This window comes from Scyliorhinus canicula, chromosome 1 (assembly GCF_902713615.1).
Source record: "Scyliorhinus canicula chromosome 1, sScyCan1.1, whole genome shotgun sequence".
NCBI classification, from domain to species: domain Eukaryota; kingdom Metazoa; phylum Chordata; class Chondrichthyes; order Carcharhiniformes; family Scyliorhinidae; genus Scyliorhinus; species Scyliorhinus canicula.
In genome coordinates, this window is record NC_052146.1 from 234,368,344 (window position 1) to 235,521,776 (window position 1,153,433).

General features: G+C 47.4%; 1 protein-coding gene across 2 annotated transcripts; it reads right to left on the reverse strand.

Moving 5' to 3' along the window:
* Positions 1-5,629: 5,629 nt before the first annotated feature.
* On the reverse strand, positions 5,630-948,215 carry ccdc85a (coiled-coil domain containing 85A). 2 transcript variants are annotated; one of them, XM_038809420.1, is made up of 5 exons: positions 946,987-948,215; positions 347,802-347,878; positions 35,514-35,633; positions 26,238-26,330; positions 5,630-5,761 (listed from the first exon to the last, which is right to left on the reverse strand). In XM_038809420.1, the coding sequence occupies exons 1-5, from the start codon at positions 948,008-948,010 to the stop codon at positions 5,732-5,734; spliced, it is 1,344 nt and encodes a 447-aa protein (XP_038665348.1). In that variant the 5' UTR covers positions 948,011-948,215; the 3' UTR covers positions 5,630-5,731. The 2 variants fall into 2 exon arrangements, with proteins under 2 accessions (XP_038665348.1, XP_038665339.1); XM_038809411.1 differs by lacking the exon at positions 5,630-5,761 and having other exon boundaries at positions 25,592-26,330.
* Between the last annotated feature and the right edge of the window lie 205,218 nt (positions 948,216-1,153,433).

Genomic DNA, 1,153,433 nt, shown 5'->3' on the forward strand with positions numbered 1-1,153,433 from the left:
CCACCCGGGGAAAAAGTCTCTGACTGTCTACTCTATCTATTCCCCTGATCATCTTATAAACCTCTATCAAGTCGCCCCTCATCCTTCTCCGTTCTAATGAGAAAAGGCCTAGCACCCTCAATCTTTCCTCGTATGACCTACTCTCCATTCCAGGCAACATCCTGGTAAATCTCCTTTGCACCTTTTCCAAAGCTTCCACATCCTTCCTAAAATGAGGTGACCAGAACTGCACACAGTACTCCAAATGTGGCCTGACCAAGGTTTTGTACAGCTGCATCATCACCTCACGGCTCTTAAATTCAATCCCTCTGCTAATGAACGCTAGCACACCATAGGCCTTCTTCACAGCTCTATCCACTTGAGTGGCAACTTTCAAAGAACAATGAACATAGACCCCAAGATCTCTCTGCTCCTCCACATTGCCAAGAACCCTACCATTAACCCTGTATTCCGCATTCAGATTTGTCCTTCCAAAATGGACAACCTCACACTTGTCAGGGTTAAACTCCATCTGCCACTTCTCAGCCCAGCTCTGCATTCTATCTATGTCTCTTTGAAGCCGACAACAGCCCTCCTCACTATCCACAACTCCACCAATCTTCGTATCATCTGCAAATTTACTGACCCACCCTTCAACTCCCTCATCCAAGTCGTTAATGAAAATCACAAACAGCAGAGGACCCAGAACTGATCCCTGCGGTACGCCACTGATAACTGGGCTCCAGGCTGAATATTTGCCATCCACCACAACTCTCTGTCTTCTATCGGTTAGCCAGTTTGTTATCCAACTGGCCAAATTTCCCACTATCCCATGCCTCCTTACTTTCTGCATAAGCCTACCATGGGGAACCTTATCAAATGCCTTACTAAAATCCATGTACACTACATCCACTGCTTTACCTTCATCCACATGCTTGGTCACCTCCTCAAAGAATTCAATAAGACTTGTAAGGCAAGACCTACCCCTCACAAATCCGTGCTGACTATCCCTAATCAAGCAATGCCTTTCCAGATGCTCAGAAATCCTATCCCTCAGTACCCTTTCCATTACTTTGCCTACCACCGAAGTAAGACTAACTAGCCTGTAATTCCCAGGGTTATCCCTATTCCCTTTTTTGAACAGGGGCACGACATTCGCCACTCTCCAATCCTCTGGTACCACCCCTGTTGACAGCGAGGACGAAAAGATCATTGCCAACGGCTCTGCAATTTCATTTCTTGCTTCCCATAGAATCCTTGGATATATCCCGTCAGGCCCGGGGGACTTGTCTATCCTCAAGTTTTTCAAAACGCGCAACACATCTTCCTTCCTGACAAGTATCTCCTCAAGCTTATCAGTCTGCTTCACGCTGTCCTCTCCAACAATATGGCCCCTCTCATTTGTAAATACTGAAGAAAAATACTTGTTCAAGACCTCTCCTATCTCTTCAGACTCAATACACAATCTCCCGCTACTGTCCTTAATCGGACCTAATCGGATATGGTGTGTATAGATTTCAGTAAGGCATTTGATAAGGTTCCCCATGGCAGGCTCATTCAGAAAGTTAGGGGGCATGGGATACAGGGAAATTCGGCTGTCTTGATACAGAATTGGCTGGCCAAAAGAAGACAGCGAGTGGTAGTGGATGGAAAGCGTTCCGCCTGGAGGTTGGTGACCAGTGGTGTCCCGCAAGGATCTGTTCTGGGACCTCTGCTCTTTGTGGTTTTTATAAAAGACTTGGATGAGGAAGTGGAAGGGTGCGTTAGTAAGTTTGCCGATGACACGAAGGTTGATGGAGTTGTAGATAGTGTTGAGGGTTGTTGCAGGTTACAACAGGACATTGGCAGGATGCAGAGTTGGGCTGAGAAGTGGCAGATGGAGTTCAACCTTGATAAATATGAAGTGATTCATTTTGGAAGGTCGAATTTGAATGCTGAATACAGGGTTAAAGGCAGGATTCTTGGAAGTGTGGAGGAACTTAGGGTCCACGTACATAGGTCCCTCAAAGTTGCCACCCAGGTTGATAGGGTTGTTAAGAAGATGTATGGTGTTTTGGCTTTCGTTAACAGGGGGATTGAGTTTACGAGCCGTGAGGCTGTGCTGCAGCTTTATAAAACTCTAGTTAGACCACACTTGGAATATTGTGTTTAGTTCTGGTTGCTTCATTATAGGAAGGATGTGGATGCTTTGGAGAGGGTACAGAGGAGATTTATCAGGATGCTGCCTGGACTGGAGGGCATGTCTTATGAAGAAAGGTTGAGGGAGCTAGGGCTTTTCTCACGGGAGCGAAGAAGGCAGAGAGGTGACTTGATAGAGGTATATTAGGTGATGAGTGGCGTGGATAAAGTGGATAGCCAGAGACTTTTCCCCAGGGTGGTAATGGCTGTCACGACGATACATAATTTAAAGGTGATTGGAGGAAGGTACAGGCAAGATGTCAGAGGTAGATTCTTTACACAGAGTGGTGGGTGTGTGGAATGCACTGCCAGCAGAGGTGGTGGAGTCAGAGTCATTAGGGACATTTAAATGACTCTTAGGCACATGAACAGCAGTAAATTGAAGGGGTGTAGGTTAGGTTGATCTTAGATTAGGATAAATGGTCGGCAGAACATCGTGGGCTGAAGGGCCTATACTGTGCTGTACTGTTCTATGTTCTATGAATACAAATCCATCAAAATAGTTTGTTGAATTGTATAGTCAAATGTTAAAGGGATATTGATGTATCTATATTGGCAAGATTACTTCAAACCTGTTTTTCCTGTAAAAGAGTGAACTTTACAATGCATTAAACACATTCTCAACTCACAAAAAAAAATGTCTGTTCTTGACGGGTGTAGAAAACCAAATATATCGTAGGAATCCTTTTTGTCTTGGGGAGCCACCCCTTAAATCTGTGTCAGGGTCCATAGAGACCAGGGAACCTGGAGTGCTACAGAGGGACAGCATCGTAGCAATTGCGTGGAAGTCTTGTGCATATCTGTAGAAACATCTTTGAGTGGTTGAGGTTGCAGCTGCTCATTGTTGGAGAGGAAGCTACGTGCTGCAGATGATGTCCCCTGTGGGAAGTCAGAACACAAAGCCAAGCATCCGCCCATTCCTACCTGATAGCACCGCAGCCAAAATTGGCATAAATATCAGCCCTGGCAAGCAATCCATCAGTGTTCTGGTTTGTGAGCAGCCAACAGAAAATCCTGGATATGGCTATTTCAGAACCCTGGAAGGATTCCGAGGCTAAAATGTTGATGGTAACCTTTACAGCAGCATGAAGTGCTTGGCCATCAGTTTCAGCAGCAGCTGCTGTCCTTTTCTGAGGTTGCAAATATCTGCAGCCACCTGTAGAACCATCTAATAAATTGGGACTCAGACATTTGGCAGTAAACTGAGCATCTGCCTTGAAATTCTGCCTCACGGCAGAGCCTTCTGTGCATTGCACTTCCTTGCTGATCTTCTCTGCTGCTCGCCTCACTGCTGTACAGTTACAGGTCCGTAACTCTCAGGCTACAATTACTGCTACTGGTCATCCTGATTCTCATCTGAGCTCCAATCTAAGGCAACATAAGGGGCAGCCATCCTGATGTGATAGGTGAACCCCTAAAGTGTAGAAAGCAAAAGTACTGTGCATAAAATCTTTTCTACTCAGAGTTAAGAAAGGCCCTGTCAATACAAAGTATTTATTAGCGTATTTCTCTGAGAGTGATACAGCCCCCTCAATTGCCACTGTGTACTTTCCTCACTTTCAGGAAGCCCAGGGATCCCGTGGGCTTGATGTTAAAATCAAAAGGGTATTTACTATTCTAATTAAGCAATTAATATATGTTCATTGTCAAATCTCCTCTCCAGAGTGGGTTGTATGCAAGCAGCTGAATGCATTCCAGTGAAATGAGGAGTTGGCGAGTTGGAGCTGAGTCCCCAGCATACTGTCAATTTCCTCCGTTTTGATCCCAGCTCGCACCCAAACCTTGCTCAGAAGTTTAAATTTTGCCCTGCGTGTCTCAGTGAGGATTTACCTTAGTTGGTTGAAGAAACTCACAGGTCTTTTTTTTTTTAGAATTAGAATTAGAACAGTACAGCACAGAACAGGCCCTTCGGCCCTCAATGTTGTGCCGAGCAATGATCACCCTACCCAAGCCCACGTATCTACCCTATACCAGTAACCCAACAACCCCCATTAACATTATTTTTTAGGACACTAAGGGCAATTTATCCTGGCCAATCCACCTAACCCGCACATCTTTGGACTGTGGGAGGAAACCGGAGCACCCGGAGGAAACCCACGCACACAAGGGGAGGACGTGCAGACTCCACACAGACAGTGCCCCAGCCGGGAATCGAACCTGGGACCCTGGAGCTGTGAAGCATTGATGCTAACCACCATGCTACCATGCTGCCCCATGCTACCATGCTGCCCCGCTTTTGTTCCGCTTAGGGACATCATAGACTGTGAACCATGGGTCAGGTGCCAGAATTTGAATAAGTCTGTGAACGCTTTCTGTGCAGCTGCCGATTAAGTGAGCGGCTAGTGCTGTCCCTTCACAGCTGACCACCAAATCCAAGCACGTGGCACAGCGCCCAGTGTTGTTGCCTCACAGTGCCAGGGACCCAATTCCAGCTTGGGTGACTGTCTACGTGGAGTTTGTACTTTCTCCCTGTGACTGAGTGGGTTTCCTCTGGGTGCTCCGGTTTCCTCCCACAGTCCAAAGATGTGCAGGTTGGGTGGATTGGCCATACTAAAAAATACCTCTCAGTGCCCAAAAACATGTAGGTTAGGTTAAGGGGTTACAGGTATTAGGTTTGGGCGGGTGCATGCGCTTGGGTGCAATGCTCTTTCAGAGGATCAGTGCAGACTTGATGGGCTGAATGGCCTCCTTCTGCACTCTATTGATTCTATGACTCTGAATTTCTTGTTCCACTTTGCGGCAGTTGATATCTTAAGGATGTACTTGAACTTGTTCTGAAGGTGCAATCCCACGAGAAAGTATGCAACAGATCATTTTGCCCCTTTTCCCTACCTCTCAGTGGCAAGGTTATTATGAGACATGGGGAAAATGGTAGTCGCAAACTTGTATCTCGCTAATCAATGGGACAGTTCATTGGTGGTCTGATGTGCTGAGGCATGCAGAGAAAAATCTTTATTAAATTCATTAAATACATCTTTAATATTTATTACAATTACAACAATTCCACCACCGTGTCTGTATTGACTTTATTAAAGTTATTATAGATTTAAGAGTTGGAGGCCTCAATTGAATGACGTATAGAAGACAGTCTGCAGCAACATTTTACATCCTAAAAAGAATGCAAATTTTGGCTATTGTTGCTCACTCATGGTGACCTCAGAAGAAATCATAAGGATATTGGCTTTGATCCATTGCCATCCAGTGGACACACAGACTGACAATCTGCAGTGCATGCATGAGCAACAATTCAATGAAAAGCAATCACTTTCAATTCAGTTCAGCACACCTTTGACTGTTGCAAATAGTAAATGGGTTTAAATCAGAACTCTTTTTCGGGAGCTGTTTATTTTGATAATCTGCACAAAAATAATTGTGAGGCTAATAAACTTTAAATAAAATGCACTTGTCTAAATTTTCATTGGTACTTGCTGGTAAAGACTTGTAGTGCTGCTACTGATAGTGATAATAATTAAAGCAAGGGGAATATTATCTCAGTACAAGTGTCAATCATTGGGCTCTTTAATTAGAATTCTGCCAAATGAAAGGTTAGCTGCTTGTGTTCCAGCATTGAAGGTCAGTGAACTCCAGCTTCTGTTCTTTCGAGCTTGAAAAGAAAATAGTTGTGTTCAGAGAAAAGTGAACCCAATCAATATCTCATGCTTTTTACATTTCTTCATTAAGACACATGCATTACAGTTCAGTATTTAACAAATTAAGCTGGAGAGGAATGAGCTCATACAGTAACCAGGAATGGTCTCATTTTGACGAGTATTTGCATTAATAGCTTTTAAATATCAGGAATCTGAGATGGTTTTATAGAAGCAGGCAAGGCAGAACTGACACTGATTTTCCATGACAAGTAACAAGAGAAGACATTGGGTTGTTAGTTATGGACTTCCTATGGAATCACTGATCATAAATATAACCACATCAGAAGCAGGTATCAGATGATATAAATAAGCAATAATATATAAATGCCACAGTTCTTGCATCAACCATTTAAACCCCTTTCTGATTACCAAATTTTGCTTTATTCTACATAGGGCGACCTAGTGAGAGAGTGAGAACATATTTATCATTGCAAATTATTTAGGATAATTCATTCTGTGCTTTTAGCAAAACTCTGAAGTTTAGTTTCTGTGAGATTAAGTATGGGAATGTCAGATATTCTTCCTTTACACCAAATGTCAACTTCTAACAGTCTCAAGGTAGGTGTACAATTAGACCAAGGATCTTTCACAGCCTAAGTGTAATATTTCTATTTCCTGCTCTAATGATGTTAATATTTAGTTGCAATGTGGGTGCCTAATTGTAAACCAGCTAGTCCCAAATTGAAGGCAGTTCTGTGTCCTCAGGGAATAAGAAACATTGTGAATTGATTGCAGATTAATGCGATGAGAGATTCTCAAGAATCATTGGTGCAGATTTTAAGGTTTAGGAAATGAAGCATTTTATAACCAACATTAAATAAAATAATGTGCTAAGGGACTGTGAATTAAATAGAAATTTTAAAACACACCTGGTGGAGAGCCTATATCATATCGGGAATCAAATAAGTATATAATATTTTTTAAATTTAGAGTACCCGATTCATTTTTTTTCCAATTAAGGGGCAATTTAGCGTTGCCAATCCACCTAGCTTGCACATGTGCGGGGGTTGTGGGGGGTGAAACCCACGCAAAAACAAGAATGTACAAACTCCACACAGACAGTGACCCAGAGCCGGGATTGAACCTGGGACCTCAGCGCCGTGAGGCTGCAAGGTTAACCCACTGCGCCACTGTGCTGCCCAAATAAGTGTATAATTGATATGAACACTTGACTGATCATTTGAATTTATTGTAAAATATAAACAGTTTTACTGCTGAGCTACATACGGTGACTTGGAGGGAACATGAAATAATATCAACCAAATGTTATTCCCATCTAATTATCTGCTGCATCACTATTACTAGGGGTAAACATAACCAAATTCCATTCATGTCTTATTATCTTAAACAATTTAATGTGAAATGCCAACTTTTACCCATGCAGTGTAAGATTTGCTTTAAAATTGTGAAGCTTTGAACTGAAAATATTTACACCATGCAGAGGGAATCGGTCGATCATTCATTTTGGAAGTCAATGTACACAAACTTGTGGTTCGCTTGAGTTTCCAGCAAGGGAGTAGAATCTCACAACTTAAATACCAACTGGATTTGTCTTGATGGTTGATTCCACAAGCACCTTTGGGCATCTTGGAAAGCCGGAAATGTGAGTGTTGCCATGTAAGTTGGCTGTGGGGTATCACAGCCAAACCTAATGCTGACATCAACAAATGTACATGTCCAGCCGAAGTCTGACTAACAGTCAGGAAAAAGATTGATTTATCCCTCTCCTAGCTTAGAAGTGCAAAGGCTAACTGTGCCACTCCTAATGTCACATCGACTCAGATAGATCATGACTGCCGGGTCGGAGAATCCCCAGGGGGATGCGAGAATAGCGCCCTGACGGTGGCTTCCCCATTCTCCGGCGCCTATTCTCGGGTGCCCGCAGGATTCCTGCCGCGCTGGTCGGGGGGCATTTGACAATGCCCCCCCCCAGCGATTATCCGGGCCCCAATGGGCCGAGTGGCCGACGAGGTTGACCGACTCCTGCTGGCAAGAGTTACTCAAGTCCCACACGGCAGGACCTGGAAGATGAGTCTGCGGGGGCCGTCATGGAGGGGGAGCAGGGGGATCCGAATCCGGGGGTACCCCCACGGTCGCCTGGCCCGCGATCGGGGCCTACTGATCGGTGGGCGGGCTGGTTCCGTGGGGGCCTATTTTACTCTGCGCCAGGCTCCGCCATATTGCCCGGGGGCCGGCGCGGAGAAGGGAACCCCCGCACATGCACGGAAATAAGCCGGCCGTAGCACCCATGCGTGGAAATACGCCGGCCATTCCGCGCATGCGCAAACTCGCGCAGGCTGTTCTGCACTGGCTGGAGCTGCAGGGACCACTCTGGCGCCAACCTAGCCCCCAAGGAAGGGGAGAATTCCTCACTTTCAGGGACCGTTGATGCCTTAGTGGTTGGCGCCACCTTTCACGCTGGCGTGGAGACATAGCCCTATTATTGGAGAATCCCAGCCCACATATCTTTCTGGGCTGCGTGAATCAATTCCACATTCAGCAGTGCTCTGTCCAACAGAGTTGCCAGAAGGATATGCCTCTGTGAGGATCGAATATGGGTCCAAAAGTAAGTAGGATAAAACAGGATGGTGTCGCACCACTCACCATCCACTGTGCAAAACATAACAAGTCGGGACTTCTGGTTGGTCAACAACTGCAGTGATATAATGTGGATTTCTCCACCAAAAAAAGGGGCACACAGATCCGAGACTGACATATATACATCACAACAGGAGAAGATGTAGTAAAAAAAAGACAGGGAATAAAGACAATAACAGTTCCATGTTTTATTAATGCTACATTTATGGATACATAATAGACTGTATCATGAGTGTAAAAAAATAACACAGGGCTAGATTCTCTGGTTCCCCCAGCCATGTGTTTCTGAGCAGCACGCCGTTCGCTGGCAACGGGATTCTCTCCTCCTGCCGCTTGTCAATGGTATTTCCCATTGGAACCGCCCCACGCCACCGAGACACCCGTGGGCAGGGGTGTGCTTCCGGTGGGAAAAGTGAATCGCAACAACCGGAGAATTCCAGCCACCATATCAAAAATTTCCACAAAATGTACATAGCATGTTAGTTTCAAAAGTTTTTTTAAAAATTTGAACAGCAGCGAAACACTGCAGGAACAACAACTTGGATATTGTTACAGTTTCAGAATTAATAGGCGTGCAAAGATTGTTGAATTCTTAAGGCCTGACAATGGAGTAAGAAAGAAATGATCAGAAATACATGGTCATTTACATTGGGTTCACTACTAACATCAAAATAATACTGAAGGCATATGGACTTTGTTCAGCATTCAAAGCCAGTGAATTATTTCGATAGTCTGATTGCAAAACTGTCAAAATATTTTATAAGGACAAAATTTCCCCTCAATATCATTCAATCGTTTGTACATTGTCCCCAGGTATTTATCTTAGAAGGAGAATTAATTCTATTCAATTTGTATGCCGCCGTCCACAACATGACTCAATTTAAATCATAAAGGATGTACGACCTGCCGCTGCACTTTTGCACAGTTGCAATATTCCTGCAGAATTAGCTAAGAACAGACAAGATCTTAGAAAGTTGAGTTAAGTAATGCCAACACGCTTGCTCATTCTCTCAACAATTTGCCTCAGAACTAGTGATTCACCCAAATAAAATACATTTAAGGGATGTCCCAGGAGACAAACCAATCAATTTATGGTTTGTTGCAATGCCACCCCTTTCTTAACACTGTAATAGTCCTTCTGATTATTTCCGTTGTTTCGATTTACTTGATTTTATTTTATTTTATTTCATTATTTTTGGTCCCTGGATCATAATAGGATGTGCCTTTAAGCAGAAGAGTGCTTGACAGGACAGTGTGTTCCTAGGTTTTGTATTTTGGAGAGGAGAAACCAGAATTGTCTCCACCTAGTGAGTCTCGGGAACCAGCTTTGGAGCAAGTTGGTTCAATTGATTGGCTGACTACCAGTGGGTTGTCCAGGGACAGTGTTCTGCCTGACAACAGTCAGTGATTAGTTCCTGCGTGATGCATTCTGAGAGAGCTTGGCAGAAGTGTTTAGACCATGGAAGAAGAAGAATGCGCTCTCTTTATCTTGCTGCTGAAGCACTGCTTTATTGTTCTAAAACCAGTGAGTGTCTGGAACATCTTTACTGTAAATTTGAAATGCTCCTGAATCTATGGAGAAGGAAGCAACCTTGCCAAAGAAAGCCATCTCAAGCCTTGAAGGAAGAAGTACCAAAATCAAAAGCTTGAATTTCATAAAAGCACTAACTAGAACTGGGGTTCCACAGTGCATCAAACATCCTTTATTCCCCTGGCCCTCCCCCTGGAACGTTGGCACCTTTGCACTGCCCAGCCGGCATCTTGGCACTGCCACCTTGGTATTGTCAAGGTGCCTGGATGGCACTGCAAAGCCAACAGGAACACTGTCAGTGTGACAGTACAAGGGTGCCCAGGTGCCAGGGTGGCACTGCCAAGGTTCAGGGCGGAAGGGGGCCATGCCCATGAAAAGAGGGTATGGAGGATGGGGGGGTGCAGGATAGGTAAAAAGGGCCCTCTGGGAGGTTGGGGGGGTGGGTGATAGGTGGCAGTTCTGGAAGGAGGGGGCTGTACAAGGGTGCGGGGGGTTGGGGTAGTGGCCACATGTGCAGGGGTTGGCATTGCCCATGGGTGGGGGGCTGTAAGCTCACTTAGAGTTCGGGACTCCCTTTGAAAATGGCAGCCTGGGACGGAATTCTCCGACCCCCCGCAGGGTCGGGGAATCGCCCGGGGCCGGAGTAAATCCCGCCCCCGCCGTGGCCGGAATTCTCCGCCACCTGGGAATCGGCGGGGGCGGGAATCACGCCCGCCAGTCGGCGGGCCCCCGCGCCGATCAGTGGGCCCCCTGCGGCATTTCTCCGGCCTGCGATGGCCCGAAGTCCCGCCGCTGTCAGGTCTCTCCTGCCGACGTGTTTTAAACCACCTCTGTGCCGGCAGGAGCAGTCGGCACAAGCGGGCCCCGGGGTCCTGGGGGGGGACGCGGGGCAATCGGACTCCAGGGGGTGCCCCCACGGTGGCCTGGCCCGCGCTCGGGGCCCACCGATCGGTGGGCGGGCCTGTGCCGTGGGGGCACTCTTTTTCTTCCGCCGCCGCCACGGCCTCCACCATGACGGAGGCGGAAGAGACCCCCTCCACCGCGCATGTGCCGGTGATGACGTCAGCGGCCGCTGACGCTCCGGCGCATACGCGGACACACGCCGACCGGCGAATGCCTTTCGGTAACGTTATGTGCAGGTGGCTGGGGTTCAGGGTGCGGGGTCCAATGACCAGGGCCCCCCGGTAACGTAGGCAGGTTGTGTCAGATGGCAGGGTGTGGGGTGGGCAGACGAGCGATGGGGGACATGGAGGGCCCTGGGTAGAATACACCGTTGGTTGTCAGTCTCCCAACCTCTCCCAATTCCTTCGAGATACTAACTACATGGTATGGATCCCACGGACCTTGCCATAGTGATGCTGACATGTCAGACGCAGCAGGAGACGGCAGCAGCAGCATCAACAGAGGCTTGAGGCGGCGTATGTACAGGATCCTACCCCACACCTGAAGACCCAGCTGGGGAAGGACCCAGAGGTGGAGACCGTGATGGCCCAAAGGGTACAGGTGTCGTTGGTCTTTCAAACAGATGACGGACAGCATGTGCCACAGGTGGTTCCGCCTAAACAAGGAGACATTGCTGCACCGTGCCATGTCCTTGTGGGCTTGGCACCACATGGAGGGGGAGGATACCCACTCCTGGTGGCCGTCAAGGTCACACAGCCCCGAACCTCTTCACTCAGGGACATTCTAGGGCTTGAGTGGGAACTGTGCTGCATCCCATGAGCTGCAGCCCACAGTACATCTGTGAAGTGATGGATGCTCCGTTTGCTAGGGCAGTGGACTACTTAAACTTTGATATGGATGAGGCCCAACAAGGTGCCTGGGCAGCAGGATTCTCCACCATCGACGGAGTCCAGGACCCAATAGATGTTCCCTTATGCTTAACGGGCTGCCAGGGAGTGCCCCACATCAATAGGAAGGAATGCCACTCCCTGAACATCTAGCTCATGTGCGGCACACCACATGCACATGTGTGCATGCTTACCAGAGACTGTGCATGGCAGCTATATCCTGGGGCATTTTATTCTAGCAAATCCCTCATGCTTTGTGGTAAGATTAAGTTGTTATGTCTCAGTTTTATTTGGGACTGATGATATGAATAATGCTCCCTTTAAGCTGTGCCAATGCATGGCCATTCGGCAACTGGCATGTCCCATGCAGAGAATAATCAGATTGTGCAAAAGTAATATTCCCTTTAAGATGTGCGCAAGTGGGCTATGTGCCAATCTTAAAGGGACTGTGCAATGAAAGAAACTATCCAAGTACAGTGAACAGAGGTTTGAGGGAACACTGCTTGAGAACATTTTATTTTTGAAAGTTTTGCAATAGAGTTCACTGCGACCGACAGAATCGACACTTCCACTTAAAATAATTTGACCTCAAGTTTCCTCCTTCCATTGCACCCTACTATTTACTGAAATACAGAGTAAATGCATTTTGTTTTATCAATTACATGTAAAAGCGCAAGCACCACCACAGTCTGTTACATTCAGCCATCTTGCACAGCAATTTAAAATATGCTTAACATATTCACTACTTGAAGTGATTACCAATATATTTTTTAAATGACTCAAATGTCACTAATTTGTGAGATCAGAAAAGATTGTCATTATCAAATCCTTTAAAGAACATTTGGCAGAAAACAAAGCCTAGATTTATTCTTGAGTTAGCTGTAGGGACGTTTCACCTTCCTAAGTAACTTCATCACCTTCCCATTGATTTTTGCAATGGGGCTGGGTAGGAGCATGATTGAAAGAAGGAGTGTTATTGAGTGCTGCTGCTGTATTTAATATGCTGCATTTGATCAAAGTAGGGATTGGCCTGTATTTTTAGAGAGCAGTAATGTCAATGTCAATGATTCAGTCTCAGGAAGTCAGGGAGTGAGCTGTACGATAGGAACTGCATATAGCCACATACATGCCTGGATGTTTTAATGGCTGAAATAATGTTAGAAGGGAGATAGTTTGGATAGTGAGGCAGAAAGCCCCATTATAGGTTGGCTCAATGCCTATAGATAAAGGCTGGAGATAGTTACTGCAACCTCCACTGCCCCAACATCAGCCACACTATTCAGGAAGAGAGTCAATGATCTCACAAGAGAGACAGGTAGGTCAAGGCACTGTTCCTAAGGCACCTCCCGTAGGAATAATCGAGGCATCTCTCACCCCGTTGCCATATGCACTTTCTGTGTAATCAGTTGGATGTCAAGGAAACTTTCTCACACAATGAAGAACCTTTGAAAACAAGGGGGCATCATGTTAATTCAGAAGGACTCTGAGAACTCACCTTGCTTAAGGAGTTCTGACCATTTTGAAGGATGGTTCACTTAAAAGGACAATGCACTTATATGTTTTATCATCATGGGAAACGAGTACCCATGTCGTTTTACATTCCTTTAACATTGAGTTCTCTTCTTGCAAATTGCTGCAGTAGAATCGATAACAATCAGGCTGATTACACTTCCACAAGAGCTGATTCAGACTATTTGATCTGCATGGAGTAGTATCATTCAGCCCTGCATTAATGAGCTGAACGTAGAGGCCACAGACATAACAATCACTCCAGAGATTGGAAGTATATTCACTCCTGTAGAGCAGCAGTAGGATAATAAAACAGGAAACGGACCAATATGTCAGAATTTTTAAACGATTATCAATGCAATGTTGCTTCAGCACTTAAACTTTTCAGCTCCGCTTTCATAGTCAAACTATAATTTAATAAAATATGGAAATTCACAATATTTTCATGAATAGCCATTGTATAGTAATTCAAGAGCACAGGGTAACACACCAATTTAGTAGTGGACATGTTAAGCCGCTCATTACTCAAAATAAGACATTTAAAGGCATAAACACTCAGATTGGGGTTGTTTTGAAATGTTAATACATTCAAACATACTGTATGACTAAAACAGTAGCTTACAAATGCTTCCAGGGCTTGAAGCATCTACTTATACCAATCTGCTCAAAGTGCACAGAAGATGAACACATTTTGATTAATACTGACTGATAACAATGAAGGCATTCCACCAGAAGTAAAAATAATCAGCTAAAATGAAGGTAATCTTATAATGCTCCCAGATTGCACAGCTTTATAGAGTTCCAAACATAGCATACAATAATCTGTGTGTTATTTCACACTAACATGTCAGAGATGCATTTAACCATGCATTCAGAAGGTGGAGGATTCCTTTCATTAGCCTGTACGGGCAAACCTTACAAAAATCAATTCAACACAATGTCTTCTTTAATATACCTCAGTCTCAAAATGAAATGTTTAAAACAACTATATAATTGCCATAACACAGGTGAAAATGTCCAGCCAATATTTAATCTTAAGATCTTGCAATTTAATTGTTCTAAAGCTGGAATGTGTCAAACCCGAAAAGGTAAAAATCAGAAATGAATTTACACTTATTTTGAATTCTACATTGGTATACATTGTCATTTCGAGGAATTTGTAAAACAATTCTTGCATTGTTTAAAAATATATACAAAGATGTAGGTTAAAATATTATGGACAAGACAGCTCGATGGAATCATGGATGTGAAAGTCATAGGGCGGGATTCTCCGTCCCGCTGCACCCATTTTCTAGTGCGGTGCACCCCTACCGGCAGTGGGATTCTCTATCCCGGGAGCCAGCCAATGGGGCTTCCCATTATGGGCACCTCTACGCTAATGGGAAATCAGCGGGTACGAGTGCGTTGCCGGCGAGCGGAGTATCCCACCGACCGAGAATCCAGTCCATAAAGTCTTGACTTTAGGTTATTTAACAGCTTGTGGCAAGTGTGTTTATATGCTTCAATTGCTTCAATTAGGGATGTATGAACTGATGTGATTGTTTTTCTTTAAGTTTCCAACAATTTTTTTTTTCTAGCCTGAATCACCATTAAACTATTTGGAGCATTTTGGTTTTGCCTTCTTGTGCGATTTTGCAAACCAATCAATCAAGTACTGGCTAAAATATTTTAAAAGCATCCCAGGTCAGGCACAGCAGAATTAGATGAAGAACAGACCTACCTCTACCTTGTCTATGCAAAATCTCAGAAGAACAATCCTACTGCACCTTGTGTATAATGTCACTTTTCACTTCAAACATCCTGAAGAATGGACTTTTAACAAATCCTTTGTGGTTTTTTTCTCTGTTTACTCACATCCACAAGAGAACATAGGATAGTAGTCTGTCCAAGCGCTGGAATCACTTCTGTCATTCAACTGGATTGTGGCAAATTTGAAGATTTTTCTTTGTAATTGAGATTCCACCATTAAAAAAAAAGATTCTTGGCATCTACCCTATACCCTTGGCATCTATTGCATTTATTTATAACTTTAAACATTTCAATTAGATTAACTCTTAAATGTTTATGTTTAATGGAATACAACCCATGTTTATGCAGTCTGCACTCATAACTTAGCTCCGTCACCATTCTAGTGAATCTACATTGCACCCTCTCCAAGACTAATATATCCTTTCTGAGGTGCAGTTTCCAAGATATCACAGTACTCCAGTTGCTGATCCAGTTCTCATTTAACTAAGGTATAACATCCCCCTTTGTATTCTAACCCAGTAGAGCTAATTGATTATTTTTTGTATAATCAATATGTTTTGTTAACTAGCCGTAGTGATTTCTGTACATTGACACCAAAATCCTTTTTATCTTCCATGCTTGCTTGTCGCTCACCATTAAGAAAATGTTTTGATCTGCCTCTCATAGATCCAAAGTGGCTAATTTCACATTTCCCACATCTGTTATGTTTTCCCTTTCTCTTTATCTGTATGTCTTGACTTTTAAGTTAATTAACAACCTATGGTTTATGAGAAATCTATTGATGTGCTTCAATTACTTCATCTAGGGATGTGTAAACTGATGTGACTTTTTTTCTAAATTTCCAAGAATGTTTCTTTTACATATATAGGGCCGTCCTTCCCACTGGTGGAATATTCCGGTCCCGCCAAAGGAGACCGCCCTCGGCAGGTTCCCCAGCTGCAGTATGGGCGAGCCACGTAAAACACTGTAGACACGGGTGGGGCTAAAAGAACCCATTAATGGCCAATGGTGAGACGCCTCTGCCACCAGAAAACATGCTGCCCTCTCATCTTGAATCACCATTAAACTATTTGTCGCATCTAGCTTTTTTGTGCAATTTTACAAAGCAATCAATCAAGTACTGTGCAGCCTTGTTTGGTGTCATTTTCAAATTTGCATATTAATCTCTCCATTCATCATCTAATTTGTGGATGTTTATGGTAAAATCGAGGCATAGACCACATCCTTGGGGAATACCACTTGATACATCCGCGAATCAAAGTACATTCTCTAACCTTGGGCGGGATTGTCCAAGCCTCCCTGCCGAAATCGCGGTTGGCACAGGGGTGGAGAATGGGCATCAAACCCGCGTTAGGGTCCAATGCCGCTCCCGCGATTCTCCGGTCCCTGGAGAATCGGTGGCAATTGCGCGTGCGCGGTCGACGCGCGCCGTTTGGGGGCCATTGAAAGAAGCAACCGTGACGATTCATCGAGTGGAGCTGGCCGAGTTCCCGACGGCGCGGTTCTCTCATGGTCCCACCCATTGGGAACTCAGCATGGCGGCTGCGGCTCAGTCCACAGCCGCCCTAGTGGGGGGTGGGGGGATCATTCGCCCGGGGATGGGGGGCGCTCCAGGACGGCCAGGCTATCGATCGTGGGCCACCGTTCCGCGTGTGCGCGTGATCTCGGGGGGGGGGGGGGGGGGGGGGGGGGGGGGGGGGGTCTTGGTGCTGGTCCGTGGTGTGGGTCCGTCATGTCGTGTGGGGCGGCCAACGCAGGCCCCAGCAATGTGCATGCGCGGACCCCCGGCCGGAAGTGCAGGGCCCCGTATCAGCAGCCGGAGCTGCGAGGACTACTCCAGGGCCCTGCTAGCCCCCCTCAGGGAGAGAAATCACTCTGGAAAGTCCGGAGTGATTCACCTGTGTTTTTTCGCGAGTGTGGGGACATAGCCCCATTATTGGAGAATCCCGCACCCAGTCTCCCATTTTGCAACCAGTTACCAACCTGTGTCACAAGATTACCCCCAGTTCTAAGTATTTTTACTTTTGCTAATAATGTCTTGCGTGGAACTTATATGCTGGTATATATCGAAAACATCCATAGACACTTCCCTGTTCACAAAGTGAGACCCCCTCAAAAAAATCACCTGCATTAGTTAGGCAAGGCCTAAACTTTACAAATTTATGCCGGCTGACTGGTTCATCCTTGTTTAAGTATCAGTTCTGTCGCAATGATACATTCCAGTAACTTTCCCACAAACAACAATAATGTACAGTTCTGGAGTGGGATTCTCCTTTTGCCAAAGCCGAAATCGCGGCTGCCGTCGATTTGACGCCAAATCACGATTCATCGTCACTTCGATAGTGGCGTCAATGCATTCCGGAACGCACGTACAGTAAACACTGTTTGCATATCATTAGAAGGCTCGACCCAAAATTCTCCGGGGCTTCCGCAGTTCTCCGCCTCCGATGGGCCGAGTTGCCGATGGTGCGATTCACTTGTGCTTTCAAAATACATGAAACCAGTGTGGTGGCCGCTGAGAGAGAGACATAGGAGGTAGGACAGGGAAAAGAGTGACTGCAGGCTGCCAGGACGGACACTGGCTGGGCTGACTAGAGTGGGGGTGGGGGGGGGGGGGGGGGGGGTGAGAACAGGGAGACCAGGTCGAGTGGCTGGGATTTCCCCCACGGGACTGGGTTGGTGTCCAGGCATGGACCACCAGAACAGCAGCCAACTTGCTGCGCATTCACTGACCACTCGCCTTGGCCCCTGGTTTTACAGAGTGACACCGGCCATCTGGGTGCCCCCACCCCTGCTCCCCATCGTCCACCACACATCCCTGCCACACCTGCCCCCACCCCAATCTGGCTGCTACATACCGGCAGCCCACCGAGGGTAGCACCTACAGTAGCCCCTATGCAGGCTGCGGTGCATACCACTGGCGAGGGCAGTGCCAACAAATGGTGCCCCTGGCATCAGGATTGGCCGCATAGGGACAGAGGCCCTCATGGTGTGGGCCACCGATGGGGCCAGGGGTGCGGGAATAAGGGGGGAGTGACATGCAGTGGTAGAGCCCGCAGTGCCAACCGGGCCACCATGTAGCCCGGTGGACCTGGCTGGGTAAGGAAGGTATGCAGCATGCTAACATGTTGGCCTTTCACCCCCTGCAACCACTGGATATTGGCATTCAACCAGCAATAGTGGCCTTCCTGCTGTTCGCCGCAGCCCTGGAGGATGCTCTGCAGATATACAAGCTAGCGCTGCATGAGGAGGAGGAGAAAGCTGCAGCAGCGGAGTGTGCGGCAATGGAAAGGACAGCAGCGGAGTTGGCAGCAGCGGTGCGTGCCACAGAGGTACAGATGGCAGACACCCAGGTTGGAGAGCCGGCTGCCCAAAAGGACAAGGAGGAGGAGATGCCAAGGAGGTGCGAATGAGGCCTCATGTGTACCGGCACCACCTGTCATTCAAGAACCTGCCAGACCAGGCGTGTCATCAAAGACTCAGGCTGAGCTGCGACACAGTGTGATATATCTGCCAGGTGATGGCACACCTGGCACCGCCAGGACACATGCTCCCGGTGACTGTCAAGTTGACAGTCTCTTTCAACTTTTATGCGACTGGGTCCTTCCAAGAGCCGGTGGGGACCTGTCCGGTATCTCACAGACCTCGTTTGCATTGGTGCATCCACGCTGCCATGGAGGTCCTATATGCCCAGGCATCTCAATACACCCACTTCAATGTGGACCGAGCCCACCAAGATGCCCGGGCAGCGGAGTCCACCACCATCGCCGGGATGACCTGGGTTACAGGGGGTGATCGACGGAATGCATGTCCCCCTACGAGCACCTGCAGATGACAGGCCGCTCTACACCAACCAAAAGGGATTCCACTCGATGAACGTGCATCATACACATCTGCATGATGCCCGATACCCGGAGAGTGAGCATTATGCTTTCATCCTGGCACACTCAACGATTCCTGCCATGTTTGAGACACCCCACCCGGCTGGGAGGTTAGCTCCTGGGTGGCAGGGGTTATCACTGTGATCGTGGCTGATGATGTCTATCCGGAGGCCACAGGCTGGCACGGAGACCCACTACAATGAAGCCCATGCAGCGACCAGTGGTGCATTCGAATGGTGCTTTGGCCTCCTGAAGATGCAGTTCAGGTGCCTGGAACCTGTTGCTGAGATGTTCACCCGCATTGTGGTGGCCTGCTGCATCCTCCACAACATCATACAACAGAGGGGCTATGTGATGTGAGGGAGTGTGAGGGTGAGCAGGAAATGGGGCCTACGCAGGCACAGGAGGCCACACGACGTGTGCGCCAGGGATAATCCGCACGTGACGCTCTGATTGCCTCCAGGTTCACCGAATGTGGGGCAGGGGCACAGACACCTCATCCCAATTCTACACCCCCTCACATCCTTCCCTCCGGCTACCCCCCACATGCAACCCCCTCCGTGATACATAAATGCTGTACTATGGGGCAGGGGCCCTGTGTTGACCGTAACAGTGGGTCTGGTCCATGGGATGGAGGATGATGACAACCCGCTCTGCAATGAGCGCTGGTGTTGCGTATCATATGACAACCTCTGACTCCTTCCCACGGTAGCACATTCCACCGCCAACGTGAGTGATCCCTACATGCAAGCTGGCCATTCCATCACACGGTCCCATCGGATCCCTGGGGTGGTGGTGGGGATGGTCGGGGTTGGGGTGGAGGAGGGTGGGGAGCACGGACCACCCACAGAGCCTGCCCAATCCCATCCCCAGTGTCCGCCCATTCTCCTTGCCTCCACCCCAGACCCCCAGCTAGCCCAGACCAGCCCACCCCTCACACCCATCTGAAAGTGCACTGAGGCAGGTTATAACGATGGCAACAGGTGTTTAATGTGAACGAATATATACAGATTTGTGCCCTAGCCCCTATACCTAAACTGTGCACTGCATCCTTGCCAACTTAACTGGTATATAACTTTCTGGCCTTTTGGGCCCTAACGCTACGTGTTGGTGGTTCCCCAGAAGGTACAGCAGGAGTGGAGGCAGCCTGCTGTGATTTCTGCAACTTCTGGGGTGACCCTGCCTGGATGTGCCTGCTTTCTGCTTTGGATTCCCGAGTGGCATTGTGCCATCCCCTTCTGCCCGCTGCCCACCACATCCGTCAGGAATAAGAACGGGGTGTCCGAGATGTTGAGGTGTTTCGGCACCTTCCCTACCTGAGTTACCGGCACACACCCCATTAGCTCCTCGTCCCTCAGGGTACCCGATGGCCCCCGGGCTACTCCATGGACAGGGGTGTAAGGGAAGCTATCCCCTGATTTTCCCCCGTCATATGGCACTGCCAGTCCTGGAGGCTTACTCTGGTCTTGACCAGGGTCTGCACGCTCGCGGCCATAGAGCCCAGGCAATGGACCATCGCCATCTGGCACTGCACCACATCACACTGCGACTGTACCAGCATCTTCTGGCTGTGTGTCACATCAGTCGGTGACGGCACCACCCCGCCGCCGACATTCCCAGCCATGGCCCGGTGTGACTCGGCCACGCTCATGAGCACCGCTGTGATTTCTAGGTGGCTCTGGAACATGGTCACCTGTGAGATGGCAACCCTGTCCTGGGCTCCGGCCAGGACCTGCACAGAATGCCCCAGGCCTTGGACATGCTGATCCATAGCCAAAAGCATCGCCCCCAATCCCTCAATCGCGTACTTCACCCGTGGCCTGGGTGGCACACATTGTTGGCACCACTTCCTGCCGCTGAATGTACTTGAACCCTTCCAACTGCTCCTACAGGTACTGGATGCTCGCCGATATCCCCTCATGTAGTCCCTGGCACTGCGACTGCATCTCCACTATGGTTTGTTCCAGAAGCTTGAGACTCGTCTGGACGGCAGCTACCTCCTGGGATCTTTCCACCACTTCCCTACTATTCCCCCAATATCAACATCAATTGGTGATTGAGTGGGAAGGCCATCCATGGGCCTTCCTGCCACAGACATAATTGGGATAGAGAAAAGGTGGCAGGGTCCCTTCCCGCCTGAAGAATGCTCCACCACACCAAATTCGTCCTGGTGAAAGGCATTAATTCCCCCCAATATATTTGATTTTTTTTTAGTACACAATTAGCTGTCACTCCTTTTAATTGCATTACAGGTTGAGCATCCGTTATCCAAAATGCTTGGGACTGAGTGTGTATCGGATTTCAGAATTTTTCAGATTTCAGAATATAAAGTGTATCTGTGGTGCATTGGGACCTGCACATATGTGACACATTAGGAACTGCGCATGTGTGGCGTGTTGGGAATGCGCATGTGCAGCACGCGTTGGGAACTGCGTATGTGCGGAGTATTGGGAACTGCACTTGTGCGGCGTGTAGGGAACTGCGCATGTGCGGTGTGTTGGGAACTGCGAACGTGCAACGCGATGGGACCTCGGTCAAATGCTGTCTTGACTGTTAATTTCACTTCACATGTCGGAAATTCCAGACAACTATGTTTTTGGCACACTCCCAGCACCTGCACTCCTCCCAGCCCCTTCACTCCTCCAACCACAGTAAGTCCGAATCAGAACAAACAAGGAAGTGACCACCTGACGTGAAGAGGTCCATAATTGTCCAGTGATCTGTCCAATGATCTAAAGGTCATAAAAGACCCAATAGAGTTTGAATTAAATAGGAAACCATTGATTAAAATTACACAACATTTCTCTCAATAGGAACCTGACTACTTTTATGACCACGTAGCATGGGCAGACTTGAAAAGCCATGCTCCCAATTTTCTACTAAAATCCAGTAATTTAGAATGAGATTGTTGACCAACAAGCATCAATAGAGAAACAGAAAATGCTGGAAGTACTCAGCATGTGAGACAGCATCTTTGGAAAGAGAAACTAAATGAACGTTTTACAGCACAAATTTTATAAAATGGCCCCGAGCCGGGCACATGGACCGCACGACCACCCCCTTAAAGGGGCCCAGTTAGCACACAAATTAACTTGCTGATGCTTTCCAACATGACAGTGGTGAAAACCCACTGAAAAGTATTTGGTTAGTTGTAAAACATGTTGGAATATCCTGAGATAGAGCAGTGTGTGTGACAAATGCAAGCCTTTCTTTCCAATTAACCATAAATATAAAAGGCACCAGGGTGAAACATAATGGGCGTGATTCTCCGGTCCCTGAGCTGCGTGTTTCTCGGTGGCAGGCCATTCGCTGGCAGCGGAGTTCTATCTTCCTGCTGCTTGTCAGTAGGATTTTCCATTGAAATCACCCCACGCTGCTGGGAAACCCACTGGAGTGGGTGCGCTGCCAGTCGGAAATGTGAACCGCAACGACTGGAGAATTCCAACCAATATGTTTTGTACTTACCAAAAAACCAGAGGAAGATCAATTCAATCTGAGACTACATGTGGCTCTGAGGATGAGGATACAATGTGCTGGATGGCTTTCTTAAATGTTTGCTCCAGCATTGTCCGCAACATTAACAATGGTTTTTGTCAAAGCAGTCTCTCTCTAATTCTATAAACTGACATGAATTCTTGTTCCATTATGAAAGCACGCTGTTCTCGTCCTTCAATAAGCCCGTCACACATTTTCACCCTGACGTCTATGGACAATTTTTCCACCGTGTTATCAATGTCATCTTCATCATCACTGTTATCATCACATACACCTTGATTTAGAACCAATTCAGCTGCTCACCATCAATCATTGAATGAACAACTAGCGCCTCATTATCAACGTTGAGAACTTCTTCGATGTCCACTTCCTCCAGCTTATTGACATCATCCGAGGGTGTGGCTTTTGCATATATAAGGTGGTCCAATATCATCCTTTTCTCACCTGTCATACGGGACCCGTGAAACTCGTCACTTTGTTCATCATCATCATTGAACATAATCATAGGCCACAGGTTGAGCCAGACATGCACAAGGGTGTCTTTCCTTATGGTCTTCCACGTGTTAGCAGCAGCTTGGATGGCATTCTTCACATTAACTCCTTTTGGAAATCTTCCACAACCATGGCTCTATTCAGCGCTGCCATCATGCTGTTCAAGAAACAGTCCTTATATTTATTCTTCATTGATGTAAGAATACCTTGGTCACATGGCTGAATTAATGAAGTAACATTTGAGGGAAAGTAGATGACATAAACATTATTCTTGATGAGAAGTTCCGTTGGGGGATGTGCAGAACAGTTGTCATGGAATAACAATGATGTGGAGATGCCACATTGGACTAGGGTGAGCACAGTAAGAAGTCTTACAACACCAGGATAAAGTCCAACAGGTTTGTTTTGAGTCGCCAGCATTCGGAGAACAGCTCCTTCCTCAGGTGAGTGAAGAGGTGGGTTCCACCAACTCATATACAGACAAATTCAATGATGCAAGACGATACTTTGAATGCAAATCTTTGCAGGTAATTAAGTCTTTACAGGTCCAGATGGAACAACTGGAGAGAGGGATAATCACAGATTAAAGAGGTGTGAATTGTCTCAAACCAGGACAGTTGGTAGGATTTTGCAAGCCCAGGCCAGATGATGGGGGGTGAATGTAATGCGACATGAATCCAAGGTCCCGGTTGAGGCCGTACTCATGTGTGCGGAACTTGGCTATAAGTTTCTGATCGGCGATTCTGCATTGTTGTGTGTCCTGAAGGCCGACTTGGAGAATGCTTACCCGAAGATCTCAGGTTCTCATGTCGGTGCTCGAAAAAAAATGCGGATTTTGAAATTTTCCGTTTTTCAGAATATCGGATAAGGGATGCTCAACCTGTATTAACACACTGCAATGTCCCCTTGTACACCTATGATTATGCTTTTAACTATTTTTCATACATGACAAGTCAGTTAACGCATAACTTGAGTGGCACTTTGTTTCAGATAAACTCACAGTCTAACACTGCCTCCGCAACATTAAAGATACAAGTCTTTGAATACGAACAGAGTGAATTGTATATGTAATCTCAAATGAATTTTAACAATTAATTCACAATTCTTGTTTGCAGCATCAGTAAAAAGACTAAAGGCTGTTCTGAAATAATCAACCGAATATTTGTGTGCAGTTAACCATAATCCTTCTATGAGACTTACATAACTTTTTGCAATAAATGGGGGGGGGGGGGGGGGGGGGGGGGGGGGGGACACACGACAAAGAGGGGTAATTGCTTCAGGTTAACAGATATGCAAATAAGTTCAGATTTCTTTTTAAGACAACGTGGATATTAGCTTTTAATGAAACTCATTTTTTCCCCCTTGTTTTGTTTTATTTCTTCTCCTTAGTACAGTGAGTAATAAGTGCTACATTTGTCCTCTGTACTGAATTCCTGACAGATCTTGGGCAGGATTCTCCAGTGAAGGGGCTATGTCCCCACGCCCGCGAGAAAACGTGCGCGAATCACTCCGGACTTTTTTCTAGAAAGTCCGGTGTGGTTCTCCATTTTTAAGGGGGATTGCAGGGGTCCGGAATGCTCCACGCAGCTCCGGCTGCTAGTACGGGGCCATGCACCTCCGGCCCCGTGTCCGCACATGCGTGCACTGGCCGCCTGCGGCGCCGGCCCCGCGCAACATGGCGGACCCACACAGTGGGCCGGAGCCGAAGAAGTAGGCCGCCTCCCAGATTGCACGCGCCCACTGATTGGTGGCCCTCAATTGCAGGCCTGGCCATCGTGGAGGGCCCCCCCCGGTAACGGATACCACTGCCCCCCCCCCCCACCAGGACGGCCAATGCAGCCGTCCCACCGGGTGGAACCATACGTGAACCACACCAGCGGGAACTCAGCCAGTCGTCCGTGGAGAATCGCTCTTTCAACGGCCCCTGACCTGCGCCACGCGACCGCATACGCGCAACTAGCGCCGATTCTCCGATCGCCGGAGAATTGCGTGAAGGCATTGCCGATCCAACGCCCCATTCTCCATCCCACGCGATTGCGGCGTGGAGGCGTGGAGAATCCCGGACCCTTGTCTGATTGAATCTGCTGCATCTTTCAGTTTCTGCTGAATAACCGGCAAATGGGCCCCAAAAGGAAAGAGTGGCAGTTTGATCTAATTTCCAACCATGTTGAATGGAGCCACACTAGACTTACCTCAGCGAGTGCAGAAAGTGCAAAGAATGAAAAAAGTGCGAGGAATAAAACATCAGTATGCCTTTTAGTGATCAATATCTTCCTCTCAATAAATTACAATGAAGCAATTAAAAGTTTCCCCCTTCTCATTATTTAAACGACGAGGCATGTTTACACTGATGACTTCACTACATTGTCTCTGAGCTAAAGCCTGTCTTGCATGAAAGTTAAAGGCGAAGAATATCTTCCTCACCAAGAAAAAAAAGAATAATGCATTTTGGATGCTCCGGGAAATATTTTGCTTATTCTCAGTCTTACAATTGATTCCAATATTCCGGAATGCTTGCTGGCTGTTTAGGCCTCTAATGGATGTTGCTCACTAATTTATGATAGTGCATGGAGTATTGTGTTGCATGTTTTTGGTATTTCCTGGAATGAATAACTTGCCTACCCCAACAATACAACACTTTCATTCCACTGATTGAAACAAATCCTGGGGGGGGAGAAGATGACAGTTTGAATAGTTCACTACATATCAGCACAATACTCTTGTAAAACACTGGTGATGGCACAGTGCTCACTCAATCTCTTCCTATGCAGATCTAAGTAAGTGATCTAATGATTTCACTATCCATTCACAACTTGGCCAATAAAATTGTTGAAGCTATTTCAATTTCACTAACACTTGCCTTTTGGGGCCAGGATTTGAGGTACTGAATGTTTTCCCAATTAGGAATGACTAGACTACCAGAAATATGGATGAGCTTTCTTCCACAAAGGAATTGAATTACACTCTATTCAGGGACAAGCTGTGGACTTCTAAATCCACATGATTGGTGCATAAACCCAACTCACCCATATAACCAGGTTCTACGAACTAGTAATAAATTGGCCAAAACTAGCAGCATTAAATTAAGGTGACATATTTGATGTTAAGATTAGGTTTGTATTTTTTTATTAGTATGGGAATATTAAGAGCCACACCTAAGTGTACTAATACGCCTGCTGCCTGCAATGAAAACAACAAACAAGTCCCTTTGTTTTTTTAAATCGGGCCTTTTTTTACAAAAAGTTCTTTAATAAAAGTATCACAAGTGTTTTGTTAAATTCTTATCCTTTCTTGCTTTGTCTGTTTTCCAATCTTAAGGATCCACTAAATGTGAATTGGGCGGGAGACACAGCAGGAGCTGGATGCTGTGGCACAATTTACTCACATTACACATTTCTCTGACTATTGCTTTCTCTGTTTCACTCAGGTCATTCTCGTAGTCTTCTTCTTTGTCCACTTTCTCGTGCACTTCCACGACCTAAGTTTAAAAATATTTATGAGAGATATATATATGTTATTGTTCGCAGTACGTGATTAACAAGTTAGATTAACAAGTGATCAAACAAATCCCCAGTTCCCCAGCTGCGTGTTTCACAGCGCCAGTGTGCCGTTCGCTGGCGGTGGGATTCTACCCCCCCCCCCCCCCCCCCCCCCCCCCCCCCCCCACCCATTTTTTTCCCATTGAAACCTCCCCACGCTGCTGGGAACCCACTGGCAGGGATGCGCTGCCAGCGGGAAAAATGGAATCTCAACGACCGAAGAATTCTGGCCCCCAATTTGTATGTTTGAACATCAAAAGAATGGCATTTTGGTATATTTGAAACAAAATTCACAAGACAGAGACAGATGACAAATATATTTTAGTTTTGAAGTCAACGATTGGAATGTCAAGATGAAGATTTGTTTCATATTTTATTCTATGTTACAAGCTTTAAGTATCTTTTTCCAACAGCCAAGTATGAAATAGTGAAAATCATTGGCTACTGTGTTCATCTAAGTGGTTTCATTGTCGGCTGATTGCACCAAACAGCTTGATATGAATGTGTGACTTTCCTTATTCCCTATTTCTAGCCCAAATACGCATATACTGACTGAAGCCAACAAGAGTTAAAGTGATTTGAAAGATATTGGAGAATCAATCTCTAAACTGGGAGACACCAAAGTTTGTGGGAGACTTGAACCCTGTTAAGATGTGATTATTAGTGCAAATTAACATTGTAAATAACAATCAAATAATGCTTCATTAGTTCATGAAAGCACAGTGGTGAGATACAGGTAAACATTGAACATGAACTTGCCTTAATTCCCTTTCAGTGCCTTCAAGTAAACTGATACTGGGCACGTTGAGGCTCAGTTCTTATTGTTTGTACTCTTTTCAATAAAAAAAATGATCAATAAATTAAACAAAATGACCCCTGGTTGGGCACTGTAAAAGCCAAAACATCAAAAGGGAAGTTAACTAATTCAAACAAAACCAAAGCAGAAAATACTGGGCAACATCAGCAGGTCTGACAGCATCTGTGGAGAGAGAAGACAGCTAATGCTTTGAGTCTGGATGACTCTTTGTCAAAGCTGAAGAGAATTCAACCAAAATGTCATTTTGGGGTGGTGATGATCCAACCCAGCCCCATGGTTCCCATTGGTCACTGAAGTCCTGAAGCATGCCGGTTGACACCGCATGCTCCCTCCCCAAGGCCACCCAGCCACAAACGTAGCCACAGTACAGGGGCAGACAGTGGGGCTGGGTGACCCCCTCGACCGCCCACTGCCTGGACCCGTAATGACCAACTTGGCTAGTCTTAGGAACAAGCTTACAGGGAGGTCCTTCTCCCTCCTTGGTTCTCTCTGTTTATGTGTCTTACTGTTTATATGACTCAGAGGACAAGAGGGTGTTGTGTGAACAATTCAAAACATTAACTTGTTCTGCAAATGAATCCTTTGAATGTGTCCTTTCAGTTTTCAAACTACAAGGAGAAATTGTTTTCATGCCAAGATACGCCTCTTCTTGTATTGGAAAACCAGAGTGTAATGTGTGTTCATGGTGGGCAAGGTGAGATAACTTGTCATAGATAATGGTTCAGATGTTTTACCGTAATATTTAGAGGCGGCACAGAGGCACAGAGTTTACCACTGTTCCCTCACAGTGTCAAGGACCTGGGTTCAATACCAGCCTTGGGTGAGTGCCTGTGTGAAGTTTGTATATTCTCCCTGTGTCTGCGTGGAGTTCCTCCGGGTGCTCCGGCTTCCTCCCACAGTCCAAAGACGTGCAGGTTAGACGGATTGGCCATTCTAAATTGTCCCATAATGTCCAGGGATGTGCTGATCAGGTGGGGATATTGGGATAGGGCGGGGGAAGTGGGTCGGTCTAGGTAGAGTGCTCTTTCAGAGGGTTGGTGCAGGCTTGATGGGCCGAACGGCGTCCTGATGCATTGTTGAGATTCTATGATTCTATAATATTTAAATACTCCTTCACAGTTATCATCAGCAGAATGTTGCTCTGATATACTGTATTGAAATAATGCACATCCTTCTAAACAACTGACCTGTCAGTGGCCCAGGGAAAGACCGAGCAAAATTAGCCAAATGGTACAGTTAAAAACAAACAATTGCATTTATAGGCCACCCAATTGTGCATTTCAAAAACCTCCCTAAATGCCATACATAAATGATGTCATTATGTGTAGTGTTAATAATGCAGATAACAACAGCAACCATTTTACACCTAGCAGGATCCCCAATTAGTAAATGAGGTGAATGGTTAATTAATACATTGGTGATAATTGGGAGGAATTTTAGCCAGTCATTCAGAAATTTCCTAACTTATAGCCATAGGATCATTAGCTAGTTGGCAAGTCAGGAGCTTCAATATGGAAGTGCTTTACAGTTGATCATGATCTTGACCATGAACATCTTTCCACCTGATGCTGTCGTGATATCAAACAACCACACCATCTAATTTGAAGATTTCTTTTACAAGCCTATAGCAGAGAGTATTTATTCTATTGTCTCTCATGAAGAACTTGCATTTAGCTGCAAGAGGGACTCAGCACTTGCTGTATTGAAAGGACTGACTTGCAAACAATGGGTAATTGCGAATAGCTTCTGCTTTTGATCTAGAATTACTGTTTCTAGAGGTATTGTGGTGAACTCCTGGATTTGGCAGCAAGTGTTGGTGTATCCTTACAATGAGCATCTTGAGGTGCTTGCTATTTATGTTCCCTGGTGATTTATGTTCCACCTGTGAAAGAGACTGGAGCTCATGCACTGGATGCCCAGTCACCTGGGAACCCATTTTTAGCGTGGAAGTAAATCATCCTCGACTCCGAGGGACTGCCAAAGAAGAAGGGACATTATCACTGAATCTCTCACACACACTTATAATCATCATCACTTGTCACAACCTCCACAATTCATATCTCCAGCCCTCACAAAGGTCCACTCAGCACATGGAGAAGGCAGGCATGCTCACCATCTGCATTTGGATGAGTCCTGCTCACCATTTGTCCACCTGATCATCCACAACAACAGGGAAGATCACAGACCAGAGGAGGGGGCTACCGAATCTCAGGCCATGCACCCACTTTGAGGAGCAGACATTTGAGCAGCTGGAAAGGACAGGGACCATTCATGAGCTGAATGCGAGATTGGCATATCCCAGCCAACTAGTGAGGCCCCATCCACTAGTCTTTGCCCAACCACCAAACTGTGAGTGCTCTTTGATGCAAGCGATTAGACAACCAACCATAATTATCGCTTCTCTCCATTACAGCCACCAGCAAGCAATGGAAGAGATTCACCACCAGTCAGTCCATCAACCCCAGTCCCTAAGCCACCTGGGATGAGGATCCTGAAGACTCACCAGTTGACGAGCCATCGGTCATCACCAGCGCAGACAACTCAGTGGGACCAAATTTTAGAACGGCCTTTGGGTCACCATCCAATTAGCACAGATTTGGGTCCACAGCAGGCAGAGGCAGTGACAGTAAAGGCCACCGACATATGATGACCCCTGAGGCTAGGCTCCTGCTGAGTCCAAGTCCAATGACAAGCCTCAGAGAGTTATTGGAGCACCAAAGACAGACAGGGCCATGTCAGTCTCTAACGTCCTCGCACCAACATGCCACTGCATCAAGGTCACCATTGGAAGGGTGGTGACTGCAATGGAGAGCTTTGCCCGTCGGTTTGTGCCAGGTATGCGTCAAAACTTTCAGACCATCGCCATATCCACAAATGGGATGCATCAATGACAATGAGGATCTACAGGCATTTAGACAGGCAAGGGCTAATTAGGGAAAGTCAGCATGTCTTTGTAAGGGGAAAGTCATGTCTTACGAATTTGATTGAGTTTTTTCAAGGGGTAACCAAGAAGGTAGATGAGAGCAGTGCGGGTTGACGTTTACCTACATGGACTTTAGCAAGGCCTTTGACAAGGTATCGCATCATAAGTTGTTGCAAAATGTTAAATCTCACGGAATCCAGGGGGAGGTCACCAATTGGATACAAAATTGGCTTGGCGACCGAAGCCAAAGGGTGGTTATGGAGTGTTGTTTTTCAAACTGGAGGCCTGTGACCAGCGGTGTGCCTCAGGGATCGGTGCTGGGTCCACTGTTACTTGTTATATATATTAATGATTTAGATGCGAATGTAGGAGGCATGGTTAGTAAGTTTGCAGATGACACCAAGATTGGTGGCATAGTGGATAGTGAAGAAGGTTATATAAGATTGCAACAGGATCTTGACCAATTGGGCCAGTGGGCCGATGAATAGCAGATGGAACTCAATTTGGATAAATGTGAGGTGATGCATTTTGGTAGATCAGGGCAAGACCTATTCAGTTAATGGTAGGGAGATGGGGAAAGTTACAGAACAAAGAGATCTAAGAATACAAGTTCATAGCTCCTTGATGGTGGAGTCGCAGGTGGACAGGGTGGTGAAGGAGGCATTCAGCATGCTAGGTTTTATTGGTCAGAATATTGAATACAAGAGTTGGGATGTCTTGTTGAAATTGTACAAGACATTGGTAAGACCACACATGGAATACTGTGTTCAGTTCTGGTCACCCTATTATAGAAGGATATTGTTAAACTAGAAAGAGTGCAGAAGAGATTTACAAGGGATACTACCAGGACTTGATGGTCTGAGTTATAAGCAGAGGCTGGATAGGCTGGGACTTTTTCCCTGTCGCGTAGGAGGCTTAGGGGTGATCTTATAGAGGTCTAAAATAATGAAGAGCATCAATAAGGTAGATAGTCGACATCTTTTCCCAAAGGTAGAGGAGTCTAGAACTAGAGGGCATAGGTTTAAGGTGAGAGGGGAGAGATACAAAAGTGACCAGAGGGGAAATTTCTTCACACAGAGGGTGGTGAGCATCTGGAATGGGCTGCCAGAGGCAGTGGTAGAGGCAGGTTCCATTTTAGTCCTTTAAAAAGCAGTTAGATAGTTACATGGGCAGAGTGGGTATAGAGGTACAAGGGCCAAATACAGGCAAGTGGGACTAGCTTAGTGACAGAAACTGGGCGGCATAGACAAGCTGGGCCAATTGTAAACATCTATGACTCTGACATCCTTAAATGCCCTCCATGTAATGTCTTTCAGCTTGATTGTGGGTTACATTTCAACTAGTTGTGGGGATTTTAGGCGCTCATGGCTGGCCTGTAGTGTGATATCATGACCATGCTTACAGCTAGACACTACCCTGATAGTAGTTACCATTTTCCACCTGCATGATGCAGAGTTATGGATCTAGCTGACACTTTGTGACACCTGAGATGTCTGCCAGACAACAATGGTTATATGAGATAAGAGGTATGTGTCTGGGCTCCTGATGCTGGACTATGAAATGGGTGAATGCCACTCTGGACCTGATGGTCTGACTAGCGTGGCTTGACACAATCTCAGAGCTTGATTTCCAACAGGCAAGCAGCATGTTGATCTGATCGGGACAAAGCCATCAGTGTGCCAGGTTTCTTTGTGTTCATCTGCAATTGCTGGAATGAAAATGTGGAGGCCTCAAATGGGATCAGAGTGAAGCTCGGCTACATCTTGTGTGTGCTCATTATTATCAATGATGTTAGCAAGTAATACCTAAATGCACTGTCGACATTGACTGGACTGCCTTCCGCCCAGATGCAAGGGCAACGCTGAGCAGGAACTTGGGAAGTCCATACGAAGGCTGGATCATGAGTGTTTATCAATGATAAGATGATGGTGCTGCTGAAACTCTCTCTATGACTTGACTCACAGGCTCACATCCATGATTGAGAGCAATAGACCACATCGTCCGAAAGACCAATGTCATACCAGCGACTCAGTATGAGAATGAGTCCAGAAAATTATTCTTATATAGTGGGTGGCCTGCAGAAAGATGCCGCAGTTTGGGTTCAGATCAGACCTCAGATGTTGAAGTGAAAGCAATGATAGATGATGTCTGCTTTGATGCTACTTGCAATGTTCTGGCATACTGCCACGAGGCTAACATCGGTACAGAAGTGTTGGCTCGATGCTTGAAAAGAACGCTTCATGTCAAATGTGTTCATCATGCCCCATGAGCCAGAGGCTGCATAGCCTTGCAAGGGTGAGGCCCTCATCATGCAAGATTGTAACAAAGCATTGAGACTGATGACCTTTCATTGAGATGACAAGGATAGCAAAGGAGGTGTTAATATCAAGTCAGTATGGAGGGCACAGGTGAAAGAGGCTTGTATGAGCAAGTCGTCATCGTCAACCTGAAACATTGTGGCTTTAAAGATTTCATCGGTACATATGCACATCAACCAATGCTGTGGCCTCCTCTGGAGTCTCAACATCGTCACCCTCATCCTTCTCAATGCCCTCTTCATGGGAGGAAACGTGCAGCTCCTCCATCTTTCTTTTTGGCAACTCAATCCCCTTTGGAGCACCAGGTTAACAAAGCGCAACAAGCCACAGTGATGCAGGACAGCCTCTAGGGAGTGTATTGGAGGATGTCACCTGGCCAGTCTAGATACTGGAAATGCATTTTCAGCATGCCAATAGTCTGCTCAATCAAGCAGCACGTTGCAAAATGAAGAGTGTTGTAGCTCTTCTCTGAAGCACTTTGCAGCCATCGATGGGCTTCATCATCCACCTATTTTGGGTGTAGCCTTTGTCACAGATGAGCCAACTCTGAATGCGCTGAGGGACAGCTAAGATTTGTGGAACCTGTGAGTGACTCAAGATGTAAGAGACGTGAGAGCTCCCAGGGTGTCTCACAAATATCTGCAAAATCATCTTTTGATCATAATAGGGGAAAGCTTTATCTATTCATGAATCGTAGTGACTGCAGGCAGGGAGCTCCTAAAGTGATCTGTGTACTATCGATAGAACCCTGCACCTCTGGGAAACTGTAAATCATTGCAACTCCCACTGCTCTGGAACTTGGCTTGCTTCATCCAGGGAGCAGTGAAGTCATTGGGTGGGATAAAGTGCTGACTCCAGGACAGAATTGGTGGACTTCTGTGGCAGTAAAATTGCAGCCGCTCCCGGAGCATTTATCAACCGTTAATGGGCTAGCAATGGCACCACATAGAACACAATCAATTCCAATGAGAAACGGTGTTGGATACACCGGAGTCAGGCAGCTGACAAGCTGCAGCTGTATATCAGCATTCCACTCTCCACACGCACATATCCAGTCAACAAGATAGCAGCACGAAGAACATCACCCCGGTTCCCTGAACTCGAGACCCTGCTAGACGCCGTGGAGGAGAGGAGGGCCACCCTTTACCCTGGGTGGGAGGAGGTTGCCACCCATCGTCGTACACTGCACCTGGGTGATAATGGCAGAGGCTGTGAGCGCTATGGACAACACCGCCAGGATCGGACAGCAGTGCCAGAAAAAACTGCACAACCTCCTCAGGGTGGCCAGGGTGAGCAGACAGCACTCTTTCCTGGCACGAACCACCCCCCCATATCTCTCCCCCAGCGGGAGGGCGACCAAACCTCCATCCTGCACCATGTGCCAGCACCCATACCAGCCGCCATGGCTGGGTGCCCTGGATACGAAGGCCTCCAGCTACCCACACTCTGTGCTGCATGCGTCCGACTGTCTAGCACTGTACATTTTCTGTCCATCCTCTCCCCCCAGAAGAAGGCAGCCCACAACTGCCGGGAAAGGGAAAAGACTGGAGAGGGACCGCCAGACCTGTGGCCCATCACCACAGCAGAGCAGCGGGCACTGGATCTGGTTGGGTGGACTGGAGAGAGGTGGAGGTCGGCATCGGACGAGCAAGTGAGGCCCGTGAAGTTGGGGTTCCCTGTGCCACATGTATCACCATCCCCTCCACCACCACCACCCACACAACCCTCCCCCCCCACACCCACACCATCCCCACCACCTCCCTCACATACCCACTCCACCAGCATCCACCACCCGAACCCATGATCTGATCGTGCGTCATGTCTTATGTCTTGCAGGATCTCTTGGCAATGAGGTGGGCTTTTTGGTTTCCCCCACCTCCAACCACAACCCCAAGCCCAAGCGTATAGCAGCGAGGAAGAACACATGTGCAGCAAGGGAGCCCTTGAACTGCAGCCCGAGGTGCACCAGTCCAGGGATGACACTGACTTCCCGACACATTTGTCTCCAACAACCTCCGCCATCCCAGAGACATTCACTTTGGTTGGGCACTTTAGTGAAGAGGCTCCTGGGACACTATCTGTTGTGCACCACACACGTGCTGTGGTCCATCAGATGTAGGTAGGAACCCCGAGGGGATGGACTCTTGGACTAGCTGCCGTCCAGATGGGTTTTGGGCTTCTGTAAAGGGTGGTCCCATTAATAATGGAGATGCAGTCGGAGAGCCAGGGACTTCATGAGGGTTTGTCAGCAACCATCCGGTGCCTCCAGGTGCAGTTGGAGGAGTCCAACCGCTTGCAGGAGCAGGAGTCGATGCCGACCAAGCATGCCACCCATGTCAACACAGCACGGGTGCCATTCACGGTGGAGACTTTGGGGGCGAAGGTATCGGTCACGGGTCAAGATGTCCACGGTCTGGGGCACTCTGTGCGAACGGTGGCCGAGGCCCAGAAAAGGGCTGCCCTGTCACAGGGAGCCATGTACTAGGGCCACCTGGACATTGCAGTGGGGCTCCAGAGTGAGGCCCAGTCACAGTGGGCATGGCTGAGAGCGTGGGCCTGGGCCAGGGGCTCCAGCTCACCGCTCCAGTGGCCCACCCCCATCCTTCTCCACCTCATACCCCCTGCCTCTAATGATATCTGGTAGTGCTCCATGATGGGCTAGTTGGCTGGAAGTGTGGCTATTAGATTTGGACTAGGGGTGTCATTCCAGCCAGTTGGGTTATCAATGATAATTGATGAGATGCAAAGGCACGCAATGTTCCCACAATAGAGTGATGGGCAACCTAACCCGCCATTAAACCCGAGTACAGAAAATTGTGAACCATTTTTTTATCAGTAGGAAACTAACTTCAGGCCTCATTCCGAACTTTGTGGTCGCATCCACCATGATACCTGCCCAACAATTGATTGAGGTTGCTTTGTTGCTATTGGGAGCATTCTAAGGAGCAATTTGAAATAATCCGAAGAAAATTTCATACTAGTTTTTTACCTGGGCACATTTATTTCTGATGTGTCATACTCTGCAATATTGTACCTGTTTGAACTGTTGAGGTATGACCAGTACCTTGATAGCATGAACCACAGCCTCGGGTTTCTGAGGCGGTGAGCTATATCCACATTTCCCGTCTTGAAGGCTTGCAGATGACAAAGTCCCATCAGTCCCTGACATCCGCCTAAATGGAGCCTGCAAAGAATAATTAATGCATTATGAATTTTAATGCTGATGCTTTAAAGTAGGTTATTTCAGATGGTGCATACTGAAGATATAATGAAATGCGCGTGGTCCTATGCATCACCCATATAGCATGACCAGTTATTGGCCAGCTAATATGCATTGTAATATTTTCTTCTGAAAGACGCAAGCATCTCTTATAATGGTTTACTTGTCAAAAATAATGAAAACCTTTACCATCGAAAACAGACTTAGATGGAAAATTAACAATATTTACCAAAAACACAGTTCAGCTAACTCACAGATAGACCAGACATAACGGAAGCAGAAAAGTTTCACTTGCTACCTACCTTCTGGAAGTCAATCTTGAGAGATATCAAAACATGAAAATCTATGCCTTCTGAATAGAAGTTCAAACTCAATCAATCGTCATTTATTGAACCAAGGTTTCTGGAGCATGCACAAGATGATGGTGTGACTGCTGATACCCCAGTATAAGTTCTCCAGCTGTACTTTCTCTGTCCTCCCGAACCACTAGAGTTAAATTCATGACATATTTATCCTCAAGTAATTGCCTTGAGCAATGCTCTGTTAGCACCTGATTTACAATAAAGCGAGGAAAATAGCAAATGGATTTGGACTCTTATAACTATGGAGGCGCCAATTTTTCCACAGATGTAAGAATGCAGAAACTCGCACAATGAAAAATATTTACCGCCATGTGAAATTTTGACAGAGCACGGTTTTGTTTTATTTACAGGAGTTGGAACTGAGAGTCTGTGGCTGACATTGAAAGATTTGAACAGTTTAGTGAGATTGATGCTTTGAAGCTAACTAATATAAAGAGTTTTGGAAGATGCTTGGATGGGAAGCATCAAAAGCTGGCTCTTTATGAGAATTAGTATTCTGTGAGTGCATAATGTGTCCATAAATGTGCATGCCCATGTGTGAGAAATGTATTCTTCTTTCACATGCAGGAGTTAGACCTGAGAATATTAGCATAGCAGTAATGTTACTGGACTAATAATCCAAAGGGTAAGACTAATTCTCCAGAGACAGGGGGCTGGGCTTTATCTCCAGTGAGCGTTATACAAAGGGGACCACCTGGCCTCACTTGCTCGTCCGAACCATCCTGCTCAGCATCACCTACCGCCCTCACGGCATTCCTCTATGCTGAACATCACTTTGTTCCCACTCAGTCCTGCAGCTCTGCAGTAGTTTAACATTGGTTAGTGCATAAATTACCTTGAAGTAACCAATCCGCGCCATTCTTCCCGGGGAAGATGCTGGTGTAGTGGTAATAATAATAATAATCGCTTATTGTCACAAGTAGGCTTTAATGAAGTGACTGTGAAAAGCCCCTAGTTGCCATATTCCGGAGCCTGTTCAGGGAGGCCGGTATGGGAATTGAACCCACGCTGCTGGCATTGTTCTGCATTACAAGTCAGCTCTTTAGCCCACTGTGCTAAACCAGCCCGTAATTTCTTTGTAATGTCACTGGATTAAGACCTGGGGGCTTGTGCAAAAATTGGGAGAGCGGTCCCGTAAACTAGTCAGGCAAAAGTCTGACATAATCATACTCGCAGGATCACACCCTGCAGTCAATGTCCCAGACCCCTCCAACACCATGCCAACGTGGTGATACAGTGTTACAGAGTCAGGAGTGAGTGGCCTTGTCAGTCCTCAATTTTGACTCTAGATTCCATGAAGTCTCAAGGCATCAGGTCAAACATGGGTGAGGAACCATCCTGCTCAGCATCACCTACCGCCCTCACAGCATTGTTCTATGCTGAACATCACTTAAAAGAGGGCAGCACGGTGGCCTAGTGGTTAGCACAGCTGCCTCACGGCGCTGAGGTCCCAGGTTCGATCCCGGCTCTGGGTCACTGTCCGTGTGGAGTTTGCACATTCTCCCCGTGTCTGCGTGGGTTTCGCCCTCCACAATCCAAAAATGTGCAGAGTAGGTGGATTGGCCACACTAAATTGCCCCTTAATTGGAAAAAATAATTGGATAATCTAAATTTATTTTAAAAAAATCACTTAAAAGATGCACACAGGGTAGCAAGCACACTCAGGGTAGCAAATGTACTCTCAGTAAGGGGCCACAATGTCCATCACCAAAAGTGGCTTAGTAGCATTGCAACTGATCAAGCTGGCCAAGATGTTTAAATGTCGGAAAGACCAAAGAACTGATCATTAACTTCAGCAAGCGTAGCATGACCCCCCCCCCCCCCCCCCCCCCCCCACCCCCCCCCCCCACCTGCATCAATGGCTCCGAAGTGGAGATGGTCGCGATAGCTTTAAGTTCAAACCATCACCAACAATCTGTCCTGGTCCACTCACATTGATGCAACAGTCAGGAAAGCCCAACAACGTCTCTACTTCCTCTGGAACCTAAAAAAGGTTGCCATGTCTACGTCTACATCGACTCTCTCAAACCTCTACAGATGTGCCATAGAGAACATCCTATCCAGCTGCATCACAGCTTGGTATGGAAACTGCTCGGCCCAAGATTGCAAGTTACTGCAGAGTGTGATGAACTCAGCTCAACGCATCACACAAGCTTGCCATCCTCACATTGATTCTGTATACACCTCCCGCTGCCTCAGGAAGGCAGACAGCATTATCAGAGACCCACCCCACCCAGGCTTTGCCTTCTCCCAAGCCCTTCCATCAGGCAGGAGGTACAGAAGTCTGAAGACCGCACATCCAGACACAGGAACAGCTTCTTCCCCACAGCGGCTAGACTCCTCAACAACTCTCCCTCAAACTGATCTGTTCCCTGTAACACTATTCACAACACCCTACGCTGCTCTTTCTCATGTATTTGCTTTGTTTGGCCTCTTGTTCCGCACTGTAACCAATCACTGTTTGTCAATGTACCATTTGTCAATGTACTCTATCGATAATTCTTTTTTATCTACAATGTACTCTATCGATAATTCTTTTTTATGTACGTACTGTGTACATTCCCTTGGCCGTAGAAAAATACTTTTCACTGTACTTTGGTACATGTGACAATAAATCAAATCAGATCTGAAGGATGTATCATCCAGTCAAAGATGATGAGAGAACCAACAAGAGGAAAAAGTCACCAATCTATCTTTTGCAGATGTATCTACCCATCGTGGTAGGAGTGACCACCTCACAGTCCTTGCGGAGACCTAATTCTGTCCTCACATTGAAGAACCTTCCACCATGTCGTGTGGCACTAATGATGTGCTAAAAGTTTTGTTTCTTGTGAGCCAATGGCATAGGTGGTCCGACATCTCGAGAACTTTATAAAAAGATTAAAATTAATAGATGACACAACACCTGCAAAAAGAATTGGGTAGGCAGGTGCTGAGGCTTTGGCAGTGTGCAGCTTGGCCACTTTATCAACAGGCACCAGCAGGCAAGTCCAAGGTGATTTTAACTCTCTGCCTGCTGGGCCAGTTGGGTTAAAATCTCCCTGACTGTTTCGGAGGAAAGCTTAATGCTTCGCGGTTCACTGGAACCACTGAGGGAAGGATAGGCTTTACTGTTGGCACTGCCATCTTCTGAATGGAGCAAGGGCATTCACCTTAGCAGCTGGATAACTTTTTTTAAATGGGAAGAACGTAAACCAGGGAAGTTAGGCAAAGGCCTGAATGATGGTTTTCACAGCAGGTGCTAAATAGGAGCAAGTGAAACCCGGCTAAAAGAAGCAGGTGTATGAGGAACAATCTGAAGGGCAAGGTGTGCCTCTGGACTCAAAGGGCACGTAGAGTTTATCAGGCAGACTAATATGCTGCTGAAAGGGAGGAACCGGAAATTAGTAGTCTCTTTGGATAATTCTGCAAGATAGAAAAGGGGAAATATTTGTTAAGTATATCTTAAGAAATCAATAGAAAATAAAAAAGATAGATCCACCACTCTGGGAGGTCACTTAAAAATCAATAACGAGGCCTTTGTTCTCATCATGGAGAATTCTAATTTTACTGGTTGACACTGGGACTGACGGCAGGATGGAAGGACAATCTGCACGCATGAGGAAGTTTATTGAAGTACTTCAAAACCTTTTCTTAAGCGGCATGTCAGGAAAACCCTCAAGTGGAAATGTAACAATGGATTTATTGCCAACTAATGAGGAGAGATTAATAAGCCAAATTGAATAAAGATAACAATTAAGAACTGCTAATCATCACATTGCTGCATTTAAGGTTCAAATAAGGACAGAACAAATCATAAAACCATTGGATTAAAGGATTGAAATATCATATGAAAGGTGTAAAATGGGAAGAATTTTTCAAAGAGAAAGTTATGGATGAAAAATGAGAACACTTTCAGGATTACTATCGGATGTTACAGATATTGCTTATCCCAGAAATAATTCAAGGAGAAGAGAAAGTACATCCTAAATGAAGAAAAGCAACACCAGAAAGAAAGAAAGGAGCTATGAACCTCTGCATTTACTGGGAATAATTTGGATTACAAGAAATCTAAATTCAACTGGAGGAATACAACAAATTGATCAGAGACAAAGGAGGGGGAGTTGAATATGAATAGTCACCAGGTATGGATTAATTACACATCAGTTTTGAAAACTGGGATGAAAATTGTCCCCTTTGGGCAGGTTTAGGATTAATGGTCACTTTTGAAATAACAAGGGAGGTGACAAACTGGAGAGACATACAGAAGTAGTTCCAGAGGACAGGAGCGTGGAGGTTGGAAGAAAGCCTACTGATGGAATAGAAGCTGGGAGGAGGAAGGAGAAACATGGGGCCAGATTTTCAAAGGATAGGTGGGAACTTGATACCTGGATAAATTCCAGCTCCTGACCCGATGCCTGAACTGTGACTATCGCACGATACTATCTTGCATGGTTTGATTGGGAAGGAGGTGAGCTCAATGCCCAATTAGAGGTACTGAGTGCCTCCAGGAGGCAGGAACTGACTGCCTGATGCCAGTGGCAAAAGCAAGCTGCAGCATGGTAGCACAGTTGCTTCACAGCACTCGGGTCCCAGATTTGATTTCCGGCTTGGGTCACTGTGTTGAGTCTGCACGTTCTACCTGTGTCTATGTGGGTTTCCTCCGGATGCTCTGGTTTCTTCCCACAGTTCAAAGATGTGTAGTTTAGGTGGGTTGGCCACGCTAAATTGCCCTTAGTGTCCAAAAAGGTTAGGTGGGGTTACTGGGTTACAGGGATAGGGTGGAGGTGTGGGCTTATGTAGGGTGCTCTTTCCAAGGGCCGGTGCAGACTCGATGGGCTGTGTGGCCTCCTTCTGCACTGTAACGTCTATGTCTATGTTAGGAATTAGCACTGCCTTGCTAGAGAAAAGACCAGAAGTGTAAATACCGTGCAAGGTGGCCAGGCACACCAAGTTGAGTGCTCAAGACAATGTCAGGGTGAGCCCTCAAATATCACAACAAAAAAGATGGGAAAACATTTTCTTTTGCCCCATGATGACCCCAGTAGCCGCGCACAAAAGTCTACCCGAACATTTGGCTTTGTCCTGAAAAAAAGGCTGAAAATTCCATTCTGTTCTAGACAGGCCAGTGAACAAGCTCCTGAAGGTGTCCAATAGATCTTAATTGGCACGGAGTGTGCTTCTCATTCCGTCCCTCCTACAGACCATTTGAAAATTGCAAACTGTCTGGAGGTGTCAGGATCCATGCCCACACTTACTTGACCAGCCCATGGCATCAGAACATTGCAGAAGTATTTCATTTCAGGTTTTACCAACTTGATTGCTTTCTTTGATGAAGTAAAAGAGAGGGGTGCTGAGGGGAGTTGCGGTTAATGTTCTGTATATCTACTCGCAAATGGCAATTGACAAGGTATCACACGATGGGCTGGTTAGCAAAACTAAAATAAATGGACTTTACTTTAAATGGAATTTACTGCATACCTTATACACACTGTATACTGGGTGGTCTTATGTTCCTAAGGAATGGAAAGCAGAGAGTAGTGATGAACGGCCATGATGTTTCCCAGGGGTTGGCATTAGGTCTATCAATATTTCCTCTGAGCTGTGTGTGAGTGCGGTCACGTGATCAGCTTGACTGTACTATGAACGGTATTAAAGAAACCGGTCACAACAGTAAACTAAAGCAGAGGGTGGGGCTGAGATTAAAAACCCAACTCCAAAAGCCAGAAGGAAAAAAAAAACAGTGAAACTGGGGGGAAACAAAATACTGGTCCGAACTGGTCTTGAGGATGACCCCTCAAATTTGGCTTTTGGAACACCAGTAAAATAGGAAAATAAGAATACTGGTCCGAAATGTTTTTCCATTTTAGGATGGAGAGAGGGAGTGGGAAAAACGCAGCTGCGATTGGCGAAGAAGTGAATGTGGGAGAGAGAGAATGTATGATTGGAGGAGCAATGAGCTAGGAAAAAAGAGAATCTGTGATTGGAGGAGTACCAAACACATGAGGGAGGGAATCTGTGATTGGATGAATGAGCTCCAGCGGGGGATGGAGTTCGAGCTGTCCCAAATGAAGCCTGAAAAGAGAAGAGAGGAGGCAAAGAATTGGATTATGGTTCAGAGCTCCTGGAGTGACTGGTCTGGGACTAATTGGACAGCTATGACAGAGAACGTGCACAGGTAAAATGGGCTGCATGATGCCCTTCTGTGCTGTATCCTCCATTGGTTCTATGATAAACCTGGGGAATGATGATTGCCAGTGAGGTTTGGCAAGGTAATGGGTGATACCACAGCAATGTGTGATGTTGAAGGGTGTAATAATCCACAAGAGGCAGGAGTCCCGTCATCACACCAATATTTATTGCCAATAACTATATACAAGAGCAGCTCCAACAGTGCTGCTAGCATTCCAGTCAACTTAAGACTGGATCACAAAGCCTACACAGGTGCTTATATGGGCCCCCTCAATGAGCTATCATTGAGGGAGCTCATACTCCAATTGGCCAACCAATAATGCTAATTGGAGGTCATTACATCCCCCCCCCCCCCCCCCCCCCCCCCCCCCAAGGTCCGAGGAATTCCTGCCAGCTGGCATTCCTCTGAGCTTCTTCCTGCTCCTCATGTCCGGGTCTGTCACCTCTGTGTCGTCCGCCGAGTGGTTCTCCGACATGGGCGGGGTGTACCTTATAGGTGCCCGTCTTTTTCTTGACGACCTCCTTGGAAGTTGTTCTTCCTCCTCCTCGGGGAGAGGTGTCGCGTCGACCTCGTCGAACGTGTCCATCTCTGGCTCTGACGACTGGAAGACGGGGTCTGGAGAAATTGCTCGGGGCTGGGGTGTGGGTATCTTTTCCGTCTGGGCTATCCCAGCTTGAGGCGGTCCTGCTTCGCCTACCTCCAGGTGTGGTTACTCTGCCCTTATTTGGTCTAGGTGTTTCTTCAGCACCTTACCTCCTATCGAAACTTCTTAGGATATCGGCCCTGTTTGGGACTCTACCGTGCCTTTGACCCACGTTGGCCCATTCCCATAATTCTTGACCCAAACCGGTGCCCCCACCTGGAAATGTCTCTGCTGCCGACTATTATCATGCCCCCTGCGTTGGGCCTCCTGTTGTTTCTCCACTTTCCCCGGTAATTTGGGAAAAGGAGACTCAGACTCGTTCGCAGCCGACTTCCCATTAAGAGTTCAGCTGGCGGTATGCCCGTTGTGGAATGCGGTGTGGTCCTGTAATCAAACAGCCAGCGGGAGAGCTTTGTGTCCATTGACACTGCCGGCTGCTTCTTGAGTCCCGCTTTTAGTGTCTGGACCGCTCTCTCTGCCAGGCTGTTGGACGCTGGATGGTAAGGGGCCGTTTTGATGTGGCGGACTCTGTTTTCTTTTAGGAATTTTCCAAATTCCCCACTTGTGAATGCTGTTCCGTTGTCCGACACCAATACCTCCGGAAGAACATGTGTTGCAAATGAGGCCCTGAGCTTTTCGATTGTCGTGCTGTGCTTGCCGTGTTTACCCGGTGGACGTCCAACCATTTGGAGTGGGCGTCCACTATCACCAAAAACATTGAACCCTTGAAAGGGCCGGTGTGGTCAATATGCAGGCGGGTCCATGGTCTGCCTGGCCATTCACACGGGTGCAATGGCGCAGCTGGTGGCACTCTTTGCCCCTGGCGGCACTCCTGGCACCGACGTACAAAGGCTGCTATGTCTGTGTCCAATCCTGGCCAACAAACGTAGCTTCGGGCTAGCATCTTCATTTTAGACACCCCTGGGTGTCCGTGACGTAACTCGGTTAAGATTGCCCGACGGCCCTGAGCTGGGACTATTACCCGGGCTCCCCATAATAGGATACCGTCTTCAACGGTTATTTGGTTCCTTCTGCTCCAGTATGGGTGCATCTGGGGCTCCCCTGGTCTTTCCAGTTTCCCCTGTTAGCAGTAAATGCTTCATCTTGGCTAAAACTGGGTCTTTTTGCGTCCACAACCGAATATGTTGTGCGTCCACTGGTAGGGTGTCCAAAAAATTCAGAGTCATTACTGTCTCCTCTACTTTCGGTATTAGCGGCGGGGAGTTCGGGAGGGGAAGTCTGCTCAAAGCATCTGCATGTGCTACTCGCGTTCCCGGTCTGGGCTCCAGAATGTATCTATATGCCGCCAGTAGCAACGCCCAGCGCTGGATTCTAGCTGATGCGATCGGGGGTATTGACTTGTCTTCTTTTAATAACCCTAATAACGGCTTATGGTCCATCACTATGGTGAATTTCCGCCCGTACAAATATTGGTGAAATTTCTTTACTGCAAATATCACCGCCAGTCCTTCCTTCTCGATTTGGGTGTACTTCCTCTCAGCCATCACCAAGGTCCTCGAAGCATAGGCTATTGGCCGTTTTTCCCCATTCCTTCCTCTATGTGCTAAGACGACTCCTACCCCGTAAGGGGATGCGTCACTAGTGACCACCAACTCCTTCCTTGGGTCATAATGCTCGAGGACATTTTCGGATGACAGCTGTTCCTTAATGTCCCTAAATGCTTGGTTTTGGCGGGCGGACCATTTCCATTCTTGCCCTTTTTTAGTAGCTGGTGGAGGGGTTCTAGGATGGATGCCCTATTTTCAATAGATTTGCCATAATAGGTTACCAACCCTAGAAATGGTCGTAGCTCCTGGACCGTGGTGGGAGCTGGGGCTTCTTTTATTGCCCTTACTCTGTCTTCCAATGGGTGTAAGCCCGACTTGTCTACTTTATATCCCAGGTACGTCACTTGTGGTGCCAGAAAAACACATTTTTCTCTTTTAAGCTGTATGCCTGCCTTTGCGAAACGCCTGAGCACTTCCTCCAGGTTCCTTAAGTGTTCCCTGTTCGTCCTACCCGTGATTAAGACATCGTCCAAATAAATCGCCACCTGCGGTAGTCCCTGCAGAATATTTTCCATCGTACGCGGGAATACAGCGCAGGCTGATGACACTCCGAAAGGTAGCCTAGTATAACGAAAAAGGCCCTTCAGGGTGTTGATCGTAGCGAACCTCTGGGAGTCCTTGTCCAGTTTTAACTGCAGGTAGGCGTGGCTCATGTCCAGTTTCGTGAACAAAAGCCCACCTGCCAATTTGGCATATAGGTCGTCTATTTTCGGACTCGCGTATTTGTCCAGCAGTGCGTATTTGTTTACCGTCTGTTTGAAATCTCCACAGAGACGTATCGAGCCGTCTGGCTTCAAAATTGGTACCACCGGCACTGCCCATTCCGAGAATGGTACTGGTCTGATAATGCCACCGTGCTGTAACCTTTCTATTTCAACCTCTACTTTCTTCCTTAACGCGAAAGGTACTGCCCTGGCCTTACAAAATTTCGGAAGGGCTTCTGGTTCCATGTGCAAAGTTGCTTTGGCGCCTATGATTTCCCCCAAACCTTCTTGGAAGACCTCTGGGTATTTTTAGAGTACTCCACTCAACTGCCCGCTTCCACTCTGGAAAATTTTCATCCAATCTAATTTTAGGTCTTTCAGCCAGTTCCATCCAATTAAGCTCGGTTCGGAGCCCTCTACTACCGTCAATGGTAATCTGAACAATTGTTTCTCATATTCCACGGGTACATGAGTCGTGCCTAGAACTTCCAGGGGTTCCCCCATGTAGGTTTTATGTTTCGTTGATGTTTTTGTTAGGGTTAGTGGCTGGAGTCCATCTTTGATTTTTTAAAATGCTGCCACTCCCATTACTGATACGGCCGCCCCCGTGTCTATTTCCATTATTGTCGGCCTACCGTTCACCCGTGGGGTAATCTTAATAGGTTCTGCTTTCTTCATCGCAATATTATATAATTGTTCCCCTTCGGAGGAGGATGGGGCGTCTAGGTTGTGTACTTCCCTGCGTCACACCTGCTATTCCTCTTTTGCCACCTCCTTCTAGGGTTTCTGTCGCTGTTACCCCACTCTGTCCGGTGCCAGAAACGGTCCTTCTCTGTTGGGGGAGCCTCAGCCGGAACTTCGCTTTGTCTCCAGTTAGTCCTAGCAGACTTGGGTGCAGTTCTGGGGTTTTCCTTTGGCCCTCTATTCCTCAGGCTTTTCCTGAGAGCGGCTATCTGGTAGCTGGACCTGTTGTGGTAGTCCGTCTCACAGGTATCTACCTCAATTGGCGTGCCCTGTAGTTCCTGCGCCCCACTTGCTGCCTTTTCTAGGGACAGTGCAAGCTGTAACGCATGCCTGCAGTCTAGCTGCGTTTAAATAGTCCGTCAAATTTTCCTGTTCTGCCCATGTAGATTCCCGTGGCGGCTGGGACTGGAAAACATAGCTCAATAAGTAGATCTGTAAGTTTGGAGAAAATCTTGCCTTATTTTAGTTCAAGTTGGAAATTGGCTCTCAGTTGCCACATTCCGTTTTTTGAAAATAAATTTAGAGTACCCAATTAATTATTTCCAATTAAGTAGCAATTTAGCGTGGCCAATCCACCTAACCTGCACGTCTTTGGGTTGTGAAGGCAAAACCCAATCAAACACGGGAGAATGTACAAACTCCATCTGGACAGTGCCCCAGAGCCTGGATCGGACCTGGGACCTTGGCGCCGTGAGGCAGCAGTGCTAACCACTGTGCCACCATGCTGCCCCTAGTTGCCACATTCTATTGCCAAAATGTTGCTTCCATCATCGACTTGAAATGTTTCTCGCTCCACAGATATTGCCCGACTTGCTGAGTTTGTCCAACATTCTCTCTTCCTATTTAAGCTAAACTGCGAACTCCCCTCCCCCTGCCCCCTCCCCCCATCAATGACAGACCTTCCCACCCTGAGGCCAGGTGTAGGGGAGGCGGTGGCAAAGTGGTATTATCACGGGACTAGTAACTCAGAGACCGAAAGTAATGCTCTCGGGTCACAGGTTCAAATTCCACCACTGCAGATGGTGAAATTTGAATGCAATAAAAATCTGGAATTAAAAAAATCTAACGATGACCATGTCGATTGTCGTAAAAACCCATCTGGTTCACTAATGCCCTTAAGGGAAGGAAATCTGTCACCCTTACCCGGTCTGGCCCACATCTCACTCCAGACCCACAGATGGAACTGCGGCCCCTCACCGCCACAGAGCATAGAGTGTTGGACCTGGTCGGTTGGGTTGGAGAGGAGGCACTCGCCGATGCAGGGGTTCGTATTGGAGCAACAAGTGAGCTGCAATGAATAGTGATGACCCTACGGCTCGTGTGGCACTCCTTCACCACCCACACCCAGGGACTAAGCACGCATCCTGTCTTTTGTCTTGCAGGATCACCTGGCAACGAAGCGGGTCCATCAGGTGTCCCCATCCGGCCGCCAACCCGTGACTCATTCAGCGATGAGGCAGGACCAGCTGGTGAACCGCACCCCCAGCCGTAACCCCGCGATACCCTGGAGCACACATCTGGGGACGACACTGACCTCTCAGCACTGCTGTCACCTGCACCCTCCACCATCCCAGAGACAGTCACCTCGGTTGGGCATGTTGGTGAAGTGGCTCCTGGGGCACTATCTAGGGAGCACCACACAGGAATCCCGGGGAGGCGGGGGGATGGTTGGAGGGTGGCCCACTAGCTGTTGTCCAGATGGGTCTTGGGCTTCTGAAAAGGGTGGTCCCCTCAATGCTAGAGGTGCAAATGGAGAGACGGGGACTACATGTGAGATTGTCAGCAACCATCCAGTGCCTGCAGATTCAGTAGGCGGAGGTCAACCACTGCATGCTACCCAGGTCAACATCGTCACTGAGTGACATGGCACAGACGCAGAGGCACGTGGTACAGTCCCAGAGGGATGTGGCGTAGTCCAGAAGGAATGTGGGACAGAACCCTGTGCTCCATGCCACAAGCATGGAGTCCTTGGTCGAGCTGAGCGTGGCCATCCAAGTCTGGCAGCGTCAGGTGATGGCGGTTCCCCCAGAGCTCGCTCCGGCTGCACGCCCATGCCAGGGAGTAGTCCTGGGACCATTGGGCACTCCGAGAGAGGAGGAAGTGATGGGGGCCGTGCCGGTGACCCCCACAGGGGAGGTGCTGGAACATCTCAGCCCCTCCGAATCTCCCCCACCTGTCCCTGGTGCGCCCGGTGTGCAGGGGAAGAACAGCGTGGGGCCAGGCCATTCCATTTCTTATGTATCACCTGGGGATCACCTAGACAGAGTGTTGGGGCATTTAAGGCGAGAAAGTTAGACACCAGTTAAGTTGTTACGGATGAAGTACATAGGTTAGCGTTTGGGGCTAGGGCACAAATCTTGTATATAATCACAATGAACACCTGTTCACCAATCTTCCTCCCTCAGTGCTCTGTCTGAAGGGTGTGAGGGATGAGCTCGCTGGGTGCAGAGAATGTTCCGGGTAGGGGGGTGGGAGGCCACTAGTGTGGGCGCAGACATTAGAGGTGGGCAGGGGCCAGGGCTCCCAGGGAAGTTGGAAGCCACCTCCAGAGGTGGCAGGGGATGGGGCTTGATATGTGGGGGGCCATGTGTTCGGGCCTACCAGGTGCAGGACCCATAACTTCACACCGCCCAATACCCAACCTAACCCCAGACCCTGTCCACACCCCCACCACGCCAGGGCTTCGATGATATAGAATGGCCAGCACGCAGGCAGGGATCACCCCGGCGGATGGTGGAAAGTAATACTGAGGGCAGGAGTCAGACATTGGTAAATGATGGAGGGCACCAGAACTCATTGCAGAACGGGTCATCATCATCGTCCGTCCCATGGACCTGACCACTGATACTGCTAACCCAGAGCCAGCACCATGCAGTGAAGCAAGCAGGAACCACGGACAGGGTGCATGTGGTGCGGGAGGGGGGGGGGGGGGGGTGGGATGGTGCAGGTCTGGAGGGGGGTGGTTGTAGGGAGGGTGGACAGGGAGAGTAACTGGCCAGACGGGGAGGGGAGTGGGGGGGGGGGGGTGTGGGAATGGAATGGGCGTTCAAGCTGCTGCCAGCGAGGCCCTTCTAGTCGGTGAACGTAGTGCCGCTTAGATTGTCCCGTGCGTGGTGGCCCTGACATACACGTTGTGGGCTATCTGCGTCTGTCCGGGCCCCATGATGTAACTGCAAATTGTAATGGAGGATGCAGCAGACCACCACGATATGCAAGATCTTCCCAGGGCTGTGCTCGAGGGTCCCACCAGTGCAGACCAGGCACCTGAACCGCATCTCGAGCACACCAATGCACAACTTGATCACGCTCCTGGTTGCAGTGGGTATTGGTATAACAGTTCTCTGCATTGGCCTGTGGTCTCCGGTTAGGCATCATCAGTTACAAATGCAGCGGTTAACTCCTGTCACCCTGAAGACAAACACTGACATGGGGGAACTCCTCGAAAATGTCAGGCACCATCGGGTACGAGAGGATGAAGGGATCGTGCACGCTGCCTGGATACAGGGCACAGACCAGCTGCACATTCAGCGAGTGAAACCCATTTCGGTTCGTGAAAGGCACCCCTCATGCAGTGGTGCTTGTAGTGGGAGACACATCCCGTCAATCACGCCCTGGACTTAGGCTATCTCAGCGAGGTTGGCGAATCCTGCTGCCCGGACAACTTACATCCATATGTAGGTGGATATGCTGTGCCGCCTCGACATAAGGGCCTTTGTAACAATGCGGGTTCACCTGTGCAGGGAGGTCTGGTAGATCCCAGACACGTCCCCACTTGGCACCTGAAAGGACCCCATTGCAAAAAACGTTCAGGGCGACCGTCACCTTGACAACCTCTGGGAGCAGGTGTCCTCCACCACACCTCCCGCGGCTTCTGATGCGCTAGGATAGAGAGCAGATGTTTTACGGTCTCCATGGCCAGCAGCAGTCGGCGACAACACGTTCGGTCAGGCAGGTCCTCGGACAGACTGAAGCCTGATGCAATGCCTCCTACCCACGTCCTCCTTGGCCTGTTGGGAGGCTGGCTCTCCATCATCACCGGCTGACCCCTGTTCCTCTGGGCAGGCTGCCGTTCTGCAGGGTCCTTCCCGAGTAGCTCCTGCTCACGCAGCCTCAGTGCATCCGGTAGGGCTGCGGCGGCTAGGATGATGGCAACCATTCCCAAATTTCTTTCTCTGCAGGGGGTAAAGGGCAGACATGTTGGTATGGTAAGTACTCCAATGCCCAACAGGTTCCACAGGCTACACGGTGGCCCTGGCCTGCACTGTGGCAACTGTCCTGCCCCTTGCATGTCCACACCCTCCACCCACCCCCAGTCCCACCCCCGGTAGTTTTCCCAACGATTTGCCTTCCACACAAGACCCCTGGCCCTATTGCCACCTGGCACTAGAAGGCCCCTAACCCCACCACCTGCCCCTGCTGGCAGGGTTATAGATATCTAGTGCTACCCATGCTAGTGGCACGCTCTGCGACCTCTGTCCTGTGCCTTTTATGGGGTTTACTGTGAGGGCCCATCTTGGTTGGGCTGTGTGATAACCTGCCAGCAGGGTGGGGCTAGGTTCTGGGGGTTGGGCGTAGCGCACCACCGACTGGCGCCATGCTTGGTGGCATGCATGCGCGTGAGAGTGGCTCGGCTGGGGGGTGAGCACTCATTGGGATCATATCTGTGGTGTGCTGTGGGTCCAATGTGTGGTGCACCGGTTGTACCTACTTGTCTGGTGGCAGGATGGATGGGGGCAGGGGAACAGTAGGCAGACAGAGCTTGGTGACAGCAATGGTGGTGGAGGCTGGGCTAGCTGAGGATATCTTCCCTGTGTTATGGACCAGGGTTTAGAGAACCCCAAAGTGTATCATGGAGTTCACCTGGCCCACAACTTTTACTCGACTGTGGTATGGGGAGCACACGGCCCACTCTACTGGTGTGGTCCAGCAGAAATGGAATAGTATTTTTCAAAGCAATACAATGTTTATTCTATGAACTCAAGTTAACCTTTTAAAACATACAGTAATCATCTTAGCAACCATTAATTGAAACACAATCCCCAAAGACGACAACACTAAGTAAATCTTTAAACTTTCCTTTTTAACATCCATACGACTTAAAAACAAAATCTTTATCAGAATAACATCAGGTTAAAGTCACTACTGAAAACATTTATAATTCTGAATTCACTAAATAATCAAGAGGTGGGGCGCGATTCTCCGCACTCATGACGGTGCGGAGAATAGCGGGGGTCGTAAATTTTTACGGCCACGCTAGTCCGACGCCCTCCCGCTGTTCTCCCCCCCCCTCCCCCCACGCCCGACTCCCGACACGAATCGCTGCCGCCGTTTTTTTACGGCGAGCAGCGTTTCTCAGCTGGCCGATGGGCCAAAGTCCAAGCCCTTTACGGCTGTTTTTACGAACGGCAAACACACCTGGTCTGGCTGTTCGTAAAAACGGCCGTAAAGTGCCGATTTTTAAAACCATGGCACTGATTGGCACGGCAGTACCACGGCCGTGCCAAGGGTGCCATGGGCCCGCGATCGGTGGGCACCGATCGCAGGCAGCGGGTCCGATACCCGCGCACTCTTTGTCCTTCCGCCGCCCCGCTGTATCACTTCGCGGGGCGGCTGAGAGGCATCCCGGCCCGCGCATGCGCGGGTTTCGCGCAAATGCGCGATGACATCATCCGCGCATGCGCGGGTTGGAGTCTTCCAATCCGCGCATGCGCGGCTGACGTCATGTGACGCGTCAGCCGGCGCAAACTCTGGCAAGCGGGCTTAACAAAATTCGTTAAACCCGCGATGCCGGAGTTTACGGCGGCGGCATGCTAGCCCCGACCAGGGACCAGAATTGGTTCCCGGTCGGGGAGGGGGAGGCTGGCGTCAAACCCGCCCAGATTTGACGCCAGCCTTACGATTTCTCCCTCTTTTGGAGAATCGCACCCATAGTCTTTTGATGGCAGAGAGAACAGCAGTACACCTGCTTGGTCTAGCTTCAGCTCCAACACTGAAAACAAAACTAAAAAACACCCTGCAGCCTGCTCAAAAATGAAAGTAAAAAGCTGATAGACAGCCCAGCTCCACCCACTCTCTGACATCACTGCAGTAGAAACACCCATTTCTTAAAGGTACTCTCACTACAGATATTTATATACACATCCATTTATAAACACCCATTTCTTAAAGGTACTCTCGCATGGCACCTCCCCCCAAGAAAAAAAATAAACCATCAACTTCAAGATGGTTTCATTTTTCACCTTTTTACTATCCTTTAAGAAATGCGTACAGTAAATATACTTTTTTGTTTCAAAAAACAACACACGCGAACACGTATAATAATATAGTCCATTTTGTTATTGGTTATCACAGCTTTCAGGCAGTCAAATGCCTGTTGAAAGTCCGCTGTCCATTGAAATGTTCGACGTTTTTTCAGAAAGTCTATCAGTGGAGCAATCATGCTACAAAACATTTGCACAAATGTTCGATCAAATCCACTCATGCCAAGAAATCGCATTATTTCCCTGAGTCTTGAGTGTATTGAAAACTTCTCAATAACTGTTGGTTTCACATCCCGTGTGACCATTCTACCCTGTCCAATTGAATGGCCAAGGAAAATGATTGGGCCTTTCCAAATTCAATTTTGGCTAGGTTTATCAGCAAACCCACCTTCTGAAGTTGATTGAATAACTCCATCAGATGTTTTCAATGTTTTTTCCATGTCTGGCTGAAAATTACCAGATCATCGATGTATGCCGCACAATTGGGTAATCCTGAAACGACTTTGTTAGTTAACCGTTGAAATGAGGCTGGAGCGTTTTTCATGCCAAATGGCATAACTTTGAGTTGGTATACCCATCTGGAGTCACAAAAGCTGAAATCTCCTGCGCCCTTTTGGATAAAGGTACCTGCCAGTAACCTTTAAGTAAATCCAGTTTGGAAATAAAAGCTGATTGTCCCACTTTCTCAATGCAATCCTCCAAACGTGGGATAGGGTAAGAGTCCGTTCTTGTAACTGCATTAATATTTCTATAGTCCACACACAACTGTTGAGTACCGTCCGGTTTAGGCACCATCACCATGGGTGCGCTCCATTGGCTGCAACCCACTTCTATTGTGCCATTTTTAAGCATACTCTCAATCTCTTTGTTAACCTGTGCCAATTTTAAAGGGTTAAGTCTGTATTGATGTTGTTTGATTGGAACAGCATTTCCCACATCTACATCATGAATAGCCATTTTAGTACTTCCCAATTTATCTCCACAAACTTGCCCAAGTGATATCAATAACTCTTTCAGGTCAGTCCATTTTTCCTCTGATAGGTAACTCAACAATTTATCCCAATCGTTTTCCAATTTAATTTGAGGTGTGTCAAATTCCAAGTCATCTGGAATTGTTCATCACTTTAAGTTAGAATCATTAAAACCTCCTCCTTTTTCTCTCCTTCCCTTTCAATGTACCTTTTAAGCATATTGACACACTCGGTGAGTCTTCCTTATATCTGATGTTTTTAACCACATTATTCACCTCACTTAATTTCTTTTCCATCTGATAAGGTCCACAAAACCTTGCTTTTAAAGGTTCACCTATGACTGGTAACACTAAAACTTTATCTCCACTGGCAAAACTACGAACTTTGGATTTCTTGTCCGCTACCCATTTCATCACATTATGTGCAACTTTTAAATGTTGTCCAGCCAATTTGCCTGCTCTATTTAATCATTGCCTAAAATTTGACACGTAATCCACTAATGTAAGTTGCGATTTCTCACTCACCAATTCACCCTTAATCAATTTAAGTGGTCCTCTTACCTCATGACCAAAAATTAGTTCAAAAGGACTAAATTTGGTTGATTCATTTGATGCATCCCTAATTGCAAACAGTATGAATGGAATTACTTTATCCCAATGCTCTGTATAGAACATAGAACATAGAACAGTACAGCACAGAACAGGCCCTTCGGCCCTCGATGTTGTGCCGAGCAATGATCACCCTACTTAAACCCACGTAACCCGTATACCCGTAACCCAACAATCCCCCCATTAACCTTACACTACGGGCAATTTAGCATGGCCAATCCACCTAACCCGCACATCTTTGGACTGTGGGAGGAAACCGGAGCACCCGGAGGAAACCCACGCACACACGGGGAGGACGTGCAGACTCCACACAGACAGTGACCCAGCCGGGAATCGAACCTGGGACCCTGGAGCTGTGAAGCATTGATGCTAACCACCATGCTACCGTGAGGCCCCTATAATCTTGACAATAATCCCTGAACATTGCCTTTAATGTCCGATGTCACCTTTCTAACGCTCCCTGCAATTCTGCATGGGACGCAGTTAATTTAAATTGTTTTATTCCTAAACTATCCATAACTTCTTTGAATAACCTCGAGGTAAACCTTGATCCTTGATCCGACTGTATTTCTGTGGGTAGTCCATATCTCGTAAAGAATTTAAGTAACTCCTACACAATCTTTTTAGCTGTAATATTACGTACTGGAACGACCTCTGAAAACCTAGTAGACACATCCATTATCGTCAAAAGATATTGATTCCCACTTTTTGTTTTAGGAAGCGGTCCTCAAATGCTGGAATGGGTATTAAAGGCGCTGGTTTTATCACTGCTTGAGCTTTCCCTGTCACTCGACATGTGTGACATGATTGACAAAATGTAACTACATCTTTATGTAGTCCAGGTCAATAAAAATGTTTCTGGATTTTAGCTTGAGTTTTCCTTATTCCCAAATGACCTCCCACTGGTACCTCATGTGCAACTTGCAACACTTCCTTTCTATACCCTACCGGCAATACTACTTGATGAACGTCTGCCCACTTTTCATCCGCCTGCATATGTAAAGGTCTCCGTTTTCTCATCAAGACATCACTTTTATGTTAATAACACTCTGGTATACACTCATATTCCTCTTCCGTGTATGCTTTCTGATACATCCGTTTTATTTTTGTAGTAACTCTGCCAATTTTCCTGAACTAAAAATATCCGCCTCATCCTCCAACTGTTCTTGTTCTTTTTCAACCATCTGATCAAAAATCGTTTCTGATAATTGCACTTCAACTTCATCTTCATCTTCTCTTTGATTTCTCCTCTTGTTTTAACCTGTGACTTTGCGACCTTGTTACTGCACAATCCGGAAAAATCCCAGGATATTCGTCTTTCAACACTTCAGTTGTCTGATTTTCCACTGGCTTATCAACCACAGTAGGCATCATTCCCACCTGCGATCCAGCTATATCATTACCCAAGATAAACTGTATTCCCGGACAAGATAGTTTCTCTATTACTCCTACTACCACTTCACCACTCTTCACTGGGATTTCCAACCTTACCTTATGTAATTGAACACTACCCCTCTCACCCTGAATTCCACATATTACCACCTTTTGTGGCAACATTCTTCCCAAACTATATAACTCCTCATCTCTTACCATTAAAGATTGACTAGCTCCCGTATGTCTTAAAATTGTGACTTCTTTACCTGCTCCTCCTGATACACATGAGTAAACTTTACCCAAGCAAGTAAATTCTTTAAAGAGATCTGGCACCTTCTAATCAATCACCTCTTGAGCAGGCTGTACAATCTTTTGCACCTCCTTCGCTTCATTCGGACTTTCCTATACCACTCTAACAAACCCCACTGTCTTTTCCTGTTTTACCACATCAGCCTTCCCAGTGCTTTTCTTCAACCACCAACACTGTGACTTTACATCGCCTAGTTTATTACAGTGAAAACATTTGAAACTTTTCGTTTCTCTTCCTCCCTTCTAGATTTAATTTTTAATCTGAGGTATACTCTCCTCATCTCCCATCAGATCACCTCTACTTTTACCACTTGAGTATTTCTCATGTCCCCAGTTTTTATCCCTCACAGGCTGAAACTGATGTCAGAAACCAAACTTTGATTTATGAACTAATTCATAATCATCTGCCATTTCTGCTGCTAATCTCGCAGTTTTAACCCTCTGCTCTTCCACATGAGTTCTCACTCAATCAGGAATTGAATTTTTAAACTTCTCCAAAAGTATAATTTCTCTGAGAGCTTCATACGTTTGGTCTATTTTCAAAGCCCTCATCCACCTGTCCAAATTACTCTGTTTGATCCTTTCAAACTCCATGTATGTTTGACCAAATCCTTTCCTTAACTTTCTAAACCTTTGTCTGTCGGCTTCAGGCACTAGTTCATATGCATCTAAGATGGATATTTTCACCTCCTCATACGACCCAGATACCTCCTCCAGTAGTAATGCAAACATTTCACGTGGTTAAAGGATGTTTTTTGAACTCAAAGAAGGTTTATACTGGAGTTCCCCAGATGCACTGCTCTTTCTGATATGTATGAATGACTTAGACATTGGTGCACAGGGAACAATTTCAAAATTTGAAGATGATATAAACTTGGAAGGGTTGTGAACTGTATGGAAGATGGTGTAGAACTTCAAAAGGTCATGAGAGGTTGGTGGAATGGGCGGATAAATGGCAAATGAAATGTAATATGAAAGGTGTGGGGTTATTCATTTTGGGAGGAAGAATACAGCAAGACTATATTAAATATAATGATGTGGAGATGCCGGCGTTGGACTGGGGTGAGCACAGTAAGAAGTCTTACAACACCAGGTTAAAGTCCAACAGGTTTGTTTCAAACACGAGCTTTCGGAGCACGGCTCCTTCTTCAGGTGAATGGAAAGGCTTGTTCCAGAAATGTTTATATAGACACAGTCAGAGATGCCCCGGAATGCGAGCACCTGCAGGCAATCAAATCATCAAAGATGCAGAGAGAGAGGTAACTCCAGGTTAAAGAGGTGTGAATTGTCCCAAGCCAGTTCAGTCGGTAGGCCTCTGCAAGTCCAGGCTTGTTGGTGGGGGCCGAATGTAATGCGACATGAATCCCAGATCCCGGTTGAGTCCGCATTCATGCGTGCGGAACTTAGCTATAAGTTTTTGCTCAGCAATTTTGCGTTGTCGCGTCTCCTGAAGGCCTCCTTGTAGAATGCTGACCCGGAGATCAGAGGCTGAATGTCCTTGACTGCTGAAGTGTTCCCCAACTGGAAGGGAACAGTCCTGCCTGTTGATAGTCGCACGATGCCCGTTTATTCGTTGTCGCAGTGTCTGCATGGTCTCGCCAATGTACCACGCTTCGGGACATCCTTTCCTGCAGCGTATGAGGTAGACTACATTGGTCGAGTCGCACGAGTATGCGCCGCGTACCTGGTGGGTGGTGTTTCCACGTGTAATGGTGGTGTCCATGTCGATGATCTGGCATGTCTTGCAGAGATTACCCTGGCAGGGTTTTGTGGTGTTGTGGTTGCTGTTCTGAAGGCTGGGTAATTTGCTGCAAACAATGGTTTGTTTGAGGTTGCGCGGTTGTTTGAAGGCCAGTAGTGGGGGTGTGGGGATGACCTTGGCAAGATGTCCATCCTCGCTGATGATGTGTTGGAGGCTGCGAAGAAGATGTCGTAGTTTCTCCGCCCCAGGAAAGTACTGGACGACGAAGGGTACTCTGTCAGTGGTGTCCCGTGTTTGTCTTCTGAGGAGGTCGGTGCGGTTTTTTGCTGTGGCACGGTGGAACTGTCGATCAATGAGTCGAGCGCCATATCCCGTTCGTACGAGGACATCTTTCAGCATCTGTAGGTGTCTGTTGCGCTCCTCCTTGTCTGAGCAGATCCTGTGTATACGGAGGGCTTGTCCATAGGGGATGGCTTCTTTAATGTGTTTCGGGTGAAAGCTGGAGAAGTGGAGCATCGTGAGATTATCTGTGGGCTTGCGGTAAAGCGAGGTGCTGAGGTGACCGTCCTTGATGGAGACGAGTGTGTCCAAGAATGGAACTGAATTTGGAGAATAGTCCATGGTGAGTTTGATGGTGGGATGGAACTTATTGATGTCATCGTGTAGTCGTTTCAGTGATGTCTCGCCGTGGGTCCAAAGGAAAAAAATGTCATCGATGTATCTGGTGTATAGCATCGGTTGAAAGTCCTGTGTGGTGAGGAAGTCCTGTTCAAACTTGTGCATGAAGATGTTGGCATATTGAGGTGCAAATTTGGTCCCCATGGCTGTTCCGTGCGTCTGGATGAAGAATTTGTTGTCGAAGGTGAAGACGTTGTGGTCTAGAATGAAACGGATGAGTTGCAGAATTGCGTCTGGAGATTGGCAGTTGTCGGTGTTGAGGACTGAGGCTGTTGCAGCAATGCCGTCGTCATGGGGGATGCTGGTGTAGAGTGCCGAGACATCCATTGTGACGAGGAATGTTCCTGGTTCAACTGGTCCATGGGTGCTGAGTTTCTGTAGGAAGTCCGTCGTGTCGCGACAGAAGCTGGGTGTACCTTGTACGATGGGTTTCAAGATGTTGGCCAGGCCGTCCTATCGTTTCAGGCAATGGGACCCTGTGTGAGAACCTCTCTGGCCACATCGAGGGCATCTTGAAACCCATCGTACAAGGTACACCCAGCTTCTGTCGCGACACGACGGACTTCCTACAGAAACTCAGCACCCATGGACCAGTTGAACCAGGAACATTCCTCGTCACAATGGATGTCTCGGCACTCTACACCAGCATCCCCCATGACGACGGCATTGCTGCAACAGCCTCAGTCCTCAACACCGACAACTGCCAATCTCCAGACGCAATTCTGCAACTCATCCGTTTCATTCTAGACCACAACGTCTTCACCTTCGACAACAAATTCTTCATCCAGACGCACGGAACAGCCATGGGGACCAAATTTGCACCTCAATATGCCAACATCTTCATGCACAAGTTTGAACAGGACTTCCTCACCACACAGGACTTTCAACCGATGCTATACACCAGATACATCGATGACATTTTTTTCCTTTGGACCCACGGCGAGACATCACTGAAACGACTACACGATGACATCAATAAGTTCCATCCCACCATCAAACTCACCATGGACTATTCTCCAAATTCAGTTCCATTCTTGGACACACTCGTCTCCATCAAGGACGGTCACCTCAGCACCTCGCTTTACCGCAAGCCCACAGATAATCTCACGATGCTCCACTTCTCCAGCTTTCACCCGAAACACATTAAAGAAGCCATCCCCTATGGACAAGCCCTCCGTATACACAGGATCTGCTCAGACAAGGAGGAGCGCAACAGACACCTACAGATGCTGAAAGATGCCCTCGTACGAACGGGATATGGCGCTCGACTCATTGATCGACAGTTCCACCGTGCCACAGCAAAAAACCGCACCGACCTCCTCAGAAGACAAACACGGGACACCACTGACAGAGTACCCTTCGTCGTCCAGTACTTTCCTGGGGCGGAGAAACTACGACATCTTCTTCGCAGCCTCCAACACATCATCAGCGAGGATGGACATCTTGCCAAGGTCATCCCCACACCCCCACTACTGGCCTTCAAACAACCGCGCAACCTCAAACAAACCATTGTTTGCAGCAAATTACCCAGCCTTCAGAACAGCAACCACAACACCACAAAACCCTGCCAGGGTAATCTCTGCAAGACATGCCAGATCATCGACATGGACACCACCATTACACGTGGAAACACCACCCACCAGGTACGCGGCGCATACTCGTGCGACTCGACCAATGTAGTCTACCTCATACGCTGCAGGAAAGGATGTCCCGAAGCGTGGTACATTGGCGAGACCATGCAGACACTGCGACAACGAATAAACGGGCATCGTGCGACTATCAACAGGCAGGACTGTTCCCTTCCAGTTGGGGAACACTTCAGCAGTCAAGGACATTCAGCCTCTGATCTCCGGGTCAGCATTCTACAAGGAGGCCTTCAGGAGACGCGACAACGCAAAATTGCTGAGCAAAAACTTATAGCTAAGTTCCGCACGCATGAATGCGGACTCAACCGGGATCTGGGATTCATGTCGCATTACATTCGGCCCCCACCAACAAGCCTGGACTTGCAGAGGCCTACCGACTGAACTGGCTTGGGACAATTCACACCTCTTTAACCTGGAGTTACCTCTCTCTCTGCATCTTTGATGATTTGATTGCCTGCAGGTGCTCGCATTCCGGGGCATCTCTGACTGTGTCTATATAAACATTTCTGGAACAAGCCTTTCCATTCACCTGAAGAAGGAGCCGTGCTCCGAAAGCTCGTGTTTGAAACAAACCTGTTGGACTTTAACCTGGTGTTGTAAGACTTCTTACTATATTAAATATAGGAAACAATTCGGAAGGAGATGCAGGAACAGAGGGACCTGTGCTTAGATGTATATATATAGATCATTGAAGGCAGAGGAGAGGTTGAGAAAGTGGTTAATAAAGCATGTGGCATGCTGGGTTATCAGTAGGTGCATATTGTACAAAAGCAAGCAGCTTATGTTAAACTTTGCAGGAGAACTGTGACCAGTCCTGGTCAGCAGTCATCAGGAAGGAGGTGAAGTCATTCGAGAGAGTGCAGGAAAGATTCATGACGATGGTTCCGGGGGAAGAACTTCTAGAGATGGATTCAAAAAGTTTGGACTATTCTTCTTTGAGATGAAAAGGTTGAGGGAAGATTTAGGGGAGGAATTCAAAATAATGAGCGATCTGGACAGAAATAGCTAAGGAGAAACTGTTCCCAGTGGTGGTGGGATCGAGATCCAGAGGGCACAGATTTAAGGGCCGGGATTCTCCCACCTGGGGACCAAATCCCACGCCGGCGGGAAAACCGGCGCTAGCCACTCTGGCGTCAACAGCCCCTGAAAGTGTGGAATACTCTGCATTTTCGGGGGTTAGGTGGACGCCGGAGGGGTTGGCGTCACTCCAGCCGGCGCCGAAGGGATGGCGCGAGTTCGCGCATGCGCCGAAGAGCCGCCGTGATCTTGCGCATGCACAGACCTGTCAGTGTATTTGCCGCATGCACGGGGGTTTCTCTTCTCCACACTGGCCAGGGCGGAGCCCTACAGGAGTCGGCGCAGAAGGAAGAAGTGCCCCCACGGAACAAGCCGGCCCGCAGATTGGTGTGCCCCGATCGTGGGCCAGGCCACCGTGGGGGCCCCCCGGGGTCAGATCCCTCTGCGCCCCCCTAAGAACCACCCCCGCCAACTTACCTGCCAGGTCCCACGGTACGTGAGTTGAGTGATTCACGCTGGCGGGACTGGCCAAAAATAGACGATCGCTCGGCCAATCGTGGCCCGGATAATCGCGGGGGGATTGGTGCCAACGGCCCCCGACCAGCGTGGCGGCGGGAATTCCACCCCCGCCCGAAAAATGGCGCCGGAGAATATCTGAAAAGCAAGAATGTGCAGAGCTATGGAAGGAAGTGGGCGAGTTTAGCTATAGGTGAATTGTTGTTTCAGGGAGCCTGATTCTATGAGTTAAATTTTCAGGTCAATGACCCTTACATGTTGTGGTGAATGTGATTCACACCGGATTATAACCTGTATATACATGTGTCTATATTGTAAGTGCAGTTGAACTACCTGACCTCCGGGGGAGTAGCTCTGGGAATGCTCGAGAGTTGTACGGGACTTCTCCCTTGGCTCCGCCCAGGACTCCTCCCCCAGGAGCTGCTGTATAAAGATCAGTGCCACAGGGTCAGCCGGCCAGTTCACCGAAAGTTCAACGGCTAACAGGCTGGCTCTGTTGAAAGTATATTAAAACCGCTATTCTAATCTTACAAGCACGTGTCCGTAGAATTGTTGGTTCCAACAATTTAATATACTTAGGAAACAGTCGAAGAAATCATGGAAGCAGCCCTCAAGCCCGGACGCCTAGAACGTGACCCACAGGATGCAGAGGCTAAGGAAATTTTTTCTCACTGGCTGAGATGTTTTAAAGCCTAACTGGCATAAGCCAGCACCGCCGGAACAATGGAGGAACAAAAACTCAGCCTACTGCATGCGAGGGTAGGCCACAAAATCTCCACACAGCTGAATCCGGCCAGTTCTTACACCGCAGCGCTGGCAATATTGGACAAAATGTACGTTAGGCCCATTAACGAGGTTTATGCACGCCACGTGTTTACGACTCGCCGTCAGCGGCCTACAGAAATGCTTGCCGAGTTTGTAAGGGAATTGAACAATCTTTCCAATAACTAATTATCAAGCCGTTACCGCGGCTGAACACAGGGAGCTTGCTGTGCGGGACGTTTTCATAGTGGGCCTTAGGTCTAACTATGTGTGATAAAGATTGCTAGAAAAGGGGGCCCAGGACTTAGACACTACTGTGGAGGCTGCTACCACTATGGAAGTTTCCTTCCGCAGTTTCACGTCGTTTCCCGCGGACCCCGCGACCTCATCGTGGACCCCCGACCAACAGTCCCCCCAGGCCTGTGCCGTACGGCCCCCCAGCTATCGCGCTGCCAAAGCCAGTTACTCTGCTGCCCCAGCCTATACTCAGCTGCTCCAGCCAGCTACTCAGCTGCCCCAGCCTGCCATTTCTGTGGCCAAAGCCAGCACCCGCGGCAGCACTGCCCAGCCCGATCCGCGACCTGCAGCAGCTGCGGGAAGAAAGGCCACTATGCCAGAGTGTGCCTCGCGAAACGGACCCCAGTTTTTAACTCCCCTGCAGAGTGAACAAATCGCTCCCAACACCGGCGGGCCCGCGGGGCCCGAAACGCTGTGGCCTACGCTCCGACTCCGCCCCCTCCCGCCACGTGCAATCCATGGGGGCCGCCATCTTGGCAAACCCCCACCATGCGGCCGGCCAAGTGCGATTCATGGGGGCCGCCATCTTCCTCGCCGCTCACCACGGGCCCCATCTGCATCGGCATGCTCAGAAAGCTCATCTGAAGACTACGACTTCCTCAGGCACTCACCACGCGGCCCGCAACTCAACGCAGTCACCCTGGATCAATCCCGCCCCAAGCACCTACGAAGTTCGATGGCGGAGGTCCAGATCAACGGGTACAGGACGCCATGCCTCTTTGACTCCGGGAGCACCGAGAGCTTTATACATCCAGAGCTGGTAAGACGCTGTTCGCTTTCTATTTTTCCGGTCAGCCAAACTATCGGCCTCGCTTCGGGCTCCCACTCAGTCCAAATCCAAGGACGCACCGTTGCTACGCTCACAATTCGAGGTGCTAGTTATTCTAAATTTAAACTTTATGTCCTGCCCGACCTCTGCGCGCCACTCTTATTAGGCCTGGATTTCCAGTGCAACCTCAAGAGCCTCACCCTCAGCTTCGGCGGGCCCCTGCCCCCACTCACTATCTGCAGCTTAGCCACGCTGCGCATCTCCCCCCCTCCTCTCTTCGCCAATCTCACTCCAGATTGCAAGCCAGTAGCTACTCGCAGCAGGCGATACAGCCTACAGGATAGGGTCTTTATCCGATCGGAGGTCCGACGGCTGCTCAGTGAGGGGATCATAGAGGCCAGTAATAGTCCCTGGAGAGCTCAGGTGGTGGTCGTCAAGACCGGGGAAAAATTTTGCATGGTCGTCGACTATAGCCAGACCATAAATCGCTTTACGCTCCTAGATGCGTATCCCCTCCCCAGAATTGCAGACATGGTTAATCAGATCGCCCAATATCGGCTATTTTCCACAGTGGATCTGAAGTCTGCATACCACCAGCTCCCAATCCGCCCGGAGGACCGCCACTACACGGTGTTCGAGGCCGATGGCCACCTCTTCCATTTCCTCCGGGTTCCCTTCGGCGTCACCAATGGGGTTTTGGTGTTCCAACGAGCAATGGACCAAATGGTAGACCAGTACGGGCTGCAGGCCACGTTTCTGTATCTGGACAATGTTACCATTTGCGGCTATGACCAGCAGGACCACGACGCCAACCTCCACCGTTTTCTCCAAACGGCACAGAAATTAAATCTCACTTATAACAAGGAGAAATGCGTTTTCCGCATAAACAGACTGGCCATCCTCGGCTACGTCGTGGAGAACGGAGTCTTGGGCCCAGACCCGGACCCCTCCCTCCCTCATTGCCCCAAGGCCCTCAAACGGTGCTTGGGGTTCTTTTCATACTACGCCCAGTGGGTCTCTCAATATGCGGACAAAGCCCGCCCACTCTTTAAGGCCACATAAGAACATAAGAACATAAGAACTAGGAGCAGGAGTAGGCCATCTGGCCCCTCGAGCCTGCTCCGCCATTCAATTAGATCATGGCTGATCTTTTGTGGACTCAGCTCCACTTTCCGGCCCGAACACCATAACCCTTAATCCCTTTATTCTTCAAAAAACTATCAATCTTTACCTTAAAAACATGTAATGAAGGAGCCTCAACTGCTTCACTGGGCAAGGAATTCCATAGATTCACAACCCTTTGGGTGAAGAAGTTCCTCCTAAACTCAGTTCTAAATCTACTTCCCCTTATTTTGAGGCTATGCCCCCTAGTTCTGCTGTCACCCGCCAGTGGAAACAACCTGCCCGCATCTATCCTATCTATTCCCTTCATAATTTTAAATGTTTCTATAAGATCCCCCCTCATCCTTCTAAATTCCAACGAGTACAGTCCCAGTCTACTCAACCTCTCCTCATAATCCAACTCCTTCAGCTCTGGGATTAACCTAGTGAATCTCCTCTGCACACCCTCCAGCGCCAGTACGTCCTTTCTCAAGTAAGGAGACCAAAACTGAACACAATACTCCAGGTGTGGCCGCACTAACACCTTATACAATTGCAACATAACCTCCCTAGTCTTAAACTCCATCCCTCTAGCAATGAAGGACAAAATTCCATTTGCCTTCTTAATCACCTGTTGCACTTGTAAACCAACCTTCTGTGACTCATGCACTAGCACACCCAAGTCTCTCTGAACAGGCTGATTTCCCCTGTCAGCTGAGGCGCGCCAGGCCTTCAGCTGCATCAAGGAGGACATCGCCAAAGCAGCCATGCGGGCGGTGGATGAATCCACTCCCTTTCAGGTTGAGAGCGACGCCTCAGAGGTAGCTCTAGCAGCCACTTTAAATCAGGCAGGGAGCCCATTGCATTTTTCTCCCGTACCCTATCCGCTTCAGAACTCCGACACTCCTCTGTCGAGAAGGAAGCGCAAGCCATCGTGGAGGCTGTTCGTCACTGGAGGCACTACCTCGCAGGTAGGAGGTTCACCCTCATCACCGACCAACGATCGGTTGCCTTTATGTTTGACAACTCGCAAAGGGGCAAAATAAAAAATGATAAAATCCTTCGGTGGAGGATCGAACTCTCCACCTATAGTTACGATATTAAATATTGACCGGGGAAGCTCAACGAGCCCTCGGATGCCCTATCCCGCGGGACATGCGCCAGCGCGCAGATCAGCCGTCTGAAAGTCATCCACGTGGACCTCTGCCATCCAGGGGTCACCCGGCTCGCCCACTACATCAGAGCCTGAAACCTGCCTTTCTCCAACGAGGAGGTAAAAGCGGTCACCAGGGACTGCCCGATCTGTGCAGAGTGCAAACCGCACTTCTATAGACCAGACAGGGCCCACTTGGTCAAGGCTTCTAGGCCCTTTGAACGCCTTGCGATCGATTTCAAAGGGCCACTCCCCTCCACTAACAAGAACATCTATTTCCTCAACATCATTGACGAGTTCTCCCGATTCCCTTTTGCCATTCCATGCCCTGATATGACCTCCCACACAGTCATTAGGGCCCTGCATAGTGTCTTCACCCTGTTCGGTTTCCCCAGCTACGTGCACAGCGACCGGGGTTCGTCCTTTATGAGCGACGAGCTGCATCAGTACCTGCTCGACAAGGGCATCGCCTCGAGCAGGACTACCAGCTACAACCCCAGGGGGAACGGACAGGTGGAGAGGGAGAACGCAACGGTCTGGAAGACCGTCCTACTGACCCTCCGGTCTAGAAAACTCCAAGTCTCCCAGACGCGCTCCACGCTATCAGATCCCTCCTCTGTACAGCTACAAATCAAACCCCTCACGAGCGACTCTTCATTTTTTCTACGGGCACTACCACGGGAGTCTCACTTCCGGTGTGGCTGAGGACACCAGGCCTGGTCCTCCTGAGGAAGCACGTCAGGGGGCACAAAACTGACCCCCTTGTTGAAAAGGTGCGCCTCCTCCATTCCAACCCCCAGTATGCATTCGTGGAGTTCCCGGACGGTGGCCAGGACACAGTATCCCTTCGGGACCTGGCACCCGCTGGATCCAGCCCCCCCCTACCCCCACTGAGGAACCCCTTACCCCGTTCCCTATGCTGCTGCCCCTTCGCGCCCCCGATTCCGCAAGCTCACCCCACCGGTTCCACACGCCAGAACCAGCCCGCCCCCAGCGCCCCCAGTCTCCTGTCGAGCCAGAGGTGTATAAAGTTCGGACGAGACCCGCCCCGGAGTCTGCCATCGTACCCCAGCTCTCAACACCCACCCAGCCACCGCAAGAGGCTGCAACCCCGGTGCTCCGCAGATCGAAAAGAACAATTCGTCCACCGGACAGACTAACTCTGTGAGACACCACCCCCGCTGGACTCGATTTTTTTCACAGGGGGTGAATGTGGTGAATGTGATTCACACCGGATTATAACCTGTATATACATGTGTCTATATTGTAAGTGCAGTTGCACTACCTGACCTCCAGGGGGAGTAGCTCTGGGAATGCTCGAGAGTTGTACGGGACTTCTCCCTTGGCTCCGCCCAGGACTCCTCCCCCGGGAGCTGCTGTATAAAGATCAGTGCCACAGGGTCAGCCGGCCAGTTCACCGAAAGTTCAACGGCTAACAGGCTGGCTCTGTTGTAAGTATATTAAAACCGCTATTCTAATCCTACAAGCACGTGTCCCTAGAATTGTTGGTTCCAACACATGTCTGGCTCTGCCATAGAGCAACTTGCTGCTGCTTCTGTACTGTTTTTGGGACCTCACCATGTCAGCAGGCAATATAATAGTGGCTGCAGTTCAAAAACATTACATTGCGCATAAGGCACTGCAGAATGCGCCAGTGATGTGAAAAAGCAGCTAGAGAAATCCTGAATCTTTCTGTACACTAAATAACAAAGCTTAACTTTGTCAATAACCTTATGCCATGAGACAATCAAATTCCAGTATTACATTTCACACCAGAGTTTTCATATTTTGAACGGGTTTTAATAACGTAATTATGGTCTGGAGATGCTGAGGCAATATGTTCTGCTGATTCGATTTTGCGATTAATGACAATGACTGTATTTTAAAACTGATAAAAAACAGAGATAAATAACTAGTTTCAGCACCAGTTCCTGTTTTCTATCCATTAATGAAAGGGAGTGAAATAATCAATGGCATTTCCTGGAATTTCATGTTATTTCCTGTTAAGTCCAATTAAGTTCTTGTTGGCCGTCTGCCAGTCGAAGCTTTTGCTGTTTCCGCCAATTGGGATGCATATAACCGAGTGCATTGTGTTCACCTGCTGTGCTGATCTTATTTTACCAACAGACTGTCAAAATGCTAAAATAGCAACAGGAGAATGAATTTTCAACACAAAGATGTAGGTGTGCAGAAAGGGTTCAGGGAATATACGAATAACAGAAATTTTGATATTTATTTACCTACATTAGTATCTTTGGTCACAGAAAATGCTTTCTACAAGAACACGTATTTATTAATTTTCCTACTTGTGTAATTTATTTAGTTAAAAATTGATCAAAATGTGAACATTTCTATTTTCTCCCAAAATTGTTGATTTGGTGAAAGTCACACGGTTATCTAAAAGATTTGCTTAAAAGCCAATTAGTGATATTCTATCGCCACAAATCTTCTCTTGTGCCTGTTAATCACCATGCATGAAAGAAAAGCCTCCCACAAGATATTCAACATGAGCATCACAATGCTGTATACTCCATCAGTCTCCATCAGTCAGAATGTAACAAGGTAGCAGCAAGAATAGAATATAATGCGTAATATAATCTTTATCAGGGGGTTCTGTCTTTCAGATTATCCATTAAACTAAGGCCCCGAGTGCCCCCTGGGGTGGATGTAAAAGATCCCATGGCATTATTTCAAAAGACAGCAGAGGTGTGCTCCCGGTGTCCTGCCCAATACTTATCTTTCAATCAACAGCGCAAAAACAGATTATCTGTTCGTTATGTCATTGCTGTTTGTGAGGCATGCTGTTTCCCGACATTACTACAGTGTCTATACCTCAACCATTCTTGATCGTCTGGAAAGCACCTTGGGACAGTCAGAGGCCAGGAGAGGCTGGATATAAATGCAAGTTCTAGTCTTTAAAACAGATAGTGACTTCTCGCCTTCGTCTAATTCAACCCCAATTAACAATTTCATCTGTACAGGTGAATGTTATAAAGAAAGGCTACCTTTATTATATTTATTGGTTTCTTACACATTCACTCAGCTGTGATGTGAGATTTATTCATAAAACACAATTACCTTTCTGTCAACTTTAGCTCAATGGTGCACCCTTATCTCTGAGACAGAAGGTTGTGGGTCCAGCTCCATTCCAGGATTTGAACCCATGATCTAGGCTGTATCTTAGTGCAGCACTGGGGAAGTGCTGTATTACTGGAGAAACTGTCTTTTCGGTGAGGCATCAAACAAAGGTCCTATCAGCCCTCTCAAATGGACATACAAGATGCCACTATATTTTTCAAAGAAGAGCTTGGGAGTTCTCCAGATGCCCTTGAAGCATGTACCCGCAACTGCTAGCAGCAGACGTTTACCTCGATCGTCTTTGTGGGATATTGCTGTGTGGAGATGGGTTGCTGACTCTTTGCAATGTCACTCCTTTCTGTGTCTTTCCCTGGATACCACTCCCTAAAGTCATTTACAACTGCACTTTCAAGTTCCTAATGGTCTACTATTTCGCTCTCCATTCTCCACATTTCTTCAGCTACCCATCAGCTTAATCACACCCTCATCTCCAAGTTTTGATGCTCTCTCTTACTCTGCGCATTCTCGCTGATAAAACCCACATTTCCACTCTCTTAAGTCCAAGGGATGTGTGACAACCCTCACGAGGACCACAGGCGGGGAAATCACTGGTCGATCTCCCTGTGGGCTTCATAGAAAAAGGGTTCCCGTGGTGAGCGGGCAAAGGCCTGCCCAGCTGGGGTTCATTAGTGGAATCTTTAAATGTAGCTCCCAGACCCGGACCGGTAGTTCCCAATCATCTTGGACGGAGATGTTTGTTTTGTGTTCTGTGATAGCAGCTTTATTTTCAGTTTAAAATAAATCAGTTTGGCCTTTAACTTTATGCCTCCTGGAAATATTACAGGATGCATGTTTGAATGGATAGGGCGGCAAGAAGTTTAGACACTTGTCAAATCTGGCTGGATCAGATAAAACACTATCAGATACTGCTGTCCTCTGCCAAAACTATTCCAGGATCACCCTGGAACATAAAGATACTGCTAATTTTTTTTAAAAACAAACCAATCTCACTTATCTCGACCTTTGCATCCAACAATAAGCATGAGGAGCTCATGGATTTCTTTGTCAATAAGATTTTTTTATTTTTGTTTTGTTTTGTTTTTTTATAAATTTAGAGTACCCAATTCATTTTTTCCAATTAAGGGGCAATTTAGCGTGGCCAATCCACCTAGCCTGCACATCTTTTTGGGTTGTGGGGGCGAAACTCACCCAAACACGGGGAGAATGTGCAAACTCCACATGGACAGTGACCCAGAGCCGGGATCGAACCTGGGACCTCAGCGCCATGAGGCTGCAGGGCTAACCCACTGCACCACCGTGCTGCCCTTTGTCATTAATATTGACACCACTGGGACTTCTGGTGGCTGCTCTTAAGGAGTAAGTCGCACATTTGGTAGCTTCCGCTCGGGTCGGACTTTTGGACCTTTTCCCACGATGTTCTACTGGACTTGAACTGTAAAACTGAAGACAGAGGCAATTGTGTACTGAATTCCCACATCGGTGCATGGAGAGGAGGACTAGAAGTGCTCGTAAGGGCAGAAACGGAAAGACAGAGAAGGCTTGGGCTGAAGCTGCAGTGGGAGACAGCATGGCGGATGACCGGACGCTGGTTTATCGACCCAGCGGTCAACGGAGCAGCTAATGCAAGTTATTCAGGAAGGCAAGTTATTCAGGAAGGGACAGAAAGGAGGTTGGGGCGGAGGCTACCTGGGGGCGGGCCGGTGGAGGCACGGAGCATGGGCTGGAGGCGGGCCCAAAAATGGGGATGGCTGATCAGTGAAGGGGGGGGGGGGGCAATGAGCCCCTCAACTAGGCTGATCACCTGGAATGTTCGAGGGTTGAATGGGCCGATTAAGAGGGTGCGTGTGTTCACTCATCTTAGGGGCCGGAAGGCGGATGTGGTAATGTTGCAGGAGACGCACCTTAGAGTAACTGACCAGATTAGATTGAGGAAAGGCTGGGTCAGTCAGGTCTTTCACTGGGGACTGGATTCAAAGACTAGAGGGGTCGCGATCCTGATCAATAAGCGGGTGGTGTTTGAAGCGGGTAGAATAGTCTTGGATGTGGGCGGTCGGTACATTCTGGTCAGTGGGAAACTGGAGGGGGTGAACGTAGTATTAGTAAATGTGTATGCGCTAAATTGGGATGATGTGGAGTTTATAAAGAGGATGCTGGGGAAGATACCGGACCTGGACTCGCACAGGTTGGTCATTGGAAGGATTTCAACACAATTATTGACCCTGGCTTGGACCGATCAAGCCCGAAAACAGGCAGGGTGCCAGCAATGGCAAAGGATCTAAAAGGGTTCATGGAGGAGATGGGGGTGGGGGGGGGGGGGGGGGGGGGTTTGGATCCATGGCGATTTGGGCAGCCGGGGGTGAAGGAGTTCTTCTACTCACACGTGCATAAATTGTACTCCCGGATCGATTTCTTCATTTTGAGCAGGGCCTTACTGGCAGGGGTGGTGGGCATGGGGTGCTCGGCGATCACAATCTCCGCACTGGGTTGACTGCAGGTTAGTAAAGACAGTAACCAGTGCCCGCACTGGAGGTTGGATGTGGGACTTCTGGCTGACGAAGGGGTGTGCGAGCGGCTGAGGAAATGTTTTCATAACTACCTGCAGGTCAACGACATGGGGGAAAATTCAGCAGCGATGGTCTGGGAAGCACTGAAGGCGGTGGTCAGAGGGGAGCTGATCTTGATACGGGCCCATAGGTAGCAGGTGGACAGGGCAGAGATAGACCGACTGGTTAAGGAGATACTACAGATCGATAGGAGGAATGCGAAGATCCCAGAGGCAGGGCTTTTAAGGGAATGGCGGAGGCTACAAGCGGAGTTCAGCTTATTAACCAGAGGGAGGGTGGTGGAGCAGCTGAGAAAGGCGAGGGGGGGCAATTTATGAGTATGGAGAGAAGGCCAGCAGAATGCTTGCACAGCAGGTTAGGAAGAGGGGGGAAGCTCGGGAGATACGGCAAGTAAAGGATGGAGATGGGAACCTGGTTGGTGATTCAGTAGGGATGAATAAGGCGTTTAGGGATTTCTACAGCAGGCTGTACAGGTCGGAATCCCCTACGGGACCGGAGGGGATGAGGAACGTCTTGGAGGGACTGAATTTCCCAAAGTGGACAGGGAGCTGGTAGAAGGGCTGGGGGCCCCGATCAGGTTGAAAGAGATAATTGAGGGTCTGAAGGCCATGCAGGCGGGTAAAGCCCTGGGGCCAGACAGGTACCCAGTGGAGTTTTATCAAAAGTTCTCTTGGATATTGGGGCCTGTGTTGTTGAGGATGTTCAATGAGACAAGAAAAAGAGGGGTGTTGACCCCAACGATGTCACAGGCCACGATTTTGCTGATTATGAAGCAGGACAAGAACCCGCAGCTGTGTGGGTCTGACAGGCCGATATCCCTGTTGAATGCAGATGCCAAATTGCTGGCCAAAATGTTGTCCTCCGGGATTGAGGATTGTGTTCCGGACGTTATAGTTGGGAGGGCCAGATGGGGTTTGTTAAGGGTTGGCAGTTGGTGGCCAATGTAAGATGGTTGTTTAATGTGATTGTGATGTCCCCCGGAAGGTAGGGAGGTGGAGGTAGTGATTGTAATGGATGCAGTAAAGGCTTTTGATCGGGTAGAATGGGATTATCTGTGGGACGGTTTGGATTTGGGTGGGGCTTTATTGACTGGGTTGCTATATCAGGCTCCTGTGGCAAGTGTACGGATGAATAGGACAACATTGGACTATTTTAGACTGCACCGGGGGACGAGACAGGGATGCCCCCTCTCCCCACTGTTGTTCACGCTAGCTATATAGCCGTTGGCAATTGCTCTGAGAGCCTCAAAGGGCTGGAAGGGGCTGGTCCGGACGGGGTGGGGGTGGGGGTGGGGGGGGCGGTGTGTGGAGCACAGTGTCTTGCCCTATGCAGACGACCTGCTTCTGTCTGTATCGGACCCATTAGAGGGGATGGAAGAAATCATGAGTATTCAAGGGGAATTTGGCCGGTTTCCGGGGTATAAGCTAAATATGGGGAAAAGTGAGATGTTTGCGGTCCAGGCGAGGGGACAGGAGATGTGATTGGGGGAGCTGCTGTTTAGATTAGTAGGGGGAAGCTCTAGGTACCTAGGCATTTAAGTGGCACGGGAATGGGACCAGCTGCATAAATTAAATCTGGCCCGGCTAGTGGACCAAATGAAGGACGATTTTCGAAGATGGGACACGCTCTCATTGTCATTAGCTGGGAGGGTGCAGACGGTGAAGATGATGGCCCTCCCGAGATTCCTGTTTGTGTTTCAATGTTTCACCATCTTTATTCCGTAGTCCTTTTTTAAACGGGTCAACAGAATGATCTCTGGCTTTGTTTGGGCAGGCAAGACCCTGCGGGTAAGGAAGGTAATGGTTGAGTGGAGTCAGGGAGAGGGCAGGCTGGCGCTGCCAAATTTTAGTAACTATTACTGCGCGGCGAATATAGCCATGATTAGGAAGTGGGTGGTGGGGGAGCGGTCAGCATGGGAGCGTATGGAGGCGGCTTCATGCAAGGGCACCAATTTGGGGGCGTTGGTAATTGCGCCTCTGCCGTTCCCGCCGGCACGGTACTCCACCAGTCCCGTGGTGATGGTGGCCCTGAGAGTCTGGGGGCAATGGAGGAGACATGTGGGAGCAGAGGGAGCATCAGCCTGGTCCCCAATCTGTAATAATCACCGGTTTGCCCCGGGAAGTATGGATGGAGGGGTTCCGGATATGGCAGAGAGCAGGGATTGAGAGGATGAGGGATATGTTTTTGGAGGGGAGCTTTCCGAGTATGAGGGCGCTGGAGGAGAAGTTTGGGATGGCAGGGGGAAACAAATTCAGGTATCTGCAGGTGCGGGACTTCCTACGTAAACCTTCCCGCTCCTACCGCTAAGGGGGATTCAGGACAGGCTGGTTTCCAGAGGGTGGGTAGGAGAAGGGAGTGTCTCGGACATTTACAAGGAACTTATGGGAGGTCAGAGTAGACGCAGACCGAGGAGCTGAAGCACAAGTGGGAGGAGGAGCTGGGAGGAGAGATAGAGGATGGTCTATGGGAGGACGCGTTGAGTAGAGTCAATGCGTCTGCAACATGTGCCAGGCTCAGCCTGATACAATTTAAGGTCGTTCACCGAGCTCATACGGCAGTGGCCCGGATGAGCAGATTCTTTGGGGTGGAAGACAGGTGTGCAAAATGTGCGAGAGGACCAGCAAACCATGTCCACATATTTTGGGCATGTCCAAAGCTTAGGGGATTTTGGCAGGGGTTTGCAGATGTCATGTTCACGGTGTTAAAAACAAGGGTGGCACTGAGTCCAGAGATGGCGATTTTGGGGTGTCGGAAGACCCGGGAATCCAGGAGAAAGAGGCAGACGTTCTGCTTGCTTCCCTGATAGCCCGGAGACGGATAATATTAGCTCGGAGGGACTCAAAGCCTCCGAAGTCGGAGACCTGGCTATCAGACATGGCTAGCTTTCTTTGTTTGGAGAAAATCAAGTTCGCCGTGAGAGGGTCACTGTTCGGATTTGTCCGGAGGTGGCAACCGTTCATCGACTTCTTCGTGGAAAATTAATCGTCAGCAGAAAGGAGGGGAGGTTAGTTTAGCTTAGAGTAGGGGGTTAATAAAGGTGGGACCTGTAAGGGAGAGAGACGGCTTCTGCACTATGTTTATAGTTTCATTGGTTATTGTATTGTTATAATACCAAAGAATACCTTAATAAAATGTTTATTCAAAAAAATGATTGAGACCACCATTCAGCTGCCTCTGACACTTCTCCACCATCCCTCAGAGCACTAGGTTCCTCCCTGCTCTACACCCAAACTTGCATCTTTTTCTAGTTCTGCTCCAATCTCTGCCCCTGCTGACTTCAAGCAAATCTTGTTGATGGGGCCCACCTCTTCATCCCTCAGCCTTTCTCCCACCAAGCTGCTGATCACCAAACTACCAGCCCTGGTCTGAATTTTAATATTATAATTGATTGCTTGAAAGCACTTCTTAACATTTCGGCAATTACCTCTGATCCTCACTGGGAATGCAATGAACCTTAGTGACAAACCTGTGAGTGAATGCGTGAAAATGGTAGATGTGATGGACATCTTAGCGAGATAAAGCTCCACAGATTTGAAACTGAATAAACAACTCTATATACAAAATTGGAAAGACAAGCTAACTATTATATGGCCTATAATTATTCTGGGAGGTAGAGGGATTAAAACAAAGGATTCACAGTGCACAAATCATATTATAGGTATGTCATTTACAAAAAGCGTCATAAATATTTAATAAAACTGCAAATTGCTTCAACATTTGAAGAAATTTCAATATCATAGCCCAAATGAAAATGATCTGTATCAAGTATGCTTGTCAGTTATGCATGAGCTCTGACCTAATTTAAATGCAATGTTTGTAAAAATACAGTGACTTCGGAAACACAAATTAAAGCATTTTGCTCTTCGAAAAGGTATTGATTTGACAGCATTTATGCCAATTGCAAGATTTATACTCACCTGAGAGTGAGTAGAATAGGCGTGTGTGCTGGACCATGCCAAGGACTGTGAGGCTATCCATGTGATGCATCAGCAGCTCTAACAGGATCCATGCAGGAAAGATGTTTACCTTGCTGCGGTGTCCACAATGACAGATCACAGTCCTGCACTAATACAAAGGCCATCTCCGATTCAGATTTGTAGGTGTCTCTTAGGTGCCCAGACGGTTGCTACACAATAACTCACACTACACTCTCAGTGAGTTGACTCCAAAGTAACCTCAAAACTTTTCAAGGATGATAAAGATGTCAAGGGAGTAGGGTTACTGTCGGTGAGTGTTGATCGAAGACCAGGAACACAAATGTCCCTGCATGGAGGAGCAAAGGGCCAGGGTGGTCCGCCAGGTGGTATTCTCAAGCTGCTCCTCCCTGTGCATCTTTTTCATTCTCATAAACAATGAAACACACACCCTCACCCCCATACAAAGCTGTCAGCCACCCCATGCTCAAATCCTATTATATTTCTAACTTCTCCCAGTTCTGATGAAAGGTCATTGATAAGCAGATGCTACCTGCCCTGCTGAGTATTTTCAACATTTTCTGTTTTTAATACGATGATGATCGTGGCTGATTTTGCTTCATCGTCTAACCACAATCAAACTGAGGTAATGAGAGACTGCTGCAATACAAGGTTTTCCTGCTAACAATTCCTTACTGTTGCCACATCCCATTACCCTGTGACTCACAATTCAAAATATAACTATAGATTTACTAACCAATTCCTCAGGTGCAATTTATCCTTTTTGTGTCTGCATCTATGTGGGGGAGGTAAGCAGCAAATTTCAGGTTAAGACTAACTGCTTTCCTTTTGTTGATTGACCACTACATCCATTCAGGATATCAATGCTCTTGTGGCTTCAGATGGGTATTCATTTAGAATGTAATGAAAAAAACTGTCTTCCTGATGTCCTACAAAGTGAAACTCCAGGCCCAGTTATGAACCTATTTTGTAACCTCCCATGATTGACCAAAGGTGTAAATTGGAACAAAAACCCAATTATTAGAGCGTCCACTGACTGAACGGCACATATCAAAAATTGAAAGCAAAAAAGGTCCTATTTCATTTTTCCTGCACGATTAATTTCACAACAGTGGTTAGTCTTCTGGAAACCGGTTTTCCCAAGGGTCTGGGATTTTTTACTTTCCATTTTTCTTTGATAAAAAATAATAAATAAACCTAAAGCTTACTAGCACCTCTCTCATTTAGACCGTGTAATACAGTCATTTATTTCCATTTTCCATTTCTTTCAAGGACCATAAAAGTGAAAGATGGTTGATAAAATGGATGTAAAGAATTTCTCCTAGCTCACTCCTCCGCTACTTTCTCAGAACTGACACAATTCAAGAGTAATACAATGTCGTTACGGTAGAATGCCAGCTACATATCACTGCAAGCTGCAGCATACTTGGAAACAAGTCCCAAATGCTCGGAGGCTATTGAAGTTGCCATTAAGGTATGTTTTGCTTCTACTGAAAATGAGTGATAGGATGCGCTTACTTTTAACCGAACATCCCTTGCTTGTGGTAAGCATATCTAAGGAAATACAATTCTTTTTCAAGACCATGCATTATTCCACAATAGTCCTCGCTTGAACATTGTGGAAGATATTCAATGATACTGAAATTTATGCCCCCTGGTCATTGATCACTCCAACAAGGGGAAACATTTCTTCCTGTCTACTCTATCTATGCTCCCTGATAATTTTATTCATGTCAATCATGTCCCCCTCCCCAGTCTATTCATGTGTATTCAGGTCAAAAAGCTGCACAGTCGCTTTTACAAAGAAGGTAAAAGCAGTCTGAAAAGATAGATGATGTGGGAGTCATGGCTCCATCAGTCCCACTGAAGGTAGGCAGCACATCAACATTGTGCTATTGCCTCATTTTTGTGACTGTGCAGTGCAGCCTGTGCAAATGACTGGTTGCATGCCGAAGGGTGTGTGATGCCAGCAGGTGTTCCAGATAGCCTTCAGCTCTTAAAGGCAGTCTGTACCTCTCAAAGAGAAGCTGCACGAGAGAAGTGAAGGTTGGAAAAAAAGCATAGCTGAAAATTGAAGTGAACAAAATGGAGCATCATCCGCAGGAAGGAGAAGGTCCAAAATTCAGTGATGTCACACTGGGGACACTAGTCTCTGAGGCGCATTAAAGGAGAGAGGCACTGTTACCACAGGGGTTGGAGGAGTGAATACTATCCTAGTTAATGTTATACCTGAACAGGAAGATTCCAGAATGGATTCCTGGCTAAAAAGACTGTGGGCGGGATTCTGCGGGAATTGGCGGGGCGGGCAACTCCGGCGCAAAGGAGTGGCGTGGATCACTCCGGCATCGGGCCGCCCCGAAGGTGCGGAATCCGCTGCATCTTCAGGGGTTAGGCCAGCACTAGAGTGGTTTGCACCACCCCGGCGGCTGGCACGGAAGGGGCTTGGCGCCACACCAACCGGCGACGGAGGGCCTCCACCGGCCGGCGCGAGTTGGCGCATGTGCAAGAGCGCCTATGTGTGCAGGTGTCATCCCAGCGCATACGCAGGGGGGGGTTCATCTCTGCATCAGCCATCGCGGGGGACCACAGCAGCCGACGCGGAGGAATTGAGTGCTCCCATGGCACAGGCCCGCCCGCGGATCGGTGGGCCCCGATCGCGGGCCAGGCCACCGCGGGGGCACCTCCCAGGGCCAGAACCCCCCACGCCTCCCTGAGTACCCTGGAGGCCGCCCACGCAGCCAGGTCTCGCCGGTAAGTACCTGTTGTAATTTACGCCGGCGGGACTGGCCTAAAACGGGCGGCCAGTCGGCCCATCGCGGGTCAGAGAATCTCCGGATCTCCGGGGGGTGGGGGGTGGTGGGGGGGGGGGGGGGCTGCCAGTGGCCACCGACCGGCGTGGCGCAATTCCCGCCCCCGCCAAATCCCCGGCACCGGAGAATTCGGCAGCCGGCGGGGGTGGGATTCACGCCGCCCCCCCCCGGCGATTCTCCGACCTGGCGGGTGTCGGAGAATCCCGTCCTGTAACTTTTATTTATTTTTTATAAAACGTGGAGGAACAGAGTCATAGAACCACAAATTAGTTTTAGCAATAAGAAAAAAATATTTATTAAACAAGAAAAGTTGGATTATTATACAATACTCCTTTTCTCTTCCCTTATCTTAAAAAATGTAAACAGATTTTAAAATTAACATGGATAACAAAGTACATCTACAGCCAGAATGGCCTGATTAAAATAAAAATCCCTTTCAGCACACAGATTGTCTGTGGTCAAATACACACACTCTGTTCTGAACCCAAGCTATTGTCTGTGGATTTCTATGCAGAACCTTCCAGATGATTGTCACATTGAGAGTTTCTACTCCCAAAAACACTTTAAAATCTCTCACAACAATGCTTTCCTCTCGTGGTTTGCATTTTGAAGTCCGGTCCAGCTTTTCCAAATGATGTTCCTGAACAAAGCTTCTGCATCACTTTTAACAGTGAATCCAGTCCAGGATTTAAACCACCCCCTTTCGGAATTCTTTGTCTTGACTGCTGTACACACTTGTTGTAGTGGTACCACTTTAAGGGATATGCCTTGTGTTCCATGTGATTCGCTCGGGGCATATCATATGGGATTCATGAACCCCAACCAATGATGGATCAGTTCAGGTCTTGGGGAGGGGCTCTTACCAGAGTGAACCCGGGAGCCAGAGTGTTAACACCTATATTAGAGACTCTGCACTATCTACACTCCATCTATCTGGTATTGCCGCGAGCCGCCACAAAACTGTTCACAATTGCATAACTCTCAATTCCCAGACTCGAGTAAAATGGCATCAAACTTTTTGATTTATCTCTCTGAAGTCTTCTGACTCTTTAACTCAAAACCCTTTGTTTCACTTCCTGATGTCTTCTGAACAATACCTTAGTCTCTGTTCCCTTATCTCCAGTCGTCTTAAGACCTTCTTCTTTTCCCAATTCTATGGTTATCTGGGTGTAGTACCCTCAATAACGACACAAGAGAGTAGAATGGTAAAAGAAGGCTTTAATAAGCAGAGAACTAGCCTGTTGCCGAGACGGGTGCTTACTGGGTGCCGCCTACAGGGTGGCCCCTTATTTATGACTCCCTAGTGGGTGGAGCCGGAGGAGGAGTCCCCCATGGTTCCAAGCCCGGTCTTAAAGGGGCATCACCTACATGATGGTAAGGGTACAGTAACCGTTCATCACATTCACCCCCTGTTTAAAAAAAATGGAAAGTCCATCGGGGGGTGAAGTGGAATCATATGTCTATTCTTTTCGGCGGCCTGATCATCCTTGTCGACCTCCTCAGCTCGGGCGGTGGTGCAGCGGACACAGACATCTTTGATGAGGGTACATCCGGGAGCACAGTGGTCGGAGCTTCGGTCCAGGTCGGTGTAGGGGGTCGGGACGCAGGGGGAATAGCTGGGGCTGGGAGTAGTGGTGCCGGCGCCGGTGGGGAGTGTGAAGGGGAGGTGCTGGGGGGGGGGGGGGGGGGTCGGTGTCTACCGACGGAGAGGGGGACCCGGGGGGGCATCAGTGGGTGCCAGGTCCCGCAGGGAAACCGTGAGAGGGGGAGGGGGGGTAATCTGTAGTGGGGGAACCAGCAGGTGCCAGATCCCGGAGGGAAACCGTGTCTTGTCTGCCGTCGGGGTGCTCGATGTAGGCGTATCGGGAGATCCCATGTCGTAGTCGGACCCTCCCGACCAGGGGGTCCAATTTATGGCTCATCGTGTGCCTCCAGAGAAGAACAGGTCCCGGAGTCGTCAGCCAAGGTGGAAGCGAGACCCCGGGGTGGACTTCCTGGGGAAGACAGACAAGCAGTTGTGAGGGGTCTCATTCGTGGCCGTGCAGAGGAGCGACCTAATGGAGTGGAGGGCATCAGGTAGGACCTCCTACCAGCAGATGGTTGGGGGACCTCTCGACCGCAGGGCCAGAAAGACAGCCTTCCAAACTGTCGCGTTCTCCCTCTCCAACTGCCCGTTTCCCCGCAGGTTATAACTGGTCTTTCTGTATTGCAGCTCATCGCTCATGAACGATGTACCCCGGTCACTGTGGATATAAGCGGGGAAACCAAACAGGGTGAAAATGCTGTGCAGTGCCTTTTTCATGGTGGCCGAGGTCATGTCAGGACAGGAGACGGCGAATGGGAAGCAGGAGAACTCGTTGATGACGGTTAGGAAGTAGGTATTGTGGTTGGTGGGCGGGAGGGGACCTTTGAAGTTCACGCTTAGTCGCTCAAAGGGCCCCGAAGCCTTTACGAGGCGAGCCTTGTCTGGCTGGTAGAAGTGCGGTTTGCACTCCGCGCAGATCTGGCAGCCCCAGTCATGGCCTTGACATCCTTGGTGGAATAAGGTAGGTTGCAGGACTTGATAAAGTGGGCAAGCCGGGTAACCCCAGGGTGACAGAGGTCATTGTGGATGGACGCAGGCAATCCTCCTGTGCTTTGGCGCATGTGCCGTGGGACAGGGCATCTGGGGGCTCGTTGAGCTCCCCTGGATGATACTTGATATCGTACTTGTAGGTGGAGAGTTTGATCCTCCACCTCAAGATTTTATCATTTTTAATTTTGCCCCGTTGTGCGTCATCAAACATGAAGGCTACCGACCATTGGTCAGTAACGAGGGTGAACCTCCTACTGGCTAGGTAGTGCCTCCAGTGCTGCATGGCCTCCACAATGGCTTGCGCCTCCTTTTCGACTGCAGAGTGCCAAATCTCGGAGGTGGCGAGGGTCCGGGAGAAGAATGCTACTGGCCTGCCTGCCTGGTTGAGGGTAGCAGCCAGGGCAATGTCTGACACATCGCTCTCTACCTGGAAAGGGATGGTTTGTCCACCGCCTGCATAGCGGCCTTGATGATGACGACCTTGATGCGACTAATGGCTGACCGGGCCTCAGCCGTCAGGGGAAATGTCGTGGTCTTTATGAGTGGGCGGGCTTTGTCCGCATATTTGGAGACCCACTGGATGCAATAAGAGAAAAGCCCCAAGAACCGTTTGTGGGCCTTAAGGCTACGGGGGAGGGGAAGTTCTTTAAGGGGGCACATACGATTGGCATTGGGACCTAGGACCCCGTTTTCCACAACATAGCCGAGGATGGCTAGTCGGGTTGTGTGGAAAACACATTTTTCCTTGTTGTAGGTCAGGTTGAGGAATCAGGAGGTCTGGAGGAACTTTTCGAGGTTTGCGTCATGGTCCTGCTGATCATGGCCGTAGATGGTGACGGTACAGGACACGAGTCCAAGTACAGGTATGTAGCCCGCAAGCCGTACTGGTCCACCGTTTGGTCCATCGCTCTCCGTAGGACGGAGACCCCATTTGTGATGCCGAAGGGGACCCTGAGGAAGTGGAAGAGCCGGGCGGCTGCTTCGAAGGCAGTATAGGGGCGGTCTTTCGGTCGGATAGGGAGCTGGTGGTAGGCGGATTTGAGGTCGACAGTGGAGAATACACGGTATTGAGCGATCTGATTGACCATCTCTGTTATGCGGGAAGGGGATACGCATCGAGCTGCATGAAGCGGTGTATGGTCTGGCTATAGTCCACGACCATCCGTTTCTTTTCCCCGGACCGTACTACCACCACTTGTGCTCTCCAGGGGCTGTTGCTAGCCTCGATGACGGGTACTTACTGGGTGCCACCTACAGGGTGGGCCCTTAGAAACAACTCCCTGGTAGGCGGAACTGGAGGCGGAGTCCTCCAGGGTTCCAAGCCCGGTCTTAAAGGGGCATCACCTACATGATGATAAGGGTACAGTAACCGTTCATCACACTGGGCAGTAGCTGATTCTTTCAGAAACCTGCCTCATTGCAGCTCCAATGCTGTCCAGTCTTGCTGCTGACAGAGTTGAGAGCTGTTCACTCTCCGGTGCCCTGTCTTCAACTACACACAAATTCGGCTAAAACTAAGACTGAAAAGTTTTTCTACCTTACAAGGCCCCCCAGATGCTTAGCAACCATTGCTAGTTTATTTCCTCTTCCCTCTTTAAGCACAATAGAAACACATTTGGAACTTAACCAACCCCCACACATACAAAAATCTTTGTCCAGAATGAATCTGACTATAGGTTTTGCTCTTCCGGGCACAGAAACATTAAATTAGACCCACTTCAAACTATACCTTATTTCAAATGTTTCCCAATAAAAATATAAATCCCTTAAAACAACTTTTCTTTTCCTGACAGAGGGAACAGGAGGCCCTGCCAGGACAAGGAGCAGGTTTCATTGGAGATCAATATCAATGCCTGGCATGTGACCCCAAGGACCTAGCAAAAGGGCCAAAAGATGACCTCACCATGTGATCAAGATGAATGAAGGCATCTTCATATCACCTCTATTTCCTTGCAAACTCGCAGCTTCTCATGCTGCTTAACATACTCCCCATGGGCGGGATTCTCTTTTCACGAGACTAAGTCCCCACACCGGTGGGATAACTGGCGCAAACCACTCCAGCGTCAACAGTCCCTGAAAGTGCGGAATTCTCCACACGTCCGGGAGCTAGATGGACGCTGGAGTGGTTGGTACCGCGCCAGCCGGTGTGAAGGGGACTGCGCGAGTTAGCGCATGCGCCAAAGGGCCGGCGTGATCTTGCCGTTGTGGTTCTGCGCATGCGCAGAGCGGCTGGCGTATTCTGGCGCATGTGCAGGGAGTTGTCTTCTCCATGCCAGCCATGGCGAAGCCCTGCAGGGGCCGGCGCGGAAGGAAGGAGTGCCCCCAAGGCACAGGTCCACCCGCAGATCGGTGGGCCCCCGATCGCAGGCCAGGCCACCGTGGGGGCCCCCTCCCCCCCGGGGTCGGATCCCCCCTGCACCCCCCCCCCCACCCCCCCGGAGGACCGCACCAGCCGACCATGTCTAATCCACGCCGGCGGGACTGGCCAGAAATGGACAGCCGCTCGGCCCATTGGGGCCCGGAGAATTGCCGGGAGGGGTGCTGCCAACGGCCCCCGATCGGCATGGAGTGAACTCCACCCCATCCCGAAAACCAGCGGCGGAGAATACGGCAGCCAGCGTCGGGGTGGCTGGGCGGTATTCGCTCCGCCCCCCGGGATTCTCCGACCCGGTTGGGGGGGGGGTCAGAGAATCCCGCTGCACATCACTCATCCAGCAGCTATGTTCAGGCCTCAGCACGCACATCTAATATCTGCATGTTCGACTAGATCCATATACGTCCTCCAGTGCTACCAGCTCATACCCACATTCCACTGTCTACACATAATAGTGACTTCATCGTCCACAAACCTGCTGTTCTCTGTCAGGATGATGGCATTCATGCTCCCACCACTTCCACCCTATCAGTGCCTTTGCTGTTGCCTGCAAGTTAACTAGCATAAACTGCTGCCACCCACATCCAGTGGTCCCCAGCAGCCAGCCTTATGAAGCTTGGCCCTCAATATCCAGAGTTGCTCGAGGGCATCCTGCAAAATCATCTGCCATTTCCACCAGTGGATGATCAGCATCTTCCACTGGTCATAATAATAATAATATTTATTATGGTCACAAGTAGGCTTACATTAACACTGTAATGAAGTTACTGTGAAAAGCCCCTAGTCGCCATGCTCCGGCGCTTATTCGGGTACACGGAGGAGAATTCAAAATGCCCAATTTACCTAACAAGCAGGTCTTTCGGGTCTTGTGAGAGTAAACAGGAGGAAACTCACGCATATACGGGGAGAACGTGCAGCCTCCGCACAGACAGTGACCCAAGCAGGAATCAAACCTGAGACCCTGGAGATGTGAAGCAACAGTGCTAACCACTGTGCTACCGTGTTGCTGCTGCCAGTGGAGTAGCACAGAGGCATTTGATAAGGTCCCTCATGGCAGGCTGGTGCAAAATATTACATGAGGTCAAGGGTGAACTAGCTGGATGGATCCAGAACTGGCTTGGACATAGAAGACAGAGGGTATCAGTGGAAGGGTGTTTTTCCGAATGGATCTCTGTAACTTGTGGTGTTCCGCAGGGATCAGTATTGGGACCTCTGCTCTCTGTAATATATATGAATGACTTGGAAGAAAACATAGTGGGTCTGATTAGCAAGTTTGCGGATTATACTAAGATTGCAGAAGTTGGGAATAGTGACGAAGATTGTCAGAGAATCAGTGTTGAGTGGGGTGTAACCTCACGCAGCTCCACCGTGTCATTCCCTGAATCATGTGCACCTGTTCCGGGGGCAACCATTGCCCCTGTCCATCTGCCCCACCGACCACCTGTAACCCCAACTGACTGCGGAGGCCTCTGGCGGTGCGGCTGATGGTTATTGCTGAATTGGCAATCATGGTTAAGTGAGCACTTCACACATCCCAAGTGGATACCCGGGGGTGGGCTGGCCATGTAGCAGGTGGGAGTCATTGCCTAGCATTCCAATCATACCGTGATGCTTGAACACTGCAGGAGGCAACACTACACATGTAGCAATCGAGATCCAAACCCACACAGCATGGGCCACAGCACCGAGGACATGTTCATGGCTGGAGGTGGATGAATGAAATGGGGAGGGAACCAGTGCTCGATCCAAGTAAAGCTACGTCCAGGTGTCAGGGGAACAGGGTCTGGGGTCAGTTGACGGAGGCCCGCTGCGTCCAGGTATGCATGGGCAGGGCTTGCCGGGTGAGGGGGATGGGGGAGATCAATGGGTAAATGGAGGGTCCCAGGGTGAAAGTTGTTTGGAAGTCTAACACCCTCTCCTAATTCATTACAGATATTGAACTGTCGGGGTGGAATTTTGGACCCCGCAGAACAGGCCCTAGTGGTGCTGTTGGTAAGCCGGGCGGCCAGACGCTGCAGACGGCGGTACCAGCAGAGGTCAAAGCAGCAGGCCATGTGTCGGACCCCACCACACACCCTGAGGACCCGGCCACCCATCAAGCCAGGGTGAAACCCACAAAGGGAGACCTGTACAAGCATCGCTGGTCTTTCGAACAGATGACGGACTGCAGGAAGTTCTGCCTCATCAAGGAGATAGGGAAACGCTTGTGCCCTAAGCTTTTATGCCTCGGGATCCTTCCAGGGCTCAAAAGGACACCTGTTTGGAATCTCACAGGCCACAACTCACAGGTGCATCGGCAGAAAACTACATCAACTTTGACGTGGACCGAGCACAACAAGATGTGCGGGCAGCAGGATTCTCCACCATCACCGGGATGCCCCAGTTCCAGGGACTGATAGACTGCACGCATGTCGCCTTACGTGCATCAAGCCAGCTGGGAGTGCTCTACATCAACAGGAAAGGGTTCTGTCATAATACACACCGGTATATCATGGTGCAGACACACACACTGATGGACATACAATAGGACCAATCGACATGCATAACACCGAAGCCAATCACCAGTTAGAGCACACTCACTATAAAGACAGAGGGCATCACTTTTCCTGCTCATTCGGGATGCAGCCTTTCTGAAGTACAAGAGCTTATAGTTTACAGCAGATTCTCACCATGTGCTGAGTGATCTGACTGGTTAGGACAGGCACAGGTCTTTAGTTAATCTAACATCGTGTTAACCCACAGGAAGAATATGTTCAACAGTTTATAGTTTAATAAAATAGTGTTGTACTATTTTAAGTGTCGGTGGCCTGTATGTGTTTCACGGATCCAGAGCACCCAACATATCAGGTTCCACTCCCTGCACATACAGCTCGTGTGTGACCAGAACATGCAGATCATGCAGGTGTGTACACGCTTCCCAAGGAGTGTGCACGACAGCTACATCCTGGGGCAGTCAGAGTTCCCCGGTCTCTTCGAGCACCACCGGAGAACTAAGCGGAGACCAGATATACAATGAGGCTCACGTGACCGTAAAAGGATCTGTTCACCATTTCACCTCAGTTACTGAAATTTCTAATGTAGAACAAGGGGCGCGATTCTCCGTCCGGGAAATGGGCTAGGAACGGGGCCGCGTCAATCACGTGCGCGATGACGCCGGAACGCGACGACGACATGAACACGCCCGCGTGAGGCCGCCCGACGCCGTAAAAAGGCGCGGGCGAGCACAGAAACTGTACGCCAGGATGTCGGAGCAAAGGAGAGCAGCCCCGCAATTCGTGGAGTCTGATGTCGAGACGCTGCTCGATTCAATCGAGCAGAGGAGGGGCATCATCTGCCCGCGTAGAGGGCATCGCCACGCTGCCAACGCGGTGCGCCAGGCCTGGCGTGAGGTGGCTGCTGCCGTCAGTGCTGTGGGGCAGACCCCTCGCTCTGCAGACCAATGTCGGAAGAAGATGCACGACCTCACCAGGGCTGCCAGGGTAAGTGCCCAGAGGGTGCCCCCGGGTCACAACCATCCCTTCCTCCTTTACTTAATCACCCACCTCCCCCCCCACCCCCCCCGGCACAGGGGGTGGAGGGGCATTGGGGCAGAGTGAGTTGAGCGTGGTTCACAAAGTAGTCACAGACCCAGCGCTCAGGCCCCCGTGGAGAGATGCCATGGTCTTATTAAAACTTGACCCCCAAACTGTGCCAGTATCTGAACAGACTGCTGATACCTGCCGTATTGTAATGATCTACCTATGCCCCCTCCCCCAACAGGACAAGACCGCTCACAACACTCGTGAGCGGAACAAGACTGGAGGGGGTTCGCCCATCCTGAACCCCCTCACCACATTTGAGCAGAGGGCACTGGACCTTGTTGGGGGATCTGCCACCCGGGAAATCGCGCAATGCGAGGTTGGCGGAGCTGCAACAAGTGAGACAACCCTGCATGACAGACACCCCCCCTCCCCATCCTCTGTCCCTTCACACACCCTGCCCACTGGGACACCTCCCCCATCCTCTGTCCCTTCACACCCTGCCCACTTGGACACCTCCCCCATCCTCTGTCCCTTCACACACCCTGCCCACTGGAACACCTCCCCCATCCTCTGTCCCTTCACACACCCTACCCACTGGGATACCTCCCCCAACCTCTGTCCCTTCACACACCCTGCCCACTTGGACACCTCCCCCATCCTCTGTCCCTTCACACACCCTGCCCACTGGGATACCTCCGCCATCCTCTGTCCCTTCACACGCTGCCCACTGGGACCGTCCAGCGGCCTGCCGAGCAAATCGAAATAACCCGTCTCATTCTCTTCCCTAGGACATGATGTCGAACGACCAGGGCCGTCTGGCTGCAGACGGACACAGGCATCTGCCGCCACCTCACCCGGGGCCGCACGGCAGAGGGTGCCCGATCAGCGGGGAGCCCCATCCTCCCCAACCCAATCTGCGGATCAGGATGCCCAGAGGGTGGCGAGAACACAACCCCCGGAAATGGCCAGGGATAACTCTCCGGACTCTGAGCGGCCCCACACCATTGAGGAGGGGCTAAATTGCGAAAACATCGGGCTTGCGGCACTGCTATCTCCCACAACATCCATTATCCCAGAGACACTCACCCCAGTTGGCCTATTTAGTGATGAGTCTTCTGGGTCACAGTCTGGTTTGCACATCACAGCTGAGCAGGTACAGCAGGTGGAGGTCGGAGCAACCGAGGGCCCGGACTCGCGGAGGCCAGACCAGGCCCAGCATGCAGCTGGCTCCCAGACGTTTTCCGAGTTCCTGGAGTTTCTCAACCCACCCGCACAGCCGATGCCTCAGGAAACCCAGGGAAACAACGACGGGATGAGGGCTTCCTTCCAGACTTTGCAGACGCTGTTAGAGGAGTCGAACCGCGTCCACGAGCAGCGAGTGGTGCCGCTCATGGCAGAGACCCAGTCCGACACCGCACGGGTAGCATCCGCGGTGGAGGCAATGGGTCAGGTGATGCAAGGCGTTGGGCTTAACGTGCACGCGTCATCCTCGGCCCTGGACAGGGTTGCCCTCTCACAGGCAGCAATGTGCCAGAGGCAAAACAACATTGCCGGCGCCCTGCAGGCCTTGGCCCAGTCTCACCAGGTCATTGGCCAGTCGCAGCAGTCAGTTGCCGAGAGCATCAACCGCCTGACACATGTGCTGGATGGCGTCGTGCACTCAAAGGTTGAGATCGCACAGTCCCTGGCAGGAATGTCTAACTCCCTGGACTCCGTCTCTGCAAACCTTCGGATCCTGGTGGATACCGTTGCAGGCCTCCAGGACTGGCAGCGCCAGGTGTCGGTGGTACGACGGGGCACCTCCCCGCTCGCACCTCTGTCCCAAAGTGAGGCCCGGGGGCCACCGGGCTCCCCAAGGGAGGAGGAGGTTTCGGGGCCTGTCCCATTAAGTCCATCACGGGACGTCCCGGAATTCTCGGCCTCCCCCTGTCCCATCCCTGGTGCATCGGGTGGGCAGCAGGCAGAGCAGGGTGGCACAATGTCACCCGAGACGCCCGCAGAGCAGCCTGGCCCATCAAGGCCGGGTCGCCCCAGGAAACGCTTGGCCAAGGAGAAACGAGTCGAGGGGGGTGATTCGCAGCAATCCTCCTCCACTCCTGCTGTATCATCTGGGGAGTCACTTAGACGTAGTGGTAGGGCCCGTAAGGCAACTAAGATAGACACTGAGTAAGTTGGCACGGGTGAAGGGCACAGTTTAGTTGTAGGGGCTAGGGCACCTGTAAATAATTGTTAACATTAAACGCACTGTTCCACCTTACTTGTAATACCGTGTGATTGTTCCACAGCCACAGGATTTGTGATGGTGACCGAGTGTCGCTGGGGTTGACGAGTGGTGAAACTTCGGTGCCGGGTGTGCAGTCCCTGCCCCTCCCCCCCCCTAACCCCTACCATAGCTAGCCCACGCGGGCACGTGATGGAGTGTCAGTGACGATCTCAGCGGCCACCAAGGTGGATGGTTCAGCTATTGCCATGGGTCAGACTCTCTCTAACGATTCTGAGCTCACAGCTCATCGCAGAGCGGGCTGTCATCATTCCACATGGCACTGATCACATCCGCTGAATGTGTGAACCCATCAATGTTGTGCCATACCGTCTGGACCCAGTGGTAAGGGTGATGTCGAAGTGGAGCAGGGTACACTGAGAGGGGGTGGGGGGGGTTGTGGTGGTGGAAGTTGTGTGTTGACCCTCTGCACGACTAGCGATGCAGGTGGTGGTTTGGTGTTCAGCGGGGACGTCACATGCGATGCGTGAACCGTGCTGCCACCAAGGCGTCGCGTGCCCGCCGTCCTCGCCGGGTCTGTCGTGCCGCCTCCTGGACATCACCAGCACCTGGGTCGTGTCTGCGTGCTGCGTCCGCCACTCCACCAGCCTCCTCCTCCTCCCTCTCCTCCTCCTCCTCCTCCTCCTCCTCCACTGGAACCACTGCCACTGGCTTCTCCCTCCGCCTCCTGCAGCAGGTCATCTCCCCTCTGCATCGCGATGTTGTGCAGCGCACAGCAGACCACTACAATGCGAGCGACCCTTTCGGCCTGGTACTGCAGGGCCCCTCCGGAGCGGTCCAGGCACCTGAATCTCATCTTCAGGAGGCCAAGGCAGCGCTCCACCACACCCCTGGTTGCTGCATGGGCCTCGTTGTATCGGGTTTCCGCATTGGTCTGAGGCCTCCGTATAGGCGTCATCAGCCAGGACCTCAGCGGATAACCCCTGTCGCCTAGCAACCAGCCCCTCAGCCGGGGGGGGGACGTCCCTCAAACATCGCAGGGATGAACGACTGCGCCAGTATGTAGGAGTCATGCACACTCCCTGGGAACCTTGCACAGACGTTCATGATCCTCATGTGGGGGTCGCATACCACCTGGATATTCATGAAGTATGTCCCCCTCTTGTTTGTGAACACCTCCCTGTCCCCTGCAGGCGGGCGCATGGGGACGTGAACACAATCGATTGCCCCCTGCACCCTCGGTATCCCGGCCACGCTGGGAAATCCACGAGCTCATGAGTCTTGACTTGCTTGGTCCTCGGGAAAGGTGATGTAGCGGTCCGCGATGGCATAGAGGGCGTCGGTCACATCCCGGATACACCTGTGGACCGATGACTGGGAGATCCCGGAGACGTCCCCGCTCGGAGACTGGAAGGAGCCGGTAGCATAGAAATTAAGAGCGACCGTCACCTTGATGGCAACCGGGATCGCGTGTCCTCCCCCGTTCCACGTGGGGCGAGGTGCGACAGGAGTTGGCAGATATGTATCACCGTCTGCCTACTCAGCCGGAGTCTCCTCCTGCAGATGATGTCCGTCATTGTTAGGAAACAGACCCGGACACGGTACACCCTCGGCTTTGGTCGTCGCCTCTGGCGCCGTGGCTGCACCCTCACTCTCTCCTCTTCCTCTTCCTCCTCCTCCTCCTCCTCCCCATGCTGCTCGACAACTGGCAACTCCTCGGCCCTTCCCTCTGCTGCTGCAGCTGGCCCTGCATCCACTGCGGGTTGTGGCTGTGGATGCTGCTGCATCACCAAATGCAGTGCAGCGGCCCCAACCACTGCGCAGAACATAGCCGTTCTGTTCACAGACATTGTGCTAACCTACAGAAGGGTGGTGGGGGCAGAGAAACGGGACATGTTAGACGGAGGTTAGTCAACACCTCGGCAGCTGCCTGCCACGGGATACCTGTGTGTCCCGGTGGCCTGGTCGCGCTGCTGACATGCGGGCAGCCTAACCCCTGGTCACTTTCTGCATCCAACGGCCAGTAAACTATATCCTCCTCACGGGTGCGTCAGTGGCCTGTGGCCGTAAGCCACAAGGCAACCAGCGGCCGTGTCCTCGTGACCGTCACGCCATGGCATGGTGGCAGACATTTTGTTACGGGGTTGGATGGCTCACTCGCTCACTCTCTACCTAACCCCCCCCCCACTCCCCCCCCCCCCCCGTCTCCCCCACTCCCCCCCCGTCTCCCCCACTTCCCCACTCCCCCCCCCCCGTCTCCCCCACTCCCCCCGTCTCCCCCACTCCCCCCCGTCTCCCCCACTCCCCCGTCTCCCCCACTCCCCCCCATCTCCCCCACTCCCCCCCCACTGCCCCCTCCGTCTCCCCCACTGCCCCTCCGTCTCCCCCACTGCCCCCTCCGTCTCCCCCACTGCCCCCCCCCTGTCTCCCCCACTGCCCCCCCCCCCCCCCCCGTCTCCCCCACTGCCCCCTCCGTCTCCCCCACTGCCCCCGCTCTGGACCCCCCTCCTATTCTCAGGGATGCCTTCTCCGTTGTGGCCAGACTCGAGCGGTGCGCTGAGCGGTGCGCTCACCTCCTCCAAGCTTTCGTCAGCCAGCACGACTGGTTGACGAACTTAAATAGCAGGTGTGTTTCACGCTGTGCAAACAGGGCGCGATGACGTCGGGACTTCGGCCCATCCAGGACGGTGAATAGCGGGGGGGGCTATTAGTGGTGAATCTGGTCATGTCGGGGGCGTGAAGGAGGCGTTTGTCGGGAATGGCGACTCCGAGATTTCGCGGGGTTCGGAGAATAGCGGGAGGGCGTCGGAACAGCGTCGCTGTAAAAATTTACGACCCCCGCTATTCTCCGCACCGTCGTGAGAGGGGAGAATCGCGCCCAATGTTTTTAAAATCAGAAACTTACATTCTCAGCTTGATTCAATGTCGTCACTGAATTGATCATTGCATTTTCAGTAACATCGTTAAAGCTTTTTCCTGAAGACATCAGTCCTTCCCAAAAACTAGACTGCAATGTGCTCTTGCTGTGAGTCACCTTCCTCAGCAGCACTCACCCCTCCTGGTGGGACTGCTGACTGTCCAAAAACTTGGGCAATCAGATTGGCCTCCACCTGCAGAGCACACATGCTGCCCCTAATTGGGATTCCTGGGATCAGCCTATTCATCGTCTACCTCCAGGAAGATGGGACAGACGAGCAGGATTTGGGCATCATTGGGGTCAGGGTCCACTTATGGTCCTAATTTCCAGGAATCTTCAAAGAAAAGATTTTGCCTGCGTGGGGTCCAATTTCCCAGTGTATAGCAAGGACATTTAGGTTTGTCAAATGATAAAATCCTCCTTCCTCAGTCTCTCAGAAAAAATGTGTTTGGTCAGTTCTAAGCATTATTTGAAGTATAGTTGAAGGTCAAATGGCAAAAACTTAATTCAGTTTACATCGATATTGAACATTGTTTGAAAAAAAAACAAGAGTGGTTGGCTGTAAACATGTGTGAGAGGCATCAAGAAAGAGACAGAACATAGTGCAGATTGTACTATTCTACCCATTCTTGGTTTTGCATTGTAAATTTTCCATAAACACAAGACAGTATTTGGATGCTGGGAAAGAGAGTGCAAGAGTGGCAGACCATCTTACTTTGATTTTTATTAAATTTAAAAAATGAATTAGATTTTGAAAACCACCTAGCTTTAATTTAAAACGTGTGGGTATGGAGGAGGAACTTTTATAGCCCTTCTGGCATGCGTGTCTTTGATAGGGGAAGGAGGGTATGGATAATCCACCACCTTGGCTAGGTCTCCATAATATGGGGTTGTGTGTAAGGCACCCATTGGGCTTCCTGTTCTTTGGCCTATTGAGGCCCTTGACTGACGAATTAAGTGGCAATTAAGGCCCCCAATCTGCCTCCATTGCTATAATACACTGTGATGAGCCATCAATTGCACGAGAGATGAGTTGCTATACAAAAGTTAGGCTTTAATAAGCTAGAACTTAGCCCTGCGGTTGACTACAATACAATGGACGACCGCCAGGCGTTCCGACTATTTATACCTCGGTATGGAGGCGTGGTTAACTCAGCCTCTCGACCAATCGGAGAGCCGTCACATGACTGGTCTCAACCAATCGGTCGAGAGGCACATGACCGACCAGGGCCAATGGTAAGCCGGTGTTCTGCACCAATGGCAAACAGCTATGCAAATCATACCACCACACACTGGGCAGTGGAAAGTGGGCGAGAGTGGGAAGGCTGTTTATCACCAAAGTTGGTGAAAAGGCAGGTAGGAAGGAGGATAGCCTTCTTCACCAAAGAGGGTTGTCCTGTCCAGTGTCACTGACACTTCTTCCTGGATCTCCTTGCAGTCCCACTATTCTCTTCTGTTGTTGCAGGGACTTTACGAGCTACTGACCAATCAGATTGGTGGATGTCTTAAGTGGGTCGTTGCAGACTCGATGGGCTGAATGGCCTCCTTCTGCACTGTATGTTCTATGATCTATGTTAATTCTAACAAGACTAGACAGGGTAGATGCAGGATGTTCCCAATAGTGGGAGGCAGGGGGTGCAGAACCAGGGGTCACAATCTGAGGATTTGGGTAGACCATTTAGGACAGAGACGAGGAGAAATTTCTTCACCCAGAGAGTGGTGAGCCTGTGGAATTTACTACCACAGAAAGCAGTTGAGGCCAAAACATTGTTGATGTGATCCACTGACCGTGTCCGACCATTTGGCATATTACCACTGTAATTATATGGGGTGTGGGTGTGGTGGTTGAGCTGACGTTAGGGGCTCTCTTCACGTCAGAGTTCCCAAGACCCAGGTCTTCAAAATGACCCAGCATATGGATACTGCAGGTTTGTCATTGGGAATGTCCCAAATGACCCAGCAGTAGATGTAGAATGTGAACAGATCCCTGCATAACTAAAACGTTTTTAAGAAAGGATTCCTTGACAAAAGGGAACAACCACACTTTGTTTGAAGCCACTGCACCCCTTCCCTCACTTTGCCGTCTCCTCACCGACCATGGTCACTGGATCTAGCTGCCCTCAGCCAGGCAGTCCAGAGATGTTACAATAGCAGGTAGGTCAGATACACCCTTGATGATGTGGGTGTCTACCACGTTGGAACCATCAGCTCTCTGGAGTTCAGTATGTTATAGGTTCAGGTCCCATTGGAGAGTTGAGCAGGTGAGCTAACAGTCCCAGTGCAGTCACGAGAGAGTGCTGCATTGTCTGTGGTGCCAGTTTTTAGATGAGATGTTAACCTGAGACTGCAGCATGGATTTTCTGGCCCGCCGTGGTGGGTTTTCCAGAAGCAGAGGTGGCTCGCCATTGACTCCCAGCAGGATCTCCCGGTCCCACCAAAGTCAATGGCCGTTTGTATTTCTCACCGGCCGTGCCACTGGAGAACCTGCTGTGGGGGGTCACCCTCGCCAGGACCGGACAATCCAGCTGGCAGGAAGTGCAGGAAAATCCAGGCCCTGGTCCACCATTAAAATCCTGTATTACTATTGACCAGAAACCTAACTGGACCTGTCATATAAATACTGTGGCTGCCTTAGTAAGTCGGAGCTTGGGAATTCTGCAGCAAACAACTGGCCTCATAATTCCCAAATGACTGCCCACCATTGACAAGGCACAAGTCAGGAGTGTGATAGAATACTCGGCACTTTCCCGGAAGAGTGCAGCTCCTGAGAACTGGCCACCATTTAAAACAGGTGCAATCTGTTGGCCAGGACCCTGGCATGGCCTGAAGGAAAGCAGTTTCTTTCCACTGAAGACTACAATTGGGAAAGTTAGAATAGAATAGAATAGAACTTTACAGAGCAGTACAGGCCCTTCGGCCCTCAATGTTGCACCGACCTGTAAAACCACTCTAAAGCCCATCTACACTATTCCCTTATCATCCATATGTGTATCCAATGACCATTTAATTGTCCTTAATGTTGGTGAGTCCACTACTGCTGCAGGTAGGGCATTCCACACCCTTACTACTCTCTGAGTAAAGAACCTACCTCTGACATCTGCCCTATATCTATCTCCCCTCAATTTAAAGCTAGGCCCCCTCATGCTAGGCATCACCATCCGAGGAAATAGGCTCTCATTGTCCACCCTATCTAATCCTCTGATCATCTTGTATGCCTCTATTAAGTCACCTCTTAACCTTCTTCTCTCTAACGAAAACAGCATTAAGTCTTTCAGCCTTTCCTCATAAGACTTCCCTCTATACCAGCCAAGATCCTGGTAAATCTCCTCTGCATCCTTTCCAATGCTTCCACATCCTTCCAATAATGTGGTGACCAGAACTGCACACAATACTCCAAATGCGGCCGCACCAGAGTTTTGTCCAGCTGCAACATAACCTCATGGCTCCAAAACTCAATCCCTCTACCAATAAAAGCTAACACACCGTACACCTTCTTAACAACCCTATCAACCTGGGTGGTAACTTTCAGGGATCTATGCACATGGACACCGAGACCTCTCTGCTCATCCACACTACTAATAATCTTACTATTAGCCCAGTACTCTGTATTCCTGTTACTCCTTCCAAAATGAATCACCTCACACTTTTCTGCATTAAACTCTATTTGCCACTTCTCAGCCCAGCTCTGCAGCTTATCTATGTACCTCTGTAACCTGCAACATCCTTCCGCACTTTCCACAACTCCACCGACTTTAGTGTCATCTGCAAATTTACTCACCAATCCTTTTATACACTCCTCGAGGTCATTTATAAAAATGACAAACAGCAGTGGCCCGAAAACAGATCCTTGTAATACACCACTAGTAACTGAACACCAGGCTGAACATTTCCCATCAACCACCACCCTCTGTCTTCTCACAGCTAGCCAATTTCTGATACAAACCGCTAAATCACCCTGAATCCCATGCCACCGTATTTTCTGCAATAGCCTACCGTGGGGAACCTTATCAAACGCTTTACTGAAATCCATATACACCACATCAACTGCTTTACCCTCGTCCACCTGTTTGGTCACCTTCTCAAAGAACTCAATAAGGTTTGTGAGGCACGACCTACCCTTCACAAAACCGTGTTGACTATCCCTAATCAAATTATTCCTTTCTAGATGATTATAAATCCTATCTCTTATAGTCCTTTCCAAGACTTTGCCCACAACAGAAGTAAGGCTCACTGGTCTATAGTTACCAGGGTTGTCTCTACTCCCTTCTTGAACAAGGGGACAACATTTGCTATCCTCCAGTCTTCTGGCAATATTCCTGTAGTTGTTATGGGAAAGAATCAGCAGGGCAACAAGTCCAAAAGTTTATTATTTTACTTACCTTTTAGAGATGGTAGAATTGACCAGAGTGTGAGTCCCTTGAAAGTGTCTAAGGGTCCCAAATAAATCACAGGAACCCAACTTGGGGGCTTCTCGGTTACACAGTGGTTAGCACTGCTGCCTCACAGCTCCAGGGTCCCGGGTTCAATTCCGGCCTCAGGTGACAGCCTGTGTGGAGTTTGCACTTTCTCCCCGTGTCTGCGTGGGTTTCATCAGGATGCACCGGTTTCCTCCCACAGTCCAAAGATATTCAGGTTAGGTGGGTTGGCTGTGCTAAATTGACCCTTAGTGTCCAAAATGTCAGGTAGGATTACGGGGATAGGGTGGAGGCGTGGTCTTAAGTCGGGTGCTCTTTCCCAGGGCTGGTGCAGTCTCAATGGGCTGAATGACCTCCTTCTGCACTGTAAAATCTATGATTCTATGTTTTCAGTAATGAGGTTCTGCTTGAATTAGGGACGCACAGCCAGGTACCTGCTCACGGTCCTGTCAAAGTCAATGGTCATTTGTGTTGCGCACCGGCTGCTCACTGGATATGATAGTGAAGCAGAGTAAGAGCAGGCTGGTGCATTCATTCCAACTATTTTAACTTGTCCTAATCCTATTTCCACAGGGCAAACCAAAGATTATCATTAAATTAACAAACAGAGCAATGTTATGAAGTAGGCGTACTGGCTACAGTAACTTTGTCAGCTTGAATATTTGTGTAGTCCACCCACTAAAATTGGAATTTGTTCACTTCAATTTCCCAGTATTTTTTAACAGTAAAATGTCCAAAATCATTTTGCGTCCATCAGGCCAGCAATTCACCCTGGGAAAGACAGTGGGATCTGAAATTATAATGAACCTTTTTCATTCTGAGCGGTTATTATACGTTTAGAAAACCAAGATGGAACGGTTCAATGTCCAGAATTGAATGAGTTAAACTCTCATCGTTTTCATCTGCCATCCACAAGGCATCCAATTACTCTCAGCAGAAAATTTAAAAATACAAAATCAGGTCTGAAATTGGAACCAACAAAGATTTGGATTCATCCAGGCCTATCTGATGGAGTCAGGTTCACACAGATTCAATTCTCTGCCCATTCCAAGCTTAATAGAATCTGTCTGAAAATGATGATGTGTTTAAAAATTTTTACAGCTAAGATGCCGTAGATTATGATAACCAAGGAACACCTGAGGGCACAGCATGTTAAGAAAAATAGTGTAATCTTCTCAGCCTGGTTTCCAGACATTAGTTGGTGATTCTAACTATAATGATGAATGCCCTTTTCTGTACAATTAGAATTCTAATGGTTTATCAGTTTAAAGGAAAATGTACAATAGGGAGATATTTAGAGATGTTCAAAAGGGGAACAAAGCATTTGTCTTTTCTCAAAGATTTCAATATTAGCTGAGAAAAGGGATATCACAGCTAGTAAAAGGTTAATCAGCATCTGCAGAGAGAAAAAAGATGCAGAAGTTTAATGCAGTCTCTAAAATATTAACCTGGCTCTTTTTGCCTACAAACGCTGACTAAACTGCTGTGTGCATTTTGGGCTGACTCTTCACAGCTCCATGGACATGGGGTTGAGGTGGGTTCAGTCCAGGGAAAATGGGGGGAGCCGTGTGAGGGGAGTCTGGGGCCTGGAAAAAGGGCCAGTGCAGGGTTGGTGCAGACTTGATGGGCTGAATGGCTTCCTTTTGCACTGTAGGGATTCTATAATTGGGCAAACTGCCCATTCCAAAGAGGTGGGCAACCAATTAGGATGAATAACGCCCCAGTTCGGGGCAGCATGGTAGCATGGTGGTTAGCATAAATGCTTCACAGCTCCAGGGTCCCAGGTTCGATTCCCGGCTGGGTCACTGTCTGTGTGGAGTCTGCACGTCCTCCCCGTGTGTGCGTGGGTTTCCTCCGGGTGCTCCGGTTTCCTCCCACAGTCCAAAGATGTGCGGGTTAGGTGGATTGGCCATGCTAAATTGCCCGTAGTGTCCTAATAAAAAAGTAAGGTTAAGGGGGGGTTGTTGGGTTGCAGGTATGGGGTGGATACGTGGGTTTGAGTAGGGTGATCATGGCTCGGCACAACATTGAGGGCCGAAGGGCCTGTTCTGTGCTGTACTGTTCTATGTTCTATGTTCTATTTTGAGGCAGTGCTAGTCATTTCCTACCATTGTAACACACCCCCATCGTGTGCGGAGCTCGGCACACTGATGATGGCATTGGAGAACTGGGTGGGTGACCAATGGAGCGAGAGGCTCCATGGTGGTGAAAATTCAAACTCACTCTGATACCCAGTTGCCCAGAGTGAAAATCCTGGGTCTCGCTAGTTCCAATTTAAAATTAAGCGAAAACATTCAGCAACATTTCTATTTATCCCAATGTAACTGCAATGATGCTGGGTTTCAAAAAGAACTAATTCAGTCTCTTTCTATCATTGGTCTCCCAAGCTAAATAAGCACTCAAGATGGTGCCGGAGCATGGCGACTCACTGCGAGCTCTCTCAACTAGATTCTTGGGTAGGATTCTCACAGCCCACGCCAGGCCAGGCAGGAACTGCACGACGCCGCCCCGATGCCGGTCCGCCGATTCTACGATGAGCGGCGAATCGGTGTCTCCGGTGAGCGGAGAATCGGCGTGGTGCCAGTCTCCGCGGCCTCCCCAGCGATTCTACGCACGGGATGGGCCAAGCAGCTGCAAAACAAATCTGAGTCCTGCCGGCGCCGTCCACCTGTGGTCTTACCCAGCGGGACCTCAGCATGTATCCTTTCGGGGGTGGCCTGGTTTGGGGGTGGGGGGGGGGTCCGACCTGAGGGGGGGGGGGGGGGAATGCGGTGGGGCCTCCGTTGTGGCCTGGCCCGCGATCGGGGCCTACTGATCAGCGGGTCGGCCTCTCGGGCTGGGGCCTCTTTTGCTCCGCGCCGGCCCCTGTAGCCATACGCCATGTTGCGTCAGGGCCGGCGCGGACAAGGAAGCCACCGCGCATGCGCGCAATCGCGCCAGTTACGGTGCGCATGCGTGCATTCTCACGGCATGCCTGTCGCAGCACGCATGTACAGACCCATGGCACCCATTTGAGGCTGATATTGGCAGCTGAAGCAGCGTGGTTTGCTCCAGTGCCGTGCTGGCCTACTGAGGGGCTCGGAATCGCTGCTCCTGGGGCCTGTTGATGCCGTTGTAAAATGCGACGCCGTTTACGATGGCGACAGCACTTAGCCTGAGGATCAGAGAATCCCGCCCCGTTTCTTTTATCTTTTCTCACCGTTCCACTATTTACGTGCTGTTTACGTTCCCTTGGCCGCAGAAAAATACATTTCACTATACATTGGTCACATGGTACATTGGTGACAATAAATATCAATAAATAAATAAATAAACAAACTTATTTATTTTCAATCAGTAAACAGTTTTTCCTGTGCTGGAGTAAGGTACAGACCTGAGAAAATGATAATCCAAACCCACAAAAGATTGCAATATACATTATGGTCTGCAATATACATTACAGACAATATACTATTCATCTCACAGCAGCCATTACTGATAACATTTGCAATTGTCTGTTAAGTCTAGAAAACAGCAAAAGAGCTGTGGTTCAGTGGAGAATTCTCGGTATTTAAATGAAAATTGACAGGAAATCCTTTAAAATCAATGGATTCTCATTCCATCTGTAAAGTGTAAATTAGTGAGTCTGATAAGGTCTCCAGCTACCCTCACACCAGTTCAAGTGAGACAGCTAACCTATCTGGCAGCAACTGTGGAGAGAGAAACAGAGTTAATATTTTGGGCTCAATATAACTTCCTCAGAACAGAAGAAATGTAAAAACGCTGTTGAAAAAGGTGGGAGAGGCATCAGGTGAAACCAAAGGGAAGGTTGGGAATACATGAGAGGGCAATGGAGATTAAATACCTAAAATGTCAAAGATCAAAGGCAAAGGGAGAGATAATGGTAGTAGTAAAGAAACAAAGCACGGGCCTAGGGTAAATCTTAATAGTAGAAAAAAGTTCAACTCTGAAAGCAAAAGCATGGAAGCAGGTTATACATTGGCATTTGGAGAGGGGAAAAAATCAAAATGGAGAACAGAGATCATGGTCTGAAGTTGTTGAACTCAATGTTGAGTCCAGAAGGCTGTAAACTACCTAAATAGAAGATGAGGAGCTGTCCCTCCATTTTATGTTGGGCTTCACTGGAACATTGTAGTTGGCCAAGGACAGAAAGGGGAGCATGGGAGAAATATAGTGAATTGAAATAACAAGCAATAGGAAGGTTAGGGTCATGCTTGCATGCTGAGTGAAAGTGTTTTGAAAAGCAGTCATCCAATCTGCATTTTTCTCCCCTGTGTAGAAGAGTTTACATTGTTAGCAGCGAATACAGTCAACCAAATTGAAAGCAGTGCACGTACATCACTGCTTCACCTGGAAGAACTGTTTGGGGCCTTGAACGGTAAGGAGAGAGAAGGTAAAGGGCCAGGTGTTACACCTGTGATTGCACGGGAAGGTGCCACGGGAAGGGGATGAGGTGGTAGGGTAATGGAGGAGTGGACCAGGGTGTCACAGACTGACCAGTCCTTTTAGATTGCTGTCAGGGTACGGGAGAGGAAGATGTGTTTTGTGATGGCATCATGCTGGCGGTAGCGAAAATGGTGGAGGATAATCTTCCGATTTTAGAGACTGGTGGGGTAAAGTGTCCTAATCGTGGAAGGAAGGTAGGGGTGAGGACAAAAGTCTGAGAAATGAGTCAAACACAGTTGGGGGGGGGGGGGGGGGGTGTTGAGTGGTGTGATAAAATCCTCAGTTGAGAAAAAAGGCAGACATGTTGGAAGCGCAGTTGTGGAAGTTGGCTTCATTAAAACAGATGTAATGGAGAAGGAAAGATTGGGAGAAAATAATTTTGTCCTTGCAGGAAAGTGTGAAGTCGTATAGTCATGGTATCTGCGGGGGTTGGTGGGTTTGTAATGAATATTACAAGACAGCATCGCCAAAAGTGAAGACAGTAAAGGGAAGTGTCAGAGATGGACCATTTGAAGGTGAGAGAAGGGAGGAAATTGGAAGCAAAATTGAGAACTTTGTTTCAGTTCCAATTGAGCGCATGAAATGGCACCAACACAGTCATTGATGTTACGGAAAAATAGTTGCACAAGGAGGTCTGAGTAGGACTGGAACAAGGAATATTTCACATACCCCACAAAAAAGCAGGTATAACTAGGGTATAACTAGAGTATTACTAGCCATCCAGCCAACTAAGCCAACCAGCCTCCGAGGAAGTCTGAGAACGCCTTTACTACATGTTCATGCTTTCAGACTGTGCCACCATTATTCTGCTATTAACACCTACTCAGGAGCAATGCGTTCTTTCATTACTACTGTCATTACCAGTCCCTTTGTCTTTTTTTCCAAGGCATTTTCAGTTCCAAAGAGTCATATTGGACTGGAAACATTAACTCTGTCCCTCGACAGGTGCTGTCAGATGTTTGTTTCCAGCTCTTTCTGTTTTTGTTCCAGATCCCCAGAAATCACAGAATTTTGCTTTTATAATTCGCCTATCTCATATGCACCTACTCATTAAGCTGAGTTAGCGAAACAATGCAAAAATATCTATAGGCAGGTTTGTGACAATTAATGTTACAAGCAGAATGATCTCCTTTTCTATAAAAATTGCTTTTGTTGAACTTATTTAACATTGCCACACAATGCAAATTCAATGTATTGTTACAAAGTTGTTCTGTACAGCTTCTTATTGTGAAAATACTTTAAATAAGAGTGAGGGGTCAATTATAGTGTTCCCTCTCAATAAGGCAACAACTCATGTTGCCTGCACAGGTTAGCAGGTCTTTTTCTTGAATTCTCTGCCTGAAGGCAGGTCCGGCCCACAGTTCCACAACCTTTGCCATGGAATGGAACGGAGGTTGAATTCCAGGTTGTTGGCACCAATCTGATCCACACCAGCCATCCAGCCAATTGGCCTCCGAGGAAGTTTGCGTACTCCTTGACTAGAGGCTGTACTACACGTCTTTGTGAGAGGCTGTTGTGCATGCCTTTGCTAGAGGCTGCTGTACATGTCTTTGCTAGAGGCTGCCGTACATGTCTTTGCTAGAGGCTGCCGTACATGTCTTTGCTAGAGGCTGCCGTACATGTCTTTGCTGGAGGCTGCTGTACATGTCTTTGCTAGAGGCTGCTGTACATGTCTTTGCTAGAGGCTGCCGTACATGTCTTTGCTAGAGGCTGCTGTACATGTCTTTGCTAGAGGCTGCCGTACATGTCTTTGCTAGAGGCTGCTGTACATGTCTTTGCTAGAGGCTGCCGTACATGTCTTTGCTAGAGGCTGCTGTTCAAGTCTTTTTTTAAAAGTATTTCTATTCCACATTTTCCACTTTTTACATTTTACAACAATAACAAACCCACCCTGAACATTAGTCCCCTCACCCACCCATATCTCCCACCCCTTCCCTCCCCCCCACCTATCCATACCGCACCCCCCTCCCCCCCCCCCCCCCCCCACCCCAACAACAGTCCTCAACAGCCAACGGTCGCCAACTTTCCAAAATGCAGAATTAACAAATCCCAGCTTTTGTGAAACCCAGCACTTGCCTCCACTTGGAACAAATTTCACCTTCTCCAGGGCTAAGAACTCCAGCAGGTCTCCTCCATCACACGGAGGCACAGGGTGGAATAACTGACCTCCACATCTTTGCTAGATGCTGTTGCACACATCTTCGCTAGACGCTGCTGTACATGCCTTTGTGAGATGCTGCTGTTGTACATGTCTTTGCTGGAGGCTGCTGTACAGATCTTTGTGAGAAGCTGCTCTACACGTCTTCGCTAGAAGCTGCTGTAGACGTCATTGCAAGAGGCTGCTGTATACATCTTTGCAAAAGGTTGCTGTACACGTCTTTGCAAGAGGCTGTTGAACACGTCTTTGCTGAAGCCTTCTATACACGTCTTTGCGAGAGCCTGCTATACACATCTTTGCGATAGGCTGTTGTACATATCTTTGCTGGAGGCTGTTGTACACATCTTTGCTGGAGGTTTCTGTACATGTCGTTGCAAGAGGCTGCTGTATACATCTTGGCGAGAATATACTGTACCCTTTCAGATTACTGGCTGGGGCGACTTCTTGTTTACCTAGGCCATGGGCTGGATTCTCTGGTTGCCGAAATTGCATTTGGCGCCGGGCCAGAGAATCCAAATTCCAGACAGAATTGGAGCAGCCCCGCTTTCGCGATGCTCCGCCCCTCCAAAGCGGTGTACTCGGAGAGTACGCTGTGCCATGTTGCCTGAGGCCCGCCCCTGCTGCTCCCCCCCTGACCGGCCGAGTTACCGACGGCGTAGATCACTCATGGTCACACCCGTCGGGAACTCAGTGTGGCGGCTGCGGGCTTAGTCCACCACCGCCACGATCAGGGGAGAGCCGATCCGTGGGTAGGGGGGACATTACTCGGGGCTGGGGGCACTGTGGCGGGGCGGTCCGGGGCGCACGAGCCGGCCGAAGGGGGGAACTATTTTGCGGACTGGGCCCGCGAGCGGCGTCCGCCATGAAGCACATTGTGGCCGCTGCAAGCTGTCATCGTGTGCACGCGTGTTCACGGACCTGGCAATTCTCCAGGCCATATCGGCAGTTAGAGGCAGGTACTCTATGCTGCCTCCCTTCTAGCCCCCAACAAAACGGGGAATCATTGACCGTTTTGTGCCAGTTTTCATGGCGTAAAACGCCACCGTTCCCACGCCAGTGTGGGGACATAGTCTCCAAATCGGAGAATCAAGCCCCATGTTCTAGTTGTGTAGAATTACTTGTTGTTTCTGGTTGAGGTAATGTTCTGATTTTGAGGCACTGTGATGCCATTTGGTGTTTCTAATTGATACCATCTTGGTTCTGGGCACATGGTGACGATTTCTGCTGGATTCCAGATGCCGGGTGTTTGATATTCAGGTTGGGTAATTCATAACCCATTTTTATTATGTCATTGATGGATTATGGGGAAATTGGAGAAGTAATTGATTACAATGAAGGAATAATCTCCATGATATTGACTAGGTCGGTTGAGAATTTGTCGCATGGATGGATGGGTAAGATGTGTGGAAACTCTGGTTCATTCTGGTTGCTAGACATGAATGTTTGGCATGCCTCCTCTCGTTTTCCCATGGTCTTTACAATGTCTAGGTGGAATCCTTGTCAGTAGACCATCTCTCGGGCCAATCCTCTGGTTCGATCAATTCCCATGCTGTGACAGCTATAAGATACCAGGGAGCATGGACCCTGGGCCAAGAACTTGCTTTCCTTTGAAGATGACTCCTTGAGATATTCCGAGTTCACATTTATAGGGATAGAAGGATGTTACAGCCTCTGGAACACCTGGAAGAACTCCAGCCATCCATCATGGTCTTCCATGATTGCTGTAGTACCGGATCATTCGATGTTTCCTGCCGCAGAGCTCAACATTTAGATTGGCCAAAATTTATCAGGTCAATATGCAGAATGTCATGTACTCCAATGTCTGCAAGATCTACTTGCAGATCTATTGAGATGTCTGCAGTTTTGACAGGTTAGGTAGACTGCTTAGAGTGAGGAACCACCCAACTTGTAGTGTATGTCACAATCATAGCCTTGTATTTTGACTAGGTGCTGTAATTTGGTGCCACAGATAATTTAAGGATTTGAGCCAGATCATTTCAAGCACTTATGGTCAGTTTCCACAACAAACTTATTTCTAAATAAGTAGGTCTGGAACCTGTGGATGCCCAATACCAGTGTCAGAATCTGTGTTCTAGATTTGAATAGTTAGTCTGGGCAGTGGACAAACTCCTGGAGACAAAAGCAATTGGCTACCCTTTCTGGAGAAGTCACATTCTAAGTCCTTTTTGGGATGCATCAACCAGAAGCGTAGTTTCCTCAGTTGTGCCATAAAACTGACGAGTTTACGATCCTTGGGTAATGACTTTTTAAAAAAATTTAGAGTACCCAATTAATTTTCCAAATTAAGGGGCAATTTAGCAATCCACCTAACCTGCACATCTTTGGGTTGTGGGGGCGAAACCCACGCAAACACGGGGAGAATGTACAAACTCCACACAGACAGTGACCCAGAGCTGGGACTGAACCTGGGACCTCGGCGCCGTGAGGCAACAGGGCTAACCCACTGCACCACCGTGCTGCCACGGGTAATGACTTTTTAAGGTAATTTTAAAAAGCTTTGATGGTCCTCTGCCAAACAAAAGACACTTCTTTCTTCAGAGGTTGCCAAAGAGGTGAGGTTTTCTGGACAAAGTTAAGTTTATAGCGTGAAAGGAAATCAAACAAACCAAGACAATGTTGCAGATGATTTTTATTTTACCGAGTGGGAATTGCACTGACATCTTCTAGCTTACTAGAGTCAGGCTGAAAGCCTGTGTCAGAATAGATGGATCTGAGGAAGTTGATCTGTTACTGTGCTGATGTTGCATTTCTGACTATTATAGGGACAACCTTCTCTGCGTGTAGCTTCCATCAGAAGTTTCAATCGTACTTCTGTTTTTGTTGTGCCAACAATCGCGATGTCCTCTACAATGCAGATGCATCCTGGGATCTCAAATGAGATTCTATCCATATGTTGTTGGAAAATCTCCTGGCTTTCAGAAAACATGATTGGTATCCTTTTAAAACAGTTATTCCATAAAGAGTACAGAATATCATTTGCTCATGTGATGTCTTCTGATGCACTGGCCAGTTATTATTCTTAGCACCGTGTTTCGAGAAGAACTTTCATCAGCAAACCTGGGGTTCAGCTCCTCAAGATTGGAATTTTATGAGGCATAGTTTTAGAGTTACATTTAGATCTAATGAAATGCATAGAAAAACATCTTTCTGAATGATGTTCATGATGGAGTGCACCAATATGTTTGCTGCTGGACAATTTGGGCTATGGCAGTTCTCTCCATTCATTAAGTTCAGCTCTCACCTTGTTCTGTATGTGAATGGTACACTTACGCAGCAGAATGATGGATGGAGTAACCTCTGCAGACACATGTAATACTTCATTGCCCTCAAAATGTCTAATCCTATCGAATTTGACTGGACATAGGAATGTTAGGTCAGCTACTGATTTAATCCTTGTGTTCTCATAGAATTTACAGTGCAGAAGGAGGCCATTAGGCCCATCGAGTCTGCACCAGCCCTTGGAAAAGGCACCCTACACAAGCCCACACCTCCACCCTTCCCACAACCCCATCCAACCCAACCTTTTTGAACATAAAAGGCAATTTAGCATAGCCGATCCACCTAACCTGCACATCTTTGGACTGTGAGAGGAAACCCATAACCCCTTCCAACCCAACCCTTTTTGAACACTTTAGCATGGTCAATCCACCTAACCTGCACATCTTTGGGACGTGGGAGGAAACCGGCGCACCCAGAGGAAACCCACTCAGACATGGGAGAAGGTGCAGACTCCGCACAGACAGTGACCCAAGCCGGGAATTGAACCTGGGACCCTGGAGCTGTGAAGCAACTATGCTAACCACTGTGCTACCATGCTACCCACAATTCTGTTGCCTTCTTTATCGAGTTGTGGATGAATTGCATGGTAACCAGAGTTACATCTCTGGTAGGTCTTCGAACACTGGACCCATAGTGTCTGATAGATTATTGATTTATTGATTCATTGATTTATTCATAGTTTTAGGTGCTAATTAAATGCATAGCTAAAGAGTGAAATTAGTAACAATGCCTTGTCTGTGAGAATATAGTCATTGTTTTAGATAATGAATCAACTATTGAACTCTAGTGTCTTGTCTGTGGAAATTTGCCCATTGTATTTCAGTGCATTTAGCAATAAGAATGTATCAACTAATTAGTTTCAGTAAGGACTATGGGCAGCGGTGGCGTGAGAAACCTATTTTCTTGCGACTGCTGAAATAACTTTAATAGAAACCAGTCAATTTTCAGTAATGGCCAATGTTTGATTAATAAATCATCCTCTAAGTAAGACATCGATTTGAACAAATCAGGAGGTCTCAGCTGAGAATTAGAAACCAATATGAGGAATTAAACCATAGATAAGGATTCCCTTAATAGTAAGACCTCGTGTTCAAGGTCTCATTTCTGAATTGCTGTTTTCCTGAATTCTTGAATCACCTATCCATTTGGATCTATTTAAAGTGATTTCTTTCTGCCTTTATGTTTAATGTTTTTTTTGCCATGTGCTTGACCCTTTTATGTATTGTTTGATATTTTGTTTCTAAGTTTGATTCAGTTCTTATTCAAGTGTATTCAAGTGAATAATTAGCAATAAAGTTGTATTTTTGACACCCCCAATCAACCGGACTCTCGACTCTCATCAGAAGATAAAATAAGAATCCCAACAGTGTCATTACATAAAACATCTGGGGCGTGTTGCCTCCCGACTTGGTGATGCAACAGGGTCGACGGCTCTCGCAAGAAGCCTCTCTGAGTTGCAGTACCTTTAGTGGCTACTTCCTTAGGTTACTGCTTGAATAAAGGCATGTGGATTCTGAAGATCTGAAATAAAAACAGAAAATGCTGGAAAAATGCAGCAGGTCTGGCAACATCTGTGCAAGGACAAATCGAGTTACCATTTCGAAAGCAATATGGCTCTTCTTCCGAACTGTTTGGAACTATTGACTGTGATTGTGGCATTATTTAGTTATTTCTGTATTTTTCCAGTTTAACTGTAAGCACTGTCCATAAAATAGTAATTTAGATGGAAAAATAGCTGCAGGACTTCTAAAGTGAAAGCGAGCCACGAAAAACGACTTTTTATAGGTTTCTATGAGCTCTTAGAAACTGTTATTGGACAGATTCATCTATTCTAGCCTGGTCTACAATATTTAGCCTCGATTTGTAATGAATGTTCCTCTCCATAGAATTAATAATAATAATCACTTATTGTCACAAGTAGGCTTCAACGAAGTTACTGTGAAACGCCCCTCGTCGCCACATTCCGGCGCCTGTTCAGGGAGGCCGGTAAGGGAATTGAACCCGCGTTGCTGGCCTTGTTCTGCATTACAAGCCAGCTGCTTAGCCCACTGTGCTAATCCATCCCTTAAAGTGAGACCACCTGTGGTCTGCCGTTGAATTTCTGTTCCAGCACGATTGTGTAGCAACGTTTACTCATTAAGCTCTCCCATATTTGAACAATCTTGCCGGGACCCAGTACCTGCTGGCTGGAGTGAGATGCAATTCCAGAACACAGGTAAGAGGATTGGTGAAACAATACTGTGTGTTCTTTATTTGAAGATAAGACTATCACTGTGAGCTAAGTCGAGCTGTGGGATTTTCCGTTGGCGGGATCTTCCTCCCGCCGGCAGCACACCCACACCCGCACGTTTCCCGATGGCGTGGGGTGGCCCACAAAGGGAAACCCCATTGGCCAGCTGCGGGGATAGAGAATCCCACTGCCGTCTGGGGTGTGCTACGCCGAAAAACGGGGCTGGTGGGACAGAGGGTTCTGCCCTAGGAAAACTGATTTCTACCACTGCTGCTCATAGTCTTCAAGTCATGAGACTAATACATTAAAGCTGGAATTTTCCAGAAGTTGGGATTCTCTTTTCCTACCAGCAGCACACCCCGATCCGCACCCCCCCCCCCCCCCCCACCCCCCCCCCCCCCCCCCCCCCCCCCCCCCCCCACCCCCACCACAACCCACACACGCAGGTTTCCTAGTGGCATGGGGTGGCTTCTCATTGACAAGTGGCAGGAAACGAGAATCCCGTCGCCAGCAAAATGCCCGCCACCGAGAAACACACGGCTGGGGGACTGGGGAATCCCACCCCACATCCGAATACATCATATCCTGTCAAGGTAAGTACTTCCATCTTAATGGTGTAAGATATCACATCACAACAAAAACATAACAGCCCCAATACATTATTAAAGATAGACAATCCATTAAAAGTTTAAGAGGCGATCCTAACCTTTCTGCAGAGTTGCCCTGACTGGAAGATATTTGGGATGAGCAACTAGATATGGTGCTGTACATGAAGGAAGCACTTTGTCCGAAGGACAGACTACTTTGTTCCTCTCTTGCCAATCCTGGGGATGTTCTGCATTATTGGCCTTGTGTCTCCACCTGATTTTCTCAATAATATATTTTCAATCGGAACAGGACAAAGGAAAGATATTTAATTGAGACTTCTCCCTTTCCTTGAAGACACCTGAAAGAAGTTGATGCCAATTGTTTCAGTTGCAATATTAATTTGGAGCTGCAGAAGTCAGACAGAAAAGACATTCAATCTGCTTCTGATGAGGAAGTAAATAGAAGATATCCAACAATTGATGCATTCACACCGAAAGGTCGACAAAGCCTTTCACACAAACCTTCCAGTAAACCTTTGAAGATTTAAAATAAAAATTGTTTCCCCAGTGTGTCTGTCCGGCCTCAAAGCAAAAGGTAATATCCACAATTAAGTGTCGATTTACACAGGCTGGAATGCCAAATAATAGAAATGAGATTTGATTCAAGCAGAAAGAAAGGATGTGAAATTTTAAAAATCCAAAGAAACAAGGCCATTACCTAACGCTATCAGGTTTTACCTAGTACATCAGCAGAGTATATTTCTGTAAGTTCATTATTCTACTTGCTTGAATTCTTTTCAGGGGAACTCAGCGGGCTGACTGGAAGTGTTTCCAATCGTTGATTGTTCCTTAATCCTGTAGACATGTTTCAATTTAAAGTTGTTATAACTCTCACAGAGGCCATGAGGTTTGGACTATCAGGTTCCCAGTGACCTTGACTGAATATGAACTTCTCTTAACAAGGGAAGCCTGCCGGGTATAAAAACCTCGGCACAATGTGGGCCGGGGCAGGAGACTCGTTCGGGAGTCAAGTAGGATTTGTACATATGGTTAAACATTTTTGCTTTGCCTCCAAACATTAGTTTCCTTGTGGTCACTCTGCTCGGATCCAACAGTGGCGACAAGGATGGGATCAGCGGGGCCGAAGCAGTTGGGAGCAGGTCGGCCTAGACCGGGACACGACTGTGGAGATGGTCCATGTGTCTATTGGACTCCCGGCCTTGCATCAGCACTGTATAAGAGACCAGTCTTGTCTGCTTCAGTACGATGCCTGGGATCCACGTGCCTCCGTCGCCGAAATTCCTGATGTGCGCCGTGTCATATGGCAAAAGATGGCACAGGAGTGCACGCCTGCCTGCATCTACTTTAGACTGATCCTGTCCGCTGTGGACCTTCCTGCCAATGTCCGGAAGCACCAAGCTTAAGTGTGTGTGAAGGTGTCACAACCATGAGTAGTTCCAGTGATGCAAACCTCATCATGGGGTATCGAGTGGTCAGATAACAAAAGATAAAAAGGGCCGACGCATCTCAAGGGAGCCTGTGGTCTGCTTTTGCATTCCCCGCTTAAAGGCATGGACCGCCCGTTCTGCCAACCCATCGGAAGCCAGGTGGTACGGCGCAGTTCATCGTGTCTGATCCAGTTAGTCTTCATAAAGGAGCCGAATTTGGCGCTGATAAATGCTGTCCCGTTATCGGAGAGAAGTATCTCCAGAATGCCATGCACACAAACTGCCTGGCGAAGGCCCTCAATCGGGGCCTTCGAGGTCGTCGCATGATGCGGTGGACCTCCATCCATTTGGAGTGGGTTTGCGTATATGATTAAACTTTTTCGTTTTGCCTCCAAACATTCATTTCCTTGTGGTCACTCTGCTCAGATCCAGCAAAAGTATATCTGATTAGTGCGCAAAAAGGCTTGCACTACTTTATTTAATTCTGAGGAAAAATATTTGCTGATGGGTAAACTGCATATCACACCTGGAGTTCCTCCTCTTACAGGGTAAAGAATTGACTTTTGAGTTATATGTATTATCTTTTAATAAAATAGTAATTTAGATTTTAAATTCATTTACAATTTAAAGATTTTTGCATGCTAACATTTGATAAGCTGCTGTTAATGGAATTAAAGAGTAACTGCCAACCTGAACTAATCTAGTATCCATATCCTACTTACAGAGTTTCACACTTTTAAATACTCCCATATTCTCTCCACCCACATGCATGGAAGACAGGAATAAAAAGATTCCATTTGTTGATTACAGCTATTAAGCAATTTTGTTCACGGTTTGCTACCGAGGGCCTGGTTTAGCACAGTGGGCTAAACAGCAGGCTTGTAATGTAGAACAAGACCAGCAGAGCAGGTTCACTTCCCGTACTGTCCTCCCCGAACAGGCACCAGAATGTGGTGACTAGGGGTTTTTCACATTAACTTCATTAAGGCCTACTTGTGACAATAAGCTATTATTATTTCTGCTCTGTCAGTTATCGATGTGTGAGATGAAAATAAACAAAAGTCATCAGGCACCTCATTTACATTGCACACCCACTTCCAGGATGTCTCCCTCTTGCTTGTTATTTAGTTCTTCACCACATTAAAGCAAAGTTTGTCAAATCTCTCTTCTATTCTTTTGATACCCAATTGTGACCTTCCCTTTTTAACCCCCCCAAAGCAAGTCCCAATTTAGATTACTCTCCTACCTGCTTAATGACAGCTTTAATATCTCTCCTGTTGTTTGGGCTGTTAATTGTTATTGCTTTTCTCTCTGTTACAAGTGATAAATCTTTCAGGAGGGAGTACTATGATCTGTTCCTTGTATCAGCAATAGTGGGGAGGGCATTTAATCAGGTGGGATGGTGACTTGTGAGCATCCCACTGCCATCCTGCCTTCACCAAAATTAAGTCCCAGGTGTGAAGGCCTGTAATCAGACTTCTCTCCCAGCCGACAATTGAGGCCCTTGGTTGGCCTATCAATGAACACTTAAGAGCCACACCTGACAACCACTGGTACTAAGCCAGCTGCAGGCAGGCCTATCACCATGTGGCAACCACAATAAGTAACGTGGCCTCCTGGAAGTAGCCCTTATTCAAAGGCATTCAGTGCCTGATCAAAGGACCTGCCATGGTGAATAGGGAGGCCAGCTGAAGGCCCTTGTGCCCTTGCTGCCCACCCCCTCCACAACCTCACCCTACAAAACCTCTTCTGCCATGGCTTAGAACCTTAGATTACAGGAAGTTATAGACAGGCTGGTCAGATAGGCTGATCAGTGGCAAATGGAATTCCATCTGGATAAGCGTGATGTGAGGCATTTGGGCAGGACAAACAAGGCAAGGGAATACATGATGAATGACAGGACCCTGAGAAGCACAGAGGGTCAGGTGATCAGACTTTTGGAAGTCGTGGGTCACATTTGTGTCAGATTGAGATTAACACCAAACAATTCTGGTGGAAAACAACAGCAGAGGAAAGAATCCAATGTGTCGAAGACCCAATAGATTTTTCACCACAACCAACGTACTCCCAACTGATTGATGCCTAGATTACACCAATGGACATTTGGGACTGTACCTATGACCAACTGTGATAAACACAAAAGAGATCCACTCAAGTACTATTAAATTTGTTGTATATTCTGGCTTCATTACCTCAAAAATAAATAGTACCTTGGAATTTCCATCAGATGTACTTGAAGAGATTTCTTTAAATTTCTTTAAAGTTATAACATAGTACGCAACTCTAACAAAGAACCTGGCATACTGAAGTCTGAAATACAGTATTTTGCTGATCTTCTATTACAGACAGTGACATCTGTGGAGCACCCATTTATAATTTACAGAAATCCAGTCCAATAAAAATGAAAATGAAAAAATGTAAATGAAAATCGCTTATTGTCACGAGTAGGCTTCAATTAAGTTACTTTGAAAAGCCCCTAGTCGTCACATTCCGGTGCCTGTTCGGGGAGGCTGGTACGCGAATTGAACCATGCTGCTGGCCTGCCTTGGTCTGCTTTTTAAAAGCCAGCTATTTAGCCCAGTGTGCTAAACCAGCCCCAATAAAATGTCAATAAGATTCCGACTGAAAAATCAACAAGTCAGAATGGAACCTCAGGCACCAAAACTATTCTAAAAGCCCCCCTCCCCACCCCACCCCACCATGTCCCCCCCCCCCCCCCCCCACCCGCCACAAGTCCTACCATTTCCCACCTACCCCCAACCAGTTCATTCCCTTCGAATTAAGCCTGCAGCGGTCACGCCGTACAACATGACGCCGGCCACGCGTGGACCTGACCTGCCAGATAGTGCCCCCCTGGGCACCCCAACGCCACTCCCAGGCCACCCCTCCCAGGCCACCCCACCCAGCCTTCGCCGAAGCCCCCCCGGTCAGTAACACGGCTCCCCCCCCGCCCCCAAACTGTGGCGGTGCTGGACACAGTCCACAACTGCCACGCCGGGTTCCCGAAAACACGGCCCATTGGGGGCAGAGCATTGGGGGAAGGCCTTCAGGTAACATCCTGAGGCCGTCCCAATGGCATGCGGCATACTCCACGATGGCGCCGTTTTGGATTACAAAATCGGCATCTGCAAGCGGAGAATCCCGCCCTAAATGTCACTGGATAGCAGTGGGGAACTCGCCAGCAGAGCCGGCGGAAATCTCCCTGAAAAATCTACCACAAATGAACATAGAAATTTTTCCGGGGCATCGCGCCTGATAAAACCATTTCTGATCTCAGTTAACGATGCCTTTTTTCTCGTGTGCCAAAGTTATGTGACCACCCATATTGCACGATAACTGACTTCCCAAGCTGACAATAATAATCTTTCTCCATTTCTCAAATCAAAACTGTTCATAGTTATAAAAAGGTCTATTAAATTTCCATGTAGCTTTTTCTACTTCGCAGATAATAAAACCATTATTTCATGTCTCTCTTTAGTCTCTTATCCTTACGTTATTACAGTATAGTCAATTTAACTCTTATTTTGCATGCTAACAATGAAGCATAAAAATTGTTCACAGTATTCAGTGGCCTTATTTAACAAACTCAAACCCTTTTTTCTCTTTTATTTTTGCCCTGCACTTTCATTTTGAGGGAATTAGGTATTTGAATGTCTTTGAATGTCTTTTTGAATGTCTCTTTGTCCATCTACATCTTTCAGTATTTGTCTATTAAGCTTTATGCTCCTATTCCTTGCATGACCTCCCAGAGTATATTGCATCATATGTTTCCACATGAAATTGTGTATTCCACCTGTCTATCCAGTCTGTGAATTTATCCTGAGGTATTTTTTAATTTAGCTCCCTTATTTCCGAGGACCGAATTTGTGCCATTAGAAATTTCAATATAGTGGTCCCTCTGTCCAAGTGAAAACCACATATATATCGAGAAACATTTGCAGGTTCATCGGAATGTATGTTTGTATGTATGTTCAAATATAATCATTGGGCTGCACCACCGTCAACCTTCTCTAATCATTCTGATGAGTTAAAGCAGAAAATTGGCAGGCATTCCATTCACTGTATTGCTGGTTAGCTTCTCTGCAGTTGAGGACAAGAAAACGGGAGCAGCTGAGAAGGGCACGAGGAAATGCATCAAAAAAGCATCACGCAAAAGCAGCTGGAAGAGAAAACAAGCCAGGAAGGAGAGTTACTCCATCTACATCTCCAAAGTGATGAAGCAGGTTCACCCTGACACTGGCATCTCCTCCAAGGCATTGAGTATCATGATCTCGTTCGTCATTGACATCTTCAAGCGCATTGCTGGTGAGCCTTCCTGGCTGACCCATTACAACATGTGGCACACCATCAGCTCCAAGGAGATCAAGACGGCCATGTGCGTCATACTACCTGGGGAACTGGCCCAGCATGCCGTGTTGGAGGGGACAGTGGCGGTGAGCACGTACACCAGCTCCAAGTAAAACTGTTCTGAAAAACTAATCTGGTCAAAAAGTCTCAATCATGTTTGTCGTGAAAAACAGACTTTCTGATTATACTCTCATTCTGGCCGGATTGTTCAAGTGAGATGTGGCTAACTATGACCAACGAGGCATCAGTCAGCTGCAGAACAGAAGGATTGACACTGCTATGTCCTTTGCAATTGTTTGGAATGAGTTTGAGACATACAAATTCAGGGCAAGAGTGACCAGGATTTTGGTTGTAGGTTTCCTTCCTTCGAGAAATATATCATAGTCAATTCAAGTGGGAACCAACACAAAGGGAGAGAGGGGGGTTCGATTCTCTGGTGCTGCTAGCTCCAGATGGGATTCATTAATTTGGGTGACAGGGCCAAATCAGGATTCTTGCTGGGCACCAAACCAGTTGTGTGTCTCCTGGTCCGCTGAGCCTGGCCTAATCAGGCTCTTGCCCACTGATTACAGCTGATCTACATGCGTTTAAATATAATTACTGGGTTTGAGGCAGGATGCTCTGGCCTCCTGGTATGCTCTCACCTTGTCCCAGCTGGAGGTCTGATGGGTGCCAATCTCTCCTGCTCCAGACGAATGGGGAACAGGCAATGTGGAATCCCAAGGAGGTGAGTACCTTCTTTACACTTAGTTCCAGGGTGTTGAGGCTGGTCCTTCAGGGGAGGTGGGGATCAGGGGGCTCGATCTGGGCTGGACAGGATTTTTCCCAGAATTCGGGTAAGGTGTCAACTCTCTGGTCTTTCTTGGAATCTTTTTAGAATAAAGAATCGGCCTCTTTAAAAAACTGCGATTAGAAACAACGAATGTCCAAAAGAGGAAGCACTTCAGAGTTAATGAACAGTGAAGAGTTATAGAAACAAAGAAAGTTTACCCTCCTTTGAAAGAGGCTGGACAGGTCAATCAAGAGTCTTGTAAAAGTAATGGACCATGGTATTGAATGTAAATAATGCAGTGCAAAGCTTTTAGACTTCTCAGCCTGGCCAGGGACTTGAAAAAGCTAAAGGGGAATGACATTTACTGTGACAAAAGCACTTCAAAGATTTCCAAAACACCAGAGGAAAGACTTTCATATACATCTGACAGATCTTTGCACATGACATGCTGGGAGAGGTACGAAAGGGTACCAACACATCAGAGAAGAAGACTTCTCACTACAACTTTACATGCTGAAAGACAGTTTAATGACTTCAAAGCTACAGAGGCAAGACCTGTCACACGACACTCAGTGGGGCCTGTTGTTTGGATACTACAATCACCGTTTGAATACCGAAATGGCATCCAATCCACACGCACAATCCTGTTATAAATCATGACAGACACCATGGGCTGAATTTTCAGGACCTCACCCCCACCCTGAGGCAAGATGGAAGTAGACCACTGAAAATACCATGCTAGTTGGCATGTCAGTTGCAGAATAGCATTCCTGGCACTGGACATTTTGGAGGAGATGAGTTCAAGTTTGAGGGAGGCTGCTTGGACCCATTAGTTACACAGGCAATTAGGTTCTTTCACATCCTTGTTAAATGTCAGTATAGGAGGATGACATAGATTATCCGGATGGCCTCCAGTTTCCCATCGCGATGGGGGCAGGTAAACTGCTTGGAGGTGGATGCCCAGCCACAGGCTGGGGCCAGCACCTTTGGTAGGACTACAGGCCCTCCCCTACTTGGTTGGGTAGGAGTACAGCCAAAGATCATTCTGTAGAAAGGCTCCCGAAAGTGGTGGCTTGGACATTGTGGTGACCTTTTTGAGGGACTTTCAGGATGGAAGGCGTAGTGATCACAAAGACACACAAAGCTCTTTTAAAGAACTAAACTAATTTTATTAACATTACGAAATTTGAGTTTGATACTTATTCTAAATAGTACATATTCTAATTATTCTAAACATACATATAAGAATTAAACTACACTCACTAACATAATCTCTATGTACTAGCTATAACTATAATATCTTAACTAGCTCTGCAATACAGTTTGAATCTTGTCTCCTTCAGCTCTAATCTAATCTCCTTCTGCTACCACCTTCTCTATCATCTTCTGTCCTTCTTCATCTTCCAACCCACAAGGCTCAGCGTCATCCCTTATATACTCATAGGACTAGCTCCCTCTAGTGGCTGTCATGTACACTTCATTAGCCCTTGCATTGCCTTCATATATGATAATACCACAGATATGTATTTTTTTTGTTCATTATTTACCGATTTTAGAAAGCGGCTGAGAGGGCACTTTGTATTGAAGTGCCCTCCCAGTTACTTACCTTGAGCTGCAGCCGGGCACAAGACCGTTAATTGGATGGAAAACCCGTCTCCACGCCAGTTAAGGCTTACCCACGTGAAAATATAACTTTCATCAATTCCTGCACCACTGTTACAGGCAGGTTTCTGACCTGAAAACAAACCTGGCTTCTGTTTTCCACCTCTATTGTGAAAGACCAGCCCCAATTGATGAAGGTATTAGCATCTGTGTAACTAACGTCCTGTGTAAGTATGCAGGCCAATTCTGATCTGACTTCAGTGCTGCCATTTTGAAGCTCAACTGTGCAGTTCACACCCTCTTGCAGAGCTGAATATACATTAAGCACATGAAGGACACCTCGCCAGCTCTCCTTAAAAGGATCACCAACCCTTACAGGTCAGTTACTGATTGATTTCTGCTGGCTGCTGAGTTGTTGTGACTATTCTAGAAATGTTTTCCATAATTGTTTCAAGTTGGTAAAACCGACAGGGAATGGTACGATAAATACCGAAGGCCTTTTTCCTCGCCAATTGTTTGCTGCCAGAGATGGCTGCAGGTAGTGGCGTCGCAATATTGTCACTGGACTAGTAATCTACAGACCCAGGATTATGCTCTGGGGACCTGAGTTGGAATCCCAACGTGGCAGATGGTGACATTTTCATTCAATAAAAATCTGGAATTTAAAGTCTAATGACCAGGAACCCATTGTCGTTAAAAAACCATCTGGTTCACTAATGTGCTTTAGGGAAGAAAATCTGCCATCCTTATCTGTCTACCGAAAAGTGGCTGACTACTAAGTGCCCTCTGAAATGGCCCAGCAAGCCTTTCAGTTCAAGGGCAATGAGGGATGGGCAATAAATTCTGGCCGAGCCAGCAACACCCACATCCCATGGATGATTTTTTAAAAAAAGCAATCTTTCCCTAATAGTGCACAGCCAGGAGAATGAGTGAATGTCATTCAGAGCTGCTACAAGAGGTGGAGGAGGAAGGGAGATGGAAACCTAGCCAGCCACTTTCTGCCTGGTTTCTCTGTGAAGAACTCATCCAAATGCGACACCAGTAACCACAAACCCAATTCTCTATTCACCAAGAACCCTTTGCTTTGTCACTGACTTTGTCACATCACTGCACAATGCAAAAATAAAGCTACCATAAAATCAACATTCCAAATTGAATGTATAACTCACTTTCTGCTAAATTGCATTAAATATCACCCCCAGCATTCACTTATTGCCTGTGTTTCATGCGTCCTTATCTGTGCCAGTGTTCCTTCACAGTGCTACCCCAAGGCAGTTACAAAGTGGCTGGTGGAAAGCTCAATGGAGGATACTAGAGGTGGCATTGGACAACAAGCTCGCGCAGCACTGGATTTAAAAGGCATGGCCTCAGATCTCATCATCTTGGTCTTTGCTGCATGCTACTGGCTATCGGACAGCAGCAAGGACACTGGTGAACTGGCCCTATTGGAGGCATGAATGCTATCATTGTGAGAGAGGACAACAGTTTCATATTCCATGAAGCCTCTGTCAGTGTTCCAGAGCACCAACTTAGCCATCTTAGTCATCTGATGGGAGGAGCGATTGCTGGATTGCTATGATACTCTGCAAGCCCCTTTGAATACTGGTATCCACCAGGTACCATGCTGAGCTTGCATGACTGTAAACTGACCTGCATGACTTCAGTCTCAGCTTCTCCCGGAGCACTTCGAGGTTAAGAGGCTGTGGCGTGTGGTGCAATGGAAGCTGAAAGATCGACGAACAGATGCCGCATCATGGTTGTGTTCACAATTGTCCTCATAGTGTTGCTAATCATTTCCCTGTTGGAAAGGATAGGCTCCAAGCTCGGCACAAAGCCCTGTTCTAATTTGGTGCCAGACTCCACCATTCTCCTTGACATTGACCGCAGGATTTTTGGCAACAGGTGAGATGGAGAATACGAATGTTAGGTATGGGTCTTGATTGATCAAGATTGGTGGTGAGCACTGGAGGTGTGAGGAGTTGAAGAGTGCCTGGGGCTAGTGGTCCAGTTGGTCAATGATCTTGACCACTCATTGATGAGTTGGGTATGCTGGGTCTGTGAGGACTGCGGTTACCAGAGCAGTGAGAAAGACAGGCTACCAACACTTGTAGAAGTACAACTCTATTTTATTTAACTATGAGCTGTTAAACATACTTGCACTGTGGGTTGACACTACGTTAGGTTGACTGGAGACCTGAGGCTAACCTGACCAGACTATACTGCTAGCACATGGTAGATGTGGCAGCAGGGTAGCATGGTGGTTAGCATAAATGCTTCACAGCTCCAGGGTCCCAGGTTCGATTCCCGGCTGGGTCACTGTCTGTGCGGAGTCTGCACGTCCTCCCCCTGTGTGCGTGGGTTTCCTCCGGGTGCTCCGGTTTCCTCCCACAGTCCAAAGATGTGCGGGTTAGGTGGATTGGCCATGCTAAATTGCCCGTAGTGTCCTAATAAAAGTAAGGTTAAGGGGGGGTTGTTGGGTTACGGGTATAGGGTGGATACGTGGGTTTGAGTAGGGTGAGCATGGCTCGGCACAACATTGAGGGCCGAAAGGCCTGTTCTGTGCTGTACTGTTCTATGTTCTATGTTCTATGTTCTATGTTCGTGTTGCTGATCACAGGCTCTGGCTGTCTCAGAGGCTGCATCCCGAGGGAGCAGGAAAACTAGTGCCCTCTGGCTTTATAGTGGTCATGTCCTGTCTGGTGATTGGCTGCCATGTTCTGTATGTTGATTGGTCTTTCAGTGTGTCAGTCAGTGTCTGTCTATGCACCATCATATACTTGTGTGTATATTATGACACTCATATGAGACCATATAGCTTGACTCCTGACATGGTCCTCATGGCTACCTGCTTCCCACTGCCATTGACCATGTGTCTGGAAGGTTTCTTTTCCACATCCTCCCCCTCCCCCCAAAGCCTTCTAGATACTAAATTCCTTTCCTATTTTCCATCTCAGCCAGGTTCTCCAGTGCAGCATCCGAAATTCTTGGAACCCATGCCATTCTTCAAATTTTCTATTTCAGATCTAGTGCCTTCTCCAGCCACAATTCACCTCCCCTTTTAAACATGCAGACGAGCTGTAAGTAGTGCCAGGAAGGAACTATTTGGGGCCCCCTGCTGATGTGTGCAGCCAATTAACAGTGCAGTTAGTGCTGACTGCATGCAATATCATTCTAATGAGCAGGCAGCATGAAGTTGGCATGCTGCCTACGTTTCAATCAGTGGGTACAGGTTAATTGTGTATCACGATCCCAGTAACATTTTTGTGCACTATACGATTTAACAGAGCAAGAAAAGGAAATCATAATGTCCAATAAACTCTAATATCCAGCTTCTGAATCACAGAACTGGAGTTTGCTCCATGTAACTAATTGTTATTAATATTTCTGTCTTTTTCACCTATGTTGGTAGCTCATTACTCTATTAAGATCATTCAACTGTTTAATTGCAGTTTGGTTATAATTAGATGTTAATAACACTCAGTAATGCTCTTATCGGCATTCAACATAGAAAATAACACCTTGGCACCGGAATAATCAGCTGATTAATTTATCATTGTTAATGAAAGGGGTGCAGTAATCTCCAAATAAATCAGAAGGTCTTGGCGTCTGGAGGGATTAGTAAGAAATACATGTGAACCAACAGGTTTAACTAAATAAGTATCAACAATTTAGGTGTTGAATTCAGTGATTTAGACTAGAAAATAATTTGCAAATAATTTTGCGTTCCTATACACCATTACTTAAGAAAGGGATCAGTTCAGGTCACCTCCTCAAACCTCTTTGCCTGCCTGCATATGTGATTTTCTTTCCTTCCGCGAGGACCATTCTATGAAGGCCAGGTACTTCATCAGCAAAATGGGAGACGCAGTAGACTAGAAACATGATGAACTGCGCCCATTTTCCAGGTAATAAACATGCAGATAAGTCATTAAAATGGCAGGGTCGGAAGAAAGTGTGCACTCGTTATGAGCTGGAAATGTGCTGCTAACCATATTGGTGCAGGCAATAAAATAGGTGGCCGGGAACAGTGTCGGAAATGTCAGAGACTTTGCCTGTGGCTATTTGAAGCCCCCTTTGCAAAATTGGTTTGTAATGACTGCAGCTGTCATGTGATATTGGGTATACTGTGGGCAGCAGGATGAGGAGCTGGGCGGGATTCTCCCGTACCCGGCGGGACGGGGGGTCCCGGCGGGGCGGAATGGCGTGAACCACTCCGGCGTCAGGCCTCCCCAAAGGTGCGGAATCCTCTGAACCTTCATGGGCTAGGCCGGCGCCGGAGTGGTTTGCGCCCCGCCAGCGGCTGCTGACCTCATCCCCGCGCATAATGCCCGGCTGCATAGAACCATCGGGACTTCAGGCCATCGCGGATTGGAGAATCACCGGGGAGGCCGCTGTGAGCGGCCACCGACCAGCGTGGCCTGATTCCCACCCCCACTGAATCTCCGGTGCCAGAGAATTCGGCAGCTGGCGGGGGCTGGATTCACGCCGACCGCCAGCGATTATCCGACTGGGTGGGGGGTCGGAGAATCCCGCCCAAGATCTTTGTCATGAGACCAATTCTTGCCAGTAGGATGATGTGAATCAAATTGTAGGACTGTACCTTGAGGAATTAATTTTATTAACATCCCACAGTCAGTTCTCATTCGTACAGATGAATGCCTAGAATTAAGTTGCTTACTTGTCACAGGTAGCGTCAGGGGTATCCCCTCCACACTGGTGGTATGGCTGCTTGACCTTTTTATTTTAGGTTTCTAAAGGTTGAAGACTGCTCTGGGTGGGAGTCAGTGACCCGGTTGCACCTGGTGTGGAGCCAGGCATAATGCGTGAATTGCGCAGAAACTCCAAATCAGGCTCTGTGCTGGACGCCAGGCCAATCACGACGTGCTCTGCCTGGCGCGATCTGGATCTTGTCCTTGTTGAGCAAATCTCCAGGGCCTAATAATCTTCATCCAAGAGTACTTAAGGAAGTTGCCCCAGAAATAGTAGATCCATTGGAGGTCATTTTCCAAAATTCCTTGCCCTCATAAATGATTCCTACAGATTGGAGGGGAGTGAATGTAACACCGCTATTCAAAAATGGAGGTAGAGAGAAAACAGGGAACTATAGACCAGAGAGCCTAACGTCGGTAGTGGAAGTTGCTAGAGTACATGGGCAGCACGGTGGCACAGTGGTTAGCACTGCTACCTGACGGCGCCAAGATCCCAGGTTCGATCCTGGCTCTGGGTCACTGTCTGTGTAGAGTTTGCATATTTTCCTTGTGTTTGCATGGGTTTCGCCCCATAATCCAAAAATGACAAACCTATTGCAATTTTTTAAAGATTGATCAGTAGAGTTGACCAGGGAGAACTGGTGGAGGTGGTTTATTTAGACTTTCAGAAGGCTTTTGACAAGGTCTCACATAGCAGATCACTATGTAAAGGTAAAGTGCATGGGACTGCAGGTAGTTTCTTGAGATGGATAGAAAGCTGGTTAGCAGACAGGAAGCAAAACGTTAGAATAAATGGGTCTTTTTCCAATTGGCAGGCAGTGACGAGTGAGGTACCGCAGGGATCTGTGTTGGGACCACAACTGTTAACATTATGCATTAATGATTTGGGTGTAAGAACTAAATTTAATATCCCCAAATTTGCAGATAGCACAAAGGTAGCTGGTAGGGTGAGCTGTGAGGAGGATGCAGAGGAGCTTCAGCAGGATTTGGACAAGCTGTATGAATGGGCACAGGCATGGAAGATGCAGTATAATGTGGATAAATGTGAGGTTATCCACTTTGTTCGCAAAAATAAGAAGGCATTTCTTATTATTTGAATGGGTGAAATTGTGAGATAGATACTCAGTGTGACCTTGGTGTCCTCATGAATCAGTTACTGAAAGTATGCACACAGGTGCAGCAGGCAATTGTTATGGGCCAGGGTTTAGAGAACCCCAAAGTATATCATGGAGTTCACCTGACCCACAACTTTTAATAGATTGTGGTATGGGGAGCACACGGCCCACTCAACAAGTGTGGTACAGCAGAAATGGAAAAGTATTTTTTCAAGCAAAACAATGTTTATTCTATGAACTCAAGTTAACCTTTTTAAAACATACAGTGAACATCTTTGCAACCATTAATTCAAATACCAGCCTCAAAGACTTCAACACAAAGTAAACCTATAAGCTTTCCTTTTTAACATCCATACGATTTAAAAACAAAACCTTTAAACATCAGATTAAAGTCACTACTGAAAACATTTATAATTCTGAATTCACTAAATGATCAAGAGATAGTCTTTTGATGGCAGAGAGAACAGCAGTACACCTGATTGGTCTGGCTCCAGCTCCAACACTGAAAACAAAACTAAAACACACCCTGCAGCCTGCACAAAAACAAAAGTAAAAAGCTGACAGACAGCCCAGCTCCACCCACTCTCTGACATCACTGCAGTAGTAAACACCTATTTCTTAAAAGTACTCTCACCACAGATATTTATATACACATCCATTTATAAACACCCATTTCTTGAAGGTACTCTCACATGACACAATAAAGAAGGAAAATGGTATGTTGGCCTTCATAGCCGGAGCACTTGAATATACTAATAGAGATGCAATTGTATCGGGTATTGGTGAGGCCATACCTGGAGTATTGTGTGCAGTTTTGGTGTCCGTATCTGAGGAAGATGTTCTTGCCATGGAGGGAGTGTAGTGAAGGTTTACCAGGCTTATTCCTGAGATGGTAGGACTGGCATATGAGGAGAGACTAATTCGGTTAGGATTATATTCATTGGTGTTTAGAAGAGTGAGAGGGTATCTCATAGAAACTTATAAAATTCGAACAGATTTAAACAGGGTAGTTTCAGAACTAATGTTCCCGTCAGTGGCAGTGGCAGAGATGGGTACAATTCTGTCCTTTAAAAAGCAGTTATACAGTTACATAGGCAGGGTGGGTATAGAGGGATATGGGCCAAATGCAGGCAGGTGGGACGAGCTTAGTGATAGAAACCGGGCGGCATGGTCCAGCTGGGCCGAAGGGCCTGTTTACATGCTGTAAATATTTATGACTCTATGATGGTGGAGGAGTCTAGAACTAGGGGTCATAACTTGAGGATGTGGGTAAACCTTTTAGGACTGAGCTGAGGAGAAATTTCTTCACCCACAGTGGTGATCTGTGGAATTCACTACCACAGAAAGTAGTTGAGGCCAAAACATTGTGTAATCTGAAGAAGGAATTAGATATAGCCCTTGTGGCTGAAGCGATCAAGGGATATGTGGGGGTGGGCGGCAGCGGGATCAGGGTATTGATCTTGATGATCAGTCATAATCATATTGAATGGTGGTGCAGGTTCGAAGGGTAGAAAGGCCTCGTCCTACTTCTATTTTCTATTTATGTTTCTATGTATGTCTGAGTATTTTTCATGATTCAGACTGTGAACCTGCGCCTGTGCAGAAGGGAAGAAGAACAATGTGAAAGGGCAGGACAGATGACCTGGAATGGTGTCCCAGAGATTAGGACACGGTAGTGGAACAAGGAGGGACCCCAAACCAGAGAGGGCGACAAGCAGAAATCGCAAAAGGTAATCCTAGGTAAAGAATTGGAGACTGGGGACAGACATAGGTCTGGTAAGTTAAGTGAAAAGAAATAGCCTCCAAATTAAAGCAAGAACTGCAGGGAGCAGACTTTAAGTACAATGGACATGCACATAGCCCTGAAGATCTGAGAAGGCAGCTGGAAGTTGCTGACCCCATGCTGTGGTTATTGGGCAAAGGTACCCTTTTGGAGCAGCGGTTTTCTGCTTGGCACAGCAGAAGATTTGAGTTGGTGCTTGGAAGGTGAAGCTTGAGTTTACGCAAAGGTCTGGAGAATGAATCTCAGAAAGCAACATTGAAACCCTGTGAGGTGGGCCGTTGTTGAAGCCATCTGAGTTCAAAAGACTTCTTGGAGGGAATTCTATGACGAGATCGCATGAAGTGAAAATTGGAAACCCTCATGAGAAAGAGGAAGCTCCATGGGATTGGTTGGCTCACAATGTGAGAAACCAACTGGCTGCTGAGAAATCTATGGAATTGGTTTTGTTCACATCTGTCATTTCTTGTATAGTGTGTTGTGTTCGAACATATTTGCCTGTTAATTCACTTCATTCTTACCCCGAGTCTAAGAGTGTAAGAGAGATGTTATAAATAGATTTATCTTTCTGATTCATTTCTGTTTGTTCAAAACCCATGATCTTGTGGCTGTATTCACTTCGCAAACATTTTGAATCTCAAATGTTATCTACTTTAAACAAAATGCTATTGGTCCCCAACCATATCTTTTCCCATGACCTACGATCTGACCAAAGATCATATCTGAGAGTCAGAAGGTGAGTTACTCGCTGCAGAATTCCCAACCTCTGACCCACTCTTGTAGCCATACTATTTATATGGCTAGCCTGACTCAGTTTATGGTCAGTGCTAACACCCAGAGTGCTTATAGAGGGTGATTCAGTGATAGTAATGCCAATGAATGATGGTTAGATTCTCTTTTGTTGGAGCTGGTCACTGCCTCGCATTTGTGTGGTGTGAATGTTACTTGCCACTTGTCAGCCCAAGACTGAATGTTGTCAGGTGTTGCTGTACGCAGGCATGGGCAGTTTAAATACCTGAGAAGTTGCGATTGGTACTGAACAATGTGCAATCATCAGCGAATATCCCATTCTGACCTTAGGAAAGATTATTGATGAAGCAGCTGAAGATGATTGGGCTTCGGCAACTATCCGGAGGAACCCCTGAAGCAAAGTCATGGGATGAGATGATTAGTTTCCAACAAAGACAACCATCTTCCTTTATCCTCAGACCGACTCAAACCAGTGGAGAGTCCACCACACCCCCCCCCCCCCCCCCCCCCCCCGCCAAATCCCATTGAATTCAATTTTTTTAGGATCCCTTGATGCTACATGCAATCAAATACTGCCTTATGTCAAAGGAAAGCCACTCTCAACTCAGCATGGAATTTAACTCTTTTGTTCTTGTTTGGACAAAAACTGTAATGGAACAAAGTGACCATTGTGGAGCCCAAACTGAGCATTAGTGAATAGGTTATTGATGACTAAGTGCTGCTTGATAACACTGACCCCAACGTTTTCCATCACTTTACTGTTGATTGAAGGATCAATGAGTGGCCGATTGGATTGACCTGGTATTTTGTGAACGAGACATAACTGGGAAATTTTGCACATTGTCTAATAGATGCCAGTGTTGTAGCTGTGCTGGAATAAATTGGCTACGGGTGCTCTCCTGCACTCCTCACTAAATTAAGTTTGAACATGGTTTGATGGGAATGGTGGAATGAGGGATATGCCAGACCATGAGGTTACAGACTGTGGTTGAATATAATTATGCCGCTGCTGATGATGCGCAGTCATTCATAAATGCCCAGCTGCTAGATTATACTGAATCTAGCCCATTTGTGAACATATGAACATACAAATTAAAAGCAGGAGTAGGTTATTCAGCCCTTGGAGCTTGTTCTACCATTTGTAAAGATCATGACTGATCTGATCACCCCTATTTCCTGTCTACCCCCTAAACCATATGAACCCTTGTCAGTCAAGAATCTATCCAACTCAACCTTAGAAATATTCAGTTCCCCATCTCACTGCTCTTGGCATGTTTGTAAATAAATCTTTGAAGGCAGAAGAGCAGATTAATAGGGTGGTGAAAAAGGCATATGGTACACTTGCCTTTAGCAATCATGGCATAGATTACAAAAGCAAGGAAGTCATGTTAGAGTTATATAGAACATTGGTGAGGCCACAACTGGAGTACTGTTTGCAGTTCTGATCGCCCCATTACAGGAAGTTTGTGATTGCGCTGAAGTGGGTGTTGAGGTGTTTCACCAGGATTTTGCCTGAGATGGAACATTTAAGTTATGAAGAGAGGCTGAATAGGTTTGGGTTGTTTTCGTTGGAACAGAGAATACTGAGGGGCGACCTGATCGAGGTGTACAAGATTATGAGGGGCATGAACAGGGTGGATAGGGAGGGAACAGTTGTTCCCCCTTGTTTAAGGGTCGATTACAAGGGGACACAAGTTCAAGGCGAGGGGTCAGAGGTTCAGGGGAGATATGAGGAAAAACCTTTTTACCCAGAGGGTGGTGATGGTCTGGAATGCACTGCCTGAGAGGGTGGTAGAGGCGGGTTGGCTTACATCCTTTAAAAGGTACCTGGATGAACACTTGGCATGTCTTGACATTCAAGGATATGGGCCATGTAGAATCACTACAGCAGAAGGAGGCCATTCGGCCCACCAAGTCTCACCGACCCTCTGAAGGAGCACTCTACCTAAACCCACAACCCTACCCTCTCCCTGTGCCCCAACATCCCCACCTTTGCGCGCTAACAGGCAATTTAACATGGCCAATCCACCTAATCTGCACATTGTTGAACTGTGGGAGGAAACTGGAGCACCCAGAGGAAACTCACAAAGAGGCAGGGAGAACGTACAAACTCCACAGTCAACCAAGGCCGGAACTGAACAGATACCTGATGGTGTGAGGCAGCAGTATGCCACCGTGCTGCAATGTGAAGGGAGTCATCTGGTGTTCGGAACTGATGGCATAGAGCTATGGTTCAACAGCAGGAAACTGCTGAGTCAAGTAACATAATAAAAAAATTGTGGGCAAAGAAATGTTTTAGGATGATAATTCAAATGCTCAATAAAGCGTAGAACTGAGCCTAATGGGAAATGGAAGAGGGAGGCCAATAACCGGAAAACATTCTTCTTTGCTGCATATCTCCTGAACCCAGACCATGAAATGCAAGTGTTGAAATAAAATTATGCATTTTTGAAAACATCAATTTTCCTGCTGGACTGGAGAACAGCAAGTAGAATCTTCCTCTGCACTGTGCATTGGTGATATGACTTATGGGGAACATCAAGGAAATTGCTGTTGTGAACAGCAGGGAGCAAAGCATTAAACAAGCCTGAGGCCCACCAGTGCCTGAGAACCTGCATTACAAGCTAAGATCTTTAAAACTCTGCTGTCTTGACAGAAGGTGATCAATTGCAGATGTATTTGCAGCATTGATGTTGGCACTCCTGAACGCAATGACACAACAGCTGTAAGGTTGATGCCAGCGGTTCTTTGTCAGATGCAATTTCTTTGTCTGGGTCTTCAGGTTTGAAAAATTGATCCCAGCTGCTTGATGTTGTCCTTCTGAGACATCTAATTTCAAGACTGAAAAGCCTAAGCTTCCTAACAACTAAATTGTGTGATGGCAGGTGATCGGCCTTGCAGATCTTCTCTATTATCTCTGTGGCCCTTTCCATTTTGTTTCTTCTATGTTCGATTATCAGTTCATTTATTGATCAGAGCTTCCAGAACTATTGGCAGCAAACAGCCAATCCAGGTGCGGGGGTGGGGTGGGGGGGGTATATGCGCCGAGAATGGAGGAAGCGATACCACAAGTAGAACGTCTGCTGAATCTGACAGCACTGCTGAATGCAACATGATTGACATCAGATCATTTAAAATTAACTAGACATCCTGGTGAAAAAAAATATTTTTACTTTTTTAAGATCAGAATACCAGCAAACAGTTCATTTCAGCAAAAATATTAGCAGCATATGACTAATTATTTGGCGCATGAACAGGGCACAAGCTAATTCTTATTGGCTAGAAGTTTGTAGATCATTAGACAATTAAATCTCAGTTCTCCAAGGACTCAAGTAAATTAATTGCGTTTCTAAATCCAATGGAGTTTCCTATTATTAGGAAGTTTGTTGCAAATGTCTGAACAAGCAATTTTATTTTTATCCAGAATCCGCAGTTGCAGGAGTTGAATACCTAAGGTCTTGATAATAACTTGCAAATGATAGTCAGTGCGAGTTTCAAGCTGTGCTGACTGCTGCTATTGATCTTGTGAAGAAAGAAAGCTTCAGTATGGCAATGTGGATTTTGACCTCGATGGAGGCCAAATTATCACAACTATTCTTTCGGTTCAAATAAGTGATTAATTAAATATTGAATCATTGTAATTCAACATAGGCAACTACGAACCTATTGTGACAGCTCTGAAATTGCTCCTTTTCTCTGTGCTTTGGATTATTGTTGCCTAGCTGAGAAAAGAGGACGTTGACTGCATGCAAAAGCCAAGCTTATATTGAGCACTTAACTCTTGTGCTTACTATAAACTTTTAATTCTGCACCAGATTCAGATGTAGGGACTAATGGCAATTCATTAAATTCAACTACACAGTGAATTACTAAAGTACTTTTTTTTATTTGTATGTCTAATTCAGAACATATTACTTTGTTACAGTAATGACATAATACTTGAATATTTACATCAATAAATACCCTCCCGCCAAGCTTAGAACCTCAAGCCTATATTCATTGAACACTAAGCATCGAGAGTCAAAGCATTTGCGTGGGTGAAAAAAACAAACCATCAGAAAGGGCAGAGGCGGCCCATCCTGATAATTGGCTCTCTTGGGAAGAAACGTCAAAATTGTGGGAGGACAGTTATTCCAACTTACAGATGGGGAGATTGAGGTATTTTTGCCAGCATCTTCTCAAAACACTGTTGTGCCACCAGTAAGAAAGGACACATAGTCTTACATTCAGCATTGTTTTAGCTGTGACTTCTGTACGAGATCTCAATTCGCTATTCATTCACCGAGTATGAAAGAATCTTCCCTCCGCACAGCAGAGATCTGTTTGTAGAGCACTGCATATAATTCTGAAAGAAGAGATTGTTCAAACACTTCGCAGTCTTTCACCCTTTAACAATTGTGAAGGGTTGTCTCCCACCCTCTCCTGCAGGTGGCGCCTAATTCTTTACAATTCAGTGATTAATGGCTGCTCTCTAGTAGCTTACCCAAGTGACTATTTGTGATACATCTAAGCTTCATTCTATCATCACCTTATGTTTACATATTGAATTATAAGAAAGCTATATTGAGAGGATGAGTTATTGTTTGCCCTAGGATATTGAGACAGCTGGATTACCCACCTTTGCTTTGGCTAGGATCAATTAAACAGCAGGTCAAGCACCAATCCAAATACCAAATATAATATATAGTATTAAATAAATATAAGGTATTCTGGAAATGATCAGCAGGTCAGGCAGCAACTGTGGAGAGCAAAATTGAGTTCCCAGATTTCAAATACCTTCCTGCTCTGCACAATTCAGTCATCCAGCAGCTGGGCATTTAGTCAGAGCCATTAAGGGAATCCATTTGTAGTCAAGCTATTAAAGCAGATATATATTTTTTAATTTAGAGTACCCAATTCACTTCCATTTAAAGGGTAATTTAGCGTTGCCAATCCACCTAGCCTGCACATCTTCGGGTTGTGGGGGCGAAACCCACACAAACACGGGGAGAATGTGCAAACTTCACACGGACAGTGACCCAGAGCCGGAATCGAAACTTGGACCTTGGTGCTGTGAGGCAGGAGTGCTAACCACTACACCGCCATGCTGCCCTGAAAGCAGACAGTATTTAAAGGTTATTACAGCAGGATCTTTTCCCAGCCCATAGTCTCCATTTTTATCCAATCACATTTTGAATGGACATGCGTACCTTTGGACTTTTTCAAGTACACGATCTGCTTTGCTTCCCGTGGTTCTCCTCCCTCAAACCCACCCAACAAAATTCAGCAGTTTCTCTGAGCCCCATTACCCTGTTTTACATCACTGTCACACAAACGTTTACCCCAACCATTCACATTTTCATCTCTCCATTGTGATTTCTATCTCATCATAGGGCTTCATCCTTCCTGATCAAAATGACCAGGCATGCTCTCTGTAATTATGACTGCAGTGTGCTATTCCACCTCGAGCTCGACACAGTATTTTATAGAGTTGATAATTCCATTCTTCTTCACTCTGGCTACATCACCTCGGTGCTGTCCCCTCTTTGTTCTACTCTTACTTATCCTTACACACAAAGTTAATTTAATACAAAAGGCTCTCTCGCTCATATCTGGATAGATGCCTTAAAACTTTTGATATACAGAGGCTGATACCTCTGAGCTCACACTTTCAGGTATGGCACCTTTTAGTTTCAATTATAAGACATCACAAAAATTCACAGACTATCTGCATAGTCCTGTCAACATTTCAGAGGGGGTACGGCAGAACTACTGAAGATTTGACAAGGATCCAGTAATGCTGGGTCTTGACCCAATGCCAAATCACAACCTTCACCTGCCATTTATAAGGGCATTGATATAAGGGTATATAAAGATGAGCTCTGACATTTGAAGTTCCCAGGCCATGGTTCCTCATGGAATGCCGAGGAACAGAAATGGGAACTAACTTGGAGTACTGGCCAGGATTGTGACTTGGACCACTGAAGATTGGCCTCTGAAACGTTGGAGGTTTTGAAACAGCCTCTTTGTGAGTCGGCTGCTGGGGCAACTAAAGGTTGTTCAGGAGGCAGAGGACAACATCCGCCCACCTCAACTGGGCCAGATTTCATAGCATTATTGGAAAGACCACACCAGCTCCATTTCTAGTGAACAAATACCTGCCAACGTTACTCAAATGAAGAAACCTTCCACTGACACCACAAGCTTAGGCAGGGGATTAGCAGAGGTCTGGGGTTGACTTATCACAACACGCAGTTTACTGAGGCTACAGTGCTTATTTTTCTTCAAAGAAACTCGATCACCTTTCTCTGTTGACCTATATTTTTCTTTATATCATAAACGGTCACAGGTGGTTAGCACTGTTGCTTCACAGCACCAGGGTCCCAGGTTAGATTCCCGGCTTGGTTGGGTCACTGTCTGTACGGAGTCTGCACGTTCTCCCCGTGTGTGCGTGGGTTTCCTCCAGGTCTTCTGGTTTCCTCCCACAAGTCCCAAAAGACGTGCTGTTACGTGAATTGCACATTCTGAATTCTCAATCTGTGTCCCCAAACAGGTGCCGGAATGTGACGACAAGGGGATTTTTACAGTAACAGCAGTGTTAATGTAAGCCTACTTGTGACACTAACAAAGATTATTAAATATCATAAGCTGTGTTTCATTTTAAATAACTAAAATTTAATTACAATGTTTTGGGGTTTTGATAAACAAAATGATGAGCTGGATTCTCTGCCGGCCGCAACCGGCAACAGAGTTCCCAATGCGGTGGGGAATCCAGCCAAAAAACAGGATTTTTGATGCTCCAGTCCCCTGTTGATGGCAGCACCATGCGCCAGCGGGAGGATACAAATGGGTCAAATTGACCCATTTGCATCCTATTAATGGGCTGGGCACCAGGTTCTCCAAGCCCGGTTGAATCTCTAATCCTCTGGGCCAGGATTCACGTGGACGAGAATTGGCGCAGGTATTTCCCAGCGTGGCCCTGGCACGGTGGACATCAAAGTGGGCCAAGGGGGTAACTCTTTTAGGGAGTTCCCCAAAGTCCATCAGAGGGCAGGCCTCCCCACCCCCCCCCACAAGGCAAATTCTGCCCAGTCCCCCACCAGAACCCCCTCCATCCTCCTAACAGAGACCCCATAAGAGAGACCCCCAACAGAAATGCCCCATAAGAGAAACCCCCACTAGAGACATCCACAATACTGAGACTCCTGCCTGGAAGCCCCAACAAGCGATACCCCTGACTGGAAGCCCCCCATTACAGTGGCCCCTGCCTGGAAGCCCCCTATTACAGAGACGTCTGCCTGGAAACTAGCGTGCAGTCCAGACAGAGTCGGTGAAAAAAAATTACTGCTTTAAAACTCTCAGCTCTTTTATCTACAAGACTTTCATTCACATTAATGGGAAGTTGATTTTACTAAGCTGTGATTGACAGCTTGCATGCACAGCCAGTTGTCTGGATTGTTTAACCTCATTTCTCTTTATGCTTGAGAGTGGATTTCAAGTAGCCTGCAGTGAAACTAACCACAATGTTTATAACATCTAGCTATGATTGACAACTGTTGGACCACATCAAGGACAGTTAAGTGCTCTCACTTCCTCTTTCTCTCTGCAGAAAACACTTGACTGCCAATCATAGCTGGATGTTTATAAACATTGGGGTTAGTTTCACAACTGGCTACTTGAAATCCCATATAAATATTTAATCTGTAAAAAGTCCTTAATATTACCAAATGATGACTTGTATATTTACATAAGATTAAAAAGTACACTGAAAGAATATGCAAATAAAATAACTTTCCCCCAAAACTTTGGACAATAAGTAACTCATTAGCTTGTTTTGGAATCGCTAAACACCTCAGAATCAGTGTATTGGATAGTCTTTGATTCCCCCTTGCGGTTGTCAACAACGATAAAATACAGAGACATCCCAAGGAGCCCGCAAGGTGAGACTTTTGCTGTGACTGAACGCTTAGAAACGATGGAGGCTTGTTAAAAGTTGTCGTGTTTAAATCAAGTTAGATGACCCATTGATGTGAGGAAACAAGTATGTTCTTTGCTCTTTCTCAAGAAAGAAGACAAGCCATTCTAACTGAATTAAACTATTCCAATTATGATAACTGATCTGTAAGCTTATCCGTTTGTTATTTTTTCTTGTCTTGCCAGGCATTTGCTTGGTCCACCTTCAGAGATAAGGAAAAAGCACATGTGTGAAAGGTACTCATACTTTATTCAGGCCACAAGGGAATACAATGGTTACACTTTTGCCTGTGAGTATACACAGGGCAATATGGTCAATTGCTATAAGGTAAGACTTTCAGATAACTTATGGGAGTGACACCACTGAACCCAAGAACATATCTACAACAGACCTGAATTTGTAACAACAATTAACATTCTGAACCAAACTCACCATCACACAACTCAGTGAATAACCAATAAAGATTAATGCTGTTATCTTGTTTCCATGCTTTAATTCACTGTTTGCTTCTATTTATTTATTCATGTTCTCATTAATATTGATAGCTGCAGAATGACTGAGCCACAACATATTCTGCATACAAACTTCAGTATCAGAAGGTTAAAAGTCAAAGCAATTTTATGCCTTGCTCAAGGCTACATTGAATCATCAACCTATCTCTAACTACATTAATTATTTTTCAGTCGGAGCCTTTTGGAATTTGTGAAATGGTCTCAAAAATATCTTTCTTAGATCTAGCTGGCAGCTGCTAATGGATTTTATAATATCAGATCACATTACAAATAAAGCTTTATATAATTTATTAATCTTTTCTAATGAATTACTGTATTCTTTTATTTAGCTACGGACAGAACACATATTGTATCAGAGGAGTAATTAAATGTTCATAAGAAATGCCAATGAAGATGACTGAATTACTTAATACGATTTTGATAGCTAAAGTGCAAATATTAAAGCAATCATAACTAATATTTTATTTTGACTTTGAAGTTAAAGAATATTGATGCACTTTACAAATAAACGCTAAAATGAAATCTGTCCAGGTCCAAATGTTGCCAATTCATAAATAACTAAAGTTTGCTCAGTTTAGTCTTGCTTGTCCTTTGAAATATAGCAGTCAGCGAGCATCGATGGAGGTAACTCTAACGTTAACATTTTAGGCTCCGGAGATTTTTCAGACAGACAATATTGAAAGATGAACATTTTAATAAAAAAGGTGTGGGAGGACAAAACAAGAGGTTTAAATGGACAGCTGGATAGACGGACAGACACAGACAGACACAAATAAACAGATGGATGGACGTCTAATTTTCAAACCAGAAAACAGTAAGTACATTGGAAAAACAAAATACGATGAATATCTAAGGCAGTGAGAGGCATACGCAAGGAAGAAAGAAACCCAATGGGAGAAATTAAAAGACTGTAAAAAGGTTTGAAGTTAAAACCATAAACACTGGCAAAACACAGTGAGGTCTGTTAGTTCTGAAAAGAGAATGAAAACGTATCGGACAATATCAAGGAGACAGATACCCCGCTAAAACTGTGCTGGAGGATTTTCATCAAGTATCACGGTAGCATTGTGGATAGCACAATTGCTTCACAGCTCCAGGGTCCCAAGTTCGATTTCGACTTGGGTCACTGTCTGTGTGGAGTCTGCACATCCTCCCCGTGACTGCGTGGGTTTCCTCCGGGTACTCCGGTTTCCTCCCACAGTCCAAAGATGTGCAGGTTGGGTGGATTGGCCATGACAAATTGTCCATAATTCTATGATTAACCTAGGACAAAAGTTCGGCGCAACATCGTGGGCCGAAGGGCCTGTTCTGTGCTGTATTTCTCTCTATCAAAGTTCCCTCCCCTACCCAGGAGACCACTAATGAATCTATAAAATTATACTGCACATATACATAGAGTGACAATTCAGAGCTTTGATAAGTACAAAAGATTTCCTTCCATGGTGGTTGATAATGATTCCAATAAAAGGATCCATATTAAAAATGCTTGTCGTAAAGATGGCCTTTTTAGTTTTAAAACTATTTATGTTTTATAGTGACGTGCACACTGAATGCCTTGCAGGCTACAGGCAGAGCCTTCGGCCCTTAGAAACCTATTTCTGGTATGTAAAATTAACCTTATCCCGCAGAGAATGCTACTGTCATCAATCAAGGGGAGATTGCCTCCCTACTTCTTCACCAATATTCAAACTTCAGATTTACATAATCCATATTCAGCACCCCTCAAATATGGTGTCCAACTATAGTCAAATACCTGTTTTAGCCTGGACTAACAGGGTATTAATTAAGTCTGAAAGTACTTTTTGGCCTATTGCTCCATCCTTAAAGGAAGGTTGTGACCTCTTAAATTGGAGAAAGTTAAATATTTAATGAAACAAGGGAACTGGAAGCCAACTTCCGATGCCAACACCCTATATCTACAGTATACCAATGGGAATGCAGTACACAGCATCATCAATCAAAATAATGCAAATTTCTGCCCTTGTTTCCTTCAGTCCTCAATGTACAATGTTTTTAATTAGCTTCATTGTACAAATTTAACCAGCAAAAGTCACTGAAGAGGAAAGCATCTACCAGAAAAGCGGTGCTTTCTGCATTAAGCTACAAATCAAGATGAGTCTAGAGATGGACCTGCTTGAATTGTAATAGTAAAGACGATATAAGTGAAGTTTACATTCAAAGAAAACAAACCACAGTAACCTATGCTGCCCCAAAGGATGACTAATGTCAATCAGCAGCAGAAATTCTGATTAACCAAACTAGGCTTGAGTTCTCCCTGAATCCATTCACATGCACATTCAGGCTGTCACTTCAGATCATTAGAACAAAGAGGAGGAGGAATAGATCACATGGTCCATCCAACTCGCTCTGCCATTCAACACGATCTTGGCTGATCTTGGCCGGGATTCTACCCTACCCGGCGGGGCGGGGGGGTTCCGGCGTACCGGAGTGGCGAGAACCACCCCGGCGTCGGGCCTCCTCAAAGGTGAGGAGAAGGCTAGGCCCATGCCGGAGTGGTTCGCGCCCCGCCAACAGACACGAACGGCCTTTGACGCTTCGCCAACCAGCGCCACGGCTGGCCGAAAGGCGGTCGGCGTGAGTCCATGCATGCGCCAGAGCATCAGCAGCCGCTGACGTCACCCCGGCGCATGCACGGTTGAGGAGGTCTCTTCTGCCGCCGCCATGGTAGAGGCCGTAGCGGCAGTGGAAGAAAAAGAGTGCCCCCACAGCACAGGCCCACCCGCCAATTGGTGGGCCCCGATCGTGGGCCACCCCCAGGACCCTGGGGCCCACTCGCGCCGCCTGCTCCCGCAGGCACCAGAGGTGCTTTGAACCACGTCGGCGGGAGAGGCCTGACAGCGGCGGGACTTCGACCCATCACGGATCGGTGAATCGCCGCGATTCCCGAGCCACCGATTCCCGGGTGGCAGAGAATTCCGGCCACGGCGGGGGCGGGATTTCCGCCGGCCCCGGGCGATTCTCCGCCCCTTGTCCTTCAACTCAATTTTCCCACCTGCTCTCCATATTTCTTAATTCCCTCAGGGACCAAAGATCTATCTAGCCAAGCCTCAAATGTATCTAACGATGGAACATCCACAATGCTCTGGATGGAGAATTCCAAAGATTCACAATCTTCTAAGTGAAATTTCTTCTCATTTTAGTTCTAAATGATTGTTCCCCTCTTACTCTGAGACTGTGCGCTCATGTTTTAGACTCTCCGAGCAGTGGAAACAATTTTTCAGCGTCCACCCTATAAGCTTTTTCAACATTTTGTGTGAGATCGCGTCAGCCTTAGCATGTCAACATCGGATGACCTCCTCATTCCAGCGACCAATTTAGTGAACCTTCGCTGCACTGCTACAAATGCAAGAATATTTTTTCTTAAATGTGCAGACCAAAACTACACACACTACTCCAAATGTGGCCTCACCAAATCTCTATACAACTGTAGCAAGACTTCTTTATTCTTTAATTCTAATCCTATTGCAATCAAGACCAACATACCATTTGTCTTCCTAATTGCCTGCTGCACCAGATTTGGGGGGAGACAGGAGTTACTGGAGTAATAATCCAGAGACCCAGGCTCATGCTCTGCGCAAATGGGTTCAAATCCCACCATGGCAGGTGGTAGAATTTGAAATCAGTTGGTAAATCTAGAATATAAAGCTAGCCTTAGTAATGGCAACCATGAAACTATCAAAAATTATCATAAAAACCCAGCTGGTCACTAATACCCTTTGGTGAAGGAAATCTGCCATCCTTACCTGGTCTGGACTCCAAGTGACTATAGATTCACAACATTGTTGTTGACTCTTAGCTGCCATCTGCAATGGCCTCGCAATTCATCCAGTTCAAAGGGAATTAGGGATGGGCAACAAATGCTGGCTTCACCAGCAATGTCCACATCGCATGAAAGAAATGTTAACATTCTGTGTTCCTTGTACCAGGAATAGACCACATGTAGTAGACCAACACTTACAAGTTTCTCACTTCTTTAAAAACAAATCTACTTTTTTATTCTTTTGACCAAAGTGAGTAACTTCACACTTCCCTATATTGTACTCCATCTACTATCTTATTGCCCACTCACTTTATCTGTCTATATCTTTTTACAGCTTCTCTCTATCTTACTGACAGCTTAACTTGCCACCTAGGTTGGTCTCATCAACAAAGTTAGATACATTACTCTCTGTCTCTTCATTTAAGTTATTGATGTAGATTGTGAATAGCTGTGCTCCAGCACTGATCTTTGTGGTACTCCACTATTCACTACCTGTGAACTTCAAAAAGCCCAATTTATGCTCACTTTGTTTTCTATTCATGCTGATATATTACCCCCATTTCCAAGAGCCCTTATATTGGTTGTCAACCCTTTTTGTGGAACCATATTGAATGCCTTATGGAATTCCATGTATACCACATTTACTGGTTTCCCTTTATCTACCCTGCGAATAACATTCTGAGCTGCTCACATTATTTTCACCCCTTCTTTCTTTTTAACTGATTTTCTCTTTACTACCTCCTGAAACATCTCTTATATCATCATGCTTCCTTTCATGTTTCCCTTCTCATGTACCCACTCTTCCATTATCCACTAGGTTCAGAACCAGTAACATTAGAAAGCTCAGAAAACTATCAAATTAAATAAAGATCCATTGAACAATTACTTTTTGAGCTATTGAGAAAATTGAGTTTCTTTGAAGTGGTTTCTAATGTTTGCTTGTTTACTTTGATAGTTTGATGAGCATTGCAAAGACTTCTGAGTGTTATTACTCGGGTTGTGTAAATAATGGAAGAGTGCTTCAGTAGCTCAACAGAACTCTGTATTTTAAGTCAATTTGAAAAGTGCAGCATCCAGCTGACACATTGAAGTCAGATAACAATAATGTTGAATGCAGATGAGCCCTTTATCCATTGGATAAAGTGATCTGATAAATATGGATACTCACAGTATGCTGGTTAATTTATTGGTCACTTACTTTTCAAGGACAGTGCTCTATGATCATTCACTGCATTACAATATATTCATATAGTCTTTCAACATTTAATTCTGAAAGTTGAAGTTGACAAGAAGATATTTTAAACTAACCTGTCGAAAAGTTCCTGATCCTGCAACATATTTCCCCCAAATGTTATAACTCTTCTCTACTGAGTAACACTACACTCCGTAGGCTTCGCCCAATGTCTATGACTATGTATTTACTTTGTATATTTATCGGTATGTTCTATGTCTTTCATGTATGGAACAATCTGTCTGGACTGTACAGAGAACAATACTTTTCATTGTATTTCGGTACACGTGACAATAAATCCAAATCCAAAATTCAAACCCATGAAGCAAATATCATACCAAAATGGCCCCAACTCTAAAACATAGTGGGAGGGTCACTAGATCATACCTTGGCATGAGCCTTACTCCTCTTGCATATTCTCTTCCTTTGAACATCTCACCTTGTTTCACCACTCTCACTCCTCCTTCAAAGTTATCATTCTCTACCACACCCAATTATGGAAAACAACTGAGGGTGGCATTCTCCCAACCCAGACTTGTTGTTGGGCAGGCACAAGAATCTGGCGGGAGCCAAAATCAGAAACCCTCCGACGTAAAATATGGTTGCAATTCTCCCAATGGTGGGTTAACGGAAGGTCGGTCATGCTGCTGAGAATACTATTTGATTTAATTTGCATCCCATGAATACTTATTAAAGCAATCGCACACTTGTCCTGTCAAGCCTTCCAATCTTGTGTCACGTCAGCAGGCAATCAACTCGGGGTCAGACCCGATTGCTATACAGTGAAGTGGCACTAGGTGGTCTTCAGTCGCAAGAGGCTTCAAGGTGAGTGCCACCAATCTTTCTGCCATAATGCTGCATTGTTCCTGATGTATTCTCCAGCACTCATTCGGGGCCGACTGGTTCCTGCCGTCCATCTCCATACTGAGCTGGATTCATGGTCCCTCCTGTATCTGAGGGCGGCATGGTGGCATAGTGGTTAGCACTGCTGCCTCACAGCACCAGGTACGTGGGCTCAATTCTAACCTTGGATGACTGTGTGGAGTTTGCACGTTCTCTCCGTGTCTGCATGGATTTCCTCCGGGTGCTCCGGTTTCCTCCCACAGTCCAAATATGTACAGATTAGGTGTATTGGCCATGCTAAATTGCCCCAAAGTGCGCAAAGGTAGGTGGGGTTGTGGGGATAGGGTGGGCGAGGGGGTGAGGAATGAACCTTGGTTCGCATGCTCTTTCAGAAGGTCGGTGCAGACTCGATGGGCTGAATGTCCTCCTTCTGTACTGGAGAGATTCTATGATCTAATTTCTATGATCACCCTCTCAGTTCAGTAATGCTCCTGGGGGCCTACAAGGGTCTTGTTTCCCACTGGTGATACACACCAGTGTCTATCTAGGTAGCACTAGTTGGGTGCGAGGTGAGGCTGGATGGGTGGCTTGACGAAGACAAGGGAGGAAATGTGAAAGGAGGGCTGTGCAAGAATGGGGTGGGGGCGGGTAGGGCTCACGAGCTCACAATGGCTGACAGAGGAGAAAGAAAGAAGATGAGTGCTTTCCTCCCACAGCACTGCATCGAATGACCTCTCCTCTTCAGTAAACTCTGCTTTTTCAATGTTTTCATTGAAGATTCTACATTTTATACACTGTACATTCGGAATGGCTAAATGCGTCGGTTACACTGTACAAGTGATTTTGCTCTGTGCCGATCTGTGCCGATTCACCCCCCCCCCCCCCCCCCCCCCCCCTTGATTCTCCCCCACTACTTCTTTCATTGTCTCAGGGTCCTTTCCTGGGTCCCTTACAGTACAATACAATGAGCAGTTATCTGCTATTTACATGGAGTGGTGCCCTCCCCTTCCCTCCCCCCGCCTTTGTCATTTGACCTCCCCCTCTTCCTTCTTCCCTCCCTCCATCATGTTTTCCGCATTTCCTTGTGGGGTTTCTTATGGCCTTGTTCTAGGCCCCCTGCCCTCTGAATCAGCCGTTTCCCAGCCTCCTCTTTTTTTTCTCTCATCCTCCTCCCCTCCCTTCCTTGGCTGTTCCCTGTGGTCTCATTGGCTCCTGTGCGTCCCCCCCCCCCCCCCTTTATTGGCTGTTGGCTTTGAACCTGCGCTTTCAGGTTCCCCTGGGTCACCACCAGCCTCTTGATCTCACCCTCCTGGGTGACAATTCAGTCACTCTGGTCCGTCTATATCTTTTCAAATTTCCATATAATGTTGTCCTGGGATTCCAGTCTCTTTCCCGTGCTGTTGAGCGCCATCTGCATGGCCTCACGCCTCCGCCACCTTGACTGCCACCGTTATCCCGGCCTTGATGTCAATCTTCATTGCTTTCAGTTCCCTGGTTAGGAACGTCTTCCATCCATCGCCTGGCTGGCCCGGGGGAGAGGTTGGGGGGGGGGGGGGGGGGGGGGGGGGGCACATCCCCGTCACCAGAAGTCCACTTCAGTAAACTCAACCTCAGTTCCTTATTTTCTCTCTCCTCTGAGTTCACTGGTTTCTTAGCTTCCCTAAATCTCTCACTCCATGTAAACTCAGTAAACTATATTCACAGCCAGCTCATTTATCTTGCCATTACACGATATTGAGGCTATGTCCGGAGGAAGTGTCTGGTTTTGCTACAAAACGATCGGCGAGGCCCCAGCACCGATCCTCTGACTGTTGAGGGGCTAGCAGCCTCGCCACGTAAAATGCACAGCCATCCCAATATAAGTGCCTGGAGAACTGTCGGGTATGCGGCCACGCATGCCCACAGCAGCGACCTGCAGCGGTCGAACTGTACAACATGGCGCTGGCCGCACACGGACCCGACCTATCAGATGGTGCCCCATTGGCCAACCCCTGGCCACTCCCAGGTCACCCCCGACCAGTCCCCCCCAGCCTTCGCCGAAGCCCCCGCCCAGCAGCATAGCTCCCCCCTGACTGTGGCGGTGCTGGACACAGTCTCCAGTGTTAAAAATAAAATTAAAATGAAATGAAATGAAAATCGCTTATTGTCACAAGTAGGCTTCAGATGAAGTTACTGTGTAAAGCCCCTAGTCGCCACATTCCGGCACCTGTTCTGGGAGGCTGGTACAGGAATTGAATGCTCCTAGCCTGCCTTGGTCTGCTTTAAAAGCCAGCTATTTAGCCGTGTGCTAAACCAGCCCCTGTCACACCGGATTCACGAAAACTGAGAGCACATGAGTCCCGTGCCGCCGGGAACTCGGGCCATCAGGGGCAGAGCCTTCAGGTAACGTCCCGAGTCCATCCCAACAGCGTGCAGCATACTCCTCGATGATGCCGTTTTAGAGGGGACGGAGCATCCGAAAACAGGCGCCACTCCCGATTCTGTGGTAAACAGGGATTTTCCGCCCGATCGCTGATTACGATAGTGGTGTCAGGCAATGGAGAATCCCGCCAGTGGCCTTTCTAGTCCTTATGGTAGACCATGACTTCCTTGTGTAACTTTTTTTTAAAATTAGAATATCCAATTATTTTTTTCCAATTAAGGGGCAATTTAGCATGGCCAATCACGAACCAGCACATCTTTGGGTTGTGGGGGTGAAACCCACGCAAACACGTGGAGAATGTGCAAACTCCACACAGACATTGACCCAGGGCCGGGATTCGAATCCCGGTCCTCAGCACCGTAGTCCCAGTGCTAACCACTGCGCCACCGTGCTGCCTCTCCTTGTATAACTTCAAATATTCGGATGGGAACACAATTTGCAATTTGAAATACTGCCTGTATATATCTTAAACCAAGGTTTTTACTAACATTACTGAAACAAATATAAGACATAATGGAAAAACAATGTCTTACATTCATCACATCACTCTCCACCCACGCCTGCTAGGGCCCTACTTCCTTCTTTGTCCATCCCTGGATAACCTATCCCAGAATTGCAAGTGCAGTTTTGAAATCACAACCATCTGGCATTTAGGTCTCCCTTCACCAAATCATTTAGGAAGTTGTCGATTTACCTTCAATGCGTTCATCCCCAATAAAATGATTACTCTCTCACATCTTGGTCTCTCCCTCTGGTACAGCTGTCATCTCTGCTCCCTTCAGTCTATGGGATGAGGACTTGAAAGGATATGTGGAAAGGATATGGCAACTAGTGTTGCCATCCATCACCAGATCTAGTTGGACCCCTTAAAGCACTATCAAGTCCTGCTCTCATCTGCTAAAACTGCTCAGTATTCCAAGATCATCATGGAGTGAAATGATTACCCAGGTTTTTTTCTGAACCGCGAACCATCTTCATAATCTTTTTTTCCTGTTCCCTCCATCCTCACCTCCAAGTGCTCATGGACTTCTTTGTCACTAAAATCAAGACATCAGATCAGCTGTCTCTGTTTTGATCATTCCGTCCATTAATCCATCTGGCCAAACTTGCTCAAATTCCCCCTCTCCTTTGCCCTATGCCTGAGCTCTCATATTTTTCTAGTTTCTGTCATAACTCCTCTCTTGCTCTCATCAAGCACATTTTCTCAAGAGACCCACTGCTTCCCCCATCCTATACTCATTAACTTGCTGAATATAATTAACCGTTCACTCTCATCAGGTGAATCCCGCTCTGCTTTAAATCTGCCATTGCCCCTCTCCTCAAAAAAACAATCATTGACCCTACCGTCCTTGCAAACTACCATCTTATCTTCAAACTCCTTTTCCTCCTCAAAGTCCTTGAATATGTTGTCGCCTCCCAAATCTATTCCCATCTTTCCCAGAACTCCATGTTTGAATTCCTCAAATAAGGTTTCCGCCCTACCACAGTATGAATCGGCTCTCATCAATGTCACAAATGATTTCCTATGTGGTTGTGACAAAGATAACCTTTCCCTCCTTGCCCTTTTCAACCTGACTATAGCTTTTGACACACCATACTCCTTCAACACCTCTTTACAGTGCTCCAGTTGGGTGGGACTGCTCTCACCTGATTCCATTTTTATCCATCTAATCATAGCTTGAGGATCACTTGCAATGCTTTCTCTTCCTGCTCCTACACTGTCACCTTTGGTGTTCCCCCAAAGATCTATCCTTGGCCCTCTCCTATTTCTTATCCACATCCTGCACCTTATTGACTTAATCTGAAAGCAGTTAATTTTCACGTGTATCCTGACGATGGCCAGCTCTATCTCACCACTACCTCTCACCACTCGTCTACTGTTGGTAAACTAGCAGACTGCTTGCCTGACATCACATACTGGATGAGCAGAAAGTTTGTTCAGTTAAATGCTGGGAAAACCAATGCTACCATTTTCAGTCCCAATTCCAAACTCTGTTCCCTAGCTACTAACTCAATCTCTTTGCCTGGCAGCAGGCTGAGATCAAACCAGTCTGTCTGAATCCTCTGAGTTATATTTGACCTCGTGATGACTTCTGACTTCATATTTGCGCCATCAGTAAGCCCCCCTATTTCTACCTCTATAACACTGTCTGACTTTGCCCCTTGTTCAGTTCATCTGCTGCTGAAACTCCCATTCATGACCTTTATCATAGAATTTACAGTGCAGAAGGAGGCCATTCGGCCCATCGAGTCTGCACCGGCTCTTGGAAAGAGCACCCTACCCAAGGTCAACACCTCCACCTTATCCCCATAACCCAGTAACCCCACCCAACACTAACGGCAATTTTGGACACTAAGGGCAATTTATCATGGCCAATCCACCTAACCTGCACATCTTTGGACTGTGGGAGGAAACCGGAGCACCCGGAGGAAACCCACGCACACGCGGGGAGGATGTGCAGACTCCACACAGACAGTGACCCAAGCCGGAATCGAACCTGGGGCCCTGGAGCTGTGAAGCAATTGTGCTATCCACAAGGCTACCGCGCTCCACTATCCTACATGTTTGAGGATGGTCTCCTTTGTAAATTTGAGGTTATCCCAAAATTTGCTGCCCATTGATTTACTAGCACCATGTCCCATTCCCCTCTCACCTCTGTGCTCACTGACCTACATTGGTTTGCATCAAGCAACAACTTGATTTTAAAATCCTGATCCTTGTTATCAAATCCCTTCATGGCTTTGGCCCTCCCAACCTCTGCAATCACCTCAAGCCCCACAACCCTCTGAAATATCTGCACCCCTCGAATTCTGGCAACTTGTGCACCCTCAATTTTGATTATTCCAGTATTGGTGGCTATACCTTTAGTTTATAGGTTCCAAGCTCTCAAATATCCTCCCTGCACCTCTTCACCTCTCTACCTCCTTTAAGTCATTCCTTAAAGCCCACCTTTGTGACCAACTTTCTGGTCATAAGACCGAGTATCTCTTTATCTGGCTCGGTGTCATATTCTGTTTCATGGTGCTCCTTTGAAGCATCTTGGGATATAAATTGTGTTAAAGGTGCTATATCAATGTAAGTTGTTATTGTTTTCCAGAGCAGGGTTGAATAAAGCTGTCAAGTTATGGCAAATATTTTCTGTCAAACTGCCAAATTAAAAATGTGTTGAATTTAGTAAATATCCAGACAGTTCCTGTGTCGACCAATAACCTTTGTGGGAGATATACTTAAAAACAATTTTAATGGATGAAATGCATTATATACATGCAAACCAACTTTGTTTAAAATCCAGCTATCTATTAAATTATTGTGTTTATCACGTTGAAAAGCAATTTTCATTTAAGCTTCCATTTAAGTTGAAGCATTATCAGTTTAAAGAATCATCTACTTCCTTTGATTTATGTTATTTCAGGCAACAAGTATTTATTAGAGAGGCCCGAGCAATATATATTCTATTTAATCATTTATACCTGGTGATAAATTATTGCTAGATATATGGCCATTGCACTTACTTTTTCAAATGTTAGGTGGATTTTAGTACCCTGTCAACGTACAGGATGCCAGTTATCATCTGTGTAACATCTTTTTATACTGTTTGATAACATTAAGCACTCCCAAGCCAACTATTAAACAGGTCAAACACAAAACATTCTTCCAATGTTATCTTATCCCTGAGTCAGAAGAAGGACTCTGTTATACCTGCCCAGCACTATAATTTCCTCACAGCAGCTATCATCATGGACCTTTCAGAGCATCATGGACAATTTAAAACAATTTAGACCAAGATTAAGGACAGTTTTGTTCACCAGAATTACATTTACTGGGTAATGGATTGGGAAGTCTTCCTAACATGTTCTATTGAAAATTGAATAGTGTAGGTCAGATAGACTTCAGATGGTTTCACGGGTCGGCGCAACATCGAGGGCCGAAGGGTCCGTACTGCGCTGTAATGTTCTATGTTCTATGTTCTAACATGAGAAAATTAGGAATATTTTATCCCATCAATGAGGATTTGATTCAAACTCAAGCCGAAATAAGAAATGATAATGTTTTATCTCCTCTGCCACCTTATCTCGGTATTATCACTTTTGTGCTCTGCTGTGATATTTGGACAGAAAATCCTGCATGACTTCTTGACCAATGCAACTAGAGTTCTGATCCTCACTCCTGGTGCACAAAGTTCTACACCAGGAGTGTGAACTCTTAAGATCTGTCAGCCTGGATTTCATGGTCATCAACAAAGTGATAGTGTTCACCACCGACTTAAAGAAAGCTTCCGACAAACATCTAGTGATTCCCGTGGTGTGGATTTTCTTTTCCTGATGATAGTTTTAATTAGGTTCCAAGTCAAGGTGTCCAGAAACAGTAATATCACCAACCAGCATATTGTCGTATTTTCCCAGACAACAAACCAGTGAGTAAAATTTACTGATTCTTCTTCTTTATTATTAAGTTTTATGGAGAGTGAAATGACAGGTTGGGAAATACACGTGGAGTAAGGTAGAAGATGGAATAAACAAACATTTAAAGCACACTTTGAAAATGTTAATTTTTTATCAAAATGCAGACATTTGGCATTTCACAGCTATAAAATTAGTCTTTCAAGGCTAGAGAGGTTGTGCAAGAGTAATTAAGAACTTTGTATATCATTAAAAACAGTTAGACTTCATGCCAAAAGGTATAACTTTTTAAAAGGTTTTTATAGCAAGACAAAATTATAAGTGAAAGTTTTCATCAAATCTGTGATTTCTATTTGATCGTATTATGGGAGACTTCTACAGCACAACCTGTGGAGAAGCACAGAATCAAGAACAGCAATTTTTGAATCTCTGCATTGAAGTGCTTATGTGTGGACTCCAAAGGTTGCCATCAGTTTCAAGGAAGAAATGACAATGAACGCTAACACAATCATTACTACCACACGCACTGAACCATCATTTACACTTCGCAAATATCTCAACTCAATTTAAATGAATATGTTTATTATTATGTGAATTCAAGAGTTAAAACTATGGTACGGCTGAATATGCTCAGTGAAAAGCTTTGATAATATGGACATCTCTTTTTTTTTCCACTGGAAGTGCACCACCTTGACTCAGATTGCGGCTGAATGCTCACAGCTCCTGCAATATCCCGCACGGGTGGCAATGCTTGTCTTCTCCATGCTCCTTGGAGAGTAACAGCTACCCCACTAAAGGCTGGGTAACTCAATTACCCAGTGTTTTTAAGTTCGAACAGTATGCCAACGACCATGACGAACCTGATAGGGGTCTACAGGGAAGTGTCAATATCTCGTTTGTAAATAAAACTTTGTTCTTATTTTACTCAGTGTGTACTCCCCCTCTCCTTATTAAACTGGTGATGGGGAGTAAACTAGTTTGCTGTCAATCCTGCAACGTACTCAGTTGAGCCACCTCCTGATTTTCTGGACCCAGGTTTGGATTTCTTTGATTCGCCATGCCTCTATTTCAGCGGTTAGATGCGTTTGACACTGGTATTGAAGACTGGCACGAGTACGCAGGAAGGATGCGTTATTTTTTCCAGGCAAACAATATCACAGAGAACAAGTGCCAGACGGTCATACCGTTGACGGCCTCTGAACTTCATCCTTTCAGTGTGACGCAGGGTCGCACATACCCGGCGACGCCGGATACGTGTACATTCAACCAGCTCCTGACACTTGTGGTGCAATTGTCTCATTGGGCAGACGCAGCATGGGTTCATAAAGGGCAGGTTGTGCCTAACTAATTTAGTGGAATTTTTTGAGGACATTACCAGTGCAGTAGATAACGGGGAGCCAATGGGTGTGGTATATCTGGATTTCAAGAAAGCCTTTGACAAGGTACCACACGAAAGGTTGCTGCATAAGATAAAGATGCATGGCATTAAGGGTAAAGTAGTAGCATGGATAGAGGATTGGTTAATTAATAGAAAGCAAAGAGTGGGGATTAATGGGTGTTTCTCTGGTTGGCAATCAGTAGCTAGTGGTGTCCCTCAGGGATCCGTGTTGGGCCCACAATTATTCACAATTTACATAGATGATTTGGAGTTGGGGACCAAGGGCAATGTGTCCAAGTTTGCAGATGACACTAAGATGAGTGGTAAAGCGAAAAGTGCAGAGGATACTGGAAGTCTGCAGAGGGATTTGGATAGGTTCAGTCAATGGGCTAGGGTCTGGCAGATGGAATACAATGTTGACAAATGTGAGGTTATCCATTTTGGTAGGAATAACAGCAAACGGGATTATTATTTAAATGATAAAATATTAAAGCATGCTGCTGTGCAGAGAGACCTTGGTGTGCTAGTGCTTGAGTCACAGAAAGTTGGCTTTACAGGTGCAACAGGTGATTAAGAAGGCAAATGGAATTTTGTCCTTCATTGCTAGAGGGATGGAGTTTAAGACTAGGGAGGTTATGCTGCAGTTATATAAGGTGTTAGTGAGGCCACAACTGGAGTATTGTGTTCAGTTTTGGTTACCTTACTTGAGAAAGGACGTACTGGAACTGGAGGGTGTGCAGAGGAGATTCACTGGGTTAATCCCAGAGCTGAAGGGGTTGGATTACGCGGAGAGGTTGAGTAGACTGGGACTGTACTCGTTGGAATTTTGAAGGATGAGGGGGGATCTTATAGAAACATATAAAATTATGAAGGGAATAGATAGGATAGATGCGGGCAGGTTGTTTCCACTGGCAGGTGAAAGCAGAACTAGGGGGCATAGCCTCAAAATAAGGGGAAGTAGATTTAGGACTGAGTTTAGGAGAAACTTCTTCACCCAAAGGGTTGTGAATCTATGGAATTCCTTGCACAGTGAAGCAGTTGAGGCTCCTTCATTAAATGTTTTTAAGGTAAAGATAGATAGTTTTTTGAAGAATAAAGGGATTAAGGGTTCGGGCTGGAAAGTGGAGCTGAGTCCAAAAGATCAGCCATGATCTCATTGAATGGTGGAGCAGGCTCGAGGGGCCAGATGGCCTAATCCTGCTCCTAGTTCTTATGTTCAGTTGCTGGTGCCCAAAGCTCTGGAATTCCCTCCGTGCGCCTCTCTGCCTCTCTTTCTCTACTTTAAGATCGTCTGCATTCACAGGATGTGGGCGTTGCTGGCTGGGCCAGCGTTTATTGCCCATCCCTAATTGTCCTTGAGGGGGCACTTAAGAGTCAACCACATTGCTGTGGGTATGAAGTCACATGTAGGTACCCAAGACCAGGTAAGGACAGCAGATTTCCTTCCCTAAAGGACAGTAGTGAACCAGATGGGTTTTTACGACAATTGGTAATGGCCTCATGGTCATCATTAGACTTTTAATTCCAGATTTTTTTATTGAATTTACATTCCTCCATCTGCAGTGGCAGGATTTGAACCCGGGTCCCCAGAGCATTACCTTGGGTTTCTGGTTTACGAGTCCAGTGACAATACCGCTACGCCACCGCCTCCCCCTTTCCTTCTGAAAACCTACCTGTTTGATGAATCTTTAGCTCATCTGACCTAATATTCTCATTGCAGCTTAGAGTCATACTTTGTTTTATAACGTTCCTGTGGAGCGCCGTGGAATGTTTCATTACACTAAAAATGCAATATAAATATAAGCTGTTTCTGTAGATAGTGATGCTTGATCTCTTTGTTCATGGCAAAGCTCATTTAGGCCTGTCCTGAAGGCAAATTCTGCAATGTTAATTTCTAGCCCCATTATTACTGCTTAAATTTTGCCAGCTGTATTCCCACCATATTTGGATCATATCTAATTCAGCCAAGGACCAAGGATTCCTGAATTTGTCACTACACTATCAGTTACCCTTAAGTATTCAGTTCCATTGTAAAAACAGCCTTGTGTGTGAAACTCATTAATGTAATTAGGTATTCATGAATTCAAAGGGTTCTTGGCTGCTGGCTTGCCTGAAATATTCCCACAAGGTTTGCACCATAATTAAATATGTGCAGATAAGAATGCATGTACAGCCCACGTACACATGAAGTCTTATTATTGGAAAATAGAAGTTCAATCGGTGGGTTACTAGCTTTACTTCTGAATTCCTGCGAAATATTTTACAAGTCTTTCACATGGATATGTGTTTAATTCCTAATTTGGAACACATTTTGAAATGAATTGTAAAAATATAAAGGTTTTCTACTTTACTGAGGATGAGAATTCCAGGTTCTGGTTCACACGGATGCATTTTTGACAATGGCTGATTTTCCAGTAATTTGGCTGGCTTTGGCTTTCTGCCCTGTAAATTTCGATATCTTCCTTCCACAATCCTTAACGATGCTGGATGCTAGAAGTGAATTGGCATCCCTTGTGGCCCACATTGTCACAGTACCTGTGATGGGAAGTGCATTGTATAACAAATTGCTATTATTTGAATGTAGTTAGAATATATCTACCCATATCTGGTCAAAGATACTTTACACTTAATGTGACTTAGAGACGAGAAACAGCTGAAGTATAACTCCAGAAATAAATATTGGTGCATTCTGCTGGAGTCACAACAGGGAGTTACAGTGCAGCACACCTCGGCAACTGCTGGAAATAATAGTGGACTAAACTTACCACATTGTTATAATTTACAGCAGGCATTAATCTTATCTTTGTTAAAACAGAAGATAGAGCAATATCCTGCAAATATGTTAAGCATTTGTTACTACTGTCACCTCCAGCAACTTCCAACTTCCAGTTTTGTGAGAATTCGGAACAAAATAGTTTCTCGAATTATGGTCAATTTCTTCCTGTTTACTCAGAGATCATTTCCAGGCAATGACCCTACCCTCACACAAAATGATTTTAAATGAAAAGGTTCCGAATTGGCCTTGAGGCAAGTTCGGCATCTATTTAGTGATGACTGATATGGGGAGGAGGCGGGGACTAGTTTTGGAGGGTGGTCTTAAAAGACAACTAACTGACAGCCGTGACCAAGGCTTGCCAATACCTGGACTACAGAGGAGTGTGGAGGGCCAGCAGCCTCACAGTCCAAACAAGTGAACAGGTAATCATCAAGTACTTAGCTCTCACTGCTGAAGCAATGGCAACTTTGTGCCACTGCATGAGCAAATCTGTATGACTATCCTTCTTATAGTCTTCCTCAGCAGCCGCAACTAATAATGGCTTCTCACTGTGCTCCCAACAGCTGTGCATTTATGTATCTGAGGCTATTCACTCTCCCTGTAATTAAATTTGATTCTGTCCCTCTCCAGCCTTTTGACAAGCTCTTCAAAAGGCTTAACAGTGAGTTAGTTGGAGGCACGCATTTTACTGGCTCCCTCATCCTCCTTTTAAAAATTCCATAACATGAGGAAGACATTGGAACACTGTCACGCAACCTGGGAGTGCTATTTTCAGAGCACACCTGAATGTACTTGCCCTCACCCACATGGTCAATTGAACACACAGCCCATGGAATCTCAACTATCAGCATCCCAAGGAGCAGCCTGACTTCTGATTCCATACATAAATGACTTAACTGAAAGCAAAATAAATAAACTACTGTGACGGTTGTCTAGTTTATCAATAATACTGCCTGCCTCAATTTATATGAAAGCAATATTTAAATCTGTGAAAGATTCTTTATTTGATTCTCCACAGAATATAGTTGAAGTTAGGTCACACCTCTGGGACTGTTTTCTAATTTACCTCAGATTAATGGGATAAAAGCTACTCTTTTTTGATAACTGCAAAGATTCCCACAGGGAATTACAACCCATTTCCACAGCACAAAATTAACCATATATCAACACTAATTTCCACTTAACTGACAATCTTACTCAGAGAGAAGGAAAGTATGGTGAATGTGAGACCAGCAGATGTCACGCTGGTTCTCTTGTGAGTTTACGATTAATCATCATCTGGTGCGACAGAACATAGAACATAGAACATAGAACAGTACAGCACAGAACAGGCCCTTCGGCCCTCGATGTTGTGCCGAACAATGATCACCCCACTTAAACCCACGTAACCCGTATACCCGTAACCCAACAATCCCCCCATTAACCTTACACTACGGGCAATTTAGCATGGCCAATCCACCTAACCCGCACATCTTTGGACTGTGGGAGGAAACCGGAGCACCCGGAGGAAACCCACGCGCACACGGGGAGGACGTGCAGACTCCACACAGACAGTGACCCAGCCGGGAATCGAACCTGGGACCCTGGAGCTGTGAAGCATTGATGCTAACCACCATGCTACCGTGAGGCCCCCAGGGACAGGGAACCAAAAGGCAGAAGGATAGTTCACCCGCAACTATAAACATCTCCACTTGCTCAGCATAAGACTTGACAGTAAAAAAAAGCTAATTAGAAATGCCTTTCAATTATAAACGTAGCTCTCTTGATGGTTCAATAGATTTATTTAATCAATAACAATAGCGTACAGTCGAGAAGGCCACTTGCGAAATCCCATTCCAAATTGTGCTAGCTAATCCCAGTTGAAGCAATGGCAGGGCAGTACATATGGCACTCCAGCCCTAAAGTTAGGAAGGGGGAAGTCTGTGATTGTTTCCTACTCTTGATCAAAATCTAGTGATCTCTGCTTGGATTGTAGGTATATGGTTAATGGGGCGAAGATACACCTAGGCTTGACTGCGATATTCTCGCCAGCCAAATACCCTATTAACACTGAAGACTAGGGCACGATCTACTGACTGCATTGCGCCAGAATGACAGCATGGCCGGTAGATGCCAAGAGGTCCCTCTTCCACGATCTTCCCAGCTCACCACGCCTCGCGAGATCTCATGTGATCTTGCAAGACGTCACACTTTTGTTACCTATAGTGTGTTCGGTACCACTACTGTATGTAACATGCATTACTCAATCCAGTTGCGGCAGGGGCTTTCTGCACCTTGATGAAGAAGGCTCGAAGTCATCCAGAGGTATTGAAAGGCTTATTCAGTAACAGTATTTAACAACTGCGTGAGTTCTTACTTTAAGATCAATACCAGTAGAAAGGTTACAACGTTTATATACAGTAGCTATGTCTGACCACACTAGTAGCCCTGAGCTAGATCTATGCTCCTGCTCTCATCACAGTCTAATCACCAAGAGAGGCAGAGAGCCGCTTGCGTCTGTTTTTATACCCGCCAGTGCTGCCCCCTAGTGATCTTTCAATTTCCCATTAAGCCCTTATGTACATACCCATGTAAAGATCACTACAGTCACGATCTGAATCCGCCCATTGTGGACGGGATCACTATCTGTCAAATCTGCATATTATAGCGGGACAGCTAATCTCACTCTAATATGCACTGGCTGGATCTACTGAGGCCCTGGGATCTAACCCCCTTGCCTTGGAGAACTCGGGCGAGCGCTGTTCAGTCTGGTCCCCACAAATGGGGATCAGATGGGGGAGGGGTCCTCCCACCTGGGAACCTTGGCACTGCCAGATGGCACCCTGGCAGTGACACCTGGGTGCCATTCTGACCATGCTATTGTGCCCAGGTGGCACTGCGAGCTGGCAAGGGCACTGCCAGGTTGGCAGTGTCAAGGTGCCAGATTGACATTTTTCCAGTGCTGGAGATTGGGCCTGAGAGTGCCCTGCATGTGTGAGGTGGAGTTTGTGGGGGCCTGAGAACCCTCTTACCGGTGAGTTGGGGTATGGGGGTTGTGTTGGGGGGTCCAAGTGATGGTGGCATCATTTAAAAATGGCGACCCGATCTCTTCTTGCATGATGGGTTCTGGCGAGTGGAGCTCCTCAGTGCAGGAAACAGGCCAATATGCAGCCTCGGTGCGGTATTCCCTGCTGAGGCCTCAAATTGCACAAAGTCCCGTTGGTAGCATGGTGTTTCTTGGTGCTGCAAGCCCTGGGAAACACCCAGATAAACACGGTTCAATTACCAGCTTGGTTCACTGTCAGTGCAGAGTCTGCAAGTTCTCCCCGTGTCTGCATGGGTTTCCTCCTAGTGCTCCGGTTTCCTCACACTAGCCCTGAAAGGCGTGGGGCAGGATTCTCCCCTACCCAGCGGTGAGGAGTGGCGTGAACCACTCCGGCATCGGGCAGCCCCAAAGGTGCGGAAGGGGCTTGGCGCCATGCTAACCGGCGCTGAAAGGCCTCCGCTGGCCGGCGCGAGATGGCGCGGGAGCGCCAGCATGTGCTGGCGTCATCCCAGCGCATGCGCAGAGGGGATCATCTCCATGTCGGCCATGGCGGAGGACCACACCAGCTGACGTGGAGGAATAGAATGCCCCCACGGCACAGGCCCACCCGTGGATCGGTGGTCCCCAATCGAAGGCCAGGTCACCGTGGGGGCAACACCCGGGGCCAGATCCCCCTGCGCCCCCCCCCCCCCCCCCAAGGACCCCGGAGGCCGCCCGCGCCGCCAGGTCCCGCCGGTAAGGACCTACTATTATTTACGGCAGCGGGACCGGCAAAAAAGCGGGCGGCCACTTGGCCCATCGCGGGCCGGAGAATCGCCGGGAGGGGGGGCGCTGCCAGCAGCCGCCAACCGGCGCGATTCCCCCCCCCCCCGCCACATCTCCCGTACCAGCCTCCCCGAACAGGCGCCGGAATGTGGCGACTAGGGGCTTTTCACAGTAACTTCATTGAAGCCTACTCGTGACAATAAGCGATTTTCATTTCATTTTTCTCTGGTGCCGGAGAATTTGGCAGCCGGCGGAGCGGGATTCACGCCGCCCCCTGGTGATTCTCCGACCCGGAGGGGGGGTCAGAGATTCCCGTCCGTGCTTGCTATGTGAATTGGACATTCTGAATTCTCCCTCAGTATACCTGAACAGGTGCCGGAGTGTGGCAACTAGGGCATTTTCACAGTTACTTCATTGCAGTGTCATGTAAGCCTACTTGAGACACTAATAAAGATTATTACTAAAAACCTAAACAGCATGTCTCTTTTTTTAGTAATATTCTTTCTGCACCAATGCGATATAAAGTGAAATGATGTTGGTATCTTCAAGCCATGCAGCCTTTATCCAACTATTTGGTTTTCTATTCCATAGATGTTTGAAATCATGTTGTGTGATACTGCTGTTCAAAAACTGATATGTTTGCTTGAAATTCGACCTTCTGCTGTTTTGACTGTGGTATAACCCCACTTATCTACAGCTTCACTAAAATAATGAGCAAAGCAATTCCAGATGAACATGTTCGTGTTTTCACAGCAGCATTACGAGCAGAATTTCAAAACTCTTGTCTGATCATTCAAGAAAATGTTACTTTTTTGAGAATGTGAATTTCTTCACAGCTATTTAACAGCCTGGACGACAAATAACATTGGGTGACTTGTTGACGTCTTCAGATCTAGGCAGTATTGACACTAATGATCCTGTTAACTTTAATTGCCAGAATGTGATCCGCAGCATCTTTTTGGTTGACTTGCGTGTGCAGCTTCAGTTTCAAACCATCTGTTACATCATCCCTCTTGGTACCGCTTTAACCTGCCTTTAATAATTATCTTATTCAATACTAAAAACCCACCCTGAATTTTCTGTGGGTATTACCCTGCTGGAGAGAACTTCTCCCCACACAATGAAATGAGTACTGACCCCACCTCAGTTTCTATCGTTAACTCCTTTTAGAATATTTCAAAGTGGTTTAAATTGCCAAAGTATTCTTACATGCTTTGCTTTAATATTTTGGTCAGAGGGAAAATGTGGAGAAAAAAGGGAAGCTTTTGATCCTTTGTGAACAAATCGAGCTGCACCATGGGAATCAAACACCGAGATAAGGAATGCAGATGGGGACAGGGGTCGCTGTTAAGTTTACCACATGCCCAATGAAAGATAGTGTTAAAATACTACAAAGGCATTCAGAACTATGAAAACCTGCAAAGCTACTTGATCCAAGCATTTACTGTACAATAAAGAAAACCTGTAGAACAGAAGTGGAGGCAGAACATTTTCAATAGGGTAAGCATCTCAGCAAACTCTGCGCCTATGCATATTAAATTAAAAGCAAAATACTGTGGATGGTGGAAAAAAAACTTGACGAGTCTGGCAGCGTCTATGGTCAGAGAAACAGAATTACCATTTTGAGTCCAATATGTAATATTCAAATGTAATATGTAAAATACATATATTATCTATAGCTTAATATATTATCATATATTGTCGTGTATTGGGGAAGCCTACGGTAGACAAATAATAAAAAGAATGGAACCCGCGTCCTCTAAAAGTTGGAGCACCCTCTCGGACAATTGGAAGCCCATTTGTCATTCTGGTGACCTGTGAGTTGAAGGTTAGAAGTCTGATCAACCCGAATAGGATGTTGCTGTGGAAATGGGTTGTATTAATTTATCGCCATTTAATGCAAAGCAGTGGAACAGCTGTATAAAAACAATACTGCGATGAGTCAATGTGTACTAAAATTGCTTAGAGCAACTTGGGCCTGAGCCATGCCAAGATTACTGCTGCCAGGTAAACCTTTCTTCTGAATTTACTTACAAAAAAATGCTCACGGGACTTTATCATTTGCAGAATGGGGAATAAATGAATGGGTACTGCAGCATTTCACTGCTTGGTACAGCTTAAATGGCCTGGCATCCCTCAAAGATCTTGGTGCAAAGTGTCATTCAGGTCAGCCTCAGAGTACAATTTTGGCACAGTTCAGCACTGTAGCAGATGATGGGCATCAGTAAGTTGTTTATGGCCAGTGAAGGAAAGTGACAGGAGAACAGAAATTGCTACGGCAACCATCCAACATATTCTGAATTAAATTGCCATCTTCACAACATTTTCTGCATTCTACAATTAAATGTACACCTGCTTGTAATGTCAGGTCTTTGTGCATCTAAAAGAGATAAGATGATGTTTCAGTTGAGACCCGAAATAACTAACACTTTTGTGATCAGAATTGTAGGCTTTCTTTGTCAGAGCACCTTTTTTAAACTTCAGTCGTTTGAGAGTGGTTAATTAATCCTCGTGTCTTTGCCTGCTTCCTTCCCTGCATGTGAGCTGCCAGAACCAGATCTAAATCAATGGAATGAAAATCAGATGTATTCTATATCAGCCATGCAATCCTCTCCAATGAAGTCGCAACCAGACAGTAAAGACAAAAATCTATCCTTGTTAATCAATACAAGAAGAAATAACCAGGTGATCCTAGAAAAGGAAAGTTAGTTATGTCTTACAAAAATGAATTATGTTAAACATGTCGGCCACTTACAATGCCATGCCTCTCATACAGTTTAAAAGTGCTTGATAGTTATCATTAATCCCCAGGAGGTGGCAATGCCCGTTCCACCCTCGTCTTCACCAACATAATTCTCTCACATATATTCTCTTTATGCCACATCAAGCTTTGCATGTGTAATATCCCGCACTGGACTTACGGGGTGGGACTGATTATCTTCCCCATGGTTCTAGCAGAGTACAAGCGCCCCTGGTGAGTGGCAGGGGAACTGCATTCAACTGTGTATAATAGGTCGGCCAGTAAGGCACCGACCAAGAAGAGACCTGGTAGGGATCTACTGGGAATTGCGTATAGCGTAATTGTAAATAAACCAAAGTTTGTTATTCTTACTCAGTGTGGACTCTGCGTGTCCTCAATAAACTGGCGACGAGGAGTAACTGGTTTGCTGTCAATGCTACAACCTACACAGCTGAGCCACCTCCCTGATTTTCTGGATCCAGATTGGAACCAAGTATTTTGCCATGCGTCTATTTGGGCGACTGGATGCATTTGACGCTGGTATTGAAGACGGGAACCGGTACCCAGAAAGGATTAGCTACTCCTTCCAGGCCCACAAAATCACAGAGAACGAATGCCAGATGGTCATACTGTTGATGGCCTGCTGGAGTGACTCTGGCCTCTGGATGAAGGGCCAGCCGTTGAGGTGTGGATGTCCCTGGACTTGGCTGAAGGAGATTTCACCCAGCGGCAACAGATGTACACTCATTCGACAAACTCGTGGCACAACATTTTAACCTGACTCTGTCAGTGATCATTCAAAGGTATTGTTCAAATATAGCGGAGAGGTCCCTCCGGTGAGTCCGTTACCAAGTTCATATCACTGCTACGGATTATATACAACTCCCAGTAGATCCCTACCTAGTCTGATCGGTCTAAAAGGTTGGTGCCTTGATAGTCGATCTTTTATACATAGTTGAACAGAGTTCCTCTGTCCCTCACCAGGAGAGCTCATACTCTGTGAGAACCATGGGGAAGATAATCCTGTGGAGAAGATGGAGGACGTTGGGCCCTCTTTGGCTCCAGTGAGACATCAAGCCAAATAAACCAAATAAACCAAAGCTTGTTATTCTTACTCGGTGTGGACTCCCTATGTCCTTATTAAAGCTGGACTTTGACAAGAAGGTCAGAATTGTTTGAAGACCTGTCAGTCTCGTTTTCAGTATTATGCATTCACCATTGCAAACCTGTGAACAAAACAAAAGCCATTCTGCCACCATGGATAACGTGAAGCTGGCCATTTATATCAGAAAATAAAGGTTTCTCTATCTGGACTGCTCAGTGGGAGCCTTCAGTACCCGCCATAGTGAGTTTCCAGGTTCACCGTGATCTACTGCATCCTCACTACTTTGTTTTTAGGAGAGCTCAGTCTTTGCTATCAGGCATGCAGGCACCTTAGGAGGGCGAGGAGGAAGAGAAGGAGGAATGGAGAAGATATCTGGGAGCCTTCACTCTGGACAGGATCTGGAAGAGGATAAACAGAGCCTGGTTCACCTTTGCCATATCACCACTGCCCCACTATTCCCTACCATTCACTCTCTGCTATGTATCTGAGCTGGTGGCTGTTATTGTCAGTGGTGCTTCGTCATCACAGGTCTGTTAAGCCACCCTTGAGGGTGAGGCTGCACTGGCTGGGCATGTGATGAATAATGAGTATCTGAAAGCAAAGTTTCAAAGGCAAGGGTTAGAGTAAGAGTAGGGAAATGGAGTGGAAAACAAGAGAACAAGAGCCTATCTACAGTCGCAACATCTGCAGTTCTCACTTCATGCCAGTTAGCAGGATATGGGTGAAATAAGGATTTGCAAAGGCAGCAACTTACTCTCATCCTGAATGGTTGCTAATCAGCCTGCTAATCCTTCCAACACACTGTTCACAAAAGGGGAAAAAAAAGAAGTGTGTGTGAAGACGCAAAACAAACAGACTGTCATCCTGAATTTTCTCAAAGACACAGAATGAAAGAACAGACTTTCACCTCCTCCAAAGGGCTGACGACATGCAGCTGTGATGAGCACCATCTGCCGAGCCCTGAAATGATGTGCAAAGTTGTGCTGCAAAAAAGGTGGAAGAATGTCAGTGAGTGTGTTGCAATGTATTGATATGATGCAGCACGGTAACATAGTGGTTAGCACAATTGCTTCACAGATTCGATTCCCGGCTTGGGTCATTGTCTGTGAGGAGTCTGCACGTTCTCCCCGTGTGTGCGTGAGTTTCCTCCGGGTGCTCCAGTTTCCTCCCACCGTCCAAAGATGTGCAGGTTAGGTGGATTGGCCATGCAAAATTGCGCTTAGTGTCCAAAATTACCCTTAGTGTTGGGTAGGGTTACTGGGTTATGGGGATAGGATGGAGGTGTGGGCATGGGTAGGGTGCTCTTTCCAAGAGCCGGTATAGACTTGATGGGCCAAATGGTCTCCTTCTGCACTGTAAATTTTATGATTCTATGTAGCTATAACAGCTAAATAGCTGGAGGTATAGAGAAGCAGCGAGAGATAGGTGTAAGATTAGCAGCATTGGGATGTACATGACGAGTATCTGAATTTTATGCATGAATGCCAATTGCTGATGAGTGAGTGATGGGACTGTGGTGTTTTCAGCTGCATGACATTTGGGTGCAGTGTGAATAACACATGTCATTTGAAGATGCGTTCACTGACCTTGAAAATCTGTGTGAGATCAGTAAACATTATCCATCAATGCAATCAGGACCTCAAAACTCTTGGGAATAGGCCTCTGGCCACTTGCTTCCATTATTAACACAGGATACACCTTGAGGACCTCCTGACTCCCTGTGGAAACATCAACTCTCTCCTCTTTATCATCATCTATTACTAAAACGTTCATGACTGTAGCAGGGAACCTCTCTGTGAGCTCTTTGTCTCAGTCCATCCATTTGCAGTCACCTACCTTCAAGCAAACGCTATCAGAAAAGTTCCAGCTGTAGCCTAAGTGCAGTTTTCCTTTAAGAGGGGGAGGCTCCCTTTAAGAAGTGCAGGGGGGCTGCTCATCATGCTTGTCACACATGTTCCTTGGCCCTCTGCAGACAGTCAGCAGTGGTTCCACACTGGGCTGTAGGCTGTAATCATGTGGATGAGGAGGCAGCACAAACATTGTGGACTGTCTGTCTCAATGGGGCTGGGTGCAGTATAAATGCGCATCGTGACCCTCGCGATCAGAAACTAGTCTTATCGAATTTCTCCCCTTCCCAAGGTCAAGTCCTGCCTATCTAGGGGACGGAAGCTGTCCAAGGTGTGAATGAGTGTGTGTGTCAATTAAGGCTTCATCGTTCGGTTTTTCCAATACTAATTAGCTGTCCCAGGTGTCAGTGAAGTGGCACTCAACACCCCGGCACCACAGCACATGGCTCTGGGCATTATCTTTGATGACCTTTTTCCTGCAAGTGATCACTCCCCTGGCAGATCTCATCCCGTGAGCAGCTGTAAGATCACATCTGGAAATGTATCGGCTCACTGTCTTCTACCATCACATGCCTGTGCTCTTCCTTATGCTTCCCCAGTGCCTGACGTGGAGGCCACAATGAAGCTGTGAGAAAACACGAGGATCCCTTTGATATAAAGTCAGTGCAGCTTGATATTCTTGTCAAAAGTTACTGGTAACAACACACACCGTTTATTGATCATTCTCCAGAAACGTGTTACTTCATGAAGTTGCTGCAGGCTTTTAAATCCCCACCACCAGCATCACAAATTTATTCCCACGATACTCAATTTAATTGAATTGATCGTGTACATTTCAGCAGAGTCAGCAGCACCCCAGGCTGTGGAGAGATATCCTGTCCACCCAGTACTACTGCAGCATGAATGATCCCCACAGATGTTTGGCCTCAGGGTTTATTGTATACATACATTGGCCTCAGTGTTTAAGGTATATTGTATACCTTGTGTTGCCCTATTATGTATTTTCTTTTATTCCCTTTTCTTCCCATGTACCTAATGATCTGCTGAGCTGCTCGCAGAAAAATACTTTTCACTGTACCTCGGTACACATGACAATAAATAAATCCAATCCAATCCAATATTGCTTGAGTCGAATAACTTAATGATTATGTGTATGATCTACATACTAATTACATGAAGTATAATTGTGATGTTGTTTTTTTTGCCAGAACTAAAAGGCCCTCTCCAAGCCATCTGTCCAACTTCTACATTCTCAGGGAATAGGTGACAGCAGTTGCTGGGGTTTCTGAAGCATTAACTTGACCAGAATCGAGGTACCCAGTAATACGATGAGATAAAATTCATCTCCTTGATGCAACCTTCATAAAGTCTGTCAGCTGAGCTAATAGACACAAGGTAGCTGGTAATAATGTGATTAAAACTAGAAAATAATTGTTACATTTAGATTCACAACGAAGACATTTACTTTCTTGGGAATTTATTTAATGAGCATGACAAGACTTTGTAATTATCTTTCCTTACCACTATCTACACATTACTGAATGATCTACTTGAATCACAATCTCAAAAGAATGGCAATTCAGAAATTTCGATAAGCTGAATGATGGCTTGTAACAACATGGGCCAGGTGGGAGCAAGTTCAGCATTAATACTGTAATAATCAATGGCATGCAGTGTTCCAGGGTATATGTAGATCCACAAGCCCAATGTGGATGTACACAAATAGTGTGTGTGATGAACGGTATTAATAACTGCTGTAAACGGTACCTGACCTTTAATACCTTGCCCCTTTAAGATGCTTGGAACCCTGGGGGACTCCGCCTCTGGCTATGCCCCCAGGAAACGGTATATAGGATAAGGCTCCATGTGGTGAGCACACTTCTCTCGGATGCTGTTCAGTTCTCTGTAGATTAAAGCCTTTTGATTACCGACCTCGCTCTCGCGTCGTAATTGAGGGTGTCTCAGTGTGCAACAGCTTTTGTCCAGGAGCTAGCCTTTAATACTCCGGAGGCTAAAAATCCCCTTGTGTAGCAATCCCTCTAGAGGCATGAGAGAGGCCTACTCTCTATTCTGTGCTGTGTGCCACCAGCCATTTCTAAATTCTAAATTCAGACCATGTAGATTTTATGTATGCATTCGCACACCATTCTTCAAAGAATGGGAGCACAGAGGGAGACGACAAGGCCTGAGTGCAATGAGGAACAAGTGTTAAGTTTCTTCAAACTATAATTTTGATTAACAGTTAGCGTCTTGGTTTAAAAATTAAAGCTGCAAGATCGTTGAGGCACCTAATTTAACCAAAATTGCCTGGTAATGACGGTCATCTGTTAATTACTGCAGCAGGAAACTGATTTAACTGTTGTAACATGTGTCATCAACTCGCTATAAAAGTAGACAGAACAAAGAACAATACAGCACAGGAACAGGTCCTTTGGCCCTCCAAGCCTAGATTAGGCAGATTGGTACCTGCCTAATCTAAAACCGTATGCACTTACGGAGTCCGTATCCTTCCATTCCCCCCCAGTTCATATATTTCTCTAGATGTCCTTTGTCATAATATCCACTCATGTATATAATGAGATGCAGACAGGCAGTGATTGACACATAGGATGACCAATAAGCATACAACACAGTACAGCCAATCACCAGACAGGACTCTACCACTACAAAGCCAGAGGGCACTGGATTTCCCGCTTTCTCGGGACCCAGCTACTAAGACAGTCAGAATCCAAAAGCTAGCAAGTGCAAACACCAAGTAAGTCTGGCCAGGCTACTACAAGGTCACCAGTCAGATCAGTATAGTGTCGACCCACAGCTGAATATGTATAGCAGTTCTATAGTTGAATGAAACAGTGTTTGATGTTCTCCAGTGTTAGACGTCTGTTTCTAACTTCCCTGCATCGAGTGCAGTCCACATCGAACAAACCTGCCTAACCCATCATCCCTTAAATAGTGCTATTGTACCCGCTCCCACCACTTCCCCAGGCAGTGAGTTCCATATATTTACCACCCTCTGTGGAAAAAACTTGTCTCGCACATCAGTTCTAAACTTTTCTCCACGCACTTTAAACCTATGTCCCCTAGTACTTGACTCTCCTACCCGAGGAAAGAGCATCTGACTCTCCACTCTGTCATGCCACTCATAATCCTGCAGACCTCTATCAGGTCGCCTCCCAACCTCCGAGTTTATCTAACCTCTCCTCATAGCTAACGCCCTCCAGACCAGGCAACATCCTAGTAAACTGCTTCTGTGCCCTCTCCAAAGCATCCACATCCTTCTGGTAGTGTGGCGACCAGAATTGTACACAATATTCCAAATGAGGCTTAATTAAGGTCCTGTACAGCTGCAACATGACTTGCCAATTTTTATAATCAATGCCCCGACCGATGAAGGCCAGCATGCCGTATGCCTTCTTGACCACCTTACCCACATGCGTTGCCACTTTCAGTGATCGGTGGACAAGCACGCCCAGATCTCTCTGCCTGTCAGTACTCGCAAGAGTTCTACCATTTATTGTGTAATTCCTACATGCATTGGACCTTCCAAAGTGCATTACCTCAGACTTGTCCAGATTAAACTCCATCTGCCATTTCTCCACCCAAGACTCCAACCAGTTTATATCCTCTCTATCAATCCTCTTCACTATCCGCAACTTCACCAGGTTTTGCTACCACACAGCGTGGAAGCACAGAGTGAGACAATGCGGACTGAGTGTGATGATGAACAAGTGCTAAGATGGGCATTCGGTACAGGTAGAAATTCAGTACAGAGGGAGAAAAGAGATGCTGCTCTTTATATCCTATTCACCCTCCAGTAGCTGGTGAGTGATTTTCCTCTGATTCGAAGCTAGGTGGTTAGCCAGTACTATAGCTGTGAAAATTAATAACTAATTGACTAAGTAAATAAATAAGGTTAGAGAGACACATAAGAGATGGCGGTGTGCTGTGAATGTGACTTGTAGAAATGTGTAACTTATCGGTGTCAGGCATGTATGGGGATCCAGCAGGATGTGGATCAGTCCTTGACTTTTACCAACAGGTAATCGGGCTTGGTACCTAAGGGGATGGGAAGAGGACTGCAGGATGGATGAGCAAATTGATCATGGCACCATGGTGAAGGATGCCATTCAAATGGGGGGAGAAAAAAGGAATGTGGTAGTGATAGACGACAGCATAGTCAGAGGGATAGACACTGTTCTCTGTAGCCATGACCTGGAATTCCAAAGCTTGTGTTGCCTGTCCGGTGTCAAGGTTAAGGACATCCTCCTCATGGCTGAAAATAAACTTAGAGTGGGAGGGGAAGGAACTAATATCATCGATAGAACCAGGAATGGCATTCTGTTGAGAAAGTTTGAAGAGTTGGGTCCAAATTAAAAAGCAGGACATCAAGGATAATCATCTCTTTATTGTTACCTGAGCCATGTGCCAATTGGCATAGGCACAAGCAGATTAGATAATTAAATGTGAGGCTCAAAGAGTGGTGTGGGAAGGAAAGGTCTCCATTCAAAGGGTTCTGGCACCAGCACTCAGGAAAAAGAAAACTGTTACATTGTTGTGGGCTCCATTTAAACTGGATTTGGACTAGTGTCCCAGTGAATTGTACAACTAAGACTGTGGGTCCATTCGGCCCATTGAATCTGCACCGGCTCTTGAAAAGAGCACCCTACCCAAGCCCCACCGCCACCCTATCCCCATAACCCAGTAACCCCACCTAACACTAAGGGAAAGTTTGGACACGGAGGGCAATTTAACATGGCCAATCCACCTAACCTGCACATCTTTGGACTGTGGGAGGAAACCGGAGCACCCAGAGGAAATCCACACACACGGGGAGAACATGCAGACTCCGCACAGACAGTAACCCAAGCCTGGAATCGAAAATGGGACCCTGGAGCTGTGAAGCAATTGTGCTAACCACTATGCTACCGTGCTGCCCATTGAGCCGTGTGAAAAGCTGATGTTGTGGTAGGGAGATGTCATGTGAAGAGCAAGCTTGCTGCACCATTTGTTTGTGAACAACATTCCTGGGGTCCCCTGCTGAGCGCAGAGGCAGCTAACAGCATTAGGATGAAGGCTGCAATGTAGGACACACTTGTGTGGATGATATGGGTATCACTTTGATAAGAATGGGAGGGAGTAGATCAGAAATTGTGATTCTTGCACTGAAAAAAGGGGGCAACCAAATATCTAGCACAAGATCCTCTTAGCAACACCAACAATCCATTGACCAGGTACATTTAATTCAGTATGACAGGCTGCTATTAATGTGAGGGTAAATCATTCCCTCTCAAAGAATACTCACCAATCAATTAAATGGGCCCAAATGGTCACATTCAACAGGGAACTCATTTAAATTATACAAATAATCTAAAATATTAATATATTTCTGAGCACATGGCTGATTTTGAATGTCAGTTTAGACCACTTCTAGTTATATACAGGACATATAATCATTAAGGGAAATAGTATTCAATGCCTGTCTCATTTTATTACTGCCATATTACATCTCAAAACTATCAGTTGTATATATGACAGCTATCCACAGCTATATTTCAGGGTGACCTCCTACCTATCAGCTTGCAAGTGGCACAACATTTTACATCACAGGATCACATGTGGACCAATACAAAATGCTTAATAAATCAAGACTTATTAGTCCTGGTACTGTTTGTGGTCCCATATACCATCATTCTCTCAGCCTTCAATCACTATTTACTTTGTTACACTTTCACCTCTGACATACTATGTCTCCCACAATTTTGTCATTCATTCCATTTGACCCAAAACTGAGCTTGGAACCCAATATTCTTTCCACCACAATGACCAACTCCTTCCACCTCTGTAATATCATCCGGTTCCATTATTTAAAAAAATTATTTTATTCCAAACATACTGAAAAGTACAAAAACGTGAATAAGTCAGAGAATATTCTCCACATCTCAGGATTTACAGTTTGTGCACGCTTTTACCCCTTTTCACTCCCTGCCCCCCCCCCCCCCCCCCCCCACCCCGCGACAAACAATTTCTCAAACATGGCCGTGAACAGTCCCCACAGTATCTCAAAGCCCCCCGCTGATCCCCTCAATTCAAACTTAATCTTCTACAGCCGGAAGAGGTCATACAGGTCCCCGACCCAGGCTGCCACACCCGGTGGCGTTATCGACTGTCAGTCCAGCAAAATCCTTCACCGGGCAACTAGAGAGGTGAAGGCCACCACATCGGCCTTCCTCCCCTCCACCAGCTCCAGCCTTTCCGATACCCCAGAAATCACCACCTGAGGGTCGAGCCCGGCCTCCCAACATTTTTTACGTCCCCCTGGTGCCCCCAGCGATTCTCCCCCCCCCCCCCCGAGCTCGGAAAAATCGCTGCCCATTTGGGGCATCTAGGGGCCCGCTTTGGACGGGAGCACCGCAACTGTGTTCGGGAGGGGACAGGCCCGCGATCGGTGCCCACCGATCCTCGGGCCAGCGTCCAAAACAGACGCACTCTTTCCCCACCGCCGCCCGGCAAGATCAAGCCGGCACGTCTTGCCGGGCGGCGGTGGAGAAAGACGGCACCGAGCATGCGCAGGTTCATGCTGTCTGCGCGCTGATGTCATCCGCGCATGCGTGGGCTGGAACCAGCAACCCGCGCATGCGCAGATGACATCAGAAAAGCGCCGTTTCCGCGTCATTTCCGGATTGACTAGATCGCGGCCGGGAACGACGGGGGCCCGCTCCTAGCCCCCCGGGTGGGGGTGAATTAGGTGCGTGAGCGGGCCCCGAGGCCGTCGTGAATCTTGACCGATTTCACGACGACCATCCCGAATTTTATCGGGAGCGGAGAATACCACCCATGGAATACGAATAAGAATGTTGGCAGGTCATTCATTTTCACCACTTGGACCCTCCCCACCAGGTGTAGTGTATACCATCTCCTAAAGTCCTCCTTTACCTCCTCCACCTTTACCTCCTCCACCAACTTTGTTAAGTTCCATTTGTGCATCGTCGTCCTCTCCCCCGCCACTTGGACCGCCAGATACCTAAACCTATCCCTGGCTACCCTAAATGGACACACCACTAGATTGGCTCCCTGACAATATCTCGTTCACCAGAAATACCTCGCTTTTTCCCACGTTCAGCTTATAGCCCGAGAAGGCCCAAAACCTCACTAATAAGCCCATAATTCTCCCCATACTCTCCAACGGGTCCAAAACGAACAGCAGCAAGTCATCTGCATACAGCAACACCCAGTGTTCCCTACTCCCCCTCACAATACCCTAACTCTGGTGACCTCTAAGATCCATCACCAAGGGTTCTATCGCCAGCGCAAACAGCAGCGGCAACAGAGGACACACCTGCCTCGTTCCCCTGTGCAACCCAAAGCTCCGTGAACTCATCTTGTTTCTCCGTACATTCGCCACCAGGCCACGTACAGCAGAAGCACCCACACCACAAACTTCGGCCCGAGTCTTCCCAGAACCCCGAGCAGGTGCCACCTCTCCACACAGCCAAAAGCCTTCACCGCATCCATAGATACCACAACCTCCGGTACCCATCCCCTCTACGGAGTCATGATCACATTTAGTAATCATTACAGAAGGGTTGCCTGCCCTTCATGAAACCAGTTTGGTCCTCTGCAACCACCCCCGGAATGCTTCCTTTCATCCACCCCACCACTAACTTCGCCAACACTTTCATGTCTGTATTCAACAGTGATAGGGGCCTGTATGACCCATACTCAAGCGGGTCTTTTCCTTTCTTCGGAATTAGCGTAATCATGGCCTGTGTCATGTCTCTGGCAGCTCCCCCTTCTCCAGCCCCTTGCTAAATAGTCCCAGTAAATGTGGTGCCAACTCTGTCATGAACTCCTTATAGACCTCTGCCGGGTAACCGTCAGGTCCCTAAAGACTTCATCCCTTTTATGCTTTCCATCACCTCTCTCAGCCCTAGTGGCTCCTCCACTGCTTGCCTTCTCTCCTCATCCAGCCGTGGGAAATTTTACCGCCCCCCGGATTGGCCCTATACAATTTCTCATAATGCCTTCTGAACTCCTTAGTTATCTTCCCTGGCTCCGACATTACCTCCCCTCCTTCGAGCCTTTCAGGGGTGCTACCGCCCCTTCGATGGCCTTCGATCAGTCTTCCTGCATCTCCTTTACTTGCTGGCGGAACTCCTCTCTGATGAACGCCATCAACTGCTCCATCTGGGGTTTTTCAGCATGCGACAACCCTTCCCCCTCTGCCATCTTTCCAATTGTTGCTGCGCCACAGGTCTCTTCCAGTTCCTTGGCCAGGTCTTTAAACATCTGCTGCGTCTGATAACCAGAAGACATGTCACTCCCACTGGGAACGTCTCCTCCACACCTTCAGCTACTCTTTCCCATCAAAACTCCTCCGTTTTAGGGTAAAAAGAGCTCAAATCAAGGCCTTTGAGCCGGTGCTGCCCTGTGTACGATCACTCACTCCATGGCAGATACCAGAGGTCCAATATCATCCATTTTTACCTCTGCTTCAACTGTTGAATCCCTCATATATGCCTTTGTCACATTCGGACTTGATGTATCCAGTGCTCTGCTGGCTGTCTTCCCATTTGCAAGGCTCCATAAATTTCAGTTCATCCAAATCTCTGCTAGCTGTACACACTACTGCACCAAGTCTCATTGCAGCTTACGCATATTTACAATTAGGTTCCGGCCTACCAATATCTGATTTTAAAATGCCCACTATCATGTTTAAATCACATTTCGGTCTTGTTCCTCCACATTTCTGTGTCCTCCTCCAGCATTACAATCACACAATTGCTCTGGATTCCTCCAAATCTGACCTCTTGTGAGCTCCACCATCAACAACTGTGTCTTTAGCTAATCGGCCCCATGCTCTGGAATTCACTCCCTAAATCTTTCCCTCACAAATAGCATCCATTCCTTTAAGATCCTCCTTAAAACCTGATTCAATCGGGCTCTTAATCACTCTTCCTAACATGTCCTTACATGGCTCAGCCCTGATGTTTGTCTGATTATGTTTCAGTGAAGTGTCTTGGGAAGTTTTTCAATGTTGAAGGTATCATGTAAACACAAGTTGCCGTCAAAGACAAAGAAGAAACGATAAAATATAACCTTAATTTTCTGGTGGGCAAATCAGGGACTTTATAAAATTGTAGTAGCCAACCATGTGCTGTTGTTAATTAATAATAATCTACAAGTTTTACCAGGTAGCACAGTGGTTAGCACTGCTACCTCAAAGTGGTCCGATTCCAGCCTTGGGTGACTGTGTGGAGTTTGCAAGTTCCCCCTGCGTCTGCATGGGTTTCCTCCGGGTGCCGGGTTTCCTCTCACATTCCAAAAGTGTGCAGCTCAGGTGGATTGGCCATGATCAATGCGCGAGGTCACAGGGCTAGGATGGGGAACTGGGCCTCGATCTAATGCTCTTTTGGAGGGGCGAGCTGATGCGATGGGCCGAATGGCCACCTTCTGCACTGTCGGGATTCTATGTATGATTTGCAGTGCCTGCAGATTCAGGAGTTCTTCAGTATTTAAATAGTTAAGCAAGCAAAACTGAGATGCAGCTGAAAGAATCCCGTGGCATTAAAAACCAGATGCCTGATAGAAAATAGATGTCGGAATTTAATCTGATTGATCAATAAATCAAAGGCCTGCATTTGATAGAGCAAGATTATATTTGGCAATATGTAAAAGACTGCACAGGAAGACTGAGACAAATTCAATTTACAACGTGGCATTAAAATGCTCAGTTTCAGTATTTGGACATGCAAGAGAACACCATGAACATTTATGCCACCACATGTCAGTTTCTGATAGTGCACAGTGGCAGAAGTAATCCATGGAAATGGATTACATTAAAATCCTACATCAAATTTTAGTGCCATTGCAGTTTCTCCAAATACTGATATTTTTGGCAGTGCTTCTTTGAGGGAATGGAGTATTCCCTGAGTGATTGCAGTAAGAATTTGCAATTACTCTAATTGCTTAACATGTGTGCTGTGACACAGATTTCCATATTGCAGCTTATTGTTTTTTTAGATCAAGATCTGCAAATTCAGCTACAACATATCCATTGCAAGGTCCTTCATCCAATATTATGTGCAACCTAACATTGTTCCCCTCTCTTGGAGATTAAACCAATGAATGCACTTGATCGTCCTTAAATGTTTTCTTAAGTGAACAACCAGATGAACTGTATTTGTGGTTCTGCGCCCACATTAAGTGCACTTTTTTCGATTTTCACTGACATGCTCATTCACACTGGCTACATTTAAGAAAGGGGCAGCTTCGCTATAAGTAAAAACTAACCAACCTTTAATTTGAGAAGTTCTTTAAAGTCCAATTCTGTCCTCCAACTGATCCTGGTAAATTTTTCAGGTGCAATGGAGCACATACCGGGCTGATATGTAAAGCACAAATGATGCAACATCTGAATAAATTATATGTGAATTGCAGGATTAACAAGATAAGTCAGATACTACTCGCGTGTCTTGACACCCATTTTGTCCCTATGTGTGCAGCAATGATTTGAATCCCATGAGCCCCAAAAAGTTTAGCATGACCTTGAAAACTTAAAATAATAACTTCAAACAAATGATCATGAACAGCAGATCAATTTGAAGAGGGATCAGTTGAAGCACAAGGCTGTTCAGTATCACTTGCGTACTCAGCACCAACTATTGTGACTGGGATTCGGCCAAAACCTTGGTACCATCCACAATTGCTTTCCCACACAAGCAAAAGTTAGGGGGAGAAAAAGGGAAGAATATTTATTCCTTTCAACCTTCCCTTTCCTGCATCAGTAAAGAAGAAATTAAATTTCTCAAACTTGAAGACTGTCATTCCTGTAATGAATCATCAGATGTTTATTCAACAAAAGCACCGATTTCTGTCATTCCAATTAATGGTAACAGAGTGGAATGTGTTTATGTCTCTGTGACTTGTCTGTCACAAATCCGTTCTATCTTAACAACGATTTGGCCTATTTTTCCACAGTCTTTTAGCTATCTCAGTCAATCAAAGCAGGCAATAGGAAACATTTTTAGCTGTTGCTGTACATTGCGATTGAAATTGAACCGGAAAGCTAAATACATTTTAGTTAAACAGCTGTTATTTCTATTTTATTGAAAATTAAATGCCACCATTGTTTCACATTGGATTTGTTGTTGACAAGTGAATTGTCTAACAGCTCTTATAAATAGGTGCTATTAGTAGCAATCTATCTTGATGCATTTTACAAGGCTATCTCATTTAGTATCCAGTCTGAACCCACTGAACAGATTTGGTGCATTCCCTTTATGTTGGTATGTGAAAAAAATTGGATTTGCATATAACACCTTGGGAACGATTTAATGACCTTGCAGCGCCCAACCTGGTGATGGGACGAGGCCGTTGAAGCTCGTGAGAGGCCACTCGCGAGATTCATGATGCTCAGAACGTCTTGCGAATTTCAATGGAACCTTGCGAAACGTCATGATCTGGATCTCGCCATCTGGCGTCCAATGCATAAGTGAGATCTGAAATGCTTGCCTCCATAAGGGCTCATGTCCCAGCCCAGTGGGGTCCAGGCCTGCCAAATGGAATGTAATCCCACAAAGTTAGTCTTTTTTGGATCACTTTAAATATAGCTTCTTTGCTCAAAGCAGTGACAGGATTAAGGGGCTCCCACAGGCAGGCACCTGAGTTTAGGCCACTATGAAAGCCAAGGGGGGAACCAAAAGTGGCACTTGTGACTGTCTGACCTTTGCAAACGACACCATCCATCCAGCCTGCCCTCCAACCCCACCAACCAAATCTGGCAGAATTCAATGCTGGATGCCATCAGTGGAATTACTGGAACGAAGACCATAACAGATAATATAATATATAAAACACCAATATCACTGACAGCCTTCCGTTGGGTACAATCTTTTGAGTTTTCTGCCTTGCTGTCTGTCAAAGCAAAATTACTTTTCTGTCAGTGTTACTTCTTCGCCACAAGATTTGCAGCCAATCAAAAGTGGTGGGACTTATTTTTCATCAGTAACTAAAGTTTACAATTTCACAGGAATGAAACTGTCCAGCAGCAAAAAGCATAAAAACCACAAACAGATAGAAGGAAATAAAAATGTTACGCAGCCTTGCTGTCTGTAATTGGTGCGGTTCTGGAGAGTGGTTGCACATGACAAACACATTTGCATTTGAGAATTTTTCTGAGGCATTTTCAAATACGGGTTAATCCTTTGTCTGTGCAGAAATTGAAAAAGTGCATTACCTGACCTTTGGCAGCCATCTTCACAGACTTGGTCATGTCCATTTTCAGATAAAAGGCAGTTCCAGATAAAATCTGTAGTAGCTGGCCTTTTGTTCAAATTCGAGTTACTTTGAGCTCGTGCCAATAATAAAATAATGTGTTTGCTATGTGGAAAGCAAGTTGGTAATTTAGAATGGAAGTGTACCTTATTAGAATGTATGATTATCATGTTTCATTAGTCTGTACATTCCACACTAAGAGATGTGTCTGCAGTTTTCTGTCTCGGAGATGTGAAACAGACAAAACTATATAAATAAATAAATACAACGTATCAGTTTGCATACTTTTGTGATATCCTGGTCCTGTGATGTGCATTGCAGATGACACCTTATAGCTCCAGCACAATTTATCGATAATAACCACAAAATGAAGATAAATTATTGCTGAAAAGCACAGTGAATCTCTGCCAGAAATCAATCACGTTTACATCACAAGTCATTAATCAAAGAGCGCCTCTCCTGTCGCCCACTTTCCCAGATGCATTTATTAGCGCTTCATCATTCTGTTCGCCGGCCCCTGGCTCATTGCAGGGGGACAGCTCTAGGATGGCTCACAGACACCTGAAATGCGTGACTAACAAATCCCTGCTGCTCAGCCTCTTACCCTGTCTGGAAAGATTTGACTTTAACCTCACAGTTATCAAGCCTGATCTCAAAAACACAGCCAAAGCACATCACTTGATATGTCTGCAAGGTTACTTAATACAGCGGGACACTCTCCTGTCAATAACAATCACCACCTGATAAGTAATGTGCTAGAACAAGGTTGGCTGGAATGTTAATGGGAATATCTCCCGCAGACTATGCAAAAACTTGCACCACACCATTAGACATCACAGAAATGGGCTGCCACTATTTTGTAAAAGTGTGATTAATCTTTTTTGCAAATGTTTGTTCGCTCAATGTAATATCTCTAAAGAGATGAAGCAGATAAGTCAATGACTTCTGTAAATGAGGTTGAGCATCATCAGATCCATCAAAAAAGGCAATTTATGTTGTCTTGCATATAGAATGGACAAGGCATATATTCTCATTACTCAACTTGGTCTGATTTTATCACTCAAATTGACATGTATTCCCTGAGATAGAAAAATACTAAGAACAACACATTTATTGCAGTATTCCCTCGATTTATTTTATTGCATTTTGTCCTTTCTTTATCAGTTTTACGAGCCACAGTCAGAGCTTCAGGTTTAAGCGGGATACTGGCCATTCTGCCTCTTTTCAAAGTTACCAATACGCACAGCACCTTGAATCTTCGAACAGTTAATTGAGGAATTCTACCAGCCTCCCAATAAAGTACTGTTATTCTAAATAGCATGTTGCATTAGCTATATCTTGAACAAAGTTTAAAGAATTCTTGAACATTAAGAGCATCAAGATTAGGAAAATTTGAGGTAGAAACTCCTGTGCATGTCGCCTGTCTTTCAGAAGCTGCACAGGCACAAATAACACCACAATACCAATGGGGCACAGCACTGTGACTTTAACCTACTGCTAAATGAATAGGGGTCTTTATTTTTAAGGCATCTTGGCTGCATATGCAAAATGAAAAACAGGTCCTTTAAATCTAAATTAAGAGTCTAATACCGATTGATGGACCTCCATAAAGAAACATATTGTTCATCAGCAACCCAACCTGCAGGTCCTGTCCTACACAGAACTCTTCAGTGAATCCCATGGACACCAAAAAAATGAGGGAATATTCTAGAATAGGGAGTATAGTTATGGAGCCAGAGTGCAGTGTACAATTGTTCTGTGTTTGAGTATGAGAATCTGGTAAATTATCTCAGATTGATTAAGTCCCTGTGTACTTGAGTAAGCAGTGAAGCTTCCAGAAGAAGCTGAAGAGATATTTTATGACTGCAGAGTTATTTTAAACTCTTGTAAATAAACCTGTCAGCAACCCACCATTGATTTCCTCAGTTGCACAAGATGCCTCAGTACAGGTAACTGCACGGGCAGTTCATGGCGAGTTTGCTTTTAAAAATGGAGCCCTGATCTCCAAGGCATCGGTCCGGCCAGCGTCTTTAGATCCTGCACGTCTCTTTTCCGGTGGGAATCTCCCCAACCTCCTAAAGAATGACGACATTTGGATGATTGGAATCTGCTTTGCGTTTTCCCACCCGATGGGAATGTCACTGCTTTCCTACCCGGGACAACACTTGGAAATTTTGGGGGATAATTCTGCCTGGTAAATCAAATTGAGTAACTTTAGAACCCGTGCTTAAATTGTGCATGTGTGTGTGTGAGAGAGAGACAGCAGGGGGTGTGGTTCAAGGGTGGAGATGGGGGGGGTTAGGGTAGGGGGATAATGGGGTTTGAAGGAAGAATAGAGGGGGATGGGGAGGCATATGGGGCATTGCAGGAGATTGGGGGAAGGGGTGCAGTAAGGGAAATATGGTAATTTGGGGGGAGCTTAGAGGGGTGTTTTGGAGGAAGTTGGACGCAATGTTGGGTGCGAGGTTGTGCGTGAGTGGAGAAGGTTTGTGTCATTATTGGGGATCGTCAACGGGTAGGTTGTAAGGGATTGGAGAGATTAGATGGGGATTTGGGGAAGAGGTCGGGGGACATTGAGGAGGTTGGGGAGGAGTTGGAGGTGGATATTTTTTAAAAATTCATTTACGGCTGTGGGCATCTCTGGCTAGGCCAGCATTTTATTGCCCATGCCTAGTTGCCGTTCAGAAGGAGGTGGTAAGTTTTCTTCTTGAACCGCTGCAGTCCTTGAGGTGTAGGTACACCCAATGTGCTATTAGGGAGGGGGGTTCCAAGATTTTTGCCCCAGCGACCTGGAAGGAACGGCGATATATTTCCAACTCAGAGTGGTGAGTGACTTGGAAGGGAACCTTCCAGGTATCTACTGCTCTTGTCCTTCTAGATGGTAGTGGTTGTGGGTTTGGAAGTTGCTGTCTAAGGAACCTTGGTGAGTTACTGCAGTGCATCTTGTAGATGGTACACATGGCTGCCACTGTCCATCGGTGGTGGAGGGTTTGAATGTTTGTGGTTGGAAGAGCAATTAAGCGGGCTGCTTTGTCCTGGATGATGTTGACCTTATTGAGTGTTGTTGGAGCTGAACTCATCCAGGTGCAGAGCAGGTTGGGGGAGTTTAAAAGGGTTGGAGGGGATGGAGGGAGTGTTATGGTGATGTTGGAGGGGGCTTGGGGCTGTTAAGAGGGAGTTTAAAGCTGGGTATTGAAGGAAGCATTGAGAGGGGGAGGTTGGGGTGGAATTAGCTGCAAAGTTTAATTGTTTTTTGTTCATGGCATGATTTCTTTGCAGACCCTTTCTAAAAGTCACTTGAATTCTCTGTGATTAATTATCCTTGGAGAATCAGTACTGTGCCTCCAAGTTCACCATTGCTCCAGTCACTCCCCCTAATGTAATGGAAGAAAGACAAAACCTATGTTTCTATCCCTTCTTTCACAATGTCTCAAATCACTTTTCAGCCAAAAACTGTTGTAGCCACTGGTATAATGTAGACAATGTTCTCAAATGGTAGAGCAGGCTTCAGGGGTCTAATGGTCTACTCCTGCTCTTAAGTATGTCCGTATGTCATTCTGGGGGTCAATGAGATAAACTGGGCTAGATGGCCTTTGACATTCATAATTATCTTGCCAACAGAGACTGGCATCATGGCTGGAGTTCTATTTATTTTGTTACGAATGGAAGTTTCCTGTGAGTGAGATTAACGGGGTAAGATTATCATGACAGGAGTGTGTAATGGGTTTATGGTCAATCAGTAATCTGTTTTACACTGCACATGCTTCACAAGAATCTTTTCCATTGACTCAAATAGTATCCTTTTGTGTACTTACCTATTATCCCACTCCATCCTGATGCTTTTTATGGGTTTTATGGGGTTTTGAAATGTCATGATGAAGTTGGGTTACATAGTAGATATTGAAAATATATTGCAATTAGAATCATGACTCAGTACAGTGCAAAAGAAGGACATTCGGCCCATGGAGTCTGCAGTGACCCTTTGAAAGAGCACCCCACTTGGTGCAAGCCCCAGCCTGTAACCCCACCTTACCTTTTGACACGAAAGGGCAATTTAGCATGGCTAATCCGCCTATCATGCACATCTTTGAACTGTGGGAGGAAAGCGATACATTTGGAGGAAACCCTCACAGACACTGTGAAATCTCCACAAAGACAGTCACCCAAGGCTGGAATCTAACACGGATCGCTGGCACTGTGAGGGAGCAGTGCTAACCACTGTGCCACCGTGCTGCAGCAATCAAGACTTGCTGATCAAAAAACAGATACAATTGGAACCATTCAGTCTTTGTCCTCTGGCCTCTTGAAAGTTGAGTTGTACAGAGATACCTGAATGCTCCAACACTTCTTACTGACAGTGAAGATCAATATTATTCAATCACTCGACTTGCTCAGAAGTCATTTGACCTTTTTACCATGTGTAATTAGAGATAAAATAGAACCTAATTATGCCCCTTGTAAAAAATAATTAATCTGAATAGTATCATGCATCGAGGTAGAAGTAAACCTTGACTTTGATTCTTCGTTCCTTCACGCCGGCGGGATTCTCTGTTCCCACTGCAGTGGATGGAGATTTAGCTGAGCGCAAAATGTTTCCATCCTCGCTGGCAGCAGTAGCAGTGTAGACTCGCAATGGAGAATCCCACCCCTTATTCTACTCCTACAGATTAGGAAAGATCTTAAGCAATTTATAGGAGTTGCAAGTATTGAATCTTTCCCCAAATATAAATTTTCTGTCACTGTGTCCATATGGTGCAATGTGTAGAACATATTAATGGGGCTGAAGCAGTCATCAAAATCCACGTTATTGTCTACACAGTTATAAATAACTAATGGGATAGTTTCCTGTCAAATTTACACTATTGCACAATGCTGATAAAGTAAAATTATACTTTTTGGTTTGTTTAATAGACATGATGGAATCACCTATAGGGTGCACACAAATGAAAACTACATTATAGAGTTCCTTGAATAGGATAGAGTTCATATAATGCCTACAGTGCAGAAGGAGGCCGTTTGGACTATCGAGTCTGTACTGACTCTCCAAAAGAGAAGCCCACCCTTGTCCACTCCCCCCATCCAGCCCACCCTATCCCCTACACCCCGTAACCCAACCTGCACATCCCTGGACAATAAGGGACAATTTTGCATGGCCAATCTACCTAACACACACATCTTTGGACTGTGGGAGGAAACCAGAGCACCAGGAGGAAATGCACGGTGACACAGGGAGCATGTACAAACTTGTTGTTGCTGTTTATATTAATGATCCACGCTGCATCTATAATCAGAGAATGTTTGCAGCCAAATGCCAACAATGGGTGTTATCATTTTACTAGGACCTCGCTGCAATTGTTTGATGAATTGATCAGGAATCTTGAAAGGGGGGAAATACCATCCATGAACAAAAGGAAGGGTTAAAGTGGCTGGCGGGGCAGGGAGGGTGATGGGGAGGAAATGGGGCAATAAGCAGCCCTGAAACAGGAGAAAAACCAGGACCCATGATTTCTTTGGCCCTGGCTGAAGGCCAAGCCCGTCCACTGCTTCCTCCATTCTCAACTCTGATGACTGAGGGAAGAGCTGGGGTGGGGGAGGAGAACTGAAGTGGCCCGCCTCATTAATTGGGCGATTTAACTTTATTAGGGAGCTTGTCAACAGCTAGCCTTCTGATGGCACCCTTCCCCACCATCCAAGATTTTCATGGGGGCAGGCAGCCATAAGGAGCATACTGGAGTTGATCAGATACAGCATGGTGGGAACAGGGGCAACAGTGATGAAACAGATTTTATTTGCAGCTAAATAAGTTAAAGTTTGGACAAAAAAACTACTGAGCAATAATGAGATTTAACTATTGACCCTTTTCCGGGTTCCAGCTCTCCATGTACCCTGGCCACTTTGGAGATAAATATCCCCGTTAGTTTTTAAAACATGCACAGATGGCAGCCACAACAATGAATACGAAATCAGGCCAAGTGTGGCCCACCCTTCTGGTGTCTTGCTCCCATTTCCACCCCTTGAGCCATTAAATGGGGAGCAGACCTGCAGCTCTAGTCATTAAGACTCCACTTAATCACACTAAATAGCATATTAGAGACCCCGTTACCACTTTCAACGGGAAAATCCAGCCCTATCTTTGATTGCAGTCGACGATTCAACTTCAACTTGTCCTTAGAATTGATCACTTTTTAGTGGCTTTCTTCTTAAGTTGTTATGGAACAAAATGTTCTGGGTAAACTCAACTGGTCCAGCAGCACGGTAGCACAAGTGGATAGCATTGTGGCTTCACAGCGCTAGGGTCCCAGGTTCGATTCCCGCTGGGTCACTGTCTGTGCGGAGTCGCCACGTTCTCCCCGTGTCTGCATGGGAAAATCCTATCCAATGTATTATTATCCACCTGCCTCCCGCACCTTTTTTGACGGCATAATCCCAGCACATTTCTCCTACTCTTCAGTTGCAAAGAAGAGTCATATGGACTGGAAACTTTTGGCTGGATTCTACGATTCTGGGACTGGCGTGGTGAAAAAATGGTGTAAAACGGCCACCGATTCCAAGTTTTGCTGGGGGCTAGCATGCCAGCAGCACAGAGCACACGGCTTTAGCTGCCGATACGGCCTGGAGAATTGCCCAGTCCATGGCTGCACCATGCTACATGATGGAAGCCACTCTCGGACCTGTCCTGCCAAATAGTGTCCCCCCCTTTGGCGGGCTTGCGCGCCCTGGACAACTCCAACCTCAGTGCCCCCAGCCCCTATAAAGCCCCCCCTGGCTTGCGGATTGGCCCTCCCCTGACTGCGGCGGCGCTGGACTGAGTCCGCAGTCACCACGTCAAGTTCCCGATGGATGAAACCAAACGAGACCAACGACGTCGGAAACTCAGCCAGTCGGGAGTGGAGCATCAGGCAATGTTCTTTGGAGGGGGCGGAACATTGTGAAAGCAGCGCCGCCCCTGATTTGGTTGGGAACTGTGATTCTCCGACCGATCGCCAAACGCGATTTTGGTGTCAGCTACCGGAGAATCCAGTCTGTTAACTTGGTTTCACCCCTCCACAGATGCTGCCAGACATGCTGAATTTGTCCAGCACTTTCGGTTTTTATTTCAGGTTTCTGGCATCTGGTATTTTGCTTTTATTTCCTCTCAAGCTTCCGCTTAAACTATTTTTCATGTCACCGCACAAAACATAAGCTATGAAATCGGACAGCATTTAGAGCTTGATATTTTCCTAATATTTGCATTAAGAATATCTCGACGTGTTAAAGTGTGGTAATCTGGTGCAATTTTATTTCTGCACCTTAAAATCAGTTTTTCACTAAAATAAGCATTTTCACTCAGTGTTTCGTCCACGATCTGTGAGCAGTCTGGTCTTGAATAACTGAAAATGATCAAAACACACCAAACCATTTGCTTTGATGTATTTCATAAATTTAATAACAAAATTTAAAACTTTTGAAATGTGTCTATTCATGATGTTGCACCAAGTAGAAGATACACTCTCCTTGAAGTTCCGCAAGCAAAAGGAATGTATCCAACGCAGCAATGAAAATTCAGCCCATCGATATGTCCAGTCCCTGCTTTAAAGATGCTCTTTTGACCATTCCCTGAAATGGCCTTTGAGTTCAAACCCAGGAATGTATTTTCCTTTTAATTTCGAACACAAGTGCACAAGTAAACCTCAAAATAAAAATGGAAAATACAAGGCACATCAGTCAATATCTGATCGAGAAATCTAGGTTCATGTTTTAGATCCTGTTCTTGGATTCTTGGTGAAATGTCACACCTTCCAAGTGAAATGTTGTTCTTTCTTTCAGTTAGTGAGTTGAGCTGCTGTATATTTGCAGCACTTTCTATTTCGGTTATAGACAGCCACCATTCCCAATTATTTCTTGCTAAACACCTGCAATAAAAACCTGTTTTCCGAGACATGCTAATTTTAGGTTGTTGCATCTGCAGCTTTACAAGTTGATTAATTATACATCAATAGGCAGGAAGCCATCACATACCAGTGATAACTTAACAATGTTGGACTGGTCCCAGTCACTTCCTCTTCTAAAACTCACTGACAGTCGCAAATCTAAGCAGCAAGTAGACTTCAGTCCTGTCAATCACTTAGCTACTACAACTGCAATGTGAGGACCAAGTAATTAATTGACTACCAAGCAGCAAGTGTCACCAATGTTATTCACAACATTCACAGATTTACAACTAGATTATTTTTGGCATTAAATAGGTGCAGGTTCCCTTTGAAGGCAGGTGTTATTAAATCACCCCTTGAATTTAGTGCACATTTTGAAAAAAGAATTATGGGATGTAGGCGTTGCTAGCAAGGCCAGAACTTGTTGCCCATCCCGAATTGTCTTTTGATGGCGATGACCTCTCTTCTTGAACTGTTTCAGATACACCTACAGTGCTCCTGGGAACTGAGTTACAGGAATTTGATTCCATGGCAGTGAAGGAAAGGCAATATAGTTCCAAGTAGTTAGTGGCTTGGAGGGGAACTTGCAGATGGTGGTCTTCCCATGCGACTGCTGCCCTTGTCAGGGCAGTAGAAGTCACAGGTTTAAAAGTTGCTGTCAAAGGAGATTTGGTGAGTTAATATACAAACATACAAAATATGGCCAGGAGTAGTCCACTCGGCCTCTCGAGCCTGTGCTCTGACCTAAAAGCGTGACCCCTAATTTTAAAACAATGACTTCTATTTCTGGAATCACCCACAAGAGGAACCATCTTCTCCACATCCACCTTGTCAAGACCGTTCAGGATCTTGTATATTTCAATCAAGTCACTCTTCACTCTTCGAATCTCCACTGGAAACAAGCCAAGTCCTGTCCAACCTTTCCTCATAAGACACCCCATCATTCTCGGTATCAATCCAGTAAACCTCCTCTGAACTTCCTCCAATGCATTTATAGCTTTCCTTTAATAGGGAGACCAAAACTACACACCGTATTCAAGAAGATATGGTTTCACCATTGGCCTGTATATCTGAAACATAACATCCTTACCTTTATGTTAGATTCCTCTCATAATAAAGGATAGCATTCCATTAGCCCTCTTGATTATATGCCACACTTGCACACAAGCATTTTTGTGACTCATGAGAAAACCCCTCTACCACAGAACTCTGCAGCCATTCTCCATTTAGGAAATGCTCTGCTATTTTTATTCTTCCTCCCAAAATTAACAACTTCACATTTTCCCACATTATATGCCATCTGCCAGATTTTTGTCCACTCACTCAACCTATCTGCATCCATTCTTGATCGGGATTCTCCATTCCCTGTCGTTGCGATCAGGAATCCCAATTGGGCAGAGCATGGAGCATCGCTCGAAAAACTGGACAGGTTGTAAGTGCCAGACCCATTGCCATTCTTCGCTCCCCTGCTGCAGCCGGTATGCAGTATCAGCCATATTCCGGGAAAATGCAAATTCAGAAGTGCTGCAGTGCAGGTTATTATACAAATAATCTCAGGAGATCCATGTACAGAATAATCGTTTATTAGCCAACGTGATGGGAGAGCAAAACCTCAGAGAGGAATCTCTAGAGCTGACTCCACCTCACTGAGAAATCAAGTAATATTTATACTTAGGTCATGTAGGCAAAAGCATTGGACGGTGATTCACCATTCAAAGACATCAAATTCGTAATTGGTGGTCGGGCGGAGAATCCCTTCCGATGCCCAAATCGGGGCCAGCGGCGGTTTGACGCTGGTTTTCTATTCTCCGCCCCTTCTAAAATGGCATCATCGCATCGCACGCCGTTGGAACGGCATTGGCACGCCACCTGAAGGCCCTCCCTGAAGTGCCGCCAGCAGTGGGCTGAGTTTCCGACCGCGCAGTTGACGTGTGGTCTCAGCGGTCGGGAACCTGGCGTGGCGGCTGCGGACTGTGGACATGTTGATTTTCCTTAGTTTCCTGAGGAAGTATAGGCGCTGTTGTGCTTTATTGGTGGTAGCATGGATGTGGGTGGACCAGGACAGACTTTTGTAGCTGTGTACCCCTAAGATTTTGAAACTGCTAACCATCTCCACCTTGGCCCCGTTGATGCTGACAGGGGTGTGTACAATACTTTGCTTTCTGAAGTCAATGACCAGCTCTTTAAATTTTGCTGGCATTGAGGGAGAGATTGTTGTTGTTACACCACTCCACTAGGTTCTCTATCTCCCTCCTGTATTCTGACTCGTCGTTATTCGAGATCCGGCCCACTATGGTCGTATCGTCAGCAAACTTGTAGATGGAGTTGAAACCAAATTTTGCCACGCAGGTCGTGTATGTACATGGAGTATAGTAGGGGGCTAAATATGCAGCCTTGCGTGGCCCCGGTATTGAGGATTATTGTGGAGGAGGTTGTTAATTCTTACTGATTGTGGTCTGTTAGTCAGAAAATCGAGGATCCAGTTGCAGAGTGGGGAGCCAAGTCCTATGTTTTGGAGCTTTGATATGACCTTGACTGGGATTATGGTGTTGAAGGCAGAGCTGTAGTCAATAAATAGGAGTCTGATGTAGGAGTCCTTGTTGTCGAGATGCTCCAAGGATGAGTGTCGGGCCAGGGAGATGGCGTCTGCTGTGGACCGGTTGCAATGGTATGCAAATTGCAGTGGATCTAGGTGTTCTGGGAGTATGGCGGTGATGCGCTTCATGAGCAACCTCTCAAAGAACTTTGCTACGACTGACGTCAGATATGATGGTGGTCTTCTTGAAGCAGGTGGGGACCACTGAGCGGAGTAGGGACATGTTAAAGATGTCCGCGGTAACATCTGCCAGCTGGTCCGCGCAGGCTCTGAGTGCATGACCAGTAATCCCGTCTGGATCCGTCGCCTTTCAAGGGTTCACTTTCAGGAAAACCGATCTGACTTCGGAAGCTGTGATGGTGGGTATTGGTGAGTTATGGGCTGCTGGGGCACTCGACAGTGGATTGTTGGTTTCCTTCTCAAACTGAGCGTAGAATACATTGAGTTCATCGAGGAGGGGTGTGCTGCTGCTGGAGATACTGCTTAGCTTCGCTTTGTCGCCCATTATGTTGTTTAGGCCTTGCCACAACCGCCGAGAGTCTGTAACGCTAGTCTGTGACTCTAGCTTGGTCTGATATTCTCTCTTGGCATCTCGGATGGCTCTGTGGAGGTCGTACCTGGATTTCTTGTGTAGGTCAGGGTCGCCTGACTTGAACGCCTCAGACCTGTCCTTCAGTACGAATTCAATCTCACGATTGAGCCATGGTTTCCGGTTGGGGAACATACGTACTGCTTTCTTTGGCACGCAGTCGTCCACACATTTGCTAATGAAGTCTGTGACGGTGGTGGCATACTCATCTAAGTTGGTCACTGAGTTCTTAAGTATGGACCAGTCCACTGTCTCCAAACAGTCACGTAGGAGCTCTTCTGTTTCCTCGGACCGGCACTGCACGACCTTCTTAGCTGGATTCTCCCGCTTGAGTTTCTGCTTGTACGCCAGGAGAAGGAGCACCGTCTTATGGTCTGATTTTCCAAAGTGTGGTCGGGGAATGGAACGGTAGGCGCCCTTGATTTTTGAGTAGCAGCGGTCAAGAGTGTTGTCGCCCCTGGTGGGACAGGAGATGTGCTTGTGGAATTTTGGCAGTACACTCTTGAGGTTGGCCTTGTTGAAGACCCCGGCCACGATGAACAAGGCCTCTGGTGTTCTGTTTCGTAGCTGTTTACAACTGTGTACAGTTTGTCCAGCGCCTTCTTCACTTCTGCCTGGGGTGGGATGTAGACCGCTGTGATAATGGCTGAAGTGAACTCACATGGAAGATAGTATGGGCGGCACTTCACGGTCAGGTATTCCAGGTCCAGGAAGCAGTAGGTCGCCAGGTCGCCACATCCAAGCACCAGGAGGAGTTGATGAGGAGGCAAACCCCTCCACCTTTTGCCTGATGACCCGGTGCGGTCCGCCCCGTCCGATGAATTGAGAATTCTCCAGGCTTTTATATCGTGGGAGCCAGGAGCTCTGATAATGAAGCAGTCCATGTCCAAATGCAGCAAGATCTGGACAATATCCAGGCTTGGGCTGACACGTGGCAAGTTACATTCACAGCTAGGCAATGGCCACCTCCTACAAGAGAGGATCTAACCACTGCCCCTTGACATTCCACCATCTATAAGGCACAAGTCAGGAGTGTAATGGAACACTCTCCACTTGCCTGGATGAGTGCAGCTCCAACACTCAAGACGCTCAACATCATCCAGGACAAAGCAGCCCACTTGATTGCTCCCCCTTCCACAAACATTCAAACCCTCCACCACCGACGAACAGTGGCAGCCGGGTGTACCATCTACAAGATACACAGCAATAACTCACCAAGGTTTCTCAGATAGCACCTTCCAAACCCACAACCACTTCCATCTAGAAGGCCAAGAACAGTAGATACCTGGGAACCACACCACGTGTAGTTTCCCCTCCAAGTCACCCACCACCCTGACTTGGAAATATATCGTCGTTGCTTCACTGTCGCTGGGCCATTATCCTGATACTTCTTCCCGAACAGAAAAGTGGGTGTGTCTACGCCTCAAGGACTGCTGCGGTTCAAGAAGGCAACTCACCACCACCTTCTAAAGGGCAACTAGGGATGGGCAATAAATGCTGGCCTAACCAGCGATGTCCCAAGTCCTTGGCTAGTGATTGGAACAAGCATACTACCAGAGGTGCCTTTGTGCTAGGATTGTCCATGGGTGAAGTGTCATTCTTATCCTCATCAAATTCATGCAGCCCGATGGAAACCACAAAGATATTCCCAACTTCCCAACTATGCTCAATATGCAGCAAATATAGAGAATTGAAAATTGCACTGTGTATTTTGTCCACAGAAGAACACCATACAAACATGTACCAGCAGAGGAACTCTGCAAAAGAGACAAAATGAATGCGTCTTCCTGAATATCTTAATATTCCTTCCAAGAATGTCACACTTGCAACAAGAATGGTGAAAAATAGACAACATTGCTTTCAGGTATGAAACTTTTGAAAGGTGTTTGTCTACTTTCTGTAGACAGCATTTTGAGCTGGAAAGGGGCTGCATTAGGCACACACACAGGAAACACTGTAGCTCAGGATTAACAACAGGAAAGCCGATAGAGTGTATACATACACGCACACACACCAAAAATAACCATCCAATCAAATAAAGAAAATTTCAGATAATTACAGCGTTCTCTGTGAAAAGAAAGAGACCCTGAATCCCTCACCATGCACTACCATTGCACTGCAGATAAATATAGCATTTTCTATGTCCAATCTAGTGACTTTTGATCTGCACTTGAAGTCATCATCTGTATTCCTGCATTGGCAAAAGTGGCTGCATTGTATCCAATGCTCGATAGTATGTTTGGCAATTACAGATGACAAAAGATAAAGGCCTTACTTCTTCACCATGGAGGCGAAGAATTGGAAGATATTTTTGAGACATTCACACTTGAGCAACATTTCTTTAACCCAGCAAAAACAAAATGCACTAACAACTTATTTCACCCCCCCCAAATTAATGGGGACAATTTTGCTCTGTGTTTGTCGTGAGCACAAATGGCAATATGGGTCTGAAATCTTGCCAATGAGATCTTTTTTTCTGATTTTTCCCTGCCCCTCACCGGTGACATAATGAGGTTCCTGCCCACAATAGGCAGGGACCTGATTCCCAAAAAATGCAATAAAGGGCTTCCCCACCATGTGTTCCCCATTAGACATTGAAAAACGTGAACCAGGCAAAGGAAACACGCCAAGGGTGCAAGGGTAAGTATAATTCCTGGGGTGAGAGGTACATACCCAGTCTATACCCTGGCACTGCTCCTGGCACTTCCTATAGCACTGACCATGCCGGGGACATTGCCAGGGGCCAGTGCCAAGGGGGGCCTTCTGTGGAGCTCAAAAGGTTGGGAGTTCCCCTTAAATATGTTGTGGTGGGAGTTTGTCCCAGTGCTTGCACGAGAGGATGATTTTCCTGCTGCTTGCATGGGGGAAGGTTTCCTTCAAGATGGTATGGGGGTGGGGGTTGTCGGCTGCCTGTGTGGGGGGTGGGGAGGGTTCATTTTATGCATCGGTGGGAATGGGTTGCCCCGGTGCATCTTGAGAGGGATTGGGGGAGCTCCCCATATCCGTGGGGGGGAAGGGGGAGTTTTGTTGCCTCAGCCAGCGCTCTGGGCAGCATGGAAAATTCTGCCCCTATATGAAACAATTGTCTTCTGATACTCTAAGAAAGAAGCAGATGATGCAATTCCTTAAAATGCATGTTATTGAGGAAACTACGAATGTGTAAACATATGAGTTAGGAGCAAGGGTAGACCACTCAGCCCCTCAAGTCTGCTCCACCATTCGATAAGATCATGGCGATTTGCTTGTAACTTCTGGGCGGCACAGTGGTTAGGACTGCTGCTTCACAGCACCAAGGAACGGGGTTTGATTCTGACCTTGGGTGACTGACTGCATGGAGTTTGCACATTCTCCCTGTGTCTTGTGTGGGTTGCCTCCCGCAATCCCAAAGATGTGCAGGTCAGGTGGATTGACCATGATAAATTGCTCTTTTGTGTCCAAAGATATGTCGGCGAGGTTAGCCGTTTGCTGGGATAGGGTGGGGGAGTGGGCCTGGGCAGGGTGCTCTTTCAAAGGGTCGGTGAAGACCCGATGGGCCGAATGGACTCCTTCTGCACTGTAGGAACTTTTTGACTGAACCCCACAATTTTGCTTACTTCTGACAACCTTACATCCATTTGTTAATCAAGAGTCTATCAAGCACTTTCTTAAAAATATTGAAAGATTCTTCTTCCACTCCTTTTGAAAAAGTGAGTTCAAGCAATCAAATGTCCAGCATGTCAATGGGAAATCAAAACCCAAATCATCAAGTGTTGCCTCTCCAGTCAACCACACCAAAAAGGACTCAAGGAAGGCAGAAGTCTGTCAGATTGTTGGAGCTAGCAAAATCATTCTGACTTTCAGTGTCCAGAACTATGAAGTTGAGGCTGCCAAAAGTGACCACCATGTTGCTGGTTTAACTTCAGTGAATACTGATCATTGTCTGTACTGAGGGGCAACAGCTGAGGATCTATGGTAGGAGAATTGGTTTGAGAAAACAGCCACCAGAAACTATTTTCTCATTGTAGACCTCACTGCTCATCCCACAGCGACAGTGGGTAGATCTCACGTTTAGTTTCCCACAGCGACAGTGGGTCTCTGTAAGCCACTCCTGGACTGGCCATGGCCTCTGTTCAACCTCCCAATATCAGGGGGATCGCCAGGACCATCCAGGCTGGTGCAGTGCTGCAATCCAAGCAATGACTCACATTGCCAAGGAGTGTCTGCTAACTCAACTTGAAGGCAGACTTGTTGAATGCCCTGAGCCATTGACATCGAGCTATTGCTTGATTCTGATAAGATGCACACTCTAAATAAGGATAAATAAATTTGTCACAAGCTAGGACTGGCAAAGCAACAACAGTAGTCTCACAAATAGAATTATAACTTCTCCAAAGAATGTTTCCACTGTTGGCAGTGCTTCCCCTCACTGTATAGAGTGTCCTGCTAACGATAGACAGTATGATGCTTGTGGAAAACTCAGTAATTTTGCTTGAGTTGATTGCTCACCAGTAAAATCGATTGTGAGGACTAATATCACCATTGTCATGAATTTTGCCAAGAACAGCAGTAACACAAATTTAACAAGACATAATAAGATGCAACCTGACCAGCAGCAGGTAGAAATCTGCCTAGCAGCAGCAGTACCAAGCATTCAAAAAGCTGCATGACTCTCCCAGAAATGAGATTAGTAGGCATTTAGATAGAATTTAGATGTAAATAGTTTAATAGTAAAAAACAGATTATCGGGAGATCAATGGAATATATACATGCTAATGTCTGGAGTCAAACAATTTGATAGGGGCAGACAGCCAAATATACAGAAGGCAGAATCAAAGTAGAACAAAGGCATAATTGCCAGGAACCTCAGAAGCAAGGAAGGTCAATTGACACCGAGTACCTCAAAAGCACATATGCCAGTTTCCAGCTAGCAGTTTGAAGGCCAATTTTTACTTCTAACAGCCTATGAGTCTTAGACCCAAGGCAGTGCAGAAAGACCTTCATAACAGCAGTTAAATATCTTTGCTGGACCAGGACAGATATTTCCCAGACTTGAGTATTCTCCCTGTATTGTGTGGTAATAGGAATGGCTCTTCAAATTTGTGGATTCTTTCTTTTATTCAGGAGTTTCTTCCCAGTGGTGGTTGGTTTTATTAGACGGAGTCCTATATTAGGCTCTATTCTGAATTTACCTGGTTTTAAGTTGGTTTTACCTGAATTTAAGCTGGTTTTAACTTATAGAACTATTTAGTTTAGGTGTTGTCTTGGGGTGGGGGGAGGCGGGAGCGGGGAGTCTTAAGGAGTTCAAGGATCGTTGATATATTTTGGAACAAGGGGTACGTTCTAGATAACTATGTGTTGTGTGGTTCATATACTTAATTGTCTTCGAGTTGTTTAATCCTGTTCCTATGTACTTGTCTTTAATTTAATAAATACTCTTTAATAATTGTTATGCAATGACTGAACTGATTATTCTCACTGGGGTTTCACTTGACTCTTCACACCATTCCAAAAACAAAAATATATACAATAACAAAACGGTATTCCAAGTTGGGACACCCTCGCAGATAATGTCCGTGAGGCTGATGACAGCCAAAAGAGGCAAAACATTCCACAAACTTCAGAGCTGTCCCATTTTCGGTAAATCAGGGAATACCTTTTCTCTTACAACAGTGCCAAACCACTGGAAATTCTTGTGACTTTTGAATGCCAATCTCATTCAAAGACACTCAAACAAACGCTGTATTCGATGTCACATCTGGAGGATGTGACATGTTTCTCAGTTTCCACACAGAAACAGATATGCATATGATTGTATTTCAACACCCAGGTCCGACGCATGGTAACAACATTCGAGAATTGAATGCTGATCACGCCACTGGCATTGGAAAACTGAAAGGTGTTATGATGTGCCCCAGGTTGTGCATCGATGGCGACCAATATCATTTTGGGTCAGATAGAGAAGGAACCTCAGGGCCCACTTGACCTTAGCATCTTTGAAAAAGGTAAGGTGAGCCCACCCACCTTGGGTCTCACCCACACAAGTTGTCAAGAAACTAAAATCTGCGTTGATACATGGTCACCAAACCAAGCATGACAATGGGAAGGACACTTGATACTGTCAATTGACAATATCAGAGAAAGTAAATGGTTGTTAAGCATTTAGCTAAATTTAACCTCAATGCAGGCTACCATTAAATCAAGCTTTCAGAAGCATTGAGGTATTCTCCACTCACATTGAATTTGTTAGACATAAGAAACTCACATTTGGAGTCAGTTAGTAGCTCAGTTATTTCAGCACTCGATTCAGCGTGCACTTCCAAGGACCTGAAGGCTTGCTAACAAACAGTGTTGTCAATGCCATTTATGGTTGCATTGAAAGTGAACTTGAGACATGCCTGCATGCATGCCTACAGTGTCTTAGAGAATGCAACCTCACCTTCAATGAAAGCAGAATCCAGTGCTTTGGTCATAGGATCAGAGATGAAGTATGACCTGATGCATGGAGATTTGAAACCATTGAAACACGGTGGATCTCTAAGTGTGGAGGAAGTCCAGAGTCTGCTAGAACTCATTTTGTACTGTAGTTGTTTCATTTTCCCCTGCATGATCTGGTAAAAGAGACCACCAAATGTGAGTGGGTTATAACACAGAAACAGATAAAACAATGGTTGTCAGCAAGTTTCACATATGCCTATTTCAACCCTGAGAAAACCACCCAGCTAAAATGCAAGTCCAGTCAGTTTAGTTGCAGTTCTCATAGAGAATTGCAGGACTTGTAACCCATCAATCATTGTGATGGCGAGCAAATTGCTACCACTCTAAGAACAAAGTTATTCCCGAACAGAGGGATAAGCACTCTTAATCACAAGAGGTATTTTACATTTTCATCTCTACTTGCATGGAAGCAAGTCTGATCATAGATCACTAGTAACGTAGCAAACCACCGACTTGAATAGGTCATTGTACACTCAAAATACAAGAGTACAAGTTTCATGTTGAGTATCAGCCAGGCACCCCCAAACCAGTGGACTATCTTTTTCAACATCTTTGCTGCCAGTCAGTCCTACTAATTGTGAGAAAAAGGTTACCAAACAACATCTTAACTATATAAATTTAAACGCGGTACCAAGGTCACTAACACCAGCTGACATCCAAGTTGCAAGACAAAAAGATGAGGCATTGCAATAATCTATGACAAGTTATGGAGTAACAAAACAGGGAAGATGTGATTGAGAGAGTATTTACAAATAAAATATCTCCTATACTATAACGCCTGGATCTGGTATGTCTTTCATGTGGTGACCACGAATTGGATTCAATTTGAATTAGTTTCTGGAGCAGGCAAGGAGCTGGATTAGGGGTTTGCCCCTGTCCACAGTCTGAGCTCTAGCTTTGTAACTCTGACAAAGGAATTTTAAAAAAAGGTCTTCACAGTTTGCGAAATGAGCTCACCATTACAACCACATCTGATCTTGAGTTACTCGGCAACTGCATTGTTATTCCACATGTATGAGGGAATGTGTTGTCGATATGCCATATGAAGGTCATCATGGAATTTTCAAAACAAACAATTCCTTAGGGAAAAGAATTGGTTCCCAGGAATTGGCTACATGGTAGAGTACAAAATCAATGTTTGCCATGTCAAGCAACCACAATGTCATATCTTTGTGATCCTCTCAAGGTGTCGGAGCTACCTTGAGGATGGTGGATTGAGGTTGGTGTTGGGCCTTCCCGAACAGGCGCCAGAATGTGGCGACGAGGGGCTTTTCACAGTAACTTCATTGAAGCCTACTTGTAACATTAAGTGATTTTTATTATTATTATTACTATTATGACTGCAGATTTCCAGTTGTATAAATCGTTAAGTCATCTTTACCAAAAGCAGTCATCCCAAAGCTTGACCAGACTTTCATTTTGTTTAGAGTCCCTCAAATGGTGAGAACTGACAATGCCACCCCCCATCCCCCAAGCAATAATGAAGAGTTCAGTAAATTCACAAACTACCTGGGTTTCACTGATTGAAAAATCATATCCCATTGCCAGGAGGTAGTGGGTAATTCACGAGATTCATGCGCACCTTGGAAAAAAAAAGTGATAGGTACATCTGCAGCTGAGAGCATGTTGTGGAAGCAAGAATTGCATAGTTTTCTCACAATTACAGAGCATCTCCCACTAAACCATCGGAATGCTTCCAACTACACTTATCTTTGCACACCCTATATCCTTATGTCTTCCTGAGCTACCCCGCAGAGCAACATGTACACGAACACGGTCAAGAATAGAAGGATCAAATGAAAATAAATGCACAGCAAAGCAAGAAATGTAGTGTTCGTCATTAAAGCCAAGAGATAAAATGCTGGGGAAATGTGACAGTCATGTTGGAAAGCAAGCAACCTCCTCTGACATCCAACCATTTGTTGTGGCCTGCAGAAAAGAATCATTGATCACTGCTAAGCGGTTCATAAAACATCACATAAAACGTGTCATTCTTCAAAGCATTGAAACCACCATTCATAAGCATTGAATCCAATATAGATGTCAATCTCTCTGATGAAGAAACAAAGTTAAATAAGACCACAAACTGATGTCAGATGATATCCTGCTCATGGGAAAATATCCAGCATACATAAATGATTATGTTACAAGGTGAACTATTTTCGGTTGGTGAACCAATCTTTGATCTCATTGTAAATGACTGAGCCCTTTGCTAAATGAATACAAGAGTTTTCATATGTGACTGGTGAAGTTGAATGTTCACGTTATGCATACATGAATTATTTACACTTTTGGAAAGGAATGATTGAAACACACCATGCCTCTTGTTTATTATGGAGGGGACAGATGTGGGATTCTCCGCCAACAGGATTCTCCGTTTTGCCGGCGCCAGGGGGTTTCCCGAGGGAATGGGGCTGCCCCACAATGGGAAACCCCATTGACTGGCCAGTGTAACGGAGAATCCCGCTGGCGATGTCGGGCAGTAATGTGACGGGGTGGAGAATCCAGCCCATAGTGTATTGAGAATGGCATTGTATACTTTGTCCACTGAAAGCCATTGCGCATACATGTACCACCAGAGAAAGTCTGCAAAGTGATTGAAGGAATTTAGGGCAGGATTCTCCACCAACAACCGCCGGTAGTGGAATTTGTGATGTGGCAGAGAATCCAGCGTTGGCCAAAAATGAGATTGCCGCCTGATACTCCAGTCCACTGTGGCAGCGGCATCAAGGTTCGTGCCACCCACCTTCGGGAGGATGCAAATTTTCCCATTTGCATCCTATTAATGGGCACCAAAATCTCTAAGCCCGGTGAACCTTCAGTCCTCTGGGTCAGGATTCATATGGGCAAGAATTGGTGCAGGTATTTCTGAGCGTGGCTCCGATGTGGTGGATCTCACAGTGGGTTAAGGGGGTAACTCTTTAAGGGGGTTCCCCAAAGTGCATTGAAGGGCCATCTCCCCACTGCAATGCAAATCCTTCCTGCCCAACCCCCACCAGAGACGCTCCAACCAGAGAACCCCCATAAGTGATACCACAACAGAAACCATCCTAACAGAGACCCCCACCAGAGACCACCATTACTGAGACCCCACCAGAAACTCCCTCTCAAGAGACCCTCACCAGATACACAGAGACCTCCTCCATAAGGGAGACAGCCACTAGAAGCCCCTCCCATAGAAGAGAGCCCTGCCTAGAAGCCTCCCATTACAGAGACCCCTGTCTGGAAGCCTGTAGAAGAGAGACCCCTGTCTGGGAGACTTCCATCACAAAGATCCCTTCCTGCAAGTCCCATAGAAGAGAGACCCCTGCCTGGAAGCCAACCATGACTGACACTCCTGACTGGAAACCCCTCCCCCCTCCCCATTATAGAGACCCCTGTCTGAAAGCTAGAGAGCAGTCCAGCCAGGGACATTGAAACATTTTAAAATTCACCAGTGCACTACATCTGTTGGCTCAAGCACAAAAAGCAACACCAGAAATTTCTGGAAAGTGAAAACTACATCGACTTGGTTTCTACCACCTCAGATCTTTGATCTGCAAGGCCTTCATTCATATCTTTTTGAAATTGATTTTATTAGACGGTGATTTCAGTTTCCACACACACCCTCTTAATCTCATTTCCTTCCCGCTTGAGTGGATTTCAAGGATCCAGCTGTGAAACTAACCTCAATATTTATAAACATCCAGCTATGATTGACAGCCCTTGAACCACATCAGAGACAGTTAAGTGCGCTCACATTTTCTCTGCAGAGCGGGCCGAGCCACAGCACCTCGATATCAGGCTGCCCGCTAAAAATGGCGGCCCAATAGTGGGATTTGCAAAGGAATCCCTCGCAATCCCACCATGCATAAATCTGCAAGGGTAAAGGATAGGGAATCGTCTCTGGATTGGCACTCCCAGCGCAAGTGCAATTGAGTGATGATTCATCTCCGGTGGAAGAACGTTTTTCCCAAATGAAAAATTCCGGCCCGAATGTTTCAACAGACAATTTAGTTCTGATTTTGAATGCTTCTTACTGAATACCTTACTGTTTCTTCCCAAGAAGAATCAGTAAGAGATAGGGTTAGAGATAGTATAACAGCTGCAGAAATGCAGTTCGAGGGGGATCTGCCTACTGAGGTAGTATGGGTTGAAGTCAGAAATAGGAAAGAAGCAGTCACCTTGTTGGGAGTTTTCTATAGGCCCCCCAATAGCAGCAGAGATGTGGAGGAACAGATTGGGAAACAGATTTTGGAAAGGTGCAGAAGTCACAGGGTAGTAGTCATGGGTGACTTCAACTTCCCAAACATTGAGTGGAAACTCTTCAGATCAAATAGTTTGGATGGGGTGGTGTTTGTGCAGTGTGTCCAAGAAGCTTTTCTAGAATGTAGATTGTCCGACCAGGGGGGAGGCCATATTGGATTTGGTACTTAGTAATGAAGCAGGGCAGGTGATAGATTTGTTAGTGGGGGAGCATTTTGGAGGTAGTGACCACAATTCTGTGACTTTCACTTTAGTAATGGAGAGGGATAGGTGCGTACAACAGGGCAAGGTTTACAATTGGGGGAAGGGTAAATACAATGCTGTCAGACAAGAATTGAAGTGCATAAGTTGGGAACATAGGCTGTCAGGGAAGGACACAAGTGAAATGTGGAACTTGTTCAAGGAACAGGTTCTGTGTGTCTTTGTTATGTATTTCCCTGTCAGGCAGGGAATAGATGATCGAGTGAGGGAACCATGGTTGACAAGAGAGGTTGAATGTCTTGTTAAGAGGAAGAAGGAGACTTATGTAAGGCTGAGGAAACAAGGTTCAGACAGGGCGCTGGAGGGATACAAGATAGCCAGGAGGGAACTGAAGAAAGGGATTAGGAGATTAAGAGAGGGCATGAAAAATCTTTGGCAGGAAGGATCAAGGAAAACCCCCAGGCCTTTTACACATATGTGAGAAATATGAGAATGACTAGAGCGAGGGTAGGTCCGATCAAGGACAGTAGCGGGAGATTCTGTATTGAGCCTGAAGAGATAGGAGAGGTCTTGAACAAGTACTTTTCTTCAGTATTTACAAACGAGGGGGGTCATATTGTTGGAGAGGACAGTGTGAAACAGACTGGTAAGCTCGAGGAGATACTTGTTAGGAAGGAAGATGTGTTGGGCGTTTTGAAAAACTTGAGGATAGACAAGTCCCCCGGGCCTGACGGGATATATCCAAGGATTCTATGGGAAGCAAGAAATGAAATTGCAGAGTCGTTGGCAATGATCTTTTCGTCCTCGCTGTCAACAGGGGTGGTACCAGGGGATTGGAGAGTGGCAAATGTCGTGCCCCTGTTCAAAAAAGGGAATAGGGATAACCCTGGGAATTACAGGCCAGTTAGTCTTACTTCGGTGGTAGGCAAAGTAATGGAAAGGGTACTGAGGGATAGGATTTCTGAGCATCTGGAAAGACACTGCTTGATTAGGGTAGTCAGCACGGATCTGTGAGGGGTAGGTCTTGCCTTACAAGCCTTATTGACTTCTTTGAGGAGGTGACCAAGCATGTGGATGAAGGTAAAGCAGTGAATGTCGTGTACATGGATTTTAGTAAGGCATTTGATAAGGTTCCCCATGGTAGGCTTATGCAGAAAGTAAGGAGGCATGGGATAGTGGGAAATTTGGCCAGTTGGATAACGAACTGGCGAACCGATAGAAGTCAGAGAGTGGTGGTGGATGACAAATATTCAGCCTGGAGCCCAGTTACCAGTGGCGTACCGCAGGGATCAGTTCTGGGTCCTCTGCTGTTTGTAATTTTCATTAACGACTTGGATGAGGGAGTTGAAGGGTGGGTCAGTAAATTTGCAGATGATACGAAGATTGGTGGAGTTGTGGATAGTGAGGAGGGCTGTTGTCGGCTGCAAAGAGACATAGATAGGGTGCAGAGCTGGGTTGAGAAGTGGCAGATGGAGTTTAACCCTGACAAGGGGCTGGTTTAGCTCACTGGGCTAAACCTTGATCAGGCCACATTTGGCAGTTCTGGTCGCCTCATTTTAGGAAGGATGTGGAAGCTTTGGAAAAGGTGCAAAGGAGATTTACCAGGATGTTGCCTGGAATGGAGATCTTACGAGGAAAGGTTGAGGGTGCTAGGCTTTTTCTCATTAGAACGGAGAAGGATGAGGGGCAACTTGATAGAGGTTTATAAGATGATCAGGGGAATAGATAGAGTAGACTGTCAGAGACTTTTTTCCCCGGGTGGAACAAACCATTACAAGGGGACATAGATTTAAGGTAAATGGTGGAAGATATAGGGGGGACGTCAGAGGTAGGTTCTTTACCCAGAGAGTAGTGGGGGCATGGAATGCACTGCCTGTGGAAGTAGTTGAGTCGGAAACGTTAGGGACCTTGAAGCGGCTATTCGATAGGTACCTGGATTAGGGTAGAATAATGGAATGTAGATTAATTTGTTCTTAAGGGCAGCACGGTTGCATTGTGGTTAGCACAATTGCTTCACAGCTCCAGGGTCCCAGGTTCGATTTTGGCTTGGGTCACTGTCTGTGTGGAGTCTGCACATCCTCCCCGTGTGTGCGTGGGTTTCCTCCGGGTACTCCGGTTTCCTCCCACAGTCCAAAGATGTGCAGGTTGGGTAGATTGGCCATGATAAATTGCCCTTAGTGTTCAAAATTCTATGATCTATTATTAACCTAGGACAAAAGTTCAGCACAACATTGTGGGCCGAAGGGCCTGTTCTGTGCTGTATTTCTCTATCTATCTATCTATCTATCTAAGAACAGCACAGCAGCAATCACCAAGAAAGCAGGGCAGATCAACAAAAAAGAAATACATATGCTAATATATTAATGCAAACTGCCCAGCGCAAAAATGGTACAATTTATTCACTGGACAATAGACTTGCTAAAGCTCGTCAGCTAATCAGGCATAATCCATTTTCATATGAGAGAACCAAGGAAGGAGCTTCATCCAAATTTTATGAATACAATGCAGAATCTCATTTTAGGATTTGAATTTGAAGTTTTTGCCAATGATGTTGCCTCGTCTTGTCTCCAAAGTTGGATGCATTAGGAAATGGCTGAACGAGGTGAGGCAACCTACTTTGTAATCAATACCCATCAGGTTGTATACCATCAGCAACCTTCATAACATTGTGGATTAGATGCCCAACAAAGAAATATTAATGATAATTATATTCCATTCTTCTGGGCACTAAAGTGGAGCATTTTACCAAGATTAGTGTACCGGTCCTGCCCAGGTAATCACCCCTTCTTCCTGCTTTAGGATCACTGACAGCTAAAATATAGGCCGCCCTTTAAATTAAATTAAACATAGGCCTCCACTTCCGTTTAACTTCTCCTATCGGGGCTCCCACCCATTCCATTACGCCTTGTAAATTCCAGATACCTTATCCTCACCTACTCCTGTTTTCGATACTACCTTGTCCTGTAGCCCCGGGTGGCATGTAGGGAAAGGACAGCACCTGTTTCCTCACATAATCCCGTACCTGTAAGTACCGGAATCAATTTTCACTGGGCAGCTTTAATAACCGCCTAACGTTAGCCAACAGATGCCTCACCTTTACAAACCCGGTCTGGTCCTCCCATATCACCCCGGCGAGGCCAAAATCTTTGCCAACACTTCAGCATCCACATTTATCAGCAATATCAGGCGGTCGGACCCACACTGTTCCGGGTCCTTATCCTTCTTCAAAGTTAAGGATATCAAAGTCTGCAATATTGTAGGGGGTTGTTCCCCCTTATCCCTCGTCTCTTTGTATGCCCTTACCAGCAGGGGCCCCAGATCCCCAGAAAACCTCTGATAAAATTCTACAGGAACCCATCTGGACCCAAGGCCTTCCCTGCCTGCATCACGCCAATATCCTCCATTACCTCCACCAATCCAATGGGGGACCCCAGCCGCTCTGCCAGATCTTTCTCCACCTTGGGGAACTGAACTCCAACACGTCTAGGAATCGCTGCATTCCCTCCCCGCCTCCAGCTGGGGGCACGATTCATAGAGTCACTTATAAAATTCCTCGTAAACCCCATTCATCCCCACAGGGTCCAGAACTGTTCTTCCCCTCCCATATTTCACCTTTCCGATCTCCCTTGCCGCCTCCTTCTTCCTACATTGGTGACATTGGTGAGCCAGCATCCTTCTCACCTTCTCCTCATACTCATACACTGCCTCCCTGGCCCTCCGCAACTGTCCCACTGCCCTCCCCGTTGACACTAGCCCAAACTCCATCCAGGGCTTCTGCTGCTCCTTCAACAACTCTGCCGCCGGGGCCTCCGAGTACCTCCTATCCTCCCACCAAATCTCGGCCACCAGCCTATCCGCTTCGCCCTATCCCTAGGCACCCGGATCGATATGACCCCCCCCTAACCACCACTTTAAGAGCCTCCCATAGCGTGGCGGCCGAAACCTCACCGGTGTCACTCAGCTCCACATAACCCCCAATGGAGGCCCCCGCCCGCTCGCACACCTCCTCATTTGCTAGCAACTTCACATCCAGTCTCTACTGTATTCACTGCTCCCCCCCCCCCCGTTCCGCTTGCAAGTCCACCCAGTGTGGTGCGTGGACACAGACCACATTCGGCGAGTACGCTGAGTCGACCACCTCCTCCAGCAGCGTCTTATCCATCACAAAGTAATCGAGCCACGAGTACACCCTGTGCATCTGAGAGAAGTACAAACATTTCTTTGCCCTTGGCCTCCCAAATCCCCACCGGTCTAGCTCCCCCATGCACACCATGAACCCCTTGCGATCCTTCGCCACTGCCAAAACCCTCCCCGACCACGGACTCGACTGGTCCAACCCTGTCTCAATGACCAAATTAAAGTCTCCCCCCACCCCCATAATCGACCAGTGCGAGTCCAGGTCCGGGACCTTCGCCCAACACCCTCCTTATGAATTCAATATCGTCCCAATTTGGTCCTTATGAATTCACCAAGACCACTGCCATCCACTCCAATTTGCCGCTCACTATCATAAAACTTCCCCCGAATCTGCCACTTTATTCCCCACCTCAAATACTACCCACTTATTAATCCCAGCACTGCCACCTCCCACGTCTTCATATCTCATCCGGAAAGGAAGACTTGCCCTACCCAGCTTTCCTTAACCTAGTCTGGTCCTCAGTCTTCAAATGCGTTTCTTGCAAAAAAAGCCCACGTCGGTCTTCAAGCTCCTGAGATGCGCAAACACACGCGACCGTTTGATTGGCCAATTAAGCCCTCTCACATTCCATGTGGCCAGCCTGGTTAGGGGGCACCCCACTCCTATCCCCTGCTGACCAGCCATAACCCTCCTTGGGACAGCCCCAGGCCCACTTCACGCGACCCTCCAGGCCTGCCCTCGGGCGTCCACCATCACCATCTCCTTCCCCATATGCCACAACAGCCTCACCTTTGTTAGCAGACCCCTTCTCCCCCCCTCTCCTAATCAAACAACAATCTCATTTCCCTCTAGCACTCTAACCACTTGCTCAACCTCCACTGGGCTCCTGTTAACTAGCCTGCCCAGCTAGCCTGGCAGGCCCTGCCCATGCTGCCAAATATCCTACCCCCACCACTGATGCCCCTCCACCCCGCTCGCACTCCACCACGATGCAAACAACAACAATAAAATAAGAAAAAGGAACATTCGCCCTCCCCATTCCCCGAACATCCGACCACAGAACCCCACAAAATTCCTTCAAAGAAGAGAGGTTCTCTCCTAATCATCACCCCCAAAAACAACAGAACAAAAAGGGCAGAGAGAACCAACATCTCACACATCCTCCAAAGTTCAATGACCTCACCTTCCTGCCAGTTCATTGTCTCTCAAAAACTCCGTTGCCTCCTCTGGAGTCCCAAAGTATTGCTCATAGTCATTGTAAGTCACCCAGAGGCGGGCCGGGTACAGCATCCCAAACTTCACCCCTTACTGAAGAGGGCAGCCTTGACTCGGTTAAACACTCTTGACCACTTCTGCACACAGGTCTTGGCACACCCAGCTCATTACCTTCCCAGATACATCTCCTCGTCTGCCTAGCCCATCGCAAGATCTTCTCTTTATGTAGGAACTGAAGGAGCCTCCCCATCATCCCCCTCGGTGGCTCGTTCGCCTGCGGCTTTGCTCATCAGCGCCCTGCGTGGCCGGTCAACCTCCAGGGGCCGATCGAAAGCCCCCTCCCCCATCCGCTGCTCCAGCATTTTGACTATTTCTGAGTCTGCGTCTGCTCCCTCAATGCCCTCTGGCATCGCAACAATTCTTAAATTTTGTTCATAGAATTAGAATTTACAGTGCAGAAGGAGGCCATTTAGCCCATTGAGTCTGCACCGGCCCTTGGAAAGAGCACCCCATCCCACCCAGCAACCCCACCCAACCTTTTGGACACTAAAGGCAATTTATCATGGCCAATCCACCTAATCTGCACATCTTTGGACTGTGGGAGGAAATCGGAGCACCTGGAGGAAACCCACGCAGACACGGGGAGAACGTACTGACTCTGCACAGACAGAGACCCAAGCCAAGAATCGAACCTTGGACCCGGGAGCTGAAAAGCGACAGTGCTAACCACTGTGCGACCATGCTGCCCCATGGTGGAGATTTGTGTGCGAAGTTGGATCAAAGAAATAAAGGTATTTGTGGAGAAGCAGAACTCTCGTCTCCTTTTCCCGGACGCTTAAACACAGATGAATCCCTCCTCCGCCCCTGCAAATCAAACTTGACCTTCTCCAACCACAGGAATTCTGCCAGGTAATTTACCCATATACCCTCCTTCGGCAGCTCCGAGTCCCGCCAATGCAGCAAAATCCATCTGCAGGCTATCAGGGAGACAAAGGCCAATACATCGGCCTCTCTCCCCACCTGGACTTCCGGATCTATTGACACCTCTGGACTCGGGGTTATGCCCACACCCAGAATCTCAGTCAGAATATCCGAGAACCCCTGCCAGAACCCTACTGGGAATCCATCTGGCTCCGGGGCCTTTCCTGCCTGCATCACACCCATGCTGTCCATCACTTCCCTTAACCCAATCGGTGCCCCCAGCCAGCGCCGGCCCTAGGGTTGCTGGCGCCCCGGGCAAGCTGAACTTCAGCGCCCTTCGGGGGGGGGGGTGGAGCCGGGGGGGGCGGAGCCGGGGGGAGGGGTGAGGGGGGGGGCCGAGGGGGGGGGGGGCAAAGGGGAGGGGCCGAGGGGGGTGAGGGGGGGCGGGGCCGAGGGGCGGGGGGGGCCGAGGGGCGGGTTGGGCCGAGGCGGCGGGGGGGGGGGGGGGGGTTGGGCCGAGGCAGCGGGGGGGGCGGGTCGGGCCGAGGCGGCGGGGAGGGCGGGTCGGGCCGAGGCGGCGGGGGGGGGGGGGGGCTCGGGCCGAGGCGGCGGGGGGGTGGCGGTCGGGCCGAGGCGGCGGGGGGGCGGGTCGGGCCGAGGCGGCGGGGGGTGGGGCGGGTCGGGCCGAGGCGGCGGGCGGGGCCGAGGGGCGGGCGGGGGCGGACGGAGGGGGGGGCCGCCCTGGAGGAGGGCGGCCACCGCGCATGCGCTGGTTGGCACCGGCCCAACTGTGCATGTGCGGGACCCGAGTCTTTGGCGCCCCCTAGCACATGGCGCCCCGGGCGACTGTCCGAGTTGCCGGTACCTTGGGCCGGCCCTGCCCCCAGCCCCTGCACCCTCTCCGCCCTCCACCTTAGGAAACTCCAACCCATCCAGGAACCATCTCATCCCCTGCTTCCCGGTCGGAGGCTCCGACTCATACAGCTTCCTACAGAAGGCCAATATATTTTATCATGTTGTAAACCTCAATTTAACCTCGTCTTCCATCGACTTACGGAGATCGTCGGACACAACTGCCATTGCTTCTCAAATTCTGTCGCCAAGATGCGGTAAGCATCTCACCTGTTAGTGGACTGGCAGGAGTCTCAGCAGCAGCCCTCCGCCATTTTCTCCACCGAAAAGCCTCCGGTTCCACTGAACTTCTGCCTTCAGGTTTCTTTGCACTGGTCCTTCTGGGCATTTTCTTTATGTGAGCACTTCACACTATTCATCAAGTGGGATTTTAAGCAATAATAACCCCAGAAATAGGGCAAAAAGGGCTATAAAAAAAAAAATTAGTACCCGAGCGGGAGCCACCTTGTGTAAGTCTTCCCCCTACATACCGGCACTGGAAGACCGCTAATTACCTCTTAATATCTCAAATATATTACTCCCAATCCCATGTGCTTTAATTTTGCGCAGTAACCACTTATGTGGGACTTTAATCATAGAATTTACAATGCAGAAGGAGGCCATTCAGCCCATCGAGTCTGCACCGGTTCTTGGAAAGAGCACCCTACTCAAGGTCAACACCTCCACCCTATCCCCATAACCCAGTAACCCCACCCAACACTAATGGCAATTTTGGACACTAAGGGCAAAATATCATGGCCAATCCACCTAACCTGCACATCTTTGGACTGTGGGAGGAAACCGGAGCACCCGGAGGAAACCCACGCACACACGGGGAGGATGTGCAGACTCCGCACAGACAGGGACCCAAGCCGGAATTGAACCTGGGACCCTGGAGCTGTAAAGCCATTGTGCTATCCACAATACTACCGTGCTGCCCCTTTTAAATGCTTACTTCCATTCCTAAAGTACCGTTTTCAGTAATGCAAAGCGCTTTAAAAGCTTTTTGAAAATCTAAATATAACACATCAATGGTTGACCCTTACCTATTCTCCTAGTTACATCCTCAAAAGATTGCAGTACGTTTGTCAAACATGATTGCCCTTTCATAAATCCATGTAGACTTTGTCTAACTCCATTGATATTTTCCAAGTGTACGGATATCAGATCCTTTATAACAGACTCTAGCATTTTCCCTACTACTGATGTTAGGCTAGCTAATCTGCAATTCCTTATTTTTCGTTCCCTCCATTTTTTAAATAGTGGGGTTACATTTGCCAACCTCCAGTTTAGTTGGACTGTTCCAGAATCCTCAGAATTTTGGAAAATGACAACCAACACTTCTGCCATTTCCATCATCATCTCTTTTGTACCACTGGGTGTAGATCAGCTCTGGTCCTGGGATTTAACAGCTGTCAGTCACATTAATTTCTCCAGCCCACTTTTTTTTGTAATAGTATTCTCCTTCAATCCCTCCTTCTCACTAGACCCTTTGTTCCCTAGCTTTTCTGGGGAGTACTCATGTCTTCCTCCATGATGCCAGAATTAAAATAGTTGTTTAATTGCTCTAACATTTTCTTACTCTTCATTATAAATTATCTCGATTCAGACTGTAAGAGGCCTAGCTTTGTCTTCACTAAACTTTTTCTTTTTAGATACTGAAGAAGCTTTTACAGTCTGCTTTTATGTTGCTTGCAAGTTTACTCTTATGTTCTATTTCCCCCCTCTTAATAAATCTCTTGGTCCTCGTTTGATGAATCTTGAACTGCTCCCAACCTCAAACTTGTTACTTTTTCCAGCAACTTTATACGACTCTCTTTGGATCCAATATAATCCTTAATTCATTTTATTAGCCATGGTTGGGTTGTTCTTCTTCTTGTGTTTTTGAGTCAGAAAGGAATGTAGAACTGTTGCAACGTGTGGCACTACCATAAATTAGATAGTTAGCGACATAAAACTGGGCATCCATGAGGCGCTGTGGGTCATCAGTAGTATCAGAATTGTATTACACAACAATTTCCAAATCTCATGGCCCGGCGTATCCCTTACTAAAAATACCATCAAACCAAGAGACTGAATGCTGTTCCATGAGGAGCATAGGACAGCATTCCATGAATTGTAACAGGCATACCTAAAAATGAGGTGACAACCAGATGAAGCTACAGCACATGACTATATATATATGTTAAAACCCAGGAAGCCGCAAGCTTCAGTGGTCCCCAGCATGACAGATGCCAGACTTCAGTCAAATTGATTCACTTACTGTGATCGCAACAAAGGCCGAGTGGGAATAATGATGCAGAAACCTACAACAGTGGCATTTACCTGACAAATTGGTTTGTCTCCGGGAGCGGTTCTCCAGAACCTCCACCTTCCCCTTTTGTCGCTTCTGGGTCCCCCGCATCATCCCGATCTCGGCCGCCAATGAGGTAAGCTAATCCTCGTGCTCCCCCACCGCCTTCTACACTTTTTGGATTTCCTGGCTCTCGGCCCCCAACCTCTGCTCCACCCAATCAATCCCCGCTTTTAGGGGGTCTACCACCTTCACCAGATCTTCCTGACCTTCCCTTCTCTGCTGGCTTAACTTATCATTTAAGAAGTCCACCAGCTGCTCCGTAGAACATTGGGCTGGCAGGGCCGACTATTTACCCTCTGCCAACTTCCCCTGTGTTGCACGAAGAGTTTCTTGCTCTGGCAGCTTCTTCCTTCTCAATCCACTTCTGGTCCATGAATCCATTGACCGACACCGCCAGTGGAGTATAACTTTCCTTCACCACCTCTACACCTTTTTCCACCAAAACATCCACCCAGCAAATGGGGAAAAGGACCGAAAAAACCACCTCGCTGCCAAATGTGCGACCACTTACTCCATGGCTGCCACTGGAAGTCCTGGATCTTCTGAGTGCTGGGTTAAGATGACAAATTGGGTGATTTGCCAATCCGAAGGGTGAAAGGAGTTTGAGGATCTTAGCTGGAGGCCTTGGGGGAACTAGGGGCCTGTGATTGGCGATTACAGCCTTTTAGTAGTGAGGAGGTTGAAGGCCCGGTTTGAAGGGGGTGGCCACCGGAAGCTTTATAGTGAGGTTAGAAAGCTCAGGGGGAAAGCGGAATGCAGTGGGAAGGGGGATTGTAGATGCTATTGTGAAGGCACTAACTTCCAGAATCCGCCAAGTCCTCACCTTGATTAAGCTTTCCAATCTCAGAATATCCATCTGACGACACTTAACATTGAAAAATTGAACGAAGCCTGCAGCTGTATCTAAATGTCAACCTTGGAGAGGGTTGGATGCCCACCCACTTTCTGGTCTCATTGAAAGTGAATTGTTGATGATGGGTTTAGGTCAGGAAACAGATTTCTCAGACTTTAATATGACGCCCAACCAAGGTTAAAATTCCCTCCAGAAATGTATTTCAAAGAGAATATGATTTATATTTGAAAGAATAGAACATGGTCTTCAGGGTGGGGAATGGGTTAGAGGAAAGAGAATCCATACTGGCTGACAATTGTCTCTACCTGTATTGTGATTTATATTATTCTATCAAAATTCGACTCTATGGACACGAAGCTCAGAGAATGGTTTTGAAATGTTGATGCTGAGCTTCGGATAATGTATGAATATAACCAGTAGGCAATTTTCCACTGATTCTGATTGACTCTTTTTGGCAGGGCGCCTTGATGCCACAGTCAGTCAAATGCTACCTTAGATAGAGTTTATTGAAAATCATCTTGATGGCAAATGTCAAAATGTGATGATGTAAATAAAATAAGTAATCATAATTCATGACATATTATCGACAACTATTAAAATTAAACTGAACATAAAGCATAAAATAATAGAAAGTCATTTCAGCATAAAAGTAATTACACTATGTTGCAAAGCAGTTCTTAATTTGCAGAATAGAAATAAAATGTTATTGCATGAATTTATCCATATCTTGGTGAATTTTCAAATTACTGGGAAAAGGAATAATATTGCAGAAGGTAGATCAGGTACAATTCATAGACAATGCTCACACATAGACAATGCCAACACGTTTCAGGCAGCCATAGTTTCCTATTAAGTATCAGTGCCCCAGGAGACTTCCGGTGGCAGCTATGAAGGAGTAAGTCGCACATTTAGTGGCTCCCACTCTAGTCAGACTTTTGGATCTTTCCCCCGTTTTTCTTCCGGACTTGAATTGTACAACGGATGTTAATGGCAATTGTTTACTGAATTCCCACTTCGGTGCATGGAGAAAAGGATTAGAAGTATTCGTAAGGGCAGAAGCAAAATGATAGAGAAGACTTGGGCTGTAGTTACAACAGAAGACAGCATGGCGGAGGTTCGGACCTCTGGCATGTCGACCCAGCAGTCTATGGAGCAGCTGATGCAAGTCATTCAGGAAGGCTTTGCTATGCAGAAACGGGACTGCTTGGACCAAATAAAAGAGTCGATTGAGCAGTTGGAGCATAGATTGGACGTCCAGGATTGGGCGATCCAGAAGGTGGAGAAGGCGCTGGCTGAGCAGGAGGAACATCAGACTGTGGTGGAGCTGGAGGTGGGGATGCTGAGGGACCAGCAGAAGAAGTTCCTGGAGAAGGTGGAGGACCTAGAGAAAAGGTCCCGCCGGCAGAACCTAAGAATCGTCGGGCTCCCGGAGGGGTCTGAAGGAGCGGACGCTGGGGCATACATCACAGACATGTTTGTGAAGCTGCTGGGGGATGGATCACTCTCCCGGCCCTTGGAGGTGGATAGGGCTCACAGAGCACTTGCGAGGAAGCTGCAAAAGGGAGACCCCCCCCCCCCAAAGGGCAATGGTGGTGATATTCCACAGGTTCTTGAATAAGCATTCTACAGTGGGCAAAGCAGACACGGAGCCGTAAATGGGAGAATAGCATCCTGCGGGTTTACCAGGACCTGAGTGTGGAGGTGGCCAGGAGGGGGGCAGGCTTCAACCAGATCAGGGCAATCCTTTTTAAGAAAAAGGTGAAATTTGGACTGTTATACCCAGCCCGTCTCTGGGTCACGCATGAGGATCAGCACTTCTACTTCGAGTCGCCTGAGGATGCGTTGGACTTTGCAAAAAAGAAAGGGCCGGTGAAGGATTGAGAACTTTTGAACTTGGCTGCAACGTTCATATTTTTGTTTTTTCTTTTTGTTTCTCTGTTTTTGTAAAAAGTTTCTCGTTTTGCGTTTCATGCAAGGTATTTCTGATGCCGCTTGCATTGATTTGGAACCAGCGGTAGAGCTGAGTGAGTTAAGGTTGTAACTAAGAGTGTTCATGGAGCTGAGGCGGGGGGGGGGGGGGGGGGGGGGGGGGGGTTGGATCCATGGAGATTTGGGCAGCCACAGGTGAAGGAGTTCTCCTTCTACTCACACGTGCATAAAGTGTACTCCCGGATTCATTTCTTTATTTTGAGCACGGCCTTACTGCCAGGGGTGGTGGACACAGGGTACTCGGCGATTACAATCTCAGACCATGCTCTGCACTGGGTTAACCGCACTGGAGATTGGATGTGGGACTTTTGGCGGATGAAGGGGTGTGCGAGCGGCTGAGGAAATGTATTCAGAGCTACCTGCAGGTCAATGACACGGGTGAAATTTCAGCAGCGGTGGTCTGGGAAGCATTGAAGGCGGTGGTCAGGAGGGAGCTGATCTCGATACAGGCCCACAGGGAGAAGGAGGACAGGGCAGAGATGGACCGACTGGTAAAGGAGATACTACCGATTGATAGGAGGTATGTGGAGACCCCAGAGGCAGGGCTTTTCAGGGAACGACGGAGGTTACAGGTAGAGTTCGGCTTGTTAATCACAGGGAGGGCGGTGGAGCAGCTGAGAAAGGCGAGGGGGGGGGGATCTATGAACATGGAGAGAAGGCCAGCAGAATGCTTGCACAGCAGCTTAGGAAGAGGGGGGCAGCTCGGGAGATAGGGAAAGTAAAGGATGGAGATGGAAACCTGGTTGGTGATTCAGTAGGGGTGAATAAGACGTTTCGGGATTTCTACATCAGGCTGTACAGGTCGGAACCCCCTACGGGACCGGAGGGGTTGAGGCTCTTGGAGGGGCTGAATTTCCCAAAGGTGGACGGGGAGCAGGTAGAAGGGCTGAGGGCCCCCATCGGGCTGGAAGACATAGGGGGGGGTTTGAAGGCCATGCAGGCAGGTAAGACCCCGGGTCCGGACAGGTACCCCGTGGAGTTTTATATAAAGTTCTCGGGTATATTGGGGCCAGTGTTGTTGAGGATGTTCAATGAGGCAAGGGAAAGAGGGGTGCTGCCCCCGACGAAGTCACAGGCAACGATTTCACCGATTCTTAAGCGGGTCAAGAACCCAGAGCTGTGTAGGTCCTACAGGCTGATCTCCCTGTTGAATGTAGATACCAAGTTGCTGGCCAAAATCATGTCCTCCAGGATCGAGGATTGTGTTACGGACGTTATTGGGGAGGACCAGACAGGGTTTGTTCAGGACAGGCAGTTGGTGGCCAATGTCAGAAGGCTGTTAAATGTGATTGTGACACCCCCCCGGAAGGTAGGGAGGTGGAGGTAGTGATCGCAATGGATTCAGAAAAGGCTTTTGATCGGGTAGAATGGGATTATCTGTGGCAGATACTGGGATGGTTCGGATTTGTGCTGGGCTTTATTGACTACTTTATCAGGCTCCTGTGGCAAGTGTATGGACAAATAGGACAACATCGGACTATTTTAGACTGCACCGGGGGACGAGACAGGGATGCTCCCTCTCCCCACTGTTGTTTGCGTGGCGATAGAGCCATTGGCAATTGCTCTGAGAGCCTCGAGAGCTGGAGAGGACTGGTCTGGGAGGGGGTGGAGCATAGGGTTTTTCACTCTATGCGGATGACCTGCTTCAGTACGTTTTGGACCCAATAGAGAGGATGGAAGAAATCATGAGGATTCTAGGGGAATTTGGCTTGTTTTCGGTGTATAAGCTTAATATGGGAAAGAGTGAGATGTTTGTGGTCCAGGCGAGGGGACAGGAGAGGCGACTTGGAGAGCTGCCGTTTAGGTTAGTAGAGGGAAGCTTTAGATACCTAGGTTTCCAAGTGGCGCAGGAATGGGACCGGCTGCATAAATTGAATCTGGCCCGGGTAGTGGACCAAATGAAGGACGATTTTCGGTGATGGGATGTGCTTCCGTTGTCTCTGGCTGGGAGGGTGTAAACGGTAAAGGTGACGGTCCTCCCGTGATTCCTATTTGTATTTCAGTATCTCCCCATCTTTATTCCACGGTCCTTTTTGAAGTGGGTCAACAGAGTAATCACGGGCTTCATCTGGGCGGGCAAGACCCTGCGAGTAAGGAAGGTAATGCTTGAGCTGAGTCGGGGAGAGGACTGGCTGGCGCTGCCACATTTTAGCAACTGTTATTGGGCGGCTAATATAGCCATGATCAGAAAGTGGGTGGTGGGGGAGGGGTTGGCATGGGTGCTTATAGGTTTCATGTCAGGGCACCAGTCTGGGGGTGTTGGTAACTGCTCCTCTGCCGTTCCCGCCGGCACGGTACTCCACAAGTCCAGTGGTGGTGGTGGCCCTGTGAGTTTGGGGCCAATGCAGGAGGCATGTGGGAGCAATGGGAGCATCGATCTGGGCCCCAATTTGTGATAATCACTGGTTTTCCCCTTCCGGTTATGGCGGAGAGCGGGGATTGAGAGGATGGGGGATATGTTCATAGAGGGAAGCTTTCCGTGTATGAAGGCGTTGGAGGAAACGTTTGGGTTGGCGAGGGAAACAAATTCAGGTATCTGCAAGTGCGGGACTTCCTTCGTAAACCTACCGCTGAGGGGGATTCAGGACAGGGTAGTTTCCAGAGGGTGGGTAGGAGAAGGGAGTGTCTCAGACACGCAGACCAAGGAACTGAAGCGCAAGTGGGAGGAGGTGCTGGGAGGTGAGATAGAGGATGGTCTATGGGCAGACGCGTTGAGTACAGTCAACCCGTCCGCAACATGTGCCAGGCTCAGCCTGATACAATTTAAGGTTGTTCACCGGGCTCACATGACAGTGGCACGGATGAGCAGATTCTTTTGGGTGGAGGACAGTGCGCAAAATGTGCGGGAGGACCGGCGAACTATGTCCACATGTTTTGGACATGTCCAAAGCTGAGGGGATTTTGGCAGGGGTTTGCGGACGTCATGTCCACGGTGTTAAAAACAAGGGTGGCGCTGAGTCCAGAGGTGGCGATTTTCAGGGTCTCAGAAGACCCGGGAATCCAGGAGGAGAAAGAGGCAGACGTTCTGGCCTTTGCTTCCCTGGTAGCCCGGAGACAAATACTATTAGCATGGAGCCCCCTAAGTCGGAGGTCTGGCTATCGGACATGGCTAGCTTTCTCTGTTTGGAGAAAATCAAGTTCGCCTTGAGAGGGTCAATGTTAGGGTTCACCCGGAGGTGGCATCCGTTTGTCGACTTCTTCGCAGAAAATTAATTGGCCGGGGGGGGGGGGGGGGGGGGCAGCGGTTTAGATTAGTGTAGGGGGTTAATAAGGGTGGGACCTGTACGAAAGGTAAATGGCTTTTGCACTATGTTCATGGTTTCATGTATATTGTGTATTTTGTTGTTGTTACTACACCAAAAATGCCTCAATAAAACGTTTATTAAAAAAAAAAGTATCAGTGCCCCAAAGCTACTTTGCATTTGTTTCGATAGTCATCAGGAGATGGTTTTATATAGTGGGTGCCAAATAGTCAAAGTTTCCTATTATATTCACAACAATCACACTTGCATGGCAACAGATCGTCTGATTTGTCTGACTGAATTGGACAATGTTTTCTCTGTCTACCAGGAGAACATGTCTGCAATACAAATGTAAAGATTCAGTATAGCCAGGCGCAGCAAAAATCTGAAATGTCCTCTAACAGCTGCATTACATATAGTCACACGGGATATGTCAGTAATTATTTCGAACACATTTTCCAAGTCAAGAAATAGATATTACCCCTGTGCAAGTTTACTGAACAATTACCAATAATTTTCTTGCCTGGATAATGTAATATCTGTACTTTTCAAATAACAAACCCAACAATATCATATTTCAACTTTCAAATCCTTTCAAGTGACAGGATAATGAATGGGAAATATTTTTCTCCAATCTGAATTAATTTCGTGGCAGGTACCTGTTGGCCACAGTTAGAAAGATAAATGTGTGAAAGGCTTATAAGACACTTATAAAGCGCCTTTCAGGACCTCAGAATCTCCCAAAACATTTTCCAGCTAATGAAGTACTTTCAAAGTTGTAGGAAATATGGCAGCCAATTTGCACATAAGCAAGTCCCACAAACAACAATGCCATAATGTTTTTGTGACGTTAATGGAGGGCAGAACACCAATGCCATGGGATCCTGTACGATAACATGAGAGGGCTGATGGGACCTCAGGTGAACAGCTATTCAGAAAACAGTGGCTGTATTTTCACCGAGTCAGTTCTTGTCAAATTATTCATTTATGGGATGTGGGCATCGCTGGCTGGTCCAGTATTTATTACTCATCCCTAAGTTCCCTTCAACTGAGTTGCTTACTAGGCCATTTCAGAGAGCTAATTCAGAGTCAACCACATGGCTGTGGATCTGGAGTCACATTTAGGCCAGACCAGGTAACCATGGTAGATTTCTTTCCCTGAAGGACATTAGTGAACCAGGTGGCATCCAGGAACCCTTTATAAATGCTGGATGGGTGCGGAATCTACGATTCCCAATCCTATCCCCGCGCTGTCTAATGTTTGGGACTGCCTTTAAGGGGTGCAGGCTGGTTCCTGTCAAAAGCTCAGATCTGGCACTCGCGACCCGGTCTTCCCCATTGCAAAGATAAGCATGGCCTAGTCCTCCATAATTTTCCTAGAGTTGTGCCATGTTTTTAGTGGGTCGTGACTCACAGCCAATTAGAGGAGGATGAGGGAATATTTTTAAAGGTAATTTCAGAAGGTCCCTTCATGGCACATTATGTATGCTTGGCTTGTTTACATACATAACACACGGCATACTGTCGTGTGTATTGGTTCTACAAAGTACACAGTAGGTAATGGGCATTAAAGTGCCACAGGTTTCTATGGGGGGGCTAAAGAGGCCTCAGGCCATGTGTGAAAGGGTGGAACTTTGCATAAGGGGCATGAGGAGACTGAGGAACTGGTTAACGAGTATAGCTGGGCATTAAAGGCACAACAGGCTTGAGGGGGTTAGTGGAAGAGCATAGTTTGGCTCAGGGAGACTGAGGGGGCATGGCAGTGGGTAGGGAGCATAAGGTGGCATTGATCAAGCATGGGGAGTATTTCAAGGGTGGAAGGGGTGTGAAGGCTGGAGGGTCTTTGTGTTTTTTTAAAACACGGCCGCATGGTGGGCCTTTTAAACATTGCATCACAGCCCCTCTGGCTGCCTCCAATTTTATGGGTGGATCAGCTGAACGGACTCCAACCCCCAGCAATGAAGATGCCGCCTTTGTGGTCACATTCTCCCGAGGTAGTCGGGCCAAACTTTTGAAATTTGCCATTGTTCTGATGAATGCAAGATGTAAAGCTTCAACAACAGCTGGGATTCCGCATTCACCACCGCTCCAAACAGGAATACTGACAGGGTGTAGAATGGAGTATTGACAGAGAAAAGGGCTCGGAGTCGGATGTCAGACCCGTTCCCATTCTCCGCTCCCCCGCTGCTGGCCATAGCTAAGTGGTTTCACTTCTTCTTTTCTAACAGCTGTAAACACTCAGCTATCTTGATGAAGTCAAGGGCTGTCAATCATAGCAGGAGTGTTCATAAACATTATGGTGAATATCAAAAGAAGAGTACTTAAGATGCATTCAAATGTGAAGGGAATGATTAATTAAAATAAAACCTAAGCAGTTGTGTCAGAACTATTAAGCTGTCAGTCACAGGTTTGTGAAAGGTATTGTTCTGCGAAATTAAATGGATGTTTCACATTTCAAAGGGTGTCAGGGGATTTGAAGCTATTTCAAGTGTTGTGGCTTTGGAGGAAGCCTCTGGCACATGTAAAAGCTGCTGTCTAAAGGCATTTGTCTGAGGGAGCAGATGTTAGGAAAGGGAAAGTGTTTCTGCATTGATTCTTCACTGAACCTCCTGGACTGCTCTTCAGCTGACAGGCAGAGCAGTTCAGGCTGAGAAAGCTACTTCAGAGTTTACAAAGTCAGGCCAGGAAGATGCTGTTGAACAGAAGGCCTGAGATCACCACGTCAAGGATGATCATCAAGTTGCCCAGGACTGGAGGGGCAGACCGGACATGGGACCCCCATTCCATTAATTCTGTCCTGGGATTAACCACTCACCCACAGCCCGAGCACATCAAACCCCCAAGACCCTTGGCAGATACCCCCCCCCCCCCGCAGCCTGGCAGTGGCAGAAGGGCACATTACCTATGGACTGACCCCTTTGACCTCCAAACGTCCACCATGGCAGACACATTTGTCACTGCCAGGGTGTAGGTTCCATGGTGCCATGGGCAGTGCACCATTGGCAATGTCAGAGGGCGGGGACTGAGGGGGGCGGTTTAAGTGGGGTGGCTAAAGTGGGGGCTGATAGTGCCGGAGGGCCTGAATTACCCTCGTACGTGCGGGGTGTGGGGGGGTGGGGAGTGACCTGTTCCTGTGGCTGGGGGTGGGCTGGATGTCCCTCCTTGATGAGGGGTCGGGGTGGCCTCCTTGTCAGTGGGGGATGAGGGTCAAGAGTTGCGATTGGTGAAGAGTTGGATGCTGGGATTGGGCGGCCTACTCAAAATGGCAGCCGCACTGAGATTTGGATAGAATCTGGTGTGGTCTCCACCATGTATAAATTGACATCATCAAAGACTGTGAAGCGCACCTGGGCACCGCTCCGAGCACCTGTGGAGACCAGTCCCAATTCTCCACTGGTGGGAGCAATTGGACCCCTGAACAAAGAATCCCAGCTAACATGCATCTCTCTTCAGCAATATTCAAGTTCTGTACTACCAAGCGTCTGTTTATTATACATGTTGTTTGGCAATAACTTGTTTTGCTGCCTAAAACTGTCATGATCTCGAATGTAAATGGACTGAAGGGCACATAAAGTATCTCAATAAAGCCACCTGTTCTCAATCCTTCTGTTTTAATACTGGAACGAACTTCCAATGCTCATGATTGAACGATGAAAGGAAACAGCAGCAGATACAGTCGATAATCTCAGCTACTTATCCTACACAAATCAAATAGAATGCAGTTCACACCTCTGCTAAGACTAATGGCCCATCTGTTACAAGAACTTTTATATTTCTTTTCCAAAAGACTGCCATGAAAAATCTATTCTGTAGGGAAAGATGGCCAATTTCGGTTAATTCAATTATTGACTGATGCAATGTACAAGATTAACTTCACCACAATTACATTTCTACTGCATAATTGCCAAGTAGCCTCCACAAGTGATCAGCAGGCCGTATCTTGGGAAAATGTTCTTTAGCTTCTCGATAGCTTTCCAGAGCATTAACTTTATATATTTGATAGGGTCTCCAGGTTCCCAGAATGGTGGGTTAAACCACGACCTGCCAGCTCTGAAATGAAATGAAATGAAAATCGCTTCTTGTCGCAAGTAGGCATCAAATGAAGTTACTGTGAAAAGCCCCTAGTCACCACAGTCCGGTGTCTGTTCAGGGAGGCTGGTATGGGAATTGAACCGTGCTACTGGCCTGCCTCGGCCTTCTTTCAAAGCCAGCGATTTAACCCTGAGCTAAACCAGCCCCTCATTCACTTTCAAACAGAATTTTAAATTCCAGGGAAGGGATCTTCCACTCACTTCCCCAGTCGGCAGAATGAGCTCAAGCGGCTGAATGGCCTACTGCAGTTTCCATGTTCTCTTGTCAAATGGGCATATTGGTAGAGTTACTAGCTAAAGAAGGCCCCACTGTGCTAAAAAAAAACTACCAGACCTAACAGCAGCTGGACACCACAGTCACTTTCCAATCAGAATAGTTTGACACAAGATAGGGTCGCAAAGGTCATCCGAAGTGCATAGGTCCCCACTGTTCTTTTCCAGATAACCGTACAACAGAATAGGGGCCTATCCTTTTATATATGTAGAAGCTTTTAGTTATGGACACACACATTACAAAAGTGCACCTCCCTAAACCCACAATTGCTGCTTCAATCTGCTTTTATATAAAGAGGAGCTCAAGTGAATCCCCAATTACTGATACAATTAAACACACTTAGCAACCAGCACCCTTTGATCTGGCTGGTGCTTTGCCTCCTTCTGAATCCATCACATATCCCCTCAGTCCTTCACATCAGGGTGACCCCGCCATCATTTTATCAGCCACATAATGCATTTTACTAGTTTCCTCCGGCATGTTGTCATGGGAATGTCACTTTAAGAAATTTTTGTCTGCTCATGTTACTGCAGTGGTGTCAGAGTGTGGGTGGAGCTGGGCTGTCTGTCAGTTTTTAGTTTAACTTTAAGAAAAGCTTGGGTGTGTCCGTGTTTTTTTGGTTTTGTTTCAGTGTTGGAGCTGCAGCCAGCCCAAGGAGGTGTAATGTTGTTCTCTCTGCTATGTAAAGACTATCTCTTGATCATTTGGTGAATTCAGAGTGATACGTGTTCTCAGTGGTGAATTTAAACCTGATGTGCTTCTGTTAAAAGTTTTTTTTAATGTCTTATGGATGTTGAAAGGAAAATTTAAGTATTACTTAGTGTTGTATTCTTTGGGGAGTGTATTTGAATTGATGGTTGCTAAAATGTTCACTGTATTTTTAAAAAAGTTTAACTGAGTTCATAGAATAAACATTGTTTTGCTTTAAAAATTACTTTTCAATTTCCACACCTGTAGAGTGGGCCGTGTGCTCCCCATACCACAATCTATTAAAAGTTGTGGGTCAGGTGAACTCCGTGATACACTTTGGGGTTCTCTAAACCCTGGCCCATAACAATGTCTTTCTACTAAAATGAAAAAGTTCTGTTTCTTGGATCTTCATAAGCCTGTGAAAGTGGAGAGGAAGTTAGGGAGTGCAGTATCTGGGAATTTGGAGGGAGGGATCGTTCCAACAAAATTTATAGCAGGATCTCAGAGAATAATTACCTATCTCTTCCTGCCAGGCAGCTGGCAACATGGACAAATTGGCCAGCTCCCTGATAGAATAAAGAGTGGCAGTAGGTCAGCGCTGAGGACTCCTGAGGGAGGGAACCGACTGCAGATTGGGAGTTGATTGTGGGCAGTTCAGCCATGATCGGGGTGGCAGATCAGGGTTTGGAGGGCTGTGGTCAACTGAAGGACAGCTGAATGTTTCACTGAGAGGCAAAGGGCTGGTGTGAAAATATTCCTGCTTATTTATCCATTCACAGGATGCAGGCATTGCTGGCTAGGCCAGCATTTATTTCCTAAACTTAACTGCCCTTGAGAAGATGGTTCCTTTTTTGAAAGACAGCAGTCCATGTGGTGTCCATACACCAACAATGCTGTTAGGGAGGGAGTTCCGGGATTTTGACCCAGCGACAGTGAAGGAACTGCGATATAATTCCAAGTCAGGATGGTGGGTGATGGAGGGTCGTGTTCCCAGATGTTTGCTGCCCTTGACCTTCGAGATGGTATCAATTGCCGATTCCCTGCAGTGTGCTTTGCACATGGTAAACACTGGTCCTACTGTGCATCAATGGTGGAGGGAGTCAATGTTTGTGGATGGAGTGCCAGTCAAGCGGGCTTTTATCAGAGTTGCACTCATCCAGGCAAGTGGAGAATATTCCATCACACTCCTAACTTGTGTCTTGTAGATAAACAGACTTTGGGGCGTCAGGAGGTGAGTTACTCGCCGCAATATTTTGAGCCAGACCTGATCTCGTAACCACAGCATTTATATGGCTAGTCCAGTTATTTGAAAAAATCACATCTGCCGTGGATAAAAGAAAACTGGTGGATGTATTGTACTTGGATTTCCAGAAGGCGTTTTAAAAGGCACCACAAAAAAAGTTTATTGTGTAAATTAGAAGTTAAAATAAAATAACATATTAGCCTGTACAGAAGATTGGCCAGCTCACAAGAAAAAGAGAGTTGGCACAAATGGGTCTTTTTCTGACTGGCAGGATGTGATGAGTGGCATACCACAGGGATCAGTGCTGGGGCCTCAACATTTTACTATTTATATAAATGACTTGGATGAAGACAGGGCTAGATAGATTCTTGATTAACAACAGGGTTAAAAGTTATTGTGGGTAGTCTGTGAGACAGCTTTCCCAATTTTGGCACTAGCCCCTTGATGTTCGTAGAGAGGAATTTGTCACATTGACAGGGCTGAGTTTGTCATTCCTGTTTCTGGTGCTTAGTTCAATGCTCGGTGGTCCATCCACTTTCATTGCTTTTCAAAATAGTTTTCTTCAGTAGTTTGATATACTGAGAGGCTTGTTAGATCATTTCAGAGGGCATTTAAGTGTCAGCCACATTGCTGTAGGTCTGTCATCATATGTAGGCCAGTCCAGATAACAATGTCAGAATATCTTTCTGTCATGAGAGATGGTATTATATATAACATTTTGGGATTTATTGTGTTATTCTGTGAAGTATGCGTGTGTGTGCATCTATCTGTGTCTATGTTTTAACATAATTTAATTAAGCTGAGGAGTGATTATCAACAAGGTTTAGGACATCAAAGGAATGTAGGTGTTAAAGACATGCATTTGAAGTAGGGTAGCAATTGACTTTTCTATGAGTAAATAAACAGAGGTTAGTAATTTGCTTTAGGAGATAAAGGAGAGTTTTTAGCTGTCAATTTTCAATGGAAATTGGAAGTGTTTACAACTTGAAAATAGTCGTAAATAAATAAGGCAGAGCTATTAAATTGTATTTGATTCAAAAGTGGAGGCAATAAGAAGCACATGAAAGATCTCTATATTGTGGGAATGTTAAATTTCAAAGAGGGGCTAAGAATTATGGACTTAAATATGGAAGAGAAAAATGGTACTTAAGAAGAGATGTTGAGTGCTGTGTTTGGACTGGCTATGCAGTACCTCCTGTGGTGACACTCTGTGTTGGGAAAAGATCTGTGAAAAGATAAAGTGAAATAGGCTTCCAGCCAAGACAGAAAAGTGTCTGTTTTTCAGAAGGCAGGGTTTATTTTTAAGTTTCTTGAATTTCCACAGCAGAGTTGGAATAAGTGAAAAGAATGAAATATGAAAATAAATTTTAAAAATATATATGAAACCAGTGGGTTTACTTTATGATAACATTACTGGCATGTTTCTAGTTAAACATCTGCCAGCGATTGTTGCCTTAAGGATGTTTACTTGTGGGTTTGACCAAGTAGGACATCATTTGGGGAGAAATGAAAAGTCTAATTTGCACAGAGTAAATGCAATCTTGTGTGTTGAAGTTTTCTTTGGTTAATAACTGTTTTAATATAATTTTTTACTGGAATTTGTGGCTTCTAAATTCTGTAAACTTATCTTCTCCTTGTCAGACTAGAAAAAGACAAGTTGTGATAGGTGGGCCAAGTTTTCCTATGGGAGTTTGTTTGCCTGGCAATTAACATCCACCAGATCATAACATTCTTTCAGGATATTAGTACACCAATTACTACAAAAATTGTTTCATGGTCATTATTAGATTTTTAAGGGCAGCACATGGCACAATGGTTAGCATTGCTGCCTATGGCGCTGAGGACCCGGGTTCGAATCCTGGCCCTGGGTCACTGTCTGTGTGGAGTTTGCAAATTCTCCCCGTGTCTGTGTGGGTTTCACCCCCACAACCCACAGATGTGCAGGGTAGGTGGATTGGCCATGCTTAATTGTCCCTTAATTAGAAAAAAAAAATTGGTTGCTCTAAATTTATATAAAAATATTTTTTGACTTTTAATTCCAGATTTTTATTGAATTCAGATTCCACCATTTGCCGTGATGGGATTCGAACCCACAGACACTACCCATTACGTTTGTACTGCACCGGATATACTGCTGATAATAGAAATAATGATAATAATTGCTTATTGTCACAAGTAGGCCTCAATGAAGTTACTGTGAAAAGCCCCTAGTCACCACATTCTGGCGCCTGTTTGAGGAAGCCGGTATGGGAATTGAACCCGTGCTGCTGGCCTTGATCTGCATTACAAGCCAGCTGTTTAACCCACGGTGCTAAACCATGAGGGTTTACTGATACTACTGACCAATGAGAAAATTTGAAAACATCTTCAATTCAATTTCATTGGTCGCAATAGCTTCCTGTTACCTTCATAAACTTTTAGTCATTGCGTTTTGCCCTTGCTGCCTAACCTTTGATCCCTTGTGAAACCATTCAAGAAGCTCTGGTTCACTTACTTCCAGGCTATTATGAGTACTTCCATAACAGACCTGCTCACTTCCTCCTACAGACTTATCAAATTTCCTGTTTTCTACCTGCAGCACTATTTCTGATTTTTGTTTAATCAACAGTAGGCATTTTTATCCGCTGTTCCATACTGTGAATATCTGTCACCAGATTGACATTGCCACATTTGAAATTCAAGACCATTGGTACGTTAGAAAGTCTGGATGACAAGCCTGCTTGCATCTGTGGCTTTGAAAAACAAATAGCCTCATTATTCCTAGATTAATTGCTGTAAATAGATCCTCAGGCAATAACATTGTAACTATTTGTCACCTTTGTTATTCACCTTCCTTCAGCTTCTCTTCAAAGCATTCCAGTATTTCACGTGACAGTCACTCCATCCATCAAAAATAGGTATTATGTGCCAACAATATATAGAAAACATTGAAATACTTGCCAGAATTGTGAAATTTACAGTCTAAATTAATTGTACAATCAGAGAACACTATGAAATATGCCTGGGGCTCAATGATTGAGAAGATGGTAATTACTACAACTTGTTCTCATTAGGGACCACATTTACTGTGACAATATGTCATATCTGTGCTTAACATTGACAAATGCCGTTTATGATTCACATGGATCAAGGCTTATTACCAGTGCTGTGATCAATGCCTGACGAAGTGACTGAAGAACCAGAACTAGACTTGACATGAATGAATATGGATGATCAGAGACTTTGTTTACTTCATTCCAGCACTTGATGGGCTAAGAATGCAATTTAGGAAAATAAATTTGACAATAATCTTTGCAAACGTTGATGCCAAAGTATTCAACAGGAGTCCAGAAAAACATTCTGCTGAAAAAAAGATTAAGAGAAACAACAATGAGATATGGTGGATAAGTGAGGATATTTGGGAAAAATGTGGAAAGGATAAAAGGCAGACACTAAACATATAGGAGATGTGTCAGCAGGGGAGCTGAGGAGGGACGTTAAAAAATGGGAAATACAGAATTATGTTATCATGGAACATAATACAAAAGATTAAATATTCTACAGGCATATACATTTAAAAAAAGGAACGCTAGGAAGAGAATAGGGTCACCAAGTGACGGACAGGCAGCACTAGCAAAATGGCAGTCATATGAAATGAATATTTTGTCTCGGTATTTACTAGCAAGAAACATAAGGTAGACTTTCCATCAGAAAATAAGATTAGGATTGACATAACCATTTTAAGATAAAAAGAGAATTTTAAAATAAACTTACCAAACTCAATGAAGAGATAACAGAAGCACAATTGCTTCATAATACATTGGAAAATGATGTAGTGCCAGATGATTGACAGGTGGCAAGTATTAGATCTATAATTAAAAATGGAGGTAGTGCAAGGCCAGTCAGCTTCACATCAGTCAGCTTCACATCAGTGGTTAGAAAAATAATAGAATCCTTACTAAGAAAGAAAATAGTAAAACATATAGAAAATAAAACTATAATAATGAATAGTCATCATAGATTTCAAAAGGGGCAGTCTTGCTTGAACACCCTCATTGAAATCTTCAAAAAAATAATAGAAAGTAAGCAAGGGTAATGTAGTAAATGTGGATTGAAATGCAAGCACTTCTCTTTGATGTGGTTGATGTTTGTAAACATTGGGGTTTCACCACTCATCCATGAAGAGAGCTGAATGAATCAAAGTTGCAGCTAGTTTGTGGAAGCTGTCAATTACAGCCCACTACACGAAATGAATCAATGATTTACAGCTAATGGATTTGAGGAGGCTAGACACGTGTGATAGCAGTTCACCTTCCAGGAATGGATGTGTAGACCATCCAGGTAAGTGTTACAGCTGTAGTTTTATTTCACTGCCCCTGTCTGGATGACTCTCTAGTTTCCAGACAGGTTTTTCTTTTGTTTTGGGGGAGATCTCGTATGAGGTCCCTGTGGGGGTCCCTTTAGTCAGGGGATCCCTGTGGGGGAGGGGGGGCCCTTTAGTCAAGGTGTTCCTGTTGGGGGGAGGGGGGTTTCCTTTAGTCATTGGGTGCCTGGGGGAGGTCCATTTTGTTCGAGCATCCATGTGAAGGTCCCTTTAGTCAGGGGGTCCTGTGGGGGGGGGGGGGTGATTCCTTAGTCTGGGGATCCCTGAGGGAGGTCTCTTTAGTCATGGGGTTCCGGTGGGGAGTCCTTTTAATTAGGCGGTCCCTGTGGGGGGTTCTTTTAGTCTGAGGGTCCCTGTAGTGAGTCCCTTTCATCAGGGTCTCTGTGGGGGGGGGGGTTTCCTTTAGTTAAGGGGTCCCTGGGGGAGGGGGTTCCCTGTAATTGAGGGATCCCTGTGGAAGGTCTCCCTATTACAGGGGCCCAGTGTGGGGGGATGGGGGGTCTGTTGGGGGGGTGGGCTGGTAGTGCATTGTGGGCGGGAGGGTGGCCCTCGGATAGACTTTGGAGGCAACTCCTTGACTTGCCATGAGGCCCATCGTGAGGTCCACCACAACAGGTTTGAAGAACGAAGAGCAGTGCAGCAGAGGAACAGGCCGTTCGGCCCTCCAAGCCTGCACCGATCATGATGCCTGTCTAAACTGGGGAGGATCTGTATCCCACTATTCCCATCCTATTCATGTATTTATCAAGATGCCTCTTAATATCGCCATCGTACCTGATTCCACCACCTCCCCCGGCAGCGAGTTCCAGGCACTCACCACCACTTATCTCGCAAATCTCCTCGAAACGTTACCCCTCGCACCTTAAACCTATGCGCCCTGTAATTGACTTTTTCACCCTGGGAGAAGCTTCTGACTATCAACTCTGTCCACTCATTATTTTGTAAACTTTTATCAGGTTGCCCCCTCAACCTCCATCGCTCTAATGAAAATAATCTGAGTTTATCCAACCTCTCCTCATAGCTAATCCCCTCCAGACAAGGCAACATCCTGGTAAATGTCTTCTGTACTCTCTCCAACGTTTCAACATCATTCTGGTAGTGTGGCGACTAGAATTGTGCACAGCATTCCAAGTGTGGCCGAACTAAGGTTATATACAGCTGCAGCATGACTTGCCAATTTTGTACTCAATGCCCTGACCAATGAAGGCAAGCATACTTTATGACTTCTTGACTACCTTATCCACTTTCAGTGATCAATGGACCCGTACACCCAGATCTCTCTGCCTGTCAATACTCCTAAATTGTTCTGCCCTTTACTGTATACTTCCCATCTGCATCAGACGTTCCAAAATGCATTACCTCGCATTTGTCCGGATTAAACTCCGTCTGCCATTACTCCACCCAAGTCGGCAAACAATCCATATCCTTCTGAATCCTCTGATAATCCTTATCACTATCTGCAACTCCTCCAACCTTTATGTCATCTGCAAACTTTTTTATCAGACCAGTTACATTTTCCTCCAAATCATTTATATATACTACAAACAAAAAAGGTCCCAGCACTGAGCCCTGCGGAACACAACGGGGTCAGAGCCCTCCATTCAGAAAAGCACCCTTCCACTCCCCTCCGTTGCAACCAGTCCACATCAGACGCCATTTCCCTGGCCCTACACTCATCCCGAGAGCATCTCAAAAACAAGGACTCCTACATCAGTCACCTATTTATTGACTACAGCTCCGCCTTCAACACCATAATCCCAGCTAAGCTCATATCAAAGCTCCAAAACCTAGGACTTGGCTCCTCACTCTGCAACTGGATCCTCCACTTTCTGACCCACAGACCACAATCAGTAAGAATGAACAACAACACCTCCTCCACAATAGTCCTCAATACCGGGGTCCTGCAAGGCTGCGTACTTAGCCCCCTACTCTGCTCACTGTACACACATGACTGCGTGGCAAAATTTAGTTCCAACTCCATCTACAGGTTTGCTGACGATACGACCATAGTGGGCCGGATCTCGAATAACGACGAGTCAGAATACAGGAGGGAGATAGAGAACCTAGTGGAGTGGTGTAACAACAACAATCTCTCCCTCAATGCCAGCAAAACTAAAGAGCTGGTCATTGACTTCAGGAAGCAAAGTATTGTACACACCCTTGTCAGCATCAACAGGGCCGAGGTGGAGATGAAATCAAATGAAATGAAATGAAATGAAAATCGCTTATTGTCAAGAGTAGGCTTCAGTGATGCCACATTCCGGCGCCAGTTCGGGGAGGCTGGGAAGGGAATTGAACCGTGCTGCTGGCCTGCCTTGGTCTGCTTTAAAAGCCAGCGACTTAGCCCAGTGTGCTAAACCAGCCCCAGGCTAAACCAGCCCTAGATGGTTAGCAGTTTCAAATTCCTAGTGGTGCACATCACCAAAAATCTGTCCTGGTCCACCCACGTCAACGCTACCACCAAGAAAGCACAACAGCACCTATACTTCCTCAGGAAACTAAGGAAATTCGGCATGTCCACATTAACCCTTACCAACTTTTACAGATGCACTATAGAAAGCATCCTATCGGGCTGCATCACAGTCTGGTATGGCAAGTGCTCGGCCCAGGACCGCAAGGAACTTCAGAGAGTCGTGAATACCGCCCAGTCCATCACACGAACCTGCCTCCCATCCATTGACTCCATCTACACCTCCCGCTGCCGGGGGAAAGCGGGCAGCATAATCAAGGATCCCTCCCACCCGGCTTACTCACTTTTCCAACTTCTTCCATCGGGCAGGAGATACAGAAGTCTGAGAACACGCACAAACAGATTCAAAAACAGATTCTTCCCCACTGTCACCAGACCCCTAAATGACCCTCTTATGGACTGACCTCATCAAATGAAATGAAAATTGATTATTGTCACAAGTAGGCTTCAAATGAAGTTACTGTGAAAAGCCCCTAGTCACCACATTCCAGTGCCTGTTCAGGGAGGCTGATACGGGAATCGAACCGTGCTGCTGGTCTGCCTTGGTCTGCTTTCAAAGCCAGCAATTTAGCTCTGTGCTAAACAGCCCCTAACACTACACCCTGTATGCTTCATCCAATGCCAGTGCTTATGTAGTTACATTGTATATCTTGTCTTGCCCTATTATGTATTTTCTTTTATTCCCTTTTCTTCCCATGTACTTAATGATCTGTTGAGCTGCTCGCAGAAAAATACTTTTCACTATACCTCGGTACACGTGACAATAAACAAATCCAATCCAATCCAATCCTCTGTCTTATATGACTGAATCAGTTCTGTATCCATCTTGTCAGCTCACCTCTGATGCCATATGACTTCACCTTTAGATCCAGTCTGCCATGAGGGACCTTGTCATAGACTTTACTGAAGTCCATATATATAACATCCACTGATCTTCCTTCCTCAATCATCTTTGTCACTTCCTCAAATAACTTAATCAAGTTAGTAAGGCATGTCCTTCACTTCACAAAACCATGTTGCCTCTTGCTAATAAGTCCATTTGTTTTCAAATGGGAGTAAATCCTGTCCTGAAGAATTTCTCCAATAATTTCCCGAGTACTGACCTAAGGATCACCAGCCTGTCATTTCTTGGATTATCCTTGTTACCATTCTTAAACAAAGGAACAACATTGGCTATTCTCCAGTCCTCTGGGGCGTCACCTGTAGCCAATGAAGATACAAAGATATCGGTCATGGCCCCTTCAATTTCCTCCCTTGCCTCTCTCAGTGTTTTGGGGTAGATCCCATCAGGCCCTGGGGACTTGTCTACCTTAATGTTTTTCAAGATGCCCAACAGCTCCTCCTTTTTGATATCAACATAGCCCAACCTATCTACACTCCCTTCTCTAGACTCATCATCCACCACGTCCTTCTCTTCAATGAATACTGATGCGAAGTATTCATTTAGTACATCACCCATTTCCTCTGGCTCTATATCAGACTATTCAAAATGACAGGCAGGAAGGTAAGGGACTTGGTGTAGCTCTGATATTTAAGGATGCCATCAGGGCGGTAGTGAGAGATGATAGAGGTTCTGTGGAGCAAAGGGTTGAATCCATTTGGGTGGAAATTAGAAATAGTGAGGAGAATAGGTCGCTGACAGGCATAGTCTATAGGCCACCAAATAATAACGTCATGGTCGGGCGGGCAATAAACAAAGAAATATCTAACAAAAATGGTATGACAATTGTCATGAGATTTTAATCTACATGTCAATTGGTCAAACGAGGTCAGTCAAGTAACAGGGATCTTGGATTCATGTCACATTACATCCACCCCCCACCATCTGGCCTGGACTTGCAAAATCCTACCAACTGTTCTGGCTTGAGACAATTCACACCTCTTTAACCTGTGATTATCCCTCTCCCTGGATCTGTAATGATTTGATTACCTGCAAATGCTCGCATTCCAAGCATTGTCCAGCATCTCTGACTTTGTCTATATAAATGTTTCTGGAACATACCTCTCCATTCACCTGAGGAAGGAGCTGCGCTCCGAAAGCTCGTGTTTGAAACAAACCTGTTGGACTTTAACCTGGTGTTGTAAGACTTCTTTCTGTGCTCACCCCAGTCCAACGCCGGCATCTCCACATCAGGTCAGTCAAGGCAGCCTTGAGGAGGAGTTCATAGACTGTATCTGCTCAGTTTCCTCAAACAGCATGTAAAGCAAAGGCTTTATGGTGGGACAATTGAAGAACAGTAGAGACCTTTTAAAGTGTTTTTTCACAATGCTCTTCAAAAGTATTTACCAGTGAAAAGGAAGGACTGTAGGAAAAGGGTGAATCAGCTATGGATATCAAAGGAAATAAAGGAGGGTATCAAATTGAAGGTAAAAGCATACAAAGTGGCAAAGATTAGTGGCAAACTAGAGGATTGGGAAATCTTTCAAGGTCAGCAGAAAGCCTCGAAAAATGCTATAAAGAAAAGTGAGATATATTATGAGAGTAAACTAGCTTAGAATATAAAAACAGATAGCAAAACTATCTATAAATATATAAAACGTAATAGAGTGCTACGGTAAACATTGGTCCTTTCGAGGACAAGAAGGGGGATTTAATTATGGGAAATGAGGAAATGGCCGAGGCATTGAACAGGTATTTTGTGTTGGTCTTCACAATGGAAAACACAAATAACATGCCAATGATTGATGGCAAGGAGGCTATGGCGGGTGAGGATCTAGAAATGATCATTATCACAAAGGAGGCACTATTGAGAAAGCTAATGGGGCTAAAGGGTAACAAGTCTCCTGGCCCTGATAGAAAGCATCCCAGGGTATTAAAAAACGTGGAGAGGGAAATGGCAAGTGTGCTTGTGGGAATTTACCAAAGTGTTCTGGACTCTGGGGCAATTCTGGCAGATTGGAAAACAGAAATGAGACGCCATTGTTTAAAAAAGGAGGTAGACAAAAGACAGGTAATCTTCAAGGAAGAAATAGTGAGACAACTATATAGATATTGTCCCATTGAGCAGACACAGTACGAGTTCATGAAAGGCAGGTCATGTTTAACTAATTCATTGGAATTCCGAGCGCTGTTGATAATGGGGAGCCGGTGGATGTGGTGTATCTGGATTTCCAGAGGACATTCAACAAAGTGCCACACAAAAAGCTGCGACATAGGATAAGGGTGCAGGGTGTTAAGGGAAATGTATTAGCGTGGACAGAGGATTGGTTAACTAACAGAAAGCAGAGTGGAGATAAATGGGTGCTTTTCTAGTTGGCGATCAGTGGCTAGTGGTGTGCCTCAGGGATCAGTTCTGGGACCGCAATTGTTCACAATTTACATAGATGATTTGGCATTGGGGACCAAATGTAATGTGTCAAAGTTTACAGAAGGCACTGAGGTGAGTGGTAGAGTAAAGTGTGCAGAGCACATTCAAACATGCAGAGGGATAGAGATAGTTTCAGTGAGTATGGAAGGGTTTGGCAGATGGAGTACAATGTTAGTAAAAGTGAGGTCATCCATCTTGGTAGGAATAACAGCAAAATAAAGTATTATTAAAATGGTAAAAAAGTGTAGCATGCTGCTGTGCAGAGGGGCCAGGTGTCCTTGTGCATGAATTGCAGAAAAATTGTTTTGCAGTGGGTAATTAGAAAGGCAAATGGAATTTTATCCTTCATTGCCAGAGGGATGGAGTTTAAAAACAGGCGAGATTCTCTGTTCCCCAATGTCGATTTCGTGATCAGCGAACAGACAGAGAATCCCCTATTTTGGGGCCTGTTTGACGCAGGTTTCAAATGCTCTGCCCCCTCCAAAACAGCGTCATCGCGGCACGTGCCACACGCCGTTGAGACGGTCTCAGGGCGCCACCTGAAGGCCCTCCCCCGATGCTCCGCCCCCAATGGGCCGGGTTCATGATGCCGCAGTTCTTTTCTTGTCCCAGCAGTGCGGGAACCCGGCGTGGCAGCTGCGGACTGTGTCCAGCGCCACCACAGTCAGGCAGGAGACGTGCTGCTGGCCAGGGGGTTTCCACAAGGGCTGGGGGGACTGGTGGGAGGTGGCCAGGGGAGCACTAGCTGGCAGGTCGGGTTGGGCACGGCCGGCGCCATGTTTTACGGTGCGACCGCTGCAGGTGGTCGCAGTCCGCATGCGCAGCCAGGGACCCGACCATTCTCCGGCTGTTTATTTTGTGGAGACCGGGAGTTTTATGTGGCGTGGCTGCTGGACCCTTAATGGTCGGAGTATCGGTGAGGAGTTGCTGCCGATTTTTTCTGTGTAAAATGCCACAGAGCCTCTGCACTTAGCCTCAGAATCAGAGAATCTGGCCTAGGGAGCTTATGTTGCAGCTATATAGGGTGCAGTTGAGGCCACTGCTGGAGTGCTGTGTACAGTTACAGTTTTTGGTCTTTTTACTTGCGAAAGTATGTACTGGCACTGGAGGAGGTGCTGAGGAGATTCACCAGGTTGATTCTGGAGTTGAGAGGATAGGCCTATGAGGAGAGACTGAGTAGATTGGGGCTATACGCATTTGAATTTAGAAGAATGAGGGGGGATCTTATAGAAACATATGAAATTATGAAGGGAATAGCTGAGAGAGAAGCAAGGAGATTGTTTCCGTTGGCGGGGGGGGGGGGGGGGGGGGGGGGAACTAGAACTAGGGGCAAAGCCTCAAAATAAGAGGGAACAGATTTAAGACTGAGTTGAGGAGGACCTTCTGCATCCAAAGGGTAGTGAATCTGTGGAATTCCATGCCCAGTGAAGCAGTTGAGGCTACTCCGTAGAATTTTTTTAAGGCAAAGAGAGATAGCTCTTTGAACAGTAAAGGAATTAAGGTTTATGGTGAACGGGTGGATAAGTGGAGCTGAGTCCACAAAAATATCAGCCATGTTCTTATTGAATGGTGGAGCTGGCTCAAGGGGCCAGATGGCCTACGTCTGTCCTAGTTCTTATGTTCATATGTTAATCCTTTTCCTGGCTACCCTCTTTCTCTTTATAAATATACGAAAAGACTTAGTATTCTCCTTAATCCTGTTTGCCAATGACTTTTTATGACCCCTTTTAGCCCTCCTGATTCCATGCTTAAGTTCCTTCCTACTTTCTTTATATTTCTCAAGGGCTTCATCTGTTCCAAACCTTCTAGCCCTTACGAATGCTTCCATTTTCTTTTTGACTAGACTCACAATATCATTATCCAAGGTTCCTGTAAATTGCCATATTTGTTCTTCATTCTCACAGGAACATGCCAGTCATGAATTCTTATTTGAAAGACTGCCACATGTCAGATGTTGATTTACCCTCAAACTGCCGCCCCCAATCAAAATTCTTCAGTTCCTGCCCAATATTATTATTATTATTAATATTGTTCTAATTAGCCTTCCCCCAATTTAGCATCTTCATCTGAGGACGACTCGTATCCTTATCCACAAGTCCCTTAAAACTTACAGAATTATGGTCACAATTCCCAAAATGCTCCTCTACCGCAACTTTAACCACCTGGCAGGGCTCATTGCCCAATACCAGTTCCAGAACGGTCCTTTCCCTGGTTCGACTATCTACATATTGTTCCAATAAGCCCACCTTGATGTCCTTATAAATTCCGCCGATCCAAGTCCCTAGCACCATGTGAGTCATGAAATGCTGAGAGCATCTGTTATCCAGGTCCATGTGATTTCCGGCCCTGGGGACCGGAGACTCACGGAGGGCCAGAGAATAAGGCACCAGGCCCACTAAATGGATGCAAATGTGCCATTAAGACCCATTTGCATTCATTTACATGCTCCCGTTGGCACATTCTTATGGAAGCTATTGAAATTTGGCATGTCTGCATTGACTCTCACCAAGTTCTACAGATGTGCGATAGAGAGCATCCTACCCGGCTGCATCACAGCCTGGTATGGCAACTGTTCTGTCCAAGATCGCAAGAACCTGCAGAGTGTGGTGAACTCAGCCCAATGCATCACACAAACTTGCCACCCTCACATTGATTCTGTATACACCTCCCACTGCCTCATTATCAGAGACCCCTCCCACCCAGGTATTGCCTTCTTCCAGACCCTTCCATCAGGCAGAAGGTACAGAAATCTGAAGACCCGCACATCCAGACATAGGAACAGCTTCTTCCCCACAGCTACTAGACTCCTCAACGACTCCCCCTCGGACTGATCTGTTCCCTGTAAGAACAATATTTGTGATGCCCTTTCCTGCTCTTACTCATGTATTTGATTTGTTTGGCCCCTTGTTCCATACTGTAACCAATCACCGTTTGTCTGTTGATTATTCTTTTGTCTACTATGTACGTACTGTGTACATTCTCGGCCGCAGAAAAATACTTTTCCTGTACTTCGCTACATGTGACAATAAATCAAATCAAATCAATTCTAATCAAAACATGGTCTTGGGCCTCAATTGTGGTGCCAGCGTTCAGATTGATGCCTGCCAACACCCAGCGCCAAACCCGATTTCACGATTCTCAGCCGCATCGCGGACCCCGATATTGCCCCAGTATATTAAGATTTCCAGAAGGTCTTTGATCAGGTACCACACAATTGATCAGTGAATAAGGTCAGAGTGTGAGGAGTCAGGAAATTAGTAGAACAGGTAGACTAGCTGGCTGCAAGACAAAAGATAGATGCTAGGGATAAGGGGTACAAATTTAGAGTGCTAGAAGGTGGGAGGTTGGGTCCCATAATCAGTGCTGTAACTCCTTTTTATTCGCAATTCAGGTTGATAATTTAGCGTTTGGTACTTGCTACCACAGGGAATAGTTTAAGTGAAGAGTATGGAGCAGTTTAAGGCAAACCTGGATTAACATAAGAGGGAGAAGGAAATAGAGGGCTCTGGTGATCTGATAGAAATAGATAAGAAAGGATGGGCGGAAGCTCGAGTAGAACATAATTGCTGTTATGGTTGACAGAGCTGTTTCTGTGCTACGTATTCTATGTAATTGTTTCAAATTGTGAAATTAGAATTCCTCAATCGCAAAATAAATTATCACACTGGACAAAACAAAAAAATAATTCAACTGACTATGAGCAGAACGAAAAGTACTTAAGACCTTGAAGAAGCAGGAACATTTGATGATCACTTCTTAATTGTGCTAAATTCAAACTTTGTCTTCAATTCAATTAACGGAGCGGGATTCTCCAAGACTCCGTGCCAAAATCGCAATCGGCGCAGGGGCGGTCCCCAGAGAATCGCAGAGAATTGCATGCGGTCTACGCAGTACAGCTGGGGATTCATTGACAGAGGGCCCCGCGGCGATTCTGCGAGGACAACTGGCCAAGTTCCCGACGGCGTGGTTCTAACCACGTTTTGCCTGTCGGGTGTTAAGTAATGGGTTAAGAGACATTCCAATTAGTTGTCTCAATTATGTTAAGTATCCAATAATTGACACTGATATGTAAAGGGGCTTCAGGTGGCCTTTGTATCAGGTGATGTGATGACAGAGTTTAGTGCAGAGTCTGTTAAAGTAAAATAAAGGTGTCTGTGAAAAGGAGCACAACCTTTGACTCTTTATACAACAGCGGCTAAACGTCTAACATCGGGAACGGCCGGCGGCGGCTGCGGATTCAGTCCTGGTTGGGGGGGGGGGAGGCGGGGGATCCTTCACCGGGGAGGGCCTCACAGACGGCCAGAGTGATAATCAGTGGCACCGATCTGCGGGCGTGCGCAATCTCGGGGGGGGACCTATATTTTTGGTGCCACTCCGCTGGCTGAGTCTGCCATGTCCCAAGGGGTAGCCGCCGCAGGCTGCTGCCGTGCGCATGTGCGGATTCCCGACCTTAAGTGCAGGGCCCCATATCCTCAGCCAGATGTGCGAGAAGCACTTCAGGGACCTGCTAGCCCCCTGAAATTTTGAGAATCACTCTGGACTTTCTTCCGGAAATTCCAGAGTGAAATGCCCATGTTTTGACACTGGCGTGGGGACAGAGCCCCATTATTGGAGAATCCCGCTCCAGGTTACCTTCCTGAAATAAGGTCGGAAATACCTTCCAGTCGGAGTACATTGTGTTGGGTGCACAGCTATCTCACTACTTGAAGGAACAGTCAAAAATTTTATTAGCTTACACCCCAGTTTTTGATGTGTTCCAGTGGGCAAAGTTTCCTATTGGAAGGGCGATGTCAGAAAATTAGCCATATCTTGGATTAGTTTAATATTAAAACATCATGGTACATGGTAAAGAGGGAGGGCTTCTGATTTTTGGGGCATTTGGTGCAGTTTTGAAGCAGAAGCCATCTATTCCAAAGTGTTGGGTTGCATCTCAACAGGACTGGGACCAATGTTCTCAGGGGTGGGAAGATTTGAACTAAATTAGGAGGGGAAATAGGCATTAGCATATAAAAATAGGAAAGAGTATCTTTGGCCCAACCATCTTAAGCTGCTTCATCAATGACCTACCTCCCATCATAAGGTCCGAAGTGGGGATGTTTGCGGATAACTGCACAATGTTCAGCACCATTTGTGACTCCTCAGATAATGAAGCAACCTATGTCCAAATGAAACAAGATCTGGACAATATCCAACCTCGGGCTGGCAAGTAGCAAGTAATATTCGTGCCGTACAGATGTCAGGCAATTCCAACAAGAGATGATCTAACCATCGCTGATTGACATTCAATCGCATCACCATCGTTGAATGACCCACACTCAACAACATCCTGAGGGGTTATTATTGACCAGAAGCTGAACTGGACTTACCATATTAATACTGTGGCTACCAGAACAAGGAATCCTGCGGTGAGTAACTCACCTCTTGACCCCCAAAGGCCTGTTCACCATCTACAAGGCCCAAGTCAGGATAATAATGCAATATTCTCCATTTGCCTGGTTCAGTGCAGCTCAACCACACACAAGAAGCTCGACACCATCCAGGTCAAATCAGCCCGCTTGATTGCTGCCCGCCCACAAAAAATCCCTCCACTTCCAACGAACAGTAGCAGCCGTGTGTACCATCCACAAGATGGACTGTGGGAACTCACCAAGGTTCCTTAAGCAGCATATTTCAAACCCATGACCAATACCATCTAGAAGGACAAGAACAGCAGATACCTGAAAACATGATCACCTGAAGATTTCCTCCAAGCAACACATCATCCTGACTTGGAAATGTATTGCCATTTCTTCACTGTTGCTGGGTCAAAATCCTGGAATTCACTCCCTAGCAGCACTCTGGTTGTGTAGGCACTGCAGCAGTTCAAGAAGGCAGCTTACCACCAACTTAGGAAGGGCAGCAAGGGATGGGCAATACCAATGCTGCCGTAGCCAGCATTACCAACATCCAGTAAATGAAAAAACTTGAATAACTATGAAATGCTGTGGATGCTGGGCATCTGAAATAAAACAGAAAATGTTGGAAAAACTCAGCATCTGTGGAGAGAGAAACAGAGTTAACACTCTGGAGAATAATCATGTGGATTCAAAACATTGGGAGAGATTTAACAACCTCATCGCACCTGACATGGTGTCACAATGAGGCCATTGAATCTCCTGAGAGGCCTCAGGTGAGATTCGCGATGCTCAAGACGCCTCGCAGGATTCAACCAATCTGGATCTCACACATTTAAATACGCTGGATATTCCCACTAACAAATGTGGTCCAGGCATAACAGCACCTAGGAGTTTCCCAGACCATTGGAGACCCCTCAGTGGTCGGGGACAGGACAAGGTGACATCCTGGCACTTCCCCTTCCTCTGGCACCCGGGCACCACCAGCCTGGGATGTTGGCACTACCACCCTTCCACTGCCAAGGTGCCTGGGTGGAACTGCCAGACTGGCAGGGGCACTGCCAGGGTAAAAGGGTGGCAGTGCCAGACTACCAGGGAACCAGGTTGGCACGGCCAAGGGTCAGTTCCTGAGGGGAGCCATGCCCATAAAACTTGTGATGGGGGTATGAAGGAGGGGGGCAGGGTGAAGGGAAGTTATGAAGGGACCTCATAAAAGTTGGGGTGGTGATGGGTGGGGGTCCTAAAAGTGGGGGGCTCAAAAGTGGGGTGGGAGACTAGAAAAGGGTTGGAGTCCTCAGCGACCCCATAGCAGGGTGTCCTCACTTGGGGGTGGGATACCCTTTCAAAATGGCGGCCAGATCTCTGGGGAGCCGGTCTTGCACTGTGGGTGAACACAAGTGTGGATCTTGCCCAAAGAACCGGCGGGAAACACACCACTAAACCCTCCCAAAATGACACTTAGGCAATGATCTAACCAAAAAATTAACACAGTTCTGAATGGGAATCGAGGGGTCATTCCCAGCGCTACAAGCAACGGTGACAACCCCGCTATCTAACGGCACTCTGGGTTTGTTTGGTGACCTAGTGAGGAACGCCCCGTCGAGGTCGCACTCAATCATATTTCCTTCACAGATGAGTTCCACTCACCATTTTTAAATGGCGCCCTGATCTCTCCCCCTTCCCCCCATGCTCCAACTCACCTATAAGTGGGTCATCAGGCTCCCCGCACCCCACCTCACATGGGCATTGCGCCCCCAGGCCTGATACCCAGTATGGGCAAAATGCCAGCATGGCACCCTGCCACTGCCCATAACAGCCTGGCAGTGCCACCTGGCATCCTGTAAGTGTCAGGCTAGCACTCAGGTGAGACTGCCAGTGTGCTGCGCTGGCAGTGCCAGGGTTCCCAGGTGCCACCTGCAGTTCCAAGGTGCCACCCGACACAAGGTCAACACCCGGTGGCCTTCAATCCCTTGGGAGACCCCCCAAGTGTCCCATTTGTATAGAATGGTTCTTGCCTATAGTCTCCGAGGAGAAGGGGTTAGATCCCAAAGCCTCGGCTAGATCAGGAAAATTAGAGTGATACTAGATCACTCTAATATGCAAATTTGCCAAATTCTGATCCCTCCCACAATTGGTGGTATCCAGATTGTGACATCTCACGAGATCCTGTTAGATCTGTGGTGAGTTGTGCAAATCCTGGAAGAGGCCTCTCCCGCTTGGGCGGGTCACGGCTGTTAAATCGGGGTTTCCCAGACCATTGGAGACCCCTCAGTGGTCGGGGACCGGACAAGGTGACATCCTGGCACCTCCCCTTCCTCTGGCACCCGGGCACCGCCAGCCTGGGACATTGGCACTACCACCCTTCCACTTCCAAGGTGCCGGGGTGGAACTGCCAGACTGCCAGGGGCACTGCCAGGGTAAAAGGGCGCAGTTTAACCAAAAAGCAGAGCCAATATGCAGACTGAATGACCACTCAGTGGAATATGTTCATTCAGTCTGCAAGTATGACACCGAGCTACCTGTTGCTTTCAATTTCAAGTGTCTACCTTGCTCTCACTCTGACCTTACTGTCCTTGACCTGCTCAAATTTTCCTATGAAGCTCAATATAAGCTCAAGGAACAACACCTCATATTTTAACCTGGCACTTTCCAACCTTCTGGGCTCAAGATAGAGTTCAACAATTTTAGATCATAACCTTTGCTCCCATTTTCTGTTCAATTTTACATTGCTTTCAAATGAATGCTATCCTGTTATTCACATCTCATCTAAGCACATCCTGTTATTTCTTCACTTGCCCCATTTACACTGCCTTTGGCATTTGCACAAAGAAATATTTTGTCATTTAACCAATCCCGCACTTCACCATGACACAGACATTCCTTTGGTTCTTTCCCCTTCCCCTGTTTCATTTGATCAAAACATATCACATTTCTATCTTTCCTAGTCTGTTGAAAGGTCACAGATTTAAAATATTCACTTGTTTCTCTCCGCCAATGCTGCCTGCATTTTCTATTTTTATTTCAGAAGTCCAGCAGTATTTTTCTCTGAGAAAATTCAGTATCTTAATTAAAAATGCCTCACCTAAAATTGCAAAATAATCCATACAATTAGGCATTTGTTTGCCCAACATGGCAGTCGGAATTGCTCAGCACCAGACATGAACATTAAACAATCGGGAATATGAAAGCGATTAATGATCAAATCTCTTGATATTGGTTTATGGGGCTCCTCTTAATAATCATGGTGAACTGCCAGAGCGTGTTGTATCTGTAGAAGCAGCTCGCCAGTTGTTATGGGATTAAATTGTCTCGCTAGCAACTGCTGTCATGTAAGTCCTGGGGTGGGCGAGAAGAATCTTGAGGTAATAATAATCATTATTAGTGACACAAGTAGGCTTACATGAACACTGCAATGAAGTTACTGTGAAAATCCCCTAGTCGCCACACTCCGGCACCTGTTCGGGTACACTGAGGGAAAATTCAGAATGTCCAATTTACCTAACAAGCACGTCTTTCGGGACTTGTTGGAGGAAATCGAAGAACCCGGAGGAAACCCATGCAGAAACGGAGAGAATATGCAGGTTCCGCACAGACAGCGACCCAAGCCGGGAATTGAACCTGGCACCCTGGTGCTGTGAAACAACAGTGCGAACCACTGTGCTACCGTGCCGGCAAGGTAGATGCAGAGTCAAAACAATGACCTGATCAGAGATTAAATAATCACTGGTATTTTAGATGGAGTATCTCTCTGACTATTTACAATCTCAGGAAGATTTAAAATGAGGCAAAGCTGTACAACTGGCTCGACAGACCGAAGAGTGGAGGCAGAATAAGGCTTTTGCCAGAGGTGGGAGAGAAATTTCCCAAGAAAAGCCTGATGAGGTTGCTCATTTTGTGGGTTGTAAAACCAAAACGTACAGCAAGGTAGCAACCCGGGAAATGCTCTGAAAAGGCAGAAACCACCATTTTCCACCAGAAACCACCACAGACAGAACAAATTCTTCACCTGAATTGCACAGTACCATGGCTATGGCAAGTTGGGCCAGTTTAAAGTGGCCTGCCGCTCCAGAGAATCTGTCTATCCAAGACAGAAGGAGAAAGGAACTTCCTTTCAATAATTTCCAAGACTTCAACAACGAGAAAATCATCTTCCTCAGAGAAATAAACAAAAATGAATGTCAGTATTGGTGGGCTGGATTTAATGTACATGGGCATCTGACTGAATTCAAGCCAGACACAGGAGCTGGTGTTATCGGTGTTATTTGGCTGAGTTTAATGGCTGACAAAATGGCATTGTAACCATCCTCTATTCAAACTCCATGGACAACAGTAGGAAATTGTAGATCTTTCACTTCTCTTTTGGACAGGCTAGTAGAAGTGGGGACAGAATGCACCAAGAATGATGGTGACCACCCGCAAGCTGACATTCTGGACTTTTATTTGCTCTTTCAGGAAAGAGTGCAAGAGAATAAAACTGCTGTGAAGGCAGATGATTTGTTGGAAGAAGAGGTATTGGGGCCACGCTACACACTTTGACCCCACTGCCAGTGATTTCTTTTGAAGAAGGTAATTTTTGTGAGGGCCGCGAAGAATCTAACACGTATTTGTAGAGTCAAACAGAAAGTAACTTTATTTACAATAATATGGACACAGTAGCGGTAGTTCACTGCTGCTTCCTTCTCTAGCCAGAACCACACTGGTCAGCTCCATTTATACAGCTGCAACTCCTCGTGATTGCCCCACCCCCTCATTGGGGGAGCTCATATTCCCCAAGAGTCATGGGGTAACCAATTGCCCCCAGCTAATAGGATCCAGGCAGGTTATAACAGCAATAAAGTCGCAAACGTGTCTGCTTACTCCGCGGAGCCCACCTATGACATGTGACAACAATTGCAACTAAGCAGGAAAAAACTACCCAGGGAAAATGGGACAGCTTAACCTCAAATTGGATCAAACCAGTAGTGAAAGTTCAGAGGTTCTTTGTCTGTCCAAATGTAAGCTGGAGTATACACTTGGATCCCATCAGCAAACCATGGAAGCTCTCGAGTTTTCTTTCAGTAAAGAAGCAGAGGTACAAACCTGTACCGCTGAAGAGTACTTTAGGAAAACTGAAAATTGAGCATCAAATGGAAATGACAATATTCAAATTCAGCATGAGTTGGAAAAGTCTAGCTACCTTGAAGAGAAGGCTGAACAAAAACTCAGCTGCTGACAGTTACAGACGCTACTAAGCCACAGAGAGGGATTTACATATTAGAAATCATGCAACAAAAGAAAGGTGAACATATTGCAGTGCCTGAGTATGCAAGCTGAAATTGCATCTAAGGAAACAGCCATAACATCAGATGAAAGAGTTGGCTACAGAGCAACTATCTGAAGAAGTATTGACACCTGCTAACTTTCCTATTATTGCCGGGAAGTCTTTAGTAAAAACACCCAAAACTGAACTTTCAAGCAAGTCTGCAGACTGGAGCATTACACAGGCGGATAGACCCTTGAACTTTATCCCATTGTTGATGGTGGTGCATTCTTACTTTCTCCGACTGGCCCTCAGATCACATTGTCTGCAGCGGAGAAACCTCACGCTGAAGTATGTATGGAATTGACACCACTAACGTATGAAAGGGAAATTACCACTATAAGAGTAGTAAGGGAGTCTTCCTTTCATCATCTCCAGCAGTACCTTTGGAACATTCTTTGTTCTTCTTTACATCTAACAGGTTCATTCCTTACTCGGTATTGAATTATTCTCTTGTCACCACAGCAGTGGTGAATGATACAGCTGTAAGGCTCTTCATAGTGGCTGAAAGTGCTCCACTTTGTTAAGCCAGTACTTTCATCTTTCCCCAGTGTGCAGCACACAAGATGAGGGAGAATTTCAATTGGTTGTCCTTTTTTTCAAGGTGTTGTGATCGGTCCAGTCACAGAATTTACAATGCAGAAGGAGGCCATTCGGCCCATTGAGTCTATACTGGCCCTTGGAAAGAGCACCCTACCCAAGCCCGCATTTCCACCCTATCCCCGCAACCCCAACTAATCTTTTTTGGACACTAAGGTGTGGCCACCTAAAATGGCTACCCGCTAAGGATAATGGGAATTGTGGTTCAGTCAGATCAGAGACAGTGCACTGTGTATTGTGCAAAGGAAAACCAGACCGAACCAAAACTTGTACCCGTTGAAGGTCAATCACAGAATTCCCCAGGACAATAGACTCAAATTAAGGAATAGCAACAGCAGCAGACTCCCCAGCACCAGCTCCCCTTATTTGGAAAGGCATACTCACTTGGAACAATAACGACTAGGACCCGCCCAGCCACCAAGGTACCCGTCCCTAATTGGCTGCTATCGATCAGAGTGATCAAGACCCTATTGATCCATTGGATCCTGAGTTAACCCCGCCCAAAAGGGCGCGAAAGAGAAGAAGGATGAGAAGTCCTGTGCACTAGTATTCGGCCTCTTTTGGGACCGGCTTGTGCCCACTCCAACTGCAGCATAACAACCAGCCACATTCAAGACCACGATCGCTACCTGAGAGCGATGAGCAACAGCCGAGGCAAACCTGACGATTTCCAGCCGACACACGTGGGGACTCAGATAAAGGCCTTATCTACCCGCACAGAGCCGGTCATCCAGAAGTTAAGCAAAAGGTCATCTTAGTTGATAGGTGTAGTTTAATACGTAGCCGCATGTAACATTGCACAAAGAAATAAGTTTTGTGTTTAATAATAGACTGTCTTTTGAACTAACATACTGGTTGTGTGGTAATTTGGTCAATACAAGAAACGTACTTGTTGCTTGTGGTTTGACAGTAATGTGGCAACATTTATTGGTGACTCTGGTGGGAATTGATTAGTAGTGACTTTGTTACTCCAAGAGAGCCCACAACTTTGAATTAAATTGGAAAAAGGATAAATAAACCACAAGCACCAGTTTCGTATCGAACAAATAACCGAATTTCGGAAGTATGCACTAACCGCATGCATAACTAACAGGGAAGGGTAAGGTAAATTCATCAGACTTGCATGCAAATCTAGAGGGATTGTGATCCGGAATATAGCCATAAGTAGTATCCATTGTTCGATTGATTCCTTATTCCCCCTGTTCCAAATTAAAAGTAGAGAAGAGATGGCAGTGCAATTAGTAGAGAAGATGATGAATCCGCAACCCAAGGTTACAGTAGTTGATAAGTCAGAGCAGTGCCCCTTATGGGAGGATGTGTGGAGGAAGTATTTAAAGGGGAAAGGATGGCCACTTTGGTCAAATTATTTGTGCAAACACTGAGACAGGTCTAGGAAAGATAGGACAGACTTGGTGGGAGAATCTATGTGAGATTTACAAAAAGAATAGTGAAGTTTTGAAAGGCAATGGCAATAGCGTGCTGCTTGGCACAGTTACGAGGCACCAAGGAGGTCGTCGAGACACTCCACGGTCAGTTAAGAGAGCAGGAGGAAGAGAATAGGAGAAACAATGAGGAACTCTGGGAGATGTTAGCCGTTAAGGAAAGGGAAATCGCCCATGTTAAACGTGCCCACCAGTCCCACTCCATTAATGTAGTTGCCTTCCAAATGATGAGAAGTGCACACTTTTGTCCTGACAAGAACACAACTGGGCATTAACGCCTTTGGTGAAAATGACTTGGGGCCTGGGGGTGGGGGGGGGCGGTTTCAGGAAGTAGGAGGTGGATGGAAGTTGTGAATAGTACAGTTTGTGGGAAGAGTGAGCCGGGGGTGGGGGGGGGGGGGGGGGGCAAGAGAGAAATGTAGAGTAAAGGGTTAACTCTACTCAACATGTACATAATGAACTATGACACAGTGATGTCACTCACTTTGAGAAGGTGACTGCGGAGCATTTCAGGGAGTGGCTCCAATTACGGTCTTAGTTTTATTTAACATTTGTAACTAGTCAGATTGTAAACAAATGCATTTTAAACAAAAGACCATTGCCTCCAGCAATGCCTCTTCTAGAATAAGAAGCTAACAAATCTGTTAGCTTCCTCCCGCCATGCACCATCTCCCCCACCCCAGAGGGACCCCTGTAATAGGGGAACCCTCCCCCAGGGATCCCTGCCTAAAAGGACCCACCGCCAGAAAAGGGACCCTTGTCTGGAATTTAAAGAGAAGTCCAGACAGGAGCAGTAAGAAGAATTATAGATGCAACATTTATCATGAAGCTCCACCTGTCTATTCCTTGATGGAGAACAACTGTGACCTATGTCTGGTTCCCACAGGTCCATTCGAGGTTGGATAAACTTGGGTTGTTTTCACTGCAACAGAGAAGACTGAGGGGCGACCTGATCAAGGTTGTTATGGGCCAGGGTTTAGTGAACCCTAAAGTGTATCATGGAGTCCACCTGACCCACAACATTTAATAGATTGTGGTTATGGGGAGCACACGGGCCTATTGTATAGGTTTGATGCAACAGAAATCTACGGTACTTTTAAATTAAAACAATGGTTATTTATGAAACCAGTTAACACTTTATAAACCCACAGTAAACATCTTAACAACTATAAACACCAATCCTCCCCACAGATTCAATATTCTATAATTAAACCTTAATCTTTCCTGATGAACATCCATAAGACAAAATACCCTTTTTACAGAAAGACATCAGGTTTAAATTCACTACTGGGAACAGTTACTACGTTGAAATCACCAATAGAACATTCAGAAGCTTGCAGAGATTCACACGCATCTTGCTGTGACTGCAGCGTCTCCAAAACTAAAACGAAACTAAACACACCCTGCAGCAAACAGCCGAAAGTAAAAGTAAAAGCTGACAGACAGCCCAGCTCCACCCACACTCTGACATCACTGATAAACACCCATTTCCTCAAGGTACATGCACGAGAGATAGTTTTATAAACACCCATTTCTTAAAGGTACTCTCACATGCCAAGGTGTACAATATTATAAGAGACATGGACAGGGTGGATAGTGAGCAACTGTTCCCTTTAGCTGAAGGGTCGGTCAGTTATGAGGGGACAAAAGGCCAATGTGAGGGGTGGGGGGGGGGAGATTTGAAGAAAACCTTTTTACCCAGAAGGTGGTTGTGGTCTGGAATGCAAGCCTGGGAAGGTAGTAGAGGCACGTTGCCTCACATCCTTTCAAAAGTACCTGGATGAGCAGTTGGCACGTCACAACGTTCAAGGCTATGGGCCAAGTGCTGGTAAATGGGATTAGGTAGACAGGCCAGGTGCTTTTCATGCGTCAGTTCAGACTCATTGGGCCAAAGGGCCTCTTCTGCACTATATTATTCTGTGAATCTGTGATTAGTTGAAAGCCATTCTTAGCTTTCTTTTTTTTCAATTAAGGAACAATTTAGCATGACCAATCCACATATCCTGCAAATGTTTGGGTTGTGCGGGTGAGACCCATGCAGATACAGGGAGAATGTACAGACGCAACACAGACAGTGACCCAGGGCTGGGATGGAACCTGGGTCCTCAGCACCATGAGGGAGCAATGCTAAACAGTGCTGTGATTGAGAGCTTCGACAAACCATCTGCAGCTTTGATTCATTCATCTCCCTTCATGGTGCAGAAGCCTAAGTAGTGAAACTTAGTGTTCCACCACTTAGTGTTTCCAAACATAGACCATAAAAAGAGAGGTAAGTGCAGTGCAATCACACCTTCAGTGATTAGAATGCACTTAGTGATTGGAAAACACATACCTATCTTTGATGTGGTCAATTCTCCAACATGCAAACTTTCACCTGTTCCTCTGGGGGTCCAGGAGGGTCAGCCATACAGCAGCCAGTGCTGCCTGGGACTAGGTGATGGTGGCTGTGAGCACCAGGGATGTGACCAGGAGGACTGGCCTCCAGTGCTGGAAGAAGATCAAAGACTAACACCGGGCAGCATGAGTGAGTAGCCACCAACTCACCCTACCCCCCCATCCGAGACCTTTCTGTCCCACAGCACCTGTTTGTAAAAGCATAAGTCAACCTCACCGTCAGGAATTCACCCCGTAGATGCAGAGAATCGTGGAGGCCCCGGGGAATACCGGGTCTGGCCCACTAATGATATGTTAATAGCGTTACTGTACTTGCTATATGGAACACATTGACACCGTTATCGAGGCAGCAGGGAATTGCAATTCGGCTTGAAACTGACACCTGCCATGATTTTGCCGTCAAAAACGATTATCCAGCCAATCCCGTTTCCCGATTCCAGCGTAGGCCGATGGAGAGCCCGCACTTGATCATTTCTCTTTTTAAAAATAAATTTAGAGCACCCGATTATTTTTTTTTTCCAATTAAGGGGCAATTTAGCGTGAACAATCCACCAAACCTGCACATCTTTGGGTTGTGGGCGTGAAACCCACGCAAACACGGGGAGAATGTGCAAACTCCACACGGACAGTGACCCAGAGCGGGGATACGAACCCGGGTCCTCAGCGCCGCAGTCCTAGTGCTAACCACTGCGCCACATGCCGCTCCCACTTGATCATTTCTAAATTTAGGGACTCATAGGGTCACTTAACCACTACGAAGCACTGGGTGGAACCAGGATCCTCCACCTAAGCAGAACTCACCTTCCTGCTATTAGCGAGGAGAAGGTCAGAGCATCAGCGTTCGCTCATGCCTGCAGCTCCAATGAGTCTGAGACCCTAAAGTTAGTCACCAAAGTGCCAGGCTCCAACTCAATCCCAAGAATTCCTGACGTGGTGCTGAAGAAGGAGACCCAAGAATTCACCAGTTTAGGGCAAGAGTAGAATTTTTGTGCGTATGATTCGCCAGCCCTCATGAACGCTCGCCCTATCCTCTACCTCTGGAAAACTCCCTCTCATCCGTGCTCTGGTCAGATATTCCCCAGCACCACATTGAATTGAATCAAGCTGAGCTTTGCCCATGGAGAGGTGGAGTTGACACTGCGTAGAGCCTCACTCCACATCCCTCCCTCGAAAGCCTGACCCAGCTCACCCTCCCACTCCCCTTTGACCTCATTCAATGGGGCTTGCTCCACCGACACCAGCTGACTATAGATGTTGGATATCTTCCCCCTCCCCCAGCTCACCGTCGAAACAGCCCCATCCATCAACGAGGGCGAGGGAAGGAATCTCCTTCAAAACATTACAGACTGATAATACCTAAATAGATTAGTTTTTGGAAGCTGAAATGTACCCAGCTACTTCTCAAAACCACCAAACTTGCCTTCCATAAACATGTCCCCAAACCGCTCCAACCCCTCCACCCCCAAGCCCAAAATTACGAATGCAAGGCTGCCGGAACAAAATGATGGTTCCCACAAAATGGGGCGAACAGCGACATGGCACCCAGCTCGGAATGCTGCATAAACAGCCCTTGGATTTGAAGGCCACTTTTCAGCAGTAAATGGAAGAGGAGCTGTAACTAACACCTTCAGACGTGTGCCTCTGCAGGCGCTCCTCTCCATCCACCCTCATACTGACTCCGCATTCATAAGCCAACCCTGCACCTTCACAATATTCACCGCCCCATAATAAAATAACAAATTGGGCAATGCTGGATCCCCCGTTTGCCGTTCCCTCAGCCAGAATACCCTGTGAAACCGTGGGGTCTTTCCTGCCCAAATAAAAGAAGATGGGCTGGATTCTCTGACTTTGCAGCTATGTCTGAGGCAGCGTCTGGTTTTACGACTGAAAAGTCGGTGCTGCCCCCCGCACTGATGCTCCGCCTGGTGGTGGGGCTAGCAGCCGTACCACGTACAGCCCCCAGCTTCACCTGCTGTTACGCACGCAGAATGGTCGGGTCCGTTGCCGTGCATGTGCACCGCGGTGGCCTGCGGCGGCCTTGCGGTATAACATGGCGCCGACCTCACGCGGACTCGGCCTGCTAGGTAGTACTCCCTTGTAACTCCCCTCGCCACCCTTGGACCATCCCCCACCAGCCTCCCAGCCCCCGCGGCCAGTGGAATGATTCCCCCCCCCCCTCCCCACCCAGATTGTGGCGGTGCTGGGCACAGTCCGCAGCCGCCACGCCAGCAGCTTCACGAAAGTTGAGAGGACACATGTCCCACGCCGTCGGGAAATCAGCCCATTGGGGGCGGAGCATCGGTGGGGCCTCAGGTGACGTCCCAATTTCGGCTAAAAAACGGATTCTCCGACTTCGCCAAACGTGATTGTGGCATCGCCAATTGGAGAATCCTGCCCCATATCTTTTTATTGACTTTCACAAAGAAAGATTTGAGAAGAAAAACCAGGAGACACAACAAAAATAGAAACCTTGGGAGAATATTCATCTTTTCTGCTTGGATCCTGCCTGCCAGGAACAGAGGGAGATGATCCTGTGGTGATGTCTGTATATGTAAATACATGATTAGTTAATGTGCAGTCAGTACAGTCAGATGATCACGAGATGGCAACACTAACAGGGACTATATAAGCAAGCTCAAGCAGTTTTCCCGCCCTTCTCCTTCTCTTTGTGTGTGTTGTAACTAGAGGATACAGCTCAGAGTAATCTTAGTTAATTCTATTACTAGTCAAAGTAAAGAACTCACAAGTATATTATTTTGTTACTCAATAAATAATTTGTCATCAACTGGAAGACTTTGACTGTTTATCATCAAGTTAATTATAACTCGGCAAGACAAATGAGTAGCATATATATTACACCCCTGTAATATAACATGACACCAGGATATAAAAGCTTTAAGAACAACTAGTAGAAAGATTAGGAAAGAAAATAAAAAGTTCCAATACTGACTGTTCGACTGTGGAAGTCCTCATAGCAAATGGATCCTCAACAACAAAGCAATTTGATGGACCACATTCAAACACTGCCCTGCCCTTCGAAAGCAGCCCAAATTCCAACTGCAGTTTCTTTCTACTTACCAAAACTTCCAGCGCCGAGGCCAACAAATATTAGTGATCCATCTCCAGGCTGGCTTCCACAATATCTGCTTCTCCACCCTTTCGCTGTTCTCTTTACGTGCCCTGTAAGAGATGATCTCCGCCCTAATGATCACCTTCAAAGCCTCACAACGTGGAACGCAAAATCTCCTCACTCTTATTAAAATTAATGTACTCCCCATCTGCTCCATGAAGGTCAAAAGTGCCTTTGCCACCCCAGAAGGGCTCAAAGACTTCCTATCTAGCCAAAGGTTCAGTACACAGTTAAACCCCCTACCTGGATTTGCTGGTGCGATTCCAGAATCCAGAAGCTAGCAACTGTATCATCCCAGTTTGATATACGTTGACTAATACCACCAGGGTGTCTGCCAATGAGCCACTAACCATTTGTATCTGTCATAATCGTAGTCGCCAAAAAGATACTTTCTTATTAATCATGATCGCAAACCCCATGGCCCTACTGTTAAGTCCCAAATGAAATATTTGACCCACCCAACCCTTCGTAAACTTATCTGATTGTTAATCCGCAAATGAGTCTCTTGCAACAGCACCACATCAGCCTTCAAACTACCAAGGTGTGCAAACGCCCTTGTTCTTTTACTGGGCCGTTTAACCCCTCACATTCCAAGGGACGAGAGGCTTAGAGGTGGCCATCTGCCCGTCCCCCATCCCCGCACCAGAGTCAGCATCCCACCCTGTGGGGCAGAGCAGCAACTGCTCAAGATTTTCACAGTAACTTCATTGCAGTGTTAATGTAAGCCTATCTGTGACAATAATAAAGATTATTATAAGGAGAGCAGACACCAGGTCCACATAAAATGGCCACCACATCCACCATCAAAGCAGAAAAAAGAAATGTTTAAAGAATAGAGAACAACCTCTCCACCAGCCCCCACCCTCCCCCACCACCACCCCCACCCATCCAGGAGTCTACATGTTGATGGTGGGACTGAATTGCGTTCAGTTTGCGTTCCTGTTGAGGGCGCTATCTGTGGAGCAGTTCAGGACATGTTAATAGGCTGGCACACTGCTGCTGCGAATTCCGTGCAATTCACGGCCCGGTGAGAGTTCCAACCACTGGGGCAACATGGTAGCACAGTGGTTAACACAGTTGCTTCACAGCTCCAGGGTCCCAGGTTCGATTCCTGGCTTGCGTCACTGTCTGTGCGGAGTCTCCACGTTTTCCCCGTGTCTGCGTGGCTTTCCTCTGGGTGCTCCGGTTTCCTCCCAAAGTCCAAACGTGTGCAGGCTAGGTGGATTGGCCATGATAAATTGCCCTTAGTGTTCAAAACAGGTTAGGTGGGGTGACTGGATTATGGGGCTGGGAATAGTGTGGAGGTGTGGCTTAAGCAGGGTGCTCTTTCCAAGAGCTGGTGCAGATTCGATGGGCCGAATGGCCTCCTTCTGCACTGTACATTCTATGATTCTATGATTCACTGGGGCCGGATTTAGAACGTGGCAGCTGGAGCTGTTTTAAGCGCCCCACTTATCTTACACTCACTGCAGCCACCAAGACGGCTCAGAGAAGATCTGCCCTTAAGGTTAGAATTCTGAGGCGGAGCCACAGCTCCGTGCCAGTGAGGAGCGGAGGGACACCTTCTTCCCAAGCGTTGGCTGTAGACTCAAGCCTGCCCTCCTGAACACTGCTTGGAGGTGGTGGCAGAGGCAGCCAGCGCTGCCAGTCTCACCAGGAGGAGACAGCAGGTGATCAGGAAGGGTGGGGGTCACTGGTGAGTCCTCTGCCCTGAGAGGAGCAGAGAACGAGGGAGAATTCCAAAGGCTGCGGTGCAGGTATCCTCTGGTTGGGCTGAGCTCTGCAGGTCCCCTGCTTCTTCTCCATTAGGGCAACATTTCTGAGGGGAGCCAACACCTGATGGGCTCCTGATTCAGTTTGGTCTTCAATGACAGGTTCCCCGCTATCGCCACCGGCCCGAGCAGCCATCCCCAAGCAAGCTCAACATTTTCAATGGTTTTTCAGTGTTTTTTTAGCCTCCCACTCCCCCTCTGCAGCCATGGCGTTCAGTCCACGTTTGTAATTACTTGTAATAATTCACACGTGTGAGACTTCCACCTGAGAGGAGCGGAGAATCGCGGAAGGGTGGAGCATACTGCATCTTAGCCGCTAATCACATTTGGATAATGCAAATGCCAGTTTTGTATGTCACCTGATGCTGATGCGGTGGTCAAACCGCGTTATTGCCACCAGCGAAGCACTGGAACATAGCGCCCGAATCAGAGCCGGGCGTGGACCTCGATTTTGGCCTGACGACCAATTCACCGCCCAATAGCGGTTCGCGTTTGCAGCGTCGCAAGAGAGAGAATGTCGCCCATCGTATCCCTCAAAATTCCCTTAAGCATCTTTTTCCATTCCTAATATCATACTGATTGGGAAGGAGTTACCTGGTTCATCCTGTCTCCCTTTTTAATGATGGGGTCTACAGTAGCCTCCTTACACTCTAGAGGAAATATTTCAGACAACAGTAAGCTATTAAAAAGGGGCTTGCAAAGTTTTTAAAAATAAATTTAGAATCCCCATATCATCTTATTTCCAATTAAGGGGCAATTTAGCGTGGCCAATCTACTGAACCTGCACATCTTTGGGTTGAAGGGGTGAGACCCACACAGACATGGGGGGAATGTGCAAACTCCACACGGACAATGACCCGGGGCCGGGATTAAACCTGGGTCTTTAGCGGCATGAGGTAGGAGTGCTAACCTCTGTGCCACCATGCCGCTCCTCGGGACAAGCAAAGTTGGATATCATTCAACCTATACTGGAATCCCTACAGTGTAGAAGGAGACCATTCGGCCCATGCATCAACCCTCGAAACAGCACCCCACCCAGGCCCACCCCCGACCCGATCCCCACACCCCACCTAACCGGCACATCTTTGAAAGCTAAGGGGCAATTTAGCAGGGTCAATCTACCTAACCTGCACATCTTTGCATCTAACAAGGCCCAGGTGAACACCCCAATTGATCTCCCTGTGGGCCGCGAGAAATGTGAGCCCCCCCGCTAGTGGGCGGAGGCCTAACTGCTGGGGCTTGTAAAAGTTACCTCATAAAAGCCGGCCCAGACTCAGACTGGCGCGATCAGGATCCTGACACTGCAAGCGGTGTTCTTAGATCATAGAATTTACAGTGCACAAGGATGCCATTCAGCCCATTAAGTCTGCACCGGCCCTTTTAAAGAGCACCCGACTTAAGCCCACACCTCTTTCCTATCTCCGTAACCCAGTAACCCTACCTAACGTTTTTGGACACTAAGGGCAATTTTGCATGGCCAATCCATCTAACCTGCACATCTTTGGACTGTGGGGGAAAACCGGAGCACCCGGAGGAAACCCACGCAGACACGGGGAGAATGTGCAGACTCCACACAATCACCCAAGCCGGGAATCAAACTGGGGACGCTGGAGGGGTGAGGCAACAGTGCTAACCACTGTGCTACCGTGTTGCGGCCTTTGTTTTTATACGTCTTTTGGATTTACCTTCACTGGCCTCCTGAACCTTTATACAGCCCAACTGCTCTATCAACATTCAGTTTTTAAATTCTATATAAAACCATGGGCCCAATCTTGAGACCACCCTCATCGCCTGCCCGCCGGGAATCAAACCTGGGACACTGGAGTGGAGAAGCAACAGTGCTAACCACTGTGTTACCGTGTTGAGGCCTTTATTTTTATTATTGAATTAAATGTCTTCTGGATTTACTTTCACTGGCCTCCCGAACTTTTATACAGCCCAACTGTTCTATCAACATTCAGTTTCTTAATTCTAAGGAAAAACTATGGGCACAATCTTGAGACCATGTTCACCACCCGCCTGATCGGCGGGCTGGGCAGAGATTCTTGCAAGAATTGGGAACCCCCACTCCTCACCAGCGGTGGCACGAGATTCACGCTCACAAAGGCCGTAAACCTCATTTGAATCAATTTCACTTCATTCAAACGTCATTAGCCCCCCCCCCCCCCCCCCCCGACTCCCCCAGCCACATGATGCCTCCTCGTGAGGTTTAAAACCGGTTTAGCCAGGTGTGAGGCTATGGAGGGGATCACTCCAGTAGTGCAGAGGTGAATTTATCCCGAAGGGGCGGGTAGAGGGACAAGCCCGGGCAATGTCCTAGCACTGTTCCTGGCACAGGTTGGCATGGCCAAGTTGACATTGCCTGCCAGTGGGGTTGCATCTATGTGAGACGGCTGGGGAGGGGAAAAGGGGTATTCCGCTGATGAATGTCGGGTGCGGAGGAATGATGTCGGGTATGAAAGTCATGCGTGGGGGCAGAAATAGCCCCGAAGACCTCTGAGATGTGTGTTGCAAAGTAATGGGAGAAGGAAGATTAGTAAGGAGTCCTTTGGATTGTTTCTGCCCTGGTTTCCATTGCAGCACTGGTTGGAGCACAATTTAAATATGGCACTGGCATCTATGTGGAGCCAGTGACGGGCGCTAAGAGTCTTCACCATGCCACAGTGTTGCCATAAACCACGCCCGCTCACTTTATTTTGGCAAAGTAGCTCAAGTTCTGGAGAGAAAAGGGTCTGTAGAACTGGAGTGTTCCACACCAGATTTCAGTGAGATCCTGACACTTTGCTAAATTCTGATAAGACTTCCCCCTCCTAAATGTGTTAATTTACTATACCGGCTGAGGTTATTCATGAAGGCCCATATTCTCAACCTTGCTCCTCGCCTAAGGTATGGTAACCCTCAGGTCAAATCACCACCAGTCAATTCACCCCTTCAAAGGAAAAAGCAGCCTAAGGTCATCTGGGACTATGGCACCTTTACATCATTAACATTCTGAGTGTTATTATTTACATCATTAAATTCCAACAGGCAAACATCTGTCTTCAAGAGTGATGACTGGTACAAAGTACACATTCAATATTTACACCATTTCCAGTGAGTCCTTTGTCACATCCTTCATTGGCCCAATACAGACTTTGACAGTTCTCTGACAATTCACATTACTTAAAAAGCTTTTCCTATTATTGACATTTTTGTCAATAATCATCCAGCACAGATCTTGGTGAATGCAAAGGTGGAATGTTTGATGATGAAAAGAAACCTGCAAGAGATATCAAAATTACCACAAAATATTTTACAATTATTTCAGACACAAGAGGGTGATCAGGAGCAATGTGGACCCATTTGATAAAAATAAGGAAATGGTGGGCATGCCGATTAATTACTTTTCATCAGTATTTCTAATGGATGAAAGCGTATGTATGCCAGACATCCCAAGAAAACTAATATAGAATAGGAGCAGGTAATCGCTGTGATCACCCCCATGAGGACCATGAGGGATCAATAATAGATCTCCCTTTGGAGCTTGAGGAATACTAGTTTTTCTGGTAACGGGCAGAGGCTGCCAAGCTGGGACTCATTAATTCAGCCCTTTAAATGCTGACCTGCACCTGAACTGGCTCATCTGGAGTCCCTTTAGCCTTTGTTGTTGTACACCATGGTCGTGGCTTTTCTTTTGAGTTGGAAATGAACAAGAAGTCTTACAACACCAGGTTAAAGTCCAACATGTTTGTTTCAAACACTAGCTTTCGGAGCACTGCTCCTTCCTTATTCACCTGAGAAAGGAGCAGTGCTCCGAAAGCTCGTGTTTGAAACAAACATGTTGGACTTTAACCTGGTGTAAGACCTCTTACTGTGCTCACCCCAGTCCAACGCCAGCATCTCCACATCAGAAATAAACAAAGTTAACCTTCAAGGCCATGTCTCATGATGAAAACACAGGCGATGAGGAGCAAGAACAAAATTCTGGACAGCCGATTCCTGTTAGAAAAGCCGAAAATTCTGCTGTTTGACAAACTTGAACCATCTGGGGCAAGATTCTCTGGGAATTGGCAGGGAGTGGTGTGGAATCCTCCGCACCTTCAGGGGCTAGGACAGCGCCAGCATGGTTTGCGCCCCGCTGGCCGGCGTGGAAGGCCTTTGGCGTCATGCCAGCCGGGGCCGAAGGGACTCTGCCGGCCGGCGCCGTTCTGCGCATGCGCAGGAGCGTCAGCGTCTGCTGACATCATCCCCGCGCATGCGCAGGGGGGTTCACCTTCGCGCCGGCCATTGCGGAGACTTACACAGCCGGTGGGTAGGAATAGAGTGCCGCCACGGCACAGGCCCGTCTGCGGATCGGTGGGCCCCAACCGCAGGCCAGGCAGGCCAGACCCTGCGGCCATGGAGCTGAGTCCTGCCGGTAGGGACCTACCTTGATTTACGCTGACGGGACCTGGCAAAAACAGATGGGAACTTGGCCCATCTCGGGCCGGAGAATCGCCGGGCGGAGGCCGTGGAGCGATTCCCGCCCCTGCCAAATCTCTGGCGCCGGAGAATTCGGCAGCTGACGGGGACGGAATTCACGCCGCCCCCGGCGATTCTCTGACCCGATGGGGGGTCGGAGAAACCCGCCCATGGTGCAGGTATGGAAGAATGCCCCAGTATGCGGAAAGTATGCAATATTTTTTTCAGGTAAATGGTAACGAAGGCGAGGATCAACAAAAGGTAAATCTCCTGACCATTTGCAGCACCCCAACCTAGAGGCCCTAGGGCCTCACGGTAGCATGGTGGTTAGCATCAATGCTTCACAGCTCCAGGGTCCCAGGTTCGATTCCCGGCTGGGTCACTGTCTGTGTGGAGTCTGCACGTCCTCCCCGTGTGTGCGTGGGTTTCCTCCGGGTGCTCCGGTTTCCTCCCACAGTCCAAAGATGTGCGGGTTAGGTGGATTGGCCATGCTAAATTGCCCGTAGTGTAAGGTTAATGGGGGGATTGTTGGGTTACGGGTATACGGGTTACGTGGGTTTAAGTAGGGTGATCATTGCTCGGCACAACATCGAGGGCCGAAGGGCCTGTTCTGTGCTGTACTGTTCTATGTTCTTCTATGTTCTATTTGGCATTATTAAAAGCCTGACCAACCCGGCAGCCTCGGATTCAAAATTCTTTCAGAAACAGATAGACCTAATGGCGAACCATTGTGACCCTAAACCATCTGTGATATTGCAACATTATAGATTCAACACAGCCGCAAGGACCCCCGGAGAATCAGTGAAGGAATTCCTGACAAGACTGGAAACTGGCGGAACACGGTGAGTATGGACCATTCCTCCCAGGGATGCTGCTGGACCGACTAGTATATAGGATAAATAATGTTGCAACTCAGAGAAAACTGCTGGCAGAACCTAGCCTGGACCTTAAAAGAGCCACGGAATTGGCACTGGCCCATGAGAACACTGAGAAAGGAGCCCAGGAACCCCACGGTTCCATAGATCACACAGTCCTCAGCATCGGATGACCTCCGTACAGGAAAACAGTTTCTCCATGGAGAAGTCTTACATGACCCACTCACTGCCGATGAAACGATCAGACATGAAAGATAAGGAGCATAGTCAACAGTTCTGAGACACCTGAAGCAGACGGGAGACCTCCCTGGAGGGTTACAGACAGCAGTCACAAAGTTGCTGCATCTGAGGTTCGAGGGCACGTCAAAGGCAAGGCTTCCAGAATCAGCAGAATGCACACCTCCGAAGCCGAAAGACAAAGCCACCTCAGGTCTGGGTTTTAGAAATCAACCAGCCTGAACAGGAAGAGTTAATGCAATTAACTTACGTCACTATCCCAAAGTGGCCCCAATCTGGAGCAAACGCCAGGTCAACGGTCATCCCCTGGACATGGAAGTATACACAGGAACCATTGTCTCCATTATGGGGGAACAGACTTTCAGGTGACTCTGAGTGGGCATTTTGCCTCTGGGCCTGCAGGATAGCAGGGCCAGGTTGACCATGTACACATGGGAGACATTAGGCATCATAGGAATCATCGCAACCACGGTCATGCATGGGCACCAGACAGTTCGGCTCCCCTTAATGGTAGGACAAGAAGGGCAGCACGGTGGTGCAGTGGTTAGCATTGCTGCCTCAAGGCGCCAAGGTCCCAGGTTCGATCCCGGCTCTGGGTCACTGTCCGTGTGGAGTTTGCACATTCTCCCCGTGTTTGCGTGGGTTTCTCCCTCACAACCCAAAGATGTGCAGGGTAGGTGGTGTAGCCACCTAAAATGGACGCTGAGCTGCAAAGTAAGCCAAGCGCTAAGACTGCAGGGAAAAAGGCAGTTTAGCCAAAACAGCAGTCTGCAAAGAGAGCATTTTGCATTCTGCAAGTAGCAGAAACCAGTTTGGGCTCAGGTGAGAAGACCTTAGTTAGGTGCAAATGGCAAAACGCTTTGCATACTAATGAGGCAATCAGACCTGAACACCCACACAATAGAAACATTTGACTCTGAATGGACACATTTGAACCAAGGCCCAGACATCGAGGCACCAGAAACCTCCAAACAAAAGGGCATAAGAAACGCCCCCCCCCATCACGGAGACCCCCTCGCATTGGGGAATTCAAACAGTATCGATGAGGAATTGACCCAATAGATAACCAAAGGTAAAGCCCGCCCAAGAAGAGGGAAGGACATTGGGGACCCCTATAAATATAGACCCCCACACATGGTCTGGTCTGTTGTTCCGTGCTCCGGCCCTGACCAAGAACTTGAAGCTGTATCCTGACTCCAGCCGTTGAGCACCAGCCGCCGAACCGTAAGTGCCAGTACGACGCTCGCTACGCGAACTAAGCCCGCTAAACCCCCCAGTGACCAGAACGCTTGCTGAAGGTTGCAGCCCAAGACCGGGACGAAGGCCTCGCTCCCTGACCTTGCCTGTTCCTGTTAGATAAGTATTCTGATTACTTAAGTTTAGTTATAGCTTAGTCTCTTAGTGTGTGCATGAGTATTTATTATAATTGTATAATAAATATTGATCGTTTGGACCTTACTAATCGGTGTATCGTCTTTATTACTTTGAACTTGACCTTGGAATACTCGTGACGGTGTCTATACGGCACCTGGCGACTCCTGAGCTGAATAAATACATAGAACAGAGCCTAGTGGTGTTAAGCACTTGGAAGTTAATACACCCCAATAAACGCGTTTTACACTCATAGCAAAACGTGCAACATTTAGTGGCGACTTCCTGACGGGACCCGGTTGTAAGTGGAAACCCCACACCGTCCAGGACCCTGAAATTTGAATTAGAACTCCAAATTACAGAGAAAGTAAGAAAGTAAAGAAAATCACAAGTATTCAAGGTGTTCAAACTAATAAGCGTAATTCGGAAGTGTGTTTAGTGCATGCGTACTAACAGGGCTGTAAGGTAAAACTGAAAGCATTTTTGTTGCGACAAACTTTCGGTAGTTTTGTGAACGGAACATAGCGTAAGCCGTACCCGTTTCTTGAAACACAACCCCAGCAACTCCCTGTTCCAAATTAACTAAAAGAGAGTCAGAGGAAATGGCCATGCAGGCAATGGAACGTCTGATGGATCCAGAAAGGTTTGTGGTCGCAGCGACCAGCAGCAGTAGCAGGGTAGGTCAGTGTCCCATGTGGGAGCTGGAACTCCGCAAATATCTGCAAGGAAAGGGATGGCCCCTTTGGAAAGAGTTTTGTTTGAATGAGGAGACAGGTCCCGGAAGTATAGGACATACTTGGTGGGAGAACCTTTCTCAAATTCATAAAAAGAACATGAGTAAAGTACGTAAGCCGATGGCGATTGTGTCCTGTTTGGCACAATTGCGAGGCACAGAGGAGGTCGTCAGGACGCTCCGGGCAGAATTAGAAGAAAGGAACCGAATGAGTCAGGTCGATGTCAGGGACATTGAATAGGAAAATATGGATCTAAGAGGGAAGTTGGCAGAGAAAGGTAGAGAGGTGGATGATGCCAAGAGGGCACATCAGTCTTGTCTAGCCCATCTCAGCAGTTCCCAGACCCAGTACGAAAAGGCTTATCAGGACGTGCAACGTGCCGTCCTGATAAGAGAAGAATCTGACAAGCAGGTAGAGGCTTTGCAGAGGCAATGCTCTGACCTTAAAGCAGCTTTGAGAGCACTCCATGCTGCAACTACCGCACAAAGGCAAAGTACTGTGGATCACGCGAAATGCAGGAAACAGATTGCAGAGCTGCAATCGCTGCTTTCGGTGCAAAATGGGTTTCAAAGCACCTTTGGAACCCAGTTAGATGGAGAAAATGCCCCAGATTGGCAAGAATTAAGTGAGACAGCGCAGCGTTATGTTCAGGGAACATGTGCGCCAGCAGCGCAGCAGAAAAGGCAAGCACCCCAACCCCCTACAGATCAGATCATAACCGCACCCATGAATCCCGTAACCATGCAGAGAAAAGCTACAACAGAAGGCGCACCAGATATAACCTACACCACCCCCTTAACTGTAACCCAGCTCAGGGACGCATGTGAGAAGATCACTCCGTTCCTCCCCACCGCAGACCCCCACCAGCTCTTTGCTAAAGTGAAACAGCAGGCGACCATGTACGGCCTGGATGAGAGAGAGCAGGTTAAGCTCACCGTGCTGAGCTTAGACCAGTCCGTGGTAGCAGCCCTCCCCGACCCACAGAACGTTGCCGGAGGCACCCTAGAGGAGATGCACACCTCCATTTTAGATGCCATAGGGTATAATCGAGGTGACCCCGTAGAAGGACTTAATAAGTGCCGGCAGAAAAGATCCGAACACCCCACAGCATTCGCAGGAAGGCTGTGGATTCATTTCAACGCAGTTTTCGGCGATTTAAATAGAGCGCATTTGAACCAGGAAAATATGGTTAAATGGACGCACACCATAATCTCACACGCGACAGAGGCAGGACAGAGCGCTTGCAACAGTTATGACCCCTCAGAAGAGGCCCATAATGAGAAATGGGTCCTGAAAAGGTTGTCCCGCGCTTGGGAGCAATCAATTCAGGGAAAGAGTAAGGTTCAATCCCCAGAAGAGGCTCAGGCTGCAGCAGATATGCAGGCAGTGAGAGAGCATCAGAAACCCGCATGGGTAAATGAAGGGAAGAGCAGCCCACAGCAGAAAGGACAGGAATGCTATAACTGTGGACAGTTAGGGCATTGGGCAAAGGAATGCAATGCACCCCAGCGATCTCAGAGAGGCCAGCAGACAGGCACTCTGAACCGCAGTAAGGCAAAACCCATCCACAATATAGCAGTACAGTCAGGACCCACCAATGTGGACGAGACGAACTGATGGTGTTCGGGCTCCCCCACTTGGGTCTGTGACACACTATGGGATCCATCAGGGAGACCCGTAGTCACAGCGAGAGTAAAAGGGAAGCCCATAGAGTTACTTTGGGACACAGGAGGGTCCCGCACCACCATTAACTCTACGACCACGGCACACGCAGACACGTGGCCGACCACATCCACCATTACACTTAGCGGGTTCACAGGACACTCGCAGCAGGAACACATTACGGCACCCGTAGCAATCCAGCTAGGGAACATTTCGACAAGACACCCCGTAGTTTTAGTAAATCTTCCCCGGACAGCAGAACACATCCTGGGGATAGATTTTATGAACGCTCATAGCTTGTCATTCGACCCAGTGAACCAGTGTGTCTGGCGAATGGCTAGATCAGACAGAGCACCCGCCACCCTCACAGTAGGAGACTACGCTAATCGGATTAGCGCAGTGGGAGAGTACTCATTTGACCTGACTACACTCCACACCGACAGACAAATAAAAGCCCTACTGAACAAACACAGGACAGCATTTGCCAGTCACCGTCATGACTGTGGCAGAATGACTGGACCAGTTCACGTTACCGGACAGGACCCCCGACCACAGAAACAGTATAGATTTCCCCTGGAAGCAGAGGTGGAAATAGAAAAGGTGATAGGAAGCTTATTGGAGCAAGGTGTGCTCAGAACAGTAGCCTCGACCAATAATGCCCCTATTTGGCCAGTGAGGAAGCCCGATGGATCATGGCGTCTGACCATCGATTATCGGGAACTCAACAAAGTAACCCCCGCAGTAGCCCCAACGGTAGCTACTAGTCCCGAGACCATGCTCAAGCAGGGACTCAACTCCAAATACTTCACGGTATTGGACATCAGTAACGGATTCTGGTCAACACCATTGGCAAAAGCGTGCCAGTACAAATTTGCCTTCACCTTCAAATCACAGCAGTATACATGGACATGCCTCCCACAAGGATTCCACAATTCCCCCTCCATTTTCCACCGACAGCTGGCAAGTGGTTTAGAGAAATTCTCCCGCCCCGAATGTCTGGTACAGTATGTAGACGACCTACTACTGCAGACAGACACAAAGGCAGAGCACATTACGCTTCTGGCCGAACTCCTGGAACTGTTGACTTCAATTGGATGTAAAGTTAACCCAAGAAAGGCCCAGATTTTGGAAAATAAAGTGATGTATTTGGGAACAGTCATCACACACGGCAAACGCGAGATCGAATTCAAAAGAATTGATTCGATTGTCAAATTGCCCCTTCCCCAAAATGTTTCGGCCCTCCGGTCGTTTTTCGGACTGGTTGGCGATTGTCGGAACCACATCGACGGATTCGCGACAAAAGCCGCCCCACTCTCAGACCTCCTTAAGAAAGGAGCCCCCTGGGAATGGCTTCCGCAGCATACAGAGGCTGTGGAAGAGTTAAAAAGAGCCCTTAGCGCAGCACCCGCGCTGCTAGTCCCAGACCAACTTTCCCCCTATGCAATAGAGGTAGCGAGCACCGATCTGACCCTTTCGGCCGTGTTGCTTCAGGAACGGCACGAGCAGCTAAGACCAGTGGCTTATGCCTCCCGACTGTTAGACCCGGTAGAACAAGGATTCTCTGCCTGTGAGAGGCACCTCCTTGCTGTCTTCTGGGCAGTACAATACTTCTCATACATTACCGGACTCAACCCCATTACTATTCTGACCGAACACACACCCACACAGTTACTCCTAGACGGTCGACTGAAGGACGGTTCAGTTAGCCAGATTAGGGCAGCTAGATGGACACTACTTTTACAAGGACGGGACATTACAGTAAAACGGACCCGCACACACACATATTTAGCAGACAACCTCCAATACCCCGGACAGCCCCATGACTGTGAAATTGTAGCTCCCCTGCATAACACAGGACCCTTTATAGCAAAGACACCCCCCAGGAAGATAGGGAACCCAAAACAAAGTCCCCAACCCACAGACACGTGTGGACCACTGAGGATTTACGTAGACGGTTCATCCACAGTTTTAGAAGGTGAGCGTATCACAGGATGCGGCATCTATGTAGAGGACGCGCAGGGTCGCGCTCTCGAAGAAATCGCACTAAAACTACCAGGTCACTTAGGCGCGCAGGCAGCAGAGCTCGCGGCCATAGCATATATAGTGGAACACCCCGCTTCTTTCCCCAGCCCAGCAGACATATATTCAGACAGCTTATATGTCTGTAACAGTTTAACCGATTTTCTGCCCCTGTGGAGGACACGAGGTTTTGTCTCCGCAGATGGGAAACCCCTTCCATCAGCCCCTCTACTCCAGCATATTTTAGAAAAAGCGAGGGACAGGACCTTCGGAATAATAAAGGTACGAAGTCCCATAGGTCATCCCCCCCTGGGAATGTAAAAGCCGACGCACTGGCTAAGGCAGGTTCCAGGCGAGGACACTTATGGACCCCCCCAGCTAGCGCACCAGCTAGCGTCCCTGTGAGCGCAGTCCAAATCTCACAGACAGATATTAAATATCTTGTAGCAGCACAGAAGCAGGATGAGGATCTCAGGGAGGTTTTCAAAGGCAACTTTGTGCCAGAGTACGAGAGATTTAAACACGCACTGACCACACATGAGGGTGTGATCATAAAGGAACAACTTTATGTGGTCCCGCAGCAGGACAGGAATACAATGATTGCTTTATTCCATGATAACCACGGGCACCAGGGAATTGATGCAACCACGAGGCACCTCAGGCAGCTCTGTTGGTGGCCTAATCTCAGGACTGATGTAACGCATTATATTGAGAATTGCCTTATTTGTGCTCAGAATAACCCGGAGAGGTATTCTAAAAAGGCACAACTTCGGCATACTCGACCAGTTAATGGCCCCTGGACAAACCTCCAGATCGATTTTATAGGACCATTACCCCCTTGTAGGAATGGCTATAAATACGTTCTGGTGGTCATCGATACCTTTACCAAATGGGTAGAGGCATTCCCCTCTAGAACAAATACAGCTAAGACAGCTGCAAAGATCCTGACCCACCACATCTTCACGAGATGGGGTTTACCCCGAAGTATTGATTCGGACCAGGGATCTCACTTCACAGGACGGGTCATGAAGAACGTCCTGACAATATTCGGCATAAAACAAAATTTCCACATTGCGTATCATCCACAGTCCAGCGGGATTGTGGAGCGCATGAATCGGACCCTAAAAACTACCCTTAGGAAAATGGTACAGGAGAACAATTCGACATGGGATTCAGTGCTCCCATTTGCACTCATGTTCATAAGGAACACTGTTTCCACTTCCACAGGATACACACCACACACGCTCATGACCGGACGCCCTATGAAAGGTACAGAATTCCTTTTAGGACTGGACATGACCAGCCCCGAGGTGACGGCCCTCACACACGAAAAGACGGTTAAAGACTTGGTTGAGACTGTGAGGTCTGCACAGATTGCAGCCGCAGTTCAGCTAGGGAAACGCCGTAAACAACGCACAGCTTGTTTTAATAAGACCGTACACCCCACAGAATTCCAGGTTGGGCAACAGGTAATGTTATCTGTTTACAACCCCAGCAGTTTTTTGGCTCCAAAATATTCCGGCCCATACTCAATTTCGGATAAAATTAGCCCCTCAGTTTATAGGATAAAATATCCTAATGGTAAGACCGCGTGGTTCCATATCAACCAGTTAAAGGCATATGGAACACAGGCCAACCATGCACACCATGTCCTGCTAGACGCAGCAGAACACCTTCCCCCACCCACTAGAGACACGTTTCCACCATTCCCCTCACAGACCAGTTCTTCATCGGACTCGCCCACGACTCCGCCCACCGACCACAACAGACCACGCCCCGAAACGCCCACAAGCTGCCGCGGCAGAGACAGCGATGCAGACACTGACTCTGAGGACAGCCACAGCACACCACACTACAGCCCACATAGCAGCGACTATGACCCCGACTACAGTGACCCCATGGAAGTCACTTACATTAAAAACCCAGACCCACCACCCGACCCCGACGACCCCGACAATACCCATTCACTTTTGGACCCAACACTCTGGCACAGGGACAACTCGTACCGACTTGTCCGCAACGATGAAAGTGACCCCCGGTCACACAATTCCAAGATATCATGCCTGATCTACACAAGGGTGTGGGATCCGGGAGAGCAGGACGACACTGTGTCTGAATCCCGATACGGCAACCCCTTTGTGACCCTGTTCACAGAGACAGAGGAAAAGTGAGGTGTCCAGATGATGTAAAATAGGAATCGTTTGAGGGAAACGATGTCCTTTCTGATGGAACCTGCACGTATGTTTGTCTTCGTTTTATGTTTGTTTTGTCTCAGTACTGTAAATGGTTCAGCTGGAGGATGGACATCTTCTTTTCAGCTGAAAAGATTGTGACCACCTCACACACACGTTAGCTTGTCCGCCGATACCTTTGAGAACTTCAGTTCCCAAACCCGTTTGATTGTAGATCTTCTCAAGTTGTAAGGCTTGTAACCACCTTACACGCACTTTAGTTTCTCTGCCTAAACCTCTGAGAACTTCAGTTGTATCCTCTGGTGAACCGACACGGTTCACGACTTGTTCCCTGTTTTCAGATGAAGGAGCATCTTGGCTCCTCCATTGTTTTTAGGTGCCCCTCTATTCGGCGAATAGAGGCTGCAAGTCACGGTGACCACATTTTTACCCGTTTAATCCAGGTTACTCAGGCAGTGGACAAACGGCACTGAGGACCCGCCCTGTCTGAGAACCCACTTTGGTCAGCCAAGCTCGGGTATGGCACAGCACGCCCTACCCGGGGATCCCATCCAACTCGTACCCGTCGCGGCCCATACGCAACTCATTCGGACGTTTCTTTCAAAATTTTGTTTTCATTTTTCGTTAGGCAGCCCTTAGGCCGCCATCCCACATGCTATTTACATCCGGGAACATTCGGATGGTAAACTAGCAAAGCCTGCGAGACGGCTCGCAGGAGAAGGATTGTTAGGTGTATTCTGGTCTTCAAATTCGCTTTTGAAAAAAAAAAAATGAGGGGAGTCACAGGGTGTGACTTGGCCAGTCATTTTTAAAGGGTCAATTGGAATTTAAAAGACAGATGCACTAACAGGTAAAGATCTTAAACTGTGTATTGACAGATACTGTGCTTGATCCCATAGCTTTCGAAGGACGAGACAGGGATCGAAGCAAGGATTGTCCATACAGGAGGAAGAAAGAAGGAAGAACAAGTTGAAGATGATGGAAGCTCACCTATTGCTTTTACATGTTATATTTGTATGTGTGGAAGCAAGACACGTTTCCCCCACAACCCCCACCGTAAATGTTTCCCTTACAGCAACTCCCCAGTGCTCAGCTCTGATCAGTGAGGTTCAGACCTGGTGCACAAAATTTATGACATGGTACTCCATGTCATACGTGATTGAATCACTGCTAGTGATTGCGATCCTCGCCATACTTGTACAGACCCTCAGGTTGAGGAAGTGGAAGAGGAGAGCCTCCCGTTCCTGCCCCTCCGTCTATGGAGTTCGATCTCCTATTTTCCGATTTCATCAATCCCCTTTGCCCCATGATGAATAAAGTACTGTGTAATAAAATGAAAAATTATACCCATGTATTATATTGTCCTGAACTCGACTGCCGAGTCAGGAAATGTTATGTGATGTGGTATGAATGGATGAGGTTTAGTCTGTAAGGAAATGTTTAAGTTAAGTTAAGGATAATTGTGATAGGTAGAGGTTCCCAGTTTGTGGTAATGCATGTCCCCTTTGACATAGCGCCAAGTAGAGATGTCAGTTAAAAAAAATTTTCTTCCCATAATTAAGGACAGAGTAGACGCTCAGGAGCTTGCCGAGGTCAGGGAACACAAAGAAGGCAACCCAGATGCACTCAAGGCAACGTACATAGGTGATCCTTCACAATATTTTGATTGTGAGGATCACAAGGATGGAATGTAGCCACCTAAAATGGACGCTGAGCTGCAAAGTAAGCCAAGCGCTAAGACTGCAGGGAAAAAGGCAGTTTAGCCAAAACAGCAGTCTGCAAAGAGAGCATTTTGCATTCTGCAAGTAGCAGAAACCAGTTTGGGCTCAGGTGAGAAGACCTTAGTTAGGTGCAAATGGCAAAACGCTTTGCATACTAATGAGGCAATCAGACCTGAACACCCACACAATAGAAACATTTGACTCTGAATGGACACATTTGAACCAAGGCCCAGACATCGAGGCACCAGAAACCTCCAAACAAAAGGGCATAAGAAACGCCCCCCCCATCACGGAGACCCCCTCGCATTGGGGAATTCAAACAGTATCGATGAGGAATTGACCCAATAGATAACCAAAGGTAAAGCCCGCCCAAGAAGAGGGAAGGACATTGGGGACCCCTATAAATATAGACCCCCACACATGGTCTGGTCTGTTGTTCCGTGCTCCGGCCCTGACCAAGAACTTGAAGCTGTATCCTGACTCCAGCCGTTGAGCACCAGCCGCCGAACCGTAAGTGCCAGTACGACGCTCGCTACGCGAACTAAGCCCGCTAAACCCCCCAGTGACCAGAACGCTTGCTGAAGGTTGCAGCCCAAGACCGGGACGAAAGCCTCGCTCCCTGACCTTGCCTGTTCCTGTTAGATAAGTATTCTGATTACTTAAGTTTAGTTATAGCTTAGTCCCTTAGTGTGTGCATGAGTATTTATTATAATTGTATAATAAATATTGATCGTTTGGACCTTACTAATCGGTGTATCGTCTTTATTACTTTGAACTTGACCTTGGAATACTCGTGACGGTGTCTATACGGCACCTGGCGACTCCTGAGCTGAATAAATACATAGAACAGAGCCTAGTGGTGTTAAGCACTTGGAAGTTAATACACCCCAATAAACGCGTTTTACACTCATAGCAAAACGTGCAACAGTGGATTGGCCACACTAAATTGCTCCTTAATTGGAAAAATGAATTGGGTACTCTAAATTCATAAAAAGAAAAATTTAAAAACAGTAATACAAGGACCAGGACCCAGCCTTCCAGGGACTGGCTGCAACAAATTTGGTACAATTCGCAGATTGGGCTGCAGCAATGGTTCCAGTATTGCAGCCTGAGAAGCCAGTCTGTCTTTGTGCTGACTATTAGATGACCATGTTCAGAGCCTCCCGCCAAGTCCAGTACCACATTGAGGACCTATATGCGAAACTGGCTGGAGACCACACATTCACAAAATCGGATAGGAGCTATGCATACCTCCAGCTGGAGCTTGATGCAGCATCTAGAAAATACGTCACTATTAATTCCCTCAAGGGTTTATACAAATATATTTGCATACCTTTCGGAGTTTCATCGGTGGTGCTATTTTCCAGAGGGTGATGGAAATCCTTCAAGGATTGTCCAGAGTGGCAGTTTACCAGAATGATGTATTAATCTCAGGAGCCACCGGGTAGGAATACCTGGAAAATTTTGAAGAGATCTTATAGTGATTCCCCACGCCAGCGTTTGCCCTAAAAGAGCAAAATGTGTGTTTCAGGCAAGCGAGGTAACATACCTGGTGTATCGTGTCAAATAGGGTGGTCTATACCCTTTAAAGGACAAGATAGAGCCATCAAAGAAGCCCTGACACCAATAAACACACCAGAACTAAAGTAATTCCTGGGCTTCATTAATTATCATGGGAAATTTATACCTAATATAGCCACCTTGTTGACACCCTACATGCACTGTTAAAAATGAATCAGAAGTGGTCGTGGCAAATACCACAAGACAAAGCTTTTGTAAGGGTGAGAAGCAGTTTCTTTTCATCTTACTTACTGGCACATTACGATCCCTCAGGACTGCACATGTCAACGTGCGATACCTGTACTTACAAAGTAGGGGCGGTATTATCTCACTGATGGCACAATAGCACTGAGCAGCCAATCATGTCTGTATCCAGGACCCTGGCAGGTGCAGAGTGGAGAAAGGCATTGATTGAAAAAGAGGGATTGACTGTGATACTTGCAGTAAAGAGGTTTTACCAATACATCCAAGAACAACACTTTACCATTATCACGGACCACAGATCTCCATTGGGCCTCTTTAAAGAAGACAAGGGAATCCCTCCCATAGCCTCGGCTCAGATCCAACGCTGAGCACTATTATTGGCAGCTTACGAATACACATTCGAGCATAGCAAATGCAGATGCCCTGAGTTGCATATCACTGCCCACACCCTACCCCCCACTCCCTCCACCGCTAAGGATAGAAAAAGCCATCATGACTCCAAGTTTGATGGATACCCTGCTGGTATCCGCCAAACAGATCCAGACAAGGACCCAAAAGGACCATACACTGGCAAAGATACACCACATCTTCCTACATGGTGAAATAAAAGGACATCCCACAGAAGACTTAAAATCTTTCCCCACAAAACGCCAAGAACTAAATGTGGAAGATGGCATTATCCCATAGGGAGCCCCAGTGATCATCCCAATTTTACAGGAAGTACCTAGCGACCACCCAGGAGTCTCAAAAAGGAAGATGCTCGCAAGGAACCACGTCTGGTGGTTTGGACGCAAAGTGGACATTGAGAATATGGTAAGACAGTGCTCATCGTGCCAAGAGAATCAGCAGCTTCTGCCGATAGCCCTCATTACGTCTGGCTCCACTGTAGAGAGACTCCGACAGTCATTTAGCCCCCACGGAATACCGTAAGCCCTCATTACAGACAACAGAACCCTGTTCACAAGTGTATGCAAGGTGTTTATGAAGGCTAATGGAGTGAAGCGCATCCGTACAGCACTATGTCACCCATCCTCAAACAACCTAGCTGAATGGGCGGTCCCAAAGAGCGGCATAAAAAAATAAACCACAGGCTCACTCGAGACAAAACCAGCACGGTTCCTCGTTAATTGTCAGACCATGTCACATACAACAGCAGGAATGGCAGCAGTGGAATTATTAATGGGTTGGTGCCGCTGGACCAGACTCAGCTTAATGTTCCCCAACTTAGGCGAGAAAATAGAATCAAAGCAAGAGGCCCAGAAGAAAAACCAAGACAGCTGGAGATAGGGCAGAGAGACACCGACCACATCCGTACCTTCGGTGGTGGGTTCCCTTGGATCTTGGGGATCATAATAAAGAAAACAGGGCCCATATCTTATAAGGTCAAAACCAGAGAGAAGATCTTAAGAAAGCATGTAGATCACCTCAGAAACAGAGCCTTCTAGTGAGGAAACTACTTCTGGTCCAATGAGACCTTCATCATCCCAAATGCCAGTCTATAGGAAGGGGACACAACCCATTCTGGACCTGAGAGTCAGTCAGCAAGACGACAAGGATTAGGGCTCCAAAATGGAAGTTGAGGCGTCAGAACCTCAGTCAGACGTCGTCGTAGAGAAAGAGCCCAAGCAGTGGGCTTTTGACACTCATCGCGGAAGAGACGATTTCGCAGAATTTACAAGCCCCCAGACCCGCCCACTGTGCCGGTAGACACATAGCAATGTATGAAAAGGCAGAGAAGGCTCCATCATCATGGGAGCAAAGGAGAACACTTGGACCTGGGGACGTAAAGTTTGGGGGGGGGGGTGGGGGGGGGGGTGTGGTGGAGGGATGTGATAACCCCCAGATGGACCTCGGGGGCCAATAATAGATCTCCACGTGGGGCTCGTTGAGTACGGGTTTCCCTGATAAAAGGTGGAGGCCTGCCCAGCTGGGACACATTAACTCAATCCTTTAAATGCTGCCCCAAAGCTGGGGCTTTGATGTTGTAAACCAGATAGTGGATTATCACATGCACCAAAATAAATATAAGCAAAGTAACAGTCATAAAGAAATAATGGTTATAAAGAGGGAAAAATCCTCAGGATGAGTGAGGGGCATATTAGATTATTAGAAGTTTTCTTTTCATCTCCCATGGACTCCCATGGGTATATTGTGGATGGTTATGGAGGCCAGGTGAGGCCATGGAGCTATGAGCAGACATGGAGGATTCAGTGCAGGTTATAAGTTGCCATAGAGTGGCCATGGTGGGTATGAGGGGCCATGGAAGTGTGAGTGGAGAGGGGGGCAAGTGGTTGTGAGGGATGCGGGCCTGAGGGTCTAACAGCATATAGCAACTGGCTCAAAGTACTGCAGGCCTTCTAACCAGCCTGCTTCAGCACTTGCCTGTCTCTCTGGATACCTACGATCTGCTTCCAGGGTCGGTGGTACCTGACTGAGATACCATCCACAGGAGCAAACTTCCAGCGCACTGTATCCAGCTGATTCATTGTCTTTATATGCAGGCCCAAGAAAAACTCCACTATTAGGGGTAAATTTTAATATGGAGTGGGTTTGATCATCTGAAGGGAGCAGGGGTGGTGAGTGCAAACGCATTAGCTGATCAAAATTTCAGACGCAAGGTATTTTAACTGCCTGGCCTTATTTAAATGGCGTCAGTCACCACATCCATAGCCAAACTAGTGGCACTAATATTGAAAATCAGCAGAACAGAGCAAGAAATGAAGCAGCTTTATTTTAACTCCCTGCTCGTATTCCCCATATTGCAAGGGAAGTATAATTGCCCCATTATTTAGACACACCATTATAGCAGTCACTCTGCATTGAAATGGATTGCACATTTATTCTATTTGTTTGATTATTTATAACATCAAAGCGAAGTAGAGACTGGATTGCCTAACAATACTCTAATTACAAAATCTTTTTCCATCTTAGGCGTTCCTCTAACTGTCGTAAATACTCACATTATATTACAGGTACAAATATCGCTAATTGCTCAGCTTGTACAGCAGTTATACTCTTCTGGGAATTTATGTCAAAGCTTCTGTTTGCTGTTTCAGAATGACAATTTATTTTCCATAGATCTTTTCAGGACCAATTAGAAACTTTATCATTAATAGCATTCAGATGTGTATACTCTTTTTGACTAATCATGCCCATATCATTGATACATGTCCTGCCCAATGGAAATGAATCCCAGAGTTATTAGGCACAGAACGGTAGCATTGAGGATAGCACAATCGCTTCACAGCTCCAGGGTTCCAAGTTCGATTCCGGCTTGGGTCACTGTCTGTGCGGAGTCTGCACATCCTCCCCGTGTGTGCGTGGGTTTCCTCCAGGTGCTCCGGTTTCCTCCTACAGTCCAAAGATGTGCAGGTTAGGTGGATTGGCCATGATAAATTGCCCTTAGTGTCCAAAATTGCCCATAGTGTTGGGTGGGGTTACTGGGTTATGGGGATAGGGTGGAGGTGTTAACCTTGGGTAGGGTGCTCTTTCCAGGAGCCGGTGCAGACTCGATGGGCCGAATGACCTCCTTCTGCACTGTAAATTCTATGTAAAATGGATGTAAATTTTATGGATTTTCAAGTCATTTCTGCATATTTTTATTGTTTTGTTTTTGTTTGTTTGTTATTATGAATTGAATTACACCGATGTCATACAGCTAGCTTTTTTCCCCCAGGAATAGCAGTAATGGAAGTTAACCAAAACGCCAGGGAGTCAGTGAAGATTGCGATGCATTGTAGAAAGTAGCCGAGAAGAGTTTATAATGGTATTATCATCTGTTGTGGAGGGACAAAAGACTGGTGGTGAGGGAGTGATGGAGATGGGAGTGCCAGAAAGAAGGAGAAGAAGAAGATTGAAGACCAGGCGGAAGGCTGCAGTGGAGAGGGAGTTAAACACAGTGACATTGAAATGGGGGAAGCTGAAGGCAGAAAAACAATCATGGCAGTTGGGTTCTGGGAGGCTGAGGAGCATCACCAACAGAGGAATGCAAGGTAGGTGAGGCTGTGTTCGCATCATTCTGCATCCACACTCAAACACACACCTACAAGCAGAGCTGCACAGACCTTAACCGGACAATCATCAGAGGATCCAGAACATCGAGTTAACAAGAGAGTATGTGTGTTCTCGTGGGGCCAATGGAAGAAATGCAATATGTGAAGTTATGACAAAATTTAATGCCAGAGGGTCCTTTCAAAGCATTTTAATCAGAAAAATTCATGTTTTCATTGACGCGATATGAAGAGAGACCTGACAGTGTGATCAATAGCTGCCAGAGTCCGATTGGCCCTAGGTCAGCATGTTTCTATTAATCCCATCTGCAGTCTTTCAATTTCACTGTGTTTAACTCTCTCTCCACAGCACCCTTCCATTTGGTCCTCAGCCCTCCCCTTCTCCTTCTTCCTGGCACTCTCTTCTGACACACCTTCCTGGCATTGACTGTGCAGGCTCAGGATGAACTATCTAAGGACACCTACATAACTGATATGCACCATTAGGCTGGCACTATAAAGTTTAATGCGCTTCCCAAATATACAATCGCTTGGGATTATCCTTCTCCCCCAGTGAAGTATCCTATTTGTCAGCTGTGGCTATGATGATGTGATTTTTCCAAGTCTATTGATGACACGTAAAAAGAGAGCCAACACATAATGTATAATATCACACATTACAAGTTCAAATAAAATCCACTTACTTTACGAACCTTTGTGATGTCAATGACTCTTTAACTGTCAACTTGGCTTGCGACACAGCACTTACTGTTCCATCTCCTCCTATTATTGACAAGTCAGACCACCCAAACACACTTCTGCTGGAAACCTTTCTCCTTTCTATTTCAGCCATAATGTTGCTAAAAGTGGTCTCTACATCGTCTGATTGTTATTGTAGCAATTGCCACTTTCCACAGAAACATCACACTATAAAATTTATAGGGCAGCACGGTGGTGAAGTGGTTAGCATTGCTGCCTCACAGTGCCGAGGTCCCAGGTTCGATCCCGACTCTGGGTCACTTTTTGTGTGGAGTTTGCACTTTCTCCCCGTGTTTGCATGGGTTTTGTGTTGTTCCTCGTGTCTTAATAAAGCTCGTAGTCTCAAAGTTGGAGAAGATGCTTTATTGTGAATTTGTTCTGTCTTCAGAGCTTAACTTACGGCTACCTCAAATGCTGCCTGCCTGTGTCTGTGTCCTGCTACGAGTTCTGCCTTCCATGAAGTGTGTCCTCACTTCCTGTCCCTGTGCATTTATAGCTCCCCCGTTGCTCCCTCTAGTGCTTGCTCAGTTGTATTGCATCTAGTCAGATCTACAATCACCACAGGTTTCGCCCCCACAACATAAAGATGTGCAGGGTAGGAGATTGGCCATGCTAAATTGCCCCTTAATTGGAAAAAATGAATTGGGTACTCTAAATTTATAAAAATAAAAAAATAAATTAAAAAAATTTATGGCACAGACAGAGGTTGTTTATCCCATTGTGTCTGTGCCAGTCGAAAAAGAAATATCCAGTCCAACCCTGCTTTCCAGCTCTTGATCCACAGCCCGTCACTTCAATTGCAAATCCAAGTAGCTTTTAAATACAGTCTCTATCAACCTTTCAGGTCGTGCATTCCAACTCCATCGTGCATGCCAAACAGCATTAGCAGTACTAAGCGATCCCACAACCAACACATCAGCTCTAAACTCTGCAGTCCTGCCAAATCCAGCCGGAATGGTGGTGGGCAATTGAACAACTCATTGGAGAAGGAGGCTCCACAAATACCCCATCCTCAATGATGTAAGAGTCCAGCACATCAGTAGAAAAGATTAGGCTGAAGTATTCGCAACAATCTCGGGCTTCTGGAAAGGGCGGTTCCATCGATTGTGGAGATGCGGACGCAGAGCCGGGGATTACATGAAAGGTTGTCAGAAACCATTCAGTGGCTGCAGGTGCAATTGGAGGAGACCAACCGCCTGTGGCGGCAGGAGGCACTGCTGGCAATTCGTGTCACCCAGGCCAACACCGCATGGGTGGCGTTCATGGTGAAGGCCCTGGGGGCGAAGGTATCAGCCATGGGTCAGGATATCCAAGGCATAGGGCACTCAGTGCAGGTAGTGACCAAGGCACAGGACAGGGCTACCCCGTTATAGGCAGCTATGTACCAGGGCCACCTGCCCCAAGCTTGCCCCAATCACAACGGGTTATGGCTGAGGGTGTTGTCAGCATTGCCCGGGCACTGGATGATCTGTACCAGCCCCAGCGGGAGGTGGCACAGTCACCGAGTGATGTGGCACAATCACAGAGGGAGTTGCCCCAGTCCCTGTCAAGTCGAGAGCAGGTGCCCAGGACAGGCAGCAAAGGATCCCCAGGAGTTTGTTCCAGTCGCATCCCCTTCCCCTGGGTAGCCTGGAGCCATCCAGCACCCTGAGGGAGGAGGAGGTGATGGGGACCGTGTCAGTGACTCCCACAGGGGACGTGCTGGAACACCGTAGTGCCTTGAACCTGGCCCCTCCAGTCTCTAGCACATCCAATGGCCAGCAGGCAGAACACACCACTTGGGTCACCCAAGCCACTGCTGGGCCCATCCAGGCCCAGTCGCTTCAGAGGACGGCTTCCAAAGGGGACCCAGGTCACAGGGTGGAATTTGCAGCAGGCCACCTCCACCCCGAAGCACTGCCTGGGGATCCATCTAGATATAGTGTTAGGACCCGTAAAGCCAGAAAGGTAGACACCAGTTAAGCTGGCATGGGTGCAGCATATAGCAGCATTAGGGGCTAGGGCACAGACCTTTATAGTGACGTTCACATGGCCTTTGCAAAATAAACAACTGTGCACAAAAGGTCCAACCCACCGAGGTGCTCGTTCAGAAGGTTGTGAGGGATGGGATTAACTGGGCTTGCTGCAGAGGGGCATTTGGTGGGGGAGCCTTTGGCAGATGAGGGACGGTGGAGGTGATCAGGTCAGACCTCACACATTGCCCAGGTACCGTGCCTCTTCCCCCCGTCCCGCCCAACAACTCCCACCCCCCACCACGCCACAACCTCTGCACCCCAAGGGTTTGGTGTAACCGTGTGATGGAATGGCCAGCTCGCATGCAGGGATAACCCAGATGGATGGTGGAAAGTGCTACCATGGGCAGGGGTCAGACATTGTCAAATATAGAGCACCAGAGCTCATCGCAGAGCAGGTTGTCATCATTCTTCACCCCATGGACCAGACCTGGAGGAACCATGGAGAAGGTTGCAGGGGTTGGGGTGGAGGGGAGGGGAGGTAGTGTAGGGCGGGGCGGTCAGCTGTGGTCCCCTAGTCAGTGAACCTGGAAGCGATTAGAGGGTCCCGTACGCGTCGGCCCTGGTGAACACGTTTTGCGTCTCATGTGTCTTCCCGGGTCTATGACCTGCGCAACCTGGCCCTCCTCCACATCCCCCTCCTCCAGCACATCACCCCTCTGCTAGCGCTATACTGGAGGGCCCCTCCAGAGCAGTCCAGACACCTTAACCTTATCTTCAGGATGCCAATGCACCGCTCAATCACACCCCTGGTAGTAACATGGACGTCGTTGTAGCGGGTCTCTCTGATGGTCTGTGACCTCTGGATAAGCATCATCAGCCATGACCACATGATCCTCAATCACATAACATAACCCCTCTTGCCCAGGAGCGAACCCCTGATCCGCGGGGACGGGAGCACTTCAAAGGTGTCAGGAACCGTTGAGTGTGCATGGATGAAGGCGTCCAGCACACTGTCTGGGTATCGGGCACAGACGGCACACACCAGCTGCACATTCATTGAGTTTATGTCGAATGGCCTGTTGTCATCTGCAGGTGCTTGTAGGGCATCAAGCATCCCCGCCTGTCAATCACCCCCTGGACCTGGGGCATCCCAACGATGGCAGCGAACCTCACTTGCCGGGCATCTTAGTGGTCCATTTGAAATGGATATATTGTGCTGACTGGGCATAAAGGGCCTCTGTGATGGCACAGATGCACCTGTGCACTGAAGTCTGCAAGATCCCAGACAGGTCTCCACTCCACCCTGTGGTGTCGAAGTTCAGGATGATTGTCACCTCTCCCATACCCTCGTAGTTCCAGGTACGTAATAATGCGGCAGATATGCCCTCTGGTCTCCCTGCTCAGCAAGATTCTTCGGCAACATGCCCGGTCTGGCACATCCTCGAAGGACATGCGCTATCCGTACACATGAGGCCTGATGTGACGTCTCCTTCCCATGTCCTCCTCGGAAACTGTTGGGTGGTCAGCTCTCTATACTCACTGGTTCCCTCCTTTTCCTCTGGGACAGGCTCCACCTCTGCAGGTTCTTCCCTGAGCAGCTCCTGCTCATACAGCCTCAGTGCATCCCCCAGGGTTGCGGTGGCTAGAATGAAGGTCACCCTTGCTGGTTGGATTCTGAAGTTATTGTCTGCAGGGGTGAAAGGCAGACATATTATCAGATTACATACCCCCGTGCCCAACCAGATCCAATGGGCTGCATAGTGTCCCTGGCCTGCAGTGCAACCCCTGCTCCCCCCTCCGGCTCCTCACCCATCCCCACACCCACCCCGAGCTGTTTCCCCTGGAACGCTGCCCTTTGTCGGTGCCCAGCACCACAGGGACCTCTGGTCCCGGCACCCATCCGTATGAGCAGGAGTACTGGCGGCTGGCCAAACTCATGCCAGTGAGCCCCCGTCCAGCTCCCTTCTGTAGGGGCTACTGTGGGTGTCCCCTTGCATGGGCCATGTGATGCCCTGCCGGTGAGTGGGGTCCAGTTTTGGGGGAGGGGAGGCACATCCCCTGATTGCCCTGCTACTCCCCCTCCAGCCCTGCCAGATTGCCCGCCCCAAGCCAGCCATATCAGTGGGAGGACAGTCGGCCTACAGCCTTGCCTCTGGGAACATGTCCTACCTCCTCTCTCCCCTCAGCAACCACGGTGCCCGTTCCCGATTTTTGAAACCACAAGTGAAACCCGCCGTTGGCAATTTCTCCTGGCTGAGGCAGAGCATTGCGGAGGTCCTGGAGAATACCGGGTTTGGCCCATCAATGATATGCCAATGGCGTTTACTGTATGTGTGGAGTAGAATGCATTGCCGCCACTGTCAAGGTACCGGAGCATGGCGTTCCGTCGGCACCTGGTGCCAGCCACAATTTTCAGGCCTCAAAAGTAACGAACCTAGGGCGCGATTCTCCGCCCCCCACGACGGGTCGGAGAATAGCGGGAGGGCCTTCCCGACATTTTTCCCGACCTCCCGCTATTCTCCCCCCCCCCCCCCCCCCCCACGGCCGCCCCACGACACGAATCGCTGCTCGCTGTTTTTTTACGGCGAGCAGCGATTCTTCCCTATCCGATGGGCCGATTTCCCAGGCCTTTACGGCCATTTTCACGAATTTAAACACACCTGCTATCACAGTTCGTGAAAACGGCCGCAAAATAGGGCAGCAGGGTAGCATGGTGGTTAGCATAAATGCTTCACAGCTCCAGGGTCCCAGGTTTGATTCCCGGCTGGGTCACTGTCTGTGTGGAGTCTGCACGTCCTCCCCCTGTGTGCGTGGGTTTCCTCCGGGTGCTCTGGTTTCCTCCCACAGTCCAAAGATGTGCGGGTTAGGTGGATTGGCCATGCTAAATTGCCCGTAGTGTCCTAATAAAAGTAAGGTTAAGGGAGGGGTTACGGGTATAGGGTGGATACGTGGATTTGAGTAGGGTGATCATGGCTCGGCACAACATTGAGGGCCGAAGGGCCTGTTCTGTGCTGTACTGTTCTATGTTCTATGTTCTAAGTGCCGTTCTGCACAACCATGCCACCGATTGGCACGGCCGCACCACAGCCGGAACGTTGGCATAATTACACCAATTATTAAGGAAGTATCAGTGGCAGCAATGGAGGGAGCCTCAAAAAGTACCCTTCCGAGTTTTAATAATAATCTTTATTAGTGTCACAAGTAGGCTCACATTAACACTGCAATGAAGTTACTGTGAAAATCCCCTAGTCACCACACTCCAATGTTACACTGAAAGAGAATTCAGAATGTCCGATTCACCCAGCAGTACGTCTTTCAGGGCTTGTGGGAGGAAATTGGAGCACTCGGAGGAAACCCACACAGACAAGGGTAGAACGTGCACACTCCGCACAGACAGTGACCCAAGCCCGGAATCGAACCTGAATCCCTGGCGCTGTGAAGCAACAGAAAATAAATCTTTGCAGTCTTCAAACCTCTTGGTGCATTTTGATCCAGGAAAACCAACTATGCTGACATATATTTGCCCCCTTACGGTATAGGGCTATTTTACCCCACAAAATGGAAGATGGTTCGCCTTTGCCTCAAGGACCCTTTCTGAATCAGAATGAAACTACGCCCAGACTGTGAAGGAGGACCTAGCGGTTTTGTTCAGAGTGAAAAATTCCACCAGTGCGTGTACAGTCAATATTTCAAAGTAGTGACCGACCACAAGACATTGCTGGGCCTGTTAAGGGACGATAAATCTATACTGCCCATAGGCTCAGCCAGGGTGCAGCTTTTCAGCACCAGCCTGGAATGTAAATTGCTAATGCGGATGCATTAGGTTGCCTGCCCCTGCAGAGCCCCAGTAAGGGCAATCTGTGCCTGGACATCACGATAGAGCATTCCAGGTGGTCATCCTGACTCAGGATAGGGAGTCCCTCCATCAAGAGTTACACAGCACCCAGGACAGACAAAGATGAAAATGTTGGTGCACAGTTACATCTGGTGGCCAGGCCGAGAAAAAGCCATTGAAGAACTCATACAGCAGTGCCACCCTTGCCAAATGCAACAATCTTTCTGCCACCCTTTGCCCTTGGAAATTGACAGGTCACCCATGGACCAGGGTCCATGTGGATTATGCAGGCCCATTTTTGGGCAAAATGTTTTTGGTGCTGGTGGATGCACACTCGAAGTGGCTATTGGTTCGGAAGATGGGGACCACTACCTTGACAGCCACAGTAGATATCTTGCGCCGAGTGTTTGCCATTCATGGGCTTCCCGAGGCAATTTGTTCACACATTGGCACCCCCTTCACTAGCGATTTGTGAGCGCAAATGGCATACATCACACGAGGACAGCCCCCTACCACTCAGTGTTGAAAGATCCGCTGAGACGGCTGTTCAGACTTTCAAGAATGCCATGAAAGACAGTCAGATAAACCACTTTGTCAATGGTTGGCTTATTATTTTGTTGCGAGACAATTCAACCCCTCGTTCAACCAGAGGACACACCAGCTGAGCTGATCATGGGCAGTTGGTTGAGATCCCGAATGGATTTTGTATTTGCAAATTTGGTGAGGAGAGTGGAGGCACATCAGGCCTCCAAGAAGAGTCAGCAGTCAGAGCAGACAGGCTATTCCGAGTAGGAAACCTGGTTGTGGTCCATAATTTTGCAAGTTTGCCTTGCATTTTTATCAATGTATCGTTCAGCATCACTGGAATTGTCTATTTGTCTTCGATGGTATCTGCTTCATCATCACTTTTGTCACAACTGGGGCAGCACGGTGGCACAGTGGTTAGCATTGCTGCCTACGGCGCTGAGGACCCGGGTTCGAATCCCGGCCCTGGGTCACTGTCCGTGTAGAGTTTGAACATTCTCCCTGTGTCTGCGTGGGTTTCACCCCCACAACCCAAAGATGTGCAGGATAGGTAGATTGGCCACTCTAAATTGCCCCTTAATTGGAAAAAATAATTGGGTACTCTAAATTTATTTTTAAAAAAGAAAAAAAAAACTATTGTCACAACTGGTCAGTAAGACTTCTTCACTTTTCATGGTTGGACTCATAGCGCGGGATTCTCCGACCCCTGATGGGCCGAGTGGTCGTCGGTTCCTGGCCAGTCCCGCCGGTGTGAAATGGACATGGTGCCACACGGCGGGAGCTGGCTGGTAGGCCACCTAGTGGAGTCCTCGAGGGGGTGCGGGGGGGGATCCGGCCCCGGGGGGACCCCCCCCGGGGCCTGACCTGCGATCAGTGCCCATCGATCTGCGGGCAGGCCTGTACCGTGGGAGCACTCCTTCCTTCCACACTGGCCTCTGTAAGGCTCTGCCATGGCTGGCGCAGAGAAGAACCCTGATCGGTCTGCGCATGCGTGGAACCACGCCAACGGTTCTGCGCATGCGCCAACTCATGCCGGCCCTTTAGTGCCGGTTGGTGCGGCGCCAACCTCTCCGGCGCAGGCCTAGCCCCCGGATGTGTGGTGGATTTTGCAAATTCTGGTTGGCCCGATGCTGGAGTGGTTCGTGCCGATCTTGGCGCCGGGCCATCCCGCCAATTGCGGGAGCATCCCGCCCATAGTGTCCTTGGTTGTAATCAGATTAATGAACAACTGTTCTTCAAGGGACATCTCATCAACTACATTGATTGACCCTGTTTGTCCCACTGTAGGACGCAAAAAACATCACTGTGCAAAATGATTGGTACGACCACACTTGGAACCTATTTTCCCAAATGCTGGACATTGCCATTGCCCATGAGGATTGCTGCATCACTGGCATAAGATGGCAGCCCCAGTTGGCCGCTTAAAATGGTTTCCAGCACTGAGACCATGTTTTTATTGAACTGTGTCATGGTGCTGATGGAGCTGGCGTCTTCTTCCAGATTGCCGCCTCAAGCTTTCAGGATGAGGGGGCTGATCTGCTGTGCAGCCAGCTGACTTGCATGGCAGGTCTTTATAGCATTTTCTAATTTCAGGTCTTTTTCCCGTAATACCCTCTCAGGTAGTCTATCTTTCTATATCCCAAACACTATCTGGTCGTGGATCATCGATAACTTCAGAGTACTAAAGGTGCTCGACAGCGCCTTCAACCGCATGTCAGTTACCATGTTATCAATGAAATCGCCTGCTTTTTGGGTACGAGTATGAAATATGTAACGTTCTAATGTTTCATTTTTCTTTGGAGAGAATGCCGATCGAAATACTTTGTCACCTCATCATAGCTCTTGCTTTCCTCTTCGCTGTCAAAGGCAAAAGTATTGTATATTTCTATTGCGTGAGGGCCTGCTACCATGAGCAGCAATGCAATACGCCTCTCATCAGGCTGTACCTGCAGGCCAAGGGCTGCAACATAGCGTCTAAATTGCTGCTTGAACAATGCCAATTTTCATTTACGTTACCCGAGACTTGAAGCTGGTGGGGTGCCTTAAAACCTTCCATCTCTAACTTCACAGTCATTTGTTGCATTGAGTTGCAGATGGCAGTAGCACGTCAGGTCAGTGGAAGCTACTTAAGTGCGACCATCTCCTTGTACGACTTGCTACGACTGCTGGGTGTCTTGAGTCATGTGATAGATCTCCATCGCCACCAGCTGGTTGGAGGTCACATTGCTAACTATATATCGAACTGTACACAGGCATATCACCACAGTGGTCAGCTGTGAATTCCTGCTAGCTGGCACTAATGTTTTTAAATAGCAGCACTGCCACTACTGTTTCAAGAAGCGGAGACATTGGTTGCGAATGATAGATGATGGAAGGTGAGAAGGGAGCTAGAATGATCAGACACCCAGATTTATGGACCTATCCCATTTTATGTTGTCACTTAACCAATTAGCCCACCAGTATAGGGCAGGGACTCGGACAAAGTCCAGCTGTGCCACTCCCCTTAAATTTTCCAATACTTTCATGAATTCAAAGAGTACATACTGTGTACGTTCCTCGGCCGCAGAAAATACTTTTCACTGTACTTCGGTACATGTGACAATAAATCAAATCAAATCAAATCTTGTTTGCAGTAAAATTGCCCTGAAGTGGATTCTTATACTTAATAGATTTGTTTGCCTTTGGTGATTGAAATTGCATCAATAATAAGTCACAAAATTAACTTTATAAAATGCCAACTCTCCTTCAATTACCAAATAATGCCACTACAATGCAAGCCAAACGTTTGTACCTATTCAAGATAGGTGTCACTTAATGGATGCTTAAGTCTCTCTCTCTCTCTCCCTTGATCTCATGGATTTCACCAATTCTGATTGTTTTCACGTGCACGTTAATCCAGAGTTGTATTTTCGTCTCGAGAAATGCGCCACATGCCCAACAGAAGCACAAGATTACATTTCAGGATCATAAAAGACATTTCAATTACAATTACCACCATTTAATGCACACAGAGAATATTTACTTAATTGGACTGTTTTTCAAAGTGACAAATTGTGTTTTTCAGGGGATTATCATTCAAAATGGAATCAGTTTATTCCATGACTCAGAAGAACTGAGTTCCTCAGTCATGGGTTTCACTCACAAGCTAAGAAATTCAAAGAGTGCAATGCAGTCAAGCAAATGCAATGGTCCGGAGTTTTGCAGGCAGGAGGTTAATTACCATTGTAAAGTTTTATATCATTCCTACCATTTAAAATGTGCAGTAGTTTTTCAGCTCACTGCCATTAAAATGTACATCAGATTGGAAATTAATTAGATAGGTTTAATCACTTTTTGTCAAATGCTTAGGTCAAAATTACCACTGAGACCTAGTTCATCAAATACCTATTCATTAAAATGTAGTTACCAGGGGACATCCAGCTCTGTTAATATCTTTCCATGAAGAGGGAAAAATTGAAATGCACTAAATCACATCCCTATGCATCATGGTGGTAAATGAAGGGGCCACTTCATAATGAAAAAGCATCATAAATCTTCAAACCTGCTGCAGCCATTTAGTATGGAAACACACATCTCCCATCAGTAATGGAAGCATCACAAGAAATGTAGAATGTTTTACATTATGAGCCACTTTGCAATCTTTCTTGATTGGAAAAATACATGTTTTGAGAAAGTATAAGAATATATCAATAATGAAAATAATGCAATATGCAGTTTTTGGTTTTATTATAATCCAAACCTCTATTTTCCTGGAAAAATTAATTTTCATCTATTTGTCTGTGGCGTTGGCTGATAATTATCCCAAAGGGAGAAATAGACAAAACAAGTACTATAGGTTATCTCTGTGCTGGTCTGATGTCCCTATACCATTGCATTCAGGGTCGCTCACTCGCTCTTGCTACATAATCTTTGTTATTACCCTAAAGGAGGTCACGGTATCAGGACAACTAGATTCTAGGTGACCTCTTCTGAACATGAATTTCCCCTGTAATGAGGGGGTGGGGTATCCCCCTTAACTGGGAGATCAGACCTTGAGTATAAAAACCCCGACCAGGGAGGGAGACCTTTCGGGGAGTGGAGAGTTTAATATCGTAAATATAATTTTTGTTTTCTACCTGCCTGGTAAATTTGTGCAGCTTTAGTGGATTCTACATTGGCGATGAGGATGAGATTGGCCGGGCCGTCCCTGGTGCCATCTCCACATCAATTTTGCGGGACCATTTCAGGCAGCGATGTTCCTCATCATCGTAGACACCCACTCCAAGCAGATGGAGGTCTACAAAATGCAAAGCATGACAGTTCGAGCCACCATATACAGACTGCGGCAATCGTTCAGCACGCAAGGGATACAGAAAGTGCTGGTCTCAGATAATGGGACAGCATTCACAAGTGCGAAGTTTGGGGCACTCATGGTCGCCAACTGGATACGACATGTACATACCCCCATGTACCACCCAGCGTGAATATGAGCTCCCCTGGGAACGATGGGGTTGATTTCCCCCTTAACTAGGAGATCAGGCCTCTAGTACAAAAACCCCGACCTGGACATAGGTTGGGATGGGAGATCCTTTGGGGCTGGAGAGTGAAATATCATAAATAAATATAATCTTTGTTTTCTCCCTGTCTGGTCAATGTGTGCTGCTTTAGCGGATTCTACAATATCAATACCTCCCACAGCTTCATCATTCTCATGCTGCACATTGGTGGCAGAAATCCTAATGCCAGTGGGTCCATCGCAGGATGCTGATTTCAGACCCCTGCAATTTTGATGGAGTCTGGCCAGTTCCTGACGGAGATGTGGTTGAAGGCAGCTCAGAAGTACCATCAACCGTCATGTGCCATGAAACCTGGTTTGAAGTCAGGAACCTTTGGTAGGTAAGTTTAAATGGTGCTGCGATCTTAAATGTCATATTGTAATGCTATAATGATGTGGGAAATAAACGGTTAATACAGTTACTATGTGTTATAAAGTGAGTTATATTTCTGAAAGTTGTCTCTTGCAGTATTTTTCAACGACAACCTACACATCTGCAGACTTTTAAAATGCGTTTTGCTAGAGACAAATTCACTCGCCGGTAAGCCCAAACTGCTTGCTGTTTTTACATTTCATACCATCCCACTAGGTTGCTTGTCTTTGAGAATATGATAGGACACTTTCGGTGATGGGGATGTGCTGAGTGGACGCACGCAAGGTGGCTCTCCTCCTAGGAAATCAAATTTAGGCAATTTTATCTGAAATAGCCCACCAGAACTGAAGAAAAAAATCATCGCCTCAACAACCTCTTCAACCTACACAAAATGGATTCTCCCTCCCTCCACTCCCAGCAGGGAGTGCTGCACTCCCACCGCACTGCATTTCTGCTCCGGCCCGCCGGCGGGATTCTCCGTTACGCCAGCCAGTCAATGGGGTTTCCCATTGTGGGGCAGCCCCATGCCCTCGGGAAACCCCCGGGCGCCAACAAAATGGAGCAATCCGCCGGCGGAGAATCCCGCCCAAGATATTTCCAAAAATGCCGAACAACAGCTGCAGCAAAGGCCACAAGGAAACGAGAGGCAACAGGAGCGTGCAGAAACAGGCAAGCGAGACAGCGGATCCACGTGGCAAGGAAACCACTGCTGCACCTGAAGGAGAGGGGCCAACAAGCCGTGCAAAGAACTCCCCCTCGCCGGGGGGCGGATGGAGGAAGTTCCTCACCACAGTCCTAAAGGAGCTCAAGGAGGACATAAGGCTGGGAATCCAGGCAGCGGTCAAGGTGGCGGTCACAGAAACACTGGCCACCATGCAGGTGACCCTCGACAAAGCTGACAGGCAACTAGAGACCCAGGGGAGCACAATCAGCGAGCTAGAAAAGATCTCCATGGACCAGAGCGACCAGGTTATCGCCCTGGAGGGAGAAATAACAAGGTTGGTGGCGACCCAGGGAATTCTTAAAGGGAAGGCCGAGGATCAAAAGAACCGGTTGAGACGCCAGAACCTCTGAATAATGGGGAAACAAAGGCAGGAATCCTAGGAACTACGAGGCCTAAAGCTGGGAAAGCGACAGCTTCCCCAGCCTGCCAGAGATAAACAGGGCACACAGGTCACTTTGCCCAAATTCCAGGGATGGGGTACAGCTGAGGGCAATAATTGCTAAGATGAACCGGTACAACGATGGGGAGAGAATCCTGAAATGGGCCAGGCAGACAAGAACCTGCAACTGGGAGGGACACCAAATACATAACTATCAAGACATTGGGGCAGACCTGGCCAAGCGCCAGGCCGAATTCAACAGAGCAAAGATAGCACTTTAAAAGTGGGGTGAAATTTGGAATATTCTACCCAGCCAAGTTATGGGCTACCTTCCAGGGTAGGGAGCACTATTTTACGGCCTCCGCAGAAGTGGATGAGTTTGTCCAGAAGAACAGCCTGGGAAAGCAGCAGCAGAAACAGAGGTGGAACCATCACCCTGAGAAACTGAGAGGCTGACAGACATTTTGTGCAGGACTTTACCGCCTCGCTCTAAAACTGAAAGCTAAGGCACAGAAAGGAGGGGTGGAGGGCAGCAGGGTGCAAAGAAAAGGAAAAAAAGTGAAAGAGGGAAGAGGGAAGAAAAACAGTAGGCAAAGGAAAGGTTCGGACCAATCTCGGGAGGGAGGCCACCACACGAGAGGAAATGGCTACTCACCTCTGTCATAATATGCACTCACACACATCATGAGGTAAAGACAGGCAGTGATAGACATCAAGATTAGCCAATCAACACACAGGACAGAACACAACCAATCACTAGACAGAACACTAAAGGGAGGCTTCCTACCATAAAACACACGAGGCATCAGCACTCCGCCTCTTTCCACTGGTGATAACTGTAGTGACAGTCAGGGTGTATATATTAGTTAGCACCTTCTACACGTGGCTCAGGGCTTGCCTGGTCGAGTTAGTTAGCATTAGCATACTTAGAGTAGTAGAGTGTCAACCCACACCAAGCTGTGTGCTTAGTTACAGAAGTTCAATAAACCGTATTGAACCAACGTCTAAGTTTGGTGTCTGCTTTACAGTCTTACTGCATCCAGTTGCAGTCTGTGTTACCCCAGGGTCAATAACACGACAACCTCCTCACTTCCTCTTGGTAGCCTTTGTGCCAACTTCCTGTTTTTGTAAACGAGTACTAAACGATGCTGACATAACTTCTCACTGGAGAGTCAGGTGACTCCTGGTAGGTCGCTGCATTCAAATTCCACCTCGCTAATGAGATTGAAAAGAATGCAAATTAGGCTTAATAAGTTACTCAATATTTTTAGGTGTGATCCAAATTTTGCCATCGGGTGCAGCCCGAGTGAATTGTAAAATAGATTGCACCCAGTGCAAATCTCGAATTGTGTTTATCTCGCGATTCATTCAGTGCGCCCGGAAAGGCATGAATCGCAACGGGGTTGGAAAATCGCACCCAATATTTACACAAAAAATTGGTGTTGCAGCTTTTCTTCTTGGTAAGTTTCAAAATAATACAATTTGAGCTGAAGTAGGCTTTTTTTGTGAAATAATTATACATTTCATAGCGTCAGAAAACGAAAGATACAGTGGTGTAGTACTCTACTGGGATATTATTGACATAATGATCGCAGCATTGGCAAAGTCCAAGATTGCGATGATTCTTCTGTCATCTGGGTACTGAGGATGTTAATAAATTATAGCGGGGGAAATAGTGAAGCTATTAATTTACTGAACATCAGTGATAGGCCAAAGATATTAAATAGTAATAGCATTCAACTGAATAACAGGGGATAACCATTGAATTTGCTAACTTTCATTAAGTGATTTTTTAATGTAATGAGCAGAGGCTATTTTCTAATAAAGTACTTCTGGAATACGATGTGGCGGCTTACCTGAAATGAAGAGTTGAAAGGCTCTTTCAGAGGGGCTTAGTTCTTAATTATATGAATAGAAAATTAAATTAACCTCATCTGTATTCAAACAGTCAGTAGTGCAGAACCTGAATATTGCTGAAAGGACAGATATGTTGCTAATTTTTTTGTCTTGCACACATCAGGACAAATACATTTTGCTCGTCTCTCTTTTCAGCAATACTAATCAGTGTGCTGACACTAATGCCTTGTGGTTTAGTCCCAAAGTAACCAACTGCGGATATCTAAACTGGACCTATTTCTTAGCAACGGAAATCCTAATTCTCCACTAATTCAATACAAAGAAATAATGTTGCACATTAAAATATTATCTACGCTTTGGACTTGAGAAATTTATTGTGGAAACTAAGAAAAATATCTTATTTATTATTAGTCTTATCTATGTACATATTGTCCCTACCAGAGAATATTTGTATTCAACAGCATTCACCTGTGCTCATTTTGACATCAAATGTGCTCAAATAAATCATTTTGCCATTATTTGAGAAAATTTGCATTCAAAGTAATCATTTAGCTATTACTTAAGACCGTAAAACTGTAAGAAATACAGTGGGCCGCTTGACTCTTTGAGTTTGCTCCGCCATTCAATCAGATCATGGATTATCACACATTCCTCAGGTCCACTTTCCTGCCATTTCCCAGTAACCCTTGGTTCCATTATTGAACAAGAATCTATCTCAGCCTTAAATATACACAAAGACTCTGCCCCACAGTTCCCTGTGGAAAGAAGTTCCAAAGACTCACAATCCTCTGAGAGAAGAAATTCCTCCTCATCTTAGTCTTAAATTGATACCCTTTTATTCTGAGACTATACCCTCTGGTCCGAGACTTTCCCATGAGGAAAAATATCCTCTCAGCATTTACCCTGTCAAGCCCCTTAAGAATCCGATATGTTTCAATGAGATCACCTCTCAATCTTCCAAATTCCAATGAGTAGAGGCCCAACCTGTTTAACTATTGCTCATATGACAATCCTCCGTACCTTGGATCATCCTAGTGAACCTTCTCTGAACCCCCTCCATTGAAATATCTTTCCTTAAATAAGTACCTCGTGCATACATCTCTTTATGTCTTTTTTTGGTTTACATGGCTTTTTACTATGCACTGAGATTGGCTCGTCAATGTTTCAGCACTTTTGAGTTGAGACAATCGGCGTGAATCAACAAAAACATTTCTAAGTGTCATTTTAGGGGTTTTGGTGGACTGTTCCCAACGGCTTTTTGGTTGAGACCCAGACTTGGATTCACCCACACTTAGTCATTTTTTTGGGCCTTGGGGAATTTATCCCCAGTCCAGCCTACACTTAAAAATATTTTCAAAACTGGGGAACTGAACTCACCGGTGAGACCTGCTCCTCAGAGATTAGGGCGCCATTTTGAAAGGGTGTCTCAATCTGTAAGTGAGCTTGAGGGGCCCCACATACCCCATCCATGGACAATGCCACTCTCTGCAGTCATGGGAATTCCCCCCCACCATCCCAAGTGAGGACACCCCGCTATGGGGTTGCAAAGCTCCCACCCCCATTTCATACCCCTCCTTCATTCCCCCCACCCTTCATACGCTCCCTTACCACCCCTTTCATGGGCATGGCCACCCTCAGGTCCAGACCCTTAGCAATGCCAACCTGACACCCGGGCAATGCTGAGATTAGAGCAGCTCAAATTCCATGGCGCACATTTAATACCATCTCCGAGGCCTGGAGTGGGTTGGCTTTCCAACCGTTGGTTCTGTGTGGTCCTCTTCCTGCTGTCAGAGAAGGAGTTTCCTGAACTGGCCGGGTTCACTGGATTTGTTGGTCCCATCCTTTTTATTTATTGGAACATGTTGACCCTGTACTCTCGCTATTTCCTTCTTGAATGCATCCCACTATTCTGTCACTGATTTACCTAAAAGTATCTGCTCCCAGCCCACTCTGGCCAAATCATATCTGATCTTATTAAAATCACCTTTACCCCAGCGTAGAACATGGATTTCAGGCCCATCGTAGTCCTTTTCCACAACAATCTTAAATCTAACGGAGTTATGATCGCTGTCTGAAAAATGCTCCCCCATTGATACTTCACCCAATTGCCCGGCTTTGTTACCTAAAATTCTCTTGTTTCTTCCCAATTATGTAATGACTATTGTTTTGTGCTGTACCTGTTGTACATTGATACCTATAGCTATCTTTCTGCTTTGTGTTTGATTGATGCAAATGTTTTGTAAAAAACTGAAAATCACGAATATTCTTTCTAACAGCTGCTCACTGGAATCCCCCCATGCCTTTCTACCTTGTGTCCCACCAGTGGGAAATTGTGACGGACTTAAACATATTTGCAAATGTGTGGCATGCACAAGTCAGACCTCAGATCACTCATGGCTTTGAGGTGAGTGCAACATACATAGCCTTACCTGCAATAGTTGCTGAACTGCTCGTGTTGACAGAGGCCACACTGCTGGGCTGTAGGGTTGATCTCCCCCTGCCCTTTGCTGACGTTATCCAGAAGGACAACACTCTGCTGCGATACTCATGCAGGCCCCCACTTTCAGGAACTGACCAGTCCTGCGACCACGGTTGGAGAGTGCAGGGGTTTTCTGCTCCTGCTGGTTCACACTGTTCTCCATAAGGACATCGCTGTGCAGTGATATGAGAGCAGAATTCGACTTTTAGAAATGAGTATTTCAACCACGTGGGTAGCGTGTGAGGCGAGGGTGGGGATGAAGAACACTAGGGGGGCAACGGAGAGGAAAAGTTGTGAAACAGCTGTCAGGGAGGAAGGGTCAACACCGGGAGTGGGGGGGGGGGGGTGCAATAGTAAGGAAAGGCTGACCAAGGGTTGTGAGGGTGAGGGTGGAAAGGCAGCACAATGGAAGGCAGAAGGGAACTGGAGCCCAACAAACGTACATTAAACGCTGATAAACATGGGGTTTGTGAGGGAAAGGGGATGCACGCAGACTCTTGAATAGGAGGGAGGTGGGGTTGTGCCACATAAGGATGGGTCGCATGGAGCCTCAGAAGTTAGGGGATGTGGTTTGGGAGGGGACCCTGTCGTCCTTCATCTTCCTGGCAATGGGGAACTCTGTGAAAGCCCAATTCCTTGGTCTGACGCTTGCAGTCAGGAGTCTTGGAATGCAGACATCTGTGGCGATGTGGAAAGGAGTCACCGATTACATGCAGACCAGAAGCTATGTGGATATCCTCATCAGAAATCCGAGATAGGAGATAGTCCACGGTGCCGTGGGCATGCAGCAGAATTATTGGGAGCACGGTGTACTTCAGCTGCAGGGGGGGATCGGGCTGTGTGCTGCAGAGGGAAATGCACAGCTTGGTGGGCAGAAATGTCTCATAGTCGCTGTCCCTGGAACTGGCTATCTCGTGACTAGGCTCAAAGAGAATGATGGTGGTAAATGGAGGTATCTGATGTCTGTGGATTAGAAGCACAAAATGAAGGGTTACGTGAAGCTATCCTCGGAGGGCGAGGGATTCACTTCGGAAGATGATCATGTGTGATGGTGTGGGAAGAGGCCCACATGGGGCATAGGCACCTCACGGGGGATGGGCTCAGGTTGGGAGGGTAGGAATGTCCATGACAACAACTATGGGATCCAGTATTATTGGGGGAGACTGGCAAACAAGAAGAAGCCCTACCTTCACATAATGAGGTACTATGGGTGAAATTCTCCGCCCCCCACGACGGGTGGGAGAATAGCGGGAGGGCCTTCCCGACATTTTTGCCGCCCCCCCCGCTATTCTCCCCCCCCCCCGCCGAAGTCCCGACCCGAATCGCTGCCGCCGTTTTTTTACGGCCGGCAGCGATTCTCAGCTGTTAGATGGGCCGAAGTCCCAGCCCTTTACGCCGTTTTTACGAACGGCAAACACACCTGGTCTTGCCGTTCGTAAAAACGGCGTGACTAACTCGCTATTAATAACCATGGCACCGATTGGCACGGCCGTACCACGGCCGTGCCAAGGGTGCCATGGGCCCGCGATCGGTGGGCACCGATCGCGGGCAGCGGGCCCGATGCCCGCGCACTACTTGTCCTTCCGCCGCCCCGCAGTATCCATTCGCGGGGCGGCTGAGGGGCAACCCGGCCCGCGCATGCGCAGGTTTCGAGCAAAAACGCGGTGACGTCACCCGCGCATGCGCGGGTTGGAGTCTTCCAAACTGCGCATGCGCGGCTGACGTCATATGACGCGTCAGCCGGCGCTAACTCCGGCAAGCGGGCTTAACGATTTTCGTTAAGCCCGTCTTGCCGGAGCCTACGGCGTCGGGCTGCTAGCCCCGACCGGGGACCAGAATCGGTCCCCGGTCGGGAAGGGGCACGCTGGCGTCAAACCCGGGCGGGTTTGACGCCAGCCTTACGATTTCTCCCGTTTTGGGAGAATCTCGCCCTATGTGTACGCCAGGCGCATGAACAGAAAGAGGGAGAGTTGAATTCTGTTTTGAAATAAAAGGAGAGAACCACCATCTTGTGTACGACAGTAATGGCAACGGCTCAAAACAAAAGTAAAAGTGAATCTGATCAGGAGAGGCCTGAGGCATTGTGGGAGGTGTGCAGTTAAAAACAACAAAGGACAAAATAAATTACAGCACTGGAACAGGTCCTTTGGCCCTCCAAGCCTGCATCGACCATGCTGCCCGTTTGAACTAAAAAACCCCTACCCTCTGGGGACCATATCTCTCTATACCCATCTTATTCATATATTTGTCAAGACGGCCCTTAAAAAAAACTATCGTCTCTACTTCCACTACCTCCCCCAGCAGCGAGTTCCAGGTTCCCACCACCCTCTGTGTAAAAACGTCCCTCGCTTATCTCCTTTAAACTTTGCCCCTCGCACCTTAAACCTATGCCCCCTAGCAATTGACTCTTCCTCCCTGGAAAAAAGTTTCTGACTATCCACTCTGTCCATGCCCCTCATAATTTTGTAGACGACTATCAAGTTGCCCCCTGAACCTCCGTCGTTCCAGTGAGAACAAACCTTGCCTCATAGCTAATGCCTTCCATACCAGGCAATATCCTGGTAAATCTTTTCTGTACCCTCTCCAAAATCTCCACACCCTTCTGGTCGTACGGCAACCAGAATTGAACACTATATTCCAAGTGCGGTCTAACTGAGGTTCTATACAGCTGCAACATGACTTGCCAGATTTTAAACTCAATGCGCCGGCCGATGAAGGCAAGAATGCTGGATGCCTTCTTGACTACCTTCTCCACCTGCTTTGCCACTTTCAGTGACCATGTACCTGTACACCCAGATCCCTTTGCCTATCAATACTCTTAAGGGTTCTGCCATTTACTGTATAGTTCCCATCTGTATTAGATCTTCCAAAATCCTCACATTTGTCCGGATTAAACTCCATTTGCCATCTCTCCGCCCAAGCCTCCAACTGATTTTTCTCCTGCTGTATCCTTTGATGGTCCTCATCGCTATCCGCAAATCCACCAATCTTTGTGTTGTCCGCAAACATACTAATAAAACCAGTTACATTTTCCTCCAAATCATTTAAATATGTTATAAACAGCAACAGTCCAAGGACTGATCCCTGTGGAACACCACAAGTCACAGCCCTCCATTCAGAAACGCACCCTTCCACTGCTACCCTCTATCTTCTATGACCGAGCCAGTTCTGTATCCACCTTGCCAGCTTACCTCTGATCCCATGCGACTTCACCTTCTGTACCAGTCAGCCATGAAGGACCTTGTCAAAGGCCTTCATTGCTGACTGTGAAGTCCATGTGGACGAATACTGTTGGGCTCAGAGATTGCTTCTGGGGGCGCAAGAGTAAACTGGAGTCTGCTTAGTTAGATAGGACAAAGACCTCCTTGGGAAGAAAGCTACTGGAAGCCTGTTAGCACTGTTAAAGAGATACTCAGAACTCAATAACTTCATGTCACAATTGCTGCATCTCAAAACTAACATGTAGGAATGTAGACTTTGTGAATGCAGGCAATAGTGAAGGCTGCACAGTGACATCATATGACAATCCATCTATGAAGGTCAGTAACGTGTTCAGCAGAATTGACATTCATTATGGGCCAATGGACATCCACTCATTGACCATAAGCACCTGATGGTCATTAGTGTGCCATATCAGATTTGAATACAGAACTACTTTGTATCCTCCTCTAATTTACACCTTATCATCCCACGCAGGGCTCCAGATATCACGGGCGGAATTCTCCCAGCCTCCACGCAGAAATCACGATCAGCGCGGTGGCGGAGAATGGGCCCCGGAGAATCGCTGCGAACTGTGGTCCACGCGGTGCAGGTAGGTGGCCATTGACAGAGGCCCTCATGATCATTCTCCAACAAAAACTGGCTGGGTTCCCGATGTCGTGGTTCTAACCACGATTTGCCTGTCAGGAACGGCCAGTGACGGCTGTGGAGTCAGTCTGTGGCCGCCCTGGTGGGGGGGCGGGGGGATCTTTCATCGGGGGGTGGGGTTCACGGACGGCCAGGCTAGCGATTGGGGGCCACCGATCCGTGGGCGGATGCGATCTTGGGGGGGCCTATATTTTCAGGGCCACTCCGCGATGTGAGTCCGCCATGTTGCAAGGGGCTGCCTCCGAAGGCCACCGACCGAACGTGCAGGGCCCCGTATCAACAGCCAGAGTTGTGAGGAGTACTCTAGGGCCCTGCTTGCCCACTACAGGTCGGAGAATCACTCTGGACTTTCTTCAGGAGAGTTTTGATGCTGGAGTGGGGACATAGCCCTATTATTGGAGAATCCTGCCCCACATTTCTCAGGTGCCATCTTGATCACAATGTGTATGCTAGCATCTCAGGGACAAGGTTGCATCAGTCACTATGCAAGTAGGGCAGGAAAGGCTGTTGAAGCTTACGTTTTCCATAGGTTTCATATTCAGAGCTTCACATTCTTGATCCTTTTCCCATTGTTGTCTTTGATGATTCATTTCACAGAAAACATGTTAGGACAAATGGATACCCAGAGCTGATGGAGACGTTAGTGAGTAAAAGCAAATTACTGCGGATGCTGGAATCTGAAACGAAAGAGAAAATGCTGGAAAATCTCAGCAGGTCTGGCAGCATCTGTAGGGAGCGAAAAGAGCTAACATTTTGAGTCCGATGACTCTTTGTCAAAACTAACAGACAGAGAAAGTGGGAAATATTTATACCGCGGAGTGAGAATGAAAGATGAGTCATAGCCACAGAAATCTAGGAAAACTGGGTGCTAATGGCCACAGAAGCCAAGGGGAAAGAGTGCTAATGGCAGATCCCAGCGAGAACAAAAGATATGAAAGGCCAAACAACAGAGAAACTAACATCAGAGGGTGAACTGTAGATGATGTGGGGAGAGGGGAAGGGAGAAGCAAAGAGGAGAAAGGGTAAGGAAAGGTGGATAAGATGGGAGGCGGGGTTTAAATATATATTAAGAAAGACAAGAAAGCAAGAACTGGTAAAAGACAGTTAAAATGAAATGGAATGAAAACAAATGGGTCAAGGTGGCGTAGAGCTAATCATCTAAAGTTGTTGAATGCGATGTTGAGACCGGGAGGCTGTAGCGTGCCTAACCGGAAGATGAGATGTTGTTCCTCCAGTTTGCGTTGAGCTTCACTGGAACATTGCAGCAGGCCAAGGACAGACATGTAGACATTGGAGCAGGGTCTTTTGTTAAAATGGCAGGCAACAGGAAGGCCAGAGTCCTGAATGCGCACAGACCGAAGATGCAAAGCGATCACCCAGTCTGCGTTTGGTCTCTCTGATATGGAGGAGACCACATTGGAGGCAGCGAATGCAGTAGGCCAAATTGGAAGAGATGCAAGTGAAACGCTGCTAGTGTTAACGTTCTGAAACGTGAGTGAGGCTGGGACATTCAGAGGGAGAAGTCAGTGACTCTCCAGCAGATCCATAGCCACTTGGAGGGTGTTTCAGAGGCAACGGGCGCAGGAGATGTAGCAGACAATGGGTGGCACCGGGCCAACACTGCTAAGGTGGCAACCGCAGTAGAGTGCCTGGTGCATGACATTGGCACCATAAGTGAAAGTGTCCAAGGCGTTACGCAGTCAGTGACAGCCATGGCTGAGGGTCTCAACAGAATGTCTGCCTTGCTGGTGGATGTCACACAGTACCAGGTTGACCTTGATGAGGTTCTGCGGGACTTGTCCCGCTCTCAGGTGGGCACGGCTAAGGTGCTGCAGAGCTTGTCCCAATCACTGAGGAGCATCACCGAGGGTGTCGACATGATGGTGCGGACCACGAAAAATGGCCAGGCCTGGCAGAGCCAGATGATGCATGGGCAGCTGGGGCTCAAACCAACTGCCCCTCCATCCCAAGATGGGCACCAAGCAGAAGGAGGGAGAGACATCCCGGAGAGATGGAGTGAGGATGGTAGCCATCAGCTCCACGGAGTTCCACCCCTCTGATGAGGCTGCATCTCACAGCCAGCACACGAGACAGGGTAGCAGGCCATCAACAACTGCGCCAGGGCCCTTCGGCCTCAGAACCTCAAGAGGATGCCTGCCAGAGGGATCAAAGGGAACAGGATGAGACAAGCAGTTGGCTGCCTCCACTTCGGATGTGCATCCTGGGGAGACACCAAGATGTAATGGTAGAGCTAGGAAGACAAAGCACATCGAGGATCACTGAGGGCACTGGGGAGTGGGCGGGGTTGGGGCACCTTTGGGAGAGTGGGGAATTGTATTACACATTGAACACTGTTGTGCACAACCAGTATGATGTCTCTGTCACTTTCCTCCTCAATGTGGCTCACCTCAGAACCCTTGGCCCATCTCTCCAGGCATCTCCTCCCACCGCGAGCAACCCTCCGGGTGGTATACTGGAGTGCCCACTGGAGTGGTCGAGGCATCGGAACCGTATCATGAGGAGTCTGATGCACTGCTCAATCACAGCCCGGGCTGCTGCATGTGGCTCGTTGTACAGGGTTCCCGCTTCGGTCACTGGCCTCCATACTGGAAACATTATCACATTCCCTGAGTGTACCCCTTACCCTCCAAGAGCTAGCCACCCATCCTAGGAGGCCGAGGATGAACAATTGCCCAGGATGTAGCTGTCATGGATACTCCCTGGGAAGCATGCACATGTGTGCATGATCTTCATCTGGTGGCCGCACATGAGGTGTATGTTGAGGGAGTGAAACCCCTTTCAGTTAACATATGGCACCCCCAGATGGCCCAGTGAGCGCAGGGCGACATGTGTGTCATCTATTGCCCCCGGACCTGGGGCATCCCGGGGATGGCGGAGAAACCTGCGCCCGGGCATCTTGTTCGGCTTGGTCCATGTCAAAGATAATGTAGTTTTCTGCCTGGGTATACAGGGCATCCGTGACCTGTTGGTTGCACCTGTGGGCTGTGACCTGTGAGATGCCACATAGGTTCCCACTCCAGCACTGGATTGATCCCAAGGTGTAAAAGTTCAGGGCTACCATGTCCTTGATGGCCACCGGGAATGGGTGTTCTCCTCCTCCTCCAGGTGGTGCCTAGTCCGTGAGGACATGGCACAGGAGCCGCATCGTCTCCTTGTTGAGGCGGAATCTCCTGTAGCACATGCTTTCCGTCATCTGTTCAAATGACCAGGGACACCTGTACACCCTGGGCCGTCATGAGACTCTCTCCCTGCCCTGGTGGGCGGCCGGGTCCTCAGGGTGTGGGACGGGGTCCGGGATATGGTCCACCGCCTCAAGTATCTTCTGACGCTGCTGCCGCTGTCTCCGGTGTCTGGCTGCTTGGCCTAGCAGCAGCACCACTAGGGCAAGTTCTGCATCCAATATCGCTGCCATAGGATTCAATATCTGTAAGTATTGAGACGCTGTTAGACTGACAAATAGCAGTGGCTCCTACCCCGGGACCCTCCATTGGCCCCCACAGTGAATGCCCGACCATTCATTCCTGGCTGCAGAGGCCCCCCCCCCCCCCCCCAGACCCCAGCCCTGTACCCCAGTGACCCACTCGTAATGCTACTTGGGCCGGGTGCTGGTTCCCTCCCTGTTGCATTCATCCACCCTCCGGCCGTGGACTTGGCCTTGGAGCTGTGTCCCATCCCCTGGGTGTTCAGATGTTGGCTATTGTGTGTGTGGTGTTGCCTCCTGCAGTGTTCAGGCACAGTGTCCAGGCATCACAGTTTGATGGAGATGCAAGGCAATGACTCCCACAAGCTATATGGCCCGCCCACCCACGGGAATCCATTTAAGTTGTGTGAAGTGCTCACTTAACTGCAATTGCCACTTCTCTATTAGCAATAGCGTTCAGCTGCACGTCCAGAGGCCTCAGAGGTCGGTGGGGGTTATGGGTGGGCCAGAAGGACAGTGACAGTGACATCCATGAATGAAGGCAAATAAAATAATAGGGGTACTGAAGTAACAAGTAGCCACATCTATAACTTATTTTTTTAGATTGGCGGTTGACCAGATATTGTTCGTGTAACAGTTACATTATTTCTACTTCTGCCGCAGTGGGTTAGCCCTGTTGCCTCACGGCGCTGAGGTCCCAGTTTCAATCCCGGCTCTGGGTCACTGTCCGTGTGGAGTTTGCACATTCTCCCCGTGTCTACGTGGGTTTCGCCCCCACAACCCAAAGATGTGTAGGGTAGGTGGATTGGCCACGTTAAATTGCCCCTTAATTGGGAAAAAAAGAATTGGGTACTCTAAATTTTAAATTTTTAAAAAGATTATTCCTACTTCGAACAGAACTAGAAAAAAAATCCCAGGAGGAATATAAAATAATAGCGATCACAAAGAAATATCTATGCAAATGCTGCATTTCTGAAATAGAAATAGAAAATACTGAAAATACAGCACATTCGGCAGCAACTAAACAAAGGGACAACTTAATATATGGAGACAGTTCTGTGGAATACCTTTCCGTATTTCCATCATTCTCTGCTTTTATTTTTAAATGTCAAAACACCCACTTTAGACCACTCAATATGTTACTCAGGTTCCTCCAGTAGAAAAGCAATTGCAAGCAATCTTTCCTTTATCACACCTTAAAGAATCAAGAGTGCAATCTGCAGCAAGATTTTTCTTTGGTTCTTTGACATTCAGACTGTCTATTTGCACTTTTGTAACATCATCTGCCTTTTCCCCTGATTCAGGTCATCAGCTGCCTCATCCATGCCTCCGTTATTTCTAGACTCGACTATTCCAGTCTACTCCTGGCTGGTCTACCACATCCTATCCTTTGTGAACTTGAGTTCATCTAAAACGCTGCTGACCATGTCTTGACCTTCAGCAAGTCTTCTTCCCCTATTATCCTGGCGCTCACTGATCTACGTTAGCTTCCAGTCAAGCAACCTTTTGATTTTAAAATTCTCATGCTCCTTTTCAAATCTCTCTCTGTCCCTGCCCCTCTCTATTTCTGTAATTTCCTTCAGCCCCACAAACCACCGAGATATCTGTGCTCCTCTAATTCGAGCCTTTTTCCATCCCCAATATTAACTGCTCTGATATTGGTGGCTGTGTCTTCAGTGGCCTAGGCTCCAAGCTTTGGAATCCTCTCCCGAAATGTATCTATCTGCACCCACCGTCTCCTCCTTTAAGAGAATTCTTGACATATACCTTATTGACCAAGCCTCTAGTCAGCTGACCCATCACCTCCTTATATGGATCAGTGCCATATTTAGTTTTATAATGCTCTTGTGAAGCACCTTGAGATATTTTGTTATTTTGAAGGCAATGTTTAAAATATACATTATTACTGTTTTAAAATTATTGCATGATTCCTGGCAGGGTTGTATTGCATGCTGAAAAGGTAAATCTAAAGCAGGCAGGTAATAAATAAGAATACATAGTTACTTTGGATTACAGTTAGCCTGAGGCAATAATCATTCACTGTGGAAAAGATTAGACTTATCCTGGATTGTCCCTGACATGAAACAATGAGGGGACAATTCTCATGTCACTACCTGGCCAACAATCTAGTGGAGCAGGTCACCTGCTGTAGAACTTGCCCATTTCCATCCCATTGATGTGAAAATTTAGAAGGATTAAAATACGTGGGCAATCCTTTCTCACCAACATCATAGATTTGTACCAACATTGGAAAAGCAAAGCCACAGACTATGCAGAAAAAGTCGTTCTCACAGAATTATACTTCAAGCCACATTCCCAGACTTCTCCATCACCAATCCTGGTCTATGTCCTATCTCATCATGGCATGGTGGTTTACAGCCAGGACAGAGTGACCCACAACTCTGGACCTCACGAGGTCTCATTGCATCAAGTTAAACATGTGAGAGAAGCCTCCTGCTAATTGTCACCTACCACCCTCACAAGACGACAGAATGTGAGGGAGGGAGCGCCATGAACATCCTCATCCTCAATAACTCAGCACATGAGCTAAAAAAAACATACATTCTCAAGGGCAATTATTCCCTGCAATTCCTTGGATTCAGGAAAGGCCCCATCAGATTGGATAGTAGTAAATTAAACTTCTCTGTTCACAAAAGGAGGGAAGCAGAAAGCAGGAGACTGCAAGCCAGTTGTCTAACATCTATCATAAGGAAAATGCTTGACGGTATTGTTAAGGAAGTTATAGCGGGTATTTAGAAAATTGTAATACAAACAGGCAGAGTTAACACAGTTTTGTGAAAGGGAAATCATGTTGTATTCATTTATTGCTGTTCTTTGAAGTAACAAGTAACATGGATAAAGGGGAGCCTATGATAAGGTGCCACATCAAAGGTACTACACAACATAAGAGCTCATTGCATAGAGGGTAACATATATTCATGGATAGAGGATTGGTGGGCTAACAGAAAGCAGAAAGTAGGAATACATGGGTCATTTTTGAGTTGGAAAGCTGTACTAGTGGAATGCCACAGTAATCAGTGCTGGGCCCTCGACTATTTATAATCTATATCAATGTCTTGGATGAAGAGATGGAATGCAGGGCTGCTACATTTGCTGAGGACACAAAGATAGGTAGGAAAGTAAATTGTGATGAGGACATAGAGTCTACAAGGGGTGTTGGATAGGTTGTAAGTGAGCAACAAATTAGCAGATGGAGTATAATGTGGGAAAATGTGAACTTGTCCACTTTGGCAGGAAGATGAGAAACAGTCTATTACTTACATTGAGAAAGATTGCAGTACGCTAAGGTGCAAAAGGGTCTCGGTGCCCTGGTGCATGGATTATAAAGTGTTACTCTGTTGTCATTTATTATAAGGGGAATGGAATATAAATGTAGGAAAGTTTTACTACAGTTGTATAGAGTGTTGGTGAGACCACATCCGGAGTACTGCGTACAGTTTTGTTCTCCTTACTTAAGAAAGGTGATAGGGAGGAAGCTGAACTCTGCAGGAAAGATCAATATCTAGAGACGGCAGATCAAGCACAATTGCAGGGAGATCAAGGGCTGTTGAGGGAAGGTCAGGTGCCATTCAAATATGGCAACTGGACGTTCAAAACCAGGAGCTTAAGGTGGGCCAACAATTTCTTACCCAATCCCGCTCAATATGATTGGCCAGGGCTCTCGCCTCTGCATATCTAATTGGCTGGCCACCATGTAATTCCACATAGCCAGCTACTCCAGTTCTGAGCACAAGTATCACAAACTTCTGGACCACCATTGGGACCCTCGATCACATCAGCTCCAGGACATTACTGCAGGACACTAGTGCAATATCCTAGGTCCAACCAGCTTCAAAAACATCATCAATAACCTTTTGTCCAATATAAGATAACAAGTGTGGATGTTTGCACAGTGTTCTGTTCCATTCCTAACTCCTTAGATAATGGCGTTTTATATGCCAGCATGTAGCAAGACCCTGGCTTGACCTGATAAGTGGCAAATGACAGTCATACCATATAAGTGGCATCTCCAATAGGAGGGAGTTTAGCAACGCCTTTTGAACTTCAGTGACACTATCATCATCAATTCCCCATCAACAGCCTAGTTGATCACCAATGACCAGCAACTTAACTGGAGCAACCAAATAAATACTGTGGATATAAGACATAAGGGGAGACGGTGGCATAGTGGTGTGGTCGCTGGACTAGTAACCCAGAGACCCAGGAAGATGCTCTGGGAACCTGGGTTCTAATCCCACCATGGCAGAAATGTGGTTAACTCTTAAAATGCCACTTAGCTCGAGGGCAATTAGGGAAGGGCAACAAATGCTGGCCTTGCCTGCAACGCCCACATGTCATAGAACATAGATAGAACAGTACAGCACAGAACAGGCCCTTCGGCCCTCAATGTTGTGCCGAGCCATGATCACCCCACTTAAACCCACGTAACCCCGTAACCCAACAATCCCCCCATTAACCTTACACTACGGGCAATTTAGCATGGCCAATCCACCTAACCCGCACATCTTTGGACTGTGGGAGGAAACCGGAGCACCCGGAGGAAACCCACGCACACACGGGGAGGACGTGCAGACTCCACACAGACAGTGACCCAGCTGGGAATCGAACCTGGGACCCTGGAGCTGTGAAGCATTGATGCTAACCACCATGCTACCGTGAGGCCCCTATGAGGTCATGAAAGAAGAAAAAAAAAAGAGGTAAGATGCTGAATGTTCTACGATATATTAATTCACCTATCAAAGGCACAAACAGGAACATGATGGTAAATCCTGAAAGACGTGCTGAGAAAAATACCAAGGGCGATAAACCTACTTGATTAATCAATCACCTGATGCAAATGCATCTGCCCATGAGTATATTTGTAGGAGTGTCAACCACACAGTCCCTGTGGAGATGAAGTCCTGTCCTCACACTGAAGACACCATCCATGTTGTATGACACTGTCGTTGTGCTAAATGATATAGATTCAGGACAGTTCCAGAAGCTCAAAACAGGGCATCTATCATGAGTTCATAAGTGCATATGGTCATAAGATATAGGAGCAGAATTAAGCCATTCGTCGCATCGGGTCTGCTCCGCCATTTATCATGTCTGATATGCTCTTCATCTGCTACCTACAATGTTACAGACCAAGAGCTGGATTGCAAAATCAGCCTGAGCATCTCCACCCTGGAACACATGACCCAGGAGCAGAAGTAAGCAATGTAACGTCCTGAGCCTAACACCCTCAATGTGATCATGGCTGATCACATCCTGGCCTCAACTCCACTGTCTTGCCCGTTCTCCATAACCCTTCAACCCAGTAGCAATTAAAAATCTGTCTAACTTCCCCATAAGTTTACTTACTGTCCCTGCATCCACCGCACTCTGGGGTAGCAAATTCCACAGATTCACAATCCTTTGGGAGAAGTCGTTTTTCGTCAAACCTGATTTAAATTTGCTATCTCTTATTCTAAGGTTATGACCTCTCATTTTAGAATGCCCCACAAGATGAAGCATCATCTCCACATCTACTTTATTCATACCTTTTAGCATCTTGTATAACGCTGCAGCAACAGAATTGTATTGAACAAATTCTATAATCTCATGTCCTGGCATATCCCTCAGTCTATCATTAGCATCAAGCCATGGGATCAATCCTGGTACAATATGAAATGCAGAAGAGCATGCCTGAAGCAGCACCAGGGATACCCAAAAATGAAGTCTCAAGCAACAACACAGGATTACAAGCATACTAGATACCAGAAGCAGCATGTGATTGACAGAGCCCAGCAATCCCACAACCAACAGAACTGATTAAAGCTCTGCTGTCTTGCCACATCCTGTCATGAATAGTGGTGGACACTTAAACAACTAACAGGAGGAGGAGGCTCCACATACATCCCTATTCTTAGGGGTGGCAGAGCTGAGCGCATTAGTATAAATTTCTAGAGAAGGGGTTTTCTGGTCCTGCATGTGGCAAGGATCGTCACAGGTGGGATGGAAGATTTGATGGACCAACCAAAGGCCCACTAACATCTGGTGGGAATTTTCGACCCGACAGACGGCGGGACCAGAAATTCGATCCTAGGATAATGTATTTACAACCATGTTCGGCCAGAAGTGCCGAGTGGATGATCATCTTGACCTCCTCTTGTCGCCAACATCATAAGATGCCAGTCTTCAGGATATTTTATTCACTCAAAATGATATCAAGGAGTGGCTAAACATGCTAAATACCGAAAGACTAAGGGCCTTGACAACTTCGTGGCTATAGTACGATAGTACTTCTGCTCTACAATTAGTTGCACCTCTAGACAAGCTGTTCCAGTAACTACACCGCTGGCATCTACTTAATAATTGAAAATTGCTGAGCTATGTTCTGTCCACAAAAAGCAAGACAAATTCAGTGCCAATCAGTCTATAGTCAGTCATCGGCAAAGTGATGGAAGCTGTTATTAATAATACGATAAAGTTTCAGTTATTCAGCAATAACCTGCTCAACAATGCTCATTTTGAGTTCTGCCTCAGCACCAGAACTTATTACAGCCTTAGTCCAAACACAGGCAATCAATATTAATAGGGAAACAGTACTCAACAAACTATTGGGATTGAAGGCAGACTCGTCCCCTAGACCCAATGGCCTACATCCTTGGATGTTAAAGGAAGTGCCAGTGGATCCATTGACTACATTCCCAAATTCCGTGGACATGGGAAAGGTTCCAGTTGATTGGAAAGATGCTAATGTAACGCCCTTATTCAAAAAGGGAGGGAGGCAGAATGTAGGAAATTACAGACCAGTTAGTTTAACATCTGTTGTTGGGAAATTGTTAGAATCAATGATCAAGAAAGTAATATCAGGACATTTGGAAAGTCAAAACGCTATCCATCAGAGTCAGCATGGTTTTATGAAGAGCAAATCACGTTTGATTAATTTGCTAGAGTTCTTCGAAGAAGTAACAAGCAAAGTGGATAATGGGGATCCTGTGGATGTCGTATATCTGGACTTCTGGAAGATGTTTGATGAGGTGCTGCACAGAAGGTTAATTCACAAGGTTAGATCACATGGAATTATGGGGTAATTTGTTAGCTTGGATAGAAGACTGGCTGATGGACAGGAGACAGGGAGTCGGGATAAATGGGTCTTTTTCTTAATGGCAAAATGCAACTAGTGGGATGACACCGAGTTTGGTCCTTGGGACCCAGCTATTTACAATCTATGTAAATGACTTGGATACAGAGATAGAATGTTCTATAGCCAAATTTGTAGGCTACACAAACATAGGTGGGACAGTAAGTTGCAAGGAGGAAATAAGAACCTTACAATGGATACAGATTGGTTAGGAGAGTGCGTCAAAATGTGGCAGATGGAGTTTAAAGTGTATTAGTGGGAGATTCGTGCATTTGGTCAGAAAAATGGGGAGGCAATTTATTATCTAAATGGGGAGAGACCGGGGTGCTCCGTTGCAGAGGGATCTGGGGGTCTTCGTTCAGGAGTCACAGAAAACTAGCATTCAGGTACAGCAGATAACAAAGAAAGTGAATGGAATGTTGGCATTTTAGCTAAAGGAATAGAGTATAAAGGTAAGGAAGTGTTGTTGCAACTATACAAGGCATTGGTGAGACCACACCTGGAGTATTGTGCATAATTGTGGTCCCCTTATTTGAGGAAATATGTAGTAGCATTGGAGGCTGTTCAGAAGAGGTTCACTAAGTTGATTCCAGAGAAGAGGGGTTTGTTGTATGAAGAGAGTTTGAACAGTTTAGGCCTATGCTCGCTAGAGTTTAGAAAAATGAGGGGAGATCAAATTGAGGTATACAAGATGATAAAAGGTATGGATAAAGTAGGCGTGGAACGGATGCTTCCTCTTGTGGGGCATTCCAGCACAAGAGGCCTTAATCTTAGTATAAGAGGAAACAACTTTAAAACGGAATTAAGGATAAACTAATTCTCCCAAATGGTTGTGAATCTGTGGAATTCGCTATCCCAGAGTGTGTTGGATGCTGGGACACTGAGCAAATTTAAGGAAGAGTTAGACAGATTTTTAATTAATAATGGGTTGAAGGGTTATGGAGAATGGGCAGAAAAGTGAAGTTAAGGCCAGGATGAGATCAAATAAAAGACTGCCTTGACGTCAAGGGCAACTCATCCTGACCTCACCCTGGAATTTAGCTTTTACATAAATTCATAATATATAGGAGCAATATTAGGCCATTTGGTCCATCGAGTCTGCTCTGCCATTCGACTATGGCTTTTTAAATTCATTTACGGGATGTGGCCGTCGCTGGTTAGGCCAGCATTTATTGCCCTTCAGAAGGTGGTGGTGATTTTCCTTCTTGAAACGCTGCAGTCCTTGAAGTGTATGTACACCCACTGTGCTGTTGGGGAGGGAGTTCCAGGATGTTGCCCCAGCGACAGTGATGGAGCGACGATATATTCCAAGTCAGGGTGGTGAGTGACTTGGAGGGGGACCTCCAGGTGGTGGGGTTACCAGGCATCTGCTGCTCTTGTCCTTTTAGATGGTAGATTTTGTTGGTTTGGAATGTGCTGTCTAAGGAACTTTTCTGAGTTACTGCAATGCATCTTGTAGATGGTAAACAAGGCTGCCACTGTTCGTCGGTGGGGGAGGATTTGAATGTTTGTGGAAGGAGGAGCAATCAAGCGGGCTGCTTTGTCCTGGATGATGTCGAGCTTCTCGAGTGTTGTTGGAGCTACACTCACCCAGACAAGTGGAGAGTATTCCATTACACTCCTGACTTGTGCCTTGTAGATGGTGGACAGGCTTTGGGGGTCAGGAGGTGAGTTATTCGCGCAGAATTCCTAGCCTTTGAGTTGCCCTGGTAGCCACAGTATTAATGCGGCTAGACAATTTCAGTTTCTGATTAATGGTAACACCTGGGATATTGATTGTGGGGAATTCAGCGATGGTAATGCCATTGAATGTCAAGGGATGGTAGTTAGATCCTCTCTTGTAGGAGATGGCCATTGCCTGGCACTTGTGTGGTGTGAATGCTGTATGCCGCTTGTCAGCCCAAGGCTTGGATAATGTCCAGGTCTTGCTGTATTTGGACATGGACTGCTTCATTGTCTGAGGAGTCGCAAAAGGTGCTGAACAATGTGCAGTCATCTGCAAACATCCCCACTTCTGGCCTTATGATGGAAGGGATGTCAATGATGAAGCAGCTGAAGATGGGTGGGCCTAAGACACTACTCTGAGAAATCCCTGCAGTGATGTCCTGGATCTGAGATGATTGACCTCCAACCAACACAACCATTTTCCTTTGTGCCAGGTATGACTCCAACCAGTGGACAGTTTTCCCCCTGATTTCCATTGACTCCAATTTAACTAGGCTCCTTGATGCCATTGTTTGTCAAATGCTGCCTTGATGGCAAGTGCAGTCACTCTCACCTCACCTCTGGAATTCAGCTCTTTTGTCCATGTTTGAACCCAAGGCTCTAATGAGGTCAGCAGCTTACTGACCCTGGCAGAACCCAAACTGAACATCCATGGGCAGGTTATTGCTGAGTAAGTGCTGCATGATAGCACTGCTGATGACTCCTTGCATCAGTTTGCTGATGATGGAGAGTAGACTGATAGAGCGATAATTGGCTGGGTTGGATTTGTCCTGTTTCTTGGATACAGGACACACCTGGGCAATTATCGACACTGCCGAGTAGATGTCATTGTTGTAGTTGCACTGCAGCTGTACTGTTTGGGGGGATGGAGGGGTCCAAGTTGGGAGTAGCCTCTGGACTGGGGGGAGGGGCGGTGGTGAGGGGCTTTGCGTCGGTGAGGCCTTCAAGCCAACTTTATATATTGAGGAGACCTATAACAGGGGCAACCACAGCAGCAGCCAGACTGTCCTACCATGATGGCTGAGCCAGCAATGCCTAAATCCTGTGAATTAAGAAAAATAAATATTATCACCCAGGTAATGAAGAGGACTTTTTAAAAAAGATAATTATTGGCCTATACAATCGGTAGAAATACTCAGAATGATTTTAGAGCAGCATTGAGCTCAGTAAATGAACAAATCCTACCACAGCATCTCAACCTCGAATAAGGGGAAGTAAAATCATGCATTCTTATGAATTCAGGCTTGCTGCATACACATTCTCAGATTAAATGGTGTTTGTCACTCTCTCAGGCCATATCACTGTCTTACTTCTGTGAGAGTTGACTCCCACTGCCCGATAGCTATTTGTGCGATATCACAGCCTATTAACATCCCCTATGACTTGGACCGGGTTCTTGGATCTTTCACACGTGTATTTCTTCCATCTGTATGACCGTGGCCTGGGTTATTTTGGGGCGAGGCAAGGCTTAATACAAATCATTAGACTGCTTTACTTCAAAGGATGTTGAACATAAAATGAGACTGCTATGATCAGACTCACGTATTTCTATTGCTATCAATGCAGCACAGGATGATGATACAAAAATAATTAACGTGATAATATCATTTGTTTTTTGCACAACCCTGGGATTTCCCAGCTCTCTCCCAGTGTGAGCTTTTCATCAAACTGAATGGACTCATCGCCCACTGCTCAGTTTTAAAATGCTGAGTGAAGCCAACCTTAGTTTATTGAAGAAGATCTGCAGCTCCTGGCAGGTAACACGCAGTGTCTTTTTCGTGATGCAATGCTGATAAACTGAGAGTTAAACAGGTGCCAGAGTTTATCTCTTTGGCAGTGACTGCGAGGTCACACACATGGAGGAGACAACAGGTAACCACAAGAAGATATCTGGCCTCAAGCATCACAAATATCCATGGCTCAATATAAGCTGCAAATATGCGGAAAAATACAAATGTGAATCAATTTACAGTATCGGGTGTACTTGGTTCAGTTGAGTTGCATGATACAGTTAATCCACTTAATCCAAATCTAACCAGCAACCTGCTGCAATTGCACAAAAGGGGAAGCATTAGAAGTTACTATGAACTAGGAGCACCACAGTAACAATTTGCAATTCTTTCATTTTCACGTACAATATGATGCCTCAAATCACTGAATCTTTGACTAATTAACCAGTGGGCTACTGCAGGTAAATAATTTGTGAATGAGCTGCACCTTATCTGAAGAGCAAGGCTCTAAAAGTGAACATTTACAGAACATTTCTGGTGGGCAGAAGAATGAACCATCCACTTCACAATCTCTGATCACCTCTCCCCAGTTCTGTTGCTGAAATTCAATTTTTCCCATAAGGAAACTTCCTGCTGTAGCAGATCATTCTTGAGTGGCAGTGGACTGGCCTCTGTTAAATTTCACCTTTTCTTTAAGAGGGATGTCCATGGCCTATTGCAGCATCATGAATATATTTTATTAATAGTGGGTTTTGTCCTTGCAGTCAGAAGTGACTGCAGTTACTTTATGCACAAGGACTAATCAGACTTAATCAGAAGTAATTTTACAGGTTGTATGGGGAGATGGTGGCAGAAGGGAGCTCAGGGACAGTACTATAAATTGCACTGGCTCTTAAGGTAAGGGGAAGAGTTTAGATTGGAATTGACGAAGATAAGATTCACAGTGTATTGCAGAGTTAGTTAAGATACAATAGTTACATTAATAGATAGAGATAGTGTTTGTGAATGGATTTAAGTCGTACGTGTATGTTTGCTATTCAAAATAAGTGTCAAACACAAATTTAGCAGTGTTAATAAAATTAGTTCAGTTCTTCAAAAGAGCTTTGTGTATCTTTGTGATCACTACGCCTTCCATTCTGGAAACCCCTCACAAAGACCACCACACAGAGGACAAGTGTAAGTTCATGGGTTCAAATCCCACTGAGGCAGCTGGTGATATTTGAATTCAATCAATACGGGCAGCACGGTGGTGCAATGGTAGCATTGCAGTCTCACGGCGCCGAGGTCCCAGGTTCAATCCCATCTCTGGGTCACTGTCTGTGTGGAGTTTGCACATTCTTCCCGCGTTTGCATGGGTTTCACCCCCACAACCCAAAGATGTGCAGGGTAGGTGGATTGAACACGCTAAATTGCCCCTTAATTGGATAAAATTAATTGAGTACTCTAAATTTATTTTTAAAATTCAATCAATACAACCTGGAATTAAAAGCTACCCTCAGTAATAGTGGCCATGGAACAATCACCGATTGTTGTGCAAATCCATCTGGTTCACTAATTTCCGTCAGAGAGGTAAATGAAGTAAAGTCAAATTGAACTGATGGTCCAGACAGCATTTACTCCAAGTTGTTTCAAGAAATAGGAGGGATGCTGCGTGAGTCACTCAGTCATTGCTGGAGCCTGGAATCAACTGGAAGGAGACCAATATTAGTCTAATATCATGATGAAAATGGAATCAGGAAATTATGGGCCCACTAGCTTGAAATCAGTGCTGGATATTTGTTCAAATTGATCACTAAGGACGCTCCACACAACAACCTTAACAGAGAAGGTGCTTTTTCTGATGAAGAATGTCATGTCTTACCACGCTGATAAATTTTTAATGGTGATAACTAGATTGATGAATAAAGACCCAGCTTGTATTGCATGTTTGGAATTTCAAAACACTTCTGGTAGCGTCTCAGCCCTACATAGCCTCATGGTAGACAGAAGGAGGAAGTTGGGTGATGCAGGCACAGTCAATGTTGAAAGATGGTCAGTCAAGCTTGATTGTGGGGAGATCAAGTCTTATTTCGGGAAGGTTGGTAGTGCAGTTCAGAGAGTTGAAGGCAACAGAGGGAAGCTCAAGGATGACAAATGGAAGATCCAGGTAGGTGCAGAGGAGGGAAGAGCTGAACACCCTGGGATGGGGAATAGGGGGTGGATTTCCAGGAAAGGATGGTAGGAATTGATAGGGCCAAAATAAAAGGCTGGTTCTGTCAATGTCCTGTGGGTCGACTTGAGGGTACTGAGAGTTGAAGGGAACAGCCACAATCAGAGAGGGAAGGTTAATTCAGTAGGGGAGCAGGAATGGTCAAATATTGGAAGGTCTCATGGGGTGGGGCACTGGAGTCAGATTGAGCATTGGGGTGGTCACAGGCGCAGGCAACAGGCAAAGAGGAGAAATGCATAGGGAACTGTTGATAGGATCCAAGGTAATGGGATGGGGATACTTAAGGTTAACAGTTAAAAGACAAATCTTTATGGTGGATGGGTCAAGGTGCTGAAGGCAGGCATGAGGGTGACAGGAGGAGGGTGGAAGGTACACAACCATTCACACATCAATGCCAGTGGCTCTCTGTAAATGCACGTTTGGTTGCAACAATTAAAGATCTAAGTGGGACGAGGCCAGTGATTGGTGCTCGGGGTTTTGGGTGAGGACAACATGTGAATTTAAGGTGTTCACTGCTCATTGGTGTTCTGGATGAGAACCATGGAGAAACATGTTCAAATCTCTATGTCTACCCCTTTTGACACAATTCAATTGCTGCAATACCAATGGATTTTATTGATCCAACATTGAAGGAGAGGATGCAATGATGGAGAGGTCCTGCTGGCCAACAACAGAGGTTGCAACGCCAACAGAAGGCAGCACCAGAGGGCATGGCTGGTTAGGGTGCAGCCATTTAGGAAAAACAGCAGTGAAGATGGGCAGTGGTGTGTCAAGGCATGCTTAGGGCAAGTATATACAAAGAGAAAAGCCTTAGGTTACAGGGTGATATAGACTGGGCTGGTCAGATGACTACAAGAGTGGCAAATGGAATTTAACCCTGAAAAATGTGAGGCGATGCATTTTGGGAGGACTAATAAGGCAGGGGACAATACAATGACTGGTAGGACGCTCGGAAGTACAGAGGACCAGAGGGACTTGTGGTGCATGTCCAAAGATCCCTGAAGGCAGCAGGACAGTTAGAGCTAAAATGGCTATGAAGGCGCATGGGATACATGCCTTTATTAGCCAAGGCATAGACTATAAAAGCAGGGGGCTCACGTAATTGGTGAGAACCTCATGCCAGTAGCCCTCAAGGCTACTGCAGTGCTCAAATTCATTTATTATGTGGAATTCTCTTTCCCAAAGACAGGGACAGTGAGTATTTTTGAGGTTGATTTAGATAGATTCTTGATTGACAAGGGAATCAAAGAGTACAGAGGGAGACAGGAATGTAAAGTCGAGGCCATAATTTGATCAGCCATGATGAAATCAAATGGTGAAGCAGGCTCAAGGGGCTAAATGGCCCACTCCTGCTTCTAAATCATATGTTTGTATGCACATCGAGTATGCATGTTTATATGTCAGCGGTGGATTCCAGGGTGCAACAAGTAACATATATGTCATTGCACAGGCTGACACATTTAGGTGCATAAAGGAGGTGAGTTTATGGAATAGGAGGTCCCTATTCCATCATGCCATTTCACTGTACCTTGGTACACGTGACAATAAACAAATCCAATACAATCCAATTATTTCATCTACTTCCCCACTACTGAAGGCAGACAGATGACAGGCACAACAGTTTTCAGTGCCATCACTCGGCTTTCCTATGGCGCTAAACACACACACACACACAAAGTAAGTTCCATTAGGACAACCAACATGCCGGTCCCTGTCTGGGCCGGCCTTTATACTAGGTTATTATGAGCCCCAGCTGGGCGGGCCTCCGCAAACTAGGGGAGAAGCTCATATTCCACGGGTCCCATTGGGTATCCCTGTGCATCTCTTGGGGGTTATTACATTAATGTTCATTGATTTGCTTTCCCCAGAGTGTTAGGGCAGATTGTAAATCCGGGTCGATTGAGCTTTCAACTCCATTCCGCCATGTTTTAATTGTGTTTACTTTCCCCAAATGTTAATTATCTGCCATAAGACCTGTTAGGAACATACTGTTCACCAGAATAGATGCTCTGATACCAAGAGGTAGGAGTAGCCTTAGGTATAAATCAAATCAAGGCAGCACGGTGGCGCAGTCGTTAGCATTGCTGCTTCATGGCGCCGAGGTCCCAGGTTTGATCCTGGCTCTGGGTCTCTGTCCGTGTGGAATTTGCACATTCTCCCCGTGTTTGCGTGGGTATCGTCCCCACAACCCAAAAGATGTGCAGGCTAGGTGGACTGGCCACGTTAAATTGCCCTTAATTGTAAAAAAATAATTGGGAACTCTAAATTAAAAGAAAAAGAAAAAAGAGGTATAAATCAAATCAAGAACAAATCAAAGGGTGATGCAACCAGCTTCAGAAGCGGGAAAAGTAAGTATTGTGATATTTTTGTTTTGATTTAATTTCAAATATATATATTATATATATTAATATATATAAGTTAAAATAAGTTATAAGTTAAAATTATCATGTAAAAGCCAAAAACAAAATATTTTAGTTTATAAAGAGGTCTTTAAACAATGAAATCAGACAACTTCCCCTAAATACTATGCTGAATAAAAGTTAACTGGCTAGATCCCAAGTTTCGAGTAAAAGGGAACATATCTATTATTCAATGAAGCATTTGATACTGCTGGCTGATTGCAAGCTGTTGGTTGCTTGTACTTATCATTAGCTTTAGGACTGCACATTGCCGCTTATTGGGCCAATTGTTCACTGCTGCCAGAATATGACACTGGTAACAGCGTTATTGATTGGTGCATTAATCTTAAGGACTTGTAGCAAGATTTGTGTTCCCATGGCTGTTCTTCATTTCATTCCACTTCCTTTGCAGCCAGAGCTCACAGATTACAGATGGTGGGAAGGTAGCTCTAAATGCTGCACATCTCCTTCCCAAAATGTACATGTGAGTCACCGTGCTATAGTTTTTTTTTTGCTTTAGCATACTACTTCTAAGGATTTGTTCAGTAAGAAGTCTTACAACACCAGGTTAAAGTCCAACATGGTTGTTTCAAACACTAGTTTTCGGAGCACTGCTCCTTCCTCAGGTGAATAAAGAGGTATGTTCCAGAAACATATATATAGACTAATTCAAAGATGCCAGACAATGCTTCGAATGCGAGCATTTGCAGGTAATTAAGTCTTTACGGATCCAGAGATAGGGGTAACCCCAAGTTAAAAAGGTGAGAATTGTCTCAAGCCAGGACAGTTGGTAGGATTTTGCAAGCCCAGACAAGATGGTGGGGGATGAATGTAATGCGAAATGAACGTTGGCCAAGACGCACGATTATGAACCACGTACCTGGTGGGTGGTGTTTTCACGTGTAATAGTGCGGCATCAACCAGGACCTGGGATTCATGCCTGCAATGAAGGCTGCTCATGTTTGGTGCAGGAAGTCACATATTTCAGCATTGTTATGTTGGATCAGTCTTGGTAAAGACAATGTACAAAGCCAACAGCCTGGCACAGGCGTCCAGTATAGATGCCTTTATTTGATTCCACTATTCCGGCACTGAGTTGGCTGTGTGAAGGTTTTTCAGATTGCTCAGTCATGAACTGCACTTGGGATTCCTTTCTGTTTATAGGCCGCTTTAGGGCTGAGACATTGATTTTCCTTCTGAATTTGTAGACCTTTTAAAGGCTTTGTACTCGCTGAATGTTCACTACAGGTTGAACAAGCCCATGATCCATCCGTCCCCCACATGAATAGAGTAATACAGACATCATGTAAATCTTTGACTTGAACAATGATATCACGCAGGGGGTGCCAATGCCTTGATATAAGATGCCTCCCTGTGATTTTGGACTTGTCTTCCTGGTGGAAGAGAATGATTGTTACAATGAGGCCATGCTGGGCGCATTTTGTCAGCAGGAAGAGACAATTTACATTGACTTTTCCAACCTTATTTTTCCCCAATAATTCTGCTCCAAACATCAGAGCCACACCTAGCATTGGCATTAAAATTCCCCAGAAGGATGAACTTTTCTTCTTTGTGATGGCAATGAGGACAACATGAAGATCAGAGTAGGACTTTTCCTTAACATCTTCATTGGAGTTAAAGGTCAGGCATAAGTGTTGATGGCAGTATAATATTGGTTATGGCTGAGCTGTAGATAAAGTGTCATGTGTCTTTCATTTCTTCAATTCAGGAATTCTGGAAGTGCATCCTAGATCCTAGTACGGTTGGCACAACCAACTCCATGAACACGAGGGTCACAGCCAACCTTCCCCTTTCTGGTAGAAGGTGCATCCTCTCTGCTTGTTCTTTTAGCTGCCATGCCCCAGGAAGGTCAGTCTCACTGAGGTGGTGATATCAATCTGATGTCTGATAGCACATGTGTTGCATCTGCAGTTCTGCTTTCTAAACTTACCTGTTTTGCGTTTTGTAACATTCCAAGTTACAAAATTTCAAGTTTTCTTTCTTTGACCACAAAGATGGTGATCCCACAGGTACCTCACCCAGGAAAAAGTGAGACAGCCTATTTTTAACCCCCTCCCCATTTGGGGTGAGCAAAGGGTATCCTTTTTAAAAAATTTAGAGGATCATCTTTGGGTTGGGGGGGGGGCAAAACCCACGCAGACACAGGGAGAATGTGCAAACTTCACACAGGCAGTGACCAGGGGCCGGGGTCGAACCCGGTTTCTCAGCTCCATGAGACAGTAGTGCTAACCACAGGGCCACCGTGCCACCCGAGCAGAGGGTATCCTGAAGAGGATGGCTCAGTCTGTTGCCCAAAAACATATTTGTCGCAACACAGGTGCCCAATATATTGGGCATCTTCAGTGATTCCAAGTTTACTGCCCTGTTCCCATCAGCAATTCCCCACTCTGGTAGAAGGCTCCAGATGACTTCCAGACATAAAAACATATGAATTAGGATCAGGATCAGGCCATTCGGCCCTTCAGGACTGCTCTGCCATTCAATAAGATCATAGCTGATCTGATTTTAACCTCAACTACACATTTGTGCCTATTACCGGTTATCTAAGGGCACCACGGTGGCCTAGTGGTTAGCACAACCGCCTCACGGTGCTGAGATCCCGGCTCTGGGTCACTGTCCGTGTGCAGTTTGCACATTCTCCCCTTGTCTGCGTAAGTTTCGCCCCCACAACACAAAAATGTGCAGAGTAGGTGGATTGGCCACGCTAAATTACCCCTTAATTGGAAAAAATAATTGGGTAATCTAAATTTAAAAAACATTAATAAAAAAAAAATTACCGGTTATCTAGCTTGGCTTTAAAATATTCAAAGGTAAGGGGTTGAATTCTCCACCGTTGGGATTCTCCATTTCTCCAGCAATCCGGGGGTTTTCCGACGGCGTGGGGCTGCCCCACAATGGGAAACCCCTTTGACCAGCCAGCGAAACGGAGAATCCCACAGGAGGACTTTAAGATGGGACCTTGGAGCACTGCCATTGTTCACACAATCTTTACAGATCGGTGATCAGATTTTGGTGACATGTAAAAGCTTGATGATCAAGACAGCCATGCTGCTGCAGCCTTCTTCAAAGTTTGCAACCAATGAGATGCACAGTCTTCCTTTGTCTGTTCTGTCATTGAGGACTTTTTGTGCTGCACATTATCTGGCACTTCCCCCCACAAACGTGCTGCCATGGGTGGTCCTATCAGGTACACCTACAGTGCTGTTGGGGAGGGAATACCAGGATTTTGACCCAATGACAATGAAGGTACAGGTGACATTGTTCCAAGTCAGGATGGTGTGTGGCCTGGAGAAGAACTTGCATGTGGTAGTGCTCCCATGCATCTGCTGCCCTTGCCCTTCTGGGTGCTAGAGGTCACAGGTTTGGATGGTGCTGTTGAAGGATTTCTGGCAAGTTGCTGCAGTGCATCTTCTGGATGCTACACACCACTGTAACTGTGTATTGGTTGTGAAGGGAATGAATGTTGAAAGTGGCAGGTTGCAATTAAGTGGGCTGCTTTGTCCTGGATGGTGTTGAACTTCTTGCGTGTTGTTGTAGCTACACTCATCCAGGAAGTGGAGAGTATTCCATCATACACCTGAATTGTGCCTTGTAGATGCCAGCCAGGCTTTGTGGAGTCAGGAGGTGAGTTACACACTGCAGGACATCTAGCCGCAGACTTGCTCTTGTCGTCACAGTATTCATACGAGTAGTTCAGTTCAGTTTCTGGTCAATGATAACCCCCAGGGTTTTGATAGCGGGTGCTTCAGCAATAGTAATGTCATTGAATGTCAAGAGGTGATGGTTAGATCATCGCTTGATGGATGAAGAAGCTGTAGAGAGCACAGAAAGCTACCACTTTGTGCAAACAGTCCTTAAAGCATTTTTAAAAGCCTCTTCTTATGTATCAAGGCAAAGAAGTGTCCCTTTAAGACCCTGATTATTCTCTCATCAATCACTCTTGAGCAGGCTCTGAAGAAGACTCATACAGACTCAAGATGTGAACTTGATTTCTCTCTCTACAGATGCCTCCAGGATCTGTTGTGTTTTTCCAGCATTTTCTGTTTTTATTTACTTGAGTACAAGCATTTGCTTAATCACACCAACGTTCAGTTATTGCTCCTGCAACTATTGGAGGGGTTATTAACAATAGCAGCAACGGACATGCCTTCTCATCTAGAGCTATCTATTCACTTGCCTATCTTGCTTGAAGAGCTCCTGGAGAGTTCATCTCACATTTTTGTGAAGGATGTTTCAAATGTGCTCACGCATAATATGGAAAGTCAATGATTATAACCCTTTTTGTTCAGAAAGCTGAGGGGTTACACATTAGGACAGAGGAACATGAGACACAAGGGCAAGAGTAGGCCAGTAGCTCTTTGGGCCTGCTCCACCAGTCAATAAGGTGATCTGATATGGCCTAAAATCCACTTGCCTGCCTTCCGCCCCATAACCGTATATTTCCTTTTCAATCAGAGAAGTGTGACTAGAGGCCTCCATAACTCTTACAATATTCAATAATATTAATAGATAAAAATATTTTGATTTGTTAACAAATTCATCGCCTTTATTTTTTCAGCACATTCAATGAAATTTATTCAATATGGATACTCGGTTAAGATTGTTCCTGAATGTGTGACGCTTTGTTATATGATGCTTACGTTAGCACTGTTCCCGTCAAAGGAAAATTGTAACTTTCATTTCATTGATATGATAGAATCCGAATGTCTAGACACAAAAAAGAGATCTTTATCACAAGTCTGTTCAGACCATGGAAACATTGGGCATTTCAGGCGGGTTTGGCTGTGAATTTCTCCCTGGTTCTGTCGGCGATTTCCCCACTGCTATTGAACCACACTTAGTCACTTTTACGGACACTGGGGAGTTTCTCCCCCGGGTAGCTCACACTTAGAATTTTTTCCATCACTGGGGAGCTAAACCCGCTGGCTAAAACGGCTTCTCAGAAATCAGGCCAACATTTTGAAAGGTACCCTGATCTCTAAGCTTGAGGGTTCCCAACCACCCCCCCCCCCACCCACTAGCAATGTCACCCTCCCACATTCATGGGCACTACACCACCGCCCCCCCCCCCCCTCCCCGCCCAAGTGAGGACACCCTGCTATGGGGACGCTGAGGGGTCCCCTTTTCATGCCTTCTCACGCCCCTTTTCAAGCACCCACACTTTCAGGACACCCAGCCCACCCCACCCACCCTTCATACCCCGCCCCCCCCCCCCCTCATCCCTCCTTTCATGGGCATGGTCCCCCTCAGGACCTGACACTTGACAGTTCCAACCTGGCTATCGGGAACCTGACACTGCCACCCTGGGACCCTGGTTGTGCTCCTTGCAGCCTGGCAGCACCACCTGGGCACCTTGGCAGTGGCAGGGTAGCAGTGCCGAGGTGCCAGCCTGGCAGTGCCAAGGTGCCCGGTTGCCAAGGGGGAGAGCCAGGGTGCCAATTATCCTGTCCCTAGCCTCCAGGGTCCTCCAATGGCCTCGCTGCCTCCCGATGTTGTTCCATCTGGTCCACATTTGTGTGGACCAGTACTAATCGGCACCTGGTTGGAGTTTCCCGGCGGAGGCCGATAGATGCCGGGAGCCGGTTAGGTTCGGCAACAGCACAGTTAAGTTGGTTAACCGTGTGAGACAGGGCCCCACCCACAATCGCGACGCCTCACGAGATCTGATTCAATCTCATGAGGCGCAACTGTTGGCGTTAAGGCCAGGGAAGGCCTCTCGCGGCATCTACCGGCCATGATGTCCTGTTCTGATTCCGGTGGGACGCCTATTTAAATATCAGGAAACATACCAACCTTCAGTTTTCCATCAGGAAACTTATGATGCTCCCCCCACAAGAACAAACATGATTAAAGCTGTGTCCTCATGTCTACATTTTTATAGAAATAAGCAAAAGAGGGAAACTACATGAACAATATCCGTGGTTAAGTAGCAATGGGGAAAGAAGGTGAGCTTCACAAATAATTTACTTAGCTCGTCATTTGATTAATTTAGCAAAACGTCTGCCAAAACACACATTCTCAAGTGTCAAATAATTCACTGATGTATCAACATTTGGAATTATCTTAAAAGGAAGACCAATTTAAGATAGCCAATGACATATAAAGATGGCACAACATGTGCAAAAAAGCTTCATGCTAATAATGAGCATTACGTGGATTGAAGAAGTGGTTAAATATTACCAACATTACTACTATAGGGCTCGGAATTGTGAGGTGAAACATGGTAAAAGTTACAGATCTTCAATCCAAAAGGAACTTACTAAATTGAGTTGTGTGGTAAATGTAGAATTCATTTTTGGAGTCGTCGTCTAGACAGAAACAATATCAAGATATAAGCTTGGTTCGACAGGTGGAGAAAGAAAACGTTGATAACAGGATACAGGAGGATTAATGTGATTATGACTATTTGTTCTTCTGGAGGTTAAACAATATATATTGAATGGGCCCTTTTCTGTATTAGAAATACATAGAGGTTATATCATATCATATTTCTTCCCACTTTAAAAATTGGACAGTGTGGCAGAAACAAATATTTTGATAACTTAGATGTCAATACTGTAAATACCCACAAGAGTAATATTGTAGCCTGTAACAGTTTTTAAAATAATCTTCTGATAGACTGAATACTGTTTATTTGTAAATCTTGAGACTATGGCTGTACATTCATAACTGATTCATGATTAGTCCTGCTCATAAAATTATTCACAAGAGGAACAGTTGAACTGAGTTATCAACAGAGGACAGTCAGGTCTCATTGAAAATACATTCACGACGTTTCAATCAATTACCCATCCAGTATGCCGGCACGAGTTCTGCGTGACTGAACCCAAGCAGCAATTCCTCAAAGTTCTGAGTGCCAGAAGACCGCGGTTATACCTGGAACAGACACTGTGATCAAGGTAATAATAATGGTCTCTGCTTGTACTGGAACAGAAAATCGAGGTCAATCAAAGCACTGAAGCAGCAGATTAACCCATCTATGCTTAGCTCCACAATTTCCTGCTACTGTACCAGTAATTCAAAATTTTGATTTCAACGAGAAGCAAGTCCCCAAGGTGCAATTTTTCTTTGAAGTACTATACTTCCCATTTTTAAGGAAGAAAATAAGCCAATCATAAATTTCTTGGGCAATTTTGTAGATACTTTCTTGACAACGTGATGACTCAGCAGTCAGCTGGCCCTTGTTTCTCTGCTGCTTCTTAATGATAAATATCTGAGAGATGCCAGGGTGAAATATCAGACCAATCTGGCAGCAGCTCTGGAACTGCCTAGCCTCAGAGATCATGCTACAAGCTGAGATTGCAGATTTTTACAGCCCATTTGAAAGGTGACCTCGTAGTCTGTGGCAGATCTCTGGATTGTTGAATGCCAGCCTTGACTTGCAGTGAAACTTAACGACATTCATTGGATTCGTTTTTCAGCGTGAACCCAGAATCAGGCTTGCAGCCAAAAAGCAGAACTCCTTTCAATTACAAAGGTACACAACTACAAAAAAACAGCCTGTAATTCTTTTCAGCCTTACTGTTGGCTGTGTAGGCAGGGTAGACTATCAGAGAATCTCAATAGAGTGTATGTGTGCGGTGGTGGGGGGGGGGGGGGGCTTTTTGGTTTGTAGTGAAATTCCCCAAGGGTCAATGTTGGGACCCTTGCTCTTCCTGATATATATTAATGCCCTAGGCTTGACTGGGTGCAGGGGTAGTGGAATGGAGGCTTGAGAAAGTGTGCACAAAGATACATGTCTGAGGGGAAATGACTAGGGAAGAGAATGTAGAGACATGTGACTGTGGGGGCGAGGGGGTGAAGGGAGCAACCAATTTGGGGACAGAAAGCAGAGGCAGTCTGGGGAAAATATGCACCATGTTGAAGGTGTGCTTGGCATGTCTGTCTTGGTCTCAGTCAAGGGAGTCATGCCTGTCAGTCATGCCCAGCAATTCAAGGCCGTGATCTAACCCAAAGCATTCAGTGATCCTAAAGGCAGAAATAGTGCTCCATTTGGGGATGGAATGGCTGTGGTGAAAGTGATTCTTGGGCTTCACAATGACTCCCTAGTGACAATGGCAGGCTTCAGTTCATTCATGTGTCTGATCAATGTTTTCACAGAGATGAGCAGCAATGAAAAATGGATAGATTGTCTTTTTCCTGGCAACCAGGCTGGGCAAAGTGGAGAGCGCTGCCCTGATAATTATGGCCAGCGGTGCCAACGGAGCACCCTCAAGACCCTGAAGCTGAGACTGATACACCCATTGAGCAGAGGCATTTGGCATGTGTAAAGAAGATGCTTCTCATAGCTCCAGATGAACATGTGATTGTGCCATGTATGTTTTTGCATGTTTAGGGACACATTCTCTGAGATTGATAGTTTCAGCAGGGACGTCAAAGTCATCCACTGCACATAATGGCTGCTCCGAAGTACTTTGCGAGGGTCACATTCCAGAGATCTACTGCAAACCTCTGCTCAGAAGTGCATCCAAGAGGCTACCAATACCTATTGAGCATGGCGCACAATTAAGTCCCATTCTCCCGAAGAGAAGTTGGCCAGGGTGCCAGGGCAATGGAATTTTCAGCGATCTCCGGATTCCCACAGGGACAGACTGTGATCGACTGTACACACAAGGCTTTCAAAGCTCCTGGGAATAAGATACCCTGGAAGCTCCCACAACTCGTGCATCCCGAGTCACTCACATGTGCCGCAGATCTTTGGGGGCCCTCCAAGCATCCAGGGTTGGCTCCTCAGTGATAAAGGTTACCCAGAATGGACAAAGGACATGGCTGACAATGCTCGATGGCCACAAAGTGAGTCCGAGGAGGGATACAAAACTGCTCATTCTGCAACACGCTCATTGACTGAGCAGATTATTGGCATCTTGAAGATGTGTTTTTGATCTCTGGACCAGTCAGGAACCTTCCCAGAGGGTCTTCTGCATCATCGTGGCTTGCTGCGTTCTACACAACTTGGTTTTCCAAAGGAGGGAGGTCTTGCCAGAACAATAGATGGAGGAGCTGCACGTCTCCTCCGATGGTGAGGACATCAAGAGGGCTGAGGGTGAAGAAGCTGAGGCTCCGGAGGAAGTGGCCAAAGAATAGTCCAGACGAGGCAGGGGTACATGTCAGATGCTGATTGCCACCAGTTGCCAGAAAGATGTTGATGACTTGCTTATAAAAAGCCTCTTTCACCAGTACCCTCCAAGCTGGGTCTACCTTACTATCTTTGTTGAGATCCTCATCATCTCAATGAAGCACATCAATCTTTGAATGAGTAGTTTCACTCTTGTGACACAATGTCCTCATGCTAGGAAGGTAAGACAGCCTCTGGAGCATGAGCCTTTCTGTTAAGGGATGATTGATGCAACAGTGTGATGTGTTGGGTAAGCTGGGTCTGCGAGGACTGCGTTTACTGCAGTAGTGAGAGAGACAGGCTTCCAACACTTGAAGACATGCAACTCTATTTTATTGAACTCTTAACCATTAAACATACTTAAACTGTGGGTTGACACTCTGCTGAGTTGACTGGAGACCTGAGGCTAACCTGACCAGATTATCTTACTACCGCATGGTGTATGTTCTAGCTGTTAGAACATACATAGAACAGTACAGCACAGAACAGGCCCTTCGGCCCTCAATGTTGTGCCGAGCCATGATCACCCTACTCAAACCCACGTATCCACCCTATACCCGTAACCCAACAACCCCCCCTTAACCTTACTTTTATTAGAACACTACGGGGAATTTAGCATGGCCAATCCACCTAACCCGCACATCTTTGGACTGTGGGAGGAAACCGGAGCACCCGGAGGAAACCCACGCACACAGGGGGAGGACGTGCAGACTCCACACAGACAGTGACCCAGCCGGGAATCGAACCTGGGACCCTGGAGCTGTGAAGCATTTATGCTAACCACCATGCTACCCTGTTGCTCACGGGCTCTGACTATCTCAGAGGCTGGATCCCAAGAGATCAGGAAAACTAGTGCCCTCTGGCTTTATAGTGGTCGTGTCCTGTCTGGTGATTGGCTGCTGTGTTCTGTGCGTTCATTGGTCAACATGTGTGTCAATCAATGCCTGTGTGTGCACCATCATATACTTGTGTGTATATTATGACATCTCCCTCCCTTTTGTTTTACTTTAAAAAAAAATGTGTATAAGTCAATAAATAGTGAGTGTGTGTAGGAGCCTGACTATATACAAAGTACGTGAACGTATTTATATGGCAAGGTGTCTAGTGCAGATAGAGGGCATAAAACAAATTAGGAAGAAACAATATGTACAGATGTATAAACGGATCACAAGGTAATGCAACCTTCAGTCTATAAATTCAGTCTCTGTGGCGGGTGACGAATTCTGGTTGACAGCCTCAAGGGTGGGTCAGGTGCCGCCTGCACTGGAACGGGCAGAGCTGCCTCCAATGTAGAGGGCGGTAAAAGAACTGGCAGGTCGATGGCCTCGTGGAAGGGCGCGTCCTGAGGAACCAGCAGGCGAGGCGGGACATCAAGTTCAGGTGGCAACCGTGGAAGTAGCTGCAGTGCCCGCCTATTACGCCAAAGAAAGTAGCCAGCATGCATGCAAACAAGGAATGATCTTGGGGCCACTTGCTTGACCACCACAGCTGTGGCAGACCAACCACCGTCAGGTAGCTGAACACGAACTCGGTCAGCAGGGACCAGAACAGGGAGATCTGTGGCGTGGGTGTTGTACGCCGACTTGTATTGGGCCCGAGACTGTTGCATCCTTTGCAGGACCGGAAAATTGTCAAGGTCCGGGATGTGGATAGCCGGCACTGTCCTCCGTAGTGTGCGGTTCATTAGCAGCTGTGCTGGGGACAGGCCAGCGGACAGTGGAGTCGCCCTGTAGGCTAGCAGCGCCAGGATAAAATCTGAACCCGAGTCAGCAGCTTTGCACAACAGTCTTTTAACAATATGGACCCCCTTTTCAGCTTTCCCATTCGACTGGGGGTAGTGGGGGCTTGAAGTGGCGTGCATAAAATTGTACCTCCAGGCAAAATCCGTCCACTCCTGACTGAAGAAACATGGGCCATTATCAGTCATGACTGTAAGTGGAATGCCATGACGGGCAAAGGTCTCTTTACACGCCTTGATGACTGTTGCTGATGTGAGGTCAGTCAGTCTGACTACCTCGGGGTAGTTAGAAAAATAGTCCACGAGGAGGACATAGCCTCGGCCCTTTGCATGAAAGAGGTCAATACCAACTTTGGTCCATGGGGAGGACACCAGTTCATGCGGCTGCAGAGTCTCTTTCGGCTGAGCCGGCTGGAACCGTTGGCACTTTGGGCAATTGAGGATCGTGTTGGCAATATCCTGACTGATGCCAGGCCAATATACTACCTCTCGGGCTCGACAGTGACACTTTTTGACTCCCAAGGTGACCTTCGTGGATTTGGCCAAGGACCAGCTCTCGCATGCTCTGTGGGATTACTATCCTGTCCAGTTTCATTAGTATGCCGTCCACTACCGCCAGATCGTCTTTTATATTATAGATCTGTGGGCACTGCCCCTTTTGCCACCCATCCATGAGATGGCGCATGCCCCGCTGGAGTTAAGGATCCGCCGTCTCCTGACAAATCTGCACGATCCTTTCATCAGTGGCTGGAAAATTGGATGCACAAAACTTCACATGAGCGTCGATCTGACAGATGAAGACCGACTGCTCACATGGCGTGGTGATGGATCTAAAGAGTGCGTCGGCCACAATTAGCTTCTTGCCCGGGGTGTAGACCAGGTTGAAATCGTAGCGTCGGAGTTTGAGGAGGATACGTTGTAGGCGTGGCGTCATATCATTGAGGTCTTTCTGGATGATGTGAACCAATGGCCTGTGGTCCGTCTCGGCCGTGAATTTGGGGAGTCCATAACACGTAATCATGGAATTTGTCAATCCGTGTGAGGAGGCCCAGACATTCTTTTTCAATCTGAGCATATCGTTGCTCAGTAGGTGTCATGGCTCTGGACGCATATGCGACTGGGGCCCAGGAGAAGGATTTGTCCCGCTGGAGGAGTACTGCCCCAATGCCAGCCTGGCTCGCGCCGGTGGAGATCTTCGTCTCCTTGGCAGGGTCGAAAAGTGCCAGTACCGGGGCCTTGGTGAGTTTCGCCCTGAGCTCACGCCTCTCTCGCTCATGAGCGGGGAGCCACTGGAAGTTGGTAGTCTTTTTAACAAGATGGCGGAGAGCTGTGGGTTGTGATGCAAGGTTGGGGATAAACTTCCCAAGGAAGTTGACCATCCCTAGGAAGCGGAGGACCGCATTCTTATCCTCCAGGGTCTTCATGGCGTTGATCGCTGACACCTTGTCTGCATCTGGTTGCACACCGAACTGTAAATTATGGTCGCCAAAGAACTTTATTTCTGATTGACCGAACGAGCATTTGGCTCTGAGTCGGAGGCCATGCTCGTGGATCCTATGGAACACTCGTTTGAGGCGATCGATATGCTCCTGAGGAGTTGTGGACCAGGTAATGATATAATCGACGTACACTCGCACCCCCTCGATGCCCTCCATCATTTGCTCCATTATTCGGTGGAACACCTCCAAGACAGAGATGATGCCAAAGGGCATCCGGTTGTAACAGTAACGACCAAACGGGGTGTTAAATGTGCACAGCTTTCGACTGGACGCATCCAGCTGTATTTGCCTTGGAGGCATCCAGCTTTGTGAAAAACTTGGTGTGAGCCATTTCGCTGGTGAGCTCTTCTCGTTTAGGTATAGGGTAGTGTTCCCTCATGATGTTACGGTTCAAATCTTTGGGGTCGATACAAATGCAGGTTCCCCTGATGGTTTTATGACACAAACCACGGAGCTAACCCAGTCGGTGGGTTCTGTGACCTTAGAAATTACGCCCTGGTCCTGGAGGTCTTACAGCTGCTGCTTGAGGCGGTCCTTAAGGGGTGCCGGCACCCAACGCAGTGCATGAACCACAGGTGTGGCAGTCGGCTTCAGTAGTATCTTGTATCGGTAGGGGAGTGTGCCCATACCTTCGAAGATGCTGTGGTATTGTGCTATGATGTCATCTAATTGGGTTTGGAAGTTGACATCTGGCGAGGCCGTTGCCTCAGCGGGTGACATGGTGTGAACCCGCTGCACAAGATTCAAGACTTTGCAGGCCTGAGCACCGAGCAAGGAAGCTCTGTTGGTTCCTACAATTTCAAAATGCAGCGTTGCTTTTGAAGAACGATGGGACACCGCAAGCTGGCATGAGCCACTGGCAGCAATGGAATTGCCATTGTAGTCGAGGAGCTGGCAGGCCGGTGGAAGAATGCTCGGCTTGGCATGGATGGTATCAAGGTCAGACTTTGAAATGAGGTTCGCTGAAGCGCCGGTGTCCAGCCTGAAGCGTATGCGAGCCTTGTTGACCGTAAGGGTGGCACACCACTCGTCTGCCGGATCAATGCTCATCACTGGGAGTTGTTTCACCTTTTTGGCGGAAAGTATCGTATGCTTGGTGATGATGCCCACCTGAAATGGGGATGTGAGGCCCTCGGTGTCGGGATCTGGAACCATGTCGGAGTCGGAGTCTGCAACGGGTTACTGTACTGACCAGACGTTCCTGCGCTGCGGCTGGGATCGCTGTGTGTTGGGCAGTTGAGCAGATCTGCACAGGGCTGCGTAGTGGCCACGCTTGGCACACTGGAGACAGCGTCGAGATTTTGCGGGACATTGCCACTTTAAGTGAGCAGAGCCACAGTTGTTGCACGTCATGGCGCCGACGTCAGGACGCCCCGTGCGCCACCGCGCATGCGCGGTGCGGTCGAACGATGTGCGCACCTGCGCAGTTTGGTCGTCGGCCTCGCCGTCCCCTTGGTCATTGCGCGCATGCGCAGGAGCCCTGGAAAAGTGCGCGAAATGGCCGCCCTCATCCAGACTCTGGCCCTGGATCTGTTTTACGGACTGCACCCGCTGCGCATCGTGGGGGCCTTGCCGTGCCATCTCTGCCGCCTTGATATGGGAGTACCGGTTGTTAGCGTGCTCGTGTAGGACGCAGGTCTCGATGGCGATGATAAGGGTGAGCTGCTTAACTTTAAGGAGCTGCTGGCAAAGGGGATCGGAGTGGACCCCGAAAACGATCTGGTCACGGATCATGGAGTCGGAAGTGGAGCCGTAGTTGCAGGACTGCGCGAGGATACGGAGATGGGGTAAAAAGGACTGAAAAGGTTCCTTACCCTGAAGCCTCTGCTGGAACACATAGCGTTCAAAGCTCTCGTTGACATCGATGTCACAGTGGCTGTTGAACTTCAGCAGGACTGTTTTAAACTTTGTCTTTTCCTCGCCTTCAGCAAAGGTGAGGGAGTTAAAGATGTGGATGGCGTGATCCTCAGCTGTAGAGAGGAAGAGAGCAATCTTCCTGGCATCCGATGTGGCTTCGAGGTCAGTGGCTTTGAGATACAGCTGAAATGTCTGCTTGAAAATCTTCCAGTTTGCATCGAGGTTGCTGGCGATGCGGAGCTGCGGGGGAGGGCGGACACTGTCCATGTTACCATTTGGCTGATCACTGGTCAAAGGCAGACTATCTCAAGGTAGGTCCGTCAAACTCGAACATGACTCACTGGTACCATGATGTGTTGGGTAAGCTGGGTCTGCGAGGACTGCGTTTACTGCAGTAGTGAGAGAGACAGGCTTCCAACACTTGAAGAAATGCAACTCGATTTTATTGAACTCTTAACTATCATACGCACTTTAACTGTGGGTTAACACTATGCTGAGTTGACTGGAGACCTGAGGCTAACCTGACCAGACTATCTTACTACCACATTGTGTATGTTCTAGCTGTTGCTCACGGGCTCTGACTGTCTCAGAGGCTGGATCCCAAGTGAGCAAGAAAACTAGTGCCCTCTGGCTTTATAGTGGTCGTGTCCTGTCTGGTGATTGGCTGCTGTGTTCTGTGTGTTCATTGGTCATCCTGTGTGTCAATCAATGCCTATCTGTGCACCATCATATACTTGGGTGTATATTATGACACAACGCATTTTGTGAGCTGAGTTAAGATGGTGCAGCCTGTTCAAGCATCTCACTAATGTTCCATTACCTATTGCAGCCTTCAAGAGGCTGAAGCAGCAGTATAATCCACACTCTGACCCCATTTGAGACGCCCACATTTTCATTCCACCAGTCTGACATGTCCACAAGGAATCCATGCACACCAATGCGATTGCAATGAACACACAATCATGTCGACTGATCATCTGAGTACTGGCACAGGGTAAATGTCAAGAGATGCTAGGCAGATCTTCTGGCCCAGTGCAGTAGCCTCCCATGTCAAAGACTGGCATCTGGGTCCTGTACACATCCTTCCTATCTCACATAGTTTTAATCATCCAGCACAATAGGCAAGGCTCAATAGTCAGTGAGGTCCATAGCTCTGCAGCATGGAGGTGGAAAGGGGGGAATAATATTGGGGTGATATCCAGATGTACACACAGACATGAGATAATCCTGCAGGCTGCAAATGTAATAAATGTAACCCGTTCAAGGTTGACAGGAATCACTGAGGTAGACTTGCAATGCGCTGAGACATTCTATTCTCTAAAATCCACCTTGAGCACTCTTCAGTGTAGATTAATCCAACCTGCACTTCTAACCCCATGATGCAACATTATATGAACCTGTAAATCAGCCTTGCCCAGCCACTGAGGTCTTAGAGCCAGAGGCTTCACTCAAGTCGATACTGCACAGAGAACGGTCACTGTAATGAGATGGTTCTAGACACCATACAGCGGTGGCAGACAGTGGGATATTTGGGAGAAGGGGAGGGCTGTGGGGTGACGGGGATAGCGCAGGTGGGTTGGCCTCGGTCGGGAGCTCTTTCAGAGGGTCAGTGCAGACTCGATGGGTTGAATGGCCTCCTTCTGCACTGTAGAAATTCTATGGTTCTATGGAACCCTAGAATCAGGTTCTTCCAATCATTTTCTCCCTCTTGCCTGCTGAGGGTTTGCCTAGAACCAGGACGGCAAAATCGGGCCCCAAATCTCCAACTTCTGCACAACACTAGGTTAGATTGATTAAACATCTGTTGATTTATCCGGGCAGCAAGATGCAGTTTTTGATATATTATTCCATTTACTGGCAGTGCTGTGTTCAGCATTGCTCCCTTGGTATTTACCACAGCAGCTATCATAACTACGCATCTATGCATTGATGGCAAAGATATTTCACAGGATGGATAGGGGAACCGGTGGAGGTTTTTTAAAGAAAGAAAAACAGCCAAACTTGCTGATGGAAATAAATATCTCCCCTTCCCAACTTAAACACACAACAGAATATAAAAGAATCGATAAGCTACCTCTTACGCTCACGCAGTACTCAAACTCCAGAAGTTTATGCAACAGGTCCTACAATTCATTGAGCTATTTCCAGCCTCATACAGATAGTTGTAATAGTTTTAAATGTGAAACCTTTGAAAAGGTGAGTAATCATGGCTGGCAATTTTAAATTGCAAACTGAATGTGTGCCCATTCTCGGTTTGCTTAATTGGCTGGACAGCTGGTTTGTGATGCAGAGCGAGGCCAACAGCATGGGCTCAATGCCCATACCAGCTGAGGTGATCATGCCTTCTCAACCTTGCCCCTCGCCTGAGGTGTGGTGATCCTCAGGTTAAATCACCACCAGTCAGCTCTCCCCCTCAAAGGGGAAAGCAGCCTATGGTCATCTGAATTATAGTAACTTTATGCATGCTGGATACACATAATGACAAATAAAGAGCGGTCCCGTTGTTTGTTGAATTCATATAGAACCGTAGTAAATGTGGAAGTGGCTGTCATGTATCATATTCCGTGACATGTCCAACTGTTCTATGTAAATGATTCTGGTCACCAGACATGTGGCATCGCTCTCTGGGATTTATGCTCTGGAAAACTTGTGGCCAGATGGCTGTCAATGCTGATGCACCTCCTGCCGCCCCCACCATCCCCTGCACCCACCACCCACCCACCACGATCCCCCCCCCCCACCCTCCCCGCAACTTCGACAACCCCAGAGCAGAATATAGGCAGAGACATGACCATTGCGGGGAACCAGCATACTGATCGGTATCAGGAAATTACAGGCCAGATATCTCCAGTCCCATCGCTCTGGCCATTTAAAGATAAAGATTCAACCCAGCTGTGCCAACATGACAGACATAGACAAAAGTAAATGATTACTTATTGCAAAGATTGTTTCTACAGTTATCACTCTGCTGCAAAACTACTTCCATGTGAATTAAATGTGATTGCTTGAATGTCCACAGTCCTTTTTCTACAAAAATGACCATTAGGGATCAATGAAGTCCAGAGGCACTGTAAAATCGCCAGCAGTCTGGGCAGTTGCTCAGGGGTTGATACATCTTAGCTCAGCAAATGTCAAACCAATATTTCCTCCCTACAAACACTTCATAGATCTGGCTGATGGCTTAAAATATAATGATACTTATAATTATACTGTGGAATGACAGTATAAATATTCTCACTCTCACTCCACAGTATAAATATTTCCCACTTTCTCTGTCTGTTAGCTTTGACAAAGAGTCATCGGACTCGAAACATTAGCTCTTCTCTCCCTACAGATGCTACCAGACTTGCTGAGATTTTCCAGCATTTTATCTTTCAACACGGGCAACATGGTAGCATTGTGGATAGCACAATCGCTTCACAGCTCCAGGATCCCAGGTTCGATTCTGGCTTGGGTCACTGTCTGTGCGGAGTCTGCACATCCTCCCCGTGTGTGCGTGGGTTTCCTCCGGGTGCTCCGGTTTCCTCCCACAGTCCAAAGATGTGCAGGTTAGGTGGATTGGCCATGATAAATTGCCCTTAGTGTCCAAAATTGCCCTTAGTGTTGGGTGGGGTTACTGGGTTATGGGGTTACTGGGTTATGGGGATAGGGTGGAGGTGTTAACCTTGGGTAGGGTGCTCTTTCCAGGAGCCGGTGCAGACTCGATGGGCCGAATGGCCTCCTTCTGCCCTGTAAATTGTATGTCTAAATCAGACTTAGCTGCAGTTCAACATGAAGCAAAATGGAGACCCTCCTGCCAGAAGCTTTGTGCCAAACCTATCAATTTTCTGTCTATCCCTGGCTGACTGAGCCTGCAGGTGCACACTCTTGTCCTGATCAACTTTGACCTAGACGTCAAAACCTACATCAGTCCCCTGGTCATGAGCATTTACTTCCACTTCCTAACTTCCCGACCTACATTCCTACTTCTCTTATTCAGTTACTCACCAGCACCCTCTTCGCTTTAAGGCTTTTGTTTTTCCAATGTTGTTCTCAACTATAAATTATGAACCCATGTTCGGGGTGTGTGCGAGGGGTTCCATATTTCGGGGGTCTCTGGGGGGTCTTGTTATTTAGAGGGTCTCTGGTGGGAGGATGGGGAGTTCTGCTGGGAGTGGGGTGGGCAGGTCTTGCATTATGGGAGCAGGGTGGCCCTCTGATGGACTTTTGGGTAAGCCCCTTAAAGAGTTAGCAGCTTGGCCCAATGCAAGTTTCACCGCGCCAGCTACACAAATGTCAGGATCAGTGGTAATTCTTGCCCACGTGATTCCCAGCCTTGAGGAACCCAGAATCACACAGGCCTGGAGAATATGGTGCCAGGCCCGATAAGTGGATGCAAATGAGCCTCAATGACCCATTTGTATCTTCCCACTGAGGCGGGGCGCGAACCTCGATTCCGACGCCAGCGGGGGCGCCGGAACATCGGAAATGGGTTGGTGCCTGATGTGACCATCAATTCACAAGACACACGTGGTTGGAAGTGAACAGTGGTTTTAATAGTCTTACAACTGAGCCTGCCTGCGACGAGATGAACTGGCAGCAGGCTCACAACTGCAGATCTTTATACTTCCAGTTAGTGGGAGGAGCCATGGGCGGAACCATGGGCGGAGCCAAGGGTGGAGCCCAGTACAAACTCCTGATCTCCCCCAATGGGCAGAGCCGCGCAACTGCTCATATACCGAGCTTACAGAGACACAACACATACAATATAACACAGTGTGAATTACTAGGATTGTGATTCACCACAGTGCCCAGTATTGATCCCGTTTTCTTCACTCGCGTTGGATTCTTGGCTTTACTGCTAACTTCGCAACCGGTGGCGCGAGAGAACGATTTCCAGAATAAAGATTAAAACAAGTAATTAAAAATGACACTTGGTGGGACATGCTGCTGCCATCAGCTTTTGAAATTATTAAAATATCTGCTTTATCCTCAAGACCCACATCTTATAACTGGACCTTTCCATTTCAAAATCAATGATGTTGGTTGTGATAAGAATCACTGGATTCGGACTGTAAGACAGGATTTAAACTTCAGTGTTTTGTCATGAATAAATGAGAACACACAACGCTGCATCCTACACAGATCATTAATAGGTAGAAATGGGAATACTGGACTGCGCATAAAATCGCAATGTTAATTCTTTTATTTGTGCAAGCCCAAAATATTCCAGGGGTTGCATTCTCCAAAAATGGGGCTATGTCCCCACGCCAGCGTAAAAACGCTTGAGTTTTACTCTGGAGATTCCTTAAAAATATTGGCAGCGCTTCACCTACCTGCAGGGGGCTGGCAGGGACCCAGAGTGATTCTCGCAGCTTCAGCTGCAGATACGGCCCCCGCACTTGCGGTTCTGAGTCCGCGCCTGCGCACGGTGGCGGCCTCAAGCGGCCGCGCCGAATGCGATGGCGGACTCAGCCAGCGGTCGTGGACGAGGAAAGAAGGTCCCAAAGAACGGCCCTGCGCCACTACACATAACACGCCCGGTCGCCACCCCAGCCGCCCAAAAGGCCCCCCCATTAGTACTTGATGCCCCGCCCCAACCCCCACGAAGGCGGCCGTGAACTGAGTCCGCAGCCGCTACCCGAGGCTTCCGACTGGCCAGACGTGGTTAGAACCACGGCGTCGGGAATTCAGCCAGTTTTGCCCGGAGAATCGCCAGGGGGGGTGGGGCCTCTGTCAATGGCACCCCAGCCGCGCTGCATAATCCGCGCACGAGCAATTATCCGGGGACCGGAGAATCCCGGGAACGAGGCCGGCCACGATTTCCACGTAAAGATCGATTCTCCGCCCCCGCGCCAAATGCGATTTTGGCGCGGGGCTGCGGAGAATCCCGCCCCAGATGTCCAGATTAGTAAAACTTATACATTTGAATGAGAGACCTACAATGCGGTAATATTTGTCAAATTTTTTGTCCAAGAACCATGAACTGCTCCAAGATGATTAATGTCTCCGGCTCCACAGTAGGGCAGCATGGTAGCATGGTGGTTAGCATAAATGCTTCACAGCTCCAGGGTCCCAGGTTCGATTCCCGGCTGGGTCACTGTCTGTGCGGAGTCTGCACGTCCTCCCCGTGTGTGCGTGGGTTTCCTCCGGGTGCTCCAGTTTCCTCCCACAGTCCAAAGATGTGCGGGTTAGGTGGATTGGCCATGCTAAATTGCCCCTAGTGTCCTAAAATGTAAGGTTAAGGGGGGGTTGTTGGGTTACGGGTATAGGGTGGATACGTGGGTTTGAGTAGGGTGATCATTGCTCGGCACAACATCGAGGGCCGAAGGGCCTGTTCTGTGCTGTACTCTTCTATTCTATGAGAAACTCTGACTGTGATATAGTTGAATGCTTGAAGCTATCCGGCCTTAATGTTAGGATGTGCGTACAACAATTCTAACCATTTTAAAGGCACAACATTAGATAAAAGTTTGAAGAAACTTCATCTTGGACAGCGTTCATTTTTACAAAGGATTTATAGCCATTTGTACAATCAGTCTTTAAACAAAATATCTACTGCACCAACAACTTCAGAGCAAGCTCATCAGGCTGGAAAATTAGTTTGAGAGCCAGAAGCACTGCAGTTGAACTAAAAGGTCATTTATCGGGATGGTCACTATCTATTTTCGTCCAATTAAATAATGGTGTTGAAGAGAGAATTACCACCAGAACTTGTTAAGGTCGTGGAGCTCCTGTATCTTCCAATAAAATGCACTATCTGGACCATCACTTGCTGTCACAGATTTTATTGATGGTGCTTAGCTAAGCAAACCAGCTGGCAACAAAGGTTGCTCACTGTCCCTGGTATGTCTTCATAATGGTGATCTTTGCTTTCCCTGGAAGCTTCTGTACACTATCTCTTCCCACTTTAGGGGGGAAAAAATGAAGAGAATTTTCAAAACTCTTGAAAGTTTCTTTTTTTTTAAACTGTGAAGTTTTTTTTTGCAAAAGAGAAATCTGCCTTGATAACATGGATAACCAAGGGATCCCAGGCTTTAGTTTGGGCAGCATTTGGATCCAAGCAGCTACCAAAAATTAAGTGATTAAAATTGGGGATGCTCATGAGGCCCTAAGCAATGTCTCAGATGGTTGAGGCCTGGAGGAGATCACAGAGAAAGGGAGGGGAAAGGACCAGGAGGGATTTGAAAACAAGGATGAGAACATATTAGAGCCAGTGTAGGTCAGGAAGAACAGCGTTGATGGGCGAATAAGCGGAACTCCTTGTTCTTCGACCAATAATCAAGGGATCTCTTAAGCATTACAGTACAGGCAGCTATGGCTTTGGATTAACATCTCATTTAAAAGATGGGACCTCCAAACAATGCTGTACTCCTTCAGTACTTCCTGCGTGTTCAGATCCTGGAGAGAACTGGATTCCACAACCTTCTCACTCTGAGACAAGAGTGCTATCCAAGAACCTCATCAAATAGTGACCAAAATAGTTTCCAAACAGAAGAAAAAATTTGGCCAACATCCTTGACATTTTTGTCAATGTGAGTTCTAAAGTGGACTGGGGAAAACGCTAGAAAGATAGGCATTAAACTAGATAGCCTCTGACAGAGGACATGGGGATCATGATTTGCAATTGCCCACACTCACTTGCAAGTAGGCAGTATTGGATTTTTGTGCTGCTTGCCAGCACTAACTGTGATGTTGGCTGCCTGCCCGCATCAGCAGACAATCGAACATAGATACTTTTTTGCATTGTTCAAAGCTAGCCTGCACTTCTTAAAGCTAGACTGCATCTCTAAAAGCAGTTTCTGCCTGGAACGTATAACCTGAGAAAGAGAGGAGAACGGATGAACATGGGAAAAAGCAGAGACCCAGGCTTTTCGAAGCTGCACTGGAATCCTTAGTAAAGAAGGCGAAAATGAAGAAAAATGTCCTTTATCTTCAGGGCCCCCCTCGAGACCCTTTGGACACGCTTTGGAAAAGCAACAGGAGTAGATAGCCTGAGAGGTCAATGTGGCGGTTTAGCACCAAGGATCAAGATACAATGCCACACAGTGTTTAATAACTTCACATGAGAACACGGTCAGAATGCAACTTTGAATGCCATGTCCTATCAGCTGCATCACTAGCCGAAACCACTGCTCAGATCATCACCATCATTTACCTACCAGCAAGCTCTTGTCAATCACGACTCATACTTAATGTATATAGGTTTCACCTCAGCCTCACCTACTCAGCAAAGCTGCAAGCCTCACACACCCACACCCCCCAGCTTGTACACACTGCCAGATATTCAATCATGACAGCCACCTCACCCAAACACATTGGACAAGGTTAAATCACACAATTCCCTCTCTCCTGCAGGAGATTATGACATGCCAAAGGCAGCAGCGACTTACTAGAGGGGGACAGACATGCACAAATATCCTCTCCCAACGGAGGAGATGGTTCCGATCATTATAGGGAGGGCTATTGTTGAGGCCATGGCTTGTGAGTCTGAATTCATTGAAGATAGCAATATCCTCACAACTAAACCTCCATCTGAAATCCCACTTGCCTTTCCCACAATCCCTGTTGATTTACGGCTATGGATGGTATAAAATGCACCTCTTATTTTTACCCTTCCCTTCACCACAATTCTACCCTTGTGCCTTACTCCTTTAAGGTGCCGGAGAAGTGCCACCAGCCAAGCAGTGGAGAAAGGCTAAGAAGGGAGTGATTGATGAAGGAATATTGTCAAATTATTTAATAACGACAGCCGTCCTCTCAAATGCTTACACTGCACACAAATTAAAGACTAGAGTAAAGGTAGGGTCTACATGTGTTGAAGAACCAATCCTGAGTACACTGTAGCCCAAGGCAGAGACAAATGTTGCACAGGTGCCAGTTTGCAGAGAGCAAGGTCACATATCAATTCTTTTGCTCAGATGGGACCGTAAACAGGCCAATCTTCCGAAGAAGTCTGATAAGTGTACAGAACACCATTATTGGGTGTTTTGGGAAGCCTGCCAGAAAGCCTGTCTTCAATGTCAAACAGCATGGCTTTAAAAAAAAATTCCCTTGGAGCTTTGGCTAGGTCAGAATTTATTGCCCACACCTAAATTTTTTTATCAAGATGGAGAGTGAAAGCCATGCCCAATAGTGGCAATCTTCGGGGTATCGGAGCAGCCAGAGCTACAGACAGGGAAGAGGGCTAACGCCCTAGCTTTCGCTTCCCTAATTGCACACCGGAGAATCCTGCTTGGCTGGCGATCAGCAGCACCACCCACAGCTGCAGATTGGCTTGCTGACAACTCGGAATTTCTCCACCTGGAGAAGATCAAGTATGCCATTCTAGGGTCCAGGGAAGACTTCCTAGATACTTGGGGGCAGTTTGTCGGCCAGTTCCAAAACCTGTTCAAGGCCAGCAACAATGAGTAAGTTAAGAATAAAAACCAAGATAGATGAGGAACCAAGGAACTGAGCAACCCGGGGGGGGGGGGGGGGGGGGGGGGGGATAGTGAGTATGCAAGGGAGGGGTGGCAGAAGGGGGGAAGGACCATAGGCTGACCCAGAGGGTGGCGAAATGCAGATAGGGTCAATTAAAAGACAGACAAATCAAACCGTTCTGTACAATAAAGTAAATTAATGCGGGTAAGAAAAATGTGATGTATTTATACATTTGTTTTTAAATATGAGAAATGCCAATAAAAATATTTTTTTAAAAGATGGAGAGTCATGGAATTTACAGTGCAGAAGGAAGCCATTTAGCCCATCAAATCTGCACCAGCCCTGTAACCCCGTAGCCCCCACTTAACCTTTTTGGACATGAAGGGCAATTTAGCATGGCCAATCCACCTAATCCGCACATCTTTGGACTGTGGGAGGAAACCGGAGCACCCGGAGGAAACCCACGTAGGCACAGGTGGAACGTGCAGACTCCGCACAGACAGTGACCCAAGCCAGGAATTGAACCTGGGAAGCTGGGACCCTGGAGCTGTGAAGCAACTGTGCACACCGCTATGCTATCATGCTGCCCAAAGTGAAGTAGTTGATTCAGAGATGAGGGTGTTGAATAATAATAAAGGAAACTATGAAGATACGCTGCGTGAGTTGGCCTTGATAGATTGGGGAGAGTTACTTAAAGGGATGAAAGTGGATAGGCAGTGGCAAACATTCAAGGAACGCACAGGGGAACTGAAGTAACTGTTCATTCCTGTCTGGCACAAAAGCAAAAGGGTAAGAGGGCCAATCCATGGCTCACAAAATAAATTAGAAACAGTATCCCATCTAAGGAAGAAGCATACAGATTGCCAAGAAAAATAATAGGTCTGAGAATTGGGAGCAGTTTAGAATTCAGCAAAGAAGGATCAAGGCATTGATTAAGAAGGGAAATATACTGTATGAAAGGAAGCTTGCAGGGAACATAAAGACACTAAGGGTTTCTATAGATATGTAAACAGAAAGAGATTGTTAAAGCCAAATGTATGCCCCCTACAGACAGAAACAGGGGAATGTATAATAAGGGACAAAGAAATGACTGAGCATTGAATATTTGGTTCTGTCCTCACAAATGAGGACACAAATTAGATACCAGAAATGTTGGCGAATGAAAGGTTTAGTGAGAGGGAAGAACTGAGGGAGATCAACATTAGTACAGAAATGGTGCTGGGGAAACTGATGGGATTGGAGGCAGATAAATCCCCAGGGCCTGAAAATCTGCATCCCAGAGTGCTTAAGGAGGTGGCTCTAGAAATAGTGGATGCATTGGTGATCATCTTCCAGGATTCTACAGACTCTGGAACTGTCCCTGCAGATTGGCGGGTAGCTAATGTCACTCCAATATTCAAAAAGGGAGGTAGAGAGAAAACATGGAATTATAGATCAGTAAACCTTACATCGGTAGTGGGGAAAATTCTTGAATTCATTATCAAGGACTTTATAGCGGAACATTTAAAAAGCAGTGGCAGGATCCGTCAGAGTCAGCATGGATTTATGAAGGGAAAATCATGCTTGACAAATCTGTTGGAATTCTTTGAAGATGTAACTAGTACAGTTGATGGGGGCGGAGCCAGTCAATGTCGTACATTTGGACTTCCAGAAGGCGTTTGACAAAGTCTCACATAGATTATTGTGTAAAATTAAAGCTCATGGGATTGGGGAAATGTATTGAGGTGGATAGAAAACTGGTTGGCAGGGAGGCAAGGAAGAGTAGGAATTAATAGGTCCTTTTCAAATTAGCAGGCAGTAACCAGTGGGGTACCATAGGGATCGGTGCTGGGACCTCAGCTATTCACAATATATATTAATGATTTGGACGAGGGAACAAAATGTAAATTCTCAAAGTTTGCAGATGATACTAAGTTGGGTGGGAGGGTGAACTGTGACAAGGATGCAGAGATCCAACAGCATGATTTGGACAGGTTGGGCGAGTGGACAAATCAATGGCGGATGCAGTATAATTTGGGTAAGTGTGAGATTATTGACTTTGGAAGCAAAAACAGAAAGGCAGATTATGACCTGAACGGTTGTAAATTGGGAGAGTGGAATATGCAGCGGGACCTAGTGTCCTTGTGCACCAGTCACTGAAGGTAAGCATGCAGGTGCAGCAGGCGGTAATGAAGGGTAATGGTACGTTGGCCTTCAATGCGAGAGGTTTCGAGTACAGGAGCAGGGATGTGTTGCTGCAATTATACAGGGCCTTGGTGAGGCCACACCTAGAATATTGTGTGCAGTTTTGGTCTCCGTTTCTGAGGAAGGATGTTCTTGCTCTCGAGGAAGTGCAGCAAAGGTTTTCTAGACTGATTCCAGGGATGGGAGGACTGTCATATGAGGAGAGATTGTCTAGGTTGGGATTGTTCTCGCTGGAGTTCAGAAGAATGAGGGGGGAAATCTCATAGAGACTTATAAAATTCTGACAGGGTAGATGCAGGGAAGATGTTCCCGCTGGTGGATGTGTCGAGAACGCTGGTCACAGTCTGAGGATTCAGGGTAAACCATTTCATACAGAGATGAGGAGACATTTCTTCACCCAAAGAGTGGTGAGGGTGTGGAATTCATTGCCACAGGAAGTAGTTGATGCTAAAACATTGAATACATTCAAGAGGCGGCTAGATATAGCACTTGGGGAGAATGGGTTCAAAGGTTATGGGGAGAAAGCAGGATTAGGCTATTGAGTTGGATGATCAGCCATGATCGTGATAAATGGTGGAGCAGCCTTGAAGGGCTAAAAGGACTCCTCCTGCTCCTATCTTCTGTGCATCTATGAGGCAGTTGTGGGGATCCCTCCATGGGTCTCAGAGATAAGTATAGAGAGATATGCCTGGCGGGCAAAGGTTGGCAGTGCCTGACTGCAGTGCCAAACGGTTCAAGGGGCAGTGTTGGGGCAGTCCCTAGTCAAAGTCTTATTGGAGGGGGGTGTTGATGTGTGGTGGGTGGTAGAGGTTGGATTTCTGAGAGTGATTGTCAGGTGGCAGGGGAATCTGTTAGGAGCTAGTTGCCAGCTCTATGAGAACCAGCCAGCTCTATGATACAGGCTACTAGACTAGAAGGGCTTGAGGTTCATAAGGAGGAGGTGTCAGCAATTCTGGAAAGTGTGAAAATAGATAAGTCCCCTGGGCCAGATGGGATTTATCCTAGGATTCTCTGGGAAGCTAGGGAGGGGATTGCTGAGCCTTTGGTTTTGATCTTTATGTCATCATTGTCTACAGGAATAGTGCCAGAAGACTGGAGGATAACAAATGTTCAAGAAGGGGAGTAGAGACAACCCCGGTAACTATAGACCAGTGAGCCTTACTTCTGTTGTGGGCAAATTCTTGGAAAGGTTTATAAGAGATAGGATGTATAATCATCTGGAAAGGAATAATTTGAGTAGAGATAGTCAACATGGTTTTGTGAAGGGTCATGCCTCACAAACCTTATTGAGTTCTTTGAGAAGGTGACCAAACAGGTGGACGAGGGTAAAGCAGTTGATGTGGTGTATATGGATTTCAGTAAAGCATTTGATAAGGTTCCCCACGGTAGGCTATTGCAGAAAATACGGAGGCATGGGATCCAGGGTGATTTAGCAGTTTGGATCAGAAATTGGCCAGCTGGAAGAAGATAAAGGGTGGTGGTTGATGGGAAATGTTCAGTTTGGAGTCCAGTTACTAGTGGTGTACGACAAGGATCTGTTTTGGGGCCACTGCTGTTTGTCATTTTTATAAATGACCTGGAGGAGGGCGTAGAAGGATGGGTGAGTAAATTTGCAGATGACACTAAAGTCGGTGGAGTTGTGGACAGTACGGAAGAATGTTACAAGTTACAGAGGGACATAGATAAGCTGCAGAGCTGGGCTGAGAGGTGGCAAATGGAGTTTAATGCAGAAAAGTGTGAGGTGATTCATTTTGGAAGGAATAACAGGAAGACAGAGTACTGGGCTAATGGTAAGATTTTTGGTAGTGGATGAGCAGAGAGATCTCAGGGTCCATGTCCATAGATCTCTAAAAGTTGCCACCCAGGTTGAGAGGGTTGTTAAGAAGGCATAAGGTGTGTTATCTTTTATTGGTAGAGGGATTGAGTTTCGGAGCCATGTGGTCATGTTGCAGCTGTACAAAACTCTGGTGCGGCCGCATTTGGAGTATTGCGTGCAATTCTGGTCGGCGCATTATAGGAAGGATGTGGAAGCATTGGAAAGTGTACAGGGGAGATTTACCAGGATGTTGCCTTGTATGGAGGGAAGATATTATGAGGGAAGGCTGAGGGACTTGCAGCTGTTTTCGTTAGAGAGAAGAAGGTTAAGAGGTGACTTAATTGAGGCATACAGAATGATCAGAGGATTAGATAGGGTGGACAGTGAGAGCCTTTTTCCTGCGCTAACAATTGCACACAGAGACTCGAATCGGTACAGGAGAGGCTTTATTACCGTGAGATGTTATTCCTTTGACTGCAGCTGTAGAATGGCAGCTCAGGGGATCTTATGAATATTTATACTGCTCCCTGTCGGCGGAGCTAGCCGGCAGGCAGGGGCTTACCGGAAAACCTGTAATACAGGTACTGTCGTACATCCCCTAATAAAAGCACACACATATATATACAGTGGTAGATCACCACATTCACCCACTGTTAAAAATGAGTCCGGCAGGGGTGGCATGAAACTATAATACAGAGCCACGAGGCGCGATTCTCCTCTCCCCATGCGGTATGGGAGAATCGCGGGAGGGCCCCCCGACTTTTTTACGCACCCCTAGCGACCCCACAATTCTCCCCCCCACCCCCCCGGGCACGGAAAAGATCGCCACTCGCCGTTTTTCATGGCGATCAGCGATTCTCCGGGGTGGGACAAGATGGCGGCGCCCACTGCTCACACGTGGAGTCGGAGGATGAAGATGGTGGCGCACATGGTGGGGACGGCGAAAGATGGCGGCGCCCACTGATCGCACGTGGAATCGGGGAAGGAAGATGGCGGCACCCACTGATCGCACGTGGCCCCGGGAGCAGCGGACAGCGGGGCCTATTGCGCGATCGGCTGAGGAAAGGGGGAGAGGTCGGGCGCGATAGCGCCAACTGCCAGGGCCTGACACACCGCTGTAAAGTGGCCTTTCTTGCCACAGGATTTGCAGGTCGTGGTGCGGGCCGGGCAGTGTTGGCAGGGGTGCTTCTGCTGGCCGCAGAAGTAGCAGCGGGGACCCCCCGGGTGCGCGGTGCGGCGAGCAGTGCAGGCATAATGCGCGGGAGCGGCCCCAGTCGGGTGGGTCGGTTGCGGGGTCCACGAGGGGTAGGATGGGTGGGCCACGCGGCGGGCGGGGTAGGATTGCACATTACAGGAAGCGGCCATCATAGAGAGCGCTAAAGTCTTTGTCGCTGCAAGATCGAGCGCGGCCCCTTCCAGCAGACGTTGCCGGATGGGGTCCGATGCAATCCCCGTCACAAAGGCATCCCGCATGATGAGATTCAAATGTTCCGTAGCCGAGACGGCCTGTCACTTGCAGTCCCTTACTAGAGGGATAAGGGTCCGCCAGAAGTCCTCAATCGACTCACCCGGTTGCTGGACGCGAGTGGCGAATACATGTCTCGCAAACAGAGTGTTTGTCGACTGGACGTAATTCTCTTTGAGAAGTTCCATAGCTCGGGCGTAGTTAGGCACGTCCTGTATCAGTGGGAACACGCTGGAGCTCAACCTTGAGTATAGGAGTTCAAGTTTCTGAGCCTCCGATGGTGCGATGGTGTAGGGTCCACTGAGGTGATGTAGGCCTCGAAAACAGCCAGCCAGTGGTTAAAGTCTTTCCTGGCGTTCGGCGACTGCGGATCCAGCTGCAGGTGATCGGGCTTTATTCTGATGTCCATGATGTTGGAAAATCTCACGGTAATAAATTGATGCGCTAACAATTGCACACAGAGACTCGAATCGGTACAAGAGAGGCTTTATTACCGTGAGATGTTATTCCTTCGGCTGCAGCAATAGAATGGCAGCTATGGGGGATTTATGCATATTTATACTGCTCCCTGTGGGCGGAGCTAGCCGGCAGGGGCTTACCAGAAAACCTGGAATACAGGTACTGTCGTACATCCCCTAATACAAGCACACACACATATATACAGTGGTAGATCACCACAGGGACATAGCTTTAAATTGAGGGGCGATAGATATAGGACAGATGTCAGAGGTAGGTTCTTTACTCAGAGAGTAGTAAGGGCATGGAATGCCCTGCCTGCAACAGTAGTGCACTCGCCAACACTAAGGGCATTCAAATGGTCATTGGATAAACATATAGATGATAAGGGAATAGTGTTGATGGGCTTTAGCGTGGTTTCACAGGTCGGTGCAACATCGAGGGCTGAAGGGCCTGTACTGCGCTGTAATGTTCTATGTTCTATGAAGCATAAACCACGGCCACTCATTTTGTTTGGCAAAGAGGCTCAAGATTCTGTGAGAAAACTTGTCTGTGCGATAGTTCCACAACAGTTTTCTGTTTGAGCCTGACACTTTGCTAAGTTCTGGTATGATTCCACCTGTAGTGTAATTTCAAGTGAGAAAATTGGTGCAAATCAGTGCTGGCTGTTTTGGGGTGATTCGCATCACGATCTTCCTGTATTCGTCATTTTTTTGTCTATTGTCACCAGCACTGAGAGGAGTGGGACCGAAACATGCCAGCATGCTTGGCTTCACAGAGATGAGGATACCCTTTTTAAAGGGTGCCTGGATCTCAAAGTGACAGTTTGGGCCCACCCCCAACATTGCTGCCATCGTCCTACATCCTAGCCAACAGCAGCCCCCTCTCTCCTCCCTCCCCCAAGGATCGCTGGCATTGGGGAATTGGAGCCCTCCAAATAGGTATTCCTGCAGACCTCCGCCGTCTAGCCGCTATCACACCCCCCCCCCCCTCACCCATCATAGCGCACCCCCCCCCCCCCCCACCCTCCCCAGGTGGGCTACACCCCAATATGGGGCTGTCAAATCCCTCCCTTCATACTCTTCCATTTCTGATCTTATCCCTTTCACGCCCTTTCCTCTTGGCATTGCCAACATGGAGGGTGCCTGGGCAGTGCCGTGAGACTGCCTGTCATGTCTCCAAATCCCCCAAGGGCTCTAATGGCCTCAGAGCTCCGCAACGTAGTCATCATGTCTGGTTTCCGATGATGGTGACCAGCAGTGATTCCCACCTGCTTCACATTGAGCTACATCATGCACTGTTTGGTGCCAGGCACAAAGTCCGTTTTAGAGGCTCTCCCGACATTCACCCAACAGAGTGTGATTTGTGCGGGGCGCAACCCGGCCAGAGATTCGCTCCTTATGTTTTTATGGTTGATCGGGGCAGGAGAGCGCCTCTGTTTTCCACACTAAAAACGTAGAGGTATCACCTCCATCCTCAGACTGGCTGTTTATCAGCCAGGTTGGTGTCCAGGCGATCTAACATTGCACCAACCCCATGATAGTAAACTGCAGTGGAACAAAACCCTTTAGGGCATGCAGCTGATAATAACAATAAGGCCCAGCTCTCATAGTGGATCTAGATACTGTTGGACATTGGACAGTTCACAGGCAATAGTCCTAAAGTGTATTTCTTCATGTAAGATTAATTCAATCTAAAGCAAACAAGCTGCAATCAGTGAACTAATTATTTTCATGGTGACATAAATGGTCCATAAGACGTAGAAGCAGAAGTAGGCCATTCGGCCCATTGAGTCTGGTAATTTGGGGTAAAATTTCCCTGAAAAATTCTAATTACCAACATCTTTGAGACAGAATAGTGGGAGAGAGAAATGGAAATGGACAAATTAAAGATATAGCAGATAAGCAAGTTCTTCATTTTGATTTGACCCATTTCTTTAAAAAATTCATTTTGCAACATCCACTGCTTAACAGTTCTGCGCTGTTGCCTGAATTTTAGTGAGTACTTCTGACAAAAATCAAGGGCGGGATTCTCCCGTACCCGGTGGGCGGGGGGTCCCGGCGGGACGGAGTGGCGTGAACCACTCCAGTGTCGGCCCGCCCCAAAGCTGCAGAATCCTCCGCACCTTCAGAGGCTAGGCCGTGCCGGAGTGGTTTATGCCCCGCCGGCTGCCGTGGAAGGCCTTTGGTGCCACGCCAGCCAGGGCCAAAGGTACTCCAGCGGCCGGCGCGAGTCTGCGCATGCACGGGAGCGGGGGGGGGGTCACCTACGCGTCAGCCATTGCGGAGGCTGACACGGCCGATGCATAGTAAAAAAGTGCCCCCATGACACAGGCCCGCCCGCTGATCGGTGGGCCCCGATCGCCTTCCAGGACCACAGAGCCCGCCCGCGCCGCCAGGACCCGCCGGTAAGGGACCTAGTCTAATTTACGCCGGCGGGACTGGCAAAGAACCAGCGGGACTTCGGCCCATCGTGGGCCGGAGAATCGCCGGGGGGGCGCTGCGAGCGGCCGCCAACCGGCGCGGCGCGGCCCACGCCGAATCTCCGGTGCCGGAGAATTCGGCAGCCAGTGGGAGCGGGATTCATGCCGCCCCCCCGCCGATTCTCCGACCCGGCGGGGGATCAGAGAATCTTGCCCTAAGTGTTTGGATTAAGATATAAAACAATGGCATGTGGTGAATTAAATCATCATCTTTCCAAAGCGTGAGCATTGTATTTATAGCCAAAGATGAGCATTGGACAGGGGCATGATTTAGAAAATTCAGGGGTTGCAATTAAGGTAAAATTAATTTTATTTTAATTAAGACTAAGATAATAATAATCTTTATTACAAGTAGGCTTACATTAAACCTGCTCTGAAGGTACTGTGAAAAGCCCTGTTCATGCAGAGCATTTAACTTGTCCTGAGGAACACCAGGACAAAGGTTTTATTTAAAAGCAAGGGTGGAGTTAGGATGTGAGAATTCTCATCACAGCATCTTATACACAGTACAAAAACCAACGCAAAATATTAGATAACCATGCTTGACAGGATAGGTAACATTTCCTAATAATAAAATGGAAGAACTGGCTTTGACAAGCCTGACTGCCGGATGCTACATAAAACAGCATAGTTCTGAATTGATAGAAATGAAAATAATTAAATAGGATAACTCTATTTTTATTCTTGTTTATCATAAGCCTCATACAGTAGTTAATTAAATATTTATTTTTTTCCTGTGCACTGCAGACTTCAAGCAATTAATGCCTGTGGAATCCATTTTTTATTCAGTTATTTTGTTGTCCTTTTTTTATACTTAAAAAGCTCAGTGGTTTTGTTTAAATCCATGTTACACAGCATATCCCAAACAATACTGATGAAAAGGAGCAAAACATGAAGTGTGAGTTGGGGATGCCAAGCTATTTAATGGTTGCTGTGCCACTTTAAGGGTTAAAATACACATGGCCTTCAGAATCTACCACTCACAATAAAGCACACTAGACCTGGACTGGAATTGCACACATTGTCAATGTCAGGTTGCAGACAAAGGACGTTATGCAAGAATATTCCTTTTACTGGAAGCAAGGCCAGGCAGCAATTATTTATATATGGGGTTAAGGGTTACTCAAGGAAAAACAGTCAAAACGTCCCTGCTGAGACCAGTAGCTTTTCTGAAAGTATTCTTGAGAGGCTTCACATTTGGTGTTGTGTCAGGGGGAGTGGAAAGAATTAATTTGCATTTATATAGCATTGGACCGCCTCCCCAGGAAATCTCAAAGTTCAAAATATCAAATTAGTTATTTTTGATGTGCTGCCACTACCATTATGTAGGCAAATGAATGGGCCGAGTGACTGCTCAGATTAAACTGAATTGAGCTTTTGATTTCAGGAAATGTTTCTGAAAATTTCTGAACACCCTCCTTTCCTCCCTCGACAATGCTGCACATCAAACTGGAATTCATCTCAGGTTTCCAACCAGGTCATCGGAAGCACATCACTGTTTTTCTTAATCGCAGACCAAAAACAGCTCATCCCTACAGACTTCAGAAGGCATAGATATTGCTTGAAATTCTGTGCAGTAGTGCTGAGTTGAAGTACACAAGTCCCTGATTTCTATTGCCATAATTACCAATTACAAAGACATGTCACAGTGTCACAAATGAAATGGTGGAAACACAAAGTTTACAATCATCTCCACCAGATTAACTTCCATGTAATGAAGATGAAAATTTATCCCATGCGTTCATTGCTGATCTTCTATCAGTCACTTTGCCATTAAGTGGTGACAGCTTTATTCTGAGCTAGATTCTCACACAATGGTAACATAGATTGGAAATCCTTAGACCTGATAGAAGAACAAACTGCACTCAAATAAATGTTGTTGCTCCATAATGAAACTCTGCGCACAGAAAGAAAACTACAGTTGAAGGATAATTGCAATATAATAAACTTGAGATGCCTCCTTTTTTATCCATTCAGATATTTAATTTAGTTCTCCCCTTCATCAATGTTATTGGAGTGGATTGGTGAACTGGCTTAAATTAGGGTGGAAATTCCTTGTGTAAGGTCTCCACCCGTTGTTGCTTGGAACAGCTATTTTGATCGCCCAAATAAAATGCCTTCGTACAAAAGGTGCAGAAGTTTCACTTGATGGAAATCAGCACAGCACGACAAGAAATTACTGTTTCCAATTAGTTCCAGTTTGAAGTGGCAGTAATGAAGTAGGTACTACTTTCGTACAGGCCTGTGCATGAAGTTTGAAGGAGTTGTTTTGAGAATGCTTAGCATACAACCAAAGTCATGGTTCAACAAAGTGGGAAGAATCCATTTCTGGTATGCATAAAATGCCTATCCTACTTGATATAGAAATGTTGGGCTGGATTTTCATGGACACCAGACGTGGCATGAAAATAATGACAGAGCCCTGATTCTGGGATTTCTGACACCACTCCCAGTGTTTTTAATTTTCACCACGAGTTGTAAGCCCACATCCTGCACTCGCAAACTGGCTGGCTTACACTGCAGGAATAGTCCTCTGCAAATTTCATGAAGTCATGCTAGCTTTTAAAGGACTCGGTGTTCATCACACCTCAGAGGTGGTGTGAACCATACTCTGGATGAGGAAACCTTTTGAAAAGGAAGTTTAAAAAGTCTTACACATGCACCTTTGCTGCCCACCCTCCCATCCAGCCTCCATGGGCCTTCATATCTCCATGCCAAGCTAAAGAATTTCTGTGCCCATTCACCCACCATACTCTTTTTGTTGAACCAATGACAGTCAAGAACCTATAGCGACAATTGGATGCGTTAAAAAAAATTATTCATAGCTTTTCACTTTTCTTCCATCCCATAACTATGATCCAATAAAAAGTTCAATCATCCAGACCATTTAAAGTATCAAAACAGACTGTGTAAGAACTTGACACCTCTCTATCTTGTCCAATTGAGCATTCTGCGATTGACAGAATATATCGGAGACAGGAGCTGTCAATTGAGCAATGTTTTTTCTGAGGTGATGATGTTCAACACTCTAATGGATGTCTGACCTCTCAGCCAAAAAAGAGATTTGACAGTAACCCCCTCCAATTAGATTTTACTTGTTTCCCTGCTTTCAAACCTGTCATGGAGGAAGCAACAAATCTATCCCACTTGCTACAAACCTAATTACACTGAGGTGTGGAGGAAGCTGGCAGGCAAGCATTGTCAGTTTTGATAATGGTTCAAAGACTGAGTGAAAGGGTAAACAAAATAAGCTGGGCACTGTTAGGAAACTTTGGCAGATCAGGTACTGAGCATCACTGATATCTAAGACGTCCCAAAGTTCTTCTCCATGGCAACATGAATCACATAGGCCTTGAATCCAAATGGAAATGCTGAGTAATTAACCTTGAAACTCCAACTCTAGTTTGGAATTAAAGGGACAATTTAAAGCACAACTATTTAGAATTCAAACTTCTCAACACCTTTCTGGAAATTAGGAGACGCAAAATCCATTCACTTTTTTTATCAGAATCATAGAATTTGCACTGCAGAAGGAGGCCATTAGGCCCATTAAGTCTGCACCGGCTCTTGGAAAGAGCACCCTTCTTAAGCCCATGCCTCCACCCTATCCCTGTAACCCAGTAATCCCGCCTAACCTTTTTTTTGGACACTAAGGGCAATTTGTCATGGCCAATCCACCTAACCTGTACATCTTTGGACTGTGGGAGGAAATCGGAGCACCCGGAGGAAACCCATGCAGACACGGGGAGAACGTGCAGACTCCACATATTCTCTCATGGGATGTGGGCATCACTGGAAAGGCCAGCATTTGGTGGCCATCATAATTTTTCCATGGTAATTGCTCGATCGTTTCATAGGCTATGTGTCAACCACATTGTTATGGGTCTTGAGTCACATTTCAGCTAGACTAGACTGGGATCGCAGATTATTGACGCAGACTTCCTTTTTTACGACAATCAATAATAGTTTGATTGCGACCATTACTATGGCTCAACTAGTTTTCCATTCCATGTTATTATTAATTATTTAAATTTGAATTCCAGCAGCTGCTGTGGGATTTGAACCAGTATCCCCAGAGCATAAGTTTGGACCTCTGGAGTAATAGTCCAGTGACATCACCACTAGACCACCAACATCCTTAACAGTTAATACAGCTGTGGGCATTGTGTCCAAGTGTAAACACCCAGCACGATTGTCCCAGTCAAACTATCCAGGCCCCATTTAATCTCTAACAATCTAACCACCCAGACTTGCTGTCAGTCAGACTTCAGAACAGACCATATACCCTCCTTCATTTTACCTTACGTTGAAGACTCTGTCCCAAAGCATAACAATCTTATCAACCTTAAGTCGAGTTAATAAACACCAAGGCAAAAAAAAAACACTCATGGGGGTGGTATACAAAGCCCCAACCTTAGTGGCAATAGCATTAGGAAGTAAATCAGAGATGCATGTGATAAAGGAACATCTGTGATTGTGGGTGACATTAATCTGCATATAGATTGGGTAAGTCAAATTTGTCACAGTACAACAGAGGAGGAATTCCTGGAGTGTGTATGGGATGGTTTTCTGGACCAATATGTTGAGGAACCAACAAGGGAACAGGCCATCTTGGACTGCGTATTGTACAATGAGAAAGGATTAGTTGGCAATATAGTCGTGAGAAAACTCGATGAGTGACCATAAGGATGCTGAGGTAGTTGATTCTGAGACGATGGGCTGGATTCTCCACCCCGCCGCACCACATTTCTGTTTCACCCCATCGTCGGATGTTGCATTGCGTCAGCAAGTCAATGGAGTTTCCCCATTGTAGCCCCACGCCGTCGGGAAACCCCTGGGCTGCCGGCAAAATGGAGCATCCCAATGGCGGAGAATCCAGCCCAAGGTTCCTGAATTGAAATAAAGGTAACTAGGATGGTACGAGGCATAAGCTGGCTATGATGGACTGGGAAGCATTGCTGAAAGGAAGGACAGCGGACAGGCAATGACAGGCATTCAAGGAATGAATAGGTGAACTCATCCCCTTGACTTGGCATCAATTTCAAACTAACACCTTTTATCTTAATTTATTTCCACGTGAGTCACACAGAAAATGTGCTTATGTCTGTGTAGCTATTTTTTGCTGGAACAGGACGCAAATCTGTCGCCAGTGCCTGCGCTTGAGGGGCGCCATTGCGCAGAAATCAAGGCTGACCAGGAAACTAACCTGCACTTACCATCTGCCACAGCCATATCGGAAGGATTTACAGATTGTTAGTCAACTTGTTTGGCTGCATTATGAGTGCTTTTTCCTTGGCTATCAAGTCCTTAGTGCAGTGTTTCAAACTTTCTTTCCGGGGATCCATTTTTACCAACTGGCCAACCATCGGGACCCACGCCGGCCTATCTTCGCAACCCACAGCGGTCAACCTTCGCGGCCCACGCCGGCTGACCTTCACGACCCACCATTTTCTCTTACCTTGTTTGCTGCTGACAAAATGGAGGAATCGCAATCACGCCCAAAGCGTGTGATGTCAATGTTTGGGGGGAGGGGCGTGACCTGCTCTCTGCCTCCCCATAAGGGTCTGGTTTAGCTCACTGGGCTAAATCGCTGGCTTTTAAAGCAGACCAAGCAGGCCAGCAGCTCGGTTCGATTCCCGTACCAGCCTCCCCGGACAGGCGCCGGAATGTGGCGACTAGGGGCTTTTCACATTAACTTCATTGAAGCCTACTCGTGACAATAAGCGATTTTCATTCAGCCAGGGAGATTGCATAGAATTTTTAAAAAAATCTTCTTTGTCTCAGATTGCACAAATTCGCGGGCAACAGCCGCAGCAGCCGGCTTCTTTTTCACATTTCACAAGTTCGGGAGGAGGGGGTTTATTTGAGAAAATTTTACAGGACAAAAATGCAGAAAGTGAACATGTTTTCATCCTCTAGAAATTGGAGGTTCACCCACATTTCACCTATACATTACAATTAAAAATGTAAAAAACTAAAAGACACTTAAAAACCAATTAATTGATAAAACTTCCAAATATGACCTGCAGGCACTTTGTTTTGGAATGATTAAAAATCAAGATTTATAAAGTTGACATCTCTTGGTCAAAGTTACAGCTGCGGTAAAACCATCGTTGGATCACTCGCCATTCTTGGAGTAAGAGACTTCCACTTCATCAGCATCAAAGTTCAGAAAGCAATCAATCACATTATTCTCCCCAAACTTTTTGCAGCTGGCTTTTAACAATGCCGGCTGCGAATGGCCTTCAAAAAGGTGCGACCAGATTTTTAAAAATGCGGCCGCAATGCGCGTGCATGCCCGCTCACCGGTGCACATGAGCAGAGTTTTGCGCTTGCGCACCGATGAGCAAGCATGCATGCGCAGTGCGACCGCATATTTTTTTCTATGTTCGTGGCCAATTTGAAGGCCGCTTGCAGCCAGCATTATTATAAGTCGGCTGCTGTGGCTGTTGCACGCGGATTTGCGCGATCGGGAGCGCCGCACGGACGGCTCCGAGATCCTTCCGACATCCTTCGCGCCCCCGACTTTGACAATGCCTGCTGTCGTGAACCTTCAACTTGAAGCTTCTGGCTCAGAAGCAGGGACACTATCCAGTGCACCACAGGACCTCCTCAAACTAACGCTCAGAAAAGTGAAATGCATGGTCACAGAGATCATTAAGGTATTTGTGGTCAGCAGTGAGTGCCATCCATTGCCAATGACTGCAAAATCTGAGCAATTATTCATGGTTCTGTCTACCCGCTCAGGTGGGCATTAAAAATAAATCATGTTGCCTTATTCAAAGGGCACCAGGGATCTCCCTAATGTCCTCCTCAATATTTAGTCTTCAACCAACATTATAAAACAGATTGTGTTGGATTTTGCAGTCAGCAACAAATAATGGTGCTCACTGCTGACCTCCAAGAAAGCAGTCCACGTAGATTTAGTAATTTCTCTATTTTTCACCGTTCCTGATGGCAGCTTGAATAAGGCACCAAACCAAGGAGATGTCTTGCCGTACAGCAGCAGACATGTCAGCAAGGGGTAAGCAGCCAATCCCATTAAACTATTCACACAGAACAATCCGAGAAGCAAAATGCACTTACTATCCTTCACTTTTAATTTAAATTTTCAGAAAGCAAAATCAAGCATAATGATTGGATTGGCATAGAAACTAAAATGAAGATAAACAAAAGCATTTTTTTAAATAATCATGATGAAATTTGACATTCCACCAATGTAAACTTACCTTCTTAAGCTAGGTGAATGTTCAGCAGGAATTATGAACTTAAAATGTTGTCATTAACCCAGTTATACTCATTCAACAAAGTAGAATTTTTTCAAGTGCTGTCACAGCGAGAACTAGAGGAAATTCTCATCAATTCAATTGACTTCCCATTGATTACAAACTTGGGGTGCCTCAGCAGTGCACCCTCCAGAGAATTGTGGAATCACTGTCAGTAACATCTGGATTTTTGCCATATTCTACAACCGCGTAGACTCCATAATTGCTGTCAGTTTTGTTTTCCAATTTAGCATGGCCAAAACACCTACCCTGCATATCTTTGGGCTGTGGGGGTGAGACCCACGCAGACACAGGGAGAATGTGCAAACTCCACAAGGACAGTGACCTGGGGTTCGGATCGAATGGCGCTGTGAGGCAGCAGTGCTAACCACTGCACCACCTTGCTGCCCAGCCGTCAGTTTCAGTGAAGTAATGATGTTGACTACTGTCAGTATTTGCTGTCATTACTTTGATAAGGACACGGGGAGCCCGAGTAAAATAAGAAACAAAGTTTATTTTGTTGCAGCATGGTTGCGCAGTCGTTATCACAGCTGCCTCATGGCACCGAGGTACCAGGTTCGAGCCCAGCTATGGCCCAATGCCCGTGTGGAGTTTGCATATTCTCCCCGTGTTTGCGTGGGTTTCGCCCCCACTCCCAAAGATGTGCAGGCTAGGTGTATTGACCAGGCTAAATTGCCCCTTAATTGAAAAAAATGATTGGGTACTCTAACTTCATATATAAAAAGAAGAGAACGATATGTACACTACCAGGTAGACCCCTACCAGGATCTTCCTCTGGTCGATGTCTTACTGACAGACCTTTAACACAATGATTAACGAGATACCCGCCCCTAGTGAGGGAGCTCGTACTCCGCAAGCAGCACGGCGGGGGGACAAGGATTCCAACCCTGTAGGTCCTGTGCGGAATATTAATAATAATAATAATTGTTTATTGTAACAAGTAGGCTTCAATGAAGCTACTGTGAAAAGCCCCTAGTCACCACATTCTGGCACCTGTTTGGGGAGGCCAGTACAGGAATTGAACCCGCGCTGCTGGCATTGTTCTGCATTATAAGCCAGCTGTTTAGCCTACTGTGCTAAACCAGCCCCATGTTCAACCAGTCCCATATTACAATTACCACCACAAAACCTGGGTCATTTATTGAGCCATTGTCTTATTGCTGTGTGCAAAATGGCTGTCATGTTTCTTACACCACAACAATGACGACACTGCAAAAGTACTTTGTTGGCTGTAAAGTACTTTGGGACAGACATCCTGAGATTGTGAAAGGCCTTGTACAAATATACTTTACTTTCTTTTTTCCCTTAATTTCCAGAGCCAAATCATGCAGAGCTGGGAGTTCAGAGGTAGCCTTTGGGTTGCATGTTCCTGCTCTTTCTGGGAGTGTCAACCTGAAAATTTATGTCAGCGTTGTTTCTGGTATTTTTGTCAGAGTCATGCGTCTTCTACCAAAATCAACCACTGTAGACAGGATAATTGAAATACCACGAAGCAGATTCCAAAAGCAAGACAGCCCATAGGCAGCCCACAGACCTTCCCAAAGATGTCATTAAAGCACTAAATTCATTTGTGACACTAAGTTCTTGAGAGTGCTGAAGAATGTCTCCAAATGGATATTTAAAAAATACCATCACTTACTATCTCCAGTTGTTTGGAAGTGCTAAGAGAATGTCACTTCCCAGCTGGAATGGACAAGGATATGGACCCACCTGGGGTAATATTCGGTTTTCTTCTTCAAGTTGCTTCACTCTGGTCTCCAGCTGTTTGACATAAACGAGTGCAGGCTCTGAAACAAAAAATAAACAATCACATTCCATTAATTCAAAGAAGCATTTAGATGACAACCGCTTCCTTTCAGCGCCTTCCAAAAAAATTACAACTCCAAGATAATGCCTCAAGGCAGCTCCTATCACTGGAGGTTACATGAATCTTTAAATACTTTTAAAATTAATAGAGCTAATGACTGTGTTGAATCTCACAATAATTGCAAAGTTTAATATGCAGTATGGATTTTGAAATGTTTCTTTGTAGCCCTGGAAACCCAAAGGACGTGCTGAAAGAAAGAAAAAAAATGCGAAACTCAGCTAAGAATATAATTCATGAAAATGACTAAATAACTGTCCCAAGTCCTTTGGCAATGTCTGAATGAAATTATATGACTTGCATAAATTTTTGATCTTTACAGCAGGCGCTAAAAATAACTCCCTTGTTCAACTATTTGTGTCATTGGGCTGAAATGAAAACTGTATTTACAGTTAATGGATTTTTGATAAGCTATTTTTCAAGACTGCACAGCTATTATCTAACTAGCATCATGTACTGTATAACACAAAAGCCGAGGTACAAAAGTGACAGTAAGACAGTTCAGACAGAACATCAGCAACTCACAGCTAAATATTACATCAAACAAATGTTGCCTGGGCTTGAAAATTGTGACAATAGAAGAGATTAGATTGGCTAGTGTTGGACTGGATTCTCAGTCAACCCAGCTCATTTCTCAGTGGTGCACCATTTGCTGGTGGCAGAGTTCTGTCTTCCAGCCGCTTGTCAATGGGATTTTCCAATCAAGCCACCCGACGCTGCAGGGAGACCCATGGACGGGGGTGCGCTGCCAGCTGGAAAATTGAATCACAACAAGCGGAGAATTCTAGCCAATACTTTCCTTAGAGGAAGCTCAGGAGTGACCTAATTGAGGTGCACAAAATTATGAGGGATCGAGACAGGGCAGAGGAAAAACTTGTTCTCCCGAGTGAAGGATCGATTACCAGGAGTGCATAGATTTAAGTTGACTGGTAGAAGGATTGGAGGGGACACGAGGAAACACTTTTTCACCCAGAGGGCGGTGGGCGCAGACACGATGGGCTGAATGGTCTCTTCCTGCACCATAACATTTCTATAGTACTAAATAGGAATGAATTTCTGGAACACATTGGCCACAATTCTTGACCGTTGGGATTCTCTGTTCCCGTCGGAGTGCATCCCCACCCACAAGTCTCCCAGCGGCATGGGGTGGCTTCAATGGGAAATCCCACTGACAAGCAGCAGGAGGAGTGAACTCCCCCCACCAGTGAACAGCGTACTGCCAAGTACTGCTAAGGGGGCAGCACGGTAGCACAAGTGGATAGCACTATGGCTTCACAGCGCCAGGGTCCCAGGTTCAATTCCCTACTGGGTCACTGTGTGGAGTCTGCACATTTTCCCCGTGTCTGCGTGGGTTTCCTCCGGGTGCTCCGGTTTCCTCCCACAGTCCAAAGGTGTGCAGGTTAGGTGGATTGGCCATGCTAAATTGCCCTTAGTGTCCAAAAAGGTCAGGAGGGGTTATTTGTTTACAGGGATAGGGTGGAATTGAGGGCTTAATGTGGGTCGGTGCAGACTTGATGGGCCGAATGGCCTCCTTCTGCACTGTATGTTCTATGTTCTATACAGGTGGCTGGGGGCAATAAAGAATGCAGGCCCATTATTAATTTTGGAATTTGAAAATTATTGTAAACTTGAACAGTAGCCGATAGCATGGAATAATGTACAGACGGAAACAAATTCCAAAGCTACAATCTAACCAGGGATTTATGATGGTGTTACAAACTATCATAAAGGATTATATATATATTCGTGACTTCATTCCTTCATACTGTTCTTTGCAAAATTGTCTAACTTTCTTGGAGAAAAGCCTGGAAGCTGCATGAAATGAAATGAATATTGCTTATTGTCACAAGTAGGCTTCAAATGCAGTTACTGTGAAAAGGCCCTCGTCACCACCTGCTGGCCTTGGTCTGCTTTACAAGCCAGCTATTTAGCCCACTGTGCTAAACCAGCCCCTAAGAAAAGAGAAACAACAACAGCTAGCAGTCGCCTTTTATTTCATGGCAGAATATAATGCTCCCTAAAGATGGGTTCGGAGTTGGGGGTTGGGACGGTAAGGTAACATTGCATGGACAGAATTCCCCTGGGACCCCACCCTCCCCAATCCAGATACAATTCCGCGGTTGGACATGCAGGGGCTCAGGTGGGAAACTCGCCTTTTACCTATTAAGGCCTTTGAGTGGCCGTTTTACGGGTACTTAAGGGCCTTTTCCCGCCCAGTCTCAGTTTGTAGGCTAGTGGTAGTGGGTGCGAGTAAGGGATGGAACAGAAAAATAAGCTTTTCTCCATCTTGGGTGGGAAGCGGGGAGGTGATTGCGCCTCAATCTGAAGGCCCTTTCAGATTTAGGGCGCTCTCCCCTCTGGGAACTTGGAACTCCGGCCCTTCCTCACCCCGCAGCCTCTGTACTCCTCAAGACATCTCCTACCATCCTGCCCCCAGGACTTACCTTGAGAACAGTCCAGAGACCTGGGGCGGAATTCTTCGACCCCCCAGGGGGTCAGAGAATCACCCGGGGCCGGCGTCAATCCCGCCCCCTCCGTGGCCGGAATTCTCCGCCACCCGGGAATTGGCGGGAGCGGGAATCGCGCCGCGCCGGTCGGCGGGCCCCCCACGGCGATTCTCCGGCCCACGATGGGCCAAAGTCCCGCCGCAGGCAGACCTTTCCTGCCGGCGGGAATCAAAGCACGTCTGGTGCTGGCGGGATTGGCGGCGCGGGCGGGCGGCGGAGTCCTGGGGGAGCGCGGGGTGATCTGGCCCCCGGGGGTGCCCCCACGATGTCCTGGCCCGCGATCGGGGCCCACCGATCATCGGGCGGGACTGTGCCGTGGGGGCACTCTTTTTCTTCCGCCTCCACCACGGTCTCCACTCTGGTGGACGTGGAAGAGACCCCCTTCCCCGCGCTGGGATGACGTCTGCAGCCGCTGATGCTCCGGCGCATGCGCGGACGTTCGGCCCAGGCTGACGGGGCGCCAAAGGCCGTTCGCGCCAGCCGGCGGAGCGGAAACCACTCCGGCGCGGGCCAAGCCCCTAATGGTGCTGAATTCTCCGCACCTTTGGGGAGGCCCGACGCCGGAGTGGTTCTCGCCACTCCACAATGCCAGGACCCCCTCCCCGTCGGATAGGGGAGAATCCCGGTCCTAATTCTACACAGAGGGCTGCTGTACCTTTCCTAGCCAGTGCAGTGCTGTGCCTGATGGGTCGGAGAGCTGTCAGCCAAGATTTTTACAGGTGGGACCTCCTCCCAAAGGTAGATGGAAGCCACTCCCACTACTAATTAATGCTTAAGCGAAGGTTTAATAGCAGTGGGATTCCGAGAGTCAGCGATAACAGATTATGCGTTGACTCTCAGGATGTTAAAATTCTACCCATGACACTAATGAACACAAATTCTCAAAATATTCCTAAAAACTGCTGCAAAATCAGATAATAAATGTATATGCTTGCACCACCCTCCTGAGGCTGGAAAGAGGAAAAAGCAATTGTTTTCATACGAAATATCTGTCATTTCTCTCTGAAGAAATGCTTATTGACAAAACCATCATCAGTGAAACCAATTGAAGAGGCCAGATGCTCGAGATGCAAAGTAATGAGCCTGTAATTTGTTATAGCTAAATGGAAGATAAAATCAAGTGCCAATTACGGAAGAAAGAGTCCAGACAATCAGAGCAAGTGGATGCCCCCGTGAGTACTAAAATACTTTGCATGTGTTTCTCAATAGATATGCAGTTGCTTTAATTGGATTCTACACAAAGCTTGAGAGTGTATGTCAGCGAAGAAACATTTAACATATTTGCACAATAATCATATAACAATTCTCTGTTGTAATCTCTGGAAAGCACGGTAAACATGATTTTGAAACATTTCCTTTGGTGGTAGCTTGGGTTTGGTTTTGTGGGAAATCCTTACATATTTGCATCTGGATAACTGAAAAACTTTGGGCGCGATTCAATGGACTAACTTAATCCCGTTTTTTGAGGAGCTGACAAAGATGATTAATGAGGGGAGGGTGGTGGATGTTGTTTACATGGACTTCAGTAAAGCCATTGACAAGGTGCCTCATGGCAGACTGGTACAAAAGGTGGAGTCACATGGGATCAGAGGTGGTAAGATGGATACAGAACTGGCTCAGTCACAGAAAACAAAGGATAGCAGTGGAAGGGTGTTTTTCTGAATGGAAGGTTGTGATTAGTGGTGTTCCACTTATTTCTGTGCCGGGGCCTCTGTTACTTGTGGTGTACATAAATGATTTGGAGGAAAATGTAGCTGGTCTGATTAGTAAGTTCGCGGATGACACCAAGGTTGGTGGAGTGAGGGCAGCACGGTGGCCTAGTGGTTAGCACAACTGCCTCACGGCGCTGAGGTCCCAGGTTCGATCCCGGCTCTGGGTCACGGTCCGTGTGGAGTTTGCACATTCTCCCCGTGTCTGCGTGGGTTTCGCCCCCACAACCCAAAACATGTGCAGGGTAGGTGGATTGGCCACACTAAATTGCCCCTTAATTGGAAAAAATAATTGGGTAATCTAAATTTTTTTTAAAAAGGTTGGTGGAGTGGCAGATAGTGTTGAGGATTATCAGAAGATACAGCAGGACATAGATAGGTTGGAGACTTGGGCAGAGAAAGGTCAAATGGAGTTTAATCCGGACAAATGTGAGCTAATGCATTTTGGTACATCTAGAGGGAAAATATACCGTAAATGGTAAAACTCTTAGGAATATAGAAAGTCAGAGAGATCTGGGCGTGCGGGTTCACAGATCTTTGAAGGTGGCAACACACGTGGACAAGGTAGTCAAGAAAGCATACAGAATGCTTGCCTTCATTGGACGGGGCATCAAGTATAAAAACTGGCAAGTCATGCTACAGTTGTACCGAACCTTGGTAAGGCTGCACTTGGAATATTGTGCACAATTCTGGTCGCCACACTACCAGAAAGATGTGGAGGCTTTGGAGAGTGTGCAGAGGAGATTGTTAGCTATGTGGAGAGGCTGAATAGACTCGGACTGTTTTCATCAGAAAGACTGAGGTTGAGGGATGACTTGATAGAGGTTTACAAGATTATGCGCGGCATGGATAGAGTGGATGGGCAGGCACTCATTCCCAAGGTGGAGGGGTCAGTCACCAGGGTGCATAGTTTTAAGGTCCGTGGGGCAAAGTTTAGAGGAGATGTGCGAGGCAGGTTTTTTACGCAGAGGGTGGTGAGTGCCTGGAACGTGTTGCCAGGGGAGGTTGTGGAAGCAGGTACATTAACGGCGTTTAAAAGGCATCTTGACAAACTCATGGATAGGATGGGAATAGAGGGATACGGCACAAGGAAGTGCTGAGGGTTTTTGCAACGGTTGGTATCATGACCGGTACAGGCTTGGAGGGCCGAAAGGCCTGTTCCTGTGCTGTATTGTTCTTTGTTCTAAATCATAGAATCATAGAAACCCTACAGTGCAGAGGAGGCTATTCGACCCATCGAGTCTGCACTGACCCTCCGAAAGAGCCTTCTACCCAGGCCTACAGCCTCTCCCCATATCGCCATCTAACCTTTGGACACTAAGGGGCAATTTAGCATGGCCAATACACCTAACATGAACATCTTTGGACTCTGGGAGAAAACCGGAGCACCCGGAGGGAGCCCATGCAAACACAGGGAGTAAGTGTGAACACCACACAGATAGTGATTCAAGGCTGAAATTGAACCTGTGTCCCTGACGCTGTGAGATTCACCACTGTGCCACTGCTGAATGACGCATTTAATGGGGTGTTTCTTGGCATCTGCAGAGCTGAGAAACATCCCGCTATCCAACTTTGTCATTCTTTTGGCCTTGGGGAGTCTCTCCCCGCCGAGGCCGCACTTAGACGGATTTACTGCTGGTGAGCCGAAGGATCCTAACTAATTGGGGTGCCATTTTGTCCGGCAGCCCTGATCCTTCCCCCAATCATTCAGGACCCTCCCCCCGTTTTTCTAAGCCCCACGCCCCCTCACCTGCCCAACCTTGCCGAGGACTCCGGGAACCCCCCTCACGCCTTCCCCTCTACTTGGTGAGGCCCCCTCTCCTCCCCCCAGGCCCGGGCCTGATCCCTGGCAGTGCCAACCTGGCACTTGGGCACCGTGCAACTGCCAGCATGACATCCTGGCAGTGCCCCTGTCACCCCGGGAGTGTCGGGCTGGCAGTGCCAATGTGCCCAGGGGGCCCCTAATGGCCTGGAAGAGGCCCCCCCCCTCCCCCAGGTACCGTTACGCATGGTCTACGTTATTGTGGGCCAGTAGTAAATGACACCCTGGCAAGGTTTCCCAGACGCGGCCATTGACATTTAAATAAGCGGGATGTCGCCAAGCAGAGCGAGGCAGACGACTTGCAATGGGCGTGGCTTGGTCCCCAATTTGGGGCTCATGTGTGATTCACCCGTTGTGTTCGGATCTGCGCCGGATGCAACAGCGTCGCTAATTCGCATCCTTTGTTTCAATTATAAAAATGTTATATGTATTATAACATTGTCCTGTGTGCTAATAAAATTATACATTGTTGAAGAAGTAATAGATGCACAAAACCGGGACGAAGTCTGATCATTTGCTGATCTGCCGTGAGAGAGTCATTCCTGGTAGAATCACAACAGTTCACACTGCGCAGCTGAAGCCGCTGAATGGATTGTTAACCTCGATATCAAACTATAACTGCTTCCCCAGCCATACAATTTTATTTTTTAAATTGCTGATCACTTGAGATCAAGTACTGGATGCTCAGTTGTATCTTGATCTTGGTTGACTGACAGTTCTTTGTTCCGTGGCCTGTGAACTGGGATAAATATTGCAGGAGATATTTGTTAGCTCAGATTGTTTGTGAAATTGAATTCAATGACGTTGACCTCGCAAGCAAGTCACCTACATATAGCATTACATCCGTAAAATATTTTTATCTGTGAGTCCTACAAGTTATTGGACTCTGTAAGAGATCGGTCTAGAAAGGCATGTTAATTCTTGTGGTATGCTTTTATCTTTGTTGTTTTCTAGTATTGTGCCACTGCTAATTTGAATATCTTTCTATTGCTGTGCATGATCTCATGTAAATACATCTGATTGATAAATCTGTGTGAATAAAAGAGTGTGATAGCACATTCAATGTTGTCTTTCAGAGCAGAAATGAAGGGAACAGAATGCGGTTTGGAAATATATCGCTATGGGTGCTATTGTCGCTGGGGCCAAACCCTGGAACTAACTCCCTAACAGCACTGTAGGTGTATCTACACCATATGGACTGCAGCAGTTCAAGAAGACAACTCATCGCCACTTCTCAAGACTAATCAGACTTAGCAATAAATGCTGACCGAACGAGCGATGCACACACCCTTCGAACAAGTACAAAATTAAGGTATAAAGCCATGCTAAATGGAAGTACTAAATGTTCACCTGTTAATGTCACTAACAGTAATTTCTAAACTTCTAGATATCAATCACAAAAAGCTAATGAACAATTTGCAAAGTGATGCACCATCGATTGCACGTGAGGCGAGTGATTTACCAAAGTCAGGCTTTAATTAACTAGAACACAGCCTGGCGATCGTCTACAGTGGAAAGGGCCGATCGTCAGGCTTCTGAGCATTTATACCTCGTTGATAGAGGCGTGGTTAACTCAGCCTCTCGGCCAATCGGTCGAGAGGCACATGACCGACCAGGGCCAATGGTAAGCCGACGTTCTGGCCCAATGGCAGACGAGTATGCAGATCATATCATCACACAAAGTAAATCATTTGGACAGGACTAATAATTTGCAGATTAACTCCTAATATCTCCATGTTCTGTTCAACAAATTCAACTGAACATATTGGGTTCAGCACTGAAATAGACCAATATAATTTGACTAAGTAGAATAATTGTACTTCCTTCAATTGATTACAGAAACTGACTGGACTCTTCAACTCACCAGTCCACATTCGAGAAACCGCAACAATGGCTTGCTTTGTTTTAAAGAACGAAAGAGTTTACATTTATGTAGGACCTTTCGCACCCTCTGGTTTTTCCAATTACTTCACAGCATTATACAATTTGACATCATGCCAAGTCTTTCTTTTGGCAGCATGAATCCCGACCAGGTTGGAACTCACTTCCAACTCTCATTTCCTCCTGACTCCTGTCCGTAACCTGTTATTGATCTACACTGGCTACATCTGTCCCTCAGTTGAATATGCTGTGCCTGTGTGGCACCCTAGCCTCACACGCATAGAAATAGACCAGATCAGATATTCACAGGAAAGTGGAACGTGATTGATCTCAGGTCCTCACTACCAGTTGACCAACAGTGAACGACATGGCATATAGCTCTAAAACCAACAAACAAAAAGAGTTTACTTGTACTAAGTTCAGACAATCCCTTTGTGGTAAACCACTGTTACACCTGTATTAGGTGATGTAAGGTAGGACCTGTATTAGAAGTTCACCGGTAGCCCCTGCCTGCTGGCTCCCCCCAGGAAGAGGAGTATAAATATGCGTGTCCTCTATTCAACTGCCATTTCACCAGCTGCTGTAGGAGGCCATGCATCTTACTGCAATAAAACCACAGTTGTACCCAATCTGAGTCTTTGTACAATTGAACGTGCATCAATTTATTGCAGGAAGATTTTCTGCAAGATGGACCTCTGAATCAAACCAGATTGCTTGCAGCTGGATACTGCAATCGACCGATGCCAGAAGAGACTTTAATCACTGGCTAGTTTGCTTCGAGGCTTACATAAACTCAGCGACCAACACACCGACGGATGCTCAGAAGATACAGATCCTGTACTCAAGATTGAGCTCTAGCGTGTTTCCGCTGATCCAGGACACCACGACCTACGCAGACACCATGGTGCTCCTCAAAGAGAACTACGCGCAGAAAGCGAACTCACTCTTTGGCAGGCACATACTCGCCGCTCGCTCTCAACTCCCTGGTGAGTCCATTGAAGACTTCTGGCGGGCCCTAATCCCATTCGTCCGGGACTGCGACTGTCAGGCCTTCACGGCCACCGAACATTCTAATCTCCTCCTGCGCGATGCTTTTGTAACGCGGATTAGGTTGGACCTCATCCGCCAAAGACTGCTTGAAGGGGCCATGCTCGACCTAGTGGTGACTAAAAAGCTAGTGCTCTCCTTGACGGTCGCCTCACTTAACGCTCAGGCCTACCGCTCCGGCCGCACGGCCCACCTCTCCTATCCCTCATGGACCCCGCTAACGGCCGCCCCAGCCGGGGCCTTACCCAGCCAATACGCCTGTGCCACAAGCCAATCCGCGCACCGCGGGGGTCCCCATGTTACTTCTGCGGCCAATAGAAGCACCCTTGCCAAATCTGCCCAGCTCGCACAGCCATTTGCAAGGCTTGAAGCAAAAAGGGCCACTTCGCCGCAGTGTGCCAGGCCCGCGCAGTCGCCGCGATCGCACCCTCACCCCTGACACACGCACAATGGGCGCCGCCATCTTCGTCCGGGACCATGTGCGACCAGTGGGTGACGCCATCTTCACCCCACGAGGCTGTGATCGGCCAGTGGGCGCCGCCTTTTTCACCCCCCGGGGCCACGCACTGAGAGTGGGCGCCGCCATCTTCCCCCCTCAGTCCACGTGCGGCCCATCGCCGCCGCCATCTTGTTCAGCTCCAGCAACGTGCGGCCCATGGGCGTGCCATTTTGTCCCCCGCAGGATCTTCAGTCGCCGCCATCTTGTCTTCCCTATGGGGCATGGACGCTGACGACATTCCACGACCGGGGCCCCCCATGCTCTCCGTCTTCTGACACCAGTGACGATCAACTGCAGCTCGCCTCGATGATGCTCGACCAGTCTCGGCCACACAATCTGGCCACCGCCTCTACTGCAGTGAAAATCAACGACCACGTGACCTCTTCCCTGCTGGACTCGGGGAGCACCGAAAGCTTCATCCATTCGGATACGGTAAGGCGCTGCTCCCTCACGGTCTAACCCGCCAACCAAAAAACCTCCCTGGCTTCCGGATCCCATTCCGTCCTAATCCAGGGGTTCTGCACCGTCACTCCCACGGTCCAGGGCGTAGAATTCAGCAGCTTCCGCCTCTACGTCCTCCCTAATCTCTGCGCTACACTATTACTAGGACTGGATCTCCAGTGCAACCTTCAGTGCCTAACCCTCAAATTCAGCGGGCCCTTACCACCCCTCACTGTGTGCGGCCTCGCGACCCTAAAGTTCGATCCGCCCTCCCTCTTTGCCAATCTAACTTTGGATTGCAAACCCGTTGCCACCAGGAGCAGATGGTACAGCACCCAGGACAAGACCTTCATCAGGTCCAAGGTCCACCGGCTGCTTCGGGAGGGTATCATCGAGGCCAGCAACAGTCCCTGGAGAGCTCAAGTGGTAGTCGTTAAAACTGGGGAGAAGTATAGAATGGTCGTTGACTACAGCCAGACCATCAATCGGTACACGCAGCTCGACGCGTACCCCCTCCCATGCATATCTGATAAGGTCAATCTGATTGCGCAGTACTGGGTCTTCTCGACGATTGACCTAAAATTCGCTTACCACCAGCTCCCCATTCGTAAATCGGACCGTCCATACACTGCCTTCGAAGCGGACAGTCGTCTCTATCACTTCCTCAGGGTTCCCTTCGGCGTCACTAACGGGGTTTCGGTCTTCCAAAGGGAGATGGACCGAATGGTCGACCGGTACGGTTTGCGGGCCACTTTTCCGTACCTAGACAACGCCACCATCTGCGGCCATGATCAGCAGGACCATGATGCCAACCTTGCTAAATTCCTCCGCACCGCCACTCTCCTCAACCTCACCTACAATAAGGAGAAGTGTGTGTTTAGCACTTAGCCATCCTCGGCTATGTGGTCTAGAACGGAGTTCTGGGGCACGATCCCGACCGCATGCGCCCCCTCATGGGACTCCCCCTTCCCCACTGCCCCAAGGCCCTCAAACACTGCCTGGAGTTCTTTTCGTACTACGCTCAGTGGGTCCCAAACTACGCGGACAAGGCCTGCCACTCATTCAGTCCACCCATTTTTCCCTTACGGCCGAGACGCAACAGGCCTTCGCCCGCATCAGAGCAGACATAGCCAAGGCCGGGATGCACGCAGTAGACGAGACACTGCCCTTCCAAATAGAAAGCAACGCATCAGACGTCGAACTTGCCGCCACCCTCAATCAGGCAGGCAGACCCGTGGCATTCTTTTCCCGCACCCTTCATGCCTCAGAAATTCAGCACTCGTCCGTCGAAAAGGAGGCCCAAGCTATCATTGAAGCTGTGCGGCATTAGAGGCATCACCTGTCCGGCAGGAGATTCACTCTCCTCACTGACCAACGGTCGGTAGCCTTCATGTTCAACAGCACGCAGCAGGGCAAGATCAAGAATGATAAAATCTTGCAGTGGAGGATCGAGCTCTCCACCTATAATTACGAGATCTTGTATCGCCCCAGCAAACTCAACGAGCCCCCAGACGCCCTATCCCGAGGTACATGTGCCAGCGCACAAGTAGACTGACTCCGGGCCTTGCACGACAGCCTTTGTCACCCAGGAGTCACACAGTTGTACCATCTTGTCAAGGCTCGCAATCTGCCCTACTCCGTCGAGGATGTACGGACAGTCACCAGGGACTGCCAGGTCTGTGCGGAGTGCAAGCCGCACTTCTACCGGCCGGACCGAGTGCGCCTGGTGAAGGCCTCCCACCCCTTTGAACGCCTCAGCGTGGATTTCAAAGGGCCCTCCCCTTCACCGACTGAAACACGTATATTCTCAGTGTGGTTGATGAATACTCCAGATTCCCCTTCGCCATCCCATGCCCCGATATGACGTCTGCCACCGTCATCAAGGCCCTCAACACAATCTTCACTCTGTTCGGTTTCCCCACCTACATCCACAGTCACAGGGGATCCTCATTCATGAGTGATGAGCTGCATCCGTTCCTGCTCAGCAGGGGTATCGCCTCCAGCAGGACGACCAGCTACAACCCCCAGGGAAACGGGCAGGTAGAGAGGGAGAACGGGGCGGTTTGGAGGGCCGTCCAGCTGGCCCTACGGTCCAGGAACCTCCCAGCCTCTCGCTGGCAGGAGGTTCTCCCTGATGCACTTCACTCCATCCGGTCACTACTGTGCACCGCTACGAATAACACACCCCATAAACGTCTTTTTGCCTTCCCCAGTAAGTCCACATCTGGTGTGTCGCTCCCGACTTGGCTCACACCTCCAGGACCGGTCCTGCTCCGTAGACACGTATGACTCCACAAGGCGGACCCGTTGGTGGACAGGGTACAATTGCTCGATGCCAACCCCCAGTATGTGGCGTACCCCGATGGCCGGCAAGATACTGTCTCCCTCAGGGACCTGGCACCAGCAGGTTCCACCCATTCACACTTACCCGGCCAGGCGCCATTCTCCCCTCCCCCGGAGCTTCCGGGTCCATCCCTCCTCCCACTGCCCACGCAAGAGGATGAAGAGGATTTTGGCATGCTCCCGGAGTCACCCGAGATCAGGCCGGCACCGACGTCGCCAGCATCGACATCGCCGCCACCGCTGCGCCGCTCCCAGCGGAACGTCAAGGCACCTGACCGGTTGAACCTCTAACTGGTACCGGACTTTCAAAAGACATTTTTTTCCCCTCTTCTTTTCTAATAAAACACTGTACATAATTTTCACTACTGTATAAAGCTCTACACCACCCCCGCCGGATTCATTTTTAACAGGGGGTGAATGTGGGAAACACCTGTATTAGGTGATGTAAGGTAGGACCTGTACTACAGGTTCGCCGGTAGCCCCTGCCTGCTGGCTCCGCCCAGGAAGAGGAGTATAAATATGCATGTCCTCTATTCAACTGCCCTTTCGCCAGCTGCTGTGGGAGGCCACGTATCTTACTACAATAAAGCCACAGTTGTACCCAATCTGAGTCTTTGTACAATTGATCGTGTATCACCCTTCTACAACATAAAGGTTTTCAGAACTGGTTGGCTGCACCATGTTCACAGCTATCAAGGCAACACAAAATCTTGACTGCATTCAATGACATAAGGTGCAAAATGTAAGCTACTGATGTTGCCATATTTCGTACATGGTTCAGAACTTCAATTAAGTTTTTAAATTATGAAACATGTATGTAGTTCTGTGCCTGTAATGTAGGAATGGTGAATAGGTTTGTAATTTTAATTCAATGTTATCCTCCCTTTATTTTTCCTTCACCATTTCTCTGTTACTGGCTGAATTTATTTGTCTATTTTTGTTACTGCATAATTGTAAAATGTTTGAATGTTTTTAACCTTATTGCTGAGTCTATTTACGAATTGTTCAAGGTATGTCACACTGCAATTCAACATTCAGCTGCGAATATATTGCTTCAAAAAAATACCACTATTATTACAGTATACCAAACTGACACATGGAAACATTAATATAATTTGGGATATGCATCCTCTCAACAGATTTTTTTTTGAAGCTACCAGATGTATGAAAGAACCAATTTGTTTCAGGAATATAATAGGTACTTGGATATTTTATGAAAAGGACTTGGAGAGGGAATTTCAAGGCGCACACTAAAGCAAACGTAGGCCCAGATTTTCACCCCTTAGGTCAGATGCACAGACATGGCAGAATCCCTGGCTTTGCCAACCTTACCTTTAAAAGTGGCTTCCTGCAGGTCGGATTTTTATTTTGGGGTGTATGAACTTGATAGGAAGTCTAGCCTGCCACCCCTGGGCCCAGTAAGGAGGTTGTCGGCTACAGAGGTAGGCCGGTCAAAAGGGCTGCCTCTGTGTTCCAACACTGCGTTGAATTTAATTTAAAAACAAAAAAACAGCCATGTAGCCATCACCCCTTGCCTGCATCTGTCCCAACCTGTGCCACGTCATGCCCCCACCCATGGCCCCTCATACCCCCCGTGTTCCCATTTCCTCATGGTCATTTATAGCCCCTATACCAACTTAGTACCAACTCATGCCAATCCATGCTACCCCATCCATCACCCTTTGCCCGTAACTGCTCCATGCCAACTCTCTGGCATCCTTTGGCAGCCCCTTGACAGCTTGACAGTCCTTTCACGGTTCCTTAGCAGCTTGAAGGTGAAACTATTTTTTATGCACAAACGTATTTACTTTTAACAATCCTAAAGGGTGCTTTAGCTCATCCAAAGGATGCCTTTCCCCACCCAAAGGTGTCTGAGGGCAAGATCTAAAGAGGTACCTTACCATGCAAAGTGGTATCCCAACTATACAAACAAAGCCATCAAGTTCTGGCCTTCTCCTACCGGATCTAATCGGCACACTCCATGTTTCACACCTATCGCCGATCAAATCCCACTTCAATGGAGGTAGCTATCGATTTAAATGGTTGACCAGCTGCATCCATAAACTGTGCGCATACAATCCGCAGCTCCCCGCCCCCCAAAATAATGGAAAATGCTGTGTTCGAGGGCGGTACTTTGAATTTCCAGCCATGTCCAGGATTCTCTCCACGACGAAAAGATCTGGGCCAAAGGCTTTGCTACAGCAGCCAAGGGAATGTCACATGCCAGCCACAGTATTATCATGTGAATCTTCATTTCATTAGCGGGAGAAGAGTTGATGAAAAGCAACGCAGATTGGCTCTCTTTTCAGTGAGTTTCTAAGTTCTCTCCTAACAGATTTCAAAAGGGAGAACTGTGATCAAGTCAGCTGAGATCTCGGGAAAATCTCAATGTTTCTGTAATGGTGGTGGGTATTTGGCAGGAGGGGATTTCCAACCACAACTTTTCTTCATTTTGATCGGCCTTTTTCTGAGAGGTAAAGACAGAGGATTTTCTTCTGACGTCTTTGGGTAATTTGCTGCCTATAATAATATGCAAGTTCATATTTGGGTGGATATACAACACAGCTGGCCTAATTTCTGGTGCTAAATATTGGGTGTGGAATCAGAACAGCTGCCAACTGAATTTTCCTTCCTTAGTCATGTACATGGCCAGACTGCACCAATTTAACAGCAGAAAAATAAGGAAATTCAGCTATCCGATATTCATTAAATGTATTGCCTGCAAACATATTTGCAAAAAATGCAGGTCATGAAAATGAAAATGAAAAATGAAAATCGCTTATTGTCACGAGTAGACTTCAATGAAGTTACTGTGAAAAGCCCCTAGTCGCCACATTCAGGCGCCTGTCCGGGGAGGCTGGTACGGGAATCGAACCGTGCTGCTGGCCTGCTTGGTCTGCTTTAAAAGCCAGCGGTTTAGCCTGGTGAGCTAAACCAGCCTCATAACAACTGGAACTCAGTTCCGAAGAAGGGTCACATTGCACTCGAAATGTTAACTGAGCAGGTGGTGTCAGACCTGTTGTGTTATGTACTCTGGTATAACACAGGCTGCAACTGGATGCAGCCTTAACCAAAAGATACTCCAGACCTTGAAGTTAGTTCAGTCTGATTTATTGAACCAGTAGCACAGTTAGCACAGTTCTCTATGAGTTCAACTCTCTGCTAACCTAAGTGTGGTTACTCTTTCTGACTGAACCAGACTAGTTCTTAGTCACGTGCCGGAGGTGTAATACTGTAAATACACCCTGACTCACTCTGTAGTTGTTCATCAGTGGAAAGAGGTGGAGTGTGAGTGCCTCGTGCCTTTTATAGTGAGATACCACCCCTGGGTGTCCTGCCTGCTCATTGGTCATGTCCTCTGTGTTCATTAGCTGCCTGTCTGTGCCTGTCTGTATATCATTTTCTGCATGTCTGCATATCATGACATCCCTGAGTTGAGAGAGGTCAGGGCAGAAGAATCCTTGAAAAAAACTGGCAGACCTTGACATAATGGAAAGATTTGCCTTTATAGAAATCTTTCCAAAAGCTGAGAAATTGCGGCCGTAACTCCACTTTCCTGCCTGGTTTCAAATACTTTCACAAGAATATAAGAACTAGGAGCAAATCAGCCGCTCGAGCCCACTCCACCATTCAATATGATCATGGCTGATCTCCTCTCGGTCTTAACTCTACTTTCCTGCCCTTTCTCCATAACCTTTCAACCAATATTAATTACAAATCTGTCTATCTCCTCAAATTATTCAAAGTCCCGGCATCCACTCCCTCTAGGATAATGAGTTCCATAGATTTACGACCTTTTGAGAGAAGTCATTTCTCTTCATCCCTGTTTTAAATCAGCTACCCCTTATCCTAAAACTATGACCCACTTATTCCAGATTTCCCCACAAGAGGAAGCATCCGCTCCATGTCCACTTTGTCAATACCTGTTATCATCTTGTATACCTCAATTAGATCTCTTCTCATTCTTCTAAACTGGAGAGAGGAGAGGACTAAACTGCTCAATCTCTCTTCATAAGACAAACCCCTCTTCTCTGAAATCAATCTAATGAACCTCCTCTGAAATGCCTCTAATGCAATTATATCCCTCCTCAAGTAAAGGGACTTAAGTGTGGCTGAACCAGACTAGCTCTGAGCCACGTGCTGGAGGTGCGATACTGTAAATACACCCTGACTCACTCTGTAGATGTTCATCAGTGGAAAGAGGTGGAGTCTGAGTGCCTCGTGCCTTTTATAGTGAGATACCACCCCTGAGTGTCCTGCCTGCACATGATCATATCTTGTTCTCTGTGTTCATTAGCTGCCTGTCTGTGCCTGTCTGTATATCATTATCTGCATGTCTGCATATCATAAGACCTGCTGAGTTTTTCTAGCCGTTGCATCACCAGTGCTTTCAAAAGATTTAGCTATGTTTTGTACTCGATGCCTTTATTAATAAAATTAACAATCCTTCAGAACAGCCTTCTCAATTTATCCTGCCATTTTCAAATATTTGTGTTTGTGATGCACGATCAATTACACAAAGACGAGATTTGGATGCAATTAAGGCTTTAATACACCAAGATGTGTGGCCTCCTACAGCAGCTGGCGAAATGGCTGCTGTACGGGGAGCACACATATTTATACTCTGCCTACTGGGTGGAGCCAGCAGGCAGGGAACTACCCCCGTACCTGTAGTACAGGGCCTTACCACAAATCACCTAATATATACATCAGTGGCGACTACCACAGTTCGTACACCAGCCAGTTTCTCAGTTCCTTTAACCTCTCCCCCACCAAACCAAATTTAAATATTTACTTTATATTGCCTCTCCTTATTCTTCCCACCAAAATGTATCACTTCACACCTCTCTGTGTTAAAAGTGATCTGCCATGTATCTGCCCATTCCGCCAATCTGTCAATGCTCTCTTTAAGTCCATTACAATTCTTCTCACTTCTGTGCATTCCTGAGTTTTGTGTCTTTTGCAAACTCGAAAATTATACCCCCTGTCACCAAGATCAGTTCATTAATACATCAAACAGAACAGTGGTCCTCATGTTAACACCAAATACAGCACATCCCCATTTGTCTGAAAAATAACCACAACTATTTTCTGCCCCTTGGCCAATGTTGTTTTCATGAAGGCCTATCCCATTAATTCCATGGGCTTTAAGCCAGTTGAGTTAATTGTGGCTTATTGAAAGTTCATGTACGTAAGGCCAACTATACTATCCTTATCAACCGTCTTCATTACTTCATTAAAGAACTTAAGAAAATTAGTCAGAAGCAATCTGTCTTTTACAAATCCACGGTGACCATCATTCGGTCACCATTATTTTTGCAAGCGCAATTCGTTTTTTTCTTGACTATTGTCTTTAAAAACTTCTGCAGCATCACCATCAGACTGTGCGATCTGTAGTTGTCAGGTTTTGAAAAGTTATTGTTAAGAATTTAACTCAGTTAATGAAAGGGTTAAAATACTAACTCCATGTAATTCCACAAAAAAAATCTTTGCCAAGGGCAGAAAGAGACAAAATCACATGTAAAATGTAAAGGCCTTGAGAAAGCATTCCGCTGCTTTTTCCAGACAGGACCTTGAGAATATTCACCTAAAGCTGCTATCAGAAAAAAAAGATAGTTTTGATCTGTCAAGAATTCTCTCAAAGAGCCTCAGAGTATGTCAGGCAGTGATTGTGTGATTGTAAAATTGACTAAGGTTTGCACGGAGTTCAGATCCGCAAGGCTGAAGTAGGGTTGAGGTTCTGATGAGATCTCCCTGTCGCTGATACAAAGAGGGCAGGGCTTACTACTGTTCACGCTAATGGGAAATTCTGATCCCACGCTGGTGCACGGTTTACAGTGACGAGGGGTGCAATCATTGGGAAATCCCGTTGACAGCGGCAGGACGGTCGATCCTGCTGGCGGGTTGCCTCCGCCGCCAAAAAGCACGTGGCGGGGTGATCGGTAAATCTTACCCATAAACTCCGATTTATATGCTGATAGTAAGAATAAACCCGCATGTAGGTTTGTTTGAAGATTTTGCATGAATTTCTAAGTGGGTTTGTAGTTTGTATTTACTTTTACGGCTCCAGATCCTCCAAAGGCATCAAAGGCTACAGGGCACGGTACGCAGCATCTCTGATGTGCATCCTGGGGACGCACCTAGACATAGCAGTAGACCACGGAGGATCAAGAAGAGTGAGTGGCACTGAATTGGCACTAGTGAGGTAACTATCCAAAGCTAGGAGAGTAGAAATCGGTTTTATTTAAATATTCACCATTAAGACATTTCGGGCAGGATTCTCCGCCCCCCACAACGGGTTGGAGAATAGCGGGAGGGCCTTCCCGACATTTTTCCCAACCTCCCGCTATTCTCACCCCTCACGGCCGCCCCACGACATGAATCGCTGCTCGCCGATTTTTTACGGTGAACAGCGATTCTCCCCTATCCGATGGGCCGAGTTCCCAGGACTTTACGGCCGTTTTCACGAACGCAAACACACCTGCTCTCACCATTCGTGAAAACGGCCGCAAAGTGCCGTTCTGGAGAACCATGGCACCGATTGGCATGGCCGCACCACGGCCGTGCCAAGGGTGGCATGGGCCCGCGATCAGTGGGCACCGATCGCAGGCAGCGGGTCCGAAACCCGCGCACTCTTTGTTCCTCCGCCGCCCCGCTGGATCAGTCCGCGGGGTGGCTGAGGGGCATAACGGCCCGCGCATGCGCGGGTTTGACGCATATGCGTGATGACATCACCCGCGCATGCGCGGGTTGGAGCCGTCCAATCCGCGCATGCGCGGCTGACGTCATTGTGCGCGTCAGCCGCCGTTACCCTTGGCGTGTGGGCTTAGCGATGTTCGCTAAGCCTACGATGCCATGGTTCACGGGGCCCCGCTGCTAGCCCGACCGGAGAGCAGAATCGGGTCCCGGGAGGGGGCGCAGAGGCTGCCGTGAAACACGGACAGTTTCACGGCAGCCTTTACAACTCTCCGCATTTGCGGAGAATCGCGCCCTTCACACCTGGTACATGTGAAGCCTCTGTCACTTTCGGCTTCACATCACGCCTGCCCGCACCCTGTTCCCCCACTGCCCCATCCATCCCTCTGCAAACTCCACCCACCTCACAGTGGTCCAAGATCAAAAGCCCCTGATGCAGACTCCATTATGAGGGTGAGTGTGAGCCCGCTGCCAGCAGAAAGACAGCAGTCAGATTTAATCAGATCCTAAGTGTCATAATATACATCTATGTATATAATGGAGTGCAAACAGGCAGTGATTGACACACAGGATGACCAGTAAACACACAGAACACAGCAGCCAATCAGCAGACAGGACACGACCACTATAAAGCCAGAGGGCACCAGCTTTCCCGCTCTCTCGGGATCCAGCCTCTGGGATAGTCAGAGCTCGTGAACATTTTCAAGGCACACACCATGTGGTAGTCAGCAAGTTTGGTCAGGCTAGCCTTAGGTCTCCAGTCAAGTCAGCATAGTGTCAACCCACAGTCGGATATGTAAATAGTTAGCTGTTAAATAAAATCGTGTTGCATTTCATCAAATGTTGGAAGTCTGTCTCTTGCTACACTGCATCAAGCGCAGTCCACCCAGACCCAGCCTACACAACACATCATGGTATCAGTTTTGGAAGCTGAAAATTGACGGACCTACCTTAAGTGAATCAGCACTGACCAGCCAGCAGTCATCCGGTGACATGGAAAACGCCCGCCCTCCTCCGCATCGCCGGCAATCTCGGTGCAAATTGGAAGATCTTCAAATAAAAGTTCCAACTCTATCTCGAAGCCACCGACCTCGAGGCCGCATTGGACGCCAGGAAGATCGCACTCTTCCTATCCACAGCCAGGGACCACGCCATCCACATCTACAACTCCCTCACATTCGCTGAAGGCGAAGACAAGACAAAATTTAAAACTGTCCTCCTCAAGTTCAACAGCCACTGCGACATTGAGGTCAATGAGAGCTTTAAACGGTATGTTTTCCAGCAGAGGCTTCGGGGTAAGGATGAACCTTTTCAATCCTTTTTAACCCATCTCCGCATCCTCAAGCAGTCATGTAACTGTGACTCCACAACCGACTCCATGATCCGGGGTCAGATCGTTTTCGGGATCCACTCTAATTCCCTTTGCCAGCTGCTCCAGAAAGCCAAGCAGCTCACCCTAACCATCGCCATCGAAACGTGCGTCCTCCATGCCATCAACTGGTACGCCCACATCAGGGCGGCAGAAACGGTAAAGCTCACCCCCACAATGCGGAACGTGTACAGGCCATCGCTCAAATGCAGGGCCTGAGTCTTGACGAGAGTTGCCATTTTGCACGCTTTTCACGACCTCCAGCGCATGCGCGCCACGACCGAGGGGATGGCGAGACCGACGGCCAGCCTGCGCATGCGCATTGTCATGCGGAACGAGCTGATGTTGGCGTCATGACATGTCCGAATTGTGGCTCCGCCCATTTAAAGCGGCAATGTCTGGCAAAATCACAACAGTGTCTACAATGTGGCAAGCTTGGCCACTATGCAGCCCTCTGCAGATCTGCTCCACTGCCCAGCATCCAGCAATCCCAACTACGGTACAGGAGCGTCCGTTCGAAACATCAGGCCATGCCAGACTCTGACCCTGACAGCCCGATGGATCCAGACGCCGAGTGCCTCAAATCCCCATTCTGGGTGGGCATCATCACTCAGCATGCGCTGCCATTCCCAAAGATGGTGCAACACCTCCCAATCCTGAGCGTGGATCCGGACGACGAGTGGTGTGCTGCCTCACAGTGAACAAGGCTTGCATCTGTTTCAAGCTGGACACCGGCGCGTCAGCGAACCTCATTTTGAAATCTGATCTCGACACCATCCATGTTAGGCCAATCATTCTTCCACTGGCCTGCCAGCTCCTTGACTACAATGGCAATGCCATTTCTGCCAGTGGCTTTTGCCAACTAGGAGTTTCCAACAAGCCCTTTAAAGCGACGCTGCAATTTGAGATTGTAGGACATGATAGAGCATCCCTGCTGGGTACTCGGGCCTGTAAGCTCCTGAACCTGGCTCAGCGAGTCCACACCATGTCATCCTCACAGGTGACGGCCTCACCTGATGAAAACTTCCAGGCTCAAATTGATGACATCATAGCTCAGTACCACAGCGTGTTCGACAGTATGGGCACGCTCCCATACCGATACAAAATCCTACTGAAACCAAACGCCACCCCTGTGGTTCGCGCACCACATCGGGTGCCGGCACCCCTCAAGGAACGTCTCAAGTAGCAGCTGCACGACCTCCAGGACCAGGGCATCATATCAAAGGTCACAAAACCCACGGACTGGGTCAGCTCCATGGTCTGGGTCAAGAAGCCGTCAGGGGAGATTCGAATCTGTATCGACCCCAAAGATTTGAATCGCAACATCATGAGGGAACATTACCCGATACCAAAGCGAGAAGAGCTGACCAGCGAGATGACTCATGCCAAACTCTTTACGAAGCTGGACGCATCCAAAGGGTTCTGGCAAATACAGCTGGGCGCATCCAGTCGCAAGCTGTACACATTCTATACCCCGTTTTGTCCCTACTGCTACAACCGGATGCCTTTTGGCATCATCTCTGCCTCAGAAGTATTTCACCGTATAATGGAACAAATGATGGAGGGCATTGAGAGGGTGCGAGTATACGTTGACGATGTCACAATCTGGTCCACAACTCCTCAAGAGCACATTGATCGCCTCAAGCAGGTATTCCACAGGATCTATGAGCATGGCCTCCGACTCAACAGGGCCAAGTGCTCATTCGGTCAACCAGAACTCGTCGCCCGCCACAGAGACTAAACTTATAGACTGAATGTTTGCACAAATTTGTTACTTCATCGTTTTGACATCTGTAAATATCGTTTTTATTGCTGTTTCATCTGCCCTACATCTGACTAGTGACACCTTCCATTGTATAAAAGTCAATTTTAGCATATCATGTATATAGTCACGTACATATACACATTTACACGCACATGCACCTTAATATTTATTATCTCGACACAAGTTTTTTTTTAAAAGGGGGGAGATGTCATAATATACATCTATGTATATGATGGAGTGCAGACAGGCAGTGATTGACACACAGGATGACCAGTAAACACACAGAACACAGCAGCCAATCAGCAGACAGGACACGACCACTATAAAGCCAGAGGGCACCAGCTTTCCCGTTCTCGGGATCCAGCCTCTGGGATAGTCAGAGCTCGTGAACATTTTCAAGGCACACACCATGTGGTAGTCAGCAAGTTTGGTCAGGCTAGCATTAGGTCTCCAGTCAAGTCAGCATAGTATCAACCCACAGTCGGATATGTAAATAGTTAGCTGTTAAATAAAATCGTGTTAGGGCAGCACGGTGGCCTAGTGGTTAGCACAACCGCCTCACGGCGCTGAGGTCCCAGGTTCGATCCCGGCTCTGGGTCACTGTCCGTGTGGAGTTTGCACGTTCTCCCCGTGTCTGCGTGGGTTTCGCCCCCACAACCCAAAAATGTGCAGAGTAGGTGGATTGGCCACGCTAAATTGCCCCTTAATTGGAAAAAATAATTGGCTAATCTAAATTTTAAAAAAAATAAAAATAAAAAAAATAAATAAAAAAAAAATAAAGTCGTGTTGCATTTCATCGAGTGTTGGAAGTCTGTCTCTTGCTACACTGCATCAAATGCAGTCCACCCAGACCCAGACGACACAACACATCACTAAGGAGCACTAGAACTTTCCTCATAGCGAGTGGTCATCACTCTCCTGCTTTGAATAGTGATCCACTGACAGTGACCACACAGGCCCATCATCTTGGAGTGAGATTACACAGACCTTTGGAGGGCAGAGCACGATGGTAGGGGAGGGGCTGGTGTGATTGGGGTGGGGGATGAAAGGATGTGCTGTTGAGCTGATGGGCACAGCCTCATATCAGGAGAATCTGGAAATGATCAGGGCCTCCCTGATCCTCCCAGCATGTCGGACCCTTGCTGTGACCTATCCTCAATCTTTTCATCGAGTTTGTTCTCCAGCCTCTCCCAGTCTCCTTCTCCTTTCCTCATGCAAGGCCACATGTCTCTCCTCCTCTTCCAGCATGCCATCCCACTGCTGTGCCATGTTGTGGACAGCAGAGCAGATCAGCACAAAGCGGGAGGCCCTCTGGGGTCTGTGCTGTAGTACCCCGCCAGAGCGATCCAGGCAGCAGAACATCATTGTGAGCTGCCTGATCCGCCACTCAATGGCACCACAGGTGGCAACAAGGGCTTCATTGCACTGGGTCTCTGCCTTGGTCTCAGGCCTCCACAACGGCACCATGAGCCATGACTTCAGCAGGTATCCCTTGCTCCCGAAGGGACAACCCATCATCCTGGGGTGGTCCTTGAAGATACTGGGGATCTCTGCATGCTCCAGGATGTAGCTGTCATGCACACGCCCAGGGTAGCTGGCACACATGCGCAAGATCCTCAGGCGGTGGTCACCCATGATTTGAACATTCAGGGAGTGGAACTCCTTCCTGTTAATATAGAGCACTCCCTGATTCCCTGGTGCTCACAGAGCAACATGCCATTGATGGTCCTCGGGACATGGGCATTGCAGTGATCCTGCAACCCAGGCACCTTGCTGTGCCTGGTCCAGATCTAGGATGATATAGTCAGGTGCCCGGGCATACAGGGCACCCGTCACCTCCCGGATGCACCTGTGGGGTGAATATTGTGAAATACCACACAGGTCCTCACTCAAGCTCTAGAATTACCAGGTGGCACAGATGTTTATGGCTGCAGTGACCTTCATGGCCACTCCTCCTTCAAGGGGTGGCATGTCCATGAGGATGTGACGCAGGTGCCACACGTCTCTGTTGAGATGCCGTCTTCTGCGGCATATGCTGTCCATCTACTGAAGAAAGGACCACTGACTCCTGTACTCATCGGCCTGTCACATGCCTCCCTATCTGGTCCCCCACTCAACCTGATGGGCAGCCAGGTCTTCAGGTTGCACACGTGGTGCCGCCTCCAGCGTGTGATGGCCAGCTGCCATCTATGACGCTTGCCTGCCTCGGCTGCGACAAACATAGTGAAGGCAGCCTCTGTGGGATCAACTCCACAAAACATTTTTGTATCTGGAAGGAATTGGAGAAGGAGAGGGACCAAAAATCAGCTAGGGCTTCCATCCCGGGACCCTCAAATCTCACAAGCTTCCTCCATCCTTACCATAACTGTCCCACCTTCTCTCAGAGTGCTAAACAGCGAGCCAGTTGTGCAGACAAATCTTGCTCTGCACACTCACCCCTGACCACGTTAGGAACCCTTAGACCTCAGACCTCTGCCAACAACATTAGAGCGTGTGTGCCCGGCTGTCCTCTGGTCACCCAGACACTTGTTAGCACAGTGGGCTAAACAGCTGGCTTGTAAAGCAGGCCAAGGCCAGCAGCGCGAGTTCAATTCCCGTACCGGCCTCCCCGAGCAGGAGCCCGAATATGGCGACTAGGTGCTTTTCACAGTAACTTCATTTGAAGCCTACTTGTGACAATATGCAATTTTCATGTCATTTTCATTTTCACTTACCCTTTGGCCGCGAGAGGGTCCTCAGTGGTGAAGGCCTGCTGTTTATTGTTTAATTGCTACCAGCTGCCTCCATGATGCTAGAGTACAGGCACACTGTTCAGGCATCAAAGGTTGCAGGACACCCAGTCCACTAATCATGATCTCAGATATGGGCCGATTTCAATAGAAAATTTTGAAGTTCATTTGTAGCGCGTTTTTCAGGGATTTTCCCGCCGGCTCTGCTGGCAAGTTCCCCATCACTATCCAATGACGCTTTTTGTTTTATAAACATCTTATTAAGGCATTTATAAGTTTATAACAATCAATGATACAAATACAAATATAAACATAGTGCAAAAAACATCTCTCCATCTCTCATTAATCCCACCTACCCTAAACACAAAATAGTCTAACTCTCCCCCTTACTGCCCCCCTCCCCTCCTGCTTTATTGCCTCTGCTGACAGTTCAGCTTTCCCCGAAGAAGTCGATAAACGGCTGCCACCTCAGGACGAACCCTAACGCTGACTATCCAATGGCATTTAGTCACTTTTTTGGGCCCACACTTAACACTGGGGAGCTGAACTCAGAGACCGGGCCACCATTTTGAAAAGGTGCTCTGATCTCTCAGTGAGCTTGTGGGTCCCGCACATTCCCCACCCATGGGCATCACCCCCTCACATATGAGCACTACCCCACAGCCCCCCTCCCAAGTGAGGGCAATCGCTATGGGGCTCTTGGGGCTCCCCCTCTTCAGGGCCCCCAAGTCCTGGGTACTATTTTTGAAGTACCACCCTTCCCAGCTGGGCAGTGCCATGGTGCCCACATTCCAGGGGGAAGACCTTGGGGCCACCCTTCACTATTCCTGACCACCTTGCACTATTACTGCCCTATTATGTATTTTCTGGCCTATTATGTATTTTCTTGCCCTATTATGTATTTTCATTTATTCCCTTTTCTTCCCATGTACCTAATGGTCTGTTGAGTTGCTCGCAGAAAAATACTTTTCACTGTACCTCGGTACATGTGACAATAAACAAATCCAATCCAACCTAGGGGGCTCCAATGACCTGGGAGACCCATCCTCCCAGGTGCTTTTCTGCCTGGTCCACGTTCTTGTGGACCAGTACTGATCAGCGCCTGGCTGCAGTCTCCCTGAGAAAGCCGGTAGATCGAGGGATACTGGAGGATCCCGGGTAGGTAGGCCTTAAGTAGGTTTAAGGCCTACCTTAGCGAGTGTCATTTGTTCCCTCCCCGTTTGGGTGGAGTTCCAATTCTGAAGCCTCGCAGGACTTCGGTAGATCTTCCGAGGCACGAAGGCTGCTGGGAGGCCCACGAAAGGCTTCACTCAGGATCTACTGGCAGTGTTGTGCTATCGCTCGAGCACAACGTGGCCACTGAATCACGCCCATGTTACCTGTTCCTTCAAGGAGGTACTTTAGAGTTCAGAAGCATGAAGTGCTACCACAATTAACAAGGCTAATTCCTGCTATGAAATAGCTTTCCGCTGTGAAGCTAGAGGCTGATCACAGTGAAAAGAAATGACATTGACTTTCAGGAGAGAAGATGCAGCTGGGCTCTCTCCTGGGTAAGTTTAGTAGGACGGACAGGCTGGAGCAATAGTTGCCCATGTTATGGGTCTCCACAATACTTAAAGATGGCTTGAAGGCCTCATACACACAAAGCTCCTCATTCCCCGGCCCAAGGGCGACTCCCTGACCTGGACCCCTCCAGCTCCCCCAAACAACCCCAATCCCCCTGATGGGCCTCCCACTGCCCTGCCCCAAGCCCCGAGCACTGGAGCAGTCGCTCTGGTACCTTCCAGCTGTGTGCTGGTAACTGGAAAGGGCTACTCATCTCCTCACTTCCCGTCACTAACCATTGCGCCAGAGTCACGTTTTTGTAAAGGAGTACTAGGCAATGCTTGTGTGAATTCCAGCTGGGGAGTCGAGCAACTCCCGGGAGGCCGCTGCATTATACTTCAATTTAGTTAATGAAATTGAAATGAATGCATATTAGGTTTAATAATAATAATAATAATAATCTTTATCATCACAAGTAGACTTACATTAACACTACATGAGATTCTTGCCATTTCTTAGCGAGATCCTCAACTCGCCATCGGGACTGGGCTTGGTGAATTGCAAAATGTTTTGCGCCCGGCGGGAATCTGTATTTTAGCCTCTCCCACAATTCACATGATATGAACAACCCTTTTTATTGTCTTTTCCCGTAGCTCCCATTTATTAATACAGTTGTCTTTCTTTGTGCTCCCTCCAAGGCCAGGCCAGATCTAGTCGTACAGAGCCCAAAGTGGCACATAGTGGTCAATGTCTGCACATGGAACATAGCAAATCAAAGCTGAGAGTAAGCTATTGAACTCATCATCATTTATCCGTATGGAACTCAGCATTCCCATGAGAGAATATAACTCCATCAAGAATCTTCAATATTTTGTGTTTACTGTCCCAGGCGGCAGATTATTGCAGACATACATCACTGAATAAAAACAGATCAAACACATCCCAATTTTTCCACCTTGCTTTCTCTCCACGTTCAATAAAACATATTAGACTGTAAACCCTCTCAAGCAGTGCATTGGGTGCTTTAACTAAAAAAGAGGAAATCTCCTTTGGTTTTATATTTCACCTCTGGAACAGGTGGTATAAAAACAGCCCTCAGCAGTGTGACATTTAAGGCTTTGGGAATACCATCCTAATTACCAAGTACACTCTCAAGTTATCAATTCACATTAGCAAATGTCAACCAGTACTTTCTTGGAAAACCTTTGGCTCCACAGACAATGATTTTCTTTAAAAAGACATCATAAGAAAGTCTCGCCCCCGTATGCTTTTGACCTGCAGCAAGATATTTTTCTGAGCGTTCTGGACATATGTGTCCACAGCAGTCACGTATCCTGTTACTCATCAGACAGAATGTCAGCAGCCATGAGGGGCGGCAAAGATAATGCTGTGCCCAGTTTAGGAAATTCTCTCAGCTGTGAGAAAAATGTCCACAAGGCTACCAACTCATGCACTTTTGCACAAATTCTCCACCTTATCAGTCAGAATTCTGAATTGTACCTCAAGCTAAACTGTGTTTGGGTTAGAACAGCGAGCGCAAAGATATGCATCCAATTTCTTCAATTGGATTCAGGTGTCGGTTAGTGAGCTTAATTTGAGTCTGGATGACAATTTCAGAAATGTACATCCACCAGCCACCTCTTCAGTGGGTGGCCCTTGTCCCTGAGGAGCTAACCCCTGCAACCATTGAGGACCCTGAAAGATATCAGGATACTGAGAGCAGCTCAGAATGTTGGAATCATGCACACTGCCTAGGAATCAACAAACACCCATAGGATGCCTTTAATATGGTTACAGGCCAGCTGAACATTCAGCGAGTGGAAGCCCTTGCAATTCATATAGCTCCCACCTAGATGCCATGCAGCAATGTCACATGGATGCAGTCAATGGCACCCTGCACCTGTGGAAAGCCAGTGATCTGCACAAGTCCCATTGCTTTTTCTTCCTGGTTTGCCTGATTCCAGTTCAAATGGATGAAGTTGTGCACTTTCACAAAGATTGCATCCATTTTTTTTTGTTAAATTTAGAGTACCCAATAAATTTTTCCAATTAAGGGGCAATTTAGGGTGGCCAATCCACCTACCCTGCATATCTTTGGGCTGTGGGGGTGAAGCCCACGCAAACACGGGGAGAATGTGCAAACTCCACACGGACAGTAACCCAGAGCTTGGATCGAACCTGGGACCTCGGCGCCATGAGGCAGCAATGCTAACCACTGCGCCACTGTGCTGCCCAAAGATTGCATTCATGACCTCCTGGATGCACTGCGGAAGTTTACGAAATTCTGCAGAAGTCAGCTGTGGAATCCTGGAAGGACCATTCACATAAGAACTGTGCCCCACAGTCACTTTTAGCAACACTGACAGTGGATGTCCTTCAAACCCCTGTGATGCCATATCCTGCAGAAGGTGGAAGATGTGACCTATCAGTTCTCTGAACATCCATAATCTTCAACGACACTAGTTCTCAGACATCTGCAGGTATTTTTGGTGCTGTTTCTAGACCTTGGGTCTAGCGAGGTCCCTTTGGATGATTACTCTCTGAGGTTCATCCTCTGTATGTAGAGCAAGCCCTACTCTAAGCCCTACAGTTCTACTCCGGCCTTTGGTGAGCCAGACACCGCCATTGATGGCTTTTTCTTCTCTCTTTTTCCTATAAGCAAGACGAATGAGAGCAAAATCACTCGGCTCCATGTTTCTGATCACCCCCTCACTTCCGTAACAAAGAAAACGACTTGACATTAACACTTGACTGCTAAGGACTGCTCTTTGTCCATTAAGCGTCTGCAGCTGCCTCCTATTTATTCATGTCCTGGCCACAAAATTGATGCCCAGCCCTTAGTTTGAATGCTGGTTGGATAAGACCAGACACCACCACTGCTCCACAACATATGACCGAATGGCCGAATAGGGGGCAGCAGGGTAGCATGGTGGTTAGCATAAATGCTTCACAGCTCCAGGGTCCCAGGTTCGATTCCCGGCTGGGTCACTGTCTGTGTGGAGTCTGCACGTCCTCCCCCTGTGTGCGTGGGTTTCCTCCGGGTGCTCCGGTTTCCTCCCACAGTCCAAAGATGTGCGGGTTAGGTGGATTGGCCATGCTAAATTGCCCGTAGTGTCCTAATAAAAAAAAGTAAGGTTAAGGGGGGGTTGTTGGGTTACGGGTATAGGGTGAGTTTGAGTAGGGTGATCATGGCTCGGCACAACATTGAGGGCCGAAGGGCCTGTTCTGTGCTGTACTGTTCTATGTTCTATGGCGACAGCCTCAGTCACTCGACTGAATCCTGAGCTCTCATCTCAGTTGCAAGGCTTCATCCAAGGCTTTGCGCTCAACTTGGTCCATGGTGGGGGCACTTGGCAATAAGCACTACAGCAACGATTAAGAGTGCTCTCCTTGGGCAGTGTGTCAGGCAATGGTACAGGCACACCATGGTAGTCTGTTCGCCAATGGCTAAATGCTGAGCAACAGTCAGTGGCTTTCACACACATAAGTGCTGCTTGAGTGGGCACAATTGACTCCAAGATGCCAACTGAGCTCACGTTGAATGATCTCATCTGCAATAGGGGACTGATCCACCTCCTAGCCTAGAACTTTTCTCTTTCCCCCAACATAATCATTTGGATTTCATAAATAACTATACATGAATTCAAAGAGAAAATTATGCATTTTTTGGAAAATGTAACCAGTTTAATGATATTTAATGTTACTGGTTTCCTCCTTAAAAATACCCCTTAAAACTGACCTCTTTCTCTCTCTCAATCCATCCATCCTGCAACCTATAGCCCTGACTGTTGTTTGGCCAGCTGTATTCCAGAGGCAGTGTCAAAAACCTAACCTAGCAGCTGCCAAGTCCAGGAAACAAAATAAGAATCACCCGTTAACATCTTCCAATTGTCTTGATATAACCTTTGGAGAAGGCCAGATGACCTTTGGGGGAGGTAAGAATCCTTTAGAATTGTAAAAATTAGACATAAATGTGAGTAAACTGTAATGAACATATTACCTATCATACTCATTGGAATCATCAGCAGACTTGTCAAAATCAATTGTAAAAGGACTTGCCAAAGGACCTATCAAGGTACTCATCAAAAGAGTCAAGAGGAACCATCAAACATACCTGTCAAAGGGACATGTGAAACTGTCAGGGCATTTAAAAGTCCTGCCCTGTAAAGTTTTGACAAAAACTATGGAGCATTAAAAACAAATCACTGCTTACTATCCCACTTTTTCTATTGCCATTAGCCTGGATCATTAAAAACAAATCATTGCTTACTATCCCACTTTTTCTATTCCCATTAGTTTGGAGCATTAAAAACAAATCACTGCTTACTATCCTACTTTTTCTATTGCCATTAGCCTGGAGCATTAAAAACAAATCATTGCTTACTATCCCATTTTGTCTGTTTTCATAAGCATCCATCCATTGTCACAGTGGGTTGACCTGCCATTTCACAATTTGATTAACAGCTACAAGTAGTTATAGTCTCTTTGAAGTGGGACTATGAATTTCAATGATTATCAGTACAAAGGAGTGTATACTTGAATGCAATTTTGTTGTTGGAAGGCTTTATGTAGTTAAAAGAATGTACACATAGTAAATGGGGTTTTTATGAATGAGTTATTTTTCAATACGGTGAAGTCTGCAATAGACACTTCGAACTTTATTTTATACACTTTATCACATCTCAGCATTACACACACAGAACATAAAACATACAGTGCAGAAGGAGGCCGTTCGGCCCAACGAGTCTGCACCGACCCACTTCGGCCCTCACTTCCACCCTATTTGGTTAGAGCTAAGGAACAAAAATGGTTCAATTACATTTGCCGGTGTAGTCTATAGACTACTAACTAGTGGGAAGGATGTCGAGGAATGAATCTGCAGCAAAGTTACAGAGACATTCAAACATTATAGAGAGCTATAATGGGGGGACTTTACTTACTCAAATAAAGACTGTGATAGAAGTAGAGTAAAGGTCAGAGAACAGCAAGCGTACCTAGATTGTACTCAGGAGAATTTTCTACAGCAGTATGTCTTCCAGTCCAAAAAGAAAGGAGACATTAGGAGACAGTGATCATTGTAGCAGAAGGTTTAAGGTGAAGGTAGGAAAGGGCAATGGACAATCCAAAGTAATAATAATTAACTGGGGGAGAGCTGATTTCAATGGGATAATATCAGAGCTGGGCTGATTCGGCTGGAACAAAAGTATGGCGAGAAAACTGTAGCTTTTCTACTTTCTACCTGATCTATCTTAAAAAAATATGGTTCGGGCACAGTCAAGGGGCTGGATTCTCCATTGCTGTGATCCTCTGTTTTGCCGGCAGCATACTCATGCCCGCAGATGTCCCGATAGCTTGGGGTTGCCCACAATGGGAAACCCCATTGGCTGGCTGGCAGGACGGAGGATCCCGCTGCCGGCCGTGGTGCGCCACACCAGAAAACGGGTGCGGCAGGATGTAGAATCCTGCCCAAGGTGAATCCCTCAAAAGTGAAAGGTAGGAAAACAAATCCAGATCTCTCTGGAAGCAAACGGGAAATAGAAATTTAGGTAGGGTAGGAAAAGTGTGCTTATGACAGGTGTCAGGTAGAAAATACAATTGAGAACCAAGAGGAATGCAGAAAGTTCAGAGGGAAGGTAGAAAGGAATTTTAAAGCGCAGAAGGATTTTGAGAAAAGACAGGCAGCCAACATAAAAGGGAATCTTCTATAGGCACACAAATAGTAAAATGGTGGTAAAAGGAGGAGTAGGGCCGTTTAGGGGATTCACACATGTTGGCAGAGGTCATGGCTAAGGTGTTAAATTAATACTTTTCATCTGTTTTTACCAAGGAAGGAGATGCTACCTAGGCCATGGTGACAGAAAATGGTACGCTACCAGAACAATTCAAAATTGATAAGGATGCAGTACTGAATAAACAGTCGATACGTAAAGTTGACAAGGCACCAGGTCCAGATGAGATGCATCCAAAGATGTTGAAGGAAGTGTGAGTGGAAATTTCAGGGACACTGGCCATACTCCTCCAGTCTTCCCTAGACTCAGAGAAGGTCAGGGGGCTGGAGAATTACAAACATAATGCCCTAGCTTAAAAAGGTTTTACGGGTGGAGGGGTAGAAAGCAAGCAGTCTCAAAGTGGGAAAGCAGTTAGGTTCATTACTGAGTCACTTAAATCTAATTGCCAAGCGCCGACCAGAATGTGTTGGTAGCTCAGGACTAACTAACACCTCTCAGGAGGGAGGTTTCTGCCCAATTGGGGATGTATCTCGATAGGAGATCTGACCTTATCTGGGTAAGTGTCCAATTACCTGATCATTATGTCGGGCTTCTGGTTGAAAGGCAAAGCTCTGGACAACGGTGATGATCCATATGCAAGGATAAAAGACCTTCAAATCTCTCGAATTATTCACCGATGAAGCATGAACCGTCTCAAGAATTCAGTCCAGGAATGTACATCCTTTGTCCAGACCAAAGGGAGGAAGTGGAACTACGTCATGACTTCCCCAACTGCTAGAACCTGTAATATTGCCTTGTGAAACTAAAAGAGTCTGTGCGTTATCTTCCATCACTCAAAAAACAGCAGAACTAGAGTTTTGTCCAGGTTTAAATTACCTCAGCCGCATTTCCACTGATTCTACTGGAACTACTGAACTTCTGTACCAATGCCTATGAAAAGATTAATTCATCTCTGTATGCTTCTCCCATTGTGGAGGTCAGCACTGCTGGAAAAGTGGATTGCTCCACATCCGCTTTGGCTTGCGGATACACCATTAGACTTTTCATTCTGGACTCTGGATTCAGGTGAAACAAAAAGTCTAATTTTGTCCATGTCTTTGCCATGTACCTCTTTCCTTCCCTTAACTTTTTTCATTGTGTGAATGCACAAAGACTGAGATGTTGCGGAATTTCATCAGACATTTTTTTTGTGTGTGTATAAACAAACCTTCTGATTTCACCCTATCTCGAGTTTGCTGTGGGGTTATTAATAGAGAATTGGATCAGTCCAAAACAGAAGGGTAAGAGAAAATAAACGACCACCAATAAAGGGGGAAATTAAAAATCAAAAACATCTTTCTACTTACGGATCGGTGGTGAGGGAAATATCAGGTCTCTTTTCAGTTTACCCTCCTCCTGTCCTTAACATTACACATTAAAATTATTCCCTTATATTTGTAAATTTAATCTTCGGGCATGGTAAAATATGTTTCAGAGGCGAGTTCTGTTCTCTGTTTGACATCACTATCCCAAAGGATTTCATTGGAAGAAAAATATGGAAATAGACTGAAAAGTGTGATGAGACTCCTGGAGGCTGTCAAGGCCAATGCAGTCATTTGTATCTGCTTCGATTGAACCATGGCTCGTTAAAACTAGAGTCGGTGTCCCTTTAGACGGGCAATCCACCAGAATTTTAAACAATCCAAAATTTAATTGAATTCATTTTATCGTATCGTAGTCTAGTAAAATAGTATTTTAAATCAACACAGCAGAAGAACGAGACATCACAATCAGTCAGCAACATTAGATTCCTGGATGGTTTTCAGTACAAAGCTTTCCTCTGTAGGAGTCACATTTGGATGCAGTGAGGGCAGATCAGCGCTGTGTCATTGATGTGCATTAAGAATCCCAAAAAGTGATGAGACGGATTGAACACATTAGGATAATTGTATAAGAGATAGAAATGTTAAACTAATAAACATATGTATTCTTTTTTAATTTGGTGGCATGGTGGCACAATGGTTAGCACTGCTGCCTCAACACCAGGGACCGAAGTTCAATTCTGGCCTCGGGTGACTGTGGAGCTTGCACGTTCTCCCTGTTTCTTTGTGGGTTTCCAGTTTCCTTCCTCAGTCCAAACATATGCAGGTTAGGTGGGGCTTTGGGGATTGGGCCTGGGTAGGGTGCTTTTTATGATGGGCTGAATTACCTCCTTCGGCACTGAAGGGATTCTATGAAATTTGTCTGTGAACAAATTTAAGGTGAAAGTTCATTGTTTTAGGAGTCTGAACTGGAACAGAGGTATCGAACAAGGAAGAATTTAGTAGAACTCTGTTGGAGACTATCAAAACAACTGAGAATTATTCCAGCAAAAAAAATTATTAAAATATGGTGCGAACCTCCCTTGCCCCTATCCCGACCTGCATCCCACACAAAAATGTTTCGATTTAGATTTGGCCAATCATGGCTGACATTAATGTTGACACCAAATGTAATTGAGCTCATTACATCTCAATTATAATGGTGAATAGGCAACAAATATTCAGAAAACTGCTCATTTGGCTCCTCTTTACCAGTATAAACATTGCGAATTTAGACATTTTTAATGATTAACTATCTCTGAAACAGCTGCAGAGTCTGATCGGCAACTTGGAAAACAGATTATTCAATATAACTAGTCTGACACTCTCAGGTAGAATGCCTGCCAGTAACTTATGTTGTGTGCGAAACACAAATAATGATTTGATTCAAGGTGCTTACCTTATTTTATACGGAATGCAGACAATGAAACAGACACAACTATATGTGCATTTAAATTGCTCCCACTGTAATTGCTCCCATTTCTGGCCACAGGGATGATTAACTTACATTCATGCCATCTTAATTAATTGTTTTATTCAATGTAATCGCCTCCAGGGCAACATCTGAAACTAGCAACGTAGAGGACCCAGGGCCTAATCAAAGCATAGGAAAGATAGACAAAGTGAAATCACCCATCATCTTATTCTCCACATTCAGTTGGAAACGCCGAGTATTCTCTGAAGTTAAAGATAGAAACCTAGCAAGTATGACTGGTGGTATGAATGGACGAATGCTTTCAAAAGGCATTCCACTCTGCTGCATTGGAAAAAGAATTGGCCGGTTTAAAATAAATTGAGTTTGAACCTGCAGAGAAATAATAACGTACTGTCATAGAAATAGATTACACATTAATCTACCTAAAACTAGATTCACATAAAGCTTATTTCCTCAAAGTTCTTCAGAGATTCCCAAATCTGCCACCATAACTCTAATAGAATGCCCAGGAAACACCAGAGACCCAGTTGTACTGGGCTGTATTTCTTTCCAGAGTTTCAAGGCTACTTAGAAAGGTGTGGGCTTCTGTCTATTTTTGCCAAGTAAGCTAACAGTAAGGGACAAAGATTCACTAACTAGGAGTTCCTCCACCTGATGTTCAGTGACTAATACACAAAATGAGTGAAGGCATGTCAGCCTCCAGAAGGCAGATATGTGCCCCACTGAAGAGATTGGTACATCAAAATGCATGTAGCCAGTTTGAGGGAAAGGGGTCTAGATAGCTTCTGCCACCATGCACAGCACACTGTGGTAAACCACTGTATTGCATTGTATTGTCTTGTTACATGCCTGGGCATGTCCCCCAGCTGGCTCCGCCTGTGGCTCCTCCCCTCGGGCTCATGTATAAAGGCGGCTAGTCTCCGCCTCTGATCCAGTTCGGGATCAGAGGCCAGGAGTCTTGCTGTTTAGTGTATTAAACCCTCAGTTACGTTCATCACTCGTCATGTGTGCATATCACACACACCTGATTTTTCAGCAGAAAATCTGCCTGCAGTTGAGCTTGAAGTGTCCACCCACAGATCTCACAAACGTCTTCAGAGTCGGCACTGCAGGGCACTGTTGGTCAGATTCCTGGCATAATCACTGGGATTGTGACCAAAGAATTTAAAAACCATTGGGCTGGATTCCTCCCCCATTCCACCTCCCCCACGCAGCACATCTTGTGTCAGCAGAGGTGGCCCACCATTGGCCGGTGGTGGGATCATCTTATCCCACTGCTGTCAAAGGGGTTTCCCATTGTTCGCACACTCTGCTACCAGCGATCCCGCAACGGGGGGGGGGGGGGGGGGGGGGGGTCACCATCAGTGGGACTGGAAGATCCCGCCGGCGGGAAAGGCTGGAAAATCGCCCCCATTATGTTTATCAAGGTGTGTCCCTTAAAGAAAAACTACCCTAAAGCCTAAAGAAGCAATTACTTCACCAGTTTCAAAAGACATAAGAATAACAAAAATGAACGGCTCCTTCAAATCCATACACACATGTCTTTACAGTAATACAGATAGAGACAGAGTACGATAAGCAATAAAACAAGTGATTTTGACGATGTGGCAAATGAAAAAAGAGATTCATTCTGATCTCCACTCAGCTAATCCTAATAAAATATATACACTAGCTCTAAACATTAGCATGAAAATACAGTCCTCCTTAACAGGTACAGTAATATTTTCTAATTAAAAGACATCATATTGAACATCTTACCCCAAACCATAATTATTCATGCACACAAATAAGTTCTGTATTGGCCTTGGGAGACTAGTGGAAGAAAAGTGATTTATTGCCATCAGGGCAACATGAACTGGAGTCTCCCACATTCATAGTGTGATAATTATTTTACCATGTTCTCAACTGCAGCTGAATAATTGTAATTTTCCTGCTGAAATCATTAGTGGCTCCTGATGGAATTTGTGAAGTATAAAAATGAATAAATACAAACAAGAGCTTGACTTCATGTCATTTTCAGTGGCTGGCCGCATTGAACTAATAATGCAATTCATCCTATGTGGGTTATGTTAGCATTTATTGGCTGCAAATTACACTGTGCTACACCAGCAGTAATTGTCATATTGCTGCAGTTCCCGTTAAAGCCAGCTGTAAATGAACACCACACTTCAGCAAAAACATTAATTAAAGGCAACTATCTAGGTGGATTTTATTTGAATAAGCAAGACTGGTGTCATCCTGCATGCATTTCCAGGTAGTGCAAAGCCAAATTAGAAGACATCTTACTGACTCCTGCTGTTTTAAACTGAATTTATGAGTCGATATAATTCTTTCCCCAAATATGAACCGATTGGTGTCACCCCCCATTGTCTTGGTATGATGCAATAACTAATACATCGCACAACATTAATTAATCATCTTAAACATTTTAAATATAGATTTCATTACATAATTCATGTTAGCTAAAAAGGTAAGAACTTGCCGCTTGCTATTTTACACGAGACAACTCCTCACAAGACAGAATTTCAACTCAATTTATTTGAAAAGCTTTCCAGGATGTAAAGGGCACACAGTGTTTCATAGAGTGTTAATGGCCTCTAGGGTCAGGTTTGTCATCATTATGCTTGATTGTTATCTATAAAGAGTGAATGAAAAGGGACTTAAGACTGAAAAATCCATGGGCCTTTACAACTTCATATATTGGCTCCTTCCAGTGCTGATCCCCTCAAGAGCATGCAGAGTCATGTATTGGCAGAAACATACACCAGAACGAGGGCAATTTCTATCACATGATTGGAAACTCCAGCGCATTTGTCATGTGAATGTCTCTTGAAGAAAGGTTTTTGTCTTATCATATGGCTTCAGTGATGTTATTTTTGTGAGTGGAGCTGAGCTGTGGCTGTGGGTTTTTTGGTTTTGCTTTCACATTTGGCTGCTGTGGACTCAGACAGAAACAGAAGTGTTTTGGCCTGTCTCTCAATCTTCATTTTAAAAACTGTTCAAGACTGCTTGGTAACTTAAAAGAGATAATTGCTTTCTGGAAGAAATTCAAATCTGCTGTTTGAAAAGTGGAACAGAGCATCAGTAACAACAGTCTTATTCAAGTGAGAGTGCCGTATGCTGGGCCATGCCTTTGAAAAGGGGTTTCTGGTTTTACTTGGATTTTGTTATTGAATTGGAACATTTAAGGAGGAATTCATTAAGAGTAATTACATAGATTACTGTAGCTGTGTGGGGTCTTTATGTCCATAATTGATACAAATTCTTGCACTTTGGAGTTTTAAAACCCTGGCCCATAACAAAATTGGGGCTTTCTGGAATAAAAGTCTATCTTTTGTGATTGGACTGACTTAGTGAACTTAAAGATAGTGAGGGGTGAGCATATTTATGTTTGCTTTTCAAATGTTGTATTCAAGTTTAAATAGGGAGTGTGTTGTGGACAATGGCTCTTTCAGAAGCTCAGAAGGTTTTGGGGGTGGAGAAGATCACACGCAGGACCTTAGAAACGGAGACTAAAAAAAGGAATTTAGATTTGGCAAAAATATTGCAGTTAAAAATGCCTGACAAAATACGAAAAGAAGAGATAATTGCAGCAGTAGCTGAACATTTACAATTGCCTGCAACACAGTCAGAATCATTTGAAATGGCAAGCATTCAATACAGATCAAGCAGCTTGAATATGAAAAAGAATTAAAGCAGCTTGAATTTAAAATGAGGGAAAAAGAAAGAATAGCCCTAGCAGAACAAAAAGCGAGAGAAAGGGAGGTGCAGATCAGGGTAAAAGAAAAAGAGAGAGATTTTGAACTTCAGAAACTGGCCATGAAATGTGAACATCAGTTAAAATTGGCAGAGGTAAAAAGAAACATAGTCTGAGGCTAGTGATGAGGATAGTGAGCAAGAACATCATAGTCAAAAGCTTGGTGGGGATCTATTTTAATATGTCCAAGCATTGCCAAGGTTTGATGAGAAGGATGTAGAAGCCTTTTTCATGTCATTAGAGAAGGTAGCTAAACAAATGAAATGACCACAGGACATGTGGGTATTACTGATTGAAACAAAGTTGGTCGGTAGAGTTAGTAGTAAAGTGTTTGCATCATGATCAGAGGAGGTAGCTGGGACATGTGAGTAGGTGAAAACATCCATCTTAGGTGCATGTAAACTAGTGCCTGAATCCTACAGACAAAGGTTTAAAAATTTAAAGAAAGAACCTGGGCAAATATACATGGAGTTTGAAAGGGTCAAACAGAGTAATTTTGATAGGCGGATAAGGGCTTTGAAAATAGACCAAACGTATCAAGCTCTTAGAGAAATTATAATTTTGGAGGAGTTTAAAAATTCAATTTCTGATGTGGTGAGAACTCATGTGGAAGAGCAGAGGGTTAAAACTGCGAGATTAGCAGCAGAAATGGTAGATGATTATGAATTAGTTCATAAATCAAAGTTTGGTAGTTTCAGCCTGTGACGGATAGAACAGGAGAAAGGAAAAATACTGAGATGGTAAAGGTAAAGGAGATCAAATGGGAGATAATAAGGATAGTGTACTTCAGATTAGAAAGGAAATTCAGGAGGGTGGAAGAGAAATGAAGTTTCATGTGTATTTACTATAATAAACTAGGCCACGTACAGTCAGTGTTGGGGATTGAAGAAAAGCACTGGGAATGGATTGGATTGGATTAGATTTGTGTATTGTCACGTGTACCGAGATACAATGAAAAGTATTTTTCTGCGAGCAGCTCAACAGATCATTAAGTACATGGGGAAAAAAAGGAATAAAAGAAAATACATCATAGGGCAACACAAGATATTCAATGTAACTACATTAGCACCAGCATCGGATGAAGCATACAGGGTGTATTATTAATGAGGTCAGTCCATAAGAGGGTCATTTAGGAGTCTGGGAACAGCGGGGAAGAAGCTGTTTTTGAGTTTGTTTGTGCGTGACCTCAGACTTCTGTAGCTCCTGCCCAATGGAAGAAGTTGGAAGAGTGATGATTTCCTACAATTCACCGAGAGGCAGAGAGAGCGAGTGAACATTAGGCTTTGTTAATCATTTTTTAAAAAATTATTTTTAAAAAAAATAAATTTAGAATACCCAATTATTTTTTCCAATTAAGAGGCAATTTAGCCTGACAATTCACCTAACCTGCACATCTTTGGGTTGTGGGGGTGAAACCCACGCAGACACGGGGAGAATGTGCAAACTCCACACGGACAGTGACCCAGAGCCGGGATTCGAACCCGGGTCCTCAGCGCCGTAGGCAGCAATGCTAACCACTGTGCCACCCGTGCTGCCCCTTTGTTAATCATGACCTTGCCTAGCCAGAGTCGGTTGTACAGATGAATGCAGCCCACAGGCGGCCGGTCTATATATGGCCCCGGTGAGGGAGGAGCCAGAGGTGGAGCCCACCAGGGTTACAGTACAATATCTTGAAGCAGCTCGTATCACCCCTTCCAGGTCATAGGTCATATCAAACATGCATTAGGTGAATACATTCACCACAAGGCAAGGCAAGGCATCCAGCAGAGGGCAGCAGAGCAGAGCTTCTGATTGGCTGTTCCGGGGAGATTTGCATACGTGCAGTGCGGTCAGCGTAAGTTGAAGGTGGTTTGTGAAAGGTCTGTTCTCGAGTGACAGCTTTACCCGAAACACTACTTACGTAGTGTCTCCCACCCATCCTCCTCCTCTAACCAAAAAAAAAGTTCTGTCCGTCGGATTGCTAAACTAACAAGTTTTTTTTTTTAGTTTTCAGTAGTTGGGAAGTTAGTTCAGTGGGAATGGAGGCTAGGGCAGTTGAATGTTCCTTCCTGCAGAATGTGGGAGGAAAGGGTCACCTCTAGTGTCCCTGCTGACTACATCTGCGGGAAGTGCACCCAACTCCAGCTCCTCGAGAACCGCGTTAGGGACCTGGAGCTGGAGGTGGATGAAATTCGGACCATTCGCAAGGCGGAGGGGGTTATTGAGAGGAGTTATAGGGAGGTAGTCACACCTCATGTAAAAGAAGAAGGTAGATGGGTTAGCGTCAGGGGAGGGAGAGGGAACCGGCAGGCAGTGCAGGGATCCCCTGTGGTCGTTCCCCTCTATAACAAGTATACCGTTTTGGATACTGTTGCGGGGGATGACTTACCAGGGGTAAGCAATGGGGCACAGTTCTCTGGCACAGATCTGTCCCTGTTGCTCAGAAGGGAAGGGAGAAGAGGAACAGAGCACTTGTCATTGGGGACTCCATAGTTAGAGGAACAGACAGGAGGTTCTGTGGCAACGAAAGGTACTCACGGTTGGTATGTTGCCTCCCAGGTGCCAGGGTTCGTGATGTCTCTGATCGTGTTTTTAGGATCCTTAAGGGGGAGGGGGAGCAGCCCCAAGTCGTGGTCCACATAGGTACCAACGACATAGGTAGGAAGAGAGATGGGGATTTGAGACAGAAATTTAGGGAGCTAGGGTGGAACCGAGAGCTAGAGCAAACAGAGTTGTTATCTCTGGGTTGTTACCCGTGCCACATGCTAGCGAAGTGAGAAATAAGGAGAGAGAGGAGTTGAACATGTGGCTACAGGGATGGTGCAGGAGGGAGGGTTTTTGTTTCCTGGATAATTGGGGCTCATTCTGGGGTAGGTGGGACCTCTACAAACAGGATGGTCTTCACCTGAACCAGAGGGGTACCAATATCCTGGGGGGGAGATTTTGCTAGTGCTCTTCGGGGGGGTTTAAACTAATTCAGCAGGGGGATGGGAACCTAAATTGTAGTCCCAGTGTACAGGATGTTGAGAGTAGTGAGGTCAGGGATAGGGTTAAAAGTTCGAAAGAGGGCACCGGCAAGCAAGACACTGGTTTGAAGTGTGTCTACTTCAATGCCAGGAGCATCCGGAAGAAGGTGGGTGAGCTTGCAGCATGGGTTGGTACCTGGGATCTCGATGTTGTGGCGATTTCGGAGACATGGGTAGAGCAGGGACAGGAATGGTTGTTGCAGGTTCCAAGATTTAGATGTTTCTGTAAGAACAGAGAAGATGGTAAAAGAGGGAGGGGGTGTGGCATTGTTAATCAAGGAAAGTATTACGGCGGTAGAAAGGGCGTTTGAGGACTTGTCTACTGAGGTAGTATGGGCCGAGGTTAGGAACAGGAGAGGAGAGGTCACCCTGTTGGGAGTTGTCTATAGACCTCCGAATAGTTCCAGAGATGTCGAGGAAAGGATTCCAAAGATGATTCTCGACAGGAGCGAGAGTAACAGGGTAGTTGTTATCGGGGACTTTAACTTTCCAAATATTGACTGGAAATACTATAGTTCGAGTACTATAGATGGGTTAGTTTTTGTGCAGTGTGTGCAGGAGGGTTTTCTGACACAGTATGCAGACAGGCCAACAAGTGGCGAGGCCACATTGGATTTGGTACTGGGTAATGAACCCGGCCAGGTGGTAGATTTAGATGCAGGTGAGCACTTTGGTGATAGTGATCACAACTCGGTTATGTTTACTTTAGCAATGGGCAGGGATAGGTATATACCGCAAGGCAAGAATTATAGCTGGGGGAAAGGCAATTATGATGCTATTCGGCAAGATTTAGGATGTATAGGATGGGGAAGGAAACTGCAGGGGATGGGTACAATCGAAATGTGGAGCTTTTTCAAGGAACAGCTACTGCGTGTCCTTGATAAGTATGTACCTGTCAGGCAGGGAGGAAGTTGTCGAGCAAGGGAACCATGGTTTACTAAGGAAGTTGAAGCACTTGTCAAGAGGAAGAAGAAGGCTTATGTTAGGATGAGACATGAAGGCTCAGTTAGGGCACTTGAGAGTTACAAGTTAGCCAGGAAGGACCTAAAGGGAGAGTTAAGAAGAGCGAGGAGAGGACACGAAAAGTCGTTGGCGGAGAGGATCAAGAGAACCCTAAGGCTTTCTATAGGTATATCAGGAACAAAAGAATGACTAGAGTAAGATTAGGGCCAATCAAGGATAGTAGTGGAAAGTTGTGTGTGGAATCAGAGGAGATAGGGGAAGCGTTAAATGGATATTTTTCATCAGTGTTTACACTGGAGAAAGACAATGTTGTCAAGGAGAATACTCAGGTTCAGTCGACCAGGCTAGATGGAATTGAGGTTCAAAAGGAGGAGGTGTTATCAATTTTGGAAAATAGATAAGTCCCCTGGGCCAGATGGGATTTATCCTAGGATTCTCTGGGAAACCAAGGAGGAGATTGCAGAGCCTTTGTCCTTGATCTTTATGTCGTCTTTGTCGACAGGAATAGTGCCGGAAGACTGGAGGATAGCAAATGTTGTCCCCTTGTTCAAGAAAGGGAGTAGAGACAACTCTGGTAATTATAGATCTGTGAGCCTTACTTCGGTTGTGGGTAAAATGTTGGAAAAGGTTATAAGAGATAGGGTTTATAATCATCTTGAAAAGAAGTTGATTAGCGATACTCAACACGGTTTTGTGAAGGGTAGGTCATGCCTCACAAACCTTATTGAGTTTTTTGAGAAGGTGACCAAACAGGTGGATGAGGGTAAAGCTGTTGATGTGGTGTATGTGGATTTCAGTAAGGCGTTTGATAAGGTTCCCCACGGTAGGCTATTGCAGAAAATAAGGAAGTATGGGATTGAAGGTGATTTAGCGGTTTGGATCAGTAATTGGCTAGCTGAAAGAAGACAGAGGGTGGTGGTTGATGGCAAATGTTCATCCTGGAGTTCAGTTACTAGTGGTGTACCGCAAGGATCTGTTTTGGGGCCACTGCTGTTTGTCATTTTTATAAATGACCTGGAAGAGGGTGTAGAAGGATGGGTTAGTAAATTTGCAGATGACACGAAGGTCGGTGGAGTTGTGGATAGTGCTGAAGGATGTTATAGGATACAGAGGGACATAGGTAAGCTGCAGAGCTGGGCTGAGAGGTGACAGATGGAGTTTAATGTGGAAAAGTGTGAGGTGGTTCACTTTGGAAGGAGTAACAGGAATGCAGAGTACTGGGCTAATGGCAAGATTCTTGGTAGTGTAGATGAACAGAGAGATCTCGGCATCCAGGTACATAAATCCCTGAAAGTTGCCACCCAGGTTAATAGGGCTGTTAAGAAGGCATATGATGTGCTAGCCTTTATCAGTAGGGGGATTGAGTTTCGGAGCCACAAGGTCATGCTGCAGGCATACATAACTCTGGTGCGGCCGCTCCTGAAGTACTGCGTGCAGTTCTGGTCACCATATTATAGGAAGGATGTGGAAGCTTTGGAAAGGGTTCAGAGGAGGTTTACTAGGATGTTGCCTGGTATGGAGGGAAGGTCTTACGAGGAAAGGCTCAGGGACTTGAGGTTGTTTTTGTTAGAGAGGAGAAGGCTGAGAGGTGACTTAATAGAGACATATAAGATAGTCAGAGGGTTAGATAGGGTGGACAGTGAGAGTCTTTTTCCTCGGATGGTGATGACCAACACGAGGGGACATAGCTTTAAATTGAGGGGTGATAGATATAGGACAGATAGCAGAGGCAGTTTCTTTACTCAGAGAGTAGTAGGGGTGTGGAACGCCCTGCCTGCAACAGTAGTAGACTCGCCAACTTTAAGGGCATTTAAGTGGTCACTGGATAGACATATGGATGAAAATGGAATAGTGTAGGTCAGATAGGCTTCAGATGGTTTCACCGGTTGGCGCAACATCGAGGGCCGAAGGTCCCGTACCGCGCTGTAATGTTCTATGTTCTATGTTCCAAGTGAGTAAGCCGGGTGGGAGGGGTCTTTGATTGTGCTGCCTGCTTTCCCCAGGCAGCAGTAAGTGTAGATGGAGTCAATGGATGGGAGGCAGGTTCGTGTGATGGACTGGGCGGCGGTCCTGGGCCGCGCATGTGGCCATACCAGGCTGTGATGCAGCCAGATAGGATACTTTCTATGGTGCATCTGGAAAAGTCGGTAAGGGTTAATGTGGACATGCCGAATTTCCTTAGTTTCCTGAGGACGTTTAGGTGCTGTTGTGCTTTGTTAGTGGTAGCGTCGAAGTGGGTGGACCAGGATAGATTTTTGGAGATGTGCACCCTTAGGAATTTGAAACTGCTAACCATCTCCACCTCAGCCCCGTTGATGTTGACAGGTGTGTGTACAGTACTTTGCTTCCTGAAGTCAATGACCAGCTTTTTAGTTCTGCTGGCATTGAGGGAGAGATTGTTGTCGCTGCACCACTCCGCTAGGGTCTCTATCTCCCTCCTGTATTCCGACTCATCGTTATTCGAGATCCGGCCCACTATGGTCGTATTGTCAGCAAACTTGTAGATGGAGTTGGAACCAAATTTTGCCACGCAGTCGTGTGTGTACAGGGAGTAGAGTAGGGGGCTAAGTACGCAGCCTTGCGGGGCCCCGGTATTGAGGACTATTGTGGAGGAGGTGTTGTTGTTCATTCTTACTGATTGTGGTCTGTTGGTCAGAAAGTCAAGGATCCAGTTGCAGAGTGGGGAGCCAAGTCCTAGGTTTTGAAGCTTTGATATGAGCTTGGCTGGGATTATGGTGTTGAAGGCGGAGCTGTAGTCAATAAATAGGAGTCTGATGTAGGAGTCCTTGTTGTCGAGATGCTCTAGGGATGAGTGTAGGGCCAGGGAGCTGGCGTCTGCTGGGGACCAGTTGCAACGGTATGCGAATTGCAGTGGATCAAGGCGTTCTGGGAGTATGGAGGTGATGCGCTTCTTGATCAACCTCTAAAAGCACTTCATTACGACTGGGCCACCGGATGGTAGACATTGAGGCACGTTACCTGGTTCTTCTTTGGCACCGGTATGATGTTGGTCATCTTGAAGCAGGTGGGGACCTCGGAGTGGAGTAGGGATAGGTTAAAGATATCCGTGAATACCACTGCCAGCTGGTTCGTGCAGGTTCTGAGTGCACGACCAGGGATCCCGCCCGGGCCCGTCGCCTTCTGAGGGTTCACTTTCAGGAAGGCCGATCTGACTTTGGAAGCTGCGATGGTGGGTATGGGTGAGTTATGGGCTGCTGGGGCACTCAACAGCGGATTGTTGGTTCCCTGCTTGAACCGAGCACAGAATGCATTGAGTTCATTGGGGAGGGCTGATGTGGTAAAATAGGATACGCCAGTGGGGTTTGTTAAAGAGGTAAAGGAAAGCCCAACATCTTGGCACAGTAGCACAGTGGTTAGCACTGTGGGTTCACAGTTCCAGGGTCCCAGGATCGATTCCCGACTTGGGTCACTGTCTGTGAGGAGACTGCACATTTCCCCTGTGTCTGCTTGGTTTTCCTTCGGGTGCTACCGTTTACTCCCACAAGTCCCAAAAGACGTCCTGTTTGGTAATCTGGACATTCTCAATCCTCCCTCTATGTACCCGAACAGGCGCCGGAATGTGGCGACTTGGGGCTTTCACGGTAACTTCATTGCAGTGTTAATGTAAGCCTACTTGTGACAATAAAGATCATTAAAAAATTTAAAAATTGAAGCGAAGGAGGTGCAAACAAATATACAGTCTGATCAAGAGGTGATTGATAAGATGGTGCCAGATCTCCTTGAAGAATTTACTTGTGTGGGTAAAGTTTACTCATGTGTACCAGGAGGAGGTAAAGAAGTCATAATTTTAAGTGAAACAGGAGCTACTCAATCTTTGATGGTAAGAGGTGAGGAGTCATGTAGTTTGGGAGAAATATAGCCAGAAAAGGTGGTAATATGTGGAATTCAGGGTGAGAAGAGTAGTGTTCCATCATATAAGATGAGTTTGGAGAGTCAGATGGTTGGAAAAGACCAAGAACAGTTGGAGGATGAGGCGGATATTTTTTGTTCAAGAAAGTTGGCGGAGTTACAACAGAAAGATATAGAAATTAAATGGATGTATCAGAAAACATACACGGAAGAGGAATCTGAGTGTATACCAGAATGTTATTACCTTAAAAATGATGCCTTAATGAGAAAATGGAGACGTTTACATATGCAGGCGGATGAAAAGTGGGCATAAGTTATTCAAGTGATATTGCCGGTAGCATACAGAAAGGAGCTGTTGCGAGTAGCACATGAGGTACCAGTAGGTCATTTCGGAGTAAGGAAAACTCAAGCTAAAATCCAAAAGCATTTTATTGGCCTGGACTACATAAAGATGTAGTTTTTCTTGATCATGTCACACATGTCAAGTGATAGGGGAACCTCAAGCGGTGATAAAACCAGTGCCCTTAATACAGGGGAAAACAGAGGAATGCATAATAAGGGACAAAGAAATGGCTAAGCAATTGAATACATACTTTGGTTCTGTCTCCACAAAAGAGGACCCAAATCAGATAGCAGAAATGTTGGAGAATGATAGGTTCAGTGAGAGGGAAGAACTGAGGGAGATCAATATTAGTAGAGTAATGGTGCTGGCAAGATTGATGGGATTGAAGGCGGATAAATCCCCAGGGCCTGAGAATCTGAATTCCAGAGTGCTTAAGGAGATGGCTCTGGAAATTGTGGATGCATTGGTGGTCATCTTCCGAGATTCTATACACTCTGGAACGGTCCTTGCAGATTGGCGGGTAGCTGATGACACTCCGATATTCAAAAAGGGAGGTAGCGAGAAAGCAGGGAATTATAGACAAGTAAGCCTAACATCGGTAGTGGGGAAAATTCTAGAATCCATTATCAAGGACTTTTTGGCGGAACATTTAAAAAGCAGTGGCAGGATCAGTCAGAGTCAGCATGGATTTATGAAGGAGAAATCATGCTTGGCAAATCTGTTGAATTCTTTGATGATGTAACCAGTACAGGTGACGAGGGGGAGCCAGTCGATGTGGTATGTTTGGACTTTCAGAAGGCGTTTGACAAATTCCCGCATAAGAGATTATTGTGCAAAATTAAAGCACATGGGATTGGGTATTGAGGTGGATAGAAAACTGGTTGGCAGAGAGGAAAAAAGAGTCGGGATTAATGGGTCCTTTTCAAATTGGCAGGCAGTAACTAGTGGGGTGCCACAGGGATCGGTGCTGGGACCCCAGCTATTCACAATATATATTAATGATTTGGATGAGGGAACAAAATGTAATGTCTCAAATTTTGCAGATGATACCAAGTTGGGTGGGAGCATGACCTGTGAAGAGGATCAGGGATCCTATAGCATGATCTGGACAGATTGGTGACTGGGCAAACCAATGGCAGATGCAGTATAATTTGGATAAGTGTGAGGTTATTCACTTTGGAGGCAGAAACAGGAAGGCAGATTACTACCTGAATGGCTGTAAATTGGGAGAGGGGAGTGTGCAGTGGGACCTGGGTGTCCTTGTGCACCAGTCACTGAATAAGCATGCAGGTTCAGCTGGCGGTAAAGATGGCTAATGGTATGTTGGCTTTCATTGCAAGAGTTTTCGAGTACAAAAGCTGTGTTGTGTTGCTGCAATTATACAGGGTCTTGGTGAGGCTATACCTAGAATATTGTGTGCAGTTTTGGTCTCCTTTTCTGAGGAAGGATGTTCTTGCTCTCGAGGGAGTGCAGCGAAGGTTTACCAGACTGATTCCAGGGATGGCGGGACTGTCCTTTGAGGAGAGATTGACTAAGTTAGGATTGTTCTCGCTGGAGTTCAGAAGAATGAGGGGGGATCTCATAGAGACTTATAAAATTATAACAGGATTAGACAGGGTAGATACAGGGAAGATGTTACCAATGATGGGTGTGTCCAGAACAAGGGGTAACAGTCTGAGGATTCAGGGTAAATCATTTTGGACAGAGATGAGGAGACATTTCTTTACCCAAAGAGTGGTGAGGGTGTGGAATTCATTACCACAGGAAGTAGTTGATGTTAAAACATTGAATATATTCAACAGGCGGTTGGATATAGCACTTGGGAGAATGGGATCAAAGGCTATGGGGAGAAAGCAGGGTTAGTCTATTGACTTGGGTGATCAGCCATGATCATGATAAATGGCAGAGCAGACTCGAAGGGCCAAAAGGCCTCCTCCTGCTCTTATCTTCTATGTATCTATGTACCCATTCCAGCATTTGAGGAACCTTTTACAAGGGTCTTAATAGATTGCATAGGACCGCTTCCTAAAATGAAAAATGGGAATCAATATCTTTTGACTCTAATGGACGTACCTACAAGCTTTCCAGAGGCCCTTCTAGTATGCAATGTTAAAGCTAAAAAGATTGTGGAGGAGTTACTTAAGTTTTTTACTTGATATGGACTACCCACAGAAATACAATCGGATCAAGGATAAAATTTTACCTCAGGGTTATTCAAGGAGGTTATGGATAGCTTAGGAGTAAAACAATTTAAATCAACTGCAAACCATTCTGAATCGCAGGGGATGTTAGAACGGTGGCATCAGACGTTGAAGACAATGTTGAGGGCTTATTGTCAAGATTATCCAGAGGATTGGGATAAAATAATTCCATTCGTACTGTTTGCAATTAGGGATGCATCTAATGAGTCAACCAAATTCAGTCCTTTTGAACTAATTTTTGGTCATGGGGTAAGAGGACCACATAAATCGATTAAGGAGAATTGATTAAGGTTGAATAATACCCAAAAGGAAGGCTCTTGTGCTCATCCTAGCCAAATTCAACATAAACACTGTAGGTCAGGTGAACTCCAAAATACACTTTGGAGTTTTTAAACCCTGGCCCATAACATATCACTGCCCTGCTAAAACTTATTTGAGCCACCTTCTCGAGGAGGCAATTCTTTTTAAAAGTCAGTCTTTTGGTGGTCCGACCCACTGAAGTACTATTGGGAGCCTCTTTTTCTCACTGACAGGCTCCCCCTGATCAGCAGAAATGCAGCTGGGGGCCCACCGTGCATCATAAAGAACACCAACTCCCAGAGAAATGTCAGAAATGGGGTGGGAAGGTGGAAATGCCATTCCACATATTGACGTGGAAGAGGAAAATTCAGCTCTGCCTTTCAACAATAAATTTACACATCAAGTGCTGTTCATTCATCACCCCACCTATTGGCCAGCAGTCTAACAACATCTTTATTTTAAAATTATCGTCCTTTAATTACAAATCTCTCCATGATCTTGCCCCTTCTTATTTCTCCAATCTCCTCCAGCTCTACAACATCCTCCAGTTATGACCTCTTGTGCATTTTAATTGCTCCGCTGTTGGTGGCTGCTCATTTAGATGCCTTGGCCCTAAAGTTGGGAATTCCATCCCTCAACTTCTCTGCTTCTCAACCTCTCTGTCCTCCTTTAAGGTCCTTTTTCATCAAAACTACCTTTCAAACATCCCAGTATCTCCTCGCATAACTTTATGTCACATTTTGTTTGCTGATGGTCTGTGAAGCATTCTGGGGTGTTTTATTCTCTTGTCGATGCTATATAAACGTAAGTTGACCTTGTTGTTATAAAACCCTTCTCCCTCTCTTACATTATTAGAGTCTGCATCATGTTACAATTCCCAGATTTAACTCTTTCTCAGACATAGCTCGAAACATAATATTCTAATTTATGTTTTCTTCATGCTTAGAAACACACATCACTGTTCAAAATCATTTAAATTGGGGCGGCACAGAGGTGCAGTGGTTAGCACTGCTGCATATGGCGCTGAGGACCTGGGTTCGAATCCCGGCCCTGGGTCACTGTCTGTGTGGAGTTTGCACATTCTCCCCGTGCCTGCGTGGGTTTCATTTCCACAACCCAAAGACGTGCAGGGTAGGTTAGGGCATGCTAAATTGCCCCTTGATTGGAAAAATAATTATTGGGTACAGTAAATTTTTAAAAATACAAAAGAAAATCATTTAAATTCTATTTCCTTCCAAAGGATTTCCAGGAAAAGTAACATCTGTGCAGCAATAAAAGAATAGCAAAATAAATTGGCGTCAAGAACACTTCTGGCTTGTGAATATCTAATTTCATGATTTATGTTTTAGATCAGCGATGGGCAACCTTGGCTAGTGAATGGGCTGAGTGAGTGACCCTCCTTCACCTCAGGGGGCTGCAAAGATTGTGGCTAGCACTGTTACTTCACAGCGCCAGGGACCTAGGTTAGGTTCCCGGCTTGGGTCACTGTCTGTGCAGAGCCTGCAAGTTCCCCCCGTGTCTGTGTGGGTTTCCTCAGGGTGCTTTGGTTTCCTCCCACAAGTCCCGAAAAACCTGTGAATATGACATCTGAATTCTCCCTCAGTGCACCCAAACAGGCGCCAGAGTGTGGCGTCTAGGGAATTTTCACAGTAACTTCATTGCAGTGTTAATGTAAGCCTACTTGTGACACTAATAAAGATTATTATTATTATGTCCCTTCCTGCACAGAAAACTTTGGAGAGTCCATAATTTTGGTCACCTTTTCTCACTTTCCCCACCATAAATCAATAATGTCCCCTCTCTAAAGCACATGGGGATATTTTTCAACATCGAAGTTGTTGTATTAATAAAGGTTGCTGTGGCTACATTCCATGGAGATGAATCAAATAATTCAAAGCTTGTCAGAGTCAGTCGAGGACATTGGCAACATCAAAATTGGCTGAACATTTGTTCTTGGACTGGTGAATTCTGCTGTCAACTGAAATGTTTAATTGACAGATATTATGAACCAAACAGTATGTATAACAGATGGTCTGTAATAGCTGCACAGCATATCAGACAAAAGACTCTGCTTGAGGTCAGCATGGGAATCCAGATCTTCTCCTGTGAAACAATTTGTGCACCTGTGCTCAAACAATCTGAAGCTTTTCCAGTTCTGTTTCTTAAGATAATTTTCTTTCAGGTTTACAAATTCAGGCCACACTCCATCTATCAACTGCTAAATCCAGTCTCGAAGTTGTTCTTCCTCAAAGTAAATATTAACCTGTAATCTATTGTATTGTTATCCCCTAAATTAAAGGTATCACATTCCTCAATTCAATCCTTACTAAGTATTCTTTGGCAGTCTTCAAGACAGTGGTTTGCCCCATGGTGGTAAACTCTGTGTTAAATATCATTTGGGGCGCGATTCTCTGCCCCCCAGGCCGCGTGTCGCGTTTTGTGACACGGCGCTTGCAGAATCGCGGGTCACCGTTTTTCACGGTGACCCGCGATTCTCCGGCCTGGATGGGCCGAGCGGCCTGCCGTTCCCGACCTGTTCACTGCTGGCGTGAACAGCGCGCGAAAGGTGAGTTTGGGCCCTGTGGGGGGCAGAGAGGGGATTGAGCACCACGGGCATGCTCGGGAGGGGACTGGCCCGCGATCGGTGCCCACCGATCATCAGGCCGGCATCTCCAAGAGACGCACTCTTTCCCCTCCGCCACCCCGCAAGATCAAGCCGCTACGTCTTGCAGGGCAGCGGAGGGGAAGACGGCAACCGCGCGTGCGGGGTTGGCGCCTGCCAACCTGCGCATGCGCGGCTGACGTCATTAGGCGCCGCAGGCCGCCGAGTTCCCCAAAACGCTGCTCCTAGCCCCCTGGGGGTGGGGGGGAGAATAGGGGGCGAGGAACGGCCTCCGATGCCGTCGTGAACGATAGGGGCTGGTTTAGCACATGCCCAATCACTGGCTTTTAAAGCAGACCTAGGCAGGCCAGCAGCACGGTTCAATTTCCATACGAGCCATCACGAACAGGTGCCGGAATGTGGCGAACAGGGGCTTTTCACAGTGATGCACTATCAATTACGACGAGACGAGAGTGGAGTGTAATCGAGGCTTTATTACGCAGAGATGTGGTGCCTCCTGCTGCTGCTACCAAAATGGCTGCAGCTCAGAGAGCCCACACATTTATACTCCACCTACTGGGCGGAGCCAGCAGGCAGGGATCTACCCCGCACCTGTCGTACAGGGACCTTACCGTAATACACCTGGTATGCAGTATACGCAATGCAACAGTGGTGACTACCACACACAGTAACTTCATTTGAAGCCTACTTGTGTCAATAAGCAATTTTCATTTCATTTCATTTTTTCATTTCATTTCACTTCTCCCTCAAGGAAGATAATCAGTTAGAAATGTTACCTTTTTCCAGGTACCCTTTAAAAAAAAATAATTTTCAGCTAGGTTATAATTACCCAGATAGTATGAGTCCGACATCTCTGTTCAAAAAAAATCTCTCCACTCTTTTTCCTGTTTAGAATACGATGCCAGATGTTATATTTTACTGACTTACTTAAAAAATTATCAAAGGACCAAAACATGCAATATTTGGATGGATATGTACATCGCAACATTAAAGATTGTTTGCAGATGGAAAACTACAGTCACAAAATATCTTGGCATATCCATCAAAAATCTAAAATATTACCTTAGATGCCCCAAGGAGTAAGCTGCCTGCCTCGGAGAACAGACCTCCACATTTACAATCAGCATTAGAAGTGTCCAACTGTTCAGTCAACTCTAGCGGGAAGCATAGACTTGAGGATTTCAATACTCCTGAGTTTTCAATGGCAAATTCCTATATTTATACCAGTTTTTATCTGATCAGATCATCTTTTGCAAATGTGGGTGTTGGCTCTCTGTGTAAGATCCACCCCTTTTTATCATCCTTATCATTCCTTATTTTCAGCTAATTATTTAATTGTTGGACTGCTTTACTATGTAGTGAGTTTTAGTCTGGTTAACAAATATTTATAATGTCTTCCAATAACAACCTCTATAACTACGTTTATTGGTCCATTATTCTCAAAATCCGCATTTTTATACAAAGGTTTTTGAACCTTACACAGAATGATCAGCTTCGGGTTTTCAATTAGGTCATTCAGAGGCTCTTTTTTAAAAACAGTTCATTCAAAGGTTGCCTTTTGTAAGTGATATGAGATGTTCTATTTTGGTGTTTAATTTGATTGATAAGAGTCCAAAAAGACACTGGTGTTGGTTACTGCCAAGCTCTAAAAGTTCTTCCTTCAAATTTAAAAATATTTAATGAGACTAAATTGATACTGATGGAAGTTACTATCCTTTTAACATTCCATTTTGCTGATGTCAATATAATTGGGGATTATGAAATTGACAAGAGTTTAAGTATGGCCTGTTTTTCTTGGGATAGCCTGTACCTAGTACCTGGTATTTGAAAAAGCTTTTAACAAATTCCAGTGGATTTTAAGGGCATAATGTCCGTCTGTCTTTAGTTAAGTTCAGAGATGTCCCAGTGTGTGCAAAGGTCTCTGGGTAAAAAACTTTAACCCTTTTTTGTCTGTATGCGTAAAGGTCTCTGGGAAATATCTTCAGCTCTTTTCTCTTTCCTTTATTCAATTCATTTGTATTAACTAAAATGCAATGTTCTAAGTGTCTGTGAGTTCTGTTTATTATCTAGATTTGACCTAATCATATCTATATTCACTTAATTAATCTATTTCACTGCAGAACTTCATGATTAACACTGATGTTCCTCAGCTTTGGCACTTTGATGCGAATTTTGAATCCAGATAGCAACTCAGCTAGGCTCTTCCCCATTGTAGTGTGTGGAGTTGTTCTATACATGGCCACGTTAGACAGAAACATCTGCTTCCAATCTTTGTCCTCAGCCTGAGAAATTTTCATCTATTTCTCTATTGATTTCTCTATTCCACTTCACCACTTGCCTGTGGTCCTTTTGGGGTTACTCTGCGTGAGTGAATACCTGCGACTTGCATGTAATCTGCAGGGATCTGTGAAATGAATCATGGCCCATTGTCTGAATACAGAGTAATTGCAAATATTCCACTCACCACAGACACCAGTTTCTCTGCTGTTGGTGACTTCAGTATACAAAACCATAGTAACAGTTGTAGTCGATCGCTACTAGTGTGGACGTTACTGCTGAAAATGGGCCTAAGAGGTCAACTGTTACATCCTCCCATGACCTAGCCAGTAACTATGTGCTGTGGACTACTCCTGGTGGATTGGACCTGCTGACAACTTGACATCAATGACATGTTCTGACAAATTGGTTCACATCTCCCTATATTCTGGCCACCATACTTGTGGTTCATAAGTTTTGTTCAGTAATATCCTCTCCTAAATTATGCACAATTCATCTTGGAAAGTGACATACATTTTAAATGGGCAATTCTCACAATTCCCAGCTTTGATTTTCTATCTACATTGTCTTGGTTAATCATTGCTTGATCACGGCTTTGACTTTCCCTTTCACACCAAAAGGTATTTTGTATACAGGAGGAGCTACAGGTTACACGTTCTCATCAATGGTTGATCTCACTTAGCATTGGGTATTTTCCCAATTCTTTGAAACACTAGTCGTCCAATTCTGGATCTTTGTCCAACTCTTTTTCAATACTTCTGATTTTCATTGTTCTGGTTATAGCAGGAAGCGCCACAAAGCACACAATCGATTGAACTTACTTATCTGGTAAGGATCTCTATGCTTGATCCTCTCTCAGCAATCATGGCAGTTGATCTGTTCACCTTTCCAGTAATGTGAATCACCTTGTATTTGTACCGCAGGGGCCTCAAAACCTTGGTTCTGACACTTGGTTTGGATCTGGGAGAATAAATCATCTCTAATAACTTGTAATTCCTCACTAATTCAAACTCAATGCTGTGAAAGTATGCATGGTACCTTTCACATGTCTACACCAATCCTCGTGCCTCTTTCTCCATCTGAGAATATCTCCTCTCCACATCTATCAAAGATGTATCCTCATAAACAATGATGCACACACCTTCAGCATGCATTTCCACCAGCACCATTCCTAATCCTACTGCTCCAGCATCTGCTATAACATTGGTCGGTGCATTTGCATCATGGTATCCCAGGTTTGACATCTTGTTAATCTGTCCATCGGAGCTTTGAAGGTTGTTATCTGTTATGGGCTGCATGGTGGGACAGCGGTTAGAACTGGTGTCTCACACTGCCAGGGACCCAGGTTCAATTCCGGCCTTGGGTGACTGTCTGGCCGGAATTCTCCGCTATCCGGCGGGGCGGGCCATACCGGTGCCGAGGAGTGGCGTCAACCACGCCAGCGTCGGGCCGCCCAGAAGGTGCAGAATCCTCAGCACCTTCAGGGGCTAGGCCGGCGCCGGCGGGGTTGGTACTGCGCCAACCGGCGCCGAAGGGCCTTCGCCAGCCGGCGTGAGTGGGCGCAAGCGCGGGACCACCAGCGTGTTCTGTGGTGATCCTTGCGCATGTGCACGGGGTTCTGCTCCACGCCGGCCATGGTGGACCGTTACAGCGGCCGGCGCAGAGGGAAAGAGTGCCCCCACGGCACAGGCCCGTCCGCAGATCGGTGGGTCCCGTTCGTGGGCCAGGCCACCGTGGCCCCCCCCCCTCACCGGGGCCAGATCTCCCCATGCCTCCCTGAGGACTCCGCAGGCCGCCCGCAGAGCCAGGTCCCGCCGATAAGGACCTTGTTTGATTTACGCCGGTGGGACTGGCCGAAAAGGGCGGCCACTCAGCCCATCGCGGAGCGGAGAATCGCTGGGGGGCCACTGCCAATGGCCCCTGACTGGCGCGACATGAATCCCACACCCGCTGAAAAACCAGCGCCGGAGAATCTGGCAGCTGGCGTTGGGGCAGCGAGGCGGGATTCATGCCGACCCCTGCCGATTCTCCAGGGTTGGGGTGGGGGGGGGGTCGGAGAATCCCGCCCTCTGTGTGGAGTTTGCACGTTCTCCCCATGTTTACGTGGGTTTCTTCATGGCGCTCAGTTTCTTCCCACGTCCAAAGGTTGGGCAGGTTCCAGGGACATGGAGGCAATGTACTACGATCGGGCGTTGTTTGGAGCTGGGGCGTTGTTTGGAGGATCGGTGCAGACCCGATCGGAACTTTTGAGATTTGAAACCAAATCTCACACCATTTGGTTTGGTACTTCTCCCTAGTAATCTGAAGGATATGTCTGGATGAGAAACGGAGGAAAGTAATGTATTAAGCAGCCGTCCAGTGCACTCCAGTTAAGTGTTTCTGTGATGTTTATGGAATTAAGTCTATGTTATTAGGATCCCTATGATAGCTGATTGTTTGTGTGTGAATGTTAGTATTAGATACTGTATAATACATGGATAAGATACAACTCGGTCACATATGGGTTCACCTGACCTGGCGGAGTTTGAAGGTTGGATAGCACATGTTAGGGAGTTGGGCAGCTTGGAAAATTGAATGATGTTGTACTTGCCATTAAATCTGTGACTTGGGGAACGGGATTCTCTCAGCCCAGGCCAGGCCGGAGAATCGCCGGGACTGGCGCGAATCGCGCGACACCGCCCCAACGCCGATCCAGATAGCAGCTCAGCTAGGCTCTTCCTCATTGTAGTCTGTGGAGTTGTACTATACATGGCCACATTAGACAGAAACATCTGCTTCCAATTTTTGTCCTCAGCCTGTTTCAAACTTGCCAGACATCTCCTCATTGAGGAACAGTAGCTGCAGCAAACATATTCACCAACCAATGACAATGAAATTATCTTCTGCATTCCACTACCATGTATATTCTGCAAACTGGGAAAACAGCTGTCATTAACACTGCCGAGTGACAAATAAAAAGACAATAAAACATATAGATGTTCATGTTTAAAATCTGACCGAAATCGCTTCCCTCACAAAAACTAAATATAATCTTCATTATTTGATGAAACCAGATTAAAAACAATCATGTTACATTAACATGGACAGGCATAACACTTGGAGCTAATTTTTTTTTGGCAAAGCTGTAAGATGCAGAGGTGAGTGATTTGCAATGCTAATAAACATAGACTACAAATTTCTCTTGTGACATATTACAATAATGAAAGTAATTAGAACAATGATTAACATAGCTTCAAAGTGTTTACTGGCATAAACTCTGACCAGCCTGGGGAGGTTGTGAAAACAACAGCTACAATCAATTTTTGATCATAATTATATATTTGTCCAACTGAGCAACAACTTGTATCTACAAAACACTGTTAATGTGGAAAATAATTATCCAATGTGTTGCACAGAGGAGGAAATTGAGTGAATGCGTGAGTTTTTAGAGGAAATTGCTAATTTGAAATAAATCGTGTATTGGGTATGGAATTCAAAACCAGAGGGATTTATTAAGAGAGCTTCAGAGATGGTAAATTGCTTTGTGATTGATAATGGAGCAGTGGGAGGAGATGCAAAGTGGGAAGGTGGGAATGGGAAAGGATTCAAGGTTGGAAAAGGCTGTAGAGATAAAGTGAGCAAAAGGCCATGGTCGCATTTTCAGATTAGGACGTGGATTTCAACATTAATTCTGCCCTGGAGCCTGTCGAGCTGGCACCTCCTGTCTGCTGCAAAACATGTACTTCAATGTTACAAAAGTAACCTTTGCCAGTACACGAATCAAAGTTTACAATATTTATTGCGCAGTGATGCAGATTTTCAGCTTGTAAGAAACTAATCAGATATAGATACAATTTGGGAAGCAATAATTGTGCAAACTAAGCGGAGACACAAAGGTGAGATAAATGCTCCAAGGCAGTGTTTTTCAAACTTTTTTTCTGGGGACCCATTTTTACCTACATGCCAACCTTCGGGACCTAACCCGGCCGACCTTCGGGACTCAACCCGGCCGACCTTCGTGACCCACGCTGACAGACCTTCATGACCCACGCCGGCCGACCTTCGGGACCTAACCTGGTCAACCTTCGCGACCCAACCCGGCCAACCTTCGTGACCCAACCCGACCGACCATCGGGACCCAACCCGGCCGATCTTCGGGACCCAACCCGGCTGACCTTCGGGACCTAACCTGGTCAACCTCCGCGACCCAACCCGGCCAACCTTCGTGACCCAACCCGACCGACCATCGGGACCCAACCCGGCCGACCTTCGGGACCCAACCCGGCTGACCTTCGGGACCTAACCTGGTCAACCTTCGTGACCCAACCCGACCGACCATCGGGACCCAACCCGGCCGACCTTCGGGACCCAACCCGGCCAACCTTCGTGACCAACGCCGGCCGACCATCGTGACCCACGCCGGCCAACCTTCATGACCCAACCCGGCCAACCTTCGCGACCCACGCCGGCCGACCTACGCGACCCACCATTTTCTCTTACCTTGCTTGGTGCTGACAAAAATGAGGGAAATGGTTTTGGGTCCATTTGGCCCCAATGGTCCCTTTGTCCCTTTGGCCCCCCGAACATGAAAATAAAAGGCTGTGACCAGATTTTTTAAAAATGTGGCCGCACTGCGCATTCGTGCCCGATCATTGGTGCATATGCACATAGTTTTGCGCATGCGCACCGATGGTCGAGCACGCATGTGCAGTGTGGCCAAATTTTTAAATCTGTTCCTGGCCATTTTGAAGGCCACTTTCAGCCGGCATTATTAAAAGCCGGCTGCTGCGGCTGTTGCTCGCGGATTTGCACAATCGGGAGCGCCACGACGGATGGCTCCGCGACCCTCCCAACACCCACCAGCGACCCACCTGCAGGTTGTACCCCCGAGTTGGCAATGCCTGCTCCAGTGGCTGAGGAATGGACTAAACAAAACATGCCGTTTCATCAAATGAGTAGCACTAAGGAACTGTGGGACTTTGAATGACCCTGGGACGGTGTAGGAATCGATATTGCGACATTAGGGGAAATACAGATATACAAATTATCACAAGGACAAAGAGAACCTGGGACTTTGCAACAAAAATAAAAAGGCAAATCTGCAGAACATCATTGACAAAAAAGACTTCACAACAAAATGATGCGTCAAAGCACAAAGAACCATAAAAAGCTCCAAGCAAAACACAATTTAAAAATAGCAATAATGAAACAGTTAGCAGGTAGGTTGGCATCTGCATGTGTCAATCAAAGAAGAATCCTGTACTTTTTGGGCTTGCAATTAAATAACAATGGAACTAGATACTGCAATTCGCAGCCAGTCATATTCTGGGAAATGAAGTCAGACCAGCCAATTAGAATTCAACAATTCACCTTTATCACCGAAAAAATAGGAATCCTGGCGAAAGGAGCTGGGTGGGATTCTCCGTCCATTCACAGTAGTGGGACTATCCATCCGTTCTCGGCAGCAGGATTCTCCGTCCGTTCACGGCAGGGGGATTCTCCCGATCCACTGGAGTGAACGGGAGATTTGGCTGGGCGCTAAATTCTCCGTCCTCGCAAGCAGCGGCAGCAGGGCTGACTCACAACGGAGATCCCGACCAGCATGTTTCGAGTTCATTGGAAATTCATCATGGGCCCGACTGACTGGAAAGATTTTAATGTGTCATTTTGAGCAAGTTTGGCAGGGAGTTTCTCGTCGGCCACATTGGCAAGATCATGGCCTGTATTCAATTGTAATTAGTCCCAAAAATGCCCCCCCTCAAGAATCTTGACATGCCTGGCTCCTTCGCCGTCTGATTTGCCCAACTCGAGTATCAGTAGCTCGCCGCTAACAAGAGGGAACTGCTTTTAAATGTTCCCTGACCACTCACTCCCAGTCAACACACAAGCATAGCAGCGTGCAGACCTGCTCCTCGCTTTGACAACGCTGACCTAACCAGGCTTTTCAATGTCGTCAAAGAGAGGCAGAGTACCCTATTCCCTCGAGGCGGTTGGAGGGGTTACAGCAGGGTCAGCAATGCCGCCTGGGAGGTAGTGGCAGCTGCTGTCAATTCGGGCGGCATGACCAGGTGAACCACTGTAAAATGTTGGAAGAAGACGAAAGACTTCCAACGAGCTGCAAGTGTAAGTTACCACCTCTCTCCTGGCATCAGTTCCACCCGCCACCCCTAAAATTCCCAAACCACGTCTCCTTCTCCAAATCACTTGCTGACACCTCAAACCCTCTCCATATCCAAACATGTTCCTCAGAACACCCTGCCACCCACCAGCACAACCCTCTCATGTCCAGGTGCGGTGTCCACACATACCACCGCACAACCCATCAAATGTGCAGCTCACAATCTCCTCTCTATGTCCTTGCAGGAGAACATAGCCTATAATCAAAGGGAAAGGTCGAAGATAGGGGAAAGGAGTTCCAGAGATTCGAGTCCTCACCCCCTATGAGGAACAGGCCCTGGAGATCACGGGGTTGCCCAGTGAGAGAGCAAGTGACCAACAGCGACGTTAACTTGTACCAAGTGAGTTGTTGAAGTTCCAGACAGTTATCCTTCCTTCTCACTGACCACATGTCCATTGTCTTGCAGGATCACCATCTGATGAAGCCAGGCCATCCGGAGTCATGCCCCCTACCAGCCTGTGTTAGCATTGCTGCATACGATGGTGTCTGCCCACTTCGGCTTCCACAGGCAACGTGAGGGCAGCCTTCGCGGGATCCACTCCAGCAAACATTATTTGATCGGGAAGGAATTAGAGAAGGAGATAGGCCAGCAATCAGTTAGTGCTTCCATCCTGGGACCCTCAAATCACCCAGGCTTCCCCATCCTTACCAGGACTATCCAACCATCTCTCAGAGAGCTGCCCAATGAGCCAGTTGTGCTGGCAAACCTTTCTCTGCACATTCACCCCTGGCCAGATCAGGAGTCACTAGGCCCAGACCTCTGACAGAAATATTAGGGATGTCATGCTCAGCTGCCCTCCGCTCATCCAGACACTTACCTTTGGCCACAATGGGTCCTCAGTGACAAAGACCTGCTCTTTAGTGTTTGATTGTTGGCAGCTACCTCTATGGTGCGGACACTCCGAGAGCACAGGCACATTGTGCAGGGATCAAAGGTTGTTGAACATGCAGTGCACTAATCATCCTTTGCGACAAGGCACCTGTGCATTCGAGGAAGCACTTGAGAGTTCAGGAGCATGAAGTTCTCTGACAAAGCCCCTTACCCCCCCCCCCCCCCCCCCCCACCCAGCCCTTGGACGACACCCGACCTGGACCCTCCCAGCTTCCCTAAACAACCCCAACCCACTAACGTTTCCCCCCCCCCCTTCTCAGAGCACTGGGGCAGCAGCTACGGTGCCCTTGAGCTGCATACCAGAAAATGGAAATGGCTACTCTTCTCCTCATTTCCCCTCAGTAACCATTGCGCACACTTCACCTTTTTGAAAAAGGCCACTATGACGACTGCATGACTTTCTGCTGGGGAGTCTGGTAATTCCCAAAAGGTTGTTGCATTCGGCTTTAATATTGTTAATGAGATTGAAAAGACTGCAAATTAGGGTTAATGATATTCTCGCCATTTTTGGGTGAGATCCGGAACTCGGATTTGTGAGCGGGCCAGGTGAATCACAAAATGGCCTGCGCCCGGCGCTAATTTCGATTTTACCCTCTGCTGCTATTAACCCCGTGTGCTCAGATCTGAGCCAGGTGCAACGCGATCGCTGAATCTTGTCCCCTACGTAGATTTTTTCCATTAAAAGTGATTCAAAGTGATTCTCAGTGGACTTAAGAGGTATTTATTAGGAACAAAATAATTCGGAAAAATAATCAAAATAGCCATTATCATCCGAAATGTTTTATAGATGCACTAATTGGAGACGATTTTTCGCAACTGAACGTGGAAGATGCTCCACAAATGAAGGAGCCAAATAACCCATGAGCAAAATAGGCAAGAAGAAGTTGACTGGGTGCTTATTTAATATTTTGACAATTCCAACAAATATAGTTCACCAATCAATGCATAATGGGTTTGTTTTAAATCTGTGCAATTGTATAGAGATTATCAGAAGCAGGACATTTCCAGCTCTATGACAGACAAAAGTTGTAAAAGTTAAAAACAGAAAAAAAATCTTTGTTAAATTTTCAGTTTTAATACTAATTACAGGTTACAAAAAGGAATCTCTCTCTGATTAACAGATGGATGCCAAAAGTGTCACTGTATTTAAATGTTTCCAATACTGATGGATCTCCGTCACTCAAAATAAATTGCAGTACTAAACAATATAAATATCAATGCAATATTCTGCTGCTATTTAAGTTATCTTGTCCCTTTAGTTCGTACCCCTGAAGCCAACTGGAAGCTGTAATAAATTCCCTTGCTTTTTCTGCATACATATTTTAAGACAGTTTAACTAGGATTTGTTGGATTGGTATAAACTGTGACATTGTAATTCTCCGGCCTTTGGGATGCTCTGTTCCCACTGGCAGCGTATCCCCACCAGCAGATTTCCCAGCAGCTTGGGGCGGCTTCAATGGGAAATCTCATTGACAAGTGGCGGGAATAGAGAATCCCGCAGGCCAAGTGACTGGGGGACTGTAGAATCCCGCCCTACATCATCCCAGACTGAGACCATTCATACATGCATAATATTAGGCAAAGAAAATTGAACAATACATATCAACAACAAAAAGCTTGGTTTTGTACCTGAGTATGGATCTATTACATTTTACCTACCTGTAACTAAATAAAAATTTAAATATGGAAATGTAAATATTAAAGTTATTTCCCGAAATGATCGAAGGGCCAATTTCTATGTTTCTATGTTTCTATTCCACAGGGACCACTCCCTCCATGACACCCTAGTCCACTCCTCCATCGATCCCAACTCCCTACCCCCGTCCCACTGCACCTTCCCTTGCAATTGCAGAAGGTGCAACACTGTCCCTTTATTTCCCCATTTTCACCATTCAAGGCCCCAAGTACCCCTTTCAGGTTCAGCAGTGCTTCACTTCCTTCAATTTCGTAAATTGTATTTTCTGCTCCCAGTGTGGTCTCCTCTACATTAGGAGACTAAATGCAGACTGGGTAACTGCTTTTCAGAACACCTTCACTTAGTTCGCAAACATGACCCCAACCTTTCTGTTCCTTGTAAGAAGTCTTACAACACCAGGTTAAAGTCCAACAGGTTTGTTTCAAACACGAGCTTTCGGAGCACTGCTCCTTCCTCAGGTGAAGGAGCAGTGCTCCGAAAGCTTGTGTTTGAAACAAACCTGTTGGACTTTAACCTGGTGTTGTAAGACTTCTTACTGTGCTCACCCCAGTCCAACGCCGGCATCTCCACATCATTTCTGTTCCTTGCCATTTGAACTCAGCACCTTGGTGTCGTGCCCACATGTACATCCTCGACCTGCTGTGCAATGTTCCAGTGAAACTCGGCACAAGCTGGAGGAGCAGCACCTCATCTTCCAGTTGGGTACATTGTAGCCCTTGGGAATCAACATTGAATTTGGCAACTTTAAATTCTGACCTTTCTCCTCCATCTTAAACCCCTTTCTTGAAATATCCCACACATGTATTGCTTCAATGCAAATGCCTCCCCCCCCCCCCCCCCCCCCCCCACACACACACACATACACCAGGCCATCTGTCTTTTGTTCTTAAAATCGCTACTCTGTTGCAATTTCATACAGCTCTAACAGATTCTCCCTCACTTCAATTCTGACGAAGAGTCAAAGGACTCAAAACGTTAATTCAGTTTTCTCTCCGAATAGATGCTGCCAGATCTGCTGGGTTTTTCCAACAAGCACTGTTCTTGTTTCAGCTTCCAGCATCTGCAGTATCTTGCTTAATGTAATACATTTTTATTCTTGTTTGGTGTATTTGTGGATGAAGTAATCCTAATGTAAGGCATTGGTGAATACTTAACAAGCTTTGAGGGGATATTGACAAATATTTTAATCTCTAAGTTATGGAGAGCTTGGACTTTAAAAAGACAGGAGAAAACCCCCAGTAAAGCTGTGAAAAGACAACACTCAAGCAAACCACACGATAGTGGCAGAGAACCATCAGGAAATCGGAAAATGTATATTTTTGAAAATCTGGAAACATCACCTGAACTTCAAATTAGGTGGCAGTGCTAAGTGAACAGTTGGTTGTGAATGAAGGGAAACTATCCAATCTAACCCAAAAGAAACAAAACCTTCAAAACGAAATTAAATAAAATCGGAAAATATTCATATAAAAACTGAATTGGAACATGTGAAACAGGATTCAAGCTGAGTATCCACTTTTGAAAATGGATAATAAATTAAAATCTTCAATGAATCAAACAGTTCAAGATCTGAACAAATTTTGGAGGTGTCAGAAACGTACAAGGAAGCATTGAAATAAATAGAAAGATTCAATGTTGAGAAGAATGTAATTAGCAAAAATTTACATTATGTGCAGACTCAGTGTGTGTCTCCAGAAATAGTACAAGGAGGAAAAAACTTTGAATTCCTTTAGCAAATCAAAGCAGAAGTTGACAAAAACTCAATGAGAAGAACAGCCAGGCACAGCAGCAGGCAGAAATGATACTCAAAGAAGTTACTGCCCTGAAAGACACTATAAAGTATCAATACATAACCTTGGAAAAACATGAGGTATTAAAAATAATGTTGAATGCTACCTCAGGAGAAAAAGACTGTGTTGGAATTACCTGTGGTGACAAAGAAATGCACTGACTTGCAAGGTGAGAGGGAAGAGCTGATAATAAAATTCAGGATTACATCCAAAAGGAGTACATAACCCTTCTGCAACATGAAGTGAAGACTATCTTGAACAGCTGAATAGAACAGCAAAATAAAAACTCAAAGAAACTTATTGAATTTTTGAAAACTCAAGATGAAGCAATTGAGCTTCATGAAGAAAAGGAAAGGTTGTTTCAGGACCTTTTCATGCGACAAGGATCCAATAGGTTAAAGTTTCTTCCTCTGGAAATATTAAATGAAGCAAAAGGAATTTAGTATCACTCTGAAAGAACTGATGAACCAGTTGGCAGAGAGTACTCTGCAATGTTTTATATTCCACAAGGAAGCTAAGACGTGCATGAAAGTGACCGTAGAGCTGAAGATCAAGGAAAAAAAGCACCGGATGCATTTAACGTACTGAGAACTACTGCGTTATTGAAAAATGAAATGAAAATCAAGAGCATGGAATATCAAGAAATGGTTGGAAGTTAAAGTTCTCACAAAGGAACAGAAACAAGTCTCAGAAACAACTAGCAGGTGTAAAAGTGAAAAGAAATGTGCCTTGAAGGATATCAGACAGGAATTAGGCTCTGCTAAGGAAAAACAGTTCAGTATAGAGAACCAGCTATTAAGGACAAAGAATGAACAATTATAACTGGATAAATGGCACGTTTCAGAATTATTTATTAAGTAATATGACAAATTCTTGGAGCGTGAAAAGGAATTACAGGTGAATCAGAGCAGTTGACTGAATGCAGAACTAACAACCTAATCTAATGAAATATTACAACTTTATCATGAAAAGAACAATTAAATCCAATTTTGATCCAATCTGTAAAACATGAAAGATAAGCGCAGAAGGGAAGAACAAATACAGACTTTGAAAGCAGTGAAGGAAAATTCCAGCAAACAAATTGATGATCTGATGAGTGAATTGTAAAACTCCAAGGAGCAATCAGTGGCCATTTGAGGAAAGACTCTGAGAGTAACTGAATGCCAAAGTGAAGTTATCAAGCTTCCATAAGGATTGCACAGCTAACACTGAAACAAAACCTATTGAACTCACCAGAGCAGCTGCTGAGTTGAATTAAAAGCTTCATAAGCTTGAAAAACAATTAGCAAATAAGAGAGTGAACAAATATTTGGCTGAAATTGTGAACCAAGTGTTATGGGTCAGGGTTTAGAGAACCCCAAAGTGTATCATGGAGTTCACCTGACCCACAACTTTTAATAGATCGTGGTATGGGCAGCACACGGCCCACTCTACAGGAGTGGTACAGCAGAAATGGAAAAGTATTTTTAAAGCAAAACAATGTTTATTCTATGAACTCAAGTTAACCTTTTTAAAACATACAGTGAACATCTTAGCAACCATCAATTCAAATACAACCCCCAAAGAATACAACACTAAGTAATCCTTAATAAATTCCCAAATAACATTCAGAAGACAAAAGATCCTTTTAACACAAAGATCAGGTTTAAATTCACTATTGAGAGCAGTTACCACTTTTAAAATCCAAAATGAACATTCATAAGCTTGCAGAGATTCATACACATCCTGCTGTGATTTCAGCTTCTCCAAAACTAAAATGAAACCAAACCCACCCTGCAGCAAAAAGCCTAAAGCAAAAGTAAAAAGCTGACAGACAGCCCAGCTCCACCCACTCTCTGACATCACTGCAGTAATAAACACCCATGTCTTAAAGGTACTCTCACTATAGATATTTATATACACACCCATTTATAAACACCTATTTCTTAAAGGTACTTTCACATGATACAAGTGACAACGAAGGTTCCACTTTTTGAAATGACCCACACAACATGGTCTGTCCAGTACTCTACAGTTGCAGAAGTGCTTCTCCCTATCACTCAGGCACTCTCCTTTACCATGCCACAAACCTCACACATCGCTCCTGCCCCACACGCTGTCCCCAACTCCCATCAATCTCAGGGAAGCATTTTCCCTCCCTCTGTGGTATTCCTTCATACCACAGCCCTCCGGCTGCTAATTCACTTGAAGCTCCTTCTAAATTGCAAGGGTGGGTGTTCTGCATTTGGAGAAATTCCTCATCCAGTAAAAATTGTCAGGAGATCAACAATTGCCAGCTGTAGAATGCAGCAGAGATCTTTGTTCTTTATCATCTACTGTAAGGTATACCTTCAAATTAATATTGACTGCATTTTCAAAGTGAGGCTGCTGTTATACAAGCACGGATATAATATATTAACATATCGAAAGATGGTGCTTAGAGAGAAATCCTTACGTTTTTCACTAAAATAATACATTGATTGTATTTTTAAAAGCATCTACAATCAGATGCAAAAATTTCAGAAGATCAAAATTGCTTATTTCATAAAGTATAGCATGGGACGTTTGAGAGAAAATTAGATGTGAATGGTGAAATTGAAAGTAACCCTCTCACCCCCCAATAATCTAACTACAAGTATAAGCTTGAAGATTTCATTCTCAGTATAATCATGTAGTTCAGAAAGGCAAAGCTGTTTCGCATAACTTTCATAAATATTGAACATCCTGAACTCTTGACAATGTAGAAAGGCTTTTTAGAAGAAGCTGTACTCTGTACATGTTGCAACCCATGACGTCCTTAATGCGCAAACCCATGTTATTGCCCACACTCCTCAATTCTGCAGCATTGCAAATACTGCAGTCCAGAAATGGGTTGCCAGCATTTGAAGTCCATATGGTAGAAAAGAGGGTGAGAGTTATAAGTTACAATGGTCCTTACATTCTTTGTTAGATGTTTGACAGCATTATTGGAGCCCTTTCTATGGAGCCACTCCCCAGATCCCTTCAGAAACTCATCAAATTTGTCATCATCTTGCTCTTAATGGTGAAGAATGACTGTGATCTTTTTGGCAACAGGGTCATCGCAACTGTACACAATTCTACTTCACATTCAATAGCAGTGATCAGGAGTGGCTGCATGACTGATCCAGGAGAACTGAGAGAAATTATACCACCACGATAATCATCCTTCCTGACCCAGGAGAACAGAGATACATTATACCACCCCTATCATTGATCTCTTTAGTCCTGGGGCAATCAGAGAAATTATACCACCCGTACCACCATCCTTGTTAGAATGTGTAAACTCGCAGAAGTGGGGAAATCAAATGGGATATATGGGGCTGGATTCTCCATTTTTGGGCCTATGTCCCACGCCGTCGGGAAAACTGCGGTCTTTTACGGCAGGAAAACTGCCATCAAAAGGCCACAGATACCCTGTTCTGCTGGGGGCTAGCAGGCAGCTGTGGTAGAGCTCGCAGCTCTAGCTGCTGATACGGCTCCCCACATTTCTGGGTCAGAGGCCGCGCATGCACGCAGCGGCAGCCTCCAGCGGCTGCGCCGTATCCATGGCGGACTCAGCCCGCAGAGATGGACCGACAAAATAGTGCCTCGCATCAGCAGCTTGCAACCACTTGCGCGCATTGCCTCCAGCATCAAATGAAGCCACCCCTGCCCGCCGGTCAGCCCTCCCCCGACTGTGGCAGCCCCGGACTGAGTCCGCAGCCGCCATGTGAGGATCACGGACAGCGGGACCATATTAGGACCACACCATCGGGAATTCAGCCGGTCGGCAACTGAGCATCGCGAGGCCGGTCTGATGCAGTGGATACTCAGCATGGCGTATTCTTTCGGGGGGGGGGGGGGGGGGGGAGGATTGCAAAACCAGCTCTGATCCTGATTTATTGCACCAAAATGGATTCTCCGCCCCATCGCCAAATGCGATTTCGTCTTTGGGGGGGCGGAGAATCCAGCCCATGGCAAGTATGGCTCAACTACTCACTTAATAAACTTGCCGAACTATCTGGGAATTACATTTGTATAGCGCCAAAACAAATAAGTGCAAAGTTTGATGATTATTTTGTCAAGAGATGTTAGATTAAGGGGATGTAATGGAGTCATTCTTGTTTTTTTTTCATTTGTTTTTGGTTTTACTTCATTATTCAGCTGACACTGAGACAATAGGCATCAGTATGTTTTCTGTCCAACTGCATTTTATTGCAATGGTTTCCAAACTTGTGCTTTTTGAAGGACAAGATTGAAGGACCAGATTAATAGCCAAGGAAGCAATGCAAGGCAGGTCACGCTACATGAAAACATGCTAGCTTTCCTTTGGAAATACTACATTCAATTATACTTTGTAGTATGTGTTGATGCAGAACCTCGAAAGCAAATGACATGAGACTATGATAGTGTCTTCCAGCTATGATGTTGTACTAGTATGAACATAAGAACATAGGAATCAGGAGCAGGAGTAGGTCATTTGGCTCCTCCCGCCTGCTCCACCATTCAATAAGATCACGGTTGGTCTGCGGCTGGATTCCCATGTCTCCCAGTCACGTGCTTCTCGACTATTCGCTGACACTGGGATTCTCTCTACCCGCCGATCGTCAATAGGATTTTCCATTGAAGCTACCCCATGCTGCTAGGAAACCCAAGGGCAGGGATGTACTGCCAGCAGGAAAAAAGAATCCCAATGGCTGGCGAATTCTGGCCCTGATTTTGGCTTTAACATTGTTTTCCAGCTTCCCGCCCATAACCGTCGACTCCCTTGAAAATCAAAAAATCTGTTTAGTCCAGCTTTGAATCTTTTAATTAACGCAGCCCATACTGCTATCCAGGTATAGATCATTCAAAAGATTAATGACCTTTTAAAAAACAAACTCCACATCACTTCTTTCTGAAATGGGAAACCTCTTGCTCTGAATGTACCCCCTAGTTATGAACGTACGAATAAGGAGCAGGAGTCGGCCATTCAGTCCTTCAAGCCTGCTCCATCATTTAAGATCATAGCTGATTTGAAAACCTTCCCGAAAATTTCAGTCAGCCTCCAATCAATGACCTTTAATTGTGTCAACAAGCTCACCCCCCCACCCCCCACCTCAATGTAGATTCAAGAACCCAAGAATGGCCCAGAAACAGGAAGGTGTCAGAAAACATAGTCCATCACATTGAGTGTAATCAATACGAATTATCAATGCTGCCACAAAAAAACAGCATTAGTGACAAATACGAATATAATCAGGAGCAGGATTGGGTATTTCTGAGGAGGATTGAGAACAATGTTGGTAGTCTGCTTCAATTACTCAGTTAAGTAAGGCAAAATGTTGTGGTACAGAGGGATCTGGGTGTCCTCATACCTGAAACACAAATGTTAGCCTATAGATACAGCAAAGAAAGCAAATAATTCGGAAGGCAAATGGAATATTGGCCTTTATTGCAAGGGGGGCAGAGTATGAAAGCAGAGAAGTCTTACTGTAATGGTACAGGGAATGTTAGTGAGACGACACCTAGAGTACTTCCTTATTATGAAGGGCTGTACCTGCATTGGATGTAGTTCAGAAAAGGTTTACAAGATTGATTTGTGTGATGAAGAGGTTGTCTTATGAGGAAAGGTTGAGCGGATGAGGCCTCAAGGTGATCGAAGAATGTAGCATTCTGAGGAAGATTGACAGGGTAGTGTTGAGAGAATGTTTCTTCTCATGGAGGAATCAGGGACTGGAGCATAGTTTCAGAAAAAGTTGTCATGCTTTCAAGGTGGTGATGAGGAGAGACTTCTTTTCTCAGAGGGTTGTGAATCTTGGCCATGCTCTACCACGAGAGCTTTGGCGGCCGAGGATGGAACGATTTGCTCCTTCCCGCAGTAGGATCAATGATGGATGGGAGCATGACATTTTGGATAATGGAAGATGTCAGTTCCCTGCCAGCAGGAAATTAGTTTGAAATTTTGTTCTCTCAACTTTAATGGCAAGTTTAAGGTGGGTCTGATTTCCCACTGAACCGAATTGTTGGGAACCACATTTGCATCTCATGAATCAGTACATTCACTTGGAAGAAGCACTGAGGATGGCAAGTGCACAGAATGCACTCTGAATAGTGGACTTCAATTTCCATCACCAAGACTGGCTCAGGAGTGTTTTGTTATGCTCTTGACGTAGCATAAGCTGCTTCCTTGATGTGCATTCTGACAAAGGAAGGTTCAGACTTGGAGATAGCTTTAACACATTTATTCAACTGTTAACAATTCTACTACTTGGATTCGACTCTCCTGTTAATCCTGCTATAGCTACTCAGACTGATGAACCAGTCTGCTACAATCCAGGTGGTGGGTGTGGTGTGTTTACTCAACCCTGCGTACTCACTGAGTGTCTCCACTGGAAAGAGGAAGATCATGTGTGCTGTGTCCTTTTATATGGGTTGGTGTAATGCCCTCCTGTGGTAGTGTCACCTCTGTGTGTGTATCGTGAATGCCCATTGGTCGTGTCCTATCTTACTGGCCTATTGGTTGAATGGCTGTGTATCATGTCTCTTGTGCTCCCTCTAGTGTCTATCTAGCCAACGTGTATTTACATTAATCCCTTGTGTATCTACAGTGATGCATATCACCACAAGTAGCACCAGTACTGATCGAACTGACCGAGTCCTAAATGACAAAAGTGCGAGAAAGGTGGAGGGAACCATCAAGAGGGAAATAAAATACTGGGCCTCATCAACCTGCCTGCCACAGATGCATCTGCCCATGACAGTATCAGTAGGAGTGACCATCACACAGTCCTTGTAGAGACAAAGAGACCCTCCATCATGAGGTGTAGCGTTCCCATCGTGCTAAGTGCGATAGATTTTGAACAGTTCTAGCAACTCAAGACTAGGAATCAATGAGGCATGGTGGGCCATCAGCAGCAGCAGAATTGTACTCCGTCACAATCTGTAACCTCTTAGCCCAGCATATACCCCACTCTACCATTACCACCACGCCAGGGGATCAACCATGGTTCAATGAAAAGTACAGAAGGACGTGCCAGGAGCAGCACCAGACATACCAAAAAATGAGGTGCCAGCCTGGTGAAGCTACAATAAGGATTACTTCCATGTCAAACAACATAAGCAGTAATTGATAGACAGAGCTAAGCGATCCCACAACCAACAGATCAGATCTTCAGTCCTGCCACATCCAGGTGTGAATGATGGTGAACAATTGAACAACTCACTGGAGCAGATGGTCCCACAAATATCCACATTCTCAATGACGGAAGAGTCCAGCACATCAGTGTAAAAGACTAGGTTGGAGCATTCGCACAATCTTCAGTAAGAAGTGCTCAGTAGATGAACCATCTCAATCTCCCCCAGAGGTCCCCAGCATCACAGATGCCAGTCTTCAGCCAATTCGACTCCACCCACATTTTATCAAGAAACAGCTGAAGGCACTGGATACTGCAAAGGCTGTGGGCCCGGGCAATATTCCTGCAATAGTACTGAAGACTTGTGCTTGAGAACTTGCCACGCCTCTAGTCAAGCTGTTTTCAGTATGGCTATAACACTGGCATCTACCCGCAATGTGGAAAATTCCCCAGGTGTGTCCTGTACACGAAAAGCAGGAAAAATCCAACCCGGCCAATTACCACCCTATCAGTCTACTCTCAATCACTAGTAAAGTGAGAAAGGGCATCAACAGTGCTATCAAACAACACCTAATTAGTGGATAACCTACTCACTGAAGCTCAGTTTGAGTTCCACCAGGGTCACTCAACTCCTCATTACAGCCTTGGCTCAACCACGGACAAAAGAGCTAAACCCCAGACGTGAAAGGAGAGTAACTGCCTTTGGCAAAAAAGTAGCATTTGACAGAGCATGGCATCAAGGAGCCCTAACAAAACTGGATTCAATGAGAATCACGTGGAAAACTCTCCACTGGTTGCAGTCATACCTAGCACAACGGAAGATCATTGTGGTTGTTGGAGGTCGGTCATCTCAGCTTCAGGACATCACTGCAGGAGTTCCTCTGGGTAGATACTAGGCCCAACCATTTTCAGCTGCTTCATCAATGATCTTCCTTCCAACATAACGTCAGATGTAAGGATGTCCGCTGATGATTGTGCAATGTTGAGCACCATTCGAGACTCCACAGACACTGAAGCAGTGCATGTACAAATGCAGCAAGACCTGGACAATACCTAGGCCTGGGCTTACAAGTGGCAAGTAACATTCAAGTCACAAAAGTGCCAGGCAATGATCATCTGCAACAAGAGAGAATCAAATAATGGCCCCTTGACATCACTGAATCCTGCTACCTACATTCTGGAGGGTTACCATTGACCAGAAACTGAATTGGACTAGCCATATAAATACTGTGGCTACAAGAGCAGGTCAGAAGCTAGGAATCCTGTAGCCAGTAATTCATCTTCTGACCCTCCAAAGCCTGTCCACCACCTACAAGATACAAGTCAGGAGTGTGATGGAATGTTCCCCTCTTTCCTCCAACAGCACTCAAGAAGCTCAACACCATCCATGGCAAAGCAGCCCACTTGTTTGACACCGCTTCCACAAACATTCACTCCCAACACAAAGTGGCAGCAGTGTGTACCATGCAGATGCACTGCAGGAACTCACCAAAGTTCCTTAGGCAGCCCCTTACAAACCTACGACCACTACCATCTAGAAGGACAAGAGCAGCAGATACCAGGGAACCCCAGCGCATGGACTTCCCCTCCAAGTAACTCACCATCGAGACTCGGAAATATATTGCCATTCCTTCACTGTTGATGGGCCAAAATCCTGGAACTTCCCCTTCAGGTGCCAGAGTGTGGAAACTTGGGGGTTTTCACAGTAACGTCATTGCAGTGTTAATGTAAGTCTCCTTGTAACAATAATAAAGATTATTATTATTATTCACCACCCTATCCACCTGTGGCTCCACTTTCAAGGAGCTATGAACCTGTACCCCCAGAACTCTTTGTTCTATAACCCTCCCCAACTCCCTACCATTAACTGAATAGTTCCTGGCCCGATTCAAGCTACCAAAATGCATCATCGCACATTTATCGAAATTAAATTCCATCTGCCATTCATCAGCCCACTGGCCCAATTGATCTAGATCCCATTGCAATCCTAGATAACCTTCTTCACTGTCCACTATGACACCAATCTTGGTGTCATCTGCAAACTTACTAACTATTGTCATCTGAGAGACCCTTTAAGAAAAGTGTGTACTTTCAAACAGCTGCAGTGACGTCATTGTGTGGGTGGAGCTGGAATGTGATTCCACTTTGTACTTCCGTTTTGAGTTGGAAACTCTTTTTGGCTCTGTGTTTTAGTTTTGCTTTCAATTGGAGAGCTGCATTCAAACAAGAAGGTGAATATCTCTCTCTCTAAAGAATGTCTCCAGATCACTTGATGATTTCAAAGTAATACTTGTTTCTGTAGAGAATTTGATAAAAAGTGTTTTGGCCTATGGATGTTGTTGGGAAAGTTACTAAAGGTTACCTGTAGAGTACAAACCTTTTTGGGGAGTTATCAGTGTTGATAGTTGATAAGATGTTTACTGTGTGTTTATAAAATGTTAACTGGATTCATAGAATAAACATTGTTTTTACTTTTAAATTTCTGTTACATCACACCTGTAAAGTGGGCACTTGTGCTCCCCATAACCAAAATCTATTCAAAGTTGTAGGTCAGGTGAACTCCATGATATACTTCGATGTCCTCTCAACCTTGGCCCATAATATTATGCCTCCTAAATTCTCACCCAAATCATTAATATAAATAACAAACAACAGTGGACCCAGCACTGATCCCTGAGACACACTGCTGATCACAGACCGCCAGTTTGAAAAACAACCCTCTACAACCACCCTTTGTCTTCTGTTGTCAAGCCAAATTTGTATCCAATTTGCTACCTCACACTGGATCCCGTGAGCTCACTGGGCTAATCGCTGGCTTTGAAGGCAGACCAAGGCAAGCTAGCAGCACGATTCGATTCCCGTAACAGCCTCCCCGAACAGGAGCCGGAATGTGGCGACTAGGGACTTTTCACAGTAATTTCATTTGAAGCCTACTCGTGACAATAAGCGATTTTCATTTCATTCCATTTCATTTCACCTACGATGCAGAACATTGTCAAAGGCCTTGCTACAGTTCATGTAGACTGTACAGCCCTAATCTACCTTCTTGGTTACCCCTTCAAAACACTTAATCAAATTTGTGAGACATGGGGCTGGATTCTCCGATTTTGAGGCTATGTCTCCACGCTGGCGTGGGACCGGTGGCGTTTTACGACAGAACAAATTTCGTAAAACGCCCACCGATCCACTGTTTGGCTGGGGGCCAGGAGCAAGGCAGCGATTTGGTGGTAAACATGGATTCTCTGGCCGATCACCGAACGCGATTTCGGCGTCGGCGACTGGAGCATCCCACCCCCTGTCTCTCAGAATACCTTCTAACAACTTACCCACCACAGATGTTAGGCTCACCGGTCTGTAGTCCCATGCTTTTCCCTGTGGCCCTTCTTGAACAAAAGCACAACATTTGCTACCCTCCAATCGTCAGGCATCTCACCTGTGGCTGTCAACGATTCAAATATCTCAGCTATGGGACCCACAATTACCTCCCCAGCCTCCCACAATGTCCTGGGATACATTTAATCCGTTCCTGGGGATTTATCTACCTTAATGTGCTTTAAGACTTCCAGCACCTCCTTCTCTGTAATATGTACACTCCTCAAGGCATCACTATTTATTTCCCAAGTTCACTAACATCTATGCTTTTCTCAACATACCGATTCATTTAGGATCTCACCCACCTCTTGTGGATCTGCACATAGATGACCTTATAGATCCTTAAGAGGTCCTACTCTCGTCCTCGTTACTCTTTTGCCCTTTATGTATTAGTAGAAGCTCTTTGGATTTTCCATTGCATTATCTGCCAAAACAATCGCATGTCCCCTTTTTGCCCTCCTGATTTCTCTCTGAACTCTACTCCGATAACCTTTATAATCTTCAAGGGATCCATTTGATCCCAGCTGCCTATGCATGTCATATGTCTCCTTCTTCTTTTTGACCAGGGCAACAATATCCCGAGTCATCCAGGGTTCTCTACTTCTACCAACATTGCCCTTCACTCTAAATGGAATGAGGGTTGGAAACTGAGGCAGGATTTAGCGGGGAATTTGGAACACAGGAGGTGATGGTGGAGAGAGAGTCAGGACGATCAGTGGGTGAGGGGAACATGGGAGGAGAGGATGCGAATCGAGGCAGGACTTAGAGGGGGTACGTGAAGCATGGAAGTTGTGAGGCGAGACCAAGTCAAGACTAGCAGGGGTGTGTGGAAGATGGGAGGGGTGGGGAGTGAACCAAGGCAGGAATTGCAGTAGGGGTAATGGAAAGAGGGAGGGGAGGGAGGAGACAAAGTTAGGATTTGGGGGTAGCAGATCACTACAAACTGTCCCCCATTCTCCCCCCACCCCCCATTTATCAGAGACACTGACAGTGAACCCTGTCCCTCAATCACCCCCACTTCACATTTATCAGGGACACAGCCGGTGAACTCTGTCCCTTATTCTCCTCACCCCCCCCCATTTAACAGGAACACTGTCGGTGAACTCTGTCCCTCGTTCTCCTCACCCCCCTCCCCCCCTATTTAACAGGAAACACTGTCGGTAAACTCTGTCCCTCTTTCAGCCTCACTTCACATATGAAAATGAAAATCGCTTATTGTCACGAGTAGGCTTCGATGAAGTTACTGTGAAAAGCCCCTAGTCGCCACATTCCGGCGCCTGTCCGGGGAGGCTGCACGGGAATAGAACCGTGCTGCTGGCCTGCTTTAAAAGCCAACGATTTAGCCCAGTGAGCTAAATCAGGGACACTGTCAGTGAACTCTGTCCCTCATTCCCTCCCACTTCACATTTATCAGGGACACAGTCGGTGAACTCTGTCCCTCATTCGCCCTGCACCCAACATTTATCAGGGACACTGTCAGTGAACTCTGTCCCTCATTCGCCCCCACCTCCCATTTATTCGGGACACTGTTGATGAACTCTGTCCCTCACTTTCCCCACTCCCCATTTATCAGGAACACTGTCAATGAACTATGTCCCTGAACCTTGGTAAGGCCGTACTTCGAATATTGCGTGCAATTCTGGTCACCACGCTACCAGAAAGATGTGGAAGCTTTGGAGAGGGTGCAGAGGAGGTTTACCAGGATGTTGCCTGGTCTGGAGGGTGTTAGCTATGCGGAGAGGCTGAACAGACTTGGACTGTTTTCATTGGAATGGCGTGGGCTGAAGGGCGACCTGGTGGAGGTCTACAAGATTATGAAAGTTATGGATGGAGTGGATGGGCAAGCACTCTTTCCCAGGGTGGAGGGATCAGTCACCAGGGGGCATAGGTTTAAGGTCCATGAGGCAAACCTTAGAGGAGATGTGCGAGTCAGGTTTTTTACACACAGGCTGGTGAGTGCCTGGAACGCGTTGCCAGAGACGACTGTGAAAGCAGATGCATTAACGGCATTCAAAAGGCATTACGACAAATACATGGATAGGATGGGTATCGAGGGATATGGCACTATGAAGTGCTGAGGGTTTTGGCCGATGGTGGTATCATGACCGGTACAGGCTTGGAGGGCCGAAGGGCCTGTTCCTATGCTGTATTGTTCATTGTTCTTTGTCACAGGTAGGCTTACATTAACACTGCAATGAAGTTACTGTGAAATTCCCCTAGTCGCCACACTCCGGCGCCTTTACGAGTACACTGAGGGAGAATTCAGAATGTCCAATTCACCTCGACGGAAGGGAGAGGTACAACTATTGTGTGGGGTGGGGAGTAGAAGGAGTTCAGAACATAAATTCTTGGTCGATTAAAGGTGCACCATATAACTCCCTAACTTGAAACATGGAGAGTGTGGCTCAACTGAGTCCTGGAATCTAGGGTCAATGCACAATGAATGAGCTAGGCTCCTTTAGTAATGGTGCACATTAGGGGAGAACACATTAAGTTTTGGTGCTGCAGGGGTGGCACGTGGTGCAGTGGTTAGCACTGGGACTGCGGCGCTGAGGACCCGGGTTCGAATCCCGGCTCTGGGTCACAGTCTGTGTGGAGTTTGTACATTCTCCCTGTGTCTGTGTGGGTTTCATACCCACAAACCAAAGATGTGCAGGTTAGGTGGATTGGCCATGCTAAATTGCCCCTTAATTGGAAAAAAATAATAATTGGCTAGTATAAATTTATTTTAAAAAGGTTTAGGTGCTGCAAATGATCTTTGGTGATATCTGATCCTTACAGAGGCATGTGAGAATTGGTGTAGGGTCAAGAAATCAATGGCCACATTTGCTGCGCAGACAGCATGAGTCCTACAAACCTCCTTGTTCTCAGGGCATTGGCTATGACACTCAAAGCACCCTGCTTACAGTCATGGCATACGTACGAGTGGCTGCAGATAAAACAGCCTTCTTGATTACTTTGATTATAATGAGGTGAAGGGCCCATCACTGACTGGCACAGCCCAGGGAGGAACATCGCTCTGAGGAACAAGAGCCAGGCGGATCTCGGAAGACCAGATGAGGACAAAGAAGATAACAATCCATGAAGCTGTTTGGTGCGACCAAGTTTTATGGAAATGCAGCTCATAGATGGAAATCAGTAAAAGACAGCACTGCAGGGGCCTTCACTTGTCGAGGGATGTGGAAGCTCATATTTGGCACTTTACTGTGAGGAACTCAAGTTGTCCAGACATAAGGGTATCCAACGCTAGTTGTTCAGAAGGTTACCGCCGGACTGAGCAATTTTGCTTGTGAATTCTTCAAAGGCTTCACTGGGAACTTGACAGAATCTCACAAGTGGCAAAAATACATAAAGAAGGTGACAGATTCACTTTTCAGTAAAGCTCATCATTAAATGCTGTCTCATATGGATGAAGCAAACCAGGCGGCCAGAGTTGTGAGATTCTCTACGATTTCAGGCTTCCTGCAAGTGCAGGGCGCCATCAACTGCACACCATGCGGCCTTGAGATCTCCCGAGCAGCAGCCTGTGAAATTCATTAATAGAAAAGGATTTTACTCTCCCAACAGCCAGCTAATTTGTGATTGTAGAAGTAGATCCATCATGTTTGTGCTAGGTACCCAGGGAGCTCACATAGTTCGTACCTTTTGAGTCACTCCCAGCTGCCAGAGATATTTGTCAGAGCATGGTGCTTGGAGGGTTGGTTCCTCAGTGATTAGGGGAGGCTCCAGAAGACATGACTAATGACACCCATTCAGCAGGGAATCTGAGGAGTGATAAAATGCCGCACATTGAGCCACAAGCTCCTTAATAAAGCAGCCTATTAGCCTTTAGAAGATGTGTTTCTGATGTTGGCTAGGCTCTCCAATACTCAACATTGAGGGTGTCCCGCGTCATCATTGTTTGCAGTGCCCTTCACAACCTAGTGCTGCAAAGGTGGGGATGTGTTCTCAAAGGGAAACATGGAAGAGCTCGGCATCCCCTTGGATGAGTAGGACTAAAAAGTGGATGAATCTGAAGAGGTCAAGGATTCAGACCAAGCACAAGGATGTCATTGCACAGCAGATGGACACAGTGACCAGCATACACCCAAAGCTGTGAGCTATGTTAACATTGTCCTCACAGACAGTGGCTCAGCAGGACCATTGTGTGATTATTGGCAAACACTCATCGCCCTGCATTTGTCAGAAACTTGTCGAGCCTACGTCTGGCATTGCCTTAGCATTTGGGAGAGACATGGTTCCGTCAGTTTTGACTGACTGATTCTCTTTACAGATCTTACTGAGCACTCAGGAAATACGCCAGAGCATTACTTCCATACCCTTACAGTCCTCGACATTGCCCACCTCACAAAGGCCAATCCTTTCAATGAAACCTAAGCCAATGATTGCAGTCAAGCAATGAATTCCATATTGATTTGTGTTCTGTGAACTTTACAGACAGATTCCATGAAGCACCACTATGCAGCTGTTCAGCAGGTAAGTAGACAGGTTCACCAGGATGAGCACACACATCTTACATCACACGCCGATTTCAAATGTCGCTACACAGAACCAACTTCCGTCATTCAACGTCATGAATGGGGAAAGTGATAATTTGTAAAGGAATAATGTTCAGCCTTAAAAGTAGAGGTGTAAAAACACTACAGGAAAGGCTACATTGCTCGACGCTGAGCATTACTTTTCCCAAAACCTCACAGTCATAAAATAAATGCCATCGCAAAGTGCACTTGGGTGAAAAGACTCCAATGTTTTTGTGACAAATAGTTATAACATCAATAAACTACGGACACTGCAGTTTGACAACATCAAGGTAACCCTTGATGAATAATCCCACAATGTCAAATAATGTCAACCTGAGATGCAAGGGTTACATGTGTGTTGTCCAGCCATCATTTTTTCACAGTAAGTGCTTTTATTCATGTCACAGATGTGGAACTCAAGGCGATTCACTGTGATGAGATTTAATAAGACTTAATGGAACTCAGGTATAGCCTTCTGCTGTCAATCAAGAGGCTTGTAAAAGTCAATGAAATTCTTGTGTAATTCAATGCAAACAATTAAGTACAAGGGATAAAAGCAGACAAACTGCAACAATGAAACCACAGAGCCCATTGAAACTTCAAGGGGAGTGAAATGCTTCTCCAAGAAAAAAGCTGCAGAATGACTCTGGCCTGTGAGAGGATTTTAGGACAGCCAAGCTGCAGCTGTGCTTTGCTTTGTTAAACATGAAAAAACGCAGGTTTCAAGGCTGCACAGACCCAAAGGTCGGAGACCCCTGACCTGGCCCTTTCCAGCCCTGACCAAGCCTCACAGCCTAGGTTCCCTTGAAGGACGTCACCTCCACCCCACAGCATCTGACCAATGGCTGCTGTGTCCTTATGCCCCCTGGAGAGGGGTACTCACCTCATTGCTCTCCCTCCATAGCACCTGGTCCCAGCTTTTAAGGACCAATAGTGTGATTCGAATCCGGATGACTGCTGCTTTGAGGAGCGGGGTGGAGGGAGTGGGAATACCGGGAGGACGCTGCATTCGACTTAAATCTAACTAATGAGATAAAATTAATGCAAATCAGCTGTGATCAGTTTTGTGCCTATTCTGGGTGAGTTCCTGATCCGCCTGCAGCAGTGGGCCTGGGTAATGGGACACCTTTCCTCAGGTGCAAATCACGTTTCGATGTGCCCTGTAATTCTCCCCGCAGAGAGGAAATGCAACGCGGTCGGAGAATCACCCCCCAATGAGTAGGAGCAAGTGAGGAGCATGCTGCCAACGGGCCAGCTCCACCATTCAATACAAGCATGGCTGATCTTGCTCTTCAGCCACATTTCCTTGCCCAATCCTCATAGCCCTTGATTCCTTGCGAGACCAAAATTTTGCCTATCTCAGCTTTAAATGTATTCAACGATGGAGCATCCACAACCCGCTGGGATAGAGAATGGCAAAGATTCACAATCCTTTGAGTGTAGAAATTTCTCCTCATTTCATGCCTAACTGTTCCGCTGCTTTCCTGGAGCTGTGCCCCTGTGTTTTACAGTCCCTGATGGATGGAAACAATTTTCAGCATCCACCCTATCAAACACCTTCGGAATGTCGATAGGTTTCATGAAGTTTAAGGCTCAGGCGAAGCGAGACATGAAATCCAATGGGAAAGGCTGGGGTATTGGAACAATATAGTTCTTGGGTGCGATCCAATGCCCACGGTGCACCTGAAAAGCAGCTCATAGTGGCGTAGCATGGCCGATAAAAGACTGGAGACTAGAGACCCTGCTCCCAGTATCTACCCGGCTCTCAACGCCTCGCAAGGTCCAACGTGATTTTGGGGGACGTTGTGATGTAAATTTTGCCCATTGTGGGCGGGATCACGTTTTGAAAAATCCGTGCAAACTCCACACGGATAGTGATCCAGAGCCGGGATCGAACCTGGGACCTCGGCGCCGTGAGGCAACTGTGCTAACCACTGCGCCACCGTGCTGCCTATCAAAGCAAGACAGTTAGTCTGACTCTAATGTGCAGCATCCCGAGGTACCTGAGGCTTAGGGATTCATCCTCTTTGCCTTGAGGACCTTGGGTGAGTGCCATTCAGCAATGGTTCCTACAAATGGGGACTAGATGGAAAAGCACTTGTGGGGGTCCTCAAGAGAATTAGAGGCTCCCTTTTGCACGCCTTTTGGGTTGGGGGTTACTTCGGGGGCCTCAGATATCAGGGTGCCATTTCTGATCTTTCCCTACACTAAGGGAGTTCTGGTGAGCAGAGCTCCCCAGTGTACAAAATGGGGCTATATGTGGCCTTGGCCCTGCTATGAGTGCTGGGAAACATGTGGCTAAATGAACATGCTTGCTATGGGAATTTTTTCCCATTTAGTTGAATCCAGCTCCTTATGTTCTTAGACATGTCAAAGGTAATAAAGCACTGTGAATGTAGGAATTTGATGCAGTGGATGTAGTGTAATAAATCACAAAGGCATGTTAACAATTTATTTATTAATATTTTGCAGTTCCATGAATGTAGTTGGAACTTCTGGTTCTAAGAATTGAACTGTTTGACACAGTGTGCAATAATCATGTTCTTTTATAATACAATTTTAACATATTTAAGACAAAGCAATGGAATTCTTTTTGCAATACCTATCATAATTATTGAAATTACAAGTTGCAGTTATAGCGCTGAAATAATATACTTTTCTCAATGACGGTGAGAACTTGTTACATTGATAATCTGTGCTCTGTAAATGCCGCAAATTACTTGCAGAACTATAATCCAATATTTGGATGACAATCACCTTGTCAAAAGCTGATGACAGATAATGTGGATTTTCTATTAACTCGGCTAGAAGAGTTTTTAAAAATGTTTCTTTAAACTGCTTAAAGCTAAAACTGATAATGTAATAATGTGGAATAATGTAGAGCAGGGAAGTGTACAAGGTTAACCACAATCTGGTTAAATTGTTCTTGTCATACGTCTTCCTGCATGGTTCAACAACAGATTTCTGAAAGACATGCTTACATTATTTTCTTCCTATTGCATTATTAATTTTGTACTGTTGATCTATAATTTATGGCTGTGCAATGAGAATGTGGGAGGTAATAATATAGAGGCCATGATTTTACGTTCCCTGACACAAATACCCACAACCCGCACACCCACCATTGGGCAGAACCTGGGTAGTGGCAGGTCAAATGGAGCAGGCTGTGTGGGTGGCACGGTAGCAAGTGCGTGGCACTGTAGCACAGTGGATAGCACAGTTATTTCAAAGCTCCAGGGTCCCAGGTTTGGTTCCCGGCTTGGGTCACTGTCTGTGCGGAGTCTGCACGTTCTCCCCGCATCTGCGTGGGTTTGTTCCGAGTGCTCCGGTTTCCTCCCACAGTCCAAAGATGTGCAAGTTAGATGGATTGGCCATGCTAAATTGCCCCTTAGTGTCCAAAAAGGTTAGATGGAGTTACTCAGTTACGGGGATAGGATGGAGGTGTGGGCTTAGGTAGGGTGATCTTTCCATTGGCCAGTGGGTGGATGGGCCGAATGGTCTCTCTACACTGTAAATTATATGTCTAGAAGACTCACCCACACTTTATTCAACATGATTCAGCCTATTTCAGTTTTAAAGTGTAGGTGGTAAAGAACTAGTCCATTTTCATGGGTGAGGTAAAGGGGCAAGGTAACTCGGTAAAGGGGGGGGGGGGTAGGGTGGGTGAGGTAAGGAGATAAGCTGATTGGATAAGTGGGGAGGGTGGGTTAGAGGGTAGAGTGCGTTTGGTAATATACTGGATAAAGGGGTATGGCGGGTAGGGTAAATGGGTAAAGGGGAAGAATGTGTCATGCGATAGGGAGGCAGCTGCCCAGGGTGGTGAAGATGGGTCAGGACAAGTTTGGGCGGTAGTCTGGAATAGGGAGAATTGGATGTTAAGGTTGGGTCAAGTCATTGGTGGTTAGCATAAATGCTTCACAGCTCCAGGGTCCCAGGTTCGATTCCTGGCTGGGTCACTGTCTGTGCGGAGTCTGCACGTCCTCCCCGTGTGTGCGTGGGTTTCCTCCGGGTGCTCCGGTTTCCTCCCACAGTCCAAAGATGTGCGGGCTAGGTGGATTGGCCATGCTAAATTGCCCGTAGTGTCCTAAAATGTAAGGTTAAGGGGGGGTTGTTGGGTTATGGGTATAGGGTGGATACGTGGGTTTGAGTAGGGTGATCATTGCTCGGCACAACATCGAGGGCCGAAGGGCTTGTGTACTGTTCTATGTTTGATGTAAGTCGGATTGGGGGCAGTTGGACAGGCCGGGTCAATTAGATATTTACTCAGGTATTAGACTAGGCTTTAATCTGGCTGACATCTTCCAGTTAAGTAAATCAGAACGATCCACAGTCCCCGAATCTGACTCAGAGTTGGATACATTTTCGTGGGGTTCAGGGAGCAGGGGAAATGTCCATTGGAGGATCACCAGACAATTCCTATGGAGATCAGTGAACTGGGTACTTTGAGGGATCCCTTTGTGCATATGGTTGGAGGGGAGGGTGGAGGGGACATCTGGTCCCCGATCATCCGGAAAGCAGAAGATCTGGGCCTACGCTGCAAGTTTCACCCCCAAACCAATGAAAATACCCCAGCAGTGCTCACCTGATGCTCAAACACCTCCTTATGTCCTCTGGCCAGGCAGTGATTTCTCTGGGTTTGGGAATCTTAGCCCAAAAGCTAACATTTGGCTGGGCCTCAGCATATAAGCTTGTTGAATGCCATAGAATAGTGCTTGTCAAACAATTTTTCTTGGACCCACTTTTGCCAACCTGCTGATCTTCGAGACCCACGCTGACCGAACCTCATGACCCACAGAGGCGAACTTTGCGACCCATGCCACGTTCGGTTACCCTTAATGTGAAAGGGGAGCCTGCTAAGTCGTCATGATCTAATTCCAATCCTGTTCACAGGAGGAGCGAGCAATGCACATATCAGGTGCAAACTTCAGCCAGTTCCTTTGTGCCGTCTTCACCTTTGTGAGAACGGAAAAACAAATCTCATACACATAGGTTGTCGTGAAGGGCAATGGTAACAGAATGCTTTTTTTACTCAGCACTGGATTGCCTTGGGAGATGCTACTGCAGAATTCTGATGGCCTCCTGAGCTTTTGGGGTGTTTTGAATGTGCTGTCACAGGTCTGTTACAGTAGCATAGTCTTTTCATTTGGAGTCGGCTGTATGTTAATAACTGACTCTGGGCTCTCAATCGCAAAAGGAAATTTTCACACACCACTTCTCTTCCAAAATCTGAAACTTCTCTTCTCATTTGCCAGTACTTTCCTGCAAACAACACACAGGCTTTGCATCCTGATTTGCATTTGCACAATTTACAAAACCATTCCCCAAAAAATGATCTCTGTGCTCTTTTGTTCCAGAGTTAAGTTTATTCTTTCTAGGCTGTTCACCAGGGACCCTGGAATTCTGTACAGAGCTAACACCAGCCCTGGAATCTCCTGTGCAGCTCTGTCAGTTGTGAGATCCTGGCCAGTAGGTACATTGCCACTTTGTGTATCTGGCCGTCTCTTTCTTTTAAGAAAATAATTAATCTTCACTATCCTCTTATCTTGCTTGCCAGCAGCTAGAAAATAGAAGACGCTCTCCTCTGTGTGATTTGTGCCAAAAGCACCTACATACGTCAAGTGTATTTGCAGGTCGTGTAACCTGCTCAATGCTATTGCTTCTGCTTTTGGTTGGAAGACTGCACACAGACTCATTTCTTCCTCATTTATAAGGGGGTAGCGGCCACCTTTCTCATTTAAATGCCAGTAACGGCCATTGGGCTCTTCTCCCATGATCGGAACCACCACGGAAACGCCGCAACCCTCCTGACAACCACTGGCGATCCACCCGTGGGTTGTGACGCGTACTTTGAAAATCCCTGCCATACAATATGTTTCCAGTACTTTCCAGCCAAGTGTTCAAATAAAGCACATAAAGACAGATTTGTGGCTATGAGCATTTGTTATCTATTACTTTCATTGTTAAATGCATATAATGTTAAATTCTGGGACTAAAAATGCAGTCACACTATTTATTTGTTGTCTGTCCAAATCGTCTTCTTAAATGTGGTTTTGTACCCGCTATGCTCAAAATAACCTTTGAAGCAATTATTTTTTTTTGGAACCCTTCCTCCGTCCCCCCTCGCCCTCACCCTCCGCCCCCCACCCTCCACCCTCTTCCCGCACATCTCATTTCCCACTTTCTGTAAGTAGAATACAGAAATTATTTTCAAACAAACATGATCACTGCTGTCAAACAAACTCTAACCCAAGGTTTTTAATTCTTAAATTGGCCAATATTTAGAATGCAATATTCCAAAAGTCTTCCAGTCGTTACAACTGTGAGGCATATCCTCTAACACAAGATAGTCCTGAAAAAAAACAGAACCCGCCTTTACATCACCATAATAAGGCATCAATAAACTGTAAGATACAATGGTCTAACTGTAGATAACCTTAAGGGTGACCATATATAATTGGTTAACTGAATCCTGGAACTTGGTTATTACAAGGAAGTGACCACTATATGTACCTTTCAATATCTTGTTTAATTAAAGGAAAACAAAGGACATTGTCCAGTGCTCAACCTGCTTCCTACTGGGTTCACAATTTCATAAGATATAGGAGCAGAATTTGGCCATTTGGCCCATCGACTCTGCTCCGCCATTCGATCATGGCTGATCTCATCCTGGCCTGAATACTACTGTCCTTCCCGTTCTCCATGACCCTTCAACCCATTGCCAATTAACAATCTGTCTAAGCCCTCCTTAAATTTACTCACTGTCCCAGCATCTACTGTACTCTGGGGTAGCGAATTTCACAGATTCACAACCCTTTGGGAGAACTCCATTTTAAATTTGCAAAATCTTATCCTGAGACTATGACCTCTCGTTCAAGAATGTCCCACAAAAGGAACCATCCACTCCACTTCTACTTTATCCATACCTTTTATCATTTTGTATACCTCAATTTGATCTCCTCTCATTCTTCTAAACTCTAGAGAGTATGGCCTAAACTGTTCAATCTCTCCCTATATGACAAACCCCTCATGTCTGGAATCAACTGAGTGAACCTACTCTGAACTGTCTCCAATGCCACTACATCTTTCGTCAAATAAGGGTTATGGGCCCTGACAATATTCCGGGAATAGTATTGAAGACTTGTGCGCCAAAACGTGTTGCACCCCTAGCCAAGCTGTTCCAGTACAACTACAACACTGGCAACGACCCAGAAATGTGGAAAATTGCCCAGGTATGTCCTGTAAGCAAGAAACAGGACAAATCCTGTGGATGTGACATTCCTGGCGAACTACTGCTCTCCGGACCTGGAATACCTGATCATGAAGGGCCGCCCATACTATCTTCCACATGAGCTCAGTTCAGCCATTATCACAGCGGTCTACATCCCACCCCAGGCAGAAGTGAATAAGGCGCTGGACGAACTGTACACAGTTATAAACAACTACAAAACAGAACACCCGGAGGCCTTGTTCATCGTGGCCAGGGACTTCAACAAGGCCAACATCAAGAGTGCACTACCAAAATTCTACCAGCACACCTCCTGTCCCACCAGGCCCGACAACACTCTTGACCTCTGCTTCCCAAAAATCAAGGGCGCCTATCGTTCCATCCCCCGACCGCACTTTGGGAAATGAGACCATAAGACGGTGCTCCTTCTCCTGGCATACAAGCAATAACTCAAGTGGGAGAATCCAGCTAAGAAGGTCGTGCAGTGCTGGTCCGAGGAAACAGAAGAGCTCTTATGTGACTGCTTGGAGACAGTGGACTGGTCCATATTTAAGAACTCAGCGACCAACTTAAATGAGTATGCCACCACCATTTCCCAGGGGTACACATCTCCAAAAATCTGGCCTAGTCCACCCACATCGACGCTAACAGCAGAAAGAACAACAGCGCCTGTACTTCCTGAGGAGACTAAGGAAATTTGGCATGTCCACATTAACTCTTACCAACCTTTACAGATGCACCATAGAAAGCATCCTATCTGGTTGCATCACAGCCTGCTTTGGCAACTGCTCGGCCCAAGGCCACAAGAAACTTCAGAGAGTCGTGAACACAGCCCAGTCCATCACACAAACCTGCCTGCCATCTATTGACTCCATCTACACCTCCTGCTGCCTGGGGAAAGCAGGCAGCATAATCGAAGTCCCCTTCCACCAGGTTTACTCTCTCTTCCAACTTCTTCCATGGGGCAGGCGATACAAAAGTCTGGGAACACGCACGAACAGACTTAAAAACGACATCTTCCTCGCTGTTACCAGACTCCTAAATGACCCTCTTATGGACTGACCTCATTAACACTACACCCTGTATGCTTCACCCGATGCCAGTGTTATGTAGTTACATTGAATATCTTGTGTTGCCCTATTATGTATTTTCTTTTACTTCCTTTTCTTTTCATCTACTTAATGATCTGTTGAGCTGCTCGCAGAAAAATACTTTTCACTGTACCTTGGTACATGTGAAAATAAACAAAATCTAATCCAAATCCAATCTGGCCAATTACTGCCCCATCAATTTGCTCTCGATTATTGGTAAATTAATGGAAGGGGTCATCAAGAGCACTATCAAGCGGCACTTACTCAGCAATAACCTGCTCAGGGTCACTCAGTTCTTGACCTCATTGCAGCTTCAACTCAATCATGGACAAAATAGCTAAATGCCATTGGTGAGGTAAGCATCAAGACAGCATTTGATCGAGTGTGGCATGAAGTATTCCAAGCTAAACTGAAGTCAATGGGAATCAGGGGAAAAACCCTCTGCTGATTGGAGTCATACCTGGCACAAAGGAAGATGCTTGTGGTTGGAAGTCAATCAACTCAGCTCCAGGACATCACTGCAGGAGCTCCTCAGGGTAGTGTCCTAGGTCCAATAAAATGACCTATCTTCTCTCATAAGGTCAGAAGTGGGGATGTTTTCAGATGATGACACAATATTCAGCATCATTCGTGACTTCTCAGTTAATGAAGCAGTCCATGTCTAAATGCATGATGATGTGGAGATGCCGGCGTTGGACTGGGGTGAGCACAGTAAGAAGTCTCACAACACCAGGTTAAAGTCCAACAGGTTTGTTTCAAACACGAGCTTTCGGAGCACGGCTCCTTCTTCAGGTGAATGGAAAGGCTTGTTCCAGAAATGTTTATATAGACACAGTCAGAGATGCCCCGGAATGCGAGCACCTGCAGGCAATCAAATCATCAAAGATGCAGAGAGAGAGGTAACTCCAGGTTAAAGAGGTGTGAATTGTCCCAAGCCAGTTCAGTCGGTAGGCCTCTGCAAGTCCAGGCTTGTTGGTGGGGGCCGAATGTAATGCGACATGAATCCCAGATCCCGGTTGAGTCCGCATTCATGCGTGCGGAACTTAGCTATAAGTTTTTGCTCAGCAATTTTGCGTTGTCGCGTCTCCTGAAGGCCTCCTTGTAGAATGCTGACCCGGAGATCAGAGGCTGAATGTCCTTGACTGCTGAAGTGTTCCCCAACTGGAAGGGAACAGTCCTGCCTGTTGATAGTCGCACGATGCCCGTTTATTCGTTGTCGCAGTGTCTGCATGGTCTCGCCAATGTAAATGCATGATGACCAGGTTTGGGCTGACAAGTGGCAAGTAACGTTCGTGCCACACAAGTGCCAGGCAATGACTATCTCCAATGAGAGAGGATCAAACCATCACCTCCTTGACATTCAATGGCATTAGCATCACTGAATCCCCCACTATCAACATCCTGGGGGTTATCATTGACCCAAAACTGAACTGGAATAGCCATATTAATACTGTGGCTCCTTCCTCAGGTGGATTCACCTGAGGAAGGAGCAGTGCTCCGAAAGCTCATGATTCGAAACAAACCTGTTGGACTTTAACCTGGTGTTGTAAGACTTCTTACTGCTACCAGAACAGGTCAGAGGCTAGGAGTCCCGTGACAAGTAACTCACATCTTGACTCTCCAAAGCCTGTCCACCATCTACAAAGCACAAGCCAGGAGAGTGATAAAATACTCTCCACTTGCCTGGATGAGTACAACTCCAACAATACTCAAGAAGCTCGACATCATCCAGGGCTACCCCTTTCACCAAAATTCAATCTAAACAGTGGGAAAATCCCTATTACTTTTGAGGAATCAGGAGAAAGGAAGAAACTTCAAAAAAAAAATTAATTTCTTTGCTTGGAGAAACAATGCTTTCTCGGAATTAAGGTAGCAGACATTTTGGGCGCAATTCTCCGCACTCACGACGGTGCGGAGAATAGCGGGGTTCGTAAAATTTTACGGCCATGCTAGTCTGACGCCCTCCCGCTATTCTCCCCCCCCCCCACGCCCGACTCCCGATACGAATCGCTGCCGCCATTTTTTTACGGCCAGCAGCGATTCTCAGCTGGCCGATGGGCCGAGTTCCAAGCCCTTTACGGCTGATTTTACGAACGGAAAACACACCTGGTCTGGCCGTTCGTAAACACGGCCGTAAAGTGCCGATTTTTAAAACCATGGCACCGATTGGCACGGCAGTACCACGGCCGTGCCAAGGGTGCCATGGGCCCGCGATCGGTGGGCACCGATCGCGGGCAGCGGGTCCGATACCCGCGCACTCTTTGTCCTTCCGCCGCCCCGCTGTATCACTTCGCGGGGCGGCTGAGGGGCATCCTGGCCCACGCATGCGCGGGTTTCGCGTAAATGCACGATGACGTCATCCGCGCATGCGCGGGTTGGAGTCTTCCAATCCGCGAATGCGCGGCTGACGTCATGTGACACGTCAGCCGGCGCAAACTCTGGCAAGCGGGCTTAACGAAATTCGTTAAGCCCGCGATGCCGGATTTATGGCGGCGGCATGCTAGCCCCGACCGGGGACCAGAATCGGTTCCCGGTCGGGGAGGGGGAGGCTGGCGTCAAACCCGCCCGGATTTGACGCCAGCCTTACGATTTCTCCCTCTCTGGAAGAATCGCGCCCTTTGTTCTTGGTATGATAAAAAAAGGCTAAGAGCAGATCATTTGTGTCAGAACCCCAGGAAGAACTCTGAGAAACAATTTCAGAGAGGGCTATTGGCCCAGGGAGGAGCAGGAAGAAGCTATTAAGAAGCCAACTGTTGTTCTGCTGAAAGAGTCCATGCAATCTGCAAGAGCAGAATTATTTTTTAAAATAAATTTAGAGTACACAATTCTTTTTTTTTCCAATTAAGGGGCAATTCAGCGTGGCCAATTCATCTACACTGCACACGTGGGGAGAATGTGCAAACTCTACAGACAGTGACGCAGGACCAGGGTCGAAACCGGATGCTCGGCGCCGTGAGGCAGCAGTGCTAAACACTGCACCACTGTGCTGCCCTGCAAGTGCAGAATTATTGAGGCACAGAAAACTTTTCTCTCCCAAAAACCTGTTGTCCTGCTGAGACCAGCTGAAAATGAGATCGTTAACTGCAGAGGCCATCGCGCTGTTAAAAAGAACCACAATATCAACCTCTTTGATTTTACAAAGAAATAGTTCAAGCAACAGGCTTGCAATGATATCTCACATAGATGGATTTGGACTCTCATCTCTAAGTTTTTTTAATTCTTTATCTGCATTTGAATCTATGTACCTGTATTTTAGTTAATAACTTTATCACTTTTACTGGAGTAACTTCCCAACCAACCATTATCTTGATTAAGACCGACGTTCATCTGCTGGGTTATTTTCAATGGAATCACCCATTAATTAAAAGGGGGCTGCTTACATACACAACAGCTTAGCTCACAGACCACTTTAAGTAAATGTCTAGGAGTGGTTGTGACGCAAGTAATAAGTGATTTCCCTATTCTTCCTACCAAATGTATTCCCGCACAATGGTCTGTTTCTACTTCACTTGTCAATTATTTGCCCATTCTGTAAGTTTATTCACATCTTCCCACAACTTGTTGCAGGCCTCCTCAATCTGCCTATTCCCGCAAAAAACTGTTGTCATTTCCAAAATGTGGTGAGATTCTCTGGCCTCCTGTGGCTTGTTTCTGGGTGGCGGGATGTGGCAAGCCCTTAGCTGGTGGCGTGATTTTCTGGTCCCACCACTGTCAATGGGATTGAACCCACCCCACTTTGCTGGCAAACCTGTGGCGGGGGGGCGCAATCGGCGGGACCAGAGGATCACACAGGTGTGAACAGTTGGAAAATCTTGCCCTGTGTTTTTGATTCCAAAGTCTAAATCGTTAATGTAAATTGTGAACAGCAGCGATCCCAGCACTGATTCTTGTGGAGCACCACTTCCTACCTTCTGCCACTCTGAGTAACTACCCTTTACTCCCACTCTGCTTTTTGTCTCAAAGCCAGCTATCAATCCATTCTGCAACTTGTCTCCTGACTCCAACTTCTCTGACCTTATTCATCAGTCTATTATGAGGCACTTTACCAACGGCGTTTTGAAAATCCAGATAAATTATATAATGGCCGCATTGCCATTATCTACACTCTTATCTACACTCCTCAAAAAACCCTGTAAGGTTGGTCAGGTAAAATTTTCAGTTTTGAAATCCAAGGGACAATTCGTTATTATTGATTTTGTTTCTAGATGTTCTTCTCTTCTCTGCTTTGGTAAGGAGTCCATTCTTTTTCCTATCACTAATGTTAAGATAACTGGTCTATAATTTCCTGGCATGTTCTATCCCCATCTTAAATATTGGTGTGGTAAGGAGGGATCTTACCCGCTGCTCAATGTAGGTGTAGCAATGCAAGGTTCAATAAGTGTATCAGCTGGAGCACTGACCTCTAAAATGGCAAACCTAGCATCAAGTCAACACCGAGCGCTTATTTGACGCTGATTAACCTGCACACTTCAAGTTGACTGTGACTGTCGGCACAGTAACATCTTCAGCAACATGGGGTGAAATTCTCCCATGGCCACGTCGGTGAGATCAATGGAGAATAGGGATAACTTAAAAATCAGTTTGACACCAGCATGAATTATGCATTTACAGCGGGATCTTTTGATGGTGTTCACCATGGTGAATTGGGAATTCTGCTGGGGGCCGGCATGAAACCAACTTGCATATCGCAAATGGACTGCAAACGGAGGCCTGACCGGAATCTGCCCCATTGCCTGATTCTCCATGATGTCAGCAGGTGGGCACCCAAGGCCAAGTTCTCCATCTCTAATGGCACTACTGTGCTCCACTCCCACAAGCTCCAATGCTCTCTCATCCCAAATTCAGAGTCAGATTCCTCAGGAATGGCCGAGCCCCCCCAGTCTTCTCCCATTCAGTATGATTGTGACAAAGCTTCTCCTCCTTAAAGAAGAGAATGTTTGAGAGCAGTTGCATATTATATTGGTTGGAGTATTAGATTTTGGTTCATTGATGATTCCTCCTCTCGTAAGATAACCCATTTCTGTGTGGCAAGTCATCAGTCGTGGGAATTGGGCAGAGTTTGTGGACCAGCTCCCTCCAGAGCAATTGAGCACCGCCACATCCAAGGGGAAGGTATCTGCATGTGATATGGTGGCTGCACATTCCCACAGCACCAAGACCCCTATTCCCCATGACCAACTCACACCCCCAGCCCCGCTTCATTCAGTGTCTCATGTCTGCTGAAGGCTGAGGGAGGCAAAGTGGTCAATCCACCACAGTGTAGGTGTGCTGAAGTGGAGATGTGAGGCAGGACATGCCATCGCCACTGGTTCTTGGACACAGACAAATTGGAGTCTTTGTGGATTATGTGACCATCAAATAGACTTCACCTGCTGGAGTGATTAAGGTCATTTAACCTTTTGTGACACTGCTTTGCAGATCTCCTGTGCACCCTCTAGTCACATACAGCATTGGCCACTTGCCCCCATGCAGCGTTGTTTTCCCTGCTTGGTCTCCTCCTCCTATCAGATAGGTATGGAACATTCCTGCGCACATCAACATAGGAAAGAAGAATGCCAAAGGTGGTGTCAATGAACTTTGGAACACGGTTGCGGATGACCTTGCAGGTTTTAGTCGAATCTTGAGAATGCCTGCACGTCTTTTAAATATGGCGCCCGGATATGACGGCAGGATGTCTGTCATCAAGCCTGCCCCACCATGGAAGATGGTGCAAAATTAATGACACAGGCCAGAGGTTACGGTGTGGTTTCCCATCACCCTCCGCAGCGGGAATCACTTCCCACCCCTACCCCTGCCACAGGGCATAGTTTCAGATGAAAGAATTCCACATCTGTGACGGGATTCTCCATTTCAGAGACTAATGGCTGGATTCTCCATCGGTGGGATCCTCCGCTTCGCCTTGTGGTCAAGTAAAATGGCTGCCCGCAAAGAATGATGGTAATTGTGGTCAGGTTTGGGACACAGACAAGCTGCAGTTGTATCTTTGCAAACGGCAGTTCATAAGTATGCAGTAATTCACACCTGCAAATGGGCCATTCAAGGCGATTAAAGTAACAATGGGACCATCAGGTCCATTGCATCATCTTCCAGACTAGGCGGCACCAAGCTCCTGCCCGGAGACCTCCGCATTGTGATGTGGCAGCCCCTGATTGGATGTGACCAATCAGAGGGTGGAGCCCTGAGGAATTGATTGACAGTGACCCAGAAACTGCCCATAAAAGGGGCAGGGAAAACTCAAGTCAGTTAAAAGACAATGCTGCCATGATTTCTGTCTCTTTTGGGACTGGCCTGTGCCCACACCAACTGCAGCATAACGACCAGCCAAGTTCAAGACCCGCGATCGCTACCTGAGAGAGATGAGCCACAGCCGAGACGAACCTGACGATTTCCAGCCGACACACATGGGGACCGTGATAAAGGCCTTATCTAACTGCACAGAGCCTGTCATCCAGAAGTTAAGTAAAGGTCATCTTAGTTGATAGGTGTAGTTTAATGCATAGCCGCATGTATTGTTGCACAGAGAGATAAGTCTTGTGTTTAATAATAAACTGTCTTTTAACTAACATACTGGTTGTGTGGTCATTTGGTCAATATGAGAAACATACTCTCAGCTTGTGGTCATTATTAGCAACAGCCAGCAGTGCACTCACGCCTGCGAATTTACCAATGGTGTGGGAGTGGCCACAATGAGAAGTCCCATTGGTCGGCTGGCAGACAGGGGTTCCCGCTGCTGGTGGGGGCGCGTCGCACCAGAAAATTGGTGCAGCGGGACGGAGAATCCTGCCCTAAGTATTGACGCCGGGACAGGTTCGGTGCACATCAACTGTTCACGGGCTATCACCGGCGCCACATGGAACACGATTGATTCCAATGCAAAACGGTGTCGGATTCGCCGGGATTGGAATTGGCCCTCGAAAGGCTGACAAGCTGCAGCTGCAAATGAGCTCCCAACTCCCCACACACACACTCACCCCACCAAACAAAATGCCACTGGTTGATGGGTTGGCTGGGGCCAGAGGATACCGAGGGAGTTGGCCTAGGGGAGACCCATACAGCATTAATTTCACAGTGGGCAGTCAGTGGTGTATGCAGCCACATGGCTGCCTTGCAGGCTGCTGCAATGGTGTTCCGTGCCTGTCCATGTCAACCCCACTACTCTCCCGACCCTGGCAGGAGCCCCCCCCACCCCAGCCAGCGGCACAACTGTCAGCATCCTATGGTGATGTTGGATACTTTCCATACCCCTTCTCTCCCCCTCAGCAACGGTGCTTGTTTCCCAATTTTTGAAAGTGGGAAATTCCTTGGAATTTTTGTATCTCGTTGGTAAATATCTATTTTGTGCATTCAGAAATATCTCCTTAAATGCCTGTCACGGCATCTCTATTGATCTATCCTTACCCCAATTGTCCAGTTCACTTTAGCTAGATGTACTTACGAATTAAAAATAACATTTGTCCCACAATTATTATTTCTTATGTTATAAAATGATTCTGTTTTTCTTTCACAAACAAATTTTCTCCAAGAATACTTTAAGTACTTGAAGGGCAGCACGGTAGCATCCTGGATGGCACAATTGCTTCACAGCTCCAGAGTCCCAGGTTCGATTCCGGCTTGGGTCACTGTCTGTGTGGGTCTGTACATCCTCCCCGTGTGTGCGTGGGTTTCCTCCGGGTGCTCCGGTTTCCTCCCACAGTGCAAAGATGTGCAGGTCAGGTGGAATGGCCATGATAAATTGCCCTTAGTGTCCAAAATTGCCCTTAGTGTTGGGTGGGGTTACTGGGTTATGGGGATAGGGTGGAGGTGTTGACCTTGGGTAGGGTGCTCTTTCCAAGAGCCGGTGCAGACTCGATGGGCCGAATGGCCTCCTTCTGCACTGTAAATTCTATGATGATTTCTATGATTACAATCTTAATTAAAAATAGTATTCAACATTCCACCAAATAACACTGCTGCTCAACCTCACTTGGAATTTAATTCCAAGATAAGTACCGAGTTCTATGTGACCTTCATAGATTGCTGTCTAATGAGTTATTTCTCAAAATGTCACTGCATGAATGCGAGAATTATACAGGAGCATTTTAATTTCATGTAAACTAGCTCAATTTGAGTTAACTAAGTGGTAGAAGATTGCAATGTAGGATGTAAAATATCCTGAACGCAATTAGATAATACGCATATTATGGTAATTTTATCTTTGACGTTAAAGTATAGCCGGAATTGACAATGATAGCCGGCAAGAAAAGAGACATCCCATTGGGAAGGGTGAAGTGTGGCAGACAAATTATATATAATCTCCAATGGAACTTCGTTGAGTCCTCCGTACATGTTCTCTTGCAAACTTGCAGTATTGTTGGTACAATGATGCTAATACCTTTCTGAGAATGTTGGTTAAACTGTGATGCGCCACTTAAATTCTCCCAGCAAAAGTGGCAAGAAACACGGGACCCCTCTTCAAATGTAAACGTGATTGATTACCCTTTGACCATATGTTATTATTTATTTTATAAGCACTGAAGTTCTATTATCTGGAATTCCATTTCACAAATTAATTAAGCACATTAATTTGACATTCCCAGTGCAATATTTTATTTATTCCAGAAAATAACAGTGAGCATATTTAGAATTGATTTTTCTCAGGGTTCATTGAGTCTGTTCAGTAAGTAGCAAATCCCAACTTTGCCAGATCCCCAGTGCTTCACTTCTCAGCTCAGGCATACGAAGAATTACAACTGTGCTCCGGAACCCAGGCTATCCATGGCCATAGCAGCTCAAGGTTAGTGCGCTTTTAATATGTCAACTAGAGCAACTGACTGATAACATTTTATTTAACGGGCAGTTTACAACTTAATAAGGAGTATATTTGTTTATTAAACAATGATCATGAACATTTAGGAAGAAAAGACCAGCTATGGTAGAAGGAAGGGGCCAAGACATAAGACCGGAAGACATAGGAGCAGAATTAGGCCACTCGGCCCATCGAGTCTGCTCCGCCATTCAATCATAGCTGATCATTTTCTCAGCCCCATTCTCCTGCCTTCTCCCCATAACCCCTGATCCTTTTATTGATCAAAAACCTATCAAATCTGCTTTAAAGACACTCAGTGATTTTGCCAGAAAGTTTATCCAATGGTACACTCTACTAAACTATGCAACTTTTTCATGTATAGTTATTTAAATAATAGGATTGGAAGCTGATCCTGTCTGCATAACTTACTTTGCCAAGGTTATAGAATCATAGAATCCCTAAAGTGCAGAAGGCCATTTGGCCCATAGAGTCTGCACCGACCCTTCGAATGAACACTCACTTGTCCACCTGTCCTATCCCCGTAACCCCATAACCTAACCCACATATTCCTGGACACGAAGGGACAATTTAGCATGGCCAATCCACCTAACTTCCACATCTTTGGACTGTGGGAGGAAACTGGAGGAAACCCACGCAGACACGGGGAGAAATACTAGGGAGGTTATGCTGCAATTGTATAAGGTGTTAGTGAGGCCACACCTGGAGTATTGTGTTCAGTTTTGGTCTCCTTACTTGAGAAAGGACGTACTGGCACTGGAGGGTGTGCAGAAGAGATTCACGAGGTTAATCCCAGAGCTGAATGGGGTTGGATTACGAGGAGAGGTTGACTAGACTGGGACTGTACTCATTGGAATTTAGAAGGATGAGGGGGGATCTTATAGAAACGTATAAAATTATGAAGGGAATAGATAGGATAGATGCGGGCAGGTTGTTTCCACTGGCGGGTGAAAGCAGAACTAGGGGCCATAGCCTCAAAATAAGGGGAAGTAGATTTAGGACTGAGTTTAGGAGGAACTTCTTCACCCAAAGGGTTCTGCATCTATGGAATTCTTTGCCCAGTGAAGCAGTTGAGGCTCCTTCATTAAATGTTTTTAAGGTAAAGATAGATAGTTTTTTGAAGAATAAAGGGATTAAGGGTTATGGTGTTCGGGCCGGAAAGTGGAGCTGAGTCCACAAAAGATCAGCCATGATCTCATTGAATGGCGGAGCAGGCTCGAGGGGCCAGATGGCCTACTCCTGCTCCTAGTTCTTATGTTCTTATGTTCTTATGTAGTGGTCATGGGTTTGGAAGGTGCTGCCTGAGGAACCTTGTTGAGTTACTGTAGTACATCTTGTAGATGGCACACATGGCTGCCATTATTCGTCAGTATTCCATGAGTATTCTAAAACTTACAGAATTGTGATCGCTATTCCCAAAGTAATCACCGACTGAAACGTCAGCCACCTGGATATCAATACCAATACCAAGTCCAGTATGGCCCCTTCCCAAGTTGGACTATTTACATACTGTTCTAAAAAACTCTCCTGATGCTCCTTACAAATTCTGCTCCATCTACGCCTCCAACACTACTTGAGTCCCATTCAATGTTGGGGAAGTTAAAATCTCCCATCACAACCACCCTATTGCACCTACATTGTTTTATAATCTGTCTACTATTTGTACCTCTACTTCACGCTTGCTTTTGGGAGGCCTATAGTAAAGTCCCAACAATGTTTCTGCACCCTTCCTATTTCTTAGCTCTATCCATATTGCCTCAGTGCTCGCATCCTCCATCGTGCCCTCCTTAATCACAGCTGTGATATCATCTCTGACCAGTAATGCAACTCCTCCACCCCTTTTACCTCCCTCTCTATCCCTCCTGAAGCATCTATACCCTGGGATATTTAGTTACCAGTCTTGTCCATCCCGCAACCAAGTCTCAGTAATACCAATAACATCATATTCCCAGATACTAATCCAAGCCTTACCTGCTACACTTCTCGCATTAAAACAAATGCACCTCAGACCACCTGTCCCTTTACGATCATCATCTCTTCCCTGTCCACTCTTCCCCTTAGTCACATTGAGTTTATTATCTAGTACCTTACTGACTTTAGTTGCTGCTTCTTTACTGACCTCTAACTTCCTAATCTGGTTCCCATCCCCCTGCCACATTAGTTTAAAACCTCCCCAACAGTGTAGCAAAAGCACCCCCGAGGACATTGGTTCCAGTCCTGCCCAGGTGTAGACCGTCCGATTTGTAATGGTCCCACTGCCCCTAGAACTGGTTCCAATGTCCCAAAAATCTGAACCCCTCCCTCCTGCACCATCTCTCAAGCCACGTATTCATTCTGACTATTCTTAAATTTCTACTCTGACTGTTTCGTGGCACTGGTAGCAATCCTGAGATTACTACCTTTGAGGTCCTACTTTTTAACTTATCTCCTAACTCCCTAAATTCTGATTTTAGGACCTCACACCTAGGTCCCTATTTCGAAAGTGAAATCAACCCTATTCCTTTAAAACAGATCAAATAATGGAACGTAAAATAGAGTTTTGGACCAAAGCCATGACACTACCAGCTCTACTCAAAGTGCAGCATTTCTCATGTTTTGAAAAAATGCCAACTTTCCACTCATAGATTTTGCATTTTGAAGCTTTTAGTGAAACTGAAAAAGAAAATCAAAAAACATAAACAGCAGATGGTTAGCAAGTATGTTGGGCAGATAGAGAACAAAGGCTGGAAATCTCCTTGGTGCTGCACCCATCAACTTACTGCAACAGGGTGATGTGGTGGCACAATGGTTAGCACTGATACCTCACAGCACCAGCGACCCAGGTTCAGTTCTGACCTTGGGTGACTGTGTGGAGTTTGCACATTTTCCCCATGTCTGTGGGGATGTGGGCTTAGGTGGAATGCTCTTTCAGAGGGTCAGTGTAGACCTGATAGATCGAATGGCCTCTTTTTGCACTGTAGGGATTCTATGATAACATCAAAGCAAACAAGAAAAATTTTAATAGCTCTTTTTAAACTGCAGAATTAAGTGATGCCACTGTTACTATCACCGAGGCAAGATAGTTCCTTAGCTTACAGCAATGCATAAAAAGATAACTGACAAATCTAATAGGAGAGGCACAGCTGCAACCAAATATTGCTATTAATGCATCAATATAGTTAAAAACGTTTAGGAAATCATTTATGTTGAGTGTTTCATCTTCAAGTTATTGATCTCACTGGCATTTCTTGCTTACCTGCAATATTTTGAAATGAATTATGTTCTATTAATTTCTGTTTAGCTATGGGTAGTAATAATTATCATAGTTTTATGGAAATAATTTAAGCACTATCTATTTCTCCACAGGATTTCTGCCACATAAACAATAGTTTGTAATTTAGCTATTATCTAAAGGGCCATTATTTAATTCTGTAAATAATGCCTCTTTTTGTCACAGGATTGCTGCAATATATGCAGAATAAGTTGTAATTTGAACATTATCTAAATGACTATCATTTAATTCTGTAGATAATGTCTACTCCTTAAGTATCTAGGATGCTGGAGCTGCACTTCACACTCAGTCTTGCATACTGATCAGAACACATGTATTCGTGTTAATCTGATGGACAGGGGGACACAAGCTGGTCTTATATTTTATGGTCACAGCTCACAAACAGTTAAATACACACGGGATTGACAAGTTTATCCTTTGTAAAATAATAGTTGTTTGTGGTCAAATGAGAAGAGCGAAAAGTTGGGAGTCATTTTGGCCTGTCACAACCTGATCATAACAGCCCAAAGACAGGTGCAGCCCACAGAGCCACAATATCAACTACACATTGGGCAAGCAGGCAGATCCCAAATCCACCGCAGCCAGAACAGGATTGAACCCTGTGCTGTTGACAACAACCTTCTCAACACTGGCCACCCAGTCAACTTGCGCCTGGTTAGCGTGACACCTCAATTTCTCTGCTCCTCACCCACTCCAACCTGTCTCCTTCTGAACTTGCGGAATTTTGTTCTCTTAAATCCAACCCTGGCCTTGTTATTAAACCTGTCAGCAAAGGTACCATTGTTCTCCGGTGTTGTCCGGTGCCCTTATCTCTACCTCACAGAGGCTGAGCGCCAACTCTCAGACACTTCCTCACACCTCCCCTTGAACCATGACCCCACCATTGAGCATCAAGCCATTGTTTACAGGAATGTCACTGACCTCATTGGCTCTGAAGACCTTCCCACCACCCCTTCCAACCTTATCGTCTCCCAACCCCAAACAGCCGTTTCTACCTCCTACCCGAAATATATAAACACAAATGTTCTGGTAGACCCATCGTATCAGCCTGATCCTGCCCCACAGAATTCATTCCTCCAAGCTTGACTCCATCCTCTCTCCCCTTGTCCAACCTCAACCTACATTCGCAATTCCTCTGATGCCCTACATTATATCTAACCGCCTGCTCTTCACAACGTAGGGTGACAGCCACAGGGCCGGCGGCCACCTCATAGGAGTGGGAAGCTAGTAACCAGTGTGTGCAGAGTACCTGGACATGGCAGACAGTACAGGTGTTAGCATGTGGTGCAGGGTGGTGTGTAAGCAGACTGCAGGTGGGTGGGGTTTGGTCGCCCTCGGGTGATGAGTGTACGGGTGTGTCAGACGAGGGTTGGTATTAGGAGCACGGTGCTGGTTACTTACCCGGACTGCCCTAAGGATGTTGAGCAGCTTTTTACAGCACTGCTGGCTGGTCATGGCCTCTGCCACCTGCGCCCAGACCCGTGTATGGTGGAAGATGGCAGCTTCCTTCCTATCCAGGGTCACAAAGTTCCCCGCCTCTCCTTCACAGCATGCAGAAGGATCTTGAACTCTGCATCTGTTAAATAGGGTGCCGTTCTCCGTGTTGCTATCTTGTTGGCTGGCATGAGTGTGTAGGGGGAGTGGAGTGCATATCTGCGGCTGCAGTTTGTCAGCCTCTTGAGTGCCAATCTCGACCCCGACGTATCAGAGGCCATTTTGCATTGGAATTGCACAAGTTCCACGTGGTGCTGGTGCTAGCCCATTAACTGATCATGAATTGCTTCGAATGGCACCGCTTTCTGGGTTGTAGAACACCACCGATTCAGTCTCAGTGTCAGCACTGTCTATGGAACAGAGAATTTGATCCCATGTCTTTCTGCAGTAGACATACCCAGTAAACATGCCATATTCATAGGTTTCAACGGATTCTAAGCAATGTCAGGGTGACTCACGTTTTTTTAATTTAGAGTACCCAATTCATTTTTTTTCCAATTAAGGGCAATTTAGCGTGGACAATTCACCTACCCAGCACATCTTTGGGTCATGGGGGTGAGACCCACGCAGACATGGGGAGAACGTGCAAACTTCACACTGGGTCTGGGATCGAACCCGGGTCCTCGGTGCCATGCTAACCACTGCGCCACCGTGCTGCCCCTAGGATGACGAATTCTAAGAAAAACAAAGAGGGACACTTCACCATGGTGATGGGCGTGGAAGGCATTCGGGTTATGGTTGCTGGCTCGGCCATGGGAGCTTTAAAGTAACTTTAAAAGTGGGCACTGTGGTCACTCAAAATAATTACCAGGAAGTCCGATGACTTCTGTTTGTGGTTTAGGAATAAACGGACAAGGGCCGAGATTTTTATACTTAAGCCCACCTGCCTCCAGAGAAAATATTTGCAATGGCAGGATCATCGCTGCCAGGAATAGGATGCGGGATGGAGTACATGTGGGCTGCTGGATGCAGAGGCGTGGTGTTTAAAAGGTCGATCTTGGTCCTGTGGAAATTCATTCCAGTTAAAATAAAAACATGAAGGCTCTCCAGCCCTCATCCCTCATAATCCCTCACTCCCTTCACATGTCCTATGCCCCATCCATGTCATCTCATGCCAACTCCATGGCCCCCCTTCACTCCAATGCTAAGCTATGGTGCTTCCATGCTCACTGTACACAGTATAGAACCAATGAAGCCTATAGCAACAAGTAGGATGTGTCAAAACAACTTTTTAAAAAGTAATTCATTTATAACTTTCTATTATGTTAAAAATGGCTATTTCATTATAAGTCAATCAAAGTGTCAATCCTCCAGACCTTTTAAAGTATCAATAACAAAAAACCAGAAGCCCTTGAAACCACTTAACCATGTATAAATAAATATTCAAAATCCAAGAGCCCAAGAGTGAAAAAATATTTTCTCTAGGGCGGAGCTCATTCAGCAACAGTTATGATTGTCTGATCTTTTTTCTTTTTTCTTTCATGGGACATGGGTGTCGCAGGCAGTGCCCACCATTTATGCCCATCCCTAATTGTCCTTAATGGGCAGTTAAGAGGCAACCATGTTGCTGTGGGTATGGAGTCTGACGTCAGCCAGACCAGGTAAGGTTTCCTTCCCTAAAGAACATTAGGGGACCAGATGTTTTTTTTACAATATCAACAATGTTTCATGGTCAGCATTAGACTTTTACTTCCAGATTTTTATTGCATTCCGATTTCCCCATCTGATTTGAACCTTGGATCCCAGAGCGGTAGTACTCTGGATCTCTGGATTATGAGTCCAGTGACAATGCCATTTTGCCACCACTTCTCCTGTCAGCTGAAAGATTCTCTCAGCCAAGCATACTTAATGAGGTTGAGAGCCCAGACCATCATTACTCTTGTTGAAAAAACTGCTCCTGAGAAGAAACATTGCTTGATTGGCAGCTCACGTTCTAAGATCTCTACAGTCATTTTCACAATGTTTATTTATACAAGGTTTCAAAATGGCGTGTTTTATTACATTTACATTTTGGGGGGCTGTGTGGACATTTTTATGTATATGTATATATGGGTGAATTTTTTTTTTCTCATTTAACTTTTCCAAAAGCCTGCTTCATGTTAATGACTGACAAATCATAACACTGAAGAGGTTTAAAAAACTCCCTCAAAAACACTCATTGCACACAACTGAGTAGGAAGTGGACAGGTTATCCCACCATCTCCTGTCGTAATAGCTGTTTGCGATATTCGGGAGATTTCCACCTTCTCCTCTGAACCTTATTTGCAGGTTCCATATATCATTCATTGGGCTTGATTTTGTTGGCACACCAATGGCCTCGGATGTGCTGCTGGGAGTAACCCCATTGTGTCACTTTTAAATGTAATAAATCAGAAACAAAAGTAAAGACTTATCATACTCTAAACAGTAATACCGCAGAAAAACACATTTATTTGAAACATTCTAATGTATTATAAAATCATTACAATAATCTTCTGAGAATTGAATACTTACAGCTATATTAATCAAATAAATGAATGCTAACATAAATCTTGCTTTAGAAACTGCATTGTTCTTGCTCATGCTTGTGATGACTTGTGGCATGGACATGAGAACTGATCTTGTTGTGTGAAGCCACATGAGTGGTTAAGGGTTCTGGCCTCCTCTCGTATCTCTGCTGTGGAGTTGCATGTTGATAATTTTCACTTTTGACCAGTCTGTGAAATACCTGGAGGACATGATCCGCGCACCACACTTTGAGATTCACTGAGGCCTAGTCAAGGCCTTGTACAAGGGCAATCGTGCTTTTGTTTAAAATTCAATAATCCTAGCAATGCATCCTAAAATTATTTATTTCTGCTGATTATGGCCTTGCAGCAGTGACCTGCACTGTAATACCTCGGTCATTTCCTTGCTCAACACACTTTAATTTGGACTCCTGCAGGGTACAGATGCGCTTAGAACATAGAACATAGAACATAGAGCATACAGAGCAGAAGGAGGCCATTCGGCCCATCGAGTCTGCACCGACCCACTTAAGCCCTCACTTCCATCCTATCCCCGTAACCCAATAACTCTCCTAACCTTTTTTTTGGTCACTAAGGGCAATTTAGCCTGGCCAATCCACCTAACCTTCACATCTTTGGACTGTGGGAGGAAACCCACGCATACACAGGGAGAACGTGCAAACTCCACACAGACAGTGACCCAGCGGGGAATCGAACCTGGGACCCTGGCGCTGTGAAGCCACCGTGCTATCCACTTGTGCTACCGTATATATACGGCGACTCTCCGGCCCAGCCCCCGCGTGAGAGAATCCTGAACCTGGTCTTTCAAGGAAGCTATTCAGGAGCACAAAATACCCTTTAATAAAACTGTGCTTCGGAAGCACAGCTGCTCAAAAGAGGAAGCACTTCAGAGTTCATGGAGTTGTATAAATAAAAAATGGAAGACCTTCCTTTGAAATTGCCTGGACCTGTCAATCAAGAGGCTTTTAAATGTTCTAGTGCCATGAAATTGAATGTAAGCAATGTAGTTCAAAGCTTTTATGCTTCTAGGCATGCGCAGATGCTTGAAAAGGTTGAAGAGTGGAGCCAGCTGGGGTGGCCATGTCCCGATTCCAAAATGGATGCCCGCAAAGATTGGAGGGAAAATTGGACAGCACTAGGGAAAACAAGCAGATGCAAGGTTTCATGTGTATTAAGACTCGCAGAACCCAGACAGAACTGAAACCAATAGCCATTAACATTAATGAGCAATCTCCGGAGACAAAAATGAAACATTGAAACAATCAAGACAAACATAGACTCCCCGGCACCAGTGGGAGCTAATACAAAGGCAGGCCAACGGCCACATAGGGCCCGCCCAACGATCAGGGAACAACCCCGGTATCGGAGAAAATCAATAGGAACGATTGGGACATGGTCCAAATAATTGGGGCCAAGTCCAGGGTCCGCCCAGAAGGGCACGAACTCCTGGGGATTATAAAGCAGAGTCCCCAAGTTCAGTTCCCTCTCTCGGCCTTGGCTCTCAGCGAGGAGAGACCAGCCTAGCAGCTGCACCAACCAAGTAAGTCTAAGGTTAACGCACGCTACGAGATAGACGCTCCTAGCTACTATTCCGTACCAGTTCGAAGCTAGCTTGAAAACAGGAGAATGCGCCTCTAGTCTGGCCTACAGGTGATTCCAGAGCCACAGCAATATGGTTGACTCTTAAATGGCCACTCTGTTCAGGAGCAATTAGTGATGGGCAAAAAATGCTGGCCCAGACAGCGATGCCCACGTCCCAGGCATGAATAAAATAAAGATGCAAATGATCTGCTTCACCAGTTCATTCTTCAAAGTACTGATTGACTTTATTTTGCCTATCGTGTAATTTTAGTTATCCAAAAGAAATATTTGGGGAATAACACGCTATTAGCAACAGTAGTAAAGAAAGCGGGATTTTCCCTTGTTCTTTTGACGTTTATTGCAGGACCTGATGTCAATGGGGTTTCCCATTGTTCGCACCCTCCACTGCTGGGGAATCCCTGCTGGGGGGCAGTTTGCTTCAGTGGGACTGGTCAACCCCATTGGCAGGAACAGCCAGAAGATCCCACCAGCAAGCGACACCAATGGAGCAGGTTCAATTCCTGAGGTTATTCACGATGTTATTCAAGGTCTTCTCAACCTTGCCCCTCACCTGAGATGTGCTGACCCTCAGGTTAAATCACCAGCAGTCAGCTCTCAAAGGGGAGAACAGCCTATGGTACTTTGGGATTGAGGCGACATTTACATTTAGATGACAATGGGGTGATGCTCCGCCTCCCCAGCCACGTGTATCTAAGCGGCGCATCATCGCTTGCAGCGGGATTCTCCATTCCTACTGCTGGCCAAAGGGATTTCCCAGTGTAACTACCCCCGCCGCCGGGAAACCCGCATGAGGGTGTGTGCTGCCCACAGAATGGAGAATCCCGCTGGCAGAGAATTAACATCAATGTTACACTGCATGCATTTTGTGAATGCACTTCACGAGAGTGTGGTCAATCTTTATTCACTTTCCATAACAGAAAACATAATTTTGCATGGTTATAAGCATCATTCCTCACCAGAATAATGACTGACACTAGACATGTTGGCTCCAAATTAGCAATAATTCTTTACAGAAATCCTTTGATGCTGCTTAAATTTCATTAACCTGACACCTTCTGCTTGTTAGCATTTCTCTGTGGAATTATAATAACCTAATCAAACCCATTACTTAGCCTCCATCCCACAGAATACATGATCATCATGCAAAAAAAGCATAATAACGAAGCCTGAATTGTTGAGATAATATTTTGCTGTGAAATTAGACATTATTATCGGCCAAAGCACAAGCATAAGTCAAGCTGACAGCAGGAGGCTACTGAGGTTTAGGCCTCACAAGGAAACATTGGGCCTCCTCCTTCTCCCCTAAAAATAATGGCCTGAATGTTCTGATTTGGGGAGGGACTCGACTTAAGCTCCCAATACACCTTCGCCCTCAGAACCTGAGGATGTCCCTCAGGGTACATACATGCTGTACTTATTCAGGAAGCTTAAACTTCCAATTACTTGTTGAAAACCTGCCTGGATTGCTCCACTATTCCCTACGACAGTGGATTCAAATGGCCAGAACCAAGCAGCCTTAGGCTCTTTGTCCTTTTCTTACCCAGGCTTTTACACAGATTTACTAAAGCTTTTCATAGGAGGTGCCAAGCCAGCTTAGCAGCGCAGCTCGAAATAAATTAGCTAGAGTGTCAAACGTTCCAGCACAGCAACCCTGATACAGCTCAGCTCTCGCTGGTAATGTTCACCATCCCACCCAAAAGCAATGTTCACCCCTTTCCAACAATCTTCACCTCCCTCCTGACAATTTTCACCAACCCAACAGTTTCCAGCTCACCTCCCCCAACAATATTCATGCGTTCTCCTTATACTTTCTGGAATCCCTGCTTTCTACTTGGTCAATGTCGAGAGAGTTAGCCATGCAGGAAAGTGTGAAAAGCAGGAAACTATTCAAGGTGAAAGAGGAAGGGTACGCTGAAGGAGGGTACGGAGGAGGTTGAGCAGTGTTGTGAGGATAATGAGAGGAGATGAACACTATGGGAAGTTAAAGAGAGAGGATGAACACCATCAGGGCAGAGAAGAGGATGAACACTGCCAGGAGTTGAAGGCAGTGGGGTGAGCACTGCATGGGAGTAAATGGAGAGGGACAGCATTGTCAGGTATGACAGGTGAGCATTAATGGGTGAGAAAAGAGGTGAGCATTTTCGGGCAATGAGAGAGGGGGTTGAACATGGTGTCATGCCCATAAGATATGAAAGCGATCACAAACTGTTTAAATCAAGCTTTACTTTCTGCTTACTTAATAATTAACTTTTCCTGACCAAAAACATGGCTGACATAGAATCATAGCACCCCTACAGTGCAAAACGAGACCATTCAGCCTATCGAGTCTGCACTGAGCCTCTGAAAGAGCACCCCACCTAGGTCCAAACCCCGCACTATCCCCATAACTCCACCTAAGCTCAACCCTCATCTATCATTGTGAGGCATTATAAGCAATGATCAGGAGAGCAGCAAATGGTCGATTACTGCAGCCTGGACTTATAACAAAAGAAAAGCCATCACAACTTGTTCTACCTGCAGAGGTGCCAATAGCCACCATCTACCTCATAAGGTGGGTGGATTTTAACCTGAAATAACCTGAAACTGACTATCAATGACCATATAACCTCAGTTCCTGGGGCGTTTGTGATGCTTAAATGTTACTTTCATAGACTTCCAGGAGAGTCTGTTATTAAACATCCGGTCTGTCAACACTAAAGCCAGAATCAAAGACAAAGCCTGCATCAATTCTGAATCACCACAAACTCTGGTTCTTTGGAAGATTTCTGCCATTGGCCATAGCGCGGAACAATCCTCCGTACACCAACCTCATCTTGCTGTGACATTACCAACTTTAAAACAATTCTGCAACTCCACCTTTCAGCTAGCTGAACCTGGCTGGACATTAACTCCTACATGAAGGCACCCTCAGTGGACTCTGACATTCGTGTGAATTAATATCATACCTTTGCTTTCTTATTGTTTTAAGTTCTTAGTTGTAAAACTCTTTTCTTTCATAGCTCTTTCTTGTGCGTGTATGTAGTTGTGGCCGCAATTCCCCTAGGTTTGAATACTTGGATAAACATTCTGATTTCACCCTCAAGAGAGTTGCTATCAGTCACTTAAAAAATGTATTTCACAAATAGAGGGTTTGGGGAAACATGTCTCAGTCTATTTGAAAAATGGAAGCATCTCTGTTTAAGGACAGGCAGAGAGAAAATTAAAGCTTTCACTTTCCCTCTCCCCGATTTGCATCTGTTAGGGGTGAGCATCTTGGATTGGGCAGGAGTGTGAACATTGCTGGGGAGGCAATGCAGAGGCTCCATTTAAAAACAGGAAGTCAATGAACTGAAGACAGGCCTTTCGTGAAAAGGAGATGTAGTTTCACTGGAATTACATTTGGCACTTGGCCACTTGATGCTGCTCATCACTGGATCCTTGTTGGAGCCAAGGCCGGAAGGTACAAAAGGTTCCAGCATAAATTGGTAACTGGGCAGTTTAAATCGCAGGCAGTGATGTGCATACCCACTCCGCCGCTGACCGGTGTCTTTCTGACCCACCAACCAACCATCCATCATCATGTACCTGGAGTGCTGAGTGGGAGACTGACAGCATGGCTTGTTCAGACAAGGGTCAGGATTAAATTCTACATCCTACTTAGAGTTGTACCCCAACCCATTCCAATTGCATTTAAATTTGACCTTTTAATAATAATAACCGCTTATTGTCACAAGTAGGCTTCAATGAAGTTTTAACTTTATCTTTCAGTGCTTTTTCAGAGTCAGCATAGGGTGTACACTGCGACAAAGGCCTGAATTTTAACATGAAGGTACATTTTGTAATGCAGGAAATCTTTCACGTTTTTTCTGGAGTTTTTTCAACCACGGCTAGCCTGATTGACACATATGGCAGGAATTCCCACCCAACACGGTTTCATCTATCTTGTGAGCAGCAAACTCCAGTGGGCTTCAATCACAGGGCACAGGTGCAGATAGAGGACAACAAGCCCATTGATGATTGAAGATGGTCCAATAGAGGTTTTGGACCACCCCATAACATTGGAGACCCATGGTTTGGGTGGGCATCTGATTGAGGTCTCAGGGTTTGAGGCAATTGTGTTCCTATTTCAGTTTTTGAATTCTAAGCACCGATCTGACCCCAACACATCTCTTTTGGAAGGTTCAGCTGAACATGACTACATTTTAATGAGCATTATTAAATTTACCCATTAATTATTGCCACGTAAATGCATAGCTGGAGTCCTTCCCTTAAGACTCTTGCAAGACAAACAAACTGTTTTAGATCAAAGCAGATGGTGAGGAGTTAATGAATGTTTCTTTTCCATTGTTATGGTTTAAAGAAGATGGGAATCTGGTACAGATGGCAATTCTGCTCTCGTGCAACAATTGCCCCATTCTGCTCACACAAGCTGTCATTATCTAGATGATTATTGCTTGACTGTTTTGTGTATATTGGGTGGATGTGAAGTGCAGTATTATTGCAATAGGGAGCATTAAGGACAAGAGTGCCATAACAAGAGTTAGGCCCTTGTATTTACACTCTCTCTGTTTCGCTGAGTTGCAACTTACACAACTCCTAAAAATATATTTTGAGAACTCCAGTCAAAGTTACCCATTCAAAGGTGAAAATACGTAGCTGCGGTATTTCTGTTTGTTGCCGTGAATCACACTTGAAGCTTGAAAATACGGTACATTTCCCATGCTGACATTGGCTGGCGGCGGGAATCTCGCCACTCCGATCGGCGAGGCATTCAGCACTCAACTTTCTAATTAGAATTAGAATTAATTCTTACACATGAGGTGATCATCTATATGAGATTTCTCTATCATTCACTTATATTATCGTGACCAGATTTTCAATAGTTCAACAATGCACACTCAATCAATACACCAAAATCTCAAATACCATGCCGGGATTCTCCGGTATCCCATGGTCGGGCCGTACCGCTGCCAAAGAGTGGCGTGAATCAATCTGGCATCGGGCCTCCCGGAGGGTGCGGAATGTTCCGCACCTTCGGAGGCTAGGCTGGTATTGGAGTGGTTGGCACTGCGCCAACCGGCTCCGAAGGGCCTCCACCAGCCGGGATGAGTTGATGCATGCGCAGGAGCGTCAGCCTGTTCCCAGAACCGCTGGAGTGATTCCTGGGCAGGCGCAGGGGGTTTCTTCTCCGCGCTGGCCATGGCGGAGCTTTACAGCGGCCGTGCAGAGGGAAAGGGTGCCCCCCACGGCACAAGCCCGCCCACAGATCGGTGGGCCCCGATCGCGGGTCAGGCCACTGTGGGGGTCCCCCCCGGGGCCAGATCCCCCCGTGCCCCCCTGAGGACTCCGCAGGCCGCCCACAGAGCTAGGTCCTGCCGGTAAGTACCTTGTGTAATTTACGCCGGCGGGACTGGCCGAAAACGGGCGGCCGCTTGGCCCATCGCGGGGCGGAGAATCGCCGGGAGGGGTCGCAGCTACAGCCCCTGACTGACGCGGCGTGATCCCCGCCCACCACCAAAATACCGGCGCTAGAGAATTCAGCAGTTGGCAGCGGGGCGGGATTCATGCCGCCCCCTCCGGCGATTCTTCGGCACGGCGGAGGGGGGGTCGGAGAATCCCACCCATCCATAGAGTTACTTCCACCCAAGCTTGAACATAGAGAAACAGAAATGAGAATATCTCCTGTATTTGCACACCCAAGCAATGCCAAAACATGCACTTTCTGTCGAATCCACTCCAGCAACAGCTTGCTGCCTTGATAGAAACACTGCTATCATATTCCATGAAACAGAAACTTGACAGCTGGCCAACTAGATGGTGGCACAGTATTACAATAGCATTATTGCTTCCGTTATTGTCCAATCAGTCATTAAAACCGATGGTTATTTCATGGTAATAGCTTGACTAATGCAATGCAAATGCACAATGTGCTTCATTGTTATGATCATGACGGGAGTGAATGCATTTGAACAATATCACAAACATATAAGAAAGATCACAGGCCATCATGCCGGAAGATGCACAGGTTTTACATTTATATAAATGTGCATCTTCCAGTATGTAGCCTTGTGAGATATATATATAATAATCTGTCAACCAGGGATCAACATTCAAATATTGAACAAGGCATGCTGCAAGCAGGGAGATAATATTCACAAAATGGACAGGGAGTACAAAATCAGAATAGTTCAGGAGTGATAATACATCCTTGTTAGTATAGAAATATAGAAAATAGGAGGAGTAGATCATACCGCTCTTTGCGCCTGCTCCACCATTCAATGTGATCATGGCTGATCCTCACTCTCAACTCCACACTCCCATTCTTTCCCTATATACCATGGCACCTTTAGAGTCTAGACAACTATTTCCTTCTTAAATACAGTTAGTGTGGTGAATGTAACTCCGTAATTTACATTGTATTGTATATACATGAGACCATGCATTTGTAAGTGCAGTTGCGTTGCCCGACCACTAGGGGGAGTAGCGCAGGGAATGCTTAGGAGTTTGTATAGGGCTCCACCCTTGGCTCCGCCCATGACTTCTCCCCCTGGACTGCTGTATAAATACCAATGCTCAGAGCCAGTCGTTCAGTTCATCGAGAGTTCAACGCGGAACAGGCTGGCTCTGTTGTAAGTAGATTAAAACCACTGTTCATATCTTAAAGCATGTGTCTACTGAATTGATGGTTCCATCAGTCAGTAACTTGGCCTCCAGATTGATTCACTAACACTGGGAGGGAGGGAAAGAGTCTGTAGCATTTAAGATTCTTTACCTTCATTCATTTTTGGGACATTGGTAACACTAGCAAGGTTGACATTTATTGTCCATTCCTCGTTACCCAAAGAAGGTGGTAGGCTGATTTCTTGAACTGTTGCAGTGCTTTATAGTGATTTGTACAACAAAGTGGCTTACTTAGTATCGAGCGACTGGTCACATGATGAAGTAACGACACGACTACTTAAAGCGTCACGTGACGGAAGAACGGGGGTTCTCCCCAGAGCGGAGACAGGGTGGAAGCATGTAAGACATGCTCAAAGCACTTAATAAACAATTGTTTTTATAAGTGATTGGATCCCAGTAGTTCCACATGATGTCAGGGGTTGGCAGTATGGCACAAGGACTTTGCCTCATCGACCTGCGCACGTTCTTTTTTTTGTAAATGTTTTCATTGAACATTTTTTAATTTAGACACAAATACAAAAACATCCACAAAACAAGAACAGTCCCCCAAACCTCCTTTCCCTCCAACAGCTGACAGTAACGAACTCTTTAAAATACATAACAAACAGGTGCTATCCAATATAGAACCTCCCAAATGACCCCCTCAGCGTGTATTCAACTTTCTCCAAATGCTAAAATTCCAGGAGTTCCCCAGTCATACCAAGACACTGGGTGGAGAAGCTGACCTCCACTCCAGCAAAACCCGCCTGCGAGCAATCAATGAGGCGAAGGCTAAAACATCTGACCGCACTGCCGCACCTCTGGCAATCCGAATATGGCCTCTCGGGGACCCGGCTGCAGCTCCCTGCAAAAGATCGCCGACATGGTATTGAAGAAAGAGTCCCAAAAGTTTGCAACTTAGCACATGCCCAGAACATATCTATGTGATTCACTCCACACCACTTGCACTTATCTTCCACCCCCTCAAACAGCCGACTCATCTTTGCCCTCGTTAAGTGTGCCTGATGCACCATCGTCAATTGTATGAGCCCGAGCTTGCACACAATGATGTGCCATTCACCCTCCGTAAGGCCTCGCACCGCACCTCCTCCTCCACTTCACCTCCTAGCTCCTCCTCCCATTTCACCTTAATCCCCTTTAATGCGGCCCTGTCTTCTCCTAGCAGCCTCCCATAGATACCTGAAGTTTTATCCTCCAACCCAGAGACCGACAATAACCTCTCTACCAACGACACGAGCAGAGCAACCAAATAACTTGAATAAATTGCAAGTACCAGAATGCCTCTGACTGCGCAAGTCTGTCCTTCTCCGCTAACTCCCCAAACTCGCAAATCATCCCTCCAGGAACAAATCCCCCATTACGGCCACCCCTTTATCCTCTCATTTCCTAAACTTGGTGTCCACCCTAGTGAGCAAAAAATAAATGGTTGTCCCTATTTGGTATCATACTGGACCCTCACCCAGCTCTAAAGTGCTGCCGTAATTGCCTCCATATTTTTAGCGTCGCCACCACCACCAGGTTCCCTGAAAACTTCCTCCAGGAGAGCAGTGCCCGCATTCCCATCCCCTCACACGACGTGGTCTCTATCTTTGCCCAAACTGACTCCCGATACCCCCACAAACCCAACACCTTCTCTGCATTCGCTACCCAATAGTAGTAAAGCAGGTTTGGCTGGTCCCTCTGGAGGGCCATTCTGCGGATAATCGCCACCATTCCTGCCCATATAAACGGCAAGACCATGCTTTCCAACCCGACATTTTGGCAGAAACACCGGCAGGCATTGAAACAAGAACAATGACCATGTCAAGGGCAGCACAGTGGCGCAGTGGTTCGCACTATGGTTTCACGATGCCGAGGACCCAGATTTGATCCCAGCCCGAGTTACTGTTTGTGTGGAGTTTGCACATTCTCCCCGAGTCTGCGTGGGTCTCACCACCACAACTCAAAAGATGTGCAGGGTAGGCGAATTGGCCACGCTAAATTGCTCCATCATTGGGAAAAAAAGGATTGGGTACTAAAATTTTTTTAAAAAAGAAACGTGGCAAGATATTAATCTTCACTGATTGCACTCTCCCAACTAACGACAGTGGGAGGCCATCCCATCTCTGTAGGTCTAGCTTCACCCTGCTCGTCAAACTTGTAAAATCAGCTAGCGCAGCTACGCTCAATCCTTTGCCATCTGTATCCCTATGTAACTGAAATGCGAGTTTGTCAGCCTGAACAGCAACACCCCAAAATTAATACCCCTCCCTGGCGGAGTGACTGGAAAACATTCACTTCTGCCCCATTTTATACCCGGAGAAAGCTCCGAACCGCTTTAGTATCCTCATTATGTTCTCCATCGTCGGGATTGAATCCGTGACGTACAGCAACAGGTCGTCAGCTTATAGAGACACTATAAACTCCTCCCCAACCCTCCACTTTTCCAAGCTCCTCAGGGTGCTGGCCAAACGCTTAATCGGCAATGAAAATAGGAAAGGGGACATAGGGCACCCCGATCTCATTCCCTTATGCAGTTGGAAGTAGCCCAAGCTTGCATTATTTGTCCGGACATTAGACTTTGGCTCCTGATACAACAACTTAGCCCACGATACAATCTATCCCAAATCACTCCAGCATCATGAACAGGTACCTGCGCTCCACCCTATCAAAGGCCTTCTCTGCATTCAGTGCCACAATCACTTCCTTTTCATCCCATCTACCTGAGACAACAGGCGCCACACATTGGAAAACAATCACCTACCCTTCACAAATCCTGTCTGATCCTCCCCAACGACCAGCAAGAGGCATCGTCCAACCTGAGTGCCAATCACCTACCCTTCACAAATCCTGTCTGATCCTCCCCAACGACCAGCAAGAGGCATCGTCCAACCTGAGTGCCAATCACCTACCCTTCACAAATCCTGTCTGATCCTCCCCAACGACCAGCAAGAGGCATCGTCCAACCTGAGTGCCAATCACCTACCCTTCACAAATCCTGTCTGATCCTCCCCAACGACCAGCAAGAGCCATCGTCCAACCTGAGTGCCAATCACCTACCCTTCACAAATCCTGTCTGATCCTCCCCAACGACCAGCAAGAGGCATCGTCCAACCTGAGTGCCAACACCTTCGCTAAAATCTTTGCGTTTACGTTCAACAATGAGATTGATCGGTATGATCCACATTCCACCGGGTCCCTATCCTTCTTCAAAAGGAGTTAAATGGAGGCCTAACTCATAATTTCTGGAGCACTTCCTCAAACACTTCCACCAACATTGGGACCAACCTGTCTGTGAACTTTTTATAAAACTCCATCGGTGCCTTCCTCGTCTCCATATTCATTATTACCTTCCTGACTTCCTCTGCCCCAGCGGCTTCTCCGATTCCTCCAGCTCCTCCTCCTCCACCCTTGGACACTCAACTCCTCCAAAAAATTAATCATATCCAAATTGTCCAAATTGTAAAACATCTCAACACTTCACCTTCTCCGGGGCCAAAACCAGCTCACCCTCCCTCTCCCGTATTGAAATTATTTCCAAGGACTCCGCCTGCTTCCTCAATGGCACGCCAGCAGCCTGCTAGCCTCCTCCCCATACTCATAAACTGCTCCCCTCGCCTGTCTAAACTGCTGTGCTGCCTTATCCATGGGCACCAGGTGAAACGGTGCCTGCAACAGCTTCCTGATTGCCGAATGCTCTGGGGTAGGGTATTCCAAATTCTTCCCATCCACCTCCAATATCTCATCCACCAACTACTGGCATTCCACCTTCGCTTCCCTATCCACCTGCACCTTATATGCAATTGCCTCCCCTCTCAACACCTCCTACAGGTCTTCCCACAACACCGAGGGTGAAGCCTCCCCATTCCTGATGAACTCTACATAATCATCCAATGCCTTGGCCATCTTTACACAAAACGGCAGGTCCGCCAACAGCATCACATGCAAACTCCATGGCGGCCGTCGAGTCGGCCTCCTCTCCAAAACCACATCCACCAGGTGCGGAGCATTGTCGGAAATTACAATTGTGGAGTACTCCGCATTCCTTATCCCCAGCAGCAGAGCCCTCCCTTCTATAAAAAAAGTTGATCTGCGAGTTCAGCTTATGCACCGGTGCCAGAGTCCCAAGTTCGATTTTTAGCTTGGGTCACTGTCTGTGTGGTGTCTGCACGTTCTCCCCGTGTCTGCGTGGGTTTCCTCCGGCTGCTCCGTTTTCCTCCCACAAGTCCTGAAAGATGCGCTTGTTAGGAAATTTGGATGTTCTGAATTCTCCCTGTATACCGAACAGACGCCAGTGTGGTGACGAGGGAATTTTCACAGTAACTTCATTGCAGTGTTAATGTAAGCCTACTTGTGACACTAATAAAGATTAGTATTATGACAAGAAGGAAATTTCCCTTTCTCCCAGATGTAAGAATCGTGATGGGTAAAGCCCACCCCCCATCTCTGTCACAAGCGCCACCAATACCTTCTACCCCTCCCCCACCTCCTCGACCCGAAGGGGTAACCAACTTTAGCCTGGAGCAGTCCTCTTTTGGGGTCAAGACCATATTCATGACCCGGGGCCTTTACAAGATAGCATCTTACCCTATACATTGGATAATCCAGCTGTTCCCCCCAGTTACTGTCAACAAACTAGATCATCCCCCTTCCCAGAAATCACTCTCCCACTTCCGCTCAAAACCATCGCATTTGCCACTCCACCCATCCCCCTACAAGTCACACATCATAAGCGCACCAAAACCTGCCTGAACAGTTTCGGCAGGCTGTCGCTCCTCTCTCCACTCCGCTCCCATTCGCTAGCTAAACAAAACTTGCCAGCATGGGCGCCCCTCCACCAGAGCCGCCTTTCCCCCATTCAAACAAAGAAATCAAAACCTCTCCACCCCACCCATCAAACATGCCATCCAATAAAACCACAACCCCTGAACTCTTACCCCCTCCCCAGCTACCCTTCAGGAAAGTAAGGGCATTAGAACAGCTCGGCAAATAGAAACATACAAATTTATCAAAACATTAGTTCCCCACCAGCCCCAACCCACTACCAACACCAATGTCTCTCGTCCGCCATGATCAGCCAAGTCCTCGTTTTCTGCTTGAACGAACTCCTCGAAATAATGATCTCCCCCATTGCAATTTTGCCGAGTAAACCACCCCGGAGCGCACTCCACTCTTATACAGTGCCGCCTTTGCTTCATTGAAGGCAGCTCTCCTTCTTGCAAAATCTACCATGAGATCCTGGTAAAATCGAATCAACCAGTCCACAGCAGACACCATCTCCCTGGCCCTACACTCATCCCTAGAGCATCTCGACAACAAGGACTCCAACATCAGGCTCCTATTTATTGACTGCAGCTCCACCTTCAACACCATAATCCCAGCCAAGCTCAAATCAAAGCTCCAAAACCTAGGACTTGGCTCCTCACTCTGCAACTGAATCCTTGACTTTCTGTCCCACAGACTACAATCAGTAAGAATAAACAACAACACCTCCTCCACAATAGTCCTCAATACCGGAACCCTGCAAGGCTGCGTACTTAGCCCTCTACTATACTCCCTGTACACATGCAACTGCATGTCAAAATTTGGTTCCAACATCCATCTACAAGTTTGCTGACGATACGACCATAGTGGGCCGGATCTCGAATAACGACGAGTCAGAATACAGGAGGGAGATAGAGAACCTAGTGGAGTGGTGCAGCAACAATAATCTCTCCCTCAATGCCAGCAATACTAAAGAGCTAGTCATTGACTTCAGGAAGCAAAGTACTGTACATACGTCTGTCAGCACCAACGGGGCCGAGGTGGAGATGGTTAGCAGTTTCAAATTCCTAGGGATACACATTTCCAAAATCTGTCCTGGTCCACCCATGTCGCGCTACCACCAAGAAAGCACAACAGTGCCTATACTTCCTCAGGAAACTAAGGAAATTCGGCATGTCCACATTAATCCTTACCAACTTTTACAGATGCACCATAGAAAGCATCCTATCAGGCTGCATCGTGACTGCTTGGCCCAAGACCGCAAGAAACTTCAGAGAGTTGTGAACACAGCCCGGTCCATCACACAAACCTGCCTCCCATCCATTGACTCCTTCTACAACTCCTGCTACCTGGGGAAAGTGGGCAGCATAATTAAAGACCCCTCCTACCCAGCTTACTCACTCTTGCAACTTCTTCCATCGGGCAGGAGATACATAAGTCTGAGAACATGCACAAACAGACTCAAAAACAGCTTCTTCCACGCTGTTACCAGGCTCCTAAACAACGCTCTTATGGACTGACCTTATTAACACTACACCCTGTATGCTTCATCCGATGCTGGTGCTTACATAGTTACATTGTGTACCTTGTGTTGCCCGATTATGTATTTTCTTTTCTTTTCATGTACTTAATAATCTGTTGAGCTGCTCGCAGCAAAATACTTTTCACTCTACCTTGATACACTTGACAATAAACAAATCCACTCCAACCAGTGCCTTCCCACTTCGTCTCCAACGTCTGCTTTGTGCACCTCAACACACTTTCGCCGAGTAGCTATGAAAGCACACAATCACCGCCCTCGATGGCTCATTCACCCGAGGCTTCAGCCGGAGCAATCAGTCGCCCCTATCCAACTTCACCGGGATGGGGGCAAGGTTTCCTCCTCCCCATCAGCTTCCTCAGCATCTCCGCTATAAGTTCTGTTGGCCTCGGCCACTCCACGCCCTCCGGCAGCCCCACAATCTGGAAATTATGCCTCCGAGACTAGTTCTCAACTTCCTCCACCTTTGCTCTCAGGCAATTCCGATCTTCCACCTTGGCCATTTCGGCTTCAAGTGAGGTGAGCTGGTCACTGCCACTCGACAATGCCTCCTCCATCTTTCAATGCCTCACCCTACTCCCGCACTGTCTCCAACATTCTTCCAAGCATCTCCCTTATCGGGGCCAGCAAATCCTCCACCAAATGCTTGAGGGTCTCCAGCATCTCCCTTCCTTACCTCTCAAAGTGTTTACTAAACTGCCATTCAAATCCACTCACCTCCTCTATCTTCCCTGCCCACGCACCCACCATCATGCTCAAACGTCCTGGTATGCTAGCATTCAAATCCTTTCTCCCCTGATTTTCCCGCAGGGTCTTGGCCATCCTCCACCAAATACTCTTGATGGGGGCAACATCAACATGATTTTTTTCCCCCAAAAATAGGTGAAAAGGGCCTAAACCTCAGGACTCTGGTGGGAGAACCCAACATGCGACCTCCTCCTGTGTGCTGCCATCGGAAACCAACCTGCTCGTTTTTGATGAAAATGTTGTGGGCAACTCAGCAAAGTTTGAAAAAGCGTGATGCATCCACTGCGGCGCCAGTTCATTGGACAAACCTAAAAGGTACAGACATACACCTAACTAAATCTAGCAAGTCCTGAGGCTGTTGAGAAGTTTGAATCTTGTGTCTTCCAAATGGAAGTGGGGAAATAGTACCCGGAGATATTGTCTTGCTAGTGCTTGCTAGTGAAGAATAGTATATCCGACAGGCACACATTTAACACTACAAAACAAGGATTTGAAAATCAATATTTTGAAACTTTAAAAGTTTTAGCAAAAGAATATGCATTTAGCACCCATACCGATGAGCTCGTCAGGAATCGCATTGTCTGTGGAGTCCACAGTGAGATGATAATCACCTTTGGTCTCTAATGTTCCAGGGGTGTCTTCCCACCCACCACTTCTCAATTCATCACACTCAAGGATCACCTCATGGAAGCAGATGATTAAAAGATACAAACATATGCAGAAATGCACAGTCTGTAAAGGGGGTGAAAGGAGAGCCAACAGTAACTTTCAAAGGGGAATTGAAATACAGGGAAGTGGGACTAATTGGATAGCTTTTTCCAACAAACATTTCAGTGAACTAGCTGCTGTTGCTCCAGAGCAAGCCACCATCGCCACTCCTCATTGTCCCCGAGTGCACAGGTGGAATAGGTGCAAGGCTGAAAAAAATAGGAAGGCTTGCCCTGTCTCAGTCCCAACACAAGAAGCTGACATGATGACCCCTTTCTCCCTTCCTATAGTTACCTGAAGGAGGACAGTGAAAGAGCAGCCCTCTAGACAGGAGCAGTGGAGTAAAATAGGTCCTGATCAGAACACAGAAATAACTTCACCACCTGATTTTGCCATCATTGTTAATGCTTGAACTACAGTTGGAATGTTCCGGTAGAATTTTCAGAGCAGGTAGATTAAACATGTGTGGAAACTGCAGTAAGGCGACCATGACCATTTGAGATATACCAGTTAAACATGATAACTTATTTATAATGCAATCCTGGCCATGCACAACTTACAGACATAACATGAAAGATAGATGCAACACATGTTAAAACAGATGATCTTGGATATTCCGAGCCGCTTAGTTCAATGCTGCTGTCATTTAACAATGATCATTAATCTTTTAAAATCAGTAATGATGGAATTTTTTCTGTCGTGAAACGTCTAATAACTTTTCACCATAGATAGCTGCATTTTTCCTTGATCATATCTTACTTTGCATAAAGTCTGTCTGCAATGGCAAATTTAGAATTCTTGCATTTATGTTAGTCCAGGAAAGTAAATCTGCTGTAGGTTTTTAGCCTAGGAATCTGAGTCATTTAGAAATGGAACCGGTTACAGCTTCACCAACTTCATAATCTATTGGTTTAAAAAGCAACCAATTCATGGGAATAGTCACTTTCAACAGACCCTGGTGCTACTCACTTATAATCTGTCATTTATCCTGATTATCCTGCACTCATCTGCCTAATTCTTGATATTATGCCCCTGGAAGACTTCTGGATGAGTATTGGTAAGAATATGCTGAAAGGTATCATCAGGAAATCTGGTGATAAAGGGGCTTAGGCAGATTCAGAGGGGTGAAACCGCCCGTCCAATCTTGTGGCCGGATCCCCTAGAGGTCTCTCTACCTGGTGCTTTCCGAGGAACCCCTGGAGGCGGTGAAACTCATTACTGCCAACATTATTTCTACCACTGATGAGAGGTTTGAGGTTCTGACTCAAAGCTTATGTACTGTGAGGTTGAGTTGCAGAAGATTAATAAATGGCTTGATGATACGGAGGAGAGAATCCTGAAAGTCAAACATGTTGATTCCTCAGCAGAAGCTAGCGTTCAATCCTTGGAAAACAGCTATGCCAGAAATCCTGGAAGATTTGGAGAATCGAGGTCAGAGAAGGAATTCCAAGTCACTGGTCTGCCTGAGGAGTGGAGGGTAAGGCTTGTATTAAGTTCTTTCAAGACCTGGCTCCCACGTTTTCTTAAAATGGATGTGAAGGCCGGGCATTTCAAATTGGAAAGGGTGCACCGTATCCTGTTGTTAAAGCATGGGACAATCTTCATCCCATCCTGTAATCATTTGCTGCCAAAATTTTAAAGATCTTCAAAAAATCCTGGAGACTGCAAGGCATGGTGGGATCTGGTTCCACGAGGGAGCGAGGATTTCCTTCTTCTCAGTCTTTTCGGTGGCATCACAGATAAAACTTCTTTCATGATGTTCCAAGGCAACTCAAGGCGGTTGGAGTGAATTATGTTTTGCTTTATCCCAAGACTCTGAAAGTTATATCTGATGACTCTGAAACGTTTTTCAATAACCCGAATACTGCCTTGGCCTTCGTCAAGACCATAAAGGACTGATGGTCTGCAAGTCAAACAAGCTCAAAGCTTTAATCCAGGCTCTTTCCATATCATGGTGTTGTTTGTTAGAATGTACTGTTTCTTATCTTACTTACGGGGAATGCAAATTTTTGAGCACTGTATGGAATGTCTTCTTCTCCTTGAATATTTCAAGGACTCTTATTAACTTAGTCACGGTGGATATGCCGTGTGCTTATTATCCGTTGCTTTGTCTTATTCTTAGTGTCTTAAGCATGGCAGAATTGAGTGACACCATTGTCAGAGGGTGGATGGCGGATGCTGGTCTCCATGGGTGGGCTTCGAATCCGGGAGGGGCATTTGATTCCCACTCCCTTGATTGCTCTTTTTCTCTCCTCCTTGTTGAGGAGTTTGTATCCTGGTGGCAATGACAGTATGTCTGTGGGGTAAATCCTATGGGTCCTCAGTCTTATTGAGAATGTCGCCTTAGAACTATTGTGGCTGTGATTCTGTTGCATTTTTATTATTATAATGGGGTCTCTGAGTTGTTAATGTTATCCTGTATTGGTACAGGCAAGTCTTTTATCTGTGAGAGGAACGTTTTGTGGATATTTTGGTGCCTCTGGTGTGGAGGGGTGTCTTGACACACAAATCTGGTCCTATTTTATTTCTCTAGCCTATGTAATGACGGCAGTTAAAATTTCCTCATGGAATGTACGAGGTATTAATCACCCTAACATAAGGGATAAGATTCTCTCCTTCCTCAGGAAGGAGAAAGTGGATGTAATCTTATTACAAGAAATTCATTTGGATAATAAAGAGCACTTAAAATTGAAACAGAATTGAGTGAGGCAGGTTTTTTTCACCTCTTTGTCATCGAGTAGCAGGGGTGTGGCAACCTTGATCAACAAAGAACAAAGAATAATACAGCACAGGAACGGGCCCTTTGGCCCTCCAAGCCTGCGCCGACCATGGTACCTGCCTAAACTAAAACCGTCTGCACTTACGGAGTCTGTATTCTTCTATTCCCACCTTATTCATATATTTGTCTAGATCATCGGTGAACATGCACACCCAGATCTCTCTGTCTGTCACTACTCGCAAGAGTTGTACCATTTATTGTGTAATTCCTACATGCATGGGACCCTCCAAAGTGCATTTCCTCACACTTGTCTGGATTAAACTCCATTGGCCATTTCTCTGTCCAAGTCTCCAACCAGTTTATATCCTGCTGTATCCACTGACAATCCTCTTCACTATCCGCAATTCCACCAATTTTTGTGTCTGCGAACTTACTAATCAGATCAGCTACATTTTCTTTCAAATCATTTATATCCACTACGAACAACAAAGGTCCCAGAACTGGCAGGATTCTCTGACCCCCCCACCAGATCGGAGAATCACCAGGGTTGGTGTGAATCCCGCCCCCCGCTCGCTGCTGAATTCTCTGGCGCCGGGGATTCGGCGGGGGCAGGAATCTCACCACGCCAGTCGGAGGCCGCTCACAGCGGCCCCCCCTAGCGATTCTCCGGCCCGCGATGGGCTGAAGTCCCGCTGTTTCTTTGCCAGTCCCACTGGCGTAATTTAGACTAGGTCCCTTACCGGCGGGACCTGGCGTGGCGAGCAGGTTCCGGGGTCCTTGAGGGAGGGTGGGGCGATCTGGCCCGGGGTGTGCCCCCACGGTGGCCTAGGCCGTGATTGGGGCCCACCCATCCGCGGGCTAACCTGTGCCGTGGGGGCACTCTTTTCCGACGTTTCGGCCGTGTCAGCCTCCGCGATGGCCGGCATGAAGGTGAACCCTCCCTGTGCATGCGCAGGGATGACGTCAGCAGCTGCTGAAGCTCCCTTGCATGCACGGACCCACACCGGCCAGCGAAGTCCCTTCGGCCACGGCTGGCGCAGCGCCAAAGGCCTTCCACGCCGGCCGGCGGGACGCAAACCACTCTGGCGCCAGCCTAGACCCTGAAGGTGCGGAGGATTCCGCACCTCTGAGGCGGCCCGACGCCGGAGTGGTTCCCGCCACTCCATTGCGCCATTTCTGTCTGCCCCGCCGATTCCCAGAGAATCCCTTCCCTGATCCCTGTGGAACGCCGCTAGTCACAGCCTTCCATTCAGAAATGCACCCTTCTACTGCTACCCTCTTTCTTCTGTGCCCAAGCCAGTTCTGTATCCAACTGGCCAGCTCTCCTCTGATCCCATTTGGCTTCATCTTTTGTACAAGTCTACCACAAGATACCTTGTCAAAGGCTTTACTGAAGGCCATGTACAGAACATCTACTACCTTTCCCTCATCTATCATCTTTGTCACTTCCTCGAAAAACTCGATCAAATTACTGAGGCACGACCTCCCCTACACAAATCGATGCTGTCCATCACTAATAAGTCCATTTGTTTCCAAAAGTGTGTAAATCCTGTCTCGAAGAATCTTTTCCAATAATTTCCTTACCACTGACATAAGGCTCAACGGACTATAATTTCCTGGATAATCTCTGCTGCAAAGCTTCAACAATGGAACAATATTAGCTACTCTCCAGTCCTCTGAAACTTCACCTGTAGCCAATGAGGATACAAAGATTACTGTCAATACCCCGGCAAATTCCTCCCTTGCCTCCCTCAGTATTCTGGGGTAGATCCCATCAGGCCCTGGGAACTTGCTTTTTAAATGCACAACACCTCTTCTTTATTAATATTGTTATGGGAGCGGTGTTTTCAGAATTCCAAAATGTATCATGGAGTTCAACCAACCTCTCCCTTTAATGTATTGTTGCTTTTGAAGCACATGGCTTGGTCTCCAGGTGTGGTATTACAATTATGGACACGTGGGTTTTTAAACACAAAACAATGTTTAGTCCATGAATTCAATTTAACCTTTTTAAATAAACATTGGATCACTTACCACCCCTTACTTCAAAGATAACCCCGAAAATAATACAACACTAAATAATCCCTCAAAATGTTCCTTCAAACCTCCAAAAGACTTAACACCTTTAAACAGAAACACATCAGGTTAAAGAAATTACTATTATGAGTTTAAATCACCCAAATGATTCAGAGATAGTCTTTCATGGCAGAGATCACCGCAGATCCAGCTCACTGCAAACACTGACACAACCAAGCTCTTTTTCTCAAAACTGAAAATAAAATACTGCAAAATAGCTGAACTAAAAACCCAGCTCCACCCACAATCTGACATCACTTCAGTAATATGAGCTACTCCATTTCTTAAAGGTACATTGCTCAAACATATATTTCTTAAAGGTACTCTCACATGACACCTCCCCCCAAGAAAAAAAAATAAACCATCAACTTCAAGTAGGTTTCATTTTTCACTTTTGCACCAACAGAAACACATCAGGTTAAAGACATTACTATTATGAGTTTAAATCACCCAAATGATTCAGAGACAGTCTTTCCTGGCAGAGATCACAGCAGAATCCAGCTCACTGCAAACACAGACACACCCAAGCTCTTTTTCTTCATGCAGCTCTCAGCAAACCAGCCAGGCACTTTTCAGCTGCTCTCTCAAACTGAAACTAAAAGCAGAAGTGAGCTCAACTCAGCTACCCCCACCCTCTAACATCACTTCAGTAATATGAGCTGCTTCATTTCTTAAAGGTACATTGCTTAAACATCCATTTCTTAAAGGTACTCTCACATGACACCTCCCCCCAAGAAAAACAAAACCCCATCAACTTCAAGATGGTTTCATTTTTCACTTTTGCACCATCCACTAAGAAATGTACACAGTAAATATACTTTCTCATTTCACAAAAAAAAACAACACACACAAACAGGCATAATAATAAAGTCCATCTTTCCCGTTCTTCTTCCTCCAACCAAAATCCTTCTCGATTGACAGTCTCTTTGAACAAGAAAGTCAATGCACGATCCATCCATTCCTCTACGCCTCGGCAATTCTCTTTAAAGTTAGATACTTCAGTTCAATCTGATCACAGAGTCCCTTGCAGTTCTCCAATACAGGAGCATCGGTTATCACAGCTTTCAGGCAGTCACATGCCTGTTGAAAGTCCGCTGTCCATTGACATTTTTGACGCTTCTTTAGCAAGTCCATCAGTGGAGTAATCATGCCACAAAACGTTTGCACAAAGGTTCGATCAAATACACTCATGCTAAGAAATTGCATTATTTCCCGTTGTCTTGAGGGTATCGAAAACTCCTCAAGGAAAGTGATTCGGGCTTCTCCAAATTCACATTCGGCGAGGTTCATCACCAAACCCGCCTCCTGAAGTCGATCGAAGATCTCCATACGATGTTTTAAATGTTCTTTCCATGTCTGGAAGTTGGAAATAAAAGCAGATTGTCCCACTTTCTCAATGCAATCCTTCAAACGTGGGATAGGATAAGAGTCCGTTCTTGTAACTGCATTCACCTTTCGATAGTCCACACACAACAGTTGGGTACCGTCTGATTTAGGTACCATCACTATGGGTGAGCTCCATTGGCTGCAATCCACTTCAATTATGCAATTTTTCAGCAAACTCTCAATCTCACTGTTAACCTGTGCCAATTTTAAAGGATTAAGTCCATATGGATGTTGTTTGCTAGGAACAGCATTTCCCACATCTACATCATGTATAGCCATTTTAGTACTTCCCAATTTATCTCTACAAACTTGCTCATGTGATATCAATAACTCTTTCAGGTCAGTTTGTTTTTCCTCTGGAAGGTAACTTAACAATTTATCCCAATTTTTAAGAACATCCACATTTTCCAATTTAATTTGAGGTATGTCAAATTCACAGTCATCTGGATTTGGTTCGTCACTTTGAGTTAGAATCATTAAAACTTCCTTTTTCTCTCCTTCCCTTTCAAAGTACCTTTTAAGCATATTCACATGATACATGCGGTGAGTCTTCCTTCTATCTGGTGTTTTTACCACATAATTCACCTCACTTAATTTCCTTTCAATCTATACGGTCCACAAAACCTAGCTTTTAAAGGCTCACCTACCACTGGTAACAACACTAAAACTTTATCCCCACTGACAAAACTATGAACTTTGGATTTCTTGTCCGCGACCCGTTTAATCACATTTGGTGCAACTTTCAAACGTTGTCTGGACAATTCACCTGCTCTATTTAATCGTTCCCTAAAATTTGACACGTAATCCAATAGTGTAAATTCCAAATTCTCACCCACCAATTTTTCCTTACTCAATTTAAGTGGTCCTCTTACCTCATGACCAAAAATCAATTCAAAAGGATTAAATTTTGTAGACTCATTAGATGCATCCCTAATTGCAAACAATACGAATGGAATTCCTTTCTACTAATTCTCTGGATAATCTTGGCCCTCAACATTGTCTTTCCTGTCTGATGCCACCTTTCTAACGCTCCCTGCGATTCTGGATGATACGCACTTGATTTAAAATGTTTTATTCCTCATCTATCCATAACTTCTTTGAATAACTTTGAAGTACAATTTGATCCTTGATCCGATTGAATTTCTGTGGGTAGTCCTAGTCCAGGCCAAGAAAAATGTTTCTGGAATTTAGCTTGTGTTTTCCTTATTCCCAAATGACCTCCCACTGGTACCTCATGTGCAACTCGCAACACCTCCTTTCTATACCCTACCGGCAATACTACTTGATGAACTTCTGCCCACTTTTCATCCACTTGCATATGTACAGGTCTCCATTTTCTCATCAAGACGTCACTTTTACGGTAATAACACTCTGGTATACTCTCAGATTCCTCTTCCGTATATGCTTTCTGATATATCCGTTTTATTTCTACATCTTTCTGTTGTAACTCAGACAATTTTTCTGAACTATAAATATCCGGTTCATCCTCCACCTGTTGTTGTTCTTTTTCAACCATGTGATCAAAAATGATTTCTGATAATTGCACTTCAACTTCATCATCACTCTTTGATTTCTCCTCTGGTCTTAACCAGTGACTTTCCGACCGGGTTACTACACAATCCAGAAAAATCTCAGGATATTCGTCCTTCAACCCTTCAGTTGTCTGATTTTCCACTGGCTTATCAACCACAGTAGGCATCACTCCCACCTGCGATCCAGCTATATCATTACCCAAGATAAACTGTATTCCTGGACAAGATAGTTGATCTATTACTCTTACTACCACTTCACCACTCTTCACTGGACTTTCCAACCTTACCTTATATAATGGAATGCTACTCCTCTCACCCTGAATTCCACATATCACCACCTTTTCTGGCAACATTCTTCCCAAACTACATAATTCCTCATCTCTTCCCATTAAAGATTGATTAGCCCCTGTATCTCTTAAAATTGTGACTTCTTTACCTGCTCCTCCTGATACACATGAGTAAACTTTTCCCACACAAGTAAATTCTTCAAAGACATATGGCACCTTCTTAACAATTACTTTTTGAACTGGCTGTACAATAATTTGCACCTCCTTCGCTTCCCTTGGGCATTCCTTCACCACTCTAACAAATCCCACTGTCTTATCCTGTTTTACCACATCAGCCTTCCCAGTGCTTTTCTTCAACCACCAACACTGTGACTTTACATGGCCTAGTTTATTACAGTGAAAACATTTGAAACTTTTCATCTCTTTTCCACCCTCCTGGATTTATTTTTAAATCTGAGGTACACTCTCTTTATTGTCTCCCATCATATCATCTTTACCTTTACCACTTGAGTATTTCTTCTGTATCTCCTGCCCAATGGAAGAAATCGTCAGTAAGCCACGTGGGAGGGATCTTTGATTATGCTGCCCACTTTCCACAGGCAGCGGGAGGTGTAGATGGAGTCAATGGGATGGGAGGCAGGTTTGTGTGATGGACTGGGCGGTGTTAATGACTCTCTGAAGTTTCTTGCAGTCCTGGGCCGAGCAGTTGCCATACCAGGCTGTAATGCAGCCCAATAGGATGGTTTCTATGGTGCATCTGAAAAAGTTGGTCAGGGTTAATGTGGACATGCCGAATTTCCTTAGTTTCCTGAGGAAGTATAGGAGCTGTCGTGCTTTCTTGGTAGTAGCGTCGACGTGGGTGGACCAGGACAGATTTTTGGAGATGCGCACCCCATAGGAATTTGAAACTGCTAACCATCTCCACCTCGGCCCTGTTGATGCTGACAGGCGTGTGTACAGTACTTTGCTTCCTGAAGTCAATGACCGGCTCTTTAGTTTTGCTGGCATTAAGGGAGAGGTGGTTGTTGCTACACCACTCCACTAGGTTCTCTATCTCCCTCCTGTATTCTGGATCGTTATTCGAGATCTGGCCCACTATGGTCGTATTGTCCACAAACATATAGATGGAGTTGGAACCAAGTTTTGTCGTGTGTGTACAGGGAGTAGAGTAGGGGGCTAAGTACACAGCCTTGCAGGGCCCCGGTATTGAGGACTATTGTGGAGGAGATGTTATTGTTCATTCTTACTGATTGTGGTCTGTTGGTCAGAAAATCGAGGATCCAGTTGCAGAGTGGAGAGGTTTTGGAGCTTTGATATGAGCTTGGCTGGGATTATGGTGTTGAAGGCGGAGCTGCAGTCAATAAATAGGAGTCTGATGTGGGAGTCCTTGTTTTCAAGATGCTCTAGGGATGAGTGTAGGGCCAGGGAAATGGCATCTGATGTGGACCGGTTGCAATGGTATGCGAATTGCAGTGGATCAAGGCGTTCTGGGAGTATGGAGGTGATGCGCTTCATGATCAACCTCTCAAAGTACTTCATTACGACTGACGTCAGGGCCACCGGACGGTAGCCATTGAGGCACGTTGCCTGGTTCTTCTTTGGTACCGGTATGATGGTGGTCTTCTTGAAGCAGATGGGGACCTCATACTGGAGTAGGGACAGGTTAAAGATGTCCTCGAATACCTCTGCCAGCTGGTTCACGCAGGTTCTGAGTGCACGACCAGGGATCCCTTCCGGGCTCGTCGCCTTCCGAGGTTTTACTTTCAGGAAGGCCGATCTGACTTTGGAAGCTGTGATGGTGGGTATGGGTGAATTATGGGCTGCTGGGGCACTCAAAAGCAGATTGTTGGTTACCTGCTCGAACCGAGCATAGACTGCATGGAGTTCATCAGGGAGGGGTGCGCTGCTGCCAGAGATACTGCTCGGCTTCGCTTTGTAGCCCAAAGCTTTGTAGCTTTGTATTTACAACTTAGAGACTTTGAGAGTGATTTACCAGCTGCGTCTCACTGGAATCGGGATGGGATGCGACTGATTGAACCTAGGAGAGGCCTCTCCCGGGATTCCCAATGCTCGTTGCGCCTCACGAAATCTAACGATATTGTCACGAGACATCAGGATCTGGATCTTTTAAAAAAGCTTAAAAAAGCACTTAGCTATTCTGTTCTGATGCTGGATCTAACTGGCACCTAACAACTATCGGTCTTGCCTCGGAGACCCCAGCCGCACACTGTTTAGCACTGGACCCATAAACAGGGACCAGGTGAAACAGCACTTGGGGGGGTCTCCCAGGTGATAGGAGGCCCCTGGTGGTTGGCCACAGATCAGGCTAGCACCGTGGCACTGCTGTTGCACCCAGGCACTTTGGCATTGCCATGCTGGCACCCTGGTAGTGTCACATGGGCATGCTGACATTGCCGCATGGGTGCTACTCTGTCACTACCAGGGTGCCAGATGGCACTGGAAGGCTGGCAGGGGCAATGCCAGGGTTCCAGGCTAGCAGTGCCAAGGTATCAAGCTGCCATTTTGCATGTGCCAGGTGTCATGTGAGTGTTCCTTTAAGAAAGGTTTGGTCTTACCGCATGACCTGTAACGTGGCTTCACTGATGTCAATCGTGGGTGGAGTTGAGCTGTGGCTGTCAATTAGAGGGGGTTTAGTGATTGAGTTTCAGTATCTGTTTGTTGCTTTGAACTGCAGAAGAAAAAAGCAATGTTTCACTGTTTTTCTCGGTTTTTAATTTATGCTGTCCAGTAAACTGAAAGCACATTGGTAATTTTAAATATAGAGTTGCTTTCCGGAAGGAGTTTTGAATCTGCTGGTTGGAACTGGAACAGAATCTCAGAGAAAGGACCTGTCCCATTCAAGTGAGATGACAGTGTGCTTGACCATGCCCTTGAAAGGGGTTCTGGTTTATTGAATTTTGTATTGAATTGGAACAGCTACTAAGGAAGATTCATTAAGAGTTATATACATAGATTACTGTAGTTGTTTTGTGTTATTTCATGATTGTAATTGATAACAAATTCTTGTTTTATATATATTAACTACATTCTTTTAATAAACTTTATTTTGATAAAAGTGCCTAGGAAGTCTGATGAATCACCCCTAAAGTGAAGGCTCTTGTGCTCATCCTAGCCAAATTCAATATAAAAGTTATAGGTCAGATGAGCTCCATAATGCACTTTGGCGTTTCTAAACCCTGGCCCATAACACAAGGATCCGGCCCAGGGGTGCCCTGTCGGTATGTGGTGGGGGTTGCAGGGAGGCTCGAGGACCTCCGCAGCAGGTGAGCTGGGGGGGTCTATGGTTCAAGTCGAAGGGTCAAGAGATCGGGGCGCCATGTAAAAATTATGTCCCAATCTCTTCCAGGAAATTACGGAGTGTGACCTCGGGGGGGGGGGGGGGGGGGGGGGGGGGGAGGGAGTGCCAGGAATGACACCGCAAATCCCACCCAGAATGGACTTTGTTGTGTGTTTAGTTAAATCATACCCTTGATCTTTAATAAGATTACCTTGTGTCTTGACTCCTCAATTTTCCTGGTGGAAATAATCCTAAATTCTGTGGCGCCTAAACAATTAATTAGCAAGTTCTGTGACTCTTCAAATTCTAGATCCTGTGTTCGCACGCTGAGTGTTTTGCAGTCTTTTGAAAAAGACTTGGCAAGCAATATTGAAGAGGAGACATAAGGTAATATATGGGACTATGCCGGTAAATTTTGGTTTATAATAAAATGAAAGAGGCCCAGTTCAAGTACTGCACTGTCTGTGTTTGACGCCTCGTCTGAGAAATGGTTTGATCCTGTTTTATCCCCGTTGTGCCTAAAGTGCCTGGTTGTCAAGGGTGATTATATACATTGTTTATGGACACGTGTTTAGATTCAATCCTATTGGTCTGGTATAGTTAGGGAACCGGAAAGGATTTTTTATCGAGTCTTAGAGTGTAATCACGTGTTCCTGATTCTGGGTCTTCCAGACGGTGGAATTGCTGATTCTAACGGAAAAAGGCTGTATAGTATCCTGACCTTTGCAGTTCATAAGAATATCCTATGCTTCTGGATTAGTGACAAATTTCCTTCAATGCAAATCTGACATAGGTTAACCATGGAATGCATCCCTATGGAATTCCTGACCTCTGTGATCCGCTCTAAGGGCATTCTGTAAAGTATGGGACATCTATCTGTTGTCATAGGCTCCACCTTGGCTGACTTACTCCTGTTGGGATTTCCATGAGCTATTTCATTTTGTTAGTCTTGATATTGCAATACATAAAGGCATGCATCCTGATCTGTTCCTCCTTTTCACCCGTCCAATTGTTAATCTGTTGTTGAATTGATCAGTTTTAAAAACAAGAGGCGCTGGTTCCTTGAATTTATCCTATCTTGCTTGTTCCTATAACTCTTTTTCTGTTTTATACCTGTTTTGCACTGATTTCTTTTGTTACTTTGCTGCATTTGTTGTAAAAATCTTGAAAAGCCTAATAAAAAATATATATATAAAAAAATTGCCAGCTTGATAACCGTTGAAAGCTGCAACAAGCAGAGCCAAAAATTCATTTAAATTAAATAGGCGTCATTTGGTGGTACTGTAACACTAATAGTATTTAACAGGCTGCAGAGCAAATTTTACATTTTATTTTTGTTTCCCACTTTGTCTCTTATGAGAGGAACGACATTTTAGTGGCATATTGAGTTAGCACAATGACCTTTCACCTCTGGGATTTGAGCCTGGGTCAACACAGATACCCTACTGCCAGCTGTCTTGGTTTCAGCAGTTTTAATTTAATTCCTGGCAAGGATTGGTCCAAAGCACAAAACCAACACTGGCTGCAAAATGTGGGAACTGTCCCATTGGCATCACTCACTTTGATGAGTATAACATTTCACTTCATATTTCCATTTTCTTATTCCCTGCAGTATGCGCTGTCAATCAAATGGAGGTTCCGTAATGCTGAAAGTGCCAATTATACCACAATGATGCCACTGCGCTACATGCTTCATGTAAAAGTTGTCACTTCATTTGTCTGATGTTCATTTTGCTGTTTTACTTTCTTACACAGCCACAACTAGGTCCAGTGATAGCATTCCTATTGCTGAGTCAGAAAATCATGGGTTCAACCTTTAAACACACGGGACAAGATTCAGTGCGGCCCATTGCAACAATAAACATGGTGGCTAGGCAATTTAATCACAAGAGAGGCTGCACTTTAGTCTCGCGTCAATGGGAAAGCCTCCTGAAATCAAGTTGGAGAGTGAAATGGAAGCATTGGGGAAACCTGCCCACTCGTGGGTTTTTGAGACAATTGACATCAATTACCCCGAGCCCACTTGAATTTAGCGGTGTTCAGGAATTACAGGCGGATAACATGTCTTTCTCATGTTTTCAGAAGGCCCACAGTGCACACTAGTTCTGGGCTCACCCATAAGAGGAAATATCTTTTCAACATTCATCTTGTCAATACCATTCAAGATCTCATATACTTCAATCAAGTCACTCTTCACTCTTCTAAACTCCAATGGAACAAGCCCAGCCCTGTCCAAACTTTCCTAATAAAACAACCCGTTCATTACAGGCATCAATCCAATAAACTGCTTCCAAAATCCCTCCAATGCAATCGTATCATCATGAAGCAATTGCAGGATTATTATGAAGTTTGTTGGACATTCAGAAATTGGAACACAGTTCACAGAGCCTTATGATTTACTGAACGTAATATTTCCTGTTCACCAGTTAGGTAAATAACATCTGCCACGTTTATTTACATATAACTACAATGTTCAGAAAGATTGCCTTCTCTTCCCCTTTTATAAATCAATAATAATTAAGTTTTTTAGTTCCCAATAATTAAAACATTGAACATATGCAATCAGTCCATTAGAAATCGTGTCTTCTAAGTGCTTTCCGATTTCTAGTGGAGCAGAGTAACTCCTCTGTTAGGGGAGCTTCCACTGAGGTGTTTTCTGCAGAGAGCATCAACCCCGGCATCTCCTCAGGTGCTGGTAACTCAGCTCCATCCATTTCCATGGTGACTCGCCTGTCACAGGCTGGCTTGGTACTTCACTGATTGGGCAGTCAACAACATTTCCTGCAGGCAAAATGGTTTCAGGTGGCAGTACTGGCTGCTGGGATAACTCTCTTCCTCGTAAATGATCTAGATGCTTCCAGGTGATTCTTCTTTGTATATCCACAAAGGTCCTGTTTTTGATACAATTCATGGGATCCAACTCGAGCCACTTCCAAAATTTCTAACATACACGGCTTCCTCCACTAAAAACAATCTTGTTGATTTGCCTGAAACATGATTTTTCTTCTGGCTGCATTGATTAGCCTCTATCCTCTGTGGTAAATTCGGAAATACCAGGTTTAGTCTAGTCCTAAGATGCCGGCCCATCAACAACTCTGCTGGCAACACGCCCGTTGTAGACTTCAGAGTGGTTCTATAGCCCAGAAGGAAAGGCGAGATCCTGGTCTCCAGGGTCACTTCTGACTGTTTCTTGAAGGGTCGGACTGCTAATTCAGCCAGTCCATTGGATGATGGATGGTAAGGCACAGCCTTGATGTATTTGATGCCATTTAAGAAGGAAGTTTTGAAATTTAGCACTCGTGAAGGCTGTTCTATTTTCCCAAACTATGACTTCAGGGATCCCGTGGGTTGAAAAAGATTGATGCAATTTCTAAATTGGGGCATGCAACATCATTTACTTTATTTTAAACACTTCCATCCACTTAGAATGGGCATCAACAAGGAGCAAAAACATTGCGTCCAAGAATGGCTTCAAATAATCAACCTGAACTCATATCCATGGCCGGCCTGGACATTCCGAAGGGTGAAGTGGGACTGTAGCAGGCAACCTTTGTTGCATTTGGTACTGGTCACAGCACTTCATCAGATTCTCAATCTCAGCATCGGTGTCAGGCCACCATAACGCCTGGCGAGCATCTACATCCTAGATACCCGGATGGGCATGGGCAATTCGGCTGGTACACAGACGGTTACTCTGGCTCCTCAAAGAATGATGCCAGCTTTGCGACTTAATTCATATTTTTGTATATAGTCTGGTTTAATCTCTTCAGAAACTTTCTCACTGGCCCAACCTCTTAATATCCTGTGCCTCACTTTGGACAACGTGGTGGTCCAATACTTGATTTGCTGTGCCGAAACTGGCAACAGGTCCAAGAAATTCATCACCATAACAATTTCCTGTGGTACTGGGGGAGGTGCTACACTCTCTGGTAAAGGCAGGCAACTGAGCCATCTGAATTTGCAATATGCGTTCCAGGCCGATGCTTGCATGTATATTGTAAGAAGTCTCACAACACCAGGTTAAAGTCCAACAGGTTTGTTTCAAACACGAGCTTTCAGAGTGCAGCTCCTTCCTCAGGGGAATGGAGAGGTATGTTCCAGAAACATTTATATAGACAAAGTCAGAGATGCTGGACAATGCTTGGAATGCAAGCATTTGCAGGTAATCAAATCATTACAGATCCAGGGAGAGGGACAATCACAGGTTAAAGAGGTTAAACCTCTCGTGCCACTTTGACGCAAGCATCAAGGCCCGGCGCTCGGAATTCACGCGCCGTCGCTCCTATCCCCCTTCGGGTGGGGGGGGGGGGGGGAATAGGGGGTGAGGAGCGGCCTCCGATGCCGGAGTGAAACATTCCGGCTTCCACTCCGGCGTCGGCTGTTTGTCTCCCTTTGGGAGAATTATGCCCAATGTTCTCCTATCACTGTGGCAGAGGTTCCTGTGCCAACTTCCATCTTTAAGGGCATACTGATTATCAAAAGCACCACATTGATTGGGGCTATTTTGCCCATTTTCATGTTGAACAATAAGAGAACATTTAAATCTGTAGTACTGGACTCTTCTTAATTAATGCAATGTGTTACTCACTCTGTTTCTGGGTAGACTGGACTTCCTATTACATTGGTGCTTTAAGTGATCTTTCCTGTGGCAGAAAATACATTCAGCCTCTTTATGACAGCAGGTTTCAGGGTAGTGGTTATCCCGCATCGGTAACACTCTACTTCAATCCGAGGCGATCGATTGGCTCTTTTAAATCTTCTCCTGTGGCTGCATTTGCTTCCCATTTTAAAACTACATCTTCATTTTTGACGCCACAGCTGACTGCAACTTCCTGCCCTAACTGGAGGGCGGCACCATTTTGTATTCTCTGAAGCTCCTGTGTGTCCTTCTCCGTGCTCTCCATCACCAAAACTATCACTAGCTCCTTCTTAAAAATTATATATGTCTCTGCTAATAACCTCCTTTGGCTTGTGATTTTCCCTGCGGACTAAATGGTCGCACAGCATATCGTTGAAAGTAGCTCCAAAGTCACAGTGCTCGCCGATCTGTCTTAACTTGATAATATAAGTTGCAATAGATGCTCAAGGGGTTCTCCCAATTCAGTCACACTTAAATCACTGCAATATTATTACTAATCACTTCAGGTGGCTGTGTGATTTTCACACATTCAACTATCTCAGTGATTGACTTAGAGTCGGGATGTGAGGCTGCATATTAAATTGTAGGGCCTGGGGCTCACAAACACCCAGAAGAATTGCCTTTCTCTTCCCATCCCCCTTTATTCCATTAGCCTGAAAAAGAATCTCTCCATCCAAATAAGGTCATATCTGCTCTTTTGTTTCTCAGCTCGAACTGAACTTCAATGTGACTTAATGCTCATGATCTTGGGACCGCTTTTTCTCTTTTATCATCCTCGCCAATGTAATATTTCCAGTTAGGTAAATAACAACCACAACATTTATTGACACACAACTACAATACAGAGGTTTGCAAGTCAGCTTTCAGAATCAAACTGATACATAAACCCATTCTTGCCAGGGTGATCTCCCACGCAGGTCCCTGATTGATTACCCAGTCACAATACCCTATTGGTAGATTGCCCCAGAAAGGAGACAAACACCACACTGAGTCAAATACTTTGGTCAGTTGATGAATGTAATGAAGAGTTCCTGTGCTGTTTTTCATGTTTTTCTTGGATTTGTCCCACAACAAATGGTGGAATTTTGCACAAACAAAAAGGGAAACAGCGGAATTCTCCATCAGCAGGATCCTCCGTTCCGCCAGCAGGGCACCCGCGGGTTTCTTAATGGTGTGGGATGGCCACAATGGGAAACCGCACTGGCTGGCTGTGGGAACAGAGAATCCTGCTGCTGGCGGGGGTGTGCCACACCAGAAAACGCAGCTGGCAAACCGGAGAATCCCACCCAAAGTGTCAGGTTGTGACTGAAATCTAGCATGTTAACTCCCTTCCATCCCCCCATGACCATGGATGATCCTCCCCCCAACAAACATTGGGTGACCCCCCCACCCCTCACCATGGAAGTACCGGGAGGCATTCTCCCCCACACCACACAAAAGAAGAGCCACCCTCCCTTATAGAGCAGGGTTACCCCCTGGCAGTGCCCTGTTTCAGTGCTCATCTCATTGCCAACCAGAATCCCTTCTTGGCACTTCCCAAGGCACTGCAATGGTCACAGGGGACAATGTCCAACCACGGCCCTCCAGACATCTCCGCATCCGCAGCAATGTCACAACAACCTGAAAAACAGCAGTGATTCACACCAGCATGACAGCATGCTGCCAGTGGGGAGCATTCCATGGACACTCGGCGTAAAGCTGTTTAATGACATTTGGATTGATGTAAATCTGGTCCACGCCCTTTCTGGAAACTGATCATGTCACCAGTGGGGGGGTGGGGATGATCTCAAACCGAGATCTCGCCGGCGCAAATCCCACTATGGCCCTCTCAGGAGATTAAGCAGTGCTAACGGGATATGTGTCTGCAGCTAATGGATCGCAAAATCAGACCGGTGCCCCATATCAGAGGTTGCCTTGGAAGATCTTCAGCTATGCTGTGTTTCTTGGAGGATTTCCTAAGCAACAGGAAGTAGACAATTTAGAAACTGTGTGTCAAAATTTCCCTGCTTTGGATAAAAGCAAAATACTTTATTAGCTCCCACATCATCATTTATGTCCCTGCTCAGGGGAGAGTTCAGTTTCCTTCCAAATCCATTGGAAGAAAGTATGGAGTCTTGATGTGAGAAAAATCCCACCAGCTTTGAAGACGTCAGCTGGAATACCAGTGGTGCCGTAGGCTTTATTTTCCATTAATCTGATTGCTTGTTGCAGATCTTCCACTGATGGTGGATCATCCATGGATTCTAGCACAGGGTACAGGGGGAATGGGGGGGTTGGGTAACCTGGAGAATGGTAGCTGCTACTGTGGGGACTCCGGTTGAAAAGCTGTTGAAAATGCTCTTTACCACGTTGACATAGAACATACAGCGCAGAAGCAGGCCATTCGGCCCAACGAGTCTGCACCGACCCAGTTAAGCCCTCACTTCCGCCCTATCCTCGTAACCCGATAACCCCCTCCTAACCTTTTTGGCCACTGAGAGCAATTTATCATGGCCAATCCACCTAACCTGCATGTCTTTGGACGGATGGCATTTTCATCCTTGAGAAGAGAAACACCATCTTGAGCCAAGGAGATTTTGCCCATTTGACTTTGGTCGATAGATGGTCCTTCGCATGTCATGGTGGCAATGTTTTTATTTACCTTATGAAATAAAACTAAAATACTCGTTGCAGCTAACTCATTACTGACTGTGAATGGAAAGAAATTCCACCTCCAGTCACTGAACCAAGTCTTAGAGGGATTTCATTAAATGTTTCTGCTACTTCAATATAAGTGCTAACTGAATCATTGAGCCAATGTGCAAACACACTTCCCCTCCCCAAGTCTGAAACCGTGTCTGCCAAGAGGAGGCACATAGGAGGACCCTTGTACTTTTTTGCCAGAAGGTGCTGTTCGGGTGTTGGCCGTGCACAACCCAGTGATGTATAACAATTGGGGGATCGATCCTTTTGAGCTGATCACCTTGTAGGAGCTGCGTCTGGCAGTCGTTTGCTTGGGTTGTTGTCCCCGGCTCATTCGTACGGCTGCGCCTCCATTGCGGAGTCCGAGTCATCAACTTCTAATATCTGGGGCATGTGGTGGGGGTGGTGGTGTTGACAGTGGCGACACTGCCAGGCCTCCGCAAGAGGGTCATGCAGCACGGGTGCACGGATGCAGAGATGGTCCAGGGTTCAGTTCGACCTCCAGTTCTTTATACGGACTGTATGCAACACAGGCCCTCTCTGCCGGACGACAACACTCGGAATCCAAGTAGTTGGAATTCAAGTAATTCCATCACCAAAGTTCCGTGCATGGACTGTGTCCCCAGGTCTAAAAATCGGAGTGGCGAACGTCCGCTTGAATCATGCTCCAACCGTTCCTGTCCGCGCCGTATCCTCCTGCCGAAACCGGGCATTACGAGGCTGAGGCGAGTCTGCACCGACAACCCATGAGCAACTCTGCTGGTGCAACGCTCATGGTACCGTGGGGTGTGCTTCGATGACAAAAATAACAAGTGCCAACCAGATATCATGGGACCCTATCGTCAGCTTACACATTCCACATTGAAATATTTGGACTGCACGCTCGACCAACCCATTGGACGCAGGGTGATACGGACAGGTGCGGACGTGGCATACCTGATTGTCTGCATAAAACCCCAAATTCTGCACTGGTGAAAGATGGTTCCGTTATCTGAAAATAAAACCTCCAGAATGCAGTAGATGGTGAAGGAGAGTCGGCGCTTTTCAACTGTCGCTTTGGAGGTCATAGATGGCATACGGTGTACGTCCACTTCATGTGGGCATCGATGAGGATCAGAAAGATTGACCCTTGGAAAGGGCCGATAAAGTCAGCCACTCCCAGGGGTGGAGGGATGCTGCTGGTAGAATCTTCTGCTGCTTCTGGAACAGACTGCAGTGCTGGGCATGCCAATCAATCTCTGCATCCATACCCGGCCACCAGATGCAGCTGCGGGTAAGCATTTTCATCTTCGACACCACGGGGTTCCCATTAAGGAGGTCCATCAATATGGGACAATGCCCCTTCTCTGCAACCACGACACGAGTCCCCCACAAGAGGATCCCACCTTCGATGCCAAGTTCCGCGGTCTTGGTCGTATACGCCTTCAGATCACTATGAGCGTTCAGTGCTGGCCCCATACAGAACAATGTGTTCAACGTTACAGTAGCACAGTGATTAGCACAGTTGGTTCACAGCTCCAGAGTCCCAGATTCGATTCCCGGCTTGGGTCACTGTCTGTGCGGAGTCTGCACGTTCTCCCCGTGTCTCCGTGGGTTTCCTCCGGGTGCTCTGGTTTCCTCCCACAGTCCAAAGATGTGCAAGTTAGTTGGATTGGCCATGATAAATTGTCCTTAGTGTCCAAAAAGGTTTGGTGGGATTACGGGGATAGGGTGGAGGTGTGGGCTTAAAGTAGAGTGCTCTTTCCAGGGGCCGGTGCAGACTCGATGGGCTGAATGGTCTCCTTCGGCACTGTAAATTCTATGATTCTACGAACTCGGGCTAGTTGGGGAATATTCTAGGTCCATGCACGTACCTGGACTGCTGTGAAGTGCTGGATGTCCAGAAAGTGAAAGATGGCAATGACCTCATCAGTGCTCGAGGGTGTCAGCAGAGTGGTCGTCAGCAGATGCCAATAATGTAGAAAGGCCCGGGATCAACTTGCCATAATAGTTGATCAGTGCCAGGAATTAAAGGAGTTCCGTAAACCCTTTCCGGACTGTGGGGCCTGTCAGATCGCCCGCACCTTATCTGCGGCTGGGTGAAGGTAATCCCGGTCCACACGGAAGCCAAGGTAAGTTACCACTCGGGCATGGAACACGCATTTATCTCAACGGAGCTGAACACTAGTGGCTGCAAAGCGATGGAAAACCTCATCAAGGTTCCTCAGGTACTCTTGGTCTGATGTCCGAGTGACCAGAACATCATCCAGGTAAACCACCACCCGTGCAGGTCCCGTAATATGTTCTCTACTACATGCTGAAATATGGCACAGGCCGATGATAACCAGAAAGGCAACCTGGTGTATTCGTACAATCCCGGGTGGGTGTTCACCGGCACGTAATTTCACGATTCTGGCTCCAGCACCAACTGGAGAGACACATGGTTTATATCAAGTTTCAGGAAAGAAAGCCCTCCGCTGACTTTAGCATAGAGATCCTTGATCCTTGGCATGCGATAACAGTCCAGCCTGGAGGCCTAGTTCACGGTCATCTTATTGTCCCCACAAAGGCTGTCGGGTTTCAACACAGGGACGAGGGGTGCTGCCCAATCTGCGAACTTCACTGGGCGGCATATGCCAAGATTTTTGAGGCAATCGAGTTCTACATCCACCGTGGCTCACAATGTATATGGAAACGAGCAGGCTCGGAAAATACTTTGGTTGTGCCAAGGAATCCACGCAATTTTTGCCGTGGCCTCACGAATGGTACTCAGACCAGTTTAGAAAGCATTGTGGTACTTTGCGAGTACTGCGTGAGGCCCAAGCATATCTGGAACACCCGTTGCCAATCAAGGTTGAAGCACTGCAACAATATCACCCAAGCAAACTGGGGCCTTTGCCCCCTACCATGACTAAAGGCTTCCTCGCAGGCAAATGCCCGTAGATAATAGGGACCATCATCATTCCAGCACTCGCCAGTGGTGCACCAGTGTAGGTAGCCAACGGGCCTTAATATCTTGCAAGGAAAAGGGTTGTATCTCAGTCTGAATTTGTTTGCATGTGCTTCTGCCAATGACTGAAATGGAGGCACCTGTATCCAGTTCCATCTGGATTAGCTGATAGTTGACACAAGTGTGATCGGAATCGGCACCACCTTCTTTGTAGACATGCAGTTTAGCTGCTGCCAATTGTCCTCAGGTTCTGCCACAAAATATGTGTGGGCAGACTCCTCTGGGTCAGGGGAGCAGTCCCGTCCAGCCCCCAGGGATCTTCAGTGGTCAGTCCAACTCTCAGCGAGCGGCCACCCAGCGCCGAGTGTTGGGATTGCCCATTCGAGGAGGTATCCTCCTGTGGGGGGACTGTGGAGCCCAAACTGAGGGCCTTCATCCCCTGCAACTCTTGAACGCCTTGCCCTGCTCCTTCACTTGACAAGCCTATCGCTATGATCCTCTTGATGTCCAGCTGTAGTTCAGCTAGCAACTTACGCTGGGTTACCAAATGGCGGACACCACAGACCAGTCTATCCCACAGCATCTCGGTCAGTCATGCCCCGTATTCGCAAAACTGTGTGAGGTTCCAATAGTGGGAAAAGAAACTCCACAACGGAGTCTCCTGTATTTCGTTCAGCTGTACTGAAACAGTAACGTTGAACAATGATAGACAGCCAAGGGGTGAAAAGTTCTACCAGGAGGACTGAATCAGTGAATGACCGCAAGTCCGGGGTGTCGGAGTACGTTAAGCTCTTGATTCATCTGTAGGTGGGCACCCGTGACTCTTGTATAAGTTATCAGTTTCATTACAAATATTTTTAGTGTGAACTGTAACAATATGAATTTGCAATAAGAGAAGTAAGGTTTGTGGCTGGCATTGAGGTGAACTGTGTGATGGAATGACACATGGGTCCTTGCAGAGGGGTGCCTGCACAATAAGGAGAGGGCTGACAGGCAAGCAGAATATAGCAGGGAATGGTGCAACAGGTGGATTGGCACTCGGAGCACAGAACAGCTTAAACCAGCCTCCTTGACAGACACAAGCTCTGGGCATTACCCCAATCTGAGGAAAGACACACGTGATTAAACTTTCCATTTATGCTGCAAGCATTCAAGACTAGCGTTGCAGCACTGCTGGGTTGTTTAAGGCTCTATTCCAGTCTTTCGTGTAACCTGATGATTAGTCTGCGAGCTGCGCAGGCAGAAGGCCTTGGAGCTGGTCATTTGTTTGCTCTCTCTCTCTGTCTCTTCCCCTCAATAAGGAGTCTGACAACACCAGGTTAGAGTCCAACAGTTTGTTTCAAATCACAAGCTTTCGGAGCACTGCTCCTTCCTAAGGTGAATGAAGAGGTATGTTCCAGAAACGTAGATATAGACAAAGTCAAAGAAGCAAGACAACGCAGTACAACGCCGGCATCTCCACATCTGCCCCTCAATGAAGCTTTGCAACAGGCAGAGACCTGATGGAGCAGCTAGGCAGCTCAGAGAGGGGGTAATGGTAGGTTGAACACACACCACAACATTGAAATTTATGCTGCACCTCTTTGGGCCGTCCAAGTGGTGACAAGCAGCATCCTGCAGGGATTCCAAGAGGAGGCTTCAGTTCACCTGATCGCCTTTGGAGTCATTTTGCCATTCCACCCTATGGCCTTGGTGCGAATCACTTTGCCTCAATACATGAATGGCTGTAGAAATGTAGCCAATAGCTTGCCAATCTTCCTTTAATGTTCCCACAAAATATAGGACTGTTGTAGAAAGGCTCAGTGACATAGATTGACACCAAAATAAAGACACTCAGCAGCTTTAAATATAATCAATGTTAATGTCGGGGGCAATTGTTCGATCAGAAACCTAAAGAAAACCCTCAAATATCCCATCCACGGTCACGTTCCAACACCATTGATGGCTGGCATTAGCAGAAGTTGTAGAGTTATCCCTAGGCATCAGCCTGCACTCTCAACCAGAGCTCAGAGTGTAAGGAGCAGAAAATATCCCCAAATAAATCAATTGAATAAAAATGGGTGTTAGGTTCTGTAACACTGCACATCAAGTAGCAGCAGTTTAAATTCAATCAGTGTGCTGGTAACTCGGAGATCATGAAACTTACTGAAACACTCTGCTGAGGTTTCAAAAGGCTTTGTTCACCCTGACTTGCAGTGATTCGATCTCAACTGCACCACTACACCCCATCACATGCCTGCAGAATAACAGCAGGTATTTCAAAAAGTACATCACTACGCATTAAAATAAAATGATAAAAGCCGATCTGATGTAAATTTTATGTTAGAAAGACTTGCATTTACATAGTGCCCTTCAAGACCACTGGACATCTCAGTGTGCTTACAGTCAATGAAGTGCTTTTAAAATGTTACATTCATTCGCAGTGATGCTTGAATCGTGAAAGCTATTACGAAACAGAGCTGCAGGTTACTTAAAACTGTGCAACCATGAAGGAAATCCTACTGCCTTTTTCATACAGGAAGGCAGCAGTGTCTTATAAATAGCTCCCTGCATATACTGCAGCTCACCGAACATCTATGTAATTTATTTATGTTTAATCTCTCACAGGAGTGTGACAAAATTGAAATGTAACAGATAGAAATCTCATTATAATATATTGCGATAAAAATACAAATGATCATTAATTTCTTCAGAATGTTAATTGATTTCAGTTGGGGTGTATACAGACATAGTCACAACGTGCAAGATAATCCACAGGAGTCCAAGTGCTGCTTTGTTTGTGGATCACCGCTCTTCTGAGGTCTGGCTTTCTTTTTAAACGTAGAACAAAAATACACTGAAATGTTGTGCTTTAATGATCAAATCATCTGCAGTAACAAAACTGGAAGTGAAGAGTCCACCTCATTTTCCCGGGTATCGCAAATATTTGGTAAAAATGACAGGTTTGGCTTTTTTGCACCAATGGGAGGATTGGATTGAAATTTTCATAATTGTTTGTTCTGTTAGTATTCCATTCATGAGTTCTGAAAAATCTAAATGATTGGACATAGACCAGACAGTGCAGAAGGAGGCCATTCGGCCCATCGAATCTGCACCGGCCCACATAAACCCTCACTTCCACCCTATCTCCGTAACCCAATAACCCCTCCGAACCTTTTCTTAACTTTGGGTAACTACTGTAAACACCCAGACCAGCCACCCTACAGGAATCTCCCACACCCCCAACTATCCCCCCCACACCCCAACATGTGCGGCACCTTTTCCAAGAGTACAGCCTATCAAAACTGCAGATTTCTTCAATGGAAAGCCTACCTTCGCCTTGTGGTGAGTGTTGGCGTCTCTTTTACTGTTTTTTCTTGTATGTTCCTCGCAGAATACTTGGAATTTGTCCAGGACTGCCTAGAAATCGCTCTTGTTTTACCCCTTTGAGTATTTGACGGTCTGGAAGATTTCAGCTGCTTCTTGACGCGCGATGGTAAGTAGAAGCTTTATTTTCTCTGCATCCACCACACCATCTAGGTCGGACGCTGCCAGGTAGATCTCGAATCTCTGCCGGAACCAACGCCAGTTTTCACTGAGATTGCCTTGGTACCTGAGCTGCTGTGGAACCGGAAACTTGAACATCATGTTGCCTTGCTGCTTTTGCTGGTTGTCACTGTTTGCTGAGTTGTAACTATATGGATTTAAACAGGTCACTCCTGGGTACCATATTTTGTTATGCTCTTGATGTAGCATAAGCTGCTTCCTTGATGTGCACTCTGACAAAGGAAGGTTCAGATTTGGAGATAGCTTTAACACATTTATTCAACTGTTAACAATTCTCCTCCTTGGATTCGACTCTCCTGTTAATCCTGCTATAGCTACTCAGACTGACGAACCAGTCTGCTACAATCCAGGTGGTGGGTGTGATGTGTTTCAAATCAACCCTGTGTACTCACTGAGTGTCGCCACTGGAAAGGGGAAGAGCATGTGTGCTGTGTCCTTTTATACGGGTTGGTGTAATGCCCCCCTGTGGTAGTGTCACCTCTGTGTGTATCGTGTATGCCCATTGGTCGTGTCCTATCTTACTGACCTATTGGTTGAATGCCTGTGTGTCATGTCTCTGGTGCTCCCTCTCGTGTCTATCTAGTCTACGTGTATTTACATTAACCCCTTGTGTATTTGCAGTGATGCATATCACCACAGTCTTTAAATATATATTTATGTGGATACAACATTCAATGTTGTGCTGCAAAACGCGATGCCAATTTCACATCAGCATTCTTCACATTGCTAAGTGCAGGATAGAAAATGCTAGGGAGGTTCCTGCAGTACCTGCTACGTACCCTGCTGAATAGAAGAAAACTTAGGTTCGATGTACGACAGATAATCCACCAACCTTCAACCATTTTGCCCCCGAGCCAATGTTGAAAATTAACCCTTGAAGTTCATAAAAGCTACGTTTTGATGGGCAGGGGTGAGGTCTTACATCCCAGAATCAAATAGAGTGAAACAAAGAAAGAAAATCTAACCCCTGTGTCTGGACTCCCAAAGTAAGAATGGCCACTTGGACAAGATGCAAGAAGGCTGCTGACGGACACCGCACAACTAGCTCAGTATTAATAAGTACCTTCAGGAGAGGAAGAAAGATAAAAACCAGGTCAGTCTTTTATCTGAGCAGAACTATACTGTGGCACATTATACTGTATTAAATTGGACTGGACACCTTCCATTTCCCATCTCTTTTAAACCTCCCTAAACTTTAGTAATGTTCAAAAAGAATAAAATCAATGTTAATTTGAAGTTTTCCTTTCATATGTGTAGTATTTAAAAGTAAAAACAGAGAATGCCAAAATTTGAAATGCTCTCCCAAGTCTCGGTTGAATTTATTCATGATTCATCGTATTAAAATTTAATTTAAAAGACTTCAACTATTTCAGAATAATGAGATTCAGGGGATGTAAATAATTACGACTTGTACTTGAAACAATGAATATTTTTGTCATTTTTAATCTGAAGCAGCGATATATTTATATTTTCTTCTTTACGGGCCATAAGATTGTGATTTAATGATGTACAATTTCATACATCAGCTCAGCCAAATCAATGACTTTTGAGCTAAAATCCAGATCTTAAATGCAGGAACAGTTGTGCTGACCCTGACATATCAAATGGTGGAGTTGAATTAATCTGCTCTGCTGTTAAGAAAAAATGAGGTGTGCAGAATGAAAGCCATGCAAGAAATACCTTCACTGAAATATTTAAATAATTCTTCCTAACAAACACTTTAAATGATGAGTGCCATGTTTTAATCAGCCAGGTAGCAATTGCATGCCTAATGTTTTCATACTTACATATCGTGGAAGCCACATCTGTAACTTTGATATTAGTTACATCTCAGCTAACATTTACATGGCTAATCTCCAACTCAGTCAGATTTGCGGCTCCTTTATCTTAGTGCAGCTTATCTTGGGACACAACAGAAAGCTTACGTCACTTGAAACCAAGGTGCCAGTAACACTGCAAGGGCCTTCATCGCCTCTGGCAATGTTATGGGAGGCATAAACTACAGCACGATGATTATTTCAAGGTGTATAAAATTAGCATGCAATGGCACATGTTTCTCAAGCATTAAAACGATTCAGGGACTTTAAAGGTGTCCTTGTAAAAAGGGCACATCGAGAAACAGGAGAGAGAACAAATTAGAAAGAACCTATGAACTGCAAGTTCGAGAAATTGGTGTGTCCCGATATTTGGGAGCAGGGCTCATGATTCACAATCTGCTTATACTGGTTCAGAACAAGATGGGCAGCATATAAAACTTGTGCTCCCACCTCAGTTCCATGATTGTACATGACACTGAGCAGTTTCCATGTTGCACTTATCCCTGTAGCACTGCAGTGAACCTGCATCTCATCCATTGACTCTGCCTACACCACCCGCTGCCTAGGGAAAATGGGCAGCATAATCAAAGACCCCTCCCACCCGGGTTATTCCCTCTTCCAACCTCTTCCACCGGGCAGAAGATACAAAAGTCTGATAACATGTACTAACAGATTCAAAAAGCTTCTTTCCCGCTGTTACCAGACTCTTGAATGACCATCTTATGGACTGAACTGATCACTCGATGCACCTTCTCTACTTTTGTTCGCACACTACTCCGTGTGCTTCACCCGATGTCTATATCCATGGATTTATATTGTGTATTTAGCATATTCCCTACATTTTTTCATGCATGGAACGATCTGCCTGGATTGGAACCAGAACAATATTTTTCACTGTACCTTGAGACACGTGACATAAATAAATCTAAGCCTAATCGTGGCCAAGCCCAGAAAATGGCGTGGGGATACAAGGTGTGACCTGCCTGTTACATTGGTGCTGCCATGCCACCTGGCCAGGAGTGGGGAAGGTCATTGGTGATGGCCCTTCCGCCCAGAATCCAACTTAGCCACTTCAATCCCCAATTAAGGGACACCTTGCACTGTGTGGGGAGACTGCCAGATCAATCATGCAGGCTTGCCAGTGGGCTCTGGGTGGCGGAAGGGGCCTCATTTTTGAGCCACGGTGGGATCTTGGAGTGACCCCCCACGACAAAGTCGCTACCTTACCTGACCAACCATCAGCACCCCACCCGCCACCCCACCATAACTTACATAACTTATCATGAGGTAATTGAAATGTGATGCTCCCCCACAGCGTCTCCCCCACCCGGCAACCCCAGGAGAGAACACTATTCCTTCTGGGGAAGACAGCCATCCCAATAGGGGTGGCAGTCACTTATTGACTGTCTCTGACAACTTGTGGTGCCAGGACCAACTGGCAGCTGAAGAGGGTTAATTCCCCCCCCCCCCCCCCCCCCCCCCCCCCACCCCAACACCATTTCGGGCTTTCAGGAGGGACCCCTGATGCCAGCAGTAAATCCTGCCTTATGTTTCTGTTGGGGTGTAGGAAGCCTTCAGGACTGAGACTCCACAGGGAATGGAAGCAGCTGGTAAATGCAGTTAATTCCCAGGGTGCTGCCCTGAGTAATTGACAGCAATGTAGGGGAAAGTTTAATGGCCTCATTCAGGTGCTCAAGGTGCGTGTACACCGCCAGCTGCCTGTAGCAGAAATCCCGATATGGCGGCGAATGCAGTGTCGGCCAAAATCGGGATACGCGCCCAGTTTGAGGCTCCGTTCCCCCGCTGGGGGTGGTATCGAGGTTTGCATCGCAAAATTCACCCCGTCATTGCAAATTGACCCATTTGCATCTTATAAATGAGCTGGGCACCGGATTCTCCAAATCCACGTGATTCTCCAGTCATCTAGGCCAGGATTCACATGGTCGAGAACTGGTGCAGGTAATTCCCAGGATGGCACTGACCCGGTAGATTCGCAGTGGGCCAGGGGGGTAACTCTTTAAGGGAGTTGCCCTCCAATCTATCAGAGGGCCACCTCTATCCCACAAAGTTAATCCTGCCCACCTCACCCCCACCAAACTCCTCACCCCCCTCAATAGATCCCCATAAGAGAGACCACTACCAGAGACCTCCCATAAGAGAGACCCCCCATAAGAGAGAACCCAATCAGAGACCCCCCCATAAGCGAGACCTCCACCACAGTCCTTCATAAGAGAAACCCGCCATGAGGAAGCCCCAAATAAAGGAGACCCCCCCACCAGGGAACCCCCTCATAAGATAGAAACCAACAGAGAACCCCCATAAGAAGACCGCCACCGGAAACCTCCATAAGAATGACCCCCACCCAAGACGCCCCATAAGAGAGACACCCACCAGAAAATCTCACATTACAGAGACCCCTGACTGGGAGCAACCCACTACAGAGGTTCCTGCCTGGAAGCCTCCCATTACAGAGACCCCCAGCAGGAATTCCCCCATTACAGAGACCCCTGCCTGGAAGCTAGAGAGCAGTCTACACAGAGGCAGTGAAAACAATCACTGCTTTAAAACTCATGTGTGCAATTCACCTGCTGGTCTAGCACCTGTACATTTCTAGAAAGAGAAAATTACATCAACTGGGTTTAAATTCTCTCAGATCTTTGACCTGCAATGCTTTCATTCATATCAATGTGAAATTCCTTCAATTAGATTGTGATCGACAGCGACTACACACATGAAGCAATCTGCATTGGTTTAATCTAATTTTCCGTCACACTTGAGTGGATTTCAAGTAATCAGCTGTGAAACTAACCACAATGTTTTTAAACATCTTGCTATGATTAACCACATTAATCTTGGACTACATTAAAGACAGTTAAGTGCTTTCTGCAGAGAAACATAGTAAGCAAGAGCACTTATCTGTCCTTGGTCTTGTACTGATATGCATCACTGTATATACACAAGGGCTTAATGTAAATACACAACAACTAAGTAACCACTAGATGGAGCACCAGAGATGTCATGACATGCAGACATGCAACCAATGAGTCATTAGAACAGGACACAACCAATGGCCAATCAGGACACGCAGATGTTGCATTACCACAAGGGGCCACTACACAACCCATACAAAAAGGACAAGGCACACAGGCTCTGCCTCTTCCACTGGCAGAAACCAAGAGAGCAGGACAGGGTTGATTATCAGCAACATCACACCCTAGCACATGGTCGAGAGTAAGCTTGTATAATTAGCAGAGTAGACTGAGTTACTAGAGGCAGATTAGTAGAGTGTCTCAGAGTCTGGAGCACTTTTCAGTGGCAGCTTATGTTACTAGCAATAACATAACACAACATGGTACAGGAGTGACTGCTCAATCTCCCTAGTTCAACTCAGCAAGGTTAGAGACAACCAGCAACTGAATCCAGGCACGATGAACAAGATTCAGGCTCCTCATCAGCTCAGGACCACCGGTAATCTTAGTGCAAGCTGGTGTTCGTTCAAACATCCGATCTGAATGGCGTGACCGATGCTCGGAAGATAGCTGTTCTAATCACCATTGCGGGTGAACATGCAATAGAGATCTTCAACTCATTCAATACTCAGAAGAGCAGGAAAAAATTAAATACCAGACCATCCAGGCCAAATTCGACAGCCTCTGCGAGGTGGACACGAACAAAATCGTTAAAATGGCGCGAATACTCACCACGAGGCAGAGGTAGGGTTGAAACAGAAGAAGATGGCAGTTTTGCATGGCAGCCATCTTGCACATGTGCAGTCCGACCAGTCCGCACATGCGCACTTCCCTAAAAGATGTAAACCGGCAAACCGGTGTTTTTCTGCTCAGTTGCGAAAAGAGCGCACAGTAAAGGAACCTCGGTGTGCACATGCGCAACTGAGTCCTACGCATGATGTCACGAGCGTCATGACGTCAGAGGCCCTGGACCACGCCCACTTCAAGGGGAAATGTCCGAAAATTAAAACGAAAAGTTTTAGAGCCACAAAACACAATTCTTTCACCTGAAAAGACAGAACAATGCCTGGACTTCTCCCAGATGTTGAAAATAATCTCCGCAGCACCCTGGAACAAGCAGTTTGCACCACCCAAAGTGAAGAACACAATGATAAATCCGAAAACAAAGAAGGTGATTTGTTCATTGAGCAAGAAGAAAACAATGCCACACAGCGAGTACTGAATGACTCCGTTGGCATCAGGAGTGTGCGGCACCAAACGCAGGACTCTGATCAAGGCAGTGCTACAGATCCAGACAATGACTACCTGGATAACGCATACCGAGTAGGCATCATCACGAAGTGCGAATACGCCACACCGGGCACATTGCAAGTCCCGTCAATCCTTGCCATGGATTTCGAGGACGAGTGGAATGCAGTGATGGATGTCAACCAATGCCTCATCCAGTTCAAACTGCACACAGGTGCCTCTGCCAACCTGATCTCAAAGTCAGACTTCACGAGAATCAAGAAGGCTCCCAAGCGCCTTCCAGCTGCCTGCAAACACCGGGACTACACTGGCAACGCAATTAAGGCACTGCGGTCCTGCCACCTGAGTGTCCAACCGACACATACACACAAGCCTACGCTTCAAGATTGTTCAGTCAAACAGGGCGTCCCTGCTAGGTGCATACGCCTGCAAGCAACTGAACCGCATCTGATGGGTCTACACCATGATGCTGTCTCATCCGGATCCTCAGGCCAGCATCGACGACATCCTGACTCAGTACCTAAATGTCTTCAGCGGGATGGGCACACTTCCGTACGAGTACAGGATTCTACAGCGGCCTGACGCCAAGCCAGTGGTCCACGCACCACGAAGAGTCCCTGACTCCTCACAGACAGCGATGAAAGACTCCACAGCGAGACCACTGCACGACTCCACACAGAGAGCGATGAAAGGCTCCACAGACAAAGCGATACAAGCCTCCACAAAGAGCCCGTTTACAGACTCCACAATGGAACAAACTCAAGACTCCATAGCAAAGTCCATGCATAAACAAGACCATAAAGGTCTATAAACCTTATCTGAGCAACCAGCAGCAGACTATGAAAGTCTACCAAGCTCACGTGAACAACAAGAAGACACTGAATGTCTGCCCACTGTATGTGAGACAAGTGACGAAGAAATCACAATTCCCATACAAGATGTACAAGATCACAGCCCGACTGACAGATCTCAGCTCTTATGTACAGAGGCTCACAACAATCAAAGTGAAACTACTCTTGAGTCCAGTGAGACAACGTCAATTAAAACCTCATCCACTTGAGCCTATCCACGAGAAAATGAAATATTGAAGATTTTGACTCCAGTCGAGGAGCATCAAGAAACCATTGATGATTCAAGTGAACCAGAAATAACATGCAGAAAAGGAGCACCAAGGAATCAAAGAGGAATCAAATCAACCACAAAGGAGTGATGTCACCAAGATCAATGCAACATTCGGCCATTCTCACAATCCTCAAGAAGAAATGCTCAATGAAGCATCAGATACCACAAAGGACACTGACACAAGTAACTTTGAAAATTAATCGAATTATCTACATGGAACAGTCATTGAGCACGGCAAGCATGACAAAAACAACAAAAATAAAACAACAACTTGTACGACATGGTACAACTCTCTGCACATGAAGGACAATGTAACAGCACAGCTCAAAACAATGGCAAGAGTACAAACATACCATGGCATGACAACAAATCTCACCAATTCACCTTTGCTCCACTACAAACACGCGAACCAGCTTTCAAGAAAGATGACATACAGAATCGCTACCACAAGCACAGAAAAATAAAAAACTCTAAATCAGACAACAAAGTGATTCAACCATACGAACACCTCATGATGACTTCTTGGTTACTTAAACACAAGAACACTGACGACGTTCACAAAGAAATAGCAACATCAACATCACAACTTCAACAACAGAAGAAGAAAGCAACTCAAACATGCAAATTCATAAGATTGGACTCATAGATATTAATTGGTATTGTGTAATCATCAATATCATCGCAACTTGTACATGTCATCATTCATCTACCTGTTTTCTACAATTTTCTTTAACAAAGGGCAGCACTGTAGCATGGTGGTTAGCATAAATGATTCACAGTTCCAGGGTCCCAGGTTCGATTCCCGGCTGGGTCACTGTCTGTGTGGAGTCTGCACGTCCTCCCCGTGTGTGCGTGGGTTTCCTCTGGGTGCTCCGGTTTCCTCCCACAGTCCAAAGATGTGCGGGTTAGGTGGATTGGCCATGCTAAATTGCCCGTAGTGTCCTAAAAAGTAAGGTTCGGGGGGGGGGGGTTGTTGGGTTACGGGTATAGGGTGGATACGTGGGTTTGAGTAGGGTGATCATTGCTCGGCACAACATCGAGGGCCAAAGGGCCTGTTCTGTGCTGTACTGTTCTATGTTCTATGTTCTAAAGTACAGAAAATATGTAACACAAAAAGGGGGGATGTAGTGATATGCATCGCTGTATATATACAAGGGGTTAATGTAAATGCACCACTACTAAGTAACCACTAGAGGGAGCACCAGAGATGTCATGACATGCAGACATGCAACCAATGAGTCATTAGAACAGGACACAACACAACGGCCAATCAGGACACCCAGAGGTCGCATTACCATAAGGGGGCACTACTATATAAAAAGGACAAGGCACACAGGCTCTGCCTCTTCCAAATGCATAAAGCAAGAGAGCAGGACAGGGTTGATTATCAGCAACATCACACCCTAGCACATGGTCGAGAGTAAGCTTGTATAATTAGCAGAGTAGACTGAGTTACTAGAGGCAGATTAGTAGAGTGCCGAACTCATTTAAGAGCATTGTTAATCGTTGAATAAATATGTTAAACTTATCTCCAAGTCTGGAGCATCTTTCAGCAGAGCTTACATCAAGTGGCAGCTTATGTTACTAGCAATAAAATAACACAACAGGTCTGTCATTCGAGTTTTTCGAAGAGGTCACAAAGATGATTGATGCAGGTTGGGCAGTGGATGTTGCCTACATGGACTTCAGTAAGGCCTTTGACAAGGTCCCTCACGGTAGACTGGTACAAAAGGTGAAGTCACACGGGATCAGGGGTGAGCTGGCAAGGTGGATACAGAATTGGCTAGGTCACAGAAGGCAGAGAGTAGCAATGGAAGGGTGCTTTTCTAATTGGAGGGCTGTGACTAGTGGTGTTCCACAGGGATCAGTGCTGGGACCTTTGCTGTTCATAGTATATATAAATGATTTGGAGGAAACTGTAACTGGTCTGATTAGTAAGTTTGCAGACGACACAAAGGTTGATGGAATTGCAGAAAGCGATGAGGACTGTCAGAGGATACAGCAGGATTTAGATCGTTTGGAGACTTGGCCGGAGAGATGGCAGATGGAGTTCAATTTGGACAAATGTGAGGTAATGCATTTTGGAAGGTCTAATGCAGGTAGGGAATATACAGTGAATAGTAGAACCCTCAAGAGTATTGAAAGTCAGTGAGATCTAGGTGTACAGGTCCACAGGTAACTGAAGGGGGCAACACAGGTGGAGAAGGTATGCAGCATGCTTGCCTTCATTGGCAGGGGCATTGAGTATAAGAATTGGCAAGTCATGTTGCAACTGTATAGAACCTTAGTTAGGCCACACTTGGAGTATAGTGTTCAATTCTGGTCGCCACACTACCAGAAGTATGTGGAGGCTTTGGAGAGGGTGCAGAATAGATTTACCAGGATGTTGCCTGGTATGGAGGGCATTAGCTATGAGGAGCAGTTGAATAAACTCAAATTGTTCTCACTGGAACTACGGATGTTGAGGGGCGACCTAATAGAGGTGTACAAAATTATGAGGGGCATAGACAGAGTGGATAGTCAGAGGCTTTTCCCCAGGGTAGAGGGGTCAATTATTCAGGGGCATAGGCTTAAGGTGCGAGGGGCAAGGTTTAGAGGAGATGCACGAGGCAACTTTATTACACAGAGGGCAGTGGGTGCCTAGAACTCGCTGCCGGAGGAGGTGGTGGAAGCAGGGATGATAGTGACATTTAAGGGGCATCTTGACAAATACATGAATAGGATGGGAATAGAGGGATACAGACCCAGAAAGTGTAGAAGATTTTAGTTTAGACGGGCAGTATGGTCGGCACGGGCTTGGAGGGCCGAAGGACCTGTTCCTGTGCTGTACTTTTCTTTGTTCTATCCCTTCCTTTGTGTACAGCAAAGGTAAAGTGCCACATATTAACATTGGCAGCAACGATGAACATCATGGGATAAAAGGAAGACTGGAACCTGGGCACAAAGGTGCTGAGTGACAGGGAACAGAGAATAGTGAACAGATGTTTTTGGACTGTCAGTAAGTTCCCCTGGGTCAGTACTAGGAGCACTGCTTTTCTTGACATATATATTGTGTCCAGGTAACAATTTCAAAATTTGCTGATGATACAAAATGTGGAAGTACAGTACAGTGTCACGAATCTGGCTGCCCACAAACTGGAGTTGTCCAAAAACCATACATTTTCAGAATGTGCCAGATATCAATTTTAATTGAGTAAATTTTTAAAACTCTTATCCAGACATGTGCTGCATTGGTGTAACGTGGTGCCAGACTAGTTAGCCACTTAGCCACTTGTGCGCCAGTCTATTCCTATGTTTCAAGTGACCCTTGATCCCAACCGACCGTGCTTGGCCTGAATTGGCTAACTCGATGTCCAGCATGACCTCAGTCCCAAGGTTGGCAATTTTGAGACACTATATTATAAACTGTGAGGAGGATTGCAATGGTCTTCAAGAGGACACAGACAGGCTGGTTTGTTTGGCGGGAACACTGCTGATGGAATTTAATGCAGAGAACTGTGAAGTGATGCATTTTTCTGGGAAGAGTGAGGGCAGGTAATATGAACAAAAGGGCACAATACTAAAATGGGAGCAGCAATAGAAAAATAAGGCGATGAAGGAGCTGTGCTCCGAAAGCCATTAACTCTAAACAAACCTGTTGGACTTTAACCTGGTGTGTAAGATTTCTTACTGTGACCACCCCAATCCAATGTCGGCATCTCCACATCATCCCTTAATGTAGCAGAGCAGGTAGATCCAGTGGTTAAGAAGGCATATGGAATACTTGCCTTTATTAACTGAGGTTTAAAGTTTAAGAGCAGGGAGGTTATGCTGGAACTTTATAAAGCTTTGGTTAGGCCACAGCTAGAGTATTACATTACAGAAGGGATGTGATAATACTTGAAAGGGTGCAGAGGAAATTTACCAGGATGTTGCCTGGGCTGGGGACTTTTAGTTAAAAAGCGAGATTGAAGGCTAGTGGTTAGCACAGCTGCCTCACGGCGCTGAGGTCCCAGGTTTGATCCCGGCTCTGGGTCACTGTCCGTGCGGAGTTTGCACATTCTCCCCGTGTTTGCGTGGGTTTTGCCCCCACAACCCAAAGATATGCAGGTGGGTGGATTGGCCACGATAAATTGCCCCTTAATTGGAAAAAATGAATTGGATACTCAAAATTTAAAAAAAGAGAGATTGGATAGACTTGGATTGTTTTTCTTGGAGCAGAGGAGATTGGGGGGGGGGGGGGGGGGGGGGGGGAACATGATTGAGATGTATAAAATTATGAGGGGCATAGATAGGTATAGATAGACAGGAAGAAGCTTTCCCCCTTGGTGGAGGGATTAAATGCCAAGGGGCATAGATTTAAGGTAAAGGGTGGGAGGTTTAGAGGGGATGTATTTACCCAGAGGTTGGTGGGAGTCTGGAACTCACTGCCTGAAAGGGTAGTGGAGGCAGAGACCCTCATATCATTTAAGAAGTATTTAGATGTGCGCTTGCAATCCCAAGACATACAAGACTATGGACCAAGTACTGGGAAATGGGATTAGAATGGTTAGTTAGTAATATCAGCTGCAAGTGTAACAATTAGCAAAAGTGCTGAGACACCAGACGATACAGCTTTAAGGTGATTGGCAAATGTTAACTTGAGGAAAACCATTTTCATGCAATGAATAGTTGGGATCTGGAATCAAGGTCTGGGGAGTTGGACAAACTAAATTGTTCCTGCAGAGAGCTAGAATGCACACGATGGGACAAATGGTGTTCTCATTCTATAATTCTAAGACTTGCTGCAGAAGAATTGAAGAGGACTTTTAAACCACACTGAGAGATTTCTGAGACACTTTGTCAAAACTTCACTCACACTCGAGCAACATTTATTCTGGAAATTCTTTGAGGGTATTGCCAAAATAGTGTAGGTTCTATACTAGAGCAGCAGAACATACTAGAAGGCTGAAATAAAAACTGAAAATGTTGAAATAATTATCAGGTCTGGCTGCACCTGTGGAGAGAGAAGTACTCTGGTCCTCCACTGGACAACTCGGAGAAGGCACCATAAGAAAGAGAGACAAATAGGAGGGACCTGGGCCTCTTCCACCAGGATCTTCAGTGTTGCCGATTATGTGCTCATTCCCACTCAATCCCTGAGCCACCCTGAAACTGACACTCAAACTCACACCTTTAATTAGTGTTTTTTCAAAGCGTTTCTTCGCACCCACACAGTGGAATCTTGTGAAAATTACTCTAAGTGCTGGCACAGACCAGCCTAAAAAAAATCTTCTGCTGTCTTTGACGGCGGCATACGGGTGGAGCAGGACGTCATAGAGCCACCAAAGCCGGCTTCACAGAAATCAGGGTGCCTTTTTTAAAGGGCGTCCCATTCAGCGATCTACAAAAGAAGCAGCCCCACCCCACGGAAACAGATAACGCCCCCAATACGAGCAAGGGTAACCTAGTAACCCCCACCCCCAATTCGGGGGATGCCCCTCCCCCACATGCGCACACCCATTCACACACATCAGGGCAACTTCTCTCCCACACATAAGGGCCCCCCCCCCCCCCCCCCCCCTCCCCCTGCTCCACTGATGGCCTTCCTCGGCACTGCCTCATCGCACTGCCTGGTTGGCACTGCCAGGGCACTGTCCACACATGCTCCTCTTCCCCCCCCCCCCCCAAACAGGGTTAAACTTACATTTGCGCCCCCAGTGGGTTTTACTCATCTGCTTCACTTTTTTATATAGCTGTTGTAAACCTTGCCGACCTATGAATATTCAATGAGGGGGAAACATATGGCGGAGAAGACCTTCAATTTAATAACATTTATTATAATTTATTGAAATGTGTTTCCTGTCCACGTTACATCTCTGGGGAGGGGCGTGGAAATTTCACCAGCGAGAATTATGTTTTCCGATTTTCGAGGGATTTTGCGCCCACATCGCTGCTCGCGCTCACACCAAATGGGATGCAAAATCGTCCCAACACTGTTGTCGTATTTACCCTTTGGGGAATGGTGGTGGAAGGATTGCCAAGCTGATTATCAGCCCGTGAACCGTGTTGAGCACTCTTTCTGTAGCCAACGAGTCCTGGCATTGGACTCGAACCCAGAGCTTCTGGGAAGTGGAGTGAGCGAAGAGATGAGAGAGCTGCTCGAGCATTTCTCCAAACAACAGCACCGAGCCAAGGAGGCCAACTACAAGGGAATTGGACCACCTCTTCCTCTTCCTGACTAAACTTCGGGCACAAAAAGAACAACAATGGGCTGCAGCTGAATTTAAAATGATTTTTTAAAAGCAAATTTTTCCAAGGTGTCACTGGACCGTGGCGACTCTCTGCGAGCTCTCCCCTGCATATCCTCTTCCTACATCCTATCTAACCGTCATTATAGTATGTTCTATAATTATTCATTATTATAGTATGTTCTACGTATTCCTGTATGGAGTGATCTACCAGGACTGTAAGCAGAACAATACTCTTCCCTGTACCTCCGTACATATGACAATAAATAAATCAATCAATAATGGTTCAGGCTAGGGACGCTACCATTGTGCCAGAAGCGGGTGAATGGAATGCACATGTACTGCTTCATGAAAATTGCACCTGAACAGCAATTGAGTGTGGACCTGCTGTTGTCTCTGTTTCGGCACTGTCAGGCAAGTTGAAATTATGGTAATCAACATGCTGAAACCAGACTTTCTCCCCTACCCGGCAGGGCGGGGGGGTCCCGGAATTCTTTGCACCTTTGGGGGCTAGGCCCGCGCCGGAATGGTTGGCACCATGCCGACTGGCGCCAAAACCGGCACCAACGGCCTTTGACACTCACCGTCCGGCGCCAGGGCTGGCAAAAAGGCCTTCAACGGTTCGCGCATGCGCCGGTGGTGACGTCAGCGGCAGGTGTAGGCCGTGGCGGCGGCGGAAGAGAAAGAGTGCCCCCATGGCACTGGCCTGCCTGCCGGCCGATCGGTATGTCCCGATCGCGGGCCTGGCCACCGTGGGGGCACCCCCCGGGGTCCGATAGCCCCGCGCCCCCCCCCCCAGGACCCCGCGGGCCCGCTCGCATCGCTGATTCCTCCCAGCAGCGGGACTTCGGCCCATCGCGGGCCAGAGAATCGCCGCAGGGGGCTCGCCGCTCGAAGTGGCGCGATTCCCGCCTCCGCCAATTCCCGGGTGGCAGAGAATTTCTGCCACGGCGGGGGCGGGATTTTCGGCGGCCCCGGGCGATTCTCCGACCCTGCGTGTGGTGGGAGAATTTCGCCCATGGTGTTCAAATTACCCAACTGAAAACCTGTTTATTCCCGTTTGACGTTATATATACATGCATGCACAAATGGCCAGAAGAGGGTGCTACTTCACTCCTCCGTCCTGAACGAAAATGTCTCATTCCCTTTATTCACAAATCAAACTTAATTACCGATTTCCTATTCCTAAGAGGATGGCCGGAATTCTCCAGCTGTTGCGATTAATTTTTCCCGGGAAATCCCATTGACAAGCGCAGGAATCAGAACCCCACCGCCAGCGAACAGTGCGCTCCCAAGAAACATGTTGGTTAGGAACCAGAGAATCCAGCCTGATATCTCCTTTTTGACACAAACTTCCCAATTTGGGAAGGACCTTGACTTATTTTGGCCAGAGTCTGAGGAAAGGTTTTATTCAACAAAGTCTAATTTTGCCTTTGGCCTTCAATTGAACTTTCCAATTCATCAGACATGTCTGTTTGACTCTGACTGAGATCTGAGCTGGTTTCAAGCACAACTTGTGTTGGAGCAACTACTGGTACTCTTCCTGTATCCCAACCTCCAACACATCATACTCATTACTTTCTTTCCAACTCCCTTCTTCTTCATGAACATGGTCAAACATGATCTAAATGTACAACACCTAACTTTCCACTACCAAATATCTTGATCAAATGGGCAGCACGGTAGCACACGTGGCTAGCACTGTGGCTTCACAGCGCCAGGGTCCCAGATTCGATTCCCTGCTGGGTCACTGTCTGTGTGGAGTCTGCACGTTCTCCCCGTGTCTGCGTGGGTTTACTCCGGGTGCTCCGGTTTCCTCCGACAGTCCAAAGGCGTGCAGGTTAGGTGGATTGGCCATGCTAAAATTGTCCTCAGTGTCCAAAAAGGTTAGGAGGGGTTATTGGATTATGTGGATAGAGTGGAAGTGAGGGCTTAAGTGGGTCGGTGCAGACTCAATGGGCCGATTGACCTCCTTCTGCACTGTATGTTCTATATACTATGTAAATATGTGTGAGGAGCACATATTTTCATGACTCTTCCGGTAACCACTTCAACCTCTTATGATGATGAACTTTCATCTTAACCTTCTGGTTCAGCTTCAGACTTCTCTCTCTTACTCTACTCCTGTCATGGCTCTTTCTGCCTAGATTCTTCTTCTGACTGTGCTTAATGTGGATTCAGCAACTAAAACCTCATTACAGTCTGTATTCTAAGAAACAATTCAGCTGGCGTTCTGCCGGTAGTAGTGCGAGGTGTGTTACGATAAATAAACAAAACGCCTGCCAGTTTATGATTCAGTTACATCTGATATCACTTCCAATTCCTATCCAGCGTTTTGTTAACAAAAGCATGTTAACAATTTGTACTGTGCTTTCTGCTGCTCTATTTGAAGCAGCATGCCACAGTGGGATTCTAGTGCGTTTTCCTCAGTTCATTCTCATGAAATTTGAAAACTCTTCTGGCCAAAATTAAGGTCTCTGGTTAGACACAATTTCCCCTGGGAACCCATAAGCAGCAGACAAACTACTCAAAATATCCAGCCTTTTGCGAGCTATTGTTAACTTTATCAGAAATCCCTCAACCCACTTTAAATAACTATATATCCCAATGGAGATCCTTCAAATTCTGTAAAATCTATATGCAGCCTCTGCCACACTGTAGCTAGCCATTTCCATGGCTGTAACGGGACGGAAGGTGGCTTATTTTCAGGACCTTGACATGCTCTAAACTTTTTTTTATTCATTCATGGGACTTTGGTGTTGGTGGCCAGCCCACCATTTATTACCAATCCCTAATCACCCTTGAGATCGTGGTGGTGAGCAGCCTTCTTGAACCTCTGCATTCTATATGGTGTAGATGCACCCATAGTGCAGTTAGGGATGAAGTTCCAGGATTTTGACTCAGCGACAATGAAAGAACAGTGATACATCTCCATATTAGGATGGTGGGTGACTTGGAAAGGAACCTACAGTTGGTGGTGTTCCCATGTGTCTGCTGCCCTTTTCCTTTAGGATGGTAGTGGTTCTGGGTTTGGAAGGCAGCCAAACTACTGCAGTGTATCTTGTAGATGGTATGCACTGCTGCCATTATGCATCAGTGGTGGAGGGAGAGAATATTTGTAGATCTGGTGCCAATCAAGCGGGTTGCTTTGTCCTGGATGGTGTCACACATCTCGAGTGTTGTTGAAACTGCAATCATCCAGGCAAGTGAAGAGTACTCCATCATATTACTGACTTGAACCTTGTAGATCGTGGACAGGCTTTGGGGAGTCTGGAGGTAAGATTCTTGCTGCAAGATTCCTAGCCTCTTATCTGCTCTTGTAGCCACAGTATTTATATGAATAGTCCAGTTCAGTTCTGGTCAATGGTAACCCCTAGGATGTTGATTGTGGGATACTCAGCGATGACAATGTCATTGAATATCAAAGGAGGATGGTTAGATTCTCTCTTGTTGAAGATGGTTATTGCCTAGCACTTGAGTGGTGTGAATATTACTTGCCACTTGCCACCACAAGCCTGGATATTGAAGATGGTCAGGCTAAGGACACTACCTTCAAGAACTCCCGCGGTGATATCCTGGAACTCAGGTGATCGACATCCAACAGACACAACCATCTTTGTTTGTGCAAGGTATGACCAACCAGTGGAGAATTTCCCCCTGATTTCCATTGACTCCACCGTTGCTAGGGTTCCTTGATGTCATGTTCAGTCAATACTACCTTGATGTCAAGGGCAGTTACTCTCATCTCAATTCTGGAGATCAGTTTTTTTTGTCCATGCTTGAGTTAAGGCTGTAATGAGGTCACAAGCTGAGTGGCCCTGATGGAAAACAAACTGACCGTCATTAAACAGGTTATTATTCTGTAAGTGCCTTGTGATAAAACTCTCGATGTCATCTTCTATCACTTTGCTGAAGATCCACAGTAGATTGATAGGGAGGCAATCGGTTGGGTTTGCCCTGTTTTTTGTGGAAAGGACATGCAGAGGCAGTTTTCCACATTGCTTGGCAGTTTCTAGTGTAGTAGCTGTACTGGAACAACTTAGCTAGTTCTGGAGCACGTGTCTTCAGCACTATTGACGGAATATGGTCAGGGTCTGTAACCTTTGCGGTATCCAGTGCCATCAGCCATTTCTGGATATCACAGAGTGAATTGATTGAAGACGGACATCTGGGATGCTGGAGAGCTGTAGAGGAAGTTAAAGGATCTTAAAGTAGGTAACTGCAGAGATCATGGATGCATTGGTAGGCATTTTCCAAAAGTCCTTGTATTCTGGAACTGTGCCAAAGGATTGGAAAACTACCAATGTGGTACCCTTGTTCAAGAAGGGAGGGTGGTGGGCAGCACGGTGGCCTAGTGGTTAGCACAACCGCCTCACGACGCTGAGGTCCCAGGTTCGATCCCGGCATCTGGGTCACTGTCCGTGCGGAGTTTGCACATTCTCCCCGTGTCTGCGTGGGTTTCGCTCCCACAATCCAAAAAATGTGCAGAGTAGGTGGATTGGCCACGCTAAATTGCCCCTTAATTGGAAAAAATAATTGGGTAATCTAAATTTAAAAAAAAAAGGGAGGGTGGTAAAATGAAGAAAGCTACAGGCCAGTTAATCTAACTTTAGTTATTGGAAAAATATTGTAATTAATTATTAAGGCTGCGAACTTGGCCCCCAGCTATAATCCCTGCACACACCCGACTGCGTGGCAAAATTTGGTTCCAACTCCATCTACACATTTGCTGACGATACGACCATAGTGGGCAGGATCTTGAATAGCGACAAGTCAGAATACAGGAGAGAGATTGAGAACCTAGTGGAGTGGTGCAACGACAACAATCTCTCCCTCAATGCCAGCAAAACTAAAGAGCTGGTCATCGACTTCAGGAAGCAAAGTACTGTACACACCCCTGTCAGCATCAACGGGGCCGAGGTGGAGATGGTTAGCAGTTTCAAATTCCAAGGGGTGCACATCACCAAAATCTGTCCTGGTCCACCCACGTCGACACTACCACCAAGAAAGCACAACAGCGCCTATACTTCCTCAGGAAACTAAGGAAATTCGGCATGTCCACATTAACCCTTACCAACTTTTACAGATGCACCATAGAAAGCATCCTATCTGGCTGCATAACAGCCTGGTATGGCAACTGCTCGGCCCAAGACCGCAAGAAACTTCAGAGAATCATGAACACAGCCCAGTCCATCACACAACCTGCCTCCCATCCACTGACTCCATCTATACCTCCCGCTGCCTGGGGAAAGCAGGCAGCATAATCAAAGATCCCTCCCACCCGGCTTATTCACTCTTCCAACTTCTTCCATTGGGCAGGACATACAAAAGTCTGAGAGCACGCACGAACAGTATCAAAAACAGCTTCTCCCCCTCTGTTACAAGACTCCTAAATGACCCTCTTATGGACTGACCTGATTAACACTGTATGCTTCATCCGATGTCAGTGTTATGTAGTTACATTGTGTTGCCCTATTATGTATTTTCTTTTCTTTTCTTTGTACTTAAGGATCTGTTGAGCTGCTCGCAGAAAAATATTTTTCACTATATCTTTTTTCACGTGACACTAAACAAAATACAAATCCTAAGGAGAAAATAGCAGTATATTTAGAAAGTCATCATCTGCTCAATCAGAGTCAGCATGGCTCGTGAGGGGAAATCATGGCTGGGGTTCTCCAAAACCCCGGCCAAGTGTTGACGCCGGCGTCAAAACTGGCATGAGCGATACCAGCATCAACAGGCCTCCAGGCCCAGGCATTCACCCCTTCCTAGGGGGCTAGAATGGCACCGGAGTGCTGTGCGCTGCTCCGGTGTCGGGTCTGCGCATGCGCGCCATGGCCGTCTCTGCACCGACCTGCGGGCATCATGGCAGAGCCCTACAGGGGCCCAGCGCGGAGGAACATTGGCCCCCCTCCCCCGGAATGGGCCCTCCCGCCGATCGGTTGCCCCGATCGCGGGCCTGGCTACCGTGGAGGTCCCCCCCCTCCTCACCCGGAGCCAGCCCCCCCACGCCCCTTCCCCATGGCCCCGCAACCAGAACGCCGATGTCCCACCGGGTAGGACCATACATAAACAACGGCAGCAGGACAAACCAACGCAGCAGCGTCGGAGCAGGAGAATCCCGGCCCCTGTTGACAAAATTACTCGAGGTCTTTGGGGAGGTATCAGCAGAGTAGATAGAGGAGAACTAGTCGATGTCGTATATTTGAATTTTCAATAGGCAGCTCACAGCACACAAGACAGGGGCTGGGCACCATGTTGTCTGGGCCCTCGCGATTCTCAGGTCTTCTGGTCCAGGAATCACGTGGCCGGGACTTGATGCAGGTCTGACGCTCAAGTTCACTCCAGTCGCAACCCCGTCCCATGGAGTAGTCGAAAGAGAGGAGAACATGATGGGACCCATGCCAGTGACATCTGCAGGAGAGGCTCCAGAACCCCATAGTGCCTCAGACTCCCCCACTCCTGTCCATGGTGCATCTGATGGGCAGGGACAGAACAGGATGGTACCATGCCACTTGGGACACACAAGCAACTGCTGGTCCCATCCAGGCCTGGTCGCTCCAGAGGAGGGCCGCCATAGAGGACTCAGTTCACTGGACGGGGTTCGCAGCAGTCACCTCCACCCCTGATGCACCACTTTCTGGATCCACCTGGACATTGAGTTTGGGCCCGTAAGGCCAGAAAGGTAGACACCAGTTAAGTTGGCACGGGTGCTCAACCGGGGTAGGATGGAATGTTTATGCCTTTGGCCAGGCCCTCTAGTCTGTGAACCTGGAGACGATTAGAGCATCCGCGCGTGCAGGCCCTGGTGCACAAGTTTTGTGGTCTCCATTGCCTGCCTGCAATGTACTTCAGTAGTCCCTGCCTGCTGGCTGGCAGAGATGTTTCTTGAGCATTCTGTGAACTTCTGGGCCTGCTTCAGTCAGAAATATTGGGCTGGATTCTCTGGGCGGGATTTTCCCGAATCGGCCCGATTACCCGATGGCGGCATAAAAACGGCGCAAACCACTCCGGCGTCAGGCGCCCAGATGCTGCGGTATCCTCCATCCTGGGAGGGGCTAGCACTGGCGTGATGCCAATCACGATGGCGACACCTGTCACAGACGCGCGCGGCGTCCCTCCACAAAAAATGCCACCGTCGGAGACTCGCCAAATTGGCCGCCCGCTGCACAACGCCGAGGTTCCAGGAGTGGGACATCGAGGCCCTTCCGGACGCAGTGGAGCAGAGGAGGGAGGCCCTATATCCCTGACAAGGCTGCAGGGTCTCACCACACCTCAGCCGGCGCCTGTGGAGGGAGGTGGCAGAGGCCGTCAGCGCCATGGCCTTTTAAGCCAGGACAGGCATCCAGTGCCAGAAGAAGGTCAATTACCTCATCAGGGCAGCTAGGTTGAGTAACCCCCCATCGCCCCCCCCCCCCCCCCACCCTCCCCCATGGTGGGCAATACAGCCCTAGCTGAAACTGACATGGCTGCACCCACCCATGCAGGTTGCATTGGCAGGATGGGCTGTGAACCTCTGCCAACATACACACAACCGCTGGTCCACATGTATACATCTGCCTAACACTGTTGCCTTTTATCTCTGTTACGTCTCTCCCCCCCACCCTCTCTCCCCCCCTCCCCGCAAGAGAAGTGCGGCCATAACAACCAGAAACATGAAAGGCCCAGAGGGGGGTCAACCTGGATTGCGCCCACTCACCATTCATGCGGAGAGGGCCCTGGACCTTGCAGGCGGACCCGAGGACAGGGAGGTTGCGGAAGCAGAGGTCAGAGGGGCAGCACGAAGTGAGATCCCCCCACTGCCTGCCCCCCTTCCCCCATCCCCCCTTTCCCCCTCCCCTTCCCCCCTTTCCCCCATCCCCCCTCCTGTTCCCCCATCCCCCTTCCCCCAACCCCGTCTGCGTGTCTAACCATGCATGCTGGATTGTGTATTGCAGGACCAAACGCCGACCCACCCGTCCCTGCGGATGCCGACTGTCCCAGGACATGCCAGGGCACCCACAAGACATGGAACGACCGGGGCCGTCAGGTATACGACGGCCCCACCCAGTGCTGGGGCGCCCACGGGACAGGATCCAACCTGGGCCGTCAGGCATCCACCGCCCCCAACTAGTGCCAGTGCGACGACGCCGGAGGGCCACACCATCAGGCCCCCGTCCCAGTCGACCCAGGACACTGACAGACAGGACACCCACACACAGGACACCCACACACAGGACACCCACTCACAGGACACACCCACCCAGGACAGTGACACCCAGGACACCCAAAGACAGGGGACGGACGGACAGGAAACACCACCTCAGGGGACCCAGACTTCAGGTCCGATGAGGACCTCGACATTACACCACTGCTACCTCCTGCACTCTCCACCATCACAGAGACTCTCACTTCGGTTGGTCAATTTAGCGATGAAGCTTCCGGTACACTCACTGGTGCGCACTGATGTACCATCAATTGAACGCGAGACGAGTTGCTATACAAAAGTATGGCTTTAATCAGCTAGATGTTAGCCCTGCGGTCGACTACAGTAAATGGACGACCGTCGGGAGTACTGGGTATTTATACCCCGTCCTGGAGGCGGGATTAACTCAGCCTCTCGACCAATTGGGGAGCTGCCACATGACTGGTCTCAATCAATCAGTCGAGAGGCACATGGCCGACCACGGCCAATGGTAAGCCGGTGTTCTGCACCAATGGCAGGCAGCTATGTTAATCATACCACCACACGCACCACACAGCCGTCCCAGTACAGCAGGTGGAGGTAGGAGCAGCCGACGGGCTGGACGGTCGGAGGGCAGCCCGGCCCCCAGCAACCAGCTGTGCCCAGACGGGTCCCGGGTTCCTGGAATTACCACACCCACCCATAGACCCGATGTAGTCACGGACCAAGGGTCGATCGAAGGAGGTGACGGCTGGCTTGCAGCACCTACAGATGCAGGTGGAGGAGTCCATCCACGTCCAGCAGCTGGGAGCGGTGCCGGGCATGCGTGCCACCCAGGCCGAAACCGCACGGGTGACATCCGTGGTGGAGGCAATGGGTGCGACGGTGTCAGACATGGGTCGCAGTATGCAATGCCTGGGGCTTTCTGTGCAGGCGGTGTCCCTTTCTCACAGGAAGCCATGAACCAGAGCCAGCTGCAGATCGCAGAGGCACTCAACACCATGGCCCAGTCTCAGCAGGCCATGGCCCAGTCTCAGCAGGCCATGGCCCAGTCTCAGCAGGCCATGGCCCAGTCTCAGCAGGCCATGGCTGAGGGCATCGGCGTCATTGCCCAGGTGCTGACCGGCGTCACCCAGATGCAGGCAGGGATGGCCAACTCCCTGAGCTCCATGGTTGCAACCTTGTAGACCCTTGTTGATACCAGGGCGGGCCTTCAGGCCTGGCAGTGCCAGGTGTCGGGGGGGGCATCAGCTGCTGGATCCGTTCGCACCCCTGAACCACGTAGAGGCCCAAGGGCCATTGTGCACCCCGAGGGAGGAAGAGGTGCTGGGACCCGTTTGGGTCCCCCTGCACAGGAGGTCCTGAAACACCATGACACCTTGGACTCCCCTCCTTCCTTCCCAGGTGCATCTGGTGGGCAACGGGCAGAACTGGCTGGCAGCTCGCCATCCCACTCACCCGAGGTGCAGGCTGGCCCATCCAGGAAGGGCCATACCAGGAAACGGCCGCCAAAGAGGACCCTAGTCACAGGGCAGGAGTCGCAGGAGTCCAACTCCAGTTCTGCTGTACCATCGGGGGAACCACCTAGACGTAGTCAAAGGCCCGTAAGGCCAAACAATTAGACACTGAATAAGTTGGCACGGATGCAGGGCACAGACGAGTTATAGGGGCTAGGGCACGTGTATGAACTGTTTATCATTAAAATCGCTTTCACACCTGCAGAAGCTGCCTCTGTGCTCTGTTCGATGCGTGCGGGGATAGGGTGTGAGATGAGCGCCATTGTGCGTGTGAGGGCTGATAGGACGTCAAGCTCAGGAGAGTGTGCCACCCCCTCCCTCCCCGGGTCACCCCCGGGCAGATGAAGGGACCGTGCGCTGCAGTGTCAAGGCCGCATGCAGGGATCGTCCAGGTGGAGGGTGTTACTGCGGCCATGGGTCAGACATTGTCTAATCATGCAGAGCCCGGAGCTCATCGCAGAGCGGGTTGACATCAACCTCCATGGCCTGCAATAGACTCACTTCCACTGGCGACCGTGTGAGCCCTGTCCATTGTGCCGAGGAGGATGTGCAATGGAGGGGTGGAGTGCATGCGGGTGATGCGGTGGTGTGCATGCGGGTGATGCGGTGGCGGGCAGGGTGAGGGTGATGGGTGGGGTGGTGCCCTAGTGTGCTGTTAGTGCCCATATTCTGCGATTCCCACCCACCTAGTCTGTGACCCGTGTGGTTATCAACCCGTCCCGTGCCCTCTAGCCCAGCAGGGTGGGCAGCCTCCCATCCCTGTCCAGCCTGTCTGTCCCACACATTGCCCTCATCCTCCTCATCTGGGGAGCCTGCCCTTCGTCGTGTTGCTCCCCCTCCCCCCGCCTCTGCCTCCAGCACATCGTCCCTCTGCTGGGCTATGTGGCGCAGGACGCAGCAGACCACAACTAAGAGGCCGACTCTCTCCGACGGGTACTGGAGGGCCCCTCCAGAGTGGTCCAGGCACCTAAAGCGCATCTTTGGCAGCACAAAGCACCTCTCGATCACCCCCCCGGTCGCTGCGTGGGCATCGATGTAGCGGTTCTCCGTGTCGGTCCATGGCCTCTGTGTATGCGTCATCAGTCACGGTAACACTTGTCGCCAAGGCACCAGCCCCTCAGGTGGGGGAGGGGGTGGGGGTTTCCCTCGAACATGGCGGGGATGAATGATTGTGCCAATATGAACGAGTCATGCACACTGCCCGGGTAATGGAAGCAGATGTGCAGGATCTTCATGCAGGGCTCACACGGTCGCCAGTGTTCATGGAGTCGTACAGTGTGCCAGTCACTGCACGAATGCACCGGTGCACCGATCTCTGGGAGATCCCGGACAGGTCCCCACTCAGCAACTGGAACGATTCCGTGGCGTAGAAGTTCAGAACCACCATCACCTTGACGGCCACCGGGAGAGGGTGTCCACCCTCAGTTCCACGCAGTGCCAGATGTGCCATCAGGTGGCAGATATGGACGACAGTTTCCGCCTCATCCCGAGTCTCCTCCTGCGTGCCCGATCCGTGAGATCCTGATTCGAGGAGTGGGGCTGGTACACACGGGGCTCATCGGGCACGTCCGTCGTCGTGGCACCACCACCACCTCCTCATCGTCATGTCGGGCAGATGCCCTCCAGCCTGGGTGACTGCCACCTGCCCCTCTGCAGCCCACTCCTCTGCGGCAGCCTCCGCCGCCTCCCTGGCACGCTCCTGCTCCAGCTCCCATAGGGCAACATGTAGAAGGGCGGCTCCCGCCACGGCAGCCAACATCGCTGGGTAATGCCCAAACATAGCGGTCTGCAGGGGGTGGAGGTAGATGACATATCATCATTGCCCATAACTCCCTCCGCAGCCAGGTGCCATGGGCTGCATGGTCGCCACTGTTGCCACCTGCCCAGTCAACCCCCCCCCATCCCCGCCACCTCAATCTCAAGCAGCCCCATACCCAGCATCCCCGATCCCCTCCCCGGCACTCCCCGATCCCCTCCCCGATCCCCTCGTAGATCCCCCCCCGATAACCTCCCCAATCCCCTCCCTAGCATTCCCATCCCCGGCACCCCCAACCTCCAGCCCCAGCACCCCTGACCCCCATCCCCGGTACCGACCCCGATCACCAGCACGCACCCCCCCCCCCCCCCCACCCACCCCAGCAAGGCCATGCTGTCTCCTCCCCAGCGGCCACCTCACGCAGACCCCGACCTCCTCGCTCGCCGGCATCAGCCAGCACGACTGGTTGACGCCGTTTCAGACCTATTTCGATTTACGCTGGCGTGACCGGGACTTCGGCCCATTCGGGCCGGAGGTTTGCAGCAGCCTCGGGGACCATCGCGTCGCACCGATTCTCGCCATTCTGCGAGGCGCGAGCCGCTATTCCCGTCGGCAGCCGGTGTCGGAGCGCAGCTGGGCAGGATTAGTGCCCCCCCCCCCCCGCTGGATTCTCCGACCCAACGGGGTGTCGGAGAATCCCGCCTTCTATGTTTGGGACTATGTCCCCACATAAAAACTGTGGCCTTTCACGCCACTTATTCATAGCCCTGCAGGGGGCTAGCAGTGAACCATCGTGAAACTAGCAGTTTTTTCTGCAGATACGGGTCCCCACACTTACGGGTCAGAGGCCACGCATGCGCATGGCAGCAGCCTCCAGTGACCGTACCATACTCCATGGCGGACTCAGACCACACAGCTGGACCCTCCAAATAGAACCCCGCCTGGCGGAAATTAGTGCGGTGACATATAAGTCCCCCCCTGCCCTCCAATCAGCCCGCCCCCCGACCAGGGCGACCGCGCACTGAGTCCGCAGCCACCACGCAAGTATCCCGACTGGCAGGACCATGTGAGATCCACGCCATTGGGACTTTGACCGGTCGCTGGCGGAGAATGGCGGCGCGGGCCTCCAGCAATGGCCGCAGGTAGGGGATATGCGGAGAATCAGGGAACCGGCGCTGGTCCCAATTCCATGCGGGAAAATGGATTCTCCGCCCCGGCACCGGCCTCGATTTCAGCGTCGGGGTGCTGAGAATTCAGCCCATTGTCTTTTACCTTTCCCCCAGTGCCTGCTTAACAGCTGGATTATCAGGAAGATCGAGGATATTATTACATCTCTCTTCATTCTACATATGTACTGGAAGACCCCTAGTCATGACGATATTCCCCCAGTCGCCCAATAATACCTGTTGATGCAGCCATCTTGGAAGATCAGTCGACCCATGTGTACACTGAGACTGGATTTCAAAACTACTTCGCAGCAAATACAAATGCACAGTTCCTCTACTGTAACCCAAATTTGTTCAAATTCATTTCAGATTCTGATAGTTTTGCAGGACCGAAAAGAGACTGTGTTCAACACATGGAGTTCAAAGTATCCAACTGAAAGCTAGTTTATTCCAGTTTGACTATGTATACATACGTACACAATTGGTTACAACAGGGTATTATTACAAACAGTTCTGGTCCTAATTAATTTCCCTCACAGCATAATGTATTGCCACCAAAACATAAGTGCTAGTAGGTCATACATGGAAATGGAAAGGCAGTAGAACATAAATGTTTATTGAGTATGGTGGACGAATTTCAAAGCAGACACCCGCAAAATGCAGTTATGCTTCCTATATCCATTGCATGCTATCTGAAGGTTTTTCTAGAATACACATTGGGCGCGATTCTCTGGACTCACGACGGTTCGGAGAATAGCGGGCGTCGGAAATTTTTACGGCGACGCTGTTCCGACGCCCTCCCGCTATTCTCCGAACCCCGCAAATTGTCGGAGTCGCGTTTCCCGACAAACGCCTCCTTCCCGCCCCTGACACGACCAGAATCGCCACTGAGAGCCCCCCGCTATTCACCGGCCCGGATGGGCCGAAGTCCCGACGTCATGGCGCCCTGTTTGGACGTCGTGAAACACACCTGCTTTTTAAATTCGTCAACCAGTCGGCCTGGCTGACGACTGCTTGGAGGAGGTCAGGGCACCACTCTGCGCACCGCTCAGCGCACCGCTCGAGTCTGGCCACAACGGGGAAGGCATCCCTGGGAACGGGAGGGGGTCCAGAACGGGGGCAGTGGGGGGGAGACGGGGGAGGCAGTGGGGGAGACGGGGGAGGCAGTGGGGGAGACGGAGGGGGCAGTGGGGGAGACGGAGGGGGCAGTGGGGGAGACGGAGGGGGGCAGTGGGGGAGACGGAGGGGGCAGTGGGGGAGACAGAGGGGGCAGTGGGGGAGACGGAGGAGGCAGTGGGGGGCGACGGAGGGGGGGGGGGTTAGGTAGAGAGTGAGCCGTCCAACCCCGTAACAAAATGTCTGCCAGCATGCCATGGTGTGCAGGTGACGAGGACACGGCCGCTGGTTCCCCTGTGGTTCCGGCCACAGGCCACTGACGCACCCGTGAGGAGGCCATAGTTTACTGACCGTTGGATGCAGAAAGTGACCAGGGGTTAGGCTGACCGCGTGTCAGCAGCGCGACCAGACCACCGGGACACACTGGTATCCCATGGCTGGCGGCTGCCGAGGTGTCGACTAACGTCCGTCTAACATGTCCCGTTTCTCTGCCTCCTACCACCCTTCTGTAGGTTAGCACGATGCATGGGAACAGAACGGCTATGTTCTGCGCAGTGGTTGGGGCCGCTCTACTGGATTTGGAGATGCAGCAGCATCCACACCCACAACCCGCAGTGGCTGCAGGGCCAGCTGCAGCAGCAGAGGGAAGGGCCGAGGAGTTGCCAGTAGTCGAGCAGCATGGGGGGGGGGGAGGAGGAGGAGGAGGAGGAGGAGGAGGAGGAGGAGGAGGAAGAGGAAGAGGAGAGAGTGAGGGTGCAGCCACGGCGTCAGAGGCGACGACCAAAGCCGAGGGTGTACCGTGTCCGGGTCTCTTTCCTAACAATGCCGGACATCACCTGCAGGAGAAGACTCCAGCTGAGTAGGCAGACGGTGATACATATCTGCGAACTCCTGTCGCACCTCGCCCCACGTGGAACGGGGGGAGGACACGCGATCCCGGTAGCCATCAAGGTGACGGTCGCTCTGAACTTCTATGCTACCGGCTCCTTCCAGTCTCCGAGCGGGGACGTCTCCGGGATCTCCCAGTCATCGGTCCACAGGTGTATCCGGGATGTGACCGACGCCCTCTATGCCATCGCCGATCGCTACATCACCTTTCCCGAGGACCAAGCAAGTCAAGACTCACGAGCCCGTGGATTTGCCAGTGTGGCCGGGATACCGAGGGTTCAGGGGTCAATCGACTGTGTTCACGTCCCCATGCGCCCGCCTGCTGTGGACAAGGAAGTGTTCACAAACAGGAGGGGGACATACTCCATTAATGTCCAGGTGGTATGCGACCCCCACATGAGGTTCATGAACGTCTGTGCAAGGTTCCCAGGGAGTGTGCATGACTCCTACATACTAGCGCAGTCGTTCATCCCTGCGATGTTTGAGGGACGTCCCCCCCGACTGAGGGGCTGGTTGCTAGGTGACAGGGGTTATCCACTGAGGTCTTGGCTGATGACGCCTATACGGAGGCCTCAGACCAATGCGGAAACACGATACAACGAGGCCCATGCAGCAACCAGGGGTGTGGTGGAGCGCTGCCTTGGCCTCCTGAAGATGAGATTCAGGTGCCTGGCCCGCTCCGGAGGGGCCCTGCAGTATCAGGCCGACAGGGTCGCTCGCATTGTAGTGGTCTGCTGTGCGCTGCACAACATCGCGATGCAGAGGGGAGATGACCTGTTGCAGGAGGCGGAGGGAGAAGCTAGTGGCAATGGTGCCAGCACAGAGGAGGAGGAGGAGGAGGAGGAGGAGGAGGAGGAGGAGGAGGCTGGCGGAGTGGCGGGCGCAGAACGCAGACACGACCCAGGTGCTGGTGATGTCCAGGAGGCGGCACGACGGACCCGGCAAGGACGGTGGGCACGCGACGCCCTGGTGGCAGCACGGTTCACGCATCGCATGTGACGTCCCCGATGAACACCAAACCACCACCTGCATCGCTAGTCATGCAGAGGGTCACCACACAACTGCCACCACCACAACCCCCCCCCCCCCCTCAGTGTACACTGCTCCACTTCGACATGACGCTTATCACTCAGAATCGTTAGAGAGAGTCTGACCCATGGCAATAGCTGAACCATCCACCTTGGTGGCTTCTGAGTTCGTCACTGACACTCCATCACGTGCCCGCGTGGGCTAGCTGTGGGAGGGGGGTAGGGGCAGGGACTGCACACCCGGCACCGAGGTTTCACCACCCGTCACCCCCAGCGACACTCGGTCACCATCACGATTCCTGTGGCTGTGGAACAATCACACGGTATTACAAGTAAGGTGGAACAGTGCGTTTAATATTAACAATTATTTACAGGTGCCCTAGCCCCTACAACTAAACTGTGCCCTTCACCCGTGCCAACTTACTCAGTGTCTATCTTAGTTGCCTTACGGGCCCTACCACTACGTCTAAGTGAATCCCCAGATGATACAGCAGGAGTGGAGGAGGATTGCTGCGAATCGCCCCCCTCGACTCGTTTCTCCTTGGCTATGCGTTTCCTGGGGCGACCCGGCCTTGATGGGCCAGGCTGCTCTGCGGGCATCTCGGGTGACATTGTGCCACCCTGCTCTGCCTGCTGCCCACCCGATGCACCAGGGATGGGACGGGGGGAGGCCGAGAATTCCGGGACGTCCGTGATGGAGTTAATGGGACGGGCCCCGAAACCTCCTCCTCCCTCGGGGAGCCCGGTGGCCCCCGGGCCTCACTTTGGGACAGAGGTGCGAGCGGGGAGGTTCCCCGTCGCACCACCGACACCTGGCGCTGTCAGTCCTGGAGGCCTGCAACGGTATCCACCAGGATCCGAAGGTTTGCAGAGACGGAGTCCAGGGAGTTAGACATTCCCGCCAGGGACTGTGCGATCTCAACCTGTGTGTGCACGACGCCATCCAGCACATGTGTCAGGCGGTTGATGGTCTCCGCGACTGACAGCTGGGACTGTGCTATCGACTGCTGGGACTGTGCCATGGCGTGCTGCGACTGGCCAATGACCTGCTGAGACTCGGCCATGGCCCGCAGGGCGCCAGCAATGTCGTTTTGGCTCTGGCACATTGCTGCCTGTGAGAGGGCAACCCTGTCCAGGGCCGAGGATGACGCGTGCACATTAACCCCAACGTCTTGCATAACCTGACCCATTGCCTCCACCGCGGATGCCACCCGTGCGGTGTCGGACTGGGTCTCTGCCATGAGCGGCACCACTCCCTGCTCTTGGACGCGGTTCGACTCCTCTAACAGCGTCTGCAGAGTCTGGAAGGAAGCCCTCATCCCGTCATTGTTTCCCTGGGTTTCCTGAGGCATCGGCTGTGCGGGTGGGTTGATAAACTCCAGGAACACAGAAAACGTCTGGGAGCCAGCTGCATCCTGGGCCTGGTCTGGCCTCCACGAGTCCGGGCCCTCTGTTGCTCCGTCCTCCACCTGCTGTACCTGCTCATCTGTGATGTGCCAACCAGACTGTGCCCCAGGAGACTCATCACTAAATAGGCCCGCCGGGGTGTGTATCTCTGGGATGATGGATGTGGTGGGAGAAAGCAGTGCCGCAAGCCCGACGCTCTCAATGCTTAGGGCCTCGTCCATGGTGTGGGGCTGCTCAGCGACAGGAGGGTTGTCCCTGGCCATTTCTGGTGGTGGTGGTGGACTTCGAACCCTCTGTGCGTCCTGGTCCGCAGATTGGGTTGGGGCGGATAGGGCTGCCCGCTGATCGGGCACCCTCTGTTGTGAGGCCCCGGGTGAGGTGGCGGCAGATTCCTGTCTCCGTCTGCAGCCAGACGGCCCTGGTCGTTGGGCATCACGTCCTAGGGAAGAGAATGAGACGGGTTATTTCGATTTGCTCGGCAGGCCGCTGGACGGTCCCAGTGGGCAGGGTGTGTGAAGGGACAGAGGATGGGGGAGGTGTCCCAGTGGGCAGGGTGTGTGAAGGGACAGAGGATGGGGGAGGTGTCCCAGTGGGCAGGGTGTGTGAAGGGACAGAGGATGGGGGAGGTGTCCCAGTGGGCAGGGTTTGTGAAGGGACAGAGGATGGGGGAGGGGGGGGTGTTTGTCAGGGAGGGTTGTCTCACTTGCTGCAGTTCCGCCAACCTCGCATTGCGCGATATCGCGGGTGGCAGACCCCCCAACAAGGTCCAGTGCCCTCTGTTCAAAGGTGCTGAGGGGGTGCATGTTGGGCGAACCCCCTCCAGTCTTGTGCCGCTCACGGTGGTTATGACCGGCCTTGGCCTGTTGGGGGAGGAAACATAGGTAGATCATTACAAAACGGTAGGTATCAGCAGTCCGTTCAGATACTGGCACAGTTTGGGGGGGGCAAGTTGTCATCAGACGATTGCATCTCTCCTCGGGGCCAGAGCGCTGGGTCTGTGACAACTTTGTGAACCACCCTCAAATAACTCTGCCCCAATCCCTCTCTCCCCCCCCCCCCCCCCCCCCCCCCCCCCCCCCCCCCGGGCAGTTAAGGGGGAGGGATGGTTGTGACTAGGGGGCACCCTCATGGCACTTACCCTGGCAGACCTGGTGAGGTCGTGTAGCTTCTTTCGACATTGCTCTGCTGAGCGAGGGGTCTGCCCCACAGCACTGACGGCAGCAGCCATGTCACGCCAGGCCTGGCGTACCGTGCTGGCAGGTTGGCGATGCCCTCCCCGCGGGCGGATGATGCCCCTCCTCTGCTCCACGGCATCGAGCAGCGCCTCGACGTCTGCATCTACAAAGCGAGGAGCAGCTCTCCTCGGCTCCGACATCCTGCCCGACAGATTCTGTGGTCGCCCGCACCTTTTTACGGCGTCGGGCGGCGTCACATGGGCGGGTTCGTGTCGTCGTCGCGTTCCGTCGTCATCACGCACGTAATTGACGCGGCCGCGCTACTAGCCCATTTCCAGGAAGTGAATCCGTCGGGAAATGAAGCCTTCGCGACCGTCGTAAAACGGTCCCGATTTTTACGACGGTTTGCCGACTTTCCGCGGGTGCGGAGAATTTCGCCCATTATGTTTACCACATCTGTTATATCTGGATTGTTATAGTGAATTGTTAATCCAAAGTGATGTGAAGCGTTAGCATCATGAACGTGCACATCTCCTTCAGAGAATCTATAATAAAAATTGGGTGGTGGCACAAAACAGGCAATATGGAATCGGCCACCCGTTGTACCCAGCGCCTACTGTTCAGTTCCATCTTCCGCAAGAATTATTTTCTGTGCTTCCAGGCCCAGGGGTTATTTCTTGGACTTGCCTCTTCCCAAAGTTCTGAACACTGGAGTTGAAGCAGGACTGAACCTATGTGGAAGGGTGTGATGTTAGCTTGTATCAGGAGCGTCCTCCCTTTCCCACAACAATAGTGAGATGATGGCCTGACATATGCCATTTGCTGCTTTCCACCAAGGTGTGCAGACTTGTGTGCAGTTCCCTAGAAATCATCCTGAAGTTTCCTCCTGTTTTCAATATCAGCCGATGTTCTGGTGTTGCCAATTTGGCATTTACTTTGACGGTTTTTGACAGATCTGTAAAATTATAACCAGGTTGAAAAAACATAATAAGCATTGAGGTTTAAGTGAAAGGGCAGCTGTTAATGTGAGTGTTGATGGATTTGAAGATGAGTCATGCGCCTCCTACTGTGGATTCACCTGCCTCTTGTATTCTAAATCACAACTGGTGCTCAAGCAGATATCACCTGGACAACTCAGAATATTCCACAATGCAGGGTAAAACAGGGCTAAATGCCAGTTCCAAGGCAGAAGAGTGATAATATTTTCTGTCATGTAAGGAACCAGATATAAACACTCAATCTTCCTACGCCACTCAGCAGTCCATTCAAGTCTTAAGACAGCAGGAGATGGTCCATCTCAATTGAAACATCAAGGCAGAAAACCATTCAAATAATAAAATAGATGGCCGCTGTGAAAAGTAGGAGACACTTCAAACATGGCCTCATTTCTCAGATATTGTGCATGAGTTTCACCAAATAGATCTTCTTGATATCTTCTGATTTCTGGGATGTCTGCTCTCTGAGACAGTCAACTTGATGTTCCCCATGTAGTCTAATGCGAGCTGGCTCACTACATTTAATTGCATTGTGGTGAATGTCCTGAATACTCACCAGCATTATTGTCCTTGCCTGCTCTGCTGGTCACCTAAGAGTCAGCAATATCAGTTCTTGATATTTCAGAATACTGAGGAAAACAACGTTTATTTCTTTCTCTCCCTTTCACCTCCTTTTGCCTGTGAGTCTGGAACAGTATGAAAATTATAAAAAGGTTTGGTTCTGACAGTGTTTCTTTTATGATACTGCCACTTCCTGTGAGTCATGTTGTGAGTTATTCATATCATTGCTGGTGATTTCATTGTGAACATTAATTGCTACACAAGGTAGCCATGAAAACCCAGACGTAAAAATGGCAAAACAAATTCTAAATATTATGGGAAGAAATAGCTGTTTAAGGCTGTGTGATCTAGATACGTCTAGAAATGTATTATTATTGCACACAATTACACAATGGATGGCTCGAGTTCTTGTTAATGTCTGTGGGTGTTTTCCTGCATTTTAAATATAATCTTGTAGTTTGCAACATCCTACTATGTGGCTTAGTTGTGCCCTCAGCTGTTTGACACCAACTTCTATTTATCAAACTGTCATAGAATTCCTACAGTGCAGGAGAAAACCATTTGGCCCATCCTGTCTCCATGCTGTCTAAACCGACCCTTCAAAAGGCCCTGCCCCCCCCCCGTGCTATCCCCGTAACTGCACAGATTGATCATGGCCAAGCCACCTAACCTGCACATCTTTGGACACTTCGGGGCGATTTAGCATGGTCAATCCATCAGACCATAAGACATAGGAGCAGAATTAGGCCACTTGGCCCATCAAGTCACTCCGTCATTCAACCATGGCTGATATTTTTCCCATCCCCATTCTCCTGCCTTCTCTCCATAACCCCTTATCCCCTTATTGATCAAAAACCTATCTGTCTCTGTTTTAAAGACACTCAGTGATTTGGCCTCCACAGCCTTCTGCGGCAAAGTGTTCCACAGATTCACCACCATCTGGCTGAAGAAATTCCTCCTCATCTCTGTTTTAAAGAATCGTCCCTTTAGTCTGAGATTCTGTCCCCTGTTCTAGTTTTTCCTACAAGTGGAGACATTCTCTCCACGTTCACTCTATCTAGGCCACGCAGTATCCTGTAAGTTTCAATAAGATCCCCCTCATCCTTCTAAACTCCAATGAGTACAGACCCAGAGTCCTCAACCGTTCCTCATACGACAAGCTCTTCATTCCAGGGATCATTGTTGTGAACCACCTCTGGACCCTTTCCAAGTGTCCAAATCCACCTAACCTGCTCATCTTTGGATGTGGAAGGAAACAGGAGCGTCCGGAGGAAACCCATGCAGACACGTGGAAAACATACAAACTCCACAGAGTCACCCAAAGCCTGAATTGAACCCGGGTCCCTGGCGCGTGAGGCAGCAGTGCTAACCATTGTCCCACCTTGCTGCTTTTAACATAATAAAACATCCCAAGGAATTTTATATATATTATCAAGCTAAACTTGACAAGTCATGTGACAAGATGTTCTGCAAAAATCTTGGTCAAAAAGGTAGGCTTTAAGGAGTGTCTTAAAATAAGGAAGTGCATTGGAGAGGTATGAGGAGGGAATTCCAAGGCTTAAGGCCTTGGCATTAGTAAAGTCAGGAATGATCAAGAGACCAGAATTAGGTAAATGGAGGTATGCCGAGAGGCTGTGCAGCTGGGGGAGATTTTAGAAGGTGGGATGCACGAGGCCATGAAGCGATTTTAAAATGACGGTGGAATTTTAAATTTGAGGCATTGTTCAACTGGAAACCAATGTAGGTCAGCAATCACAAGGGTAAGGGTAGACAGGACGTGATGCAAGTTCTGTCATGGGCAACAGCGGTTTGGATGATCTCAAGTTCAAAGGAGGTTAAACATGGGAGGCCAGAAGTGCATTGGTGTAGTCATGTTTAGAGATAACAAAGGCTTGGATGAAGGTTGCAACAGCTGATGAACGGAAGCGAGGCAGGGTTGGGCAATGTTGGGCAGATGTAAACAGATTCAAAACAGATATATTGTGAACAGTGTGCAGTGGATTTTAAAGCCACAAATCAGCTGCATCATGTCCCTCCTCCCCCCCCGACCCCCGCAACCCACGTGTATGTAAAGTACAGCATGACGATGTCAGATCAGTAATTTGATATCAAGCCAGTCTCCAATATTACTAAAGACGAGAGAATACTGAAGTTGGAAGGCTACCTGCCATTTTGAAATAACCAATTAGCAAGCTATTGACCGTGTTAAAGAGTCAATTGTCATTTCTCGCTCCATTTTAAAGGCAGCAGTCAAGAAAATGTTCGGGAATGCTTTTTGCCAGGCATGAGGATACAGCATCTGCCTGCCAACAGGACCACATCTTCATGTAGCAGCAGAGGCTGCGAGTGTTTATATGTTTTCTCACTTCATTTACTCATTTTTAAAAATCTGACATAATAATAGTCTTTATTTGTGTCACAACTATGTTTACATTATCATTGCAACAAAGTTACTGTCAAAATCCCCTATTCGCCACACTATGGCTCCTGTTCGAGGATACTGAGGGAGAATTCTGTATGCCCAATTCACCTAACAAGCACGTTTTTCAGGATTTGTGGGAGGAAACTGGAGCATCCGGAGGAAACCCGCACAGACACAGGGAGAACATGCAGAATCTGCACTGACAGTGATCCAAGCTGGAATCAAACCTGGAACTCTGGCGTTGTGAAGAAACAGTGCTAACTTAAGGAGAGATTCAGATGTCAGGGGGACTTTCACTTTGTTACCATGACCGGCATCTTGCTTAAGGAATAACCCCTCTTCCCCCATGACACACTGACCAAGACTCTGATTGCGTGCGGAGCACCCCTTCGCACCTCCATCTTCCTGCCAGGCTGCCGCTCATTGGCCATCTGATGCTTGAATAGCTGAGCTGAGGCGGAAGGGACGGGAGCAACCAATCACTTCCCCCCCGCCCCCAAGCCCCTTTTCCCCCGCACCATGTCAAAAAACATAAAATTCAGACCTTCATTCAGAATTAGATAATTGCTAGCAACTTGCACTCCCACCCTGCAGAGGCAGAGATGATGCAGCTGCAAACACCTTGACTGAGAAATTCTCTGCAAAAGTGATAGAAGTACCAGAGGCCCTTTCCCAACACACTAGCTGCTTCAGAAGCAATTATATATTACAAAAGCTTCATTTTCTAACTGAAAATTGAATGCTGGCAACATCACCATGAAGGTTCACTGAAGTTTTGATCGTCAACAGATGCCCTAGATTAATAAAATCTAGACACCGCATATAATTCAAAAAGCTGTCATGCCAAATCAGGTCTGTGCCTGTTTGCATTTGTGGTTAATTATTCTCAAAATAATTTTGTTTCCCCTCAGTTGGGAAATATACTACAGAGAAAGCCTTTCTAAAGGTAAATTGCTGCACTCACTGAGCCAATCTCTTGTCTCCTCTCAGTTCATTTGGAAATAAAATGCATGAAATAGGAATTTAGGGGGCGGGATTCTCTAATCCCGTGGCAGAGTGTCCTCGCCTTCGTAACCGCCGTCGCGTTTTACGACGGCATGAACGGGCCGAGCCGAGGACTAATTATGGCCCCGACAGGGGCCAGCACGGCACTGGAGCGGTCGACGCTGCTCCAGCTGCCGATCCCGGCGCGAACTGCCGCTGTGGTATCTGCACATGCGCAGTGGTGCAGGCGCCAATGTGCGCATGCGCAGTGGCCTCCTTCAACGCTCCGGCCCCAACGCAACAAGGCGCAGGGCTACAGGGGCCGATGCGTAAGAAAGGTGGCCCCCAGCCAGAGAGGCCGGCCCGCTTATCGGTGGCCAGGTCACATCGGAGGCCCCCTAGGGGTCAGACACCCCCTACCCCCCCCCTTACAGGCCGCCACCCGACCCTTCAACGCCGAGATCCTGCCGGCTCAGAGCAGGTTAGAACGCAGCCGGTGGGACTCTTTTTAATGGCCGCTCAGCCCATCCGGCTCAACCCCCGACTGGCGCCACACCGACCACGCCGGCCTCAATGGCGCCGATTCTCCGCTTGCGTCCCAGCGTCGGGGCAGCGTGGTGCGATTCACGCAGCCCCCCCCCCCCCCCCCCCCCCCCCCCCCCGGCGATTCTCCGACCCGGCGCGGGGTCGGAGAATCCCGCCCAGTACTCCTGAAAAGAGTGTTAAATGAATATGAATTGATCATAATTTGTTTTGATTGTCAAGATGAAGAGTGCTGCAAGATCAGCAAGGCTATAAAACTAAACATCTTTAGGAAGGATGTAATTGCATTGAGAGCAGTTCTTTTGGCTGATTCTCGGGATGAGGGGTTTGTCTTCTGAGCAACGGTTGAGCTTATATTCATTGGCGTTTTAAAAAATGAAAATATATAAGATTCTGAGCAGGCTTAACAAGATGTATGTTCAGAATATGTTTCCCTTTTGGGGGAATCTAGAATGGGGACGCAAAATAAGGGATCTGCCATTTGAAATGGAGATGAAGAGTCTTTTCTCAGAGGGTTGTTCCTGTTTGAAATTCTCTTCCCCAGAAAGCAGTGGAGGCTGGAACATTGAATATGCTCATGGCTGAGTTGGAAAGACTTTTGGTTGACAAGGGAGCCCATTGAAATTAAGAGGAGCGATCATCAACACCTGGGCAGGTAGTTTGCATTTTAAGTGACTTCCCAAGGATATGTCTGTCCTTGTCTGTACAGAAACCTCTTGACTCCCTGGATCCCATTTTGTCAACGTAAATTATCCATATCTTATATCCTTCTTTTTAAAAATGAAAATATCCATCTACCTCATACGTTCACGGGTAGAAGGTGCAAGCATAACAAGGGTTACAATGATATATTTAGACCAGGAAAAATGGGGGGATGATCAAGTGGTGCATACACTCAGGCATGAATTTGTTGGGCAGAATGGCCTATTTCTATGTATTATATCCAATGTAATCTTAAGTAAAGAGGAAGTTCTGTTTTGTGGGCAATGGTTTGATTCCAGCAATCAGCTTGGTTAAATGGACTGTCTTACATTGTGAAATTAATAAAGCACCATGGGTTACAAATTGGTTCGCACCATTAATCAGGTGAGGGATTGCTGGAGATGGGCGGCACACCAATTTGGTGCCCCAACTCATTTCCATGATCGTACCTTGGAGGTGAGTATTTCCCTTGTGCTGGCTATCACTGCAATATGTGGTGTCCTAGTATCATTATGCTGATGGCATATGGTGTAGCCAACCTCCTGTTCTTAAAGACAATCTGTCCATTTTAAAGGGAAGTTGCATTGGATGACAGGAGAATGTTGCAAAATACTATTGCTGAAATGTTTAAACATTGCGAAATACTATTGCTGAAATTTTAAACATTGAAATGGAGCACCAAGTCAGGGGGTGTTCAAGAACCATGGAGGACTTAGTGATTGTGGTGGACAGGAGGAAAGATACCATGGTTTTGTGGGGGGACCAGGAGGCCATCAAACACAGACTCTGAAGGGACTGGAAACAGTTGGGCAAGGAGGTCAATTCTTGAATCTACCCCTGAGGAGCTAGCAACAGTGCCACAGGAAGAGGTTTAATGACTTTACATAGCTATTTAAGGTCACATGATATCTCATAACCACTATTCCACCAACTTCTCACACCGTTCAGTGTTTACACCTTCATCACTCATCAGCATAAGAATCTGGCATTCACTATTCATGCATAATATCCAGATGTTCCAACTTGCTCTCACACACTTACCATTGCTGCCAGCATCACACCCTTGCTGCCTTCACATATCTCCAGCTTTTCAGCTATGATAGGTAGATCATCCAAACACAATGCAACATACTCACGAACATCCTTCCTTTGCTCTTTCAGGACAAGCTGAGACATAATAAAAGGATGTCCTGAAGCATGGTACATGCAGACGCTGCGACAACGAATGAACGGACATCACGTGACAATCACCAGGCAGGAATATTCCCTTCCAGTCGGGGAACACTTCAGCAGTCAAGGGCATTCAGCCTCTGATCTCCAGGTAAGTGTTCTCCAAGGCGGCCTTCAGGACGCACGGCAACGCAGAATCGCCGAGCAGAAACTTCTAGCCAAGTTTCGCACACATGAGTACAGCCTCAACCAGGACCTGGGATTCATGTTGCATTACATTCATCCCCCACCATCTGGTCTGGGCTTGCAAAATCCTACCAACTGTCCTGGCTTGAGACAATTCACACCTCTTTAACCTGGGGTTACCCCTATCTCTGGATCTGTAAAGATTCAATTACCTGCAAATGATCGCATTCTGAACATTGTCTGGCATTTTTGACTTTGTCTATATGTTTCTGGAACATACCTCTTCATTCACCTGAGGAAGGAGCAGTGATCCGAAAGCTAGTATTTGAAACAAACATGTTGGACTTTAACCTGGTGTTGTAAGACTTCTTACCATAATAAAAGTAAGCAGAGCAAAGCAAATGAAAACAAGAATACGAATATTCTTGAAGTCAACAGAGGAGATCATTCTCAGCAATGTTGGGTTGGCTCTGACAGACCCCATTGCATCCAGCATCACTGAGAACATTGGGAATTATGGTATGTTACTACGTCATACTAATTCTCGGCTCCCAACTCATTCACGTCTTGCTATCTGGCATAATGAGCAAGCTACAGATTGTGACCTTGGACCTCTTGCTTTCCATCTCACCCTCTCCCTCATCCCAACGCTCTCCTTTCCAATTTTCTGCTTTCAGACACCCAAGGACTGCTGCTGAACTCAGAAGGAGGGAAAGCAACACTGATAATGAAGCAATGTCATTTGCACTGACACTTTCTGTCATCTGCTCAGACACTGCCTCCGAATGTACATTCAAGGTTGTGTGAGGGTGGTCCCTTCATTCTCAAGCACTCTGAGGGCCCAATATTGGGAAGGGAGTTCCCAAGGAAAGGCATCCCTGCTCCAACTCACCAGTGCCAACAACCCTCCTCCCCGCAAAACCACCCCCACCCGGCCCACACCTCCCTGGTGCCCACAACCAACCTACACTTACCTTTCTGCAGCGATTAATTGGTGATCTCTGGTGGCGGCCTGAGTGCAGCCACGGTAGACACAGCTTACAAAGGTGCTGCCACTACTGCTCACTGTTTGGCCTTCAGCTCTTGGGTACCAGGGGATCTTTGGCCTACACCGGGATAAACTGCATGGCCCTGATTTGGTAAATGAGCAACACCTCAGCTGTTGTTGTCACAATAATATGCGCTCAGTTGTTCACAGCACTTGCAGAAGGGAAACATGTCCACGCAAGCCTCCTCCACAAGCTGGTGCACCTCGACCAGCACTACCAATCTGAATTTCACACCTTGTGAATCTCTCTTTCACATATGATATATTTTCACATTAATCAGACTGAAATCAAACAAAACTAAATAAGTAAACCAGTATTCTCTGGTGGGAAATAGGGACATTCATCTGGTCGTTTGAACATAATGCCTGAGAGGAACATAAAGGTACAAGATGAAATAGGAGCTGGAATTATCCTCCACAGTCTTTCGAGCCACATCCCCCATTCAGTACAATCATGGCTGATCTTTGGCTTCACCTCCAATTTCCCACATGCTCCCCATATCCCCTGATTCCCTGAGAGACCAAAAATCTGTTTATCTCAGCCTGCAACATATTCAGTTGTAGAACATCCACAACCCTGTGGTTCAGAGAAATCTAAATATTCACAATCCTTTGGGTAAAAATATATGTCCTCATCTCAGACCTAAATGATCCTTAAACTGCAAGTGTGCCCCCTCACTTGTTTTCGATTCCCCAACCAAAGGGAAACAACCTGTCTGTGACCACCCTGTGAAGCCCCTTCGGAATTTTGTACACTTCAATGAGATTGCCTCTCATTTATCTGAATCTAGTGAACCTTTGCTGGACTGGCTCCAAACTGAGTAAATCCTTCCCTAAATATGGAGAACAAAACTGCATGTGGGATTCCAGGTGGGGTCCCACTAAAATCCTGTATGATTGCAACCAGACTCCTGTATTCTTGTACACTAAACCCCTTGAAATAAAGTCTAGAATGCTCTTTTCCTCCCTGTTTGCTGCACCAGCATGCTAACTTTGTGTATGAAAACACCCAAGTTCTTCTGAACATGAATATTTCTAAGTTTCATTTATTTTATAAATATTCTGCTTTCCTATTTTTATAATCAAAGTGAATGACCTCATACTTCCCCATATTATACTCCTTCTGTCATCTTGTTGCCCACTCACTTAACGTGTTTATGAGCGTGAATCAATGACCGTGTTGCGCCGGGTGTGGATCGGTGAGCACCAGGTGAATAACGGGAAAGGTCACAATCGAGATTCGGGTGCAAACCATTTTTCGACTCACCCGGCCTGTTTCCAATGGCGAGTTCCTGATTACACCCAGAAATGGTGAGAATGTCATTAACCCTCATTTATATTCATTTCATTTTCATTAACGAGATTGAAGTCGACTGCACTGGCCTCCCAGGAATTACCTGACTCGCCAGTGGGAAGTCACGTGGGCATTGTTTAGTACTTTTTTTTCAAAAATATGAAGCTGCTGCAATGGCAACTGAAAGGAAGTGAGGAAGTGAGTAGCCATTTTCCATCCTGCAGCTCAAAGGGCATCACTGCTCAGTGGCGGTGGTGGTAGTGGTGGTGGGGTTGGGGGTGGGGAGGGTGGCGGCATTGGGCCTGGTCAGGGGGCTGAAGCGTTCCAAGTTGGGGGTCACCCATGGGCGGGGGGGGGGGGGGGGGGGGGGGGGTTAATGGGCTGTGTCTGTGAGGCCTTCAAGCCATTTATAAAGATGGTGAAGATCCGTTACCGGGACAACAACAGCTGCAGCCTGTCTGTCCTACCAAACACTTCCAGGATAGAGCCTTGCTGTGGCTTCCATCCTGGAATTCAACCTCACTCCCTTTGACTGTGAGCAGCCTCTAGCTTCACAGCTGAAGGCTACTTCAATTTAGGAATAGCCTTGTTAGTTGTGGGAGCATTTCTCAATTCTCAAGTGCCTCCTCGAGGGCACAGGTGCCATGTCTCAGAGGTTGAATAGTGCATTGCATGTGAGTAAACTTTGAAGTGTGAACAGTGTGCCTGGACTCCAGGAGCATGAATACCATTGAGGCAGCTGCCAATGATCAATCTACAAGCAGGGCTTCAGCACTGTGGATCATTTTGCGACCAAAGGGCAAGTGTGTGGATCAGGGGAGGGGAACCTCAGCACAGCCTCCCTAATGTTCCCAGCACAGCTCAAGTGTCTAGAGACTCCTCATGTGGCTGGAGTGAGTGCGCAGCATAAAAGTCTCGCTGGACGGAACATGGGAGATGTAAGGATGGGGTGGCTTGGGGGAGTTGAGCGTCCCGGGGTGGAAGCCCTAACTGATTGTCAGTCTTTCTTTCTACAATACCTTACAGATATAACAATACCTGCTGGTGTGGATCCCCCAGAGGATGCCCTCATGTTGCTTACAGCAGCTGAGGCGGGCAGACACTGGAGGCGGAGGTGGCGCACACCCTGAAGACCCAGCCACCCAGAGGCTGAGGAGGGACCCTGAAAGTGACAGCCCAAGGTGTACAGGCGCCATTGGTCAGTCAATGAGCTGACAGACACCATGTGCTACAGAAGACTGTGTCTCAGCAGAGAGATAGTGTGGCACCTGTGTCACGTCCTCACAGACTTGACACCCTGTGGAGGAAGAGGACACCCACTTCCAGTGGCCATGAAGGTCACTGCAGACCTGAACCTTTATGTCACCGGGTCATTCCAGGGCTAGAACGGGGACCTGTGTGGCATATCACACTCTATAGCCCACAGCTGCATCTGGGAGATGTGGGTGCTCTGTATGCCGAAGCATAAGACTATATCAAATTCATGTTGGACCAGGTCCACCAAAATGCTAGGGTGCAGAATTTGTTACCATCGCCGGGATGCCCCAGGTCCAAGCAAACAGCGATGGAACGCATGTCACCATACAAGCAACGGGACACAAGGGAGTGCCCAATATTAACAGGAAAGGGTTCCACTCCCTGAATGTTCAGATCATGTGCAACCAACATCTCTGAATCTGCTCTCTGCTCTCCAGGGAGTGTGCATAACAGTACATCCTGGGGCACTCGGAGACCCCCGGTGTCTTTGAAGACCAGGATAACAGGTTGGCTCATGGGGGACAAGGATACCCACTGAGGTCATGGATGATGATGTCATTGCGCAGACTCGAGAACAAGGCAGAGACCTGTTTTAATAAGGTGCATATTGCCACCCATGCTGGCATTGAGTGGTGTATTGGCCTACAGAAAATGCGGTTCTGATGCCTGAACCGCTCTGGTGGAGCCCTGCAGGACTCCTCCTCGAGGGTCTCCAGTTTTGTGGTGGTCTGCTGTATCCTCCACATTCTGGCGGAGCAACATGTTCGAGGAGGAGGAGGTGCAGGAGGGACATGCAGCTTCATCTGAGGAGGACAAGGCAGTCCAGGAGGGGCTGCAGGACTAGCCGAAGGAGCAGTCAGAGGATGGAGGACAATGATGCCGAGTGTCTCACATGCTAGGAGGACTAGGGAGGCCCCCATTGTCTCCAGATTCTCCTTGGACAAGGCTATGTCCATCAGCTCACCCCACCTCCTATTTCTCTCTCTTAACCAATTGCCGCTCCCCCATTTCCCTCCCTCCCCTCAATTTGCCCTCTTCACACCATTTCCCTCCCTCTCCCCCTCCCCCATTTACCTCCTGCCCCCTATCCCCCGACCCCCCACCATTCCCCTACCTCCCCATTTCCCTCCCTCCCCCCAATTCGCCCTCTTCACACCATTTCCCTCCCTCTCCCCCTCCCCCATTTACCTCCTGCCCCCTATCCCCCGACCCCCCACCATTCCCCTCCCTCCCCATTTCCCTCCCTCCCCCCAATTCGCCCTCTTCACACCAGTTCCCTCCCTCTCCCCCTCCCCCCATTTACCTCCTGCCCCCTATCCCCCGACCCCCCACCATTCCCCTCCCTCCCCATTTCCCTCCCACCCCCCAATCCCCTCCTAACCCCCATCATTTCCCTCCATCCCCTATTCCCTTCCCCCACCCATCACACACGCCTTCCCCCCACCCTCGAACATTCTATTCCCCTTCCAAGGGTCTGTGTAACATGGTTGTCTTAAGTGAAGGTCATGTCTGACCAACGTGATTGACTTTTTCAAAGAGATGACGAGATGTGTAGATAAGGGAAGTGCATTTGACGTACTGTACTTGTACTTCAGCAAGGCTTTTGATAATGTCCCACATGAGAGACTGATAGCAAAGGTAAGATCCTATGGGATCCAAGGAAATTTGGCCAACTGGATTCAAAATTGGCTGAGCATCAGGAAGCAGAGGGTGATGGTTGAGGGGTGTTTTTCTGACTGGAAGTCTGTGTCCAGTGTTGTCCCACAGGGATCAGTGTTGGGGCCCTTGCTGTTTGTGGTTTATATGAATGATTTCGACATGAATGTCAGAGGGTTGATCAGTAAGTTTATGGATGATACGAAAATTGGTGGGGTGGCAAATAGTGAGGAGGATAGCCTTTGATTACAGGAGGATATAGATGGGCTCGTCAGATGGGCCGATCAGTGGCAAATGGAATTCAATAAGGATAAGTGTGAGGTAGTGCACTTGGACAGGACAAACAAGGCAAGGGAATACATGATAGCCGGCAGGGCCCTGAGAAGCACAAAGGATCAGAGGGACCTTGGTGTGTATGTATACCAGTCCCTTAAGGTAGCAGAGCTGTTGGATACAGTGGTTGAGAAGGCACATGGTATACTTGCCTTTATTAACCGAGGCATAGAGTTTAAGAGCACGGAGGTTATGCTGGAACTGTATAAAATGCTGGTTAGGCAATGGCTAGAGTATTGTGTGCAGTTCTGGAATCCACATTATAGGTGGGATGTGACAGCATGGAAAGGGTGCAGAGGAGATTTACCAGGACGTTGCCTGGGCCGGAGTGCTTTAGTTACGAAGAGAGTTTGGAGAGACTTGGATTGTTTTCCTTGGAGCAGAGGAGACTGAGGGGGACATGTTTGAGATGCATAAAATTATTAGGGGCATAGATAGAGTAGATAGGAAGAAACTTTTCCCCTTGGTGGAGGGGTCAATAATCAGGGGGCATAGATTTAAGGTAAGGGGCAGGAGGTTTAGAGGGGTTTGAAGAAAAACTTTTTTACCCAGAGGGTGGTAGGCGTTTGGAACTCACAGTCTGAAAATGTGGTGGAGGCAGAGGCTCTCATAACATACAAGAAGTTGCGATCCCAGGGCTTACAAGACTATGGGAAAAGTGCTGGAAAATGGGATTAGAATTGGTAGGTTGTTTTTGACTGATGCAGATGTGAAGGGCTGAAGGGCCTTTGCTGTGCTTTTGATGTTATGACTCTATGTGATAACATACCCTTGCAGCTCGTTGGAGGTCATTTGTCTACCTACATTGGACAGCAGTCCTCCATGTCATGCTTCCCGCACTGCCAGCTGCGCCACTGCCCTCCAGATGGTATTGCTAACCCTGCTGCTAATCCTCTGGCCGCCTCTCATTCACAGTGTCAAGAAGCCTGGTCAGGTTGGCATCCCCAAAGTGAGGAGCAGGTCTGCCTGCTGCCATGCTTTTGTGTTGATTGGGAGTGAATGGCGAGGAAGCGTTTAAAAGCTGCTCCCTCTCGTTAGCGGCGAGCTGCTGAGCCGTGAGTTTGGCGAATCAGACGGCCAGGCAGCCAGTAATGTTAAAAATCTCACCGGGCAGCACGGTGGCGCAGTGCTACCACTGCAGTCTCACAGCGCTGAGGTCCCAACTTCAATCCCGGCTCTGGGTCACTGTTCGTGTGGAGTTTGCACATTCTCCCCGTGTTTGCGTAGTTTTCGCCCCCACAACCCAAAGATGTGCAAGATAGGTGGAAACAATATAGTAACCCTTAATTGGAAAAAATTAATTGGGTACTCTAAATTTAAAAAAAGAATCTCATTTTTGGCAGTAAGTGCTGTTGAATACAGGGTACGATCTTGCCAATGCAGCCATCATGAAACACCTGGCCAAATGTGTCCAAAAGGACTTCAAATTTTTTCTGTTGAATTGTGCTCCATAGCTTGTTGCAGCCTCTTTGGGAAGGATTTTCCACACGCCCCTGCAGTGTGTTTCACAGTGGCAGAGGTGGTCCTCCGTCAGTGGTGACCCAGGTTTCCCATTCTATTCATCCTCCTGCCACCGGGAAATCTATGGCGGGGTTTCGTCATCGGCAGGACAGGGAAATCTAGCCTTCATGTTCTCACCACAGCTTACATTCACACGTAGCTTTGTATCAGCAAACTTAGGTAGCTAAGTTTCTATCTCTTTGTCTATGTCATTAACATAGATTGTAAATAGCTGAGACCCCAGCACTTACCTTGCGGAACTTAATTTATCACAGCCTGCCAACTTAAAATTGCCCCATTTTCCCTGCTCTCCGATTTCTATCCATTCACCAATCCTGTATCCATGTCAATACATTACCCCCAAACCCATGGTCTCATATCTTGTGGATTAACCTTTTTGTGCAGCACCTTATCTAATACCTTTTGGAAATCCAAGTATACCATATTGACTGGTTTCCCTTTAGCTATCCTAATTGAAACATACATTCTCAAAAAACTCTAATAAATTTGTCAAACCAAATTTCCCTTTTGTAAAACTATGTTTATTTGCCGTGTGCACTTTCTAAATAAGAAACTCCAGCACTTCCCCAATGACTGATGTTGGGCTAATTGGCCTGCAGTTTCCTATTTTAGCACTGTTACATTTGCTAACTTCCAACTTACTGGGACCATTCCAGAACCTAGAAAAGTTTAGAAAATCATAGCCAGTGCATCAACTAACCTTGCTGCTATCTCATTTTGAATCCTATAATGTAGGGCATTAAGTCCTAGAGATTTATTGGATTTTAGTCCCTTAAGTTTCTCCCATACTTTATTTCTATAGAACATATGTTTTCCCCTGTGAAGACAGACACAGAGGCAGCCCGTCATTGACCAGTGTTGGGATCTTCAATCCCTTAGCTTTCAGTGGGGTTTTCAGGTTATTCACACCCTCCACTGCCTGAGAAACCACGGTTGGGGGGGGGGGGGGGGGGGGGGGGCACTATTGGTGAGACCCGAAGATCCTGCTGGCGGGAATGGCCAGAATATCCTGCCCAAAATATTTCTTAAAAGTCTGCCATTTTCTCATTCCCCATGATAATTTTGCCTGTCTCTACTTCGAAGGGACCAACATTTACTTTATTTACTCTCCTCCTTTTTACATTGCATAATCAACCTTAACAAGCTCTCCCCTCATGCCTATATAATTGACTTTGTTTAAATTGAAGATTCATTTTGGGGCTCAAATATGTCACTCTCAAACTTAATGTGGAATTCAAATATATTATGATCACTGTTTCCCACTATATCTTTTACAATGACACTATTAATGAACTCTGTCTCATTACACAATACTATAGTATGTCAAACTTTATTCCTGCTATTAATGATACTTTTCCTCCAATGCATCCAATGATGGAGTATGTTTTTGAGTCAGTGGAATTCACAGTGGAGCCTTGATTAAGGCCAGAAACCAGTTAGTGCCTCCATTTTCACAGAGGCAAAGACTAGTGTCCTCTTGGAAGATCTTGCACGCAGCTGCTAGGCTCTGGTGGTCACAATACATATAGCTGTCTCTTGGGGCTTTCAGGATCTGATAGCTCCCATTAAACCAGTCATTGACTGATCAGTCGGAACATAGATCCAGGGCCCAGTGAAATGATAATGACTCAAGTTGACCAGCAAGTCTATCATATCTTAGAACAGGAGAAGTTCCCTGCCAGGAGCAAGCTGCCATGAAAGGAGAGGCTGCTTCATTCCATGACTCTCTCATATAATGTAGCCAGTCAACCACAACTTGAGGGGCTGGCCCACAGAAACAATGAAATCGGGAAAATAAAGATATATCAGTCACCCAAAGAACACTGTGTTAGAAAAATGAAGGTTGGCTTTGAACTTGGTTGTGTTAAAAACAATGTTACTTATGGCGTGATGTAATTTTCATGGAGCTCAGGTACATACAAAAACGGTCAATCTGGTGATTATTACTGACATTTCTACGTTTAGGCAAAGAAGGTTATACGCTGTTCTCAGATGGACACTGAATTGAATTGATTTTCTTGATTTTAAAGAGGTCAGGTTTTTTTAAATCAAAAGCAGACAGAGCTTACTAGAAAATATGACTTGAAGGGATATTCATTATAATAGTGTCCTCCATGTATTTCTACATCAAATCAGTTATCCCTGGCTTACCCAGAAATGTCTACATCACTATTGTTTTAGTTTGGAAAACTGAAATTCTATAAAAACTCGAGGGAGTTAATTAGATAAGGTGGTAACCAGGCACTGGCATTGCGATACTCCGATTCATTGTGAATTTAAATGATAGTGGCATGCAACCCAATGCGGGTTGCACTGCTGAGTGACTGCATTCCTCAGGAAGGGGCCCAAGTTTGTGTGTGGTTAGTACCAGTTAAAGTTAGCCTGCATGAATTAAGGCAACCTGTATTTCTCAGAGGCAAGGCCTCCCAGAAAGCCTGACATCACAGTCAAGGAACACGGAGGAATCCGGCACTAATTTTACACAGGGTTTCATGCAGAGCTTCCCAGCCCAAAAACTGTGACACAATTCAGCACGGAATAGTGTTAACGTCTACTCGGTTGAGTTCAAAAGCGTTGTTAAGTCATATGAAGTAATCAATGAGCTGAAACAACATCAATTGCAAACATTTCTCTGCTTGGAACTGTAGATACCACATCAATTATGAACAGCAACCGTTCGTCTGACATAATTGATGGTAAATTCTTGTGAACAGCAATGTTCACAGCAGTAGCCACATTTTCAACACACATTTGTTGAAAAGCTTGAATTCCCAGCCAGAGCTGCTGTACTTGGGAATTTCAAGTGTGCCTGTCGGAATATAAATATTCAGTCCAATTCATATATAATTAGAATCTTGGGTGGAATTCTCTCAGCCCGGAACCGGGCTGACCCACCCATTCTCCACCGGGGATGGGCCGAGCGGCCGTCGTAAAAAAGCCGAGTCTCGCTTGCGGCGTCCACACCTGCTCTCAGCCGGCGGGAACTCAGCGTGGAAGGGTCGGGGGGGGCGGCCTATTGGGGGGGCGGGGGGTCCGACTGCAGTGGGGGGCTCCAATGGGGCCTGGTCCATGATCAGGGCCCACCAATCGGTGGGCCAGCCTCTCTGGCTGGTGGCCTCCTTTCTTCCGCGCCGGCCCCTGTAGTCCTGCGCCATGTTGCATCTGGGCCGGCGCGTTGAAGGAAACCACTCTGCATGCGCGCGTTGGCTCCAGTGCCACTGTGCATGCGCGGACCCCACGGCTCCCATTTGGCGCTGGGATCAGCAGCCGGAGCGGTGTGAACCGCTCCAGTGCCGTGCTGGCCCCTTGAGGGGCCAGAATTGCTGATCCTTAGGCCATGTTGACTCTTTCCTCGTTTCTCTGCACCCACACACTCCATCACCCCACTCCTCTTCTCTCCACTCCCACTTTTCCTCTTCCCCCCTTCCTCTCTGTCCCACTTTCCTCCCTGTCCCCCTTTTCCTCTCTACCACCCCACCCCTTTTCCTTTCTGGGAGCGTGTGGGAGAGAGAAGGGTGTGAGGGTAAGAGTAGGGTGAAGGGGGAGTGATGGGGAGGAGGGGGTGGGAGAGAGGAGGAGGGGGAGCAAGAAGGATGGTGGGAAAGAGGGTGAGAAGAGTGGTGGGGGAGGGCGGCTAGAAGGACAGTGCGGGTGCAGAGTAGGAAAGAGGTGCAGGGGGAGAGCGAATGAGCGAGGGAGAAAGGGGGTGAGAGGCACAGACATGCAGGGGGAAGAGGGAGTGAGGGTTGTGCCTGAGAATCACAGGCGCAGGGGGAAGAGAGGGAAAAGCACAGGGGGAAAGGGAAGAGAGGGTCAGGTGCAGAGGGAAGAAGGAGTTAGGGACAGACACACGGGAGGGAGGGAGAGAGACACAGACACACAGGAGTGAGGAGGGAGACAGAGAGACATACACACAGGAGGGAGGGGGAGAGAGACAGACACACGAGAGGGAGGAGGGAGGGAGAGAGAGACAGACACAGGGAGGGAGCAGGGAGAGAGAGACAGACGCATGGGGAGAAAGGTGGAGGGAGGGACTGACAAGTTGTAAGAAGAACTGATTAGGAGGAGTGGGTGTGCCCGGGCACACATTGGGCAATGCATTGTTTTCTTCAAAACATTTTATTCATATTATCTTTTTCTTTTACTGATCTATCTTTCACCTTCAGGCATAAACCTTGCTGGGATTTCTGATTTTCTTGGGCAGACATGGCCTGGATTTTGGACAGGACACACACCCTCAGCTACAGGAATTCCTGCAGGCAGCCTGTTGAACTCCTCGTCATTGCTGACAGTCAGCTGCGGTGGTGGAGGCTGATGTGGGTCCTCTTTTTGTTCTGAAGCCACATTGTCCACCCAGCACATGGATCTTGGTGATCAGGAACACAAGAACAGTGGCCAAGTAGGCGGAGCTGTTATGAAGGGTTTTCCAGGACTTTCACTCAGTGACAATGATGGAATGGATTGTTGGGATGGTGTGTGGCTTGGAAAGGAACTTGCAGGTGATGTCTACATGCACGTATGTTATAGAGTCAGGTTCAGAAGGTAAGGTCGCAGAGCCTTGATAACTTTCTAGCTTTCTTAGTTGCTTATATATTTTAAATTCAATTCCACTGCACTTTTACTGCTCCGTGTGCCACATTTACTTTCTCAGTTAACTATTTCTTTACCACGTACCCCACCCTTACCCTTGGCACAGTGTCCTTTTCCTCAGAGTTGATGAAAGGCTTTCCTGAATTCCTACGTATTTCCAATTACTAATGATCACTTTTGAACAAAGATATCACAACTTTGACAAGCAGCAATGGCTTTCGAGTATTTTTCTGCTTTCAGGTGTGATCATTATGAAGGCACGTTTTTTTCACGTGAATGAATACACATTCCAAATGACGCCATTTGAGGTTTGATCAGCATTGAACTTTTATAAACGCTGAAGAATATCAGTTTTTCTGGTAGGTTTGGAATCCATTCTTTCCAGTGAGAAGCTGCAGCCAATTTCATAAAAAGACGAGTGGACACAACCATTATGCAGTGTCTGATACCCAGTGTCTCAGCTTCCATTACAGCACAACCATGATGCAGTGTCTGATACACAATGTCTCAGCTTCCATTACAGCACAACCATGATTCAGTGTCTGATACCCAGTGTCTCAGCTTCCATTACAGCACAACCATGATGCAGTGTCTGATACCCAGTGTCTCAGCTTCCATTACAGCACAACAATGATGCAGTGTCTGCTACCCAGTGTCTCAGTTTCCACTACAGCACAACCTTGATGAAGTTTCCGATACCCAATGTCTCAGCCCATTACAGCACAATCATGATGCAGTGTCTGATACCCAGTGCCTCGGCTTCCACTACAGCACAACCATGATGCAGTGTCTGATAACCAATGTCTCAGCTTCCATTACAGCACAACCATGATGCAGTGTCTGATACCCAGTGTCTCAGTCCATTACAGCACACCAATGATGCAGTGTCTGATACCCAATGTCTCAGCTTCCATTACAGCACAACAATGATGCAGTGTCTGATAACCAATGTCTCAGCTTCCATTACAGCACAACCATGATGCAGTGTCTGATACCCAATGTCTCAGTCCATTACAGCACAACCATGATGAAGTGTCTGATACCCAGTGTCTCAGCTTCCATTACAGCACAACAATGATGTAGTGTCTGATACACAATGTCTCAGCTTCCATTACAGCACAACCATGATGCAGTGTCTGATACCCAGTGTCTCAGCTTCCATTACAGCACAACAATGATGCAGTGTCTGATACCCAATGTCTGAGCTTACATTACAGCACAACAATGATGCAGTGTCTGATACACAATGTCTCAGCTTCCACTACAGCACAACCATGATGCAGTGTCTGATACCCAATGTCTCAGCTTCCATTACAGCACAATCATGATGCAGTGTCTGATACCTAGTGTCTCAGCTTCCATGATGCATTGCCTGATACCCAGTGTCTCAGCCCATTACAGCACAACCATGATGCAGTGTCTAATACCCAATGTCTCTGCCCATTACAGCACAACCATGATGCAGTGTCTGATACCTAGTGTCTCAGCTTCCATTACAGCACAACAATGATGCAGTGTCTGATACCCAATGTCTCTGCCCATTACAGCACAACCATGATGCATTGCCTGATACCCAGTGTCTCAGCCCATTACAGCACAACCATGATGCAGTGTCTGATACCCAATGTCTCAGCTTCAATTACAGCACAACAATGATGCAGTGTCTGATACCCAGTGTCTCAGCTTCCATTACAGCACAACCATGATGCAGTGTCTGATACCCAGTGTCTCAGCTTCCATTACAGCACAACCATGATGCAGTGTCTGATACCCAGTGTCTCAGCTTCCATTACAGCACAACAATGATGTAGTGTCTGATACACAATGTCTCAGCTTCCATTACAGCACAACCATGATGCAGTGTCTGATACCCAGTGTCTCAGCTTCCATTACAGCACAACAATGATGCAGTATCTGATACACAATGTCTCAGCTTCCACTACAGCACAACCATGATGCAGTGTCTGATACCTGGTGTCTCAGCTTCCATTACAGCACAACCATGATGCATTGCCTGATTCCCAGTGTCTCAGCCCATTACAGCACAACCATGATGCAGTGTCTGATACCCAATGTCTCAGTCCATTACAGCACAACAATGATGCAGTGTCTGATACCCAATGTCTCAGCTTCCATTACAGCACAACCATGATGCAGTGTCTGATACCCAGTGTCTCAGCTTCCATTACAGCACAACAATGATGCAGTGTCTGATACCCAGTGTCTCAGCTTCCATTACAGCACAACCATGATGCAGTGTCTGATACCCAGTGTCTCAGCCCATTACAGCACAATAATGATGTAGTGTCTGATACCCAATGTCTCAGCTTCCATTACAGCGCAACCATGAAGCATTGCCTGATACCCAGTGTCTCAGCTTCCATTACAGCACAACCGTAATGCAGTGCCTGATACCCAGTGTCTCAGCTTCCATTACAGCACAACCGTAATGTAGTGTCTGATACCCAGTGTCTCAGCTTCCATTACAGCACAACCATGATGCAGTGCCTGATACCCAGTGTCTCAGCTTCCATTACAACACAACAATGATGCAGTGTCTGATACCCAGTGTCTCAGCTTCCATTACAGCACAACCATGATGCAGTGTATGATACCCAATGTCTCAGCCCATTACAGCACAATCATGATACAGTGTCTGATACCCAATGTCTCAGCCCATTACAGCACAATCATGATGCAGTGTCTGATACCCAATGTCTCAGTCCATTACACCACAACCATGATATAGTGTCTGATACCCAGTGTCTCAGTCCATTACAGCACAACCATGATGTAGTGTCTGATACCCAGTGTCTCAGCTTCCATTACAGCACAACCCTGATGCAGTGTCTGATACCCAATGTCTCAGTCCATTACAGCACACCAATGATGCAGTGTCTGATACCCAATGTCTCAGCTTCCATTACAGCACAACCATGATGCAGTGCCTGATACCCAATGTCTTAGTCCATTACAGCACAATCATGATGCAGTGTCTGATACCCAATGTCTCATTCCATTACACCACAACCATGATATAGTGTCTGATACCCAGTGTCTCAGTCCATTACAGCACAATCAGGATGTAGTGTCTGATACCCAATGTCTCAGCTTCCATTACAGCATAACCATGATGCAGTGTCTGATACCCAGTGTCTCAGTCCATTACAGCACACCAATGATGCAGTGTCTGATACCCAATGTCTCAGCTTCCATTACAGCACAACCATGATGCAGTGCCTGATACCCAATGTCTTAGTCCATTACAGCACAATCATGATGCAGTGTCTATACCCAATGTCTCTGCCCATTACAGCACAACCATGATGCAGTATCTGATACCCAGTGTCTCAGCTTCCATTACAGCACAACCATGATGTAGTATCTATACCCAATGTCTCAGTCCATTACAGCACAACCATGATGCAGTGTCTGATACCCAATGTCTCAGTCCATTACACCACAACCATGATATAGTGTCTGATACCCAGTGTCTCAGTCCATTACAGCACAACCATGATGTAGTGTCTGATACCCAGTGTCTCAGCTTCCATTACAGCACAACCATGATGCAGTGTCTGATACCCAGTGTCTCAGTCCATTACAGCACACCAATGATGCAGTGTCTGATACCCAATGTCTCAGCTTCTATTACAGCACAACCATGATGCAGTGCCTGATACCCAATGTCTTAGTCCATTACAGCACAATCATGAAGCAGTGTCTGATACCCAATGTCTCATTCCATTACACCACAACCATGATATAGTGTCTGATATCCAGTGTCTCAGTCCATTACAGCACAACCATGATGTAGTGTCTGATACCCAGTGTCTCAGCTTCCATTACAGCACAACCATGATGCAGTGTCTGATACCCAGTGTCTCAGTCCATTACAGCACACCAATGATGCAGTGTCTGATACCCAATGTCTCAGCTTCCATTACAGCACAACCATGATGCAGTGCCTGATACCCAATGTCTTAGTCCATTACAGCACAATCATGATGCAGTGTCTGATACCCAATGTCTCAGCTTCCATTACAGCACAACCATGATGCAGTGCCTGATACCCAACGTCTTAGTCCATTACAGCACAATCATGATGCAGTGTCTGATACCCAATGTCTCATTCCATTACACCACAACCATGATATAGTGTCTGATACCCAGTGTCTCAGTCCATTACAGCACAATCAGGATGTAGTGTCTGATACCCAATGTCTCAGCTTCCATTACAGCACAACCATGATGCAGTGTCTGATACCCAGTGTCTCAGTCCATTACAGCACACCAATGATGCAGTGTCTGATACCCAATGTCTCAGCTTCCATTACAGCACAACCATGATGCAGTGCCTGATACCCAATGTCTTAGTCCATTACAGCACAATCATGATGCAGTGTCTGATACCCAATGTCTCATTCCATTACACCACAACCATGATATAGTGTCTGATACCCAGTGTCTCAGTCCATTACAGCACAATCAGGATGTAGTGTCTGATACCCAATGTCTCAGCTTCCATTACAGCACAACCATGATGCAGTGTCTGATACCCAGTGTCTCAGTCCATTACAGCACACCAATGATGCAGTGTCTGATACCCAATGTCTCAGCTTCCATTACAGCACACGCAGACATCACCAAAATGTCTGGAAGCTGCAGTGGAAGCTCAGAGTGAGATAATGAAATATCAACTTGGTGCCAGGGAGGCTCAGGCTACTATGACCATGCTTATGGATACTAGTGCTCAAAAGGAGCGTGCAGGGTGTCACAACAGTGTCAGCGATCTGTCCTTCAAAGCATTGCTGGAGTGGCAAGGAGCCATGCCGGCGGAGTGGTTGGTGCTCCATTGGGCATGAATCTGCTTTCCTCTCTTTGTGTGATAACATTCATGCATCCATCATTATCATTCCATCAGTACTGCTGCTGTTACCCGTCAGCTTACCGGACTGCTGTTGCCATCACCAACTGATGCAGTCAGTGGCTGGGCCTTTAAGGCCAGAGCTGCTCCAGGTCATCCTCCAACGCTAGCTGCAGTCTCTGCCAATAGCAGTCAGCAGCCTTGCAGCAACCATGCTACAGCCACTGAGGTAGCACTGTGCAGGAGCACTCGGACAGGCAACAGCACCCACCAAACACCCACTAAGGCAATTCCTTTGCATGGAATACAGGATATTGGATAACGTGGATTTGGAATGGTCATTATATAGTGGCTGCTTTTTCAGCATTGTGGCTAATTGTGATGGCTAATGACAAAGGTGTGAGACTGTTGTACAGTGGAGATTTAGGATTGTGTTTAGTGGAACTGCAGCTGAAAGAAACAAACACGGACAGGCCACCCAATAAGGGCATGTGCCAATTGACTCCTTCCTCTTTCCCAGCTGCTCTGCATATCCTAAGGCAAGGTCTGTTTCTTCACCATAGACAGGTTGTAGAGGATATCGCAGATCATCGTGAGACAGTACACTTGCTTCAGAGAGCATTGTAGGACTCCACCCTGGGTGGCCCAAAACGCAGAATGATAACTGCAGCACCCAATGCTCTGCTCTCTGATGTTTCAAAAGGCAGCATATTGTATATAGGCTGACCGCTTGTGCTCAGGTTGCAGAGTGGAGATATGACCCAGGTGTTAAGCTGTAGCACTAGTTGTTTAGCAGCCACTATTTCATACAATTGGTCAAAAACTGAAAAGACAGTAGATTGGAACAGAATAAAGCATCATGACTGCTATTAGGATATCAGATGTTTATATGCATGATATGCTGAGCACAATCGTACATCAACTGCTTCAGTCTAGAAGATTCTGGTACAAAGTGACCTTCACAGCCAATGGTAGCACTGTCCATGTCCCCCTCTAAGGCAGCAGAGGTAGGAGGGCTGGGTGAGGGCCTCCTTCCCAAAGTGCAGATGACACACACGTTGTTCCAGGCTTAAATGGAAATAAGAGAAGTTCTCCTGGGTCACTCTAGATGGGTAACAGTTTCTGCTGAGAGTCCTCTTCCTCTGCAAGCAGCTTGTCCACTTTTTTTTTGACACCTCTGCTCCATCTTCCTCTCATGCTGCAGCCTATAGAGGATTGCAATTACAAACTGGGAGCAAGTGGCCTGACCTGAACTCTTGAAGTTATAACCAGAGTCTTCTCAATCTACAATGCAGGTGCCTGTTCACCCATGGAATAAACACTGCAAACCACCAAGCCCTTCCATAAATTCAAACAGGGTGGTAGAAATTCCTTTCAATAGCGTAGGTGGAAGGTCCTTCCTGCAGCTGAATGCCGTGTTCTGCTGTGCCTGTGGGCAGAGATTACGTGAAATGGTTGAAGGTGGTAGCACTGGCGTCAAATCAGCATAGCCACTGACTGACACAACAATCTGGCTGCTCTACATACTTTAAAAGCACGTGCAGTACACCTGCACTCACCAAGATGGTGTTCAGCACAAGCACATGGGAAGGGTGCATATGCCTTTAACCAACTGCGAAAAAGGCCAACAATGTTTACATTTGTGTGTCTCAAGTCATTTACTGAAGAGCACTGTTGTTTTTAAATGACTCAGGAAGCTATAAAAGCAAGAGCTTAGTGGCATGTGTTTTGTTACCTGTGTGGTAGGTAACATGTGCTACTCAATCCTTGGTTAATGATGAGGTCTTCTGAATCTCGATGAAGAAGACTCGAACTCGTCCAGTAGTAACAAAAGGTTTATTGAGTAACTATAACAATAACTGCATGAGTTCTTTACTTTAACTTTGATACTAGTGATAAGGTTAAAAATATATAACTACAGTAACTATACGTAACTCCACTAGCCACCTGAACTAATCTGATACTGCCCTGGTCACAGTGCACCCAAGAGAGCAGGAGAGACACAATGTGGTTGCTTTTTATACCCCTGTTGGTCCATCCCTCTAGTGATCATCTGGTGCTACTGATTACACATTAACCCCTTATGTACGTGCAAAAAAAGAGATCACAACAGCATGAATGTCATTTAACCAGAGCTAGAAATGGTAACTCAATTTAGTAACACAGGGTCACAGCTGGAATTGTCATGATTATAAGACAGATATTCCTACAAATAGAAGCATACTGTGGATTCAAAGACTGAAAGGGAGCAACATTATCTCTGCTATTTCTGTACAATAATTGCTAGTAAAGAATTTAAAAAAGTTTTTTGCTGGTTTTCATCTGGAAAATGCAATGCTATAAACAAAGTTGAAACATCAAAGTATCGGTGCTATAATATGTCACAGCCACCTCCTACAACAAATTTAATAAAAAGGGGAAACATTCTGGGAAACCATGCATCTCTAAAAGATTGTTATTGTATTTCTTTGTTCTGCCAACAGAAAAGATATGGAGGTGCCCACACTCTGGAATCTTGTCGAACACGATGAGAGGTTTATTAAGGGTGTTGCTCAATACAATCAAGATGGTGATCTGCTTAAAGCCCACGCAAACACTCTGCTGATGTCTCTGCACATCATGTGATGCATAAGCAGCAAGAATATATTCCCAGACACATAACTCCCCTCCCTCTTTACTTCATTAGTGCAATGCCAACAATTACCATTGATACAACAGATCCCTGAATATGTTATTTCTATGCATATATACATGACAGTCTCTATGGTGGATGTCTATTCCGTATTGGTAGAATTTGGCGTCCTTGAACTCAGCTACTTGTGACGTCAGAAGTGTCCTCAATTCTTTCTGTAGATGATACATCTTGAGTAGTTATTTCAGTATCTGTCACTCTAGGCATTGAAAAGTCCTCAGAAACAGCATCTGACTTGTCGCTGTCTCTGGTCTACCACCCAAAGTATAGCTTTCTAGATCTTCTAAATGTAGAAACTCTTGAGAAGTTTCTGCAAATTTTCTTTGTGCAGCAAGTGACTGATCAGCATGACGTCTCCCAACTCTTTCATCATCCGTCCGTACAGTGTATGATATTGGATCTGTCTTTGCTAGGTTCATGGCTGGTACCCATTTCTCATTTGTGATGTAACTCCGAGCTAACTCTCTCTCTCCCTGGTTAATTACTTGTCTTTTAAAGATTTTCTCCCTTCCAGCAATTTGTGTTTGTTGTCATTTGAAAATGTCTGCAGTATCAGGTGGATTTAACAAATCAAACTGTGTTTGTATTTTCCTCTTAAACAACAGGATTGCCGGTGATCTTTACATGGTCGAATGTCATGTTCCGATAATATATTAGAAATTTGTTTACTCGTCTTTATAATGTTCCCTGATTCTTCGATGCTCTGGTAGAATGCTTTAATGATTGCACAAAACATTCAGCCAATCCATAAGGAGATGGTTTAGCACAGGGCAAAATGGCTGGCTTTGAAAGCAGACCAAGGCAGGCCAGCAGCAAGTCTGAGTTCAATTCCCGTACCAGTCTCCCTGAACAGGTGCTGGAGTGTGGCGACTAGGGGCTTTTCACAGTAACTTCATTTGAAGCCTACTTGTGACAATAAGCAATTTTCTTTTCATTTCATTTCATTGCTGATGATATGGAGCTGACTTGAAATGTCCCTTTCAAATAGTTCTCAGTCTGCTGCGTACCATTATCACTGATAATCTGCTCCTGTGTTCTGAATCTTGAAAATACTTTGTCTAGTTTCTCAAAGATCTTGCTCAGTCGTCTTTGACTTTATTATCAGTACTTCTGGCCATTTCAACTGCGTGTCCACGATCACCGAGAAAATGTGACTCTCCAGTGGATCAGCATAATTAATGTGTATTCTCTGCCACAGCTGTGTCGGCTATTCCCACATATGTAATGGTTGTAATGATGCAGTGTTCCTTAGTTTTTCACAATATTGGCATTGCCCAAATTTCTCTTCAATTTGAGTATCTAATCCTGGCCACCAAAAATAACTGTTCTAAAGCCTTCATCCTTACCACACCAGGTTGTCTCTCATGCAGTTGGTCAAGAACTCTATTACATAAGCACAAAGGAATAATCACACGTATTCCCCACAATAGAACTCCATTCTGTACTGTCAACTCAAGTCTTTGTGTGATGTAGGGCTTGAGGTCTGGATTTTTCTTATAAACTTCTAACAACGTCCATTTTGGACCAGGTCCATCACCTTACCTATCACTGGATCAGTTCTTGTATAACTTTGAATTTGAGATAAAGTCATAGGTACACATTCCATGAGCTATAAATACAAAATATTAACAAAATGTTCTTCAGCATCTTGCTTGGCTTGGAACAGTGATCCTGATAAAGCATCAGCATTTGCATACTGCTCAGACTTGCAATACTGGATATCGTAAGTCTGTGCTAACAGTATCAAAGACCATCTTTTCAATCTCCTGAGACAATTTGATGGCAATTGGCAGGCCTTCCCCGGGAGTAATCTCCCTCAGGACGGAGGTCAGAGGCTTCTAGCTGTGCACTGCATACAGCGCCAGTAGGAATGGTGGCAGCTACTAGCATTGCACCCACCAGAGCCCCAGGGTTATCATGGAAGCTCAGGCCAAAGTTGAGTGAGGGTCGGTTGGGGATTTTGGGGGAAGAGTGGGAGAGGGTTGATTGGCAGCAAGGGTAGGGCTTGTCTGACTGCAGGCCCCCATCTTCCCAATGAACGCTTTTTAAAAATAAATTTAGAGCGCTCATTTTTTCCAATTAAGGGGCAACTTAGCATGGCCAATCCACCTAACCTGCACATCTTTGGGTTGTGGGGGCAAAACCCATTCAAACATGGGGAGAATGTGCAAACACCACACGGACAGTGACCCAGAGCCGGGATCGAACTTGGAACCACGGCACCGTGAGGCATCAGTGCTAAATATTGCGCCACAGTCCTGCCCCTCAATGAGTGCTTGTTAACGGGGGATTTTCCCCATCTCCTCAGGGTTGATTTTTGGAATTTCTATGTGACAACCTCCCTGCCCACTGCTAGTTGAACATCAGCGGAAGCAAAATAAGACACGTGGCCATTAATTGTCCAAATAAAAGTCTCCATAAACAACGGGGCAGGAAGGCCATGCATAAATCTTTGTACCCTCGACGTAACTGAGGCTGAGGCAGAGAAGTGGCTTAGTCCCCCATCTCCTGCCCAATTAAAGTCCCCCCCTCCCCCCCCCGTCTCTAAACTCAACTCGGAAGAGCGCGCCCACCATCGGAATGAAATGGTATTTCAATATGAAGACAACATTGGGCTTATATGTTCACGTGCGCGACCATTGTGCCTAAAGAGTGAGTGAGAAAAGTTTGTGGATTGACCTTGCTGACTTGAAACAGATGCTGTAGAGAAAGGAAATCTGTAAATTATAATCGGTGGGTGCAAGCCATCATCTGTCTGACTGTTTTATAAAACGCATGTGTGGAAATATTGTTAGGGGTCCTCAAGGTCCTCTCAATACAATGCATTATACAGGATTCTGATTTAATTTGTTTTGAAGTTTTATTTGTCGATATAAACGTGTTTTTTATTCTAAGAGAGAAGGGAATCTATTAATTGTATGCAGGTGTTATTTATTCACTTAAGCCCCTGATAAATATACATAGACTAAAACTGATTATTATGGGAGTATGTTTGCAATGTGAAGAGAAAAATCACTGTCTAACGATTGGCCCTAGTTCTAACCTTCACCAACTGGCTTTCTGGATTAGAGCAGAGGAAGTATATAGACCTCATGTAAGTTTTTTAACAGAATAGAGATTTGATTCTGCTCCCTCATATTCTTCCCACAGCCATTTTTTATTTACATTTCTCAAAAAAGTCAGCATTTAATTCCATGTATTTGGTTGAATAGTTTCATCCTTTTACTGAGATTCAATTTGACCCCTCCTATATCGGATTCCAGCTCCCCAACCCCCAATCAACCTTCTGCCTACCATCTTTCCCACCCCCATCACCAACAATCCCCTGTTCCCTTCACCCACATGTCTCTGTCAACCACACGCCTCCACCCTGGTCTCCATGCTGATTTCTGTTGATCGAGTGTTGTCCTCCCAGAGAAGCGCAGCACCCACCATATGTAACCCTGTTAGACACCCGAGGAACCCACCATGAACAGCCCTGCTAGACACCCGAGGAACCACCATGAACATCCCCATTAGACACCTGAGGAACCCACCATGAACATCCCCACTAGACACCCGAGGAATCCACCATAAACATCCCCATTAGACACCCGAGGAACCCACCATAAACATCCCCATTAGACACCCGAGGAACCCACCATGAACATCCCCATTAGACACCCGAGGAACCACCGTGAACATCCCCACTAGACACCCGAGGAATCCACCATAAACATCCCCATTAGACACCCGAGGAACCCACCATGAACAGCCCTACTAGACACCCAAGGAACCACCATGAACATCCCCACTAGACACCCGAGGAACCACCATGAACATCCCCACTAGACACCCGAGGAACCCACCATGAACATCCCCATTAGACACCCGAGGAACCCACCATGAACATCCCCACTAGACACCCGAGGAACCCACCATGAACATCCCCATTAGACACCCGAGGAACCACCATGAACATCCCCACTAGACACCCGAGGAACCCACCATGAACATCCCCATTAGACACCCGAGGAACCCACCATGAACAGCCCTGCTAGACACCCGAGGAACCACCATGAACATCTCCACTAGACACCGGAGGAACGCACCATGAACATCCTTGCAAATACCTCAGGAACCCACCATGAACATCCCTGCTATACACCAGAGGAACCCACCATGAACATCCCTGCTATACACCCGAGGAACCCACCATGAACATCCTTGCTAGATACCCTAGGAACCCACCATGAACAGCCCCACTAGACACCCGGGGAACCCACCATGAACTTCTCTTCTAGACACCCGAGGAACCACCATGACCAGCCCCACTAGACACCCGAGGAACCACCATGACCAGCCCCACTAGACACCTGAGGAACCCACCATGAACATCCCCACTAGACACCGGGAGAAACCCACTATGAACATCCTTGCTAGATACCCAAGGATCCCACCATGAACATGGCTGCTAGACTCCTGAGGAACCCACCATGAACATCGCTGCTAGACTCCAGAGGAACCGACCATGAACATCCTTGCTAGATACCCGAGGAACCACCATGAACATCGCTGCTAGACCCCTGAGGAACCCACCATGAACATCGCTGCCAGATACCCGAGGAACCACCATGAACATCGCTGCTAGACTCCTGAGGAACCCACCATGAGCATCGCTGCTAGACACCTGAGGAACCCACCATGAACATCCTTGTTAGATACCCGAGGAACCACCATGAACATCACTGCTAGACACCCGAGGAACCACCATGACCAGCCTCATTAGACACCCGAGGAACCCACCATGAACATCCCCACTAGACACCGGGAGGAACCCACCATGAACATCCTTGCTAGATACCCGAGGAACCACCATGAACATCACTGCTAGACTCCTGAGGAACCCACCATGAACATCCTTGCTAGATACGCGAGGAACCACAATGAACATGGCTGCTAGATACCCGAGGAACCACCATGAACATCGCTGCTAGACTCCTGAGGAATCCACCATGAACATCACTGCTAGACATCCGAGGAACCCACCATGAACTTCTCTTCTAGACACCCGAGGAACCACCATGACCAGCCCCACTAGACACCCGAGGAACCACCATGACCAGCCCCACTAGACACCCGAGGAACCACCATGACCAGCCCCACTAGACACCTGAGGAACCCACCATGAACATCCCCACTAGACACCGGGAGAAACCCACTATGAACATCCTTGCTAGATACCCAAGGATCCCACCATGAACATGGCTGCTAGACTCCTGAGGAACCCACCATGAACATCCTTGCTAGATACCCAAGGAACCACCATGAACATCGCTGCTAGACTCCTGAGGAATCCACCATGAACATCCTTGCTAGATACCCGAGGAACCACCATGGACATCGCTGCTAGACTCCAGAGGAACCCACCATGAACACCGCTGCCAGATACCCGAGGAACCACCATGAACATCGCTGCTAGACCCCTGCGGAAACCACCATGACCATCCTTGTTAGATACCCGAGGAACCACCATGAACATCGCTGCTAGACTCCTGAGGAGCCCACCATGAACATCGCTGCTAGACTCCTGAGGAACCCACCATGGACATCCTTGCTAGATACCCGAGGAACCACCATGAACATCGCTGCTAGACTCCTGAGGAACCACCATGAACATCACTGCTAGACACCCGAGGAACCACCATGAACATCACTGCTAGACACCCGAGGAACCACCATGACCAGCCCCACTAGACACCCGAGGAACCCACCATGAATATCCCCACTAGACACCGGGAGGAACCCACCATGAACATCCTTGCTAGACTCCTGAGGAACCCACCATGAATATCCCCACTAGACACCGGGAGGAACCCACCATGAACATCCTTGCTAGACTCCTGAGGAACCCACCATGAACATCGCTGCTAGACTCCTGAGGATCCCACCATGAACATCCTTGCTAGATACCCGAGGAACCACCATGAACATCGCTGCTAGACTCCTGAGGAATCCACCATGAACATCACTGCTAGACATCCGAGGAACCCACCATGAACTTCTCTTCTAGACACCCGAGGAACCACCATGACCAGCCTCATTAGACACCCGAGGAACCCACCATGAACATCCCCACTAGACACCGGGAGGAACCCACCATGAACAGCCTTGCTAGATACCCGAGGAACTACCATGAACATCACTGCTAGACTCCTGAGGAACCCGCCATGAACATCCTTGCTAGATACACGAGGAACCACCATGAACATCGCTGCTAGACACCTGAGGAACCACCATGAACATCATTGCTAGACACCCGAGGAACCACCATGACCAGCCCCACTAGACACCCGAGGAACCCACCATGAACATCCCCACTAGACACCGGGAGGAACCCACCATGAACATCCTTGCTAGATACCCAAGGATCCCACCATGAACATGGCTGCTAGATACCCGAGGAACCACCATGAACATCGCTGCTAGACTCCTGAGGAATCCACCATGAACATCACTGCTAGACATCCGAGGAACCCACCATGAACTTCTCTTCTAGACACCCGAGGAACCACCATGACCAGCCCCACTAGACACCCGAGGAACCACCATGACCAGCCCCACTAGACACCCGAGGAACCACCATGACCAGCCCCACTAGACACCTGAGGAACCCACCATGAACATCCCCACTAGACACCGGGAGAAACCCACTATGAACATCCTTGCTAGATACCCAAGGATCCCACCATGAACATGGCTGCTAGACTCCTGAGGAACCCACCATGAACATCCTTGCTAGATACCCAAGGAACCACCATGAACATCGCTGCTAGACTCCTGAGGAATCCACCATGAACATCCTTGCTAGATACCCGAGGAACCACCATGAACATCGCTGCTAGACTCCAGAGGAACCCACCATGAACATCCTTGCTAGATACCCAAGGAACCACCATGAACATCGCTGCTAGACTCCTGAGGAACCCACCATGAACACCGCTGCCAGATACCCGAGGAACCACCATGAACATCGCTGCTAGACCCCTGAGGAAACCACCATGACCATCCTTGTTAGATACCCGAGGAACCACCATGAACATCGCTGCTAGACTCCTGAGGAGCCCACCATGAACATCGCTGCTAGACTCCTGAGGAACCCACCATGGACATCCTTGCTAGATACCCGAGGAACCACCATGAACATCGCTGCTAGACTCCTGAGGAACCACCATGAACATCACTGCTAGACACCCGAGGAACCACCATGAACATCACTGCTAGACACCCGAGGAACCACCATGACCAGCCCCACTAGACACCCGAGGAACCCACCATGAATATCCCCACTAGACACCGGGAGGAACCCACCATGAACATTCTTGCTAGACTCCTGAGGAACCCACCATGAACATCGCTGCTAGACTCCTGAGGATCCCACCATGAACATCCTTGCTAGATACCCGAGGAACCACCATGAACATCGCTGCTAGACTCCTGTGGAATCCACCATGAACATCACTGCTAGACATCCGAGGAACCCACCATGAACTTCTCTTCTAGACACCCGAGGAACCACCATGACCAGCCCCACTAGACACCCGAGGAACCACCATGACCAGCCCCACTAGACACCTGAGGAACCCACCATGAACATCCCCACTAGACACCGGGAGAAACCCACTATGAACATCCTTGATAGATACCCAAGGATCCCACCATGAACATGGCTGCTAGACTCCTGAGGAACCCACCATGAACATCGCTGCTAGACTCCAGAGGCACCCACCATGAACATCCTTGCTAGATACCCGAGGAACCACCATGAACATCGCTGCTAGACTCCTGAGGAACCCACCATGAACACCGCTGCCAGATACCCGAGAAACCACCATGAACATCGCTGCTAGACTCCTGAGGAACCCACCATGAACATCCTTGTTAGATACCCGAGGAACCACCATGAACATCGCTGCTAGACTCCTGAGGAGCCCACCATGAACATCGCTGCTAGACTCCTGAGGAACCACCATGAACATCCTTGCTAGATATCCGAGGAACCACCATGAACATCGCTGCTAGACACCCGAGGAACCACCATGACCAGCCCAACTAGACACCCGAGGAACCCACCATGAACATCCCCACAAGACACCGGGAGGAACCCACCATGAACATCCCCGTTAGACACCAGAGGAACCCACCATGAACATCCCCAATAGACACCCGAGGAACCCACCATGAACATCCCCACTAGACACCCGAGGAACCCACCATGAACATCGCTGCTAGACACCCGAGGAACCACCATGACCAGCCCAACTAGACACCCGAGGAACCACCATGACCAGCCCAACTAGACACCCGAGGAACCCACCATGAACATCCCCACTAGACACCCGAGGAACCCACCATGAACATCCCCGTTAGACACCAGAGGAACCCACCATGAACATCCCCAATAGACACCCGAGGAACCCACCATGAACATCCCCACTAGACACCCGAGGAACCCACCATGAACATCGCTGCTAGACACCCGAGGAACCACCATGACCAGCCCAACTAGACACCCGAGGAACCCACCATGAACCTCGCTGCTAGACCCCTGAGGAAACCACCATGACCATCCTTGTTAGATACCCGAGGAACCACCATGAACATCGCTGCTAGACTCCTGAGGAGCCCACCATGAACATCGCTGCTAGACTCCTGAGGAACCCACCATGGACATCCTTGCTAGATACCCGAGGAACCACCATGAACATCGCTGCTAGACTCCTGAGGAACCACCATGAACATCACTGCTAGACACCCGAGGAACCACCATGAACATCACTGCTAGACACCCGAGGAACCACCATGACCAGCCCCACTAGACACCCGAGGAACCCACCATGAATATCCCCACTAGACACCGGGAGGAACCCACCATGAACATTCTTGCTAGACTCCTGAGGAACCCACCATGAACATCGCTGCTAGACTCCTGAGGATCCCACCATGAACATCCTTGCTAGATACCCGAGGAACCACCATGAACATCGCTGCTAGACTCCTGTGGAATCCACCATGAACATCACTGCTAGACATCCGAGGAACCCACCATGAACTTCTCTTCTAGACACCCGAGGAACCACCATGACCAGCCCCACTAGACACCCGAGGAACCACCATGACCAGCCCCACTAGACACCTGAGGAACCCACCATGAACATCCCCACTAGACACCGGGAGAAACCCACTATGAACATCCTTGATAGATACCCAAGGATCCCACCATGAACATGGCTGCTAGACTCCTGAGGAACCCACCATGAACATCGCTGCTAGACTCCAGAGGCACCCACCATGAACATCCTTGCTAGATACCCGAGGAACCACCATGAACATCGCTGCTAGACTCCTGAGGAACCCACCATGAACACCGCTGCCAGATACCCGAGAAACCACCATGAACATCGCTGCTAGACTCCTGAGGAACCCACCATGAACATCCTTGTTAGATACCCGAGGAACCACCATGAACATCGCTGCTAGACTCCTGAGGAGCCCACCATGAACATCGCTGCTAGACTCCTGAGGAACCACCATGAACATCCTTGCTAGATATCCGAGGAACCACCATGAACATCGCTGCTAGACACCCGAGGAACCACCATGACCAGCCCAACTAGACACCCGAGGAACCCACCATGAACATCCCCACAAGACACCGGGAGGAACCCACCATGAACATCCCCGTTAGACACCAGAGGAACCCACCATGAACATCCCCAATAGACACCCGAGGAACCCACCATGAACATCCCCACTAGACACCCGAGGAACCCACCATGAACATCGCTGCTAGACACCCGAGGAACCACCATGACCAGCCCAACTAGACACCCGAGGAACCACCATGACCAGCCCAACTAGACACCCGAGGAACCCACCATGAACATCCCCACTAGACACCCGAGGAACCCACCATGAACATCCCCGTTAGACACCAGAGGAACCCACCATGAACATCCCCAATAGACACCCGAGGAACCCACCATGAACATCCCCACTAGACACCCGAGGAACCCACCATGAACATCGCTGCTAGACACCCGAGGAACCACCATGACCAGCCCAACTAGACACCCGAGGAACCCACCATGAACCTCGCTGCTAGACTCCAGAGGAACCCACCATGAACATCCTTGCTAGATACCCAAGGAACCACCATGAACATCGCTGCTAGACTCCTGAGGAACCCACCATGAACACCGCTGCCAGATACCCGAGAAACCACCATGAACATCGCTGCTAGACTCCTGAGGAACCCACCATGAACATCCTTGTTAGATACCCGAGGAACCACCATGAACATCGCTGCTAGACTCCTGAGGAGCCCACCATGAACATCGCTGCTAGACTCCTGAGGAACCCACCATGAACATCCTTGCTAGATATCCGAGGAACCACCATGAACATCGCTGCTAGACACCCGAGGAACCACCATGACCAGCCCAACTAGACACCCGAGGAACCCACCATGAACATCCCCACAAGACACCGGGAGGAACCCACCATGAACATCCCCACTAGACACCCGAGGAACCCACCATGAACATCCCCGTTAGACACCAGAGGAACCCACCATGAACATCCCCAATAGACACCCGAGGAACCCACCATGAACATCCCCACTAGACACCCGAGGAACCCACCATGAACATCCCCACTAGACACCCGAGGAACCCACCATAAACATCCCCATTAGACACCCAAGGAACCACCATGAACATCCCCAATAGACACCCGAGGAACCCACCATGAACAGCCCCATTAGACACCTGAGGAACCACCATGAACATCCCCACTAGACACCCGAAGAACCCACCATGAACAGCCCTGCTAGACACCAGAGGAACCCACCATGAACATCCCCAATAGACACCCGAGGATCCCACCATGAACATCCCTGCTAGACACCCGAGGATCCCACCATGAACATCCCTGCTAGACACCCGAGGAACCCACCATGAACATCCCCACTAGACACCCGAGGAACCCACCATGAACATCGCCATTAGATACCCGAGAAACCCACCATGAACATCCCCATTAGACACCCGCGGAACCCACCAGAAACATCCCTGCTAGCCACCCGAGGAAACCACCATGAACAGTCCTTCTAGACTCCTGAGGAACCCACCATGAACATCCCCATTAGACACCCGAGGAACCCACCGTGAACATCCCTGCTAGACACCCGAGGAACCCACCATGAACATCCCCACTAGACACCCGAGGAACCCACCATGAACATCCCCATTAGACACCCAAGGAACCACCATGAACATCCCCATTAGACACCTGAGGAACCACCATGAACATCCCCACTAGACACCCGAAGAACCCACCATGAACAGCCCTGCTAGACACCCGAGGAACCCACCATGAACAACCCTGCTAGACACCCGAGGAACCCACCATGAACAACCCTGCTAGACACCCGAGGAACCACCATGAACAACCCTGCTAGACACCCGAGGAACCACCATGAACATCCCCATTAGACACCCGAGGAACCACCATGAACATCCCCACTAGACACCCGAGGAACCCACCATGAACATCCCCATTAGATACCCGAGGAACCACCATGAACATCCCCATTAGATACCCGAGGAACCACCATGAACATCCCCATTAGATACCCGAGGAACCACCATGCACATCCCCATTAGATACCCGAGGAACCACCATGAACATCCCCACTAGACACCCGAGGAACCACCATGAACATCCCCACTAGACACCCGAGGAACCCACCATGAACATCGCCATTAGATACCCGAGAAACCCACCATGAACATCCCCATTAGACACCCGCGGAACCCACCAGAAACATCCCTGCTAGCCACCCGAGGAACCACCATGAACATCCCTGCTAGACACCCGAGGAACCCACCATGAACATCCACATTAGACACACGAGGAACCACCATGAACATCCCCACTAGACACCCGAGGAACCCACCATGAACATCCCCATTAGACACCCGAGGAACCCACCATGAACATCCACATTAGACACCCGCGGAACCCACCATGAACATCCCTGCTAAACACCTGAGGAGACCACCATGAACATCCCCATTAGACACCCGCGGCACCCACCAGAAACATTCCTGCTAGCCACCCGAGGAAACCACCATGAACAGTCCTTCTAGACTCCTGAGGAACCCACCATGAACAGTCCTGCTAGCCACCCGAGGAATCCACCATGAGCATCCCCGCTTGACGCACCCGCTAGTCACGCCTTCCACTGCAGCTTTGCTATGACTGACAACTCCTTGCAGTGCTGTTGCAGGTAGACTTTGAAAATTGCACACACCTCAAAGTCAAAAGCGAAGTGAAGGTGGACAACTGATATCTAGTCATGATTCACACCGGTCCAAATTCCTGCTGACGTGGCAGATAAGTGGGATGGAGAACGTGATTCCGATGACTTTCATATTTAATAAGTATTTTTGGCACACTAATGCGTGAAAATGGGATTCCCGACATGGATCAGCGGGAAAGCTGGCCCACCATCAGCCCCCCATGAAATTGAGGAGAGAAAAATTATGGCTTATCTTCCCGTTGGCAGAATTCAGACTTTGGGAGCCTCACTCCAAATTTTCCATATCCACCCTCTAAGAATGCTGCCTCTGGTGGGAACGGAAAATACTTCTCAATAAGCTTCATTAGTAGATGTAGATCAATATCACAACCATCTCTTCAATAATGTTTAGAAGTCACCCCAGCCCATTTAGTCCAAGAATTGAAGTGTAATTATGAATAGTCGCTACACTAAATGACCAGCTAAGTTTACTTTTCAAAATGTATCACGCATTGACAAGGTATTGCTTTGTCTAGAATGTGGGAATGTAAAACAATTTCATAATCGGCACAATGAGTTGCCATGTGAGCAGAGCTGCATCAGGTGGGGCCACAGAATGGTGGTTCCCAGTGTTTTTAAGAGATAGAGAGTGAAATTCCCCCTAACCGGCGGGGCAGGGGGACCCAGCGTAGCGGAGTGGCGCCATCCACTCCGGCGTCGGGCCTCCCCAAAGTTGCAGAATTCTCCGCACCTTTAGCGGCTAGGCCCGCGCCGGAGTGGCTCCCGCTCCGCTGACTGGCGGCAAAACTGGCGCCAACAGCCTTTGGCGCCACGCTGCCCAGCGTCGGGGCTGGCCTAAAGGCCTTTGCCAGTCGGCGTGAGTCCGCGCATGCGCCGGAGTGTCAGCGGCCGCTGACGCCACCACCGGCGCATGCGCGGTGGAAGGGGTCTCTTCCGCCTCCACCATGGTGGAGGCCGTGGTGGCGGCGAAAGAAAAAGAGTGTCCCCACGGCACTGGCCTGCCCGCCGATCTGTGGGTCCCGATCGCGGGCCAGGCCACCGTGGGGGAACTCCCCGGTGTCCGATCGCCCCGCGCCCCCCCAGGACCCCGGGGGCCCGCTCGGGCTGCCAATCCCGTCGGCACAGAGGTGGTTTAAACCACGTCGGCGGGAGAGGCCTGACAGCGGCGGGACTTCGGCCCATCGCTGGACGCAGAATCGCCATGGGGGGCACCCCGATCGGCGGGGCGCGATTTCCGCTCCCGCTGATTCCCGGGTGGCGGAAAATTCCGGCCACAGCGGAGGCAGGATTTATGCCGGTCCCGGGCGATTCCCCGACCCTGCTGGGGGTCGGAGAATTCCGCCCAGAATTCTGGAAGAACTCCATACTGAACACACAGTAATAGTCAGTATGAAATCCATAGCAAGAGGTTTTGTTTGTTGGCCTGGTGTACACAGTGCTGTAGAATCAATGATCAGCAATGTACTATCTGTCAAAACAGTGGATGTAAGTTAATCAAAAACCCCTTTGTAGTTGTGGTCATGGCTGAATCAACCATTTCAAAGCATGTGGACTTTTGTGAAGAGGAAAATAACAATTTCTTTGTGCTCATTGATAACCCCTTGAAGTGGATCGAAGTAAAACACATAGGTCAAAAGACCAATGTGAAATGAACAGTCATGAGTTCGTCTTTTTGTTTGTCTAGGATTAGCAGAGGCGAATGTCACGGAAAGCAGCCACAGTTTCATTCCCAAATTTCATGGAATAAAACAATATCAAGCATATCCTTTTTTCTCCTCACAATCTGACATAAAATGGAACAATTGAAAGATCTGTTGGGATAAAGAAATACTCAAGATTTGTGAGGACCACGAACACATCCGTTGTGCATACTGGATCCAGCTTTCCAGCGCAGCATCAAAGGCATCCAAACGTCCATACAGAGGCATGGTGTAACAGAAAAAAAACTTCCAACCTGTATCCAAAAAAAATCCAGGGAGGTGGCTTCAGCAGCGTAGACATCTGTCCACTTTAACCCTCATCGCCAGTTTCCTGAGGGCCACGAAGAATCCAACACGAGTTTGTAGAATAGAAAGAAATAACATTTACTTACAATGACATACATATAATGATTTCTCCACCCCCCTCATTGGGGAAGCTCATGCTCCCTAAGGATTGTAGGATTGCCATCAGTCCCCAGCCAGTGCCAAGCAGGCATGTTATAACATCAAGAAACAAGTGCTGCATGGGTGTTCAAAATTCAGTATTCATGCCGCCTTGTGCTCACCGGGCTCCACCTCAACAGGAAGAGGTTACTGTGGTAATATACACAAAGCAAGTTTGTACATAATGTTATGCATGACCTTCAACCACTGGGTGGCAGTGTAAATCCACTACGTGACCCTGTGGCTGGGGAGTTGGGAGTAGATCGTGCTGGAGTATAAACGTATTTTGCAGTAGCTCTACAATAGTTAATTAGTGTTAGTAGATTATTATTTTATTTATCTCAGTTATCTCATCACACAGTTGATCCATAATAAATTATTTAAACTAGATGTCCTTTAGTTCATCATTCCCTTTGGCCAGTTGACAGAACATGACAGTTCCACCAGCTCATGTGCGACCACCCCACCGGCAGATCATGCATGTGTGTGAATGTTTCCCAGGGATGTGTGCACCACCGTTACGTCCTGTGGCAGTCAGACATCCCCGGCCACTTTGAGGACCACCCCAGGATGGCTGGTTGGTTTTTAGGGGATAAGGGGTAAGGACCTGGCTAACGATGCCAGTACTGAGGCCAGTGATGAATGCCAGGAATCCTATATAACAAGGCCCATGTGGCCACCCGGGCTGTTATTGAGCGCTGCATTGGACTGCTCAAAATGCGATTCCAATGCCTTGACCATTCTAGTAGTGTGCTCCAGTACACTCCCCGGAGGGTTGCCCACTTTGTGGTGGTCTGCTGTGCCCTCCACAACCTGGCACAGCAGCAGGCGATGTTCTGGAGGTGGAGGGGAAAGAATATGTGGCTAACTTCAAGGAGGAAATGAAATGAAATGAAAATCGCTTATTGTCACGAGTAGGCTTCAATGAAGTTACTGTGAAAAGCCCCTAGTCGCCACATTCCATCGCCTGTCCGGGGAGGCTGGTACGGGATTGAACTGTGCTGCTGGCCTGCTTGGTCTGCTTTAAAAGCCAGCGATTTAGCCGAGTGAGCTAAACCAGCCCCTAGAGGACGAGGAGACCCCGGATCAGGAGGGCTGGAGGACGAGCCCAGGGAGGACCTGCAGGACAAGCCGTAAGATGAGGGACAGGCGGCAATGACGAGGGTCCGGCAAGCCCGGGGGGCCATGGAAGCCCTCATCCTCAAACATTTTTAATAGGAAGTGGCCTCGCCGGTCATTCCTCCTCACCCCAGCCCCCCTTCCCATCCCCCTCCCCCACCCCTCTGCATTCCTCCTTCATCATCCTCCCCCCACCAATTCCCACTCTCCCTGGGTCTATGCAACATCACTCCAAGATGATGGGACTATGTCGACACTGTCAGAGGGTCATGGTCGAGGGCAGGGTAGGTGATGATAACCCGCAGAGAGCTGAGCACTGGAGCTCCTTATTCAATGCCATAGTCTGACCGCTGTCTGTCTGCTGAGTGCTTGCAGTGGGGAGGAGGGGGGCGGAGGGAGCAATAGCCCAGGATCTCCAAGTTTGGAGAGATGGGGCATGGGATTGGTGCTCAGCCGGCAATGCGAAAGAAAGTGCCGGAGGCTTCATATTGGTCGAGGGCAAGAGATTTTAATGATTTATGTAAGTGTTCTCAACTGTCCCACTCCCACGATGGTGCTGCCTCACTCACTCCACCCCTCTCAGACCCTCCCCCTACCCTTTCCTGGAACCCCCCCTGTGCCCTACTCCCCTTACCGCAGTGCCCTCTCAGTTATCCTCGACGTGCTTAACATTCCGTGCTCTCCCGCTGCGTCTAGTGCCCCAGAGGTGGAGATAGCCTGCTGCTTACTGCATCCTGTGGCCTTTGATGCCCCTGAGGGCATCCTCTGTGGGCCCTGGGGCTGTAGAACCCCACTGTACTTGCCAGCAGCACATGCCCCACTGTGCCACACTCTACCGGGTACTGATTGCGAGATGCACCGTTGTCAGGGAGGTTGAACTCGGGAGGGCTGGTGGCTGCTGTCACCACTCCGTGTGATAGCTCCGGGTTGACACACAGCACCCCCTCCCCCCCAGTCTACATGTCCCTCCCCTCCCCACCCCCTCCAGCATATCTCCCCGCTGCTGTACCAGATTGTGAATGGCAAAGCAGACCACCACAAAGCATGAGACCCTCTGGGTGGTGTAGTATAGGGCCCAGCCAGAGCGGTTCAGGCATCAGAACCACAATTTCAGCAGCCTGATACACTACTCAACGTCAAGACGGGTGGCAGAATGGGCCTTATTGTATCGGGTCTCTACTTCGGCCTCAGGCCTCTGCACTGGCGTCATCAGCCATGGTCAGTGGATATCCCTTATCCCCCATGAGCCAACTCGCCATCCTGGAATGGTCCTCAAAGACACCAGGGATCTCTGAGTGTCCCAGCTGTCATGTTAGATCCCAGGGTAGCAGGCACACATGTACATGACCCTCAGGTGGTGGTCATACACGATCTGAACATACAAGGAGTGGAATCCATTCCTGGCAATACGGGGCACTGCCTGATGCCCCGCTGTTTGAAGGGCAACATCTTCCCATGGATGCCCCCTGGAGCAGGGGCATCCCGGCAATGGTGGTGAATCCTGAAGCCCGAGCATCTTGGTGCGCTTGGTCCAGGTTAAAGGTGATACACTTGGATGCCTGGGCATACAGAGCATCTGTCACCTCCCGGATGCACTGGTGGGCTGAAGATTTTGGGATGCCACAAAGGTCCGTGTTCGGGCCCTGAAATGACCCAGTGGCATAGAGGTTTAAGGCTGCTTCACCGGGAGCGGGTGTCTTCCTCCTCCTTCATGAGGTGTCATGTCTGCACTGTCTCCCTGTTGAGATGGAGTCTTCTGTCTTTTTAATAGTTGAAACTTTCTGAATTCATCATTTAAAGTGCTCTTTCGTGCCATATGGTTAAGTCTCTTGACCCTGATGTGATTTCTGATGGGGTGGGGGGGGAGGCAATGGGAATTGGTGGTTATTGCAAGTGAACCCAATAAATCTTTTGAAGGTGAAAGTATTTTACAGTTTTAGTCTCTTCAAGAAGATCAGCTAGATATTATAAATTTGGTACAAGACTTGATGATACTCTTCAAGAAAGGCTGGTTTGTGGATTACGCGATGAAGCAAATCAGAGAAAGCTGCTTACTGTAAGTGATTTAACTCTAACAGCTGCTGTGGAAGTTGCCATATTTATGGAGCATATAACAAGAGAAGCTTTACATATAGGAGCTGGCGAGAAGACCCACAAAGTGGATACCTCAAGGAACAAGGCTACAAAGGTGCAACTATGTCATCATTGTACATAGGTTGGACACTCAAAGGGGAATGCTGGAGTAAGTCAAATATACGCAAGAACTGTGGTAAGTAGGACCATATTGCCAAAGTGTATTGGGCTCAGAAAACTATTACACCAAGGAAGTGAAAGAAGAACAATGGGCGCGATTCTCCGACCCCCACGCCGGGTGGGAGAATCGCAGGAGTGCCGGGCGATTCCCGCCACGCCGCCCTGGCACCCGCATGCGATTCTCCCACCCCCCCCCCCCCCCCCCCCCCCCAAAGCGGTGCACCGCGTTTCACGACAGGCCACTCAGAGAATCGCTGCTTGCCGTTTCTAACGGTTGAGCAGCGATTCTCCGACCCGGATGGGCCGAGCGGCCTACCCAATCTGACGGGTTCACACCGGCGCTAACCACACCTGGTCGCTGCCGGCGTGAACAGCGCGCAAACGCTGCATGTGCGGCCTGTGGTTGGGGAGGGAGGATCGAGCACCAGGGGTTGCTCAGTGGGGGACTGGCCCACGATCGGTGCCTACCGATCGGCGGGCCTGCGTCTCTAAAAGACGCACTCTTTTTCCTCTGCCGCCCCGCAAGATCACTCCAACATGTCTTGTGGGGCGCCCGCAGGGAGGACGGCAACCGTGCATGACGGCTGGGGCCTGCCAACCTGCGCATGCGCGGGTGACATCATTTAAGCGCCGCCGGCCGCGTCATTTACGTGGCGCCGCTTTGACGCGGCGCCAAGGCCCAGCGCGCGAAATTGACGCGGCGCCACTCCTAGCCCCCTGGGGGTGGGAGAATAGGGGGCGAGGAGCGGCCTCTGATGCCGGAGTGAAACACTCCGGTTTCCACTCCGGCGTCGGCACTTTGTCTCCCATTGGGAGAATTTCACCCAATGTAAGTAAACAATTTAATTATGTCCATGAATTAGTGGATCATGCTGAAGACCACGCAAAAGACAACAAAACCGAGCTCCTGCAAGAGCTTAAGCTAGATATCTTGTCAATGCAGGACAGTCAACAATGTTTTGGGGCATTTACAAAACTTGAAGTTCATTAAATTAAAATGGAAGTGGATACGGGCACAGCTGTATTGCTTCAGGCAATATTTCATCAAAGGCTGAAGTATCTGCTTTTAAAATTGTCACCTGTGATCCTGAGGACATACATTGAAGAGATCATACCATTAATAGGAGATATTATGTTGAAAGTAGAAGCAAATGGGCAGATGGCAAAGTTGCCCCTTCACATTATTTGTGGAAACTTTCCTGTTCTATTTGGCTAAGATCAGGCTTAAATGGGAAACAGTCAATCAATTAGTAGATTCAAAGGAAAACTTGCAACAACTTCTGAAGTAGTATAAGAAGGTGTTTGAAGATTCATCAGGCTCCATGTCCAGAGTTGAGATACAGGTTAAAATCAAGGTAGGCACAGACCCAAATGCCTCAAAGCTAGAACCGTACCATATGACATCAAACCTAAAATTGAACAAAAATTAGAAAGATTACTAAGGACAGGAGTTATTGAACCTATTGCTACAAATTATTCACCTGAGGAAGGAGGGGTGCTCTGAAAGCTAGTGACTCGAAACAAACCTGCTGAGATTTAACTTGGTGTTGTAAGACTTCTTACGACAAGTGATTGGACAACGCCAATCATTCCTGTATTAAAACAGGATGGTTCAGTGAGAATCTGTTGAGATTTTAAAACTACTATTAACCCATTTTTGTGGGTAGATCATTATCCAATGTCACTGATTGAGGACTTGTTTGCTGGACTTTCTAGAGGACAGAAATTCAGTAAAATTGATCTTTCACAGGCATATTTACAAATGAATATGGTTTCAAAATCACAGCCGTTACTCACCACGGTGATGCACAAAGTCTGTTCCATTACAGAAGACTTCCTTGGAGAATTTTGAAGCAGTTACAGAGCCACAAATTGAGAGTTAAGGAAAATTGGGACTTTCTCCAAGTCATCTATAAATTGCCTTGGTTATATCATCAACAAAGAATTGAAGCAATCTTAGAAGCACCATGTCCTCAAAATGTGACACAATTATGTTTGTTTTTAGGATTGATCAATTATCATGGTAAACACAACTGAAGCTTTTTCATACTTGCTACATGTCAAACAGCAATGGCATTGGACAGAATGCATGCAACAAAATGAAAGAAACGTGACTAAAGTCAGAGCTGTTGAGTCATTATAGTCCAATAATGAAGTTGCAATTAGCTTGTGATGCCTCACCATTTGGGGTTCGTGCACATAATGTCTTCATCAGAGGGCTGACTGACAGTATTTGCTTCATGCAAATAAATTATGTCTGCTGAGCTATAAAAAGAAGCTTTGAGCATCATTTTTGAGGTAAGAACGTTCTACCATTACATTTACAAGGGTCATTTTACCTTTTTGACATTTTACCTTTTGGATCATCGACACCACTGGACTTTGACATTGGAATGAGGGCCAACCTCGTGGAAAGAGTCTTTGATTATGCTGCCCGCTTTCTCAAGGCAGTGGGAGGAGTAGACAGAGTCAGTGAATGGGAGGTGGGTTTGCGTGATGGACTGGGTTGTCTTCACGACTCTCTGTAGTTTCGTATGGCTTTGGGCTGAGCAGCTGCCATACCAAGCTGTGATGCAGTCAGATAGATGCATTCTATGGAGCATCTGTAAAAATTGCTGAGAGTCAAAATGGACAGGCCGAATTTCTTTAGTTTCCTTAGGACGTATAGACGCTGTTGTGTTTTCTTGGTCGTAGTGTCAAAGTGCGTGGACCAGGACAGATTATTGGTGACATTTACACCTAGGAATTTGAAGCTGTCAACCATCTCCACCTTGGCACGAATGATGCAGACAGTTCGCTTCCTGAAGTCAATGACTAGCTCCTTAGTTTTGTTGACGTTGAGGGAGAGATTGTTGTCATTGCACCACTCCACTAGGTTCTCTATCTCTTGAAGACTAGTTGAAAGGGAACGGTATACCCCATACCCCATATCAAGTCAGCTCCATATCATCCAGCAACGAATAGATTGGCTAAATGGTTTGTGCAGTAATTAAAGCATTGAAGGACTAGGGAGCATTATCACAAAGAGTAAACAAATTTCTAATATTTATCAGAACACTGTACATGCGACCACAAAGAGTTCACCGGCTGTTGTTTAAGAGGAAGCAATGAACAAAGTTAATTTGTTAACACCACCTGATACTTCAGAAATTATCAAACGACGACAACAACAAACACAAATTGCGAGAAGGGAGAAGATCTCTTAAAGATGAGTATTCAACCAGGGAGAGAGAGAGTTAGCTCAGAGTTACACCACCAATGAGAAATGGGTACCAGCTATGATCCTAGCAAAGACAGGTTCAGTATCATACACGGTACAGACAGACGAGCAAAGTGTTTGGAGACATCATGCTGATCAGTTACTTGCTGCACAAAGTGAGTTTGAAGAAACTTCTCAAGAGGTTCTACCTTTAGGCGATCTGGAGAGCTCTATTTTGGGACAGAGACCAGAGATAGCGACCAGTCAGATTCTGTTTCTGAGGACTTTTAAATGCCTAGAGTGATACTCTATATTCAAGATGTATCATCTACAGAAAGGAATAAGGACACTTCCGAAGTTGCAAGTAGCCGAGTTCAAGAATGCCAAATTCTACCAAAAAGGATAGACGTCCACCACAGAGACGGTCTTGTTGAATCATATATATGTCTAGAAATAACTTATCAGGGGACCTGTTGTATAAATGTTAATTGTTGTCGTTGCATTAGTGAAGTAAAGAGGGAGGGGAGTTATGTATCTGGGATGTGTGGTGTGTGGTGAAGTCAGCAGTGTTTGCGCAGGCTTCGAGCAGATCACCATCTTGATTGTATTGAGCAACACCCTTAATAAACAAGAGTCCAGAGTGTGGGCACCTCCATATCTTTTCTCTTTGTGGAAACAAAGAAATATAGGAAGGGAATGTCTTTGGCTTGAGCAGCTGAGGACATAGCTGCCAGTAGCAGAGTGATTAAAATTCAGATTGCACAAGAGGCCAGAAATGGAAAAGTGCAAAGATTTCAAAGGCTTATAGAACTGGAGCATGCTACAGAGTTAGGGGTTAAGGCCTTAGAAGGCTTTGAGAACAAGGATAAGAACTTAAGACAATAGCCTTGGTGATGGGGCAGAGATAAGGCTGAAAGTTCAACTTGGTGTCAAATATGACACCAAGGTTGTGAAGTCTGGTTCAGTCTGAGAAAGGTGTCAGAGAGCATGATCAAGTTTGTGTCTAGGACACTAAATTTGTGGCAGGAACTGGAGACAATGGCTTTGGTCTTCTCAATACTTGGTTGTTAGAAATGTTCTCCACTTCCATTACTGGGTACCTGATAAACAGTGTGACAAAGGTGGTGAGGTGAAGCTATCAGCATGCAAGTGGAATGATATTGAGTTAACGGATGATGTCACAAAGGGGCATGTAGATGAGAAATAGGTTGTAGTCAAGGGCAGTTTCTGAGGGAGCTGGAGGATCATGGTGTGGGAGTGCGAACAGAAGCCATTTCAGGCGTTTCTGCGCCTGCACCTGGGTCGGTAAGAATCGAATCAGCCGATGACAGCTGGATGACAGAAGCATTCGAGGAGGATGGTGTGATCAACCATGTCAAAGGCTACAGATGGATCGAGAAGGACGAGAAGGGAAAATTTCCCTTTATCACAGTCACATTGGATGTCATTTGTGACTGTGAGAAGAGCCAGTTTGGTGCTGTGTAGGGACGGAAACCTAATTGGAGGGGTTCCAATATGAAATTCTAGAGATTTGAAAGATTAGTAAATTATAAAAATATTTACTATGCGTAACATCAGCAGTTTTAAAATGATGATATGATTATTAGTATTTCATCATATCACACCTAAACCAGAGTTGCTTTTGAAAAGTGCCATCAAATTTTGAAATGCGCCTTCCTTGCTGGTGCCCACTCTTTTACATTTGCAAATATTCTAGATGTATGAGCGTGACATTTTCCCCACACTGCACATTGATTAATCTTCTACTCCGAAGTGCTTATCGATGCCCAACACGCCATTAAATCAGGTTTTTCACATCCTCTTAAATGACTTCAGAGTTTTCACCCTCATTCCAATTACCTTCAGTCCACAACAATTTTCTACTGACAGGGACCACTATAGTTGGATATGGTGATTCACTCTATGGCGAGCATACACTCATTTGTACCCTTCATGAGGTCTGTTGAACTAAACAGAACACATGAATATATTACCTGAAAGGCAATGAAATGGAATCATAGCGACCCAATATACTTCTGCACATATTCAATAAAGTCAGCAAGCAGCATGGTGTTATCTTATTGTGTTACGTTAGAAACCAATGTAAACATTCACATACTCAGCAAATATTTTACCTTCAAGCAGCATTCACCCTCCAGATACTGTTTTAGGCTGAAATATACTTCTCATCAGAACCTTAAAGAGCAGCTTTGTCAACAAAATTAAAAACAAAACCATTACAAATTCTTACAGTACCAATCCTTCACCTGTCCAGCCTAGGCATGCTGACAGTGGAAGATGCAGCATAAAGGAGTCAATTAAAAGACAACCATTGCAGATATCTAATCAGATTGTAATTCACAATGTCATCTGAACCCTAAGATTAGTCTACAGTTTTGATATTAATATGTTACTATGCATTTAAAACAATAAATTAATTTCAGGATTCATGTTAATTCTAGTTCTATTCATTGAGTCTGAATTGAAGTGACAGCTCAGGATAGTGCAAGTGTGATGGTCACGGAATCTGCTAACTGTTATATTAATAACGTTGGTTTATCTATCTATCTGTATATATAAATATATATATCAAAATGTCTGTCTGTCTGTGTATTGGCACACTTTTCCAAGGCACGGGCCAATCTCAACCAAACTTGTTGGGATGATACCTCAGACCAAGGGGCATGCCATAGGGACATTGACACTGAACCACCCCCACCAGGAGGTAGGCTTTGGCTTCCAAGCATAGGATCCCATCACCCTGAATAGACTGTGTCTTTCCTGTACCGTAACTTGTACATGCTTGAAACAACCTTAACCATATATTTGTCATAAATCGTTTACTATTTTCATATTTCATTTGTTTTTGTTCTCACATTTTATTTGTTTCAAGTAAGTTATGTTCTGAGGCCCTGTGGGTGAAATTCTCCACCTCGCACTGCTGGTAGCGGAGTTCCCAGTGAGGCGGAGAATCAAGCAGTAGTAGAAAATGGGATTGGCGTCCGTTTCCGATGCTCCAGTCTCCTGCAGGTATCGGGATCGAGGTTCGCGCCCCGTGCCAGCGGGGGGATGCAAATCGGTCATTAATACCCATTTGCATCCACTTAGCGGGCTGGGCACTATATTCTTCAGACACACGTGATTGTCTAGTCCTCTGGGCTGGAAATCAAATGAGTGAGAATTACTGTTGCTATTGACAACGTGGCCTTGACGCGGTGGATCTCGCGGTGGGCCGAGGGGGTAACTGCCCCTAAAGTCCATCTGAGGGGCACCCTTACTCCCCCCAACAGTGCAAGAGCTGCACACCCCACCCCCAACATTTAGAACCTCCCCACCACCCCACCTACAGAGACCCCTTAAATAAAGGGACCCCCTCAAAGAACCCCTAAGTAAAAAGAACCCCCCCGAGAACCCCAAAATAAAGAGAATCCCGCTCCAGAAACCCCCTAAATAAAGGAACCCCCACAAAGACCCCGGAAATGAGATCCCTGTCAGGAAAGACCGCAATTAGAAGTCTTACAACACCAGGTTAAAGTCCAACAGGTTTATTTCGAATCACTAGCTTTCGGAGCACTGCTCCTTCCTCAGGTGAAGGACCCAGAAGAGAGACCCCAGACAGGGGTAGTGAAAAAAAAAATACTGCTTTAACACTCACCTGGGCAATACACCTGCTGGCTCAGACACAGGAGACAGCACCTGTCAATTCCTGGAAAGAGAAAGCTAGCCAGCTTTGTTTGTAATATTAATCTGTGTTATTGTCACAAGTAGACTTACATCAACACTGTAATGACGTTACTATGAAAAGCCCCCGGTGGCCACACTCTGGCACCTGTTCGGGTACACTGAGGGAGAATTCAGAATGTCCAAATTACCTAACAGCACGTCTTTCAAGACTTGTGGGAGGAAACTGGAGCACCCGGAGGAAACCCACGCAGACACGGGGAGGACGTGACCCAAACTGGTAATCGAACCCGGTTCCCTGGCGCTGTGAAGTAACAGTGCTAACCATTGCGCTACCTTGACTCCCATAAACCCCTTCAGATCCTTGAACTGCAAGCCATTCATTCATTTCTCTTTGACATTGATTTTACTAGACTGTCATTGACAGCTTCCACACACACACACACACACACACACAGCTGTCAGCATTGTTCCATTCATCTCCCTGCATGGGTGAGTAACTCCGAAGTGCTCTAATCACAATGTTTATAAACATCAAACTTTGATTGACAGGTCTTAGACCACTTCAAGCAGAGTAAAGTGCTGTCAATTTCCAGCTGACAACTTCAAAATCACTCAACCAGTCTAACCCCAGAACTATCTCCCACGGTGAGTGTTACACTGTAGATTTTCCCCTCAACTCTAAGCAAGGTGAAGCTTCCAGCCTCCTTTAACTCCTCATGATCTCAGTTTTCAATCTGAGCACCAGCTCCCACCCGCATTTTGCATGGTGAATGATACAGTCAGAATTAAGGTGCGGGCCTGCCTGTTTAATCTCTTATTCTGTACCTCTTATTTGATTACCGACCTATTACATAAGATAAAATTGCGACCTCTTCACTGTCTGTGTTATTCCGGGGTTTATGGGGAAGCCTGTAACCCGATCTCAAAATGACTTCACATCCCCAGGGCAACAGCATACACATTCGGCAGGATTCTCCATCCCTGAGACTAAGTGTTGACTGGGGCAGGATTTGTGGACTTCCACGACAGCAAAACTGGCGCCGCACCTGAACCAGTTCAGTGACCATTGAGGGACTAGCATCGGCGCCACATGGCACATGATCGATTCCAATGGAAAACAGTGTTGGATTCACCGGGGTCAGGATTGACACTCCGGATGCTGACAAGCTGCAGCCGCATATACACACTTCACTCCCCACATACACCATCCCAGCCAACAAAATGTCACTGGTTGCGCTGGAGTATGCCTATCCGGCGGATGGGTCGTTTGGGGCCAGAGGGCACTAGGGGGTGCCCTGGTGGGACACCCATAGGCTATGTGGGCCTAAGTTCACAGTGGGAAGTCGGTGACTGCATGAATGCCTTTCAGGCCACGGCAATGGTGTTCCATGGTTACCCACCCCGACCCCACAGCCCACCTCCTGGTCACCCCGCTCTGGCAGAAGCCGCCTACCAGCGGCGCAACTGTTAGCAGACTACAGTGATGTTGGATACTTTCCATACCCCCCTCTCTCCCCCTCAGTAGCCATGGCACCTGTTTTGGGATTTTTAAAAGCAGAAGCAAACCCCACCATCGGGAATTCGCCCCAGTGGAGGCCGAGCATCACGGAGGCCCCGGAAAATACTGGGTCAGGCCCGTTCATGATATGCCAAGGGTGTTAACTGTAGGTGTGTTCTGGAACGCATTGACACCGCTATCCTGTTGACGGGGAATTGCGATTTGGTGTGAAACCAGCATCTGCCACGATTTTGATGTTGTAACCAACTCTCCGCCCAATCGCTTTCCCGATTCCTGCGTCGACCGACGGAGAATCCCTCATATTAGCTTTGTATATAAGTAGAGCTAATCAGTAATCTTTGATCACAACTCCCTCTCTCCTTAGAAGGAATGGGATAGTCTGCAGCACAACTGTTTATAAATTGATATTGAGAAAAACTTTATGGGACTTTGAAAAACTCAGGGTCTACTCATTTTGGAGTTAGAAACTGCTGTCATTGTCTCCCAGCATAAATATCTTGCACCTCCCCAGTTTGAGTCCTGTTGAGCTCTAATAATTAAAGCACCAGACTTACTGTCAGGCGGACATCAGTACAGGTTACATGATCCTCTTCATCTATCCTACCTTAAAGCTACAGTCCTAAAACAGAATGGGCAAAACCTCCATGAAGTAGCAATCACAGTCGGATTGCCACTCTACTGCTTTTTACTTACCCAAGTCAGGGGCTGCACATTCCTTGCCCAATCTTCCATCCTGGGCCTCGTGAGGAACGTGCATGCAGCAGCTCCTGAGTCCTTCCAATGCAGCGCAGCAGTAGTGAAGCCATTTATCCCTTTTTAACTGCACTGTGTATCATAATCTGGGTACATTTAAAGGTCCCGGCCATTTTCTGAAGTTTGGAGTGTAAAGTGAGTGGGTGAGGCATTAGGGTGGTCGGTGGGGGGTGGGGAGTGCGGATTGGGGGAGTTATGTTGGACATGGATGTCAGGAGGGTGGCCAGCGTATGGGGGTGTTAGTCAGGAAATGGGATAAATAGCCAAAAGGGGAGGTATTCGAGGATGTGGAGGGCATTTGGAGGGTTGGGGAGGGTAGTCATGGGATTGAAGAGTGGAAATGATCGTTGAGGGGTCAGTTAGGAGGTGAGAGTGTAAGGAGAGCAGTTCGGGAGTCAGAGGATCTTTGGGTAGTCACAGGGGTTGGGGCCATAGTCAGGGGTTTAGGAAAGTACTCGGAGGGATGGGCACTAGTCTGTATGTAGTATTGTGTGAAGCAAATAATGGCATGATGGGAAAACTAGTCAAGTCTTCTTGGTACAAGTGAATTTAAACTGATTTTCATATAACCTAAGGCCCAGAATACAGAGACAGCCGAGGTCAGCATGTCTTGGGAACTGGGTGACTCTGAGAGTCTAGATAAGGCTTGGAGCTAGTAGTCTTAATACATAACAAGCTGAACAACTGTCTCCTTCTGTATGTAAACAACTTCTTCCCTTTCTTAAAACAAAGACAAGATAATGATATGAAACTCAAGTCCCCTAACGGTCCGCAAGGTGACGCCATTGTAACGATTATTACTTATGTTTTACTTTCGATCAAATTCCTGACCAAGCTGTATTCATGTTATCTTGATCCTATAATGTATAAGAATCGCCTTCTTTTCTGTACTATCGCAGACTTGAGACGGACTCAGCAGTTTGTACTTGACTGCTTTCCGACTCCAAGTATCAGCCATATACTGCTAGCAGTCAGTTCAAATTCGGAAATAAAGTTCAGTTTTGCTTTTCTAATGAATGCTGTTTGAATTTCTCTATCACAGTCAAGACGCGGGGAAAATATAAAATACAACATGTAGATCGTTGGTGTAGTCATGTCTTCAGGGAAATAGTCGGGAGGTGGAGGCATAGTTGAAGGTTCAGGAAGGTGGTTGGGGAGTAGTGGAAGGGACAAGGTGGTAGTCTTGGGTGTAACCAGGAGGTCGTGAAGGAAGTCGGGGGGGGTTTGGGAGGGTAGTCGTGGTCTATGGGGCTGAGAAATATCCGGGAATTTGGGGTAGTAGCTGTGGGGTCAGGGGTACAATCGAGGGTTTGAGAAAGTAGTTGAGGGGGTGGAGGGGGAGTATTCAGGAGAGTAGTTGGTGGTGTTGGTTGGTGGGGTTGGGGAGATGGGGTTGGTTGGTTGGAGGATAGTCAGTGGGTCAGGTGGGCGGGGGGGTCGGTGGGAGGGGGAACATGGTTTATCCTGCTAACCTTTCCTGGGTAACTTTTCTGCTGAGACAGTTAGACCCTTGTGGTAGTCACCACTGATGTATTATACTGTATATATGGGTTTTACAGTAAGGCCCCTGTACTACAGGTACAGGGGTAGATCCCTGCCTTCTGGCTCCACCCAGTAGGTGGAGTATAAATATGTGTGCTCTCCGTACAGCAGCCATTTCGTCAGCTGCTATCGGAGGCCACACATCTCTGTGTAATAAAGCCTCGATTACATTCTACTCTCTTCTCGTCATAATTGATAGTGCATCAACCCTCCGAAGTATCTGATTTAAATCGGAGTACTGTCTGGTTTCCGATGCAGGGTGCAGGGATGCCCATCGGAAGCTGAAGCTTCCCAGGCAATTTCCTTGCAGTCTTTGCAGGGGGACTTGTGGGGATGTCTCCCAGAGCATCTTCTAGGGTACTTCGAAACAATACAATTCTAACATGATGATGATCAAAATTATTGCACTTAACACAAATAGGATAAAAAAATTTAATTTTGTAAAGTAACTGATTTCAAATAAATGTATTTATTTTTTCCCCAGTGTCTTTTAACTACGTCAGTCTAATTTATACAGATTTTGTGGTGCAGTTTTTGCAAGCCACATCCACAATGATCAGTCATTTTTACCCGCATTAAACAACGCTGCTGTGCCTCACTGAGACAGACACTGCATCCTTCAACCCAAATTCTCACCATGAGGATCATATTAGGTGGCTTTCACACTAACCTGTGATCCAGGTGATGTTCACATGTTTTCATTCACCTGAAACAACAGCTGTTGGTGAAAACGAATCCCAATCATTTATAACTAACAAACTGCATTATTAGTCTAAATATTAGCTGAGGATATTTAAAATACTTTGACATTGCGATTTTGTCAGATATTTTTGTCAGATAATGCCTCAAGGAATATTTGGAGACAGGCTGCTGGTTAAATGCCCATGGATTTCTGTAAAATGATATGGAAAGAGGTATTTCCAGCAGGGTTCCAAAGGGACTTCCTAGTATATCATTCAGGATTATCTTGCTTCCTGTGAGCATATTTCAATCTGCCAGTATACCACTGAGCGTGCATGTGTCACAGGCTCACAGCTATTGCCACAGTTTGCAGATATACTCCCGAATCCTGGAGTGAGTATTGAATGCACAACATTCTGGCTCACAGGCATGACTGCTAGCAGCTAAGCATAGCTATAACAAAGTGTGAACTTCTGGAGAGTGGCATTCCTCTGTGCTGAAGCAGATAAAAAGAAAAGACTTGCATTTCTATAGCATCTTCCACAGCCCCCGGCTTCCAAAACTGCATTATGGGGCGTGATCTGGGCAGGATCTAACGGAAATGTCTCTGAGGACGCGATTTAACTAAATGGGAACAAAGCTGCGTGTCTCCGGTGCTCACAGCGCAGAGAAACACGCTATCGAATAGCACGGGTTAGATAGGGGGCCTCAGCGGGGAACGTGCGGCCGCATAGCCCCGTTTCCTGCACCGAGGAGGCGGAGCTCCTCAGTGGAACAAGAGATCGGGACGCCATTTTTAAATGGTGTCTCGATCTCTGGAGCCCCTGACGTGACCCCCGATCCTCCCTCAGGCGCTAACCCACGATGCGGGGGTCCCCGCACAACACCTGTGCAGGGCATTCCCGGCCCAATCGTCAGGGCGTAAACAAAGCCAGCTTGGCCAATGAGGCTGCCCAGAGCACATGAGGTAGGATGCAGGGGAGGGGCCGAGGACCACCTTATGGGCGAGTTGGGGGATCACTGGTGTAACTGCACACTCAGCACGGGACCCAGTTTTGTGCAAGGCTAAACCCAATTAAAGCTATAGCCTGCATTTCTTAAAACCAGCCTGTACCTCTTGAAGGGAGGGTTCATTCTGGATGTAGAGGGTGCTGGAACTGGCTGGGAGTGAGTCTCTGAGCAATTAGAAAATGGAGCAATGGGGCAACTGGCCAGGGAAGGATCGCTGAGACTCAGAGGCAGAGATGGAGGCAGCTTCCACATGCTTCCAGCTATTCAGTTATGACATACACATAGCCCAAATACATTGCAATGCACTCGATCACATTCTTCCATCCCTCTTGCAGGACAAGGTGGCACACAACATAAGGCAGAAACAACAATCGGGTGAGACACTGGCATGGCTGCATGTCCTCATTCCCTTGGAGGGGATGGTGCTCAGCATTTATTATGGGGCTTTCACTGTGGCCACAAGAATCACAGAAGCCATCCAGGATCATGGTCTGCTCATGCCTTATCAAATCCTATTTCAGCCACATCCACAAACAGCTAGGATGCATAAACTGCAACTTGCTTTGCATTCACACACCTTCCCCCAGCCCAATCCTCCCCTTGCACATTTATGCTTTTAATGTCCAATAAAGACTGCTTAGCCAACCAATGGTGCCTAAGAGGGTACTTTAGAGGGTAGTACAGGGATTGGATCTGTATGTGATGAGTCAGCGAGTACAAGTGGGCTGCAGCCAGGCTAGGTGGGAAAGGATAACTAGTGTGCAGCTCACCTGGAGGACAAAGGCGCTTTGAGCTATCTTCTTGAACCACTGCAGCCTGTTTGGTGTGGCACACCCATGTTGCTATTTGGGGATGAGTTTCAAGATTTTGACCCAGCAACAGGAAAGGAACATTGGTGATAGAGGGATATGGTCCCCGGAAGGGTAGGAGGGTTTTTAGTTCAGACGGGCAGCATGGTTGGTGCAGGCTTGGAGGGCCAAAGAGCCTGATCCTGTGCTGTAATTATCTTTGTTCTTTTGTTCTATATAGTTCCAGGTCAAGAAGGTGTGTGGCTTGGAGGAGCATTTACAGCCAGTGGTGTTCCTATGCATCTGCTACATTTGCACTTCTAGGTGGTAACGGTTGTAAATTTTGGAAAGTGCTACCAAAGGAGCCTTGATGAGTTGCTGCAGTTCATCTTGTTGGTGCTACACACTGCTTCTACTGTGCAGAGGTGGTGGATAATTGAGAGAATAATGATGAGGTGGTATTTTGACAGATTGGATATTTCCTGCTTTTACATGGGCAAGTTTCCATATGACCTGGTAGATGTCAGTGTTGTAGCTCTGCTGGAATAGCTTGGCTAGTTCTGGAGCACAAGTCTTCAGTAGCATAACCCAAATTCTGTCAGGACACATAACCTTCACTGTCTCTAGTGCCTTCATCCATCTCTTCATATGACGTGAAGTCAATCACATTTTCTGAGGACTGGCATCTACAATGCTTGGGACCTCAGGAGGAAGCTGAGATGGATCATCCATTCGGTACTTCTGACTGAAGATGGTTGCAAAGTTGTGTTGGGTTCCTCCTTCACTAAAGATGTTCATAGAGGTTTCTCCTGTTGGTTGTTGAATTGTCCACCACCATCCGTGACTGGAAAAAGCAGGACTGCAAAGCTTTGATCTGATCTATTAGCTGTAGTTTGCTCTGTATATGGCATGCTCTTTCTGCTGCGGTTTATAAGTCTTTCACAGAACGTGGGTGTCATTGGATAGGCCAGCATTTTTATTACCCTTGAGAAGGTGGTGGTGAATTGCTTTCTTGAACTGCTGCAGGCCATGTGGTGTAGGTACACCCATAACGCTGTCAGGGAAGGAGTTCCAGGGTTTTGACCAAGCACCAGTGAAGGAATGGCGACATATTTCCAAGTCAGGATGGCAAGTGGCTTGGAGGGGAACTTGCAGTTAGTGGTGTTTCCATGTATCTGCTTCGGTTGTCCTTCAACATGGTAGAGGCCGTGGGTCTGGAAAGTGCTGTTAAAGGAGGCTTGGCAGATACTGCAGTGCATCATGCCAGTGGTAAAACTGCTGTAACTGCATTGCTGGTGGAGGAAGTGGATGTTGCAGATGGTGAATGAAGTACCAATTTATTGGGCTGTATTGTCCTGGATGCTGTTGAGCTTCATGAATGCTAATGCAGCTTCACTCACCCAGGCAAGTGGAGAGTATTTCATCACACCCCTGACTTGTGCCTTATAGGTGGTGAACAGGCTTCTAAGGAGTCAGGAGGTGAGTTACTCACCACAGGATTCCTAGCCTTTGACCTGCTCGTTTAGCCACAGTATTTATCTGGCAAATCCAGTGCAGTTTATGGTTAATGGTAAATCGCTGAATGTTGAAAGTGGGGTATTCAATGGCGGTAATGTGCAGATTCCGCACAGGCAGTGACCCAAGCCGGGAATCGAAACCGGAACCCTGGCGCTGTGAAGCAACAGTGCTAACCATTGTGCTACTGTGTTGCCCATAATAGAGGGCTTTCATTCCGCATGTGATCATCCAAGGATGCAAGAATGTTGAATATCAAGAAACAGAATTGTATTGCTGCTACAATAGATTGGTTTTAAAACTAACCGTGTGGAGCAATGCTACACTTACAATAGAACACTACTGGATTCTGATTAAGCAGGCTCAGGTTAATCTATAATTCACCTTCTTGAGGGATGTATTTAGTCATGTTCGGGAAGATTGGGTGTAGAAAACCAGCAGGGGAAAACATGTCAGTGAACTAAGATTAGGGATAACAATGGAGATATAAAAAGCAGTACATAAAAGGAAATTAGCCGAAGGCCTTTTGGCCTTCTTATAAATCTGTGTTACCCAAGGTTTCCCAAATTTATTTAACAACCTGAGTGAGGTGTTCCAAAATGTAATGTTCTGAACCTTGACTGCACCTCAAAGACAATCAACAATGCCTTTGAGGCATCAGGCTAACATGGAGATGTATGGTACATCAGTCGTCATCATCCAGTTCCATTCTTTAGCTACCCTAGTCATTTCAATAGAACTGGAGAAATGGCAATAGAAATTACCGTCAGCAAAATTATTGTCTAGATATGTTCATATCAAATTCATGTAAAAATAGTGGAGGGATGGGTAATAGTTAGTATTAACTATTAATACTTAAAATACCATTAAGTATTAATTTTAGAAATACCGTTAAATATTAGAAAAATTGTTACATAATCATTTTAACAGTTTTCTACAATTAATATCACCCACAGTAATTTCTATCCTGTAATGTTGTGGAGTATTTGAGAGGAGAGATTTGTTTGTGTGGTGATGCAGCGCGAGGCAGACATCGGCTGGCTCACCGCAGCACAGTGGAGTATTAGTATGTTGTGTCAAAGTACCATATAGGATTTCTGACAAAATTAATTTCCAGAAAAGCCTGCCTTTAATCAGTATAGCATTCCTGAGTTTATTAACTTTAAATTTCCAAATTTGTCATTTATAAAAAACATAACAATTTTGAATAATGCCTCCATATTTCACTTATCTGATTTAAGATTTATGAATTTCTGCTTAAGATATCCTATAAAAAAGGGTTGGCGGAAATTCAAAGACCCACATGCGAATGAAATTAAGGGTGATAACATAATGGTGAGAAGAAAGAAGCAAGCACCTTGTTGTTGCTATTCTGTGGACTGGATCACTTACAGATTTCTGATGCACACGAAACAACAGCAATTGATGGTAAAGCAATGCTATTCCTTTATAATAGGTTTAAATTCTAACTATGGATCAAGGAACATAAATGAACTGTGTGTTTGTCAGACATTCATAAGCTTATAATATTTCAAGCCAGGGTTGGAGACAGACTGTGGTTTAACTCGATGTGGGTGGTTGTAAAATGACATGGAATGAAGCATTTCCAGCAGAATCCATAGGGGCTTCCTGGCTTGTCCTTTCGAATTATCATGCTTCCTGTGAGCACCTCATTCATTCTGTCAGCATACTACTGAGCGTGCAACCCACAGGCTCACAGCTATTGCTGCATTCACCTGCTGTGTGACATTTTCAGAGATTTTATAGATCTCAAAGTTACCTTCCGTGACCCTTGTAGATCATCATAGTACCATTTTGTTGTGACATGTAGTATCTCTCCAGCTGGTCTGGGGGAACTAATGCTGTGTCCCTTATTTTCAATAATCAGCACAATAAGCATGAACTACATGCAGATGCACTTTTATTCCTTGAAGCTAAGCAACTGTTGCTCAACTGTTAATATAGACCATTGGAATTAATGTCCATGGTTCCTTGAGGTGCCAACTCCAAATTTTGGAATTGAAATCAAGGCTGAACAAAATATCTTGACCAGAAACTGTAGAATATTTGCATAAAACATAAAAAAGGGTTATCAAATGATTGAGAAACAGGAAGCAGAAATTCCGATTTTTTTTTGGCTATTTTTTGCCAAATATAAATATTTTTGATTCAAACACCTGAGGTGGAATTTTCCCAGGGGAGGCTGGTTTGGAAACTTGTTCAGGGACAGCAGATCAGGATCGTGACATCAGCCCACCCCTTTCTGGATTTCACTGGGATTCGGTCGGCAATTGAAGATGAATCCTACAGTGCAGAAGGAGGCCATTCAGCCCATTTGGTCTGCACCAGCCTTCTGTCTGAGCACTCTACCTAGGCCCCACCCCTGCATGCCGATCATGGTTAATCCACCTAAACTGCTTATCTATGAGCTGTGGGAGGAAACCGGAGCACCCACAGGAGACACACGCAGACACGGGAGAACATGCAAACTCCACACAGCCAAGTCACAGTCACCCAAGGCCGGAATCGAACCCGGGTCCCTGGCACTGGGAGGCAAAAGGGCTAACCACCATTCTGCAGAGTGGGAGACTCTAGTGCAGCTGCCAGGTTAGCAGGTAAAATATTTAAATGGGTCATAACTAGTATTTTAACCTCATATTCTGGCTACAGTTAGCCATGGCTCAGCTGGTAGTACACTCACCTCGGATCAGAAGATTATGGGTTCAGGTCCAAATACAGGATGCAGGCAGGAAAAATGAAGGCTGATACTCCAGCACTGAGGAAGTGGTGACCTTCCAGAGCTGCCGTCTTTCAGACGAGCTGTTACACCGAGGCCCTGTCTGTCTTCTCTGGTGGATGTGAAATATCCAATGGCACTCTTTCAAAAGATCTAGCGCAGGCATCATCCTTGGTGCCCTGGCCAACAATTATTCCTCAATAAACATCACAAAAACAGAGATCTGCTCATTACAACAAAGCTGTTTATGAGCGCTTGCTGTGTACAAATTGGTTGCTGCATTTCCCATGTTACCACAGTGATTACACTTCAAAAGAACAACACTGGTTGTAATGTGCTTTGAGATGTCCAGTGGTTATGAAAAGCGCATTGTAAATTCAAGTCCTTCTTTCCTTTATATAAGAGCCAAGACACCCATTTCCTGATGCATCAGTGACTTGCCAGGGCCACCACAGTGATTACTCAGCAAGATTAGTTTCTTCAGTGAAACTGACAAGCTGGAAAGAAATTTGATCAGAGAAACTGAAGGACTCCAGCTATAACCAGGAGAGGGGCTGCTGTTCAAAACATTTCTTCTCTCAAGAAGATCTTTCACTGGATTTAATTGGATTTGTTTACTGTCACGTGTACCGAGGTACAGTGAAAAGTATTTTTCTGCGAGCAGCTCAACAGATCATTAAGTACATGAAAAGAAAAGGAGGGGTATTGGGTTACGGGGATAGGGTGGAAGTGAGGGCTTAAGTGGGTCGGTGCAGACTCGATGGGCCGAATGACCTCCTTCTGCACTGTATGTTCTATGTTCCATGAAATAAAAGAAAATACATAATAGGGCAACACAAGGTATACAATGTAACTACGTAAGCACTGGCATCAGATGAATCATACAGGGGGTTAATGAGGTCAGTCCATAAGAGGGTCATTTAGGAGTCTGGTAACAGTGGGGAAGAAGCTGTTTTTGAGTCTGTTTATGCGTGTTCTCAGACTTCTGTATCTCCTGCCCGATGGACTGCTTGACAGGTGATTTACAAAACACACGTCGCTTAATTCAGCTGCCTGTTTTTGCTGTCAGTGTCCACCACAGCTTGTGCAACTCTGCCTGGAACCTCTGATGAGGGACACCAACAGCAACAGCTCCAGCAGTAGCAGGACCAGCACCAGCTGCCTTCTCCTCAGTTACATGACCCTCCACCGGGTGGACAGGATGGATGTCAAAATCGAACTGGAAGCAGATGAGAGCCGCATCACAGGGTCTACAGGCAGAGCACCAGCTCTCCTGACATGTCTGAGCACCAGTGGGCAGCACTGTGGCGCAGTAGTTAGCACTGCTGCCTCATAGCACCGAGATCCCAGGTTCAATCCCGGCTCTGGGTCACTGTCCGTGTGGAGTTTGCACATTCTCCGTGTTTGCGTGGGTTTCACCCCCACAACCCAAAGATGTGCAGGCTAGGTGCCATGCTAAATTGCCCCTCAATTGGAAAAAATGAATTAGGTGCTCTAATTTTGTTTTTAAAATGATGTCTGAGCACCAGTGCCTCAGGAGACCAAGGCTTTCGTAGAAGATCATTGTTGACATCTGGAGCCTCCTGGAACAAGACCTCCTGCCCAGTCAAACAGTAGGGCTCGCAGTGCCTAGACTGTCATGGGATAGTCACCATTCCCACAGTTCCCCATCATCATCCATGGAGAATGTGATGGGCCACTTAAAAATCCCTCGGGGGCCTCGCTTTGTACATGACTGCCTTGATGAGATCAAGTTTTAAACTAAACTTTTAGTTGAATCTGCCAAGTGGAATTATAGAGGCAAAAACACGATGGGCTGGATTCCACAGTTTGGGAGACTGTGAGCGAGATTCTTCGTACCCCAACGTTGATTTCACAATCGGTGATTGGGCGGAGAATCCCTTTTTACGATGGAATCAGGAAGGCGCCTGTTTTCGGATGCTCCGTCACCTCCACATCGGCGTCATCGGGGAACACGCTGCACGCCATTGGGACGGCCTCAGGGCGTTACCAGAAGGCTCTCCGCCGATGCTCCAGCCCCGATGGGCCGAGTTCCCAACCGTGAAATTGACGTGTGTTGTCAGCAGTCGGGAACCCGGCATCGCGGCTGCGGACCGTGTCCAGCCCCACCAACAGTCAGGCGTGTGCCTTGCTGCTGGCTGTTTGCTTCAGCGAGAGCTGGGGGGACTGGTGGGGGATTGACCAGGGGGTGTCCAAGGGGGCACTATCTGGCAGGTTGGGTCTGCTCGCAGTCGGCGCCATGTTGTACGGCGCGACTGCTGCAGGTCGTCGCCGTGCACATGCGCAGCCATGGACCCGGCAATTCTCCAGGTGTTTATATCAGGAAGGCAGTGCATTTTACGTGACGTGGCTGATAGCCCTTCACCAGCTGAAGGATCGGTGCTGGTGCCTCACCGATTTTTCCCATGTAAAATGCCACGGATCCTCCGGACATAGCCTCGAAATCGGACAATCCAGCGCTATGTTCTCTGGCCAAACCGAATTGCACCAGTTTTACGATCCCCTTGTGGTCGTAAAGCGGGATGCAATTCAGTGTTCCACGCCATGCATAAATACGAGGGATTCTCAGGGAATCCTTCTTTGTGTCGCCATCTTGAGTGGGTGGCCTTATAGCGAGTTCTAGCGGCCGGCCAACCCCACCCCCTGCACTGCAAATCAACCCCAACCTCCCTCCCACCGCACAGCAGGCCCCACCCCCAAAGTTCCTGTGTGTTCCCCCATCCTCAAGTAAGGGGAACCCCCACAGGGACCGCTGTTCTGGAGGACCCCCCGTAGGGACCCCTGTTACAGGGAGACCCCCCACAGTGCCTGATTCTCCATTCCATCGGGGAACGCAATCCGGGGGGGGGGGGGGGAGGGGGGAAGCGTCTCAGGAAGGAGAAATCCACCCAATGGTGTTTAAAACGAGGCTGTGTTCCACTGGGAGACTTAGAATTCTACAAGGAGAAACTTCAATTGGACCTATGGCCTTTTCACACCCTTTATTCATTTTCTTGGTAATATAATGAGACAGCACTTTCAGGAGAAACAGAAAAACAACTTATAAAATGAAGATTTCTGAGCGGTTCATTTGATTGTTCCAAACCAGCAGCAGTATAATCTGTGCCAGGCTCACTGCAAAAGGTATAAAGCTATGAATTTAGCTTTGAAATCATTGTATGGAGTATGGAGTAAATCTATAAATCTATTAAGTATTCAGTGACTCAAATTCCACTGCTGTACACCGACTGTGTGAACCTATTGTCACCCTGGTCTAGTCTGCGGTCAATTCCAAGAGTCGTATCATGGGTAAAATTTGATTTTATTTGAAATACCTAAGGTCATTGGTTGAACCGAATAAACTGCAGTCACCAGGTTTGTAACTTTAACACAAGTAACTTTTTATTATGAACAGTATTAAAATTAAAGGGACAGAAACATGTAACTGATTATCTAATACCGCTTTCCCCAACCCCCCCTTCCTAACTATCCTGACTCTCTACACACACACACAGAGACAAACATGCAGAGATGAAAGAGTGGGGGATAGGGAAAGAAAATATTAATAAAAATACAAGGGGAAAATTTTGATTCACTGGCATGATTTCCAGTTTGTATCTTTCTGAAGTTCAGCTTTCGTTTTGATACTTCTTCCTTCGAGGCGTGCGATGTTTTCTCTGGTCACGTTGTCTACCTTCCCTGAAGACTCCGCATCATTCCAAGGTCACAGTAAAGGATGTGCCAGGCACTCACTGCCTTCAGAACAATACAGCAGTTCTTTCACTTCAGCAAGCAGGGTGGAGAGAGGGAGAGAGAGCTTCCAAGGTCGAAACGCTTCTGCCCAGTTCTCTCAGAAAGCATCATGCAGAAACCAATCACTGACTGTTGTCAGGCAGAATAGTGTCCCTGGCCAACCCACTGCTTGCCAGTCAACCAAATGAGTCGACTCCCTCCAACCCTGGTTCCGAAGGTATACTAGGTACCCAGGAGCCTGGCTAAAAACAAAACTGGGAACATCGTGTCCTGACAAGCAGGCTGTTTCAACCTTCAGTCTTCTGCTTAAAGGCACATTCTGATTTTGGGCCGACGGACGAAATTAATAAAATAGAAATGGAAAATAAAACAAAAAAGAAATGGAAATAAAGGAAATAAACAGGAAGGACTCTTATATTATCTTCTTAATATATCAGGTTCATAAAAAGGTAATTTTCTCATGGTTGATGCCCTTGACAATGAAATGCAGATGCTTCATACAAAGACACACACAATCACATCCATTTGAATCCTTCCAATCAGGTTATTGGCCCCAAAGTTCTCAATTCTCTATGTGAGGTGTTGAAATATTTCTGCTTTGTTGCTTTTATTAGCCAGGCTTTGTTAAGAACTAAAGACTATTTATTTATCTTCCATTTCCTGTATATGATTTGTTATCTAATTTGGATGGAAAGTCAGCTAATTAATCACAAAAAGTTTAGTGTCAAGAAAAGTTTAAGCAAAACAACTTGTATGTGTATGTATTCGGCCGGGGGAGTGTTGGTGGTTTTGCTGCAGGGTTGTGGATTTTAACTAATGAAACTGCTGGTTAATTAGGTTCCCACCTGCTTGCAGCTGTGTGAAACGACAGCAATTTTAACTGCAGGACCTAATTTTTAAAAAATAAATTTAGAATACCCAATTTTTTTTTCCAATTAAGGGGCATTTAGCGTGGCCAATTCACCAAACCTTCACATCTTTGGGTTGTGGAGGTGAAACTCACACAGACACGGGGAGAATGTGCAAACTCCAGACGGACAGTGACCCAGGGCCGGGATTCAAACCTAGGTCCTCAGCTCCGTCGGCAGCTGTGTTAATCATGTGGTGATATGCATCACTGTAAATACGCAAGGGGTTAATGTAAATACATGTAGACTAGATAGACACTAGAGGGAGCACCAGAGACTTGACACACAGACATTCAACCAATAGGTCAGTAAGATAGGACACGACCAATGGGCATTCACGATACACACAGAGGTGATAGTACCACAGGAGGGCATTACACCAACCCATTTAAAGGACACAGCACACATGATCTTCCTCTTTCCAGTGGAGACTCTTAGTGAGTGCATACAGGGTTGATTGAAACACATCATACCCACCACCTGGATTGTAGCAGACTGGTTTGTCAGTCTGAGTAGATATAGCAGGATTAACAGGAAAGTTGAATCCAAGTAGTAGAATTGTTAACAGTTTGAGAAATGTGTTAAAGCTATCTCCAAGTCTGAACCTTCCTTTGTCAGAGCGCACATCAAGGAAGCAGCTTATGCTACGCCAAGAGCATAACAAAACATGGTACCCATGGAGTGACCTGTTAAATCCATATAGTTACAACTCAGCAAACAGTGACAACCGGCAACGGCACCCAGGCAAGATGATGTTCGGGATTCCGGTTCCACAGCAGCTCAGGTACCAAGGCAATCTCAGTGAAAACTGGCGTTGGTTCAGGCAGAGATTTGAGATCTACCTGGCAGCGTCCGACCAAGATGGTGTGGTGGATGCAGAGAAAATAAAGCTTCTACTTACCATCGCGCGTCCAGAAGCAGCTGAAATCTTCCAGACCGTCAAATACTCAAAGGGGCAAAACAAGAGCGATTTCCAGGCAGTCCTGGACAAATTCCAAGAATTCTGCGAGGAACATACAAGAAAAAACAGTAAAAGAGGTGGAAAACTCACCACGAGGCTAAGGTAGGCTTTCCAATGAAGAAATCTGCAGTTTTGAATTGCAGCCATCTTGGTAAAGGTGCTGCACTTGCGCAGTTGAGAAAAAGGCCCCAAGTAAAGGAACAGCGATCTGCGCATGCCCAATCGCTTCCTACAATGTACGTCACACGTGTCATGACGTCAGAGGCCCCGGACCACGCCCACTTAAAGGGGAAATGTCCCAAAAGACGAAAACATTTTTTAAAGCAGTAAAACCCGATTCTTTCACCTAGAACGACAGCACAATTCCTGGAATTCGACCAGTAGCTGAAAGTAACCTCCGCAGAACCCTGCAACAAGCAGTTAGCACCGCCCAAAAAGATGATACAGACCTTGAAGACTATGACTCAGACCTTGAATTCTTTGGACATCGTGAGCCCAATGCCAGCTCCGACACAAAATGTGATGATATGGTCTTCTACGACAACGACTCAGACGAAGATTTCACCTTGGGAGGTGGCTACCCCAGTACCAAATCCAAACCGCAACTAGACGTGTTATACATTGATGACCTCGACGACGAGTTCTTCGGATTGGGGAATCTTCAGCCCAGCATATAGAATTTACAGTGCAGAAGGAGGCCATTCGGCCCATCAAGTCTGCACCGGCTCTTGGAAAGAGCACCCTAGCCAAGGTCAACACCTCCACCCTATCCCCACAACCCAGTAACCCCACCCAACACTAAGGGCAATTTTGGACACCAAGGGCAATTTATCATGGCCAATCCACCTAACCTGCACATCTTTGGACTGTGGGAGGAAACCGGAGCACCCAGAGGAAACCCACGCACACACGGGGAGGATGTGCAGACTCCGCACAGACAGTGACCCAAGCATGAATCGGACCTGGGACCCTGGAGCTGTGAAGCAATTGTGCTGTCCACAATGCTACCGTGCTGCCCCATTTATGACATATATGCCATATATGACATCCCAACTCGTGAGTGCAGAATTATGCTGTGGCCTGACGCCAAGAGACAGAGAGCAGTACAAGCCCACAGAGAGCGGCCTGCTGCCACACATAGTCCACGCACCGCAAAGGGTCCCCGACTCCACACAGAGTGCTCCATGCACCACGAAGGGTCCCAGCCTCCACACAGAAAGTGATGAAAGACTCCACAGCGAACTCGTGGACAGACTCCACGATAGAAGCAACGCAAGACTCCAGAACGCAGTCCTTGCATGAACTAGAAGTGACTCGAGTGACACAAGCCTCCACAGCAAGCTCGTGGACAGCTTCCATGATAGAAGCAATGCAAGACTCCAAAGCGCAGTCCTTGCATGAACAAGACCATGAGGGTCTTGCAACCTCCTCTGAGAAACCAGCAGCAGACGATGCAAGTCTGCCATACTCAAGCGAACAACAGAAAGACTATGACAGTCTGCCATGCTCAAATGCACAGCAAGAAGACTATGACAGTCTACCACGCTCCAGTGAACAGCAAAGCGACTATGACAGTCCACCCAGATTGTTTGAGCCACCAGAAGAAGATTCTGACAGTCTACCCAGCTCAAGTGAACGACAAGAACACACTGAGGCTCTACCCACTGTGTGTGCGACAAGTGACAACGGCATCCCACTTCCCATACAAGATGTGCAACGTGACATACCTCAGCTAGTGTGTACAGAGGCATGCGACAATCACAGTGAGACTACTGGTGACTCCAGTGACACCACGTTACGTCAAACCTCATTCGCTCGAGCCTCTCCACAAGCAAATGCAGTCCTGAACATTTTGACTCCGGACGTGGAGCATCAAGAAACCTCAGAAGATGCAAGTGAACCTGAAGTGACTCCACACGGGGAGCATCGACAAGCCAAAACTGACTCAGGTGAAACAGACCAGACTCCAGACAGGGAGAAACCACAAGCCAAAGCTGATTCACGCAAGCCGGACATGACTCCACATGGGGAGCACCACAAGCTCAGTGACGGCACGCTCAAGGAAACAGCAGATGCCACAAAGCACGCTGACACGAGTAACTGTGTGAAGGACTCATATTGTCCACAGAATGTGGTCCTTGAGTGCAGCAAACACGACAACAAAACCACCAAATACAACAACAACATCAAAAACAATAACAAGAAGCGTACCAAAGGCGACAGCGTCGAAAACAAGCACGACAAAAACAACACCTATGGAACAACGACTGGTACAACATGGTACAACTCTGCCCATGAGGGACACTGTTACTGCTCAGCTCAGTACAACGACATACCATGGCAGGACGACAGAGATTGCATACATCGCTACCACAAGCATCGAAAGAAAGAACGAGTCCACATCAGACAACAAAGTGATTTGACCACTTCTTGGTTCCTTGCGCACAGGGACACTGACGGCGTTTACAAAGCAATGCCACCATCAACATCACCACCTCACCAACCAAACATGAAAGACAGTTGACCATAATAATTAATGAATTTTGGACTCTTGCATATGATTTGGACTTATTATTTAATGATCACTCTTATTATGATTTGTACAGAGCATCACTTATTTACCTGTTTTTGTTCAATTTTCTTTAACACTGTACAGAAAACATGTAACATGAAAAAAGGGGGATGTGGTGGTATGCATCACTGTAAATACACTAGAGGGAGCACCAGAGACATGACACACAGACATTCAACCAATAGTAAGATAGGACACGGCCAATGGGCATTCACGGTACAGACAGAGGTGACACTACCACAGGAGGGCATTACACCAACCCATATAAAAGGACACAGCACACATGATCTTCCTCTTTCCAGTGGAGACTCTTAGTGTGTGCATATAGAGTTGATTGAAACATATCATACCCACCACGTGGATTGTAGCAGACTGGTTTGCCAGTCTGAGTAGCTATAGCAGGATTAACAGGAGAGCTGATTCCAAGGAGGAGAATTGTTAACAGTTTGAGAAATGTGTTAAAGCTATCTCCAAGTCTGAACCTTCCTTTATCAGAGTGCACATCAAGAAAGCAACTTATGCTATGTCAAGAGCATAAGAAAACAAACCACTGTGGCACCCTAAGTGCTGGACCTCATCAATATGCTATCAGCCTTTAACATATTGGACTGCTGCTTCCCCAATCAACATAGAACATAGAACATACAGTGCAGAAAGAGGCCATTCGGCCTATCGAGTCTGTACCGACCCACTTAAGCCCTCACTTCCACCCTATCCCAATAACCCCTCCAAACCCTTTTGGACACTAATGACAATTTAGCATGGCCAATCCACCTAACCTGCACGTCTTTGGACTGTGGGAGGAAACCGGAGCACCCGGAGGAAACCCACGCAGACACAGGAAGAACGTGCAAACTCCACATAGACAGTGACCCAGAAGGGAATCGAACCTGGGACCCTGGCGCTGTGAAGCCACAGTGCTAACCACTATGCTACCGTGCTGCCCTAATCAAGCCACAGTTAAAGTTCCTGCCATGACTCGATAATGGTCATCTGGCCTTTGTTAACGTATGTAAATTTGGACTCCACTGGCTTTGGCTGGTGTTATTTAGACGCAGCACCTCAGTCTCCAGGTGCACAGTATTACCGACCAGTGATTGCGTTGGAGGAAAATTTTGGTGGCTATTATTTTTTTGAGGCAGGCTTCTGGTGAAAAGCAATAGGCAACAAATGCCAAGTGTCAAATGATAGCAGAGGACGTTTAGTCACGTAACCACCCACCTTACTTGGAAAAGAACGTTTCACTTGTAAGAGGTCACATAGGTGAGACAGCCATGCTTGTTACCTGCTTTTAAAATAGCAAGAAACAGCTCTCCAAAGAAAAGCATTGAATCAGCTGCAGTCAACTAAACAGCCATGGTAACAAGCAGAAGTACCTGAAACATGGCAGAAGGACTCTCCTCAACCTGTTCCAACTTCAAGTTCACGTAAGAACCAATCTCTTGGAAATTCAACTTAAAGAAGCCTTACAGCTTACTGAGAACCCCCTGCTTACAGGACCTTCACTTCAACTAAACGCATTAGCTCATCTGATGAATTAGAGGCCTTCCTCGAAAGAGAGAATGAGACAATTATACAATTTAATTACAATGTCTTTTCTTCTTTCATCTGTATTTTGTCTCTGTGCGTGTCCATTGAGTGAGTGTGAGGTGTTGAGGGGTTTGTTTTACCCCTGGGGTAATTCTGGCATAATAAATAAACTTCCTCATTTCAAAACTCACAAAAAGGCTTGCTGCTGTGATTATTTAAAACTGGACAACCACTCTGGTGGTAAGAAAATACACACACCTCTCATAAAAAAACATTAATCATGGACAATAAGGAAACATATAAAACTCTGTCCGTGACAGCATCAAGGCACTGATCTATGTAGTCAACTGGGTAGAGACAAACCAGTCTACATAAAAACTTGAGACAATGTGACCTTGATTAAGTGAGGAATTCCCAGTCATGGTCTAATGAAAGTAATTAGAAAAAACTAACCCTGACCTTATCTGGGTCACTGAGCAATTGGAGAGTGGTCATGTGGCAAGTCAATGCTTTGTGTGTTTTAAGCACCTTTTTTCTCTACAAAGTTGGACAAGCAATTGAGACAATGAAGGGACATGACCTTGAGTGTATTCCTTAGCCCCCTTCTCTCTCTCTCTCTCCATTCGCCTTGCATGTTGAACCCTATCAGCTGATTTTATCTATCCAGACAGAGAGCTTTACAAAAACTCAAGCCAGTGCAGTTGCCTCCAGATGAACAGATACATCATTCGTTTGCAGCTTTAAACTGCCTCAATGCTGAAATCAGCAGTACCACTGAGTTCAGCCTGAGTAAACCCCTTGAATTTTATTGAACTCTAAATTACATAATCTATGCTCACCACTATACAATCTATTGATGCATGTGTGAACTTCCACTGTGTCTGTATGTAAACGCCAGAACATTTTTTATTATTTTCTTTGATCAGGTTATAACGACAATAAAAGCATCTCCTTTCTTCGCATAGAAAACTGAAGAAAACCTTTCGGATCGCATCTTTTATAATATGACGGTTAGAAGTAGGAACAGGAATAGACCGTTCGGCCCTTCGAGTCTGCTCTGTCATTCAATAGGATTGTGGCTGATCTGCCATTCCTCACGTCCTTTCTGCCCTTTCCCCATAACCCTTGATTCCCTCAAATAATCACAAGGACTACCCCCAACGCTCTCTGTGGCAAGGATTTCCAAAGACTCACAACCTTCAAAGAAAGGAAATTCCTCCTGATCTAAGTTTTAAATTGACATCCCTTTATTCTGAGACTATGCCCTCCGGTCCTGGACTCTCCCATGAGGGGAAACAGCCTCTCAGAATTTACCCTGTCAAGCCCCTTAACAATCATGACAGCACGTAAACAATTAAACACTCGTGGAATTGGTAAATACATCCTTTTTCTAAATCCTGTCACAGTCAAACAAAGAGAGGGAAAAGAGGGAAGCCATTCAACACCTTCTCACCTGATCGTAACACCAAGAAGAAGTTGTGTGATTCATGATACTGCCAACCCAGATATGCCTAAATATGGTAAATTAAATTATGGATTTAGAAAATTTAGAATCTATGGATTTTACATTTTTGACTGGGAAATCGTTTTCCCTCACTGCTGAGGAACAGAATTCCTCCGATTTTAGAATGTAGTGATGGCATGAGACATTTGGACAAATCTGGCTAAGATGCTTGAATGCACCTTAACCCCAACTGCACAAGAACAGATGCTACTGAAATTGGGAAATGTTTGCGATGAGAGCGTCAATCATCTGTAGGGACTGGGTAGGAACTACTCCAACCTCAGTCGTGAAGCTTCAGTGTGTAGATAACAGTTTCAGCAATTGAGCTCCAGGTCATTGTCCACTCTTCCTCTGAAGCATATGAGAAAAACACCTTCTTCCAACCAGTTCCCACAACAAAACACCTCCCCCGATGAGTAATATCTCTGGTGAGATTCTTGAAAATGTGGATAATAATTTGTAACTTAGGAAGCTTCTATCAACGAAGGCAGGCAAAGATGATGAAATTCATCAAAGCCTCAAATGTGCCAGCTCAGTCTTCAGCCGACAGAGGAAGAATATTTGAGGACCAGGATCTCAAACTTGATACCAGGGTCATGGTTTACTGGGCAGCAGTGATTCCCAGGCTCTTTTATGTTTCCGACACTAGGACCATATATAGCAGTACTGAAGCAGTACCGTCAGAAATGCCTTCATGAGAACCTCCAAATGCAATGGCAAAAAAGGGGTTTACCGATCCCAAGCCAAATTTTCCAGCATGACGGTGCTAATCACTCAAAACCAACTTCTTAATTGAACCATGTTGTCCATATGCCTGACACTAGACTCTCACAGCAACTGCTCTACTCAGAGCTCAGTGGCAGAAGACTCCCAGAAGCACAGTACAAAAGGCTTCATGGATACCTTCAAACATACCCACCAGCTCCTGGGAGATCTTGACTTGTAACTAATAAAAATGGGGAAGGCTCATTCGGGAAGGCATCAAACACATTGAGAGACTTCAACCAGAATGTGCAACAGCGAAGTTGAAATGTTAGCGTATGCACAAATCTCCAACCAACTTATCTACCCCAACCCTTCAAGCATCATCTGTCCCACAGGTGGCAGAGATTATAGATTGTGCAGTGCACCTATCAGTCATCTCAGAACCCATTGATTCAGAGTGGAAGCAAGTCAGCCCCAGACCCAAGGGACTGCCTAAGAAAAATGAAGAAGAAATGGGTTGAAACGGTCCAAATTTATTTCATGTGCACCCTTCAGAATTAATAGAGGAAGGAGAATTTCACCCATAAATTCTTGCTAGATACAAAGCTAAGCTGCTTTGAAAGGAGCTGATACAAATGAACTGCACCAAAACCTTGGGTTTCTTAGTCTATTTAAACCCAGCTGAAAACTAAACACTTTAAGGAATATATCTATACATCTGACAACTATGTATTCGAAACTGAAGAAACAAAGCATAAGATGTACTCATTAAACATATCTTTATATATGAGTCATATATGTTAGTCACATAACATGTATGTTAGATAGAAATTACAAATTGCAAGTGAGTGTCAGATCAAGCTAATATTTCGGCAGGTAAAATCAGGTTGCATCATCAACTTCACTTATTCACATGCAAGAATATCTTTCTGAGTAAATTATGTGTTTATTTTCACCCTGAAGATGTTATAAACAAAGTTGGGGATAAAAATGAATGTACCAGATCATGCAACCTATTTAATTCTCCAGATGAGAATAAAAATAAGTGGAAATATTATTCATCTAAATCTAAACTGAAAACAGATAATATTCCAAATACACGGCAGACCCATCAGCAATTATAAAAGGAAAAGATACACAGCCAAAATACTCATCTGTTTGTCACACTTATGAGTCTTGATGGATGTGATTGTGCATTTCCAGTATTTTCCAGCTGTTAATCGCTGCCAGATTTTAAAGGGGTGAGTAGGACTGCATACAAACTTCTAGTGGGGCAGCACGGTAGCATTGTGGATAGCACAATGGCTTCACAGCTCCAGGGTCCCAGGTTCGATTCCGGCTTGGGTCACTGTTTGTGCGGAGTCTGCACATCCTCCCCGTGTGTGCGTGGGTTTCCTCCGGGTGCTTCGGTTTCCTCCCACAGTCCAAAGATGTGCAGGTTAGGTGGATTGGCCATGATAAATTGCCCTCAGTGTCCAAAATTGCCCTTAGTGTTGGGTGGGGTTACTGGGTTATGGGGATAGGGTGGAGGTGTTAACCTTGGGTAGGGTGCCCTTTCCAGGAGCCGGTGCAGACTCGATGGGCCGAATGGCCTCCTTCTGCACTGTAAATTCTATATGTAATTCTATGTAATTGACTTGTATAAAAAATGTATTTTGTTATGAATTATTTGATACCTTTCTCAGTGGCCAACATCAGACCAAGCCTATTTCTGTTGTAATTGAGAATCGATTTAAAATCACACCAATGCTCTGTGACTGACAGTATTTATCAAGAATATGACAGGCCACCAACAAATTGAATTTTTTTTTTTTACGCAAACCTGGGGATGAAAATTCTTTGAAAAAATGCTCCTGGTGTTGCTGAAGGCTATTGAAATCTCCCCTGCCGTTGAATACTAACATCTCAGCTCATTACACTAATAGGCCTCGGATGCTGGTGAGACACTGAACTCATAATGGAAATAAAGAACAGGATGTTTTGAACAACAAAAGCAAAGCATGCAGTGATCTGAAGCAACATTTAGCACAGATATTTTACAGTTGTTTACATATCCCCACAGATTTACACTGTCAGATTTAATTCTTTTTGTTTTTGACAAAAACTTTGCGTCAATAACTCATTTTGTGTTGAAATTAACTTCCCCATGTTTTTGATTTAAACAAAAATATGCTATAAAGAGAGGAATATCACTCCAGATTTTTATCTACAGTCCTGATTAAAATGACAATGATATACAATAAAATTATCATGCCTGGAATTGGATATTGCAGTGTTATAAAACTCCTGAGTGTTTGCTAAGGTGGATGTTACCCTGTGGAACAACATATTGGGTTCGATTCCGGCATTTCACCACAAATATCAGAGTTTTTCTGCAGCCTTGATGGATCCTCTGACAACTGTAAAATAAGATTGGGCAGTCCATGAAATTGAAAGTATCACATTAGTTCAGTAGCACGAGCTCTTTTAAGAGTATATTGTTGGCAGAACAGAATGAACTTCACTATGTGTCTGGTCACATTAAGACTTGACCAGGGGATGCTTAATGCTGATAGAGAGTGGAAGGGAAAATTCAATGTTCCTCCAACATACCCTTTCCAAAACTCTAGATGGATTATCTGGAAGGGCCAATTTTAGGCTGCGATCCGGATGTGGGATGCCTTCTGTGGGAGATATTTCTGGCCAGTGTTCGAGCTGGAGGCCCAAATTTTTGCTTCCATGTCGGGTGTGCAGGCGGGAGAATTCCCAGCTCTGCAAAGCCAACCTTTAAAATGTCTCCATGGATGTTGGATTTACAGTCTGGGGAGTCGGATAAGAGTCAAGGTGGAAAGCCCGGGAAGAGGTGAGGAGGCTTCTGGGTGAGGAGGCGGGTTGGGTAGAAGGCCTCCCTTATGGCTCTGGCACTGTATGCAAAAAACAGAAATTAAGACTAAAACACAAAACATCCCTCCAGCCTTTACCTCTAAAACCCATGCACACCCAATGCCTCATCAATGCCACCTATTGCCCTGTACCCACCCCATTGCTCTTTATAGCCTCTATGCCAACTAAGTGCACACTCATATCTACCCAAGCACGTCCACCCTTTACCCTTAAACTTACCATGCCAACTCAACCAGTATCCACCATGTGCAAAACTCAGGACCAATGCTGAGATGAGAGAAAATAAAGTTCTATAAAGTTCGAAGTGTTTATTGTAGACCACTATATTTAAAGAAAAAAAACTACTTTCAACACTTCCAAAGGGTATCTCACCTGCTCCAAAGGGGGTCTTACCTCCCCCAAAGATTTCCTGGGACTAGATTCAAAGGGGTACACTCCCCTTCCAAAGGGGTGGCGATCCAAATGGATACACCAAGCTCAGACCTCCTCTTGGTCTAATCCACACACTCTTAGCCCACCAAGATCCCACTTCAGTGAGGATAGCTGATGATTTAAATGTCCAGCTACCTTTGTAAACTATGCATGTGCAAAAATGCCCGTACCCTGCCCCCACAAAATAGGAAATGCTACGTTCGAAGATCAATTTTTGAGCATTTCTGCTATTTTCAACATAATAGAGAATCTCTCATTTCATCACAAAAGTCTGGTCCTGAGTCTCTGCCCACCCGAAACAAGATGGGTCCTCCCTGCGATGGGAATTTCCCAGGTATATAACAAAGGAAGATATCTCCAATAAGGAGTAGCAACTCATGCCCAGTAAACCTAATTCAGATCTTACTGTTTTACCTCTTAGTTGGAATCTATCTAATGTCTTTGCTTTCTAATTCTTCAAATATTTTGGTCACCTGGTTTATCCTGATTATCAATCTATGATTATCCTTCCTACTGCTGCATCCTTGTTCCTGTCCTTCTGCCATGTTAATGTCATTGAATGTCAAGGGAAGGTGGTTAGATACTCTTTTGTTGAGGATGGTAACTGTCTGATACATAGTACAAGTGCCATTTATGAGCTTGTGGCAGAAAGCAGCCCAGGTCTTGCTGTATGTTTTAGCGCAGTCCGAATTATTGTCTGAGTACTCATGAATGGTACAGAACAGTGTGCAATCATAAACAACCATCTCCTTTTGATGGAGGAAAGGTAAGTGATGAAGCAGCTGAAGATGGTTGCAAGCATTTGCAGTATGTCCTGTGTTTATGCCACCCTCTGGCCAGGCAGAGTGTGTTGTTCTCTGGAGGCTGGGGGGGAGGGGGGTGCAGCAGACATCTCACACAGGGTAACCCACCTTTGCTGTTGTAGAAGTACCTACAGCTTATTAAAAAAAAGCACTCTGTGGCAATGGTGATTATTTTCAAGTTTATGCCAGCAACAATGGAAGAGCCCTTTCAAAAGGAGCTGCAGCTGGGAGCCATTTCCTGCCCTTGCTGACAATAATCACCCACAAGCAGATCCAATCCAGCATGGGAGCTCACTACTGTAGGCATAATGAGACTGACCTTTGGAATCCTCCTGGGCTGGTATGGCATGCAGAATGTTGCTTTAGCACCAAGACTGGAAAATTGCCCTTATTTTTTTTGCTATGGTTAATTTGACAAGACAAGGCACACTCCTGCTTTCCTTTGCCCTATATACTATCCAGTGCTGGTGGTGCTAAAAGATTGAGACTTTGGTGCAGATATTGACCATTCACTGCAAGTTTCCAGTTAATGTAAAGCTGTTACCAAGAATATTAATCAACATTAGGACACAGCTTGGGACACCTGGCGATTCTGTCTTCGTACAGGTGAGAAAACAAGACCGTGGTTGGAATATTATATGCAGTTTTGGCAGTTCCACCTTCAAAAGGACAAGAAAACGTTGATGTATTTACAGCACAGAAACAGGCCATTGGGTTCAACAAGACTGCACTGATGTTTATGCTCCACTAAAGCCTCTTCCCACCCTTCTACAACTCACCCAATCAACATATTCTTCCATTCCTTTCTGCCTCATACAGGGCCCAACATCTCCCCCACCTATAAAACATTTTGACAGGTTGGGCAGGCACCCACTGGATTTTACCTGCTTCCCCCGCCTTCAAATCAATCTGTAGGGAAGTGTAAAATCCAGCATAATAACTTCCTTATTATACAGTATCATTGAACTGTTTTTGTTTTCTTTCACTTTGTCCCTCCTGTTTCTGTTCTTTTCCTTTCTTTCACCTCATACATGTGACCTGAGATTTTAGAAATGACAAAGAGAACCCATCAATGATGCAATGATTCTTCTGTATTGCTTCAGATTTAGGGGTCAGGAAACTTAGCTCCATTGTGCTGCAGGAGTGATACTATTAGATAACTGGATCGAGACAGTATTCCGGGGCTAGAGTCATACAGTATAAAAGTGAGCCATCTTGCAGTGCTGACTTCGTTTGCACTGGAGTGTTGACTTCGGGCTGCATTAGAATGCTAAAGTTGGAGTTTGGTGACTGAGGAAAATTAAGGGTTAATTAAGGGTTCATTTCTATCTAAAGTCTAGCTTTTCTTTATTTAGTAAATTAACTTAAAAGTTGCTGTTTGGGTTGGAGGAAGGTGAGTTTTAAACGAGCTTTAAACAGAGTTCACTCAGGTTCTGTTTGCAGCGGCAACTTGTTAATTAGACAACTGGATTAAGCCAATTTTCAGAGGCTAGTGTCAGACAGTACAAAAGTGAGCCATCTTACAGTGCTGACTTCGAGCTACATTAGAGTGCTAAAGTGGGAGTTTGGTGACTGAGCGAGTTCGGTTAGGAGGGAGCAAAGTGCTCCTTTCATTTCCTACATTTCATCAAAGAGCGTGAGGGGAGCCGGAGTAACTTACCACAGGTGAAAAAAAACTGAAATAGCGACATCACAGGAAAGCTATGACCTGATTGGCTTGTAGGGAATCTGCACTCAATTTGATAAACTAATTACACCTAATTAATTAATTACTTAATCATAAGTAGAGGGGTATCTAAACCAGAGGCACAAGATTACTGTATTTAGCATTTTACATGTATAGTAGGAATCCAGTGCTGGGAAGCATGTAGTTAACTGTCACTTATTTTAATTTGATAAGTGTTTATTTTTAAACTAATTTATTAATTAGTTCTAGAAATGGCACTTAGAGAGGTAAAATATTTCACTTGTGAGATGTGGGAGGTCCGTGAGGCTTCCAGCATGCCGAACGACTACGTCTGCAGGACGTACACCCAATTGCAGCTCCTCACAGACTGCATGGATCAGTTGGAGCAGCAGTTGGATGCAGGTGGTGCAAAGTGACATAGACATGAGTTTTAGATACGTGATTACATCCAAGGTGCAGGCAGATGGGTGACCACTAGAAGTGGCAGACAGTCAGTGCAGGAATCTCCTGTGACTGACCCCCTCTCTAACAAGTATACCATTTTGTATGGGGGATGGCCTATCAGGGGAAAACAATAGCAGCAGCCAGAACAATGGCACCATGGCTGGCTCTGTTGTTATGCAAGGAAGGACAAAGTGCAGAAGAGCAATAGTTACAGGGGAATGTACAGTTAGGGGCACGGACAGCTGCTTCTCTGGATGTGAAAGAGACTCCAGGATGATATGTTGCCTCCCTGATGCCAGGGTTCAAGCTGTCTCTGAATGGGCAGGGGGCATTCTGAAGGGGGAGGGTGAACAGCCAGAGGTTGTGGTACATATTGGTACTAATGACATAGGCAGGAAGAGATCCTACAGCAGGAGTTCAGGGAGTTAGGTAGAAAGTAAAAAAACAATACCTCTAGGGTTGTAATCTCGGGATTTGCTAGCATCACATGAGAGAGTTTAAACTCGTATTACAGGGGGGTGGGAACCAGAGCAATAGGTCAGAAGGTGAAATAACTGAGGGGGAACTAGAGAATAGAGCCAGTAATACTCAGAGGAAGAGCAGGTAGGGAGATGTTGTTGAATACAGCGGGATGGGTGGGCTGAAGTACATTTGTTTCAATGCAAGAAGTATAACAGGTCAGGCAGATGAATTAAGAGCTTGGATTAATACTTAGAACTCTGGTGCTGTTGCCATTACAGAGACTTGGTTGAGGGAGGGACAGAATTGGCAGCTAAACATTCCAGGATTTAGATGTTTCAGGCGGGATAGAGGAGGATGTAAAACGGGTGGCGGAGTTGCGCTACTGGTTAAGGAGAATATCACAGCTGTACTGCAGGAGGACACCTCAGAGGGCTCATTCAGCGAGGCTATATGGGTAGAGTTGAGGAATAGGAAGGGTGCAGTCACAATGTTGGGGGTTTACTGCAGGCCTTCCAACAGCCAGCGGGAGATGGAGGAGCAGATTTGTAGGCATATTTTGGAAAAGTCTAAAAGCTACAGGGTTGTTGTGGTGTGTGATTTTAACTTCCCCAATATTGATTGACTGGGAATTGTTTAGTACGAAGGGTTTGGATGGGGCAAAGTCTGTAAGGAGCATCCAGGAACAATTTGTAGATAGTCCAACTAGAGAAGCGGCCGTACTGGACCTGGTATTGGGGAATGAGCCTGAACAGGTGGTCAAAGTTTCAGTAGGGGAGCATTTCGGAATTAATTCAGAAAGTTTTATGGTATTGTTGGATAAAGAAAAGAGTTGTCCTCGGGTGAAGGTGCTAAATCGGAGGAAGGCTAATTAAAACTATATTAACTGCAGAGTCTAGATTGGGTGTGGATGTTTGAGGATAAATTAACATTGGCATGCGGGAGGCTTTCAAATGTCAGTTGTTAAGAATTAGGGGCCAGCATGTTCCTAAGAGAAAGAAGGATAAGTGTGGCAAGTTTCGGGAACCTCGGATAACAAGGGATATTGTGAGCCTAGCACAAAAGAAAAAAGAAGCAGATGTAAGGGCAAGAAGTCTGAGAACAGACGAAACCCGTGAGGGATATAAGGAAAGTAGGAACTTAAACAAGGAGTCAGGAAGGCTAAAAGGGGTCATGAAAAGTCATTGGCAAACTGGATTAAGGAAAACCCAAGGCTTTTTATACGTATCTAAAGAGCAAGGGGGTAGCCAAGGAAAGGGTTGGCCCACTCAAGAATAGCAGAAGGAATCTATACATGGAGGCAGAGGAAATGGGGAGGTACTAAATTAGTACTTTCCATCAGTATTCACCAAAGAGAAAGACTTGGTGGATGATGAGTCTGAGGAAGGATGTGTAGATAGTCTGGGTCACATTGAGATCAAAAGGAGGAGGCATTGGACGTCTTCAAACACATTAAGATAGGTAAGTCCCCAGAGCCTGATGAGATCTACCCCAGAATACTGAGGGAAGCTAGAGAGGAATTTGCTGGGGCCTTGACAGAAATTTACCCCCATTTGGAAGTAAGTGAACATATTAGCGAGAGACAGCATGATTTTGTGAAAGGGAGGCCATGTCTCACTCAATTGATTGAGTTTTTCAAGGAAGTGATGAAGATGATTAATGTAGGTTGGGTAGTGGATGTTGTCCACATGGTCAAGGCCTTTGACAAAGTCCCTCACAACAGACTTGCACAGAAGATGAAGTTAAACAGGATCAGGATTAGGCTGGCAAGAACTGGTTCGGTCATAGAAGACAGAGGGTAGCAGTGGAAGGATCTGTTTCTGAATGGAGGGTGTGACCAGTGATGTTCGGTAGGGATCAGTGCTCAGACCTTTGCTGTTTGTAATATATATATAAATTATTTGGAGGAAAGTGTAAGTTTGCATTTGACACAAAGGTTGGTGGAATTGAGGATAGTGATGAGGACTTTCAGAGGATACAGCGGGTATATAGATCGGCTGGATACTTGGGCAGAGAGATGGTAGATGGAGTTTGAGCCAGACAAATGTGAGAAAATACATTTTGGAAGTTCTAATACAGGTGGGAAATATGCAGTAAATGTCAGAACCCAGGCATTGACAGGCAGAGAGTTTTGTGTGTACGCAGTTGACTGAAAGTAGCAACACAGATGGAGAACGTGGCCATAAGGCATATGATATGCTTGTCTTCATCGGCGGAGCATTGAGTATAAAAATTGGCAAGTTATGCTGCAGCTGTATAGCAGCTTCGTTAGGCCACACTTGGAATATAGGGTGGAATTCTCCGAACCTTGCCCAGGGCCGGGGTCAATCCCGCCCCTGCCGTGGCCCGAATTCCGCATCACCCGAGAATCAGCGGGGGCGGGAATCGCGTCGTGCCAGTTGGTGGGCCCCCCGCGGCGATTCTCTGGCCCGCAATGGACAAAGTCCCGCCACTAACAGGCCTCTCCCACCGGCGGGAATCAAACCACCTCTGGTGCCAGCGGGATTGGCGGCGCGGGCAGGCGCCGGGGTCCCGGGGGGTGCCCCCACCGTGGCCTGGCCCGCGATCGGGGCCCACCGATCGGCCGGCAGGCCTGTGCCGTGGGGGCACTCTTTTTCTTCTGCCCTGCCATGGCCTTCACCATGGCGGGGGCGGAAGAGACCCCCTCCCCTGTGCATGCGCCGGTTTGAAGTCAGCAGCAGTTGACGCACCGGCGCATGCGCGGACTTCCGCCGGCCGGCGAAGGCCTTTCGGCCCCAGCTGGCGGGACGCCAAAGGCCGTTCGCTCCGGTTGGTGGAGCGGCAACCACTCTGGCGCGGACCTAGCCCCTCAATGTGAGGGCTTGGCCCCTAAAGGAGCGGAGAATTCCACACATTTGGGGAAGCCTGACGCCGGAGTGGTTGACGCCACTTCAATACACCGGGACCCCCCGCCCCGCCAGGTAGGGGAGAATCCTGGCCATAGTGTTCAATTCTGGTCACCACACTACCTGAAGGATGTGGAGGTTTTGAAGAGGGTACGGAAGATGTTTACCAGGATGTTACCTGGTATGAAAGGCATTAACTATAAGGAGAGAGGGCAGCACGGTGGTGCAGTGGGTTAGCACTGCGATCTCACGGCACCGTGGTCCCAGGTTCGATCCCGGCTCTGGATCACTGTCCCTGTGGAATTTGCACATTCTCCCTGTGTTTGCGTGGGTTTCGCTCCCACAACTCAAAGATGTGTAAGCTAGGTGGATTGGCCACACTAAATTGCCCCTTAATTGGAAAAAATGAATTGTGTACTCTAAATTTAAAAAACACTATGAGGAGAGGTTGGATAAATTTGGTTTGTTCTCACTGGAACGATGAAGGTTGAGCGGCGACCTGATAGAAGTCTACAAACTTATGAAGGGCATGGACAGAGTGGACAGTCAGAAGCTCTTTTTCCAGGGTAGAAGAGTCAATTACAAGGGGCAAAGTTCAGAGGACTTGTGTGAGGGAAGCTTTTTGATACAGGGAGTAGTGGGTGCCTGGAACGCGCTGCCGGAGGAGGTGGTGGAAGCAGGTACAATAGTGAAGTTTAAGGGGCATCTTGACAAATACATGAATAGGATGGGAATAGAGGGATATGGACCCCGGAAGTGGAGGAGGTTTTAGGTTAGACAGCAGCATGGTCGGGGCAGGCTTGGAGGGCCGAAAGGCCTGTTTCTGTGCTGTATTTTTCTTTGTTGTGTGTTTTTTATGAAAGCCAAATGCCCTGTTGGTAGACAGGCAGTGCTTCTGTCTGCTGCTGGTGCGGCCTATACAGCATCCCATGCTGGGGGGGGGGGGGGGGGGGGGGGGAGAGGCTATTGCAGGCCTACGTGTGCATCAGCAGTTTGATGGAGTTTGTCATCAAACTGCTGCCCCAACTGATTTGCTGCACTCACTTCAGGACCAGTCATCGTATTATGGAGAGTTTTGGGAGGTATTTTGGTGAATTTCTGGATTTGACAGTGAATTTGTTGTAGCCTTACAGGCTTTTGGTGATTTTTCCGGGCAAAGCAGTGTCAATATCTGAGCTGGTGACCAGAAATATCAGATCAAGAGCCAGTGCTTCTTCATCAGTGGTGTGTAGTTGCTCTTTCTGTTCCTCATGAGTTAGTAATGGCTTGCAGGGAAGTGGTTCTTAGATTTATGAAAGCAAGAAATAGGAAGAACAGGATCAGCAAGAGGGCGGACCAGAAATCAAGAGATCACCATGATACAGAGAACTATTTCCTCTGCAGGGGTTAGGAGCTGCAGCTGCCCTTGCCACCCCACTGGTTCTTCTCTACTCCTGGCAGTTATTGGCCAACTTGTCCTGCAATAGAGAGACATGAATGCCTTTGATTGCATTGCACTGTGTATGGATGATGTGCCTGCCACAGCTGAATAGCTGGAGGTATGTGGAAGTAGTGAGAGCAGGACACGAGGTTGACAGCAATGGAATCTACGTGATATGGAGTATCAGAGTGTTGGGTGTGAGTCTTAAGTGCTTGGGAAGGTTGGTGAATGAGTGATGACGCTATGGTGTACAGAGAAGCATGAGAGACTGGTGGAGTGGTGGATTAGATATGTGTGAAGATGCATTCGCTAACCTTTATCATCCGCATGAAGTCATCTAACCTTTTGTGGCACTTCCTGTTAATCCTTGAGGATCAGACTTCAGACATTGAACTCCCTGGTCACCTGCTCCCATCCCCTTCTAACATTTAGCCTTGAGAGCTTTTCAAGCCCTCAGCAGAAACGTTTTATCCAGATCCACCAATAAGGCCTCCAGTGCAGCATCGGCAAACCCAGGAGCCCTCTCCTTTCCTTGGTGCTCCATTTGTACAGTTCCTGTGATGATATGCCTGTAAGCAATATTGTAGGTGGCTGGTGGTGCGACCTCCAACCAGCAGGTGGCGGTACAGACACACCATGCCCTCTCAAAACAGCAGTCATGTGACAAGACACTCCGATATAAATGGGGACACATCCGGTGATCAGAAGATGGTTATAAGACGTACAAGAGGACAGTCGTGCCTTGGGGTATTTCCAGGGGAGTACAAAGAAACTCCATGATAACTTGATCTGTAGGAGATTATTATCTGACGTGTGATTTAATAAAGATCCTGGTTTGGATAAGTCACAAGTTGTTTGGTAGATTCCTTGCTTGACAGTGAAAACTGAACACAACGTGGTACCAGGGTGCTGAAGATTTGATGATAACGACGGAAAAATTCAGCAGACAGACTGATCTGGTGAACTGCAGCCTCTGGTGACTCAACGCACTAGAAGACGCTGAAGCATGAGATGGAAGGACAATTCCCAATTTCAACCAATAAAACAGACAGCTGCAGCTCCCATCTAATAAGTGCAACTCCCCTTTAAGAAGGGCAGACTATTACCTTTAAGAAAAACAGGCTGGAGCACCATGCAATTTCAGTGAATGTTGTTCAGCCTCCAGCTGAGCACTCAGGCAGCCATTAGTATGGGTCCCACTTGGGTTAATGCTATTCTCACGTAAATGAGGAAGCACCACCAAGCTTTGCATGCCGCCTTACTCATGGAACAGATGTGGGAAGACAGTGAATATCAGTTCTTGAATACAAGCTTAATACATTTTTAACTCACTGCGCATAACAGCAAAATTATACACAGACTGCAGATATTTTCTCATGGGATATGGCTACCAAATTATGTGTCACAATTCACTTAAATCTATTCTCACAAGCACCTAACAAATAAGTTAAAAGTCAGCTTTTTCATCAAACACTTAATTGGACAATACTTACAAGTATCTTGTCCAAACAAAATAATAATTTATCTTGGTTTGATGGGAGGACTGTCACTATGAGTAGCAATATTACTTCTCCTGACAAATTGTGTATGTCATGACACAAAATAGTGATTCAATAAAGTTATGGCACATAATTAATCAAGATGTGTTCAAATAAATATATACATCGTATTTAAATATGTTCCGTCATGCTTTCATGCTGGCAAGACTGCGTGTTTGATTTATGATATTGTTTCTGTTTCCGTACTATTTTTTTTTATAAATTTAGATTACCCAGTTATTTTTTCCAATTAAGGGGCAATTTAGCCTGGCCAATCCACCTACTCTGCACATTTTTTTGGGTTGTGGGGCGAAACCCACGCAGACACGGGGAGAATGTGCAAACTCCACACGGACAGTGACCCAGAGCCGGGATCGAACCTGGGACCTCAGCGCCGTGAGGCGGTTGTGCTAACCACTAGGCCACCGTGCTGCCCCTGTCTCCATACTATAGTTAAAACAATCATCTATTTATGGTTCAAAAGTATGAAATCAATTCCATTTGTAAGTGGTCCCTCATGTTGGTTGCAGAAGAAGTAGATGGGAGGTGACGGGAGGAGCTGGTGGGGGGGGGGGGGGGGGGGGGGGGGGGAAGAGATTGGAATACCATTGTTTGCTAAAGAAGAAAATAAAAATAGATTTGGAGACACTGAGTCGACGTTCCATCAATACTATTGTACTCTTTTACGCTATTTTGCCAAGGTGATGCTATACCCTCGCTTCAAATGTGAAAACACTAGTGAGGAATGGAGGAAGAACTTGCACTCTGAGAACATCTTTCGCATTCCCAACTCTCAAATTATTTTTGAGATGTAGCCCCTGCTGTTATATAAGCACACATAACAAACAATTTGCAAAGAACAAACGAAATAAGTGACTAGTTAATAATAATCTTTATTAGCGTCAAAAATAGGCTTACATTAACACTGCAATGAAGTTACTGTAAAAATACCCCAGTCGCCACATTCCGGCGCCTGTTCGGGTCCACAGAGGGAGAATTCAGAATGTTCAGTTCACCTAACAGCACGTCTTTCGGGACTTGTGGGAGGAAACTGGACAACCCAAAGGAAACCCATGCAGACACGGGGAGAACGTGCAGACTCCATACAGACAGTGACCCAAGCCGCAAACCGAACCCAGGTCCCTGGAGCTGTGATGCAACAGTTCTAACCACTATGCTATGGTAAATCCGAAGTAGTTAATAGTGAGTGAGTAGTTAATCTATTTTGGTGATGTTGGATGTGGAGTAAGTATAGTCAAGGAATTGGAAAATTCCCTGCTCTACTTCAAATAATGTCACGGCATCTTTTACACTCACCTAAATAGGCAGATAGTTTCTCAGATTAACATCTTGTCCAAAAGGCAACAACGGCCCAAACCTTCCAATCAGGGTCAGAACCACTACGTCTAATGCTGATCCGTCAAAAAACTGCACATTTACCTGGTTATGTTTAAAAGGGTCCACCTTCCGATGGAACATCCTGAAGAACTCACTGAGCAGAGTAAACCGCGCAAAGCTGCAAAGAGGATCAGTGCAGAAGACACACTCCCTTTAATGACACAAGGTAAGTTTAAAGGTCCAGGCCAAAGATTAGTCAACGGATGAAGGAATGGGTGAGTGAGTGAAGTGGTAAGTGAATGAGGTAGGCATCTGGGATGTGGGGTGTATGGTGGATAGGTCGGTATGCAGGGTAGGAAAGTGAGGTGGATAGGTAGGTAAGTGGGGTGGGGGGTCTGATGGGTAGATAGGCAAGTGAGGTATGAGGTTGCAGTGGGTAAGTGGGTAAGCTCAGTACATGGGTAGGGTTGTGGAGTAGGTGGGTTGGGATCCTATTGTCAGTCAGTGAGTGTCAGGATTTGGATTTGTTTATTGTCGTGTGTACTGAGGTACAGTGAAAAGTATTTTTCTGTAAGCAGCTCAACAGATCATTAAGTACATGAAAAGCAAATACATAATAGGGCAACATTAGGTACACAATGCAACTACATAAACACCGGCATCGGGTGAAGCATACAGGAGTGTAGTATTAATCAGGTCAGTCCATAAGAGGGTCATTTAGGAGTCTGTTTTTGAGTCTGTTCTTGCGTGTTCTCAGACTTTTGTATCTCTTGCCCGATGGAAGAAGTTGGAAGATTGAGTAAGCCAGGTGGGAGGGGTCTTTGATTATGCTGCCCACTTTCCCCAGGCAGCGGGAGGTGTAGATGGGTCTAGTTGGGTGGTATTTGGGCCAGGGTTTGCAGGTGTTGGTGGGTAGTTCGGTTGTTGGGGGTGGGTGTAATGGTGGAGCAATAGGAAGACTAGTCGAGTGGCCATGCGGGCTGATTGTGGAGGTCAGTTCTGTAGTTACCCAGATGTTAGATTAGGTTTTAATCTGTCTAACACTCAGGTTAGTCCTGCAGAACTGTCCAAAGTGTCTGACTCAGAACTCAGAGTCAGAGACATCCACAGAGGATCTCAGGAGCAGGGAAGTGCCCAAGAGAAGTTTAAACTTCCCAGACAATTCTCACATAGGTCTATGTATCAGGATTTCCATAGGGCCCCACTTGCATCTGTTATATTTCCAGTCTCTGAACTGGAGACCGGAAAATCAAACTTAATGATGCATCCCTGAGGACATCATGAAGTACATTCAAACAAACTCAAGTTGCAGTGAGGTTTCAATTAATAAAATTCCACCAAAACTAACGACAGTACTATCACTGAACCCAGCGGACACCACAAACTGAGATCTCTTTCCTCTACATGCATCCCTGAGGACATCATGAAGTACATTCAAACAAACTCAAGTTACAGTGAGATTTCAATTAATAAAATTCCGCCAAAACTAACGACAGTGCTATCACTGAACCCAGCGGACACCACAAACTGAGATCTCTTTCCTCGACATCCAGTCAGCTGATTGCCATACTTTGGACAATGGGGATTTTCTCTTCAGTTTTGTCCTCAACTGTGACATCAGTGTCATATTTTGAGATTTTTGAATAATTTTTTGTCGGCTCTATGGAAAGAATTTGGGAATACGTTATGTTGTGATGCTGTGTTCATAATGTGGCCAGACAAGTTGATTATGGGCCGGTAAATCCTTCCAATGCGCCGATGGCAGGGGGTAAGAGTGAGAGAGTCTCTTGCTCAGCCACAATCTACAGAAGACAATGGTGAACCATGTCAATACCTTGTCAAGCGTAACCATGGAGAAACACAAGGGAGTCCATGGTTATCAACACCTCCTTAGGAAATCAGAAGAGAGAGAAACACCACCTGCACCAGGTAAAATTTATTCTAACGTGAAGTTGGAAAATCCTTTAGTTCTCACTATTATAGTGAGATTGCTCAAGACCATCAACTTAATGGCCACCACCTCAGATATTCGGAAATCAAAGGCTGCATTGCTAGTTTGCTCAGCGAGTTGACAAGTGCCTCTCACTCCCAGCATTAATGGCCCCCTCCCCGCTCCACCTCTCCCCACATAATGGGACAAGCTTGGACCTGGAGTTACCTGCATGCTGAGACAGACTGCAACTGGAATCATAGAATTGCTCAGCACAACTGTTGGCTGTCTGCCACACTCCTGCTGTGGGCATTGGCAGTGTTGTTGGTCAATTGCCGGTGACAGATCATTTGCTTTTCGTAATGGGTTTTTAAGGTCAATGTATTTAATTATTAGAGCTCACCTCAGTTATCAGTGGCCTTGTGCTGTGTACGGTAGGGATTGTTTCAGCTCTGGGACCAGGCAAAACTGAGAAAAAGCAAGTTATCTCACGTGTGACCTGAAGTTAGATATCCCTGTGTAAAATGTTGTCATCCAAACATTCAGATTTGAGAGAGACAGTGGGTGGGATTAACACCCCCTCCCCCCACAAGCGCGCGGGTGTGTTTTTAGGCAGCCAAACTGCTTGCCATTGGCTGCTGGCAGGATCAGAAGATCCCACCAATATATATGGCGCTATGTGTGGCCCGCCCGTCCCTTGACTGGGAACCCACCAGTGATCACCTTCCACGAGAACGGTTAACTATGCCAGCGGGTAGGGCTGGAAAATCCCGCCCAAGGTTTCTCCAACCAAGTGACATATATAATGTGACAGCATAACCTGCACCTACTGCATGTAAACAATGTGATGGGCCCATGAACTGCAATGCTGTTTCTGATTACAGGCAAAATCAAATTGCAATTAAAATTAAAACAAAATACACTTGGTAATGTCCTGTCAAAAGTATTCTTATAGTGAATACAACATATCTGTATTCATCTGTCTGAGGAACAAAATTTGTCTGACAGTCTATATTATTCAAATTAAGATTCAGACTGCAGCACAAGAAACACAATAATTACTATAGTACAGATCAATTCTGTCAGTTTTGAAATTGTTCTCCATGATTTGAGGGTCAATAATTTATACCTCAGACGAGTAGAGCATAATAAGAGGTAATTATCTTCTAGGGCCTGCTGCAGGTACATGTTTGTGGTTCTGTTTATTTCTATCTTTCTTACAACAATCTGTACCTGATGAAAATATTTGGACAAGGCAGTTCTTCATAGAAGAGGCAATCATGAATGAAAATTCAACCACAATATTGCCAACAAGTACTCTACTGTTCCAGCACTAACTACAGCCAAATTGTTAAGGTGCCTTTAACATGATCAGCCCCAATAGCTGTTGTTGATATCCAACACGTCGCCACTGGTACAACTGAGAAGCCAGTTCAAACAAGAACGGCAGATAGTAACATCCTTCTTTTGCAACATATTGTCCAATTTTCCTCTCAGTGTTTGGATGAAGTTATTGGTAAGGTGCTTTCAACATGATCAGCCCCAATAACATGTCGCCACTGGTACAACTGAGAAGCCAGTTCAGACAAGGAACGGCTGATAATGACATCCTTCTTCTGCAACATATTGTCCAATTTTCCTCTCAGTGTTTGAATGAAGTTATTTTATTCAGTGCTGAGCGAGCAGATCAATGTCACCAAAGAAATGTAATCACTTGATCGTGAATTCTTGACTGATTTGACGTCTTTAATGCGCAACCAGCAGATGTACCACGGTGTTGCTGATGACACACTGTCCCATAACAACTGGTGGTGCTTAAGCCATGTTGGAGATAATCTCAGTGCTGCTGATTTGCAGGGGCAAAGTATGTCAGAATCCATCTTTTATTAAGTGGTATTGCTGACACTTTTATTGATGAATTGGGGATTAAATTCCACAACTACATAAAATTCCTGTGAAAATAGTGAAAATAGCCTCTTATCTATCTATTCAATTACTTATAAATTAATTGTACCCCTTACCAGTTTTAAACATAAAAATACAAAGCAAAATGGTATGCAGGTTTGACTGGGTTTAGTTCCGTTGGATATTACTGTGTTTATGGAACATTTGGAAGATGATTCTGGGTTTTTGGCAGGACTTGGGAACACCCTAGAATTTAGCAATGCTAAGTGGGCTGCTGGGATTTTGCAGCATTAGAGGAGATGTGGTCTGTCATCACTGGGAGAATTAATAGAACATTGGGAGAAGGAATATTAGGCTTTGACAGAATTGTCAGGCTCATGTAGGTTCCTGTGGGGACTCATTGCACCAGTTTCTGGATGGAAAACAGGAGCAAAGAGATCCAATTTGGGAGTCAGCCTCCCATGCCCAAACAGCATTAGAAACAGATCCAATGCTATATTGTTTTGATTTTAGAGGTGTCCCAGGCACCAACCTATATCAAGTGTCTGCTCCCACACATTATTAGGCCCTCTTTCTGACATTGGTCAAAGTTTTCATGGTCTGATCAAGATCTAGTCTTTGCCCAGAGGATATAGTGAACTCCTGAATCATGAAGGAATAAATGTCATTCTTCATGAGAAAGGAAGGGCACGGTAGTACACAGTTGTGTGGCACTCAAAGATGGTGCCACATGCATCACAGCAACCCAAACAAATGTGCCACTTAAAATGTACTATAATTTCAATCAGAGCCAGTCAGCTGTAATAACAAAGCTGTTTTTATTTGGAGACCAAAGCCAAACACATCAGTGCCCAAATTAAATGAGGAAAAGGGAGAATAGAGTACATAACTTTATACAACATTGACGCACCTTAGTAAAATACCGAAAATAACAATAATATTAACAATCATATACATTCGCCCCATCCCCATGAACAACCCAGCATTTTAACAACAACGCATATTAACACACTATAAAGTTACAGAATAAACACTACAATAATGCACCCCCCCCCCCCCCCCCCGGGTTGCTGCTGCTATTGACCCAGTTACCTATCTCTGAGCCAGGAAGTCCAAAAAAGGCTGCCATCGTTTATAGAACCCTTGTATTGATCCTCTCAGGGCAAATTTGACCTTTTCCAATTTTATAAATCCCGCCATGTCACTGATCCAGGTCTCCACACTTGGGGGCCTTGCATCCTTCCATTGTAACAGAATCCTTCGACGGGCTACTAGGGACGCAAAGGCCAGGACACCGGCCTCTTTCGCCTCCTGCACTCCCGGCTCTACCGCAACTCCAAAAATCGCGAGTCCCCACCCTGGTTTGACCCTGGATCCAACCACCCTCGACACCGTCCCCGCCACCCCCTTCCAGAATTCTTCCAGTGCTGGGCATGCCCAGAACATATGGGCGTGGTTCGCGGGACTCCCCGAACATCTGGTGCACCTGTCCTCACCCCCGAAGAACCTACTCATCCTAGTCCCGGACATGTGGGCCCGGTGCAGCACCTTAAATTGGATGAGACTAAGCCTCGCACATGAGGAGGAAGAGTTGACTCTGTCCAAGACATCCGCCCAAGTCCCGTCCTCTATCTGCTCCCCGAGTTCCTCCTCCCATTTAGCCTTCAGCTCCTCCACTGACGACTCCTCCACCTCCTGCATTACCTTATAGATGTCAGACACCTTCCCCTCTCCTACCCACACCCCCGAAAGCACTCTGTCCATCGCCCCCTGCGAGGGCAGCAAAGGGAATCCCTCTACCTGTCGCCTAGCAAACGCCTTTACCTGCAGGTATCTGAACATGTTCCCCTGGGGAAGGCCAAATTTATCTTCCAGTTCCCCCAGGCCCGCAAACCTCCCGCCAATAAACAGGTCCCTCAATTTGCTGATGCCCGCCCTTTGCCACCCCCTGAATCCCCCATCCGTGTTCCCCGGGATGAACCGATGGTTGCCACCCAGTGGAGCCTCCATCGAGGCCCCTGTTTCCCCCCGATGCCGTCTCCATTGTTCCCAGATTCTTAGGGTCGCCGCCACCACCGGGCGCGTAGTGAACCTCTTAGGGGAGAGCGGCAACGGTGCCGTTACCATGGCACCCAGGCTCGTACCTCTACATGACGCCATCTCCATTCTTTTCCACGCCGCCCCTCCCCCCTCCATCATCCATTTACGCACCATTGACACATTGGCTGCCCAATAGTACCCCAGAAGGTTGGGCTGTGCCAGCCCACCTCCATCCCTTTCTCGCTCCAGGAACACCCTCCTCACTCTCGGAGTCCCATGTGCCCACACAAAACTCAGAATACTGCTAGTCACTCTCCTAAAGAAGGCCCTGGGGATAAATATGGGCAGGCACTGAAAAAGGAACAAGAACCTCGGAAGCACTGTCATTTTGATGGACTGCACCCTCCCCGCCAACGACAATGGCAGCATGTCCCACCTCCTGAACTCCTCCTCCATCTGATCTACCAGCCTGGTAAAGTTATGCTTGTGGAGAGTCCCCCAGTCCCTGGCCATTTGCACCCCCAGGTACCTAAAGCTCTCCCCTGCCCGCCTAAGCGGGAGCCTACCAATTCCTTCCTCCTGGTCTCCAGGGTGCACCACAAACACCTCGCTCTTGCCTAAGTTTAATTTATAACCTGAGAAGGTCCCAAACTCGGCTAGTAACTCCATCACTCCCGGCATCCCTCCCACCGGGATAGAGTACATAACTAAACAACACACATTCGTTTCTGCGACATGAAATAAGATGGGACAGGATTACATCATGCAAAACCGCAGAGTGTTTTGAACTTCCAACCACTACTTATGCAGAATATTCTCGTTTTAGACTTGAAGGAGAGAGACCACTGCTTCATTGACAGAGCACAGTCATTCTTTCCCTGTTCCAACATCTTGCAACCTATATTATCAATGAATTAGCCAGCTCAAAACAGATGCCACACTTTTTCAGTCTGAGAAACCAGTAGGTGATGCACTTTTTAAGTATTTTCTCCATTTAATGTATTCAGTAAAAGAGTCGAAGGAGTTAAATGTTATATATGCCATCTTGCAGCCAAAAAATTGAATTTTACATGTCACTGCAAGAGAAAAATATGACTTAGCCTAACTATAGATGGAGCAAAGAATTATCTTAATGTACACAAAGTCTGTGTCCCTTTCAGCTCTCATGATTGCAATTGATTGATTCACGTCCCATATCCATTGAAAACAAAAATTACAACTAAAGATGCCGCAAACTGCAAATTGCGACAGGAATGAAAATCAATCATAAACAATAATTACAAATCAAAACCAACAGTCAACAGCAGTTGCAAATATCAAACTGCTCAAAGTAGGTTTTGAATCAGCATTTGGCTGTCATCTTGAATTTTACACAACCTATTAAAATCAGCTTTTTATTCTATTAAAGGGCTGTAAAATCTGATTATTGCCTGTTTTTTTTAGTTATGGGGGTCGCAACTTGCGACTTGCCAACCCATAAGCATGGTGCTGCCTTCACATTTACTTGATTGTAGCATTGGTCCAAGTGGGGCCTGCAATGCTGTCTGTTTGAGGGCCAAGCATGGAACCAAGCATATGCGCTGTCAACAGTGCAGCCAGTCTTAATGGTAATTTGCCCTTCTTAAGAGGGAGCTGCACTAAGTTGACGGGAGTTGCTACTGGTTACTTACTGGATGTGTGTAGGAGCTGCACAAATGCTACTTTTCCCGCAAAAAATAGACACTGACTTTCCTTAATTAACCTGAATATTCCCAAGTGACCATTGGTGTTGTCCTGAATTATCGCTGCAAAAAGCATACCCACCACCGAGGTTAAACTAACTGGCCTGTAGCTGCTGGGGTTATCTTTCCACCATTTTTTGGACAAGCGTGTAATTCTCCAGTTCTTGGGAACCACGCTGAATCTCGGGAAGATTGACCGGTGCCTCCAGAATTTCCACTTTCACTTCCATCACTATCCTTGGGTGCACCTCATCCAGTTATGTTGTCTTTTCAATTCTAAGTACAGAAAGCCTATCCAATAGCCCCTTCTTATCAATTTTAAACTTCTACATCTTTCTTAACTTAATGGGGCCTCACGGTAGCATGGTGGTTAGCATCAATGCTTCACAGCTCCAGGGTCCCAGGTTCGATTCCCGGCTGGGTCACTGTCTGTGTGGAGTCTGCACGTCCTCCCCGTGTGTGCGTGGGTTTCCTCTGGGTGCTCCGGTTTCCTCCCACAGTCCAAAGATGTGCGGGTTAGGTGGATTGGCTATGCTAAATTGCCCGTAGTGTAAGGTTAATGGGGGGATTGTTGGGTTACGGGTATACGGGTTACGTGGGTTTAAGTAGGGTGATCATTGCTCGGCACAACATCGAGGGCCGAAGGGCCTGTTCTGTGCTGTACTGTTCTATGTTCTATGTTAACTACTTCCTCTTTCACCCTAACCTGGGAAACATCTTCCTTGGTGAAGACAGATGTAAACTATTTATTTAATACCTTTGCAATGCTACCATATGTCCATGGAAGACATTTGGATTCCCTTTTATTGTTAGCTGCCAGTCTCTTCCCATCCCCTCTCTTTGCTCCTCTTCCATGCTTTTTCAATTCCTGCCGGGAACCATCTATATTCAGCCTGGTTCTCTATTGTATTATCCACTTGACATCTGTCTGTTTCACCTTAATATCTATCCCGTTCATCAGCCAGAGAGCTCTGAATTTGTTTGCCCTACCTTTTGCGGGAATATAAATTGATTGTATTTGAACAATCTCTTCTTTAAAGGCAGTATTCAGATAATTAAAGTCCCCCATTATAACTACTCTATAATTCTTGTACTTCTCTGTAATTTCCTTGAAAATTTGTTCCTCAAAACCTTTCCTGATAATTAGTGGTCTATAGCAGGCATTGTCAAACTCGGGGGCGCGACCCCCGGGTGGGTCGCGGGCAGGTGTCGGGAGGGTCATGGAGCTGTCCGTCGCGTAAATCTGCATGCAACAGCCGGCTTTTAATAACTCCGGCAGCGCGCATGTGCAAAACTATGCAGATGTGCGCTGATGATCGGGTACGCATGCCCAGTGCGGCCGCTTTTTTTAAAAAACGTGCAGTTTTTTTTTACAAGTTCGGGGGGTTTTATTCATTTTATTTCATTCGTTTATTTTATTCATTGTATTTTTTTTACAAGTTCAGGGGGGGTTTATTTGATAAAATTTTACAGGAACAAAATGCAGAACTTTGGACAGATGGAGACTCCATACTTTCCGACGTCGGAAGGTTTCACCTTCATCCAACAGGTTCCATTGGAGGACCGTGTACAAAGGCCAAAGGGACCCAAAACAATTTCCTCCATTTTTGTCAGCAGCAAACAAGGTAAGAGAAAATGGTGGGTCTTGCAGGTCAGCCGGCGTAGGCCGCAAAGGTCGGCTGGCATGGGTCGCAAAGCTTGGCTGGCGTGGGTCGCCGAGGTCGGCCGGTGTGAGTCGCGAAGGTCGGCCGGTGTGGGACGCAAAGGTCGGCCGGGTTGGGTCCTGAAGGTTGGCCGGTTGGTAAAAATGGGTCCCCGGAAAATAAGTTTGAAAAACACTGGCCTAAAGAAAAACACTGGCGAGCAATGCAACTGTACCATTTTTGTTCCTTAGTTCTAGCCAGAATAAAGTCTGTCCTTGATCCCTCTGTGACACCCTCTCACTCCAGCTCTGCAAAATTCTCCATAAAGAATGCTGCCACACCTTCTTTCATTCTTTTCCTATCTTTCCTCAATACCTTGAATCCTTGAATATGTAACACCTAATCCAGCCCTTTGAACCAGGTTTCGGTTATCGCCACTACATCACATTTCCATGTGGCTATCTGCTTTTGTAACTCACTCATTTTGTTATCACATTCTGCACATTCACATACATTCAATGTAACCATAATTTAGACTTTATTACTTGCCCTCTTACACTGAACTCACCTAAAACCTATTCCTACTGTCTCACGACATTCTTTGCAACTTGTTATCCCTCTCTAGTATTACTTTCTGATTCCCATATCCCTGCGAAGTTATTTAAATCCTTGCCAATAGCTCTGGAAATTTCTCCACAAGGAAATTGGTTGCAGTTCTGTCAGGCCTCTACATGTCCTATCTCCCCAGAACTGATCTCAATGTCCCAAGAATCAAAAGCTCTCCCCCCCTGCACCATCTCTCCAGCCACCTATTCATCTGTTTTATCATCCTATTTCTATACTCACTTGCACGTGCTACTTGGAGTAATCTGGAGATTACTGCTTTTGAGGTCCTGCTTGCTAATTTCATGTCTAACTCCCTAAATTCTGAGTACAGAACCACATCCCTCTTTTTGACCATGTCATTGGTACCAAAGTGCACAACAACTGCTGGCTGTTCACCTTCCCCCCATCAGTGTGCTCTGCAGCCTTTCAATGACATCCTTGACCCTAGAACCAAGGAGGCAACACGCCAACCTGGATTCACATCTGCAGCCACAGAAACCCATCTATTCCCCTCATGACTGTATCTCCTATCACTATTGCTCTTCCAGTCATCTTTGTGCTATTCGGTACAGCTGAGCCACCCATGGTGCCCTGGACGTGACTCTGGCTGCATTCCTCAAATGAACCATTAATTTCATCAGTAGTCAGAACTGGATACTGCTTGGAGCTTGAGATGCATCCAGGAGATGCCCCGCTACCCACAATTTTTTCTTGGCTGCCTGGTGGTCACATCTTCCCTCTCACCCTGCCAACTCGTAAGCAGCAGGATGACTATGGCCGCGCTTCTCCACAACCACGATGGGTGGGAGAATAGCGGGAGGTCCGCTCCCGCACCTCCCGCTATTCTCCCACCCCCCCCCCAAAATGGCGTGTCCGGTTTTCCAACATGCCGCTCGGAGAAACGCGGGCCGCCGTTTTTCACGGCGGCCCGCGATTCTCCCACCCGGATGGGCCGAGCGGCCTGCCGTTCCCGACCTGTTCACGACGGCGGCAACCACACCTGGTCGCTGCCGTCGTGAACATGGCGCGCCAGGTAAGTGTGGGGCCGAGGGGGGGCGGATCGGTGATCAAGCACCACGACCGTGCTCGGGAGGGGACTGGCCCGCGATCGGTGCCCACCGATCGTCGGGCCTGCGTCTCAAGGGGACGCACTCTTTCCCCTCCGTCGCCCCGCAACATCAAGCCGCCACGTCTTGCGGGGCGGCTGAGGGTAAATACGGCGACCGCGCATGCGCGGGTTTGAGCTGTCCAACCCACGCATGCGTGGCTGACGTCATTAGGCAACGCCGCGGCATCATTCTTGGCGCGCCGGGCCTTGAAGCCAGGGACAAGGCCCGGCCGCAGAGTTTCCCGGTACGGCCCGCCTATCCCCCTGGGTAGGGGAGAACAGGGGGCCGAGAGAGGCTTCCGACACCGTCGTGAACCTCTCCAGGTTTCACGATGGCGTCGGGCCTTGCGGAGAATTCCGCCCTATATCTCCACAAAGCTCTTGACCTCATGGATGTGATACCAACTTCTGACCAAGCTCTGAAACCCAGAGTTCCCATTGGTGAAATGTCCTGCACATATGGTTACCCAGGATGCGCAAAATATCGAGTAGAGACTGTCTCCCTCCTGCTTCGGTGAATTACAAAGAATGTGTAGCCTTTTCTCTTTACTGGCGACACCGGCAATTGTACTTTTACTCTCTCTCTCTTTTATTTCTGTCCCAAAAGCTTGGAGTTGGCAAATCTATTTACAATTAGCTGAGCTGCCCTCGCCCTTTATTCCCAGGTCTGAGAACTTTACACCTTGCTCAGCCAGCCCCTTGACTAAACCAGGCCTGTGGTCAGGCAGAATTCAGAATACTCACATGACCCCTTCATTTTAACGTACGTTTACAGCTACGGTCTAAAACATAATCATCTTGTAAACTTCAAAATTATAACAGGGTGAAGAAGTTTCTTCTGAATTCCCCATTGGATTTCTTGGTAACAATCTTATAATGGTGCCCATTAGTTATGCTCTTCCCCACAAGAGGAAATATTCTCTCTACATTCACTCAAAACCTTTCATCATTTTCAAGGCCCGCTATTAGGTCACCCCTCAGCTGCTTCTGCACACAACGGGAAGACAAGCTTGTCGACAGAAGTACTTAAAAGGTCACATCCAATCACACTCATGTAATACCAGTCACAATAAATCACCTTGGGGTGGATTTTCCACAGCCCAACCCTGCTAACGCGATTCCCAATGTGGCAGAGAATCAAGCATCGGGCAAAATGGGATCAGCAGTGGCAAGGAAGAGCGAATCGCTCCTGGGCACCGCACCTAACGTTAGGGCAAAGCAGGAGCCATTCTACTCCAGCGGGAGTACAGCAGGAACAAAAAGCCTGCAAAGGTTTGTTTTACTTTTACACTGCATCATAGTCTATGGAATTATTTCAGCAGCATTTAAGAAGACTATTCCTGGATATTCTAGGAGTGCAGACAACAATCCAACACAATTAATGTATCTTTAAAACTCATACAAATGCATAGGGTGGAATTCTCCACTCTGGGATGCCCAGAATGCGCCTGATGGGACGGAGAATTGGGCACAGGAGCAAAATCAGGATCACCGTCAAACCAAACACCATGCTCCAACCCCTCGCTGGCGGTATGAACGAGTTTCATGCCGCACACCAGTGGGACCATGGAAATAAATGCAAATGGGTCACAATGATCCAATAGTCCTCGCATAACATCGGCATGGTTCACTTGTAATCTCCACAATCGTGGCCCTGACTTGATGAATCTCGCCGTGAGGGCCACTGTGCCCTGATTGTAAAGACCATGCAAGGCCACCCCCCCTCCCGCACCGCAAATAAGCCTGAAATGCACCTCCCCGCCACCGCACAGCAGCCCCCAACCCCCGGATTGCCTGGGTGCCTCCCCACCCCCAGAATGGGGATGACCCCACCTGCCCCCCAGGGACCCCTGTAATAGGAGCAACTCCCACAGGGACCCCTGTAATAGGAGCAACCCCCACAGGGATGGGTTGTCTAAAAGAACCCCCTCCACAGACCCCCCCCCGCACACATAGTTTACCCCCTGCCCCCCACACACAGCCCACGTCCCACCCCCACCAGAAAAGAGACCCCTGTGTGGAAGCTAGAAATCAGTCCAGTCATGGGCTGCGGGAAGCATTACAGTTACAATACTTACCCTGCTACTCCACGTGTCCATTCCTCAAAAGTTAGCAGCTGTGCCTGCATCTGGTTCCCATGGATTCACTGTCTGCAATCCATTCATGGCTTTTGAGTAGCGGTTTGTGATTGACAGCTCGTAAAAACCATCTGCCGCTTTGGTCCATTCACCTCTTTTCACCCTTCAGTGGCCTCAGTGGTGAAACCCCAATGTTTGTAAACATTGCCCACATCAAAGAGATGTAAGTTGCATTAAGTGCATTCCAATCACTCAAGCGTGTGATTTCACTGCACTTAACTCTCTTTGATGTGGCTGATTTGCGGTGCGGGTGGGTCATTTTTGATCTGCGGTGCGGAGGGGTGGCTGATTTGCGGTGTGAGGGGGGGGTCATGGGTGATCTGCAGTGCACGAGGCGGGGGGTGCCCGCTCAAGGTGGCGGCCCGGGAATCCCGTCATATTCCATGCCATGCATAAATTTGCAAGGCAAGGGATGCGGCATTGCATCCTGCTTTACATTCACAAGGGATATGTGGGATGGGAAAACTCATGCAATTCAGTTCCCAAACAGAGAATCCTGGCCATAATCATATACAATTCACAAGAACATCACAGAGCTGACTTACTTACATTTATTGTTTTCCGATTGGATCTACAGAAAGGTGCAATCTCAACAATTTGTGGTATTTACCACTGAATTGAGGGGAGAGTGACTGCCCTTGATATCAAGGCGGCATTTGATCGAGTATGGCGTCAAGGAGCCCAAGCAAAACAGGATTTAATGGGAATCCGGGGGAGGGAAACTCTCCACTGGTTGGAGTCACACCTAGCACAAAAGGAAATGGTTGTGGTTATTGTAGGTCAGTCATCTCAGCATCAGGGATTAATTGCAGGCGTTCCTCAGAGTAGAGTCCTGGGCCCAACCATCTTCAGCTGCTTCATCAATGACCTTCCAACATAAGGTCAGGAGTGGGAATGTTCACTGGTGATTCAGAATGTTCAGTACTATTCATGCCTCCTCAGATACTAAAGCAATCGATGTCCAATGGAGCAAGACCTGAACAATATCCAGGTTTGAGCTGACAATTGGCAAGTAATATTCATGCCACACGGTTGCCAGGAAATTATCATCTCCAGCTAGAGAGAATCTAACATTGCCCCTTGATACTCAATGGCATGACCATCGCTGAATCCCCCTGTCAACATTTTGAGGATTACCATTGACCAGAAACTCAACAGTACCAGCCACATAAACACTGTGGCGACAAGAGAAGGTCAAAGGTGAGGAATCCAACGGCAAGTAACTCACGGCCTGACTCCCCAAAGCCTGTCCACAATCTGCAAGGTCTAAGTCAGGAGTGTGATGGGATACCGCCACTTACCTGGGTGAGCGCAGCTCCAACAAGACTCTAGAGGTTTGACACCATCCATGACAAAGCAGCCCGCTTGATTGGCACTCCATGCTCAACCTTTCATCCCTCCTCCAGCGACGCACAGTGGCAGCAGTGTATACCATCCACAAGGTGAACTGCAGGAACTAACCAAGGCTCCTTAGCCAGCACCTTCCAAACCCACAACCACTACTATCTGGAAGGACAAAAGCAGCAGATACCTGGGAACACCACCACCTGAATATTCCCCTCCAGCCAATCACCACCTTGACTTGGAAATATATTGGGCTGGATTCTCCGATTCTGCGGCTATGTCCGCAGGATCTGTCTGGTCTTACGACCAAAACGTTGGTGCCGCCACCACACCGATATTCCACTGGTGGGGGGCTATCAGCCACGCCACATAAAGCCCCCAGCTTTACCTGCCGATATGGACGCAAAATGGCCGGGTCCATGGACACGGTCAACATGACGCCGACCGTGCCCAGACTTAGCCTGCCAAAAACTGCCCCCCTGTAACCCCTCTCGCCACACCCGGACCACCCCCCTCCAGTTTCCCAAGCCCCTGCCGAAGCCCTCCCTGCCAGCGAAATGGCTCCCCCCCGACTGTGGTAGACACAGTCCGCAGCCGCCACGTGAGGTCCCTGAAAAGTGAGAGGACACGCGCCTGACGCCAGCAGGAAGTCGGCCCATTGGGGAGGGGCTCAGGTGACATCCTTAGGCCATTCCGACAGCGTGTGGCGTACTCCCCGAGTACCCCATTTTTGAGGGGGCGGAACATCGGAAAAACGGCGCCGCCCCCGATTCTGGCATGAAAATGGATTCTCCAGCCAATCGCCGAACACAAATTTGGTGTCGCCGATCGGAGAATCCAGCCCACAGTCATTCCTTCACTGTCACTGTGCCCAAATCCTAGAAATCTCTACCCAACATGCACCACAGTAGTTCAAGAAGGCAGCTCATCACCACCTTCTCAAGGGCAATTAGGGATGGGCAATGAATGCTGGCCTAGCCAATTATGCCCACATCCCTTGAATGAACTAAAGAAAACTGAACTGTGGGGCGGAATTCTCCGACCCCCCACGGGGTCGGAGAATCACCGGGGTCGGTGTCAATCCCGCCATCGCCGTGGCCCAAATTCTCCGCCACCCGGGAATCAGCGGGGGCTGGAATCGCGCCGCACCGGTTGGCGGCCCCCCGCAGCGATTCTCCGGCCCGCGATGGGCCGAAGTCCCGCCGCTGACAGGCCATTCCCGCCGGCGGGAAGCAAAACACGTCTGGTGCCGGCGGGTTTGGCGGCGCGGGTGGGCGTCGGGGTCCTGGGGGAGGGCGCGGGGCGATCTGGCCCCGGGGGGTGCCCCCACGGTGGCCTGGCCCGCGATCGGGGCCCACCGATCGGCGGGCGGGCCTGTGCCATGGGGGCACTCTTTTTCTTCCGCCCCACCATGGCCTTCACCATGGCGGGGGCAGCAGAGACCCCCTCCGCTGCGCATCCACCGGTATGACGTCAGCAGCCGCTGACGCACCGGCGCATGCATGGACTTCCACCGGCCGGCGAAGGCCTTTTGGCCCCTCTGGCGGGGTGCGAAAGGCCATTCGTGCCGGCCGGCGGAGTGGGAGCCACTCCGGCGCGGGGCTAGCCCCTAAAGGTGCGGAGAATTCCGCACCTTTGGGGAGGCCCGACGCCGGAGTGGTTCACGCCACTCCGTCCCGCCGGGACCCCCCGCCCTGCCGGGTAGGGGAGAATCCTGGCCGTGGTCTTCTGAAATGTAATCTTCGTGCACATTGTAACCAAACTGGAACGGAGTCCCATGATGCGCGTGTTTAGCCGGTTGTTTTCTACTGCTCACAGTGCTAAGAAACACCATGCTATCTATTGGGTGCCAGGCTGGCACTTCCAAGGTGCCCAGGTGGCATCAGTAGTGCCAGGGTGCCACCCTGCACAAAGGGAAACCAACTGTGGGGCTCCAATCTCTTAGGAGACCCCAGCAAGTGGCATTCTGTCTGGTCCCTATTTGTGGAGACCAGCACTGAATAGCGTTCGCCCGAGGTTCCAAGGTGAAGGGGTTAGATCCAATGTCTCGGGAAGATGAGGGGATGGCATATTAGAATCTCACTTAAATATAGCAGATTTGCCAGATAGTGGTCCTGCCCACAATGCACGATATTCGGATTGCGACGTCTCGCAAGATCGCATTAGATCTTGCAAGGCATTGCGAGCCAGGTAGATCCTGGAAGGGGGATCTCCCAGCAAACACGGCTGCTCCGCCTTTCGGCCGCTCCACAGCCGGTCGATCATGTGGTGCATGTTAGAGAGAGATTTCTAGGATTTGGGCACAGTGACAGTGAAGGAATGACTGTGGGCTGGATTCTCCGATCGCCGACACCGGAATTGTGTTCGGCATCGACCGAAGAATCCATTTTCACGCCAGAATCGGGGGCGGCGCTGTTTTTCCGATGTTCCACCCCCTCAAAAATGGGGTACTCGGGGAGTACGCCACACGCTGCCCTTCATCTCTCAGGATGTAATTGGTATATAGTGCACTGGTGTCAAATTGTCTATGTTTAGTCTGCAGCTTTCTCATCTTAAAATCCAATTCATTAATTTTATGGTTCTACTTTGAACCATTAACCATGGGTCTCTTTGCTGCTATTTAGCCAATGGTATTCCTGATGAATTAATTTTTAAAATCCAAATAAACTATTTAATTCACAGGATTTGATTTGTAATATATTCAGAGCTAGCCACATGATGATGTTGTAAACGCCTCATGCTGATTGAGAATTATCACCCCTCGCACATAGGAACACAGTCTTGCCTTCAGTCACACTTGAACTGAATCTGCCTTCACTGATATATTCCGATATTTCAGAAACTCAGTTTGCGGTGAGACTTTGAAAACTGCGAAAGATATCAGAGTAAGTGTGGATTATGAATCACACATTTATTCCTCTGGCTTACCAAAGAAATGCAGAGCTGAGTCAGAATGATTAGGAAACCTCCTTGGTATCTGCTGTATTCTAATCATTCCTAAGTTGAACTCAAAAACAAGTCCTTTTTGCCGCAGTGCACACATTTTTATGGGGAAGTGGAACAAACTTGTCACATAAACATGCTCATCAGTGAAGCATCACAAATTGGGTGTACTATTTAAACACAGGGAATAACATGCCTTCTATGCTGAATATGTAACAAATCTCATTCAAACATGTTGCAATATTTTCTTAGCGCATCATTCATTGCTTTTATATAAAATTTGAACTTTGCTATTTTAAGTTTACTTGTAAATATGCCTTCCCATGTAGGAAGTGATTGTATTTCATAAAGGTAATTTAATGTGTGAAGTCCTTTGAGATGTTTTGAAATTAGGAAATATGTGAAATCGGAATGTGCCTGGCCCTGTTTTGGAGCCCAGAATCTGTACTGAATAGACAGCACAGGCCTAATCATGTGGGCACAATCGGTCGCTAAAATTGGGCAGGATTTTCATGGAATGGGCTACCAGTGCTGCTCATTGATAGTTTTGTCTAATTGGGAGCAGGAATATCAAGCATTTTGGATTCAATTTGCCTTACCTGAAGCAAACCTCTCAACATAGTATGCCAAGGAGAAGCTTCAAGGACTGCCCGCTCTCTCAACTTCTGAGATGCAGTATATTAGAGATCCCAATGGTGGTGGAGGGGGAATTTACTTGGCACCGGTGGGTATGAGTGGCAGAGCAGGTCAGTATAAGAGCTGTGCCTCATAGACTTGGCTGCAGGAAGCCCAGCATGTGATCTGACCAAAGTCACTAAGGTACAATACACAATTCCAATTTTGCTTTACTTGCCTCATAGCCCCAGGTGACCTGAAGCCCAGCACTCATACCATTCTATTTGCACATTTTAAAAAGCTTGTCATTCATTTCAGGCAGTTGGTCAGGGGGCCTTAACTAACATAGCAGCAGTTAGATTTATTGCATATTTGAGGGTGCTATGTGGAACAGCGATCTAATCATATCATAGAATTTACAGTGCAGAAGGAGGCCATTCAGCCCATCGAGTCTGCACCGGCTCTTGGAAAGAGCACCCTACCCAAGGTTAACAACTCCACCCTATCCCCATAACCCAGTAACCCCACCCAACACTAAGGGCAATTTTGGACACTAAGGGCAATTTATCATGGCCAATCCACCTAACCTGCACATCTTTGGACTGAGGGAGGAAACCGGAGCACCCGGAGGAAACCCACGCACACACGGGGAGGATGTGCAGACTCCACACAGACAGTGACCCAAGCCGGAATCGAACCTGGGACCCTGGAGCTGTGAAGCGATTGTGCTATCCACAATGCTACCGTGCTGCCCTAATGGACAAATATTGAGTGAAATGCAATCAATTTTCAAGCCCTATAGAAAGATGCCATTATTATTTTATAACTTTAATGACACAACAAATATATAATTATTAAAAAAGAGGTGGTGGTTTTATATTAGGTCACTCTTAAGTTAGAAAAACTCAGCAGGTTTGGAAGCATCTGTGGAGAGAGAAAATAGAGTTCATGTTTTGAGTTGGCATGACTTCTTCAGAGCTTTTGTTTCAGATTCCAACATCTGTATATTTTGCTTTAAATTCTTAGCTCAGCTTCATCGGACTACTCAACATTTACTGTAGCATATTATAACTGATTCAAAGTTGGTTGATTGCTTCATATCATTATAATTTTATCACAGTCGCAATCCATTAACTTTCATGAGTATCCATAATTGATTGCAGAGCGGTACGACTATATATTCCTTTCCTGTTTTGCATATCACACACTATCCTGACCTGGAATGTATAGCCATTCCCCCACTGTCGCTGGGTCTAAATCCTGGCACTTCTGCCCTAACAGTCCTGTGGGTGTACCTACATTAAACAGACTTCTGCGGTTTGACAAGGTGGCTCACCACCATCACCATCAAGTGCAATTAGGAATCTACAATAAATGTTGGTCTACCCTGCAATTAATTAATAATAAAAGTGACGTAAGACACATAGCCATGCAGTAGTCTTAATATTTGACTTAAATGTGGGAAAAATATTCTGGTTATCAGAATCACACCATATCAATCTACGAAACAAATTATTAAAATCTTTTACTCCCGCTTTTGGGATTATTAATATTAATCCAGTTCAATTAGGCTCCTATTATTTCTTTATTATGAATAATCACTGGAACTAGGTTGAAGATCACCAATTGCTAAAAATAATCATTAAGTTGATGCTCTCCATACTCATGGTGTGTGATTATACTCCAACTAAGAATGTAGCGATGAAAAGAGAAATGATTTAGGTGTTGCAGAACCCAGTTCCTCTAAACGTTTATCCAGCTCTGCTTTTCTACATTTCACTTGCAGAGGCTTGAGCCCTGTAGGTATACAATATAGAGTTGCATCAAGAGTAGATGGAAAAATCAGTAATAAAGACCTTCCACCCACATATATTTGTCACTTACATTTTAATCTGACAGGTAATGGCACAGTTCTATACTTTACACACATCTGGTTGGAAATTAGTTTCAGCTGGATTTCAGGTCTGAAACAGGCAGTGATCTTGAACCAAAAGTTTGTCAAGTAGATGCTGAGAATGGAATTAGAGAGTGTTCTTACTCATGTTTAGGTAAATCAGGAGCAGCACACCTCATCGTCCTGGCTCCACATTCAGGTAAGCAATTTTGTTTTTTTTCAAAACATTCCCTTTTTGGGGGTGGCCTTCAGAAGACCACACATAGCCCCATTATATGCACTGAGGAATTCTGCTCGCCGGAACTCTGATAACTCAGTGTAACAAGATGGCATCCTGATCTCTGGAGCCCCCAAAGTGACCGGATATCCCCCAAGCTCCAATACACTATGGGAGAGTTTCTGTACCCGCCCCCAACATCCACGCATGGCACCCTGGCCTGATCACCACCATGCAAAAATGCCAGCTTGGCACCTTGGCAGTGCCAACCTGGCACCCTGGAGGTTCCCCAGTCAGATGGAAGTGCCACCTGAGAACCTTGACAGTACCAGGCTGGCATCAAGTAGCACTGCCAGGGTGCCAAACTGGCACTGCAAAGATGCCATGTTGGCACTGCCAGAGTGCTTGGGTGGCACCTGTAGTGCCAGGGTACCACTCTGCCCAAAGGGAATGCACCTGGGGGCCTGCCTCAGGTAAAAGGTAAAACTTTAATTAGATTCATGTTAAACAAAGGTGTTTGCATGTATGGAGATTTTTGGTTTCAGGTCGAACTGCCTCTGTCATGTGCTTAGAGAGTTTATGACATGAAAAGCAAACATGAACTTGGAGAAAGGGTGAGCTATTGCATAGTGACCAGGGGCACCTTTCGGGAAGGAGGGTTTTTTGCTTTCAGTTTTAGTTGAGTTCACAGCAGTCGGAGCTTGGAGGCTCGAGAGGTAACAGCTCTCTTAGTTCTGCGATATGAAAAGCCATATCGTTGAGTAATGGGAAGAAGATAAGCTCAGAAGCTAAAGGTCAGTTAGCCTGAGAAACTAGAGAGCAAAGAGAAGTTCCCAAGAAGGTTGATTTCAAAAAGAACAAAGGGGAACTGCCATTAGAACAGGGTATTGTTCTTGAAGTTAAAGACAAAACTGGGAAGAGCAGAGCTGATGAGTTTAGCTGGAGAAAAGCCAGATATCTGAAGCAATCAGAATATTTTATGTCCTTCGTTCCATTTTTAAAAAGAATTTCAAGTGCCCAATAATTTGTTTTCCAATTAAGGGGTAATTTAGCATGGCCAATCCACATACCCACTACATCTTTGTGTTGTGGGGGTGAGACCCACGCACACACGGGTAGAATTTGCAAACTCCACATGGTCCTAGGCGCCTGAGGCAGAAGTACTAACCATTGAGCCACTGTGCTGTCCTTTTTTTCCAGTTTGTGATACAATAGTATTCTGTTGGGGACTGAGCACCTGAGAGATGATGGGAAAAATCTAAAGGCCGCGCAACCGTGACGCTCGCTATGCCTCGCGAAATCTAACAGGATCTCACAAGACGTTGTGATCTGGATCCCACCCACAATGGGTGGGACCCAGATCCGCATACTAAAGTGAGCAGTTAGGCTCTAACCACGTGCCTCAGAGACCCCAAGGGAGCACCAGTTAGTACTGGTCTTTACCAACGTAGGCCAGGCATATGGCACTTGGGGGGTCTTCCAGTTGATCGGGGGCCCCTAGGTGATCCGGCTCGGGGAAGGGTGGCACCCTGGCACTGCCAGCATGGCACCCTAGCAGAGCCACCTGGGCATCCTGGAAGTACCACCTGGGTGCCACTCTGGCATGCCAGGGTGCCCAGGTTACACTGCCAGCCTGGCAGGGGAACTGCCAGGGTGCCAGGTTGGCAGGGTCAGTGTGCTTGGGTACCATTTTGCCCATGCTGGGGATCAGGCCTGGGGGTTTTCTGTCCTTACGCGGCAGGGTGTGGGAGGCACGATGACCCCCTTATAGATGGGTGGGGCATTGGGGTGTGTCCAGAGGCCACAGTGGAAAGACAAGAGATCTGAATGCCATTTAACAATGGCACTCTTATTGAGTGCGGCCTCGGCAGGATGTTTCTCGTTGAGGCCCCGAACCTGAAGCAGAGCCCCGTTCGATAGTGGGGTCAATCCCGGCACTACCAGCGCCAGGAAACACCTGGCTAAATGCGCTCAGCACGGAACTTTATTTATTTTCTGTTAAATCACGCCCATGACGTTTGGAAGCTCCTGACTATTCAAGGCAAAGGAATACTCAAAGGAGTGTTGGGAAATCTGGAGGCGGATCCTTGCTGAACACAGCTGAGGAAAAGCATTGTTTGTAAGACGTTTCTAAAGCATGTCTTTTGAGAGTGGAGTTTGGAAACTGTCTTGTGACAATCATCTGCTCGGGTGGGGCGGTGGGGAGATTTGAGGAGAAATTCACTGAAGATTGATTGGGTGCCATCTGCCAATTGGTTACAGAGTCAGGTGTTGTCTGACTGCAATTTATCTGTGGCATGGTGGCTGGCATTGCTGCCTCACAGCGCCATGGACCCGGGTTCAATTCGTACCTTGGGTGACTGTGTGGAGTTTGCACTTTCTCCCGTGTCTGCGTGGGTTTCCTCTGGGTGCTCCTGTTTCCTCCCACAGTCCAAAGATGTGCACATTAGGTGGACTGGCTATACTAAAATTGTCCCTAGCTGGAGTTGCGGGAATAGAGTGGGGGTTTGGACCCGGTTAAGATGCTCTGTTCAAGTGCAGACTTGATGGACTGAATGGCCTCCTTCTGCACTGTAGGGATTCTATGATTCTATGAATTAGCCTGTTGGTTTACAAGCCCATGTCCAGCCTTGATATTGCCCTTACAACCAAATATGGAAAAACAGAGGTTCCCGCAAGTTGCGTTTCACGTACTGGGACCATATTCTTGCATCTTGGACATGTCATTGCAGCTAATTAGGCTGCTAATGAGCATAAATTGTCAATAGTTGCTTGCTTCAAAATTATAGGTGGGCTCCTGAGTTCAGAGTGCCCCGGCTTGCCCACCGGCATGATGATGTCAGGATTGTAATCTGACGCCATGATGCTGGATATTACATTACCACGGAATGAAGACAGTCTTTGTTTTCACAAGATAAAATCTAGTCCTATGGCTAGTATTCCCTGGAATAGTTTGCTAGCTAATAGCTTGAGGGGCCCCACTCCACATCAAGCATAACTGACAAGGAGACTCCAACTTTTACCACCTGCTGTGGGCTCATTGGAAGGGTTAACCGGTTGATGATCAACCTGTTTGGCCATGTTACAAATGCACCTGCTGTGGCCAGTAGATCCTGGAGTGGGATCCAAACCTGGAGCTTCTGACATAGAGGTAGTGACGTTAACTCATCCATTAGTCGGTGCAAAGACTAGCAATGTTAATGTAAGAACCTCCATTCAAAACAGACCTTATGGTATTGCGTTAAACATGAATAACATGTCCACTCTCTCCCACACAGTTTTACACTGCTTTATGTTTACTTATTATATACCTATGTTTACCATTATATACCAGAGAAAACTGGGCTCACACTTGTTTCGCTGCAAAAAATTTCAAACTGTAAACTTGCTTAATATTTGTGCCTGTAATCAGTTGCAATACAGACGAACATGTGGATATCTCTGTAAATATTTTGATTCAAGTTATTCAATCTCTTTAACCTTGTTTTTTCGGGAGAGTAAAGGATATAATGAGGGGGAACCTACAGAAGTAGAGAACTTTGACTCTTCCTGCCCACCCTCCCTATTTCACCCACTTTCACTATTGGACTCCAGGTAATGCCTGGCCCACCAAGTCAAAGGTCTAATGTACAGTAAAAATTGGATTTATATAGCATTTTTAATGTCCCAAGGATTTTCATGGGGCACATCAGATAAAAATAATCAATGCCGAGTCAGAGGCAAGGATTATTAGGATGGGTAAAAGCTTTGTAAAATAGGTAGGATTAATGGAGCATGTTCAGATGGGAGAGAAATTCAGAAGCAGAAAGATTAGCTAATTCCAGCTGAACACACACCTGCTGTGGCAAAAGGAGTGGGGAATGCACAAGAGGCCAGAATCGAAGTGCTCGGAGGGATATAATCGTAGAGGTGGTTATTGAAATTGGGTGGGGTGAGGCACGGAGGCAGTTGCATTTGAGGACTGAGAATTTTAATAGCATAATATCATCTCATACTGGATGAGGAACCAATGTAGGTCAGTGAGCATAAAAGCAATGTTGCACAAGATTTTGAGCAGTTTAGGATCCAGATAAAAAGGTTTGGATGAAATCAAGTTGCTAAAAGGTAGAAAATAGCAAGTTGGCCATGAAGTGTATTGGAATAGTCAAATCTGGAGATAACACAAGCATGGATGAAAGTTTCACCAACAGGCAAGATGAGGTAGTCAGTGATAGTGAGATGTTCCAGAGGTGGAAGTTGGTGGGCTTCTTGATGGAGGGGAAGCTCAGCTCGGGGTAAACTAGAGCACAGAGGTTGCAAGTAATCTGGTTCTGTCTGAGACTGTGGCTAGGGTGGGAACAGGGTCAGTGGATAGGGAATGGAGTTTGTGATGGGCACTGAAGACACTTGCTTTGACCTTTCTGATGTTTAATGGGGGGGAAATTGCAGTCCATTCAGGACTGAATCTCAGGCACCACAGAGGCAGTGGAGGGGTTGAGACAGGTGGTGGTGAGGTAGAACTGGCATCACGTCTGATGACGATGTTGCTGAGGGGAAACTTGTTGTTAAGGAACCAGAATGGGGCTATTGTACACTGCAATGAAGGGGTTGCAGTCAGGTTTTAACATGGCTAGCCTCTGCAGCCTGACAGCATGATTAAACATAACTGGTGAAAATGATTGTTCTGCATGTACATATGTCGGAATGAAACTATAGCCTGAGGGAATAATAAAATAGATTGCCAATGCAATTTTCTCATAATACAACATTATTATTTGTCAGCAGTTACAAAAGTAAATCTCTGCCTACCCTGGAAATAAACTCTATTAAAGTATTAGAGTTTTGCAACTCTCGTTGCCCTTCAAAACAGTGAATACTTGAATTTAATAAGGAAACTTGAATCTTAACATGATATTCAAAAAATTAAATATTGCCGTATAACGCAGCTCTCTTCAAGGTACAATATTAACTGATAAGTCATAACTCTATATTTGGCATTGGACATTCTCTGGCTGAATTTTACATCCTCCTCCATAACTTCACCTGATTCAGCCCCTGCCTCAAGCCATCTGCTGTTGAAACCCAGATTCTTCCAACCTTCTGTTATGTCCAGGCTTGACTATTCCAGCTGTTGGTTTCTCACCTTTCAATCTCCATAAACCTGATATCATCCAAAACTCTGCTACTCATATCCAGGTTTGGCTGTCAAATGGCAAGTAACATTCAGGGTGCACATAAGTGCCAGGCAATGACCATCTCTTGTCAGAGAGAATCTAACCATCATCCCTCGACATTCAATGGCATTACCATCGCTGAATTCCCTACCACTGACCAGAAACTGGACTTGCCATATAAATACTGTGGTACAAAAGCAGGTCAGATGCTGGGAATCCTGCAGTGAAGAACTCACCTCCTGACTCCCCAAAGTCTGTCCGCCATTTATAAGGCACAAGTCAAGAGTGTGATGGAATACTTCCACATGCCTGGATGAGTGCAGCTCCAACTCAAGACACTCAACACCAACCAGGCAAAGCTGCCCTCTTGATTGGTACCCCATCTGCAAAATGTCCCGCCCTCCAACACCGAAGAACAGTAGCAGCAGGGTGTGCTATCTACAAGATGCACTGTAGAAACTCACTAAGGCTCCTGAGGCATCACCTTCCAAACCCATGACTGCCACCATCTAGAAGGACAAGAGCAGCAGGTACTTGGGAAATCCACCAACTGGAAGTTCCCCTCCAAGTTATTCATCATCCTGACTTGGAAATATATCGCCGTTCCTTTACTGTTGCTGGGTCAAATCCTGCAACTCCCTAACAGCACACTGGATATACCGACTCCTTAGGGAATGCAGCGGTCCCTAAGGCAGCTCACCACCATCTTCTCAAGGGCAACTAGGGATGGGCAATAAAAGTTGGCCAAGCGATGCCCACATCCCGTAAATGAATAAAATAATTCTAACCTACATCAAGTTCCATTGATCAATCAACACTGTGCTTACTGACCTGCATTGGTTCACCTCAATTTTAAAATTCCATATTGTACAAATACCATTATGGTCTTGGCCATCTATTTAGGTAATCTCTTCTGGCTGCACAGCCATCCAAGATTTTGACCAACTTGCTACTCTGAACTCGTGCGCCTCCTCACACCACTCGCCCTATTGTTGATGGCCATACCTTTACCCATCTAAGCCCTGAGTTCTGGAATTCCTTCCCTAAACTTCTTTGCCACTCTTACCTTCAGTATGACCCTCCTTAAAGTCTACCTCTTTCTCAGGTTTGGCAATTTACACCTCCAGCTTTGATCAGCTTCTGTCTGATTACACCCCAATGAATCACCTTGGCACATTTCCTATGTTAAAGGTGATATATAAATGCAAGTTGCTGTTAAGGTATTGTCCAAGATCTAATTACAACCAAGCTTCGCAACCACTAATTTTGATCAATTATGATACCTGTTTTGTCCCCTACTGGGATATGAACTTACTGCAATATGTTTTCATGTGTAAATTCTGAGCACTGAAGGAACACAGCAGAGATCAACAAAAGCTTCTTGTCACAGATTACAATAATAATAACCACTTATTGTCACAAGTAGGCTTCAATGAAGTTACCGCGAAAAGCCCCTAGTCGCCACATTCCGGCGCCTGTTTGGGGAGGCCGGTACAAGAATTGAACCTGCGCTGCTGGTCTTGTTCTGCATTATAAGCCCGCTGTGCTAAACCAGCCCCTAAACCAGCAAGAGGAACTATTTTCTAATCCCTGAGTTCTGATGGGAGGAATGTATGGCGGTGGTGTTGGAGCATCCATCTGTTATCTCTGGGTTGAAGGTCAAAGTTTGGAGAAGCACAAGATAATTTTCTTGGTAAACTGAGGAAGAATATTTTTGCATTCCATATTGGGATTAAGAGATTTGCATACAAGATAATACTAACGGGGGGCGGAATTCTCCGACCCCCCGCAGGGTTGGGGAATCGCCCGGGACCTTCATAAATCCCGCCCCCGCCGTGCCCGGAATTCTCCGCCACCCGGGAATCAGCGGGGGCGGGAATCGCGCCCTGTCGGTCGGCGAACCCCCCGCGGTGATTCTCCGGCCCGCGATGGGTCAAAGTCCCGCCGCTGTCAGGCCTCTCCCGCTGACGTGGTTTAAACAACCTCTGGTGCCGGCGGGAGCAGGCCGCGCGAGCGGGCCCCAGGCTCCTGGGGGGGGGGCGCGGGCGATCAGACCCCAGGGGGTGCCCCCGCGGTGGCCTGGCCCGCGATCGGGGCCCACCGATCGGCAGGCGGGCCTGTGCTGTGGGGGCACTCTTTTTCTTCTGCCGCCGTAATGGCCTCCACTATGGCGGAGGCGGAAGAGACCCCCTCCACCACGCATGCGCCGGTGGTGACGTCAGTGGCCGTTGATGCTCCGGCGCATGCGCGGACTCACGCCGACCGGCGAAGGCCTTTCAGCCAGCCCCGACGCCGGTCGACGCCGGTTGGCACCAGTCGGTGGAGCGGGAGCCACTCCAGCGTGGGCCTAGCCCCTAAAGGTGCGGAGAATTTCACACCTTTGGGGAGGCCCGACGCCAGAGTGGTTCTCGCCACTCCTGTACGCCGGGACCCCCCGCCCCGCCGGGTAGTGGAGAATCCCGGCCCGGATCACTTTGGTTTGGTTTATATAGTCAATGCCAAAGAAATGAACCAATAAATATTTCATCATGCAACAAAATTATATAAATGTTTAGAATACATTCATATTATTTGATTTAAGCCACAAATAGCATAATCTTTAATATTTGGGTATTTGATTAATGTAGAGGGGCTATACCTACCTTTATCCAATTAATTTAATAATAAATTGACAAATATGGGCAGGTTATGAAATTGTCCTTTTTAACCTCTGTCATGTGAGAGTACCTTTAAGAAATGGATGTTTAAGCAATGTACCTTTAAGAAATAGAGCAGCTCATATTACTCAAGTGATGTCAGAGGGTGGGGGTAGCTGAGTCGAACTCACTTCTGCTTTTTGGGAGTTTTTTTAGTTTCAGTTTGAAGAGCAGCTGAAAAGTGCCTGGCTGGTTTGCTGTGAGCTTTTTGAAAGGAAAAGCCAGTTTTGAGGAAAAGAGCTTGGGTGTGTCTGTGTTTGCAGTGAGCTGGATCTGCCGTGATCTCTGCCATGAAAGATTATCTCTGATTTAAACTCATAATAGTAATGTCTTTAACCTGATGTGTTTCTGTTTAAAGGTGTTAAGTCCTTTGGAGGTTTTAATGAACATTTTGAGGGATTATTGAGTGTTGTATTATTTTCGGGGTTTTCTTTGAAGTAAGGGGTGGTAAGTGATCCCATGTTTATTTTAAAAGGTTAAGTTGAATTCATGGAATAAACAGTGTTTTGTGTTTAAAAACCCACGTGTCCATAATTGTAATACCACATCTGGAGACCAAGCCGTGTGCTTCAAAAGCAACAATACATTAAAGGGAGAGGTTGGTTGAATTCCATGATATATTTTGGGGTTCTGAAAACGCCACTCACATAACACCTCAAGAGAGAGGAAAGTGCAGGAGGTACATTTGAGGTACACTTAGTAGAATTATATTTATCAATGTAGGTTAGGATCAATTTTTGTACCAGTGTCAGGAGCCAAAATGCAAGAGATTCTCCCTGTTCAACTGCTCGAGTGGCGTCACTGACACAACAAACCTTCCTGAAGTGTCCAGAAGGAGATGTACAAGAAACCTCAAGGATACAACTTCAGAACAACCGAAAGCTGTTTGAAAGCAATGGGACTCCTTCAAGTAAATATTACAGATTGGAAATATAGATCTGCCAGCTGACAACTTGCATTTCCAAGGTCCCACTACTCTGAAGGGGCCTCGACTATTGTAAACGTGTATTCCTCTTTTTATTTTATAGATGGGGTAGTATCTCTGGAATTGCCTGGAAATAATAGTAGCAAAAGGGCTTTTCATTAGGCCCGTGCTATTTCATTAGGCCTTTGCTATAACAAAGTTAAGCGAAATTAAAATAATAGCATTTGTCCACTTAGCACTAATATTGATCGTCTGATTTGGAAAACAGCCTAGTTTTTGCTTTTGAAATTCTTGCAAAAACAACACAAAAGTAATCTGCAAGGGAACCTACAGGATTAAGAATTTTAAAGTCACTCTGAATAGCAATTTGTTAAAGAATAGTCATGGTTCTCTTTTGCGGTTAATGGTATGTTTTATCAATTGCTCACTATTCCATACAGGGCAGCATGATAGCACAGTGGATAGCACTGTTGCTTCACGGTCCCAGGTTTGATTCCTGGGGCGAAATTCTCCCCTACCCGGCGGGGCGGGGGGTCCCGGCGCCAACCACTCCGGGGTCGGACCTCCCCAAAGGTGTGGAATTCTCCACACCTTTAGGGGCTAGGCCCGCGCCGGAGTGGCTCCCGCTCCGCTGACTGGCGCCAATGGCCTTTGGCGTCAGGGCTGGCCGAAAGACCTTCGCCGGTTGGCGTGAGTCCGCGCATGCGCCGGAGTGTCAGCGGCCGCTGATGTCACCACCGGCGCATGCGCGGTGGAGGGGGTGTCTTCCGCCTCCGCCATGGTGGAGGCCGTGGCGGTGGCGGAGGAAGAAGAGTGCTCCCACGGCACAGGCCCGCCCGCCGATCGGTGGGCCCCGATCGTGGGCCAGGCCACCGTGAGAGCAACCCCCGGGGTCCGATCGCCCCGCGCCCCCCCCAGGACCCCGTGGCCCGCTCCTGCCGCCTGCTCCCGCCGGCACAGAGGTGGTTTAAACCATGTCGGCGGGAGAGGCCTGTCAGCGGTGGGACTTTGGCCCATCGCCGGCCAGAGATTCGCCGCGGGAGACCCACCGATCGGCATAGCGCGATTCCCGCCCCTGCCGATTCCCGGGTAGCTGAGAATTCCGGCCACGGTGGGGGCAGGATTTACGCCGGCCCCGGGCGATTCACCGACCCTGCGGGGGGTCGGAGAATTCCGCCCCTGGCTTGGGTCACAGTCTGTGTGGAGTCTGCACGTTCTCCCAGTGTCTGCGTGGGTTTCCGCCGGGTGCTCCGGTTTCCTCCCACAAGTCCCAAAAGACGTGCTGTTAGGTAACTTGGATATTCTGAATTCTCTCTCTGTGTTCCAGAACAGGCGCCGGAATGTGGTGACTGGGGGATTTTCACAGTAACACTGCAGTGTTAATGCAAGCCTACAGGTGACAATAAAGATTATTTTTAAAAAGTCACACTCATCATCAGGCTCATTGAAATTTATATCAGGTCCAACCTAAAATGCTATTTCAAAAATCTAAATACCAAATCAAACTAAAACAATTCTATAAAATTAAAATAAACTTTGTATCTGTCTTTTTAAAACTACTATTCTATTGATTTAAAAAAATTAAAGAAATCCTGAGGTACAAATTAGTGTTCAACATTTTACGTTGCATGAGTGGCAATTTGTAACCTGCCTGCATTATTTTTCTGTCACAGTGGGAAGTACCCAAATGTGCTGTTGATACCTCATTTCCATGATTGTAACATAGGGCTGAACATCTTCTGTGCTGCTGGCTGCATCTGCCCTCAGGAAAGCCCAATGGCATGTGCTGATACAGTAACATGTGTTGCTTATATCTTTATGTTCTTAAAGGCAATCTGTCCATCTTAAATAGAAGCTACACTGAAATACAGGAGGCTGCTACAATTCCAAACAAGGAAAATTGAACACCAGGATTGAAAGACGGCCCCAGGGTCACAGATGTAGTGCTAGTGGCCTTAGTACTGGACGTGGACAGCAAGAGGGATGCTATGGTTCCAAATGGGGTCCAGGACAGCTCTCAGAAGGGATTGGAAGCAGGTGACTAGGGAGGTTAATTCCCAGCACCTAGTCCCAAAGACCTGGTGGCAGTCCCGTTCAAAGTGTAATGACCTCATGTGGGTGATCACGTCCAGTGAATGCATCTTTATATAACATCTCTTACCCATCATTCCACCAACCTCTCAGACTTCTCAATTCACCACATTCCCATCACTCACCCAGCATCAACCCTGGCTCTCAGCACTGACAAATAACATCTAGATACTTCAGACCTCATCCTCACACACCTACCAATACTGCCAATGTCACACTGGTCTCGCCACATGGCTCCAGCTATTCAGCTATGGCAGATACATCATCACAGTGCAACAGAATCACTGCCATTCTTCTCTGTCTCATGCACAAGTGTACAGAACAGAAGGTAGCAGTGAAAAGCCGAGAGGGATAAGGATGTCTGCGTATTCTGAGCCCTATGGAGGAAATGGCTCTCTACATCATGAAGCTGGCTACATCAGAGCCCATGGCAATTGGCATCACTGAGGACATTCAGAGTGACAACACGTTCTTACCTTTTGTCCGTCCCCAATTCCTCGCTCACTTTCATTCTGCTATCCGGTACGCTGAACAAGCTGTAGATTGTGTCACCATGGCCTTCTTGCTTTCCACCTCAGCTCCCATGCCCTTAAATTAGTGTGCAGCCAGCCACCTCTCACCCCACTCCCTGATTTTCAAATGCCCATGAACTGCCACCCGTCCAGCCAAAGCCAATCCTAGAGAAGAGACAGCATCGGAGCATCACTGATGAAGAGATCCCTTCATTTGATTTGATGCTCAAGACCAGCAGCTCAGGTACTGGCACTGCACATAGCGCAAAGACGAGTATAGAATTAGGAATAGCATGTTGTGAGTCACCAGGCAACAGTAGCTTGCAACCCAGAGTAATGGATAGTTTGTGTATCTTCCCACTTGAGAACGAGGTCACACATGAGTTTTCATATGAGAACTTCAGTGGGGTGGCATACAGGAAAGCGTTGAATAGAAATGCAGGTTTCCTTGCCCTATCACTGTCAAAGAGCATGCAGACGTTTGGCGCCAAGTTTGCAGTGATCATCGTGCAGGGTTTTCCCTCTCTGCAGCCTCTTTGCTCCACATTCCAGTCATGTTGCTGGCCCAGAGCCTTTATAACTGCAGCCCCCAATCAGAGCTTTTGTGTGGATAGGTCACCAAATGTTATTCCTTCTCTGCGAATATACACCAAGATTGCCTATGAGATGCTGTAAATCACCTCATCGCCTCCAAAAACACTCTGCAATTATTTCAGAAACTGAGCATGAGTAGATGTTGTCCTAAGTTACCTAACCTGCAGGTTTAGGGTCTAGCCCTCTGAATAACTCAAATGCTGCTCCTCACTTGCTGCCTATGTGCTTGATCTTTAGTGAGTGAATTGCAACTCATTGGAGGGTGGCACTGTGGCGGCACGGTAGCACAGTGGTTAGCACAGTTGCTTCACAGCTCCAGCGTCCCAGGTTTAATTCCCGGCTTGGGTCATTCTCGGCTCTGTGTGGAGTCTGCACGTTCTCCCTGCGTCTGCGTGGGTTTCCTCCGGATGCTCTGGTTTCCTCCCACAGTCCAAAGGTGTTCAAGTTAGGTGGATTGGCCATGAGAAATTGCCCTTTGTATCCAAAGATGTTAGGTGGGGTCACTGGGTTACGGGATAGGGTGGAGGTGTGGACTTAGTTAGGGTGCTCTTTCCAAGGGCTGGTGCAGACTTTATGGCCGAATGGCCTCCTTCTGCATTGTAAATTCTATGTTCTATGAAGGGAGCTGCATGGCCCAAATTTAGAAAATGAATGTCACATAAGACTGAATAGTGTCATGAAATGGTGAGTTCACTTGATTCCAGTGTTCATGGAGACCCGCATGGGAGCCCCCCTTCAAGATGGCATGCTGCATAGCGTCATCTGCATTACAGATCCAAATTTTGCAGTCTGCCTTTTTGTTTCAGCATAGTTTGTGCTCAAATTGAGGGATGTTTCTCCTGGGAAATAGACCTTTTTCCTATTCAGGGCACCCAGTTTCAGCATCAAGCATCCTGATGTCAGGTAATTAATTATTTTTAAATTAACTAACATGATGTTTGATATATTGCAAAAAAAACAGTGATAAAACTCGATTAGAAATCATTATCCTACTACACATTACAAATAAATTAAGAAACTGAAAGCTCTTCAAATGAAGGAATAATATATATTGATCATATCTGAAAGACTTGAGGTACTTAGAATAAGCAAAGATGTGTTTTGATTACAAAGCAGCTTGATTCCCATTTAACTCTATTACAATGTTTTTTTTTATAAACTTAGAGTACCCAATTCATTTTTTCCAATTAAGGGGCAATTTAGCAAGGCCAATCCACCTAGCCTGCACATCTTTGGGTTGTGGGGGTGAAACCCACGCAAATACGGGGAGAATGTGCAAACTCCACACGGACAGTGACCCAGACAGTGATCGAACCTGGGATCTCGGCGCCGTGAGGCAGCAGAGCTAACTTACTGTGCCACCGTGCTGCCCGAACTTCATTATAATGTGTGAGGCATTGAGTGACCTGAAAAGGGATACAAAATATCTAGGAATACACAATCAAAAAGTTAAATCAACTTGTATCACTTTTCAGCACTGGAAAGTAAAGTTGAACTTAGGTGGTGGTAGGTGTAAGCAATCTATCCATTCTACTCCAAACTTATCATACGGTTTATTTCTATGCAGAATCTGAACAATGTATTTTTTCATAAAATGCAAAATACATCCTGAGAGGGGTCAGGCATTTTTCTTGCACCCTAGTATTTCAGCAATTTTTAGCCAAATAGGGCGCAATTCTCCGCACTCACGACGGTGCGGAGAATAGCGGGGGTCGTAAATTTTTACGGCCACGCTAGTCTGACGCCCTCCCGCTATTCTCCCCCCCCCCGCCCGACTCCCGACACGAATCGCTGCCGCCGTGTTTTTACGGCGAGCAGCGATTCTCAGTTGGCCGATGGGCCGAAGTCCAAGCCCTTTACGGCCGTTTTTACGAACGGCAAACACACCTGGTCTGGCCGTTCGTAAAAACGGCTGTAAAGTTCGGATCTTGGCAACCATGGCACCGATTGGCACGGCAGTACCACGGCCGTGCCAAGGGTGCCATGGGCCCGCGATCGGTGGGCACCGATCGCGGGCAGCGGGTCCAATTCCCGCGCACTCTTTGTCCTTCCGCCGCCCCGCTGTACCATTCGCGGAGCGGCTGAGGGGCATCCTGGCCCGCGCATGCGCGGGTTTCGCGCAAATGCGCGGTGACGTCATCCGCGCATGCGCGGGTTGGAGTCTTCCAATCCGCGCATGCACGGCTGACGTCATATGACGCGTCAGCCGCCGCAAACTCTGGCAAGCGGGCTTAACGAAATTCGTTAAGCCCGCGATGCCGGAGTTCGCGGCCGCGGCATGCTAGCCCCGACCGGGGACCAGAATCGGTTCCCGGTCGGGGGGGGGGAGAGGGGGGGGGGGGCTTGCGTCAAACCCGCCCGTTTTTGACGCCAGCCTTACGATTTCTCCCTGTTTGGGAGAATCGCGCCCCTTCATGCATTAAATCAGTGTCCTTAAATTCACCCCCTTACTGTTATTTTAAACATATACATTTTGTTTAGGTAGATAGTTAAGTGTTAAAATAAAATAGTTTAATGGCGCACATGAGTAAATGGGACAGAATTTATGTTTGGCTAATATTATTCTGAAATGGGTACTGAACCGATTTGACTTGACAGTAAACAGTGCTACTCAGAAACGTTCAATTGCTTTACGCACAAAGTCATTCACTCTGTTCAGCACCAAGTTAGCAGCAGCGTGTCACACAACGGTGAGCTCAAACATCCTTTCCTTCACAATTTAAACACCGGGGGCGGAATCTTCCAACAGAAATTGAAAAGTGTAATTTTCGGTGGGAAAATTGGCCCGGTTCCCGGCGGTGGTGCAATCCGGAACGCAATTTCAGGCACTTGGAAAAAATGTTTATCCCCATGTGAAAACGGCGCGCCTGAGGCACGAAGCGTCTGATTCGCCCGTTCTGGAAGTAATCTGAGCACTTCAATCAAGGGGGCGCACCAATTAAATGGCTCCTCAGCACTTGCTGTCCTTCAACCCAAGAGGATGGCAGAAAGGAAACCTGCACCGCGATTCTCAGAGGGGGCCCTCAGACATTTCCTGGATGCTGTGTTGGATAGGCAGGTGGATATCCTCGTTCTGGCAGGAAGCCTTCCAGCAAGGTGACAAATCCCTCCTGGGAGATGGCGGCAGCATTGGCCATTGTAGCAGTCTGACCAAGAGGACGGGTGTGCAATGTTGGAAAAAATGAATGACCTACTCCGATCAGGCAGGGTAAGTGTTCCCGGTAAGCACTCCACCCTTCTCACCCCCGGAATGTCACCTCAATCCCTCATGCTCCCACCTTGCAAGGCCCCAACACCCAACCTTCCATCAGCTCTCCTCAACAGAACATCTCCCTGCTTAGGGATAGTGCTCACACATGCTAAGTGTCATTGACATCTGACCCCTCAGGTGTCCAGCACACATGATCCAGATTTTGTTCCTGCAGGAGAGGCTTGTCCACAACCGCAAGCGAAGGAAGACTGGTTGTGGCATGACCGAGCTGACGATGCTGACTCCATTCGAGGAGAGAGCCCTGGAACTCACAGGGGAGGGGCAGGAATGCACTGAGAACGAGTTGGGCCTGTGGCAGAAAGGTCAGGAGCCACTGAACCTTCATCCAGTCTCATTGTGTAGTCCAAACCCTTGATCAGGCCATGAACTAAAACCATGTCCCTTGCCTTTCGGGAGAATGAACCGCAGAGCCTGGACTGTCCACCAGCAGTGATCCACCAGCCATTCTTGACACCACTTTGGAGGATATCTTGGTGGAGGACACAGATGAAGCATCATAGCTATCACCCTCATCATCCACCATCACAGAGACACACACTTCGTTGGGTGAACTCAACAAACAGATTTCTGGGTCACTATCTGGTGAGCACCAAACAGCTTCTGATGAACATCAGGTGGAGGCAGGAACACCAAGGGATTGGCTAGTCAGAGACCTGCTGGATCCCAGGACTCAGCTGTGCCAGGCAGCACAGTGGGGCAGAGGTTAATACTGCCGTCTCATGGTGCCGAGGGCACGGGTGCAATCCAGGCTCCAGGTCACTGTCTGTTTGGAATTTGCACATTCTCCCTGTGGCTGTGTGTGCCTCACCCTCACAAACCAAAGATGAGCAGGGAAGGTGAATTGGCCACACTAAATTGCCCCTTAATTGGAAAAAAATTAATTGGGTACTTGAAATTTTTTTTTTTAAAAGGACTCCGCTGTACCCCAACCAGCTGCTGTACATCTGGACATGTTCATCCCTCAGCTGCTGGAGATGGAAAGGCAGAGCCAGGTATAGCAGGTGGGGTTGCAGCGACATTCCTGTGACTGTAAGGCCAAATAGAGGAGTCCCAAAGCCTTCTGTCGCAGGAGATGTTGCCAACAATACGTGGCACCCAGGAAAACACTGCAAAGGTGGCATCTGTAGTTGAAAGCCTGGGCAAGGACGTCAGATCCATGAGGGAGAACTTTGAAGCATGGCTCAGTCCCTGAGGACCATGGCTGAAGCTGCAAATGCATTCTGCAGAGCCAAGTTAAATAGGGCACAGTAAACCACCACAATGTGGGAGTACCTCTGGTGCTGGAGTGTGATGCGCTATCAATTGCACTTAAAGACTCGAATCGGTACAAGAGAGGCTTTATTACTGTGAGATGTTTATCCTTCGACTGCAGCTGGTAGAATGGCAGCTCAGGAGATCTCATACATATTTATACTGCTCCCTGTGGGCGGAGCTAACCGGCAGGGGCCACCGACAAACCTGTAATACAGGTACTGCTGTACATCCCCTAATACAGCCACACACATATATACAGTGGTGGATCACCACAGAGTGCCCCACCAAATTTGTCGAAGTAGCAGAAGGGTATCTTCAGGAGGCCAATGCACCGTTCTATCGCAGACATTGGTGGCACTGTGTGCCTTGTTGTACTGGGCCTCTGCCATGGTCTCTGGCCTCCAAACTGGTGCCATCAGCCAATACATAAGAGGATATGTGCATGAACCACATCTGGTGGTCACATACCAGCTGCACATACCATTCACTGGTATGTGCATACCAGCTGCACATTGAGGGGGTGGAATCCCTTCCTGTTTTTGAAGGTGATTCCCTGATGCCACGGGGCATGTGGAGTGACATGGGTGCAGCTGATCACCTCCTACACTTGTGGTAGACCAGCTATGTTGCCAAGGCCTGTAGCCCTCTTGTCTTCATGAGACTTGTCCAAGTCAAAATTAATAAAGTTCAAAGTCCTTGTCTAGAGTACATCCGCGGCTGCTTGAATGCACTTATGGGCGGATGCCTGCGAGAAGCTACACAGGTCACCCGTGGAACCTTTGAGCAGCCTCTGTGTAAATGTTGAGCGCTCCCACAACATTCACAGCCACAAGGAGCAAGTGTCCTCTGCCGTCACATGAAGGCACGTTGGCAGGGATACACTGTAGTGTCTCTGGTGAGGCGAGTCTCCATGTTGTCCGACAGCTCCATGAAGTACATTCAGGTCCTGTACACCCTCAGTCTCATTCTGAGCCTTTGTGCTCCCTGAACAGCTGGTGAGGCCTTCAGCCCCAGAGCCTACCCTACAACCTCCTGGTCTCCTGTCACGAGGCCTTCCCTGGGTGCTGCTGTACATTGCTGCTGAAGTTGGTGCTTCCCCAGAGAAGTGAAGAAGAATAGCCAGCTCCACTGGCTTCATACCGACATCGCTCGGTGACCAGTGAGGGATGAGAGAGGGAGAGGTTTGTGTTGCAGCTGCATAAAATCAGTAGCTCCCCTCACTCATTGGCCCCCTGGACCTGGAGGCAGCCGGTCCCACAGCTACTGCTCACTTCCAGCTCAGGTGCCCTCCCATTTTCATTGCAGGACTGGCCCCGGCCTATGCTCTCGCCCGGTCAGAGTCGCCTTTGGTCTCCCATCTGATTCGCCTCTCCCTAATTCTCTACCTCACTGGGGGTTCTGATAGGAGGATTATATGCTCGTATGTCCCTCATGGGCCGGGTCAACTAGCCAGTGATTTCTGCCTTGGAGGCCAGTGGATCCTCTATGACAGGCATTGGGGTTCGGCACTTAAGCAAGCCCAGTGACTGTCGATCCTGTGCACCTAAGTAATGTGCCTTGTATCCTGGGTATTGATCCCATTCCTTCAGTTTGATGTCTTTAAGGCAGGTGAATAGCTTTGGCCAGTACAGTGATCGAACCCACGGCCTTGGCATTATCAGCACAAACCATGTGAACTAACCAGCCGGCGGAATTCCACCCACTAACAATTTGGGGTTTGAACTCATGCTCCCAGAGTATTAGCCTGGGTCCCTGGATTATGAGTCTAGTGACGTTACCACGACACCACTGGCTCACTGGTTGAACTGAGACTAAAACAAACAGCCCTAAACAAAAACAAAGAGCAAATGAAACTTAAAATATCAAACCAAAAGGTGATTAAAAGGGTCAGTAAAGCTCCCCAGAACCAGCAGTGCGCTCTGCACACAGAGCGCCTCGATTGTGCCCATGGACACAGCATGCTGCCTCTCCAGGGACACTCTTCTACGAATGAAGCCGTGGAAGAGGGGCAGACAGTCCGGTCGGATGGCCCCTTCGATCGCCCGCTGCCTGGACCTGTTGGTGGCAAGTTTTGCCAGGCCCAGGAGCAGGTTCTCGAGGAGGTCCTCCTCCCTACCTGTCACTCTCTGCACCGGGTGGCTGTAGATCAGGAGCATGGGGATGAAGTGCAAACAAAACTTCAATACAAGGTTTGTTAAGAAACCAAAGTATGAAACATTTAACATTGACATAAGTTCACTGATTGATCATGTGGGCAGCTGACATTGTTAAGGGTTAACACTTGACGGCCAATTATTTTGATGAGCATAAGTCTCTAGAATGTTAGAGGGCACTTGCTTTCTGCTTCAGCAATAGGCAAAGTTATCAGGCACCCTTCTTACTCAAACTGAGATCTCTGCCGCACCCTCATGACTGGCCGCCATTTTGCTTTCTCTTTCGGGTTCTCATCCACCAGCACGTTAGGCCCAGTTCTTTGACTCTCATCACACCCAAGCCCACACCTCATGTTGTCCCCATGGGTACCCATGTCACAGCCAGCAGACAAACACAGCCCTCTAAGATATTTAAAACAGCTCATTCTGTAATCGGACACTTCTGAGCCTCCCGCATGCTTCCTCGATGGAGCTGGCCAGCAGTCCCTGCACTCCCTCATGCTAGTTGAAGACAGTAGTGCTCACTTCCTTCCTCCCTCAAGGAGGCCATGGCACCTGGGTCCTGGTTTAAAAAGCAGTAGTAATTTGTGCCAATGTGACGTCACACTTCGGGAGTGGGATGATTCAGTAAGTGCTGAAGATGTGATGTTAACCACGCTAAATATATTATAATACATTCAAATTGATGCAAATCAGGTTTGTGCCTACCCGGGCATGAACCTGGTCACGTCATCGAGAAGTGCCCGGGAAGATCGCATTCTGAAATCTTGCTGGCGCAAATCCCATTTTTAACCTCTCACGAGATTTAGCGGCAAGAAAGACCCAGGATGTTGAACGGGAGGGTGAACGCTGATTTATTCACGGACATAAGAAATCTGCCTACTGCATTAAATATACACATACAATAAGGTGGGGAGTGAATCCACGGTCCCGGCTGAGGCCGTACTAATGCGTGCGGAACTTGGCTATCAATTTCTGCTCGGCGATTCTGCGTTGTCGCACATCCTGAAGGCCCCCACCATCTGGCCTGGGCTTGCACAATTCTACCAACTGTCCTGGCTTGAGACACCTCACACATCTTTATTCTGTGATAATCCCTCTCTCCAGTCGCACCATCTGGATCTCTAAAGACTTAATTACCTGCAAAGACTTGTACTCATAATCTTGCATCATTGAATTTGTCTATATATGAGTTGGTGGAACCCACCTCTTCACTCACCTGAGGAAGGAGCTGCTCTCCGAAAGCTAGTGATTCCAAACAAACCTGTTGGACTTTAACCTGGTGTTGTAAGACTTCTTACTGTGCTCGCCCCAGTCCAACGCCGGCATCTCCACATCATGACCATTATCTACAGACTGTATTCAGTCCTTATTGCTAGCTCTCTAACAGCTATTGCTGAAAATGTAAATTAATGTTTCAACAGTTACTTTTATATGTTCTGCATAATGTTTTGCTTCTGTTTGCTTAAATATATAGTTGTTTTGATTATTTTTTAATTAGTCTGATCATAAATGCACTTATTATCAATGTAGCCAGTTCTTCAGCAAAGACGCATTAAACATAAAGTCATATATCATATCATATATCATATCATATCATTTACAGTGCAGAAGGAGGCCATTTGGCCCATCGAGGCTGCACCGGCCCTTGGAAAGAGCACCCTACCTAATCCCACACCTCCACCCTATCCCCGTAACCCCGTAACCGCACTAAGCACAATTTGGCATGGACAATCCACCTAACCTGCACATCTTTTGATTGTGGGAAGAAACCGAGCACCCGGAGGAAACCCACGCAGACACGGGGAGAACGTGCAAACTCCGCACAGACAGGTAAGTTAAAGTGAGCTGACATTAAAGGGAAAAATGGCTCTATTGCAAAGACAGTTTGCAAATTGACAATCGTCAGAAACGGGCCAAATTTCATAACCCAGGAAGCAACGGGACTTTTAATGGAACTTTATAAACACCTTGGGAGATGAAATAAAATTATACATACAGAGCAGACATGGTAGATTAACATGATGAATATGTTAACCAAGATATAGCTGGAGCAATCGGTTCTAATTTAAGTGACTGCCTCAACCATTGAACTCCAGAGGCAAATTTGTTAACGTGCTGGGATTTTCCGGTCCTGCTTGCAGCAGATTTCATAGAACATAGAACAGTACAGCACAGTACAGGCCCTTCAGCCCAAGATGTTGTGCTGACCATTTATCTGAATCTGATATCCATCTGCCTGTCCAAGAGTCGCTTAAATGCCTCCAATGACTCTGACTCCACCACCTCCGCCGGCAGTGCATTCCACACACCCACCACTCTCTGTGCAAAGAACCGTGACATCTCCCCTATACCTTCCTCCAATCACCTTAAAATTATGTTCCCTCTTACAGCCATTTCCACCCTGGGGAAAAGTCTTTGGCTATCCATTCTATTCATGCCTCTCATCACTTTGTACGCCTCTACCAAGTCACCTCTGTTTCTTCTTCGCTCCAGTGAGAAAAGCCTGAGCTCGCTCAACCTTTCTTCATAACACATGCCCTCCAGTCCAGGCAGCATCCTGGTAAATCTCCTCTGTACCCTCTCCAAAGAATCCACATCCTTCCAATAATGAGGTGACCAGAACTGGACACAATATTCCAAGTGTGGTCTAACCAGGATTTTGTAAAGCTGCAGCAAAACCTCATGGCTCTTAAACTCAATCCCCCTGTTAATGAAAACCAACACACCATACGCCTTCTTAACAACCCTATCAACCTGGGTGGCAACTTTGAGGGATCTATGTCCGTGGACCCCAAGATCCCTCTGTTCCTCCACACTTCCAGGAATCCTGGGTGGGATTTTCTGATCCTGAGGCTAAGTGTTGACGCCGTCGTAAACGCCGTCGCGTTTTACAACGGCGTCAAGAGGCCCCCCAGGATCAGCGATCTTGCGCCTCACAGGGGTTCAGCACGGCACTGCAGTGACTCACGCAGCTTCAGCTGCCGATACCGGTGTCAAAGGGGCGCCGCGTGTCTGCGCATGCGCGCTGTGGCCGGTGCGAATTTGCGCATGCGGGTTACGACCGGCGCGAACCCACGCATGCGCGTATGTGTGAGTTGCCTTCTCCGCGCCGGCCCCGACGCAACATGGCGGAGAGCTTCAGGGGCACAGCACTGAGTAAAATAGGCCCCCTCCAGGAGAAGCCGGCCCGCCAATCGTTAGGGCCTGATCGCGGGCAAGGCCACGGTGGAGCCTCCCCCTCCCCGGGTCGGATCCCCCTCCCCCCAACCAGGCCACCACCCCGCAAGATGAACGGCGAGGTCCCACTGGGTAGGTGATGTACCATCAATTGGACTCAAGACACGATGAAGATCCAAACTGTGGCTTTAATCAGCTAGTTGTTAGCCCGGTGGTCGACTACAGAGAAAGGCTGACCGCCGGGAAACCTGGGTACCTATACTCCGCCTCAGAGGCAGGGTCTACTTGCCTCTCGACCAATTGGTGAGCAACCACATGACTAGTCCCAGCCAATCGGACGAGAGGCACATGACCAGCCAGAGCCAATGGGAAACCAATGCTCTGCACCAATGGCAGTGCTCACATTCATACCACCACATTCACCCCTTGTGGAGAAAGAAGGCGGGGGGGGGGTGTAAGTGGAAGAGAGGGGGAGGTCCGAGGACTGGTGGTATGAGCAGCAAAAATCGAGAAAGGTGGGCTGCCCACTGGCTCGTGGCAAAAAAACAATACTACTACTACTTAAGGTGCAACAGAATAACAACAAGGTCCAAAAAAAATGTCCCATGGTCTCATCAGATGGACAGGAGCAGCCTGTCGTGTGCCCGTGGTGTTCTGGAGGACCGTCGCAGTGGAGCCGGTGACGTCGGGCCGATGGTCGTCCTTGCCTCCGGGAGCGTCGGTCGTAGATGTGTCTCCGTACCCCGGGCCGGTGGTGGAGACGCTGTAATCGGGGGAGGGGGGCATGTGCGCTGGGTCACGGGGGCGCGGGGGGCGCTGGGGGGAATTGGTGTTGGGGGGAGGTGCGCGCCAGCGGGTGCCAGGTCCCGAAACGAGACCGTATCATGACGACCGTCGGGATACTCCACGCACGCATACTGCGGGTTGCTGTGGAGTAACTGGACTCGCTCAACCAACGGGTCGGACTTGTGCACCCGCACGTGCTTCCGGAGCAAGATGGTGCCGGGAGTGGCCAGCCAGGTCGGGAGAGGGGATCCTGAGGACGACTTCCTGGGGAAAAGAAGAAGACGTTCATGAGGTGTTGATTAGTGGTAGTACAGAGGAGAGACCGGATTGAATGCAGAACATCGGGGATGACCTCTTGCCAACGGGGGATAGGGAGATCTCTGGACCGTAGGGCCAACAGGATGGTCTTCCAAATGGTGCCATTCTCCCGCTCAACCTGACCGTTACCCCGGGGGTTATAACTGGTCGTCCTGCTAGAGGCTATGCCCCTGCTGAGCAGGAATTGACGCAGTTCGTCACTCGGTCGCTGTGGATGTACGCGGGGCAACCGAACAGGGAGAAGATGGATCGGAGGGCCTTTATGACGGTTGTTGTGGTCATGGCGGGACAGGGAATGGCTAAAGGGAAGCGGGAGTATTCGTCGATAACACTCAAGAAATATGTGTTACGGTTGTTGGAGGGGAGGGGACCCTTGAAGTCTATACTGAGACGTTCTAAGGGGCGGGATGCCTTGATCAGATGCGCTCGTTCGGGGCGGTAGAAGTGCGGTTTGCACTCGGCGCAGACGTGGCAGTCCCTGGTGACGGTCCTGACATCCTCAACGGAGTAGGGCAGGTTGCGGGTCTTAATAAAATGGTAAAAACGGGTGACCCCTGGATGGCAGAGGTCCGTGTGGAGGGAGCCACACGGGGCGGTCGATCTGCGCGCTGGTGCAGGTACCGCTGGATAGGGCATCAGGAGGCTCGTTGAGCTTCCCAGGACGATACAAGATATTGCAGTTGTACGTGGACAACTCGATCCGCCACCGCAAGATCTTGTCGTTCTTGATCTTGCCCCTCTGTGCATTATCAAACATGAAAGCTACTGACCATTGGTCTGTGAGGAGGGTAAACCTCCTGCCGGCCAGATAGTGCCTCCAATATCACACAGCTTCGACTATGGCCTGTGCCTCCTTTTCCACTGAGGAATGACGGATTTCGGAAGCGTGGAGGATTCGTGAGAAGAAGGCCACGGGTCTGCCCGCTTGGTTCAGGGTGGCCGCCAGAGCTACGTCAGACGCATCGCTCTCGACCTGGAATGGGAGGGACTCGTCGATAGCGCGCATCGTGGCCTTTGCAATGTCTGCTTTGATGCGGCTAAAGGCCTGGCGGGCCTCCATTGACAGGGGAAAGGAGGTGGACTGGATGAGGGGGCGGGCTTTGTCGGCGTAGTTGGGGACCCACTGGGCATAATAGGAGAAGAAGCCCAGGCAGCGTTTGAGGGATTTGAGGGATTTGAGGGAGTTGGGGAGGGGGAGTTCCATCAGGGGGCGCATGCGTTCGGGATCGGGGCCAATCACTCCGTTACGCACTACGTAGCCAAGGATGGCTAGACGGTCGGTGCTAAACACGCACTTATCCTTATTGTAAGTTAAATTAAGGAGTTTTGCGGTTCGGAGGAATTTTTGGAGGTTGATGTCGTGGTCCTGCTGGTCATGGCTGCAGATGGTGACGTTATCGAGATATGGGAAAGTGGCCCGTAAACCGTGCTTGTCGACCATTCTGTCCATCTCCCGTCGGAAGACCGAGACTCCATTTGTGACACCGAATGGAACCCTGAGGAAGTGGTAGGGGCGCCCATCTGCCTCAAACGCGGTGTACTTTCGGTCACTCGCGCGGATGTGGAGCTGGTGGTAGGCGGACTTAAGGTCCAATGTGGAAAAAACTTTGTATTTCGCGATCCTGTTAACCAGGTCGGAAATTCGGAGGAGAGGATACGCGTCCAGCTGCGTAAACCTGTTGATGGTCTGACTGTAATCAATTACCATCCGTTTTTTCTCCCCAGTCCGAACTACCAGCACTTGGGCTCGCCAGGGACTGTTGCTGGCCTCGATAACTCCTTCCTTAATGAGCCTCTGGACCTCGGACCCAATGAAGGTCCGGTCCTGGGCACTGTATCGTCTTCTCCTCGTGGCAACCTGTTTACAATCTGGGGTGAGATTAGCATACAAGGAAGGGGGGTCCACTTTGAGGGACGTGAGGCTGCAAACAGTAAGAGGGGGAATAGGGCCGCCGAATTGGAAGGTCAAGCTCTGCAGGTTGCACTGGAAATCCAGGCCCAAGAGTGCCAGAGCGCATAGACGGGGAAGGATGAGGAGTTCAAAGTTTTTGAAAACCCTCCCCTGGACCGTGAGGTCCGCTATGCAGCACCCGGTGATTTGGACGGAGTGCGAACCCGAGGCCAATTCAATCTTATGCTTAACTGGATGGGTGGGGAGCGCGCAGCGTCTTACCGTGTCGGGGTGGACGAAACTTTCCGTGCTCCCGGAGTCCAGCAGGCATCTCGTTTTGTGTCCGTTGAGCTGGATCGTTGTCGTAGTCTTGGCGAGCGTGCGTGGTCGCGACTGGTCGAGTGTGATGGAAGCAAGTCGTGGCAAGGTTCCAGATCCTCCTCGGTGGCAGAGTAATCGCTGGCAGGGCCTTCCGTGTTGGCCCAAGATGGCGGCGCCCAGGACCCGCACGTGGAGCTAGGGCCCCAAGATGGCGGCGCCTATGGCCCGCACATGGCGTCTGGGGCCCAAGATGGCGGCACCCGTGGGAACCTCGTGGCGGCTGGGGGCAGTGTCAGCGGCGTCTGCGGGCCGGTCGGGGCAGCTGGGAGGTCGGGAGGACCGTGGGGCCGTTGCGGGGGCCGGGAGGCGGGCCGGAGAGGTCGGTGCGCGGCGCTGGGCCCGAGGGGGGCCTACCTGGTCTGGCAGACCACCGCGTAGTGGCCCTTCTTCCCGCAGCTCTTACACAGACCGGAGCGGGCCGGGCAGCGTGGGCGGGGGTGCTTGGAGAGACCACAAAAATAGCAACTGGGCCCCGCTAGTTTGTCGGAGCGACCCGCAGCACAGGCCTGGGGGGGGGGGGGGGGGGGGGGGGGGGGGGTTCGGGGTCCACGGAGGACGGGGGTGGCACATGCCATGATGTCCAGGGGGTTGCTGCGTGGCCGGGTGCGCATGCGCGGGCGTTCAGGTCAGCAACCTCCAGGGAAGTTGCAAGGGTCCGTGCCTCAGCTAGGCTGAGGGCGTTCTTCTCCAGCAATCGTTGGCGGATAGAAGGGGACTGCATGCCAGCAACGTAAGCGTCTCTAATTAAAAGTTCCATGTGCTCAGTCGCCGAAACTTGGAGACATGTGCACATTCTCCCTCGAGCTGTGAGGGCCTGGTAAAACACATCGAGTGACTCACCAGGGAACTGTTGTCTAGTTGTCAGGAGATGCCGCGCGTATATTTCGTTGACCGTGAAAGTGTCCTTTAAGAATCTCCATGGCCGCATCAAAATCGCTTTCGTCCTCAATCATTGAATATACCACTGTGCCCACGCACGAGTGGAGGATATGGAGTTTCTGCTCCTTGGTGTGCTTGCTGGCTGCAGTTGTCAGGTAACTGTTGAAACACGCCTACCAGTGTTTAAAGATTGCAGACGCATTTGAGGCATGCGGGCTGGTACGGAGGCAGTCAGGCTTGATGCGAAGCTCCATTCCAAAATTCTAGCTGATTAAATTGATGTACCATCAATTGGACTCAAGATACAATGAAGATCCAAACTGTGGCTTTAATCAGCTAGTTGTTAGCCCACAGTAGGTCCACATGTGAACGGCGCTGGCAGGACTTGGCCTATCTCGGCGGCCACTCGGCCCAACGTGTGTGGAGAATCACATGGGGTGGGGGCCCGTGTAGATGATCGGAGAATCGGCGGACCGGCGTCGAGGCGGTGCCCTGGGGTCAGAGAATCCCCACCCCTGCCTTTAACCCTGTTTCCAACATTCAAATTCGACCTTCCAAAATGAATCACTTCGCATTTATCTAGGTTGAACTCCAGCTGCCACTTCTCAGCCCAGCTCTGCATCCTGTCAATGTCCTGTTGTAACCTGCAACAGCCCTCTACACTATCTACAACTTCACCAACCTTCGTGCCATCGGCAAACTTACTAACCCACTCTTCCACTTCCTCATTCAAGTCATTTATGAAAACCACAAAGAGCAGAGGTTCCAGAACAGATCACCACTGGCCACCGACCGCCAGATGGACTATTTTCCATCCATTACCACTCACTGTCTTCTTTTGACCAGCCAATTCTGTATCCCGACAGCCAAATTTCCCTGTATCCCATACAGCGTAACTTTCTAAATGAGCCTACCATCAGGGGCTGGTTTAGCTCACTTGGCTAAATCGCTTGCTTTTAAAGCAGACCAAGCAAGCCAGCAGCACGGTTTGATTCCCGTACCAGCCTCCCCGGACAGGCGCCGGAATGTGGCGACTAGGGGCTTTTCACAGTAACTTCATTGAAGCCTACTCGTGACAATAAGCGATTTTCATTTCATGGGGAACCTTATCAAATGCCTTACTGAAATCCATATACAACACATCCACTGCCCAGCCTTCATCAATGTATTTTGTCGCATCATCAAAGAATTCAATGAAGATTGTGAAGCATGACCTGCCCCTCACAAAGCCATGCTGACTATCTTTATTTTGTGGTGGACATTGGCAGGTAATTTGTTGGGAGCTGAAAAATCAGATTCCCAAAGACATGAAATGATGACAAAATGTGTGGTCACAACCATCAGGGCTGGATAATGATGGGTTGTCATTCCAGAATGGCCGTCAGGAAGTAATTTTGTCTGTTTTGGTCAGGATTCAAATAAGCAAAATTCTGTCCCGTTCCCCCCCCCCCCCCCCCCCCCCCCCCCCACCCTATCCAATCTGACATCAGTCCCTCGAGTCTCTCGATGTTGGATACAGAGCTGCAGGAGGAGCCTCTCGATGTTGGAGCAGGAACTGCAGCTGGAGCCTCTCTATATTGGAGACGGAGCTGCAGGTGGAATCTCTCGATGATGGAGACAGAGCTGCAGGTGGAGACCCTCGATGTTGGAGATGGAGCTGCAGGTGGAGACCCTCGATGCTGGAGACGGAGCTGCAGGTGGAGACCCTCGATGCTGGAGACGGAACTGCAGCAGGAATCTCTCGATGCTGGAGACGGAGCTGCAGGTGGAGACCCTCGATGATGGAGACAGAGCTGCAGGTGGAGACCCTCGATGCTGGAGACGGAGCTGCAGGTGGAGACCCTCGATGATGGAGACAGAGCTGCAGGTGGAGACCCTCGATGTTGGAGACGGAGCTGCAGGTGGAGACCCTCCATGTTGGAGACGGAGCTGCAGGTGGAATCTCTCGATGCTGGAGATGGAGCTGCAGGTGGAGACCCTCGATGCTGGAGACGGAGCTGCAGGTGGAGACCCTCGATGCTGGAGACGGAGCTGCAGGTGGAGACCCTCGATGTTGGAGACGGAGCTGCAGGTGGAGACCCTCGATGTTGGAGACGGAGCTGCAGGTGGAGACTCTCGATGTTGGAGACGGAGCTGCAGGTGGAGACCCTCGATGTTGGAGACGGAGCTGCAGGTGGAGACCCTCGATGCTGGAGACGGAACTGCAGGTGGAGACCCTCGATGCTGGAGACGGAACTGCAGCAGGAATCTCTCGATGCTGGAGACGGAGCTGCAGGTGGAGACCCTCGATGCTGGAGACGGAGCTGCAGGTGGAGACCCTCGATGCTGGAGACGGAGCTGCAGGTGGAGACCCTCGATGTTGGAGACGGAGCTGCAGGTGGAGACCCTCGATGCTGGAGATGGAGCTGCAGGTGGAGACCCTCGATGCTGGAGACGGAACTGCAGGTGGAGACCCTCGATGTTGGAGACGGAGCTGCAGGTGGAGACTCTCGATGTTGGAGACGGAGCTGCAGGTGGAGACCCTCGATGTTGGAGATGGAGCTGCAGGTGGAGACCCTCGATGTTGGAGACGGAGCTGCAGGTGGAAACTCTCGATGTTTGAGACGGAGCTGCAGGTGGAGACCCTCGATGCTGGAGACGGAGCTGCAGGTGGAGATCCTCGATGTTGGAGACGGAGCTGCAGGTGGAGACCCTCGATGCTGGAGACGGAGCTGCAGGTGGAGATCCTCGATGTTGGAGACGGAGCTGCAGGTGGAGACCCTCGATGCTGGAGACGGAGCTGCAGGTGGAGACCCTCGATGCTGGAGACGGAGCTGCAGGTGGAGACCCTCGATGTTGGAGACGGAGCTGAAGGTGGAATCTCTCGATGCTGGAGATGGAGCTGCAGGTGGAGACCCTCGATGTTGGAGACGGAGCTGCAGGTGGAGACCCTCGATGTTGGAGACGGTGCTGCAGGTGGAGACCCTCGATGTTGGAGACGGAGCTGCAGGTGGAGACTCTCGATGTTGGAGACGGAGCTGCAGGTGGAGACCCTCGATGCTGGAGACGGAGCTGCAGGTGGAGACCCTCGATGTTGGAGACGGAGCTGCAGGTGGAGACCCTCGATGTTGGAGACGGAGCTGCAGGTGGAGACTCTCGATGTTGGAGACAGTGCTGCAGGTGGAGACCCTCGATGTTGGAGACGGAGCTGCAGGTGGAGACTCTCGATGCTGGAGACGGAGCTGCAGGTGGAGCCTCTCGATGTTGGAGACGGAGCTGCAGGTGGAGACTCTCGATGTTGGAGACGGAGCTGCAGGTGGAGACCCTCGATGCTGGAGACGGAACTGCAGGTGGAGACCCTCGATGCTGGAGACGGAACTGCAGCAGGAATCTCTCGATGCTGGAGACGGAGCTGCAGGTGGAGACCCTCGATGCTGGAGACGGAGCTGCAGGTGGAGACCCTCGATGCTGGAGACGGAGCTGCAGGTGGAGACCCTCGATGTTGGAGACGGAGCTGCAGGTGGAGACCCTCGATGCTGGAGATGGAGCTGCAGGTGGAGACCCTCGATGCTGGAGACGGAACTGCAGGTGGAGACCCTCGATGTTGGAGACGGAGCTGCAGGTGGAGACCCTCGATGTTGGAGATGGAGCTGCAGGTGGAGACCCTCGATGTTGGAGATGGAGCTGCAGGTGGAGACCCTCGATGTTGGAGACGGAGCTGCAGGTGGAAACTCTCGATGTTTGAGACGGAGCTGCAGGTGGAGATCCTCGATGCTGGAGACGGAGCTGCAGGTGGAGACCCTCGATGCTGGAGACGGAACTGCAGCAGGAATCTCTCGATGCTGGAGACGGAGCTGCAGGTGGAGACCCTCGATGCTGGAGACGGAGCTGCAGGTGGAGATCCTCGATGCTGGAGACGGAGCTGCAGGTGGAGACCCTCGATGTTGGAGACGGAGCTGAAGGTGGAATCTCTCGATGCTGGAGATGGAGCTGCAGGTGGAGACCCTCGATGTTGGAGACGGAGCTGAAGGTGGAGACTCTCGATGTTGGAGACGGAGCTGAAGGTGGAGACCCTCGATGTTGGAGACGGAGCTGCAGGTGGAGACCCTCGATGCTGGAGACGGAACTGCAGGTGGAGACCCTCGATGCTGGAGACGGAGCTGCAGGTGGAGACCCTCGATGTTGGAGACGGAGCTGCAGGTGGAGACCCTCGATGTTGGAGACGGAGCTGCAGGTGGAATCTCTCGATGCTGGAGACGGAGCTGCAGGTGGAGACCCTCGATGTTGGAGATGGAGCTGCAGGTGGAGACCCTCGATGTTGGAGACGGAGCTGCAGGTGGAGACTCTCGATGTTGGAGATGGAGCTGCAGGTGGAGACTCTCGATGTTGGAACAGGATCTGCAGGTGGAGACCCTCGATGTTGGAGACGGAGCTGCAGGTGAAGACTCTCGATGTTGGAGACAGTGCTGCAGGTGGAGACTCTCGATGTTTGAGACGGAGCTGCAGGTGGAATCTCTCAATGTTGGAACAGGATCTGCAGGCGGAGTCTCGTGATGGGGGGTGCAGGGGGAAGAATGGAATGCCAATCTTCACAAACGACCCACAGGCTACCATGCATATCTGAACAATGCACTGCAGCAAGTCCACAAAGGTTCTTCAGTAGCACTCCCTGGAGTGGTCAGCTGAGGCAGGTAAAAGGATTGGGCTGACAGAGACATGGCGTTTGTAGAAAACGCTGCTGCCCTCAACACTAATGTGTGTGGCACGGTCAAAGACCCATAGTCGTCTTTATTTGCAGACTGCATGGACTGCACTGGGACAAGGAGGAATCACTGCATCACAGATGGTGGCTCATGTCCCAGTTCCCATTCAGTGAGGTAAATGGGGTTGAGTATTCCCTTACCCTGTGAGGGTGGGAGGGATATAAAGCAATTCATCCTTTCCTGTCCTCTGAAGAATTCAGTTGGCACTCACCATCCTGATGTTGGGGAGTCGGGCAAGCCTCTGCCTTCCATTCCTCAGGTAAAGGATGGTCCTCCTCTCCTCCACTTCCAATGAAGCATCATCTGGGTGCCGCTGCTCCTCGGGTTTTGCATCCCATGTCGTAGTCCATATTTAACATTAATTAAGATACCCGGATATGATGACGGGGCATTCAACTTACTGCCACAATTTCCCACTGGGCTTTGTGGTGGACAACACTCTTGCTTCCTCACCCCCGCCACGAGAATTAGCCTGGAATGGAAAAACCCGGCCACAATTTACAAAAGAAAGTTTCCATAATGCCTATATTGGCCCCCACAACTTTTGGAAATGTTAATTTTGAAACTATTTTAGAAGGCAGAACTCACTCACCAACCCAATGATGCTGGAAAGCGCAGAATTTTCCCCAAACCCTTACTTTTGTTAAAAGGCTATTCAGGAATCCAGGATGTTGAATTGACACAAGATTTAAGATGTTGGAAAGGCGGAGTGGGCAGAGTTTATACAAATCGCAATCACAAGTCTGACCTTAATACTATAAGATGGTGTGTTTAGGGACAGAAAAGCACGGATGTAATAAACAGTGAAAAGAATACTGAGTTGTACTGAGCCGAGGATTTTGACCTTTTTAAAAATAAATTTAGAGTAACCAATTTATTTTTTCCAATTAAGGGGCAATTCAGCGTGTTCAATCCACCTAGCCTGCATATCTTTGGGTTGTGGGAGCGAAACTCCACACAGACAGTGACCCAGAACCGGGATCAAACCTGGGACCTCGGCGCTGTGAGGCAGCAGCGCTCGGCGCTGTGAGACAGCAGCGCTAACTACTGCGCCACCGCGCTACCCCGGATTTTGACCTTTTAACTGTGCCCATAAACGGGGTTTTCCTTCGCACCTCCAACAGCATTGCAGCATTGGAATATAAGCAGCTCCAAGAAAAGTTTGGGGCAGGATGTTTAACCACTGTACAACTCAGTTCACTTGAAAATCCTCAGAATATGTTGCCATTTGTTATTTTATTTGTATTCTTTTTCATTTTGATAATCCTTTGAGGTAAAATGATCAAATACGTCAGTTAATGAGACTTGCTAACTGTCTCTGAAATGTAGGAGAGCTTATACAGTGATTGTTGAAATATCAAACTCATTTGTATAGTGAACAAAATTTCAATTGTTTTGTTAAAAAGAATGAAAAACTTTATTTGCATTTCCTGTAAAGCAACTCCAATTTGCCACAGATTGACAGCTTCTGGTTTTGAAGGGAATGTGATGTGATGATCTTATCAAGCAACAATTGTTTCCCTGTTTCCCAAGCGGGGAATTGCATTCAACTTAATACAGGGTCTGATCAATTTTTTCTAATTAAAACCTCTTTGTTAAAAAGAATAACCAATAGTACTTCACAAACATTTGGATTAAATCATCCTCAATGCACAATTTCACCTGTTGAAGGGAAGATATACAATTGGCCATTTATATTGGAATATAGCGACCCATCACCCAATCTTTTGGTTTGCATTTTACAGCAGATGATACAATTAGTCACTTTGCCTTATTTCTTCACTGTCGTTATTGTGTTTCTTATTGCAATACTGCTTTTAATTCAATATGCTGGGGCTCCCAGGGCTCTGGAACCTCAGAAACGCAGAATTGTTAATGAGCAGGAGGCGGCCATTTGACCCATTGTGCAGAATTTGGCAGACCCGTTAGCTACGGGCGCAAATCCCGCGGTGGCCACTAAATCTCACAAGAGGCCAAAAGCGAGATTTGCGCAACGATATTTTGCAATCTTCCCAGGCCTTTCCCGATGATATGATCAGGTTCACACTCCAGGAAGGGGCGCACCTGATTTGCATGAATTTGAATCCATTGTAATATACTTAACGTGGTTAACTTCGCATCTTTTGCTCTCATTGAATTTCCGTTTTCCAGTGAGTGTGCATGATAGTTACATCCTCGGGCAATCGCAGAACCCTGGCATTTGAGTGTCACCCCAAGCTGAGGGATGGCTTGTGGGAGACAAGTAATACCCCCTGAGGTCTTGGTTGATGACGCCAGTGCGGAGGCCAGAGTTTGCAGCAGAGGCCCGGTACAATGAGTGCCAACAGTATGTGATAGAGCGGTGCATTGGCCTCCTGATGACGCACGTCTGAATGAGCATTTCACCGACTGCCTTCTCTCTGTAACCTTGCAAGGTTAACCCTGCAGATTGTTTCTGTTCAAATGATCATCTAATTTTATCTTGAATGCCTTGATTGAAGCTGCCTCCACCATACTCTCAGGCCTTTTACTTTGTGAAGTAGCAAGAGAGGAATAAATAGACATGTGCAAGAAAGTTACTTTTGTTTTCCTGTAATGGACTTTTCCTAATGCCTAGATAGAATCCATTCAGGTAAAACTTCTCAGAGAAAGTAGAGCGGAAGATTTTTTACTGTCAGCTTCCCAGTTCCTTGATTTTGAGGGTAATGCAAATGTCAAAATCTGCATTAATGTCAGCATCAGTGGCGATTCGAATGGGGTATTAAAATCCACCCCACTTGGAGCAGAGTTCCGGCAGTCTGTATAATTGCAATTCGCAGTGCAAAAGCAGAGTAAATTCAATTGACACACAGTAAGCAGATCCACCACTTACCGTACCACGGTTGGACCTGCTGAAAATAGTCGAGGAGGCAGTTAAATATCTTGGTTGTAACCGGCATTAAAAATAATAAGAACTGTTAGGATTTGCTGTTCATGGTATGCCAATGTCAACCGCAGCGAAATCCAGACTCCCACTGCTCAGTATATGATGATAGATAATTGAACAAAACATGAAGTAAAAAGATATGGCTTGGATTTCTTTGGTGTATGGAATATTTGTAGGTCCATGTCCTTGAACAATGGTCCTGACATGGTCTCAGGCTCCATGCTGCCGTTGAAGTTTATTTAGTCCCAAAAAGAAGTAAAATGTGTCAGTGAGAGTGACATTCACTCAAGTTATATGCACAAGGATGAGATGCCATTTCACAGAAGGCATCCACTGTCTAGATAATTTCAATGGTGACTAAATTATGGCTGAATGAAGGAATCCAGGATGATGTGATATAAAGGTCATTGTTCATCTGCTTGGCAAAATAAGGGACTCACATTCCTTGTGGCAAGGGGGGTGGTCCCTCTTGGATTGCGGGGGAGGGGAGCTGCTTGGGATTTATTTTCTGTGCCAATTGGGGCACCCTTTTTAAAGAGCATCCCGAGCTCTGTGAAGCCAGTTGTTCCAGCCCCGCCCTGCCACAGTAATGGCATAAACCACGTCCCGTGAATTTCTTTTTCAAAGTGGCTCAGGATCTGGACGAAAAACCCATCTGTGCAGCTAGAGAGCTGCACACCGGATTTCAGTCTGGACCTGACACTTTGAAAAGATATGGGAAAATTCCACTCGCCCAACATTTTTACTGATGTAAGATTGAAACCAAAAGGGAACAAAGTCCCTGAGCGAACGCGTTTCGCCGCATGTTTCCCGGCACTCGCAGTGCTGAGTAACACATGGCTATTCAACGCGACTTGCTTTGAATAAGGGGCCTAAACGGGAATGCGCTGCCGAGGCTGCACATAGCCTTGTTTTTTACAATGGGGAGCTCTGCTCCCCAACACTCACGCAGGGGAATTCTGGCCCAATCGCGCGATCACAAGAAATGCCAGCTTGGCACCTTGGCAATGCCAGACTGGCACCCAGGTGGCACTGCCTGGGTACCCAGCTGGAACAAACAATGCCAGGGCACCACCCTGCTCAAAGTACATGCAGCTGGGGGCCTCCGATCCCCTTGGCAACCCTCACGAGTGCCGTTCCGTCTGGTCATTTGTGGGGACCAGCACCAAACGGAGCTCCACCGATGCAAAGGAATTGAATCCCAAAGCCTCAGGTACTTCGGGAATCTGCACATTGGAATAAGGCTTGCTGCCTCTCTCTAATATGAAGATTTGCCAAAAACCACATTGAATCTAGCAAGGCGTTATGATCGAGTAGATCCCAGGAGAGGGTTCTTCGGGCTTTCACCGGACATGCTGCTTTTCCCGCCACCAGCGAACGGTGCGCCACCTCCCACCGCCAGGAAGCATGTGGCCAGGAGGCGGGAGAATCCCGCCTAATATGTAGTGCAAAAAAAGAGAAAATTTTAAAGGTGAAGTTTTTGGGCACAGTGAAGGAAAGTATTTTAGAAAAGACAAATGGTGATGAGTGAACAGGATTTGTGTGTGGGATAAGATACAAAGAGCAGGGATTTGGATGAGTTCCATTTTGCAGGAGTTGCAACTTGGAAGAGCAGTCAAGGAAGCATTGGAATGTTGGAGTGTGCAGGTGACAAAGGCATGAAGAAGGGTTTCGGCAACAGATGGACTCAGATACATTCAAAGGTAAGCCATGCCGCAGAGGTGATAGCTGGCGTACTTTGTGTTGTAAAGATTTCACAACTTAGCGCAGTGTTGAATAGGATACCAAGGTTGCAGATGGCCTAGTTCAGTCTTCTTCAGTCAAAGTACTGGGCAAGTCAGTAAATATGTAGACCCTAAAATGTCCTTATGTAGAAATTAAGCCAAAGTTTACTTGTTCATGATCTTTCCAACAGGAACCTGTGTCCAAATTTCCTGTGGAATTCATTTGTTCAGTCCTGACATTAAACCTGCTTACCTTTGTTAAGCAAGGATTTATTCAGGGTGGGGGGAGTGGTAAAGTGGGCAAAACTGCTGTTAATGCCATGACTTAACAAAGCTGCAAGAAAATGCAGACCAGCATCTGCAACAGTTGAACAGTTTGAGAACATTCCTGTCCAGCGATGCAAGTATGACAACTGAAGAAAGGGGGAAGTATTTCTATTTGCCAAAAAGAACCTGAAAGCCTCACCCAGATGAGACGGAGCAGAACATTGCGTTTTGAAGTAAATTTAAACAGTAAAGCAAACATTCAAAAGAGCAATATTTGTGATTACCTCAGAGTAGCTTTTTCATAGTGAATAGGCAATAATAAGTGATTTCTGCTGGTAAAGAAGACCCTGTCATCAGTACATAGTTGGGTTACATGTTGAGATTGTCTCCAGCGCCGCCCTCTGCTGGTGTTAGCAGGATCAAATGAAAACCTCTCACCTGCAAGCAGCATGTTAGGCACATGACTTGCCCCTGCGCACTGAGCAGAAATTCAGGTACCGCTGCCTGTTCCCAGCCAGCCTGTGTTCCCATCTGTCTCGTGAGCATAAAGCTTATTTGGCTAAGTCGTTATTTTTTTTAACTCAGGTTATTTGGGATCCAAATTGCTTGCCTCTCCTGGATCCACCATTACGGTTGAGAGACACATGTGGGAGGTTAATATGCCCCATTTACTCAGAATACTGGCTGCCACACAACTGGCAAGTTTGGAGGTCAGCATCAAAATGGGAGGCATGGTAGCACACTGGTTAGCACGGATGCTTCTCAGTGCCAGGGACCCGGGTTCAATTCCCTGCTTGGATCACTGTCTGTGCAGAGTCTGCACGTTCTCCCCGTGTCTGCGTGAGTTTCCTCTTGACACTCTGGTTTCTTCCCACAAGTCCCGAAAGACATGCTTGTTAGATGAATTGGACATTCTGAATTCTCCCTCAGTGCGTCATGGGAGTGTCTCTTTAAGAAATGTATTGTCTTATCAAATGGCTTCAGTGATGTCAGTGTGTGGGTGGAGCTGGGCTGTGGCTCTGTGTTTTACTTTAATTTTTGAGCTGGGAGCTGTTGTGTAGCTCTGAGTTTTTCTGCTTTTGTTTTCACAGTTGTAAGTGCTGTGTGCTGGGCCACACCTTTGAAAAGGGTTTTCTGGTTTATGGGGTCTCGTTATCAAATTGGGACAGCTTAAAGGAGGAATTTATTAAAGGTTATACATACAGTACTGTAGCTGTGTGGGGTATTTATGTTTGCAGTTGATAATGCTTATTGTGTGTGTTTATAAAAATGTTAACTGAATTCGTAGAATAAACTTTGTTTTAGATTAAAAGTGCTTAAGGCCTCTGTTGAATAACACTTGAAAAGTAGGCTCTTGTGCTCCTCGTAACTAAAATTAATAAACAGTTCTAGGTCAGGTGAACTCCATGATATACTTTGTAGTTTTCTAAACCCTGGTCCATAACAAGTGTACCTGAACAGGTGCCGGACTGTGGCGACCCGGGGATTTTAACAGTAACTTCATTGCCGTGTTAATGTAAGCCTACTTCTGACACTAATAAAGATTATTATAAGTGGGTTAACTTGCAGTTTAAGGAGTTGCAAACTTTGTTTACTCCTATCTTCATCATTTGCATTTCAAGGCAGTTTAAGGAAACACAGAAATTTACAGAGACCCTGTGAAAATGGGCCTCCACCATCTTCTTGGTGTTACAGCTCTGAAGTTATAACAGGAGACTGCAAATATTCCCTTACTTTTCAATGAGAGTCAGCATCAGTAAACATCAATATAAATATTGACATGGGCTGGGGGGGGGTGGTTCTGAATATTTCAGGATAATCTTATTTTTCCCTCAATTTTTGTGTTGTACTGTACTGCTTTGATTGAAAAGTATTTTAAACAGTAATTATATTTTCAGCCTATATCCAGAGCTTGTGTTGAAGAATTGAAGATTGTCTTGAATAACCTTCCTCGTCACTTTCGTTTTGACACCTAACAACTAACCTGCAGCTCAAGAAGCTGCAGCTCTAGGTTTCTATGGCAATACTAAACTCCTGGTCTGCATTGGTGTAACTGTACATAATCCCTCGGATTACTTCAGTGAAATTTACATAGCCGCACCTTATTTAAATACGGTCCAGTGCAGGCAGATGGAAAGCCAGCAAAGTATGGACGTAGTGCAACTCAACTGCAGAATGGGAGTGAAGGATTAGTGCCCATTTTCCTTTCCATCACACCTATTCTTCAGCAAGGCAGTTCTTTCTATGAATGCTACATTTTTTTAGCGGAAGAGTAAGCGTGAACAATTATCAGCCAGACCAGTACTTGACTTGAATTAAAGTGGGCTATGACCTCAATTCTGTCATTGACTTCATTCCCTGAAAATGAAATAATGGATGGCAGCCAATAATAGGTTAAAGAAAAAATTGAGAAAAACTTTGCTCTCTTAGAGGCAGTGCTGAACAAGATTGAAAGTGGCAGTTCTGTAGAAACTACAGTGCAACCTGCTCAATTAGTTCACCTCCAATTAATCGTGTTGGGACTATAAGATTTGTTAGATATATTTTGGGACTACTGCTTTAAATTTAGGATAAATGAAGACGTGTGACCTCTCCTGCAATCTGCCTGGCAGTAAGCTTGGGTGGTTTGATTTTTTAGAGATCAAAGGAAGGTTTAGATTGTTTTGTGGGGAAGAAGGGGAAAGTTGAAAATGGTAGCAGTCTCTGAATTTACCATGAGTAGACCCTGAGTCTCCCAAAGTTCAAGAAAAGTGTTGTAGGTAATGGGTTCTAGGACAAAAGGGAATTATGTCTCAATAGGTAATTAATATTTTGAATGAGATACACGGTTAATAGTATTTCACATTGACATGGGAAGAAGAGAGGGGAAGCAATTCTTATATCAGGTGACAGGCTTCCTTACAAATTAACAAATATCACAAGTTGACAGCAGAAGTTGTGTGCTCAGCAGAGAGCTTGACTTTGTGGGCTACCACGGCTGTATGTGGGAGGGAAGCAGCTTTTAGTCAAGAAGACATCTATGGATTTGGGGTAATTTGGTTTGACACGTTCAGGGGAAGACAAATAATTGGAACAGGTTATACTGCTGGTAGTAGATTATTGAAACGCTCTGAAAACTGAGCACTGCACCTTGAGTGGAGTTCAAAGTTACTACTCTGCAAAACAGGACATAGAACATAGAACAATACAGCACAGAACAGGCCCTTCGGCCCTCGATGTTGTGCCGAGCAATGAGTTGAGAAGCTGATAACTACGGTCAGTTTGGTAAAAGAACTGTAATTCCATTGAAGGTGTGATGCGTGATCAGCATAAAAGAATAATGTCACTTTCTGCAGTTAATGTATATGTTCCCTCCAAAAGAAAATAATGTTTACTCATGGTGTTATTACAGTCATTTGTTACAGTAATATGTTTAAGACATGCAATCTTGGTTCATTCTTTCAGCTATCAACTGGAAGTTTTGAATCTCTTTTTAAAAAGAGATTTAGTTAACACAGAGGTCCATACAATAATTTGGCAATCTGCTATAAAGGTTGGCAATAACAGTAGAACCTTGTAACCATCTGGCAAACTCATGATATCCTTCTACTTCTGTGGAAAAAAAATCGGAAAAACCACTGCACTTCACTTCTGTTCTCGGAAAGAAAGATGTTTTTAAAAGCAGTTAATTTTACAGACATTCAATCAATTAACGTGCAATTAATTTTATTCCAGCCATCACTGAATTGGTTCATCTGCACAATTCCAGCTAAAGCACAAATATGATCCCTCACTAAGTAAATCTTTGAAGACAATAATATTTGAAGCCCCAGAGATTTCATTTAAAATAAAATGATTTAGTTGCAATATATAAAGTTACCCCCACAAGTTACAGATCACAGAAATCATCCCGGTCATGTGCTGATAATGATCTTCCAGACAAGTTCAAAATTCACACTGTGCTCCATTTAACACATCTGCTTGTATTAGAATGGCCATGGCCTGCCTTCTTAACCATGAAGAATGTGGGGAGATTGAGTGTCACAGACTAACCCCATAGGTACTTAACATTCTAATGTAAATGCTGCTCCTGACCTTTGCCCTGTGCGCTATCAACTAAATTGTCAGAGTTGATATTTACCCCGCCGCTTAATCGTGGATGCAAAAGAAAAGAGATCTAGTTAATAACCTGATCCCCAGCACTAAATATACAAACTGCTTTTTTTCTGCTCTGCTGAGGAACTTGAAATCTCAATGTTAAAAGTCTTTCAAAATCCACAGAACACTCCATACCTGTTCTGTTTTAATCAAAACTTGCTAATTTAAATTGCATGAAATGGCACAATGGCATAATAGTTAGCACTGCTGCCTTAATGCCAGGGGTCTGGCATTGGGTAACTGTCTGTGTGGAGTTTTTATTTGCTCCCTGCATCTGCGTATATTTCCTCCGGGTGCTCTGTTTTCTTCCTACAGTCCAAAGATGTGCAGATTCCCGCTGCCTTAGGAAAGTGGGCAGCATAATCAAAGACCCCTCCCACCCGGCTTACTCACTCTTCCAATTTCTTCCATTGGGCAGGAGTTTAAAATCCAAAAGTGGCCCATTTACCCCTGTTCTCTACTTCCTGTTAGCTAGCCAATCCTTTGTCCATGCCAATGGGCCCAATTTTCTGGCTGTTCCCCCCAATGAAATCTTGTGGCTCCACTGGCAGAAGGTCCTGCCATCAGGGAATGCCAAACGTCTTCCCCACTGCAAAACATGCCATGGAGGAGGCAGGACATCCCGCCCCATATGTTTCTGGCTACACCATGAGCTCTTATTTTGTGTAGTAAATTTGCTGTCCTTACCTGGGTCAGATGTGCATGTGACCAGACCCACAGCAATGTTTTTGACTATTGACAACCTGTTGGAATGGTTTAGCAAGCCACTCAGTTCAAAGGAAATTAGTGATGGGCAACAAATGCTTGCCATGCTAGTGACACCTAGATCCCATGAAGGAATTGTGTCATGGACGCACAGTGCTCAGCGTTGCTGCCTCACAGCGTCAGGGACCTGGATTAAATTTCGACTTTGGGTGACTGTCTTTGTGGAGGTTGCGCGTTCTCCCTGTGTCTGTGTGGGTTTTCTCTGGGTGCTCCGGTTTCCTCTCACAGTCCAAAGATGTGCAGGTTAGGTGGATTAGCTATGCTAAATTGACCCTTAGTGTCCAGGGATGTGCAGGTTAGGTGGGGTTAACAGGGTTACAGGGATAGAGTGGGGAACTAGGCCTGGGTAGGGTGCTCTTTCAGAAGATGGGTGCAGATTCAATGGGCAAAATAGCCTCCTCTTGCCCTGTAGGGATTCTTTGGAATTAAAAAAAATACTCTCAAGCAGGTGATGAGGAGTAGCTTTCTTGAATCACTGCAGTTCTTTGTCTTAGCCATTTGCTTTCACGAAGTGCCTGTTCAGGTATTCACAGGGAGCTCATTTGTCATGTCCCTTCTGGTCCCACAACAATATATGGGAGAAATAAAAACTTATCTTTTCCCAAGTGGCCTCCAATTGTCCCCTTACTGACCACTGGCAAGCTCATGCAATGCAGGTATCAATAAGTGGAGGTTATGTGGTGAATAGGTGAACACCTGAGCCACCTTGATTAGCGCTGCAAAGTGTCAGAGGCCAAATCGGGAGTGAGCATGGGAACGACAACTGCTGACCTACCACTTTTGGCTTGAAGGTTCCCTGTGCCACTGCTAGTGACTTTGAAAAATTACATAATTTACATATTGATGCACGTGACTAAGAAATGTAGTGGGACAAAAATTAAACCAATATTGGGGGTCCCCAAATTCTCAATTTCAATTGATTGGAACTCATGTGCCACGAATGTTACTTGCCACTCAACACCTGAAGCTTGAATATTGCCCGGGTCTTGCTGCATGCAGGCACAAGCTGCTTCACTGTGGCAAATGTCACTGAGTATTGTGCAATCAATAGCCCCCTGATAATCTATAACCCCCTGATAATCAATAACCCCGTGATGACTATGATGGAGGGTAGGTCAACGATGAAGGAGCAGAAGATGGTTTGACCTAGGTCACCACCTGAGGAACTCCTGAACCAATGCCCTGGAGCTGACCTGATTGGCCTCCAACAATCACATCCCTTTTTGTGATCAGTATGCCCTCAACCAGTGGATAGAATTCCCTCTGATTCCCACTGAGTTCATTTTTCTGCGGCTTCTTGATGCTATACTCAGCAAATGATGCTTTGATGCCAAGGGCAGTTACCCTGTCATCTTATCTCTGGGATTTAGCTCTATTGGCCATATTTGGACCAAGGTTGCAATACGGTCTGGAGCTGAGTGATCCTGGCAGAATGTAAACTGAATATTGATGAGCAGGTTATTGCTATATACATTCCACTGGATAATGCTATCAACAGCAAATTCGAGCACTTTGCTGATGATTGAGAGCAAACTAATGGAGCATGTAACTGGCCAGTTTGGAATTGTCCTTCTCTTTATGGACAGAACATACCATAAAACTGTCAGCTAAATGTGCCAGGTGGCTTTGTCATGTAGTTGCCAGTGTTGCAGCTGTACTGAAAATGTTGACCAGGGGATTGGCTAATTCTAGAGCACATGTCCTCAACATAACAGTTGGAATGTTGTCAGGACCTAAAGCCTTTGCTGCAACTGTGGTCGTCACCTCTAGCTGTATTATATGTATTACGGTAAGAGACATATACTAGAGGTATATGGGTAAATACATGAGGTTACATCACCCACGCAGAGGCTGGTAGACGCTGCAGAGGTGAGGTCCCAGCCTGATACTGAGCCTGCGGAATAGGGTTATCCGGAGCTGATGGAGACATTAGGGGGCGGCCGGGTCCTTCAGAGGGAGATGTCAGCGACACTCCAACAGATCCATAGCCATTTAGTCTCACAGGCTACGGGCACAGGAGATGTTGCCGGCAATGTGTGGCACTGAGGAAAACACTGCTAGGGTGACGGCTGCAGTGGCGAGCCTGGTGCACGACATTGTCACCTTTAGTGAAGGTGTCCAAGGCGTCACACAGTCGGTGATGAGAGTCGAGGCAGAATGTCTGCATCGCCGGGGGATGTGACCCAGTACCAGGCTGACCTTGATGAGATTCTGTGGACATGTCCTGCTCTCAGATGGGAATGGCCGAGGCACTGTGGAGCTTGTCGCAGTCATAGGTGGGCATTGCTGAGGTGCTGCAGAGCATGGCCGAGTCACTAACATGCATCAGCAATGGCATCTATACAATGGTGCGGACCATGGGAAACCGCCAGGGCTGGCAGAGCCAGATGATGCAGGGGCAGCCGCGGCTCAAACCAGCTGCCCCTCTGTGGTGAACCATTGTGTGCACCTGTATTAGGGGATGTAAGGTAGGACCTGCACTACAGGTTCGCCGGTAGCCCCTACCGGCTAGCTCCGCCCACAAGGAGCCGTATAAATATGCATGTCCTCCTCTGATCTGCCATTTCGCCGGCTGCAGCAGGTGGCCACGCATCTGACTGTAATAAATCCACAGTTGTACCAATCTGAGTCTTTTGTGCAATTGATCATGCATCACCCTCTGTCTCAGGATGAACCTCAGGGCCCTATGGGCACCGACCAGGAGAAGAGGGCGCTGGGTGGCAACCCGGACCTGTCCCATGGAATGGTGACAGTGGCCACCAGCTCCCCCGCATTCCACCCCTCTGATGAGGCCGCATTACGGAGCCAGCACACGGGACAGGGCGGCATGGCTGTGCATGTGCCTCCGGCAAGTGCGCCCGGGCCCTCCGGCCCCAAAGGACAACAGCTAGTGGCATCGAAGGTGACTGGACACGGGAAGCAGCTGGCTGCCTCCACCTTTGATGTGCATCCTGGAGGCATACCTCGATGTACTGGTAGAGCTGGGAAGGCAAAGCACATCAAGGATCACTGAGGGCACCAGGGGAGGGGGGATGGGGTGGATGGGGTAGGTAGGGGATGAGGGCGAGGAGTAGCGGTGTGGGGGGCAGCACTATCGGGAGAGTGAGGAATTGTATTTCACATTAACACTCTTGTGCACAACTAGTATGATGCCTCTGTCACTTACTTCTGCAATGTGAGCTGACCTCCGAACCCTTGGTCCATTTCTCTCGGCATCCCCCCCCCCCCCCCCACACCCCCTCCCCTTCTCCCTGGGCACACTGCGTGCCGGTGATGTATGTGAGTGAGCACTCAGCAGACAGGCAGGGGTCAGAATATGGCATAGATTGAGGAGCGCTGGCGTTTAGCTCACTGCGGATTATCATCACTCCCCTGCCCTCCACAGTGACCCGCTGACGGTGCCAACACAGTCCTAGCACCCTGGAGTGAAGTGGCACAGACCCTGGGAGGGTGGGGAACGGGAGTGGAGGGTGACGGACCAGGCCACACCCGAAGTGAATCGGCGAGTATGAGTGCCTCTCTGGCCCTCCGGGCATGCCAAACCCTTGCCACTGCTGCCCGTCCTGCAGCCTCTGACTGGTCCTCAGCTTCCTCGCTGGCCTCGTCCTGCAGCCCCTGCTGGTCCGATGCCGCCTCATCATCATCCTCCACCTCCGCCTCATCATCATCCTCCACCTCTGTCTCATCATCCTCCTCCACCTCATCATCCTCCTCCACCTCATCATCCTCCTCCACCTCATCATCCTCCTCCACCTCATCATCCTCCTCTGCCTCATCATCCTCCTCCTCCTCTGCCTTATCATCATCCTCCTCCTCTGCCTTATCATCCTCATCCTCCTCTGCCTTATCATCCACCTCCACCTCATCATCCTCCTCCACCTCCGCCTCATCATCCTGCTCCACCTCCGCCTTATCATCCTACTCCGCCTCATCATCCTCTTCCACCTCTGCCTCATCCTCCACCTCCGCCTCATCATCCTCCTCCACCTCCGCCTCATCCTCCTCCACCTCCGCCTCATCATCCTCCTCATCCGCCTCATCATCCTCTTCCTCATCCGCCTCATCATCCTCCTCCTCAGTAGTCACATGTTCCTCATCACCTCCCTCCCGCACGTCGCCGTGCTGCAGTGCAAGATGGTGGAGGGAAGAGCAGACCACCACAAAGCGGTTAACCCTCCGGGCGGTGTACTGGAGTGCACCACAGGAGCGGTCGTGGTGTCAGAACTGCATCAATCACAGCCCGGGTGGCCACATGGGCTTTATTGTACCGGGTCTTTGGGGCGCGATTCTCCGCACTCACGACGGGGCGGAGAATAGCGGGTGGCGCAAATTTTTACGGCGACGCTGGTCCGACGCCCTCCCGCTATTCTTCCCCCCCCCCCCCACGCCCGCCCCCCGACACGAATCGCTGCTCGCCATTTTTTTACGGCGAGCAGCGATTCTCCCCTGGCCGATGGGCCGATTTCCAAGGCCTTTACGGCCGTTTTCACGATTTTTAATACACCTGCTATACCAGTTCGTGAAAACGGCCGCAAAGTGCCGTTCTGCATAACCATGCCACCGATTGGCACGGCCGCACCACGGCCGTGCCAAGGGTGGCATGGGCCCGCGATTGGTGGGCACCGATCGCGGGCAGCGGGGCCGATTCCCGCGCACTCTTTCTCCCTCCGCCGCCCCGCAGGATAAGTCCGCGGGGCGGCTGAGGGGCATTACGGACCGCGCATGCGCGGGTCTGACGCATATGCGCGGATGACGTCATCCGCGCATGCGCGGGTTGGAGTCGTCCAATCCGCGCATGCGCGGCTGACGTCATCATATGCGTCAGCCGTCGCCAACTTTGGCGCGCGGGCTTAGCGAAATTCGTTAAGCCCGCGATGCCAGAGTTCACGGGGCCGCGATGCTAGCCCCAACCGGGGAGCAGAATCGGGTCCCGGGAGGGGGCGCGGAGGCTGGCGTGAAACACGGCCGGTTTCGTGGCAGCCTTCACGACTCTCCGCATTTGCGGAGAATCGCGCCCCTGATTTAGTAACCGGCCTCCATACTGGCGCCCCAAGACAGGTCCTCAGTGCCCCCAGAGCCAGCCACCCATATTGGGGTGGTCCTCAAAGAGGCCCAGGATGACCCAGGATGTAGCTGTCGTGCACACTCCCCGGGAGGCGGTCACAAGTGCATTATCTTCATCTGTTGGCCGTACACGAGCTGTATGTTGAGGGAGTGGATGCCTTTTCTGTTAACATCGGGCAGCCCCAGAAGGCCCGGTGAGCGCAAGGCAACATGCGTGGTATCTATTATTCCCTGGGGCATCCTGGCGATGGCGGAGAAACTTGCTGCCTGGGAATCTTGTTGGGCTTGGGCCATGTCAAAGATGATGTCCAGACATACAGGGCATCCGTGACCTGTCGTGTGCACCTATGGGCTGTGAGATACTACACAGGTCCCTGCTCGAGCCCTGGAATGATGCAGAGGCGTAAAGGTTGAGAGCTGCGGTGACCTTCAGGGCCACCAGAAGCGGGTGTCCTCTTCCTCCATGTGGTGCCAGGTCGGTGAGGACATGGCACAGGTGCCGCACTGTCTCCTTGTTGAGGAGGTGCCACCTGCGACACACGCTGTCCGTCATCTGCTCAAATGACCATTGATACCTGGACCTTCGTGGGACTCCCCCTCTGGGTTCCTCCCTGGCCTGATGGGCGGCCGAGTCCTCAGGGTGCGGGGTGGGTCTGGCACATGGGCCGCCACCTCGAGCATCTGCTGCTGCCACTGCCTTTTCCGGCATCTGGCCGCCAGGCCTAGCCACAGCATCACTTGGGCACCACTAGAAGCAACAGCTTCTTCCCTGCTGCCATCAGACTTCTGAATGGACTACCTCGTATTAGGTTGATCCTTTCTCTGCACCCTAGTTGTGACTGTAACATTACATTCTATAGTCTCTCCTTACTTTCCTATGTGCGGTATGCGTTGTCTGTATAGCATGCAAGAAACAATACTTTTCACTGTATATTAATACTTGTGGCAATAATAAATCAAATCAAATCAAATTCTGCGTCCAATATCCCTGCCGTAGTGTTCAATATCTGTAAGGAATTGGGAGAGGCTGTTAGACTGACAAACAGCAGTGGTTCCTACCCCAGGACCCTCCATCCCCCACTGCTCCCACTCCCACCCAACCACAGCAGTGGCCCCTGCTCACCGGACCCCAGACCCTGTACCTCGGATACGTGCTCCTAACGTCAACTGGCCCGGATGCTGGCTCCCTCCCGTGGCTAGGAGGGAGCCTTGGACTGATCCTTGGAGCTGTGTCCCATCCCCTGGGTGTTCGGGTGTTGACTGCTGCGAGAGTGGTGTTGCCTCAACGCAGTGTTCAATGACAGTTTCCAGGCATCGCAGTCTGATTGGATGCTGGGCAATGATTCCCACATGCTACATGGCCCGCCGAGCCACGGGAATCCACTTGGATTGTGGGAAGTGCTCACTTAACCACGATTGCCAATTTCCCATGAGCAATAGCCTTCAGCTGCAGGGGTAGAGACCTCGGCAGTTGATGGGGGTTCTAGGTGGCCATTTGGGCAGACGGGCAGGGACAAGGGTTGACCCCGGAATGGGTAAACTCAATCCAGGGGTTGACATGGTGGTGCCGTCTTTGGTTGCCCTCTCCCCCCCCCCCCCCCCCCCCCCCCCCCCACCCCCCCCCCCGGTTGCTCTCCCGAGCAGCCCCCAGCCTCCCATGGCAGCCCACCCCTACTGTGGGGCACCCATCTCCAGCCGAGGGTCCCCCACCGAGCAATGGGGTGGCAATCCCAGCGCCTTTGGGCTCTTTGCCTGTGAGCAAAGATGGCTATTCACCTCCTCGGCTCCCCACAGAAGCCCTTGGCTGGGTTCACTTTTTTAAAAAGGAGTACTAATAGCAGCCAGCATGACCACTTGATGGGGAGGGCGATGAATGACAGGAGGCCGCTGGATATGGGGTTGGTCCCATTAATTGTATGGAAATGGGGTTTACATGGAGATAACTGGTATCTCGCCATATGGTGAGATCCCGATTTTGCCGACGGGAGTAGGCCAGTTGCATCTAAAACTGTTTGGCGTCTGGTGCGTTTCTCGTATTCTGCCTCTCCTGCTATTCACTGGCCTCATTTTGCTTGAGCAAGAGCGTAACGAGGCCGGAGAATCACACCCTATGACTATGTTAGCCTGGTGTTTAGCTCTCCCAATTGTTGCCACATCCATCATATGTTAGTGTGGCAGACTTTGCACGGTCAACTGCACAGGGTGTGTGCCTTTGTTGTTTCTAGTGCTGAGGTCAATGTAGAATGGTCTATCCAATTTTATTCTTATTTGGCTTCTCTGTAGCAGTTTGGTGCAATTGAATGGCTTGCTAGGCCAATTCAGAGGGCAATTAGGAGTCAACACCATTGCTGCAGGTCGGGAGTCAAGAGGCCAGATCAGATCAGATAAAGACGGCAAATTTTCTTCCCTAAAAGACACAAGTGAATCAGATGGTCTTTTATGGCAAGCCAATGGTTTCACAATCAACATTACTGAAACAAGCTATTCATTCCAAATGTATTTATTAACAATTGAATTTAAATGTCTCCAGCTGTAATGGTGGGATTTGAACTCCTTACTCTGGAGCATTAACCCAGGCCTCTGGATTAGTAGCCCAGTAACATTACCACTATGCTTCTGTCCCTTGTGTAAGAAAGGAACATATAGGTTATTTAATAATATAATAATAATAATCGCTTATTTTCACAAGTAGGCTTCAATGAAGTTACTGTGAAAAGCCCATAGTCGCCACATTCCGGCGCCTGTTCGGGGAGGCCGGTACGGGAATTGAACCCGCGCTGCTGGCCTTGTTCTGCATTACAAGCCAGCTGTTTAGCCCATTGTGCAAAACCAGCCCCTGATATTTATATATCATCGTGGAGCTGTGCATATTAGAAGGGTAATGTCCCATGTTGTATCTGTAGGGGGCAGAAATATAAAAGCACAGCTTTTTCCCTGCCACTTTTCTCTGCCAATAATCCTGTTTTAGAAGGTGGGACAATGTAAATAATTGTCACAGGCACCCAGAGCTGAACAGTACAATGGAAGCCCACCCTGCAAAAGAACGCCTAAGCTTCTCTTCAGGGATCAAAGGTGCAGGCTATTCTCCAAGGTAAAATACATTGTTTCACGACTCTGGTGCCTTAATCCCTTGTTCTGGTTACTTTCTCAATGCTTCCCAGCTAGTAATGCTGATTGCTTTCTTTGCCACAAGGTTCATGGATATATTGCAGTTTTTCCATAAATCTAGAATTCCTACCTGTCCCTGGTGTACAAAAACAATATAGAAACTTCTGAAATGGATCAGATACTCCCCTTTCAATTCTGAGACATGGACTCAAATTAAGTACAGGGCAACGAGATGACAATATTCTTTATTGACTGTAAGGTCCTATGTGAGGTTTTGGGCATTGTCAATCTGGTTCCCAAGGAGCATAAACCTGTAATACAATACCAATTGTTAATCAGTTTTGTATAATAATCTCATATGGACAGGTCACAAGAGGGTCATGCATAAAAAGAGAAGGATCACACTGTACATGTAAACACTGTAATGTAGGTTGTCAAACATGGATCCTTAATAGTCATTAAATGGCCTGGATTTATCACAGAATCTTATACCTCATAAAGAAAAGATTTTCTCCCCTCTTGGCACCCTCCAAGGTGATCTGATGGAAGTCTTCAAGATATTAACATAAAAAGATAGAGTGGATAAAGATAAACTATTTCCACTGGTTGGAGAGTCTAAAAATAGGGGGCATAGTCTAAAAATTAGAGCCAGAAAGTTTAGGAGAGATGGTAGGAAACATCTACCTCCTCATGAAGTGAAGAGCATGGGAATTGATGTGGGAGCATGGAAGCTCAGGGTGTGAGTGGTGAGATGAGCTTATTAGAAGACCAATCTCAGTTCCCCAGTTGTATGAAGGATTTTAGGCCCTCTAACTCTCAACCCTCACACTCTCTCACCTTGAACTCCCCATGCTCCCACATCAATTCCCATGCTCTTCGCACTCCGCCCCCATATGACCTCCATGTCACTTCTATGCTCTCTGTCACCTCCAATCTCTTGCCTGCATCCCCCAGGCACACTCACCCAGTATGGATAGGAGTGATGGGCAAACAGGACTTGGGTCAGTTGAAATATGGCCAGCAGGCACATCCAGTCCGACAAAAAGTGCCCTTCTAATCAATGCTAGAATTAAACTAATTGATCACAAGGTGATGTGTATTGGCCAGTTCTCTGGAATGTGAAGTCTCAATTTTAAAAAGGAATTAACATCAGGGAATGAACAAAGATATCTCACCAATTGCCTCTTTAAGTAGTATAGGCCATAGAAATGTTTACCATTTCCAGAGAGGTGTCAGTCACAACAGCTAGAAGGTTAATGAAAAACAATCATCAATCTATAAAACTTCTGGAAACCACTGAAAACTTTCAGTTTGTGCATCCTTTAAATATCTACTTGATCGTCTGAGTTGACTTATAATCAATTGAAACATTAGAAAATTGGCTCAACGATTTTCCAGATAACTCAGAAGGCTGGACTTGCAAGAGGCAGTAATTCTGCCATCTTGTTTGGAGTCCCAGAAGCAATGTGAGATATTGCCGGCATTAAACACTCAACCTCTGAGCACTGACCGACTTCTCGCTTCTTAAACTGCTGGCATACTTTACATCCCATAACTTGCAAATTATTGCTGGGAAAATATAATCAGAAAAATGATTTATTTGAGTGTCTTTAGAGTGGCACATACGCATGCACCATTTTAACATTTATAAAAGCTTCTTGAGCACTGAAAAGGTAGAGATGAAATGCTGGTTCAATAAAACACTGAGCTTATGTTGCGTTCTGTGCACCATTTACACATCACGTCATTTATAATTTCTGTAAAATATGATTGTACGGGAGGTGAACATTATTGGATAACATTTACTATAATATGATGCTAGTTGTTTGATGACAGCAGGTTAGCTGAAATGTACCTGCAAACTTGTACAATAAATGAATCTTCAATCAGCATGGGAGTTTGAATGTGATTCAGAAGAAAACTAGATTTAATTATGTATGTCAACTATATAAGCAAGTAAACCTTTCACAATTATATTTATGCATGGTCTTCACAATTTTCTGTGCTTGCAACAAACCAGATTTTATTTTTCCCCAATCACCATTGTCTAAAGTTCTATATTTTGCAAATGCGCAAAGGTTTGCAAGGTGGAAGATGCATTTACAGTGAAAAGTACATTAATGTTCTGCTAATGGATGGTTCATATGAAGAATATCAAAAACCATGTTTCCAATCAATTATGTTTTTCTTTTAAAGTATGTTACTTCCTCCTCCTTTCCAAAGTCTCCCCATGAAGCAAGAGGTCATATTAAAGTCTGAGATCAAGGTTTGTGCCAGTTCATCTTAAGAATCAGCCACTGCTGTGTGTGCAATCTCAGTAAATGTGAGTGATAATTATACCTTGATTAGGGGAAGGTTAAATGATGTGCAAGAGTACAGAGATTTGGAGGTTCAGGTTCAGAAGACATTAAAAACAGACTCTCAAAGTGCCTGAGATTTAAAAAAAGTTAATAGACATCCAGTTGTAGAAAGTACATAATATTAAAAATTAAGCTGCAATATTGAATCTATATAAAATCTAAGTAACATCTTATTAGAGCCCTGTGGGCAGATTTCGGCTCTCTTTCTATGTTGTGATGAAGAAATGAAGAGAGAGAGGGTGAAAGGGAGCGAGAGAGAGCAGCACAATTTTATGAGGATGTTGCCCAGTATGAGAACAGTCTAATAGGAAAAAAAGATTGAAAGACTGGGAAAGTTTTAGTCACAGCGGTGGAAATTAAGTTGAATTATGATTGATGGATTTAAATAATAAAGAGATGGAACACACTGAATTTAAGTGTGGATTTAGTGGTGCGTCTGCTGTCGCTCAGCTGGCAGTTCTCTTATCTCTGAATCAGAGGATTGTTGATTTAAGTTCCTCTTTAGCAGTTCAGTGCAATAACCTAGACTGACACACTACTGCACTACTGAGAGATTTGCTGCACTGTCAGAGAAGATGTCTTTGGGATGAGTCAGTAAGCCCACCTTCTCCTTCAGGTGGATGTAAATAATCCCATGGCACTATTCTGCAGCCGAGCAAGGATGTTATCCTGACGTGTGTCCAATATTTGCCCCTCAAGCAAAATCACAGTAGACAGATTATCTGGTCATTATCACACACTATTTCGGGGAGCTTGCTGAGTATAAATTGGCTGCTAAGATTAGCTATTCTCTCATTGACACACAGAGCAGGCTCGAAGCGCTGAACGGCTTTCTCCTGCTTCTTATGTTCTTATAGAAGGACTGCATCATTTTAATGAGGTTAAGTTGACACAGCGTGGCAGAGGTAAGGAGCGGGATACTCCGACCTCTCGCCGGGTCGGAGAAACCCCGGGGGGGGGCGGCGTGAACAACGCCACGACGCCAGCTGCCATATTCTCCGCCACCGGATATTAGGCGGGGGCGGGATTCATGCCACGCCAGTCGGGGGCCATTGGCAGCCCCCCCCCCCCCGGCAATTCTCCATGCCCCGATGGGCCGGGCGGCCGCCAGTTTCTGGCCAGTCCCGCCGGTGTGGATTGGACATGGTCCCACACGGCGGGACCTGACAGGTAAATTGGCTGGTGCGGTCCTTGGGGAGGCGTGGGGGGATCCGACCCTGGGGGGGGGGCCCCCAGTGGCCTGGCCCATGATCGGGGCCCACCCATCTGCGGGCGGGCCTGTGCCGTGGGGGGACTTCTTCCTTCTGCGCCGGCCCGTGTAGGGCTCTGCCATGGCCGGCGCAGAGAAGACACCCCCCTGTTCATGCACCAGAATATGCTGGCCAGTCAGCGCTTGCGCTGAACCATGCCGGTGGTTCTGTGCATGCGCTAACCCGTGCAGTCCCTTCAGCGCCGGATGGCACGGCGCCAACCCCTCCAGCACCGGCCTAGCCCCCAGAAGTGCGTAGAATTCCAGTCAGCCCAATGCCGGAGTGGTCCGTGCCATTTTTGATGCTGCTTCGGGCCATCGTGCCTATTTAGGAGCATCCCGCCGATGGACTCTCCGTGCCCATCCACTCAATGCATAAAAAGATTTTTCCACATTTTGCCTCTGGTTCTTTTGCCAATCACTTTAAATCTGTGTCTTCTGGCCATTTATCCTTCAGTCATGGAAGAGCAACTCATAAATTTCCCACCATCCCATCTTTTCCGCACAGCCCTGTAATTTCCTTTAACGCCAGACAATGTTCCAATTCCCGTTTGAAAGCCTCTATTCTACCTGCCTCCACCACAATTTCAGGCAGTGCATTTCAGAATCGAACGAAATTCTGCGTAGAACGATGCGTGGTCATGGACCCGGCAATTCGACGGCCGTTTATTTTATGTGGCGCGGCTGATAACCACTCACCGCTCGGAGGATCAGTCCTGGAACCACGCTGATTTTTTTCATAGTAGAACTAGAAACTTGTTCCGGATATAGCCTCAAAATCGGAGAATCCACCCCAATGTCTCCCGACCTACTCTGTCTACATTTCCCATGATTTTTAACACCTCTATCAAGCTGTCCCTTAATCTTCTCCAAGGAGAAAAACCCCAACTCTCCAATCTATTCCTGTAATCTATTCATCTCTGGAAGCAGTTTTGTGAATCTTCTCTGCATTCGCTCTGAAGTGCACCCCTGCTAAAGTGCAGTGCCCGGAATTTGACTCTATCTATTCGTTTGAAACAAAGAAGTAGTTCTTTCTGCGCTTAGGGGAATTAATAACCCCATCTTTTCCATCCTGTTCACACAACTGTAATCCCTCATTATGGGGACCATTTTAGTAAATCCTGTCTATACCCTCTCTAAAGACTTCATGCCCTTTCTAAAGTGTGGGGCGGGATTCTCTCAGCCTGGGGCCGGGCTGGAGAATCCTGCGACCAGCGCGAATCACGCCACGCCGCCTCAATGCCGACATGCAGAGCGGAGAATCGGCGCCATTGGCGCCGGCGTAGTTGGCGTGGCGCTGGTCCGGGGCCGCCCTCTGCGCCCCCCCCCCCCCCCCCCCCGCCGCCTGGGATGGGCCAAGCAGAAAGCCGAATCCCACCAGCGCCATCCACACCTGCTCGCAGCCGGCGGGAAAGCGCCATAGAAGGGTCGGGGGATGGCCTGTGGGGGGAAGTGGGTTCCGCCCCGGGAGGGCCTCCGATGTGGCCTGGTCCGCGATTGGGGCCCACCAATCGGCAGGCTGGCCTCTCTGGCTAGGGTCCTCCTTTCTTCCGCACCGGTCCCTGTAGCCCTACGCCATGTTGCGCATTGAAGGGAGCCACTGCGCATGCGCGCGTTAGCGCCGGTGCCACTGTGCATGTGCGGACCCCGTGGCGCCCAGTTGATGCCGGGATCAGTAGCTGGAGCAGCGTGAATCGCTCCAGTGCTGTGCTGGCCCCCTGTAGGGACCAGAATTGCTGATCCTGAGGCCATGTTGACGCTGTCGAGAAACGCAACGCCGTTTCCGATCGTGTCAACAATTAGTCTCAGGATCACAGAATCCTGCCTGTGGTTGCCAGAATTGGAATAATTCTGGATTTTAATCTCATGATGAGTATGAGAAGGGGTGCTGCTGGAAACTGGAAGAATAGGGTGAGAATTCTCCAGCTACTGGGATTCTCTGTTCCCGCTGGTAACGTACCCCCACCCTGTTGTTTCCCGGCAGCATGTGGCAGCTTCAATGGGAAATCCCATTGACAAGTGTGATGAATGTAGGATTTCCGTTATATTGTATTATCGGTATTTGGTGCAGTAAAGGTTGAAAGAATGTTAAAGTGTATTTGACTACGCCAATAATGTTTCAAAAGAAATCCTAGTTTGAAACACAACAAGGGTTTTGGGAGCCAGGGGGCGATTAAACCACCATAAAAAACTTGGGCTAATGTAGTATTGTTTGGATTAAGGGGTTCCCTATGGAGTTAAATTTCAGCTTGGTAAGATGATGCCACTACTGGGTGGAGCCAAGTCAGTTATGAGTCAGATGAAGCTGTTTGCTCTCTGCAATTCAGATAAAAGATATTTCTGCAGTCAGAAGATCAGTGTGGTTAGAAAGGTGAACAAACCAGCTGAAACTGCTTCTGAAGAAATACAGCCAGAGGCGCTGACCGGATTCAGGTCTTTTCCTGAAAGCATTGTCAAAAGATCTCCCTTTCACAAAGGACATCTCTGTGAAACAGGTATTCCTGAGTGTGAATGGTGGATTGAGAGCTGAGATGTTTTTTCCTTGCAGTTTGAATGGGAATAAAGATAGCAGTTAAGGGTATTGTATTCACTGTATTAAGTAGCATTGTTTGAGGCGTAATAATTGTAAGCTAATTTCTTGTGTGATATTAAAGCTATTTTAATACTGTGTTAGTTATAAAGTTTGTTTTGATATACCATGGGCGGGATTCTCCGACCCCCCGCTGGGTCGGAGAATCGCTGGGGGCCGGCGTCAATCCCGCCCCCGCCGTGTCCCGAATTCTCCGGCAGCAGAGATTCGGCGGGGGTGGGAATTGTGCCGCACCTATCAGCGGACCCCCCCCTGGCGATTCTCCGGTCTGCGATGGGCCGAAGTCCCGCTGCTGTCATGCCGGTTCCGTCAGCGTGAATCAAACCACCTACCTTACCGGCGGGACCAGGCGGCGCGGGAGGGCTCCGGGTTCCTGGGGGGGGCGCGGGGTGATCTGGCCCCGGGGGGTGCCCCCACAGTGGCCTGGCCCACGATCGGGGCCCACTGATCGGCGGGCGGGCCTGTGCCGTTGAGGCACTCTTTTCCTTCCGCCTTCACCATAGTCTTCACGATGGCGGACTTCCGCCGGCTGGCGAAGTCCCTTCAGCCCCGACTGGCGTGGCGCCAAAGGCCGTTCCCGCCGACCGGCCGGGCGCCAACCACGCCGGCGCGGGCCTAGCCCCTCAATGTTAGGGCTTGGACCCTAAAGGTGCGGAGACATCCGCACTTTTGGGGCGGCCCGACACCGGAGTGGTTCACGCCGCTCCATCCCGCCGGGACCCCCCGCCCCGCCGGGTAGGGGAGAATCCCGCCCCAGATCCCTATTTCTTCGTACAATCACTCCAGGAGCGAGGTATCTTTTCCTCAGTCTTACAAAATTAAAATTAAAATATTGGGTTCCTGTCCAGTAACCTAGCCACTGTTGGGGGTCTGGACTTGGATTGTAATACAAGTGGCAGGAGTAGAGAATCCTGCCACTAGGGAATGGCGCGCCACCAAGAAACACGGGTTGAGGGAACAGAGAATCTCCCCCGAGGTTTTCCAAATGCCCTGCCGTATTTAACTGCTCCTTTATATTTTTTTCTGTGGTATTCACCCACAGGAAGCCTGCTTCATAAGAATGAGGCATACAAGAGAACATGTAGGACTCCTTCAACTTTCCCAAGACCCTGGAAACCCAAGCACCAAGAGTTGAAAATAGGATAAATGTTTAAATGAAGACAGGCAGCTTCATTATAACATTCAAATGTACTGCCTATTTCTGCAAGGGGATTGGTCACCTGCCCTTTTATCTGCTTCTGTTAAAACCAGAAGTGAGCATATTCATAGCCCGTGTTTGATTCCTGTTCCAGATTTTGTGCATTTTAATTTCTACAATTGTTGGGAGGGTGTTGGTTTCAGAACAGTGTCTGTCAACGAAGTCTTTGTGGCCTTCAATAGGTTAATTGAGAGCCTTTATTATTATGTAGAACTATTTGCACTTGTACAGTAAAGGGTACAGGCTGCGAGCTATCTTGATGATTAGGTCTTAAACTGTCTCTGCTCAATATCAACATCATGCAGACCCCTGATTCTGGGTCACGTGCTTTCATATATCACTGTGTGTGTGGTACTGTACTCCGTCCCACATTAATCCTGTATGTTACAGGAACAGCCCAAAACCACCAGTTTTTGGGACTTAAGCATCAATCCAATTCCACAGGGGCTAAACTCGTTAGATTAGTATAGCATTCCAACTTTTATACTCCATCCTTCTACTTATAAAGCTCAAGATCCCATTTGCTTTATTAATCTGCCTTGCCACCTTCAAAGATATTTACTAATTTGTATATTTAATTATTTCCAGCATTTTCTGCTTAAGTGTATTAATAAAGGATAATGTTCTGTATTGGTGATGGGGTTCAGCTATTCAGAGTAGAAATCAGAAAAATGGGATGCACTTTCTTCGTTTTCCATCTGACAAAAAAACATTGGAAATACAAGTTGAGCATCCATATCTGAAATTCCGAAAACCAAAAAATTTCAAAATCCGCACCTTTGTTTGAGCACCTATGTGATGTCACAAGCAGGAAATTCCACAAGGCACTGGGAAGGTTCCTGGACGATGCGCAGTTCCCAACACACCGCACATGCGCAGGTCCCAACACACCGCACATGCGCAGGTCCCAACACACCGCACATGCGCAGGTCCCAACACACCGCACATGCGCAGGTCCCAACACACCGCACATGCGCAGGTCCCAACACACCGCACATGCGCAGGTCCCAACATACCGCACATGCGCAGGTCCCAACATACCGCACATGGTAGGTCCGAACACACCGCACATGGTAGGTCCGAACGCACCGCACATGGTAGGTCCGAACACACCGCACATGGTAGGTCCGAACGCACCGCACATGGTAGGTCCGAACGCACCGCACAGGTCCCAGGAACAGATAGTTTCGCCCCCTCAAAAATTATATTCAGAAATCCAAAAAATTCCAAAATCCGATGCACACTTGGCCCCAAGCATTTCGGATAAGAGATGCTCAATCAGTATAAGCTTGAACTCATGACTTGCATCCATCGTACAAGGCTTCCCACCATGATTAGAACTTTGTCAGATGACATGAACCATGTTTAGTTGAACAATTATTTGATCAGTGAAGTTTACTTTCATTAGAACAAAAATAAACACAAGAAATTTAAAAGATCTAGCAAATGAAAACCCAGTCTAATCACATTTTGATAAAATGACATAAAACAAAGGTGCATTGTTCAACAAAATGTTGAAATATAGTTAGCTATTGTACCACTAGCAATGGCTTAATGTTCTTTAGTAACTTTTGTTTTCAGTCTTGTGGACATGCAGATGCATTTAGTTGTCACAAAACAATATGACAGCATCAGGACACAATGTGCCCACATATACGGTGTTTGTTAGTCCCTGCAGCTCTGCTAAAAACATTATTGTATTCACAGAACCTAAATCACCCTTCAATATAACACAGGAAGGGCATCATCAGTAGTACAGGCTTAAATTTAACCATTGAGAAAATCTTATGAAAATATTCTCCAATTATTACTTTTGATAAAGCAACTTGCCATTTTTCTCTGAACCACTCCTCAGCAATGTCACTAGATTTGAGGTCCACACTTCAGTCACCTATAGTCCAGTCTTGCTATGGCATAATTAACAACTATTTTGTAGCCAATTAAGGTTTCCTTCCAGCAAAAAAAAAATCAACAATTTCAAGAATGTGGTATCAGAGGACCGCGACAACTGCATTTGCAGCATGAACAACCAGCATTAATTCTGCAGAGTCATGTCTCAAATTGCAGAGATGTCTGTTCAACCCACACTCTTAATAAATTATTCACTGCTTCAATTTCAATGGCCTCATGCTTAGTAATTAAAACTAATTAGTTGAAGCTATTGACAACCATTCATTTTGTTCTTTTAAGGGGTAGAATTTCACTCTTGGCGGACGCACTCTGCAGGCATAACCAGAATCGTTCCTGCCCATATCCAATTTGTACTCGTGATATTATGCCGGTTGACACTTCCGAATTGGTTGAACAGGTCCAGCAGGGGCGAGTGCTTGGTGAACACCATGTCCAATGGCAGCCCACAGGCCACAGAAGAACACTGTGAGAGTCATCAGCCACCTTTTCAGTGGGTAACCCTTGTCACCAGTCAACCACCTATCTAGACAAGCTGGGACGGTGAAGAGCCTGGTGTTACAACCTGCCTGCTTACCATTGGCTGGGGACTAATGGCAATCCCACAATCCTGTGGGAGTATGAGCTTCCCCAATGAGGGGGGCGGAGAAATCAATAGCAGACTCCCTGCATAAATAGAGCTGGCCAGTTTGGAACCAGCAGAAAGAGAGGAGTGAGCAGCAAGGGAAGTTGTTGCTGCTGCTGTTGTATGTATATATGTTATTGTAAATAAATGTTATTTCTTTGTATGTTCGTGGCCCTCACAAAACCTGGGCACCTGCGAGTGATGCAAAGAATCATGGGATCTGCCTGGGTGCATTGTGTACACCTATAGGATATGGGTCCTGTGGTCACCCACAATGTGTGTGTTCATCAAGTGAAAGCCTTTCCTGTTCACAAAGGCTCCCGCTGGCTACATGGCCACATGATGCCAATTGATTCCTGGATGCAGGGGAATACTGCAATGGCTGCCAAACCTCTTGTCGACTCAGCCTGGCTGACCTGGTCGGTCCTGAAATGGACGAATCTGCTCACATGCCTGAACAGTACATCAGTTACCAGCTTAGCACACTGTGCAGCTAACTGAGAGACTCCACAGAGATCATCCACAGCTCCCTGGAAATATCTGGAGGCAGAAAGATTTAATGCCACTTCAGAGCAACGGACATTGCTCAGGGCCCATCATCTGGTAGATATTTGTGATTTCATTCATTGACAGCCAGAGCCACTTGTGGCACTGGACCTCGGTCATGTCAAAGTTGTTGTATCGCTGTCCATTCTGGCAGCTGGGTAGTGATGTAATCTCTGGGAGCACTCTTCTTGGCTGTCCCTGATAGCCCTGAGCATCCTGTGCATGAACCTTTGACCAAGGGGGATGCCTGTGACCACCTTGCCTCCTCAATCTTTGTTTCCTCTCCTCCTCCGAGGAGGGGAAGATGTGATCCCTGTCGAATAAACAATACCCATCAGCAGATCGACTAATTTGGCTCGCCCATGCACAAAGAGTGATAGAGGGACCCAAAGCTCTGGTGTCAGTGAACAGAAAATGCATTGGAGCTCAACACTGAAAGGAAGACAACACATAAGTCACTCTGTCCACACTGCAGAATACCACCTCACCCTACAAATGACTAACTCTTTAGCCACTGTAGCCAACAGGGGCTTTTTATCCTGCTCTTAAAATTATAATGATCAATTATAGTTCAGCTGCCTGCCAGATTGCCTGCACAATGAGCTTAATAGTGCACAGGCAACATTGAATTCCAGTCGGGTGGGGTTTTAATCTCCTTAATCACTCATCTAATTAACCCAGGCGCTCGCCCAATTCACACCTGCGCCCGCCTAGCGAAATGATGTGCGAGTGTTCGATGACATCTGGATCACACGCTTTTTAACGGATTTCTGGGTCGCAAGGTAAAATAGTATCCTAAAATGAGGCTAGTGTGCCATGTTATTTTATATGTGCAAATTATAAAGACATTTAAACCATGGGTCACTGAACATCTGTGCCAGGTGGACTTGCAAGTAGTCCCCAGCCACTTGTTGCAGCCGTATGGCTATTTGTTGCCATATGTGTTCATGTTGAATGAGCCTCACAAGTGACTTTGGTAACAGATGCAAAAACAGCAACAAAGTCAACTGAGTTTCTTCAACCTGCCGACATGCTTCAGGTTTATGAATGTTGACAGGAATACTGAATGCAAGCCAAATTAACCCCAAAAACTAGTTGAATGTTACTTTCAGTGACAAGATCAGTCATGTCCACGATGCAGAAACTTCAGCAAGCCGTCAGCCTGGAAGAGAATATGAAATTTTGCAATTGTTCCTATTTTATCCACATTCAATGGGAAACTATTTTCTTAACCTTATGCGGAATGTGATGAACAGGTGTGACTAAGTTGTAGCACTCTTGCATTTAACTTAGAGGGCTGTGGATTCAACTTCCAATCCAGAGAACCGAACATAGAAATCTTGACTTAGCCTCCAGTGCAGTATTGAGGAAGTGCTGCACTGCCAAAGGTACCACCTTTTGGAAGAGACATTAAGCTCTGTCTGCTCACAGGTGGAAGTAAACAAAAACAGGGTAATATTTTGGACTTCCGGTGGTGGCCACGAGGTGAATGATCGTACGCAAGGTGGCCGCTGTTTACGGATTTTTGTTTGCCATTTTTGTCCGTTTAAAGGGGTGCTGTTTCGGAAGGAAAGTGGTGTAGTTTGAGAGTTTTGGTTCTTCCTCTGGTGTGTGATGTGTGGAGGTTATAATACGAGGAACAATTCGAATAAGGGGTCCTCGTCTGACTTGGAAGGCACTGGCAATGTAGGAGGGGAGAAAATGGCAGACACCCCTGTGTCGTTGTTGCCATCTCAGTGGACAACTGAGAGGCTGTTGAAATTCCTAACGGAGGAATTTAGGAAACTGAGACAAGCGGTCTCTGATGACCTGGCAAAAATGATTGATGTGGCGGTGACACCCATTCGTGTAACTTTGGATAGGGTGGAACAAAGCTGGAGGTGCAGGGCTCGATGATTCACAAGGTGGAGGAGGCGGTCACGAAACATAGTGATCGGATCGCCTCCTTGGAGGCAGAGGTGGAGGGGGCAGAAGATATTGAAGGCCAAGTCCGGCAACCTGGAGAATATCTCGAGATGCCAAAATTTGAGGATCGTTGGGCTGCCAGAGGGCATAGAATGTGCGAGTGCCATGGATTAAGTGGCAAAGATGTTTGGGAAGTTGGTGGGGGACGGGATCTTCATAAACCCTCCCAAAGGAGGCCAGGTCCACTGGTCGTTGTGACAGAAGCCCAGATCTGGGGAGTCACCATGGGGGATCATAGTCCGACTCCACAGGTAGTTGGATAAGGAAAAGATCCTGAGGTGGGCAAAGGACACTCGAGAATGTAGATGGGAAGGCCATCCTGTCAGAATCTATCAGAAAGTTGAGGCTGAGCTGGCAAAGACGTCAGCCGGGTTTAATAAAGCTAAGGCAGCTCTTTATAAGAGCAAAGTGCAGTTTGGAGTGGTGTACCCGCTTGCCTTCGGGTCATGTTCAGAAACAGAGATCACTATTTTGACACGTCGGATTACTTTATAAAGAAGCATGGACTGGGGGAGGATTGAAGTTGCTGGTACACCTGAGGTTATTTTTATTTTTATATGATTTAGTTATTTCTCTGTCTTTTTTCTGGATTGTTGATGTTATGTTTATTATTGTATTGTTTGAAATTGTTGGTATTGTTGGGGAGAAGAGAGTTTGGGAAGAAGAGAGAGTGGAGATAGCATTTTCCTTCCGAAATTGTTTGATATTAAAAGTTGCGTTCGGGTAGGGGGGCTGTTTGCTGATTCACTGGATGTATAACTTTGATTTTTTCCCCAGGTAGGGGTCACCTTGCTAACAGTTATGCTGGTTAATGGCAGCAAAGAGGGGGAAAGAGCAGCGGCTGGTTGTCTGGCGGGGTGGGGGTGAGTTTTCTTTTGTTCAGTAAGGTAACGAGCCTAGTGGGGTTGGGTTTTCTTTTGGGATGGGGAGGGGGGTTATTTGGAGTTGGGTGGGGTGTTTGGTGCTCAGGGGAGAGGGAGGGGTGCGTAGGAGGAGGCAGGAAAGGGAGAGAGAAGGGTGAGTGGGAGGAGTGAGGAGTAGATTGCTGACGTTGAAGGTCTCTTTGTTGATAGTCTGCTTTGAGGGGGGTGATGGCGTTCATCTTGGATGGGCCTGGTGCTGATGAGAGGTGGGGCCCTGTGAGAATTCTTATGGGTGGGATATAGCTGATCCTGGTAGAGTGGGGGCTCAGAAACCAACAATCAGACTGGTCACGTGGAACATGAGCATTTAAAGTGGCCAGTTAAAAGGTCCCGGGTTTTGCCCATCTAAAGAGTTTGAAAGCAGGAGACAATCAGAAAGTTTGAGATCAGTCAAGGCTGTGGAAAGGGTGGGTGATGCAAGTGTTCCACTCGAGTTCTGATGCGAGGACGAAGGGACCACAGTGCTGATCAATAGGAGGACGGCCTTTTCGGTGACTAATATTTTGATAGACTCCGGGGGGGGGGGGGGGCTAAATGATAGTAAGTGGGGTTGGCGGGTGCTCCGGTGGTCTTGGTGCACGTTTTTGCACTGAACTGGTACAACATGGACTTCATCAAAAAGGTGCTGCCGGCCATTCCTGAGCTTGACTCGCATCAGTTAAACATGGGTGGGAACTTTAATTGTGTGTCAGACTCCGGGCTATATAGGTTGACCTCAAGTCCTTTACAACATTGGGAGTGGCTCAGGAATTGGGAGTGTTCATGAACAGTTTGGGGGGGGGGGGGGGGATGGAGATTTAGAGACCCGAGGGAGAATGGGTTTTCCTTTGTTTTGCATGTGCATCGGGTCTATTCCTGCCACTGAAAGAGGGAAAGTTATCTCCCTATACAGAACAGGAACAGCTCACACTAGAGGGAGGTTACTCTTCAAGCTCTCAAACAGCTAAGCAGCTTTCAGTTACATTCAGGTGGGGGATTCTCTGAGTAAGTCCCTGTGGTGAATATATAATATGTATAATTCACACTGTGCATCACTGTGTCCCTGTGGGCTCCATCTGTGAGCCGTTGCGCGGCTCTGCCCACAGGGGGAGATGACGAGCATGTACAGGGCTTCACCCTTGGCTCCGTCCATGTCTCCGTCCATGGCTCCTCCCACTACCGGAAGTATAAAGTGCTGCGGTCTTGTGAGCCTGCCCTCAGTTCTCTGGTCGCAGGCAGGCTCAGTTGTAAGTCGATTAAAGCCACAGTTTACTTCTACTCGTGTCTTGAGTGAATTGATGGTCGCATCAGTCACACAAACTAAATAGTTACTTTTTCAGTGTGGATGCTTGTCTATTTGGACATCTTAATGAGCTTCTAGGAACTTAAACTTAATCACGGTAACACATACAGTTATATTTTTAGTGGGGTTTTATTACAAACATTTGAAAATATAAAAACAATTTACAGAGTATACAAAATATAAATCTGCTAATAGTTTGTTATTATTAAGAGAGAAATATACTTAAACATGGATATCCAAAAGTTTCTCTGGCTATAAAACTTCTAATAGAATAAGAAAGTCATACTCACAGAGTTCAGAGTGGCTTGTTTGATGAAACAGGCAGGGACAGAACAATTTAACTGAATTCTCTTTGCAGAACATAAGAATGAGTGCTGGTTCTGTCGAATCTGTCTCTTTTTCTATATTTCTTTAAAGCAGCCTGTCTTAGAGACAACTATACATATCTGTTGGTTTATATATTCTTCTCTCAAGAATGATGACAACCTGGTACCTTTTAAACCTTAAAGCAACCAGTGTTTAGTAATTATTTTAAAAGTCTTTATATTCATAGATATAGAGGGTTGGATTCTCTGTCGGTGGGATCCTCCTTTTCCCCGGCAGTGCACTCATGCCTGTGGATTTCCCAATGGCAAGGCGGTGCCCACAATGGGAAATCCCATTGGCTGGCTGCTGGCCAGAAAATCCCGCTGCTGGTGGGGCGCGCCGTACGAGATAACGAGTGAGGCAGAACAAAGAATCCCACCCAGGATCGCCACCATTTATTTTAAGGAAGTTGTTTGCAGGACATGTTACCTCTGTGTTTAATTGCAGTGCTTGTGTCAATACATCTTGAAACATGGCCTGACAAATAAGTTCGAGCACCATGTTATCTCTGTGGACTGTGGTGATCGTAGATCTGAGTAGATGCAATACAACTGAGCAAGCACTAGAGGGAGCACGGGAGAGCTATATATACACAGGGACAGGAAGTGAGGACACACTTCACGGAAGGCAGAACTCGTAGCAGGACACAGACACACAGGCAGGCAGCATTTGAGGTAGCCGTAAGTTAAGCTCTGAAGAGAGAACAAATTCACAATAAAGCATCTTCTCCAACTTTGAGACTACGAGCTTTATTAAGACACGAGGAACAACACATAGACCTCTCGTTTAAGCTTTTACTAATGATGTTGAGAAGAATTTCATGTTTATCAACTCAAGATCCTGGAGTACAATTTATTTTCTTTGTTACATTTGTTGTTTAGCATAGTTTGAACTATTTAAGTCTTATTCATAATTCTATTTGTTATGTTTCTATCCCAATGGGTATTAGCCTGGAGGCGAGTCTTGCTCAGATGGATGGCATCGGCGCTGCCGAAGAGGCATCAACATGGCTGGGGGATTTGTCAGAATTCCTGCATTTGGAAAAATGTAAATACACCAGTAGAGGATCGGAGGAGGGGTTTTACTCAAGGTGGATGCCATTTGTTAATTTCTTTAAGGAGCTGGGTGTTGTCAGCAATTAGAGCGGGGTTGGGGGGGACGGACTGGGGTGGAGAGGGTTCTGCGTTAGTCCAGGTAGGTAGGGCTGTGCTGGGGTGAGACTTTTATAAAAAATGTATACATTTGCTAGACTATTCTGTACGTTATCATTGAAAACATTATCTGGATTAAAAATATTTTAAGAGGGTAAACCCAATATCATAGCTAAATGTTACCTCTCAATCAACAGCACAAAAAACATCACATCACAATCACAGTGTTGTGGTGCATCAATTGGCTACATTATAAATAACTGCACTTCAAACGCACTTTGTTGGCTCTGGAGCTCTTGAGGACATGAAAGGTGCAATATCAAAACAAACAACATGAACATGGGTTTTTTGAGGCTGCACAACAACTACAGGAATGGAGGCCTGTAGTGGCATGATGGAGGTGTGGATGCAAAATGGCCTCACAGTCACCCTCCGCAAATGTTGTCCTTCCCTGCTCTCCAAATAGGCCATTACTAACACTCAATTCGCTGTTTTCTCTCTTTCTGGGAGAAAATAGCAATAATCTCAGGGTTAGGTGGAGCCTTGGAGGGGGGCCTCCAGTGGCAGGCACCTGATAGACACTGCTAATACAGACGTCAGTGGGAAGGGTTTCTTATTCCAGGAGGCTCTGGGTGTCAGCAACTACGTGCTGTGTAAACCAAAGTCGCCTGAGGCATTGTTACTCAGACATGTTGAGTAAACTCATACTCTGACTATAGATCTTACATTGGGCATCTCGCCTCTTTGGAACTGGAGTTCTATTTCCAGCCCCTCTGTCCAATGGAGTGGAATATTTCTGAGGAGATAGCAGCTATGACGCGCTCCTCCTGCTGTTGATGTTGGTATTGGTGCTGCTGCTCCTCTAGCTCGGCAACCGAGATCCAAGGTCTGGCTGTATAAATCTCTCCCATGCCGTGGTGTAGGCTGGCAACAAGGAAGTGCAGTTGCAGGTTGGTGAAGTTGATGCCAGATGAAGTGACTTCCAAAAGTTGGTAACCACCTGCCAAGCACTGAAAGCACTCCCTGAGGAGTGTTATGAGCAATAGCTTTTCACCTGGGCATGGCTGCAGCTGCTCTGATCTAAGCCTTCTCAACCTGTTGTTTTCTCTGAAGGTGCACTTCTGTCTGTGCTCTCAGCAAAGTGACTCTGGCAAGGTTCTGACAGCTTAGGAAATAGATCAGTCACCGTTAAAGTCAGAATGCAAGATTAAACACACACTTATCAGACAGTGTCACAGTACCTCCTTCTCTGCCTTCAAATTTGCCTGGGTGAAATATGATCGAGGGTCGCATGATTTCAGGATCCTGACCAAGGCCGCTTGTATGGGACTTAACTTCTTGCAGGCACCTAAACTCACTTTCTCTTGGGAAAATTCCTCCCAAGGTGTCTTAAAATGTTTCTCTGTTAAATGTCTGTTCAACATGCCCAGTTTCGACAAGATATTCAGAATCATCAAATGAATTTAACATCTGGGCAATAATTAAAGAATTAAAATATATAAAAATCAAGAATCCATGTAAAGCTGTGAGATATTTGGGCAACTATTTGGGGCTATTTTCCCCACAGGTTTTCAGAAAAACACATTGGCCTAAATTTAACGTTTCGGCATTGGGCGCATACAAATGATGTGGCGCGTTCATCTGAACGTCACCGCACACACATGCAACAATGAGGTCGGTGAGTGTGTGTGGGAGTCAGAGCCTTGCCAGCTGACAATTAAGAGCCAACCAAGGCCACTAAAAGCCTACTGACTGAGATTTTACATAGGGTGTAAAATCACACACAGGCAAAAGGGGCAGGTGGACAATATATTTTTTTCATCATGTCATCCAGGGGCAGGAGAAAGGCAGTCCAGAGTGTTGCTACTGTGAGTAGTGAGGAGTTGAGAAGATAGTTTGCTGCTGTTTGCTGAGTGCAACTTGACAGCTTTAGCTCTGTTTTTAGCTTCAGTCTTTGCATTGCTCGTCTTCATTCAGGGCTCATTTCTGTCTCCAAGGCTCCTGGAGAATTTACATTGTGTGGGGCCTTCCGTTCTCCAGACAGCTTTCTGTTTCTACATTGATTGGGATTGTCCACTCCATTGGTGGCAGCTTCTCTGAGAAGGGAGGCAGCAGCAGAATGGAGAGGAGGCCAAGGCTCCACAGGCAGCATCCAAGGGAGTGACCTGTGAGATGAGAGGAGCATGCATAAGGAGAGCAGATCCAGCAGGGAGCACAAAGTGGAAGGGACGGCGGAAGACACTACTATCATGCAGCCAGAGTGTCCAGGTAGCGATCCAGCCACTTCAACATGTCTGAGGTACAGAGCCGAAGGAGGCTCCATCTCTCCAGGGAGACTGTCCTCCATATGTCGGCTGACCGGCTGGAGATCGCTCCCAACTGAGTGAGTGGCTACCCTATGCCAGTGGCTCTAAAGGACACAGTGGCCCTTAACTTCTATGTGTTCAGCCCTTTTCAGCGGTCAGTGGGGGATCTATGTGGAGTGTTCCAATCTGCTGCTCATAATTGGTCACTGACACTCTGTTCAGGTGGGTCATGGAATTCATTCATTACAGAATGAACAAAACCAGCCAGGCTGAGCGAGCTAGAGGCCTCGCTGCGATTGCTGGGTTCCTCCACATCCAGGGTGCCAACAATTTCATTCATGTGGCCATATAGGCACTAGTGGGTGCCTTGGTGAATAGGAAGAGCTTCCAGTCCATGAATGTGCAGATAGTTTATGATCATAAGCCACAGATTCTGTAAATCTGTGCAAGGAACTCTGGAAGCTCCCGTGATGCATACATTCTCCCACATTCACAGGTGTCAAGGCTGTTCACTGGCTGGGTAGGTGGCTGCTGAGTGGCAAGGGGGCTATTCATTTGAAAAGGTGGCTCATGACAACTCTCTGACACCCGAGGACAGAAACGGAGGAGAGGTATAATTGGAATCATGCCTGCGCTAGGGCGGTGATGGAGAGGACCATTGATCTGCTGAAGATGAGGCACAGATGCCTGGACTGTCCATAGGGAACATTGCAATATCCTCCACAACGCTCGTCTCTGATAGTAATTGCATGTTGCACTCTCCAACATCTGGTTCTGTCATTCCATTAGAGAATGAGGATATTGAAGCAGCTCTGTCGGCCACAGATAATGACTCTAGCGGTGGATCAGGAGAGGAGCCTTGTGAACAACTGTAAGGATGCGGAAGCATTATTCTGGAAACTTCAGGGAGGCGGACACCAGGGAGGCCTTGATTTAATGTATCTTCAGTTGGGTTGCCAAGACACTGCTTCCATCTCAAGCCAGGGGTGCCACCTTCTTACTCGATGTTTGCATCAACATGTTCCATTGAACCCAAAGTCCACTTGGTACCTGTGTAATAAAGTTTACAAATCCACAGGTCCAGCATGACACACTGGCGAGCCCTAAACTCATAAAATGAGTGAAGCATATTGAAGCCATGAATTAAAAGCAAAATGTATATGTTCTTGGCACTTAACAATCTTAACATTGGAAGGTATTAACAGGCACAACAGTAAACAACTTAATAAATAATTGCAGCACAGACAATCCTGTGAAAGCTCCCTCCTGTGCTCACAGTAATTTAAACTTATCTTTGTAAATTCTGCGTCTGGGTCCCCCACTCGCTGGCAGCAGTATTGGAGCCATGTGCGTTGGACCAGGTGATGGCCACTGACCTGGGCTGCCACCTCTCCCCAGAACTTCTTGGTCAGGTGTGGTGCCCTCCTTCCGCCCTATCTTGGCACCAAGATGTCTCACCTGGCACTGACCTCCTCCACGAGTACTCAGAGACATGCTTCCATGAAATAGGGGGCAGAGTGCCCAATAGACTTACCCACCCACCTGCCATGCCCACAAGGTGCTAAAATCATGATTGCTGAGAATGATAAGGTCAGCAATTCTCTTTTCAATACCTTTCTGAGATTCCTCCCCAACTCCAGCCATCCTGTCGGGTGGCACACTGGTTAGCACTGCTGCCTCACAACGCAAGGAATCTGGATTCAATTCTGGCCTTGGGTCACTGTCTGTGCAGAGTCTGCACGTTCTCCCAGCGTCTGCATGAGTTTCCTCCGGGTTCTCCGGTTTCCTCCCACAGTCCAAAAATGTGCAGGTTCGGTGGATTGGCCATGCTAAGTTGCCCCTTAGTGTCCCATGGTTAGGTGGGGTTACTGGGTCGTAGGGATAGGGTGGGGGAGTGGGCCTAAGTAGGGTGCACTTTCAGAGGGTCAGTGCAGACTCAATGGGCCGAATGGCCTTCTTTTGCACTGTAGGATTCTATGATCTTCAGGGAGTTGCCTATTTTTTAAAATCCCCGTTGGAATCGGCGCCTGATCAGCTCCTGCCTGGATGTCTTGACCACTCAAGGGACACATTTCACACTGGGTGTGTCTTAACTGGCCAGTCTCGAGTGAAATTGTATCCGAATGCGATGTCGCCTGGGAGTGGATTTCACGTCCTGACCACCTAGCATGCAGGGCAGGCATGAAATTCTGACTATTAAAACTCATTAGATTTGCTGTCTCATGTATAGAGAAGTAGGCATTGCTCAAGAGATAGAGATCTACAAGATTATGAGTGGCATGGATAGAGTGGATGGGCAGGCACTTATTCCCAGGGTGGAGGAGTCAGTCACCAGGGGGCAGAGGTTTAAAAGGCTGGATTCTCCACAGCCCCGCTCCAAAATCGCGTTTGGTGCGGGGGCGGAGAGTCGATGTTTACGTCCGAATCAGGCCCGGCACCACATCCACGTTTTTCCGGTCCCCGGAGAATTGCTCGCATGCAAATTACGCGCCGTGGCTGAGGGGACCATTGCCAGAGGCCCTCCCAGCGATACTCCGGTCCCGACTGGCCGAATTCTTGACAGAGTGGTTCCAACCACGTCTGGCCGTTCGGGACTCTCACACGGCGGCTGCGGACTCAGTCCGTGGCCACCCTGGTGGGGAGTGGGGTGATCAAGCACTGGGGGGATGGGGGGGTGGGGGGGGGGGGCACCTTTCAGGGCTGCTGGGGTGGCGATCGGGCAAGTCAGATGGAGTGGCATGGGGTAGATTGGTGGGACCTTGTTTGTTGGTCCAGGTCCGTTGGCTGAGTCCGTGATTGCGTTCATGCGGCTGCTGGAGGCCGCCACCGTGCGCATACGCGGACTCAGAACCAGATATGCGAAGGCCCGTATCCGCAGCCAAAGCTGCGTGAATTACTCTGGATCCCTGCCAGTCCCCTGAAGATAAGTTCTTTATTTTTTTCAGGAAAGTCTGGAGTGAAACTCCAGCATTTTTACACCGGCGTGGGGACATAGCCCCATTTTTGGAGAATCCAGCCCAAGGTCCGTGGGGCAATATTTAGAGGAGATGTGTGAGGCAGGTTTTTTACGCAGAGGGTGGTGAGTGCCTGTAACATGTTGCCAGGGGAGGTTGTGGAAGCAAATACATTAACGGCGTTCAAAAGGCATCTTGACAAACACATGGATAGGATGGGTATAAAGGGTTACGGCACAAGGAAGTGTTGAGGGTTTTGGCAAAGGTTGGTGTCATGACCGGTACAGCTTGGAGGGCCGAAGGGCCTGTTCCTGTGCTGTATTGTTCTTTGTTCTTAAAAATATTTATGAATTTCAAGATGGTCCAATTTTTTAATCCACACCTAAAAAAATGCATCTGCAAATGAAACAATTTTCAGAAAATCAGATTCACACATTATAACAAATGTAAAAGCTATCGTTTAGTTGTGGCGGATCTTCCTCACAAGAAATATTCTCGCCTGAGGTTAAAATTCTTTCCATTCTCAATTCCTTCACTCAGAAATGAAATCTCTTTCAAGATAAATTAAATGCAAATTATCAAAGAAATATGCTGACTAGACCTAATTACCTCTGGCATGCTACCTCACTCTCTCGCTGACCAGCCCAGACACCGCCGATTTGTGCTCGCTTAATCTCCTTAACGTTAACCCTCCCTCACGTGAAACCTCTCCCTCACTAACCTGCTGATTGTCCCTCTCACCGTCACCGACCCTCCCATTTCCCTGCTTCCCTCTCTTGAATCCTCGCCATGAGGAAGGGCTCACGATATGAGCGGTGAGAGATAGGAAGAGCTTCAAGTTGCATAGTTACAGACAGAAGTAAGATGCAAGCTGGGGAAACGGCAAGAGGGAGGGTGAGTAGCGACAGGGAGTGTTGGTAATGACCAAGAGAATTGGGGAGAGACAAGGGCGGATTTACAATGAAACACACCATGCCTTGGCACAGGGCCACAAACAATAGGAGACTCCGACATGGTGAGTGAGTCTCTCGCAGTCAATCAGGGACAGAAAAACTTTGAATCCCTACCGGAATTTACATTTCAATCACTCTGCTGAGTCAATCACAGGTGGTGATGACGCATCTTTTCTGACACAATCACCAGTTGGAACTACATTACCCACGCGTCTTGTAGCAATCGGTCAAGACCAGCCTGTGATGCCTGAAGGGAGTTGTAGTTCTGCTGCATGCAGCAGCAGTTGATGCCCAGTATTCGGGAGGTCGAATTTATGAAAGCATGAGCCCCACGATTGTGGTGTGTGCAAGGCTGGAATTCGAGGTGCGCACCTGTAAATCCCAGCCCAGGGCGGTGGGAAACAGGATCGCAGCCTAACCTCCTCCACCCCACTTCGTCCTCCTTCCTCACCTCCCCATTCCACTCCCTCACCCACTCAAAGCCCCCTTCTTTACCCCTTTACCTTCTTCCCTTCCTCATCCCCATTTCCCCCTTCCTTCCTCACCCCATCTTCCCTCCCTTACCTCCATTCTCCCTCCTTCCTCACCCTATCTTCCCTCCCTCACCCTATCTTCCCTCCCTCACCCCAACCCCCCCTTGCTCACCCCATCTTCCCTCCCTCACCCCATCTTCCCTCCCTCACCCCATCTTCCCTCCCACACCCCATCCCTCAACCTCTCCTCATCCCAAACCCCCTCACTCCCACCCACATTCCCCTCCTCCTCCCTCGCTGCTTCTCGCCGCCACTCCCCACCTCACGCTGCCCTCACCCTCCCCATTCCCCCTTCCTTCTCCCCATTCCCCCTTCCTTCTCCCCATTCCCCTCCTTCATGTAGCACAGTTGCTTCACAGCACCAGGGTCCCAGGTTCAATTCCTAGCTTCGGTCACTGTCGGTGCGGAATCTGCAAGTTCTCCCCGTGTCTGCGTGGGTGGGTCTCCTCTGGGTGCTCTGATTTCCTCCCACAAGTCCCGAAAGACATGCTGTTAGGTAATTTGGAAAATTCTGAATTCTCCCTCTGTGTACCCGAACAGGCGTCGGAATGTGGCGGCTAGGGGCTTTTCACAGTAACTTCATTGCAGCGTTAATGTAAGCCTATTTGTGACAATAATAAAGATCATTATTATCCCCCAGGAGGAAATCACTGATTATGTGGGATTGAGAGAGAGAGTGTGTTTGTATATATATGTGTGTGTGTGTGGGGAGGGGCATCTTCGACCTGCAGAGGCTCCCCCCCCCCCCCCCCCCCCCCCCCCGTCATTGTGATGCAGTTTGCTACTTTAAGTGTTCAAGGGACACCCACATTGCAATAGGATGTGACTTACAGGAGTGCACCACCAGCTCACAGGGAGAGAAAAGCACATTCTACAGGTAAATCCCTAACCCGACCACTGAGAGGAAGTCAAGTCAGTCCACTTTAAACCAGCATTCCCTCAGAAATAACAATATATTCTGCTTTTCAATTAATGTCCTTTCTTTGGTGTTATCACAAGCAGGAGTGAATCAAGTTAATGGCCTCTATTATAGAATCTCAGCAACAGGGCTGCAACTTCTTTAGGCTTCCCAACCTTATAAATATTTTATAAGGATTATGACTATGGCTCATATAAAATCAAATACAGTTGAATTTCTTTAGAATATAGATGCTTTGTTCATCACTTCATTGTCCTGTTTGAAGTATGACCACAATACCTAAAATTAGCTATGTACCTTATGAATCAATGATAATTGGTCAGAAATTAGCATGTTTTACCTTATTGAATACATAGTCTGCAGGGAAATGATAGTTGAGGGTGCAGACATGAATTTCCTTCCTTACTCAATATGTTGGGAAGTAATCAGCAGCAGTACGATCTGATTTCCATGTGGGAACCGTGGAATTTCACAGCACAGATGGAAGCTATTTGGCCCTTTGTTGTTATTACACAGCTCTCAGAAAGAACTATTCATGTCATATTTCCCATACATTTTTAAAAATTTCAGATATGAAACGTATAACGGAACCTACTCCTGCCACTGTTTCTAGTGGGAACATGCCACGTCCTAATGAACCTCAATTCATATCAATAGTCACTCAATCATCATATTTCATTTGGTTTAGAAAATTACTGCTGCAGACAACCTGGTGCCTGCTGTAAGAACTGGTGCAATTTTCAGGGATAAAAGAGGGGTGTGCTGGTTAATGGAAATAAGTTACAGAAAATAAAATTAAAGTTACTTACATAAATAGTCAGAAAGTAGCCACAAAGATTAACATACCACAAAGTATAAAAAATTGGCAGGACTGCATGTATAGGTATCAGATACCGCTGAAGTGAACTGAATCCACAATTGAATGCCAAAAACGCATTGGACAAAATAATTGATCATGTGCCATTCCCATGGTAAAGCTTTATATGTTCTGTTTGCGACCAGAAATGCCACATAAGTCCTTTGAAAGATTTAGCATGGCGGTAGGATTGAGAAGGACATGGTTGAAATGTAAATATATATGTTTTGTATTCATTTTTACTATTGAAGATGACACAGTGGTAGGTATAAATGCTTTAGCTATTGACTCTGTGAATGTAAATACCTAAATAGCCTCAGCTTGGTTTGAGGCACTGAAGATATAACAGGTTGCTGGACCCGATAACATTAACCTCAAATGCTGTAGAAAATCAGAAAAGTACTATGCGAGCAATTAATGGAGCTGACGAATATTTCTTTGAGATCTGGACAAGTTTGAGTTAACTGAAGAAAGAGCAGTGGGGGCAAAGCCCCATTCACTGATATCTACTTCGGAACACAGGAACAAGAACATTCAGCCCCTTGAGCTTGTTCTCCCATTATGGCTGATCTGTAACTTAACTCTCTTTATCCAGTTTTGTTCATTATCTTGTCGTTAATATGTCTCTAATTCATGTTTTAATAGGCTTGAATTACATAAACTGTTGCATTATGAATGCCAACCAGCACTAATATGTTTCACTTAAAAAGCATAGTTACTGACATTATCAACGGAAAACAACATAATAGAATATTTAGAAATGATATGGTGGAGAAAAGACAGTGTGTGCGAGTGATCGGGTAGACAGAGGCTCAATTTCTCTGGCCATTGGGATTCTTTTTTCCTGCTGACATCGCGTGCCCGACCGTGGGTTACCCGGTGGTATGGGGTAGCTTCAATGGAAAATCCCATAGACAAGCGACGGGAAGAGCGAATCCGCCACCAAACAGCACGCTTCCGTGAAACGCAAGGCTGGGAGAGCGGAGAATCCAGCCCAGGGTGGGGCAAAGGCTGGAGAAGGTGGTAGAAGAGAGTATGTGTGAGGGAACGAGGGAAGAGAGAATGTATTCAAGGGGTGGGGAGATAGAGAGTGTGTGCAAGGGATGTGGAGGCAGACTGTGTGCATGAGGGGTGGAGAGGCAGGCTGTGTGCGTGAGGGGTGGGAAGGAAGAGAGTGTATGTCGGGGTGGGGAGGAAGAGAAAGTATGTTTGAGGGGTGGGGAGGAAGAGAGAGTGTGTGCGAGGGGTGTGGAGTAAAGAGAATGAATGCGAGATGTGGGGAGAAGGAGAGAGTGTGTGAAGGGTGGGCTTCAGCTTTCGGACCCCGTGTATAGTGTGGGGGGGGGGGGGGGGGGGCGAAAATAAAGCTGAGCACAGGATGCCACAAACTGGAAATCCGCCTCTGGACAGAGGGAAGACCCACGAGAGGGAAGGTGAAAGTGTCCAGGATGGTCAGGGACTGGGTGAAGTTGTTCCAAAATGGCGGCAATCGTGTCACTCTATCCTACATCAGACCTGGCGCAAAACGTTAAAATGTAACCTCAAAGATAAACACAAACGCTATTAATCGACTGTCATGGAAGTGGAATTACTTAAAACTGGGCAACTTAAAATGGGGACTTACTGGGCGGGATTCTCCGCCCCGCCACGCCACATTTCTGCCCCGACCGGCCGGCGGGATTCTCCGTTACGCCGGCCGCTCAATGTAGTTTCCCATTATGGGGCAGCCCCGCGCCGTCGGGGAAACTCCCGGGTGCCGGAGAATCACTCCTGCATCCTGCGAACAATTATCATTTGTTATACCTTGGTTATATTCTGTGTAGCACAATGGAAAACTTAACCCAAATTCACAAGTTTTATCATCGTGTCAAAAAATGAAATGCATTCTGCAGCTATTGCTGCATTAAACTATATTTTAAATTAATATCTCCAAATATTGTTGAAGTCATACTGTCAAAAATTGTGTGTTCTGAAACACCATGAGCAAATGTTGTTTAGATTATCAAAAAAAACCATGATCAAACACAAGGGTATAGGGCCGCAAGTGTACAGTAAGAGAACATGGATTTTCCCAGATGTATTATGATTATCCTGTTGAGAAGATTGTCCATACACAGTATGATGATACATCTTCCCTTATTATCTCTCAGCAGAAGAAATAGGAGCAGGAGTAGACGGTAGAGTCGAGAGCCTGCTCCGCCATTCAACACAATTCAGCACAGGCTCACCATCTGCCTCAACTCCACTTTCCTGCCGGTCCCCATATCCCCCGATTCCCTAATCAATCAAAATTCATTAAAAATCACAAAGTATTTCCACTGCATTCAGCACTTTTAAATTCTCCAGGAATGAAATTCCATTTAATGAAAAATAGTATTATGTTGGTTTTTCTCTATAATTTCCAAGGATTTGTACAGGGAATCGTTTACTTGGAAACTACTGTTTCAACGGCCTCCCTTTCTGTAATTTGGATGCATGAACCCTGAGCAAGGGAGGTTGATCATTTTTTATTAAAATAAGAACGTAACCCTTATTGTCACCTCTAATAGCATGACATTTCCAGAATCTCATCACTTCACTGTTCTGTTTCATACAGCTCTGCATAAATTTTGCTTTAATATGGCTTTGGAGGGAAGTAATTTCATCAAAAGTTCCCCTCGCACAAAGGCTATTTCAACTGTGCAGAGAATTGCTCCCACCTGAGAAAGTTAGTTTTATATTTTGGAGCCACAAAGCAGCCTCGTCTGATCAGTATGTTGGGTCCCCTGACTATTTATATCGCACATCTGACTTGGGCTAGCTCATTATGAGTGGGAATTGTCATTGCCACGACTCAAAGAGATCCAGCCTGGGAAAGAATCAGCTGAAGACAGATCCCTGTCAACCATCACACACACCCCATCTGACCTCAGTTTTTTTTCAGCTATGGAACCAAGCTGATATTGAAAAGTGTTGTATTTTCTCGCTGCCGATACGGCCCTGAGCATTTCCAGTTGAGAGGCCGTGCATGTGCACCGTGGTGGCCTGCAGTGGTCGTACCGTGCTTCATGGCGGACTCAGTCCACAGACCTGGACCGCAAAAGTAATGCTCCCCTCCTCTGCAGCTCGTGCAGCCCCAGACCGCCCCCCCCCCCCCCCAAAAGTGTACTCCCATACTCCCAGCCCAAATGAAGCCCCCTGTGCCCGCGGATCGGCAATCCCCTGACTGTAGCGGCGCTGGACTGAGTCTGTAGCTGCCACACGAGGTTCCCGAACAGTGTGAGCAAACGTAACCCACACCGTCGGGAACTCGGCCAGTCGGGGATGGAGCATCGCAATGTCCAGAGGCCGTGGATATGATGCGCAGCACTAGAATACAGCACTTTTCAGGGGGTGGAGAATCTGAAAACCGGCACTGCTCCCGATTTCGGAATCAAAACAGATACTCCGCCCCGTTGGCGAACGCGATTTCTGCACCACATATTATCAGTGCAAAGGAGGCCCTTTGGCCTAGCGGGTCTGTACCGACACAAGAAAAACACCTGACCTCCGTACCTGATCCCAGTTACCAGTACTTGGACCATAGATTGAATGTTATGACGTTCCAAGTGCTCATCCAGGTACTTTTTAAAGGATGTTAGGCAACCTGCCTCCACCACATTCCCAGGCAGTGCATTCCAGACTGTCACCACCCTCTGGGTAAAAAATGGTTTTCCTCCAATTCCCCCTCCTGTGCCTTTGGACTGACTCTTCAACTAAGGGAACAGCTGCTCCTTATTCACCCTGTCCATGCCCCTCACAGAATTTTATAGAATTTACAGTGCAGATGGAGGCCATTCGACCCATCTAGTCTGCACCGGCCCTTGGCAAGAGCACCCCACTCAAGCACACCCATCCTCTACCCCATTTGCTTAACCCAGTAACCCCAATTAACCCTTTTGGGCACTGAGGGCAATTTTTCATGGCCAATCCACCTAACCTGCATTTCTTTGGACTGTGGGAGGAAACCGGAGCACCCGGAGGAAACCATGCAGACATGGGGAGGATGTGCAGACTCCACACAGACAGTGACCCAAGCCGGAAATCAACCTGGGACCCTGGAGCTGTGAAGCAACTGCGCTAACCACTATGCTACCGTGCTGCCTCATAATCTTGTACACCTCAATCAGGCCACTTTTCTGTCTCCTCTGCTCCAGCGAAAACAACCTAAGCCTATCCAACATCTCTCCATAACTTAAATGTTCCATCCCAGGCAACATCCCCAGTGCAATCACTCCCTATCATGGGGTGATCAGAACTGCACACAGTACTCAAGCTGTGGCCTCATCAAAGTTCTATACAACTCCCAACAAGAACTCCCTGCTTTTGTAATGTATTCCTCGATTGATAAAAGCAAGTGTCACATATGCTTTTTTCACCACGCAATTAACCTGCCCTTCTGCCTTCACAGATCTATGGACAAACACTCCAAGGTACCTTTGATCCTCGGAACTCATAATATACAGCACTCAAACAGGCCACTGGCCTAACCAATCTTTGTAGGTTTCTTCCATCCACCTCATGACAGCCATTGAGCACATCTCTCTATTCTCTCTTCTGTGTATTTTTTCTCGATCCTTTTTGAAAGCAAGAATCCTTGAGCTCTTGTGTTAGTTCGGTATGTTCAAATGCATAAGGGAGCAGGAGAAATTTCTGGATAGCTTAGTCCAGAGTACAGTCACACCTCAAGAGAAAAGCACTGGTGCAGGAAAGGGGGAATAAGACTATCAGTCAACAGAATTGGGGGCAGTGGGCAGAAGTAGAACAGGAGTCCAAAGACACTCGTCTTTTTCAACAGGAACAATGTACTTGCTACTTGTGAGGATAAGGATGTAACCTACAAGAAGAATGGCCAGAATGTTAGCCATGGTCCTGGGAAGCAGGGTTTAGTCCAACAAAAGAGAACAATTGTAATTACTTTCAGGAATTATGAGACAAAATAGCATTCTCCTCAGTGAGAATTCTGGTCTCATCATTGTCGGTCTTACCATAGGATGTCCTTGGTTAGGATCCGTAAAGACTGGTAGTGAAAAGGCTGTTGATAATCTTTAACTTCTAACTATGTACAGGATAAGGCTTAACACAAGGCTTCACATAGAAATATCTCTCAACAACATCTTGGTCATGATGTTCTCCCGCCGGAGTGAATTGCACCAGCTTTACAATCGCCTCGCGGTCAGAAAGCAGGATGTAATTTTATACCGCTATCTCAAGTGGGCAGCCCGATAGCAGAATCCCACAGCCAGCAACCCCACCTCCGGCATCGCAGATCGGCCCCAATCCCCCCGCACTGGAAATCTGCCTCGGTCCCCCCTCCCCAACGCATGGCTGCACTCCACCCCCAGATTGCTTGGGTTCCCCCCTCACCCCTAAGTACAGAGGTGACCCATCCCAGCCCTGCCCAGGGACCCCTGTAATAGGCAAGTGCTGTGTAATCACATGCTTGAATGGCAGGTAGATAGCAACAAGCTTTTTCCAAGATTGGGGGTGTCAATTACAAGGGGTCACGATTTCAAGGTGAGAGCGGGAAAGTTTAAGGGAGATGTGTGTGGAAAGTTTTTTATGCAGAGGGTGGTGGGTGCCTGGTATGCTTTGCCAGCGGAGGTGGTAGAGGCGGGCACGATAGCATCATTTAAGATGCATCTAGACAGATATATGAATGGGCGGGGAACAGAGGGAAGGAGACCTTGGAAAGAAGGGGACAGGTTTAGATAAAGGATCTGGATCGGCGCAGGCTGGGAGGGCCGAAGGGCCTGTTCCTGTGCTGTAATTTTCTTTGTTCTTTGTTCTTTGAATGATTGGAATGCACTTTGTGTAACTTACATATCTTTGATGTGGGCAATGTTTAGAAACATTGGGGTTTCACCACTTAAGCCACTGAAACGTGAAGGGATATGAATGCATCAACCCGGCAGATGGTTTATATGAGCTATCAATCATAAACCACTACTTGAAAGCCATGAATGGATTGCAGAAGTGAACCTGTGCGAACTAGATGCTGGCACAGCTGCTCACCTTTGAGGAATGGACATGTGGAGCTGCAAGGTAAGTATTACAGCTATAATGCTTCCCACAGCCCCTGTCCGGACTGCCTCTCGCTTACAGACAGGAGTCTCTTTTCTGTGCATGGATGGGGTCCGTGGAGTGGATTCCTTTAGGCAGTGGATCCCTGTGGGGTTCCCCCTTTTTCATCGATCCCCAGGGGGTTAGCTCTATTACAGGGTCCCTGGGATAGAGTCCTCCTATTTCAGGGATCTCGGGGAGGGTGTGTGGTCTGGTCACCCCCATACTTCGGGGTGGGGGGCTACTGTGCAGTGCGGGGGAATGGCCTTAGATTATCTCTACTATTGTGGCCCTGGCATGGTGGGCATCCACTGTGAGGTCCACCACATCAGGATTATGTTTGTAGTGACCATATGTGAACCTCGCACCTATGATTCCCGGGTTTGGGGACCGGATAATCATTTATTACCATGCTCCTGCTAGTGTGCGGCACGGCGTGGAACTTGTTCACATCGCCAGCTTCGGGTCTGAGCATGGCGTTCGGGTCGACGCCTGGCGCCGATCCCAATTTTGCCCCGACATTGGATTCTCTGTCCCATCAGGGAACACACTCTGAATGTCCTGGGGACAGAGAATCCCGCCCAGGGTCAGCGGCTGTACACTTGAATAGAGCTCCCTTTGAAAGACTAGTTGGAGAGAGAATTAATTAGGAAACAGCCTTTCTGCTTCTTGTCTGGGTCAGACAACTGCTTAACCTGCCTTTGCAAAACCTGGTCCTGTACTGTTCACAGGAAAATCTTTAACTCACTGTTTTGAGAGAAGCTGCTTGTCTGGTCTGACCACAGTCAAATCTCTAACTGAACAGTTTTTTTCCGGAAACTGAAAACTTAACACCTGACTGCTTCAGCCCTGGCTCTTCCCATTAATCTTACTAAAACCAACGCCTTTAAGTATATAATCCCCAGGGAACCCTCTTAATATACAAAATTCTATTAGCCCAACTTCAGCAAACAATATTCATGGCTGGAATTAATTACAATCTTACTTTTACGATGCTTTAATTGCACCGGTGTCTCCAAAGAGCCTAGCTCCTTTCAAACCAGGATTTTTTAAAACATGACTGTGGCAGTCACACTAACCCAAGATTTTAATCCTTATTGCACCAACTATATATAATACAATATATCTGCAGTACCTACATTCATTGCACAGTACATTATAAGCCCACTGAGAGAGGAATCATTGTTTGATCTTGTAATGGAAAATTAATCAGAAAGAAAAATAAGAGAAAAAGGGGAATATCAAGACAATCGTGATCATGGCACAATAAAATGATGATTCCGAAAGACATTAGTCAGAACAAAGTGATAGATTGGAAAACAAATTTGAGGGGGTGAAAGGTGAATGAGTGTCGGTGAACTCAAAAAAAAATTGACCAAGAGAACAGTCGTCATGAGTGCCCAAAATAATGAATACATTTCAGGAGAAAGATATTCCAGTACAAGACAATAACAAATTAACGAATAATGAAACACCATGGACAAATTTTATTTAATGGTAAAATTGAAATAACGAAAAATGAGTACACTAAATGTGCAGACAATAGAAGGGATGGATAACAGAATAGAATATAAGGAGGTTAAAATCAATTCTGAAAACAAAGTAGAATAACAAAATTAAATCAAGGAATAAAAATAGAAACCATAAAAGAAGCCAGAGGTATAGATAGGACAACGGAGGGATGGAAGCGCTAAGCTCAATGGTGAAGACAACAAAATGGCAGAAATATTGAACATTTACTGTGCAAACATAGAACCGTCCAGTGCTCCTACATTAGTTCCAATAACTGTACGTTGCATTTAAGCAAGAATGGTCCTGAAACTACTCTGTGCCTTAAAACAGGTTTATTTCCAAATCAGAAAAGTAATGGACTCCCACTGTTCCTCCTCACCTCAGTGTTCCAGTTGTCCTCATTTATAGGTGGACCAATACCCTTCACCAGTTTAACAATGCAATTGCCATAACAATGTAATTGCCATGAAACCTTTCCAATATAGTTGCCATTTAATAAGATGACATTCTCCCAAACTCCTGCCATTGGGTTTTATGACAGTCTTTGGGGGGAGGTGAGGGGGAGGGAGGGGGGGGGGGATTGCAGGAGAGAATATAGCAGGAGGCCTAATAATTGGTTTCATGCTGGATCTTCTGCTGGGTCCTCTGCTGGTTCCCGCAATGGCAGGTTGGAAAACCCGCTGGAGTCCAACGTGAAACTAACTTGCATCCTGTTGGTGGGTGGTCCAACCGGAATCTTCCACCCACACCAATTCTCCGCAACACCAGCAAGAAACACAATGGTGGGAAACACGTTTGGAACAAGGGAGCATCTGCAGATGGACATTTCTGATTTGCAGACCTGGAGGGTTCAATATTCTAGTCTCGGCGTGCTCCTGGAGATCCATCTTCATTTTCAGGAGGCCCGCTTTCTTTCCTCAATAGTGGATCAGTGATGTTGAGCACATTTTCAATATGGCACCCAGATGTGACTGGACTACATGACATGCAGGCACGAAATGCAGCACTAAACACCTGGTTACAAAATGATTACGGCCAACGCTGTTGAATTTGGCATGTTTTCCTGCCAGCCTCCACAGCAGCAAACACTCCACCTTCCCACGCCACCATGGGACCTCGTCCCAGAATGGGAAAATTCCACCCAAAATGATTGCCATTGGACCCTAACAATGTGATTAATAAGGCATTGACACAGAGATAATAAAGGTATTGGTTATAATTTTCCAAATGTTTGCAAAAGGACATAATACCTTTATTCAACAATGGAGGGAGGAAGAAAGCAGGAAACTAAAAACTAGTTAGCCTATCATCTTCATAGGGAGATTTTTCAAATCCATTATGCAGGAGGTTATAGCAGGAATTGGATCAGGCAGAGCCAACATGGTTTTATGAAAGGAAATCATGTTTAACGAATTAATTAGACTTTTTTGATCGCTTAATCTCTTAATAACTTTGTACCTGGCAATAAAAGTCAACATAAAACATTTAGTATCCCTGTAAAACATAATTAAACACTGGATGATGTTTGTTTCGAACATTCTCCTCAAAGTTCAATAAGTAAATCTTAGATTACTTCAATTTAAATACAAGAATTGACAGGCGCCTCAGGATGTGCAGCTCTTCCTAATGATCCTGAAGACCTAATAAGCCATGAGAGATAATGGAAGATTGAGTCATCAATTAGATGCACTGCAAATCACAGGTATCCACTGCACAGCCTTAAGGTATATTATTACATCTTTGCTTCTATTATCACAACTATTTTTTATGTATAAGAAAAGGGTTATTCTATCAGCACCACTTCAAGATCTCCCAGCCACCCTTAGCAAAAGGTCTGCATAGTTCACAACTGCGACATTACTCAGTCCCAGCTGCTGCCTGAAAACACAAGTGAGCCAGACACAACAATGTGGCAATTGAATACAGTTGAATTTCAACAAGAAATCCGATGATAGGCAAAACTGTTTATTAATTTAAGAGTCAAACAGTATTGTTGGAATGAGAGACATGCTGCCAAACGTTTCATCATGCACTCATCAGGACAAACATAAGAATGCCAAATTTCAAACAATCACAACAATTTATGCTACAGGAGAAAAGGCTGGTAATTGATTGTCAAGTTGACTCTGACTAGCCGAGTGTTCTGTAAGAGTCCTTCCTGTTTATTTTTGTTTGCTCCCATTTATTTTATTTGAATTATTTTGGTCCATGCACTCATAATTGAGATGCGTCTTTAAGCAGACGACTCAAAGAAACAATCTGCTTGCCAGGACACTGTTTTTGTATTTTGGATAGGAGAAACCAGAGTGCTCAGCACCGAGTAGATCTTAGGAAACAGCTGTGAAGGGACTTGTTTGATTGGTTAATTGGAAACCAGTGGGTTGGTCAGGTACAGTATTCTGCCTGACAACATTCGGTGATTGGTTCTTGCATGATGTTTTCTGAGAGAACTTGGCAGAAGCATTGAGACCGGGAAGTGAAACAAATGCTCTCCCTCTCTCTCTCCCCTGCTTGCTGAAAATAAAGAACTGCTTTATTGTTCTGAAAGTAGTGAGTACCTGGCACATACTTAGCTGTGAACCAAAAATTATCCTGAGTTAGAGGAGGTAGACAACTTTGCCAGAGACTTTGCCTAGAAGGAGGAAGTACCAAAATGAAAGCCTGAACTTCAGAAACACATTACCTGCAAGTCATGCCAGTGCATCAAAGATCTTTAGCCTTTTATGTTATGAATATTTTATTTCCCTCTCAACCACCCTTTCCCCTCTGTATTGTCTGCATATGTCTATTTCTCTATATCAAGAGAGAAATACAGAAAGAAAGAGAGAGGGAGAGAGAGAGATAAACAAAAAGAGTGAGAGATAAACAAAGGAAGGTGGTTGGGAAAGGGATGTTAGATAGTTACATTTTCTGTCAGATTAATTATAATACTGTGCAAAATAAGCACAGTGGCCTAAACAGCTGGCTTGTAATGTCGAACAAGACCAGCAGCGCGGGTTCAATTCCCATAGCAGCCTCCCTGAACAGGCGCTGGAATGTGGCAACTGGGGGCTTTTCACAGTAACTTTATTGAAGTCTGTTATAATATACACCAGTATATCATGGTGCAGATACACACTGATGGACACAGACAGGGACCAATCAACATGTACAAACACCGCGGCCAATCACCAGTTAGAATACACACACTATAAAGGCAGAGGGCACCACGGTTCCCGCTCATTCTGGGTGCTGCCTCTGAGTGTAACAAGAACTCATCCAGCCCAGCACAGACTCACACCACGTGCTGAGAGAACCAACTGGTTCGGACAAGGCTTAGATCTCTAGTTTAAGTTAGCATCATTTAGACCCACAGTCATCGTGTGTTAGTTAGTTAGAAGTAGTTAATAAAATTGAGTTGAACCTTCATCAGTGTTGGAAGTGTCTGTTCATCTCTCAAGTCTACACTAGCCAACACTTCAAAGTTTACTTGTGACAATGAGCGATTATTATTATTATCAATAAAAAGTTACTTGTGTTAAAGTTAGCAACTTGGTGACTGTAGTTTATTTGGCTTTGTTTGAACTGATCTGGGACCAGGACCCTAGCAGAAAGGCTAAATAGGGTGACCACAAGGACTTTAAACGAGTTATAGGGAGGAGGGCTCAGGTGATGTTAGTAAAGTTTCCAGAACAAGTAATTGAACATGGAAGTATGGAAAGTGGCAGGAATCTAGGTTGCGATTCTCCGCTGCCCAGGCCGGGTGGGAGAATCGCGGGAGGGCCGCACTGGCACCCCCCGCAATTCTCCCACCCACCCCAAATGGCGTGTCGCAACCACTCGGAGAATCGCGGGTCGCCGTTTTTCACGGCGACCCGCGATTCTCTGGCCCGGATGGGCCGAGCGGCCTGCCGTTCCCAACCTGTTCACGCCGGCGGCAACCACACCTGGTCGCTGCCGGCGTGAACATAGCGCGAAAGGTAAGTTTAGGGCCTGTGGGGGGCGGAGAAGGGATTGAGCACCACGGCCGTGCTCGGGAGGGGACTGGCCCGCGATCGGTGCCCACCGATCGTCTGGCCGGCGTCACTAAGAGACGCCCTCGTTCCCCTCCGCCGCCCCACAAGATCAAGCCGCCACGTCTTGCGGGGCAGCGGAGGGGAAGACGGCAACCGCGCATGTGCGGGTTGGCACTAGCCAACCCGCTCATGCGCGGCTGACGTCACTTAGGCTTCGCCGGCTGCGTCATTCTCGGCGTGCCGCCTTGACGCCAGCGTCAAGGCCCGGCGGCCGAGTTTCACGAAACACCGCTCCTTGCCCCGCGGGGGAGGGGGGGAGAATAGGGGGCTAGGAGCGGCCTCCGGCGCCGTCGTGAAACACTCCGGGTTTCACGACGACGTCGGCCATTCCGCCCCTAATTTCAGGCACAGCGGATTAAATTAAATTAAATGAAATGCTAATCGCTTATTGTCACACGCAATGTGGCGACAAGGGGCTTTTCACAGTAACTTAATTTGAAGCCTACTTAAGCAGACTACTATGAGAAGGGGGTGGTCAATGCCGGACTGAGGGTGCACAGTATACAAAATGAGTTAAATGAGCCTATAGTGCACATTGAAATCAGTGAGTACGATTTTGTGGGCATCAGAGATGTGCCTGCAATGGGATCAAGGCTGGGATCTAAATATCCAAGAATATGTGTCCTATCGAAAGGACAGGCAGTTGGGCAAAGGGGGCGGAGTTACCTTGTTAATGAAATTAATTTGATAGCAAGAAGCGATTTTGGGTCGGCAGGCGAAGAATCTATATGGGGAGAGTTGAGGAATCGCAAAAGAAAAAAGACCCTGATGGGAATTATGTCCAGGCACCTTAGCAACAGTCAGGATGTGGGGCAGAATATAAATCAGGAGATAGAAAAGGCATATAAGAAAGGCAACATTGCAATAACGGGGGATTTCAATATGCAGGTGGACTGAGAAAATCAGGTTGGTAGCGGAACACACGAGAAGGAATTTGTGCAATGTCTATGAGATGGCTTTTTGGAGCAGCTGTGGGTAGAGCACATGGGGGAACAGACAATTCTGGATTTGATGATGTGTAATGACACAGATTTGATTAGGGAATTGAAGGTGAAGGACCCCTGAGCAGGCAGTGACCACAGTATGCAAAAAATTCATCCTGCAGTTTGAGAGGAAGGAACTGGAATCAGACGTAACATTATGATAATTGAGTAAAGGTAACTGCAAAGACTGAAGGGAGGAGCTGGCTTGTATTGATTGGAAGTGGAGCCCAGCAAGGAAGACAGTGGAACAGCAATGACAGGTGTTTTTGGGGCGTTTTCAGGAGGCAACGACAGAAATTTATCCCAAGGAGGAGGAACCATGCTAAGGGGAGGATGAGGCAACCATTGGTGACAAGGGAAGTCAGGGACAGCATAAAAGCAAGAGAAAAGGTATATAATGTGGTGAGGATTAATGGGAAGTCAGGGATTGGGAAGTTTTTAAAAGCAAGCAGAGGACAACTAAAAGAGCAAAAAGGAGGGAGGGGGGAGAAAATGAAATATGGGTGTAAGAGCTGGTAATATCAATGAAGATTGCAAGAGTTTTCTTCGATATAAAAAAGGAGAGAGGCAAGAATGGGCAATAGACCACTGGAAAATGGAGAAGTAATAATAGGAAACAAAGAAATAACAGAGGAACTGAATAGGTACTTTGCATCAGTCTTCACAGTGGAAGGCACCAGTGGGATACCAGAACTTCAAGAGAGTCAGGGGAAAGTGGTGAGTATGTGGCCATCACTAAAGATGCGCCAGGAAAGCTGAAAGGTCTGAAGGTGATTAAATCACCCGGGCTGGATGGACAACACCCCAGAGTTCTGAAGATGACAGCGGAGGAGATTGTTGAGGCACCGGTGGTGAATCGCTTTCAGGAATCACTGGAGTCAGGGAGGGTCCCAGAGGACTGGAAAATGGCTAATGTAACACCACTATTTAAGAAGGGAAGAAGGCAGAAAACGGGAAATTATAGGTAAGTTAGCCTGACTTCAGTCGTTGGCAAGATTTTAGAGTCCATTATTCTGGACAAGATTGCGGTGTACTTGGAAGTGCATGATAAAATAGGGCTGAGTTAGCATGGAGTCGTCAAGGGGAAGTCATGCCTGCCAAATCTCAATTCTTTGAGGAGGTAAAAAGGAAGTTAGACAAAGGAGAGCCAGTGGAGGTGGTCTATCTGGATTTCCAGAAGGCTTTTGACAAGATGCCGTACAGGAGCCTGCTAAATAAGACAAGTGCCTCATTGTGTTGAGGACAAGATATTGGCATGGATCGAGAAAGACTGGCAGAATGTGGGGATAAAGGGATGGGTCTTTTTCAGCATGGAAGCCGGTGACTAGTGGTGTTCTGCAGAGGTCAGTGTTGGGAACACAACTATTCACAATATACAATAACGATCTGGAATTGTTGCATAGTTTGCAGATTATACAAAGATATGCAGAGTGGCTGGTAGTGTTGAGGAAGCAGTGAGGCTGCAGAAGGACTTGGACAGGTGAGGAGAGGTGGCAAAGAAGTATCAGATGGAATACAAGGTGGAAAAATGTGAGTTTATGGACTTTGGTACGAAGAATGGAGATATAGATTATTTTCTAAATGGAAATCTGAAGCAGAAAGGGACTTCAGAGGAGTCCTAATTCAGGATTCCCTTAAGGTTAACATGCAGGTATTAGTCGGCAGTTAGGAAGGGAAATGCAATGTTAGCATTCAGGTTGCGGGGGCAAGAATATAAGAGCAGGGATGTACAACTGAGGCTGCATAAGGCTCTGATCAGACCCCATTTGGAATATTGTGAGCCATTTTGGGCCTTGTATCGAAGGAATGATATGCTGCCCTTGGAGAGGGCCAAAAGGAGGTTCACTAGAATGATTCTGGGAATGAAGAGCTTGTCATATGAGGAGCGGTTGATGACTCGGAGTCTGTACTCAATGGAATTTTGAAGGACAAGGGGGATCACATTGAAATGTACAGAACACTGAGAGGCCTAGATAGAGTGGATGTGGAGAAGATGTTTCCACTTGTAGGAGTGACTAGAACCCCAGGGCACAGCCTCAGACTGAAGGGACAATATATTTAAAACTGAGATTAGGAGGAATATCTTCAGGCAGAGGATGATGAATCTGTGGAACTCTTTGCCGCAGAAAGCTGTCACTGAGTGTCTTTAAGACAGAGAGAGGTAGGTTCTTGATTAATAAGGGGATCAGGGGTTAAGGGGAGAAGGCACGAGAAACATATCGGCCATGATCAAATAGTGGAGCAGACCTGATGGGCCAAATCATCTAATTCTGCTCCTGCATCTTTTTAAAAATACATTTAGTGCACCCAATTATTTTTTCTCAATTAAGGGGCATTTTGTTGTGGCCAATCCACCTAACCTGCACACCTTTGGGGTGTGGGAGCGAAACCCATGCAAACACGGGGAAAATGTGCAAACTCCACACGGACAGTGACCCACACTGGGATCAAATCTTATTTCACCTATGTTTTGATTCTGGGTAAGTGGGGCTGGAATTGACCGTGCACTAGTGTGTCATGACAATTGTCACGGCTAAAGTAATGGTAAACTATAAGCGATAAGGCTTTCTCCATGGCAAAGCTTCCACCAATCAGAGTCAACTTGCCAACCAATCATCTCTTTTTTTTACTGTAGTATAAATTTGAGATTTTTGAATTTATCCCAATGAGTGCAAGATGGAAAACTTCAACAGCATGTCTCTCATTACAGCAATCTTCAAGTTTTGTACTACCAATTGAAAATGAAAGTCACCATAGTTCCATAGGCTGCTCTCCCCTTTTGAGTGAAAGATGACTGGTGGTGATTTAACCGGAGCGTTACCATACCTAAAACGAGGGGCAAGGTAGAGAAGACAGTGCCTTCATGGGTAATCTCAACCAGTATGGGAATTGAACCCATGTTGTTGGCATCATTCTGCATCACAAACCAGCCTTTCAGCCAACTGAGCCAACCCTCCACATGACTACCAAGTAACAGTTAAACAGTAATTACAGTTTCCCAGCAAACTAATTTTAATTTTTTAAAATAATTTTATTATCATAGGTAGGCTTACATTAACACTGCAATGAAGTTGCTGTGAAAATCCCCGAGTCACCACATGCCGGTGCACGTTCAGGTATACGGGGGGGGGGGGGGGGGGGGGGGGATTCAGAATGTGCAATTCGCCTATCAAGCACGTCTTTTGGGACTTGTGGGAGAAAACCGGAAAACCCAGAGGAAACCCACACAGACAGGGGGAGAACGTGCAGACTCCGCACAGAGTGACCCAAGTCGGGAATCGAACCTGGGACCTTGGCGCTGTGAAGCAACAATGCTAACCACTGTGCTACTCTGCCACCCAGACATAATTAATGATTTGAGGAATCTGACGAACTTAATCAAAAACAGAAATAAACTCTTCTGAAAGAGAAAACATTTACTGGAAGAAGCTAATATAAGACAAAGCAGATATTTCAATTGGATTAGAAAGACCTTAGAATAACCCATAAAATTTCCGATTCAGAGTTCTATAGGATTGCAACCAAAATACAGAGAAAGTAACCTGTGTATTTTATGATGTTCCTGAAAAATATCTTCCGCAAGTCAGCATTATTCTTTTGATTATTGCTTTGCAGCATGGGATTAGCATCTTTTGTACAGCAGCACTTGCAGTCAAAGATGATAGAAACATGAAACTCATTCAAAGACATATATATTCCATATCTCTTGACAATATTGAATAAGGAAAGGCGTGCATTGATGACTCCTGATCCAAAAATGAAAAATAAGTCAACCTGGTATGAAAGTGACAGTAATTCTGTTGTGGAAATCATAACTATGCCATTACTACACATGAAATACATTCTGAGTGTGATTGTATCAAAATAGGTTATGTCTCCATAAAGAAGAATTCCAGATGAATGCACTCAGGGTTCATCCACACTTAGCACAAGGTATAATTTAAAAGTCTCAAAGTTCTACCGAGTGTTTTGGCAAGAAGCGTGATTTAATACAGCACTATGAATCGTAGCATAATTCTAGAGTTTGACCTTTTGTAACCTCAATTTCCCTATGATTGTTGAATATCATAAGATCTTGACTGTGAACTTCAAAGTTCATTCTGTTTAAATGTCCAACCAAGAGACAGACAATTTTGACTGCACCAAAAAAAAAATCGTCTAGCCATTAAATTTTGTTAGACAGGTCTAATTAGCAATTGCATTAAGGAGCCAGCTGGGCAGCACGGTAGCACAAGTGGATAGCACTGTGGCTTCACTGCGCCAGGGTCCCAGGTTCGATTCCCTGCTGGGTCACTGTCTGTGCGGAGTCTGCATTTTCTCCCCCTGTCTGCGTGGGTTTCCTCTGGGTGCTCCGGTTTCCTCCCACAGTCCAAAGACATGCAGGTGAGGTGGATTGACCATGATAAATTGCCCTGAGTGACCAAATAGGTTAGGAGGGATTATTAGGTTACGGGGGTGAGGTGGAAGTGAGGGCTTAAGTGGGTCGGTGCAGACACGATTGGCCGAATGGCCTCCTTCTGCATTGTATGGTCTATAAACTTATAAATAATGGCATTATTAAATCCATACACCCATAGTCAGTATTTCCTAACTCGTATTCACTTATCTAACAAAATGAACACGGGGTATGCATTTCATTTACTACCACTTATTACATCTGTGAAGAGCTTTGGGACGTTTTTCTCCATTAAATATCAGTTCTGTTATTATTACTGTTGCCCCAAGGTTGCGTCATGGTGTATTTCAGCAAATGGTTCTGTATTACACTGATCCTTTATTAATACGTGACCACATCAACTGGCTCTTGCCCATCTAAGCACATGCTAGATATCTGGCCTAAGGTGAAGGAAATATTTTCTCCAACATGATTACAGCAGATTGCTGTCAATAACAGACCCTGAGATTCTTGTGTGGGATTATTTTTCTGTGTTTAATTCATAGAAGAATGTTTTAAATAACACATACTATAAACGTATTGCTTGTAACACTTATCAGGATAGATAATTTTGTTGCACAGATTACCGGCAAGCTGAAACATCCAGACACCCTAGCATAGTGTGTTATTATCAATAGAATGGGAAATAAGTTTTCTATTTTGTGTGCTGAGTCTGCTGGCTCCTCACAAAATAAATTTGTGGTGCAGCTTGGCTGGTACTGTTTGCTTTTGGTGAGGTGGGGTGGGTAAAGGATGTCACCAACAATGGTAGTGTTCCTCACTGAAGAGGTGCCGAGAGCAAGATGGCCTGTTTATTTTATGAGAGACAACATGAAGTTAGTTCGGTAGAGAGACAAAGAGAATTCAGGAAAAAGGAGATAGAAGAGAGAGGAAAAAGATGGATTTCAATGATGAAGAAAGTTCCAGAATCTGGGGGCAGTGCTTTGAGTGAGAAAAAGGAAGGATTAATTAAGGCATTGGCTTAGATTTTTGTACCTCAATCCATGTCAGAATGGAAATAGAAGGGCATTAAAAATGGCAGGTGAGACCCGATTCCAGCTCCCATTCTGACAATTGTTGCCGACACAAGATGAGGGTGCGGGTAGAAAGACCACATGCAACACTCCTGACTATGCCAACTCCGTTGAAGGGTTGATCATTATAGAATCCCACAATTTTGATGGAGTCAGGCTGGCTTTAGCAGGAGACATGACTCCTCAGAGGATTATTAAATCATGGGGGCTCTAGTCTGGAGCTGGGAACCAAAACACAATCAGAAATTCAATATGCATTTGGAAAAAAAATCCTCCACTTAACCTGCCCATGAGATTATAAATTGAACATAGCCAGTAAAAGTCCCATTGAAGAAACTTTTAACCCTATCCAAATAAACACATATGCATTGAGAACCCATTCAAAGATCAATAAATTACGAGGCAATAAAATTGTCAGTCAAACAAAGCTAGGAGTCCTCTTTGCAACTCTGTCCTCATTGCGCTGAATGCATTCTTGGGAATCAGCTAAACATTCATAATGATGCCAACTCGCAACTGTACCAGAGTAGAACATAAGAACATAAAGAACCAGTAGCAGGAGTAGGTAATTCCGCCCCTCGAGCCTGCTCCACCATTCAATACGACCATGGCTGATCTCTCAGCCTCAACTCTACTTTCCTGCCAGTTCTCCATAATCCTTCAGCCCATTACTAATTAAAAATCTGTGGGCCTAATTTAATGGAAATGAAACAAAGTTCCGTGTCAGATGCATTTAGGCGGGTCTTTCCCCGGTACTTGCAGTGCCGAGAACGACCCCGTTATTAATTAGGACTTTGCTTCATTTCAGGGCCTCCGCTCGCCAGTGCAGGAAGAGATTGGGGAGCCATTTTTAAAATGGCGCCTTGATCACTAGACCTCCTCTCCGCTGCCTCTAGACACCCCCCCCCCAACACCCCAACTCACCAATGAGGGAATTTGAGCCCCCGCACCCACCCCATAAGGGCAGGGCACCTCCGGATGCGGACAAGATGCTACCTAGACACCTTGTCATTGCCAACATGGCACCCTTGCCAGCTTGGCAGTGCCATGTGGGAATCCTGGCAGTACCAAGGTGCCACCGTGTCTGGATGGCATTGGGGTGTCAGGGCACCACCCTGCCCAGAGCCTGACCACCCAGGAGCCCCCAGATGACCCCCATGCCCAAGTGCCAGTACAGCTGGTCCACATTTGTGGAAACCAGTGCTAAACGGTGCTCGCTCAGGTTTCCAAGGTGTGGCCATTAAACCCCGCGCCTTGGGTAACTCCGGCGTTAACATATTCAAGTGAGCCTGACTGCACACTTGAATGTGCAAATCTGGATCCTGTCTCAATGGGCGGGATCTAGATTGCGACATGTTATAGGCCTGAGATTTACCAGCCTTGTCAAGTCGCTAGTTGGGCGTGATCGTGACTAAGGACGGCAGATTGTGGCTTGTCTATGTCCTCTTTACGATCATGGCTAGTGTCACCCTGGCACTGCCAGGCTGGCACCCTTGCAGTGCTACCTGGGTCACAGCCTTGCAGTGCTACCTGGGTGACAGCCTGGCAGTGCTACCTGAGTGACAGCCTGGCATTGCCTGGTTCCCAAGTGGCACTACCAGATGGCAGGGGCCAGGTTGGTAGTGCCAAGGACCAAGCTAGCATTTTTTGCGCAGTGGCGTGATCAGGCCGGGGTGCCCTGCGAAGGTGTTGCGGGGGGGTGCCCCTACCATAATGCATTGGGGTTGGGGGGGTTTGAGAATTGCTTTGAGGGCTCCAGAGATCGGGATACCATTTAAAAATGGAGTCCTGATGTCCCACGACAATGAGGAGTTCCGGCAAGCGGATCTCCTAAGTGAACAAAATGGGGCGAGGTGGTGCCTCAGCTGGGTATTCCCTGCTGAGATCTCCTATCTAACCGGAGTGACATTTTATAGCATTGTGTTTCTCAGCACTGAGTGGCGGGAAACACGCAGCTAAACACGCTCGCAATGGCACAGCCCTATATCTCATACTGTGGGTGGTGCTATTCTCTAGTCCCATACTAACACTTGTTCTAATGAGCACCTGTATATTACAATGGCATGCAGGCACACAAAACATTCCCCTTTCTTCTCAAAAGAAAACTTTCCTCCCTTCCAATGGAGTATAGCTATTTGCAATACAATATTTACTTGCTATCCCTTCTCCCCTACCTCAAGTCTCTGATTTTATAAATTCAGACAGTATTGAGGCTTGACAGTTCTTTCACAACTCTGTCACATTTGGAGGAATAGTAGTAGTACTCTGTTTCTTGTACTTGGTTATCTTCAATTGATTTGCTTTTTATGCTCCTTCGAGTTGTGTTTCTCTTTATTAACCATCTCTCTGCTTTTCTCAGATACTGTGGGCTTGTCCCATTCCTTCCAAAGGGAATATGCATTCAGTTTATTCATTGAGTGCACTTAAATTTTCTTTTCCTGTGTTCTTTACTATGTTTTTGCTGGATGTATACATTCCGTAATGGAACCTTCATTTCCACATGTTTCAGTTTTTCAGCCAGACAATTGTTTGCTCTTTTACTTTCAAGTTATCTTGCAAGCTGATGAATCTTTTCGCTCAGCTTATCAATTATTCTGGTGAGTTCAGTCACCTTTATTTCAGAAATAGCAGCAAGATCCCTACACACACTCAACTTCACCTGCGCATTCAATTCTTTTCAAAGCAATTGAATTCAGCAAAGTAGCACAGTGGTTAGCATTGTAGCTTCACAGCGCCCAGGTTCAATTCTCGCTTGGGTAACTGTCTGTGCAGAGTCTGCACGTTCTCCCAGTATCTGCGTGGGTTTCCTTCGGGTGCTCTGGTTTCCTCCCACAGTCCAAAGATGTGCTGGTTAGGTGGGCTGACCATTCTAAATTGCCCTTAGTGTCCAAAAACAAAGGTTTGGTGGGGTTACTGGGTTACGGGGATAGGATGGAGGTGTGCTCTTTCCAAGGGCCTGTGCAGACTCAATGGGCTGAATGGCCTCCTTCTGCACTAACTTCTATGATTCGATGGTAAGTCTTTCTTCCATGGTCATTGATTACTTCTTAGATTCTTTTGAATTCACTTGCTTGATTGTCAATCTGTTTCTTTGGATTTTCTTTTTCTGCTTTTAAAATCTGCATTTGCTCTTTCATGATGTGAATCTCACCTTTTTCATTTTCTTCAGATTGGATCAAAGTTCAAGTATTGCATTCCTCTTTTCGTGATGACGTTCCAACATTTCATGAAACTCATCTTCTGTATGTGAAGGTTGATGCTCTATGTTAACCAATTTTTCCTCAGAGTCCGATACGGTGTACTATTATTAAAGTTCACATTCTTTAATTTTACTTCAGCGAGTTGTATTTGAGACTTTTCACCTTCCTTTATGAGAACTTTTTCTTGCAATTTCTCAAACTTATTCCCGATTCTAGATTTTCATTTCAACCCATTTCATTTTACAGCACCTCATAGATCTCAGAACATCTGTAACATTCAGTGCTTTGTCATCTTCTAGTTCCTTGCACTTCAGTGTAGGATTTCTATTTTCCAATCTTAATTCTGTCCTTTCTTTCTCTATCGGCAATATAACTTTTTCCTTGTCCTTCATTCTGATTTTACTGTTGGCCAGGTCTGTCTCCAGCAAAGTCTTTCCTTGTTTCAGTTTTGTAAGTGTGCCACTTATAGCTCGCTCGCTGCTTGGAAAGCTCTGTAGTTTTTCCCTTTCAATATCTCATCATTGAAATTCAGCTGGTTCTGCCACTCTTCTGTCTTCTGGCTTTTTCCTAGACTATGGAACATTGCTGAGTCTTCTCTGTTCTTCAGTTTGTTCAGAATGACGTCAAATTCATAATGCTGCTCTTGTAATTTTCCAGAAGGACCAACTTTGACCTGAGGGATCCTTGTAGTATGTGAAAATTCTTCAACAAGTTTTCCTTTTCTTTGCAAAGTTTGCTTGCCTCATCTTGAGTTGTTCTACAATTTACCAGAGTCTCTTCAATTTTATTCTGCTGTTCCTCCATTCTGCTTTTTAAAGCATTCTTCATTGCTTCATGCTGCTGACTGGTTATGCAATCCTTTTGCATTTGACTTTGGAAGGACAATATGGTGTTCTTTCAATTGTTTATTTTCTTGATGGTCTCTTTCCAACTCACTCTGAGCATCAGTGCAACTCACTCTGTGCTTTAGTGCATTGCTTTGTTGAAACCGATGTAGCTTTTTCAGAAATAATATTCAACATCCTTTTTCACTCCTCGTGTTTTTCCATGGCTACATATTGATTCTTCAAGGGTTGCAACTTATTTGCATGTCTTTTCTGTCTGCTGCTATACCTGGCTATAGATCTAGTTGAATTTTCTCAATGTGCGTTTTGATTTGCCAACTGTGAAACTGAGGCTCATTGTTTCTTCCTGGTACCTTTTAGATCTGAACAAATTTCAGAGCTGACACAAAGGGCTCGGTTTATTGAAGACATCAGTGCATCATGCATTTTCAAAGGTATATGCTCAGCGTGAATCTTGTCCTTCAAACCTTCCGATTCAGCTGCAATACAAATATTTTCCTGGTAGAACAGCTTAATTTACCTTTTGCACACTGATTCTTTTTGAGTTACCTTAGATAGCTTTCCTTCGTTCACAACCATCTGAGTACTTCACATTACCATCTGCTGTTGCAGTTTGGATACTGCATGAGCATTTAGAAAAAACATTCAAGCCTCTTAGCTGCTTCTCAGCTATTTCTATCTTCGGCACTAAGCTCTTTGGTTCGTGGATCTTATTGTACTGACATGGTCAGCGACCATCTCTGTAGTTGACTGGAATATTGTCTCTATCTCTGGGGTTTTATTGTTGTCCATGGCGCTAAACTTTCAGTTCCCATAACCCCCACCCCCAAGTGCCTTTCCGTTGGTCGCCATTTGAGGGGACCAGTGCTAGATGGCAGCTGACTGGGGTCTCCTCGGTGAGGCCGATAGATGCCCGCTGGCCGTTTAATCGAACAGCAGCAGAGTTAAGTGGGTTTTTAAACTCCAAGACAGGTTAGATCACGCAAGGCATAATGACCATCGGGAATCCTGGAAAAAGCCTCCCCTCGGATCGTGGGTAGGGTGGGACGCGGCCGATAAATCGAGCCCTTACTCATTTTTTTGTGGGTCTTGATGAGTTTCTCACTGGGTTAGCCCAGCACTGGGATGCTGAATTTGCCGGCCAGACTAATTCCACAGAGATATTGCCGCCATTTTGAAAGGATGCCCAATCACTCAGTGAGCTTGAGGGTCCCCCGCAACCCCCTGCCCATGGGCCACCGCACATATGGGCATTACCCTCTGCCCCCCCCCCCCCCCCCTCCCCCCCACACACCAAGTGAGGAAACCCTGCTATGGGGTCGCCGAGGTCCCACTTTCAGGCCCCCCACCCTCTTTTTGGGCCCCCCCTTTCAGGACACTCCCCTCCTTCACACCTTTACAAAGTCATTTCATGCCTGCTTTCAATCCCTAACCCTTTATTCTCACTCATCCCCACTTTTATGGGCAGGGCACTCTCAGGCAAAGCCATCCAGGCACGCTGTCACTGCCACCTTGACAGTGCCCTGACAGCTGGGCAATACCACCCAGACAATGTGGCAGTGCCAGGGCGGCAATGCCCAGGTGTCAGGCTGGCAGTGCCAACATGCCCAGGTGTCAGAGGGCGAGCCAGAGTGCCACCTTGGCTTGTCCCCGACATCCCAATAGTCTCTAATGGCCTGAGAACACCCCCCCCCCCCCCCCCCCAGGTGACATTACACCTGGTCCACATTTGTGACATCTGGTTGAGGTTTGCTGGGGAGGCCTTTAGTTCCCGGGTGCCCATAGAATCCGGCACATGCATATTTAAACAAGCCGTCAAATCATTCCTGTGGTCAGGCTTTGGCTGCTTTTAGTTTTTCACATCTTGGGATTCTGTTCTGGGTTCTTCATTTAACTTTCACACTACTGCTGATCATCATGTGTTATGGGTTCATTTAGTATCTCATTAATGAGGTCTTGAGATTTGTATGTTCAAACATGGGGCCTCACGGTAGCATGGTGGTTAGCATCAATGCTTCACAGGTCCAGGGTCCCAGGTTCGATTCCCGGCTGGGTCACTGTCTGTGTGGAGTCTGCACGTCCTCCCCGTGTGTGCGTGGGTTTCCTCCGGGTGCTCCGGTTTACTCCCACAGTCCAAAGATGTGTGGGTTAGGTGGATTGGCCATGCTAAATTGCCCGTAGTGTAAGGTTAATGGGGGGATTGTTGGGTTACGGGTATACGGGTTACGTGGGTTTAAGTAGGGTGATCATTGCTCGGCACAACATCAAGGGCTGAAGGGCCTGTTCTGTGCTGTACTGTTCTATGTTCTATGAATACTTTATTGGTCAGATGTTTTTCATGCATCGGTGCAGACTCAATAGGCCTCTTCTGCACTATATTATTCTGTGGTAGTCTTTAACTGTGTATAGATTCTAGTTACTGCCATGAATGGTTCTGCTCCCATGGAGGTTGGGTCATTCTCGACTGTTCTCCAAGTCTATTACCATATGACTCTATACATCATACTATGGGCAGTGCTATTCTCCAGACCCATGTTAACCCTTGTTCTGCTGAGAACCTTTACATTATATGGCATGCAGGCACACACAACGGTTTCCAGTTCTGATGAAAGGTCAGCGGCCTGAAATGTTAGCTCAGACCTGCTGCATATTTCCACCGTTTGTTGTTTTTATTTCAGATTTCCAGCATCTGCAGCATTTTTCTTTTTGTGTTTCTAGCAGTTACTGGCTGTAGATGTGCACTCACCAAACCTCCTGCCCTGTGGGTCACTTCCTGAAACCTATGTTTCTAACCAGGGGAAGCCATCCCCTATGGACAAGCCCTCCATATACACAGAATCTGCTCAGATAAGGAGGAGCGTAACAGATATCTACAGATGCTGAAAGATGCCCTCGTACGAATGGGATATAGTGCTTGACTCACCGATCAACAGTTCCAGCGCGCCACAGCAAAAAACCGCACCGACCTCCTCAGAAGACAAACACGGGTAACAACCGACAGAGTACGCTTCGTCGTCCAGTACTTCCCCGGAGCGGAGAAACTATGACATCTTCTTCGCAGCCTTCAACATGTCATCGATGAAGATGAACAGCTCGTCAAGGTCATCCCCACTACTTGCCTTCAAACAACCGCGCAACCGCAAACAAACCATTGTTTTCTGCAAACTATCCAGCCTTCAGAACAGCGACCACGACACCACACAACCCTGCCATGGCAATCTCTGCAAGACGTGCCAGATCATCAACAAGGGTACCACCATCACACGTGGGAACATCACCCACCAGGTACGCGGTACATACTCGTGCAACTTGGCCAACTCGGCCAATAAAGGGATTAAGGGTTATGGTGTTCGGGCCGGAAAGTGGAGCTGAGTCCACAAAAGATCAGCCATGATCTCGTTGAATGGTGGAGCAGACTCGAGGGGCCAGATGGCCTACTCCTGCTCCTAGTTCGTATGTTCTTATGTACCTCATACGCTGCAGGAAAGGATGTCCCCAAACGTGGTACATTGGCGAGACCATGCAGACGCTGCAAGAACGGATGAATGGACATCACACGATAATCGCCAGGCAGGAATGTTCCCTTCCAGTCGGGGAACACTTCAGAAGTTGAGGGCATTGAGCCTCTGATCGTCGGGTAAGCGTTCTCCAAGGCGGCCTTCAGGATGCGCGACAACACAGAATCGCCGAGCAGAAACTAATAGCCAAGTTCCGCACACATGAGTATGGCCTCAACCGGGACCTTGGATTCATGTCGTATTACCTCCCACAATCTGGCCCGGGCTTGTAAAATCCTACCAACTGTCCTGGCTTGAGACAATTGACAGCTCTTCAACCTGGCTCTCTGGCTCTGTAAAGACTTAATTCCCTGCAAATGCTTGCATTCAAAGTATCGTCTTGCATCTTTGACTTTGTCTATATAAATGTTTCTGGAACCTACCTCTTCATTCACCTGAGGAAGGAGCAGTGCTCCGAAAGCTAGTGATTTGAAACTAACCTGTTGGACTTTAACCTGGTGTTGTAAGACTTCTTACAGGGGATGAAGGACACTGACAATTGACAGTCATTGACCCAGAGTCCCATTTTCAATCAATTCATCACCAATGTTAACCATATCCTAAGTCCTTTAGGATGAACCATCAAGGAAGGATTCAACAAAAAATTGGTTAGTCCTGGTCACTACCGCCCATATACAATGACTAACTGATATTGTTATTAAAACAATTAGATTAAATTCTAGGAATGAAACATTGACTCAATTGTGGTCAAAGATATTTGCTGCATGAATAAAATCAAGTTAATCTAATGTAATGAAAAAAAATTAATTCAGATGAATGTTTCCCTGCAGGAGTTTCTGAAACACAATTTAATCAAAACTCCACTCAGGCTTCTTCCCCATCGCATAAAGACCTTAAAAATCAGAGTCGTAGGTAGCCTCAAGGACTAATTGCTGCAGTAACGATGCATATTCTCCACAAGTGCATGTCAGCATCAGAAATAGGTGAAGGATAATCCATTCAACTCCTCCAGTCTACCTCATACTCTGCAGGAAAGGATGTCCCGAAGCATGGTACATTGGCAACACCAGGCAGACGCTGCGACAATGAATGAACGGACATCGCGCGACAATCACCAGGCAGGAATGTTCCCTTCTAGTCGGGGAACACTTCAGCAATCAAGGGCATTCAGCCTCTGATCTCTAGAGTTTAGAAGAATAAGGGGAGATCAAATCAAGGTATACAAGATGCTAAAAGATTTGGATACTTTTTTAGTTGACATGGAGCAGATTCTTCCTCTTGTGGATCATTCTAAAATGAGAGGTCATAATCTTAGAATAAGAGGTAGCAAATTTGAAACAGATTTGAGGAGAAACTACTTTTCACGAAGGGTTGTGGATTTGCGACCCCAGAGTGCAGTGGATGCAGGGACAGTGAGTAAATTTAAGGAGGAGTTAGACAGGTTTTTAATTGGCAATGGGTTGAAGGGTTATTATGGAGACCAGGCAGGACAGTGGAGCTGAGGCCAGGATGGGATCAGTCATCATCATATTGAAGGTGTTTAGGCTTGGGAGGATAAATTGCCTACTCCTGATCCTAGGTCATGTGTCCTAGGGAGGAGATGCTTTGGCTGATTTTGATATCCAGCTCTTGGTTTGTAGCATTGCAGATAACAGATGAGGAACATATAAACCATGATAGAATGGCGGAGCAGGCTCGATGGGCCGAATGGCCTAATTCTACTCCTATATCTGATGAACTCATGAACTGTCAAGCCCTCCAATAATTGCATATGTTTCAAAGATACCACCCTTGATTCTTCTAAATTGCAGAGAATGTGCTACTCGATGAACCTTTGTGATGCATTCTGTAAGGCAAGAATATAATTCCTTCGGATAGGAGGCCAAATCTGTGTAGAGTACACTCGTCTCACCAAACTCCCATATCATTGCAGCCAAACTTCCTTACTCGCATACTCCAAACACCTTGCAATAAATATTAACATACTGAATGGCTTCCTGATTGTTTTCTGTACTTGATAAGTATGTACCTGTCAGGCAGGGAGGAAGTGATCGAGCGAGGGAACCGTGGTTTACTAAAGTAGTTGAAACACTTGTCAAGAGGAAGAAGGAGGCTTATGTAATGATGAGACGTGATGGTTCAGTTAGGGCGCTTGAGAGTTACAAGTTAGCTAGGAAGGATCTAAAGAGAGAGCTAAGAAGAGCCAGGAGGGGACATGAGAAGTCTTTGGCAGGTAGGATCAAGGATAACCCTAAAGCTTTCTATAGATATGTAAGGAATAAAAGAATGACTAGGGTAAGTGTCAAGGACAGTAGTGGGAAGTTGTGCGTGGAGTCCGAGGAGATAGAAGAGGTGCTAAATGAGTATATTTCGTCTGTATTCACACAGGAAAAAGACAATGTTGTCGAGGAGAATACTGAGATACAGGCTACTAGACTAGAAGGGCTTGAGGTACATAAGGAGGAGGTGTTAGCGATTCTGGAAAGTGTTAAAATAGATAAGTCCCCCGGGCCAGATGGGATTTATCCGAGGATTCTCTGGGAAGCTAGGGAGGAGATTGCTGAGCCTTTGGCTTTGATCTTTAAGTCATCTTTGTCTACAGGAATAGTGCCAGGAGACTGGAGGATAGCAAATGTTGTCCCCTTGTTCAATATGGGGAGTAGAGACAACCCTGGTAACTATAGACCAGTGAGCCTTACTTCTGTTGTGGGCAAAGTCTTGGAAAGGTTTATAAGAGATAGAATGTATAATCATCTGGAAAGGGATAATTTGATTAGAGATAGTCAACATGGTTTTGTGAAGGGTAGGTCGTGCCTCACAAACCTTATTGAGTTCTTTGAGAAGGTGACCAAACAGGTGGATGAGGGTAAAGCAGTTGATGTGGTGTATATGGATTTCAGTAAAGCGTTTGATAAGGTTCCCCATGGTAGGCTATTGCAGAAAATACGGAGGCATGGGATTCAGAGTGATTTAGCAGGTTGGATCAGAAATTGGCTAGCTGGAAGAAGACAAAGGGTGGTGGTTGATGGAAAATGTCCAGACTGGTGTCCAGTTACTAGTGGTGTACCACAAGGATCTGTTTTGGGGCCACTGCTCTTTGTCATTTTTATAAATGACCTGGAGGAGAGCATAGAAGGATGGGTGAGTAAATTTGCAGATGACACTAAAGACAGTGGAGTTGTGGACAGTGCAGAAGTATGTTACAAGTTACAGAGGGACATAGATAAGCCAGACAGAGATGTCGGAAAGGGTTGAGGGGGCCATCAGGTCAGGCCGGTTTGAGGGAGTGGTCAGGTCGGGCTGGGAATGGGGGAGTGGTCAGGTCGGGCTGGGAGTGAGGGATCGTATGTGTGCAGGGTTTCCTGTGTGAAGCTCTGTCTGGGTTTTTTTAAATAGTTACTCCTGAATTAGAAGTTCTAACTCTTTCAGAACAACTATCAGGCTAAAACTGGCAAACCCATCCAAAGTTAGCAATTTAAATCACTTTTGTTGCATGGTTTCCAGCCAGGCAATTGTACAGGGGAAGTTAGCGAATCTGGACAATCTCGCTGGATAAACCCTTACATGAGAATTTCCCAGAGGGATACCCCAGTCATCATTGGCGTACCCACTAAGCATGATGCTTGGGAACCAGGAAGTTATGGGTCACAAGCCCTAATCTTGTGACAACTTCTTGCCCGGAAAATTCTCAAATGCCGACTGAAACTCCACACGGATAACATCCACAGGTTCTCCCTTGCCAACCCTGCCAGTGTCACCTTTAAAATACTAGGGGCTGGATTCTCCGATTCAGGGGCTATGTCACCACGCCAGTGTGGGAACGATGACATTGGAAAAATGGCACAAAACGGCCAGCGATTCCACTTGTTGTAGGGTCTAGCAGGGCGGCAGCGTCGAGACCTGGCTGTAGCTGCCGATACACCCCGGAAAATTGCCGGGTCCGTGGCCGCGCAGGCGCACAGCGGCAGCCTTCAGCGGCCGCGCTATGTTACATGGTGGAGGCAGCCCCCAGTCCAGGCCCGTGAAATAATGCTCCCCCTTCGGCCGGTTCATGCTCCCCAGACGACCCCCCCCCCCCCCCCCCCCCCCCCCCACACTGCCCCCAGCCCCGAATAATGTCTTCCCCTGCCTGCGGATCGGCCCTCCCCCGACTGTGGCGGTGCTGCATTGAGTCCGCAGCCGCCACGCCAAGTTCCTGAAATCATGTCAAGTCACATGACAGAGACGTTAGAGAGATCTGGAAGGTGGAGAAGCTCCAACCTCCTGTAGAGATCCAAATATGTAAATACCTGCTATAAATAAAATGTAGTGGTTTTGAGAAACTACAGACTCAAGCAGCATACTTTGAGAGAATAGACAATTCCCAAAATCATCGTCTCGACCTTGGCCACACAACAAAACAGTTACCATAATTTACATTTTAAAATACCGGTAACACAGAATAAATAATTTTAGCTTGAAAGTAAGAATTGTGGTTGACTCAAAAATGCCAAAAGAAAATTTGTCAAAGAAAGAGGCCAGGATTCTCCACCGGCATGATTCTCCGTTCTGTGGGCACCCCGGGGGTTTCCCGACGGTGTGGGGCTGCCCAACAATGGGAAACCCCATTGACCAGCTGGCGTAACAGAGAATCCCGCCGGCAGGTCGGGGAAGAAATGTGGCACGGGGGGGCGGAGAATCCCGTCCAGGGTTCTGATGAAAGGACATTGATCTGAAACGTTAACTCTCGTTCACTCTCCACAGATGCTGCCTGACATTGAGTATTTCCAGCATTTCCTGATTTTATTTCTGATTTCCAGCATCTGCAGTTGTTTGTTTTTGCACCAGAAAAAGCATCCTCCCAGACATACACACCAACGGCAAAAGAGAAGTGTTGGGTATAGCCACAGCTTATATTATAGCAAGGTCTGTTTTAAAGTTAGCAAAAATTAGTTCACTTTGTTCTGTCTTTCTGCACACAGAGTTAAAAAGGCAATCAATGGGATTCTGTTTGCACATTAGTCATAAGGGAATAGTCCAGCTCGGGCAACTTGGTGATTAAGGAGGAAAACATATAGTGGAGTTCAAAGCAATGCTCAAAATTCCAAATATATACTTTGTTTCACAGAGGAAGTGGATGGAAAATGTGGAAGCACCAGAGATGAGGACAGAAGATTTAATATGGGCTATTATGCAGTGAGACGACAATAATAAGATAATTAAACTTAAAAGGATGACAAATTACAGGCTTTGGTGTTTAGAATTCTGAGAGAAGCTAGAGTCGTGATAGCAGAGAATTGGACTACAATGTTCCAAGATTGCATGGAAATGGAAATTGTGCCAACTGACTTCCCTGATCAAATAAGGAGAAAGGGTTAAAGCAGCAAATTATTAAAAGGCTAGTTTCACTTTAGTGTATGGTCCGAGCCGAGGAAACATTCCTTCCTGTTCCTACACTTAGGGCTATCAAATCACCTGCCCACAGCGATATAGAAAAAAACTAACGCGGGGTAAAGTAAATCGCTGATTTTCCACCCTGCAGTTTGCATCCCAATTTTTATGTGTTTAGTGCAACCAGAGAATCACTTAACATCAGGAAGCGAATACGATATTATTCTAACTGAGGGGTGAAATGACTAAGCACTTGAAGAAACAAGAACTAATCAAGACCAGTGGTAGGAATTTCTACAGCTCAGACACGTCTGTATAACTAATCTTATAAAATTCAGGAAATAAGAGAGTGGATGTGATTTGCACCGATCTGCAGACCAGATACTCAAGGATAATGATAACACTTGAATTAAGGTCTGTAAATTACCTCGATAGAAATGGTAAAAGTCTAAAAGGCAAAGTCCGATGAGTCATGTTCTGTGCTACAATGTTTGTTACAATATAGAGAAATGAACTGCACTTAGATACTGAGGAGACAAATTGTAACAAGGGGAGTAAATTGCTGTAGGACATACCTCGGTTAGTAAGGAAGAATGGTGTCGGGCTAATATCATTGGACGAGTAATCCAGCCGTCCAGATAAGTGTTCTGGGAACAAGGATTCTAATATCTTCATGGCAGCTGGCAGAATTTAAATCCAATTAATAATATGGAATTAAAAGCTAGTCTCAATAATAGTGACCATGAAACCAGTGTTGATGTTTTAAATCCCATCTGGTTCGCTAATGTCCTTTAGAGAAGGAAATCTGCTGTTCTCACCAGGTCTGGCCCACATGTCACTCCAGACGCACAACAATTGCCCTCTGAAGTGGTGTGCAAGTAACTCGACAATGGGATAGGCCTCAAAACGGCCGTATCTCATGGAAAGCATAAATAAAATGGGTGATAGATGACATTCAATATAAAGAAATGTGACATCAAATAATATATACCTAAATGGCAGAATTTTCAATGAAATAAAAGGAGCAAAGGGTGATTAGTGTTTAGATACATTGGTTATTAAACATGGCAGAACTATTGGTAAAGGTAATTTTAAGAAAGTCAAATTGGAACCTTTGTGTTACACTGAAATGAATTTAAATAACAAGAAGAAATGTTGAACTTGCATAATATCAAAAACCACAGTTGGTGAATTCAGCACATCTTTCGATATAACCACATCAGAATGATATAAAAGAAATGCAAAAGAGGTTTGACTGATTCACAAGACTGAAGAGTTGCAGTAAGAGATTGACTTGAGAGATATTGGGCAGGATTCTCCGCTTGCCGAAATCGTATTCAGATCAGGCAGAGAATCCCTTTTCATGCCAAAATCAGGGGCAGTGCCTGTTCTCGGAAGCTCTGACCCCTTCAAAACTGTGTCATCGTGGAATACGCCGCATGTCGTTGTGATGGCCTGCCAATGGGCTGACTTCACGACGGTGCGGATCACTTGTGCTCTGCGTTTTTGTCAACCTCGCATGGCGGCTGCGGACTGTGCCCAGCACAGCCACAGTGGGGGGTGGGGGGGGGGGGTGGTGGGAGCCGTTCCGCTGGCCGGGGGGGCTTTGGCAGGAGCTGGGGCGCACTGGTTGGGGGTGCTCCGGAGAGTGCCGATGGGGGTTACATATGGGGCACTATCTTGCAGGCCGGGTCCACACGCGGCCGGCGCATGTTGTACAGCGCGACCGCTACAAGAGGTCACCATGCGAATGCGCAGCCGCAGACCCATCAATTCTCCGGCCGTTTCCGTCAGGAATGCCAGGGGTTTTACATGCTGCGGCTGCTGGGCCCCCACTGGGTGCAGCATCGGTGCGGGTCGGCGCCGACTTTTTCATTGTAAAACTAGACACTCACTCTGGACAGAGACTCAAAATCAGAGCAGCCAGCCCATTGTGTTTTTTCATTTAGCAGAGAAGGAGCAAGGATGATCAAAATTATGGAAGGTTATGATAAAGTAAATACTGTAGTAATAACAGACACTAGATAATGATTATCATTCTGCTTCTCCTAAACAGAGCACTGGAAAGTGTCAATGTTACTTCTCACTCACAATTGTAGGAGACATGAAAAATAATACACAGGAAAATAGCCTTAGAAACATCGCTGACTGGATGCAAGACAATAGGATAAGGTTCACAGATATTGCATTCTGAAGCTTCCCTGGAGCATCTGAAAAACATTTTGATTTTGATTTATTCAGCATTCCTGAGATGATGGGCTAGGTCTTACGTGCCCCCATTAGATGTGCTTTCAGTGGGCGAGGCACGTAAATCAGGCCAGTTGCCCTGCCTACTACCTTTCCACCCACTCCTAACCCAGTCTCCATAATACACTAGGTAGTTGATGACAAAATCAGCAGCCCTCCATCCATATTTAATTGAATAAATTAGTTCAGAAGCTGATTGATCTGAATAATTTTCTGCCCATGCCAAAATGGAGCTGGTATGGGCAGTCAGGTGGGATTGGGCAGGCCATTTTTTTCAGACCTACATGAGAAAAGGTGAGGAGGAAGGGGTTCAAATTAGGTCCAGCACACATCGTAGACACCCCTCCCAAGATGTCACCCCCACTGTCCTTCCAAGCCACCTGCCTCATAAAACACCATCTGCCCCATAAAAACTGGCCCTCCACCACCCCACCCTCCTGCTGGGGCCCAGTATTCCTCCCCACCCTAAAACTTCAGGACTTACTTATCCTGCGCAGTCAAGATCCCCTTCAGGCTTCTTCCTGCATCCCGTCATCAACCACTATTGATCTCTGACACTGCTGGGTCTGATGGAGCTGAGGGGCAGAAGTCCAATACTGTTAAATAATCTAGCCTGCCCACAACATGTTATAGCTGTGGAACAGGCTTCCCCAGCATGTGTCAGCTCCCAAGTGTTATATTCTTTGTTGTAGATGCAGAGAGAAAGAAGCAGAGGTGGCACACATCGAGTTTGTATAACATAGTGGAAGGGCCTTATTTACAAGATGCTGCTCATACAGGGTACAATGGTAAACTTCACAAAAGCCCACAAAAGCTCCGATTACATCATTGCGTAATGCGGTATGGGACAATTGGGCGCGGCCGTTTTCGCGCGGCCGTTTGGACGCAGCCGTTTGGGCGCCATGGGACAATTGGGCGCAGCCAATTTGGCGCGGCCGTTTGGGCGCAGACGACAGAAATTTTTTTAGTTTTTATGGCTAGTAAATTGTTGCAAATTGTTGCAAGTAAATTTAAAAACCTTAAATTAGTTTAGTTTAGTTCAAAAATATATAAAAAGATGGTGATAGAATGCACCAGTACCCAACTCAACGCACCCGCACCAGCAGCCAACTCACCTGAGGCTAATTCACAAATAAAGAAATGTTATTTTGGCGCCAAAACGTCAAAAATGGCAATATATAAAAGATATATAAACGTCAATAATGCCAATATATAACGCCAATATATAAAAAGATGGTGATAGAACGCACCAGCACCCAACTCAACGCACCCGCACCAGCAGCCAACTCAACTGAGGCTAATTCACAAATAAAGAAATGTTATTTTGGCGCCAAAATGTCCGGCGCCGGCGCCAAAATGGCTGGCGCCAAAACGGCCGCGCCACAACGGCCGCGCCCAAACGTACCTAACCTGCGTATTGTGTGACATTACACTAGGCAAACACTTTCTGATACACAATACCAGGCAACTTTCTGACACACAATACCAGGCAACTTTCTGATACACAATACAGGGCAACTTTCTGACACACAATACCAGGCATCTTTCTGACACACAACACCAGGCAACTTTCTGATACACAATTCCAGGCAACTTTCTGATACACAATACCAGGCAACTTTCTGATACACAAGACCGGGCAACTTTCTGATACACAATACCAGGCAACATTCTAATACACAATACCAGGCAACGGTCGATACACAATACTAGGAAACATTCTGACACACAATACCAGGCAACTTTCTGATGCACAATATAGGGCAACTTTCTGATACACAATACCAGGCAACTTTCTGATACACAATACCGGGCAACTTTCTGATACACAATACCAGGCAACTTTCTAATACACAATACCAGTCAACTTTCGATACACAATACCAGGCAACATTCTGACACACAATATCAGGCAACTTTCTGATACACAATATAGGGCAACTTTCTGATACACAATACCAGGCAACTTTCTGATACACAATACCGGGCAACTTTCTGATGCACAATACCGGGCAACTTTCTGATACACAATACCGGGCAACTTTCTAATACACAATACAGGGAAATGTTCTGATACACAATACCAGGCAACTTTCTGATACACAATACAGGGCAACTTTCTGATACACAATATCGGGCAACTTTCTGATACACAATACAGGGCAACTTTCGGATACACAATATCGGGCAACTTTCTAATACACAATACCAGGCAACTTTCTAATACACAATACCAGGCAACTTTCGATACACAATACCAGGCAACATTCTGACACATAATACCAGGCAACTTTCTGATACACAATATAGGGCAACTTTCTGATACACAATACCAGGCAACTTTCTGATACACAATACCAGGCAACATTCTGACACACAATACCAGGCAACTTTCTAATATACAATATAGGGCAACTTTCTGACACACAATACCAGGCAACTTTCTGATACAAATACCGGGCAACTTTCTAATACACAATACAGGGCAACTTTCTAATACACAATACAGGGCAACTTTCTGATACACAATATCAGGCAACTTTCTGAAAAGCAATACCAGGCAACTTTCTGACACACAATACCAGGCACCTTTCTGATACACAATACCAGGCAACTTTCTGATACACAATACCAGGCAACTTTCTGAAACACAATACCAGGCAACTTTCTAATACACAATACTAGGCAACTTTCTGATACACAATACCGGGCAACTTTCTGATACACAATACCAAGCAACTTTCTGATACACAATACCGGGCAACTTTCTGATACACAATACCGGGCAACATTCTGAGACACAGTTCCAGGCAACTTTCTGATGCGCAATACCAGGCAACTTTCTGATACACAATACCGGGCAACATTCTGAGACACAGTTCCAGGCAACTTTCCGATACACAATATCGGGCAACTTTCTGATACACAATACAGGGCAACTTTCTGATACACAATACCAGGCAACTTTCTGATACACAAGACCGGGCAACTTTCTGATACACAATACCAGGCAACTTTCTAATACACAATACCAGGCAACGGTCGATACACAATACTAGGAAACATTCTGACACACAATACCAGGCAACTTTCTGATGCACAATATAGGGCAACTTTCTGATACACAATACCAGGCAACTTTCTGATACACAATACCGGGCAACTTTCTGATACACAATACCAGGCAACTTTCTAATACACAATACCAGTCAACTTTCGATACACAATACCAGGCAACATTCTGAAACACAATATCAGGCAACTTTCTGATACACAATATAGGGCAACTTTCTGATACACAATACCAGGCAACTTTCTGATACACAATACCGGGCAACTTTCTGATGCACAATACCGGGCAACTTTCTGATACACAATACCGGGCAACTTTCTAATACACAATACAGGGCAATGTTCTGATACACAATACCAGGCAACTTTCTGATACACAATACAGGGCAACTTTCTGATACACAATATCGGGCAACTTTCTGATACACAATACAGGGCAACTTTCGGATACACAATATCGGGCAACTTTCTAATACACAATACCAGGCAACTTTCTAATACACAATACCAGGCAACTTTCTGATACACAATACCAGGCAACTTTCTGATACACAATACCAGGCAACATTCTGACACACAATACCAGGCAACTTTCTAATATACAATATAGGGCAACTTTCTGACACACAATACCAGGCAACTTTCTGATACAAATACCGGGCAACTTTCTAATACACAATACAGGGCAACTTTCTAATACACAATACAGGGCAACTTTCTGATACACAATATCAGGCAACTTTCTGAAAAGCAATACCAGGCAACTTTCTGATACACAATACCAGGCACCTTTCTGATACACAATACCAGGCAACTTTCTGATACACAATACCAGGCAACTTTCTGACACACAATACCAGGCAACTTTCTAATACACAATACTAGGCAACTTTCTGATACACAATACCGGGCAACTTTCTGATACACAATACCAAGAAACTTTCTGATACACGATACCGGGCAACTTTCTGATACACAATACCGGGCAACATTCTGAGACACAGTTCCAGGCAACTTTCTGATGCGCAATACCAGGCAACTTTCTGATACACAATACCGGGCAACATTCTGAGACACAGTTCCAGGCAACTTTCCGATACACAATATCGGGCAACTTTCTGATACACAATACCAGGCAACTTTCAATACACAATACCAGGCAACTTTCAATACACAATACCAGGCAACATTCTGACACACAATACCAGGCAACTTTCTGATACACAATACAGGGCAACATTCTGAGACACAGTTCCAGGCAACTTTCCGATACACAATACCAGGCAACTTTCCGATACACAATACCAGGCAACTTTCTAATACATAATACCAGGCATCTTTCAATACACAATACCAGGCAACATTCTGACACACAATACCAGGCAACTTTCTGATACACAATACCGGGCAACATTCTGAGACACAGTTCCAGGCAACTTTCCGATACACAATACCGGGCAACTTTCTGATACACAATACCAGGCAACTTTCTAATACATAATACCAGGCAACTTTCAATACACAATACCAGGCAACTTTCTGATACACAATATAGGGCAACTTTCTGACACACAATATCAGGCAACTTTCTGATACACAATACCAGGCAGCTTTCTGATACATAATACCAGGCAACTTTCTGATACACAATACCAGGCAACTTTCTGAAACACAATACCATGCAACTTTCTGATACACAATACCAGGCAACTTTCTAATACATAATACCAGGCAACTTTCTGATACACAATACCAGGCAACTTTCTGATACACAATACCAGGCAACTTTCCGATACACAATACCAGGCAACTTTCTGATACACAATACCAGGCAACTTTCTGATACATAATACCAGGCAACTTTCTGATACACAATACCAGGCAACTTTCTGAAACACAATACCAGGCAACTTTCTGATATACAATACCAGGCAACTTTCTGATACATAATACCAGGCAACTTTCTGATACATAATACCAGGCAACTTTCTGATATACAATACCAGGCAACTTTCTGATACATAATACCAGGCAACTTTCTGATACACAATACCAGGCAACTTTCCGATACACAATACCAGGCAACTTTCTGATACATAATACCAGGCAACTTTCTGATACATAATACCAGGCAACTTTCTGATACACAATCCAGGGTAACTTTCTGATACACAATACCAGGCAACTTTCTGATACACAATCCAGGGTAACTTTCTGATACACAATACCAGGCAACATTCTGACACACAATACCAAGCAACTTTCTGTTACGCAATACCAGACAAATTTCCATCCCGTGGAGAGGGTCAGCAGTCCCCTGTAAATTTAGCCCCACTGCTCCAAATAGCTATGACTACATTTTGGACAGTGTGAAATGTGCAACAGTCTCACAAATTTAGAGTACAAGCTTATTTTCTTACAAATCATTGCCTCTCCACGCGATGGATATTCCAAATGATGGCAACCTACCATTAGCCATTGTTATTGACTGTTCTGCTAAATTATGAGAAATTCATTGACAAAACTTGCCTGATAGTGTTTAGATTTATGGGAAAAAAGCAATGTATGTAACATTCAGAGTTACATTCAGTGTCTGCGGCGAAATGAAATAAAGCAAACCACCTCCTACAGCCAACGTTCACTTTAAGATGCGTGTGTATGTATGTGTGTATCCAGGAAAAGCGCACATTGAAGTACACAGGCAGCTTATAATTTTGTCTGTTTGATTCCAGAAATTTCCAGTATAATGTAAGTTGTGTGTCCAACCACCCTGGGCTGGTGCGCGGTCAATTCCAGCCCCACTTTGACCTGGGGTAACAACACCTGTGAAAGTAAACTATTCTAAATGCCTAAGGTCTTTGGTTCATAGATTCATAGAATTTACAGTGCAGAAGGAGGCCATTCGGCCCATCGAGTCTGCACCGGCTCTTGGAAAGAGCACCCTACCCAAGGTCAACACCTCAACCCTATCCCCATAACCCAGTCCAACATTAAGGGCAATTTTGGACACTAAGGGCAATTTATCATGGCCCATCCACCTAACCTGCACATCTTTGGACTGTGGGAGGAAACCGGAGCACCCGGAGGAAACCCACGCACACACGGGGAGGATGTGCAGACTCCACACAGACAGTGACCCAAGCCGGAATCGAACCTGGGACCCTGGAGCTGTGAAGCAATTGTGCTATCCACAATGCTACCGTGCTGCCCAATATACTCCAGTCATCAAGTTTGTAACTTTAAAATATGAGCAACCTTTTATTATGAACAGTGGGCAGGATTCTCTACTCCCACCGCTTGTCAATGAGATTTCCCATTGAAGCCACCCCACTCTGCCAGGAACCCCATGGGTGGGGGTGCACTGCCGGCAGGAAAAGTGAATCACAACAATTAGAGAATTCCGGCCAGTATCTTTAACAGACAGAAAATGTAGCTGATTATCTACTGTCCATTTCCCAATCTTTCCCGTCACCTTTCTAACTTGCCCCACTCTTTACATACACACAGCCAAGCAACATAGAGGATGGTGGAAAGGGAGAGAAAATATCAATACAATAAGTGGATAGGGATCTTTGATCTTTGAGTTCCAGTCAATGACTTTATGAAGTTCATGCTTCCTGTTTGGTATTTCCTTTCTTCCCAGCTTGCCATGTTCCACTCAGGAAATTTTGTCTACCTTCCCTGCAGACTCAGTATCATTTCAGATTCACAGCAAAGGATATGCAAGACACTCATTGTTTTCAAAGCAATAGATCAGAGGCGGGATCCTCTGATCCTGAGACTAAGTGTTGACTCTGTCGTAAACGCCATCGCGTTTTACAATGGTGTCAACAGGCCCCTAGGATCAGCGTTCCTGCACTGCACAGGGGGCCAGCATGGCACTGGAGAGCCTCACGCTGCTCCAGCTGCCGATAACGGTGTCAGAACAGGCACCACGGGTCTGCGCATGCCGCTATGGCCAGCACGAGTTCGTGCATGTACACTGGTTGCCTTCTCCGCACCGGCCCCGACGCAACATGGCGGAGAGCTATAGTTGCCAAACGCGGAGGAACATAGGCCCCCACCAGTATAAGCCCGCCCGCTGATCGGTAGGCCCTGATCACGGGCCAGGCCACCGTGGAGGCCCCCACTCGGGTCTGATTCCCCCCCCCCCCCAAACCAGGCTGTCCCCCTGCAACATGAATGTCGCATGAATCGCGCCCCCACCCCACCCCACCGATTCTCTGACCCGGCGCGGGGTCAGTGAATCCTGCCCCAGCTCTTTTACTTCAACCTGTGAAGAGCAACGAGCTGCTGGTTTTGATACACTTATAAGATCTTCAGCTTACACCTGTGGACAGCAGGTAACAGAGTGAGAAAGCAGCTCCTTCCACTTCTGAGGTCAAATCACTTCTTGGAATGTTCTCTCAGAAACATCACCCAGCAGGAATGAATCACTGACAGTTGTCAGGCAGAACATTATCCCTGAACAACTCATTGGTTGCCAGTTAACCAATCAAACTGATTCCTTCTAAAATCAGTTCCTCCCACCTACTTGGTGCCGAAGAGTCTGGTTTCTCTTTCCACTAAAGTAAGAGACTTGAGATGGGGGGAGCACGGATAGCAAGTAAGGATTGTATTGTAATACTCTGTTAGAAAAGATTTTTAGAAAGGAAAGGGAGATATTGTGATATATGTCTGCATTCATTATAATGTAAAGGCATTCAGTAGAGCAAGGGATATCATGGGACTGGAGACTTTCACTGTCCATGCAATGATGCATGAAATCACATGGTACAGTAATAGAGTCTTAGAAAACAGACAACTCTAAATAAGCAGCCAGTCTGCATGGTGGAGTGGCACGATACAGGACCATATCTTGGAACTGTAAATGGTTAAAGATTGTCAAAGGTGCCACATAGGAGACTGTTGAATAAGTTAAAAGCCCATGGTGCTCACGGTAAGATCCTGGCATGGATAGAGGATTGGCTGACTGGCAGAAGGCAAAGAGTGGGGATAAAGGGGTCTTTTTCAGGATTGCAGCTGGTGACTAGTGGTGTGCCTCAGGGGTCTGTGCTGGGACCACAACTTTTTACAATATACATTAATGATCTGGGAGAAGGCACTGAAGGCACTGTTGCTAAGTTTTCAGATGATACAAAGATCTGTAGAGGGACAGTTGGAATTGAGGAAGCAAGGGGGCTGCAGAAGGACTTGGACAAGCTGGGAGAGTGGGCAATGAAGTGGCAAATGAAGTACAATGTGGAAAAGTGAGGGGTTATGCACTTTGGAAGGAGGATTCTAGGCATAGCCTATTTTCTAAATGGGAAAATGCTTCAGAAAGCAGAAGCACAAAGGGACTTGGGAGTGCTTGTTTACGATTCTCTTAAGGTTAATGTGCAGGTTCAGTCGGCAGTTAAGAAGGTTAATTACAGCAAAGTTAGCATTCATGTCAAGAGGGCTAGAATACAAGACAAGGGATGTACTTCTGAGGCTGTATAAGGCTCTGGTCAGACCCCATTTGGAGTATTGTGAGCAGTTTTGGGCCCCATATCTAAGGAAAGATGTGCTGGCCTTGGAAAGGGTCCAGAGGAGGTTCACAAGAATGATCCCTGGAATGAAGAACTTGTCGTGTGAGGAACGTTTGAGGACTCTGGGACTGTACTCGTTGGAGTTTAGAAGGATGAGAGGGGATCTTATTGAAATTTACAAGACACTGCGAGGCCTGGATAGAGTGGGCGTGGAGAGGATGTTTCCACTTGTAGGAAAAACTAGAACCAGAGGACACCATCTCAGATTAAAGGGATGATCCTTTAAAACAGAGATGAGGTGGAATTTTTTCAGCCAGAGGGTGATGAACCTGTGGAACTCTTTGCCGCAGAAGGCTGTGGAGGCCAACTCACTGAGTGTCTTTAAGACAGGGTTAGATAGGTTCTTGATTAATAAGAGGATCAGGGGTTATGGGGAGAAGGCAGGAGAATGGGGATGAGAAAATATCAACCATGATTGAATGGTGGAGCAGACTCGATGGGCCAAGTGGCCTTATTATGCTCCTATGTCTTATGGTCTAAAAAAGGGTTCATGTTTAAATATGTAAGTCACAAGGCCGCAACAATGAGACACCTTCAGACCAGCCGAAAGAACCCATACAAGGCAGCATGGTGGCTCTGAGCAGGACAGCGCTGAGGACTCAAGTTCGATTTCGGGCCCAGGTCACTGTCTGTGTGAAGTTTGCACATTCTTCCTGTGTCTGCGTTGGTCTCACCCCCACAACCCAGGGATTGGCCACGCTAAATTGCCCATTAATTGGAAAAAAAAGAATTGGGTACTCTAAATATTAAAAAAAAGAACCCATACTACAACAGGACTTACATTCAGTGAGGAATAATTTGCGTTTATGTAGTGGGTGAAAATTTTCCGGAAAAGGCTGATAGCAGGTGGAAAAAGCGGCATTGAAGCTGCCAACAGCAAAACCGGGTTCCTGTGCCATATAGTGCAGAACTTAGAGTAAAAAAAACATAAAGGGATGGGTCCCATGACATATCGCTGGTGCTTGCTTATGCGCCAGTGTCGGATTTATATTTTATGATGTTACTTCTGTCGTTTCTCTTTCTGACTGCAGTAGAACTTTGTCCATGCCCTTCATTTCGTCTTCAGAGTTGGCCGAGTCTGTCTCCTGCTAAGTATTGTTTCAGTTCTGTAATTCACAGCTTCATTATCCACTCGCAACTTCAAAAGGTTCAATGGATTTTCCTTTTGATGCTTCTTCAGCTCCTCAGTCTGTTCCTTATAGCTTTTGGCATCCTCCTCACTGAGTCTGCTCTGCCAAGTGGTTCACAAATTGGTTCAGACTGATGGCAAACTCCTTGTCCTTCTTTTTATAGTTTTCTGGAAACATAAACTTTTTTCTGAGGGGTTCTTGTTGTGGTTTTCCTTTTTGTGAAGCTCGCTTGCTTCACCTTGAGATTTTCTGCTGTACAATAGAGTCACCTTGAGATTCTTCCGCTGTGCTTCCATTCTGCTGTTTCCATTCTGCTGTTTAAGACAGTCCTCATTTCTTCATGTTGCTGAATGGTTATGCATTCCTTCTGCAATAGATCTTGAAGAACAATCAACTCTTCCTTTGCTTGTTTATTTTCTTGTTCATCTCGCTCTATTGCCCTGCTTCTCGGATGACGAACCTACATCATGTTTAGTGAATTTACCACTCCACACGCACTACTCTTGCCAGTGAAATGTTCCTCCACCAACTCCAAAGTCACTCAATGCACAAAGTAACAAACTTTTCATTTTGGATTAAACACAACTTCTGAGATTCAAACACTGACATCCTCCACCATATGATCATTAAACGTTCGCCTTCCCTGAGCAAAGACAAATTAATTTCAAAACATGGGTTGATTTGGTGCTGTCCAGGTGATTTTATACATTTATTGTGATTAAGTATAGCAGCAGGAAAACTCAGAAGAGTATATTTTTGATGCTATAATCATTATGTACTGACACATTTCCCTATCTTAATTAAAACTACACTGAATTAACATTTCTCACAATGCTCAACAAGGACATGGCAGCTTTTCTGTTACTCTGCAGCAACAACCACATTATCCTTGAAATACTTTAACTGCACAGCACAAAGACATGCTACAAATAGGTAATTTCTATCAAGTGAAAAGGACTTTCATAATACTCAGCCAATGTGATCTGGAAGGTGATGATGGGACAGCTTTGGTTGAAGCAGTCATTCCAGACACTCTTGTGCATGTTTTAGTCTCATGCTTTCAAGGACATCTTCCTTCTCCAAACAAATATGAATGACTTATAAAACGTAATTGCAGATCAAACCAAGGAGCTGGTTTTAAACAAAATCAAATTCAGGGCGGCATGGTGGCACTGTGGTTAGCATGGCTGCCTCACAGTGCTAGGGACCCGGGTTTGATTCTGGCTTTGGTGACTGTGTGTGGAGTTTGCACATTCCTCCTCCCCCCCCCCCCCCCCGCCCCGTGTCTGCGTGGGTTTCTTCCGCTTGCTCCCACAGACCAAAGATGTCCAGGTTAAGTGAATTGGCCATGATCAATGTGCAGGATTATGGGGATAGGGTGGGGGTGAGCCTCGGTAGAGTGCTCTTTCGGAGGTTCAGTGTATAATCGATGGACTGAATGGCCTCCTTCTGTACTCTAGGAATTCGATGGATATTCACTTCTGGGATGATATCTTTGATGTGTAATGTCATTAGATAACGTGGTGGGTTAATAAATTCATTAAACAGCATTCTCAAACAGACTTTCAGATAGAAGGAAACAAAGCTCCCATGCCTACACCAAACAAATTCTAAAAAGATATTCAATGCAAGATATGGGCAGGATTCTCCATCGGCAGGATCATCCGCTTTGCCGGCAGCGCACTCACACCCGGGGATTTCCTGAGGGCGTGGAGTTGGCCATCATGGCAAACCCTATTGGCTAGCTGCCAAGACGGAGGATCCCGCTGTCGTTGGGGGCCGCCGCAACAGAAAACGGGTGTGAAGGGACAGAGAATCCCACTCACTGTATTGTCAAAAATGAAACTGTGAATAAGAAGTTGCTATTAACAAGGAAAATCAAACTTCTGGTCCATCTAGTAAGTGGCTCCCGGCTGGTTCTTTGTTTCAGATTCCTTTTCGCTGTATTTCCGGGGGATTCTGATGACCATACGTTCAGTGTGGTGTGTGAGAACTGTTCCTTGATGGAATCATGTCGAATACAACTCGAAGAAAGCTCAGGAGGGTAGTCATCGAAGGCAGATGAAGGAGGGCAGATGGCTGCTGCTCCATTACTTTAGACACGTTGGGCGGGATTTACCGACCACCCAGCCGCATGTTTTTCAGCAGGGGAGGGGGCTCGCCAGAGGGACCTACTGACCCCACTGTTGTCAATGTGATTTCCCGGTGACAGCACCCCTTGTCACTGAGAAACCCGTGCACCGGCATGGGACTGAAATTTACCGCCAGCATGAACAGCCGATAAATCCCACCCGTTGGCGGTAGTGATGGTGCAGGAGTTGGAGAAATTCGTCAAAAACAAATTAATTGGCAGTTTGAGCAACCAGGAAAGGAGATAAAAGAATCCTTTAAGGCCACTGTCGAGGAGGCTTTGGGCCCGATTCAGCAGCAGTTGGTGAATATCTCGACCGGGGTGAAGGCACAGGGTGAGACTTTGAAAGGCTGAAAGTGAACTATCTGGAGAACAGGTCAAGGCAGTTAAACTTCAGGTTGGTGGAGCTGCCAGGGGGATTGGAAAGGTCGAAGCTGATGTTTTCTTGGTTGATGGGCAGAGCTGAGATCATTGCCATTCTAGAACTGGACAGAGCTCACCGGACACTCGGGCAAAAGCCAAGGCCGAAAGAGCCTCCGCAGGCGGTGATTATCCATTTTCACAACTACCAATGGAAGGAGTGGGTCTTGGGGTAGGCAGAGGGCATCCAAAACATCGACTGAGATTGGGACACATTGTGGATATATCAGGATATTGGGACTGCTCTGGCGAAGAGGTGGGCGGCCTTCAGCAGGGCCTAGGCTGTTTTCTACAGTAAGGGGCGTATGATTTGGGGTGGTATACCCAGCGAGGTTGCCGGTCACCATGGATTCGAAGGATGATTTTTTTCGATACGCCGGAGCAGCCAGAGGCCATCATCAGGGAGAAGAAATTGGGCCATTTGGGACTCTGCATGAAGGGGGGATGCTTGTGTTCTGTACTCATGCCTTTGTGGGTTATGTGTTTTGACCTTGTTTGGAAGGGGAGGGGTTTGAACAAAGTTGAGGGGATGGTTTTGTTTGTTTTGGTGGGGAAAGGAACTGGTTGACAATGGTGAGATTTGGGCAAGTTGGAGGAGAGTTGGGTGAGGAGGGTTGGGGTGGTGGTTGCTTTTGAAGGGGTATTGGAGGAGGACCTTGGGTGGGGCGGTGAGAGACTCCCAACAAGGTTGATCATCTGGAATGGGTGGGGATTGGGGGCTGGTGAAGAGAGTAAGGGTTTTTTCCCATTTGAAAGTTTTGGGGGCTGATGATGTGTTCCTGCAGGAGACTCATCTTTGGGTGTGGGGCCAGACCAGGTAACAGGGGATTTTAACTGTGTTTCAGATCCAAAGTTAGACCGCAACAGGCCAAGGTCACTTTCAGGGATGGCGAAGGTGTTGACCTTCATGGACGAGGGAGGTGGGTTGGATCTGTGGCAGTTTGTGAACCCAGGGGACAAGGAGTTGTCATTTTTTTCGCCTGTGCATAAAGTATACTCAAGGATTGACAACTAAGACTTTGCTCCCTGGGGTGAAAGGTGTGGAGTATTCAGTGGTGGTCATCTTGAACCATGCGCCGCATTTGGTGGATCAGAAGCTGGAGACGGGACTGAATGCAGCATATGAGGTGGTAGTTGGATGTGAGTTTGCTGACTGACTTCGGATTTTGTTAAGATTTCATAGAATTTACAATGCTGAAGGTGGCCTTTTGGCCCATCTAGTCTGCATTGGTCCTTGGAAAGCGAACCCGACTCAAGCCCACGCCTCCACCCTATCCTCATAACCCATTAACCCACTTAATCTTTTTGGACACTAAGGGCAATTTAACATGGCCAATCCAGCTACCCAGCACATCTTTGGACAGTGGGAGAAAACCCACACAGACGCGGGGAGAACATAACTGGGAGGAAGGGAGGGAGAGGACAGGACTTGGTGAGGAGCTATGTTCAGGTATGTGATTGGGTCCGGCGAGCATTCTCAGCAGCACCATCGTCCATTTTGCTGGCAAGTATTGTTCCCTGAGTAGGATCGGTGCTGGGCAACATATCAAGGATGTACAGATGGATTATGGGGAAGGGTCTCAGTGGAGGAGGTTAAGGCTAGGTGTCAGGAGGAGCTGAGTCCCATTTTGCAAGAGGAGTTGTGGAGTGAGGCTCTTCGCAGGGTGAATGCTACATCATCTTGCGTGAGGTTAAGTTTGATACAATTCAAGGTAGTGTTCAGGACACATCGCACAAAGGCCAGAATGAGTTATTTTTGAGGGGGTGGAGGATAGGTGTGAGCGGTGCCCAAGAGGGCTGTGAACCATGCGCACATGTTTTGGTTCTGCCTCAAGTTGGTGGGTTTTTAGGGCTTTTTTTTAAAACACCATAATTGGCAATTTTGAATGAGGATTTGGAGCCCTGCCCAATAGTTGCAATATTCGGGGTGTTGGACCATCCAGAATTGAGGACTGGTATGATGGCGGATGCTCTGGTGTTTGCCTTCTTGTTGGCTCGGCAGCAGATCCTGCTGAGTTGGAGGCAGGTTGCACCGCCCAGTGCCACAGCATGGTTGGGTGACTTGATGGAGATTTTGCATCTCAAGAAAGTTAAGTTTACGATGAGGGGAACAATTGACCGGTTCTATCGCGGATGGGTTGCATTTATATTGCAATTCAAGGATCTGGTCACTGTTAGCTGCTAGGGGTGGGGGTTATGTTGGGAAGGGGGGAGGTTAAAGTTATTGGGGGGGGGGGATTAGGTTTTGGTTGGGATGGTTTGCTGAGGTTTTTGATATGTGTTTTATTGTTTGACTGTTACTCATGTATGAAAAGTTAAAACTTAATAAAAACATTTTTTACAAAACAAGGAAAATCAAGGATAGAATACACCAAAAGGCTTTGGTTTATGATTATCCTAATCTTATTCAGATCAGTGATATATTTAGAATTCTCAGACTAATTTTCAGCTTATTGTCACCATTAACAAAGAAAAAAGGGAACAAAGAAAAGTACAGCACAGGAACAGGCCCTTTAGCCCTCCAAGCCTGCGCCAACCATGCTGCCCGACTAAACTACAATCGTCTACACTTCCTGGGTCCGTATCCCTCTATTCCCATCCTACTCATGTATTTGTCAAGATGCCCCTTAAATGTCACTATTGTCCCTGCTTCCACCACCTCCTCCGGCAGCGAGTTCCAGGCACCCACTAGCCTCTGTGTAAAAAACGTGCCTCATACATCTACTCTAAACCTTTCCCCTCGCACCTTAAACCTATGCCCCCTAGTAATTGACCCCTGTACTCTGGGGAAAAGCCTCTGACTATCCACTCTGTCTATGCCCCTCATAATTTTGTAGACCTCTATCAGGTCTTCCCTCAACCTCCGTCGTTCCAGTGAGAACAAACCGAGTTTATTCAGCCGCTCCTCATAGCTAATGCTCTCCATACCAGGCAACATCCTAGTAAATCTCCTCTGCACCCTCTCTAAAGCCTCCACATCCTTCTGGTAGTGTGGCAACCAGAATTGAACACTATACTCCAAGTGTGGCCTAACTAAGGTTCTATACAGCTGCAACATGACTTGCCAACTTTTGTACTCAATGCCCCGGCCAATGAAGGCAAGCATGCCATATGCCTTCTTGACTACCTTCTCCACCTGTGTTGCACCTTTCAGTGACCTGTGGACCTGTACACCTAAATCTCTCTGACTTCCAATACTCTTGAGGGTTCTACCATTCACTGTATATTCCTTACCTGCATTAGACTTTCCAAAATGCATTACCTCTCATTTGTCTGGATTAAACTCCATCTGCCATCTCTCCGCCCAAGTCTCCAAACAATCTAAATCCTGCTGTCTCCTTTGACAGTCCTCATCGCTATCCACAATTCCACCTACCTTTGTGTCGTCCACAAACTTACTGATCAGACCAGTTACATGTTCCTCCAAATCATTTATATATACTACAAACAGCAAAGGTCCCAGCACTGATCCCTACGGAACATCACAAGTCACAGCCCTCCAATTAGAAAAGCACCCTTCCGTTGCTACTCCCTGCCTTCCATGACCTAGCCAGTTCTGTATCCACCTTGCCAACTCACCTCTGATCCCGTGTGACTTCACCTTTTGTACCAGTCTACCATGAGGGCCCTTGTCAAAGGTCTTACTGAAGTCCAAATAGACAACACCCACTGCCCTACCTGTATCAATCATCTTTGTTACCTCTTCGAAAAACTCTATCACGTTAGTGAGACACAACCTCCCTTCACAAAACCATGCTGCCTCTCACTAATACGTCCATTTGCTTCCAAATGGGAGTAGATCCTGTCTCGAAGAATTCTCTCCAGTAATTTCCCTACCACTGACGTAAGGCTCACCGGCCTGTAGTTCTCTGGATTATCCTTGCTAACCTTCTTAAACAAAAGAACAACATTGGCTATTCTCCTGTCCTCTGGGACATCACCTGAAGACAGTGAGGATCCAAAGATTTTTGTCAAGGCCTCAGCAATTTCCTCTCTAGCCTCCTTCGGTACTCTGGGCCCTGGGAACTTATCTACCTTAATATTTTTCAAGGCGCCCAACACCTCATCTTTTTGGATCTCAATGTGACCCAGGCTATCTACACACCCTTCTCCAGACTCAACATCCACCAATTCCTTCTCTTTGCTGAATACTGATGCAAAGTATTCATTTAGTACCTCGCCCATATCCTCTGGCTCCACACATAGATTCCCGCCCCTGTCCTTCAGTGGGCCAACCCTTTCCCTGGCTACCCTCTTGCTTTTTATGTATGTGTAAAAAGCCTTGGCATTTTCCTTAACCCTCTTTAGCCAATAACTTTTCATGACCCCTTTTAGCTCTCCCTGACTCTTTGCTTAAGTTCCTTCCTACTTTCCTTATATTCCACACAGGCTTCATCTGTTCCCAGTCTTCTAGCCCTGACAAATGCCTCTTTTTTTCTTTTTGACGAGGCCTACAATATTCCTTGTTATCCAAGGGTCGCGAAATTTGCCATATTTATCCTTCTTCCTCACAGGAACATGCTGGTCCTGTTTTTTACACAGGTTAGTGGGTGCCTGGAACTTGCTGCTGGAGGAGGTGGTGGAAGCAGGGACGATAGTGATGTTTAAGGGGCATCTTGACAAATACATGAATAGGATGGGAATAGAGGGATACAGACCCCGGAAGTGTAGAAGATTTTAGTTTAGACAGGCAGCATGGTCGGCGCAGGCTTTGGAGGGCCAAAGGGCCTGTTCCTGTGCTGTACCTTTCTTTGTTCTTTATACAAAGGGAAATCTTCATGGGGAGTGAAATACTTCTCCAAGAAACAAACTGCTCAATGGTTCTGTCCTGAAAGAGGCTGCAGCTGTGCTTTGACCGATTATGGCAAACATGAAAGAAAGCATGCTTCACAGACCCAAAGCACCCTTACCCATCCCTGGGGAGACCCCTGACCTCTGCTAGCCTAGCTCTCTTAAAAGACCCTCCCCACAGCATCTCGTCAGAAGCTGCAGTTCCCTTGAGTTCCCTGGAGTTAAATACAGGGGATTACGCACCTCCTTGCTCCTCCTTCCTAGGAGTGATCCTGATCACGCCAGCTTAAACGGGCTGAGAGAATGGGAAACTATTTTACGCCTGGTGAAAATCCAGCTTTGGGACTATCCCGCAATTCTCCCAACATAGTGGGATTTTCACCGGGAAGAAATCACCCCCTCTGTTTCTCTCTCCATAGATGTGTTGAGTTAATCCAACATTTTCTGTTTTTATTTCTAATTTTAGTCTCCCTTTTTCAAAACAACATTAATGTGTTTTAAGAGAGTCCAATAAAGGAGGAAGAGAGGCACAGAGAACTCATCAAGCGGAATTTAATGCCTCCTCCTGAGTTTGAAGGTGGGAGCCACCCTCCAGCTCTTGCCACCATCTCTCGCCCTGCAATCCCCATCCAGCCATCACTCACCTATGGCCTGAATCCCTCGCCGATCTGGTGGGTCAGACCCCTGTTGCCTGGACTAATGAAGATCCAGCTTCGAACAACATTGAGGAAAAAGTGATCAGCACTATGAAAATTAATCACCTCAAAAACAAATTAGATAAATATTTGGTTCGGAACTGAATCGGAATTCATATGGATAATTACAGATTGAATTATAAAAGACTATAGAGAATGTTATGTGAGAGTACCTTTAAGAAATGGGTGTTTATAAATGGGTATGTATATAAATATCTAGTGAGAGTACCATTAAGAAATGGGTGTTTATAAATGGGTATGTATATAAATATCTAGTGAGAGTACCTTTAAGAAATGGGTGTTTATAAATGGGTATGTATATAAATATCTAGTGAGAGTACCATTAAGAAATGGGTGTTTACTACTGCAGTGAGGTCAGAGAGTGGGTGGAGCTGGGCTGTCTGTCAGCTTTTTACTTTTATTTTTGTGCAGGCTGCAGGGTGTGTTTTAGTTTTGTTTTCAGTGTTGGAGCTGAAGCCAGACCAAGCAGGTGTACTGCTGTTCTCTCTGCCATCAAAAGACTGTGGGCGCGATTCTCCGCAAATGCGGAGAGTCGTAAAGGCTGCCGTGAAACCGGCCGTGTTTCACGGCAGCCTCCGCGCCCCCTCCCGGGACCCGATTCACCCCCCCGGTCGGGGCTAGCATCGCGGCCCCGGGAAGAACGGCAGCGCAGGCTTAGCGAACGTTCGTTAAACTCGGCCGCCAAGACTCACGGCGGATGACACGCACAATGACATCAGCCGCGCGTGCGCGGGTTGGACGGCTCCAACCCGCGCATGCGCGGATGACGTCATCGCGCATATGCATCAAACCTGTGCATGCGCGGTCTGTCATGCCCCTCAGCCGCCCCGCGGACTGATCCTGCGGGGCGGCGGAGGGACAAAGAGTGCGTGGGAATCAGACCCACTGCCCGCGATCGGTGGGCACCGATCGCGGGCCCATGCCACCCTTGTGCAGAACGGCACTTTGCGGCCGTTTTCACGAACTGTGATAGCAGGTGTGTTTAAATTCGTGAAAACGGCCGTAAAGGCCTGGGAAATCGGCCCATCGGCCAGGGGAGAATCGCTGCTCGCCGTAAAAAAACAGCGAGCAGCGATTCGTGACGTGGGGCGGCCGTGGGGGGGGGGAGAATAGCGGGAGGTCGGGAAAAATGTCGGGAAGGCCCTCCCGCTATTCTCCGACCCGTCGTGGGGGGCGGAAAATCGCGCCCTATCTCTTCATCTGATCATTTGGTGAATTCAGAATTATAAATGTTTTCAGTAGTAAAGTTAAACCTGAGGTGCTTCTGTTAAAGGTTTTGTTTTTTAGTCTTATGGACATTAAAAGGAAAGCTTAAAGGTTTACTTACTGTTGTAGTCTTTGGGGGTTATATTTGAATTAATGGTTTCTAAGATGTTCACTGTATGTTTTAAAAAGGTTAACTTGAGTTCATAGAATAAACATTGTTTTGCTTTAGAAAGTACTTTTCCATTTCTGCTGTACCACACCTGTAGAGTGGGCCGTGTGCTCCCCATACCACAATCTATTAAAATTGTGGGTCAGGTGAACTCCATGATACACTTTGGGGTTCTCTAAACCCTGGCCCATAACAGGGAGCACATCCCAAAGACTTCAGCAGCTCAAAAATCAAGCAGAGAAGTCTAAACAACATGAATTGTATGATTTGATAAATATTCAGAACTATTTCTGTGGTGCATAGAGAACATTTCTAGAATCCTCTCTCAACAAATTAGAATGGTTGGATTTAATCATGCATAAAGCAAACAGCATGTGGTTTGTGGAACAAAATTTAATGGACCAGATATTAGGGTCGGCACTTTCTTACGTTTTAGTACTTAACTTAAAGAGTCCAATGGAAAGGTTTTTTCTCTCTTTGGAGAAATTCGGTTTAAATGTAATTTAATATTGTTGCGTATTTGTAAACAAATACAATCTGTTGTGCATTTTCAATGGGGGAGATTTCTCTCAGGTTCTCTAGTGTACTCTCAGAAGATTCAGAAAAGAAGAAAAGCAGGTGCCCCACAAATACTTTCCTTATCTCTGGTTACACATGGTTAGGCCGGAGGACAAAAAAAATAAGCAGGATAGATTAAGTATCCTAGTGACACATTTACACACAACTTTACATTCTTTGGCCTTGGACCCAAAGAAAACTGGTGAAAGCCTACACCTTGACCGGGTGTCAAACGGAGATGGAAAAAGACACAAACTTGCAATCTTGTTCTCTTCCTGCAGGCTCTATTTCAGCAGGAGGGGAAAATGCTTACGTTCAGCGGGAGGAATTAGCCACAAGCCCTGCACACAGCAAAGCAAAGTTTGCTTGATATTGAAGTAACCAGAAATAGTTCTGCAATACGAAACTTCATTTAACAAATACATTTGAACATGTGTCTTCAGCACATCCGGTACATCATAGGAACTTAGGAGAAAAGTAACATAGAGCACCTTGGTATTTGATTAACCCTTGCTCATGAACAAATTCTATTAACAAATGGGAGACTTGATCAGTAGAAATGCAATAATTTGCTACGCTAATTCAAATTGGTTGAAAAATGGTATTGGCTGCTCCGTTGAATATTTATATATAAGATTCCAATTGAGAAGGCATATTCTGAACATAAAGATTTAGAAAAATGCTGTGATTCATTATTCAATTGGTTCATTTCCAACCTTGGGTGACTGTGTTGAGTTTGCACTTCCTCCCCGTGCTTGAGTGAGTTTCCTCCGTGTGCTCCAGTTTCTTCCCACAGTCCAAAGATGTGCAGGTCAGGTGGATTGGCCATCTGAACTATTGCTCAGCATTCAACGGTTAGGTAAGGTTACAGAGATCAGGCAGAGAGTGGGCCCAGGTAGGGTGCTCTTTCAGAGGGTTGGTGTAGACTTGGTAGGTCAAATAGCCGTCTTCTGCACTGTACGGACTGTGTGATATGATGGTAGTCGGTATTAGGGGTATTACGGTACCTGATGCTGTAAGATCATTAGTGTTGGAGGTACCTCAGTAGTTCCTTGTGCCGTATCCCTCTATACCCATCCAACCTATATGTTCATCAAGGTACCTTTTGAAAGCCGTTAATGTATCTGCTGCCACAACCTCCCCTGGCAACACGTTCCAGGCACTCACCACCTTCTGCATAAAAAAACCTGCCTCGCACATCTCCTCTAAACTTTGCCCCACGGACCTCAAACCTATGCTCCCTGGTGACTGACCCCTCCACCCTGGGAAAGAGTGCCTGCCCATCCACTCTATCCATGCCGCGCATAATCTTGTAGACCTCTATCAGGTCATCCCTCAACCTCCGCCTTTCTAATGGAAACTGTCTGAGTCTATTCAGCCTCTCCGCATAGCTAACACCGTCCAGACCAGGCAACATGCTGGTAAACGTCTTCTGCAACCTCTCCAAAGCCTCCACATCCTTCTGGTTGTGTGGCGACCAGAATTGTGCGCAATATTCCAAGTGCGGTCTTACCAAGGTTCAATACAACTGTAGCATGACTTGACAGTTTTTATACTCGATGCCTCATCCAATGGAGGCAAGCATTCCGTATGCTTTCTTGACTACCTTGTCCACTTGTGTTGCCATCTTCAAAGATCTGTGGACCTGCACGCCCAGATCGCTCTGACTTTCTATATTCCTAAGAGTTTTGCCATTTACGATATATTTCCCCTCTATGTTAGACCTACCAAAATGCATTACCCCACGTTTGTCCGGATTAAGCTCCATTTGCCATTTGATCTGCCAAAGCCTCCAACCTATCTATGTCCTACTCTATCTTCTGACAATTCTCAACACTATCTGCCACTCCACCAACCATGGTGTCAGCTGCGAACTTACTAATCAGACCAGCTACATTTTCCTCCAAATAGTTTATGTATACTACAAACAACAGAGGCCCCGCACTAATCTCTGTGAAACACCACTAGTCACAACCTTCCATTCAGAAAAACACCCTTCTACAGCTATTTCCAGCCTTCTGTGACTGAGCCAGTTCTGTATCCATCTTACCACCTCACTTCTGATCCCATGTGACTTCACCTTTTGTACCAGTCTGCCATGAGGCACCTCATCAAAGGCTTTACTAAAGTCCATGTAAACAACATCTACCGCCTTTCCCTCATCAATCATCTTTGTCACCTCCTCAAAAAACCAAGGTAGTGAGGCCCTACTCCCCCTTCACAAAACCATGCTGCCTATCACTAATGAGTCCATTTGTATCCAAATGGGTATAAATCCTGGCCGGGATTCTCCCCTACCCTGCGGGGCGGGGTGTCCCGGCTTGTCGGAGTGGTGTGAGCCACTCCGGCATCGGGCCGCCCCAAAGGTGCGTAATTCTCCGCACCTTTAGGGGCCAAGCCCTCACATTGAGGGGCTACGCCCGTGCCGGAGTGGTTCCCACTCCGCCGGCTGGCGAGAATGGCCTTTGGCACCAGGCCGACATCAGTCCGCTTATGCGCCAGTGCGTCAGTGGCTGCTGACGTCATACCGGCGAATGCGCAGGGGAGGAGGTCTCTTCCGCCTCCGCCATGGTGAAGGCCATGACGGGGGTGGAAGAGAAAGAGTTCCCCCACGGCACAAGCCCCCCCGCCGATCGGTGGGCCCCGATCGTGGGCCAGGCCACCGTGGGGGCACCACCCGGGGTCAGATCGCCCCGCGCCCCCCCCCCCCCCCCCAGGACCCCGGAGCCCGCCCGTGCCGCCAATCCCGCCGGTAATTTAGAACATAGAACATAGAACAGTACAGCACAGAACAGGCCCTTCGGCCCTCGATGTTGTGCCGAGCAATGATCACCCTACTCAAACCCACGTATCCACCCTATACCCGTAACCCAACAACCCCCCCCCCCCCTTAACCTTACTTTTATTAGGACACTACGGGCAATTTAGCATGGCCAATCCACCTAACCCGCACATCTTTGGACTGTGGGAGGAAACCGGAGCACCCGGAGGAAACCCACGCAGACACGGGGAGGACGTGCAGACTCCACACAGACAGTGACCCAGCCGGGAATCGAACCTGGAACCCTGGAGCTGTGAAGCATTTATGCTAACCACCATGCTGCCCATTAAGAGAGGTAAGAGAGGCGGTTTAAACCACGCCGGCGGGAGAGGCCTGTCAGCGGCGGGACTTTGGCCCATCGCGGGCCAGAGAACCACCGGGGGAGGCCCGTCGACTGGCACGGTGGGCCCGCCGACCGGCGCGTCGCATTTCCCACCCCCGCCGAATCTCAGGGGGTGGAGAATTCAGGACACGGCAGGGGCCGGATTGATGCCGCCCCCTGTCTCTGAGAATTCTCCCCAGTAATTTACCTCCTACCGACATGAGACTCACCAGCCTATAGTTTCCAGAATTATGCCTGCTACCTTTCTTAAACAGCAGCACCACCTTTGCTATTCTCCAGTCCTCTGGGATCTCACCTGTCGCCAATGAGGATACAAAGATGTCAATCAAGGTCCTGGAGATTTCTTCCCTTGCTTCCCTCAGTAGTGGGGTAAAACCCATTCGGCCACAGAGACTTATTTGCCTTAATATCTCTTATAAGACCCAATACCTCCTCCTTTTCAATGTTAACATGATCCAGATTGTCCACACACCCTACCCAAGAATCTTCCTCCTCAAAGTCCCTTTCTTTGGTGAACACTGATGCAAAGAATTCATTTAGTACCTCACCCATTTGCTCTGGCTCAACACATAGATTCCCCCCACTGTCCTTAAGTGGTCCAATGCTTTCCCTGGCCACCCTCTTGCTTTTTACATATGAATAAAAAGCTTTGAGATTCACCTTAATCCTACTTGCTAAGGACTTTTCATGACCCCTTCATCCCTCCTAATCTCCTGCTTAAGTACCTTCCTACTTTCTTTATATTCCTCAAAGGTTTTGACAGTCTCCACCCTTCTAGACCGTACAAAAACCTCCTTTTTCTTTTTGACGAGGTTCACAATTTCCCTCGTTATCCAAGGCTGCCTAAAGTTCCCATAATTTTCCTTCCTTCTCTCAGGAACGTGACTTTCCTGAATCCTAATCAACTGTCGCTTGAAAGACTCCCACATATCCAATGTTGATTTACTATCCAACAGCTGCACCCAATCCAAATTCTTCAATTCCTGTCTCATGTTATCGTAATTTGCCTTTTCCCAGTTTAGCACCTTAATGTAACAGTTACTCTCATCCCTATCCAAAAGTATCCTAAAACTTACGGAATTGTGGTCAATACCCACAAAATGTTCCCCTACTGAAACTTCAACCACCTGTCCAGGCTTATTCCCCAATACCAGGTCCAGTACTGTCCCTTCCTGAGTTGGACTATCTATATATATTTTTTTAGGCAACTGTTGAGACAAGTGTTCACTGACCCCTCCATGTAGAGAGCAGAGCCTCAGCAACAAATAGCAAGCAGCTTCTGAGGGCAATAGTGAAAATCACCTCCTTAGATTGGTCGTGCTGTTTCCAAAAGCAGCAGCTATTTTCTTTCTACTCGATAGCAAGCTGAACACTAAACCCAGCCAGTAATGCAGTTTCACCGGCATGTATCAACCTTGACCATCCACTGGGGAAATCTAGTGGGTCGATATAAGTTAATAAATTCTGACATTCAACGTTAAGCACACACAATTGCTGCAACATTGTGGAAATATCGATACAATATAAAAACGCAGAACTGGGAGTTTACGGTTTTGCCAAACCACTTTTTGTGAAACAGAGGCAGACGACAGTCTGGTGAAGGTAAACTGACAGCAAAGCAGGAACATAATTCAAATGTCCTCTTAGTACAAATGACATGGCATCCAATTCCTGCCTAAAAGATGAGGTCTTCGCAGTGGCTCAAAACAGGTGAAAGAAAATCCCCAACCCATTTAATAAGCTTATCAATGGAGAATCTAAAAATAAAACAGTCTGTGAAACAGGTTGGCAGTTTGCTATCATTTGTTCTTACTGTCAAATTGACCCAAAGTCAATTTACCCCTTTTATGTTGGCCTTTTCCTTGACTCGAATCATCACTGTCAAGAACTTGTCTGGTTTCCAGAATAAGCATGCATGCTGTGGCAAGGTGCTTGATCTTAAAAAAGAAATAAGTAATTAGTTCCTCCCCAGCTTAGAAAGCAGTGCGCCAGTGCAGTCTTTGGTCACTTGGGGAAGAGTGTTTGAAGATCAGGACCTCAGACCTGGCACCATGCTCATGGTTTACAAAGCAGAGTGACACCTGCCCTCCTATATGGTTCAGAGACATAGATGATGTCCAGCAGGCACCTTAACGAAGTACCATCTGCGTTGCCTCTGCAAGATCCATTAGCAGGGTAGATGCCAATAGTTGGTGTTCTCGTTGAGGCCAACATCCACAACATTGAAGCACTGCCCAAGCTTGATCTGCTGGGCGGGCCACATCATCCACATGCCTGACACAATACACCCAAAACAAGTACTCTGCTTGGAGCTTCGACACGGCAAGCAAGCACCAGGAGGGCAGAGTAACTGCTCCGACAATCACCCTCAAAGCACCCTAATAAATGCAACGTCCCACCAACACATGGCAATCCCTGGCCCAAGACCACCCAAAGTGGAGGAAAAGCATCAGGGAAGGAGTTTCATCACCAAAAATAAGCTGAAGCCAAGTGTCGACAGCGAGAGGAGTGGGTGGCAACCAATGAAACCTACCTGCGCACTCCTCCAACCACCGTCTGCCCAACCTGTGACAGAGACTGCCGGTCACACATTGGACTCTTCAGTCAGCTGAGAACTCATTTTCAGTGTGCAAGCAAGTCATCCTCCACTCCGAGGGATGTCTACGAAGGAGAAGAAGAAGAGAGCAGGACTGATGGAGACTCGGGAAACATCCACAGTCATGACCATAATTTTCCATCTGGCCAAAGAACACGATCTGAGCATGAGAGGTTTCTCCACAGAAGGATTTCAGCAAAAATAGGGTGACATCGTCCCAGAAATTAGCAACGTTCAATTTCAGCCAGATAATGAGACATTTGACCCACTTACACTCATTGTGGGCTTTTCTGCCATAGTGTACACCACTTTAAAAACAGCAGAGATACGGGTTTTATTTTGGACCACTGGCAGGGTAGCATCTGTGCCCGGGGGGGGGCTGGTGTCTCCCCGTCATCTGCACCATGGTATTAACGCACTTGGCAATGCTCCTCAGTGACTGGGCCACAGTCTGCAGTACCTCGGCAATATCCCCCTGTGTCTGGGACATGCCCCCCAGCGACTGGGACATACTGTCGATGCCATCAGCCATGGTTGTCACGGACTGAGCCACATCACTCTCCCCTCAGCACTCTCCCCTCAGCCCTCTCCCCTCTCCCCTCAGCCCTCTCCCCTCAGCCCGCTCCCCTCAGCACTCTCCCCTCAGCCCTCTCCCCTCAGCCCTCTCCCCTCAGCCCTTTCCCCTCAGCACTCTCCCCTCAGCACACTACCCCAGCACTCTCTCCTCAGCACTCTCCCCTCAGCCCTCTCCCCTCAGCCCTATCCCCTCAGCACTCTCCCCTCAGCCCTCTCCCCTCAGCCCTCTCCCCTCAGCCCTCCCCCCTCAGCACTCTCCCCTCAGCCCTCTCCCCTCAGCACTCTCCCCTCAGCACTCTCCCCTCAGCCCTTTCCCCTCAGCCCTCTCCCCTCAGCCCTCCCCCCTCAGCACTCTCCCCTAAGCACTCTCCCCTCAGCCCTCTCCCCTCAGCCCTCTCCCCTCAGCCCTCTCCCCTCAGCCCTTTCCCCTCAGCACCCTCCCCTCAGCCCGCTCCCCTCAGCCCTCTCCCTTCAGCCCTCTCCCCTCAGCCCTCTCCCCTCAGCCCTCTCCCCTCAGCCCTTTCCCCTCAGCACTCTCCCCTCAACACACTACCCCAGCACTCTCTCCTCAGCCCTTTCCCCTCAGCCCTTTCCCCTCAGCACTCTCCCCTCAGCACTCTCCCCTCAGCACTCTCCCCTCAGCACTCTCCCCTCAGCACTCTCCCCTCAGCACTTTCCCCTCAGCACTCTCCCCTCAGCACTCTCCCCTCAGCACACTACCCCAGCACTCTCCCCTCAGCCCTCTCCCCTCAGCACTCTCCCCTCAGCCCTCTCCCCTCAGCACACTACCCCAGCACTCTCCCCTCAGCCCTCTCCCCTCAGCCCTCTCCCCTCAGCCCTCTCTCCTCAGCCCGCTCCCCTCAGCCCGCTTCCCTCAGCACTCTCCTCTCAGCCCGTTCCCCCTCAGCACTCTCCCCTCAGCCCTCTCCCCTCAGCACTCTCCTCTCAGCCCGTTCCCCCTCAGCACTCTTCCCCTCAGCCCGCTTCCCTCAGCACTCTTCCCTCAGCCCTCTCCCCTCAGCACACTACCCCAGCACTCTCCCCTCAGCCCTCTCCCCTCAGCACACTACCCCAGCACTCTCCCCTCAGCCCTCTCCCCTCAGCCCTCTCCCCTCAGCACACTACCCCAGCACTCTCCCCTCAGCACTTTCCCCTCAGCACTTTCCCCTCAGCACTCTCCCCTCCGCACTCTCCCCTCAGCCCTCTCCCCTCAGCCCGCTCCCCTCAGCCCGCTTCCCTCAGCCCTCTCCCCTCAGCCCACTCCCCTCAGCCCTCTCCCCTCAGCCCTCTCCCCTCAGCCCTCTCCCCTCAGCACTCTCCCCTCAGCCCGCTCCCCTCAGCACTCCCCCCTCACCCCATACCGCGACCCTCACCGCTCTCCATCTGCCTAACCATGATGGTGTATTGTGTGTTGCAGGGCCAAACGGTGACCGACCCGGAGCACCTGGCAGTCACCGCCCGCCTCCAGCGTCTGGACTGCCAGTCGACGCAGATCAACCGGGCGCATCAGGCCTACACCACCCCTGGCCAACGCCTGGGCGACCAGCCCGCAGGGACTCTAGCAGCGATGGGGAGGGCAGCTCCAACAACAGCCCTCTGGCCCAGTCCAGTGACGACACGACAACACAGGACACAGGGGACAGACAGGCACGACACGACGACACAGGACACTAGCACACAGGGGGCAGACAGACATGAAAGAACACAACACGACACCACCAGGAAGGGGCGGACAGACAGGACATGGCACCTCAGGGGACCCAGACCATGGGTCCGATGAAGACACTGAGGTTGCGCCACAGCTGTCCCCTGCACCCTCCGCCGCCGCAGATACTCTCACCTCAGTTGGCCATGTTAGTGGTGAGGCTTCTGGGTCACGAACTGGTGCACATCACACAGCCGCTCGGTACAGCAGGTGGAGATAGGAGCAGCCGAGGAGCCGGAAGGTCGGAGGGCAGCCAAGCCCCGACAAACACCTGCTGCCCAGACGGGTCCGGGGTTCCTGGAGTTCCCCTGCCCACCCATAGACCCGATGCAGTCAGGGACCCAGGGGCGTGAGAATGTGACAGCCGGTTTCCAGCACCTGCAGACACAAGTGCAGGAGTGCATCTGCATCCAGGAGCGGGAACTGGTGCCGTTCATGAGTGCCACACAGGCCAACACCGCACAGGTGGCGGCAGTGCCGGGCATGAGACTGAGTTTGCAGGGCCTGGGGCTATCTGTGCACGCGGCCTCCGCGGCCCAGGACAGGGCTGCCATCTCACAGGCAGCGATGAGCCAGGGCCAACTGAACATCGCAGAGGCGCTCAACAACCTGGCGCGGTCTCAGCAGTCCATGGCCCAGTCCCAGCAGGCCATCGCTGAGAGCATCAGCACCATTGCCCGGGTGATGGACGGCGTTGTACCGAGCCAGACAGGGATGGCAAACTCTCTGAGCTCCATGGCTGCGAACGTCCAGACTCTGGTTGATACCAGCGCTGGCCTCCAGGACTGGCAGCGCCAGGTAATGGTGGTGCCCCGGGTGCTGGATCTGCTCGCACCCTCATCCCATGGAGAGCCCCGGGGGGCACCGGGCACCCAGAGGGAGGAGAGCTGCTGGGGCCCTTTCTGCCTTTCTGGGTCCCCCTTCAAGGGGGTGCCGGAACTCCACGCCGCCTCGGACTCCCCGCCCTACCATCCCTGGTGCATCTGTTGGGCAGCAGGCAGAACAGGGTGGCACCACGCCATCCCAATTGCCCGAGGTGCAGCCTGGCCCATCCAGGCTGGGCCGCCCCAGGAAGCGGCCGCCAAAGGGGACCCTAGTCACAGAGCAGGAATCATGGGAGTCCACCTCCAGTTCTGCTGTACCGTCTGGGAGAACACCGAGACGTAGTCATAGGGCCCGTAAGGTCAGAAAGGTAGACACTGATGAGTAAATTGGCACAGGTACAGGGCACATAATAGTTAGATGGTCTAGGGCAAATGTACAGGATGTCCGTTATTAAACACATTCCACACCTATGTGAGCTGCCTCTGTACTCTGTCCGATGTATGCGGGGGTGGGGCGGGGACTGTGTGCCAGTGTGTGTGAGGGGTGCGGCGATAGAAGTTGAGCTCCGGTGCATGTGACGTGTGGCCCCGCGCCCCCCACGGTTTTCCCACGCCAACCCACCCCCAGCCATACGCCAGAGCCATGGGATGCAGTGTCTGGGCCACGTGCAGTGCCCACCCAGGTGGACGGTCTTGATATGGCCATGAGTCAGACATTGCCAAATGGTGTATGGCTCAGAGCCCATCACAGAGCGGGCTGTCATCATCCTCCATGCCTTGTACCAAACCCGCTTACACCATCAACCGTGTGCCCCCATCCTGTTGTGCCGCAGGTGAATATGTCATGGAGGGCTGGTATTCATGCAGGTGATATGGTGGTGCGGCAGGTGAGGGTGATCGGTGGTAGGGGAGGTGCCGATCTCTGCTGTCTGTGCCCATTCCCATCTACTAACCACCACCATGGTCGCTGAAACATGCAGCTACCAGCGACACCTATGTGGGCTGGCCCAGCCGGCGGCGCTGGGCAGCCTCGTGTTGCTGTCCATCCCCCATGTCCCGTGCATCTGCTTCCCCCTCACCATCCCCTTCATCTGGAGAAGAGTTCCCCTCATCCTGACCGTCCTCCTCCTCCGCACATTGCCCCTATGCAGCAGACAACGATGATGCAGCCGAACATCTCCGACGGGTACTGGAGGGCCCCCCTGAGCGGTCCAGGCACCTGAAGCACATCTTCAGCAGCCCAAAGCACCTCTTTATCACACCTCTGGTCGTTGCATGGGCATTGTTGTAGCGGCTCTCTGCGTCAGTCTGTGGCCTCCGTATAGGCATCATCAGCCAGGACCGCAATGGATAACCCCTGTGGCCCAGCAACCAGCCCCGCAGCCGGGGGAGGGGAGGGGAGGGGAGGTGGGGGGGGGGTGTCTCTCGGACATGGCAGGGATGAACGATTGGGAGAGTATAAAGGAGTCATGCACACTGCCAGGGTACCTGGCGCAGACGTGCAGGATTGTCATCCTGTGGTCACAGACCACCTGCATGTTCATTGAATATGTACCCTTAATGTTCAGGCACATGACCCTTCCCTCTGACGTCCGCATAGCGATGTGAACTCCATCGATCGCCCCATGCACCATGGATATACGGGAAACAGCGGCAAACCCCACTGCCAGGCATCCTGGTAGGCGGGGTCCATAGGGAACAGTATGTACCGGTCCGAGATGTCATACAGGACATCAGTGACTGCCCGGATGCACCTGGGCACCAATGGCTGGGAGTTCCCGGACAGTGACTGGAACGTCCCCGTCGCGAAGAAGTTGAGGGCGACCGTCACCTTGACGGCCACCGGGAGGGCATGTCCACTCCTGGTCCCACGTGATGCCAGGTCTGCCATCAGGTGACAGATGTGGGTGACTGTCTCCTGGCTCATCCGGAGTCTCCTCCTGCACGCCCTGTCCGGGAGGTCCTTGAAGGACATGTGGGGCCGGTACATATGTTGTCGCATCGGACGCCTCCGTGGCCGTGGCACACCCTCCTCCTCCTCGGTATCCTCGTGCTGTGGCTCCCACACGGCGTGGTGCTCCTCCTGCGCCTCTCGCGCATGCGGCCCTGCCGCCTGGGCAGCTTGCACGTGCCCCACTGCAGCCCGCACTCTACAGCAGGTTCCACCACCTCACTGTCATGCCCGTGCTCCAGCTCCCACTGGGCCTCATGCAGGGCAGCAGTCCCCGCCACGGCAGCCAACAATGCTGGAAGATCGCTAAACATTGTACAATCTGTAGGGGGCGGGAGTAGACAGGGTTTCAACATTGGTATACCCCCCCTCCACAACCAGGTGCCATGGGCTACATGGCCGGCCCAGTTGCCAGCAAGCGCTAAACCCTGCCCCCTCAATGCCCTGACACCTGCCGGACCCCCCCCCCCCCCCCCCCCCCCTGCCAGAGCCAACGTCCGCTGGCACTTCCCTCACCGGGGTTCTGCCATGTGTACCACACTGGACCTACCCGCTGGTGGGTGCCGCCAGTTTGGTGGGGGGGTGTGGGGGTCTGGCACACGTCAGGACAGCCGGGCCGCCTTCGCCGCTGCAGAGAACGGGTTGGGTGGACAACCGCGTGTCCGCCGTCATGGGATCTGGCCGGTGGATCCGCCCTGCCATGGCGGGCCTTGGCTGCCCGCAGTCTTTGTCACCCCCACTGCTGCTTCACCACCGCTACCCCCCCTGGCAGCAGATGTGTGGGACCACCCCCCTCCCATACCCGACAGCCTCCCCCACACCGCCCGCAGACACGACCGTGCCGCTCCCCCTCCCAGGGTCCCCATCACCAATGCCGTCAACCAACCCCCCCCCCCCCCCCCCCCCCCCCCCGGGGCCTGCTCCACGCCGTCACCCACCTCCTCCCACAGCGTCAGCCAGCACGACTGGTTGACACTGTTTTATAGCATGTTAGAACGTGGGACTTCGGCCAATCCGGCCCGGAGAATCCCTGTTCCATCAGAGAATTGCCACTACGGCTGTTTTCTCCAATTCTCCGTGCAGTCGGGCACCATGTGCGTGAGCCCGTTTTGGCATGCATCGGAGAATTGCGTTGGGCATCGGAGTGGCGCCGTGGTGATTCTCCGACCTGGCGGGAGATCGGAGAATCGCGCCCAGTCTTTTGAATCGGGTGGATTCCGCACCGCCATGCCATAGTACTGTTTCAACCGACAGGCGGGATGCTCCCTTTTTCGCCGGTAGGTCAATGGGCTTCCCCATTGCGGGGCAGCTTCACGCCATCGGGATACCCCCGGGCTGCCGACAAAACAGAGCATCCCGCCGGCGGAGAATCCAGCACCAGGTCTTTTAAAAAATGATTACTGCATCAGACAGACAAACACACACTTAACCCCAAATATATACAGCAACACAACTGCCATTGTTCAAAGCTTACTCAAAACACAAGACTCAAAAGCGGCGTCAGCCACTCCGGCATCAACGGGCCTCCAGGCCCAGATATTCACCACTTCCTCGGGGGCTAGTACGGCTGTCCGCTACTCTGCCGCTCGAAAGCCGGCACGTCACGGCCGGCGCAGGTGCATGCATTCGGGCCACGGCCGGCACGAGCGCGCCACAGCCTCCCCGAGTCCACACATGCGGGCCGCAGCCGGTGCGAGTCCGCGCATGCACGCCACAGCCTCCATGAGTCCGCGCATGCGGCCACGGCCAGCGCGGCTCCGCGCATGCACGTGGGTTCCCATCTCTGCGCTGGCCCTCAGGCAAAATGGCGGAGCCCTACCGGGAACTACGCAGAGGAACATAGGCCCCCCCACGGAATTAGCCCGCCAGCCGATTGGTAGGCCCTGATCACGGGCTAGGCCACCGTGGAGGGCCCCCCCTGGAGTCGGATCCCCCTGCCCCCCCCCCCCCCCCCCCCCCCCCCCCCACCAGGGTAGCCTCTGCAGCCAGAACTCCGAGATCCTGCCGACGTAACCCACGCCGGCAGGACTCGGCCAAACTCGGCCAGCACTCGGCCCTTTGAGGTGCGGAGAATCGCCAGGGGGCCACTTTCAACATCGCGGCAGCGATCCTGTCGGCGCCCGAGAATCGGTGCCGGAGAATCGGCGGGCTGGCGTCGGAGAATCCCGGCCCATGTCTTCAGATTTGCAGTTCAACAAAGAAAGCTGAAAAGAACCACCAACTAAGTGTGAAAGGCAACTCTGCATCTCGTCTTTTATACAAAGGACCTTTTATATAAATGAACTTTTAACTGCATATGTAGCTTCTAGCAAGCACAAGTGAACCACATTTTGAGCCTGGCTGATGGCGTTAAATTAGCTGTTGGTGTAATTCTTAGCACACTCTGGGTTGTTCAGTAAGTGCTGTCCAATCATGGAACCACATTTAACATTAGACATTATGGTCATAGTTTTGCAAGCAGGAGCTGCTCAAGTACGGTCAGTACTCTGCCTTTTGTAAACAGTTGCCGGGATGAGCTGCTTGATGTGATCTGCCAGTTGTTAGGAAGTGAGGTCTACTAAACTCACATATTCATACTTAGGCAAAAGAACATTGCACCTTTTTTTGAATTAAACAATAGTGTGGGGGAACAGTAGCTCCTTGGTGCATTCTCTAAAACCCCTGCTCCTCCACAAAACAAAATGGATGGAATAGTTTCAGGAAGAGTATTCAACTTTCAAAAATCGAGAGTTGTGGAAGTAGACAGGCAGAAAAGTCACGTGAAAAGCTTAACAAAACAGAAGGCAGGGAAAAATGCCACTCCCCGTGCTGTAAGACAAATGCAAGTGTCTTATTCTCCTCGATGAGACAATCAAGGGGATGTCATAGCACATTTGTTTTTTTTTAATCATTACCCAATGGTTAGTTTTATCATTTGTACCTGGTAAATCTGATCATAAATGTTTCCCTGAACAACCGCATCACAAAGGAAAGGAGTTTAATGATTTGACACACACTCAACTCACGCTCTGTTCATTTGCTCTATCTTCGGAGGGATTAAAAAAATACACATGTATCAATGATGCCAACAACTGGTTTAGTTCACAAAGACGCAATTGATACTCCCACCCGACACTGTATAAGTAGGTATCGGGCAGTGTGCATTAAGAAGGTTGATGTAGATGATGTTCTGGAAAGCTTATGACACAAGTAGAAGCACAGTTCAATTTGGGTAATCAACTTACCAAAAGGGAAATAAAATCTGGAAAGGGGGAAAAAAGGATTATCAATAGCAATAAGTAGGACAAATGATTGAGAAGTCTTTATAAAATGGTGAAGCCATACCTAATAAACTTTCTTACAAATGACTTCTTGCATGAAGATAAAAATCAGACAAGGATTTTGGGTTGGGATTTTACAGAGTTGGGGCAATTCTGTTGCCTTTTTAAAAATATCAGCCAGGACCTGATTCCAGGATTCCTAACCCCATTGCAGCAACCCCAAATATCACCAGAGTGAGGTAAACCTAGGTTGCAAGTCCATTTGCTGTATTCCTGATGTGGCTGACACCATAGCAGTGATGGGCATCTCCTCGACCTGCACAATCTTTGTGGTGTCTAGCCATCGTTTCAAAGCATTGTTGTGAACCATAGTCTGAGTGAGGGAACCATTTGAAAGGCAAGTTCAAAAAGTCTTACCCATGACCCAAATGTCAAGATATACCCCTCTACCCAACCCACATGGTACCTCAGACCCTCCATGTTAACCTATCCATCCACCCCTCAGAATAACTCATTCTCTCCATGCCAAGCTATAATCCGCAACCCATTCCCCATGGTTCACCTTACCCTCCATGTCAATCTATGCCCCTCTGCACACCCCCATGGCCCCTCATATCCCCATGCCAAGCTATGCCTCTCAACACACCATCAGAGCCCCTCGCACACTCCACACCAAGCTGTGGCACTTCCATGCTCATTCACCCATTATGCAGAATCAAGTAACCCTATAGTAACTACAGCGTGCATGGAAATACTTTTTCAAAAATCTTCGATCAGAACGTTCTAGAAGAAATCTGTTTTTACAACAGCACTACAAAAGTGTCAAATATCCTGACCTTTAAAGTCTCAATAGTAGAAAACATATGCACTTAAAACGTCTTTATCATGTACAACTGACAGAATGGATCACAGTGGAAGAGCTGCTAAATAAGCAATATTTTCCCTTGGGTACAGCTGTTAATACAAACTGGATCTCAGATTTTGTCAGTTGAACAATATTTATTTCTCCAAGATAAAGTGTCTATACAAGATGAAGTGTCTAGTGCTTGTAGTTTCTGCTATGGAGCTTCTGATAATTCAATCCTTTATGGGACTGTAGTAAAAGTATTTTCTTTTATGACTGATCATTTTTTTGAAGCTTTTACTAAAAGGTTAATTATTTTTGTATACCGGGTGAATGGACATGGAAGTGCCATAGTTTGGCATGGAGGGTCTAAGGGACCATGGCGGCTGGGCAGAGGGGCATTGGTTGGCATGGGGGGTATGAGGGACCATGGAGGGGGGCGACTGAAGGGGCATAACCTAACATAGAGAGTGTAAGAGGCCTTGGAGCTAGGTGGGAGGAAATAGCTTAGTACGGGGCAGCATGAGCTGGAACGAATGGGGCATGAGGTGTGCAGGAGTTGGTGAAGGGTCATTTATTGTTTTATTGATTTTATTGCAACTGGAACAAAAACACAGTCACTGAGATGGGCCTTTTAAACAACAGTTGCGGCTGTCTCCAAACTCTTTGCTCAGCCACTGGAGACCATTGTAAAGTGAAAAAGCTTTAAAAGTTTAGTTTTAACTGGATATATTGCAGTTGGAGAAGGGGCATCAGGGAGTGAACATCTTTCAACTCGGCCAGAAGAAAGACTGGAGAGGACAGGAGTTGCAAAGAGGCAGGCCTCCTAGAGTATCAGTTACTGTCCGGATAACCAGGGTATTAGGACAGAAAGACTGTCTAAGGTAACTGGAGTTAAAAGAACAGAGACCAAGGTGGTGAACAGAAGAATTCAAGGAAGAGTAAACAAAGTGTCTGAGTTAAAGAGGCAACAGCAGTAATCGGAGTTAAAGTGGGACAGCAGACTTCAGAGATAACTCAAATGTTTGATGATATTTAATAAGAGACTGTGAACCGATAGTTAACACAACAGTTTGTACAACAGTCAAGATAAAGAAATCCGAAAGGGGTTGGTGTAAATCTTGTACTGGATTCACTGTTAAAAGTGGAGCAGAAGCTTTGGGTCAAAACGTCATATGCAAAACCTGGACTGGATTATAGAATTCAAAGCAACAAGGGAAAGCATTATGTTTTTATTTTTTTAAATAAATTTAGAGTATCTAATTCATTTTTTTTTCAATTAAGGGACAATTTAGCATAGCCAATCCACCTAGCCTGCACATCTTTGGGTTGTGGGGCGAAACCCACGCAAACACGGGGAGAATGTGCAAACTCCACACGGACAGTGTCCGAGAGCCGGGATCGAACCTGGGACCTTGGCGGCATGAGACAGCAGTTGCTAACCACTGCGCCATCATGCTGCCCATATTTTACACTATCTCAAAGCAAGTATATAACCCAGAGAAACAAAGAAAATAGCAGGAGGAGGCCATTCGGTCCTTCGAGCCTGCTCCGGGATTCATTATGATCATGACTGATCATCAAACTCAACAGCCTAATCCCCCCTTCCCCCCATGTCCTTTGATCCTCCTTCACCTTGAGTGCTACATCTAACTGTTTCTTGAAAACATAAATGTTTTGGCCTCAACCACTTTCAGTGGTAATGAATTCCATCGGCTCACCGCTCGCTGGACGAAGAGATTTCTCAATTCTGTGATGCAATACATAGAACTATGCACAATACACAAGGTTTGCTGGGACTAATGCTTTGTACAAGGTATTACTTCCTGGGAATTACATTCTGTCTTTTGGCCCATACATCCTACCAGCCTACTTCACTTTATCACCACTACTGCTCATTCTGCCAATTGCTTAAGGGTGTTTTTTTCCTTAAATCCTATGATCCCTCTCCTGTATAATTTCCTGTACACTGCTCCTATTTATTTTGGACTCCTGTTGTTTGTTCCCCTTTCCCAGCTTCATGGCTTTACGGTTTTTAATTAAATGATTTATCTCACTTTATAGCCTAATCCCCTCCTCTATTCAGAACCATTTGCAATTGGTCCATTTGCAGACTGTTTGCAGCTATTCTCAATTTTGCACCAGCTACATGCTGACACTCACTTTTTATGTGACTTAAATAAAATACAACTGAACATCATTTAGAAAGTTAGATGTAAAGTATGTGCTTTTCCAGGTCTGAAAACCCACAAGGCTTAATATTTTAAAAAAGAGTTATGTTCCAACACATGTGCTAATCAGGGTCACTCCAAACAGATTTCTAGAAAGGAAAGCCCCCCTGAAAAATCTTTTGGAATTCACTGATAAATAAATTTAGTGGTTGTGATTTGAATAGGATACCACACACAATACATGTAGCAAGATAATGGAAAGTGGAATGAAAGAGAAAATACAGCAGCACAGTAGTTGACACTGTTGTTTGACGGCGCCAGGGTCCCAGGTTCGATTCCCGGCTTGGGTCACTGTCTGCACGTTCTCCCCGTGTCTTTGTGGGTTTGCTCCGGGTGCTTCGGTTTCCTCCCACAGGTCTCGAAAGACGTGTTGTTAGGTGAACTGGACATTCTGAATTCTCCCTGGGTGCACCCGAACAAGTGCCGGAGTGTGGCGATTAAGGGCTTTTCACAGTAACTTCATTGCAGTGTTAATGTAAGCCTACTTGTGACAATAAAGATTATTGTTATTATATGGATAGAAAGATAGTTGAATTACATCGGATATATTGCACAGAAGCAAACCAATAATTCCAACCAGCCCATGCCGCGGCTGCCCCACCCAAGCCTCCTCCAATCTTTTCTCATCACATCTGCCATTGTAACCCTTCTTCCTTATACTTTTGTCCAATTGCCATTTAATTACACCTATACTATCCACTTCAACCATTCCCTGTTCCAGCACGTTCCACATTCTTACCACTCTTTGGGTGAAGAAGTGTAAAGGTGTACTCCTGGAGGTTTCATACGTTGAACAAGCAAACTTTATTTCTAAGCTTGTTTCATCAGTTGCACACTTTGAGCTAGTCCATAGTACACTCTTTCTAACTGGAAAACTCCTCCCCTTAGAGAGATTCCACGTGCTAGGTGTTGGTTGGTTGGTCAGACTACTACATGTCCATTCCTCAGCAAGGCTGGTCTCAAAGTGACAATCGCCGCAAAAGATTTCTTCTGAGTCCCCTATTGGATTTCTTGGCCACAATCTTATTTTGATGGTCTCTAGTTATGCTCTTCTCCACAGGAGAAAACATTCTCTCCATATCCATCCTATCAAAACCTTGTATATTTTACAAACCTCTATTAGGTCACCCTTTCAAGAGAGCAGGAATCCAGCTTGTCAATCATTTCCTAATGAGTATACCCACATATCACAGAATGGTTATAGCGCAGAGGACCATTCAGCCCATCATGTCAGCATGGCTTTCAATAGGAGGAATTTACCCAATGCCACTGCTCAACTTTACCCTGTATGCCTGCATATTCTTCCTTTTCAGATAACAGTCTAATTCTTTCTTGAGTAACTTGATTGAACCTGCCGTTACCACACTCTCAGGCAGTGCATTCCAGATCTTAACCACCCACTCAGTATGTGAAAAATTCTTTCCTCATAGTGCCATTGCTTCTTTTGCCAATTACCTTAAATCTGTGCCACCTGGTCCTCGATCCTTTCACCTCCCTGAAGCGTGTTTTCATGTTCGCATTTAAGGCTGAGCATTATTCCTTTTAGTCCCACTCCCCCTGTGCATAATGCTGAACAATGGAAATTGATTCCACTCGGTGACATTTTAAATGACTGATAGACGGGAATGAGTGTGTGATGTCAGGTATGTGTGCTTATCCTGATGAAACAGTGTACTTACCTGCTGAACAGCTGCCGAATGGTGCTTCATGGAATCCATCTGTGAAGTCACAGACTACAAATCAATATGGAATTCATTGCATAACAGTTGTGCACTCATTGACTTAGAGTTCATAGAAAGGATTAACCTTTATGAGATGGGCAATGTTGAGGATAGTCATTTGATAAAAGCAATGCTCCTAAAGCAATGCTCCAGCACATTTCTTGAGTGCTGAATGGGTTATTTGAAGGGAGTGCTCAACGGGTTCCATGGAGGGAATGAGTTATCATTGGCTGCTGTGCCAAAACTGACTGGGCCATGTCTCTCCCTAATGCCAAGGCAATGCAGGATGTTGACTTGGTCAGCTTCTGGCAAATGCAGGGTGATGAATGTTAGTTAATAATCAAACAATGATCCTGCTAAATCACTGCCTGAGGAAAACCTTTGTTTTGGACGCATGCTGCAGAGTAACAGATCAGTGCACTCTGATGTCCAAGGGCATACTGGAGCTCAGTAACAAGATGAAGCCTCTGCATTAATCTCCATTAGCGTTTGGCGAGATGGTACTGACTGGATGTTGCTCCCTCTTGACATGGTCAAGCGCTAACCATTGACGAATATTGTTCTTGTTAGCGCCTCCTTGCCAAGCTGCTGTCATTCTGTCATGAATGCATCCATGTGCGTCATGGTGTATGAGCCACTTGAAGGTTGCCACGACCACTAATTTGCTGACTCCAGGACTGAACTCCGTGTATTTTCTTAAGAAGTTATGCCAGTGGAGTACTGAGTCCATTCCACAGCAGTCAGATGTTCCCTCAAGTACTGCACCTTCCAAGGAAGACCGAATCGGAAGGGTTGAAAGTGACTTATGCTGTATCCATGATCATTTGAAGATTGATGACCTTTTGTGATATATTGAAGATGACAATGAATGTTTTATTGTGTCCCCTGCATCAAAGCCTGAAGAGAACTGTACTTGTATCAACCTGGCTTCACAGTATTCCTCCTGGAATCTTGTAGCTGTGAGGTTTTCACAGGCACATCTGCCAAGTCGTGCCTCTGCAATGACATCCTCATGTGGTTCACCTGAAACCTCACCCTCTTCAGATTCCATAAGACCATAAGACTAATGGACAGTCTTATGGACTGCTCCAAAAATCAGAAACACGTTTTTAAAGGCCAATGATCTGCTTTATTAAGGACTTTGTGGCTGAATGTGCAGCATTGTATCTCTCCTCAGATGCACTGGGTCTGATGAATGGGCGGCATTTGCCATGTCTCCTGGGGTGCCCCTTATCAGCGAGGAGCCAACCGTCGAAGTTTTGAGTTCCCTCAAATATCTCTGGCACCTGAGAGTGACTCAAAGTATACGATTTGTGTGAGATCTCCGGGTACCTGGCACAAACATGCTAGATTTGTCAGATTTTAAAATGGGAACAGTGATACAGGGGAAGCATTATTATTGTAATGACCTCCAATTAGCATTATTGGTTGGCCAATTGGAGTATGAGCTCCCTCAATGATAGCTCATTGAGGGGGCCCATATAAGCACCTGTGTAGGCTTTGTGAGCAGTCTTAAGTTGACTGGAATGCTAGCAGCACTTTTTGGAGCTGCTCTTGTATCTAGTTATTGGCAATAAATATTGGTGTGGTGACGGGACTCCTGCCTCCTGTGGATTATTACAATTATCGACCTCCCAAGTTCCCTTCAAAGCTACACTGCATCCACTCTTTGGCATATTTAACCATCCTTCACCACTGCTGGGTTAATATCCTGGGTTAACATTCCTTATCTACCATAAGAGCGGGAGTAGTACAAGGACTGCAGCAGTTCAAAAGAAAGACTCACCACCACGTTTTCAGGGCAAATAAGGATTGGGCATAAACGTAGCTTTAGCTGAGTCACTTACAGTCTGAGAAAAAATTTAAGATCACCTCGATGTGCAAATTTTTAAAAAATAATCAAATTCTGGGAATGTAAGTAGATAGCCATAAATCACCTTAAAATGAATTGCATGGTGGAATCACAGAGTGAATTTATGTGGAATAGTTTTGATGGACCAAATAGCTGGTGTTATTCTGTGACATTTCAAAGCTCTAAGTGCTTGTTATTTAGGTAAATGTGACAGACATATCACATAGAGCAAGAATCCATAAATAATAATGTCCCAAATCCTCTGGTGTCCGGATTTTTGGAGGTGGAACACACATTAGGAGATGCGCATCAGGGCCCTGCGGATATTTTGGCACACAGGAACAAGTGGAAGTTTCCCAGGAAGTTTATAATTCCACTGGGCTGATTCTCTGTTACGTGGGACCCTCTGTGAATGTTTGACCCTGAGCTTAGGGTGCAGCGCTGGGGCTTATATCCAGGAATTACCTCAACACCTACCCTGAAAATATTGCACAATTTAATACCTGGTCCAATTCACTGAGCACCATAACTGACAGCCACAATCACACCACTCCCCCACTGACGAACCCTTCAACCACCCAATTGACCGGCTGACATACCCTCCCCATCTACTCGCCTGATCCCTTATCACCCGACCAATCCCCGACCCACCAATAACTCCCCAACTAACCGACTACCGTCTCCCGACCTGACCTAATTACCCACCTGACCACCTTACTACCCCATGACCCAACCCAACTAGACCTCCCACCATCCGGCCCCCCCCAACCGGACTTCCCACCTGACCTGACTACCTACTCATCCACCATCCCATCTCACCCACTCAATTGCTCATCCACATTCATTCGTTAAAAGACTTGTACCTTGAAAATCACGCCAAAATATGGCACTTAGTGCTGTAAAAGGGTTACATGTCCTTTCCTTCATTGTCACTACCCCTCTCACTGGACTTAACGCAGGAAAATATGCACTGATCAATTTCAGCTTCACCCGCAATCAGAAGTCCAGGTGGAAAATGGGCAATATTGTCGGGTCAGTAGTGGAGAGGTCAGCCTGACTGCTGCAAACATCAGAAATACATTTTTAAAGGCCAATAATCTACTTTATTAAGGAATTTGTAGCTGAATGTGCAGCATTCTATCGCTCCTCAGATGCTCTGGGTCTGATGAATGGGCGGCACTGGCCATGTCTCCTGGGTGCCCCTTATCACCGAAGAGCCAACCGTCTAAGTGTTGAGCTCCCTCAAATACCTCTGGCACCTGAAAAGACAGGAGTCATGTGAGATCTCCAGGTACCTGGCACAAACATGCTAGATCCGTTAGATTTCAAAATGGGTGTAGTGATACAGGGGAAACACTATTATCAACCCCCTAAGTTCCCTTCAAAGCTACACAGCATCCATCCTTAGGCATATATCATCATCCTTCACCACTGCTGGGTTAATATCCTTGGTTAACAGAGGAAACTTCACCCAGCGTTGATGCTGCCCCGAATATCTGAGTCATTGGTGGCTGGTTTAGCATAGGGCTGGCTGATTTAGCACAGGGCTAAATTGCTGGCTTGGAAAGCAGACCAAGGCAGGCCAGCAGCGCGGGTTCAATTCCCATACCAGCCTCCCCGAACAGGCGCCGGAATGTGGCGACTGGGGGCTTTTCACAGTAATGTCATTTGAAGCCTTCTTGTGACAATAAGCAAATTTTCATTTCATTTTCATTAATGACCAAATAATCTGTTTTCTTTTGGGCTTTGTTGATTGAGGAAGGACATCAGAAAACCTGTACTTATTCAATGACCTTTAGCATTCCAGACAGAAAGGAAGACGTTTGTGGCTGTTGGAGCTGGGGTCAGGAAAGACATGAAATATTCACCACCCATTTTGTGGTCATGACCAAATTCTTCAAATCACACACCATCCTTACTTGGGCATGCATGGCTATTCCCCCATGGCCAACATCCTGGAATTTCTTACATGACAGAAGCATCATCAGCACAAGTACTGCAGAGGTTCAAGAAAGTGGCCCACCACTATTATAACAGAGCAAAAAAATCCTCGTATAATCCACACCCCGAGAACAAGGAGAATGGCTTTTAATATGTGAAGAGCAGCTCCAACAATGTAGCACTCCCTCAGTACTGCATTGTAACACCAACTTGCATCATGTACTGAAGTCTCAGAGTGAGGTCAGAATAGCAACAACTGTGCTGACACTTGAGAACAAAACAAAAAATCAAAACGCAATGAGGTTTCTGAACAACAATAAAGAAAGCTACAGTCATAGTCATGATGGGCCAGGAAAAAGCCTAGTAAGTAGAAGAAAACTATTTATTTCAGAATTATGCAAAGCATATGGAATGTTGAAGAACGCAGACAGGGAAACAGTTGGGTCGCAATGTTATGAAATAAAAAGATTGAAAAAAAAATGCAGATGTTTTGGATTAATTCTTCACTAAGTAAATACAGTGGGGAAATTCTATATTCAGGCAAACTATGATATAACCTTTTTAAATGCCAGTAAAATATTTGCTGTGAAGAACTCTGAACAGAGAACATACATCTCAAATCCTGAAGGAAATGAGGGGGAGCAGGCTTTGGGTATGATCTTCAGGGACTATGAACATAAAGGTTGTAGCTGAAGAGTCAAGAGTGGTTTCTGTGAACTTGGTACTTAAAACTGAGCCATTCACAAAACAAAATAATAGACTAGTTAATGTTATATTGGGAACTCGATAAAGCATTAAGGGACACTCTTTCTGTTCACCCAAGCAGAGTCAATATAACAGCAAACATTGTTTTACAAACAAAACTAGAATAATTATTTGCTAGCTCGTGTGAGGCTTTGCAATGGTGAGGGATGTTTTGGCCACTTTTCCAGACAGGGTTTTGGAGAACAAGGAATTCTTTTACATTTTAAATGCCAGGGAATAGTGCCTGTAAAAGCGTCCGTAAAAAAAAGAGGGTCAGAGATACTTTATAGTTAAAATGCTGGTGAAAGTTGACTTTCTGATGATTGCTCATAGATTAGAAATGGTAAAAAATTTGATGGTTTGTCTCTGTAATTTATTTTTAAAAATAGGCTCCTACCCACTGTGTTGGAAGATTTTTGATCTCTCAGGAAATTACACAAAATTACAGATACTTAAAAGACAATACAACTATTGCAACAACGGTGGCTATCGGGGTAAAGTAATCTGAGCAGGTAGGCTCAAAAATCCAGAATACAAATAAATAGTTCTGTGGAAGTCCTGTAAGATAGCCCGTGGAAGTGGGGCAGGATAGAGCATTCATTATTTTCATGTGAGCATGTGGAGGTAAATTGCATTGATTGAATTAAGTCAATATGGTCATAGTCAATATTCTGTGCACTCTACTGTGGAATAAAGCAACTTAATGATTGAACCAAAGTTTCACTTTATCCAACAACAACTTGATCAGCCTTCAGAAAGCTTAAAGAAATGCACATGGAAAATACACAGATGTACGGTTAAGGTCACATGAAATTTTCATTGTTACACCTCCAATATTGTACAAGCAGATATCAGACAATGTGAGTCAACTTTCCTAACAGTGAGAGGCTCGGATTGCGGATGGAAGGGACCAATAACACTGAACTAGAGATGGTTTCAATGCCATATCTGAATCATAATGGGTCTGTGTAATGTTTACAGTATTCCATTCTTCCTTTGAGTCTGCGTTCTTTCCTTCCACTGTAAAATTGAGATGCACAGCGCAATAATTGAAATATCCGCGATTCACTAGTTAATTGAAATTACCTTATAAATCAATTTATTTGTTTTTTCCGTTCCATAGCGGCAAATGGCCACCATTGCCAAACATTCTTCAGAACGTGTGTGATGGAAACAGAAAGAGAATAACCTTTTCCATGTGGTGTTAATTAGGAGCTGAAGTTAACGACAAGTGGAATGTGTCCAAACTTGCTTCAGATGACTTTGAAGGAAGCCTTTCTCATAGGTCTAAGCAATATAGCAAGTATAATAGTGAGGTAAAATTTCATTGTGGTCCATTAGCTGCAATTGTATCATTGCACTTTGTGTTTTCCCATTGAACAGTGAAGAAAGTCTTCATTGGTATTGTCAAGTTGAAGTCCAAGATAAATCTGTACACTTCAGAAATGCAATCTTTGTGACAGTTGACATTTACTATTGGTTTGCGAAAGATCACAAATGATAGATTCCTTAAATCATAGATTTTTGTTCATGTAATGTTCAAAAATATTTTCAGCAGATAACATTTCAGTACAAAGCACGTAAGAAAATGTAATGCTGACTCCGATCCTATCACTTAGAACAACATTTAAAACTCAGGCCGCGATTCTCCGACCTCGTTACGCTTTTGCTCAAGTGAAATGTGGCCGGTGAATAGCGGGAGAGGCAGAAAACGATAACCACGCCAGGCACCAAACAGTTTGGACTGCAACCGGCCTGTTCCTGTCGGCAAAATCAGGACCTCGCCTTAGCGTGGCGACAAAGCAATCAATAATAATAATAATAATCACTTATTGTCACAAGTAGGCGTCAATGAAGTTACTGTGGAAAGCTCCAAGTCGCTACATTCCGATGCCTGTTTGGGGAGGCAGGTACGGGAATTGAACCCACGCTGCTGGCCTTGCTCTCCAGCTATTTAGCCCACTGTGCTAAACCTGCCCCTTATTGCCACTTTAGCCCCTTTTCATACAATTAACGGAAGCCACTCCTTATCCTACGGCCTCCCGTCATTCATTGGCCTTCCCAGCAAATGGTCACGCTGGCGCAATTAGTACTCCCTTTTAAAAATGGTGGATAGGCTTCTGTGGGAGCTGAGGAGGTGAGTAGCCATCTTTGCTCACAGGCAAAGAGCCCGGGTATGCTGGCCTTACCGCCCCAGTGCTCAGTGGGGGCTGTGGGGCTCCTCGGCTGGGGGTGGGAGGACGCTCCGCAGGGGTGGGTCACCATGGGAGGGGGGGGGCAGCAACTGAGTGAGGGGGGGGGGGGAAACGGCTCGCAGTACCACCATGTCAACCCCTGGATCATGTTTACTTGTTCAGAGGGCAACCTTTGTCCATGCCTGTGTCCATAACCCCACCAACTGTCAAGGCCTCTGACCGTGTGGCTGAAGGATATTGCTAATAGGTATTGCCAATCTTGGTTAAGTGGGTACTTCACACAACCCAAGTGGATTCCCATGGGTGGGTGGGCCATGTAGCATGTGGGAGTCATTGCCTAGCATCCCAATCAGACCGTGATGCCTGGACACTCTGTCTGAACACAAAGGGAGGCAACACCACACACACAGCAGTCAACACAAAACACCCAAGGGATGGGGTACAGCTCCGGGGACATGTCCATGGCCAGAGGATTGGTGAGTTCAATGGGAAGAACAAGCACCCAGTCCAGGTGATGTTACGCGTGGGTATACAGGGTACAGGGTCTGGGGTCCAGTGAGGCGGGCCTCCTGCTGCCGGGACTGCGTTTACAGAGTGTTCCAGGTGAGGAGGGTGTGACCAATGGGTGAATGGACGGTCCTGGGGTAGGAGCCACTGCTGTTTGTCAGTCCAACACCCTCTCCCAATTTCGTCAAAATTGAGGAAGGTCTTGATGGAGTGGATGCAGCGAGAATATTTCCTTCTCTGGCAGCATGCATAACTGAAGGTCAGCAATATGAGATAATCACCAAGAAATCCAATAGGGAATTCAGAAGAATCTTCCCTAAACAAGAAGTGATGAGATTGTGGACCTTGGAGAGGCTCTCCAAAAATACTTGCTGATTCCCAAAGGTTAGTTAACACACATCCAGAATATCCACATGGCCACCATATAAATTTGCCCGACTGTGCTCCAACGTAGTCCCAGGCACAGAATCATTATATTTCACAATCAGTTTATACTAATCTTTGATACCCTCCAAATAATTTCCTCATCTCATTGTCAGTTAAATTGACTAATCTTTTGTGTCACCTGTTAATTTTCAACTTGTCCCCGAATGTCTGCTCAAATAGCCTGCTTATAAATGTGCCTTTTAGTGTTTTAAAGCGTTATATCTAACAGCTATATCTGGACAATGCGCTGACTCATCCATGTCAATCATGAACTTACTACGGTGAAAAAAATCAATCAAATCGACATGCCTATTCCACAAAGCCTGGGCCGGGATTCTCCCCTACCCGGCGGAGCGTGGGGTCCCGGCGAAACGGAGTGGCATGAACCAATCCGGCGTCGGGCCTCCCCAAAGGTGCGGAATTCTCCGCACCTTTAGGAGCTAGGTCCGCGCCGGAGTGGCTCCCGATCCGCCGGCCGGCGCAAACGGCCTTTGGGGCCCCACCAGCCGGGGCCGAAAGGCCTTCGCCGGCTGGCGGAAGTCCGCGCATTTGCCGATGCGTCAGCGGCTGCTGACGTCATACCGGTGCATGCGCAGGGGAGGGGGTCTCTTCCTCCCCCGCCATGGTGAAGACCATGGCGGGGCGGAAGAAAAAGAGTGCCCCCATGGCACAGGCCCGCCCGCCGATCGGTGGGCCCGATTGCGTGCCAGGCCACCGTGGGGGCACCCCCGGGGGCCAGATTTCCCCGCGCCCCCCCCCCCAGGACCCCAACGCCCGCCCACGCCGCCAATCCCGCCGGCACCAGACGTGCTTTGATTCCCGCCGGCGGGAAAGACCCCCCCCGGGCGGGTTGGAGAATTCCGCCCATTGTTCTTGTACCCTTACTTTAAAAACAAGCACAGTATGTAATTTTTTTGTCATATTTCTAATAGAAGTAAATAAACTGCTTTTCGGGTTCAAAGAAACAAAATAGACTAGAATTCAACATTGGTGAAAGAGATTGGGGAAAGAGAATCTCAACATGAACTGATTGGGGAAGAGGGTAAAGGAAGTCAGCACGTAAAACAGAAGAGTGACGGTGTTAACAGGGAGAGTGGGCGAAGAATACCAGCTTACCACAAGACTGCCCAATTTGAACTAACAAGGGAGAGAAAATGGAGAGAGGCTTGAGAGCTAGCAAGAGACATGCCTTGCCTCCTTTGCAGAAGGCGCACCAAATTATGAGCCAATCAGACAATTAGCAGGCCATTGGCAGACGTTCCACAGGATCAGGATCACGGAGGGTGGAAATCCTGCTTGTGGTGAGCTGCTGTTCTCTTGCTCAACAGTGCAACTGGGAAGATGGTGGCTGCAGCTGGAAAGGCACCCACCACTGACCCAGGATCACAGAGCAACCCAGGCCAAGAGGTAAGTGACAGCGGGAGGGGATTTGTGCGATGGGGCCATGGGGGCGGGGGAGGAGAGCTTATAGGGGGTGGGGGATCAGCAGCATGGACAGCTAGGTGGATCTCAGATTCCCTTTTCCAGATGCCGGTAGCACAAGTGATTAGCACTGTGGCTTCAAAACGCCAGGGTCACAGGTTCGATTCTCTGCTGGGTCATTGTCTGTGCGGAGTCTGCACGTTCTCCCAGTGTTTGCGTGGGTTTCCTCTGGGTGCTCCGGTTTCCTCTCACAGTCCAAAGATGTGCAGGTTAGGTGGTTTGGCCTTGATAAATTGCCGTTAATGACCGTAAAAGGTTAGGTGGGGTTATTGGGTTACGGGGATAGGGTGGTGATGTGTTGGGTAAGCTGGGTCTGTGAGGACTGCGTTTACTGCAGCAGTGAGAGAGACCGGCTTCCAAAACTTGAGGAAGTGCAGCTCAATTTTATTAAACTCTTAACTATTATCCATAATTTAACTGTGGGTTGACACTATGTTGACTGGAGACCTGAGGCTAACCTGACCAGACTATCTTACCACCACTGGTGTATGTTCTAGTTGCTGCTCATGGGCTCTGACTGTCTCAGAGGCTGGATCCCAAAAGAACGGGAAAACTAGTGCCCTCTGGCTTTATAGTGGTCGTGTCCTGTCTGCTGATTGGCTGCTGTGTTCTGTGTGTTCATTGGTTGTCCTGTGTGTCAATCCCTGTCTGTCTGTGCACCATCATATACCTGTGTGTATATTATGACATCTTCCCCCTTTTGTTTTACTTTTAAAAAATGTGTATAGGTCAATAAATAGTGAGTGTGTGTGTAGGATCCTGACTATATACAAAGTATGTGAACATATCTACATGGGAAGGTGTCTAGTGCAGACAGAGGGCAGAAAACAAATTAGGAAGAAACAATATGTACAGATGTATAAACGGATCACAAGGTAATGCAACATTCAGTCTATAAATTCAGTCTCTGTGGCGGGTGACGAATTCTGGTTGACCGCCTCAAGGGTGGGTCAGGGGCCACCTGTGCTGGAACGGGCAGAACTGCCTCCAATGTAGAGGGCGGTAAAAGAACTGGCAGGTCGATGGCCTCGTGGAAGGGCGCGTCCTGAGGAACCAGCAGGCGAGGCGGGACATCAAGTTCAGATGGCGACCGTGGAAGTAGCTGCAGTGCCCGCCTATTACGCCAAAGAAAGTAGCCAGCATGCATGTGAACGAGGAATGATCTTGGGGCCACTTGCTTGACCACCACAGCTGTGGCAGACCAACCACCGTCAGGTAGCTGAACACGAACTCGGTCAGCAGGGACCAGAACAGGGAGATCTGTGACGTGGGCGTCGTACGCCGACTTGTATTGGGCCCGAGACGGTTGCATCCTTTGCAGGACCAGAAAATTGTCAAGGTCCGGGATGTGGATAGCCGGCACTGTCCTCCGTAGTGTGCGGTTCATTAGCAGCTGTGCTGGGGACAGGCCAGCGGACAGTTGAGTCGCCCTGTAGGCTAGCAGCGCCAGGTTAAAATCCGAACCCGAGTCAGCAGCTTTGCACAACAGTCTTTTAACAATGTGGACCCCCTTTTCAGCTTTCCCATTCAACTGGGGGTAGTGGGGGCTTGAAGTGGTGTGCATAAAATTGTACCTCCAGGCAAAATCCGTCCACTCCTGGCTGAAGTAGCACGGGCCATTATCAGTCATAACTAAGTGGAATGCCATGACGGGCAAAGGTCTCTTTGCATGCCTTGATGACTGTTGCTGATGTGAGGTCAGTCAGTTTGACCACCTCAGGGTAGTTAGAAAAGTAGTCCATGAGGAGGACATAGTCTCGGCCCTTTGCATGAAAGAGGTCAATACCAACTTTGGACCATGGGGATGACACCAGTTCATGCGGCTGCAGAGTCTCTTCCGGCTGAGCCAGCTGGAATCTTTGGCACGTTGGGCAATTTGAGGACCGTGTTGGCGATATCCTGACTGATGCCTGGCCAATATACTGCCTCTCGGGCTCGACAGCAACACTTTTCGACCCCCAGGTGACCTTCGTGGATTTGGCTGAGGACCAGCTCTCGCATGCTCTGTGGGATTACTATCCTGTCCAGTTTCATTAGTATGCCGTCCACTACCGCCAGATCGTCCTTTACATTATAGAACTGTGGGCACTGCCCCTTTCGCCAACCATCCGTGAGATGTCGCATGACCCGCTGGAGTAAAGGATCCCTGGCCATCTCCTGACGAATTTGCACGACCCTTTCATCAGTGGCCGGAAAGTTGGATGCACAAAACATCACCTGAGCGTCTATCTGACAGACAAAGTCCGACTGCTCACACGGCGTGGTGATGGATCTAGAGAGTGCGTCGGCCACAATGAGCTCCTTGCTCGGGGTGTAGATCAGGTCAAAATCGTAGCGGCGGAGTTTGAGGAGGATACGTTGTAGCCGTGGCGTCATCCCATTGAGGTCTTTTTGGATGATGTGAACCAATGGCCTGTGGTCCGTCTCGACCGTGAATTTGGGGAGTCCATAACACGTAATCATGGAATTGGTTAATCCCTGTGAGGAGGCCCAGACATTCTTTTTCAATCGGAGCATATCGTTGCTCAGTAGGTGTCATGGCTCTGGATGCATATGCGACTGGGGCCCAGGAGGAGGAATCATCCCGCTGGAGGAGCACTGCCCCAATGCCAGCCTGGCTCGCGTCGGTGGAGATCTGCGTCTCCTTGGCGGGATCGAAAAACACCAGTACCGGGGCCTTGGTGAGTTTCGCCCTGAGCTCACGCCACTCTCGCTCATGAGCGGGGAGCCACTGGAAGTCGGTAGTTTTTTTAACAAGGTGGCGGAGAGCTGTGGGTTGTGATGCAAGGTTGGGGATAAACTTCCCAAGGAAGTTGGCCATCCCTAGGAAGCGGAGGACCGCCTTCTTGTCCTCCGGGGTCTTCATGGCGTTGATCGCCAACCCCTGGTCTGCATCTGGCTGCACACCGAACTGCAAAATATGGTCGCCAAGGAACTTTATTTCTGCTTGACCGAACGAGCATTTGGCTCTATTGAGTCGGAGGCCATGCTCGTGGATCCTATGGAACACCTGTTTGAGGCGATCGATGTGCTCCTGAGGATTTGTGGACCAGATAATGATAAAATCGACGTACACTCGCACCCCCTCGATGCCCCCTATAATTTGCAACATTATTCGGTGGAACACCTCTGAGGCGGAGATGATGCCAAAGGGTATCCGGTTGTAACAGTAATGACCAAACGGGGTGTTAAATGTGCACAGCTTTCGACTGGACGCATCCAGCTGTATTTGCCAAAACCCCTTGGAGGCATCCAGCTTCATGAAAAACTTGGCGTGAGCCATTTAGCTAGTAAGCTCTTCTCGTTTAGGTATAGGGTAGTGTTCCCTCATGATGTTACGGTTCAAATCTTTGGGGTCAATACAAATGCAGGTTCCCCTGATGGTTTTATGACACAAACCACGGAGCTAACCCAGTCTATGGGTTCTGTGACCTTAGAAATGACGCCCTGGTCCTGGAGGTCTTACAGCTGCTGCTTGAGGCGGTCCTTAAGGGGTGCCGGCACCCGACACAGTGCATAAACCACAGGTGTGGCAGTCGGCTTCAGTAGTATCTTGTATCGGTAGGGGAGTGTGCCCATACCTTCGAAGACATATTGTGCTATGATGTAATCTAACTGGGTTTGGAAGTTGACATCTGGCGAGGCCGTTGCCTCAGCGGGTGACATGGTGTGAACCTGCTGCACAAGGTTCAGGAGTTTGCAGGCCTGAGCACCGAGCAAGGAAGCTCTGTTGGTTCCTACAATTTCAAAATGCAGCGTTGCTTTTGAAGAACGATGGGACACCGCAAGCTGGCATGAGCCACTGGTAGCAATGGTATTGCCATTGTAGTCGAGGAGCTGGCAGGCCGGCGGAAGAATGGTTGGCTTGACGCGGATGGTGTCAAGGTCAGACTTTGAAATGAGGTTTGCTGAAGCGCCGGTGTCCAGCCTGAAGCGTATGCGAGCCTTGTTGACCGTAAGAGTGGCAGACCACTCGTCGGCCGGATCAATGCTCATCACTGGGAGTTGTTTCGCCTTCTTGGATGAAAGCATCGTATGCTTGGTGATGATGCCCACCTGGAATGGGGATTTGAGGCCCTCGGTGTCGGGATCTGGAACCATGTCGGAGTCGGAGTCTGCAACGGGTTGCTGTACTGACCGGATGTTCCTGCGCTGCGGCTGGGATCGCTGTGTGTTGGGCAGTTGAGCAGATCTGCACAGGGCTGCGTAGTGTCCAAGCTTGCCACACTGGAGACGGCATCGAGATTTTGCGGGACATTGCCACTTTAAATGGTCGGAGCCACAGTTGTTGCACGTCATGGCACCGACGTCAGAACGCTCTGTGCGCCACCGTGCATGCGCGGTGCAGTCGAACGATGTGCACACTTGCGCAGTTCGGTCGTCAGCCTTGCTGTCCCCTTGGTCGTGGCGTGCATGTGCAGGAGCCTGGGAAAAGCGCACAAAATGGCCGCCCTCATCCAGACTCAGGCCCTGGAGCTGTTTTACGCCCTGCACCCACTCCGCATCGTGGGGGCCTTGCCGCGCCATCTCTGCCGCCTTGATATGGGAGTACCGGTTGTTAGCGTGCTCGCGTAGGACACAGGTCTCGATAGCGATGGTGAGGGTGAGCTGCTTAACTTTAACGAGCTGCTGGCGAAGGGGATTGGAGTGGACCCCGAAAACGATATGGTCACGAATCATGGAGTCGGAAGTGGAGCCGTAGTTGCAGGACTGCGCGGGGATACTGAGGTGGGTGAAGAAGGACTGAAAAGGTTCATCCTTACCCTGAAGCCTCTGCTGGAACACATAGCATTCAAAGCTCTCATTGACTTCGATGTCACAGTGGCTGTCGAACTTCAGCAGGACTGTTTTAAATTTTGTCTTGTCCTCGCCTTCAGCAAAGGTGAGGGAGTTAAAGATGTGGATAGCGTGGTCCCCGGCTGTAGGGAGGAAGAGAGCAATCTTCCTGGCATCCGATGCAGCTTCGAGGTCGGTGGCTTCAAGATATAGCTGGAACTTTTGCTTGAAAATCTTCCAGTTTGCACCGAGGTTGCCGGCGATGCGGAGCTGCGGTGGAGGGCGGACGCTGTCCATGTTACCGGATGGCTGATCGCTGGTCAAAGGCAGACTATCTCAAGGTAGGTCCGTCAAACTCGAGCATGACTCTCTGGTACCATGATGTGTTGGGTAAGCTGGGTCTACGAGAACTGCATTTACTGCAACAGTGAGAGAGACAGGCTTCCAACACTTGAAGAAGTGCAACTCGATTTTATTGAACTCTTAACTATTATACATATTTTAACTGTGGGTTGACACTATGCTGACTTGACTGGAGACCCGAGGCGAACCTGACCAGACTATCTTACTACCACATGGCGTATGTGCTAGTTGTTGCTCACGGGCTCTGACTGTCTCAGAGGCTGGATCCCAAGACAGCAGGAAAACTAGTGCCCTCTACCTTTATAGTGGTCGTGTCCTGTCTGGTGATTGGCTGCTGTGTTCTGTGTGTTCATTGGTTATCCTGTGTGTCAATCACTGCCTGTCTGTGCACCATCATATACCTGTGTGTATATTATGACAGGTGGAAAATGAGGGCTTAACTGGTTCGGTGCAGATTCAATGGGCTGAATTGCTTCCTTCTGCACTGTAAGTTCTATGTTCTATGCCACATTCATTCATCAGGCATTGAGAACCTTTGAATTAGAGACATCCCCAAGAGGCCACAAGTAGCCCACACATGTTTGTATGGGGATAGGCCTGTCACCACCAGGTTGGGTGAGCATTAATTTTCTCTTCAGGCCCTCAAGTGGTGGTGGAGCAGCAAGGCCACATCCATGAGCCTCCCTGCCACTATCAGAATGGAGGTAGGGAAAGCAGTAAGGTCCCCATCTGCCAACCTCCAGCGCAATTAAATGCTCTTCCAGTCTCCAAGTGTGCCACAGGGGAGAGCATAAAATACTGCCCAAAAACATCATTACAAATTTAGAGGACGGAAGAACAGAAATCTGGTAGCAGGATGAGTAATGGCAAATTGTTCAGTGCCTCTGTGAGCTGGGCCTGAAGGGATAGAGTACTTTTACGAAGTGCGACTGCAGAAGACTTTGATGTGCGAGAATGAGAATTAAGCTTTGTGTTGTTATCTGGTTGGTCTGTTGAAAATCCAAGTGTCATTCTGTTCTTTATTTCTCTTAAATTAATCTATTAATTGTGAAGTATAAAACTGCATTGTATTAAGCCCTCCCAACAGGCACTGCCAATTTTATGCCTTTGATAAATCAATTTTTCTTTAAGGGTAGGCTGCAGGGAGAGAAGGTGGTGCTGGTAAACGTGTATGCCCCGAATTGGGATGATGCCGGCTTTATGAGGCGTGTGTTGGGCCGCATTCCGGACCTGGAAACGGGGGGCCTGATCATGGGGGGGGGCTTTAACACGGTTCTGGACCCCCCACTAGACCGGTCCAGTTCAAGGACGGGTAGGAGGCCGGCGGCGGCCAAGGTGCTGAGGGGGTTTATGGACCAGATGGGAGGGGTGGATCCCTAGAGGTTTGGGAGGCCGAGGGCGCGGGAGTATTCCTTTTTCTCCCATGTGCATAGGGTCTACTCCCGAAGAGATTTTTTCGTTCTGAGCAGGGGATTGATCCCGAGGGTGGAGGATGCCAAGTATTCGGCCATAGCAATTTCAGACCATGCTCCGCACTGGGTCGATCTGGAGATGGGGGAGGTGCGGGACGCTGTGGCGTCTGGACGTGGGGTTGCTGGCTGATGAGGAGGTGTGTAGGAGGGTCCGGGGAAGTATTGAGGGGTACCTTGAGGCCAACGATACGGGGGAGGTCCGGGTGGGGATGGTTTGAGAGGCTCTGAAGGCAGTGATCCGGGGGGAGCTGATTTCCATCCGGGCCCATAGGGAAAGGAGGGAGAGGAGGGAGAGGGAGAGACTGGTGGGGGAGCTCCTAGATGTGGATAGGAGGTACGCGGAGGCCCCGGAGGAGGGATTGCTGGGGTAACGGCGTAGCTTGCAGGCCAAGTTCGACTTGCTGACCACCAGAAAGGCAGAGACACAGTGGAGTAAGGCACAAGGCGCGGTTTATGAATATGGGAAGAAGGCGAGCAGGATGCTGGTGCATCAGCTCCGCAGGCGGGATGCGCTAGGGAAATTGGTGGAGTAATGGATAAGGGTGGAAATGAGGTGCGGAAGGGGGCAGAGGTGAACGGGGTCTTTAGGGACTTTTACGACGAACTGTACCAGTCGGAGCCACTGGTTGGGGGGGGGGGGGGGGGCGATGGAGAGCTTTATGAACAGGCTATGTTTCCCAAAGGTGCAGGAGGTGCTGGTGGATGGGCTGGGGGCGACGATTGAGTTGGAGGAGCTAGTCAGGGGGATTGGTCAAATGCAGTCAGGGAAGGTGCCGGGGCCGGATGGGTTCCCGGTGGAATTTTATAAAAAGTATGCGGACCTGGTGGGCCCCCTGTTGGTGCGGGCCTTCAATGAGGCATGGGGGGGGGGGGCTTTGCCCCCGACGATGTCACGGGCGCTGATTTCTTTGATCCTGAAGCGGGATAAGGACCCCCTGCAGTGTTGATCAAACAGGCCAATCTCGCTCCTCAATGTGGACGCTAAGTTGCTGGCGAAGATCCTGGCCACCAGGATAGAGGACTGTGTGCCAGGGGTGATGCATGAGGATCAGACAGGATTTGTCAAGAGAAGACAGCTTAACATGAATGTGCGGAGGTTGTTAAATGTTATTATGGTGCTGGCGGTTGAAGGAGAGGCGGAGATAGTGGTGGCGCTAGATGCAGAGAAGGCCTTTGATAGAGTTGAGTGGGGGTACCTGTGGGAGGTGCTGGAGAGGTTTGGATTTGGGGAGGGGTTCATCAAATGGGTGAGGTTGCTTTATGAGGCCCCGATGGCGAGTGTAGTTACTAATGGAAGGAGGTCAGAGTACTTCAGGCTCTACCGTGGGATCAGGCAGGGATGCCCCCTGTCCCCCAGTGCCTGCCCATCCTTATCCCTAGGGCCTTTTTTAGGAGGGTGACTAGCAGCATCATGAGCTTTGTTTGGGCGCATGGGACCCCGAGGGTGAAGAGGGTCTTCTTGGAGCGGGGCAGAGATGGTGGGGGGCTGGCGTTACCCAACCTCTCGGGGTATTATTGGGCGGCCAATGTGTCGATGGTGCGCAAGTGGGTGATGGAGGGGGAGGGGGCAGCATGGAAAAGGTTGGAGATGGCGTCCTGTGGAGGCACAAGCCTGGGGGCCCTGGCAACAGCGCCGTTGCCGCTCCCTCCTACGAGGTATACCACGAGTCCGGTGGTGGCGGCTACCCTTAAGATTTGGGGGCAGTGGAGGTGACATAGGGGGGAAGTGGGGGGCTCGATGGAGGCTCCGCTAAGGGGGAACCATCGGTTCGTCCTGGGGAACATTGATGGGGGGTTCCTGGGGTGGCACAGAGCGGGCATCAGAAGGCTGAGGGACCTGTTCATTGATGGGAGGTTTGCGAGCCTGGGAGAGTTGGAGGAGAAATTTGAGCTCCCCTCGGGGAACATGTTCACGTATCTGCAGGTAAAGGCGTTTGCAAGGCGGCAGGTGGAGGGATTCCCTTTGCTGCCTGCGAGGGGGGTGAGGGACAGGGTGCTTTTGGGGGTCTGGGTCAGCGATGGGAAGGTGTCTGATATCGACCAGGTAATGCAGGAGGTGGAGGAGGCGTCAGTAGAGGAGCTAAAGGTTAAGTGGGAGGGGGAGCTGGGGGAGCAGATCGAGGATGGGACATGGGCGGATGCCCTGGAGAGGGTTAACTCTTCCTTCTCATGTGCGTGGCTTAGCCTCATCCAATTCAAGGTGCTGCACCGGGCCCATATGTCTGGGACTAGGATGAGTAGGTTCTTTGGGGCGAAGACAAGTGTGTCAGATGTTCGGGGAGTCCAGCGAACCATGCCCATATGTTCTGGGCATGCCCGGCACTGGAGGAGTTCTGGAAGGGGTTTGCGAGGACGGTGTCGAGGGGGTAGGATCCAGGTCAAGCCAGGCTGGGGACTCGCAATTTCTGGGGTTGCGGTGGAGTCGGGAGTGCAGGATGCGAGAGAGGCCGGTGTTTTGGTCTTTGCGTCCCTAGTAGCCCGGCGGAGGATCTTGCTACAGTGGAAGGATGCGAGACCCCCAAGCATGGAGACCTGGATCAATGACATGGCAGGTTTTATTAAGCTGGAGAAGGTCAAATTCGCCCTGAGAGGATCGGTACAAGGGTTCTTTAGGCGGTGGCAGCCTTTCCTCGACTTTCTGGCTCAACGATAGGGAACTAGGTCAGCAGCAGCAGCAACCCGAGGGGGAAGGGGGGGAAAAGTGGGGGGGGTGTTGACTATGTTTATTTAATTTAATTTATTTTCAAGTTCTCTTGTTGTTTGCCGGGTTTGGGGGTGGGGGGGCTCTATATATGCGTTGTTATGGTCTTGGGGGTGTTATGCTTATTATGTTGTTTTATTGTTGGTTGTTACTGTTTGTTGTTATATATTTTGTAAAAAATTTTCAATAAATATTATTTAAAAAAAAAATAACTCAAGTGATTTCAACTTTTTGCAATTTGGTCTGCTTTTGTTTGTTTCCTCGGTAGTCAACTAGAAGAAGTTCAAGGATCTGCAAGTTAGGTGGGGTTTTTGAGTTGTCGGGATAGGGTGGGAGAACGGGCCTCTCTTTCAGAGGGTCAGTGCAGATTCGATGGGCAGAATGGCCTCCTCTGCGCTGTCGGGATTCTATGGTTCTATGCGCAGGGTGATAAGATGAACTACCAGTTTGAGACATAAAGATAAATTTACGTTCATTGTATAATCATGGAAGTCAGGAGGGATTGCTTTCCTTGTGATGCAGCCCCTCATTACCATACTTAAAGAGATCTGGAATTGTCACTTTATTAAACTTTTCTTTTAGGGTCAGTGACCCTACTTCCAACCAAGGTCTCCCCCGCTTGGTTCCACTCCACCTCTGGTTTCTCAACCCTGCTATCCAATCCTCCTGCCTGGACCTGCCAGCCTGGCCCCGAGGAGAATCTCAGATTTACCACTGATCCCGGCTCCAGCAGAGCACACCTTCTTACTGGTTTTTCTGCAGTATCAGTACGCTGGAGCTGCTGTGACTGGCCGATAGCTCTCTAAGGCAGGGCCTACTGTTGCTGCAGGGTGCAAGTCCCACCTCAAAGCGAGTACCCCAAAGTGGGCTCACGTCCAGATGTTATACCTGGGACTGAGACCTACACCGAGGGAGTGGTGGAAATTTGGGAATCTCTTCTACAACTGGCAGTTGATGCTATTTTGAGTCTGAGATAGATAGGTTTTTGTTAATGAAAGGAGTTAAGGATTATGGACCAACAGTAACTGGAGTTAGGTTGCAGAATAACCAATGAATATTGCAACTAGGCTCAAATATTTACATTTGCCTTCTCCCGTTCCCATGCTGACAGCCATACCTTCAGCTACCAGGGCTCCAGGTTTTGAAATTCCCTCCCAAGTCTTCTCTGCCTCTCTTTTCCTATAAGAGTCAGCTCTTTAACCAAGCATCTGGGCATCTGTACTCAGTGTTAAACTTTGTTTGCACTTGCTCCAGCAAAGCATCTTGGGATATTTTGCCGAGGTTAAAACTTCAAGAAAACTAAAAGCTGTTGGTGATGCCACTCTGTTAAAGAATTCTGAACAAATCTACAGAGGCAGCTGTTCAGCTGGGAATTCAGTACATGAGAATCATCAAACTTTTCGAACATTGGAGGACAGCACATTCCTGTCTGAATTTGACACACTGCACATGTAAGACAGATTACCAAATAGCAACCAAAAGAGACAATATTTTTAAAAATCTCTCCTCTCCTAATTGAATTTCTAGAACCCTCTATTTCCCTGGTCAAAGTTAATTTGTTGCTTAGAACACCTCCCAGGGGGGAGGTGGTGGCATAGTAATGTCACTGAACTAATAATGAAGGCCCAGGCTGATGCTCAGAGGATGCCAGGCAGCTGGTGTAGTTTAACTTCAATAAATAAAAGCCCATTTGGTTCACGAATTCTCTTTAAGGAAGGAACGTGCCTCCCTTACCTGGTCTGGCCTTGCCTACATGTGACTTCAGACCCACAGGCTGAATCTTATCATGACCCTGAAATGTTCAGTCCGGGAGGGATTTGGGATGGGCAACAAATGCTGGCTTTGTCAGCAATACCCACAACCCATCAACAAGTTTTAAAAATTGATGAAATGGAAGGCTTTACTCAAGAATCATTCATCAACTAAGAAATCCAGACAGTCTCAAAGACAATTTGTTTCAATTTACATAGATTTATTTTTGAGTCTTATTCTCTGGCTCCTCAGGTTCTGTCTAAAGGGAAGTATGTAACTCACTCTTCCGAATTTATGACTTACCGTAGCTCATACTGCAAGGCTCATTGCTTCTGTTGAATCTGAATTGGCTTCATTTCATGCAGAAACCTTTGTACTGCAGCAATCAGCTCCAATTGAAATGTGAAACTCCCTTATCGGTCATCAATGTAACATAGGTAATTTTCCATGTGGAGTAATAGGTTGCTTTTGTTTTTACAGTTAACAGTACACAAGGTTTGTAATTTATACAGGTTGCTAATTAAAATAATTTTTTCTTGCCATTCTGATGACAAGTTGTTGAAGTACATCCATAGAATCATAGGGCACTTTTAGCACAGAAGGAGGCTCTTCAGCTTGTCCTGTCCATGCTGACCAACTGAAGGAGCAATTCACCTAGTGTCACTTCTCTGCCTTTTCTTTGTAGCCCTGCATGTGGTTTTTACTTTCAGATAATGATCCGGTTTTCTTTTGAAAGCTTCAATTGATCTTGCGTCCACCACGCCCTCAGACAGTGCATTCCTGATCCTAACCAGATCTTAAGCTGTTTGAAAATGTTTTTCCTCATGCTGCCATTTCTTCATTTGCCAATTACCTTGGTTGAAATCTTCCATTGTGGAATACAAATGGGGAGGCAGAAGCGAGAGTGATTTCCATTCAGGGGTGGGTCAACCAGCCACGCGCGATCTCCCGCTGGTCAGCTCATTAAATATGCACGCGCAAAGTGCTCGACAAATCTTGCGGCGGGGCGGGTCGCAAATTATTGATCCTGCCCTTCCTATATGGGCTCAAAGATCCAGACACCCATGGGTGGGATTTTCCATTCCTCCATAGCACCGATGTCATCCCTTACTATTGCCCGGATGTCATCCTTAAATAACAGAACTTACACCACCTCCCTTACCATCCACTCTGTCCTTCCGAATAGTTTGATACCCTCGGATATTTAACTCCCAGTCTTGACAATCCTTTAGCCATGTTTCAGTAATGACCACCAAATCATAGTCATTCACGGTGATTTGCGCCATCAACTCATTTACCTTATTCCAAATACTACGAGCATTCAGGTAAAGTACACTTACGTTGGCTTTTTTACCTCTGTTTTGAATCTTAACACCTCGATCAGTAACCTCTCCTAAGTTATATTTCCTCTTAACTTTTCTCCTAATTTTCCTTGTCGTTGAACCCATATCTTCATGTAACAACCTGCCATGTCGCTTACCATTAATGTTTTTGCTTCCCGTTTTATTCATTTTAGTATTACTGGGCCTATTCACTGAGCTCCCCTCAGTCACTGTACCTTGTACTGTCGCCCTTTTGATTTTTGACTATGGCTGCTGCTGTGCACACCGCCTTACTGTCCACTGTGAACTTAGGGTCATGGATCTTATGGGTGTCCTCCACGGCCAGCTCCCTAGATGCCCTCTGGCCCCAGCCTACCCATCAGCCATATGGGCGTGCTCCATGGCAACCAGTGCCATCTTGTTTGCTGGGATGGTGTGTGTTGAGAGTGAAGTGTGTATATGAGGCTGCAGTTTGCCAGCCTCCTGAGTGTCAATCGCAAATCCACTGAATCCCACACCGTTTCTCATTGGAATCAATTGTGTTCCACGCGACGCAGGTTTTAGCCTCTTAACAGTCACTGAATCGGTCAGGTCCAGTTTTGCGACGCCAGTTTTGCTGTTGTGAAAGTTCACGGGCTGAATTCTCCGCTCCCGCGATAAATCGGGAAGGCTGCTCCTCGCACCTTATTCACACCCACCCGGGGGGCTAGGAGCGGCGCTCCGTAACTCTTGGCCGCCGGGCCTTGACACTCCCACCCGGCATGGGGAGTGGAGAATCACGTCCCATGAATCCTGACCCGGCGTCAACACTTGGTCAAGAATGACGCGACGGCGGCGCCTAAGTGACGTCAGCCGCGCATGCACAGGTTGGCCGGCTCCAACCCGCGCATGCGCCGCTGACGTCACGGCGGCTGACGGCTCCAACCCGCGCATGCGCGGTTGCCGTCTTCCCCTCCGCTGCCCCGCAAGACATGGCGGCTTGATCTTGCCGGGCGGTGGAGGGAAAAGAGTGCGTCGCTTTGAGACGCCGGCCTGATGATCGGCGGGCACCGATCGCGGGTCAGTCCCCTCCCGAGCACGGCCATGGTGCTCACTCCCCTCTCCGCCCCCCACAAGCTTCAAACTAGCATTTGCCGCCCATGTTCACGACGGCAGCGACCAGGTGTGGTTGCCGCCATCGTGAACTGGTCGGGAACGGCAGGCCGCTTGGCCCATCCGGGCCGGAGAATCGCCGGTCGCCGTGAAAAACAGCGAGCGGCGATTCTTCCGAGCGGGGGGGTGGGAGAATCGCTGGAGGTGCCAGGGGGGCATGTCGTGAGTCGCCCGGCCCTCCCATGATTCTCCCACCCGGCATGGGGAGCGGAAAATTCCGCCACATGAATCCTGACCCGGCGTCAACACTTGGTCTCAGGAACGGAGAATTCAGCCGCATATTTCATTCACTGCAAGCCAGAATCAACAGCCAGAGTGTGAAACCTACTACAGTCACGAGAATATCATAGAGCAGAAGAGTGTTCCCATAGTTCAGCAATGTCTCACTGCAGATTCTCCCCCAGGCTATCTGAAAAACAGACAATTCCTGTTCCCCAAGGAGAGCAGCAGGAGGCTCTCTCATTTGACCAAGGTGGCATGGACAGAGGTAGCAGCACAAGTCAGCACCAGTGAGATACATAAAAGAACCTGGGTGCAGTGTTGAAAAAGGCTGAATGATCTGCTGTGGTTCACAAGGGTAAGTGGCACCATAGTCACTGCAAAGTAATACTCATGGGGGCATCAGGCATTGTAACTGCGCAAGTACACAGGGATATCAGATAGGAGGATCATGTGCAGGACTCAGCAGCAGATGTGGACTAAATATGTCACAGCCACCTTATGCTGACAATGCTATACCAGTTGCAGGATAGTGTGTTTGTTAATTATTTACAGGGGAGGGCTCAGGAGTTGGCATAGACATGCATGCTCATGAACTGCTCATGCAACTAATGGGATGACAATTAATCCTCCGGTCTGTCTATAGGAGAAAAACAGGGGTGAGAAGTTCCAGACTAGTGGCAGAGTGCAGGATCATTAGATCCTCACCTCATTCAAGGAGACCACAGCATAAGCCTGGGAGGAACATGGCTGGGCCTGCGTGGATGAAGAGATGGGAATCTCACAAGAAGCCAGAGGGTATGCCCCAGCCTGCAGTTGTCAGGTTTGCCATAAGTGAGACATTGTTTATATAAGGAAGTCTGCATAACCATCAGCTCATTCTTTCTCTTCTCCTCTCCTTCAACCAACAAGAAGATGAAGTATTCCTTCCCCAAATCCACCCTTGGCTCCACCTCTGAGGATGATGATTCCCAATCCTCAAGAGGGTGCACCGTCAAGGCATTCCTCTGCACCCTTCCCGGGCAGAGATATTCACCTCAATGGGTGCACATTCCAAAGCAGGCTTGGGGACACAATTGGTGAGCACCAGAGTGACAGCCGATGTCTCTGACACTCGCAGGACTTGCTGGAGACCAGACACCTGCTCAGCCGCGTGAGATGACGAGCCTCTGGACTTCAGAGACAATTTGGAGATGCAGAGTCAGGCGGGGGAATATCAGGCAGAGAAATACCAGAGGGCGTGCACAGACTAGACTGAAAACAGGAGGAGGTCATCCATGTTCTGTCTTCTGTCATGGCTTCAGTATGGAAAGAGCTGTAGCCACTTTGGAGACTCAGGTCCAGCAGAATGTACAGTGGCTTCCGGATAGGCACTCAGATCTGCAATCTGTCACCCTAGCGATGGTTGCAGTGCATCAATGGGAAGGCAAGATAAGGCCGAAGCATCTCAAGCTCCCTCCAGGTTCCCCTTCTCCTCGGGTAGTCAGAGGGGTGCCATCATGTAACCAAGGGATGGAAGACCACCAGCCAGGCCCCCTGCAGGCTTCATCCCAGGGCTCTCCGAGGATACGCTGCCACTCCACCTCCTTCCCCTCTACCAGTTATCACTTGGTCTCCAGCAGGTCAACTGATGAAGGAGTAGTGTTCTTAAAGCTTGTGATTTCAAATAAACCTGTTGGACTTTAACCTGGTGTTGTGAGACTTCTTACCGGGAAGAATAGTCCTCTCATTAAGGAATTACAACCAAGATTCACCAGACTGATTCCAGGGTCTCTGGGATTGTCCTACGAGGTTAGAGTGAGGAGAATGGGCCTCCATTCTTGAGAGTGCAGAGGATTGAGCGACTATCTATGTCAAGCACAAGACCTTATACAGGGTTTTATAGGATGTTTCCCATGGCTGGAGTGACCAGAATAAGGGGACACAGTCTCAAGAATATGAGGTAGGCCATCTCAGACGGAGATGTGTTGAAATCTCAACATCAAAGGCTGAGTGTTTGGAAGTCTTCACTCTGTAGGGCAATCGGGGCTCTGTCATTGAGCCTGTTCAACTACTAGATCGATAGAGTTGTAGCTAATAAAGATGACAAGGAGAGCAGCAGCACGGTGGTGCAGTGGTTAGCACTGCTGCCTCATGGCATCATGGACCCGGGTTCGATCCCGGCCCCGGGTCACTGTCCATATGGAGTTTGCACGTTCTCCCCGTGTCTGCGTGGGTCTCACCCCCATAACACAAAGATATGCAGGGTAGGTGGATTGGCCATGCTAAATTGCCCCTTAATTTAAAAAAAAAAGAATTGGATACTTTAAATTGATATATTAAAAAAAATAATAAGGGATATGGGGATATTGAGGGAAATTGGTGGTCAATTATAAATACAGCTTTGTTCTAGGTGAATGGCAGAGCATTCATGAGTGGCAAATAGACTATTCATGCCGCTCTTTCCTTGTGTCCAACATTAATTCCATCTTCCTAAAATGTCCCTCTTCACACTTTGAAGGATTGCACTTTCAGATCGACTGTGTTTTGACAACACATTTAAAAGATGGTGTGCGTCAATCATTGCCTACAAAGCGCAAAGAGATAGGGAGGAAAGGGTGGCTAGGCAGAAGCTGGTCGACTCCATACTGGAGGTAGACCGTAAATACTCCGAGGCCCCGACCGTAGAGCTCCTGGCGGAGAGAAAAGAATTACAAAGGAACTTTGACCTGCTCTCCACCAGGAAAGCAGTACACCAACTCCGCCAGGCACGCGGGGCCCTGTACGAACACGGAGACAAAGCCAGCCGCCTGTTGGCACACCAGCTGAGAAAGCAGGCAGCCAGCAGGGAAATTGCGCAAATCAGGGGTACCAGAGGCACGTGGGAAACAGAACCAGAGAGGATTAACGAAACCTTCAAGGCCTTCTACCAAGAGCTATACACCTCGGAGCCCCCAACGGGGAAGGCTGGGATGAACCGGTTTCTTGATGGACTGGACATACCAGTCGTGGGAGAGGGCAGAAAACGGGATCTGGAAGCACCACTAGCACTGGGAGAGATCATGGAGAGCATTAGCTCCATGCAGACGGGGAAGGCGCCGGGACCGGACGGATTCCCGGCGGACTTCTACAAAAAATTCGCGACAGCGCTGGCCCCGCACCTGCGGGAGATGTTCACAGACTCGCTAGCTAGGGGCACACTGCCACCCACGTTAGCACAGGCCTCAATCTCGCTGATACCTAAGAAAGACAAAGACCCAACGGAATGTGGGTCATACAGACCCATATCCCTGCTGAACGCAGACGCCAAAATACTGGCCAAAATCCTAGCCAAAAGGCTAGAAGACTGTGTACCTGAGGTGGTCACAGAGGACCAGACGGGCTTCGTCAAAGGTAGACAGCTTACCGCGAACATCAGGCGCCTGCTGAACGTGATAATGACCCCCTCCGGGGAGAGAACACAAGAGGTGATCGTCTCCCTGGACGCAGAAAAGGCCTTCGACAGAGTCGAATGGAAATACCTCATAGAGGTACTGGAGCGGTTCGGGCTTGGAACAGGGTTCACCGCTTGGGTAAAGCTCCTATACAACGCTCCCATGGCGAGTGTACGGACCAACAATACCAACTCCCAATACTTCCAGCTGCACAGGGGCACCAGACAAGGATGCCCACTGTCCCCGCTGCTGTTCGCACTAGCAATCGAACCGCTAGCAATCGCGCTCAGGGCAGCAAAAAATTGGAGGGGGATCCGAAGGGGAGGTAGAGAGCACAGAGTCTCACTCTATGCGGATGATCTGCTCCTCTATATCTCGGACCCACAAAGCAGCATGGACGGAATCATAGCGCTCCTGAAAGAGTTTGGAGCCTTCTCGGGCTACAAACTCAACATGAGCAAAAGTGAGATCTTCCCAGTACACCCGCAAGGGGGGGGGGGGGGGGGGGCAGCGCTAAAGGGCCTGCCGTTCAAACAAGCCCGAAATAAATTCCGCTACCTGGGGTTCCAAATAGCCCATGACTGGAAAGGGGTCCACAAATGGAACCTCACCAGCCTGACGGAGGAAGTTAAAAAGGACCTGCAAAGATGGAACACACTCCCGCTCTCCCTCGCGGGGAGAGTCCAGACGATCAAAATGAACGTACTGCCCAGGTTCCTTTTCCTGTTTAGATCCATTCCGATCTACATCCCCAAGGCCTTTTTCAAAGCGCTGGACAAACATATCATGGCGTTCGTATGGGGGGGTAAAAATGCTAGGATCCCAAAGAAGGTCATACAAAAAACAAAATCCAGGGGGGGGCTAGCCCTCCCGAATCTACAATTCTACCACTGGGCGGCAACAGCCGAGCGAGTAAGGGGATGGATCCAGGAGCCAGAAGCCGAGTGGGTGCGTGCGGAGGAGGCCTCCTGCATGGGAACCTCCCTCCGGGCCCTCGCCACGGCAGCACTCCCATCCCCACCCAAAAAACACTCCACCAGCCCAGTGGTAACAGCCACCCTCCAATCCTGGAACCAACTGCGGCAGCAATTTGGCCTGTACAAAATGTCGGACAAGGCTCCCATCTGCAACAACCATAGATTCAAACCAGCACTGACCGACGCCACCTTCAAAAGGTGGAGGCAGGACGGGGGGACACTGACAGTCAGGGACCTATACACGGACGACAGGATCGCAACACTGGACAAACTGACAGAGAAATTTCAGCTAGCTGGGGGGAACGAGCTACGGTACCTGCAGCTCAAAAACTTCCTACGAAAGGAGACAAGGACGTACCCACAACCGCCACGACAGACACTATTGGAAGACCTACTGGACGCAAGTATCCTAGAGAAAGGGAACTGTAGTGACATGTATGACCGACTGGTAGACAGGGACGACACCGTACTGGACGCAACAAGAAGGAAATGGGAGGACGACCTGGGGATGGAGATAGGGTGGGGACTCTGGAGCGAAGCACTGCATAGGGTCAACTCCACCTCCACGTGCGCAAGGCTCAGCCTGACGCAACTAAAAGTGGTACATAGAGCCCACTTAACGAGAAACCGTATGAGTAGGTTCTTCCCGGAGGTGGAGGACAAATGTGAGCGGTGCCAGAGAGGCCCGGCCAACCACGCCCACATGTTCTGGTCTTGCCCCAGACTTGTGGAGTACTGGACAGCCTTCTTCGAGGCTATGTCCAAAGTGGTGGGGGTGAGGGTGGAGCCATGCCCGATAGTGGCGGTCTTCGGGGTTTCAGACCAGCCAGATCTATTCCTGGGGAGGAGGGCGGACGCCCTTGCCTTTGCCTCCCTGATTGCCCGCCGTAGAATCCTGTTTGGCTGGCGGTCAGCAGCACCACCCAGAGCTGCAGACTGGCTGTCCGACCTCTCGGAATCTCTCCAAATGGAGAAAATCAAATTCGCCATCCGAGGGTCGGACGACGGCTTCCACAGAACGTGGGAGCCATTCATGCAACTGTTCCGGGACCTGTTTGTGGCCAACGTACATGAGGAAGAATAGTCGGGTGGCCAAGAACCAGGGGAAAATGGGCGGGAATCGGGGAAAGGTAGCCGGGGGGAGGGGGGAGGGGGGGGGGGGGGGCTACGGGCTCGGTATGGGGGTTTGATGGCAAGCCAAGGCCCAAAACCAAACTATAAATAAATGCCTATAAACATGTGCCTCGGCCATATTGGGGAATGTAAAATATGTATGCTGGCTAAAGGGGGCGGCCACAATTATTGTTATGAAGATGCTTACCTGTAAATATTCATGTAAAAAATTTTTGTGTTTTCCTTTTTTTTTCTCTCTCTCTAATAACTTGTAATTTGTCATATATAAAATATGAAAACTCAATAAAAAAACATTTATAAAAAAAAAAAGATGGTGTGCGTCACGTTTCAGGCCACTCCAGTACCTTCCACCCTCTCCTGTCACTTATCAACTTCCTCCTATCACCCTTAACCTACCCAATAATAACTATTTCTCTCCTATCTATCATCTTAAACCTGCCTCATCACCCTTGGCTATAACCATCGTCTTCCACATCCCTTCCCTCCCCTCTGCACCTACAACTGTTACTGTACTCATGTTTGGTTTGCACTGAGTGCTGAGCTTGTGGCATTTGAGTGCTACAGTGAGAGTTTGGTGACTGAGGGAGTTAGGTGAGGAGGGAGTAAGGTACTCCTTTCATTTAATTTCCTATATTTATCAAAGAGCGTGAAGGGAACCAGGAGTTTAGAGTACAGCTGACTGGGAGCAGAGTCGGAGGGCGGAGGTCCAGTTGGTCCACAGGGCAGCTAATTCTGTAAAGTAAGAGGGGATGGAGGCTAGGGCAGTTGCATGCTCCTCCTGTAGGATGTGGGTGGTGAGGGATACCACTGGTGTCCCCGCTGACTATACCTGCGGGAAGTGCACCCAACTCCAGCTCCTCAGAGACCGTGTTAAGGTACTGGAGCTGGAGCTGGATGAACTTCGGATCATCCGGGAGGCAGAGGGGGTCATAGAGAAGAGTTACAGGGAGGTAGCCACACCAAAGGTACTGGACAAGAGTAGCTGGGTTACAGTCAGGGGAAAGAAAACTAACAGGCAGACAGTGCAGGGATCCCTCGTGGCCATTCCCCTTCAAAACAAGTATACCGTTTTGGATGCTGTTGGGGGGGATGACCTACCGGGGGAAGGCCCCAGCGGCCAGGTCTCTGGCACTGAGTCTGGCTCTGGGGCTCAGAAGGGAAGGGGGGAGCATAGAAAAGCAATAGTAATAGGAGATTCAATGGTTAGGGGAATAGATAGGAGATTCTGTGGTCGCGAGCGAGACTCCCGAAAGGTATGTTGCCTCCCGGGTGCCAGGGCCAGGGATGTCTCTGATCGTGTCTTCAGGATCCTGAAGGGGGAGGGTGAGCAGCCAGAAGTCGTGGTGCACATTGGTACCAACGATGTAGGTAGGAAAAAGGGTGTGGAGGTAATAAACAAGTTTAGGGAGTTAGGCTGGAAGTTAAGGGCCAGGACAGACAGAGTTGTCATCTCTGGTTTGTTGCCGGTGCCACGTGATAGCGAGGCTAGGAATAGGGAGAGAGTGCAGTTGAACACGTGGCTGCAGGAATGGTGTAGGAGGGAGGGCTTCAGGTATTTGGATAATTGGAGCGCATTCTGGGGAAGGTGGGACCTGTACAAGCAGGACGGGTTGCATCTGAACCAGAGGGGCACCAATATCCTGGGGGGAGGTTTTCTAGTACTCTTCGGGAGGGTTTAAACTAATTTGGCAGGGGAATGGGAACCGGATCTGTAGTCCAGCAACTAAGGTAGACGATAGTCAGGACGCCAAAGCACGTAGTGATGCAGTGGGGAAGGTAACAATGACAAAGGAGAGTACTTGCAGGCAAGGAGATGGGTTGAAGTGTGTATACTTTAATGCAAGAAGCATCAGGAATAAGGTGGGTGAACTTAATGCATGGATCGGTACTTGGGACTACGATGTGGTGGCCATCACGGAAACTTGGATAGAAGAGGGGCAGAAATGGTTGTTGGAGGTCCCTGGTTATAGATGTTTCAACAAGATTAGGGAGGATGGTAAAAGAGGTGGGGGGGTGGCATTGTTAATTAGAGATAGTATAACAGCTGCAGAAAGACAGTTCGAGGGGGATCTGCCTACTGAGGTAATATGGGTTGAAGTTAGAAATAGGAAAGGAGCAGTCACCTTGTTGGGAGTGTTCTATAGGCCCCCCAATAGCAGCAGAGATGTGGAGGAACAGATTGGGAAACAGATTCTGGAAAGGTGCAGAAGTCACAGGGTAGTAGTCATGGGCGACTTCAACTTCCCAAACATTGAGTGGAAACTCTTTAGATCAAATAGTTTGGATGGGGTAGTGTTTGTGCAGTGTGTCCAGGAAGCTTTTCTAACACAGTATGTAGATTGTCCGACCAGAGGGGAGGCCATATTGGATTTAGTACTTGGTAATGAACCAGGGCAGGTGATAGATTTGTTAGTGGGGAGCATTTTGGAGGTAGTGACCACAATTCTGTGACTTTCACTTTAGTAATGGAGAGGGATAGGTGCGAGCAACAGGGCAAGGTTTATAATTGGGGGAAGGGTAAATACAATGCTGTCAGACAAGAATTGAAGTGCCGAAGTTGGGAACATAGGCTGTCAGGGAAGGACACAAGTGAAATGTGGAACTTGTTCAAGGATCAGGTACTGCGTGTCTTTGATATGTATGTCCCTGTCAGGCAGGGAAGAGATGGTCGAGTGAGGGAACCATGGTTGACAAGAGAGGTTGAATGTCTTGTTAAGAGGAAGAAGGAGACTTATGTAAGGCTGAAGAAACAAGGTTCAGACAGGGCGCTGGAGGGATACAAGATAGCCAGGAGGGAACTGAAGAAAGGGATTAGGAGAGCTAAGAGAGGGCATGAAAAATCTTTGGCGGGTAGGATCAAGGAAAACCCCAAGGCCTTTTACACATACGTGAGAAATATGAGAATGACTAGAGTGAGAGTAGGTCCGATTAAGGACAGTAGCGGGAGATTGTGTATTGAGTCTGAAGAGATAGGAGAGGTCTTGAACAAGTATTTTTCTTCAGTATTTACAAATGAGAGGGGCCATATTGTTGGAGAGGACAGCGTGAAGCAGACTGATAAGCTTGAGGAGATACTTGTCAGGAAGGAAGATGTGTTGCGCGTTTTGAAAAACTTGAGGATAGACAAGTCCCCCGGGCCTGACGGGATATATCCAAGGATTCTATGGGAAGCAAGAAATGAAATTGCAGAGCCGTTGGCAATGATCTTTTCGTCCTCGCTGTCAACAGGGGTGGTACCAGAGGATTGGAGAGTGGCGAATGTCGTGCCCCTGTTCAAAAAAGGGAATAGGGATAACCCTGGGAATTACAGGCCAGTTAGTCTTACTTCGGTGGTAGGCAAAGTAATGGAAAGGGTACTGAGGGATAGGATTTCTGAGCATCTGGAAAGGCATTGCTTGATTAGGGATAGTCAGCACGGATTTGTGAGGGGTAGGTCTTGCCTTACAAGTCTTATTGAATTCTTTGAGGAGGTGACCAAGCATGTGGATGAAGGTAAAGCAGTGGATGTAGTGTACATGGATTTTAGTAAGGCATTTGATAAGGTTCCCCATGGTAGGCTTATGCAGAAAGTAAGGAGGCATGGGATAGTGGGAAATTTGGCCAGTTGGATAACAAACTGGCTAACCGATAGAAGACAGAGAGTTGTGGTGGATGGCAAATATTCAGCCTGGAGCCCAGTTATCAGTGGCGTACCGCAGGGATCAGTTCTGGGTCCTCTGCTGTTTGTGATTTTCATTAACGACTTGGATGAGGGAGTTGAAGGGTGGGTCAGTAAATTTGCAGATGATACGAAGATTGGTGGAGTTGTGGATAGTGAGGAGGGCTGTTGTCGGCTTCAAAGAGACATAGATAGAATGCAGAGCTGGGCTGAGAAGTGGCAGATGGAGTTTAACCCTGACAAGTGTGAGGTTGTCCATTTTGGAAGGACAAATCTGAATGCGGAATACAGGGTTAATGGTAGGGTTCTTGGCAATGTGGAGGAGCAGAGAGATCTTGGGGTCTATGTTCATTGTTCTTTGAAAGTTGCCACTCAAGTGGATAGAGCTGTGAAGAAGGCCTATGGTGTGCTAGCGTTCATTAGCAGAGGGATTGAATTTAAGAGCCGTGAGGTGATGATGCAGCTGTACAAAACCTTGGTCAGGCCACATTTGGAGTACTGTGTGCAGTTCTGGTCACCTCATTTTAGGAAGGATGTGGAAGCTTTGGAAAAGGTGCAGAGGAGATTTACCAGGATGTTGCCTGGAATGGAGAGTAGGTCATACGAGGAAAGATTGAGGGTGCTGGGCCTTTTCTCATTGGAACGGAGAAGGATGAGGGGTGACTTGATAGAGGTTTATAAGATGATCAGGGGAATAGATAGAGTAGATAGTCAGAGACTTTTTCCCCGGGTGGAACACACCATTACAAGGGGACATAAATTTAAGATAAATGGTGGAAGATATAGAGGGGATGTCAGAGGTAGGTTCTTTACCCAGAGAGTAGTGGGGGCATGGAATGCACTGCCTGTGGTAGTAGTTGAGTCGGAAAATTTATGGACCTTCAAACGGCTATTGGATAGGTACTTGGATTAGGGTAGAATAAGGGAGTGTAGGTTAACTTCTTAAGGGCAGCACGGTAGCATTGTGGATAGCACAATTGCTTCACAGCTCCAGGGTCCCAAGTTCGATTTCGACTTGGGTCACTGTCTGTGTGGAGTCTGCACATCCTCCCCGTGACTGCGTGGGTTTCCTCCGGGTACTCCGGTTTCCTCCCACAGTCCAAAGATGTGCAGGTTGGGTGGATTGGCCATGACAAATTGTCCAAAATTCTATGATTAACCTAGGACAAAAGTTCGGCGCAACATCGTGGGCCGAAGGGCCTGTTCTGTGCTGTATTTCTCTATCTCTATCTATCTATGCCCACCCTGACCCCTCCCATTATCCATGACACATATTTTATATACATTCTTGACCCGGCCCGCTCTTCAGAGACCATCTACTGGCGCAATATGACCCTGGGCCTTCCACCCTCCAGAATCCTACTACCTACTCTCGTTCTGACTGTTACATTCACTTTCAAGAATCACAGTTCAGCCCCCAGGACCCGAGCGTCAAGAGCAACAACTCCATCCCACACTTTAGAACTAACTCTCTCCAATCATCCCTGCCCAGAAACATCCAACATACAAGGCCCTTCCCACGTCCCAGAACCCTGGACTCTCGCATTCTCTCCCTGTCTCCCTCCCTACCCCACACAATCTATCTCTCTCCCTTTATTCCCCTAACAGCCTGCCTTCCAAACTGGCTACCTCCATGCCCTGGGTAGCCTGCCTCCGAACCTTGGTCTTTCCATTCACCGGCAACCTGTCTCTCAACTTGGCTCCTTCATTTCGCCGAACAGTCTGGCTTCCTTCCCCAGATCCCTTCCACCCGCTAACCTTTGCCTGTCCCCAGTTGTACCTGTCCCCACTGACCCTGTCTCTCTTGTCCTTGACCCTTGTCCAGTAGATTCTATCCTCCCTCCCTTGGTCACTCTTGGCAACTGACACCCAAACTCAATCATTGTCTGTATTAGAGGTATGCTCCTAAAAGATGGAAAGATAGTTGCTACTCACTGTAAAGTCCAGAAGGTTGACCAGCTCAGTTGGGGCTTGTCACTTATATTCAGTTGAGAATCTGAAGGCATTTCTTCTCATTCACAATTTAATTCAGAGGAAAATCTTAATTCTGTGAGCTGACCTTTTGATGGGCATGAATGACATGCAGATGCATGCAAAAGGGCATCCCAATGCTTGCTATTGGGAAGCTTGATCTGCCCACCTTTAAAGGTCCGAGAAATTGATTGCAAAAGTTCATCCCGTAGTTGGAATTCTGAATTTCTTCCGCATTTCTTCCTGGTCCCACAGCAAAGTTGTGCCCTCGGCTTCTTAATCTGATACCAAAGGGAACAATTTCTCCTGATCTACTCTGCTCTGGCGCCTCCTGATTTTGAATACCTCCATGAAATCTCCTCTCAACTTTTCTTCTTCAAGAAGAACACTCTCAATTTCAACAATCTTACTCTGTAACTGATGTTCCTCAATCCTGAAACCATTTTCATGAATATTTTGTGGATCCTCTATTGCCTTCACCGCCTTCCTAACATGCGCTGCCCAGAACGGGGCACAATACTCCAGTTGAGGCTGAACCAGTATTTTACACAAATTTAACTTAACTTCCTTACTGTTATTCTCAATGCCCCTGGTAATAAAACCAAAGATGCTGTATGCTTTATTAACCACCCTCTCAACCTCTCCTGCTGTCTTAATGATTTATGCACATTTCCACTCGGGTCTCTCTGCTCTTGCACATCCTTTAGAATTGTGCCCTTTATTTTATATTGTCCCTCTGAGTTCTTCCTACCAAAGCGAATCACTTCACATTTCTTTGCATTTCATTCATCTGTCACTTGCCAACCCATTCCACCAACCGATGTCTCTTTGAAGTTGCACACTATTCTCACTGTTCCTAATGTTTCCAGGTGTCATATCATCCTTAAATGTTGAAATTGTTCCCTGTACACCAAGGTCTAGGTCATTAATATATCTGGAAGAGAATCACTGATCCCTGAGAAACCTTTCTCCAGTCTGAAAAGAACAATGTATTCTTTGTTGCCTGTCGCTCAGCCAATTTCATATCCATGTTGCTAAGCATGAGACCGATCATCATTGTGATCCTTCTGCTTTCAAAGAACTGCAATCCGTGCTCTGAAAAAACAGTTTGCCAGTTGCCACATGTAAGTTAGGTTCTGTGATGGCAATTCAGTTCACCGTAAATTCCTAAATGTTACACTATAAATATCACACCTTTAATGGTATGGACTTGAAAGGTCAGCTCAAAGCATTTTCTCAGAGTGGTTTCACGTCAGAAATTGCATGCAGCTGTGGTATGTTAATTTTTTCACAAATCTGCCATCCAAGTTCAAAAAATAGCACTTAATTACTTGAACCTGTCCAGATAATAAAACAAAGTAATGAAGCTGCAATGAGTCTTGCAATTCAAGCACTTCATACAAAATGAAACAAAAATGTGCTGAACATGACATGGTGGTGAGAACACTATCATCCCACCATAAGCTTAATTTTTTATTAAACAATAATTAGAATTGCAGATCCCTGTTACAAATCCAAAGGCTATACATGACATGCCAAGAAAGATGAGTGTTAATGATGTGTTATGGGCCAGGGTTTAGAAAACTCCAAAGGATATCATGGAGTTCACCTGACCTCCAACTGTTTATTGAATTTGGTTAGGATGAGCCTGCATTTCAGGTGGTTTTCAACAGAGTTCTTAGGCGTTTTTAATCAAAAAACAAGTTTTATTCTATGAATTTAGTAAACATTGGTATAAACACACACAGTAAGACTTTTTATCAACTACAAATATAAAGACCCCACACAGCTCCAGTAATCTATGTATAACCCTTAATGAATTCCCCCATAACTGTTCCAATTCAATAACAAAATCCAAGTAAAACCAGAAACCCCTTTTCAAAGGTGTGGCCCAGCACATGGCATTCTCACTGGTATAAGACTTGTTAGTGATATCCTGTTCCCCTTTTCAAACAGCAGATTTGAATTCCTTCCAGAAAGCAATTATCTTTTTTAAGTTACCAAGTAGTCTGAAAGCAGCTTTTAAAATGAAGACAGAGAGACAGTTCTTTCAACCTGTGCAGTTCAAAGCCAGTCCAAACTCAAAACGAAAGTAAAACCCAGAGCCACAGCCCAGCTCCACCCACACAATGACATCTCTGAAACCATGTGATAAGACAAAAACACTTCTTAAAGGGACGCTCCCATGACAGATGCCCTATATTAAAATCAGTCAGAGGTTTCACTTACCTGTTAATTGGAAATTTGTAATTAATTTTACAAATTACTCGTCAGTATTTTCTATTGGCGAATTAAAAGTTTTCTGTCATGTGACTCACTGAACACTACCAAAAATGTTATCTAAAATTAATTAAACTTTACTATCATAATCATGAAGCTTAAATTGAGAAGTGATTTGTTGATAATTTACAAATGGTGAGATTTCTAGGACACTCGTATAATTCAAAGACAAAATAATACCATACAGGAGAAATGGACTTCACCTGTATCAGTGGAATACCAATGTACCTCAAGAAAAGTTAAATGGGGCAGTGGGGAGGCAAAAGCAAAAGAAATTAAGACTAATTAGGACTGGGTGCCAGGATATTAAAGGATAGCTGTAAAGATTAACTTTCACAGACTTCATTAATGAACACAAAAGGTATTTATTAATAAGAATTGTATAACCTTATAGCTATAACGAACACCCAAAATATCTCTTTGCCAAGGAGTCTCTCTCACCATAGGGTGATACCGCAATGCTGTACTCTGAGTCCCGATTGGTCACCCAGGCCATGTGACCCTTACTCTTCTGCGTTGCGCTTAAAGGGACAATCACCACATTCTTCACCTTTTATCTCCTTTATATAATGTTCAATAACTAATTCACTCAGTCATAGAATCATAGAATTTACAGTGCAGAAGGAGGCCATTCGGCCCATCGCATCTGCACCGGCTCATGGAACGAGCACCCTACCCAAGCCCACACCTCCACCCTATCCCCATAACCTAATAACCCCACCCAACACTAAGGGCAATTTTGGACACTAAGGGCAATAGAGAATGGCCAATCCACCTAACCTGTACATCTTTGGACAGTGGGAGGAAACCGGAGCACCCGGAGGAAACCCACGCACACACGCGGAGAACGTACAGACTCCGCACCGGCAGTGACCCAAGCCGGGAATCGAACCTGGGACCCAGGAGCTGTGAAGCAATTGTGCTATCCACAATGCTACCGTGCTGCCTGGTAGCCCTAAATACTAACTGAAATGATGTATATATTTTATGAAAGGGGTCCGATCTCAGAGACAATAATTCCAGGGATCCAATTTGATTCACTACCAAGGTTTCTAATGTATATGACTTCAATTACTATAAATGATCATGGTGCACTATGTGAATCACAGCTTGCTTCCTGCTTACCTTGCCTGGCTTCAACTCTCCCTGACACATTTGGAAACATAACCTTCAGTCTCGTTCTGAGATAATGTTTCATTCGCAGTTCTGCTGGTGGAACTCCCGTTGTTGTATGTGGAATGGTACAAAAGCTAAGGAGGAATCACGAGATTTTGGCCTCCTCACGACAATTTATTCAGGCCAGACTTGGATGGCCCTCCCGGCTAGTCCATTTGATGCTGGGTAAGATGCATTTCTAATGTGTTTAATACCGTTGAAAGCGGTGGAGTTTTGAAACTCAGCACTTGTGAGTCTGGTTCCATTGCCTGATACCATGGCCGGGATTCTCCCCTACCCGGCGGGGCGTGTGGGAGTGGTGTGAACCACTCCAGTGTCGGGCCGCCCCAAAGGTGCGGAAGTCTCCGCACCTTTAGGGGCCAAGCCCTCACATTGAGGGGCTTGGCCCGCGCCAGAGTGGTTCCCGCTCCGGCCTTTGGCACCACGCCAGCCGGGGCCGAAAAGATTTTGCTGGCCGGCATAAATCCGCGCATGCGCCGGAGCATCAGCGGCTGCTGACGTCATCCCGGCGCATGCGCAGGGGAGGGGGTCTCTTCCGCCTCCGCCATGGTGAAGACCATGGCGAAGGCGGAAGAAAAAGAGTGTCCCCACGACACAGGCCCGCCCCCCAATCTGTGGGCCACGATCCCGGGCCAGGCCACCGTGGGGGCACCCACCAGGGTCAGATCGCCCTGCGCCCGCCCAGGACCCCGGCGCCCACCCGCGCCGCCTGCTCCCGTCGGTAAGGTAGGTGGTTTAATCCACGCCGGCGGGAGAGGTTTGTCAGCGGCGGGGCTTCGGCCCATCGTGGGCCAGAGAATCGCCGCCGGGGGCCCGCCAACCGGCCCCGCCGAATCTCGGGTGGTGGAGAATTCGGGACACGGCGGGGGCGGGATTGACGCCAGCCCCGCGCGATTCTCCGACCTGGCGGGGGTTGGAGAATCCCACCCCATGACTTCCGGTAATCTGTGAGTTGAAAAGCATTAGCGTAATCTTTTGGTGGTAACATACAATGTAGGTGACTTCACCTCAAAAATGTCCATCCATTTATCGCATTCATCAATCGCAAGCAAAACATTGTGCCAGTAATGGACCCTCGAAATGGATTTGGATCCATGGTTGGCCACGCCATCCCGAGGGTGCAGTGGGGCTGTAGCAGGCAACCCATGATGCAGTTGGCACTGACTAGCTTCTCGGTATCAACATCAATACCCAGGCCACAACACAACTCCTGACAAGCATCTTCATCTTCGAGATGCTAGGATGAGCGCTGTGTAATTCAGTTAGGAGCTGCCCGGCAATGTGTCGAAAATATTTAATGCCATGATGATTTCTTATGGTACTGGAGTACATGTGATACTTTAGAATAGAATCCCTACAGTGCAAAATCTGCACTGACCCTCTGAATAAGCACCTCACACCGGCCCACTCACCTGCCCTATCCCACTCCTAACCTGCCTATCTTTGGACGCTAAGGGGGAATTTTGGCATTGCAAATCTACCTAACTTGAGCATCTTTGGACTGTGGAAGGGAACAGAAACACAGGGAGAATGTGAAAACTCCACACAAACAGTCATCCAAGGCAGAATTGAACTCGCATCCCTGGTGCTGTGAGGCAGTTGTGCTAACCACTGTGCACCATGCCGCCCTTTCTAACGAGGTAGGTGGCTAAGAGAATCGCATTCACCATGTGTGTTCCAGGCCGGCACTTGAACGTGCATTCACAGGTGGACAGAATTAGCGGCATCACGGTTTGGGGCAGCACGGTAGCACAAGTGGATAACACTGTGGCTTCACAGCGCCAGGGTCCCAGGTTCGATTCCCCGCTGGGTCATTGTCTGTATGGAGTCTGCACGGGTTTCCTCTGGGTGCTCCAGTTTCCTCCCACTGTCCAAAGACGTACAGGTTCGGTGTGATTGGCCATGATAAATTGCCCTTCGTGATCAAAAGGGTTAGGAGGGGTTATTGGGTTACGGGGATAGGGTGGAAGTGAGAGCTTAAATCGGTGCAGACTCAATGGGCCGAATGGCCTCCTTCTGCACTGCATGTTCTATGTTTTATGTTCTGTCATTGAATTCTTGCTGAGGTGATCAGCGGGATATTCTTGACTTCTTTGAAGAGACCCAAGAGCGGTTTGTGGTCAGATTCAATGGTGAAATGTCTACCATGTAGGTACTAGTGAACTTTCCTGACAACAAAGACTATTATTAGTCCTTCCTTCTCGATTTGTGAGTAGCCTTTTTCGGCTTCTGACAGAGTTCTTGACACAAACCCTATCGGACATCCATCTCATGGGACAACATCGCACCAACGCCATATGGAGAGGCGCACAAGTCACTATCAGTTCTTTAGATGGGTCGAAGTGGACTAACAGGTTTGAGGAATGCAGCAATTGCTTCCACTCAGTTAAAAGCTTCCTTTTGGGAATCTTCCAAGACCTACAGAAGGAGGTCAATATCCTCGACAACTTTGGTAAATAAACATCCTTAGTAGTTTACCATCCCAAAAAACGATTTGAGTTCAGGTGTGCTTGTGGGGGCAAGAGCCTCCTTTGGCGCCTTGACCTTGTGTTCCACAAGGTGTAATCCTGTGTATCTACACAGTGCCTCAGGTAGGCCACCTCAGTGGCTTGAAAGGTGCACTTCTCTTTTTTGAGGCGAACTCCAGCCTCTTGAAATCTCTTTAACACCTCCTATAGGTTCGCTAGATGCTCGGCCTCTGTCAATTGAGTTATAAGATATACCACAACCCACAGTAGCGCTTGTTGCACACCCTCCATTGTCCTTTGGAATATTGCACATGTCGAAGACATTCCAAAAGGCAGGCGTAACATACCCATAGGAAGCATAATCTAATTCAAGTAGCTGGTATGTGTGACTCACATTGACCTGCCAGCTTTACATATCGGTCTTTGATTCTTGGGATTGGATACTGATACGAAACCCTGAGCTTGTATGCAGTCAATTCCAGCCCCACTTGAACCGGAGTTGCAACACATTTAAATTAATTCTTAGAAAATGGCTGCCTGATAATTACAGTCACCAGGTTTGTAAATTTAAACACAATTAATTTTTATTAATAACATTGAGTAAATAGGATGCAAATGGAACTGGTTAACTATTATCTAATTCTACCCACCTTTCTAACTCACCTTACCCTCTACACACACACAGGACAGCCAAACATCGAGAGGAAAGAGGGGTGTGAAGAAAAATAAAAGGATAAAAGTCTCTGTTTCAGATGGACATCTTCCAGTACACCTTTCTTCAGTTTGGGCCTTCAGGTGGAGGATTTTGTTTTCAGTTTGTAATGGTGTTCACTGCAGATTCATCAAGATCTTACAAACCTCGCTGCAGGTTCAGAACACTGCAGGTAGGCAACATTTCTGGAGAAAATGAGAGAGAGGGAGAGAGAGAGAGCAGCAGCTCACAGCTTCTTCTCTGAGCATCCACGTCCCGACTGTGCCTTCCTGGGTTCTCTGAAAACCATCTCACATGGGTAGAACCCAACCACCGCCTGTTAGTAAGCAGAATACAGCCTTCGGCCAATTCATTGGCCACCAGCCAACAATTCGAACCAAATCCCTCCAATCTCTAGGGTGCCAGAAAGTCTGAGTTTTTCTGCTCAGAAGCTACATCACGAGTAGTACAGTGTACTATTTTGCAATGTGCGAGTTCCTCACTTCCTATGCTCCACTTAAAAGTATATGCTCATTATATATCCATGGATCAAAATGGTAACTACATTCCTCAAACCTGTTAACTACTTAAAGAAATGGGACATAATGGAATCAACAGAAAGATTCCTTACAATATTTATCGCTTGGTTTCAACTTGGCGGAAGTATTCTTCAAGTTCAATGATTGGACTCCCTCTCTTAAGTACTGGAATGTGTGCTCGCTCATCTCAGTGGTTGATGCCAATGTATCTACTTCCATCTGAAGAGGCTTCCCATTTACCCGAAACATTACCTTAGTAGGGTCCAACTTGCCTGTTTTTAGATGAAACAGACAGTGAATACCAGAATCCCGGGTGCTAGACTCTTCCACATTGTATACTTGTAACATCTTATTTGATCAATTACTCGAGAATCTTGACTTAGTTCTGCACTGCTTTATCAAATGTCCTCTTTTGTGACAATAAAAACACTCAGTTTCTTTAAACTGACATGATTCAGGAGTGTGGTAACCTCCACATCAGTGACATTGCACTTTAAGTATTATTGACTGATTGCCTATTCTGGACCTTTTTCTTTTGTTGGAGGCTGAAATTGTTTCCCACTTCTCAGCTGCTTTGGCGGTTTTAGTGCCACGGTTGACTGCAGATTCCTGCCCTAACTAGTGAATGACGCCATTTTGTGTACTCTGAAGCTCTTGTGTAGTTTCCAATGCTTCCCATGGCCAGCGCAATCTCCATTGCTCATTTAAAATTTATGTTGACCCCTGCAAGCAATCTGCATTGAATCTTGTTGTTGTTCACGGCATAGACTAACCTATCTCATAACATATCTTTTATGGGGTTCCAAAATCACAACACTCCGATAATTGCTTCAATTTAGCAATTTAAGAAGCGATCGATTTGCCTATGGCTCACCCTTGAATTAAGTTTGAATCTCTGCAGTATAACTGATGGTTGAGGTTGTAACTGAGCTTTCACTAAATCCATGATCTCACTAAATTATTTGGAGTTGGGCGCACTTGGGGCTGTAAGACTGCGAAGAAGGTTACAAGTCTGAGTAGGACAATTGCTTGCATTTCACCTCCTCCCCTATTTTGTTTTCTTGGAAATAATAGCCAAGGCGCTCAACGTATTGTGTTCAGTCCTCTGAGGAGGAGTCAAATGGGTGTATTCACCCAAAAAGGCATACTGGTGAGTACTTTTTCTTTCAGACTTTGATTAAAACAGGATAATCACAGGTGTCGGGCGAGAGGCAGTATCAGGATAATTTATCCTCATTGCCAGATGTAAAGATGTACTTTCCAGACTTAATTAATGAACACAAAAGGTATTTTGTAATAAGAATTGTACAGCAGCCTCATGTCTGTAGCTAGCTCCCAAAATGTCTCTTTGTCGAGGGTCCTCTCTCACCATGGGGTGATTCCACACTCTGGAGTCCCGATTCGTCAGTCAGTCAGGCCTTGTGACCCTTATTCTGTTGTGTTGCCCTTTAAGGGACAATTAACACATTAGCTTAAATTGTGATTTTACAAATGTAAAGGATAAGAAGATTGAGTTGGATAGTGCTGGCACAGAGAGAGAAAATCGATGTTGTTAGAGTGACTAAAACCTGGTTAAAAAGAAGTGATGACTGGGGAGCTAATAAATATTTTTTCATGTGTTCAGAGTCCAGACAGGATCCTCTGGGCTGTCTATTCTCCAAAAGTAAAGGGCTCGAGACTGTAGTTTGTTCAAATAATTATTCTTTATTTACAGCTACTATGTACATATTGGGAACTCTGCACAAGGTTGGAACAACTTTGTCCTCCAGATCTGTTATTCAATCATGTGATGTTACCTTGATACCATGTGCTTTTGATATTAACCCCTTACTCTTCATCTCCCCTAAGTCTTTATCCTCATCATTATAGGAATATACTGACAGCCATCAAACAATCAAAGTGAGTCTGATGAGGTTTTGTGGAAGATGGTAAAACAGATGAATGCCAAGTCTTCAGTAGTAATCCTGATCGATTATATTCTTTTCATAGTGCCTCACACAATGTGGTCCGCCTGCACATGAATGGGGATTTAGCTGAAACTGTGAGGAACTAATTTCAAAAAAGGTATGTAACCATGTCCCATAAGGTAGGGTTTTTCAAACTGCGGGTTGCACATTTGGTGCAGATAACAGGGGGAGGCAAAATTCAATAGCCCCTGGAAATGGATATTGGGAGCATGATGCAGGATTAACTCATGCCCATCCCTTGTGATGCAGGCAAACCTTGTATTGCTTAGTAATTTAAATGATAGTAGTGTGGAAGTGTTGTAGTGAGGGTATGGCTGCAACACCTTAGCTGGGGCCCAAGTTCAGACAAAGCCAGCACCATTTAAATCTGGTCCACACCACTTACACCAACCTTTTAAATGGTAGTTCCATTATGACTGATGGTGTTAAAAGTGGCTGAGGAAGAGTGCCTACTCTGAAAGAGTGAAATGGGCATGATAGCGCTAAGAGTGTGCTCCAAAGTTATTTGATTCAGCACGGAATGTCTTGTTGCTTGGGGTGGACAGGAGAGAGTTTCACTCTCAACAGGTGGGGTTACTGGGTAACAGAGATAGGGTGGAGGGGTGGGCCTAAGTGGGATGGTCTTCCCAAGGGCCGGTGCGGACCTGTTGGGCTGAATGTCCTCCTTCTGCACTGTAAATTCTATGATTCTATGAGGGTCCAGGAGGCTCTCTAGACGGACTCCGAGGTGCCAATTTGAGCAGATAATCATTGCTGTCAATGCCAGTGTATCCCTGAAGGCCTGGATGCATTTCAGGAAGAGATTTAATGACCTCACATGTGTTATCAAGATCAGTGAACGCAACTTCAAATACCATATCCCACCAACTGAACCACTGGCATCACACAGTGCTCAATGCACCACATATCCTTCACTTACCCACCAACATTTTGTATCAACCACCACTCATGCCTAACATTCATTTACCTCACCCATGCACACTTAGATTGGCTGCAAACCATACACCCACATCTCACATGGTCGCCACTGTGTGCATGCACAGCTTTTCAACAATCGCAGTCACATCATCCAAATGCACTGCACACATTCACTGAGACACTTCTCCCTCTTGCAGGAAAAGGTGGCACAGAACCACACAGCAGGAACCAGTCAGTGGAGCACAGCTACACGTCCTCGCACCAATAGGGAGGACAGTGCTTTCTGTTAATTGAGCAGTTAATTTTTTTAAATATAAATTTAGAGTACCCAATTCATTTTTCCAATTAAGGGGCAATTTAGCATGGCCAATCCACCTAACCAGCACATCTTTGGGTTGTGGGGGCGAAACCCACGCAAACACAGGGAGTATGTGCAAACTCCACACGGACAGTGGCCCAGAGCTGGGATCGAAACTGGGACCTCAGCGCCGTGGGGCAGCAGGGCTAACCCACTGCGCCACCGTGCTGCCCTACTTAATTGAGCAGTCATGAGTGAGGCCATGGATAGTGCCATTGCTGAAACAATAGCTGAATATGATGACATGCTCATGCCTATAATCTTCCTTCTCACATTCCAGTCCCCTTTCATTGCAAAATCTCTTCTGATTTACAGGCTGCAGCTGGTATAAACCTGCACGTATTGCTTCTTCCCTTCATCGCAATCCTGTCCTTGTGCCTTTCTGATATCCGAGTGCTGCAAATTAACCAGGCTGTGATGTAAGATCAAGAAGTGATGAGAGGAAGCATCTGATGATGAGAAATCCTGTAATTCACCCTGACACCTGCCCCCACCAGCTCAATAGTGACATTGCCTACACTTTATAGGAGTAGCATAGAGGAGGGATCTGTACATGGTAAGAAAATAGACATGGAGTGGCCTGCAGCCAGCATGCGGACAAGGGCAGTACAGGTGTCAGTTTACTGGAATATGGGATCACACATGAGGTTTGCTGCAGGGGATTCAAATAAGGATTTTTGGAGCAGAGTACAGGGAAAGGCAATTCGATAAAAGCACAGATATGCTCAGTGAATTGGAAGAACTTCCAGAAAACCTGTTGTCACTGTCAAGGAACGTAGAAAGTTCAGTACTAACTTTCTACCTGGTTTTGCATGGAAATTGGAGGCTCTTTTTCCCCAACGTGGAAGCAGTGACCACCTCGCTGAGAAGATTTGCAGTCCCAACTACGATGATGTTGCAGCTTTCACTCCAGCAGAAGCAATGCAATTCATTTAATCAGAGACGATAACATAATGTTGATGTTACTGAGCGATAATAATGGGCAAATGATTCAGAGACACGAGTTCAAAACCCACAAAGAAACCCCAAAGAAAGAAGGCAGACCTGGGTAACATTCAGACTTCAACAATGACCATCTCCAATCAGAGGGTGTAAACACCTCCTGCTGACATCCACCAGCATTTCCATCACTGGGTTACCTAACCCTAACCCTAACACTGAATCATCTATCACTAACATCTTGAGTGTTATCACTGACCAGAATATTAACTGGACCAGCCACATAAACACTATGGCTACAAGAACAGGTCAGAGGCTGGTATCCCGTGGCAAGTAACTTACTTCTCAAACCCCTTCCGCCATCAGTAAGTCACAAGTCAAGAATGTCAAATAATACTCTCTGCCTACCAGACTGAGTGCAGCTCCAACAATACTGTGATGAATCTAAGAAATTGGTATATATAATATGTATTTTTGCAGTCATTCTTTAAAAGCCTGGGTGGGTTAGGGTGTGTATGTTTCTGCTGCAGTAATTATTTTTGAACCCTGGTTTAAAAGACAGACTTTGTGGCTGGAAAAGGTGCAATTAAGATGTTGGAAAAGTGAGTTCATCATTCTTTCAAGCCATGCTTCGGTTTATAAGGAGGAGCCTAATTTGATTTTGTTCTGATTTCTGGGAGTAGATAATTAGAGCCCTTGGGTAGGATTCTCCGTCTCTGAGACGAGGTGTTGACGCCAACGGAGAATCCATGGACTTTTACGACAGAAAAATCTGCGGCGCACCTGGACCGACTCTGCTACCGTTGAGGGGCTAGCACCGGTGCCGCGTGGAACACAATCGATTCCAATGAAAAAGGTGGGGACTTGCCAGGTCCGTGATCGACACTTGGAAGGCTGACTAGCTGCAGCCGCACATACATATTGCACTCCCGATACACACTCACCCAGCCAAAAATATGGCACTGGTTGTACTGGAGGGTGCCCATACAGCTGATGGGTCATCTGGGGCCAGAGGGCACCCAGGGGGGTGCCCTGGGTGGGGGGGGGGGGGGGGGGGGGGGGGGGGGGGAGGGGGGATATATACGACCCTTGACACGAGGATCAAAGTGGGCCGTTAGCGGTGTAATAATAATCTTTATTATTGTCACAAGTAGGCCTACATTAACACTGCAATGAAGTTACTGTGAAAATCCCCTCGTTGCCACAATATGGAGCCTGTTTGGTACACGGAGGGGGAATTCAGAATGTCCAATTCACCTATCAGCACTTCTTTCGGGACTTGTGGGAGAAACTGGAGCACCCGGAGGAAACCCACGCAGTCACGGGGAGAACGTGCAGACTCCGCACAGACAGTGACCCAAGCAGGAATCGGACCTGGGACCCTGGTGCTGTGAAGCAACAGTGCTAACCACTGTGCTACCATGCGATACTGTGCACAGCTGCATGGCTGCCTTAATGGCTGCTGCAATGGTGCTCCATGCCTGTCTAACCTGACCCCACAGCCCATCTCTTGGTCACCCCCCAATACACCCCCCCGCCCTGGCAGAAGCCTCCAGCCAGCAACACAACTGTCAGCAAACTATGGCGATGTTGGACACCTTCTCCCTCAACAGCGGCCACGCCGGTTTCACAATTTTTAAAAGCAAAAGTGAACCACACCGTCGGGAACTCGGCCCATCAGAGGCAGAGAATCACGGAGGCCTTGGAGAGTACCAGGTCGGGCCCGCTAATGGTATACAAATGTTTTTGAGGTGAAGAAGGATTGCGATTTAGTATCAAATCGGTACTTGCCGTGATTTCGGTGTTGGAAGCTATTCCGCGCCCAATTACATTTCCCGGTTTTGGCTTCGGCTAACGGAGAATCCTTCCCATTGTGTTTAAACTTAAGTACGTAGGTCATGGGATTTGAGTGGAATAAAGATGATTCAGTAATTGGAGCAGTCAGATCTGTAGCAGTCAGTTTTAGTTAGTTTTTGGGAACCTGTGAGCTGACCAACAGCTTTCGCAGAAGGCTGTCAGGTTCAGCATTCAGGCATGGATCTGCAGGCTGTTTAACAAAAGGGTATCTCTCTCTTCAAGCAGTATTTCAAATAACTTCTATCCAGTGAATGGCAAGTAATCCTGTGTTTGCTAACTTTATTTAAAAGTGTTTTTTGACCAGTGATGGGCTTTGCTTGATTGGAGATAAAGGAGGTATCATTTAAGAGTTAAAGTGTTTCCTTTTGTTGTTAAGCATTGTTTAACTGATAATTATAAGCTATATTTCTGTGATGATAAAGTAGTTTAATACTGTGTTAATGATAGTTTGTTTTAATACACAATATCCCTATGTGTGTGTGGAATCACTTCTGGAGTGAAATACCGTGGGTGGGATTCTCCACCGGCATGATTCTCTGTTATGCCGGCACCCGGGGGTTTCCCGACGGCATGGGGCTGCCCCACAATGGGAAACCCCATTGACCGGCTGGCGTAACGGAGAATCCCGCCAGCCGGCCGGGGCAGAAATGTGGCGGGGCGGTGAATCCCACCCCCTATTCTCACAATTTTATAAATTAAAAGAAAAGTGATTGGCGTTGTAACCACCGAAGTTGGCCATTCCCTGAATACAAAATGGAGGAACGCAAAGCATATAGGATAAAATGGACAATGTTTGCAGCGCCAGCAGGCTGCACCTAGCCGGTGTGGATTCTGTCTGCTAAGAAAGCAGACAGCACCGAAACGAACATTCCGCATACTAATGAGGCAACAGGATAGTTTACATGTTAATGGAACGATTCCAGAGACAATGGACACAAATGGGGAAGCAACTGCAACATTGTAAAGGATACCAGACACTCAGGCACCAGCAAGGTTCGAAAACAAAGAGCCTGAAAGCCCGCCCAGTAGCTAAGGAACAGCCTCAGTATTGGGGGGATTCAAACATATCGATTGGGAAGAGACCCAATCGATTCCAAGCAGGTAAGGGAGTCCGCCCAAAGGGACGCAGATCCCTGGGACCTATAAAAGACAGGTCCCACACATGGTTCAGTCTTCTCGTCCAGCCCTCCTCTCTCCTTGACCAGCACTCCTCCATGGACCAGCACCTCAACCAGCTTTTGCCAAGAAGACCTTGAACGAGAGAGAGGACAGGGTTCGGACAGCAGCCGCCAGCAAGTAAGTGTCTCACAACGATCGCTACCAGAGATAGACACTCCTGACCCCTTTAACTTATACCAACCTGAAGTCTGCAGACCAGAGCAGAGCAAGAGGCCTTGTTCCCTGACCCGGCAGTTCCTTCGAGATAAGTATTAGTTTATTTAGCGGTAGGAATAGCTTAATCCTTTTAGCGTGTGCATGGGTAGTTATTATAATTGTATTATAATAAACTCAGTTGTTTGAACTTAGTAATTGGTGTATGGTTTTATTGCTTTGAACTTCACCTTGAACTTGTGGCGGTATCTTAACGATACCTGGCGACTCCAGAGCTAAGTAAAGAAACAGACCCAAATTGAGTGTTAAGCACACTCACCCAGAACGACCAACAGCATTCTGTCCAGTATCCTAGCAAATGCTGGGGTCTGGTCCAAGATCGTAATAATACTCAAGTAAATCAACACCATCTAGGACAAAGCAACCTGCTTTAATGGCACTCCATCTACCATTGTTGGGCTATGGCAAAGGACAGGGGTAAATTGGCTCGAAAAAGCCAGCACTGACACAATGAGAAAATTACCTCCTTTAAAGCTGTAAGATTCTATCATCCGACTGGCTCAATTGGATGCCAGGCACAACTTTAATTTCTCAGGAAAAGAATGTTAAGTATCAATCACCTCAGGAAAGCTTGGTTTATTCAAAACTGCTACCTGTAAACCACAAGCAATTAGTTCAGGCTACTCGTCAAAATGAGGGACAGCTCAATTTACAGATAAATAACAGCATGATCCACGGAGCCCTCAGGAACTATCCTTATTTACAAAAGAAAAGGTTGATGACTGGTGGGACTGTCACTCATAGATATTTCAGAGGCAGCAAATCTCTTGTGACCTAAATAGATTAGAGACAATCCATAAATTTATGGATTGCGACTTGCCACTTTCTCCTCTTACCACATTGACATCCATAGTGTCAACATCCTAACGCCCATTGCTGCTGATGGACTGACATTTCTAAAATGAGAAAATGTGATTTCAGTATCAGAAATGTATCCAGAATCATTTTCAATTGAGTAGTCATGAATTGTACCGGCTTAATAATTGTGGACTACCCTGAGGTATAATTAATAAAGCCAGGCCCTGACTGAACAACACGCAGTAGAAAGTCCGAGATTTGGCTTTCAGTCTGTGCTGAGTTAACCGGGTTCAGCTGGGGTGATGGTAGATACAATAAGTTGCCTCATTATCTCAGTGCTATAGAGGAGGAAAAGTTAATCACAGTTCCTGCTTCTAAACATTATCTTCTGAGTATGCATGGGTATCATGAAAGGAAATTATTGGGTTGGGTTTCAATCGATTAACCAGTAAAAGCTGTTACTCCACTGATCACAGTACATCGCCTAGTCCCAGTCATGAACAAGGACCACAAGGGTGAGATTTTGGTGTGCCTGTGGAACCCTGTGTCAGAAGTAGACAATGGTAAGGTCGCTGGACTAATAATTGAGAGACTTAAACTAATGCTCTGGGGAAATGGGCTCAAAGCTGCTGGATTTGAATTAAGTTAATAAACCTGCAATATAAAACTGTTTCAGTAATGGTGACCATTAAACTATCATTGATTGTCGTAAAAAGCCATCTGGTTCACTAATGTCCTTTAGGAAAGGAAATTGTGCAGTGGGTAGCACTGCTGCCTCACGGCACTGAGGACCCAGGTTTGATCCCGGCCCTGGGCCACTGTCCATGCGGAGTTTGCACATTCTCCCCGTGTCTGCATGGGTTTCACCCCCACAACCCAAAGATGGTAATGTAGATGGATTGGCCACGCTAAATTGCCCCCTCAATTGGGAAAAAAAAGAATTGACTACTTTAAATTAATATATTTTTTTAATTTTAAAAGGGAAGGGAATCTGCCATCCTTACCTCGTCTGGCCTACATGTGACTACAGATCGTCAACAATGTGGTTGACGCTTAACTGCCCTCTAAACTGGCCTAAAAGTTCAGGACAATTAGGGAAAGGCTACAAATGCTGCCCTTGCCAGTGGCACCCACATCTGATGAAAGATTCAAAAGTTAGGAGGGAAAGGAAAATAAATGGAGAGGGTTGTTTGAACATAGAATACAAGTGTTCTGCAGCAAATAATTCATTGGCCCAGATTTTACTGTGATCAGCAAAGCAACAGCTTTCATTGTTCACCTTGCTTGTAATTGCCCACACACTTTTAGCAGGCTTGTCAGTGAAGAGGGAGACTACAGGCACTTGTTTAAATTCAGTGCCGTCCACATGGGATGTGAGCAGAGAAAGCAGCAGGGAGGTGCTTCAACCAACCAAATTGAAAACTGAGACATACAGACTACAGAGCAGGAGTTAAAAAATGGAAATATGAATTACATTACAAACATTGTATCGAAATTTAAATAATGATTGAAGCCTGCACATGGGCATTAAGGGAAAGACATGAAAGAAAAACAGAGACACTATTAAAAAATAGTACATTTTAAAAATCTGCAACATTAATTTTCTTCCAAAAGAATGACACATGCAAACTTACTTTTCGGGACCAATGAGGCTGTTCAACAGTAATTAACACTTACCCCACCATGAAGAACACAATGGCTCATGATTCAACAGACCTTAATGTTTTCGTCCATCTTTAGAGTGAGAATACTAGGTAATAAATGTAAATTGCTCTCTGTGGATTCTACCAGTGAAGACTGCAACAATGCACCATGTGGAAGGGTAGGTTATCACTGACAACTTCCAGATTTCAACATTTAACTACACGTGTGCAGATGCCAAAAGTTATTGTCAATTTTACCCTGCAATAACCTGGAGCATTAATAGGCTTGCCATTATTAGTACAGTAAAATCCAGGCCATTACCACTTTCTTTACAATTTAAAGATGAATTTCACTCATGTCCCCAAATTACAGGTGCATCACTGAGGGCAGCAGGGAAGTAGATATTCTGCTGCTCTGACAGTTTTGATGAAATTATTGTTTATGTATTGTTCAATTAATAATGGTATCTGAAATATGTACTACTGAAGATAGCCACTTCCCACCTTTTCAGCAAATTGTTTCACAGAATGTCTCTGAACCAACTTCGAATATATGGTCTAATTTTAATATCTCACTTATCTGCTGAAACCACTATGTCTCCCATTCCCAGCCAAACTGGAGATACTATCCTAACCACAGCAGGGTTCTCTCCCATTTTCTTTTTCCAATCCTTCCCTATTCAGCAGGGTGTCTGTTTATTACTCCCCCCCCCAACCCACTTCAACATTATTATAGCCCTTCCCTTTTATCAAGCCTGCTTCTCTCCCTCCAATAGGAGGTACCTCATGTTCTTTTGTCACCTCTAAATAAGATGATCACTTTCTTATCCTCTTCTTCTCCAGCACCACAATTTCGACAAGGTCCATCTTCTTACTGCTCACCTCCCTATCCCTCAACATGGTAGATTTTCCTATCCATTTTCACCCTTTGTCCTTCTCTCCACCCCCCCCCCCCCTCCTCCCTCCCCTTTATCCTCTTTTCCCTCATCACATTATCTAACTTTTACTTCTTTTTGTCCCTTGGTTATCGCTGGACTAACTACATAAAGTTGTGAGGCAGACTTCTGTGAAAACGTCTCTATTCCTGTTTCCACAACCTCTCTGCTACTTCTGGTTTACTTAACCATTTTTGACTCAGCTTCTTTTCTTTAATCTCCTCTTACAATTTTTTTCTTCCCCACCTGTTAATGAGGTCCACAGCTATCGTGCATTGCAAAGTTGTCCCAATGGCGTCAACTAATGAATTTCCTGAAAACAGTACCTGCTTGGACTAGCAGTGGAAATGAATATTTTTAGGTACAATTAATGATGTTTACTAGTGCTTGAGGCTTTGTAAAGTAAGTGGTATGTGCAAAGTTGAGGTTTTCAGCGCCATATACATCCAATTCTATTTCACACAGTTCTAGTCAAAACCTTAAACTGAACATTTAAAACTCAGACTTTGCTAAATGTTGTATGAATTATATAGGAAATGGTACTCCCATGGGCTCTTCTCTACTCACTTGATAAATTCAATTTGCAAGGCTGGAGGAACAAATAAATTCTAAGTATTTGGACCAAAATGCAGCATTTGTGCTCTGCTGGTATAAAGATCATTAACGGATTAAAAATAAATATACTGGACTTGTTAAATATTGATTTTTGTGAAGCATTTCTTTAGCAGTTAAGAATTTTTATTGCAAGTGGATTTTCTTATGGTTTCATATAAAATCTCTTGGAATTGTAATTTTAAACAATCTCATAACTATATATGGCTTGGGTAATTTACACTACGCATTCATGGCATCCAGGTGAAACTCCTTTGTGGCAATCTATTTGCTGATCACTTCAATCCACAAATGATAAGGAAGCTAGTGAAAAATTAGGTTGGACCTCGGGGTGCCTTACACATAAAATTAGGTTCCCCCGCGATGATCCCGGAAGAGGTAAGTTGGGTGCTCTGGGTGCTATGGGGGGGGGGAGGCCGCAGTGGGGCATTGAGAAGTGACTCACTAGCGCAGGAAATTACTAAAGTGTGGCTTCGACTGAACAAAAATGGCCAAGTGCCGTTGAATAGCAGGGCCTTTCTCGGCATTGCAGACGGACGTCTAATTGTTTTTATTGAATCGCGCCCTTTGCCTGTCGAAAGTTGATGCTGAGCACAGCTTTAAGCTGCCATTCTGTAACGAACAATCTGGGCAGTGGAAAATTGTAAATGATCACTAAAAATGGATGCACATTGCCAGTCTCATTGTAGCAATGCAGCTGGCAATTCATGTTTAACTTTTATGGATAAAACATATAAAATAAAAAGCCTTTCATCTCTCAGCCAGGCAGATAAATCAATGACAAAAAAAACCACAGGTATTTTTTTTTAAATAACATATTAATCAGGGTCAATTTTCCCTGAATCATATTAAAGCACTGCAGGGCCATACTGTTAAAATGTTAAACCTGTAATTTTGCAATTAATTTTGAAAGCTGCATTATTTATTTCTTTAAATAAAATTATTTATTTCTAGTTTCTTTAAAACTAGACTATTCAGGTATTCCTGTGCTGCATGAATAAATTGAATAATAAAAAACAACATTGTGATTTTTTTTTCATATAGTGGATAATGTGATTTACAGCTTGAGATCTATATTAATTTTAATGAATTAACACATTAATAAATATTTATCAACTCCCAATATGCGATGAAATGTTTTAATCATGTAAGAAACCCTGCTTTCAGAAATGTTAAAGTTAATAATTTCTCTACTACAGAATTCAATTACCACAAAAGTCATACTGCATTCTCCATGCCCCACTATAATCGGCACTTATACCGTACATGTGGGAAATATTTTATTAAATGGAGAAATAATGTTAAGAAAGAGTTAGCTTGTATGATCCAGAGGTCAACCACTTAGAGAGAAAATAAATCTGCTAGGAGGGAACCACATCATGTTTAACATTGGTTGGACACCTTATTCAGAGTATTTATTCAGACTTTCAGACATCAGGGGCAGAATTCTCTGATAATGGGGCTATGTCCCTACATGCGTGAGAAAACGGGCGCAAATTACTCTTGACTTTTTTCTAGAAAGTCCAGGGTGATTCTTTGTTTTGAAGAGGGCTTGCAGGGCCCTGGAGTAGTCCACGCAGCTCCAGCTGCGATACAGGGCCCTGCACGTCCGGCCATGGGTTCACGCATGCGCATGGCGGCCGCCTGTGGTGGCGCCCCGCCCACACAGCGGGCCAGCCCCCACCATATAGGCCCCCTCCCAGATCGCATGCGCCCGCCAATCGGTGGCACCCAATTGTGAGCCTGACCTTCCTGGTGCCCCCCCCCCGGTGACGATCCCCCCCGCCCCCGACCAGGGCAGCCACGGACTGTGTCCGCAGCTGCCACTCCAAGTGCCCAACGGGTGGAACCATGAGTGAACCACGCCGGCGGGAACTCGGCCTGTTTCCAGCAGAGAATCGCCATGGGGGCCTCTGTCAATGGCCCCCAACTGGCGCCGCGTCGACCACGAGCAACTGACGGCGAATTTCCGATCCGCGGAGAATTACGGGAAGGCACTGGACTCAATCGCAGGTCTGACGCCCCATTCTCCGCGCCCGCGCCAAGTACGATTTCGTCACGTGGGCTCGGAGAATCCCACCCCAGCTCTCAGATTTTGTGTCTGGCAGGTTTGATGTCCATCTTGATGTGCTTTAACATCATGGAAATAAGCTGTCAGTGACTGATGGGTTCAGCTAATTTGTGTATATGCTCCTTGCCAAGGATGAAAACAGTCTCAATTATCTGATTCCACCACTTTTGCCCTGTGATTGTTGAATCTGCTGGATGATATTATATTTTCTATACGTTTAGAGTACCCAATTCATTTCTTTCCTAATTAAGGGGCAATTTAGAGTGGCCAATCCACCTACCCTGAACATCTTTTGGGCTGTGGGTGCAAAACCCACGCAAACACGGGGAGAATGTGCAAACTCCACATGGACAGTGACCCAGAGCCGGCACGAACCCGGGACCTCGGCACCGTGAAGCAGCAGTGCTAACCACTGCAGCAACGTGCTGCCGCTAGATGATATTATTATCACAACAGAATGTACACAAAACAAGTATGGAGGTTCCACACGTGGCAGCTAATCAGTCAGTGTTCTTGTCTTGTAGAATAATCAAAGACATGTCTTGGTAGTCAACTAGAACCCACCTTACTGGAGTTTCCTTCAATTGATTATTCTTTAATATTCATTACAGGTGGCAGGGTGGCACAGTGGTTTGCACTGCTGCCTCAACAGCACCAGGGACCTGGACTCAATTCTGGCCTTGGGTCACTGTGTGTGTGGAGTTTGTACGCCCTCCCCGTGTCTGCGTAGGTTTCCTCCAGGTGCTCCAGCCTCCTCCCACAGTCCAAAGATGTGCAGGTTAGGTGGATTGGCCACGTTAAATTGCCCTTAGTGTCCAAAAAAGGTTAGGTGGGGTTACTGGGTTACAGGGATAGGTTGGAAGTGTGGGATTAAATGGGGCGCTCTTTCCAAGAGCCGTTGCTGACTCAAAGGGCCGAATGGCCTCCTTCTCCACTGTAAATTTTATGATTCTATGAAAGATAGATAATCCACCAAACACCTATATCTGCACAAATAAAATTGTCAATCATTGGTGAGTGCGATGTATTGCTGTGTGAAATTGAATGTGAGTTTTCCATTTCAAAGGCAGTCAAGGCATTTGAAACCATTTCAGGTGTGCTTGACTTTTGGTGAAGCCTCTGACACTTGTAACAGCTACTGCTTTAAACACTTTTGTCTGAGGCACAGATGTCAGAAAAGGGTAAGTGAAAATGTAGGAATATTTCACTGGACTGCTCTTCAGCTTTCAGGCAGGGGTGACTGATGACGGTCCCTGCTGGGGATCTCTGATGTGGGTCTCTGATGGGGGTCTCTGATGTGGGTCTCCGATGTGGGTCTCCGATAGGGGTCTCTGATGGGGGTCTCTGATGTGGGTCTCTGATGGGGGTCTTTGATGTGGGTCTCTGATGTGGGTCTCCGATGTGGGTCTCCGATAGGCGTCACTGATGTGGGTCTCTGATGGGGGTCTCTGAAGTGGGTCTCCGATGTGGGTCTCCGATGTGGGTCTCCGATTTGGGTCTCTGATGGGGGTCTCTGATGTGGGTCTCTGACGTGGGTCTCTGACGTGGGTCTCTGATGTGGGTCTCTGATGGGGGTCTCTGATGTGGGTCTCCGATAGGGGTCTCTGATGGGGGTCTCTGATGGGGGTCTCTGATGGGGGTCTCTGACGTGGGTCTCTGACGTGGGTCTCTGATGGGGGTCTCTGATGGGGGTCTCTGACGTGGGTCTCTGACGTGGGTCTCTGATGGGGGTCTCTGATGGGGGTCTCTGATGGGGGTCTCTGATGGGGGTCTCTGATGGGGGTCTCTGACGTGGGTCTCTGACGTGGGTCTCTGATGGGGGTCTCTGATGTGGGTCTCTGATGTGGGTCTCTGATGGGGGTCTCTGACGTGGGTCTCTGACGTGGGTCTCTGATGGGGGTCTCTGATGTGGGTCTCTGATGGGGGTCTCTGATGGGGGTCTCTGAAGGGGGTCTCTGATGGGGGTCTCTGAAGTGGGTCTCCGATGTGGGTCTCCGATGTGGGTCTCCGATGTGGGTGTCTGATGGGGGTCTCTGATGTGGGTCTCTGATGTGGGTCTCTGATGGGGGTCTCTGATGTGGTCTCTGAAGTGGGTCTCTGATAGGGGTCTCTGAAGTGGGTCTCCGATGTGGGTCTCCGATGTGGGTCTCCGATGTGGGTGTCTGATGGGGGTCTCTGATGTGGGTCTCTGATGTGGGTCTCTGATGGGGGTCTCTGATGTGGTCTCTGAAGTGGGTCTCTGATGTGGGTCTCTGATGTGGGTCTCTGACGTGGGTCTCTGATGTGGGTCCCTGAAGTGGGTCTCTGATGTGGGTCTCTGATGTGGGTCTCTGATGTGGGTCTCTGATGTGGGTCTCCAATAGGGGTCTCTGATGTGGGTCTCTGATGGGGGTCTCTGATGGGGGTCTCTGATGTGGGTCTCTGATGGATGTCACTGAGGTCTGATGAGGGGTGTGATGGGGTGACTGATAGGGGTGTCGGTTCACCCTCATGCATCTGTGCTGTAGTTGGGCAGCATGGTGTGACCCATTATTTCCGAGGTGGAGGAGAGGATGCCCTTACTTGTCAGTGGGATGTGGCAGAAATACGTTGTGGGGAGAGGGGACCTGCTGCTGGACCTCGGGATCAGGCCACCCGCTCAAAACAACGGGCTAATAACAGGATTCTGACGGAATTCGGCGAGCTCTCCCCGTGCATAAATTTGTATGGTGAAGGGGAGAGGCTCACATCCTAGGCCCAGCTCCTGACACCAGTAGAGACCAGTCCTAAATCATCACTGGCGGGAGCGCTTTAGCTCCAGAATGGTGAATCCAGGCCATTATTTCAGGTAACTTGTCACCAGGTGGTCTTGGTCAATTTTGGTTAGTTTGCTGCTACTTCAGATCATCCTATGTGTGACTGCGACTGACAAATATCCATGTCAGTACTCCCCTAATGGTCAGTATTTACTGCCTTTGCACAATCATTGTGCAGCTTTCCAGGCAGAGCATCGACAGATGTTTGTGCCTCAGTCCACTCCTTTCTGAACTGTTGCATATTTTCATAGAATTTACAGTGCAGAAGGAGGCCATTCGGCCCATCGAGTCTGCACCGGCTCTTGGAAAGAGCAGCCTACCCAAGGTCAACACCTCCACCCTATCCCAATAACCCAGTTACCCCACCCAACACTAAGGGCAATTTTGGACACTAAGGGCAATTTATCGTGGCCAATCCACCTAACCCGCACATCTTTGGACTGTGGGAGGAAACCGGAGCACCCGGAGGAAACCCACGCACACACGGGGAGGATGTGAAGACTCCGCACAGACAGTGACCCAAGCCGGAATCGAACCTGGGACCCTGGCCTCCTTCTGCGCTGTAGGGATTCACAACATGCATTCGCCCGCATTAGAGCAGACATAGCCAAGGCCGGAATGCACGCAGTAGACGAAACACTGCCCTTTCAAGTCGGAAGTGACACTTCAGATGTCGCCCTTGCCGCCACTCTAAACCAGGCAGGCAGACCCGTGGCTTTCTTTTACCACACCCTCTGTGCCTCTGAAATTCGGCACTGATCCATCAAAAATGAGGCCCAAGCTATCGTTGAAGCTGCGCGGCATTGGAAGCATTAACTGGCCGGCAGGAGATTCTCTCTCCTCACTGACCAACGGTCGGTAGCCTTCATGTTCAACAACACGCAGCTGGGCGTGTTGTTGAACATGATAAAATGATAAAACAGATCAAAAATGATAAAATCTTGCGGTGGAGAATCGAGCTCTCCACCTATAATTATGAGATTTTGTATCGCCCCGGCAAACTCAACAAGCCCCCAGATGCTCTATCCGGAGCCACCCTCCTCTCCCCCGGCGCCCCCAACATTAACCCCACCAGGTAAATCCCTCCTTCCCCCGCCCACCCAAGAGGATGAGGAAGACTTCAGCACGCTCCTGGGGTCATCCGACTACTGGCCAGCACCAACACCGCCAGCACCGACATCGGCAATGCCAGCACCGCCAGCACCGACACTGCCGTCGCTGTTACGTCGCTCCCAGCGAATCGTCAAAGCACCGGATCGACTTAACCTCTGACGGACACCGGACCTTCAAAATGGACATTTTGTTCCCCCCCCACTGTAAATTCTTTGCGAAACTGTATATAGTTCCACGCCACCCCCGCCGGACTCATTTTCAACAGGGGGTGAATGTGGTGAATCACTGTGTACACCTGTATTAGGGGAAGGAAGGTAGGACTTGCACTACAGGTTCGCCGGTCGCCCCTGCCGGCAAGCTCCGCCCACAAGGAGCCGTATAAATATGCGTGCCCTCCTCCTGATCAGCCATTTCGCCAGCTGCAGTAGGAGGCCACGCATCTGACTGTAATAAAGCCACAGTTGTACCAATCTGAGTCTTTAGTGCAATTGATCGTGCATCAGTAACATTTGGTGTTTGCATACCAAATGTCGACACACAGTTTGATACAGCTACATACAAAGATGATCATCAGAGCCCTAGATCCATTTAGCCATCTACCCCAGTTTGACTCTTATTTTATAATTGACCTTCTTCTTTCTCCTACCAAAATGTACCACATCACACTTATTTAAATGGTTGTAGCACAATCTTTGGAGCCTCGTTGCAGGGCTTGATAACTTTTGAGTGGTCCTCTTTTCAGAATTGGCTGGCAAAAAAAAACAATTACTAATAATTGTAAGTCTAAAATTGTGTATATACTATTTAAATGATAAGTTTAAAGATGAGCATTTTAGAACATTGGTGCGTTTAAGTGTATATTATTTGAGGATTCTCCTAATTAAGACCCATGGAAATTTTTCAGTAATTTTGAAGAAAATGTGAAAGAATGTTAAACTTGGGTATTAACAAAGAACAAAGAACAGTACAGCTCTGGAACAGGCCCTTCGGCCCTCCAATTGTAGCGTGACTTGCCAGTTTTTACACTCAATGCCCCGTCCATGAAGGTAAGCATTCCTTAGGCTTTCTTGACTAACTTGTCCACTTGTGTTGCCACTTTCAAGGATCTGTGGAGCTGCATGCTCAGATTGCTCGAACTTTCTATATTCCTGAGAGGTTTGCCATTTTTGGTATATTTTCCCTCTATGTTAGATCTACCAAAATGCATTACCTCATATTGTCTGGATTAAACTCCATTTGCCATTTCTCTGCCCACGTCTCAACCTATCGATGTCCTGCTGTATTCTCTGACAATCATCAACACTATCTGCCACTTCACCAACCTTGGTGTCATCCGTGAACTTGCTAATCAGCCCAGCTACATTTTCCTCCAAATTGTTTATGTATGGTACAAACAACAGAAGCCCCAGCACAGATACCTGTGGAACACCACTATTCACAACCTTGCATTCAGAAAAACACCCTTCTACTGCTACCCTTTGCCTTCAGTGGCCGAGCCAGTTCTGTATCCATCTTGTCACCTCACTTCTGATCCTGTGTGACTTCACCTTTTGTATCAGTGTGTCATGAGGCACCTTGTCAAAGGCTTTACTGAAGTCCATATAAGCAGCATCTATCGCCCTCCCCTAATCAATCATCTTTGTCACCTCCTCAAAAAACACGATCAAGAAATCCTGTCCCTGAGAATTGTCTCCAATAATTTACCTACTATCGATGTGAGGCTCACCGGCCAATAGTTTCCTGGATTATCCCTGCTACCTTTATTAAACAGCGGTACCACATTAGCTATTCTCCAGTCCTCTGGGATCTCACCAGTAGCCAATGAGGATACAAAGATGTCAGATAAGGCCCCAGCAATTTCCTCCCTTGCTGCCCTCAGCATTCTGGGGTAAATCCCATCATTAGTCACCACTGCCTCAAAGCTAAAGAGCAATACAGGCAGTACAGTGAAAGATCACTGCATTGACAGTGCTTCCTGTCGTGAATAAGGGAATATGAAACCACTTAGCTCCTTTTGATGTGAGGAGTTTTCAATCATAGCAAGGATGTTTATAAGCATTGTAGTTAGCATCAAAGCTTGGTACTTGAGATACATTCAAGTGTGAAGGGAAAACTAAGGGCAGCACGGTAGCACAGTGGTTAACACAGTTACTTCACAGCTCCAGGATCCCAGGTTCGATTCCCGGCTTGGGTCACTGTCTGTGTGGAGTCTGCATGTTCTCCCCATGTCTGCGTGGGTTTCTCTGGGTGCTCCAGTTTCCGCACACAGTCCAAAGATGTGCAGGTTAGGTGGATTGACCATGCATGTTGTGCCTCGGCCGTGAGGGGAAATTGGGTGGACTGTATGAGTGGGCGGGCCTTGTCCGCATAGTTTGGGACCCACTGGGCGTAGTAGGAGAAGAACCCCAGGCAGCGTTTGAGCGCCTTGGGGCAGTGGGGGAGGGAAGCTCCATGAGGGCGCATGCAGTCGGGATCGGGCCCCAGAAGTCCGTTTTGGACTTCATAGCCGAGGATGGCCAGGCGGGTCGTGCTGAACACACACTTCTCTTTATTATACGTAAGGTTGAGAAGAATGGCTGTGCGGAAGAATTTAGCGAGGTTGGCATCGTGGGCCTGTTGGTCATGGCCGTAGATGGTGACATTATCTAAGTACGGAATCGTGGCCCGCAAACCGTACCGGTTGACCATTCGGTCCATCTCCCTTTGGAAGACCAAAACCGTTAGTGACGCCAAAAGGAACCCTACGAAAGTGATAGAGTCGACCGTCCGCCTCGAAGGCAGTGTATGGACGTTCCGATTTACGGATGGGGAGCTGGTGGTAGGCGGATTTCAGGTCAATCGTCGAGAAGACCCGGGAACTGCGCAATCTGATTGACCATATCAGATATGCGTGGGTGGGGGTACACATCGCGCTACATGTACCAATTGATGGTCTGGCTGTAGTCCACGACCATTCTGTGTTTCTCCCCAGTTTTAACCACTACCACTTGGGCTCTCCAGGGGCTATTGCTGGCCTCGATAATACCCTCCTGAAGCAGCCTCTGGATTTCAGACCTAATGAAGGCCTTGTCCTGGGCGCTGTACCGTCTGCTCCTGGTAGCAACGGGCTTGCAATCCGCAGTTAGATTGGCAAAGAGGGAGGGTGGGTCAACCTTGAGGGTTGTGAGGCCGCATTCGGTGAGTGGAGGTAGGGGCCCGCCGAATTTGAGGGTGAGGCTCTGGAGATTGCACTGGAAATCCAGGCCCAGCAATAGTGCAGTGCAGAGGTTAGGAAGGACGTAGAGGCGGATGCCGGTGAATTCTATGCCCTTGACTGTGAGAGTGACCGTGCAGAACCCTCGGATGGGGAAAGAGTGGGATCCGAAGGCCAGGGAGATCCTTTGATTGGCAGGGTGGACCGCGAGGGAGCAGCGCCTTACCGTATCCGGGTGTATGAAGCTTCCGGTCCTCCTGGAGTCCAGCAGGCAAGAGGTCACGTGGCCGTCGATTTTCACCGTTGTAGAAGCGGTGGCCAGGTTGTGTGGACGAGATTGGTCCAGCGTCATCGAGACGTGCTGCGGGTGGTCGTCAGAGGTGTCGGATGGACCCAGATCGTCATGTGTAGGTGGCGTTCCAGCCCCATGGGGAAGACAAGATGGCGGCGTCCGGAGGTCCTGTGAGGAACAAAATGGCGGCACCCATGGGACTCACATTGCAGGGACAGGACAAGATGGCGGTGCCCAGTGGTCGCACGTGGCCCTGGGAGGAGAAGATGGTGGCGCCCACTGGCCGCACGTGGCCCCAGGAGGAGAAGATGGCGGCGCCCATTGTGCGTTCGGCGGGGGGGGGGCGTTTGCTGGCACGATTGCGGTGACTATGCGCGCCTGGCACACAGCCACAAAGTGGCCCTTTTTACCGCAAGACGTGCAAGTGACGGCACGGGCTGGGCAGCATTGGCGGGAGTGCTTCTGCTGACCGCAGAAGTAGCAGCGGGGACCCACAGGGGGCGCGGATTGGTGGGCGGCGCAGGCGTATTGACTAGGAAGAGCCCCAGCCGGGGGGGTCATTTGCAGGGTCCAGGAGGGGTAGGATGGGTGGGCCGCGCGGCGAGCGGGATAGTCTTGAATGTTACGAGGCGCGACCGTCATGGAGAGCGCTGAAGTTTTGGTCTCCGCAAGGTTGAACGTGGCCCCTTCCAGTAGTCGTTGTCGGATGGAGTCCGACGCAATCCCTGTTACGAACGCGTCGCGCATCAGGGGATTAGAGTGTTCAGTGGCCGTAACGGCCTGACAGACACAGTCCTGTACAAGTGGGATTAGGGCCCACCAGAAGTCTTCTATTGACTCACCAGGTAGTTGAGAGCGAGTGGCGAGTATGTGCCTGCCGAAGATCGTGTTTGATTTCTGCGCATAGTTCTCTTTTAGGAGTGCCATCACTTCCACGTAATTCGGGGCGTCCTGGATCAACGGGAACATGCTGGAGCTCAACCTGGAGTATAAAACTTGAATCTTCTGAGCTTCCGTCGGCGCGGGGGTCGCAGCGTTGATGTAGGCCTCAAAACAAGCGAGCCAGTGATTAAAGTCCTTTCTGGCGTCGGGCGAGTGCGGATCCAGCTGCAGGTGATCTGGTTTGATTCTGATATCCATTTCTTAGAAAATCTGACTGTAATAAATTGATGCACGATCAATTGCACGAAAAACTCAGATTGGTACAACTGTGGCTTTATTACAGTCAGATGCGTGGCCTCCTACTGCAGCTGGCGAAATGGCTGATCAGAAGGAGGACAGGCATATTTATACAGCTCCTTTTGGGCGGAGCTAGCCGGCAGGGGCTACCGGCGAACCTGTCGTGCAGGTCCTACCTTACATCCTCTAATACAGGTGCACACAGTGATTCACCACAGTTACTACATGAAGTTCTATCTGTCCACGGTTTTCCAAAAGATGGGTCTGGTCACAGGAACATCCTTGTCAGTTGGGCCATGCCACACATCATTCAGGGAAAAGCTCATGCTGAAAAACACCTTCGACCACAGATCGGTCAAACAGTGGACTACACATAATGAGTGAGATTTTGTGGCCGTTCACGGTGGAAGCATATGGTCCTGCTGACAGCATCCCAACCACAGGTTTGGCAGTGGTGAGGGATGCATTCAATGCAATGACAATGTTGACAATGGCGGAACCAGAAGATCCCGCCGCCAGCCAATGGCATGCTGCCTCCCGCCATTGCAGAACACCGCATGATGGGGAAGAAAATCCTGTCCAATGTCCTTGCTACTCTGCATGAAAAGGAGATGGCGCACTCTGTGCATGTTTCCCTGAGACTTTTAGAGTCATTTGGCAGAATCATTCATCATCAGATATTTTAAATAAGCACCAAGACATCGCTTAGCTTGTGATGAGAAGGGCCCTCTCTGTCAGATTCTTCATGCACACGCAGTCTCAGCGACACCGTATGCTGGCCTTGCAGTGACTGTGATGGGAAGTAGACCTCTTTTTGAAATGTGCCTTTGCCAAGAAGGTCTGGAAAGAAAAGCAGTAATTATGTCAAATGCATCGCGTGCAGCTCTGTGGCACAAGATTCTGTGCTCCATAGGTTGTTCCTGGGAACACACACCAAGATAATTTGTTAGAGAACCATCAACTCAGTGAAGGATTCTCTTTGATCTTCCCAAAACGTTTTAGTCTTCTAATGCGAAGAGCTGTTGATGACAGAGTGTTGCAGACTGGCACATTTCAAGGTACAAGTCTATGAGCTGAAGGATGCACTAAAACCTGGGGAAGTTGTTGCAAGTGCTCAATGGGGCAAGGCCACTGTCTAAGGCCCTCCTGCCATAGTACACCAAAGGGCAGAAAATTGTGTAAAACCCCTCAGGCTGAATGTTTGATATGAATGAATATTATAAATATAACCTCATGGGCAGCACGGTGGCGCAGTGGTTAGCATTGCTGTCTCACAGCGCCGGAGTCCCAGGTTCGATCCTGGCTCTGGGTCACTGTCTGTGTGGAGTTTGCACATTCTCCCCGTGTTGGCGTGGGTTTCACCCCCACAACCCAAAAGATGGGCAGGGTAGGTGGATTGGCCACGCTAAATTGCCCCTTAATTGGAAAAAAAAATGAATTGGGTACTCTAAATTTATTTTAAAAATACATATATAACCTCTATTTTTTAAGTTTAATGAGGCAGGGTGCCACATTCTGTATTGAAGGAAACTGATCTGTTTTGCAGCTTATGTAATGTCAATGCCAAAGCTTAATATACTTCTGCAAACGTTACAAATGAAGGATACGCTTGGAAAAACAAATCTAGGGGCATGCATTCAAAAATCAAATTAACAAGGACATGAAAATGTGAATAAAGCATTGAGATTTATTTCTTTAAGATTAGAATTGTAAAGTAAAAAAGTTATTTTTACATTAATAGAATCTTGGTTAGGGCTAACCTTTCTGATCTTTATATTACACAAAGGATGTAGAGACAGTCAAGATGATGCAAAGTGTATTTACCAGCATGTTTGGTTGTTTTCTCCATGTAAAAGAATGTGGAGAAGTGTTGAAAATTATGAAGGAGTTTAATAGGTAAAACATAAAAGAAAATGTATCCACCTGTCAAGGAATCCAAAACGAATAGTCATGTATACAAGATAGGCACGAGGGGCCAGATTTTCATCAAAGGGACTGGTATCGGGAGTCAGGAAATTTACCAACCCCAGAAACCCATTTCTTTTAAGGGCACCTGCCTATGCCACTTGTGTCAGGGAGGCGAGAGCTGGGATGGAGTCATGTCTGCCACCTCCAGAAGCAGGCCCGAGGTGGCAATGGAGATGGTGGATGATGAGGCTAACAGGCTGGAAGACCTACCTCCATTTGCTGAGACATTGGCACAGTTGTAATCATGTCTATCAAGCCCTCTCACCATCTCGAAAAACAAAGTCTGCACCTATTAATAAAGTTGGCAGATGATCTTACAATGAATGCCTGGCTGAGTTCCAAGGATGATGAATCTATTTTGCTCAACAGGGAATGTTTACACAACTTGAAGGGGAGCAAAAACTTTTTTTTCGATTAACATCAGAAACCCATTTCTTTTAAGGACACACCTGCCTGTGCCATTTGTGTCAGGGAGGCGAGAGCTGGGATGGAGTTGCGTTCGCCACCTCCAGAAGCAGGCCCGAGGTGGCAATGGAGATCATGAATGATGAGGCTAACAGGCTGGAAGACCTACCTCCATTTGCTGAGACATTGGCACAATTGTGACCATGTCTATCAAGTCCTCTCACCATCTCGAAAAACAAAGTCTGCACCTATTAATAAAGTTGGCAGATGGTCTTACAATGAATGCCTGGCTGAGTTCCAAGGATGATGAATCTACTTTGCTTAACAGGGAATGTTTACACAACTGGAAGGGGAGCAGAAACTTTTTTTGATTGACATTTCTATTATCTTGTGACAGCTTGATCTTTCTCCGATGTGTTTTGAAATGTCTGTATCTTTAATTACACACGATTAAGTTGCCTGAAGTGGATTAAATCTGTTTTTAATTGATACTATAAATATCTGTAATTAATTGCCAGCTTTATGAGAAGGCAACAGCAGGAATGGCTGTTTGTTTTTGTTGCCATATCAGGACTCGGGATCCCATGGTTCATGGCTCTTCTGAGAAGCTGTGACACACATCAATCAATGGAACACCTCTACCAACCACCTCTATCAAAGTTGTGGCTGTTTAAAATTCCAAACCTCGCAATGGAGCTGGCAAGACAAACAAGACTATCCGCATCTTTATCCCACATCACCAAAAATAGGGTTGGGAGATAGGAATTCCAGAATCTGTTTTCACCTGCCATTTTTAAAGGCTTCCTGGTTCAGCCCAACTCAGTATAAATGGGACCCAGTTCCCAGCCCCGTTTGCAAGGTTTCTGATTTTCTCTTGTGCCTTTTAAAGGTGCAGGTGGTCCCGATTATGAGCCCACACTCTGCACTCCCAACTTGGCCAGCTCTATTGTGGGAATGGACATGTTCATGTGCTCTGCAATTTTCATGGAGTCAGACCAACATTAAAAAGTTTCCTGGTTCACGTAATCTCACAGGTATGCTGGACCATAGTCTGGATGACAGAATCTGCTGAAAGCAACTTCAAAATATCTTTTCCATGCGTCCCACGCCAAGCTTACACTCTGTATAGAACCAGTGAACCAGTAAACCATATTGTCACAATAGGATGTGTTTTAAAAGCTTTTTTTAAGTCCAACATTCATAAAGTTGCTTTTACTACAGCCCAATAAAATATCAGTCATTCAGATTATTTAAAGTATCAATATAAGAAACTGCAAGCACTTGATACCCCTCATTACATTGTGTAAATAAACATTGTGCAATTGAAAGAATATATCAGTCCCAGAGCTGTCATTAAAGCAATGTTTCCTCTTGCTTGGTATGGAGGGTCTCAGCGACATGGGGTTGGGTGGGTGGGTGCGATAGGTGGCATCAATGGGGCATGGGGAGTATTTGGAGTTGAGGGGTGTGGGAGGTAAGGTCCAGAGAGCCTTACTGTTTTTATTCTAACTGCGGCAAAGACCCAGAGCACTAAGGACCTTATTGTTCTTTGTTCTTTTTGGAAGTGCTGTGGGCTTTGGCCAAGGGTGCTGTCATGACCGGTACAGGCTTGGAGAGCTGAAGAGCCTGTTCCTGTGCGTTATTATATTCTCCTTTGTTCTTAGAGTCAGCCTCACTCTGCACCTGGCAGTCCCGTGGCTGCCTCTGAACTCTTTCTGGGGACAGCAGGCCTGACTCCTGTTAGGAACAACCCCAGTAATGAAAATCTTATCTTTGTGGTCACTATCTCCCGAGGTGGGTGCACCGAGCTGGGAAATTTCCCAATTCATGTTCCTTGCCATGAAGATTAAATACCAATTCTATGATTCCTAGGTCTCGAAAAATGTCTTCTCGAATTCCATTTTTTAAAATAAGTTTCAGAAGAAGCAGATATGATTGAACAGTATTATCTTTCAAGGAAAGCTTTCTCTGCAAAATTGATAAAAATCCAAGAGTGGCAAAGGTGGGGGGGGGGGGGAGTGATTTCTCCCCTTGAACCCCTAGAGTAGGCCCCTGACCCCCGCAGGTTTTGGTGATGCATTTCTTTCTTATTGTAATACTTTGAAGAGTTGAGACCTCTGCAGTTTTAACTGTTGTACATTGTGGAATAAAGTCAACAAGAGATTTTTATCTATTTGAGGGTCATGGTTGTGGTTCATAACATTTTATTTTCAATGGTGCAGATTTTATCTGTGACGTGAAGCAGAATCACTTTGATGGCATACCACAAAATAGTGGAGATCGAAATTAGACAAATAGATCAAACCCATAGTTTGCATTTTTCAGAACAAGAGTTCAGTGTGAAGCACTCAGGACAGCTATGCATGGATTTATTTAAAGCAAGTTTTGAAGTGCCTGAAATTGCTAAAAATAACATTTTGATTGTTCTGTAAGTTGATAGTTGGGAAAGCAAAACAATAATTCGCACATTTTCCCTTAGCGGCATTATGCCTGCATTACATCACATGTAAAGTGTTCACTGGGAATCCGTCAACTTGAAGCACTGCCTTTCAGACACTGCTCTATGCTTTTGTGACGGAATAAAATATACTCTTTTTTTATTTGACAGGAGATTTGGGAGGGAGGTTCAATCATGTAACTTATTTTGGAAAGACTACGAAAGAGCCCTCCAGCATCATCAGGGAAGCTAGGTGTGATGTGACATCTCACAGTAGGTGGCACAGTGCGTAGCTTTGCTGTCTCACAGCGCCAGGGACCCGGGTTCAATTCCAGCCTTGGGTAACTGCCTCGGTGGAGTTTGCACATTCTCCCCGTGTCCATGTGGGTTTCCTCCGGATGTTCCAATTTCCTCCCACAGACCGAAGATTTGCAGGTTAGGTGGATTGGCTATGTTAAATTGCCCCTTAGTATCCAAAAGGTTAGCTGGGGTTACGGGCTGGGGTGCGGGCCTGGGTAGGGTGTTCTTTCAGAGGGCCAGTGCTGACTTGATAGGCTGAATGGCCCCCTAATGCATTGCAGGGATTCTATGATTGATCTCTTTTATTGTGCTTAGCATTCTCTCCTTCTCCTCCCAGCATTTATTGATTTTTTTTTCTTTCTCTTTTCTTGTCTTTCTTATTTTCCACTGACTTCAATTTTGCTCGGGCTCCTTAGCACCACACTTGGTCTGTATCTTACTGTGTATGTTGTTAAACTTGGGAACTTAACAGGCCAGCAGTGGGCCTTTCCCTCGGATGAAGGACCCTGAGGGCAGAGATCCTGCCTGGCAGCAACTGCCAGCCAAACAGGGGCCATCAGCTCTTCTGTACTCAGCAGTGCCACTAGGTGGCTGTTCCAGCAATACATACATCCGAGACGTTGGATCACGAAAACCCACAGCAACAGGTGAGTGATGGTGGGAAGGGGGTCATGGGACGATGGTCACAGGGAACAGGATCTGGTGCAAAGGCAGGAGCAAGACTCTTAGTGGATCACATCTGTTACAGATGCTGCATCCCTCATTCAGGCACCAAGTGCCTTTGAATGAGGAATCACTCCCTTGTCCACAGTGTGGTCCACAGACCTTCCCAGCATGTGGTGGAGATGAGAAAGTGGCGTGGTCCCTAGGCACCTCCTGCCCACCTGGTTAAATGCCCCCGCTGCCAAACACAGCATGGAGATAAGCACACGATTCCACCCAAGCTGTTCCTCAATGGTAGCACTCTCACCTCTGAGATAGAAGTCTACTCCACAGACTTGAGCACATAATCTTGGGTGACACAAGAGCGAATGACTAAAATACTGCTATCAAGTGTGCCTTGTTAAAGGTGTCATCTTTCAGGTCAGATATTAAACCAAGACCGTATTTCTCTTCTAAAAGGGTTGTGAAATATCCTTTTTTTAAATTAATTTATGGGATGTGAGCATCACTGGTTAGGCCAGCATTTATTGCCTATCCCTCATTATCCTTCAGAAAATGGTGCTGAGTTGCCTTCTTGAACCACGGCAGTCCCGGAGGTGTAGGTACACCCACTATGCTGTTAGGGAGGGAGTTCCAGGATGTCGCCTCAGCGACAGTGAAGGAGAGGTGATATATTTCCAAGTCAGGGTGGTGAGTGACTTGGAGGAGAACCTCCAGGTGGTGGGGTTCCCAGATATCTGTGTCTCTTGTCTTTCTAGATTGTAGTGGTCGTGGGTTTGGAAGCTGGTGTCTAAGGAACCTTGGGGAGTTACTGCTGTGAAACCCCATGGCACTATTCCAAGAAGTGCTGGGAAGGTCACCTGGTTTCCTGGCTGATATTTGTGTATTAACCAACTTTACCCAAACAGCTGAACCACTTACTATCTTATTGTTGTTTGTGGGACCTTGCTGTGCCCAAGTTGGTCACTGTATTTTCTATATTCCAACAATGATTGCTTTGGGATGTCCTACTTTTGTGAGAAGTAAATGCAAATCCTTTCTTTCAATGCTTCAATTATGTCATGTGACCCAGGATTAATTTAGTGTTATTAGGGGGTTGTCGACAGGGATGGGAGTGGAGGTTTAGCATGAGAGTAGTCAGCAGGGTCAGGGGTTAAGTGCTGGGGGTGGGGGTATGGTTGAGGATGTAGGGGTGTAGTCGGGGGAAGAAGATTCGAGGGGATAGTTGGGTGTTCAGTTGATAGGTAATTAGATGTGGGGGGCTTAATTGGGCATTAGTCGGATGTCATGGGGGCAGTTGGTGGTCAGGAGGGTAGTCGGAGAGATGGAAGGATAGTTGGGGATTAGGTGGGGTCATTAGTTTAATTGCCCAGTTGTGATAAGTGTTTTTTCCAGTGTAACAATTCTGCTAAGGTCATCAGAATCAATCAAAATCTCCAATTTAAATGGTTTCCCGTGCAGGATCATTGCCCGTTAGGAGTTTGAACTTCCTGGGTAATTCCCATGCAGTCCTTGTAGAGGGACTTCCAGAGACATCCCACAATGCACCTTCTGGAATACATTTGGGTAAGCCCATGCCCCCTTCCAACCCCACCCCCCCATTAGAGATCAGACGTCCTCGGCTTAATTGCCGAGGACATATTAGGGAGTAGTTCTCATTAAATTATATAATTTCAATCTCACACATGGAAATTCCTTGTAGTTGTCATCTGCACATTCTATACAGCAGATCACTACAACAGTGGAAATAAGCAGTGAACAATCTGCTGCCTACAATCAGTTTAATTGCAGACCTCAACAGATCAGGAACAAAATCATAATTGGCAAAGAGCCCTTCTACCTTTGGTCCTGGAAGAGCAACATTAAAAGTAGATCATCTTTGCTGTTGCCTTTATAAACATTTATATTGAGGGACACAACTATCAATACAACATCAATGCATTTGCAGTCCATGGCATTTTGATGACAAAAATGCCTCAAGTTAAAATATCACTCGGCACATATTATCATATTTATTTTCAGATTAAATTGCGGAATAGGTGACAAAAAACAAAATTAAAGCCATCATGATTTTTAAGAATGCCTGACCATGAATAAGGCATTCAGCTCCTCAAGCGTATTCCATCACTAAATTATTTGCACATCAACTCCTTTTCTCCATATCCCTTCATATCTTTACCTAAGAAAAATCTATCTCAATTTTTGAATTTTTTTCAATTGATATGGCCTCAACAACTTTTTGTGGGAGAGAGTTCAGATTTTCACTACCTTAGCTGTGGGAAAGTGCTTCCTGACAAAACCACGAAATGACCGAGCTCTAATTTTAAGGCTATACTTGTTTTGAACTGGCCCACAAGTGGAAATAATTTCTCTCAATTCACCCCATCAAATCCTTTAGTCATCTTAGCCATCTCAATTAGATAACCCCCATTCCATCAGCAGTGTTCACGCAACTTGTCTTCTTAATTTAACATTTTTAACATTGTATCATTATGTTGAATCAATTCTGCATCCGCTCCAAGAACAATGTTATCTTTCCTGAGGTGCAGTGTTGGGAAGTGAACGCAGTACTCCATTGAACTGAAAACCAAATTTTCAAAAGCTACAGCAGCAGTACCAGGAACTATAAGATGAACCGGATAAATCAAAATGCCATCATTTCTGTTAACAGTGCAATGTCACTCCCAGTAATTTTACTACAGGCTTAGTAATATTCCCATAGTAACAAGAAAAATACACTTCCATTGTGTTAATTAGGAAATTGAATCAATGTGACATTAGGCACGCTTGTCCTCACTATTTTCTTGAAATTTGATTTGTTATTTGGCCAGATACGAATGTGACTAACTTCTCTGAATTTATTTTTCATATCAAAGTGTCAAAAAAGGACATTTGCACAAATGATGAGCTGAGTACAGGTGTTAGGGTCCATTCACATTGCACAATCATCCAAAATTCAAGTATTCTCTCTTTTAGAATTAGCTTCCATCTGTTATCTTCAAGCAGCTCAGTAAACTCGATCAGCAAAAATTGCTTTATTGCTAACTTATAGGCACTTCAAGCAATCTGTCTCAACACTGAATAGGATAAATGGAAGCTTAACCAGCGGCCTTTCCGACTAGATGAATGGTTGTGGATAATGCTTGAAACTCTTGAGTCTTCTGTTCCCATAGATTGATTCCTGATCACAAATAGGGATTGCATCAGTTCACCAATTTAGAACTCAAACGGAAACAGCTTAAACTTGTTCATTAGGGCAAATATACTCTGCATAACGGCAGACATTATTTCACCGTCCCTTGCACTTCCACATTTAATATGCTCAGCAACAGCAAAATGTATATTAGACAGACCACATCTTATACCCACAAAGGGTCAGCTAGTTAATTCAGGAGTGCTTTGCTGCTTTCTTCCACAATGCTAAGCAATTTGAAAAAAAATATGTTTTCTTCAGACAGTCAGGAGATTACACACTTGGAACTAGATTGGTGTGTGTGGGAAACCCAGAGGTAAATGCCACACGTCTGTTAGTGGCTATTAACCCACATGCACACATTAAGTATTTTTTGATTTCTTGACCAATGAGATTGAGTGGCGTGGGGATGACGATGTGCAGGAGCTGATTTTACCACAAGCAACTTTAAAAGCATGAAATTTGATGGATTCTCAGTCAAGGGAAGCACAGAAGGAACTGGCAGAATGGAGTGTACATGATCAATTGTTGCTCCTTGATGGATGGGTTGCACCAAGAATGGTGAGGGAAGCAAGGGTGGAAATTGTAGAGGTACTGACAATCTTCCAACCCTCTGCAAAACGGGTGTGGTGACCGTGGAACTGGGGAATTGCAAATGTTACACTCGTGCTCAACAATGGGATTATAGGTAAACCCAACAACTACAGCCAGTCAGTTTCAACCTCAGGAATGGGAACTCTTTAAGGAATAATAATCTAGGACAATATTAACTCTTACTTAGACGAATGTGGATTAATTAAGAAAAGCCAGGACAGGTCTGTTAAAGACACATCAGCCGGAATTTTAAGGCTGTTTGGATACACTGGGTGGGATTCTCTCAGCCTGGGGCCGGGCCGGAGAATCCCCGCGACTGGTGGGAATCAGGCCCCACCGCCCCGCGCCGGGATGCGATTCTCCACTCTCTGCAGAGCGGAGAATCGCCGCAATTGGCGCGGTGCCGGTCAGGGGCTGATCTACGTGCCCCCCCAACCCTCACCCTGCCAATTCTCGGCCCAGGATGGGCCAAGCGGCCATCGTAAGAAACCCGAGTACCGCCAACCGTGTTCACACCTGCTCTCAGCCGGCGGGACCTCGGCGTGGAAGGGTCTTGGGGTAGCCTGTGATGGGGGACCGACCCGGGTGGGGGTGGGGGGGGGGCCTCCGATGTGGCCTGGCCCGTGATCAGGGCCCACCGATTGGCGGGCTGACCTCTCTGCCTGGGGGCCTCCATTCGTCTGCGCCAGCCCTTGTAGCCCTGCACCATGTTGCAGCTGGGCCGGCACGGAGAAGGGAGCCACTGCGCATGCGCGCTTTGACGCCGGTGCCACTGCCTATGCGCGGATCCCGCGGTGCCCAGTTCACGCCAGGATCAGCAGCTGGACCGGTGTGGATCGCTCCAGTGCCGTGCTGGCCCCCTGTAGGGTCCAAAATTGCTGATCCTGAGGCCCTGTTGACGCCGTCGGGAAACGCGACGCCTTTTGCGACGGCGTCAACACTTATCCTCAGGATCACAGAATCCCGTCCCCTGATCCAGCTGATAGCGCACCTTCACCCACGGGTTTACTGGCAGTGTGGGGTGACTTCAATGGGCAATCCCATTGACTAGTGGAAGGAGTAGAGAATCGCGCCACCAGCGAACAGTGAGCCACCGAGAAACACACGGACGGGGGATTGAAGGATCCCGCCCATCATGTTCAAATAACTTGATTGTATTTTTGATGATGTAATGTAGATTGTTAATGAGGGCACTGTGTTTGATGCAATTTCCAAAGATTTTCCAAAAGGCGTTTGATAAAGTGCCATACGTCAGGCTTTTTTGTAAAGTCAAAGGGTGGGATTCTCTGCCGGCGGGATGCTCCTTTTAGCCGGCAGCCCAGGGATTTCCCAATGGCCTGGGGCTGCCCCACAAGGGAAACCCCATTGTCCGGCCGGCGTAATGGAGCATCCCACCGGTGGGGTGAGGCAGAAATGTGGCGCGGCGGGGTGGAGCATCCCGCGACAGCCTTTGGAATAAAAACTTACAGTGGTAGCATGGAAACAAAGTTGGCTGAGTGACAGGAAGCAGAGATTAGTGATAAATGGTCGTTTCTCAGACTGCAGGAAGGTTTACAGTTGGGTTCCCCAGGAAATTGTACGACGATTGCTGTTTTTCTTGATGTATTCAATTATCTAGTCTTGGGTGTGCAGGGCACAATTTTCAAAATTTGCAGATGACACAAAATTTGGAAGTATTGTGAGCTCGGAGGAAGGTAGTGATGGACCTCAAGAGGACACAGCCAGGCTGGTGGAATAAACAGACATATAACAGTTGAAATTTAATGCAGAGATATATGAAGCGATACGTTTTGGGAGGAAGAATGAGGAGAGGGAAAATAAAATAACGGGTATAATTGTAAGAAGGGAACAGGAACAGAGGGGCCTGGGTACATATGTGCACCAGTCACTGAAGCAGGGTGAGAAGATGGTTAAAAAGTCATGTGGAATTCTAGGCTTTCTCAATAGAGCCATTGAATATAAAGACAAGGAAGTTATGTTGAACCTTTATAAAACTGGAGTATTTACTCCATAATGGGGACAACATTTTTGGAAGGATGTGAAAGCACTGGGAAGATTGCAGAAAATATTTTATCAGATTATTTCCAAGGTTGAGGGTCGTCAGTTATGCAGGTAGATTGGATTAATTGGGGCTGCTCTCCTTAGAGAAGAGAAAGTTGAAAGGAGATTTGATAGAACTGTTCAAAATCATGAACAGTGTGGACAGAGTAGATGGCGAGAAACTGTTCCTGGAAGTGGACGGATCAAGAACCAGAAGACACTAATTTCAGGTGAATGAGAAAAAAGCCAAAGTCAAGATGCTGAAAAGTATTTTCACGCAGCGAGTAGTTCGGATTTTGAATGCACTACCTTTGGGGGTTGTGGAGACAGATCCAATTATGGCTTCCAAAGAGGACTTGCATAATTACCTGAAGAGGAACAAACTAAAGGGCTACGGAGAAAGATTGGGACAAGCTTGTGGAGAGTCAGCACCGACATGAAGGGTCGAATGGCCTCCTTCTGTGCTGTAATGATTCCATGATACTGTGAGCACAGTGGGTAGCACTGTTGCTGCACAACGCCAGTGTCCCAGGTTCGATTACCGGCTTGGGTCACTGTCTGTTGGAGTTTACATATTCTCCCTGTGTCTGCGTGACTCTGGGTGCTCCAGTTTCCTCCCACAAGTCCCGAATGACATGCTTTCAGGTGAATTAGATATTCTGAATTCTCCCTCTTCTGTACCCGAACAGGCGCCGGAATGTGACGACTAGGGGATTTTCACAGTAACTTCATTGCAGTGTAAATGTAAGCCTACTTACATTCAATAAAGATTATTATTATTATTGTAAGTCTTACTTTCATCACAACCCATCTGTCCATTCACTACTGACACTCATCCTCATCCCAAAGCCATGACATGCCTCTGCCTCATAAAAACACTCAACAAATGCTCTCCATAAATCCGTTCAACATGTGCCATTAGTCTCGTAGGTCTCTTCTTCCCCTCCTTAAAACTGAGGGAGGACAGAATAAAACAGAGAGGAAGCGCTCTGGAGGTACATGCATAATGATCACGCAAAACATCCTTACTTTGATCGGCCTTGACCAGCCCATCAAACTGTAATTACTTAGACCAGGCCTTTGAGATTGGCCAATTGGAATATGAGTTCTCTGATTAGTGGCCCAATCAGGGAACTTCTTCTTTGCATATAACAGGGAGCGTCAGATCCTCTGCATTCCCAGCGTAGTTGGCAAGTTGAATGCACATGGTCATACTGCTATTAGTTTTGTTAATAAAAGGGATTCTGGTGAAGGTACTTCTGCCTCCATGGACTTATTACACGAATGTCCTAAGATGTACCAGAAGCGGAACAACAGCTCCACAGAGGAGATCACTCATAGGGAGTGCGCACCTTCACAGGATTCATTTACCAGCTCAGTTCACTTCAATGGGACCAGTTAAGCAAGACATTTGGGTTTCCATCTGGTGACCCATGCAGATGGGTGAGACAGGCATAGCAATGGAGAGCCTGCATTGGAGACTGTAGGCTTCTCATAGCTCTGCTCAACTGGACGCAGATCTTGGCGGCTGTGAATGAAGAGGATACTTCTGGAGCAGCAACAACAAATGTGCAATACTTGTAGAGAGACTGGAGGAGTCCGTCTCAGGCATATGTGGCAGAGTATCGCAGGAATTTGCAGTGATGGCTTTGCCCATGGAAAGACACGGCCAAGTGAATGCAGGAAAAGATGTAGAAATCAAACAAAGGCATTCAGACCCTCAACTGTGCCTTCCACACAATGAATTCAGAAGGCAGAAAAGAGTAAAGATTTGGGGCTTGATTTTCCGTGTTTAGGACTATGTCCCCACGGTGTCGTGAAAACTGAGGGGTGAGATTCTCCGACACCCTGCTGGGTCGAGAATCCCCGGAAGGTGCGAATCTTGCCCCGCCGCTCCGATACCGGCTGCCGAATTCTCCAGCGCCGGTATTCGGGCGGGGGCGGGGATCACGCCGCACGGTCGGGGGCCGTTGGAAGTAGCCCCCCCCCGGCAACTCTCCGGGCCCCCATGGGCCCAGCAGCCGCCCGTTTTCGGCCAGTCCCAGCATTGTGGTGCAGAGATCATGGTTGATATGTAGGCTTGGGGAAGGGATGCTTGGCTTTTAAAGGACTGTTTTGTGTTGGTGGATGGCAGTGGGGGGGGATGCAGGAGGGGCAATGGCATGGAATGGCTTTTACATGTGGTTATCTGATGGGTGGGCGAGTGAAACCTAAGAATAATAAGGGAATAACCATACGAACATATGAAATAGGAGTTGAAGCAGGCCATTCGGCCCATCGAACCTGCTCTGCCATTCCATGAGGTAATGCTGATTTGTTTGTGTTGTGTTCGCCATTCCCATCTAGCCCCAATAACCTTTGAGTCCATTCCCCAACAAGAATCTATCTACCTCTGCCTTAAAATATTCAGTGACCCTGCTTCCACCGCCTTTTGAGGCACAGTTCCAAAGTTGCACAACCCTCAGAGAAATAGATTTGGGCAGGAATATGTCCCAGAAATACTGGCATCAGCTAGAACCTGTAATATAAGTGAAAGGGCCAATGACAACTGCCAGTGATACTGGTGAGAGGGCCAGTGGCAACTGCCAGTAATACTGGTGAGAGGGCCAGTGGCAACTGCCAGTAATACTGGTGAGAGGGCCAGTGGCAACTGCCAGTGATATTGGTTAGAGGGCCAGTGGCAACTGCCAGTGATATTGGTTAGAGGGCCAGTGGCAACTGCCAGTGATACTGGTGAGAGGGCCAGTGGAAACTGCCAGTGATATTGGTGAGGGGGCCAGTGGGAATTGCCAGTGATCCTGGTGAGGGGACCAGTGGGAATTGCCAGTGATCCTGGTGAGAGGGCCAGTGGGAACTTCCGATACTGGTGAGAGGGCCAGTGGGAACTGCCAGTAATACTGGTGAGAGGGCCAGTGGGAACTGCCAACAATACTGGTGAGGGGGCCAGTGGGAATTGCCAGTGATCCTGGTGAGTGGGCCAGTGGGAACTGCCGATACTGTGAGAGGGCCAGTGGGAACTTCCAATACTGGTGAGAGGGCCAGTGGGAACTACCGATACTGGTGAGAGGGCCAGTGGGAACTACCGATACTGGTGAGAGGAACAGTAGGAACTGTCAACAATACTGGTGAGAGGGCCAGTGGGAACTGCCGATACTGGTGAGAGGGCCAGTGGCAACTGCCGATACTGGTGAGAGGGCCAGTGGCAACTGCCGATACTGGTGAGAGGGCCAGTGGCAACAAGTCCCAAAAGACATGCTGTTAGGTAATTTGGACATTTTTAATTCACCCTCTGTGTACCCGAACAGGCTCCGGAATGTGGTGATGAGGGGCTTTTCACAGTAACTTCATTGCAGTGTTAATGTAAGCCTACTTGTGACAATATTGATTATTATAATTTTTTAATTTTTGAAAAATAATTTTTAATGGAATTTTTTGAAAAATATGTATCAACAAAACAATAATAACAATAACAACAATAATAATAAACACCCCCGGCACCTGTAACAACACATATAACAATCCTCCCCACCCCCCCAACCCCAAAAAACAACAAAATAAATTAACAATAAGCAAATTAACTTAAACACTATCCCCCTAAACCCCCCCCCCGGGTTGCTGCTGCTGCTGACCTAGTACCTTATCGTTGAGCCAGAAAGTCGAGGAAAGGCTGCCACCTCCTAAAGAAACCTTGTATCGACCCCCTCAGGGCGAACTTGACCCTTTCCAACTTAATAAATCCCGCCATGTCATTAATCCAGGTCTCCACACTCGGAGGTCTCGCATCTTTCCACTGCAGCAAGATCCTCCGCCGGGCTACTAGGGACGCAAAGGCCATGACATCGGCCTCTTTCGCCTCCTGCATTCCCGGCTCCACCCTAAAACCCAAATATCGCGAGTCCCCAACCTGGCTTGACCCTGGACCCCACCACCCTCGACACCGTCCCCGCCACCCCCTTCCAGAACTCCTCCAGTGCCGGGCATGCCCAGAACATATGGGCATGGTTCGCTGGACTCCCCGAACACCTGACGCACCTGTCTTCACCCCCAAAGAACCTACTCATCCTAGATCCGGACATGTGGGCCCGGTGCAGCACCTTGAACTGGGTGAGACTAAGCCTCGCACATGAAGAGGAGGAGTTCACCCTCTCCAGGGCGTCCGCCCATGTCCCCTCCTCAATCTGCTCCCCCAGCTCCACCTCCCACTTAGCCTTCAGCTCCTCTACCAACGCCTCCCCCACCTCCTGCATTACCTGGTAGATGTCAGACACCTTCCCATCCCTGACCCACACCCCCGAAAGCACCCTATCCCTTACCCCCCGCGGGGGCAACAAAGGGAACCCCTCCACCTGTCGCCTAGCAAACGCCTTGACCTGAAGGTACCTGAACATATTCCCCGGGGGGAGCTCAAACTTCTCCTCCAGTTCACCAAGGCTCGCGAACCTCCCGTCAATGAACAGGTCTCCCAACTTCCTTATGCCCGCCCTGTGCCACCCCGGGAACCCGACATCAATGTTCCCTGGGACAAACCGGTGGTTCCCCCGCAGCGGGGCCTCCACCGAGTCCCCCACTTCCCCCCTGTGTCGCCTCCACTGCCCCTAAATTTTGAGGGTAGCCGCCACCACCGAGCCCATAGTGTACCTCGTTGGAGGGAGTGGCAGCGGCGCCGTTACCAGTGCCTTCAGGCTCGTGCCTCCACAGGACGCCATCTCCATCCGTTTCCATGCTGCCCCCTCCCCATCCATTACCCACTTACGTACCATCGAGACGTTAGCCGCCCAATAGTACCCAGAGAGGTTGGGCAGCGCCAGCCCCCCTCTATCCCTGCCCCGCTCCAAAAAGACCCTCCTTACCCTCGGAGTCCCGTGTGCCCAAACAAATCCCAGAATGCTGCTGTTCACCCTCCTAAAAAAGGCCCTCGGAACGAAAATGGGGAGGCACTGAAACAAAAACAAAAACCTCGGGAGCACCGTCATTTTAACAGATTGTACTCTGCCCGCCAATGACAGCGGCAGCATGTCCCACCTTTTAAATTCCTCCTCCATGTGCTCCACCAACCTAGTAAAATTGAGCTTGTGCAGAGTCCCCCAGCTCCTAGCCACCTGAACCCCCAGGTACCTAAAACTCCTCACTGCCCTCTTTAGCGGGAGCCTACCAATCCCCTCCTCCTGATCTCCCAGGTGTACGACAAACAGCTCACTCTTGCCCAGGTTCAATTTATAGCCCGAGAAACTCCCAAACTCAGCAAGAATCTCCATCACCTCCGGCATTCCCCCCACCGGGTCTGCTACATATAACAGCAAGTCGTCCGCATACAGCGACACTCGGTGCTCCTCCCCACCTCGCACCAAACCCCTCCACCTCCTCGACTCCCTGAGAGCCATGGCAAGAGGCTCAATTGCCAGCTCAAAAAGCAAGGGGGACAGGGGGCACCCCTGCCTCGTCCCACGATGGAGCCTGAAGTACTTGGACCTCCTCCCATTTGTCGCTACACTCGCCATCGGGGCCTCGTACAGCAACCTCACCCATTTAATAAACCCCACCCCAAACCCGAACCTTTCCAACACCTCCCACAAGTACCCCCACTCAACCCTGTCAAAGGCCTTCTCCGCATCCAATGCCCCCACAATCTCCGCCTCTCCTTCTGCTGCCGGCATCATTATCACATTTAGCAGCCTTCGCACGTTAGTGTTCAGCTGCCTCCCCTTCACAAAACCCATCTGATCTTCATGTACCACCCCCGGCACCCAGTCCTCTATTCTAGTGGCCAAGATCTTCGCCAGCAACTTGGCGTCTACATTCAGCAGTGAAATCGTCCTGTATGATCCGCACTGCAAGGGGTCCTTATCACGCTTCAGGATCAGGGAGATTAGCGCCCAAGACATCGTCGGGGGCAGAACACAGAACTCCCATGCCTCGTTGAAGGTCCTGACCAACAGGGGGCCCAGCAGGTCTGCATATTTCTTATAAAATTCAACCGGGAACCCATCCGGTCCCGGCGCCTTCCCCAACTGCATGTGGCCAATCCCACTGACCAGCTCCTCCAACTCGATCGGCGCCCCCAGTCCCTCCACCTGCTCCTCCTGCACCCTTGGAAATCGGAGCCTGTCCAAAAAACTCTCCATTCCCCCTCTCACCGCCGGCGGCTCCGACCGGTACAGTTCCCTATAGAAGTCCCTAAAGACCTCATTGACCTCTGCCCCCTGCCACACCACATTCCCATCTCTATCCTTCACTCCATCAATCTCTCTAGCCGCGTCCCGCTTACGCAGCTGGTGCGCCAGCATCCTGCTCGCCTTCTCTCCATACTCATAGACCGCTCCCTGCGCCTTCCTCCACTGTGTCTCGACCTTTCTGGTGGTCAATAAATCAAACTTGGCCTGCAAGCTACGCCGCTCCCCCAGCATTCCCTCCTCCGGGGCCTCCGCGTACCACCTATCCACACTCAACAGCTCCTCCACCAGTCTCTCCCTCTCCCTATGGGCTCGGATGGAGATCAGATCCCCCCTAATCACTGCCTTCAGAGCCTCCCACACCATCCCCACCTGGACCTCCCCAGTATCATTGACCTCGAGGTACCTCTCGATACATCCCCGAACCCTCCTACACACCTCATCAGCCAACAACCCCACGTCCAGACGCCAAAGCGGGCGCTGGTCCCGCACCTCCCCCATCTCCAGATCCACCCAATGCGGAGCATGGTCCGAAATCGCAATAGCCAAATACTCGGCCTCCTCCACCCTCGGGACGAGTCCACTGCTCAAAACAAAGAAATCAATGTGGGAATAAACCATGTAAAAGAGTACTCCTGAGCCCTCGGCCTCCCGAACCTCCAGGGATCCACTCCTCCCATCTGGTCCATAAACCCCCTCAACACCTTGGCCGCCGCCGGCCTCCTGCCTGTCCTTGAACTAGAATGATCCAGTAGGGGATCCAGCACCGTATTGAAGTTCCCCCCATGATCAAGCCCCCCACCTCCAGGCCAGGAATGCGGCCAACATACGCCTCATGAAACCATCATCATCCCAATTTGGGGCGTACACATTAACCAACACCACCCTCTCCCCCTGCAGCTTACCGCTCACCATCACATATCTGCCGCCACTATCAGCCACAACCTCAGACGCCTCAAACGCCACCCTCTTCCCCACCAGGATCGCCACCCCCCGGTTCTTCGAGTCGAGTCCTGAGTGGAAAACCTGCTCCACCCACCCCTTCCTCAGGCGGACCTGGTCCGCCACCTTCAGGTGGGTCTCCTGGAGCATGGCCACGTCCGCCTTCAGCCCCTTCAGATGTGAAAACACCCGGGCCCGCTTAACCGGCCCATTCAACCCCCTCACGTTCCACGTAATCAGCCGGATCAGGGGGCATCCCCGGGGGCACCCCGCCCGCCCCCCCCCCCCCCCCCCTTCCCGTCAACTAGCCATAGCCCATCGACTGCTCGCCCCTGGCCATCACCCATGCGACCCGTTTCCCACGGCGATAGAACCTCACCCCGACCCCCCGACCCGCACCAACTCCTCCCTGGCCAATCCAGCAGCAACCCGGTATCCCCCACCCCCCCACAGGCTAGGACCCCTCCTAGCCGCGACGCTCCCTCCACAGTACTCCCGTGAGCCAGCTGACTTCTGCTGACCTCGGCAGCTCCCGCTCTAACTCCGACCCCTCCCGATATGAGGTCCCCCCTCCTCCCCTGCATCAGCTCCTGGGGACCGCTTCAGCGCGGGAAACCCGGTCTAATAACCACGCCCCTCACCACCAGCTCCACCCCCTCGTCCTGCAGCGCGGGAAACCAGAGAAAAGCCCGCGCTTTCACACTGCCCCACCCCACCAACGCAGCTCCCAAACCGCAGTCCCAACCCAACCACCAACTCCGTACAAACAAAGACACAGATCAACCACAAACCCCAGTACCCTCCTTAGAACACGAAACCATAACCCACATCGTCCGAAAGCGAGAGAAAAAACAAAAACAAACAGAATAACAGCATAAACAATGATACATGAATAGAAAAACTCCCACAGCCCCAATCTCTAGTTCGAGTCCAGCTTTTCAGCCTGCACAAAGGCCCACACTTCCTCCGGGGACTCAAAGTAGTGATGCCGGTCCTTGTAGGTGACCCACAGGCGCGCAGGCGGCAACATGCCGAACTTCACCTGCTTTCCATGGAGCACCGCCTTCGTCCGGTTAAACCCGGCTCTCCGCTTGGCCACCTCCGCACTCCAGTCCTGGTAGATACGCACTACCGAATTCTCCCACTTGCTGCTCCTCACCTTCTTGGCCCATCGGAGAACACACTCCCGGTCACTGAACCAATGGAACCGCACCAGCACCGCCCGCGGGGGTTCATTCGCCTTAGGCCACCTGGCCAGTACTCTGTGGGCCCCCTCCAGCTCCAGGGGCAGATGGAAGGATCCTGCCCCCACCAGCGAGTTCAACATCACGGCCACATAGGCCGGCAGGTCCGACCCTCCAGCCCCTCCTCGAGGCCCAGGATCCGCAGGTTCTTCCTCCGTGACCGAAGCTCCATCTCCTCGAACCGATCTTGCCACTTTTTATGAAGTGCCTCGTGTATCTCCACCTTCCCCACGAGGGCCGAAACCTCCTCCTCGCGCTCAGAGGCCTGCTGCTGCAACTCAATTATCGCTGCACCCTGGGTTGTCTGGGTCTCCAACAGCTTACTAGTCGTCACCTTCAGGGATTCCAACAACTCCCCTTTCAGCTCCGTGAAATAGCGCAGAAGTGCCGCCTGCTGCTCCTCAGCCCACTGCCTCCACTCCTCAGGGGCTCCACCGGCCGCCATTTTGTCCACCTTCCCCCGCTTTTCCAGGGGAGCTGCTGCCGTTTTTCTCCTCGCCCCACTTTGAGTCCGCACCATAAATCCCGGGGGGTATTGCTCCAGACCCCTTTATCCACCGGGAATCGTCGAATCAGCGCCATTTAGGGCCCTTAAAAGAGCCCACAAGTCCTTTTTAAGCGGAAGCTGCCGAACGTGTGGCTTAGCTCCGCATAGCCGCAACCGGAAGTCGTTTCAAAAGATTATTATCATAAACTGACAGTGATACTGGTGAGAGAGACAGTGGGAACTGCCTGTGATACTGGTGAGAGGGTGAGTGGAACTGCCAGTACTTCCGATGATACCCCTGGTCTGAACTGGTTACATTCTCCAGTTTAAACTGTGGCCTTTGAATGAGCATCAACAGATGTAAAATAAAACTGGAAGCTGACACCTTGGCTGCATCACATTCGGTTTCCTCCTTCTTGTCCTCCTCCATGGAATTGGCCGCACCCATCTGTCCGTCCTCTCTCTGGTATGGAGCAGCAAGTCTGTGAGGAACAGGCTGTTGCTGCTTCTGTTGGTGCTGCTGCTCCCGTTAACACTTCTCCTGATGTTTCTGATGCTGTTGATGCTGCTGGCCATCTTGGTCCTCGTCGGAGATCCGAAGGAACAGATGTAAGAGGTACCCATGCTTGAGCGATAGCTACAAGTAGAGTTCAGATGTGCACACTGTGGTAGTCACCACTGATTGTATAATAGTTGTAACGATGATGATTAGAGGTAATATGGTAAGGCTCCTGTACTACAGGTACGGGGGTAAATCCCTGTCTGCTTGCTCCGCCCAGTAGGCGGAGTATAAAAGTGTGTACACACCCGAACTGCTTCCATTCTGGTAGCAGCTGCAGGAGGCAACACATCTCTGCTTAATAAAGCCTCGATTACACTCTCCTCTCGTCTCATCGTAATTGATAGTGCATCAATTTATTAAGCAGAGATATTACAGCGGTGGAACTTCACATCAGATCACCTACAGATGCACCCTCAAGCAGCCAACACCACGTCAGCCTTCGGCCACTGGCTAGCTTGCTTCGAAAGCTACCTCAGAACGTCGACTGAACAACCCTCGGACGCACAGAAGCTCCAGATCCTGTACTCATGGGTGAGCTCTGATATTTGTCCCCTTATCTGGGATGCGCCCACTTACACTGAAGCTATGGAGCTTCTGAAAGGACATTATATCCGACCGATCAATAAACTCTATGCCAGGCACCTCCTGTCCATGAGACAGTAACTCCCCGGTGAGTCATTGGACTATTTCTGGTGGGCCCTGCACATCCTGGCGAGTAACTGCGATTGCCGGGCAGTTTCGGCTGTCGAACATACGGAACTTTTAATCAGGGACGCTTTTGTTATGGGCGTGGGGTCGGCGTACATCTGCCAGCGCCTATTAGAAGGGGGTACGCTCAACCTTGGGGCGACCAGGCAGCTCGCGAACTCGCTAATGGTAGCCTCCCATAATTAACAGTCGTACGCCCCCGACCGCACGGCAGCCTCATGGACATCATGGGCCCCACCAGCTGCCGCCCCCAGCCCACCCAAAGCCTGCGCCGCGCGGCAGCCAGCCAACCCCAGGGGGCCCAAATGCTATTTCTGCGGGAAGACCAAACACCCCCGGCAGCGCTGCCTGGCGCGGAGTGCAATCTGCAAGACCTGCGGGAAGAAGTGACATTTTGCTCCTGTGTGCCAGGGCCTGTCGATCGCTGCTGTATCTAGGCCCAGCATTCCTGCACCCCACACGTGCGGCCTGTGGGCGCCGCTATTTTCATCCCGACAGACCACGTGCGGCCCGTGGCCGTCGCCATCTTCCTCCCAGAAGACCATGTGCGCCCCGTGGGGGCCGCCACCTTCGGTGCCATTTTGGATGGCGCCTCAGGACCCCTGCTCATCGGGGACTTCGTCTGGCCGTTCATCGCCTGCCACCACCACCGACCAGCCCGGGGCCTACCAACACCAGCCGCAGCTCACCTCCATCACGCTCAACCAGTCCCGGACGCACAACCTCGCAACCGCGACGACGATGGTGAAAGTCAATGGGCACAAGACCCCTTGCCTTCTTGACTCCGGGAGCAAGGAAAGCTTCATCCACCCAACTACGGTAAGGCGCTGCTCCCTCGCAGTACACCCCGTAACCCAGAAAATCTCCCTGGCCTCCGGATCCCATTCTGTGGAAATCCGGGGGTTCAGCAACGTCCGACTCTACGTCCTCCCCACCCTCTGTGCTGCCCTGTTACTCGGCCTGGACTTCCAGTGCAACCTCCAAAGCCGAACTCTAAAATTCGGCGGCCCCCTACCACCCCTCACCGTATGCGGCCGCACGACCCTTAAGGTCGATCCACCTTCCCTATTTGCAAGCCTCACCCCAGGTTGCAAACCCGCCGCCACCAGGAGCAGACGGTACAGCGCCCAGGACAGGACCTTCATCAGATCGAAGGTCCGGTGGCTGCTGCGGGAAGGTATCATTGAGGCCAGCAACAGCTCCTGGAGAGCCCAAGTTATAGTAGTAAAGACTGGGGAGAAACACAGGACGGTCATTGACTACAGTCAGACCATCAATCGGTACGCGCAGCTCGACGCATACCCCCTCCCACACATGTCTGATATGGTCAATCAGATTACACAGTACCGGGTCTTTTCCACAGTGGACTTGAAATCTGCATACGGCCAGCTCCCCATCCACAAGGCGGACCACCTATACACTGCGTTCGAAGCAGACGGCCGCCTGTACCATTTCCTTAGGGTTCCTTTCTGCGTCACTAACAGGGTCTCGGTCTTCCAACGTGAGATGGACCGAATGGTTGACCGGTACGGGCTGCGGGCCACCTTCCCGTACCTAGATAACGTCACCATCTGCGGCCACGATCAGCAGGACCATGACGCTAACCTTCTCAAATTTCTCCACACCACCAAACTCCTTAATCTCACATACAATAAGGAGAAGTGCGTGTTCCGCACCAACCGCTGAGCCATCCTTGGTTATGTTGTGGAAAATGGAGTTCTCGTGCCCGACCCGACCGCATGCGCCCCCTCATGGAACTCCCCCTCCCCCACTGCCCCAGGCCTTGAAACTATGCCTGGGGTTTTTCTCCTATTATGCCCAGTGGGTCCCTAAATAAGCGGACAAGGCCCGCCCACTCATCCACTCCACAGTTTTCCCCCTAACGGCTGAGACCCGCCAGGCCTTCAACTGCATCAAGGCGGACATCGCCAAGGCCACGATGCACGGGGTCGACGAGTCCCTCCCTTTCCAGGTCGAGAACGATGCATCTGACTTCACTCTGGCCGCCACCCTCAACCAGGCAGGTAGACCCGTGGCATTCTTTTCCCGCACACTCCATGACTCCGAAATCCGGCACTCCTCTGTTGAAAATGAGGCCCAAGTCATCGTGGAAGCTGTGCGGCATTGGAAGCATTACCTGGCCGGCAGGAGATTCACTCTCCTCACTGACCAACGGTCGGTTGCCTTCATGTTTAACAATACGCAGTGGGGCAAGATCAAAAATGATAAAATCTTAAGGTGGAGGATCGAGCTCTCCACCTCCAATTACGAGATTTTGTATCGCCCTGGGAAGCTCAACGAGCCCCCCGATGCCCTATCGCGAGGTACATGTGCCAGCGCACAAGTGGACCGACTCCGGGCCCTACACGACGGTCTCTGTCACCCAGGGGTCACCCGGATCTTTCATTTCATAAAGGCCCGCAACCTTCCCTACTCCATTGTGGAGGTCAGGGCTGTCACCAGAGACTGCCAGGTCTGCGCGGAGTGCAAACCGCACTTCTACCGGCCAGACCGAGCGCATCTAGTGAAGGTCTCCCGCCCCTTTGAACGCCTTAGCATGGAGTTCAAAGGGCCCTCCCCTCCACCAACCAAAACACGTACTTCCTGAACATGCTCGATGAATACTCCCAATTCCCCTTCGCCATCCCATGCCCCGATATGACATCTGCCACGGTTATTAAAGCACTCAACAGCATCTTCGCCCTGTTCGGTTTCCCCGCTTATGTCCACAGCGACCGGGAATCCTCCTTTATGAGTGATGAGCTGCATCAGTTCCTGCTCAGCAAGGGCATTGCCTCGAAATCCGCATCGGGGGGCTCGTTGAGCTTCCCAGGGCGATACAAAATCTCGTAATTGGAGGTGGAGAGCTCGATCCTCCACCTTAAGATTTTATCATTTTTGATCTTGCCCCGCTGCGTATTGTTAAACATGAAGGCAACCGACCGTTGGTCAGTGAGGAGAGTGAATCTCCTGCCGGCCAGGTAATGCTTCCAATGCCGCACAGCTTCCACGATGGCTTGGGCCTCATTTTCAACAGAGGAGTGCCGGATTTCGGAGTAGGAGCAGGACGACCAGCTATAACCCCTGGGGAAACGGGCAGGTGGAGAGGGAGAATGGGACGGTCTGGAGGGCCGTCCTGCCGGCCCAGCGGTCCGAGAATCTCCCGCTGGCAGGTCCTCCCCAATGCGCTCCACCCCATTCGATCACTACTCTGCACTGCGACTAATGAAACCCCCCATGAACATCTCCTTGCCTTCCCTAAGAAGTCCACCTCCGGGATTTCGCTCCTAACATGGCTGGCAGCTCCTGGACCCGTCCTCCTCTGCAAACACGTGCAGATCCACAAGGCGGACCCGTTGTTAGAAAGTGTACAACTACTGCACGCGAACCCACAGTATGCCAACGTGGCATCCCTGACGGGCGCCATGACACAGTCTCCCTTAGGGACCTGCCACCAGCTGGATCCCCACCTACGGCCCACCACCCGACACCCCCCTCCCCACCTTCCCCCCAGCACACCTCACTACAGCACCTGCCCCAGGACGATCCGTCCTCCCACTGGTTCAACCTGGGGATGAAGACGAGGACAACATGCTCCCGGAGTCACAGGCGACCATGTCGGCGCCCGCATCACCACCGGGACCGAGGCGCTCACAGCGGAGAATCAAGGCACCCGACCGGCTGAATTTGTAAATTTTCACCAAACTGTAAATTTTTTCACTACCCTTACTGGACTCTTTTTTAACAGGGGGGTGAATGTGGTAGTCACCACTGATTGTATAATAGTTGTAACGATGATTATTAGAGGTAATAAGGTAAGGCTCCTGTACTACAAGTATGGGGTAAATCCCTGCCTGCTGGCTCCGCCCAGTAGGCAGAGTATAAATGTGTGTGCACGCCCGAGCTGCTTCCATTCTGGTAGCAGCTGCAGGAGGCAACACATCTCTGCTCAATATGGCCTCGATTACTCTCTACTCTCATCTCATCGTAATTGATAGTGCATCACACACCTTCAAAGTTATGAAAATAACATCTCAGCAGAGGCCTTTCACACAACCACGCAGGAAAGCAGCTCTGGGGTTTCGCTTTTTACCGGTATCTTTTCCTGACGTGTCTTCAACTCCCTTAACTGCCACAGTGATATCTCTTTGCTTTCACTGGCAAGTTCCAAGAAGCCTGGGAAATCCATACGCCCACAGTTAAAGTACAAATGTCATAATAATGTTGTTCTAATTGAGCAATTAACATATTGAGATTGGCAACCTGTTTCTCCTGAGGAAGTTGCCTGCATGTAATCTAACAGGCTGCAATTAAGAAATCGGGGCTGGGGAGGAGGATGGAGCACGTGTCCCAAACTGCTGCCAATTTCCCTCATTTTAACCTCTTCCTAACCCAATCTGTATCTACACAATCGCGCAAGTCAGCATTCACCCATCAGGTCTTCAATCAGAATTTTTGAATTACCTGAGTTTCAGTGTGTGTGCTCCCAATACAATTCCAATTTCCAAAACAATCTTCATGACATGCTTCAAATTCAGGTGCTGAGACACCAGCTGCTCGCAAAGAATGATGCAATGGCACTTCCAGAATTCAATCAAGGTGTTAACAACTGTAGTCATTCATTGCGTCTCATCTACAGAAATAGCCTGGGTTTCTATAATTGGCCCTCAGCTTTCTGATTAACAATCATTAGGGGCAGCACTGTCTGATTTTTCTCCCCCATCCTGCGATATCCGATGTCCCCCCCCCCATGATGCCCCAGCTTTGTCCGACATTGGCCCAACACTGTCCAATTACACCCCAACCCCCCCCCCCCCCCCCCACCCCCCCCCACCCCCCACACCTCGCAGTTGTCTAATTTGTCTCATGCCCCCTAAACTGTCTGTAGGTTTATCTGCCATCTGCTCCCCAGCTGTTTCCCAGTCTGACAAAACTGCAACCTGTGAATCTGGCTGGCTGTTGGATGGAAAACCTGTCGAGACCATTTAAAATAGCACCTGCTGTTACATTTGAAAGCAACGGCAGGGACGCCTGTCCACAAATCCCTCCCTCTCTACCTGGCTCCAAATCGTTATTGGCCCATTGGGGTTTTTTTAACATCGGTGTTCCATATTTGATCTTGACACAGTGGTGAATATTTAATCCTTCAAAGTGATCAGATACAGTATCCTGCTAGCTGAGAGCAGTCTTCAATGCCAGATGATTTACCTGAAGTAAGATATAAATACAGTTATGATTCAAAATTACTGCTTAAATCCAGGTTCCAACTTTCGACTTAGCGATAAAGCAGCTGCAAATCCTGGATGCGATTCAGCGGCCTCGCCGCATCCAACCTGGAGTTGGGACTAGGCTGTTGAATCTCGTGAGAGGCCTGCATCAAGATTCACATGCTCAAAACGTCTCGTGAGATTCCCCGTGTCATGATCTGGATCTTACTCCTGCTGGGAGATATTTAAATGAATCATTAGGCTCATTTAAATATGCGTTCGCCCAATTCACCCAAGGCCTGGGATTCACCGGCCTTGCCAGCGAAGGCTCAACAGGGTGCTGTTTTGCAATGGTTCACAAAGTTGTGAACCAGTCGTGCTGGCGCCAGGGGTCACACTGGGGAGTTAAGGCAACCAGGTGTTTGGGCACTGGGCAGAGTGGCACACTGGCACTCCCCCTGGCACCTGGACACCTGGGCACTGCTAGCCTAGAACCTTGATGTGGAGATGCCGGCGTTGGACTGGGCTGAGCATACTAAGAAGTCTTACAACACCAGGTTAAAGTCCAACAGGTTTGTTTCAAACACGAGCTTTCAGAGCACAGCTCCTTCCTCAGGTGAATGGCAAGGTATACCTCGCCATTCACCTGAGGAAGTAGCTGCGCTCCGAAAGCTCGTGTTTGAAACAAACCTGTTGGACTTTAACCTGGTGTTGTAAGACTTCTTACTGAGCCTAGAACCTTGGCATTGCCAGTCTGGCATCCTGGCAATGCCTGTCTGGCACCCTGGTAATGCCAAACTGGCACTGCCAAGGTGACTTAGTGGCACTGCCCAGTTGGCAGGCATTGCCAGGACTCCCAGCTGGCACTGCCAAGGTGTTCAGGTGCAAGGTTGTCCATGCCAAGGGTCAGGCCTGAGGAAAGGGGTCTTGCCCATAAAGTGGGGGGGAGGTGGGGGGAACTTGAGGAGCCCGGACAAGGTAAGTTGGGTGAACTGGGGGGAGTCCAGAGGCTGCGGCGGGGCGCAGAGTGGGTTCGAAAGATACGGGGCTGCCACTATAAATGGTGCCCAATCCACGAGTAGGCTGCCTGCGCTGGAAAGCTGAGCTCGCCTGTGCAGGAAATGACTTAAAGAGTGGCCTCAACGTGGCGTTCTTCGTCGAGGCCAAAAAAAATGGCAAAGTGCGGTTGAATAGTGGAGTTTTTCTCGAGGCTGCAGGTGCCGAGAATCATCCTGCTAAACACGGTGTTCAGCGGACGTTAGCGCGAGTCCACTGAATTGTGCCGCGTAAATTTGCTTTACTATTTGATTGTTACTTGCATATATATTTACATTATTACTAAAGGAGATTGTATTACAACTTCACAACAAAGCAAAGTGTACTATAGCCGAGAGAGTCTAATGTTAGAGATAAAATGTCTGTTTTCATTAGATTTACAGGCCCTAATAGGGAAATAGTGCTACTTGAAAGAATTCAAGTGGAACTAGACAGGTTACTGGCTTAATATTCTGAGTTCCTACAAAAATACTAATTCATAAACGTTTACATCCAAAGTGGAACATTCATGTACAAAAAAAAGTGCAAGCAGCAGGGAGGTTGAAAAGTGACTCAGAAGGTATATGGAATCCTAGGCTTTATAAATAGGGGCATAAAGTACAAAAACAAGGAAGTAGTGATGAATCTTTATAAAACGCCATCTCATGCTCAAATTGAGCATTGTGTTAATTCTGGGCAATGCACTTTAGGAAGGATATAAACGATCGAGAGAGAATGCTGAAAAGATTCATTGTAAATAGTTACAGTGATGAGGAACTTGAGTTGCAAAGATAGGTGGGTCTAGCTAAGCCAGCGCACCCTCCAAATCACTTCCTTCTCTGCTGAATCATTCAAAGAAGATTGATATTACACGACTGAAAATATCCATTTGCAGGTACTATTCAAATCGGTTCGGCATTTGAATTGGAATATGTGACAGTATAGTCTGCTGCAATAGCTTTGCAAAACAATACAAAAAAACCACAACAAATACGTGGCTTTCAATGATCACTTCCACATGACCTCTGTACATTATGAGAATTCTCTCAAACACCACATAAAGTCCCACCTGTTTGGACAGGATTCTCCCTTCTGACGGCAGAGTGTTGACGCCGTCGTAAAAACTGGAGAGTTTAACGACGGCGTCATCGGACCGCTAAGTGTAGCTATCTACAGGAGCCCTACAGGAGGCCAGCATGGCACTGGAGTGACCCACGCCGCTCCAGCTGCCGATACCGGCGTCAAATGGGCGCCGTGGGTCTGCGCATGCACGCTGCGACTGCCGTGAATGCGCACATACACGGTAGCTTCCTTCTCCGCATCGGCCCCGACACAACATAGTGTAGGGCTACAGGGGCCGGTGCAGAGTAAAAGAGGCCCCCACCAGGAGAGGCCAGCCGGCCAATCAGTAGGCCCCGATCGCAGGCCAGGCCACGGTCCCCTGTCTCCCCCCCCCCCCCCCCCTTCGGGGTCGGACCCCCTCACGAGGTCGCCCCTGACAGGATGGACGGCCTGGTCCTGCCGGGTAAGACCAGACGTAAACAGTGCCGGCGGGACTCGGGCATTTTTGGGCTGCCACTCGGCCCATCCGGGGCTGAGAATCGGCGGGCGCACTGTCGATTCACCGGCGAATCGGTGGACCGGTGTCAGGGCGGCATCGCACCCGGCCCGGCGATTCTCCAAACTGGCGTGGGCTGAGAGAATCCCGCCCCCTGTAGTCAGTGTTTGACACTGACCTTGCAGAAAGATTATTCACGCTGAAAAGCATGGAATTCCTCAATTCTAAAATGACTTTTAATCTGATGCAATTTATAAGGGATCTGTAGTGTCTAAGAACAGCTAAATGAAGCAGGCAGAGCAGCCAATCAGACTGAAAAATTCTCAGACAGCAAACCAGAAAGTAAAAAGCACTGATGATAATTTGCCTTTCAATCATTTTGCAGGAAGTAAAATAAAGATTGGATGTACAAATGGGATTAAGGGAGAAACTGAAATATGATTAACAAACTTGAATAAAAATTTTGTTTTGCATTTTTAAAATTCATGGAATTTTAAAATATTTTGCTGAGCAAATGACCATGTTTTCCAAGATCAGAAATGTCCTTCAGCAATTATTATTTTTTTTAAATAAATTTAAAGTACCCAATTATTTCTTTTCAATTAAGGAGTAATTTAGCGTGGTCAATCCACCTAGCCAGCACATCGTTGGGTTGTGAGGGTGAGACCCACGCAGACATGGGGAGAATGTACAAACTCCACATGGGCCATGACTCAGCAGTGGTTATGACCTCGGACTAGGACTCATTAAACCCTCACACTTCATTTTAAAAAGTTCAACATTTTCAGGGTTTTTTGCTTTGAGAATAGTGGGTAAAAAGTTGAAATTCACGTCATTGATTGCATCTGTGAAGACTAACAGTGCACCATGTGGAAAAGAATGATGTTATTGACAGCAGTTACCAGATATCCACATTTAACTACACATATGCGGACAGCAGAAGTTGCCATTAATTTTACACAGTGATAATGGCCAGCTTTGGCAGTTTTGCCGCTTCTGCAGCTACAAATTCTGAGCCATTATTTTCAGGGGAAATTATGACAAACACAGAGCTTTGATCTTAATTCCACACGATCTTAAGCGTTTCAGGCTTCAACCAGATGTCTTTGAGAGAGCTGTCTCCGCCCCTTTTGTCTGCTCATTCATGTGACAGATGGGACATCAGCCCCACCATTCCATTGGCTCAAGTTGACTGCGCTCCTGATATTGTTAAGGAAGATGTGCATCTATTGTCACTTGACTCCTACTTTCTGCTTTTATTATAGTCATCACGTCAGTCTTGTACACAGGGTTTGCGTGATTTCCAGTTTGGTTGAACCAATATTTAGATAACACTGGAATGAAAACCAAATAATATTGGCTGTGGACTTGTATGCTCACAGGCACCCAATGAATATTAAGATCCTGACACTATCATAGAAATGGTTAAAAATAATAAAGACATAGGTGTGAGATTTAATTTTGTTGTCAGTCAAAGGAACGATTCAATTCACTGCAACTTAGATCCCATTTTAACTTCCCTAGTGCCAAGTACATCAATTAGTATTTGCGTTTTTGGGATAGAGGAGAAGAGGCAGCCAGAAAGTGAAGCCAAAATGATACCAAACAGTTGCTCTTATACCAGCTGGAAGTCAGAGCGCCTCCCCAAAAGCAACAGTTTGCAAAAACAAATACCTATATAATGTCATGAATAAGACATGACTGGAGATCAGGAGGATCTTTGTGTTCTTTTTAAACATTACTTTCTTCTTCAACTTAAATTTAGCATCATGGCCAAAATTCTATCAGAGCTATTGAGCCAACATACACACAACCACATTTATTTAGTCTCTTAATGTTCATGGCCATTATCCACATTTAGCAGAGCTTGTGCCCTGATTTTAACCTGCATCTGGAATTAGGGATAGGAGCTGTAGCATGTGGTATCCATCCAATCCCATTGAGCATGAGACTGGAAATTTGAACATTTTAAAAAATTAATTAATGGGATGTAGGCAGCTGTTGGTTTGGAAGGTGCTGCCGAAGGAGAATTTTTCTTTTAATAAACATTTTATTGAGGTATTTTTGGTATAGTAACAACAGCAAAATATACATTATACATGAAACCATAAACATAGTGTAAAAGCCATTTACCTCTCGTACAGGTCCCAACCTTATTGACCCCCACTCTAATCTAAACTACTCCACCCCCCCGCCTGCTGACAATTAATTTCCCGCAAAGAAGTCGATAAACGGGTGAACCCTAACAGTGACCCTCCCAAGGCGAACTTGATTTTCTCCAGAGAGAGCCATGTCCGATAGCCAGGTCTCTGACTTTGGGGGCCCTGAGATCCTCCATGCTAGTAATATCTGTCTCCGGGCTACCAGGGAAGCAAAGGCCAGAACGTCTGTCTCTTTCTTCTCCTATATTCCCGGGTCTTCTGACACCCCAAAATCGCCTGCTCTGGACTCAGTGTCACCCTTGTTTTTAACACCGTGGACATGACATCCGCAAACCCCTGCCAAAACCCCCTAAGCTTTGGACATGTCCAAAACATGTGGACATGGTTCGCTGGTCCTCCCACACATTTTGCACCACTGTCCTTCACCCCAAAGAATCTGCTCATCCAGGCCACTGTCATGTGAGCCTGGTGAACAACCTTAAATTGTATCAGGCTGAGCCTGGCACATACATATGTTGCGGACGTGTTGACGCTACGCAACGCTTCTGCCCATAGACCATCCTCTATCTCACCACCCAGCTCCTCCTCCCACTTGCGCTTCAGCTCCTCGGTCTGCACCTCCTCCGACCCCATAAGCTCCTTATAAATGTCCGAGACGCTCCCTTCTCCTACCCACCGTCTGAAAACTACCCTGTCCTGAATCCCCCTTAGCAGCAGGAGCGGGAAGGTTGACACCTGTTTATGAAGGAAGTCCCGCACCTGCAGATACCTGAATTTGTTTCCCCGCGTCAACCCAAACTTCTCCTCCAACGCCCTCATACTCGGAAAGCTCCCCTCTATAAACATATCCCCCATCCTCTCAATCCCCGCTCTCCGCCATAACCGGAACCCCCCGTCTATACTCCCCGGGGCAAACCGGTGATTATCACAAATTGGGGCCCAGACCGATGCTCCCACTGCTCCCAAAGGCTGCCTCCACTGGCCCCAAACTCTCAGAGCTGCCACCACCACTGGACTGGCGAAGTACCATGCCAGCGGGAACGGCAGCAACGCAGTTACTAACGCCCCCAAACTGGTGCCGTTATATGAAGCCGCCTCCATACGCACCCATGCCGACTCCTCCCCAGCACCCACTTCCTGATCGTGGCTATATTAGCTGCCCAATAACAGTTGCTAAAATTTGGCAGCGCCAGCCCGCCCTCTCGCCGACTCCGCTCAAGCATTACCTTCCTTACCCGCTGGGTCTTGCCTGCCCAGACGAAGCCCGTGATCACTCTGTTGACCTGCTTAAAAAAGGACCGCGGAATAAAGAAGAGGAATACTGAAATACAAATAGGAAACACGGCAGGACCGTTATCTTCACCGTTTACACCCTCCCAGCCAGAGACAATGGAAGCGCGTCCAATCTCCGAAAATCGTCCTTCATTTGGTCCACCAGCCGGGCCAGATTGAATTTATGCAGCCGGTCCCATTCCTGTGCCACTTGGATGCCTAGGTACCTAAAGCTTCCCTTTACTAACCTAAATGGCAGCTCTCCCAGTTGCCTCTCCTGTTCCCTCGCCTGGACCACAAACATCTCACTCTTTCCCACATTAAGCTTATACCCCGTAAACTGACCAAATTCCACTAGAGTCCTTATGATTTCTTCCATCCCCTCTATTGGGTCCAAAACGTACAGAAGCAGGTCATCCAGACAGAGTGAAACCCTGTGCTCCACCACCCCACTCCCCCGGAGCAGTCTTCTCCAGCCCTTTGAGGCTCTCAGAGCAATTCCCAACGGCTCTATAGCCAGCGCAAACAACAGTGGGGAGAGGGGGCATCCCTGTCTCGACCCTGGTGCAGTCTAAAATAATCCGATGTTATCCTATTTGTCCGTACACTTGCCACAGGAGACTGATACAGTAACCTGACCCAGTCAATAAAGACCCACCTGAATTGGAACCGTCCCAGTATCACCCACAGATATTCCCATTCTACCCGATCAAAAGCCTTTTCTGCATCCATTGCGATCACTACCTCCACTTTCCTACCTTCCAGGGGCATCATGATCACATTTACATTGGCCACCAACTGCCTGTCCTTAACAAACCCTGTCTGCTCCTTCCCCATAACGTCTGGAACCTAATCCTCGATCCTGGAGGACAAAATTTTGGCCAGCAACTTGTCATCTACATTCAACAGGGATATCGGCCTGCAGGACCTACACAGCTCTGGGTTCTTGTCCCACTTAAGAATCAGCAAATAGTTGCCTGTGACTTCGTCGGGGGCAACACCACTCTTTCCCTTGCCCCATTCAACATCCTCAACAACACCGGCCCCAATATCACCGAGAACGTTTTATAAAACTCCACTCGGTACTCGACCGGACAAGGGGCCTTAACTGCCTGCATGGCCTTCAAGCCCTCCACTATCTCCTCCAGCCCAATTGGGGCCCCCAGCCCTTCGACCCAGCCCTTCTACCCGCTCCCAGACAACCTTTGGGAAATTAAGCTCCTCCAAGAAGAGCCTGATCCCCTCCGGTCCCGTAGGGGGTTCCGACCTGTACAGCCAGCTGTAAAAATCCCTAAATGCCTTATTCATCCCTACTGAATCACCAACCAGGTTCCCACTTCCGTCCTTTACTTGCCCTATCTCCCGAGCTGCCCCCCTCTTCCCAAGCTGCTGTGAAAGCATTCTGCTGGTCTTCTCTCCATGTTCATAGATCACCCCCTCGCCTTTCTCAGCTGCTCCACCACCCTCCCTCTGGTTAATAAGCTGAACTCCGCCTGTAGCCTCTGCCGTTCCCTGAAAAGCCCTGCCTCTGGGGTCTCCACATACCTCCTATCAATCTGAAGTAACTCCTTTACCAGTCGGTCCAGCTCTGCCCTGTCTATCTTCTCCCTGTGGGCCTGTATCGAGATCAGCTCCCCTCTGACCACCGCCTTCAGTACTTCCCACACCACCGCTGCTGAAATTTTCCCCGTGTCATTGACCTACAGGTAGCTCTGAATACATTTCCTCAGCCGCTCGCACACCCCTTCATCCGCCAAAAGTCCCACATCTAACCTCCAGTATGGGCGCTGGTTACTGTCTTTTTTAACCGGCAAGTCAACCCAGTGCGGAGCATGGTCTGAGATTGTAATCACCGAGTACCCCGTACATTGGACACCAACTGGGATGAGGTCCTACAAGCTGAATTCAGGGATTTAGGAGTTAAACTAAAAAGTAGGACCTCAAAGGTAGTAATCTCAGGATTGCTACCAGTGCCACGAGCTAGTCAGAGTAGGAATGTCAGGATAGATAGGATGAATGCGTGGCTCGAGAGATGGTGCAAGAGGGAGGGATTCAAATTCCTGGGGCATTGGGACCGGTTCTGGGGGAGGTGGGAACAGTACAGTGGGAACAGTACAAACCGGACGGTCTGCACCTGGGCAGGACTGGAACCGATGTCCTAGGGGGGGTGTTTGCTAGAGCTGTTGGGGAGGGTTTAAACTAATGTGGCAGGGGGATGGGAACTGATGCAGGAAGTTGGAAGGTAGCAAAACAGGGACGTAAAAGGAAGTAAGGGGGAAAGTGCAAGACAGAGAAGACATCTAGACAAAAATCAAAAAGGGCGATAGTACAAGATACAGTGACTGAGGGGAGCTCAGTGAATAGGCCCAGTAATAGTAAAAGGAGTAAAACTGGAGATGTTAAGATTCAAAACAGAGGTAAAAAAAACCAACATAAGTGTCCTTTGCCTGAGTGCCTGTAGTATTCGGAATAAAGTAAATGAGTTGATGGCGCAAATCATCGTGAATGACTATGATTTAATGGCCATTACTGAAACATGGTTAAAGGATGGTCACGACTGGGAGTTAAATATCCGAGGGTATCAAACTATTCGGAAAGGACAGAGTGGATGATAAGGGAGGTGGTGTAGCTCTGTTATTTAAGGATGACATCCGGGCAATAGTTAGGGATGATATCGGTGCTATGGAGGATAAGGTTGAATCCATTTGGGTGGAAATCAGGAACAGTAAGGCGAAAAAGTCACTGATAGGAGTAGTCTATCGGCCACCAAATAGTAACGTTATGGTGGGGCAGGCAATAAACAAAGAGATAACTGATGCATGCAGAAATGGTACAGCAGTTATCATGGGGTATTTTAATCTACATGTCGATTGGTTTAACCAGGTCGGTCAAGGTAACCTTGAGGAAGAGTTTATAGAATGTATCCGAGATAGTTTCCCTAGAACAGTATGTAATGGAACCTACGAGGGAACAAGCGATCCTAGATCTTGTCCTGTGTAATGAGACGGGTTTGATTCATGATCTCATAGTCAGGGATCCTCTCGGAAGGAGCGATCACAATATGGTGGAATTTAAAATACAGATGGAGGGTGAGAAGGTAAAATCAAATACTAGTGTTTTGTGTTTAAACAAAGGAGATTACAATGGGATGAGAGAAGAACTAGCTAAGGTAGACTGGGAGCAAAGACTTTATGGTGGAACAGTTGAGGAACAGTGGAGAACGTTCCAAGCAATTTTTCACAGTGCTCAGCAAAGGTTTATACCCACAAAAAGGAAGGATGATAGAAAGTGGGAAAATCGACCGTGGATATCTAAGGAAATAAGGGAGAGTATCAAATTGAAGGAAAGAGCATACAAAGTGGCAAAGATTGATGGGAGACTAGAGGACTGGAAATATTTAAGGGGCAACAGAAAGGTACTAAAAAAGCTATCAAGAAGAGTAAGATAGAGTATGAGAGTAAACTTGCTCAGAATACAAAAACAGACAGCAAAGGTTTTTACAAATATATAAAGCAAAAAAGAGTGGCTAAGGTAAATATTGGTCCTTTAGAGGATGAGAAGGGAGTTTTGATAATGGGAGATGAGGAAATGGCTGAGGAACTGAACAGGTTTTTTGGGTCGGTCTTCACAGTGGAAGACACAAATAACATGCCAGTGACTGATAGAAATGAGATTATGACAGGTGATGACCTTGAGAGGATTGTTATCACGAAGGAGGTAGTGATGGGCAAGCTAATGGGGCTAAAGGTAGACAAGTCTCCTGGCCCTGATGGAATGCATCCCAGAGTGCTAAAAGAGATGGCTAGGGAAATTGCAGATGCACTAGTGATGATTTATCAAAATTCACTAGACTCTGGGGTGGTCCCGGTGGATTGGAAATTAGCAAACGTGACACCACTGATTAAAAAATGAGGTAGGCAGAGAGCAGGAGATTATAGGCCAGTGAGCTTAACATCGGTAGTAGGGAAGATGCTAGAATCTATCATCAAGGAAGAAATAGCGAGGCATCTGGATAGAAATTGTCCCATTGGGCAGACGCAGCATGGGTTCATAAAGGGCAGGTTGTGCCTAACTAATTTAGTGGAATTTTTTGAGAACATTACCAGTGCAGTGGATAATGGGGAGCCAATGGATGTGGTGCATCTGGATTTCCAGAAATGCTTTTGACAAGGTGCCACACAAAAGGCTGCTGCATGAGATAAAGATGCATGGCGTTAAGGGTAAAGTAGTAGCATGGATAGAGGATTGGTTAATTAATAGAAAGCAAAGAGTGGGGATTAATGGGTGCTTCTCTGGTTGGCGATCAGTAGCTAGTGGTGTCCCTCAGAGATCAATGTTGGGCGCACAATTGTTCACAATCTACATAGATGATTTGGAGTTGGGGACCAAGGGCAATGTGTCCAAGTTTGCAGATGACACTAAGATGAGTGGTAAAGCGAGAAGTGCAGAGGATACTGGAAGTCTGCAGAGGGATTTGGATAGGTTAAGTGAATGGGCTAGTGCCTGGCAAATGGAATACAATGTTGACAAATGTGAGGTTATCCATTTTGGTAGGAATAACAGCAAACGGGATTATTATTTAAACAATAAAATATGAAAGCATGCTGCTGTGCAGAGAGACCTGGGTGTGCTAGTGCATAAGTCACAGAAAGTTGGTTTACAGGTGCAACAGGTGATTAAGAAGGCAAATGGTATTTTGTCCTTCATTGCTAGAGGGATGGAGTTTAAGTCTAGGGAGGTTATGCTGCAATTGTATGAGGTGTTAGTGAGGCCACACCTGGAGTATTGTGTTCAGTTTTTGTCTCCTTACTTGAGAAAGGACGTACTGGCACTGGAGGGTGTGCAGAGGAGATTCACTAGGTTAATCCCAGAGCTGAAGGGGTTGGATTACGAGGTGAGGTTAAGTAGACTGGGACTGTACTCGTTGGAATTTAGAAGGATGAGGAGGGATCTTATCGAAACATTTAAAATTATGAAGGGAATAGATAGGATAGATGCAGGCAGGTTGTTTCCACTGGCGGGTGAAAGCAGAACTAGGGGGCATAGCCTCAAAATAAGGGGAAGTAGATTTAGAACTGAGTTTAGGAGAAACTTCTTCACCCAAAGGGTTGTGAATCTATGGAATTCCTTGCCCAGTGAAGCAGTTGAAGCTCCTTCATTAAATGTTTTTAAGGTAAAGATAGATAGTTTTTTGAAGAAAAAAGGGATTAAGGGTTATGGTGTTCGGGCCAGAAAGTGGAGCTGAGTCCACAAAAGATCAGCCATGATCTCATTGAATGGCGGAGCAGGCTCGAGGGGCCAGATGGCCTACTCCTGCTCCTAGTTCTTATGTTCTTATGTGTCCATCACCCCAGCCAGCAAGACTCTGCTCAAAATAAAGAAACCAATATGCACGTGTGAGTAGAAGGAGAACTCCTTCACCCTTAGCTGCCCAAATCTCCATGGATCCACCCCCCCCCCCCCTCCCCCATCAGCTCCATGAACCCTCTTAGTTCCTTTGCCATTGCTGGCACCCTGCCCGTTTTCAAGCTTGACTGGTCCAAGCCAGGGTCCATAATTATGTTGAAGTCCCCTCCCATGACCAACCTTTGCGAGTCCAGGTCCATTATATTCCCCAGCATCCTCTTTATAAACTCCACATCATCCCAATTTGGCGCATACACATTTACTAATACCAGCTGCACCCCATCTAGCTTCCCACTGACCATAATGTACCGACCTCCCACGTCCGAGGCTATTCTACCTGCCTCAAACACCACCCGCTTATTGATCAGGATCGCAACCCCTCTAGTCTTTGAATCTTTTTCCGAGTGAAAGACCTGACTGACCCAGCCTTTCCTCAGTCTTACCTGGTCCGTAACTCTAAGATCCTGTAACATTACCACATCCGCCTTCAATCCCCTAAGATGCACAAACACACGTGCCCTTTTGACCGACCCATTTAACCCTCGAACATTCCAGGTGATCAGCCTAGTTGGGGGGCTCATTGCCCCCTCCCTCCGCTGATCAGCCATCCCCTTTTATAGGCCCGCCTCCAGCCCACGCTCCATGCCTTCACTGGTCCATCCCCAGGCAGCCCCGACGCTCAACCTCCTCTCTGTCCCTCAGCCCAAGTCCCTCCCTCGTCAGCACAACATTCACCCCCCCTAGGAACAACACCCTGTAACCCAACCCTTTTTCTAAACCAAACATATGCACACCCCCCACTGTGCTTCCGAGAGCTAGCTCACCCAGCTAGCTTGGAGGCCCCCATCCCTGGCGCCAGATAGTCTTCCACCTATTGTTCCCTCCCCACCCTATCCACCTCCAAGGGCAGGGAGAATGCCCCATCCCCCAGCAGCTTCACAAACATGTCTGCGATGTATGCCCCAGCGTCCGTTCCTTCAGAACCCTCCGGGAGCCCGACGATTCTTAGGTTCTGCCGGCGGGACCTATTTTCTCAGTCCTCCACCTTCTCCAGGAGCTTCTTCTGCTGTTGCCTCAGCATCCCCACCTCCAGCTCCACCGCAGTTTGATGTTCCTCCTGCTCAGCCAGCGCTTTCTCCACCTTCTGCATCGCCCAATCCTGGACGTCCAATCTATGCTCCAACCGCTCAATCGACTGTTTTATCGGCTCCAAGCAGTCCCGTTTCTGCGTAGAATAACCTTCCTGAATGACTTGCATCAGCTGCTCCATAGACTGCTGGGTCAACAAGCCAGAGGTCCGAACCTCCGCCATGCTGTCTTCTGTTGTAACTACAGCCCAAGTCTTCTCTTTCTTTTTGTTTCTGCCGTTATGAACACTCCTAGTCCTTCTCTCCATGCACCAAAATGCGAATTCAGTAAACAATTGCCATTGACATCTGTTTTACAATTCAAGTCTGGTAGAAAAACGGGGGAAAGATCCAAAAGTCCGACCAGAGCAGGAGCCACCAAATGTGCGACTTACTCCTTCATAGCCGCCACCAGAAGTCCTACCGAAGGAACCTTGATGAGTTGCTGCAATGCATCTTGTAGATGGTGCATACTGTTGCCACTGTTCGGCGGTGGTGGAGGAAGTGAATGTTTGTGGAAGAGGTACCAATCAAACAGACTGCTTTGTTCTGGATGGTGTTGAACTTCTTGAGTGTTGTTGGATCTGCACTCATCCAGGCAAGTGGAGAGTTTTCTGTCACACTTCTGATTTGTGTATTGTAGGTTGTGGACAGGGTTTGGGGAGTCAGGAGGTGAGTTATTCACTGCAGGATTCTGAGCCTCTGACCCGCTGTTGCAGCCAGTGTTTATATGACTTGTCCAGTTCAGTTTCTGGTCAGTGGTAACCCCAAGTGTGTTGATAGTGGGCCTCATTTAAAGAGTGCTCATTTAACAGTCTCACATCTAAAGCAACAGGAAATATACCAATACCGGTGTGTGGGAATAGGACTTGGAGCAGGAGTCAGATATCAGCTACTAGCCCAGCTGAAAAGAAGCCCAAAGGTAGAGGAAGGTATTTATTTTTGTGCGGCTGAGCAGAACATGCTCTTCCATTCTCCATAAAGGAGCTACGCCGCTGACACTCCAGCTTCCCAACACTGAAATTAGTGCCCTCTCCCACCCCAACTCCAGTCTGCCCAGGGAATCTGGTATTGCAGGCTATCTCAGACTGGTGGGTGCTTCGGGTCCACAGTGCAGGGATCCATTGCTACATAAATCCAGCCCTCAAAATGGACCCAGCATGACTAAATATGACCAGCTGAATGCCTGTCGTCTGATTTGGGGAGGAAATCCAGACCATCTTCTCCACTAACGTGATATGCATTTTGTATTCTTGCCTCATGCAACGTTTTTCTTAATTGTATAAAATACTTGATATTAGCATGTAATAGTTAGATTCATTGGCCTAGAGTTTCAGCTAGTTATGCTGATTTTTCTCAGTGCGATCTTTCCAAAAACAGCGAAACCAGCTCAAATTTAAAGCTTAAATTACATTTCGGAAAGATTTATTTTCTGCCATCTTTTGCAATAGTCCAAAAAGCTTTGAGCCGGATGCAAAAAGCGGGTTCAGGAACAAGACACCCAGAAGAAATTCAGATCCCAACGCCAGGCCTGAGCTGATTCTGAAATGTAAGTTCCCTTATTGGACAGAAGGCGAGCTCGGGAGGCAATTGGAGGCGCTGCATGTCTCCAGGAGAAGGCCTGTTTGCCCTCATGGCATGGCACCTGACTTGGAGCTTAGATCAGCATCTAGAGCTAGGTAGCAACATGTAAGGACATAGAATCATAGAATCCCTACAGTGCAGAAGGAGGCCATTCAGTCCATCGGGTCTGCACCGATCCTCCGAAAGAGCACCCTGCCTATACCCAATCCCTCACCCTATCCCTGTAACCCCACCTGGCCTTTGGACATGAAGGGGAAATTTAGCATGGTCAATCTACCTAACCTGCACATCTCTGGACTGAGGGAGGAAACCTGAGCACCCGGCGGAAACCCACGCATACAGGGGATAATGTGCAAACTCCACACAGACAGGCACCAAGACTGGAATTGAACTCGGGTCCCTGGCACTATGAGGCAGCAGTGCTAACCGTTGTGCCACCATGCCGCCTCTCTCTTCTGTGAATATGTATATAGTTCAGTAAACTTCCACAAGACTGCTTAATGATGTGTGAGCAATACACACTATAGGTAGTACAGTAAGAAGTCTTACAACACCAGGTTAAAGTCCAACAGGTTTGTTTCAAACACGAGCTTTCGGAGCACGGCTCCTTCTTCAGGTGAATGGAAAGGCTTGTTCCAGAAATGTTTATATAGACACAGTCAGAGATGCCCCGGAATGCGAGCACCTGCAGGCAATCAAATCATCAAAGATGCAGAGAGAGAGGTAACTCCAGGTTAAAGAGGTGTGAATTGTCCCAAGCCAGTACAGTCGGTAGGCCTCTGCAAGTCCAGGCTTGTTGGTGGGGGCCGAATGTAATGCGACATGAATCCCAGATCCCGGTTGAGTCCGCATTCATGCGTGCGGAACTTAGCTATAAGTTTTTGTTCAGCAATTTTGCGTTGTCGCGTCTCCTGAAGGCCTCCTTGTAGAATGCTGACCCGGAGATCAGAGGCTGAATGTCCTTGACTGCTGAAGTGTTCCCCAACTGGAAGGGAACAGTCCTGCCTGTTGATAGTCGCACGATGCCCGTTTATTCGTTGTCGCAGTGTCTGCATGGTCTCGCCAATGTACCACGCTTCGGGACATCCTTTCCTGCAGCGTATGAGGTAGACTACATTGGTCGAGGCGCACGAGTATGCGCCGCGTACCTGGTGGGTGGTGTTTCCACGTGTAATGGTGGTGTCCATGTCGATGATCTGGCATGTCTTGCAGAGATTACCCTGGCAGGGTTTTGTGGTGTTGTGGTTGCTGTTCTGAAGGCTGGGTAATTTGCTGCAAACAATGGTTTGTTTGAGGTTGCGCGGTTGTTTGAAGGCCAGTAGTGGGGGTGTGGGGATGACCTTGGCAAGATGTCCATCCTCGCTGATGATGTGTTGGAGGCTGCGAAGAAGATGTCGTAGTTTCTCCGCCCCAGGAAAGTACTGGACGACGAAGGGTACTCTGTCAGTGGTGTCCCGTGTTTGTCTTCTGAGGAGGTCGGTGCGGTTTTTTGCTGTGGCGCGGTGGAACTGTCGATCAATGAGTCGAGCGCCATATCCCGTTCGTACGAGGGCATCTTTCAGCATCTGTAGGTGTCTGTTGCGCTCCTCCTTGTCTGAGCAGATCCTGTGTATACGGAGGGCTTGTCCATAGGGGATGGCTTCTTTAATGTGTTTCGGGTGAAAGCTGGAGAAGTGGAGCATCGTGAGATTATCTGTGGGCTTGCGGTAAAGCGAGGTGCTGAGGTGACCGTCCTTGATGGAGACGAGTGTGTCCAAGAATGGAACTGAATTTGGAGAATAGTCCATGGTGAGTTTGATGGTGGGATGGAACTTATTGATGTCATCGTGTAGTCGTTTCAGTGATGTCTCGCCGTGGGTCCAAAGGAAAAAAATGTCATCGATGTATCTGGTGTATAGCATCGGTTGAAAGTCCTGTGTGGTGAGGAAGTCCTGTTCAAACTTGTGCATGAAGATGTTGGCATATTGAGGTGCAAATTTGGTCCCCATGGCTGTTCCGTGCGTCTGGATGAAGAATTTGTTGTCGAAGGTGAAGACGTTGTGGTCTAGAATGAAACGGATGAGTTGCAGAATTGCGTCTGGAGATTGGCAGTTGTCGGTGTTGAGGACTGAGGCTGTTGCAGCAATGCCGTCGTCATGGGGGATGCTGGTGTAGAGTGCCGAGACATCCATTGTGACGAGGAATGTTCCTGGTTCAACTGGTCCATGGGTGCTGAGTTTCTGCAGCTTCTGTCGCGACACGACGGACTTCCTACAGAAACTCAGCACCCATGGACCAGTTGAACCAGGAACATTCCTCGTCACAATGGATGTCTCGGCACTCTACACCAGCATCCCCCATGACGACGGCATTGCTGCAACAGCCTCAGTCCTCAACACCGACAACTGCCAATCTCCAGACGCAATTCTGCAACTCATCCGTTTCATTCTAGACCACAACGTCTTCACCTTCGACAACAAATTATTCATCCAGACGCACGGAACAGCCATGGGGACCAAATTTGCACCTCAATATGCCAACATCTTCATGCACAAGTTTGAACAGGACTTCCTCACCACACAGGACTTTCAACCGATGCTATACACCAGATACATCGATGACATTTTTTTCCTTTGGACCCACGGCGAGACATCACTGAAACGACTACACGATGACATCAATAAGTTCCATCCCACCATCAAACTCACCATGGACTATTCTCCAAATTCAGTTCCATTCTTGGACACACTCGTCTCCATCAAGGACGGTCACCTCAGCACCTCGCTTTACCGCAAGCCCACAGATAATCTCACGATGCTCCACTTCTCCAGCTTTCACCCGAAACACATTAAAGAAGCCATCCCCTATGGACAAGCCCTCCGTATACACAGGATCTGCTCAGACAAGGAGGAGCGCAACAGACACCTACAGATGCTGAAAGATGCCCTCGTACGAACGGGATATGGCGCTCGACTCATTGATCGACAGTTCCACCGCGCCACAGCAAAAAACCGCACCGACCTCCTCAGAAGACAAACACGGGACACCACTGACAGAGTACCCTTCGTCGTCCAGGACTTTCCTGGGGCGGAGAAACTACGACATCTTCTTCGCAGCCTCCAACACATCATCAGCGAGGATGGACATCTTGCCAAGGTCACCCCCACTACTGGCCTTCAAACAACCGCGCAACCTCAAACAAACCATTGTTTGCAGCAAATTACCCAGCCTTCAGAACAGCAACCACAACACCACAAAACCCTGCCAGGGTAATCTCTGCAAGACATGCCAGATCATCGACATGGACACCACCATTACACGTGGAAACACCACCCACCAGGTACGCGGCGCATACTCGTGCGACTCGACCAATGTAGTCTACCTCATACGCTGCAGGAAAGGATGTCCCGAAGCGTGGTACATTGGCGAGACCATGCAGACACTGCGACAACGAATAAACGGGCATCGTGCGACTATCAACAGGCAGGACTGTTCCCTTCCAGTTGGGGAACACTTCAGCAGTCAAGGACATTCAGCCTCTGATCTCCGGGTCAGCATTCTACAAGGAGGCCTTCAGGAGACGCGACAACGCAAAATTGCTGAGCAAAAACTTATAGCTAAGTTCCGCACGCATGAATGCGGACTCAACCGGGATCTGGGATTCATGTCGCATTACATTCGGCCCCCACCAACAAGCCTGGACTTGCAGAGGCCTACCGACTGTACTGGCTTGGGACAATTCACACCTCTTTAACCTGGAGTTATCTCTCTCTCTGCATCTTTGATGATTTGATTGCCTGCAGGTGCTCGCATTCCGGGGCATCTCTGACTGTGTCTATATAAACATTTCTGGAACAAGCCTTTCCATTCACCTGAAGAAGGAGCCGTGCTCCGAAAGCTCGTGTTTGAAACAAACCTGTTGGACTTTAACCTGGTGTTGTAAGACTTCTTACTGTGCTCACCCCAGTCCAACGCCGGCATCTCCACATCATGACTATAGGTAGTGACATCCCAGAACACCACGGTGAGCAGTGGGCATAAAAATCCATGACTTTGGAACAAATACTGAAGAAATCAACAAAAAGACGGCAGCAAACAATTTCTGCTCAAAACCTCACCTGAGAAGATGAGAAAACGCATCTGAAAAGCTCCAGAGAAAGAAGATTCTGGCAGCAGAACAAAAGGTGCAGTTCAGCTCAAGCTGAAGTCTCCACTGAAGCTTCAGCACAGCAGAGTAACACTCAGCAGCCTGCTTGGTGAAATCAAACTTTTTGAATAAAAAGTTCCAGGAAAGCCAGTCCTTGAACTGTTTCTTTCAAAACCAGTCAGGCCGAAAATACTGTTACGTTTTTGTTGATGGCCCGATTTCCAACGCAGCGCCCTCTTCATTTGATCATCAAGTCCCAGAGAACCAAAGGAATAAAAGAGAAAAAAAAATCTTCAAAAGCCCGAGTGCTTCACAAACCGTATGTCTCTCAGCCAACAAGAACTCTGCCTTCCTGATCCGCAGCATGCCGACACCATGACACGGCCCGCAGTCGTGACCCAACCCAGGGCCATTGTGAAGCTTCTTCCTCCTCGAGGTCTATTGCTGCCATTTTAAAACTCACACCAAAAATCTTCTCAGTCACACCGGCCACACCATTTTGAAACCCTCTGGCCTCTGAAAGAGTCACCCACACGTTAAAAACATTTTAACCATGGATTGGAAATTTAGCCTTCCAGACCCATATCGGCTACAGCAAGAGCAAAGCCAGGCCCAAGAGTGAGAGTCCCGGAGAAGAGATTTTCTAAATTACTGGAGAACATCAGTGAGAAATCAGAAGAAGTCCAAGTTCGCATCTTTTTGCACTCCATTAGTGAATCTGCTGCCCACATGATCCTAACACTGTCCATCGAAGACCCAATCACCTTGGATGAAATATTAACACCGTTCCACAAATATTTGAATGTTTAAGCAACGAGCTCGGAACTTAATAAGAGCCATAAAAACCCCAGCTAAAGAAAGGAAATGCAAAAGATGAAAACCCAACAAACCACACGAGGGTGCCAAAGAGGCACAGAACTCATCAGAAGGCCCAGTAATTTATCTTGGTTGGGAAGACGCCGTTGATTTATTTCTTGATGACCTAGACATGTATTCTGTCCCGTACCAACGGCCGGTAGTGAATAGTGTGCCAAGCAGACCAAGAAAAACCACAGTCGCAAGCCGAAAGCATATGTCTCAAAGCAGAACTGGAAGGCCTCAACAGCAGATACAGCCAAACATGACAGCAGGAGGCACTCACCAACACATCACCAAGAAAGGCTCTTTGACAAGCCAATATGTATTTCTTAAAGAACACAATGACTTGGCAAAGACATTGGGCGGAATTGTACACCCCCATCACGGTGATGGTGCAACTGGGAAATGCAGTGAACCGTTCCAAAGTCCACTGGCTTTAGCAGGACTAAAGAATTCCGGCGGTAGGCGGAGCAGCAAATTTCCACCCATTGAATGGCACTTCAGAGAAAGCGACGTTGGAAATGTCAGTCGTGAAAAGCGTAGTCACTGACACACAGTTCAAGAAGATAAGAGCCAAACAGGAAAACAAACAACGGAAAGAGCAACTACTTATTCTTCAAGAACAGACCCAAGCACCTTCCATTAACCTACGGTGACATGACAAAAGACAGAACATCTTGAGCAGCAGAACAGCAAAATAAACTCAACGAGACTCTGCTAAAATGCAAGAAAACACAAGTCTCAAAGAGTTATACAAAGAGACGAATGACAAGCAAAGGTTGAAGTTCTCACTAAAGAGCGGACGGCCTTTCATTAGAATTGGGAAAAGCTAGAAATGCAATCGGATCCGAGCAAGTGAAAATGAGGTGGAAGGTGGAAAGAGGAACAAAAAGGCAAGTCTGTAATCGGGTGGAGAGCAGGGAAAATTAAATGACAAAAGAATTCAGGGTGCAAGGCCAAAGGGAGTGGGAATGCAATAAGAAATAAAAGATGTGTCCAAAGGAGATGTGAAAAGCAGAACCCTGCATGCCATCTGAATGCCAATGATCGGAAATGCCTGGAAGGGAGAAATGAGAGGGAAAAAAACAAATCAGCAAAGAAGGAAGAAACAAAATGGGGGCAGAGATTATGATTAAAAATTGTTCAATTTAATGCTGAGTCTAGAAGCCTGTAAAGTGTCCATTTGAAAAACAAGGTGCTACTCCTCAACTCGCATTGAGCATCATTAGAATATTGTACCAGACCAAGGACAAAAAGATCAGAATGGGTGTTGATGCAGGGAATTAAAATGACAGCGCTTGAAAGGTCGGGGTCAGGGACTGAATGGAGAAGATGCACAAATTGGTCACTCAGTCTGCATTTGGTCACATCAGTGTAGAGAAAACCACACCGTGGGCAGCAAATACAGTACACTAGATTGAAATATCAAGTAAATCATTGGTTCACCTCGAAGGTGCGTGTGATGCCTTGGACAGTAAGAAATAAGGAGGTAAAAGGGCAGGTCTTACATCTCCCGCACTGGCATGTAAAGTTTGGAGAAGGTATTGGAGTGACTGAGAGGACCAACATATTGCAATGGGTATGGTCCCTTCCAAATGCTGAAAGGGGAGGGGAAGGGAAAATGGTGGCAGCATAATGAGGGAGTTGGCAGAAACGGTAGAGGATTGAATACATAGGATGGCGGCAGGGTGGAAGGTGAGAACAAGAGGTGCACAATCAAGCTTTTAGGAGGGAGGGAAGGGTGAGAGCAGAAGTGTGTGAAATAGAATGGACATGGTTGAGGAAAAAGGAAGGTTTATTGGGACCGCTGGTCAGGTTGCATTGCCCAAACAGTTGCGGCAGAGGCAGAGGGATCAGGAGAATTAAATAGAGTGCTTCGAGGGAGGAGCCTGTGGCCAAAAAAGAAATATACAACCCCTATTGGCTTATCAACATTAGTCTTGGAGCATATTAACCAGCAGGCTTTATTATCAAAACCACATGAAGCTCTCACCCAAAACAGTGGTCAGTGGCATCACGGAGGCACAGTAAGAAGTCTTACAATGCCAGGTTAAAGTCCAACAGGTTTCTTTTGAATCACTAGCTTTAGGAGTACAGCTCCTTCATCAGGTGAATCTAATGTCAGTGTCTATATGCACGATCATCTTGGAGATCCTCTCCACTTTGAACTAGCAGTTTGCGGTGTCGATGGTGGCCATGATGTGGAGATTTACCTGAGGAAGGGCATGTGCTCCGAAAGCTTGTGATTCGAAACAAACCTGTTGGACTTTAACCTGGTGTTATAAGACTTCTTACTGTGCCCACCTCAGTCCAACGCTGGCATCTCCACGTCATCAAGGAGACAGGCAGATGTTGGTGTGTTGGGAAATTAGCTGCAGTTCTTCAGGAACAGTTCTCATCAGTTAAATAAGTGGTGGGTAAGGGGAAGCATAGCACTTGGAGAAGTGATGTCAAGGGTCCCCACATTCACATCTTAGCGAGACCAGCACCGGGGACCAGTTTTATGACACAAAACTAAAATAGCCTCAGGGTATAATAAAAGCAAAATATTGTGGATGCTGGAAATCTGAAGTAAAAACAGAAAATGCTGGAAAAACAGGAGGTCTGGCAGCCTCTGTGGAGAGAGAGACAACTAGTTAACATTTTGAGTCTGTGTGACTCTTCTTCAGAGTCAGGGTGTAATTGATATCATCAGAACAGAACTTTGCATTTTAGTAATCTCCTTACATGCATTGAGCAGGGCCACCCAGTCCCAACCAGCAAAAGTTAAAATAGCAGCCAGAATGTGTGCAGGATTGATGTGAAAGGCAGAATGCTGCCTCTATCTTAACCTTCCATGTGTTCCTTGCATTGTGGGTGGGGGTGGGTGATTTATTTGACCCAAAGATCCTACAATTCACTTTCAAAGTAAAACGCTGAAATGCTGCATTAATTTAATTGCTTTCCACTTGACACATGCTGCAAACGATGGAAGTGTGATGTTGTAAATTGAATTGGCTGCGGCTGGGGACATACAGTGGACTTGTTTCACTGAGAACTTGTGACTGGATATTCTGTTAAAATATGCATTAATCTGGCAGAGTGCAGGCAGCATATGGTGAGATTCAACTTCAGTGGTGGGCACGAAGGGGTGGCAGCAGATCGATCACCTGCCCACTTTAAACTTCACTTGATTTTGCTTTTCATCCCAAGTTTTCAAAAAACTGTAGTTTTCAACGTTCTTTAATTCATGTGTTGCGAGCATCAGTGACAAAACAGCATTTATTGCATTTCCCAAACTGCCCTTGCGAAGGTGGTGAAGAGTCACCGCCTTGAACTGCTGAAATGCATGTGGTCCAGCATTTTGATACAGTGACGATGGAAAAATGGCACTATATTTCGGAGTCATGATGCTGCATGACTGGGAGGGGGACTTCCAGATGGTGCTGATCCCACATAGCAAGAGGGGCATGGTGACGTAGTGGTAATGTCATTGGACTAGCAATCCAGTGGCCCAGGCTAATGCTGAGGAACATCATGGCAGCTGGTGCAATTTGAAATCAATAAATAAATCTGGAATTTAAAGCTAGTCTCAGTAATGGTGACAATGAAACCATGATCGATTGTAGTAAAAATCCATCTGGTTCATTAATATTCTTTAAGGGAGGAAGTCTACCATCCTTACCCAGTCTGGCCTACCTGTGACTCGCAGACCCACAGAAATGTAGTTGACTCTTAACTGCCCTCTGAAATGGCATAGCAAGCCATCCAATTCATGAGCAATTAGGGATAGGCAAAAAATGCTGGCCTTGCCGGCAACGCTCACATCCTCTGAATGAATAAAGGTAAGCAAAAGATTCTGCTCCCCCTCTTCTTCGAGGAGGTAAAGGTTGCAAGTTTCAAACGTGCTGTCACAGGAGCCTTGGCGAGTTGTCAGAATGCATCTTGCAAATGGTACACACAGATGTCACTGAGCGCCACTGGTGGAGGGAGTCAATGTTTAAGGTGCTGGGTAAGAGTCAATGTTTAAGGTAGTGGATGGGGTGCTGGGCAATTAGGCTGCTTTGTTCTGGATCGGAGTCGAGCTGTTGGTCTGATTAATAAGTTCACGGATGTTACCAAGGTTGGTGGAGTGGCAGATAGTGTTGAGGATTGTCAGAGGATACAGCAGGACAGAGATAGGTTGGTGACTTGGACAGAAACATGGAAAATTGAGTTTAATCCACACAAATGTGACGTAATGCATTTGGTAGGTCTAACAGAGGGGAAATCTTAGGAATATAGAAAGTCAGAGAGATCTGGCTGTGCAGAAGTAGACAAGGTAGTCAAGAAAGCTTACGGAATGCTTGCCTTCATTGGACAGGACATTGAGTATAAAAACTGGCAAGTTATGCTCCAGTTGTATCGAACCTTGGTAAGGCCGAACTTGGAATATTGTGTACAATTCTGGTCGGAGGTTGAGGGATGACCTGATAGAGGTCTACAAGATTATGAGGGCCATGGATAGAGTGGGTGGGCAGGCACTCTTTCCGAGGGTGGAGGGGTCAGTCACCAGGGAGCATAGGTTTAAGGTGAGTGGGACAAAGTTTAGAGGAGATGTGCGAGGCAGGTTTTTTACACAGAGGGTGGGGAGTGCATGGAATACGTTGCCAGGGGAGGTTGTGGAAGCAGATACATTAACGGCATTCAAAAGGCAGCTTGACAAATACATAAAAAGGATGGGTATAGAGGGATATGGCACAAGGAAGTGCTGAGGGTTTTGGTCATGGTATCGTGACAGGTGCAGGCTCGGAGGGCCGAAGGACCTGTTCCTGTTCTTTCTTCTTTGTTCATGAGTGTTGTTGGTGCTTCACTTATCCAGGCAAGTGGAGAGTATTTTAACACAGTCCTTATGCGTTTCCCTTTAACATTTAGTTATTGTGCAATGCCAAGTTTTCCATCAATCAGTCTCTTTATGCCATATTTATCAAACAACAAAGGCTGTGGTACCACCAACCACCTGCCTGACTTGTGCCTTGTAGATGGTGGAAAGGCTTTAGGGAGTGGGGAGGTGAGTCACTTGTCACAGTATACCCAGCCTCCAGCCTGATTCTATAGCCATTGTATTTATGTGGCTGGTCCAGTTAAATTTCTGATCAGTGGCGATCCCAAGATGTTGATAATTGGGAATTCCGATAATAATGCTATTGAGGAAAGATGGTTCTACCTACTCTTGCTGGAGACAGTTATTGCTTGGCACTTGTATGACGTGAGTATTACTTGCCACTTATGGGCGCAGGCCTGAATATTGTCTAAATCTTGCTGCGTACTGGCACCATCTGCTTCAGTATCTGAGGAGTTGTGAATGGAGCTGAACACTGCAATCATCAGTGAATGTCCCCTTTTAAAAAAAAATTTAGAGTGCCCAATTCATTTTGTCCAATTAAGGGGTAATTTAGCGTGGCCAATCCACCTACCCTGCACATCTTTGGGTTGTGGGGGCGAAGCCCACACAAACATGGGGAGAATGTGCAAACTCCACACAGATAGTGACCAGAGCAGGGATCGAACCTGGACCTCAGCGCCATGGTAAGGCAGCAATGCTAACCACTGTGTCGCCATGCTGCCTGAATGTCCCAATTTCTGACCGGCTGAGGGAAGGTTATTGATAAAGATGTTCACAGAATAATGGAGCAGATGATAGAAGGCATTGAAGGTGTCCGTGTCTATGTGGATGACATCATAATATGGTCAACGACAGAGGAAGACCACATTGCGAGGTTGAAGCAAGTCTTCCAAAGGATCCACCACTTTGAACTGAAGCTCAACCGGGCCAAGTGCATCTTTGCACAGTCCTCTCTGACCTTCCTGGGTGACACAATATCAGAGCACGGGGTGAAGTCGGACGCTGAGAAGATCGCCGCAATTCAGAGCATGCAGAGACCACATGACAAGAAAGCGGTGCTAAGATTCCTGGGATTCATCAACTTCCTCTGCAAATTCACACCGAACCTAGCAGCACGGACGACGGCGTTAAGGAAAGTGATAAAGAAGGACACAGAGTTTGCCTGGACCCAACATCACCAAAATGAATGGGATGATCTGAGACACCAGTTGATGGCAGCTCCAACGCTCGCATTTTTTGACCCGGCAAAACCCACAAAGATCTCCACCGACGCCAGTGAACATGGAATTGGTGCGGTGCTACTGCAACAGAATGACCAGTCGGACTGGGTCCCAGTGGCTTACGCTTCACGAGCGATGACCGCCACAGAGTGCAGGTACGCACAGATAGAGAAGGAGTGCCTAGGGCTGATCACAGGCGTGACCAAATTCCACCACTATGTGTACGGTCTCCCCACGTTTCTCGTGGAAACTGATCATAGGCCGCTGGTAAACATCATCGACAAAGATATAAATGATATGACATCGCGCCTACAACGCATGATGATGAAGTTGCGAAGGTACGACTTCACGCTGGTCTACATCCCTGGCAAGGACCTTGTAATAGCTGACACATTATCACGAGCCATGAACGCTGACAACCCGCCACTGGCTTCCATCAATGATGTGGAAGCTCATGCACAGTGGTGCAAGGAGACACTCCCAGCAACGGACGAGAGGCTGCAACAAATTTGTCAGGCGACACAGGAGGACACCACCGTCCTTCAAGTCATACACAACCTTCAGCATGGCTGGCCAAAAGGGCGGTGCCCACAGTTCCAAAACGTCAGGACTGAACTGTCCGTGGTGGATGGCATAATACTGTGGAATGACAGAATCGTCATCCCACTGGCGGACATGCTCCGCAGGATTCACGAGGGGCACCTTGGTGCCGAAAAGTGCAAAAGGAGAGCACGACAATCCGTTTACTAGCCAGGGATAAACGAGAACATAACGAGCATGGTGCTCACCTGTGACACGTGTCAAAGACATCGACCGGCACAATGCAAGGAGCCACTGCAGCAGCATGAGATGGCCATGTCACCGTGGGGCAAAGTTGGCATTGACTTGTTCCACGCCATGGGCCGCAACTATGTTCTGCTCATCAACTACTACTCCAACTTTCCGGAAGTACTGAAACTCCCGGATCTCACAGCGGCATCAGTCATCAAGGCCTGCAAAGAAACCTTCTCCAGGCATGGCATCCCACGGACAGTCATGTCCGACAATGGTCCTTGCTTTGCCAGCTGGGAGTGGATGGACTTCGCCAAGCACTACAACTTCAAGCATGTGACGTCGAGTCCACACTTTCCGCAATCGAATGGCAGGGTGGAGAAAGGTGTCCACATTATCAAACAACTCATCATCAAGGCTGCGGACTCAAAGTCCGACATACACTTGGCCCTCTTGTCATACCGTTTGTCACCTTTGAGCTCTGGACTATCACCGGCTCAAATGCTCTTCAACAGAGATGTGCGGACAACATTACCAGCACTACAATTCATCAATCCAGATCACTCGCCTGTCCTGGATAAGATGCGTCACCAACGTCAAGTGCAAAAGCAGCACTATGACCAGCAGGCAAAAGTACTGCATCCGTTGGCAATCAACGATACGGTAAGGTTGCGACACCCGGCTGGGGGCTGGTCTAAAATGGCGACGGTTTTCCGCCAAATATCGCCACGATCCTACGTTGTGCAGTCTGACGATGGAACACTGTTTCGATGAAATCGCCGAGACCTTCTAAAAGTTACACCTCGTCGACAGGTATTTCCAACACTAGGTCTGCAGGACGCTGTCATGCAACATCCTGGAACTCCAGCAGCAGGTGTCCAAATGGACGAAAAAGACTCTGGATCTCCATGCCCACTCAGGAGGTCTACCCGGATCAGACGTGCACCCAACTGTCTGAACTTATGAACATGGACTGACAATATCATTGCTCTGCCTTGTCTTTGTACATAAACCTAACTGTGTTTGAATTTGTGTTTAGTTACAGCTCTACAACTAAAAAAAAAAGTGAAAAAGGGGGATGTAGTGATCCTCGCCTGAGTGTGTACAGAAGGGGCTGATAGGAAATGGAAGTACCACCAGGGGCAGCACGGGGACATATAAGAGTGACGCCGAAGGCCCGCCCTCGCTCACTTTGGCTGGAGAGGCAGGGGAGCAGGACAGGACGGAAGTTGAGCTCAGGGCTGCAAGTGTGGTTAGGCCTAGTTGCAGAGCATAGAAAACCAGTATCTTTACAAGTGCCATTCTGTAAGTAAAAGCTAACGAAGTAATTTATTGTGGAGCACAATAAACCATCCTTCAACTGCTGAACGACTTCTAGCATTCTTTTAAGAAACATAACAATTGGTTAATGGGTGAGTTGGGCAACCAATGAGCAGCCCTGGTGTGGGAATGGAGATGGGACTGCTGAAGTGCAGGCATTTAAATTCAAACAGGCAGCCATTACTGTGACTGGTGATTGCAGGAAAAAAATACAAGTCCCAGGGATCAAGGAAGAGAAGTCAAGTGTCAGAGAGGGGCAGTGCTGACCCTTAATTCTCTAAAGTCGATGTGGAGATCCTTCTGTAGGCCGTGAGATGAGGAAGAAGGTCCTCTTTGCAGAGGAAGGAGGCCATCCAGATAAACGCAGCAGGTAAGCATTGAATTGGTGAGGCCGTCAGCAGCAGAACTGTCATATGGAGGAACTATCTCGTGCCTCAAAAATTATAATGACCTTCTTTGCTCCGGTGTACAATGCGAGACCCTGATGACAGGCTTCTGGATATTCAATCCCCAGCAGACATTCCAGTTGAGGAACTGGAGGACATTTGCTGCTCCTAAATATAGGAGAAATGTGTGCCTAGGGCACTGAAAGTTCTGCTCAGCAAGGCCCAGGGCCATAATGCTGTTGAAGACCGGACAGCACTGATATATACAGATTCTAATGTATATGAATCACTGGCATTAGTCAGGGTGGCCACAGGTCTGTATCTCTCTCTCCTTTGTCCTTTCAGGAGAAAAAGTGCACAATGTCACAGAAAGGGTTCTGACAGGAGGAGAACTGCCACATTGTGACTGTCATGGAGAAGGAAGCCTTGGAAATCACAATGGGTATTCCTGGTGGAGAGGATGAAAATGTATTGAAATTAGTAGATGAAGGGGTTAGATTGTATTCCCCTTCATCTGACAGCATTCCAAAAACACAGACGCATTGGGAAATTGCAACAATGCTGTCAAATGTTGCTTCTCTTGATCTCTGCAGACGATCGCCTGCTCACGGGCAATTAAGGATGGGCAATCACTGCTGGTCTAGTCAGCGATGCCCACATCCCATAAATGAATAGAAAAAAAACTGAACTCCCTTTTATGTCTGAAAGTCTTCGCCTCTCCTCTTAAGCCTTTGTGTGCCAGGAGGTTGCTGAGCCCCCCTACCCTGCCTGCGCTCAGAGAGAACACTCTCCCTACAACTGTGCATTACCGATTGTTCCTGTCAATGAGCTAACAATGAGCTTCATTCCCAAATTAGTTGATTTTCTGGATTCTGCCTTGCCCTATCCTCTGGAAAATCACTGGCAACTGGAATGGTGGCAAGAAACTGGCAACTGGCATGCTGGCAAGCAACACTAATTGTATCCCGACTCTGTCCCCCCCCCCCCCCCCCCCCCCCCCCCGCAAAGTGCGACTGAAAGATCCTGTCCCAAGTGTCAGCACACAAGCACAATTCCTCCCAGCTGCTGCTGAGAGCCCTTTCTTCCCTGTAGATTATGGGCAATTTAAAATATTTGCCTCTCAAGATACAAATATTTAACTCTTCTCCACCCCACCTTGCACCTCCCACCCAGGGCCGGCTCAAGGCACCGGCAACTCGGGCTGTCGCCCGGGGCGCTATGTGCTCGGGGGCGCCAGAGACTCGGGTCCCGCGCATGCGCAGTTGGGCCGGTGCCAACCAGCGCATGCGCGGTGGCCGCCCGCCCCCAGGGCGGCCCCCCGGCTCGGTCCACCCCCCCCCCTCAGTCCCCCCCGCCCCGCCCTCGGGTCTGCCCCCCGCCCCGCCCTCGGGTCCGCCCCCCCCGCCCCGCCCTCGGGTCCGCCCCCCCTTCGGGTCCGCGGGGTTGGAGCCGGTGAGATCAGACAGTGTGTAACCCGGGGAGGATGGAGCCAGTGAGATCAGACAGTGTGTAACCCGGGGAGGATGGAGCCAGTGAGGTCAGATAATGTGTAACCCACATTAAATGTGCCGAAAGCATGCAGTAATAATAACATTTTGATGTGTACTGTGGATATTTCTTGGAGTCAGGCAGTTGCAGGCATGAAGTAAAAGAAAGTAACCTAATTTATCCTGTCAATATTTGTCTCCTTTTCACTGCTACGATGATCAGATCAGTGAATGATGGAGTGCGGAGGAATCACATGGTGGTTCGTAAACAGGAATGATAGACCGTAGAACAACAGGATTGTGAGAATGTGACGACATGGAGAATGCAACAGGGAACAATTAACTGCAATGGTTTTGTGCTAATTCAAACCACATTGGTTGTCTCTTGGATTTGTGCACGACCCAGTTCACTGAGGAAAGAAGTCCTGTTTATTCTCTCTTTCACATCTCTCTTCCCACCCCCCTCCCATCTGAAGGTATTTGCTCTTACCCTTGACTGCGTGCTTCTCCACCCTGTGCTTACTTTGCCTTGAGCCTTTTCAATTCCGTCCCATTATAAACTGTGTTCACCATTTGCAATTTAACCTTGAGATCTAGTGGGAGTGGAATTCCCGTGAATGGTGGGAGTTGACTATTTCCATTTGCAGTTATTTACTCTCAGTAATTTCCTTCATTGCCAGGGGAACAACCTGTGAGATCTTAGTCCAAGAGTTGGTTGTTATAATTTATACGTGAAAGACAGTGAAACATTCAGTGTCAACTCCTGTCTATGTATTCTCTGGTCTGGGAGTGGGACCATCATCTGGAATTTCCATACCTGTGAAACAGGGTTAGAACTAGATGGTTCAAAGAAGGGTAGTTTGCTGTTTTCTCCCCCCACAATCGCAGATTATTTGGATGACCCCCCTCGGGTCCGCCCCCCCCGCCCCTCCTCGGCCTCGCCCCCCTCCCTCCCCGCGCCCCCCCCCCCTCGGCCCCGGCCCCGGCCCGGCCCCGCCCCCCCGCTCGCCCCCCCCCCTCGGCCCCGGCCCCGCCCCCCCCCTCGGCCCCGGCCCCGCCCCCCCCCTCGGCCCCGGCCCCGCCCCCCCCCCCGGCCCCGGCCCCCCCCCCCCCGGCCCCGGCCCCGGCCCCACCCCCCCCAAGGGCGCCGAAGTTCAGCTTGCCCGGGGCGCCAGCAACCCTAGAGCCGGCGCTGCTCCCACCCCTCACTTCCATTGTCTATTCTTTGAAACAATTAAACCAGACAAGAGGCCTATGAGAATCTGACCACTGATTAGGCCTTCAAATGTAAGGGAAATTAAAATGTAAACCAGATTTTTGTACAGAAATTCTATGTTGTTCAGCTGAACAGTTTGACGGTACATATTTAGTTGGGACCCTTCCTTTTTCAGTCTTTATTTTCAAATCGGGCCTTTCTGTGACAGAAACAGTTGGCCCACAACAGGAGCGAAAGCCAAGGGACCGACAAAGGATAGCATGCCAGCATACGCTCAGTGAAATCTCTCAAATGCCACAGTTCCAGTGGGACTCAGGGGTGTTGAGGATGATGGCACGTTGCTGCATTACACCATCTCCATTCATTCCTCACCTTCATTTTGAAAGGTTCCATGAAATGGCCAATGTAGATGGTGTGATCGTAGAACTCCTACTTAATCATTAAACATGACATGTTCTACACAACTTTCTATTAATGCAACCTTAGCCTTTAGCAGTCTGTTCCTGATCACAACCGAACCTTCACAAGAAAGCTGGTGAGATGAGATCAATTGAAAATTTCAAAACTGAGATTGATAGCTTTTTTTTTAGACAGGGACATGAAGAGTAACAGAATCAAGGCATTTAAACAGAGTTAAGATACAGAACAGCCATGATCTAACTGAATGCAGAAGAGGCTAGAAGAGGCTAGAGGGGCCGAAAGGATGACTCCGGCTCCTGTGTTTTCAGCAATCAATTTGTTGGTTCATTCATTTTAAAGGAGCTCAAATGTTCCTCAACTTCTCTCATCGATATCTTCAAAGTTAGTTCCATGTACAAACAGGATAAAAATTCTCTTTAATCAGTCTGTATATTCAGATGAACAGTGCCATATTCCCAGAGTTGATGGACAGACTGGGCTGACATCACTAATCAGATTCTAAGTTGTTGGCATATTGGCCAGGATTCTCCGAAATCCCTGCCAAGTGTTGACGGTGGCGTCAAAACCGGCGCGAGCGATGCTGGCATCAATAGGCCACCAGGCCCAGTCATTCTCCCCTTCCTCGGGGGGGGCTAGAATGGTGCCGGAGAGCTGTGCGTTGCTCCGGCACCGAAAGTCGGCCCTACACAGCCGGCACGGGTCCATGTATGCATGCCATGGCCGGCAGAGGTCCGCGCATGCCCGTCACGACAGTCTCCGCGCCGGCCCCTGGGCAACATGGCGGAGCCCTACAGGGGCCCGACGCGGAGGAACATAGGCCCCCTGGAATTAGCGCACCCGCCGATCGTTGGTCCCCCATCACGGGCCTGGCCACCGTGGAGGCCCCCCCCGGAGTCGGCTCCTCCCACCCATCCCCACCAGCACGGCCCCCGCAGCCAGAACGCCGAGGTACCGCCAGAGAGGACCATACGTCAACAATACCAGCGGGACTCAGCAGGCCCTCAGCCCATCGAGCGCGGAGAATCGCCGCAGGGCCGCTTTCAATGGCCCCCGACCGGTGCCGCGGTGACCGTGCCGGCGCGATTGGCGCCAATTCTCCGGTCCCCAGAGAATCGGCAACCCGGCGTCGGAACGGCGTGGCGGGATTTGCGCACCACCCCGACGATTCTCTTACCCGGCGTGGGCTCGGAGAATCCCGCCCATTAGATTCACTTTTCAGTTCCACTGCAAAATAGTTGAATTGAGCTACTTTTTTTGGTTCTTAGAAATCGGAATATATATTATAGCATGTTATCATAACAATGTTCTTAAGTCCCAAATATTAAGCTGCAATGTAACATTTCAGCTTAGTTATATTGATTAGAAGCCGATTCAAGATCACCCAAGTTCACTTCAACTGGTAACCTTAACTATCAAAAATGTAGAATAAGAAAGAGGAGCAGTCGGCCATTCAGCAGGATCATGACTGATTTTCTACTTCAACACCATTTACTTGCACTATGCCCATATCCTCTGGTCTTTTTAATATGTAGAAATCCATTGATCTTGAGGGGGGAGGGCTGACTGGTGGTGATTTAACCTGAAGATAACCACAACTCAGGTGAGGGACAAGGTTGAGAAGGCAGGGTCTTCATGAATAACCTCAGCCGATACGGGAATATGAATCCATGCTGCCTACTTTGCTCTGCATCATGAAACCAGCTGTCCAGCCAACTGAGCTAAACTGGCCCCATTAGGCTTGCAGAACACAAAGGTGCAAACAAACAAGAGCTTTATTATTTACTCTACAGGCTACTCCGATAGACTGTTTGCCCGTGCAAGTGGCCGATGATGTCATCCGTACATCACGTGATCAGACTCTTAAAGTGACCTTCTTCCAACCAGAGACAAACATGAATACTTTCCTCCGCCTTTAATACAGAGGTTCCTGCAATGGAACACAGTATAACATTAACAATCAAAATTTACAATAGGGACAATTAATAAACACAGTGTTGATAAGTTAGACATTTCAGAGAACGTCGATTTCTGTGTGGTTGTTGGTGAAAATCAGGCATCTAGGGCGCGATTCTCCCAAAACGGGAGAAATCGTAATGCTGCCGTAAAACCCGGGTGGGTTTGACGCTAGCGCGCCCCTTCCCGACCGGGAACCGATTCTGGTCCCCGGTCGGGGCTAGCAGCCCGACGCCGTAGGCTCCGGCATGACGGGCTTAACGAATATCGTTAAGCCCGCTTGCCGGAGTTAGCACCGGCTGACGCGTCATATGACGTCAGCCGCGCATGCGCGGATTGGAAGACTCCAACCCGCGCATGCGCGGATGACGTCATCGCGTATTTGAGCGAAACCCGCACATGCGCGGGCCGCGAATGGATACTGCGGGGCGGCAGAAGGAGAAAGAGTGCGCGGGCATCGGGCCCGCTGCCCGCGATCGGTGCCCACCGATCGCGGGCCCATGGCACCCTTGGCACGGCCGTGGTACTGCCGTGCCAATCGGTGCCATGGTTATGAAAAGCGAGTTTGTGACGCCGTTTTTCCGAACGGCCAGACCAGGTGTGTTTGCCGTTCATAAAAACGGCGTAAAGGGCTGGGTCTTCGGCCCATCTAACAGCTGTGAATCGCTGCCGGCCGTAAAAAAACGGCGGCAGCGATTTGGGTCGGGAGTTGGGCGGGGGGTGGGGGAGAATAGCGGGAGGGCGGGAAAAATGTCGGGAAGGCCCTCCCGCTATTCTCCGACCCGTCGTGGGGGTCGGAGAATTTCGCCCCTACTGTTTCATGTTGACTGCAACCTCTGGTGTTTTGGGCATTATCGGAAGATATCTCAATCGGAGTCAGCATAGTGTTCTCCGATTGTCTCGGTGTTGAAGTGTCCTCAACTGGGGCACTGCCTTCCGCAGTAATTTCTGATATTGTCAGGTTCTCTGGATGTCTAGGTTTTCACTTGGCACAGTTTGTTGCAGATTCTTGGTTGATTCTGTCTCTAGCCAACTTGTTCTAGTTGCTAAAAGTTGATCAGCATGTCTTTGCTCCAGTACATAATCCCGAGTTTGAACGATGTAGGAGACCGGTCCTGTGTTAAGACTATGGCAGGTATCCACTTCTCACTGGTGGTGTAGTTCTTGACAATACTTCCTGGCATTTCTGAAAAACATGGCGGATAGCCCTGTTCTCACATCGCAAAACCTGACTTTGCTGTTTCCTCTCAACAATTTCTCTCGTCTTCGGTGGCTTCAGCAAACCAAATGCCGTGCATAACTTACGTTTTACTAAGACTAATGCCGGGGAACTTTGAGTTGTCGAATATGTTGTTCTTCTGTACATTGTCAGGAACTGGCTCAGTCATTTAGACACTGATCCTTGCTCATGAGTTACCTTCAATGAATGCGGTGATGCATCACAAGCCAGTTGCAAGGATAACATGATTGTCCTGAGGATTGAACACCAGGGCTCGGGAGACCTCACCATGGCACCATTTAGCACTAATCCACACAAATGTGGACCAGGAGTAATGGCACCTAAGGGAGGAGGGGGGTCACCCAGGCTGTCGGAGGCCCATGGTTGTCGGGCTCTGGGCAGGGTGGTACCCTGGGAATCGGACCCAAGGGTGCCCTACCCATGAGAGGTTGGGTGACGGAGACACGTTGGGGAGATCCGGAGACCATGTTACAAATGGCTGACTGGTTGAAAGATCGGTGCAGTATTTAATAATGAAGTGAGGTAAGTGCGGCCTTGGCAGAGCTTCTACGCTGCAGACTCGTAGAAGTACTCTGCTATTCGGGCCCAATACAGGACTGTTTTTTCCATTAAATTGTGCCCATCGGTCAGGGCAGATTTGCAATGTGGGGGGCATGGCCTCCATGGTCTCTACAATCATGGCCCTGGTATAGTGGGCCTTGCAGTGGGCTAAGAGAGGTCCACCACATCAGGTTCGTGATTGTAGAGACCACAAGTGAATCTCGTCCACGTGGTTCCCGGCCACGGGGACCGGAGAGTCATGGGAGGATGGAGCATCGGGTGGCCAGCTCACTAAATAGATGCAAATAAATGCACGTTACGACCATTTGCATTTATTTCCATGCTCCCATGGTGTACAGCATGGAACTCGTTCACACAGCCAGCGAGGTGTCGGAGCATGGCATTCAGGTTTCTGACATACCGATTTTACCCCGATGCCTGATTCTCCGTACCATTGAGGAACGCATTCTGGGCGTCCCGGGGAAGGAGAATCTCACCCATTGGTTCTTTCCCCAACGCACATGTTCAATGTGCCCCTTTTTACCACAACAACTACATTTTGGATCTTTGCACCAGCAGTCTCCTGCTGCTTGCCCAGTCTTCGCAATTTCAAACCTGCGTTTATGTTCGCTTTTATGGATTTTAGTGCTTGAACCTAATTGGTGGGCTTTTTTAGCTGCTAATTCCATAGATATTGCAACTTCTAAAGCTTTCTTTAGCTTTAAGTTGCTTTCTATTAACAGCCTTTTTTTGATCACTTCGCTTAACCCACACACTGGTATGTCTCCAATAGTGTCATTCAAGACATTGCCAAATTCACAGTTATGAGCTGATTTCTTCAAAGTAGCTATGAACTGTGTGGTTGCGTTTTTGGAACCTGAACCTCTCAATGATGAGCAAAGATTTAGGCGGGTAGATGCTCTGCAATATCTCCACAATCTCATCATAGGTTTTTGCATGTTGTTTTTCTGGGTGCACCAGACTTCACAGGCGATTAAATGTTTTTTTTCTCCTCACTGTACTCAGGAAAGTTGGGATGCCAATATCTGCCACGATTTTATTTGCTTTGACAAAACAGTCAAATCTTTCAGCATATGCGTTCCACCACTCAGTGTTCTCATCATACTGTCCCAAGGCGCCAAAGATTGCCACCATTTTTACTATGGAAAGGGCTTGTATAAGTATGATGTTCCACAAAATCTCTTGCGCTACTTCGCTTTTTTTTCCAACAAGGTATCACTGAGCTCAACCTGTTTTCTTCCAGGTTTTGTAACACCCCCAGCTCTTAGCTATTATTACAGATACTTGCTACTCGCTGTGCTCCCTGTACTGTTCCAGATCTTTCCGGACAGAGCATGTGGTGAGCTTCTTTTTGATGTTATTTCCTTTGAAATCAACATTTAGATTTCAGTTCCTTTAATGGCTGCCACCGATATTTGGCACCGCTCCTTCGCCAGCTTTGGTGTAGCAAAGTCTTTAGCTTTGTAATCATTTTTGATTGCCTGTGCACAGATCGCTGATTTTTCTATTTTTCATTACTTTTCTGTGAGTCTACCAGCGTGTTCCGACCTCCTCATCGCCAGTTTTCTTTGTGTTGTTTTAAAGGATTGGCTTGTGGACCATGAAGGTACAAAAAAAACAAGAGCTTCATTGGGAAGGTTTTTACTCTACAGGCTGTTAGGATGGACTGCCTGTTTGCCCGAGCAAACAGCCAGCGACATTAATACTTCACGTGATCTGACTCTTAAAGTGACCTTGCTCCGACTAGCATCAAACATGAATCTCAGTCTTGAACATACTCACTGACTGAGCCTCCAAAGCCCTCTGGAGCAAGAGAATGCCACTGATTCACCCCCCTTTGAATTAAGAAATTATTCCGTGTGTCAATCCTAAATGCTCTTCCCCTTATTCTGAGACTGTGCCCCTGGTTCTAGACTTCCTGCCCGACCAGGGCAAACATCTTTCCTGACTCCATCCTGTGGAGCCCGGTAAGAATATTGTATGTTTGAAAGAGATCACCTCTTCAATCTTCTAAAATTCTGGAGAATAAACAGTTTCTTTTTTACAAAAGTTCAGAGGATGTATTTGATGTGTAAAGATGAGTTGTGTATGGTTGTGGGAAGCTTTACTCAATGCATAGACACTGCCACTACATAATAAATATAAAAATTGATTCTCTCAACCAGCACATAGGTGAAAAGATTAATACATGTTAAAAGAAAAAAATGCAAGCTGATACAAAAGGTAGAAATACATATTGAAGGAGAACAATAATTCACCACCAATATATTTGTCACTTAGTATTGAAGTATACTGTTCGTACTGAGATAACGGCACTAGAACCTATGGAGATGGAACTGTATTAGCTTCACAGCAATATAAAAACGCATATCAATCCAGATGGCTCCTGTTAATTTTCAGCACTTTTCCAGGTTTTAAACCAAGCTATAAAGAACATCTGATAACGCTATGGCATTTAAAACCTGTTGAAGTGAAATCATCTCACTCCATTCCGAGTTGACTTGACAGAGCAGCACAAAGTGAAACTGGTAAAACAGCTGAGCCCAAAAAGAAAGATACGGCAAGAAGAGTGAGTAGAAACTCAGAATGGATTTTTTCATCTAAATATTAAGATACTCAAATACAATCGATATTAAACACAGAAACATTTGTGCCAACAAATGCTTATTTAAAAAAACTATTATTCACCAATTTTCTCCCCTGAAGGAACCAAGAAATAGCTAATGTTGAACTTGTATTTGACAGATCCCAAGGTGCACTTTCTAGCACAGGTCACAGTGTAGCGATCAAGAGCATTTTTTTGCCTCTACAAAACAATGATTCCTATTATTTTACGCCCATTATAGGCTAACTCAGCACTAAATGGGAATTGAACCTTGGACTATCTTGGTCTCTGTCACTCACTTCCATTCTGAACAAGGCATTTCCATACTGTGTCATTAGGGTGCTCAATCCAAATATAATTATCCATCTCACGTCAGATGCTTTTAATGAAAGCTTTTATCTCTGCACATCAAGGATGAAATTATCTCATGTTATTAAAAAGGTTAAAGGGTTAATTTCTTCATCAGCCACAAAATGAGCCAGTTGTTAAAAGCTCTGCTGCATTTGTTCATACATGAACCATAGAATCATTGAATACTAGAATATTACAGCACAGAAGGAGGCCATTTGGCCTGCTGTGATGTGCTAACCTTCTGAAGGAGCAAATTACCTGGTGCCAAATGCCTGCCTTTTCCCCACGAAAATGTTTTTCTCCTCATGTCACCATTCCTTCTATTGCCAATTACCTTAAAGCTGTGCCCTCTTGCTTTGATCCTTCCACTAATTGGGTCAGCTTTTCCTGATCTTCTCTTGCCAGATCCCTCATGAATTTGAACACCTCTAATACATCTTCTCTACACCTTCTCTTCTCCAAGGAAAAACGATCCTGGCCTTTTCAATCTTTCTATGTAATTGCAGTTCTGCATCCCTGAAGCTATTCTCTTGAATCATTTTGGCACTCTCTCTAATGTCTGCACATCCTATCTAAAGTGTGGTGCCCAGAACTGGATAAAGTAGGTGAGTAGATTCCTTGCTTTTGTATTCTATACCTCTATTGATAAAGCCGATGATGCCCTATGGTTTATTAACTTCTCTCTCAACCCGTCCTGCCATCTTGAATGATTTATGCACATGAGAATCTCTGCTCCTGCACCCCTTTTAGAATTTCATCTGCCACTGAGCCGGTTACGCCAACCTGCTCCGGTTCTTTTCTACACCATCCTCTTCATGGTTCATGATATTTTCAAATTTTGTATCGTCAACAAATTTTGAAATCATGCTCTGTACACCAAAGTCTAGGTCATTAATATATACCAGGAAGAGTGGAGGTCCCAACACCGATCCCTGAGGAACTCAACCATAAACCTTCCTCCAGTGGCAAAAACAACCCTCCACCACTACTCTTGTTTCCTGTCACTCAGCCAATTTTGTATCCATGTTTCTACTGTCCCTTATATTCCATGAGCTCTAGCTCTGCTCGCAAGTCTGTTTTGCGTTACTTTATCAAGTGTCTTTCGGAAGTCCATTTACACCATACCAAGAACACTTCATCAATGTTCTCTGTGTCTCATCAAAAATGTCAAGAAAGCTAGTTAAACACAATTTGCCCTTCACAAATCTGCACTAGTTTTCCATAATTAACCTGCATCTGCCCATGTGACTAAAATTCTGACCTAAATATATTTTCTGAATGATTCCACACCACCAAAGTTAAAGTGACTGGCCTCCTGTTTTGATGCTTTTCTTTACACCCTTTCTGGGGAAGGATGTAAAATGTTCCATTCTCCAGTTCCTTCGCCCCATCCCCGAGTCTAAGGAAGACTGGGAAATTATAGTTAGTGCCTCCACAATTTCTACTCTCACTTTCTTCAGTGCCCTTGGATGCATCCATCTCATGTGGTTCAAATACCTTAGCAACTTTCAGTAAATGCATCCGCCTAACCAATTCTGAAACGTTCAAGTATCAGAACTACCTTCTCTTTCACCATGACCTGGCGAACATCTTCTATCTCGGGTAAAGGCAGATGCAAAGTATGCATTTAATACCTCAGCCAACAAAGACCCAATGAAAAACATTTAAAAAAAAAAATACCTCAGCTCTGCCCCCGACCACCATGAGTAAATCCCCTTTATGAACCATAATCAGCACCACTCCGATGTAAATGTATATTTATATTTTAGATTTTATATGCTTATAAAGAGACTTTTAGATTCCCATTTACATCAGCTGCCAGTCTCTTCTCATGAACTTTGTTTCTCTTATTTCCTTTTTTAAAAAATTGTGAGGAAATCTGTGCTTCTAAAGTTTATATTTTTTCGAGCCAGACTCTTAAGTGAAAACAGAAATGGTAAATGGAAACAGACCCTCCAGTTTCTAAGGAAACAAAAACAGCCCTGCCTCTGAACAGAGTTATAAATGTTGTGAAAGTTGTCGGCATTGAAGAGAAATAAGTGACACCAGCTTGTAATGTTGAAGACTGAATAAAGTTTTGTATGACTGTACCACAACTCCGGCTCAAGTCTTGTGAATATAACACAGTACTGCAACCACACCTTTACTTTGAGAGAAGCTGGAGTGAATTCAATGAATCTAAAAATCCTACTGTGTGGTTTCAATATATAGACCGTAAATGAACTGAACCAACAGGAAACATGTTGAGGACTTATGCTGGACAACATCATTTGTTTTTGGCAACATCCTTCAAGCAAACAGGATACTGAGCATTGCAGAACATGATCACTGCAATCACTTTCCAGGATTCTGTTGACAAGTGATTCAGGGTATTCCATTGTTAGATTGTAATACAATTTATTAATGGTATGGAGGGCCAGTTCCTGTATTTCCAGGCCTGTATTGTGTTAGAGGATATGCCACATCCCATGCTATAGGATGTTGGTGTTCTTGAGCACACAGTCATGCCCAGGTATGTTTATAAATTTACATACGTGAAAAACAACACAAGTTCAGTTACTCAGTAACTCAATTTGTCCAGCAGATCAACTCTGCTTTTAATTTTTCGTCCCGACTTCAGTAGAATGTAGCCATCTGGGATGGCCACTTTCAGTATATAAAATGGACTCTCGCAGAGCCTATAGGGAAATATGGACAATGCAAAGCAACAAGCAAGCACACAGAGCCTGAATGTATATTTGGAAGGCAGACTGTAGACGGAATCAAAACTCTGGGTCAATTTACATATTGATGGCCCATCTCCGAGGAACAAAGAACGAGTGCTCAGGTAGCCGATACTGTCTCAGACATTTCGGCGCCACTACCCCAACCAAAAGACACAAACAAAGCAAGGCCAACGGCCACCTAGGACATGCCCAGCCATCAGGGCACCCACCCATTTATTCGTTTAGATCAATGATAATGATTAAGAAGCTGCCCAATTAATTGGGACCAAGTTTAAGGCCCGTCTAAAAGCGCGCAAAGCCCCTCCAAGTATAAGAAGGAACCCCCGCCAAAGGTTCAACCTCTTGGATTTGGCTCTCAAGCGGAGAGACCCTTCCACCAGCACCACCAGAAGCAAGTAAGTTCAAGTTCAATGCTCGCTACCAGACGGACGATCTTAGCTGTTCTCCTGTTACCTCTTCGACCCTAACAGCCTCAGATCCGAACAACGGCCATTGTTCCTCTGACCTAAGTGGGCACCCGAAGTTAAGTATAGGTGTTAGTGATAGATATAGTTTAGCCTGTAGTGTTATTGTTATGAGTAGATCATACTGTCTGTAAATAAATTAATATTGACTTTGAACTAAATAACTGGTGTATTGGCTCTTTGATCGGTATTCGGGTTGAACCTTGTGGCGGTATCAAGAGATACCTGGCGACTCTCAAAGCATACTCATAATTATGCTTTATTAACTTTATTAACCACCATATTTATTGCAAGTAAACAGAGCAACAGGAGAATCACTATTTTAATCTTATAACTCCATATTTGTATCTGTGTTCTCACATAACTTCTTATTAATAATTGCATTCCATCAAAGTTTCAGTCGATGAATCCACTCGAGCAGTACAGGCAAGCTGAAGACGACAGAGTCCAGTTCCAGAGGTTGCTGCTGCTGTTAATGTTACTTGAAGATATAATTAGTCGGTCAATGCCATCCAGACCGAGGAAAGATGCTCTGCAGACGCGTGCCATTTGTGATGAAGGACACGTCCGTGGTACACAGGTTGGTTGTACACTGCTGTCAACTGGGGATCAGACAATCTTCTGGAAAGAGAGGATCTGAAATTTTTTTGTGAGGAAGATAGAGTTTTAAAGGACTTGGTGACTATTAATTAATTACAATTTATCTTGGCCATATCCATTTTTGCCCCATTGAAATTGGCTTTCCACCGATTAATTTTCTTACTTTAGGTTGTTTTTGTCCTTTCCAGGGCCAGCTTAAATTTATAATAGAATGATCACTGTCCCCCAAATGTTCCCCTACTAATACTTGATCCATTTGGTTTACCATGGTCCAGAAATACCCCTTTATCATTAGACTGGAAACGTACTGCTGTATACAATTCTGACCACAATCTAGGAAAATTTACCCCTTAATGCCCTTTTGCAGTACAACAATCCCAGTCGATATTCAGACAATTCAAGTCCTCCATTATAACTACTCAATCAATCACTTACACTAAAATTTGAAGCCAAGCTTAAACCGTGGAAGAACTGGGGATTAACAAGTCTGTGCAGTTTTCTGAATGGGCAGCCCCCAATGTCACTGTGTTAAAACTGGACCACTCAGGTAGAATCTGCAGGATTACAAACTTACGATAAGTCAGGCAGCCCAAGTGGATAAATATCCAATTCCATGAATTAAAGACCTTGATTTGAAGTTAGTGGGGGGCCTCATGTGCAATAGGGGTGGTCATGTTCCATAGAATGGAAGACGGCTCAGTGAGGCCCATTGCCTTCGCCCCCAGAACCCTCTCCAATGCCGAAGGAAATATGCGCAAATTCAGAAGAAAGGCCTTGCCGCAATCTACGACGTCAAGAAATTTCACCAGCATGTCTATGGGTTCACCATAATAACTGACCACAAGCCACTGCTGGAGCTCCATGCATGAAGGCAAGTCAATACCTCCGATCGCCTCTGCTAAGGTACAGCGCCAGCCTTGTTATTGAAAGCCTATAACTAATCTTTCCGCATCGACCGGGCACACTGGTCTCAAACGCCGATGTACTGAGTTGGCTCTCACTTCCCAAAAATTTGGCACCGCCACCCGTGCCTCAAGAAATCACCTTGGCATTAAATATTCTGACAGTCTTGTAAGGTCACATCAAGAACTGGATGCAATGCAGTCCAGTCCAGTCCCAGATAAAGCGATTGATCTTAACCAGGTGATCAATCAGATCAATTGAGACCTTACCTCACTCGCAAAGATGAACTCAGTTGTGAGGATGGAATCATACTCTGTGGTTTCTGAGTAGTGGTACCAACCCCAGAAAGAGAGCCATTGTTACAGGAGTAACACAGGACAGATCCTGGCCAAACAAAGATGAAAATGCTAGCCAGGGGATGTTTTAGCACACTGGGCTAAATCACTGGCTTTTAAAGCAGACCAAGGCAGGCCAGCAGCACGGTTCAATTCCTGTGCCAGCCTCCCTGAACAGGCGCCGGAATATGGCGACTAGGGGCTTTTCACAGTAACTTCATTGAAGCCTACTCGTGACAATAAGTGATTTTCATTTCATTTCATTTAGTGGCTATTGAGCACCTGGTGCCCACTCCAAGTGGTTGGATGTTCAGGAGATTGGGCCAACATCATCTGCGGCCACAAAAGAGGTTGTGTGGCGGGTCTTTGCTACACACGGCCTTCCCAAAGTGTTGTTGTTCAACAATGGTACTGCATTCACCGGGGAGGAATTTCAACACTCTGTCAGAACAATGGCATCCGCCAAATTAGAACTGCCTCCTCTCACTCATCCCCAAACAGGTTAGCAGAGAGAATATTTCAACATTCAAGACAGAATGAAGAAACAATCCAACAGACTTCTGTGCCTTAGTTAGACTAACTTTCTTCTCTCACATGACACTAACCCCATGCCACTATGGCAGTCACATTGGAGGAGTTAATCATGGGTCATTGCCTCCGCACCAGATTGGATTTAGTGTTCCTAAATTTGGTGGGGAGAGTGGAGGCACTCTGGAGCTGCTCTGCCCTTCAGCGTCTCAACCTTTTCCTGTACATAGCGACTGTAAATAAGCCATGTCATAAATATGTCATTGACAGATTTAAGGGGGAGGGATGTGGTAGCCCAGCCCCTTTAAGGGGCAAGCCCTCACAGCCTATATGACCAGCTCGGGGCCTTTCATATGGGAGTGTGTGAACCCTGATCAATGGGGATAAATGCTGGGTGCAGGGGCCCAGGAAGTGTGGGCCCAGGAGTCAAAGTGTGAAGACCTGTTTAGGGACTCTGTGTAAAGTTCCACAAAGTTATCACAAAACCCTTGTTTGGTTATATAAACTTCCACAGTATTGCCTCAAGCCACCATTGTAGGGAAGTTCATGTTTAATGATTAGTTTTAGTTTAGTTTACACACAATTGAAATATGTCAACCCAATATGGTTTTCTGCTGAATTCTGGGACACAGGTTCATCAATGACTTGGTCGTAGCATCACACTCAAATTTGACAAGGGACAAAGAACATATGGCAATAAGGCAGTGATGCAAGATGTCAAGGTTTAGTGGGCAACTCACACTTGTTATCAGCAAAAGGAAGGCTGGCAGGAATTTATGGATGCAAGGGAGGGAAGCATAACAGATGCTCTTTACATTAGATTAGCTCGAAGAAGCATTTACTTTTAGTTTTGTATTAGAGATTGTAACAGTATGTGATTAGTTTTAATACAGGTTGAACATCCCTTGTGCAAAATGCTTGGGGCCGAGTGCGTATCGGATTTCGGAACATTTTGGATTTTGGAATATAATGCCTATGTGCGAAGCAGGTTGGGAACTGGTCGTGCATTGGGACTTGAGCATCTCCTGGGAACTTTCCCTGAGCCTTGTGGGATTTCCCACTTGTGATGTCACGTCAGTAGCCAAACAAAAGTGTGGATTTTGGAATTTTTCATTTTTCAGAATTTTGGATAAGGGATGCTCAACCTGTCATACAATTCTTTAGATCTTTATTATTCAACACTATGCATTAAATCTGCTAGAATTCTTTGAGGAGATAACGAGGAAGTTAGACAAAGGAGAGCCAGTGGATGTGATCTATTTGGATTTCCAAAAGGCCGTTGATAAGGTACCGTACAGGAGGCTGCTAAATAAGATAAGAGCCCAAGGTGTTTAGGGCAATGTACTGGCCTGGACAGAGGATTGGCTAAGTGACAGAAGGCAGAGAGCCGGGATAAAGGGATCTTTTTCCGGATGGCAGCCGGCAACTATGGTTTTCCACAGGCGTCAGTATTGAGACAATGACTATTCACAATATACATTGACCATCTGGAAGAAAGAACTGAGGACATTGTTGCTACTTTTGCAGATGATACAAAGATATGTAGAGGGACAGGTTGTGTTGAGGACGTAGGGAGGCTGAAGTAGGACATGGACAGTCTAGGAGAGTGGGCAAAGATGCGGCAGATGGAATACAATGTGGAAAGGTGTGAGGTTATGCACTTGGGTAGGAATAATAGAAGCATAGACTATTTTCTAAATGGGGAAAGGCTTTGGAAATCTGAAGCACAAAGGGAATTTGGAGTCCCAGTTCACGATTCTCTTCAGGTTAACATGGAGGTTCAGTTGGAAGTTAGGAAGGCATATACAATATTAGCATTCATGTCGAGAGGGCTAGAATACCAAAGCAGGGGTGTACTTCTGAGGCTGTTTAGGCTCTGGTCAGACCTTATTTGGAATATTGTCAACAGTTTTGGGACCTGTATCCAAGTAGGGATATGTTGGCTTTGGAGAGGGTCCAAAGGTTCACAAGAATGATTCTTGGAATGAAGGGCTTATCATATGAGGAGCGGTTGAGGATTCTGGAGGACTCTATGGAGTTTAGAAGGATGGGGAATCTTATTAAAACTTGCAGAATATTGAGAGGCCTAGATAGAGTGGATATGGAGAGGATGTTTCCAATATAGAATCCAGACCCTGAGGGCACAACCTCAGCCTGAAACAGAGATGAGGAGGAAATTCTTCAGCCAGAGGCTGGTGAATCTGTGGAACCCATTGCCGTAGAAGCCTGTGAAGGCCAAGTCAAGACAGAGATAGACAGGTTCTTAATTAATAAGGGGATTAGGGGTTATGGGGAGAAGGCAGGAAGATGGGAATGAGAAACATATCAGCCATGATTGAATGGCGGAGCGGACACGATGGGCTGAGTGGCCAATTCTGCTCACATATATTATGGTCTTATATAATTTTTTTTAAGGAAACCGGTTTGAACATCAAATTTAAACAGTGACTATGCACTTATATTTTATACTCACTCTGTATAATTTTAAGAGTAGCTTGTATTGTAATTTTTTTGTATCAGTACTTTGTAGTATACCATATTAGAATTACATAATTTGAAGTCGTAAGCAACATTACCAATTTATTGTTTGTTCCAACATTGAAGTGATTCAGTACAAACCGCAACACCTACAGAGTAAAGAACTGGGCCTCGAAAGAGTAACTGATAAGGATTTGATTTAATGAGGAACTTGCATCAATTAAGCAAATCCCAAGACGACCCACTCAAGGCATCATTCAAAAGGATAAGATAGCATACTTCCTCTATCCGAAACAAATAGATAAGGAAGATACCATAAAACATCCTTTGATCTTGGCAAGATGCGACAGAAACCAACTTTAATGAGCGGGATGCTCCAAAAAGTAATTGACACCTTGGAGGGTCAGTAGTCCAAGGACTGTCAGAAATGACATCAATAGATGCCCATCACCCTCAAGCAACAAATTAGAAACTTATCTTAGCCGCCTAGACCAATCACAGGGCGATTATGTACCCCTTAAGCCAATTAAGAATTAACCTAATCTCATTTAGATCAATTAGAATGCAATAACATCATTGGTCATGCTGTGGCTTGGAAAGGGTTAATAAACAGTAACTTTTAGTGAGCAAAGATCACACCAAGTTGAAGAATGAGGTTTGCAGAGCCTGCTGTCCGCAGGGATGCAGAAGACCCACTGGGGTTACCAGGAGAGAACGGAAGCTGAGTATCGTCTTGTGTCCTAAGCCAAAGCAGAACTCTAGAATTATAGTACGCCTATCAATTCGCTGCCCTGTTTTGTTAAGTATTCATTTGGAACTTCCGTAACGTTTCCTGAGTTTCTTCACTGGGCTGTCTCCTGTTGCCTTTTTTCTCCCATAAGCCAAACCCATCTAATACCTTGCAATTTCCTACTCTCGTACTATTTGTCTCACAATATTCCTTGTACCTTGGTGTCCCCTATAGTATTACCTTCTCCTTTCAAAACCCTCACCAAGTGATCCCGAACGGCTCCACAGTGATCCCGACCTGCTTCACTCTCCTCCCGGTCTGCTTCATAGTGATCCCGACCTGCTTCACTCTCCTCCCAGTCTCTTCACAGTGATCCCGACCTGCTTCACCCTCCTCCCAGTCTCTTCACAGTGATCCCGACCTGCTTCACTCTCCTCCCGGTCTCTTCACAGTGATCCCGACCTGCCTCACCCTCCTCCCAGTCTCTTCACAGTGATCCCGACCTGCTTCACTCTCCTCCCAGACTCTTCACAGTGATCCCGACCTGCTTCACCCTCCTGCCAGTCTCTTCACAGTGATCCCGACCTGCTTCACTCTCCTCCCAGTCTCTTCACAGTGATCCCGACCTGCTTCACCCACCTCCCAGTCTCTTTACAGTGATCCCGACCTGCTTCACTCTCCTCCCAGAGTCTTCACAGTGATCCCGACCTGCTTCACCCACCTCCCAGTCTCTTTACAGTGATCCCGACCTGCTTCACTCTCCTCCCAGTCTCTTCACAGTGATCCCGACCTGCTTCACTCTCCTCCCAGTCTCTCCGCAGTGATCCCGACCTGCTTCACCCTCCTCCCGGTCTCTTCACAGTGATCCCGAACTGCTTCACCGTCCTCCCAGTCTCTTAACAGTGATCCCGACCTGCTTCACCTTCCTCCCAGTCTCTTCACAGTGATCCCGACCGGCTTCACACTCCTCCCAGTCTCTTCACAGTGATCCCGACCTGCTTCACTCTCCTCCCAGTCTCTTCACAGTGATCCCGACCTGCTTCACTCTCCTCCCGGTCCCTTCACAGTGATCCCGACCTGCTTCACTCTCCTCCCAGTCTCTTCACAGTGATCCCGACCTGCTTCACCCTCCTCCCAGTCTCTTCACAGTGATCCCGACCTGCTTCACCCTCCTCCCAGTCTCTTCATAGTGATCCCGACCTGCTTCACCCTCCTCCCAGACTCTTCACAGTGATCCCGACCTGCTTCACCCTCCTCCCAGTCTCTTCACAGTGATCCCGACCTGCTTCACTCTCCTCCCGGTCTGCTTCACAGTGATCCCGACCTGCTTCACCCACCTCCCAGTCTCTTTACAGTGATCCCGACCTGCTTCACTCTCCCCCCGGTCTGCTTCACAGTGATCCCGACCTGCTTCACCCTCCTCCCAGTCTCTTCACAGTGATCCCGACCTGCTTCACTCTCCTCCCAGTCTCTTCACAGTGATCCCGACCTGCTTCACCCTCCTCCCGGTCTCTTCACAGTGATCCCGACCTGCTTCACTCTCCTCCCAGTCTCTTCACAGTGATCCCGACCTGCTTCACTCTCCTCCCAGTCTCTTCACAGTGATCCCGACCTGCTTCACCCTCCTCCCGGTCTGCTTCACAGTGATCCCGACCTGCTTCACTCCTCCCAGTCTCTTCACAGTGATCCCGACCTGCTTCACCCTCCTCCCGGTCTCTTCACAGTGATCCCGACCTGCTTCACTCTCCTCCCAGTCTCTTCACAGTGATCCCGACCTGCTTCACTCTCCTCCCAGTCTCTTCACAGTTATCCCGACCTGCTTCACTCTCCTCCCGGTCTGCTTCACAGTGATCCCGACCTGCTTCACTCTCCTCCCATACTCTTCACAGTGATCCCGACCTGCTTCACCCTCCTCCCGGTCTGCTTCACAGTGATCCCGACCTGCTTCACTCTCCTCCCGGTCTGCTTCACAGTGATCCCGACCTGCTTCACTCCCCTCCCGGTCTCTTCACAGTGATCCCGACCTGCTTCACTCTCCTCCCAGTCTCTTCACAGTGATCCCGACCTGCTTCACTCTCCTCCCAGTCTCTTCACAGTGATCCCGAACTGCTTCACCCTCCTCCCAGTCTCTTCACAGTGATCCCGACCTGCTTCACTCTCCTCCCGGTCTGCTTCACAGTGATCCCGACCTGCTTCACCCTCCTCCCAGTCTCTTCACAGTGATCCCGACCTGCTTCACTCTCCTCCCGGTCCCTTCACAGTGATCCCGACCTGCTTCACCCTCCTCCCGGTCTGCTTCACAGTGATCCCGACCTGCTTCACTCTCCTCCCAGACTCTTCACAGTGATCCCGACCTGCTTCACTCTCCTCCCAGTCACTTCACAGTGATCCCGACCTGCTTCACCATCCTCCCAGTCTCTTCACAGTGATCCCGACCTGCTTCACCCTCCTCCCAGACTCTTCACAGTGATCCCGACCTGCTTCACCCTCCTCCCAGTCTCTTCACAGTGATCCCGACCTGCTTCACTCTCCTCCCGGTCTCTTCACAGTGATCCTGACCTGCTTCACTCTCCTCCCGGTCTCTTCACAGTGATCCCGACCTGCTTCACCCTCCTCCCAGTCTCTTCACAGTGATCCCGACCTGCTTCACTCTCCTCCCAGACTCTTCACAGTGATCCCCACCAGCTTCACTCTCCTCCCAGTCACTTCACAGTGATCCCGACCTGCTTCACTCTCCTCCCGGTCTGCTTCACAGTGATCCCGACCTGCTTCACTCTCCTCCCAGTCTCTCCGCAGTGATCCCGACCTGCTTCACTCTCCTCCCAGTCTCTTCACAGTGATCCCAACCAGCTTCACTCTCCTCCCAGACTATTCACAGTGATACCAACCAGCTTCACTCTCCTCCCAGTCTCTTCGCAGTGATCCCGACCTGCTTCACTCTCCTCCCAGTCTCTTCACAGTGATTCCGACCTGCTTCACTCTCCTCCCGGTCTCTTCACAGTGATCCCGACCTGCTTCACTCTCCTCCCGGTCTGCTTCACAGTGATCCCGACCTGCTTCACTCTCCTCCCAGACTCTTCACAGTGATCCCGACCTGCTTCACCCTCCTCCCGGTCTGCTTCACAGTGATCCCGACCTGCTTCACTCTCCTCCCGGTCTGCTTCACAGTGATCCCGACCTGCTTCACCCCCCTCCCGGTCTCTTCACAGTGATCCCGACCTGCTTCACTCTCCTCCCAGTCTCTTCACAGTGATCCCGACCTGCTTCACCCTCCTCCAAGTCTCTTCACAGTGATCCCGAACTGCTTCACCCTCCTCCCAGTCTCTTCACAGTGATCCCGACCTGCTTCACTCTCCTCCCGGTCTGCTGCACAGTGATCCCGACCTGCTTCACCCTCCTCCCAGTCTCTTCACAGTGATCCCGACCTGCTTCACTCTCCTCCCAGTCTCTTCACAGTGATCCCGACCTGCTTCACTCTCCTCCCGGTCCCTTCACAGTGATCCCGACCTGCTTCACCCTCCTCCCGGTCTGCTTCACAGTGATCCCGACCTGCTTCACTCTCCTCCCAGTCTCTTCACAGTGATCCCGACCTGCTTCACTCTCCTCCCAGACTCTTCACAGTGATCCCGACCTGCTTCACCCTCCTCCCGGTCTGCTTCACAGTGATCCCGACCTGCTTCACTCTCCTCCCAGTCACTTCACAGTGATCCCGAACTGCTTCACCCTCCTCCCAGTCTCTTCACAGTGATCCCGTCCTGCTTCACTCTCATCCCAGTCTCTTCACAATGATCCCGACCTGCTTCACCCTCCTCCCAGACTCTTCACAGTGATCCCGACCTGCTTCACTCTCCTCCCGGTCTCTTCACAGTGATCCCGACCTGCTTCACTCTCCTCCCAGTCTCTTCACAGTGATCCCGACCTGCTTCACCCTCCTCCCAGACTCTTCACAGTGATCCCGACCTGCTTCACTCTCCTCCCAGTCTCTTCACAGTGATCCCGACCTGCTTCACTCTCCTCCCGGTCTCTTCACAATGATCCCGACCTGCTTCACCCTCCTCCCAGTCTCTTCACAGTGATCCCGACCTGCTTCACTCTCATCCCAGTCTCTTCACAATGATCCCGACCTGCTTCACCCTCCTCCCAGACTCTTCACAGTGATCCCGACCTGCTTCACTCTCCTCCCGGTCTCTTCACAGTGATCCCGACCTGCTTCACTCTCCTCCCAGTCTCTTCACAGTGATCCCGACCTGCTTCACCCTCCTCCCAGTCTCTTCACAGTGATCCCGACCTGCTTCACTCTCCTCCCAGTCTCTTCACAGTGATCCCGACCTGCTTCACTCTCCTCCCGGTCTCTTCACAGTGATCCCGACCTGCTTCACCCTCCTCCCGGTCTGCTTCACAGTGATCCCGACCTGCTTCACTCTCCTCCCAGTCTCTTCACAGTGATCCCGACCTTCTTCACCCTCCTCCCAGAGTCTTCACAGTGATCCCGACCTGCTTCACTCTCCTCCCAGGCTGCTTCACAGTGATCCCGACCTGCTTCACTCTCATCCCAGTCCCTTCACAGTGACCCCGACCTGCTACACCCTCCTCCCAGACTTTTCACAGTGATCCCGACCTGCTTCACTCTCCTCCCAGTCTCTCCGCAGCAATCCCGACCTGCTTCACTCTCATCCCAGTCCCTTCACAGTGATCCCGACCTGCTTCACTCTCCTCCCAGTCTCTTCACAGTGATCCCGACCTGCTTCACTCTCCTCCCAGACTTTTCACAGTGATCCCGACCTGCTTCACTCTCCTCCCGGTCTCTTCACAATGATCCCGACCTGCTTCACCCTCCTCCCAGTCTCTTCACAGTGATCCCGACCTGCTTCACTCTCCTCCCAGTCTCTTCACAGTGATCCCGACCTGCTTCCCCCTCCTCCCGGTCTCTTCACAGTGATCCCGACCTGCTTCACTCTCCTCCCAGTCTCTTCACAGTGATCCCGACCTGCTTCACTCTCCTCCCAGTCTCTTCACAGTGATCCCGACCTGCTTCACTCTCCTCCCAGTCTCTTCACAGTGATCCCGACCTGCTTCACCCTCCTCCCGGTCTCTTCACAGTGATCCCGACCTGCTTCACTCTCCTCCCAGTCTCTTCATAGTGATCCCGACCTGCTTCCCTCTCCTCCCGTTCTCTTCACAGTGATCCCGACCTGCTTCACCCTCCTCCCAGTCTCTTCACAGTGATCCCGACCTGCTTCACTCTCCTCCCAGTCTCTTCACAGTGATCCCGACCTGCTTCACTCTCCTCCCAGTCTCTTCACAGTGATCCCGACCTGCTTCACCCTCCTCCCGGTCTCTTCACAGTGATCCCGACCTGCTTCACTCTCCTCCCAGTCTCTTCACAGTGATCCCGAACTGCTTCACCCTCCTCCCGGTCTGCTTCACAGTGATCCCGACCTGCTTCACCCTCCTCCCGGTCTGCTTCACAGTGATCCCGACCTGCTTCACCCTCCTCCCAGTCTCTTCACAGTGATCCCGACCTGCTTCACCCTCCTCCCAGACTCTTCACATTGATCCCGACCAGCTTCACCCTCCTCCCAGTCTCTTCACAGTGATCCCGAACTGCTTCACCCTCCTCCCAGTCTCTTCACAGTGATCCCGACCTGCTTCACCCTCCTCCCAGTCTCTTCACAGTGATCCCGACCTGCTTCACCCTCCTCCCAGTCTGCTTCACAGTGATCCCGACCTGCTTCACTCTCCTCCCAGTCCCTTCACAGTGATCCCGACCTGCTTCACTCTCCTCCCGGTCTCTTCACAGTGATCCCGACCTGCTTCACCCTCCTCCCGGTCTGCTTCACAGTGATTCCGACCTGCTTCACTCTCCTCCCAGTCTCTTCACAGTGATCCCGACCTGCTTCACTCTCCTCCCAGTTACTTCACAGTGATCCCGAACTGCTTCACCCTCCTCCCAGTCTCTTCACAGTGATCCCGACCTGCTTCACTCTCATCCCAGTCTCTTCACAGTGATCCCGACCTGCTTCACCCTCCTCCCGGTCTGCTTCCAGTGATCCCGACCTGCTTCACCCTCCTCCCAGTCCCTTCACAGTGATCCCGACCTGCTTCACTCTCCTCCCAGTCTCTTCACAGTGACCCCGACCTGCTTCACCCTCCTCCCAGACACTTCACAGTGATCCCAACCTGCTTCACTCCTCCCAGTCTCTTCACAGTGATCCCGACCTGCTTCACTCTCCTCCCAGTCTCTTCACAGTTATCCCGACCTGCTTCACTCTCCTCCCAGTCTCTTCACAGTGATCCCGACCTGCTTCACTCCTCCCAGTCTCTTCACAGTGATTCCGACCTGCTTCACCCTCCTCCCGGTCTGCTTCACAGTGATCCCGACCTGCTTCACCCTCCTCCCAGTCTCTTCACAGTGATCCCGACCTGCTTCACTCTCCTCCCAGACTCTTCACAGTGATCCCGACCTGCTTCACTCTCCTCCCAGTCACTTCACAGTGATCCCGACCTGCTTCACTCTCCTCCCAGTCTCTTCACAGTGATCCCGACCTGCTTCACCCTCCTCCCGGTCTCTTCACAGTGATCCCGACCTGCTTCACTCTCCTCCCAGTCACTTCACAGTGATCCCGACCTGCTTCACTCTCCTCCCAGACTCTTCACAGTGATCCCGACCTGCTTCACCCTCCTCCCGGTCTCTTCACAGTGATCCCGACCTGCTTCACTCTCCTCCCGGTCTCTTTGCAGCAATCCCGACCTGCTTCACTCACCTCCCAGTCTCTTTGCAATGATGCTGACCCGCCACACGATGCGCCCAACCTCCACACTTCTTTGCAGTAATTTTCAGGAATTATTTATTGTAGAAATGCGTGAACAGAATACTGCTCGAGGATAATGTTGCTTAGGGCGGCACGGATCGGGTAGCACGGTAGCACAGTGGTTAGCACTGTTGCTTCTTGACACCAGGGTCCCAAGTTCGATTCCAGCTTGGGTTACTGTCTGTGCGAAGTCTGCATGTTCTCCCTGTTTCTGTGTGGGTTTTCTCCGGGTGCTCCGGTTTCCTCCCACAAGTCTCGAAAGACGTGCTTCACGTGAATTGGACATTCTGAATTCTCCCTCAGTGTACCCGAACTGGTGCCGGAATGTGGTGACTCGGGGCTTTTCACAGCAGCTTCATTGCAGTGTTAATGTAAGCCTACTTGTCACACTAATAAAGATTATTATAAAAGTTTTTCCAAGATAAATATACCCCCAAAATTGCATTAAAAATCCTTACTGTACTGACATTTTTACAGTCCAGAAATACATGACCATTAATGGGACATAAAATGGGATTAAATGAGCAATTGCTCATTTTAAAAAAGGGAACGAATCCTCCTCTGAATTCTCTTAAGTACTAATTCTGCCCAATTATAAAAGGATCCCTTAGCCAGGTTGTGCAGTCTGAAACTAGACAAATCTTTTTCTTGATGGTTTGTTTATTTGCTGAATGTAACATTATATATGTCGGCCTCATACTGACTAACCAGTTCCAGCAGTCCCTGTTTATACTCCTTTAATAAAACTAATATCCAGTCAATTAACCAAATGAGAGGGGGAGTGACAGCTCTTGGTGGAGCACTGTGACTAAAATAAAACGTCAAAAGGAAACGGAGCTAATTCAAATCAAAATGTCATTACCGGTGGTGATGATGCACCAGAGCCCCTGCGACGCCCATCGGTCACAGAAATCCTAGAAGGGTGGGGACAGTCAAAACCCTTGAGGAGTATAAAGTAAGTAGGAAGGTACTTAAACATGAAATCAGGAGGGCTAGGAGGGGCATGGCAAGTAGGATTAAGGTGAATCCCAAAGCTTTTTATTCATATGTCAAAAGCAAGAGGGTGGCCAGGGAAAGGATTGGACAACTTGGGGACAGTGGGGGGAATCTATGTGTTGAGCCAGAGGAAATGGGTAAGGTACTAAATGAGCACTTTGCATGAGTATTCACCAAAGAAAGGGACTTTGTGAAAGTTGATACTTGGGTAGGGAGTGTGGACAGTCTAGATCATATTAACATCGAACAGGAGGGCAGAATGGTGGAGCAGCGGTTAGCATTGCTGCCTCATGGCGCGGAGGTCCCAGGTTCAATCCCGGCTCTGGGTCACTGTCTGTGTAGACTTTGCGCATTCTCCCCGTGTTTGTGTGCATTTTGCCCCCACAACCGATGGATGTTCAGGGTAGGTGGATTGGCCACGCTATAATTGCCCCTTAAGTGGTAAAAATGAATTGGGTACTCTAAATTTTTTTTAAAAGGAGGTATTGGGTCTTTTAAAAGATATTAAGGTAGATAAGTCTCCTGGGCCACAGAATCATAGAATCTACAGTGCAGAAAGAGGCCATTCAGCCCATCAAGTCTGCATCGGCCCTTACAAAGAGCACCCTACTCAAGCCCACATCTCTACCCTAACTAAGGGCAATTTAGCGTGGCCAATCCACAGAACCCACACAACTTTGGACTGTTGGAGGAAACCGGAGCACCCGGACGAAATTGTGCAGACACGGGGAGAACATACAAACTCCACACAGACAGTGACCCAAGCCGGGAATCGAACCTGGGACCCTGGAGCTGTAATGCAACTGTGCTAACCACTTTGCTACCATGCTGTCAGATGGGATTTACCCCACAATAGTGAGGGAAAGCTAGGGAGGAAATTGCTGGGGCCTTGACTGACATCTTTATATCCCCATTAGCTACAGGTGAGATCCCAGAGGACTGGAAAATAGCTAATGTGGTACCACTGTTCAAGAAAGGTAGCAGGGATAAGCCTGGAAACTATAGGCTGGTGAGCCTCACATCGGTCGTAGGTAAATCATTGGAGAGAATTCTCAGGGGCAGTATTTATACCCGTTTGGAAACAAATGGACTCATTAGCAATAGACAGCATGGTTTTGAGAAGTGAGGTCATGCCTCACTAACTTGATCGAGTTAGATTGAGGAGGTGACAAAGATGATTGATGAGGGGAAGGCAGTAGATGTTGTTTACATGGACTTCAGTAAATCCTTTGACAAGGTGCCTCATGGCACACTGATACAAAAGGTGAAGTCACAGGGGATCAGAGGTGAGGTGGCTCGGTCACAGACGGCAAAGGGTAGCAGTAGAAGGTTGTTTTTCTGAATGGAAGGTTGTGACTAGTCATGTTCCACAGGGATCAGTGCTGGGGCCTCTATTGTTTGTAGTGTACATAAACAATTTGGAGGAAGATGTAGCTGGTGTGATTAGTACGTTCGCAGATCGCCAAGGTTGGTGAAGTGGCAAATAGTGAGGATTGTCACTGAGGATTGTCAGAGAATCCAGCAGGACATAGATAGGTTGGAGATTTGGGCATAGAAATGGCAAATGGAGTTTAATCCGGACAAATGTGAGGTAATGCATTTTGATAGGTCTAACATAGAGGGGAAATATACCGTAAATGGCAAAACTCTTAGGAATATAGAAAGTCAGAGAGATCTGGACGTGCAGGTCCACAGATCTTTGAAGGTGGCAATATAAGTGGAAAAGGTAGTCAAGAAAGCATACAGAATGCTTGCCTTCATTGGGCGGGGCATCGAGTATAAAAACTGGCAAATCATGCTCGAGTTGTATAGAACCCTTGGTAAGACTGCACATGGAATATTGCGCACAATTCTGATCGCCATACTACCAGAAGGATGTGGAGGCTTTGGAGAGGAGGTTTACTAGTATGTTGCCTGGTTTGGAGGGTGTTAGTTATGTGGAGAGGCTGAATAGACTCAGACTGTTTTCATTAGAAAGACGGACATTGAGGGGTGACCTGATAGAGGTCTACAAGATTAAGAGGGGCATGGATAGAGTGGATGAGCAGGCATTCTTTCCAAGGGTAGAATGGTCAGTCCCCAGGGGGCATAGGTTTAAGGACCATGGGGCAAAGTTTAGAGGAGATGTGCGCGGCAGTTTTTTTACACAGAGGGTGGCGAGTTCCAGGAACGCATTGCCAGGGGAGGTTGTGAAAGCAGATACATTAATGGTGTTCAAACACATCTTGACAAACTCATGGATAGGATGGGAATAGAGGGATACAGCACAAGGAAGCACTGAGGGTTTTGGCAAAGGTTGGTATCATGACCGGTACAGGCTTGGAGGGACGAAGGTGCTGTATTGTTCCTTGTTCTTTGCATGCTGGTAGACACTGCGAGCTCTCTCCCCAAGGCTGCGAACGTATCCTCAGTACAGGTGCAGACAGTCGGGTTGGATGACCCCTTCGACCGCCCACTGCCTGGACCTATTAATGGACAACTCGGCCAGGTTTAAGAACAAGCTTACGAAGAGGTTCTCCTCCCTCCTTGCCCCCGTCTGCACCAGATGCAGTCCCTTTTTATATGCGCTCACAATACCTAATCGATCAATACCCTCCATCTGTTTATTTAACCTTAACAATACAATTAACGTAACCTTCACACAATACGTTTCCGATTACATCAGAAAAAAGAGAGAAATATTGAGCATAATTTTGTTCGTGCTGTGCCATTCACAATAATGTAAAGTGTAAAATCGTCATAGTCCCAGATGACCATAGGCTGCTTTCCCCTTTGAGGGGGGAGAGCAGACTGACGGTGATTTAAGCTTAGGATCACCACACCTCAGGCGAGGGCTAAGGTTGAGAGCACGGGGCCTTCATGAATAGCCTTAGGGGGATTGAACCCACACTGCTGGCCTTGCTCTGCATCACAAACCAGCTGTCCAGCCAACTGAGCTAAACCTGCCGCCAATTCCCAACAGCATAACTAAGTGCGCAGCATTTCTTCTCTTTTGCCCTTTTCCATTTCACAAGTGATTACAATTAAAGTTTTAATTTCTGACAGCGGCATAGGAAACAAGTTGCAGTTCGACAGCAGGGGATGTTTTGCATTGGTGAAACCCACTGTGAGATGAGAACACTGCAGCTATGGGCAAGCTATTAAGGAGCCTCCTGTTAAAATAGAGGTAGAACATAGAACATAGAACAGTACAGCACAGAACAGGTCCTTCGGCCCTCGATGTTGTGCCGAGCAATGATCACCCTACTTAAACCCACGTAACCCGTATACCCGTAACCCAACAATCCCCCCATTAACCTTACACTACGGGCAATTTAGCATGGCCAATCCACCTAACCCGCACATCTTTGGACTGTGGGAGGAAACCGGAGCACCCGGAGGAAACCCACGCACACACGGGGAGGACGTGCAGACTCCACACAGTGACCCAGCCGGGAATCGAACCTGGGACCCTGGAGCTGTGAAGCATTGATGCTAACCACCATGCTACCGTGAGGCCCCCAATGTGCTTTTTTGCCAGGAAGCTGCAGTGGTGCCCGTTATGGAGATCTCCCATCAAATAATGTTGGAGCATCGACAGGGCTTCGCCAAGCAGCATGGTGACACAGTCGTTAGCACTGCTGCTTGACAGCACCAGGGACCCGGGTTCAATTCTGGCCTTGGGTCACTGTCCGTGTGGTGTTTGCACTTCTCCCCACTCTGCAGGGGATTCCTCCCGGTGCTCCGGTTTCCTCCCACGGTCCAAAGATGTGCAGGTTAGGTGGATTAGCCATGCTAAATTGTCCCATAGTGTTCAAACAGTTAGGTGGGGATACAGCAATAGGGGGTGAGCATCCGCCTAGGTAGGGTGTACTTTCGGAGGGTGGGTGCAGACTCGATGGGCCAAATGGCCCCCTTATGCACCGTAGGGATTGTATGATTAAGATTCAGCGATGCTTCCCTGCAGGTTCTCCTTCAGGATGTCAGAGAAAGGGGGGAGGTGCTCTTTTCCACCAAAGGTATAAAAAGAGCTGAACATCTGACACCAAGAATGGAAGTTGCCGAACAGCTGAGCAACCGTGAGGCAACAAATCAAAGCAAACACCAATTCAGGAGACAGGTCAACAACCTGTCCAGGGCAAGTGCTAGTGTTGCATTTTCAACAGGCGTCTTGTGGGGTCATCAACAACATTTGTGTGTGAGTGGGGAGCTATACCAGACGAATGACAGCATGTTCATTCTTAGTACCATTTGACAATTGGGGTCAAATGTGTATTTTTGGCTTTTGTATGCACTTAATAAATAATAATTTTTTTATTGTCACAAGTAGACTTACAATAACACTGCAATGAAGTTGCTATGAAAAGCACCAAGACACCACATTTCAGCGCCTGTTCGGGTACACAGAGGGAGAATTCAGAATTCTCGGCTGGTGCGGGAATTGAACCCACGCTGTTGGCCTTGTTCTGCATCACAAACCAGCTGTCTAGCCCACTGAGCTAAACTTGACATTCATATTTGTGACAGGGTTTGGGTGTCAGGCGACATGTCACTAACTCTGCCCTTTGGCATTTAGAACAAGCAGATGCCCAACACCCAGGGTGAGCAGAGAAGCAGGAGCAGATCCTGACCTCAGGCTCCTGACACCCGCTACGGAAGAGGCAATGGTTATCATTGGTGAAGAGGAAGCATCACCTGTCACAGTTAGTTGAGTTGCACTGGCCAGACATGAAGAGGAAGAGACAAACATCCTGGCGGTGGTAAATGGGCTCAAAGGAAGGTGATGGAATTTGATTTATCCAGACTGTGATGATTCTTAATGTGATTCTGTTTGTTCTCCATCACCTCCATCCAAGGAACAAGCCACAGGCCCGGCTGGAGCCCAAAGACTCGACTTAAGGGTGCAAAGAATGAACACAATCTGGTGAACACAGAACAGATGCATCCCAATACCTGAGGGAGGCTACGATAGCCAGGTCCCTAGACAATTGGAGGATTGATGGGAACCAGGTCCCTGTTGAGTCCAATCATCGGCAGGCCTTACTGATGGGCGGTGAACCTTGTTTGGATTAGTTTGCCCCTCGCTTCCTTTGCACATCTCTCCATAGCTCTGGTATCCATTAAAGATTCATTTGCACTTATGGCCTGCCTTTAGGGCAGCACGGTAGCGCAAGTTCACAGCGCCAGGGTCCCAAGTTCGATTCCCCGCTGGGTCACTGACTGTGCTGAGTCTGCACGTTCTCCCTGTGGGTTTCCTCCGGGTGCTCCGGTTTCCTCCCACAATAAAGACGTGCCGGTTAGGTAGATTGGCCATGATAAATTGCCCTTAGTGACCAAAAAGGTTAGGAGTGGTTACTGGGGTATGGGGATAGGGTAGAGTTTAGGGCCTAAGTGAGTCGGTGTAGACTCGATGGGCCAAATGGCCTCCTTCTGCACTGTATGTTCTATGTTCTTTTTATGTTCCGACAAATCTTCATCAACTTCGGAGGGCTGATGTTCTCCCCGAACTTCCTGTTGCAATGATTCAATCTTACAGAGCTAGGTTCTGCAATGCACAGCAGATGGCTATTTGTGACACCTTCTGGGGTACATATTGCAGAGCCCCTCCAGACCGTTTACACAATGGAACGGGGAATAAGAACAAAGAACAGTACAGCACAGGAACAGGCCCTTCGGCAGCCTCTGAGATGTCACATATGTTGCCCATTGTATCCAGGAAGCCAACGCTCGCATATAAATTGATCGCCACTATAATCTTGAGGGCCACGGGCACGTAGTTGCCACAAAATTCACATGACTGTAGGTCTTGACACAGAATCCAACAAATCACAGTTACCACTTGCTGAACATTCCTGGTGCCTCTGGCATCACCTCTCTGACATCTGGATGCGTTTATGCACCAGTGCCCATCTTCACAGATGCTTTCCCTGGATGTCTGCATCTGGACCAGCCTCCCTCTTGGCCATGTCTACTGCTGGCATTGTTGCCATTGTTGTCTTTCTTTGTATCCTTTCCTCCTATTCCCAAGGTTACAGGAATACCAGGTGAATGGGGCCCATGGTTATTGCAGTAATGCACTCTGATAAGAGGGTAGACAGATATGGGAACATGCTCGTCCATTGTTCTTATCCATAAAACTAAGGATCATGGAGTCCTGTAATTGGCCAATTTTGTACCCAGAAATTCAAACACCCAAGATTGTCTTCTTCCCACATCAATCGAAATTCCATTCAGAGAAGCGGTGCTTTGAACAACACCTTAGCCATGGTTCATATTACATTTGACACCAGCTCCTGCAGCTTCCACCCTCCTCCTGTCACCCTTGGCCTATCAACAAAGCCATTCACCTTCCCTCTTGAACCTTCCTTTGTTACCCTGGACCCTGTCACAATTTTCCTTGACTCCTGTGCTCATCGAAATGCCCACTCTGACCCTGAAAACTTCTGTTCCTCCTCAATGCTTTCCTCCACTCTTCTACCTTACTCGATGAGATCTTTGAATACCTAACCTTGATACTATCCCTGCCCCCGCTACCAAATCCACACTCTATCGTGACTGTTCCCTCTGCCATCCAGCATCCACAATTCAACCCACAGGACCCAAACATTGACAGCATCATCCCCAACGTTAATGCTCATATTTGCCTGGAGCCCCACTCCCCTTGCCCATCTCCCTGCACCCACATACCCTTCCCCTTCCCACCTCCACATCTCCCTGCACCCACATCCCCTTCCTTCCTTCCCTCCTCTACCTCTCCCTGCACCCACATACCCTTCCTTCCTTCTTCTACCGCTCCCTGCACCCACATACCCTTCCTTCCTTCCCTCTTCCACATATCCCTGCACCCCCATACCCTTCCTTCCTTCCCTCCTCTACCTCTCCCTGCACTAACATACCCTTCCTTCCTTCCCTCCTCTACCTTTCCCTGCACCCACATACCCTTCCTTCCTTCCCTCCTCTACCTCTCCCTGCACCCACGTACCCTTCCTTTCTTCCCTCCTCCTCATCTCCCTGCACCCACATACCCTTCCTTCCTTCCCTCCTCCACATCTCCCTGCACCCACATACCCTTCCTTCTGTCCCTCCTCTACCTCTCCCTGCACTCACATACCCTTCCTTCCTTCCCTCCTCCACATCTCCCTGCACCCACATACCCTTCCGTCCGTCCCTCCTCTACCTCTCCCTGCACCCACATACCCTTCCTTCCTTCCCTCCTCCACATCTCCCTGCACCCACATACCCTTCCTTCCGTCCCTCCTCTACCTCTCCCTGCACTCACATACCCTTCCTTCCATCCCTCCTCTACCTCTCCCTGCACCCACATACCCTTTCTTCCTTCCCTCCTCTACCTCTCCCTGCACCCACATACCCTTCCTTCCTTCCCTCCTCCTCATCTCCCTGCACCCACATACCCTTCCTTCCTTCCCTCCTCCTCATCTCCCTGCACCTACATACCCTCCCTTCCCACCTCAACATCTCCCTGCACCCACATACCCTTCCTTCCTTCCCTCTTCTACCTCTCCCTGCGCCCACATACCCTTCCTTCCTTCCCTTCTCCACATCTCCCTGCACCCCCATACCCTTCCTTCCTTCCCTCCTCTACCTCTCCCTGCGCCCACATACCCTTCCTTCCTTCCCTCCTCTACCTCTCCCTGCGCCCACATACCCTTCCTTCCTTCCCTCCTCTATCTCTCCCTGCACCCACATACCCTTCCTTCCTTCCCTCTTCTACCTCTCCCTGCACCCACGTACCCTTCCTTCCTTCACTCCTCCACATCTCCCTGCACCCACATACCCTTCCTTCCTTCCTCCTCTACCTCTCCTTGCACCCACATACCCTTCCTTCCTTCTTCTACCTCTCCCTGCACCCACATACCCTTCCTTCCTTCCCTCTTCTACCTCTCCCTGCACCCACGTACCCTTCCTTCCTTCCCTCCTCCTCATCTCCCTGCACCCACATACCCTTCCTTCCTTCCCTCCTCTACCACTCCCTGCGCCCACATACCCTTCCTTACTTCCCTCCTCCACATCTCCCTGCACCCACATACCCTTTCTTCCTTCCCACCTCTACCTCTCCCTGCACCCACATACCCTTCCTTCCTTCCCTCCTCCACATCTCCCTGCACCCACATACCCTCCCTTCCTTCCCACTTCTACCTCTCCCTGCACCCACATACCCTTCCTTCCTTCCCTCCTCCACATCTCCCTGCACCCACATATCTATCTTTCCACATTATCTCCACTACCCCTTCTGCCACAGAGTTCAACAAGGATAACCACTAAACTAGACACAATTGCAAAAAGCCGAGTGGTGCACACCATTTCGTACAACGGTGAACTTGCTGCCACAAGATTCCAGTGAGCTATGGACTTTATCTTCAATTAGGACTTAATTAAAAAAGGTTTCACACTAACGTGTATTCATGGCATGCAAATGCATTACAACTAGGAACTCACTGGGACAATCTGAGGCCCGACGTGGTGCAAACTCGGCGCTGAGTTAGTCTCTGCCTCTCAGTCCGCCATTTGAAAATCTAAATTTCACTTCTTGTCCTAAGTGAGTCACTCTGCACACAGTATTTCCTGCTCTTATATGCTCCATAACATCATCCTCAAAAGTGTTCTGTAAATAGGTGCAAATTCATCTTCTGGATTTATTCATCTATATTGTATCCTTCAAAAACTTTGTCAAGAATTGTTACAAAGTCTTTGGAGAATTGGCAAATAATGGCGAAGAAGCTCTTTACAAAGCAGTAAAAACTAGAATAATTTGTGCTCCCCTTCACTTCAATACCACAAAGCTTCTCAGCAGCAACAATATCAAATAGATAAAATTAAGTTCACATTCAAAAATGGGAATAAAACATAGCAAAAATAGGGAATATCAAAGGCTGGGTTTTCCTCCCTATCCACTCTTAATAATTAATTCTACGCTTCATGATTAATGCTATCAAGAGTTTAGACAAGATGCTTTTAATGAACTACCTGATTTTCTGAGATTCTTTGGCTGAACACATTTCCTGTTTGTGTCTACCGATGTCTGACTGTTGCAAAGCTGGAGTCTGGCTGGTGCTGGTTCCATTAAAACTCAGAGTAAATAATATGATCTATTTAAACTGAATTACTTTCACTCAGGAATACTCTTCATCATCAAAGCATTAAATATTGCGATCAGATCACTCATATAGAAATAAAAGTACCGCCAGAACATGAAATATCAGTTATACCCTTGAGGTATTCAGCAGCATTTCCATATCATGTCCTGCAAGTCTCATAAAATCATATGTTTTCGAGCAACTGTAAAAAAAACATAATTTCATGTAGCTTGCAGAAAATTAATTATCATTCTTCCTTTAAAGCCATGCAGCTGCCTAAAAAATGTCATTGTTGGAACTATCAGCTAGGGCTGGGAATTTAAATAGAGTGATACTGGATTTGCCACTGGTTATACACCTCATTGGATTTTCCGAATCATTGAATAAGGGGAAGAAAAATGTACAAACAGGCAGCCAGTCCAATTCTGCCTGGTTCACATTGTAATAGAAGTTGAAAATTCCACCCGATAGATCATCCAGGCTCACTTCACCCTGGCAAGCATAATTACCTGAAAGCATAATATTAGTACAATGAACATTTTTTTTCTAAATTAGAAGGCCTGCACTTCTGTGAAGGTCTTGACTCCTCATCCTCTCCCCTGTGCTTGGGAATGAAGGATTTCCCATGCACTATGACGAGGAAAATTGGATGGGTCGTTAAAAATCCATCTGGTTCACTAATGTCCTTTAGGGAAGGAAATCTGGTCTCCTTACCTGGTATGACCTGCATGTGACTCCAGACCCACAGCAATGTAGTTGACTCTGAACTGTCCCTTCAAGGGCAATTTAGGATTGGCAATAAATGCTGGCACAGCCAGCTATGCCCATATCCCATGAATGAATTTTAAAAAACTATCAAAGCTGCCCCACAGATAAACTCACATTGAAATCATTGAATATGTGTCACAAGTGGGAGCACTGGCTGATATTTCCCTTCCCAAGTCCAAAACAACCAGGCTGATTATAACTTGTCTTCTGTCTCAACAGAGAATGACAAATCTGACCTGGGACCTTGATAAAATTCTTATTCATGAAACAAACACACCCTATTGGAAAGCTTCACATCTTGGTAAACAGCGCATATTTTCAAAATATACACACTCCACTATATACTGTTTTATCAAAACAATTTAATACAACATAAACAGAAGAATAATTTGGAATCAGATCAAAGACAAATGAAACTGTACAAGTTGACTGTGCATTAAATGTTGTCAACTTTTCTGGCAAAAGAATTTCAAATTTCATCATTTCAGGAACACTGAATTTACCAGTTTGCAACATTTGTAAACAGAACTGATAATCATCTAATGGGATACCCTGGATTTGACAACTCATGGGAGAAAGTGGAAACTCCTGACAGAGAATAGGTACCCTCCCTACTGACTTGATGGAACAGCAATGCAGCTACCAAAGTCATGAACAACTCTATTCAACTATTTACTCGGAATCTCAAGCAAACCTGAAAAGCTAGATAGGAAGCAACAAGATGAAACATTTCAAATAGATGATAAATTATAAAATATTATTGCAAGTAAAGCGTTACATAGAATTACCATGAAAAACAGCTAATCGACACAGCTGTTCTACAACATTCTCCTCCCACCCTACTTCACCTCATCCTATCAGCGTAACCTTGCTTCCCGTTCTACCTCTTTTGTTTAATTCCCTTCTTAAGTGCGTCTATATTATTTGCCTCAAGTACTCTTTGCAAGAGTGAGTTTCACATTTTAAGCGCTCCTTAAGTAAAGAATTTCCTCCTAAATCTCCTATTGGATTTATTTATGAGAGCATTATATTTGTGGCACGTTGTTCTGGTCTCTTCCACAAATGGAAACATCTTCTCTACATCCACCCTGTAGAACACTTTCATAATCTTAAAGATCTCTGACAGGTCACCCCTCAAGTCTTTTCCTTTCTAGAGAAAAGAGCCTGGCTGGTTCAGTCTTTTCTGAAAGGTACAAAAGGTACAATTTCTCAGTTCTGGTTTAATCCTTGTGAATCTTCTTTGCAACTATTATAGTGTCTATTATCGGGCGGGATTCTCCGGCCTCGACCACCCAATGACCAGAAATTCCCACCTGATGTCAATGGACTTTTACATGGTCTGTGTCCCGCCCCTGGCGATCTTACGGTCGGCGGATGGAAGACTCCAGCCCATTGTGTCTGTGCAGATTCGATGGGCCAAATGGCCTTCATCTGCCCTATAGAGATTTTATGATTCTATGATTTTTATAATATGAAGATCAGAACTGTGCACAGCACTCTTAAATGTAGTCCAACGGTAGTGCATAAAAATGATACCAACGCCTCAAGAAAAAAAAATCATGCAGATGTTACTGAAGAATGAGCAATTATCTGAAATGTGGTAAAGTCAGAATCTGCAGCAGGAGCTTGGAACAATACAATACTTTGTGTGGCTACACAAAGCTCTTTCTTTATCTGACTGTAATAAACAGGTCAAACACCATTCTTAGCTGGGACAAAATTTCATGTTAAAACACCAATTAAAATCTCCCCAACTACACGCCCAATAAAAACATACTTTACCACACAAGTAAGCAACATAAAATAAGCATAGAAACATTGTCCAACAGCAACAGAATGCATATCGTTTTTAAATGTATCCCTTAAACAATTACTGTATTGGTTTCCTTTTCCCACTATAACATCCTTGCACAAACCTTTGATGGATATAGGCCTGAATGTTTTCTCCCAGGTTGGGAGTGAGCACGGAATTGGGACAATTCCCAGCTCTGCGAACCCAACCCAGAAACAAGTGTCCTGGAAGTTCACATTTTTGGTCTGGGGTGGAGGGAGGATCAGATTGGGAGATGTGGCAGACAACCCCATAAAGCGTTTGGAGACTACTTGGTGCAGAGGCAGACTGAGTGAAAGGCTTGCCTTGGTGCTCTGTCACTCAACGCTCACACTCACTCATTCCTCACACTATTAACTCAAGCCAAATGTGCCCCCATCTACAGCCCTTTGCTCTTACATCAACCATTCTAACTCACCCAGTACTCACTATGGGCAGACCTCAGGAGCTGTACGGAGATTCAATAAATTTCTTAAGCGTTTATTTCTGAATACTTTATTTTTTAACTACACTAATTGATTAAAACAAGCCATTCACTACATTTAATTTCATTAGTTCCTAATAAAAACAAGCATTTGTACTCATAATCCTACTTTAATGAGTTTATAACCACCTGGGGATGTCAATCATACTGTGAACGGACAGACACCTCACTGTGATACTGAGTGGTTGTGAAATCAGTCATGCAGCGCAAATCCTCAGGCCTATGTCAACAGAGTGAAATAGAAAGCACTTTTTTAAAACACAAGTTTTTTCAAATATTTAAAGAGCAGATGGTTCAAACCAACAAACACCTTGACAGTTCTCTTAACATTACTATTGAGATATTTTGACATTTCTCTTGGTGGTTCTTATGACATCTGTCTTGGCAGTTTCAATTAGGTTCTTCACTTTTTACGCACATTCATTCTATTGTTAACAATCCCAAACAGCACCTCACCTGTCCCAAAGTTATCTCCTAGGACCATATCCAAAATGGTACCAATATCTTTCCAAATATCTCTGCTAACATTAATCTCTCATCTATCAGATCTAAAGCGTTCGAAGTTGTGTTTTGAATATACCATTGGTCAAACTCACATCACTTTAACACACTTAGTTGCCTTCATGATCGCAGGTATGTAAAGTGCGATCCACCCCTTTCCCATCCTCCCACTCTGGAAATGGTAGGGTTGTCTTCAGGGTTGGACTTCTGAGTCTGGGCATCCACAGCCATTCTCGCAAAGACAGAGAGCCTCTCTGTTTGCGTGAAAATTCAGGCATAATTTCCACAGGATTCTCCCAATCGTTGGGCATGAATCTGCGGCTGCTGCAGATCTTTCATTGAAGATAGGATGATCATGAGAATCCTCATGGCAAACTACAGTGTAAGGTGCATTTTCACTGCAAGTTTGCCACTTGGGACATGAGACTTTGTGGTTCCGTCAAGGTGGATTTTCCTGGGACGATCCATTTAAATCTCCATTCACTTTGGAGAGACTAGATTATCCCACCAGCAGGAGAGCCTGGAAAATCGCACCCATGATTGCTATTTGTAAATCTGGAATCTCTATTTGACATGATTCTGTAATGGAACTGTCGAAACCATTTTGCATCAATGCTACCGTTTAGTGTGAGAACAAGAACCATGACAAGCTGAAGACAGTGTTATTCAAGAAATTAATTTTCACTCCTACCAGCTAACACATAACTGGGGGCACTAACAAAATAGCAACATCATTTTTTTAAGTTCAAAACTTAGAATAAATCAATGAATAATTCCAATTTATAAGCTATAATTCACAAATTGTCTGTGGGCTACAGAGGTCTTCTATTGTACATAACTAATTGCATTCTAATTTTCACTACATCAGGTTTTATTGAAATCAGGTCAATAGTTCAATATTACCAATTTCAAGTGTTAGTTGAATATTATTGAACTTGGGAATGAATAAATTATATGCACACTGCTGCACTATTTTTATGGCTTTACGCACTTTTCTTACAAACTTTTTATGGAGTTATTAAGTGAGCTTGGGACTTAAGAATCAAATGTTTCCACAGGTTCTTGTGACTCACAACAACAGACTGTGACTTATTCACAGGTGCAAAAGCTTTTAACCACTTGACAGACCAGCATGAATTGTACATCAGTTTGGCTCAGATAATACATTTAAACACCAGTTTGGAGGTATTAAACCACTTGGATTAGTAACAAGGGCACAGTATGACTGGACTGGAGAGGTTTTAGCTGAGACTGCAGTGATTGATTGGCAAGAATATCAAGCTGATGTGAAAATGTCACCAGTGCAGTCAATTAAATGATTCCAATTCTGATCAACCTCCCTACAGTCTGGGAAGTCATTAAGACCACCAGCAACCTTTATGCTGACAAACCAAATTTTTTGAAGGCTGCCCAAATTTTCCCTAGTGGAATTCCATCTTTTGATTATAACACATAACCAAGTCAATTTCTCTGTTACCTCCTACATAAAACCCACTTGTTTGGTTGATTTATTTTACAACTGTAGCAACTGCATAAGAAGTCTTTGTTCCATTTAAAGAGATAATCATGACAGTATAATCTTGCAAACCACTGTTTTGGGGAGCAATATCCCGCTGTGCAGCATTGTGAGGGCATAGAGTATGAATGAGCATTTCCTCAAACTACTTATTAATGCAGAAAGCATAAACCAATTATGACACATACACCGTAGTGTGCCCCAATAAATCAGTGAATATTTAGAGTGAGTAGCACCTGTAACTGCAAAGGCTGGAGCAGATTGAGGCAGTTTCATTCAACATCTGAAACATTAACAATGACCATATTTCTAATTATTAAACCTGCTGCATTTGTTAGAAGCAAGAAGAGTTAAGGCAAGGAGCAAACAGACCTTGCCTAATCTACATTTTTTTCTGCTTACGTTTCTTTTTAATCTGACTGAGATTTCTAGACCCACTACATGTCCAGTCAATTTTCAGTGTTTTGCCCATTTCCTCAACTATTCTGTTGACATTCTGAATGATCCTGACCCTTTCTCAATTGCTACCTCTAAAGTCATACTTATGTGCATTCTATTCTATGCACCTTTAACCACTGAACCATTAGGTACACATAGATTAAAAAAATTAATTATAGCAGATGCTGGAATCTGAAGCAAAAACATTAAATGCTGAACAATCTCAGCAGGTCTGACAGCATCCGTGGAAAGAAAAGGGAGCTAACGTTTTGAGTCTGGATGACTGTTTGTCAAAGCTTTCACAAAGAGTCAACCAGATTCGAATCGAAACATTAGCTCCCTTCTCTCTCCACAGGTGCTGTCAGACCTGCTGAGATTGTCCAGTATTTTCTGAGTTTGCATTAGATATTCATACCTGCCACTTTATTCCCTTCACAAAAAAGTTTATAATCTAATGTCACTTCCTCAGGCAAGAATCTTCTACTTCAGGATTCTCCCACAGTCGATCCAATTTTGTTTAGAAAAGCTAAATTGCCTTCCAAATTGGACCCCTCGAGCTTCTTCATTAGGTTTAGTAAATTGACTTGTCAGTTCCTTTAAAAATACACCAAATGCATTTTGAAAATTCTCACTCAACTAATTATGAGCAGTTCATGAAGTGATCCTCATCCAAGAAATACAAGTGGTATTTCTGCTTCCAAAGTGTATGTTTGTACCACAAGTTTTTTAAACCTTGATGTTAAGTGCAATTTTTTTTTCTTGATTCTGTTTTTCAGAATGTTACTGGGTTAACCTACTTGTGACAAATGACATTGTGGAATTCAACCTTCTTTGAAGCAGGGATTTCAGTACCAGGGGAAGATGGCAGCAGCTTGGGGTGGGGGGGGGGGGGGGAGGTTCAACCCTTTGTCAACACAACTATCAGCAAGGAAAAGAAATGGGAACCTGCAACTGAAACTTTGATGAATACTGACACCATACATCTGACTGGAATCCCAATCTTGCTAACTTTTCTGAATATTGGCATTAGTCATCGAACTAGAGGCGTGAATTTACAGATTAGCATGCAGGTGATAGTACAAAAGACTTCACTGGTCTTCAGTGCGACATGTTTTGAAGAATTGAAGTACAAGAACTTCAACCTTGAGTATTGACTCATCAACACTATAATTGCCTCACTGCATTAGTATTGATTTTATTCAATGCAGCATGTTTTTTTTAAATGCATATGTTCATGGTACAGAAAGGTGAGAAAGTTAACAACTACATCCCAGACTAATTTTTCTGGACTAGGCAGCCATCTATTTGAGGTACGTGGGTAACTAGAAACTCAAGGAAAAAAATCAAATCTAACATTACTAACAGGAAAGACATTACTCTTCTTGAGTGCAACAGATACAGGAAATCAGTTGAGAACGCTCCTCTCACCCAAATGTGTGCTTCAACCAGGCAATTCAAAAGGTCCATCTACAAGAACAAAAAAGGTGACCCTAACTTTTTCCCATTCCATCCCATTTCCTCTTAGTTCCTTTCATGTTGAATGGTCTGAACACACACCACTTTTAACTCCTTGTACTACTTAGGTCATAGCCTAATGCCACTCACATCTACAACAGAACCACAGGATGGTTATTGCACATTTGTCACCTGTGTCTGTGCCAGCTCTGCAAAAGCAATTCAACTAATCCCACACCCCACATAGAACATAGAACATAGAACAGTACAGCACAGAACAGGCCCTTCGGCCCTCAATGTTGTGCCGAGCCATGATCACCCTACTCAAACCTACGTATCCACCCTATACCCGTAACCCAACAACCCCCCCCTTAACCTTACTTTTATTAGGACACTACGGGCAATTTAGCATGGCCAATCCACCTAACCCGCACATCTTTGGACTGTGGGAGGAAACCGGAGCACCCGGAGGAAACCCACGCACACAGGGGGAGGACGTGCAGACTCCACACAGACAGTGACCCAGCCGGGAATCGAACCTGGGACCCTGGAGCTGTGAAGCATTTATGCTAACCACCATGCTACCCTGCTGCCCCATAGCCTTGCAATTTGTTTTCTTTATCCTTTTGAATGTCACTGCGCTGAACAGAGCCTACCTAGTAAAGTTCAACAGAGCTCATAGCAATAAAACATGATTTGGGGAGAAAAAAGTTGAGGATTTATCTTTCAAATGTTCTTTCGGTCTAACCTGGAGAATTAAAGGGAAGGCCATTGTTAATTTCAATTATACTCCGATTGGCACGTATCAATTTGCATTTTCTCAATATGGCCTTTATTTTTAAAGTTCTGTTTTTTAAAATATTTTTCTTAAATTACTTCCTGACATGCTCAGAACCAAGGTGGGAAAAGTTTATTAAAGAGTTTGATATGTTATCAGTCACTATTCTAGTTTAAAAAAATTTTTTTTTTTCATTTTCATTTAAAAAAAGACAAAGGCCATGACTGAAATCTAATGGTTGAATTACTGTTTTGCCTGCATCCCTTTGATGGAAGAGCAAAAATGTTGTTTCTTTCAGTTCAGGACACAGATTTTCTCTCTCACATGATTAACATACAAATACCACCTCAAACTTTACTAGCTCCATGTCTTTGTGCATCTACCAGCATTTTTGGTCCCATTCTCCTGACACGTTGTTTTCCCTATTGTTAAAGCTCCAAGAAACACTTGGGAGTCTAAATTATTAATAACTTTCTAAAAATCTGAAGCTGTGAATATTTGTGAAGCCTTTTCCTCACATGACTGGACAGGAAACAAGTCTGTCACGTGATAGTTGATCTTTCCCTCACTTCTAACCCCCAGCCTCTTGTTCTTCATTGTAACCTTCCTTCTCTCTTTATCCAGACTACTAGAGATAATGTTAGCCATCCTTCATTGTTTATTTGAAGCAGTAAATACAGCCCTCTGCATGCTCTTTCTTCCCACTCTCGACAAATTGAGGAAAAGTAAATAATCCCTGTATTTTAGAAGAATGAGAGGTGATCTTGGCTGGTTGGGGGGGGGGGGGGGGGGGGTGGTCTAGAACCAGGGGACATACAGTCTCAGAATAAGGGACTGAGATGAGGAAGACTTTCTTCATTCAGAGGGTGACGAATTATTGGAATGTTCCTGTGGAAGCTCAGTTGTTGATTATGTTCACAGCTGAGTTTGATAGATTTCGACACATCAACGGACACGATGACAGAGCAGGAGACTGGTGTTGAAGTGGAAGGTCAGCCATGATTAAATTTAATGGTGGAAGAAATCCGAAAGCTGAATGGCCTTCTCCTACTTCTTTTTCTTATGTTCTTAATCAAGACCATCTTTGTCCCCTACTCTAATTCAGTTTTCCTCACACTTTTAAAATTGCGAAACTTTTGTCTTTCCTCCCTCATAAATGGCCATGTTTCCAAAGCCCAAGATTAGTGGCTTAATCACTACTTTCTATCTTTTACAGTTTTCAACCTTAATTCCCCATTACACTGTATATGTTTCTATTTGACAGATCTATATGTAATTTTGATTGTTGCCATCTTCTTTCAGGAAGACACTTCGGACTGAAGCAAATAACATGAAATTCCTCCAATATCTCAGTTAAACCACTGAGTATCTAAACCATATACTCTAGGAAGGTCCCATATGCAATCAGATTATCAGGTCTTAATCAGGGCGTTAGAGGGTAAAATAATTGACTACAGTACCCATGTAATTTAAGGGCAATCACCTTGGATTTTTGATTATTGCCATCAGTTATATCTGCTAGAAGTGTATTTGTATGGATGCCAGGCAAGGTCAGGTTTGAGTTCACTGATGATGCACTGTGATATAAGAGAAAACTGACTATCACAGTATATGCTCAGGCATGACAGATAATCAACTTGTTAAGGTATTGGAGGGAATCTATAGTCATGCTCCAGTCAGAAGGCAATGTCTCCCAAAAAGGAGCGGAGGAAAGGAGAAAAGCAAACCAAAGTGGAACGAATACTCATTTCAATAGAAAATCCAGTTCAAGAGTTTTTAAAAATAAAACACACTGGGTAACTGGGCAAGTGGCATAGATAAGGGGCTGGATCCTCCGTCTTTTGGGACTATGTCCCCACGCCATCATGAAAACTGTGCTCTTTTATGCCAGGAAAACTGGCGTCAAAAGGCCACAGATTCACCGCTTGCAGGGGGCTATCAGGCAGCTGTCGTAGAGCGTGCAGCTCGAGCTACCGATACGGACCCCCGCACTTCCGGGTCAAAGGCTGCGCATGCGCATGGCGGCAGCCTCCAGCGGCCACGCCGTGCTCCATGGCAGACTCAGCCCATGGACCTCGACCAGCGAAATAGTACCCGGCATCGGCTACTCGCCCGATTTGGACCGCCCGCACACATAGCCCCCAGTCCGGAATGAAGCACCCTCCTGCCTCCAATCGGTCCTCTCCCGACTGGCGGTCCCAGACTGAATCCGCAGCCGCCATGCGAGGTACCCGAACAGCAGGACCAGATTACAACCACGCCGTCGGGAATTCAGCCGGTCGGGGACGGAGAATAGTGGGGCATGCCTCAGGTGATGGCCTGAGGAGATGGATACTCGGGGAGTGGAGAATAGCGGAACCGGCACCGATCCCAATTTCGTGCGAGAAAACGGATTCTCTGCCCCGTCGCCGAACACGATTTCGGTGTCGGGGTGCGGAGAATCCAGCCCAAGGAACCTCACTTATAAATAATGTAAATAATAACTGCTATAAAAGAGTTTAGCTTAAAAATCATAGTAAGGAAAAAAGGAATGGTCTGGCCACCTCGTCTGATGGTGCAGTGATTAATGCACTGTATAATGTGATAATACTCCCACAAGACCAGGATGATTTCAGGCTTATGCCCTAGTCTCTGTTGAGTTACCTTGTTTCTATCAGGTGACAATAATGCCAATCAGTGCTTCAGGGTAAGGAAGGGTAAAACAATAATTCACCCATTTTTCGCACCCCTGAGTCACCCTTTCTAGAATGGCCTTCAAGATAACATATACAGACTTAGGGCGGGGCAGGATCAACCCATCACGTTACGCCTGAAAAGCAGCACGGCGTGCCGCTACATGACCAATAGATCCCACTTCCAGAATCTATCCAACTCACCATATCTCACAAGAACTAATGCAATCTCGTGATGTGAATCCCACCCATTGTGGGTAAGATCAAATGTGATCCTGCACACATGGCCAAGATTCACATCACAACATCTCACGAGGCTGCGTTAGATGTTACGAGGTGGCAAGCTGGGTAGATCCCAAAAGTGGCATCTACCGGTCGATTTGCATCACCCCGTACTGCTTTTCGGGCGCAATACGATGGGTAGATCCCACCCTAAGTCTGAATATGTTACCTCACTTAGTGCATTCCCAAGATCTAACCAAGATGTGGGATCTACCTCCCTCTCCTTGAGACTTTGGACGAGCGCCAATCAGTGCTGGTCTCCACAAACAGGGACCAGACAGAATGGCACTCGTGAGGCCTCCCATAGGACTGGAGACCTCCAGGTGCATCCCCTCTGGTCATGGTGGTACCCTGGCACTGTTGGTGCCACCTGGGCATCTTGGCAAGTCAGCCTGGCAGGGGCATTGCCAGTGTGCTAGGCTGGCACTGCCAAGTTTACATTTTTTGAACGGCAGCGATCGGGCCAGGTGTGTTCTGCACAGGTGTGGGGGGTGCAGGATGGGGCCTAAGGACCTTTTTATAGTGAGTTGGGGTTTGGGGGGGTTCGGGGGTCACATCGGGGACTCGAGATGGGGATGTCATTTAAAATTGTCATCCCAATCTCTCGCTGCACTGAGGAGTTCTGACGAGTGGAGCTCCTCAGTGCAGAAAATGGGGCTACGTGCAGCCTCAAAGGAGAGTTGCCCGCTGAGGCCCCCGATCTACCCGGATGTGCGTTAGATAGCGAGGTGTTCTTCGGCACTCCAAGTGCAGGGAAACACCTGGATAATCTCGCGCTACAGACTCCCCATTCAGATAGATCACACCCTTAGTATGTATGTCACACTTTAGAATAGTCTGCTGATTGCCATTGCCCAGGTTACACATGCAGATTGGCCACATGATGGGTAATGCCATGGAAAAAATAGCCTTTCTATAACCAAAGCTTTTTTTAAGGCCAGATATTGGAGTAAACAAAAACACTCCTAAAATATTTGACCTCCGTTAAAAGCCTTTGGTATGGGCATTAAAATAAGCATAGTAATAAATGATAAGACTTGAAAATAACAAAAATGCAAAGAATTAGATACAGTACTAAAAAGTCAGGAGAATGTAAAGAATTGGACTTAACCAGAATAACTGCAGTCAACACACCACCATGCTGATTATCAGATAAGGACGTTTACTGACATTTAACAATGGACAGAAATATTTTTGGAGATTCTGTCGTACTGAACAATATGATACAGTGTTTAGACAACCATTGACCATTTATACAGACAAAGCTCATCAATACAAACTCAAGAAGACACACTAAAAAGTTCTGAAATGGAACCCATCTATCAATACCATCCCAGGATAGCAGCTCCCATTACACTTAAAATCTTTACTGTACCTGCACTTCTACCTAGCTTGTAGGCCACAGAAAATATATAAATTATTTTCACAAAAATACGATAAGTGCTTCTTTTACTCAACCATTATCTCCCTCAATAATACAGTGAAATAAAAATGAACAAGTATGTGGAGTATTTACTCCCTTTTACTCTCCGTACACTCGCAAAGATTATCACCGCTAAGATTACACAAGGTCTATACGATGAAAACATTGTCTTTGGTTTGCATTAACAAAGTTTGTCTGTAACTTATGAGAAGAACACATATCAAAAGTCACAAAATCTAAGCATTGAAGCAACAGGAATATGCAGTTTCTTTAAAAAATATCTGTTGCCCTCAAAGTTTGCCAAAGTGGGAAGAAGGGGATCCAGCTTTACGAATGACATTGATAAAACTTGCCACTGGTATGCCCACAAAATCACTGTTTAATCACGTGTCACAGTAAACAAGAGATAGTAAACTCTCAGTTTCATTCCTGAAGTAGGAATCATTTCTGGCATTTGTTTCCAGGTGCATTTTTCACCAATATTTGTGACGCTCATAGTAAGTGTATTTTTAAAGCTCAGAAACACAAGCAAAACAATTAGAATTTGAAACTAAATTGTACATCATGTCTTTTCTGCTGAACAAAGAAGGTTCTTGTCCCCAACTTAATAACAAGTTTTATTCTCACAGCAGGTTTCAGGGCCTGGTAGCAGAGGAGTGTTTAGATTTAGCAGAGCTCTCCCCATGAAGTTATAGCATTGACCTGTAATTCACCACGTTAAAACTGCTGGATTCACAATATTTTAGAAAGTAATTCTGAGTCCTTCTCCAACTATGAATGCAAGTTTTTGTTTCCGGAACACGGACAGGGAAAGGAGTTTTTTTTTAATTGAAGTTATAATGAATTTGAATGTACTCCTAACAGGATACAAAAATCAAATTCAATAACCACTGTCCAAAGAGAAGTGTGAACATGAATTGGGGGAGGGAAAAGGAAACAAAAAACCCCAAAAAACCCAAAGGGCATCAGAGGAGGAGCAGGGGAGTGGGAGTTGTTGGATAGTTCTTTCATAGAGCTGGCATAGATACGATAGGCTGAATGGACTTTTTCTGTGAACATGATTCTGTGACTCTACATTGTGAATTTGTTCCAGCCTGAACTCAGTCCCAGTGACATCCAGTCATTATACTAGGCCCTAGACCAGTTTGATTTTAAGTTTCCAACTATTAGTCCGCTATTTGGATTCTGTCCCACTTACATCTTGCCGTAAAAGAACTATTAGTTAGTCCCACCATCCCAAAGCCTTGACAACAGTGGACAGTACAACCAACATTCCCATGCCGCCAGGAGTCGAGTGACATTCCCTGTACACATCCTTGATTTGAACATAAAGGACCATGTATAGGCAAGCAGATACCAAATTAGATTGCCAAGTAACTGCCTGGTGTATTCACTGATTATTGTATACACTGTTTTATTTAAGTTTGATTTATTCTGGAAAGTCCACTTCCTTAATTGGAGCAAACAATTTAATTGTTCTGTCCCGAATAAGGAATTTAAAATGTTTTTGCTATTGCACAGAATTTGATTCAAGACAAATCACTGACAGTGTGGATTACAAATCACTGACAGTGTGGATTACATATAGAGTAAAGATTTTACAATAATGCTCCCACCAACATTCCTTTGTTCTAACCTTAGACAAGCACATAGTTGTAGCTTTGCTTTATAATATGAAAAATATCGACAATTTTATGTTGTAGAGTCACACCTATTTGGAATGAACTGAAACTGGCTTGAGCTCAGTCCCATTTCATTTGAAAGTCTTACAGCTGATAAGAATTTGGACTACATTGATCCAGATCTTGGAAATGAGAGGACAATATTGATACTCAGTGTGCTATCCAATCCAATGTTAAGCAGTGGCAAACTGAAATCCAAGAATACTCAAGATCCTGCTTTAGGTGTCAAACTTTAATAACTTGGAACTACATCAACAATCTATGACTTGGCTCCTGAAACCAACATGAATTTCGCTGAAGCCAAAATTGGCTTGATGACTCCAGTTAGTCAAGCTGAGCAGGCTCAAAATTCTTAACCTCAAACCTCTCTGCTTTGCAATCATGAACTTCCAATTGTATATTAACTTTGTAGCTCCTTTAATTCCTCCCCTCAAGATCATAGTCACACAAACAATGACTTTAACAGAAACAAATGTTCTGGAAAATTACAGATAATTAAGGTACCTTATGTTAGATTATTTGACAAAATGAAAAACATATTAATGAAATCAGGGTATTACCTTATTAAAATGTTACATTATTCAGCATGAAATACAGAGCTTGTTTTAGGGTCTTAATACTATGCAAGTAAATCCAGTAAATTTCATTTGCCTGATCTATAAAATGCATTGACAACTAAAAAGAACTTTATGAAACTAGATGTATTATTGAATATGACTCAAAAATGAAGCTCATATATTTGCAATTTGTTTCATATATTTTTATGCAGCAAGGCACAAACCATTTCGATGAATAAAGTCTATTTTTCCTAAATCAACTGCAATTCAACTAATTGCAAGTAATCTAATAAGTAGCTTTCATTATTACAAAAGCAATATAAAGTCTTTAATCCTAATGGACTTTAATTATATACACAGCACCAAAGGCCTAAAAACCCACCATTAGGGTCATACTTAGATATTTCTACTGCAGACAGGTTGGACACTATTTGCCTTAAATGCTGATATGGAAAAGATTTTAAATGCATTTTATCAGACAAATGAGTACATAAATACATTTACACAATGTATGTGCTGTCAGACTGCTGCACTGTGGCACACATGAGTGGCATCAATTTGTTATGCTATGGAAATTATTTAAGGTGAAGAATAAATTGTTGTCATTTATTAACAGTGCAATAACCCATGTAACTGAATTTTAAATGGGAATCTCATTAAACTTCACAGGAAGCGCTACTCTCTTCTGTGTTTAGCTCCTATCTGAAAACATATTTTTGCTCTAAAATAAGTGTTATATTGTAATATAAATGCATTGATTTCATGCAGAAATTGTAGTGTCACAGTAAAACACCTCCAAATTGGTCTACTGACTTTTTAAAATTAACAATTTGTAGGTATGACAATACCATGAAAGATAGGTATGATGCATAAGCGAACAAACATGCATCAGTAAGTTTCATGACATTATTGAACACAAGCGTTATTGCTGCATGTGGTCAAACAACGCATTGTATTAATGCACTGAAATCTATGCATTAAACCCAAAAGGAAATTCAGATATTGTGGCTATGTGCTTGTAGTCTCTGCAAAAACACCTGTGGTTTCAGTAGGTCAACCAACCCACCATTCATCCCATTGTACACACTTCTGTGATGAGGCGAAAGCTCGTCCGCTGCTGCTGCCGCTGCCGATGGTCTCCGCAGAGTTCCTTCCCTGCTGCCGCCGCCGCCCAGGTGTTTGAGATGCTCGGGACTGCCACCGTAATGTTGCTTAAGGCGCTCGGGGCTGCCACCTCTGTGCTGCTGCAGATGCTCCGGGGTCGGAGTGCCTGCAATCATCAAGTGCTTGGAGTGCTCGGGGCTGGAGCCGGCCATGTGCTTTGGCAGAAGCTCGGGGCTGCCGGTGCCCAGGGTGTGCTTCTGGTGCTCGGGGCTGCCGCCGCTGCCGCCCCGGTGCTTTTGGAGGTGCTCGGGGCTGCCCCCGCTCGCAGCTCGGTGTTTGTTGTGGAGGTGCTCGGGGCTGCCGCCGCCGCCGCCGGCACCCCCTGCCAAGTGTTTGTGGTGGTCGGGGCTGTCCGTGCTGCCCGTGCTCGAGCTGCTGCTGCCGTCCCCCAGGTCCCTCAAACCACTTGTGGCGCTCAGGTGCAGCAGGCTGGACTGGCTGTCGATGGAGTTGCGGCTGCCGGCGGCGCTCTTGTCCTCGTCCAGCATCAGGCACATCTCCTTCAGCTCCAAATTCTCCTTCACCACCTCGTCCTGCCTCACCTCCAGCTCCTTCATTTTCTGCAAGTACAGGGCAACTTCTTTGCGCATCACCCCCGCCGTGTACCTGCCCAGCCGCTGCCACTCGCGGGACACCTTCTTGCCTTTCTGCCGGTCGTCGTCCAGGAAGCAGCAGAGGTCCCGCAGCTCCTGGTTGTCCTCCTGCAGCTTCTGGTTGACCTCCTTGAGCCCTCGGATCTCGGTCAGGTGGACCTGCAGCCTCCGGTTCACCTCTTTGATCAGGTTGCTGTGGTCGATCATCACCGTCATCTTCTCGGCATCGGATCTCCGGAGTCTCCTCACCAGCTCCTCCTTGCTCCACTTCAGCAGCTCTTCGTCCGCGATTTTAGACAGCTCCTCCCTCGAGCCTTCCGCGTTTTTAGTCATTTTTTTTAATCTCCCAAGTTTTTTATTTAAAAAAATAATAATTTAACAAAAAAAAATGAAATCGGAACGAGACTTCTTCTTTCAGTAAAACCGCGCTACTGCGGAGCATCGTTCGGGGGTTTTTCTTTATTAACTGAGCAGCACCAGCACTCCTTTGCCCATTTGATGTGCTGTCCGCTGACAGCAGCCTCTCTCCGCAGCCGCAGCCCCGCCGCCAATACCCGCGCTCCGCCTGAAGGGAGCCTTGCCCAGCTCCCGACGCATGCTCGCCACTGCCCGCCCACAAGGCAGCCTGGTCCTTGTAGTCTTTCCAATCAGACACCACTCTCCTTTCTCCCTTCCGCCGGCCCCGCTACATTGTCATCGTTATCCCCAAATTGCTCCGCGAAAGATACCACCCCATTTCAATCCACACACCTTAAAACAGCCCCGAAATCCTGCCCTGCACCCCCCCCCCCCCCCCCACCACCTCCCTCCACCCACCGTCCATCCACTTAACCACCCCGTTGCTGCATCAAATTGTTTCTCAAATCATGCCGGGCTTCTCACTGCCACCCCTCACGAACATCCATCCCAATGTTGGTCACTCTCCGACCGAAGAAGAACCTCCTTATCTCCCTCCCTCCCTCCCTCCTCCTCGCGTCTCTGATGTCTTACTCCTACTGTTCAAACTTGTATTCTGCATTCACGTTTTCCGTATACCATTTAAATATCTTCATTACCTCAGATGCCAGCTGGGTTTGGATGAATGGAGGTTTGAAAATGCAAAGAGAAAGTTTGAGGCAATGGAGGAGTGGAGCTATGTGGATAAAGACACGCAGAGTGGGACTGGACGGGACAGAGGTTAAACATACATTATACACCAGTGAATACGGTCATTATGGGAATAAAGGATTTTAAAAAATGAAATCAAAGGTTCTTTATCTGAAACGGATAAAGCATCTACAATAACTAATTGAACTAATTACATAAATAGAGGTAGATGGTTTAGATTTAATCACCATTTGGGAGGTGATCAAAGTTGGGAAATGAATTCCAGGGTACACAATATTTCTTAAAGGCAGACAGAATGACAAAGGAGGACAGGCAGCCCTGATAGTATAGGAGGATATAAGGACATTGGTCAGAAAGGGTCTGGCCGCAGAATATCATGAATGCAATCCGAATGGGTGGAAATTAGGAATAACAAGAGTCAGAAAACACTGTTAGGAGTAATCTATTGGCCTACCAACAGTATTTAAGCGCATGGACAGAGAATTAGGCAAGCATTTATTGGAACTTGTAATTACGACAATGTAATAAAAATGAGGGATTTTAATTGTCATATAGCCTGGAACACTCAAATTGACAAGAGTGATCCAGAAGGTGAGGTTGTAGAATGTTTTTGTGACAGTTTCCTGGAGCAATATATTGTGGAACCTGACTTGGGATAAAGCTACCCTAGGTTTAGTATTGTACAATAAGGCAAGGCATGAGCAATATCATAGTTAAAAGGTACATTAGGAAATAATGATCATAATATAATTGAATTCCAGATTAAACCTGAAAGTGACATATTCCAATCACAAACAAGAATCTTCAGCTTAACCATAGCTAATTACATAGGTATAAGGGGAGAACTGGTTTAGTTGTGTAAATAAACTAAAACATACGGCACAAAATGAACAGTGGAAAACATTTCAATAAACAGTTCAAAATAGCCAATAAAAATACATTCCATTGAAAAACAAAACCTCAACAAGAAAACCTCATTTGTAACTCACTCTGGAAGGTAAGGATAGCATCATGTTAAAATAAGAGGCATGTAATGTTGCAAAGGACAGTAGAAAATCTGAGGATTGGGCATGTTCTGAAACCAGCAAAAGGTAACTAAAAGTTGATAAAATATTTTAAAAATAGAATATGAGAATAAACAAACCAGAAATATAAACACAGATTGTAAGAGCTTTTATAAGCATATAAAAAGGAATCAGAGAATTTACAGTGCTGAAGGAGGCAATTTGGCCCATCGAGTCTGCACTGGCCCTTGGAAAGACCATCCTACTTAAGACCACGCCTCCACCCTATCCCTGTAACCCAGTAACACCACTTAACCTTCTTGGACACTGAGAGCAATTTAGCATGGACAATCCACCTAACCTGCACATCTTTGGACTGTGGGAGGAAACCAAAGCACCCAGAGGAAACCCACACAGACACAGGGAGAAAGTGCAAACTCCACACAGGCCAGGATGCTGGAATTAGACCTGGTTCCCTGGAGTTGTGAGGCAGCAGTGCTAACCATTGTGCCACCGTGCCACCTGTCTAAGTAATGGTGATGAAATCTAAACCATCTACCTTTATTTATGTAAATGTAGCTCAAGTTAAAAACTGGACCCTTAGAAGCAGAGACAGGAAAATTATGGGGAATGAGGAAATGGCAAAGGATTAAACAAATATGTTGGGCTGGATTCACCAATTTTAAGGCTATGTCGGGAGGAGGTGTCTAGTTTTGTGCTGAAAACGTCGGTGGCACCCCCGCACCGATGCTCCGCCCAGTGGGGGACTAGCAGCAGCGCCACTTAAAATCCCCGGTGTCTCTGACAGAAATGGGCGGAGAATTGGTGGGTCCGTGGCCTTGCATGAGCAGGGTGACGACCTGCAGCAGTCGTACCATACAACATGGCACCGGCCCCGGCCTGCCAGATAGTGCCGCCCTGTAACCACCCTCGCCATCCTCGACCACCCCCCACCAGTCCTTCCAGCCCCCGCCAAAGCCCCCTGGGCCAATGGAACGGCTCACACCCTCCCTCCCCCCCCCCCCCCCCCCCCCCCCCCCCCCCCCAACGACTGTGACGGCACTGAACACTGTCTGCAGCCGCCACGCAAGGCTGAAGAAAACTCAGAGCACATTTGGGGCGTAGCATAGGGAGAATCCCAATGCCATGCAGCGTACTCACCGATGACGCCGTTTTGGAGGGGGCAGAGCATCCGAAAATAGAGGCCACCCACCGATTTCGGCATCAAAAGGGATTCTCCGCCTGTTCGCCGAAAATTACTTCGGCGTCGGCAAGCGGAGAATCCCGCCCGTTGTGTCCGTCTTCACAATCAAAGACACAAGTTGCATACCAGAAATAAAGCAAAACCTCAGGGCTAAAAGAGTGAAGAAATTAGAATAATTAATATCCGAAAGAAAAAGTATTGGAAAAACCTGGGGGACTAAATTCTAATAATCCCCTCCACATGATGGTCAACATCCTAGAGATCTAAAAAAGATAGCGGCAGATATAATCGATGCGCTAATTCCTTGGATTCGAGAATGGTCCTATCAGATTAGAAGTTGACAAATGTAACATTGCTTTTCAAAAAAGAATTAGGGGCACTAAAATATGGCCCCAATTTCAATCTCAGGATAAGGATCAATTATTTGGGATTGAAATTAAGGGAATTTACGTCACTCAAAGGGCTGTGAATCTTTGCAACGCTGTGGGTGCTTCATCATTGAATACATTTAAAGTTGAAACAAACAGATTCATTGTGCGGAATTCTCCGTCGCCCGACGCCGAACTCGTAATCTGTGATCGGGCAGAGAATGGATTTCCACCCAGAAATCGGGGCCGGCCCCAGTTTGACGCGGTTCGCCATGGTCCCTCCAAACTGGCAGCATCGTGACGCGCGCAGCACGCCATTTAACTGCGTTGGTGCTTCAACGGCCGGCCCACCCGTGATGCTCTGCCCCCAATGGGCTAAGTTCCCGATGGCGCAGACCACATGTGGTCACAGCGGTCGGGAACTCGGATTACCAGCGCGGACTGTGTCTTGCGCAGCCACACTTGGCCGAGATCCATGCCGCTGGCCAAGGGGGCTTCTGCTGGGGCTGGACTGATGGGGGGTGGCCAGGGGGTGGGCTGTGGGGTTGCGGATGGCGGGTCGGGTTGGCTTCGCGCACGGCAGGCGCCATGTTGTACGGCGCGACCGCTGTAGGTCATCAGCCATGCGCATGCGTGGCCTGGGACCCGGCCATTCTCTGGCCGTTTTCAACGCGGGCGCGGGAGTTTCAATCGGCGCCGGTGCTAGTCCCTCACCAGTATTAGAATCGGTGAGGGTTTCATGCCGATTTTTTAGTTGTGAAAGACCTCACATGCTGGCGGCGGCACTTCGTCTCAGGAACCGAGAATCCAGCACTTGGTCTCTCAGGAATCAAGGGATATGGGTGGGAAATTGGAGTTGAAGCTAAAGATCGGCCATGATTGCATTGAATGGCACAGCAGGCATGGCTGGGCGTGTGATCTACCCCTGCCCCTATTTCTAGTGTTCTTGTTATTACTGAGATTTCCCTGTGCTCAATTCCTTGTCTTGCCAAATTACTGTGATTTTCAAGGGTTTCCTGAGTGTCTGTAACATGCTTCAATTGGCCAGCACTGTCGTATTTTCTCTCTTTAACTATGACATTATTTCAGTCCTGAGTATAAATTATATGATACCAGCATCAAGTGCTTGGCGGATCCAATTTGCGCCCTTAACAATTTAGCTTCAGTTTCGCTCTGGACAATGTGTTACACTTAGGAATCTTGTCCCAATATCTGAAGTTAAAATGCCATGGTGCATCACACATGCTCACACACTCTAGCACTTAATGTACTCACAATGCAGAATTCAAGTTTCGCTACTCTTGAGCAGGACATCAGCATTACAATACAGGTGTTTTACATTTTAAAACAATTTTATTTATAGTAGCACTATTGATAATGATAATTGTGAGAGCTAATTATGATGCTGGCACAGCAGAATTATAGTACCTATGGAGGCTATTGAGATTTCACGCATATGCATGCACTTGGGTATTTATTTGTCATAATGTATGATCCAGCAATTATGTCACAGAAACTTTTTGTTCCTTCCTGTCATGACTCATGAGAAAGTTACAAACAACTACATAATATATTCTTCCTGACACTAAGAAGATAAAATTCAACATTGGCCAAAATATAAGACAGTCAAGTCACTGGACTGGAAAGAAAAATAGGCACGGTATATAGCAATCCATAACCACCTAGTTTGCACCCCCACCTGAATTGAACTTTCCTCCTTAAATTCCTCTGTAACACCATGAGGCAAAAGATCTGCAATATTTGAAGTGTTGTATGTGACAGTCTGAAATTTTGGTGTGATACTTGATCGTAAGATTAGTTTCCACACATCTGCGCTAACACCAACCAACCTCCATAATATCACCCGACTCAGACCTTGCCTCAACGTACTTGCTGCTGACACCCTCGACCATGGTTTTTTTCCAACTCTTAACCTGACTATTTCAATGCACTCCTGGCTGGTCACCCTAATTCTATCTTGGGGAAACATGTTACAACTCACACCAGGTCCAATTCCTCCATAGTCCCTGTGCCCACTGACTACATTGGCTCTTAACTAAAAATAATAAAATTCTCAATCTTGCTGCCTTTCCTTACCTCTGAAACCCAAGCACATTCGTGATATCTATGTTTCTCTAATTCTACCCCTGGAGCATCTCCAATTTTAATAATTCCATCTTTGGTAGCCACCCCTTCAACTGCCAAGACCCATAAGACCTGAAATTCTCTCTAAAAACTCTCTGCAACTCTCCATCTCTTTCCCTCTTTCAGATACTCCTTGAACTTACCTCATTGAACCAAACATTGGACCATCTACCGTAATGCCTCCTTATGTGGCTCGGTGTCAAATTTGTTTCATAATGCTTTTGCGCAGCTCCTTGACAACATTTTCCCACACTAACAGCACAGCATAAGTATAAGTTTTTGTTGCTTATTATTGTGTTCAAAAATGGCCTAGGCTCCTGTATCATAACATTTGTTCATTTTATTTCAGATTTTGCAAAATTCACATTTTTGATTTGTTTCCCTCATTCAAGTCTTCTCTGCTGTGTGGTTTCTGGGGCTCTACCTTCTGTGTACAGGTATTGTGTGGTGCTGCAGTGGACTTGTTGGGGCTGGATGCTGGTAAGACCGGTTTACAGGAGGTCCTACTGCTGACAGGCCTTGACATGTCTCATCCGTTTGTTTTTGGATTTGCATACTTTGCATAGGATCCAAGCCTTGAAGTGAGGAGTGCAGATATCCCTCTTGCACAAATAAGGAAGAATTTCCCGTTTTTTTCAGCATTATTATATTCTTTTGTTCTTATAAAAAGTTCACATTGTCTCATTGAGATTACATCAATACGTCATCCACCAGTTTTAGTCCCACCAAAAAATCTTTTTCTTCTCTACGTCAGGATTTGCAATGTTTTCTCGTTATTTTCTTCAATTTCTCTCATTTATTTTAATCAGTTCTGTTTCAGGACTTAATTGTCTTCTAGTTTCCAAATTCAGCAAATGATCTACACCCATGATGTATGTTGTCTGTCTTTTCACTTAACATTTGCCAATTGATCTTCTGTGTATTTACAACATTGTGTGGTGTTGATATAAAACTTTCCTTGTGCCACTTTCTGTTTTTGTTACAAGAATGAAAAGTCAGCACAGCATTAAAAAATACCATGAAAAGTTAAAACAAAAGTTAAATAATTGCGATCGAGCCTATACCATGAAAGATAAAATATTATTTTTTTAAAATCAATTTTAAGACCATCCTATTTCAGGGTTCAAGTTTCATACAAAACTATTCCATCTTCATTTCCTTATGTTATGACCACCTCTGGTCTCAATTAGACTACTGTTTTATAAAGCTTAGAAATAAACTGACAGCATTAAAAAAAGAATGTAATAGGATTGAGGAAAGGTGGTGAAGTGAGATAAGGTAGAATTAGCACAATAGCCTTCTGTGCATTATTTTCTCTGATCCTTTCGTGATCCATTATTCTCTCAAGATCAGCAATGCTCATTTTAGCAACTGTGGACATTTTATTTTAATTCTTCTATTGTTTTGTTTTGTTTGATTTGAGTATGATCAAAATGAGACTTTCTCAGCTGTTCTAGCCATCATCCAGAATTTGCCGGGTTAGATAGCACGCTACATGTAAAGAACACTTGAGCTGCCAGTAACAATCAGCTTGTAATAGGGGCAGGAATGCACGGCTACAGTGTCCTCAGGTGGCCCGATTGAAAATGACGATCTTTGCTGCGAGTCAGCAGGACTCTTCAGTTTCCCATTGTCGTTTTATAAAGTTGGAGATAGATTTTTTTAAATGATGCTTTGTAGATTGCTACTGGCATAATCACTTTATTACAAATCCTTAAGAAAGCAGCTTGAGTCTATGTGACCTTCTCAACATCAAAAAGACGTCTCAGAGTTCTCCACAGATCAGGAAATGAAACAGAACGAAGCAAGAGAAAAATAATAAAGTTCCAGAGGATAGGTGTATCATGTTTGAAGGAGGATTCAGCAATGGTGGAACAAAGGTGCAAAAAACAAAGCGTCAGAATTATGCGGTTGAAAGATTGAAATGTTTTTGGCCAGTATCTTTAATTAACATGAAATAAAGTGGGTCATGTGACCTGTTCTGACATCTAACTAACAACAAGTCTAGCTGGCTTGATTGTTAGAGATTAGATGAGAATGAGGCCCTCATTGTATTATTGGGAAGAAGGAGTAAGGTTTATACACTTGGAGACAACGGAAGCCACCTGTGTGCTTACAGTGGAGACACTCCAAAGTCCGAAAAAAGTGTTGAGAATTTTGGACGCTAAACAGTTGTGCTATAAACTGTCTATTTGATTTCAAGATAAAAGAGAATTGGGGACTCAAGAATAGATAATCAGCATTTGTACCTGGGTGCATGGCCCAGGCGATTCACAGATGGAAATTGAGAGGGGTAAGGTTTAAGTTATTCCGAAAAATCCTAGGCACGCTTTGTCTGCCAGGATTCAGGAGAGAGAGAGCAGCAAAAGTCAGAAAGATGCTGTGGTTCACTATATAGGAACACATGTGGAAGCTCATGCTCAGATTGAAAATAACAAATTTATGAGGAATCAAAATGGGCTGGAAGATTCAGTTGGCTAGCATGAGAGAAAACATCTCCTTGAGAAAAAAACTTCACAAAGATAGTTCTACAATTAAAAGTTCCAAGACTTAGAAAGGAAAAGAGCAAAAGTCAGCTCTTGGATGCTAAAAATAATTTTAGATTCATTCGGGAAAATTGAAGTCTACTTAAAGGACAGTGTAAAGTATATCTGAGAAGTGTGTTATCAGTTGTGCTAAAATGAAAAGGGGAATATTCTGTTTCATGATTTAAAGTTAAGTTGCCTAAAAAGTGTTTAGTTAATAGTGATTTTAATCTTTTATGACTAGATAGGGCTTTAAACTAAAGGGGGAGGATTCAGTTGCATGGAGAATTAGAAAATCAAAGTTAAAGGAGAAGGTAGAAGTGCAGGTTAATGATGAGGACTTTAAACTAGTTAAAGGAGCCAAAAGCTCAGGAGAGGTTAGTAAAATTTCCAGACCACGTAATAGGTCAGAGAGTATAGAAGGTGTCAGGAATCTAACTTCAGGTATAGCAAAAAAGGGGACAAATATGCGAAGGGAGGTGGTCAATGCAGGACTGAGGGTGTTGTACCTAAATTCACAAGGTAAATGAGCTTGTTGCGCACATTGAAATTGACAGCACAGAGACGTGGCTGCAAGGAGATCAGGGCAGGGATCTAAATATCCATGGATATGTGTCCTATCGAAAGGACAGGCAGATGGGCAAAGGGGGAAGGGTTGCATTGTTAGTAAGGACTGAAGTTAAATCAATCACAAGATGCGATATAGGGTCAAAAGGCATAGAGTCTCTGTGGGTAGAGTTGAGGAATCGCAAAGGCAAAAAGATCCTGATGCGAGTTATGTACAGGCCCCCTAGCAGTAGTCAGGATGTGGGGCAGAAAATAAATCACGAGATAGAGAAGGCCTATAAGAAAGGCAACATTACAATAATCATGGGGGACCTATATATGCAGGTGGACTGGTAAAATCAGGTTGGTAGTGGGTCCCAAAAAAAGGTATTTGTGGAATATCTAAGATGTTTTTTTGGAGCAGCTTGTGCCAGAGCCCACGAAGGAACAGGCAATTCTGGTGATGTGTAATGAGGCAGATTTGATAAAGGAACTTAAGGTGAACAAACCCTTAGGGGGCAGTGACCACGATATAATAGAATTTACCCTACACTTTGAGAGGAAGAAGCTGGAATCAGATGTAACAGTATTACATTAAATAAGGGTAATGACAAAGACATGAGGAAGGAGCTGGCCAGGGTTGATTGGAAGGGGTGCTGAGCAGGCAAGACAGTGGAACAGCCATGGCAGGAGTTTTGGTGGGTTATTCAGGAGGCACAACAGAAATTCATCTCAAAGAGGAGGAAACATGCTAAGGGGAGAATGAGGCTACCATGGCTGACAAAGGAAATCAAGGACAGCATTAAAGCAAAAGAAAAAGCATACAAAGTGGCAAGGGCTAGTGGGATGCTAGAGGATTTGGAAGCCTTTAAAGGCGAGCAGAGGACAACTAAAAAAGCAATAAGGGAGGGGGGAGAAGATGAAATATGTATGTAAACTAGCTGGTAATATAAAAGAAGATTGCAATAATTGTTTTCAATATATAAAAGATAAGAGAGAAGCAAGAGTAGACATTGGACCACTGGAAAATGAGGCTGGAGAAGTAGGAAATAAATAAATAGTTACTTTGCGTCAGTCTTTACGGTGGAAGACACCAGTGGGATACCAGAACTCCAGGAGAATCAAGAGCCAGAGCTAAATTGCCCGTAGTGTCCTAAAAAATGTAAGGTTAAGGGGGGGTTGTTGGGTTACGGGTATAGGGTGGATACGTGGGTTTGAGTAGGGTGATCATTGCTCGGCACAACATCGAGGGCCGAAGGGCCTGTTCTGTGCTGTACTGTTCTGTGTTCTGTGTTCTGTGTTCTGAGTGTAGTGGCCATCACTAAGGAGAAGGATCTGAGGAAACTGAAAGGTCCGAAGGTGGATAAATCACCTGGACCGGATGGACTACATCCCAAGATTCTAAAGGAGATAGCTGAGCAGATTGTGGAGGCATTGGTGGTATTCTTTCGGCAATCACTGGAGGCTGGGGGGTGGGGGGGAGGGGGGGAGTGTGTCCTTGAGGACTGGAAAATGGCTAATGTAATGCCCCTGTATAAGAAGGGAGGGAGGTAGAAGACAGAAAATTATAGGTTAGGTAACCTGACTTCAGTCATTGGTAAGATTTTGGAGTCCACTATTAAAGATGTGATTGCTGAGTACTTGGAAGTGCATGATAAAATAGGACTGAGTCAGCATGGCTTTGTCAAGGGGAGGTCATGCCTGACAAATCAGTTCAAATTCTTTGAGGAAGTAACTGTCTATGCGGAGTCTGCACGTTCTCCCCGTTCTGCGTGGGTTTCCTCCAGGTGCTCCGGTTTCCTCCCAAAGTCCAAAGACATGCCGGTTAGGTGGATTAGCCATGCTAAATTGCCCTTAGTGTCCAAAAAGGTTAGATTGGGTTACGGGGATAGGGTGGAAGTGAGAGCTTATGCGGGTCGGTGCAGACTCGAGGGGCCGAATGGCCTCCTTCTACACTGTATGTTCTATATTCTAACAAGAAAGTTAGATAATGGAGAACCTTTGGATGTGATCTATTTAGATTTCCATACGGCCTTTGACAAGTTGCCTTATTGGAAGCTGTTAAATAAGAAAAGAGCCCATGGTGTTAAGGGTAAGATACTGGCATAGATAGAGTATTGGCTGACTGGCAGAAGGCAGAGCGTGGGGATAAAGGGGTCTTTTTCAGGATGGCAGCCAGTGACTAGTGATGTGCCTCAGAGGTTAGTGTTGGGATCACAACTTTTCACAATATACATTAATGATAAGGAACTGAGGGCACTGTTGCTAAGTTTGCAGATGATACAAAGTTATGCAGAGGGACAGGAAGTATTGAGGAAGTAGGTGGCTGCAGGAAGACTTGGACAGGCTAGAAGAGTAGGCAATGAAGTGGCAAATGGAATACAATGTGGAAAAGTCCGAGGTTTTGCACTTTGGAAAGAAGAATGGGGGCATAGACTATTTTCTAAATGGGGAAATGCTTAGGAAATCAGAAGCACAACGGGGCCTAGGGCCCTAGTTCAAGATTCTCTTAAGGTCAATGTGTAGGTTCAGTTGGAAGTTAGGAAGGCAAATGCATGTTAACATTCATGTCGACAGAGCTAGAATACAAGAGTAGGAATGTACTTCTGAGGCTCTATAAGGCTCTGGTCAGACCCTATTTGGTGTATGGTGAGCAGTTGTGGGCCCTGTATCTAAGGAAGGATGTGCTGGCCTTGGAAAGGGTCCAGAGTTTCACAAGAACGATCCCTGGAATGAAGAGCGTGTCATATGAGGAGTATTTGAGGACTATGGGTCTGTATTGATTGGAGTTTAGAAGGATGAGGGAGGATCTTATTGAAACGTACAGGATGCTGCGAGGCCTGGATAGAGTGGACATGGAGAGGATGTTTCCACGCATGGGAAAACTAGAACCAGAGGGCCCAGCCTCAAAATAAAGGGACGATCCTTTAAAACAGAGATGAGGAGGAATTTATTCAGCCAAAGAGTGGTGAATCTGTGGAACTCTTTGCCGCAGAAGGCTATGGAGGCTAAATTACTGAGTGTCTTTAATAAAGAGATAGATAGGTTCTTGATTAATAAGGGGATCAGGGGTTATGGGGTTATGGGGTTATGGAGAGAACGGGGATGAGGAAAATATCAGCCATGATTGAATGGAATGGTGGAGCAGACTAGATAGGCCGAGTGGCCTAATTCTCCTCCCATGTCTTGTGGTCTTATGACAGTATAAGCTAAAAAACAAGCACTCTTGCTGTGCCATCCTTTCAGCTATTAATTGGAAATTCAAATTCTGTTTTAAAAAGGGTGTCTTCAAAACACAGTCTCTCCAAAGATCATAACAAAGCAGTTCCACACACCATTGTCAGATGGGTGAGAGATGAAGCATTGGAATCAAGGAGGCTATTGTGTTAACGTGGAAGCATTTGAAGATTATGGTAAGAGTTCTGAATTTGATTCATGGAGGAAAGCGGAGATAGTGGGTAATGGAACTGGGGGTCTCTAAATGGGTGAGGTAGGGGCTGGTTTAGCACAGTGGGATAAATAGCTGACTTGCAAAGCAGACCAAGGACAGCAGTGCGGGTTCACTGCGGAACGTGTGCAATGTGGAAGCATATTGATCGTGTATGGGCTCATTAACATGAGCCAACACTAGGTAAAAGTCTGAGCACATGCAAAGTTCAATTTGTTCCGCACTGTTTTAGCAGTTTACATGGTGTATTCAAAAGTGATTTCAAAAATAATTTCTCCAGTCATACAACCTTTCTCCATAATGATTTGAAATGGTATTTCCTTGGCTGATGTCGGAACTAACTGTGGGTCTTGTCCCGTGATCTATAATGACCCAGCCATTAGTTTCTGTATGATGTACCATCTATATGATGAAATAGGAAAAACACCCTTCCATACAGCTTTGGCCTGGCAGACTGCTTGTCCCCATTTCAAAGGTTGCCTTATAGATGTCGAAAGGTGAGATCCAATACAGTTTCACTAACTCTTTCAATGTAGTTCTTGACATCAGCAGGTGTGAAATTCCATAGAAATATATCATTTGATGTGTCAATTGTAATTTACATTGGAACTTTACAGAAACTGGTCAACTTGCAATATCAGATGCCAGGTGACTTGTGGCAGCCATCTTAAGTCAGTGTCTTTTCATGCTTTTAAGTATAAATTTGATCAACCTGATCAAATTACAGAGAGATATTACTCCTGCACAGGGCATTTCATTCTGATATTATAAATTTCCCCCCAACAATCATCGCCGGCATTCCCCCCTCCCTCCCCAACAATGGTCGCCGGCATCTAACCCCCCCCCACCAACAATCATTGCCAACATTCCCAATCCCCTGACAATAATTACCGGCACTGCCACCCCCCCCCCCCCCCCCCCCCCCTCATCCAACAACCATCACTGGCATTCACCCCACAACAATCATTGTCAGCATCCCACACCCCCCGACAATCATCACCAGCATTCCCCCCACCACCCCGGCAATCATCGGCAGCATTCCCTATTCCCCCCCTACCACCAGAGAAGTATCATCGGCATTCCCCCACCCTAGTGCACCCGCTCCCAACCACCACACATAATTGTGAAACTGCCCTGAGCATGTCTCGCTTTCTCTCCTGTTACCTCTCCAGCCTGCAGGGTTCCCCTCGCCTGATTCTTATTTGGCCAAACCTGTTGTAAACCTTGCCAATATGATGTTACGTGGGTGAGGTATGAATATTTTAGTGAGGGTGATCATGTGGTGGAGGGCCAGTTAATGATTTTTAAATTCATGAACATCTATTTAAATGAGGTTCCCACACTTTGTGGCATTGACGTGCGGGTTGGGGAAAATCGGGAAAAGCGATCAGTCTGGAGAGAATGGTGTTTCCCAATTCTCTCCGGATTTTCACCACTCGCCGCCAATGCTAGGTGTGGGCTCAAATTGTCCCCCATTAAATGAGATAGAGACGGTTTACTTTGATTTTCTTCCATCTGTTTCAGAAATGAGCTGAATTATAATGCTTATTGATGCTTTTTCCCTCAGCTTAATACAATTTCTGCTGTTAATAGAACATAATAGAAAAGCTAAATGGCTGGATTCTCCACTGCCCACCACCAGTGGCGGAGTTCCCGACACAGCAGAATGTTAAGGTTCATGCCCCGTGCTAACGAGAGGATGCAAATAGGTCAATTTGACCCTTTTGCATCCTATTGACGGGTTAAGCACCGGATTCTCCACGCCTGAGCGATTATCCGGTTCTCTGGGCCGGAATATCATGGGTGAGAATTAGTGCATGTATTTCCCAGCGTGGGCCTGATGCGGTGGTCCTCGTGGTAGGCCAAGGGGGATAATTATTTTATAGAGATCCCCGAAGTCCGCCCTTCCATCCATAATGCAAATCCTTCCAATCCACCCCCCCATTACAAAGACCACCACCAGAGCACCGCCCCCATAAGAGAGCCCTCCACCAGAGACACCTATTTTCTGAAGCCCCCTTCCGATCAATCCCTCTCCAATTTCTCGACGCCTTAGGCGCCATTGGTTTAGGGGCTGGTTTAGCTCACTCAGCGAAATCGCTGGCTTTTAAAGCAGACCAAGCAGGCCAGCAGCACGGTTCAATTCCAGTACCAGCCTCCCCGAACAGGCGCCGGAATGTGGCGACTAGGGGCTTTTCACAGTAACTTCATTGAAGCCTACTCGTGACAATAAGCAATTTTCATTTTTCATTTTCATTGCCACTGGCTCTATCGCCAAGATGAAATCATCTATCGCCAAACATTGGGGAAAGTGGGCACCCCTGCCTCATACCACAATGTAGTCCAAAGATCCCCAAACTTACTCAGTTCATCCGCTCACTCGCCCCCGGCACCTTGTACAGCAGCCGGACCCAGTCCACAAACCTGCCCCAATCCAAACCTTCCCAGCACCTCAAACAAATATGCCCACTCCACCTGATCAAAAGCCTTCTCCGCGTCACCACTACCTCTAACTCCTGCCCCTCCAAGGGTAACATAATCATGTTAAGTAATCCCCACACATTTGCCGACAACTGCCTTCTCTTCACAAAACCCGTCTGGTCCTCCCCTATCACCCTTGGCACACAGTCCTCAATCCGCGATGCAGGCACCTTCGGCAATAGATTGGCATCTACATTTATTAACGAAATTGGGCGGTACGACCCACACTGTTCTGGATCCTAATCCTTCTTTAAAATCAGGGCGATGGAATGCCGTGAAAATGTAGGAGGAAGTTCCCCCCCTCACCTTCGCCTCATTATATGTCCTCACCAGCAGTGGCCCCAGTTCCGTCCCAAACCTTTTATAAAACTCTACCGGGAACCCATCCGGTCCCGGGGCCTTCCCTGCCTACATCACCCCCGTGCCATCTATCACCTCCCTCAGCTCAATGGGGGCCCCAGGCCCTGAACCTATCCCTCCAACACAGCCAAGAACTGCCATATCCCCTCTTCCCCCGTTGGGGGAACCGACACATACAGCCTCCTATAAAAGGCCCCAACTGCCCCATTCATCCCCTCCAGCATCACCTTACCCGTCACGTCCCTCACTCTATCAATCTGCCTCACCACTGCTTGCTTCCTCAACTGATGGGCCAACATCCTACTCACCTTCACCGCATACTTATACACTGCCCCCGTGGCCCTCCATAACTGTCCCACTGCCTTCCCCATAGAGACAAACCCAAACTCCATCTGGAGCCTCTGGCTCTCCTTCAGCAACCCCTCCTCCGGTGCAACCGAATGCATCCTGTCCATCCTCAAAATCTCCTCGACCAGCTTTGCCCTCGCCTTCCACTCCACTCACTCTCTCTCCATCCGAATCAAAATAAACTCCCCTCTAATTACAGCCTTGAGTGCCTCCCACAGCATAGCGATTGTGACGTCCCCCGTGTCATTCAACTCCTGCACTTGCTCTCACACCCCCTCATCCATCAAAAGCCCCATATCTAACCTCCACTGTGGTGGCTGGGCTTCCGCCTGAATCACCTGCAAATCCACCAAAGCGGCGGGTGGTCAGAAACTGCAATCGCTGAATACCCCCAGTCGGCCCCGCCCGCTGGAAGTACCTTTTTCAACACGAGGAAATCAATCTGGGAATACATCCGATGCACATAAATAAATAAATAAAGCATGTTTTATTGTCACAAGTAGGCTTACATTAACACTGCAATGAAACCACTGTAAAAAGCCCATAGTCACCACACTCGGGCGCCTGTTCGTGTTCACAGAGGGAGAATTCAGAATTCTCTGGGAGTAGTATGCAAACTCCTTCTCCTTCCCAAACCTCCACAGGTCTGCCCCTCCCCCTCCATGTGCTCCATGAACCCCCTCCGCTCCCTAACTACATCCACCTTCAACCGGACTTGATCGGTCTGGACCCGGGTACAGGACCGTATTGAAATCACCCCCCATAATCAACCAATGCATGTCCAGGACCAGAATCATCCCCAACACATGGCTCATAAAATCTATGCCACCTCAATTTGGGGCATTAGTGTTTACCAAGACTACTGGCAACCCCTCCAGCTTCTCACTGACTATTACATACCTACCCCATTCAACTCTCGCACATTCTACATGACCAGTCTGGTTAGGGGGCTCGAAGGCCCCCTATGCTGCCAATCAGCCACACCCATAGAACATAGAACATTACAGCGCAGTACAGGCCCTTCGGCCCTTGATGTTGCACCAACCTGTGAAACCACTCTAAAGCCCATCTACACTATTCACCCCTTTCTGGGCCAGCCCCCAGCTCGATCACGCACCCCTTCAGGCCCAGCCTTGGATGCCCGCCGCCATTTATCCTTTCCCAATTGCGTCACACTCACCACACCCATGTCAACAACCCTTCCCCCTTTCTCCCCCCTCCACTCTTAAACAAAAAAATCAACCCCCCCCCCCCCCCCCCCCCCCCCCCCCCCGCAAGCCTTCCTCCTGTCAAGCCCCCAACTCACTAACTCACTCCCGGTAACTAGCCCACCCAACTACCATGGTGGCCCCCGCCCAAGGCCTCTGACCTCTCCTCACCCCTCCAGTCCACCCTCCTCCCCCTGTCCTCCCAACTGCCCACAAATGAAGAAAAATTCACCATCGTCGCTCCCCCGTCGAAACCCACCCCAAACTATTCACACCGTGCACTTTACAATGAACACAAAGCTCCTCTCCAAGGTTCAGTGTCCTCGCATCCTCCCAGTCCACGGTCCTTCATAAAATCCATCGCTTCCACTGGCAAGTCAAAGCAAAACACTCTGTTTCTGATGTGGCACCCACAAGCGGGCTGGGTACAAAACCCCAAACTTCATCCCCTTCTTAAAGAGGACAGCCTTTATCCAGTTGAACATGGCCCTCCTCTTCGCCAACTCTGCATCCAGGTCCTAGTAGACCCGCTGCTCACTTCCTTCCCAGGTGCATTTCCTGGTCTGCCTCAAGATCTCTTCTGTGTCCAAGAATCAATGTAGCCGCACCACCATCACCCTTGGCGGTTCCTCCACCTGCGGCCTCCTCCTCAGCCCTCTGTGCGCCCAATCCACCTTGATGGGCCTTTCAAAGTCCCCCTCCCCATCACCTTCTCCAGCATCCTTGCCACATACTTGGAAGTCTCCACTCTCTCAATGCCCTCAGGCATCTCAACCAACATCACGTTCTGTCCCCTGGAGCGGTTCTTCAGTGCCTCTAACTTCTCTCTCAGACTCTTCCGGCTGTGCAAAAGCATCCCCAACGAGGCCATATCCTCCTCATTCTCCCCCACCACTTCCTTTTGATTTGCCAGGCCCTGAGCCTCCAGCTCCACTCTCTCAATCGCAGCTGTGAGCGGCTCCACCACCTCAGCCAGGTCTTCCAAAGCCTCTTTCCTCTGCTGGCTGAGGCCCACCCCTCCATTGCACTGCCCCCAACCTGCTGAGTTCCCGACTGCGTCAGTCGCGTGTGGTCCCATCCATCGGGAACTTGGCTGGGACTCAGTCCATCGCTGCCACAGTCGGGGGTGGGCCGATCCATGGTCAGAGGGGACATTATCAGGGGCTGGGGACACGGTGGGTGGGTGTGGTCTGGGGCGCGCGAGCTGGCCAAAGGGGGGGACTATTTTACAGGCCGGGTCCATGAGTGGCCGCTGCAATGAGCACGGCACGACCGCTGCCGGCCGCTGCAGGACGCCACCGTTCGCATGCGCAGCCACAGACCCGGCAATACTCCGGGCCGTATCCACAGCTAGAGTTGGGTGCTCTACGCTGTCTTGATGCTAGCCCCCGGCCAAACGGAGGATCAATCGGTGGCTGTTTTACACCATTTTTCTGCGGTAAAACATCACCATTCCCACGCCGGCGTGGGGACATAGCCTCAAAATCAAAGAATCCAGCCCAAGACTATCTTGAAATTAGAGCCACGCACTTAAAGGGTGATGTCACAAAGTACCTCTTCACATGAAGTTCAGCAGTGATCTGAAACTCTCTCTCCAAATAGCTGTTAGGACTCAGTGAATGGAAAATTTCAAATCTTAGAGATTACTCGATTTTTGTTAGGCAAAGAGTATTAAGTGTTACAGAAGCAAATCTGGTAGGTGAATTTAAGATACATATCAACTATGATCTGACTGAATGATGGAATAGGCTCTAGGGCCTCAATGGTCTACTCCTGTTCTAATCTGCTCAGGCTGCATAATTCACATGCAACTCACAGAGCCATAGCTCTGGGAAAAAATGATCAAGTCAAAGCTCAGTCTTTGGGGATATGCTCAAATCTACAAGTAAAAATTTAAATACGGCATGAAAGGTACCACAGAAAATTCAATGAATACATTTAGTCTAATTATTGTGAAATATGCATGTTTTTCTTTAAAGCATGACTTTGGAATTTAGAAATAAAAATTACCTGTAAAAATAAAATGGAGGCAGCACGGTGGTGCAGTGGCTAGCATTGCTGCCTCACAGCGCTGAGGTCCCAGGTTCGATCCCAGCTCTGGGCACTGTCCGTGTGGAGTTTGCACATTCGCCCCGTGTTTGTGTGGGTTTCGCCCCCACAACTCAAAGATGTACAGGATAGGTGGATTGGCCATGCTAAATTGCCCCTTAATTGGAAAAAAGAATTGGGTATTCTAAATTTATAAACAAAAATAAAAATGAAAAAAATAAATAAAATGGCAAATTTAAAAAAGTTCAGAAGACATTCTGACCGAGTTGTTGAATAAATGGCTCTATGGTGCCAGAGTGAAGAGGTTGCATTAGTATGCCTATTATAAATGTGAAGATAGAAATTTGCATCAGGGAGAAAAGTAGACACAAAATATTTAACAAAAGACCTGACAGCAGGAAGCAGGGTTGTGCAGGCAAACATAGAACTATTGTTAGTTGCCGGTGTGGATTAAGGTAAATTCAGTTCCTGAACATTCAAGAACAGCCTCGCCAAGAAAAACTACCCTCAAATCAAGCATGTATTTTTAAAATACTTGTTTCGTACTTTGACCTTGTTAAAATTAAAACATAAAGTTAAAACAACTAAGTTATAGCACCACATGTTTTCACTGCATAATCAAATGTATTGTTATATTTGAAAATAGCAAATTGCATTACGGGATACTTATGATATCAGTGCCCCTCTGATTAGCTTAAGGCGTTGTGAATTCAATTCCTGTTCTATGCCTTTGAGTCCAATGTATTAATGATACTGCATTAATTATGGGCAATATGCTATTTTATGAATGTGAGATTCCAATATATTCTTTCCATAATATAAGGGGACTACAGTCCTTTGTTCTCTTTAACCCATGGAGATATTTTGTATGTTTTCATAAAGGTTCTCCGGAGCATGGCTTGCAGACATGAGATTAGTGTAACAATTCAGGCTAATTATCATCTCTAATTTTATTGCAGTGAATTACCACATCACTGGGAAATTAAATCACCCATAATGGCCACATAGAATAATTTCACTTCGCTCAACCAAATAAGAAAGTTACAACATGGAAGGTTTGTTCAATATTTACACCTGAACATTTGAAATCACATGTTTAAGGGTCCTTCCTGTGGACTCCTTTATTTCCCCTTTCTTTATTTTTGCTGTGAATCATTTTGATCCATGGATGCTTAATGAACATCGATCTTTTTAAGTTGATCAGGGAAAATTAGGAACTTGCAAGTTACATCATAGTACACTGTGCTAGTTTTGGACAGCAAAACTCAGATTTTCCGGCAGCCAAGAGATTGGTGGGATTTGGTTCGATTGGTTGGCTGGTGGCCAATGAATTGATCAAAAGGCCGTATTCTGCCAGGTAACAGGTGGTGATTGGATCCTGCCTGAGTGAGATAATTTTCAGAGAGCTGGGGAAACACAGTTGGAGACCTGGACACTCAGAGGAAAGAACCTGCTCTTTCTCTCTCTCGCTCATGTTTTTGATCCAGAAAAGCTGCTGTAATTCTGAAACTGCAGAAATCTGCATGAATCTACAATGAAAACCATTACAGACTGGAAACATAAATCTCCAACTGAAAGCCTTGAAGGCAGGTGTGCTAGAAACAACCATCTGAAACACAGACTCTTAACTTTCTAATTAACTTATTATTTTACACCCGTCTTCTCATCTCTGTGTATATCTGTCTTGTGTGTTGTGCAGAGGTTGAGGCGAGTCTAAGAGGGGTGGGGGGGAGGGGGGGGGGAGAGAGAGGTGGGGTGACAGGAATTAGATAATAGTTAACCTGTTGTATTTGCTGCACCAGCTGGGTTCTCCATTCCTGAGATTAAGTGTTGATCCCGGGCAGGATTCGTGGACTTCCACGACAGCATAACTGGTGCCACACCTTCACGGTTCAGCGACAGTAGAGGGGCAAGCACCAGCGCCATGTGGAACAGAACTGATGCCAATGAAAAACGGTGCGAGACTTGCTGGGTCTACGATTGACTCTCAGGAGGCTGAAAAGCTGCAGCCACATATTTACACGTCACTCCCCACACACACACACCCCAGCCAACAAGATGACACTGGTTGCACTTGAACACGCCAATTTAGCTGATGGGTCGGCTGGGACCAGGGGATACCTGGGGGATGCCCTGGGTGGAGGCCCATACGGCCTGTAGCCCAAGGTTCACAGGAAGTCAGTGGCATGCACAGCCGCATGGCTACCTTGCAGGCTGTAACAATGGAGTTCCATGCCCGTCTACCACTACCCCACAGCCCAGCCCCGGCCAGTCCCCCCAGCCCTGTCAGAAGCCTCCCGGACAACGGCAGAACTGTCAGCAAACTATGGCGATGTTGGACGCTTTCTGTACCTCCTCTCTCCCCCTCATCAGCCACGGTGGCAGTTTCACAATTTTTAAAAGCACAAGTGAACCTTGCTGTCGGGAATTCACCCAGTGTAGGCGAAGAATCACGGAGGTCTCGGAGAATACTGGGTTGGACCCGCTTATGATATGCCAACGGTGTTTACTGTATGTGTTCTGGAATGCATTGATGATGCTGTCAAGGAATCAGAGATTTGCGATTTGTCATGAAACCAGCGACCTCCACGATTTCAGCACCAAAAACGATTCTCCCCCCAATCTCATTTCTCGATTCTGGCGTAGGCGACGGAGAATCCTGCCCATATAGTTACTGTTATTAATAAACATAATTCTGCTTAAGTTTACCAACCTTGTGACTGTAGTTATTGGTCAGCTAAGAGCCAAAGACTTTGGGTATTTTTCCAAGAAATATTTATTGATTTCAATTGTGCTCCGACTCTGGATCAAGTGGGGCTTCAACTGACCGCGCACTCGGGTCAAGGAGGTCGTAACACATGGAATATTTTATAATAATGTTCACGATTATAAAATATCTGTCACAAAGCATTTGTTTTTGATAAAGGATCATTTCATAAAGGAGAATCATGTAATCTCCAATGCGTTTGCTTCATTGACAAGGGACAAGATTCTCTGACCCCCTGCCGGGTGGGAGAATAGCCTGGGGGCAACGTGAATCCCGCCCAGCCGGCTGCTGAATTCTCCGGCGCCGGGCCCGTGCCCGTCGGCGACCGCTGGCAGCGCCCCCCCCCCCTCCCTGCCCACCCCCCGGCGATTCTCTGGCCCATGATGGGTCGAGTGGCCGCCCGTTTTTTGCCGGTCCCGCCGGCGTAAATTAGAGTCGGTCCTTACCGGCGGAACCTGGCAGCGCGGGCGGCCTCCAGGGTTCTCGGGGGGGGCGCAGGGGGATCTGGCCCCGGGAGATGGTCTGGCCCGCGTTCGGGGCCCATCAATCCGCGGGCGGGCCTGTGCCATGGGGGCACTCTATTCTTCCGCGTCGGCCGCTGTGGTCCTCTGCCATGGCTGACGCGGAGATGATCCCCTGCGCATGCGCTGGGATGACGCAAGCACACGCTGGCACTCCCGCGCATTCGCCAATGCGTGCCGGATGGCGGAGGCCCTTCAGCACTGGTTGGCGTGGCGCCAAGCCCCTTTGCCGCCGGCCGGTGGGGCACAAACCACTCCGGCGCTGGCCTAGCCCCTGAAGGTACGGAGGATTCTGCACCTTTGGGGCAGCTCGCGCGGAGTGGTTCATGCCACTCCTTGGCAACAGGAACCCCGCCCTGCCGGGTAGAGGAGAATCCCGCCCATGAACCCTGGAATCTATTGATGAGATGTTCTGTTTTGATTTGGAGATTGGTTACAGGGATCCTAGGTGACTTTCAAGTTCCTCAATTATTAAATATACAGAGTCACATCTCTACTTTAAAAACTCTTGGCTATGATTGCTTCTGTTGCATTATTAATTATAGTACAGAACAGTTGTTTTTCAATAGAGGATTGGAGAATTTTCTCCCGTTTTCAATCATGAAGATAAATACTGTGGCTGCAAGAGAAGTTCAAGGATTCTTCAGCAAGTAACTCACCTCCTGACTCCCCAATCTGTCCAGTATCTGCAAGGCAGTGTGAGGAGATACTTTGCATTTGCCTTGATGAGTGCAACTCATCACTCAACGCTCAAGAAGATCAACACTTTTCAGCACAAAGCTGGCCAATTGATTTGCCCCCATCCATCATCTTAAGCATCCACTCCTTCCAACAACAGCACATAGTGAGTGCAGTGTGTAGCATCCACGAGATGATTAGTAGCAATTTCCTGAATCTTCTCCAACAGCCCCTTCTAAAGCTGTGACCTTTCCAAACTAGAAGGACAAGGACACCAGGCATGATGGAATATCATTACCCGAACGTTTCACCTCCAAATTACACACCGTCCTAACTTCGAAATGTCTCTCCCTTCCTTTATCGTCACTGGGTCAAAAGCCTGAAAAAGTCTACTTCTGAGTATACGTGAATACCTTCACCACATGAACTGCAGTGGCTCAAGAGGCCCTCTCACAACCAAGTTCACAAGGGCAATTAGAGATGGGCAGTAATTTCAGCGATGCTCACATCTATGAATGAATAAAAAATAAATCCCTCTGCACACACTTCATTACAGTTGTAATTTTTAACCGTTAACCACCAACTTAAATTACAAACTGGTTCTTCATAAATTGGTGAGGATTTTGTTAAATGCAGCACAGAGGGGAAACCTGTCCAGAATTATCTCAAGAAGAATTTTCTGGAAAGCATCTGGAAAAAGTTTGATTTGTGTTCAGGTAGAACAACCTTAGGAGGTTGGCTCTCGTGTATGGTGCAGGATAATGCCATCAATGCAGGTTCAATCCCTGTCCCAGCTGAGATTTCCATTAGGTCGTGTTGGCTATTTCAGGACAAATTCTCCCAAAAGTGTCCTAACCTGCTTGCAATCACAGAATTTAAGATGGAAATTGCATCCTATGCAAATCGAGTTTCTGCTAACTTTCACAAAGCATCGCTCTGGAAGCCAGCCCTGCCCATATAACAGGCCACGCCCCAGTCCACCATGTCGAGTGTCCACTAATTGTGTCTGTTTACAGGTTTTCAAGGATGTTATTAAATTTTAGTCAGTTCCATTGAGTGCAATCTTTAGAACTTTTAATCCTTAATTTATTTGGAAACTGGCTATTGTGCACCAATGCAACTAGGAAATGGCTCTGTATAATTTTTTAAGTCATTTCAGATATTTATGACCAGGCTATTCACTGGTGTTGGATTAGAAATGCTGATCGTAAATACTTATTCTTTGTGATAAACCCATTTTCAGCTGTATCAATTAAACTGCACTAAGATACTCTCAAATTTATCAAGGAATATTTTTAAAAGTTTTTTTCCAATTAAGGGGTAATTTAGCATGGCTAATCCACCTACCCCACACATCTTTGGGTTGTGGGGGTGAGACCCACGCAGACACGGGGTGAATGTGCAGACTCCACATGAACAGTGACCCGGGGCCGGGATTGAACCCGGGTCCTCAGCGCCGTGAGGCAGCAGTTCTGGCCACCGTGCCGCCCCATTCAAGGAACATTTTTAACGGCATGTTCAAATATAATGCATTCTAAATAATTGCACGTCTGAATTGGACTGTAGCAGGTTGTATAGTGTAAATGAATTTGAGTGGAAACTTAAGCAACTCCTTGCACACAAATGCAATTTCTGTGCAAATTTCACCCTAATCGCCGATTGCCCTCAAAGCAGAAACCTTGGCCTGAAGTTACGTGCGCTAAAGATAGGGTCAGACGTTTTGAACAAGTTTATATTTGGGATTAATGGAGTACAGTTTAAATTGAACCAGAGGTCAGAAGTGCGTCTTGACAGAAAATCCGAAATTTTAAAAGCAATTCCCTGGTACCTTCCACCAGGCACGTAAGTTACATTAAAAGCTATATGATTGGAGACAACAAAACTTCCACTTTTAATCCTATGGCAAGATTTTTATTCTTTACCCATTTTTTTTTCGCTCTGCTATCCAGGAGACACTAGGTTTTCTGGGATTTGATCACAGGCATTTCAAAGACCCTCCTTAAGACTTGGTTCATGTGTAAGTCTAATGAGTGAGAGCAGAATTGTAATTGGCAAGGAGGCACAGATTAGGCAGGGCTTTAAAAAGTGTCAGTGTGTCAACCTGACATGACGCCACCTCCAGGTTTTACGAGGCGCATCTGGAGATGAAAGGCAAAATCCTGTGGAGCTGTGGTGGAAGTATTATAAATATTAAATAGTCAATTAATTGTGGATTTAAGTCAGGATTCTGGATTTAACAGCTAGTGACCAGGTTTTCTGGAGGAAACTCACTTGAATGAACAAGGCAAATGCATAGCCTTTGATTAACAAAAGTGGCAGGATTGGAAGCCTTTAAACAGCAAACCTTCACAGCTGCTGACCAGCCTGGGTGAAAGTTTTGTTCTCCCAGGACTTGTTCGAAAAGTCAGAATGTACTGGAACACAGGCGATTTCCAACTTTTTGGAAGTCATTTCACGGACCTTAGACTTTGTTCACTTTGATTTGATTATCGGTGCTGCCAGGCTTTACTGCAGATTAGGGACAGTTTATACAGCTTTCCTCAGACCTTTGATAAGAAACAAGAGGACACCAACAGCATCAGGAAACAGCACGAGTTACACCTGCAGCAGCCTCCACAGCCACTTGCTGATCCACAGGACAGAGCGTGTGAACACAACGTTCCTTCTTGAAGGAAGCAATGCCCTCCGCAAAGGGACTACAGGTAAAGGATCAGCTATCTCGACTTGTGTATGCCTTCTGGAGTAATATGGCCTTGATTGTGGACCTGGCTGGAATGCACTGCCAGTGTCTATTACTTTAGAGCTACCCTTGGTTCTCGGCTTCTCCCTGGAGTTGGGCGTCCTCTCCTGCAAGGAGGCTGTACATGTTATTTTGAGGAAGGAGCTGCGCTCCGAAAGCTCGTGTTTGAAACAAACCTGTTGGACTTTAACCTGGTGTTGTAAGACTTATTTTGAGACTGCAGCAGCCAGAAGAATGGAGAGGACACTGGGGATGTTTGCTGCCAAGACCTCTTGCTCTCACCTGGAGGTCACGCGATGGGGCCTGAAGGAGGAAGAGAGCAGCTTCTCCAGCCGTACAAACATAGATGTATGTGACTTAAGGAAGCAGATGCGCACTCCTTACAACCGGAAGATTGTGCATTAAGAGGATCCAGGAGTTCAAAAGAGCAGGAAAGGTGAGTGGCATAAACTTCAAGTGCTAAGTCACATGCTTTAGCTTTTCCAGCATTCTCCTATGCAGCAGAGCCCATGTCAACACACCTTGCAGCTCCACTCATCCCTCTGCAGGCATCTCACATCTGAACAGCCAACATTCAGATTCACACTCATCTTACTGGGCTTTCACACCCATATCTCACAGAGATCCTCGATAGATGTTGTCCTTTCTTCCTCCCACACAAGTCATTTTTAATATTTATAACGCTCTGCTTTCTCTGATTACCATCTACATATGTCACAACATAAATGGAGCAATCACAGTATCAATGGTGTCACAAATTCTGAGGAGATTTGTATTGTCTACAAGGAATTGGGTACAAACTGATCAAAGTTATTTATTGAGAAGAGACGTTCTGGTGAACCCATAGTGAAAGAACAATGGCACATTTCCTCAGAGTTTTCAGTGTAACAAGAGCTGTCTCATGCTTATTTTACAGCTTTGAAGAACTCTAGCAAATCAGTCAAACACAACTTACCCTTCATAAAACCATGCTGACTCTGAGGGATTGCGTTTTGACTTTCTAAATGTCTTGTTATGAATTCCTTAATAATGGATCCTAACAATTTCCCAGTGACAGATGTTAAACTAACTGGTCTAGGAAGGAACATGGTGTATGCACCTGTTTTACGATTACCTTGCAATTCCGAATGCCTTGCCATGCAAATATATGCATGCTGTGGAATACGAGGAATTCCCAGGGAATCACGCTTTCGGGCTGCCACCTTGAGCGGCTGGCCAGAGAGGGAGGTCCCACAGCTGGCCTCCTTCCCTGCACTGCAAATCGTCCCCCGCCCATTCTCACCGCACAGCAGCCCCCCCCACCCCCCCACCCCTAGATTGCCTGGGTGTCCCCCACCCCCAAATATGGGGGTGGCCTTAGCCCCCCACCACCCCACAGGGACCCCTGTAATAGGGGGACCCCCACAGAGGCCTCTGAAATAGGGAGACCTCCCCACAGGGACCCCTGTGATAGGCGGACACCCCATTAACCCTCTGACAAAAGGGACACCTCCCAGGGGCCCCTGTCATAGAGACCTCCCCCCTCCTATACGGACCCCCGTGATAGGCAGACACCCTACAGGGACCCCTGTAATAGGGGATGATAGGAAGACCCTCCCCCCAATGAGTCCGCTGTGAGAGGGGACTACTGCAGGGACCCTTGTGTTCGGGGGCTCCCCGCAGGAACTCCTGACGAAAAGTCCCCCCACAGTAATAGGGAAACCTCCCACAGATACCCCTGTGATAGGGAGATCCCAACAGGGACCCCTGTAATATGGGACCCTCCAGAGGGACCCCTGTAATAGGGGGACACCTAACAGGGGCCCCTATGATAGGGAGACCCCTGCATGGACCCTCTGACCAAAGGAACCCGCCCCCCCCCCAAAAGGACCCCTGTAAGAGTGAGACCCCGACAGGGACCTCTGTAATGGGGACCCCCCAAAAGGACCCCTGTAATAGGGAGACTTCCAGTGACCTCGGTAAGAGGGAGACTCCCCACAGGGTCTCTTGTAACAGAGAGACCCATCACAGTGATCTCTGTAATGGGGAACACCCACCGGGCTCCCTGTAAAAGAAGAACCGCCAACATGGAGCCTTATGATAGGGAGACACCCCACCCCACAGGGACCCCTGTGATAGGGAGATTCTCCTACAGAGACACAATAAATAGGGGAAACTCCCATAAGGGCTCCCTGTGATACGGAGACACCCCACAGGGACGTTTGTGATGGGGGCCACCTTGCAGGGAATCTCTTAGCAAACAGACCCCACATTGGGACCGCTGTAATAGGGGGACCCCCCCCCCCCCCCCCACAGGGGCCCCTGACCAAAGGAACCCCACACAGGGACTCCTGCAAGAAAGAGACCCTCAGGGACATCTGTAATGGGGGCCCCCATAGGGACCCCTGTAAAAGTGGGACACCAACAGGGACCCCTGTAATAGGGGATACCCAAAAGGGGCCTCTGTGATAAGGAGACCCCCACAGGAACTCCCCTGAACAAAGGAACCCTCTATGGTGACCCTAGTAATAGGGGGAACCCTCGATAAGGATCCCCTGTTTAAAGGGACCCCTCTACAGAACCCACCCTCCCAGAAAATAGACCCCTGTTTGGAAGCTGGAGAGCAGTTTCCAAAGGGGTAATGAGAAGAATTACAGCTGTAACACTCATGTTGCAGTTCCAGTGTCCATTCCTCTAAGGAGAGCAGCTGTGACCTGCATCTGGTTCCCACAGATTCATTAGCTGCAAGCCATTTATAGATTTCTAGTAGTGGTCTGTGATTGGCAGCTTCTACAAACCATTTACAGCTTTGATTCTATCATCTTCCTTCATGGTTCAATGGCTTTAGTGGTGAAGCCCCAATGTTTTTTAACATTGACCAAATCAAAGGGAGGTAAGTGCAGTGAAATTATGCTCGCGTGACTGGAATGCACTTAATGCTTGGAATGCATGGGAGTTTCCAGCCTGGCGTCATGAATTTCAATAAATTTAAACAACCGTTCACATTAACAAGTCTGATACAGAAATCAATGCAATCACAGTGCTATTTTGGCTAAATCAAATAAGGAAAGTTGGCTTCATCTGTTACCCCAACATCCACTAATTTTATTCTATTCTGTCACTCTGATATTCTTTTTATTACCCTATGTATCATAAGATTTCATTCCAAATATTTATTCCAAATGTATTACTACCCCACTGCTATCATTTACCCTTAGTGCTTTTTTCAGAAAATGCCAAATCCAATTCCCACACACATTCTGACAAAAGAACTCGCCACATTTTTATGCTACAAAGACGTAAAAACTTATTTGAGATAAGATGAAGTTCTGAACGTAACCAAGATGGTGCCATAATGGTAATGCCACTGGACCAGAAACCCATGCTGACGCTCTGGGGACACGGCATTGAATCCATGCACGGCAGCTGGTGTAATTTGAAGCTGGTCTCAGTAAGAGTGACTAAGAAACTGTCATTGATTGGTGTGAAAATGCATTTGGTCCCCTAATGTCCTTTCGAGAAGGAAATGTGCCTTCCTTAACTAGTCTGGGTCAGGAAAGTCACTAGACCCACTGCAACGTGTTTGACTCTTAGCTGCCCTCTGTGGCGGCCTGACAATCAGTTAGGAATGGGCAACAAATACTGGCTTGTCAGTGATGTCCACATCCAGTGAAAGAATTTGAAAAAAAGCATGTCCCAAAGTACTTCACAGCCAATTAACTACTTCTAAGGTTTAATTACTGTTATCATGGATGGAACAAATGGTAGCCATTTTGCACGCAGTGAGATCTCACAAGCAATGGGATAAGTGACCACGTAAACTGGTTTGGCGATGTTGGTTGAAAATAAGTGTTTGTTAGGACACCCGAATAACTACTCTGCTCTCCATTAAGTATGGCGATAGAATCTTTTGCATTCCTCCAACAGGACAGTTTGGACCAAAAGTTTAACATCCCATTCATAAATGGCAGATCTGATACCACAGAAGTCCCTTAATACCATACTGGAATATCAACCAAGAGTTTGTGCTCAAGTCCTGGATTGGGACTTGAACTTTTTAACCTTCTGATCCAGCAGTGAAAGCACTACCACTGAGCCAAGACTAGCATCAGATGCTTTAAGAAGTGAGTGAGAATGTTGAGCTACAATTTAAAAACAATTGTCAGCATACTTCAACTCATATTTGCAGAATTGATCTTCTCCCAACATTATCTCTGTAGAACAGGTCTAGCTGTTCTACCTTTGAACATGGAAACTGCAGAACCAATGGGGATGATGCAACAGGCTATTACAGAAATTCTAGCAGCTCTACTTACCTGACGTCAACTTATTTTCTTTGGAGGAAACTGAAACGTTTGTTAATTTATCATTTGTTGTGATCAGGATTGATCAAACAGAAATGAAAATAACAAACCTGTTTTTTCAGAACTTTATTTCTCATGCGCATTTTCCCTCCTGCTCTTCTGAAGCGCTGATTCATGCCAGATATGGTCCCGCGTTACAGGCAACACTCTAATGTTTCACAAAAGTGGCCGTTCTTCATGTGTGAGTCTTCACATTGAGAGAAGTGTACCCATGGCCCATTCTAAACCTGTTCTTGGCTGATTTCTCCCAGTATGGTGTTGAAATCAAGAGGGGATATTTGGGCTGATTTCTTTACATCTTCCCAACTGTCTGCAGTTTTGGTAATCGCTGCATCGCGGTGGAGATTGCATGGTTCACTTTACAATCTCACCAAGCACAAGAGCGCAACAATCTCCAGTGCAATATTGAGGGGAGTTCTGTGCTCACTGCAGGAAACGTCATCTTTGATTTGAAATTTTCAACCGAGGTCCCAGTTGCCCTCTTGGGTGGATATAAAAGACCCCCTGGTACTACTTTGAAGAAAATCAGGGACTTTATCCTGTGTTCTGCCCAATTATATTGTTGTTGGTGGAGATTGATGTACACAAATTGTCTACCAGGTTTCCCACATTACAACAGTGATTATATTTCAAAAAGCACTTCATTGGTTGTGAAGCGCTTTGATGGTCATGAAAGACGCCATGTAAATCCTCTTTTCCCTCCTGTCTTTCATTGATGCATTTACCCGCTAAACTATTGGTCAGCCTGTTGTCTTTTAAAACTCTCCTGCTGAATATCAAAACTTCATGGAGGGGAAGGGTTAAAGAAAGCAATATGACAACACAATTAAGTATTATTGGGGCATTTATATTCAGGGTTGTGAAAGTATTGACTCCCTCACTCACCCAACCGCAAAATATCAGCTCCCTTTCATCACCATGATTACAAAATGGACATGCAGTGGCAGTGAATATACAAGCTGGGAAGGCTGGTTGTTTGGATGAGTGGGTGACACACAGATTACAAGGATGTTACAATCACAAATATATTGTAAGAGATTTTATCGTAAATCCTTTTAAAGTAAAATTGTGGATTAAAGAGCTTTACCAGTGATGCTCGAGGTGTATTGTATCAAGGAGCCTGTGGTAAGCAAACTGCTGAATAAGGCAATCATGTTGCTGCTAGTGGACAGGAACAATGGGCTGTGCAGTATGAATTATTAATACCATGGAATATAAAGGAAATATTGACTTTTGCATTAAAATTGATAGCATTTGCCAGTGAAACCCAGAAAACATCTCAATAATATTGTGATTGAAAATATTTACAGTATTTTAAAATACTTGCATATTGTGCTGTAACCCTAAAATGCCTGGTCACATACTCAAACAGTCGGAAGAAGCGTATTCTCTGAAAACTGTCAATTTTCATCTCAAAATGTAATACAATTAGTGTAGGTGCAAAGTTATACTTTAGTTTTAACTCATTAATCAGTCATTTCCATGTATCAGGCAATTGTTCTAATATTCAGGTAAATATACAATAGTTGCACACTTAAAATAATCGGCAATGTTTACAAATTTCTATTATAACATATTCAGAAGGTTATCCTTTTACTTGGTGAATGGGCTATGGTTTGTTTTTAACTTGACGTGTAATCTTAATGCACTGGCAATGACATTTGGTAAGACTCGAAAATGGACACACGGATCACAATGCTTGATTAACCTATTGCTTCCCATGCTACTCATTTAAATGATTGAAGTGAGCAGCAACACTACAAATATGAGTAGCGGAGTGAAAGATTGTGAGAGTCAAGCACAAACGCAAGGTAGTCACAACTTAAAACCTGCTTAACATCTTAAAGATAGCCTGAGCCTATTAAAGAAGAAATGCATTCTGGCTGGAGCAGGTAACTAGTTGCAGGAAAGAGTTTGAACATGAAAAAACCTGAAATAATGCATCACTAAGATAGCCATGGCTGAGAAAAGGACAGGACTGGATACAAAGGGCGCAATTCTTCCAAAAAGGAACAAAGTCCCCTAGCGAGCTGGTTTAATCGTGTGTTTCCTGGCGCTTGCGGTGCCGAGAATCGCATCACTGCCACTCGCAACACATTCCCCATTCAGGGCCCTTATTCAGCGCGACTCGCGTTGAATAAAGGGCCTGACGAGGGACTGCATTGCTGAGACCGCACATAGCCCCGTTTTGTACAATGGGGAGTTGCGCTCGCCAGAACTTTCCATTGTAGCGGAAATGGCGTCCCCGATCTCCGAGGTCCCGAAACAATCCCCCCCACCCCGCCTCCCCCACAGCCCGAACGCAACATGGGAAGGTTCCAGAACCCCCCTCCACCAAAAACCCTGAATATCCACGCCGGGCATCTCCGGCCCAATTGCGCGCACAAAAAAATGCCAGGTTGGCACCTTGGTCATGGCAACTTGGCAGCGCCCATGCCATATGGCAGTGCCAGTCTGCCACCCATGTGGCCTGCCCAGGTATCCAGGTAACACCAGAAGTGCCACGGCACCACCCTGCCCAAAGGGCATGCGGCTGGGGACTTCCGATCCCCTGGGCGATTCCCACGATTGCTGCTTAAATACATTGAAGATAGGAGCAGGAGGAGGCCTTCTGGCCCTTCAAGCCTGCACCTCCAATTATCATGATCATGGCTGATCATCCAATTCAGTAGCCTAATCCTGCTTTCTCCCATATCCTTTGATCCTATTCGCTCCAGGTGCTATATCTAGAAGCCTCTTGAATATATTTAATGTTTAAGCATTAACTACTTCCTGGGTAATGAATTCCTCAGGCTCACCATTCTTTGGGTGACGAAATGTCTCCTCATCTCTGTCCAAAATGGTTTACCCTGGATCCTCAGACTGTGACCCCTGGTTCTGAATCCATCCACCATCAGGAACATCTTCTCTGCATCTACCCTGCCTCGTCCTGTTAGAGTTTTATATGTCTCTATAAGATTCCCCCCTCATTCTTCTGAACTCCAGCGAGAACAATCATAACCTAGTTAATCTCTCCTCATGACAGTCCTGCCATCCCTGGAATCAGTCTGGTAAACCTTCGCTGCACTCCCTCGAGAGCAAGAACATCCTTCCTCAGAAAAGGAGACCAAAACTGCACACAATAGTCTAGATGTGACCTCACCAAGGCCCTGTATAATTGCAACAACACATCCCTGGTCCTGTACTTGAAACCTCTTGCAATGAAGGCCAACATACCATTAGCCTTCTTTACCACCTGCTGCACCTGCATGCTTACCTTCAGTGACTGGTGCACAAGGAAAACCAGGTCCCACTGCACACTCCCTTCTCCCAATTTATAAATGTTCAGGTAGTAATCTGCCTTCCTGATTTTGCTTCCGAAGTGAATAACCTCACATTTATCCAAATTATACTGCATCTGCCATTGATTTGCCCGCTCGCCCAACCTGTCCAGATCATGCTTTAGGATCTCTGCATCCTCGTCACAGTTCACCCTCCCATCCAACTTGATATCATCTGCAAACTTTGTGACAAAATATTTTGTTCCCTCATCCAAATCATTAATATACGAATGCATCCACTATTTCCAGAGCCACGTCTTTAAGCACTTTAGGATGTAGAATATTAGGCCCTGGGGATTTATCCGCTTTCAATCCCATCAATTTTCCCAACACCATTTCTCTACTAATATTGTTCTCTCTCAGTTCTTCCCTCTCACTAGACCTTTCATTCTCGAATATTTCTGGTATCTGATTTGTGTCCACTTTTATGAAGGCAGAACCAAAGTAAGTATTCAATTGCTCAGCCATTTCTTTGTCCCTTATTATGCATTCCCCTGTTTCTGTCTGTAGGGGACCTACATCTGTCTTTACCAATCTCTTTCTCTTTACATATCTATAGAAACTCTTAGTGTCAGTCATTATGTTCGCTGCAAGCTTACCTTCGAACTGTATTTTTCCCTTCTTAATCAGTACCTTGGTCCTTCTTTGCTGAATTCAAACTGCTCCCAATCCTCAGGCTTATTATTTTTCTTGGCCATCTATTTGCTTCTTCCTGGGATCGGATACTATTTCTAATTTCCTTTGTAAGCCATGGATTGGCCCTCTTACCCATTTTGCTTTTGTGCCAGAAAGGAATGAACAGTTGCTAAGTTCTCCTATACGCTCCTTGAATGTTTGCCATTGCCTATCCACTGTGATCCCTTTAAGTAACTCTCCCCAATCTATCAAGGCCAACTCACGCCTCATATCTTCATAGTTTCCTTTATTAAGATTCAGCACCCTAGTCTCCGACTCAAATACATCACGCTCCATCTTGTTAAAAAATTCTATCATGTTATGGTCGCTCATCCCCAAAGGATCTCGCACAACCAGATTGGCAATGATTCCCTCCTCATTACACAGTACCCAGTCTAAGATGGCCTGCTCTCTAGTTGGTTCCTCCACATATTGGTCAAGAAAACTGTCCCATATACACTCCAGGAATTCATCCTCTACGGCATTGTGGCTAATTTGATTTGATTTTGATTTGCCCAACCTATGTGAAGATTAAAATCACCCATGATCACCGATATTCCCTTATTACATGCATTTCCAATTTCTTGTTTAATGCCAGTCCCAACATCAGCACTGCACTTTGGGGGTTCCCACAAATGTTTTTTGCCCCTTGGTATTTCTCAACTATACCCAGACAGACTCCTTTCTCACTATTGTGTTAATTTCCTCTTTAACCAGCAGTGCCATGCCACCACCTTTTCTTTTATGCCTGTCCTTCCTAAATACTGAATACCCTTGGACATTCAGTTCCCATCCCTGGTCACCCTGCAGCCATGGGTGGGATTCTCCGCTATCCGGCGGGGCGGGCCGTACCGGCACCAAGGAGTGGCGTGAACCACTCTGGAACCACTCCGGCGTCGGGCCGCCTGGAAGGTGTGGAATCGTCCCCACATTCAGGGGCTAGGCATGCGCCGGCGGGGTCGGCACTGTGCCAGCCGGCGCCGAAGGGCCTCCGCCGGCCAGTGCGAGTTGGTGCATGCGCGGGAGCGCCAGCATGTTCTGGCGTCATCCCAGTGCATCTTCTCCGTGCCAGCCATGGCGGACTGTTACACTGGCCAGCGCGGAGGGAGTGCCCCCATAGCACAGGCCCGCCCGCAGATCGGTGGGCTCCATTCGCGGGCCAGGCCACTGTGGGGGCCCCCCCGGGACAGATCCCCCGCCCCCCCCCCCCCCCCCCCCCCCCGAGGACTCCACAGGCCGCCCGCAGAGCCAGGTCCTGCCGGTATGGACCTGATGTAATATACGCCGGCGGGACTGGCTGAAAACAGGCCACCACTAGGCCCATCGCGGGGCAGAGAATTGCCGGGGGTGCCAAAGGCCCCTGACCGGCGCGACGCAATTCCCGCCCCGTCAAAAAACCGTCGGCGGAGAATCCGGCAGCCGGCGGCGTGGCGGGATTCACGCTGCCCCCCCCCCCCCCCCCCGGCAATTCTCCATCCCGGCAGGGGGGGTCGGAGAATCCCGCCCCATGTCTCGGTCATCCCAATTATATCGTACCATTTATATCTATCTACACAATTAGTTCATCCACTTTATTGCAAATGCTTTGTGCATTAAGGCACAGAGCCTTTAAGTTTGTCTTTTTCACATTGTTGTCTTGCTCCCAATATTTTTCTCTTTTGCTCTGTTTGAATTTTGCCCTTGGTTTCTTCACCTATCACTTTTCTTGTTCACTTTTTGTGGTGAAGGTATTGCTACTACAATTCACCACTGTATTGTATTAGAATTAGAACAGTACAGCTGTATTATGTTGATGCACTTGTGGGCTCTGCCTGTGGCTCCGTCCCCTAGGGGGAGGTATATTGACCTGCAGCCTGTAGGCGGCACTCAGTACAGAGCAGTCGCAGGCAGGCACAGATCTAGCTTATTAAAACCACTGTTCACTTCTACTCATCGTCTCGTGTGAATCGATGGTCGCATCACTTTTCTACCTTTTGTTTTTGTCCTTGCTTCCTCTTTCTCTGACTCCTTACATAGGTTCCCCTCCCACTGGCACATTAGTTTAAACCCTCCCCATTTCTGGGGACCAGTGCTGAACAGTGCTCGCCTGAGTCCACCGAACGAAGGGACTGAATTCCAAACCCTCAGTTACCTCGGGAGTCTGCACATTAGAGTGAGGTTTAGTGCCAAAAAGTGATCCTGCCCATTGTGAGCGGGATTCACATTGCAATGTCTCTTGAGATCAAGTTGAATCTCACAAGGTGTTGCGAGCCAGATAGATCCTGCGAGCGGGGATCCTCAGCTTTCAACGGCCCACGCTGCGCCATGACGAGCTGCTTTTTGTGCACAGCATGGCCATTGGATCACGCACTAAATATTCCTGGATACAAGATGTTCAGGAAAGATGTGGAAGGTAAGAAGATAGAAGGGATGACAGTATTGATTAAGGATAATAGCACAGTACTTGAGAGGGAAGAAGTGCTGGAGAGGTCAAGGACAGAATCTATTTGGGTAGAGTTGAGAAAGTGTAGAGGCACCATTACATTTTAGTACATATACGAAAGGACACCAAGGAGTGGGAAAAATATAGAGGAATAAATTTACAACAGAATCCAAGGAGGAGTAAAAAATTAGAGGCTGGTTGTAATGATTTACATTAATTATGCTAATATAAACTAAGATAAAAATAGTGTAAAGGCCATGGAGGGGGAAGAATTTATGAAGTGTACTTACTCAGGAGAATTTTTCACATCAGTATGTTTCTGATCCAACGAGAAAGAAGGTATTGCAGGATCTGGTTCTGCGCAATGAGGTAGGTGGGTCAAGTGGATTAAGTGTCAGTTGGGGAACATTTAATAGACAGTGATAATAGTTTTTTAATTCATTTTTAATGAATGTGAGCTTTGCTGGCTAGGCCACCATTTGTTGAACATCCCTAACTGTCCTTGAGAAGGTGATGGTGAGCTGCCTTCTTGAACCGCTGCAGTCCCTGTGATGTAGGCACACTAACTATGTTGTTAGGGAGGGAGTTCCAGGATTTTGACCCAGAGACAGTGAATGAATGGCGATATGTTTCCAAATCAGGTTGGTGAATAACTTAAGAGGGGAACTTCCAGGTGGTTGTGTTCTACTGTATCTGGTGCTCTTGTCCTTCTAGATGGTAGTGGTCATGGGTTTGGAAGGTGTTGCCTAAGGAACCTTGGTGAGTTCTTGCAGTGCATCTTGTAGATGGTACATACTGCTGCTACTGTGCATCGGTGATAGAGGGAGTGAATGTTTGTGAAAATGATGCCAAACAAGTGGGCTGCTTTGTCCTGGATAGTGTTGAGCTGCTTGAATGTTGTTGGAGCTGCGCTGAGCCAGGCAAGTGGGGAGTATTCCATCATACTCCTGACTTGTGCCTTGTAGGTAATGGACAGTCTATATGGGGAGTCAGGCGGTGTGTTAATGAATGCAGGATTCTTAGCCTCTGACCTGCTCTTGTAGCCATAGCATTTATATGGCTAGGTCAGTTCAGTTTCTGGTCAATGGCAACCCTGAGGATGTTGATATTGGGGGGTTCAGTGATGGTAATGCCATTGAATGTCAAGCGGTGATGGTTTGATTCCCTCTTATTGGAGATGATCATTGCCTTGCACTTTTGTGGCACGAATGTTACTTGCCACTTGTCAGCCCACGCCTATATATTGTACAGTATTATAAGGTACAGGTTACCCATGGAAAAGAACAAGTAGCAGTAAAAAATAATATGGTGAAAGCCAGTTTCAGTGGAGGTGAGAATAGATCTTATCCAGGCAAATTGGACTCAAAGATTGACAGCCAAAACTGTAATTGAGAAATGGGCTGCCATCAAAGAGGAAACAGTCCCGGTACATTTCCACAAAAGGACAGGTAGGGCAAACAAATCTGGATCTTCCTGGATGGAAGTAAGATGAAACAGAAAATGGGTATTTGTGACTGATGTAATGTAGATAATGCAACTGAGAAGCAGGCTAAATATACAAAGTTGAATGGGGAAGTGAGAAAAGAATCATGATCAGCCAAGCAAGACTATGTGAAGAGACAGGAAGGCAACATAAAATGGAATTCAAAAGTTCCTGACAAACAAATAAATAGTGAGAGAGTGATAAAAAGAAGATTCGGACCAAAAGGGGATTTGTGCATGGAGCAAGGCAGCATGGCTGAGGTACTAAATGCATACTTTCTATCTGTCCTAACCAAGGAAGATAATGATACCAAAGTCACAGTGAATGTGAAGGTAACTGAGGTACTGTTTGGGCTACAATTGATGAAAAAGAGATATTAGAAAGGTTGGATGTACTTAAAATTGATAAATCTATGAAAGTAGGTCAGAAGCATCCAAAGATAATAAGGGAAGTAAGGGTGCAAATTGTAGAGGTGCCAGCCATAATTTTCCAATTGTCCTTCTACATACGGGTTGTGCCAGGGCACTGGACAATTGCAAAAGTTACAACTCCATTCAAAGAGTGGTGTAACATTAGTGTCAGCAACTATAGGCCAGTCAGCTTAACCCCAGTGGTGGGAAAGCTTTTAGAAGCAATTAACATCACAAGATTACGCAGAGCCTTGGGAGGGTTACCACTTAGCCCCTATTCAAGCCCTTAAGTAGCTGCTTAATGTCACTTTAGAGCCTTTTCCTGCCCAACCTAAATTTCTAGGCTCGTGAGCACTGGGTAGGAAACCAATAAATGGATTAATCCCCATCTCGGGCATGTGACGCTAACAATTGTACACAAAGACTCGAGTGCAGTACAAGAGAGGCTTTATTACAGTGAGATGCTATTCCTCCGGCGGCGGCTGTAGAATGGCATCTCAGTGAAACTTACGAATATTTATACTGCTCCCTGTGGGCGGAGATAGCCGGCAGGGGCTTACCGGAGAAACGTGTAATACAGGTACGGCCATACATCCCCCTACTGCAAGCACACATATATACAGTGGTTAGATCACCACATTCACCCCCTGTAAAAAATGAGTCTGGCAGGGGTGACGTGGAACTATAATACATAATGTGATCTATTTACAAAAGGGGAAGACAAAAGAAAACCAAGAGTCCATCAGGCAATCCGGTCACAGGTGTGTTGGAGCTACGTAGTTGTGGTGGCGACGTCTGCACAGGCGGCGTTGGTGACGACGGTGCAGGTGCTGGCGGTGTTGGTGCTTGCCAGTGGCGGGATGACTCCGGGAGTGAGACAAAATCTTCCATGTCCTCCAGCGTGGGCAGGGGAATGAGGGATGGACCTGGTGGGAATGAATACGGGAGCGCCAGGGAAAAGGAGGGTGGCGCGGGGGATGGGAGGCCTGGGCATGGCATCGGCACCCGAGGGAGCCAGGTCCCGGAGCAAGACTGTGTCCTGGCGGCTGTCGGGGAACTCCACGTAGGCATACTGGGGGTTCGCGTGGAGTAGGCGTACCTTGTCCACCAGGGGTTCCGCTTTGTGGTGCCTGACATGCCTACAAAGAAGGACTGGGCCTGGAGCTGCGAGCCAAGTCGGGTGCAACACCCCGGATGTAGACTTCCTAGAGAAGGTAAAAACATGGTCATGGGGTGTGTTGTTAGTCGCGGTGCACAGCAGTGACCGAATGGAATGGAGCGCGTCAGGGAGGACCTGCTGCCAGCGAGCGGCTGGGTGGTTCCTGGACCGTAGGGCCAACTGGACGGCCTTCCATACCGTCCCGTTCTCCCTCTCTACCTGCCCGTTTCCCCGGGGGTTGTAGCTGGTCGTCCTGCTGGAGGCGATACCCCTGCTGAGCAGGAACTGACTCAGCTCATCGCTCATGAATGAGGACCTCCTGTCACTGTGGATGTAGTCGGGGAAACCGAACAGAGCGAATATGGAATCAAGGGCCTTGATGACGGTGGCAGACGTCATATCCGGGAATGGGATGGCGAAGGGGAACCTAGAGAATTCATTGACCACACTAAGGATGTAGGTGTTGCGGTCAGTGGAGGGGAGGGGCACTTTGAAATCCACGCTGAGGCGTTCAAAGGGGCGGGACGCTTTCACCAGGCACGCGCGATCTGGCCGGTAGAAGTGCGGCTTGCACTCCACACAGACCTGGCAGTCTCTGGTGACTGTCCGTACTTCCTCAACGGAGTAGGGCAGATTGCGGGCTTTGACTAGGTGGTACAGCTGAGTGACCCCCGGATGGCAAAGGCTCTCATGCAAGGCGTGGAGCTGGTTCACTTGTGCGCTGGTACATGTACCTCGGGAGAGGGCGTCTGGGGGTTCGTTGAGTTTGCCGGGGTGATACAAGATCTCGTAATTGTAGGTGGAGAGCTCGATTCTCCACCGCAAGATTTTATCGTTTTTGATCTTGCCCCGCTGCGTGTTGTTAAACATGAAGGCTACCGACCGTTGGTCAGTGAGAAGAGTGGATCTCCTGCCGGCCAGGTAATGCCTCCAGTGTCGCACAGCTTCAACGATTGCCTGGGCCTCCTTATCAACAGAGGAGTGTCGGATTTCGGAGGCATGGAGTGTGTGGGAGAAGAATGCCACGGGTCTGCCGGACTGGTTTAGAGTGGCGGCAAGGGCGACATCTGAAGCGTCGCTCTCTACTTGGAAGGGCAGTGACTCGTCTACTGCGTGCATCCCGGCCTTGGCTATGTCTGAGCGGCCGTGAAGGGAAATTGTGTGGACTGGATCAGTGGGCTGGCCTTGTCCGCATATTGTGGGACCCACTGGGCGTAGTAAGAAAAGAAACCCAGGCATCGTCTGAGAGCCTTGGGGTAGTGGGGGAGAGGAAGCTCCATGAGGGGGCGCATGCGGTCGGGATCGGGCCCCAGTAGTCCGTTTTGGACAACGTAGCCGAGGATGGCCAAGCGGTCTGTGCTAAAAACGCACTTCTCCTTGTTATAGGTGAGGTTGAGGAGAGATGCGGTGTGGAGAAATTTGGCAAGGTTGGCGTCATGGCCCTGCTGATCGTGGCCGCAGATGGTGACATTGTCTAACTACGGAAACATGGCCTGCAGTCCGTACCGGTCAACCATTCGGTCCATTTCTCGTTGAAATACCGAGACCCCGTTAGTGATGCCGAAGAAATTGACACAGGCGACCGTCCGCCTCGAAGGCAGTGTAGGGACGGTCCGATTTATGGATGGGCAGCTGGTGGTAAGCGGATTTTAGGTCAATTGTAGAGCAGACCCAGTACTGTGCGATCTGATTGACCATATCAGATATGTGAGGGAGGGGGTACGCGCCGAGCTGCGTGTACCGATTGATGGTCTGACTGTAGTCCACGACCATCCTGTGTTTCTCCCCAGTTTTAACCACTGGGCTCTCCAGGGACTGTTGCTGGCCTCGATAATACCCTCCCGAAGCAGCCGCTGGACTTCGGAGCTGATGAAGGCCTTGTCCTGGGTGCTGCACCATCTGCTCCTGTGGCGACGGGCTTGCAATCTGCAGTCAGATTGGCGAAGAGGGAGGCAGGCTCAACCTGGAGGGTCGCGAGGCCGCAAACGGTGAGGGGAGGTAGGGGTCCGCTGAATTTCAGGGTGAGGCTCTGGAGGTTGCATTGAAAATCCAGGCCCAGTAAGAGTGATGCGCAGAGGTTGGGGAGAACGTACAGGCGGAAACGGTCGAATTCCATGCCCTGCACAGTAAGTTTAACCAGGCAGAAGCCCCGGATCGGGACAGAGTGGGAACCGGAGGCCAGGGAGATCTGCCGATTGGCGGCATGGACCACAAGGGAGTAGCGCCTTACCGTGTCTGGGTGAATGAAGCTCTCGGTGCTCCCGGAGTCGATGAGGCAGGAGGTCACGTGGCCGTTGACGAGCACCGTCGTGGAAGAGGATGGCAGGTTGCGAGGGCGGGACTGGTCGAGCGTCACGGAGGCGAGTAGCGGGCGATTGGCCAACGAGTAGCGGCAGCGACCCAGGTCCCGTGGTCCCGTCCCGAGGGGAGGACAAAATGGCGGCGTCTGGAGTACCTGTGAGGAAGAAGATGGCGGCGGACAAGATGGCGGCGGACAAGATGGCGGCGCCCATGGAACGCACATGGAGGCGGAGGTTGAAGATGGCGGTGCCCATGATGCGCACATGGCGGGGGCGGCGAAAGATGGCGGCGCCCACTGATCGCACGTGGGGTCGGGGGCAGCGGACGGCATGGCCCATTGTCCGATCGGCTGAGGCGAGGGGGGGGGGTTTCAGGCGTGATAGCGGCAACCGTTCGGGACTGGCACACCGCTGCAAAGTGGCCTTTCTTGCCACAAGCTTTGCAGGTCGCGGTGCGGGCCGGGCAGCGCTGGCGGGGGTGCTTCTTCTGACCGCAGAAGTAGCAGCGGGGACCCCCAGGGTGCACGGTGCAGTGAACAGCGCAGGCATAGTGCGCGGGGGCGGCTGTCGGAGGGGCCAGTTGCGCGGTCCACGAGGGGTAGGTTGGGTGGGCCGAGTGGCTAGCGGGGTAGGATCGTGCATTACGGGAGGCGGCCGTCATTGATAGCGCCAGAGTCTTTGTAGCCGCGAGATTGTGAGCGGCCCCTTCCAGCAGTCGTTGCCGGATGGTATTAGTAAATCGGAATGTTCTGTGGCCGTGAGGGCCTAGCAGTCGCAGTCTCGTACTAGAGGTATAAGGACCCTCCAAAAGTCCTCAATCGGCTGTTGGACGCGAGTAGAGAGTAGATGTCTCGCAAACAGGGCGTTCGTCGATTGTGCGTAGTTCTCTTTGAGCAGTTCCATGGCCCGGGCGTAGTCAGGCGCGTTTCAAATTAGCGGAAACACGCTGGAGCTGAGACTTGAGTAAAGAAGCTGTCTTTTTTGAGCCTCCGAAGGTGGAGGGTCCGCTGAAGAGATGTAGGCCTCAAAAACTGCAAGCCAGTGAATGAAATCTTTCCTGGCGTGGGGCGACTGCGGATCCAGCTGCTGGCGGTCAGGTTTAATCCAGATGTCCATGGTGTTATGAAAATCTCACTGTAATAAATTGTGGCGCTAACAATTGTACACAAAGACTCGAGTGCAGTACAAGAGAGGCTTTATTGCAGTGAGATTCTATTCCTCCAGCGGCAGCTGTAGAATGGCATCTCAGTGAAACTTACAAATATTTAAACTGCTCCCTCTGGACGGAGCTAGCCGGCAGGGGCTTACCGGAGGAACCTGTATTACAGGTACGGCCATACATCCCCCTACTGCAAGCACACATATATACAGTGGTTAGATCACCACAGGGCGGGAAGGGGCAAGTGCCTCACTCTCCTTCCCCTGACTCCTCAGGGCACCCCTACCTAAACAGCAAGCGCTAGCCATTCTGAAAATTCAGGCCTTGGATACATGCAAATTAATTAAGGAAAGCCAGCACAGATTTGTTGAGGAACAATTGTGGTTGACTAATTTGATTGTGTTTTTTGATGAGGTTAGAGAGAGAGTTAATGATGGTAATGTGGTTGATGTGATGTATATGACTTCCAAAAGGCACTTGATAATTTTCCATATTGTGGGTTGAAGCCAATGGAACAAATGGGACAAGGCATCATGGATGCATAGTTCACTGAGTGACAGGAAACAGTCTTGAACAGTTGTTTTCAGACTTGAGAACTGTATATAATGCTCAAAGCCCCTGGCCAGCATGGAAGGGACAATGAAACTCTTAAAGGAGTTTGGTGCATTCTCGGGTTACAAACCTAGCCTGAGCAAAAGTGAGATCTTGACTGTGAACCCACAGAAGGAGGGACAGAGTTGGAGGGATTGCATTTCAAACAAGCCCAGACCAAATTCCGCTACCTCGAGACCCAAATAGCCCATGACTGAACATGGATCCACAAATGGAACCTGACCAGTCTGGTGGTGGAAGTCAGAAGGGCCCTGCAGAGGTGGGAAGCACACCCACTCCCACTGGCAAGGAGAGTGCAGACGATCAAAACGTTGCCCAGGTTCCTCTTGCTGTTCAGATCCGTCCCGATCTCCAATCCCAAGGGCTGTTTCAACATAGTAGACAAACAAATCATTGGTGTGGTTTGGGGGAGGGGGGAAGAATATGAGGAACCAAAAGAAGGACCTACAAGGAAAAGAAACATGGGAGACCTGGTCTTCCAAACCCACAGTTCTACCACTGGGAAACCACAGGAGAAAGAGTGAAGGAATGGGTGAAGGAACCGGGAGCAGAATGGGTGAAGATGGAGGAGAGTTCCTGCATAGGGATGTCCCTCTGAGCCCTAGTCACAACCGCTCTCCCATCCTCCTCTGCCAGTGGTAGTAGCCCGCTCCGGACATGGTACCAAATGAGGCAACACTAACCAAAATGTCCACCATGACCCCCATCTGTAACAACCATCGGCTTACGTCCACAATAATGGACGCCACCTTCAAAAGGTGAAGCCAGGATGAGGGGACACTAATGGTTAGGGACATGTACACAGACTTCAGAGTAGCAATCTTGGGGGAACTCATGGAGAGATTCCAATTGCCAAAAGGAAATGAGCTAAGGCACAGACAGGTCAAAAACGTCCTCCATAAGGAAACATTGACATACCACAGATACCAGGATACCTGTTAGTCAAAGAATGCTGGACACTGCTGACCTAGGGTGGGGCGACTGTTGGAGGGGGTATGCTCCCCCCTGGATGTGACAAGGGACAAATGGGAGGAGGAACTAGGCACAGAAATGGCAGGGGGACTCTTGTTCGAAGTACTGCACAGACAAACTTCACCTCCACATGGGCAGGGCTTAGCCTAACGCAGCTAAAGGTGGTGCACAGAGTCCACCCAACCAGAACATGAATGAGTAGGTTCTTTCTGGAGGTCAAAAACAAATGTGACCGGTGTCAGGGAAATCCAGCCAACCGCACTCACATGTTTTGGGCTTGCCTCTGACTTGCAGGGTACCTGACGACCTATTTTGAGTTAATGTCCAGGGTTGTGGGAGTGAGGGTGGAGCCATGCCAAGTGTGACGGTCTTCTGGGGCTCAGACCAAACAGCACTCTTCATGGGGAGGGGGGGGGCCAATGCCCTAGCCTTTGCCTCCCTGAGGATACGCAAGGAAAACAAGCGGGATAAGGGACCAAAACTGAAGATAGACATCTGTAAATACCTACCCGGGCCAAACTAGGAATTGCAACAAAGATATGCCGACCAAAGGGCTTCATGCCCACAGCAGGAGGGAACGCAATTGATTGTATCTGTACCGACTTCTGCTTGTCATTTTATCTCCTTTTATCTCTTGCTCGTTTTTTTTCTCCTCTTTTCAGCACGGTTATGTAGGGCGCGATTCTTCAGCCGTGTTGCGCTCAAGCAAGAGCACAACGCCGCTGGAGAATACCAGGTGAGGCCTGCAGCGAGCCTCCCAACAGGCGCTTGGCGAGATTCACCGGACTCCTGCGAGACGTCGGAACTCCACAACAAATGGCCAGGACCAAATGATGTTCACCGAAGTAGGTCATAAACCAACTTGCGACCTACCTGCTCAGGATCCACCGGCCTCCTTCAATTCTCCAGCTGCCCCAGGGAGGCTGCAGTCAGGTGGCAATCAGTGCTGGTCCACTCAAACATGAACGAGGTGGAACGGCACTCAGATGTTCTCCCAGGCCATTGGAGACCCCAGGGTGGTCAGGGTAAGTGCAGGGTGGCTCCTTGGCCCTCCCTCTGGAACTGCCCAGCTGACACCTTGGGACTGCCACCCTTGCACTGCCAAGCAAGCAAGAGCACTGCCTGGATGCCAGGGTGGCAGTGAAAGGGTGCCCAAGTGCCAGGGTGGTATTGCCAAGGGTCAAGGGGTAAGGGAGGCCAGGCCCATTGAATGAGGGTGGAGGTGGTCTTAGAAGGATAGGAGAGTGCAGGGCAGGTAAGTAGGGGTCTCTAGGAGGTTGGGGGGGGGGGGGGGATGGTGATGGGGGGTCCTAGAAGGGAGGGGGTGCTATACGGGGGCTTGGGGGCCTGAAGGGGGGGCCTCCCCCAGGAATCCCATAGAAAGGTGTCCTCAATTAGGGGGTGTGGGGTAGTGTCCATGTGTGGGGGGATGACATTGCCATGGGTCGGGGTTGTGGCGGACCTGCTAGCTCACTTAGACATCAGGGCACCCTTTCAAAATTGTGGCCCGATCTCTCAGTTCAGCTGCCCAGTGCTAAACAAAAGTCGAAGTGTGGGCTAAACAGTGAGAAACTCCTCAGGACCCAAAAAAGTGACTGAGGGCTGGATTCTTCCACTCCGCCTGCTGCAAGTTCGCAGGAAATGGAGAAGTCCATTGCCCTCGGGCGGGATTCTCAGAGAATAGCGGTGGGGAACTCACCGGCAGAGCTGACAGAAAACTCCCGGAAAAACCCGCCACAAATTAACTTGGAAATCTTTTCGGAGAATCACACCTGTAAAGTGTAACATATGGGGCAACAAGATGACACTGGTTGTGCTGAAGCACGCCCATACGGCTGATGGTTCTGGCTGGGGTAAGAGGACACCTACACAACCCATGGCCCTAAGTTCACAGTGGGCTGTCAGTCGCGTGCGCAGCTGCATGGCTGCCTCGCTGGCTGCGGCAATGGTGTTCCCTATCCGTCCACCCTGACCCCACAGCCCACCTCCTAGCCAGCCTCCACTACTCCCCACCCGGCTCTCGCAGAAGGCCCCCCCTCCCCGCCCCAGCCAGCGGCAGAACTGTCAGTAAACTATGGCGATGTTGGACACTTTCCGTACCCCCTCTCTCTTCCTCAGCAGCCACAACACCGGCTCCACAATTTTTAAAAGCACAAGTGAACCGCGCCATCGGTAACTCGTCCCATCAGAGAAAGAGCATCATGGAGGCCCCAGAGAATACCGGGCCTGTCCCGGTAATGACATGCAAATGGTGTTTACTGTACATGCGTTCCAGACCGTATCGACGCCGCTGTCAAGGTGACGGAGAACTGAGATTTGGCGTCAAATCGGCGCCCGCCGCGATTTTGCCGTCGGAACCTATTCTCCAACCAATTGTATTTCGCAATTTAGGCGTCAGCCAACGGAGAATCCTGCCCAGCAGTTGTGAAATATAAAATGTAAAAACACAATAAAAACACTTTTTAAAAGAAAGCACTGTACAGAGTGGAGTTCCCCAGGAGTCGGTAACAGGATGGAATGAGGGAAGACACTATCGAACAAGGATGAAATACTTAAGGGGTGCAAGAGCAGTGAGGCCTGGGAGTATATGTGCACAAATTATTGGAGGTGGCAGAGCAGGTTGAAAAGCAGTTAACAAGGCTTTTGGACCCTGAGCTTTATAAATAGAGACATGGGGCTGGATTCTCTGCTCCCCAACGGCGAAATCGCGTTCGGCGACGGGGCAGAGAATCCGTTTTGCTGTCAAAATCGGGTGCGCCGACGGTTTTTAAATTCCACCCCCCCCCCCCCCCCCCGCCCGAACGAGTGCGCTGCTTCCAGTATCCACTGCCTCAGGCCATTCCCTGAGGCCTGCTCTGCGACGCTCCGTCCCTGACCGGCCGAATTCCCGATGGCGTGGGATTCGTGTGGTCTTACCATCCGGGATCCTCGTGTCTCGGGGGAGGGCTGATTCGTGGTCGGGGGGGGGGGGGGGGGGGGCTTTATTCAGGGCGGGGGGCAATGTGTGTGGGCGGGCCGGGGCGCACTAGCGGCCGATGCGGGGCACTATTTTGCCGGACCAGGTCTGCGGGATGAGTCCGCCATTAGAGCACAGCACGGCCGCTGCAAGCCACCGCCATACGCATGCACGGCCTCTAACCCGGAAGTGCTGGGGGCCATATCGGCAGTTAGAGCTGCGAGTTCTACGATGGCTGCCTGCTAGCCCCCAACAAAATGGTGAATCTGTGGCCTTTTGACGCCAGTTTTCCTGGCGTAAAAAAACACAGTTTTCACAACAGCATGGGGACTTAGACCCAAAAACAGAGAATCCAGCCCACGGAATACAAAGCAAGGAATTTATGATGAACCTTTATGGAACACTGGTTCAGCTTCAACTGCAGTATTGTGTCGATTCTGGGCACTACAATTTAGAAAGCTGTGATGGCATTGTGAGATCATGCAGAAAAGATTTACAAGAATTGTTCTGAGGAACAATTGGCCTCATATGAATCGTTAAAGTCGATGAAGTCACCTTCAGATGCCATATCCTACCAACTAAATCCACACACTACTCAATGCCTCGAACCTCTACCACTCACCCACCAACATCACTCAGCTGTCAATCAACCATGATGCATACTTAAGATTCACAGCTTCACCACACTCTCATATGCTTAGCACAGCTGCAAGCCTCACACCAACATCCCACAGGTTCCACATCTATCCATCTATTTAATAATGACAGCCATATCATGCAAACGCATTACACCACACACATTGTCACACTTCCCTTTCTTCTGCAGGACATGGTGGCGCACAAACATCAGATGTAGCATCTGTCAGATGCCTGATAGGGCTGCAATCCTTGCCTCCAGCGAGGGGGTGGTGTTCAGCATCATTGGAATAACCATGCCTGAAACCGTGGCCACTAAAGTTGCCGGTATGTTCGTAATTAATACTCAATCTCACACCCCACTTCCCCCTCAATCCCACAATTTACTGGAACAGCACCATTGTGTCTTTCTCCTTTCAGATATCCAAGAACTGCAATCTGGCCAAACAGTGATGGAAGAACAAGAGGTTCAAGGGCAGGAAGACAATGATGAAGGAGAGGAACCATCATTTACTCACCCTCATGCTCATCAGCTCAGATGCATATAATTCAGAGTAGGTTTGTACAACAGGCAGACCACAGGCCAGATTGTGGTCCCCAAATCCATTGTATGTGGCCCCCAGTGTGGCTGTTCAAAATGCCAGTAAGACAGGTAAGTCAAGTTGAAGATTCGGCAAGTGGCTGTTCCTTCAATCAGATGCTATTCCTCTCCCATGTTTGCTGCTGATAGGCTCACTTGTAAATACCAGCGGCGGTGAGCATGTTGGGGAAAAACAATGGTTTTCTCGGTGTGGGGAAAGATTCTGCTGGGGAAAAAGAGAAAGGCTGCTGAGGCTATGGGTGAAGGAGGCTACTGGGGCCACAGAGGAAGGAGACACAGCTGGGGTCTGTGGGGAGGAGAGGCAGTGGGGGTCCGTGAGGAAGAGATTGTGGGGACTGGCGCTGTGACACTGAGAAGCCTGAGGTTGGCAGTGAGGGAAAAGTATGGCTGGTGTGAAAGAGGGAGTGAGTGTGTGATGAACTATCAATCACGACGAGACGAGAGTAGAATCTAATCGAGGCTTTATTACACAGAGATGTGTGGCCTCCTACAGCAGGTGCCGAAATAGCTGCTGTTTGGAGAGCCCACACATTTATACTCCACCTACTGGGCGGAGCCAGCAGGCTGGGATCTACCCCGCACCTGTAGTACAGGGGCCTTACCATAATACCTGTATATACATATAAAAACAACAGTGGTGACTACCACATTCACCCCCTGTTAAATATGAGTCCAGTGGGGGTGGTAGAAAACTATATACATACAGATTAGTTTTAAAATTACAGAGAAGGTTACAAATTTAGACGATCGGGCGCCTTGATCTGTCGTTGAGAGCACCGCAGTGCTGGTGGTGATTCTGGCGTCGGCTTGGTCTTCGGTGAGTCCGGGAGCATGTCGAAATCCTCTTCATCCCAGGGAAGGAGCAAGGGGAGGACAGATTGTCCTGGAGCGGGGGCTGCGGTGGGGTGTGCTGGGAGGAGGGAGGGTGAGGCCAGGGCGGGGGGGGTGTGGGGACCCAGCTGGTGCCAGGTCCCTGAGGGAGACTGTGTCTTGGTGGCTGTCGGGGTACGCTATGTAGGAATACTACGGGTTTGCGTGGAGTAGCTGTACCCTCACAACCAATGGGTCCTCCTTGTGTAGCCGCACGTGCTTACGGAGGAGAACGGGTCCTGGAGCTGCCAGCCATGTTGGGAGTGAAACCCCGGAGGTGGACTTCCTAGGGAAGGCAAAGTGACGTTCATGGGGAGTTTCGTTAGCCACAGTGCACAGGAGCGACCGAATGGAGTGAAGGGCGTCAGGGAGGACCTCCTGCCAGCGTGAGGCCCGGAGATTTCTGGACCATAGGGCTAGCTGGACGGCCCTCCAGACCATCCCATTCTCCCGCTCCACCTGCCCATTTCCCCGGGGGTTGTAGCTGGTCATCCTGCTCGAGGCAATGCCCCTGTTGAGCAGGTACTGGCGTAGCTCATCGTTCATGAATGAGGATCCCGGTCGCTGTGGACATAATCAGGGAAGTCGAACAGAGCGAAGATGGTGTTGAGGGCTTTGATGACGGTGGCAGACATCATATCGGGGCATGGGAATGGCGAAGGTGAATCGTCGACCACGTTAAGAAAATATGTGTTGCGGTCGGTGGAGGGGAGGGGCCCTTTGAAGTCCACGCTGAGGCGCCCAATGGGACGGGTGGCCTTCACCAGGCTCGCACGGTCTGGCCGGTATAAGTGCGGTTTACACTCCGCGCAGACCTGGCAGTCTCTGGTGATAGCCCTGACTTCCTCGATGGAGTAGGGCAGATTGCGGGCCTTATTGAAGTGGTAAAAGCGGGTGACTCCTGGGTGACAGAGATCGTCGTGCAGGGTCCGGAGTCGGTCCACTTGTGCGCTGGCACATGTACCTCGGGACAGGGCATCGGGGGGCTTGTTGAGCTTACCGGGGCGATACAAAATATCGTAATTGTAGATGGAGAGCTCGATCCTCCACCTCAAGATTTTATTATTTTTGATCTTACCCCGCTGTGTGTTGTTAAACATGAAGGCAACCGACCATTGTCTGTGAGGAGAGTGCATCTCCTGCCGACCAGGTCATGCCTCCAATATCGCACAGCTTCAATGATTGGGCCTCCTTTTCGACAGAGGAGTGCCGAATTTCGGAGGCATGGAGGGTGCGAGAAAAGAATGCCATGGGCCTGCCTGCCTGGTTGAGAGTGGCGGCCAGAGCGACGTCTGATGCATCACTCTCGACTTGGAAGGGGAGCGTCTTGTCGACCGCATACATCACAACCTTGGTGATGTCGGCCTTGGGACGGTTGAAGGCCTGGTGAGCCTTGGCCGTCAGTGGGAAAGCGGTGGAGTGGATTAGTGGGCGGGCCTTGTCCGCATAGTTAGGGACCCACTGGGCGTAGTACGCAAAGAACCCAAGGCATCGTTTGAGGGCCTTGGGGCAGTGGGGAAGGGGGAGTTCCATGAGGGGCGCATGTGATCGGGGTCGGGCCCAGGAACTCTGTTCTGAACCACATAGCCAAGGATGGCTAAGCGGTTGGTGCTGAACACGCACTTTTCCCTGTTGTAAGTTAGGTTGAGGAGTGTGGCGGTGTGGAGAAATTTGGAAAGGTTAGCGTCGTGGTCCTGCTGGTCATGACCGCAGATGGTGACATTGTCCAGGTACTGGAAAGTGGCCCGCAGCCTGTACCGGTCAACCATTTGGTCCATCACCCGTTGGAAGACCAAGACCCCATTGGTGATGCCTAAGGTAACCCTAAGGAAATGGTAAAGGCGGCCGTCTGCTTCAAAAGCAGTGTATGGGCGGTGAGCCTTATGGATGGGGAGCTGATGGTAGGCAGATTTCAGGTCCACTGTCGAAAAGACCTGGTACTGTGCAATCTGATTGACCATATCAGATATGCGTGGGAAGGGGTACTCGTCGAACTGCGTGTACCCGTCGGGGAACACTTCAGCAGTCAAGGGCATTCAGCTTCTGAACTCCGAGTAAGCATTCTCCAAGGCGGCCTTCAGGACGCACAACAATGCAGAATCGCCGAGCAGAAACTTATAGCCAAGTTCCGCACACATGAGTGCGGCCTCAACCGGGACCTGGGATTCATGTTGCACTACATTCATTCCCCACCATCTGGCCTGGGCTTGCGAAATCCTACCAACTGTCCTGGCTTGTGACAATTCACACCTCTGGATCTGTAAAGATTCAATTACCTGCAAGTGCTCGCATTCTAAGCATTGTCTGGCATCTTTGAATTTGTCTATATATATGTATCTGGAACAAACCTCTTCATTCACCTGATGAAGGAGCAGTGCTCCGAAAGCTGGTGTTTGAAACAAACATGTTGGACTTTAACCTAGTGTTGTCAGACTTCTTACTGTGCTCACCCCAGTCCGACGCCGGTATCTCCACATCATCATCTGCGTAGGTAGGCACGTCCTGGACGAGGATAAAGACATTGGAGCTCAGCCACGTGTACAGATTCTGGAGCTTCTGTGCTTCTGAGATTGGGTTTGGCGCAGATCCAATGTAAGATTCAATGCAGGTTAGCCAATGTGCAAAGTCCTTATTGGCATTGTCAGCTTGAGGTTGCAGCTGCATGTGCGGAGGTCCATCTCTGAAAAATCTCTGTGTAATAAGTTGATGCACTATCAATTACGACGAGACGAGAGTAGAATATAATCGAGGCTTTATTACACTGAGATGTGTGGCCTCATACAGCAGCTGACAAAATGGCTGCTGTACGGGGAGCGCACACATTTATACTCCGCCTACTGGGTGGAGCCAGCAGGCAGGGATCTACCCCCGTACCTGTAGTACAGGGGCGTTACCGTAATACCAATGTATTCAAAATAATACAACAGTGGTGACTACCATAGTGTGTGAGAGAGAGATTGTGTGTGAGAGATAGGGGGAGGGATTCTCCATCCAGCGATGCAGGAATCACAAATTGCGATCGGGTGGAGAATCGGACGTCCGACAAAAATCGAGGTCGGCACAGGGTGCCCAACTGAGCACCATGATCCGGCGCCTCAATGGCAGTGTGAATGCGGTCCATGCTCAGCGCTGGTGTGGGCATGTTCAGCAGCATGCGTTAACATATTGTGGTAGTCACCATTAGCTGTATTATATTTATTACGGTAAGACACATATACTAGAGGTACATGGGTAAACCTCTGCCTGCTGGCTCCGCCCAGTAGGTGGCGTATAAATGTGTGTGCTCGCTAAACGGGCAGGTGGAGAGGGAGAACGGGACGGTCTGGTAGGCCGTCCTGCTGGCGCTGCAGTCTAAAAATCTCCCGGTCTCCTGCTGGCAGAAGGTCCTCCCCGACGCGCTCCACTCCATCCGGTCGCTCCTCTGCACCGCGACTAACGAAACCCCCCATGAACATCTCTTTGCCTTTCCCAGGAAGTCCACTTCCGGTGTCTCGGTCCCAACATGGCTGACAGTTCCTGGACCCGTCCTCCTTCGCAAGCATGTGCGGACCCATAAGCCGGACCCTTTGGTCGAAAGGGTCCACCTCCTACATGCGAACCCACTGTACGCCTACGTGGCGTACTCCGACGGGCGCGAGGACACAGTCTCCCTCCGGGACCTGGCATCCGCTGGATCCCCACCACGACCCCTGACCCTACACCTCCCAACCCCCTCTCTGGTTGCCTCATTCACCCCTGCGCCACTCATCCTCCCCCCAGCCAACCTCACCGCAGCCCCCGCCCCAGTAGGATCCGTCCTCCCACTGGTTCCACTCAGGGGTGACGAAGACGAGGACAACACGGTCCCGGAGTCGCAGGTGACAATGTCGGTGCCCATACCACCACCAGGACTGAGGTGATTACAGAGGAGGATCAAGGCCCCCGACAGACTAAACTTGTAAATTGTTTTTCCACCACCCCTGCCGGACTCTTTTTTAACAAGGGGTGAATGTGGTAGTCACCACGAGCTGTACTATATATATTACGCTAAGACACATATACCAGAGGTACGAGGGTAAATCCCTGCCTGCTGGCTCCGCCCAGTAGGCGGTGTATAAATCTGTGTGCTCGCTGGTGCTGCAGCCATCCTGGTAACAGCCAAAGGAGGCACAACATCTTTGCTCAATAAAGCCTCGATTATTCCACTACTCTCGTCTTTGTGGTAATTGATAATGCATCACATATCATTAAAGGGTCCGGCCCAGTAGTCTCTTGATGCCCTGAAAGGTGGAAGTGATGCTGGTGTGGTTCAGTTGTAGTATTTAAAAATGAGTGTGTATTTGAGAGAATGAATGTGTATGTGAGAGAGAGTGAGAGTGCTTGTGTCAGAAAGTGTGAGCGAATGTATGTGAGAAAGAGTAACCATGTGTGTAAGAGAGAGTGCGTGTGGGAGAATGAAAGTGTGTATGCAAGAGTGAAAGTTTGTGTGCATTGGAGAGAGAGTGTGTTGTCAGAGATTGTGACAGAGTATGTGTGACAGAATGTGTGACGAAATGTGTGGCAGTGTGTGTGTGTGTGAGTGAGAGATTGTGCGTGAGAGTGAATGTGTGCGAGGGAGTAACTCTCCAAGATGGAGGAGTCTGCAATCCATGTGAAGTCATTTGTTCATTCCACCTGCTTTTCTTTGGCGAGAGAGAGAGAGCGGTAGCTGTTCAATGCCTCAGTGACCAGTCCCCTCTTAAACAACAGTAGATGGTGATCTGGGAGATGTTGCAAATGTTCCCTGCTGTAGCCTGGAAGGAGTCAGATGAATGAAAGCTCATGGTCACATGCCCTGTTCCTCACTGAGATTCAGGTCGGAGAATTTCCCCCTGAACTCTCTCGGCAGATGTGGCCTGTTGCTCTCTGCCTCCCTCCTCTCCCAGCAGCTTGTCCTCTCCTTTGTCATCTTCCGCATTCTCCCTGTCATGTTGCAGACCAAGAGGGATGCAGACTGCTTCACCAATGTCTGGAAACAAGCAGTGTTCTCTCCTTAGTCATTGGAGTCAGGACCAAATGCTTAAGAAGCTAGGTGTCACACTACTCCTTGTAGACATCAGCAACTTCAGGAGCCACCAAACACTTTGACAACCACAGCAGTAGTCAGTCGAAATTAATCAGAAACTCGCCTGAGCATAGTTTATCTTCCCTTTAAACAGCAGTGGCGGGGGTACCTGCTGCTTAGCCTGTGTTCAGATATGCGAGGTTAGGTGAGGCTGTTAGCTGCTGCATTGAGCTCCAAAATAGCACTCCAGGTTTCACATCAGTTTGACGGGCTGATCACCATATTCTACTGTGGTGGTATGGATATGAGCACTGCCATTGGTGCAGAGCACTGGCTTCCCATTGGCTCTGGCTGGTCATGTGCCTCTCGTCCGATTGGTTGGGACTAGTCATGTGACTGCTCTCCAATTGGTCGAGAGGCAAGTAGGCCCCGCCTCCAAGGCGGGGTATAAGTACCCAGAGTTCTCGCCGGTCGGCCATTCTCTGTAGTCGACCACCGGGCTAACAACTAGCTGATTAAAGCTACTATTCGGATCCTAAATGTGTCTTGAGTCGAATTGATGGTACATCATCTACATTCTGTTGGTGGATCTCCCTGCATGCACATTAACGCCTTCACCAAAATGGTGCCTGATGCAATCAACATTTCAAGTGCACACCAGGCATGCCGTATTGGATGATAAGCAGGGCACATAACACTGACAAAGCCAGCACTGGCAAAGCAAGAGTGTTTTTCTTCAGCACTGTTTATACACACAGGTAATTTCTGTCTTGCTGCTAAAGCAGTAAATATTCAACATTTTCAGTAGCTTCTCTTGTTGTGTAATGTCGGGTATTTACATAATTCCTGAATTCAGGAAAAAAGTACATCAACAATCCACACTATTTTTAAAACATCTGCCAGAGCTCTGAAAGTGTATTTCAATTCAAAACTGGCAAAAAAAGTTACCTGGTTTGAGTATCTGGATTTTCCTCTTGCTGTCTATCGGACAAAGGTTATCACTTGAGCTGAATCTAATATCCTTGCTGTATTTAAAGCCAATCATAACTGGAGATTGAATTGAGCAAAGATCCAAGAGCTAGCCCCAGGTGCAATCATCCTTTTCTCCTGGCAATAATTTCCAAAGGTTACAAGTTATTCAGCCCATCACAATCCATAACAAAGGCATTTGTTGTGCATTACTACATACTCTTGCTGAGTGTACTTTTCTCTTTCTTTTGTTCTGCTGAATCTGAACTCTGAGTAGATAGTTTTACTATGATAAGAAAATTTTGGCTGAGAACTTTCTTTATGTCGCATCCATTTTTCAGGCAAGAATCTAGCACTGAAGAATTCCGTACGGTGTATGACGTTCAAGCGCTTATTTTGCACTGAGTATGCACTGCACACCATATCGGTTCAGACACCATTCAGTCATTCAGGAAAAAAGACATTTAGCTCACTGCTTATACAAAGGGCGGAATCTAAAGCCCATTCTCGAAACGGCTTAGTGTCTGAGTGCAGCACGTGCCACTCATACTGGGGTACGTTTTCTCAGGTGCAAACGGGCAGCACAGTAGCACAAGTGGATAGCACTGTGGCTTCACAGCGCCAGGCTCCCAGGTTCAATTCCCTGCTGGGTCACTGTCTGTGCAGAGTCTGCATGTTCTCCCCGTGTCTGCGTAGGTTTTCTCCGAGTGCTCTGGTTTCCTCTCACAGTCCAAAGACGTGCAGGTTAGGTGGATTGGCCATGTTAAATTGCCCTTTGTGACCAAAAAGGTTAGGAGGGGTTATTGGGTTACGGGGATAGGGTGGAAGTGAGGGCTTAAGTGGGTTGGTACAGACTCGATGGGCTGAATGGCCTCCTTCTGTACTCTATGTTCTATGACTATGACAAACCAACATGGTCTTTAAGGAAGCTGCTGGAGGATGCCACTAAAATGTCAATATGTTTTCACTCAGCTGGATGTGGAGCCAAAGGAGCTGTAGAGCTTCTTCTGGCACTACGTTAAAACTCTTGTCCGCTGCCAGCCACCATTCACCACCAACTATCCTCTTCCCCTAGCCCCAACCCAGACCTCCCCTGGCACTGACTGTTGCTTCAGTGCCGCTGTCCCAACCGCTTGACCTTTATTTTCTATGTGAATGGCAGTGACTGACTGGGGTCCATACCCCTTAGGGCAAGCCTAACATCCCCAGCTTGCCAGTCACGTCCTCATGATACAAGAGGACCAACTCTGTGTGATTCTCTTTCTCAGTAGCTTTGGCTCCATGGTTCCCATTTGCCACTGGGTCTGTATCCAAATGTAGGGGAAAACAAATGTCTGAGCCATTGTCATTTCCTACTTGTAAATTTTAACCTTTCTTGGGATTTGATACAATCGATGCATTTGTGAAAATTAAAACTACTGGGATATTTTTGACCACATTTATTTCATTATTTAGGAAGAAATATTAGCCTAAGCATTCGTTTTCACCACTCCCAAAAGGGTAAGTTTCTCTGTATGCCCCACAGCACACACCAGAACTATTAAAAATAATTAGTAATCTAAGTAAGTAAGTGTCCAATGTTGTTGAAAGACACTTTTCTAATTTTAGTATGCCTCAAAACCTGACTTGCCATGTGAAAAGCTCACCCAGCAACATGCAACATGAACAGACAGAAAGGACCCTTTCACAGTGATAGCCTGGGATGGGCTTCTAACCATATGTCCACACCATCACTAATAGTGCTCATTTAAAATTCCATAATATAATAATATTTATTAGTGTCACAAGCAGACTTAGATTAACACCGCAATGAAGTGACTGAAAATCCCCTAGTCGCCACACTACGGCACCTGTTCGGGTACAGTAAGGGAGAATTCAGAACGTTCAATTCACCTAACATGCACGTCTTTTGGGACATGGAGGAAGTACCCAGAGGAAACCCGCATAGACACAGGAAGAACGAGCAGTAACCCAAGCCGGGAATCGAACTCGGGTCCCTAGTGCTGTGAAGCAACAGTGCTAACCACTGTATTGCCATGTTACCCTTGCCTGACTCTGCTTCAAACCCAGCTCAACTGCTGCTGAAAATCCTCTTTCAGACATTTGTTAACTCTAGGCTTGATTATTTCAGTGCTCACATGGCTGTTCTCCCACAAATCCAATCCTCCATAAACTTGAGGTTATTTCTAAGTCAGCTGGTGGCTGTGCCTTCAGCTGCCTTGGCCCTTTGCCCTGGAATTCCCTCCTACATCATTTTGCCTCCCTATCCCGCTTTAACCTTGTAAAACAAAGCTCCAGGAAAGACAGACCATAATATGATGGTATTCCATATAGAATTTGAGAACAATTTAGTTGATCATGAAATCAAAGCCATAAATCTAAATAAAGCAAACTCCATAGGTATGAGAGGTGAGTTGGCTACTTAGCTCATAACCTCATTACAGCCTTGCTCCAAACATGGGCAAAAGAGATGAATTAGAGATGAAGTGAAAGTGACTGCCCTTGATACCATGGCTATATTTGACTCAATGTGGCATTCAGGAGCATTGGCAAACTTGCAGTCAATGGGATTCAGGGGAAATCTAGTTGGAGTCGTACCTAACACAAAAGCAAATGGTTGTGATTTTTCAGTCCCAGGACATAGCTGCAGGAGTTCTTCATGGTGGTGTCAAGAGAGATTTAGGAAGGGGAAATCGTGTTTCACAAATGTAATAGTTTTTTGAGGATGTAACTAGTAAGGTGAATAAGGCGGAAATCAAGTGAGGTGGTGTATTTGGCTTTTTAAAAAGTATTTGTGAAGGTGTCACACAAAATGTTAATGCACAAAATTAGGACAAATAGAAATTGGGTTCATACATTAGCATGGATTGAGGCTCGGTTAATGGACAGAAAACTGAGAGTAAGAACAAATAGGACACTTTCATGTTGGCAGACAGTAATGAGCCTTGTACTGCAAGCATCATTATGTGGGCTTCAGCTATTTACAATCTGCATTCATTACCTGGATGAGGAAACTGAGTGTCATATATCCAATTTTTGCTGATGATAAAATGTTGTTTGGGAAAGTAAGTGGTTGTGAGGATGCATAAAGCGTGCAGAGGGACATAAACTGGTTGGGTGAGTGGACAAGAAATCGGCAAATGGAATACAATATGGCAAAATGTGAAGTTATCCACTTTGGTCGGAAAACAATAATAAAAAAACAGAGGGCGCGATTCTCCCAGAGGGGGAGAAATCGTAAGGCTGGCGTCAAAACCGGACCGATTCTGGTCCCCGGTCGGGACTAGCATGCCGCCGCCGTAAACTCCGGCATCGCGGGCTTAACGAATTTCGTTAAGCCCGCTTGCCAGAGTTAGCGCCGGCTGACACGTCATATGACGTCAGCCGCGCATGCGCGGATTGGAAGACTCCAACCCGCGCATGCGCGGATGACGTCATCGCGCATTTGCGCGAAACCCACGCATGCGCGGGCCGGGATGCCCCTCAGCCGCCCCGCGAATGGATACAGCGGGGCGGCGGAGGGACAAAGAGTGCGCGGGCATCGGTGCCATGGTTTTAAAAATCGGGACTTTACGGCCGTTTTTACGAATGGCCAAACCAGGTGTGTTTGACGTTCGTAAAAACAGCCGTAAAGGGCTGGGAACTCGGCCCATCGAACAGCTGAGATTTGCTGCTGGCCGTAAAAAAACGGCGGCAGCGATTCGTATCGGGATTCGGGCGTGGGGGGGGGGGGGAATAGCGGGAGGGCGTCGGGCCAGCGTGGCCGTAAAACTTTACGAGCCACGCTATTCTCCGCACCGTCGTGAGTGCGGAGAATTGCGCCCAGAATATTTCTGAATGGCGAAAGACATAGAAATGTTTGCATTCAAATTCACTGAATTACAGAAAGCTAACATGCAGGCAAATAGAATCTCAGCTTTTGTTACAAAGAGATTAAAGTATAAGAATGCAGAATGTAATAGTAGAGTCTAGTACATGCAGGATTAATGTGGAAGAATCGTGCCCACACAGTGATATACAAAGGCATATGACCTAGAACTAGTGTCAGTCTAGAGATGGGCAGAGACATGTAAAGAACTAGAATGGAATAAGATCCATACTTGGACCCTCCACTGTATATATACATACTGTTATGAGCTGTTACTGAAGACTTGCTGTTAATGTACTCAAGATTACAAAGTCTACTTTTTGGTGTCCAAAGAAGGATTCTTCACAGAAGTCCAACTACAATTATAGAGGGTATTAGTGGCGTCACACCCAGAGCACTGTTTGCAGTTTTGGTCTCCTTACTTAAGGCAAACAACATCACTCCAGGGGGTATGCAACAAAGGTTGACAATGCCCAGGATAAGTGGATTGTCCTTTAAGGAAAATTGAGTAGATGAGGCCCATATTTCTGGCAGGTGATCTAATTGGCTGGGGACTCACAAACACAGGATTATAATCTCTGAATAAGGGGTTGGCCATTTATGATTGAGATGAGGAAAATGTTGTCACTCAATGGATTCTGAATATTTGCAATGCTGTACTCCAGAGAGCTATAGATCTGTACAGTTAAGGGAGAAGTCAATCGATTTTGGGATACTAAGGGAATTAAGGGATAGATGAAAAGCGCAGGATGAAGAAGTTGTGGTAGAAGATTAGTTTTCTTCGGATTCAGTGGCTAAATGGCGACTCCAGGTCCTATTTCTTATCTTCCTATATTTAAGGTGCTTGAATCAAACTTTTCGTAGTTTGATGTCAAATTATGCTTTCTAACATTCCTGGGAAGCAGCTTGATGCATTTTATTTTGTTAAACATGTCAAGTTGTTGTTGTTCACATTAAAAGGACTTATGTAGTATTTATGGTTTAATTCACTGTGTTGTCATTTCAAGCGGCTGGTTAACTTCTGGGTGTTATTTGGCCTGTTTTCTAACTCTGAAGTTATGTTTGGCTGCAAATGAGGAGCTTTTGCTGATCCTGCACAATTTCTTGGCTGCCTTATAAGCAGTTAGACTGCATTCACGGGTGGTCTGAAAGGGCTGCTGTTGAAGACAGGAGAGAGCAGGAGTCGGTCACAGCAGAGGGGAGAGACAACTGTGCAAGACACAATCTCTACAGCAGGTATTCAGCAAGCCCTTATTTGTCAGCTATGGGTCCATGGGTAGAACTCATGCCTCTGAGTCACAATGTTGTGGATTAAAGTTCCATTCCGGGACTGGGCTACAAGAGTTAAAGCTGCCACTCCAGTTCAGTATGAAGGAAATGTTGTACTGTAGAGGTCACCGTTTCCAGGTGAGGTTTTAAACTAACGCAGATGTAAATAATAATAATATTTTTTGTCACATATAGGCTTACATTAACACTGCAATGACGTTATTGTCAAAATCTCCCTAGTCGCCACATTCCGGCACCTATTCGGGTACATAGAGGGAGAATTCAGAATGTCCAATTCACCTAACAAGCATGTCTTTCGAGACTTGTTGGAGGAAACTGGAGCGTCCAGAGGAAATCCACGCAGACAACGTGCAGACTCCACACTGACAGTGACCCAAGCCGGGAATCGAACCCGGGTCCCTTGCATCAGTGCTAACCAGTGTGCTATTGTACCGCCCATGGCACTAAAAGATATATCCCATGGCACTATTTTGAAGTGCTAGGGAGTTGATTCTGGTGTCCTGGCTAATTATGGGTGGAGTTTCCCGGCCCTTCCCTCTGGTGGGTTCCATGGCAGTGGTACGGGCGAGCCACGCAAAATGGCGTAAACATTGGCAGGACCGAAAGATCCCACCACCGGCCAATGATGAGCCACTTCCGCCACTGGAAAGCATGTCGCAGGGGGCCGGGGGCCAGTGGAGGCGGCGGGGAGGAGGAGGTTGTGCGGAAATCCCATCTTCTGTGTATACACTTCAGAAGTACTTCATTGGCTGTAAAGTGTTTTGGAACATCCTTTGATTGTCATAGGCGCTATATAAATGAAAGACTTTTACTCTCCATGTGAATTTCACTGAAGAACAATGTTTGAGACACTTTCACTTTATGAAGGAAGTTGTGAAGCAGCTATGCGACATTCTGCAGCTCCAACCCAGACGTCACACAGGGATACGGACAGTACTGCCTGCAGTTGTCAAAGTCTATGGCTCTTAACTTGAATGGCCTCCTTCCCGGCTGCAACAGGTGATATTTGCAATACCTCACAGTTTGCATGGACAGGCTGTGCAATGGGCCCGGCCTCCTCTGCTGGGCCTGTTAGTCTGGAGTTGGTAGCACCTGCTCCTGGAAGAGAGAAGGGAGAGTGTCATCACTGCCTTGCGGATTTCTCGGAGAATGTCCCTGTCATATTAAATCAAATGGCAGCTCACTCTGTGTGGCTGAGGAGAAGGAGGTGGAATGAAATGCAGTGGAGCAGTGATTGTGGGAGAGTGAAGTGAAGCAGGAGAGAAGAGTATTTTGAGTAGTGAGGTTGGAGTTTTGAGCATAAAGCAGTATCGCCACTCTGACAACTCTAATGAGATAATTAAATGTCTTTCTGCTTTGCAGCATTGCAGTCCAAAGATGTGCAGGTTAGGTGGATTTGCATATCAAATTGCCCCTTTGTGTCCACAAATGTGGAGGTTAGGTGAGGTAATACATTAAGGGCGAGGAAGTGTGCCTTGTGGGGTGCTCTTTCAAAGGGTTAGTGCAGACACAATGGGCCAAATGTCCTCCTTTTACACTGTAGGAATTCTATGTCCTGGAGGATAAGCTCCTGGCATTGAGGTCCCCGTGATGTCTTGCCATTGGCAGTGGAGGAGTTTATCTTGCCTGGAAGAAACAAACTTTCCCTCCTCCTGTCCATTGGCTGGACCTGCAGTATCTCCAAGGCAGCATTGGAAAACTTTGGTCTGCTTGCTGCAGCCATGTCTCTAGTCGCAAGTGATTTGCCTACTATTGTCTGCAGACAAGGGGAAAAGCGGGGGGGGGGGGGGGGGGGGGGGGTGGGGGGTGGGGGGGGGGTGTTTGCGACGCGGCAGGGGGTGAGAGATGACATGGTCAAGGGCGAAGAAAGGGGCCATCTGGGATGGGCTAGGTACAGAGTGGAATTAAATGGGCAGGTGTTAACTGGGGAAGATGAAGGTCGGTAGAGGGGATTGGAGGCGCAAGCCTCCGGTAAGGGGTAAGGGTGGTAACGCGGAACGTCCAGGCACTGAATGAGCCGGTTAAAAGGTCGCGGGTGTTCGCGCACCTCAGGAGCTTGAAAGTGGGAGTGGTATTTTTGCAGGAGACACACCTTCCTGTGAAGAACCAGGTTAGGTTAAGGAAGGGGTGGGTTGGGCAGGTTTTTCTCGGGTGAAATTGAGGGGTGTGACGATTTTAATGAGCAAAAAAATGGGATTTGTGAGTGTGAAGGAGGTGAGGGATCCAGATGGGAGATATGTGATTGTGAGTGGGGTATTGGAAGGGGCACCGGTAGTGTTGGTTAATGGGTGTGCCCCAAATTGGGATGATGTGGGCTTTATGAGGGGATTGCTGGCAGCAATCCTGGATTTGGCCACCAGTTGATCATGGGAGGAGATATTAACTGTGTCCTGGAGCCGAGGGTGGATAGACCGAGCCCCAGGTCGATGGGTAGGGCACGAATGGCAAGGGAGCTGTGGGGGGGGGATATGGAGAGGATGGGCACGGTGGATCCATGGCGCTTTCAGAACCCAGGGGGAAGGGAGTATTCCTTCTTTTCACACGTCTATAAGGTGTATTCGAGGTTTGATTACTTTGTAGTGAGTCGGGAGATTTTGGTCAGGGTGGAGGGGGCAGAGTATGCGGGGATAATTATCTCGGACCATGCACCCCACTGGCTGGATATTCGGCTTAGAACGGGATGAGAGCAGAGGCTGGGGTGGAGGTTTGACTCGGGGTTGTTGGCGGATGGATAACCCATGAAAGCGGTTTTTGTGATAAGGTGCGGCTGCCGATTAGGGATTATGTGGAGTTCAATCAGAATGGGGAGGTGTTGCCGGGCATTTTTTGGGAAGCACTGAAGGCAGTGGTCTGGGAGAAATTATCTAATTTACAGTTCGTGCGAATAAGGAAAGGAGGATGGAACATGACCGTCCAGTGAGCAAGATGGTGGAGGTGGACAGGGAATATTCAACCCACCATGGAGGGATTGGATAGGAGGAAAAAGTTGCAGGGGCAATTTGGCAGGCTGACAACAGGGAGGGCGGTAGGGCAACTGCGTAGGGCAAGAGGGGTGCAATATGAGTATGGGGAGAAGGCGAGCCACATGCTGGCGCACCAGCTGCGGAGGCAGACTGCGTCCAGGGAATTATTGAAGATCCGGACTTGGGCTAGGGATGTGGTGTCAGAGCCAGGGAAGATAAATGAGGTATTTAGAGAGTATTACCAGGGACTTTATGAGGCGGACCCAGGAGAGGAGGAGGGGGACATGGGGCGGTTTCTGGATGAGCTGGAATTTCTCCAGGTTGAGGAAGCAAAGAAGCAGGCGTTGGAGGAGTCCCTGGGGCTGAGGGGAGTGCTGGATAGTATCAGGGGTATGAAGTCGGGGAAGGTCCCTAGGCCGGATGGGTACCTGGCAGAATTTTATAAGGAATTTGTAGCGGACCTAGCACCACATCCGTTGGGGGCGCTTAATGAAGCACTGGAGAAGGGGGAGTTGCCGGAGACGATGATGCAGGCAGTAATCACACTAATCCCAAAAAAAGGGAAGGATCCGGTGGAATGTGGCGTATAGACCCATATCACTATTGAGCACGGATGTGAAAGTATTGGCTAAGTTGTTGGCAGGGAGGATGGAGGATTGTGTCCCGGGGGTGGTTGCAGAAGATCAAACAGGCTTCAAGAAGGGCAGGCAGCTCGTGAGTAATATGAGACGGTTGTTGAATGTGGTGATGAATCTGTCGAGGGCTCTGGTACCGGAGCTGGTGGTGTCCATCGACGCAGAGAAAGCATTTGATCAGGTGGAGTGGCGGTACTTGTTCAAAGTTTTGAGAAGGTTTGGGTTTGGGCCGAGATTTGTGGCATGGGTGCAGTTGCTGTATGTGGCGCCAAGAGCAAGGGTGAGGACGAATGATATGAGCTCACGAAGCTTTGACTTACACAGGGGTACGAAGCAGGGCTGTCGCCGCTGGTCATAGAGCCGTTGGCGATGTCTCTCAGGGGGTCGGCAGAGTGGTAGGGGATAATGAGGGGACAGAGGGAGCATCAGGTATCACTCTCTGCCGATAACCTCCTGCAGTATGTTTCGGATCCGTTGGAGAGTATGGGAAGGATTATGGGCTTGTTGGGGAAGTTTGGAGGGTTCTCGGGATACAAGCTGAATGTAGGGAAAAACGAGGTATTCTCGGTGAATGAACAGGCACAGCGGGCTAATTTAGGGGATGCCGTTTATGGCAGCGAGGGATAGGTTTAGGTACTTGGGGATTCAGGTAGCGAGGGAATGGACGGGGTTCCATAAGTGGAACTTAACGAAGCTGGTGGAGGAGGCCAGGGAGGATCTTAAGAGGTGGGATACACTGCACTTAACGTTGGCGGGGAGGGTCCAAGTGGTGAAAATGAATATTCTGCCGAGGTTCTTGTTTATCTTTCAGGCTCTCCCGATCTTTATACCAAAGACCTTTTTTCGGAAAATGGACACAATCATCTCTGACTTTGTATTGGCGGGGAAGGTGCCGAGGGTGGGAAGGACCCTGCTACAGAGGCAGAGGCAGCAGGGGGCGTTGGCGTTGCCAAACTTGCTTCATTATTATTGGGCCGCAAATGTGGACAAGGTGCGGCGGTGGTGGGAAGGAGAAGGAGTAGAGTGGGTTAGGATTGAGGAAGAATCTTGTAAGGGGTCTAGTTTGAGGGCTATGGTGACGGCAGTGTTACCAATGACTCCGAGTAGGTATTCAGGGAGCCCAGTGGTGCAGTCCATGGTGAAGATATGGAATCAGCTGAGGAGGCATTTTAGGGTGGAAGGGATGGCGGGGCTAACGCCGCTGTGCGTGAATCATGGGTTGGAGCTGGGGGGGTGGATAGTGTATACAGGAGGTGGAGGGAAGTGGGGCTGGTCAAGGTGAGGGATTTGTATTTGGAGGAAGGGTTCGCCAGTCTGGAGGAGCTAAGGGAGAGGGTAGAGCTGCTGAGGGGTAGTGAGTTCAGGTATCTACAGGTTAGGGACTTTGCACGAAAGGTCTGGAAGGGGTTCCCGAGATTGGTGAGCTACACCCTGCTGGAGCGACTGCTGCTTCTGGATGTGGAAGGGGAGGGAAGAATTGGGGATATATATAAGTGGCTGGGGGAGCAGGGAGGCGAGCGGTTGGTGAAGATCAAGGAGAAATGGGAAACGGAGTTGGGAATGGAGACCAATTGGGGAGTATGGAGTGAGGCACTGTGAAGGGTAAACGGGACCTCCTCTTGTAGAAGGATGAGCCTGATACAGTTTAAGGTGGTGCACAGGGTGCATATGACTTGGGCGAGAATGAGTGGGTTCTTTCAGAGGGTAGCATATGAGTGTGAGAGGTGTAGGCGGGGGCCAGCGAATCATGCACACATGTTTTGGGGTTGTGAAAAATTGGAAATATTCTGGGCGGGAGTGTTTGCGGTCTTAACCAGAATAGTGGAGGAGGGAGTGGACCCGGACCGTTTGGTGGTGATATTTGGGTTTCAGAGAAGCCGGAGCTCATGGAGAGGAGGAAGGCCGATGTCATGGCCTTCACCTCTCTGGTTGCACGGCGACGAATTTTGCTGGAGTGGCGGTCGGCATCATCACAGGGGGTAGCAGCATGGTTGGGTGACCTGTATGACTTCCTGCAGTTAGAGAAGATAAAGTATGAGTTAAGGGGCTCAGCAGGGGAGTTCGAGAAAAGGTGGGGGATGTTTGTGACCGTATTTGAGGAGCTGTTTGTCGCAGGGGGCGGGGGGGCGGGTGATGGGGAGGGGGGGTGAAAAAGGAGGAAAATCTGTACAAACTGTATAGTTGATTGTCAGGCCCTCAAACTGTTGGGAAGAATGCTGTAACCTACTTTGATACAAGTTTGAATCAAATGTGTTTTTTAAAAAAACAAACTATTGTTTGCACTTCCAAAAAGGTGATGCTGCTTTTAAGCTGAGTCACCAGGTATTGGCTCTCCTCAGCAAGCCTGCCAAGCACTGTGTGGATACTGCTGGCTGCACAGACAATGGGTAGAGGGCATGACTATTACATCAAGTCTGGGGTGAAGGTAAAAGGCACATCACTATTCTTGGGTGTGATCAGATTTCCAGGCTGGTATGTCTTACACATATTGATCCATCTTTCCTGAACTGCTCAAGCCATTACTTTGGGTTGGGGAACACATTTCAGCTTTTTAAAAATGGATTTTTCCCAACTTTGTCCTTTAATGTGGTGATCATGTAGAAATGGTCTAAAGAGGGAAATCCTAAAGGCATTTGGATGCTAATTGTTGAGGGAAATCACTGTAGATTGACAGCTGGTTGTCAAGGTTATTTAGAATAAAAACTAACAAGAAATGTCAGAATATTTTCTCTCTTTTAATATACTATTGATACTTCAAACTGTGATATTTGACGTGTAATAAATACATGGCAGGTGCAAGACTTTTACCCATATAGGTTATGTTTTGGTGGTCAGTGTTACGGGGAGATTATACCTTTGTAGTAAACCACTACAACCCACTAAAAATTGCTTCTCTTCGCTTCCTTCTCCACTTCACCACCGAAACGGCTCTTCCTTGCTTCCTTCATTGTAAATCCTAACAGTGTGTCTCAGCAAACAATGGAGCATCACAGATAAACCCAACCTGTCCTTTTCTGACACGAATACGATGGTTCCCCCATGCCGACTCTGGTTCACTGCACCTGTGAGCTTCCATGAACCACGACTCATTGAAAACCTTGCTCAACGCCATGAAGACGATGGAGGATGAGGACATGCCTATCCTTGCAATGGAGTTGGCTACTTTGGGAGAACTGGGTGCAGGCTTTTGACCCAAACGATTCACACACACTTAAATGGCACTCCTGAAAATCGGAAATCCTGGATAAGGGATCAGGAATCCTAGAAATAGTTCCTGGACGCTATTTTCAAAGGCCTTCCGAGTCATCCAAACTCGGCAAAAATCCAGGCTGTAATATCACCGTCTGCCTGCCTTTTCCTTCCTAATCCATAGGCACTAAACTCAATTATAGCACTCAGCTGACTCCCTGACTGAAATTAGACAACTCGGCGTGGACCAAGAATTGAATCTGTGACCTCCCTTGTGTGTATTATCCAGCTATTTATTGGATAAGCTTACAGAGCCACTGAAGGAGCCTAAAAATAAGTTAAAATCTGACAATGTCACATACATTTTACATTCAATCAAATATTTCATCCTACTTTAGTTTAAGTCATTAATATATAATTTTATTTAGAAATGAGAACGTTAAAGAATTACAATTTTCACACGTTTGATTTTGAAAAAGCTTTGAAAAGCTGCCAAGTTTTAAAAGATAGGCTTCACACCACAGCTGTGGTCTTAGGTTCCAGGTTTGTTGTCAGGAGTTGTTGGACCGGTTCCAACTTGTATAATGTAACTGGACAAGAGCCAAAGCATGAAGAGAAAACTCGACTCCTATTTGAAGTGGTTTTGAAATAAGCTGGGAACCCAATACCTTAAAAAAAACTTGCCACTTTGTTTTTTTTCTTTGTTTGTTTAATTCCTTGTTATTGGGAAATGTTTCCAATGGGTACAGAGGCAACCATCCTCGCTATAAAAAGGACAACAAAGGTGGACCATTATTTGTTGCACCATTAGTGAAGATTGAAAACTATTGAAGGTAAGGGACACGACCTTCGTCTGTGTATTTTCTCGCTTCAACATCCTTCATCGCAACAACAGGAAAGTACAAAGTATAACACAAAAAATTGCAATTCCTCTTTGAAAGTCAGCAAATATTGTTCATGAAAAGATGGGCCTGAATTTTAGGGTGTGAGGAGGGAATTCCATCCATGCAATTCCACGCATCCACAGCTACACCCCTCCCCCCCACCCCCCCCCCCCCCCCCCCCACCCCCGTAGTGATCTCTGTATATGTAAATACTTGATTGGTTAATGTACAGTCAGTACAGTCAGATGATCACTAGATGGCAACACTACCAGGAACTATATAAGGAGTTTCCCGCTCCTCCTTAGTGTTAGTGCGTGTGTATTGCAGCAAGAGGATAGACGTGACCAGCTCAGAGTGTAGTGTAGTATATTAATTGTTAATTTAATCTAATTTTAATTAATTCTATTACTAGTCAAAGTATTAAAGTAAAATAACTCACAAGTATATTATTTTGTTACTCAATAAATAATTTGTCTTCAACTGGGAGACTTTGACTGTTTATCATCAAGTTAAATACAACTTGGCAAGACAAATTAGTAATATATATATTACATCTCTGTAATATAACCCCCCCCCCCCCAACCTGACTCCCCACCTCAGAGTCCACTGGTGGACTGGGGGTGGTGGGAGAAGGTCATAGAATTATGTTCATGGTTCCTATTTCATGCTGAGTGTACTAAATAATAAGACAATTATGAAGTAAAAATTGTGATACTTATGATACAACTTGTGACACAACACCTTGATAGAATGTTAATTTACTGATTTATTCATAGTTTTAGGTGCTGACTGAATGCATGTAGCAGAGAGGCAAAAAGTATTAAAAGTGTCTTGACTGGGAGAATCCAGTCATTGTTTCGCGTAATGAATTAGACTGTAGGGATCCAGACATTGTTTCAGTCAATGTTTCACATGATGAATCAGCCATTGTATTCCAGTATTCAGCAAAAAGAATGTATCAACTACTCAGTTATAGCAAGGTCTCCAGGCTGAGCTGTTGTGTGAGAGACATATCCAGTAATTTTCCTAAGACTCCGCACGCAGACGGAGAGCGAGTCTTGATAGGCACCAGTCAATTATAAGTAATATCCAATGTTTCATTAATATATCATCCTCTAAGTAACAGACATCCATTTGAACAAACCAGGGGCGAAAACCGGCGCGATGGCCTGGATCCGGCACCAAAAACGGCGCGGATCACTCAAAGGTCGCGAAGTCTCCAGGCCGAAGTGGGCCGTAGACACGTAATCAACGCCGCGCGGCATCACAGCACAAAAGACGCCCGCCGGAAGACCCGCAAAGATGGCCGGCCGCCGTGCAGCCCCGAGGTTCCAGGAGCACAACATCGAGCCACTCCTGGACGCAGTACAGAAGAGGAGGGAGGCCCTGTACCCCGACATGGCCGCAGGGTCACCCCATGCCTCAGCCGGCGCCTGTGGAGGGAGGTGGCAGAGGCTGTCAGCGCTGTGGCTGTGACACCGAGGACAGGCACCGAGTGCCACAAGAAGGTCAACGACCTCGTCAGGGCAGCCAGGGTGACCCCCAGGTGAAACCAACCCTAACGCTAACCCAACCCTAACCCTAATGTGCTGCGCACCTCTGCCAATATACGCGCAACCGCTGTTGTGCAGTCATATACCTGTCTAACACTGTTGCCCTTTACCCCTGCCACCCACAGGAGAAGCGTGCACACAACAACAGGGAGCGTCAGAGGACTGGGGGGGGGGGGGGGGGGCAGCTGATGAGAGACCACTCACCGTTCATGAGGAAAGGGCCCTGGAACTGGCAGGCAGACCTGAGGACTGGGAGGTTGTCGATGCAAGTGAGCCACCCACGTCCCTCCCCCCTCCCTCATATCCCCCATATCCCCACTTCCCCATATCCCCCATATACCTCCTCCCCCATAACCCCATATCCCCCTCCCGCATATCCCCATATCCCCTTACCCCATATCCCCATGTCCCTCCTCCCCATATCCCTCCTCCCCATATCCCCCCTACCCCATATCACCCATATCCCCCGATCCCCCATATCCCCCCTACCCCATATCCCCCCTATCCCCCATGTCCCCCCTCCCCCATATCCCCCCTCCCTCCGATCCCCCATATCTCCCCTATCCCATATGCCCCATGGGTAGGAGTGTCCTGGGTAGGGCTGTCCTGGGTTCGGGCCGGAAAGTGGAGCTGAGTCCACAAAAGATCAGCCATGATCTAATTGAATGGCGGAGCAGGCTCGAGGGGCCAGATGGCCTACTCCTGCTCCTAGTTCTTATGTTCTTATGTTCTTATATCTCCCATTACCCCCGATCACCGGCCGCATGTCTAACCATGCATGCTGTATTGTGTATTGCAGGACCAAACGTTGAGGCTCCCGTCCCCAGGGATGCCGAACGCCCGCAGGATGCCCCAGGGCGGCCACGAGAGAGGGAGAGACCCGGCCCCTCTGGCGTGCGACGCCCGCAGGCCCCCCCAGGGTGGCCACGAGAGAGGGAGAGACCCGGAGCAACACGGAGATGATGCCCCCGTCTCGTGCGGGTGCGGCTACGCAGGCGTGTGACACCCAGCGACGAGGGGAGCAGCCCGAGGCCCCCGTCACAGCCTAGCCAGGACAGCCCTACCCAGGACACCCCTACCCAGGACAACCAGACCCAGGACACCCCTACCCAGGACAGCCCTACCCAGGACAGCCCTACCCAGGACAGCCCTACCCAGGACACCTCTACCCAGGGCACCCCTACCCAGGACACCCCTACCCAGGACACCCCTACCCGGGACAGCCCTACCCAGGACAGCCCTGCCCGGGATAGCCCTACCCAGGACAGCCCTACCCAGGACAGCCCTACCCAGGACAGCCCCTACCCAGGACACCCCTACCCAGGATACCTCTACCCAGGACAGCCCAACCCAGGACACTCCTACCCAGGACACCGACACACATGACACTGGAAGACAGGACAGTGAGACACAGTGGATGGGTGGAGACGAGGCGCCATCCCAGGGGGCCATGGACTCGGAGTCTGACAGTGTGCATGCCACAACGCCACTGCTTTCTCCAACACCCTCCACCATCGCAGAGACACACACCTCGGTTGGGCACTTTAGTGATGAGGCGTCTGGTACACTCACTGGTGCGCACAACACAGCCGTACCGGTACAGCAGGTGAAGGTGGGAGCAGCAGAGGGGCCGGGAGGTCGGAGGGCATCCTGTCGCAAGCGAACATCTGCCGCCCAGACAGGTCCCGGGTTCCTGGCTTTACCACACCCACCCATAGACCCGATGCAGCCACCAAAACTGGTACGAAGGAAAAGGATGATGGCTGGCTTGCAGCAGCTGCAGACGCAGGTGGAGGAGTCCACCCGTGTCCAGGAGCTGGGAGTGGTGCCGGTCATGCGTGCCACCCAGGCCGAAACCGCATGTGTGGCTTCCGCGGTGGAGGCAATGGGTGCGACGGTGTCAGACATAGGGAGCAGGATGCGAGGTCTGGGGCATTCTGTGAGGGCAGCGTGTGTGGCCCAGGACATGGCTTCCCTCTCACAGGAAGCCATGAGCCAGAGCCAGCAGCAGATGACAGAGGCGCTCAATGCCGTGGCCCAGTCTCAGCAGGCCATGGCCCAGTCTCAGCAGGCCATGGCCCAGTCTCAACAGGCCATGGCCCAGTCTCAGCAGGCAATGGCCCAGTCTCAGCAGGCCATGGCGCAGTCCCAGCAGGCCATGGCGCAGTCCCAGCAGGCCATGGCCCGGTCTCTGCAGGCAATGGCCCAGTCTCAGCAAGCCATGGCCCAGTCCCAGCAGGCCATGGCCCGGTCTCTGCAGGCAATGGCCCAGTCTCTGCAGGCAATGGCCCAGTCTCAGCAAGCCATGGCCCAGTCCCAGCAGGCAATGGCCCAGTCTCAGCAGGCCATGGCGCAGTCCCAGCAGGCCATGGCCCAGTCTCAGTAGGCCATGGCGCAGTCCCAGCAGGCCATGGCCCAGTCTCTGTAGGCAATGGCCCGGTCTCTGCAGGCCATGGCTGAGGGCATCAGTGCCATTGTCCATGTGCTGTCCGGCGTCACCCAGACACAGACAGGGATGGGCAACTCCATGAGCTCCATTGCTGCAAACCTACAGACCATTGTCGATGCCAGCACGTGCCTCCAGGACTGGCAATGCCAGGTGTCAGGGGGGCGTCGGATGGCCGGTCCGTTCGCACCCCCGACCCATGTAGAGGCCCGGGGGCCATCGGGCACCCCGAGGGAGGAGGAGGTGCTGGGGCCCATCCCGGGTCCTCCTGTAGGGGAGGTCCCGGAACACCGCGGCACTTCGGACTCCCCCCCTTCCGTCCCAGGTGCATCTGGTGGGCAGCGGGCAGGACAGGCTGGCAGCTCGCCATCACAGTCGCCCGAGCCGCGGCCTGACCCATCCAGACCGGGCCATCCCAGGAAATAGCAGCCAAAGGTTTCCCGAATCACAGGGCAGGAATCACAGGAGTCCACCTCCAGTTCTGCTGTACCATCTGGGGAACCACCTAGGCGTAGTCATAGGGCCCGTAAGGCCAAACAATTAGGCACTGAGTAAGTTGGTACGGGTGCAGGGCACAGACGAATTTTAGGGGCTAGGGCATTTCTGGGAAGCAGCCCAGGGAGTCCACTAGCCATGTCCTGGACTCCAGCTCCGACACCAACACAGTGGAAGGAGTCACAGACAGTGATATCGAAGATCCATCAGGGAGCTCACCCACACCCTCCACCAGTGTATAGACACACACCTTGATGGGACCTAGTTCGACAGTAGTTTTGGGGTCACAATCTGGTGAGCACATCACACTATCAGATCCATGGCAGGTCAGGGTAGGTACATCGCAGGGTACAGGCTGCTGTAGGCTAGGGTGGCACATTGGTTAGCACTGCTGTCTCACAGCGATAGGGACCCTGGGTTCAATTCCAGCCTTGGATGACAGTCTGCGTGGAGTTTGCACATTCCTCCGAGTGCTCTGCGTCAGTTTCCTCCAAGTGCTCTGGTTTCCTCACACAGTCCAAAGATATGCAGGTTAGGTGGATTGGCCATGCTAAATTGTTTCTTAGTGTCCAAAGGGTAGGTGGGGTTGTGGGATTACAGGGATAGGAAAGGAGAGTGGGCCCAAGCGGTGTGCTCTTTCAGAGAGTTGGTGTAGACGAGATGGGACCGAATGTCCTCCTGCTGCTCTGTAGGTATTCAATGATTCTATGAATATGCTGAGTCCAAATCAGACGACAAGCCTCTGGACTCAGTCATGCCTCAGTTACTGGAGGTCCATAGGCACGCTTGGGAAAGTCAGAAAGAGATCATAGAATTCCTGCACTGCAGAAGGAGGCCATTCGGCCCATTCTGCACCGACCCTCTGAAAGAGCACTCTACCTCGGCCCACTTCCCTGCCCTATCCCCATAACGTAGCTGCATAATCTGCACATTCATGGGTACTAAGGTGAAATTGATCATGGCCAATCCACCTACCCTGCACATCTTTAGACTGTGGGAGGAAACTGGAGCACCACGCAGACACAGGGAGAACAAACTCCACACAGACAAGCCAGAATAAAAAACTGGCCCCTGGTGCTGTTACACAGCAGTGCTAACCACTGTGCCACCTGGTTGGGTTGAAAGTCTGCATGGAGGAATCTGTTCACCTTATGTCTGAGGTGCTTATCCGACACTCCAAAACATCAAAGTCAGCACAGTGAGGGTGACAGACATTGTGGAAACCTTGGTGTAAGATATGTGTCCTGCACTACTGCAGGACATACACTCCATGCTGCAGGCACTTGCTGGTATCCATCAGTGCCAATGCCAGAGAATGGCAGGGCTTCTCAAGCTCATTCTAGTTGTCCCTCTATCCCAAGGAAGAAGCCAAGGTAGGAAGAGTAGCTGGTGCTCACTCTGGGACCATCCACCCAGGTGACACAAGGTGTGTCTACCCATCCCAAACCCCTCTTCTGTGACCATTTCAGCTCCAGAGCCACAGGCCGAGCAGGGTGGTACTAACTCATGTCCTGGTCACAACATTGATGCTAGTTCTTACTTTGCATTCTGCTTTGGCAACACCCCACTCATCATTGTCCCACACCACAAGGCTGAGTGGCCACAGACATTATCCAAAGCTTCACTTCAAGGCCGTGCACTGAAACTGGTCTATCGTTAGCACTTGTCAATATGCACATCAGCACACAGCCAAAGATTAGGAGCGGTCTCCTTGGGCAATGTGCCATGCCAACTTGTTAAGGGCATATATATGTTTGCCCAGTCAGCCAATGGTAGAGGCATACTAAGGTAGTCTGCAAAATTGGAAGTCAGTGCACCAAGGATTAAATACTGAGCAGCAATCAGTGACATTCACACACATAAGTGATGTTTGAGTGAGCATAATTGTGTGCCTAGTTTGCCTCCGGACATTTCAATTGAGTTACAGCTGTAAGGTCACAGCTGCAATTGGGTGCTGACGACCCGCTCCCCCAACCCCCACCCCTCCACCCCCCACCCTCCCACCCCCACCGCACCACACTGCCCCATGCTTCACTTCCTTCTGTGAGGCCTTTCCAAGAAGAATGTGCCCAGCAGCAGAAGGCATAAACTCCTCACCACGCCTCGAGTGTTTCTCTGGTACCATTCCAGTGTTACCCCTGTTTCCCTTTAGAGTTACCACTATACAACCAAGAGTCCACAACAGCTAAGACTTTATCACATATCAACTTGGGAGCCAGAGACATTACACCTGAATGGGGTCCATGGTTTCAGTCCTGGAAATAACATCACAATGAATGGTTTGTCCAGAACAAGGCAGGAACCAGGTTAAAAGAGATTCAAAGGTGCTGAGCGCTAGCCATCGAAGCAGGATATCTTCAGAAAATGCTTTAATATTTTCAATAAGGTTTTGTAATAAAAAGGGTAAGCTAGTTGAATCCTGCACTGTAGTCATGAAGGAGGGTCAGGAACGATCACCCTGATTCATGACCTTCAGCTCCGACCAGAAGGACCAACTGTGTAGGGAGTTGTATCAGCCAGTTCAGAGGGGTAGGGGGTCTGAGATTTGAGGATAGTATAAGAGTAGCAACTAAATCCAGAGTTGGTTTGAGTTGAGGTTTAGGCAGAAATGTGGGGCGCGATTCTCCCAAAGGGAGACAAAGTGCCGACGCCAGAGTGGAAACCGGAGTGTTTTACTCCGGCGTCGGAGGCCGCTCCTCGCCCCCTATTCTCCCACCCCCAGGGGGCTAGGAGCGGCGGCGTGTCAATCTCGCGCGCTGGACCTTGACGCCTGTGTCAAAGCGGCACCGCCTGAATGACGCGGCCGGCGGCGCCTAAATGACGTCACGCGCGCATGCGCGGTTGCCGACCTCCCCTCCGCCGCCCCGCAAGACATGGAGGATTGATCTTGGGGGGCGGCGGAGGGAGAAGAGTGGGTCTTTCAGAGACGCCGGCCCGACGATCAGTGGGCACCGATTGCGGGCCAGACCCCTCCTGAGCACCCCCCCTATGCTTGATCCTCCCTCCGCCCCCCACAGGCCCCACATGCAGCGGTCACGCGCTGTTCACGCCGGCAGCGACCAGGTGTGGTTGGCGCCGGCGTGAACTGGTCGGATTAGGCAGGCCATTCGGCCCATCCGGGACAGAGCGGTGATTCTTCGAGCGGCCTGTCGCAAAACGCGACACACCGTTTTGGGGGGGGTGGGAGAATCGCGTGCGGGTGCCAAAGCGGCGTGGCGTGAATCGGCCAGCACTCCCGTGATTCTCCCACCCGACGTGGGGGTCGGAGAATCGCACCCGTGGGGTTTTGGCCGTGGTTTTTCGTGACTTTTATTAATAAGTTATTGATTAGAGAGTTGAGCGGCGTCGTTACACTAGTTTAAAGCTCTTGCATTCTTTTTCTGTTACTATAAATGTTTGTGGTTGTGCCTAAAAGCCTGTATCCAAGTAAGTTTATCCATATAAATTCTTGAAGTCAAGAACTGACAGTAAGAGTAAATGGGAGTGTGCACCTCTTCCACCCCCTGAATACATGGAGTCGCTCTGTGAATGCTATGCCCGCCTTCGAATTCCCCTCGGTGATGTGCTCAACAGGTGTATGCCTTTGGAAGTGAGTCATAATTTGCAGTGTTCTGACATCACTCCACTGTGGATGGGTTTTTTGAGAGGGGGGTTGGTTACTGTGTGTCCAATGTGCCCAATAATGAGATGCAAATGTATTATACTGATTTTCCCAGCATTGAACAGTGGGAAACGCGGCCTCCTACTGAAGGGGAGAGGGAATAATTCCAGCAAGGTTTCACAACAATGTAAAACATGACTTTGGAATTCTTGCGATATTTTGCACTCCCATCACTGAGCCTACCTAACAAGAATGGAAACAGAAATTCACTGCCAGGCGCATGCAAATCGAAAGGTTACGTGAGTGGGCAGGAAGGTGCAGGTGGATGAGAAAATGTGAACATATCCACTTTGACAGGAAGAATAAAAAAGCAGTGGATCATCTATCTTAGTCTGCCCCGGAGGTCCCCAACATCACAGATATCAGTCTTCAGCCAGTACGATTTACTCCACGCGATATCAAGAAACGGGTGAAGGCCCTGGATACTGCAACGGCTGTTGACCCTGACAATATTCCGGCAATAGTCCTGAAGATTTTTGCTCCAGAACTTGCCGTGCCCCCAGCCAAGCTGTTCCAGTACAGCTACATCTGGCAGATTCCCGGCAATGTGGAAAATTGCCCAGGTGTGCCCTGGACACAAGAAACAGGACAAATCCAACCCAGCCAATTACCGCCCTATAAGTTTACTACATCATCAGCAAAGTGATGCGAGGAGTCATTCACAGTGCTATCAAGCGGCACTTATTCATCAATAACCTGCTCACGGATGCTCAGTTTGGGTTCTGCCAGGGTCACTCAGTTCCTGACCTCATTACAGCCTTGGTCCAAACATGGACAAAAGAGCTGAATGCCAGAGGTGAGGTGAGAGTGACTGCCCTTGATATAAAGGCAGCATTTGACCGAGTATGGCATCAAGGGGGGAAACTCTCCACTGGTTGGAATCATAACCGGCACAAAGGAAGATGGTTGTGGTGGTTGGAGGTCAATCATCTCAGTTTCAGGACTGGACAGCACAAGAGTTCCTCAGGGTAGTGTCCTCGGCCCAACCATCTTCAGCTGCTTCATCAATGACCTCCCTTCCATCATAAAGTCAGAAGTGGGGATTTTGCGGATGACTCCACAATGTTCAGCACGATTCGCGACTCCTCAGATAATGAAGCAGTCCATGTCCAAATGCAGCAAGACCTGGACAATATCCAGTCTTGGGCAGACAAGTGGCAAGTTACATTTGCACCACATAAGTGCCAGGCAATGATCATCTCCTACAAGGCATGATCCAACCAACGCCCCTTGATATTCAATAGCATTACCAAAGCTGAATCCTACACAACCAACATCCTGGGGTTACCATTGAACTGGACTAGCCATATTAATACTGTGGCTACCAGGGCAGATCAGACGCTAGGAATCCTACGGTGAGTAACTCACCTCTTGACCCCCAAAGCCAGACCACCAAATCAGAAGTGTAATGGAACAGTCTCCACTTGCCAGGATGACTGCAGCTCCAACAACACTCAATAAGCTCAACACCAGGGTGGCCTGGTACCACAATGGTTAGCACAGTTGCTTTACAGCTCCAGGGTCCCAGGCTTGATACCCGGCTTGGGTCACCGTCTGTGTGGAGTCTGCATGTTTTCCCCGTATCTGCATGGGTTTCCTCCAGGTGCTCCGATTTCCTCCCACAGTCCAAAGATGTGAAGGCTAGGTGGATTGGCCATGCTAAATTGTACTTAGTATCCACAAATGGTTAGGTGGGGGTTACAGGGATAGGGTGGAGGTGTGGGCCCGATGGGTTGAATGGCCTCCTTCTGCACTGTAAATTCTATGATATCTACCATCCAACAAAGCAGCCCGCTTGATTACCTCCCCTTTCCACAAATATTCAAACCTTCCAGCACTGACGAATAATGGCAGCCATGTGTGCCATCTACAAGATATACTACAGTAACTCAACAAGGTTCCTCAGGCAGCACCTTCCAAACCCATGACCACTACATAAGAACATAAGAACATAAGAACTAGGAGCAGGAGTAGGCCATCTGGCCCCTCGAGCCTGCTCCGCCATTCAATGAGATCATGGCTGATCTATTGTTGGCTCAGCTCCACTTTCCAGCCCGAACGCCATAACCCTTAATCCCTTTATTCTTCAAAAAACTATCTATCTTTATCTTAAAAACATTTAATGAAGGAGCCTCAACTGCTTCACTGGGCAAGGAATTCCATAGATTCACAACCCTTTGGGTGAAGAAGTTCCTCCTAAACTCAGTCCTAAATCTACTTCCCCTTACTCTGAGGCTATGTCCCCTAGTTCTGCTTTCACCCGCCAGTGGAAACAACCTGCCTGCATCTATCCTATCTATTCCCTTCATAATGTTTAATGTTTCTATATGATCCCCCCCATATCCTTCTAAATTCCAATGAGTACAGTCCCAGTCTACTCAACCTCTCCTCGTAATCCAACCCCTTCAGCTCTGGGATTAACCTAGTGAATCTCCTCTGCACACCCTCCAGTGCCAGTACGTCCTTTCTCAAGTAAGGAGACCAAAACTGAACACAATACTCCAGGTGTGGCCTCATTAACACCTTATAAAATTCCAGCATAACCTCCCTAGTCTTAAACTCCATCCCTCTAGCAATAAAGGACAACATTCCATTTGCCTTCTTAATCATCTGTTGCACCTGTAAACCAACTTTCTGTGACTCATGCACTAGCACACCCAGGTCTCTCTGCACAGCAGCATGCTTTAATATTTTATTGTTTAAATAATAATCCCGTTTGCTGTTATTCCTACCAAAATGGATAACCTCACATTTGTCAACATCGTATTCCATCTGCCAGACCCTAGCCCATTCACTTAACCTATCCAAATCCCTCTGCAGACTTTCAGTATCCTCTGCACTTTTCACTTTACCACTCATCTTAGTATCATTTGCAAACTTGGACACATTGCCCTTGGTCCCCAACTCCAAATCATCTATGTAAATTGTGAACAATTGTGGGCCCAACACGGATCCCTGAGGGACACCACTAGCTACTGATTGCCAACCAGAGAAACACCCATTAATCCCCACTCTTTGCTTTCTATTAATTAACCAATCCTCTATCCATGCTACTACTTTACCCTTAATGCCATGCATCTTTATCTTATGCAGCAACCATCTAGAAGGACCAGAGCGTCAGATGCCTGGGAGCCCTACCACCTGGAGGTCCCCCTCCAAGTCACTCACCACCCTGACTTGGAAATATATCGCCGTTCCTTCACTGTCACTGGGGCAACATCCTGGAACTCCCTCCCGAACAGCACAGTGGGTGTATCTACACCTCAAGGACTGCTGCGGTTCAAGAAAGCAACTCACCACCATCTTCGGAAGGGCAAATAGGGATGGGCAATAAATGCTGGCCTAACCAGTGGTGCCTGCATTGCTGTAAATGAATACAAAATATATATATAATATTAAAGTTTAGAGATACTGCAGAACTCTGAGGTACAGAAGGGATCTGGGAGTCCTGGTACATGAATCACAAAAGGTTAGTATGCATGTGCAGCAAGTGACTGGGAAGGTAAATGGAATGTTGTTTATTTCAAGGGGAATGAAATATAAAAGTACGGGCTTTGCGACTGTTGTCTAGGGCATTGACGAGACCACATCTGGAGTACTGTATACAGTTTTGGTCTCCTTATTTAAAAAAGGAGATAAATGCATTAGAAGCAGTTCAGAGAAGGTTCACTCACCTGATACCTGGATTGTGGGGAAAGGTTGGACTGGCCGGGATTGTATCCATTGACGTTTAGTAGATTGAGAGATAATCTTATTGCGATAGTTGAGATTGTGAAGGGACTTTACATGGTGGATGCTGAAAGGATGTTTCTTCTTGTGGGAAATAATAGAGCTAGTGGGCACAGTTTAAAAATAAGGGGTCTCCCATTTCAGACAAGTGAATCTTTGGAACTCTCTTCCCCTGAGTGCGCTGGACGCAGGGTCAGTGAATATTTTATTTGCGACCACAATCAGATCAACCATGATCCTATTGAATGTTGGAGCAGGTACAAGGGGCCTTAGGGCCTTCTTCTGCCCCTAAAACAAATGCTCTGTTAAATTCAAGAACAATTGTTCAATTTTATTGATGGAATTACTCCCAACATCCAATCATGGACTAACAATGCTTATCCAAAGATTTTTTTTTTTTAAATTTAGATTACCCAATTATTTTTTCCAATTAAGGGGCAATTTAGTGTGGCCAATCCACCTATCCTGCACATCTTTTGGGTTGTGGTGGTGAAACCCACGCAGACACGGGGAGAATGTGCAAACTCCACACGGACAGTGACCCAGAGCCGGGATTCGAACCCGGGTCCTCAGCGCCGTAGGCAGCAATGCTAACCACTGTGCCACCGTGCTGCCCATGCTTATCCAAAGATAGAGTTAAATGTCGGAGGTGCGGCAGTGCAAAACAATGTGCTGATTTCTTTGGCATTGATGAGCAAAAAAAATAGATTCTTTAGGGAGAAAAGGTAGCTACTGCCCTTAAGGTCAGCCTAAAGGAGAGAAAAATTATTATTGATTATGTTTAGAAGTCACACACATCTTGAGGTGACGTCTCCCCCTTCAGGATGAAACCAGCAGTGCAGCTTCTTCTGATAATAACAAGAACAGCTTGGGCTAGATTTCAAAGTCTTCCACAAGCAAGTGGAAAGTGGAGGGCATGTAAAATCCAGTGGGTGGCCTTTCTGCCACCCATATGCCTGCCAACTACCTATGTGAAATTCGGGTTGTGGGAAGACATTAAGCACCCTGACATTGGGCTATTGAGGCCTTTACGTAGTCAATTAACTGCCACTTATGGACCTCATTCCACTACCAATGCTTTTTTACCCACTTCAGAGGAACTCAGAGGGGTTTTGGCCTCTATCAATGCAATGTGCTGGCCCACCAGCACGTGGACCCATCGTATTGTGCCCAGGAACCAAACTCCCAGTTATGAGTGAATAGCTCCAATGCCTTGTGGACACTTTGGGAAAGTTGAAGGCCAAGGAAGTAACCCTGACAAAAATCTGGAGTGCAGCCCAAAAGCCGATTGATGTCTAAATGTGTCATCTTTCCTGCAACTCCTGCAACCAAGCTGGTGCCAAACATCGTGCTTTGCATTCCTTAAGATTCACCCGAGGAGGTTGAGAAGGGTATGTTAATATCTGAGCAGTTGAGTTCAGGGTCTACATATGTTTTGCCCAGTCTTGCACCTTGGAGAGACACTACAGTAGGGTGATCATTGCTCGGCACAACATCGAGGGCCGAAGGGCCTGTTCTGTGCTGGACTGTTCTATGTTCTATGTTCTATGTACAGTTCTGTTGCAGAGCATTAACACAATACAGAGGACAGCAGCTATGAGTGATAAGCCCAATTCAGAGAACACGTCCTAAAGGCTGCCTTTGATTGTGGGAGGGACCACCGACTTCCACTGGTCAGTCACTACCCAATTCAAGTTGGGCGACCCAGACTGATAGGATCCTGACACACCCCATGGTCAGCCTGCTTCAACGGGTGCTCGGAGCTTAGAGTCTCTGCTCAACAATTGGGCGGAATCCATTAGACCAGTCAAACAAACAATACAATAAAAACAAAGAAAATGCCAACTCTTTGATTGACCAGCAGGAATAACAGGACCATGTGCGCAGGTCTGACAGGCAACTTGCAGCTGGTTGATAATGCTGGCAAGTCAGTTGTGATCAACATGTAACTTGATAGGCTGAACATTGACTTTTGTCTCCAACAAACGACAAGGCTCAGCAAGAGCAAATCACTGAAAGAAAGTACATTACACTTTCATCTGGCAGGGGGAGAGTTCAGAGGAAACATGCAAGGGGGGCAGACTTTGCTGTAAGGAACTCACTTTCACCCCCCCAACAAATGGCTCAGACTGTGTTCTCTCCATCTGCCTGTAAATTCAAACAGGGCCAGTTAACCTCATGCTCCACTGCAGAGTGAAGGACCAGTTCTTTGAGGAACGTGACACCGCTATCAGCAGGATCCCTCTGTGAGGGATTTCAATGCAAGAATGGACTTGGACCATAAGGCTTGGCCCACCTGCCTTGGACATATAGACCTGGGAAAGTTAAATGAGAATTTCAGTTTTCTTCAGTTTTGCTGCTACCACGTGCTTTGTGTAACTAACAAATTCTTTCAGAACAAACTATGGCACAAGGTGTCTTGGAGACATCCATGACCAAGGCGCTTGCACCAGCTGGACATGATCATCACCAGATGTGATTATCTGAACAACATTCTCAACACACAGATCTACCACAGCGATGACTGTGATACAAATCGCTCCCTGGTGTGCGCCAGGGTTAGGATGTAACCCTTGAAGTTGAAATTCTAATGTTGTATCAACTTCAGCCATACTGCCTGTCCAGGTAAAAAGCTAACAGTTCCTCAGCTTGACTGAGCAGGAATTCGCCAGCAATCCCACTCAGAGTGCAAAAGTGAAATGGGACATTCGCAATACGGATGCACTCTCAGCTGATGGGAAATAAGAGCAGAAAAATGCTGACTGTTTCGAGGCTAACATCACTGCGATAGCACTTGTCATTGAAGTCTAGAGGTCTACTCTCATTAGGCACATGAGCGATCTGAGCTAGAAGACTCTGAATGCACTCAAAGTAAAGTTAAACACACCATTTCACAGTGTGCCAGTAACTATGGTGACAACTTTTCCAGCATATCCAGATGTCTTTTGACACAGCGACTGTGAGGAGACTGTATTGAAGAGATCAAAAAGGTAACAGATGAATCCGCACAGATAACTGCTCCACTGTAAACCAAGGCAGTGGCATGCCACTCAAAATGTTGATGACAAAAATTCATCATTTTTATGCCTTTGTAAATTTAGAATATTTCTAGACCTAACCTTCAATTAAGGATCCATTTTACATGTGCTCCTTTTAAAGTTCAAAGTTCTTGTTTTGTAAGAGAATATAATATTGACTTTCCTTTTTGCAATATCTTTACTCTCTGTTGAAATGGAACACGTCTGCTATCACAAATTTGTTCAGCAACTTTGTTAGGTTTATTGTTTTCCTGTGTAATTGTTCAACTTGTGCATAGTTTACAGATGTTATGTCCAAGCTGAGTGAGAGAGTGTGGAACATCAGCAACCTGATTGAGAACACAAACCTGGAAGTATACCAAGGGCATTCTCAACATACGCCTTCATAGTGGAGACCTGGACAACGTAATCAAGGCAGGAGAAAAGGCTGAACAGTTTTCACCTTCGCTGTCTCAGACAGATCCCCAGCATCAATAAGCAGGAAAAGATCAGCAAAACAGAGGTCTTTCAGCCTGCTAATTCCATCAGAAAGCACTCAATGTTAAGCCAACAACATTTGCATGAGTGCAGCCACATTCATTGGATGTATACTTTCTATCTGGTGAATTGGCCACTGGGTTATAGCCTCATGGGTGTCCATATCTCCTGCACAAGGACACCTGCAAATGAGATTGGAGGATGGGGAACATTGACAAATGGGCAAATGGGAGACAATCACTAATGTCTGTGACCTCTGGAGGCTGAATGTGTGGAAGGACATTGGAAGAGGCAAGCAGAAACAGCTGGCCGAGAGAGGACCCAGAGAAAACAGGCCTGAGAATCCCGCAACTCCCCAGCCCAGTGTCTTCCTGTGCAGCAAATGTGGCATCCCAGTCATCCCAGAGCGAGGATTCAGATCCACACCACGCAATGCCGAGCAGGATTGACCACCATGGCACAAACCACCATTTTACGAGATGCAGACTGCCTTAACAGCCCTCCCCTCTGGCTCTTGAATTAAGCCACCCTCAACCCCCTCATCTCCTCTCATTCCCCTCCTTGAGGCCCCTGCCCAGATTTAATTGTTGGGACTGAATGTATTCTGAGCAGTGGGCACTGCTCTGTCTAGTACTAACAGGATCACCAAGCTGCTGGCCATCCACATGGTTAGCATCTCTCTAAAGTGGGACCTACTCCCAAGAAAAGGGCAGAAGTCTTGCCTTAAAGCAATTAATGCTGCTCCAAGTGTTAAGTTGCTGCCGGGGAGCTTTCAGGAGCTTGGGAGGGTCCCTCTGACTTTTCATCCGGGGGGATGTGTTCGGACTGCAATGTCCTGTAAAATTCAACCCCTTTACTCAGTGATTGTAATGTGGCTTGTAAGATGCATGCTACAAGAATAATGTATGAGGATAAATAAGTTTTTGGTTTGCTGTTCAAGATGTACAATGATCCTAATCTGTGAAAAGGAAAAGAAGGAAGAATGTATTGGCCCCTGCAAATGACCTGTAATGTCATACTTTGTTTGATGTAGTGTTAACCCAGTGGCCAATCAGAGGTGTAATACTAATCTAAAAGGGAGAATTACATCTTTCTATTTTGAGAACATCATTAATCAGAATCACAGAAAATCTCGGATGACAGCGGCAATTACTGTAAGAATATTTCAACTTCACGAATCCGTAACAATCGCATTTTGTTGAAGAAAAAAATAACCGTTAATCTTGAAAGTCCCAAATTACAAGCTAATATTTCTATTGATTGAGCAAACGTGTTGCAGAAAAGGGCAGGGATTTTACACTCCAGAATAACACTAGCACAATCCCAGCAAGATAGCCTCCACCTCATATGTTGAAGATCAGAGCATGAGAGGCAGCAGTTTAAGCTTCAGAAAATGTAACTGTGAATCCTGGTGATATAGACAACTTGGATGCAATTGTAATTAAATAGACTTGATTGCCAGAGGGCTGGCAGCAGGTTAGAATGTTGATCATTGCAGTAATCGGCTTCACCCTGGCTCTTTAACTCAGCCTTGGCATTAGCAACCCAATTACAGGCATCCTGATCAATCACAGAGCACAGGCATCATGACGATCCGCCCTCGGTCAATGGGAAAGATTTATATTTAAAGAGACCACAGCAGGGGCCAGAGATTCTGACATTTTCTTTGCTTCGTGGGGCTTCAGCAACCACAGGGACGGACGGGAGATGTGGGAAAGGTGCCCCTTCTGCCCCACTCCCACCAGCACCACCCCCTAAGTCTCTGACTCTTCCATGCTGCAGGCTGTGAGTGACTGCAATGAAGTGCAGTTTCCTGTGGATAGGGCCAGCATCTCGATAAGAAGGTGCAGGTGGAAGTGGTTCCGGAAGTCAGCAGAATGGGATGTTTCCATTCGAGAAACACTCGAGCCCAAGAGGCTCAATTGCCTCATGAAGACAGGAAAGATGAGTGGTGGCCCGCTTTCAGGTACCATCTCCCACTCTCTAACTTTCCCAGCATCCTCCAGCACACCTTAGCCCAACACAACTTGCAGCCGCAATCGTTCCTCACCTCCTCACATCCCCAACTAAATCTTTCCATTCAACATTACTCTCACCAGATTGGCATCTTTCACCCATCCCTCATGGTCACCTTCCTCACACATCATCATTCCCGTCTCTCCACACAATCCATTTCCCACATTCACAATCTCCTCCTTTTTCTACTTGTATGAAAAGAGATCACGCAACTACTGGGAGAGACAGTGCACTGGGCTGGCCCTCCAGTGACAGCCTCCTTGACAGCCACTGACAATGCATGCCCAACTGATCGCCTGTAAAAGTAATCTAACTCCAGGAGGCTGCCATCAGCAATGACATGCCATGAAAGCCTTGTGGTGTTCTTTGTGGTTGAGATCCTAGTATGGTTGGCATAGTGTTCACAAAAACTACAACTAGCTTTTACATTGAACAAAGTTAATGATTTATTTACACTAGTTAATTAAATTTGACTCTTACTTCTATATAATAAACAATTGACAATAATCATACCATCTACACTCATCTATCACTAATTTCGACACTATTACAATAACTATGATTTGGATTTGGATTCGTTTATTGTCACGTATACCGAGGTACAGTGAAAAGTATTTTTCTGCAAGCAGCTCAACAGATCATTCAGTACATGGAAGAAAACGGAATTAAACAAAATTCAAGAAAATACATGAGAATACATAATAGGGCAACACAAGATATACAGTGTAACTACATAAGCATTGGCATCGGTTGAAGTATACAGAGTGTAGTGTTAATGAGGTCAGTCAATAAGAGGGTCATTTAGGAGTCTGGTGACAGTGGGGAAGAAGCTGTTTTTGAGTCTGTTTGTGCATGTTCTGAGACTTCTGTATCTTCTGCCCGATGGAAGAAGTTAGAAAAGTGAGTAAGCCGGGTGGGAGGGATCCTTGATTATGCAGCCCGTTTTTCCCCGGCAGCGGGAGCTGTAGATGGAGTCCATGGATGGGAGGCAGGTTCGTGTGATGGACTGGGCGGTATTCACGACTCTCTGAAGTTCCTTAGCGGTCCTGGGCCGAGCAGTTGCCATAGCCTGGTATGGCAACTGCTCGGCCCAGGACCGCAAGAAACTTCAGAGAGTCGTGTATACCGCCCAGTCCATCACACGAACCTGCCTCCCATCCATGGACTCCAGCTACACCTCCCGCTGCCCGATAGGATGCTTTCTATGGTGCATCTGTAAAAGTTGGTAAGGGTTAATGTGGACATGCCGAATTTCCTTAGTTTCCTGAGGAAGTATAGGCGCTGTTGTGCTTTCTTGGTGTTGCATTGACGTGAGTGGACCAGGACAGATTTTTGGTGATGTGCACCCATAGGAATTTGAAACTGCTAACCATCTCCACCTCGGCCCTGTTGATGCTGACAGGGGTGTGTACAGTACTTTGCTTCCTGAAGTCGATGACCAGCTCTTTAGTTTTGCTGGCATTGAGGGAGAGATTGTTGTCATTACACCACTCCACTAGGTTCTCTATCTCCCTCCCGTATTCTGCTCCTGATCTGCTCTCACTCACAATCTTTCCGACAGTCTGTCTTCTAGCCTTCTCCTCAACTCTCTCCCAGAAGGCTTAGCATCAAATCTTTATGTAGTTCTACATCTAGCTCCCTCTAGTGGTTGATTTGGACATAACATTAACCCTTACAGTTCTGTACATTTCTCATAATGTCACAAGACTGAGTCTTTGGAGGCACTGGTGTTCAAACATGTCAAGCAAGCTGATCCTCTGCCTGTGGACCTTGTGATGGAGTCCTTGCTTTGTTCGAGCTAGATCTGTGTTGATCCCCTCCATCCTGAGGCCACTGGTGTTAATGTTGCTCCTGCTGTTCCTGGTGCTGTTGATCCTATTGTGCTTCACCAAATGTCCAAGATAGAGCTCCGCACACTGCTCCCATTCTGTAGTGAAGGCTGCCAGTAGGGAATATCAGAACAAGGTGAGTAAAGCCCAAGGTCCGTGAGATAATTTCCAAAAATGTCAGAAATCATCTGTGAAGCAGTAAAATCTAGTACTCTTAACAAATGCTGTCAGCACAAGCCTTATACATAGACAGCCCACCATCCTTGTTATTTTGTTTTTAAAGGCTTTTAATGTTTAAAGCTGTTAAACAAATAACTCCCTGGTGTGCTCTCACCTTGTTTTTAAAAATCCATTCAAGGGATGTGAGCGTCACTGTCTGGGCCAGCATTTATTGCTGATCCCTAACTGCCCTTGAGAAGGTGTTACAATCCCAGATTATGTTATAACTAGACGGGAAGATTTCAGAAAGGAACCCTGAGTCAAAAGACACTTCTTTTATATAACGTGGAGGAACAGTAACACTGGACTGCTAATTAGTTTTAACAACAAGAAAATAAATGTATTACAATATTGGAAGACATTCTTTAGAAACTGAGTCGAGGTGATTGAGGACGACCCTTTCAATGATGTTCCTTGTGGCAGACCCATGCTCATAATGTGCCTTTGGAGTCATCTGTAAGGTAGCAGCTGCTTGAAGTGTAATATAAGGCTTGTGCTATAACCTGCATGCTTACCATTGGCTGGGGACTAATGACAATCCCACAATCCTGTGTGAGTATGAGCTTCCCCAATGAGGGGGGCGGAGAAATCATTAGCAGACTCCCTGCATAAATAGAGCTGGCCAGTTTTGAACCAGAGAGAGAGGAGTTTGGCAGCAAGAGAAGTTGTTGCTGCTGTTGTATATGTTAATTTGTAAATAAATGTTATTTCTTTGTATCCTGAAAACTCGTGCTGGATTCTTTGTGGCCCTCACAAAACTGGCGACGAGGGTTAAAGTGAACAGCTGTCTACACTGCTGAAGCCACCTCCCTGGATTTTTGTTGGACACAGGTTGGAAGTTATTTTCTATTACACCATGCTTCTCTATGGACTTTTGGATGATTTTGATGCTGTGCTGGAAAGCTGGAACCAATATGCACAAAGGATGCGTTACTATTTCCGGGCAAACAACATCACAGAAAACGAGCGCCAGGTGGTCATATTGCTCACCGCCTGCGGCCCGCATACATTTGGGGTGATTAGGAGCCTTACGTACCCAGCTGCGCCAGACACCAAAACGTTTGATGAACTTGTGAACTTAGTGGTGCAACATTTTAACCCAACCCCATCCACGATAGTCCAACGTTACCGGTTTAATACCGTTGAGAGGACCCCAGGAGAATCCCTTGCCGACTTTCTATCCAGGCTACGCAGGATTGCGGAGTACTGTGACTATGGTGAGACCTTGTCAGAAATGTTACGTGACCGTTTGGTTTGCGGTATTAACAATGCGGCCACCCAGAGAAAGTTGTTAGCCGAACCAACATTGACTTTTCAACAGGCCATTCAGATAGTATTGTCCCGAGAGAGCGCAGAACGAGGAGTGCAGGAGCTACAGGGAATGGAGGTGCATGCCTTGGGGCGCAACACCTTCCATCCGAAAGCATCCCCCTGCACCCCTGCGGTACCTTGGGCGAGGCGACATCCGGATCGAGACCAGTGGCCGTCAGACATTCCTCCCCGAAGGGAGCCTTCTCCAGAACCAATGGATGAGGAGCCATGTCCGTGTCAGACTTGTGGGCGCCGACCCCATCGCGGATGCCGGTCCTGGGGGCGCCAGAGGCGCCATCGTTCTGACCGAAACTGTGGCCAGCCGAGGGGCCATAGCTTTAATTTGGATGACCCTGCGGCGACTACTCCCGAGGACGTGGAGACGGAGGATGACTGCCTGCAGCTGCATTGTGTGGCAGCTCCCCGTGTGGCCCCCATTAAGGTGATAGTCTGGTCAATGGTCACCCGCTTGAGATGGAGTTGGACACTGGCGCAGCGGCCTCCGTGATCGCCCAGAGCACATTCGACCGCATCAAGCAGGGTATACAGACCCTTGCATTGACTGACACACAGGCCAGGTTGGCCACCTATATGGGGGAACCATTGGACATTGCAGGAACTACGATGACCCCTGTTGTTTATGGACAGCAGGAGGGGCGTATCGCACTTATCGTGGTGCGCGGCCATGGGCTCAGCCTGTTGGGTCGGGACTGGTTGCGCCATTTGCAGTTGCAGTGGCAGCACATCCTCCAAACAGTTTCTGGAGGGTTGACTGAGGTGCTAGGACGATACTCAGATGTGTTCCAGCCCGGTTTGGGGAAAATAAAAGGGGCTGTAGCCCGTATCCAAGTCGAACCAGGAGCCATGCCGCGCTATTTCCGGGTGCCCGGGGCCTTACGCCTTGCTCGAGAAGGTAGAAGGGGAGCTCACTCATTTGGAGACTTTGGGTATCATCAGGTCCGTCCGTTTCGCTGACTGGGCAGCACCAATTGTACCTGTAATGAAGCCAGATGCCACAGTTCGCTTGTGCGGCGACTATAAACTTACAATGAATATGGCTTCCCGACTCGACCGATACCCAATGCCTCGCATAGAGGATCTCTACGCGAAGCTTGCAGGCGGACTCTCGTTCACAAAATTAGATATGAGTCACGCCTACCTACAGTTGGAGCTGGACCCTGCCTCCCGGCCATATGTAACGATTAATACACACCGGGGCCTGTATGAATATACACGTTTGCCCTTTGGAGTATCCACTGCTTGCGTTATTTTTCAACGCGTTATGGAGGCCATTTTGAGAGGTTTACCGCGTGTTGCTGTTTACTTCGATGACGTTTTGATCACGGGGCGTCGGAGCAGGAACATTTAGAAAATTTGGAGGCTGTCCTTAGCCGCTTTTCGGAGGCTGGAGTCCGTTTACGTCACACAAAGTGCGTTTTTCAGGCGAAGGAAGTAGTCTACCTGGGTTATCAGTTGGACCGCGAAGGTTTGCCCCCCCGTCGCAGAGAAGGTGCGCGCGATTCAACAGGCCCCTGCCCCGACTGACACTTCGCGTCTTCGTTCGTTTCTCGGCCTCGTAAACTATTACGGAAAGTTCCTCCCCAATCTGGCAACTACGCTGGCCCCGTTGCACCTTCTGCTAAAGAAGAATCACACCTGGGTTTGAGGTCAGCAGCAAGAAACCGCTTTCCGGCAGGTAAAATAACAATTGTCGTCTTCTGGGTTACTAACCCACTATGGTCCTGGAGAGCCTTTGCTCGTCACATGTGATGCATCCCCGTATGATATTGGCGCCGTCCTGTCCCACAAGATGGAGAACGGGGCCGAGCAGCCGATAGCTTTCGCCTCCCACACATTGACTGCAGCGAAAAAAACGTAGGCGCAGATCGAGAAGGAGGGCCTAGCAGTGGTCTTTGCGGTGAAATGTTTCCACCAGTACGTATATGGCCGCCGCTTCACTATCGTGACTGATCATAAGCCTCTGTTGGGAATTTCAGAGAGGATAAGCCAATACCGCCCATTGCTTCCGCACAGATCCAACGCTGGGCTTTGTTGCTCGCTGCATACGAGTATTCTCTAGTACACAAACCAGGAACCCAGATAGGGAATGCCGACGCACTGAGCCGATTGCCTTTATCGACCTGCCCCATGTCGAACCCCACGACCGGTGAGGTGGTTGCAACCCTAAATTTTATGGACACCTTGCCTTTCACGGCATCACAGATCCGTGAGTGGACCCAGACGGAGCCAAGCCTGTCAAAGGTTCGGCACATAGTCCTGTATGGAGGGCAGCATAGACAGCCCCCAGGCGAGTTGCGGGCATTTTCCTCCAAGCTGTCCGAATTCAGCGTGGAAGACGGCATCCTTTTGTGGGGGACGCGTGTGATTGTCCCAGAAAAAGGACAGGAGCTGATACTGAGAGACTTGCACAATGGGCATCCAGGTGTGACCAAAATGAAAATGTTGGCCCGGAGTTATGTCTGGTGGCCAGGCCTTGACACCGAAATTGAGAAGGTGGCCCAAAACTGCTCCATTTGCCAGGAGCATCAGAAGCTTCCGCCGGCCGCGACCCAACATCGCTGGGAATGGCCAGGGCGGCCTTGGGCACGCTTGCATGCGGATTTCGCCGGCCCTTTTCAAGGATCCATGTTCCTGCTATTAATCGACGCCCAGTCTAAATGGCTAGAGGTGCATAAGATGGGAGGCACAACGTCCTATGCAACAATCGAGAAGATGCGTTTGTCTTTCAGTACGCATGGCCTCCCAGAGGTGCTGGTCATGGACAATGGCACTCCGTTCACAAGTGAGGAGTTTGCAAGGTTCATGAAGATGAACGGCATACGCCATATTCGCACTGCCCCTTACCACCCGGCTTCAAATGGGTTGGCGGAGCACGCAGTGCAGACATTCAAACGAGGCCTAAAGAAGCGGTCTTCCGGGTCGATGGACACGAGACTGGCTCGGTTTTTGTTTTGTCACCCATGCGGTGACTGGGGTAGCTCCCACAGAACACCTAATGGGCCGGAGACTTTGCACCCGCCTTAGCATGGTTTTCCCGGACATTGGCGCAAAAGTATGCCGCACACAAGAACGGCAGGGACATGGTTTTTCTCGGCATCGGCCGATTCGGCAGTTTACGCCCGGTGACCCAGTGTTCGTTTGGAATTTTGCTGGTTGTGCCCAGTGGCGTAATCTTTCGCCAAACGGGCCCTATCTCTTACCAGGTGCAAGCACAGGGTCGTCTCCAGCGCAAACATGTTGACTATGTTCGGTCTAGTAGACTATCCCTGCCAAAGATTGCCCGCCCCAGGAGCTCATTCCTACAGCCGCAGAGACCAGACACAATGGAAAGTATTCCTCACAATCTTCCTCTGGTGCCTCACTCAAAGCCTGCGCAGGTCGTGACAGAACCGCGTGGAGATAAAGACACCGAGATGACAGAGGCAGCAGACTCTGACTCCGAGATGGAGACACAAGACACCTCAGAGGGGGAATCCTCGGGCCGACGGGCCGTAGATGTACAACCGTTACGTCGTTTATCACGGAAGCGCCGGTCTCCATCTCGTTACACGCCGCCCGATACAGCGCCTTGTGCAAATGGTGTCCGGCCTGCGGCAAAACGAGTCCGATGCCCTCCTTCGCCAGGGTCTTCGGTGGATTCTTTGGACTTTGGGGGGGAGGGATGTTATAACCTGCCTGCTTACCATTGGCTGGAGACTAATGACAACCCCAAAATACTGTGGGAGTATGAGCTTCCCCAATGAGGGGGGGCGGAGAAATCATAAGCAGACTTCCTGCATAAATAGAGCTGTCCAGTTTGGAATCAGAGAGAGAGGAGTTTGGCAGCAAGAGAAGTTATTGCTGCTGTTGTGTATATATATGTTAATTTGTAAATAAATGTTATTTCTTTGTATCCTGAAAACTCGTGCTGGATTCTTCGTGCCCCTCACAAAAGCTCGTGAAGAACCAGCGAAGCTTCCAGAGGATATCCATACCCTAGCTCAGAGTGCCAGCATCCATTCATGTCTTGAATGCTGTAATCTGTCTCTTGTTTACAATTTTGATCATGGAATTAATTACAGCCATAAAGAGGGATGATATCTTAGAAGGCTGTTCAACAGAAGCCACATGGATAGAATTTAAAAACCACGTGGCACAGTGGTTAGTACAGTTGCTTCACAGCTCCAGGTTCCCAGGTTTGATTGCCGGCTTGGGTGACTGTCTGGGCGGAGCCTGCACATTCTCCCCATGTCTGCATGGGTTTCCTCCGGGTGCTCTAGTTTCCTCCCACAGTCTAAAGATGTGCGGGTTAGGTGGATTGGCCATGCTAAATTGTCCCTTAGTATCCACAAAGGTTGGGTTGGGTTACGGGGATTGGGTGGAGGTGCGGGTTTATGTGGAGTGCTCTTTCCAAGAGCCAGTGCAGACTCGATAGGCCGAATGGCCGCTTCTGCACTGTAAATTCTATGATTCTATGAAAAAGGAGCAATGACACTGCTGGGAGTGTTCTATAGGTTTCCTAACAGTCCGAGGGAAATAGAAGAGCAGATATGCAGGCAAATTTCAGAGAACTGTAAAAGTAATAGAGTAGTGACAGTGGGGGATTTAAACTTCCCCAACACTAACTGGGGTAATCATAGTGTAAAAGGTTTGGAGGGAGAGTAATTTTTAAAATGCATCCAGGAGAACTTTATAAGCAAGAAGGTCTTACAAGAGAGGAGGCGACCCTAGACTTAATTTTAGGTAACGAGGCTGGGCACGTGTTTGATGAATCAATGTGGAAGAATTTTGCAGACAGTGATCAACTCTGTTAGGGTCAAGTTTGCTCTGGAAAGGACAGCATGGTGGCACAGTGGTTAGCATTGCTGCCTATGGCACTGAGGACCCGGGTTCAAATCCCGGCCCTGGGTCATTGTCCGTATGGAGTTTGCACATTCTCCCTGTGTCTGCGTGGTTTTCACCCCCACAACCCAAAAGATGTGCAGGAGAGGTAGATTGGCCACTCTAAATTGCCCCTTAATTGGAAAAAATTATTGGGTCTAAATTTACTCTAAATTTATTTTAAAAAGTTTGCTCTGGAAAAGGGCAAGGATGGGCCTGAGATCAAAGTCCTAAACTGGAGGAAGTCTGATTTTAATAAGATCAGATATGATTTGGCCAGAGTGGACTGGGAGTAGACCTGAATGCCATTGCCTTGTCCAAGAGCTCAAAAGACCAGTAGCAAAATAAGAGCGCACAGGACTCCTAGAGTTTCCAGCTAAGGTTAGCAAGGCGGTGTGCCATGTGTCGGAGGAGGAGTGGCTGTTTCTGCATCAGAGGACTCCTTTCAGGGTGCACCTATTGTGGACAGTGGCTGCTCAATCCCTCTGTCAGTGACACCAAGGCTTCAAGTTGAAGAGGAAGGGCCTGACTGTGGGAATCCTCAGCATTACAGGGCCCTCCAAACCTCAGTCAGTTAGAGGATGGCTGCCAAGGTTATCTCAGGCCCCAGGGCAGCAAAATCAGCAGCCTCCCTCCACAACAGCTTGTAACGTAGTGGGGCACAGCGCACAGGGGAACATGTAAAAGAATTGAGAATACACACCTTGATTTTCATGAGTGAATAGATCATTAAAATATTACTGATCCTGGGCGAAATTCTCCGACCCCCAACAGGGTCGGAGAATCGCCTGGGGGGCGCCTAAAATCCCGCCCCCGCCGTGGCAGAGATTCTCCGCCATCCGGGAAGCGGCGGGGGCAGGAATCTCGCCACTCCGATCGGAGAGGCCCCTGCGGCGATTCTCCGGCCCGGATGGGCCGAAGTCCCGCCGCTGGGAGGCCTCTCCCGCCGCCGAGGTTTAAATCACCTCTGGAACGGCGGGCTCAGCGGCGTGAGCAGGCCCCCGGGGTCCTGGGGGGCGGGGGGCGATCGGACTCCGGGGGGTGCACCCACGGTGGCCTGGCCCGCGATCGGGCCCCCCCCCCTCGGAGTGCGGGCCAGTGCCCTGGCTGCACTAGTTTCTTCCACGTCCGCCACGGCCTTCACCATGGCGGAAGCGGAAGAGAACCCCACATCGCGCATGCGCCGGCAGTGACGTCAGTGGCCAGCTGCCGCTGACGTCACTGCCGGCGCATGCGCGGACCGGCGAAAGCCTTTCGGCCAGCCCCGCTGCCGGGGGCGCCGGTTTTTTGCGCCGGTCTTCTGGTGGAATTCTGGTAGGAATTCTCCCCAACTTTGGGGAGATGCGACCCCTGATTGGTTGGCGCCACTCCCCTACTCCGGGACCCTCCGTCACGCCGGGTAGGGGAGAATCCAGCCCCCTGTGTGCCGATGTTTGTAATAAAGGTCTGATTTGTTTTCCCGATTTTCCCCTCTATTGTTGAAGGCCCTCTAAAAGTGCAGGTGAGCCATGGCTCACCCCATGGGCTGTTTGAATGGGACCATGGTCTGTGTGGTCTTTTTGACTATCCAATTGGACCACGTGGCACTGAGTGAAGGATTGCGGCTTAGAACTGAGTGAATGAGAACAGGGGAGGTTGACAGTTATTTGGCAGGAAGGATGAGCTGAGAAGGGTAATTTGAATTGTGTATGGCTAAGTCTCTTCCATGCCTCTCTTAGCCTTACATCTTGGTCATTAGCCTCCTCATCATTTCTGGGAGAAGGGACTCGAAAGGTGAACTCAGCAGTTGTCTGTAAATGTTATCATGAAAGATTTCTTTCACACAGCAACCTGTGGAATGCATTATTCAGTGAAGCTTGTAAACATGAAGGGGTATTTGTGAATTACATTTCTGTGCTTGCGATGCACTGACTAAAGGACCAAATATTGTCCCTGAACTAGAGCACAGAAATATATCTTCCTCACCTTTTAACATTTGGGTTCCACAATGCAAGCTTCTTTGAAAATGTTTGTATGATGTGCATATGAATTAATACTGAATCCAAAGATGTGCAGGTTAGGTGGTTTGGCCATGCTGAATTGCCCCATGGTGTTTGGAGAATGGGTGGGGTTATGTGGTTCCAGGGATAGGGTGGGGGGTGGTCATGGATGGGGTGCTCTTTCTGAGGGTGTGTGCAGACTCAATGAGGCGAATGACCTCCTTCTGTACTGCAGGATTCTATGATATGCTGCAGATGTTGGCATGGAAGTTAACGTTTGAAGCCTCCAAAAGCCATTCCAATAACAGGTGTTGATAAATCTGCAGAGTATGAAATGCGAACCTCTAGTGTGCATGTGAGTGGTCACTATTTTGAAATGTGAAGACAACATAACACTATAATTCATATTAAATAAATGCAGAACATATTATTGAATAAATTAATCATATGAAGATCCCTAAACCGCAATGAAAGCATTTCAAAGCCCATCAATTTCATTGTCTTTGGCACCCGAGGCAATGAGTTAATTAAATTATTTCCACGTTGTGAAGGACTTTTTTCTCCGCTATCCATCCACCCATTCTGTTTGCTGAGAACATTATCCTTGAATGACCTGATTAGGTCCACTTCTATATGTTGAACTACAGAAATTAGACCTGCTTATTTTAACTGCATCATGGTGCAGACGCCTCTTGATCTCATCAGTAATATGGACTCGGAACATGACCCACACAAATAAGCTTCATTCTGCACAGAGGCCACAGAGATGCCTATTCCGCACGATATCGATTGATACGTCACTCCATTCTCATCCATAGAACCACTGTCATGGGCATGCACAAAAACTGTTCCTGGGAACTTAATTTTCGGCATGGTTTTATTCAGTTGGCCATGCAACCTCGTACCACAATGAATCATATCTTCCCACGTCCTGTGGTTTTCACCAGAACTGCTTCTATTTCAAAGTTCAGTTGCTTGGGTGTATCGAAATTCAGGGGTATTTCACCATGTTGATGCTGTGGCATAACAGGTACTCAGGTTTTTGCCAAAGTCTGATGATGAATTGCTGGAAACTGGTAATTCTGGCATCGAGGCTCTTTGGTAGGCTCTGAGTAATCTTGGCCTTCTGCCGGAACACCGGATATTTTCACTCCATAAACGCTACACCAACGAGCAGTTGCTCTGAAATCATTGCTGGACTCTGAATTTGATTTGGTCCACATTTGCATCGCATTTCTGGTGAATTTTGTGGGCCCATTTTGATACATTCTTACCAAGATCAGAGCGATGGCTGGATCCTTCTTATTTGTTCTTGGATATCATTTTCAGGGCGGACTCCTTTTCCTTCCGTTCTCACACCAGTTTTCCACTCAGGTTGAACTCCCTCACTGTAGCACAGTTATTTGACAAGTTAGCAAATGTCACGACTTTTAGCTTGAAGCCAGCTTCATAGTTCATTTGCTTTGTTGGAAGACTAATTTCTCTTTGCAATTTGCCAGGCAAGATCTGCTCTATTTGGGCGTGTCTTAAACTCTCGCACATTTTCCCAACATAGCCCTTATCAATCCCTTGTGCCCAGTTATAAAGTAAGTAAAATATGTATTTCAGAGGTGAAAACTTGAGGCTGCCTTTGGCTAAAGGGGTCAACATATAAGCCAAGTAAATGCAAAAACATGAGATTTGGGGCTGGAAAAATTCGGCAGTCTTATCCAAAGTTTGACCTACATGACATGACCGACGATAATTTAACAGAGAAACGGTTTCTCCCCCTCCCAAGACATTTTGTACGAACAAGACATTGTGAAGCTCCAATTTATTATCAATAAAATATTGTTGGAGCACATTTTTACAGTTTTACTATCCTTGGCATACAAGTCAGAGGCAAAATCGCAGTGTGTAATACATGTGAACACAATGAGTTTGTATGAAATTAACTTTATTAACTATTTTACCAAAGGCGTTTATCCATTTCAAAAACAGGAAAATATTTAAAGAAAATGAAGGGGTGTGTCTTATTCATTCCTGGGAGAATGAAGGGGTGTGTCTTATTCATTCCTGGAAAAATGAAGGGGTGTGTCTTAGTCATTCCTGGGAGAATGAAGGGGTGTGTCTTATTCATTCCTGGGAGAATGAAGGGGTGTGTCATATACATTTCTTGGAGAATGAAGTGGGTGTGTCTTATTAATTCCTGGGAGAATGAAGGGGTGTGTCTTATTCATTCCTGGGAGAATGAAGGGGTGTGTCTTATTCATTCCTGGGAGAATGAAGGGTGTCTTATACATTTCTTGGAGAATGAAGGGGTGTTGTCTTATTCATTTCTTGGAGAATGAAGGGGTGAGTCTTATTATTTCCTGGGAGAGTGGAGGGGTATGAAGAGCTGACCGCCTCTGTCAATGGCCCGGCAAATGGCGACGTCTGGCGGCGGCCTACCTCCCGGACCGGTGTACAGGGTCATCCTTCTCTCCTCCATGGCATCCAAGAGAGTGTGCAGCCCAGCGTCCCTGAACCGTGGTGCTTCTCTCCTCCCAGCCATCCTGTTGGCTGGGACATTGTGTGTGTGTGGGGTAGGATTGTTTAAGTATGGCTGTGGTGTGTGAGCCTCATGAGCACCAATCACAAACCCGGTGAATCCGGCACCATTTTCCTTGGAATTGTTGTGTTCAACGTGACGAAGGTGCCAGCCGATTTAAAGTAGCTGAATCAGTGCAGCTGTTGCGCCATGTTCTCTGTCGTATAACGCCACGGTCCCCACGCCGGTGTCAGCACCTAGCCGCAAAATCGGAGAATCCTGCAGGTGGTTTTTTTATTGGGCACCATTCTCCGCCTGATCACAAGTCTCACTGCCAGAGTCGCGAAATGAAGAGTGGATTTGGACACGATCTAACAGAAAAGTATCAAAGGGCAGATTTACTGGCTGTTCACACTGGCGAATACTCTGGTCTCACCGACGCACACCGGTTTCCTAACGGCAAGGGGAAATCCCATTGACAATGGCAGGACAAGAAAATCCCACTGGCATGCAGCCTTCTCCACTGAAAACCATGCAGCGGTTGGCCGGTAAATCCCTCCCAAAGTGATATTTGTGGCGGGTTTTGCTGGTAGTTTCTTTCTGGCTCTATTGGTGAGTTCTCCACCGGTATCTAACCACACTTAGGGCACGATTCTCGGGCCTCGTTGCGCTCTTGCTCAAGTGAAACGAGGCCAGTAAATAGCGGGAGAGGCCAAAAATAAGAACCACGCCAGACGCCAAACAGTTTGTGATGCAACTGACCCGCAACCATAGGCAAAATCAGGATCTCGCTGTCGCCTGGCGAGAAACCAATTATCACCACTTAAACCCCACTTCCATACAATTAACAAGAGCCACCCCATATCCAACGGCCTCCCGTGATTCAGTGGCTTCCCCAATAAGTGGTCACGCTGGCGCTGATTGGTACTCCCTTTGAAAAACGTGAACCTGGCAAAAGGGCTCCTGTGGCGAGCCAAGGAGGTGAGTAGCCATATTTGCTCACAGGCAGAGTGCCTGGGGGTGCTGGGTTTGCCACCTCAGTGCTCAATGGGGGACCCTCGGCACATGCAGGGGTGGGCTGGCCACGGGAGGCTGGGGAAGGTGCCCTGGGAGGCTCCACCATGTCAATACCTGGATCGTGTGTACTTGTTCCTGGGGCATCCCTCATTCCTGCCTGTCTGCCCCACCGACTACCCATAACCCCCACCTACTGCGAGGCTTCTGGCTGCATGGCTGAAGGCTATCGCTAATAAGGATTTGACAATCATGGTTAAGTGAGCAGGACCCAGGTGGATTCATTGGGAGTCATTGCCAAGCATCCCAATCACACCTTGATGCCTGAACTCTGTGCTTGAACACAGAGGAGGCAGCTCCACACACACAGCAGTCAACGTCCGAATACCTAGGGGATGAGACACAGGTCCAGGTGCATGTTCATGGCTGGAGGCTGGGTCAGTACCACGGCGAGGGGGGAATGCCTGGAGAGGTGGGCCAAGGGTTCGGGGATTGGCCCGCATTGCCGAAGGAGGTCACAGAGGCATCATATTGTTTGTGCACAAAAGTGTTTATTGTGTTTGACAATTCCCCACCCTCCTAATGGTGCTTCCCCTCCCCCACACTCCAGCCCCCCCCCCCCCCCCCCCCCCACTCCCCTCCTCCGGTGCACTCAGTGATCCTCAATGTGCTTGCCCTCATAGCTCGATCACTACGTCTAGGTGTGTCCCCAAGATCATATCTGAGGTGGAGGCTGCCAGTTGCTTACCTCGCCCCGATGTGGTAATCTTTGTGAGGGGTTTTCAGGATGGTAGACGTAGTAATCACAAAGATAAACAAGGCTCTTTTTAAAGAACTGAACTAACTTTATCTTAACACTACTAAATGTGAGTTTGACACTTATTCCAAATAGCAAACATATATATACAGGTATAAGAATTAAACTACATTCACTAACACTATCTATATCTATTAACTGTAAAAATTACACTGTAACTAACTCTGCAATACACTATGAATCTCATCTCCTCGAGCTCCAACCTAAACTGACCCAGAAGCCCAAGAGCCTGCGCAATATATAGTACTGTCCCTCAGCTCCCTCTAGGGGCTAGGGTTAAAATAACATTAGCTCTTTACACACTGTACATTTGTATAATGTCACATCCCCTTTCTTGTTTACAATATTATACAGCATGTCAGCAATGATAGAACTAATGTTACTTTACAAATTCACAAATTGAAGGTTTGGGGGTTTCCTATGTCATGTAGACCTTCTTAATATTACTACAGTGTTCTGTGAATTATCTGGTACATTTGAAAATATAGCTTTTGGGAACAGTTGTAGGAAATATGAGTTTTTGACTTGTGGTAGCTGATTCTATGAATGTAATAGGTTGTTTAAGTTTCAGGAGATCTCTTCTGTTTCTTCTAAAAGTCTTTCCAGATTGTATTCTGATGACGTATGATCTTGGTGTGAGCTCAGTGAGTACTTTGGCAAAGTCCATCCATCCACCTTCAGGATTGCAAATGCATACAATATCACCTTCTTTGAGTGTAGACAGTGGTTTGGAGTTTTTATCGTAGCATTTCTTTTGTTTGTTCTTCAGTTGGTGCACGTTTTGATGTACGACTTGTTGATCTTTGTTTGGAATAATGAGAGTTGGTAACGTAGTACATATTTTTCTTCCCATCAATAGTTGTGCTGGAGAAAGCCCTGATGACAATGGTGTAGCCCTGTATGCTAACAATGCTCAGTCAAAGTCCTTTTTGTCCTCCATAGCTTTTTTTAAAAGCTGCTTCACAATTCGTACCCTTTTCTCAGCTTTCCCGTTTGTCTGTGGGTACAATGGGCTGGAAGTTACATGTGTGAAGTTATATTGACTAGTAAATTGTAACCACTCTAGGCTGCTAAAACATGGTCCATTGTCTGTGACAACAGTAATTGGTATGCCATGTCTGGCAAATACATCCTTTGTTGCCTTGACAACTGAATGTGTTCTTGATAACTTGATAACCTCTGGAAAATTTGGGTAATAGACAATAATTATCAAATAATCACAGCCTTGAAAGTAAAATAGGTCCATTGTGACTTTAGTCCATGGTTGATTAGCTAGTTTGCTTTCTACTAAGGTCTGCTTACATTGTGCCAATTGGTGTGTTTGACATATCCAACACTGTTGAATGTAGTTGTCTTTAATCTTGTAATGCCAGGCCAATACACCGATTGCCGTGCTCGTGTTCTACATTTCTCAATGCCTTGATGTCCTTCGTGGATTTGTACACGAATGTCTTGTCTAAGACATAATGGAATTACTATACGGATGCCTTTCAATAGAAAGGCATCTATGATTGTCAAGTCCTCTCTGATGCTGCGAAAATTTGCACATTTCCTTTGGGCCAGTCAATACGTAGATATTGTATCACTTGCTGAAGTGTCGTATCTCGTAGAGTTTCTGCCTTGATTATTTGTAGTTCAGCATCTGTGACAGGTAGCATTGCCGTGATGAAGTTGGCTTGGGCTTTATTACTGAGTACAACGTCAACAACTTTGTCATCCTTGTGCATTGTGGATCTGGATAATGTATCCGCAAGTGCTAAATTTTTCTTTGCATCTTCATGCTGAGATGCTTTGACATGCTTAGTTAATTTTAGCAGGTGTAATTTTAGACTCTGCTCCAATAAGTGTGGATTTTGTGTCATCCACAATTTCAAAATCAAGTGGAATTTTGATGTCACCACTCTGAACTATGAGGTAGCAGGAACCTTTAGTTGCTATTTCATTTCCATTGGAGTCAGTTAATGTACATTGTATCTTTTTATATTTTGGACCGGTTTCTACTTTGCCGAAATCCAATTCTGTGATCAAAATTGGCGAGTGCACCAATGTCCAATTTAAATTGTACCTCTGATCCATTTATGATCAATGTTTCTATCCAATCTCTAGTTCTATCAGATAGCTGCCTGATTGGTTTATAAGCAGTATCATTTCCATTTGTTTTAGTGATTGGATTGGATTTGTTTATTGTCACGTGTACCGAGGTACAGTGAAAAGTATTTTTCTGCAAGCAGCTCAACAGATCATTCAGTACATGGAAGAAAAGGGAATTAAACAAAATTCAAGAAAATACATGGGAATACATAATAGGGCAACACAAGATATACAATGTAACTACATAAGCATTGGCATCGGTTGAAGCATACAGGGTGTAGTGTTAATGAGGTCAGTCAATAAGAGGGTCATTTAGGAGTCTGGTGACAGTGGGGAAGAAGCTGTTTTTGAGTCTGTTCGTTCGTGTTCTCAGACTTCTGAATCTCCTGCCCGATGGAAGAAGTTGGAAAAGTGAGTAAGCCGGGTGGGAGGAATTCTTGATTATGCTGCCCGCCTTCCCCCGGCAGTGGGAGGTGTAGATGGAATCAATGGATGGGAGGCAGGTTCGTGTGATGGACTGGGCGGTATTCACGACTCTCTGAAGTTCCTTGCGGTCCTGGGCCGAGCAGTTGCCATACCAGGCTGTGATGCAGCCCGATAGGATGCTTTCTATAGTGCATCTGTAAAAGTTGGTAAGGGTTAATGTGGACATGCCGAATTTCCTTAGTTTCCTGAGGAAGTATAGGCGCTGTTGTGCTTTCTTGGTGATAGCGTCGACGTGAGTGGACCAGGATAGATTTTTGGTGATGTGCACCCCTAGGAATTTGAAACTGCTAACCATCTCTACCTCGGCTCCGTTGATGCTGACAGGGGTGTGTACAGTACTTTGCTTCCTGAAGTCGATGACCAGCTCTTTAGTTTTGCTGCATTGAGGGAGAGATTGTTGTCGTTTCACCACTCCACTAGGGTCTCTATCTCCCTCCTGTATTTGGACTCGTCATTATTCGAGATCCGGCCCACTATGGTCGTATCGTCAGCAAACTTGTAGATGGAGTTGGAACCAAGTTTTGCCACGCAGTCGTGTGTGTACAGGGAGTAGAGTAGGGGGCTAAGTACGCAGCCTTGCGGGGCACCGGTATTGAGGACTATTGTGGAGGAGGTGTTGGTGTTCATTCTTACTGACTGTGGTCTGTTGGTGAGAAAGTCAAGGATCCAGTTGCAGAGTGGAGAGCCAAGTCCTAGGTTTTGGAGCTTTGATATGAGCTTTGTTGGGATTATGGTGTTGAAGGCGGAGCTGTAGTCAATAAATAGGAGTCTGATGTAGGAGTCCTTGTTTTCGAGATGCTCTAGGGATGAGTGTAGGGCCAAGGAAATGGCGTCTGATGTGGACCGATTGCGACGGTATGCGAATTGAAGTGGGTCAAGGCATTCCGGGAGTATGGAGGTGATGCGCTTCATGATCAGCCTCTCAAAGCACTTCATTACAACTGGCGTCAGGGCCACCGGGCGGTAGTCATTGAGGCATGTTGCCTGGTTCTTCTTTGGTACCGGTATGATGGTGGTCTTCTTGAAGCAGGTGGGGACCTCGAAGTGGAGTAGGGATAGGTTAAAGATGTCTGTGAATACCTCTGCCAGCTGGTATGCGCAGGCTCTGAGTGCACGACCAGGGATCCTGTCCGGGCCCATCGCCTTCCGTGGGTTCACTTTCAGGAAGGCCGATCTGACTTCGGAAACTGTGATGGTGGGTATGGGTGAATTATGAGCTGCTGGGGCACTCGACAGCGGATTGTTGGTTACCTGCTCAAACCGAGCATAGAATGCATGGAGTTCATCGGGGAGGGGTGCGCTGCTGCCAGAGATACTGCTCGGCTTCGCTTTGTAGCCCGTTATGTTGTTTAGTCCTGATAACTTCTATTATGAAGTTGTCTAGCAAAGTAGGCGTAGTTAAAGTAATCATTGATTTTAAAAATGTGTCTTCTTTTTTGTTTTGTATGGTGTTGACTTTTGTATACTGTTGAAATGCCTTTTTAAATTGCTTCTGTTGTGTTGTGTTAAATCTGTATTGTGTGGCAAAATTATTGAATTTATTACTTGTTGTACACCTTTTTCCAAATGCAGAACAGTATTGCTTTAAGTGGGAGTGTCCACAGCGTGTACATGTCATCAAATTGGTGATGTCATGCGTAAACCTCTCGTGCGCATGCGCAAATCGGTCAACTTCCGGTTGCATCCTTTTTCAAAGTGCGTATGTGCGAACTGATCTTGCAGATGCGCAGAATATCGAAAGTCTGTTTTGTGTTTTTATTCACCCGCGCCTGCACAAAACAGCTTACCTGCTGCAGCGTGATTTGTTTTTAACTGCGCCCCAGAGGCAATGTTGACAACCATGTTGCTGAAGTTCACACCTCTTTCCCGGGATATGAATTCAACATTTCATTGATGGCTTGCTCACTTGTTTTACAGAGCTCAATAGCTTCTTCCAAAGTTAAGTTCGGTTTTCTTAGGAAATGTTCCCGCACTTGCTCTTCATAGATGCCAAAAACAATTTTATCACGCAGGATTGATTCAATAATTGAGGAATAATTGCAGGATTGCGCTCGGAGCCTCAAATTAGTTAGAAAAAAGTCAAAAGATTCTCATTTTAGCTGCACCCTTTTTTTAAGCATATATCTTTCATCGACCTATTTTTTGCAATGAGAGTCAAATTTCTTCATTACTGTTTCGTATTTATTTTTCTCTTCATTTTCTGAAAAATTAAATGAATTAAAAAGTTCAAAAGCCAGCGGTCCTGCCAGATTTAGTTGGAGAGCTATTTTTCCAGTCACAGGAGCTGATTAAAGCGTAGAAGCAGAAAGAAAAACCTCAAACTGCTGCTTGAAGTTTTTCCAATTGAAACTTAATTTACCGGACATCTGGAAGAAATGTGGCTTTTGCACAGCATCCATGTTGGTTTCTGGTTTTCTTTTTTTTTTCTTTGTAGATTTTCAGATGTGTAGCAATGCGCTGATTTATTTTCTTTCTTCTTTCTTACTGCTTGCTTTTCTGGAATACATGACCTGGTACCATGCGGTGATCTTTGTGAGGGGTTTCCATGATGGCAGATGTTGTGATCACAAAGATACACAAAGCTCTTTTTAAAGAACTAAACTAACTGCTAAATGTGAGTTCGACACTTATTCCAAATAGCAAACATATATATAAGAATTAAACAATACTCACTAATACTATCTATGTCTATTAACTATAACACAATTACATTTGAACTAACTCTGCAATACACTATGAATCTAATCTCCTCGCGCTCCAACCTAATCTGACCCAGAAGTCCAAGAGCCTGTGCAATATATAGCACTGTCCCTTAGCTCCCTCTAGTGGCTAGGCTTAAAATAACATTACCTCTTTACATGCTGTACATTTGTACAATGTCACCCCCATGACCTTCGATTCCCCTGGCGGCCATCCTCTGGGGGCTCTGGGCCTAGAGGGCCCTGGCTCCCATGTTGGTGGCACAGGCATAGTGCCCTGTCCTGTGTGCTGGTGGCGAGACGCATCTCATCAGAGGTGTGGAACTCGGGGAACTGATGGCCACCATTCCCATTCCATGGGACGGATCCGGGTTGGTACTCAACGACCCATCCTCCCCGTCGGTGCCCATAGGACCCTGGGATTTACCTTGGGATGGAGGGGTAGCTGGTTCAAGCCCCGGCTGCCCCTGCATCATCTGTCTCCACCAGCCCTGGCAGTTCCTCATGGTGTGCATCATCATGTTGATGTCCTCGGCGATACTCCTCAGTGACTGGGACATGCTCTGCAGTGCCTTGGCAATGCCCACCTGCGACTGGGACGAGCTCTGAGTGCTGGACATGTCCTGCAAAACCTCATCAAGGTCAGCCTTTCACTCGATGACGTCCCCCAGCGAGTTGGACATTCTATCGAGGCCCTCAGCAATGGCTATCACCGACTGTGTGATGCCTTGGACAGCCTCACTAATGGTGCCTGTGTTGTGCACCAAGCTCTCCACCCTAGCAGTTGGCCTCGGTGCCATGCATTGCCGGCGACATCTCCTTTGCCCATAGCCTCCTCCAATCGGCTATGGATCTGCTGGAATGTTGCTGATATCTCCCTCTGAATACCCCGGCCTCTCCCTATCATTTCCTTCTTCTCCGGGTACCTCTGTTCCACAGGCTTAGCATCAGGCTGGGACTCAATTGGGTCCTGGGATCCAGCAACTCTCCGACTGCTGTCTCATCCGGGGGCTCCTGCCTCCACCCGATGTACATCAGCAGCGGTGTGGTGCTCACCAGATTGTGCCTCAGAAACCTGACCACTAACATTCCCCACCGAGGGTTAGCACTGCGGCCTCACGGCGCTGAGGTCCCAGGTTCAATCCCGGCTCTGGGTCACTGTCAGTGTGGAGTTGGCACATTCTCCCTGTGTCTACGTGGGTTTCGCCCCCACAACCCAAAGGTGTGCAGAGTAGGTGGATTGAACACGCTAAATTGCCCCTTAATTGGAAAAAATGAATTGGGTACTCTAAATTTAAAAAAAAACATTCCCCACCGAGGTGTGCGTCGCTGCGCTGGTGGAGGTTGGGTATGACAGACCAACATATCACACAAGCTTGCTAGCCCCACATTAATTCTGTATACACCTCAAGAAGGCAGATTGCATTATCAGAGACCCCTTCCACCCAGGCATTGTCTTCTTCCAGACACTTCCATCAGGCAGAAGGTGCAGAAGTCTGAAGACCCGCACGTCCAGATATATGGACAGCTTCTTCCCCACAGCTGCAAGACTCCTCACGTCTCCTCTGGTGAATGTGATTCACACCGGATTATAATCTGTATATACATGTGTCTATATTGTAAGTGCAGTTGCACTATCTGACCTCCAGGGGGAGTAGCTCTGGGAATGCTTGAGAGTTGTACGGGGCTCCTCCCTTGGCTCCGCCCAGGACTCCCCCCCCCTGGGAGCTGCTGTATAAAGATCAGTGCCACAGGGTCAGCCAGCCAGTTCACCGAAAGTTCAACGGCTAACAGTCTGGCTCTGTTGTAAATATATTAAAACCGCTATTCTAATCCTACAAGCACGTGTCTGTAGAATTGTTGGTTCCAACAGCTCCCCCTCGGACTGATCTGTTCCCTGTAAGAACACTATTCATGACGCCCAATGCTGCTCTTGCTCATGTATTTGCTTTGTTTTGCCCCTTGTTCCGCACTGTAACCAATCACTCTTTGTTCATGTACCATTTGTCAATGTTCTCTGTTAATTATTCTTTTCGTCTACTATGCACATACTGTGGACGTTCCCTCAGCCGCTGAAAAATATTTTTCACTGTACTTCGGTACATGTGACAATAAATCAAATCAATAAATCAACAGCCATGATGCGATTATTTCAGTGGCATCCTTGGAATCCCCTCTGAGGCGCTCTCCTGGGAGGCTACAGACGGTGCCGCCTGGGATGTGCCGGTGCCGCCGGCTGGAGGACCTGCGGCAGAATGGACATGTGGTCAGTGGGAGGGATGGATCAGTCAGTGAGGCAATGACAACTCACATTTGACAGGTCCTTCAGATGAGGCCTGTTGGTTCCTCACCTCTGCGGCGTTCACGTTGGTGACCGCTCTGTCCTTGGCCACACCAGTCACCTCGAAGGAGGTGAGGATTCTTTTATGTCCGGCACGCCACTGCCAGCCTGGGCCCTGTCCTGGTGATTGAGAAAGAGCTTTTCCTGAGGAATCACAGAGAGTGCATTATTAATCACACGCATTGTTCAGTGGTGGTTGTGAGGGAAGGTTGGGGAGGTGAGGATTTGAAGGGGGAGGAGGCAGGGAAAGAGTTGGGGGGGGTTGAAGGGGAAGTGGGTAGATGCTCTTGTGGGAGCGGAAAGGTCTCGGGGGGGAGGGGGGAGTGGACGGTGGTGTCTACTCACTTGTGCTGCCAGTTTATGTCATTGACCTTCTTTCTGCCCTGGAGCCAATCCTCCCGGTCACACTCCCCGAGCTCACTGCCTCCGATACCTCATCCCAGGTGGCACTGGCTGCCCTCTGGCTAACCCGCCTGGACAGTCAGGGGAATAGGACATCCCTCCTGACCTCCACAGCATCCAGCAGCCTCCCCAGGTCAGCGTCCCCGAATTTTGGGGCTGGTCTCCTCGGCATCATTGTTGCGCGCAGGCTGGGGTTGGATGAGCAAATGTAGCTTAAGAGCTGCTTGACCTTGTTAGCGGGGCGGGGGGGGGGGGGCTGGCGAGTGCGGTGTCAGCGTATCAGCTGGTGAGCCTTCATTTGAAGTAAAAACCCCATGAAGCCTTGTTATGTGGACAACTCTTCACCCCTCAAACTTCTGGAGGCCCCTTCATACCCACTCTCCACCCTCTTTCATGGTCATGGCCCCCCTCAGGCCCTGACCCTTGGTAGTGCCATCTCGGCACCCAGGTACTGCTCCTGCCGGCTACGCAGTGCCACCTGGACAGCTTCACAGTGCTGGAGAGGCAATGCCAAGGTGCCAGCCTGGCAGTGCCTAGGTGCCCATCTTCAAGGGGAAGGTATCTTTAGCCAGGTAACGAGAAACTCTATCAGCAGGTTAAGATTTTCCTGTGTTCAATGTCAAACCACGAAAGCTGCTAAACAGCAACTGCTGTGTGCAAAATTGAAAGTCAGCACCAAAAGCAAGCTGATTGAGTTAAGATGCAGTTGTTGGCTGCAGCTCTTAATCTTTCCAACAGTGAAGCCTTACCTTTGTGTGACTCCATTGTCTTTCCGAGTGGAAATTGAAAATTAAAGGAGGTAAATTTTAAAATGTAAACTCATAACCTATTGTGCAAATTTAGAATCTTCACAGCTCTGTTGTAATGTTCCCCTCACCTAGATGGATTCCATTTCTGTGTGGCGTTCATTTTTAGGGATCTAGGTTATCAGTGGACAGACCTCAATCCAAGCACTGACTACATGGTCCTTCTCGGCTGTTAAACCTAGGCTCGCTCCAGCTGTTCGGCTGTCCACTAACAGGGGGGGCTGACCCATATGCATGATATTGGTTTGACAGATGGTTTGCCTGCAGATTTACGAGTAATATCTGGACTCATCTGTCACTTGCTTCTGACAGCAAAATTGGAACTCCTTTGGGAAGTCGGGGGCGGGGGGGAGGGGAGATAAAAGTAGTGACCACAAACCTACCAGTTAAAATGGCCCGTGGAAGTGAATGAAATTTAATCACCAGCTCAAAGGTAAACTCTCTGTCTTGAATCAAAAGACCATTTTTCTTTCAGTAACTGTAAAACATGACATGTTTGTCTTGCCTGCTGCACCACATAGCTACCATTAATTGATTTCAGGGCTAACAACTGGCGAAATCTGTGGCAGAGATCATTCCACTCTCGCAGCTGCAGGAGGACCTTGTAATGGTTGGGAAGGGATGGATAAGGTTAATTACAATTCCCTCGTTTCTATGCGATTCACGAGCTGCAATCCATCATTTTCAAAGAAATAATGTGCTTTGCTACATTAAAGTTATGCACGTTGTAGGTGCCACATCATTGATACAGAAATGGTGTGAAATCAATGCCAGGGTATGTAAGGAGTAGGGAGTAATAGCATTTTGTCAGTAAGTAGGTGTGATTGGTTTGTCAGCGGAGACACGTGCCCAGGTAGTTGAACAGCGTCAGTGAGATTTTACCAGTTCTCAGCTGGGGTCTTTGTCAGGTTATTCCTGTTTGGTGAAATCCTGCTCTTGTCCTACCATTTCTCTACTACTCTGCTACTCGCATGTATCCTTCACTTGACTAATTAAACAGACATATTGAATATTCTCCTTGGCCACCATCCTAATAGCAGCAACATGATGTGATGCAGGGATTGAACAGCAACAAGAGGGAAACAATGTGAAAGTGATATCAGCCAGGTCTACCAGGGTCTGCCGCACGCCTGTCTTCACTGATTGGATTGGATTAGATTTGTTTATTGTCACGTGTACCGAGGTACAGTGAAAAGTATTTTTCTGCAAGCAGCTCAACAGATCATTCAGTACATGGAAGAAAAGGAAATTAAACAGAATTCAAGAAAATACATGAGAATACATAATAGGGCAACACAAGGGGCGCGATTCTCCGCAAATGCGGCGAGTCGTAAAGGCTGCCGTGAAACTGGCCGTGCTTCATGGCAGCCTCCGCGCCCCCTCCCGGGATCCGATTCTCCCCCCCCGGACGGGGTTAGCAGCGCGGCCCCGTGAAGCACGGCATCGCGGGCTTAGCGACCATCGCTAAGCACGCGCCACCAAGCGTCACGGCGGCTGACGTGCACGATGACGTCAGCCGCGCATGCGCGGGTTGGACAGCTCCAACCCGCGCATGCGCGGATGACGTCATCACGCATATGCGTCAAACCCGCGCATGCGCGGGCCATCATGCCCCTCAGCCGCCCCGCGGACTGATCCTGCGGGGCGGCGGATGAACAAATAGTGCGCGGGTATCGGACCCTGCCCACGATCGGTGCCCACCGATCGCAGGCCCATGCCACCCTTGCCAATCGGTGCCATGGTTGTCCGGGACAGCACTTTGTGGCCGTTTTCACGAACGGTGAGAGCAGGTGTGTTTGCGTTCGTGAAAACGGCCGTAAAGGCCTGGGAACTCGGCCCATCGGCCTGCGGAGAATCGCTGTTCGCCATAAAAAACGGCGAGCAGCAATTCGTGCCGTGGGGCGGCCGTTGGGGGGGGGGGGGGGGGGGGGGGAGAACAGCGGGAGGTCGGGAAAAATGTCGGGAAGGCCCTCCCGCTATTCTCCGACCCGTCGTGGGCAGCGGAGAATCGCGCCCAAGATATACAATGTAACCACATAAGCATTGGCATCGGTTGAAGCATACAGGGTGTAGTGTTAATGAGGTCAGTCAATAAGAGGGTCATTTAGGAGTCTGGTGACAGTGGGGAAGAAGCTTTTTTTGAGTCAGTTCGTGCGTGTTCCCAGACTTCTGAATCTCCTGCCCAATGGAAGAAGTTGGAAAAGTGAGTAAGCCGGGTGGGAGAGATCCTTGATTATGCTGCCCGCTTTTCCCCGGCAGCGGGAGGTGTAGATGGAGTCCATGGATGGGAGGCAGGTTCGTGTGATGGACTGGGCGGTATTCACGACTCTCTGAAGTTCCTTGCGGTCCTGGGCCGAGCAGTTGCCATACCAGGCTGTGATGCAGCCCGATAGGATGCTTTCTATAGTGCATCTGTAAAAGTTGGTAAGGGTTATTGTGGACATGCCGAATTTCCTTAGTTTCCTGGGGCAGCACGGTAGCATGGTGGTTAGCATAAGTGCTTCACAGCTCCAGGGTTCCAGGTTCGATTCCCGGCTGGGTCACTGTCTGTGTGGAGTCTGCACGTCCTCCCCGTGTGTAAGTGGGTTTCCTCCGGGTGCTCCGGTTTCCTCCCACAGTCCAAAGATGTGCGGGTTAGGTGGATTGGCCATGCTAAATTGCCCGTAGTGTCCTAAAAAGTAAGGTTAAGGGGGGGATTGTTGGGTTACGGGTATAGGGTGGATACGTGGGTTTGAGTTGGGTAATCATTGCTCGGCACAACATCGAGGGCCGAAGGGCCTGTTCTGTGCTGTTCCATGTTCTAAGTTCTAAGTATATGCGCTGTTGTGCTTTCTTGGTGATAGCGTCGACGTGAGTGGACCAGGACAGATTTTTGGAGATGTGCACCCCTAGGAATTTGAAACTGCTAACCATCTCCACCTCGGCCCCGTTGATGCTGACAGGGGTGTGTACAGTACTTTGCTTCCTGAAGTCGATGACCAGCTCTTTAGTTTTGCTGGCATTGAGGGAGAGATTGTTGTCGTTACACCACTCCACTAGGTTCTCTATCTCCCTCCTGTATTCGGACTCGTCGTTATTCGAGATCCGGCCCTCTATGGTCGTATCATCAGCAAACTTGTAGATGGAGTTGGAACCAAGTTTTGCCACGCAGTCGTGTGTGTACAGGGAGTAGAGTAGGGGGCTAAGTACGCAGCCTTGCGGGGCACCGGTATTGAGGACTATTGTGGAGGAGGTGTTGGTGTTCATTCTTACTGACTGTAGTCTGTTGGTCAGAAAGTCAAGGATCCAGTTGCAGAGTGGAGAGCCAAGTCCTAGGTTTTGAAGCTTTGATATGAGCTTGGCTGGGATTATGGTGTTGAAGGCGGAGCTGTAGTCAATAAATAGGAGTCTGATGTAGGAGTCCTTGTTTTCGAGATGCTCTAGGGATGAGTGTAGGGCCAGGGAAATGGCGTCTGATATGGACCGGTTGCAACGGTATGCAAATTGAAGTGGGTCAAGGCGTTCTGGGAGTATGGAGGTGATGCGCTTCATGATCAGCTTCTCAAAGCACTTCATTACAACTGACGTCAGGGCCACCGGGCGGTAGTCATTGAGGCATGTTGCCTGGTTCTTCTTTGGTACCGGTATGATGGTGGTCTTCTTGAAGCAGGTGGGGACCTCGGAGTGGAGTAGGGATAGGTTAAAGATGTCTGTGAATACCTCTGCCAGCTGGTATGCGTAGGCTCTGAGTGCACGACCAGGGATCCCGTCCGGGCCCATCGCCTTCCGTGGGTTCACTTTCAGGAAGGCCGATCTGACTTTGGAAACTGTGATGGTGGGTATGGGTGAATTATGGGCTGCTGGGGCACTCGACAGCGGTAATCAGTGTTTCGCTTGGGATTCTTACTGTGCCACACGCTATAAGATTGGTTTATCGGCTTGTAAATAAGGCATGAACCACTTTCTCATCGTGCAAGCTTGATGCTGATGTAGGGAGGATCAAAGACCCTACTTCAGCATAATGGTGACCCAGATCAGATTATTTTGCATTGTATATCATATTAACTCAGGAATGGGCTTGAGGCCATCACTTTTGGCCCTGAAAGCTGCCTGGTTTAAATTTCAAGCAATGCCTGGCAGCTATCTGTCAGTCATCATCAACCGGTGCAGTCTCCATGGCAACGCCTCAACCAATCAGACTCCACTTGCCAACTAATCGACACTCTCTTCTCATACAGTATAAATTGGTATTTTCCCTGCACTGGTATTCTTGTGAAGCACGTGATGAGTACAAGACAGGGAGCTTTGGCATGTCTCCTTTATCAGCAAGACTCAAGTTGTGTACTACCAAACAACCTTTTAAAATCATATCCTGACTACTGCCTCACGAGTGGTTTGTGTGAACTGAAAGGAAAATATGTGGATCAGATTTGTTGTCTAACTTATTGGTTTTATACAAGTGAGTGCTTATACAATAGCTACTCTGTTTTGAGATTCACAGTTGAAGAATTGATTCCCCACCAGGTTGATACAATTTGATTGCTGCCTAGCTCCAAATTGACCTTTCAAGGTAGGGAGCAGGAGAGTACTTGTCAAATAATCCGAATGTATCACTTTTTAGTTTGGCATCCATTTTTCTTCATCCGCTGTGAAGACCCTGGGAGGCTGTTCCTGCCCTGCCTCAGCTCATCTGTTAGTGAAATAATTCACCAAACCCATTGGACTCTGGGCTCGACTATTTCAATGTTTACATTTTGAGTCAAATGGTTCTTTGAGAAAAGTAATACCTGACTCAAAGGGTAGAATTTACCGGCTGGTCACACCGGCGGGATGTTCCGGATCCACCGACGGCGCACCCCCAACTTGGTTTCCCGGCGACGAGGGGTGCATTCAATAGGAAATCCCTTTGACAATGGCGGGACCAGAAGATCCTGTTGGCAGGCCGCCTCCGTCTCCGAAAAACATACACCGGGTTGCACAGAAAATCCCGCCCCACATGTGTAATTGTGCAAAATATTTAAAGGACATGCATAATTAAATGAATTGGCCGAACACTCCAATAACATTATAACCGTCTGAGATCACTGTGCTCCTCCGATTCTGCTCTCTTGAACATTCTCAATTTTAAATGCTTTGCGATTGGTTGCAAGGAATCGTGAGAGTGTCGTTCACTTAGGTTCGATGCCATACCCTGAACATAACAGGAATGAGTGATTGGAACAAATATTGTATAAAACAATTTATTAAATATTGAATAATGATTATAATAATATGATGATGATTATAATTGATAACATATAAAAAATAGAAAAATAAGTAAAGTGGAAGAGAGATAGCTTTACTGAAAGAAGAAGCACGTTGTATATACCTGAAGAAAAGAAGAAAGACAGATGTTTGTGTAAACATAAACAATAACCCCAATTTTGCCTGTTTCATGACCGCTCCTCAAAATGGATAACTCAAATTGGTCTGTCCCATAACAGCTCCCCAAACAGGTACACACGTTACCATCCCCTTGGTACATGCGTTATCAAGTCAGAGTAACGCTAATGGGTGCTACAGTCAGTCACTCCTGGCCCTTCCTTCTGTCTTCAGTGGTGACTATTCCACAAGAACTGCAGCACCGAGCTACCAAAGCAATGTCCCTTTTACGCCATATCCTTGGTTCCATTCAAGCTTTTTGAGGCTTAGTACAGTCTTTCCTGAGGCAAATCTGAGCTCCAATCAATTTTTCGCTAAGGACAGCGAGACCACGCAGACTGCAGCATCCAAGTTGTTTATGCAGCTCTGGATGGTTACATCTGCCACCAATCAGGTGTCCTGTCCATTAAACTTTATCTTCCAATGCTTCAGATGACCACACCAGCTAAGATTACTCAGCCATCTGGTCTGTAGGCCAAGAGTCACAGAATGTGTAAAACAGCATTCTGATAGACAAAAGACAACTTATTTTAATATTCTAGCTTGAAAAATGGAAAACAACGATGCAGTCTAAATAGCAGCTTTGCCGGGCAGTATAGAAAGAAAGCAAGGTCCAGAAAACACGTCACTACTGATTATTATTGACTAATTAATCGAAGCACAATCATAGCTGGATTAAGATCAGTGTCGACCAAGTGAGATTAAATACAGATAAGTCAATAGTAAAGCAGAAATAAAATGCAAAATACAAAATTACAAAAATTAGTGGCTGCAGGCTTCAGGCCCATAGGTGATATACCTTCAGAGTGTCTATGCCCTAAAGTCTCAAACTCCTTCCCTTCACCTCTCCACCTCTTTACTTACCTTGCCTCCTTTAAGATGCTCTTTAAAACCTATCTGAATAGATTTTTGAACATTTCGCTGAATAGCTCCATATGTGTCTCAGTGTTAATTTTTGTTTGACAATGCTCATGTAAAGAATTTGGGATGTCATGCTACATTAAAAGGACTATATGCAAGTTGAAATTGTGATTTTCTGATGGCCTTCAAATTCTCATGATCTATTCTAATTTTTGCTGTTTCCCTCAGTACCATAACTTCGATCACTGTTTTATCAGTGGGAATTACCCTGTTTGGAAAATAATAGACTACACAAGAAGAACCATAACAACCATATTAGAATCCTTGCAGTGCAGAAGGAGGCCATTTGGCCCATCCAGTCCACACCAAGCCTCTAAATGAGCACCCTAAAGGACCACTGCCCCACCTTAACCCCGTAACATCACCTAATCTGCACTACCCTCAGCACTAATGGGCAATTTTAGCATGGCCAATCCACCAAACCTGCACATCTTTGGGCTGAGTTAGATGCCGATCACTCCGTCCCACACACAATCAATCTTCAGGCAGAGGGGGAACTTATCTCAATTTGAAAGATAATTACTTCAGGTGAAAACTTATTTTCCAAAGGAAAGAGCATTATGCAATATCTAACTGTTGACTGCTGATACCTCTTGAGAGCAACGTAAGAACTGAAGATCACAGCATTAGGTCTGGATGGCATGTGAAGGTGTTTCAGAGCTAACACAGCTTATTTGATTGTACCAACAATATCTGCAGACATATTTTGATGCCTGATTTGGTGATAGCTGTAAGATGATATGGTGATAGCTCTGTCTGTACAGAATCAGCTGCTGAACAGGACTTTTACAATTATGTTACCAGACTTTTTTCTTCATCGTGTTCATATAGAACTCTGCAATGAGTTGTTTATAAGGATTTATAAGACTCTGAATCAATTGTTTGCACTTTTGGAAGCTACCCCCACAGGCAAGTGAACATTCTGGCAGATCTACAGCTGGATGGATATAGTTACCATGCAGCTGTGTTCAAGGAATGGGAAGCTGAGGCCATCAACTATGGCACCTTTCCTTAAAATTTTTTTTAAATGTTTCCAATTAAGGGACAATTTTGGCGTGGCCAATCCATCTACCCTGTACATCTTTAGGTTGTGGGTTGAGACCCACTGGAGACTTGGGGAGAATGTGCGAGACCCACGGAGACTTGGGGAGAATGTGCAAACTCCACGCAGACTGTGACCCGGGATCGGGATCGAACCTGGATCCTCAGCGCCATGAGGCAGCAGTGCTAACCACTGCGCCACCCCTAACTATGACACTTTTCCAACAACAACAGCCACTTACCTCCATTTTCTTTCTCTGTTGACTTTATAAACAGCATAAAGGTAAACATAAAAATCCGCAGTTTCTGAAATGCTCAAAACTGTACCCACATCTGTTTCTGAAATGCTCAAATCTGCGCCTCTATAATATTTATTTCCCCTCCTCAGATCTTATTTCTTTCCATTATTATGCCTTGAAAAATGTATCTGTGACCATCCATCCCTAAGAAAGGGCAATAGAAATCACGATGCATTATGTCTGTTTTTCAGTGGTCCCATTGCCTATTAAGTAGGGATTATTGTTTAGTCATCCGCACAGGCCTATTCTAAGATTGGGCCTGTTGAAGGAATCTTTTACAAACAAAATTTGTTATCGATGAACCGAGAAGCATTTGGGCAAGATTCTGAAATGGAATGCTCCTGGACTCCCAGCAACTGTTATCCTTGCTCCTTGCCTGATCCAACCCTCTACTGGAACTTTTCCAAGAGTTGCTACCAGCATGTCAATATTATCTTTGCTTGTGGGAAGAGCTGCCTGATTTTATGCAGCCATTTCAATGAACAAGGGATCAAGGCTGGAGGAAAGGTGCTTTTTCATAGTTCCCAGTCACACTCCCTCAAATGAAGAAACATGAATCCACATGAGTATATTTGGTGCATAGAATAAGAGAATTGTTCCAGCATAGGAGGAGGCCATTTGATCCATCATACCCATGTTGGTTCCTTGTAAGAGAAACTCACTTAGTCCCAGTCTGCCATCTTTTCCCCATAGTCCTACATACCAATTGTGTGTTAGAAGACAGCTTGTACAGGAGACTGATTTGTCGAACAGTTATCCGTATTCTCTCAGTGTTGAGTAACATTAATGCAGTCCTGTGTGGTTGTAATGTTATTTTGTGATGTGTAATTCATTTCCTCACCGCTCCTTGCGGCAATGCCAGATGTTTTGCTGTTGATAAGCAAGAAAAGACAAGTCCCTAGTAAATCTGATATTAAGCATCAGCAATTTTTAATTTTGTCGGCCACACTTGTTGGAGTCTTGAAGCAAAGTTGGAATGGTTCTAACCTGTTGTTACATAACTCCAAGGCCAAACTTTTATGTTACTCAGGTGGGCACACATCTGACCTGGAAGCGTGTGAAATAAATTGCACAAGAATACGTCGGACACGAATCTCGATATCATCGTGCACTTGCACGATATTTCGGTCGGCGGACGGAAGCGCAAATTGGGTGCGCCTTGCCGACAATTAAGAAGTTAATTTAAAGGATTTAAACTCCAATTGACCTGGACTTTACATTGCCCTTGCGATTTTTAGGTCGGCACACAGGAAATAAGGGTAGGCCGCCAAACTGTTTTTGCCGTTTTGTCATCCAAGACTGAAATTAAAGGAGACAGGATCGAAGGCAGTTTGTAGAAGCTATTGAGAGTTTAGTGATGGTTTGGATTGGAGTACTACAGTTTTGTGAACATTTCCACTTCTTTCTTTGGAGGTTTGTGCATCTTGTCTGAACTTTTCAGGACATTTCAGTCTTGTAACATTTCTCTGAGCTTTCCAACACTTTGGCATCCACTTGTATGGGTCAGCCCCATTTGTATCTCTGCAGATGGGTCTTGACTATTCAGCAGGGGACAACCCCTCCTCTGAGAAGGACAGAGACAAAGAGAGAGGAGGCCAGGTGTCGCAGGCACTACCTCAAAGGAGAGGCTTTGGCACAGGGTGGTTAAAGGCAGCAGGAAGGGTGAGGAGGATGGCCTCACAGAAGACACCACTATCCAGCTGCCAGGGAATAGAGACAGTAATCCACCTACCTTGACATGACAGGGAGGTTCAGTGCCACAGGAATCTCCAGCTTTCAAGTGAAGCCGCCACATCCATTTGCTAGATGATTGAGTTGGAGGTAGCCTTCAATTATGTTGGGAGGACACGCAGGGCCCATGGCTCTCAAGGTCACTGTAGTGCTTAATCTTTATGCCTCTGTATCTTTCCAGGGGTCAGTGTTCGGGATCTCACAATTAGCTGCACACTGCTGTGTCAAGCTGATGATAGTGCTCTGTTCAGGCGGGTGAGCACATTCATGCATTTCAAGATGGATCAAGTCAGCTAGGCTGTGTGAACAAGAGAAACTTTTCAGCAATTGTAAGGAATCCCCCGCATTCAGGATGACATTGATCGCACCCTTGGGGCCATTGGGACACCAGCCGAGCGCCTTTGTCAACAGGAAGGAGTTTCGCTCCATGAATGTTCAAATTGTTTACGGCCACAGGAACCAAATCCTTCAGGTCTGTGCGAGGAACTCTGGCAGCTCCCTTGGTGTCTGCATACTGAGACACTCAGCGATGCAAAGGCTCTTTGTGGTTCCAGCTGGCCTCGACAGATGGTTTCTGGTTGGCAAAGGATATCACTTGAAAAGGTGGCTAATGATGCCACTCAGGCACCCAAGGACAGAGGAGGGATATAATCACAGCCAAGTCTCCACAAGGGACGGAGAATCGCCGCAGGGGCCTCGCCGATCGGAGTGGCGAGATTCCCGCCACCGCCACTTCCCGGGTGGTGGAGAATCTCTGCCACGGCGGGGGCGGGATTTTCGGCAGCCCCAGGCAATTCTCCGACCCTGCTGGGGGTCGGAGAATTTCGCCCTCCATATGTAAAATAGGTGAATTGAACATTCTGAATTCTCCTCTGTGTAGCCGAACAGGCGCCAGAGTGTGGCGACTTGAGGATTTTCATGGTAGCTACATCAATTGAATGCGAGACGGGTTGCTGTACAAAAGTAGGCTTTAATAAGCTAGATGTTAGCCCTGCGGTCGACTACAGTAAATGGCCGACCGCCGGGCGTGCTGGGTATTTATACCCCACCCTGGAGGCGGGGTTAACTCAGCTTCTCGACCAATCGGGGAGCCGTCACATGACTGGTCTCAACCAATCAGTCGAGAGGCACATGACCGACCAGAGCCAATGGTAAGCCGGTGTTCTGCACCAATGGCAGGCAGCTATGTTAATCATACCTCCACAGTAACTTCATTGCAGTGTTAATGTAAGCCTACCTGTGAAACTAATAAATATTATTATTGTGTGTTTCTCGGCGGTAGACCGAGTTGCCAGGAAACCCACAGACAGGGGAAAGGAGAACACTGACAACTGGAGAATTCTGGCCGTTGTGTGACAGTATGCCACCTGTTGAATTACCAAAATTGTTCTCTGTTGTGGTGAGTATATGGCTTGCTCAGTTTATAATACATCGATACAGGAATCGATGCTGACATACATGTGCTGAATGCAGCGTTTTTCAAACTGCCAGTTGCGACCCGCAGGTGGGTGTCGGGAGGGTCGCAGAGTGGTCAGTTGCGGTGTTTCTGATCGCGAGAGAAGCGCCCAATGGCCGCGACCAGCTTTTAAACGGTCTTCTGGGCAGAAGCGGAGGCAGAGGCAGGTCATGTGCCTGGCACGTACACTCACGTCTCACGTCCGTGCTTTTGACGCAAAATCATGGAGGGGAGATTCCTCTAGTTTCTAGCTGCTAACAAGCAAGGCAACAGGATCGGGAAGAACTGAAAATGGTTTATTTTAAACAAAGAATAAACTGAATTCGGGAACAAAGCAGTATAAAGATGATTTCTTGAGCTATTGTGCCAATGCAAATCAGGATGCAAGGCCCATGTGTGTTATGTGCAGGGAGGTACTGGCAAATTAGGGCTTAAAACCCTCAAAACCTCAAAGGCATTTGAAGACTTAGCATGGCGAGTTTGTGTGCAAATGTCTTGATTTTTTTCAAAGGATGCAGCGAGAACTCAAATCATCAGCTAAAGTACTGAGCAGAAATGTAACATTGAACGACAAAGCAAGTGAGATCGTGAGGACCAAGCAGGCTCACCTGTCGCATTAAAGGTAAGCAAAACTGGTGTGTTGCGAAGGTCGATTGGCATGGGTCGAGAAGGTCAGCTGGTTGGTAAAAGTGGATCCCAGGGGAAAAGGTTTGAAATACATTGCTCTGCAGCACCACGTTCAGCTGAATTGTTGGCCTTTATATTTAGTGTGCATAGCTCCAGAATTAACATATTTCCACAGCAACACTAGGTGGCGCACATGAACAATGTATGATCACAAAATCTGCACACAGATGGCAGTAGTATTTCCAAACTGTGCTCACTGAAAAGCAGTAGTCGGACCGGCATCTCAGTGAAACATGTTCCACGTTCACACACAGGTGAGACTACCAATCTGCAGTGAATCATCTCCTGCTCTGAAACTATTCCACGTTGATGGCAAGTGTGGAGTTCTCCCTTTAACAGAGCTAGTGTCTGCTGCAACACTCTGAAAGCTTGATTGTCAACTGCAGGTAACTGTGTCTCAAAATATTTTGTTGCAAAGAAGTTCACCTTTCAGGACAGCTGGAGGCATTTTGAAAGCTGCTCGCATAGGAAAGGCCACCTTCAGAATCTTCTCGAGCGACCATCATGTTGGGCATTGCATAATCGTAGATAAAGTCAGTAGGTGGGGTCAGCAGTGTGGGGTACCATCTGAAGATCAGCAATTCTGAGGCTGCTGTGCCTCTGCTCCCTTGCAAAACCATGAACACATTTACAGCTGTTTTAACTCAAACTGAAATGGCCATTTTGTGACATTTAAATATATTTTGAGAAACAAGTAACTTCCATGTTCCTTCTTTTCAATCGTAAAAGTAAATCAACCGCCAGTGAAAACATAATTTGAAACATTATTATCTCTTATTCTTCAGCTATTCACCTAGGTTTTACAGAATTACACACAATCTTGTCATGCCTCTGGGTGCCGATTGCTCAGAACAGAGGATGTTCTGTCAACCAGCAATTTGGAGATCAAAGATTTCAGCTGGCATCAGTTCAGAACATTTCAGGAATTATTTACACGAACGAGCATGCCAAAATAACTAGTTTTCAAATCTGAGCCAAAACATGATGCATTGGAATTTGTTTTATTTGTACACATTGCCCTAAGACAGCATGGTCATTGTTCGCTAATCACTTTGGACATTTGGATGAGGTGTGAGGTAAAGAGAATGTGAAAAGTTTATTGCATGAAACCTGAGCTGGAAACTAAGGTCTTGCAGCTCAAAAATTTATTTGAGACCCTTTAAAATCAGGGTAGTCTACTTCCTAGCAGCACTGTAGCATAGTGGTTAGCACTGGGGCTTCACATCGCCGGGGTCCCAGGTTCGATTCCCTGCTGGGTCGCTGTCTGTGCGGAGTCTGCACGTTCTCCTTGTGTGTGCGTGGGTTTCGTCCGGGTGCTCCGGTTTCCTCCCACAGTCCAAAGATGCGCAGGTTAGGTGGATTGGCCATGATAAATTGCCCTTAGTGTCCAAAAAAAGATTAGGAGGGGTTAAGGGGATAGGGTTGAAGTGTGGGCTTAAGTGGGTCGGTGTAGACTCGATGGACCGAATGGTCTCCTTTTGCATTCTATGTTCATGTTCTATGCTTCAAACTGTCTTAGTAGCATGGAGAACTGATGGTGAGACAAGAATTGCGTAGATGGAAATAACTGATCCCAGAAAGCTGTGCTGTGCAGAGTGCACCACATTCTCAAGGCTGGTATTTAAAATTAATCCACAGTATTGTAGCACTGAGGGTGATTGAGAGGTTAAAATATGCTGGAGACTGTGGACCGAATCCAAATAGCTAGAATTCCAGTTTTAGGGGCAAACATAGGTAGTGACCCCAATTTGGTGGGCAGTGGGGTCATGGGTGGAATATTGGACCACATGGTAGCACAATGGTTGGCATTGTTGCTTCACAGACTTCATTAAAAACGCAAAAGGAATTATTAATGAGAACAGTACAGCAGTCACATGGCTGATCCTCGTCCCCTATGTGTTCTGCCCAAGAGAGGGCTCCACTCCAGGGTCCCAGGTTCGATTCCCAGCTTGGGTCACTGTCTGTGCGGAGTCTGCACGTGCTTCCCATGTCTGCGTGGGTTTCCTCCAGCTGCTCTGGTTTCCTCCCACAGTCCAAAGATGTGCAGGTTAGGTGGATTGGCCATGATAAATTGCCCTTGGTGTCCAAAAAATGGGTTAGGTGGAGTTACTGAGTTACAGGAATAGGGTGGAGGGTGCTCTTTCCAAGGGCCAGTGCAGGCTCGATGGGCTGAGTGGCCTCCTTCTGCACTGTAAATTCTATGATTCGATGATTGCTAGCTATAGCCATTGCGTAGGCTGCAATGCCAGGGAGAGGCCGCCTCAAGGATGAGGCCTGGCAGCCAGGAGCTGGCGACTGGGTGTGGGAGGGAGGGTGTGGTGATTTGTGATCATTGTTCCTTTTAGGGCAATGAAGCAGAGTAAGGATCACCTGGCTTGAGGGACCAATTGGGATGCAGAGTGGGTATTCACCCCAGAGGGTGGAGCCCTCTCTTAGGCAGAACACATAGGTGACGAGGATCAGCCATGTGACTGCTGTACTGTTCTTATTAATAATTACTTTTGCATTTCTAATGAAGTCTGTGAAAGGGCGTCATTGTAGAAGGGTTCATCAAACACCAGTGATGCCAGAGGTCCCATCTGTGGCCCATGGAATGTCCATAAAGGGGGTGCTGCTTGGAACCCATGGCACGGTGCCAGGTTTCACCCTGTGGTCACCCATATGTATGAACAAGCAAACATATGAATTAGGAGCAGAAGTAGGTCAATTAGCCCCACAAAGCTGCTCCGCCATTCAACAAGATCATGGGTTGATTTAATTGTGGCAGCAATGCCACTTTCCTTCCTATCTCAAATAGTCTTTGACTTCCTGGTTAGTCAAGAATCTATCTGCCTCTGCCTTAAAATATTTAGTGACCCTGCCTTCACCACTCTCTGGGGAAGAAGATGCATAGACTCAGAACCCTCCAACATTCTCCTAATATAGTCTTTAATAGTAGACCACTTATTTTAAAATTGTGTCCACTTGTTCTAGTATCTCCCCAAAGGCGAAACAACTTCTCAGCATTCACCCTATCGAATCCCCTCAGGATATTATATGTATCAGCAATATTGCCTCTCATTTTTCTATGCTCCAGTGGACACAGGCCCATCTTGTCCAACATTTCCTCATAAGGTAACTTTATCCCAATTGTAAGGACCCATCTTGTTAGCTGTCGAGTGAGGTTTTGGAGCAACGTACATAGAAACAGACATAGACAGTAGAAGTGGCCTGCTCCACCATTCATTATGATCACGGCTGATCCGCAAGTTCCATACTCTGATCCCTTCCCCCACATCCCTTGATATCTTTAGCCCCAAGTGCGATAGCTAATTCCTTTTTGAAATTACACAGTGTTTTCACCTCAACTACTTTCTGTGGTTGTGAATCCCACAGATTCACCACTCTCTGGGTGAAGAAATTTCTTCTCACCTCAGTCCTAAAAGGTTTACACCTTATCCTCAAACTACGACCCCTAGTTCTGGACTCCCCCCACCATTGGGAACATTTTTACTGAATCTACCCTGTCTAATCCTGTTAGAATTTTATAAGTTTCTATGAGATCCCCTCTCACTCTTCTAAACTCCAATTAATATTATCCTAACCGACTTAGTCTCTCCTCATATGACAGTCCTACCATCCCAGGCATCAACCTGGTAAACCTTTGCTGCATTCCCTCCATATCAAGAACATCCTCCCTCAGATATGTGCACCAAAACTGCACACAATACTCCAGGTGTGGCCTCATCAATACCCTCTACAATTGCAGTAAAACATCCCTATTCCTCTCGAATTACTCAAATCCTCTCGCTATGTAGGCCAACATACCATTTGCCTTCTTTACTGCCTGCTGTACCTGCGCGCTTACTTTCAGCGACTGATGCACGTGGACATCAAGGTCTCGCTGAATATCCACCTCTCTTAATTTACACCCAATAATCTGCCTATTTTTACAACCAAAGCAGATAACCTATACTGCTGCTGTCATGCATGTGCCCACTCACTCAGCCTGTTCAAATCGTGCTGAAGCATCTCTGCATCCTCCTCACAGCTCAGCCTCTCACCCAACTTTGTTTCATCTGCAAATTTGGAGATAATGCATTTAGTTCCCTCATCCAAATCATTAATATATAATGTGAACAGTTGGGGTCCTAGCATAGATCCCTACAGTACCCCACTAGTCACTGCCTGCCAATCAGAAAAAGATCCATTCATTCTAAACTTTTACTTGCTGTCTGCTAACCAGCTTTCTATCCATCTCAAGACACTACCCATAATCCCATGCGCTTTAACTTGACATATTAATCTGCTCTGTGAGACCTTGTGGAAAGCCTTCTGAAAGTCTAAATAAACCACATCCACCGGTTCTCCCTGGTCAACTCTACTAGTTACATCTTCAAATAATTCTAGTACATTTGTCAAGCATAAATCCATGCTGACTTTGTCTAATTATACCACAGCTTTCCAAATGCTGCGTTATGAAATCCTTGATAATGGACTCTAGTAACTTCCCTAGTACCGATGTTACGCTCACTGGTCTATAGTTCCCTGTTTTCTCTCTACCTCCCTTTTTGAATAGCAGGTTTATATTAGCTACCCTTCAATCTGTAGGAACCATTCCACAGTCCAAAGAATTTTGGAGCCCAGGAGGAGCCACTGGATCCTCAAGTTGGAAGCAGCTCTCTCTCTCTGCTCTGCTGCCAACTGCCTGAAGGCAGAAGCTTCGAGACACTGAAAGAAGAAGCTGTCTTTCTCTCTCTCTCTCTCCTTTGAATGCTTGCTGCCTGCTATTTCTGTGAGTCTAGATGAAAACCATTGCAAGCTGAAAGAAAAGATAATGGGCTAAATTCTCTGCCTGATGACGTCACAAACGCAAACCATGATGGGGCGGAAAATCGGGCGTCCGGCCAAAATTGAGGTCTGCGGCAGACGGCGAATGGGACACCATGCTCGCTGGTGCCGATAATGAGGTTCGCGCCCCACATCGGCGGTGGCGTGTGAAACCAGGATTTGCATACATTTATGTGTCAGAAGCATGTTTGACCCACCCTGCTTCGGGCCTCCGCGATGCTCCACCCCTCTGAGGCCCAAGTCACTCCAGGTATTTAGAAATGGGGCTGGGCACCATGGCTTCTGAGGGGGAGAGAGAAGTTAAGAAAAGTTTGAAAAACTGTTAAAAATTGTACCACTTGCTGGGGGGGGGGGGGGGGGGGGGGGGGGGGGGTAGCTTCCAGGACCGGGGGAGTAGTGGTGAGCGACTTGCTGACAGGTCTGTGGATTCAGGATCTCCTCCTCGGGGTGTCCTGGCTCAGACCACCATTGCTGCAGTGTTTGCAGCAACCAGGAGCATCATTGACGGATGCATTGACGGATGCTAAAGATGCCCTTCCGATGCCTGGTGCTCTAGTGGGGCTCTCCAATATAGCCTCAGGAGGGTCCTAAACAACGTGCTGACCTGCTGCGTCCTGCACAGCATTGTACAGCAGATGGGGGGCATGCTGGAGGAGGAGGAATAACGCCAGTCCTCATCTGACGAGAAGGATGGTCAGGAAGAACCCAAACAGGTGCCGGCCTGTGGCGATTAGGGTATATTCACAGTAAATTCATTGCAGTGTCAATGTAAGCCTACTTGTGACATTAATGAAGATTACTAACATCTCGTCTTGCTGCCAGAGAGTTTCAGTAAAGGTCGAGGAACCACTGATATGATGTTTACAGTTAGACAGCTCCAGGAGAAATACCAATAACAGAGAGTGAATCTCTATACCAAGCATTGTCAAATTCGGGGCTGCAACCCACAGGTGGGTCGCGGGCGGGTGACGGAAGGGTCGCGGAGCCGTCCATCACGGTGTTCCCAATCGCACATCTGCGCGCAACAGCCGCAGCAGCCGGCTGTTAATAACGGCGGGTGCAAGCGGCCTTCAAAATGGCCGTGAACATGTAAACAAAATACGGCCACACTATGCACGTGTGCCAGATCATCAGCGCGCATGCGCAAAACTATACGCATGCGCGCCGATGATCAGGCACGCATGCACAGTGCGGCCGCTTTTTTTAAAAACAGTGGCAGTTTGTCATAGTCAACCATGAAGTCCTTTGGAATGCAATGGAGAAATTCAGCTACTCTGAAGAATTCATCACAATGGGTTGACAGTTCTCTGAAGACATGCTCATGTGCATCCTGGATGATGGTGAATTTTCTGATCCATTCCGAGTTACTAATGGGGTTAAACAGGGCTGCATTCTTGCACCAACACTGTTCAGTGTATTCTTCTCTGCATACTCTCCAATGTGTTCCATGAAGGTGATCATAGCATGAAAATCACATATCACATGGATGGGAAGCTGTTCAATCTGAGACAACTCCCGGTGAAGACCAAATTCTCCAAGGGCTTAGTTCACAATTTCTTGTCTGCTGATAACTGTACATTAGCTTCTGGTTCAGAACAGGGAATGCAGATTGGCATGGACTTGTTCTCCAATGCATGCGACAGCTTTAGCTTTATGATCAGCTTGAAAAAAAAAAGAAGTAATGTACCAGCCTTCCCAGGAAAGCCCCATCTCGAGCTCACTGTTACCGTCTTTTATCACATCCTGGCAGCAGTGGATAAGTTCACTCGAACTGATGAAGTTGAGACACATGCAAGAATTGCCAAGGTAAGTGTAGCTTTCAGCAGACTTCGATGTCATGGTCAGTGAAGGAATGTGCTGTTCATGGCTTTAAACATGGACTGCATTCAGTGTATAATTTTCCAAAACACTAACAAAACTGCTAAGATGTCTGTCAAAGGTTACCTGCAATTTCTGCCTCAAGTCTCTGGGAACTTCCTCATTGAATGACCATGTATGGAAGCCTCCCTTTGAATGGACACATCAGCTGATCTGTGGGATTTACATCTGCCTTTTTTTGTGGTTTATCCAAAACTTAAAATCTGTAGATTCCCCAAGCCCCACCCTCTCTGAACTCAAACTTAACAAATGCGATCCTCGGAAACCAGTTAATCACAAGTGTAAACGGACATAATCTATCTTTTATTGTGTAGTAATGGCTTTGGAGTTCAAAACCATTCTGGGTGGACAACAGCAGTTCATGTGACCAAAACTGACTTCAGATCACAAATTCTTTTGTCCCAAGAACCAGGGAGTAACTGGCCAGTCTGCACAGAAATTTAACTGAAGGACATTGGCAGCAAGAAAAGGCAGTAGACCCATGCCTTGTTAAACCTGGGGACTGATATATCTTAAAGCTTTTCAGCCTGGTTACTTAACAAAGTCCTCCAGTATAGAAACAGGAAAGATCTTTTTCTTGGTAAGGAGACGAGAAGTGACTCACTTTGTGACCGACTCAGCATCCATATCTTCAAGGAAATCTTGCAAAAACTTACATGACTAGTTTTGAAATCACCCAGTCTACTCTTCAGGAGCAAAATGTCTTCTTCAACAGGCCCACAACAACTGCTTTTCCTACAATTAGCCAAATGCGCGAAGTATAAACTATTATTTTGTTCACAATTTGTAAAAGTGCACAATGCTCTTTATTTTAGAATTTTTCTTGAATGTGCATGTGTGTGTGCTGAGTGATTGGCATAGCTGATTATTTGAAGAAAGCATGTACGTGCACATGCACACACACCCCTTCCACAGCAACACACTGATTACAGACAGTAAGGGAAGGGAACTGTCATGCCTGCCTATAACATTGAACATCAGTCTGGGAACGAAGAACAGTGAGTCTGCCTACCAAACTGAAAGTCCATGGATCAATGGTGCTACCCACTCTGCTGTATAACATAGAACATAGAACAGTACAGCACAGAACAGGCCCTTCGGCCCTCGATGTTGTGCCGAGCAATGATCACCCTACTCAAACCCACGTATCCACCCTATACCCGTAACCCAACAACCCCCCCCCTTTAACCTTACTTTTTAGGACACTACGGGCAATTTAGCATGGCCAATCCACCTAACCCACACATCTTTGGACTGTGGGAGGAAACCGGAGCACCCGGAGGAAACCCACGCACACACGGGGAGGACGTGCAGACTCCGCACAGACAGTGACCCAGCCGGGAATCGAACCTGGGACCCTGGAGCTGTGAAGCATTTATGCTAACCACCATGCTACCGTGCTGCCCCAAGGTATAAGGTGAGACTTGGCGAGGGGTGTACAGACCTCATACCGAGAAGCTCAACCACTTTCACTTGAGCTTCCTTCAGGAACGTCTGAACATCAGACAAAATAGCAGACGCTGAGATGCTCACTTGAGTTGGCGTGCCAAGCATCCAAACCACATTGAAACAGTCACAACTGAATTGGGCTGATCATGTAATCAGAATGTTTGTTTACCGAAGCAAATCTTCAGCGAAGAGCTTGAGTCTAAGGTACACTCCCATGGTGGGGAAAGGAAGCACTACAAGGACACTTTGAAGGCTTCACTAGGTGTTTTGACACTGGCTTCAAGGTCCGGAACAAGCCTGCCCAGCATCGCTGCACTTGGCACAACCAAAATCAAACTGGTGCCGCAACTTTGAAAGTAAGCACAAAGCAGAGGCAGAAAGAAAATGCAAGGAGAGGGATTCCTGAGCTAGAACTCTGGGGCTGTTCACAGTAACTTCATACTTGAAATGAAAATTGCTTATTGTCACAAGTAGGCTTCAAACAAAGTTACTGTGACAAGCCTCTAGTCACCACATTCCGGCGCCTATTCGGGGAAGCTGGTACGGGAATTGAACCATGCTGCTGGCCTGCCTTAGTCTGCTTTAAAAGCCAGCTATTTAGCCCTGTGCTACTTGTGACAATAAAAGATTATTATTATTAAACCAAAACTCAATCGGTTAACCATTCCTGTCCTATTTGCAGCAGAACCTTTGGGGTTCAGATCGGCCTTAGCAGCCATCTATGTCCCCACTGCAACCCTATAAAATCTTACCCAGAGGATGAACATGTGGTTTTCTTTGCCTCAAAAGGTGAACAAGAATTGTAACTGGCATACTTGCAGTTCCAATGCATTCCTGATGGTGGTGGTATGGGGCTATTTCAGTTCATTGCCGTTTGCTGGCAGCGCCACCAGCAACCAATCAATGGCACTACTGTCTCATCCCCCTGATGTCTGATGTCGTCCTATTCGTCCGTACGTTCGCCACAGGAGCCTGATACTGCAACCTGACCCAGTCAATAAAGCCCCGTCCAAAACCGAACCATCCGAACCATCCCAGTACCTACCATAGATATTCCCATTCGACTCGATCTTCTCTGCGTCCATTGCGACCACTACCTCCACCTCCCGACCTTCTGGGGGCATCATGATCGCATTTAGTAACCTTCCAATATTGGACACCAACTGCCTTCCCTTAATGAGCCCCGTCTGGTCCTCCCCAATCATGTCCGTAACACAGTTTTCAATGCAAGAGGACAAACTTTTGGCCAGCAGTTTGGCATCCACATTCAAGAGGGATATCGGCCTGTAGGACCCACACAGCTCCGGATCTTTATTCTGCTTCAAAATGAGCGAGATTGTGGCCTGTGACATCATCTCTCCCTTGCCTCATTGAATATCCTCATCAAAAGCGGCCCCAATATCCCAGCAAACCTTTTACAGAACTCCGTTGGGTACACGTCCGGCTTTACCCAACTGCATGTCCTTCAGACCCTCCGCTACCTCTTCGATCCCGATCGGAGCCCCCAGCCCTTCTACCAGCTCCCCGTCCATCTTCGGGAAATCCAGCCTCCCTAGGAAGCGTTTCATCCCCTCTGGCGTCGGTGGGGGTTCCGACCCATACAGCCGACTATAAAAATCCTTAAACGCTTTATTCACCCCTGCTGAGTCTCCCACCAGGTTCCCGTCTTCATCCTTTACTTTTCCTATCTCCCTGGCTGCCTCCCTCTTTCTAAGTTGCTGTACAATCATTCTGCTGGCCTTCTCTCCATGCTCATCAATAGCCCCCCTCGCCTTTCTTAGCTGCTCCACCGCCCTCCCTGTGGTTAACAAGCCAAACTCTGCCTGTAGTCTCTGCTGTTCCCTTAGAAGCCCTGCCTCTGGGGTGTCCGCACACCTCCTGTCGGCCTGTAGTATCTCCTTTACCAATCGGTCCGTCTCTGTCCTGTCTACCTTCTCCCTGTGGGCCCGTATCGATATCAGCTGCCCTCTAACCACCGCCTTCAATGCCTCCCAGACCGCCGCTGCCGAAATTTTCCCCGTGTCATTGACCTCCAGGTAATTCTGAATACCTTTCCTCAACCGCCCGCACACCTCCTCGTCCGCTAAAAGCCCCCAGAAGTACCATTATTTAACAAATGTTTTTCTTCATAGGTTGAGGTACTGGTCATGATATGAGCTGCAGATCAATGGGCATCTTCTATGTTCTCCAAGTATCATGTAAGTGTCCGTTCAAGAAAGGTTTTTGTCTTATCACATGGCTTCAGTTATGTCATTGTGTGGGTGGAGCTTGGCTGTGGCTCTGTGAGGTTTTTACTTTTGCTTTCAGTTTTGACTACTGTGGACTACATAGAAAATAAGTGTTTGGCCTGTCTCTCTCTATTTACATTTTAAAGAGTTGTTCCAGAAAAAGATCCATTGATTATACCTACCTGCTTTGGTAACTTAAAAGATATAGTTTGCTTTCCAGAAGGTTTGAACTTGCTGGTGAGACAGGGTCAAAATCTCTGGGAAAGCCAGTCTTATTTTAGTGAGAATGCAGAGGGCTGGGCAACGCCCTTTAACAGGGGTTTTTAGTTTATGGGATTTTGTTTTCGACTTGGAACAGTGAACGGGGAATTCATTAAGTGCTATACATAAATTACTGTAGCTGTGGGATGTCCTTATGTTTGTAATTGTTAAAAATTCTTGCTGTTTGTTTATATAAATGTTAACTAAATTTATAGAATAAACCTGGTTTTGATTAAAGTGTCTTGGAAGACTGTTGAATCACACCTGAAGGGAAGAGTCTGTGCTCATCAAAGCCAAATTCAGCAGGTGGACTTCATAATATACTTTGGAGATTCTAAGCCCTGGCCCATTACAAAATTGGGGGGATCGGCCAAGATAAAAGTCTAACTTTCGTGACTTAAAGACAGTGAGGGATGAGCATATTTTTGTTTGCTTTTCAGGTGTATTCAAGTTTAAATAGGGAATGTGTTGTGGACAAAAGCTCTTTCAGAGGATCAGATGTTTTTGGGGGTGGAGAAGAGCAAGCTTAGTACATTTCAAATGAAGACAAGAAAAGGCTTTTGGATTTGGCAACTACATTACAGTTAACATTGCCTGACAAAGTACGGAAAGAAGGGGTAATTGCGGCGGTAGCTGAGCATTTAAAATTGCCTGAGACACAGTCAGGATCACTGGAAATAGCAATAATTCAATTATAGATAAAGCAGCTTGAGCATGAAAAAGAATTAAAGCAGCTTGAATTTGAAATGAGGGGAAAAAGAAAGAATAGCCCAGCAGTACAAAATGCGACAGAAAGGGAGGCACAGATCAGGGAAAAAGAAAGAGAGGGAGAGGAAAAAGAAAAAGAGAGAGACATTGAACTTCAGAAACTGGCCATAAAACGTGAACATCAGTCTGAGGATAGTGGTGAGGATAGTGAGAAAGAGCAAAAGTGTCATAGTCGAATGTTTTGTGGTTATCTATTTAAATATGTCCAAGCATTGCCAAGATTTGATGAGAAGGATGTAGAAGCCTTTTTCATTTTATTTGAAAAGTTGGCGAAACAAATGAAATGGCCACAGGAATGTAGGTATTACTGATTCAAACAAAGTTGGTAGGTAGAGCTCATTTTCATCACTATCAGAGGAGGTATCTGGGACATATAAGGAGGTGAAAAAATCCATCTTCGGTGCATATTAACAAGTGCCTGATGCTTACAGACAAAGGTTGAGAAATTTATGGAAAGAACCTGGTCAAACATACATAGAATTTGAAAGGATCAAACAGTAATTTTAATAGGTGGATAAGGGCTTTGTAAATAGACCTAACATATCAAGCTCTTAGAGAAATCATAATTTTGGAGGAGTTTCAAAATTCAATTCCTGATGTAATGAGAACTCATGTGGAAGAGCAGAGGGTTAAAACTGCGAGATTGGCAGCATAAATGGCAGATGATTATGAATTAGTTCATAAATCAAAGTTTAGTTTCTGACATCAGTTTCAGCCTGTGAGGGATAGAAACTGAGGAAAAGAGAAACACTCAAGTGGTAAATAAAAAGGGGATCTGATGGGAGATAACCTCAGCTTAAAAAAAGAAATCCAGGAGGGTGGAAGGGAAAAGAAAAGTTTCAGATATTTTTATTCTAATAAACTGGTCCATGTAAAATTACAGTGTTGGTGGTTGAAGAAAAGCACTGGGAAGGCTGATGTGGTAAAACAAGATAAGCCAGTGGGATTTGTTAAAGTGGTAAAGGAAAGCCCAATTGAAGCGAAGCAAGTGCAAAAGAATGTACAGCCTGATCAAGAGGTGATGCCAGATTTATTTAAAGAATTTACTTGTATGGGTAAAGTTTACTCATGTGTGCCAGGAGGATTAGGTAAATAAGTCAGAATTTTAAGAGATACTGGTGCTAGTCAATCTTTGATTGTAAGAGATGAGGAGTTATGTAGTTTGGGAGGAATATTGTCAGAAAAGGTGGTAATATGTGGAATTCAGGGTTAGAGGAGTAGTGTTCCATTATATATGATGACGTTGGAGAGTCCAGTCAAGAGTGGTGAAGTGGTAGTAGGACTAATAGAGAAACTATCTTGTCCTGGAATACAGTTTATCTTGGGTAATGATATAGCTGAATCGCAGGTGGGAGTGATGCCTACTGCAGTTGATAAGCCAGTGGAAAATCAAACAACTGAATTGTTGAAGGATGAATATCCTGGGATTTTTCCTGATTGTGTAGTAACAAGGTCGCAAAGTCACAGGTTAAGACAAGAGGAAAAATCAAAGAAATTCAATTATCAGAAACAATTTTAGATCAGATGGTTGGAAAGGAGCAACAACAGGTGGAGGATCAGGCAGATATTTTAGTTCAGAGTTACAACAGAAAGATCTAGAAATAAAATGAATGTATCAGAAAGCATACATGGAAGAGGAATCTGATTATATACCAGAATGTTATTACCTTAAAAATAATGTCTTAATGAGAAAATGGAGAAAAGTGGGCAGAAGTTCATCAAGTGGCATTGCTGATAGGGTATAGAAAGGAGGTGTTGCAGTGGCACACGAGGTACCAGTAGGTGGTCATTTGGGAATAAGGAAAGCTTAAGCCAAAATACAAAAACATTTTTATTGGCCTGGATTACATAAAGATGTAGCTAAATTTTGTTGACCATGTCACACATGTCAAGTGATAGGGAAACCACAAGCGGTGATAAAACCAATACCCTTAATACCTATTCCAGCATTTGAGGAACCTTTTACAAGGGTCTTAATTGATTGCGTAGGGCCACTTCCTAAAACAAAAAGTGGGAATCATCTTTTGACTGTAATGAATGTGCCTACTAGGTTTCCAGAGGCCATACCAGTACGCAATATTACAGCGAAAAAGATTGTGGAGGAGTTACTTAAATTTTCTACTAGATATGGACTACCCACAGAAATATAATCAGATCAAGGATCACATTTTACCTCGAGGTTATTCAAGGAGGTTATGGATAGCTTAGGAGTAAAACAATTTAAATCAACTGCTTACCATCCAGAATCGCAGGGAGCATTAGAACGGTGGCATTAGACGTTAAAGACAATGTTGAGGGCTTATTGTCAAGATTATCCAAAGGATTGGGACAAAGGAATTCCATTCGTATTGTTTTCAATTAGGGATGCACCTGATGAGTCAACCAAATTTAGCCCTTCTGAACTAAATTTTGGTCATGAGGTAAGAGGACTGCTTAAATTGATTAAGGAAAAATTGGTGAGTGAGCAGTCTGAAATTACATTATTGGATTAGTTTCATTTGCACTGGCGAATGGGGCCTGGCCCATGATCGGGACCCACCAAACTGCGGACGGGCCTGTGCCGTGGGGGGCACTCTTTCCCTTCGTGCCGGCCGTGTAACGGTCCACCATGGCCGGCGCAGAGAAGAACACCCCTCTGCATGCACTGGGATGTTGCTAGCACACGCTGCCGCTCCCGTGCATGCGCAAACTCGCGCCGGACGGTGGAGGCCCTTCGGCGCCGATTGGCATGGCGCCAAGCCCTTCGCCGCCGGCTGGAACGGCACCAACCTTGCCGCCGCCGGCCTAGCCTCTGAAGCTGCGGAGGATTCCGCACCTTCTGGGTGGCCCGTGCCGGAATGGTTCACGCCACTCCTTGGCGCCAGTACAGCTGCCCCGCCGGTTAGGGGAGTTTGATTTCTGGAAGGTTCAAACCTGCTGGTGAGATGGGGTCAGAATTTCAGGGAAAGCCAGTCTTATTCAAGTGAGAATGCAGAGTGCTGGGTCACACCCTTGTAAAAGAGTTTTTGTTTTATGGGATTTTCTTTTGAATTAGAACAGTTAAGGGGGAATTCATTAAGTGTTATACATAGATTACATAGGGCAGCAGGGTAGCATGGTGGTTAGCATAAATGCTTCACAGCTCCAGGGTCCCAGGTTCGATTCCCTGCTGGGTCACTGTCTGTGTGGAGTCTGCACGTCCTCCCCCTGTGTGCGAGGGTTTCCTCCGGGTTCTCCGGTTTCCTCCCACAGTCCAAAGATGTGCGGGTTAGGTGGATTGGCCATGCTAAATTGCCCGTAGTGTCCTAATAAAAGTAAGGTTAAGGGGGGGTTGTTGGGTTACGGGTATAGGGTGGATACGTGGGTTTGAGTAGGGTGATCATGGCTCGGCACAACATTGAGGGCCGAAGGGCCTGTTCTGTGCTGTACTGTTCTATGTTCTATGTTCTATGTACTGTTGCTGTGGGGTGTCTTTATATTTGTAATTGATAAAAATTCTTGCTGTGTGTTTATATATATGTTAACTAAGTTCTTAGAATAAAGCTGGTTTTGATTAAAGTGTCTCGGAGGACTGTTTAATCACACGTGAAGGGAAGGCTCTGTGCTCATCCTAGCCAAATTCAGCATAAAGGTTGTAGGTGAGGTGGATTTCATAATATACTTTGGAGTTTCTGAGCCCTGGCCCATAACACAAGTGAGTATCTTTCAGATGAGAATGCCGTAGATGAATGGGGTTTCATGGTGGAATCACATATTACAACTCAGTTGGCCAGTGAGAGATAGAACTGGAGCCTACCATTTACACAATAAACCTTTAGGTACAAAGACACAGGCCAGAATTTTCTGCCCCGTTCTCGTCAGACAGGTTTGGCAGCGCGAGTGGGAAATATCATACAAAAGCCGTAGATGCATTTCCCAGTAGTGCAAATGCAGGACATGACTGTCCCCTCTGCCCCGGTTTCCCATTGTCCAATGTCGAGAACGTCATTATAATACATTAGCATATCATTACCAGGTCCATACGCCGGAATCACACCCTCAAATCAAATTAAACTTTCCGTGGTTTGTGCTGTCAAAATGGTGCAATGTATGACTGGTTTCAAAAGCCAGGCAACTAGTGAGCAGAACTCCAAGGGCAGCTCAAGAATCTCATTATGAATGCTTGGCTAAGCTGCAAACCCCACTAATGGATTCAGCTCAGCGGGGGTTATTGATACAGCTGTCCCTTGACTGTGAGTTTACTTATCTAATTTTTATGACCACTTATTAGGATGATTTTTTATTAGTTTTAGTTCACTGTTTCTTTGTCTTGACAGTTTTAAGAACATCTCAAATAGTTCCCAAGAATTCAGTACGTTGTAGATACTGAGTGAGTGGGAATGGGGGGAGGAGGTGAGGTGGGCATTGGGATTTGGAAGAATTGGATGGGATGTGGTGGGCATGGGGCAGGAGGTATGGTGATGAGGGGGCTATGGAGGGTGAGGGGTGAGTGATGTGGATGGGGTGGTGGTGAGGGCATGGGGACCTCACACTCATCTACGGAATTTTGATCAAGATGCCAATTAAGCCTTCTAACCTGCCACCCTTGGCATGCACCCAGCTAAGTTTCTGCCTCCACCCTGCTTTGGGGGCAGAAACCCTGACTAAAGCCCGACCTGAATCTACGGAGCGAAAATACGGTGGATGGGCACTGCCACTCAGATGCTGGGATTGTGATATCGGGAAATGGCCCCACTCCTGATTAGCGCTTCAAAGGGGTAAATCTGACTTTAGCAATCAATGTAAATGATTAAGAAGTTATCTGATTGAAATGTTATGATGATTTAAAGGACAGATAGTAAGATATATTTAGCTGGAGGAGGAGCCCAGACTGGTGTGGGGGAGGGATGGGGGATAATCTATAAAAAATAAAGCTAGGCCAGTCGGGGATGATATCAGAAAGCACTTAAAATTTGGAACTTACTCCTATCTGTTAAGGCTAGGCCAACTAAAAATGACAAACTGGGATTGGTACTTTTTTTGTCAGGCAAGGATATGAAGATGAGATGTACAGAATCAAGATGAGTAGATGGAGTTAAGATAAAGATCAACCATTATCTAATTTAATGCTCAAGGGATTGCATGGCCTTCTCCTCTTCCTATGTTCCTTTAACCTAAATCATAGTTTAATCTAGCATGGGACAGTCACATATGCAAGTAAGTGGGCAATTTGTATAAATAAATAATACAAGCACTGTCGAATTTTGCCTGGTTTATTGTATTTATAAGGCTGCAGAGAGGAGCAGGATGTTTAAAATTTAATAATCCTCCCTTGTTATTTTCAAGATCAACGAAGTAAAGCAATGCAATAACTATTTGAAAATAATTTAATGGACGCGGATACATTTTATATATATTTTTTGTCCCTCTATAGCGAAACTGGCCATCCAATCTAACATTAGCTAGCAGAGCCTTTGCCAATGTTCATGGGGTTTATGCAGTGATCGTTGAGTCTGGACAAATGTATTTCATAAACCTTAAAACTAGAAAATAGCTACAAAATTTATGAGACGCATGCAACAATAGCAAACACAAAATTATTTTCAAGCAAGATAAAAGAACACTGAAAGAATGAAAAAGGAACAGATACTACAATCCCTCAGTGTCAAAGTCTATTGCAGAATGAATTAGAACTTTCCTGGAACACCTGGAAAAAGAGCTAAACCACAGCCGGGTTAAGCACCTGATTAAACAATCCTGTCCAGTTATACCTATACAGCAAATGCTCAGGCAACATTGCAATCCCCCTTCCTGTTCTTTAAAGTCAATTGTTATCCAGTGTGATTTGATACAGGTCTCTCCTTAGGATTGCTTCAATGACTTGGCCGAAAATGAGTTCATTCCAATGAGCAAGATCAGGCAAACCGTATTTATTTGTCATTGTGCTGATTCTACTGGAAAACAATCATTGACTAATGGGTAAGCTGATTGGCAAACGAACCTGCGATCACGTGAGGAAACATTTCCGACTACATTCCAGCAACTCGCTCCGGACACAAAAAGCAGATTCAATAGTAACTTTCAAAAGGGAATGGGATTAATTCTTGAAACAAATGACAGGGCTATAGAAAAATACAGCACAGATCAGGCCCTTCGGCCCACGATGTTGTGCCGAACCTTTGTCCTAGATTAATCATAGATAATCATGGAATTGCAGTGCAGAAGGAGGCCACTCGGCCCATCGAGTCTGCACCGGCTCTTGGAAAGAGCACCCTACCCGAGGTCAACACCTCCACCTTATCCCCAGAACCCAGTAACCCCACCCAACGCTAAGGGCAATTTTGGACACTAAGGGCAATTTAGCATGGCCAATCCACCTAACCTGCACATCTTTGGACTGTGGGAGGAAACCGGAGCACCCGGAGGAAACCCACGCACACACGGGGAGGATGGGCAGACTCCGCACAGACAGTGACCCAAGCCGGAATCGAACCTGGGACCCTGGAGCTGTGAAGCCATTGTGCTGTCCACAATGCTACCGTGCTGCCCTTAAGAACAAATTAATCTACAGTCCATTATTCTACCATAATCCATGTACTTATCCAATAGCCGCTTGAAGGTCCCTAATGTTTCTGACATATGGCAAAGGAGTAGATAGCTAATCAACTTTGCAAAAGAGCATGCACAGAGGTTTTGGGTTGAATGGCCTCCTTCTTCACCGTATCTGACTACGATGATACCATTCGGAAATAGTGAGCCAATGTTGCCTCATTTTTGTAACATTTTTGCCGATCTCTGTTAAAGTTATAGCAGGAGACCGGGGAAAAAACAAATACTACCATTTTCTCTTTAGATGGCTGCAGTCAGGAATTTAGGCTCAGAAAGTTTAGAACTCCTACCATTAGATCTCAAATAATGGAGTTGAATAACTCCTTGGCTAAAATACTGGAGAAGTTCATGGCTTTGATGGTCAGCGAATAAAAATTTGAATGCAGAGATGAAAAGAACCAAATTTGTCCTTCGACGTGAAATCTAGGCCCGATTTATCGAACGTGATTGCTTCAGCTTCACTGAGAATGTGTACTTCCCCTAGTTTCAATGACCAATAATTATGCAATCGCTGAAACAAATGCAATCCGCGGTAATTGAGTTTTAGACTGCAACTGTCAGAAGACAAGATAAAGGTTATTTGTCTTCAAGCATAATTATGTTTTTGCTTATAATCAGAACTGATTGTAATTAAAATATTTTGACAAGAACAGCAAAATTATTGAGTGTGCTTAACCTTTCCATTGCACACTGGATTCTGTAATAAATCTAAATTGGTAGAGGTTTGAATTGCTGTTTTTCTTTTAAGTATTGCAGCCAAGTAGCATGGTTTAAAAGTTGTTTGCTTAGATTAAAGGTTTGTTGTGTGAGCTAATGCTGAACGCAAGTGGTCACCAGGGCACAGAATCTCATCTGTTTTGAGCCAATTGAAAGAGATATCTCCAAGGAATTGATAATGTGTTGGGGGAGCATTTGCTGAATGAAATTTGAATAAGGACACAGGGCGCCCAAACTGAGTAAAATAAAGAACTTTAATTTATTTACAATAACAGTAGATCCCTCCCAGGTCTCTCCTTGGTCAATGCCTTACTGGCTGACCTTTTGTACAATGCTCAATGGAAATCCCCCGCCCCTCAATATGTTCGGCAAGAGTCACGGGGAAGATAATCATTTCCACCCCAGAAGTATTGTGCGGGATATTACAGAAATAATCTTGTTCAATGAGCAGAACTTACTCAATACATATACAATACATGCGTATATACATAAAATGAAAGCTCATAAACCAGCGAAGCACTATTCATGCCATTCTGCATGCTAAATTCCATTTAGTTGCAGTTAACTAAGACTACATACAGCACACCTGAGTAGGTGAGAAAACAATTTAGATAAAACATAGAGGAATTGATAGAGGAATTGAGTTTCGGAGCCATGAGGTCATGTTGCAGTTGTACAAAACTCTGGTGCGGACGCATTTGAAGTATTGCGTGCAGTTCTGGTCGCCGCATTATATGAAGGATGTGGAAGCATTGGAAAGGGGATAGAGGAGAATTACCAGGATGTTGTCTGGTATAGAGGGAAGATCTTACGAGGAAAGGCTGAGGGACTTGAGGCTGTTTTCGTTAGAGAGAAGAAGGTTAAGAGGTGACTTAATTGAGGCATACAAGATGATCAGAGGATTAGATAGGGTGGACATTGAGAGCCTTCTTCCTCGGATGGTGATGTCTAGCACGAGGGGGCATAGCTTTAAATTGAGGGGAGATAGATATAGGACAGATGTCAGAGGTAGGTTCTTTACTCAGAGAGTAGTAAGGGCATGGAATGCCCTGCCTAGTGGACTCGCCAACACTAAACGCATTCAAATGGTCATTGGATAGGCATATGGACGATAAGGGAATAGTGTAGATGGGCTTTAGAGGGGTTTCACAGGTCGGCGCAACATTGAGGGCCGAAGGGCCTGTACTGCGCTGTAATGTTCTATGTTCTATAGAGTAACAGTTCATGGCACCTGTTGGTAGAATTGCAGAATTTAAAAATTGGCAAGTCATGTTGCAACTTTAAAGAACCTTAGTTAGGCCACACATGGAATACAGTATTCAATTTGGTTGCCACACTACCAGAAGGAGGTGGAGACTTTGGAGAGGATACAGAAAAGATTTACCAGGATGTTGCCTGGTATGGAGGGCATTAACGATGAGGAGAGGTTGGAGAAACTTGGTTTGTTCTCACTGGAACAACGGAGGTTGAGGGGCGACCTGATAGAGGTCTACAAAATTATGAGGGGCATGGTCAATGTGGATAGACAGAAGCTTTTTCCCAGGTTGGAAGAGCCAATTACTAGGGGGCATAGGTTTAAGGTTTGAGGGGCAAGGTTTAAAGGAGATGTACGAGGCATATTTTGTACAGAGAGGGTGGTGGGTGCCTGGAACTCACTGCCGGGGGAGGTAGTGGAAGCAGATACTATAGTGACTTTTAAGGGCCGTCTTGACAAATACAGGAATAGGATGGGATTAGAGGGATACGGACTCCGGAAGAGTAGGGGGGGATGAATTCTCCGCTCCCGGGAAAAATCGGGAGGGCTGTCATGAACTCGACCGAGTTTCACGACGGCCTCGGAGGCCGCTCCTCGTCCCCTATTCTCCCCTCCCGGCGGGGCTAGGAACGGCGCTCCGTAACTCTCGGCCGCCGGCGGCGCGCTGAGAGTGACGCGACGGCGGCGCCTATGTAACGTCAGCCACGCATGCGCAGGTTGGCCGGCTCCAACCCGCGCATGCGGGGCTGATGTCACGACGGCTGACAGCTCGAACCTGCGCATGCGCAGTGGCCGTCTTTCCTCTCAGCCGCCCCGCAAGACGTGGCGGCTTGATCTTGCGGGGCGGCGGAGGGGAAATAGTGCGTCCGATTGAGACGCCGGCCCGACGATCGGTGGGCACCGATCGCGGGCCTGTCCCCACCCGAGCACAGTTGTGGTGCTCATTCCCCACCAAGCCCCCTACAAGCCCCAAAATGGGCATCTCACAGCGATTTCACGACGGCAGTGACCAGGTTTGGTTGCCGCTGTCGTGAAACGGTTGCGAACGGCAGGCCGCTCGGCCCATCCGGGTCGGAGAATCACCGGTCGCCATGAAAAGCGGCGAGCGGCGATTCTTCCGAGCAGGGGGTGGGAGAATCGCGGGGGGCGCCAGGGGCTCATGAAATTAGTCGGGGGGCCCTCCCGCGATTCTCCCACCTGGCGTGGGGAGCGGAGAATCGCGCCCGGGGTTTTAGTTCAGAAGGGCAGCATGGACGGTGCAGACTTGGAGGGCTTAAGGGCCTGTTCCTGGGCTTTAATTTTCTTTGTTCTTTGAGAGGCTGAGTAAATTAGTTTAGATTCTTTGGAAGATGAGAATATCCTGAAGGAGTTTGATGGGGCAGACACTTGAGAGATTGTTTCCATTTGATGTGGAATCTGAAACACAGGCCTTGTTTTAGGATAGGGGCCGTTCATTTACGACTCAGAAGAGGAGAAGTCACTTCACTCGAAGGGTTGTGAATCTTTGTAATTCTCTGTCACAGACATTGCAGATGCTCCATCGTTTAATATATTTAAAGCATTGGTGATCGGAAATAAACATAGATTTATAGAATTAATATTTGCATTTATATGTTGGGCATAACCAATAACTTAATGTTAATGCTTAATTTATTTTTATTTATGTTTAGTTTCGTTTTTAAAATGTCTGTAAACCTCTGGATTTATTTAGATGCCTGCATTGTCATGAAGTTTTCACAGAAACTGCTCGAACAGGGATAAAAGGAGACTGCAGAGAGCAGACCCCAAACTAAAGAACAGAAAGTCCCAGAAACCAGGGAATGGGACACGAGAAAGATTCAGGAAGTTGTTGAAGTCAAGGAACAAAGAACAAGAATCTGGAAAGATTTGACTGCTCAGTGCAGTCAAAAGTGAGGAGCAAAGGGAAAGGGTCCAAGTTTAAAAAAAACAGGACTGCAAGGTGAAGACCTGGGATAACATGGGCTTGCAAGAAACCAGAGATTCAAGGTGACCAGGAGATTGGTATCTCCTTATTGAGGGCCCAATCAGTAAGGGAATCAAGGATTATGGGAATATGGTGGAAAGATGGAGTTGAGGATTATATCAGATCTGCCATGATCTCATTGAATGGCAAAGCAGACTTAATAAGCCAAATGGTCCACTTCTATGGGCCTACATCTATGGTCTTATAGGGGCCTGTGAAGCAATGGCATTCTGTTGGCAGCAGGCTTCCTAAGGGGTTGAGAGGGAGAACAAAGAACAAAGAAAATTACAGCACAGGAACAGGCCCTTCGGCCTTCCAAGCCTGCTCCGACCACGCTGCCCGTCTAAACTAAAATCTTCTACACTTCCAGGGTCCGTATCCCTCTACCCTCCAGGGCAGCACGGTAGCATTGTGGATAGCACAATCGCTTCACAGCTCCAGGGTCCCAGGTTCGATTCCGGCTTGGGTCACTGTCTGTGCGGAGTCTGCACATCCTCCCCGTGTATGCGTAGGTTTCCTCCGGGTGCTCCAGTTTCCTCCCACAGTCCAAAGATGTGCAAGTTAGGTGGATTGGACATGATAAATTGCCCTTAGTGTCCAAAATTGCCCTTAGTTTTGGGTTATGGGGATAGGGTGGAGGTGTTAACCCTGGGTAGGGTGCTCTTTCCAGGAGCCGGTGCAGACACGATGGGCCGAATGGCCTCCTTCTGCACTGTAAATTCTATGATTCTATTCCCATCCTATTCATAAACGAGAATACATGCGGCAATCCAGGACAGAGGAGATTGAAATTCTGGAGGTGGATGCTTGGTGAAGACATCCATGAGAAAGCTCCATTTGGGAGAAGATTTTAATGTGTGTTCTTCGAGAGAAGAGATTGGAAACCCTTATATCGAAGATAGAGATCCAGTAAGACCAGTTGGCTAACAGTGTGAAAAACATCTGCAGAGAATTGTTGAGAAATCCTTAGAAGTTTTAAAGGTGTCATCTGTAACTTGGTTTCAGAATGTGGGGTGTCCGACTACAGATTACCTATTGGTTTACATGGACTGTGCACTTACTAAGAAAGTAAGGGTATAGGATAAATTTTGTAAATTATGTTACCTTGTGAATCCATATGTATCTGAAAATGGTGTGAAGGAATAGTGTGTTATGGTTAATCTTTTCTTGTTCATAAATGTTTTATTATTTTGTAGAAAGATCATCGACAGTCATGTGGCTCTGTTCAGTAACCACCATCCACGTATCTAAACAAAACCTGTCAAGCCAGGTTCCACCCCGGGATGTGACTTATTCAACAGTAAGATCAGCTGGGATCGTAGCACAGGGAATGATGGGATATGGGGCGCAGGTGGGAAAATGGCGCTGAAACCCAAGATCAGCCACGATCGTAAAGAATGGCAGAGTAGGTTCAGCGGGTCACGTTGTCTACCCTTCCTCCTGTTCTTGTGTCAATAGATGATTTGGACATGAACATGGAGAATAATAGCAATTTGCTGATGTCAAATCAGAGGACATAGAAAATTATGAGGACAAATGTGGGAGATGACAGCTCACAAGTTTGTAAAATTAGTAAATACAATTAAACATAGATAAGTAGGAAGTAATATATTTGAGGATAAAGAACAGAAAATGGAAATTTGTTCAGAATGAAGTAATCAGGAGTGGAGTGGAAGAGCTAGAAGATAGAGTAAATAATTCCACAAATATTTAAAAGCATAGTTTTCAATAGAATAAACATAGCAACAAAGCAACCATGTGGATTCCATCTTTTATATGTGGGCGTTCATCATAAAATACAAGGAAATGATAAGGAATGTGTCCCAATTGGTGTACTGTATGCATTTTTAAAAATCCATTAAAGAAAGAATATGAGAGGGGCAGCACGGTGGCGCAGTGGTTAGCACTGCTGCCTCACAGCGCTGAGGTCCCAAGTCCGATCCCGGCTCTGGGTCACTGTCCGTGTGGAGTTTGCACATTCTTCCTGTATTGCATGGGTTTCGCCCCCATAGCCCAAAAATGTGCAGGGTAGGTGGATTGGCCACGCTAAATCACCCCTTAATTGGAAAAAATTAATTGGGCATTCTTTTTTTTTTAAAGAAAGGATATGAGATTGAGTAAAAAGGGAAAGTGATTCATTTGGCATAAGAGGCAATCATTGTGATGCTGCTTCAAAACTAGATTTAGTCAGCCCAAGGGGGCCTCGACCACCAGTTGAAGAAGCGGAAGGGGAACACCTGTTGGTTCCGTGGGGATGCCTGATGGTATGCAGTGCCCTTTAAGAATTTAAGTGGCCACCATCGGCCTTCCCCAGGATTCAGGCCCCCAACAGTGGAAGTGTGAATTGCTGAGACCTGCCGGTCAATCAGAGGGCAGCAGCTTCCCATTGTTCCGCAGCGCCACCAGGTGCAATGGCAGCTGCCAACAAGGCATCCATCAGAGGCTCAGAAACATCAAGAAAACCCCAGGCCAAAGTGAATGAGGCTGCGATGGAGATGCAGGGTGGGTCTCATTGGGGGAGGGTGTGGGATGAATCAGAGCCAAGGGCAGAAGGGTTTTATTAATTCACTTACGGGATGTGGGCGTAGCTGTTAGGCCAGCATTTATTGCCCATCCCTAGTTGTCCTTCAGAAGGTGGTGATGAGTTGCCTTCTTGAACCTCTGCAGTCCTTGAGGTGTAGGTGCACCCACTGTGCTGTTAGGGAGGGAGTTCCAGGATATTGTCCCAATGATAGTGAAGGGGCAGCTAATTATTTACAAGTCAGAATGGTGAGTGACTTGGAGGAGAACCTCCAGTGATGTGGTTCCCTGGTATCTGCTGCTCTTGTCCTTCTAGATGGTAATGGTTGTGGGTTTGGAAGGTGCTGTCTAAGGAAACTTGTTGAGTTACTGCAGTGCATCATGTAGATGGCACACATGGCTGCCGCTGTTCATCGTTAGTGGAGGGTTTAAATGTTTGTGGAAGAGGGACCAATCAAGGGGGCTGCTTTGGCCTGGATGGTCATAGAATCATCGCTTTTTCAGTGCATAAGAAGGCCATTCAGCCCATCGAATCTACATCGGCGCCTGAAAGAGCCCCGACCTAGGCCCACACCCCCATCCTATCCCCGTAAACACACCTAACCTTTGGACACTATGGGGCAATTTAGTGTGACCAATCCAGCTAACCCGCACATCTTTGGACTGTGGGAGGAAACTGGAGCACCTCGAGGAAACCCAGGGAGAACGTGCAGACTCCGTACAGACAGTAACCCAAGCTGGGAATCAAACCTGAGTCCCTGGTGCTGTGAAGCAACAGTGCTAACCACTGTGCTGTTGTGCTGCTCATGGTGTCGAGCTTCTTGAGTGTTGTTGGAGCTGCACTAATGCAGGCATTCCATTACACTCCTGACTTGTGCCTTGTAGATGGTTGACAGGCTTTGGGGGGGTCAGGAGATGAGTAGGATTCCTAGTCTTTGACCTGCCCTGGTAGCCACAGTATAAATATGGCTAGTCCAGTTCAGTTTCTGAACAATAGTAACCCCCCAGGATGTTAATCGTGGGGGATTCAGCAAAGGTAATGCCATTAATGTCAAGGGGCAGTGATTAGATCCTCTCTTATCGGAGATGGGCATTGCCTGGCACTTGTGTGACGTGAATATAACTTGCCACTTGTCCGCCCAAGCCTGGATATTGCCCAGGTCTTGCTGCATTTGGGCATGGACTGCTTCATTATCTGAGGAGTCACGAATGGTGCTGAACATTGTGCAGTCATCCACAAACATGCCCACTTCTGTCTGCCCTTATGATGGAAGGGGGGTCATTGATGAAGTAGCTGAAGCTGGTTGGGTCTCGGACACTACCCTGAGGAACTCCTGCAGTGATGTCCTGGAGTTGAGATGATTGACCTCCAACCACCACAGCCATCTTCCTTTGTGCCAGATATGACTCCAACCAGCAGAGAGTTTTCACCTGATTGCCATTGACTCCAGTTTAGCTAGGGCTCCTTGATGCCAGACTCGGTCAAATGCTGCCTTGATGTCACTCTCAGCTCACCTCTGGCATTCGGCTCTTTTGTCCTTGTTTGAACCAAGGCTGTAGTGAGGTCAGGAGCTGAGTGATTCTGGTGGAACTCAAACTGAGCGACCGGGAGCAGGTTATTGCTGAGTAAGTACCGCTTGATAGCATTGCTGATGACTCCTTCCATCACTTTCGTGATGATAGATAGTAGACTGATAGGGTGGTAATTGGCTGGGTTGGATTTGTCCTGTTTCTTGAGTCCCGGACATTTTCCACATTTCTGGGTAGATGCCAGTGTTTTGGCTGTCCTGGAACAGCTTGGCTATGGGTGCGGCAAGTTCTGGAGCATAAATCTGCAGTACTATTGCTGGGATAATGCCAGGGCCCATAGCCTTTGCAATATCCAGTGCCTTCAGCCATTTTTTAATATCACATGGAGTAAATCGTATTGGCTGAAGACTGACATCTGTGATGCTGGGGATCTCTGGAGGAGACCGAGATGGATCATCCACTTGGCACTTCTGGCTGAAGATTGTTGCAAATGCCTCAGGCTTTTGCACAGATGTGCTGGGCTCCTCCATCATTGAGGATGGGGATTTGTGGGTTGGGAAGGAGCAGGTGACATGGGTGGTGAGAGATACAACAAAATGATCAGAGGTGGTTTCATCTGCGAATGACAGATTGGGTGTTACGTCCCCATGTGAAAGGGCAAGGTCGAGGGGGTGGTTGTGAATATGTGTAGAGAGCTATATGGTGGGAATGATAGTGAAATAAGAGGAGCGAGTCTCTGATGAGTTGAGATGGAGAGTGTGATCACCGAAGAACAGAAGTCACTTGGCACAAAAGCTGTGGGAGTAAAGCAGTGGAGATATCTCAGTGAGAAAATTATATTGGTGCTTGGGTGAAGCTTTTAAATACGAGACAAGAGGATGTAACGTCATATTCAAAGGAGGAGAAGGAGCCAGAGGAGCAATGGGCCAGACCAGCTTGTGATTGGGTGATGAAGGCCATCAATACAGCAGTTGGCTAGTTTCAGTGGCAGCTTGGCTAGTTTCAGTGGCAGCTTGGCAGACTATATTAGGGTGGGGGACTATGAGGAGGAGGGCAGTATTATGTAGGAATATTTCTGATTTTTGTGATAGAGAGGTTACAACGTGAGAAACTCAGGGTGGAACAGAACTTCAAGTTTGTAAACAAATTTGTTCAACTGAGAGAGTGGCTGAGAAGGTACTGAGTTTTGGGAGGACTGAAGACAATGGCTTTGACCTTCTCAATATTTATCTGGAGGATATTGTGCTTCACACAAGACTATATTTTGAACAAGCAGTACTGAGAAACTGCTGCATTTTCACCATTCCTCCTTCAAGCAGCCTCACTATAAACAAGGGTCAGACTGTTTTGTTTCGGAGATTTCTGTCAGTTCAACTTTTAAAGGGTGAAGAATTGTAGACCAGCGAATGCAGAAACAGAAAACTCCAGATCATTTGATATTCATCAATTTGCTGTTTGTGGTTCCTTGCTGGGTATAAGTTGACTGCCATGTTTTGCTTCCAATTTAAAAGTTACCCGCTGTTGTGAAGTAGCTAAAGGGTGCTGTTTCTCATATGACCGTCCATTCATCAAATGAATTTGTACAAACGAAAATTGCAAATATCAAAGCTAATTTCAGGATATTTGCATTGTTAATATCTCGCTAACCCGGCCTCATGCTTCCTGATGGTAATCCCATGAATTCACTTGTTCTTATCCCGTGACTGTGTCTCAGGGCCCCCTGAATGGAAGGAACAACCATGGTGATGGGCTGAAGGTCAGTGTTATAGCCCTACCAGAGGTCATAACCTTCAACCTCTGGGTACAGACTAATGTGATATTTCTGCAACAGCTGAAGTCATGTCTCTCAGCTGTTTTGCAATGCATTAGCTGTCCTATCCTGGGCGTATCCTCAATCTTTGAAAGGGGTTGGCGAATCAGAGCCCGAATATTTGTGCTGTGCAATGTTACTGGGCTTGTACTGTGCTGGATCGCAGAATGATCATGAGGTTTGTTTACGTTTTAATCATGCCTTGGATTTGGCTTTTCAAACCTTTTACTATAACATCAAATCAAAGTTAATGTAATTCAGACATTAATTAACAAGCAAATGATATTTCAATAGAAAAGTTAAATTTCACTTTAAATAGTCACTAAGACAAAGATATGTCATACAAAACTACAAACTCTCCCTCCTCAACCTATATGGCGTTAAACTCAGCTAGTGAGTCCCACAGCCTTCTGTATTTGCCAGGGGGATAATTTAGACCTGGAATTTTGCTACCGAGGGAGGTAGTTCGAATCAGGAAATTGACCGGCGCGCTGTGCGTGCCTCCATAGAAAGGCTGTTGAATGGTGGGGCCTTCACTCCAGGAGGTGGGTGCGTTATAGAGTCAAGCACAGGGACACTGGAAGAAGATCAGAGGTGACCACAAAGGCAGAAAATACTGAGGTGGGCAAGATAAAAGACCTGCTTCAGTTCTCTGCAACTTCGTCTGATTTTATCTGGTTATGTTTTGGACCTTCTTCTCCATCAATACCCCCAGTCCTCATGCCACCTCCGTACATACTCAGTGCAATCTCATGCCCCCATCCATCCACAATAGTCCCTTATGGCCCCCTTGCCAACCCATGGCCCTTCCATGCCCATTCAACTCGTATAGAATATGTACAGAACCAATGAACCTCATAGGACCAATGGCGGGAGCAAAACTGCTCAGAAAATAGAGCTCCATTCATAACTCTTTGAGGGAGAAACTGGTGTTGCTACAATCTGATCAATGAGACTATTAGAGACTCAAAGCAAATAAGCATTGAGGCATTGACAAAAGAGATCATGGAAAAAATAACTTAAGTTAAATACACAAAGATGTCAACCAAATAAAGTGAACAATTCATTCCATCTGTGTGAACAAGCTCCCACTCACAAAATCATGTTGTGACTGGGTTCTCAGACAAGTCTTATTTTGTCTGTTACAGCTGCTGTTTTGGTTCTAAAATGGTGTCAGCAATGCACATATACACATCTTGTATTGTTTTCAATGGATACCATTATAGTGCGATAGTGAGAGAGCAGGCATACACACAGGTAACATATGCCAGAAGTATGCTGAAACAGTGGATTGAGACATCATTCAATATTGATTTGAAACCGGCACTGTCATTTTTAACATCAATGCTCCACCTAAGGCCTCATTTAACCTTACACAGCTGTACAGGCAGCTGCAGTGGCAAAAAGGATCCACTACTAATGTTTATTAAAGAACCATCAATCATGCTCAGATTAGTTATGGATTGATATCTACTCAATGTTGCTGAATTAGCAGCAGTGATTGACTGTTTGTACTCTCGTTTAAAGTTGTTTAAGTCAACAGAAAGTGGATATGAATTCAAGGGTTCTACTCGATTGTTACTTTCGGACATGGGTGCAGTAGTCTGCATTCCCTTGCAGAATGACCAGGGAAATAAGCAAAGCCCACACAGAGGCAAACTGCTGGGAGAGGGAGGAGGAGGAAGGGAAGGAGGGTCTCAGCCTGAGGCCTGATTCACCCAAAGTCCTCAGGGAGCTATTCTCCTATCTCAACCTCAGTGAAGAATAGTGTGTCGGGGCGGCACGGTGGCACAGTAGTTAGCACTGCTTCCTCACAGCGCCAGGGTCCCGGGTTCAATTACGGCCTTGGGTGACTGTATGTGTAGAGTTTGTATGTTCTCCCCATGTCTCCATGGGTTGCCTTCAGTTGCTCTGGTTTCCTCCCACAGTCCAAAGACATGCAGGTTAGGTGGATTGGCCATGTTAAATTGACCTTTAGTATCCAAATGTTAGGTGGGGTTACAGGGAGAGGGTGGGGAAGTGGGCTGAAGTAAACTGCTCTTTCAGAGGGTCGATGCAGACTTGGTGGGCCAAATGGCCTCATTCTGCACTGTAGGGATTCTGTGAGTCTATGAACCCACATCAGTAAGGAGATGCTTACTGAAATCTACACCTATTGTCTCATGCTTTAGCTTCCTCATCGACTTTGTAGGAACCCTTCAGTACTCAGCAAGATCATGTGCCAATATTCATCATAGTCTGTTGTAGGCTGCACAGTCTCACAATTGTGAGGGAACAACCTTCCCCACTAGGACGTGGTGACCAGCTGAGGAGGGAGACGAGGGGGAGAAGGAAGGCAGGCAGCAATCAACAATATAGCTGTCCATGATCAACACAGCCAACATTAGTACCAGTAAACGTAGCTCCAATTTACCATAACACCAACATTACCACATTTTACTTTCCCGCTCGGTAAGCAGCTCAATGCCCTCTTGCTCAGAAATCCTTGGCTCTGGGTCATGTGCTTTCTTACATCACTCTGTGGCCGGTACTGTATTCAGTATTCAGTCCCACATTAACCCTGTATGTACCAGACACCAACCACTACAACCATGTACTGATTCTGCCTCTAATATACCCTTTACATTCTGCCACCTGCCGCCAGTAGCGAAGTTCCCGATGCGGTGGAGAATCCAGCTTCATCTCTGATGCTCCGGTACCCCGCTGGTGGCGTATCGAGGTTCGTGCCCCGCGCCAGCGGGAGGATGCAAATAGGTTGAATTGACAAATTAGTTGTGTGGCCCAACAAATCCTGTGATGGGGGTGGGTAGACAGAATTACATGGCTGTAGGCAGCCAGCCGCCGGACCTCGCTATCGGGCTGTCCGCTCAAAATGGCTGCCCGATAGTGAGATTTGCGAGGGAATGTAGGGCGCGATCGAATGGCCTAGTCGCACCCGACTCGGTGATGCGACAAGTCCGTTAAATCTCATGAGAGGCCTCTCGCGAGATTAACGACCCTCGGAACACCTCAGGAAATCTAACAGCATGTTGCTACAATCTCTGTGAGGAAACCGGAAACCAAAACAACCACATTGATCCACAATGAAGAAATTACCAACAAGGTTTTGCTTTCTGTAGCTTTTACTTTAACACGAATCAGAATCAATGCAAATTACACATGAATTAACAGGAAAGGTATACTTCAAGTAAAAAGATAAATTTCACTTTGTCATGAGAATGTCACTTTAAGAAATGTTTGCCTGCTCATGTTACTGCAGTGATGTCAGAGTGTGGGTGGAGCTGAGCTCTGCCTCTGCTTTTTAGTTTCACTTTGAGAAAAAGCTAGGGTGTGTCGGTGTTTTTCTTGGTTTCATTTCAGTGTTGGAGCTGAAGCCAGACAAAGGAGGTGTACTGCTGTTCTCTCTGCCATGAAAAGACTATCTCTTGATCATTTGGTAAATTCAGAATTACTAATGTTCTCAGTCGTGAATTTAAACCTGATGCGCTTCTGTTAAAAGGTGTTTCTTTTGTCTTCTGGATGTTGTTTGGGAATTTATTAATGATTACTTAGGGGTTGTATTTGAATTAATGGTTGCTAAGATATTCACTGTATGTTTTAAAAAGGTTACCTTGAGTTCATATAATAAACATTGTTTTGCTTTAAAAATACTTTTCGATTTCTGCTGTACCACATCTGTAGAGTGGGCCGTGTGCTCCCCATACCACAATCTAGTAAAAGTTGTGGGTCAGGTGAACTCCATGATACACTTTGGGGTTCTCTAAACCCTGGCCCAAAAAACTTTCAATAGTTGATACAGCAAAGCTACGTCTTATGCAACCACAGCATTCGTATTTACTCCCCACATAAACGTGGTGCTGCATGCCTACACCATTCCACAATATCACAGAATCACTGAATGGTTACAGCATAGAAGGAGGTCATTCTGTGCTGGCTTGGTAAAAGAACAATAAACCTGGCCTTCTCCCTGTGACTCTGCACATTCTACTTTTTCAGATAATAATCCAATTCCTTCATAAATATGATGATTGAACATGCCTCTACTATGTCTCAGACAATAAATTCCAGATCCTAACCATTCACTTTGTGATACTTTTTTTCCCATGTGGTATAACCCCTACGAGCACCACGGGGAAAAAAATGGTGATCTTCCCAAGGGACACGCGGAGTATGAGCTTCCCAGATTGGGGTCAGAGGCCACCCAGCTGCAGCTTGTTACAAACAAATGTAAAAGTCGGCCCAAAGCTGGGCCTGGTGTGGTTAGTTCTCGCAGCAAGGACTGCAGTGGGAGCAACTTGCTGCTTTGATTAGAATATTGTATATAGTTAAATAAACCTCTGTTCTCTTATCGCTGGCTTCCTAAACTTAATAAACTAGCGATGAAGGAAAAAGGAAACTCCGGACTCTCTCGTGGAACCGCCTTGCCACCCGATAATCTGCTATCCCAGAATGAAGGGACATAACAGTTCAAGGTGCTGCTATTTGGGAAATTGGAAGCTTTTGATGCAGGCCTGGGAGACTGGAACCAGGATGCACAGCACAAGGTATTTCTTCCAGGTGAACAAGATTTGGGGGAGGACCATCAGAAAGTCCTCGTCCTGACAGCACGTGGGGCCCAGACCTTTGGGATCATAAAGAGTCTGACTTATCCGGTTGCTCTGGACTCCAAATCCTTTGATGAGATGGTTGCTTTGGTTTCTGAACACTACGACCCAAGCCTTCCATAACTATGCAGCAGTATTGTTTTGCGGTGTGGTCTCCAGGTGAATCGGTCACTGACTTCTTCACCTGCCTAAGACATCTAACTGAGCATTGCGAGTTTGAGCCATCCCTCTCCCAAATGTTGAGGGATAGGTGAGTGTATGGCATAAACAACATAGCCACACAGAGGCTGAACCCACCTTGGATTTGAAACGGGACATTGAGCTTTTGTTGTCCCGCACGTATGCAGAGAAAGGAGTGCAGAAGTTGCAGGGGTCCATAGGCTATGACGGACAGAGTTTACCCACCCTTCATTTTCAATTCCTTCTGCATCATGGGACAGTGCCGGTCTGACCAGATGTCCCCCGAAAGGGCAGCCCCAGAGGCAATTCCGCAGCCGGCTCTCGAGAGCTACTGCTGACCGGGAGGTAGCCTCCCACAAGGATGAAGGGGAGAGTCGGCCACATTGCCAGATGTGTGGTTGGAGGACTCATGTTGGTCAGAGCCGCTAATTTTGGCACAAAGAACACGCCAGTCGCTGAGATCACAACGAACCAGGGCCTTACGCGTGGGCCACCCGGATGAGAACTGTTTAATGCAGCTGAGTACGTCACTGGTCTGAAGGTATCAATGATCTGGCTCATGTTACAGGTCAGTGGTCACCCCGTGATAATGGAAATGGAGACTAGAGCTGCCATCTCCATCATGAACCATCAGTCATTTCAGCAATTCCGAGCAGAAATCATGCCGCTGACATTGCACGACACCAGAGCGAGGTTGGCAACCTATACTGTGAGCTTTTGAACATTGCGGAGACCACTTTGACTCCGGTAACCCCCAGCAGCAATCCGTCCATCTTTCTTTGCTGTGGTGCAAGGACCAGGGCCCAGTGTGTTGGGACGAGACTGGTTGCAAGAGCTCCGTTTTGACTGGTAATAGGTTTTTTTGGATGGCACCAGGAATCTTTGCATAGTGTTCCGGGGGCTCTGGTCAGGATAAAGGCGGCCAAGGCCCATATCTACGTGGGTCCTGATACTCAGCCCCAGTATTTTAAGGTGAGGCCTGTCCCTTACACATTGCTTGCTAAAGTTGATGTGGAGCTTTGACGCCTGCAAGATCAGGGGGTTCAGATCCTCGTGGCAAGCTTTCTGCCCAGCCCGACTCCACGTCCAGCATCCTCCTTAGTTCTTCTGGCTTTGCCCGCCCTGACTTCTAATCCAACCAGCGCCCTCCCACCCCCTTCTCACGCTCCCCCCACACCCTACAAGCAGAATATTCAATGTCTGGGCAGCCATTTTCAAAGATCGGCGGCGGAGTTCTCACTTGTGGTAGTCACCACTGACGTATTATACTGTATATATATATATATGGGTTTTATGTTAAGGCCCCTGTACTACAGGCACATGGGTAGATCCCTGCCTGCTGGCTCCGCCCAGTAGGCAGAATATAAATATGTGTGCTCGCCGTACAGCAGCCATTTCTTCAGCTGCTGTCGGAGGCTACACATCTGTGTGTAATTGATAGTGCATCATCGCTTCCTGAAACTAATGGCGGGATTCTCTGGCCGTGTCCGCCCGGTAACCGGAGAATCCCACCCAAGGTCAATAGACTTCTCTATTAAGCGCCTCTTGCCCGTGACGTTCTTGTGGCGGGCAGGGCAGAAGAATCCAGCCCTAAGTGTTGATGCCAGGGCAGGGTTAATGGACTTCCACGACAGCAAAAATGGTGCAGCACCTGGACTGATTCACCCTGTTGAGGGGCCACGTGGAACATAATCAATTCTAATGTGAAACGGTGTAGGAGTCGCCGGTTTCCTGATTGTCACTCATGTGGCCGACAAGCTGCAGCTGCATAAAAACAATTCACTCCCCACACACACCATCCCAGCCAACAAGATGGCAGCAAGGAGAGCGGCACCAAGATTCCCAAATGCTGAGCTCAAGACCATCCTGGACATGGTGGAGGAGAGGCAGGACACCCTACCCCAGCCCAGGAAGGAGTGTGTCAGCAGCTGCCATTCGCCATGCCTGGGCGCAGGTGGCAGAGGCGGTCAGCACCACCAGCAACATCGTCTAGACCGGCCTGCAGTGCCGGAAGAAACTGCACAACCTTCTCAGGGCGGCCAGGGTGAATAAGCAGCATTGTATCACTAGCACTAACCCTGGCCCACACACCCGTAACCCGACCCCCATCTGGAGGGTAGCTGAACCACCACCCTGCACCATATTCCGGCAACCATATTGGTTGCCCGGGTGCCCTGGCCATGGAGGCCACCAACTACCCACTCCATGAGCTGCATGCATTGGACTGTCCAACACTGTCATTTTATGTTTCTCCGCTGCCCCCAGAGAAAACTGGAGGGAGACGCCGGACCTGGGGCCCCTCACCATGACTGAGCAGAGGGACCTGGACGTGGGCGGTGGGCCCGAAGAAAGGGAAGTTGCCAGAGATAAAATCGGCTGCGGACGAGGAAGTGAGACCCTGCTGAGTTGCGGGTCCCCAGGTTTGTCAACCACCCCCCCCCCCCCCACCCCAACACCACCCCCACATCGCCCTCACTCTTACCCCCACACCACCCTCACCCCACACCATCCTCACCCTCACCCCACCACCACCCTGTCCGCAGTCTAATCATGCATCTTGACTTGTGTCTTGCATGATCTGCTGGTGATGGGGCAGGTCCGTCTGGTGTCCCCCGCCTCCAGCCAGTGCTGCAGCCATAGCCACAGCCAGAGCCCCCCATGTGCCGAGCACTGATGATGACATGGACGGCAGCCCTCAACAAGAGACCCAAGACACCCCAGAGCTCGAGTCCGGGAATAACACAGATTTCCCGTCACTGCTGCCTCCAACACCCTCCACCATCTCAAAAATACTCACCAGGATTGGGCACTTTAGGGATGAGGAGCCCGGGACACCCTCTGGTACACAACACACAGTTGCGTCAATCCATTGGGTGAAGGTGAGCACTCCCGAGCGGGCGGACGATTGGAGGGCGGGCTGACCCCAGGGACTAACTGTCGTCCAGATGGGATTTAGACTTCTGGAACGGTCAGTCCCATCTGTAGTGGAGGTGCGTCACAGAGCCAGGGACCATATTAAGGTTGTCAGCGAGCATCCAGCACCTGCAGGTGCAATTAGAGGCGTCGAGCCGTGTGCCGGAGCAGGATTGTTGCTGGTCATGCATGCCACCCAGGCCAACACTGCATGGATGGTGTCCACTGTGTAGGCATTGGGGGTGCGAGTTGCAGCTTTGGATCAGCATGTCCAAGGCCTGGGGCAATCTGTGCAGATGCTGGCCGAGACCCAGGACAGGGTTGCCACCTCACAGGCAGCCATATGGCAGAGCCACCTGGACACTGCAGCGACGCCCCTGAGGGTGGCACAAGCACAGCAGGCCATGGCTGGAAACATCGGCGGCATTGCCCAGGAGCTGGCCGACATGGCACAGACACAGAGGGAGTTGGCCCAGTCCCAGAAGGGGATGGCGCAGTCACTGGCTGATGTGACACAGACCCAGAACGTGGTGGCACAGTCACAGTGTGATGTGGCACAGACCCAGAACGTGGTGGCACAGTCACAGTGTGATGTGGCACAGACCCAGAACGTGGTGGCAGAGTCGCAGTGTGATGTGGCACAGTCCCAGACATTGACGGTTCACTCCCTGTGCTCCTTGGCTGCCAGTATGCAGACCTTGATCGAGACCAGAGCGGGCCTCCAGGACTGGCGGAGCCAGGTGGCAGGGGAGCCTCAGGGGATAGCTCCCTCAGACTGCTGTGGAGTAGTCTGGGGGCCACCGGGCATCCTGAGGGAGGAGTAGATGATGGGGCCTGTGCCGGTGACACCTACATGGGAGGTGCAGAAATACCGCATCGCCATGGATTGCCCCACTGAGTAGTGGGGAGAACAGGGCGGCTCCACACCACCTGAGAAACCCGAGCAGCCATTGGGCCCACCGCGTCTGGTCACGCGTGAAGATGCCCGCCAATGGGGACCAAGGCCGCGGGGCGGGAATCACAGCAGGCCGCCTTCACTCCTGCTGTACCGTCTGGGGAACTACCTAGATGCAGCGTTAGGGCCAGTAAGGCCAGAAAGTTAGACATGTTGTCACGGGAGCAAGGCACAGTTTAGTTATAGGGGCAAGGGCACGTATCTGTAAATATTCGTTCACATTAAACACCTGTTACCAATGTCACAACCTTTCTGAGTGACCTGTCCGGTGGGTGGATGTTTTGGGTGAGCTAGGCTCCCCACACTCCCCCACCCTTCCCTTGACTGTCCCCACCACCACCACCCCAGGGGACCAATGGCACCATGTGAGGGAATGACCACCTTGCATGCAGGGTCACCCAGGTGGATGGTGAAAGGTGGTACCATGGGCAGGAGCCAGATGTTGGCAGATGATGCGGAGCATCAGAGCTCATCACAGAGCGGGTTCTCATCATCCTTCATCCCATGGACCACACCCGGTGTTACTGCCAACCCAGGGTCTACACCCTGTAGTGCAGCAGGTATATATCACAGAGGGAGTTACAGAGAGTCCTGTGTTCTAGTGCACACATTGTGCGGCCTCCTGTGCCTGCCTGGGCTCCATGTTCTGCCCGTCCTCCCCCTCCCCCGCATTCTCCCCATTTGCTAAGGCCTGCCGTTCATCCTCTTCCCCCAGCAAGTCACCCTTCTGCTGTCCAATGTTGTGGAAGATGCAGCAGGCCACCATGATAGGGTCGACCCTCTCAGCATCGTACAGCATCATACTGGAGGGCCACTCCAGAGCAGTCCAGGCACGTGAACTGCATCTTCAGCAGGCCGAAGCACTGCTCAATCACACCTCTGGCCGCTGCATGGGCGTTGTTGTAGCGGGCCTTGCCGTCGGTCAGTGACCTCTGGATAGGTATCATCAACCACAACCACAGTGGATAACCCCTGTCGCCCAGGGGCAACCCCCAGCCAGGGGCAACTAGAACATATCAGTAATTGTTGAGTGTGCCAGGAAGAAGGCGATGTGTACATTGTCCGGGTATCGGGCGCAGACGTGCATGATGCTCATCTGATAGTCACGTATCAGCTGCGCGTTCATCAAGTGGCTTTTGGTTTGTGTAGAGCGGTCTGTCATTTTCAGGTTCTAGTCGGGGGAGATACATCCCATCGATCACCCCCTGGACCTGGCGACGAACCCCGCTGCCGGCATACTGGCGGGCTCGGTCCACATTGTAATGAATATTTTGTGCCGACCGGGTAACCACAGCCTCCGTGACGACACGGATGCATCTGTGCACTGAGCTCTGTGAGATCCCTGACAGGTCCTCGCTCCGTGCCTGCAAGGACCCCGTGGTGTAAAAGCTTAGGGCGACTGTCACCTTGACGGTTACTGGGAGTGGCTGTCCTCCCCCATTACCCCGGGGTGCCAGGTGCATCATGATCTGGCCGACATGTCGCACGGTTTCCCAGCTTAGCTGGAAATCTTCGACGGCATGCCTGGTCCAGCAGGTCTTTGGATGGCTGGCACTGCCGGTACACACAAGGCCTCATGCGGCGCCACCTTTACACCTCCTCCTTCTCGGCCTCTTGGGCGGCCGGCTCTCCATCCTGGGAAGCTGCCTTCTGTTCCTCTGGGGCATGCTCTGCTGCTCCATGCTCCACTGCTGCAACTTCTTCCTCCACAAGCTGCTCAAGGGGATCCCCCAGGGCTGCAGCGACTAGGAGGAAGGCCATCATTGCTGGTTGAATTCCAATATCCATTGTCTGCAAGGGGTGAAAGGCCGACATGTTAGCATGGTGCTTACCCCCTTGCCCAACCAGGTTCAGCAGGCTACACGGTGCCCCCGGTTGGAACTGCAGACTCTGCCCCGGCATGTTCCACCCCCCCCCCCCCCTCCCCACACCACTGGCCCCGTCGGTGCCCGGCATGTAGAGGGTCTGGCCCTGGCACCCATTCCTGCTGCAAAGGGTACCATCAGCTGGCGCTGCTTTGCCAGTGGTACACTCCGCAACTCCCACCCGGCGCCCACATGGGGCCTACTGTGAGCAATGACCTAGAATGGATCCCAGGATGCCCTGCCGGCAGGTGCCAGCCGATTGGGTTGGGGGGGGGGGGGGGGGGGCGGTATGGCAAAGAGTGGTGTGTGGGATTGGTGGGGTGGAGGGTGGGGGCTGGGGGGCAATTATGGCGGTTAGGGTCACACATACGGCCGGTGGCACTCTGCAGAATCAGGGGCCATAGTGGTTGGTCAGTAGGGTGCGCAGCAGGTTGGCTTGCTGGCCGTGGAAATGGCGTTCCGTATCTGGACAACGTCCCAGTCTTGTGGGGGGTCACCCCAGCCCTATGGCCCGTTACCCCATCAGCCCACCCCCCTGCTCTGGTAGGGCCCTCCCACTCCAGCCAACCTGGCCAGTGTCTGAGCTGGCAGCCCTCAGTCGCGCCTCTTCGCGTCCCACCTCCTCTTTCTCCCTCATCGACCACGATGCCGGTTTCACGATTTTTAGAAGCACAAGTGAACCTCGCCATTGGGAATTCAGCCCAACAGAGGTGGAGAATCGCTGAGGCTCCGGGGAATACTAGCTCGGGACTGCTAATGATAATGGGCGGCATGATAGCACAATGGTTAGTACTGTTTCTTCACAGCACCAGGTTCGATTCCTGGCTTGAGTCATTGCCTGTGCGGAGTCTGCATGCTCTCCCTGTGTCTCCATGGGTTTCCTCTCACAAGTCCTGAAAGAAGTGCTGTTAGTTAATTTGGACATTCTGAATTCTCCCTCTGTCTACCCGAACAGGCGCCGGAGTGTGGCGACGAGGGGCTTTTCATAGTATCTTTGTGTACCTTTTGTTACCCTATTATGTATTTCCTTTTCTTTTCATGTACTAAATGGGGCTGATTTAGCATGGTGCTAAATAGCTGGCTTTTAAAGCAGGCCAGCAGCGCGGGTTCAATTCCCGTACCAGCCTCCCCGAACAGGCGCCGGAATGTGGCTAGGGCCTTTTCACAGTAACTTCATTTGAAGCCTACTTGTGACAATAAGCAATTTTCATTTTCATTTTCAAATGATCTGCTTGAGCTGCACGCAGAAAAATACTTTTCAATGTACCTCGGTACACGTGACAATAAACAAATCCAAATCCAACTTCACTGCAGTGTTAATGTAAGCCTACTTGTGACAATAAAGATTATTATTATATGCCTAGGGTGTTTCCTGTGTGTTCTGGAACGCATTGATGCCGCTGTTGAGGCGGCGGAGAATTGCGATTTTGTGTGAATTCGGCACCTGCTGCGATTTCGGTACTGGCCAATCATGTTTCCCGATTTCGGCGTCGGCCAACGGAAAATCCCACCCTGGGTTCACGGAGTTGTGAATTCTTCCATCTCTGCATACCCAACGAGGGGATGAAAATCTAGGCCATAGTGTTTTATTTTAACTAACACCAGTTTTAGGCCACTAGGATAATATTATCAGCTCCTTAACAATGAATCTGCTAAAAGAAAACACCATTAACACAGGAGAAAAGACACAACGATAAATGTCTGAGTCATCCAGTGATGAAATATCCCTTGATTAATGGCACTGCATTATTACTGCAGTCCAATAATGTATTGTGCATACATTCCAAATGAATGTAACCAGAGTATGAGATGATTCTGAGATCCAAGTGACACTGAGCATGTATATCAATAATGAACAAAGTTTCTCCCTTATCCTGGGGCTTCTCCAATGTTTACTATCTCACCATGAGCACACTTTCTTATCTGACAATATTTTCAGATTTAGCGGCAAAAAAAATTCATCCCCACGATCAGCAAAGAAATAATGAAAGAGTTAAACATCTCAATGATTCAGTTGTTAGAGGACATTGTAGGAACCCTTTCTGCAGGCAATTGGCTGTAAGTAATTAAGTAAGACATGGAGAATGAATACTGTCAGCTGACAGCTGAGAAACGATTCGTCAAATGCTGTATTGTGCAGCAAGTTTGTGGTTTCCAATGTTGGAAGCTGAGGAGCAATCTTAGTTTTGTATTTATGAAGTTGGGAAAGTTGAAGGGCTGCTTGTGTTGTGAGGTGATTGCAGTAATGGATTTGAAAGCTAGCAAGGAGCTCACCAGGATGGCAATTCTCTACCTCCCAGATACTGGACCGTCAGCTGAATACATTATCCTGCGGTTTATTTGACTGGACATCTAACATCTAATCACCCACCAACCTGGCTACATTTATTGAAAGGGTTAAATTACCCAGACTCTTTTCATTTTAGGATTTGTATAATCCTGTTTTGGTTAAGGGTTTTTACTATTCCGCTTCCATTCACTTTCCTGGCAATATTTAACTGTTCACTGCATAAAAACAGATCTCCGCAGCTGAACTTCTTCCAACACTGAATTCAGCAAAGGGTTTTCAGGAACCTGACCCCTTTCCTGTAATAAAAGCAGAAAATGCTGGACAACCTCAGCAGGTCTGACAGCATCTGTGGAGAGAGAATGGAGCTAACGTTTCGAGTCTAGATGACTCTTGGTTAAAGTCATTTCCTGTAATGGTTTCTAACTGTCTTACAGTCAGAATTCAGGATGATGACACTTCACAAAGTGACAAATTGAAGAAGTATCGCAAACCAAATAGCAAACACTTTATTGGTAAATATTTTGATGAGTTGTGCCTTGAGAAAATAGTAAATAAACAGACAAACAAGAGAGGTCTTTTCTGGCAATTAAATAGCAAAAGGTTAAGAGGAACATGTTTACAATTTTGCAATGACAAAGCATGAGTAAAGGGAATTTTTCCTAAATATTTAGCCAGTAGCTGCAATTGGACACACTTCCGACACATGTGGTCACCAGGGCCAACTGAAGCTTCCAAAATTTCACAGAATCACAGAATACTACAGCACAGAAAAGGCCCTTTGTCCCATTGAGTCTGCACCGATCATGAAAAACACCTGCCCTGCCTACCTAATCCCATTGGCCAGCACTTGGCCCATAGCCTTGGATGTTATGACGTACCAAGTCCTCATCCAGGTACATTTTAAAGGATGTGAGGCAACCCGCCTCTACCACCCTCCCAGGCAGTGCATTCCAGACCATCACCACCCTCCGGATAAAAATCACCCCTTTTAACCTCCTGCCCTTGATTTTGAAATTGTGACCCCTCGAAGCTGACCTTTCAACTAAGGGGAACAGCTGTTCTCTATCCACTCTGTCCAATCCCCTCATAATCTTGTACACCTCGACCAGGTAACCCCTCAATGTTCGCTGCTCCAGCAAATACAACCCAACCTCTCATCATAACTTAAATGTTCCATCCCAGGCAACATCCTGGTGAATCCCCTCTGCACTCTCTCCCGTGCAATCACTCCCTTCCTATAATGTGGCGACCAGAATTACACACAATGGGCGGGATTCTCCGACCCCCCGCTGGGTCGGAGAATCGCCGGGTGCTGGTGTCAATCCCGCCCCTGCCGTGTCCCGAATTCTCCGAAGTCCCGCCGCTGTCAAGCCTCTCCCGCCGGCAGGAATCAAAACACCTACCTGACCGGCAGGACTGGCGGCACAGGCGGTCTGGGGTCCTGGGGGGGGGGGGGGGGGGGGCCTGGCCCTCAATTGGGGCCCACTGATCGGCGGGCAGGCCTGTGCCATGGGGGCACTCTTTTCCTTCCACCTTCGCCATGGTCTTCACACGCATGCGCTGGGATGACATCAGCAGTCGCTGACGCTTCGGTGCATGCGTGGACTTACGCCAGCCGGTGAAGTCCTTTCGGCCCCGGCTGGCGTGGCGCCAAAGACCGTCCACGCCAGCCAGCGGAGCGCCAACCACTCCGGCGCGGGCCTAGCCCCTCAGTCTGAGGGCTTGGCCCCTAAAGGTGCGGAGTCGTCAGCACCTTTGGGGCGACCTGACGGCGGAGTGGTTCACGCCGCTCCATCACGCCGGGGGCCCCCGCCCCGCCGGGTAGGGGAGAATTCCGGCCAGTACTCCAGCTGTGGCCTCACTAAACTCCAACATGGCCTCCCTGCTTTTGTAATCTATGTCCCGATTGATAAAAGTGAGTGACCCATATGCTTTTTCCACCATCCTATTAACCTGCCCTTCTGCCTTCAGAGATCTCTGGACAAACACTCCAAGGTCCCTTTGTTCCTCGGAATTTCCGAGTGTCAGGCCATCCATTGAATACTTCCTTGTCACATTTTTCCTTCAAAGTGTATCATCTCATAATTTTCAAGGTTAAATTCTATCTGCCACTTTTCTGCTCATTTGACCATCTCGTCTATATTTTCCTGTAACCCAAGACACTCACCCTCACGGTTAACCACCTGACCAATCTTTGTGACATCCCACATAGCACAGAGGAGTATATCACAAGTGCAAGCTCTCCTGCCACGACTAACCTTGAGTCCCTTATTTACTCCCATTTTCACAAAACAAAAACACTATGTAAGAATACTATTAACCTACCTACCTTATGCTAACTTTACTTCCCTTACTCTATTTTTCTTTACTTATATTACTTGACTATAATGACCCTGATTTTCACTTATTTCTGTTGTTTCTCAGTTAATCCCTTCCTCCAAAACATAAACACTTTTTAAACTCACAATTGCTTCCCTGTTATGCTCACTGTGAAGCAAATGAGAAGAGAAATCCGACCTTGGTATTTATGAAGCTCAGCTGGGCTCTGCTCTTGCCCGGACTGAGACTGAGCTCCACATTCAGTCTTTTTAGCTTCACCTTCTCCCAGTTTCTCTGAAGTCCCTGGGCGGGATTCTCCGTCTGCCAACGCTGAAATCGTGAAACACGATTGGTCGAAGAATCAGTTTTGACGCCGAAACGTGGCGGATGCCGGGTACATGCCTCAACACCGGTGAGGCCGGGGTGACCCCCCCATGGGACAGGGTTGGTGACCATCACAGACTGCCATTGCCACAGTCTGTAAGACAGACATCTTGCTGCTCGCCACTCTGGCCCCTGGTTTTGCAGAGTGACACTGGGCGTATGTGTGGCACATTTCAATGTGAGCCGAGCCCACCAGGATACCCAGGCAGTGGGGTTCGCCGCAATTGCCAAGATGCCCCGGCTCCAGGAGGTGATAGAAGGTATGCATGTCGCCCTGTGAGCACCTGCAGCTGACAGGCCGATCTTTACAAACCTAAAGGGGTTCCACTCAATGAACATGCAGCTGGTGTGTGACCATGAGATGCGCTGATACCTGATGTATCATGTACCTGATACCCAGGCAGTTTGCGTCATGCTTTCATCCTGGCGCATTCAACGGTTCCTGGCCTCTTCGAAACACCCCCCGACTGGGGGCTGACTCCTGGGCAACAGGGGTTATCTGCTGTGGTCGTGGCTGATGACGCCTATCTAGAGGCCACAGACTGAAGTAGAGACCCACTACAGCAACGCCCATGCAGCGACCAGGGGTGTGATGGAGCAGTGCTTTGGCATGCTGAAGATGTGGTTCAGGTGCCTGTACCGCTCTGGAGAGCCCTCCAGTATGGCACCAGGAGGGTTGCTCGTATCTTGGTGGCCTGCTGCATCCTCCACAACATGGCGCAGCAGAGGGGTGATGTGCTGGAGGAGGAGGATGAACGGCAGGCCTTGTCCGACGAGGAGGATAGAGGGAGGGTGAAGATGGACAGGACATGAGGCCGAGGCAGGCACGGGAGACTGCACGTGTGCACCAGCAGCGATCTGATCACCTCCAGGTTAACCATTGGGAGGGACTCGCCACGAGCACGGACACCAGAGCGGTGAGCGCTGGCTAAACTGCGGTCACTGAACCAAGCCCACCCACAATGTCTGTGCATTCGCCCCCCCCCCCCCCTTCCCTCCCCCTAAGCCTCTTCTGTGGCCAGCCCAGACCAGCCCACTACTCACACCCTTCTGACGGAGCACCGGGGCAGGTTGTAACATTGTGCACAGGTGTTTAATGTGAAAACATATATATATATGTATATATATACAGATTTGTGGCCTTGCACCTATCACTAAACTGTGCCCTGCAGCCATTCCAACTTAACTGGTGTCTACTTTTCTGGCCTTACGGGCCATAACACTACATCTAGATGGATCCCCAGATGGTACATCAGGGGGGGAGGTATCCTGCTGTGATTCCTGCCCTGTGACCTGGGTCCACTTTAGTGACCAATATCTGGGTTGACCGGCCTGGTTGGGCCCGGCTGGTGTTCGGGTGTCCCAGGTGTCCCAGAAGCCAACAGGCCACCGTGTTCTGCCCGCTGTCCATGTGATGCATCAGGGACCGCAGGGAGGGAGTCTGAATGCTGCAATGTTCCGGCACCTCACTTGCGGAAGTCACCAGCACGGGCCCCATCACCTCCTCCTTCTTTGCTTGATAGCCCCGGGCTACTCCATGGGATGGGGTGTGAGCGAAGCTAACTCCTGAGACTCCCCCATCACCTGGCGCTGCCTGTCCTGGAGCCCACTACCATATCAACCAAAGATTGCATGCTCGCGGCGATGGAGCACAGGGAGTGGACCACCTCCATCTGGAACTGCGCCACACCACGCTGTGATGGTGCCACCACCTTCTGGATGTGTGCTACATCAGCCAGTGACTTCACCATCTCCCTCTGGGACTGTACCACCTCCCTCTGGGTCTGCACCACGTTGGCCAGCGCCTGGGCAATGCCACCAACGCTATCAGCCATGGCCCACTGTGACTAGGCCATCCTGAGGAGCGCCACTGCAATCACCAGGTGGCTCTAGCACATGGCTGCTTGTGAGAGGGTAGCACTGTCCTGGGTCTCGGCCACCGCCTCCACATAGTACCTCAGACATTGGACATGCTCATCCATGGCCAAAACCCTCACCCTCAAGGCATCCACCGCGGACGCCGGGATGGCACACATGGTCTGCACCATCTCCTGCTCCTGCATGTGATTAGAAACCTCCTGGATGCTCGCCGACAACCCCTCATGTAGTCCCTGCTCTGTGACTGCATCTCCACAATTGATGGGATTGTCCGTGCCAAAAGCCAAAAACCCATCTGGACGGCAGCTAGTCGCTGGGGTTGGCCCGCCCTCCGACCATCCACCCCACTCGGGGGTTCCGACCTCTCCCTGCTGTGCCGAAGCATGTGTGTGATTCACACCATAGAGTGTCCCAGGAGCCTCTTCATTAAAGTGCCCATCAGAGGTGAGTGTTTCTGGGATGGTGGAGGGTGTTGGAGACAGCTGTGACAGGAAATCTGTGTCACCCTTGGATTCAGGTTCTGCTGGGTCCTGGGTCTCTTGTCGAGGATTCCCGTCCGTGTGGGTGTCATCACTGGTCGACAACTGGGGCTGTGGCTGTGGCTGTGACTGTGGGTCAGGGGCAATGGACACCAGAGGGCCCGCCCCAACACCAGCAGCTCCTGAAAGACACAAGACATGACGCATGATTAGACCATGGGCCGGTGGGTGTGGGGGTGTTGGAGCTTTGTTGGGGAGGGGGATGTGTTTGGAACGAGGAAGTAGGGATGGTGCATGGGTGTGGGGGTGATGTGAGGATGGTGGTGGATGTGAGGGTGGTGTGAGGTAGTGTGGGGGTGAAGGTGGTGTGGGGGTGGTGTTTGGTGTGATGGTGGTGTGATGATGGTGTTGGGCAGGGGTAACACACGTGTCACGAGAAACCTCAACTCTGCATGGCCTCACTTTCTCGACTGATGCTGACCTCCACCCCAGTGACTGCCCTTTCCTCGGGCCCGCTGCCCACATCGAGGGCTGCTCTGCCACAGTGAGGGGCCACAAGTCCGCCGGTCCCCCTCCAGTCCTTTCCCGCTCCCAGCAGTTATGGGCAGCCTTCTCCTGAGTGGTGGGGGATGGTGGAAACAGAAAATGCACAGTTATTCAGTCCGACACATGCATGGAAAATGCCCGAGAATTGGCAGGTCCAGCACCGCACATGCGTAGAGCTGACAAGCTGCATCTGCGCATGCCTACATATCCGGTCGTGCAGGAAAACATGGTGCCGGCTATGCTGGACAATGCACTCGCCCATCCCAACCCTCCAGCCCACCTCATAGCCAACCCCCACCACTCCCCCTAGCCCGAGCAGAAGCCCCCGGACAAGCAGCACAGATTTTGGCCGAATGTGGCAGCTCTGGACACTGTCTGCAGCCAGCATACCAGGCCTCCGACCGCTGGAACCACACGTGACCCCGCTGTCGGGAACTCGGCCCATCGGAGGCGGAGCATCGCTGGTGGGCCAGCTGATGACGCGACAATGGCATTGCGACTGCACGTGGTGCATGCCCTGATGATGCTGATTTGGAGGGGGCGGAGAACCGCCAAATGGCGTTAAACCTCCGCCTGCCTTGGGAGGGTGATTGCTCAAGCTGTTGGGGAGGGTTTAAACAAATGTGGCAAGGGGATGGGATCCAATGTAGGACATCGGACGGAAGTAAAACGGAGCCAGAAACAAAAAGCAGTAAGGGGAAAGTGTAAGGCAGAGAACCCATAGTCAAAAATCAAAAATGGCCACAGTACAGGGTACAGTGACTGAAGATAGTGTGAAAAGGGAGGTGGCCAATGCAGGATTGAGGGTGTTATATCTAAATGTGTGCAGTATGTGGAACAAGGTAAATGAGCTTGTTGCACACATTGAAATTGGCCGGTATGATGTTGTGGGCATCACAGAGACATGGCTGCAGGAGATCAGGGCTGGGATCTAAATATCCAAGGATATATGTCCTAACAAAAGGACAGGCAGGTGGGAAAAGCGGGCGGGGTTGCGAGTAAGGAATGAAGTTAAATCAATAGCAAGGAGCGATATAGGATCAGAAGGCATAGAAGCTTGTGGGTGGAGTTGAGGAATCACAAAGGTAAAAAACCCCTGATGGGAGTTATGTACAGGCCCCTGAGCAGTGATCAGGATGTGGGGCAGAAAATAAATCAGGAGATAGAAAAGGCATGTAAAAAAGGCAACATTACAATAATCATGGGGGACCAACATGCAGGTGAACTGGGAAAATCAGGTTGGTAGTGGATCCCAAGAAATGGAATTTGTGGAATGTCGAAGAGATGGGTTTTTTTGGAGCAGCTTGTTTTTGGAGCTTTTTTGGAGCCTACTAGGGAACAGGCAATTCTGGATTTGATGATAGTAAGAAGTCTTACAACCCAGGATTTGATGATGTGTAATGAGGCAGACTTCATTAGGGAACTTAAGGTGCAGGAACCCTCAGGGAGCAGTGACCACAATATGATAGAATTTATCCTGCAGTTTGAGAGGGAGAAGCTGCAATCGGATGTAATCCGAGAAGGAGCCGAGCAGAGAAGACAGGCGAACAGCCAGCGCCGGCCCTAGGGTTGCTGGCGCCCCGCGGGGGCAAGCTGAACTTCGGCGCCCTTCGGGGGTCGGGGTCGGGTCGGGGTCAGGGGGGGTCGGGTCGGGGTCGGGGGGGGTCGGGGTCGGGGTCGGGGGGGTCGGGGTCGGGGGGGGTCAGGGGGTCGGGTCGGGTTCGGTTGGGGTCCGGGTCGGGGGGGGTCGGGGTCGGGGGGGTCGGGTCGGGGGGGGGTCGGGGTCGGGGGCGGGGGCGGGGCGGGAGGGTCGGGGTCGGGGGGGTCAGGGGGGGTCGGGGGCGGGGGGGGTCGGGGGCAGGGGGGGTCGGGTCGGGTCGGGTCGGGGGGGGGCCGGAGTGACCTGGTATATGATCGGGACTCACCGATCGGCGGGCCGGCCTCTGACGCCGGTCACGCACTCGTTGATGGCGCCCCCTAGCACATGGCGCCCCCTAGCACATGGCGCCCCGGGCGACTGCCCGAATTGCCGGTACCTTGAGCCGGCCCTGCGAACAGCAATGGCATGGGTTTTTGGGGGTTATGAGGGAGGCACAACAGAAATTCATCCCAAGGAGGAGGAAACATGCTGAGGGGAGAACAAGACATCCATGGCTGACGAGGGATGTCAAGGACAGTATAAAGGCTAAAGAAAAAGCATACAAAGTGGTGAGGATTAGTGGGAAACCAGAGGATTGGGAAGCCTTTAAAAGCGAGCAGAGGACAACTAAAAAAGCAATAAGGCGGGAGAAGATGAAGTACGAGTTCAAGCTAGCTAGTAATATAAAGGAAGATAAGAAGAGATTTTTTCAATATATAAAAGGTAAGAGAGAGGCAAAAATAGACATTGGACCACTAGAAAATGTCGCTGGAGAAGTAATAATAGGAAACAATGAAATGGCAGATGAACTGAGTAGTTACTTTGCATCAGTCTTCATGGTGGAAGACATCAGTGGGATGCCAGAGCTCCAGGAGAACCAGGGGGTAGAGGTGAGTGCAGTGACCATTACTAAGGAGAAGGTTCTGGGGAACCTGAAAGGGCTGAAGGTGGATAGGTCACCTGGAACAGATTGACTACACCCCAGGGTCCTAAAAGAGATAGCTGAGGAAATTGTGGAGGCATTGGTGATTATCTTCTCTAATTAACCCTTTAAATAGGATGCCCCACTACAAAACAAATCAGAAATAGAAGCCGCCCAAACATCTCAGCCCCCAAGCACCCCATGAATGGATCTCCACCCCTGCGGAACACCCCCAGTCATGGACCCCCCACCCCTCCCCGATAATGGAACACCCCTCATGCAGCATCCACCCCCCACGGAACACCCCTAGCATTTCCCCTTGATCCTGCCCGCTTGCACTGCCTCGCACTGCACAGGCACTGCTCCCTGGCACTGGCTGGCCACTGTCCCCTGGAACTGTCCAGGCAGTGACTGGGGATAACCCTCTCCTACCTGAGCCGAGCATCCACCTGAACCCCTCTGGTGGGTTCTGCTCACCAGGTGCACTTTGTGGGAGACCCGTCATGATTCACGCCAAATTGCCCTCATGTTGATGTGAATTGACTATCTAATGGGGGGGGGGGGGATTATCAGGCATAATAATAATAATGACAATAATAATTGCTTAATGCCACAAGTAGGCTTTAATGAAGTTACTGTGAAAAGCCCCTAGTCGCCACATTCCGGCGCCTGTTCGGGGAGGCCGGTACGGAAATTTAACCTGCGCTGCTGGTCTAATACAAAACAATGTATTCTAATGGGGATCCCGATATTGAACGTCAGGATTCCTGTTATATCAATGGTGGAGGCAGGGACAATCGCTACGGGGAGTCTTGGTGGCATAAATCGCGTTTCGGGGCTCCCACAAGATTTTTCCGCCCCTACCTCCAATCCCGCTCCCAAAAACAGGAATGGAAAATCCCCCCCATTAATTAAAATGTAATAAGTAAAATAATTAACTTATTAATTGCTAGAAAGGTGTCAGGGCAGGGGACATGAGGCAACCGCAGGATGTGTGAGACCAAGGACACCTGTGTGATTCAAGGCAATCTATAGGAAGTGTCTGGGAAAGTTATCCGGACACTATTCTTAGATATGGTCATATCCCTCAGGATATGGTCATGTGATTTGCTCAGCTGTTGGGGCAGGAGGGTGTAACTGCGACTGAGGCTGGTTTGGGGACCCAGAAAGACAAAGTGGAGGAGCCACACCTTTTCTTGCAACCTGCATGAATGACAGTGGTGACTGCAGGATGGGTGAGCAAACTGACCATGGCACTGTGGCACAGGAAGCCATTCTAGCGGGGAAGGTTAACAGCAATGTAGTGATAGTAGGGGACAGTACAAGTCAGGGGATAGAGAGCGTGCAGGAAAATGATGCTGAAGATCAACCATGAACCAGCTGAATAGTGGAGCGGACTCAAGGGGCCAAATGGCCTATCCCTGCTTCTATTTCCAATATTCCTCTGTTCCTATTCAATTACATCCTCTTGTTCCAAACCTCTAAATCAATGCAAATAATTGGAAAAAAATGCAATACTAGGAGAGAAGTTGATCTGAGAGCATCAATTTTATTTAGCAACTGAAGTATGAAGTTTATGTTTGTATCCATCTCATACCTTCATAACTTTAAATACCTCTCCCAAATCCCAATAAATACTGTAGTACAATATATAGTTTTATTTATCAAAGGTATTGGGCGCGATTTCTTGGCCGTGTTGCATCTAAGCGAGACCATGTCGAGGCCATTAAATCGTGGGAGAGGCCAAAATCGAAAACCGGGCCTGGCGCTGATCTGTGTACGATCTAACCAACCCTCTCCCGCTGGCAAAATCAGGATTCCTGATTTCGACAACCGGACTGGAGCGTCCCGGAGTGGAAGACACTGCTGGTTGTCAATCTCACACCCTCTCCCAATTCCTTACAGATAATACATGGTATGGACGATATCTTGGACCCCGCAGAAGCTGCCCTAGTGGTGATGTTGACAAGCCAGATGCCGGACAAGGTGGCGGCAGCAGCCTCGACAGAGGCTCGAGGTGTCGGCCCCACGCCACAACCTGAGGTCCTGCCACCCGTCATGCCAGGGAGGGACCCAGGAAGTTGCAACTTTACCAATACCCCCTCAAAACTGGTAAACCTTCCCCCCACAAACAAGCCCCCAAACCTTTCCAGACCCTACCACTCCCATGAGCTAAATGTTAAATCAAAACTCACTGGTATAAGAAACAATTACCACAGATAGAGGCCAACAACGACTGGAGCTAAATTTAAAATGTTGTCTGAATTGCTTCCTGATCCTCAGGGTTGGCACCCCCACTGATTTCGAAGAAACGTTTGCATGAGAGAACGGAAGTGAGGCAGTAATTTAGGGGAGGTGATGGCGTAGTGGTATTGTCACTGGACTGGTAACAGGATGAAGTAATAATAATAATAATCTTTATTAGTATTGTCACAAGTAGTCTTACATTAACAATGCAATGAAGTTACTGTGAAAATCCCCCACTTGCCACATTCCGGCGCCTGTTCGGGTACACAGAGGGAGAATTCAGAATGTCCAATTCACCTAGCAAGCACGTCTTTTGGGATTTGTGTGATGATACCGGAGCAACCGGAGAAAACCCATGCAGACATAGGGGAATGTGCAGACTCCGCACAGTCCACCAGCCTCTGCCTCACCACCCTCGCAGTCCTTTCACACATGTGCTTTGTCAGAAATTATCTCTCTCCTGATAAGCATCTTAAGGGCTGCCCATAGTTTAAAAGGTAAGATAGACTTGCTCTTGTTAAACTTGATATATTCCTCAATGGCGGAGGATATGCATTCGCAAAATCCTTTATCTGCTAACAGCGCTGTATTGAACCTCCAAGGCGGGTGCAGAGACAGACCCGACTCTTGGACCAAGTGCACAAAGTGTGGAGCATGGTCCAAAATCACAATCGCTGAATACCCCGTCTCTTCACCCATGGGAGGAGAGACCTACCCAGCAGAAAAAAGTCAGTCCATGAATAAACCTGATGAACGTGGGGGGGAAAAGAAAGTCCTCATTCCGCAGGTGCAAAAACATTTCTGTTTCACCCCACCGACGGGATGCTTCGTTACACCGGCTGGTCAATGGGGTTTCCCATTGTGGGGGAGCCCCATGCCGTCGGGAAACCCCCAGGATGCCAGCAAAATGGAGCATCCCACTGGCGGAGAATCCAGCCCCTGTGCTATGTCAGGGTGCCTCCACTATGAGGTTATCAATTCATCCTATCTCATTGCACAATACAAGGTCTAGTATCGCCTGCTATCAGGTTGGCCCCAGAACGTGCTGTTCTAAGGAACTTTCCTGAAAACATGTTGAAAACATGCTACCTTTGTCCATCTGATTTTTCCAATGTATATGTAGATTAAAATCTCCCACGATTATCACCGTACCTTTCTGGCAAGCTCCCATTATATCTTCTTTTATATTCTGTCCTGCCATGTAATAACTAATTAGGGGGCCTGCACACCATTCCCATGAGTGATTTCTTGCCTTTATCATTTCTCTTTTCAATCCAAACTACTTCTACATCTTGGTTTCCTGAACTAAGGTCATTCCTCTCTATTGTGTTCACACCAACATTAGTTAACTGAGCCACCCCTCCACCTTTTCCTTGCTTCTTGTCCTTCCTAAATGTCACATATTCAGGTGTGTCATCCTGTAGCCATACCTCTGTGATGGCTATCAGATCCTACTTATTTATTTATATTTGCTCTATCAGTTCATATGTTTTGTATATGCTGTGGTACCAGCCTATTACAGACCAGTCCATTATGAACAAAGATTCAGTAAGAAGCTATTTATAGTTTCTGACCATATTTATTATTCAGTTAGCCAATGAACCTATTGTTGGATATTTTCTTTTCTAAGTAGTGAATCCAGGGTTGAAATCTGATTTGACCTTTGTAAGGGCCATTAATCAGACATTGCTGATAGAAGTGTTTCAGCCCATTAAATAGAAAAATAGAATTGCTATTTTATTGAGATAGAATGTCTGCAATCCTTCTCTATGAATTTTATTAAAGCAATTTTCTTTAAGAAAGCCTATATAAATACATTGAGAGAATTTAAACGGTGTTATCTGCTACATTTCATATAAAAAATTAAGGCTCCAAAATACTCCAGGCACTAAAGAAGTTTGTTATTTTGGTAATGTGTTCGGCAATGCCTCGTCTGTGTACAGAAGAGAATGTAGCAAAGTGATTCATTGCAATGATGACCACAGTTATTCATTATTTTTTACCATAATTTCAAATTAACTCAATTTAAAAATCAAAAACCACAGGATTAAAATTTGCTCCTTTATTTCTTTTTCCTGGCAGCTAAGGAATAAGAGTGATAGGCTGTTATTGGCTTTAAACAAAATCTGAGCTTTACCCACAAAACCTCAGGCTTGTTCACATAGTGATGAAACCATGGAACAGCTGTGTAAAATTAACCACATTTGATGCTTTCTCTCTGATATTTGCATCAACAAAATGGTCTGTGATGCAGGCACTTAAAACAACTTGTCAAAAGCACTGAGTAGCTGTTTTGTACTAGATCAATGAACAATAGGATAGAAATAGTTATCAAAGATGCTACAACGTATATACTGTGGCACCCACTTGCGTTCCATTGATGTGCAACAGTGTACGGTGGTGGTATCACATTTGGCATGCAGTGAATGGAAATTTGCAAAACAAAGCAATTTAGAATTTAGTAATTAGCAGTTAAAGGATTTGTTGAAGCAGAATCTTTAAGTCATTACAATTCTGATTTGATATGGGAGGCTGAACTGAAACAGCTAATCTAACTTCATCAACAGAGCTCCTTGGCCCCTTTAACCCTTAACCAGCTGAATAAACAGGACCTTTGTATAGTCTGTATAATGGTACTGCTCTGTATTTCAAGGGTTATGATGAAAATGTGAGGTTTAGGTTTGTTCCATTTGAGTCAAGTAAGCCATTATTTCTCCACTGAAATAATTTGTATTTTAAGATGTTTCCAAGCTTCTTACAGCAAAGTACAATTGCCAGCCATATTAGATTCAATAGATGTATTTAACATTTGAAACACTTCACCTCTTTCTTCCAAGTGGGTGGGGCTCAATTCTTATCTACCTATAGCCAGCTGAGCCTTCAGTGACTACAGAAGTGGAGAAGAAAGCTGGGTAGGATTCTCTCTAGCTCTCTCACTCCTACCTGGAGATCCAGCTGCAAGTTCTGAGGGATTGAACTGAGTTGCTACTTCCCAAGGACAAAAGGAAGAGACCAAGCAAGCACAAATGGAAGTTTTGTTTTCTTATTCATTCATAGGATGTGGATGCCACTGGCTAGGCCAGCATTTATTGCCCATCCTTAGTTTCCCTTGTGAAGGTGGTGAGGAACTGCCATCCAGAACCCTGTGTATGTGGTGTAGGTGCTGTTAGAATGGGAGTTCCAGGATTTTGACCCAGTGACATTGTTCCAAGTTAGGATGGTTGTGTGGCTTAGAGATGAACTTTCAGGTGGTTCTGTTCCCATTCATCTGCCACCTTTTGCCTTCTCAGTGGTAGAGGTAGAGGGTTTGGAAGGTTCTGTTGAAGAAGCCTTGATGGGTTGTTGCAGTGCGTCTTTTAGATAATGTACACTGCAGCCACTGTGCATAGTTGCAGTAAGAAGTCTTACAACACCAGGTTAAAGTCTAACAGGTTTGTTTCGAATCTCTAGCTTTCGGAGCGCAGGTCCTTCCTCAGGAGAATGAAGAAGCAGTGCTCCGAAAGCTAGTGATTCGAAACAAACCCGTTGGACTTTAACCTAGATGGAAGGGGGCGCTCACGGCACTCAGCTGGTCATTTCCACTCTTGAGAGGCACCGCAGCCAGTTAGTTTCTCTGAGTAAGCACTCCTTTCGAAAATCTGAGGCACCTGGGAATGATTCAGAATGTATGAGTCAGCAACTTCCAGGTTTCCTTGCACAAACGCGTATTATCTGCTTCCGATGATTGCACACTAGTTGAACTTTGATGGAATGATAGCCTTTATGGTTGATAAACATTAGGGGCTTTTGCCGTTGAACCCTTAAAGCCACCTGGGTCTAGTCGATTGCACACTGCACTCTTGGGAAGTTTGAGGTAGCTGCCTGCAAAGCCATTGAATCACACATCCTGACTATCTTCATTGAGAGCAAACCTCACACAATGATGTGAGGGCATCTGTGACCTCGTTGATACGTCTATGTGTTGAGGAGTGCAAGATGCAGTACAGGTCCACTGTGGATCCCTTGAATAACCTGCAGGCAAAACAATTGAATGCAGCGGTCACCATTAAAGGCACTGGTGAGGAAAAGTCACCCACTGCACAGGGTGTTAGGTCTTCACACTGAAAATGTGACCCACTAGAGCTGAGGACAAGCGCAGATGTGCACGGCATTGTCTCTCGTTCATCTGTAAAATGAGAGTTTTCTTCAAAGAACAAAGAACAAAGAAAAATGACAGCACAGGAACAGGCCCTTCGGCCCTGCCAGCCTGCGCCTATCTAGATCCTTTTTCTAAATCTGCCGCCTATTTTCCAAGGATCTACTTCCCTCTGTTCCCGCCCGTTCATATATCTGTCTAGATGCATCTTAAATGATGGTATTGTGCCGCCTCTACCACCTCCGCTGGCAAAGTGTTCCAGGCACACACCACCCTCTGCGTAAAAAACTTTCCACGCACATCTCCCTTAAACTTTCCCCCTCTCACATTGAAATCGTGACCCCTTGTAATTGACACCCCCACTCTTGGAAAAAGCTTGTTGCTATCCACCCTGTCCATACCTCTCAATTTTGTAGACCTCTATCAGGTCCCCCCCTCAACCTCCGTCTTTCCAATGAAAACAATCCTAATCTACTCGGGCAGCACGGTAGCATGGTGGTTAGCATAAATGCTTCACAGCTCCAGGGTCCCAGGCTCGGTTCCCGGCTGGGTCACTGTCTGTGCGGAGTCTGCACGTCCTCCCCGTGTGTGCATGGGTTTCCTCCGGGTGCTCCGGTTTCCTCCCACAGTCCAAAGATGTGCGGGTTAGGTGGATTGGCCGTGCTAAATTGCCCGTAGTGTCCTAAAAAGTAAGGTTAAGGGGGGGTTGTTTGGGTTACGGGTATAGGGTGGATATGTGGGTTTGAGTAGGGTGATCATTGCTCAGCACAACATCGAGGGCCGAAGGGCCTGTTCTGTGCTGTACTGTTCTATGTTCTATGTTCTACTCAAACTTTCTTCTTAACTAGCACCCTCCATACCAGGCAACATCTTGGTGAACCTCCTCTGCACCCTCTCTCATGCATCCACATCCTTCTGGTAATGTGCCGACCAGAACTGCACGCAGTATTCCAAATGTGGCCTAACCAAAGTCCTATACAACTGTGTACCGTGGGTCTTGTAATCTGGCTCTATTGTCTGGGCCTCTACTCCTGACCCTCATGTTCTTGCTGTGGCTGCCCTTGATCCTGCACCTCAGGCACAGCCTCCTCCAAAAGCTGCGCTTTGCGTTGCCTCCACCTCCTACTCTTCTTCCATTTAATTAGAACCCTCAAAAAAGGTAGAATTGAGCCATTGATTCATAATTATTTTATCCTTCTCCCTGAAATGAAAGGTGAATAGATTAATGGGCGGCATGGTGGCCTCATAGTGCCAGAGACCAATGGTTCAATTCCGGCCTTGGATGACTCTGTGTGGACTTTGCACATTCTCCCCATGTCTGCGTGGGTTTCCTCTGGGTGCTCCGGTTTCCTCCCACAGTCCAAAGATGTGCGGGTTAGGTGGATTGGCCGTGCTAAATTGCCCGTAGTGTCCTAAAAAGTAAGGTTAAGGGGGGGTTGTTTGGGTTACGGGTATAGGGTGGATATGTGGGTTTGAGTAGGGTGATCATTGCTCAGCACAACATCGAGGGCCGAAGGGCCTGTTCTGTGCTGTACTGTTCTATGTTCTATGTTCTACTCAAACTTTCTTCATAACTAGCACCCTCCATACCAGGCAACATCTTGGTGAACCTCCTCTGCACCCTCTCTCATGCATCCACATCCTTCTGGTAATGTGCCGACCAGAACTGCACGCAGTATTCCAAATGTGGCCTAACCAAAGTCCTATACAACTGTGTACCGTGGGTCTTGTAATCTGGCTCTATTGTCTGGGCCTCTACTCCTGACCCTCATGTTCTTGCTGTGGCTGCCCTTGATCCTGCACCTCAGGCACAGCCTCCTCCAAAAGCTGCGCTTTGCGTTGCCTCCACCTCCTACTCTTCTTCCATTTAATTAGAACCCTCAAAAAAGGTAGAATTGAGCCATTGATTCATAATTATTTTATCCTTCTCCCTGAAATGAAAGGTGAATAGATTAATGGGCGGCATGGTGGCCTCATAGTGCCAGAGACCAATGGTTCAATTCCGGCCTTGGATGACTCTGTGTGGACTTTGCACATTCTCCCCATGTCTGCGTGGGTTTCCTCTGGGTGCTCCGACATCCTCTCACAGTGCAAAGATCTGCAGGTTAGGTGAATTGACCAGGCTAAATTGCTCCTTCGTGTCCAAAAAAAATGTTTGGTGGGGTTACGGGAATTGGGTGGGATCTGGGTGTGGTGCTCCTTCAGAGGGTCGGTGCTGACTTGGCCTCCTTCTGCACTGTACAAATTCTATGATTCTAATGATTAATGGGTGAACATAGTGAAGCTGACAATCTGTAACTAACGGCAGTTATGATGGTTTCTAGATGTTGCAGCCCCACTCGCCTTGTCACTCATGCAGCCTTCCACCTGAGGCACTAACAGACACATCAGGTGATGAAAATGCCATCCCTGAGACTTCACATCTGAATCCCACAGAGGTTGGAGAAGGTTTCAATGACATGTGCTACCTGACCTAGCTCAGTGCTCCAATCTCTGATGCGACATACTCATTAACGATAAGTTGCTCAGCATTAACGACTGGATTCCCTTTGGGCCTTTATGGGTGCCAATTCTGGAAAACACATGTCAGTGCTCCATCAATGGGTTGCCATATATGCTATACCTGTGCGTCCTTCATGGTTGCCTTCACACCCAAATTTCACATTTCCTTGTGTTAATGTTCAAATGCAGCGACTGTGATGTTAAGCCGTAGACCTCAACATTTACCTTGTGAGGCAAAACACAGGAGTTCCATTGGCTATCTTCTCAAGGAGGTCTTCCTTCTTCCTCTCACCTCTGACTCCATTTTAATCTTGTGGCAACAACAAGTTAGAGGGCACCCGCAGGAAGGGCCCTTAATCCAGCCGGGTGCTGCTCCCAAAGTGCCTCAGACCCCACCCATGCAGATTCACTTCTATTTTCAATTTATAACTGTGCCATAACTTTAATAGAACAGGATGGTGGTGCAGTGATATTACTTCAAGACCAGCTTCAGTGCTCCCCCTCTCACTTTCTGTGCCCCAAGAAGTATACCGGGAACCTCACGATGAGCAGGTCCAGCTCCCTCTGTTGTCCCCCAGCATCCCCCAGTAATATTGTTGAAGCGTCCAACATTCCTCCCCTCCCCCTGCCCCCAGCCCATCAGTATTGGCATGCCCATGCCCCAAGTGGAGCTCTGCACTCCCCATTTAGAGGCTATGTGCATGGTAAACTCCCAAGGAGAATCCCCCCACCCTCCATCCCCCCAGGTAAGCTTTACATACCCCCCACTTTATTATGTTCCCCATATACGGGCTGCAGTGCCTCCCCTAACCATTACCATTCCATCTGCCACCCAGTACAGAGACAGACAAGCCCATAGACAGAGACTGTGAAAACACCCTGTACAGCAAGCTGTGTATTATTCCAATGGAGCATACAGCCCTCACCTCTCCCCAGAGCGGCAGTAAAACATGGATTCCATAGATAGCCCTTCAGCAGAGCCCACTGCACCCTATGGCTGTTTGAACTCTCTTACTCTTGATTGCAAGCCCCAGACCTTGGGCTTTGACTTTCAATGAGTTCCCCATTTACCTCATGACTGGAGACTACACTTTACCCCTTCCCAACCCTCCCTCCCTCCAATCAGTCTCTGTATGACCAATCCCTGTGGTGCCATACTAACACCAATCTCTCCCTTCCCTATTCGACGGTCTCCTCCCTTTCAGACATGTGCTATCCCATTCACCCCTTGTTTTTAGCATTTCCATTTCCATTGTTGGTCTCCAGCTCCACACCCTGCAGCTTCCCCTCTGTCTGCCATCATTCCCCCTCCTCCTCCTTCACACACTTGTAATGACCTTCCGCCCTCTGTGTTCCATCCTTCCTCCCCAAATCTCTTGCAAAGTCTTCCTTCCCCTTCGCCCCCGGGAGTTTGTTATCCTCCCTCTCCAACCCCCACCACCAGTTGAAATGTTGATCTCTGAATGTTTGGCCTGGCCTGAGGTCTGCTGTATTATTATGTCTTTCAGAGCAATGGTGGCACCCTTCTGGAGTGGGCCATCCCTACACCCCCAAGTGCAATACCAGTCTCTGTCTGAATGTTAAGCCCTGCCTGAGGACTGCTGTCCAGTCATGTCCTTGTGACTATAACAGACACAGCCACCAGGAACAGGCCAACTATACATGCCCAGCAGTGTGGTTTTACACTAGCTTCACAACAACAGCAGCACAACACTGTGGCATGTAGAATGTGTATGTTTCAATCATCTCAAAGTTGCTAGCAAAGGAAGATCCAACCGATACATACTACCATTTTTTAAATGAGGTTGGGAGGGACATGATTTCCCACTGCCATGACGCAAGATTGAAAAACATAATGTGATTTAGGCGAAGTTAATTTATAAAACCTTAAGACCGATAACATATAGGAGCAGAGTTAGACCACTCGACGCATCAAGTCTGCTCTGCCATTCAATCATGGCTGATATTTTTCTCATCCATATGCTCCTGCCTTCTCCCCATAACCTCAATCCCCTATTAATCAAGAGCCTATCTATCTCTGTCTTAAAGACAGTCAGTGATTTTGCCTCCACAGCTTTCTGCGGCAAAGAGTTCCACAGATTCACAACTCTCTGGCTGAAGAAATTCCTCCTCATCTCTGTTTTAAAGGATGGTCCTATTAGTCTGAGATTAGAGCATGGATCATAGAATTTACAGGGCAGAAGGAGGCCATTCGGCCCATCAGGTCTGCACCGGCTTTTGGAAAGAGCACCCTACTTAAGCCCATGCCTCCATCCTATCCCCGTAATCCAGTAACCCCACCTAACCTTTTTTTTGGACACTAAGGACAATTTAGCATGGCCAATCCACCTAACCTGCACATCTTTGGACTGTGGGAGGAAACCGGAGCACCTGGAGGAAACCCACACAGACACGGGGAGAACCTGCAGACTTCACACAGACAGTGACCCAAGCCAGGAATCGAACCTGGGACCCTTGAGCTGTGAAGCTACTGTGCTAACCACTGTGTTACCGTGCTGCTCTCCACTGTGCTACTGTGCTGCCCTACCGTGTGTCCTCTGGTTCTAGTTTTTCCTACAAGTGGAAACATCCCCTCCACGTCCACTCTACCAGGCCTTGTTGTATCCTGTAAGTTTCAATAAGTTTCCCCCTCATCCTTCTAAACTCCAACGAGTACAGACCCAGAGTCTTCAACCGTTCCCTATACAAAAAGCTCTTAATTCCAGGGATCATTCTTGTGAACCTCCTCTGGACCCTTTCCAAGGCCAGCACATCTTTCCTTAGATACGGGGCCCAAAACTGCTCACAATAATCCAAGTGGGGTTTGACCAGAGCCTTATACAGCCGCAGAAGTACATCCCTTGTCTTGTATTCTAGCCCTCTCGACATGAATGTTGACATTGCATTTGCCTTTCTAACTGCTGACTGAACCTGCACGTTAGCCGTAAGAGAATCTTGAACAAGGGCTCTCAAGTCCCTTTGTGCTTCTGATTTTCAAAGCATTTCCCCATTCAGAAAATAGTCTATGCCTCCATTCCTCCTTCCAAAGTGCATAACCTCATACTTTTCCACATTGTATTCCATCTGCCACTTCTTTGCCCACTCTCCAAGCCTGTCCAAGTCCTTTTGCAGCCCCCTGCTTCCTCAATACTACCTGTCCCTCTACATATCTCAAGAGTGTACTGCCAAAATTCAACCTGCACATCTCCTGTCCCACCAGGGCGACAACACTCTTGACCACCTCTACTCAAAAATCAAGGGCGCTCCATCCCCCAACTGCACTTTGGGAAATCAGACCATAAGACTGTGCTCCTTCTTCCGGCATACAAGCAGAAACTTAAGCGGGAGAATCGAGCTAAGAAGGTTGTGCAGTGCTGGTCCGAGGAAACAGAAGAGATCTTATGTGACTGCTTAGAGACAGTGGACTGGACCATATTTAAGAACTCAGTGACCAACTTAAATGAGTGTGCCACCACCGTCACAGACTTCATCAGCAAATGTGTGGACAATTGCGTGCCAAAGAAAGCAGTACGTACGTTCCCCAACGGAAACCATGGCTCAATCGCGAGATTGACTCCCTACTGAAGGACAGATCTGAGGCGTTCAAGTCAGGCGACCCTGACCTACACAAGAAATCCAGGTACGACCTCCGCAAAGCCATCCAAGATGCCAAAAGAGAATATCAAACCAAGCCAGAGACTGACTCTCGGCAGTTGAGGCAAGGACTAAAGGGCTACAAAGCAAAGCCGAACAGTATCTCGGGCAGCAGCGCACCCCTCCCCGATGAACTCAATGCATTCTATGCTCGGTTTGAGCAGGTAACCAACAATCCGCTGTCGAGTGCCCCAACAGCCCATAACTCACCAATACCCACCATCACAGCTTCCAAAGTCAGATCGGCCTTCCTGAAAGTGAACCCTTGATCGTGCACTCAGAGCCTGCGCGGACCAGCTGGAAGAGGTGTTCGCGGACATCTTTAACCTGTCCCTACTCCACTCTGAGGTCCCTACCTGCTTCAGAAGACCACCATCATACCGGTGCCAAAGAAGAACCAGGCAACATGCCTCAATGACTACCGTCCAGTGGCCGTGACTTCAGTCGTAATGAAGTGCTTCGAGAGGTTGATCATGAAGCACATCACCTCCATACTCCCAGAATGCCTTGATCCACTGCAATTCGCATACCGTCGCAACCGGTTCACAGCAGATGCCATTTCCCTGGCCCTACACTCATCCCTAGAGCATCTCAACAACAAGGACTCCTACATCAGACTCCTATTTATTGACTGCAGCTCCGCCTTCAACACCATAATCCCAGCCAAGCTCATATCAAAGCTCCAAAACCTAGGACTTGGCTCCCCACTCTGCAACTGGATCCTCAATTTTCTGACCAACAGACCACAATCAGTTAGAATGAACACCAACACCTCCTCCAATAGTCCTCAATACCGGGGCCCTGCAAGGCTGCGTACTTAGCCCCCTACTCTACTCCCTGTACACACACAGCTGCGTGGCAAAATTTGGTTCCAACTCCATCTACAAGTTTGCTGACGATACGACCATAGTGGGTCGGATCTCGAATAACGACGAGTCAGAATACAGGAGGGAGATAGAGAACCTAGTGGAGTGGTGTAACAACAACAATCTCTCCCTCAATGCCAGCAAAACTAAAGAGCTGGTCATTGACTTCAGAAAGCAAAGTATTGTACATACGTTTGTCAGCATCAACGGGGCCGAGGTGGAGATGGTTAGCAGTTTCAAATTCCTAGAGGTGCACATCTCCAAAAATCTGTCCTGGTCCACCCACGTCGACACTACCACCAAGAAAGCACAACAGCGCCTATACTTCCTCAGGTAACTAAGGAAATTCGGCATGCGAACCAGAGGCCAGAGCGATCCTTTGTTTCACCGGGTGGACGGGAAGCACGCAACGTCCAACCGTGTCGGGGTGGACAAAACTCTCTGTTCTCCCGGAGTCCAGCAGGCAGCTCGTCTCGTGGCCATTGAGGAGGATCTTCGTGGTCGCCGTGAACAGTGTGCGGGGCCGTGACTGATCCAACGTCACCGAGGCGAGTCGTGGCAGGAACTCGGAGTCGTCATCTAGCAGCGAGTGATCACTTGCGGGGTCCTCCGTGCCAATCCAAGATGGCGGCGCCCGTTGGCCACAGTTGGTGGGGGAGAACAAGATGGCGGCGCCCGGGGGTGGCACGTGGAGTCGGGGGCCCAAAATGGCGGCGTCCGGGGAGCGCATGTGGCGTCAAGGCCCCAAAATGGCAGCGCCCAGGGATCACTCGTGGCAGTGGGGGGGGGGGGGCAGCGAGGTTCGCTGGCCGAACGGGGCCCTAGAGGAGCGTGGGGGGGGGACCCGCGGTCACTGCTCAGGACGGCAGCCACCGATTTTGATTGACAGACGGCCGCAAAGTGGCCCTTCTTGCCGCAGCTCTTTCAGGTTGCGGTGCTGGCTGGGCAGCGCGGGCTGGGGTGCTTGGACTGGCCGCAAAAATAACAGCAGGGCCCCGTGGGTTTATCGGGGTGGCCCGCGGCGCAGGCCTGGGGTGTCTGAGTCTGCAGAGGTGAGGGGAGACGCGTCCATGCTGCCCAGGGGGCCGCCGCGTGGTCAGGAGCGTACGCACGAGCGTTGCGGTCGGTGATATCGAAGGAGGATGCGTGGGTCCGTGCCTCAGCAAGGCTTAAAGTGTCTTTTTCCAGGAGTCTCTGGCATATTTGGGACGATTGCATACCCGCAACGAAAGTGTCTCTGATTAAAAGTTCGGTATGCTCGGCCGCAGAGACTTGCGGCCGAGCATAGTCAGGAGGGCCCGGTAGAATTTGTCTAGGGACTCACCGAGGAATTGCTGTCTCGTAGCCAGGAGGTGCCGTGCGTAGACCTGGTTCACCGGCCGGATAAAATGTCCCTTCAGCAGGTCCATAGCTGCATCATAGTCTGGCTCATCCTCTATGAGAGTGTAAACAGCAGTGCCCACGCACGAGTGGAGGATGTGGAGTTTCTGTTCCCTCGTCGGGCAGTTTTCTGCTGTGTTCAGGTAGCTGTTAAAACACGCCAGCCAGTGTTTAAATGTTGCTGACGCATTCGTGGCGTGCAGGCTGATTCGGAGGCACTCCCGCTTGATACGAAGCTCCATTTCAAAAAAACCTGTACATTAAATTGATGCACCATCAATTGGACACGAGACGAGAAGAAGTTCCAAACGACAGGCTTTAATGTACAAGATGTGTGCCCGGCAGTAGACGTACAGAAAGAAAGGCCGACTGCCGGACAGTACGGGTTCTTATATTCAGCCTCACAGGCGGAGCTACCTACCTCTCAGCCAATCGGCAGGAAGGCACATGACTTCCTCAGCCAATCGGCCGAGGGGCACATGACTTGCCTGGGCCAATGGGCAGCGAGTCTTCTGCACCAATAGCAGCTCGGTTCTAAGGTACCATAATGTCCCTAGTCATACTACCACAATACTTGTCACCTTTTTTGCTACAACTGAGGTTAGATTCCTACCACCTTCTATTACGTGGTCTGGAAACTTCACTAACCTCTCCAGAACCCTTGGCTCCTTTAACTAGTTGAAAGTCCTCATCATTAACCTGCACTTCTACTTCTCCTTTAATTTCCAATTCTCCGGACAACTGAACCCCCCCCCCCCACCCCATATATTAGTTTAAAGCCCTATTTATAGCTCTAGTTATACGATTCACCAGGACCCTGGTCCCAGCATGATCCAGGTGAAGACCGTTCCATTGGAACAGATCCCCTCTTCCCCAGTGTTGGTGCCAATGTCCCATGAATTCAAACCAATTCCTCCCACATCAACCTTTGAGCCACCCATTTATCTCCTTAATCTTATTGACCCTGTGCCAATTAGCTCGTGCCTCAGGTAATAATCCAAAAATTATTGCCTTTTTGGTTCTGCTTTTTAATTTAGCTCTGAGCTGTTCATACTCCCTCAGCAGAACCCCTGTTCCTGTTCTCCCTATGTTGCTGGATCCTTACCCTCCCAATCCAAGTATATGTGTCCAATGAGCATTAGTGAGATGGTAATGAATGCAAAAGGAATTCACGTCACTACCCCCGACCCACTATTAACTCACAACTGGGAAACTATTTTTACACTGGTGGGTTTCTGATTGTTGGCTCCAGGTTTCAGAGTTCAGGACCAAGTACAGCCAAGGGCAGCATGGTAGCATAGTGGTTAGCACAATGGCTTCACAGCACCAGGGTACCAGGTTCGATTCCTGGCTTAGATCACTATCTGTGTGGAGTCTGCACGTTCTCCCCGTGTCTGTGTGGGCTTCCTCTGGGTGCTCTGGTTTCCTCCCACAGTCCAACGATGTGCACGTGTAGGTGGATTGGCTGTGTTAAATTGCCCTTAGTGTCCAAAAAAGGTAAAGTGGGGTTACAGGGATAGGATGGAAGTGTGGGGATGGGGCGGAGGTGTGGGCTTAGGTAGGGTGCCCTTTCCAAGAGCCGGTGCAGACTCTATGGGCAGAATGGCCTCCTTCTGCACTGTAAATTCTGTGAAATGCTCTGTGAAGTAAGTGTGGAGGATCTCACAGTGGGGAAGGTAGGTGAGGCTCAGGGGATGGGGAAAGAAGCGGCTCTTGATGGAGAGGCTGTAGGAATGAGAGCACCCGCAGGGGGCAGACATGATGGGGGAGGGAGAGCATCCAATGTGGAAAGGAAACCCTTGAGGGTGGTGCCAGAGGCCCAAGAAGAGTGCAGGGCCTCTGGCAAAATTGTGGCTGGGTGGGAAGTGGCCCTTAAGTGTCCAATAATTGGCTACTTCTGGGCTTCAGTAGAGATGAGGGCGGGCGGATTGCCCTGATTGCGGACATGTTGGGTGGCCTGAGTGTGGCGGGTAGGCAATCTGGGGTATTTTTACGGGGCCCCCACACCTGCATACCCATTGGTAGGGGCAGTAAAATTCTGCCGATGATTTCAATCTTCCTGCCTCTAAGGGCTATGCCATCTCCTCTCCACGCTAATTTCAGAACTAAAAGCAGGAGAAAGCCATTCGGCCCTTCAAGACTGTTCTGCCACACATTAAAATCATGTCTGATCTTCTACCTCATTATTACTTTCTCGGCTTTTCACTCTATCTCTTTGGCTCTCTTTGTATCCAAAAACCCATCAATTTTGGTCTTGAATTTGCTTGACGACGGAGCATCCACAGATCCCTGGGGTAGGATTTCCCATGCAACCCGCCATGTGTTCCATGGTGGAGCAGAGGGCCCACCATTGGCTGGCAGAGGGATCTTCTGGTCCCCCCATTGTCAACAAAACCTGTGGCGGGGGTGCGCCAACGGCGAAACCTGAAGATCCTGCGGTGTGAACAGCCAGGAAGTTCTGGCCCTTGAGTGGACATTCCACAGACTCTCAAGCCTTTGCAACACAAAATCTCTCTGGATCGCAGTTCTAAATAGTGGAACCATTATCCTCAAACTGTGGCATCGAATTCTGCACCTCCCAACCAGGGGAAGCTTCGTTCCTGCATCCACCCCGTCAAGTTTGCAAGAATTCTTTACATTTCAATGAGTTCACTCCTCATTCTTCTCTTGCTCGGGGATATAGGCTGAGTCTATTCAATCTCTCCTCACTGGACAATCCTCTCATCCCACAAATTAATGTAGTGAACCCTTGTTGCACTCACATTACAACAAGTACTGAAAATACTTCCTTACTTAAGGAGACTGAGGGCGCGATGCTCCAGAAAAACTTTCAAGTGCTGGAGCGAGCAGGAATTGCTGCACGTTTACCGGCGCTCAGCCCAGTGTGGCCGGCAGCGCTATTCAACGTTACTTGATCCACTTAACAAGGCCTCACGGGCTTCCTGCCCTGCATACCGGCTCGGCAGCTGATCCGCCGGGACAGCTCTTGCTAGCCCCGCACTAACAAGGTCGAGCAGCACTTAAGCTGACCTTGTTCAGCCAACCCCAGCCAGCTCATAATAATGGCACCAAGGAGATCGGCCCCAAGATTCGGGGATGCTGACCTGGGGAGGCTTCAGGATGCGGTGGAGGACAGGAGGGATGTCCTGTTCTTTCGAGGGTCCCAGAGGATGAGCCACAAGGCAGCCATTGCTGCCTGGGATGAGGTGGGGGCAGCAGTCAGCTCAGGGAGTGTGACCAGAAGGACAGGCCTTCAGTGCTAGAAGGTCAACGGCCTACACCGGGCAGCTAGAGTGAGTAGACACCAATGTCCCACCCCACAACCCCCCAAGGTAGCAGATCCCCAGGCAACTCCCAACCCTCTCTCCATCCCCCCCCCCCACCCTTCAGCACTCCCCTTATCCACCCCTTCAATCCTCCATCCGTCCCAAACCTCCCTTCACAACCTCCCCACAACTGTGAACAACGCGTGTGGCTAATGAATCTATTTCTGTGTCCCCTCAGGAAAAGCTTCCCTAATCGACGGAAGAGGGCCCAGACTGGCAGTAGGGTGCCAGACTTAAGAATTCTCACCTCCTTCGATGGGCGGGCCCTGGAGGTGAGAGGTGTGGCCAAGGGCAAAGCGGTTACAAATGCGGAGGCTGGCAGAAGCTGCAGAGTTGAGGGACCACCAGACTCCACCTGGAGGACCTGTCAAATGTGAGTAGTGATTGACTTACTGACTGACCCATCCCTCCCACTGACCACATGTCCATTCTCCCGCAGGTCCAGCAGCTGACGGCACCGGCCCATCCTGGGTGGCCGCTTCTCCTGACTCCGGGGAGAACACCTCGGAAGAGAGCTCCAAGGATGCCACTTTATAGTTGTGGCACAGGTGCCATCCCCACCCACCACCAGCGCAGATACACATACCTTGGTGGGTAATTTTAGTGGCCCGGCCTCTGGGGCACAATCTGGTGAGCACCACACTGCTGCTGATGTACATCTGGTGGAGGCAGGAACCCCCAGGCGAGACAGCAGTCAGAGATTTGCTGGATCCCAGGACCCAGCCTCTGGAACAGAGTTACCCGGACCTGATGGAGATGGTAGGGATCAACCTGTCAGAGGGAGATGTCAGCGTCACTCCAGCAGATCCATAGCCAATTGGAAGAGTCCCAGAGGCTACAGTGGAGCAGAAGGCGCCAGCAATGAGTGGCCTCCTTGTATGTTCTATGTTCTATGTACGTCTTGGCCCCAGGATACACATCTGAGGAGGAGGCAGGATCTTCAGCTGTCTCCACCTTACGTTTTTTTATTCTTTCATGGGATGTGGCCAGCATTTGTTGCCCATCCCCAATTGCCCTTCAACTGAGTGGCTTAGGTCATTTCAGAGGGTAATTAAGTGTTTGTCATATTGCTGTGGGTCTGGAGTCACATGCAGGCCAGACCAGGAAAGGGATGGCAGATTTCCTTTGCTTAAGAACATTAATGAATCCTATACATTATTAGAACAATCAGTAATGGTTGTCATGATTTCCATTACTGAGATTAATGCAAATTTAAATTCCACCAGCTTCCCTGTGGGATTTGATCCCGTGTCCTCAGAGAATCATTCTGCGCCTCTGGATTGCTCGGCTAGTAATACACCACCATATCCCTCACATTCAATCTTGTGTGTTCTTGCCCACTCAAGACAATCCGAATCCCTTTGCAGCCAGAATGCATCCTCCTCACAGTTTACTTTCCCATCTCGCTTTGATTCACCAGCAAAGTCTCGGAGCTAAGATCCAAGCACTGAACATTGTGGTACCCGCCGCATCCAGGGCATTTTACATGGCTTGCCTGCCCCGCCGCTGGAAAACCCATGCCCGGATCAAATTCAGCGGGACCAGAAGATTTTGGTGGAGGGAAGGGCTGGAAAATCCACCCCCCCACCCCCCCCCACCCCCAATGGTCTCCAATTTCCCCAAGGTTGGGGCGTAATATGAATGCACCTTGTTTCACTGTTCTCCTTCAACGATGTGTCTTTAAAAATTTGATGTGTGACGTAGAAAATAAATATCCCCACGTTCCTACCTACATCTCATTTCCCACGCACAAAAATCTATAATTTAGTAAAAGCCATTCAAATAGGACAAGATTCCTCACATTTACTTTGTAAATGATTGTGTAATACCTGTCATTGATCACAGAGCATTTTGGCTTCAATGGTGACTGGACGCAAAAAATAAATAAATCAGCCTTTAGTTGTGGTCATCGGATCGATCACAGGAAGCATATATTTCTCAGCTGCTGTCAGCCTGTGCCCAAGTATCTTCAAGAATTATAATCCAATTAATGTCCATTTTCAACAATGATGCTGCATAATTTGCACACAATGCATTGACCAAAATCGTCAGATCGTAAGCTCGTGTATGTGACTAAAATCCCAAGAGGTGCTTTTTGCCTGCCTCTGAAACAGCCAAGGTGCGGAGGGAGAAAATCAATTGTCATGTTTTGAATCGTCAGGGCAGCACGGTGGCACAGTGGTTAGCACTCCTGCCTCACGGCGCTGAGGACCCAGGTTCAATCCCTGCTCTGGGTCACTGCCTGTGTGGAGTTTGCACATTCTCTCCGTGTTTGCGTGGGTTTCGCCTCCACAACCCAAAAGATGTGCAGGGTAGGTGGATTGGCCACGCTAAATTGCCCCTTAATTGGAAAAAATGAATTGGGTACTCTAAATTTATTTTTAAAATAAATAAATAAATAAAACTGTTTTGAATAGTCATTGCTTTTATTTATTTTTTATTTGATTCTAATTAGGGTTTACTATTCCTTTGATCAGAGTCATTTTCAGACGCTGTCTTTTATTGTTCAAACTGGTAGAAGATTATACTGCTTTGTAGCTGGGCTCAGTACAAGCCTCAATTGTGCTTTGGAAAACACAAAAGAAACTTAGCTTGTTACAGCTGAATTTATTGAATCCCAATATCATTATTTCTAATTTGCAAATGAATGTCGACCGTATTCAGAAAGAAACTTGGCATTTATTCACATTTATTTGGGATTTAAAAATGCTTTTCGTAAGTGAAAGCAAGTAAGCTGGTCCTGAGAGAGATCCATCCTATTATTCAGGAGCAGACAACGATAAATGAAGCTGGGTCATCTTTTTTCCAGCCAGGACCTGCGACCTCAACACCGGTAAATTTATCATCTGCTCCTTTTCTGCTCTCACAAGATTATCTCTCGCTGACCACTCAAAAAGGCCATTCCAAATCACCTACAATTTTTCTTTCTGTCAGCGGGTATTTCTGTAATAGGGGTTTGATGAATTAGCACCTTATGAATTCATTACAGCTGAACAGCCAGATTTTCAGTTACTTACATCTCCGTCTCTTCCCTAAGCAGCTGCCTCTCCCAGCTTCCATCTTTATCAGGTTTTCATACAAGGATTACAGGCATTTTGAGATCATGGCTCAGTAGAAAGCAGCTGTCTGTGGCCTTCATTCTCCACTTGTAGATGTGAGTAAATATGTCAGTTCTAAAGTAGCCAGGCTCTGGACATGTTTTGCATTTAAAACATAGTAATCTGAGTGGAATATGTGCCAAAAGAAATCAGGACAAATACAGTAGCTGTATTCTAATTCATAACGCGTACATGTTTTTTCTATTGTAATCAAAGTGGTTTAACCTCTGCGAGTTCACGGTAATGTTTTTGCATTATGTTCAAAGTACGATGAGGGAGGGTTATTTCTGCTTTTCTTACAGATGTGTTCTAAGATAAAATAAATGCTGCAAGCTATAAACCATTTTCATTTTGGAAATTCATCGACATTATGCATTTTCAGAGTGTCATGTTCGAGAGTATGAGATAAATATGCCCATTCGAAACATCTGAAGGCTGAAAACTCCATTTTTGTGTTCACTGGAGTCAATGGTGCAGCCTGCAGGATTTTATTGTTAATTTGTTTATTGAAATCTCAAGCAGAGCTTCAGGGCCATCATTTCTAAAGCATGTCTTCACAAATCATAAAACAGAACCTCAACTTGCAAACAAGCTAGGTGGAGGGGCAATCTGTTCACATCTATGTTGTGTAAGTAATCAGTTTGTAGGCATCAAACAGAAGTCAAAAATATATTTTTTGCCAGCATTGCATTCACAAAAATCCAGTTATGGAACACCTTATCGTGTGATAATAAAATGTATTGTTAATTGTCAAAATATTGAAGGACTTTAATAAATATCAGCAGGAATCTTGAGTCAGCTTTCAAATTCATGAAATGGAATAACTAGAAAAAGCAATTGTCGCAATTGCCGAGGCGACCTTTGACTCCAGTGAAAGCAACAGAGCTCAATGGTAGCTATGGTAAATAAAAATGCAGGTTGTTCGGTGAAAACTATGTTTGAGTCAGCACAGAGAGCATATCATTTTTTAAAAAACTGTATTTTATTCCAAGCTTCTTCGAAAAGTACAAAAGCATAAATAATCCACAGAACACACTCCTCGGCTCACAGTTTTACAGTTTGTAGAAATGTTTCCCCTTTTTCACCCAGTGTCCCCCCCCCCCCCCCCCCCCCCCCCCCAACGATGAAGAACAGTCCCCACTGTGCCTTAAAGCTCTCCGCTGAACTCCTCAGTTCAAACATCATTTTCTCCAACCAGAGGAAGTCATACAGGTCCCCTAGCCAGGCCGCCACCCCCGGCGGCGTTGTCGACCGCCGTTCCAATAAAATTATTCGCCGGGCAATCAGAGAGGTGAAGGCCATGACATTGGCCTTCCTCCCCTCCTTCAGCTCCAGCTTTTCCGATATCCCAAAAATTGCCACCAGAGTGTCCGGCCTGACCTCCACCCCACAATATTTGCCACCATCCCAACACTGCCGCCCAGAATCTCTCTAGCTTCTCACAGCCCCAGAACACATGAGCATGGTTTGCTGGTCTCCGCCCACATTTCTTGCACTTGTCTGCCACTCCCTGGAAGAACCCATTCATCCTCGCCCGAATCATGTGTATCCTATGTACCTCCTTAAACGGAATCAAATTCATCCTCACACACAAGGAGGTCGAATTCACCCTACGCAGTGCCTCACTCAACACTCGCCAACGAATCTCCCCTCCCAACTCCTCCTCCCATTTCTCCTTGATCCTCACCACCTGCGTACCCCAGTGCTCTCCCAGCCACCCATATATGTCCTCAATCCTAATAATAATAATCTTTATTATTACATATGTAGACTTCCATTAACACTGCAATGGAGTTACTGTTACCCTCCCCTTCCACATCCGGAAGCAGTAACCATTGCAAAAGGGCACATTTCAGCAGCCTGGGAAACCCTTTCCACAACTTCCGTGCAAAGTCCCTGACTTTTAAACACCTAAATTCACTTCCCTTCAGGAGCTCTACCCTCTCCCTCAGCTCTTCTATGCTTGCGAACCTTTCTTCCAGATTCAAATCCCTCGCCCTTAACAGCGCTACCTCTCTCCACATTCTGTACATACCATCCATCTCCCCCAGTTTGAACCAGTAGTTCTCACACAACGTATTAATGCTGACATCCCCTCCATGCTAAAATGTCTCCTCAGCTGGTTCCAAACCTTTATTGTGGACTGTATAACCGGGTTCTCAGTACATCTCCTCGGCGCCAGGAGCAGCACCATCATCACCATGGCCCTCAGGCTGGACCCCCTCCAGGATTCTTCCTCCATCCTTACCCATTCCAACCCCTCTCCTTCCCACCATCGCCTCACTTTCTCCACATTCGCTGCCCAATAGTAGTGCAGCAAGTTCGATAATGCCAATCCCCCTTTATGCCTCTGCCTCTGCCTCTGGAGCAGAGCCCCCTTCACCCTTGGCACATTTCCTGCCCATACAAACTCTGAAATGACTGTATCCAACTTCTGAAAAAAAACCTCCAAAATTAAAATCGGGAGCGTCTGAAATATAAATCGTAACCTTGGAAGGACATTCATTTTCACCACTTGAACCCTCCCTCTCAGCGTCAGATGCAGTCATGCACCTCCTAAAGTCTTCCCTTATCTCCTCCACCAACTTTGTTAAGTTCCCCTTATGCAACGTCGCCCACTCTCTCATCACCTGGCAACCCCCCTAAATTGGCTCTCCGACCCGATCCATTCACCAGGAACACCTGACTTTTCCCCACATTCAACCTATAACGCAAGAAAGCCCCAAACCTCTCTAAAAGGCTCAGAGTCCTTCCCATACTCTCCAACAAGTCTGACATATATAACAGAAAGTCACCCGCGTACAGCATCACACAGTGCTCCCTTCTCCCCCTCCTAATCCCCTGTGACTCTGCTGACCCCCTAAGGGCCATTACCAAGGGCTCTTTCACCAGCACAAACGATAGTGGCAACAGCGGGCACCCCTGCCTCATTCCCCTTTCCAACCCAAAACTCTGTGAGCTCATCTCGTTGGTCCGTATGCTCGCCACCAGGGCCACGTACAACAGATGCACCCATGCCACAAACTTCGGCTCAAACCCAAATATTCTCAGAACCTCGAACAGGTAACGCCACTCCACCTGATCAACTGCCTTCTCCGCTTCCATAGACACCATCATCTCCGGTGCCCTTCCTCTCGACGTGGTCATGATCACATTCGGTAATCGCCTTATATTGCTCGAGAGTTGCCTGCCCTTTACAAAGCCCATTTGGTCCTCTACAACCACCCCCGGAACGCGTCCTTCCATTCTCCCCGCCACTAACATAGTCAGCACTTTAATGTCTGTATTTAGTAGCGATATGTGCTTGTACCACCCACATTCTAACGGTCCTTCCTTTTCTTTGGTATTAGCATAATTGCCGCCTGTGTCATTGACTCCAGCAACTCCCTCACCTCACTAAATGCCACGAGTAAGTGTGGTACCAGTTGCACCGCAAACTCCTTGTAAAATTCCGCCAGGTAAATGTATGGCCCCGGGGCCTTCCCCGACTTCATCACTCTTATACTCGCCATTACCTCCCTCAGCCCGAGAGGCCCCTCTAATGCCTGCCTTCTCTCCTCATCCAGCCACCGAAATTCCAGCCTGCCTAGAAACCATCCCATATCCTCAGGTCTTCCCTGTGCAATTTCTCATACTATCCCCTAAATGCCTCGTTTATCTTCCCCGGCTCCAACAGTACCTGTCCCTCGCCTATCAGTATCAGCCTCCGTGACTGATGGGTTAACATGTGACTCGCCTTCTCTCCATATTCATACTGCACCGCACTCACCCTCTGTTGCTGCCCAACCACCCTTCCCGTTATCAACCTGTTGAACTGTCCCTGTAACTTTTTCCTTTTTGCCTGAGGAGGCCTTAAAAGATAGGTTTTTAAAATGTATTTTTGTAACTTTTATTGTAAGGTCAGGAGGAACAGGAGTGGTCATCTGGGCCCCACATGGAAAATGTAGGCCTTCCCCGCTGTGGTGATATCATGGTTGTGTTGTAATTTACAGACTAACCACTAGGAGTCTCAATAGTATATAAGTGAATGATAGAGTCAGGTGACCTCAGACTGATAAGGGAGCTGGGACAGATGTTGCTTGTGCATGTTCATACTGTTATTCACCTGTTGTCTTGTATATAGTTGACCCACAGTTAATGTTAAAAAAATGTTTATAGCTTTATCTACAAGTGTTCTTGTAATATAAATCAGGCCATCCAATAAGAACATTACATGGTACCAGAGTTGGATGGTATTAAACACTGATAAAAAATCTATCAGCCTGCCACGAGGTCCACAGAGATTTGAAGATTGCAAGAATGAACACACGGAGTAATTGAAGCCACCAATGAGTCTCAGATTTCATGGTAATGTGGACAGCAACTGGCATGTGTTTACACAGCAATTTAATCTGTTTCTTACTGCAGTAAATTTAGGAGATCAATCATATTCGCGTGAGGTAGCGATGCTCCGAACAGCGAGAGGGCCTGAGGCAATTGCTATATTCGATACATTTACATTTGCAAAGGATGATGATAGTAAAAATTTTATCGAAGTAATTCAAAGATTCGATGCACATTGCACCCCCATAAAAAATGAACGCTATGTGTTTAGAACGTGTTTAAATAAGACAGAAGAGTCCATAGATCATTTCATCACTGATTTAAAGTTAAAAGCTAAAATCCGTAATTTTTGTGTGGTGGAATCCCATGATTTGGGACCAGATTGTGTTTGGTGAGAATGAAAATAAACTGAGGGAACAGTTGCTGAGGGAATTAGAGCCACCTTTGGAACCAACAGTTATGATTTGTCAGGCTCACGAGCTAGCGCACAGCATTCTAAAATATTTCTCAGTAATGGCGGCGTCTTCTTGGAGGAAAGCACTCCGGTTGTCGCCCTTTTTCCAAAAAGGCGGGAAACTTTTTTTAAAAGGCCGGAAAGTTCCTGCAGCGCCTTGCACACCAATAAACAGATTAAAGATCAGGACAAAGTATTTCTGTGTAAAAGATGTGGTCAAAGGCACAAATTAAGGTAGTGTGCAGCGTTTGGCAAGTTTTGTTCCAGATGCAAAGGAAAAAAATCGCTTTGCTCAGAATTGTTACTCTAAGCTCACGCCAAATCAGTCAGCGAGTGGAAGACACAGTCTCCAGTGATTAAACATCATTCTTTGTTGGAGCAATAACAGAGAAAAAATTTTTTTGAGACATCAAAAAAATTCTCCAGCACTTCAAAAATGCAAACTGATGCTCCATTTGAAATAAATGCGGTTGATTAGGACAAATGGCTGCTGCCACTTGAAGCGAACGGTACAGTGGTCCAATTGAAGTCAGGCACTGGTGCCAAAGCTAATTTAATGAGCATGACTGATTTAAAAAATCTACAAATTCAGCCGATTAGAAAAAAATATCTCTGAGAGATTATAATAGTTCAAACATTAAATATGTTTGAATGGTGCTTGTCACCTGAGTGTGGTGGTGAAGAACACAGTTTATTCCGTCCCACTCTGCATTGTATCTGAGGGCTTGGATTCATTATTAGGTGATCAATCCTGTGAATAATTAGGAACAAAAGGGAAAATGGTGGAAAATCTCAGCAGGTCTGGCAGCATCTGTAGGGACAGAAAAGAGCTAACGTTTCGAGTCCGATGACTCTTTGTCAAAGAAAACAGACAGAGAGAATGGGAAATATTTATACTGTGGAGTAGGAATGAAAGATGAGTCATAGCCACAAAAACCCAGGGAAACTAGGTGCTAATGGCCACAGAAACCCAGGAGAAAGAGTTCTAATGGCAGTCCCCAGAGAGGACAAAAGACGTGAAAGGTCAACAGCAGGGAAACTAACATCAGAGGATGAACTGTAGGTGTGGGGGGAGGGGAAGGGGGAAGCAAAGAGGAGAAAGGTGCAGGAAAGGTGCAGGAAAGAAAGAAATGGTAAAAGACAGGTAAAATGAAATGAAAACAAATGGGTCGAGGTGGGGCTGATCATCTGAAGTTGTTGAATTCGATGTTCAGGCCGGAAGGCTGTAGTGTGCCTAACCGGACGATGAGATGTTGTTCCTCCAGTTTGCATTGAGCTTCACTGGAACATTGCAGCAGGCCAAGAACAGACATGTGGGCATGGGAGCGGGGTCTAGTGTAGTTGGTATATAGCATCTCAAAAGATTGGATCAACACTCCAACGGTTCTGAGAACATTATCAGCAAATTCAGCGATGTATTCAGGTTTTGGTGCACTACCATTCATCAACACAATACAGTAGTCCCCCTTTATAACGCGGGTGTTGGGGTCCAAGACCCCAACCCGCGTTGTATCCGAGCCGCGGATATCCACGATGGGGGTTTTAAATTTATTTAAAAATCTATGCTAGCGCTTCCCATTGTGAGTCTACGTGGGGCGGGGGGAGAGGTCAGACCCCCGTAGACTCACAATGGGAAGCGCTAGCATAGATTTTTAAATAAATTTAAAACCCCCATCGTGGATCCAATTAAAATTTCAGCGGCCGGCTCACTTTGATCCAGAGAGGGAAGCTGCTCTCACTGAAATCAGCCGGCCGCTGAAATTGACACTGCCGGCTGCTCTCTCCCTCCAATCCAACTTTTAAATTTTAATGTTTCTGATTGGAGGGAGAGAGCAGCCGGCAGTGTCAATTTCTTTTTTTTTTCCTCCGGCTCGCCCCCTCTCCCCCCACATCCTCCAACTAGCCCCCTCTCCCCCCACACCCTCCGACTCGCCCCCTCTCCCCCCCAACACCCTCCGGCTCGCCCCCTCTCCCCCCACACCCTCCGGTTCGCCCCCTCTCCCCCCACACCCTCCGGCTCGCCCCCTCTCCCCCAACACCCACTGGGCTCTGTCTCCTCCTCTCCCCCAACACCCACTGGGCTCTGTCTCCTCCTCTCCCCCAACACCCACTGGGCTCTGTCTCCTCCTCTCCCCCAACACCCACTGGGCTCTGTCTCCTCCTCTCCCCCAACACCCACTGGGCTCTGTCTCCTCCTCTCCCCCAACACCCACTGGGCTCTGTCTCCTCCTCTCCCCCAACACCCACTGGGCTCTGTCCCCTCCTCTCCCCCAACACCCACTGGGCTCTGTCTCCTCCTCTCCCCCAACACCCACTGGGCTCTGTCTCCTCCTCTCCCCCAACACCCACTGGGCTCTGTCTCCTCCTCTCCCCTCCCCCCCCCACCCCACCCACCTCACACCCTCCGGCTAGCCCCCTCTCCCCCCACAATCTCCAACTAGCCCCCTCTCCCCCCACACCCTCCGGTTCGCCCCCTCTCCCCCCACAATCTCCAACTAGCCCCCTCTCCCCCACACCCTCCTGCTCGCCCCCTCTCTCCCCCCCCCCACACCCTCCTGCTCGCCCCCTCTCCCCCCCCCAACACCCTCCGGCTTGCCCCCTCTCCCCCACACCCTCCTGCTCTCCCCACAGCGTCCAGCTCGCCCCCTCTCCCCCCACACCCTCCGGCTCGCCCCCTCCCCCCCTCCTCCCCCGTCCCCCAACACCCGCAGGGCCCTCCTCTCTACTCCAACACCCGCAGGGGGGTCTCCCCCACACCAGCAGGGGGGTCCCCCCACACCCGCCCCCCTCCTCTCCCCCCCAACACCCGCCCCCCCCTCCTCTCCCCCCCAACACCCGCCCCCCCCTCCTCTCCCCCCCAACACCCGCCCCCCCTCCTCTCCCCCCAACACCCGCCCCCCTCCTCTCCCCCCAACACCCGCCCCCTCCTCTCCCCCCCAACACCCGCCCCCCCTCCTCTCCCCCCTCCTCTCCCCCCCCTCCTCTCCCCCTCCTCTCCCCCCCAACACCCGCCCCCCCTCCTCTCCCCCCCAACACCCGCCCCCCCCTCCTCCCCCCCCCAACACCCGCCCCCCCTCCTCTCCCCCCCCAACACCCGCCCCCCCCTCCTCTCCCCCCCCCCAACACCCGCCCCCCCTCCTCTCCCCCCCCCAACACCTGCCCCCCCTCGGCAGTGTCAATTTCAGCGGCCGGCTGATTGTTTCAGTGAGAGAGCAGCTTCCCTCTCTGGATCAAAGTGAGCCGGCCGCTGAAATTGACACTGCCTGCTGCTCTCTCCCTCCAATCCAACTTTTAAGTTTTAATGTTTCTGATTGGAGGGAGAGAGCAGCCGGCAGTGTCAATTTCAGCGGCTGGCTCACTTTGATCCGGAGAGGGAAGCTGCTCTCTCACTGAAACAATCAGCTGGCCGCTGAAATTGACACAGCCCGCTGCTCTCTCCCTCCAATCAGAAACATTAAAACTTAAAAGTTGGATTGGAGGGAGAGAGCAGCGGGCAGTGTCAATTTCAGCGGCCGGCTGATTGTTTCAGTGAGAGAGCAGCTTCCTTCTCCGGATCAAAGTGAGCCGGCCGCTGAAATTGACACAACTGACAGTTGGGGTCCATCAGCCCCCCCGCGGTATATCGCGAACCGCGGTATTGCGGAGCGCGGTATAACGGGGGACTACTGTACAACTCAAAGAGGATGCAAAACCTGTGGTACATGCACCAAGAAGAATACCTGCACCTCTTTGGTATTGCCTCAAAAAGGAACTAGAGAAGTGACAAAATAAAAAGTAATCAAAAAGATAGAAGAATCTACGGATTGGATAAATTCCGTGGTAGCTGTAAAGAAAAAGAATGGCAATATTCACATATGTATGCATCCCAAAGATCTTAACGAGGATATCAAAAGAGAACACTGCCAAATATCAAAGCATGAGGAAATGACATCTGAGATTACTGGTGTACAATTCTTTATGAAACTTGATGTATCTCAGTGTTTCTGCCAGCTACAGTTAGAGGAACAAAGTACAAAGCACTGAACTTTGTTTCAAAGGTGTTGCTTTCTGAGAGTGCTGTTTGGCATACTTTTGGCATCAGAAATTTTTCACCGTGCCATGGTGCACATAATCGAAGGTGTACATGTGTATGTGGATGATATCATCATTTGGGATCAATCATAGAAGAGCACAATACGAGGTTGCTTACAGTTCTAACGAGCGTCAGGACAAATTGGCTGAAGCTCAACAAGCAAAAGTGACAATTTGGACTAACTGAAGTCACATTCCTCGGTGACGAGCTCTCATCGCATGATATTGAATCTGACACGGACAAAATCCAAGCAATTCCCAACATACCAAATCACACAACAAGAAAGCCATCTTAAGAGTGATGGGTATGATCAATGTAATCGGGAAATTCATTCCAAAACTGTCAGCAAAAACAACATATCTACGTGATCTCCTGCACAAAGCAACGGATTTCACTTGGACTGAGCAACATGAGCAAGAGTGGAAGATGTTCAAGACTTCACTAACCACCACGCCAGTTCTCATTTTTGTGACCCATCTAAGCAAATTAATGTGTCAACAGAAGCATCCAAATATGGTCTGGGGAAGTTCTTCTGCAACTCGAGCATGATGATCGGAAATCAGTCACATAAACATCACGATCCATGATGGCAGAAGAGCAGAGATACGCTCAAATCGAAAAAGAATGCCTTGGTTTAGTTGTAGGCTTGGTGAAATTCCACGGCTACATGTATGATCTTCCAACTTTCACAGTTGAGACAAATCATCGTCCTTTGTTTACCATCATCAAGAAGAATCTCAACCAAATGACTGCATATTCAGTGGCTGGTGATGAAGTTACAATGCAATGGCTCCAATCTCATCTACACAGCAGTCAAATATTTGTTCTTAGCAGAGGCATTATTGAGAGCGCCGATACAAAATTTTAATAGTGAAATTGCTGAAGATGTAAATCTGCATGTCACTCTTATTTCCGCACTACTACCAGTATCAGATACGAAACTATGTGAGATCCAAGACGAGACCAAGGGGTGATGAGGAACATTAACTCACATTGGCTTAGAGGTCAATGTATGGAGTTCTACAATATAAGATCTGAACTCAGTATCATTAATGGAGTGGTACTTGGTTTGAAGACTATATTTATACCTCAATCTATTCGCAAGAATGTACTTATGAGGATAGATGAAGGACACCTCAGATTGAGAAGCGTAAACAGAGAATTCGTGACTCTGTTTACTGGTCAGGTATAAACGTGGTTATTAACAGGTTGGTTAGTTGTTGTGACACATGCCAGATGCATTGTTGCAAGCAAACAAGAGAACCTATGCCAATACCTGATTTACCTTTCGCACCATGGCAGAAAGTAGCTATGGATCTCTTTCACCGACGAGGGATAGGTTATTTAATTATCATAGACTATTTTTTGAACTATCCCGAAATGGCTCTACAGTCAAGCATAACGGCAAGCAGTGTAATACTGCACACCAAGAAAATTTTTACTAGACACGGAATTCCTCAAGTCATCATGAGTGACAACGGTCCTTGTTTTAGCTGTAAAGTGTGGCACCACTTTGGGGTCACATATGATTTCAATCAGGTCACGTTGAGTCCATTGTACCAACAAGCCAAGCAATTTTTGAAGAAGGCAATGGACAGCCAATCTGATCCATATCTTGCACTATTGAGTTACAGAGCGTCACCATTGTCACATGGTAAATTGCCAGCACAGTTACTCATGAATAGAAGGTTGAGATCCACACTTCCATACTTGTTAAAGAAGGAGGAGAATGCAGTGCTACCACAGGAAATGCAAAACATTAAAGCAAAACAAAAACAGTTCTATGATAGAGTGTCTGGAACTTTACCACCTCTGAGTCGTTATGACATGTGAGAATAGAGGATTCAGGCAATTGGTTGAGAAAAGCCATTGTACTTGAAGAAGTAACACCTTGGGTGAAATTCTCCCCTACCCGGCGGGGCGGGGGGTCCCGGCGTAGCGGAGTGGCGCCTACCACTCCGGCGTAGGGCCTCCCCAAACGTGCGGAATTCTCCGCACCTTTAGGGGCCAAGCCCTCAAAGTGAGGGGCTAGGCTCGCGCCGGAGCGGTTGGCACCACACCGACTGGCGCCCAAACCAGCTCCAGCAGCCTTTGACGCCCGCCGCCCGGTGCCGAGGCTACCGAAAGGCCTTCGCCGGTTCGCGCATGCGCCGGTGCATCAGCTACCGCTGACATCACCACTGGCGCATGCGCGCTGGGGGATTCACTTCCGCCTCCGCCATGGTGGAGGCCGTGGCGGCGGTGGAAGAAAAAGAGTGCTCCCACGGCACTGGCCTGCCCGCCAATCGGTGGGCCCCGATCGTAGGCCTGGCCATCATGGGGGCACCCCCTGGGGTCCGATCGCCCCGTGCCCCCCCCAGGACCCCGGGGGCTCCATTCGGGCCGGAGAATAATGGCAGCACAGAAACCCGTAGCCTCCCGCCGGCCCCCGCCATTCTCCGAGGCAGGCGGCGGGATTGGCGGCACGCCGACTTTTTATGGGTGGGAGAATTCTTGACATGGCGGGGGCGGGATTTTCGACAGCCCCGGGCGATTCTCCGACCCTGCTGGGGGTCAGAGAATTTCGCCTCTTGTTCCTACAATGTACAGATAGAGGATGGGTTGGTTTTAAGAAGAAATCGTTGCGCACTCTTGAAAACCAGAGAAGACTTTCACACCAACGTGATGGATGACGGACCTGCAACAGAATCAATGCCAGCTGCAGTGTCAGATAGTTCAGCAGTTTCTGAGCATGAGAATGTCATGAAGTACATTGAATCGTCAAGATCTCAGCATCAAGGTCAAACTTTGAGAAGATCAATCAGAGTCAGAAGAAAATCTGATCGACTCAATTTGTAGATTTGTACTATTTGCACATACTATGTGTGGTGAATGTGTAACTGGTAATTCACACTGTACCTTACTGTTGTCCCTGTGGACCCCATCTGTGAGCCACTGTGCGTCTCTGCCCACAGGGGGAGATGAGGAGCATGTACAGGGCTCCGCCCTAGGCTCCGCCCCCTTTAGGGAGTATAAGTGCTGCGGTCCTGCGAGACTGCTCTCAGTATCGTGCAGTTGCAGGCAGGCTCAGTTGTAAGCCGATTAAAGCCACAGTTTACACCAACTCGTGTCTGAGTGAATTAATGATCGCATCAATTTAATCGACTTAAAGAACTACTATGGAATCAGCCCTCAAACCTGACCGACTGGAACTCGATCCACAGGCCGCAGAGGCAAAGAAAAATTTTTTGCATTGGCTTCGGTGCTTCAAGGCCTACTTGGCTGCGTCGACGACTTCCTCCGTTACAGATAAACAGAAACTAAGTCTTTTCCCCACACGGGTGAGCCATCGTATTTCTACTCAACTTGATGAAGCTATTTTTTACACTGAGGCCCTCGCGATACTCGACCACCTGTACGTGCGGCCCGTGAACGAAGTCTACGCGCGACACATCTTTGCAACCCATCGCCAGCGCTCTGGGGAGTTGCTAGATGACTATATGCGACCTCAAAGCCCTAGCACGCAACTGTAACTACCAGGCCGTGACAGCCACTCAGCACATGGAACACGCCGTCCGAGACGTGTACGTTGCAGGGGTCCGATCAAATTATATGCGGCAGCATCTCCTTGAGAAAGGGGCCCAGAACCTGGAGAACATGGTAAAACTGGCGACCTCATTGGAGGTCGCTTTCCAAAGCCTAACTGCGTTCCCGGCCGGTCACGCAACCCCATCGTGGACCCCCGACCAAAGGCGGCCCCAGGCCTGCGCCGTGCGGCCACCCGCCCACCACGGAGGGCTATCGTCCCATTTTTGCGGCCAGCCCCAACACCCCCGGCAGCAATGCCTGGCCCGCATCGCGAACTGCAGCAGCTGCGGGCAAAAAGGACACTTCGCTAAGGTCTGCCTGGCCAAGCCTAAACACTCGAACTCGAACACACAAACCCGATCCACCGACTCTCAGGCCCGCAGACTCCGCAATGTGGCAGCGTGTCTGCCGATTCCGCCTCCACACAACATGTGCGACTCACAGGGGCTGCCATCTTGGCCATCCTCCCCCACGCGGCCGGCCATGTGCGATCCATGGGGGCCGCCATCTTGGGCGCCATTTTCCTCGCCGCTCGCCACGTGTGATCCATGGGGGCAGCCATCTTGGATGCCATCTTCCTCGCCGCCCGCCACGTGCGATCAATGGAGGCCGCCATCTTGGCCATCACCCGCTACCCAACTCGAACAGTCATTGCGGGGCCGCTCCAGCACCGCCGACCACGCCACCGGCTATCCTCAACTCAGCGCAGTCACCTTGGACCAGTCGTGGCCCAAGCACCTCAAGAGCTCCATGATGTCCGGATCAACGGATACGAGACACCGTGCCTGTTCGACTCAGGGAGCACTGAGAGCTTCGTTTACCCGGGTCTGGTAAGGCGCTGTTCACTCCCGATATTCCCGACACAACAAACAATCTCCCTCGCCTCAGGGTCACACTCAGTTCAAATACAGGGGACGCACTACTGCGACTCTGACCATACAGGAAGCCGATTACACTAATTTCCAATTGTATGTGCTCCCAGACCTCTGCGCCCCCCCTCCTCCTAGGGCTGGATTTCCAGTCCAACCTCAGGAGCCTAACACTCAGCTTTGGCGGACCCCTGCCCCCACTCACTATATGCTGTCGAGCAACTCTGAAAATCGACCCCCCTCCACTCTTAGCTAACCTCACCGCCAACTGCAAACCAGTGGCCACTCACAGCAGGAGGTATAGTCTACAGGACAGGGTGTTTATCAGATCCGAAGTCCGGCGTCTTTTGCGTGAAGGAGTCATCGAGGCCAGTAATAACCCCTGGAGAGCTCAGGTGGTGGTCGTCAAGACCGGGGAAAAGCTCCAGATGGTGGTAGATTACAGCCAGACCATGAACCGGTTCACGCACCTTGATGCGTACCCCCTCCCCCGGATTGCAGACATGGTAAATCAGATTGCACAGTACCACGTGTTCTGCACGGTGGATCTGAAGTCTGCATACCACCAGCTCCCAATCTGCCCGGAGGACCGCCACTACGCGGCGTTCGAGGCAGACGGCCGCCTCTTCCATTTCCTCCGGGTTCTCTTTGGCGTCACGAACGGGGTTTCGGGGTTCCAATGAGCAATGGACCAAATGGTGGACCAGTACGGGCTGCGGGCCACTTTTCCGTACTTGGATAACGTCACCATCTGCGGCCATGACCAGCAGGACCACAATGCCAATCTCCACCGATTTCTCCAGACCGCCCAAAAACTCAATCTCACCTACAATAAGGAGAAATGCGTTTTCCGCACAACCAGACTAGCCATCCTCGTCTACGTCGTGGAAAACGGGGTTCTAGGACCCGACACTGACCGTATGCTCCCTCTCTTACAACTCCCTCTCCCTCACTGTCCCAAGGCCCTCAAGATGTGCCTTGGATTTTTTTCATACTATGCCCAGTGGGTCCCACAGTATGCGGACAAAGCCCGCCCACTATTGAAGGCCACTCTCTTCCCACTGTCAGCCGAGGCTCGCCAGGCCTTCAACTGCATTAAGGCGGACATCGCCAAAGCCGCCATGCGGGCGGTAGATGAGTCAGTACCATTCCAGGTGGAGAGCGACGCCTCAGAGGTCGCTCTCGCTGCCACTCTGAATCAGGCAGGGAGGCTGGTAGCGTTCTTTTCCCAAACCCTCTCCGCTTCGGAACTTCGACACTGCTCAGTCGAAAAGGAAGCCCAAGCCATTGTGGAAGCCGTGCAGCACTGGAGGCACTACCTCGCGGGTAGGAGGTTTACCCTCATCACCGACCAAAGATCGGTTGCCTTTATGTTTAACAACTCGCAGCGGGGCAAGATCAAGAATGACAAAATCTTACGGTGGAGGATCGAACTCTCCACCTATAATTACGATATAGTATATCGTCCTGGGAAGCAAAATGAGCCCCCAGATGCCCTGTCCCGTGGCACATGCACCAGCGTGCAAGACGACCGACTACAGGCTATCCACAATGACCTCTGCCATCCAGGGGTCACCTGGCTCGCCCACGACATCAAGGCCCGCAACCTGCCCTTCTCCACCGAGGAGGTCAAAGCCGTAACCAGGAATTGCCCGACTTTCGCGGAGTGTAAACTGCACTTCTATAGACCAGACAAGGCCCACCTGGTAAAGGCATCCCGGCCCTTTGGACGCCTGAGTATTGATTTCAAAGGGCCCCTCCCTTCGAACAACCGTAACACCTACTTTCTCAACATTATAGACGAGTTCTCCCGTTTCCCTTTTGCCATCCCATGCCCCGATATGAGCACCCCCACGGTTATCAGAGCCCTGCACAGTGTCTTTACCCTGTTTGGTTTCCCCTACTTTGTCCACAGCGACA

Excerpts from the sequence above, each read along its gene's own strand:
- ccdc85a (XM_038809411.1), bottom strand. The coding sequence starts at position 948,010 with ATGACTAAAAACGCGGAAGGCTCGAGGGAGGAGCTGTCTAAAATCGCG. Across the intron at positions 35,634-347,801 it reads AAAACCGAATATTACCCCAG|GCTCCATTTAGGCGGATGTC; the intron begins GTGGGTCCATAT and ends TATTCTTTGCAG. Across the intron at positions 26,331-35,513 it reads CTGTGGTTCATGCTATCAAG|GTCGTGGAAGTGCACGAGAA; the intron begins GTACTGGTCATA and ends TTTTAAACTTAG.